This window comes from Anser brachyrhynchus (genome assembly GCF_964034855.1).
Source record: "Anser brachyrhynchus genome assembly, chromosome: 7".
Classification (NCBI taxonomy): domain Eukaryota; kingdom Metazoa; phylum Chordata; class Aves; order Anseriformes; family Anatidae; genus Anser; species Anser brachyrhynchus.
In genome coordinates, this window is record NC_137701.1 from 26,213,497 (window position 1) to 27,366,929 (window position 1,153,433).

General features: G+C 42.6%; 10 protein-coding genes and 4 long non-coding RNA genes across 54 annotated transcripts; 7 read left to right on the top strand and 7 right to left on the bottom strand.

Moving 5' to 3' along the window:
* The first annotated feature begins 12,084 nt into the window (after window positions 1–12,084).
* CCDC14 (coiled-coil domain containing 14) lies at window positions 12,085–22,193 on the top strand. Of its 2 annotated transcripts, none has more exons than XM_080601106.1 (13): window positions 12,085–12,209; window positions 12,379–12,434; window positions 13,133–13,208; window positions 13,868–13,940; window positions 14,044–14,184; window positions 15,272–15,511; window positions 15,602–15,696; window positions 16,713–17,268; window positions 17,729–17,870; window positions 18,480–18,559; window positions 18,989–19,204; window positions 19,280–19,412; window positions 20,759–22,193. In XM_080601106.1, exons 1-13 carry the CDS (start codon window positions 12,177–12,179, stop codon window positions 21,723–21,725), a joined length of 2,808 nt encoding a protein of 935 aa, XP_080457232.1. In that variant the 5' UTR covers window positions 12,085–12,176; the 3' UTR covers window positions 21,726–22,193. The 2 variants fall into 2 exon arrangements, with proteins under 2 accessions (XP_080457232.1, XP_080457231.1); XM_080601105.1 differs by having other exon boundaries at window positions 12,093–12,209; window positions 18,986–19,204.
* Window positions 22,194–22,333: 140 nt separating this feature from the next.
* LOC308198545 lies at window positions 22,334–48,050 on the bottom strand. 6 transcript variants are annotated; one of them, XR_013953997.1, is made up of 7 exons: window positions 47,246–48,050; window positions 39,227–39,331; window positions 38,237–38,344; window positions 36,825–36,959; window positions 36,099–36,217; window positions 32,082–32,252; window positions 22,334–27,232 (listed from the first exon to the last, which is right to left on the bottom strand). It is a non-coding gene; the product is annotated as an uncharacterized lncRNA (long non-coding RNA). The 6 variants fall into 6 exon arrangements; XR_013953996.1 differs by lacking the exon at window positions 32,082–32,252; XR_013954000.1 differs by lacking the exon at window positions 22,334–27,232 and having other exon boundaries at window positions 30,618–32,252.
* A 28-nt stretch (window positions 48,051–48,078) lies between these two features.
* Window positions 48,079–259,936, top strand: MYLK (myosin light chain kinase). 7 transcript variants are annotated; one of them, XM_080601098.1, is made up of 33 exons: window positions 48,221–48,276; window positions 59,497–59,569; window positions 110,647–110,804; window positions 135,686–135,893; window positions 139,439–139,487; window positions 141,727–141,892; window positions 145,517–145,682; window positions 148,088–148,124; window positions 150,028–150,602; window positions 151,561–151,764; window positions 152,926–153,060; window positions 158,634–158,786; window positions 175,021–175,158; window positions 175,834–176,031; window positions 177,182–177,428; window positions 185,446–185,526; window positions 185,887–186,791; window positions 197,166–197,282; window positions 199,154–199,243; window positions 212,117–212,167; window positions 213,850–213,977; window positions 216,960–217,113; window positions 229,246–229,548; window positions 233,164–233,202; window positions 233,301–233,394; window positions 234,211–234,414; window positions 239,471–239,688; window positions 244,707–244,830; window positions 252,269–252,421; window positions 253,486–253,609; window positions 254,831–254,960; window positions 255,882–256,001; window positions 257,839–259,936. In XM_080601098.1, exons 3-33 carry the CDS (start codon window positions 110,655–110,657, stop codon window positions 258,102–258,104), a joined length of 5,727 nt encoding a protein of 1,908 aa, XP_080457224.1. In that variant the 5' UTR covers window positions 48,221–48,276; window positions 59,497–59,569; window positions 110,647–110,654; the 3' UTR covers window positions 258,105–259,936. The 7 variants fall into 7 exon arrangements, with proteins under 7 accessions (XP_080457227.1, XP_080457224.1, XP_080457225.1 ...); XM_080601101.1 differs by lacking the exon at window positions 59,497–59,569 and having other exon boundaries at window positions 48,079–48,276; XM_080601100.1 differs by lacking the exons at window positions 48,221–48,276; window positions 59,497–59,569; window positions 110,647–110,804 and adding an exon at window positions 117,320–117,358.
* Window positions 259,937–262,445: 2,509 nt separating this feature from the next.
* Window positions 262,446–285,863, top strand: HACD2 (3-hydroxyacyl-CoA dehydratase 2). 2 transcript variants are annotated; one of them, XM_080601107.1, is made up of 7 exons: window positions 262,446–262,678; window positions 267,533–267,650; window positions 268,004–268,022; window positions 272,875–272,963; window positions 278,936–279,057; window positions 279,719–279,897; window positions 282,125–285,863. In XM_080601107.1, exons 1-7 carry the CDS (start codon window positions 262,548–262,550, stop codon window positions 282,205–282,207), a joined length of 741 nt encoding a protein of 246 aa, XP_080457233.1. In that variant the 5' UTR covers window positions 262,446–262,547; the 3' UTR covers window positions 282,208–285,863. The 2 variants fall into 2 exon arrangements, with proteins under 2 accessions (XP_080457233.1, XP_080457234.1); XM_080601108.1 differs by lacking the exon at window positions 262,446–262,678 and adding an exon at window positions 264,802–264,825.
* A 6,088-nt stretch (window positions 285,864–291,951) lies between these two features.
* On the top strand, window positions 291,952–513,001 carry ADCY5 (adenylate cyclase 5). Of its 2 annotated transcripts, none has more exons than XM_080601109.1 (21): window positions 291,952–293,901; window positions 417,270–417,419; window positions 422,576–422,697; window positions 446,819–446,930; window positions 447,149–447,276; window positions 451,628–451,786; window positions 452,811–452,952; window positions 463,209–463,349; window positions 476,590–476,612; window positions 481,308–481,452; window positions 483,088–483,185; window positions 485,978–486,065; window positions 492,121–492,237; window positions 493,794–493,958; window positions 495,906–496,081; window positions 499,861–499,887; window positions 500,706–500,838; window positions 502,734–502,997; window positions 503,312–503,516; window positions 504,363–504,487; window positions 506,410–513,001. In XM_080601109.1, the coding sequence occupies exons 1-21, from the start codon at window positions 292,891–292,893 to the stop codon at window positions 506,536–506,538; spliced, it is 3,660 nt and encodes a 1,219-aa protein (XP_080457235.1). In that variant the 5' UTR covers window positions 291,952–292,890; the 3' UTR covers window positions 506,539–513,001. The 2 variants fall into 2 exon arrangements, with proteins under 2 accessions (XP_080457235.1, XP_080457236.1); XM_080601110.1 differs by lacking the exon at window positions 291,952–293,901 and adding an exon at window positions 299,543–306,766.
* On the bottom strand, window positions 512,193–528,934 carry SEC22A (SEC22 homolog A, vesicle trafficking protein). 5 transcript variants are annotated; one of them, XM_080601111.1, is made up of 9 exons: window positions 528,791–528,934; window positions 527,832–527,901; window positions 526,060–526,291; window positions 523,894–524,097; window positions 521,715–521,878; window positions 520,254–520,448; window positions 517,531–517,649; window positions 514,905–514,970; window positions 512,193–513,312 (listed from the first exon to the last, which is right to left on the bottom strand). In XM_080601111.1, exons 4-9 carry the CDS (start codon window positions 524,073–524,075, stop codon window positions 513,112–513,114), a joined length of 927 nt encoding a protein of 308 aa, XP_080457237.1. In that variant the 5' UTR covers window positions 524,076–524,097; window positions 526,060–526,291; window positions 527,832–527,901; window positions 528,791–528,934; the 3' UTR covers window positions 512,193–513,111. The 5 variants fall into 5 exon arrangements, with proteins under 5 accessions (XP_080457237.1, XP_080457238.1, XP_080457240.1 ...); XM_080601112.1 differs by having other exon boundaries at window positions 528,703–528,832; XM_080601114.1 differs by having other exon boundaries at window positions 528,620–528,821.
* A 12,699-nt stretch (window positions 528,935–541,633) lies between these two features.
* On the bottom strand, window positions 541,634–640,818 carry PDIA5 (protein disulfide isomerase family A member 5). The gene is made up of 17 exons (XM_080601352.1): window positions 640,650–640,818; window positions 629,717–629,843; window positions 626,588–626,675; window positions 613,170–613,253; window positions 612,373–612,418; window positions 605,864–605,956; window positions 604,524–604,584; window positions 600,700–600,767; window positions 596,427–596,518; window positions 596,252–596,323; window positions 591,207–591,343; window positions 574,136–574,206; window positions 572,920–573,083; window positions 570,313–570,443; window positions 553,846–553,916; window positions 545,004–545,138; window positions 541,634–542,845 (listed from the first exon to the last, which is right to left on the bottom strand). Exons 1-17 carry the CDS (start codon window positions 640,734–640,736, stop codon window positions 542,765–542,767), a joined length of 1,608 nt encoding a protein of 535 aa, XP_080457478.1. The 5' UTR covers window positions 640,737–640,818; the 3' UTR covers window positions 541,634–542,764.
* A 9,013-nt stretch (window positions 640,819–649,831) lies between these two features.
* On the bottom strand, window positions 649,832–667,076 carry LOC308198609. The gene is made up of 3 exons (XR_013954049.1): window positions 666,548–667,076; window positions 665,461–665,685; window positions 649,832–664,614 (listed from the first exon to the last, which is right to left on the bottom strand). It is a non-coding gene; the product is annotated as an uncharacterized lncRNA (long non-coding RNA).
* Window positions 667,077–667,194: 118 nt separating this feature from the next.
* On the top strand, window positions 667,195–937,985 carry SEMA5B (semaphorin 5B). Of its 8 annotated transcripts, none has more exons than XM_080601339.1 (25): window positions 667,195–667,517; window positions 740,265–740,491; window positions 750,439–750,499; window positions 800,089–800,294; window positions 815,272–815,371; window positions 830,429–830,474; window positions 852,199–852,261; window positions 862,695–862,793; window positions 863,534–863,747; window positions 866,332–866,617; window positions 870,993–871,128; window positions 874,719–874,926; window positions 877,125–877,332; window positions 892,257–892,374; window positions 898,713–898,894; window positions 901,990–902,133; window positions 905,069–905,216; window positions 906,608–906,833; window positions 907,480–907,698; window positions 909,411–909,581; window positions 910,492–910,641; window positions 911,552–911,596; window positions 914,742–914,947; window positions 931,284–931,353; window positions 931,811–937,985. In XM_080601339.1, the coding sequence occupies exons 4-25, from the start codon at window positions 800,141–800,143 to the stop codon at window positions 931,816–931,818; spliced, it is 3,201 nt and encodes a 1,066-aa protein (XP_080457465.1). In that variant the 5' UTR covers window positions 667,195–667,517; window positions 740,265–740,491; window positions 750,439–750,499; window positions 800,089–800,140; the 3' UTR covers window positions 931,819–937,985. The 8 variants fall into 8 exon arrangements, 7 of the variants coding, with proteins under 7 accessions (XP_080457465.1, XP_080457463.1, XP_080457460.1 ...); XM_080601334.1 differs by lacking the exon at window positions 740,265–740,491 and adding an exon at window positions 916,459–916,623 and having other exon boundaries at window positions 667,196–667,517; XR_013954042.1 differs by lacking the exon at window positions 667,195–667,517 and adding an exon at window positions 930,695–930,881 and having other exon boundaries at window positions 740,361–740,491.
* Window positions 937,986–946,907: 8,922 nt separating this feature from the next.
* Window positions 946,908–1,009,460, bottom strand: SLC49A4 (solute carrier family 49 member 4; the record flags this gene model as incomplete). 2 transcript variants are annotated; one of them, XM_080601353.1, is made up of 9 exons in its annotated part: window positions 946,908–948,812; window positions 952,493–952,675; window positions 963,049–963,176; window positions 968,072–968,139; window positions 968,789–968,897; window positions 974,055–974,184; window positions 979,913–980,181; window positions 992,202–992,295; window positions 1,009,073–1,009,460. In XM_080601353.1, the coding sequence occupies 9 exons, from the start codon at window positions 1,009,458–1,009,460 to the stop codon at window positions 948,697–948,699; spliced, it is 1,485 nt and encodes a 494-aa protein (XP_080457479.1). In that variant the 3' UTR covers window positions 946,908–948,696. The 2 variants fall into 2 exon arrangements, with proteins under 2 accessions (XP_080457479.1, XP_080457480.1); XM_080601354.1 differs by lacking the exons at window positions 946,908–948,812; window positions 952,493–952,675 and adding an exon at window positions 952,694–962,551.
* On the bottom strand, window positions 992,309–1,009,066 carry LOC308198608. The gene is made up of 3 exons (XR_013954048.1): window positions 996,433–1,009,066; window positions 995,837–995,904; window positions 992,309–995,513 (listed from the first exon to the last, which is right to left on the bottom strand). It is a non-coding gene; the product is annotated as an uncharacterized lncRNA (long non-coding RNA).
* Window positions 1,009,461–1,009,575: 115 nt separating the features above from the next.
* Window positions 1,009,576–1,045,011, top strand: HSPBAP1 (HSPB1 associated protein 1). Of its 3 annotated transcripts, none has more exons than XM_080601355.1 (8): window positions 1,009,576–1,009,709; window positions 1,020,980–1,021,165; window positions 1,026,732–1,026,916; window positions 1,030,705–1,030,841; window positions 1,033,695–1,033,866; window positions 1,040,842–1,040,925; window positions 1,044,109–1,044,219; window positions 1,044,415–1,045,011. In XM_080601355.1, exons 1-8 carry the CDS (start codon window positions 1,009,673–1,009,675, stop codon window positions 1,044,964–1,044,966), a joined length of 1,464 nt encoding a protein of 487 aa, XP_080457481.1. In that variant the 5' UTR covers window positions 1,009,576–1,009,672; the 3' UTR covers window positions 1,044,967–1,045,011. The 3 variants fall into 3 exon arrangements, with proteins under 3 accessions (XP_080457481.1, XP_080457482.1, XP_080457483.1); XM_080601356.1 differs by lacking the exon at window positions 1,009,576–1,009,709 and adding an exon at window positions 1,009,887–1,010,041; XM_080601357.1 differs by lacking the exon at window positions 1,009,576–1,009,709 and adding an exon at window positions 1,010,238–1,010,430.
* Window positions 1,045,012–1,069,766: 24,755 nt separating this feature from the next.
* On the bottom strand, window positions 1,069,767–1,146,783 carry SLC15A2 (solute carrier family 15 member 2). Of its 12 annotated transcripts, none has more exons than XM_080601348.1 (23): window positions 1,146,705–1,146,783; window positions 1,108,513–1,108,559; window positions 1,105,161–1,105,248; window positions 1,104,406–1,104,547; window positions 1,102,497–1,102,589; window positions 1,101,294–1,101,393; window positions 1,096,083–1,096,173; window positions 1,093,869–1,093,946; window positions 1,091,148–1,091,230; window positions 1,089,776–1,089,862; window positions 1,089,372–1,089,461; window positions 1,089,051–1,089,095; window positions 1,086,797–1,086,829; window positions 1,085,640–1,085,728; window positions 1,083,872–1,083,953; window positions 1,081,828–1,081,953; window positions 1,080,958–1,081,122; window positions 1,078,532–1,078,578; window positions 1,077,196–1,077,306; window positions 1,075,712–1,075,808; window positions 1,073,277–1,073,423; window positions 1,072,129–1,072,233; window positions 1,069,767–1,071,260 (listed from the first exon to the last, which is right to left on the bottom strand). In XM_080601348.1, exons 1-23 carry the CDS (start codon window positions 1,146,772–1,146,774, stop codon window positions 1,071,084–1,071,086), a joined length of 2,193 nt encoding a protein of 730 aa, XP_080457474.1. In that variant the 5' UTR covers window positions 1,146,775–1,146,783; the 3' UTR covers window positions 1,069,767–1,071,083. The 12 variants fall into 12 exon arrangements, with proteins under 12 accessions (XP_080457474.1, XP_080457470.1, XP_080457466.1 ...); XM_080601344.1 differs by lacking the exon at window positions 1,146,705–1,146,783 and adding an exon at window positions 1,140,306–1,141,733; XM_080601340.1 differs by lacking the exon at window positions 1,146,705–1,146,783 and adding an exon at window positions 1,136,198–1,136,369.
* LOC308198607 lies at window positions 1,136,378–1,137,115 on the top strand. Of its 2 annotated transcripts, none has more exons than XR_013954046.1 (2): window positions 1,136,378–1,136,699; window positions 1,136,782–1,137,115. It is a non-coding gene; the product is annotated as an uncharacterized lncRNA (long non-coding RNA). The 2 variants fall into 2 exon arrangements; XR_013954047.1 differs by having other exon boundaries at window positions 1,136,378–1,136,642.
* Window positions 1,146,784–1,153,433: the final 6,650 nt, after the last annotated feature.

Below are 1,153,433 nucleotides of genomic sequence, written 5' to 3' on the forward strand. Positions count from 1 at the left end.
AGTGGGAAAGGTATGGAGAACTGGGATATCTGTGTGGATATTGGTCATGGAATGGGAGTAAATCATCTGCTACGGGACAGTGTCGTCATGAACTGTATAAGAATCCAGGGAGGTATTTCAAGATAAAGACTTGCTAATTTTTGGAAGAGAAGCAGATCTGAACACTGTAAAGGTAGGTCCGTCAAAAAAAAAAAAAAGAATGAAACTTTTGGTGCATGAAAAAGGCAAAGAAACATGAATAAAATATGGGAAATTAAAAAGACTAGAAGACGAAAAGGGAGAAAATACAGCATCTTGACAGAAGCACAAGGGAAAAAAATCCTATTGGTTCTACTCAAAAGCCAAGGATAGTCTCTGTCAGGTCATACATCCTCTGAATGACCAAAATGTCAGGTCACCTTAGCCTAATTCAGCCCTGAGAAGGAGACCCTTGTTCACCTGGCTGCAGGACTCAGAGCTCACAAGACAGCCAACCACGTGATATAAGAAATGCTACAACACGTCTGGGTTTAAAGCCAATATTGGCATCTTCAGTTGTCAGAGCAGGACAGAGGATGTACCAATCACCCCAGAATATTTCTCCTATATAGCTCCTAGACGCCTTTTCATATGGAAAAGTACAAATAAGAGTTTAAGTTTCCCTGGCCTAAGTCAGGTGAGGTCGCCCAGCAGTCATCCAAATGATTCACCTTAGAAAAAGAAAAATCTGTTTTCAAGTCTTTACATTTCCAACCTTCTCTGCTGTGGGAATCATAAATTAGGCTAACAAACTCATTAGAAAACAGTGAGATCATTAAAATCATTTCTCATCAAACAACAAACAGTTCTGAGAAAAGAAAAAAAATTCCAGTCACTTTCAGTACCAGACTGGGCAAATTTAAGGCAGAGATTTGTAGACAATATTTTTCTATATATAAAAGAGATATGACATAGGTCCTGAGAAAGATTTTGTAAGTATTTGCTCAAATGTTTAAGGGAATATGAGGAGGAGTATATAACTGAAGGTCTTGCATGCCTGTTCCAGATGTGGAAGTAAAAATCCTTGCTTGAGAACTTTAGCTGAGAAATACTGAAAATGAAATGGAAGGTCCAAAGTAGACTTTCCAAGTACAGACTGTGTTGGAGCTAGAAGAGGAAACATGAAGTATGGTTCTCCATACTATAAAACCAAGGTCAGGAGAACCCCTTTTCAGAGGGTAAATACTTTTCATAGAATCATTAAAGTTGGAAAAGACCTCCGAGATCATCTGGTCCAACCATCCCCCTACTACCAATGTCACCCACTAAACCATGTCCCTAAGCACCACGTTCAATCTTTCCTGGAACACCCCCAGGAACGGTGACGCCACCACTTCCCTGAGCAACCCGTTCCAATGCCTGACTGCTCTTTCTGAGAAGAAATGTCTCCTCATTTCTAACCTAAACCTCCCCTGGCACAACTTAAGGCCTTTCCCTCTAGTCCTATCACTAGTTACCTGTGAGAAGAGGCTGACCCCCAGCTCCCCACACCTTCCTTTCAGGTAGTTGTAGAGAGCAATGAGATGCCCCCTGAGCCTCCTCTTCTCGGGATTAAACAACCCCACTTCCCTCAGCCTCCCCTCATAAGACTTGTGTTCTAGGCCCCTCACCAGCTTCGTAGCCCTTCTCTGGACATCTTCAGGGCTTTTATGTCCTTCTTGTAGTGAGGGGCCCAAAACTGAACACAGTACTCGAGGTGCGGCCTCACCAGAGCAGAGTACAGGTGGTGATCACCTCCCTGGACCTGCTGGCCACACTATTTCTAATACAAGCCAGGATGATGTTGGCCTTCTTGGCCACCTGGGCACACTGCTGGCTCATGTTCAGGTGAGCACTGATTAGCACCCCCAAATCCTTTTCCTTTGCACAGCTTTCGAGCCACTCTCCCCCAAGCCTGTAGCACCGCATGGGGTTGTTGTGGCCAAAGTGCAGGACCTGGCACTTAGCCATGTTGAACGTCATCCCATTGGCCTCTGCCCATTGACCCATACTGTCCAGGTCCCTCTGCAGGGCCTCCCCAGCCTCCGACAGATCAACACTTCCCCCCAACATGGTGTCATCTGCAAACTTACTGAGGGTGCACTCAATTCCCTCATCCAAGTCATCAATAAAGATATTAAAAAGGAGGGGCCCCAACACTGACCCCTGGGGAACATCACTGGTGACCAGTCGCCAGCTGGATCTCACTCCATTCACCACCACTCTGGGCCCAGCCGACCAGCCAGTTTTTAACCCAGCCAAGAGCGTACCTATCCAAGCCATGGGCTGCCAGTTTCCCCAGGAGAATACTATGGGAGACCGTGTCAAAGGCCTTGCTGAAGTCTATGTAGACTACGTCAACAGCCTTTCCCTCATCCACCAGGTGGGTCACCCAGTCATGGAAGGAGATGAGGTTGGTCAGGCAGGACTTGCCTTTCATGAACCCATGCTGACTGGGCCTGATCCCTCAGTTGTCCTGCACATGCTGTGTGATTGCATTCAAGATGACCTGTTCCATCACCTTTCCTGGCACAGAGGTCAGGCTGACAGGCCTGTAGTTCCCCAGGTCCTCCTTATGACCCTTCTTGTAGATGGGCATCACATTAGCAAGCCTCCAATCCTTTGGGATCTCTCCAGATAACCAGGAACTCTGATAGATGATGGAAAGTGGCCCAGAAATCACATCCACCAACTCCCTCAGCACCCTCAGTCCAGGTGGAGCAGTCATTTTCCATGACTAAGGTCTTCTTTACACCAATAGCTGTTTTTCTTAAATAAGATAATTAACTTCACGGTGACCATATCAATGATTTAATGCTCTCTACTTCTACTGAGTAATTTGAGATGAAGGCCACATTTTACTTTCAGGCTGTTACTGCCATACGTTTTTTGTAGTCATAGACCTAAGATTTATCTGATACTTATTTTCAGTCATTTCCTATATAGTTCCAAGGAACAGATAATGATATATTTTCTGTACTATCACTTGGTAAAACAAGGAGAAGAAAAAGAAGTCTACTAATCAGTAAATAGTAAGTTTCCTAATTATTTCAAATGTTTTAGGTTAAAATCTTAGACCTCTGATAAGATCTGATTCAGAAAGTTCCCAGTAGCTAAACTGGGAATACATCTGCTTCCTAGCTCATGTAAATGAAGTTTTTAATAGCTATATGTTAGACTAAGTTTATATTTTTCCAGAAATATTAGAACATTCAGGAGAACACTATGATGTGCCTCACACATCCTACTTGCCTAATGCAATTGTTGACAAAAATAATCCGCATTAATTAGTTAAAATGACGTAAACATATGCATATAACCAATTAGAAGGTTTGTTATGAACTTGTTTCTCCACCATCCTGCTGTCTGGGAAGCCAATTCTGAAGCCAATCCACTGAAGCCAACATCTGATGCAATATACTTAATTTTTCTTACAAAGTCTTCTGACAAAATTTAGTTATCATAATATGGTGTTAATTTTGACTCAAAATGAAAATCAAAATGTCTGTGTTGTTAATTATTTTGCTGATCCAAAAAAGTAAGGGAAAGTATTTGTCATAAGAATTGGGTAGAGCCAACTACATGAGGACAGATAAAAGGGAGCAAATTCTAATCCGGAAAAAATTCAAGGACCCCAGGGATGAAATTAAGATTAAAAATTCTCTTACCATATTTTAACATATTAGTCTAATCTTGTGGAGAAATGATAGCCATTCAGTCAGGGAATGTGCAAGGTTTTACAGTGAGTCAGGAATCAACAGCAACATATACAATTTAAGGAATAACTGGATAGCTCATAATGTTGCAGAAGTTTTGAGGACTCTTGTGAAATACAAATTCAACATTATTTAACAACACCATGCTGTTGCAAAAGAGAAAAACATCATACTGTGCAGTATAAACATGGAGATCATTTACAGCCAACTGATGTAACCCTTCTGCTATTTTTAGCATTGGTAAGGTCTCAGCTGGAGTGTTTTGTCCAGTTTTGGGCATCGTATTTCAAGAAAGATCAGCTGAAGACTCCGGGCAAGAGTAACTACAGTTTTATGAAACATAACACACAAAGCAGGCCTGAGCACTCTCAGGCTGTTTACAACAGAAAAGAGAAAAACAAAGGTGACGTGGTGATTGTCTGCAAATCTTTCAAACACTACTGCAAAGAAAGGCAGGCGATGCTCATGAAGTTCATGGAGAATAGAAAATAAAACAGTAGGCTAAAATACAGCAAGAAGGACTTAAGGTGGGAACAGGACAGACTTTCTCACTGTGAAGCACTGAGGCAGATTGCTAAGGGGAGCAGTAGCACCAGGGCAGAATGAGGGCCAGCTGCTCCCCTGGTGTGGGAAGCCAGCAGCCAAGTGCCATGCCGCAGCTGGCAGGGCAGGGACTCCCCAGCCAGGGCCTGTCCTGCCACCAACAGCGAGGTAGGGGTGGCTGAGGCCCCAGGGGACAGTGGCCAGGGCCATTCAGGCCACTGATGCCTTCAAGGCCATGGTATGTAGAACTCCATGTGGGAAGGCTGGAGGCCTTCCACAGCAAGTTAGTTAGACCAACTCCTGTCAGGAAGGGCACACCACTGACCCAGCCTTGGGGCAGAAGGAGAGACCAGGTGACTTCTAGGCCTGCCTTCCTTATTTTGACACCTCAAGTTTGATGCCATAAGCCTGCATTATTGAACACCCGCTGTGGCCTGTGGTGATATTCCCTGAGAAAGCCAGGCCTCAGGAAGGCATGCCTTGGTCAGAATGGAAAGATGTCACAGCAGAGCTCTTAAAGGTCCTGCATCAAAGAGCAAGACACATCTTCCCTGCTTCTGGGGCAAATATATTAGAGACTGGTAATTTACATCCGTAGGCTTTCTGTTATATTTATTATTCCATCAGTATTGTTACACTGACTACAGTTTGAATAATCTTCTTTCCCCATGTCCATGAATATTCTACAGAGTTAATAAAAATATAATGGATATGGTGAATACTAATGAATTGTCTGTTTCTATATAGTAGAAAGTAGATTATTTCTTCAGCTGTGCTTCCTTTGGCTCTGAAGACTGATGGTTTTCATACCCAGATCACTTGCTCACCCAAGTCATACCAATGTAGCCAAAGAAAGTCTGAGCATGAATAAATGTCCACGTAAAAAAAATAAAATTACAGTCAGGACACACTTCTGTGAAATTAACTTCCTTCTAGATGTTACAGAAGCAATTATTCGCTGTACTCACACTGTTAATTTTACCTCTATTTTTATAACTTGCAATTATTATGTGCTTCCACTCCCCCACCCCTTCTTTATGGAGCTCTTTTGCTATAATCTTTCCTAACTGTATGCATCAAATGTGTGCTTCAGGCATACAGTTAGTCTCTGATATCACCGATGCTCCCTATATATCTAATCTCTAACCACATCACAGCACACTTCAAAAAAAAAAAAAAAAAAAAGCATTCGGGTCTAATTTTGGATTCCTGGAAATTTAGTCTTCTTCTGAATGGAGGCAAAATAGCGTGCTTTCTTCTGCAGTGAATTTTATTTGTGCTTATTTCCAGTGGGAAGCACTGAATCTCTCAGAAGTCTTACTTGCAAATGTGATGAATATTGGACTTTTTTACTGAAGAAAATGAGTGGCTGCAGTTTTTAGCCCTGGCATGTAATCTGATTGAAATGGTAACCTTATTCACACTTTGTTGTATATTGTGATTTTTGAGTTAATGTCTGTGTTAAAATTGGAGACAGAATAATAATGAATTTTAACAGTCTCACTGACTAACCCAGCCATTGGTTCTTGTCAGTTGGATTTTTTTTTTTTTTCTTAATAAGAAGGGAATTAGTTTAACTATATTCTTTCAGTGATCTATGGAGTCAGAATATGTGTAGTAGACTCCTTTTCAATTTTTACCTTTGTAGACAATTCAAAACAGATTAAACACTGGGGAAGTTAGCTGTAAGCCTCATCAAATGACTTGCTAAAGATGCTTTTGCAGCGCTATGCCTCAGCTGCGAGGGTAAGCCCAGAACAGTCCCTTGCTTCCAGCATTGCTCAGCGAGTCTGACTGATGAGAAATATCCTGGCTCTGTCTTGCTATTCCTTACTCATTCTGATTTTGTGTAGTTAATTTAGATGACTGGAGCAAACTTCTTATGTCAAAGGAAACAGATCAGCGTCTTTTCACCACTAGCTAATATTCAGACAATGTCTGTCAAAGAAAACCAAGAATGTGAGGGAAACTTGGTACCTTAACATGCGTTTTCAATTCATGTTTTCCTGACTAAGAAAACCAGAGGGCACACAGTGGTTTTGGATCTAATAGCAATTGATAGTCCTTTTTGTATGGGAAGCAGATTGCAGCCTTCTCTCACAACCTTGAGGAAAGCTATCAGGCAATGCTGCCAATCCAGCAAATACAGTCACATATTTCCGTATGGGTCACCTAGATATTTCTCACAGCACTAAATGCTTTGTCATAGATAAAGGAAAATGGATCTGCAGATCTCAGAAAGGCCCTCTCTCATCCCAAATACCAGTGCTGAGTAAGCCTTTACATATTGAAGACTGCATTGTTCCGTAATTCACACATGGAGCCAAACTGGTGGATTAGCAGAGTATTGGTTATGGCACCTATATTGGTGCTGTGCGAACAGCCTATGCATTTTCAAAGGTCATGTTGATATCACAGTACGTTTTATATTTAGTAGAGCAGTAAATAAGTAGTGTCATGAAGTTTCAGCAAAAATTACTGTTTTCATACATAACTCTTTCACTAATAAAACATTATTCCTGTAAGTAAAAGTACCTGTGAAGACAATTTTTTAGAATGTATGAAATGTCAGAGGAATTGTCCTAACGTTACTGCAACAAACTTTGGCATTGATTTATCTTAAGGAAATAATGAGTCACTTTGTGCTGCTCATACTATTCTGTTCACATGGCACCACCTTGTGGGATTCAAAAATCATGCAACAGTACTTAGTGGAGCACAATATTCTTGATAATCTGGGTTTTTATTTAAAACATCATCAGCTCAAAAAGGTCAAAACATTTTGAATCTTAGTGATGTTTCCAACAAGTCATAATTCAATAAATTTATGATCTTCTCTGTGTGAGAACTTCTCAAGGTGAAGAGCATTTAATCTGCTTTATATATATTTTTTTTTATTTCAATGTGTGCAGGCAGGCCAAAGCTAAGTTTCTTTTCTTTTCTTTTCTTTTCTTTTCTTTTCTTTTCTTTTCTTTTCTTTTCTTTTCTTTTCTTTTCTTTTCTTTTCTTTTCTTTTCTTTTCTTTTCTTTTCTTTTCTTTTCTTTTCTTTTCTTTTCTTTTCTTTTCTTTTCTTTTCTTTTCTTTTCTTTTCTTTTTTCTTTTCTTTTCTTTTCTTTTCTTTTCTTTTCTTTTCTTTTCTTTTCTTTTCTTTTCTTTTCTTTTCTTTTCTTTTCTTTTCTTTTCTTTTCTTTTCTTTTCTTTTCTTTTCTTTTCTTTTCTTTTCCTTTTCTTTTTTCTTTCCTTTTCTTTCTTTCCTTTTCTTTCCTTTTTCTTTTCCTTTTTTTTTCTCTTCTTTTTATTCCCTTCCCTTCCCTTCCCTTCCCTTCCCTTCCCTTCCCTTCCCTTCCCTTCCCTTCCCTTCCCTTCCCTTCCCTTCCCTTCCCTTCCCTTCCCTTCCCTTCCCTTCCCTTCCCTTCCCTTCCCTTCCCTTCCCTTCCCTTCCCTTCCCTTCCCTTCCCTTCCCTTCCCTTCCCTTCCCTTCCCTTCCCTTCCCTTCCCTTCCCTTCCCTTCCCTTCCCTTTTTTCCTTTCTTTTTCTCTTTTCTCTCTTCTCTCTTCTCTCTTCTCTCTTCTCTCTTCTCTTTTCTCTTTTCTCTTTTCTCTTTTCTCTTTTCTCTTTTCTCTTTTCTCTTTTCTCTTTTCTCTTTTCTCTCTTCTCTTTTCTCTTTTCTTTCTCTTTTCTTTCTCTTTTCTTTTCTCATTGTATTTACTTATTATGAGGGAAGAAATTCTTGGGTAGCATACTCATTCACTCCAAAGACCTCACAAAATCAAAATTTGATGTCAGGCCTTATGAAACACACAGGCCATGGCTCTTTCATATAGCAGCTCCTGCTTCAGCTTTCGATAAGTTTGATTAAACTAAAGCATATCTTTCATTAACACTGATTGAAAATTGACTAGATCATTATGCAGATTACTCTAAAACCTGTTCTGAAATTGGAGACCTACACACCTTCTTCCAAAGGACTAGGTGTATACTCCCCTGAAAAAAGAACCCATGACATACAGCCATTCATCTAGCCCTGCTGACAGTTCTGTGCAGAAAACCTAAACTGGGCTCTCTGTTCCATGAACAGTTGAATGTTCTCATCAGAAACATCCTTTTGGCCAGCTGACAGGGTTTTCTGATAAGGAGGCTTCTGCATGCCCCATTTTGCAGCATCCAATTCTATCCATGTATTGCAGAGGGAATCTGACTGAGGATCCCTCTGAGTGGGAGACTACCCAAAGCCAGGTTTTGCAGTTTTGAATGTGAGGCTACTTTATAGACTCACCTCTAAGTGACTTGCCATAAATGACTTTGGCCCAAGGATCTCAAGTCCTCAGTGCTGCATCCAATAGGCAATGCTTATTTTCCTAAAAAGAGAGAGGTACGATGTAACTTCTCCCTCCCAAAGGCAATTTATTTATACTCTCTTTCTCAGAAAGTATAGGACATTGAAGCTACACAATAAAAAATATTTACAGCTCCCGAATCAATTTTGGAAATACAGATAAATATTGTTTATATTGCATCTTGGGCTGGCATTCTCTGTCAGATATCCTATAAAAAGGAGTCCCCCAGCTGTTTAGGGAAATCAGATATATATATATAATATATATGTATATATATATATATAAGTATACATAAAAGTGTGTATATATGTTTGTTTTCTTTTCAAATCAGTAGAGAATAATCCAGTTCTGTGCACTTTTCTTCTTTGTTGCTTACCCCCAAAACTGCCAAGAAGCTCTGAGAGGAATGGAGGTAATTAATGACGCATAATGCACAGCCTTGGCAAATCTGGGCTGAATCTCTGCTCTGATCCTAAGGTTATAGGTCAGCCCATGTCCTTGATATTAATGCCACTATTAATAAAGACTTCATTATAGCCATGTATCTACTCGTTTGTTTTCTTGTATCTACTCATTTGTCTTCTTGTAAAAAGCAAATTAGAAGAACAAGAGTATATGGAAAAAGTAGCGCTCCATATCTGTACCATAGCCTTTGAGGAAACCTCGGCCATGAGAAAAATAACATGCCAAGAACTCATAGATTGCCACACAGTTTGTATTCCCAAGGGCTGAGTGAATTCAGCCTCAGACACATCCAAAATAGTACCTCTGGAAGTGTTTGGGAATGTCAGTTATCTGGCAAACAGGGAAAAAAAAAAAAAAAAAAAAGAAAAAAAAAAACAATTGGTTTAATGGAATGAAAACGTAACGCAATTTTCTGTCTTAAAGAGAGTTTGATCATAAGCACAAACAGCAATATAATATTATGTATGAATGCGGAACTTGACATTGAAGTATTTCAGTATATAAGATGAAGGATAAAGTATTTTTTATCCTAATTTTACAATAACACTCGGACAGGTCCAGAGATATTAATTGCTTCAGTGAAGGAAGCCAGAAATAGTATCTACCTCTTCTGATACCTAACCCATGCTCGGAAGACATTGCTACCAACTCTCATAGTCTTACCCTGAGCCTCATGTCAGCTTGTCTGTTTTTTTGAAGAATTATCTCCTGGAAGTCTTTGACTTCATGAGAACTTTAACTTTTAATGAAATTTTCTCGTATTTGTGGTTGCATTTTTATTTATAAGGCAATTTTACTATTTCATCCACAATTCTGAAATGGTTCAGTTGACAAGAATGCATCTTGGGATCCTCCTATATTAATTTTCATTTTGATGACAAAAAAATGAGCGTTATTGTATATGTCTTCATATAGTATGTCAAAACAAAGACAATGCAATTGTGGTTTGGAGGATTCCTTTTTTATATATGTTAGCTGTTCCTAAACAATTCAGGATAATTCAGGAATAGTCAGCATGGATTCACCAAGGGGAACTCATGTTTGACCAATCTGCTGTCCTTCTATGATGAGATGACTGGCCGGGTAGATGAGGGGAGAGTGGTGGATGTGGTCTACCTTGGCTTCATCATGGCTTTTGACGCTGTCTCCTATAACATCCTCTTAAACAAGCTCAGGAGTGCGGCCTATATGAGTGGACCGTGAGGTGGATTGGCAATTGGCTTGACAACAGAGCTCAGAGAGTTGTGTTAGGTGGTGCGGAATCTAGTTGGAGGCCTGTAGCTAGCGGTGTCCCCCAGGGGTCAGTACTGAGTCGAGTGTTGTTCAACATTCATCAACGACCAGGACGAAGGAACAGAGTGCACCCTCAGCGAGTTTGCTGACGACGCAAAGCTCGTGAGGCCTGGTGAGGCCGCGCCTGGAGTATTGTGTCCAGTTCTGAGCTCCCCAGTACAAGAGGGACATAGAACTACTTCAGCGAGACCAGAGGAGGGCTACTAAGATGATTATAGGCCTGGAACTTGCCGTACCAGCACAGGCTGAGAGAACTGGGCCTGTTTAGCCTGGAAAAGAGACTGAGGGGAGACCTCATCAATGCGTATAAATATCTGAGGGAGGATGTTGAGAGGATGGAGCTGGTCTCTTTTCAGTTTTGCCCAGCAACAGGATGAGAGGCAATGGGCACAAACTAAAGAACATGAGGTTCCGGCTGAATATGAGGGGGCACTTCTTTACTGTGAGGGTGACACAACACAGGTTTCCCAGAGAGGTTGTGGAGTCTCCTTCTCTGGAGATACTCAAAACCCGCCTGGATGCCGCCATCTTGCGCAACGTACTCTAGGTGATCCTGCTTGGCAGGGGGGTGGACTAGATGATCTTAAAAGGTCCCTTCCAACCTCTGCCATTCTGTGATTCTGTGATTATTTTAATCACCACACTCATATCCATCAGTTCAATGAGGAATCACCCATGAAGTTCCATAAACATCCTGAAGAAAAAAGTATATCAATGTTTCCGGCACTGGTTGGGTAGTTGCCGTACATCTGAGTTCTTTTAATCTTCTATTTTGTTAGTTTATATTCTTTACTTCAGCAAAATTGAAAGAGGACTTCATGTGTTTTCTTCTTATAGTGATCTTCCTGTTTTAACATTTTCAAAGCAAAATAATAATAATAATAATGAAGCTGTCCCAAAATCCTTCCAGGAAACCTTTTTTTTTGACAAGATAACTAAATTCACAACACGGTTTTACTCAGTTCAGCACAGTTTCAGTGCAAATGTAGTAATACCTGATAACAATTTACACATTGGGAGAGCACAGATGTTGAATATGCACCTCTTCTACAGTACTCTTAATAACACAGTACTGTAATTACATTTTCAGCCTGAGTAAGCGTAATTGCTTTCTATGCTGTTTTCAGGTCTGTTTATTCAGTTAACAAAACTGAATATATGTGGAATACTAACGTATTAGCTTGTGCGAAACCTGGCTGAGGCACTGTCTGTCCTTTACAACCTACGTACAGGGTTGTTTTAAGGGAAGATTTGGCACTAGCTGGAGAGCAAAGGCCTGATATATGCCGAACGTCAGCGGTTCCCTTTGAGTTTCCACCACCCCGTTTAACACATTTGTGCTGCTAAGGCCGAGCTGAGGCCGTAAGGCACTTGTATGAGGCACTTTTCCTTCAGGGGGCGCTGCGCACCCCTCAAAGCTCGTTCCTCGGGGTATTTTGTGGGCGCACACAGCCCCCACCCGGCAGGACGTGCTGCCAAAGTAGCCCTAAATGCCCAGCGGGCGCCCCGAGGGGCACCCCCGGCTGCGTGAATCGCCCTGCCGCCCCCAGCCGGCCGCCGACGGTTCTGAGGCGAGCGGCGGGGCGGGGCCGCGAAGTCCTTCAGCAGAGGGCGGGCCCGCGGCGCGGCCACACCCCAACGGCCGCCTCCGCTTCCCCATTGGCTCCTCCGCCGCCCGTCTCCGCCAATCCCCGCGCAGACCCTCCCCGCCCAGACCCTCCCTCCCTCCTTCCCGCGCCCGAGAAGCGGCCGGGCGGGGCGGGGCGGGGCTAACGCTCCTTAGGCCCCGCCCCTCGGCCAACGGCCGGGGCCGGGGCCGGGGCCATGGCGAGGGCGGGAGCCGCGCGGCCCTGCAAGGTGCGGGCGGGAGCCGGGGCCGTCCCGTCCCGGGGCTCGGGACCCTCAGGGAGAGCGGGCGGGCGGGGGTGTCCTGCTGAGGGCCCTGCGGGGAGCGCTGCTTTCGGGCAGCCCTTCCCCGTTGCGGAGGTGTTCCGTGAAAACGAAAGCACGTTTCTGTACTCGGCAGGTGCTGTCCTCTGGGAGGCACGCGGGAGCAGCGAGGGTACCGAGCGGAAGGAAGCGGTAAGGCTCGGGTCAGGGTTGGTGTCTGAGCTTGAGTGCGTGAGCATCTGGGGGCCTTGTACCTGCTGTACCTATCAACCAGCCAGAAATCCTGTGTGTGTATCAGTAAAGGTGCCTGGCTCGAAGGCAGTGCAACCGGGTCCTGAGCAGCCTGTGGGCAGACAGACCCAACCTGAGCAGAAGGCTTGCCTGGGGAAATACAGGCTTAACTCTGTCCATACGTTATATTTATGAAAGACTGAATCCATATAGTTACTAGTCTCATATAAGTGTTAGGACTAAATTCTCCTTGGATGTAAGTTGTTAGTATCTGTTCAGTGCTTCTGCTGCAGCAGTAGAGTTTGCAAAAAGAAAAAGGTATTTGTTTATATATTGGGTATATTGTTTGTATATATATATATGTGTGTATATTATATATATGTACATATCATATTGAATGGCCTGGGTTGGAAGGGAGCTCAAAGACCATCCAGTTCCAACCCCCTGCCATAGGCAGGGCTGCCACCCGCTACATCAGGTTGCTCAGGGCCTCGTCCAACCTGGTCTTGAACACCTCCAGGGATGGGGCATCCACAACCTCTCTGGGCAAAAAGTAATCTGTTGACAAAAGAATTTTTGGTTTGCTGTTATTGAATAAAAGTAACTTTTTACTTTGTATGCTAAGGAGGTAATATGAACAGTGAATTTAACTCTTTCAGGTTTGGATTAAGAAAAGAATGTCATCCTGATGTGGAGGCTGGATACTCTCTCTATTCCACTGATTCTGATGACCAGGTAGTTGAGTGACTTTTTAATACAGTCATCTATGTTATCTAGAGAGAATGGAAGCTGGAATACCTGGAAAAAAAAAACTCAACACATTAATTTAGATACTACTGCATCTCGACTAGAAATAGCTCCTGCAAAGCCAGCAAGAGGGTCTGTACTGCATGTTGCAGATGCATGCAAGTTGGCTTTGTGTGCATTTTGACTATTGACAGAGCTTATTAAGGCACAATGTACATTTTGCAAACGTAATTATGCTGTTTATGCTGCCAGAACTATAGCTATGTTTGTTAGGTTGTGTGCCAGAAAAAATGAGTTGCATGCTGCAACAATATTTTCTGTGCAGTGCTGAATCAATTATATCCGAACTGAAAGTATGCTGTAGATAATAGCTTAACTGCACCTGGAAATAACAATTAAAAAAAAAAATACACACCTGCAATTACTGAAACAAATGGACATGCATGCAACAACACAATATATGTATTTTTTTCAAAAATTGCATGTTTGCTAATTTTCATATAATTGTGAAGTAATACATGGGAAATCAAGCGTTTTTGCTGATGATCAGTTGTTGTTTTTTCAGGTAATAGTGGGGAACAGTCTTCTCTAAAATGGTGTCTTGTTTTACTGATACTCATTTTCTGACCACAGTATTCTTTGTGCAGGTTGATACTATTCATAATGGGCTTGACCGTTGTGCAACTTTACTGAAGAATATTTTACAAAATGAGGCTACAGGTTGTACCTATTTAAAATTTAAGTTACATTTTTAGTTTTTGTAGTAGTTTAGTTTTTGTTTTGGTTTGTTTTGTTGACCAGCTTTTGTTTCAAATAATAATAGGAAGGGAGACTAACCATAAACAATTTGGGAAAACAACTTCTGTTAAATTTACTTCCAAGCCTTCGCTAACTAAAGCGAGTACATCCAATAAGAAGGGGCTGAAAAAGAACATTACTGCTGCACACATCCGAAAAGAAATTGGTAAGCAGATTTTCTGGGGCTTGCTTTTTTCTCAAACAATAATGAGAGACTCCTGAACCTCTTGAGGAGATGTAATAAGGCTTCAGATAATTGTATTTTGTTGTAGGTTGATCCAGGGCTAGATCTGCAAAGGATATAGACATTACTCATTACCTTTGGAAACCTTAAATGCTTTAGCAATTACTGAAACTCTCAGATGTTTGAGCTTCATGTAGAAAAAAGAAAGTTAGGTGGGTTTACAAATACCAGCATCATAAGAGTTTAGCCATTAGGAAATACAAAAAAGGATGATAATATGATAATACCCATGCAGCTTTTGTCTTGGAGAGTGAAGTGTTACTGTGCTTAGTCTTATTTAGGATACAGAGCTATAGATTGTCCAGGAGTTAGTCATCTAGCTATGCTTTTCTTATAGATCAGTTTCTAGAAACAGGAAAGTATTGGAATACATAATAGCAATTCAAATGGTTTAGGGTCCAGAGCACTGGAATGGATAGCAAGTCAAAGTTCTCTAGGCTGAGTCACTGTTACTTGAAATAATTCATGTTTTTGTTAGCATTTCTTCCTCTCTCCATTCCATTTCTTTTGTGTGATTTCTAATCCGTTAGACAGGTGGGACCTGTGAACTTGGTATATAGCAGAATGACTCTTCTGTCAGTTATAGAAGATGGGCACCTAGTTCATGTCTTTCCAGCACTGGAAGAATATGTAATTTCAATTATACCCAACACGAGAAAATTATATTTGGAGAGCGCTTGGTATGGGTTATTTCCAGTAGCCTAAAGGTTTAGGGAACAGCTTAGCAGAGATGTTACGAGTAGCGTTTTAGAACTTTATATAGGATTAAATCTCTTTGCTTCTTTCAAGGACAGCAGTCTATCCAACTGGGTTAGTTTGCTCTATCTAGGGAAATAAAAAAAAAAAAAACTAAGATGAATTAATTTGCTGCTTATTAAATCTGACTAGGATCTTAGGCCATAAGATCTTTTATATGTCAAAGAAACCTACCAGTGTGCCTGATGACACAATGTGTTTGTGTAGGTCAAGATCTTCAACTTCAACTGAGTTTTTTGATCTTTTTCTCTAGTGCAAATATCAAATAAGAAACTTGCCTCATCTACCACACCATCTGCGGAGAAAGAACTTTCCAGTGCACAACAGAATCAGCCGGTTCCACCAAATCATATGCCTTGCAGTCAACAGTCTCCTGTGGTGCATCAGAAACTGTGTGAACGTTTGCAAACTCAGATGTCTCTGGTAACTGGCCAGCCACCGCAAAACAGTAACCAAATTCCTACTGTAACTCCTTTTCCTACCTCGGATCATGGTCAGTAGAACTATTAATGTAGGGCTTGCTATTTTACTCTGAATTCTGTGCAGAATTGCCCTGATCTATGAAACCATTGTTTTCCTTCAGGATATCAAAATGTTACAGCATTTAATTATCGACTACCTACCTCCACAGTAGATCTGTCCCTACAGTGTGCAGCTAATCCCTTATCTACTCAATCAGTAAGTAAAAGTTTGATTTGAACTATTAATAAGCATTTTAAATGAGCAATAACTATTTATTTATACATTTATTTGTTTTTTTTATTGGGTTTATATAATTTGTTTCCTTAAGAAAAAAATGTACATATTTCAACATATACTGATTAACAGAATAAATAATGACAGGAAATACTGCTATTTAAAATGTTTTATACATAGACACTGATGAATGAAGTTGGAGGCGTTACAAATGGCTGATTGTTTCTCTGTGGTGAATTCTGTAATATACAGCAAGCATGAAAAGTGCAGGGAATTATTCGTTACTGTTAATAATTATATTCTCAGTCATGTGCATTAGGGTCACTAAACAATTCCTGATTAAAGAAATCATCTGATATGTACCTTTTCCCCACCAATGATCAACTTGCATATTTCTTCAGATACTGTGTTGTATCTTAGAGCCATATTTTAAACGGCTTGTGTGTTTCAGGGCATAAAATAAAACTAATGGAGAGTACCAACTGCCACCTTGGGAAATTGTATGTGCTTGCACCTTAAGACTGTAAGACTGTAGACTTATCTTCCACCTGCAGGCAGTCCATGTATAGTTAGTGCTAACCCTGACTCTTTAAAAATTCATCAACTTAAAATATTGAAATGTAACAGCATTGTCCTTTTTTTTTTCTTTTTCCCGTTCTGGTTTGCTTTCAAGGAATGTGTACTTACAAAGCAAAAAACAACAGCAACAAAACTGCTGCTGAGGTTTTTTTTTTTAAAAAAAACTGAGAATGACTGTGCTTTATGTTACCTATAATATTTAAGGTAAAGATAATGTAAACCAGATTTACACGTGAATTATTCAAAGTATGCTGGAAAATTTATGCAATTAAGGAGTTTGAGATGTAGTTATTTTTATAAAATGCAAAGAATGATCAAGACTACAGTGAGTGAGACAAGTTTTTTGTTGTTGTTGTGTTTTAAACATTTGAAAAACCTCCATGTTAATTTTCTGTTCAATATGAATCTTCTTCATGCAGGATGTTCCTGTAAATAGTGGCAATGAATACGTGGCACAGACAAGAGGAACTGTGGCTTTCCCTGTAGTTTCTAATTCTACTACTCCACAAACGCAGTCTGCCAGTGCTCTTCCTGGTGTGATGCCCTGTATAGCATCAGGTGCATCACGTAACTCTACGGTGCCTACATTCACCCCATCATCTGTTGGCAGAGAGATGACCCCAAGCCATGAGCAGCAGCGTAAAGAAGCAGACCTGATAAGATGCATACAAGCTCACCTGTCCCTGTTACAATTGCATGAAATGCCAAATGGCAGGACTGATCAGAAGCACTGTCATCATTGTCCAGCAACACAAAATGTCTCAACGAACAGAGAGGAGGACACTTTTGAAGAACTCAGTGAAGAAGACGACTTGAATGTACTTGATGTAGCCCCAGTGAGAGATACAAGTTGCCAGAGAAGTTTTGTAAGGAAAGATCTAAAACAGAGACAGGAAAGCCCAGAAAAAACAGCCCATAAGGTTAAGACAGTGAAATACCTCTTGGGAGAGCTCCGAGCACTGATAACAGATCAAGGTAAGACATTGCAGTAGAGCGATTATGTAAAAATAACAGAAAAACTGCATAAAATGAGCAAGCACTTCATTTTCAGGAAGATGTGTGACATCTCGGGTAGGTTTTCCACAACTTTAAGTCCTTCGTGTTTCACTGTGGAGAAGAATTGTTATTTTTTGGAGTATTTTAACATCATTGTAACAGCTAGGATAAAGATAGCTCTCATTTCATATACAGTGTTTTCCCCTCAGAAAGAGAGCGGTGTAGACAGATTGCAACATCAATCCCACCAGGGTTAGTTAGATAGGATTTATCAAGATCCAGAAGTGTAGTTCTCGTAGTCAAGCTTTAAAGTTTTAAATAAATAAAGATAGGTGGTCAGAATAAATCAGGTTTTCTTTAAATGTAGATTAGATACTATTGCATCAGTTTGACTGTCCCATTACAGGTTTTTCTGTGTCTTTTTCCCTGCCTTCTGCAGATGATTCAGAGATGTTAAGGTTGATGAATGAAATTGAAGACTGCATATCGTTGCTCCCAGCTGTAGTGGGAAGTACAAATGTACAAACCGAAATAGCACTAGCTTTACAGCCTCTCAGAAGTGAAAATGCGCAGCTGCGTAGGTTAGTAACTGTTTGGTGATTCTGTATTTACAGCAAAAACACCTAAAGTATTCTTAATTGGTCTGTTCTAAATCGCACGTTTTAGCATTGTTGTGTTCTAAGTATTGCAGCCCTTTCATCTTTGTCTATATTATATATTACCAAGAGTGTTGGTAAGGCTTTGTTTAATTAATGCGTAGCCACTGAAGCAAGATGTCAGTTAATACTGGTGTTTTATTAGCATCAGTTACGTCACGACTGGGACTTTGTCTAGGTGGGATCAGCATATCATCTTGTCTGAAGACTACAGTATTAACATAATTAGTGTGCTCTTTATTCCTTTTGTAGTGTATTCTTAGATGTAGAAATAACTCTCATTTCAGTGGAGCTTTCAGTTACATAACCGGGTAACACTTCACTTCAGAGCAGAGGGAAATATGTTTACCAGACTTTGCAAAGGGTCTTTTGTGTTGAAGAGAGATTGGAATGCAAGAAAAACACATTAATAAAACTTTCTCATATTTCTAAAATATTGTGACATTTTATTCTTACCAAACTAATTTAAAATGCATTGTTTTGGGACTTATTTTGAACTTTCTGACTATGCACTTTTTCATGATTCACATTTAGGAGACTAAGAATATTAAACCAGCAACTCGGGGAACGAGAGAGAAATGAGAAGACATCTGGACAGAGCTGCAACTATGAATGTAAAGTACTAATAGATAATGATGTTTATTAGGAGCATTTTTGTTAAGGCTTTGTTTAAAGAGATACACATAATAAAGATACAGGTATATAAATAAAAAATAACACTACATACTTTGGCCTTTAATGACAACTGAACTAAGCGTTGAGGATCTAGTCACGCAACTGCATTTGTATGGCTTGTTGTGCCTGCTTAGGTTACAGGGACATGAAGGATTCAGCTCCAGAACAGATTATTTTACCTTATGTCCTCTTACAATGAGAATGACAATTAGCTAAGAAGAAAGCTTGCAGTTTATCTCCCTGCCTCAAAAAAAAAAAAAAAATCAGTAACCAAAATTATGAGCATTTCGTAAAACCAGTTCAGTGTATAAGTCCAAACTGTACCACACAAGACACTTAACTTCATATGTTTTACTTTTTGGTAGTAGTTTCTTTGCAGTCCTTGAACATGATGCTTCAGACTCAATTGAAAGAATCACTGAAAGGCATTGAGTTGCTGCAGGCTAAAAATGAAGAGCTACTTAAAATAATAGAAAATCAGAAGGAAGAAAATAAACATCTTACAAAAGATATTCAAGATAAAGAAAAGGAATTGCTTGAAAACAAACAGCAATATGATATTCATTCTACCAAGCTCAAGATTGGTAAGTGTTTTGAAATTGTTCTTCATTTGGTGTTTTAAAATTTGAAAAATTTTAAAATTCTTCTTGGGATTTTAGAGGTGGAGGAGGCATTAGCAAATGTGAAGAGCCTTCAGTTTAACCTGGAAGCTTCTGAGAAGGAAAATAAGATTTTGGGCATAACATTACGCCAGCGTGATGCAGAAGTTAACAGACTACGTGAGTTAACCAGGTACTGTTGGCTAAGTGTTATTTTGGCCTCTTGACGTCACTTTTTTTTTCCTCCGTACTTTAAGTTATTGTAATCTTTAGTGCTACACTAGTATCTTTGAGGTAGGCTAAAGCCTCTCTTGCTGCACACTGTTTGCTACCATAGTGGTATAACTTTATTAAAACAGAGTTGTCTTGTTCCATGATGTTAGTCTTCTTTAAAGTGCAATGCTACCTGACGTAACTTGTGCAAAGTCTTAACTCTTGTAGCAGGCTGCAAGTAAGGAGCTGGTTGGGTAGCGCATGGACCTGAAAACCTACTGATACTTCCCTTGAAGCCGTAGAATTAGGAAGTTAACTTTTGAACTGAATTAAGGAGGGATTTCTCTTTTCCCCTTAGAAAATCAGAAATCAAACTCTTATGAAAAGAACTGGCAGAAAGATCAGTCTTCAAGTCTCCCACAGCGAGCTCTTCTTGTGGGAATGAGCAGTCCCTCATCTAATTGTACATACGCTTGAATTAGATTATGCTTAAGTTTTAATGAAAGGTGAGGGTAGGAACTCTTAGATCCCCTGAAGGAATGTTGCATTACTCACCAATTTTTTTTAAAAAATGTTACAGTGAATTTATTTCATCATCATGTTCTATGAATCTGGTGACAAGCTAAGAGGCTCACAAATGTTTTTAAACATCCAGAGTGGCATGTGCATAAAATTTGTGTGGACATGATGTGCGGAGGAAGATAAACTGTTATCTGTCTTGTTTTTAGGTGATATTGATTGAAATGGTGGAGTGTTTTTAATCGTTATTTTTATCTTTAGTAGACATTCAGATACATTATGCTTTTCTGTAGCTGTTAAATACTGACCACCAGATGGTAGTATAATGATGTCTTATTATTGCATGTTTATATAAATATGCTGGATAATATATATATTAGGATTAAGTGTTCATTTTTTGATACAGAAAACAGAAAATTAGAAAATTTGATTTTTTTTTTCTTTAGAAGCAATAGAATAATTTGGAAAAACTTTCTCTGATTTTGATAGTTGTTTCTATATGCTTTATAATAGTTTCTTGACATCTATTTATTTTGTAGTACTCAAAGCAGGTAAATCAGGAATAATCTGAATAACTTCAGTGTGTTGTGCTAGGTGCATTTCTCTGAGGCAAAGAATGAAATTGAAGGAACTTGCAATTGGTTCACATCTATATTAGTATTTTATGTATGTAGAAAGAATTATGTATGTAGAAAGAATTGTAACTTTGCTGTCGTCTGATAAATCTGATTTTATTTTATATAAAAGTTTTTGAAAAATAGTTGCCGAAAATATAGTTAACCTGCTGCATTTATCTTATCTTAACAGAACTTTGCAGGGCAGTATGGCCAAACTTCTGTCAGACCTCACAGCAGACAACATTAAACCCAGATCTGAAAAAGGTCTCTCAAAGTCCCTTTTGGAAGACTACGAGAAACAGATGCAGTCTGATCCATTTCCTGGGAGTACTTCAGTAATGACTTACCTTAAAAAATTAGAAATGGATCATATTTTGACAGATACAGAACTTCAATTTTCAAATAAAAACGGAGAATTGCAAATGCTAAATCTAGCCTATGAAAAGTTTGCTGCTGAAGAAAATAATATAAACCATACATTCTCAGAAGAAAGAACATCGGCTTCCAGAATATTGCCAACCTTACTGAAGCAAGATGCAGAAACAGTTAGTGATTCTGGGACTTTAGTAGACGAACAAAGCAAGTTGGATGAGACTGTTTACATTCCATTGACTAGCAGTGCCTCTAAAAAACAGGTCGTCTCTGGAAGAACTGATGGACTACACGATACTAGAGGGGCTTGTAAGATGTTAGACTTCAACTGTGAGCTGTCAAACGCTTTGCAGCAGAATAGATGTGAAATGTCAAAGGATCCGACTATTCTGGATAAATTAAGAGCCGGGTGCAGCATGAAAAAGACTATGGAAAACACACTTGAAGTTACAGGGGATAAGGTGAAGCCAGGAGACAAAGTCCAAGTGAAGCCAAAAGGCGCTCCAAGTGGAGCTGCAAAAGACTGTACAGACAAACCAGGCCAAATTCAGCCACGTGTTCCGATGCCATTTCAGAAAGAGTTTCCTAAGAAACGAGGCAATGAAGTAACTGATACTAGTTTTATTTCATTTGATGATATATCAGGGAAGTCTGAATGGAGTGCATCCTCTTTTTCGACATTTACTTCTCGAGATGAAGAGGACTTTAAGAATGGCTTAGCAGCGTTGGATGCCAACATAGCTAGGTTACAAAGAACTCTCCAAAATACCATTATGAAACAATGACTCTGAGGAAACAAAATAGGATGTGCTTGTTCAGATAATTTAGTGTGTGTTTTTTCTGAGGTGTTTTAATAAGTATGGTACCGATAGTAGTATTTGTATTTTTTGTATGAATTGAGTTCCTAGCTGTTTAAATTATGAATGGAATTTGTTCCTCATTAAATTATGGTGCTGCTTCCCTTGATGTATATAACTTCAAATAACTGGCATAAATTCATTTTTTTAAAATTGATGACTTAGGTTTATACCCTTTAACTGCAAAATCTAATTCTTAGCACAGTCTTTGATAACTCTAATAAATTAATGCACTGTTGGCAGTATTTTTTCCTATTAAATGATGAAAGTACACAATTGATTTCTGTGCTTTCCTTAAGTAGAAGGAACAGCATTAAGAGATGCATTTGAAGTCAACTGCAAATGTGATAAAATTAAGAGAAATTTTGATTTAATAATAATTTGACATGTATAAAATAAGATGCCTAGTTATTTCCCTTGTTTTTGACTTTCCATTTTCAGAAGTTAACTCCTTGTTCTGGTTTAAAATGAAGGAGTGCAAAGTGTTATCATCAAAGAAATGGGTGGGCAGGATTTCTTTTTTCAGCTGCATTGTTTTTGAGCCAAGCTGGGTTTAGACCCATTATAATTCAGTAATAAAGTGGGAATTTAACTGATGAAAGTGGAGCTGCTTTGAACTTAAAAAAAAAAAAAAAAAAAAAAACTGCCTTGACTAGATAATTCTCTTCATGTATTTTTTATTATTATTTTTAAACGTGAATTTAAGGGCAGAAGTCTTAAACTTTCCTTTATTGATTTGTTTTCTTCCCTGAAGATCAGTTGCAAGGTGTCATAAACGGGCAAGAGGTTCCACAGGTAAATGCCAGGGAAGAGCTAACTACAGAGCAGCTTTGCAGCAGCATTGGGGGGTTAAAACTAATGTGTCGGGATAAACAAATAAATGCAGACGACATATGGGATTTGCAGTATATGGTAGATCCTGTAAAACACATGAAGTAGCCCTTTTTCACTCATCATTGGGTAAGACTCAATTTTCACTTTTGAGAATTGTATTTGAAAGAATAAGGGGAGTGTCCAAAACCTTCAGAGTTCTGTTTTGCTTTACACTTCTGTTTAAGGTCATAGTTTTTACAGATGATTGTTTGTTGCTTTTTTTTATCTTGAATATAGTACCAGTGCATAAGCACAAAACACACTGGTGCTAAGAAACAGAAGCAGTAACAGGCTTCAGTTAACATAAAAGAGAAGAATTGGGAATTATTTAGAGCTGGCAAACCAGAACAGTTAGCAAAGCACTAGAATACACAGAATAGTTGTTGAGGTGTCAAATATCTACTGGGCGTAAATAGAGTCTGGGCTGAGTCATGCAATTTGGCTTATACAGGAATAGGAGCAGAGCAGAGAGTCGTTCCAGTCCCTCATTCTCCTTGATAGGTAGTTCCAGATCTCGATGTCAAGAATATGGATCAGGAAAGATTTGAAGTTGAGATACAGAGAGGGTGTGTTACTGCTACTGTTCTGTTCCTCTTGCACACATAACAGCACTGAAATGGTGTTTTTTCACAGCTCATGGTTTATCAGGGAAAACATCTTTGGAAATGGAACAGCACTATAAATACCTGAATTTAAGAACTCTTTTTCTGTAGTGTTTGTGGTTGTGTTGTTTTGTTTTCCCTAGAACCTGGTGCTGGCTTTTTCCTGTATGTTTCTTTGTAGGATACAGGTATCACTTTCTAGCAGTTTGAAGTTTTTCTTTCCATGGTTAGTTACTTGAATGACATGTTTTAAAGTTGGTGTGCTAACCATGCGTAAGTTGTGCTGTGTAGAAGTTCTGAGGTTATTTTAGTTACTGGTAACTGGGCAATGAGAAGGTATGAAGACAATGCATACTAGAAAGAAAAAAAAAAAAAGCCAACTGGCACTGCAACTTCGAAAAAGGAAAGTTAGACTAAATAGTGACTTCAGTGATTTAGAATGCTTTTAAGGCTTGGCCTGAAAATCTTAGTACTCTCTACACTACTTGTGCTCAGATTCAAAATAAGGTTGATGATGTGAAAGCTAACATGTTTTAATATTTACAAGCAGTTTCAGAGAAGAAGTAAAGCAAGATTTAAGCTATAGATTAAAGAGAAGCTACAATAAATTCTAGTCTTTAAAACTCACAAGAAGGCTGACAAAATATTGCAAATTATTCATTACTACACAAATTAAGCCAGTTTTCTTCTTACGGTTACTCCTTTTGAAGGAGGATATTTGTCCTGGCCAAAGATAATCTGCATAAAGCAGCCATGGTGTCAAGATGCCTGAGCATGTTATTCTTACATTTTCATTCACTTTTGTCTCAATGGGGAGGATGTTACACCATCTTATTTGTGTCCTACTCATCCTTACAAAATTAGCTTTATCAAAGCAAGAGCTGACTGCTGCAAAAAGTTTTTAGGGCAATGAGATGCAAGCAGATTTTTAACATCCTCTTAGAGGGGGAGAAGCTAAGAAGAAATAGGAGGAAAGATTTTTCTTTAATAAAATTATTTGATTTTTACTGAGATGTGTTAATCAGAGCTATAAGAATTTAAATGACCTATAAAATTTCCCACATATAGTCATTTATTAATTTGCAGCATTGTGGAAGAAAAAGCTGGCAAGGTCAAATATGCAGGTCCTTAAAAGGTGAGAGTGGTTCAAGAGAAAACAGGTAATGATAGTATTTCTTACGAGCTCTTTATTTAATGAGTGTTGTGTATAATAAAACGCCAAATCAAAAACACTAGAATTTGCATGTCATAGAAGAATTTTGACCACTCAAGTTTCATAGCCTGAGAAGTACGCAGCAAGGAAGAGCCCAAGTAATTGGGTAGAGAGATTTGTCTTTGCTGGGATAGCTTGGAAGAGGTAAAGAATAAAGTAATTAATTGGACTGTAGTGTCAACTACACAGGTCATTTTTGTGTGGCACATGAAATTTTGCTGTTGTTTCTAAGGAAAATAAAAGTATTTAAATTCAGGCAGATTTATTGTCTAGTTTGAAAAGCACAGACCTCCCTCAGAGCTGAAGGATCAGACAAAGGACAACCAGCTGTGATGCTTCAGTTTTTGTAGCCAGAAGACAATGTTTGAATGAGGAAGGTGAAGGGTACCATAAACAGCCCTGAGATAACACAGAGAGCTCAAAAGGAACCAGCACCTCTGTGTCTGAAGGCCTGTCCTTCCACACCTGCTGTTTTACTGCGATCGTGGGAAAGCCAGCTTAAGAGTTTCTTCCATGGTATTGTATATAGTTACAAAATAAGTTATTTTATAATATAATTTAAGAGGTTAAGAAGATTTACAATTGAAATTTATGATGCCAAGTTGAGCAGAGTGCAGCTAGTTGGGCTGATCAGTTACAGTCACAGGTAGCGTGCTGATCATATAGCCAAACAAGCATTCAGCACAACGCTCCAGCTTGGCCAGGATGGCTGGTTTCAGGTTATGTCCACCACTATATCAGCCTCCAAATATAAGGGATATGTGAAATGTGTGTATTCAACATTAAATCATTGTTCTGTTCTACATTCAGGAATAGCTGCTGTGAAACACCTCTCCCCTTCCAAGGATTAGTTTACAAGGAACAGTTCAGCAGCTGCAATTTTAGCCATTGTGTAGCCTCCTCTAGATTTATGTCAGCACAAAGAGACAAGATACAGGGGGTTCATTTTTACGGAGCATATACTGTGAACTTGACATCTGCACTTCCCAGAGACATGGAAAGGAAAGGACCTCTTGAAATATGCTTTGCCAAGCTCTTATCGGTAAATTTCCCCTTATGCACCCTCTTCCATATGGAAAAGTAAATGGATAGGGCAAAACTCCAGTGTCCAGCATACCTGAGTTTAAGCCTTTTGTAATTCCCTGCTCTGATGTCCTGGGTGATGAGCGTCTATAATTCAGTGTCTCATTCAGAGAACCGGGGAATGGTGATAGCTCCCTGCAGACACAGAGGATTGCTGCCTTACCACTGTGTGCAAGCCTCTCCAAGTCTGCATAAGAAACAAAGATGTCTTACTTGCTGAAGTGAAGCCAGTGCTACTTCTGTATGTGTAGATAAACTGCCTGGGACACCAGCCCTGGCTAAGTGGCAACATCATTCAGCTCTGTCCAGAAGGAGAGTTTCACAGCTCATGATACATTTTGTAAAGTAACAGTGGTGGCTACTAGTATCTCAAGCACCTTACTTAAATCATTGGTTTATACAGTCATCCTTAATAATCATGATTTTTTATTTTTTTTTAATTTTTTTTCCCTAAGAAGGTAAAGAAACACATCCCTGGTTAGAATCTGAGGGCTAGAAAAACAAATTCAGGAGGGAAAAATAAAAAAAAAAATTTTAAAAATCTTAAATTTAGTCACTTCAATGATCTCCCCAGACAAGGCAGAGAAATATTCAAGTCTGAATGGGTTTTGATGGTAACGTGCTGCCCTGGTGAGCTCCGTCTTGCTATACGGTGAACAGCCAAAATGCCCATTAAAAACATTTTTGCTCAGCTGCTTTCCATAACTTCTTGGAGCAACTATCTGGAAGTACTGGGTGAATACATCCAAGGACAGTGCTGGACCAGCTGGGACAGTTCTGCACACCCACCACTGTGCCGGAACCAGAATGTCCAAAAACTGAGAACGTTAAGTCAGCTCAAGGGCATTAAAGCCAAACACAGATTGGGCTCTTAACCATCCTGGGCAGATCAGGCTGCGACATTAATGACCTGTTTCCAGTTAAGCTCAGGCAGGCCATCTCAAGTTGTTCTTGATCAAGACAGTCAAATTGTGCTAGAGATTAGTGTCTGCCTTCCCCAAAGTTCAGTAAATTCCTTCAGTAATTTCATTGCACAACCAAGTCCTTGAGTCAGTTTTTCTTCAGCCAGATTCAGGGATATTCAGTAGTCTTTGGTTACACAAGTGAGTCAGGGATTTTGCCTGCAGAGCCTCAGGTGCAGGGGACTCAAACGGTAGACGTCGTCTCACTGCTGAGCTTACCCCGGGCTGTCAGCTTTAAGGAGGGATTGAGGGTGACAGTAACCAGCCAGGAGCCTGAACAGAACATAGCCTTTCTCCCAGCCTCCAATCAGTATTACATTTGAACAGATCTTTCTTCAGAATAAAGAATAGTTTATGCTTTTTTTTTAATAACTTAAAAGAAAAACGATGGTTGTACCAATGTATACACATATGGTATACAGACACACATTGTCCATAAGCTGTGAAATCTTTTTGGTAGAGAAGAAATCAGATTTCCCAGTTTTTGGTCTTTGGATTTCTTTTAAATGGTGAAAATGGACCCTATTTCTACAGTCTGTAACGTTTTTCAGAAGTGCAGTCACTGTCGATCTTTTCATCTGTTACTGCAGTGTAGGCAAGGGAGAGATACCTCTGTAAGTAGTCCACACCTTCAGTTATTGGCAATTCTCCATGATTCTTGCCAGAAGGCCTCAAAGGTCTTCCTGGTATATTATAGTGCAGCTGTGAGGAGAGCAATATTCACTAGATTATCTTTGTGCAGATGTGAGTTAGTCAATCCACATAGTCATGTACTGATTTCCCTTCAGAAATTTAACAGAAGTGCCACACTTACCTGGTGATCTTTTTTTCGGTAATGGAATCGTATGTAAACAGGATGGTGTCAAATGTGAATTGTAAATCTACACAGCTGCTGCATTCATACTTAAACGCATCTTCAGTGAAAGCTTGCACATGATGTTTGAAGAACAAACACCAAGGTGAAAACCAAATCCTCTGCTTATCAGGACACAAAGTGGAGAGTATTATCCCATGGGTTCTCTGGTCCTACCCTCAAATGTTGGTCCTGGCCACACACAACACTTCACTCCTCATGCGCAGCCCTGCTGCAATGCCTGGTCTTGAGGTACACCATCAGGATTACAAGTTCACCAGCACTGAGACATGCTGATAATCTCCTTTTTGCACCCTTGAGAACATCCTTTACTGGTGTTCTCTACACTATACTCCAAAGACAGTGTAAAAACTGGTACTTCACTCACCAGAAAAAGAGCAGCCTAAGCTGTAGCTAGAGCGTAGCAGCCATCTGCACTGAAGCTCACATTATGTGGTTTATAGGCCCTTAAAGTATTTGCATGTCTAAAGACTACTTAGAAGTAGTATTTCTTTTAAGACTCCTGGTTTTGTTCAAGCCTGTGATGAATTCTGGCTACCTCCATGCTGCAATAATACAGCCAAAACATATATTTTCTTACTGCCTCCTCCCAGATTCTGTTCTCTATTTAGAAGCTAGCAGTGATGGTTTTGGACTCTCAATTATGGTATTAAGCTAAGTGTAAAATATTTTTCTTGGCATAAGGTAGAATATAAATAGCTTTAATATCAGTTTCAGGTTCTCTTTATTCCTTAGGGAATGCCAGTTCTCTCTCAGACCGAATCCCAGAACTAAGATCATCCCAACATCACCCTTACCCCAGCACCCTCTTTCCAAAAAACACAAACGGAGCAGGGCCAAGAGCTCTGCTCTGTCCCCCAGGACTTCAGACAGACAACACAGTAGTATTGCTCTGCGAAGATCTTCACCCTTCATCCCCCTTCCCTCCCAACATGCAGAGATGCAGCAGTTCACCATGATATTGGGCTCTATCCAGCACTAGTGTTGTCTCCAGCCTAAGTTGATGTTTCTGTTCAAGGAATTTTTCACCATGGCATTTTTATATCTTCCACTGGCCCCTGCAACTGAGTTTGAAATTAAAGGGCTAGTGATAATCATTTTCATTTTCTGTAGCACAAGCACATGGGAATGTTGCCACCAATTCCAGGTTTAAAACCAGGAATGTCTGTGCGACAACTGGAGCTTCCCTAAGTCATGAAGCTGGAATTTCAGTGATTACAGCAGCCATTGACTAAGGACTTATATAGTCAGATCAGATTTTGAACTGAGTTCTTTCAAGAGTACTTGCTATTTTTCCTTTGAAAAGATATCATCACTCAATCCCATCTGCTTGGTGTACCATATCCTGAGCAAACACTGGCATTTGCCTGTTTGAGCTTCCTAGTTGAGTTCTTCCCAGGAACATTCATTCCTGAAGAAGGTCCTGCAGCCACAACTATGTTGTTAAGAAGTCTTTAAAAGCCCCACCTGAAGGTGTTGCCAACAGCTACCTTCCTGCTGTAAGAGCAGGCAGCAATGCCAACCGCGATTTCACGGTTGCATATGGACCAGAGTCACAGCCCCATCACGCTAATGCAATGTTTTCACCAAATCCACACCTCAGGGTTAAACACTCCCTGACATGCCATCACCATCTTTATTTCACTTTAGTCTCTGCCATCCAATAGCCCAGCTCCAATCCTCACACGAGTGTTAAGATCATCCCTGTTAAAGCACCGCTTGGAGAGCCAGGCTCAGGGCACATTGAGGACAGCAGAGCCTCTCTCCTAGCAGCTGGCTGGGGCATGGAGAGGAGGAAACACCACCACGAACCAGCTGAGGAGCCTCAGACACCCTTCTTGCAGACCATCTTGAGCCATGTGTGGAAGAACTGCTATTGTTAGTGCCACTCAGGAAATATTCTAGGGAGTGTGTAATTGTTTACACACAGATTCTTTTATCGAGACTTAATTAACTGCAGTCACAACACATGTTCACTATTAATATTTTAAATTACTGAGACGGTTTTAAAATCTATTCTGTCGGCTTTCTTAGAAACTTCCAGCAAATGTTCCAAAAGTGGTGGGACAGTCCTCTGCTTGCAGTGCTAGCCCCTTCTTGCACTAAGGTCTGCAAGTATGATCTTGCATGGCTTCTACATTTCATGCTTATGACAGAACAAAAGGGACCATTTCTAAACGTTATCTGATGGTGATCTAATTTTCTTCGTTTGTAAATAGCTCTGGGCATTTCTAAAAAAAAATAAAATAAAATGTTTTTTACCCAGCTACAACAAAAGTTGTTGTCATTCACCCTAACTGCAGAAAGTGGTTACTTTGGATTTGGCCGCATCTTTCAAATACAGTTTCAACAGTCATTTTATCCAACAGAAGAAGCCACAATGAGAAACATTTTGCTTCTAAAGTCCAGAGACCATTTATAAAAGTCTAGACATTTATCCTAGTCAGCTTCTTCAGCCGGATCCCCTTTACTGAAGTAACAGAGCAGCAGCTTCTTCACCTTTTAAATAGAAATCTACTTAGTCCAATTCAAATGTACTAGGATTCCTTATACAAAGGCCTGGGAGGACTGCAAATGAAAGTAATTTTGCACTGTTTTTGGGGTTTGTTGAAAAATCAGTCAGTGCTCCAAAAACTATCAGAAAAAAAATTATCCTTTTGAAGATTACATTACAGGCATGCAAGAAGATTCATTACTTGGGTCACAAGGCTTGAAGCTGATCGTTCTCAGCCTATGCTCTAGACAGTCTGGCTGTGCAGTACGCCTAGTCATTAAAGATTTCATGTTTGTGGTTTTGCAGAATTTTAGTTTCTAAAGAAGTTATTCTGACATTTTAAGGAGACATTGACTAGCCTGATTGTTCCCATCCACCTCTTGCAAATATTGGCATTTAAATCAAGATTATAATTCATGCATTCTTTCTGTGCATTGTTACACTTATGGTTGATCAAATCTGGTAACATCATTCCATTAACATTGAGAACACTTTTGTAGGTTTCTTCATCTAATCTGTGTGGCTTTACACTTATATATTAAAGCCTCTCCTTTTCCTTCCTGCCATAATTCTCTCCTTGCATATATCGTATCAGGCATGGTTCTGCTCCCATATTCCTTCCAATGCAACCTTTATTGGAATAAGAGTCTACCTTGGTTACCCACTGGAGGAAATAAATTCTTACCATAATGGCATCTGAATGTCTGTGGGTAGTTTATTATAAATCGTGGCTCTAACTTCCGGGGACGCTGCATTTCCAAGCCAAGTTCTCCAAAGAATGCTTATAAAAGTGAGTGCTCTTGAGATCAGCTTAAGTATCTGGGCTCCAAGCCTGTGGAGGCACTCCTTGTCTGTTTTAGAATCAGGACCTATATTCCTCAGATTATGCAGTTCTTGCACTACGTAATAGAGAAACTAATAGCTGAAGGGGTGCTTTATCTAAGCTTGCACTTGTTCTTCCCACTCCATCCATAATCAATAAAAAATTACAACATTCTCATGCTTCAGTCCCAGTGTATTTACCTAAGGCTACCACTGATATAGGGAATATTAGGACTACTGCTAGAGGGGTATCCAGATTTGAATGAAAAGCATTTATTTCCATATTTTCTTAAAAATCAATCAAGCAAACAAATGACGACAACAACAAAAAAGCATTACCCTTTTCAGGTATGCACTAGCTATAACCTACATCTAGTAATAGAAGACCAGTTTTGAGGAAATACTGTAAAAATCACACATGCAGTGTGGCATCACTATTACAAGCCAGAGGGCTTCATTTTTATTTTTTATGAAGGTGAAATCTTTGCTTTTATCACCACTTATTCTATTGGTGTATAAAGACAAACATAAATTGTTAACCTAACTCTGATGGCAGGGATATGATCTGTGCAAAGCTACATACATTTTAACAGTGAGAGTAAAATGAGCAGTTGCCTCGTGTTTCAAGACTAAGCTGCATTATCATACTTCTAAAGAGGCTTTGTATGTAACATAAAATAAAACTTTTCACTAGAGTATATTTTTTCCAATGTAGCAAAGGCTTTAGAGATTAAGCAAAGATCTAAGTAATACAGAACAAGTAATTGAATAAATGTTAAAATTCTTATCTGTGAAACAAGCCAAGTAAACATAAGAAAGCTTTAACTACAGCACGTAATTTCTAGACCCTACACCTTCACTTTTCTGCTTACCATTTGACTATCCCTACTAAATAAGACCTAGAGTACTGAACTTGGGTTTATTTGTTGAGATAAAACACAAAACACTTCAACTTTACCACATTCACCACCGAACACATTGTTTTGACTGGCGAATCCCAATGTAGCTGAATGGTCCCAGTAGTTAGCACTTAGGAACAGCTCCTGACAACTTTATATTACTTGCATGTTCCTACTTGAATGTTCCCACTATTTCTAATTAGTCTGGACAAGGAGTTATTAAACTTCTTGCTAAGCTCCTGTTTTCATCTGGATTTTTCATAGTACTTTTTTTCCTTAAGCAATTGCATGTTTTGTTTGACAGTGGGACTCTGCCAGCTATTTTTGACCTGAGCTTTGGACAAATCTGCAGGAAATCATACTTTTCTACTTCTAGTACTAGCAGAGATACTTGAATTTTGCTTATTTATTTTCTTTTCAACATAGTTATATGTTTTGGGGAAAGAGAAGCTTAAAATATACCCTATATCACTGGAGAAGGTGTGAGTTGGCAGAAGATGGTCCTGGCATCCAAGCAGACGTTCCCCTGTGGAGCTGGAGCTGCCCTGGGAATAGTCCTTCTCTTGTACTTCTCCTGCTGAGCAATAATGCTGGACCTGCTGCCTGCACCATTAGATTTCATATGAAATTTTCCTGAAGAGGTCAAAGGGCAGACTGTAAGTTTTATAAAATATACATGCACTTAATAATTCTTATGGTATATGACTTTTGAAGCTTTGTAGCTGTCCTGGTATCGTTCTGATCATCCGAAATGCTAATTAAGCATGAATGCATGTTCTAAAGGTTGTAAGGTAAGATAATAATTACTATCTCATTAGATACACCTGTCTAGGAATACAATCTCTTCCCTCATTGCTCAAGGAAAGGGCATGGGCCCGGCTTATTACAAGTACAGTGAATGGCAGTGAAAGTTAGGCTGGGACTAAAAAGATTTGAGTGAAAAGAGAGAAAGAGAGAAAAAAATCAGATGAGAGAGGGAGAACATTTCTATCTTAGTTTCTGTGCAATCAACAGGAACAGACATCTAGCTGGTTAGATAATATCCCTCCATTTCCAGGATGGTTGAGTCATTGAAACGTCTAAGGGAGCACTTCGCAGCTAAGTATCACCAGAATTTATATTCTATTACTTTTAGGCTTCTCCTAAAATTTTAAAAATTTATTTTGAGTCATTGCTAGAATGCTTTTGTTTTCTTTTTAAGCATGTCTGGTCCTATGAAGGATTGCAGTTAGCTCTAGCAGGCATGAGGTATGCTGTTTCTGTGGAAACATCAAATCTAATTAAAATGGTAGTGAAGATATAATGCCCTTGGGTGCCTGCAACCCAAGGCATATCTGGGATGCTGGGAGATGGGATAATTTCCCGTCAATCTGTAAAGGTCTTTTGGACGACTAGTGGCATCATCTTCCAAGACACAGAGAAGCCAGATGTTAATAATGCCCTCTAGCAAGGCCCAGAAAGCAGAGAGAGAGCCAGTGACACCAGGAAGCACTAGATCACCATCTGTGGCGTAATGACCACAAGGACACCAGGGTTCTTTTAGGATCAGTAACTGCTACTACTTTATTGATGACATAACTTCAACTCTCTCTTATTGAGGGCATAACTTCAATCTCCCTTATTGAGGACAGGCGCCCTTCTCATACTATTCGCCCCACGGCAGTACTTTTCCACTAACTATTCATCAGTCAACAACTTTGCCTGGCAACGCAAACACCCAGCTAAACTCTTTACATTCTTGATGGCCTCATCGTTAAGAGTCCGATGTTATCACCAACCATGGGGCTTGTCGACCCCACGGCCACACTCCCACAACCATCATCTAACACCATTTAAATATTAACTGTTAAAGACTGTTCCTCTGCTCTATTAGGCCAGATTTACCCAAATTGCTGAACAAATGAATCCCTTTCCTCATCAGTCAGGTTCCAGTCCCTACCCAACTTCACCATAGGAGCGAATGAAGTGCCCAGAGCTGAACGCAGTATAGCTCTAGAGGGATACAGCCATCCCAGCAGCATAGAGCCAACCAGCTCTATCTTTGCAGCCACATCCCACCTGCCTGGCAGGTACTTCTCCCTGCTACTCCTTTTGTGCTGCATCTTTCTTGTTGTTGTCATGCCACATTGCAAACTACTGTTCTTTACATTGTTCCTCAAAACAGCGGGGCTTTCCAGGCTCCTTCCTACCTCTTAATAAGACATTTTTTTGTTCTCTTAGGTCTATTGATTTAGATTTTCCAAAACTAAGTTTTCCTTCTTTTATTGCTTTTTAGATCTATTTCTAATCACTTGGCATTATTTTTACTCCACTTGGCAAAAATTCCCAATGTACTGTAAATTAATGTATTGTAAATTTAAGATTTAATTATTTTTCTGTTTTCTCTCCTTCCAAATATATATTTTTTTAATGTTGGTTTTGGCCTCAGCATCAAAGCTTCTATATTTACTGCCAAACTTTCAGATTAACTGTATTGTCCCTACACAACTTATGGTATATCCTGAACTGTAAGTTTGAATTTTGTATGCACTAACACAATGTATAACAAAACTAGAGAAGTTCTTAACACTCACACAGGGAGCTAATTGGGTCTGGAATTCTTTTAACCTTTTGGCCTCAATGCTATCAGGCATTTGTGCCTTGAAAGCTGTTTATATTCTGGGATAATAAGCACTATTTCATTCTGTTGTAAATACGTTGCCCTGAAGTTTCAGTTGCTATTCCATAGTCTCATAATGGCAGACACAATAACAGGACAGCCTGATAGGCTTTCTTTAGTACCATACATCATTTTACAATCCTAGTGTCCCTTCTTATTTACTTTTTCTCTAAACTGCACACATGCATAGCCACATTAAAAGCAGACAATGTTACCTGCATAAAAATAATAAAAATTTTCATTCGGCTTTATTGAAGCCAAATGAGTTCTGGACAAAGCTTATGACTCAGATAAAGATTCCGTGTTAAGAGGAAATGGGCTTTCCAAGAGCAGCTATAGAGTCTAAAGCCTCAGGTAAATTTAGGTTAATAACAGTCAATCTGTTAATACTTCACCAGTTCTCAGTATAGAATGAAAGCAGATTTCTTTTTGTGGTTTTAGCATGTTATATTTGGTCAATTGTTGTTTTCAACCTTTCATTAAATTTGCCTTAATGAGATTAACTTACTACAAACCATAGTTCCATGAATTGATTAATTAATTCACATGTTCTGTTCTTTAGACATTTAACTAATTATTTTGAAATCTCTCAGGAAAAAAAAATAATCTATTGCATTGGAAAAAATGTTAAAGCTTTTATTGTGAGACTTGTTGCAAATCATTTAGCACTTGAATGCCTCTACTGATGAATAGGAATCTGATCTGAGTTGGAGTCTCCAGCTTACTCTGTTAATTAATTAAGGCCATTTTTCTGTGAAGTCAACATGATTAATCATATTGGTATGAGACGAAAAGACTGCAAACTAAACTCTGTTTTAGAAGATGGGGAATACATATAGAGGAAAAGACTGTCAGTCTTGTAGTCCTGAAAGTCTAGAAAAATTGCCAAGGAATAGCGTAACCAGTTATTATTAGAACTTCCATTTAGAAGCAGGGAAATTGAGACATAGAGAGATGTTCAAATCAAATTATATTGTAAATCCATAATAAAGAAATTAAAATTTCTCTTGAGCTGTGTAGATGTGGTGAAAACATTTCACTTTGATGTGACTGAGTTACTCCAACTTCCAATTTTCAGCTAACCTGAGAGACATATTTTTGCTACCAATGAACACATGCTCCAGGATAAAAGCAAGATATACAACATATAAAGATGTCAAACAGCTCCAGTTCAAAATAAAATTCTGACAACAAAATTAATTGGGCGAGGGATTTTTTCTGCAGTTTATTTTGCAGGTAGATTTTGTAGTCCTTTTTGGTTGTTTTTAACCCCAGTGTTGTGGATGATTTAGGGTGAAATGACTGCACTGTTTGAGCTGAAGTAGGAATGATTTCCAACTTAGATGTATTTACAGAAATATGGCTGGTAGTAAACCTCCCTCTTTTTCATTAAAGGATAAAAATGTAACTGTATTTTGTAACACCTACAAAAGCTATGGGAATTGACAAGTCTGGAGACATTCTATTTAAGTCTGGAAATGTCCATTCCTCTTCCATTTCTCACGCCTTCTAGAATTTGCAGGTGGACAGTAAAGTTGTTCTTTCAGTCTGAGAAGGTGGGCCCTAAGGGTGCTAAATCAGTACTACTAGTGAGTTAAGCAGCCTGAGCAATAATCTGATTTAAGAATAATTAAGATGCATCAGAAATGCATTTAAATTTAAAAACAAACAACAATAAGAAAAAAAATCTGCATAAAAATCTTCAAGGGACACGGATAAACCTTAGCATGTAAAAATAGATAACTGAGAGTGGGAGAAACACTGAACCTTATTTGTTGTACAAGCATACTGATAAATAGCTGAATATTAACATAATTCACCTGGATTTCACACCTTTAATATTGCCTCATTTGGGGCCTTTTGTTACTTCATTTTTACAGTTGGACATTTTGCAGCACTCCAGTAGAAACATCCATCCTGATGGGATGACATCAGAGGTCTGGGGATGTAAGCAAGCTGTGGTTAGTACATATCTGAAACTGTGGGAAAAGCTTGAAAATAGTGTTCATTGGAAGAAAATGTCTGTTAAGATATTTATGCTTCAATCCTTTATTTCTGCAGTTCGCCAAAACTATGACGCCCTTTGAGCTGTCACAGCTATCAATCTTCAAATACCTCAAGCTCATTCAAAACAATTGTTTTTGAAAATAATAATCAGAGTTGACATCTGCATTGCAATGACATCTTGGTCTGTTTTGAAGGTCAGAGAGGCAAGCTAGCAGCCTTTCTCCAGATTTCTGCTTAATGACTAAATATTGCCTTAGTGCTAAAGACAGTCACACTCATTCACTCAGACACAAATGTATATTTTTATATGTATGCATCAAGGAAAAAAAAAATACAGCCACAACATTATTTGAGAAGACTTGAATATTTGGTTAATCCTTATGGTGGAATAACAGAGCATTAGTCACCATTTTCAGTGTCAAGAACACTTCCAGAAATGAAATCCACAAAGTACACACTTTCACCAGAGTCAAATTCCAGCTTCTCCAGCAGGGGTATATACTGGAAGTCTTAATGAACGCCAGGTACAAAATACCTACCCACAGCTGCCTTCCTTTCCCTGCTAACAGCTTGTGTTGGAGCAGCATCAAAGCTGGCTACAAGCATAGCAAATATATGCACCTGCATAGAGTAATTACTGAAGCTAATGCCAGTATATATTAGCTTCAGTGCCCCTGTGGAAAAAAAAAAAAAATGTATGGATTAACTCATGGCATTCAGCTTACTATAACTGTCTCACTGCACGTCCAGTTGTTATGAGCACTAATAAAGCAATATCCATCTTTGTTCCTTTTTTTATGTCTGATGATGGAGTCCTTCAGCCATGACATTGGAGTATGCTTCAAAGCTACCCCTTTGATTTTCTCCTGCTTTTTTTTTTTTCATTGCAAGCTCAGCATTAGTTTGCAGATTACTGCCTATTCCCTGCCAGCACACATACCTCTGTTGATCGATGTGCACCTCTGATATAATATTTATTTTTAAATATCTGATTATGTGTTTCTTCCTCATCATCCTGGTTAACCCTCAAAAGACAATTTAGATATCTCTTCTAAAAATCAAAATAAATTTCAAAATCAGTGCTGTGTGCACTGGATATCAATCTAATGGGAATTAAATTTAGGCACTCCTAATTTTGGCGAATATTGTCCTACGCTGGAATAAATCTGGAAACATAGAAATGGAAAAACTGCTACTTCTGTAACCATTCTCTTGAGCTGCCCCCAAAACCACTTAAAATTATTTTTATTGTGAAACTGTTTTTTTTTTTTCTGCGAAAATGAAGTAAAGATAAAAATAAATTTGAGCTCTCATACGTTGCCTGCTCTGCATGTGCCTGTTTAGTCTAGACTGTGAGCAATGAGAACCAGACACCATCTGAAATGTTAATTTAGTTTATTAAGGAAACAAGGCTTATATGATCCCAGTATCTGTGTCCCCTTAATGACTTTTGAACTCTGTCTGATTCAAGCTAATGTGAGAAGTGGGGGAACAACAAGCTAATTAAGCTGTTACAAGTTTCATGCAAGTTAGAAGCTGGATAGAAGAGAGCGAGCTATAAATGCTCCAAAAGTCTGTTGCAGGCATGAACGTATACTCTGAGATCAAAAGAATCCGTACAGGCAAGATGTCTGATAAATCTCTGCACGAAAAAAAAAAAAAAATAGAACCTGAAATTACAATTGCTCAAGAGCTCAAGATACTCAAGAGAGACAAGCAGCAAGCCATGCTTTGTTCACCTGGTGCCCCGTGAATCGGGCTGTTAATCTGCTGAACAACGGCAATGCATCCTGCGATGCTGCTGCCTGACAGAGATCAGGTTGTCCTGGTGCTGGGCTGAGGATCAGCTGCTGGGGCTGGGGTTGGGGCTGGCAGAGCTGGCACAGCTCGGTACAGCTGCCAAGCTGCATAAACGTTGTCTGAAAGCAGTGTTTACTGTATGTGTACTCACTTGCATTTGGCTTCCAAAAGTGGAGGAACTACAGGGACATAAAGTAGCTCTGACAAAAGTAGCTCTTTCAGTCAGAAGTGAGCTGAATATCCAATGTGTCACCTAGGGCTGCAGGGAAAAGAGATGCTAACTTTGGTGTCTGCAGATTCTCTGCTGCAAGGTAGACAGTAAATTTATCTTCAACAACCTCTATTTTAGCATGGGTGAAAGGAAAGAGCAGAAATGGTACTGGGAGACTGCCCCTGGCACCACAACTCATAGTGATGCTGGACCAGAAGAGCAGTGGTGGGAGAGGGTGCACACAGGTGTGGTATATTCTGCACAGAGCACGTGGGGTGGGGCCAGGAGGGCCAGCAGAGAGATCTGAGAAGAAACGAGCGCAATTCTCTCCTGGCACTATGTGCTCCTCTGGGCTGTTACTCATTTCTTGCTGAGTCTGCCCCATTTCAGCTCAAAAGTTCAGGGACACTCTGAAGGCTTTCTGCACTTAGCTCGAGGGTGAACACGTGGCGAAGTCAGCTGCTTTCTGTCCACTGCCCTCCTCGGGGAGCCCTGCCCTGGTTGCAGCAGAGTTGCTCTGCAACTGCTAACGGCTTAGTGATAGCGCTCGTGCAGCAAGCTCCGATCATCGTTATTTTCTGGTAGATGGAGCTCGCTGCTTCCTTCTGCCAGCCACTTGCTGGTTTGGAAGTTGTCTAGATGGGGAATTATTGTATTCAGGATAGAGTTAATTCGTTCTATATTCTCAATGAAAACTAAGCTCAGCTGCAGGCTGCCCTGCCGGGCTCCGAAGCTCCCAGCTGCTGCGGCAGCGGGCAGCAGAGGGCGGGCGGCTCCGGCTCTCTGGCTCCGGGTGCTCCGGGTGCTCCAGCTCTCTGGCTCCCCAGATCCCAGGGCTCCGGTTCTCCCCTTCGCTAGTGGCTCCTGCACAGTGGTGGCCTGGTTGGAGGGGAATTTTCTGAAAGAGGCTGCCCTCAGCGTAACTCTCACCGGTTATACTTCCGATCCGTCTCCTCTGGTGAGTGGGAGATGCTGACAGCGGAAGGATGTATTAACTGGGTGGTTGGTGATACGGAGTGCGGCTGTTGTAATTACCTATTGCAGGGGCAAAGAAGGAATAAGAACTTGCCCTGAGCAGTGCTCAGTCCTGCACCCTGGCTCCAGGAGTCCCTTAACCCTCCCTGGGGAGGGAAGGGATAGGGTGGCTTTTGTAAGGAACAAAATTTAAGCCAGCACAAATTACTCTTCTGTTTCCATTTCTAAGTTTTATCAGATGGGCAGTGGCCAACATTTGTTTAAGAAAAAATCCCAGCACAAGGCTGGATTATAGACGTGACTGCCATGGAACACATTGGGATCAGAACTAGTGTGAGAAAGTCCCTGGACGCCAACAGCACTCAGTCTTCAAGCTGAGCTGGCTGCCTTTCTTTGTAAGCACACCCCATATCCTATAGCATTCCTGTACAAATGCTTGTACCTGGAGCATCACCCCAGAGGCTGTGAGGGTAACAGATCCTAATTTAGCACCCCTAGGTTTCAAAGGAATCGCAGACTTGTTTCCCAACGGGGAAAATTTCCCCTGTGCTGACTGAACTTCTTGTGGTGCAAAGTAAATTCAAGCAAGTTCTAGATTTTGAGTGAAGAGAAGCAGGCACCAAAATGTTCTCTATTGCCTTTTCTTATTATTACTATTCCTCATTTCCAGCAACTGAAACGCTGTTTATATCCCTGCCTGTGTGCCAACATTTTTAAACAGTTTCTTGGTTTTCCTGTGAGCAAGTGGAGGCCCTCGTGTTTGGTCTCAAAGTGCTTTGTGTTTGGTCTCAAAGTGCTTTCTCCTTCAATCCCAGTGGATTATAATGTGTATGAATAAAATACACAAATGTATAACATAAAGATGCTTCTGAGAAGGTTGTGTTTAGTAAAGCAGAAGGTCTGATTTTGGGCGATTGGTTCTTTGGATTGCAGGAGACCTGGAAATCCTGCTGGGTGAAGTGTTTTCACAGATCTTTATCAGAAAAGCCCTCACCACAGGAGGAGCAGAGGAGCCCGCAGTGTTCCTTCTTGTACTGCAGCCTAGAAGCAGAACCTGCCTGTGAATGGCCTCATGAACGTGGGCCACTGAGCTAGGAGAAGCGGCCAGGCTGTAACTGCCTTTGTTCTCCCAAAACTTTCTTGTAGCTTAATTTCCCCCAGAGAATATCTTGACACTTATGAATAGGACTGATTAATTCTTGACTTCTGCTGGTTGATGGTAGACCTGGTAATGGCATGTGTTGTCTTTAGGGGTGTTATGATTGTCTGATTCGCTCTGTGAATGATACTGGTGGCTGTGTTTGGACAGTGGAGTGCCACTCACTGCACGAGGAAAGGCACCATAAGAATACAGTGAAAAGGCAGACCTTGGCTTAAAATAAATGAGACTTCCTCTTCCTACAGGAAGAAAAGCAGAAAATGTTTTTAAAGATCTTTTAAAGAAAAACTTGATCCTGCAAAAGGAAGTAGGGGGTCCAAAATATGAAGTCAGTGAGAATTTTGCAAGGGGAGGAGTCTCCAGGTGGATCATAATCTTCTGACCTGCTCTTTGGGTTTAGGACCTCATTGCGTCTATGTAAGTGTTTGCTCACCGGCTACATGCTTTTAAATGCTGTGGTAGGAAGAGAAGTTGGTTTGAAGCAAACATATAAAATGTTCATGGTCTTGTGTAATTCTTGGTATGTTGATAGAGCAGCAATGAAAGGCTGTTTCAGCTGACCAGTTGGAATATAAATGGAGAATGTGCATGTGGTAAGGAGATCTGCATTCAATTACTATCTTACCACAGACTGGCTGCAGACAAGACAATTCTTCTGTGCCTCAGTTCCCTAATTCTGAAACAATGATGTTCCTTTGTCTGGCTTGTCTGCTTAGATGAGATGCTCCTTAAGGCAGTGATTGTCTCTTAAAATGTTTTTTTGTTTTACCAGCTAATTCAAAGCAGCTCCGATTATCTGAGTGCTACTGGAATTCTATTGCTCCTAATCGGATGAAGTGGTTAATTAGTCATTTGTTATCTCTGGATTTCATTTCTGTTTTCTTTATTTAATCTTGGCAAAAAAAAATGCTTTATTCTTAGATAATAACATCGTATGGTATTTTTGGCAAACCATTCTATGTGATGTCTTTGTTTCTCTTTAAACTCATTGCATCAAAATTCATGAATATCGGCAATGGTAGTACAAATTCCCGTACCAGACCATGCAGACTGTTGTGTGCTTTTTTTTTGTTGTTGTTGTTGATTTTCTCCCAAACTAAGACATTTTGCTATAACCAAACACCTGTGATTACCTCCACAGTGCTGTTTCATTGCCAGTTAGCATCTGGTGCATGAAGATAGGCTGACGTTGCCAGATTAAACTTGAGATGCCAAAATGTCACTAGCCTAGGTAAATTTTATTGCAGTCTCTTCACATGTGTGTTATTCGCATTAAAACTATCGCTTTGGCGCAGAAGCCACTTGACCTAACTTAAAAATATTTGACCAGATAACAAGGAGACGTAACAGTCACTGGAAGCACTTCCAACTTGGGATATTTAATTAGACCTTATGACTGAAAATTCTTGTGATCATCAGAAGATCAACATTCCAACATATTCCTGGTTGTGTTTATTAAATATTCCCTTTTTTGGTCCTGAGTGTGAATGTTTGGAAAAATGTTAAGTTAATACAACCCACTTGACTTCACTGGCACATTTCACAAAAGAAGGAGGAAAAAAATGTGGAAGCCACTGAAAACTAAAGGGTTCTTGCTTTGGAGAAAAACAAAGTTTAAGCCAATGCAACAGACAGGCTGGAACTCCTCCACAGCTTTAAAAGGAAAAGGCTATTGAAGACTCTTCACAAAGCTCCTTTGCTTCCTTTGAATAAAAGAGGAACCAGAACACTTAACACTGTGTAAAACACATTTCTTTCAGAGAAGCCAGCTTTATCTTAAAGCCCTAGCTAGATAATCTATACAAATTCATTTTTTAGCTTGAAGTCTCAGAAATTTGACACACCACAGGGACTTCAAATTCATAGTCTGGATGGAATTTGCTGACAATACTCTCAGCTAGGGCTCTGATATAACGGGATTAGTTTCTCTCATTATGTTTGGTAAAAATAACTGTTTTCTCTCTTGGGAAAAAAGATGAAAGGGGGACAAGTAAAGAAAACATTTGCTTTCTTTCGCCCTAGATCTCCGCGTGGTATCTTGAGACATATGTTCCACATAAGAATGATGTGCAGACACAGTCATTTTTACAGTGGCTGGGAAATCATCTGTGAAGCCACAAGCCCACAAGATGCATATTTACACCTGCTCAACAAGGGAGGTCTAGCTATAAATCCAGAAACCTAGGTACAGTTACAGTGGAATGGGGGTTGGCTTCCAAAATGTAGGTGGTCAGTTTTTTCCGTGGAACTTCTGCTGTGGGTGGCTGGAAATCGCAAATGTGGCCATGGTCAGGTATGCGTTGCATTTCCAGACAACTCTAACATCCTCTTGCATTTCCTCTGTTTGGGTATTGGTTGATAATTACAATAGAATTTCCTGGCAAAAACTTTTGCTTTACGAATGCTGTGTTACTCTCCTGTAAGTGTTGAAGTTGCTTACTACGAGCTTTGTCAAACAACAATCTGATTGCCATGAATTAGGCAACCTTCAAATATACTACCTGAATATATTACTTTTAATTCTTCAGTGTAACGGATTTGTGTTATAGAAGACTTAGGAGCAGTTGTTTCTTTCTTGCCCAAGGGTAAGACTGATTATGTCCATGTTGCTCTTAAACTTTATATTTAAAAAAAAAAAAAGGCAAGAATATTGTACATCTCTGTAATCATGCTGTAGCCATGTAGCCATTACCACTGCTTCTTTCTTTAGGCTAGAAACTGAGATTAGAGACTGAAGGTTGTAATAACAGTAAATTATACTCTGTAGCTAGCTTGGCTGTTCTCTGTATGGAATGGGCACTAACTCAACTCTGTGTAATGGATGCTTTCTAGTTCTGGACCATTACTTGTGCAGAACATAAGTATGCTCTGGTAGAAATTGTTAATAAGCATACTTGCTGATTTTCCTCCAGCCGCCAATTCATCTCAGAACCTCCCCATCAATTCGAACTCACTTTGGCTGAAGTGAGAGCTTCAGGGGTAAAAAAAGGGAGGAAAAAAAAAAAAAGCTGTAGTCTTCCACATAAGCACAGTTACTGGCCGTTTCCATTCTGTGAAGAAAAGGGTAAAGTTAACTGCATGATGTAGAGTGGTTGTGTTGCCTTCCTATTGCCTTTATATTGATCCGTGCATTCGTAGGGTCAATCTAGACACAGTCAGCACCTGTTTCTGAATAAGTTTTTGTGTAACACACAGTAACCGCTCCCTTTATCCATCACCTGGCTTGCATGAATACCAGTAGCACTCCGTTAATGGCTTTAATTCAACAAGGGCCAGTAGTAGTTAATGTTTTTAATGCTTTTAGTGTATGAAAGTGGAACTAATCTGCTACCACCAGTGGCTTTATAAGAATGATGGTGAAGAATTCTTGCAGTCTGACAAGATATTTGGCCTGCTAGTTTGAACAGAAATGTCAGGTTTTAACACAAGTTTTACATTTTAGTTTCTACTAAAATTAGTGAAATTACCAGCTTTTCCTTGTTTGTGCCTTTTGCTTATACATTATTCCAACCTCTAAGTACAAGGGACTAAAACGTCTGATGAGTTTCCAAACCTGTAATTTCCCCCAACAGCCAAATGCTTACAGCCCTGTTAACTTTTTCCAGCAAACCTAAATTTATAAAGACTCAAATACCTGTATATTTCACCAGATGGGCACACACTTCTTTTGTGGTGTTTTGCTGACAGATCTAATTCATTTTTTTTCCTGCTTTTGAGCTGAGTGAACTGATGCTGGTCTAAACATTATATGTCAGTGTTAGCGCTGCATTGTGCTTGACCTAGTGGGCCTGACCTCTTGGCTTCCTGCCTCCTTAGCTGCTCAATCTCTGCAGCACGAAACACAAAGGTTCTCAATGCCTTCGACATACGCAGTCAGCAAAGACACGAGCAGGATGGGGGATAATAATTTAGTCTGCCTGCAGATTTGGGAAGATATTATAGTAACTTTTAAAAGATTACCTTCTAGTCTCAAGAGGCTAGAAGCTGCATTGCTTTTTAAAATGAGTGCTTACACCCTGCAAAAATAGGCCCCTGCATTCCAGGAAGAGAAAAGAAAGTTCTGGAAAATGGATGAATGTGTTCCTTCCCAACAAAGTTATTTCCTTAGCGTCTTCAATTCTACCAGTTTCTCTTGTTAATAAGGGTTGTATCAAGAACTAGCACTATACTTAATTTCTGAAGTAGAAGTTTGAGTGAGAAAGAAACACATAAAATTGCAGTTGTGGTTAGGCACCTTATGAACTTCTTGCTGAAAGGAGCCTAAAAGACTTTACTGTATGACTTCAAGTGAGAGAATGAATCTGGAAGAAAGCACAAGGCAAAGGAGAGAGAGGTTATCTTTGCTCCCTTTACACAGCTCTGCTCTTTGAGCTCCTAATTATCTGATAATCATCTGAACCTGTAGTTCAGCCTCAGTAACTCACTTTTCCAAACACTTCAGCTGGGTAACTTCATCCTTCATTTGTTTCCTGTGCCTTGCCCTACAGAAGCTATATAAGCTCTCTGAGGGTTTCACTGGTTACAGCCCTGGCTTGTAAGCTACGGAAATCTAAATGTAGGTCAAGATGAGTTGAAATCTTTTAAATACAGTCAGCCACTGCTTCCTAAACATATCCCTGGAGCAGCTGCATGAAGAATGTTTACAATTAAAAACAAACAAACAAACCAAAACCTCAAGTAGCCAGTTGAGAATGCACTCCTGTTCTAGCCAGCAATATTCATTAAATATGATATGTGAATAATATATTATTTTGAGCTTGACTTGACTTAGGATCAGTACCTACAGAAGTGGCTCTATTGACTTGCTGCTCCTGTACCTCCTGGAGGACCCTCAGAATGAAGGCCCAGCCTGAAGTTAAATGGCCCTAGCAAGGATGCTGGGGAGATACTATGACAGGATGTGAAGTGTTACCTCATCCTGGTTTCTAGTAGGATGGGACATCCCCCAATTTTTTTTTATTTTTATTTTTTTTTACTTCTTGATTTGACTCGTGCAAACAAAATAACAGGAGGGGAAAAAAGAGTGAGAGAGAGAGAAATATGTGAGTGAGTTCTGCTGAGCATGAGTCAATCCCTTGAAACCCAGCAGGGGCACCGTCTGCTCTCCTTATGGAGCTCAGTGGCTTTCATCCCGATTCAAGTGTCTCCTACTCCTCCCTCCCAGCTGAAGGCAGATGTGGGTTCACTGGCAACAGTGGGCCTTGTTCTTTGTGAGTGTTTAAGGCCTGAGCAATCATTTTAAATTGAAAGCAGAGACAGTGATGCTATTACAAGATTGTCTAGAGCAGCGATTCTCAACTGGTAAGACATGCATACATTTACAGGAAAGGAGTTTCATGAAGCCTAGACTAGAAATCTGCAGAGAAAAGCATGAGTATGATGCAGAGCAGCATCTTCTCAGAGCTCATGCTTAAAAATATTGAGAAGAAAACTTTATCAAAATATGTTGCCAGCACAGACTTTGGTCAGCTATGACATGGAAAAGGTCAAAGCGAGCTCATGGGAGGCTCTACAAGGGTTTATTAGGGGTTTGTGTTCTTTCCTAATTTTAATGGCAAATAGTCATTTATCTGCAGAAAGAAAACAATTGCATAAGATGTACCTCTTTATAAAACAGCTGACGTGCCCATGACATGCATGTGTATTGCCATGTGCAACAGGGGAGGAGGATCAACTATAGACAGTCACACACTTCAGCAGGGATCAGGGATTTATGTGCATTTGCTTCCTTTGCTCTAAAGGGAAACATATCTGTACAGTCTGAGATATGTCACCACTGTGCACTAAGGAGGAAAAAAAAGCCTAGATGTAAAAGCCTGGCTTTACAGATATTCTTAAAATTTCCTTGAAACCTCTTTGTGATTTTACCAAGGTATAAATCTGATGAGGGAGGTTCAACAGAGACAGTGAGAACTGAGGTATTCGGAAACTCTGGAAATAAAGACACTTCTCTTTAGAACTCTTCTCAGTCATTCAAGTTTGAAAAAGAGAAAAAAAAAAAAAAAAGTCCCAGGAACCTTTAAAACAGTGAAAGCCTATTGTCTTCTCAGCAGATAGTCAATTTAAGGGAATAAAGGGTAAGAAAAGCATCATTGCCAGCACACAATTTCCTCCTAGCAATTCCTCCTCATTCGCTCAGTTTCTACTCCACTTGGAAGAAACTAAAGAGATGGCTACAACTCTTCATAGGCTCATACTGGTAGATGTTTTCACCCTTGGCAGAGGTTGTGCTCAGTAACACAGATGATGTACCAGGAAAAAGCAGCATCTTGTCTTGTCTCCTACTCAGGTTGCAGGACATGTACATCCTCTATCGGTGGCTGAAAAAAAATCACCTCAGGATCAAAATGAAAAACATTGAGGTCTCTGTCAATTTAAAGCTCCTATCACTAATGCAGCAAATTGCAGCTTTGCTGTGACTTTCTTATCTGGTCCCCGTTTTTCTGAGTTGTCCGCTGTTTAGCAGAAAAAGAGATGGGGTGGGGGAAAGAATTAGAGCCTGTGGTTTGCTCCATGGCCCCTAGAGGCGTTTCAGAGCCCAGTCCTCTGCAGCTTGCGCCTTCCCTTTTCCGTAGCAGCTAGGAACCACTTTTGGGATACCTAGCAGCGTTTTGATGGCAGCACAGAAGAATGCAAGGTGACGGAAAGGTGAGGCTTTATCCCTAGAACCTGGGCTTTCGGTGCATCTATCCCCACGTGTTTGTATTATCTCATTATGAATTCATTTCAGGTGAAAAGTCAGGTGTTTTTTAAAATGAGTAAGTAAAAGCCTTTAAAAGTACTGGAATATGAAGTGGTTTAAGTTTGCCACTTACCTGGCTTTCCTTGTCCCTCCTCTTCAGGGTTTCTTGTTCCACCTTAGGGAGCAGCAGTAAGGTCTTGGTGTGGAGGAGGTTTCATTTTGTCCCCATCTCTCATCTGTTCTTCTTTGGCACTACTTAACACCTGATACAGTTAACAGTGAAGTGGTTTTCAAACCAACCCCCCCACCCTAGGTCTGGACACCCCAAGCTGGTGCACCAGCCCCAGCCAGGCCCTGGGGGTGAGGTGGGGAGGCAAAGCCCCCTGCGTGCCAGGGAGGGCACCCCATTGCTGGCACGTGCACACTCCATGCACACCCGCACACCCCTGTAAACCCCTCAGGCATCCTCTCCACGTCCCACACAGCCCTTCCCACGCACCTTCTGTGTGTGCCATTCACCCCCTGGATATGCGTCCTGTACCTGTTCCACGGGCACCCCAAAACTGCTCTGGATGCCCCCCACCCACAAACGCCCTGCCTGCACCCCAGCGCACACCTTGAGCAGCCAAACACATCCCTGAGCCCTCTTCGGCACCGCTCAGCACCCCGCGACACCCCTCAGCACCCCTTCCCTGCCGCTCCCTGCCGCTCCCTGCCTGTCCCCGGCCCCGATGCGGAGCTGCCGGGAGCCTCGCCGACCGCAGCCTCTATCGCCTCCGGGCACCGCTTCCCCCCGGGATGGGGGGAACGCAACGGGGGGGCTGCGGGCGAGCGGGGCGCCGGGGAGGGACCGGGTGGCTGTTCCCGGTGCCGAGCCGCGGAGGGGAAGCCCGGGGGCGGGGGGACGCCGGGCATCGCCGGGTGAAAGCAGCCCGGGGGTGTCGGAGGTAGGCGGGGAGGAGGAGGCAGACCTGCCCCTCCGGGGGGAGCGGGCAGGCAGATGCCGGGCTGGGAGCGGCGGAGCCGCGGGACCCCGGCGGGTGGGGGCTCGGTGCGGCTGCCGCCCACCCCCCCGGCTCTCCCGGGGGGCTGCCGCTGGGAGAAGCGCTCCCCTCGGGCTCCCCTCCCCGGGGCACGCTGAGCAGAGAGCGGGCGAGCCGGGCTGTAAGTACTGGGCATCTTTTGTGCGGGGTTTGGAGCAGTTCCGTCGTTCCCCGGTGGCAGGTAGCGGGGGCTCGGGCAGGAGAAGCGTTTGCAGGCGAGGCTGCGAGGGTCGGTTCTCGGGCTCTGCTTGGGCTGAGGAGCCTTTCAAACGCCAGGGTGCCTGTGTGGAGGCACGCTGAAATGTTCCTGCACCGCGCATCTAGGTCTCTCGTGCTTCAGACAAAACGTGTTGGGCTCTCTTTTTTTTTTTTTCCCCCTTTTCTTTTCTATTTTTTAAAATTTCTGCTCCTCTCACAGTACTCTGTACCTTGTCACACAACTCTCTTACTGTCTCAGGAAAGGATGAATCCCGGTGACAACACTAAAGTGCAATGTGTGAGGATGAGGGAAGGAGATGAAAGCTTGAAATCATTAACTTGGGAGAGGGGAGGAGGTGGAATCACTTCTCTGCATGCTGCCTTCACACTATGGAGCAATGTGCTTTTGGGGACTGCTTTGCCATAAAAATAAAATAAATGCTTTGCCATTTAACACTCTTTCCTGTACGTGCACATCTGGATACCGTCCTGGCACCGCTCCCTGCGTTCAGGCTAGAAGGGGGTGGCATAGCTGGGGCTGGAGATTGGGGACAAAAAGACAGGGAACCTTTCCCTTCCTTTGCAGCTTAAAGATGCTTTTTAGCCCCAGACCAGTTTTCTGCAGAGCAAATCCATAGGGATAATTCTCCCAGATTTGGGAAGCAGAATCCAGTGTTTTGAAGCCCAGATTATGCTCTCCGCAAATGGAATGGCTGAAAGGAGGAATGCAAATACCTGGCTCCACACATCTTACTTCAGATGTTCCCAAGTATTGAGCCCTATGGAGGGTGAGCAAGGAGTTGCATGACATGCAGACGGTGTGTTCCCTACTAAGACATCCCACACACACCCCAGACGATGCCCTCTCTTACTGGAGTGCTGGAAATACCATTTCTGTCAGTGACACTGTTAGGGAAGGAGTTGTCCCTCTCACATTTTAAATCCCAGACGGAGGGACTGTCTCCCTCCCCCTACTTCCTTCACACGTCTTTATTTTTTCCTAATGACTTGCATTATTATTTGCCAAATATGGCATGCATCTTCCTGTGAAGCTTCATATTTGCTGAGATGTTCCTGGAGCTAGGCTTTTACAGTGCACTTTAGGAGTCTTCTGTTTTTAAACCAGAATTGTATATTTACTAATAACTGTCAGATGGCACGAACTGGTAATTTTAATCTATCATATATCCACAGCATTTTCTGGTTCTTCATGATGCAGTTCTTGTGTAGTGACACAGGCTAGCAGCTATCTGAGCTGCAGTTTTGGTATATGGTGCTCATTGTAACGCGTCTCCGTAATACATCTATGCTGCACTCATCCTTAGCACTTTGCATTCCAGCCCGGCAGGACAAGTGTTCTAACGCCAGAAGTCATCGGAGTGACTTTGTTAGTTGTAGGAGGAGTATTTTAACCACCAGAGGAGCAGCCACGTACCGTGCTGACGTGCGGTATGTTAATGGTATTTAACCTCTTTAGGGAGACATGAACAGAAGAACATGCCTAGTTTAACATATATCACAGCTAGGATTTTCTATAAATGTGGGAGGCTCACACTAGTTAATATCACTGACCCAATTTTTATTGGTCTTGTAGGGAAATCTTAAAAGGTCTGCTGCAAAGGAAGTTAGAAATCTGATACTCTGCCGTTGCAAGCATCTCTCCATAACTTCAGTTGCTTTGCTACGTGGTACAAAGGAGGATGAAGGAAATAAATCAGTGAAGTTCTGTTGATTTGCTTGTATAATGTTGAAAGTAAATTTATTAAGTTTGGAATAAGCAGTGATTACGCATTGTCATTTGCTTAAGTTAAATTGTATAGATGCATGATTTTTCACTGGTTTTTGGTCTGTTATTCTATTCTGCCTCCTTCTTCTTTAAGACCATAAGGACTTCCTCTGGGCGATGATCCTGTTTTTACAGTCAATCAAAATCCATTCCGATATCCTTATGCAGGCCAAAAACACTGTATTAGACTACAAACCAACAGTTACAAATTACTTTCAGAGCCCTCCTAAAACAAAATGCAGATGTAAATACAGTTCAGAGCTGCTTCATGTGCTACGCCTTAAAGTTGTGGATGTCTAAATCTGGAAAGTGTGCTCAGAAGCTCTCTTTGTGACAAGCATGCAGGCAGATGGATGAAGATTCTGGTAGGACCTCTGGAGAACAGGGAGCCACAGTCTGTGATGTCTGGACTCTCCTGTGTGCTTTGGGTTCAGAGCTGAGCATAGGCTGGAACCGACCCTGAACCATTTAATTCTGATTTTGCAGAAAGACTCATCTCCTTTTTAAGAATTTGTCAAATTCGTACTAAAACATGCTGGAGTTATTTGCTTTTGCCCTGTTCAGAGCTGTACTCCATAGTTTTCCCAAACTGTATTCCACAGATATGAGTTAGGAGGTTTGTAACAAAGATAATGGTGGTGTTCATTATTTATTTATTTATTTATTTTCCATGGCTGCTTAATATCCTCTTCTGTCTTTGTTGCTAAATTATTCATTTCTAACCTCCCTGTGGAAAATAGGATGTCCTTTCTCTGATTGTTCTTGCAAGGTGTAGCTACACCTGTTGCAGTAGATATTGATTATTTATTTATTTATTTACCTACAATATTTTTCTGAGCCCAAATGACCACAGTAGCATCCAGAGTCCCAGACAGGATCTTAGCAAGCCTTGCACAGCTGCCTTAATCCACTTCACTGGTGGATATCAGTCCATGATGTACATTAGGATTACATGTGCTATTTGGACTTTAGCATTGCATGACAGAGAAGAGAGATGATTATAGTGCTTTGTGGTGATGAACAGGAATTATTAGTGAAACCAGATGGATCCAGGTAGGACAGACTCTGGACTTTTTTTTTATAAGCCAGCCCTCTGCCAAATTTAATGTTATCTAAATTGTCTGTGATTACAGTATATGTTTTGCTAAAATCTGTATCTTTTCTGAGCAATTGTAAGGGGTCTGTTGAAAGTGCTACAGCAAGGTCTGTCTCTAATAATGTCTTCATTAAGCTTCTCTATAAACAGAAGACTGTACTAATTGCCAGGCTAACATGCTATTTGGCTCTGTGAACAAGCTACTGAACACTAACTTATGAATGGAAACTTGAAAGGATCATTTGCAACCTGCTACATGAAAGAAATACCAAAATGAAATGAAAATGTGCTTGTATCTCTGTTGCTGATGCTGCTGCTATTAAAGAACTGGAAACAGAAAACTGATTAGAGTGCCACTTTAATTTTCCAGGGAGACCTGACTGATTTCATAAATGTTTTTTGCCTCCTGAGTTGCAGCAGCTGCTCCCTATATAAAAGCTAGAAATAACTGGTTCTTCTTTAGTAAGAATGAAAGGAGAATTGAGCTCTATACAAATGAGGAGATTAAGAGCTCCATGAGGCATACACCCATTTAATGCTGCTGGAGACTAAACACACTAGAATAATCTTAACTCTCGCTTCTGGTGAGCAGAAATTCTAAGAAAAAAAATTTCCTTTAGTGACTTATTAACAAAGGCTTTTCAGGTTTACTGGGATTTATCATGTGAGCCTAATCTACCTTTTGTTCATCCTGTTGGCAGGCTTTAAAATTTAAAAGGGTCTGCAGAAACTCCTCCCCCAAAACTCCTTATTTAATTAAAGAGGCTTGGTGCATTATTTACCTTTGAGTCTTCCATCTATGTGGGAACAATGAGTTGGCATTAACATATTGTAAAATATTTGTGAATGCTGCATTATAAGCAGAGGCAGGGAAAAGAAACAGAAACTTTGACTATAACTTCAAGTTTGCAACCACCTAAATAGGCTCATTCAGAATGCCTGGAAACGAGGCCACTCCTACATAAGTACTAAATATAAATACAGGTGTGTAACTCCACAGCAGATTTCTCTTCTTCTGTAGGTGATTTAAGAGCCTGGATGCAAGTCACTCTGTTTCTAAGGGAGCTCTCCAGATTGATTGGATGTGTAGATCGGGTCTTGCACACAATGGTATTTTATATGTTTTTGCTTTGGTAGCTTAGCAAGGACTCATTGCTATAGTTCTCTCACTGTTTCCCCAGTTTCTCCTCCTCCCCCACTCCATTCACTGCTGTAGCTGTGAGCATCAAGTTGCAGATAAAACGACTTCTGAGAGAGCAACGGGATGCAGCTCTTGCCAAAGGCAATTAAGTGCTTAGGATTACAGTGTGCTTTACAAAGTGTGTTCTTGCTGAATCCCTTTCCTCTTCTGCTTGCTGGCACAAAGCACTTTCTTGGCACTTATCTTTGTTATAACGGGTCCGAGCATCGCTGAACTTCACTACAGTGTGTCAGCTCTCTCAATCAGTCCAGCAAGCTGCAGTGTCTTGTGTTTTGAGGACAGTCTTGCTGGTGATTCTTCACTAAGAGTCAGCTTGACCTCGTCACCTCTGCTGTAATTGGATTAAATTTACTCACTTGCCAAAAGCACGTCCAGTTTATGGCACATTTATTCTTTAGGCTGAAGTGCTGTTTGTATGCACAGCATTCTTAGCACCAAAGGCATTTCTAGGGCCTGTGTGATGCAGCTGATGTGCTGCATCAGAATTCAGAGTCAGAATCCTGAAGGACGTTTTCAGTAATTTGCTTCTTCCAGAAAGGATTAAAACAGATCATATATTCTGTTTGAACGTCAAAGATATAATCTATGGGAGAAAGAAGAGATGCTGTAGTTGCCAGTGATGTGCATCTTTTATCTTCTTTTCTCGTAAAATGTCACAAGTTATTGAGAGCCCACAGGTGGTCTGAAGCTGCGGCCTTCAGGCTGAGGGAAGCGTGTGATGGTAAGTGCTGTTTTTGCACACCCAGTGCAACGTACTTTTAATTGCTGCACAACAGGTTAAGATCATCACTCTGGATTATCCTTTTACTGCTTTTTCTGGTATTCTACAGCTCTCTTGTGTTTTGGGGCATTTGCAGAGCAGAAGGATGATATCTGAACAGACAGAAAGGTGTGTCCAAAATAATACAGGGACTGTGTAGTTGAGGACAATCTGACCACCAGACCTGTAGTTTCATCCCAAGAAGCTTTATGTACTCTCTAGAACAGTGCAATCCAGCTTCTGGTAGGAAAGACAGCCAAGTAACAAAAATTACTATCCTGATTGTTAACCTCAGCAAAATAATAAGGGACAAGTCAGTGACAGGGAGACCAAGGACCAAGTGAGTTGCCAATGCTCTCACAAAGAGGGTCAGGATTTGAGTGGCTAGAGAGAGGCACAGGTTAGTACTTGGTCTGGCCTAGGCACTTTCTGAAATGTCCCAAATAACAAAAGGATCCCCATTTGGAGAATTAGCTGTTCTTATCTGCCTGGTAGTATTGCGAGTTTTCTGTCCGCTTCTAAGGCTTAGCAGAGTTATATTTTGAAGACAGCTTTGGTCACGAGAGCTGCATCTACCAGCTCTCTAGCTCTGATCAGGACATTGTTGTATTTTATTTCAAGGTGATGCTTTTCTCTGAAGTGCTATGAACTGATGAATACTCATGGTGCAAAGCATTAACTGATAAACAAACTGGGACATGGACATGAGGCTTTCGCTGTCTACTAAGCGACAATCAAAATATCATTTACTGAGTAAATGTGCAGTACAAATAACAGGATGCTGAATTCAATATCCCACTCTAAAAGGTCTGTAGTTGTTCAGTCATGTTTTCTGCACCGTTAACTCTTAGGAAGTTGATCAACTCTTAATGAAATAAGTTTATAATTCCATAAATTCCTTATAATGATGTAAGCAGTTTGTTAAATACTGAAGTAAAAGTATTGGGTTTTCTTTTATGTCATGTATTTGGAAATCAATGTAATATTTAAAAAATAAAATAAAAAATCACTGACCATGTCGCCTGAACAAGGATTAACAGCCTGACTCTGAAAGAAGTTGGACTCAGTGGTCTTTGTGGGTCCCTTCCAACTCAGGAGATTCTGTGATTCTGAGAACAAATGTGAGGGCATGTTCAGTAAGAAACACTTATAAAGTCCAAGTCAGGGAACTACTGTCAATATGGTCTTATACTCACTTGTGTCAAAAGGAGAGTTACAGAACACAAGCAATCAGCAGACTGTGTTTAAAATATACATGAAAGAAAAATTTGGAAATATTAATAAATATATAAAGCCTTCTTCACTCAGGTTATTTACTCTCAATCTTTTTTATGGCCATAAGTTTCCATTTCCTTTGGTGGAAGAAGAGAAATATATTATGTAAATGCTTCCTGTCTGAACATGTTGCTAGGCCTCCACATCACTGGTTCAAGTCCAGCCCAGCTCTGGAGGTGAGAAACCCTTTATTTCTATTTTATGCAGTGTAAGTTTGGCCTTTGTTGTGGGTTAGATCAGTGGGATCCGTTCGTGTACACGCAGCCCTCCTTTAAACACCCCCATTCTGGCTGTGGTGGCCTCAGGGGATGTATCTCCTGCAGAGCCTGTGAGACCATCGCACAGGGAGCCCTGGCTTTGAAATGTAACAGCTGGTTTATGGGCATCTCACCCCCAGCTTCAGAGCAGTGCCATTCCTCTGACCTCAACGGAGCTGCAGCATTCATGGTTTTCAGTAACATGGGGGTTAAACTGGGCCTATATTCTTTTAACTGGTCTATTTAGCAGCTCCTTTCCGTACGCAGTCTCCATGCCAGTGACAGGAGCTTCCTGGAACTGACAGGAGACACAAAAGGCTCTCTTCTCTAAATCACTGGACCTTAAGGATATTGAAAGGATGTTACAACAAGCCTCATAATACACCATTGTCAGGCTCTCTCTGAAGATGCCTGCGGTGGTATCGCACCTCTAAGCTTTCCAGAGGGGGTGTGATGACCCCAAATGGCAGAAAATAGAAGAGTAATGGTTTGGGTGGCTGTAAGGAATTTTATGGCACTGCTTCCCTGGGCTGTAACTTGAAACCAGCTGGAGGCAGTTGCTGCTGACTGAACTCATCAGTAAGAGGCAAGCAAATATATGAGCATGCATCAAGCAGTTTTTTTAGGAAGAGATCCTGGCTTATGTGTCTGTGCATGCCTGGCTGCATCTTTCTCACAGACAAGGGAGTGGTGAAAGATGCTTTGTTTCTTCTTCATTTCCCTTTCTTCTTCCTACTCTTTTCCCTGTTCCTCCTCAGTACAGAATTTTTTCATGTTGCTGTGAAAATGTCCATGCTCATGAACACATTTGAATGGAAGATGGCTGCTGGTTTTTGAAGTCCAAAAGTCAGCATTCCTGGGGGGCCACAGGGTGTGCGCTGTGCCGTTCCCTGGTCAGGGATGTGCCCAAACAGCATGTTGTACTCTTGCTGGAGAGTTTGTGGCAAGACAACACTGTGTTGCTGGCAAAAAAGGCTCGAGTCAGGGAATTTTGAATTTTATTTATTACTTTTTGCCAATCAATACAGTGTTGAACATCTCCAAAGCTGGAGACTGCACATCCTCTCTGGATGACTGCTACTAGACCACCCTCATGCTGACGGACATTTTGGCTCCATGGTTGGGCTCTGGTGTTTTTTCCCCACTGGGCCGCCCCAGTGCCAGAGCCCACCAGAACCAGCTGGAAACGGTTTGGAGCAGCTCACAGCCTCCACCCTGGCACACAAACCTGCCCCGTACAGTGTTGTGTGTGAGAGAGGCGAATAAAGAGGGAACTGAGGGGTGGCAGTGAGTATCCAGTGAGGGAATCACCTCAGGCTGAGGGTCATGTGAGGTGGCAGGGACTTGTCTTGCCCTGAAGACATGGCTGGCCTGAGCACGTGCCTGGGCAGGCTCAGAAGCAGTCACTCCATTTTGCCTCAGCCCCGATTTGTTGGATCAAAATTTTATTTCAACTGGTGGGGAGTTTTGCTCAAGATATGAGTTCAAGTCCACCTGAACATGGCATTTGTACTGGGCTGCTCACTGATAAATGCTTCAGAAGCTTCAAATGCTTCTAAATTTAGTCAGCTGAGGTATTGCTCCTTCGTTTTACCTCAGCTTGTGCCAATATCTAGTTCATCTCAGATGACTCGTAAACCATTTAGGTCTCATTCAATCTATTTAGTTCTTATCTGCTACGAAACTCAGAAGTTATACTACTTCTCCAAGGCATTTCCAAGCTATAGCTGGGGACTTTGAAGGATGGAGACCAAATCAGCTGTCCTGGTTAGCCTGAACAGAAGTGGAGGCTCAGCTCCTGACTGGACCACACAGACATCCAGAAAGTGAGTTTGTACAGATTAATGACTTGCATGGCATCTTGACAGCCAGGACAGAAAGCCAGGGATGTTCGAATAGTTTTCCAGGTAAAATAATTTGGATCTTTCTCCACATGTGGTCTTGACCTTAGATTTAATGTAATATTCTTTAACTGCAATCTCTTTACCACTTTATCCCTTTTGTTTTGTCTGAGGTGGCAAAAAGTAAACATGAATGTGTAAGTACATTTAGTACTTGGCATTACAGCGTACCCTTTAGGGACACTGTTTTGTTGTTTCTCAAAATAACATCTCTTGGATTTGTTTTTCTCTAACTCTGTAGTTTGCTTGACAGCTAGGGTAACCTGCTTTGAGGTTGGTGTGGTCGTTCATCAGCATGTGGGCACTGTGAAGGATCCTGAATGTATGGGATGTACCGTATATTACATTAGAGATGCATGGTTATTGATATCGGTGTAAGAAACTGTAGTAACATAGCTTACTTCTCACAAAATTAAAAAGGATCTAAATGCCACTGGTGTTTCTTGTCTCTTCATGCCCATTATCTGTCTTGTGATGAATGGAATTCTCTATAAAACTTTCCAGTGCTCATTCCTTTTTGGCTGGTTTTATTACAACCACAAAATTTTGAGATAGATTAAGTCAAGACCAGGCACAAGAGAGATCTTTGTCTAATATTTGATCTGTGTAGCATACAGATATTTTTTTCCAAAGAATCAAAATTATTTTCTTTTAAAACTGTAGGAGTTAAAAATAATGAGGAAATAAATTGAACCTCAAAACAAAAGCTCTATTGTCCTGAAGACAAACTCACTATAATAGCACTTCTTGTGAGGTATTTTTTCTGTCTGTCCTTATATTTCACTTACAAGACAGGAAATACAGCTTTGCTGATTAAATGTCTTTATAAGATAAAAATAACTTACCATCTTCAAAGATGGTATTCTTAAACATCTACTTAAAGAGGTACAGTATTCTTAGATTCTTGAACAGCTACTGTTTGAGATCACTTCTCTCCCTGCCTTTCCACTTCTCACAGTTCTTGTGTTAACAATGTTAGGGTATATACCCATTTAGTCCTGTAACTGTATACTTATGGACCTGTTGTCCAGGAGTTTGTTTAATCCCTTTTTGAACCTATGGACACCCTTTGCCTTTACTGCCTCCCATGAAAGTAAGTTCCAGAAGTTTGTAACCTGCTGTGTTAGCAAATATTCTCTATTTAGATGGGTATACTGTAGTATTAAGTAAGTACAGCCTCATTCCAGCATTGTGGGATTTGGAAAATAACTGTTCTGCATTCGGTCATTTTTTTTTTGTGTGTGTGTGTGTGTTACCTAGCAGGTAGCCTTTATAGCTTTCTCTGGTTTGGGTTGTTCCATATACCTAGAAGTGTCTTTTGCACTGGATATGGATCTAAAATGATGATCAGTAGTGTGGAAACAATCTATTAAAATTGAGAGGCACAAAATTATTTGGGGAACTAATGGAACTACATGTATTCCATTTTGCATACACATGGTATATGCAGTGATGTACAAATCTTTGTATTTGTACACATTCTAGCCCAGGGTTTCATAAAATTTAACTCCCCTGTTCTTAAGACATCTAGAAAGAGCCTTGCTCTTTCAATTTTTCAGACATAGAAAAAACCTGAAGGAGGATGCTGTGAGGCTATTTGAGAGGTCTCAGTAGGCACGTTTATAAGAGCTGAAGTGTGTTTATATTCATTTCTGTGCAGTTACCAGAAGATTGTCCTTCTTCCATAAAGCATGTACAAGCATTTGAAGAAGTCATGTAGAAAGAGTTTGTATATTCTCTACAGATGCACTCTGAAGAGCTGCTCTTCTTACAGGCACATTTCAGCATTGATAGGAGATATTTGATATATAAGAGATATAAAAAAATTATTGAGATATAAACAAATTATTGTTAATTAATATTACTTAGCTAGTCAAAGATAATAATAACTAATAACACCTACATAGATGGATAGTCTAGTGTTGTGTTCTCTGCGCTGTATACATTTTTCTGGACCATGTCCTGTCCCCTGCTTTTGCAATCACCTTACATTCTATAAATAGTCTCAACTAAATTTGCAGAGCTTGTCTTTTTGAGTCTTTACTTAACCTGTGAGTACTGGACCATTCTTTCTTCAGATCCAGCTATATGTTTGTGCTTTCCTGTTGAAGGCCTTGGATTCAAGCCTACTACATGTCTGTCTGGAGCAGAGAGCTGTTGGAAATGTACATGCTGTCTCTGTGTGAGCCTGGGGCAGTGATGTGTATAGATGACTTTGTTGATGAGTTGCAGGAGTTCCCCATCACACCAGCAACTAAAAAATGAAGAAGGTTGTATACTTTAAAAGTTACTGAAAAAAAAAAAAAAGGGAAACCAAAAAAAGTGAAATTGTCCAGAGCAATTTCTTCATCAAAGCTGACTGGAATAACATCTGTGGTGAAAACCTGTGTCTCATCATTTCATTGTAATATGTGCAAGGGAAATGATGTTAAGCGAAACAGTTGCCTGTCATAAAGAGGAACTGGACTTCATGATGCAGAGTACTTGCAGTTGTGTCTGATGAATCCGTTCTCATGAACGATTTCTCATCAAATGAAATTTCAGTGGCTGTCAGGAACTTTTGTGATCATTGGCCTCTGTGGACCTATTAGGCTATGGATTTATTCTCAGTACTAGGCTTCAGAAGGATTTTCCTTGTTATCTAGATATCATTTTTTATTTTACAGTCAGACTTGTGTGTTTATGTGGCTAACCTAGCCACACTTCACTAGTCTGATATTTAGGTATTGATAATTTTGATAGCATAATCATTATGTTTTTCTAACTGTAAAATACTTTCTTTAATGTGAGTTATTTGTAGGATTTCTACTAGAATGTTTTTCAAATGCTATGGTCAAATACATAGTTCTTATTGCCTTCATCACTAGATTTCAAAACACTTTACAGAGAAGGATCAGAAGGGAAGGAGCTTGAAAGGACTTCTCTAAGGCCTGAAAAAAGGTAAGCAATGTGATTCTTCTGGGCCCATATCTGAATGCAAAATTGTTTTACTCTAGCTAAAATTGATTCAGTAGTTCAGTGAATAAAATGTGTGAGTGGTACGCTTGCATTACCTATAATAGGCTTAGTCTAGGTTTACCTCAATGTACTGAGGGTGTGGGATGAGCAGAGGCATCACTTTTAAATGCAAGTGTACACGCTTGAATGTTCGACTTTCATCAAATTTTTAGGTTCTTACCTTTAAAATATATGCTTCGTATGCAAATTTTTTGTGACTCATTGGAGAATTATTGTTGTAGTGTGGAACATATTTTTGGGTCAATTTTTGTTCCTAGTTCTCTGTGAGTCTCTAAGATTTTGCCCTGGTCTTGAGATATTATTAACTCTGTTGGCTCAGCTGGATTAATTAGCTCAAAAATATGTACTTAATAAAAAATAATAATTTCATCCACATTAAGAGATTTGATGTAAAAATAGTTTTCAGAGGTAAACTCTGATTTCTAATTATCCGTAGCTATTCCACCCCCATTTGCAGACCAAGAAGATTTCAGATGCTTACAAACCAAGCATGAAACTATTACTAGCTACCATTCCCAGTTTATACCTTGAAAAATAAATAAGATTTTTAAATCACCCTTTAAAATTATTACGTTTATTCCCTGTTTCTTGCCCCTTCCATATGACAAAGTTATTCATTCTTCTCCATCCTCAAATGAGAGAACTTGAATGTGCTTTATTGAAAAACTGCTCTGCAAAGTTTCCAGGTTTATAGGAGGCAGAACGACTTCTGGAAACTAAAAAATGAGCTTGTGAGAAAAATAAAAAGCTTTGGTAAACTGTTTGACAAATATTGAAACTCAGCTTGTGAAAACAAAACCAGAATTTAGGTTCACTGTCAGGACATGATGCAGTTATTTTGAACAGTTCTGGTTAACTTCATTTCAGAACAAGGGCTGACTGCTCCCTTTTGCATTATGCAGTTACGTAGTACAACGATTAACTTTGAGTTGTGTTATGCCGGCTGTTGTGCAAACACTGAGGAAGACCTTGCCACTGCCCTCAAAGAGCTTTGTGCAAGATAATGAATAGCTTGCTTCCAGTGAGGTGATTTTTATTTTTATTGTAAATTGGAGAACTCCACTGAACTGATAAAAATTGCATCTTTTTGATTTCTGTATTTCTTTAACCTAGATGGATTTGCTGTCTTTCTGCTCTTACTCCTTGCTTTTCAGAAGCCAGTGTCTTTTCATTAGTCTTGTAACATGCTCTTTAACTTCTGTTGTTTAAACATATCATCCACAAAAACACCTTTTTGTTTTTATTATTCAAAAGAAAATGAAAGGGGACCAACATCATAGGCAATCACATGCAACATTTTTTTTTTCCTCTCTGATTTGTAACCTTTCGTCATGCTTTAGAAGAAATTCACTCTGAAATTTAGATTTCTGCAGCTTCGGTTTCCAGCCCCTGGATTTTGATATGACTTTCTCCAAGATAACTTTTAAACCTGAGACGACTAGTCTTTTCCCTTGGAAAGTACTTCTGCCTTCTGTGGTAAAAAACCTTGTAAGCATTTTTAAATGAACTTTGTTCTTTTTTGTTGTTGTTTTTGCTGTTTATAGTAAACATTTATATAAGTATATATTTTTTCTACTCTCCAGATTGTTGTCATAGCCCATTTAATTCTCTCCAGACTGTTTCGATGGCCTTTTGAGGGATTATCTGGGTAACTCCACTGTTAAAGCAGAAGTCTGTGCCTTTTTCTGGCTTATGTGTGAGAGGGCTTTTTTTCTTCAGCAAGGCAGTAGATGTTTTCCATTACATGTATGTGCGTCAAATAAACTGGGAGGCCTTGCTTGCACTTCGAAGTTGTCTGAATTGGTGAATTTTAACCCAAACACTAGAAGAAAAATACTAATGCTGGATGTTTTCTAAAGGAAAAATAGGAAGAAAACAAAGGAGGGGAAGAACAACTAACTACACCCTGGGGATTGATCTTGACTGTGCCTTATTACCACAGCTTTATCCTTTCCAGTTCTTCAAGATGCTGGCAGTTATTGAACTCTGACCTGATTAATGCATTGGATTGATGCCTATAGATTGTGGTAGTGATATTGCTTCCAGCTGGTTTCCTGGCAGGCAGATTGGCAACAAGTTGTCATCTTTGTGGTCATGAAGGGGAATAGTATAGATTTTTTTCTTTTTTTATGGAGCTTGTCTCAGCAAATAAATACCAGTCATTGGGTCCATTTCTCTGAAAAACAGTAGCCTTGTGGTAAACAGAATTCTGTAGATTTATTGAAGTCTATAGAGTAATACAGTAAAAGGATGTGATATCTATATTGCTACCAGAGACTTAAAACCCCGTAATACCTGCTCCTCCTTCAGTCAGCAGGGAGCTGGCTTTTGAAGCTACGTGTATCTTGTGCACGTGGAATGTATGGGATAATCCTAGACACGTTTCTTGGGCAAATACTGGATTTTGTAGGACTTAATTCAGAGACTTGAGTTCAGTCAATGCAGCAGGCCACAGCTGTTAGAAATTGTTTGGGCACCGTTGTTCAGGAATTATCTTTCTATATTTTGTGTTTCATGCAGGTAGAAAATATCAGTTTCAGTATAGATAGTATAGATGTGAGAGGGTTAAATTGAGTTGCCTACAGTATCCAGTGGGTCAAAATAAATGACTGAACTGTATCTTCTGGCCTTGCACCCTAAAACTTTTTGACACCACTTCAGTGTCCTAACCACTTTTTTGTGCTGCCAAGAAATTGCTTCTTTTTAGTGACGACATTGTTTTGTTTGCATGATGGCTGCGTGTACAGCTGGTTCCATTTAACCCACAAGGCTGAAATGGTTTGTGAAGCAGCTTCTTATTTTTATTGTTAAAGCAAAGATTAGCCTCTAATCTCCTTTTCCTTACAAGGGGATTTATTCAATTTATCAATATATAAAGTGAAGACTCATTGAGCAGAAGAATCAGATGGAAGACTGAGAATGTCACAACTCAGTTACTCCTTCAGGTCTGAGTTCTTTTAATCCTAGAAAAATGCTACCCTTCTGTGAAGGGAGAGGAGCAGGACTCAGTGGGAAGTCTCTATTTGTAGGCTATGTTGTTTCACCATCACTAACTCATCTTAAAACTAGTGCAAGCATATCTGCATGAGTTGTATGCTGTGCAAACAGTAGTGCACATATGTTTAATGCATCATAACTCGTATGGAATAAGATGGAAAATTCCTTAGATTTTTTTTCCTTCCACCTTCATTGTATTAATGTTCCACACCACAAACACATAAATATATGTTTCTACCTGTGATCATGTTTGGGCACAATATTTTTCTTCCTTTCTCATCTGTTGATCTCTTTTGATGAGAGAAGAGATGAAGATGGAATGAGATGATATATTTTGCTGACCTCAGGACCCAGTGCACTCCCTGCAACTTGCACAGAAAGTGGGTTTCTTGGAAGGTGGATTCTGTAGTTCTGAAATGTTATTGCATGTATTTTAACATATAACCTAGAGAGACCATTGCACTGTTGCTCTTTTACCACTGGAAGAGAGGGAGATGATAAACTGTTACAGGACAAAAAGCTTTGGCTAGAGTTTCAAACTTTAATAACAGTTTTTGTTGCAAGGAAGCTCTGAAATTGCAGTGGTTCTGAGCCAGACCATGCTATAAATCCATGAAGTTAGAGACAACTTGCTAGTAATGTTCTCTGAGGCCGAGATTTCTGACAGAAAATGTGGTTCTTATTGCAATGTGCCTCCTCATTCCAAGACAACTGGCAGCTGGTTCTAGTACTACTTGTGCCAACAAGGCTTTAACTCCATTTTTCTCTTAATCACCATATTAATTTTCTTCTAGCCCATGAAGCAGAGACTACCACTTATGCACAAGTTTAATGGTGGGTTTAAACTTGCTGTGGCCTCTAGGTTGGTAGTATGCAATGTTGCAGGGAGAGGCTGATGGTTTTGGAAATGCTCCAGTTACCTATTTCACTTAAATTTGGTTTGTGTCTTCATTAGCTTCACTACTGAGTCCTACCTGCTTCCATCTGCAACCAGGCCAGTAAAAATGCCATAGGAATTTGAAATAATGCATAACAGACACAACAGGAGAAAGCCAACTCATTCTGCCATGGTTCTAAACCAACTAAATCCCTAATACGTGATTTGTGTCTTGGGTGCATCTGGCCAAATGCTCCCATGCAGTAATTAATGGCAACTGTCTGGTGAGCAATCTCTAGTGGAAGAATCACTAAAGCTTTCTGTGAGAAAGCTCTTGAGGAAAATCAGTCTTCCAAGTTCATTTCACCACTTCAGTTGTTTTCTGGGGACCCACAGCAGCCTGAAGAGTACAGAAGCAACCAACGTCTTTCTCTCCATATTAATTCCATTCAGTAATCCAAACTAGAGCAAATACATATCAATGTCATTGTCTAGTGCCTTCCATAGCAGGAAAAACTACTCCAAAAAGGATTCATTGCTATAGACGTTTAGGGAGGGGAGGGGAGCACCTTGGCTTAGTCTGCCTAAACCAAGGAAATCTGAAATAGATACTTATGTTCCTAGCTTAATTGTTAAAGTTGTGGGCAGGGAGGAAGGAAGGGAAGTGTATTCAGTGGTATGAGGCTAGAGGCAAATTGCCCAGATCTGCCCTCAGATATGTAAGCACAACTTTCAGTAATTTCAGAGGGAAGAGCACGACATAATGAAAGGATAACGAGGTACACAGAAGTATCCAACTCTGGTACTATCCTCACAGGGAATGAGACCCAGTGGTCCAGGAGGGCCTGTCCTACCTTTTTTTCTAAATAGCTGTGTCATACAACCTCTTTCACACTCTGATCTTTAAGTGCAATTAAGTTTCTTTCTTTAGCTGGAAGTTGCTTCTTTACCATACTTGTGAGCATTCGTCTGATTTTTAAACTAAATAAGTTCCCTGTTTATTTTTTACCTATGATTTTTCTGTCTTTGGCTATCTCAGAGACATCTCTGGTAATCTCTTGTTGCTCAGAGTTGTGGTTTTTTTTTTTTTTCATTGTTGTTTTGTTTTGTTTTGGTCTGGTAGCTATTAAAAGTATGCTATGTAAGAAAAAAGTGGGGCTAAAACCCAACTGTGTAGGAAACTAATATGAGTGAGACACAGAATGAACCAGTAGGCTACTTATACATGGAAGGCAACCTGGTTAGATTGCAAGACTGACACCTTTGGGTGTAGGACTGTTCCTCTCCAAAGGCACAGCTGAACTCTTGCTGTGGTCCTTTGCCATCTGAGGAAGAGGAGGTTGAAGGCACTAATGGCCTTATGCGTAGGGTTCCTGGAAGTGCTTTGGGGGCAAGAAAATAAATTAGCATGCTACAGATTAATTTTATATCCCAGGTCCCTTGAAATCAGCATTGTGTTTAGTCTTTACAAGGGCAAGATACGATGATGTGGAGTAGTAGCTGCCAGAGAAGATGTATGAGGAATGATTAATTTGAGAATGTGAGGGGTGGGGTGGGAGAGAAAACAAAACATTTCACTTTGTGCCAGATCTGGTAGTTCCTAAAAATAAATAATAAGAAGAGCCATCAGTGCACTTGAGATGAAGCTTAAATATATGTATATTGTCTGGCCTCTACCTTTCTTTCTTTGTGTAGCAGCACTTTTCAGAACTACCTATGTTCTCTTGAACATCAGTGGAATTTATCATACTCAGTATCTGAGGAGCTCTCAAAAAAATGTGTTCTCTATGAACCATGCTGCTTTTGTAATGACTCTGCAGGGATTAATGCTTTATTTGGGATCAAGGAGCTTACCTGCTCTGCCATGGTTCTCCTGGATATGGGCTGAAATAGAACTGCAAATTTCTGATGAGTGTGGAAATGGGAAAGGAAGCTGCTGTCCCATGGTTAAATGCATGGAAAATGATGTGAATTTGATTTCTTTTTTGGATTGAAGAACTTGAAGCACAGCTAAAGTTTGCTTAGGTGTGCAGGTCCTCTTCTTGGTCATACCTCAAACTTGTTCCTCAGCAAGCTAAAATAAACTATGTAAGGATCAGGAAGAATATACTTCAGAATTTATCATCACTGTCTGTCATGTTTTACACCTCACAGAAGTTACTACGTGCTATATTATGATAAGAGTAAAGGAAATTTCCATTTGCAGTAGTCACAGTGTGACAGAAATGAAATGGCTTGCTGTGAGATTCCAAAGAGCCCTTCTGATTTCTCTGTGAAACAGTAACTGAAACCTGGTGAATATTGCTTGTGAATTGTGCCGCTCCTGCCTCCATCAGCTCGCCTAATAAAGGTCCAGAAATAATGGAGTTAAAAGAAAAAGAGAGGAAATATTTGAATTTTATGCTTTCTTTCCAATTTACCTTTTCTTAAAGCATCAATATATTTCAAGTTGCTTTGTCTCAGTGGAAGTCATATAGAGGTTTTGATTAGTTCATTGTGAAGCTTGTTTGGATAGTTGATCACAATTGCCTTGGTATTTATACCAGCTCTTCTTGGGATCTCTGATAGCCACAGCATGGCTTGGGCCGCTGTGTTACCCTCTCTTCAGCCAACTCAGGAGATCAAAAGTAGTAAGCTAATAAAATACAATTCTTTTATGACTCCTATTTTTCTCTTCCCAAAACTCTCATGCAAGCTGGTAAGATTCCTCCTCCTTCCCCCACACTGGGAAGTACCAGGAACTTCACATAAGTAGGATGCCTCTTCTAGTCTTGCTTTAAATTGCAGTCATGAGCAGCATTACAAAAACTCTAAGGCTAAATAATGCTTGGCTCATATCTGCTTAGGTGGAGGATTATAGCATATGCTTCACTTACTACTGCAGAGGGTACAGCAGTTGCTTAGTTTGCAAAACCACTACTATGCCTCTTGCCTATGCACTAGATCTGGGTGCAGTGAGGGTAAACCCAGATTTGCCCTTTTTCACTTACATAAAGTGGTCCTGAAGCTTCACAGCTCCCCTTCTGTTCCCTGTTCCCCAAAAGTATTCTAATATTTGGAATTTGTAAACACGGGATTTGGGATTCCATGTGCATCTGGAAATGATAAACCGTTGGTATTACAGAGATGTAACCCTTTATACCTCTAACCTAAGAATTCTCCAGAGAGAACTTTCAGGCACATCTGATGTAGATACAGGCAGATTCCTAGCAGCTAAAAGCAAAATGAAAAAGTTGCTGTTGAATGAGTGGAATTTTCATTGAAAACAATGTCATTGGGAGGGGTTGGGGGGTAAAAATTATGGAGTCTGGCAATAAATACAGCCATAATAATTTGAGCTAGGAACTGAAGAGACGAAACAAACAAAACTTGTCAGGCAGCATTAGTGGAGGAGAGAACCTTTTGCAAGCGATGGGGTAGTGGAAAACAAAAACCAAACCGAACCAAACCACAAAACCCAAGACCCCTAACAGAATCTTGGATTAGTTGAGGTTCAGTGAATGGCTTTGTTAAAAACTCAAGAAAAGAATTTAAATAGAGAAGTCCTGATAAAGGTGCAGGGCATCACAGCCCTGTTTCCATAGTGACATTGTTCAAACAGAGGCTTAAAGGAACATGAATACCGTTGCAGCTGAGCTCTATAGAAGATACCAGCCTTCCAGTGGGGATTCTGGCCATAGTTTGTTTAATGTTTTTTCCCCTCTAGATGGATATGGAAAAAAAAAAAAAGTGTTGGGAAAAAAACAAGAGTTTAGACAAATAAATGTCTTGACAGACTACTGCTTCCTTCTGGCTCCAGCTTTCTACATTTTACATACCCTCTCCACTCATTTTTACTTTGACTGTTGGAGGTATTAAAAATTGCATTTGACTGTTGTTTAAAAGAAAAAAAAAAAAGAGACACCTCCCCCACACACACTTGCCTATACTGAAGCAAACAAGACTTTACACCAAGTGAGATTAAAATATGCATGTTCCTTCATGTCTGTATTTACTCTCCTTTGACAAGAAGATGGAGTCAAATCATTTACTCAAAAGTGGTCTTGGTGTGAGTGTAGCATAGTAGATTTACTCTTTCATGTTTCCCACTTTTCTAATCATTCTATATCCTTTCAGAAATTCACCAAGAATCACCTTTTTCATAATTGTTGCTTTTCTCTTTGAAAAGCAGGTTCAAGCCCTGGGTAGAAAAAAAGATGTTTCCTATTAAAAATATTTTGGTGTTGGAGTTCTTCCTTCCCCTCTTCTTCTCCAAATTGCCATTTTGTAGATTTTTCTTAGCTAAGTGTACTCTGAAAATAAGTACAAAGCCTTAACTTCTAGCTGTATTTTGCATATTTTGAGGTTGAAAGCAAACCAGTCATGTCTCTGTCTAAATTATGATACACTTTCTTAAAAACATTCTTTATTTGAATAAAACTTGAGCAGTTCTTGGACTTGCTTTAGCTTTTTAGTATAGGCTGAATAATGCAACCAATTAGGAAGAGAAATTGATGAATAAAGGTTGGGTGGAAAAACTTTATCTGCTTCTTTAGAAGCTTGACTTCAGTGCATAGGAAACTGGGGCAGTATGAAAATGCTGATTTTTATGAGAATGGCCAGGTTTAGACAACTCTCACTTAGATCTGAGCAGCTTCTTATTTTGCATGGATCAGCTGGTGCTCATCATTACTGTGACTATTCTTACCAGTGTTTGAAACCATATGAAGTCATTGGAGTTGCACCAATCTGGATTTGATCACTAGCCTGTTTTCATCTAAAACACAAGTAGTTTGAAGTGGAAACACTATTTACTCATTGAATCCATTGACCTTTAGTGTTAGGGAGTATTACCTAGGGAAGGATTTCAGCTTCAGTGAGGTGGATGGATATTTTTTTTCCCCAAATTGACCAGTTGGCTCAAAACTTCACCTTTAAACTGATTTGAATGCATATTGCAATATATTAATTTTCTGTATATTGATTCAATAGCTGTTTTATACAAACATATCCCAAAGGTGCTCAGAAGCAGAGAGAAGAAAAATAATTGTGAAAATGCAGTGTCTTGGCATGAATATGCTAAGTTTAAACATACTATTCTAGTTAGACTTTGTGTTTGTTATTGTTAAGGAAACAGGCTAGTACAAATGTCCTGTAAAAGCATAAATATGGTTATCTAAAAAACTGCTATGATGACAATGAACTTGGGAGAGAGTTCATTTTAAAATAGGTGTTTCTGCAGAATATTCTGTTTATACTTTGTAATGAGAGCTGCTTTTACATATTTCTTGCTTTATTTTTCTCTCAGTCATAACCCTTCTGGCCAGCCAAAGAACAGAGAATATGCATTAAATACTTCCTCTTTTCCACCTCCCACCCCTACCTTAGGAGAAAAAAAACGTACATCAAAATTTCTGATTTCAACAGTGGACTGGAAATTACAGGCACCAGAGCAAAAGTTATTCCTCTTCTAAAAGCATGGAAGCAAAATGTCACACTTCTAACTAAATTCATCATTTAATGGGAAGTGGTGTTTTATACCATACTATCTTATACCATCCTATTTTATTTAATATAAATTTAAATGTAAAATGAATGGGAAACTGAACATTTACTCCTCAGTCTCTCTTCCCTTTCAAAGAGATTTCACTGTGAAGTGTCTCCTATGAGGTGGGAGATTTTCAAATATTTAATATGTAGTATAGCTACGGAGCTGTCTTACCTCTGTACAGCACAGAATTGCCTTGCTTAGAAAAAAATTATCAATACATGTTATATGTCTTTTCAGTCTGAAGGGTGGTTATAGAATCAGAAATGGAAGCTGTGGGAAATACTGTTCCCAACATTGTTCAGCATTGTTATCCGCAGAGCAGATGTTGTGACAAAATAAGCCTCTAAACTGGAAGACAGTACGTATTGACACGCTGTGATGGAGTTTCGTTCTACAAGGTCCTTGAGAAACTTGATGGTTGAGCCAAAATAAATCATGTGGTGTTTGACAAAGAGTGCAAAGTTCCTGAACAGAGTTGTTTGCTCCCCTCAGCTTGGCTTGGGGGTGAGTGCCCTGGAATGTCACATCCAGCTTTTGGGCCCCATCTCAGCAAGCTGTCAAGAAAGTGGAGATGGTCGAGGGGAAGGTGGTTAAAGGCCTGGCGTGCACAGAATCTCAGAATGGTTTGGGTTGGAAGAGACTTCAAAGACCACCCAGTTCCAACCTCCTGCCATGGGCAGTGACACCTCCCCTAAGACCAGAATGACCAAAGCCCCATCCAGCCTGCCCTTGGATACTTCCAGGGATGGGACATCCACAACTGCATGCTTATAAGGAGAGAATGGAGAAGCTGGACTTCTTTAATCTGATGAAGAAGAGGCTCAGGGGCAGTCAGATAGCAGCTTACCTCTACTTGAAGGGGAGTTACAAATAAACAGCCAAGCTTTTCTCAGTGGTAGCAGGTGGAAAAACAAAGGGCAGTGACCACACGTTGAAGCTTGGGTGTTTAACACTGAGTCCGAGGAAAACCTTCCTCACTAGGAGAGTAGTGCAGGACTATAATCAGTGACCCAGAAATTTTTCTGGCATCTCTGTTTGTGGAGGTAGTCAAGGCTTGACTAGAAAAAGCTGTAGCTGATCTGGTCTGGTGGTGGTTGTGGTTCAACTTCAACTGGGATTTTGGATTAGGGTTGTCTAGAGATCCCTTCCACCCAACATTTCTGGAACTCTGTTGTTATGTTATCAGTTTATTAGCTTTCCTTCTTTCATCCATTTGTACAGCATCCATGGGTAAAATAAAGACCTCTTATATCATCTCCCAAAATAGATGAAATCTTCATCTGTCTGGAGTCCTGGTTCATAGTTTAAAATTTTGGACAGCTCATTCCGCTTAAAGCGTATGAAGCTGTCTCTGTCAGCCTTGTTCTGAACTTTCTTGGATCTCAGCAAACAATGGCAAGTTTTGGTTATATTTTAATTTCCTTATTTTTATTTATTTATTTATTAGTTTTCCTGATCTAAAAAGCCATCTCTATCTATCCATCTTCCATGGAAATGATAATGTCCTATATCTCTTAATCTACTGCTATATATTGTGAGCCTAAGGATGCATGTTCTTAAAACTCCACACGGTAGCTGTAAAATATCTGCCTAGAATATAAAAGTCCAATACTTTTGAATTTAAATATCATGAAAGCACATGCATTTTGAAAAGCAGTAAACTCATTTAATGTTGTGTTCCTCACTGCAGCACATCTTTTTCTTGGAAGTCCTCTTTTAGAGGGAATATGGTTGCATTTGAACTTTCTGTCTGCCTTATAGAACTGCCGCAGCAATTTACTTCTCTAATAACTGAGTAATTTCTGTTTGAACGTGAAACAAACATTATGTTTTAGACCGGCATTAAAAGAAATAGAACTCGGGTTATCTCTCTCTGGAGCTTATATCAGTGCCTTGTTACTGTCAGCTTGGATCTGTGAAGGCAAACGTTTGTGAAGAAAATGCGTGTTGAATCTTATAATTACACCTGTAATGTGTTGTGAAAGTCTGTTACTAAGTGAGTTATGCCTGAAATATCCTAAATGGTGCTTTAGGTTAGCTTTCTGTACAGCTAGAATCACAGAATTCCTAGTCTGTCTGAACAGACTTATTGTCACAAGCACTGCAGCTGGGCTTTGACTACGCCTTCTGTTGCTCTCCAAGCCAGGAAGGCTTCCTGACACAATTCTTGTTTTGATAGATTACTTATGCGTGTATGGACAGCTCCACTGGCAGTGAAATTCATCCAGGGTGCCTTCTGTACCTTTTGGATTTTGGAGACACGTACTGGAAAGCTGAGCATGATGAGCACATTGCAGTGTGCTCATTTTAAGGCCAGTCACTCCTATGACAAAAACAGTATGCCTTTTACTTTGAAGTAGCTCTTAGTGCATTGAAGGAAGCTACACTGAATACTTTACTTTTTTAAATTCCAAGTAGGTAGTATTGAAAGAAAGATTTCTTTATAAAGACACGAGTGACAATGCAAAGAAAAATCATACTTATCTGTCAAAACAAATCAAAAATGCTTCTCTAGCTAACTAGCAATGAGTGTTACACTATGATTCTGAAAATACAGTTCTCTGTGCAGGAGGAACTGGTTTTGATGGAGCTTGTCAGTTTTAGCTCTGTCGTGTCTGGGTTTTATTTGAGCTTGTCAGGTCATCTGATTATCTAATGGGAGCTAATTTTGCCTCTCTTTCCATGGTACTTAGATGGCTTTTGCCTCTCTTTATATACTGTTGTCACTTTTTGGTGCAATCATCTGCATTTTACTATCCTATTATCAAATTATTAGCTTACTGAGCAGTAGGATTTTCTATCCTATCTATCCTGAATATTGCAGAAAATGTATTTTATATGAGCACATCAACTGACTTCTGAAACACAAAAAGGTAGGTTTGGATTGTTTACTGAAGCATCCTAGTGGATGCTTGAGATGAGTTTACTTGAGATGATAAATTATGAGTTTGGAATGACAGAACTACAGCCACTCTGTTTTGTTCTTAACAAAGAATTCAAGGAATATTGTGACATTCGTCTAAAATGTATTTCTAAGACAGCATGTAGACAGGGACTTTTGAAAAGTCATGTCTTAGATTTGAGAGAGATCTTCAAGGAAATCTAAATTCCTGTCCTTTTGAAGGTAATGTGACTTTATTTTATTTTCAGTCCTAATCCATCTCTCCCTGTGCTTGGGTGAATGCTAGAGTTAGAAAAAAAAAGGAAAAAGTATATGAGAACAGGTGAATGAGCAGGAGAATGTTGTCATTGGTAGCAGCTGACACTTAAGGAGTGGATCCAAGATCCCTCAAGACTAAAGATTAAAAACTTGATCACATTGCTGTACAAATATTAACAGATGCAGCTCCTGGCCTGAGGAGTTTCCACCTAGAAACACTGAGTTGCAATCCTTTTACGAGCAAAGAGATGAAGAACTCAATTCTGGAAAGATGAGGTACCTTGCCAAAGGTCACTGTAGTCAGCCCTTCTCATGCACACTGACAGTGGCCCAACTCATGTCTTCAGAGTCCAGGGCATTCCTGCCAAACCACGCTTAGCTTTCTCTAATGTTTTCTAACAGTCTAGTCAACAAAGTAGAAAGTTAATTACCACAGAGCTGGTAGAGACCTTCCCTGTGTTACAGAGGGTGCATGTGAACATATCCTATTCCTAGAATAAAACTACAGTTCTATCTTCCAACAGCCTTTGGAAATAATTTTCTCTCACATGGTCCTCGGGCAAGTAGTATTCAGCCAGTGGATTTCAGCCAGTAACTTAGGAGCACCATAAGCCATTTATTGTTTCTGAACCTAGCGCTGCATGTACAGAACCTGGAAGCTCTCTCAGTGGGTGAGCAAAAAGCAAGCCTTCCCAAGTACCTTTTGAAGTACATATGGAACTTTTTTTTTTTTGAGTGCATTGATATTGGTCAATCTTTGTCAGAATTAACAGTGAAGAAATTAGGATCTTTCTTATGCTTCCAAAGGAGGCTACATTAATTTTATCTGCTCTGGTTGCTTAAAATGAGAAAATAAATAAAGCCGTGGAGGGAAAACTATTAAATACAATGAATAACTTTGCAAAGGAAGTATCATACTGTGAGATCTGACACTAGAGTTTTTTTCTTTTGTTTGGGGGGTATATTTATGTTCTCCCCTCCCATTCTTAGTCACCCTTCTACTTCTAAGTGATATGGAAAATGTTGGTGCCAAAAAATAACTAGATGAAATATTGATAAATGTGAGAATCACTTACTTAGAACAGAGGCAAATTAGAAGGCAGCTGGTTTTCATCTCTTCTGTTAACTTGGGAGCAGGGGGGAGATTGAAGAATTGAGGCTATTGATTTATATCCCCATATCATGCCCTTGAAGAAGGGAAAAACGAGTGCTGAGAGTGAGAATCAAGTACACAGCATTTCTTCAGGCTTCTCTTTATTATGGATTGGCTTTTAACAAATGGAGGGAATGTTCTTTGCAGCTCTTTGTCCCTGCTGTATGTCAAATGTCATAAGTGCTAGGGATGATATGAGACAAATGCATGGTATGAATTTCTCATATGAATATTTTTGGTATTCCCAAAGCAACTTTCTACTTAAAAACCTTTATTAAAAGTGGACCGAGTATTCTCCAGTGTTCACAGTAGTGGAGAGAAGCTGTGGTGCTGAACACAATGTCTGTGTTTATTCTAGATTGGCTGTCATAGGGGTGTCGTGGTAATTAGTACAATTGAGGATTCAAGGATCCACAGGCAATAATTTAATGGAGAATGGAATTAGAATTCTTATGTATAACAAGGAATGTAATTAGAATTTTTATGTATAACAAGTGATCTTGGCATTGTAATAGATGGTTCTTTCAAATATCCACTCAGGGGTGACCAAAAGAGGAAGTCAGGAATTATAATACAGAATAAAACAGAAATAATTTTTCTATCATTATAGAAATTTATATCTGTGGCTCTGACTGTAACTCAGAAAGGCATGATAGAACTGAGTAGGATTCCAAGATGAGCAGAAAAATCGGAGGTATGGAATGACATGCATAGGACCAGAGAGTAAAACTAGGGTTCTTTAGCTTGGAAAAATGTTGGTTGGAGGCTGAAGATGTCATAAATCCAGAAATGGCGTGGAGAAGGTAAACAAGGAATAATAACGCATAGCCTCACTTGAATAAAGAAGACACAAATCAGTAAAACTCAGGCAATAAGCTTGAAAGAAAAGTCTTGTTTAATTAATTAATTAATTTTAATACAAGGCGTGTGCAATTGCTTGTGGAACTCACCACAGTAAAATGTCATGAAGGCCAAAGTGGGTTCAGGAAAAGGTTAAATTCATAGAGGTTAATCTCAGGGACTATGTAACATGATGGTCTGGCTTCTTAAGTCCATAAACTACTGATTGCCAGAAGCCAGTAGGGTGTATTTGGGAAAGAATTGCTGTAGGATTACTCTGGCTTTGTGTTCTTTCCCAAGGCATGCGTTACTGATGGTCACTGGAGATAGGATATGCATAAGAATGAGACATTGAGGCATTTTCATGGCTTTCTTTCCAGTATCTCTAGCTGACTGACTCCATTTGTAGACAAGATACTTTGGTAACATTCCACCTAATGATCAAACTGCATCCTTATATTTATTCTGTACACCTCTGTTCATATACCGAGGCATACAGTAGCCCTATCATCCATGGCATCATCCAGGAACTTCTAAGTCATTTATTCAGTGTGACTCCATGTATTTCATCAGAGCAACTGCCTGTGAGGTGCTGATCCCAGTTCAGTTTTGTCATTTGTGTAGCGTCTAGATGCTCATTTCCACTTCAATTGCTACTACTTTAATTGTCTTGGAAGCCTTTTCCATTATATCCACTTCTCTTTATTGAAGTTATTCACAGTTGTTATCTAGTTAATTTAGCTGTTGCTTTCCTAGTTGGAACCCACACTTCTTTCCAGCCCCTGTCTGTCCACTTTTGCTTTTCAGTATTTTTTTCTTTGAAATAATGGGTGGGGGGTATTTCCTACTTTTGTCATGGAAAGGATGGAAGTGGGGCACTCGGGTTCATGTTTGTTGTGAGTGTCTGAGGGAAGCGACACTGTAAACTGTTTGCTCTGTAAATCTCCTTTCACAAGTGACCGACAATTGTTTTTCACATGGGCAAAATGCACATGGGATTTTGTTTTTCAGGACTTTGCTTGTTTAATCCTGTAACTGCCGTGAGTGAAGTTCAGGTCAATGCCAGTGTCACATCAGTGGTGTGTGAGCCAGCACAGTGAAGCTGCGGGGGCCCACTGGTTTGTTAACCTCTGTAGTAGTGTGCTTAGAAAGTGTGTATATTTTTGCTGCTGTCCCAGAGACTGGGAGTGGGAACTTGGAATTTTCCCACTACAATCAATAGGAAACAAGCAAGTACTGAGGAATGAGAATTGCTTTCCTTTCTGGTACCTGGCTCGTTGCCTATTTTTGTGATTTATGCAGTATTCCAGCTTTCACACTCCTCCGGGGGTGCAGAGGTGACTGCTTTCTTCCCTGGCAATGCATATTAAAATACAGTTTGCATGCAGTGTGAACGTATGCAGCCCTGGGTGTGCCATCTTCAGGGAGCTGAGGAGGTTTTTATGCCTTTCTGAGAAGGACGTCTTGTTGACAAAACTGTCCTGAGGGAAAGCAAAGAGCTGTGTCTCAAACACAAGATTTACATAAATGAAGCATGCTTCTTTAAAGAGAACTAGCTAAAGGTTGAAGGTTAGACAAATATAACAGTCATACCCTACTTCCTCTGACCAGAAGATTTCAAACTAACTTTCAGGCTCTTGTAGTTGTGAAGAAACCTTTTGAAGTGTGACCAACACGTAACTGCTGCAGCCATAGCCACCTGAGTTGGCAGGCAGCCTGAAACAATAAGCCTTGAGGTGTGAATTCCTCTCATTCATTCAATGGGTTGCTAATTCAAGTGGCATCAATACGACTTTAAAGGTGAACCTTAACCGTTCCATTGTGAATCAGAGCAGCTAGAAAAATGGAAGGGGTGTGTGATGAAGGTGAGTGGCATTGTGTTGGGCAGTCTTTTAACAAACACTTGGCTTCTGAGTATCTGTGCAGCACAGGTCTGCTCAATTGAAGATACATTAGTTATAGATGAGTGGAGATAAACACTGGAAAGCATGAAGTAAATAAAGAGAAAGGGAAAAATAGACTTTTGTCATAAAATTTCAACTGGAGTTAGTCATGCATTTGCATGCTGGCAGTCTCATGCTCACTGAAATATGCTGCACCCTTACAATGCAGAAATGTTTGTGTGCTTGCTGGATTTGGGGTTGGTACCTATCTAATCAGAGGGGGAAGAGATTGAGTGTGCTTCCTACCTGATGTGAGTAGATTTTTTAGATAGGGATGTGCGTGTTATATTTTGTTGCTGGCAGAAGTAAATAGTACATTTATATTTTTCATTTAGTGCAAAAAGATTGGTTTGAGGGGGAGAGTGCTGTAGGTATGTAGTCTAGCTCAGGAAGAATTGACACATTCTTTTAAAAATGGTTTTGTGATCATCTGTGTTAGAGAACACAGAAGAAATTTACTGTATGAGCTTTTACTTCAAAGCAGCTCCAGCTGCTAAATAACAGTCTTGAGAGGCTGAGATGCAGCTAAAAATCTCCTTTTTATTTCTCTATATCAAACATGTCTTAATTGCTCTGATTAGATTATTAATATTTTCAAATTGCTCTATAGTTAAAGCACTTCGGTGCCATAGTTTGGGAAAAAGACTGCTAGCCTCAAAGTGCTGTAGTCTGGAATTAAGTCAAATGTTACGAAAGTAGAAAAGTAAAGCAATAAAGCCTTCTGAGACATGTTGTGGACAGGAATAACTCTCAGATTAGCATGGAAGTCAGTTCTATAGAAGCCAGGAGCAGGTAGACCTCGGAAACCGTTAGTGATAAGGAAATACTAATTTGAATATTTATAGTTAGTTATAGCAAAGTCCTTCTCAGGCTGTGTCCTCCCCTTACAGGAGCTTCTTGACAGCAGATTCTCTTTGTCCATTTGGACATTTAATGGTAAAATAGATTTTTGCCTGGAAGATCAAACAGCAGAGCTAGTCCAGAAACATTTTGCTGAACAAAATAATCTTGATTCACTTCACTGGGCCTCGTATGGGCCTGTAGTTGCCTCAGAAAGCTTGAACCATTTGGGGGTTTGAATTGCTCTGGATGCCCATTACTCTAAGCATTGACTTTTAAAAATCATGCTGCAGGCTTTTCCATCCTGGCTTAATGGGTTTGTTAACACGTGTCCTACCTTTTGTTTAGAAACTCTTAAACACTGTGAAAGAAGCACTGCAGTTTTCATCTGTTGGTAGAGTTATGTCAGAGCCACCTTAAGTCTGCCTGGTTTCACACTCTGCCTTGAGTCATTACTTTCCCTGGTGTATCACATGTACTTTCCAAAGTAAGCGGCCAGATGCTGTGGAACTTATTGGAAAGGTTTAAAATCTTTGACCTGTACTACGTTCCACTTGTTCCTGTTTTTCTTAGACTCTCTACAATTGGTAATTCCATTCGGTCCTTCCCATATCCTTCTAATCGAATCCCTCCTAGATCTTTTTCCATTCTGCTGCTCTTGGAGACTTCTGGACTTGTTGCGACAAAGTCCTAAACTGGTTTGTTTTCATGCCTTGTAAGTGTTATAAAATTTTTCGGTATCCAATAGCTGTCCAGGCCTTTAAACTGGTGCTGTATCTACTACTGCCCTAATTGATGCTGCTCACCCTGTACTGTTAAAGCTGCATCCCACTTCAATGATGGCCACACTCCAAGGCTGGGTGTAACAAATCACATAAAAAAGCTGCAATACCTGGAAAGCAGCTTGGGACAAATGGACACATGAGTGTGTCCGATACTGATGCCAGTGTTCCTGGAGGCCTTACTGTCTCCCCAGTAAAACAGGTCCAGAGGCTGGCTTTGTTTCCCTATGGCTGAATTCAGCCAAGATCATTCCTATCCAGCTTCTTAAGTGACTTGAAAACACTGAAATGAATTGCTTTAAACTCTAATATGTAATTTCTATTACTGAGAAGGATGCATTCACTGCCAGCATGGTACTGGTGCTGAAAGTGGATTACATTAGCCTTTTGTTTGAAATCAATTGAGTTTACAACTCCACTTCAAAGTCTTTACAGCTTTAAAATAGAGCCAGCAGAAACTGTTTAACAAGTCAATGCTGCCCTGGGATTTGCATTGTTCTATCTTTAGTTGTGAGAAGGAAAGACTTAATTTTCCTGTACTTTCACTTCACCCAGGGAGAGTGTTGCAGAACAATAAGCAGCCTATTCAGTTTTGCCTTACCACTGGTTTGCTAGGATTTGCCTAGGCGCAGATGTCTCTTTATGCAATGAATTGTAACTCCTCCAGTGTTTCCGAGTGCTCTCACTTGAAAGCCTGATTTATTGTTAGATCATGCTGTCCTTTTGGATTATTTCACTTTTGAAAACTTTAGATATGATGAAGAATACCTTAAAAAGTTGTTTATGGAACAGTGGAGCCTTTTAGACTTCGCACATTAACTTCTTGCTCCAATTACACAAAGAGCAGCACGTTTTTTCAGTGACCAAGGGAAAACAAAAGCAACAGTTTAAATTGTGAATGCTACCCTGCCATTTCAAATTCATAAATTTCTCAATCACTGTATGTGTTCTAATGAAACCAACAAACCAGGAAGCCTTAGCTTAAACATGAATTACATCTTTTGAGGTAGGGGACCTTTTTTCATAAAGTAAGGGTTTCTTTTTAACCTCTGCACAATGAAAAGACTTTTGTTAATGTAAGCAGGCAGAAGAAGCAGCAGAAAGTGAGTGGGTGAGTCCCATTGTTTCACTAAATGTTTGTCTTTGCTCTCTCATTTGTGGATCAAGCACTGAGGAAGCTGAAGGAAGCAACAAGGTGCCCCTTACCTTAGTAAAATGCTCCATCAATCTTGGTCTGCTTTTCAACCCTTCCTTGGTCTGTGTTGTTCCAAATCAGGTGTAAAAACTTCCTTCTTTTTCAAGGGCCACTCACCTAGAAGAAGATGAAATGAAATGTCAGCTCTGTGGAAATTAAGATAATAGCTGTTTCATTTTTAGGACTAAGGTAGTTTAATTTCTGGTTTGAGGAGGAAGTGTAGGCACTGGGGTAGTTCTAGAGTCTGTCAAAAACGCAGTAGATAACAAAGAGCAATATGCATTCAAATAACGTTTTGTGTGCTGAGCATGCAGATTTTTCTGTGTCTCTGCCACAGAAGGATCCCCAGATAGTTCTGGACTCCCCTTGCCTCTTTCCTCTCAAGGGCAGGAAAATGGGGAGACATATGCATATGTTCATTCCATGAAAAAAAAACTTTCAAATGCACAGTTCTAAATAAGTGGAACTCCAAGGTTCATAGCTGGTGTGAGCATCAGGCAGAGCCTGAAGCAGCATCTCCCACAGTCTCTGAATGCCTGTGAATACCTGGATTCTGACTCGTTTGGGGTAAGTCAAGGCTGGTTTTGTACCTTCTACCTTTGACTGGAAATGACTTGCTTCAGACTGACCTGCATTTTCCCATGAAATGCTTTAGCTGTGACAAAGGAACTGTTTTCTTGAATTACTTTGCCAGAAAAATCCTCATTCGCTCCTGTTCCATTAACATCTCTTTTTCTAGAGGAACACAAAGAGACCTTGGCTGTCCAGTTCTTACATGTGGTATCTCTGACACCTAACATAAGGCTCTGTCTCGCCATACAAATTGAAACAAAGTTTGAGTAGCCTGGTAGCATGAAGTGCTAAAACTTTGGACAGCCCCTGGCATTTGCTGCTCAGAGCTTCCTTGTTCATATAGCAAACACACAAAGCACAAGTGATGGGACTGAACAGATCTTGGTGTGTGTGTGTGTGGAAGTGATAGATAACGGGTAAGGCAGTGTGCCTCCCTCTCTGGCTGTTGTTTCTACAAAGCATCCACAGGAATTTGTTTCATCACTTGTTTTGCAGTACTGCCAAAGGCAAAGAAGCAACTAAATATCAAGTGAGCAAAGCCTGAATTAGATTTTGTACTCTGATTCTTTATCTAATGATTTTAATGTCTCTGCATTCTAGGACAGATAAGATTGATGCTAAGACTGGAGGTTGTGACTAATACTTATTTTTGCATTCCCTGAAGATTTGTGGAAAGGAAAGAGGAAAGGAAGGGAGAAGAAAAAAGTAATAAACCCAGGCCTTGTGCTTAAATCTTTGAAGAACATGTTATCACAAAATGGCTTTGAATGAATAATAACTGGTATTTACAAATAGTTTCTTCTGTTGGAGGGCAATTTGCATCCTAACGCAAGCTCTTCATTATAAATCCTGGTTTCCCAGTGCTGGTACAGCAGACACATCACTGCCTCACGCTGCCAAGCACTGTGGTTTTTCAGAAGGAAGAAAAGAGCTTAATGCTATTTGTTCAACCCAGCCAGAGATCTACTGTTTATAATCTGAAATATCATAAAATGTGTTTTCAATTACCTTGTGCATATTTTTAAAGAATTAAATTTCCATCAAAGGATTTTGTGAGCTGTTTGATCTCACTGTGTCTAAAGAGCCCAATCTGACTGGAGATAATTTTGTCTGAACGCATATGGCCCAATTGTAACAAATGTGTCTTTTCAGTGTCTATGACTTTAAGAGAAATCAGACAATTTATTAGTGAGAGATGAGGGTGGTGGGGGGCTAATTTCCAGTGTTAGCTGTGAAATGAGGAGCTAAGGACTGGAGGTGTAAAGGGACTGTGGTTCTTTGTGCTCTATGGCTGACTTAAGCTTTTGTTTTCCCACTGTGTTAATCTGGATATAGTATTCCGTTTTCCAGACATCTCTAAGTGTGAGACAGAGCCCTACCCTACTGTGAGAACGTAGAAACAAAAGAGGTGGCATTTTTTTGTTGCACAGCTTCTTTGTAATGAATTTCGATACACAAAGCAAAGATAAAAGAAAGAGAAAGAAAAATGAAATGGTTTTATCCAGAAATAGTGTCAGATGTTTGAATTCCTGCTACCTGATTGTTCTGCCTGCTAGGTCATGTTGTCTTTCCAGTGTCAGGCTTGAAAGAGTGTAATGATGGAATTCAGATTTTTGTTGCCCCTAGATGGGAACTGCAATATTTAAACTAGAAAAGAAAGGAAAAATGTGGAAAGACCACACCTTTTCTTGTTGTACTAGTGCCTCTTACACCAAGAAACACCTGGAAAAATTAGCTTAAGTCTCAAGAGTGATAATTAGTCCAGCGTATTAGCATGGTCATGTTGCTATTTTAGCTTTGAAGTGGCCTGGATATGTCTATAGGATATTGTACTGCCCTGATTAGGCTTATGCTAAATGTAAGAACACCTTTCCCATTCTATTAACGGAGCTGTTATACCTACTTAAACAACATACCTATTTGGAAACAACTCTCCTACTGAAGTCCAGCATGTATTTTTGCTTTTGATCTCTGTTCCTGTCATGCTTTGTTCTTAGGGAATCCTGATATGAAAGCAGAGTTTTTCTTGCACATTTTGCTTCTTCCCAGCACTTACTGCCCACCTGAAATCCAGGTTTTGTTTCAGTTCAACTGAAGATTGGGTAGCTGTTGCTATTTCTACCTACTAATTCACAGTCCTTTCAGAAAGATAAATTTATCTGCATTTAACTAATTAATGAAAACACATGCTATGCCAAATTAAATTGAAATTTAATTGGGAACATTTGAGTACTTGTGTTTGTGTGGTGGCCTTTGATCAGTCTTCTGCTGACATTGTAATTATTATTTAGGAAATGCCTGTGATTTCACAAATAGATGTCACATGGAAAATAAGCAGCAGAAGGTGAAGCCTTAAAAAGAGCCTTTCTATGCAGATGTCATCCAAACTACGGAGAGGGAAAGAGAAAGACAGACGCTCTGTACAGCAACACCAGTTGTATCTAAACAGAAAGGGGCCTATTTTTCCTAAGTTTCCAGCTAGTGATAGTACAGGCAGTAACGAGATACAGAACTGCTTTCCATCTTACCCTGCCAATTTAGCTCCAACAAAGGTGCCAAATAAGTTTCCATTTTGAGTTTTTCAGTAGAAAACATCTTTAGCAAAATCCCTGCTCTTTTTTCTGTTGAAACTTTCTTTCCCAGTTTGTGATATTTGCTACCTGTCTGAGTGTCATTAGGATGAAGCAATGGAAGATTTGTACGAACAATATGTATGGAAAATCCCTAAATCGTTCACTGTCTGTTTCTTAGTATTGCTGGAAGAGAAAATAGTGATATCTCTAGGGATGGTTTTTCTATCAGCTGGACCTTTGCTAAAGTGATTAACAGGCTAAATGCTCAAAATAAATCCATCGCTGGCATCAGTTATATTAGAGGTGAATTTTATTCGCTTGTGAATACATCACTAAAAAAACAATGTTAGTTTCTGAGAGCCAGTGAAAGAATGGATCAAATTCATTATTTATTTTTATCCATACGGAGTTTCAGATTAGTATTCTTATATGATAAGTATGAAAATGTTACTCCATCGTGACCTTCCCTTTGACTGAAATTGTATGGGAAATTTCCTCATGTCAGAAGCACCTTGACTGCAGTATACCACGTTCTGATTCTGGGTGAGTGGTTAATTGTAAGGACTCATTGACGCCATGCAAGACTCAGTGGGGCAGAGTTTGTGGTTAGTTTTGGTTTTGCTTCATTTGCCTTATTGTTTTTGTTTTGTTTCATTTCTGTTTTCATTCTTTCTTTCTTTTTTTTTTTTTTAAGTCAATAATATAAGGAGAGTAGGCTTATTATATGTGCTAATCTGAATTTTATTGCAAGGCAGAATCTTGTTAACCGTCACTTGTTAAATCAAAAATATGGGAGCAGAGCGTGGGTCAGAAGATGGGCTGTTACATCTGACAAAGCCTAGCTTTGGAAAGGTTTGGGGGCTAGTACTGGATAAACAAAGAAATAAGGACTCATTGTGATGCTGTGGACAAGAAGTTTGATTAAACGCTTACTGAGATGTAGAGGAGTTAAAAAAACATCAAGGAGAAGAAGAGGTGAGGTGTTACTTTTCAGAGATGGTTATACATTTACTATCCAATACTAGTAGCCACACTTCACGAAAGAGGCTGAAATTGGAAAGGGTTCAGGAAATAGATAAAAGAATGAGTCATTTTCTGGAAAAATGCCTTGAAACCAGAGACTAAAGAAGCTCAGTCCATGTAGCTTTTCCAAAGGATAAAATGTGACTCTTATTGGTTCTAATTGTACCTACCTGGATAGGAGGTTACTTGTGGTGGAATGAGAATCAGAGGCTGGAAGCTGAAGGAGAGCATAATTCCCTTAGAAGTGAGATGCCAAAATGCTGAACCACCTTTAAAGTAAATAAACAATAATAATAATCTGGATTTAGAGACATCTTAGGGTGACTGGATGTCTTCTACAGAGTATCTTAAATAAGAGGAGGAATTCTTGCATGATTTCTTTGGTCTGTGTCCCACTAAGCTCAGACAATATGATTGGAATAATCTCCTTTGACTTTGAACTCAGTAAAACTTCTCAGTTGCCAGTTTGAATTCAGTTCAAACTTCCAGTTTGTGGTCCTGTTTATAGTCTATCTGAAGACCTATTTAGAAGATAATTAGTGTTGTCTTATTTTTGGAGGACAGATAACTGTTAAAAAGCATCTTTATAGCTGGTGCCAAGGGAAAGCCTCATTAGAGCCTGTGTGACTTTGGTAGTTCTCTATTGTTACCATATTGCTTTAACTCTGGAGTTGCAGCTGGCTGTCTTCCCATAAACCATTTTGAAGACTCGTACTCAAATGAAGGCTGGAATCTCTGTTCATTTGTACCGTAAAGCTAACACAGGTAAACTAGGGAAAAAAACGGAGTATACAGCCAACCTTAGAGCACACAAACAGGACAAACTTTTGTGCTCTAATCCCACTTCTGTGGTTTTTGAGAATTCACTTGGCCCAAAAATGTTACGAATGAGTGAGCACAAGTGTGTGTGTCTGCCCGGAGCACGCTCAAGTGTGAGACTTGTGTCAGTAGAAGCAAGTGAAGGTTGTGTGCATTTGTGTGAAACTGAGACGTAGGGAGAGCTTGAGCTTTAACAAAGGCGATTTGGGTTATTTTGTCCACTGTATCTGTGACTTCAAAAAACATAAAAAATAGTAATTTGACTAAAGAGAGCCACAATGAGCAGCTGGATTGTATTACTGTTAGGTGTGTCAGCCACAGGAAGGCCTGCTGTCTCCTTCTGTCAGGGCTATGGGAAAACTGGCAGTCTCTGAAAATGCCTCACTTCTCAGCTCATACGCAAATTGAAACCCAAAAGAAGAATAAGCTTGCTTTATCCTCAGTCTGTCTGAGCAGCCAGCTACTGATAATGAAAACATGTATGGTATTGCACAAGGACAATGACTTCTCTTAAGAGTTGTTTGAAATCTCTTAAGGAGAGTTGCCACCATTACAGGTGAGCCCATACAGTACCTAATTAGAATGTATTGATGCAAGTTTGAGAGAAAAAGCTGAAAAGCAATCATGGTTTATTAAGCAAAATTTTCAAGAGTACCAGCACAGTATTTCCACCATGGAGTGAAAAATTGGCGTGTGCGAGTGTTTTTTGTGTAAACACATTCTTTTTTCAAGTAACCTTATTTCATGAGTTTGTTTATTCCAAAATACGCAAATCATCCTGGGTGAAAGCTATAAACTTTATCTTATTCGTTTTGTTTGGAAATGGCATTGGCCTCTCTCAGACTGATAGAAAATGAATAGCTCTAGTGACTGGCACAGTAGAGAGGAATTTAGGTTTAGGTTATAGACTGCAGTTACCAAAATACATGGGAGTGTATTTTCCTGGGCTTTCCATGGAACAAATCATCGTCATAAAGGTAGCAGATGCTCTTCTGTGTATGCTGTAAGTCTCTACGACTCCCTCTTCTTGCAGATTTTTTTTTTTTGTCTTGAAAATACCCAGAGAGAAGGAGTCATATGTCATGAAATATGTCTACAATTCTATGAATAGGTTTCATAATTTTATTGATTAATTGAATGATTTCCACCAAGAAGTAAGGGGGAACTCCTCTTGCCTGAGCCAGCTTGCAGGACTGGAAAACCCCAACTCAGTTCTTACCTGGAAAAGATAAGAGAATTTCTGCTGTATTCCATATGTTCTTGAGACAGTTGTACTAACAGTTTGAAGACTGATCAGCAAAGACTAGGCTAATTATTGCAACTTTCTGTAGACAGTCTTTTGTTTCTAATAAATGGCAATACCTTCAAAAAGTCTCCTGTATATCAGTCAGTAACACACTCTCTTGCTGCCTCTCTAAACAATTGTGGTTTCAGTCATATACCTGTTGTCTAAATCTCTTACCTTCAGTATTTGCAGTAATGTGTAGAGGATAGTCTGTTTCTGGCCAAGGTGCTTACTTTTTTACCATACAGGTTATCTGTATTGTATTTGTGCTGTCTTGCCTGTTTTCTCTGTAAAGTTCCAGGTGTAGCAGCCATAGCTACATCTAACCTGAGCCCAGCCATTACCAAGGAAAAGAGGAAGCTGTTAGCTCTGAATGGGGTATGATACTGTACTAGACTAACTGAGATTCAACTTATTAACAAGGCACAAAACCAGTCTAGGTTTGAGCTAGGGGCAAAGAGAATGGCTGAAGCACTGGGATACAACTGTAGCGCATTATCTGTGGGTATGGCAATACACTGTTTTGGATATTTTGGAATTTAGAGACATTGGAGGAGGAAGAATTTCTTGCTTGGTCAGATTTACTGTTAAAAATGGAAAATGCGTTTCACTGCACAGATCATCTTCAGTGAAGAAATTAAATATTTCTTTGGGGAAGTGAGTGTAGAAGGAAGTAATTTTTGACTTACTAAAATTTTATAGGGACCAGGAGTGGATCAGGGTTGTTTCTTTATGGGAATGGCGTTTATTTTTGCTTTTCATGGCTCAGCTCTGATTAATTTTAATACTGCTTAAAGGAAAGTTCAATATATTTTATGTGATTAGACTTGCCTTACCCTCCTCTTGCCCCCTAAAAATCTCATCAGTACAACATAAAGCTACTGGCTCCCCTTAAGAGGCTATGTTCAAGGAACTATACTTCTGCAAACAGCTGATGCAAGTTACTGTAATACTTCCATTCCACTCTTGTGAATGACTGCTTCTCAAGTGGATTCAAAAATCCTGAAAGAATTTTAGATAAACATGACTATATTGTGAAGTCTATAAAAGAAGAAGCAATTAACCATTTATGAGAATTAAATACACAAATTCTAGACAATTTCTTTTTTTGCAAATTGTGTAGTCTTATCAGCTTTCAAGCTACTGAAGGATTTGAGGTTCTTTTTCTTCCTCTTATGACTAAAAGTTACAGCCTTCTTCTAGTTAAAGGGATGTCAATGACTGCATTTTCAATTACTGTGTTTTCCAGAATTCATGTGTCTGGACCTCTAAATAACATATGTATAAAACTCCTGAAGGCAGTAGCCCTGTTCCCATAAATGCATTAATTCAGTACAGTTTGGATCTTCAGTCCTTTAAAGGGTGGTGAATTAAGCTTGCAATGAATTTCCATTTTTCCTATTATTGGGTGATGTCATTGCAGGCATAAAGAAAGAAAATGAATACAGCTGGAGCAGCCAAAATTCACAAGAGCAGAAGATGTTAATTTTTTTGGTTTTGATTAAAAGTTCATTACAGAGAAGTATATTTTTTCCAATACTTAGCTAGTGAGAAGTTGGGAGCTGAAAAGACCTGGTCATAAGCGGGTATTGCTTAATCTATTTTCCCTGCTTGTTGATGCTGCAGTACTTCCACTACAGAGCCAATCTTTTGAGGACCCCCCACAGAATCAAAAGCAGAGATTTAGATCCTCCATGAGCTGGAAAATCTTGATTTCTTTGTCGTTTAATAAAGCCAGTTTGTGTTACAGTGAAAAATCTGCTTTTTCAGCATGAAACAATATAGCAGTTATAGTGAGTGAGCGTAAGTGAAGATGGCTCCTGTTAGTATTTGGAAGAAATTCCATAAATCAGTGTTACATATCTCCTTTTCTGTCTCTACAGATTAGAAATGTATAATGTACCAAGAACTGTTCTTTAGCTTAGTCAATATTTTCTAATGCCATTAAGGCAGGAGATGTATTGGTGCAGAGCTGTCAATGGTAGCTTATTTTATTTTATTTTATTCTTGTGATGTGGGGATGGGTATCTAGTGGAATTGATCACACTAGACAACTAGGGTGTCTAGTGGAATCTATCCAGTACAGAATGTTGGGTTGAAAATGACAGTTAAACCACTTATTAGGATGGTAAATTAGTACCCTAAAGCTGATCTTGTTTGTTCTTCTTTGTAAGACAGACATTCATAGGTGCTGCTTTTCCTTACTGGTTTGTGTTAGTGACCCCTGTAAAATAAACTACAACAATTAAATTTAAATCTGGCTTTTAAGACACAAAAGGTGAATGCACTGCAAAAGTTCTTGTCCCAGCTTGGCTGACAGGTGAAGACTGTTTACTGCATGTATTACTTGTTGCTATTGCACTTGGCTCAACTCAAGAGAAGCTGCTATACTGTGGCTATTTTGCTTCTCAATGTGATCAGAAAGAAAAGTCAAACCACAGAAAGCAGATAATTGTACGAGATGCATTAACAGGAAAATTGGCTGTCCTGGGAATAATTTATAGCTGCAAATCTATCTCACGTCTTGAATTTCTTACTCAGATTCACTTAAGGAAGGGTTTATCCTTTCAAGCACATTGATTTTGAGTACTACATATGTAGCTGTAGTTGTATGTCTTCTTCATCAATGAGTAAGTTTGCCTCTGAAGTATTTTTAAAACACTAGAATCTTTATCTTGTTAAATAGTTTTTAGTTGTTGAGCTTCTGATGTAATAGTAAACATACAGCCAAATTATAATGTCCTCTGTGGCTGGGAAAAATATTTCCTTGTAAACCATAACTAAAAAAGTGACCTGTGTAAGCAAAAAAAGAAATAGGAAGGAGACAGAGAAAAGATAGACCCAGGTAATATGCAAGCACAGGTTTCCTTACACTCTTTGGGCTTGGGAATTCAGGTTGGCACATGTCTTTTGACCAGTGGCATTCTAAAGATTTCTTTTTAGTGCTTCAACTAGACTGAAAATTTGCCTGATAATTTGTTTTATTGTTTGTAAACAGTGCAAAACCCATTTCACCCCGTGCATGAACTGAGTAGCTTAGAGCAGATGTCTTGCTCAGTCATACTCATGTGTTGAGATTTTATCAGATGACTATTCCTGAGCCTTAGGTCTATTAGCAGTGCCCCCAGTCTGTTTTAGTGGTTCTCTTCATGCCCTGTAAGTTCAGAATCAATTAGCATTGCTGTTTAAGCTTTGGCTTTCCCCACTGTTTAACTCAATAACAAAACTATTGCAAAGGATTCAGCTCTGTCAGATGCCAATAATTGTCTGCATCTTAGGACTTCATAGGGCTATGCCTGTTCCAATCAAAAATTGTAACAAGATATTGTTTCCTTTTTCTGTTGTTGTTGCTGTTTGATTTTTATTTTATTTTTCTTTTCATTTTCTTTATGTGTGTGCATACTTATTTATCTAAACAGATTGACCAAGTTCATAGAGACCTTTCCATATGTGCAAGCAATGATGTTTACAACAAAGTCCTTAAGGAAAAGAACAGGCATTAATTTGAATTAACATTCAGGTTTATGGTAGTTTCTTTTACACAACAGCAATCTTCACCTTGTCAGAACACTAAAAACGTCTAACAGTTATTTTACTGTCTTGTAAGTTTTTGTCTCTAACAGATCTTTTGGGCTCAGATGATTTCAGTCTTCCATGCAGCAGATATAACAGCCCTGTATGAGAGGGGTTAAAACATGGCCAGCACTTGAATCTAAAGAAAGTAGCAGTTAAAATACACGTAGCATGGGGCAGTCTGGCAAAAAGAAAGCCCACAAAAATCCTGTTTTTTCTCCCTAGAAGATTTATAAGGTCCCACAGAACCTTCCCAAAGAGAATTTAAAATATTTTTTTAATGCAGCAAGACATCAGAAAAGTTATCAGTAGCTGTTTTTTAAAATCTATGTCAGAAAGGCAAAGAGAACTTGAACAATAAAAACAAAACCAAAATCCTCTAGTCTTCCAAAACAATTGCTACTCTTAGGGGAAAAACAGCAACAACAACAACAATCAAAACAAAACCAACAAAATTTGAGATGTATGCAATTGTTTCATCAAATACTCTTCCAACAATCTCTAGTTACCACGGGAATTGAAGTTTCTCAAAAGGCATGATCAAAAGTCTGTTAAATCAGGGAACCCATTTAGTTCAACAGAGACTAGATATGAGGGATTAAACCAGTTTTAAGTCAAAGATTAAAGACTAAAGTTAAGTAAGAAGTAAGTCATTAGACATCCAGTTTTGACTGCTTGTTTTAAACTTGCAGTCCTTGATGATGTGAAGGGCTGTTTTTCTTGACAAAATTCATGCTTGGGGTGTAATTAAAAAGAAAAATAAAATAGCCCTCAGCTTATCTGCATTTCTGAAAAAAAAAAAAGAGAACAAGTCAGGCCCTAATACTGCAAACACTAATTTTCATGATTCATTTGGTACAGAAGTGAAATCATATTGAACTTGGTTAAAACTTTCTGTGCAAGCTTCAGTGTTGTTTACTGTTACAAAAGCTTCCCAGAGAAGCTCTGAGGAACCTTAGCAAGCCAAGGCAGTGATGGTCAGGACTGCTAGACAAGTAGCCTGTAGATGGGCACTTGACTTTTGATTCCTTCTGACTACTGAGATATCCATTTCCTCCTCAAACATAAGAATATTTGTTTGCCATTTGACCTTTAGGAAGTTGGCATTATCTAGCCCTGGTCTGTCAGAAAGCTAGGCAGCCTTTTAGAGGAGGTGGTTAGTGATCTAGAGTCTTGATTTAAGCTGTGTTAACCTATTTGTTACCTACTGCCTGGCTTGTAGTACTACAGTGTATGTGGGCACAAAGCCATCAGTCCTTAGGTTACTGCAGGAAGTGGAAAACACTGAAGCGTGTGTCCTGCAAGACAGGCTACTATGAAAAAATCATACTTATATATAACTATATAGAAAAACTGTCCGCTCTAACATTCTTCCTGAGCAGCAAACATCACTGAGATCTTGTAATTACAGCAGTGGCAAAACAAAGAATAAAACCTACGAGTCCTGATCTAACTGATGGATGGTCCTCAGTCATTCAGCAGCATGTCATTTCAAGACTAGCAGTCACAACTGCCACTTCGTATAAATGTAAAGTGAGTAATTATGGGTGCCCTAAATCCCCTTAGCCTTCCAACTGGATAGTATTTAACTTTGTCATAATAATTTAATACTGTAGATAGCAGCTGCTTTATGTAGATAGCTGCTGTATCATATTCATGTGATTCTGGAATAATACAAAACACAGGTGTCCTCCATCTTCTCTATCCCTATTCTAGTTTGGAAAAGCATCATTTGAAATATCTTCAGGGCAGTGAATTTCTGTTTGTTCATTTTCTTCTCCACTGTATAGAAAGGATAACCTTCCCTGAGACAGAAAGCTAACTACTAGCGTAACACTTAATGACCAATACCTAAAAATTTCTCTCGTGGTAGCTGAGGGACCTTCTAGCCAAAACTTGCTCTGAATCTTGATATAATTTTTTTTTCTTCAAAAATCAGCTATTTCAGTTTTTCTAGTTTAGTTCATTATCCTTTCTGGATAATGCAAAATATATATACTGGACCTGGGGAAGTTTTTATTTAACAGCTAAACCACAAAATTTCCTCTGCTATAGCAAGTGCTCTTGGCATATAAGCACCTGCTTATTCAACAGGTCTGCCTCTGGCCTCTTCAAAGTCTTATCTGCTAATTTTCACCCACTAGAAAAATATTTTGGTGCTCTTCTCTCATCTCTTCAAGATCATCCTAAGAGGAAATCTGTCAGCCATCACTAGTGGTGCTTTATATAAAAAGTTTTTAAGCTTAAAAAAGAGACAGGTAGGAGAAGCACAATTGGCCCTTTTTCATAATAGGCCCTTGAAGATTTGAGGTTGGTGCCTGGAAATCCAATGTGACTGTAGTTCCTGTCTCTGTTCGATGTACGAAGAGATAGCCCTGCTGCTCCCTGACATCTGTTACTTTCCTGGGCTGCCCTGAGGCAGTGGGGTATTGCTGAGTGTTGATATTTCCATTATTCCCTTCTTGCTTCTAAATCCCTTTGATCATTGGATCCACATGGCTGAATGCAAGTGGAATTAATATCACTTTAAGCCTCCAGGCTCGTTCAATTTAGCATGTCTCTTCCTTCATATGCATTCAATATAAGAGCCTCCTGTTGAACTGAAAACAAATACAGTGCATTTGTCTGCTTAATTCATTTTACAAGCTTCGAAGACTCTGTGCTGCTGTTCCCCAGCTAACATATGTTTAAAAAAATAATAATAATAACAGAAGGTTAGATTCATTCTTCTGTGGCTTTGTGTGGCACAGGAGCAAAGCAGTGACTTGCTGAATTGGACCAGTAGATTTTCAGCTGAAAAACAATTGTTGTGACTACAGCAGCAAGAATCTCCGCAGCTTCATGCATACAGGCTCAGCATGGATCTGTTTTATCCTGTTTCTGCTTGATGTGGGTTTGCAGTAAGCTTGGGTTTCAAATGCAGACAAAAGCCAATACTGTGGAAAGAAAAACTTGCTGTGATTAGGGATGGCAATGATAACTGAAATGTTTGCCAACCTCAGGAAATTGGAATAAGTTTTAGACTTACAAGAAACCCTTTCAAGTTGGGTAATTTTCTTTAGTTCAAGTTTTGTTGTAAGGATGTCTAATTGAGATATCAGAAACCCATAGAAATTGTTTTCCTAAAGGTTTTCTCCCAGATCTCTTTTCATGCATAGCACCAATAAACCCAGAACAGTGTCTGTTTTTCCAGCACAGGAGCAGCCACCTCTTTGTAGAAAGCAGTTAATAATTGTTTCAGATATCTCATGGGCTTAGATAATAGTGCTGGGAAAAGCTGCTCTTGACTGTTTTGCTAACAAATCAATTCTTACTTGGAGTTCTGCTGTTATTTGGAGCCTGCTGTTATTTGTTCTTGCTGTAATTTCATATCCAAAACTTTAAAATAGAAAATTGGGCAGTTCTGAGTCTTTTTAATATGTCTTGACTCTTTTTTTTTTTTTTCTCCCCTCATTCCTCAAGAAGGGAATTAGTTTCGGCTTTGTGTCCATGACTCTGTGCATTAGAAATACCAATGCTCTGTTGAACATGCAGTGCAATATCATCTTCTAGGATCCTAGAAAAGCTTATTTCATTGTCATGTATTGGGCGAATCATTCTGATGTATCCTGTAGAACCAACCAAATAAAATTGCTGGCTCTGATCACTTGGGTTGCAACATCCTCTAAACAAAACTGCATCTGGCACTTTAAAGCATCAGACTTGTTTGTGTTCTTCGCTTTAACAACAAAGCATAAAGCTGCAGCAGGTACCTCATAACAACTTGTGTAATTTCTATAATCTCTTTTATAGCCATCCTACATTTCTGAATGTCTATAAAGCTGCTTGCTGAGAGTTTCTTAAGTATAAATTCTTTGGCTCCTATTCCTAGTCATACAAAGTTGGCATGAATGGCACTTACAGTGCAAATAATAAAGATGATTAGAACGTGAAGACTCAGGCTCTACTGTTTTCTTGCAGCAGGGTTTTGATATCAAGTTGTCAAATGTACTTCAAAAAAAAAAACAACTCTCGTAGCCATCTCGAAGATGAATAGCATTCTTTCACTAACCGGGAGGTGCATTAAGAGAATGGAGACAGGAAAAGATCACAAACTGAGAGAGAATCAAGATCAGAAGCAGAATTTGGAAACTTGGACTCCCTGTCCACTATTCAGATTACTAGATCTTCTGTGGAATTTGCCTAGATTACTCTATTTAGGGGTTATCTATTAAAGCAATGAAAAGGATGCTTTGAAATGTCTCTACCATGTGAAAACAGGACTGTGCTATTTAATCTAAAGAAGAAAAATCTTGTTAGCTACTCTATCTCTGGTTTCAGATAACTTAGTCATTCTGAATATGAGGCTGTTGCCTCAGAGGCAGAAATCATCCTTTGTCCTGTACCTCACCAGGCAGATTCCTAGAGGCTGTTTTTTCCTGCCAGATAAGAAATAGAATAAATAATGCCAGGTCATTGTGATTGCAGATCTCACAGAACTGTAGTACTGTAGTTCATGATTAATGGGTTTACATTGAGCTGCCAAAACTTTTACAGAAGATGTGCTACCAGATCCCCAGCCAGTGTACACTGGTTCACTTTTGTGACCCTATGAAAATATACTGATTTGTACCAGCTGCAAACTTAGCTTCTTACCCTAAGAGATTCCCGTCCCTTATGAAAACATGACAATACCAATCCAAAAAAAAAAAAAAAAAAAAAGCTTTATTTACCTGTGCTTGTCTGGCTTCTGTGCTTTACCTTTAATTTTAAATAGTCTAGTGCACTGTAAGGTATTTATTGTTTCAGTAATAAGTAGTAGTGTCTGTAAAATATGCATCCAGCAGTGATGTCACTGGAACATTGTATCTCTGCCGCGGAAAGATGGAAAAGACAGGAAGAGTCAGTAGAAGATCTCACAGTGATGCAAGGAATCAAGAAGGTATTAAGGAAAATAACCGTTAAGTTGAATCGTGCACACCCTGGAGGGGAAAAAAAATAATCCTTCAGAAAGCAGGAGATGAGCTTTTCAACAGAGTTCAACAGACTGAGTACTGCTGTGAGGAAGTGCAGGGAAAGAAGCAGATGATAAACATGGGAAAGGCACAACTTCCTAGATCAGTTCTTGTTCAGCTGTTTAAGAACTGAAGAAAACACTATTTCACAGAGCCCACGGCCAGCAATAGAACTGGGTCCTGCTTCTTCTATGGACTTTCTCTGCATCTTCACTAAAGTCATTGAGAGTTCAGATATGCAGCTAAAAGATGCATCGGAGAGATGTAGCTGATGAGGCAGGGGGACACCTATAAACCTAATATAGCCGTGGCTTCATTGGAGTAGCCAGAGGTAAGATACTGTGAAAAATTGCCTAAGCAGAAGCACAGGTGAATAGATCATTTAATAATTAACTGAATATTTTGCAACACTGGAGAGGAAGGTGTAGATATATTGACAGGGAAGAGGTCCTTGGCCGCTGGGAACAGTAGCAAAGGATTGGATTTGTGGGAAAAGTACTTGAGGCATCAGAGAACTTTTCCTGTGCTGTAGCATGTAACGTTCTCCTGAGCACTGGCTGTTGGGCAATACAAGCTCTGATACTGTGGCAAGCCAGGAACTCCACTGCCAGCCTAGGATGTGCTGAGCGAAAAGGTCTTTGTGCCTTCGCTACCATCTTAGCTTCCTATTTTGTGGACCCCAGAGACAGTCGGTGAGAGATTTATATATGATGATACTTGTCAGAATATTGTCATATTGATTTGGAGTTGTGGTACACACATCTAGTCTGTATACTCATATGGTCTTATTTTTCTTAATTAACTTATCTTTTTCTCTCCTTCACAACTAGATTTCCCAGAACCTATACTTGATGTTTAAATAATAATAATAAAATTCTCATTCTGACTCCCTTAGGTACAACTCAGTTTCTTCCCTTTTTTTTTTCCCTAAGAAAAAAGTGCATATTTAAGTGCTTGATTTCTCTTCATAAGTGTTTGTTCTCACAAAATTCTTTCAGCAATCAATTATTTTGCATGTGATTTTTGAGGACATCTTTTAAAACTCAAGCCCAAGCATTCCAAGATCAGCAGACTTGGATATGTATCACATGAGGTGCAAATATTCCAGGAATTTCCTCAGCAAGACCAGTGAACTTTGTTTGTGTACCTTTGCAGTTTTCAGTGCTATGATTTCTGCTGCCTGTTTACTGGTTCTTGATATGGATTATCCTTTTAACTGTCTTTTATTGGAAATGACTGTCTCTCTTTTAAAAACGTACACAAGAAAAGAAGTTGTCTTGCACTACTGATCAAACCACCCTTTCCTAGAATTGTGTCTATGTTGCATCTGGAGGTCCACTGGGAAAGGCAATTTTCTGTCCTTCTCCCTTACCCTCATAGTGTTGGTTTCTAGACTAGGGGATTTTTATCTGAAAGGGGATTTTTGTGGTTTGCAGAACTCTGATTCCAGTTTGATGCTGTGTGTGATAGTTTCTTAGGGTGACTTTCTGGGTTTTCCTGACACAGGAGAACAGACTCTGCATATGGGGAAAAATGGTGTGGATTTTATTGATGTTTTCTCAAACCTTCTCCACAAGCTTTACAAAATTCCTTGAACTTTTATAATCCCATTACTACTAAACAAAGTTCAGGTTTCCCATTTCTTTTGTTATTTCCAGGTTAATTAAGAACCTTTCACAGACACCTAGAACTGAGGCTTACTGTTACTTTTAATGTGTTCTTATTTTGTAAACTTAGACAATTTTTTGACTAATAAATGGTCCTCCAAGGCACATCTGGTTTAGAGCTTCTGTGCAGAGTTTAGAAGTGTGCCCAGTTCTAAACTGGCCTTCAGAGACTGCAGAGCTCTGTAATGAGCACAACAAGTCTCCTGGCCGGTGCTTGTAAATGAAGAGCTTGCCTTGGGCCTCCTTCCCTCTTCAGGTGCCACTAAAGGAACTGGCAGTCTTTCTACTGCCTCTGGTGAAACTGAAGTGAGTCAATGTTATTTTGTCTAGTGTTTACCTCAGATACATTACTTCTAAAATAAAATATGTGCTCAGGAAGACAAAAAAAAAAAAAAAAGAGAGAGAGAAATAAACAAACTGGTTGGGTTTTACTTTCTGTCCTCCTTGGCAGAAATAGATTGTGAGAATAAATTTGATGGAGAGAGATTAAATTTTCATCTTGGTTAGGGATTCAATATGTTAGTCTGCTAAGCCTAAGTATCTCAATGCGGTGGTGGGGAGGGGTAATTTAAGGAGAAGAGAGGGATGCTTCTCTTAATCTATCATTAAAGAAGAAATCCCTGAAAGAAAAAGGAAATGGAGAGAATAGAGAAAACATGAACAATTTTTATATATAGAAGAGAGATACAAAAAAGGTAATGTGATGTGAAGTGCCAGTTGCTTTTGAAGAACAAGCTTTTTTTTTCCTTATTGAAAAATATCCTTAAATGTTGTATCTTAGAAAAGTGAATAATACATTTCTCTGTTTCTAATATCAATGTTTCACATTTTTATTCACATCTGTATAAACACTCAGATAACTGGTGTCTGTCTGACCTGCTCATTTTCAGTATTGGCATTCAGAGCAGTTTGGTGGATGTTATATAAAGGAGACTTGCCCTAAACTGGCAACTAGACAAATTAAGTGAGTAACTGTATCCTGAAATTAGTTCAATTAAAGACAAGATTCAGCAGTGGAGCCATTGTGACTCTCAGCCACACTGCCAGTTCAGCTGAAAATTAGTTGGCCTTTGAAAGTCTTCATCCCATGTTCTTTTTTTTCTCTCCCTGTGACCAACCTCTTCTCCCCACCTCAGTGATTTTCTGCATCCTCAGAATTGTCTTTAATTTAATCTCCTGTCAATTTCCTTCTTATTCCTGATTTTTTTTTTTTTCGTAATCTCAGTCCTTCCTTTTCTTCTCTGTTCTCTCCTTGCCACACATCCCTTCTGCCTGGAAGTGGCATGAAGAGGTATCTACCTCCTATCTTTTGCTGCCAGTGAGGAGAGCTTATGCCTGTTACTCTCAATGTGATAGATAAGTTGAGGTAACAAACAGGATCAAGCATCTGCTGAACATCTTCATCAGGACATTGCAGTGATAAACCTTGCTCCACCCGGGCCTTTTAAAGGGGAGTGGGAAAGTTTGTGCTTTGTGATCATGATGGAAGGATTTTGATTTTATTATTTATACCACTTTTTTCCCTCCTTAAAGAGTAAAGGTTGGTATGTTCATTGAGCATTGATACAATGTAAAGAGGGGTTAAGTTCTGGATGGGGCCCAGATCTTCTGACAAGACCATCCTAATGAAATTCCATTGCAGAAGAAGGAAAATGGGCCCTTCTTGGGCTTGTCTTCCAGCAGGAAGCAGAGCAGTCAGGACAGACTTGGATCTCAGACTGAATCCAACCAGTCTTCTGCTCATACCAGCCCCACTGAAATGTGAAGGGGCTCCAAACCACTGTTTCACATATGAATCTTCTTTTACGTACGCTTTTAAGATGATAGCTTCAAGACCATGCAATGTGTGCTTTTGTGGAACACAGCTGAATAAATCTGTTGTAATCTGTATAATTTACTGCATCTATCTGATTTGCAAGCCCAGTAAGCATGTAAAAGAGTTTTTTCTATACAGTAAGGTGTTTGAATATACCAGGGCAGCTTCTTTATGTTGGAAATGGGAAATGTCTTTAAAGGCACTAATTTCTTTGCCTTCATGTCTACATGTCTCAAATGAAAATTGTATTTGCTTATTATCAGAAATGGACATTTGGCTGAGATTTGCAAACTGGCGCTTAAGTAAGATTAATCCAAATTCCTTCTGTCTCCCTCCTTCTTGTAAGCCCTTCGACGTTAATGATTTATATATTGATATTGCTGTGGTTTTCATAGGCTGATTTTTTTCACCTTATAACAGTCATTTCTTTTCAGTTTTATAGTGTTCTCTACAGAGTAATAGTTGTCTTGCTGGCCCATATCCAGCATGTGAAAGTCCTATATTATATTCCAAATTTAACATCAGTTGTCAGCTGACCCATAGAGTCATGGGATTGGAAGGGACTTCAGAAGGCCATTCAGTCTTTCCCATGTCCAAGGCTAAATCAATTGTACATGTCATTCCTGACAGACATTTGTATGGCTTCCAGCACTGAAAACTCCACAGACTCCTTAAGCAATCTCTTCCAGGTCTGCTTCAATTCTTAAACATTTTCCTTACTGTCTAAATTGATTCATCCCTGGTACAATTAAAAGCTTATGACTTCTGGTCTTATTTCCCATTGAGAATTAATTTTTCTTCATTTTCTTTGCAGCAAGCTGTTAAGTGTTTCAATATAATTACCAGCTTAACTTCTGCACTTAGTGGGGCCCAATTGGGGAATTTCTCCACACAAGAATTTATAAAAACCTATGACAACTTTTATTTGCTAGTTTTAAAACTCTCTAGCTGGTTCAAGCTTTGAGTGCAGCATGCAGTGTTGGATATGGAACCTAACCAGCTCCAAGAAGAGCAGGTGGGTGGCTTCAGTGTTAGAAGCTGCTCTTGTTTGGTTACATCATTGCTAAAACCTGTACAGTAGAGGTAAACTAGAAAAGAAGTCTCCAGCTCAAATGATGCATATAGGGGCTCACATTTCATCGTATAAGGACTGCTTTAATTTTTTCATAGTCTCTGGTATAGATCTCTTTGAGATGGCACTCTTGAAGCTTTTACTTCTTTTCTTTCTATGAAAAGAGACAAGAAAAAGGCCATAGGAAGCTGTCCTGTGCCTGATAAGTAATGTGGGTGAAAGAACATTGTGGACCAACAAGGAGTTTGTTCTCTCCAGTACATATTGCTTTATCCTGAAGTTGTGAGGGCTGTCATCCCTGTAGAAAGATTTCTTCTGCAATCTAACAGAGATGTTCTTGTCAAGCCTGCAATTGGCTGGCTTTCTGGAGCATCTTGCAGCAGTAAGTTCTGCATGTAATTTAGGTGCTTTTATGAAATAAAACCAACTGCCTCTTTGGTAACTAAAATTAAAAAAAATAAAAAATTGTCATTGTATAGCCCATCTCACATCTAGGCTATAACTTTTTCACTAAGGTAGTGTTTTTATTTGCTTTACGGTGCCAAATACGTCATGAAAGATCGACGTGTAACAGATGATTGTTGGAGGATTCTGGCTTGCATACATGAACAAAACTGCAGTTTCCAGAAAAAATAAACTTGTGGGAGAGCTTATGGGCCAGGTTTTGTGCTGACAGTTAATGGGACTTCATAGAATGGAAGGCAGCACAGAATCTGGCCTTGAACAAAGTATCTCAGCATGAAGAACCAGTGGCTCTTTCAAACGAAGAACCTAATTCCTTTAGTATTAAGTATTTGCAGCATAATTTGAAACTTAGTGGTGTTTATTCATGGCCCAGTCTACGTCTGGCTGAAGTGAACAGATTTCTTTCCAATGCTACCCCGGGGTTCACACACCTCAGCCAGTACAGTGCATGTGTTCATTTTCCCAAATGGCATAGAACTTGGCAGACTTGGGTCTCTTTTTCGTTTTTGAGTTCTGGCTGTATTTGAAACTAAATCACAAAGCAAAATGTGGAGGCTAAATATTCTGTGCTTTATGAACCACAAATCTTCCATGACTCACCTTTCATGCAACTTTATGGCCCTACTGGCTTGGAAATGGGCAACAGCAATTGGCCACCTGCAGTATCACCATCAAGGAAAGTTAATCTTGTGGTTACTCTTTGAAAAGTGGAACCTGAAAGAAAAATAATTTAAAAAAAAAAAAAAGAGAGAAGACAACTTTGCTGTAAACTACTGGTTTAGCATAATGTTCTACCACCACTAAGACGTTGCAAAAACATGACTTTTACTATGAATCTTCTTTTATTTAAATCAAATGGTAAATCAAGAATAATCAGGAGAAAATAATCTTAGCTTCTTTTAGGTTGCCTGTCTTGACATGTTTCATGAAGTATCTCAAACAAAATGTTCACTTCCCAAGTTCTGTCCCTTGTTGCTGTATAGTACTAGGCAAGTCAATAAGCTCTTGCTTTTGTCTTTTTTTTTTTCCAAGCTAGCTTATTATTTAAAACTTACAAAACTTGTCCCATGCTAGCTTCATCTAAAATTAAACTTTTTAGTTTTGCTAAGAGCCTTTCTGAACCATGCACTCAGAAAATGGGAACTACAAAATAAATAGATTTTATCTTTCATATTAAAAGATTTATTTTTGTATTCAGTCCTTGGAGTTTTGACATCTTGATTTTATTTTTTTTAATTTGTTTGTAGGTACCTTTACAAACCTAAGAAGTTGTGCTTTTAACTTGGAAAATGGTTGGTTTAGTCTTGCGGTGGAGAGAGGTTTTGCTCTAATTTGGGATAGAGAAGATTTTTTGAAACATACAGCTGGCTCTCAAAACAGCTGCTTAAAACTGTCTCCAGAAAACTTCAGTCTTTGCTGTGGTTCCCCTTCCAACCCAGGAGTTTTAGTGCCAGTGCTTGTCCTGGTGTGTTTCTCTTTTGGTTTGGACCCATGAGTCTGTGGCTTCGCTGCCTGCTCCCCATTCAAACCAGATTGCTTTTCATTTGCCAGTGTATCCCATCAGGTCCGTCTTTGTGGGTAGATGGACAAGAAGGAGTTACCTCTCCATGTGGCACGCTGGCTTTTGTCCCAACTCCAGAACAGCTACAGTTGTTTTGAATTTTTAGAAAGTGATGGCATTTTGCAGGTGTGTATCATGACCACGGGAATGAATTAACTTTCTTCCCCACAAGCACTCCTCATGGATTTGGCCAGTGACTGTGGAGTGGGAGTTAGATATCTGAAGTACAGCCCGAAGACTGAAGGCAATGTGTTCCTAAACAGACTGGGAGTTTAAATACTGCTCTCCTTAAAGGTGTCACAAGCTCTGTACTGTTTGAATAGTGAAAGGAGATTTTCCTTAGATACTAGGTAGGGTTCTATGTTCCCCTGAGATAATGAGTCCAGTTTTGCCCTTACCACTTTCCTTCTTCCAAAAAACAGGGTAGTAGTCCAATGTCCTGCTGTTCAGTGATCAAGGTCATTTCCGCACCCAGAAATATCCCTGAATTTTGGAAGATCTTTGACTTATCTCATGCATGTTTCTATCATCAACACCAACTTCTACCAGTTCTTTTCTGTACTTGTGAAACAAATTATGTAAGGTGAAAATTAAATGTAAAGATTCATTGGCAAGAAGATGACTGGCAAAATCTTTTTCTTCAGAAATTGTACCAAGTGCTTGCTCAGCAAATCCTGAAAATTCTTTCTTAAGGACCACAAAAGATATCTTTAGAAATTTGTTCTTTTATGACATCGGTTATCGATGATGAAATTCAGATTTAGGCTTTCAGTCCAAACCTTTCCAAGTCTAATGTGTTACATTTTGGTATATACTGAGTACTAAAAATGATCCTTATAGAATAAATAGTAGAACTTTATTGACAGTGATCTGCTGCTTAGTACATTGAAAACCTTTCTGTAGGTCTTACCTTTTTTTTTTTCTTTTTACGTTGCTTGTAAACTAGAACTGTAGCAGGTTTTGAAGTCATATTGAATTACCCTCCACAGTGTTCTTCTATAGGAAGCCACTTTGGAATCAGCAAGAACAAGCCCAGCTTGCATCCCGTTTGCCATCTGTGTTTCCCTCTGGCTTCAATTTGCTGCTATAAAATAATTCATAGGTATGGGTGCTTTACTGAACCTGCCCAATACATGTCATATTTAGTTGCTCATATTTCTTCTAAGATAACAGCTGCAAAGAAGTTGTATTTCTTATGGTCTGTCTTGATTTACAGCTCCTTAATCTGATGTTTCAAATTAAACATTTTTGAGTCTTAAAATGCCATTGCATTCTTTTAAGTTGCATGTCCAGCTGCTTGTAATGTGTATCTTTTTTTTTCTTTTCTTAAATTTTAACGTTCAGTGGTTATGGAATAACTGGATTATGTAGCCTGTCTGTTTATAATCAAGATAAATATATGTTATCAAAGGCACACATCCCTTTCTCTCTTCATATGGTTTTCTGTATCGTTCCTTATACCTGAAATACCCTCTGCAGCTACTTTAATATAGCAATAAACCATTAAGGTGTGATTATACAAAAGTAGGTATCACGGCTCTTGTTAGATGTGGTTTGTTTCAGCAACATGACTACTGACAGTAGGTGAAGTTAGATGTCTGTACAAGTCAGGTAACCACAGCTTAGTGGGCCTGGGATGGTCAAGTACCCTAAATAGAACTGTTAAATTGACGAAAATTAGAGCATGGTTACAACTGGCAGTATCTGCAAGAAACACGCATCCTTGCTAGTGATTTTCTGGCTCAGCAGCACAAACTGATGGATAAGGAGGTTGTGGTTTTCTTTTTGTTTGGAAAAAAGTGGGTGGTTTTTTTTTTTTATGGTTTATATAAGTAATTAAGGATGTTTGACTACCAGCCTTCTAGTGCTCTAATAAAATTACATATAAGTAAATGTCAATTAGCATCATCTTGAATTATTCTCTTTCACAAGATCAGGATGAAATTCCTCACACAGATGTGTGATTGTATCATGGAAACAATTGCAGGATAAAGCCCATGCTGCAACAGATACGCAAATCTAAAAGAAGGACCAAATTTCTTGATTAGATAGACAGATTCTCTTAACCCTTATCTGGTAAAAGTGGTTCAGTTCTCTGTGTCATGCAAACCATATGACAGTATCTTTTTGTCTCTTTTATGGACATTCCAACAAAGAGGGCTGCTTTTAGGTTAAATATTAAATAATAAGTCACATGGGGTTAGCCACTTTTACTTATGGACACTTCTCAGTAGTTGTGATTCACATATTCCATAAAAGCTGATGAACTAAGCCTTGAAGCAGCCCTGAAAAAATAGGTAGGAATTGTCATTGTTCTTACAGGGATGCCCAAGACACAGTAAAATAAAGGAAATCTTCCACAAAACACCACCGTTGTTTTTGTTTGCTTTTGTTTCATCTTCGTCATGAAAGCAAGTAGGTAAAGAGAAGATCTGGGAGAAGGAAGAAAGAAAATGACCTAGCTTCATTTCAGAAAGTTCCTACTGTACTTAATAGTTCAAGCTCTCCACCACAGTCTCACATACATACATCTTCTTTAGAGCTGACAATATTTCAGTCTTTAAAGCAGCCTGGAGAACATTATTGTGTCTGAAATACCATACATGGGCTGCAATAGTATTTTGTTAAAATGAGCACCTGGAAGAGTTTGAACCTGTTCTGTCTTTTTTCTGATGTACCACCAAGATTCTTGCTGATGCAAAGCCTCACAGCTGACTTGCTGAGTGTGAAATACAAGGCACTGAAATAATCGGATTTGAAGACTTTGCTTACTTCTGGGAAAGTCTTTGACATAATGGTCCCAAATGAAATTGTAACTTGGATTTTTTTAGGCTCAATGAAGTGACAGCAAAGCTTTTGCACAAATCACAAATTGGCCTGTAATTCCCATTTGTGTAGGACACTTACACAAACGCACTTTGTGGGAACATACTCAGGGATTTTACACGCATGGCGTTGCCAAAACTTAAGCTTGCAAAATTTTTGGAACATGGAGTTGTGTGTGAAGGTTTGGCGTCTAATCCTGTTCCTACTGGCATGGCTAATAGTTGCTATTGAATTTTACTAGGAAAATGATTGAACATTCTGGGGTCTGGGTTGAAAACACCCTGAATAACTTTATGATGAAAAGGCTTTTCTAGAGGTTGGGTAGGCAGGGAACCAGTGAGAATAAGATGGTCATTTATTTATGAGGCAATGGAAGAAGAAACTCCAGTCAAGTTGAGACAGGGCTGATACAAGGAGAGGCTGCCTAGAGCATGGCTGTGATTGGTGGGGTTACGAATTCCTTGCTTTCTGTTCCAATTCTGCCTCTTCTTGCCTGCTAAATCCACACGTGACTTTATCACCTGAATTGCTTTGCTGGTCCTCTGTGGTTTATCATTCTCCCTGCATGCCGTTTCTTGGGTACCATTGGCTGAGAGGAGACAGGATACTGCCTTATGTGGTCTTGTAAGGTAAGACTGAAAAGATAGACGCAAGTCACATGGCTGCAAAAATTCATTTCTGTAGTTCTGGGGAGAGTGTGTTCAGATTTGTATAGGTGTATGGTAACCACATGTTAGTCCTTGTGCCAAAGAAAGAAACCGTAAGAGAGGAAATAAGGTGTGTGAACAGAGGAAGCTGTCAAGCAGGTTCTGAAATACCGAAGGTTTTAAAGCATAAGGGATGATATTTAGTCCCTAGCAAAACTGTTGAATTCAGTGATCTGTGTAAGGGAGTAAATTTTACCTAGTGTTTTAAAATGCATGCTTTTTGAAAACATCACCCCATTGGTTAATTACAAAAAAAAAAAATCTATAATGAGATCCAGCTTCCTGTAAGTTATGGTAATTTTGTCCCCCCCCCCCCCCCCCCCCCCCTTTTTTTCTGGCTATGCTATTTATATAGTTCTGTTACTGTAGCCTGACTCCCACCCTCTAATATAGTTATCCTCATAGCACTTCTTTGCGGTAAGGAAGTAAATAATCCCCACTTCACAAATGGGGAGCCATGGCAAAAGAGAGGCTTAGTGACTCGCCTGAGGTCATGCAGGCAGTCCCATTACAGAGCATGGAATTCAACCAGGGCTCCCAAAGAGCAGACAAATGCTCCAACCCCTGGGCTGGCCTTTTGCTCCTATTTTTAAAGAGCTCAAAAGATAGTGTCCAGATTTCAGAGATGGTTCAGAGGTTATTGAGGGCAGTCTGGCTAAAATAACAGAAAAGCTGGAGCAAGAAAAAATGTGCTGCTTACGTTGCACTAAGCAGAGTTGCAATATCAGTAAGTCCAATAAAGGCTTTTCAACTGGCAGCTCTGGTTTCCTCTCATTTGCACACACTCGCTCTCTTATACGCACACACGTCCTCTCTGCAACTCATTTTTCTTCTGCCTTGGAGGAAGGACTTGGTAAAAGGAAATTAGTATAATTAAATGGTTATGTAGGGAGCTGATGGTAAGTATTTACATATATAAACTAAGTGGATGAGAAAAACTATGAGATGGATTTCTCAGTGTTTGCTTTTTTGGGTTTATTTTTGTGAGCAGAGTATTGAGTGACAGAGATTTGTTCCCAGAAGAAAATGCTTGAAACACATTAGTCTGCTTTGGTATTAGAAAGATTAGAGGGCACACTGTGAGAATTTGTAAGGATTTATGTGCTTTTTAGAAAGGATTAAGAATAAAAAAAATCCAGATTAGAAATGCTGTCTAACCACATCACTAGCCTGCAAGCCAACATTTGCATGTTGGTTTTCTCTTATGTTTAATACCACAATGTTTGTATTGCAACTTCAGTTACAGTTGGTTTTGTTTAAAGACCATAGTTTAGGTGTGCACAGTATTTGAAATGAAATGTTAGGAGTTCATGCAGCATCTTTGAAATCTTATTCAGCAGCAAGCTTGCTAAGAAAAAGATCTTAGGGAGAGGCTCATTCTAGAAAGTTCCTTACATAAAAGACGACCAGTTAGATGTGTTCCATAGTTTTTAAGTGCCTGCATTTTTTTCCTGCCTATCAAATTTTAAGCTTGAATAAGATTTGTTTTTTGGAACACTATTTCCTTGAAATATTTGGACATAGTGGTTCCATATTAACACCAGACCGCACAACATGGATTTATTTATTTGTTTGGGAACATAATTGTTAAACATCCTCTAAGCTGAAAAAATACTTCCTAATTATTTGCTAGAAACATCTTCAGCATACACAGCTAATTAAAGTCAGACTGCTAAATGTGGATGATTAGAGGCTTATGTTGCTAGAAAACTGCTTGTGCTGACTTGAGATAATATTCATTGGTAAATTCAGTCCTTTTTAGACATTTTATTTATAAAAACATAAATCCACACAAGATGTCCTTATGCAGAAGACTAGCTATTACTTTATTTTACACATTACAGTCTCACTATAATGTTAGGCATCAATTTGTTGACGATTTCTGGCATGTTACCAACATGCAAAAGAAATGTAACCTGACCAGTACGAATGCCTGTATTAGTTGCCCAACTCTGATTCTTTTTTCTTCCCTTTCCCTTTCCTTTTATCTTTCCCCTTCCCCACCCCCCCTTTTTTTTTTCAAATCCACATAGTGTAGAGCTTAATTGAAAAACCAGACAAATCAGTGGAAAAATGTTGTTGGAGTTTAGTTCAGTCTTTTCTTCAGATGATCTCTCCAGCCAGAGGACTTCTTGTCCAATGCAGTCCATACATATTTGAGCATGTTGGTGCTTGAAGGATGAGCGTATGTTGGATGAAGCTTGTTTTCCAGGCATGTGCTGGTGGCTTTCCTTCATATAGTTGTTGAATCTTGTCTCACAGCATAACCCCATGGGGAGGTTTCTGTGTGTGAGCAGGGGTCCTGCCTAACAAGGTTCCTTAAAGTTGTCCTGCATAAGCAGTGCATTGTACATAGGGGCAGACACTTCTTGAACATTTTGGACCCTAGAGAATTGTCCTGTGAACATCTGCAGTGCATGTGGTCTTCTCTCTCAGTTGTTTTGGCCATTTTAATGGCATTTGCCAAAATGGAGTTCCATTTACATAGGTGAATAACAAGCTTGAATTGGATTCTAGGTGATTTAGTTTTTTCAACTGCTGTTGCAGTTTTAATTTTTTAACAAGGTTTAGGGAGTACATGCTTTTTTGCTGTTTTGTTTTGTGTTGCTTGTTGGTGGTTTTGTTTCTTTGTTTGTTTTTCAAATTCTCTGCGAAGTTGATACAGATATGTGTAGAACGATAAGTTTTATTACTGGTTTGTTATGGAATCAAACGTATTAACGTCTTCAGATTCGAGAAGATTTTCATCATACCTGCATTATACCTGGCACATCGTTACTATTGCAAGTGGTCAGAAAATTTTAATTGTAGGTTTGTGTTGGCAGACTGATTTGCTGGTTAAGAGCTAGAGAGACATCACTGATTTCACAGCTAGAGGGACATTGCAGATTTTGGCATTGATAGGATAAGGAAATGGGTAGCTTAGCAGAGGAGAACATTTGGGAAGAAAATCTGAAGACTGAGTAGTAAGTTGAGCATGTTGAACAGTCAAGATCGTTTGTGAAAAGAGAAATTAAAGAAAGCACGTTTTGAAGGAGAACAGAAGAAAAGAGAATGAGAAATACAATTTAGGATGAAAGCCAACTCAAAAAATGTAGGCAGATACAAAATTATCAGTGTCAAATACCAAAAGTGATAAAAGATCAGTTGATATTTATAGTAATTAGTGATTTGAAAAATGTGTGTTCTTTATCTGCAAAGAAAAATCAATCTAAAAAAAAAATTGCTGACAGATACTAGGTTGGTAGGAATCAGTTTACAGCTGTGAAATTGATGGAAAGTCTGCTGGGATAAATTATAGTTTTATCTGAGAACTGAGTTTGGAGCATTGTCCTTAATGAAAGAACAGTTAATTGAATGAATACTTCTCTCAAGCTTTTGGTTGTTCATTGGAGTAACTACAGCTGGGAGATACAGTCACTCTCTGTCTCTTAGGGTGCTATATCAACTTGTTAGAAAAGAAAGAAGTCTATGATTTCATCTCTGTTGCCTGCGGAATACAAGCGGTTTTTTCCCAATTAAAGTTATGTTATGATTTCATATGGTTTCTGTGATAAATCAGGATAAAATTATTTCTTCCTTTTCTTCCTTTTCTTCCTTTTCTTCCTTTTCTTCCTTTTCTTCCTTTTCTTCCTTTTCTTCCTTTTCTTCCTTTTCTTCCTTTTCTTCCTTTTCTTCCTTTTCTTCCTTTTCTTCCTTTTCTTCCTTTTCTTCCTTTTCTTCCTTTTCTTCCTTTTCTTCCTTTTCTTCCTTTTCTTCCTTTTCTTCCTTTTCTTCCTTTTCTTCCTTTTCTTCCTTTTCTTCCTTTTCTTCCTTTTCTTCCTTTTCTTCCTTTTCTTCCTTTTCTTCCTTTTCTTCCTTTTCTTCCTTTTCTTCCTTTTCTTCCTTTTCTTCCTTTTCTTCCTTTTCTTCCTTTTCTTCCTTTTCTTCCTTTTCTTCCTTTTCTTCCTTTTCTTCCTTTTCTTCCTTTTCTTCCTTTTCTTCCTTTTCTTCCTTTTCTTCCTTTTCTTCCTTTTCTTCCTTTTCTTCCTTTTCTTCCTTTTCTTCCTTTTCTTCCTTTTCTTCCTTTTCTTCCTTTTCTTCCTTTTCTTCCTTTTCTTCCTTTTCTTCCTTTTCTTCCTTTTCTTCCTTTTCTTCCTTTTCTTCCTTTTCTTCCTTTTCTTCCTTTTCTTCCTTTTCTTCCTTTTCTTCCTTTTCTTCCTTTTCTTCCTTTTCTTCCTTTTCTTCCTTTTCTTCCTTTTCTTCCTTTTCTTCCTTTTCTTCCTTTTCTTCCTTTTCTTCCTTTTCTTCCTTTTCTTCCTTTTCTTCCTTTTCTTCCTTTTCTTCCTTTTCTTCCTTTTCTTCCTTTTCTTCCTTTTCTTCCTTTTCTTCCTTTTCTTCCTTTTCTTCCTTTTCTTCCTTTTCTTCCTTTTCTTCCTTTTCTTCCTTTTCTTCCTTTTCTTCCTTTTCTTCCTTTTCTTCCTTTTCTTCCTTTTCTTCCTTTTCTTCCTTTTCTTCCTTTTCTTCCTTTTCTTCCTTTTCTTCCTTTTCTTCCTTTTCTTCCTTTTCTTCCTTTTCTTCCTTTTCTTCCTTTTCTTCCTTTTCTTCCTTTTCTTCCTTTTCTTCCTTTTCTTCCTTTTCTTCCTTTTCTTCCTTTTCTTCCTTTTCTTCCTTTTCTTCCTTTTCTTCCTTTTCTTCCTTTTCTTCCTTTTCTTCCTTTTCTTCCTTTTCTTCCTTTTCCTCCTTTTCCTCCTTTTCCTCCTTTTCCTCCTTTTCCTCCTTTTCCTCCTTTTCCTCCTTTTCCTCCTTTTCCTCCTTTTCCTCCTTTTCCTCCTTTTCCTCCTTTTCCTCCTTTTCCTCCTTTTCTTCCTTTCATTTTGAAAAGTTATTTACACTAGAAAGGGAGACTTAAGTTGAGTTCTCAAGTGACTGGCTGCCAGTACATAGATTCTCTGCAAGACTAGCTCTTGTGTAATTTCTTACAGGTTAAAACTTTGCATCATGGTTAGAGAGTCATCTTTATTCCATTTACATGTTGGTCTAAGCATTTCGATCATTAAAAATGCTAGAGGGCTTTCTTGTTTCTTTTGCATGCTGGTATACAGAAAAGTTACCTTAACACCATTCCAGAAGAAATCCAAAGCCCATGTCACCTAGATTCTTAGAAAGACTGAGGAAGGAATTTTAAAGTACTTTTAGAAAATCTGTGTACATACATAATTTAACTGATATCTTGGAAATATTTGCCTTCTAAACCATGGTTTCTAAGAGGTGCACACTGTTAACAAGAAAGCTCTGTGGTTCCTTCATCTTAGAACAAAACAACCTTTGTTTGTGCCTCTTTCTCTCTGTTGACTGTGAAGGAGTCAAAACTAGTAGCTTAGATTAGCCATCTGACTTCCAGCCTAGTAACTTCCAAGAGAGGAGCTCCCCTCTTAAACAGTTTTTTAACAATGAAGAGGTGTTTCTTGAGATTGTCACACTGTATGTTTATTGAACATGTCAGGTGTGCTGGATGGAAGTATTACGTTCTCAGACTGGCTTTCCGAAGCACACATGACAGCAGAGTATACGTCGTAATAGAAATGAATGAGGTTTGTGTTCCTAAATTGTCTAGCCAGTTTTGAAAAATGCTCTTCTCAGCCTCTGTACTCAGAGAAAAGCTGGAGGTTTTCAGAAAGAGTTGCAAGGGAAAACTCATGGAATAGGTTCTATTGTTGGTTGCAGAAGCTGCAAATATGCAGTGGTCTTGAGATCGAAAAGACTGTTTCAAGGCCAGTGTTCTTTATAGGTTCAACATGATCTATTGGTTAGTCAAGCCATTTCTCAGTTTTATTCTTTGTTAAACTTGTCTATTAAATAGACATTTTACAGAGGGGCATCTAATTTATGCAGACAATTCAAGAAATTAGCAGGAGGGTGAGAGTTTACTTTTTTTTTTCTGGAAAACCTGAGCTTTTACTTTTTAACAAACATAATAGTGCTTTTTCCTTTTTTTCCTTTTTTTTTTTTTTTTGCTTTCTTTAGGGAAGTATGAGGTGTGTAGCAGAAGAATCATCTCTGAAGCAGATATCTATAAAGAGATTTCTTAAGTGCCAGTTTTGTAGCAAGAAATTTGGTGCTATTTTACTAGTCTATGTGCTGTGGAAGGATTTGCAGTAAAGCAGAGACTTGGAATTTCAGCAAAAGTATCTGTTATGTACTAGCAGTACTTTGGAGGGAGATATCCAGTTATTTCTTAAGATCTTGAAAGCACGATATGAAAAATCAGATTTTCCACATTCCCACTCACAAGTTAACTCCAGTGCAAACAGAGGTCTCTTGGTCTCTTTATTTCATAAGACTTATTTAACACTGGCTCTGCTTTTGAGACTTATTGATTTTGGTGTATTCCAGGCCAGGAAAATCAAAGTCATATTGCAAAAATATCCTCCTGAAGTAAGTTATTACAATTTAATGTAGTTGTAAAGGATGACTCCTTGGTTAAGGAGCTGGCCTGGGACTGGAGAGTTCAAAGTGAGTTCAGTTCAAGGCTGTGACCCTGTAACAACTGTAGGCACACCAGGAAATCTTCTTGGGTCTCAGCTCCCCACCCAAAAAATAGCACTTGTTTCTTCAGGCTGAAGACTCTATGTATATGCATATAGCATACATACAGAACAATCTGCTTCTGATCTGGTTCTTAGCTGCAACTGTAAGTAATTAATGGTCGTAAATTCTACACTACCCTTTGTGTTTCTCTTTTACAGTCCACATCATGGGGGATGTGAAACTGGTGACAACTACTCGAGTATCCAAAACCTCCCTGACACTCAGCCCTTCAGTTCCTGCTGAGGCACCAGCATTTACTCTTCCTCCTCGGAATATCCGGGTGCAGCTGGGAGCCACCGCAAGATTTGAGGGAAAGGTAAGAAATGGAGATGATGGAGGGCTTCTTTGTTTGGTTGCGCCTTTTCCTGAGGCTACCTCATAGTCTGCAAAGCTAGTGAAATTGCCTCTTCAATATGGGACCTCTACTTAAGAAGAATACACCAGTGTTTCCATTCCTGAGAGGGCAGGAGTGTGGCAGGTCTGTTTCTGAGTAGAGGAGAGCGTTGCAAAACCTGACAGTGTGCTGAGTTAACCTAGATGAGCATGCTAGGCACTGAGCTAAGTATCAGTGGAAAACTGCCTCAGGAGCTGTCTCTAATCAGAGAGCATATTTTCTCCTACTGCATATCGATCTCGATGCCTCCCAAAGTTGCCTGCTTCTGAAGCTTTACGTGTAGAACAAAGCTAACTGTGTTACATGTGCTTCTTGGTAGTTAAGCTACTAATCTGTAAAAGCGAGTTGTGACTTTTTTGTATCTGCACCACCTGCAATACGTGTAGCTAATCTGAAAGGAGAAAGCATTTTCAGAGGACAGACTGGCAGAGCGTGGGCATATGTGGATCCCATGTTCTCCCCTTTGCCTCACAACTGAGGCACTGAATTGTCCTTACCAGCATCCATATTCTTTTCATGCTTCAACCCTGGTATGGTCTCGTACTTGTTCTGTTTATCTTCCTTTCTTCTCCCTTGATCCAAATCTTTCTCCTGGGGCTGTCAGTTTTCCCTCTTAACCCTTTCAGCTTCCTCCTGTCCATGTCATGCTCTGATTGAGTGCTGACAGCTATATCATCAAACTGAATGCAGTTCTAATCTTTGAAGTAGTGGGATTTCCCTGATAGAGGCAGGAAACTGCAACTTTACAATAACAAAAGAAAAAGCTAAAAGGAATTTGGGAAATTTATAACTTCTGAAACTAACTTAAACAGAGGGCCAGTAGAGGGCATCTGATATATATCTTATTTATTTATGCAAAAGCAGGCTAGGATTTAATTATTTATTTACTTCCACCAGGAACAGACCACAAAATTCCTGGAGTATGTCAAATTTTAAGTGCAAAACTAAAACTCAGTAGTAGTTCTTGGAATTGACTTTTTGAAGAAAAGTCATCATTTTTCATTTAAAAATTAAAAATAAAAAAAAAATGATGGAAGCGTTTGAGCCAGAAAGCAGATTTTTTTTTTTTAATCAAACATTTAGATATTTATTTTATTTGATTTTAGTTTCAAAAATAGCCTACTTCTTCTTGGAATGTTGGAATACCAACCAGAGTACCTCTCTGTGTGTGCAATGTTGGCTGGTCCCAATGAACATCCTCTTTCTTACTGTTTTTTTTTTTCTCATTATTTCACCTTGATTGGTTGCAAACAGTGAAAAGATGGCATGTTGCTACTTTATTTATGTGATACCTGTGTACAATACTATTCTAACCACAACTGGTTCTTCCAGACAGCACTGCAACTAGCAATAACAGTACAGTGAAATGAAAGTTGAATTGTGTGATGTTGCTAAGTTTTAGTTTTACATTTCTTATGTTTCCTAATTAAAGACTCAAGTAGGGTATTTCCAATTTTTCGTTCACTCTGCAGACTTTTTATTATTTCAAAAGAAAGCAGTGGTAAAATTGACTGTCTTACAAGTTAGAGTGCCATCACTGTTTTGAATATTTTTTTCAGAGCTAGCTTTAAAATATTAATTCTTCGAGGATATCCATCCCCTTTTTAGAGTTGCTTTGAACATGGGAAGGGTAAACTATGCAGGGTTTTTAGTAGCTTGGGTAAAATACACAAAGTCAATACTAATTAAACTTAACAACTTAAGATCCTTGAAGGAATGATGGTTTGATGGAAGTTCTGGATTGAACCTCTTGATGAAAATCTAAATTCCATTTCTACCTTTTTGCTATATGAAAATGGCTGAATCTTTTAATTTTCTGTGTTTAAAATGCAGATGATAATATACTGGCTGAATGCATGTCAAATAGATGAAGTAAACCTGTATTGCTTAAAGTGCTTTATTAAGTGCTGAGCATTGAGACTACAGCTTTGTTGAAATACATATGAGATCTGCAATTACTTTGTGGCAGATAGACTGCCTTATGTTGTATTCCATGGCTCGGCAAGCCAAGATAGGTAATTACAGCCACTGTCTTTGGCACTTCAGCCTCTTGCTGTGCACTGAGTATTGTCTGGTATTTGCGTAGTGCAGCTTTGTTTTGCTTCTCTCAGCTAATGCAGCTGAGAAGCATACAACACAGCTGTAGACATAAAACAGCCAATCTTTATCATTGTGCATTAGTTCCAAATTCCCTGGAATCAACTCTAGTTGGAGGCTGAGATACAAGCTTGCAAATCTGGGGGAGGGAGAAAAACCTACATTATAATAATTGGAAATACAGAGTAATACAAGCACAGCATGTTCTCCTTACTATCTTGTGCAAGAAAAACAAGTTTTATAATGATTATACTGCCTATAAAAGTTGAGTTTGTGCGATCTGTTGTTTATAATGTAAAGTGCTTGGGGAGCTTGTGTTTGGTTCTGTTGTTTATAACTGCTGGGTCCAAATGAATGTCTTACTGTGTTCCTGGTCTAGTAACATGGATAGGGGGAGGGGGGACACAATGCCACAGTTTGGAAGGACACCGTCATTTAATAGCTGCAGTCCTTCTAGATTGCAGCCTCAGAGCTCATATCATCTGGGACCATCTTTAGCTACTTTGTAGAATGTAGTTTCTTCCATTACTTCAATGTTCCAGAGGTTCAGAAGGACAGAAATTAATATGATTTAGTAATAGAGGTAGCTACTGAACATACTTAGTTTTTTCTATCCTGGAAAATAAGCTACAGATGTTATGAGGGTCTGTTGCTGGTACTCTGCTTCATCACATAGTATAAATATTAAACTAGACTTAGGCTAAAGAAAAATAAAAAGTTTTAAAAATGGCTAGACAGGAGATTTTCTTCAAAGAGTTCCTCCACAGTGGAATCTGTCTTATCAGAAAGAACAAACATTTTGAGAATCCAAGACAGGATATAAATCTGTTATTGTGGTGATCCTGTACTTTCACTAAGTGAACAAGAAAGAGGGAGCACTGGAGTCAAACTTTTTGCTTTTCTTTCCAACAGCATGTAAGACAAATTGTGTGAAATGGCAATTGAAGATCAAGGAGAGAGTAGAAATTGAGAAATAGCCCATAAATGTAGGAAATGGGAAGTGGAAAGGAATTGGAATTGCCATTAACATTAATATATTTTTTTCTGTTCCTCCCACTACCGCCCTGCTTTTCTTGCTAAAATCTCAGCAAGTTTATCTATGTCTGACTGCAAATCTCAGTTTCCTAATGTGATCTCGGGGTAAAATGTTAGCTTATCAACTTGCAAGTACATGAACATGATGTTGGCCTGGAAATCTGACTGAGGAGTGGAACCACTTAGGCTAAAACAAGGTTACCTTCCCCAGGCACTCCGCTAACCTCTGCTGCATGGACAGCTAAGTTGTTCATCAGTCAGTTGCTGAGGTGCTTGGTGGGGAAATCTTCCCAGATTATTCTGAAATTGTGTTGTAGGTTCGCAATTGATTGACAGGCAGATCTCCATTGCATGTCTTATGTGAGATGAACAGCTCAGGGAAGTAACCCCTGCCATGTGCTAAGGCATTCTACCTTGTCTGTCAGTACTTTTTAAGATACTTTTGGAACAGGAGAGCATGCCAAAATGTTACCAGGCTCTGTTTTAAGCTGTTTGCTTCTCTGATGGAGAAACTGGAATCACTAGAATATTTATCAGTGCTTTGCAATATTGAATAATTTTTGTGTATCTTTCTAATGCAGCTGTACATCACTGGATGAACTGTAGAACTTAGCAGTTATTTGAATGTTGCCCTGAGTCTACACCTGCTTATGGTGTAGGTGGAAGCAGAGTAACTATGTGACTAGCTGCCCATACATAATTTTGCTGAACTTAAACAGCAACGGACTGAGCACATCAAAATTATAGCATGAACACTTCTTGTTCTTTACTCTAACGTCACTGAGTGTCAAGCAGTAAAAACTGACAAGTCAGTTTCCAACAAACCTTTCCCTGTCCAGAGTGATATTAACCTCTGCATTTGCTTGCTGCTAGCAGTTAATTCAACCTGCTTTGGCTGCATGTATGTATAATTTTTGAGGGTAGTATTGATGGTCATTAATTTTACGAGCCTAAAGAATACTTGTGCTACAGCTCTGCCTGAGAGGAACAGCCAAGTGTCATGCTACGGACCACAGACTGATTGCCTAGGGGTCAGGAAAGAATTTTTCTCCTTGGATAAAGCATTGCACAATTGGCAACAGTGCAGTGTGGGTTGTTTTTCTGCTTCATGTGAACCATCATATATGGTCCATTGCCAGAACCAAGTTGTCAACGTACTAAATCTAGTCTGGTATTCTAATCTGGGGGAGCTAGAAGTCATGTATTGACAGATGTAGTTCAGAGTTTGTGCAGATGTTGGGGTATGTAGTTCAGAGCTTGATGCCCACCGAGTAGTTATTGTCCTGCTGTTCCCATTCGATCCTCCCTCAAATAAGGGAGCTGAATGGTAAATATTAAGACTAGCCAGGTTAATGTCAAATCCTGCCCGTGGTTAACATTCTTTCTTGTTTTCCTTCTGTCATTCTTCTTCTGCAACACCCAACCTGTGTCTGTTTGTTTGAATCATAGTTAAGGCCAATGATATGTGTGAACTTGCCAATGTCTGAGCTGCTTTTGCTGCTGCTGGCTGCACAGGTACTCTTTGAAATATGTTGCCTGAGGAAATTGTCTGAGATCAGACAGGGAGAAACAAGAGACAATGGAGAAAATGACTACCTTCTAAGGGAAAAACTGAGATCTAACCAACCTGTTACGTTCTGGCTGCTGTACCAGCTTTTCATGGCAAAACCTTTGTCATTTGCCCTTTGCTTTGGACTTAAGCTGCAAACGCGTGCTCCATTTTCAAGTTTCAGTCAGCAGACACTCCAGAAGTATGCCTTAATTACATTGTATGTCTGGATTTGAGATGGCAGAATCTGAAATGAGAGAAGCCCACATGATGACAGAAGATGATGACACGGCATAAAATCCTTTGCTGTTGGCATGAGATGTTTTCTGTTACAAAACATACCAGGCAGCTAATTGCATGAAGCTGCCAGTGGTTTTGGATCTGTACTTCCTGGAGGGGTGACTGTTCTAAGCTGTATGAGGAAGAAACTCAGGAAAGATCCATGCTTTTATGGGAGACTGCTGCCCTGCTGGGAAGTGGTTAAAGTGGGATTCAGTCACAATTGTTTTCCCATATGGCGTTATCTGCATACAGAATTATTTGAAGACACTTCATCAAATGATACAAGCACCCGTGTGTGGGACACCTATTTTTGTTCCCTTGCTTATTTTTCCTTCAGGAAAACCTGCAGAGGTAGGAGTTACTGCTCAAGAAATTTCTTGATTTTGGACAGTTGTGGTGCTGTTAGCTCCAATTCTGTCTTTCAATCTCTTCAGCTCAGAAATTCACTCCTTACCTGTCTGCCTGTCCACGGCCATCATGTTTATATTCAGGAATTTCCAGATATTGGTATATAAGGATTGTCTGTTTAGTATGTGTGCAGTGTGTCCAATGATTCCCAAAGTACTGGACGTAGTCCACTGTCCCTTGCAATTGGTCTGTGCACGTGCTGAAGCAACAGCCAAGACTTCTGGATATTTGGCAGCTCAGTTTGGTCAGACCTTTTGCAGAGTTGTTCCAAGCTGCCAGACATTCAGAAATCCTAGACAACGTTAAATATTCTGAAATTCCACCCAGACAAAATTTCTAAGCAGGAAAGAGGCCATGATGGGGGAAGACTGGATATACAGTATCCCTACCCTCAATTGCCGTTTTTCAGCACAATGTTGATTTTGTGTGTGTGTAATTGAGACTGCTTTCAGTAACCCACCCACCCCCAAATTATGGAAAAAATGTGCTATTTGCCACTATCATATATATTATTCTGTTTGCTTTTTATCTCCTTGCCCATCTTAATTGTTTATCTAGAATAATTTGTGAACAGGAGCTACTCTGTGCAATGGCAGGAAGACTGGCTCCCGTTCTTGGTTGACTTGTTGGCAATTGCTGTAATTAAAGGAACATAAAAATCAGGGTTTTTGTTTGTTTGTTTGTTTTTGGTTTTGATAATAATAATGAATCTAGTAAGGATGATTTTAGAGCCCTTCAACTAATTTACATATGAGCTAGAGAGAATCTCTGACTTTGTGTTGTACCTACACAAACAAGCATTGTTTTAACTGAAGCCAGAACATGCATTTGTGCTGCTCTTGGCCAGTAACTTTTCTTTCTGTCTTTACTTTAACATGCTTCCAATTGTTTTGGATTTTTAGATGGATGCAATGAAAATCCCATGAGGAACAAGACAATAAAAATCATGTGATTTAATTGAATCTACCTGCTCCCAGTTTGAGATGAGGGGAAGGGAGAACAACAAACTTTTGATTCTGGAAATTTTATTGTAGACATCTGTTTTGGGATCACCCACTACTGTTATGTGTTATCGGAATGCATGGCTTTGGATCAGCTAAGAAAGGCAAGTGTGGTTATTTAAGGATTTACCCATAAGAATATGTTTAGAGTTGATCTTGAAGACAATAGAGTTCTTCGGTAGGGACTTCTGAGCTTGTTATTTTTCTGTAGTCCTTAAACAAAAATCAAAAAAAGCAGTCAGTATAATTCTTCTTATTTCTCTTGTCCCATGACGGTTAATTGTGAATCTCTCAAATTTCAGTTAAGTCTAATTAGATTTTTCAATTCTGCTTTTAATTTGAAAAATAACATCATCTTTTCCAGGCTAGACTCCTTCCCTCTTCTGAACTAGTGCATGTCTTTGTTGTGGTCAACTCCATTGGCAATAACACTCATCATGTAGCATTGTGCTTCCTTATTTAAATAAATGTTTCAGTCTCACTGCTGGAGAAAGCTGCTTGGTGTGACAAGCAGGCTCAAAGAGCACAAGTTGGGGCAGGTAGGAGAAAACCTTTAAGGTGAACTGGTATGACCTATAGTATGAAGGAACCAGGTAAATTATATCAATAAAAAAGGATAATCTACTGTAAAGCAGCCTGTAGACTTACTATGTCCTTCTTTTTCTGAGACTTCAGTCTCAGTAAAATGCTCAGAATTCTTCCTCAGAGAGTATTTCTTGTGAAAATGATATCCTAGATGGATAACATGGAACCATTGAACAGCAGTGACTCTGCTGATGCTGCTGCCAACAGGTATGAAAATGTACTAACCATGGCACTTGGACTTCAGAGCAAATTTACTGCTATGGATTTTATCTGAGTTTAAATATCTTTAATTCCTGAGTGCTCAGTGCTCTTTCATCCTTCAAGGTAGGGAAATAGCTATACTGATTACACAGAATAGAGACCAGATCTGTAAGCAGGCTTGAAAAAAATTTTGATGTACACTAGGTAGTAATTTCAAGAAAAATGTTTTCACTATCCTGTAAGCTCTTTGTGTCTATAAACTTCTTTTTCTACTAAAAATAAATAAATAAATAAAAAAATAAATAAATTCTGTAGTTAATTAAGGTTTTACTTCCATAGGTGTTCAGTTTAGTTTTCAATGTTCAGTCTGTAGGACGTTATCAATACATTGTTGGAGGTTACTGAATCTCTAGTGTGTGCCTGAAATAGCACATATTTCTGTGCCATAGCTGCCAGAGCTCACTGCATAGTGTCTGGGGACAAACCTGCCTTCATCATGGTTTTTAAGCCAAAAGAAATCTCAGTTCATAGTTCAGTATCACACGTGAATATACTGTATTCTGTATGTACTTCTCTCATGTGGAGGAAATAACCTCTGGAAAAGGAGAGATGTTGACATGTTGGGGCAGTGCTTGATGAGGAGATGCTGTCACTGTTATTGCTGTCAGAGGTTGTGTGTGAAAGCTCTCTGCACTAGTAGGAGCTGGAAAATCGAGGTATTCCACTGACTTGTAATCCCTGAGATGACCAGTCCAGTATAAGGGTCTTGAATTGTTGAATAAAGGCCCAAATATATTGAATATATACTAGGAAACCTGACAGACAATTTATTGTCTGTCACTAACTGCCTTTTTTTTTTCTTTTTTTTTTTTTTGGTTATGTTGGATGGAACTTTCTCTAATTCTTTATGATACAGGATGGAATAGATGGAATATGACCAGCTTCTTCAGTGACCAATTTCCCAAGGACCTCATTTCCAAGTTTCTGCATTTAGTTACTGAATATGGAATTAGAGATGTTCCTGGAATCAAATTCCTTCAAATTCCTGTGAATTTAACTCCCAGTGACTTTTCCAAGGCTTGCTACAAATCAGGGGAAGAGCAGGGAATTAAATCATTCTTCTTGACTCACAAGTTATCAATCTGACATCTGGGCTACCCTTCCCACATTAAGGATGTGTTACACTGAGATTCTAGAGATGATCTAGGCTCTTTCACCTTTCTTCTTCAAAGGGCTTGTAGGACTATGCATGATTATGCATGAGAGTGAACACCCAGAACTGTTACATTAAAAAAAAAAAAAATCTTTTTCTAGACTTTCTGGTGATGAAGATAGTCTTATTCTCTGTAAATCAATGCATTGCTATAAACCTGTAGCCAGACAGAACAAAGCAATCCTTGTCTTCAAAAAAGCTTTGCTTAAAGCTGGTGCAAATTCCAAGTCAGCTTTGCATGTCGTTGATGCTTTATAGAGATTTTTGTAATTCATGTGTGGAATGAGGTGAAATGAGGAAATATTTTTTTTATCAGTATTTCTGTATTTCCCTTGCTTTTCTGCACCTTTTCACAGTACTTCAGTGAATGTTACTCTATGGAATATATTGCTCATTACAAGTGTAACAGTTGAGCTTAGTGAAATACTATGCTAATATGTAGCATATACAAGAAATTTTCAGTTAAAGATGACAACAATCCGCACATGTGGTCCTAAGAAAATGGGGACTCAAAGAATAACAAATTAAATAATTCTGCTTATGGTCACTTGGCTGTTGGTGACAGAATAATTGAGCTTATTTCACCCATTTCTGTGCTTTCCTGACTCATGTTGAATCAATTAGAATGGTAATTTTCTTGTAGCTGTACAGTAGAGTCTCAAATTGTAACTGCGGGGCCTGAGAGGCTGCTGTTCTTTCTAAGTGCCCCATAATATACAAGCAGGCCTATAGTTATGCTGCATGTACTATTTGTATTGGTTTTGCAAAACTTTAGAATATTAGTGTGATGCATACTAAAAGTTTATAACTTTTAGTAGTATCTGGCATCTTGTATCATTTATATCACATTCCCACACTCATCAGACAAACAATGAATTAAGAATTTTTTGTTCTGGGAGCACCCTGGAACAAGAGTTAAATATACTTAAGCTTGATTCTGCAGCTTATGTAAGTTCTGGTGTTGCTTTATAAAAGAATAACTCAGAAGTTTGTCTCTGCAGGAAGGCAGATATAAATATTTCATAACAAAGTGATGATAAAAGCCAGGGCACTGGAAGAAAAAATATGATAAAATCTTGGAAATACAAATTAAAGAACTATGGTAAATGATATTGATTTTTGCTTATTTCATGGTACCACTGAAACAGCATAAATGAATGGGAATCTTACTCTATGTTTGCAGATAACATTTAACATGTACATAGGCCAGTCTAGAGTTGGACTTTTCTCTGATGACCTTTCTAGCTAAAACAACAGAGAAAATAGTTGTTGTTATCCTCTGTGACATTTGTTTAGAGTACTGAAGCATGGTGAGATCTACTGGTTTGTACAAGATCATACAGAAATACATGCCTGGATTCAGCATTGAACTGTGCATTCCAGAAGTTCGGTTCCCATCCACTACCTTAGATGTGATCCTATCCTTCTTGGAGATAAGTATCTTCTGATTTTTGAAGAGAAAGTTAAGATTTCCGATAAATAAGAATGTTACCAATATCTAGGTGACTGCTGTTGATCTAGAGCATCACTCGATGAAAACAGAATAGCAGAAGTAGGTCCTCAGTGCCTTGACACAAAAACTAGTCTGTATTCATGTTGGGATATGCTAATGGACAGAATTGTAGACAAAGATTTGTCTGCTCAGGAGACTATTACCCACAGGTTTAATGGAAACCATTATGTCGGATTTGTTCAAATCTCAACAGGAATGCCAGCAACTGCAGTTAAGTGGAGCTCGATTGAAAGCATATGCAGAGTAAGCACTTTTTTCACAACCTAAACAAATATAGCTGTTTTTTGAGTGCACGTGTGTGTTGTTCTTACCAAGATCACAGCACTTTTAGTTTTGAGAGAAAGCATTAAAAAGAAGAGGCAAGCCCACAAAATTTCTCTTGAACTCAGCAGGTCTATCAATATTTATTCTGAACTGTTGAGCTAGAAATTCATAGACACATCAATTTATTTAGTATTTCAGGTAGTACTTCGAGGGTTTTCTCTCTTAAACAGTTGCTGCTCAGCCCTTGATTTTTTATTTTAAACACAGCAGTTTATATGCTAATACAGTTTAAACTCATACAGTTTGTACTTTATAAGTTATCTCTGCTAAGCTGTTATTAAAAAGTACATATGTTAAGCTTGGGAAGCTTATTTTTTGCAGACGGTTATAGGATAAAAACATCACCGAAAGTTGTTGAGGAGCAGTTTGTAATGGGTTTCTGTATGGATGTCTTAATTATTTAATGCCTAGCAGTAAGTTGCACATTACAGAATAAACAGTGCAAGAAGAAATTCTAGATGTTTAGGCTGTCCAACGTATTCATATCTTAACAATCCTACATTGCATTTTATTACCAATTTGTCATCTCATCAGTCCTACTTTTTAATGAAATTTAAAACAAATGACATTTCATGCTCATTGTGGTTGCCAGCTCTGCAAAGCAGCATTAACAAAGAAGCAGTACATACAAGTGAGGAGAATTTTTATAACCTCTCCAGACTATTGCCTTTGCCAGCAGCATTTGTCACTATCAGCAGACAGACTGTACATGAACATACAACTGTGCAGTTAGTTCAGCAACAAAACCCAGTTTTAGCATTTTCTGTGGCCACTGACAGAGTGCTAAATTGCAGGAAAATAATATTTGTGTGGCTGGAAATTGATAAAGCAGGGGCACATTCATTCAAAGCAAAGACATTTTGCTACCACCTCAGACTAAAAATGAGGATTGCTTCCCTTAGTTACAAACTTCAGAGCTCCAAGAATATTGCTGTGTGTTTTGAGTACAGTGAGCACTTATTTTTCTATTAATTTTCAACAGTAGGTCATTCACACTGTTTATATAGATTCATTACCTACAGATAGCATGTATTGGTGTTGCACGTTGGGGAATAGTGTCTCCTAGTCAGGAATATATGAACATACAAGCAAGCTGTCTTGGTCAGTGGCTTAGCTCCTGTGAGAGGGTTGGGCCACCTGTATTTGGTGACATGTAAAACCAATTCACATCATACTAAGATAGAAACTTCACATTGGTAAGAAAAAATAATTATCTTTCAGTCTTCCAGAAAGGATATGCAATGGAAAAATAGGTTTTTTGTGTGTTGTTGCAGTGAATGATGATGATTGCCTTGAGAAAGGCAAGAAGCAGAGTACATTGTTGTCTTTAAAAAGTGACTGCCAATTCAAAAGCCAAACATCATTGTTATGAAGGGATCATTGCTCTCTGTAGATTATTGATGCAGTTTAGTTTTTTGGTTTGGTTTGTGGTTTTTTGTTTGTTTGTTTTTATTTTTTGTTTGTTTTTGGTATCAGCAGAGTTTTTTGACCTGCTGATGTTGCAGACAAGCTGTGGCTCAGAGTATTTGGATTCTGTAATCAATTCTGTCAGATAAAAGAGCTAAATATTTATAGTTTTCCTCCAAAGTGGGGACATAAACATTTTGCTTACAGCAGAGTGAAATTTCACCCTGTACATGTCAGGGGGTTTCCTCATCTATGCACTTGGTCTAAGCAATCTTTTCCACCTTTCTGAGTGGTGACTGCATGGGGGATTCACAACCGAAAGTAAAGATATTTCTCAGGCATTAAAAGCTGACGGTTTTTTGATGTGAAGAGAGGAGACAGTTTCCCAACATTTTGTTTTTCTTGTGTTAAACTACATTGTTTCAGTCTTTCTTCTAGTGCTGCCAAATGAAATTTATGGAAAAAAGTAGCAGCAAACACAGTAAATCAGGCTGTCCTGTTGAAGTGGAAATGAATGAACTGCTCCTGTTCTGACAGCTCTCACATCACAACAAAACTTGGGACCGTTTTTTTAAAACCTTGTTTCCTGTAGCAGACATTGCTGCTGCTCTGAAATGAACACTGGTCCTGTCAGGACTCCTGGCATGCTTCTACACCCATTCACAGACTTAAAGCAGCTGCTTCATTTAGCAATACCTGATAGATATCTTGATTCAGAATCACCAAAAATGGAGAGGAAGAGAAGGATAGGGAATGAGGGCACATTTTAGGAGCTTATTGGGGTATGTGGAGCAATTAGCACAAGCTATTTCCATTCAGCAGCCATGGTTGTTTCTCTTTGAACTCATTTACGTTCTTACTGCATAATCCTAAATGACCCATAACCACGCACACAGATCCGATATTTCTTTGCATTTGGGGAATTTTAAATTATTCAAACTATTCAGCACCTCATAACATTTAACACATATTAAAAGGCCTTGACACCAGTTGGTCCATGGGAAGAAAGCTTCCTCTTTGCAGTTATTTTTTTTCTTCTAAGGAGAGACTCAGAAGCAGAGAAAATTCTCGTTAAAATTGATTAGAGTTTCACCCAAAGAAGGCTGCAAAGTTCATCTTCCTTGTTTTGCCTAGAGCTCTTGTGCTTTGAGGGTTTTTTTGGCCCATTCTGCAGACTATTCTATTTTGCAGAGCTGTATGGCAGTGTTGGAGTTACAGAGAGCTGACCAGGTCCTATCTTACTATGTTGCTCATATTCTCCTGTGGTGGTGAGTTAATTTTCTGTCATTTGTAACACTACTTTACATGTTCCTCATTTTGCTGCAAAGACTGTACCTGTTCTGTCTGGACCATCTTTACTCAATACTGTGCACTTCGATACCTTTATACAACCACATTAACGTGAGGTTGATGGGTTTCACTCATCATCAGAAGAGCAGCTGTTCTCCTGTGCTACAACTTCAGTTTAGTCCTTCTATTGATCTCTGCAATAACAACCTTGTTGGCAAGGAGAAAATATGGTCAGATGATTTGATCTAATGTTACTAAATGTACAAAGCTAATTCCTTTATAATGTGAATTTGGCAAAGTCTCTGAGTGTCTCTGTGTCTCAGATGCTCAGCTATGAAGTTAGAGTGACACTTTCCCACACAACAGCTGTGTATTTTGGAACTGAGATTGTCTTCAGTTTGTACATAACTCAGTATCCTGCGTACTCTTCAATCTCCTTGTGATGAAGTAACAGAATTTCACCACTTCGTAGAGACCTTCTCATCTGTATAAAAATGTGCAACTGTAGAAAAGTAGGAGGGAGCCAGGACAGCATATGGGTGGTGATGGGGAAATAGCCTAAACTTTCTCCTAGCCTTTATCAAAGGTTTGTGACATCTGACTGCATTTTAATTGTCAAACTGATGTTGTTTTCTTTTTAAGGGGAAACTTTGGAGACTAAAGATAGATCTAAAAAATACAGAGATCCAGTCTGCTTGTAATCCCATTTTAAATTCAGAAAACTTGTACTTAGAGACAAAAAGTTCCAGGTGAGCTATATGGGTGGTTTGTATAAAGCTCTCCTCATGTTCTAAATAGCTACAGGTCATCTGGCTACAATGTGGGGGAAGTAGAAAGACATATGTTGCTTATGGTAGAATGATTTATTAAAGCTTCATCAGAAAAGCATCGCCACTCTGGGATTGCAACACCTGTGTGAAAATGCCTCCGTTAGTGTAATAGAGGTTTACAGCCTCAGTTCCACTGACTGACGTTACAGATATATAGAAACTTTATCTTCTGTATAGAGTGTCTGCTTATTGGAAAGGGCAGAGGCCAACTTCATAGCGTTCCCTATTTCATCTGAATGATGTTTCAGGTTATTTGGGAACTGCCAAAAGCATCCAATAACGCTATTATTTTAAACGCATTAAGATTAAATTAATTATTTAAATGAAATAAAACTTAATTTAGGAAAAGCATCTAAGCATATGATTAACACCACAAGATTTGAGTAGGACTTAAGCCTATTCTTAAGAACTGCATTAGTTCGGTCTGAACTTAGGAATTAAATAAACTGAAAGCAGCTTGAACACCCAATACAGCTCAGAAATTCTACTTGAGTCCTTCAGAAATAATTGAGGACAGATGGACTCATAGATGTTATGGTACCTGGGAAAGCATTGCCTCATTCAAATAGCTATATATGGTGACTGAGCACAAAGCCAATACTCCATGCATCTTTGGGAACCCTCCATGATGAATTTCACAAAAATAGTAATAATAAAGAATAAATAAATGTAGAAGACAGAAGAAGAAATTATCTGCAGCTGCTGTCTGCTTTTCAATTAGCAGACCATGTCTTCTATGGATAAGTCATAAATTCTTCCCTGCTTGGAGAGCCACAAATGCTGATTCTCCCGAGGAACTGTGCTGGTGTGTGTAGTGTTCAGCTCCTTTGTAATCTGTAAAACGGAGTTGAATAGCAAGATGACAAAACTTGTAGATAATGCAGAACTGCTAAAGAGAGTCAAAGGGAAAACTGGTGGGGAACCATCTGCAAAAGGATTTCATTCTGTTTAGTGCATGGACTATAAAACAGCAAATGCCACTTGGCGTTGATGAGTACAAAGCAGAAAAAATAATATATACTTAGTTCAATTTTTATTAGCTATTACCCCTGAAAAAAGAGTTCTCGCCCTGAACAACTCTCTGATTAATCAGCTCAAGGTGGTAAAAATAACAAATAGAATGTTTAAAAAAAAAAAAAAAACCCTACTATGTCAATCTAGAAATCTGTGGGTTTTCACTTTTTGAATGCTACGTGTAGTTCTGATCTTTCCCTGTCTCAGTCTAGAAAAGAGAAAATTTGACAAAGGTTATCAGAAGTATTTCACGGTGTCAGGGATGGAATAAGCGCAGAAGCATGTCAGAAAGTTATTCTTCCATGTGATCAAATCATTCCATGCTTTCTAGGATAGAGGGACTTTTTGCCAAGGTGCTGCACAAACCCTTGCAGTTTGCCAGACAGCCAAATGAAACTCTAAGGAAGGATCTCTCACATGAAAATTTAAACTCCTTTAATTTTTACTTTCCCCTATCCTCTGTCTTACCTGAATTCTGTAATTGCATTCTATGATCTAGAGATTAGACCCAGGGCCCACAATCTGAACTCTCTACATATAGGTTTACGATATTATAATGTTTTTAGTGGATTTATAAAATAGTTGGCACAGCAGCCAAAACAAGCCAGAAGTGTTTAGCATTCGCTATAGTGTCTCAAGTCAATGAAAACTACACTTTACTCAGCATCTGATGAAATTGGGCCATAGGTTTTTTGATGGGATTTGGAAGAGGTAAAGATCATACGGTACACTAACAAGTGCATTGAAACGATTTTAAAGGAAAAGCTTTTAATAAATAGGAAGAGAGTGCTAAGTTTCTTTTTACCTTCTGGGTCTCCTTTGAATATTATGAATTGCATCTTCAGGTAATTCCTCCTCATCTCTCATCAGGGCAAAGGGTACAATGACAAAGCTTGAAGACTCTTTCATGTTTTTGCAGTATCACATTAAATTTCTGCTTGAGACTAAAAGACTATGAGTTTTCCTCCACTCCCAATGTTAACATTAGCAATATCAAGGAGTCCAACTAGGCAAAATGTCTTTTCATTGCCCTAAATGGGAATCAAGTAAAATATGTATGGTTTGAAACTTCTAAAGGTGAAATCTTGAGAAGGAATTTAATATAGTTTTATTCTTTCTACTTTTGATTCTTTAGTAGTAGTAGTAGTATTGGTTTTGCAGCTTTTTTTCCTCCTCTCTCTCTCTTCAAGACAGTAGTCTGAATTTTTATGTTGTCATGATTCTCTCCCTTCTCCATCCCATTTGGGAGAATAACCAGAAAACTGCACACACCAGTCATGAAGACTGATGTCTTCAGACTAGCATTCCAGTAAAGGTTATGGCCAAAGAACTAATTTATGAAGGCTGTATGCATATAGAACAAGAAAACTAAACACCAGATGTAATGTAAGTGTTCAGCTCTTTAAAAAAAAAATAAAAAAAAATACCCAAACTTTACAGAAAGACCATTATTGTTTCTTGTAGGTACTACAGATAATGCTTTGAAGTGAGCTATGTTCAGTCCTAGTAACATATTCCGGTTTTGTTTTAAATGAGGCAATTTTAATTCTAGACTGCTCATTTGAAGAAGTAAGAGACGCAAAGTTATTTGCTTTGTTTGCAAGGTCGTAGCTAAGTCCCCAGATATTTAACATTTTCATGTTTAACTTTGCCAGGCAGGTTCTCTGTTCTAGAAGTAAGTTTTTAAAATGGATAAACTATTCTCGATATGTGGTTTGTGTGTATTTAAACTCTCAGAAGGAGCTTAACAATGTATCATGTCCACTCTCCTTTATCAAGAACATATGCTGTTCATTTGTTATGGCAAACTGCAGTCAGAACCTGACAGAAACACTGTTACAAGTCTTGCAAAAAAACTGCACTGGCCAGAACCATATTTCCCATCTGCACTAACCCCAAAAAATTACATAAAAATATATCACCTCTTAGATGAGGTCATATTCATGGTGTTCACATTGCAATCTCCACAGGTTTGTACTATTTTTCTCTGAAGATTGACGTTAAGAGTTCACATGAGTATAAACTAATAAAACAAGAAGTAGCTTTTTTTTTTTTCTTGTTACAGAACAAGCTGGACAGAGCACATACTGTGGTGTGTCCCATTCTTAGCATCCTCTGCTAAGTCTGCTCTCAAGTACTTGATTCCCTTCATAAGTCTTTAGGTCAAGACCCAAACCCAGAAAATCTTGGCTCTTGATTGAAGGCAGACAGAGTACACTGGCTAGAGTCTAATGACTATGGGAAACATTTTTTTGTAAGCCTTAGGGATGAGCCTTTTGTGGGATGAGCCACATCCACAGAACAGCTATTACTGTCTAGATTGAATCTCTTGGGGCTGCAGGAGGGCCCTGTATTGCCTTTAGCTGTATGAATTTCAGATGAGCGTATCTAATACATAACTTGCAATAAAGTGAATAATTGTCAATTCTGGTGATACCTAAATGCTGGAAGAAGAGGTATGCTATACTTTCTCTGACATATTTCAAGTGTCAGTGTTATACACTGTTTATTCCTTTATCTACACTTTTTTGAATAGAATTACAATTACAGAATTTGTCATGCTACCCAATCACATTCCTTCTGACGCTTTCTTGGTACAATCTGATGGATTTAAGTTTTGCAAAAGGGACAGTTTATGTCCCGCTAGTAATGACTGTTTGCTAAGCCAAGTCCTTTCTTTTCTGTGTTAGAATTTTGTTTGCAGGCTGCAGAATAAAGATCAAAGTTTGTCAGATACTCTGAATAGTTTTCCACACCTCCCTTGAGTCTCCTCCTGATGTGATGTCTAATGATCTGTCCAAAGCATACTTTTTGGAAAAGCTCAGTGGTAACAGCAGGTACATATAGGTGAAGCTATCTTGTTTCTAACCCTTTATAACTTCCGATCTCTACAGGCCTTTTCTTGAGTTGTAGTTCCCAGAAATGGCCAATTTCTGGTTGAAGGCAGGCATGGGACAGAGGACAGACTGCAAACCCTTCTCAAAAAGTTACTCATTCTGTGGCATTCTTTAATGTTAAGGTAGGAAACCAGCCAAATAAGCAAGAAAAATACTGTTTTTCTAAAGGAGTTAATTGCTGTCAGACATCATCTACCAACCCACTGGCCAGTTTCTCTTATAGCATTCTCTGAGCAGTTTTGTTTGTCTAAGTCCCCTTTTTCCTACAGAAGGAATGACTAGATCACTAGAAATACCAAAAAAAAAAAAAAAAAGGAAAAAAAAAAAGGATAAAATGAGTTAACACATGGTAAATATGAATGATATGACTGTTCAAAGTGATACTAATGTCACACATGGCAAGAAGAAAACCAGTCAATGATTACAGTGATTACAAACCAACGATTACACTTCAACTATTTGTAGTGGTTTTTTGTAATTTCATGTACATGATCTTATAGTCATGGTCTCTTCCAGCCCTGTTTCCCATTATTCTTCAATTAATTCATTTTTTCTCAAGGCAGAGTCAACTTCATAGTCTCATTCCTGATAGGTGTTTGTTAAACTGTCCTTACAGGCCCACAATGATGGCAACCTTCAAGTGATAAAAGTCTATTGCTTGCCCTCTCCACCGTATATGCGAAAACAGTTTATTGTCATCTGCTTTGCAGGTACCTTTATGCATTAGGAAACGTTTCTCATTACTGTCCTTCTTGTTATACTAGTTACCCTAGTTACCCGGTTCAGTGCAAACTGTGTTTTCATGTCGTTTTGATGCTCCAAACATTTTTGTCTAACTATAAATACATTTGCTGCCCTACTAACCATCAGTGTTTTTAACAAATTCTTTCTCTGTGTAGCAATGAATGAAGTGTAGGATCTGTGCATCAGTTTTAATAGCCTCAAGGACTGCATATTCCTAGAAGTTTCAAGGCATGTGGAAAAGTCCATTTTTGCATAGCTCTTTATCATTGAACATTTTAATTTAAACAACAACAACAAAAAAAATATCTTTTCTCTTAGAAGTATATTTTATATTTTTCTCTCTGAATTATAAATGGGCAGTTACGGTAAAGAGTTCTTCTCAATAAGAACGAGGTGTTAAAAGCAGTGTCAGTTAGGTGCAGAAGCAGCAAATCTGCAGACTGTAAGTTGTTAAATACCACCTACCATACACTGTTATTCTTTAACAGCCTACAGAGGGGACATACCTCAAAAAGCAGGTAGGCATGCATATTGGGTAGAAAGCTACATTTTAAATAGCATGCAAAGTATGAAAAATTGAATAGAAAATATTTGTCTTTCAAAGATAAATTCAAAATTAATTGTTCTTCAGATGGATTGAACTATCTTAATAAAACCAATTCTTTTATTCAATGATTGAATTGTTTACCTACAATGGTCTTAACTCTAGATTTTGTGGAAATGAAGGCAAAAGCAGTCTACAGAGGTAGTGGCAGAAGTGAACACTGTGCTGACAGAATGTCTGGTGTAATACATATGATGTATTTTGGGGGGATTTTGCCATCCAAGACAGTCTATTGGTAGATGTTTTCTTCTTGGTCTCACTGCCTGTGTTTTGCTGTAACCTTGAGCAGCAAAAAGTGACATTTATCTAGACCTTAACATCAAGAACTGAACATCTCAGCCAGTATAATGAATGTAACACTTGAATACGTCAGGCGGTATTCACAAGCCTTTCCAACAGCCTTACGGTGCTATAGTCACAATGAGTAACTCAGCAATAACACACACCCCATCAAGGTTTCACAGTTGCTTACACTTCAGGTTTTTGCTATTTCTGGCTGACTCTTTTCGAGTGCTCTGCATTTGCGTTCATTGTTCACCTTGCTGGAGGCAGTGACAGCTATTACAAAGTAGGATCTGACTTGGAAGTTAAAAGCATGAGCCAAAAGAGTGCATCAGATTACCCGAATCTGCTACTGCAACTGTGACACATTTAAGCAGGCAAATTTATGGGTTTTTGGAATTGATATATAAGCAGCTGTTTTATGGAGCATAGATACAGGCCAAGTTTTAGAAAAACTTTCCTGCACCTTAGAACAGTCAGGGAAAAGGGTTACTGAATATATTTGGCCTTGGCTGTCACTGAATGCCTTTAGGTTTGCGACAATGGAGCCTAGTTTGTAGCAGATCATTTTTTTAATAATACTGTTTTTAGTGGATAGCTTCAATGGATTTGTTGTATTTTTTCTTCTCATTTTTTCTCTTTGGGAACCTGGTGCCATCCCTTTTCAATGACATTCCCCCAGACCTGGATGCAGACTGAATCTTAACTCTGGAAGTTTCACAAGGCAACAGGTTCTCTCTCAGGTTTTTCCACTTGCTGTGTTGATGCATGAAGCAGGAGACCTGTTTTACCTTAGCGGACTTTTCCAATCATCTTTTACAAGACTCTAAGTAGTTGATGGGTCCAGACAAAAACTCAAAGCTCACAGCAGATATTTGCTGCTCACCGTCAATTTTCCACTTGTTAGTGTTCCGCAGGTAAAGAAAAACTGTAGCCTCACTGGGACTGGCAATGCTCACACAGACCAAGCTGTAAATAAAGGTTATAGCCTTCTGCTGCTGGGCATTAAATAAGCAGATAAATTTCTCTTTGCTGTGGATTTATTCAAGGCAGATGTTTTTAGTGAGCTCTGGAAAGGTTGGGAAGGAATATAAAACCTGCTGCAGTTCTGGAATTGATCCATTAGGATCAAAACCTAGTAACGAGTGATACATTTAAGGGTCCCTGACACTTTTATGGCAAGACTATGTATTTCAGAGCGGGCTGGCTCAGTTTGAAAGACATTCCAAACCCAAACCTGAAATAAATTCTTGCAACAGAGCAATTCAGTAAACTTCTGTTTTCCCCTTATTTCATTTTTGACAAAATATGAAAGAAAAATAAAATCAGATTTTGGGAATAGAATGATTCAACCTTTTGAAAAGAAATGGCATGCTGATCATCTGGGTTTGTAATTTTCTGGGTGGCATTTCCTCAGTGTAGAGGTGTGGATAAACAACATAGTACAGACTTAACAAGAATGAAATAAACACACACAGAAGAAATGGAAAAATACTTCACGTAGGCTTCGATATTTGGAAGGGCATGTATAATTGTCTACCTGAATTTGAAGAGTTAGGTAAAAATGGCCTTGTGTGGTCCAAGAAGGACTTAAGAATATGATAAAACAATAAGGAAAATGGAAGTAAGATGCTTCCCATTGTTTCAACCCCAATAGTTCCCTGGCATAAGGGGTGGAAGGTTTGTGCTTAGGTCCTTTGAAGTTCGATGGAACAGTACATCATAAAAAACACCAGAAGGAATGATTGCAAACTCAAAAAAGTAGTAAATGGATGAAGTAATGTGCAATTAATGACTTGTATTCACAGGGCAGAATCTCAGCAGCTGTAACCAGTGGTTAGACTACCATTAGTTAAGCTGATGTGACGTAATGCACTGAAAAGGTGGTTCTCTCTTCACACCAATACATGTGCTACTCTTACTTGACTGTATTCTTAAAATAGGAATTTCAAAGAAATTTTGCCTCAAATATTTCAAATTCAAGGGAAGCTTAACTTAATATAAAATAAAACAGAAATGAGAGGTAGAAACTCAATTCTAATCTATTTTCTGGCTTTGGGTAGCTCAATCTAAAATTAGAAGATAGGCAAGAGGGCATCGACAAGGTAATGGTTAGAAACAGTTTTCTGGTACAAGTCACATTCTGTACCAATGAACACATTATCAACTCACAAGAGCTATCCTACTGCAACAAAAAAAAAATCATATTGATGTTTCACAAACTTCTTTTGGTGAAAATTAGATGTGCTGAGAAAGATACCCTTCCTGGGAGCTTGGTCTCTGATTAAGCAGTAAAACAATGTTACAGTATCACAGATTTCTAGGTTGGAAGAGACCTCAAGATCATCGAGTCCAACCTCCGACCTAACACTAAGTACTCCACTAAACCATATCGCTAAGCTCTACATCTAAACGTCTTTTAAAGACCTCCAGGGATGGTGACTCCACCACCTCCCTGGGCAGCCCGTTCCAATGCTTAATAACCCTTTCGGTAAAGAAGTACTTCCTAACATCCAACCTAAAACTCCCCTGTCGCAACTTTCGCCCATTCCCCCTCGTCCTGTCACCAGGCACGTAGGAGAACAGACCAACCCCCACCTCTTTACAGCCTCCTTTAAGGTAACTGTAGAGAGCGATGAGGTCGCCCCTGAGCCTCCTCTTCTCCAGGCTGAACAAGCCCAGCTCCCTCAGCCGCTCCTCGTAAGACTTGTTCTCCAGACCCCTCACCAGCTTGGTCGCCCTTCTCTGGACTCGCTCGAGCACATCCATGTCCTTCTTGTAGCGAGGGGCCCAAAACTGAACACAGTACTCGAGGTGCGGCCTCACCAGAGCCGAGTACAGGGGCACAATCACTTCCCTAGACCTGCTGGCCACACTGCTTCTTATGCAGGCCAGGATGCTGTTGGCCTTCTTGGCCACCTGGGCACACTGCTGGCTCATATTCAGCCGACTATCAACCAATACTCCCAGGTCCCTCTCGGCCAGGCAGCTTTCCAACCACTCATCTCCCAGCCTGTAGCTCTGCTTGGGGTTGTTGCGCCCCAGGTGCAGGACCCGGCACTTGGCCTTGTTGAACTTCATACAGTTGACCTCAGCCCATCGCTCCAGCCTATCCAGATCCTCCTGCAGAGCCTTCCTGCCCTCGAGCAGATCGACACACGCACTTAGCTTGGTGTCATCTGCAAACTTACTGAGGGTGCACTGGACGCCCTCATCCAGATCATCGATAAAGATATTAAAGAGGACCGGCCCCAGTACCGAGCCCTGGGGGACACCACTAGTGACCAGTCTCCAACTGGATTTGGCTCCATTCACCACAACTCTCTGGGCCCGGCCATCCAGCCAGTTTCTAACCCAGCGAAGCGTACGCCAGTCCAAGCCCCGAGCAGCCAGTTTCTTGAGGAGAATGTTGTGGGGAACTGTGTCAAAAGCCTTACTGAGGTCAAGGTAAACCACATCCACAGCCTTTCCCTCATCCACCAAGCGCGTCACTTGGTCATAGAAGGAGATCAGGTTCGTCAAGCAGGACCTGCCTTTCATAAACCCATGCTGACTGGGCCTGATCGCCTGCTTGCCCTGCAAGTGCCGCGTGATGACCCTCAAGATAATCTGCTCCATGAGCTTTCCTGGCACTGAGGTCAAACTGACAGGCCTATAGTTCTACAGTAATGTTAGAGGGCAAGATCATATGGGAGCTGATGTTTTTCAGAAAGCACAGGAAAGAAAAGACATGGCCACAAAATGCTTTAAAAATGTTGTGGTAGTTTTAAACAGTAAATGACCCCCCATTGTGCAGGGATCCACAATGCGTTCATCCTAGAACATGACTCTTGCTGAGGTAAAGATAGAAAGAACCTGAGAAGTTTGTACTAGAAGTGGAAAGTTTATTCAGCTTACTCAGCATATTCATGCTCTTGGCAAGCATTACTGTCCTCTCTATATACATATTAAGTAATGCCAGGAAGAAGGAGTAGCCACATCACTGGCAAAATTAATTTTTCTGAACTGACACCAAAGGAATTAAAGGAAAGAGAAAAATTTCTGACAGCTGTAGCTTAAGCTCAGACAGATGAGAAGCCCAGCTGGAGTGAGGTGGGGCTGGATTAAAAATGAAAGGTTTTGAAAGAAGAGAACATAAGAGTGGGTAAGGCTGGTTGGCTAAGGACTGTAATTTGGAAAGTAAATGCTGCGCAGATAGAAGAAAGCAGAGCTGAAAGGCTGATTTGAAGCTGAGAGGAGACTGCTGGGAGGAATTTGGACTAGCCACAACCCAGCCTTCTTCAAATCAAGACGGGTCATCAATATTTTGCCCACCTGGAGGTTGAAGGGACTTCCTGTTCAGTTGCCAAGATTTGATAATGTAGTTCAATATGCAGCATTGCTACTTTCCCAGTGAGCAAACACAGCCGCAACAATTACTCATCCCAGTTCATCTTGATCCACTCAGTTGCTTCATGACATTTAGGCAAAGGATCAAAGAGTTGGACGATGGAGAGCTAACATATCAGAGTGGGGGGAATAGGAAAAAAAGGGGGGAAAACGTAATCAGAGGTTGCTATGACAACAGGGGAAGTGTGCTAACAGTTAACACATACTAAACCAACCTTCAAAGTGGATGGCATCTCTCGTAAAGCAGAGGAAGAACCTTTGCCTGAGGAGTTAATTCGTTAGTGGAAAAGTATATGTCTGTTTTTTCCATCTTTTTATGAAAGGAAGGCATGGATCCTCAGCAGGTTTCAACAGCTTAATTGAAATCAGTAACTGTTCTCGGTTATGCCAACTGAGAATCTCTCTGCAAATCTGAGGGTATCATTAATGTTGTAGCAGGCAAGGATATAGTAACATGGTTGCTGTTTAATGAGCATAGGATTGCTTTATTTTGTTGAATTCCCCTCTTTGGGTGACTAAGAGACCACAAAGCTCCTTAAATGTAGCAGTGTGTTTGTGTATAACTACGTCTTTATTGTCCACATGTCACCATAACATGAGAACGACCCCTAATGACACTTTCTTAAATGCTTTATCTCCTGCTTTTAAGGATCAAGACAAAAGGTGGCACGTGCCTACCTGTATATAGGCTGGAGTCACTACATCTCAGCACATACAGGTTTACAAAACAAGCCTAATCCTTGGCAACCATATCAGAAATGTTTGGTCTAGATACCTTGCAGTCTTGCATACTTAGAGATGTAACAGCATTTCTGCCCTTGAGTCTCTGAGCAATGAGAACCCAGGTGTGAGGATTCTTCGTTAGTACCCCACCATGCTTCTGGAGGCAAACCATTCTAGTGGGAAACTTTTGCATAAGTATCTATCTGCCTCGCTAGTCTTATGATTTTAACAGTCTGACTTATGCAAGAGTTTCTTCATTTCATTATGTTCTGCCATTTGGCTTGCAAAGAGTATGTGTTTAACAGCTCATGTGTCAAGAACTTTCCACTGCATTGCTAAATGTCCAACATTTCTTCCTAATACCATCATCTGTTATGTTTGCCTTCTTTCTCTGATCTCTCTCACATCTTTCCAGGTCAGAGGCTACCCTGAACCTCACATCACATGGTACAGAAATGGGCATCCTGTCCCAGAAGGAGACCATTATGTTGTGGACCACAGCATTCGGGGGATATTCAGCTTGGTAATCAAAGGTGTGCAAGAAAGCGATGGTGGTAAATACACCTGTGAGGCTGCAAATGATGGTGGGGTTCGTCAAGTGACTGTGGAACTGACAGTGGAAGGTAAGAGGATACTTATACTGCTATTTCAGTGACTATAGAGTTTAATTAAGTGAACAAGGTGTGTGAAACTGCCTGTCTGGTAAAGATCACAACAATACATACATGCTTTCTCATTGGTGCAAGAGTAATATTCATTAATTGTATTGCTGTTGTCACTGGAAGAGTAATGTGACACGTCTGGAAGACAGAAATCCCTTTTTCATAGCCACAGCTCTAACATGGGTGTAGGTCCTAGTCCAAGTGCTGTGGTGGTATCAACAGCCTTCCCATTTCCACATATAAACTACTTATTTTCTTAACTTTTTGGTACTGTTCCCTTCCCGGCTTTATTTATGGACAGTTCTTCTTGGGGCTTTAAGAGGAACTAATATTGTTTTAGAACCCTTTTGAAGGTTGCCCATGCTGTTAGCTGAATGCTCATGTTAGCATGAGGGGTCATCTTTGCTGCTTTTTTTCTGGTCTGCTCTATGGCTACACATTTTCATTTACCAGCATATCCAGTCTAAGGCTCAGTGGGCTAATAAAATTTTGTTTTATCACTAAATAAATATCTTCAAAACAGGAGCCATCCATATTAAGATCAAGCTTCAGTTTTGCAATGGATAGAAGAATGTGTGACTCCCAGCTGAAACTAATGAAGTTGTTTCTGCTGAAGCCACTTATGACTGCTAAATTTCAGCTTGTAAAACAGTTGGTTAGCTTTAGTTAGACTCGCTCTTTCAGAGGTATTCATTGTGTTACTAGAGCTGTTTCTGACCTCCCTTTGTGTTAAGCTCTACAACAGGACCTGCACCACCAGTACTGCACTGTCATGTTCCTTAGGGACCACGTAGTATAAGCAAGAAGGGGGATGAGGGAGCAAGCACAGAGGGCTGATGTGCCCTTTTCCAATAGATAGAACCCCAGCAGGGACATAAAGGCATAAAGGGTGGAGCTTAGAGCAAATAAAACCAGGTAGAGCTGGCATTTGTTTGTACCTGTTAGCTTAGACCACATACAACCACGTCTCATCAGACCGTTATGTATTGTTGCCCTGCCTTTCCCAGATAAATCTCACTGTTTAAGATGTTTTGCAGGGAAATACATGACTATAGCTACATAAAGTAGGTGTACACCTTCAGATCTGTATGGCATCGGTAACAAAAGACCACATCTTAAAGACATTGCTATAAGCTTTGCAATTTTGATGGAAGCCTTCACTTAGAACAAAATAAAAGCCTGGAAAGTTAAGATTTTCTCTCAGACAGTAAAAATTATGGCAAGCTTGGATGTTTCACAATGTATCAGGCAGGCACACTGGGGCAATAGGTGTCTGGGAGTTCTGCCTGTACGCTTCCATTTGCTAAGTTGCACACCTGGTTGTAATTGCATGTTTATTGTCGCATGGAAACGGCTAAGATCAAACCCAGGAATTTTTAAGAGAAAACATGCATATTAGATTGTTGCAGATTCCAAATTTTAAATGTAAAGAGTGACACAGAACCAGTGAATTATGGAAATCAAATGTATTTTTTCTCTCTTGGCTATTTGGTTATGTCGGAGATCTGCTGAATATCAGAGTGTTTCAGGTCACAACTTTGCATTGAATTCCTGAAGCACAGCAAAAAATTGACAGCAGGCCTGAAGCAATCAGCATTTGGATATATTCTGAGTAAAAATCTCTTACACACATCCTCAGAGTACATACTGAAATATGCATGTGTCTGGAAGGATAGTTACTGCCTTCTGTTTTAAAAATTATGCAAAATATTTTTTTTCCCTAGTTTAAAAACTGTCTGAGAAACAACTTGTATGGAGGTGGAGTTTTTAAAAGTGTTTTTATATCAGTTATTCTGACCTAGGCTTTGCTACAGTTTAAAAAACAATGCCATGGTATTTCCTAATGACTGAATTTCCCAGAGTTTAATTACAGTGGTCTTTATTCTAATAAATATGCATCAAGACAGCAAAGCACAGGTATTTTGTTTTTCAGCAAAGACCTATACAGGGCTGACTGCTACCTGAAAAAAATGATGGACTGAAACACAGTCTAGTCTTTCTATCTTGTGTGACTGTCCTATCTGAGAGTTAATGTAAATTCTTATGAAGTGCTAGAACAATGTGTTTTTTCACAGCCATCAGAGTAGTTTGTTTTGTGCTGCTACTCTGAATCTATCCCAGGCCACTAGCCATTTTTTTTCTGAGCCGAAGCTAACAGGAATGCTGTATGCAGTAGATGGCGCTGAGCTTACACGACTTCGTACACATCTGTCTATTGCTCACAACACCAGTAAGCAAGAGGAACTTTAGAGCTTAAAAGAGAATGATTTTTTTTAAGAAAAGGTATTCCTGGGCTAGTACAGGAATAATATTGGAAGGAAGGAAGAAGGAAGGAAGGGGAAGGAAGGAAGGAAGGAAGGAAGGAAGGAAGGAAGGAAGGAAGGAAGGAAGGAAGGAAGGAAGGAAGGAAGGAAGGAAGGAAGGAAGGAAGGAAGGAAGGAAGGAAGGAAGGAAGGAAGGAAGGAAGGAAGGAAGGAAGGAAGGAAAGGAAGGAAGGAAGGAAGGAAGGAAGGAAGGAAGGAAGGAAGGAAGGAAGGAAGGAAGGAAGGAAGGAAGGAAGGAAGGAAGGAAGGAAGGAAGGAAGGAAGGAAGGAAGGAAAGGAAGGAAGGAAGGGGAAGGAAGGGAAGGAAGGAAGGAAGGAAGGGAAGGAAGGAAGGAAGGAAGGAAGAGGAAGGAAGGAAGGAAGGAAGGAAGGAAGGAAGGAAGGAGGAAGGAAGGAAGGAAGGAAGGAAGGGAAGGAAGGAAGGAAGGAAGGAAGGAAGGAAGGAAGAAGGAAGGAAGGAAGGAAGAAGGAAGGAAGGAAGGAAGGAAGGAAGGAAGGAAGGAAGGAAGGAAGGAAGGAAGGAAGGAAGGAAGGAAGGAAGGAAGGAAGAAGGAAGGAAGGAAGAAGGAAGGAAGGAAGGAAGGAGAAGGAAGGAAGGAAGGAAGGAGGAAGGAAGGAAGGAAGGAAGGAAGGAAGGAGGAAGGAAGGAAGGAAGGAAGGAAGGAGGAAGGAAGGAAGGAAGGAAGGAAGGAAGGAAGGAAGGAAGGAAGGTAGGAAGGAAGGAAGGAAGGAAGGAAGGAAGGAAGGAAGGAAGGAAGAAGGAAGGAAGGAAGGAAGGAAGGAAGGAAGGAAGGAAGGAAGGAAGGAAGGAAGGAAGGAAAAAACCAATACCTCTTTCAGAGTCCAAATAGTTTTTATGCTATCTAATTTGAGTTAGTGCTGCACTGTAGAAATTAGGCACTGTCATACATTTTTTTAAAACATTTTTTTTCATGAACAGTCTGCAGTGTTGTTACTACTGAGGCCAAGGGCTAGATGCTTAACTCTTCTGAAACCTGTTTTTGAAATTGGAGAGCCTAAATTTGGACTATGGGTGACATAACCTTATGTTGCAAGTGTTGCATTCCTCCTTTACTTTTGAAACCTGAAGAAATGCATGTTTTACATAGCCTTTAGTATCTGTAATTCCCAATGTTATTGACAACAATTCTTACTTCCTATTTTTCTGTCTTGTTCTCACAGGAAACTCCTTGAAGAAATACAGCCTGCCATCCAGTGCTAAAACCCCTGGGTAAGAAGTCCAGTGGCTTTGATATTGTTTAACAGACACAAATACGTTTTGGTGGGGAACAAGTAAAATGACTGTTTCTAAAGAATATGCACTTCTCTTTTCATCTGCCTTTTGCATCTTTTCTTTAGTTTCTGATTCACTCTGAGGGCCAGATAAAAATGTGTTGAATTCTTGTCCAGTTCTCAGTAATTCCTCCACTGGAAATGTGTCCCCCAAAGGTCCTTGCCTGTGCAAGAATGAGGGAAATGGAGGGAAAGAAAAGTCTGGTAGCTAATGACTCAGTTCTGCACAAAATGACATTGGAATAGAATAACTGGTTGGCATGATTGCTCACACTTGTGAAATGGGAATAGCAAGGATGCCTGGGCTCACAGAGGGCAGGGCAAGCCTAACTTCATCGATTTAAAGCCCTTAGCTCCTGTAGAGCTGAGTGCCAGCTACAGCAACATCTGAAAACAAACAAACAAACATTTGTGAAGTCAAGTGTGTTAAGTCCAAATCTCCATTTTTCCCAAGTGGAATAGATACCATGAGAATTGCTCTGTCAGGAAAATGTTCGAGGCTGTCAGGAAGGCATAAGTGGTTTGATACAGCTACTGCTCCTTCATAACAGGAATTCAGATGGCTGAAAAGAGAACTTTCTCTTTGTATCTGTGCTGCAGTTTTGCACCCTTCTGTCTCTGTTCTCTGAAATTCAGAAATCCTTCCCTGTATCTTCCATGACCTGTCAGGGCATCTTTTAAAGCTAGAACAAGTGCTACTTTTAGAATGTTTAGTAACAAATAAAATCAACTGAAATCATAATTCACATATAATTTAAATATTTCCAAGTAACACAGTACGCATACTGTAGGCTGGAGGAAAGACTTGTTCTGTTTTGGTGTAACTGTTATGAAGAACTGGTTGATTGGATGATCTACTCTGACCTGACCTGGCACAAAGAGCCTTCTTCCTGTTCTTTACACGTAGCATGAGGAAGACAGTATTAAAAGCTATCAGTTATTTAATTCTACAATGAAGTGTTTTCCATTTTAGCTTATTACAGTCGCTCTTCTCTCTCAAGCATTTTTACTGATTCTCTTCTCTGTGTAAATTCTTTCATCACAGTCTCATCTCTTTCATAGAAAGCTCAGGTTATATGGCAGCCGTCATGTCTTGGCAGCACCTTGGATTAAGGCAATATGATATCTGTTAGTATCTGACACCTGGTAGAGATGGTGAGGTACTGACACATCTCTCTTGCATGGGGTAAATAGCCATCTGGAAAAGGACTTGAAAGTGATTGAGTTTGCTTGAAATTAGAGCGTTTTTTGTTGTTGTTGTTTGTTTGTTTGTTTAAAAAAAAAAAAGTGGAAGGAAGAAGAAATTACCATTTGCCACCTCCTAATGTGTGTCTTTGTTGTACCAGGGCCTTAGAGCAAAGAATGCAAGTGTTACCTTTCATATTAACATTCCTGAAGTTGCACTTTTTTTTTCTTGCTGTAATACCGTTTGATGTTTTATGCTTTATGGCTGTCTAACTGAGGTTTTTGGATTGCAGTCACTGTTGTCACTTTAGTTTCATTCCAGCTGTGCCATCCATGTAAGAAGAACTGGTCCCTTGCACTTAAGAGACATTCACTGCTGTTTGGATGGGTGTACTTTGTTTTTGTGCCCTTTCCACGTTTGCTTTGGAAACATTGTAGTGAATGAGATTCCAAACAGAAGCCTTCCCTTAACCAAAAATCTTTACCAGGACTTGTCAGAAATGTTGCAAAAACAAATTGATGATTCATAAACAGAAACTACTGTGTCATTGCACTGAACGTTAAACAAAGTACATGATAAAGAACAGTGAACAAGTATGTACAACTAATTAGGAGACAATAAGAAACAGAAAAGGGTGAAAACTATATGTATGCAGTGTTTCCTGTCATTTAGTTTGTCCAGCTCTGCTTATAGGCAACTCACGTGGAGATCCCTGTATACTGGATGAGGGTACATAGCATTATACTCTGCTAATGCTGTCCTCATTCACTGCATGAGAAGTCAAGAGCAGCCATCACAAGCATTTGCATTTCTTCAGTTGGCCAAAAAAAAAAGTGTATCGCTGAAAATCTGGTAACTACAATGTTGATTACTGTTTATTATATATCCTTGTTGGCAGACCACCGGTTTAAAATGCTTCATGAATTGTGCTTTAACCGTGACGACTTCTAGTAGTTCTTCTGTAACACCAGGATTTTGATTCCCTTTTTAGAGGAAGACTTACTGTTCCTCCTGTGGAGCATAGGCCAAGCATCTGGGGAGAGAGTCCACCCAAGTTTGCTACAAAACCTAATAGAGTTGTTGTGCGTGAAGGCCAAACAGGCAAATTTTCATGTAAAATAACAGGACGACCTCAGCCTCAAGTAACTTGGTATAAGGTATGAATTCCCAATAAATTAATTTTTTCTTTCTGTTCTGATTTTTTTTTTTACTTGAAAGAATGATATGCATTTGATACTGCATATGGCAAATGATCATGGCAAGAATTTATGTACAAGGAGGGCCATATTCTTCCTCATTTTCATGTGGAATAAATCCACAAAAGATGTTAGTGTTTCTTCTGAGTATAAAGTTCCATCATAAAAATAGCAAGTATGAGATATACTTGCCCCAAAACCTTGCACACTAGATAAGAGAAATAGAGAAGGGATGGGAAATATGATTATCACAATCTCTGTTTTATAGAGAAGGTCTGCAGGGATTTAATGCTTTGGCTGAGGTTAGAGAGGAGTCTCTTACAGCTTTGAAAATTACAACTCTATTTCCCAAGTTCTATGTCAGTGCCTCAATCATAAACAGCCCTTTCTGTTTCACTTACACTAGGTTTCACCTGTACATTAGAATTAAGAAGATGTCTGCAAAGAAATGAAATTGAATTGGAAAGAAAACTAACAGCTTAGGAACTATCAGACATGATTATTTTTTTGGCATGCACAATTGTTTTTTGCAAATTAAAAAAAAAAAAGTGTAAGTCAGATAAACAACTGTTCAACTGATTCAGTATGATCTCTGCTGAAACACTGATAGCTGAAAAGAGTCTGACATAGAATATAAAGGAGACCTGAGCTGTCAACTTCAGATCTTCATTAAAATGGGGAATTGTGAGCATATATAAAATACAAAAACACACATATTTATATAAAAATAAGCAACACTTAATATTCATTAGACTATTAAAAAAACACTGAAGACTTAAGTCCTACTGCCCCTTTGGGCATATGCAAGATCTCCAGACACTTTCTTGGTAGTTAGGAGAGAGTGTTCAGATGATAATTAAATATTTCACTGATTAGGCCTTTTATTTTCTGGAACTATTATTATTTTAGAGAATTGCTATTACTTTCTTTAATTTGGAAGAACAAATATTGTGATTGCTCTGTTGGCTTCCAGCTCCCCTTCAACCTTCATGAACCAGTTGCCTTATGCATTGGTGTCAAGAGAAGTGGAAATGTGGCAGCTTTTCCCAGAGCTTTTAATTTTTTCTAATGTCTGCAGGTTTTCTGGGAAAAAAAAAAAAAAAAGGCAGAAAACTGCTTGTTGGGCAGGGACATGCTTCCTACTCATTGTTCTCTGTTATACAAGAATGCTGTTACATCTCAGAAAACAAGCAACCTTGCTCTGTGGAAGCACTTACTAGGAACATCTCCTTCAGTTGGCAGCTCTGCCTAGAATCTGCTTCCCCCTCTGGCTGCCATCAGTTGTCTTGCGCCCTCTGGCTCTTGAGGCAGTCTGCAGTGCAGCTGCTCCACAGCTGCAACAGTCTGCTTTCAGTCCCACCAGACTCACTCACGCTTTCCAGCCATGCAGCTCAGTGCAAAACAAGATACGTCATTCAGTTCTCTTTGTTCAGGGCTAGGTGGTAAACAGCAGCTTGGATAAACACTTTGGTACTTCATACACTGTTTTGCAGTTTGGTAGAGGTTACCTTACGTATTTTGCCATTCACTGTTAGCTTCTTTACCCTATGATTCCATAATCTGACATTCCTCCTCTAATCAAATGAACCAAGTATGTGACATTTTTGTTACTAGCAGCTCATAAGTCCTGTTCATGTTTCTCTCCTTAAAAAACATATTTTGACTCTCACAGGTCTGCATATATTATTCAGTAAAATACCATAGCTGTGTTGTTCAAAGGTTCACTAGTCACACCGTTGCTGGCCTGCAGAAACCCTGTCACTCTTGAACTTTTCCTCAGTTCATTGCTACAATGTTTTGGTTGAGATGGGTTTCTTTAGGCTTTCATAATATTAATCTAGCACCTATTTTGAGCACTGTAAAGCTTTCTTTCAATAATTCATGTGCTCTGTAAAGTAAAAATGTGTTGTTGCTCTGCATCAGAGTTTTATTGGCAAGTTGTTGTGAAGCATATTTTTATACCTTTATTCATAAGACATGACTCAAAAGGTAATCATGTGTGTGCTTTGACTAGCTGAAAACAAGCTCAAGCCCACAATACTTCAGGTCACATCAGGATGGCACTGCAGAGTCCTGCTGAGTGGCAGGTGTATCAGCCCTGCCTCAGCACCATGGAAATGAGCTTATGTGACAACTGGACCACATCTGGCTGACGCAGAGCCAACACATGGACAAATTAAAACTGCACATTTCAGAACTAATGAAAAAGTTCTTGTGTAAATCTCTTACTCTGCTTATTTTTTTTATTTCGGCCTTTTCTTACTTAAGTTGCAAAGAACAGAAGCTTATACAATATCATTACCAAACCCCTGCTGTGAATCAGCTTTTTGGATTTACAGGATTTACAGCACCCAGAGAGCAGCAAGTTCATAGAGACTTCAGGAACTACAGTGTCTGAAAACACTGTAGAGTTCCCAGAACTTTTACTGACCAGTACCTTACAAATCCTGGAGGAAGCACATCTTTCCCTTCCTAAACTTGGGATAGGAAAAGTTGTGGTGCCTGATAGCAAGGAACTCCTCTTTAATGGCTGATGTTGAAGCAGAGGCAAATTTGCTCACAAATTGAGGCGTTGGTCAATTTAAAATAGAAGGGAATTTAAAAGCAAATAAATAGTTGTTCTGATTGTCTGATCTATGTAAAAGCACAGAACTAAATACATTTTCCTTCCTTAAAGTCATATGTTTTGATTCACCTCCAGTGTAGCCCTTTGAAAGAAACTCCACTTTATCTTAAATTTTGGAGGTGTAGGAGAATGCATCAAATTTGCAAGTAAATTGTATTAGTCTTCTACACTTCTCACTATTCCTGGCTTCAGACTTTTTAATTATTGGATTGCATAATATCCTGATGTGGTAGACTAAGGAGCACTCTAATATTAAACATATTTTTTAGATAAGTTTAAACCTTCATGAAGTTTAGTTCTTTTGTGATAGAAGTAATAACGTCCAAGTTGGCTTTCTCCCATCTATATATTCTTTTCTAATGGCTTGTTTTGGTCATGAGGGCTCTGTTAGAGAATGCTTAAATCCAGACTCACCTTCTGCTGGTCTCCACAAAGGATCTGTGTTGCAGCAGTGCCTCCTTAAGGCACAGTTAATGCCTTCTGCTACCTTCACCTGGCCATTGATGAGGTCTTCTCATGCAGAATTTTTTCCAGTTCCTGAAGAGATACAGCATAAAGGAGCTATTGAATAATGGAGAAATACTCCTCAGGCTGGAAGTCGCTACTTAATGTGATGTTTGATTTCCCTGGAATGAATATGAACGGAAAAGTGGTTTGAGCCAACATACAACAAAAGAAAATGTTTGTAAGGATGTGGATATGGTAAATAATGAAAAAGCAAAACCAAACTGAAATGTGTGGATGGCAAAATGCAAAGAGAAACAGCCTCTTGCAGTTATGAATTAAAGAACTTTTGGGCACTTTTTTTTATATCATCCAGGTATTTTTCACTGAAGGTATTGGGCTGAAAGATAGGAGAAAGACATTTTTACCTGATGTTTTACCAAAAAAAATAAAATGTTTTCTCCCCTTTTCCTACCAACAGCTCTCTGTCTCATGGTGTCTTGTAATATTTGCAGGGTGATATTCAGTTGCAGCAAAACGAGCGTTTCAACATGTTTGAGAAAACAGGCATCCAGTTCTTGGAAATCCAAAATGCTCGGCTTGCTGATGCAGGAATTTACACATGCACAGTGGTGAACAGTGCTGGGAAGGCATCTGTGTCTGCAGAGCTCACCGTCCAAGGTACAGTAAAGACAAATACACAGGAGAACACAAAAGAACCACTGTCACTGCTTTGAAAAATCTTTGGTTGTGTTTTCAATATAAGCATTTACTTTTTTTCATTTTACTCTCTCTTGATTAGATGGTACTGTGATAGCTTGGAGCATGCTACAGCTGAAAACATTGTGTTGGTTTAATGGCAATCAACAGTCTAATTGCTTCTTTGTAATAACTTTCTATAAAATCAGCTTTCCATTTTTACTGTGGTTTTGATCTTCATATATTTTGAAAATAGAATTTAACTTCGGCTAGGAACTTTGCAGTTGTAATTCTAAACAGTAATTAATTTTGTATTTGTTGAATAACACCACTGGATGCATGTTTATACCAACTATCTTTTGGGAAACAAAATTGTATCTGTATTTCTAGAACTAGGAAAGTAAAGTACAGGAGCATAACTTTAAACTATAAGAGATAAAAAGAAGTTTAATGAGATTAAAATGCAGGCTTCTCAACTCCAAAGTCCACTCCATCTCCGTCCCTACTGTTAAAGAAAATAATGTATTTGTATAAATACTTCAGGATGTTCTATTCCATATATGCTTTACCATATAACGGTTCAATTTGCAGTTTGATGATTCTTACGGTACCCTTTACATTAGCCTCAAAATCATAAAGCCTTCAGCAACCACACTAAAGAGGAATTTCATCGGTCAGTGGGTAAACAGCTGGCTTAACAGTTGCTGAACCCAATGAAATAATTAAATCAACAGCTGCTGTCTTTACCTGCAGTCACAAGATCAATAAGGTTACACATGCCCCCAGCAGTGAAATTTTTGGTGAGTGCTGTCATTCTGTAAGATAACAAGAACATAAATAACACAGGGATTTGCGTTTGGGATCCTCAGAACCATAACTAGCCTTTACCACTAAAAGCTGTGGTTTTGTTTTTTTTTTTATCTGTATGTTCCAGTCTGATGAGGCCATTATAGAAAGTTTCTATGGGTTACCTGTTCAACTAATGTTTCATAGAAAAGGCCATAAAGTTCACTAAGCACTTTTTTTTTAACATGAAACTTGATAGTTACTCGCTCTCCCTGAACTTGTGAGCTTTCTGTTATGTAATGGGTACATCTGCCCTGAGAGATGATGCAGAACTGGGGTCACAAAGTCAGTTGTGGTATATGTTTGCTTCAGATGCTGACCACATCTCTGAATAATGCATGCATTCTTTCTTGGATTAGTACAGGTCAGTAAAAAGGGCACTGTCTTACAATGTACTTGACTAACTGGATGATTCCACTTACCTAACCACAATAATGTAATATCTTTCATTATCAATTAAATTAGGTAGTAGGAATTGCTGCAAAATGCTAGCAGAAAATCAAGTGGTTCAGAATTACTGATTTTTTTTTTATAGCCATGCAGTCTCTTATCTCTACAATCTTGCTCCAAGAGCTTCATTTTTTTTCCCCAGCTTTCCAAAGTGGTAAGAGGAAAGGGAAGGGAAAAATGTTCTTTTAATTAGCAATGTTGCATGGCTTTGTTTATTCTGCAACTGGTAGTTATTCAGCTTTCTCTTCAACATTTATTCAGTCTCTTTTTAGCTTTAATTTTTATATGAAGAATTTCAGTTACAGTTTAATGACAGGTTTATGGGTTATACTGAAGATATTACAGGTCAACTGTCAACTTTAATCTGACCAAGAGAAAACAAACTGCATACTGCATTTTTAACTATGGAAAAAATAGAGAAATGTGGTTGGTACTTGATCTGGAGTAGTATTTCTGTCATTCTCCTGCTGCCCCCAAGGGAATCAAATACTGTCAAGGACTGGGAGAATGCACAGAGGCTTAAATACATATGACCTAAGAGACTGACTATGGGCAAATATGTGCTTACTTATATCAATAATGAGGTAACTTGGCAAACCAGTGTAGCTTAGCCCAGATTTCCTGGTGATGTTTCAAAGTGAAGAAACACTGTTTTAAACAGGGGACCACTGCAGTTTCATTGTAGGCATGCTCAGTGGTATTACTGGTGGTTTGTCTTTCTCCCACTTCTGCATTCTCTTTGGAGTTCCCATAGGACTTGATGAGCTGCTTCTCAGGTGGAACCTCTTCTTTACTTCTGTTCTCCAACACAGAGTCTTTGAGATTCACAGTTCTCAAAGGACTTGAGAACTTAATTGACCTAGAAATGTCTCAAAATGGACAAAGACCTCTGTGTTTCAGCTGAGCCATTTGGTGTATTCTATATAAATTCTAGACATGGTGGTAGTCAATCTTGACTTCAAAGGACTGAAAATGTGTAGAGTGAAATTTCTGAAGTATGTTCTTCACTTAAAATCTTTGAAATTTATGGGAGTGTGCGTGGTATTGTACATATAAGGTACCTGTTCTTTTCTTTTTCTTTTTTATTTCAGGTCCAGACAAGACTGACACATATACTCAGCCACTATGGTATGTTTTTACTAGACTTCTTTCTCAGTATATACCAAGGTTCCTTCTCAGCGCTAATTTTGACATTTACTGCATGAGCCTGCCTCACAAAGTGATCAATCTTTTTGGGTCAGCCTGTATTTGGAAGTCAGACGATGTGTACTTGGAATGAGATAGTGCCAATATCAGGTCTCCTGGTAGTATGAAATAGTTGGTAGAACTGCTGTCAAAACTCAGAATGCTGGTCTGGTTCAGGAAAGCAAAATTTAGATGACTTTATGCTCACAGTTTCCATGTAGCCAACAAGTTGTATAATCTGAACAAAAGCTATGTGAGGACACTCACATATACTCTGTACCAATTGGTCAATTTTTTCTTTTTTTTTCTCTTCTTTTTTTTTTTTCATCAAAACCCTAAGTATCAAGTAAGTACTGGGCAGGTTGTTCTTTGCTGTCAAAAGTAAAATACACTATGGCCATAGTCTTTGATATTGTTTGAAAATAGACTACAAAAGTAAGAGTGAAGTAATAAGTAATAAAAAAATATATTTATTTTAGGACATTATCAAGATAATTAAAATTAAATGACTATGAATTTTAAGAAATCATTTTGTAAAATGACTTTAATTTAGGGACAGAAAATGCTGGAATGAAATGCTCTATGCTGCCTGTGTAAGACACTTTAGTGAAGGCCATTTGCTTTACAGTCTTCAGGACGTTAAATCCGTCCTCACGTGCCATGGATGGCATTTCAAAAGTACATGTTTACATTGTCCTGACTCTATGTCAGTTGCAAAGTGGATCTGAAAATGCTGTGCTACCTTGTTTAAGGTTTGTGTGATTTTTAGGAACATAGTTTAAAATAAGTTTAGTGTGATTCTCTACAGCTGGAATTCCCAATGTACTGGGTTCTTCACAGTATTTTTGCCTCCTCCATTGTTTACTCACAAATGAAGGATATTTCATAAAATGTAAAAATCTTACAGTTGTAACTGTAAATCTTGTGTGCATTATTTCTATATTGCCTTTAACTCTGGCTGAAGAATGTACCACCATAAATATCCTGAATCTCCCTGGGAGAATAAGTCAATGACACAAAACACAGCAAAGCAGAGCTGGGTTAGAAATGACTTTTAGAATTTCATGTGTTCCATTTCTGCCTTGGAAAAATAATTATGCTTTTGGAGGTGTGAGACAGACACAGTGCTCTACACGTAGCAGCTTAGGGGTCAGGGCAGTCAACTTCAATGTAGGAAACTTAAATTCAGGTCCCTCAAGTTCTGACCAGCAGATCCATCACAGTTCTGAGAAACTCTTCATAATAAAATCATAGATGATATTTTTACATCCATTCAATTGATTATTTTTTTTTTTACTACACCCCTTTTCCCTCCTCTAGTATTCTGCCAAATTTACTGATGAGTTCCCTTTTGAAATCACCTAAGTTATAAGACACCATAATTAGAAATAGTAAATTCACTGCATAATTTACATTTTAATTTCACCTTAAGGAGCTATTTTACGTGGCATTTTGAGCTAAAATTACACGTAGCCTCAATTTATTAAAGTATGTCATAGTGTTACACTATGGATATTCCAGGAACTCATGTAATTACTCTCTAGCAGCATATTCAAAGCTAGTGTCTGACTCACAAAACATGTGTTACAACCTGAGCAGAGGATTTGTACCCAGAAACTCCTCAGTTGAGACAGTGTTTGAGCACTGATCACATTTAATGAGTAATTTCACTTTACCTCTTTCATCCCTGTTTTTAATCAGTCTGAGGGAAAGAGCAGTGCTTGTCACTCACATAACTAAAGGCAAATTGATCTTCCTCCTAAGGGCTTGGACATTTATATCATTGCTGATAATAATAATTAGTCTTTATACAGAGTCATATATCTGTAAACTTGTCTTCCTTCAGCATGCCGTCAAAACCAACAACATTTGCTACTAAAGCTGCTGAAAACTCAGATTTCAAACAGGCAGCTAGCAATGGGATTGCCAAAGAGCTCAAATCTAGCAGCACTGAACTCATGATTGAAACCAATGACAGGGTGTCAGCAAAGAAAGAGGCCTTTTACATCTCCAGAGAAGCCAAAGAGAGTAAGCAAGTACAGAACCAAGAAGTCAATGCAGTATCTCTTCAAGAACCTAAAGGAGGAACAAAGGGATCTCAGGTCTTGCAGAAAACTTCAAGCACCATCACACTACAGCCCGTCAAAGTGCAACCAGAACCAAAGGCAGAACCCCAGACCGCTTTCATCAGGCAGGGTGAAGACAGGAAAAGGACTGTGCAGCCCCTGATGACAACTCAGCAAACCCCATCTCTGACAGGACAAGTAGGTCCAAGGAGTAGAGAAGCAGAAAATAGAGCTGGAGCCCGGAAGGCTGTAATGGAGGAGAAGAGGGACCCTTTGGGAATTCCTCCTCAGTTTGAGAGCCGCCCAGAGAGCCTGGAAGCATCAGAAGGACAGGAGATTAAATTCAAGAGCAAAGGTAAAGGGATGAAAGGTATCAGAGCCCTGGGGTTAGTCAGGTTACCCTTCTGTGTGCAGAAGTAGGGAAGCTCTTCCTCCTTCACTGCAAGTTGCCCTGCTCATAAAGCATTTCAGAAATAGATGGTGAATTTCATGTTGTTTCCACAGTAATCTGCTGTGGAAAAGATCAGGTAAGAAACTGCAATCAGTCTCTATATTTCCATTTGGGAATCTACTATTGCCCCTCATATTTGGTTGGCCCAGTGATGATCTGAGTGTTTCCTAACAGCTGAAATGAAAAGGTCAAAATTAAAATGGTGTTTAAGAGTTTTCTTCACAGTTTGGCCAGGTTTCAACCTCTTGAAAGAGTAATGAAGGCTGTACCTTGCTGAATCCAAGAAGTATGTTTAGAACACTTTTTTTTTTTTTCTTTTAATTACAATTTTAGTAGAAGATTATTTGTAAACTTTTTTTTTTTCAAGTTTGCACTCTAAAATGCTCCTAAAAGTGAGAGAGAAATTGTTTTTTATGTCTCTAGCTTTCTCTTCTCTAGGTTGTGCAGTCCAGTCCCAGAATGAACAACCACAGTAATTGTTTCAGTGGTAGGAACCGTGGATTGTGAAGTACTGATAAGTACTTAGAGAAACCAACTGAGCAGGATAGCAAGGAATGGCAGAAATATCTTTTTCTTTTCTAATATCACATCCATTTTTTTTGTGTGACTTGTTAGAGGAACAATTTTCAGATAGAAGTGCTGTGGTTTTTCAGGTTACCAAGCATTTTTTAATTTAAAGGTGGACAGGCTGAAAGGTTTTGGAACATCAGAAATATCAAACTGTCTTTTGAAGCTAGTGTATTACTGACTCATTAAGGTTTATATAATCATGTATGTGTAAATTATACCTAATTTATACTAGAGCAAATAATGGAATTACACTAATACCTGTTTATAAAAATTCAAAGACCTGATGGTTTAGTTTCAGGGAAACCAAAACCAAATGTGGAGTGGTTCAAAGAGGGTGCACCTATTAAAGCTGGAGAAAGTATCCAAATATATGAAGAAGACGGAATTCATTGCCTGTGGTTAAAGAAAACCTGCTTGGGGGACAGTGGATCTTACAGCTGTGCAGCTTTCAACCCCAAAGGCCAGACTTCCACCAGCTGGTTGTTAACTGTCAAAAGTAAGTAAGCTAGTGTGAGCCCATCTGCACTTTGAAAACTGTGGCTGGTTTTTACTGTGTTGCCAAAGGGTGGTGACTGAAAAATTCCTGTTAGAATTTCTCAGTAAAGTTTAATTCTGATTCCTAGTTTTGTCACTGATGTGGTGTGGGATAGCTGACAAGCCACTTTCTGCATCAGTTTCCACTCTGACCTTTTGTTTTTGTTGTTTGTATAACTAAAACCCTCTCATCACATGCTTTGCACCCAGGGAGGTCTGTTCCCCATTGGAGTTTTCTATTAATGTTTGTATTTGATACAGTTTGCCAAAGATTTTGTTGTTGTTCTGCATGTAGTTCTCTTGGAGTTGCTTAGCATTTCTGCAGGACACTGCATATCTGAAATGTTTTGCAAGCACAAACTGATCCTGTGCAGTAGAGCAAGTAAGAAGAAAAGTGAAGGAATGAGGATTGCATGCTGCCAAATTCAAGTATAGTTCCCAGTAAAAAATTATTTTGAGCTTGAAGGCACTGTCTTACTGGTCTTATTGAAAGATATTTATTTTTTTTTTGCCTTTTAGTAAATCCTGTCCTCATTTCTAAGTGTTTCACCTGGTTTTAGGTTTTCTCCTGGAGCTATGATCATGTTTATGCAAATTTCTCTATTTGCTGTGCCTGAGGTTAAAGAAGGATACCCGAGATACTCTCACTTTCCATCTTATTAGACACCTGTAAACTGCATCCTTAATTCACCCTGTTTCACTGCCAACCAGGGGAAACTGGGGAGAGGAACTGGGAGAATACAGACAAGCAGAGAGAAGAATTTTCCTTCTTATTCTTTGCACTGAGCTCTCTGGCAATATGTTGCATACCCTTCTAGTAATTGGCCGCAACTGGTGAAATCTGGAGCAGAAAACCACCACCTAAGAAAGAGCTTGAAGGCTGGCAATGCTTGCTTTGTAGATTATGAAAGAACCCCTTATTTCACACCAGTTCACACTCAAAATGATTTATGTTTCCCAATAAAACATTTCACTGTGGTTTTGATTTATTTTTTTTCTGGTTGGCACAGGATGAATCTGTTAGCCCAGCCATGCCACCTAACCATACCTAGAAAAGTCACTAAGTGGTAAAGGTCATTTTGTCAATTTGGGTTAAAGGAACTGTTTTCATTTTGGTTTTAAGGGCCTAAAGTTGAAGAGGTTGCTCCATGCTTTTCCAGTGTCTTGAAAGGATGCACTGTGAGTGAAGGGCAAGACTTTGTGCTGCAGTGCTGTGTAGGAGGCATACCTGTGCCTCAGATCACATGGCTTCTCAATGGTAAGGAACCCCCTGGTCTGCAATACGTGCATGCACCCACTTACATTCACAGTCTCAAATGCCACTCTGATTAGTATATAGCATGGCTGTGAATACTGCACTCTAACTCACCATAATATAATACACTAGAACCTTTGAAGAAAATCACTTTATATTCAGATAGTAAACAAGAAGGATAGTGGGTTTTTTGTTGTTTTTTTTTTTTTTTTCTGTCTTACTGCAGTTTTCCAGTATGTCCAGGAGGGGACTCTAGTGACAACATTCTATGCAGATGGTTTTCCTGGGTTTCGTTAAATGAAGTTTTCACCATGCTGCAACAAAATCTGTTTTGCTACTGTATGCTGAATCCTGTGCTACCTCCACTCCTTTGGTATGAGCCTCTGCTTGGAGAGTAGCAGGTTGGCACCATGATCCCACAGGAGAAATAAGTCCTAAGCAAAATATGTACCTTATCACCTTCTAGGGTTGGAAGGAAATCTATGCCAGATTCCATTCATCATTCAGCTGGGCAGGTCATAACTGTTTTTAGCATCCATATGCCTAAGATAACAAAATCACAGCTTTTCTCATTGATTGTCTACTAGGAAGATGTTCCTTGAGATCCCAGGTCTGCACAGGAATGCCTATAAAAAGTTGATTTAAAAAAAGGATGCATAATTTTTTATTTTATCAGGCTCTATAAACTCCTCCCATGTTCTAATTAAACAACTGAACATGGAAGCTTCCTTAACAGTCCCCTCTTGATATCAGAGTTGGACCCAAACTTCAGTATTTTGCTTAGATTTCAAATGATTTCAGAGATCCAAGGCCTACATACTTTGACTAAGGTCTCTTTCAGTTTAGAGTCATGTCTATTAAACACCAGACAGATTTATTCAGCTTAACCCTCAAGCACCTCTGTTATTCGTGAAGTGCAATTGATTTTTTGCAGACTCCCCCAGACTATCTATCTTTGTGTGTGTGTGATTTAAAGACAAAGAGTAGCATGCTTTGCCATAAAACTGTTTCCTCTAGGATTGTTTTAAAATGAGTTATTTGTACACGATCTCTGCTTTTCTTAAGTTGTTCAGAGTAAGTGGGATAACTCAAAAAGGTGGCAGGGCAAATGAACCATGACCTTGAGATCGGTATGTTCCCACAGCCTGGCGTGTTCTCCTTCCCAATAGCTCCATGTCTAGAATAGAAAGGCCACCGCTTTATTTACAGCATGAAACATGTGAATGAAAGCTCAGACATACTCCCATTGGAAAGCATTTGTTTCTCTGAAGACTACTTTGCAGTTCCTGCTTTGCAGACTGGGGTAGAATCACTGTTGCAACTAAATAATTGTGTCTTGAAGCACAGAGGGGACAACTCCTACGCATTGGGTCAACCTTTTCAGCTTCATGTTCCAAGGGTATCCCATGTCCTATGCAGTTCCCTTAGTCATTGAATGATGTAGTTATACCTAGCTGTCATCCATATCACACAGAGCATATTCCTGTCTCAAATGACTTCAAATTCTGTGTTACACTTTATCAGGAACAGAGATAATGTCTCCATTGATGTAACCATGCTACCCAGAAAGACATTGTCTCCTGAAAAAATGAAGCCTAGAGGTCAATAAACCACAGGTTTCTGTAGGCTTCCAGTATGCACTGAGCTCGCCTGCCATTTTTCAATATGTTTGTTCTGCTTTGACCTTCCTCTTTTGAACTCAGCTGAGTCTGCCCCTGTTCAGGTATAACAACGTTTTTATTGCATCAAAGCTTCTACCTGCAATTGTATCAGTATCACAAGGAGGCATAAGCATGGTGTGTTTTTTTTTCAGGTAGCTGGAATTTAAACCATTTACGATTCTGTAGGTGAAAGCTAGCTCTGCTCTTAAATAAAAAGGCAGTGATGATTCTGAGTAACAGTAGCACAACAAACTATTACAATAATAAAAATTAGGGACATCATTATTTTAAAGATATAAGTACACTTCTTTTATTAAAGACTCCTATAATATACCATTATATTTTAATGTTTTCCTGTCTTGCATCTGATTGTGATGCATAACAGTTTGTATACCATTTTGATACAAACTCGAATGGATTATAAACAGTAGTTTAATGCTGCTAATTCCATATACACTCCTACGGTTGTTATTCTACCTGACGATCAAATTGGATATAGCGATCTTTGTTTGAAAGCAAACTTTTCTTTCCTGTCTACAAGCTAGCTAGATACTACAAACCACTCGTCTTTATATCCATAACCAAATAAAGGAGAAAAGTGTGTTTTCAAAAAAAAAAAAAAGTGTTAGAATCTGCTGTCCATGCTCGGAATATAAAGCCTCTTCAATTCGTAAGTGGTAGACTGCTGCAGAGAAAAATGTAGTCTGCCCAGAGCAATTGCACAACTGTTTGAAATATAGCACTTTTTATATGGGACAGGTTGTCAGAATTCACAAGAAAATATCAAATGCAAATTGTCTTCCAAGTGTGACAACAATAATGGATTATTTTTTTTGAAAGGACTAGTGGGAGAAATATGTACATCTAGACGAAATAATGTGTGCAAAGCCCAAGTTTAGCAAATCATAAGAGAACAGGGAAAAAAAAAAAAAAAAAAGAAGAGTCTAGGCAGGCCAGCCCTTGATACCAAGCACCATGTATGCTGCCCAGTTTGCCTCCGAGAAACCAACAATACCTGAGAACGAAAAGATTTACAACAGCTCGTTACATGCAAGTACTACTTTTATATACTGACTATTTTTACCAGTTGTGACTGCATGCAAATTTAAAATATTTTCCAAGCCATACATAGATTGACCTCTCTTTTTAGGGCAACCAAGCCAAAACGATAGATGATGTAAGTGGCGCATTGTCAATAATTAATTCTTAGAACCTGTAAGGGCAAGGAGTTACTTCTACATTTATCCAAGTTACACAAATAAGAGCCACTTGACTGGACTGTGGACTATTTTCTAGCTCCTACTCTTCTCTGCACCTTTACCATCCTCAATTTCTTCTTTATACTTTTTCCAGGCCTATTATAATGATTTAAATATTTTTTTCCAACTTTTTAAAGACAGTTCTTTTGTCTTTTGCTCTAATTCTGCATATTAAATTAAATTTCCCCCTGAATCTTCACCAGTTTACTTCACCATTTTTTTTTAAATTCTCTGAAAATAAACTTTTTTTGGTTTAGTTCTGGCCTCACCAAAATTTCAATTTCAATTTATTTTAGCTTCTTTAAATGCTTTATTGGTAACTTCTTTTTAATTTGTAAGGATAAGGCCTGTTTCACTTTATTTCAAATATATCCTTTTTCTTATTTTTTTTTCCGAAGTTAAATTGAACATCTTTTTTATTTAAAAACAATAATAATAAACATATTAATTTAAAAACAATATGATCACAACTTTAAGCAGAACAATTCTCTGAATAGTGTTTTGTTTTAGGATAGCTTTATGATCTGTCCAGAAAGCTTTTAATAAATGGGCCAGGGGAAAATTTCCTTTCTTCTGGCATAACATGCCAGCAGTAAGGTATTTTTTGTTATTGTTTCTACTGCCAAGCTGTCATGGAGATTTGACTGTTCTGCCTCTAGAGAAGGCAACATTTCACTGCTGGGAGAGTTGTTTTTATTAGATCAAAATATAAGAACAATGGATATAACTTAGAATCTTGCTGTAGGTTATTCCTCAGAGCAGAAATATTTTCATTTGTTTGCTGGGGTCTAATGAAAAGACAGAATGGTGAATAGTGCTAAAAAAAAAATAATGGTTTCATTGAGTTGGAGTGAGAAATGGGATGCCCTGACAAATTTCAGTTTGAGGACATGGTAAAGGAGGCCCCATTTTCTTTTTCCACACAGAACATTTATCGTATTCATTTGTTTATTTATGACCAAAAATAAAAAAATAAAAAAAAATAAGGCCAGTTTTAACAATGTAGCTTTTGTTCTGAATGTATTTCTGTCCTGGTTATCATCATAGCATCATTAGGCACCATTTATAGTTTCAGGGTCAGAATCCCAGGCAGGATCCCTGTCAGGTTTGACACCCTACAGTCAGACCAGGAAGGCAGTCCAACACCCCATGCCCTCTTACAGAAAGCTTTCTTTGCTTGAGCTTCAGTTCTATGTATACGTATTTGAATGTAATGGTATTCCTGTATGCAAAAATATGGGATTGGAATTAATAGTTACAACAGCCTGTGTAACTGAGTGAAAGGGATCTCAAAGGAACTAGCAATAAGAATATGCGATCTGTCATCTGAGAAGAACGTGAGGTGAGTTTATTCTAAAATCGGAGTCTTCTGGGCAGTTGATTAAATGTTTGCCCCAGTTTTTCATGCTGTGGAAAATCTGCTAATTTAACAAAGAGATAACTTTAAAGAGAAAAAAGGGAATGAGATCATCTACCTAGGCATTATATAGTATTTTTTAAATATTGGATCATGATGATTTGGGTGCATCTATGCATTTCCAAATTAAACTTCATATGCGGATAAATAATGCATAGATAATAACTGTCTTCTGCTAATGTTGGAAATCAGAGATGAGAGAAAAATCTGTATCATCATTTAATTTATCCTGCTGATAGTGCGGAGATGGTTTTTAGAATCCCCAGAGGTTTTTTTTCCCAAATGTTTTTAAATGACTTTGGCAATTAAATCAATTTTGATCTTTCCTTTTGACCATTATCTCCCAAGTGACAGATGTCTTTGATACAGTCCTGCACAATTTCTCTGCAGTTTCACCGTCCTCTCAGATGACCTTAGTTTCTCTTCCAGCATGGTGTTTATGCAGATATCAGGCCCTCTTAAGCATTGCATACACTGGGAAAACAACCAATGATGAGTCAGTACTGGAAAATATTTAATATGGGGAAAACAGATTGCAGAAGCATTTCAGAAAGTAAGGCTGAGATTGATGATAGTTCCCGAAACAATAGCAAGGCGACTTAAACCAGTCTACACTAACATTTAAGCATGTTCCATACCAATTCAAGGAACCAGTTTCTTAAAATGAACTTCTTTAACAGTCGTGTCACTGTAGACCAGACTGTACATGTCTGCTACCAGACTATAGATACTGTAGTGTAGATTGAATGCCTGGTAGATCAGCCTCTTGGCTCCATCCTAGACTTTGCTGCCTCTCTTGGAATGTCTTCCACTGCAAAGTACTTAATTTAAGGGGCTTCAAGTGCTTCATCATGCCCTTTTGTACATCTGGACAGTAATACCAGTATCTTTTTTTCAGGCAAATTTCTATTAGATGGAGGCAATGTCTAAGTAAACACACAAGACGTTTGTTCTCTTATCTGCCTGAGAGAGAATCTCTTCAAAGCACAAAGATCAACCTTCTTCCTCTTATTGCTACCAAAGGTGGCACCCAATAAACCTAATGAATGGTGAGATTTGTCTGAAGACCATATTCTGCTTTGTGCTTGGGATGCTTCTGTTTGTAGTCACTAGAGAGCAGTGGCTGTGCATTCTAATATACTGCCCACTGTTAGGCATCCAGATTTCACTGAAAGCAAGAAGTGTTTTTGAAACATATGGCTGATGTATTAAGATAATTGTCTCCCTTTCTGTCTGCAGAACAGCCAATTCAGTATGCCCATTCCACTTTTGAAGATGGAGTTGCAAAACTGACTGTCCAAGATGCCTTACCAGAAGATGATGGCATTTATACCTGTCTGGCTGAAAACAACACAGGACGGGCATCATGCAGTGCTCAGGTCACTGTCAAAGGTGAATACTCAGCTTCATGTAATTACAGCAGTGGTATCTGCCATAATCATTAAAAAACAAACAAAGAACATTAGATCTTTAAGAAGGTGCTTGTAAATGTATTCCGTGTTTTTCTTAGCTCTTCTCTGCAGGCTTGGTTTTCTCCTCTTTGGAGGTGTGTGAAACTTAGATGTTTAGGGACTGTGAAAAGTAAAGTGATATGTATGTTGCTTAAAAGGGTATTAATGTTCTGATATTACCAAGAGTGGCTTAATGTGGTAGAGAGCAGTGAAGCTAAGGTTTGGAAGAATTGTATCAGTGTAGGAAAGGACTGTCTCTGCTGAAAGAAAAGAGTGCCATATCACCAGTGTCACCCATCAGGAAGAAAGTGCTGTGATGAGAAGGCAGCTGCCACCCCTTTTGCTTGAACAGAGTTCTCTCAGAGAACAGGGCCAGGGACTGCAATTATGATAGCAAATGTCACTGTTCAGATACCAGGAGTTATGAGAGGGAAAAATAACTCTGAGGAGGTATGTGTTAGCTAATGGGAGGAACTATATCTCCAAATGAGCAGAATTTTGGTAGTGTAAGTACCAGAAGAAGGACGTAGTGAGCAATTGAGATGATCTGTCATCTCTGAAATCTAGGAGCATCTTCTTTGCAAATATCAATATTCTGATACCCTCAGTGATGACTCGACATATTTCATTTGTCCATGAATGACGTAATTCTGCACTATGATCTGAACAAACCCAATCTAAAACAACAGAGATCTCATCTTGTCAGAATCCCATGGATAAATTGAACAGTGAGAGGTAGTATCAATCAGAATTATTTTTGTTATTCTTATAATCTCATGTGGTATCAGGTTATACAGTTGTTTTGTTTTATGGCTGCAGATGATCAGATTCCACCTCCCTCTGCACTCAAGACTGTATTTAGTATTTATCATCTGCAAATTATTTTCTTCCCAAAGTTATAAAAGTTTGCCGCTGCCTGTCCAACAGATGGATGAGTGACAGCTGCCAAGGGAAGTATTCCATTTGTCTAGGACCAAGTAATGCCTGCAGCAAATTAGTGCATATATCTTAGTGGGAAATGTATCCTGATTCCTGGGATCCTCGGATTTGTCTTAGTTTGCCAATGTTCTGTGGTGTTTGTCTTCAACACTTCAGTGATAGGTCTGCACCTATTCAGTCTGAGTGAATCCACTTAAAAATCTAGGCAAGCTGAAAAATGAAAACAGAGTAATTGTGGTAAATCTACGAGTTAATTTCTTGATTACAGAATTGGAAATGCGGTACCTACCCTACCCCCTCAAAAAAGGCATGAAGTAAGAAAATATTGACTTCAAATAATCCTGAAACTAATATGTTTTCTAATATGTTCTCAAAGCTGTCATTTATAATTTCTCTGAAGCATTTCATCTGCATTAGCTAAGGGGCAATTGAGAGAACTGCACCTCAAGGGAGCAGTCTTTGACATGGGACCTGCTGATTCTTCACTGGGACACAGAATCAAAAAAGACAGCCCCTTTCTCACTAATAATTTCTGAGTTATTTTAGGGTTGACATATGATGCTAATGCACTTAGTGACCTAGCCTTTCCCTAGGTTTCTGGGAGCACTTAGTGACCTAGCCTTTCCCTAGGTTTCTGTACTTTTCTGAGCTATTTCAGGCTACTTAGGCACCGTTGCACTGATTTGGATTCCTCTTATACTTTGGCTAGTCTGGGGCTCAAAAACTCCAATGCTACAGCTACTCTACTATGGGGAGTTAGTTCCTCTGTTCTGCATCCCGTTCTGTTTTCTGAGAGTCATGGAGTGTGGAGGGACAAAGATGAGCAGAATTAACAACATGCGTGACAGGCATGTGTTTAAAGTTTTTACAGCCTTAGCTCTCCTCTCCACTTCCTGCCTAAAAGTCATTATGTCCTTATTGCTGTGAGGATTAGAATAACTTTCCCCAACACTCAGATCGATGCGGATTTGCCTGACAGAAATAGTACCAAATTTAAAATTGTGATTTCCAAATCTCTTATCTTTTCATATATTTCCATCAGATCCTCTAGCAAGCATTTACTGGCTCTAGGCTTCTTTGAGACCCTGAATGCTGCAGCTAAGGCTTCTCAAAAATGCTTGGCTTTTGCAGGCAGATTACAGCAGGAAATCCATGTACATGCAGGAAGAGAGAAAACTTCATAAATCCTCTCCTGACCAGACACAGATTAGTGGGAAAAAGTCTGTATAAGCTGTTTCTGAATTGTAACTCATCCCTTCCTTTTTGTCTCCCAGATGATTTAAGGTTTTCAGGTTTTATGGAGCATTCAGTTTGTTCATTCATTGCTAGAGCAATATTTTCTTTTTGTACCTGAAATGTAATTTGTATTTAATCTAAGACAGAATTAACCTTCTTGACATATTATCAGTATCAGACCAGTGTCAGAAATCATCTTCCTTCCAAATCATCGCTCTTGGCTTTATAGTTATTTATAATTGTCTTTTTCTTCCTTATTACTGAGCAGGATAAATTCTGCCTTGTGGCCAGCAACCTCAGTCCTTCCTTGGATTTATAAGAAAAAAGCTGAAGGCATTTAGCCATTTGTAGGAGGCTTTTGGCATCTTGTTGCAAAAGTCCCACACTTCTTATAGATAGTGTATTAAGTATTAAGTGTCTTAAAAATTAAACAAATTCAAACTAATCATTCTTGTGAAGATCACTTAAAGGCAGGCTGACTAAAGGGACACTAGGTAGTCTCTGAAGAAAGTAAGTTAATCAAGGTGAAGCTAATTCTGGTCTTGTGAAAGACTAAGTAGACTAAATTGAATCCTGACAGTTGTCTTCTCTGTGATGGTGGTTTCTTAAAGCTGTAATGTAGGTTAGAGATGAGCTCCAGAGAATGAGTGGCACTTTTTTGAAAAACCAGCCTAGAAAATATCTTCACCATCAGAATGTTTTCTAACTGAATTCTCCAGTGAGCGGGGTGCACTGGATGAAATGCTAGATTAATTAGTCTAATGCAAGAAAACCTAAGAGGTAAGAAACAGTCCAGATTACTCAAACATTGTGACAGACCTCCCTTTTCCCGCAACAGTACCATTTGTCACTCTGAAAATGTTAGATTTTTTTCTTCACTCAGACTTATACATCATTTTCCATACACAGCAAAATCAAAGTTTGAGAAGCTTTGGGGCTGACGTGCAAGTTTTTCTGTAAGTTTTTAACTGCTGTATAAATGACTGAGTTCTTGCTGTTATTGTAAATTAGTCAACATTTAATACTACAATTTTCCAGATGTTTTGTGATATGAAAATAAGTATCCAAGCCATTTTCTAAATATACCATGCATCTCATTAAAAATAAAAAAAATAAAAAAATAAAAAATCCCAGCTTCTTAACAGCCAGATGTAGGGTACATTCAGGTCACCTGAAATGTATTTTCAGTGATTATATACTGAAGGTGATAGTAGACACTGAGGTTGAATATTAATATTACTCAGTTTTTTGCCAAGGTCTTTGACCTTTTAAACTAGTTTTTTATGATTAGAAAAATGTGCCGAGGAGAGGTTAATTGACTTGGCTGTACATATAATGAGTCAGTTATAGTGCTATGCTGTAGCTGTGACAGTTGAAGTATATGGACAAGATGACAAGTGGTAATAACTGGTATAGTCGGAATTAAGGCCAACTCCGAGGCACAGCAGCTGTTCTTCAGGTCTGCCTCATACCTCAGATAAGCCTTCTGATATGTAATTGTCTCTGTCAGTTAACTATTCACTGACAAGGAACCATAAGTGAGACCTACCTGTAGCAAAGATGTGTCAAAGGGATATTTAACCACCTGACATTCACACCAATTCCTGGGTGTGCTACACAAGATACAAGGGTGAGGGAGAGCAGGAGGAGGGATGGGACAAATGATGGGATCAATCTATTATTGTTCTGTACCAAACTAATACTGTGTGTAGAAAGCTTTTTTTCTTTTGCAAACAGGGTGTGCATGTAAGAGAGGCAGTTATTTCCTTTTTCCAGTGTATCAAGCTGGAGTGCTTGTTACACGAGGGCCAGGAGAATATATTATATATTATATATTATATATTATATATTATATATTATATATTATATATTATATATTATATATTATATATTATATATTATATATTATATATTATATATTATATATTATATATTATATAATATATAATATATAATATATTATATATATTATACCAGGAGAATGTCCTTCTGTCTTACAGTTCTGCCCAGCTGTAGATGACAAACAAAACATCTGACCTACTGCAGCTCTTCTTTCACCATGTGGACTTCCTGTGCCTCCTCATGCCAGGCAGAAGTAGCATTGATTTTAAGAGGGAGTGCACAAAGCCTGGCTGGCGATAGCAGTAGCACATGCTTGGAGCTAGGATGGTCCGGTGGGCTCTGGTGCTCTACAGCCACCCAGAACTGTTTTGCTGATGCTGGTCTTCTGTACATTGCTTTCTTGAACAGAGGCCTAATGCTGCCTCCCTCAGTGAGCAAACACTATTCAGCAAATGCTGCTGCTTCTGTTTATTGGCTCTTGACCTCATTTCTTCCTCCCTGCCAGCACTGCACTTTCCTGATTTCACACCTGTTCCTCTTTCTCCCCAGCCACTTTCAGTTCACAGGGTTGTGTTTTGGTTTTTTTTTTTGTTATTTTTTTTTTTAGTGCAGCCTCCCCAGCATAAATATCTATGTAGGGAACTAGTAGCCCTTGTAATCCAATCACTGTAGTCGTTCATTGATCATTGGACAAGCAGATTAGAGTCACCTGAAAGCCTGTCAGAGTCCCTGCTCTAGTAACCAGTTTATCTGAGCAGTGAAGGGAGATGTTATGTGGAAAACCAGTTTCTTTTGTTCCTGTCACTTTTCTGTCTGGTGTGAGCGGGACTGTAAAATATAAGCAGGTTGAAGAAAGGCTTTCAGGTAGGAGTCTTTTCTTCCACTCATTAGAGACACTGTCTTTAGGTCATGGGTTATTTTCCTTTCAATCTCAGAATGACCTCTCACAGATAGTCATCTTCTAAAGAAGGTAATCACTGCGATAAGCAACCTCTCTTTGAATCCTTAATTGAGAGGCTACAGCTTTGTTTCTCAAATATTTCTGCCTAAGGTAAGTGAAGTGTGATGTCTTACTTGTCAAGAGTGATGAAATAGTTGTGACAGTTTTTCAAAGCCAATATTTATTTGAAAATAATTTGCTGTATTTGAAGCATAACATAAATATAAAGGACTATAGAAGACTTTCCAAAATGCATGAGTCTAGTCTTGTTAAATGTCCAGAAGGCATTCCAGACCAGTAGCCTGGTGGAACTGCTTGGCTATGTAAGAACTGGTTCAGAGCACTAAATGAAAGCAAGGTTTTTTTGTTTCTACATTGAAAGGTCAGAGGTAAGCTGTTGTAAGCAGAGCTAATATTAGCTATCAAAGAAACTCTGTTCCAGTGCTTTCAAGAGTGTCCTAAAGTTCTTGGTCCAGCACTATGCGTGGGTCAGTAACAGCTGTAATCCTTGTAAGACTGAGCTGCATTTTTTTAATAAATTGCCTTCTTTCAGAACCTCAAGACCAAACATGAAGAACAATGCCAGCTAGAGACCAAAAATGAGGGACAAAAGCTAAACATGTGTGGAAGCTTTTAATGACATAGGATTTGTGCCATCAATACAAACAAAGTTCTCTAAAGACAGCTTCTTGATATAAGCCATTTCCAGAAAAAGGGAAACCAAATTTGGATACAAATGAGGGATGAGTGATTGCAGAATGAGCAAAAGTTAAATGGCAAGAATTGTATTAATTTTTTTATAAATGAAAAACAAAGCTGACAGAAAAAAAATATATTTAATTTCAAAAGAAAAACAACAACAAGAAAACCCCCTACATCTGATGGTGTTCTCAACTGTTAACTTTTAACTATTGTATACCAGAATGACAGAAAACAGATGGTTTTGTTAACAGTCTTAGGAATGATTCTATGTTGGTCCAGGGGTAAACTCCCCATTTGGATTGCCAAATTCTATGATGTTCTAGTTTTAACTGAAAAGTGGAAGTTGTCAAAAAACATATAAAGCCCGTTAACTGAATATACACCTGAGTAATTTTGAAAGCATGGATATGTCATTACCCCAAAGAATGTTTCCAAAAGCAGCTGATATGGATTAGTTAGTGCAAATTCAGTCAGGCATCAAATTATCTTATTGAATTAGGTTGACTGTAAAACCTTACAGAAATCATTGTTGTGCAGTAGATTTGAGGTAGGCAAGCTGCGGGAAGGGAAGAAGCCCTAATCAAAACTAATGGCTGACAGTTAATACAGTTAAGAGTGGGTGGTTTGTTGTTTGTTTTTGTTGGTTTGGAGGAAAATGGACTTGTTTTTTAACAGTAAGCATCATTTCTATCTGCATTCATTTTCTGGACTTTCTCCTAATTTTTCATGCGGTTAGGAATTTACCCAGTTTATTTTACTTCTATGAATCCTATTCCAACCTAGCTTCACTGAACTTCCTTACCATGCATATAAGAGTAACCTGAATTTATCAAAGCAGAGTCCTTTTTTGCATACATTGCTAAACAAATGAAAAAGAGCAAACATATTTTAGTCACTTTTGTACCATCAGTCATGACTACGTCATATAGAGTACTCGCCAATGAAAAACTTAGTCTGCAGACTGATTATGTACCAGTTAAAATTACTATATACCCAAGAACATCACAGGTAAAATGGCCAAGTGCTAGAAGCAACCTGTTATAACAGGTAAGCTTTTCACATCTAGTGCCTCATACTTAGGCAGAGAGAGAGATACAGATGGAAGTGCACCTGTAAGTTTAATGTTTACCTTTAAACTACAAATCAAAAAGTGGAATACATCTTTAACCAAGCAGTTTCCCAAATTGTGAATTAAAATCTTAGGGGCATTAAGACAGCCTCTAAGGATATATCTGTGCCTTCTCTTCTCACTGTTTAAGGCAATTTGCACTTCTGTTAATGTGAAGTTTTGTCCCTTTCTATTTATGTCTCTTGGATTTGGTAACAGAACTGTTGGCCGTATTTTAGAAGCCTCTTGATTACCTTGCATCACCCACTGATGTAAAACATATATACAAATAAGCATATATATGCTCCAGTGCAAAAATCTCATAGAAGTTTTACTTACAGAAGGAAAATTCTTGCATAAGCAGAAGAGTATAGCCAACGGTTAGGGAAAAGCAGAGGGCGTCAGTGTCCAGTAAGATTTTTGTCACATATCCAAGAAAATAATCATTAAAAAATGTCTCTCAATCAAAGGATTCAGTGGACAAAAGAGATTGGTTTGAGAGTAGGGTGATGTGCATGTCTGAGTATAAATGAGAAAACTTTTGTGAATAGTATTATCAATAGTCTAGGGAAATGGGACAACCACGAAAAAGATTTATGATTGTGTAAGAAAGGGATATTCAGCATGTGCAGAGAGAGAAGAACTATAAAGGGGAAAAATGAAGAATTACTTTATGAACAGCACTATGCAGGGGGAAAAGTAGGGTTATAGGGAGAGGAAGGCCAAAGTAAGATGAAAAGGGGAGATGAGTTTACCTCAGGGGAACATTTGTGTTTGATTTAGGTGACTACAGATAAATCTGGAAATTTTAAGTACATAAGCTGGAGTGTATAAGGCCAAGTAAGGATGGTGAACTCTTGAAGGTATGTTTCTTCAGTTTAGTCTTAAAAATTTATCAATGTGTTCTTTAAGCGTCTTACTGGGTTACAGTATAGATTCTAGTATTAGCATTCTAGGTTATTATGGACACCCAAATTGAAAACAAAGCTCCTCTGAGTAAACTGACCAAACAAGTCAGACTCTCAGGAATTCCATTTTCATTCTCATTTCTTTCATAGTGCTACTAATTTTCTGAAGGAAAACTAAACAGAACAGCAACAACAACAAAAAATAATATTTTTTGTCCTTAGCCTTTTCTCCCAAATGAAAACATGAAGAGGGTAAGGTTTCTTTTCTATGTGCCAAGTCCAACCTAGCTGTTGGCAGGGCATTTCCACTAGGCATAAATGCTCGTATGCTGCTTAGGCCCATCTTGCTTTCTGCCCTGTCACAGTCAAAGGCAAGTACTGACCTTGGAGAGCAGATGTCATGAAACTCGACTGTTGTGGACAGATAGTAGTGAGAAGTATCCCATCCTTGTCCTACTACAAAAATGTCATTTCTTACCGAGTCAAGAAGAATTAGCAACAAACCTCTCCCTACAAACACAGGGCCCCATGCTGAATATTAGCAGGTCCTGCCTTGTCCTCAATAATTTTGCAAGTCTATACAGTTCTCTTGCCTTTAAAGGCAGAATTGACCACATAACAGAAGCAGCATAACAGGATTTGTAGTATGAACATCTGGGTTGCAAAATGTACCTATCTAGGCATATACACCGCTCTAACACCTGTTTTCACTCTTCTTTGTAAAATGTAATTTTGTCAAACAATGATACTTTTAGAGGTATAAGGTTTTGATTTTAGAAATTGGAAAAATGTGTGATACAGAAAAGTTTAAGCACTTTAACACAGGTTACTGTGTAAGTCCTAATGAGCAAGTAATTTCTTTGAAGTAGAGGAAAGGAACAGAGGGCAGGAACTTCATGTAGCTGTATATGATTGGAGGTTTCCATATGGCTTCATTTTAGTCAGACCTTGCCTTGACTACAGTCCCACGGACACACTATGCCTTTTTTTCAGGATAATATCTTCGTTTTCTGTTTTGTTTTGTTTTCCAATATGAGTTCATCAAGAAGAGACAACTGAGCACAAACAAAGCCATACTACAACTTTGTTGCTGGTGTGGATTTATCTGGGGAGGGAAGGGCTAATGAGGTTTTAACTCTTTGTTAATGCCATCCTCGGGGACACTTGCACTTTATGTGACTGTTGTTCCTGTTGTGCTTCCATTCCATTTCTGCTCATACAGAGCCCATGCTTTTTCTAATGATCAAAGTGGTATCTCAGTACTTCAATATGCGTTGCAGTTAAGTTAAATTCTACCTGTGTGGCCAAAGAGAAATTGACACTGGACATGCAAAGGTGAAATTCTGCCTCAGCTGGATGCACATTTTTCGCTACAGAGCTAACCTGGATTGATCACACATATACGAATCACCTTTTCTGCAGTTCTCCATGTCAGACTGGTATAATTGTGTTTGCAACAATGCTATATTAGTGCAGATATCGGAGTGAATTTCTAGTGGACTAGCTAATGTTGGGGAATTTATTAGCAGAGGGCCAGCTGAGCTGCTGTATAAATGCATTTGGTAGATGCACACACTCTCCGGCCTTCCATGGAGTTGCTGTCTGTGGCAGTGACAAAAGAGCAGCAATCACTTGACGTAAATAGTTCACGAACAGGGTTAGTCATTAATAAGGCAGATGGTTCTGAAGGCAAAAGCAAACAGCTCTTTGACTGCAAAACTTCCAGTGAGACTGTCACTGCGGATTTGGTCTACTGACTGTGAAGTGCTCTGCATTGAAACCAGCTGGCTACTTTGTAGTCCTCTGCAGAATAAATGGAGATTTTTGACCACTTTTCTCACAAATAATGGGTCTTACTGGTATTATCAGCCTTTTGATAGTAGGATTTCTGGAGTGACATCTCTTTCAAATGCTGTGGGCTGCAGAAGAAACTGAATAGACAAAGCAGAGGTTAAAATGCTGAAGACCTGGTGACATCCCATACAGAGGGAAAGACTCAAAGAAGAAAGAATGTACACAGAGCTGCAGGAGAGGCTGGATGACTATCCTGCAGTACTGCAGTAAAATAAATAGATTGCCAAGCTGGATAAAGTGGAACTCAGCTTCCTTTGTATATCCCTAACCACCCTGGCTAATATAGGCTTAGGGCATTGTTAGTCTGGGGTTAATATTTCTGTGTAATGCATGCAGGGCATAGCATCCAGTCTGTAACTACAAAGCATCTCCCAAGGATATTTAAGCCTTGCCTTCCATGTACAAAACCCGATTACAACTGCAGAACTAGATGATGGGAGTTAGATATGTGAAAAACACTGCTAGGTCGTTAAATGTCTAGTTCTCATGACCAAAGTTTGCAAAATGGCATACCAACCTGAGATCTTTAATAAAGGAGAAATGTCCCTGCATGTCTCAAGTGTATAGAGGTCTCATTTTTTTTTATGCCAGTATAAACCAAGTTTGCGATTCTTGGAAAAGTTGCAGAGCATATTTTTACTCTCTCACTTCAAGTCTGAGACAGATGAGATGAGTGTCCTAATATCAATTTTCTGCCTTGTAAAAATAATAATAATAATAATAATAATAACAGTAACAACATCATTTTTTTGAGATGATAACATTGTTAACGTGAGATCCAGTAACAGCTGGATTTATTTACACTGGAAATATTTGGAGAGGTGAAACTCCTTTCAAAATGTCTGGTTCATCTGGCCAGGCTACTTTACAGCTTTGGCTGTATGTATATGTGTGAATCTGAGGTTTTCTTTGAAAGATTTTAGTGAAATCTGCTGCTTCTCTCTCTGAGCTCGCTCACATGGAGAGCGCTTTGAGTTAAGCATTCCCCTCAGCTCAGTTGACATATTAGCCTCTGAGCCAAAATGATATTTAAACACCATAAATGGTAAATGTTGCTGAGGCAGTCCTTTCGCACGGCTCACGCTAGGCATTATTTGGCAGTTAACCATGTGATTCTGGCAAACAGATTCCTTGAGTATAATTAAATCTCTCATAAGACTAAACAGCGTGTTTGCAGTGTTCTGAACATAACGCAGCAAACTTTCTATTCTTTGCGTGTCCCTGACCTCTAACCAGTTGTAACCCTGATCCTCTGCAGCTGAGTTATTGCATTGATGGTGTATATGTTCAGGGCTGTAGCTGACCCTGCTCGAGCAGGGGGTTGGGCTAGACAGTCTCCAGAGATCCCTTCTGACCTCTACTTTTCTGTTATTCTGTGCAGTGTGAAGCGTGCTGAAGTCCTGATATTTCAACAGGAGATGTCAGCATTCTGCAGCTCATATTAATAAGTCTTCAGTACCTCTGGGCAGGCAAACAAGCAAGAAAATTTCTTAGAAAAGACAATGTCCATAAAATGTTAACTGTTTTATCTAGAGGCCAGGTAGAACCCAAATTCAGTCTTTGGAAATCTTAAAGTTTGTGTCCTTATCTGGACTTTCTGCTTCACTCTAGCTTCAATAGCAAATCTAGGAATTAAAGTGCCGTAGTGAGGCTATTGACTCATTTTTTCCTTCTGTGTGCATAAATTTATCTTTTACCTTAATAAGTAAGTACTTGCAGGTATATGTGTATGGTACAACTGATTTGTAGTGGGCTAACTTCAGAGCAGCATGAATATTCTACTGACTTTTTCTTTTATGTATACACCTTCAACACAATAACCCACCTCTGCTTATCATTCTACGGTATAAATGTTTCAAGTTCTCTTCTCTGATTCACTAGGTCTAGGTTTTTAAAAATTCAAGTGTATTTTGGCTCGGGCCCACAGCTAACATTAATATTAGTCTTGCAATAATTTCCTGTCTGCAGATATGCGGAGGTTAAATTGATGCAAAGTATTTTTGAAGTTGTGGCTTAAAAGACAAAGAATAGAAAAGCATTTTTTCACCTTAAATTTCTATTAATAGAGGTTAATAAATAGATGTCTGATATTGTAGCTGAAGAGGGATTAATTTACTATTGATTGCACAAACACAGGAGAGCAGTGTAAGAGATGAATGGAAAGTTTTGTATCTGAAGCAATGTATCTCTTTACCATTGCCTTCCAAATATGCTGAGAATCCATCTTTATGTTTAAAAAATAATAATAATAACTGGAAGCATTTGAATTCTCCTTAATCTGTGTGGATTTAATGCACTAAATGTGTTTTTTTTTTCTTTAAACACAGATTCGAATGCTTATTAGAGTGTCTTTCTAATAAAAAATGAACCCTCGGGGGTAAGGCGATACTGTGGGAAAAGCCTTTATTACACTTGCTTTGTAGAAAAACATATGTGGGTATATAAGGTAATCTTTAAATGCCTTGTTTACTATTTCTGGTCTTCCAGGCTAAGCACCAACCTCTTTTGAGTGGCAGATGTGGAGTATCTTGTTTGTTTCCCACTGAGCTGTGCATCTTATTACTTGACATTTTCCAACATTCATGCATATTAAAACCTGAGGAAAGGCAAAAAACATAGGAAACATATAAGTGGGATCATTGTGGTGGGCTTTTAAATCTGTCATCTTGTGTAATGCCTTATCAAAAGCTTGTTGAAATGACAAGACACTGCAGCTCTTCAGAGACTGCCCCAGATGGGCTTATGCATTATGCCAGACCACAGCTCTGTGCAAAGAGCTGTTAGACTTCTTGAGCCCATAATTTTAGTGGAACCTTTGAGAATTCAGCGCTCTATAATCAGGCTTTGAGAAAATCACAGTATTTTTTGTATTATCTTGCCTGATTTGACCTGCATGAAACCAATAGTTGTGCTTAAAAATTGAGACTTTTTATAAGCTACTGCAAACTAAACTAGTCGCGGTCTGAAAACAAGTTATTGAAATGTACCTGTGTTTTATCAAGCCCACACTATCTAGTGCTTTCCGATGTTTCTCACAAATGCTTTGGCATGATCCGCATAGGGTGAACTCCCTGCAGCAGCAAAAGCTGACTGGGGAAAGGAAGAGGAGGGAGACAATTAGCTACTCAGGGTAGAAATTCTTGTGGTCACTATGACAGTATTGTTATGTGTTAACTCTAATATTCCTTCTTTTCGTTCTTAAAGGTAAACCTACTCCTAATTGGAAGCAATAAGAAGTAAGAGTGGTGGGGGAGATGTTAAATGGCTGTAGGTGATTAGAGCGCATTAACATAATAGGAAGAGATCAGATCTCCTCTATTTCACATCCAGTTGATTAAGCTTGAGGGTGGGTAGGCATATAGCAAAGTCATGCCCTCAATGCCAATGTCAGACAATTTTCTTTAGGTTCTGGATTTTCTTTCTGGTGCCATGTGTGATATATTTTTATTGTTTGCAGTTTTGGCTGCAAAAATACCCCCACAGTACTGTAAAAGAGGATGTGCTCTTTTTGGTTTTGTGTTGTTTTGTTGTTGTTGTTTTGTTTTTTCCGTCAGAAACATAGTGGCTAGCAGTACCTGAGCTTGGAGTAGTACTGATGCTTTCTTCTTTCTCTTCCTCTTGCTCTGGGCTCTGCAGCCAGGTGAATGTTGTCTGCAGCTCAGTGAATGAGTAGTGTCTCTCTTTTCCCAAGTACCCTCCAAAATCAAGTTGATTTCTCTTTTTCCAAATGATCTGTAAAATTTAAGAAAAGCTTAGGTACATTAATATAAGCTGTGAAAATGTAAACTACTGCTACCTCATGGTAAAACTGTGAAACGTTAAAGCCTTTGTCAGAGGAGCACTGAGTCACTGCATGCTGCTATGTAATAAATTAACAGCTAAAAGCATTTACAAGCCTCAGAATTTGAAAATAGTTAAGATTCAGACCTTGTAACTTGCCCTTTACGTGATTACATCTGTCCCTTCTGAGAAAATGCAGTGATTTTAGACTAAGACTAAACAAAACTAACTTATCTAAAACTAACTCTGGTGTTTTGCATAAAACATTTGCTAAAAACTAAAGTTGTCAGTAAATCAATTGGTTTGTATTGTTTGTTTGGTTTGTTGTTGTTGTTTTTTTTTTTTTCCTAAATCTAGAAGTCTACAATATCAGATCTTAAGGAAGAATTGTTACATGAAATGAGCCCCTATGCTTTCTTAATGAACAAATAGTGTTTAGGGACTAGAATTTAAATATTTTTATTTGTTGCTACCAGGTGAAAAAATTGTAGACAATTTTGGTGATATTCTGCTTAAATGATTTGGTAGGATAAACATAGGCTACTGACCACTATTGAACAGCAGTAGCATAAAATCAGATATCCTATTTAAAAAATATATATATAAAAAAATAAGAGGTAAAAGTAGAATGTTTTTGAAGAACGCCTGTTCAAGTTGCTATGGAGTCAGTCTTTTTAGTCATATATTTATTCTGTCCTGGATGCCAAACATTTGAAAACGAATACAGGTAGTCTTAGCCATGACCAAGCCTCTAATTTCCGATGTGATGCTGACTTGGGTGTAATTTATAACTGCTTAGACATTTTTGAGTTTTTATATGCAGAAGATTACATATCTGTTGCTGAAGAAATGTCTTCACTGTTCCAATGCTCCAAAGAACATCAGCAATAGAAAGGGAACCATTTTTATTCCCGCTCTGTAACAGGTATCAAGAAATTATGCAGTGCTTAAAGGACTGGACTAAATCAAACAGTGTTCAAAGGTAGGAATGTCTTCAGAAAGGGTATGATACACAAAGTTGCCTTTGTTTCTGTCCCTGAGGTGATCCCCAGGTTTTCAATATCTCAGACTTAATAATCGATCTTAATGTTCCTCTGTGTAATTATATCCAGTTTCCTCTGAAACTTAAAATGAAATAAGACTTCCATCTCTTTTTCACCTTATATGGATTTCTGCTTCCCCTGACAGGTCTGTTTCTGTTTAAGGTACAAAGGGATTTTCTGCAGTGCACTGGAGTAGTGAAGGAATATGTGCTAATATTGCTTAGTCTGGTAGTTGTAAGTAGCAGTTTCCCTGAGTAAACAGTACAAAACCTAGGAATATGGTGAACCACAATGGTTTATTAGTGTAGATGGGTTTGACCCAACTTCACATGCATTTTCTGTACAGTATCAGTACCCACAAGCAGGTACTATAGGACGCACTAAGACTGGTGAACATGGTTTAAAATCAAGCTTTTCAGACTACAAAGTCCATAACACTAAGCTCTGAGTGAGTCTCAGTCAGGTCCCATATTTCCATTCTCACATGCATCAACGTCTTGCTGCTCAGTGCCAGGAAAAGATCAACGTAAGCCAGCAGGACAAGACTTTGGCTAGAAAAACCTTTGCTAGAGAAGAGGAAAAACTTCCTCTTCAGGCAGCTTCCAAATTTACATAGAGCTCAAATAGCCCTGGGAGAAGCTTAACTGTTGGCCTCCAGGAAATTCAGTGGACTTGCTTAGTTAGGTGCTTTCAGCTTATTCTTATTGTAGAAATATCTGTTTTTTTCCAGTCTGGCACTTTGTGTTACTGTAATACTGTTTTGGATGATCTTGATATACCTTTGAAAATGTTGAGGGTAGAAATAAGCAAAATGAAGTTATTTTCATGTATGGACAGAAACTAGGGTTGGCATTTTAGAGGTAAGACGTAAGAAGTCTGAACTCAAGCTAAACAAAACAAAAAGTGTATCCAAGTGACCGATAAATATTTATGACTTCCTACCTTTGGTCATGATCACTACTTCGTCTCCAAAAGTGTCTTAGCTATGGTTTTTAGAGCAGAAGAATCTTTCCTGGTCTAGTGTGCCGTATAGGACACAGTTAAATGACCTTGCATCATTGTCTCTTAATACAAGGTGGAGAAAAACACTGCAGGTACTGGAAATGTATCACAGCTAGATTTATTTTTAAGAGTCACTAAGTTAACTCCAGCACTAGTCACTTGATTATATAGCCTCAAGAGAAAAGAAAAAAGCCCCAATCCAACAATTTGTTTCATGCTGTGTGTTGATAACTTCAGGTTTCAGACTTTCCCATCATCAATCAGTTGGCTAAGTGTAACATACAAGAGGAGTATGGTAAACTTTTAGCTGTTCTCAAATCCATTTGACATTGACCATCTAACTGACTAACTGGTTTCTAGTTTCATACAGTGGCAAATCCTCTATTCATGTGAGTTTAAATTTTTAACTACTCGATGAGAGTAGAAGCTTGTAACTTATTTTAAGATTTTTATGTGAATTTTGCACTGGTTAAAGGTATTGATTTGTTGTTTACAAGTTATTGTTCTTTGTTATTTTTTCTTTTTGTACCTGAGAATATGTACTTGGGGGAAATGACTGCAAACTTCTTTGTGATATTCAATCATATGTGTTAATAATGACTTAGGAAGGTCTCTGCAGGAAAGACAATTCAATTCTGATTTCCTGTCTTCCTGCTTGGAGTACTGGCAGAAAAAACAGCTGTATTGGAGTGGCTTCAGTGATGTGTCCTTGTGAGAACTGAAACGAGACCACTCGCTTCAAATCAGTTTGAACCTAACATCAAAGCTTGTAATGAAAATTGCAGTAAGAGATCACTTTTTTTCCCTTCTTGACTTCACAGAAAAGAAGAGCAGCAAGAAGGCAGAAAGTGCACAGGCTGTCAAGTTAAACAAGACTTTTGCACCCATCTTCCTTAAAGGCCTGACTGACCTCAAGGTAATGGATGGAAGTCAAGTGATAATGACAGTGGAGGTATCAGGTATGTAGACATAGAACAGTATCATTTAAACATTTTCAGTCCTGCTGCACTTTTTGCCATTCTCCTCTTCTTCTAGCAGGTGTCTTTGTATTTGAAAATAATATTTCAAGGAACTAGTTTTTAAAAACTGAAAACTAGGATAGTCTAGTCTGTTCTTCAGGGTGCATGAACATTGTTCGGACCTGTACAAGTGTTTCTTTACTGGAATAATTGTCAGGTCATTATCAAGTCCTGATGAACTAAAACTAAATCTCAGAGGACTTGTAAAAGCCTTTGTTTTGAACAGGGCAAGACTGAATTCCTGTCAGCTGGGGTAGGATTAACACCGCAGAAGAGAGCAGTCCTGGTATGAACTTTGGTAATAGAAACCCTTGCAGGTACCTTAGTGGTAACTAGAAATCATTTCCCCTCCCTATTGTATACATGCTTATTCATTTGCATTTTAACTCTAGTAAGACAGACTTAGAACTGTTCTACATTGCACAGCATCAGCAGAGTTAGTGAAATTCCTGAAAGTTTTGCAGATGCCACTGCAGACAGGTGGCAGAAAACAGCCAAACTCTGTCATTTTCTTAATTAGAATTTGGTGGGGTTTTTTTTGTTTGTTTGGTTGGTTGGTTGGTTTTTGTTTTTTTTTGTGTATGTCTCTAATTTTTGTTCTTTGCTGTTTTTCAGCTAACCCACCTCCTGAAATTATCTGGCTGCACAATGGGAAAGAAATCCAGGAGACAGAGGATTTCCATTTTGAGAAGAAAGGCAATGAGTACAGTCTGTACATCCAGGAAGTATTTCCTGAAGACACAGGCAAATATACCTGTGAAGCCTGGAATGAATTAGGAGAAACTCAAACGCAGGCTACATTGACGGTACAAGGTATAAACATTGTTCTCCACCTTAGGAAATGCAAAAAGGAAATAATTCTAATGTGCTGGAGTGCTGTCTATTTAAAGTAGATGAGTGTTTATAAGGTCTGTTGTGAAGGATACTAGGAGTTTTCAGTCTCTGCATCTGAATTAAAAAGGATATTGAGCAGAAGCAACTTTAAAAAAATGATTTCACTCTGGAACATTATGTTACTATTTCAAAAATGCATTCCTGAGTCCTATTCCTAGGGACAGTGCAAAACTTCTGCTAAATGCAGCTTCAGATTATAATTACGAGGCTTACTTAGCTATGGACTTAATGTAAACCATTTAATGATGTTTTTCTTTCTAATTAAAGCACTGACTATTTGGAAAAGCTGTCTAGGAGCCAGGTATTTTAGCATTAGCGGGTGAGGAACACATGATTTCTGCAATTTGAGAACCGCATGCAGAAAATTTGGCTTTGAATCTCCACGTATGATGTAAATCCCACAGTAAACACTGAAGTACCTCCAAACTTACCATGATTTGGGTATTCACTACCTTCATGACACTAGACTTTATCTAATCTTGCTGTAAGCCAACTATTTTCCCATAGTCATTACTTCAAATAATTGGAGATTGACAGGAAGCTTTCATTATTTTTAGTATAAAGGATCTTAACTCCAGGATTTCAGCGAGCTGTGCCTTAAGGGGTGGGTCTGTAGTCAGTTGTCATTGTCTGCTCTGAATTCAGACCTTCCCTGAGGTCTAGCATCAGAGTCAGCATTATATCTTAAATGCAATTTTATGCAATTCCTAATGATTTAATTCATGATCTCTGATCTAAACAGCAGTCAGAGTAATGTTAGTTGCCCTTAAAGCTATTCCTATCCGTATTCTCTACAGACAAATGTTCAAGATTCCTTTTAGGGCAACTTTAAAGTCCCTTTGTTTTGCCCTTAATACAAGTTTGGATTGAGCCAGTAAAGTGCCAAGTAAATGATTAATTTTAGTACTAACACAAGTGACTTCCAAAATTAAAGCCTGGTTTATTTTCAGATTAAAAACTTACACCCTGTATGTTCAAAACAACTTTGTTTTTCTTTTTTTGCTACACCTGAAATTAATTTCAACCTTGGCATTTTCTCCTGATTGTAAATTCTGTTTGTAAACTACAGAACCTCAGGATGGTATTCAGCCCTGGTTCATTAGCAAACCAAGATCAGTGACGGCAGCTCCTGGGCAAAATGTCCTTATATCCTGTGCCATTGCTGGAGATCCTTTCCCCACCGTTCACTGGTTTAAAGATGGGCAAGAAATATTGCCAGGAAAAGGGTGTGAAATCCTGCAAAATGAAGATATCTTCACACTGATTTTGAGGAATGTGCAGTCTCGACATGCAGGGCAATATGAAATTCAGCTCAGGTATGTTTGCTCTGAAGTTTATTCCATTGGACCAATTACTTATATTTACCCTCAAGCTGAAATTCCCACCTGAACAAGAGTATTCCCTTCTATCTGCACAAAACAGTAGAGTACTAGAGGAACTAAATATTTTGGAGGGATGAAGAGATCTAATCAAACTACAAGAGGAAACACAAGAGAGAAGGACAACACTGTATACAGTTTCTTTGGGGATCTTGAAAAACAAAACTTTGTAGCACCAGTATGGGAAGTGACTTGGGTTTCTAGCAAGGGAAAACAAAAACAGCATCTTGATTTTGGAGTTTTTGTTTATCATTTTTAGCATTTCTCTGGATATTTGTAAGGATGTCTGCTTTCCATGAAACAGCCTGAGCAGGAAGGGCCATTCCACAAGATTATATGGTTCATACATTTAAGAGGAGAAAGTGCTCCCCTGCCATTTTGGAAATGTTTGAAATTTATACAGATACTGGAGTCTCCTTTTTTTGTCATATCTTTGAAACGAGGCACCTTAATGCTTTGAGCATCTCGCCAGTCCTACAAAATTTGGAAGAGTTGTTTTTAAATTTATTTTATTTATTTTCTGGTAAAATAGCTGTTCTTTAAATCAAACATCAGATTTGCTACTGCTTTCTTTCTAGAAGGTGCTGTAATGTTTTTCCACTTCTAATGGTGAGGGTTGGACTTAATAACGTATTTCCTGTGAGGTTTTAGAAAACCAAATGTACAACTTTAAACTGATATTATCATTCTCTGCTATTTATTGTGCATAGTTATATCGCCTTACTTGACTAATATTAGTGACCTTTTATATTAAAATTTTTCTGACCATCATGGACAATTGAATCTATTACCCTGGAAGAAAATCTGCTCTGCTCTGCATGCTACTTTTTTAGGCCTGGCTGGCTTGTCCAGTAGACAGTTTAGCCAGATACTGCCCAATATCACAAAACATTACCATTACAGTTCCTCATCACTTACACTTGCCTGCTTTATTCTGTTTTTTCTTTTTTCTTTTTTTTTTTAAGCTATAAAAAAGTTACCTTTGCTTCATATCCTTCAGACTAGTATGAAATTCGAAAGCTGAGTTGTGTTTTATTTTCTTGTAAATAAATTACTCTTGTCTTCCTAACCTATGGGAGGGGTAATATATTTAACCCATTTAGCCCCTAAACAAAGAATTTAATTTCGTATAATTACTGTTTATTTTCCAACCCGTGTCAGAAATGGAATAAAGTTATTGTCACAATGATGGACATGTTATTGTATACATATCTAGTCCTAAGGTATGTTTCCATGGGCTACTACAGACAGCCACAAACTAGCCTCTGTATATTTTGGTATTGTTAGTCGGACAAGGTAATCACTTTTCACCAGAACAGGGAGCTTTAGAAAAGTGTAGCTGTTTTAATTTCAAGTCTTATTACTAACACTTATGTAGGTAGAACCATATGCAACATGAACTTTTTGCAAATAAGCTCTTCAGTAGATTTAGACCCTTTCTACTATTTGCAATAATTTGTGAACTGACTCGCTACAGAAGAATTGGCTTGTTCACAATAAGCTAAGGTGGTCAAGGGCATGCATAATACTGATTTGTGAAGGTTATGTCTACATACATCCTTGCATCTAAGAAAAGTCTCTTTGGAGATCAGTAGTGTTTCTAATACTCAATATGGGATTAACACTGGTGGGACTAGAAACAGTTCAATTGCATTAAGGTTGCTAACCTTGCTAACAGGATAGAGCAAATCAAACTGTGAGCGTTGCTACCTTCTACTTGTATGTGTGTTGGTGGTTTCACTTGAACTAAAAGAGGATGAGATATTTCAGCAAAACTTCATGCATGGAAGGAGGAAAAAGAAAGAGATGAACAAAGGAGTGCCAAGAAGACTTTGTGTAGGACTTCGATGTGGCTGTCTTGAACAATGCTGACAACGATTCAGCGTAGCTGATGATCACCCTAGCCAAATTCATCAATGAAGACACTTGTCAAAGTGGAGAGAATGTTATGACTGTACAATAGAACAGGCAGTATGCTTAGATAAGAAGTTATTTCATAAAATTATTGGAGGAGAATTTTTTGGGGGGTGGGAAGAAGTAAAGCAGTAGCTAGAAGAAAACACAGCTGATTACATACTAGTTTCAGTTATTCCCTAATCCCTTTATGAGACAAATAGCAGGGGATCCCACAAAGATCGGTGCATTCATGTTGTCTTTTTCTAATCCATAAGGACTAAAGCTGTGTTGGAATTAGAGCCAGGGGAATGCTGATACCTCTTTTCACCCTGCTCTCATTTGTAAAAATTCTGCTACTGTTCAGGGAACAGAAAGCCATATGCTTTTAGGCAATTGCTTATTGCTTATGAATAACAGAGAAGTAACTGCCTCAGGAATATTCCAGGAGCCAAATGTCAGCTGTATAACTTCATTTTGCAGCAGAGCTAAAATAATTTTCAACAGCAAATAATCTTGTCTAAATAGCTGTAGAACTGCTTGCATTTGTCTTGAAGACTTGACTGAGAATTGTTTATATATTCAGGAGCAGTCTTAACAGTACCTGAGAGTAGAAGAGCTGCATTTAGTGTCTTTCTCTCAAAAACTCCTACAAAGTCCATTAAAAATGTGGAATAACCAAGAAACCACAAGTCAATTCAGAGAAGAATTTACACAGAAATTAACAATACACAGTGGGCTATTTTTAAACATAATCGTTTTCTCTTCAAATGAAATGTGCAGCTCCTTTTCATGTATTAGTTTTAGAAATATGTTGCATAGCTGCTTTCAGAGAGTCATTCCTTCTCCAACTCCTTTACTGAGTCTGGGCATAGTTTCATACCAGTGTTAATTGTTTTCCAGTTTGTTTTCTCCATTATTCTTAAGCCCTAAATGCTGTCCTAGTATCTCCACATCTTTTGTGTTGGCTTCTCACAAACTAAATCTCTGGTTTCTAAAAGTTGTGTGTAATATAGGATTTTCCTAGTTCATTCTTTTTTCATCAGAGTGAACTGACAAGGGTGTGTGGCCCAGCATTATCCCAATGTGATCCATCAATGACTACTGGTTGGCTTTCTCTCTTTCCCTCCCTCAGCATCATTCAGGATATGTTCTTGCTTTGTCTTTTTCTGTATAGCGAACTACTAAGTCTGACTTCCAAGAGGGTTGTCATTTTAGCTGCTCCTGGTCCTTGTTTTAAACCTACACAGACCTCTTATTCCTATACACTTCCATTTTTCATTTTAACTGTCTTAATAATGTTCCATTGAGCCTGTTATTGCTCAGGCCTCCAGAAATGGTGTTGCATTAAAAAAAAAATAAAAAAAATTCATGCACAGCTTTGTTTTATCTATTGAAATTTGAACATGTCAGCCTACCAAATGCCTGCCATACAGTTGAAGGACAAGAAATTGGTCAGAGTCTCCATGACACCATCACAATTGAAATGGGAAATAGCAATCCATTTTTATGCAGAAAACCACAGAAATCTTTTTCTCCTCCTGTCCACTGCATCCTTCTAATGATGCTAGCATGTGTACCCTTTTGTCACAGTGTGTTTTTCCCATGTTCTTTCAGTCAGTGTATACATTGTAAGTACAAAGATAAGCAAAGAAAATGGGAGTACTGGACTGAGACTGAGGTTGTTGAACAAAACCATTGTCTTCATAACTGCACAGGCAACACTAGAGATTTCAGAAATCCTCCTGCAGTTCCTTAAACAAATCATCTGCCTTGTTAACCTTTGTCTTCTCAGAAGCTTAGTATTGCTCTTCTCCCCATCTATCACCTTCCATAAAAGCTTGGTTAATGTTGAATAACCTTATTTAGAGATTTTGATAATGTAAATAAAATCAGAGGTAAACATTCGTCTTATAAATCACTGGTACCTCAAATACTCTGCATTTCAGGTTATATAAAATAGTTGTCAGATTACATTCCATTACACCACAGTAAATATGGCTCTGTCTTTGTGTAAAATACTGTTTACAAACCTTGCTATCAACACATTGTCTATTTTTAGAAAAAGAAACCATGACCTATTCCCATTCCATTCTCCTTCTCAATACCCTAAAATGCAAATAAAATGAGTAGTCTTTCATATGTTAAAAAAAAAAAAAAAAAAGTCATTTTTACCAAGACCTAAAGTGAGGCAAGTCAGCGGATTCTCTTTGAAGTCAGTAGATCTGGTCTGTGTTATGTCAGCTAAATCGGTGACCCAGTAGATTAGTTGTGTTCTTTGGGGTGAAAGCTTCATGGAGCTTTTTTGTTTGTTTGTTTCTTTTTGGGCTTTCTACCTCTTTAACTAACTCACAAAAGTATTGCAAAACCTCATTCTGAGGCTTTACAGTTACCTGAAAACACCAGCTATAGCTAGGGATCAACTAATTTACTATTCTCTGTTCATTCTCAAACAATGTAATTTACTTTGCAATACTTGTTTCACACTTCATAGGTCAGTGAGAATTTTCAGTGTGTCCTCATGTTGTAATTAACAGTGCATACCTTTTTTTTCCTCTTCCTCCGGAGAGTGACTCCTAAGGACACAGAGACAATAAGTCCCATCTAAGATTCAGTGGAAATATTTGAGTAGATTCTGCCAAGAAACTAGTATTTCAAGATACTTTGAACATAAAAGCCGTTCCAGGGAAAACTGATCCCACAATAGGAGAGGGAACTATTTTTAAGATTGCTTCAGGCCTTGCAGCTGAGGCTTTATTTTTTTGTTTTGTTATGTTTTGTTTTTTGTTTGTTTGTTTGTTTTATTCCTTGACATTTTAAAGTTAAATCCTGTGCATGGGCATTATACAGAACAATCCTGCAAAATTCAAACTTTCAGACAAATCTTCATAACTACTAAGCATAACTTTTATTTATGTCTTACATTTTATTCCACATTAACAGAGCCACTGAGATTTGTCTTTGGCCAGGGTTTTGTTGATAAAATCCTAACACAGAGAACCTCATGATGCAGAATATTGTTATTGCCAAGACTCAAAACAGCAGAGACCTGAAAGACTTGCAGTAGTGCATGTATACCACAAAGCTCTATTTTTTTTCTAACTGCCCCTATGTATCTTGCCTTGCCTAGATTCTGAAATTGCATAAATATTTACAAAGTTTCCAGAATTATTCTTGATTGAATTTAGCATCTAAATCATCCAATCCCTCTTAATTTTTCTTGGCTTGGTTCACTTTTTCCATCTTGTGGTCTTGAAGGTGGGTCAATGTTAGTTACTTCACTTTTTTAGACTCTGCAACTGAATTCAGAAGACAAAATTATGTTGTCCCTTCTCCTAATACCAGTAACTAAACTCCCTCTGATTTCACTGGAAAGCAGGATTTGACCTGAGAAAGTTATGCTTTTGAACAGGGACATGATGAATAAGAGTCAGACTCAAGGTTTTTATCCAGTGGTCTAGTTTTCAGCCATTCACTTGAATCAGAAACAGTAACTAAGATCAAAAAACTACCTTGTGAATCATTTGTCCATCTAGGTACTTCTACTGTTGCTGTAATTTGTATGTGTTTCCCAAGGTTTTAAAAATAGAGAGAACAAAATGCTCTCCTGCTTTCTTGCTCCCTCCTTTATTTTCCAAACCCTGTGAAAAAATAGCTTAGTCTAGAAAGGTCTACTTTGCCTTCCTTATTTGCTTCTTTGCACGTGCGAAGACTTGGCAGAGGGAAAGGTGCCCTGCAGAAGTGCGTCCTGAAGAAATGCCATTATTCTTCACAGTGGCCAGGGTCACTTCAGTACCCCTAGATTCCTCTCTTGGGAGAGTGCTGTGTCTGTTACTTTAACCTCTCCCACTGGTGACATAATTCTTGTGGGCAAATATTTTTGCCATACAGTCATGACAGAAGCTGAGCAGTGATGCCTCCCTATTTGATGAATGCTATGAAATGTCTGTACTTCAGCTTGCATGATCTCTTCTCCTTTGTCAGCTTTGGATTGCTCTTAAGTACTTAAGAGAGAGTAGTTGGGCTCTAGGAGACTTATGGGAGGTATCAGGATAAATGAGTATCCTGTTAACAGCCCAGCATTACTTAAGCAGTTTCAGAGTGCTTCCGCTCATCTTAAAAGCTTTTGAGAATAAGGGAAAAGAAAAGAAAAAATCATGAGTTTTCAATATCTGCAAAAGGCAGCATTTTGCAATGAATTTGGGCATTGTTTGAAGACAACATCGGTATCTTCCCATCATTCAGTGCCAATCAGTATGTTGGGAGGAAGTGACACATGCACTTCTTTCTATTTATCTTGCCTCCAAATGGAGGTCAAATATAAGAGGAAGTAAGAATGGCAGATCTCCAGCATAGAACTGACTTAAATGCTCCCTGCACTGACTTGGCTCCTGTCTTGCCATTTGGACAGTTTCTGTTTGGTACTTGGATGTTCTCTAGCCTTTTGTATTGAAGGAAATTAGGGTTATGGCTTTGAGGGCTGTTCAAATGGATTGCCATCGCTAACAATTTCTAGTGTACATAGTCGGCATTTTTGGGGGTAAGAAATGTTGAAAGTATTTCTGTGACTTCTTGTTGTTAAGGTCTTAAGGTCAAATAAGGTGTATTCCTACCAGCAAGTCCTTAGCTTTGCAGTCCAGTAACTTTGGTCAACCTCCGCAGTTTCTTCTTGGTTTTAAAGGCTTGATTTTCACACTCTGCTGATCCATTGTTTGATTATCTAAAGCAACAGAAAGCAAGGGAAATCTGTCTGAAAAGGTGATGGCACTAACTGCTATTATAAAAGTATACCTTTTTGCTGCAATTGTGTTAATACACTTGCATACTGTGTGACTCCATTGAAAGTTGCAAATGGGTCAAATTGTAGCTTAGTCACCCAAACAGAACAATACCTAGGAATGCATTTCTCTGGGCTATTTAAAAACAAGCCAATCAATATGTTTATGGTAAATTAACAGAAAGGCACTCCCAAGTCCATGTTTTAAACCTCAGGGCAAAATGGGCTTAAAGGTGCTCTTATCTAGCAAGAGTCTTTTGAAAGGTGATCAGAGTTGGGAAAAACTGCCTCTCTTTCCTTCCTCTCCCCCAGTTCACATGTCTTTTTCTATGTACAAGAAATGTTTTCAATAACAAAAAATATTTTTGTTTAAAAAGAAAAATCATCTAGGAGTTTGCAGTCCTAGCTTATGTTTGTTCGCTTATATTGGGAAGAACAAAAGTGTTCTCATTATTGAAAAATATCTCGAGTCCTTAATCACTTTAAAGTAGTAAGTCTGTGTGTTTTTAATAGTATTTCAGGGAAGTAGTGGCAACAATTACAGAGCTGCTGTCTTGGGGAGTTAAATTTTGCTTTTGGCATCTTCTGTGTTAAGTGGAGAAGAGCTGTTTGGGGCTAGAAGAATGATATATATCTGTGGGAGGGAGTGTGCGGTGGGGGTGGGGGGAGTGCTTTGATGAATTCTTTAATGGGAGCCCTTTTCAGAAGGCATCCATGGTATTCCTCTGCAAAAGGAAGAATAAGTACTCAGCACCATATATGGTGACACTTTTATGTTTTTTAATATAAACATGCACAGACTGGAGCAATCCATGTAGATGGGATTTGCTGATTGGTTGGGCTGTGGGGGAGGGAAGGAAATGAGACCCTGCTTTTAATATCTTAACGTTAGGAAACTTAAGAGCTTGGGCTTGAATAAATAAACAGTAGGCAGAGTTGGGAAGTTTTTCAACTTTGCAAAATAGCCCCTTTCTCTGCCTCGATTTTCCAGCTTTTGTATTTGTTTTCCTTTAGCTTGTTTGTTTGCAGCTGTTTCATTCTGTAAATTGCTTTGATTTTTGTTCGTGGAGTATGTTGTTCCCAGTGTAGACAGTCACAAAACAGGAAAAGCTATTTGAGATAGCTTGGCTCCAAGTATAAGGGGAACAGCTCCACTCAGTCAACCACCACAATGCCGCCCTGTTTTTGAGCTGTTTTAGTGCAATACCCAATCACTTAGCTCAGGTAAGTTACAGTCTTGGAGGGAGAAACCTCTTCTTTTCTGATTTCACTTAAACATTTCAGGAACCAAGTTGGAGAATGCAGCTGCCAGGTGTCTCTGATGCTGCGAGAGAGTTCAGCTTCCAGAGCAGAAATGCTCAGAGAGTGAGTATTTTTCCCAGGGACTTGCATGGGTGGGTTCTATTTTTTGCTCCGTTAATTCCCTGCCCTTACGGACCCAGGCTGGCTGCTGTTCAATCTAATCCCCAAATGTGACCCAACAAATTGTTTTCATCATACAGGCTAAGCACATTGTACCAAGCCAGAGTAGAGAAGATCTTTTTTTGTTTGTGCCCTTATATGGACCCTGAAGTCATCATTGATGCAATAAACTAATGGAGTGTGCTCCTCTAATCAACCTCCCCTTCTATAAACACATTTTGTTCCTGCTCTGAGATTGTTCCCTGACATTTTTAAACCAGCCCCTTTCCTGGCTGTCTCTTTCTTTTCTTTTTCGGATCATAGTGGGAGGGAATCAGCCAGCTCTGGAGAGCGAAGAGATGGTGGAGATCATGGTACACTAACATTTGGTAGAACAAGTGGCTTCAGAAAGAGCAGCGGTGAAACCAGAGCAGCTGAGGAAGAGCAGGAAGACGTCCGGGGTGTGCTGAAGAGGCGAGTGGAAACTCGGGAACACACAGAGGAGAGCCTGAGGCAGCAGGAAGCTGAGCAGCTTGATTTCCGTGACATTTTAGGCAAGAAAGTCAGCACCAAAAGTTTTTCTGAGGAGGAACTGAAAGAAATCCCAGCCGAGCAAATGGACTTCCGAGCAAACCTGCAGCGGCAGGTCAAGCCCAAGACCTTGTCAGAAGAGGAAAGGAAAGTTCATGCTCCTCAACAGGTGGACTTCCGCTCTGTGCTGGCCAAGAAGGGCACCCCAAAAACCCCATTGCCAGAGAAGGTGCCACCTCCTAAACCAGCTGTCACAGATTTCAGGTCTGTGCTGGGCGCAAAGAAAAAGCCACCTGCAGAGAATGGCAATGCTGGCACCCCAGCACCAAATGCCCGCACCAATTCTGAAGCCCAGAATGCCACCCCCAATTCTGAAGCCCCTGTTGCCAAACCAGCAGTGAAAAAAGAAGAAAAGAATGACAGGAACTGTGAACATGGGTGCGCCGTGGTGGATGGCGGAATAATTGGGAAAAAAGCTGAAAACAAACCAGCAGCAAGCAAACCACCACCAAGCAAGCCAACACCAAGCAAAGGAACAGCACCTTCTTTTACTGAGAAGCTTCAGGATGCTAAAATAGTGGATGGTGAAAAATTGGTCTTAAAATGTCGGATTTCCTCGGATCCTCCTGCAGCTGTCACCTGGACTCTGGACAGCAAAACCATCAAATCATCAAAGTCCATTGTCATCTCCCAAGAAGGTAAATCAATTGAATTACAAGCCAGCTGTGTGACACACTGTTATATCTGACTCTTGATTAATAATATTAAGTTTGTTAAAGGTAATGCAATACTTTATTTAAGTCCTGTGCCAGTAACTGATTCCAGATGCAACTTTCTTGTTATTTCAGTGGAGTACACAAGGAACAGTATGTTTGACATTTCTTGCAGATTCTCCTTTAACAGCCTGCAGATGTAATTTTTATAAAGTTGAACTTCTTGTGTTTTTAAATGCTGTTTACATTGCTGATGCTGTTTAAGGAGCTGGTACATGACGTTTATTTAAGCTGAACTTTAAGGATTTAGAAGATGGAAAACAGAATAATATTATTGCTGGTTTACAAATTCTGATTTATTTCTTTTGTATGTTTAATATTTCAGGTTTTTTATTGCATTAAGAAACACAGAAGCAAAGAGGGGTAGTGTTATAGAAGGAAATTACTACAAGTTTAAATTGCATGTTTAAGATCAGAGTTCAGAATTGATTTCTAGTGTATTTAGTGTCCCCCCACAGATGTTTTTGTTGTCCTTACAGACACTGAAGTACTTGTCCACCAATAGCATGATGACTTTTAACTAATTTCAAAACAGGATAGAGTTTGGTAAAAGTCCTCAGAGAGAACATTTACTGTTGTCAAATTGAGTGTTTATTCTTTATATTCCATATTCTGAGTAATCAAAATCCACTATATTGGTTTTGTATGAAATAATATTGCATTTAGATAAAATATATTTGCCTTGTGCAAAAAAATAGGTAGGGTAACTGATAATACAGATAGTCTTCCATACTTCATATTCATTTCATAAAACACTGAAGGAGTTATAGGGAGAATGACATTGTCTTACACATTGTCAAGCTATGATTCTTACTATGCATGTGAACTCTTTTTTTTTTTTTTTTTTAATATACAGGGGTCCACATTCTTAATTGTGAATCATGCTTCATTTAATCCAGAGCATTTAGAGTGTTATTACATGAAAATCAAATGAACACACATGAGGGTTCGCCACAACCAGTGAATTCTTAAACAGTGATCCAAGCACTGAAACATGAGGATTCTTTAAAGTAGATGCAGTCAGAATCATTGTTTTCTTCACAAAGGAAAAGAAAATTACCTGAGTACTGTATTAAGGGGATAACAATGTAAGCAGATGGGGAGTGGGAAATGATAGCAGGTGCACTGTGTCTGGATAACTGTCACGTATATGAGAAAAAGTTGACTGGAGGAAATGCCATCCTTGTGAAAAGGGCTGATGGGATCAGAAGGTAGGAAACTGCAGCTTAATAAACATTACAGTGGAAGAAGCCCATATAGCAAGGTTTCATGAGTTTTCTTGGAGTTGCACAGAGTGAAAAGAAATTATGCACCTCAAAGTTTCACATGTCCTCTCAAAGTATGCTAGATAGAAAGCATCTCTATTAGACAGAAATAATCCAATTCTGAGCTGTGGGGGAGCCTCCTAGAGTGCCAAAGCTTCAGTGATGTGGTGCTGCAGAAAGCTCTTTTCTGGACTAAAAGAAGCTGAGTAATTGACTGTTAACAATCCCTGAACTCATATTTGCTTTATAAAATGATACTTTGACTGCCCAAAGAGGTTGTAGTGTTTCCCTCCTTGGAGGTATTCAAAAGCTGTCTGGATGTGGTGCTGAGCAACCTGTTCTAGGTTGCTCTGCTTGAGCAGGAGGTTGGACCAGAAGACATCCAGAGGTCCCTCCCAACCTCTACCTTTCTGTGAAAGTCCAGTAGAGTTGGATTCATTGCACCGGAGTATAGTGAAGTGATACTGACGTACATACATGCTCTGCCACCTGCCTGAGCAGGGTTACATGACATGTCCCACCCAGTTTGCCTGGACTGGGTGGCGCTCCTGGATCATGGCACAGAGCTGGCATTTTGTCAGGATGTCCCACTGTAGCAGTGCTTTCCATTGAGCTAAAGAATGAAGGTCACCACTGGATGAGGAATCCATTGTTTCAGGATGTTGTTGTTTTTTCACGAAGTAACTATCCTTATGTTTGAGTTTTACCTGCATTATTGCACTATTATCTTGCTTAGGTAATCAGTATTGCCTGTGCTTAGAAGTTATGCTGTCATTTGCACATATTTGCAGAGGCTCTTAGAAAGAAATACTACACAGGGAAGTAAATGCTGTGGTTTTCTCCTTTAATGGAAAGAAACAGAAAGAAGGTTACAGGTATTTTTATTAACCTTATTGCATACCTTCTGGTACACTGAAGGGATGCATTGCACGATGGTCAGTTTTGTTTTTTTTCAGCCAGTACCTGCCAACTTTGACACCTGGAGAAGGACACGTTGCTGCTCTTCTGCTGTGAAATGCTTTAATGACAGCTGTTAAGAAGTTAACTACATATGCATGATTCTTAAAGTAATTTCCAGTTTTCTCAGAAGTTGATTTTCTGTTTTCCCCTAATTAGGAGCATGTAAATAGTTGAAGTAACCAAGAGAGAAGAAGGAATAATTAGAGCTACAGACTAGAACTGAGAAATAACAAGTTCACGATGAGTATCAAGAAATATTTCTTGATAGAGAAACTCTTCATATGGGTTAGTCTAACAGAAAGTGTTTGGAGCAGCTTTAAACATAGAGAGCAACAATAAAACTGGATGCAGTGCTCAGCAGACCAGTGCAAAAATCCCACATTCTGTGTTTTGCCCAGAACACTGCAAAGGCAGCTTGGTCAGGCCCACAGGCATCATATCCTTCAGCAAAAGTGCCTTTGGCCAACCTTGGAGCAGCATGTAATGGGCTCTGCAGATAATCCCCTACAGTCATCTCAGCTGAAAGAAGGCTGAGTCTGGGGGAAGGAGAGAAGTTCAGAGCAAATGGACCTAGCTCACATTAATGGGCTTAGATCGTGCAGTCATTTTTTATTTATTCAGTATGATCTTACTCCTCTTGAGTTCAACGCCAAAATCCACAATGAAAATGGGACTGTGTATGTTCCTAGCTATTTCTCCTGGTTCTGTGCTGCCATGAAGTTTCATGGTGACTACTGGCTCATATATTGAAAATGCTGTATGTACATTTTCCAGAGTTATCTCACAAAGAATGGCTTACTTATGCTTAGTCAACTGGATACCGGAAAATCTTCTATCTAGAGCAAGAGATCTCTATTTCCTTATTATAGTACAAGTCCATCTTAGTTGTGGGCCAGTGGCCCACGAACTGTTCAATATAAGTAACACATGAACCTTGGCAGAATGCCATGTATTTGTCCTTTGGAAATGAAATTAACCCTCTCTGTCATTGCCAGAAAGCCAAAAGTAGTGGTTTAGTGATCTGTTGGTGTCAAATATATTGTGTATACAAATGCATGAGATCTTGTTTCAGAAACACACCCACCTGATAAAACAAGTAGCATACTTGTCCAAGGACAGACTTCAAAATATACTTGTGCGTAACAAGTTCACTGGATAGGAGAGGTAACTTCTCCTTTTACGTACTAACCCACAGAAAGCGACTTTCCCTGGCATATTTTTCCTAACTGATCCTAAGGCCCTTTACCTGTTAAAAACAACTTCTATTCATGTCTCCTCTGTGTTTGAAAAGGCTGACACTGCATTGACTGTCCAAAGCAGGTTATCCATTATAGGACAAGAGAAAGGGGGATGTTAGCCCCAAATCTTTGCCATCAGAAGCACAAATTAAAACACCAGTTGGAATAGTCATTGACTTTTAAGGTCTTCAGGGAATGAAAAAATACATCCTGCTCCAAAAACGACTTTCATATTCAGGCACGCAATGTGGTATTTATGTAGTACTTAATCTAGGGTTTGCAATGTACTCAATATTCTTGGATAAAATTTAAATTAGCAATTAGAAGTCAGAATATAGGCAGCATTATACTGAAAGTTACATTCACAACATGTCTAAGAACAATCTCATTTCTTACATTTTCCATTTCAATTATTAATACTGATTTATTTCCCTTCCAAATCATGAACATTGGTACTTGTTTCCCCATTTCTTTTAATAATTCCCCACATCGTATTCTGTAGGTTGATTGGCATGAGTGATTTGTTGCTTAGAGTATCATTTTTATGACAAAGTGAGCTCTTACACCATTTTTCTTTTACAACTGGTAGGATTTTAGTAAGGGTTTGATTTTATTTTTCTTCTTTTAAACACTTGTCAGAGTTGTTTATCCTGTTTGTGGGGGAAGGCACTAATGTGTTTTGTTTGTTTGTTTGTTTGTTTTTTGTGGTTTTTTTTTTGCCTGTGAAATCTCAAAATAAATTGTGAAACAAACACAAAGGAGCATACTCAATTAAAGCTTCATGCGTATATATGGGCAGGTTAGATGGCGTGTGGTTAAGAGGCAATTGTTTTCAATATGAGAGAATGCTCTTTTGTTTGAAGTTATGGGGGGCTTTTTTTTGAAAAGAAAAAGGTTTTAAGAAGGCTGTAGCAGACATTACAGTGGAGTTAGACATATAAGGACTGAGTAGAACAAACTTCCTCACACGGTGAACTCTGTGGAGCAGGAACCATTTTGTTTTAGATTTGTATAGTACTTGGCAGAGTACTGGCCTGTGCTAGTGTCCTAATGTAACTCACTCTTGGATAGAAAAAAACAGATAGAAAATTTTTGCATGGTTACAAAAACTATTCTAGAAGACACCAGTGAAAGGTATTTGGAAGCTGGCATTCTTGCTAGACTGGAGAACTGAGAGGAACGATGAATATAAGTACAAATTGGCAAATTTGCCATTTTGTTAAACCACCTTGTTATGCTTTTTTGGGCTAGATTTAGTACCGTGTGACTCTATAGATTGAGGAGGAACTACTTAATACAGCCTTGAATGGCAGCAACAATATAGGTTAGAAAATGCCCAGTTTGTATTGCTTTGTGTAAGACACAAATATTTTTTTTCTGTGTCTTGGCAGCCTGAAGAGTTGGTAATCCTGTTAGCAGTAATGCCTTAACAACTTTCTTGTGACTTAATATTACTCCTGTCTTCCCTTCCTGTCAATTATTCATGTTTATGTCATTCTAACTAGGATCTGCCATGTCTTTTTTGATTTATTTTTTTAATTAACTTTTAGCAAGAGTTTGGTGTGTTATTAACACAATTCTGTGTACTGCTGAAAGTAGCTGGAACCTGCAGCTTTAAAAGTTTCTTCATAAAGCTTAAGTCTAGGGCAACCGTCTGAGCATCAGTTCTGACACAACTCCATGTTTGTCAAATGCCACAAAATTTCCCTGTGTACTGTCATTTTTGTCTGAAGTTTCCAGTAGTCTAAGTATGTAGTGTATATTTAAATACAGTGAAAGAGATGAATTTGCTATCATCTCTGTTAATTTATTGCAATGGCTAATTATTCATATTAGTACTTTGCTTTTAAATCAAGAAACAAGGAAATATCTTATTTCTTACTTGACTGGATCTGGTTTCTGCTTCCATATATTAGTTTCCTTCCTTCGCTAAGCTAAAGAGCCTGTTTGTACTTGATATAATGGCTTTCATTCTGTAATCAAGACAGCTCTCCTAATTCTCTTATTTTTAAGACTTGACAAGTCAAGCTCTTATAGTTTTCTCTCTATAATGCACTTTATCTAGGCCTTAGAGGTTTGGGTTTTGTTTTTTTTTGTTTGTTTGTTTTTGTTTTGGGGTGGGTTTTTCTTTGTCTTTTTAATACTCCTCTTCAGTTGCTGCTTGTTGGTTTGTTATCTGGTTTAGAAAACAGCCAGCAGCACTGTATCTCAGCATCAGTATCAGTGAGATGGAGATCCTACTGCTGTGCTTGCTGGAGATCATTGGTTCTCTTTCTACCTCATAACAGTGGAGCTCATGTTTATTACTTCCGTGTTAAACCTTTAAATCTAATGGCAGTAGAGCATCCCTTCCCATCCATGGCTATGTTATTTGTCATTCCAATAAGCCCCATTTTCTTTTAGTGAATAGGACTCGGATAAAAAAGTAAATGAGACTGTTTACGTGAACTGCCTTGTTTTCTATATCTTTCTCCTCTTTTCCCTTTCCAATAGTTTTTTGATCATCTGTAAGCTTATCAACATTTAATTTGTGAATACTTCTATATCACAGATTAAGATATTGAATAGCTGTGGTCCTTGTCTGATCACAAAGGAAGTCCACCAGAAACATACCAAGTGACGACTTCCTATTGTCAGCTGTTTCCTGAGATCCTTATTTTGGCAGCTCTAACTCTGCCTACTGTGAACGTCATTAATATATTAATACGGCGTTCACTACAAGCAGAAATGTGAGATAAAATTATTTCAGCAGAGACAAATTACCTATGTACAGGTACATTTCACAGTTAAATGTGTAATCTCATAAAGGATGAAAATAGGTTTCTCATGTTGCTTTCCTTACAACTCTATCAATTAACAATAATTAAATTTGACTCTTTTTCTTCTCTGAAACTCCTGTGAGTTTTTCACTGCTTTGGCTGTTGTCATCCTAATGGTAATCAGTAGTTTCCAGGTCAAGCCACTTGCCATTTTAAAACATGACTGGGACATTAGCACATATTTGCACTTTCCTGCACAATTTGAGATTCATTAGAAAATTAACACCAGTGGGCCAAAGAGTTCTTCAACAAATTTATTATGACTCCTAGGCACAACTTCTCATGACCTAGTATTTGTTAATACTGCTAAATACTCCGTATTACCTCTTTGTCCGATGGGATATAAACGAGAAAGACATAGTAACTTCACTTTGCATCACAGACAGGAGTCAGGAGTTAATCCAGCTAGATGCCAGAGCAGGGAATAAGATGCAGGAGCTGTTTTTTGTTGGTTTGTGTATTTGTTTTATATCTGAAGTTCACTTTCTGCAGAGTATCATGGAAAGAATGCAGAAGCCTAGAGATATTTTAAACTGGTTTGTACTATTTCTGAGTAAGTCAGAAAATCCTTTAATAGCTCAAAATGCAAGGGAAAGGCTTTATGTCTCTAAACCAGAGCCCCCAGTAAACTGTCAGCTTCTGTGGCTGCTAAGGTCTTTTCTAGAGCTGCACCATTCTGCTAACTGGAAGATCCAACTATTAATGTTTACTCTAACCCTGCACTTCATGGCAGTGTTTTAAAGATTGACAGTGGATTGGTTCCTAAAAGAAAAAGAGGAGAAAAGGAGGAAATTAATTGCAAATTCTTTCAGTTGATTGGGATTTGCAAAGTGCCATGATTCAGATTTCCAACTGGAGTAATCAGTCTGGGTTTTCTTACATTTATGAGAAAAATAAGCTCATTTCAGGTCACAAAGCGTTTTTGCAGAGGAAATGCCAAATACTTCATTGAAAGACATTTGGCCCTCCAGCCCCAGGAATCAGCTGGAGCTCTAGCTCACAGAACATAGACATTCTGGGGACTTTCCTGTCCTTATTAAATCTTGTCGAGTTTTGCCTGGTTTTTGGTTTTGTGCTTTTTGTTATTTTTGTTTGTTTGTTTGTTTTCTTGTTGCTGTCTTTTTATCCTGGTTTTGCAAGAAAAGAGGTTTCTACAACCATGCTGTCAGTGTCCCCTTGTCCCCCTGACCCAGCCCGGCAAATGCTTTTGTGAACCATGGGTCAATTTCACACTAAGTTCTAGTAGTCCACGGTTTCATAAATAGTAGTGGCTAAATAAAGGAGAATGACTCAAATTATCTCATTTCCCCTTCACTCCTCCACTGAGGGCAGAATACTACCATCACATCTGGTGGTAGCCACAAGCCCAGCAAACCCTATGTCCTTTGTACGTGCTGTGCTGGTGTAGCTGCTGGGGATTATGAAGGAGTGAAGGGAAATAGGATACAGATTATTGCTGCAGGGTTCTTGAAGTCAGGAGATAAAGGTTAAACCTTGAAAAATCATGTTTCCTTCGTTCTCCACTCATGAGGATTCTGTTTCCGGTGGAATAAGCCAAACGCAGCTTCAATCAGACCCTGCCACATGGCTTGGCCAATGCTGGATTATAAAATCACAGCTAACAGACCATTGAACTCACGTGGCAAGTAGAAGACCATCATGAGATTTGCTAGGATTAGTTTCTAGATTTTAGTCTAACTTTGGGGAAGGTCTTCTTGTTAAGGTGGGATGTTTCTGTTTGTGTTTGCTGCATAAGGAAGTGTGTCTCATAAGGCATTAATTTATGCTGCTGCAGGATGCTGTATGGTCAGCAATGCAACAGCATGAATGGTGAGGCATGGTCCTATGTCACACGAGTCTTCAGTGAGCTCATTAACGTACAGGCAAGGAAGGGCTTTTGAGCAGGTAGAAACCTCCAGCAGAAACTAAAGTATATGCTGCTTTGTTCTAGTCCCTTAAAGATTCAGTTATGCTTACAAGCCAGGCTCCTTCCCTGAAGTAAGATGGCCAGAAATCTTCCTCTTAGTTATGTGTCGTTGTTCCATAGTCTATGTTCTTTGGCAGCGGCATTTTTAGGTTCTAAGGTGTGATCTTTTCTAAGCACATTGTATAGATTTACACAAATTCTTACACCGTAAGTTATCTTTTGTTTACCCTCCAATTTTCTCTAAACAGCAGAGACACCTGAATTTATATTTGCTGGATGCCTGCAAGAATACTTTGCTAATGTCCCTCCTCCATTTGGAACAGGGCTGCAGCTCGTGACATTTTTGGCTCAGCCTGACTCATGAAGATGAGTTGACTCAGGGAAGGCACATGGCTTTTCTCTTCACCCTGTGGGTGACTGAGCACAGCCCATCTGAGTGAGGGGTCAGTGCTCCTCTTCTGAGAGAGTTTTTATGTCATTTCTCAGGGGAAAATTAGCACTATTTAGAGCTTCTTGATTTTGTGGAGAATGAGGACAACAGAAACATTCAATTCTTTCTAACCCATGTGTGTCTGACAAAGGAAATTTGTTGAGAACTGTCTGAGTGTGGTTTTTTTAAAGATTTGCCTTGAACTATAACAACCGGTTTTGCAATGAGAGAAAATCTGAATGCCAAAAGTATAGTTACCCTATCAGAACTGAGATCTGGTCTCCAAGAGGAGCCATTAAACTCCCAAAGTTCTTCTGACAGCACAGTGAATCAGCTCCTTTACAAGGATTAGTGTCAGTGTGACCATGCCATCTCCCACATCACAAGTGATATATTTGATGGTGAGCCTGGGATCAGGCACTCTGGAATGTAGAAAGCAGCTCCCAGGTAACATAGAAAAAAAGATGGAAAATGGCAAGAGAATTTCTTTGTGTCTCAAGACACAGGGAAAAGATTTAAGAAAGATCATCTGTCTGCTCTTGCCGTTAATTAGGAGAGATTGAGAAAGGTAAATGGAGGAAGAAGGGAAGGGAAGATATTCCTGTGGCGGAAATAACTGGAGGGTCGAGGCATTCTGGGCAAGATAACAACAATGGCTCAGGTTGTGTTTAGAGTACAGACCAGGCTTTCCAGTGAGGAAGGAAGAAAGCAAGACCACGCTTTACCCTCTCTTAATGAGGGATATTTGGAAGGGAAAGTCTGGAGTGCTTTAAGTGGGGTTTTCCCTGAGAAGCAAAGTGCTTTGTTCCAAGCAATGCAAGTGAATGTAAGGAATTAGGTGAACCACAGTTCTTCCTTGTCCCCCAACCAGTGGGAACAACTTCTGTTTTGGTTCACAGAGTTTTATTTTTTAAGAGGAAATGTATTTCCCTTGGGTCATACCAAGCTTCCCTTGGTAACTACAGAACTTATGTCGCATCCTGTTTCTGCAAACCCATTAAAGTCAGATTTGTTTTTTTTGTTTGAAATGGAATGGGGAATTTGTTGCAGTGACAAATTTGATTGCCAATTAGAAGTTGGACTTCTTAACATTATAATATTAGTCACTCATTCTTTGAGAAATTCAAGCAGAAAGAAAATGGCTCTCAGTGCCATTTTTAAACTTGGGCAGTAAGCTGGAGTTTTACTTTCATAGATGCCCATGGGAGAGCTAGAGATAAGGCTGAATCAAATCTTATAGATGGTCAGTTTATAGAAGTTCTCTTATTTATAGTCCTGCATTACTAGTGCTTTTGAGAAAAAAACATCGAAGTGAGGACTTCTTTTCCCTGCTACAAGACAAAGAACAGTAGCAGAGATTCTGCTTTTCATTTTCTCTGCCCCTATCCATTAACCACTTGAGCACTGCAGGGACAGCTTTGAGAATCATGGGGAACAGTGATATGATTCAACATATCTATCCTCCATTTGTTTTTATTTCAGCATTAATAAGGTTCCAATTCCACTGCTGAATTTTTAAGGTCAAAACATCCGTTTTTTTCTGACAGTGAAGATCAACTGTAGTAAAGGATTGGATTATTTCATGCATTCTGTTTCTTAGCAGCACTGAGCTTTTAGTGAACTGCAACATGATGTTCATTTGGTCTCTCCTTTGCATTAGGGACACTGTGTTCACTTACCATTGAGAAGGTCATGCCTGAAGATGGAGGCGAATACAAATGCATAGCAGAGAATGCAGCAGGAAAAGCTGAATGTGCTTGCAAAGTGATGGTGGAAGGTAAGTACTTTACTGCATACAGGAAAATCATCCTTAGAACTTCCTCCTTCCCTCCCTTTCTCTCCCAAGCCAGCCTTTATGAACCACTTACACAAAAAGTAACTCTGCCCACTTCCCTCCTGCGCTTTTTGGTCCGTACAATAATTCAGTGTGTACCATAAAGGAGCATGAGCAGAGAGACAGTACAGAGCCAAGGACTCTCACTGCTTTGTAGAATAATCTACATGCTCCTGCTGCCTACTACTTTTCTAAAGGATTTTAGAGCAGTAAATTGAATCCATGAGGATTTGCTTCTGAGCTATATACATTCTTTAAAAGTGTGTAAGAATTCCGTGTGGGAGGCTGGCTACCAGTCTGTCTCAGGTCTGCTATGTATGGCATGTTTCTCTGTCTAGAACTTCTCAATTCTTTGTATTCAGTGACATCCGGTCCTTTGTTTTTCCTAGTGAAAGGGAGGTGATACAAACAAATTAGTAGCTCAACTGCCCTTGTATGCCATAGTCTTAGAAAATGGATAATTTGCTAGCTGAGGGATGCCATTGTATATCCCATATCCATGACTGGCAGAGGGGATAGCTGATATTTTTAAATCTGAATTGTGATCTAAAACAACTCAAATTGTTTTCCTATCGTTCAATCTGCTGTCAGCATCCCAGATGATGATTTTTAGACTCAAGAAGTAATCTTAAATTTAATTATATTCCTTTTGTCCCTATGGACTCTAACTACCTGCGATAAATATTTGACTTCAGTTGTCAAAGTAGATCAGGGACAAATATATAGAATCTTAAGTGTCTGAGCTCAGACCTAACACAGAGTTCTGCCCTTAATTGTTTGCTAGGCGGTTCTGTCTTCCACCAATAAATTTTAGAGTAACCAAGTTTCATGCTCTGGTACCTGGAGACAGGTGACTGAAATGGGTGGTTCCATAATGTTTATTCTATCTTTTTTCCAGTAACTAATTTTTTAAACAGTTATCTCTTGCATAAAATAATCTGAAAGCTGAATAGTAGAAAGACATAAATTGATACAGGTAGTGCTGTGACCATAACCCAGAACTGGAATCTCTTTTTCCAAAGAGAAATACTGGAATCAAGCAGGCTAAAAGATAACACTAATTAGAATTTGTGTTAAATGAAATGCTCTACCTGAGATAACCTTGCTGAAAAAAAAAAAAAAAGATAGCATCTCCTAGTTATTTGTCTATATCCTATGGGATACACATTGAAGAGAGCATGTATTGACTCTCAGATGCTGGTGGAGTCCACAGTGCTGAGTTGTTGCTGGATTTGGGCTGTGCAATCATGAGAATAATACAATATTTATATCAAACTTTAGTCCTATGGTGTCTCTTCTACCATCCTTTTTAGGAAATGAACTAATGTGTAGTATTTTCTTGGAAAGACTTAAACATACAGAAGAAATGCTACTTTTCAACATGTCTTCATCTCTGTGTATGTCACATAGACAAAAGAATAGAAGAAACACATGAAAGATACTATTTTGGATGAAATGATGCTTCAAAGATGCCTTTACTTCACTCTCCCTGCCATGTCAAAAGCAGCTTTATGCAAATTGCACTTTATTTAATCAAAGTAAGCCCATCAGCTTTGATGGCACGTCTTTCCTAGTTGCTTTCTCAGTTTCTCAGTGCAGTTGCTTCCACTGAGGGATTCTTCTTCTCTGCTCGCTCTTCCTTTTGGAATACAACACTCTCCAGCAAGTCTGTGCAGAAAATGTTGCTTAAAAAACTAAAAGTCAGCAATTTCCTCTAACCTTGCAGAAAGATACAAAGCAAAGCAATGTTAACAGACAGCTCTTTTGTTATTGTTTTTTAAATAGAATTTATATTTTGTTTGTTTTGATTGCAGATAGTTCAGCCACAAAGACCCCAAAGCCTACTGAGAAGAAGACCAAGAAGCCTAAGACCACACTTCCCCCTGTGCTGTCAACAGAGAGTAGTAAGTGACAGTGATTTTAATTACTTCCTTTTCACTGGAAACAAAAGACAACTTTGGGTTCTGTGGTTATTCCCTTCTGTTTGCAGGCGTAGTCTCAGAAACTTGTGCTGCTTCTTTAACCCTTGAACATAAGGCATGTGAAATGCATTTTTGCCTTGTAGGGATTAGAAGTAAGATCTGAAACTGTGAGTTCAGACCTAGCCCACTCAGTTTTCTGTAATGATGCCATAAACACATATTTATTTCTCACTGCCTCCCAAATATGGCATAAATTCTCAAGTAGTGTTGTGTCCTGTGTAAACAATATACTGTCTTACCATTGATAGGTAAGGTATCTTTACTAAAACATCTCTTTAAGTGATTTTTTTTCCATGAGTGTGAGGACTGGTTTGTTGAATTTTACATTCTTTTTTTCAAGCTCAAATGCTTTACTTGTTTTTAATATGTCTTGAAATAACAAATCAGCCAGAAATTCCCATGTTTGCTACTCTGCATACATGCGTTTGATTAAGAGGAAACTTTAAATGGTAAAGAAAGCATGATAATGTCACTGTTTAGAAATTCCTAATACCACTACTATTTTTGAAATGAAGTGTTCATAGTATACAAATGTCTACTTAAATCAGAAACTGGACTTTGAAAGTTCTGTATCTTAGATGTCCACCATATGAGTTCCTAAAAAAGATGTAAAGACAGAGTTTTAATGGAAATTTGAAATATTTAATCCAGCTGTCTGGAAAAAAAAAACATATATATAACCTGATGTTCTAGCATGGAACATTTTCAGCTGCTTCCAACAGGACTCAGTGTGATTCTGTACTGATTGATGATCACAGGTTATAACTGTTCTTCTGGAATTGATGTCTTATGTAGACCTGTGCCCTGGGCTACAGCTGTTTCTATTTCTTAATTTCTGGCTGAGCATTACTTTTCCCTTCCAGCAGTCATTTAGGAGTGTGGGAAGGGTCACACCAACATACTCCACTTCTGTACCTCATCTTGAAACACTGTAAATTGCAGAAATTAAGAAAAAACTTTTTTTTTTTTATTTTTCTTGGATATGAAAGAAAGTTTAAAGCCATCTAAAGTTCCACAAGATAATGTTTTGAATATCATTTTCTGTGCACACAAACTCAATGCATTTCACAGAATCACAGAATGGTTGAGGTTAGAAGGGACCTCCAGAGGTTACCTGGTCCAAGCCCCCTGCTCAGGCAAGGACAACTAGAGCAGGTTGCCCAGGACCATGTGTCAGCAGCTTTTGATGATCTCCAAAGAGATCTCCACAATCTCTCTGGGCAACCTGTCCCAGCACTCAGTCACCCACATAGTAAAGGAGTGTGTCCTGTTGTTCAGAGGGAACCTGCTGGTTTTTGGTTTGTGCTCATTGCCTCTTTTTCTGTCCTTGGGCACCACTGAAAAGAGCCTGGCTGCATGTTCTTTGCATCTTCCCTTCAGGCTGAATGAAGGTTATACACATTGATAAGATCCCACCTGAGCCTCCTCTTCTCCAGGCTGGACAGTCCCAACTCCCTCAGCCTCTCCTCATAGGAGAGGTGCTCCAGTCCCTTAATTATTTTGGTGGCCCTGCATTGGACTCTCTCCAGTATGTCCATGTCTCTCTTGTACTGGGGGGCCAGAACTGGACACAGTACTCCGCAACACCAGGTATAGCAGAAGGATCACCTGCTTTGATCTGCTGATGATACTTTACCTATTGCAGCCAAGAATACCATTAGTCTTCTTAGCAGCAAGGGCACTTTGCTGACTCATATTCAACTTGGTGTCCACCAGGACTCCTAGGTCCTTTTCTGCAAAGCTGCTTTCCAGCAGGCTGGCCCCCACCATGAATTGGTTGGTGCCTGGGGGTAGTTCCTCTCCAAGTGTAGGACTTTGCACTTCTCCTTGTTTGAACTTTATTAGATTCTTGTCAGCCCACCTCTCCAGCCCATCCAGCTCCCTCTGGATGGCAGCATGGCACTCTGGTGAATCAGGCGCTCTCCCCAGTTTCCTCTCATCTTCTTAGCAGTGTTATCAATTGCAGCTTCCCCAGGAGAAAGTGAGAGTGGGAATTAAATCTAAATACATGTATGTATGTATGACCTGATCCACATCCTGCTGGAATCATTGCTTGTCTTGCTGTTTATTTTAGTGGAAATTAGACATAGGAAGTAAAATGGAAGCTCATAATTCTGTACTCCGTAATAACTGGGAAACAAACGTTGAAATAATGGTGATTTGTTTTCTTAAGAATGCTCTGTGGCATGTTATATCAGTGTTCAAAGTTCTTGAACTTCTGATAAACTTTTTATTCAAAATGTCTTTAATACATGTTTTACGTTGTACTGAAAGCATCAAGATAACCAGACAGAATGTTGGGCTTCAGAAGAGCTTTTGGAAAACTTTGGAAAAATGCATATTTAATATTAAAAGGATTTGGCTGCAGAGATTCCACAGGTGTCTTTTAGCATCTCGGTCTCAGACTCTGGAGGGCTGTGGGTATTTATCTGTCTGAAATGAGCATTACATTTGTCAGTGGCAAAATATACAAAACTGATCCAGTAGACTTCATATTTTCAATATAAACTGAAATCCCTTCCAGAAGTAGAGAATTTAAAGTTCCTTACCTGAAAGAGAATGCACTTAACAAGTCAGGTATTTTTGCATCCTTATGGTACCGTTTCTCTAAAAAAGAAGGTTACTAAATAGTGACTGTGAAAAAAGATGTCCCAATCTAAGAAGGAGATAATTTTTTTTTTTTACTATGTCCTCTTATAGACTTTGTTGCCACATCAACTCACCAGCAGTCCTACTGACAAGTACAGCGTAAGGAAAGACATGGAAGTAGAGAACAAAAATTCCTGATAATGCTACTGAATAAATTCTGTATTTTGAATAGATAATTCAGTTCCAACTCTCCCACCCCATCTTCTCTGAATGGATGTTGGAGAACTAAAGAAATTACACAGCAGAGATTAACTAGACTGGGAGTATTTAGTGCAAAAAGGTGGCAGTGAAAAGGGGTATGATAAAATGATGAGCAACACTGATGTTTAGTTCTGAGCCTAACTGAGCATGGAAATCAGCAAGAAATGCCATTTCTTATTGAATTCAGAAGTGATATATCTTTAAATTCAGGGTACATTTTTTCCATCACAAAGTGTAAATGGTTTGTTTTAATTACCCTTCCTGGATTGATAGGACTCAATTCTATTAAGTCACAACAGTATATACTGTGCGAGGTATAAAAACTATATAATCTCTGTCATCTTAAGAAATACTTCTCAGGAAAAATATTCCATATTCTTCATTTTCTGTAAGAAAGTACAAGTCAATTTGTGGTGAGCAGCTATGTCAACCTTTTCACCCTTCAGATAAATTATAAGTGATCCCAAGATTTTTGCCCTAGTAGGAACCTTCAGGGAATCTTACAGAAAGTAATTCATTTTTGTTCCTGAAAGCAAAGATCAGTACATTTCTTTTTCTGAAGGTGAATGAATGCTTCTAGCATCTGTAGATGCAGATCTGTAGGTTTAATCTGTAGCTGTAGATTCTAATCTGTAGAAATTTTCTCACTGTGAGAATAGCTGCTGTCCCATTGACTCCTTCTGACAATGTTATTTTATTATTGGAATTTTGGGTTTTCTAAGCTACAGAAATCCAATAGTAAATCTAATTTGGGGTATTAACTCTTTTGAAATGCTATACATACTAGACTGTCATTTAGAATAAGCAGTTACTCTCAGAAAAGCATCTATGAAGACAGCTTTGTAACGTTCAATATTTTTAAAGATCTCTGAATGGATCCTTGCAGTGTTTACATGCAGAAAGATTGTTCTTATGTTAGCAAATTAGCAAAATTTGAATGCATTTTTTTGTTAAAAATTCATATTCTATCACCAGAATTTAGTAATGATTATGAGTCTGTTGCATTTAGCAACTCTGAAATGCTAAATAGAATAAATAATAATGTTTTTGAGAAAAACAAACAGATTCAGGTTTGAATCTGAATGAAATCAATATCAATCCTGAGAAAGAATGGAGGAAGGATGTCTTTTTTTTCTTGTGTCAGAACCAGTTCATTCTATGCTGACTTTGCTGACTTACGCTTTGTCACTTGTATGAATGTGAAATGCTGCTGACAAATGTGCTGAAAAAGCTGATGTGAGATGCTAGGTGAATGTGAAATGCTACTGAGAATAATAAATGTCGTGCTTCCTCTACACGGATACAAAAGACTAGAAGAGACAGTGGAAAATTGGAAGCTTTCATTATTTATCATACTTCATACTCCATGCTACACCAATACAATAAGTGGATAGTGTAAGAGTTTTCTAGCTTGATATAACCCTGCAGCAGAAGTGTTAAGCTAAAATCCTCACCACTTGAATATTTCTCTAGGGAGCTCCAAAATCATCTGATGTAAAGGGATTTGGGAACCCATTTCCCATTGAAATTAGAAGTTACTTCAAAGGAGACTTAAAGGAAGTTACTTATTTAAATTACCAAGACCACTTTGCAAAATTTTCAGTGGTCATTAAATAAATGTTTTTCGCCCAACAGACTGGAAAAATAGAAGTGCTGCTTGAGGTTTTTAAGAGTAAATAATGATTTGATGGTTTATAAATAAATAATTATCTTTTATTTAAAAAAAAAAAGAAAATAAAATAAACTTTTACTACTCTATACCTCCTAAAATTTTGTGCTATTTTATGTTCTTAAACTGAAGAACTGAAACAGCAGCAAAACACAGCTTGAGCAATTAGCCCAAGAGCAGGAACATTCACTTGCAGGTCTGGAACTCAGCTGTCTTGGTGCTTGGTCTTGTGATTACTTTGCACACCATACACAGAATGTTTTTTTTTTTTTTTTTTAAACAACATCCCAAAAATTTACATAAATCATGATTTTTTTAAAAGCTAGATTTTTTCCAAAGTGTGTGTTTCTTTGGTGGTTGGGGTTTTTTGGTTGGTTGGTTTTTGTTTTGGTTTGGTTTTAGGATTCGCTTTGTGAAAAGGCATATTACGACAGTTAGAGGCTATTTCTTAAACTTCACCAGGGCTTAACAGTGCAACATAACTTTACTATAGTAGGAAGAAACTGTATCCCAGTCATTGCTACTGAGAAAAGAATTGGCTTTCATGCTTTAGAAAATAACACTCCTAAATCTAAGCATCAGATAAAAGTGCCTACTGTTTTTTGAGAGCTAATTCATAGCACTACTTCCAGTAAATATTAAGAGGTGACAGCTATCACCTGTCAAAATCACTGGTATGAAAATCTAACAGGATACCCTGGATTCCCTCATTTGAGTAATACAGTTGTTTAACCCACTGTTCTCAACACCCAAACCACATACATTAGAGGAATGCTCCAGCACATGCTTTGATGGCACAAGCATAAGTTCTTCTGCTTTTCTGTGAATAAAGTTACATCAAAGGAAGGAACTTCTTCCACACACCTCCAAGTAAAGGGGCCCAAGATACATTATTTAATAATATTTGGCATCTTGCTGATATAAATCTTTTATATCAGCTACTGTATAAATCTTTTTGATTTCATGTCAAATACGTTTTGGTTAAGTAATGACGCATTCTTTTGCTGACAGTTGTTAATAAAATGTCTCCACTGACACTTTCCAGATTTAATCCTCTGGAAGGCTGCATTGTTATCTTACCAAGTCTGATTTCTCAACAGTATTGGTACTTGAATTCAGGCTGAACAGTGGCATCCCTGGAACAGGGTTACAAATATAAATACGTCAAAGAGGACTTCTTAGCATATTACATATTCATTGCCATCGTGTCTGTGTGCTTGGGGGTGGAGGGGGGATTTTAAGAGTTTTAATTACCATGAAGAAATTATGAGTCAGTGGCCAAGTGATTAGCTCGCAGTCCTGTTATCCGCTCTTCAGTAAACAATCTTGTCAGAGAAATCCAAATCTGCAAGCACCATTTTAAGAAAACGTTACATTTAAAATTTAAGTTTGATGAGGTTTTGGTTGATTTCCATTCCATCAATATAACATGGAACATGACATGGATGAACATAAAATGTTTCTAAATTTTACTGTCATGTCAGGTTGTTTTCTCCTCAGTATAAAACTTGCCTCTTTCTAGGGGAAGAACTGAGTTGCTAAGGAAGTAACTAATCAGGTCAGAGTTGTTCTCTTAATTGTACAAATAAGACAGTACTGTGTAGCAACTGTGGTCTGGCAACTGTGCTGTTGCTGCTGTATTCTTTGGTCCCTAGCATAGTCTGAGATGCTTTTTAGGGCTCAATGAGGCTCTTTAAACCAGTTCTCTCAGTCCCATTCATTTCCTAGAAGGTTCATGCTGCTCAAGTTCTGACTGTTGCAAGAAGAACCAAGATGTTTTCTGCCCAGTGCATGTGAAGTACCAAGATCTCTACTCAGTGTGCTGGAACAATATGAGTTTCAGTGCTTGAGAAGTCTCTTACCAAAATTTTTCAAGGAAAAAAATCAATATGTCAATAAGTATATGTAAATAAAATTGCCGTGAACTGTTATTAAGATGTAGATTTTTTTTTTCAAATTCTAAACAATGAGAGGTGCTGAATGCATTCTTCAGAATTATGGTCCAAGGCTGAATAACTGTGGCACAAGTCCTTCCAACCAAACTGGCTGAAATAACAAGACAATGTTAAGAATTAACTTGGGTTACTATGATGGCTGGTTGCTTCCCTTGATGAAAAGAAAATTCAGTTACAGTACCTGTAGAGGAGCAATGGAGAAATACTAATGTATTGTGTAAGTCACTTTTCCATGATGCCCAGTTCAGCACTGTTAGATAATGTCAGGTATGCATTTTGAATCTCTTCCAGGTTACTTTACAGCTCACACCGTGCTGACATTTTCTGAGTTAAATATTGGCATGGGACAATATTTTCCATGTGTTTTTCATACAGTCCACCCTACATAGCTGTATGTTGACAGAAGAAGACAGAAATGTTTATTGACTGTCTCATGCAGAGAAAAATGAGTGTAGCTTTTGCACCATGGCCTTGAACTGAAGAGATGCCATGCACCGTTACTTCCCAGTTAAGTCATTGACTAGAAATTGCAGATCTTTGGCAGGTAATAGAAACATTGACCAGAGTTTCTTTTCTCCAAAAGGGACCTAAATCCATTGGATTAATAAATGTGCAAAAGCACAGAACACTTAGTTTTTCTCACTGAAATCATTTGGAGCTCCTGAATATCTAAATGGCCTGACAGTCTTTTTCCTTCCTAACAGACTGGGTAGCAGGCTGTTCATACACAATTGAGCACAGCATTTTAGCAGTTAATTCTAGATGTTCTTGCAGGACATGAGAAATGCAAAAATGTAACCTATATTTAAGAAACTAATGTAGTTGTCTTGCTCCCATCAAAACTTTTAGTGGAATTCACAAGACTTGATTGTTTGTAAGCTCTGTTTGATACTAGATCTCTTCTGTGTTACTCAGATTTGTTTTAACTGCAGAAATTGCTCAAGGAGAGTGCTGACAAACAGCTAAAGAATTGTTTTTTCCTCCAGCTGAGCTGTTTTAATATACTAAATTACTTTCAGTGTACTATTCTGCATCGCAGAAGCTCTGAGTGTGCTAGTATATGCTAGCTCTTTCTTGACTGGAATGCAGTAGTGAATATTTCCTGGAACTTTTTTCCCCTAATGGAGGAGGAGGCTGGATTTTTTTCAATTAGAGGACAATCTCTGCATGATTTAGAAGCTAAATATGGGATGTTGCAACAAAATGTCAGTTTTTTTTAATGAGAAAAATAAAAGCCACTAAAACTGAACTGAAACACGCAAACTGAAATGACAGTCTTGTACGGCATTTAGTTTTCTAATTTCCTCATGTCATCAAATTTAATCAGAGTTGTTCTCTATTTTATTGTATTTAGATAATAAATAGTTATTTGGAAACAGAATGAGGAATTTACATCTTGAGAAGCAATTGAGTGGAACTGTTTAACTTTCAAACCTAGACAAAGTGTTCAGGTTACTGGTTGTGGTACATTGTTACTGTTGGTTTCCTCTGTAGGAATTAGCATAGGTTCATTAGAGTATGAATAAGTTGGTAAGTAATGATGCATTGTCTTTTAGTACAATTTTAGTCATCATCTTCCTCTTATCTCAGCTTGTCTGTGTTAAGTAATACTTGTAACAAGTTTTTGTACAGCAAGGAAGCCTGTGATAGAAGCAAGGTTAGAACTGAGTAAGTCATTGCCTTAACTGTGAGGCCAAGCTTTTTACTCTTCCGTACTTTTAGGTCTCAGTCATACTATGCTTTCTAGCATCAGAAGTGGTAGTGAAGATACAGAAAACTGTCACCTTTGCTATCAGACCCTGATGTCTGTCCCTAGGGTCAGAATGAAATTACACCATGATTCATTTACATGTGGGAGACAGAGACCTCTTAAAGTCACATCCCACATACATTGATGTGAGATGGAGAAGACAGAGCAGAGACTTGAATCTGTGTTTTCTGTCTCCTTTATATATGTTCTCGTTTCTGTGATATCTAACACATTATAGACATAACTTCTTTTTTCAGTGTCTCTTTAAGGAAACTCTCAAAAAAAATAATTTGGCTCCTCTCAGAAGGCAAAATCTTGAAAAGTTTTGCATGATTGGAAAACGGTTTCCTATGTGACTATAGTATTAGAGTATGACATTGGCCCTTCTCCTACCTTGAACTAAAATGAGACTATTACACAAGAAGGCAGAAGCAGAGAAATGTCTTGCTCCTTATGTTTAACAGTTAGATATATATTGTGCTTGTTTCGCAGCTGCTGAAATCCATCCCTATACAAGATATGCATATAACATTAGACATGTCCCTAAAGAAAGTAGGAATTATGAACTGGTTAGAAATGCTGTCTTCAGAACTAATGTTTTTTTTCAGACTGTTACAGACTTTTACTTCATGCTTTATGAAAGCAAGTTGTGCAGAGAGCCATTTCAGGGGAGGGCTATGACTATTTTTAGTAAAATTCCAAAAAAGGGAAACAAAAAAGAAAGACAGAGGCTTCTGAATATATCTGTTCTCATGAATTCAACATCAGGGTAAAGAACTTCACAACCAAATGTCCCACAGCTATCAGCCTGTATGGAATCTTTCCCTTTTTTAGTGTATGTCCCCCCAGACACAAGCTGTCTAAGAGGCAAACCTGCCTATAAAGTTATGTAAATACCAGCCTTGTGATGTTTACATTAAATCATTTCTAGAAGGCAGATTCATTTAAGGAGGCAATATTATGTCCTTTTTCTTCCAGACTGGTTTTCAGCTTCAGCCTATTTTAATGTAAATATCAAAAGAGAGACAAACTCTCTTTTTTAAAAAAAGCAGCAGAAGCAGACTTGCACTAACATTTCCAAGAGGCTTAAATATTTTAATGAAAACAATCATTTGACCTTGTCAACTTTGATTAATCTTATTAGATTCTTTCAATGTCTCCAGCAGCTTTTGAAATAAAAGCTGCTTTTCAAAAGATGCATGAGGTGAGCTGGGATTCTTAAGGAACATCTAAGAACAGTAGAGTGTACACAAGCAGCCAAAAAAGTCAGCTTCAGGGAAGTAGCGATGTCATTCCCTTCCATACTGCCCCTGCCTTTCATTTCTGTTCAGGGCTATTTGTGTCTGCAAAACAGGATATTCAGCCAGACCTTCCAGCAACCCTTTGCAGTCTCCATGGTTTGATGAAGTCCAGTGACAGTCTGCATATCCTCAGTTAAGTTAATGTAATGTCCTGATGGGTAAAAATGAAAGATTAAACAAAAATGTTTTATTTACATATAAAAAGTATTGTCCTAGCTAAATAAGGTGATGGGGTTGTGTTATTTGCTTTGTTGCTACAGAAATCTTCATTGAGGTGAGAGCCTTTTAAACCATCTTAAACATAGCCTTTATTTTTTCCAGGACTAAGAGGGACACCATGCATTTATTCCATTTATAGGATAAAGTAATACCCAGTGGTTCACTGTACGTCCTTGCCTATAAAGAAGCATTGTTCTTTAAAAGCGATAAATCAAATGTTACTGATTGTAGTTGTGAATGAACAAATTATGTTATTGAGGTCCCTTCTGTGATGAACTGGATAGTTGATAGTAAGCAGGGAAAAGTGAGAGTGGTATCTGAGTATATAGACATCTGTTCTGTGTATGTGTTGTGCAAAGGCAGAGAGTGACATTGTCAGCCAGGTGGAAGAAAAATCTTGAGATATTAATTGTCAGAGTGAAATATGAACATTCATAGAATAAGATGACTCCACCAGAACCTTGCCTGTTAACTAAGATACTGCACCAAATATGCTGCAAAGACCAAGAGGTAAAAGCTGAGTGAAAATCCTGTGGGATTAAGGAATTTGGTTTTCCTCTTATTTGTCTCCAGTGATATTTCTGAAAAATAAAAATAGTGTCTGCAACCCAAGATGTCATTTGACAAATGGCACTTTTTACTCATCACTGATGTGTTTTGTTCATATCAAGCTTAATGGAATATGAAAATAGCTGAATTCATGACGTTGCTTTAACTAGTATTAAAAGCCATTATAATTCTAAGGATATACCAAGCAACTATTCCATCCTCTGTTTAGAGAAGAGAATCTGAAGTCAGCAGCACATGAAAAAATATTTGCATGTTATTAAATCACATAACTGAGTTTCCATGGATTATGCATATAATGCATAATTAATGGATTACTTGCATTAATGGGGATGTTTAACAGTTGATGATGGGCTAGATTCTCCAGCCCTTCCAAGTGGCACCTGATATATAAGTAGTTTCAACCACGTAACTGTAACTACAGCCTGAAATAAATGAGCTTGAAGTGTGACCATGCAATGTTAAAAAGGAGAACTGCTTTGAAAATACCACTTGTCACTTTTGCTCGTACAGCTTGGGCAGGAAAGAGGAGCTGGAAATATATATGCTGTCATTTACTATAGCAGCCAGGGGACTTGTCAGCCACTTAATGGACCAAAAAGTAATGGGTCCCTTCAATGAGCAATAGTGCTCTTCGAAGGCCTCTATTTAAAAAGAGTTAAATCCACAAGGAAGATATGGTCCAGTTATACTGGGATAAAATCCCCAGAAGTACTAATCTAAACTTTTAACTGTTATGTTGAGCTGACAGTCACTGAAGAACGGCATCCCTGGGAGATAGCCAAGTCTTCTTTTTTGACTCAGCCATAAGTACTGTAAGAATATCCTACCTCTCCATTTTAGCATTTCTGGTTCCAACAAAATCAATAAAGACAGAGCATATGAAAGCTAAGCATACCTTGAAAGAAAATCACTATGAAATGGAATATTTTATAAGAAGGTGACAACAACTTCTATATTCAAAGCATAGTGAAATATTCCCCAGAATGTACTGGGTAGACACTAGTGTTGACAGCTAAACCACTACTTATTAAAGCATTTGGTTTTTTAACAACCTATAGCACATCAGTTGTTATTTCTAGCAACTCTAAAACTAAAATCCAAGTCTTCACAACTGTCTGTGACACTAGAGCCCCATGATGGGTTCATTTCTTATGGCTCCACAGGGCATCAGATGATATGTTACCTGAGTATCATGCACAACTTGTAGTTTGCAAGTAGCAACGGAAGTTAAAATAAAATTCACTCTTTATTGCTTTGGTGGGGGTTTTGGTATCCCTGTTTTGGTTTGGTTTTAGTTCCTCATTGTCTTCTGACTTTGAAGTATTTTAAACAATGATCCAAATAATTCAAACCTTTTGACACTGTTATGGCTACCGCTAGGCACCTATGTAGATGCTGCCAAATATTCAAAATCACTTAGCAGATATTACCTCCATTGCAGGCATCAATATCTCAATAGCCAGGCTACTCAATCATGCTGCCTAGTTGAGCACAAGAAAATAAGAAATGTCCTTTAGAGCAGAGGCCATCCTCTGACAAGGATGCTTAGGATAGCAGATAAAAAGAGAGTGCTTTAAAAGGAATTATTTCTTCCACTTCTGGAATTCAGTGGTTTAAAAGCATCCAGACTGTTACATTTAATGGCCACCACTAGACATAACTCCTATGAATCTGTCCTTTTGAACCTTTCTATGTTTCTGACCTGCAAAACATTGTCTGTGAACCTAACTTACGCATGTTACATTTAAAAACACTTCTTTTGTTTCTTTCAGAACTGTTCCCTGGTACTTTAATTGGATAGCCCCTAGGTCTTTTTTCCAAGAAATAGTGAATGGTCATTTTCTACATACCTGTCTTCTCAACCATTTTGTACTTACCATTCACAATTTTGTAGAACATTGTCTTCCTGATATATAGGTGCCCAGATGTCAAATACTGGGCCATACTTTTGGATGCCATGACCCTTTCTTTTGCGAATACTTGAAAAAGTTGTCCCTGCCTAGGGAAGAAGATGTGGCAGAGGAGTGATACGAGTATTTACTGCCTGTATATGTCTGTTTCTTTACTAGCTCACAAATGGCATGATTAGTATGTGGTGTTCCCTGTTTTAGTTTTAAATGAGCTCATTCAGCATTGATTATGCTTGAAGTTTGAGCAGATATTCAATATGAGTTTGATCTTGGCCTTGTGTTTTTATCTTGTGAAACTGCTATGAGGAATGGAGTATGACAGACTATGGGATATGGGCAGCAGATTTGTTTGACTCTTTTAAAAGTTACCATTTCAACAGTGAAAATTCTGAGGATCATTCAACATATCAGAAGTGTTTTTTGAAAGTGTTTTTAATTCTTGAGTTTTTTATGCTGCAAGAACATCATAGATTTCCAAGTGCCAACAAAGAATCACTATGAATGTAAGCAGTTTATATGCTACCTTCCAAAACTCACCTTTGACTTAACTTGATTTTTATTTTTTTATTAGGTGAAGCAACAGTGAAGAAGAAACCAGCTCCAAAGACTCCTCCAAAAGCAGGTAATCATTTTCATGTATCACTTACTTGGAATAAATAATAAACCAATACTGTTTTATACAACAGGCAATGCATTTCTAAGTACAGCCGTTTACCTACTGAATTTATCATGCATGTGTTATTAAATGGCAAGTATGAGGTTCTGTGAGGACAAAAATGGAAAGCTGAGTCCAGTTTTCAAACTTGTTCATAAGGTTACACGTGGCTAAAACTTCAATTATGAGCATGCAAAAAAGTAATTATCAAATAAATTATAGCAAGATCCTATAGCATGTCAGTATTGTAACTCTTGCCCATTTTTGTATCCACAACACAGTTTAGCCTTCAGTGAGAAGGGTTTTAATATGTATCACAGAATGCCACATCTGCATGAGCAGGTACCACAAAGAAGTTGATAAGCCATACGTTTCCTCTTAACTGGCATTATGGTGACTTGTTTGTGTGTTTGCATTCTCCTAGGAAAAGCTATATTTAAAGCTATCCAGAATGTTCCTTTGTAAGAAACTGCTTTCAGTGTCCTAAAACTTTGACAGGCTTTTTGACTATTCAAGCTGTTTTCTCTGGCAGATGTGTGCCTCAGCCTAATTTCTTTCAGATACTTTCAAAACAAAACAAAGCAACAACAACAACAAAAAAGCTTTTCTAAGGAAAACAAACCACTTTGTTTTACTGACATTGAAAAGAAAATAAAAGCACTGTTTTCATGCCCAGTAGCTCTGTGCTTTGGACGGGAATGTTACATTTGGCAACGAAGTCATTCTAGTGTTAGGGACTCCCTTTTAATACTTCTGTCAAAATATCTTCATATCTGCCGTCCCTCACCCAAAAATATTTTTTTACCGTGCTGCTCCTGTAAAGCAACTGAAAAGGTTTAACCCTGGAGTTGTCAAGAATGTGATATTTCTGGCATCTGTCCCTAGCAGTTGCCAGGGGTCTGTCACACTCAGCATCACAATTGAGAGGCAGGAAATGGCACTAATTGAAAAAGAGAGGTTCTGCCATCTAACCATACCCAGATGATGAGAAGGAAGAGGAGGAGAAATACCTGTTTCCAACATGGAGGAATAAGAATGGGACTGCAAGACTGAAAAGACTGCAATACACAAACAGAAGGATGTGACATTGCTCATAGGAGAATTGAATATGATGAAGAAAAAGTTGATTTCCTTCCTTACCTCTATAATAGATGTCCCACATGATGCTCACCTGGGCACTCTAGAAAGAATATTCAAAGGCAGCTGTTGAATTTTAGATTTTATGAATGCTATTGATGACATTAGGGAGCAGGTTTGCAGACCCTTTCATCATGTGCAAATTGAGATGAAGTTAGCTGGGGCCCTTCAAAAATACAAAGTGAAGAAGAATCCTACAGCAAAACATTTTGTAAACTGTTTGGAATTGATGGTAGGTTTTGACAGTTTCCACCTTCAGATTTCTGTACCTTGGTCTTGTATGAGCAGCTTCTGATATGTAGATTGTTACTGCTACACTACAGTGGAATTAAAAATGTCCACAGTGTTGTTTCATTGCAAGCAACAGATAAGTGCCAGTCTGTATTTCAAATGGTGCTCTGAAACTGTTGAACCGAAACAAGTATGTGTTTTGAATTTTAAGAAAAATAGAAAGTCTAGTTACATAAAGGGATTTTATTTTTTTTTAATTATTTTTTTTTAATTTTGGTCAGCTACTCCTCCTCAGATTACTCAGTTCCCAGAAGACAGAAAAGTCCGTGCTGGTGAATCAGTGGAATTGTTTGCCAAGGTGGTAGGAACAGCACCCATAACTTGCACCTGGATGAAGTTCCGTAAGCAGGTAAATTCTTTTCTGTTCTGTTTTAACAATCATAAAAAATATAGCTGGACAAGAACTCCAACAACCCATCTTGTCAATCTCCTTTCTCCAGGGACTGGCAGTATCTATGTCATTCCTGTCATATGTTTTCTTCACCTCTGCTGAAAACATTACAGTGATGGAGATTTCACAGCCTCCATTGACAACCTATTGCAGCGCATAAATATCCATAACGTTAGAAATTCTTTTCCTAATGCCAAACCTAAATCTTTCTTGCTACAGTTTAAACCCATTGCTGTGTGTTCTCTCCCCTAAAAGTAATGACTGTTCCTTTGAGAAAAGCCTTAGACCATGTAATTAAATATAGTTGATGCAAAGGATGTAGTATCTGAAAGATATTTTTCACAGGAAATGTTTCTGTCCTTTAGAAACAATCTCTTCTTCATTGATGCTAGTTCTAAAGCTATGTCAGAGGGGCAAAATGCCATGTAGAAAACTTGAATGAAATATCTTAAAACACAAAGGTCACACTGCAAGGCATATCAGCAACCATGCTGCCCTTATTCCCTGGATTTAAAGTTCTTTCTACTTGAATTACTTTCCTTGTATTGTATTGCATATGTCCATAAAGGCAGCTTATAAAAAGAGTTTCTTTAATGAGTAATTAAAACACTTTAAACCAAACAATCCAATATGCAAGTACAAGTTGGAAGATGAAGTGCCGTGTTAAGACAGAGCAAATGTAAATATGTACTGTAGCTGCTATTGTGTTTATTTCATTCTGAATTTGTTATGCACTCTATAGAACATAAATAAAAACAACTCCTTCTACAAGGAAGTTTATATTCTAAATCCAGATGGGTCAGCATTTAATTGAAAAAGTTCTAAACAGTTTGCCAGTCCAAAGGGTATTCCAGCTTCCTTCTTTGCTAAGCCTAAATAACCTATTTTAGGGGAAAGAGTGTTTTTGTTTTCATTTCCCTGAACTCTCAAATTTCCGTAAAATTCTTTAATTTAGAGACTGGAATTAAAAAGCAGTCTACTCATTTCCACAAATATAGGCCTCAGAAGTGACACTGAGTTCCCCATTTGGCTGAGATCTGTCTTGGCGCATGGATAAAATGTACCCTTCAAAAGTGAGTTGCTGGTATGTGCAGGTTTCTGAGTTCATCAATGAATACAACAATCCTATTTGTGTAAATTTCAAGATTTTTACATACAAAATGAAAGTGCAAACTGAGACCAGCACCTAATACTACCCCTATCAGATCTCTGGTTCAACAGTTTTTTTCATTCGTAAAAGGATGGTAAAAGTAACCATCTTTATTATTTCTTTTTTAATTATTTACTGTGAGACAATCTAAAGGCTTGCAAAATTGTAAAATCAGATGGAGGATAATTTTTTTAGATGGGTCAGGATGGCAGGTGAATGGTAGATGATGGAAGAAAAGATGAAGCCTCAGGAAGGTTAATAAACACTGAAGCAGGATAAGTGAGGGTAGCAGTCTTTCACTCATTGAATTAAATGGGAAAACAATTACTATGTGCTGCATTATAATAGACAATAGTAATAGCCAATTACTATTACTGTGCTGCACAATTATTTTGCTTTCTTTTTCACTTATACTTCATCCCACCTTGTTTTTACCCTGAATTTCTTCCTCCTCTATACATGTGGTTGATTTCAACTCTGTTCCATTCCCAGTCCTAACAGTGAAAAGTACCCAAGTATTCTTATAACTTTCCTGTGGACTATTTGTTGTAATTACCTGAGCAAAGCCAGTGAGCGTTGAATTCCAATTTCAGCCCTTCCACTGTACACAGCAGTGAGCAGGAGGGATTCATCCTCTATATGTCCTTCCTCACATTTCCTCAGGTACAAGAGAGCAACTGTAGCCTCCATCAGGTATATTCTGGACAACTATCTTTTGCTGGAAGAAAGGGAATGTCACCAAGTTATGAGCCATACAGTTGTACATGATTGCAATCTAGTGATTGAATAGAATCTAGATTCCCTGATCTTAGCCTTGTAATTTCTTATTCTCTGAATATATGTGACAAGATAAGCCAAACTAAATAGCCTTCATTTTTAATGAAATTCTGAGAATGAGTTGGAAGAGTCTCATATCTAAAAAGGAAGTGGTGGGAGGAACGAGGGCATTGACATTGTTGTCTGTTTCATAAGAACACAGAGTACAACTTCTATAATTGCGATGTAGCATTATGAGGTTTTAAAATAATCTTTCATGTCTCAAGTTAATACCGATTAAAATCTAAGTCTCCTTGGCCATTTATGCTATGACAGCTTAGTTTCAATTAAAAACTAGTTCATAATATGCCTATGGTGTTCAGCTGCGATTTTAAGTTTGGGCTCTCCAGAAAATAAAAATGCCTTAAGAACGCTAAATCTGCTGTTTGTACTTCTCTCTGCACAGCTGTACCATTACATCTCCATTTCAGGCAACAACAACTTCAATTGCTCAAAACAATGAAACTGTTACCCTGATTTATATGGAAGTACAGAATAAGGCTGGTTGAGACAAGAGGGTAAAAGTCATAGCTATGGATGACTTGCACATTCAGTTTCTGAAAGGAATGGCAAATGAATTAGGGTATTTAGAGCTAAACCCTTGTGACACTGTGGTCACTGTGAGTTAGTTATGTGAGACCAAATTTTGTTCTTTTGCCAACTAGACAGTGTACACTTTAAGCTTGTCAAAGGGGTCATAGAAAGTGGAGATCCTGTTCCTTAGTGGAGTCCCACCAGAAACAAGGACCCTCGTTTCTCTTGCAGGACTGGAGCAATTGTAATGTTCCACTGCATTTCTAGATGTCTCATGTTGATTACACTCTTTATCAGCTGCACATAACTCACTGTTGTGATAGAGTTATCTGCAGATGACTATCATTATGCTAACCTTGTGTTGTAATTTAAGTGCTTTCATGTATAGAGGTACAGAAATTTCTCCCATAAGATCTTTTTTTTCCTTTTCATCTTGACAGATTCAAGAAAATGAATATATCAAAATTGAGAATGCCGAAAACAGCAGCAAGCTAACAATATCATCAACGAAGCAGGAACACTGTGGATGTTACACACTAGTTGTAGAGAACAAACTTGGCAGCAGACAAGCGCAAGTCAACCTTACAGTTGTTGGTGAGTCCATAATAATAATTTAGATATATACTTATGCTAGACAACAATCTACATTCACTTTATAATATATATGATGATATGCAAAATTAAATGAAATTATCAGATAAGTTAAGAAGACTGAAAAAAACAACTCTAAAATTATCTGGACTGTATAGCGGCATTGTAATAACCACTGTAAGCAACTTCAGTAGGGTTATAATGTGTTTTATTTTCCAAAATTACTAGCTATAGATGGAGGTGTAAAATAGCCCAGACTTTATAAAAACACAAGAAGAAAAAAAAGCTCATGTGTCCAATTTTGGTTAGATACCACTATAGTCCATCTCTTCACATTTAACGTTTGTAGCATCAAGATATTTGCTAGACTGCAAATTTTAAAACTGCTATTTCAAGAAGGCCTGAGATGACTCCTCTTAGACTGTAAATTTGAAAACATCCTGTTGCCTGGAGGAGGGAGGTTTTATCCTTCTAACTGAAATTCCTACCATTGTCTACTTGTTTTATAGTGACAGAAAGCATTGGATAGAGGCAGTCTGTTATGAATATGGAGCCCTTTACATTTGGAACATTAGACACATGTATTTTTAAATACACATCTAAACTACGGAAGAATCACTTAAAGCATAATAAAGTTTCAAACAGCCTTGTCAGATGACAACTTCAGAGCACCAGGTTTGTTGCAGCAGGCTGTGGATATCTACAGATAATTTTAGACTGGTAGACAGTTTCAGTATATATGCATATATAACTGCTTGAGTATTAGGGAAAACCTAGAGCTGTGACAGCTAGCTTTGAAAAGGCCAACAAACCCACCTTGGCATGGATGCACTGCAAATGGTTTCCAGGGAAATCTAAGAAATGTCTATAGGGAAAAAGGGTGATCTCTTCAAAATATTAGTCTGCATCCTTCTGTTCCTAGGCTCTGGTCTCTATGGCCTGTGGAGGGGTCTTGACATGAAGACCCCCTCTACTGCGGGAGTGAAGAGCATGCCCAGGCATTTGGACAAATTCTAGTTCAAAAAGCAAAGCTTCATCCTAGTGATGCAGTCGTAACTGCATTGGCTCTGCTGCCCTTACAGATATGTGGGCGAGTGAGTAAAGCAAGCGTGTATAATGCCAAAGGCAAAAATCGGACATCGATGAAATCCATGGCAAAACACCAGTAACACAAGTTGGACTGGAAATCCACTTCAGTGATCCAATAAATAACATGCAAAGTTGAATGAGTAGAATCACACTTCCAAGTACAATGGCCACTACAAAAGAGTGAATATCGTTGGTTGCGTACTGTTGTGCGTATCGACAGTACAAGTCTCCTGATTATTTAAATTATTTTTTTTTGTCTAATCTGTGGCACTGGTTGCAGTTAAAAGATAACAGTGAATGCGTATAAATATCCAGCAGATGCCAACAATATGCCATAGAATGCAAGAATAGATCATAGATAAATCATATTATTCCTTCCAACGGTAGGTTGTACAAATCAGAAGTGTAGCTAGGTTAAAAATGAAACCCTTGAAAAATTGATCCTCAAATAACTATTCTATATATTGTTCTAACTACTGCTTTTGTGTCCAAAGTCCCAACACAGCTGTCTAGCAGCTAGAGGTAAGGCAGGAGACAATCTGCTCTTTACATGTCCCCTTTTATCACTCCTTCCTAGGCAACTGCTGCAGTCTGTTAACTGTAACAGGTTATTCGGCAAGATGGATTTTTTCTAGCTGAACCAGGCCAACAGTTCCTATGATCTTGTCATTATGTGATCCTTGCCTCATTATTATATGTCACTGTTTCATGTCTATTGGAATTAATTGGCTTGAAAGTCTTTGAATTCTATAACCTTATAAAGCTACATCTCAGCCTCCTGCTTTGCTTTTTCATAAGTGAGAAATGTGCCAGAGAACAGTGGGATTCCCAGAGATGCTTTCGGGAGAGTTGGGTGAAGAATCCTTACAATGTGCTGGAGTTTGCCATGCATTTTGGCTGATGACAAGCTATCTGTTTCCAACTGAAAAGAATAAATTCCCTCTTGTAAAATTGCCAAGCTCTTCAGTGAGACATCTCGCTGATGTCAGCACTGCCAAAGGCATTACAAAGCCTCAAGATTTGTAGTTTGCTCCATATGCTTTTTAACGATAGATTCTTCTATGTGGGTCCTCAAAAATGTGGGAAAAGGGGGCAAAAAAATGTCTTCCTTCTAGGGAGTAGGTTTGAATCTCACTACTGAGATAAAATCCCTCACCCCATTTGCGCCTTAAAAGGTTGGAAGATGTTGTCTTTTCTCCAAAGCCTGCTCTAGTCAGGATAGAGAAGATGTACTTCTCTAAATATGCAAAACATGAGAACTCAGTCTACCAAAGCTCATCCTTAGTCCTAAATTCTCACCTGTCCATTCTCTCTGCTCTGTCCAAAGTACTGGGAAGAAACTTGCTCTCCCTGCCCTGATCCCCCATTCATAACAAGGGTTTGTGGAGAAAGCCCTGGTGCTAGAACTGAGTCAGCTATTTATAAAAAGAACTATAACTCTGTGAGAGCTGCCTCCCTGTCAGTTCACCAATGAAAGGCCCATCTGTGTGTATGCTCTGTGTGCAAAACATTGCTGACTGACCACAGTCCACAGTTAGTCTTGAATGTATTGAGGAAAACTCAGATACAGATTCAACAACAGATACAGAACATCTGCTCTCTGGAGGAGTGTGTCTGAGCTGACCTAGAGCTATGTCTCAAAGTAATGGGTTTTTCTATTCTGAGTTTCAGCAAATCAAATGCACTTGTTAAAAAAAAAAATTAAATAAATAGGAAAATAAAGAAGTATTTATTTTATTATTACTTTTACAACCATGTGACTTGCAAAATCTTCGTGGTGATGGGCAAGTTTTCCACGTGAAAGACTCCAATACATGTTTCCCAAATTAAATTTGGACTGTAACACATGACAGGGAGCAGGTTGCCCAGAAAAGTTGTGCAGTCTCCATCCTTAGAGGCATTCAAGTTCAGACTGGATAAACATCTGAACAACCTGGTCTGGCCTTGTAACTGACACTGCTTTGAGCAGAACCTTCCTGAGGATATTTAAGACTGTCCTGGATCTTCCTTTTTCAGTTAGGAAAGTAAAAGTGGGAAAAGAAGCACTTGAAAGAATTCCAACTGTATTCTAGGGATTTTTTCCTTTACAATTTTAATGAATATCTATGAGCAAAATGTCCATTAAACTCAGCCTCCAGTGTAATCTGTTTGCAGTCCACACACCAGATGCAGAGATATCTAGTCAAGTTAGCGAAGACCCTTGTTAATTGTTTGACAGGATGGTGTGATGATGAGTACACAGGACTGAGCCACCAGGATGGAGTCTTGAGTTTAACATTGCTTTACTGTGTACCTTTGTGCCTGTATAAGCACTAATGATGCTGGGAGACCTGCAGTAGAAGGAGATGACATCCAAGTTAAGCAATCTCTTCTCTTAAAGGATAGACGGTTTCCAAAATGTCCATGTTGAGTTCTGTGTTGTTAAGATTGGCTCTCTCAAATAAGCAATTTCATTAGCTGAATGATCTCTCTAGGGAGATTTTTTGCAACATGTTTCTTCTGTTCCAAATCCAAATCAGCCTGATGTGGGACTGAGCTAATGATTTACGGCAGATGCTGTGTCAGATTAAAGTGGACTTTTGTTGCCAAAGCTATATTAAATGAACCAGTGGTGAGCTGAGTCTCAAATAGGACTGATTTAGGAAAGGTAGAGCCCTCACTCTACAGTGATGGCATGGAATATTCATTCCTTCTATGCCATTTATTGGCTGTATATGTGTAAATATATCAAATTGCTGTTTCTGAACATTTTAGGTCTGTGACAGGAATACCCTATTCTGCAGCCACTTTTGAAAAGGAACTTGGTCTTCATACTGGCTATTGCTGGGTACTATGACAAAGAGTCAAAAGAATAACAGAGTATTCAACAAGGAGAATGTGGCACTAAAGAAGTGGTCTATTCTGCAGCTGTGTTGCAAGCCTCTTTCATGATTTTGGGCAAACTGCTCAATGTTTCTATGCCTATAATACAGGGGTATTCTGATGTTCACCAGGGTTTGATGAGTACTTTTTGATATCAGCAACTTTTTTTTGTTTTTAATACAGAATTAAAAGCACATGTACTGCCTACCTGTGGCAGTTTGATCAACTTTATAAATCCTTTAAATCTGTGTTGTTTCTGGTGTAGTTGCAGTATTGCATTAAAAAAAAACAACACAGGATGATGATCAGTGAGCTGTAAGATAGATACATACGCAGAAGAATAGGAGCAATATTATTATACCCTGAAAAGCTCAAATATTATTATTGTATATTTATTATGCTAAGCAGTTGTGCACATAACGTGTACTTTGTGTCCTTGTGCACTGTTGAACAGTGATAAACCAAATACTTAACTATACTTATATTTAAGCACGTTGCATGCAGGCACGTAGTATAACATGAATTCATTAAGTAATACCCTCTCCTCTGCACGACATTATAATTCTGTACTTGGTTTGTGATGGAGAGGTTGCATTCTGGGACAAAACTGTTATTTCCATGCCCTTAGCAGAACCTGTATGAGCAGAGTCTTTCCAAGCAAAAATGAGAAAATTGAGAATTAGCTGGAGAATAAGATCAACACTAACTCCAGCAGTCATTGAATATAATGGTAGGATTGCTGATTCTTTATATAAAGGACTTGGTCCTGGTTCAGCAAGTGACATAGATGCATGCTACATTAGCATTACTTCTTTGCCCTTATTTTGTATTACAAGGAAATGTAATAGCGTAATCAACAGTTAACAGTGGCACTATCAGCATTTTTGTGAGTGCCTGAGAGGTCTGGCTCGGTGCTAGCTGCTCAGACTGAGTGGATCCAGCGGTGATTAGAAACTGTGTTATCCATCTGGAAAAGAAGAGAACACTTCTGCAGACAACACTGCAGCTCAGAAGTGCTAACACGACTGCTTCTGAAACTTATTTCATCTTCTTTTGAGGAGCACCAGATTATATCTTGCAATAGCCATGTGATTCCCTGTTTACATCTAGGATCTGAGAATGCAGTGAATTTCCTAAGAATATGTGGGTGGACTTGGCCTCTAACCTTTAGCCTTTTAAATTCCTTTGGATTGCTGAAGGATTTTTGTTACCAGTTTTCTGGTTAAAGGGCAACTAGACTGACAGTTAAGGAAGAGATGTCTTCTCTTACTGTTTTTGTTTCTGTTGTTGTAGTTCAAGAGTGCTGTGACCCCCACTGTCAGTCTCCCCTCTAATGTTTGGTGGCCAAACTCTGCTGCCACATCAAAACTAACTTATCACAGCAAGATAACAATGTATAGAGGAAAAACAGCTTACATTGCCTTATCCATCGGTGCCGACACACTGATGCAGCTTTATTCCTTGAAGGGCCATCTAGTTTCAATGTCATTTCTGTTAAGAGAAATTATAGTAGAACTCTCTGCCTAGTTATTTTTCCTCATAGTTGCCTTCAGCTTTCTTCTGGTGAAGAAAAGGAAATATTACAGCACTATTTCTCACAACAAACTTCCTGTATTTTACCTGCTGTTAAATGCCAGGAATGTCTTACTTCCTAAGGAATAATTCATCATGACTCCAGTTCTGCACATGAACACGGTGTTCCTAGGACCTGAACTCACACCATCAGGGACTTGAAATCAGCTTACAGTCTCACCAGGACAAGTCCTAAAACTTAACTCTGCCTTTCAGGAGACAGGTATCAGAGGCCTAATTCAACCTGTTATCAAACCAGTTGCCTAACATGTAGCACATGAGTAATCTGAATAGCTTGTTGATTCAGGCACAGGAACAGATGGTTTAGGAAAAGGGCTCCTGAGAATGCATTATATATTTGTTTGTTCCATTAGGCCTGTGGCAGAAGGAGATGTTCTTGTGCTGAGGGCATATGCGTAGGAGTGGTGAGATCTGGTTTCATTCCCAGTTCCATTCTCCTGTGTGTCCTTGGGCAAGGTCATTTTACTCTTTTATGCCTCGGTTACCCCACTGGCAAAGGGGGAAAAACAGCACAAAGTGGTGCTGTGCGCCTTCAATGTTCACGAGCTATTTTACCTGCAGGTCTCAAAAATGCAGATTTTAAACAACAGTTTTATGTCAGCGTTGTGGGGAGGGATCATACTTTGAGGAGGCTAGCACGAGTCTGCTGTGTGTATTAAAAGGGACGGGTGGATTTCAAACTCTACCAGAGCTGCAGGTGTGGAAGTCCCCTGAGCTAACTAACCTTGGCCATATAGTCCTTGGCTCCTGCTGGGGAGGCTGCTTCATTAGCAGAAAAATTCTGTTCATTTCATCTTCACTTGTGTTATTTTGAGGGAGAGTGCACACATTCTTTTCTACTTTACTTTTATGCTAAACCTACGGTGCAATAACACCCAGAAGGGCATTAGCGGGTGTAAAGGGGTGCAAAGGGGTAATAATCTCTCTACTTACAGCACTCCTGTCCCTTGGAAAAAAAAAAAAAAAAAAAAAAAGCTGCAGGGCATAGTTTTCCGAGCACAGCAGAGAGGTCTGCCATGACCCTAAGCCCTGTCAGCAATAATGCAGGGTTCAGTTATGGCCTTTTATGGTTTCGCTTCTCTCCTGCTGATGAATTTCAAATGAAGGCTTTGCCAGTGCTGTCGGCATGGACAGTGTTCAACTGGCTTTTGCAGCATATTAAATACCTTCTCTGGCTAAACAGCCCGTGGGATGGAATTAAATTGTTTCTTTCTGTCTGTTCTTTATCTGGCAGACAAATATCACAATAGCTAATAATAGTGTTATACAGTAATATGATAACTGGATTTAGAAAGAAACCAAACCAATTTTGAGAACACATAAAGACAACTACTTCAGAGACATTGCTTCAGTGCTGTCTCTGTTGCTAAAATAACTTTTTTTTTCAGGGCCAATGGTTATATAGTTCTGTTTTCAGAGGCTTTCTACTGCAACAGCTTTGCTGCTTAAAGCACTGCCGAAGCCATGCAAGCTCTGAATGTGCAGCAAAGCCTTGGAGCTTTACTTTGGCTCAGGCTGACCGTCCCATCAAGTAGCAGAACGATTGCTGTTTCCCTGCGCTCTGAGTTAGATAAGGAGAATGCTGCCTTTTTTGGTCTCCTGGAATGGTGCTTGTGTTCTGCAGACTGTAAACTTAGCAGCGCTAAGAGGCCAATGAGGTCTGCATAGCACGGTTTCAGATTTTGTGGGAGTCCTGTATGAGCTGGGGTTTGCTACCTATACAGAAGGAGAGAAAGTCTCTTATCAGGAGGAATTTGGGATTACAGACCACTGAAAAAGGCAAGGACCTCAAGACAAATCTGTTTCATAAATAACAGTGATTTAAATATTGTGCATGCTTATGCTTTATGCTTCTCAGAGTGTACAAATAAAAATTAATTAAAGGTTACTCCAGGGTGTATATCAAAACCTGTTTACCAAAATATCTCTGAGAATTTGTCTGAGGAGGGAGTGCAGCTGAATTCAATTTGAGTAAACAAGAAGTGCATGTTTCAATCCCGGTATGGCCTTAAATGTGGCTTATACATTTCATGCGAGTCCAGCTCATGACTTTACCGTCTGCCCTAATGAAAGTATGTCACAAAGAATAAACTGGAACCTGACCTCCTTGGTCTGGGGTAGCAGTAATTTATGTCTCCGTTTGTTGGGAAGTACCTTCTTTCCTAATCTGTGCCAAGTTTGCTGGAGCACAAAGGGAGAAAAGCAGTCGAGTCCCCTTTCACATCACCTCCACTATCCTCTTACTCCCCTGTGCTTGGTGAATAGTAGTACATGGAGCAGCTGCTGCTCCTTCCCCTGTGCCATTAGTGTCAGTGGCTTTACGCAGTCTCTATGCTGCTGTGCAGAATAGTCCCTAGGGCAGGCTGGAGGCCAAGTTAGCTGATTGCCCGTCTCCTTTGCCTGCAGCTGGGCTTTGTGAGGCACCTCAGGGCAACCCTACTCTTATTCCTAAAGAGATTACCTATGGAGCTTTGTGCTCGAGTCCCCCTTAGCATTTAGCTATCCAACCTGCAACTACTTTGTTAGCCTTTGCTAACTATTAGGCAAAGAAGGTGATCATGCATCCTAGTAAAAGAGGTATAAGTACTGCCAGCTACAAAGGGGGTGGAGCTTGTAGGAATCTGGGCAAATTCAGTAGGACTATGTGGACACAGCCAATTTGACCAGGACAATCTAGAGTATCATAAAGCATATCATAAAGCATAGCTATATCTTTATTTTGGTGTTATAGTCATTCTGTAAATTAGTCAAGACTGAAATACCCCTGGTTTTCTATACATAAGACATCTTAGGATAGAGAACATACATGTTTTCTTTTGCTGCATCCAGTAGTGAAGTTGAAGTTAGAGACTGACATTTAAAATGAATTGTTCCCCCTACCATTAGAGTCCTATGGAAGTGTTCACATGGAGCAGTGTTATCTTGGAATGCACTCACTTCCTTGTAGATCATATTTTGGCTTGTGGTTATGGTTTGGTATGGGACAGCAAGAACAAAATTGTGGTCCAGTGAAGCTATGTAAAATCCTTGCAATATATGCCTAAGTGTGAAGCACGTGTTTGTAAAAGACTGCACATGATATACAAATGAAACATTGAAGATGGGCAGCTCAAGGATGTAAATGATATGCTAAACACTAAAACAGAAGGACAAAATAGAGAACTGTGCTGGAACTTCTGCAGCCCTCCTCAACCCACTGGATATTTTTATTGGAAGCAGTTAATTGTGCTGATAGAGATTTCATATTCCAGAAGGGAATGTAGTTTGGCAAAATGTCCTAGCTTTCAATACAGACAGATGAATAAAGGGTAACCTTTAAAATCCCCATGGAATAAACTATTGAGAAACAAAACAGACACATGGAGAGACAATCTGTAAATTCTCTGAATGTGCAGAGCTGTAAAATACCATCCAGTCTGATATCAAATAATTTCTAAGCGTGGTAAAATGGTATATACACATCTGTCATATTAAGAAAGAGCAAAGATTAAGCTTTCTTTCTTGTTTATGATCTTCCATAGCAGCTACTACCCCAGTATTTATACATTGAGCAGATCTTCAAGCAGCAGCACTTGGTAGGCTTCAAACAAAAATGTGCATCTTTCTGGCTTGAGCAAGTCCAGCCGGGGTTACAGGTTCACTTATTTTCTTACTGGGAAAAAAAATATATATATTAGAAATGTAGAAATATTCCCAAGACTGGCAGATATTAGACTAAAGTAATGTAGCATTTTCTTGACAGCTAATGTACCGTTGGCTGTGAATGTTTTCTCTCTAGTGATCACACACCTTAAAAGCCTTGCTTTATGTAAGCTATGCTGGTCTAAAGGGTTGCCATTATCCAGGTGAGTCACGGAAAGTTTAGGCAACTGTTAAAGCATGCCCAGAGTTTCATTTGGAAACAGCAGAGTGTTAAAAGTCAGCAAAGAAGTCACTGTGTTCTCATGTCCTGCTGTGCTCTGCAAAGACTGAAGCACATGAGTTCTTTTCTCCTTCACTTTAAAATTCAGTGTATAGCTCTAACCAGAAGCTGTCAGATGTATGGATCTCTATAACCTCGTCTTCTCTCTGAAATGAGGGTTTTAGTATTAGAGCAAGCTACTTTTTCTTTTTTTAAAAATAAATCCATAGTGCCCACGTTTAGCTGTGTGCATGGCAGATGTCAGAGAATCTGCACTAGTTTGACAAATCTGAACAGATGCCTCTGGAGTGTGATAGACTACTGGCTCTTCAAAGTATTTTCCCCTTGCTATCAGCAACTGCTCTTTTCTGTTTGGATTTAGGATAAGTCAGCTGTTACTTACCCAAGTGCTTATATGTGCATCCTGAGATGGTGCAATGATGATTATATAGGAGGAAAGTATGACACACAGCCAAATGTTCTTCTGAACAGATTTTGAAGAGGACAGAGGCAGTATCATTCCCCATGAGGTCTCAATGCGTAATAATTTGTAGTGAAAAGTAGTTGGCTGTCATTGCTACTTGACTGCAAACATATAACGCATGTGTGCCATGTAAACGGTTCTCTGGAGCCTGGTGCAGTATTGCAAAAGGGTGGTGAAATTGTGAGTGATGTGAGCACTGACCTCTCACTTCTTGCCACCCCAAGGAGTCTGGGGCACGACTACTGCTCTTCAGGCACCAGGAGCCTGAGATTCTGTTCTTATCTTTGCTACAATCTTTCTTTCTAATCTTGGACCTCTTTCTAATCATTTAACGTCTCTGTTATTCAGACCATGATACCTTAAACTACAAATTTATGCTTGTTAGTAGTCCCTTTTATTTTGCCAGAGAATGAGACCAGTAAAAAGTGACAACTAAGCATGGCAGTAAGCCATTCCAGAGGTTAAGGACACCTATTTTGTTTAACAAAAGATGTACAGTATAATGATGACTCCTAGTGGAATGGTGTTTTAAGTGTTGCCAAATTGAATGCAGATAAACCCACGCTCTGGCAGCCTATCTCTCTTCTGCCTGGGCATTCTCACATTGAAGGCAGCAACAAACCCTTGGTGCTCATCTCTCTTCCTCTCTCCCAATCTTTTCCCTCATACTTAAAAGTTCTATTCATACAACTCCTAACATGTTTAAGTTGGGGCGGAGGTGGATATTCAGTGATAACTGCAAATGAGTTTTCTCAGAGAAATAAATCATTGGTCAGTGGAACTCTGTAGAAAGAGATGGCCCTGTTCCAGGTGGTGAGCTGTCTTGATCCTACCCCATTTTCCCCCTCTATGAGTAAAACCACGGCAGTCAGAAGGAGAGGTCTTTCTCTCCAAGAACTAAAGTTGGGCTTCTGGCAAACTGTGGCCATTTCTGTCTGCTAAGTGAATTTCCTAGGGATGATAATTTCAGTCTGGAGAGGCAACTGATATAGTCTACCACAGTAAGGCTTTGATCAAAGTCCATAGCAGTTTTCACCAACTTTTGGATGATTTTATTGCTCAGAAAGTTGCCAGACCAGCCAAAAATACAGCCACTCTGCCTTTCTTAATGAAAAAGTGATAATGTCCTTTATCAGTTTTAACCAGCAAAAGGGGACAGGATTTTATCAGTCAGTATCTAATGCAACCGCTGTAGCATCTCACACTTGCTATCCTTTAATTTTCATCTTCTCTCATTTTATTCCATCCTGTGCTTTCTCATTCAGCCTTTAGCCACCAGTTCACCCAGATCAACATCATCATTATTTTGTAGTTTTTTCTAGATTAATTCTGAGAGGATTATTCCCAGGGAAGACATCTAGTTCCCTTTAAAGTCTTTAAAAGTGCTTAACTTCATAATTCTTATTTTTAATCAGTTATTTTTTTTAGAAGCCAGCATTCTTCTGTCTTAGGAGAACATTCATTTCAGTGACTAGTCAATGATTAAACTTCATTTTGAAAAAGTCATATGACTTCAAGGTTTCTGTATTTTGCCAGACATTTTTATAGTTGGTTGCTCATCTACACACCAGGTTCTGATGATATTGGCTTTTTTTTTTTTTAACCAAAAAATGCACCAGACTTCCAAAGTCTGCTCACATAAAACTCAAGATCTGTGTTTCTATGTCAACACACTGGTTTGGGTATCTCTGATACCCAGGTATAGTTGGATAAGCGGTGCATAGAGGCTATGAAATGTTAGCAGGGGCCTTGAATTATGGAAGCAGAAGAAGAGAGCTTGGGGAATAGCGTCACAGCTATGGTGACTGTTAGAGGGTAACCCTCTAAGGAAGTTCATCGAGGAGAGGTTTGCACTACTGTGGGAGATTTGATTTCAGTACTTGCCAGCATAGTTGTGACTGGTTTTAGTCTCAATGGTTTCTGTAACGACAGCTGTGAAGGGCATTAGGCTTCAGAACAGCTTAGCAGGATGCCCAAGGACTGAACAGCCCATGCTGAGGCCCATGTGGGATTGGCATCTGTGTTTGCTAATTCAGGTATGTCTGCCTGTGCTACAGCTGTATTCTTACTCTAGTACAAACCTCTGAAGCAGAGCAATAGCGTGGAAGGAAAATGGTTGTTAGCTAGGGCAAGTAATACCTTAACAGAAGTCCTACCTCTTACCCTTCCAATTTCATCTAGTGTGCTTTGCATCTGTTTTTTGCAGATAAACCAGACCCACCTGCTGGAACACCTTGTGCATCAGACATACGGAGTTCCTCCCTCACTCTTTCATGGTATGGCTCCTCTTACGATGGTGGAAGTGCAGTGCAGTCTTACACCGTGGAGATCTGGAACTCAGTGGACAACAAATGGACAGACCTCACTACCTGCCGCAGCACGTCTTTCAATGTGCAGGACCTGCAGGCTGACCGGGAGTACAAATTCCGCGTGCGAGCTGCTAACGTGTATGGCATCAGCGAGCCCAGTCAAGAATCTGAGCTGGTCAAAGTTGGAGAGAAACAAGAAGGTTAGTTTTTAAAAGAAAAGTCTAAGTTTAATTAAATCATAACAGTTCCCCAGTAGGGTCAGGCAGCTTTGCCACACTCCTTCGCACGTGCTTCTGTGCAATGAATGCTTAAGCTGGCTGTAAGCATGCTGAAGTCCCTTTGTAGCTTCATGTGGGTGTCTGTGCTTATGTTTTCTGTGCATCAATTGTGGAAACTTGGCTTCAGAAATCCCTAAAACCTGCCTTGTGAAAGCAACCAATAACTTGACTTCTGGCTTGCTCCGTGCATGCTGGCTGACAGACTTCTGTCGTTCAGCACACAGGTAAAGGGAGATAAAATATTTCACACGTTACCCATTCAGACCTTGCCCAACTGGGAAATTATGTTTGGTGGCTTACCTGAAACATACTGGGGGATTCATTTCACTTTATAGTGGACATACCATAGAAAACCAAACCAAAAACACTATCCCAAATTTGCTTTTGGAAAAAGCAAATGAGCTTGCTGCCAGGCAAGCACTGAATACACAGCAGAAATTGAATTAGCCTCTCATACTAGACATGATTTCTGTGCTTCAGATCCCAGCATGGTAAAGCACCTCAGTCCCGTTGCCCCTAATATACCTGATCTTGTGAAATTGTGACTTGTATCCTGCTTAGCATATTGGGTTTGCAGCATTGTATGGGTGATAAAAATATTTTTTAGAGTTTTTGATTCCAGGTGCAATGCATGTAAAATATTTTTCAGTATGCTTTTCCTCTTGTCTGCTTAACATCTTCTCAATTAGGCTAATGGGAAGAGTTGGAGTATTTTAGAAATTATTGTAAATTGTTACAAATGTTTTAAACACACACAAAGAAATCAACATTATTTTTTTAAAAACAGATTTTGAGTACAGATTTCTGGGCACACCCACATCTACCTACTGTGCAAGGATCACTTTGATATTCCTACCACACTGAAAATCCCAGAACCAAATTTTCAGCACCAAAATTATGTATTTTGCCATGTTTCCTGTCTTTGGAGAGTGGACTGTGTGTTGTATCTCTCCCTCCTTATCTTTATATGCAGAGCTTTAGAGTTTTAAATGTCTCACATAGTCCTTGTGATGTTATCTTTCATTGCCACAGCAAGACAAAATGATAGCAAAATGGTGCAGCATCACAAAGCTGTGTAAGCTTCTCAACAGTCATTTCCAAGCAAAAGGGAATCATACTCCAAGTGTTTTAAAGATTTAGAAACTGATGTAAATCAAAATGCAACTTCTCTTCAAAGGGAGAAAAAATAATGTTAAGAGTAGCAATAAAATTGAAAGAAAGCTAGGCGGTATTGGCTTTTCATAATAGAATTCCCTGTGTTTGAATGCCCTCTTTCTTTAGTTGCAGGACGAACACCTTCTAGAGCTGGGGACCTGACCTGTTCCTAGATTTGCTTTTCCTAGAGCAAGCGCTACTTGTACTGGACCAAAGCAAACAAGCTATTTTTATTTTTAAGTCTGACAGTTTTCTTGCATAGATTTAACACAAAGAGTCTATAGAGCAAATGAATCATTGTGATACAAATTTTTAACAGTCAAAAAGTTTCTTTGGGTGAAAAGAAAATGCATTTTGTTTGCAGGAGGGTGGGTTGTCTTTGTGCTCTCAGTTCCAGGGCTTCTGGCTTTCTGTTCTTGATACTGCAGCTAGCGTGAAGAAAGGGCAAGTTATATAAAGCGTGATTTTTCAAGTGCGTGAGTGTAGCTGGTGCCTTAACTGAAGGCAGTGGAAAATGCACATGTTCAGCACTTCTGAAAGTCAGGACATTAAACTGTCATCTATGTAAACACTTAGCTGAGTAACAGGGGATTTTCCATTACTGCCAGGAAGAGTGATTACTGATTTTCATACTGAGGTGGCCGTTACATATCAGCAATCTCAATCTCAATAAAATTCTAGCAAAGAAAGGCATGGGTAACTTTTCAATGTGAATTTCAAGAAAACAGCTACTAAAATAAGGTAGTAAGTCACAAGAGATTAAAGAAGACATTGCCATGTTTGAGGAAATCTTTTTACCGTTAACACACTTCTGAGAAAGGTTTTAGCACAGCTATGCAGAGCTTACAAAGCTCAGATATATTCTATTTAATTAATTTAGGCTTGCAGTTGTGAACCAAAATGTTTCAAGTTCATGTCTTCAGTATAGTGTCGCTGCAGAACAGGGAACTGACTTCTTTGTCTAATCACCGTTTGGCAGACCTTAACTACGGGCAGTGTGGCTGGGATCAGCTCCCTTAGGCAGCCCTTAAAAGGGGAGGAAAATGTGATGTGCTTTCTGCAAGTGTGGTTTCTAGCTGAGGAAGATCTGAGGACAGCTACGCCTGCATGGGGAGGGCTCGCTTCCCTCCCTGCTCTTCTGGTAAATGACTGCAAACCAGCGAGTCTGTTTTGGGACATACAAGGGTTGCAAATCCTGCAGGAAGAGAGGAGGACTTTAGTAACAGATTATATTTACTTGATTGGCTTTTCTACCGGAATACATATGCAGGGTTATGTCTTGAATATGAAAAGGTGATGCCTGCATCAGATCAGTTACCTGCGCTCCCTTCATCTTTCTTTCTATTTTCTTGTCCACTACTGCACTTAACTCTAAGGCAAATAAAGGTGTCCGGAGTAATGTGTTAATGTTTCATAACATGAATTGGTTGACACAGTAGGGATAAATCATTCGATTAGGCTTGCACTCTATGATGACAAAGTGCAGCTTTGGCAGCTACAGGGAAAGTCGTACAGGTCCCCATGAAACTGCCTTTGCAGCTGCTCAAATTACTGGTCATAGCCAGAGGTCTTAGGAGCAAGTCCAAGCAGTGTAAGTAATGTATAGCAACATTCCAGCTACCACCCCTTTGCCTCATACCTGCAGGCAACATAGGGAACAACACACAAACTGGTGCTACTGACAGTTCATTCACATGAGAATAAAAAATTATAATCAGAACACTCAGGCCAGCTTCCAATCTGCCTTGTGTCATGGGGCTTGCTTACACCTCTGCATGCCTTTGAATATTCCTGCAGAACTGAGTCTCCATTTGGACATCTTTGCTTTCAAAGTTCCATGCTCAGGAAGGTGTACACTCTCCAAATTTTCTAGTCATCTTGAGTCTGAAAAATGCGCCTCCATGCTTTGTGGGAAATCTTTTCATCTATGAGCATGCTTTAATTTTAGGTTTACAATTGCAAAAATGCATCAAAAAGCCAGAAAAGGATTTGTCATTGAACCAGAAGTGTAGCTATTGATTTTAATATTTTTAATTTATTTTCTATTCCATTAAGGCTTTCCTAAAGCAATTTATTAGATGATTTTGAATTGATTCAGTATGCTTATGTTTCTACTAGGGCGGTAAAGTAGCCAAGCACTGTAAAACACAAGAACTAGATTTATCAAGAGATGGTGACTGAAGTTTGACTATGTAGTTATTAGAAATGAAAAAGTGGTGAAGAGATTTTAATTATGGAGTTAATACACAAAATCCCTGACTGGTTTTGCTGCTTAGCCATAAGGGTCTGCCAGTTACCCATGTTACTGTGAATAATTTGACTGCTTTATGTGAGCACAATATCCTATTTAATGCATTATTCACGTCTTGATTTTCTTTACAGAAGAACTTAAAGAAGAGGAAGCGGAGCTATCTGATGATGGTAAGAATTTCATATTTTAATCAGGAAAAAATAAAAGCTATGTTTTTATTTCATATTCTATGGAGGTTTTAATCACGGTCCTCACTCCTTATTTGTAGAAGGGAAAGAAACAGAGATTGAATATCGGACAGTTACTATCAACACTGAACAAAAAGTTTCAGATGTCTATAATATTGAAGAAAGACTGGGATCGTAAGTACTATACTGTGCTTTTAAAGACACATTGCTTTCCAGGCTACTAAGAAATTACAAGGCTAGCAAAAAAAAAATAAAAATAAAGAGGAACACACTGTGCACTTGCATTTCCATTATATCCATCAGTGGTTACAAGATTATCCTGCCCACAGGCTAAAATCTCTGTTGACAGTGGTTATAATCCCAAGAGCATTAATAGTATTGCTCAGAGAAGGTCAGCGATTAGCCTGGCTGTTTCTCACTGCTCAAACTCATGGTTATGTGAATTGCATGCCATGATAATCTTTGAGCAATTTGTGCTGCTGGTGGTGCTGAAGGGCAGAGGATCATGTACGGTTCTCTTAACAGAGCTGGCATTTATCCTTCTGCTGGCTAAGTGTGTCATAGAGGTGCAATTGTACATATACAGTGAAGTGAATTGAAAGTAGACTCTATCATTCAGGTTCTGATTTCATCTACATCCTGACATTTCACTTCAAACCTGAGATGTTTCCTACCTTCTGCTTCTACATAGGTATATGGCCTATGGAGGAAAACTTGAGTCACATGAACTAAAGAATGCTAGGTGTCCCTTTTTTGAACCCTCTTGTATAAAAAATGTTAATTGTAAAATTGGGGTCTCTCTAAATATGGTAGTCATCAAAATTTCTTGCAGATTACTCTTCACAAAATCAGTACAGAACAGTACTCGATATGATAATTTTTTTTAATTTCAGATAGTGTGGTTGCACTGGCTTATTTAGTAAAATTTTGCTAGTCTTTGTGGACCATGCATTGTAAAAACATTTTATGGAAATAGATGTATGTTTTCAGGGGCAAATTTGGACAAGTCTTTAGGCTTGTTGAAAAGAAGACTGGAAAAGTGTGGGCAGGAAAATTTTTCAAAGCATATTCAGCTAAGGATAAAGAAAACATAAGGGATGAAATCAGCATCATGAACTGTCTACATCATCCAAAACTCGTCCAATGTGTAGATGCCTTTGAAGAAAAAGCCAACATCGTTATGGTCTTGGAAATGTAAGTATAAAACGGATCATGCTAACAAAGCTAATAAAGTTGGAAATAATTGTGCATAGAAAAGTAGCAACTTACCTAGATATGGGTGACTGACAGAAGCTTCAGAGTCTGCAAGGTTTCACACCTTGTAAGTTTTTCCAGTCATTCATCCAAGCTGTTTAAACCGTGTAAGTAAATCTGTGATGTCTTTCTTTAAAATCAGTGACGATGTGTTGCAGACTTCATTATCTATTTCATTTGGTTTTTAATCTAGTACGTGTAGTGCTTTTCTGCAGCTCACTCTTCTATTGCCAACTTGGGAGGGGAGAGAAAAAAAGTTAGTTGCAATTTGGCTTGTTTTTAGAACCAAAAATGTGCTTGAGGAGGAGAAAAAACATTTTTCTTTAGGAAGTTCTAAGCAGATGTTGAATAAGCTTGTGTCAAATTTCACCTACACACTGACCAGTTATCTCTTGCAACGAACTGTATGTGGATGAAGAACAGGCTGTAGAGGAGAGAGATATACTTGCAAATGCAAACCTTAAAGCTAAATTACAACAAAACAGTTGAATTTCCATGAAAAAATCACCCAGGGAAATTTATAGTATCCAAGAGGTATTGAGAACACTTTGTTCACATCAAGGGCAATATCCAGTTTTTATATTTTTAAGAGACCTTAAAAAGGGATTAGTCTGATGAGTTTTTCTTGCAACAACATAAACACTCTGATTGTAAAACACTTATTTTTAGTAATGGAGATCCGTCTAAGAAATATTCACCGGTCAGCACAGTGAATGCTCCAAATCTAGACCAGTAGATGCAGAAAGATGGTTTACACTGTAACCCATTTGTATTTTTGTTTCCAAATTTGTATTCCAAAATTGTAAATTTTGTTTCCATATTCGTATTTTTTGTTTCAAAAAATAAAATAAAATAAAATCTAGTTAAACATGACTTGATCTGCCCTTAATATCAAGACAGATTCTGTGTCAAGATCCAGGTGTCGCAGTTATAGAAGGGGATTTCTTATCTCCCTGAAAGTCATTACACTCTTTATCACAAGATTTACAATTGAGTAAAGCTGGATTTGAAGACAGCCTAGGTTGCTTTCATGTACTTGCTGAGTAAGATAGCAATAGCTATCTTCACCTCACAAAAACTGCTTTGGGCTACTAACTCTACACCACCGTGGGAAGGAGAAGAAAAGCGCCTTAAGCAGTGCTATAAAGCATCTCACAGGGCTGGAACTTAGGCATTGAAGATAGATTTCTTTTTTCTTCGTGAAAAGAGAAAGTTGAGAACATGTTCATACACTAAAATTCATTATGAGAAAAGTATCTGCACACTGAGGAGTGGAAAGTAGTGGTCAGACATCAGAAACACTGAGAATGAGCATGCATGACCAACGTGATGTTTGCATCATGCGTAATGCACCTGCTTAGTGTGAATCCCATACTTGTGGCAGTAGCAGCTGGAAAGAAAAGGAAATCCTGATCTGTGCTGATGTGTTTTCCCAAAAAGTTACATCAGCCACTGTGCTGCTGCCACATCTAGACAGCTGCACTTTAATGGGCTGTCTGCTGCAAGGAGAAGCTGTTTTTTTGCTGGCTGGAACTGCTGAACAAGAAATAGGTTGTTAGGAGCAAAAGAGACGTTATCTATTATCTTGCTTTCTTGGCATTTGCCTAGATTATGTGAAAGCTGCTATTGCACTGGCATATTTCAGAGACTGAAATGCCGTTATACAACCTTGGTACTTATGTGCAAGACGGTGCTTTTATTTTTAGATTCAGAAGTTGAACAAGCTGATGATGGTAAGGGAAGGGAGCCCTACTTAGCTTGGAATTGGAAGCTGGCAGACTTAATGGAAAACAAGGAAATGTATAAAGAGGTTTGAATATCATAGGGCTTTACACTCCATTAGTTCCCCGCTGCAAAGAAAGGGTGTTTATTAAAAAATATATATACAAAAATACAAACAAACTTAAAGTAGTTTTGCTAACCAGTCTAATTAGGATGTGATTTTGGTGGCTACACAGGGTTTTGAAACCCCATGTGGAAATTTCCATAGCGTTAAGAGCCATAGGAGGAGGAGATCTTAAAGGAGCATGCAGGCAGGCGATAGCCATCAGTCCCTGCTCTGGAGCAGGTCTGGGCAGTGAGATGCTTCTGTGACACCTTTGTGTCAGATGGTTTAGTGGCCTCTGCACTGTCACTGTCCCCAGGTGACACAGTTACAGCATGGCAACTGCACCACTATTGTTTAGAAAGGCACCAATGGATCGTTTCTGTTTTATCTATTAAGCTAATATTTCTTTGCATGTCAGGGAAATTGTGGCAAGTACTTTCAAAAATTCTTCGTATCCAAGCTATTCTTTTTATTCCTACCAGAGTCTAAATAAGTGGATTTTAAATAAATCAAGCTCATCTGCCATTAGTCCTCTGCTAAACCAGATGTTAGCAGTGACTGGAATTTAGCAGCTCCCCCTTGCACTCAGAGTGGACCTTTTGACGAGGAGCATCTTTGGATTTTTCTTCCTGATATTAATCCTGAATTTTTCATTTTAATTTTATTCCTACATCTTTCTTACAAGCTTTTAAACTTTGCCCAGCAATTCTTCTCTCATTTTGCAATTTGTCATACCACTATTTTGCATTGTTTGATTTTATATGTATAATAAATTTAGGGTTTTTTCTGGTCATTCATTTTAAATTAAATGCTATAGTGATTCAATCATTTGATGTGCTCTTCCCTGAAAACCTTCTTATCTACTACCATTTGTTAGAAGTCGGGGCAAATCTCAGGCATTTCCTTTGCAGATATAATACAGGATCTGTTCCAAAATAAGTATCCCAGTGGAAAAGGAGCTTAAAAAACAGTAGCATGTTGTGAACAGTATTCAGCATTGGGAGCTAAGTGCCTTAAAGTACATTTTTACATACTTCAGATAGTCAGTTTATTTTGACATAGATAAGAAAATTATTGTGTTGAAAATTAAGATTATTAAAGCAAAATTGCAGCAGTCAACTCTGCATGTCTCCATTTATTTGGTATGATTTAAGTTGACACAAGTCTCTAAGGTTTTGTCTTTGTTTCAAAGGAAGATTTATCAAAATGCAGGGAGTATTTGCTTGGGCAGCTCCATGGTAGAGTTTTCTCACTGTTCTTCCATGACCAAAATATTAAAATCAAATATTTTAAGTGTGTATTCTCTGACTCTGTAGAGAAGAGTATTTCCCTCACATTGACCTGATTAGATGTTTAATTCTGAGACAGCTGTGACTGTGTGAAGAAAGCCTGCAGAAGCAGGTCCTGTTGTGTGTATGCAGGACCAAATCTGCATTGGTTCGGTTCAGCTTCCTAACCTGTGAAAAATTAACCTGCATTTCACTCAGGATATAAATGGAAAAATTTGCGTTCTATAAATGCAATTGCAGTTTAATGGTGCTTCCAGAGTGTCTGGTGGTCCTAAGGTAAAAACAGCATGCAGATGCATTAAGAGTAATTCATTTCAAAATTGTATGCTAAAAAGTGGTGCTTGAGGCAATGGTACAATTTCTGGGAAACTTTCTCTTTAAGGATCTAAAAAATATGTCAGTTTTCTGTTAAAAATACATCCATGTTAACAGTCAAAAAGGAATCCATACTTTTTAGTATCAGGATGATAATTATTTGGAACTGCAGAGTGCTCCAGTTATAAATATTTTGCATATAGATGTTTTCATAAACACATCCATACAAGTTAATGTCTTACTGCAGTAACAAAATACTTGATCCCAGGCACATCAGAGCTGTTTTTTCAATAGCTATCACCATATTATTGGCTTTATGTTACAAATGTGCTCTAATCCAATTCAACCTCTGAATGTGTCAAGTGTGTGCTGTTCTTTCTATTTCCATGTTAACAGGAAACTGCAGTAGCATCTATGATTATATATTTTCTGAAATCTTGTGGCCAAAGCAACAGATGTGTCCAGAACTCCAGATGTTTCAATTTCAGTATAGGATATGAGGGGTGTAATCCAATATCTGACAACTTGCAAACATTGCAAGGCCATTTTTCACTTGCGTGTTTTCTTTCTGTAACTGAAATTACATTTGGCAATAAGCATGAATGCTGCAAAATCTTAAGCCATATAAAGACCATGAAACATTTCAATTAGAGCAGATTTCTAATAGCAAATTTGCTCTAAACACCCCTTGCTCCCTTCTGTATCAGTCATTCATCTGCTACATCCAAAAACATAGTTCCCATCTTTGGACACGAACAGATGAAACAGTTGGTGATTACTCAGAATTAAAAAAAAAAAATGCATTTTGTTTTATTAAATCTATGTGAACTGTCCCACTTTAGTTCCACAAAGAGTCCAAACCAGGAGATTCTGCCCTGGAAAGACTACTTATTTCACATCTTAAATGAGCATAAAAATGGAATTGACCTACAAGGAGTGTGATGATGGTTCAGCTAAAAATACCAGCACTGAAAAAGTTGTGGATTATATTGCCCTGCCATAGCTAAGGGGGAAATTCCCACTGAGCTCACTTGGGTCAGAAATTTACCCTTTGAGCTTTGCATTCCAATTAAACATATCATTTGAATTCTTCCTTCTGCAGACATTCTTTGTCACCCTCAGCCTCCCTTCTTCTCAAATGCCTTTTTGCTAATCTACTAAAAGTTTTGTCCTTTTCTATGACCCATCCCATACTTTGGGATCATACTCTTGATCCACACTTTTTTCCCCTCCTATCCTGTATTGTAGTTTTCTTGATTTCTAAATTATGTTATCTGCACTTGTGTAGTAATGGAGCATAGAAAGGAAGGAAGCAGTGAGAAATGTCAGTTTGGAGTCTGGAGTGGTGGCAAGGACACATCAGAGGTGTGACAACCACATTGCACGCAATTGACAGCCAGGTGCAGGTGGCTGAACGATAAAGGATAATGACATCAAAAAATGTAGATTGTATCCTGGAGTGACTACTGCAAGCTTGAAATACTTGGATTTGTGTAAAGGAAATAGTTTGATTGCTCTCAAAATGAAAATGGTACAGAAGCCCTCTTTTTTCTGTCTTTCCTAGGGTTTCAGGAGGAGAACTCTTTGAACGAATTATTGATGAAGACTTTGAACTGACAGAGAGAGAATGCATTAAATATATGAGACAGATTTCAGAAGGAGTTCAGTACATCCATAAGCAGGGTATTGTGCACTTGGATTTGAAGCCAGAAAATATTATGTGTGTCAACAAGACTGGTACAAGTATCAAACTCATTGACTTTGGACTTGCAAGAAGATTAGGTAATGATTTTTCTATTTCAGTATGATATGGGGAAAGGGACAGGACAAGCATTAAATCATACTTACCATTATATTCTTCCATATAAAAGAGTAAACAGAAATGTTTTATACAAAGAAGTATGAAACTAGGAAAAAATAGAAAAGGGGAAAATAAGACATTCCAGAGAGAGAGAAGGGCACCTCATCTTTGAAAGTTTGCAGAAAGTAGCTATTTTTTTTCCGTGGCCATAGTATACCTGTAGATTGCAAGGTAAAATATACAAAAGTACGAATATTAACAAATATTACTTTTACTATGAGAAACTGTAAAACACTAACTTTCTAACTCTAAGAAATGGAACAAAACCTCAATCTGCATGAGTAGTATTACAAATATTTGAAACTTTTTTAACAGCAGAATTTAAGGTGAAGTTCTTGAAGACTTCCAAGTATGGATAGTTACACTGAATTTACACCTACCTATTAGTGTTCTCGTTTCCCATCCTAACTAGCAACATATTGTTGTATATGTAAATTATAGGAGGAATTCTATAAAAAGGTGTGTTTTGGTCATGCTCAAAATGACTAATAAAACAATACTACTTAAAATAATACAATGGAAAAAAAAAAGTTCCATTTGACAAGCTCCTCCTCTTCCTAAGGTGTTTTTAGTTGTTTCTTTTCATTCATTCTGGACTAAGTTTTCCAGCGTGATCTGCAATCTGAAAGCCAAAGACCATGGAGGGTTCTTCTTTTCATATTACTCGCTGTCAACTCAGCTTTAGAAGGCAGCCCTCCAGTTGTGTTTGTTCAGTGTTAAACAATGCCAAATCACACACTGATCTTTTTTTAATCCTGCACTTTCACAAGAGAGAAAATAATAATTCCAAAAATTAAAAGGAGCTAAAACACTTTATGAAGATGTTACACTGGCTGAGCTGAGATTTGTCACTCTTGCCATTAAATTGATTAGAACAACTCTGCATAAAGTTGCCTACAGCTATATTCTTAGTTATAATCTTTCCCCTTCACTCTTTAAACAAAATTATAATTCTTATTAAAAAATAGAACATTTTCATGAGTAAATTTTGAAATTGAAACCTGTTCTTTATTACCTGCTATATGCTGCTCATCCTACTTCTTTTGATACTTAAGTAACAGACTACAACATACTCAAGAATATAATTTTACTAAAACAAACCAAAAAATGGTATGTTGAACAAGTAGGGAAAAACAAATCTGCTTTTCAGATTTCAGATATTCAACTTGAATGAATTTTGCATGAATCTCATTCACAACATTACATGAGTCTTGGAACTGAGAGACATAAGCGTTTATTTCATTCATTAAAAAAAAAGAGTGGCACCATTTATGTTCCTTTGCCAGTGGTGAGATTTTTGTTACCAGCTGTGTGAAAGACTTCATCCCAGGATGTTCCAGCTGTGAACCTGGAAAACTATACTTTTACTGCTGAAGCGAGTGGATTTCAACAGCAACAGACAGGCATGTAACAACAAAACACCTTTTTATAGAAATTTCTTCAGCTACCTTCATAACTTGACATCCCGGTTAAACCCACATTCAGCAAAAGGAAGATCCTGTTTTCAGGGGCTCGTTCATACCCATTAGGTTTTCCATTTTTCTGTTAATGTAGAGGCACGGCTGATACCAGTTTGTGAGCTGCTACCGTCAAATCGTATGTGGCAAATCTCTAACCTGTATATAACTTTTTTTTTTTTTTTTTAATGTAGAAAGTTGAGAGCTATGGGCACTGAACCTGATTTTGGTTTTACAATGCTGTATATTCATTTGGCTAATTACTAATTCTTTCAAAGTTACACTGTAGGTAATTGCTGTTTCTTTCACCAGCCTGCTGTTCTGGACAACTCAGGGTGTGTGGCATTTCCATAGCAAGAGAATGTGCCCTCCCGTTCCATGCCCCTAATGTTCCACTTGCTAAAACAATTTTTACTACGTGACCTCTTTTTGCTAATTGTCTTACATGGAGAACTGACAGCACATTCCTCCATTTGTATTCCTTCAAGCCTTGTGATTTTGAAATTGACTGTCAAATTCACTTTGATGGAATAGATGTGGGATTAGGAGCCCTCGTACTGTGTCTGTGTCCCTGATGCAGCAGATACCTCTCAAGCAAGGGAGTGCCAAAGGGAGCAGTGACTGATTTTGCATTTCAGCTTCTGAGATTCATTTGTAATTCTTTTTTTGTAACTAACGCAAACTGATGGTTCTAAATATTCATTGTTTCAATCGGTTTTAGAGAAAATAGAATCAGCTCCTTCTGCCGTCATTTGCAGCAGCTAATTAGTTTTCTTATACTGTCAGGAAATACCAAAGCCGCAGTGGGATATTTTCCTGACCTTTTTTGGTGTGCTGAGGAACACATGTAGAAAATTGTTTAAGATAAACTTCTCGAGGAGAAGAGAACGGGTTTTGAGTACTGTAAAGATATTTTTTTATTAATCAGTTGATTATACACAGTGCCGGCTACAGTTTCCAGCTAGCCTGTCAGCTTTCTGTCTGAACTAAGTGATATCCAAACACAGATCCTACTGTGTACCAAGCTTGTAAACATCTGGGTAAAGAGTTGACATATTACTGCATAGAAAAGGTCTTATTCTTTTCTTTTTTTCTTTTATACACAGAAAATGCTGTATCAGTTCTTTCACTTTGTATGCTTGCACTCAAATGCCGTGTTTTCAAAAAACATTTCTCTGACCTATGGGCAGCACATTTCATACACCAGCCTTTTGCATACACAGTGGCTCATGGTAGTTTACACAGTGCACAGAAAAGCTTCCAAACTTGGATGTGAAAATCCGAGCCTGAGATTTGGACGATCATGATGAAGCTTTTAGAAAATAGGCTCTTTGTGACAAATTTTGGTAATTTTTCATAAGGACAGGTGGAAAAAAAAATGTGGGTGCTGACCTTAGAAAAAAGGCAACAGGGAAAATGGTATCTTAGGCTTCCTAGTTGTTTTTGGAAAGGAAGGGGGATCTCTCATTGCCACTATGGAAAAGACATCGTCTTCATTCTAGCTAAATCAGTTTAGGTTGGATCTTTTTGTTGTAGGAAGGCTCTGGTTTCATGAGTATAGGGATGCTGTGGAATATCTTTTGCATGTGATTTTTAAAGGCTAATCAGATGTCTGGCAGGAAGGATCTTGTTGTTGGCGGACTTGCATGGGGAGAACAAAGTGAATGCCTGGGACTGCTCCCAGGCTTTCTTCTTTTTCTAACCCTAGAAAAGGTTCTCTCTGCATAGCAGAGAGTCTCTGAAAGCAGGGATTACATGTGAAAATGAGGTTTCCACAATTAATTTATTATCATCACATCTGAGCAGTGCAAAAAGTGTTTCACAACATTTAAAATGAGAAACTGGCACAATTGTGAATGAATTCACTATGGTAGTGCCTAAATTTCTTGCAAGCATACTGTGAAATCCTGAGGGAAGTTCTTAACCCCATATATCCTTCAATTTTCATGTTGTAAGCTGGGGGTTTACATAAATCAAAAGAGTACTAGCATAGATGCATGATTACATTTTATGAAATAACTAAACAGTTTTCAGTGGAGGTAACTGTAAATGCATCATCAGAGTTTGGATCAGCATTTATGTTGCAGAATAAAGTAATGGAAGTTCGAGTCAATAAAAATGCTCTGTACTGATTCAGTGTTGTGGACAAACAGCTTTTATTGTAGTCTTCTCCAAACTTTGACCCGCTGTTTTGTTGTTTTTTTCAAGCTTTTCTCCTGATAACAGAGCTGGAAATCTGTGCATGTGGTTACCTTAGCAGAAGCAGGATTGGAATCTGTTACATCTGTTTTTCTTCCCATTCATATCTGCTTTGTTTAGATGGTAATCTCTTTGGGAGAGGGATGGTTCCTCTATCATTGTACTGTGCCTAATCTGGATGCTACTCTTGCACAAAAGATAAGCACAGTGCAATGTGTCTCACTTAAGAAAAATACTGATTGTTCAGGTACATGTGCAGACTGGACACGAGTATCTCAACCTAAATCCAAGCCTGTTTGAAGTCAGAAACCATTTATCTCCTGACATAAATTAGACATATCACTCCTAGTTGCATACTGGTAGCATAAACTGGTAATGTTAGATTCTGTACAGGTTCTTATTCTACCTTCATCACTGCATTTTCCAGTAGAGTAGTACCGGTGGGTCAGCACAAGAAAGATAAAGTTCCCATGTCCTATGACCTGATTCTTTTAGTTCATATTGCTAGCAGTAGCTTGGTTGTGGATCATTTCAGAAGCATCCACAAGCAGAGCCAAATGTAAGATATCTCCCCTTTTTTCACCATTTTGGGGCTCCAGAGGTATGCTTGTAGTCAAGTCTGGTTTTCAGAGCAGGCTCAAACCCACTTTTATTGATAAGGTAGTGATCCATTAGGTGCGTCATCTTCTTGTTTTGTTGTTTCACCTCCTACCTGTGACACTTCAATTAAGAGACAATGTGACCCAGTATTGATTCTCTTTCCTGTTTAACCTATAAAAATGTGTTGGATTGAAATAGATATTTCTTATTATTATAACTTTATCATTACCGTATCTCTACCATAATAAACAGATCCCTGAGCTTTAATAAATCTTGGATAACTTGTGAAAACTCCTTTCTAACCCTGGAATCCTGAAATGCTCTTGTGAAGCTGCTTATAGCGATGAAGGCTCAAACACTCGTGTACTTCAGAACATCCAAACCTAATTAAACAGTAAAAGTTGTCTTCTTTCTTAGTCCTGGTGTTGTGCAAACTCCTTGCAATAGCAACCTTCTTAGCATGTGCCTTGTACTGTGTGGTAAAGGATGCTTAACATGTCATTCTTTTTTACTATTCACGTGTCAGCTGAGAAAATAGCAGTTCAGGCATGATTTATTTTTTTCAGGTAAGAATCTTAACAAAACCACAAATATGAGAGCAAAAGTGGTTTTTCTGTTGTTGGAGAATAACTTTTTAAATCCTGCATGCAGCAGTTAACAGTTTTCTCTTTCATTCTTCACAGAAAGTGCAGGTTCTCTGAAAGTTCTCTTTGGGACACCTGAGTTTGTGGCTCCAGAAGTTATAAACTATGAACCTATTGGATACGAAACAGATATGTGGAGTATAGGAGTTATCTGCTACATCTTGTGAGTACCTTTACTATTTGTGACCCAAATCCCGACAGTTTATGAACACGTGAAATTTCCATCAACTCGTGTTCTCCAATTTTCTTTTTTCTCTCTCTTTCTTTTTTTTTTTTATTTTGTAATCTATTACAACCTCCATGATGATTAATAAAAATTCTCTGTTCTCTAAAGGGTGTAACTGTTGAACTGCAGAATTAGCAGTTCTGGAAATTTAGCCATTTAGTGATACACATCCTACATCATAAACCAGCAACACTTTATCTCATTTAAAGGACAATGTGACAGTATTTTATTATCAACTTCAAACTATTATTCCTCCAAGCTGTTTAAGAAAAATCTTTGGCCGTGTGCTAAATATCTTCCCATTCTTTTATTCTCAAGAGAAACAATCTTCGTGAAATTTGGGGGTCTTCTTATTCAGGGTACATCCCCAGCAGGACAGACTAAAATACTCCAGCATTACTGTATCTGTTCATGGTGCATTTTCATTTATTATTAAATGCAAACTACTAGATAAGTACATTTTATAAGTAGCATGGATCAACCTCATGGAAATACTTTACAGGAAGGTTGGTGTGTATTTGGTGTGATCTTTATATGTGATTTGATAACATGTGATTATGAACTTCAGTGGGCTTAGAGAAATGTATATGGAAATAGCATCTCCCAGGTCTCATGCCTACTACGTCAGTTGATCTTCCTCCACCTGTGACTTAAAAAACATCATGCCATATAAACAAATGAAATGGGAAACTCAATTTGGAGCATGGTTCTTTTTCTCTCACTGCAGTTTCAATATTCAGTAAACAGGAGATCTACTTTTCAATTGTTCTTTTAAAAGGCTTCTGTTGATGTTTTACTTTGTTCTGTAAAAGAACCCCCCCCTCCCTGGCCAGCCTTGTCCCTGGCAGCTGGCAATGCGGAGGTGTCTGCCTCGCCTTTACTCAGTGTGTCTGCGATTCTGCTTGCCTTGTCAGCCTATTTTTGTTCTCATATCCTTCTCATCTCCAAACTAAGCAAAATCATTTTCTCTCTAATCCTGTGCAAAAGCTACTGCATCAACTTTCTTACTCCCAGCAAAGACTCTGAATGTTTCTGTTATTTAATTCGTATGGGAAGCGTGCTACACTTTTCAAGGTCACTTTGCTCTGCCAGTTTATTTACAGGGCCTTTATTTTCCATTCACTTCCAGCATTTTTTTTTCTGGATCTTGAAAGCTAGTTTGGATCATTCTGTAGTTCAAATAATTTAGACCACACAAGCTGTACTCAGAAGACGAATCCATTTCTTTCTCTAGTTTCTGAGGCCTCCTGAGTTACAGAGCACTGGAAAAGTGGTGCAGAGATCCCAGACTCCCTGCATGGCTATGGAAAAATCACCAGTGAAATCAATGCTGCATTGCCCTCTAGAGGCCTTTTACCCGTTAAGGAACAAAACATTCACAGGAGACACGCACATTTGAGGGTTTAACATCTTTTGCTGCCATCTCTTACCAAAGTATATGATGAGGTTTTGTGTACTTGCAGTATAAGAAAGTAATCTCTTGTGTGAAATGCCAGACAAGCGCAGCAGAAGTCACTGGCAGCAGCTGCGTGTCTTCCTAAGTCGTGCAGCCAGGGCTGCTGCTCCCGTATGCTACCGGTGGGTCACACCACACCGTCATCGTCGAAGTAGGCAAGGCAAAGGGAGCAGGTGAAACAGAGAGAGAAAAGGTGAAATGTCTTGCCGAAGGTCCGTCTGCTGGCAGTGGCAGAACTGCAGCTTCCCGGTTCTTCTGTGCCACCAGAAGCAAGGTATTTGGATGCCGTAATGTTCAGCTGATGGGACCGGGGTGGTTACACCTGATCCGATGTGCCTTGTGAAATACATTGTGAAATAACTTGTTTGCTAACGTGTTTAAGCTTGTTTAAATCCTAATGAGGGTAAACTAACATCATCCAAATGCAATGAAAATCATCTCATTTTCGATGCATAACTATTGCCACAATAACGATCAGCAGTAGTAATCAGCATTTGTTTCTTGCCATCAGAATAAAGTAACAGAAGTCAGGGGAGATCTGTGAGTCATCACTTGGACTTTCCCTCCCCACCCCAGAGTGACAGGCTCCAAATCTGTTTTCACTTCCTTAAAGTCCAGCTATTTTTGCAGACTTATAACTGTGAGCTACGATCCAAAAGGGACCATCACATCACCATTACAGAATGCAAATAAAAGTCACGGAGATTTGGATCTCTCATTAGTTGTAACTCTGCTTTCCTGTTTTGATTGTAAGCTCAGAATTGCCAAATCTCATTCACGAAGTGTGAGACTCACTCTCTTGGTGTCTGCCTCACATACCATCGCTGGGCTTGTAACTTAGCATTTACATCCTCCCTCTCCCTGATGTGGTGAGTGGGGTCATGAAGGAAGAGGTGACCACTGCTGCGGCACTGGACCTAAGGACGGGTCTACTACAGGTAGCTAACAGCCCAAAGCTGCTGCTGTGTCCATCATATGCCTTAAGTGAAGCTGCAGGAGGCATTGCATGACTTGACAACACCTCTTTCCTGTAGGATTCAAGAGAGCTGAGAGATCTGTAAGCAGCCTAGAGAGAAATGTGTTCCTGGTATGTCCTGCACAGCAAGAAATACAACCCAGGCTCCACAGAGAGCTACCGAAGAGATCTCTGGGGGTGAAGGGTCTTCCCTACAGAAGAACTAATGGGTGGGATGTATCCTCAAGTAAGAAAAAGAGTGAAATCACTCCTTCAAGACCCTTCAGGAAAACCTCTCTCCTTCTGCCATGCAGGCATAAATACAGATATTGCACTCTGCTGGGTTGCTGCATGTCTTCCTTACAGCATGATTCACTTAATCCTACAACTAATGGTACCCTTTCCACATTTCTAAGCTATGCATTAAATCCTCTTAATCTTTCTGGATAGCTCATTTAGTTCTCTCTCTTCATCACTCTCTGTTCTTCCTTAAATTTCCCTATTTGTATTCTCCACCTCATGCTTTTTATCTTCCACTTTTATCTTGCTGTCTGTCCTGTTCTGCATCACCGTACTGTCCCACATATTTAAGTTGATATACTGCCTTTGAAGTAACAGGCCACAAATATTATAGCTTGTGTATATCATCTCCGTTTATGTCTATTTCAGCGTTTCTTTTTGCGTTTGCAATAACCTTTATCTAGTGGAGGTTAAAACCTCCTGAATTCTTTCCAGCTCTTTCTGTCCAATTTATTTTGCTAATTTTTTTTTTTGTTGTGTGGTGTTTGGTTTTTTTTTTCTATTTCTAGTTCTTTTCCAGTGATACATTTGGATAGCCAGTAGTTCCAATACTTAGTAATCTGAAGCAACTTCTAAATTCTATTTTATTTCGGGACTTTGATAAGGCACGGCACTCTCTGCTGACTTGCATTCAGCTCTGTCATATTAAAATTTTAAGCCTTGTTAATATAAAGATGAGAGAGCATCCCTTGTTCTTTCAATAAAGCAAGTTAAGAGGCCTTTGATGTCACAATTCTACTGCTCAAAAGGAAATTAATACTTTGGTCAGTGGCACTAGCAAGGTGTGATTGCGCATTAATCCACTGGGCACGTAAACGAAGGATGAGAGCAGAGTACTCACCCGGCTTCAGCAATGAGCTGTATTCGTTTACGTGGGGCTCAGTGGTCCATTTCTTCCCTGGGATGACTGGTGCAGGCATGAGTCAGCCCTCAGATAAGGAAAAAATTGTTTTGTATGGTGGATGCATGTCTCCAACAAAGTAGAGTGAGTCTATTTATTTGTTTTATTTCACTTGTAAAAGAATTAAATTACTATGTGCTCTCCAGGGTGAAGTTATTATCATCTCTGCCTAAATGGGCTTATGTAGCATGACCTGCACAGTTTTATCAGAACGAGATAGAAGTTCTCTTCGTACTGAAATTTGTTACTTTTTTCATTAATGCAATGCAAAAACAGTAAGGAGGAGCTCAGTGTCAGCAGCTGCTGCTGCTGCAGACACTGCTTGCAGAGGAACGCTCAGAGTCTGACTTTTTGGGACATGCAGCAAGCTCATCTTTCCTGGATTAGTGACAGTCTTAATGCACAGATTTCCAAGTGAAATGCTGTGGTGTTCGTTACACGGGCAGTAAGACTGGTGACTACATTGGCCCCTTTTGTTCTTAACATTTCTAAACCTGCCCTGAGAGCTTCATTAGAACAGACCAATAAATGTTAAGGATCATCTAGAGGATAAAATATCTTTCTTCTTTATTTAGAAGTGGAAACCGTGAAAGACTTTTTAAACAAATGGTTCTTACCACGCCAGGAAGATGCCTGGTTAAGTAGCTGGAAAAATGTTTTTAGTAAACAACTTGCTTCTTGTCTAATAGTAACTTCACAGTGTAAGCTCAGTATTAATTTTCTGGAGAGGTAGCTCATCTTTATCACTTAGCTGCAGCATTCCAAAAAGAAATTGTTTCCATAATCTGTCAAAAGAGTTGCTGGGCTATTATTACTTTAAATGGCCATTAAGAAACGAACAACCAAGACTTAGGTCAGTGAGATCTGTGATAAAGATAAGAATTTCTGGGTATAACCTACATCAGTTGCTTTGGTTTTTTTGTGGTTTTGTTTTGTTTTTTACTTTCTGTACACAGGGACCTAGTTCTCCTTACAAGTTTTTTCATGACAAAGAAACTGATTCACAGTGTAAAACTGTGGTAGAGAGAGATTATTTTCACCTTATAAATTTGGCACAGCACATACAGAAATACAAAAATACGTTCATTGAAAGCTTGGAATGGGTACTGTTACACTGGTGTTTGGAATGGCAAAGCGAGTGGCAGCTTAATGGGAACCAACCTGGCAATTTACAAAATGCATGGAATGGGTCAATCCTACAAAAGCAATTAAGATTTTAGCAGATAATCCTGTCATGCAATACTTTAAAAAAAAAAAAAAAAAGCCAAACAAAACAACTCAAGTTTCTTTTTAACCTCTTTAATCTTCTGTTTATCCTCATCCCTCAAAAGATGTGTGACACGCATTCCCTTTGCCCTGAAAGCTAGATGTCTCTATAAACCCTGCATCTGCAATATCAGCGTGGAGCAATGGGCAATATCTGCAGCAGTCTCTTTAGCATGAAAGTGATCTCTCAATACAGCAGCTTTAATCTCTGGAAATAGGCCAAACTATTATTGTAGCACAAGAGCTGCATAATACTATTTGTGGTAATACTATGCAAAGGTCACATTTGCCATCCTTCGACAAAGTGTTGAAGGGAAACGGGATTGTTCTTGCTCTGCCTACCCAAGTGTTTCCTCTGGAAGTTGAACAGCATGAAAATAGAAGACGTGCATCCCCTAAATTGATAATGAATTAAAGAAATACCTCACAAACCTGTCATTGTATAAATTGTGAGCTCTTTTGTAAGCCACTGAATTGCTTGAAAGATTGTTGTGCTTATTGCATAGTCAAAAAAGAGACAACTTAGAAATCAATATCTGGAAGCCAAAATCTAGACTTCCGATATGGATGAGATCTTTTCACCTCCTAAAACATTATGGAGAATGACGTTCTACTACTACAAACAGGAAAATGCTTAAATGTTTGAGTGGGGAGAGATTTGAGGCTTTGCAGGAGTGCTTTGCAGATTCCAGGACAGAGCTTTTGCATCAGCACCTGACCTTGCCGGGACTGCTGATGTGCATGAGGGCAAAACAGAGTCCTTCTCATTCTGCAGTGGCTATACCAGCCAGTGCTGTCAGGCATAAAACTTCTCCTGGCAAACTGTAAGTGTCAAAGACAGAGAACAGTTACAGGAAAGTAGGCTGGTTTTGTGAGCATTTTTTTGTGTGTGCTAATCTTTCAGCTTTCTGCAATTTATACCTACGATATGTTCATAAATGGGTTATGCCACCTTCTACATTTATTAAGGCAGGCTTCACTGTTGTGTTTGAATGCACCCCATATAATGGAAAACAAGACAGCAAGATTCCTTCTATTTTGATTTACCTTCTTCTGCCGGAGAAAAAAAAAACAACCTTTTATCTTCATCTCATGTATTATTACTAGCAAATTTCTGAAGTATACGTGTACGACTCTGCACTCCACAGTACTGCACACAGCTTCCAGAAATGGTAAAAGATTTTGTATCTGCTTTGCCTGAGACTTCAAAGAGTGTCTTCCTGCTTTGCCTATAGAAGTATAATCCGTAAGAACAAATTCTGAATGAGATTTTGAATGTAATTAGTAACAAAATAGTAGCAAAATAACTTCACTGGAGATTATACTAATCTTATTAATCTAATAGCTCACTTTATTTGATCCCATTCTCTTTTTTTACCAATCTGTTCCTTGATATTCAGTGGCTTCACAATATTTTTCCATATAATATTTTCGGAACACTAATAAGTTCCATTTATTTTTCCAAGGGAAAAAACAAAACAAAACAAAACAAATACTGTTGAAATGTAACTGGTTGTTTAAGAGAGTGGTTTACATGATTGTACAGAGAAAGGAAATAAAGTCTGTAAAATTTCGTGAAGAATAGGTTATTATGTAAATTGCATGCCAGGGAGAAGACCTGGAAAACTGTATAGCTTGCAGTTCCAAGACATAAAGCAAACTTTCGCCTGAAATTTTTTACTGAAAGGGTGATATGTACAGATATCAGAAGTATCTGAATGCACAAAGGTACAGTATAATAAACAACAATGCTAAACGAGGGATACTCCGCAAAAATGACACCACGATGTTCTGTAATTGCCTTTCACTTGCAATTTATCAGTTACATTGAGTTAAAAGCCTTGGAAGCTCAACTTACATTATAAAAGAATATCATTTCCATTTCATGCATCATCATGACTGACTGAGAACATAAAGACCAAAATACTTCTGGGTGCATCTGCATAAATCTAGCGCCTGCAGTGATGTAGGACTCTTTTATCTAGCAATATAATTTGCGGGCGGGAGAGGGCTGTGTGTGGTTTTGTTTACAAAATAGCCCCTTGAACGTCCTGATTTCATGCAGCATCTTTCTTCCTGGGTTCTCTCTGCAGAAATAAATGAAATAAAATGCACAGAAACCTGGATTTGATGGTAAGGGTAGGAAGGTCACTCTGAAAACACACACACACACACACACACACACGATATTCAACTGAATTTGGTGTGAAATTTGCAGTATTATTTATGCAGAACTACACAAGTCACTTAAAAAGCTGGTATGCTCCACTTTCACCTAGTTCTAGTTCATGCCTCAAAAATCTTGGGAAGAGAGAAGCAGAAACGTTTTCCTTTCAGCTTTGCAGTCAAAATTTTTATTAAAAAGAAAGGCGCGGCGAAGGGAGCTTTTACTGACAGAGCTCTGCAGGACATCGGAGCTGTCATGCATGATTTTAATTTCCTCCATTTGCAAAATGTCACTGTTTGTTTTGTGCCTGTCTGTCTGTTCTGCCCCCAGGGTCAGTGGACTTTCTCCTTTCATGGGAGACAACGACAACGAAACCCTGGCCAACGTAACCTCAGCAACGTGGGACTTCGATGATGAGGCTTTTGATGAAATCTCTGATGATGCCAAGGACTTTATCAGCAATCTACTGAAGAAAGATATGAAGTAAAGCCGTTGGACTTGATACACTCTCTCTGTTTGCATTTAGCTGAACTTGCCATTCTTGTTTCCCCCGCTGTGAATCTCCACATCGCCGCAGGCACCTCTGGCAATACTTTATAAGGAGCTCCGCGTGCCCGCCTGTCTGTGTGTGCAGCTCCCGTTTAGTTTACAGCACAGGGGCTCAATGGAGGGCTTACTTTAAATCATCTGCACGTTCTGCTTTTGCTTTCCCTCAGGCAAGACGCAGCCTGAGGCTTTGTGTGCCTCCTCGTCCCTTTACTGTAGCGTGACCACTCTGTAAGAACTGCAGATTCTGCATGAAATGCTCTCTCTTGATCTGAATGGGCTGCAGTTTCGCTAGGTTTAGCTCGTGTGTTGCTTTTTGAATGCGGTGCCTCTGAGTACCACAGCTTTCCTACAAATCTAGGAATTGGGCAAGAAAGAAAAAAAACATCAGAGTTGGAAACCCTGTGTACGGCAGACAAACAAAGGAACAAACCAAGGAGAGGAAACATTCTTCCAATGAGTTTGCAATCGGATAGATAGAGAACAGAGGGTTACTTGTGTGTGTATCACAAAATGGAGAATGGGTGTGGCTTGGTCAGAGAATTGGATGTTTCTTTTTTTATTTTTTATTTTATGTTTAGTGCTGCAGGGAAGGAGGGTATTAAGTGGTGGGAAAGGGGAAGTTTCCGTAAGCGAAGGAAAGGAGATCTGGGAGAGGGCAGGCATGAGGTAGCTGGATCATTGCCATCGAGGCTCTGTTGTATATGTTCCATGCCTAAAACATATGGCTTGTCATGCTTTGTTTTACAATGTTTTATTCACAGACAAAAATGTACAGCTTTCTCTCTCTCTCTCTCAAAAAAAAAAAAAAAGGAAAGAAAATTACAGAAATTGAGAAAGTGAGTTTGGGAAGAGAGCATGGCTGGGAAAGTAGTGCCATGTGATCTACATTGCTAAATTTAGGAAACAGAAAAATCAGCTCTGAGAAAAAAGAGAGAGAAATAATGTTAAAGCAGCTACCGTTAATGGCAACACTGACTAGTCTTTTTATGTAAAAACAGGAGTCGCTTAAATTGTACTCAATGTCTTCAGCATCCATGGCTGCAAAAAGACACCAAAAACATGGAAGCCAAAAAACTTTCCAAAGATAGGATGAAGAAATATATGGCCAGAAGAAAATGGCAGGTAATGAAGAGGATATACAAGTGGGCTTGTTATCCTAATAAGTCTCTGTATTTCTAATGTTTGTGATTCCAAGAAACACGTCGTGCCAGGCGGTTTCTGCTGCAAGGGGAAACTCCAATGTGGGCAGTGTGTGAATGCAGTGAGCAGGTTTGGTGCCTGTGGGCGAGCAGGAGGAGGGTGCATGGCTGCACACATGTAAAACGTGAAACCATGTCAGGCTACTGGAAGGCACAGGAGTCACAAGCCCAGGAGTAGATCTGCCTGTGCTTCTGGGGGTCCGACTGCCTTTCCTCCCTGCCTGCTCTGTGCTGCTGAGGGCCAGGAGTTTATGTTACCCTTAAGAAATCTGAACACTGTGGTAAAAGCTTATCCACCTGGCCTGTCTAAAGATACCTTCATTTTGAGATAGCTTCATTCTCCTAAACCAGTAGCTCCTGTCCTGTTGAGGCACCAAGCTCAGGATTCAGTCAGACTGGTTAAACAAATTTATTTGACCTATCTGGTGTCCATGTCTTCTTTTTTCTTAATGCTGGAACTGTTGTAGCAGGTCCATCTGTGCCATTCTGATAGCTGGAGTAGCTGATACATAAAATGCTGGATCCAGCTTTTTGATTACCCTACAAAATACTAATTTATGTAAATGTACCTTATATTTCCTCTTACATTATATTTTACGTGTTTCTTAGGAGCTCATGCAAGCTGTACAAAAATACACATGTCCATACTGGAGGCAATGTAGTTTGCGTGTATTTTAGTATCCCGGTGGTTGATTCTCGAGCCTGTCAGAGGTCTGCTTCCATCATGCAGATGGTACTTTCTCATCCGTTTCATATTAGCTGCTTGTTCATTCTTGATGAAACTCAGTCCAGCCCATAAGGCTATCGAGAAACCCGTCCTCCTCCAGAACTAAGTTCCAGTTAAACAGTACATAGCTTTTTTGCTGGCTGTCCTCTTGCACAGTGCTTCTTATCCTCAGCTAACAGAGACATTCATTTAGGTATGAGTTCATCAGGGGAAGTTTATATCTGCAACTAAATTTGGTAATTCAGACCAGCCTGCTCTGTCTCTCCTAAAACATCAGAGCTATATATAAGCAGTTTGTCCAACAATTCCAGTGCGGTTTGCAGAGATCCCAGCTAATTTGTCCGAAGCACCATTGTTACAGAAAATCACATGCTTTTTGGATTGGATTGATCAGAAGCCTTTTGTGTTATGTCTTAGAAAACAGGCCATGCTGTCCGAGCAATAGGAAGACTGTCATCCATGGCAATGATTTCTGGTATGAGTGGGAGGAAGGCCTCTGGGAGCTCGCCTACCAGCCCGATAAATGCAGACAAACTAGAGAACGAAGGTAAGAACCTTGCTGCACCACCTTTTTACCTCTCCATGAATCGTACTAAAACTTTCAGCAAAATGCTAGAGACCAATCATCGAGTAGGTTATTTCTGCTCTCTTTCTTTCTGTTGTTACCTTTTTCTTTTTTTTTTTAAATATATATATCTATCAAAAAGTCATTGTTCTTGTATTCTGCTACTCAAAATGCCCCAGTGTAAGTACTGGCAGTAAATTGTTCTCTTTTTAAAGGCAAGGAATTAAGGCAGATTTGTCAGCTGCACTTTGTATCAGTTTGGGAATGTGTGTTTATATAAAGATTGCAGTGATGTATTAGCTTCTCATGCAAGCGAGCAAGCAGTAAAGTATTAACACTTGCTGTAACGAAGAGCTGTACTGGGGCTTAACCATGCCTCTCAGACAGGAGAATTTCAAAAAATAAAAATAAATAAATAAATAAACAAGTAAAAATACAAATAACGTGCCTACATTATTCCCCTAAATCCCCACTTGAAATGTGGATTTGTGGTGTATATCGATCAGAGGTGCAGATGCTTGACACTTCTGGAAATCAAGCCAGTCATCCTGCCATACTCGCACAGATTGCGGGGGGGCTGATCCAAGTTGAAGTACTTTACCCCTCTGATGAGCAGAAGTCTGGATTTGCATACAAGCAAATTCAAGGAAAAAAAAAAAACACACACACATTATTCATAGCATGGTGGCCTGCATGTTGATTTCATTCTATTTATGGTCTGAATAGTTGTTCAGTTGTGAAAGACTGGCACAGAACTAAGCAATTAATGTCCTGACTGTCCCATCAGCCTTGAAGAATTAAGTGAAATGAAATAAAAGATGCTTTCATTACCATAAAAAATGCAATGCATCTTTTGAGAACATCCCCTGTAAAATAACTAACTACCTTTTCACTCTCCTCCAGATGCTTTCCTTGAAGAAGTGGCTGAGGAAAAGCCCCATGTAAAGCCATATTTTACTAAAACAATCCTCGACATAGAGGTTGTGGAAGGAAGTGCTGCTAGATTTGACTGCAAAATTGAAGGTACATTCAATTAGCATATTTATTTCTTTCTTTCTTTCTTTCTTTCTTTTTCCCTGCCAGCTTTCTGCATTGTGCTGTAGTTTAGCTCTTTTTTCCCTGTGTTATTGTTGTGTTGGTGTCATTTTGGTTTACCAATATCTGCGTGTCACAGCATGGATGTGTTGTAGTAACAGAACTTACAGGGAGCAGCATGGGCTTGTTCTGTGCTTGCCATAGAGCAGAAGCCTCCAAGAGTCTACATGTGAGTCACTAATTTACAATACCAAGTTGGAGCAGTAGGATGATTTTTGAGGGTGAAAACAATTAAAAAAAAATTTAAGAAAAAGATGCAATGTAGTGCCGTAAGTTGCAAGAGTTACTCTTAGAGACTGATAACCAGAAACTAAGAAAAAGTAGGGAGTCATTGTCTGAAATGAAAGACAAGTTTCAGGTGACATTAAGATGACTTTAAGCTATGCATGCATTGTGTTAAAGGCAACGAAGTCCCTAAATGTATTTGCAGAAGAAGTAATAATATAATTGTGCTCGTTACCAAAGTCACAGCTAGAAAACAGCATGTGTTTGTTGTTGTTGTTGTTGTTTTAACTTGCAAGTTCAAGAAAGAAAATTCAGACTGGAATATGCAGATAGAACAAGTTTATGAGAAGACTCCTAAGGAGCTTTGCTTGGTCAGCCTAATAGCCTGAAGGCTGACTGCTAGCATTTCTATTGCAATGAGATTGAAGTTTCTATGTTACAGCTCTTGACAAAAACTGGAGATTAGGAAGAGAAGTGCTGTTAAAACAAAATGGATAGGGGTGGTACCATACTGCATGCGTTAAAGATTAGATAATTTCTAATTTTAAAATTAGTTTCAGAACCTGCTTCACTGACCTTCTGCTTGTTTCTGTGCTCCTAATCTCTTTCACTGCCTGTGTTTCCTACCTCACAGCGGAGATGTGAGGATGGATTATTGGTGCTGATGGATGCTCAGCGTGAGGGGTATGTGCCTACGTACTGCATGGAATAAAATGGGTGGATGTTTGGAACTGCTGATGTTCTAGACTTTCCAGTGCATCTCTGTAACGGTCGTTGTGCATTAGGGATTCCTGCACTTTATTTCTGTTCAGCGGGAAGTCACCCTCTCGTCACAGTCCAGGACTTGGCTGAGACAAGCCTTCGCTTTGCTACACCAGCCAAGAGTACTGTATAAGGGATTGTTCTTCAGCATGTACTGTACAGCCCTGCTCCGGGTGCTTCGAGTACAGCAGAGCCATTTGCTTCACACAAGGCTCGGAAACTCCCTCCGAGCTGCATAATTAAAATGCTTTTCTTAGACTCCCTTGTTTATCCTAACAAAGACAAATGAGAAACGCGAGTTCCATGGTCACCTCACAGGACAGGCTGGTTTGTAAGGAACACATTAGGAGGAGGAAAATTCAGAACAGCTGCAACAAAGCAACCTGAGAAGTATTCTGAATTGTAGTTGTAGCCCAAAACACCATCCTCTTTACACTCTAAATCTCAGTGTTGGGAACTGCAGGTCCCACAAAAGCTACACCATAAGGTAAGCCTCACACACGCTATTAAGAGTCCCTTTCTATGTACAAACAGCTGCCTGCGGACATTGAAAAAGTGATGGAAAGTGGTATCTAAATAGTACCTCAGAGCTAACTTTCAAAAAAATAAAAAAAAAAGCCTCAGATCATTTGCATTTATTTTACACTGAATTCAGTGAAGTATCTGTGTATCAGCATATTGGCATATCCACACACAGATGTGAAATTGGAGCCTCAAGTAATTACAGATGAGTTAATACTTGTTTATTGCAATCGCTGGTCTCTCTCCACTATTGCAGGCTATCCTGACCCTGAGGTAATGTGGTTCAAAGACGATCAGCCTGTCAAGGAGTCCCGTCACTTTCAGATAGATTATGATGAGGATGGGAACTGTTCTTTGACTATTTCTGAAGTATGTGGGGACGATGATGCCAAATACACCTGCAAAGCTGTTAACAGCCTTGGGGAAGCAACATGCACCGCAGAACTCCTTGTGGAAACAATGGGAAAAGAAGGGGAAGGAGAAGGAGAAGGAGAAGAAGATGAAGAGGAGGAGGAAGAATGAAACAAGGCTCAAAGAAAAAAAAATTGATAAAAATATATTTAAAGACTCTCCTTATAAGGCTCAGAAAACCAAGTTATCAAAAGCACCTTGTGTGATACATAGGTCTTTGGGGGGTTGTTTTTTCAGCATGATCAGTTGATACCTGTTTGCTTTATGTATGGGCATTAATTGAAATCAGCAGGCAATCTAAGTTGCTAGCATGATTGGATTTACTTTAAGCAAGTCATCAAGTAAGTTGCCCAGTCTATTTTAAAATTAGAACGTATGGAAAACAAGTTACAATTATATTCTGAGCTTCTTAAAGAAAAGAATATGGTAACTGAGCTCATTGCTCTATAACATCACTTTCCTCAGCCAAAACTGCAGCTAAGTTGGCTCCCTAAGGTTTACTTTACAAGGAATCATTTGCCAGACATGCAGTGAATCTCTCCAGTCCAAAGAAACACGCTGCTCCCAGAGCAGTAGCTTCTATAAGGGAAGGTCTGATATAGCCAGCATTGCAATTTCTATGCTGGTATGATTCATTCTGCATTTGTTTTAAATGTAATTTCATTGTCCTAACTTCAGACACATATACTGCCCTTTGTCGGTGTGCTGTTGGTGCAGTTCTAATCTTATCAACTTTCCCTTATAGAACCTGTCACCTCAGCGCAGTTACGGCTGCCGATTTAAGAAACAGACTGAAAGACTGCAAAGAGAGAATATTTTCTGTTGTTCTGCTCAGTTTAATATTGATTTTATGATTCATATATATGCTGCTGTGAGACGTATGTTATTGCACAATCAGTGGCTTCGATGTGCATACGAGTGAATGGAAGCACAGGTTAGTTAAAAATTCACTTGCATTTGTTTGGCAATTGCAAAACAGATCTCAACTGATGGTAAGCTGGAAACTCCCATAGATTTTTGGAGTAGCCAAAAGAAGACAGTAGTCTGGATTAAAAACTCCTTTATACTTAGCAGTTTCCAAAGAATCTTAACCTATATAGAACCTTATTTGTACCTTATGAGCTTGACTGTCTTGTTTTCGTCTTGAACCTGCACCAGTAAGGCTGTTGCCTTTTTTTAAAATGCAGAAAAAAATGAAACAAAAAAATCCCAAACCCTGCGTTTTTTTTTTTTTTCTCAGAAATTGTTAATGCACTCAAGACTTAATAACTTTGCTTTCCTTTCACAGTATTGGCACTTTTTAATTTTTTTTTTGTTGCTGTTGCTCAGAGGTAATATCAGCGGCTGAAAGGTGATATGCATAATCCAGAAAGTGTCTTATATCTATGTATCATTCCAAAAGTGAATCTTTTTCTTTTCCACTTTGTGTGTAAAGTGCAACCATTTGCATTTCAAAGGTTACCTCTTTAAAAAAAAATACCTTAAATCCTCACAATTAAGTAGTCAGTGTACTTTATTACAGATGTGTACAATATCAACCTTAGGTTGTTTGATATTACCTAGTTGTGTATGTTTCATATGATTTGCTCTTCTACATTCAAAGCTCAACTAATGTGGATGACACAATGGTTTTTAACTGCTTTACTCTTTGTTGCTAAGTTCAGATTGCCAGCATGTCTTTTCCTTTTCAATTGATAAAGAACTCTTGTTATACTAAACACAGTATTGCCACAATTCCTTATACAGAAAGGTTTTAATCTGATTTAGAGCATACAGAGCTTTTCTCACGTTTTTAAATGTTTTAGGCAACAATGGGGTGTATTTTGTACCTTAATAAAAATATGCTAATGTTTTCCCTGTTTGTTAAACCATCAGAATTGCAAAGATGAGAACCCTACGGCTGTAGTTACTCACAGTTCCTAAATAAATAATACCACAAAGCATGCTACTTGTATACTCTATTGCAGGCGTCACTGCGGTCACATTGGCTAAGCAAACCAACAGCAGCGGTCTTTTCCTATTCTGTCTTGAGACCTGCCTGGCACAAAAACTGATGAGGTGGCAACAGTGAAACTTGCTTGGTCTTTGCGGTGCTGCTGCGCTTCTCCTTCCCCTCAGCACAGGCGAGCGCTGCAGGGAGGCTGCTCCGTCCCAGTGCCATCAGGTGCAGCATGGAGCTGGCACGACTTACAGCTGCGTGCTCTGCCATGCATCTCCAGCCTCATAGCGTGGTCACAAGTGTAAACGTGGATGGGACACCACGGCAGCTCCACTTTTCTCTTACAGTTGAGAATTCCTGATGATGGGGAAATGTACAGTTCAGAAAGACTGCAAGAGCAAGAGGGGAAAAAAAAAAAGCATTAGGAAAGGATAAACAGGTGCATATTTATACCAGTGTTCCTAGGAACTATAAAGATGAAGGTATTTAACACCTTTGCTTACGCTGCCTTTATGCAGACCTTTCAACACACAGTCCAAGGCAGCATGGGCCATGCAGGACAACGCACAAATTCCCTAAAGCAAAGGTTGTGAAACATCTGCTTGTAGCAACACGTTTCTTGAGCAAACCTTCAGCCCTTGAAACAGTCATCTTTGCAAGATGGACTCTACCATCTTGTGAATGTACTTGAATGTACTTAACTTTATTCACTGGCTGCTGGTTTCCATTCAGATAGTCACATTTATAAAGCAGTAAAAGACACGGGTTTGATAGCCTGAGACCTGGGCATGGCAAGGTCTGTAGGATCATGTACTGGGTATCAACACCCACAAACAATATTGGTGATACTGCACAGATTTTTCCCTTTGCTCTCCTCGTTTAATAGTCCTTCAGCAGCCTACAGGCTATAAACTGCCTCTTTTTCCCCAAGGACATAGTGCGCTTGCCATCCTTCTGTTGCTGCCTGTTAACATCCCTTCTAGTCTGCAGGAAAAAATGAACTGCAAAAATGGTGTGATACATATCTAATTCAACTTTGAGCAATTGATTCCAACTTGTATTTAACCTTGATTTTCATTTTCTGTTTGAAGAATAGGAGAAAGACTATTCTATTTTAACTGAAGAAGGACATTTTATGTACTTGAAACCGTGTCTAATTTTGCCAGCCATCCTAATTGGTCTAATAAAGGGTATTACCTCTTCCTCCAAACCTCGTCTTGTTTGTATAATGTTCACAGAGAGCCGCACTTGGGGTGTGGTAGGGTTGAAACAATCCCGAACAGGAGAGGTTAGGTGAGACACTGCACAAGTTAGACCGCTTAATTCTTTTTGTATTTCTTTTGTTTAAAATTCAGTCTTCTTAAGAGGCATTGAAAATTTGGGACTGGCCATCACTAGTTGGGTTTCTGGATTTACAGAAACCTAATTGACTCAATTACAGGCCTGTCCAACCATCTAAGCATCCAGAGCATATTTCTGGTCAATAAAGAGACATTTATAAATTGTATGCAAGGTATGCAAAGATTTCCATGTTGCTTTCTCTTTGCTCACAAGGAAGGCAGAACAGGACTACACAGCTCTCTCGTCTGAAGTGATTATCAGGCTTTGAAAACATAGATTTATTTTTTTTTAGTTGCATATATGAATAATGAATGACTCGCTTCTCTTAAAATTTCTTGGAATGTTTATTGGGAAGGTTCAGAGTACTGCACTAAAAAATTACTGTCTGAAAATGAAATTCTCATGAATCATCTTTGAATTATTAAGCCACACTGACTGCAAGGGATGTGCACATAACAACACAGATTTATTATAAGAAGTACTTATGTGAAAACAGAATTTTCTAGGAGAGGGAGGGATGCTTATGTTGTTATTTTGAACTGGACTTAAAGGAACTGCACCGTGACCAAAAGGAAAAATAAACTGAGAATTGTTCCTGGAAGTTGAGAGAGAACTCCACAAAATATTTACACTTTCTGTAGAAAAGAAAAAAAAATATTTCTTTTCATCTTTTTGTTTTAACTCTATGGAAAAAATAGTTCTAGTTACAGCTGCCCTAAAAACGATGCCTGAATTTGTGCTTCTATCAAAGCAACGTTATCTGGGTTTCTGCTATTGCACGAACTTCCATCAGAATGAGCTAAAGCCTTGGCTGCACTCTGCTTCGGCAGTTTGCTGACCTATAAAAATGCTGAAAACCCACAAAACACCCCAAAGACAACCTCAATTTGAGAACTATTAATTTCTCTGAGGAAATTACAGACCTATTTCGTCCTGCTGGAGTGACAGCACATTTTTAACCTTCGAAGATGCGACTGAAAGGGGAAGGGGGCGGGGGCTGTGGGGACACCTCAGTGCCCGCAGGGCGAAGAGGGGCTGTGGGGACACCTCGTTCCCCTTAGGGGGACTTGGAAATACCCCGCGGGGCGCCAAGGGGAAGCTCCTCCCCCCTCAGGGCGGCTGCGGGCCGGGCCGGGCCGGGCCGGGCCGGGCCGGGGGCGGTGTCGGGGCGGCCCTGCCCTCCCTGCCCTCCTCTAAGATGGCGGCGGCGGCGCCGGGGAGGCTCCTCCTCGCCGTACGCTGAGAGCGGGCGGAGGCCGCGGGAGCGCCGCAACATGGCGGCGGCTGGCGGCGCCGGCAGCCGGGCGGATAACGGCTACGGGAGCCAGCAGCCGCGGCGGAGGAAGGGCCCGGGCGCGCTGGCCACGGCCTACCTCGTTATTTACAACGTGGTGATGACGGCGGGGTAAGAGCCGGGCGGGGAGCGGGGGCTCGCCGGGGCCGGGGCAGCAGCGCCCGCTTGCTGCCGGGCTCCCCTCGGCGCCCGCCCGCAGCCCCGGCGAAACTTACCCGGGGCCGGCCGCGGCTCGGGGTCCCCCGGCGCCTGGATCCCCCCCCCCCCCGACATTCGGGGGCTGGAACGGGGCCGGCGGGGGAGCCCTGGCGGGGCGAGGCGGGCGTCCCCGGTCCCCCGGCTCCCCCTCCGTCTCGGTCGCCCCTCGCCCCCCACGAGGCGCCGGCCCTGCCGGGCTCCGTGTGTGTAGCGGGGGGACACGGGCAGCGGTGGGTGCGCCCCTGGGCACGGCGACAGAAGCTGCAGCGTGCTCACGTTGGGCTGAAGGAGATTTTCGTTATTATTATTATGTATGTTTTTTAAGAGGCTGTAGAGTGTTACTGGGACCTGGATGAAAGTAGTTCTTTTGGGAGGTTGAGGATATTTGGGTGGTAGGAGGAGGAAGGAGCCTTAGAGGGGATCCTGGATGAGCCAGTTCCCCGCTGGGTAAGGCCGGGTGGGTGAGGCGTCAGGCAGGAGGACTGGTCTTGCACCTGTGGGGCAAGGCTGGTGCAGAATTAGTGCAGGTAAGGCTGGCGGTTGGACTCGCGATACTTATCTTAGCTGCTGACGGTTGGTGCTATTTCAGCTTATAAAGTGCTTGTGAGGAACAAAGGTAACCCGCGGGGGAGATCACAGTTCTTGCAAGGTGCTCGTTACACATCGCCCAGTAGGTGCCTTGCTGCGAAATGGAGCTGCTGGGAAGACCCGTGGCCCCATACGGTATTTGCAGGGTGTTTTGCTTAGAGGGGGAATGGTAATTACCCACCAGTTTGATATTATTTAATCATCTTTCTTTTTTTTTTCTTTCAAGCAGAAATATGTAATTACCTGAACAGTGAAACACAATACTGGCAGTCAGGAGCTCTCTTCTTTTCGGTTTTTGTGATAACCCTGCACAGTGTTAACAAGTTAACTTCTCTGAGTTCTTAGAAATAAAAGCACCTGCTCGTTGGTATACTGATACTTAATTCACTTATCTTTATAAACGATCTCAAAAACCTGAGACAGAAATTGTAGTAGAAATAGAAAGGTTTTCTTAAACATCGTGAACTTTTTATCATGGCATGCAAGCTCCTGGTTGTATGAAACTTCTGCAAAAGAAAAAATAAAATCCAGGTGTTGGAAACTAGAATCAAATAACATAAATCTGTACTTCAGTTCCGGATGCCACATAAATCTTGGTCGTGATGTTACTTGTTTTCCTGATTTATACCAAACTATCTAGAAAAGTCCAGTCTGGTGAGATGTGATACTTCAGCGTGAGCTGCTGCTTCTGGAAATATGTATGGTTAGATGATATCTGCAATTTGGGGAGCTACCAGACAATTCCTGTAACGAGTGTTCACATCTCTGCACTGTCACTCACTGCTGTTCTTTTGGGGCAGGTCACTAAGGGCTCTGACTGATAACTTGGTTTCAAATAAGCAAGGATTTTTGTGCTTCCCTGGCTGCTACTGTTGAAATTTGGCAACATACAACATCGACCACAGAAAAAAAATAAGTATTTTCTTCTAAAGGCTTCATAATAAGGTAGTTTTTCAGGAGTTGTTTGACAGAAGCTCAGTTCTTCATATAAGATTGACACACAGGTGATGGCAGTAATGAGTTACTGTCCCTATGTCAATCAGAGTGCTCAGGCTCAGTTCCCCAGACAGCACTGCCTTGGAAAGACAACAGTGAAATGAAAGCACAAAAAATTCTGAGGTGCCCAGATGATAAAAGTGATGCTGCAAAAGAACGCAGCAGCTTTGTCATGCAGTGGTATGCAATAAAGCATATGTTCTAAAATCTTAGTTGTTGGCTTTATTTTAAATGGATGAAGTGACAATCGAAAATCTCCGTGCAATTATATTTACTTTGCCTTTATCTTGACTTAGCTGAAGTGAATGTATTGACTCTAAAACTAATTGACCTTATTTCTGATTTTATCCTGTAGAGCACGTAGTATATGGATTCTTGGTAATACGACGGCTTTTGCAAGAGCAAAACAGTACAGAAAGTATATATACCTGTGGATCTCCAAATGAAGCTGCACACGCTTACTTTTTAGTTCACGTGTGGGTGGGTGTTTTCTTTCAGAAAATGGACCCTGGTGTCTTACAGCAGGAAATAACCAGTGCTGCAGTGGTTCTCAGCTGTACTTGGTGGGTTTGCTGACCATGGTTCAGTACATTGAGCTGAAGAAAGGGCAGTGTCTTTCTTCTCTTACATTTAGTCAGTTTGTTATTTGCCTGTCACAGCATGGCAGTGCAGTTATGCTTGACCTGGCAGAGGCAGTTCTTTCTGGAGACATAGGTGGAGAATAGAAATTATTTCTTAAAAAGTGTGGTTGGCTGAAATCACTGGATGATAGGGATGGGGGCTCGCTGTTAGTTAGTGTGTAAATGTTTGGTAAGCTGCTTCAACATGTGATCGTGTCTCTTATTTTCAGCCAAGTGCGATAGCTGACTAGGACTTCTAGGTAGAAGTAGCTGATGGTGGTATATACAATGAATTTTGAATGGATTTCACTCAGCAAGATAGTTCTTAACATAATAACTTTTGAATTTACAAGAGTCTGTGTTACTGTGCTGAGCAAAGAGTGCTCTGAGTTACAGGTTTCGTTGTCCACGTCTTCAGTGAGTGGTTGCTGAGAGTCAAAGTGCACTTCTTCCCTTTTCAGGTTCATTTTCTCTGTAGCTTTGCCATATTCTCTCTTTGCATAAACAAAGCAGAACTTCAGTGAACTTTGCACATTTTTTAATTAAACTAAGGCATTAAACTAGTGTCCTGAGCATGAAGTTTGCTTATCAAGTCTGAGCAGCTGAAAGTATTAAAAAAAAAAAGTGTGTATTCCATATTCATTTTCCATAACTGGGATTAATCAAAGAGTATAAAAGTCTAGCTTGAAGTCTATATCCATGGCAGTTTTTATTTAGTGATACACCAACTACAGTTGGTCTATCAGGTAGAATTTAGTGTGTAGGTCACAGAAAGCTGCAAGAATTAACTTCTCGCTTAGCCTGCACGTGACAGTGGTGCCTTTTCCTGACCTTTTAAACTGCTCACCAGGTTTCTTTTTTATTTGATCTTACTGCACTCGCCTACTTCTATTTCATTTTCCATAGTCGTAGAGGGAGGAGAACTGTCTAAGAAATGCAGAAGCAGGACAGAGGCACTGAAAGCTTTGACACCAAGTAGGCACATCCTTTAACTTTGTGCAGATTCATGATTTGATGTGTATTAAATGCTCTTTGAAGGACAGTAATTTACTGTGGAGGGTGGAGAAGATGAGCAAGGGGCCGGAGCCCTTGCCTGAGAACAGTTGGCTGCAGGCGCCAACAAGCACTGCTATCTTGTGCAACCTGAGAAGTTACTCAATTCCCCGAAGTTTCTCAACAAACAGGGAAGATTAGGAAAAACAGAGAAACTGACAGATACGAACAGGACAATGAACATACTGTGAGTTCTTACTCCAAAAGAGGAACATTCAGTGGGAAGGGACAGGGTCCATTGCAAGGGACAGTGGTTGATCCTGCGGTGCTTCCTGCTTTATGCTGCACTGGGGTCCAAATAAGAAATTCATCTGATCCTTTATAAACAGGAGTTACTTGGCAAGTGTCTGTCTTCTGGTTTCACAAAACAGCTTTAACAGAAACAGCTTTATACTACCGACAAAAGGGGAGCTTGTTCCTTGCTCCCCATCTCTCTTTCCACTCCTGTTGCTTGTCTTTCATGCGCGTCTTCTGAGAAGTCCAGGCAGAAATGAAATAGCTTTTTTGCAGTCCTATTAAAAGCATTGTTATAAGCACAAACTGGGATGCCAGAGTTGCTTGTTATTGAAAGATCTGCACTTCACAGTATATTTCAAACAACAAAGTATTACATTTGGGACAATATTTGTAAACACATCATAATACTTAATTACCAGGGACTGTGAAGAAATTCTTTTGGAAAACCACAGCTGCAGATTTTTTCAAGGGTAAAAAGGTGTTGTGTACTTAGGAGACTCTCTGTATGCCTGCAGACACTTCCAGTGAGGTGCACGGCTGTTAGCAGAGGCACTTGGTGACTGCTAGCACAAGCTTTGTGCCAGCGCTTCTGGGTTTGGCAGGAGGTGGAGGTGGGGTAGGGCGGCATTAGGAATAGGTGAGGTCAGCGCGGGAACAGCAGAGTCTGTGAGAAGTTGGGGAGCTGCCGGCAGGGATTTCCCTTCATCAAGCTCTTCTGCCCGTGTTTGCCACAAGCAATTGGAAACTGAAGTTAACTGGAGATGCTAATTTCAGGTGGAAGGGTATTTGAGCAGAGCGTAGCCACCTTAGTTCTGTGGCTTGTCCGGGACTTAAAACGGTTGCTTTCTGAGTCTTGTTTGCTTTTATGTCACAGTTCTTTAAGTTACGGAGTGGCAGGAGATCCTAGCAGTAAATGGTTTTGTGTTTTGAATAAACAACGTCTGATGCCAATCTTATTTAAAATGTCGTGAGTACCCTTCATAACTTAACTAAATACAGCTTACTGAAAAATAAATCCAGGTAATAAAGATATTGGTATCATGCTGGTGCTGTACAATGTTTAAAAATGCATAATATTTAACTTTGGTAAATTTGCAGAGAATCCAAATATTGAATGTTTTTGGTGTTGCAGAGAGTAGGCAAAAAGTTCCTATCTTTCAAAGCAGTTATATATCTGTTGCCTTCCCACATATTGAAAGAGACGTTATGGGTTTCTTTGTGTTTATGCTCTACTTAATGTCTCCTTATCTCAGACTTTTTTCCTCTCTTTCAGATGGCTTGTTATTGCAGTTGGTCTAGTTCGAGCATACCTGGCTAAAGGTAGCTACCATAGCCTTTACTACTCAATAGAAAAGCCCCTGAAATTCTTCCAAACTGGAGCTTTGCTTGAGGTAGGTGTAGTTGTCTTCCCCAGAGGTACTTATATTTTTGTGTTTTGTTTAGTAGAAAAAAGGCAGCCTTTGAACGCTACTTTCTAGGTACCATGTTCTTCATTAGCATTTGTAGGGTAATTGAAGGTAAATATAACTCAAGAAATAAGTTCAGCACTTGTGTGACATATTTCCTTCTACCAAGCAGTGAAGGAGCCTACTGTCTGCTATTTAGCTTGGGCAGCAGAGCTAAATAGTAAGCTTAATATCTGAGGTATAAATATTGAATCGTAAGCTCTTGCGATAGAACTAAATGTATTTATAAATTGCTTCATTTGAAATGTTAGTAATTTGATTTTTTCTTTTTGTTCTAGATTCTGCACTGTGCATTTGGTAAGCCTGCAAACTTTTTCAGTTTTATTCATAGAAAACTGTACTTTTAGTGGTATATCAGCACTAAAAGATGTTATGGTCTGTGAATTTTCAGGTTTAATTCTTGCATAACCCCCTAATTTTTGCTTGAAGCACATTGCACTTTTTTACTAAATAATTTGACAAGTCAGAAAAAGGATAATACAACAGCTTTTAATCACTTGACGTTCTATTTTTTTATCTAGATCCTTCCAACATTACAAATTACAGCGGTTTATAAATGTTTTATAGTAGATCATGACTCTCCATTCTCTGCATGCTATAATCTTCTGTACCAAGCTCTCTTTCCTCAGATCCTACTTCTAGCTGCAAGTAATTTAAATTCTAATGAAAATGACAGCTCAAGCACATAAACTTTGCCCATGTCCATAGCGCATAAGCATGTGCTATGAAATTGGGAAGGGGGAAGCCACTCTTTATCCCAGATTTCACTGTGCTTTAGTGGAACTGTTTGTGAGAACTAGAGTCACTTAAGACTTGAGTTGACAATTCTCGTTAGCCTACTACTGCAAGGCCTGGTAGGTTGGTGGTAGGCACTTAGCTGTGTGTCGGTAGCAGTGTCATGAATCAGTTAACCTGAAGAGTCTCATGTTTGAGGGACAGAGTTGCATTTTGTCTGGTTTGTTAGTCCTTACAAGTAGTGAATATTTTGGCCTTAGCATCTGGATTGTTTGTTTGCAGAACGGGTGATGTAGAAATATCTGCAAGATCAAAGCCACCGTGCTTTAATAGGGAGCGGTGCCTGTCTGCGCCTTGGCTTTAGCTCTGAATTTTTCTGAACCCAGCCTTCATGAAGAGACAGTTTTATGTTCTGGTGGTTAGTCTTGTGGTTTTACATATAAGTGTCTGAGCTCCTATCTAGATGTTTACTAGCTGCTATTTGAAGAATAAGATAGCATTAAGGTTCCTAAAGCCACAGCAACAAACCTGTCATTTTTCACGTATAATGCAATCCATCTAAATACTAGATGTATTTAGGTGTATCACTAGGTGTAACCGGTAAGCTCATACTGATTTTCTGTTTCAAAGATTTTACTGAATAATTATATGCAGTAGTTGGGAAACTTTAAAACATTTTCATACATTTGTCAGCAGAGGGCAGTGTAATTCTGTATTTGATACAGTAGTTCTTGCCTTCCTCCATAATTAGGTTACTCTGAAAATGTTACCTTACAAAAGGCAGTTTGAAGACTATGCCCAGGTCATACCAAGAAATGAGGGATCAGATGCTCTTCAAATTAATGTAAAGCCTGCTTAGTATAAACCTGTTGGTGTACAGAGATACCTACAGTTTAGGTGAAGGAAAAGCACGTGCTACTACTGACTTTCAAGCAACTTGAGTTTTCTGAACATTCTTGAAAATAAAATATTTGTCTGCCCAGTAAATGTTTGATCCTCTCCAGAGCTTCACTTCATCTCTTCTATCTTGGAAGTGATGTTTCCACTATAAATAAATTATTTTCAAATGTCATCTACTCAGTTTGTTTGAATTAATTGTAATTAGTATACAAGATTTTGTGAGCACTCCTGTTAGTTTAACTAAGCAGAAAATAGCTGTGTGCATTGGTCTTTGGTGGATGTTCTAACACAGAACTTGACATTAAGCATCTAAATATACAGCCATTGCAATCACTTCAGAAAAGCAGAGGCATTAGCTATTAAAACAAATACAACTGTCATGAATAGGAATTTATCATATAGTTGCCTGTGTTGCCAAGGTGGTCCTTTTGATCCCATTTCATTTTACTAAATCTCAGTTATTGTTTTTTTTACCTGAATTAGTCCATACTTAGTTTAAAAAAAAACAAAAACACCTTTTTGACAGATTTTGAAGTCCTATTTAACAACTGTCAAGAAGTTGTTAAATTTCAGGCTCCTGGGCCAGAAAAAAAGCTAATAAAATGTTCTTTTACCATGCTAAAGCTAATGCAGAAGCACAAGAGCTCCCATGTCTTGCTGTTTTCTTAAGGTAAACTTGTGCGCAGATGTTAACTCTAAGAAGTAGAGTCTAAGAATTCTTTTGGATTATCTTTTCCGTACTCTCTAGAATATATGTCCATGCAGTTGAATAGTAGAAGTAGTTCTGTGTTGCTGCCTTCCAGGCTGCTGCAGAGCAGGGAACAAGCTGACTGTACCAGCTTGATTGTGTGCAATGTTAATAATCCTGGCTGAGTTGAAATGAGGTGTGGATCCATTTAGCCCATGTTATCCTCAGTCACACAAGTTAATGTTAGTGATGAGCGCTATTAGCGGAATGTTGCAACATCTTATGCCATTATAACTCTATCCTTTTTCTTTCCCTAATGTTTTTTTTTTTTTACAAAAAATGCTACTTATAACTGCCCATGGAGGTTTTTTTTCTGTCAGTGGAAGTATTTGTCAGCTAAATGAAATGAGGTTCTCTTACACAGCCAGATACACTGCTGCTTGTCTGCTGTGATGCTGTTTCTGGGTACTACGATGACTGGTTCCAGACTTTGGAGGAATGTTCTAGGTATTATGGAGGGGAGGAAAAGAGTCTTCCTGACTCTGTTAAAAGTTTCTATGTAGGGAGAAGCAGGAAACTTGCAGATTGCTTTGCCCCCTGGAGCTGTTGTTCTCTTTCGACAGAAAAACTGGGCAATGACAGATGGTTGTGCATACCAGCATAACTTTTCTCTCTACGTCTTTTCAGTAGAATCTGAAACATTAGCATCTGTGAGATACATTCTTCAAAACATGAAGATTGATAGAGGAATGTTTCTAACAAGCATGGTTGAGAACGTAACTTTGGCATGTGGAGAAGGAGAGCTTTACACGGAGAGAGGATGTATTGTGTAGTACAGACACCAAGTGGAGAGATGGAAGGTCAAGTAAATGGAAAGGGAACATTCAGTTCCTTGACTTGTGTAGCAGACAACCCAAGCGCATGAATAGCACTGATAGCACGGGAGAGCTTCTGTCTGGAGGAACTTGGTAAGGAAAGAGGTGATAGGAGTCCCCAAAATGAAGAAGCTGCAGTGGGAGGGGTCGTGAAGGGAATGGAGAAAAGCAAGAAAGCTGTGGTAAGTACAAGCCCAACCTACAGGATCGCTACAGTACCAGCCCTCATACCACAGTGGTGCTTACTGGTAGCCCTTTGGTAAGCTGGTGTTGATGCTGATCGACTTTGAATTATCCTGTCTAGTTAGGAAGGATAGAAGAGCTCCACCTTTAAGCTATGCATACCACCTGGTCTCAGCTGGGATCCTCCTGGGAGACAACTTGTTGGACTTAAAGGATTTTCTGCTGGAGGTGGGAGGCTTAGTCCAGGACCTGGGAGAGGTGTGGGCAAAGCTTGCTTGGTGCTTGCTTCGGGACCAGAGAGCCCTCTGTCTGCCAAGACCTGCTCCAGCATGTGCAGTGTTAAGTAACTGGTGACGTGCTTTTAAAGATGCTGAATTTAAAACCGTCTGTCAGATGCCTTTTTAATGCAATTAGTAAATAATTAGAGGCGAGTAGAGGTTACATAAATCACAGCTAGCGAATTCGCGAATCACTGAATTCGATCTCATGTTTTTGGCTTAGGCTGGCATTGTCTTGGCCATAACAAAAAATCTTCTCTTACTGTGTGGTAATCTCGGATGGTTCCTACAGAGTCTTTTTGGCTTGTTTAGAGATTCATTTTCAAGAGCATCAGGTTATTTTGTTTAGGAAGGGATGATACAAACCATATAAAAGAAAAGGTATTGTAGGTGTGAGCCTCTAATGAGCTCAGATTGTGGGATTTTATGGCACCCCCTTTTGTGTTGTCTCAGTAACACAAATTCTGCCTTGATGTTTTATAATCAGAAACCAGGTTATGAACAATGCATTATAAAATCAAAGAAAACTATACAGTTTTTTCTATTTTCTCTGAAAAAATGATTAAACATAGTGACTGAAATTAATTCTAATGAAACTTGCTTTTAGCTTTTCTTATTCTTCATCTTTCTCCCACTTTCTAACTTTTTCTTGTTTCTGAGCCTGTTGTGCTGCTTGCTGTGGTTTGCATTTGTTTTAGAACACACTTGTTACAGTATTTTAGCAGTTACAACTGCTCTTGCATTTGTCTTCATCATGCTGCTGGAAGAAAACAAAACTTTGCTGTAGAGTTTAGATATTTTGTCATCTTGCAATCTAAAACTACTGCTCTGTCTCATACCTGGTTGTGTAAGACCCTTTAAAAGTCAGTTTAATTGGCACCTCCGAACTTGCCCAGAAGAGCCAGTTAAATCTGCTTCTTTGAGAAAAATATTTAAATTGTTTCTGTACCTATCAGTGCATGAACTATTCCTTGTTTTTGTTTTATTTTTAAAAGTTTTATTCCCAGGAAGGAATTATAACTGTATCTAGCAGAATATGGGGTAGGACTTTGTTTCTTCAAAGCAGTTGTATTTTTTTGTTTGCTGTTTTGGGGGATACACGGTGCAAAACATCTCGATTGTTTTACCTTTTAAATCATGATAATTAAGAGAATCTTGAATATTTTAATTAAACAGGTTTTATTTGAGAGATGGAGTTAGCTTCAATCAAATAGCTTCTGGGATACATTCGGTTGTTTTATGTATTCGTGATGTGATTTCAACAAGGCCAATTACTTTTATTTGCATTTTGATATACAAAGTCCCAGTCAGGGGATTGCATTGTCTTATGCTTTGTAAACACACCATGGGACGGACTTCATACACTCAAATTAAAAAACTTCTTTCCTTCCAGAAAGTTCAAATAACTGGACCTTGGCTTAGCTGTACTTTATTTCACCACCCCCATCCCAATGGTCGGGGATCTTTACTAATTCCAAAATATCTTCCAGGCATTGTTCCCTCTTCTGTTGTTCTGACTGCTTTCCAAGTGATGTCAAGGGTTTTCCTGACCTGGGCAGTAACACATAGTGTAAAAGAGGTAAGTTAAGCTACAAAATAGATTGCAAAAAATAATTATCCATGCTGAAAAGCAATTGATGATTGCTTTTTCATTTTCCTCAAAATGTCTTGTGTTGTATCGCAACATGTGAAATGTTGTGAGTCTGTGTGGATCAAAGGAAATAAAAATAAATCTGACATCATCTCTTCTTGATAATCAAATAGATTGAGTTATGAGTTTCTTGCTGCAACACAACTAGCTCCTGAATAGCCTTTGTAGTCTGTACTGAAAGCCGAGCAGGAGGTTTCCAGTATGTAATCTGGACCCCAGAATTTGGGACAGAATTCTTGTGTTGATCTCGCTAGTGCCATATTCAATAGCAAAATGTCCTCACCGTCCCTGTCTGTACTATATGATTTGCTGTCTGTGCCACAGTATGTGGAAGCTCCCCCTTAAATGATTGTCCAGCAATCCCCATGTTTTCCCTCATCACTTTTCCAGGATAATCTTCCCTCTGTCCTTCATTAATCTTTCTTGCATTCAAGCGTAAGTGGGTTTGGGGTTCTTGGTTATTGTATGCCATAACAAATATTGCTGTACTTTACCAAATGTCTGCAGAATCTTCTGGAAGCAATCTTATTTGAAAATTATTCCCAACTGACAGCTATTTTAATATCTGAACATGCCTTAATTGAAATAGATAATGCTGACTGACTTCATATTATCTGAATACCTTGCAGTAGCTCACATATGCTGCATCTTTGCTGTTACTTTAGCCGGTTGATCTTTGTCTCATTAAAGAAAGAAATTACTCTTGATGTCAGTGTGGCTGACCAACTAAGTGATATTCTTCTAGTGATAGTCTTCTACATATAAAAGGTATTTTGTGACTTGACATGGAGAGTGTCTTAAAGAGCTTGTGTCGTTGCCAAGTCTTCAAGGAAGCTGCTGTGTCTTCATTACTCCAACACCTGTTACCAGAATGTCCACCCATAGGTAGAGTAATACAAGTCACTGTAGTTCCTAATAATTAACTGCCCTTTCTAATATTATAATGCCTGTTCATGTGGAGCCATAGTTTTGTGCTATTCCTCAAGTATGAATGTTATTTTTCTCAGGAAACTTAAAATCTTGTAAATATTTATCTTCTGACAGATTTTACTTTTTGTGCAAATAAAAGAACTCTAGTCCCTGTCAGTTCAGTGGGGATAAATGCTAGGTTCTGAACAAAAAGGGTATAATTCCAAGACACTGTATATTAAATACAAATGTAAAGTATTTTAAAGAAATATGTCTGTAATTTTGCTTGTTGCCTGTATATTGTTGGAGTACCTGGTGCTTCAAAACTAGCAATAATCTGTTTTTATGAATTGTCTCCTGGCTTGAAGTAATCCAAAATGTTAAAGACTGAATGACCTAGGTTAAAACAATTCCATGTGTTATCTGCAAGACATCAAAGGGAAGTCTGTAAAATGATTGTGGGTTAGATTTTTTAAACTTGTGCCCACATTCTCACCAGAAAAAGAACAGCAAAATGGGAGAATAAACAAGAAAGTTTAGCCTAACTAATTCAGTTTTTAATAAGGATTATTCCAACATTATTGCATGTTTTTTTTTCCTCTCACACTTATGTGGTCTTTTTGTTAAATTCTTAAGAAGAGACTGTCCTATGTGTTAAACTTTTTTAATGTCTCAAAGTGGGCATAAGAATGATGAGGAATCCTGTGATGAGTTTTTCACCTCTGACTTAGTGGTAATAAATCTCACCCCACCTTCACCCCAAGCAGAGAGCATGCAGTCTCACCTGAGGAGATGTATTTAAAGTGTCACAAGTGTTCTACTTTTTCTAAAGGGCTGTCTGCACAAGTGAGCTCCATGCTGAAGTCCAGGATAAAATTCTCACACAGCTTTATGGAACTTGTAAGCTATGCAGTTGCATGATGAGGTTCTTGTAAAATAAAACTCAATTTTCCTCTTTAACTTTTTGAGTGACAGTTGTTCAATATATTGCTTTTCCAGACTGCTTTCATATATAACGTGGTTAAAAGAAGAAAAATCTGTATTGCATCCCTCCTTTCTGTCAGAATACACTTCTAGATACGTGATGTGATTTGAAGCATGCTTCTTGCCACTAACATGTTTGTGCTTTTTGTTTACTTTAGTGATGATGTGTTGTTAAATTCAACATGAAAGTATCTATTATAAATGTTAAAGCATGGCAAATGTTAAAGCACTGCACAATTCTCGGAGTTGCAATGAGATTTTCTCTTGCCTCCACAATATAAGTAGCTGTTGGCTTACTGGAGAAGGGTCTGGCATGTAATACGGTACTCGTAGTCCAGAAAATACTGTTTTGTCATTATATTGGAAAGCAATTGGCTTGGTGAATTTTGCTACTTCTCCTACAAAGGAGGGAAAGGAATGAGGAGCGAAGGGCTAGGAGAAAGTAGGCATAGGAGAACGGAAGGTGCCCTTCAGATCGAAATTCTCTTTGAATTTATGTGAACAGTGAGATCGTGTGGTGACATCGTAGCAGGCCTTTGTGGAGTTCAGTGTGACACCCAGTTCTGGTAGATAATTAAAAGAAGTACTAGCAGTGGTTTAAAGTTTATCAAATTGGGTGCAGGTACGATGATAAGTAGCGTAAGTATTTAGAGGAACCTTTATAGAACACAGTCGAAAGGCATGGTGTAACGACGTACAGCTTACTGAGCAGATCATTAAGACTCCAGCATCTGCTGCAGTGAACTTGACAATCGTAAACATACTTAAATTAAAAATATAAGAGAACAGTAATTTTTATCATTTAAGATTGAGTTGTAGTAAAAGAAGTCCCCAATGGAAGGTTCAGAACTCTGAATGGGTTAGTTGACAGGCCTAAATCATCACTGCTTTACATCTGTGCAAAATTTGAGTAATTCTGTACAACGCAAATGTCTTTCAGGAGCCTTTATACCTACTGTGAAGCTTTCTTTTTTTTTTAAATCGATGTGCACACAGAACCCAAGCTTTGGAGGGAGATGTGCTGTTTTATCATTATTGTTGCATACCGATGCTGTTTGTACTCATCTGCACTGGATTGCTTCATGATGTGTTTAGCAGAAATTCTCTGTAATCTCTTGCTGTTACTCTTAATATGGAGAAATCTATAGAATTTCTGTGTTCATGGTATTTTAAATGTTTCAAACCTTGCTCAACTTTAAGATAACTTTTCATGCATCAGGAGAACAGTAAAAGCCTCTCAGGCTTTATTTTGACGGTTCCCAACTCTGAATCTCATCTTTGTATCTTAAAAGGCTATTAATCCCTTATATTTTAACACAGATTATCTTGTATTCATAGTCATGAGACAAAATAAAATATATTCAAGACCCCTCCTTGATACATTGGTTTGAAACATCTACTAAAAAAATTATACCCTCGCTATGACTCACCCTAATTAAGGCAGTTGGACAGTAAGTTGTATATGGAGTGTAAAATGTGCTTTGACTTTGTCTATCACCACTTTCAAAGACTGGGATGAAAAGGTGCAGGAAGAGTTCTGAGGCATTACTGGGATTTGTGGTTTGAGAAGTCTGCGGCTTGTTGGCTGTACTGTGCAATGATGTTACAAATGCAGCATTAGCAGGGCCTAAATGAGTAAGGCTCTTGAGAGAGTGCTTTGTAAATCAGTTCCCGAGGGCTTGATAACGTGCATCTCAGACATCTTTATTTGAAGTATTGAGAAATTCAGTCCTCAAAGAGAAGCTCTAATGGTGACAGTCTTCTGACAGATCTGCTAATATGTAAGGAACATGCTCTTTAATGACGAACTTTGGAATGTAGATAAAATATGATGATAAAGTCTATAGCAGTCTTCTGTTCCTCGCTGCACAGGTTTGGAGTGTTTGAAAAATGTATAGGTCGCTCTTATACTGGGAACCGGTGTTTGTTTTTGTAATTTTTTCATTAAGCAGGGACACAAGCAGTAATGTCACAGTCTGTGATTCCTAGTCAAGTGACCTTAACAGGGGGTAGTTCTGTTTATTTTTTTTAAATGTTGTGAACTATTTTAGTAGTTTTCAAATACAGTTCTAGTATTTACATAGATGGGAAAGACTAGACTTGAGAAAGCAATGTTACAAGTTCTGTGGTAGAACTGGATTGTAACTGCCAGGGTTGTTTCTTCTATGTGCATCATTCACTGTTAGCATCCCATTTTTTTTGTCCTTGGTCATGTCCTTGGGTGCTACCTCAAGCTACACATTTTTGTTTGTTGGTTCTACTGACTTCCATAGTTAGGGAAAGAAGTGGGGTGGGTTTCAACATACGGATCAAAGTCTGTGATGCATAAGCTTAGATGAACTCAGAAGCTGCTACTCCTGATTTGACCAGAAGATGCAGCTCTGGAGTGCTTGTGAAGCATGTTGCTCCTTGGGAACAGCGGCATCTGTGTGAAGTGATGCTACCAGGCTGAGAAGTAGGTCTTGTTTGTAAAGCAGGGTCAGGATCCTTTTCTAGATACTGTAGCAGTGTAAAAATAGATTTGGTCTCTTCTCGGGAAATCTTCAAATAAATCTTGGATGTTGTTCTTTTATGGTGATTTAAGGGAGATTAATATATATGGAAATTATATAGTTTCACAGAGTTTCAAGTGAAAAAGAACAAGGCATGTTTGCCGCAAAAGAGATGAAAGTGACTTGAATTGCTATACACAGCAGAAAATGGCATAACAGTAACTCTACATTACAGGATTCCCAAGAGTTTTGTACAATTCTTTCTGGGTTTAGTAGTCGGTAACAAAGTTTTTTTTTTATGGGTAATCATTATGAGCTTTTTTACACACAAATGTATGGCCAGTCCCCTCCTCTGAAAAGGTTTCTGCTTGCCCCTATAATTTCTTGTTCCTTTGTACATGTACTTTGCCCAAGATGAATAGGGTGTACCACCCACACCTACTGACTTCCTTTTCCCTTTTTTCAAGAGTTGGAGGCAAAAAAGAAAATGCAGCCCCTTGTGGTTGAGCTCTTTTTGTTCCCACGGTCCACTAAATTTGGGCTCAAGGTACTCACACAGCTGAGAATTCACAACATGCTTCTGTTGGGTGGCGGGGGGGCTGCATAAAAAATCGTGTGTTCACTCTCAAGAGTTTGTCATGCAGGTATGTGACCCCATATGCTTCTTCATAACTGCTGTTCTATCTGAAACTTAAACCTCGTAATTATGCTCCCAAATTGTAATAATTCATTTTTAAATTCATGCTTTTGAAGGTTCATCTTCAAAATGCAAAGGAAGTAAAAGCTGTTTTAGTAATGTGCTTCTGGAATACAAGCCCTAAGAGGTGTAAAGCAGTGAACCAAAACGATGCCTTGAATATAACCAACATCAGAAAAACAATGCTGCGTGCAGTAAGCAGAAAGAGGAGCAGGGAACAGCGAAGCAGGTAGTTAGTTGTAAAGCTTGCCTGAGGTGACACAACCTGAGCTTCTGGTTCTTCTCTCCTCCAAGCCTGCATCCTGCTGTTAGCTGTCTTGCTGCTGCTCAGAACTAAGACCCAGTTTCTCAAGTGAGAGAGGGAAGCAGTTCTCCTCGTACTCAGAAATAACACTGACTAGGAGCAGAGTGTAAAGTCTAAACCAGATCTCGAGTGTTAGCATCCTCTCTGCTTCCTGCACCAGAAAACAATCACAGGACTGAAGCAGAACCTGGTACTGTATAGGAGTAGGAAGTGTTATGGGTTGTTCTTGGTATTTCAGGGGTTTCTTGCACTAATTTGCGTTGCACAGAATGAGAGATCTTGAGTTTTCTGATCATCAGAACTATTCTTAAGCCAACTAGAAAAATACAGAGCGTGATGAGAAGGGTTTTTTGCCGTTGTTACTAATGTTGCTTTTACGCTTTTTCTTGGAGTCTGTTATCTAAAATGATGCAGTAAAGCAGCCCCTGGGAATTAATTTCTTTGGGGTGTTTAGATCTGGTGAGTAACTAGTAACACTTGCGTTCATATTGAACCTTTTGTTTCTCTCTTGCAGGTACAAACAGAAGATAGTGTCCTGTTGTTTGTAGTGGCCTGGACAATCACTGAGATAATCCGTTACTCTTTTTATACCTTTAGCTTGTTAAACCATCTCCCTTATCTCATAAAATGGGCCAGGTAGGTGGCACAATAGAAATCATAGCCTTTAAAGCACTGTTTTAACAGGGATATTTACCTTTTAAAATAGTTTCGGTACAAAAAGTTAAATTCTGTCCTGGGGTAATTGCCCCATTTATAAATGTGACGTCCTATCTTCTTTCCATCAGATTTGTGTTACAAATACATTAAATGTAAGCTGAGAGTACTTTGCTAAATGGTGCTGAGTTCTGGCAAAGTGATTGTGTTTGTCGGACACTAACACTTAACAGTAAGGGATGGCAGTAAATAAACTGATACTTAACAGTAACCCTTCAATGTTAAGGGTTGTACCTTAGATTGGTGAAAAGCTGGTGAACGCATTGATTAATACTGTGTTTGGCCCTATTTTGATAATATGACCTCTGCCAAAGAGTTCAGAAGCCAAAGTAACAAGCATGGGGGAGAGGAGAGGGAGGAAACAGTTGTAAAAATAGCTTTCAGATTCTCAAAGATAATCTTTAAATAATTCAAACTGGTTGCTGACTTCAATATTCTTGTCTTGCAGTAATGTTCACACCTAATGTTCATATGCTCTAATCAAATAAAAGCTAAGAATTTAAGATTTGAATATCTATAACTTAACAAATACTTTGTCAGTTTGTCAGAGCTTTTAATCCTTTCCTTAAATGTTTTGTTCTAGGTACACGTTGTTTATAGTATTGTATCCAATGGGAGTCTCTGGTGAATTGCTCACAATATATGCTGCATTACCCTTTGTCAGGCAGTCTGGCTTGTATTCCATTAGTTTACCTAACAAGTACAATTTTTCTTTTGACTACTATACATTCCTGATCCTGGTTATGATCTCGTACATTCCAAGTAAGTACAAGTTTGATTTTTTTAAACATTAAAAACAGTATCAGGAAAAGCTAACCATTGGGGGATTTGCATATATACAACTAATGTTGCAAAATTAATTTTGAAAACTATTTAGAGAAGTCAAAACTGCAGGAGTTGCTTTCTACAAACACTTGTAATATAGTAATATTTTTCCCCTCTTATACTTGAAATATAAAAATAAATGTAGTATTTGGCAAATGTTGACTTTTCCTCAATTATGGACTTTCATGAGAACAGGGTTAAAACAGCTTCTTAAAATTTGGTTCATTATCAGGCATAAGAACATTGCTTTTGCAGTAACAGCTAGCAAGGCATTTCTGTTGAATTATCTTGAATCAATGTTATCTTTGGTTGGTATTTCTTTACATGCTATGAAGATTTGGCTTTGCTGCTTAGAAACAGGGATTAGGAACGCATAGGCCCTCAAACAATTTAGATGTGCAAATAGACGTCTAACATGCAGAATGATGTAGTGATGATGTTGCTGCCAGTAGCTGTCTCTGTAGCTGTCTTTATATGAACCTTGTTTGTATAGAATGAAAAAATCATATTCTAAGATTTAAATTTCAGCAGTGTGGCTGTCTGTAATAAGCGCTTACTCTTTCAGTGAACCATCTTGTAATGCTGACATCAAGATTCATAAGTTTTTCCAGCTGTTACAAATGTATGAAAAGGGTTTTTAATATCTGCTCGTCTCCTTCTTCCAAAAACATTGATATTCTGGCTCCTTGGAGTTAGTAATAATATCTTTTGTTCCAGTGAAAATAAACACGCATATTAATTACCTCTTGTGGGGTGGCTAGATCACAGCTGACAGGCCACACAGAAGAGAAGCAGATAAAACCTAGATAATTTTAGCCCTGTTTCTCCTTTAAAATTGCAGTCTCTCAGTTGAAATGTTTTGTGATTCATTATCATTTGTGGGATGTGTAACTTCGATGCAGTCTTTTTTTTATTTTTGAAATCATTTTTGTGAATTGGTATCTTAACTCCATGTACCAACTGTTTGGACTCAATTGGTCTTAGGTACCTTTTCACATGAAGGTATTATGTGTTGTTCCACAGGTACAAGAAAAGCAATGATCATTACATTCATTGATTATACCATAGGTCAGTTATTCATTCATAAAAGCTACCTATTCAGGGGGGTTGTCTTCTTAACCCACAGAAGATCTTGCAAATTTTGGGAAAGTTAGCATCACAAAGAAAGCAAGATTTAAAAACTGTTGCTAAAACTTGAGATTAACATTCTTGATAGCTGCATTTTACCATTTATCTGACTTTAAATATTTAATTTAGTACCTATCTGTCAAAATTGACATCTTGCCAGAAAGGATGTCATTCAGTTTTTTGCATATAGATTTCAACTACTTAGACTTCTAACAGGAATCTTGCGGCTCTGTATTCTGTTATGGTCCTGGACAACTATATTAACTACCTAACACTGGTGGAGTGAAATCAAATGAAATGCAGGCTTGGGGGAAACAATCAGGAGATGAAATACTGGGTAAAGAAAGCCAAAAGAGAAAACAGTAACCTAAAATTTAATTAAATAGTTTTTGGTTGCCCTACATATACTACAAACACTACTGTAACTGATGTCATGTAGGCTGATGCTTGTTTAATTTTCAGAGGGTTCACAAAGATGGAAGTTTAGTCTCTCATGGGAAATTTAGCTTTTGTTGTTTGTTTTCCATTCCCTCCTTTATTCTTCTGCAAACATACTGTGTAATGTAGTCTTAGAAGGAAGAAAGCTTTACATGGAGGATAGAGAGAGATGAAAGAGGCACCAGTTTGCATAAAGTTTGTTAGATTCTGCGAAAGGGACGCTAGAATTATAAGTGAAATCTGGAAGAGTCGTTCTTCTGGAAGGACTTTCATTCCTCATGGTGCTCTTTTTCCTCCCTGCAACATTTTTTTTTATTCTGTGTGTACTGTTCAGGAAACTTTGTCATCCCACTTACACCTGCAGAAGTATAAGAGGGCTTTTCGCCGCCGTTGCCTGAAAATGTCATTGCTCTTGCAAAAATTAAATAGTACCTGAAGTCTAAGGGCAATATTGCTTCTTCTTAAGACAGAAGATGATTAGAGCAGAAAGCGAATAGGCACATTTCCTTTTAACAGAACTGGTGACCTTGAGCGTGACTGTGTGTATTACACTGACACAGAAGCCTGACTTAATACTTCACTTGTGTTTTCTCTTCAGTCTTTCCCCAGCTCTATTTTCATATGCTACATCAGAGGCGAAAGGTGCTTTCCCACACTGAAGAACACAAGAAGTCGGAGTAATTCCAGCTCTTTCAGAACTTTTCAAAGATCAAAATGCTGCAGATTTTCAATACCAAGCGTATTTATAACGAATATACCAAGATAAACTAAGTCAGAGGTAAAAGACCAATAATTTAGCAAGAATAACCAATAAATCTGATTTCACTGAAATTCTACGATGTAAAACATGCAAATAATTTTCAGCTTGCAGTGCTTCAGAAAACTTCTAAACTTTATATGGCTTGGCAGGTAGCCTTTTACTTTTCCTTAAGTGATGTGCTAAAATGGTTTTAATTTACAACTAAATGCCTGAAGGTTACAGTATGAGTGATGAAATTGTACCCACTAAATGCTTGAATTGGGATTATATCACTGATACCTCCTCTTTTTTTGAAGTTTTTGACTGCATGCCAGAAACTGTATGTATTGCTGTGGAAGCAAACAATATGCTCTGGAATGCTTTAGGATTTTGTCAGAGACTCCAGTGGAGAATGTAATCCGGGCAGTGTTTGAATTTAGAAAGGTAGGTTATGTATTTAAAAGGTGATGAGAACAAGAACAGGAAAGCAATTACGGGAAATGAGGGGAATGTGGTTTGTTAGGAATTTAAACAGCAGGGTGTCTGACCAGAGTGTGTTCTTTGAAGATCTTGTTTAAGCTGATTACTCAAATGCTTGTTAATTCAGAGGCTATAATGCTTATCTGAAACATTAAAACTCTAAATACTGCAGCCCTGGATACTTTATTGAATACTAAAAACATAAAAAATACTAACTGTAATATTTCTAGTGATATCAGTAATTAAACAATATAAGGAGGCAGGTCACCCAGAAAGAGGTGCAGTTCTCCCTTTTTGACTTTAAATTATCATCTCTAATCATTGTCCACTATTTCAGTGGTACTCATCTTTCAGTGCTAAGAACTATTTGGTCTACTGTGGAATCATTTGAGGGCTTTTTTCCTCAACATGACTTTTCTTAAGTGACTAATGTGTATTGCTTTGGCACATCCAAACAGGTGCTTCCAGGCACTCAGCTTCTGAAATGTTGCAAAAAACCCTAAATCATAAGTTCGTTTAGTTCTTTTTTTTTAAGCATATTATTTCATATGTTACATTCTGCTTTTGCAGATTGGACAAGCTTTTCCTCATCTGCTCTTCTGAAAGAGCAGAAGAGCTTAGAAAGGTAGATTTTCCAAGGTCTTTGCTTTGGGTTCTCAGGCTAAACCTTGGGAAGGTAAAGCAGAAAATGAAAGGAGTGAGAAAGCCATGTGGTGAAGCAGAATCCACTAATGCTGTGTGAACAGTGGCCCAATTTATGAACAGACTGTACTGGGAGGGGGTGAGAAATGGAAGGGACAAAGGGACTAGGGAGATGAATGGACATCCAAGCAAAGGCAAAAGGAAATGTAGCTAATGGTCTTTGCTCTGTCATGTATTGAAACCTAAACAGTACTGACCTTACCCCAATAGAGCCACTAGACAGCTAAACAAGGGCTTCTCTGACTTCCCTCTTGTAACATCGTGATTTAGTGCATAAATCAGGTGTGATCAGGATACCTGCGATACTAGTCTTGTGTTCTGCCTGCCAGCACCTACCTCCCCCTGGACACGATCCATATCTGTGTCCCAATTATTTGTGCTCCCAGTTCTCCATAAACATAGGGCAGTAAGTACTCAGTGCACTGCCTCTCTGTTCTAGTACTGGGGGAGAGCTGCATTTACAATACTCTTCTTTTTATATTTGTCAGAGCTATATTTGAAAAAAAACTGTATTTTTCACTAACTTCTTTTGGCTCCATCAGAAAGTCTGACTGAATATCCCTAGCACTCAGTAATGTGTAACACCTTGCGTGTTCAACACAAATGGGTCTGGTGTAGGTAGGGAGAGGGTAAGAGACAGTAACAATCGTAGCTTCTATGTTAAACTTTTTGCAGACAGTTGTTGACAGTAATCAAAAATACTGTAGCAACATGCAACCTCGGAGTGCTTTTTGCCTTCAAAGACACAACAATTCAAATTCATTTCTGTTGGGCTATGTATTTCTTTGTTCTGGTTATCTGTGAGAAATGTTGCATTATACATAACTCATTGCTCAAAAGTGTAAACTTCCACCTCTGAACAAAATATATTTTGCTTGTACACGCTCTAAAAGAGGTTAGTGGCAGCATTTCTGAAGAATGTCATCTAAAAGATCTGATTTCATGATGTACTCAGGTTACTGGATGTTGTGGATGCTTAGCTCCTGAAGTTTGTTTTTGTTTGATTCTGTGCCTGCGTACAAGATTTGGATTCAAGTTTGTAGTTCCACTTTGCAGAAGAAATGTGTAATAATGCTGTATGAAACAAACTATTGATGGAATGGTGTACAGATCTGTAGTAGGTAGCACGGGCACTACAGAGAAGCAGGGAGAGCTGCCAATAGGGAGAAGGTTTGTACCACCAGCCTCTTTACTGAGTAAGCTTTGTTATGAAATAGTTAATTGAAAATATTAATTGGCTGTTAGCTTTTTAAAGAAAAAGGAGTTCCTTTTCCTTCTAAAAGAAAAATTAAAGGAAGTTACTTTGATAGTTGGAAATCTTGTCCAAAAAGTAATTAAAGAAACCCTATCTTCTGAAGTACGAAACATTTAGTATATACAAGAGTTCTAGCACTTCAGCTTACAGTGCTTTTTCAAGTTTCCATGGAAATCACTGGAAGGTGATCCTGAGTAAGAACTGTAGTGCAATTCCCTAATATTGCTGGGGTTTTTCCTAATGCTGACTTTGATCAAATGTGTTTTTTTTCTTCTCATAAAATATGAACAAATTTCCCCTTTTCTGTCACTGAAATTGTAATGTGGTATGTGAACTTTATAATAAAAGCGTTGATTAGTACTCTCTTTCACAAATCTAGAAGTTTTTTTTCCCACAAACTATTTACTTGGCTTGCATGTTTTCTGTGAGCATAACCAAACTGCTGCAGCAGACATGTTTTCTGCCTTGGTAGTCTTTGGGTTGCGTGCACTATTGCAGTTGACAATACTTTGTTCTGCCATGCCAGCTTTGACCATGTCAGTCATTACCTTCTAAAAGACCAAGGTTCTTACCAGTGTCTAGTTTACAACTGGAATTGTAGAAATGTTCATATTGTAAATTACAGTAAGATGCAAATTACGATAAATTGTAATTTTTCACAATGTGATGTTTCTATCCAAGTTTTTTTATTTATCACTAGAAAGGTTGGCATTTGTGTGGACCAATCTGCAGTGTCATTTTAAAACCTATTTTTCATCTTAAAATTTTCATGAGTATACATCAAATCGTGTGCTTTGATGTATATTTGTTGGTGAAATTTGGGTGAAAACTATATACAGTCATTTTTGTATTTTTTTCTATGTTGTGAAGAATAAAATTGTAATTTTATAAGTCTGATTCACTAAGATTATTATAAGTTAAATGTATTTTTTGTATATTTAGGAATCTGGTATTACCTGGAGCTCTGAAAGGTTAAGCGAAGACTTTTTATGCATGTTTGAAAGATATTTCTACTTGACAATGCGGTGAAATGGTTTGTATGCGAAAATACTAGTCTGTGTTGTTGCCTTGTGAAATTGATTCTGTGTTCTCTGCCTGGATTTGGTCTACTGACCAGTGATACTAATTGCTATAATCCAAATAAAATAATTCCAAACAAAATATGCTGTACTGTCACTGTTTAGGGAACAAAAGTAGATGCTTGGCAAATGTGGATTAGGGCTGTATTTTTAGTTGTCTGATATAAGCTGTACTTTGCAATTTCAGTGTTTTAGGGGCATACATAACTTTTCAAGCACAAGACACGTTCTAAAATTAATACTGTTACAAGTGCTCTGCTTTTCACTTTTGAAAGATCATAACATGTTAACTGACTCTGTTAACGTTCAAATTTACAACTTCCTGAAGGATCCTCAATAGAATGCCAGCTCTTTGTTCTGCTGTTATCTGTACTCTAGATGGTGATGGTTTTCTACAGAAACAAAATCTTTGGAGTATTCTAAATATAATGGAATGCTTAACTAACGCGACAGAATATTTCAGAGTTGATTTACTAAATATAGTATGTCTGCTACCACAGCAACGTTCTTAGCATTTTTAACGCTTCCTGAGAGAGATTTACATACTGTGTCTAGATTCCATTAATGCTCATAAATAACAAGTTATAATCCTCTAACAGGAACTGAGTAGCAGTTGCAGAGTGCATGCTATTATTCTAGGTGTATGCTTGTCATAAGATTACACAACTACAATGATTTTTTTGTTTTACTGCAGAAGGGATGAAATAATGTTGTCATAACCAGCATCAGCACATTTTACACATGATAGCTGTGACTTGGCGCTACTGTGTAATTAAACATTTCTTTGGAATGTAATGCTGTGAAAAGTGGTGCTGAGCTCCATTTGTGTCTTCGAATAACTATTACTAGTTATGTTTCCTCTTTGCATTTTGAAAACAGTACATGAGGAAACAATTTTTGTTGCCAAGGGCAGCATTAAAAAGTCTGAAAAAGGAAAAGAACTCTGTGTTCCTAAGTAAATTAACTTTACAATAGCTTTTAAGGCTCATCTTAAAGCACTGGCAGTTCCAAACATAAGACGTGAGGGATGATCTCTGCTGGTGTGTTCGGTGTAAAATACAGAGGTGTGAATTTGTGTGATTCCGTTTTATTTGGAATGGACTGAACATATCTAGAGAGTTGGGAGTGATTGATAGATTCAAGCCACCTGACTGCCTGGGCATTCAATATCCAGTGGCTTTTAAATTCTGCTTCCTGTCTGCTAAACTAATACTCTTCCTCACTTGTCAGAATTGTCAGAATTCTGGTATTGTGGTATAAGATAAAGGGTTAAAAGTTTGTGGTGGTTTTTGAAGGCTATCCTTGAAGCAGTTGTGAAATTATAAATTCAGATAGAAAATTTAAAATGCTTCTAATCTTGGTCACTGATTTCTAAAATAATACTTTCCTTTACAGATTAAAATAAAAAATAAAGCCCTTTTTATGTTTTCACAAATTAACTTGGGATTAGTATTTTCAGAGGTTTGTTTTTCTTTGATGTGCGGGCGTTACCGATCTTAACAAAAGATGTTACTGTCAACATATTTAATTTTTCTAGTCTAAAGTAGGTGCATGTTATTTCAATCCTGCCCCATAAAAGCAAAATTCACAATGCTTAAATACTTGCATGTCTATTTATACTTGCCAAAGCACAAACCCTAAGGTCTCATGACAAACTCCTGCTCTTTAGATGAAATTAATTCAGCCTAGTTTGTACAAAGAAATTTGATGTCATACCCAATATGACTTAGAGATGTTTGTACTAGGAAATTCATTATTGGAAGTCTGCAGAGGCTTATTTTGCTGAAATGTGAACACTGAGTTGCATTTTCTCCTGTTTTTTGACTCACTGCTTCAGACAGTCTGCACAGACTTTGCAAACCATCTGTAGCTGTTATTTAGGCACTGTTAAAATATATAAATATCACTTACAGCAAGCCTATGGTAAAAACACACTTTGCAAGTTCAGGTGCTCCAACTAGAGAATCATAGCTGCTGTGTAATCCCAAATGTATGCCTAACCAAAAAAAAAAAAAAGCCATTGGGGGATGATGCAGAAAGTGGAGGGCGTTCCAGTCAGCTGAATACAAGGTTGCTTTAAGATATCAGTTTGCTTTCGAGTTAAAGGTCTCTTGAGGTAAAATACAACAGCCTCTCTCGCTGGATAAAAACAAAAAATACTGAGTGCTGGGCTTCTCTGCTAGATGGCATTCTTGATACAAGTACAAGATGGAAGAAGAGGAGAGGTACTGGATACAGAGCTACTACTGAATTTCCAAAAAACATTGCTGGGAAAATTTCAAGCTTGTCCTCCTTTTTTTCCTTTGGTGTCCAGTAGATTTTTATTATTTTTTAAAATAAAATAATAAACGGGGGGGGGGGGGTGGGAAATAGCATTAAATGGAAGTGCTGGTGGTGTGCTGATGACATGGAGTCCCTTTCATTCTACAATAAGCATCTATTGCATGTTTGTGATCGTGGGGAATAGTGTGCATGGCTTAGGTGCTGTTTTAGTCCTCTGTTCCTGTGTATAAAGTACTTTCAGGAAAACTACTGTACTGACTATTAAATGTTTCCTTATTCAGCTTTTCTGTGCAATTTAAACTGTTCTAGAAATGTTTTTCCTCTGTTTAGAATACTGCCTTTCTACAGCAACAGAGCTGAATTGGAGAAATGCTTGTATTTAGCTGAATAAAAGTAGTTGGAACTAATATTTACAGATGCATTTGTAAACACTATTTACTTATTGTTCATAGCATGGGAAAGTGTTGTTTCAGTAGAACAAAGACTGCAGAATACAGTATACAGGACAGAATACTGTCAATATAGCAAGGATCAAGTTCACTTGAGAAGGTAATGTTCTTAAATCCTCATGCTGACATAATGATGTTAGTTACAGCGTGCCGCTATTTTACTATATGTGCTTACTGGGGTTGCCTTGCCAGACAGCAAGAGTAGTTGCTTCAACTGTTCTGAAGTTAGAAAGCTAAACCAGCAGAAAAGGCCTTTCTTGCATCTGCAAGAAAATGGCTGTTGAAAGTAAGGCATCATGGGTTAGTTTACTTAGCAAGGATTAGAAATTAACAATACTGTCAAAGCCCTACCACAAGTAAATTATGCACTCTGAAGATAACTGCTTTGTTTTTTCAAAAGCACTATCATATCAAAGGATATATGGAAATCCGCTCTAGGAATATAGATGTACACGAATGTGGGGCAGACATAAACATTCAAGAGTCAGTGTGATCCAGTTTCCTGGTGACATATGACTGCAGATCAGGCCATAGCTTGCCAGATTTTGAAGAAATAAATCGCTGATAGAAAGATGTAAATACATATATATTGATGTTAAAAATCATATGATTTAGTTTTTCTTGGTTCTAAGTTTAAAACTGATACTTGTTTGCATATTGAACTGTCACTGGAATCCTATTACATGAATTCTTAAGAATAAAAGTACTGTACAATATACTGACACCTGCCCATTGCAGTTGTATAATTTGGAAAAAATTCTGAACAGAATAGTGTCTGTATATGGTTGTTCAAACCTGTGCTTCATGATGAAAACAGGCTAGGTAAACATTCTTTTTTCCAGCCCATTTACCTATTCTTGACATAAAGTAGAGTCAATGAACAGTATTGGCCACATTAGAAAGAAGGGTAGAGGTCTCAGAGAAATTCCTACAGCTTGAGTCTGTGCTTATCTTCAGACCACCCACAATATGCTCTAATCTCATGCCCAAATAAATGAGGAGGGGAGCATACACAGTTAAGATGAAAACATTTGAAACTAACTTTCATTAGTCATCTTGTACAGAGAACACTGCTTTTCCATCCATGGTCTTTTTTTCCACCCTTTTATATATAAATGACAGCTTGTTCCATTTCAGTATTTCATGTCTCTGTATTGGATTCTCTTATTAGCTCTGGGTTTCAGAGGACTATTTTGGACTATGCCGAGATAGTCAGTGGAAGGACCAAGACCATGTTTTATAATGGCTTCACTAATTTAGGGAGCATAGATAATTCAGAGTTCTGGATTTAACACTTGCATGAATCACGAAGACTTCAGAAAGTGAAATGTGCACTGTGTGGTCTGAGGCCAGTACCTAGGTGTTATTCCCCATTCTAAGTAAATAATGCAAAGAAAGAATGCTAATGTTTGTCTACTGCACCTGTTGTAATAATAACAAAGTAAAATATGTTTGTATACTGATTTATGAGGCTACATTTAAAATCAGAATGTATGTGAACTCTGTGTGTGTTGAAGAGCTTTAGATCTGTGCTTCATTTATATGACTGTACTTGGTTCTCTCACACCTTCCCTGGAGAGTCTTGTGGAGTTGATATTCTAGTAATTTTGTGGTAGTATTCTCGCAATCTACCATATGCCTGCTGTCATTTAGGTGTAGAGAAACAACGGCTGAAGGAGGGAGAAACCCAAACAGGTAGGGTTCTATTTTGATCCAGAATTTGATTAAATTGTGACTGAGGGAACTTAATGGAATTTCGCTCCCCATCCTCACCCTACCTCATCCCCCCCACCTCCCAAAAAAAAACAAACAAAAACCAGCTTTTATGATTGGCTGAATAGATTTTGGGAAGGCTGCAAGAATTTGGGAAGGATGCAAGGTGAAACATTAGCTTTTCTAGATAAGAAGTTTCTCTGCTTCAACATTACACAGTTGTGATATTTGTGCTTGTTAATCTCTTTAAACAGGGTGAAAAGCTATAGGTGAGCTCTCTTATAATTTGTACCTTAATATTACGATATTGTACTAGTTAGCTTTCTTATACTGCATTTCCAAGATAAGAGATACTAAAAATCTTAAATGCCTACTTTTAGGCGTTCATGTTAATGTATGTGTGGTATCTTGCGTCTTTTGTGTCACAGCACTGTGTCCTCATTAGTGCCCGATTAACTGGCTCTTCTCTTTGCTTCTAATGCAGAATCCTTATTGTTTTCTCAAGTCTACAGGTTCCTTGAAAACTTTCCTCCAAGTGTTCCTTTACCTTTCTTTTAACTCACCATCTCATATCTACCTACCTGTTTTTAAAGTTACAAACTTTAGGCTGAAGACTTTTCTCCCCTCTGGCAAGGATGAAGGTTGAAAGCTAAAGAATTTTTTTAAAAATACAACTTTGACGTATTCAGCTTTAACATCGATTATTGTAATATAAATAAGCAGAACGATCACTAGGTCAAATAAAATGACATAGTATAGAAACACGAATGATGCGTTAGAATTGAAATGCCCAGTTTCTCTTACCTGTGGAAGTAAACTTTCTGGAGAAGGGGCTGTAGCTTAGTGTGCAGTGAAATCCTCACAGGGACTGAGGCTTCTAGAGGCTGTTGTGTAAAAACTAAATAGGACCTGATTTAGTCCCAGTGGTGAAACATGGGAACCTCAAAACTATTTGTCCCATTACCTGAGCAATGCTCTGTTGATACCCAGAACTGGAGGTTGTCAGATGTAGGCGGATCAGGTAGGGGCCTGCTTCTGACACCTACCTCCTCAGTCATTTTCTGTCACGCAGAATTACTTTTAAACTTGTTGAGAGCCGTCTTTCTCCTTCCACTCTGTTTTACAGTTGCAATTTTTTTTTTTGAAAGAGTTTTTTTTCCTAGTGGTTTGGAAAGACCTCCAAAAGGTGGCTTTGTGCACAGAGCAGGACCCATCCCACCTCACAGCGTCCTGGAGCATCCTTTCTCTGTCCATCCACAGCCCAGTGGCCGACCAGAGCGTTCCTGAGCCCTGTGCCCCTCCAGCAGTGGCGGTGCTGTGGGACAGCCCCAAAATGGCGCACTGCTCCCCAAGGAAGGGGTTATTTAGAAAAAACAGCTCCTGTCAGGGAGGGAATCGTGAGGGCAACCTGTAGCCCAGCACCTGACAGGCCCACGCCACGTCGGTGAACTACGTGCGCCTACTTTTTTTGGTGAAAACCCTTTATGCGTGTGTTTAGGACAAGGGAAGAGGCCGTGAGGCAGCGCCTCGTCAGGGTGTGGGGGGGGAGCGGCTGAGGCAGCGCCTCGCCCTCCCGCGGCACCGAAAGGGTTAAACCTCCTCCCTCCTCCCGCGTTCATTGGCGGGCCGGCCGGCGGCGGCGCCCAATGGAGGCGTGCGGCGGCGGGGGGCGCGCCAATGGGGGCCGGCGGGGGGCGGGGCGGGGGCCGGCGCGGCCGGCGCCCGGTTGAATGGGGAGTACAAAGGGGCGCGGGGCGGGCGGGCCGGGCTGTGCCGCGCCGCGCCGGGCCGTGCCCGTCCCTACCCCGCTCCCCGTCCTGGTCCCGGTCCCCATCGCGGTCCCGGCCGTGCCGCTGCGGGCGGGCGCGCCGAGCCCTCCCCTCCCTGCTTTTTTTTTTTTTTTTTCCCCTTTTTCTCCTTTTTTTTTTTTCTTTTTTTTTTTTTTTTCCCCAGCTTTGCCTGCTGTATGTGCATGAGCATTGCGGCTGCCGCCCGCCCTGCCGTGCCGCCGGGGCTGCTCCGGCCTCGCCTCGCCTCCCAGCGGCGGAGCAGCGCCGCCGCCAGCGCCAGCAGCAGCAGCAGCAGCAGCACCACCCGCCGCGGGCAGGCTCCCCCCGGGCAGGGGATGCTCCCGCCGCCCGCCGCGGCCCCGGGAGCCCGAGCCTGAGCCTGAGCCTCGCCGCCTTCCCCGCGGGGCGGCCGCTGCCGCCGCCCGCCCGCCTGCCCCGTGCCCGGCCCCCAGCGGCGGGTGCCCGGGGCCGGCGCGGCGCGGCGAGCTGCCATGCGGCTCCCCCGCCGAGCACCGAGCCCCCTGCGGCCGCCCCGCAGCGGCTGAGGGCGCCCTGCCCTGAGGAGGGGCCCCCCGGGTCCCCTCCGTCGCCCCCCGGCCCCCCTCCGCCGCCCCCCGGGTGTGGAAGCAGCGGGGCCGCCGATGGAGCCGGCGCTGCCCTGACGTCCCCCCTCGGGATGCCCCGGCTCTAGGGGACGCTGCGGAGACTTTGGGGTTTTTGTTGTTTTCTTTTTTTTTTTTTTTTTTTTTCCCCTCTTTCCACGTCGACTTCCCCATCTTTTTCTTTCCTTTGTTGTGTTCTGGGGTTTTGTCCCCCTCTGGTCATCCCTTTTGGTGTGGGGGAGCCCCCTGCCCGCTGCCCCTTCCCACAGGGCATGTCCCGGTCCAACAGCGTCAGCCCCCCGGGCTTCGGTGGCCCCGCGCCCTGGGCGGGCACTGAGCAGCACCGCTCGGCCTGGGGCGAAGCGGAGGCCAGGGCCAATGGCTACTCCTACCCGCCGCCTCCGAACCGGTCCTCGGGCAAGAAGGCCTCCCGCATGGCGAGCAGGTGGCGGAGCGAGGAAGACTACGAGCCTCAGGCGAGCCGGAGCCGCGGGGAGAGTGGCTGCAGGATGATGAGCTTTAGGTCCAAATCCGCCTGGCAGGAACACGGTGACGAAAGCCGACGTCACCGGTCCCGCCACCCGCCCGGCGGTGATTCCCCCGCTGCCCCCAATAATGCCAGCCCCCGGCAGCTGGGGGAGCAGGGGGAGGTACGGCCCCGGTCCGTGGAGCTGGGGCTGGAGGAGAGACGCATCAAGGCCAAGATCGAGGAGCTGGAGGAGGAGGACGGGGACGAGGGGGGCTCCGAGGCGGCCTTCTCCATGGGCAGCTGTTGCAGCAGCCTGCTGCAGATCTTCAGGTCCAAGAAGTTCCAGTCGGAGAAACTGGAGCGCCTCTATCAGCGCTACTTCTTCCGACTCAACCAGAGCAGCCTCACCATGCTCATGGCCGTGCTGGTGCTGGTCTGCGTGGTCATGCTGATCTTCCATGCTGTGCACGGCCGCTATGAGGTATCCTACGTCGTGGTGCTCTCTCTGGCCATCCTGCTGATGGTGGTGCTGTGCATGGTGTGCAACCGCAACGACTTCCACCAGGACCACATGTGGTTGGCATGCTACTCCGTCATCCTGGTCATCCTGGCTGTGCAAGTGGTAGGGGTTCTGCTGGTGTGGCCCAGGAGCGCCTCGGAGGGCATCTGGTGGACCGTCTTCTTCATCTACAGCATCTACACGCTACTGCCAGTGCGGATGAGGGCCGCGGTCATCAGCGGGGTGGTGCTCTCCGCTATCCACCTGGCCGTCTCCCTCAAGATCAACGCAGAGGATAAGTTCCTCCTAAAGCAGGTAGGCAAGCCCTCAGCCTGTTCATTCGTGCGCGCTTGGCAGCCCCGAACTGCCCTGGAAGAGCGAGGACAGTGGGTTTGGCTCTGTCCCCAGCCCCGAGTGACCTGCTGGGATGTTGTGCTGTCTGGTGGTACCCTCTGCCCTTTTTTTTAATAGCTGTGTGTTTCCTTGGTGCTGGTGTCACTAAGGCTCTGAACATTTAGGAAACCTGTCCGAGGGTTTTCCAATGCCCGCTGTTGCGGCGCACGGCCGGCCAGCCCCTGGTGCCCTTCAGCTGTGTTTAGTGTCAACAGCTCTGTGCCACATGCACCTGTGGCACGGTGTCCCGCGGGCTGCCGGGTCACCAGGAAACAAACATGTGGAAAGTCTCGTGATTTCTGTCGGGTAGAGGCTATCCTCGTGTGTAACTCCAGGGGCTAAATGCACGTCAGCGCAGGGCTTGCTGAGGCGTCGGGGAGCGTGCTCCAAGGAAACGTTGAATAAGCTTTTGGTTTACCAGGAAGGTGTTTGCTCTGAGATGTGCTGGAAATGTCGACGGTGAGGAAGCCCAGAGTTCACGTGCAGCTAGCAAAAAGTAAAGATGTACAAAAGCAGATGATTATTTAGCTGTGATATCGTATTTAACTGGAGCAGCTCAGTTCACAGGGACAATAAGACTACTGCTGAATGCATTACGGTGCAATTTTTAATTACTGTATCTGTATAAACAACAGCAATACAAGGTGCCACTCTTCTTTACAAAGCAAAGCAAGTGGCTGTGGGGGTCATACGCTACCAGCTCCGCAGGCACCGTGGGTGATCCCAGAACCAGCAACTGAAAACGTAGCACTGTGATAATCACCAGCCCTCTAAGGAGCAGGGGTCTGAGCAAGCAGGAACCTGTCGCAGCCAGCCTGGATGCTCGTGTATTTGTTAACACCAGGAGTTCGGTAGCCTACTGACCTGTCGCATCACACAAAATTCAGCCTCGTGCTTGCAGCGCCTGCCTCTAGCCTGACCGTGAAGTTGCTTTGAGTTCCACCGACTGCAGTATCAGGAAAAGTTCTAGGGCTTATTTCCCCCCTATCAATAAAACTCCAGTATGCTCAGGCTGTCACTACTTCGCTGTACAAAATATCCCTTGAAATTATTACTGCATTCCCCCCCGCTTGCTCCCAATTCTCTTCTCCCCCCGTCCCTGCCCAGTTAAGCCTGCTCGGACAGTTTCTGGCTTTGTTCTTAGCTTGTTACAGATATTTTTATAAACTGCACATGGCATATTTTTCTTATGCTTGATATAAATGGCTTTTTGTGCATTTCCAGCAGAGCATACGCTGTAAACGGGACTGTTACTGTTTTTCTGCTTGACTTGGAAAAGTTTGCTAATGCCAGAAATTGCTCACCATCACTCTGGTCCCACAAAGCCTTGTGCATGCTCTTCCCTGCATACACTGAGACTTGTCCTCTTGAATTCAGTATATTCAGAGACCGTGTTCTTACATAGGAAGGCAAAATCATGATGAAGACCAAAAGACTTAATCTGTTACAAGTTGATTTTTGAGGGCAGTGATGAGCACATAACGTATTTTCACTGTGGAAAGTATTGGTAACTGTATCTTAATGGGAAGCAGCCTCGTTTGATCGATTCCCTCAGTGGAGAATTTGGGATGTTTACAGCTCAGGATCGCTAGACTAGCTCCCTCCTCCCAGCACAGCAGGTTTATTTGTAAGAGGCGGAGCACGTGAATAAATGTGAACTTGCTGAAGGTAAAAGCACGGGCAGGAGGGGATGGTGCAATGTTCACAAATCTGCGTGCCACAGTTGTGTTCCCTTTTGTGCCAGAACTGGGCTTTACTGCAGCTTCAGAAAAGTGTTTAGTTGATGAGGAATATCTTAGGAGTCCTCTTACTTTGTTTTCAAAGACAACATCTCTCTCCATGTTGCACTTCTTTCTACTTACCCCAAGTGCCGGTCTCTATCTTACTGTGGTCTCCACTGGCACAGCTCTGCTGAATCCAGCGGGGCTGCACAAGGCCAAGAATCAAGATTCCTTGCACATTTGCGTATGAACGTGAGCTGCTATCTCTGGCTGATAGAAAAATCTGTTCCTACAGAGCACATTGCCTCACAGCTATGAGCAGGCCTTTCTCACTGGGGCTGCGTTTGTTGCCATGGAAATGTGGCGCGTTCAGCTCTGCCCCACTGAAGCACATAAGCCCTATTTTTCCCTTCAGACTCAGTGAAGGTGAAGGTGGATGAAAGCCGGATAAAATCGAGAGGAGAGGGTTAAGTTGTCTTCGGTGGCTGCACTCCGACTGTCACATCAGCCCGGGTTTTGTGGAGCAGAAGTGGATACGAATGCATCTGTGACTGCGTGACCAGATGGTTCTTTATCCATAGCATTCGCAGGAGAAAGGCTGTTTGGGATGTGCGTCCCCCAACCTCTTCTTGTCATGGCATTTTTAACCATAGTACTTCAGCAAGTTATTCTTTGTGAGGGCTTGTTTTCCTTTAATCTTCTCCCAGGTGCTTCCAAGCAAGGAAAAATCAGACACACTATAATTCAAATCTCAAGCAGGGTGACTCTTGCATAGACTTCTGCACGCTTTTATGAGGCTCAGGGACCCTGTTAAAAGCCTTGCTGCTTCTCTTGAGAAAGAGGGTGAAATTCTCGGTTGTCGGTCCCTTTTGGGAGAAGGGCAACTTGCTGGATTCCCTCTCTGAGGATGCACGATTTTATTTGACTGAATGGCCTTGCTCCTAGCACTCCTGGACTTCTCTGTCACCAGGTGTTGTGGTCTGCGGTGGTGCTAGTCAGGCTGGTGTCTTTAAAGGCAGAGCCCTCCTCATCCGTTGCTTCAGGAAAGGATTAAGGCACACCGCTGTTTCTGAATTGGTAAAGTGGCAGGAATAAAGGTAGCTGTGATTGTTCCCTCTCAGCTGAGCTGCTTTTTAACAATTCTGGGGTCAACAGACTTAGAAAGGCAGCTCTGGCTTCTGCCTGTTGACTGGAGGAGTCTGGGGCCTGCCTTTCAAATGAGCAGCCTGAGTACCCCTGGCAAAAGCAGCGGGTGTATGTGGTCCCTCCATGAGTCTGATCGGGTACAGGCGATGATCCTGACTTCATGAACTAATGTTGGACTGGAACAAAACACAACGATTAGTGTGAATTATTGCATTAGTTTCAAAAGTTATCCCCTGCTGAGTGAGGGGATAAGAAGAAATTGTTTGAGAACTTACCTCCAAAGACCGCTGCCGGAAGCAGAGCATACTGAATGTCTGACACTCCTCCAACTACAAATCTTGATCACTTACAGGTTTTTGTGTACCTGGGATCAATTAATTCCAGAAGGACTGGGTTTGGATTCACTGGGGAGGGGATGACTGCATTTGTCTTCAGGTTTGTGTCCTTGTGTTATTTTGGGAAAGATGGGGGTTACAAATGTGTTTCAGTGCACACTGGTCTGTCTTCCCCTCTCCATATTTATGCTGTATCTTTTTAGACTTTTCCATGTGGTGGTTGTGATACGTTTCTGGGCTCTGAAAGTAGTCAACTCCAAGATTCATGTGAGAAGTAAATGCCAATAAAACTGTCAAATACTTACCTGAGAAGGAAACACACTATTTATCAATAAATTGTCTTGTATTCACAACAAAGTTGATAATGAGGTTTGTTCCGTGTTCCAGAAGAAACAGACCACCTAACTAACAGACAAACTCTGCACGGACACACGGGGGGAACTTGCAGCGTATGGGTTGCAGATGCTTCACTGCGGTCATGTGAGTGGACCAGTTGCCCTCAGCGCAGCAGGTCTTGAGTAAGCCCTGGCATTTCTGTCAGGCTAGGGGCTAAGGGACAGGGAGTTTCACAACGGAGTTTGTTGGGCTCTGAATCAGAGTTGAAAAGGGATGGGGATGGTGTGTGGGAGGGATGGGGGACCAGGAGTAAAGGATAAGAATGTAATATACAAACATCAAACAAACCTGTGGACTGAGGTTAGATTTATTCCCGTTTTCCCATCCAAACCTGTTCTATTGTAACTTTTTGAGGTTCCTTGTTCAAGGATACAGTTAAGGCTTTGTAGTTTATTAACTCAGTGTGAGTGGGTGACTGTTAAGGTACCACAAAAACAGAAGACTGGGAAAGATGTATACAAGTTTTTTTGGGTGTGTGTTTTTTGGGTGGTTTTTTTTTTTGGTCTTGTGTCTGTAACCTCCCTGAAAGAGAAACTGAAAACCTCAGATCTCTTTCCTCCCCAAATACTACTGCAAACCTTCTGCAAAGGCTTTCTAATAGCACAGTTGGCTGCAGCTGCCCCAGCACAGGGCTCTTGTTTTTGGCACTCCAATTCAAGGCTCCTGATGTTGAGCTTCTTGTTGCTCGGCCCCTTTCCATATGCCTCCATAATAACAACATCACATGAGTACTCCTCATCCTTCACTTCTGAGAACTGTGTATGTGTTGGCCTTTCTCCATGTCAGTCCATGTTAATGATACACGATTGATCCACAGCTGCACAGTGGCTCTCGAAACTGTGGTGTTTCAGTTTAACCATTTCTAGGAAGATGTTGGTATGAAAATGTGTCTTTTTCCTTTCCCTAGATAAACTGTCACTTCAGCAGAGCTAAAAACATCTTACTGTAATAGGGTATTGACTTGTGGATATCTTCTAGCATCTCGTAAAGATGCTTTTCAGATGCAATTCAAATGGCATTCGATGAGAAGCTAGTCACATAGCAGAAGTAGTACTGCATGTTCCAACTGAGCTGCAGCATGCGTAAGATATGTAGATAATGACTGATTTTGAGACTAACAGATTCTCAAGAAGCGTTACCAAGTCACTGTATTGCATTTTCATTGTCTTCTAGTGGCATTTATTCACAAAGGAGGAGAAATGTGCTACCTGAAATGCAGGTAGATCTGTTTGTCACTTTTTTATTTTTTTTAACAGTTGCATGCTGCCTCGTTCACTTTTGTTTGCCTGGAAAATAAATTTGAGTAATGCTTATTTAGGATGTGATCTTACTGTGTGCCTTGCAGCACTTAATGTCCTGTTCTGCATAAACACAGTAGAGCTGCTCGTGCAGGGAGGTGTGCTCCGGCAGCACTAACAACTGAAGGCTGACTGAGCCGTGCTTGGACTGAACTTGGTAAAAATTGACCATTTGAGACCAGGAAAAAAATGGCAACCTGAAACATTCAGTAGCTGTTGCATTGATAATTGCCTTCCCTAGTGTAATTCGCTAACAGAGGTAATTAATTTAATCCCTGAGGTATTGTATATCAATTAGTCTTTATTAGGAATATTGTCGGTATCTCTTGGGAATGACTGTGTTGCTTGAGGTTTATACAGGCATGTCTGCTTCTCCTATCTTCTAAATTACCCTGTGGTCCTGCCACCTCCTAATCTTCCTCCCATGTTTCACTTCCCTCCTTCCCACCACCCTGAATTTTTTTTTTTCATTTCACTGTAGCATTCCCCGACACCCATAACTGCTCACGTAACAGTGTTTACTGAGGGCTGTGCGCCTAATTTCTCTGCGTTCCTGGTAGGTTCGTTGTCTCAGTAAACTGACCCATTCAACTCGTTTCTCTTGGCCCTGTGGTAGCAGTCGCAGTCCCACGGCTGGCCTGGAACTTGTGAGTTGAATACGAAACTCGGTGGGGGTGATTTGGGTGCCTTGCTGTGCCAGGTGTGCTAATGCTGGCAAAAGGCTTGTCCTGCTGAGCGTCTGATGGGCTGGAAAAATCAGGGTGTGCTAGTTTTGTTTCCTTCTGGGGAGGCAAAGATGTTTCAGCAAAACGTCAGCAGATTTCATCGAGGTGCAGGAGGCAGAAGGACAGCTTTGGGTGCTGTAACCCCACAGCGTGGCTGTTGACTTGACCTCATGCGTCCTGGGCTGGGGGCTTTGGTTTGAGCCACACATGACCCTGTCCGAGTCAGGACCTCTTATTGATGTGGTCTTTTGTTACTAACTGCATTCAGGTGATTTATAAACCTGACCTGCAGTGGAAACAAAATGCTGATTATCCCCATCCTAAAGACTCACCGAGGCTGGTTGTGCCCTCTCAGAGCCGGCGGCAGCACTTCCCAAACATCCTTACGGTGCTGCTGAGCTCCGGGGTGGAAGAGGACTGGGACTCTGCCCAGCTGCAATGTGAACTTTGGGCACCAGACAGCTCTCCAAATATGCTTTCTCTCTCAATTTGGGTTTGATTAGCTAATCTTTCAGTCATGCACCACAGCTCCCTTGGAATCTTTTATAAAAATTGAAACAATTGCTAACTTTTTTGGCCGTTTCAGTAGTGGGAACAGTTACGGTCTTTTGGGAATAGCTGGGTTTGTTTTTACATTTTGGTAGTGGGTATTACTCTCATCCTCTCATCAAACCAAAAGACCTTTCCTTCTGTCCTGGCACAAGATACAATGAAAAAAATCTTCAGCAGCAGCTGAAACATCGAGAGGTGAAAATCAAAATTATTTTGACAGTAGCTTCCATGTGTGTGGTAAAGTGGTCTACCCTATAGAAGTTGGTTGCTTCTGAGTGAGAACCTGTGCTTTGAAAAGTTCCTGTCCTCCTCTTTTTTTTTGATTTTTTTTTTTTTCCCTGTGCAGGTGGGTGCGGTTCAGAGAAAATACCCGCTTTTGTTTGGGGAGGTGGAAGACAGGGCTCCAAGTTTTGCTACCCTTGGGCAAGGTTTATCTTACTGTCTGCTTTATACTGTAGGATTTACATGGCACCTTGCATGGGTAATATGTACCCAGAAAATGCAATGCAGACGGAGCTAGAGCGCAGCAGTCTCCCCCCAGCCTTATAGCTGCTCCGAGATTTCATGATGTTCTATATGGCTTTTTTTCATGGCCTGCAGTGGTAGGATAGTGACAACGTGTGTGTTTGTGAGGAATGCAAAAATTCACAGCTTCTGGGAAGTGGGTGGGGTTCCTGTATAGCTGCTGAGTGACTTTTTTTCATCTCCTGTGAGTCCTGGGTTTTGATGTGGGATGCACTCAGCGTTAGCTCCTTTACTCCTTCTGAAGTCTGGCCTAGCGATCCTAGCTTGTGATAGCTTGCATCCAGGGGATGCTCTTTCTTCTTTTTGTTTTTAAATTGATTATACTTTAAGAAAAACCTTTTTTGTCTTTACCCGAGATGTATCCTCCTCTTGCCAGGAGTTTAAATTGATTCATTATTATGGAGTCCTTAGGCTAGGTAAAAACCCAAGGGGAAATCTCATGTGAATGAAAAAACACAACCCCAAAGATATTAAAAAGAATAATCTACTTATGAGGGGGTGTGAGAAAGAGACAAGAATTTTAATATTTGTCTCCTGAACTCCAAGATGTTCTCACCTTATCGTAGAAAAGCTTGAGGTTTCAAGTACTTAATGAGATCACACACAAAATGGCTGTCAGGCCAAGACAAGAGGCAAAATGCTTTTTAGCACCTGCGACTGGACCACTCCCAAGAAAATCTGTACTTGATGTTTTATGATGTTGATGAGCTGCCAGCCTTGCTGCTGGCAGGTAGAGGAATGGCATTGCTGGTCAAATCTGCAGCAGAACCTAGCATGGGTTGGTCTTGCTCTGATACTCGGAGCAGTGGACTGAGCACAATTTAAAGCTCTGCCTTTAGCTTCTGGTTTCAAGCTTGCGTTTGATGATGTGGGAAGCCCTTCTTTCTTCAAAAGCCTGGTGGTTAGACAAGTTTGAGAACTGTTTCTGCCAGACACATTCAGTTTTGCACTGCAAAGGTGATGCATTTACAAGTGAATTTAGAAGAATTCATGGGCAGCTTTGGCATCACTAACAGTATCACTCCTAGTGCCAGGCTTGGCTTGCTGGTGAAGAGTAGGATTTTCCTTTCAATGTTAGCTGTAGAATGCTTCATTGTATCATCATGCTTTGTTCTGCAAATAAAATGTTTTTGTGCTTCTCTTTATATCCATCATAAGTGATTAATGCAATTGCGATGCATCTTTTGCTCTCTTCCCTAGACATCAAGAACACAAATCACGTTTGTGTGTTTAAGATGTTATCTGGACTGTCTGTAGTAAATAGCATCAGGCAAATCCAGTGTGCACTGTATGGTCAAAGTTTTATGGCTTCTCCTGCTGCATAGCAGCAGAGATGACAGAAGAGAAGTGTGTTTCAAAGCATCCTCTGTCCTGCCCTGGTTTTCCCTCCGTCGCCTCTAGCCAGACTGATTCTTCTGCAGTTTGATGGCTTTTCAGGTGAAATGCTGAACTTTTGCATCTCTTCATGAAAAGTTTTACGCATCCATGGAACGCCCATAAAAGTTTTTACTGTGAATTGGGCGTTTATGGCACTGCAGTGCTTAGCTGCCATGCTCCCTCCTCCTGGGAAACTTTACTTCTGGGGAGCTGAGTTGAGTTGAGGATTAAAGCTGCACTACTGATTTAACATACACATTCCACTAGTATCAGAGTGCATCTTTGTAGACAGTAAACAAAGGACTGTGCTGATGCAACAGAGGAGGAATATAAATGCAGAAAGTTGCTCTTCCCCCCCTCCCAGACATTAGAAATTAATCTCTTAAAGCAGCAAATTACGCAAACTGTTTATTCCTTAAACGTGTTTGCAGCTTGTATAAGACATTCTGTCTCACTTCATAGTCGAAAGAAAAGGCTATGACATTGCTTGCAAGAATCTGTCATAAAACGTTTCTAATACAGACAGTTCCCTGGCTGTGTTCTCCCCTTCAGAAAAAGCCGTGGCTCCTTCCCTTTATTCCCTTCTCTAGACTAAATGTTACAAGCACTGATTTCTGTGTACCTCAGAAGCTGGAAACTGAATTCTTAGAGCTAGCACTGTGGTAAGGGACTACTCAAATCAGTATTTCTAAAAACAGTAGTTTGCCAGTCAGCCCACAGATGACAGAGCTGCTCAGACATGCTTGCTGAGTGATGAATTCTTTCCATTTGCTGGGAGGTACCCGACAGCAGCTTTGTCTGTGTTCTTGCTTAATGTATGGGGATTTATGCACAGAATTACAGCACAAATGGGTGGACCAAGGAATACATTATTAATGAAGATGTTTCCAACTGAATGGGATTTCTTTTTTTTCAGGCAGGTGGTTACTAGTAAGCTCACAGAGGAAAGGAAGCGATGCTGTGTGGTGCCTGCAAAGGAAGATGCTATGCATTGCCGTGGGAGACTGTGTAATTAAAATGTCATTCTAGCTCTTTAAAAGCTAACTGCAGTCTTTAAAACCGTTAAGCAGGAGGGAGGTTACTAGTGTGGGAACGGCTGTTCTGCAGTGAGCTCGCTGATGGCGAGGCCGGGAAGGACTGCCGACGTTGCTTAGCGCAGCTCGGTGACTGATTCTTCTCTTACGCTTACTGACTTCTGTTCAGATGGCATGGAAAATCATTTTAATGCAGAACGCACAGTATTTGCCAGCTGAAAAAGGAATCAGCAACAGTCTCTGAACTGAAGGTGAACCGAACCTCTGCTTCCCCCACCTTAGTAAGACAGGTTTATAACGCCCTGTGGTGGAACATATTGGGGGTATTTTCCTACTTCGGGTGGCATCGTCTGCCTGAAACATAACACAGATGGTCGTGTTAGTTTGTGAAGGGGCTCTGACATCATGCCCAGATTTCATACTGGGTAATTACGTTCTTGCCTTTGTAACTGTTGTTGAATATGGCATTTTTCTTTGCTCCATTTCTGTTCTCGACTCTTTAACAGTACATGAAAGCACCGTCATGTAGCTACTGCTCATATGTGGGGTTTACTACCGTATCTGAGAAATTTGCAAGGTTGTTGAAAAGCCAGAATAAAATGAGGGACTAGAGCTCAGGCTTGTGTCTTCTTAGTCACGTTAGTGTGCTGGAGCAAGTGCCATCCCACTGCTATGACAGATGCACTGACAGTTTTTGAAAGCTGCAGAACTGGAGATGATATGGTTGAAGGATGCCTCTGGAGGTCAGCTACACCATCCCAATCCACCAAGACAAGACTAAGTCAGCCTAAACTGTTTGTGGCAGGTACTAATCACATATTCATCCAAAAAACAACCGTCCTTTGTATCCGTGCTTTTTGGAGTCATGAAGATGCCGATATGCTTTTTTGGTTTTGTGCTTGTTTTAAGCAAACGAGCAAGCACAGCCCTGCATAGGATTTGATGAGCAGGTAGGAGAGATGCCCATGATCGTAGCTCTGTGGCTGCTTGTAGCTGAAACTGGCTCTTAGCTTCCTCGTTTCGCTTTCTTTAGTTCCCACCCCACCCCAAGCCTGCCGCTCTCTCTCTGTCACAAATAGTACATTTATATGACATCTGGCACATAAATGAGGTGGTCCTGAAAGTGCTGCAGTACCAGCAAAAAGCTTGATGCTCAGCTCCTCTCACAGGTGACTTCTCTTTCATCCTGTAGTCCTCCTCAGCTGGTGGAACAGGCATCCTTAGTTAACTACGTTCCTGACCTGTTAGCACTTCAGGGCTGCTGCAGGGGCTCTTAGGAGTGTGTGCTTTTTGCAGCCACAGTTGAAATGGCTGTGAACAAATACTTGAGGAAGTATTTCCTGAAAATGTTTTCATCTCTCATTGGATAAAGTTTGGAGACTGCAATTTTCCCTTCTAAACTAATGTGGATAATGATTATCTGGCTGTAGTCGTGACACTGAAGGTTTGTCCAAGTAGTGGTGCCCCGGAAAAGTAGCCATAGGTGGATTAGTTAAGCCACAAAAAAATACCACATAGAAACTGTTGTCCACTGCTGAAATCACCTTATTCAACTATTGTAGATGCAAATGGACCCAGTTAATTTAATTCACTTCCAGAGGGAATGCAAACTAAATAAAGTCACGCTCATTAAGAGGAGCGTTCACACAGGTTTAAATAATCTTCTTCAATTTATTTTGATGAACTTTTCTGAGCAGACAAATCTTTACCATAATTTCTCCAGGGTAAGACTGGAGCTTGTGTAAGACAGGAGTACTTAATAATATTGGCTTAGAAAATGGCATATATGAGCAAGGCACAGTTAGAAGAGTGTCTCCCTCTGTGCTTGCCCCTTGGTGTGGGATCCCAGGTTGACAAACTGTGAAGTGGCAGCCAGTGATGCTGTTCTGGGTCTCACTTTGGAGAAGCTCCCCTGGTTTCCATGAGCTCTTCCTCTGCTTAAGCCACTTACAGCCCTGCACGCACTGTTCACCCAGTGCCTTGCTGTAACGTGAGTGTATCTGCTGCATGTAAAACCTTAGGGGCTGACAGCCCCCCCGCCAAACCTCCTGCTGGGGATGGGTGGAGAAGTGTCGTGCTCCATTCAGGTGGGTGGCATGACAACTTTGGCTTGGTGGCCAGTGGGTTAGGATGGAGTGGGAGAAAGTGACAATGTCCTTTCAGTAGAGAGAAAAATGCCTGAAAGGTGCCTTCTGCACGAGCAGGGGTCTTAAGTAGAGCTGCAGTTTCCTGGGCTGTGTTAAAGAGCTTTTGAATCTTAATGACCAGGCTACCTACTCCTCCCTCTGTTATTGCCTGTCCCTGCCAGATCTAATAGGCATCTCACCCCTGTTCTAACCATACCCTAAATCCTTATTGCCTTGTCTAGTTTGTATTTAGCACCAGAAGAAATGAATGGGAATCTAAATGTGTTCTGCCAGTCACCAAAAATACCTTTTTCCCTCTGGCTGCTTGGGAATTGCCTTAAACTCCCCTCAGGGCTTTTCTGTATGAAGGGACAGCTAGCGTAGAACAATAGTGACTGATTTACACTGATCAGTCTTCACCTTTCTGAAAGGCATCTGTCTTACACCAGCCACCCTGCAGTGCACACCTTTCAGAGGGGTGCTGGTGGGAGATGTCTGCAGTGTCTCTAGTCTCTCCCCAGCCTGACTCCTCTGTAGGTTCTGGGGAAAAACAATAATAAAATAAATAAATAAGAAAGAAGAAATACTGTAAAAACTTAGTGGCGAGAGGTGCATTTTCCTCTTCTTCACCCATATGGCAAAGGATTACTGAGATTTGGGTCTTGCAGGGTTTTGGTTGCATGTCCTGTAGCAGCAGTGCTTGCCAAAGAGACTATCAACCTCAGTAACTGAAACATTTTTGCCCCCATCCTAGTTTCAGCCCAACTCAGCTGAAATTACTTTAGTCCATTTATTTGGACTAAAATAGTCTGGGAGGTGCACATATGCACCTGAGCTTGCAGAAAGGCAGCTGGGCATCATGTAGTGAGAAAGTGATGTCAAGGAGCCAGGAGCAGACACAGATGCAGCTGAAGGAAGCTGAGAACAACTGGTTGAAAGCTTCCTCTCCAGTCTCTAATAAATTTCAATGGATAATTTTATGGAGGAAAAAAAAAAAAGACACTGCCCCAATTCCCTCCATTTTGCTTTGGTAGGAATCGAGTGTGTGGTTGAGAGCATGACCCAACAAGCACTGTTTTGGAAGCCTCACCTACTGCATGGGATTAGAGTAGTGCCTGCTCCCTTGCATTTCATGTGAGGGCAATTAGTGCACGTGCATGGCAATTAGTGCTGCAAATGAAGTCGACACTGCTGTATTCTGCCTCTTTAATGGCTTGCTTTCCTCCTCTGCCAAAAGAGCAACCAGGCAGTCTCAAAGGAACCTGCTGCCTTCTGATATTTAATTTGCTTCAGGCTTACCTTGGCATCTGCCTCTTTCTTCTGCTGCCCAGCCTGGCCCACCTGCCTGTTCCTGCTACCAGCACTGGAGAGAAGCACTACACGTTTCTGGAAAATCAGGCTGTGACTTGCACACCATGCTGCAGTCCTCCAGCCCTGTCTCTCCCCGGCGTGTTTTGTCATTCTCCATTTCTGGCCTGTTCTCAGCACAACGCTGGGGTGGTTTCTGATGAGCTGCACTGGAAGTGGTGTCACTGAGCAGGCAGACATGCAGGTGGGAAGTTGCAGAACAATTTGCCTCTTTTTCATGTAGGTATTGTGGTGATGAGGACCTTAAATTACATGTGGCATGCAGCATTCATTTGTGACATGTTACTATCTGAAGCGTACGTATCCTGCAGTATAGTTGGATCGTGTATAAACTCTATCTGTATGTCCATCCGTGTCTTAACCAGAACATTAAGTGCTCCAAAAGATTTTTAAAACAAGAGACTGGATGGGAAAAGGTCTGGCAAATAAACATGTGGATGAGTACCCACCAACTATAGGAAAAGCTGGGTGTTAAAATGCTAGAAGAGACCTCTCAAGCTGCTGACAGTGGGAGGAGGGCATGGGAGCACAGGTGGAGCACGTTAATTTGATCAGGATGTTTTGGTGTAGGCCTCCTTGTATGGCTTTCCTTATTGCAGCAGAGCACCTTGCAACATGGACCACCCATCTAGGTTTGTTTTCTGAATGCCTTACAAGCGATATCTGCACGGTAATTCCTAACATGTCTCTTAATAGGAAGCTGGTAGTTTATGAAACATTTTTTAGGTGGAAGTAGGTTTTTTTCACAGGGCAGGATTGCTCTTGGGCAGGAGTATGGAGTGATCAGCTTTGCTTTTGAGTGGATGCTGTAGGCAAGAAGAAAAAGGTTGGTGTTAGTCCCTCCAAAAGAAAAATTACCTCAGAGGACCCCTCCACTGAGGATGGCACACTGGACTAATGGTGCTTCCTTGGGAGCCTTTCTCTTCTGCTCCCCTGATGGTGGAGACAGCTCAAGTGTGGGCCAGTGTTTCTTTCTAAGTAGAACTTGCCTTCACAGGACAACAAGCAAGCTGGTGCTTTCTAGATAACGTGGGTCAAGTGCTGCTTTGCTGAGGAAATGGGGAGGATTTTACTTAGCTAGTAGCAATACACAAGTTATTTTCTAACCCTTTTGTGCTGAGAACTTACACTGTTTTTCTGCTATTTCTTTAGCATAAGTGAGAATCAAGCCACGATTTTATGTCCTCAGGACCGGTGGCTCAGGTGATTAAAAGTGAGGAGCTCACAAGGGTGTGCAGGCCCCATCACTGTGGCTGCCATCAAGGCCAGCTCTAAAACTCCTGAAAAGCAGCTGCCAGAGGCACCCGGTGACTTTTAGGAGCAATGGGGACAGGCAGACAGAAACTGTATATAGACAGGACTGTATATCCCTGCTCTATGAAGTCGTGAACATATGGAGCAGACAGTTGTTTGGGAGGTCTTGGTGGGTGGAATATTAACCGCGGTGAAAACAATACCGGAGGAGCATGCATCCACCCTGGCACTTTGCATGCATGTCGTCATGGAATTTCCAAAGAGGGCCCTAAACAAAACTGCATTATAGGGGAACAATAACGCATTGTCAGCAGTGGCCGAGGATGCTGGCCTGGCACCTCTTTCCATAACTGTGCCCTAAACTGGTTCTTGTTCACAGTGTTTCTGGGGCTGTTGCATGCGCAGCTGTATGTTAGCTTCTGCCTTAAATGGTTTTATGAAACTGTGCTATAGAAAACAGTGTCTGGGCTTTGTTGGGCTATGCTGGCTTGGGGTCAGTGTCTGCATTTGGGATTGTTTAAAAATAGTTACTTTTCCTAAAACCATATTTTTTTTCAGATCACAATAACTTGTCCCAAAAGGAAAAGCATATGGATGCAAGAGATTCTGTTTGAACACCCGTGTTCATTAGTGTTTCCTTGCTTCGAGCTTGAGAGACTGTATTTTAGCTACCTTTCATGACTGTGTGCCTGATCCAAGGTTTGTGTTCTGGTTTGATCGAGGTTTGACCAGCCCCTTGAGCAGGCAGAACCCCCTCAAAGCTGGGGCGCTGAAGGAGCATGGTGAGAACGGTGATCTGGTCCTCCTGGATGGGCATCTATCTTGATCATAGTGGGGACATTGTACCACGTGAGAGTGGGTTTTGGTACATGTCGAGTGTCTGATACTTGTCATGATGAACCCACGGGATAGGTGGTTTGAACCAGATACTTTTACAGCGCAAGGGAAATGCTTATGGTTTCCTGGGGTCCTTTCCAGACCCAGTATCTGGGGAGGAGGATACAGTCTGAAGAACTGATCATCTTGAATTGGTTAACCTGTCAGTGTCCCCAGCTGCTCTTTCATATAGTGCCTAGGCACTCTACACGGGGTGCCTCAGGCATCTGGAAGCTGAGTTAGCTATAGGCTCCCAAGTGGGTCTTCTGTAATTAGGCCTCTGAAATCACCCTAAACCACATTTTTCATTGACCAAGTGGTGCGAGTCAAGTTGTGCCTCACGTCACTTCTACAGAATAAATAACAGTCTTGTGGATTTCTGTATTTATTACTGTTTGGTCAAACTTTCAGAGGTAGCTGCTCTTGAATAGGCATAAGCTGCCTGACCAATCTCATGTACCCCAGCAGGCCAATTACTTATGTGATCGGCAGTGCAAATAGGTGTGGTAAAGCAGAAAGGATCCTCACAGAGCCTTTGGCTAGGCTCTGAACAGCACACTTGTGCTAGAAAGGAAAGATAGAGTATACTCAGAGGCTAGGTGTCTGTCAGGTTTTGTTAAAACACATAAATATTCCAAATGGGAGTACAGCTTTGAATTTGAATGCTTAGAGAGCAAAAGTGAACAAGCTCCTTGTAAAAATGCTTTGTGTGTTGGCCTGAAGAGGAAGGGCATGGTCTGTGTTGTGCAGATGAAAGGCAAGCACCGAGGGATGCTAACGGTTGGGTTCCAGCTTCTTTTTTGAATGGGTTACAGCTTCTTTGTTGAATTCTGTGCTCGCAGCCCTGCCTGTTTTCTTCACTTCTCTGCATGCCTTTTGCGCTATCCACGGCAAGAGAATGGTGTTGGCAGCGTGATGTTGAGAGAAGGTGGATCTGGGGAGTTAGTCTGCAGGACCTTGGGGAGGGTCGGACTGAAATGGACTGCGAAGGAGAGCCTGTGTGTGAGGAGAAAGCAGACAAGGTGACAGAGGTGTCTTGTGGGCCTCTAGGGAGGTGGTGGGGACAGAGGGCTGGAAATAAAACCAGGAAAATCAGTGGGATGGGGCCTGGAGATGAGGAGAGGCAGCTGTGAGACATCACTTGAGGTTGTTATTTTTTGGTGTAAATTTGTTGTTATTTTGAAAGCAAGGATTGCTTTAGATCTGTACCAGTATTGTTACATAGGCCAGACCAACCACTTCTTAAATTTTCTCCTCTCTCTTGAACAAAGAAAACATTACAAAGAACTTGCAATTAAAATGAATTGTGAAGTGTTATTTGGTGCCTGCTGAGCAAAATATCATGAGCTAGCTGAATTAGCAGTCTGGGAGTGTGCTGTGTAGGATGCAGTGAAGCACAGAGCCTCGGCTGTAGCAAAGAAATGGGGCACCAAAATGCTCCAAGTACGCCCAGGCTCTGCTGCCGCCTTGGCAGTGGATATATGGCAACAGGCCGGCAGGTAAGGGTTGCTTAAAATTGGCTGAAGGGGGCTGCAAAGAAGAGGGGGAGGAGAGAGCAAGGGGCTAGAAGAAGCAAAGACAGACTCTGAAGGTGAGACCCAGAACGTCTTGCCATGCGTCTTACATAGGGGATAATGCTTTACTGAAGTTTTCTGGTATTTCTGGTCCCCTGTTTCATGTGCAACTTGTCCATAACAAACAGCTCTCAGCTGGAACTGACAATAGAAAAATTGTAGGAAACTTTCACCAAACAACTCACTGGTAGGTCTGCCTCCTGTTTTGTTCCTGAGCTTTTCTGTTTTAAAAGAACCAGCTGCTGTGTAGCTGTAAACATAGCAGACTTTGCTAGCAAGTTTTATCCTTGGAGGGTCAGCATCCATCCAATGCAAACTGCTGTCGGGCTCGTTTGTCCTGCCTCCACATTGCCACCAGCACCACTCCTTCCAGGCTCAACTAAGTCTGCAGGTCAGAGCTTCCCACCGCGTGGTGATGGTGTGATGCCCACGCAGAATGGCTGGAAGCAGACAGAGCCGTGGATGGAGGAAGCTGGTGTCACACCATCCCGCGGGATGTTAGTGCGGCTCTGACGTTGAAGCAGGCTCAGCAGCTGAGTGGGTGCATTTCAGTTTCTCTTTGCAGGATACTTTACAGGGTCTACTCATCAGGAGATCTTATCTTCACCAGGCAAAGCAGAGCACTGTGCACAATCCTGCTTGTCTCTGTGCCTTGTCCAGTGGCACAGGTCATCAGTTAAGTGAAGAAGTGGTTTTCCTAGGGGATGGGGTCTTACATTATAAGCATATTCTAATTTTGGACATCTTTTGATGTTGCATATGTTAGGCTTAATATGACTTTTTTCTTATGCTTTTATTGAAGGCATGTTTTACCTTTCAGAGCTTCTTCCACAAGGGAAACGTGTAGGCTGACAGGGCTGGGTGGAGAGAAAGAGAGATGCTGAGGACTGAAGGAGTAAAAACTTTGTTCACTACTGCAGGGAACGCTGAAGGGGGGTTGCTGGAGGAAGTGCTGATAGTAGGCATGCTGTACCAGGTGCAATTTCTCCTTAGCAGAAGAGAAATCTTCTGGCTTGGTTTAATGCACGGTATGATCCTGTATAGCCTGGCACAGCTACCAAAAGAAGCATTTGTTGTGGTAACACAGTTATTTTTGTGGCACGTGGATGCCCAAAGCTGGGAACTGACAGGATTTGAAATTACCTGGGGAAGGGGAAGGAAAGGAGGACACTTGTAAGTGGTGCAGGGGAAGGCAGGACACATAGCAAGCTGAATAGTGCTTGTGGGGGTGAAATTGTGTGTGAGTTCAGTGTGGTGAAACAGGCCAGAGCACAGCTCTTGAAGGGCTTATTTCTGGTTTAATGCATCCAACAAATGTGCCCTGAGCTGGACCTCATTGGAGTAAAAGAGGAGAAAGCAGTCGGCACATCTGGACAGTCGGTTAACAGCAGATCACAGGGCTGACAGCCTGCAGGGCCCAAGTCATGCCTGAGAGATGTTTTGAATCTCTCATCTCTAGCAACTCAATGTATCAATATCATCTTTGTTAAACTGATGAGGAAATTAATGCATGTTTGTAGAGACCATACCACAAGCGATATGAGGAGCAACTAGTTAATGTTTAGCGAAGTTCTTATGAAGATGAGGAGTGGTATACAAGCCCCGTTCTGACTGTCTCAAGGTTACTCTTGAAAGAAAAATGCTATTTTAGAGGAAGCTGTTGTCACTGTGATTGCAGTAAGCCTAAAATACAGCTGTACATTCATCCATTGCCCGGCTGACTATATATAGCATTACAAGAGCATGTCGGGTAGAGATGTATATCCCTATAAACTGGAGAGATGTAAGTCAGGTGAATGAAGCCAGGAGAAAAGCCTACCTAAAAAGCATGCTGAGCTAAGTGACTCAGATGGCAGCATGCCCCAAAGGAAACTTTCAGTGAGGGTGATTCATTAGCAGTCAAACACTCCTTTTTGTTTTCCTGCCCTGCTATGTTTACATTTTGAAATGTGTGCACATCTCACTGAAATGGCCTTGCTAGCTAAAGTGTTCTTCTAAATGGGAGAAAGGAAGATTTTGTGTTTAATGTTTGATCGGCTCTGAGGCTTGGACTACAAACAAAAGCTGTATTTAACAGGATTCATGTATATAGTCTGTTAGGTACTGCTAACATCTTATGCTGATAGCATCATGGTGTTTTGGGCTGTGATTTAGCCCTGCCTAAGGAGACCCTGAAGTTCCAGGCCTAGATAGCTGTCTTATGTGTGCAAAAGGGGGAGACCTCGAATTTGTCAGATTCTACACGCATCCCAACTTGTTTAGAGTGTGTTAAGACATCATAATACCTGTGAGCCCTCCAGCATCCAGAAATCCCATTGAAACCGAGGGAAACATCCCACCAAGGGGGAATCTCACTGAAACCAAGGGGGTGTGCTGGTCGTGTGAGCTACATGGCTGCTGTGACCCACGCTGTGTCCTGGGGGAGAGCTGCTGTCCCCTGCAGCAGCAGTGAAGCTCTGCTTTCTGCGTGGCACTGCTGGCTGTATGCTGTGTCATGCTTGCAAGGCTCCTGCTGGTACTGTGCAAATAGGATGAGGTTTCCTGCATCAGTGTTGTGCTGGCAACAGCCACCAGCTCCTGATTCAGTTAAATCCAGGCATGATGCGGGCAGATTGGTAGTTGTGATTTACAGGGCTCTGCTGGAATAGAAAGCCTGTTGTCTATCAACACATTGTCCAGACAGCACAATAGGGCAAGGTAAGCACTAGAAAAGCAAGGTCAAAGAGCTGACAATACCATATTGTATTGCCTGACCCTGGACAAATGGTTTACATGCCTTGCTTCTGCTATTCTGTGTGAAACCAGAGTAGTGCTCGCTTTTATAAAGAAAAAAAAAAAAAAAAACACTTTATGGTCTGTGGGTGGAAAGCATTCGTTTGAGTGTGAAGTATTTCTGTTGTAGAAAGAATTAGTCTCATTTGCCTTAGTTTCCTGTTCCCAGGCCTGGTATTCAGGGAGATCACAAATTCCTTTTGAAGATGGAAATCTCTTTGTAGGTGTTCTGAGTTTCATTCATCACGATCCATCTGGAAATGCATTTTGGAACAATCCGTTTTGTTTGTGGCTTTGGCTGGCTTTGCATTCTCCGAATAGCAGAGTGTGGTTTGGGCTTTATAATGGGATATATGGTCTCTCTGGCTTGGTTCCAGCTCAGGCTGGGAAGGACTGAAAGGAATTACCCTTGGGTCTGTAAGGCGGACCTCTAAGGCAGTAGCACAACACCAGGTATCTAGCAGCAAAAGCCAGAAAAGCAGCCTGTGTGGGACGGTTTGGTGGTCGCAGGCAGCGAAAGACGCTGCAGAGTGCCTTTCTTGGGGAGGGTCCCAGCAGGCAGATATGGTCGGCAGTGGAGAACCAGTTACTGCTTCAAGTCACTCTTCACAAGTAGCCTCCTGCTCCGTATTGCTGCGGTGGGTTGTCAGCTTCTGTGGCATCGTTTTCTTGCTCCTGCTAGTCTGTGACCTTTCTCTGAATTCACAAGCTGTTGCCCAGTCTGCCAGACTACATGGGAATGGCACGTGTACCTGCCAGGTGAGCCAGCACCTTTTCTTTCTAGGCAATGTGGTGCCTAAAAGAATTGCAAGAATTTAAGCCTGTTAAGCCACAAACTCTCTTAGAAGTTTTTTTTTTTTTTTTTGCTCCTCAGTGGGACAGGACCAGATATTATAATTAACCTCCCCCCTACCTCCCAGCTAGCTTTCCGTTGAGCGTCTGCATTTTTAGATTCCGCCTGTCTGCGGTCCAGCCCCAAGATAGTTAAATGTAATAAATAAATAATGATAAAAATAGTCTCTGAGGACTCGGCAGGCAGCAGGCCAAGGAATCTGGGCAGGCTGCCAGCAGCTCTTCCACTGGAAATCTAAAGTTAACTCAGACTACGGGCTTGCATCGCTCTGCTCAAATGATTTTTTGGGGAAAAGTCCCTCTCCCTTCCTCACCTCAAACAGTACCCAGCAGCATGGGCTTCAGGGTTTCGATACAAACATGAACACGGGGCAAAGGCTGTGGTGTCCGTGCTGCCCTGGTGAGGGCTGGAGCAGCAGCAACAGGGGCAAGGCCTTCAGGCCTCGGCCTGGGGGAGCGGGTCGGCTGCCAGACACCAGCATAGAGGGGCCTGCCATTCACGGGGCTGACCCTAAAGCCTGCTCGGGTTATGTCCCACCCCATTACATCTTAGGGTAGGAGCTGTCACACCGCATGCGTTCGTACTCCCGTTTCCTATCATGCTGTATATCCGCGGAGTATAGCTCCGGGATCTGAGAGAGATCTACCTGCATCCCAGGCAGGCAGTTACCACTATCAGGAATATCTGGGAAATTATGTATCCTAGGAAATGCGTGCCCTGTGGTGAGGAGCAGCCTGCCAGCAGGTGGGAAGGTTTAGAGTAAAAGAGCTGGGATTCCCCTTTAAGGAGAGGCGAGGGGCCCGGAAGAGCGAAGCTTTCCAAACTTATCTGCACGCGGCAATCGGCACAGCTCCTGCAATCGCGCCCAGCACAGAGAAGTCGAAAGTACAACCCTAGACCTGTGCCTCCTCACCCTGCACTGCCGGGAACACTCCCCGCACCAGCCCTGCTTCACTCGAGCCGCTTGATAAATGTTTTAAACTGTCCAGAAGGTTCAGGCTTGCTTTTCTGTAGGCATGGCGCTAACAGAGCGATTACAGGAGGAACTGGTAGCAGCCGGGTTCAACGCTGGCTCCCACATGCTTTAAAACCCCTAAGTGTGGGATAATCAAACATCCCCAGATTGCCACACACCTGCAGCGTGGAAATTCCAGCAAAGGCTGGTTTGGGGTATAGTGCCTTTGTTTTGCAGGCAAGGTTGGGCACGGTGTCAATTTTGTTCCTAGCTTTATCATCTGTATTAATAAAGTGTGACCTCGAGAACTGGCAAGGTAGCGAAGATAAATGCGCTTTTCAGATTTGGTACTGTGCAAGCCAGTCCCTGTGGATGTGCCTGTTGGTGGTCTCACCTGGAGCTGGGAGCATAAAATAGCTGTTCACAGCGGGGGGGAGAGGGCAGCAGGTGATGGAGAGGGGATACCTGAAACACCTCTGGCCCCGACCCCAGGGACAGTCTCCGGTGGCACAGGATAAATAGTGAGAGGAAATCCCCTTGAAAATCTGAGACATCTGCTCCATTTCGGGCTCTCTGAACTGGGAAGCTATCATACACCAATCCTCCTGTCCAGGGCTTTGGAGTGCCGGATTCGGGCTTTCGCTGCTATCGTGTGCTGAAGAACCTCTAGAGGGGCACCGCCAAGGAAGATCTGTGATTCTGTACAGGCTAGAATTATGGTTCTCTTTTATTTGCAGTTATTTTTCCCCTAATTCTGCACTTTTCCCTAATTCTACACTGTGCCTGCTTTTATTGATCTGCCCACTTTTTTTTATAGAAGCCTGCCGGTCCATGGCAGAGGTTAAAGCGGGCTCTGAGTAAGACTTCACTGCTTGGTCTTTCTGAGGCAAATGAGTCAAACTAGAGCAGACCTAAAGAGTCAGCAACCCAAGATGTGTAGGGAGAGGCCAGTAAGTAAAGGGCCTCTGGGATGCTTATGCTGTCAGCTACCAAATTTAGAGAGGGAATTTCCTAGCAGTTGCAGCAAACCAGCACCACTCATGCAAAATGCAGATGCAGAAAGAAAATCAATGGCTTTAGATACATCCCTGGAGCTTCAGTACATTTGAACTCCATATCCCGTTGCAGGGTGACAAAAAGCAAGTGTTAATTTTGAGCTCTTTGTATATGCTTTTCTAAAGGCAGAACCCTTCGTTTTTGTTCTAAAGCTCGAATGTCTGCACTTTTTTTTTTCTTTCCCTGGCACCAATTGCACCTACTACATAAGTGCAAAAGTGAGCCCTCCTTTGGGACAGTGCAGTGTTGATAGGGCTGCTTTCTAGCTGGAGCAAGTCCATGCAGCTGAGAGCTCCAAGTGTGTCTCATCTCAGGGAGACTTTGTCCACAGTAGAAATCCCTTCTTGCCCTGTAGCATTATTGGACTGATTTGTCATGGAAGTATATGAAGTTCTATAACTCTGGTCTTGACCCATGACCCCAGACAATGCAGAGGGTGATGGATTTCCTTTGGTTCAGGAGCTGTCCTAGAGGAAATATTTAAATACGAATTCTCAACTGACTAAATTACTTTTTCTGGCTGGCTCTGACTGTATGTGTTGCAGCAGCTCATTCTGGTATTAATCTGGGCATAGAGCAACCCTGCATTCAGGCACTTGGTTCATTTCAGGTAGTTAATAGGTAAGTACTTAGGTCCTGTAGCAGTGACTGCTTCACTTAATAGCTCACTGACTTCAGAGGGTTTTGGATAACACTCACAGTATACACTTACAGTCTCTATTCCCCACATAATTGGACTGAAATCCTTTGTTTAGGTGTGGGAGGAAGGGCTATATGGATTTTTATACCCAGATATAAATTAGTTATAGAAGTAGGAAATCACACGAGTAGTTTTGCTGATTCAGTGAAGCCTACCTAGTCTATAAGAGCCTTGAATAAAAATACCCACATATACCTACATGCCAGGAAGGTCTGGTTCCTGCCAGGTCAGCACGCAGGGCGGTAACGGGGAGATCAGCAGTCTGTCAAGCACAAGACAAAGCAGGCAAACTAATTACAACTTGGCAAAAAAAGTGTAATTAGGAAAGAAAGGCCATTGCTTAGGTGGCTGAGAGCCTGTGCCCCTGCCGTGTATCACAGCCCTCTTGGGTGGTGCTCCCTGGAGATTCCCGCTGTGGTTGGGGTCTAAGCACGGGGCCATCACAGCAGCCCTCGCGTGAGTTCTCTCTTTGGCAGGAGACACTTGGAAGTGGGCTAAAGGAAACAGCTTGTTCCGACTTCAGCTCCCTGTGCCTGGTGAAGGTGCAGCTCTCAGAGGTGACGAAGGGCCGGCTAATCCCTGGGATAACCCCAGCAAAACCTGGGCCACTCTGGGTGTCTTGCTCTTTACAGAACTGTGGTGATCGGCTGCTTGAGCTGCCTCCTTCACTGGGCCAGGTCACCGCTGCTGTGAAGCAAGCTTCACAGACTGGCAAACACTTTTCAGCTGCAACCGATGACCACTGCCTGTATTTCCAGTGACAGATCCCATGTTGTTTTCTTGACGGAGTTGCCACCGCTTGCGCTGTTGATTCAGTTAACTTTTTGCCTTATTTCTGTGCTGTTTTTACCATCCCTCCCTCCAAGAGCATGGTCGGTTCTTCCAGCTTGTCTCTTTGCCAAGGTATTGCTGCATACATGGAGAAGGGAGTGCCTTTGCTGTGGCCCATCGCTATTTTTTTTGTTGTTGCTTCCTGTAGCTCTGACTCCTTCCCTGTAACCAGATATTTTTGGTTGAGACATCCCCTTATCTACTGGCAGTGACAATTTTCTCTGGTTGTCCTTCTCGTCCCAGTGTGTCTTCCTGATACCTCCAGCCACCACAATTTTGCATTGTTGGATTTGTTTCTCTTGATGGCGGGTAGAGTCCATTGGAACAGGGATGGCACCAGAGGTTTTATTCAAATACTTGTGGTTTAATGCCTGGAAAGAGGAACTGTGGCTTACAGTGGATGGGGACATGGGAGACACTGGTTCTCTTGCTGTCTGTCTTACATTCAGTGCAACATTCCTCAGGCATCCCTATCTGCAAGACGAGGGAAATTGTAAAACTTTTTTTCTACTAGTGAAAATATCGAGTTAGGCTGTGCTTAGGAAAAGAGTCCATTTTATCTTATGATGCGTTGGCAGTGTTGGGAGCGGTCCTTTTTAGCTTAGAAAAGTATGGATTTTAAAGGATCTAAAACGTTGGCAGCTTGCAAAAGGCAGTTAGAATGCTGCAGCATCAAACACCTATTTTTCAGTCAGCTACGTCGTACTAATGAAATAATATCAGAGGTTCAATGAGAGCCTCTGAACATGTGCTTGAAAGCTGCAAGTAAAACTGTTTACCTTTCATTAACTTGTTTAGCTTTTACAAATCACGTGAAACATGAAAGCGTGTCTAAAGAGCAATCCTTTTAGATATGAAATAATGTTTGAGTGTTTAAAAAATAAAGTAGCTTTTAAAAATATTTATGTCAAGGTAAACAAAAAATATTCTTGTAATCTCTTGCTTCTTTCTCTGTGTGTCAAGTTTGCTTTTGTTTTGCATTTGACTTGGCTGTTTCTACTCCAGATTTTTTTGTGTTTTGGCTCTGTTAAATACTTCCTTCTTCAATTAATCTTCACATTGTGAAAGAAGTTGCAAAGCCTACACTCATTCTGAGCATGCTGCGCAATGCTTCCGTCTCATATCAGTTCTCTTCATTTAATACTTGAGGTAGTGTTAACTTTCTTCCAGAGAAACTAAATGAAGTTTGGTAACCCCACTTTTGCTGTCTGGAAGTTCCTAGAAGATGTTTTGATAAACGTCGTCAGTGTTTCATGAAGTCCATGTACCTTCCTCTCATTAGATTTGCTTTGCAGAGAACAAGGAGGGAACTTGTGAGAGGCGCTTCTGGCTGTGGCCATGACACTGACCGAGTTCCTTGTCCTCATTTCACTTTATTTTCCATGTTTGCATTTTGTTTTCCAAATTTATTTTCCATGTTTGTTATCCGGGAGCACTATGGACTGGTAAGAAGTGAGGTGGCAGGTTTCTCTAGAATTTCTGAACATCCTTTGAATTTATTTTCTTTGTTGCTGGCGACTTGGACCCCTTTGCCAATCCACCCTCAGGTATTTGTGTATCGCCACTACCACACCGCTGCCTCTCAGTCAGAAGGCAACAGTATTGCAAAGGTAAAATCAAGAGCCAAATTTCACCTGGCAGCACCTCACTGCTGGCTGTGGAGGGATAGGGAAGTGTCTGTAATTCCCCCAGGTTTGTAGGATGGCTTGTCCACTATTGGCCTTGTGGGAGAAGTTGATAACAAGCTAATTAGTAGAAACTGCATTATTAAGAGCCTGTTTATTTTTTTTCTTCCTATCTCCTGCGTCAAAAATGAAATTCTGAATGATACTTATCAACGTTGTATATCTTAGTGACCTTTGTTAGAGTGAAAGAAAGATACATGAGGAAATAAATAATTAGAGACTAAGTTAGATCGGTCTTAAAACTGGCAGAAGTCTGTGGTATCAGTAGTTTCTGGTATATTGATCAAAAGGTTCAGACACCAGATTTTCTGTGTGTGTAGAGTCTGGTCTGAATGTTTTTGTATAGGATACAGGCAGATGTTAGAGTACTTATTGCAGATGCTGTGCAATAGATTTCCCTCTCAAGCCAGTATGTGTCTTGCATGGGCTTAAGTAGTAAACAGCAGAGGAGTTATTTCAGATTTACACTGATGCTTTATGCAAATGTGATCTAGTCCTTCCTGAAGTCATTAGGAATCTTTCCATTGCCTTTGTTGGAAATTGGGCTACCCCACAGAGCAGAATATTTCCTGTTGAAATTTCCCACCCTTTACTATTTCTGTGGTTCATTAGTTTTCCCGAAGGAGTGATACGCTGCAATGGAGATGGAAATTTGGAACTCTGCTGAATGCCGTAGGTGCCATTTCCCAATTTAGAGCTCCTGTTTTTGGCTCTGTCTGTTAATGGTTGCACATGGATGTAAGTATACCTTAATTGTCCTTTCTATAATAATCTGTGCCAAAGTAGGCTGACCTGTGGGACCTTCACCTAAAACTACCTACTTAATAAGGCCTTTTTCAGATGGATGGAGCAATTTCAATCAGAAGCAAAGTACTGTCTACACAACAAAACTTACAGGCTTTGGATGGTATCTAGTTCATTTTGTTGACTTTCTGATGCAACTGGCAAATGTATTTGTTGTGGATTGTGGTATTTTAATTACTAAGATTCTTAGGACAATGGATAGGAATATTTTAACCCCCAAATATGTAAAATAAGTAAGGAAATATTGGAATAACAGAGCTATTCTTAATGGAAATCTCTCTATTAAATATCTGAATCTGTCCTGTAATGAAGATTTCTAGTGCAGTTGCATTTTTAGGCACCAAATACTGGTGGAAAAAAGAATGATGGAAAGGTCCTTATGTCTCAAGATGAATCTGATGAACAGCTTAGGTACCTAAGTATTTGTTTGCTCCCCAGAGTGGAATAAGAAGCCCAGATTTAGGCATCTTGGGCTCCTTGTACAAAGAAAGCTGCAGGTTGATGCGGACAAGTAATTGCACGCTGTGAAGACACTTACAGAGCTTTCTGTATTTAAATACCTAATGAAGAGGTACATTCAGGCACTCGCACCAGAGCACAGCATCCATTCTGAACCAGGCACCAATATGTACTCTTAAAAACACAGTCAGGGAGAAGGCAATAACAGCCCAGTGGAGTGGCTGGGGGCAGTGGCCTCCCATCTTTTTTTCAGCCTGTGAACTTGAGAAAATCCCTTGCTTCCACGGGAACTGTGGAAGGAGTTTAAACCTGCTGACTGCAGGCTTATGCTTTCTCTATGTCTTTCCATAGCTCATCAAGGCAAGGGTGCCTAAGAGCCAGAGCAACATCAGTTTTCGTAAAATTCCTAAATCTCCTCTTCAATCACTTTTTACAAGTCTTTCAAAACAGCTTCTTGTTTGTGCAAATACCTCGCACCAGGCACTTTTTCTCATGCACAGGTTGTTTTTTAGGTATCTCTGGTTTCCAGGGAAACTAGCTAGGTTGCTGCCAGCCCAAGTTGTTAGAGGTGAACCCAGAATAACTCTTCAAAAAACAGATCTGTATTTGCATCTTTTCCTAATTCTACTACTTAGGGCAAACTCTAGAATGGATGCGCTGAACTTCATGAACTTTTTGAGATAAATATTTTTAAACTTCCTCTGCTGGAGGAGGAGCAGCTCCTAAATATCACAGTTGGCAAATCGCTGTCCTTGTGAAAGCGGGATTTAGTGTGAATTTTCTGCACATACCTCCTTGCAATCAGTTTGAGAAATTTTATTTTGTTCTTTTAAATATTTGACATTAGTCACAGTGCATAAATATCCATTTTAAATGGAAGTATTAAGAAAATCGTGGGAGTCTCTGCTCACGGTAAAAAGGAAAAGCATTCCACCTAAATAAATAATTTAAATGTGTTTGGCTTTGAGACTTGTTAGGCTTGGCTTTTACCTGGAATTCCTAGCAGTTAAATATTTATTTTGAAGTATGATGATGGTTTGTATCAACATGGCTCTTAGCTTGTGCTCGCTTGTGTGACAGCATGCAGTGCCTTTTACAGAGAGGTTTGTGTCTTCTGCACAGAAATAAAATATTTTAAATGTACTCATAGTAATGTAGTTTCATCCATGCTAGGGAATTTGCACTGCTTTTCATGAGAGTGGTAGAGCTAGGTACACACCTTTGGGATGTTAACAAAGCTTTTATTCCAAGCTATTGACTTTTGAGTTGTTTTTGTTTCAGGAGCAACTGCGTGACCCTGTATTACATTCAAACCTTTGGTGACCCTCTCATGTGATGAGAGAAGAGATCAATGAAACTGCCAGAAAACTATTTGTCATGTCCTCGGGTTGAGAATCAGTGCAGCAAGCACTGCACATCTCAGTGTTGGTAGGGGCCATTTTCTTAGAAGACCCATTTGCTATGAGGAGAAGGCTGCTAGGATGCTTGGAGTGCTAGCTGAAACCCCCTCCTAACTGTGCTGGTTCTGTTTGTGAGGTCACTGAGGTACTAGAAGAATGGGAAGTATCAGAACTAATGCTGTCTTTCCAAAATAATAAAAATAAAGAATAAAAAAGGGGGTGTGTGTTGGCTGGAGGCAGGGAGAAGTGTGGGGGAATTGTAGATCCATCAAGCTTCACCTCGCTTCCTGGAAAAATCTGCTAGAATTAATAGCACAGTGTGCAAGCAGCTGGGACATAACGGGGATATGAACAACAGCCAGAGTGGCTTTGCAGAGAACAAATGGCATCCAACCAGTCACACTTCCCTTCTGCTACAGCAGTAAGAGAAATGATAATAACAGCGATAATAATAATAACTGCCTGCATCTTGTAGTTTGGCTTTTGACACTGTCTCATATGACAATCTCAGAAGCAAACTGCATTGAGACTGTGTTTCCCTAATATGAGGTCAAGCACAAGAGAGAAAAGTGACTGTATATCCTCGTGCAGCTATAAAGGATTTGCTGTCAAATGAAAAGATGCGTTGTGTGAGGGTTTGTAGGTGTGTTTTTTCCTGGGTCTGCTTCTACTCAATGTCTTGCAGAGGAGATATGCCTATTAAATATGTAGACAACAAAATCCTGGGAAAAACTGGAAGTGTATCTGTACTGGTGGTGATACAGCAGGCCTCTCCTCGAACCTGAGCTGTCCCAGGAACGAGTATTTCCTCTGGCTTTTATCTGTAGGGCTAGGCTGCAGTCACTGCAACCGGTTGCAGTCACTGACAAATCTCTGTTGATTTTGTCCCAGGAAAGAAGTAGAGATTTGGAGCAGAGGTTAGGCAGGCCTGCTTTCTATCAGGAAGCGAGAGGTGACCTGGAGGTTCCTGAGCTCCTCATTCACCCTGCTTCTTCCACCCTTCACCTCTCCAGAGCAGCGTGTGGCTGCTCCGTCCAACTTCCCATCTCGTGAGAGAGGGCACATCAAACAGGCTATCCCTACAGGCACAGAAATACAATTGCAATGAACACTTCACACATCTGGTTCTTAACTTTTAATTTTTTTTGAAGTTCCAAATTGTTTGGTTTTATTAAACAGTTGGAGTTTTTTTTTTTTTTTTTTAATCTACAGCTGGTCTGGGCAATATGCCTTAATGAAACCGATCTAAGCATCATGGCATGGGCTGCCTGAAACAATTATCATTTCTGGTCACTGACAGTCACCCTTTCTGACAGTTTGATCCTTAAAGCCATAACTTCAACGGGTACAGAAGAAACCAGTCAAATGCCATATATTTCTTCACACCTTTTATGACAAGCTAGAAATAGCTCTTTCACATGCTGACTTAATATTTGTCAATTTTCTTCAGCATTTGGGGGAAGCACGAACAACAAATACAGATGGGTAAATTAATTTTGCTCTAATTGCCTCCATTCTAATTAGCATATACAAAACAAGATATTGAAAGCAATGCAACACAACAGATTTCTAGGGCATTCTTAAGGGATGGTCTTGGGATTCACAGGCCCAGCTTACAGAGCTGGAGGTAATCTAAAGTATATAATGTTAATATGAATAATCTTGTGCTATTTTTGGCCTAGCTTGTAATGGAAATGAGGCTTAAACAGTCTTTCTCTCTTCCCTCCTTCCTTGCTATAATTTTCAAAACCTGCCAGTCAGTTTCATCCAAACATGACAGAGATGCAGCAGCAGCTTCAGATGAAGTTTCATGAACTTAAGCAGGTGGGGGACAGGACGTGCCAGGTATTAGTGCCCATTCAGATAGATGACAACACTGCGAGATTGACCTCTGTCATTTCTGGAGAACCCTTGGAGAAGAGGATATATCCTAACTGCAGAAAAACCTTGAATCGCCAACCTCATTAAACTGCAGAGAACCAAACCGTAAATCTATAGGAAGCCGTCTTTATTTCCCCAGTTTATGGAATTGCTGGTTAATGTCTACAGACAGCTGGCTGTACTGCAGAGTCCTCTTTCCATGTTTGCAGAGCTTGGCTTCCTTTGAAATCCAGAAATTATTTGTAGGCTGATTTCTTTGTGTCTCGTACAGTGACTCCATGAACTGTGATGGGGCTCCCAGTTGTGCTGTTAGCTCAGAGTGGTGTCCCTAGAGACACTGCTGTTAATGTCTCTGTTTTAGTGATCAAATAACTTCTGAAGAAGCTGCTGTGAAGATATCAGAGGGATTTCTGTGTGGATCACTTGTTCCCTCAGTGCTTATATCTGTTTATTTTTTGTCCGGTCTATAAGAACTTGGGGAGAATGTACTGTAGGTGATGTAGAGGTATTTCTCTGAACCCTTAACGTGTAATGCCACGCTATTGTGTTAAAATTTTTCCCATTTTTTTCCTTGGGGAAAAGTTGAAAGTGGTACTCCTTTTGTCTTATAGCTCTTTGTGTACCTCAGGAATGAGGTATATTGGAAACATCTGTAATAAAAATTGACATATTTAATAAGTACTGAGTGTAAACTGTTTCATCTTAACAGAGAAGCCTACAGGTGGTGGCAGTTACACCTGAAATAATGTATGTACCTTGGCTGCTTCTGTTAGGCTCAGAGGCAATCGTCACTGAGGTTAACGTGGTGCCCTGTCCAGCCAAGGGACATCCAGCAGTCACCAACCAAGCTGAGAACGCCGGGCTGATGGACAAGGCCTCCGCGTTCACCCAGCTCAGACTCTGGCACATCTCGGAGCACCAGTCTGCTAGGTTTGCCATCCTGAGGGCCTCTGTCCCCAGACCTGTGAAGCTGTCCCGCTTGAGCCAAAATATTTGGTTTGATGGGTTTTACTTCTGGAGCAGGCACCACTAGATGGGGGCAGAAGGCCACGGTGGGTATGTGATTTCCCCTTCTCTTCCCCCTTGGCCAACCCAAGGAACTCTTACCATTTACTCTGCTTGTGCACCGTAATCATAACATGCCTTCCTTTCTCCCAGAGAAAGGGTGGAGGGAACTACTCAAAGGAGAGAAGGAAACAGCATTAGGATGCCTTGCCTTTCTTTACTGTACGCAATTTTGCGTGGTTGAATGTGATGCAATTACCTAGAGAGCAATAAGCTTTCAACTTTGCCACCTGTAGTTGTTCAGCCTAGATTAGTTGCTGCTGAAAGTTTCTTTTCTCCTCTGATGGCTGCTTGTGGGTATAGGCTACATTTTAGCAGATAACAATTCATACAAGACTGATGGCAATAATGAAAGTAAATTGTTCATACTGAGGTCCTAAAAGCTTGGCCCCTGACTTTACTGATAGAGGGAGAAAGCAGAACATTCATGAAGCGTGGGTAAGAACCTAATAGACTGGTGACTGAACCAGAGATGAGTTTAAAGGAAACCTATATTTATGTATGAAGAAGATGATGACTGAGTGTGATAGAGGAGAAGAAAAAGGTTGTCCCCATTTCCCAAAATTTGACCATGTTGCTCCCCTAGCTATTTAAATTAGGCATTTGGAGTATCTTTCACTACAACAAAACCAGATATTTTTTAAGCTTGGAATATGTCTTTTTCTTTTAAGCCTGGGTGGGGCATATTTATGTACTTACTGGTTAATATGTAAACTGAGAGGGTGCATGTTGCAAAATGTAACCTCTGTTTACAAAGTAAGGAAAAACAGATGCCACTTTTGGGGGACAAGCAGGAAGACAAGCTAGCATTGTCCCTGTTAATCTACGTGGAAATGTATTAAAGCAGCAAAACTGGGTAGCTCATAGCGATGCTGTCTTAATGATGCTGCATTGGCACTTGGACTTTTTCATGCTTCCAGTCAGTGGTGGATCTGGAAAGAGAGTGGTCTGGCTTCAGTTATCTCTGGCTTCAGTTGTGTGTTGCAGCTATTAGTGGCTGGTAGCTCCCCTTATTTGTGTTACTGGTGAGAACAACTAGTAAACAGCACCTTGCTAAATATTACCAATTCTGAATAAATCTTACCCACGGCGTTTTGACTTGCAAAACAGAGGCTGTTGAAGAATGCGTGAGTCAGGCAAGCTGGAAGAAAAAAAAAAAAAGCCTTCACTTTTGAAATAGATCTGATCATACGATCTAATTAGGGCAGGTCATTCCTTTGGCTTTCTTAATTTCAATGTATGACTGGCTTTTATTTCCTAATAATCTGTCATTTTGTAAGGGTGAGGAATGTGGTAAATGGGACCTCTGAGCTGCCAGCATGGAAAACATGCAGTAGTGCAGTGAGGTGGCTCTTACATATAAGGGTACTTACACTTTCCTTTGAAATCCAGAAAAAGCACCAGCTCTAGTCCTTGCTGCAAGGTCAATGAAAGCCTAACTGACGAATGTTGTTATCCTTAAGTGTTCCCAGCACTTCCATTTGTTTTTGACTTTGATGGTAGCTTCAGCAAACTGCCTATATAACGATTCTTTGCAGTAAAAGCAGATGAAGGGCATGTCTGTCACTCACACGAAGAATTGGTGACAGTCCTAAAGTTATAAACCACGCAGCTATTTATAGGTTTTGTTGCTTTGTTTGGTTGCAGATCAAAGTCAATGCATTTTGCATTTGCTTTGTTTAGAACTGTAGAATTATTTCGTAATGCAAGACTTCAACTAAAGACCCTTCTTCACTCTTTTCTGGGTGCTCAGCTGTTATGCTGTTTTTAAGTAATTCCTCGCTGTATACTCCAGCTGAGGACAGGACAGTCTCCACTAGCCAGCCAAGCAATGCTCTTTTTCCAAGGTCCTTACTAATATCTTCCTGATAACAGCACTTTCTCTCTCTTTGTGAGGAAAAGGTCACAATGGTGGAAATGGTGTGTGTTTGTTCTCTTGTTCCTAAGCTGTGCTCTTCTGTCGTTGTTGTTGTTGCCTCCGACAAGATGGTTGCCAAGCCACTTTGTCATCACCTCTGCATCTTGACAGAACCCAGGAGCTGTCCCAGATAACAGGAATATGTCCTTCCAGCTAAACCTGAGTGACTTGATCCAATCCCGGATTTAAGCAGGCCTGACATCTTCTGACCATGTTTATAAGCAGGGTACTTCAACAGGACTCTGCTACAGGAATAGCTACACTTCTCTTGCTAGAAAAAAAATGTTTTATTTTGGTGAAACCAGAGCTTGATGCTGATGGCATAATCAGTGATGAATCTTTGTAATGAGCTCATGCTGTTTATCTGTCTTAAGCTTCTGATATTGCATTGTGCTGCATGTTGAAAGACAACATACTGAACAGAAACTGTCTGCTGAGGCTAGTAGACTAAATTCAGTCAATATAGTTTTGCATTGCATTATGTGTATAGTCACTCTAATTGCAGGAGGAGAAGGAAGAACAATGAGTGAATATAACAAACTACTGCCATCATTATCTTCTGTTCACATCCCTGTGCTACAGCCAATTACTTTAATGCTAATGGTAAGAGCCTCTTTTGATGCTCTTATCACTCTGCATGCAGTTCCTATGCCCTGATGACTCCCAGCAGTCCGTCGAAATGCACGCTGCGTGTGCAGCTTATCGTTTGCTGAAGTCATATCCTTTCCAGTTTTCCTCCTCCTTGCACATACAGTAATAAAACATATCCATTTTACTTGCATATGGATTCTTGGATTTGTCTGTTTGGCTATTGGTAACTTAAAGCTCTGTAAAAATGGTATTTCAGAAGCTTCCTTGTGTATCTCAGTCAGGACAACACAGGGAGATGCTGCTTCCATCCAACTCAGCCACACAGCTCTACTGGTGCACTACCAGATGCTCTAGGTGATTTTATGCTCTTGTGGTTGCTCAGCCATGCTGCCTCCTTACATACAGTTGCTAACCTCAGAGCTATGAGCTGCTTTTAATGACACACTTGTTCTTAGAGATTGATTTTGCTTGGCAGCTGTGTCAAGATGTGGTGCAAATTTTCAGTGCTTACACCAAGCCCTATTTGTCTCTTTGCTTCTGCTGCTACTAACAAGGGAGAAACCGTCTCTGAGATAGGACAGACACACTAAAAAGTCTAAAGAAAATCTAGGTTGTTTTTTACAGACCAATTCTTTTCAAAATCAGTGTATTTGAGACAACCATTTTGGATCCCTTGTTAAGCTTAAATCTTTCTCTCAAAAGCTTGTCAAAATTCAACATCCAGTTGAGTCAGGCTTCTAAAATTGTTTCAGAAGGTTTTAAAGAGATGATCAAATAAGACGATTTGTACTGGCAAAATGATGAGACAAATATAAATTGAAGCAGGGCAGAGAAGAGAAAATAGTATTCAGTAATGCTTTTCAGTGTTTTTATCTTGGCATCTCATTAAGTAATGTAAATATCCATAGCAATACAGAAGAATGGAGAGAGAGCTGCCTTTAAAAAATGAAGACGACTCATCACATGCTAGTTTATTACCATCATTCACCAGAACTGCGTGCTTCGGTCCTGATTTTTCAATAGTCTGTGCTATTGCAATAACCACATCCCTAGAGAGGAGAGCTGGGTGAGCCTAGACTGAGCTCCAGACTATTCAGATGTTTTGTTCTTAGGAATGAGACCTTGCATCTAGATATCCCACTTCCAGGACAGTGTCTTAACCACGGGACTCTGGTGTCATATTCTGCTTTTTTTCTCCCGTGCTGTTGGACTGCACTTAGGGAGTGGCAGACTCTGTGCAGACCAGCCTGACAGTGCAGTGTACTAGCCTGGGAGGTGGGTATGGCAAACTTCAGTGTTCTTTAACTGAGTAGGACATATATTTTCCTGGCTGAATACTCTAAATTGTTAATTAAAGGTGGTCAGGGACAGCATTTTTGTATACCAAACGTCTCCTATTAGTGGGATGTAGGTGAATCCCTGTTATGGCATGAGAGCCCAGGGTGCCATCTTTCTGAGATACCCAGTTCCCGTCAGTGACTGTGCCAGGAGCCTGAACATCTGATCCTGCTCTCTGAATTGCCTGAGCCGAGGCTAAGTGCTTATCAAACGCTCTGGTCTCTCTTAATGACAAAGAGGACAGAGGAAGTCCCAGCTGGTGATTACTTACTTGACTTCACTGCCTCATGATGTCACAGACCTGAGGGAATGAGAAGTGCTCTGAAATAATCTCATGTTTAACATCAGGTGGGGAAGATCAGGAATGGCAGATGTGATGTTGCAGTTTGGGCTTTAGGTATGAGTTTGCACACGGGTGAGAGCAGGTGGGCTCTGGGCACTCCAAAGAGGACGGGAAGCACCTGGTCTGAATGGAGGTTTTGTTGGTCCTCTCCCACTGAATGCCTTAGCACCTTGGTTTGTTTCATCTGTGCTTGGGGGAAAACCTGCTTCGTCGGTGGCGTGGGCAGCGTGAGCTGGCGAGTAAGAGTTGCCATAGGAAGACACCTTCCTGGGGGATGACATGGAAACTCAGGCTTTGAGTTTCAGAACAGGCTCTGGCTAGGGACCTGTCACTTGTCTCAAAACCACCTTGGGGAAAAAGAGATTGTTTTTGTTACGATAAATGCACTTAAGAAGCAGCACTTGCTTTTCTCCTACACCTGGATGTTTTAAGTGGACAACAGTCATACTCCTCTCCCAGACTGTCCATCCATACTCTGAGTTATCAGTTCTCAGTGGCTGCAATGGAAAGATTGTCCTTGGCTTACGGATGACTTCTCTGTTACCAGATGAGTTGGTGGACTGTTCTTAAAACCTGTCTTTTGCTGGGTGAAGAAATGAGGTTTGTGCAGATCCTTGTTTTGTATGAGTACGTGAAAACTTGAACTGTTAAAGCTGCACAGTCCTTTGGTAAAATTAAGGAATAAATTAGGAATAGCCAAAGTCTGTGTCTTTTGACAATGTGGTTGGCTGAGGAAAAGTTTAATCTTCAGGAACAGTTGGGTGCATATGTGAATTACTATTTCTATTCAAAAATAAAATCGTGCGTAATCAATGGGCAGCATTTGTGTGTCAGAATGGTGTCCAACTTCCCTAGGAAATGTCATCAAATCGGGTATTCAGACAATAACTCGGATAACTCCTGCTTGTTAGATAGGTGGAATTCAACTCTTTCTGGAGTATAGCATAACCTCTAATAAGAAGGAATCTGGAGTTACAAAAAGAAACAAGAAAGCTGTGTTGTTTTGACCAACAAGTGGAGGATTGTTCCTCTCCTGCCTATGGGAGTCTTTAATAAAGAAGTAGGAGTATTTGTGATGGCAGGCTGACTGTAGTGAAGCATCACAACATTTTACAGTGGAAAATGTTACTCTTGCAACTCAGTGGTGTTTGGTGAAGCTTGGAAAATAGGATGATGTGGCATTGCCTAGTCACAAGCAAAATGGAAGTCATGATTGCCCTGCTAAGTTTACCGAAGAGCAGCCTTTCTTTTGGTTTGTTGGAAACTGTTCAGGGCCATATCTTCTTTCAGAGGATTCTGCAACCCAGGCAGAGCACTGAAGGGCTGCTGTTCTTGGACAAGCTTTCCCCTGTAGCAAAGCAATTCCATGCTGAAGGTATTCCTGTCTGTCTAGTGGCAGATCCAGAGTCTGTTCTCTGGCAGTGTAAAGAAGCCCCAAGCAAAGCTGCCTTGTGTTGGTCCCCGAGGCAATAGGCTGTAGATAGTGGTCTCTGTTCCGAGCATTAGACCCAGGATCTTTTAATACTTTATATTCTGCCATTGGTTTCACCTAACAGACTTTTCTTTTAGCTCACGTAAAAGATGCTTGAGACTTTGGTGTTTACCAGGCAGATAACGAAGCTAAAGTTATTATCTTACTGCATGTTGGTAATTTAGATGGCTTGTTGTGGTTGCTGAAGAACATAAATTATTCTGCAAAGCTGCCTCCATAAAAGTAAGTTACATGTGTTGGATGATTCAGAGCTTTACATGATACTAAGAGCAAGTGACATAGGAGGGGCTTGGGAAGTAATTCCTTTCTTCTGGGTTAGAATGTGTCTGGTTGACTTTAAATGATGCTGGTTCATCTTGACATCAAAGGAGGAGTCACTCTGCAGAGGAGAGAGTGGATGCTTGGCAATGCAAAGACATTTTGATCTTTTCCTGTTTCTTCCTAGCTCCAAGAACTGTATGTGCAGGCAAACGACAACACTTGGCAAGCTTGGCTATACATATCTCCGTATATTTTATTTTTACCCTCTTCTTTTGTGTTCTGTGGATTGTTCATATATGGCAACCAGATCAGTGAGGAGCACGCTGTGTGACTTGTTTACAGGAAAGATATTAAAAAAAAAATATCTTAGACCATCCAGTTAGATCAGTCCAATACAAGTCATTAATTTGTCTGGCTCTTTAGCAGCATTTCAGTGTTGGGGCTATCTCTGTGCTAACAGTGTGCTCAAAATCCAGTGACATCTCTCTTCTTTCTTTCCTCCCTGTTGTGCTGCCATAATACAATACAACATGAAAAAGGGATGTGTGCAATTATTAGAGACTTCTGCTTGAGACAGTGAAGGACAAATACTTTCTGCTGCTTGAGTTTCTCTGTTATCTTATGCTCTGAAACAGAACCTTGAATGGGTTTTCTTCTATGCTGGCACTAAACTGAATGTTCATTTTGTAATGTGTTGGGTTTTAGCCTTGTTTCCATAGGAAACAAGCATATATGATGAAGCTGTTTCTTCATGTTTTTTTTTTCCTTCCCTCTTCTTTTCTCCTCTCTTTTTTAACCTGTTGTCCAGTAGCAGCCAAACTTTACAGACTGGTAGAGGTCTTGAGAATAACTGCATTACTGCAGATGAGCTTTTTCGTCTAGACACCAGAGAGTCTACCCAAGGCAGACCCCTGAGACATGGTTCCAGCTGTGGGAAATATCTCTTACGCTATGAGTCATTACAGAGCCCAAGATGCAGATTTGCAGAAAACTAGACTTCCTTAATTCCAGGGAATGACACATTTTGTATCCACAGGCAGCACATCGCTGGTCGTAGCCAAGCCTTACGTTGGGGTGGCATTTCTGTGCAGCACTCCGTGGGGTGAGCATCTCCTGCCAGAGACTAGACTGAAAGCCCCTGTTGCCTCCGAGGCTGGGGTCTCAGGATGGCCTCACGCATCTGTTTGTGCTGTCTCGGTCTTGTTCAAACAAATAAATAAATCTTCCTTTAGCTGTTCTTGCTGTTGACAATCTCTAATTCTTGTTATGACATTTTTATCCTCTGGAAACAAGAAATACAGCCGAACAGTTTTTCAAAGCACAAGCAATCCTAGTTAGACTCCTGGGCTTTACAGCCTCATTTCCATGATGCATAGCCTCCAAGTGATGTCTTTTGGTCTGTTTTTCTGCCACCCCTCCTTTGATATTTTGAATAATTCCTGTGATAGTGAAGTTTTCACCGAGCCACAGTGCCTTCAAGTGTGAGGTATTTCACTGAAAAAGCAAATCTTGCAGTTAAAGTAGAAAAAAGCTGTGGGATATTTTCCCCAGCTTTTTCCTCTAAATAGTCTGTATCTACTGAATTATAAGTAGTTGGAGAGATGTTTTCATTGTACTGTGCTTCAGGCCTAAAATGCTGTGTAAACGTAAGACTTCATGAGCAAAAAAGCTGATGTTGGTGGCATGGTCTAGTGGGGTTCCTATTCGATCAGCATTGCTAGCTCACCGGGGTGCTGGCATGATAGCAGGTCTGTAAGCCAGTGATTAGTGTCTACCAAATACAGTGTAGCTGGGACTTTAGCTCATGGTGCTGTTCAAACTTAGTATGATACAACTTAATTTCTTTAGACCTCCCTCCTTGCGTTTCCCACTTCTCCTCTTTGCTTAATTTTGATCTCTGCCTACAGTTGCTTCATCCTCACATCCATTCCACGTTGATCAATCCATTTTCAGCTGTTTCTCCATCCTGGCCACAGTTTCCTTACATGCTAGCTATGTGAGCTGCACAGCTGCCTCAGGATGTTCTGGCCGTAATGGGATTAAACAGCCTCTGTAGGAGCATAAGCCTCGGTGACATAGGAACATGAATGACATAGGAACATGAAAGAGAAGACTAGAATGTCAAAAATGTCTTAAATGTGAGGCTAGCAAAGTCTGGGACAAATTGGAGTTGCGCAGTGGGGAGGTTCCTTGTAGCCTGTTGCACTGTTTCCAAAACACAGACTTAGTTTTATTCCTTTCTCAGTGAGGCAAGGAAGGTGAAGGAAAGCACATAGAAGCACTTTGTTTCAGGTGATCTTTCTTCTCTGGTTGGTAACCGTATCAAAGACATCCAAACTTTCTCAATCCTATGATACTTTAATCGTGGCATCATTCTGTTACAGAGCTCCTAATAAGAGTGGATATTTAAGAAGTCAGTCCCCCCCCTCAAGGTGAACCGAGTGGGGGAGCAGATTCTGCCTTCCAGCTTCGGTCTGCCCGGACAACGCTGACCACAGCTAAGTCAATCGCATCCCTTTTTTTGTAGGATCGTGCCAATCTCTGCTGATAGAGCTTTAGGATGAGTCATGGGGTGATGCTCTGCTCTTAGTCTTAAGAGTAGGACAGATGGATTTTTCCCTTCTGCCCTCCTGGTGAGGTCCCTAGCAAAGCTCGGCCTCACTTTCTTGCTGCCCCCTGGTTAAAATCTCCTGCGTGTTTCACCGTGCCTCAGCAGAGATGTCCTGAAACGAGAGTGAAAGAATTCGTGCTACTGCACCGCGTGTATGTGCTTGCACGTGCTCAGCGGGGTAAGCTGGTCATCCTTGCATCACTGGTACAAACAGGTGGTGTTTCTATTTCTGTCCTACCAAAGAAAAAAAAAACATTCTTGAGAAGCTTTTCCTTACCTTCTAGTGGGGAATTTGGGGCTCAGAGAGGTCTTGCGACTTCAGTGCTGGTTTTGTGACACAACAGCAGCAGGAGAAAGAAAGGCCAAGTGTCTTAACTCGTAGTTTCTCTCCACTTGTTTGTTTAGCGGTGAGCTCTGCTGCTCGTTGTCAGGTTGCATGCCCTCACGTGAAATTTCATCTTGCTAATGCCTGGCGAACAGCCTTACATTGGGACCTCTGTGCGATTGCAGCCTTCGTGACACCCTTCGTGACACCTTGCCAACTGCCTACCCACTTCTTCATAACTACTGTCCTCTCCTGGTGCACTTGCAGGTGTTTATTTTCTCTGTGGCTCTGCATCATTATTCAGCTGCTGCAAGCACAGCCTCAGAAAACAGTGCGCAGTCTGGTGTAGTGGGAGGACCCACCAAATTATGTTATTTAAGCATGAAAAGTTTTTAAATGCAATATTCTTATGCTGGATGAGCTGGGTATTTTTCTCTAGAGTTTTTAATGACTGTATCTTTTGAAGTTTTAATGGGGAACCTGTTCTATATAACAATTAGATTGAAGTTTTCAGAGGGAGAAGGTCATGGTTTACTTAAAATGTCAACATCTAAAACACACTGACATTTTGCTTTAGTTTTTGATGAGTATCGCTTTGTGTTTCAGCTTTCGGGGATCTTTTCTTTTAATTTCAGTGTCACTGTGGCTGGCTCTCAGCCAGCTTTGGCAATTTCAAAGGAGTCATTAAGATGAGTATCCTAAAGATAATAAAATTTGAGATAAATTAATAACAACGTGGTAAAAAATCTTTATTGCATAAGGTCTTAGAGTAGCGTATTATTCGCCAGCAGCAAAGTCAGTGCATTGTAGCTTATTCCGAATGATCTCTAATAAAAGGAATGTGAACCCCACAACTGCGTGTGTAGCTTATAGGATGGATGTGTGTGGTTTATCCAGTACTTAGAAAGGAGCACCTTTAAGTAACGCTACATTTTTGTCATCACTTCTTGAGCAAGCTAGTTTGTCCTAGTTCTGTTATATCCTGCTACCATAAGAAAAGAGCAAAAATACAATGTTTTTCTAGAGCCTGAAGACTTCAAAAATGTTCACATAAAACTGATTTGTATTGATATAAAACTCGCGTGTGCTGTTTTGTGTCCCGGTGTAAATTTTAGACATTGTTCTGACCACAGAAAGTTGGTAGTACAGAAGCCACAGTCTTCACCTGCGAAAATGTGAGGCTTGTCCATCTCAGCTTCTACAAGGTGCCACAGGCCATGCTTAGCGAGTAATTGTGGAAAAGAAAATGAGAAATGTCTAGGAGCCCACATCACTTTTTGGGGATAAATCAAGCATTTATCAGTACCGCTGCTGGGAAAGAGCACTATGCTTTGCCCTGGGGATGGCGGCGGAGGAGCAGGAGCACTCTGTGCAAGGGGAGCCCTGCATTCAGCTCCAGCACCTCACTTCATCTCGAGGCAGTGTGGGCAGGTTTCCCTGCTTGTGCCAGCATCCAGCCTTGTTCAGCAGCAGCTATCTCTGCACGGTGAAGGGAATGTGCCTGAGGATGATAACAGCTTGTTTGCATATCCAGGGAAAGCTGCACGTATTGATTGGGACCAGGTGGGAAAGCCCTGCAAAGATTAAGTCACAGTTTGTCATGGCTATCTTCAGGCTTAGAGTTTTACCTCGTATGTGGCGTGTTGTGTGGCTCCAGCGATTCTTGCATAAACTGGGACGTGTACTGATGAATTACAGGATACTCGTGAAAAATATTCAGTCTTAATTAAAGTGGGCCCTAGGTGATAGCTAATTATTGTTGTACTCAGTAAACCATTACAATAAGGAATTACCTTTATGATAAAAGGTGCCTTTTGCTTCCAGCTTGAATATCATGTTCCTCAAATTCTGATCACTGGAGCTTGTTTTGCCTTTATCTGCATGACTAAGAGTGTTGTGGCATCAGCTCTCTTTTTTGTGCATGAACAATTGCCTCCCCATCTTGCTTTTGTTAAGCTGCATAAATGAGCTCCTTATGATCTGTTCTCAAGACCAGATCATTCTAATAATTTATTCTTGAAGCCATTCCAGTCTTTTTTCACCACATTGTAGCACACAAGACACTCGTCAGGGCTGAGAACCTCATAGCAGAGTTGGGAATACTACATTTCCAGGAAAGTCCATATGATTTTTTATTAGTAGTATTATTTTAATAAATTTCATTCTATCTTCACCCCACTTGGGGAAGATGTCACCTGCATTATCAATTCAGCATACAAATGGGTGTAATGTTGTTGTTTCAGCTGACTGCAGGTTTCTAGGCAGTATTTCTTTCTCATCATGGTAAGTTGCTGTTCAATGGGAGCTCTTACAACTTGGAGAAGATACTGGATTTGCTAAACAGCATTATCTGCAGGTCCTTTTCATGCAAGGTTTTGATTCACAGGTGGTTGGGACAGCCCTTACGAGGCACAATATTGATCTTGGTGAATTTGTGGAACTGTTTTAATAGTAAGTCTGTGTGGAGTTATGAGTCCTATTGGAGAGATGGAAAAAAATCCTTACAAAAATCTTACCTGTGCATACCCCGGCCTTAGAGTACTGAGCAATAAAAAGCAGTTTAATTTAGGTTTCTAACATAATGTTACAATTGTACTGCTTGGAAAATCTGTGTTAGATTTTTTTTCTGTTCTATTTCTCCCCTTTCCTCTGTTGGCTGGCTGCTGGCAGGTGGTCATTTGAGCCGTGATCTTTATCAAACATGGAAATGTGTGGGTGATTTCCTTTCCAAATGGATTCAGAAGAGAGCTTCCACCTACTCAGAAGTGACAGTCAAATACTTTTATTGGCCTTTGAGTTGCCTGAACTTGCAGCACCTAGTGGTTTCCCGAATTGCTCTTTAAAACAAAAAGAAAGGCATTAGGATGTTTGCCTAACTAAGTGATTTGAGCAATTGAAGGTGTTTTTGTGCTTCTCCTCCCTCTCTCTGTCCTCTCCCTAAATAAAGGAGCTACTTATCCCACAAGTATATTCCAGGCTTTTAAAGATCTCTGTGGGGTAATAAGAGCCAGCGCTGCCTTTTATGTGTGAAAATAACACAGCAAACAATTGATTCTAAATTAAAGTTTGGAAGAATGAGTCAAATCCCTGTAGAAAAATAACATGTGGCTGAAAATGCTTCTTTTGTAACAAGGTGATGTCAGAATTCAGAGTTCTGAGTCAACGAAATTGTCACCGAGTCAACAAAAGGTGCCAGACAAATGTATTGCCTTACCGCTTGGTTGCCCTGCTTCCACTGGAGATGCATTTTTAAAAGCAAAGTACCACCTCCCTCCCCAATGCCAATATTTCTCTTAAAAGAAATTTGTATTTCATTCCAAGCGAGCTTCCAGGCCAGCTAATTGGAATTAATTTCCTAAAGCGCGAATATAAGTTTTAAAGATGGTGTTGTTCAGGGGAGGCAGGATCCTGCAGGTCTGCTGCTTATTCTGAGAACTGGGAGAAAGGTGTTTCATGTAAAGACAGGGAAAGGAGGATGTTGAGCAGATGGTAAGTGGCAATGCCTTTTTAACAGTTCTGCAAAGGAAGATTAAATCCTGGTTTTATGGGTGAGGGGGGACACAGGCATGGACAATTGAAGCCCTGCAGCAAATGAAGCTTACGTTTGAGATGCCAGATCTGTCTGGTGCTGTTAAAAATGTGTGGCTTCCACTGTTTCAACACTTGGTTTTCCCAGGTTTTATTTGCCTAAAAAACTTCACAGATTTTTGACAGTTTTGTTTGTTCAGAAATCATGGTTTTCTATGAATAGGTTAATCTTTCTCCCTTACGTCCATAGTGGTTTTACTTGCTCTCCAGTCAAAATAGTTGCTTTGAAATGCCTTCATTGCAGTACTTCTTGTTTTTCTGTTGTGTCAAAATACTAGGGAAAGCTCCTGGGCAGTTGCAGAAATAGCTTCATCACACCTAGAGCTGCACAGCAGGCAGAGGATGTGGCTTTTTCAGTCTTATGGAGTTTTGCTACATCTCCAGGATCTCTCTATTGCACATTTCTGTATGGAGAAGACGTCAGGATGAAAAATATGTTCCTCTGGGAGGAAGAAAAATGAAATTTCTGGCACTGAAATAGCATGCCTTTTGCTGCAAAATCTCTCCGCTCTGGATTTAGAGACTGAAATTAATGTCTTCATAATTGGCAAATAAAAATATGAACTCCTTCTTGCAACATTTTTAGATGTAAAAATACTCCTTGTATGGTCGTGCTTGTATTCATCTTCTAAGGAAACATGGAAACCTTCTCAGTGGTGAACTTGCAGCCCTCTCAGCTCTGACCGGAGGGCTGGTCAGTTCTAACCATCAAGTTCCCAGCTCGACATTGCTCTTGTAGCCACTGTTGACACATGGGTACGTGAGGAGGGCAGGCAGCACCTGCCGTCAGCTGGTAGGATGGAGAATTCAACTAAAATGCCTCCTGGGGCAGAGCCGATGGCCCTCGCTGGCAGGTGGCTGCGCTGTCCCTGAACTCCATCGCGCATCTGCTCCCAGTGCAATGCGTGAGGTGAGTCTTTTGGCCAGCAGAAGTCACAAAGCAGCCAGTCAGGCTTGTGAGGCGTTGAAAACAAGTCATACATTTCCTTTTGCAAAGCTTTTTTAAAGCACTTCCTTCCAGGTTGGTGTTGGCTGGGCTCGCCTCAGGACAGGGTGAAGGACATGCATGCTCTACATTGTTTCATGCCTTGATATTTTATGATACAGCACAAATCACGCTCAGTCCCTGCATCCTGACTGCACCCAAAATATATCAGTCGTGGCACTGTATAGATATACACAGGTGTATTTCTCCCCATGAAGTGACTTCAAGTACCTACAGCAGCATGTTGAGATGTTTCCCTTGCTCAAATTGCATGTTGGAGAGAACATCTGCAGGACTGGACCTTGGCATCAGTCCTATGGAGACGTCAAGGACACTACAACACCCCACTGTCAATTTATTAAAGTATTTGCTTTTCCAAAGTTCAGGCAGCTGAAACAAAAACAAATTGTAGGAAAGGAGTAGGCTGTGTCCGGGTGAATAATGAAAATGTTCTACTTCATTTTTCTTTGAGTGAAGTATACCATTGCTTGCAGTTGCTAGCCAGCAAAGTTCTTCCAGATCACATTGGGAAGGACGATGCTAAAATTATTAGCAGTGTTTGTGCAACATGTCACTGCTGCTTTGTGATTATATTTTTGTGTGCGTTTCTTTCAGGTGACAGTAGGACTTGAATTATACAAATAAGTAGTATCCTTAAGCTATAAAGCATGTGTTGTTGGTAATTTTGCTTATCAGTAGAGGACAGTTATGACTTGATTTATTACTTTAACTCAAGTTGTTTGGCAGCAATGTTGAAAGGTACTGTACACACTTGCCAAGCTCCCCGAAATTATGAGTGTTGTAAAACAAATCTCTTCGGTTGCTGAGAGAAATAATTGGAAAATGAAAAGGTCAAAATTACAGTATGAAAAGCTATGAACATATTTTAGTAGGTTTCATGTGCTCTGGTGAACATGTCATTGTGGTATTTGCTTATAAGCCATAAAACAGAACTGGTTCTGGTTGGGAATAATTCACTGTAGTCATTTTGAGAGTAGCTGGTGTATCTCTGAATTTTTATACAGTAAAGCTTTAAACATATCCAGCGGTGGTTATGGCACTGGGAACGTATGCTTCACTTCAATTCTGAATATAGAAATGGGAGAGGATGGGTAGGAAGAAAAGCACCCTCTGTTATCAATGAATGTGGAATTACATGTTGGCTTCTATATGTGCTACCACAACATGTGTATCTTGGTTAAGATCTTCTGTGTTGTCCTTTCATGTGCTGCTCTGTTCTGAATTTTCGGCAGTGTGCTCCTAAGTGGAGTAGCTCTTAAAGAATTAATTTGTTAACATGCAGTTAGCTCCTGTTGTTTCTCCTCCAAAGCTTACAAAACTGTTTTCTCAAGAAAGTCTAGACTTGAAATTGAAGGCTGTGAAATGTGATTTCTGGCTTATGTAGAGGAGTTATTTCCACAGGACGAGTCTCAGTTGAGTGGAGGAGCACTGCGGGCTTCCCTGTGCTGATCAGTAGCATATTCTGCTGGAGGTTGTACTTCTGACAAAAGAGGTTTTACAAGAACAAACCTTTCACTACTGTGCCAAAGTGGATGTCCAAGTGCTCCTCTTGCCAGTGATACTGAAGTCATGAAGTCTAGGGGATTTACTTGGAAGTGACTTAAGATTCAGTCACTATCAAACCGACCATCAACACCCTCCAAATGCCAACAATTCTGGTCTCTGAGCCAATGCTGTAGATGTGTGCATGCAGTACTGCAGTGATACAGCTGAAATAGGTGACGCAGAAAACGGTCAAATAGATCTGCAGAGATTTTCGTTTCATTCTGCTGCATGGTTTATGGGCTTTTGCTCCTTTCATTTCCCTGTCTCCAACAGGTTTGGTTGTTGAAGGCTGTTTCTAGAGGAATAAGGCAAAATTCACATTCTTTGTCATCTTTGTTTCAGCAAATACACCGTCTTTCATGCAGGGTCAGTCTTAACTGATAACTTCTTGTAGGCACAAAACCATCTGGTAGCAGTGAAACGGACTGAAGTGATGAAGGATAGAGGGGAGTCGTTTTGACTGAAGCTGCTGGAGGGTGGCTCTTTACCTGGAAAAGCAGATAACTGACTCCTGTGACTGTCCTTCAAATGAAGCTTGAGGTTTCCTACTACTATCTCATATGTACAGCTGTAAACGGAGCATGTGTCCCCCAAGTGCTGATGGGGAGCCTAAAAGGACTGAGCAGCTCCTGGGAGCCTCCTTAGTGTGGGTAAGCACATGCCAGCATGTGGAGTTGTATTGGGCTATTTTTATCAAAATGATACAGGGAGGTAACAGCGGTTATCAGAGAGATCAGAACATGCAGCGATTAAGCTTTGGTAGGGAAAAATGCAAAGGAATACCCTATTCTACAAGACAAATTGTTTGCACTTAATGGCCTCTGTGTTGCCACGATAGAGATTACAAGGAATAGATGCACATGCCTTTTTCCATTTAAATGCATAAGATGTAAGATTCAGAGGATCAAGACGAATTATTCAGCTCTTTCTACTGGTGTTTCTTTCATTGTAAAATTCACCCAATCTGGAGAAATTTCTGAATAATGTACTGATACAGAGAAAATCTTATAACGGACTCCTCTGTCTTGCTTGACAATTTAATCAGTGCAGCAAGGATTTTTTAGCCCCTGTTTTTTTTTTTCCTTTTTTTTTTCTGCTGGTGTCTCACTAGGTTTATATCTGCCACTTTTTACCTGGGGAAACTGTCTCAAAAGCCATTTCTAACATCATGTTTACAAAGGCTCCCTTGGAGACACGGGGATGTTGGCAGCAGGAAAACAAGCCCGAAACATGGCTGTATCTAGAAACACACCAAACCTGAGATCCTGCCAGCGCACAAACCCGCTGGATTTATTGCTTAAGAAAGGAGAATCCTGAATAGGAACAGGAACAAGCATCCGAGGAATGGACTGGCACGTTACTGCCAGGGAATGTGCAAAGTCTTGTGGTATAAATTCAGTAGATTTATTTTCTCAACTGCAGTACTGGACTTGATGATTAAACTCTGTCCTCTTTTGAAATGCTATTGTTTGAAACTCTGGATGAAAAAAAAAAAAACACCTCTGTCCCTACAAGCTTCCTTTCTTGCTTCCATTTTTTCATTGGGAATCTCCCTTGTTTTTACTACCAAAGAAGCAAAGTGGATTTTTTCTTGTTTACTTCCTTGTGTGGTGTTATCTCTGCCTGTAGTTTTGGGAGTGTAGCTGAGCTAACTGAGTCTGCGTGGGTGAGACAGAGCATCGAAGAATCCGATACAGAGCTGTCATTTGTTTAAATAGTCCTGACTGTGCCGCAGCTTGAAGTCTTTACAGCTGAAGGGGTGTGTCTGTGGAGAGGAGAGCGTGTTCCCCGAGCTTTTATAAAATCATTTTTCTGCCTCGGTGCCAAAATTCCTTTCTGAAAGGAGCTTTCCTGGTTTTCACCAGAAGAAAGTGTGAAGTTGTTGTTAATATTTTTATCAATGAAAAGAGCATGAAGATGCTGATGGAGGTGGAGCAGACAAGGACTGAGCGTGGCTCTCCAGGACTGGAGGGATCTCTGGTGGCAGATCTGCCACTGACCCCCTCTGTCATTTTGGACAAGTTACTTGAAAATCTTTACCTTTTTTGATTTTACCTGTTTAGATAGTGAGTTCCTCAGGCCTTGAATGATGTCAATATGATGCTGTATTAGCTAGGAAAAATTCCTAATGTTGGTTCCGTCTCTTCATTTGAACATAGTACTGATAACTAGTTAGGATCCACAGATTACTGCAAGAAAGCAACATCACGGAGGCAGCATTTGTGTTTTTGGAAGTGTTTTTCAGAAACACTCATTTTTGACCCTGCTCTGCTCCCACTTGAAGGCAATGGGAGATTTGCCTTTGACCTAAATAGGAGAAGAATTAGGCCATTGGGGAGTGAATTTTAAAATGTTGCTTTTTTGCAAGGCAGAAGGAGTCCTGGTGTGCCTAGAAGACAGCTCTGTGGTGATCTATTGATGTGATGGCATCCTTTTTTTCCTCCCTTAATTTATCTCTTTCTCTTCCCCACCTCTCTAACTAGAATTCAGGGAAATATTCACTAGATAGCTAAAACCATGGCTTTAAAGAAGCAAGCAAGAAGTACTTGGCAATGCTAATTCCACCCCTCCCCGAGCAGTAGTTGCTTTAAGAGTGCAACTTCAGTAAAAGCCATCTCTCCTGTCAGTGTTCTTCTCCTGGTGGCAAAAAATAGACTACTTAAATTTATTCAGTTGGTTGAAATATCTAGTTATAACCTTTTATTGATCTTTTATGTTGCAAACTCATTATCTTGTTTACAATAGATGAAAGTACAAGCGCATTATGTTGCAGCATGCATCGTGTCTGGTGGGTGTGACACAAGAGCCAACAGATAATCCTTGGGATTCCTAAATGTGTGTGTTTAACATAGCAGAGATGATCAGGAAGAAGCACCTGTTTCTTCACAAACTGCAATTTCTTCACACTGTTTGAAACAAAAATGAGGTGGAACAGGATCCTTTTTGGGGGCGTGTGTGATAATCTATTTTGTGATAGAGTTTTACAGCATTGCGCAATGCTGTTACAGCTACACAAAGCTTCTTCCAGGATTTGGCAGCTGGGGCTGGAATTTATTGTAATTAATGACTTTTTCTTAATGCCTGTGACATGTATTGGACTGTCCCCTCGGGCAGCCGGAGTTAACTCCGGCGACACAGCAAGGCTGGCACACAGAGGGGCAAGGGGACCGTCTCCAGGTGTCTGTGACGCAGCGTGTGCTAACACTGACCTGCAGCCACGAGCCCTGAAGCTTCAATTTCCAGACCCCCTCAGTCCTCAGCCAGCATTGCTAACCAGAATGCCAGACTTTTGGGGGGACAGACAGGCCACCAGGGCGATGCTGGGGATCAGCTGTCTGAGTTATCCTGCAGCTCTTCTGCACAGGGCGCTTGTGATGCCTAATCCGGCCCTAATTCACTTGCTGGGATTTGATATCCTTTTTCCATGTTGTGGAGTCATTTTCTTTCAGAGGAACACGTAAGATAAACACACTTGAAGGAAAGTGCAAGACATTGTTTGTGTTAGGGGTGTTGCCAGCAGTAATACGAGCATATCCATTTCTCTTGACAAAGTGCAGTCTCTCATGGATTTAGCCCGTTTAAAGAACATATTGTGCTGCACAAGCCATTAAAGGTGGAAATCTCGTAATGCAAATGACACATGCTACTTTTTAAAGGTTTTTAAAGTTTTCTTGATAATCTCTACCTCTGAAATTTCAAGACTGGAAAGACGGGGGGGAAAAAGTTAAAATCTGGGATTATTGGAGTTTCTGTAGCTCTCTGGATTGTTAATTTGCAACAGTGTGTGCTGTGAATAACTGTCCGCTATATTCAACCAGAGCCTCATTTAATAGAGCCCTGCTCATGTCAGGGGAGTTCAGCCAAACTCATCCTTTGTGTGTTTTTAGTTAATCTGCACTAAAAGCATCCTTTTCTGTGGCGTACAGTGGGGCTGTTAGCCAGTGTCCTGCTGTGCTATTTCATCCTCCACTTGAATGAGTTATTGATCCACAGGCTGGCGTGACGTGATGTAATTGTCCTCAGCTCCTCCGCTCGGCCCTTACAATAGGGACCGGTCACCCTGTGCTAGGAACATGGGAAGTCCCAGGGCGGGCTCGGAAATGCTGATTCAAACCTCGCTGTGCCACCAAACATATCCAGCTAGTTAGGTAGCTGTGGCTTCCAGTAAATTTAGTCTATTGAAAACTCTTGAAGGAGAATAAATTGTGAATATTAAAAAACACAGTTTTGTAAAAAAAAAAAAAAAAAAATCCATATTAAGGATTCGCCTTCTGTAGCATCTTTTAAAAAGTTTTGGTAGTCTTCTATCTGCATAGCATGCATTAAGCTGGCAACCTTTTTTTGGGGGGGTGTGGGGGGGGTTGGTTTGGTTTGGTTTTGAATGGACCATTTCCTGTAGAGTTAGTTCCAAATTTGCGATCAGTTTTAATTAAATGTTTCAGGACCTTATTTGTAGAATGGGGATGATACTTTCTTCAATGAGTATGTTAACAAAGTGTTTTGAAACAGAAACTTTCACAGAATGTAGTCATTGGAAATTAAATTCAGTTTAGTGAGCTTCAATTCTAGCAAGTTCTGAAGGGTCCTGTTGTTACTTTGATCCCTGTTGCTCACTTTCCTCTCCTCTGTTGGTCATATATCCATATATATTAAGCTCTAACTTACTGCAGAAGACACTGATGTTATTTTATAATCCTGCAGCGTAATGTAAGATCCTGGCCTGGCTAATGGCTTCTCTGCAAAACACTGATTTGTATTTTACTTGCGGATAGTATTAAGGATCTCTGAAAATTAGGCTGTAAAACATCTGGCTAAATGAATTATTCAGATATGGTCTAACATATCATAAGACATGTCTCTCACTCTCTTAGTCTATCTTCTGACATAATGCTTTTCCATCTGATTTGTGCAGAAGTGTTTCTGATGGGAAGTTTGTGTGGGCTGTGTGATGGGTAGATCTCTGCTGACGGCAGGGGAGAAGGCAATCAAATGCATTACGCATCGCGCAGTAACAGCCGATGATAATACGCCCATCGTAAAAACTGACCAGCTGTTTGCATCAGCGGTGGCATAACAACACCTCGTGATGATAAAGTGTGGGAACACGCAGTCCGCTGCCATGGAAAGTGCTGGAGGGATGGGTAGTAATGATTGCTGGGTTTAATCTGTGGGGCAGTTGGGATGGATATGGGGACAAAGCAGTTAACTTTGCTTGGAAAGCTATCAAAATAATGAACCCAGCAGGAGCGGTTTGGCCTTGCTGTGCAGATGTTTCATTTGCCATGTGATAAAGAAACTGCCTGCCTGTTCAAAGCAGGGATGATGCTTTGTCAAAAGAAATGAATACCAGGTCTGCTTTGAACTGATGAGCTATTGGAAGCTTCTTCAGCAGAGACTCCTTTCTGGGCGCATGGTTAACTTCACAAGACAGAGCTATAAGGAAATACATTAGCGTGCAGGAAAAAATGCTCCTCGGAGTAACGCTTTACTATTTTTACCCTATGAAGATTTCCAGAAAATGCTTAGGAAAAATGAACTTTGTCAAACTTAAGGAGTCCAGAGTAGAGTGGTTAGCTTCAAAGAATATTAGCTTAAAACAGTCCTGTTCCCTGGGACATGAAAGAGATGCTCAATGGTAACTGTGACTATTGCCTTTTTAAAGAGGGTTGAAAGTGGAGGGCAAAGGCTAGTGATGGGTTTGAGTTCCCACAAATGAAAGACTGGATTAGAATCTACCCCAAGCATTTTGTATAGCTCACTGTCCAAAACATCGTCGGGAAGGAAATGTATTGATAGGAGTGGTTTTCAGCTCCTGTGAGGTTCTTGGTTTTGAGCAGCTTGTTAGTCAGCTGGGCTTCAAAAGCCAAGGAAGGGTCTTGTATAGGAAGCTGGCACAGGAGGGTGAAGAAGGAAGAAAATAAGATTGTGGGAGAAAGGGAGGTCGCTTAAAAAGGACATTTTGAAGACGGAGGAAGCAGAAGCTAAGCTTAGTGCAGAGAAATGGGGAAACCAGGAATATGATGAGGAGGGGAGAGTAACCTGATAAAGAGTAGGATCTTACTACTGGTTTTAACTAGCATAAATCTTGTAGTGTGCTGTCCTTTATTCGAGTTCATAAAATGGAGAAGTAGTACCTTTTCGGCTTCTTTTTGTGTATAATCAGGGAGATATTTCCTAAATAAATAAAAGAATAATTGATGTCTCCTTTAAAGCCTCAAACCAGCAAGCAGGAATTTAACACTGATGTTCCCTTTTTACTGAAAGATTTGTCCTACATGAAAATAAACAGACCGGTCCAGATTTCACAGGTATTACAAGCCTACCACTTATTTCAGCACAGATTAATCTTTTTAGATCTCTAGTACCTTGAAGGAATTTTTTCACCTCTACAAAGACAATGCCAATCCTATTTTGGTGGCCTATATATTTGGCTGGAACTTAAACTGCATGAATGAGGCCTCTAGAGGAATGAATATATTTTAGGTATCCATTGCTTGTTGTACTGAGTTGCATCATTTATGCAGAGAGAAATACTTACAGTTGTTTTGGAGGAATACAATTTTTAGATACCAAAACAACCTAGAAGTCACAAGACCTAAAAACCTTGAAGTTTTCTAAAATAAATGGTGTTCAGAAATAATTTATTAGTTCCTCACTCCTTTTGCACCTTGGCCAGTTTTATATCTTGAATTGAGTTGACTTCATATATTCATGTATTAGAAGTATTGTGCTGCTTGACAGTTTGAATGAGGATGCAAGCTTACCACCTTCTGGAGGTCAAATAGAAGGCCCACAGCTGAAATCTCTTACAGTTTCTTGTGGGTCTGTGGTTTTAAAGGGATTCTTCAAAGTGCTTTCATTTTTTATTTTTTTGATTGATCCACACTGCTAAGGTCAAATATCATCAATCAGTTTTGATATCAAAAGAACTTTTGAACATGAACCAAGCCCCTTCATCTTTCTCATCATAAGTGCCCATTTCTCTCTCTTGTGAAGTTCGTGACTTTTAAAGATGAAAGTTTTTGTCTTTTTATTGTTTAGAAAATGATGTTTGATATATTTGAGAAATCAGTTTAACTTTCATTGAGTTGCTGCTCTACTAATCTGGTTAACCATATTTACGTGGGCAAACAACTGTAGTTATATGTTGCATGTAAATGAATTAATATTCAGTTTGGTAGTCAGGGAAAAGTTTTATTTTAAGCTTTGCTACAGAATTTTCTGTTTGTCTGGATGACCTCTGGACAAGAAAAATGTTAATGTTAAAAAAAATCCTTTGCTTCATTTAAGAAATATATTTGGAGTAGACTCATTGAGATCAATTTCTAATCCAAATTAAATCCTTAGTACAAATGTACAAATCTCTCTTTCAAGCCTTTCAGCTGGTTGAGATAGCAAAGGTTCATAGGTGACAGCCTGGGAATCTCAAATTTTTCAGGGATGGTAACAATTTTGGACAGGTAAACTTCTTGAGCATATGGAAAGAAGCCTTGTTAAAGGCTCACTGGGGGTGAAACTGTCACTGTTCTGCTTAATGGGGGATTTCTAAGCACCATATTGTGTCACTTGAGTGCCTCAGGACGCATACTGCAATCTGGGCTTTATATCTTCACTGTCAGCAATATCACAGAGAAAAGCTGTATATGTTTTGGCATATTTACACTTAAAATAAATGAGAGAGGGTATGATAGGCAAAGAGTGAAGTGATTTTCCTGGAGGAGCAAGCAGAGCTAACATTCAGTACTATGTGTTCAGTGCCCAGTCCAGTGCCTTATTGTGGCAGGATTTTTTAATCCAGTGGCGCTTGTGAGGTTCAGAGCCTCCTCAGTTTTGGGAGACCTCTGAAGGCTGTACTTACAGTCTGCTCCTTGTTCCTCAGAACACCTTCTCACGGCCATGGGAGAGCAGGGCTGCTGTTTGAGGGGTTTGCTTGTACTTCTTTCCAAAGGACGGATGGCAGCCAGGCTTATCACAAAAAAAAAAAAAGACTCAGTGACAGCAAAATACATCCAAGTGTGGCTTCCAGGTTCTGGTAACAACTAGTTTTGGCTCAGTGGACTTGGAAACCTGATTTCGAGGTGTCCAAATTCTGTATTGAATTAGAATGAGAATTGAACGTTTCCCTGCCTCAGGACACACAAGGTTTTCTGGGACTGTTCTTACTGTTCCTACTTTTACCCCTGTTAACAATGAATTTTGTTAAGAATATAGCCCAGAAAGGCTATGCTTGAGTAGATTAAGCTTGCATGTATTTTGTCAGATTTGCATAGACAGGTGTGACTAGATTCCCTGATGCACATGAATTATAATCGTTTTTAATTGTAGCTTCATGTTGTACTTTGAGTAGTGAACTGAATGAGTCTGTGCATTCAGCAATGTGTTTGTAAATGCCATTTTGTTGGCTCTTTTGGATTAAATCCTTGCCCTTTGACACTACTCTTAATCTCAAAGCGCTACAAAGAGCCGTAAATGCCCTAATTCCTTTTGTGGCTGCAGCAGGATCTCTCCAGCTTAAAAACTTCAGAGGGCAGCGATTTTGTAGGACATCTATAATCCATAATGCAATATGTGGTCTGAACTTTGGTGTAGCCCGTGGGACATCCTTGCAAGATTACCATAATTTGGAAAGGCTCAAAGGTCTAGGCAGCTAAAGGAGAGGGTGAGCAAGAGTGTCAACAGGTGACGCACAGTCTCTTCAGTTTGCCCTGTCCTTACACTCTGATTTCTGAGCTGCTCCTTTTTATGGGTGTGGAATGAAATCCTGCCCTTATTTCATTCCCAGAATTAAGTATAATGCTGCAAAATGCCATCAATTTCTGTCTAAAACGGTTGCGAAAGCCTTATCTGTGATAGCAGATAGAGTGCATCACTTAAAAAATTCATCCTGTGCACAAAAAAGGTAGGAGTTCATCTTGTGCTAGCAGATTTAAAATGGCTTGTATGACTTCTTACTATTTAATTAACTTGGTGTTTAAGTGCATATGAGAAATCAAAGTGTTTTTTCTCTGACACAGGCCTTTTTTCTTTTAAGAGCTGGAATATTATTCATGTGATAAGCTGTAACAAATCTGTAATGAGAGAGATGAATATAGAACAGTTCATTACTTTCCTTTAAGAGCACCGATACTGTAGATATTTGTTAATTTAGGCTGAAAAATTATTTTTGAGCTGTGTGCAGAGAAGAGCAATGCAATCAATCTTGTGCCTTTGTGCAGGGCATTCCTTTCAAAGTCAGCAGAGCGCACAGAATACAGTTGGTGCTGGAAAGAAAGCAGGATCCAGCTATTGTGTGTCCATATCTGTATTTTTCCTTCTTCACAGGTAGCAGTTGCAGTCCCTGGAAAAGCCGCTGTATTCATCACACATGTTGAATGTGCAGCTTGTTGCTTCTCGAAAAGACCATTTCAGTTTTTTTAATTAAAACAGGTTTTTCATGTGCAGCCAGTGATCACATCGGGTATTGGGGACAGATTCAAAGCCTGCACTCTGTGAAACCTGTAATCTAAACAGTGGCTTGGGAATTTTAGAGGGCTCAGAAGGGCTTTCCCCAGTGAGAGTCTGTGACAAAGCTTTTCAATAATAATTAAGGGATGATGTTAGAGACCCACAGCTAATCTTGACAAGATGGTATTTTTTCCTTCATGCTCTGTGAGCAATTTGAATGCAATTCCTTTTTCCCTTTCAAAAATTATTTTTATTAGCATTTCCAAAATATACTATACGGGAGGCTGTGAACATTACAGGATACCAATCTAGCTGTGGTTTGATACAAACTAAAATTACCATCATCAGCAATCAGCAGGGAGACCATAAAAGGGAAGCAGAGCAAGGTCGAACGTGAGAGAAGCTCCAGCCTCTGCTGAGGAGGGAGGTTGTGATGGAAGGGATGAGGCACTGGGATTTCATAAGGCTCCAGTGAATGTTTGGAGGGAAGCCAGAAAGACAAAATACTAGCCCTGCTTTAAGGGGAGAATAATTCAGGTGGGATAAGCAGGCAGCGTGTTATGTCAGGGGAGTTAAATCCTTCCATTTTTGAAGTGGACAGAATGATTTAACCTACCAGGACGGGCCTGTGGGAAGGAGTAGTTTGTTGTGAGTCATCTTTGCTTTTCCATTGACCGACCTGATCTCCTGGGCAGGCCTTCTGAGGCTGCTCCGAAGGGCAAGATGTGTGCAGGCGCCCTGTGGACGCCCAGCACCTTGGTACCCATGGTGCTGCAGCAGGTGGGAGGCTCTGGGGGTCAGGGCTGGCTCCGTGCTGCCCATGGGCCTGATCCTGCCTCCTCAGCAAAGGCAGAGCTGCAAGCCCGAGGCTCTCTAAATCTACAAGTTCAGGAGCATCCGTGCGGGCTCCACCTGCCTCTGCGAGGGGAGATGTTCACTCTCGCAGGCATTTCTCCTGGGGTACCCAGGGACAAGGTACGACTGGTGACAAGTGGCGGTGGAAGGTGGCACTTCTCATTGCAACAGCAGGCTCTAAGAGGTGACATCTCTCCGTAGCCAAAGTTTGAGACACTCGGATCTGAATGAGGATTTAAAGACCTCTCTTCTGGCATGGGGAGTGGGAGATTCTGTCGTCTTCTTCTTTCCTGTAAAACCAGAGCAAGTTTTTCTGCAAGGGGAAGCTGACCCAAGTAGCTGTTGCCAAAAAAAGACCGCTTTGCCAAAGTAATTCTCTCAGTTCATATTCTGAAATGGGTTTTACACTGTAAGACTCTGCCTCACTCCAGAAGAAAGGCTTTGCATAGATAAACCTTCTGAGGGAGAATAACCCTGGAGATACTGAAACTGGAATAACCAAAAAGGTCACAGGAAAGCTAGAAAAGCAAAGGGAACAGCCTGAGACAGCAGTCACTAGCATGAGACACCCAGTGCTCGGTGGAACATATATTGTACCGCTGATGCTCAGACTAGTTTGTACAGTGTCTCTCAAGCATCCTGTAATACGATGATGAGAAAAAAACATAACAATCGATAACACAATTATGTCTCAGCCTGCCATAGGTAACTCATCTTTAACTGCAATTTCATCTCCATGTGCAGGTGTGCTCACATCCCGCTAGCTGGAGGCTCTGTCCTGGGTGCGTGATGAGCGCTCTCTCTTGACTTTGCACTGTTTGCTCACTGGATAGCTCAATGTTCTCAGAGTAGTGGATTTAAGCTCTTTTTTTTTTTCTTTTTTCTGTATATGGGGTAAGAGAAGTACTGGGAGAAGTGTATATAAAATGGGACTTGAGGGATGTTTTCAGGTCATCTGTTTGCTGCTGAATGCTTACTGCTGCTCTTCCAGCCTCCTGAGAAATACGGCTACCCGAAGACCTTTTTCACTGCTGGGCTGCCTCATCACTGCTTAGTTTGTGGCTTTATTTTACTGCACCTGTCAGCCGTGCGCCCACCCCTACTCCTACACACAATCACAGATACAAAACGGTTCTGCTAAACAGACCCAGATTGCATTGCAAACAGACACACTAAAATTACAGTTCAGCACGGCGCAGATGATTTGCAGTTACGGTGCAGTGGTCTGTGATTTAGAGTTACTGTACGTGTGTGTTCCTGGAGGGATCTGAGCTGGGGAGCAGTTAGCACACACGTGCTGTCACAGGGAGCTGCGTGCATGCTAAGCTCCTGCTTAAGCCAGCTGCCTGGTCCGAGGGCCTTCTAGTGTTGTGCCCAGCGTGTGAGGGCAGAATGGTATACAAGCAGCTGGATCCACATCGGTTTAACTTGCCATTTACAGCCAGAAACCCATTGCCAGGCTCTGCCAACATCCCTCCTGGTCCCCAGGGAAGAGCCAAGGATTCGAAGAAATAACTTTGTTTTCTGGGTGGTGCGCTCAGGTGGTTGCAGGTAGTAGGATCAAACCCAAAGACACATTACAGAGAGGTTAAAGACCGCAACGTTACGGAGACAGGGCTAACAACTCACATTTACTGATGCTCCGTGGTTCCTGACAGGTTTCCAAGGTCAATAGATTAACTTCACACATTTTCTCAAGACCTAGAAGGAATTGCATCTTTGAATTGCATGTGATCACTGTCAGTTGCAAGGTCGAGCTAGCCTAGAGGAGACTTTAAAACTGCCACTGCCTGTGGATAAGGGTAGCTTATTTTTTAGAGTTGTGAGTATCTTATTTGTTCTTGTTTTCATTTCTTTTTAATTATTATAAAATTTTGTTTATTTTATTGTAAGAAAAAATATTCTTGTTATTTGTTGTATCAAACACTGATGCCAACAAAAGATACAACATTTTTGTTAAATATACTCATATTCAGGTGTCCAGAGAAGACCGTCACTGATTCAATATGTTACTTTCAGTCATTAGCCAGAGCTTAAGGAAAAACATAGTTTTCCTTGGTTATATCTGGTTCTTCTGTGCTTGCGTACTGTGCTGTAGTAATAACATACTAGCTACGCTGACAAGGCAAGTGATTGACGCTGACAACTTCTGTAGGATGGCTTATAGCAATCTGCACAAGATGTGTTGATGGTTTACTAATGTGAATAGATTTTCTTTAAACACTATAAAACCTTCTAATTAGCTTGTAAATAGAGCACTGCATTTTGAATAAGGGAAACGTTAAATAAAACATAATATTTAAACCAGATTTTATTTCTGGCAATTACCCAGGCTCCAAATATAAATTCTCTTTTTATTAAATTACATTGAGGGCCTATTATTGCTAGCCTTTGTATAGACATGTACTAAGCTATAGCCAGAGAATGACAGGCTGGAGAGAACAAGAACAATGTGTCGAAGGAGGCAGCACTGATAGGGGATTGTTGTGAAATAGAGAAGTTACATTAGTATAAAGTAGTCCTCGAAGGTTATTGGCATTGCTGCTTGCATTGTGTTTACCTCTCATTATCAGTGAAATTCTGATAGAATTAATTCCCCTCCTTCCCAAATGAAGGTGGCTATCAAAACAGAATAGCTCAGATAATGCTAATTCTTATGGACCATGCCTGGCAGCTGCAGTGTGTTGGCAGCAGGGTTGCATTTGCTTTTCTGCCTCTGAGGGAGCTTGTAAACAAACAATCCTTCTAGCAGAGAGCTGGCAATACCTGTGCCCCCGAGAATTCACAGGGGAAATACTTGATAGCTAAATGGGGAAGATGGAAGTAAACTGAAGAAGTCAGGTGGCTCCATCTCATGTTGGGAACGCCCCTATTGTCTTCTCTTGAGGATGATTCGTCCTCTTTTGGAAGTAGTTGAGTCGGGAAAGGTCTAAGTGCATGCTTTGGAGAAGATTTTCATTTCCTCCCTGCTCTGTAGGTAGGATGAAAGGTATGAATTTGTGAGATGTAGGGTCTTTTAAAATCATAGCACATGCAAAGTATCAGGTGGGATTAAGAAGGGAAAGCCTTTGTGCTCTGGTGCAATTTCCCATCCCCGACTCAGAACAATTTCTGAGAAGCAGACGTACCTGACCTGCCTCTCCATGCTTGTACGGACCTCTGTGGGTGCACAAGTACGTGTGCAAGTCTGGAAATGTAAATGTGGAGGAGGGGACCTGACACTGCTCAGGCTCATTAGATGCTAAAAAATGCTTTCAGAACAACGTGTAGTTTCATCAGAGGTTTTCAAGAGGAAAAGTCTTAAGAGTAACTTCCAAAAATGTTTCTAACATCGTGTATAAGTAGGATCAATCCCTGTTTCGTGTAAAGCTAAGTGATCTCAGGTCATCACACAGCAATGGTAGTCCAGCCCTCAAATATAAATGTACTTTAAAAAAGCAAGGAAAACAAAGGGCTGGGAGAACCAATTAGGGCAACTGCAAGAAAAACATGAAGAAAATCTTTCCCTGTTAGAAAATTGTGTTTCAGGATCTGGGTTGCCACAAGAGAACACAGAGATTGGAAACTGCTTCTGGGATTTTTTGTACCATGGAACTTTCACTGAAAGCAATAAAAGTTTGTTTTGAAGTTCTCATGTCAGAAACGCAGCCTAGTTGGCTTTGCCAATGTGTGCCACGTGTTTCTGCAGCTAGCACACAGACACTTTCCTCCCTCATCTCTCCCACGAAGAAATGTAAAATTGGGAGAGTATGGTTTTTTGCCTGTGGTCAGTCTGGTGATTGTTCGGTGTCCAGCAGCATGGATATGGTGAGTGGAATTTGTAGATGCGAAAGACCTTTTTTCCTGTGATTGTACTTAGGCAGGTGCAGCCGTTATCCCAGTGAATGATACGGGCTGGAGTCTCTCCACACTCACCATCATTTTCTGGCGTGTCTGTGGCAGTACCTGCCAACTGCTCCACCACTAGGTCTGCAGTGCTGTTAAATAAACACTCCTGTGCTGTATCCTGTGTGGGCTGAGCCGGAGCATTTTTAGCTGAGCAGTCCCTTTGCAAAATTGTACGCATTCACAGCTCAGCACTTCTCACTCGTGGAGGTAACACCTGTCACTGAATTGTACGTCTAAACAGATGCTTAATTTTTCATTGGAGTAAATACTAACTTAATCCCTGTTTCAGACAGCTCCTACTTACTCTAATGCAGAATAATTTAGGGTTAATGTTACTTGCTTGATTTGAGAATGAAGCGGTTGTTCAAGTTAGGGTGAATAATTCATTTTTTGGAGTTCTTCTAAAGGGTAGATGTTAATATTGTGAAGCTGCAGCTGACGTTACAAAAGCCATTCACGTTATGAGAACAAATTGCCACTTGGCATGCTGAAAAATTAACCCAATTTACAGCATGGGTGAAGATGAACTCTCTGGCTAAAGCTATATTTAAATCACCAATGAGATAATTGTATCTTGGCCTCCCAACACATCCCAACACATGTGGCACAGATGTGACTGCTTTTCCCTCATAAATGAATTCAGCTCTATCAACTTCTGAACAATTGTTTGTGCTCATTTTTCTAGATATCACTTTTATCTGGAAATATAACAAAAATAAATAAATAATGTGAGACATGAATACATAACGTGCCACCTAAGGATTAAGCCACAAGATAGGCAAAGTAGAACCAATGTAGACTGTTTATTCATGAAAAAAAACTTTGGGAGAACTGGTTCAAGTCCTATTTCCAAGCAGGATGAGTATCAGCTGTGGGTGCAACTGCTTCTGAACGTAGGAATCTAAGTGGAAACCCCATCTTTTGCTTTAAATTACCTTGCATGAAAAAGTGAGGTAGTTGCGTGGATAAATTAGGGTCACTTCAGTATGATTGTAAATACAAGGCCTATAAGCTCCGTGTCTTTGTCACCGTACTTTTGAGCGTGGGGCTTTTATTTTATCCATTTAAATTACTTGCAGGACCACACAGTGCTGTTCCTGAAATTGAGCTGAGCTTTCCTGAGCAAACAAATTATCCACCAAAACAATGTCTTTGTGTTTCTAATGGAGCTGGAGCAAACACATCTCTTTTGTTCCCTTGTTTGTGCATGATCTGTGTAGAAGATGACATCGCAGAGCCGGGCATGCCTTTCGTTTGTTAAAATCCAGCCACAAACCAGGCTGCAGAAAGATCCTGGAAGTGCCCACCACCCTGTACATCCTTTTGCCTCCCATCTCCATTCTAGGGGAAAAGGCAGTGCAAGTTTGGTATTGCATGCCAGGTGAGAGCCGAGGGGAGGCACCGGCACCCCGTGGCATGGTGTCACCAGGTCCTGCCCAGGAGAGCTGAGCTGTCACTGGTGGTCACAGGGCGGAAAGAGAACAAGGAGGGGCAGGGGCATCCCCAGGGAATTGTGTACTGTCCTGGATTTTCCTCTCATCTTTCTTCCCTCAACTCTTTGGTCTCACAGCTGCCCTTCCACAGGTGTCGGTAAGCTTGATGGCCTCTAGGAGCTCCTCAGCACTCAAGTCTTGCCCCTTTCTGAAACTTTCCTCTCTGGCACAAACTGGTTCATATTGAGACCACAGATTTGTCCATTTGCTGAGAAGATAAGAAATTATACTTCCCTGCAGAATGCAATAAGGTTAGATAAACAGATCATCTTTCTGTATGAAAATCAGCCCCGTTGGTTTAAGCAAGCTGGGATGCAATTGCAGGGGGAAAAAAAGCTGCTCTGTATTCATAACAGAGTCCAGTCCTCCAACTTGTCAATTAAAGAGCACTTTCTATACTCTGCATACCTTCAAACGTGCCTAAGATCCTATTGTTTAGTTGGTGCTTCCAGGCTGTGTTTGGGGAACGAGTTTTGTGGCACATCATGTATTTGCATCTATAAAAGGTAACTAATCTAAGGTTTTCTGAGAAAGCTTTGGGAAGCTGTGATGCATTAAGGTACTCTTGATCTCCACATGGTGCAACTACATAGTAGCTCTTAGTCACATGCACCTAATTAAATGCTGATTTGTTTTCTGTGTAAGTAGGAAGGTAAAATTGAGCAGAAACTGTTAGTGAACATCTTAAGCTCAAAAGGATGATGAAAACGCAGCTTGTGAGGTGGAGCTGTTGGACTGGTCCACAAATTTATTCAGTTTTATCTAAGAAGAAAAACAGCATGAGAGATCTCGGTAAATTGCATTTTCTGTTTTGTTTTGAAGTGGTGTCTTTACCTCTAAATTGACCTGAGTCTTAAAAAACGATCTGGATATCTGAAGCTAACAATAACAAAGCAATCACTTTGTCAACCTCAACAAAAGGAAAAAAAAATAAAATCCTACTTTTGGGTAGGATTCTCATTCTTGACTTGATTATTTGGTTACAGGTCTTTCAAAAAAGAGAAGACTTATTTCATACAGGTCCATAGCTAATTGAGTGACTGAGTGGTCAGGAAACTTACCTCCCAAACTGAAAAGCAGAGGAGGATGGACTCGGAAAAGAGTTGCTCCCTTCAGTTTTATTAATGGAGGAACAAACACAAGGGCAAAGCGGTGTATGTAAGGTCACACCACAAGTCGGTGACAGAACTGAAAATGTCACGCATTTGAGTGTCTTGGTCGCTGCTCCCTCTTGCCTTTGTGGTATAAGGAAACACCTGCCTGTGGCTGGTACATGGAACAGAACTTGCCTTAATGCCTATGCCAGACCGTATTAGAAAGATCATATTAAGGTTTCTTTCTCCTTCATTCGATGCTATGGTAACTCTACTACCTCCTCTCAGCCATAGAGCCAATCATTCGTACAAAACTGAGTTTCGTAGTGGTGTTGACTGGTTTTAGTCTCTTAGTGCTACTTAGTGACTGCAGGTTAGGAAAAGAATGAATACTCTGTGGTTACCTGTATCGCATTAGGTGTTCTCCATTAAATGCAGATACCTATTGACTGCAATTGTGGGAAAATCAGATTTCTAAGGTTTCAAGTGCTAGTTCTGAGACCTGCTATTCAGTTGGATATTGGTATAGATCAACACTAAAGGGAATGTTTTGCAGTTCCTAGGTGCCTACCTGTGGGAAATACTGGATCCCAATTTCAGTCATGTGGCCCACTCAAACATGGGAACTTATCTAATAAATAAGGATTAAAAGCATTACTAATGGAGTGAGGTACTGGACAGATTTGGTGGCTGGGTGCCGGAAGTATTCTTTGACCTTGTGAGTGCCCTTTAACTGCTGTGCGCCCATAAAGTAGGCATAATTGCTCTATGCCCATAAAATGGGTATCGGAGCTATCTCACAAGGCTAATTAATGTTGGTAAAGTGCTCTGAGGCCGAGAGATAAAAGGGGTCATAGACTGGTGGTGCTGAATACTGACATCTGTTTATTGATAAAGTAATCTCCCTCAGTTATTGCACTCCTGTCCTATTGTCTAGGATCAGACTGTTTTTTGCTTAGTTATTTGCACGTATGCAGGTCTGGAGACAGATAGTTTGTCTGCTATAAATCACTACAATTAGTGATACTGAATAATCATTGTTTATAAGGATTCCCTGAAACTGCTTCTTTTTAGGTTTGAATTGTCCATGCGCTTAATTGCAGGCTGGCACGATGAAAAGCTTTCATTGTGATGAGCAACTGGAAGGACAAGCCATTTCTTCTTCCCTCACCAAATGGCTTAGTCAAATGTGTGACATACAGTTCTAAATACACAGGACCCCTTGTGCCATAGATAACCTCTTCCCCTCCCCAAGCACACATTTCCAAGCTTCCAGGTGAACCTTACCTGTTTCCAAATACGACTTGATGCATGTTTAAAGCAGAAGGTTGTGTGGATTTAAATACTTTGTTGATTCTTGCTCCAAGACTTGATGGCCAGAGGAGACTTGCTACTCCCCAATGCAAAGAATTTGCCCTAGTTGTCTAGGGATTCAGAAATGATTTATTTCTTACAATGACGGTCAGATGGGAAGGTTGCAGGCTCCTTCACAGGAACAAGGTGGGAATGTACAAAAAGGCCTATCAAGCTGCATTTCCTTAGCTAGCATCTTAACCCCTTTGATTTCCTCTGGAGGAGCTGTGGTTGGTGTTTAAGCTGAAATTAGATGGTTAAAATAATAACGGTTTTCCCTGTGCTTTTTCCTCACTTCTTGCATAGCTCTTGCTCTATTATATTTCTGCACCTCCAGCCAGCACCAGCCAGGATCCAGTAGTTCAAAGTGCTGCCTGTTTTCCACAGCTCCCTTCGGTGGCCCCGTCAGGTCTCTACTTGCATCGCTTCCAGCTCTGTGGCCATCCTGCTTCAGGGGGATGGCCAGGGGCTCGGAATCTGAAGGCAGATGTATGTCGGTGGTGCCAAAACAAGCAAACAAACAACCCCCCCCAAACCCACAAACCCCAAGTGCTGCAGTCATTCATGTAACAGGATGAAGGGCTCTGGCAGCTCCCATCTGTGGCCAGGAGATTGAAAGGGATCTGCAGACAACCTTTAACTCTGGACAAGCAAATTCTGCTGACGAGTGGTAAAGAAGCTACAGTTAAATGCACAGCAGAACCCAGCAGGCAATGGAAAAAGGCAACAGAAGGAAGAAACTGAGAGAGGCTGAGGCAAGGCGAGAGGAGGAGTAAGGGTGAGCTGGTGTCTGTCTGTTAGCAGGCAGAACTGGCAGCACTGTAGCATTTAGAACAGTAAAACTTTCTGATACCCTCAAGGGATCTGAACTAATTCTCCTAGTCCCTGATATGAACTACCAGAGGAAAAGAACCCCGCTGTACAAATAGGAAAAAATTAGTCCCAGCAGTGCCAAGCATCTAAAATTTAACCCAGCATTAATGGGAGCTGCCGGTGCTCAGCACCTCTGCAAGACAAAACTGCATAGAGCTTCTCCAGCTCACAAAGGGCTTTGGTGGTCATGCTTGCAATAGCCGAAATCATTCTTGCTCCAGTCCATAATAGCTGTCTTCCCTTGGAGTTTCACAGAGGAATCTAATACTCCCATAAACCAATTTTTCCATTTAAACTATAGCTGTGGTAGCTGCACATTCCCATCACTGTAATACCTGAATCACAACCTTCAGCTCGCTTCCCTCCATCTCCTTCAGAAAGGAAAAGCCTTGGGTTTGTGTTTGGCACAGCTGAGGCACAGAGAAGCTGAAATGACTCACCTGGAGGCAAAGCCCAGAGTCATCCCCAGCTACTCCAGTGACTGGATTGGAATCAAACTACTAAAATATCCCATTTGCTTAATCTATCTTCATCTGTTGTAAGACCTAAAGGCCTGAGAAAGCTGAAGTAAAAGAAGGCAGCCTGTCTTGCACACACCTGGCCTGCTGGCAAAGCAGAGGAGTCAGGCTGTTGGTCTGTGTGCGTGTGTGCGTGCACGCTTGTGTGTGCACTTGCAAAAGGAGAGGGTGAAGTGATCAAAGCAGGAATTGTTTTAGGATCTTACTGATCACGGTGGATGGGAGATTACAGAACTGCAGGAAGATGTGTTCCCATGGCAACTGAAAGCTGTTTTACCCAGAGGATGCTGTGCCTTTCCTATGGGCCCTTACTACAACTTCTGTGCCCAACATTAAGGGCTCATTAAATCTGAATTGTATTGATCTGGGTGTAGGGATTTTTCAACAAGAGGAGGAAGGGTAACCTGGTCTCTGCTGGCTGTGACAATGCTTGCTGCTGGAAACCACATGATTCTCTGCGGGCACTGGGGTTTTTAGCAATAGAAACGTATTTACAGTACTGTTGTGGGCTGTGCAGCTTATGCATTTCTTTTTGTTTGCTTAGAATATGAAGCAACAACTCAATCGGGGTCTTGTTTGAGCTTGGGAACTTTGCACCATCACTTTTATCTGCTTTGGCATTATGCTTTCAAAACTTCCATAAGTAAAGTAATATTTTGCTGTATATGCACCTAATATTTCAGGCTTTCAGCCACAGGGGAATAAAGACTTAGCTATTAGCTCTGAGAATGAGCTCTATATCACTGTCATGCTGCGTGTCAGATAGCTACCTCCTACCTGAAAAACTCTAGGTAGTGTCGTGTCTCAGTAGCATCCTTATTCTGGGGGCTAGGAACTGGCTGCCCACCTGCTTCCCTTTGCAGCCAAGGCCTTCAGCTTTAAACTCTCTCTTGAAGGAGGACAACCATCCCTTCCCAGACCTTAAGCTCCAGGTGGAAGAGCCAGAGAAAGTGGAGCTGCCACTTTTACATGAAGAGTCTACTGTTAGTAGATTCTTCATGTAAAAGTGCACTTGTGTATGAAGTGACCTCAGCTACAGTGGAGTTAAACTTGTCTCTAAGCAAGAAACAAGGTGGTAGGAAATATTTCCTCATTTCTGCTAGAGTGTGTCCCTTCACAGAAAAGGGAATTACTCTGTTGCACAGTGTTTGAGGGGACTCACCTGGCCCAGGGAAACACAGGGTTCTCATCCCTTTTGTCAGAACTACCCATTTTCAGTTAAAATTGTTGTTCATTTCTACTGTTTGTTTGTCATTGCCTCTCACTGGGAGACAACATGCTGATTACACACCCCAAAATCATTCCTTTCCCACCGCCGAAGCACTATGCTGTGCACGGTGGGATCTGATAGTCATTTAGGAGTGCTGAGCTGCAGGTTGCTCTGAAGCAATTCAGAATGCACAGTCAAGATGAATGCCCTCCCCTGCTAAAGCTGGGGGGGGATTTACATTAATCAGAATTAAATACTTGGAATGCAACCTCGGTCAGGAATGAATTCTGTACAAGGATTTCTCTGGCATCTTTGGCAATGAAGTTTTTACCTTCTGAATACATTCATTCTAGCATCTGTTTTCCTTCTACCTTCATTTCTCTCCATCACTGCTGAGACCACATTTATAATGCGACAACTTCCAGTGTTACATTGGTCAAGATCAGTTTTAAGTTAATCTCTCAGGCATTACATCTTATTTTAGAGACTTGTGTTAGAAATCAACCATGTTAGTTCTTTTGAATTTGAATCTTCCGAATACAAGAGCTATGCTTTCACGGTGGTGATACATTTTGCTTTATTTTGTATATACTTTTCCTGCCTGAACATTTTGTGGAGCCTACACAAAACTAGCCTGTTTGTCTCTCTAGCCTGTCTTGGAAACGGTGACTGGGAGAAGTGGAGCGGACACTTTTGAAAAACTGAAAACTCTTATAAAAGTTGTAAAAGGTTTAGTGCAAAACGCTCTCATTTCAAATCTGTCCACCTACCTGAATCTTATCTTTCCAGTTTTTTTGAAAATGCAGAGGAGGAACAAATCTCACTTTGATGAAATTGCTTCATCTTATTCCTTAACCAGCTGAGTAACTCCGTATGCTAAAACTATGCTAGGGAAATATTAAAGCAGAAACAGAAAAAGAACTCAAAAAGTTGACAGTGATTTGTGCAGCCTGGTGCACACGCATTTCTGTATAGCCTTGAATTATTGATTAGATATTATTTCAGTAATTGATTTTTCTGCTTTACACTGCCCTTAGAGAAACCTGCAAGAACTAAAACATTAATTTGTATCCTCGAAAGAACCCAGTATGTCTTTACTGGCTTTTATGAGGTGATTCAGCCCTTCTACAGCACTGCAGATCTATAGAGATTCAGTGCAGTTGATTTAGTTTATACTGATATTTATGAAAGAAGTTGGGGTCTTTCATTGTTTTTATACATTTATTTCCCCCCTCAAGCAATAGCTCTTGTGCATTTAACCAGATGTTTTTCTTGTACATTTAAACTTAGAAGCATTACTATAGTGTCTTGCAAAGCTTTTGTCATGGACTCAAACTTTCAAGCAGCAATAAATTTACCCAAGTGGCTTTTGAATCGTATAGAAATTCTCAGATTAAAGACAATCCAAAAGTATAGCTAGTTACTTTAAATAATCGCTGTTTGTACTACTTCTGGTAATTTCTGGTCACTCTGTCTCACTGTAAGGAAGGAATTAAATTTGGGTTTTAATAAGCATCAGATTCTCAAAGACAAATTAGTTCATTTTAGAAGAGCATCAGAACAGCTATACTGAATCAGGGCAAAGATCTGTCTAATCCAGTATTCTGACTCTGACCATAGCTCGGTTCTTCACTCTCTTTTCCCAAAGCATCTGCTCTTGGTCAGTGCAGAGCAGCATCCCTTCCCGGCTTCTGGCAGTCGGCTCTTTGGGTACTTCTTGAGCCAGAGGTTGTATCTGTGTCTTAATAGCCCTTGATGGATCTTTCTTCCATGAATTTTTCTAATAGCTTTTCTTATAATCCATTTATGCTTTTGGCTTTCAAAACATCCTGTGGCAATGAGTTCCACAACTTAATTACGTAGTGTATAATAAAAAAAATAAAAAATAAAATTGGCCCCTCTTGTTTTAAACTATGTTTGATCATTTCATTTTGTGCCCCCTATTTCTTACATCATGCGAACAGTTGTTCCTGTTCACTCTCTCTATGCTGTTCATGATTTTTGACCATAATCCTATTCTTCTCCACAGTCATCTCTCTTGCAGGCTGAAAAGTCATCCTTTGGATAATCTCTTCTTGTAAAGAAGCTGTTTTGTACCTCTGTTATTTATATCTTCCTTTTCATGTCTTTTCCTAATTCTTCCAAATCTGTTTTAGAACTGTGCGTAGAACTGAAGATGTGGGCAAAACTTCAGTTTATAAGGAGAGAGACGGTATTCGCTGTTCTTTTTGTAATCATCCTTGACATTGTTTTTCCCTTTTACCATCCCTGAGCATTCAGCCTGATGCTTTCAGAGAACTGTGTTATGATTCCAGGATCTCTTTCCTGAGTAATAGCGGGTAACTCTGCATTCACAAACTCAATGGGTTTTATCCACGTACAGCACGTTGCATTTACTGACACTGTATTTCCTAGCATCCCGAAGCAACTTTCTTCCTTTATGCTGTTTATAGCATTTATGCTTTCATAACGAGCAGAACTGAGCAAATCATCTGTCTGAAGGATTTTTGCCTTGGTTGTTGCCTGTTTCAAGTAAATTGCAATTGCTTCAAATTCAGATTGTGCCAGGGCTGTACAAAGCAAAGTTGAGAGATAAGGGAGAAAGGAGACAGTAGCTTGAGCAAAGAACCACACTGATCTGCTTAAATTTTCCAGGTGCCCGAGCTATGTTGGGACTTCTTAAGCAGCCCTGCACTGTGCAAATGTGTCTGTGCCCATATAGCAACTGGCCAGAGAGAAAAGCACTGCTCCAAAGCCAGTTTTCCTATCTCAGTTGTAAAGATCACAATTAACAATAGGTAACATTTTTTAAAGATTGTGGCATATATGGGGCCATGGTACAGCCATATACTTTCCTTCAATAAAAAGATTAAAAGTGAATGGAGGACTCTTCATGCCATCCTTCACAAAGCTGAGGCAGGAGATGCCAAAGGGGCAGGAAAAGTGATCTGTAAGCAGGACAAAAGGTGCAGAGAGGGACCCTTCTTTCCCCGAGTGCCTGTGTTGCATCCCAGTGCTCTGGCAGGACAGGGATCAAGGTCTTCATTGTTCTTTAGTCATTTTCTCTTTCCAGTTTCTTTTAAAACAAACCAACCAAAACTAAATACAAAGGTGAAAATCCATTTTACTGGCATATGAAATGCTGAAATTGCAGTATTCCTGAAAATGGAAAGCTTGTGTGCCGTGACTATTTGATGGAAAATATAAAGGCTGAATAGCTTTGGTGAAAATAATAATAATAATAATAAATACATTAAAAGAAAATCCAAATAATCTATTTTCTCTGAAGCACTGGCTTTCCTAGTAGTAAAGCAATAACCAGACTTGGTTCCTTAGAGGCTTGCATGACCATTAGGTATTTAGTATTGAGTAAATATTAGCTTTCATGGTCTGGTGGATTTGTGTCACTGTGTGTGATTATCATTTTTTATTAAGAGTTATCTTTAAACATCTGCGTGATAAATAACTGCAGTGTTATGTCAACTTGTATCTGTCATGTGAGCTCACACACAACCAGAAATGCAGTCTTTCTTCCATGGCGAATGCACATGTTTTTGATGTTATTTCTTCCCCAGAGAAACAAGCAGACTCTTGTGCTCGGCAGCTCTGTGTTTATTGTCCTGTTTCTGTATACCAGAGCCTGAAGTGAAGGGAGTGTTTAAAATTATTATTGCTATCTATTAATTTGTTTTTTTCACCCATCCTCATTGTTATCCAGAAATAAAAATTAAGACTTCTTGGGTAGGAGCAGAAGGTATAAGAGGGCGATAGTGACTGTAGATGGGCTTGCTTGGAGACCAAAAGTAAAACTGATGAATGCATAGCTAAACCTGAAACACCCACAAAAGAGATCAGGGAAAAATGTCAGTTAAATACTGACCTGAGGAAATATCTGGCAGAGCCTTCCCTTTTACCTACCTCTCGTCATTTTCAGAGCATCCACTGAAGATAAATTTAGAATCTCTAATTCTGTTTATTGTATGATTTTGTGTGTGTGTGTGTGTGAAAGTTGGTGTTGGAGAAAATGGGAATGCTTTCATTTCCACTTTTTGGATGGAGAAAGGAGGAAAAGAAGAGCACATTTAGGCCTGACTGCATATGAGAACAAAAACAGTTTGCTGTATCCAAGAGTCTTTTGGTAGCATATTAGCCAGCTAATCCCTTGTGGATATAACTTGTATTGATCTCATTAATGGACCTCTAACAATGAAACTTCCCAGCTGCAGATGGCTTACATACAAGTGGAAAATATTCAAAAGAGATCTACCTTGTTGACTATATTCCATTATATTTTAATGTATTATTATATACAAACATAGATGGATATTTTTGAATCCTGTAACCCTTGAATAACTATGATAAACTGGTAGAGGAAATTATTTGTCAAGGAATGCTTTTAGATTATTTCTGAATCACTAAAATTTTAAAATTAAGAAACTTTTAAGTTTACATCTATGAGGGATGGCAAAAATTAGTTTGTATTTTAGTCTAGTAAGTATTCAACATACTCTTTGAGTATCATCATAATGTGAAATGGAAAAGCATATGTTGAGAACAATTGAAAGAAAAAAATCAGCATCATTTTGTACTTGAACAGGTCTATATATAGACAATGAATCATTTCACCCACCTCTGCAAAGGAATGTGGCCACTTGCTAGCAATCTGTTGCACCACTGCAGCAGCTCAGGGCAAGGAGCGAGGGGCTTCACGGACAGCTGAAATGGGGCTGCATTGCAGGTAGGGTGCAGCTGGACATTTGGCTGACACCTCTCCTTCCTGGTGAGCTCTGCTCTGCCATCGGCAGCACCTGCAGATTTCCAGGGCTGGAAGATGGGTCTTTTCCAGTACCCTGAGCCTCCTGTCCTGTGCCTGCTCTGCTGCGAGTGCACAGGGAAAGCTTGCCACCTGCTAGCAGAACACTAGCTGCAAACTTCAAGCAGAGGTTTCCCTTCCTTTGCACTGCAAGATCAAAAGCTTCCCAGTCTGAAACTCAGAGTAGATATGTATTTCTTAAAACAAAAACTAAAAGATGAAAGAAATTCTTCATCTTTTGTTGACTGCTTTGTCTGTGATTGCTAGGCCAAGACTTAGTTTTGCATGTCGTGCTGACCATCATGTATTTCCTCTGAGTCAAAGTAAATTAGAAAGTTTAGAAAAACACTACTGTTGCAAAAAATAAGATTGTATGCTCCTGGTCATGCTGATGGAAATACTGAACATGCTTTAATAGCTGATCTAGATTAGATTCGCAGCTCTTCATCATTTTCCACATATTAGGAAGAAGAAAGACTGATAACATCAGAGTTAATAAGTGGATATGAACACAGTATAGGAGAGAAAGGAAAAAGAGTCCTTAAGAGAGGCTTCAGAAAATATTCAGTTATGGAGGAAGTTTCTTTGGATCCAAGGATGATTAGCTGCTGCTCCTGATCCACATATTGCAAACATTCCTGTGAATTATTGTAATTCAATGCAGAGGAAAGTGTCACCGGGGCAGTACTGTTGGGCACTGAAGGTTAAAGTTAACGAGATGAGCTGTGACTACATTACGGTCTGAAAGTGAATGATGGTTGGTTATTTCAGTTCAAACCACAGACTTGTAGGGAATATTTCTGCCCAACTGAATTATGTGAAATTATTCACAAGGTTGAGAATTATTAGTTGCAGACCTAATTGGAACATCATGGGAGGAATGGAAATTTTTGCAAAAGAGGCTGAGCAGTTTTGTCATTTGTATGCCAGTAAAATGCTTGCACTTTGGGGATCCAAGACTGCATATGTTTAAACGTAAATGAAGCTCTGGTAGCATTGCTGTATTTCCGTAAATAGTTTGTGAATCCCCAGAGCTTCACACTGTATTACTTTTGAATTTTTCCAGTACGTTTATGTATTACTAGAAACAGATCAGTGCTGTGTTTTGTTCGTAGCCACGTCTGCAGCGTGTGTGCAGCAGGACTAGTAGCTGGGACTCAACTAGGCCCCGGGGTTTCTTTATGTTTTTTTTTTTTTCCTGAGGAGAGCAGACGCACAAGGAGAATGTGACCCCCTCTGGGAGTGGAGCAGAACAGAGGAAACTGGAGACCTGGCAAAAGCAAAACTTGAAAGTCCCCCTGCACCTGCTGGATCTTGAGATACTGCTGGGTTGTGGTTTGAATTTCATCTTTAAAAGAGGGAGAGGATGGAAGCGAGGGGAAACCTGTTTGTAGAAAATATTTTTGGGGTTGTCTTTTGGTCTGAAGTTGTGTGGTTTTTATACCTCAGGAGAGGACTGGTCAACTCCCTCCTTGTGCCTGCTTGTTTTCTCTGTAATACCCAGACGCTCCTCAGGGACATGGATCCATCTATTTTGGGATAGGATGAGGGGGACACAAGCTCTGTATTTCTGAGAGGTGGGAGATGCATTTACCTTCAGCATAGCAGTGCACGTGGGATGGGGAGTAACCAGGCCAACTCCTGGTGCTCCTCCTCCTGCCTGGCACTCTTTCTCTTAAGCAGATCTTAGAAACTAGGAAATGCTTTGACAAGCTTTCTGTTTATATTTGGCTTTTTCAGCCTGGTTTTCTGAGGAAACAAGGCTGTGTGATCACACTGTCTGTGAATTTGCCTTACTCCCTTACCAGGACAGATTTAAACTGGCTTACTGGTTTCCACCAAATTTGACAGGGCAGAAGAGGTCTCAAAGGTTACAGAGTTCCCAGAAGTTGCATAAAGGAGCATCTGGTCAGAGGAAGGAAACCCAAATTCATGCCCTACTGAGGGGAAGGTAGATGAAAATGAGGGCCAGAAGCAGCAGCTGCTGCCCAGCCTGAACGTGGTGGTGGTGGCGGCCTGGCAGCCATCACTGGGAGCCAGCCCTGGCAGGTCTCTCCTTGCCAGGATATATGGGAAGGGAAGGAAGTTTGGGAGTACCACAGTAAGAGAAGGAAAGAGAGAGGTACATGTCGGTGCATAAATCCCTCCTTGCATGGCAAAGATGTTTCAGTTCACTCTTCAGCCAGAGACTGTGAGGCCAAGAGCTGGCTGTTTCACTTGGGACAGGAGCCAGGCTGAGACCTACATGGAGTATGTCCCAGTTGCATTTGCAGCCTTCCTCATCAGCATTTCCCATGCCTGTGGTGTCGGGCTGATCCATGACCTGTCAGTGCTAGTGGGAACGGGGCTTTTGTGACACACCGTGCTCCAGAGGACAGCCCTGGAAACCTAGCCTAGCGTCCTGCCTCACAAACGTGGGTAAGTGCCTGTGCTCACACATACTTTGCTTTATACAGAGCTTTTAAGAAGCTGAGTTTACTGAAAGTCAGGCTTTGGTGCTTAATTCACATGAGGTGTGGCCTTGGGACATGAAGGAGATGGAGGAGAAGTGAGGTTTGGGGTCCTGCTCAGCCACCCCAGCTCCTCGCCTCCTGTCACAATTTAAATCACCAAAACCGAGCCTTCAAAGCAGGAAATGTGTTAGAGTGGTGGAAAGTGCCCAAATCCAGCCAAGCTCTAATCATTCCCCTGTGTTCACAAGATAAAAATCCTAGCTCATGCAGTGAGGTACCTGTGTCACCTAGCTACCAGTGACATAGGGTAAGTGTATGACAATAGCCCAGGTACACAAGACTTCTTCACTTCTGACTTCTGCTGAGCATTGGTGGAATGCAGTTGTATCTTTGCTGTTAATCTGTTCCCATAACATCTGCTAGAAGATAAAATGTTATTCCCTAGGACACGAGACAGTCGCGTGAAAGCCCTGTTTGCATCACAGCTTCCAGCAGAGCGCACGTAAATCTCCATCATGCGTTCCTGAAAAGCTGAACGTGACATTGGCGTTTGTTGCCTGTGGCTCCCCTGGTGCTGTGAAGTTTGTTCTTGGCAGGCTACGTGCAGATGCATCCTCTTGGGGAAGGCAGATGTGTCCCAAAAAGGCTGTGGTGGTGCAGAAGCAGGACAAGGCTGTGAGATGGGACCACGGTTTTGTCCCAGGGCTCTCAGCCGTTTGCTCTGAACTTAGCAAAGCAACTTCACTGTGTCTTGTTCTCTAGAAGCGACGCTCCCTTGATCTGTGTGGGGGACATGGGACCTGGAGCCAAGCACCGCCACAGGGAAGTGCCTGAGCATGAGTGGCAAGGTTTCCAGGAGAGGGTGCAGTAGGAGGAAGGCGAGTTTGTAGGAAGTGTTTGTTTGTTTGTTTGTTTTTAACAGCTGTGACTTTTAGCAGCTGCTTTCCACCAAATTCTCTCCAAATTGCAAAGACCTGGCACTTGTTTGTGACCAAAGTGATGGAGGGCATCTGTGGCCAGTGCTGCTGGTGGAATCAACATTTTCAAACTTCAGGGAAGAGAATATTTTGCTAATGTGTTGCTATATACTGTTAGCCAGAGAGGAATGTCTGTTCTTCAGTTTAAGTGCTTTTCTGCAAAAATAAGCAATATGTCTTGTAAGTGAAGTGAGTAACTGAAAGTATCTTCATCTATGATGAAGCATGGGGTGTAGCATCACTGCAAATTTTTTCCCTGATCTTGGTGAATGCACAGAAAGCTTCCAGAAACAATCATTTATTTTGAAAGTACAAAGTAAAACAACTCTTACTGCTGAATCTTTACAGCTAGTGAGCATCTTCATCTCCCAGTGGCGTAACCTGAAGGTTAAGTTATGGCACTCAAAGCTGACAGATATGGGGAAACAATGACGAATTCTTCTCTGGGGCATGCTTTTTTATATTCAGCTGTAAAATAGGAATTATATTTACCTAAGTGTTTTAGGACTTTTCTGAGATTAGACATGGGGAAAGCATTTGGAAATCATTTAATGATAGAAAGCATTGATAAAAGTTTTGTAATAAATTCATTTTTTTTCAGAGATTGTGGTTGATAGTAGAGTAAATCTGGCTATAAATCATCTAATACTTTAATACTCTAGTATCAAAACCCCCATGGCAATGTTGATATGGTAGCTCTACTGTATGTTGCCTGTCCAATGAGAGGTGATGTAGACTCACTTTGTACTGGCAAACTTTCTAGATTGTGCTGTGTCCATCCTTCAGCAGTCACGATGGATTCCATTGTGGAATGGATTCCACAACATGTGTGAGGTCACAGGTTAAGGTGTACGAAAGCATTTCTAAACTCCTCTGAAGAGATTTTTGATGCAAATTTTAGAATATGAAACATCCTGTAGGTGCTACATGTATGGCATCTTCCCTCAGTGAATTGAACTGCAGTTCATGAGCAGGACTTCTTTCCTTAATGCCTAAGATCCCAACAATATAACTGCAGTTGGTTTTGGTACGTTGTGTGCGAATTGTGAAAATTTGCTAGTTCAAGAAACTATAGTGTGAACTCAGCTCTTGAGAGGCACTTCTTCAAAATAATAAAATAGCACAGATAAAATGACAGTACAGGTAGGTAGGAGCCACTGTAAGTGGCTATTGCAGGAACTGGGCACCTTGCTGGGTTTTGGTCCTGTTCTTTGACAGGCATATTCAGTTTGCATTTAGTTTGTATTAACTTAAGGTTTCTGTTACACTGTTCTGTAAGGTATATACTTATAATTCCCTTTGTTCCCTTTAGCCAAACCATGTACTGGAGAGCTTCCTCAGGAAGCTTTTCTAAGCATTTGTGTTTCAGGACAACTATAGGAATACACAGAGCTGCTGATGGCAATGGGAGTACACTGAGCGTCTGTTGTATTTGGAATAACTGTAGAGTAGCATAGTAAAAAAACAGGGACACAGTTTGAGTGATCCAAAATGAGATACAGATCTCAAGTCAGCCTATAATTCAATTTTTGTCAGTTCATTGTATTTCACAGTAAGAATAGACAGAAGAGAGGGAACACAAAACAGATTTACTTGTAGCTTGACGTTCTATCTGCATACAAACTAAACATGTTAAACTTGGCACACAGTGTGGATTCACTATGTTGTAGCTGCATGGCTTCATAAAAGAGTATTTACAATACATGGTTAGCATTAAATTTACCAAAGCCTCAGTCATCTGGAATATGTTCTTCTTTCCACATTAGCAATCCTGAAGTTAAATTTCCCATAAGATTTTTGTTTCTATGCCCTATTAGTTTTATGAGCAGCAAACCAGCTATTGGAGGACTGGTTCCAATTGCTCACTCAAAAATACCTTTGCGTCAGCCTTGCAATCTTGCAGCAGTTCTTGCTGAGCTAGTTTCACCATATCACTAGATCATGTTACTCCAACTTCTTATGATATATATATATGTGTGTGTAACTAGTATAAACCTTGTAGTAGTCAAGGAATTTTTCCCCTCCACCGTAGGGCTTTTTTTTTTTAGCTATTATTAGAAATATTTAATAGCTCTGGGCAGAGCAAAGATGATCCCTGACTCCTGCAAGTAGTCCAGGCAGGAGCTGGTAGTACAAGTAGCATTCATCTTTACTCAGGTACAATCGGCCTTCCTTGTTACAGGTAATTTTACCATGATAGCATATTATTATCATTATTATCATCATCATTATTATTATTATTTATTTCACACAAGGAGAAATTTATCTTTACTGTGATGATATTCTTCCTTCGCCAAGAAAGGAAAAGGTTCACTTTAGAGCCCATCCACCAAAGACTATATCAATAAATTTTGTTGTCCAGCTGATAATAATAACCAGCACATCTCTGTCCAGATAGCCTTTCCTGTTTCATTGCATCATCTGCCTCCTCTGGGAATGTCATGCTGTTAGATGCTAAAAGGACATTAGCTTCTCAACAACATGCCTACTAAATTTTAAGAGCTGAATTTAAGTATAGACTTTCCTGACTTCCTAGCTGTATTTCTGTAGGCGGATGCAAGTTTACCTCAGGGCAAGGACATACAGAGAGGCCTGTAGAAACTCCAACTAATGTGACAGGCAAGCTCTGGGTTATCTGGTGTACAGTACTTTATTCCTGCAGGTTAAGTTGCTGCATTTAGCTCTGGTAGCCATTTGCCTTGTTTTCTATCCTATTTGTCCTTAGTTGTATCCAAACAAAACATTCCTGCTCCTCTCCCCTCCTTCTTAAAATTTCTACCAATTTATTTTGTGGTAAATCTCCATGTTTTAGCACTGCTCCTTACAAGCTGCATGGTTAATTTTGCATGTTTTTGCCCTTAGTGTCAGAGTATTACAAGTCAGTCCTTGCTTCTGTGGCTGCCAGCTACAAGGGCTGCTCTGCACTGGAGGATGGACTGTCGTCATCCTTTATAGACAAGGCACGCAGCGAATGAACAAAGCTTTTTTGGAGCATGTTTTGCAAGTCATTTCTCTCAATGGCAAAGTGAGTTTCTGTTCAGTTGCGCTAAAGGCCACCCCCGTTATGGCACAGAAATTGCTGGTGGCAATTGCAGATGCCAGCTATCATTGTACGTCTTCTCCACATCGGTGCGTGTTACCTCAGTGATGCCCAGGCAAATGAAACCTTTCCCCAGCTGCGGAAGATGGTTAAATGCAAGGTTGTATAAAGTGCTGTCTGGAAGTGCTCTCCCTAGAAAGAGAACATGGGGTTCATGTAGGCAATCCATGGCTAATATGGGTCATGCTTGCTGGCTGCAGCGTGGGCAGAGTTTTATTTTTCAAGTGAAATAGTACCATTCTGAGCTGTGCCATTTCAAGAGCTGAGAGTAGTATTCAGGAAGGTTGGTGTAGCTCTGAAGGCTGTTTTCTCAGCCTAATGAGCCAAGAGGGAAGGAGAGAAGTAGGTTTTTCTGGGGAAATTCAGAGCACCTACAACAAAGCTTCAAGTTTGAATCGCTGTCCAAAACCACATATTCTTCCAAATACATTTGCAATGTTATTTTAGCTTTTCCGAAAGAACCAGACATTGAGAGACTTAACAGCAACCTGGATGTGGGCTTTGCTTTTTGCTTCTTTGTTCTTTTTTTTTCCTTTCCAACATCATCTCAGTTTTGTTCTTGAGGCCCTATGGAATCACAAATGTAATGTAGCCCTGAGAGGGACTTCAGGAAACTATCTAGCTTCATTTTTCATGTCTGCTTCCCCTTTTCTCTGGCAGAACTAAATATCCTGAGGCCAATCCTGATAGCTGTTTTCCTGTTCCTGAGCATCTTTAGTGGGAATGGTTCCACAAGTATCCCTGGCACATGTTCCCGTTCTGAAGTATTCTTACTTTGGGAAAAAATCCCTAGCGTCTGACCTAAGGAAACCTCCTTTTCTGCAAGTGGAGCCAACTGCTTGTCTTCTGCTCTCTAAATGTGGAGAACAACTAATTGTTGTCTTTAAATATTGCTATCATTTATGATAAGCCATTGCACCTCAGTCACTTTCCTTTTTTCCTAAACTAATGCAGATCTTTCACCCTCTCCTTTCAGTAGTTATTCTGCGTCTTTGTTTTCTAGAGAGGATTACAGCACTTTACCTTCCCACTTAGCTGGGTCTTTAATGTTCACTGTAGATTCTGAAAGACATTTGGCAGTGGTTCAAAGATTTGGGATTTGGGGTTGAATTCACTATTGAATTTTATTAGAAATGCCAGCTTGACTACATTTAACCTGCCTTATATTTTTCAGCTGCTTCTTTCCTTATTCTAGTCATTCTTAGAATGGTGTGAAGCTTCTGGTCGCAACTAACCCCCCCCTTTTTTTTTTTTTTGTGAAGACCTGGAGCCATGAAAGCATAGATTACTTCAGCCTCTCTCTGTCATGAATTATTTTCTCTTCTTTCTTATTAAGCAGCAGAGCTGTACCGTCCTTCTGATATATTAAAAGAATATTTTCTTTTCATCTTTCATGTCCCCTGGTACTTGTAATGCTCTTTTTGATATGTAGGTTCCAATTTTGTCACAGCTCTGCTGTTATTTTATATTTATTCTTAGCCATAAGAAGTTGTTTCCATGTCAGACTTTAACTAATTTTTAAACTGCTAATACAACAGCCGTATTCTCTACTGCCCCGTTGCCAGCCTCTTGCAAGTTTTCAGTGTGATTCCACTGAAGTTTCTGTTGTAGGAGTCCAACCTACTGGTTCCTGAGTTTACTAAACCCTCTTTAAGTCCATCATTCTCATTCTGTTGCTTTTACTGTTCTCCCCACACATTCTCAGAGTGTTTTCTGATAACATTAATGTCAGTCATCTTCCCTTTCTGAATTCTTGGAGGGTTTTTCCCTGTAAATCAGATTTTTTTATCTAAAATAATCTCCATTGTAATTTTCTCCAGTTTTGAAACCAAAGTAAGTCCCACCGTAAGCAATTCTCCTTTGAATAAATGGTCAAGAGGCTAACATTTGTTTTATCTAAATATAGATATTGACAATGGTGGATACCCAGTTTTGACCAGTGCTTCAAGCGGTAAGAGACAGGCACCAGCAGAGCAATGCATCTCCTCTTCGGAGGAAGAAATTCTGCTGGAGGTTTGCAGGTCTGAGGGCAGAGACAGAAGAACGGTTCACGTGGCTGAAAGCCTCTTATTCTCCTGTGTCAGTCAGTCTAATTAGACATGTTCCCTCAGCTGGCCAACCTTGCCTTGCCTTGGAGGAAGGGCTTCCTTCAGCCCACCTCCAGCAGCCTCAGCCTCTGCCCTTGCCTCCGGGAGGCTGTTGGCTGGACACCCCTGCGAGAAATTCCCCGTGCACGTGGTAGCCCGGTCCAGCAGAGGAACTGCTGGAAGCGAAGGAGCTGCTGCTGTAAACTGCGGGACTGAAAACCTGGGCAAAACCTTCTGCCGTTGTCCAGGCGAGGAGAGCGGCCAGTGTTTACCAACTGCTCTAGCTGTCCCTTTACCTAAAGTAGGAGCTAAGTGGTGTTTAAAATGTTAGCTAATTCCTTTCCTAAGCACGCCTGGTCTGGTTTGTTTAGACAAGACTGGCCAATGTCTCCCTTCATTGGAAATGATTAGTCACAACCCAAAAAAACTCATAAACTCAGTTTCTCATAAACTCCTCTTGGTCCCAGAGTGGATCCTCAAACCTTGGTCCAGAACAGGTGGATGGTGCTTACAGTTACCCTTTTAATCTTTTCATGTCAGTTTTGTGGGTTTGGCTTCAGTAGGAATTGTGCTTTTTCACTGCACCTCGATGTTATTTCAGGGTCCTTCACTGCGTAGCTGATGTATGAGAGAACTTCTGAGGGAACTGAAATGTTCAGACATTTCAGCTTTGGAAGATTTTCAGGCAGCTGGCTTCTTCAGCACCTTCCAAATAACTTACACAGAGAGATTGCTGTTTCCTGGAAGGCTGGTGATTGTTTTGCTTGAGTTTATATTACTGCATGGGCTGGAGCACATGAAAAATGGAATTTGGGGCCCTAAACCAATGTGGGACCATGGCAGAACATATATGATTGCAGGGAGGGACCTGTCCAAGAACTTCACATTTAAACACTCACCTAAAAGTTTGGAGTTTTTCAGATTTGCACAAGGATTTGGTTTATTCTACACCTGGTTTGCCATCAGCCTAAATCTCTAGTTTCCTGCTTTTCCACAGCTTCACACAAAAGTAAACACATTATTTTTAGACCAACGATAATTTCCTTATTTTCCTTTACCTTTGAAAAATAGGTAGCGCAGCCTTGACTTGAAACTTTCATCCTCAAAGTATATATCCCCTCTATGTCATGTCTTTCGTTAAGCTAACTTTCTTCCTTTCCCTTTCTCTTTTTCTTTTGCTTTTTTCACCTTTGACTGAACATTTATCAAGTGGAGTTGTATGTCACCAGCTAGACTGAGCTGGGTCAATAGGGAATGCCTACCTGCAGCATTCTTAATTTTAAGTAAAACTGAAATCCAAAAATGAAATTCTGTTGAAACTGTGAAGTCTTGCTTATGTTGTGTCCTGTGAGCAGAGAACCAGCCTGGGATGCCAGCTAGGTGGGTTTTGTTTCAGTGGTTGCTATTGGCCTGTTGCACCACTACAGGCAACTTTCTTCCCAAACTTTCTTCTTTCATTCCAAAAATGGGGCAAGAGGGGAAACTGTGAAAAGAGCGAAGCGCTCAGAAGCCTTTCTTTGGAAAAGCACTATGTGCAAAACTGGTTATTTACAGTGATATGTCTTTCAATGCCAAAATCAAGAGTTGACTGCAATTTTCCTAAGTCAAAGTCTGCATGTAGTTAAGAGCTCACCACCTTATAGTGAACTCTCGCAGGACTTAAACTTTTTTCTTGACAACAACAGAAACATGAATCTTGGGAGGAGCGGGGGAAATGTTTCCCTGACCCCTACCTTCCTAGCTTACTTGGAAGTGTTTGTGAGATGCTGATGAGAATGTTTCAATAATTTTCTGAACATCCCAAGTCATGCCAAATCTGAATGCCTGTCTCTAATTTTTCCCTGCAGCTGCCTCAGCAGGATTTTTGCCTTCTTTTCATCCATCTTTCAGCAAGTGTATTGTGCAAGAGTATGTAAATATCTTTACAGAGAGGGTAGCACAAACTGCACACATGGTACTGTTTAGGCAACTGAAACAGATGGTGCGAGTGTAGTTACAACGAAAACAATTCCTTAAACATGGGTGGGGGAACATTTCACGTCTCTTTGCTTATGTGGAAGCTCTAGCAAGACCTGAGCCTGGGATCGCAGTAATCCCTCAGCTCGGGGCATTACTGGCAGAAAATTGCGTTATGCAGTTCCAGGTAGCTCAAGTCCCGTACTGTTTCCCACCTCGGCAAGGATGCAAGATGAAGAGGCAGTGCTGTCTTGGCTGCTTTTCATTCACATCCCTTCCTATTGTTGGGCTGGCAAGAGGCATTTTTATTTACCCTTTCCCAAATGAAAACATGAAACAATGGTGGGATTTGTTTCTCAGGCCTCAGATCCTCTGTTAGTTGACTGCAGTGCTACAAAACACTTTCTGCACTGCAGACGCATGCTGCTTTATGCCCTCTACATGCCTGCGCGAACACCAAGAACCCCTTTTGGAAACAGGAACTGACACCAAAGCTTGCCAAGTCAGACTCCCCCGTAGCACGAGATGGGTTGTGTCCTCCCCATCACTGCCTGCCTCATCCCCTCGCACTATTTTCCTACCTTTCTGTAGCAATGCATTTAATCTGGGGGCTTGGCAACGGGGAAACAGCTGGGGCAAGAGGAAAAGCAGAGAGGGCGCACACCTAGTGGTGATTGTGGTAAATCTGCGCCCAGGCTTTTGTTCGATAGCTCTCCAAGCTGCTCGTCTATCCCTGGCAGGGTTCCTTGGCTGCCAGGTTTTGGGATGCAGAGGCTCCTCACAGCACCGCTTCGGCTTGCAGCTTCCCCACTCGCTGTCCTGCCCCGGCCACACAAGAGCACCGCGGCCCCGGCTTCCCAGCTGCTTCCTTGCGGAGCCCCCAGATGACTGCTATGCAGAAATATGCACGACAGACAAGACCTTGCTCAGTCTAGCAGCTGTTGCTAGGGAAGGATGTGACATTTAGTGCTAGTACAGAGGGTCAATTAGATAAGAGCCCTAAGGATAATTTCTGTAATAAGGGGGTTTGGTGGTTTGGAGTCGGGGAGAGAGCTGTAGGAATTATGCAGCTACAACTAATCTGGTTGGGGTGGGATTTTTTGTTGTTTTTCTTTTTTAAACCTTGCCTCAGAGAGCTCACAGTTTCACCAAGACAGATGTTACCACCTTCAGATATTAAAGACATGCTTAATCTCTATGGAGACATTTGCTTCACCTAATGAAATGAGCTGCAGCAATCAATTTCATTCTGCGCCTATTGATCATGTCTGTTTTAGGGAGACAAATACAAGACAACCTTAATTAAGAGGATCTATCTCTTGCTTTAGCAGTGCTTTCCAGCAGGAAGCTTTCACATCTCATATTGTATTTTTTGATAGAAAATCTCCTTCTATTTGAACCAGGATTAAATTGAAATCAGAAGCTCGTATTTCTATCCCCTGTACAGATTTTAAAGGAACAAAATGGTCTGTATTTTTTAAGTACTTAATTCAATTTACTTAGATTTATTATCCCTCAGGAATTGGAAAATCAATAACTTCAGCTGCCAGGTGCACTGTTTATTTATATATATTAAGGCTGCAAATGTGGGTGACATCTATCTGTTCTGAATTGAGTGGCTTTCTTTTAAATAAATAAAAAAACAAAGGATTATTTTTTCTTTGGCTTTGGCTTGAGGGTAATCTCCCTTGGTCTCTTTCCTTCTTTTCCTGGCCATATTCCAAGTGCTGGTTTCAAACTAGTCTGCCTTTAGCATAGTCATCAAGGAGAGGAGCTGCAGGAAGTCAAAGGGTTGTCATCAGTGCTGTTGAGGGAGGTCTAACCCAACAGCGGTCCAATTTGTTAGGTGAGATGTTGGTGCCACTGGTGTAGAACATGCTGCTTTTGCACCTGAGCTCTAAACAGAAGTTAAAACTCTGTTGTGCAGAACGATAAACCTGGGCGCAGGGAAGAGACCTCTCCAACCTCAGCATATAGCAAAACTGAGAAGAATGCGAAACCTTGTCCTCAGTCCCCTGCACCTCCAAATATAAAAAAAAAAAATCTTTTTTACCTTTTTTTTTTTTGCCTTTATGTGTGAGCTGGTAGCTCAGCATTTATAGGGCTTTCTCCTTGCTTTGTTCCAAGCTGGTTAAGCTGGGCACAGCGCAGAAACCTGGAGCACCTCTGGCCCACAGGTACAGCGTTTCAGCAGGGTTAATCGCCCCTGACTTCACTAGGGCGCTGAACTGCAGCGAATTCCATCGCGGTGTGCGTTGGAGTCGCTTGGATGCGATGAGGCTGCGTGTGGGCGGCCTTAATCCCAGAGCAGTTCTGTAGGAGCAGTGCTTTACCCAAGTGCTCTGGGTTGAAAACTCCTCTTCTCTGCAGCACCGCCTGCCCTGCTGACTTCCCGGCACCTGCATAATGTTAAGGCTCATCCAGAACAGCATCTTCCACTCTTTCAGAGTTTTGCTCCAGGTGCTACTCAGGTCAGGGTCAAAAAGATTTTTTTATTTTTTATTTTTAATTCTGGGCTAAAGTTAGCCAAAGTAGTTTCCTTTTATGGGAAAGCTATGTATGGCAGCTGGGGAAAATGGGTCTTTAACACTTTGCTATAAACAAAGGGAATAATTTGAATCTTCAGTCTTTGAATCCCCACTTTCTGTAATGCTCATACCTCTGTTTTTGGAGAGCAGTGGTTGAAATAAGTATATGTAGAAATCATCTACTCAAAGCAACAACGCAAGTGCTTTTACTGAACTAACACTGAGAACTTTTTTATGAACAAAGATGCGTTTACGTAAGCTTATCTTTATTTACACGAAGTTCAATAAAATAAGCAATTTCAATCTATTGATATTTTCCTCCTCCTCCATTCTAGAACATAAACTTGATGTTGTTTGACTTTCTTAGACATTTTTTGCCCCTATAAGGAAGTTCAGCATCTCAAAGCAGTATGCTTTGCTTTGTTTTAGTTCTCTGCTGGATCTCTGGGTGAAGTTTGGTGTCCTTTAGATAGTGCTCAAGATTCAACACACCAGTTTATTTATTTGTAGGAAAATGGTTGTTGCTGGACATCTGCTGCTTGTGGTTCATACTGGAGTTAATACTGTTCCACTGCTTTGCCTGATTTAGTAATAAATACAGTTTGACCTACATGACTTTGAGAAATGGGACCTATCCAGGACCTTACTGAGAGTGGTATGAAATATTATATGGAGATCTGCACTGGATTTCTAAGTCTTGTGATGATGGATATTGTGAAGCCAGCAAGAGACTGCTGTAATTCAGTGTTCTTACTTCTTTTACTGCTATTTTTCTATGCAGACATTTGGTTGTCACAAAAAAAACAAACTTTAATGATTCATTAGTTTCGTGATTCAGCCAGTCCCTGTTGGTTCAGTTTAGACTGTACAGATTAAAGGGTCTCAAAGTAAGACCCATTCAGTTGGTCTCAGACAGCTGGGCTGCACAGGAAAGTGTTCTCCAGAATGCTTAGTTTGAGGGAGGGGAACTCTCTGGGGCTTTTCTAATAAACTGAGAGATCTTCTAAGGGCCTGCTGGTGAGACAGGAGCCCATTGTTCTTCCCCATCCCCTCCCTCTGTCTTTGAGTTCATAATTACGAGTAAAGCAAACAAAAAAACCATGATTCATACACGAAGGCTTTGGAGAGATGTGTCTGATATCCTCTGAGATATTGATGCTTATGTTGTCTTATACATAACAGATTGGAAAATGGTAGTTCTGGCACGTGTCGAAAAGGCAAGGTAGATTTATTCATAGAATTGTATAATGGGCAATGTTAGACTTGGTTAAGTACCGACTTAGATTATTGCTTTCAACCTACTTGAATTTCTACTGGAATTTTGCTTGGAGATCACGCTCTTCACTTCTTCCTCTCTGTTCTCCGTGTAGTTGAGCTGTCTTAGCCTTTTCTAGTGTGTTTGTCTAATGGCATCAGGTTGAGTGTATGTGTACTTCATTTCTGTACTGAGAGCAGCAGTTCCTGTACTGATATCTCTGCAAAGCCTTTGGGATAATGGCATTCTGCTGTTGTGAAATGTTTTCTTGTTTTATTACTGCAGTGATAACATCCTGCATTGCTTTTCCAGTAGCAGTATTGCACCCAAGAGGCAAAGGGTTCATGCTTTAGGAGCACTACTAATTAACATCGGTCTTCTCTTCCTCTTTAAAGTAAGGAAGTAGCATCACTGTTTGATAAACATGAATTTGTGGACGAGTTAAAATTTCCTTTGCAGAATCATCAGAAAAGCTATAGCAGTAAGGGATTCAACCCAGAAGGCAGTCTGTCATTGTATCTATTCATTCCAAAGAACAGAAAACCTCTTCTTAAATTAATGAATTAGTTACAATAATGTTCACCCATAAACAGCCTTAAGTGTCAAGGGTTTGCTGGTAATACCAGTGAGCTTGTTACATGGAGGCAGCAAACTTACCTTTCCATCCTGAGGTGTAGGAATCTGATAGATGGCAGCAGGGAAAGGGAAGACTTTTGTCCTTCTTAGTAGAAAGCATCAAATCTTTCTGTAGTTCGCTTTCATTGCACAGAACAAGATAACTAAATTCATGGAAAGAGTTTGTTTTGAATGTGGCTAAGTATCCCGTACTGAAATAAGTGGTGAGCATTTAATAATTTTGAGGTTGGTGGCCAAACATGTTACATTACCCCTTAGTATGCAGTCACAAAGTAGAGTGTGCAAAGGCATTTGACTTGTGAACTCTGCTTACAATCGAGATGTTATTGCAATTTCAGCTTCCTAACTTGCTGTTTAATGGTTAAATAATGAGAGTGGCGTTTGGTTATTGCAATACTGCATTGATTCTTAACCACAGGTTTACTTAAATGGTAATGATTCAGCTTTCCTTTTGAGGAGACTTAGCAGAAAGACCTTGTTCTTTGAGGAAAAATGCAAGTAAGTGGGCATTTTCAGGGCATCTCCATAGCACTGTTTCTGGAAACAAAGCAAAGGAAGCAGCATATGGTATTAAATCTGCAGACTGTTTGACAGTAACCAGTCCCAGGTACTTCAGAGGTCAATTTACAGAACCCAGAAGAAAGCAGTTAATCTGCCCAAGGAAGTTGCTCCTCTTAAAGCCAATAGCTTGGAGGTCAACATAAACTCCGAAGTGTTAGACACGTAACGCCTCCACTGCTCGCCCTTGCTGTCCTTACAGAACAGTGTTTCTGGACAATCTGACTGTTCTGAGCTTGGTCCAGTTTTCCCTTGAACCCTGATCAGACTTCGGCTTCAATAGTGTCATTAATACTTTGCAATTTTGCAAGCCTTACAGAGGATCTGGTAAACTTTTGAATAACCCATTTCACCTGAATTATGAGATGGAATAGAGGATTCTTATATATGTTCTGCTGATTATTTGCAATTGTACATACTTCTGTCAATCACCTCTTTATTTAAGTTAAGCAGGTCCAGTCTTTCAACATAATTTTGTGAGAAACCTTCTGCCCTCATGCTTTTTGTCACTGTCATCTGTTTCTGAGTTATTTTCAGTTCCTCAGGGTCTTATAATGGAGGGAAAACTTTGGGATGCAGTCTTCTAGACGAAGGGGAGACACTGACTTGTGGAAGCTTTTGCTACAACTGTATGGAGAGGGAAAGGAAGCACTTATCAATCAGAAGGCATTTGGGTTTCCTTATCCATAGTCCTGTCCTTAAACCCTCGCTATAAAATTCCCATTTCGGATGCTCTGTGATTAAATACAAAGATCCCAGTGAAGCAGAGTCCTGTCAGAATGCAAATTGCAGGACGAAGATTGCTTTAAGTAGATAAATGACTTCTGGCCTATGAAGGCTTAGGTGTCTGAAGAGATTGCATTTTAGCACTGAACAAAACCAGTGTTATAAATGATGTGGTTAGGAAGATGAGTGTGTTTTTCACTGTAACATGAAACTGGCACATGAAAAACAGCCTGAACGTTTAAACTAATAGAGTCATTCTTATTTTCCATGTGTGTCTTATTGTTTCACATCTGTTATGTTTGTGTAATTGACTTTTGTAGTAACTCCATAATACAAGTAAATTGTCACCAACAAAGCAGATGGGATGAAATTCCTTTTGAATAATGTAATTAAAAAAATGAGTACAACGTAGGAAGGAGCTAGTACGTTGCTCTCTCTCATAGAGCAGGAACTCATCATCCATGCCAGCCTCTGTTGGCAAAGCACGTGGGTGCTTTTTCTCTTCTTAAGCATTTGATTGTTCTGCTTGGTTTTTCTTTTGATTTTGTTTTAAAAAGCTTCATATGGATGATGATGTTTGAAATTACAGCTATCTCACTGAAATTGGTGGGAGTTTTGGCCTCTTTGAGAACACTGCTGAATTCCATAGTTATACAAGCAAGTGTGCATTTTTCTCTTAATTAGGAAATAAGTGTTTCTAATAAATAAAATAATTTGAGAATTTACTCAGTCTGTTTCATTCTTCTAGCACGAGCCAACTGAAATGTATAATCCTCGGACGTGCTAATTGATGCACCACGTTTATAAGAAACTGTGCCATTTAAAAAGTCGTGCTTATAAGATAATAATTAAAACAGCACGTTGGAGGGATTAAGTATTTGCTCGTGTCATTTTTGACCTGTCTAAATTATTATGTAACATCTCTGGAGTTTGAGATTTCCCAGTTTCCCTAGGCAATCTATTTCAGTACTTAATTATTTTCACTTTTAAAAAGTTGTGTTCGGTACTTGGGAAAAAAAAAAAAAGAAAACAACAAAAAAAAACCTAATGATGATAATTTCCTTTTTATTGTTTGCAATTAACTTTTTGTCTTGGCTAACACAGATATGAAGAACAGATGATTTTCCTTATGATTTTGCAGTAAGCCTTCATGTCCCTCTTGCTTCCCTTCTCTTAATCAAGCACCCATAATACGTACCTACTTACCTGTAGTCATCCTTGTTGTTCCCCTCTTGGAGCAGTGGATGGCAAGTGCTGGGTAGAGTAACAGCATTGCTCCGTGTGGTATGCAGATCGTATTCCTGCTTGAATACCTGTCGCAGAATTCCTGTTGTTTTCTTAATACTTGAACTTCATCTCATCTCAACTTCATCTCCACACACTTTATCTCAACACTTACATGTGATGAAAGTGTTAAATAGGAGTCAACTGTGTCACGTTGTTATGCTTAAAAGGGGGAAAGATATTGAGCTTGGGTGTGTAAACAAGGAATAAATATTTTCCTAATTTAAATGCTATTTCTAACATTACAATTTTGCTGTGGTTCATATGGGGATCACTAGTAATTACTGACCTCCTATTTAAGTGATAGTTGCCTGTGGCCACTGAGATAAATCAAAGAAACTGCTCATAGTTTTGCAAGTGGTTGATTTATCTTGTTGCCTTCTGGAAAAAGCTGAATACTAGGCTTAGCCAGTCTCTTTCAAAGGAAAATCAAATGAGGTTGCAAGTAGAGTGGGAACAATGAAGGAATAAAGAGCTGCTAGGGAAGAAACCTAGTAAAAATTGTAGCAACTATGTTGTTTACAATGTTTTACGCAAACTATGTTTGCATGGTGTTTTATTAGTTCTGAATTGATTAATAATAATTATAAATAACTGTCTCACAGGGTCTTGTAGTAATGTGGTTTTGTTTACTCTTAATGGGGTGGAGTTCAGCGATGCTTTCAGCAGTGATCTGTGAGTTGTTTTCAGCACATTTTAATTCTTGGCCTAAAAATCTGGATCTTGATTTTGTTGAGCATCAGAAGATTTTTGTGATGTCATTTGTGGTATCTCAGTATTTATGATGTTTTTGAGATATATTAAACAGGAGTTTACAGACCCAGAAGGTACCTAGGCCCTAGTTGATTGACTTCGCTGAATCGGAGAGAATGATAGAAACTTAAGATAAAGGCTTTTTAATCCAAAGAGAGATCAACTATAAAACTGCCTATAAGTGCAGCTATTGAAGAGATGAGGAAAAGCCATTTCCATCCTTCTGGTCAATTGGATCTTTCCATTTGTGGCCATCTGCTGACATCTAGCATATTCCAATCCACAGCTTAATTTAAGCAATCATTGTCATCTTACACAAACCTGCAAATCGTTGGATGCTCTGTCATATGACACTGTCCAAGCAGGAGATGGGATTGTTGCAGAAGACCTTACAGTTTGCTTCTGTTGAACAGCAGGACAATGCTGGCTGGTGGAATTATCCTGTAGGCAAATGCGTTATTCCTTTAACTACTCTTGGGAGTTAACGTAATTGAGTTCAGCTAATGTTCGTAGGATCCAAATGTCAAAAAGGAATAGATAATAGTTAATAGTCATGTGTTCAGAGTAACTGAAATGTCTTAGGTAAGTTATTTTTATAACATGCCTAAGAAATACAAATGTCAGGTACAGTCCTAATCTTTTTATTGTTTATAACTCAAGATGCTGAAGATAACTCTTGAGTGTCACCATTCTGTCATAAGATTAGTTAATTCTAGGTGATGCAGAAGAAAATGGGACTGTTTGTATAGAAAACACAATGAGAACTGGTCTTTTCTTGTGTGTAATGCCAACAAAGGGAAGCATTCTGTGCTATGGCCGTAAGGATCTGAAAAATATAAAAAAATCATGAATAGCTGTTGAACATTTTCCTGGTAAAATGTGTGTGCGCCTTCACATTTTCAGCGAGGATAGCTGTCAGGGAGTCAGTAAAGACTGGAATTCGAGCAAAACAATAGTTTTCTTCTTTCTTGGGTCCTTGGCTGTGGAAAGTGAAGGGACAGTCCCTGATAGCTTCATTTCCTCATTCCACAAGGCATTATGGTTCCCAGGAAGAAGTGCATAGAGGATAGCATACACAGCATCCACAAACACTTTCTAGCTGAAACCCAAGGCACAGAGGCATCAGCTGTGGGATGTGACGTAACTTTGTAGTCCATTCCGGGAAGCATCTGCCCAAGTGTGGGAGGCAGCAAGGAGCAGAACAAGGGGAAGCACAAAAACTTTGGCTTGAAAAGTATAACAGATAATGAGGTGGGGGAGTGGATAGGCTGAGGGTGAATAAGACAGGACTGAGCAGATAGGACAGGAAAGGTCAGCCACGAAAGAGAAGCTGAGTTTTTTTTGTGTGCAGTGTGGTGAGTGTAAGCATTTTGCTCCATTCCTAGTAAGGGCTGTCAGGCAATCTGCAGTAGTGCTTTGGCCATAAAAGAGGCAGAATTATAATTGTTAAGCCTGAGATGGAGAAGAAGCTGAGGATCCCAGCAGGAAGCCTAGATACATAGGTGGATCTCTTAACAGCAGTGTTTGCAAACACGTCCTAGCATACACTGTCTCGACCTTACAACCTTAAGCGTTTTAACAAATTCAGTACAAAGACACTTGAGCTAAATGGATGCAGTCGGGTTGAATGTCATTGACTCAGAATTAGCATGAGTTCAAGCTAATAAACTCAGTGCATCTTAAACTAGACTTACTATGGTGGCTTTGAACTATGCAGTGCAGGCATATTGTCTTGTGCCAGCAATAGTTCTGGATTGTTGTGTTATTTATATGGACTTGTCCACCGCCTCACAGGTGTCTTAAAAGAAGAATCAACAACTTAGGGTTTCTATGCACTGCCATTACTAGAGTAAAACTAAAAATGTTGATTTTTGTGGCAGATGTAAAGGAGATAAACGACTACCTGATACCTGTGGAAAAAAAAAATCTTTCATAGTGGCTTATAACTCAACTAATCATTTTCTTTTGCAACTTCCTAAGCATATTCACTCTAAAACATGTCACACCCACACTACAGTTTCAGGTAGAAAATTGCATAGAAAAATAGATTAACAATAAAACAGAAAGAAATGAAGATGTTCAGACCAATAAAGTTCTTGCTTATAACCTTAATAATATTTGCAAATAGCACTTCTGTATTAGATCTTGTAGAAAATTTACTGTAATGCAAATGTCCTCATTAAGTCTGAAAGATTCAAGAGAAAGAAAACAAAGCTATAAATGGATAATTTTAAAAAATAAGGCAGACTTCAAACTTCCCATTAAGGTATTTCTTTAGAATTTCATTAATTCATTTTTCTGTAAAAAAATCCCGGTGTAAAACTATTTTGGCATATCTAATATAATATTATTTTCCTAATGAACAGCTCTTCAAATTGAAGTTCAGATTGATAAGCATGTTATCTCTCATATTCTAAGCCAAAAGCCACCAAAAAAGGCTTTCTCCCTTCTTGCCTTCAGGGTGCATCTTGGAATAGAGACCGTGTGGAAGTATTGAAATAGGACATGTTATATTGTAGATTAAGAGCAGAATTTGAAGCTGAGTTGGGCACGTGTTCAAGCTTCGTAGCACTGCTTGGTTTCAGAGTTATGTACAAATTAGAATCTATACTGCGTACTGGTAAAGCAGCGCAAGAAAAAGGAGTTCAGATCATCTTTCACCTGAGACCAAAACACTTACCAAGATCTCAGCTTCCCAATGAACAGCTGCAGGACTGAAGGCTTTCATGGTTTCTTAGGAGCTGTACAGCCCTGGGATGTGTGCAGAACACACTGTGGTTACAAACCGGGCTCAGAAGCCGAAGTAGTGTGTCGTACTGTCATTGTGTAAGGAAAAGGCTTTTAGAACCAGGCAATCCAGTGTAATTTGAAATATGTTACCACTTAAGCAGCAAAGCAAAAGCAGACAGGCACTCGCAGTCCTTATTGCTGAACCCGTCTCTGAAATGAAAAGCTTCAGAATACAAAGGGAGATTTACTGAGGAAAAAATCAACTGATGTATGAATTTGAAAGAGATGAGAGAAATAACATGGCCAAAAAAAAATGTCTTGCCCAAAGGAGGAGTAGCAGATGTCACTTGTATTGTGGTGAAAATTTTAAGAATATGTTAACTTTTGTCCCTGCTGCCATTCAATGAAGTTGTACATGCTGATGGACTGACCGGGAGGTGGCTGGGCGCACGTGGTGCTGGCACACCCAAAGACAACACTTGGGCATGAAGAGGATAAAGGAGTGATCCAAGCTTCTCCTCTTGTCATGAAATAGCATCTCAGAGAATATGGGTGGGAACCCTAACTGAAGGATTACTTTAACCATAAGGCCAAGAAACAGGAAACCTTTAGGAATACTTAATTTACTAAATGAATGATTGGCACTTCAGTGGTGGGAAAAAGAATGGGAGGACTGACTGCTCTTTATCCTGTCCTAGTTTTTTGTCCCCAGGTCAGCTTAACACCTGAGGTCAGCATCTGAATGAATTGTGTTAGTAAGTTCAGCAGAATTTATTGTTCAATGAAGAAAACGTTGTGTATTTTAGCCACTCACATATAGTCTAACCAAGGTTAGCTCCTCACCAAATATGCGTCCATCCTAGGACCCCACTCATCACCAGCTTCCAGAAGATAAGCTTGTTGGGGAAAATAGGTGGTTGAACACCTAGGCTACCTTTATGCCTTTGGTCTGTCCAACTACTGGGAGGTTTAGTGAAGTTTTCAGCACCCAAAGGGTCCTGATAGCAGAGGGCACAGGGGTGACTTAAATATTGGATTGTAAGCATCATTGTTCTCTATTTCTCTGAAGATGTTTGTAAAATTACTCACTGTCATTATTAGTCCTCTTCTCTCTCCAAATTGCTGCTGTTCCTAACTGTAAGATTACTTTGACAATAATACCAAGAAACAGGAAATAAAGATTTAGGAATATTTACTTATTTTGCAAAGTAAGTGAATGATCAGGACTTCAATATTTCATATTATGAGCCACGGACGATATGCATATAATTGGGATAATGGGGTGAAGGAGACAGAGCAGAAGTTGAAGATTATAGGGAATTATAGAGGTTAATGAAGATTAAGGAAGGCTAGGGCAAAATGAGGTGAATGGATGTGGTGGCACATGAAATGAATTTTGTCACAAGCTAGGCACAGAACAAAGAGTAACAAGATTGATTTGTGTGTGTTACAGGATTTTAAATTAAGAACCATCATTTGTGGGTGGAAAAAATATTGTGGGGAATAAAAATATTTATTCCCACAGCTTCCACTGTGGGAAGCTGAATGAACATGCCTGCTCAGTGTGTAGTGGTGATCTAATAGAACATATGCCAGGACTGCAAGGAAGAGTATAGCAAACACTTCCCATTGTTGTTAGCAGGCATTTTCTGTCACTGATCCCTCCTATTTCTGCTGCATCACTATGTAGATAAGTGAAGAAAGTGAACAAAATAATGTTGATCCAAGGTTTGGAATATGTTTGCTGGTAGGCTGTCCCTTTTTTCTTTATATATATAGAAAAAAAAATGCATCAGGCCATAAATTATGGTGAGTGGTGGAGCTTAGGAGAAAGCCTTTTTCTGTATGCAGTTTATCTCCTAATTTATGTTCTGAAGAGTTTCTTGCAGCTTCTGATGTATCTGTTACCATTCGTTATCAATTACAGGATACTGATTGCAGTAATGGTTGGTCAGATTTGCATTGATTTTTGTATTGATTATCTAGTAACACAGCTTTATGATGCTGCTATTACAAGTATTTTCATATCTGATACAACACAAAATCAATCTGCCTTTCGTTGGTGTTCAGCTGCATCAGCATCGTCTCCCAGTATGAGAAGAAAGAGCAAAGATCTGGGCACTTTGTGCAACACCTGATATTGCAGGACAGAGTTAGTGACCCCTGGGACCTCAAGCTCAGCTTTGATAAAGCTCTGTTGACAAAGGAGAGGAGCTGACCAAGCAAGTGTTATGGGCTGATTTCTGCATTGCACTACGAGAGCTGTGACTTCTATGAATACATCTCTAACTTAATTCTGACCCTGTTGACACGACAGGCAAATTCCCACCAGCTTCAACAGATGAATGTTAAGTCTTGCATCTACGGCTAATCAGAGCTGAGGGAGACACCTGCTTGATGAATATATTGACGGAGGGTGGAGAAAATTCCATCCAGCTTTCCTCAGCTAATAATAAAGTGACGTTGGAGAGAGACAGCTGGTAAGGCAGAGGTCTGTGTGATATAGAATAGTTAAGTAACAATCACAGATCCTAGAAAAACTTGAAATCTAAGGAACAAACTAAATGAGGAAAATCAAAACTGGACCCTATCTGCATGTATTCTTTAGTCAAGAGTAAAAAACAAACAAACAAACAAACAAAAAACACATGTGGTTTGCATTCAATGTTCTGCAAACTGTGACAAATGCTTTTGGCCTGTCTACATTGGTGCAAATACTGAAGACCCTAACAATTCTAGGGAGAGAAACTGGCAACAAGACCAGAAGCCAATTAAGATAGCTTAGCAATGGCAAGACAATGGTTTTCAGAGGATTTTTGTAGGCAAGTTGAAAAGATAACAGCAGACAATGGGCATAAGAATAACTGATGTGAAACAATCTTATCCCCACAAACTCTGTGTTTGTGTTGGGTGGGGGCTGAGATAATTCCTGACTAGTTCCAAGCAGACCTTATTTTTCTATTAGACTGTAAGTGTGCAGTAACAGGGACCAGGACCTTAATGTAGTGAGGACTGTGCAAACTCATAACAAAAGATCTTATCTACCCCGTCAGAAGGTAAGAGATGAGTACAAAGTAGTGTTAATGCTGCATTTGTTCTTATGTTCTGAACATGCCTATGAGAGCCACTGAATTAATGTGTCAGATTTTTCTGATTTAAGGGTTTCAGTGGGAACTCACAGAACTGAGAGAAACTGTGCTTCAAAACTCCGAATACAGATGATTTCCTTAAAAGGTTAGCTATAGAAATAGGGCCTGGCTCATGAATCCTTCAGGCTCTTTTTGTATCATCCCACATTATACGGATAGAAACTTGGGCAGAGAGAAAAGAACTTTAATTCTCAAATATGTTAGTCCATTATTTGTGCAGTGCTTAATCTGAGATACAGATTACCTGAAACTCCCATGGACTGTGGGGTTCCAGCAGGAACAAAACTGACCCAGATGACTTAACGTGGAAAAATAAGATTAGGTAAAAATAACATGAAGTTCCTTCCTGAGATTTGTTTGCAAGCTTTGCTTACTAACTGTTCATGCAAATTCCCACTGAAATCCATCCAAGCTTGCATTGCATGAGGCAGAGCAGAATTGCTCAGAAAAGGTAGTAAGTGATGTGAAAATCTAAGCTATATTAGAAAAAATTGTTCCTCGAGGAGAGATGAAATGTGGTGTAGCTTAATGACACTGCTTGTTTGTAAAGATTGCTTCCTGCCCTTTGGCATAAAGTAACCCCTTTGCACGTGCATTTTTCCTTGAGGAGTGGTACTTAAAAAGGCATGTCCAGTTTCCACTTCTGTAGAAATGTAGTTCTTGCCGTGATTCATGACCACCTGGTTTTAATTTTTTATCCTTAGAAAGCAAGGCACGTTACTAGCTCGCTGTTACAGCTGCTTTTCTACGTAGGTAGCCTTTTTCCTCTCCTGCTACACAATGTGAGGGTAGTTTGGGCTGCAGTTCTCTCTCCTGACTCCAAGGGCTGTCTGCCATCCTTTCTTTTTGGTCTTGATGTCTTCCATAACCCACATGCCTTACTGCTCGTTGTGAAGCTGCCTAACTGATTTGAGACAACTCTCTCTCTTTGATACTCAGCTTTTTTCGTCCATTTCTGTCCATGGATTTTTTTGTGTTTGATTCAAATATTTGCCTCTGCCCTTTTCCCAGCCTGCCTCGGTTTTGACGTTTCATCAAGTTTTCACGTCTGTTTTTGGGGATGGATTTATGTGGACTAAATGTTGACAAGATTTTGACAGGTTGGCATATTATGTTCCTTGTGTAAACATGACTGTAATGATCTCTGGCCTGTTTTAAACCAGTGTTCAGAGCTCAAGGGCTGTAAATGAAAGTGAGTCATGGTGGTCTATTGTATGTAAACAGAACAGGAGCTTGATTGATTTCCAAGATCAGTTAACGCGACTTGATTGGGAAGGGTTGCCATGGGAGAAGGAAGGTGATAACAAAAGTAAGCAGCTTGTGTCAAAGCACGATGGCAATCGTAAGCTCTCATCACATGTAGAGTAAAATCTTTAGTAGGGTATTTTTAAGCTTTACCTTAATCGTGCAATAATGTAAACATTTGCTGGAGTTCTGCCTTGGCTGTGCGAGAAGCAATATTTGCTAGAGAAAAGGGAATAAGGGGCAGGGTCAAATCAGCTATTCCTTGGCACACCACAGCCGAGATGGTGTCTGATGTGCCTGCGAGCCTACCAGTCCACTCTTGTTTTTCCTTTCAGATGAATGATCTCTGAGGCAGCCAGGTTTCTGTGATCTCTCAGCAGGGGATGCGTGGCTTTATGTGTGTGAGGTTTTATGCTTGCTTTGGAAAAGGTTGGCTTTGCATGCCTTCTCTCCCATTCTGGCTAAGTCCCTAGAATAGAAATGTGTCCAGTAAATATTTAATTCCAGGGATGCTGCCAAAAGATTCCATGCTCTGTGATTGCTTCGAGGTTCGTTAGCGTGAATCAATTTTTACTGTTTCTTAGAACTAAATTTACAGAGGAAAAAAAAAATATATGGATCTGAGCCGTAATCAAGAACACAAGGAGAGCTGCTGGCCAAGGATTTCTACGGGCACGCAGTTGGTACCCTGCTACATCCCAGGAAGGGCACCAGGCTTGCGAGAGCTGAGCGCGACAGCTCACCTGCCTCTGGAGCAGTGGTTCTGCTTCCCTGCTCTGTTCTGTGCTGGGTTGCAGCAGGTATGGCTTTAAAGTGTTACAGACTCCGACTTTCTCCATTGCACTGTGTCATTTGACTACCCACCTAACTGCAGCACGTCTTATTTTGCCTGTCTGAGCATATTTACATAGATAAAAATGGAGCAAGGGAAGAACAGCAGCTGCCAAGGCCTGGTTTAAGTTTAAGACCACCTAGGAACGGATTAAAGGTGAATAACTGTTTTGCCTCGGGACAATACTTGAGCAGCAGGGGAGAGAGAGAAGGGGAGAAAAGGTGAAAGGAGATATGGAGATGTGGTGGTGCAATTGCCACATCTAAATGTAAGCAACGCTGCAAGTTTTTAGCATGCTCAAATGGAGGGAGGGCTGGAAATGAGAGAAGAAACCATAAAATAGGCAAACAGTTTTACGTTACATTGCAAGGAGTTTTAATGGATGCATCACATTGACAGGATGCCATAGGTCTGAAGAACAGCGAATGCAGATGGATATCTGAGAAAGCAAATTCATCTCAGTGAACTGTCAGGGTGCTCTCAACTGATCTCAGTTGTGATTTCAGTTGACGAATAGAAACCTTGGGCTTAAATCTTGTTTTGCAGTTGTGCACTCTTTCTTCTTAGAGGTAGGGTCTTACCAGTTTGACAGCTCTTAAGTCATGCTAGATTTAATTTCAGCTCTGCACTCAGCCTTCATCAGTTGGAAAAGACAGAGAAGGAGAACGATGGCGGTGCATGAGTCAGTCCAACAGTGACTAAGCTGCTGAAGCGATGTAGCTGTGAAAGACGAGCACAACCCTGGGCTGCATTCAGTGAAGTGCTCCCAGGAGGAGAGGAATTAGTAGCTCTGCCATGCAATGAGTGAGTGAGACCTTGCAGTGCTGGAAGTACTGCACGCAGTTCTGCTTAGCCAGGTTTGGGAGTTAATTACTTGACGTTGAACATGTAAAAAGAAGGACTTTCCTCTTAGCAAATGAATGGAGGGTCTATCTTACATAGGGAAAGAAGGTTCTTACTTACAAAAAAACCTAACACTAAATATTTTAAAATATAGTAATTACCCTGTTTCATATTTGTAGACAAACTGAGAAAGGGAGAAGACTGAGTTAAATAGGAGGACAGCATTCAAACCCCAGATCCCTGTCTGTGCGTAAAACACAAGGTGAAGATTAGAGTAATGTTCCTCCTTCTTCAAACAGCATTATTTTAGGATACCTTGGGCTGGCCCTTTCTCAAATATGTGCCCTTAAGCTGAAGTTCCTTGGTCCTTTAGTTACAAACAGAAATGTATACCTGAGTCGTCACTCCGCGGCACCCGGCTGGCCAGCAGCTAGAAGCAGAGGAATAGCAGCCGAGATCGCTGCTGTGCAGAGCACGCACTCGGGTATGTTTCAAGCTGCTTCACTCGTGCGCAGTCGCTACACAAACAAATTCATCATCTGTCAGCATCATGACAGCATGCTTGCTTGCATACTTACTCAGATTTAGGACTTCTCTAGCTTTGGAACAAGCTTTTCAATTAGTGTACACAACTAAATCCAAGTCCAACGTGGATTATTTAAATACAGGGCTTTTGCTTCCATTTGCCTGTCAATACAAGCGTTAACCCAGCTAGCACAGGCACCCAACTGGAGCCACTTCTGTGCTAGTTTGATGGATAGTATTTATGATCAGTAAGAGATCTGCGTAGTAGAGATGAAAAAAAGATAATTAGATTCAAGAGTCGCCTACATAAATCTGTGAAAGATTGCCTGCGACACCGTGGTCCTAGTTTCTATTTCATATTCTCTCTGGGCGTGAGTGGCAGGATGGCTGTGGCACCAGCTTATCGGACCATTTTTAAGGGGACCACATGCTCCATGAAAACAGCAATATTGCATGTGCTGTTGGCAGCAGATCTCTTTCCTCCTACCCCTTCCGCTATCATCCCTCTGATTTGCTATGTTGATGTTCTTTAAAAAAAGAAAAAACGCAAAAACTGAAGTCTTAGTCAACTGAAGTCTAATAATATGTACTGTCAGAGCAGCAGCTTTTTTTTCTCAAGATTTGTCTTTTTAGTACTGTTTTAGGTCACGTTGTGTCATTTTACACCTGTCCAACCTTGTGTAAGGCTTCATTGGGGTTGTACAAGGACAGGCGTGGGTGGAACTCAGTGTTTAAAACCTTGTATGGCTGTTGACAATGTGTGAGAAGGGAAGAGCCCTCTGCTTCCCAGACCCCAAATTAAGCCTGCAGGGCTGACAGCAAAGCAATTCTTGTAATGGTACATGGAGCTAATTTGTTATGAAATCAGAGAAGCAATAAATTTGGAAAAAAAAAAAAAGAAACATTCCAAGTTTAGAGTAGTCTGGAGGGAAATTACACTGTGAGCTCTGCACTCTGCTGCTGCTAGCTTGGCATCTGGTAGACCTGGGTAGCAATAGGGTATGGTGGGTTCATCCCCTCACGTTTTCCCTTCCGTGATATGGGGGGCATGCAGATTTCTCCACTGCAACTTAAAATCAAGTGAATTCTTGTGTGTTTGTTTGTTTGTTTGTTTGTTTTCCCACCCAGGGTTCTCAGGTGTGCCGCTCATTCACAGCCCGGAGCTGCTAGTTAGCGTGGAGTTGCTGTGATCTTTAAAGAAGGGCAGGCTCAGCTGTTCAGGCCCTGACATTTCTTGTCCCTGCAACTCAGGGTGACCTGCTCTGGGCCAGCTGCTTACCGGCAGCAGAGGAAGAGCTCCCTGGCCTCGGCCAGAGCGAACTGAGCTACATCTGCGAGATGTTTTACAGGCAGATGTGAGCCCCTCCGAGCCAGTGAGCAGCCACGTGGCTGCATCACCCAAGCCCGGAGCTCTGTGTAGGAGGGCTCACAACTATCTCTGGGGCACCCACGTGTCGTCCTGATGGTCTGCATCATCCACAGCACTCGCTTGCTCGTTATGCCTGCGAATAGCCTGCAGATGTGCTCGGCACAGGGAGCATGTGCTTTGTGGCAGCACAGCCCTGAGCAAAGTCGGCTGCTCACTTTGCAGCCGAAGTGCAGTGAGGAGGGCTTCAGGCTGCTGAGAGGGGTTGGGCACAGGGCAGCACAGGTTTCCTGTGACCTCTGAACAGTAAGCAACTTGTCTGCAAAATCTAGGCTTCATCAGTGCTTGAGTTTTTAAGGCATTGCCCATGCCAAGCTTTTTCTGTACAGGCAGCAGCTGGGAAGTGCTAGTCAAATACAGGGTTTCTGTGCTCCTCTATTCATTGCAGGGCACTATTTTATTCAGCTCTATCGCTGTTTCTGAATTAATGACCAGAAAGAAACAGAGGTCCTGCAGATAGTGTAGGCTATGGGAAATTGCAGCAGTGCTGAGATAACATAGTTGGTACCAGTACGTCCTGCTCTCATGCTTTCCGAATTACTTCTGTTAAAATAAACAAATAAAACAAGAAAACTCTGCTGGCCGGGAAACCCTTAGGCACACTTAACTATTTTGTGTTGAAAAATGTAAAGAAAAATTCATCGTCTGCTTGTTATTTTTGCTGTTTCTTTTTAGAAATTCCTTTATAAAAACAACAAAACAGTTTTATTCATTGTCATAAGCAAATGTGTCTCTGGGGAAGACAAGGCTTGCATGGGAGGAGGAAAGAGTGCTTCACGTTGCCATTGGAAGTTGGCCTTCACGGCCAGACTGGGACTCAGCGAGCTGGTTGGGGCTTGGTGGGATAGAGGGGATTCAACACCTTCTCAGTCTTAGAGACGGGTGATGAGAAATAACAGTTCTTTATGCTGCCGTAAGTGCATTGATTTCACTTCTTAGAAATTAAGGGTTTAATCTGACTAAACTCCAACTGAAGGAACTAAGATGGCGTTTGCCCAAGGGACAGGACTGCAGGGTTAAATCACGAAGGGCAGTTGCACCGTGCATGCTGCGCCTTCCACCAGCCTTTCCAACCTGCCACGGGTGTGCCATGTAATAAATCGGTATTAAGCTGTTCTCTCTAGGACCAGGACTGGAGCCACATTGTGCTAGATGCTGGGAAGCTGCATGGTAAGAAACTGTGACCTGTTCTGTGAGCATCCCGATGACATGAGAAAGGATATGAAACAAAAGCAATCTACAGCCAAGCTCTGGCACGTGGTGATATGAAGTGAGTAGCTGTAGGTTGTGTGGTAGGTCTGCTGCACAGGTGGAAACTGAGCTGAAGTCTCCTGAGCTGTCATTATGTGCTTCAAAAAATTATCTTTCCTTTATTGTTTTTGTTCTTCTCACTTGACTGCTCCAATTTATCCCATCAGCTCTTGTGCAGAGAACGGTATAGATGAACCGGCAAGTGTGACTGGGCTGTCCCCTTGTCCCTCAAGACTGCTTGTTCTCAATCCTCTGCTATCCTCAGTAACATAACTAAAGGACTGCAGGTGGCTGGATATTACACTGGCAGGAATGGCAAGCATCCTTGAGTCTGTTTCTTTTGAAGTTAAGCTTTTGTGGATAGCATCTGCATTTATGCAAGATACTTTCATATCCAGGGTTGCATTCATTCCAGTTTAACCTAAAGAAGAGATAGGTGCTGCTTTGAAGGCATGGGTCTGCTCACCCAGTTTTTTCCTTAGCTTCTTTCCTCTCCCTGTGTTCCCGTCTTTTTGACAGAGAATTGGGAAGGACGGTGGGCTCTTGCCTGTATTGTACCATCTCTCCAGAGAAGCAGCAGTGGCCAAGGAGGTTCAGCATGGCTGCATTGTTCTTAAGTATGCAGGAACAAGAAATCCCCAAAAGTAACTTTTATGTTTGTGCTTGCTGGGAACACCGTAATAAATTAAAAGTTCAGGAATGCCTTGTTCGTGTGCAGCCTGTACCACAACATCATCAGCAAAAGCAAGGAATCAATCTTTCATCCAAGTACACGGTAGCCATGGGGCTCAATCTCTTTTCTGGTGATGTTTTATCCTTCCTTCTCTGTTCCCTCTAACCCTTTGTTTGCTGTATTTGAGGGGCAGCCTGCACCTTGGTCTATGGTTTTGGGTCTTGAAAGGGTTTCGTGAGGCTACATTAGGGATTAGGGGAAAGCCAGCAGGTGTCTGCAGTTGAATTCAGGGAGAAGGCATAGCCTGTGCCTTGGAGCCCCTGAGCCTGTGTGTGTGATGCAGAAGCTTGGTGTCTCTTGAAGTCAGTGTGCCAGGCCATGGATTAAAGCTCTGCGGACTTAGTGGGTTGTGACAATTGCACATTGGTGAAGGCACTTTGAAAGGGCTTTCAGACATGTTTTCTGCAAGTGCTGAACTTGATCAAGAGCTGAGACTGGTAGCATGAACCGTGAAGAAAGAGGGGAGAGGGATGTAAGAAATCATCCTTTGTGGCTGGCCATGCATTGGTGGGATGAGATGGTTCAAACTGGGGTATACTGGTAGTACCTGTAAGACCATGTCTTGCAATCATGGGCTCTGCACACTCATTTACTCAGGCCACAGCTCTTGTCATACATGTGGGCATTCAAACAGCCATGTTGGAAACTGCATCCCATCTTATTATTATTCTTTCTTTTAAATGTTGTAATTCATCTGAGGGTAAAGAATCACAACAGAATTTGGGACCTCAAAATCTCTGGGACTGCAGGAGTCAGCACTTAAAGGCAGCTTTGCCTCTGGTCGTGGCATCAAGTTCCTTTTGAAGCCTTTGAAGTCATCAGGGCTGGAGGGAGAAAGTGTTGTGTTGTTTCTTTAAAAAGAAACATGCTTCAGTTATATTTGCAGCTGAGTTTTTAATGGCTGAGAATTAAAGCATGTTTTATTTGGCCTTTGATTTTAGTGCATTTTTCTCCCCTTAGGGGGACTCTAAACCAAGGCGCAGCTTGAAACACGGCAGACTGCAGTGCACCGACTTAGCCGTCGCCAGCATGGTCTTTGGATGCTCTGCGGAGCTCAGTGCTCACGATTTGTGCTCCTGCTCTCCCTGGTTTACTTGCCTGGCACCTCTTTGCATGTGCCGTGCCTCGGCTCACGCAGCAACAAGTAGCCTGTGGCTGACGTTGTGGCTTGGAGTGAACTGGAGTAAACTTTGTGCATTGGCCCTGGAGACCTTCATTTCTAATCAGCTCCTATTAAATTACTATGAATCTGATAAAGGGAAAGAAGCTCAGTTTAAAAAGGCGCGGATAGACACTTAATGTGATTTAATGTATGTCTAAATAGTTTAGCTGCTTATCTGCACATCTGGCCTAAATACTTGTGCAAATCTGACCTGTACTGTATTTTAACCATATTGGCACTGGAAGGAGAGAAGGTAGATGATGCAGTTAATAGGTTACAGCTTGATCCCCAGTTGTTCCTGGGATCATCAGGCTTCTTGCTGACTGTGCTGAGTACAAAGAAAAGTACTGGGACAGCGATGGCAGTGGCTAAGCAAAGTGCTCTACACTGCAGGTTTTTCCAGCAGGATTTAGTTCCCTGCCCTGCTGTTTCCACAGAAACCACTGCAGACACAGGTATTAGTCTCCTGAGTAAATGTTTTGAATCCACCTTTAGGCTCGTCCTAATTGTTGTGCAAAACTTGTGCTGCACGTATGCCACATGAGGAGGGGTGTGAGAGCCCTCTGACCAGAGAAAATGGAGCGATCTTCTCAGCCCTACATTCGGTGCACCTTACTTGGTGGAACCTTTAGCACATCACATCAGATGTGTGGCGTGGGCAAAAAGAAAGTCTGAGCAGCACCTTATTTTGTCCTTGTTTCATACTCCCTGCCTGACCACCAGTGTTACTACCTTTGTGTGATCAGCAGGACAACTTGGCTGACTCAGCTCACTCCAGCAAGCAAGAAGACAGGGTAAATTTAATTTATTTGTTTATGTGAATTGAAAGCAGTTTTGTAAGTATCTACAATGAAAACTTTTTAAAGTAGGGGAAGGGGGCATGTAATTTTATTATCAAAATTGATCTTCAGAGGCTTGTGCTCATGTGGCAGATAAGCTTACAAACATCCTAGCTCCAACTTTCTGTATGATGTTTTCAGTGTCCCTGGAAAAATTCACAGAATTGTACTATTACCTGGTTCATTGAATTTATGTGAATATAGTAGCAATCATTCTGATCCATAATCCTTTGGATACTGAGTACAAACTGCTTCATAGTTTCATTGAGATCATAAAAAATGGCCAGTGAGGTTCCTACAAGTCCTCCTCACACTTGCAGGTGGAAAGTTGTTTCATGCAGAATAGAGATAATTCTCTGATTCTTTTTATGAAGATGCCATTCTTTGGATCACAATGGGTTTATTTCTTATTATTTGAGATTTTTACAGCTGTCAAATGTTTCCAGCCCTTCATGTGTTTTGGACCTGGAATCACTTTCTCCTCTCAGAGTTCATAAAGGGAAGAGTGTATGGTTAAGGCAAATTCTTTGTCTTTCAGCATTTCTGACTCCAAGTGACTTAGCAAGAATATTTTGCTTGTTTTTTCCTGCATGGCTGTTCTCACGGAGGCTGAGACAGAGAAGGAACTAGTGAATGCTTTCGTTAAAGTATTGGGCAATTTGGCTCTTGAGAAATCTGTATGCAAATCCTGGCTTTGCCTTTGGTTTCTTCTGTGACCTTGGACAAATTCTTTGCTCTCTCTGTATATATGAAACATGAGGGTAATATCTCTCTCATTTGCAAGGGCGTTATAACAATAGATCTGTAAGTACATGAGGGGGCGTGGAGGCAGTAAATGTCGTCAAACCAAACTTCTGCCATTTTATCACCACCCTTCTATACTGCCGTAAAGAAGGAAGCTGAAAAACAAATGTTTTTTTTTTACATCTCCTAAAATTCTGACAGTCCATATCTCCCATCTACCTGGTGTACTCAGGGCAGTTGGTTTTGGTTTTGCTGGTTTTTTTAATTATCAGGGCACAGGTGACAAAGCTTGCAACATTCATTTTGCCTGAGCGTTGCCATGCTTTCTGCATGTGTTTTAACTCTTTAACCTTCTCCCCTATCTGTCAATTCCACCCCCCCACCCCACCCCCAAATAAGAGCAGTGGAAAACAGTGGAACATTTCTGCTCTGTAAGGTACTTCCCCTCCCTCCCCTTGCTTTCTGTGCCTGGGAAGATAGTGGCCTGCAGTGGATTCCCTGCAGCATCTGCGTTATTGCATACACATGCTTGTGACACTTTAATAGTAGCTGTCAGATAACATTAACGTATTGCTGCTACAAATAAATCAAGCAGGGCTACAAGTGAAGAAGTGAGCAAATGAGAAAGGACAGTCTCGTCCACTGCTATCAGACAAGGCCACCAGGAGTATTGTCTGCTCACTTCACCAGAGAAATTGTTGGCTATATAAAGATAAGCTCAGCAGGGACAGCCAGTCCCCAGCCAGAAGCCCTCCTTCCTGTGACTACCCAAAGAGCTCCATCTACCAATTATTCAGAAAGTGGGGAAGAAGCCTGCTGGGATACCCTTGAAGACCCTCTCTTTTAAGTCCTGAGGACTGATCTCTTTTTGTGAGGAATGATCTCCTGAGGAAGATATGCAGTGTTTAACTGAAAATATTGTTGCTGCAGCAGGGTCCCAAATCTCAGGGTTTCTATCAGGTTGTTTAGCATGGTTGGTGTGCTAAATCCTGTGGCAGCAGGGGACACTGGTTAAAGACTAAGCAGAATACGTTGAACAGGAAGGGAACAGGCTTCAACCTGCAGCCTGAAACCCCTGTCCAGCCTCCAGACCCTCTTTCTAGGAAAGATGTAGCTAGTGGAGCTAGCTAGCAGAAATCACTGAGAGGGGATAAAAACAGGCTGAATTTACTCCCACAGAATTATAGCCCTCACTTTTTCAGTGTCCTACCACTTAAGGATATCCGTTTTATGGCTCTCTTTACACTTTGGAGAAGTTCGTTAACTTGATACTGCTTATAGAAGGCTTTTTTATCCACTAGTGCAGATGTTTCCAAACTCAGGAGTGCAAGTTGCACCTGGAATATTGTCCTCATACTGCTTGTAGAGATTATGGAAGTATTTCTTGCATTTGAACACTGTATTAGAAAATCAGCCAGTGTTAACTTGCTTCCAGCTTAGATTGCTGTACACTTAATGCACTGACTTGTCAGGCTCTGCAGCTACACTGGCAGTGAAAGTTTGACTTTTGAGAGCTGGCATAACGTGGCTGGAAAATTACTGTGTTGGTTCTCCCTCTTTAACTCTTGTTGACATAGTTTGATTACGTTGTGATAGACTACAAGGAAATATAGATTGTAAACTTAATGTATACCAGACCATTGCCTGGTTCCTGAAAAGCATTCAAGTGTCACTTTGAGTGACTCTGTGATTCAGACAAGTCCTTTGCACAGAAAGCTTAGAAAGTTTCAATAAATTTAAAAAAAGCACAAACTTCTTTCAGAAACAGTGGCTTTTACTGTGTGAAGGTGGAAAGTTATTTCTTGCAGATCCAGCTGTGCAAAGTAGCATCAGTACTTTTGTTTAATTTATACATGATTGTCGTGTTCTTAAAATTCTCACTGTGACAAGTCTTTTGTATTTCCTTAAACTGGTGAAGGGTTTATTATGCTGAATTTGACAGGTTAATGATCAAGTAGGAAATCACATAACACTTGTTAGAGCAGTTTCTGATGATACAAAATTAACTCTATCCTTTCTACAGGTAAAATCAGAAATTAAATCTAGAGTTTGCAGGTAGGGGAGAGATTGTAGCAGACAAGTACCAAGAAGACTGCATAAGATAATACTCACACATTCCCTACTTAAGTGTTGTATTTAGTGTAGAGAAAGAGATGTAAACCCTCATACAGAAGATTGTAAGTCAATACCTAACTAGTGGGATTTGAGGGGGTGTTGTGTGGGGATAGGTTGTTCTAGTGATAGATTGGCCTAATGCAGGATTTCTTGAAGCATCTTTCTCTGAAGTATCAGGGTTGGAGTTTGCTCGTTTATCAGATGGAGGGATAAGTGGTGGTTTGCGTGCTAGTTTGAAAGACTGAGTCTGTTAGAAGTGGACTGCCACCCTGTATTTATTCAGTCATTAGCTTCCTTGCTGGAACCACTGTGAAGTGTTGGTTTGAAAGGAAACATTTGTGATTTGGGCATTCCCTGATAGTATGATGAGGGAAGCGATATTGACAGCAATACTGACATGCCATTGCTAATAATAAGGATAATACTAAAAAGCAGTAAAGCAGTGATCAAAATAAAGGCAGTTGCTTTGGCCAGCATTGTTCTAGATTTGTGCTTGTCATTTTGACAGCAAAAGACCTCACAGCCTGTTTTCAGTCCTCGTATGGGTATGTATTTTAATAACATTTTTTTCCTGCTCAAGCAGAGCAAAGCCAGAACAAGCTGTTCTTCTGGATTCCTGTAGTTCATTTATTCCCAGTGGATTCCAGTGGGAAATAAAATCAACAGCCTCTCCACTTTTGAACAGTGACCCTCACTGCATTTGCTAATACCACTCAGTGTTTGTCTCCATCAGAACTCAGGATATAATTGCTAGACCAGAACATGCAGGAGAACAAGAACTGAGATTTATGAGATTCAAAAAAGTACATGACTACATTTAATTTTGGGTGCCCAAAGACTGCACCTTACTTCAGGAGCAGCTCATTTGTTTAAACAGCTTTTAAGTATCAAACTTTTTATACAGATAGTTTCAGCTCCTAAAACCACATCATCAAAGCATCTTAATGAGCTGGTACAAGTTATACACCTGAAAATCTTTGAGTGTGTGGGCTTAGATGCCAAAAATTGATTTCCCTCTGGGGCCAGGAGAAAAAAGATTTTTTTTTCATCTCCTAGTTAAATTTGCATTTGACTTACCTATCACTTTGTGCTGCTTAAATGGATTAGTGACTGAGTCTTGCAGCACAGGAGCTGGAGAGTATTTCCAATAAGTGTACTTTGAAAATGCACAAAATGATTTTAATTCACCTGTTGCAGAGCAATTAAAAGTGGGTTCTGTAACACACGTAGCAAGAAATAGAGGTAATAGCCAGATGACAGAAGGGAAAGGTCAATTTACCAAAATAAAAATGGATAGGAACCCCGTCTAATATCTACTTGAATAGAGGGTCTCCTAGAGGTGCTAAAATTGTGGCTGAATCTTAACCCTCAAGGTCTGGACTGGAACTCCACTTTCTGTACGCCTTGACAAGTCAAGAAGGACTCGAATGCCCAGGCAGGTGGCGGGCCGGCAGTGGGCAGCAGCCACCATTTTGTCTCCTCCCGTTGCAGTGAGAAAGAGGCGAGGGGGAGCAGCGTGTTGCTGGTGCGCTGCGGTTCCTTGAATTCTGATTTTTGTGTGGTCCTCTATGGAGCTAGGAGTTGGACTTGATGATCCTTGTGGGTCCCATCCAGCTCGGGGTATTCTGTGATTCTGTGAATTATACTCAGGTATGCAGACAACAATGTAGTTGGGGGCCTACAGATCAGAGCAAACTGTGGTGGAAGGGGAAGTATATGAAAAAAGGTATTTTCAGAAACATGATAGTTTCTTTAAAAGATAAAATAAAACCTGTATATGGAATTGTCACAACTGCTTTTCCCTTATTATTAGATCCTTCCAAATAGAAAGAAGATCGTAGGACCTTTGATTCCAACAAATAGCTAGACTGAATTTCTGTAAAGCATTCCAAGGTTTGGAAATGTGTAATATCCATTCAATTCACTGGCTATTAATACAAACAAACAAACAAAAACAACAAAAAACAACCACCCTCCAATTCAGTCATCTTTACTATACAGACAGAGGTAAATGATCACTTAAAGAAAAAAAAAAAAATTGATAGTTATAAAAATTAGCAAAGATAGTTTCAGTGATTAAATAAATTCTGTTGTGTGAATAAAATACCCGTGATGGTGCCAATATTTTATGAGTCTTACCACAAAGTGCTTGACTACTTGAGGTGAAAGGTGGAGAGAGGATTAATTAAATGTTTGTTGGTTCTCTGAAGATTCATGTAGCAATCATACTGTGGGGATGAATTATAGCACATACAGGTAACAACACATCTGTTCATTATAAGCTATTCAATGGTAGAGCTTCTCTTGCTCTGTTTTGAGAAGATCTGACATAGTAGAAATTGTAATGGAGAAACTCTGGTTGTGTCTTGTATCCTTGGGATCCCCCCAGCCCGGCCTGGCTTCAGGCCACAGCACAGTGTGGAAGCAGTATGAGTTCCTTGATCAGTGGCGATTACCACCCATTGAGCAAGTGTCAAGTGTGGGTGTTGAAAAATATTGTGGACATGCCCTTGGTACATATTGAGAACAGAGGTAAAGGTAATAAATAGTCTGTCACTGTTGTCCATTTGCCTAAAACCTTTCTCATGAAAGGACAAATTCCTGTGTTGTGCATTGCCTTGTTGTGCCTTCATGTGTTGCATTCTCTATTGAATATTCAGAAGTTTGGCATGGTGAAACAAAATAGTTTAGAGGGACCAAAGGTATTTAATTGCTTAGTGCTTACTGCTGATGAATTATTGTATGAGCTATGTCAAGGAACACTAGAGTACTCAAACAGGCACCTAACATATCTAAGATCAGGAAAGGTGTAGGCTACGTGCCTTTTTAGTCATGAGATAGCATGAAGAAATGTGTGCTGTCTGTTTGATACAACTGTTACAGATGGCGTAGTTAAAAGGCGGCTTGATTGAACATGTTCTGGGTGAAATTTAACTGTAGTTAGAATGAAGCAATTCTGCAGAGCTGGGGAAAAAAATTAGATGCCATGGCATAGGATTGTTCACCTCCCCTGAGGGAACTGCACCTGCTGTTATTAAGATGATTTTCTATGTAGGGGATCTTTGACTGCTTCCAGACACTTTACAAATAGGTATACTTGAGCACATTTTCCATCCGCTTTCAGTCCGAGGACCAACCTTTTTCTCCTTAAAGTGGAAGCTGTTACTGCCAGGTGCATCTTTTGTTCCTTTGATACTGGAGCTGATATTACACACTCAAACTGAGAAGCAGAAGCAGAGCTGAGAAGGCATGCTTGCAAAAGGCACTTCATGGGCAACCAAGTTTCTTCACTATTCAGTGTCAGGTACATTAACTTCTGCTTCTAATGATTTTGTTAAGATATTACATTCAATGGTGGACTTAGGACAATGCACTTTTTAAGTCTTTCTTTCTCTACCCTTCCCCTCTCCGAAGAAATCACCCTTCTTACAATAGTTGGGTTAAAGAAAGGAATGGGAAGTCACCCAACATTATATTCCTGTTTCTGCTGTTTTAAATCTCAAATTCCCTTCCTGAATTCCTTTGGATAGATAACTTCTGGCACTCTATTTCCTGTTGTTTAGACCTGATGTATGCATAATTGGATCAAATCATGATTAGATGCTAACATCTGACCCATATGCAGTGGTAGAAAACAGTGGGGAAGGTAAATACCCTCCTTGGCGTCCAAGTTCAGGTTATTTGCTTGTATCAAATAGGTATTGACAGTCAGATAAAACTCAGTGCTGATTTTCCAACTAGTTTCTGTTTGAAAGCAGCACAGCTTGTTCTGAACTAATTAAACAGTCATTCATAGCAGAGATCTGCTGGGTGCCGATAATCAGATATACCGATATTACACTGTAAAAATGGTATTTTAAGGGCAAATTGAAGCTGTGAAGTTGGGCATTCATGCTAGGAAATATGACATATTGCCTACTGAGCCTTGATTGAAGCTGATAAAAATTTGATTGTGAGCTGATGAATGTTATTCAGTATTTAGGTGGCCTCTGTAACCTTAGTTCTGTTCCCTCATTAAGGCAGTCCCAGGACAAAAATAGTGTTTAATATCTGTGTGCTCTGCCAGCTAGGTGTTGCAACAGAGGACCATTTGGTTCTCTGCAGACCTACCATTTGAAGGGGCTGTAAACCTAGTTTGTTATTGAGCAGAAGTTATTTTACAGGTGGAAAAAGCAATGGAAAAAATAGTTTTGAATTCAAGTTGTAAAAGAAAAATGTGTAATCATCAGAGAAAAAGTATAAATGTTTGTGCTTCTCTTTTTTTAGTCATAAGCAAAAAAGATACATCTGAGATGGTGTATTTTGTTGCTTGTTTTTTAAGAGTTATATGATACTACTTTCTGTAACTTCTGATGAAAACATTTTGAGAAGCTTTTCTACTATTTAGGAAAGATATTTGACATTATAGTTCCCAAAAGAATAGTTGGTTTATTTTAAAGACTGTCTTGGAGACTGCAGTGGATGATAGAAGTCAATGGTAGAGAAGACCCAGTTAAATCTCTTATACATGTCTCTTCTGTTTCTGTTTTCTCCTTGGTTTGCACTGCCTATCTGGAGTTATGACTTTCTTCTTCTGTTTACTGTTATTTTACAAGCGCTGCAGCAGTATGCGTGTTAGAGCATTTGGGCCTTCTGTATACCAGCTGATGTATTCGTTATCATTGCGATCTGTCAAGGACCACCTGCTTTGCCTTTGAAGGGGTATCTCATGTTTGCTTATTATTGATCATCATAAAGCACTAAGAAGTGTTTGATGAGCTAAGATTGTGGAGATTAATTCAGCATTTTCTCTAGCTCTATCTGTCTTAAGTTGATAGAGTTAAACTGATAAGAATAGAGAACTGGATCCAATCAAAAGCTTTTCTATCAAAAGCTACTTGGTAGCTCCCTATTGTATTTAGACCAACAAATGGTATCAGATTACAGTAGTATGCCAAAGAACCAGTTTATGATTTCAGACTGCGGGCAGGGAACTGATTACATGCTAGGGCACGGAACTGATCACATGCTAAAATATTTTTCTCCATTTTATGCCATTTTTAAAATTATCGTTATCTCTTGATAATTTCTTTTTTGTTTGTTTGTTTTCACATGGCTCTCATTTCTCAGACATAAAGGCCATAACTGCACCTCATTTTCAGCAGACAGCAAAACCTCTCTCAGCTATATTTTCCTCTTAAAGCAATTGCTTGTCCAGTTACCTTCCATGTTTGAAGTATTTTTCATAAACTCATTTTGTTTTCAAGTGTACTAATAAATCTCAAAATAATACAAAATGACGAGTTGTGAAAGGCTTACTAGGCACAGGTACTGTATTCTTGGAAATGAAAAATCTGTTGCAACACCATGACTAAATGTTTAAGCAGTGGAGCAACAGATGATGTTCACTGAGAAAGTAGACTGCAAACTGATTTATTTATGATCAATATTACCCACTCCAGGGAAAGTATCTCTTTGGGATGTATAAAGACAAGTACTGTATATAATATAAAGGAAACAAGTAAGGCTATCCAATGCCATTTAAACTTCAACAGGATGGTTGTATCAGTTTTTGGATACCATACTTTTTAAGAGGCAAGTAGAGAACTATATAGTCCATAGGGTTTCTTAAGTTCCTTACTGTCCTGTTGTTACGTTATAAAAAATTCTGAAATTAAAAGAAAAAAGTCTTCCTTTTTTTTTCTCTATTTCTTCTTCAGATTAGGTTACTTTAAATATTTGTAATTCACTTTTTTTTCAAAGTCCCCTTCTATGATGTACACTATCCTCTTGGGGAGGTCAGTATGACATTAGGTCTATTTTAAGTTCACCTCAGAATACCTATTCAGCTGCATAATCTCTGGTAATGATCTTTGGGAGAGTAAAAGTACATGCTCAATTACAGACTCAAAATTTTCCACTAGCTAAAGAAATTTGGATTTCTTTTCTTCATATCCTGCCCAATTCTCAGCAGACCCAGCTTATTTCATATGTCAGAATTCAAAGACTCTTCCAAATTGTGCATCTTGAGCAAAATTATCTTGATTTGTTTGTTTCTGTTAGGCATTTGAATTTTTACAGTGTTATAATACCAATATTTCCAGGATATTCGTCTTATACATTTGCTAGCGAGAGCAGAAGGTCCTAGCAAAAATAACCATCAATTGTAGCATATCTCAGTTCAAGAAGCCAGCTTCTTGCCATTTCATAATGTTTAAAGAAATTAACGATGCAGTCTCGTGGTATGGGACTTGGAGAATGTTTTCAATACTTATGCCTTGAAAGTATAACTTGAATTTTTTTCCTTCAGATATTGCAAAGCAATTGAAAATGTGCCCTGCACTGCGAAAAGCACATCTAGTAGCAGAGTAACCAAGTTGTTGGAACTAGCAGAAAAGAACAAGGTTCATCTTGGCTTATTTAAAAATACTAGTTTGGTTTGATCCTGGAATTGTGAGGCTGTGTGTTTGTGTGTATGTTTGGAGGAAAGACAGGACGGGGGACCTGAGAAGAGAATCCAAGGTGGACAGCAATGAGAGTTACAGTACAAGTGAAGAATTGCAGGTCTAAAAACAGAGGAAAGAGGGGCTCAATATAGTGAAATAAAGGCAGGCTAAATTATGTTGTGTAATTTGTATTACACAGAGCTGGTTGTAAACACTGCTGTTAGGTTGTCTTACTCTTGTCTGTATAAAAAATTCTGAAGAGTCTGTTGGAGCTTCTCTCTAAAATCACTATTGTTTTTCTGAATTTTCGAAATTCAGTATGACAAAGCTGAAGGCCAAGGAATGTGCCTTCAAGCTGTCCATTGTGCTCAATTAAAATTTGGTGAGAATTTGCCTACTTACCTTTTTTTTTTTTTTTCCATTGCTGAAACTCAATCTGTATGCTCAACTGCTTATGAAGCCTGGCTGTAAGACACAACAATGAACCTCAGCTTGTATGCGTCCCCCCTGATGCAGACACAAGCTTAGCTTAGTGTAACAGCTAGCAAAACAGCACGTTGGCTTTTAAAGAAGGGTGTTCAGTTGGGATCCTCTTAGATCCCTCCTAGGTAGGCTTGTACGTTAGCAGGGGCTGTGCACGCTCTGTGCTATCTGTTAGGAGTGCTGCTCCTTTGCCGCGTGTGGTAAAAGTCACTGCTTCAGTTCAAGAGCAAAGACTTAGTGGTTCTTGGTGAGTTTTGTATGTTAAAAATGTGTGTTGGGATATGGGTTTGTGAGGAAGGAGCCTAGCTGGTGGGAACCTGAAGCAACAGAAGAAGGAAGGGGGTTGTCCTTAAAATGAAAACAACAGAAAATAATCCATCTGTATTCCACTCTTTCTCTCATCTTCTATTTCTTCCCACACAAACAAGCAAAACCAACCTAACTCACCACCACCCAAAAAACACACACTCAACTGCCTGGGAAATAATGATTTTTATATTTTACAGACTGTATTTAGGGCACTCATTTCTGCCTGCTGAGCAATTGGCAAATGCTCTTTTTTCCCAGATAAATAAGACTTTCATGTAACTAGATAAATATTTTTGTTTTCCGAGTGACCTGGAGGTGACGCCTGTGCTTAAATGACTGTGGAAGATTAGGGGTGATGCACTGCCTGTGTCTGAGCACAGGGCTCCCAGAGATATTCCCAAAAACACTAAGGACTGGGGTGCGCTGTGGTGGGGAGGCAGAGGGATGTTGATGTTGAGGGATGTAATTTTGCTTATTTAGTGTGGGCATTTTTTCTCATAGGCACTGGAAGCAGCACAGGTCTTGGGAAACATGCTTCTCTGTGAAGCGTGTTTGCTGGCAGCAGGCTGATTGCAAGGCAGAGCACCCCATGCCAGGAGGATGGAGAGGGCAGGTGGTGGCAGCTGTGGAGGTGACCGTGAAGAACTGGGATGGGCTGTGGAGGTCGCCTCGGCTGAGATGTTGTAGGAAAATACTGGCTGCCATGTACAACCTGATCCCAACCAAAAAAAATGCAGAAAAGCAAAGCAGGCAAAGGCCTGCTCCCATCATGGGTCAAATCAAAATACACATTTGCTTGCTGAGTTAGTGTATATTAAATGGAGTTTCATGCATTTGTCACTATAGTGAACTAATTTTAACAGGACCTGATAGAAAACCTAAGCATTTGGCTTTCTTCATATCCCCTCCAATAGACAGGAAGGAAATATGATATAGGAGATAAATCAAGCACCTTTCTGGACCTTTCTCACTGATTACAGCTTTCTCTAGCTGCAGAGGGCAACAAGCAGAACCTTGAGAGTATAACCAGACTTCTTAATCCAACTTCTGTGCAATTCCAATTTTTTCTATTACACCCCGTGTCTTCTTTTCTCAACAGCTCTCCTGCCTTGGGAGTGGTAGGATTGGCAGGAAGTGTACCCAAAGCCAAACATGCTTAGAATCATTTGCAGGTTTTGCTGGGATGTCAGGGTTTTGCTTAATTTTCTAAAGCTATAGTTATTGCCTAAATTGCCTAAGCAATCATGCATCTGGGCAAATCTTGTAGAGTTGTCAAAATTATCATGACTTACCTCACGTGTGAAAATGTCCACCCAATGACTGGTAAGAGTCGTGCACAGAAAGACTAGGAGCTTTCATCCACTTCTGGCACCTCAAGGAGATGTACCTCATGTCTGAAGTCCTCTTTGAAGAGCTCCTATTTCAGTGGGGCTGTATTTGGTTGCTCAAGCCTTTGACGTGAGATACCTCTGTTGATTGGAAAACAACGCACGTCCAACACAGTGAATTCATGCACAGCACAGATGTGTTTTCACTAGGCTCAAGTCAGGTGGGCTGGCACGTTAAACCTGCCCAGAGCTGCAGGAGTCCCCCCCTTCATTTCTAGCACATTTTGCCTCGTGGAGGCTGTCACAGCGCCTGGCGAGAGGTCGGCTTTGAAGGTGGCCAAGTGCACAGCTTGTGCTCAGCTCTCCTGCCAGTGGGTACGTGGTGAGGAGAGGCGTCTGGCTGGCGAGATGCTCAGATAAGGAGCCGGAGGAGACAGCCTGGGTGCAAAGACTTAGCAGAAGTGGCAATTTAAATGATAAGGTAAGGGTTGAATTGTTAATGGGGCAAGGGAAGGGAGAAACGTCCCTGTTCCCTGTCCGTCACGCTTGGCTTGGGGCTGCCACCTTGCTTCATCCATCCTCCATCAATGTTCCTCACATGACAACTGGCCCTTATTCGTAGCTCACTGAGTTTGTTAAGAGTAAAGATGCATGGAAACTTGGTTGCTGTGGAGATTCAGTGAGGATGGACGATAGGACCTGGGGATCTCCTTCCCTGCTATTTTGTTTCTAGCGGAGAGCAACGCTATCTCCCTACCAGGTAGTGCCACCACGCAGAGGATGCTTTGCTGGGATCATGATAGAGTTCCAGGAAAATTTAGACACGGAAATACTTCTTTTAGTTGGTGTTATGCCAAGATTTGGTCAGGACAGTGTATTCTCCTCCTCTGCACCTTATCACTCAGTAACTCAAGAAAATAGGATCTTGCTGAAACCCCAGTGGAAAAATTAATTCAAAAAAAAAAAAAATGCTGATGAGGAAGTAGAATTTATCAGTTTGATGTAGGAATGTTTCCTGTTGAGCTGCTTGCTAAAAATACATTTGTTTGTAATATTTTTGTTCTTTAATAAAATTGTGATTAAAAGTTTTAGTTATAAACACAAATCATAAATACTGTCCTTTATGGTTCTGTGTTCCATATGGCAGTGAGGATATCAGCAGGAAGGAGCACATGGAAGGTTTGCAATGACAGCAATCAGTAAATGAATGAAAATCTTGTAGAACAGGGTGTGAGGTTAAAATTAAGAAAGCAGCAGCAAACATTTGGCTGTCATCTGAAACAACTGGAAGAACTGAAAAATATCAAAATGTTAATTTTTTCCTCTGGATGAGGTATGCAATATATTATGTCTTTACCTGCAGGTATGTATTTTAAAGCTGATTTAGATATTAATTTTTTATTCTGAAGACCGAACTTATGCGGGGCAAAATAATTGTTTGCCTTTCCCCTGGGAGAAGAAGAGCATCACATATTGGGGTGGAAAGGTGAGGTGGTCACTGAAATATACAGAATGGATAGCTCCAGTGTAGTACTTCTATTGACTGGAATTCTTCAGCAAAGATATTCACAAGCGGCATGAGGGTTATTTCAGTGTTTTCAGCCCTGGTACCACTGCTTCACTGTCAAGAAGTAACTTTATGCTGAATGTAGAATCTAGCTGAAAGGTTGAAGTAGACACCTTGTGCTCCTTGTAGGCTTCCTAAATGGAAGGAATATGCAAAAAAAGTGTCAAAAGAATTTCTACAAAGAATTTTTTTGTTCTCAACATTAACTGAGTGGATACTCTGCCTATCTAGAGCATCACTCTTTAATAAATTCTGCAGATTTGGGATTGCTAAATTACACCATGACATAGGGAAGCATTTAAATTTTCAGAGCTGGCTTCAGTAGCACTACTCATACATAAAGTGCACTTAGAGAAGTCTTTGGAAGATAGTGGCTATAATCAGTATTCTGTTCTGCTCGAGATCCAGATAAGTGGTTGCTGCACAGAAGTAGCAGAACAGAGAGGGAAGGCACCATTTAGCAACTTCAGAAAATGTGTTCTGAGACTGGTGTATTGATTTAATCTTTTGTTGTTGCTGTTATTTCAAGAACTCAGTAAAAGTACGTGTCACATTTAAAATAGTAATAATAAAAAAAACTCTTCCTAATTTCTTCACTAGTACTTTTCTTGTTCTTTACTGGCCAAGAATGAGGAGAGGACCACGTGACTCTATTTAATTATCTTTTTAGCATAATCTACAAGTTTTCACTTTCTTAGTATTCTTAGTTGTAGCTTTGGGAAATGGAAGATGTTGTTGTGTATACAGCACAAATACATGAGTAATTAGATCTTGGAGCCAGCTGATGTTGTCTTTCTTTTTAATTTTCATTATGCCTTTGGCTCTGTAGCTGCTTCAGTTTTCTTGTCGTTGTTTGGTTTTAGTTTAGTTTTGCTTTATTATCTTACTAGATAGTTGTATATAAAAAGGCAATACAGGGTTAATTGCTGTTCAGGGAAAGTGTTTAAAAAACAATATCAGCTATACCTCATAACAATATTTTTTTCATGTTTGCACTTCTTATTTTTGAAGCTTTAAGATGTATCCATATGTCTGATTCTGAATCACACACATAGGTGCTACAGAAATACAATTAGAGCTTTTGTACACCATCATATTTTTGTTCTTATATTCTGTTTCAGATACGTATTAAAATTTTATAACAATTTTTCATTGTTAAAAAAAGGAACTCTCAAAAGTAAATCTAATTTCAGTGTTTGCCCCTGTAATTAATAGTTGGTCCCCTTGGTCAATTCACTATACAACTACTATAAAAAGTAGTCTAGAAACTCAGTTGTTATCTGCTGTTAACCTAGCTGCTGCACCAATAATTGATTTAACAAAAGATTTCCTACTGGATAACTGTTAAGAAAACTGAAAAGCAGAGGCAGAGCAGTGAAAAACTCCAGAAAGATGGGATACGTCATTTGTTTCCTCTAGGTAGTTTTCTGTGACTTTTTGGTCTCTGTGTGTCATTGAATCATAGAGTGGTTTGGGTTGGAAGGGACCATAAAGATGATCTAGTCCCAATTCCCCTGCTATGGGCAGGGATGCTACCCACTAGAGCAGGTTGCTCAAAGCCCCATCTAACCTGGCCTTAAACACTAGGCGCTTTTCTTCTCCTTGTGGCAGTTTTACTGTCCCACAGTAAAAGCTTGAAAAGAGGGTGTCTGCGAAATGGGACGTCGTGAAATATCAAAATATTCTGATTTAAATGAAAAATAAATAGAAAAAAATATTGCTGTGGGGTGTTAGAAACTAGTAGAGAATGGCTCGATGCTGTGATCTCAGAACAGAAATAACCCTGAGCCTCTGAAAGAGAAGTTGACCAAAGGAGGGTAACTTGGGAAAAAAAAAAAAAAAAGTAAAAAGCTGTGATTATTATAATGAGCTGTGATATTCAGAGGAATATGGCCCATATTCTCATGGTAGTAACCAGCTTTGTTTTCTCTGGCGGAGGTAAGGAACTAACAAAATTTATCTTGGTGCTATCCCTCTTAAGCATGTTGTTTACTCTTAATTACATATTGAATAGCAGCTGGTGTTTGAAGAATAATCAAATAGAAAGTTAGTAAGGAGAAGCAGGGCGATAATGATTCAAGCTGATATTTCTTTCTGCTTGTGATGGTCTGGAGGACTCTTGGTGATCACTGAACCATCAGGGTTCCTCCTCAGTCTTGCCTGAAATGCCCAAAACATCAATTTTGTAACAATAGAGGCAGACCAGATTTAGCTCTCAATTTTGATTTTGTAATACCAGGTTTTCATAACTCCTAGAACACGTGGAACTAAACTGTTTCCATCTCTCTCTCTCTATTTTTTTCTTCCTTCCATTACCAAGGAAAAAAATATTGAAAACCGTTTCCTGCAAGAGATTCAACAAAAGCCTTACACTGCTCTGGTTGTGAGCTAAAACCAAAGTGACTGTCCACTCTGCTCTGTTGTTTGAGACTGAGAGATCTATTATTTCAGGGGAATGAAGAAGTCGCGCTAATTTTTTGAGAAACCCTCCAAGTACTTTTTGTTAGATACTGAATTGCCTGTAAAGAGCTCTGCCTCAGTAACATCAGGATAATAGCATTTCACTGCCACACACAGATGCTCTAAGAGTAAACATATTAGTTTATGAAACACTCAAATATGGCAATAGTGTAGGCCAGTTTAATAGCTTATCTAGGATTTATAGGTAAGTGAAGTGGTCTTTTATAAACTATTATTTTCTAAAATCAGAAGGGCAGGAAGCTTCCTAGTTTAAATCTCTGGCTAGGCAGGGGAAGGAAATCAGCTCCAAAATAGCCAACTGTATTTTCCCATTGCCTTGAACAGCTCTTCAAGCACAGATTGTCTGAAATAGTTGCCATGATATGTTTTTACTTTTCAGGCCATGGAGCTTAGGGAATCAGTTTTTTAATATCTACATCATTTCTTTCCTCCTGGGACTGAAGCTGGTTACCATAGCAAAATGGCAAGGAAGCTGATAAGCTTGTAGTACCATTTGGCAAACAGGGTACAAATTTATTTTATTAAGACAGCGGACTGTGAAAAAATTGAGATTAGATATTCTTTTTTTTCTTCCGCTTTAGTATAGTTTAAAATACTCATGAAGAAAATTATTGAGAATACATATTGAACAAATGCTCTTGGCTACATAACAAGTGTTGCTGCAAATAGTAGGAGCTGCAGTTTTAAATCTCTGCAAATTTTTGATACTCTCAACATTGCACTCTGATTTCTCTCTTTTCCTCCCTATGGCATCCCTCAAAGATGCCATACTGTGAATGAAATGAGCTTCTGTTTAACAGAATAGTTACAGGTGTCTGTCTCTTTCTACTTAAAAATTACGTTGTCATATAGTTTTTATTCCCCCTAGACAAAGCGTGGTCATCTGTGCCTGTCTTATAAATCAGTCTGCGAAGTCCCTTGGATACACCCACGAAGGATATACCCACAAAGAGCTTGTCTTCAGCACTGAGCTATTCCTTTTTTTCTGCTCAGTTAACTCCTGAGACATTGCTTGGCATCTAAACCACCCGTTGTCTGCTGTTCTGGGTGCAAGAGTTGAGTCACTATTTTGGGGAGTTTGCTTTGGTTTTGCACTACTAACTCTAAGTGAAACGAAGTCTCGGTTTCTTGGGGTTAAAAAAGAAAACAGAATATTTCCTGAAAGTCATTTGTGCTCTCATCTTTTTCCATTTTGAATATGCGATGCGTGCTGTTTTATGTGCACTGACAGATTTTCCATTTACTGTAAAATTAAATAGTTCCAATAGAGAGGATTTGGGAGTCTTGCTGTAATCCAGCCGTGCAAAACATGCTACTTAGTGTTAACCCATTCGATCTCGTACTAACCATCTTGAACTTGGAGAAGTGCTGTTCCCAAGCTGCCAGTAATGCAGCTGTGAAGGAGGAATCAGAGTAACTCCCAGGAAAGCCTACTTCTTCTCCTTTTTTAAGATGTTTCTTCAAGATAATGAGCACTAGTGTTTTTTTATACTTTGGGGGGATTTTTCATCCTTAAAACCCCACATTTTTGCTCATTATAAGCAAAACAATGTGATGTAGCAGTGGGTTAGGGTGCCTGGGCAAGATCTAGGTGGCAGCTGGCCGGTGTCTGATCAGTTTGGGGAAGAGATGTGGGACCTCAGACCTGGGAAGATTCAGACAGCCATAGAAAGAGCTGAGTAAGAGGATAATTGTAAGGGGGATATGTGAGTTTCGGGTCGGGGCTTATTGCATGTGTGTGTGTATGACCTGTGCCTTAGCCCTTTCTCTGTCCCTTGTGTGGACTCTTTGGATGGAGGGAGCAATCTGCAAGGGATGAGAAGTAGTTTCCTCCTTGGAAACCAGTTACCTGCAGATACGTGTAAGTGATACTGATGATAACCACCCATGGGTATATGTATATATGTATATATAACCTGTGGTCACTGTGTTTTACTGGAATACCTAAGTGTGGGAACTCGGTGCAGGGATGTAGCCCAGAACGCAGCACTTTGATGCGGGAGCTTCGGGTGTTGCCATCTACTGGCAGCCATCCAGCGAGAGGAGAAGTCCCTCCGCAGTAGTTTAACGTACTGCTTCTTTTGAACTGAAAGATGGGATTTTTCTGTGTAAATCCTCTTTCAGGTCAGAGTTGTTAATAAAACAATTTCTGCTGTCCTCTGCGTATGGATGTAGTCAGTCCCAGCGGGCTTTCTCTGAGACACCGTTGCTCTTCGGGATGTTAGTGTGTGACACGGGGACAGCTCCTCTCTCCTGCACAAAACGTGGTCTGGGGAGTCCTGAGCACCCACTGTGAGCTTGGGGCTTGACAGGCACCCACATGGGTGCTGATTTTCAGAGCCTGGCCCTGTATTTTCAGGGAAGGGGTTGGTCTGGAAATTACTAGTAACAAAGGCAATGGGTATGTTTGAACTCATTGGAGAACAGGTCAAAGATTCCTATTTTTAAGAATATTGCAATTCTGACAGTCTTTTTTTTTCCCCTAGAAGAGATGAGAGGTGTTCCAAATAAGTCTGTCCTCAAAGGGAGAGACAGTACAGCTTGTGCAGCTCTCCAGAAATTGTATTTTGACCTCTGTCAAGGGAAATGTTTATATGATACTGTCAAAAGCTGTTTGAACATTATACATGAACCAAATGCTAGCAATGGGCATGTTTCTTTCCTTTTTATTAAAAAATGGTTAGGAAATAAAAGAGTTGCAACACTAGTTTTCAGCAGAAGTTATGTGATTGCTTTGTTACAAAACATACTCCATGTGGAAGCAGAAGAGTGGCATAGCTTTTCTCTTGTACTTGTCCAATCCAAATACACACCAGACTTAATAACTCTCTCTGTAGTCATGTTCATAAAAATGTTAAAAATGTACTTTTAACATAAAATTTTATAACATAATTTATTTAGAAGAACTGGATATTCCAATTGCTCTTAAACCCTGTGAAAAAAAAAACAGCATTTTCTCTTCGTTATTTTAAGCACTATTTCAAAATAGTGGTTTAATGTATCTTTGGTATGTTTTCAGGCCAGATATGTAGGTACATGAGCACAGAAATATTTGTGTTCCTCTGTCAGGTCTGTCTTCATGAGTCCTAGCTGCGTCTTAGCTGACACAGTGGTAGCATTTTTAGATGGATTTTTGTCATAGTAGTTGCAAGGTACTGGATTACCAAAACCAAGATTACAGTATTGCTAGTAAAGTTGTATTTTTACAGTGAAGCAATACACAGTGTTAAGAACATATATTTAAGGCCATATATGGAAGTTTTGTATTTAAAAACTAGAGAAGTGAAATACACTGGAATTAAGAGCTTAAGGTTTAACCATGGCTTGGATCAGGGAGTCATGGAATGGGCTGAGTTCTAGAGTTCTAGCTGTGCTTTGTTACTGATGGCAGTTTTCCAAAATGTAATCAAGTATTTCTTTTTTTCTTTCTTTTCTCCTTTTTTTTTTTTCCCTTTTATTGCAGCTGGTCTCCAATGTTCTCATCTTCTCCTGTACAAACATTGTAGGCGTCTGTACCCACTACCCAGCAGAGGTGTCCCAAAGACAGGCTTTCCAGGAGACGAGGGAATGCATACAAGCCAGGCTGCATTCTCAAAGGGAAAACCAGCAGCAGGTAAGACCAACAGTGGGAAATAAAAAATGAAATTGCTGAAATGGAATTAGCATGCAAATTGTTCCTGTAGGATTGGATTTGCAGGCCTCTTGCTTGATGACTGATGCAAGCAAGAATAGGCCAATAGGAGACGGCAGGCTTTTTAAAGGCTTGAAAGAGAACTCAGGGAGTATTTCTTCCCCAGTACACTGATGGATTTGTCCACAGACATCAACAAATTCTGTGGACTCTGCTCTGCAGATGAAAGTTACATAGTACACAGAGCGTGCACTGGTTTTTTGCACACATTGGAGCTGTGTGTTGAACACGGATGCAGCACACAGGCTTCAGGTGGACCCTCTTTGTGAGGATACAGTGTGGTGTGTTTATCAGCAAAGCCACTACCAACAGGTAAGGCAGGTTTCTGAAGTGAAAGAGGTATAAATTTGGCCACAGAATATACCGTCCCTTGATGCTTCCAGAGAGTCCTCTTCCTGCCTCGTCCAAGGTTTCCTGCCTGCTTACACACCTCTGTGCACCATATAGGCCTGAAGTCAATTCTATTTTATAATAGGATAGAAGTAATAGAATAGAAGTAAGTTTCATCAACATGTCCAATGTTTGTGTGCTGCCAGTAAACAGCTTAGTTTTCAAGGGGACCGACCATATTGGCTTCCCATTTCAGTTGTGGGTTCTGTGGCAATGAACCTCTCGTCTCCTCAGGATTAGATATGAAAGACCTTTTGGACCAGTGTGACTATTCCTTTGCTAATACACATCTCTAACCCGCAGGATGTCTTGCAGTGGTCTGTCCCGTCCAATTTGAAGGGAATCATGAAATGGGGCTTCCAGTCTTCCCTTGGGAAGTATCCTGGAGCTTGGTTGTGGTTGTGAACTTGGGGAAGAGGTCAGGGGAATGAATCGAGTGGAGCATCTTTGTATCTCTGTGGCAACACAGCTTATTTTTCCCTCATGTCCCAGCCCATCTGCATCTATGGATCAGTCTTTTGGCAGCGTTTATGAGGTTCTTCTGGCTGACATACTTGCTGCTTAACCCTTACGGTTATTTTGACAATATATATATGAAAACCAAATTCACAATCACAGCTCTTTTTTCCTTTGTAACAAATGTAGTTTCAGAAAGATGAAACAAGTGGCCAATCCTCCTTTGGCACCTTGAAATGAAGGAAAGAACTGAGCCAAGAGAATACCCTATTTTATTTATTGATTACAGCTCTGTCCTCCCTGCTGAGAGGGAGGCTGCCTTTGCATGTCTCAAATGCATGTGCCGTTCTGGATTTAGGAGCTTCTGTGCCAGAAGTACCACATGAAAAATGTCCTTACAAGTGCCATAGTCTTTGGCCTTTTTATCTCTCCCTCTTCCCCTCCCCAAAGGTACCATACCATACAGGAGGAAGCTAGGACATCAGTAAAACACAGGTCAAAGCCAGTCACTAAGTTGTGCCCTCCAGTACATCCAGCAGGAACCGTGGATCCTGGCAGCTGGGGACTCCTAATAAGATTATTTGCTGCTACAGCCTCCACTGACATTGATTTCCAGGTTCAGTTCAGATGCATCCCTATGCATAATGCATCGAGATAATCTTGAGGTGACAGCAGATGCAAATACCGGCAGCTCAGCCCGCCTCTGTGAGAGCAGGTCTCCAAATAGGCGTGGAGGGAAAGAGCCCAGCACTCTTATCATCGTTTGCCTGTTTCTGGAGACCTGACGATGCTCTTGTGTGCTGTTCTCTATTAAAGGCAGGCAGATTATCTCCAGCAAAGGAGTGTATATTTTCCCTTATTAAGCTTCTACTGGCATCCAAAATTAGAAAGAAAGTAAACAGAAATCCAAAGTGTCCAATCCAGAATAGACAATCCTCAATGATTTTATTACTTGAGATAACTTAGGGCAGAATCATAACAGGAATTACTGTACCTTACACAGAATAAAATAGTAGTGGATGAAAAAATATATATATTCTCAATAATCTGCAAATACTTAAGATTTGAGTAAAAGAGTGGTTGTCAAGACTGCAGTTTTCCTTCTAGCATTGCTTGTCTTCTGTCTGTGAAGTCATCTTCTTCTTTACATCTCTACATCACTTAACTTGTGATGAATAGTGTTATTGAACCTGAGGACAAGTAGACAGATGTAGCACACTGAATATTTGTTAATGCTTTGGGGTCATCTTGGGAGAGTACGACATAAACAGTTAAAATTCCTGTGTAGTATAGAGTCATTGTACGGATGTGTGTGTTTTATATATCCACCCACGTATACATATATCCATGTGGATGTATGTAAATAGAGTAGATCTGTATTTTACTCCTTAATCTGTGCCTATTCTAGTGAGTGGTGCTTCTTGGTATGCATTTGTTTAATGTATAATTCAGTGGAACTATACTCGCATCGTATTTTGAAGTGAGAATTATATACGAATTTGCTTTTGCTTTTTTTTATCAGGTCAGACTGCTGCCTTGTTAGACTTGTAAAACAGCAGTCCCAGCCACCTCACTTGTACGTAAGTGATTTTACAGTGAGGGCTGCAGTACGTTCTAGTCATTACACCAAAATGAAAATTGTACTCTGGTGGAGACTTTAATTTCTGTGCTCCATTTGAAATAAAACAAAGGGAATTTTTTGTTGTTTTGAAGGTCTTTTAGCGTGGCTTGTGCCTTACTGAAGCACTTGTTACAGCCTCCTCCTGGTAGTTTCAGAGGTTATTTTCAGTGATCGTGATGCTCCCAGAAAACAGGATGAAAATAATGTCCAACTCAGTAACACAGCTCAACCTCCTAATTAGTTGTTACACGAAGGATTGTTCCTGTTGCATGCATTCGTTTCACTTGTTAAGTCTTATTCCCAGTCGGTGATAGTTCAGAGTGGTGTTAGTCTCATGGAGACCTCAACTGTCTTGAAAATATTGGTGGTTTAATCTGGCAAATGCCTGTGGCGTCAGGAAGAGCAGGGGTGAGGGTTCTCAAGCACAAGTTATCCAGAAATCTACGTGAAAATCCCTCGGAGTACTAGTAGAAGAAGCTTACTCCCCCAAACATGTCCCTGCTTTTCAAGCAAGTAAAAAAAAATCATCCTTCACTCTGGTGCACCCACAGGGAATGTTCCAAACCTGCGGGTGCCCTGAGCTCCCCGTTGAGCTCTGAGTTATTTAAAGGATGTGTAAAATCACACGTAGAGTAGCAGCTTTCACACATTTGAGGATGCCTATTATAATATGCAAATGACAGCAGTGTATACACCAGTTACCCTGGTAAACATACAAAATGTGTTGCGCTTTTACGCTCAAGGAGTACACTAATAGCTGACAGAAGCCTGAGGACATGTGCATGATTCATAATCTTTATATATATATATGTGTGTGTGTATATATATATATATATAAAATTTGGCATTGTGAATGCTAGCACATGCAGTATGCCAGTGAAGGTGAGAGCGCTTTAAAACACAAGTATCTTGTCAGGACTGCTGCAGTTTGGAGCTGGGGAGATAGACATCCCTCCAACACATCTTTTCCTGTGTTATTACTACCTCCTCAGGGACCGGAGGCAAGAATCAATCTCTTTAAGGTACACGTTGAGGGGGAAAAAAGTAAATACTGGGCAATGCTGCAGCCTATAAAATGTCTCAGTGCATGCTGAGTACGTATCCAGTGAATCCATCTTCATCTGGTTTTCCCAACGTTTCTCTCCCTCCTTAGAGGAAGAAATAAGTGGGGAACTTTCAGATAAAGCCAGAAATTAGAATCCAGGAATGTGTTTATAACTGAAGTGTGGGCAAGAGGTTTGGTGACGTGAGTAATTAATACAGGAATGCTGACCCCTCTGAGTCAGGGCTGCAGCTTGAGCCCAGCTGCTCCCTGTGTTGTTGAGAATTAATGAGCTGTTAGATAAGGTTAGGCACCTTCGTTTATTCTACATTGTGTCTGTGTCGTCAGGAAGGAAGGCCCTTTTCTTCTGCTCACTGCAGGGAAAGAAAAATAATAAAAACAAGAGCGGCGCAAGCTTTTGGGATTCTTCAGCTATTCCAGAGCACTGCTTGCAGGTTGAGCTGGAGCTGAGCCCTGAGGAGATGCTCCCCACCTTCTCCAGCCAGAGCAAAAACTTCCCCTGAACTGCAAAGGGTGTGAGTGGGAATAAAATTAAGGGATTGAACGGTCTGGGCAGAATTGATCAGGTGAGATTCCTGAAATACACAAATGTGTCCCTGGGGTGCATGTTACCTGCAGGCTTAAATTCTATAGCTTTTGCATAAAATTGCCACCAAATTTAGAATAATAGCAAGCGCGGGCTTTTGTGTGAGTTTTTAGGAAAATTACCAGAAAGTCATCATTTTGTCATGTAACTAATTTTTGCCTAGCATACAAAACTATATATGGAACGGCTTACAAAATGGTGTTATGAAAGTCACACTGAAGCTATTATCAGTAAATAAAAGTGCAATTTAGTTGTTTCAAGGGAGGGTGAAGAGCAGTGAAATGCTGATGACAGAAGGTGGTTATTGGAAATACTTTTGTAGGTGAGTGGGCGGGTGTACAGGTCTTAAATCAGTTGGGCCCTAAGTGTGGTTTTAGGTGTAGAAGTATAACACCGCATTGCATAGTTGGGCTAACTTCTCGTGCTAGTTTTATTGGGGCATTCCTACTGACTTGTTATCTGCCAAGAACAGGTTTGTGCCTGTTGGGGGAATGTGCCTAGATGATTAGATGGGAAAGGAAGGAGTTGTAGAAGGTGCCCAAGGGTTTTGGGGTGTCAGTCCTGTAGGGCTGTGTGAAAGAGGACTTCGTGGTGGTGTGGAGAGGCTGTGGGGAAGGTCAGATGGTATCATTTAGCAGAATCATTCCAGGAATGTGTATGTGCAATTTCTGAGTTGCATGGATCCTTCATTTGCAAGAACTGGCATTAATCACAGGCCCAGTGCAGCTGGGATGAAAAATAATATTTTCCCCTCTAAAATCATTGAATTATTGTTTCAGGCTCAGGACAGAATCGCAGATGCCTTGACAGAGGGTCAACTGCTGGGTTTGTGGATGTGGTTTCACTTGGTCACACTCTTCGCTCCCCAAACTGATGACTTCATTTCTCCCCAGCGCGGAGCAAAGTGTGTTTGTTAACTGGGCAGCAGGTGTTTTAATTGCTTCATCTGTCTGACTCCACAGGAGCGGCTCCTGCTCTCTGTACTTCCTCGACATGTTGCCATGGAGATGAAAGCTGACATTAATGCCAAACAGGAAGATATGATGTTTCATAAAATCTACATCCAGAAGCATGACAATGTCAGGTAAGAAGAGCAGCCTATCTCCCAGCTGCCAGGGGAGGAGGGACCATCCCAGTATTTAGCACTTAAGTCCTGGGAACGAAGATGACAGCAGCACTTAATTCAAAATAAGTGTAAAAGCTCTAAAGTGCCACCAGTTGACTTTTGTAAGTTTGTCTATAGGATGGGAGGAGGACTGCCACGTGTCTGCAACATCTTCGTCTGATAAGCAGCTTTAACTGATCTCTTTCCTTAGCTTCTTTATTTTTTCTCTTTTTCCTCGATTGCATCTCGGTGGCTTTGAAAAGGTGGAATGTTTGAGTTTGGATATTTTTTTTGACAGTAACAAGCACCCTTCTGATAAGCATTGAAGGGATGCAAGTCAAAGATTGACAGCACTTTCCAGGGGGTGAGTTGCAGAGACCAGCTGAGGTTAAAATCACTTGGAGTAGTCCCTGCCAGTCTGTAATTACAAGCAAGGGGTCCATTAGTGGCAGCCCTTGGCACCTGCTCAGTCACCGGTCAGCCACCCAAGGCCGTGTCGCTCCTTGGTCTGCCTGGATGAGCGGATGAAATGGATGTCTGGTGTCTGGGAAGTGGTGCAGAATCACAGCCAGTCCGTGTTGCTGGGGCAGTCTGTCCCCATGAGCTTCGGCACATCACCAGGTTCCCTGTGTCCACTTCCCAGGGAAGAGGGAATGAACTCATACTTGGTATTGCTGTTGATGTTGCTTGATATCTTCATGGGCTGCAATGAAAAGTAGTTTAACTTAATCTTGACACATTTTAATTCTGCTGTTGTACCTGGCCTCTTTGGGAATGACTTATGTCTCTGCCAAGCCAGGTCCTGATGCTGTGTAACAGCTCTTTAAGTCTGTAAATACTTCTACTGAGACACGGGGATGGGGTTGGAGAATCTCTCTCATTCCTCCTTCCCTCTTCCCTTCAAATAAGAGGTTTTCTTATAAACTGCTTGTGTAGCCTTCTCTCTTATGTAGCTTTAAGTATGTTGGTGAATTATATTTTCTGATACTTAGTGCTCAACAAGTAAAAGTGGATGTATTGCATCTCCAACATACTGCACCTGCGTAATCTCCAGTAGACGATGCAGTAAAATTCACTTAAAATTCTGAAGCATTTGAAGACTGCAGCAAATTGACATTTCCTTAGTGTTAGCAGTGGAGTAGAGCGGTAATGTACAAGCAGAAAATTGGGAAGAGGGACCTATAGGTTAGGTTTTGATTGTGACTGGGCAAAGTGATAAAGATCCCCTAGCAATACTGAAGACAAAAATGTTATCACCTGTAAAATGCTTTAATGGTTCTGTAATGAAAAATAAAGAATATACGTACAGTGATGAAGGTGAGCGGAAGAGGCCTCCCAGAGTGCCCACAGCAGAATAAGTGTTACAGTAGATGTTTTTTGTCTTTGCATCCAATTTTTCCTTAATAGCACTTAGCTTGTTCAAGTAGGTTTGTAAATTTCTCATGATAGATGGCATTTGTGTATTTTCCTAATAGAGGAATTACTTTTTTTCCAGTACTTAAAGGTCAGCTTGACATTCAAATTGAATGCAAGTTGTTGGATATGACATGAGATTAATCAGTATGATATTATATTCTTCCACTTTAGTTTCCATATATCATTATTTGCAGGTCTAAAAGTCATTCGGTACAGTCAAATCTTAGCAAAAGTGATTATTTCTTTTGGATGATACTTCTCTGAAATTTTGTTTTAACTATATCACCAAATAAATAAAAACTAATTAAAAATAATATACTAAATTAACAAATGCACAACAAGCATGGTATTCAATATATGCATTTTTTTTTTCTTCTTTAGTTCCTTCACTCTGCCAGACAATGGCTTCTTGTAGCCTTTACCCATATGTGCTGAAAGCAAAGAGAAGGTAACATAGGAACATCTCATCTTCATATACTTTAGGGAAATGAATAACTAAGTATGAATATTGAAAGAGGAAACATGATTTGGAACAAATGACTCATTTCACACTAGGAGTTCAGCATGGAGCCTTTGCTCTTGCCTGGGTGCTCTGAAACCACCTCTGGTGGGAATTTTACTGTGGATGGTTTTGAAGCATTCACATGCACCCGGAAACGCGCTGGTGGCAGGGGGTAGTGCCTCCATGATGGGGATTAATGAATTGGCTGAAGAAAAGCAAGTGCACACATTACTTTTCATGGGGAAATGCTCAAGGGGAGGTTTTTGAGATTAGAACACTCCAAGCAATTTTGTTTTGTTTTTGTCAGTATTCAAAAATGTCATAAGATCTGAGTTTTTATGAGCTAAAGGTTATTGTGTTAAGGCAATTGAGAAGCATATGAAGTCGACGCAAGGGTGCTGTGCCCAGCCATTGAATCTGGTTTCCTGCTAATGATTTATGAGCAGAAGCATTTCCTTTCAGTTCTCAGAGGTGGGAAAGGTCCGTGTGTGTGTGCAGAGGTGTGCGTCTCCCTCCACCAGCGGCCGTATGCAACGGTTCTCTTTTCCCACTCTCCCAGGTTAGTTAAAAAGGCAGATTGTAAATGAAAGTATGACAGATGGGAAATTTTGTTCGCTGCTGATTTAAACCTTTAAGTTTTCTTTCATAGCGCCTTGAGTTCAAGAGCTTCCATTTTTCTGGATGTTCAGGGTGCTCACTGATTTCCCAGTCTGCATGGAGCCCCTGAGCCTGCCTGGCACTGGTGGTTTCCATCCAGCCGAATTTTGTTCTGTCCCTGTGAGCTCAGGAGGCTCAGGAGCAGAGCCATGCTCTGTTAGCCTGCCTTGACATGCTGTGTGGGAGAAGAAGTTTGCAAAGTCCTGTGCCAGACGAGATTAAATATTTTAATTTTCAGGGATGATTGGGCCCGGGCTTTTGGGACTACCTCTAATTGAAATTAAAACACAAACTCAAACCACTCTACCAGCAGAAAATGTTATGCTAAAACTATGTCAAGTTGCTGTGTGGTTTTTCTTTCTATTTTGAAATGACCATTTATTCTGTGATATGCTTGGTTTCAGATATTATATTACACACTTTTTTTCCTTAAAAAACAAAACTAAACTAAACTAACTAACATACAAACTATGTAGAAAGATCTTTCCCAGCTGCCAAGAGTAGGCCTGTAAAACACAGCCATGATCCTTTCATAAGGGCAGGTCTGCCATGATATTGCTTACTATGTTACATTTATCTTAGGGGTTAGGTTATCTCTGTGGAGGAAAGGTGATGTTTTTATGCAGAAGTAAAGTGGCCTGTCTGACCTGAATGGATAAAAGCAAATCTTTTTAGAACCTTATCAGGGCTTCCTGTGAATGAGTTCATAATCTCCTGCTTATTGTTATGGAAAGTAAAGTTCAGAGACTAATTTATCCACAATGAAAATATAATTTCCTGTCATTTTTGGCAGCAAAATTTGCTTCAAGACTACATTCTGAAGAATTTAGGGTGATGAAGAAACTAAGATGAAGAGGTTTGGGGTTAATATTCTCTTTTGAGATGCAAATGAACAGAACCTTTGAATGGGGAACGAAACCATTTTCCATCCTGATTTATTGAATGAGAATTAACTTTGACAAATGGAGAACCATAGAGCGTGACATGACCTTTCCCACGTATGTGTGTTAAATATAAAGTCTATTGTCAAATGCAATCAGGAAAGGAGTTCCCAAGACCATATGAGTAATTTTGGGTAAACAACAAGGTAAGTTATATAAGTAAAGCTGTTCACTTTATCATGAATGAGATTATGTCTGATAGAGAAACCTTAAAATACGCATAGATAATACTGTTTATCTGAAATGCTTCCTAGGCGGAATTTTAGATGTTTTACATTACTGTAGCTATTTATAGTGTCTTGCTGCAGTGATAGTGGCTTTAATGTTATCTAGGTTTGGCCAAATATAGTAATCTCTGTGCTATAAAAGAAGGTTTGAAGTCCTCTGTGAAGGGATCAAGCTTGGCTTTGTCATTGAAATTCCTTTGATGAACTGTTTCAAGCTTATTTTAGGGCTGGCGTCCAAGCATGGTGAAAGTGACAGTTTCCTCTTTTCTACCCTTCACGTAATTCTTATGAATCATGTACTCAACAACATTAACCTGATCTCACGGTTTTCTAAACATCTTGACAACTCAAACCAAACTCCTTGCAGAAATAAAACAGTCCATTTCCTTTCAGCTTTGTAAATGAAACTCATTTTTAATTAGTCTTCTGATCAACTTACATTCTAACACCAAAAATTCTCCCCTTAAAAATGACCAAACAGTCGCACTTTGGCTGAGTGTCAGGGTATTCAGTCGGCCATGTCAGCTAAACCTCTTCATCTTATAGGTGATTTGATGCTTTATTAGTTGATTATGAAGGGCATTAAATTCTTAGATTGCAAGATGCTATGTAATTGTATGTTATGGTTTGCAATAATTTCAACTAAACAAACAACCTTCTCCTTCTTCCTGCCACTGTCCTTGCACACAGGACATCCAGTATGAATGTTTCTTGGGGTTAAAGGAGTTTTCAATATAAATAGCAGTATAAGGCTGGGCTCTGATTGCAGCTAGTAGGAGTGCTCCCAGAATAGAGCTGTAACGGGACATACCAGTGCCAAAGCAGTGTGCTGCTTAATGGTGTATTCTGGTTGGTGAGTACAGGCATGAGGACACTTTTTCCAACTTGCTAAAAGAAACATGCCTTTTGAAATGCTAAATGGGTTTACAATGAGGCATATTCTCTCAAATCCAGGTCAGACATCAGATTGTCTTTGGGGACAGTTGTGCCAATTGGTTTTGTTCAGGAGCTCATCTGGATTCTGTTTTCATACTTTTTTTTTTTCATGAGATGTTATTGAAGCTAAGCAAAAAGCAGTTTCATTTTACCATCTGTAAAAAATAAAACTACATTATGGAGTGTATAAATTTGTCACAGTTCTTCTCTGGATATTTTCAAAAATTCCCCAAATAACCTTGTTTCAGCCAAAGATTTAATTTCTAGGCAAAGCCTTGTTGCCAGGGAAGGGCAGCACCAATAATTCTTATATATTTGCTATATAATTAATTTCCTTCCTCATCTTCTCCTCCCTTTTGGGAGAATGAAATATATGGTTTATGTATGGAGTTGAGGAGATCAGCATTAAGTGGGAAGAAGCCTAAAATCAGGTTTCGTCCATGCTCTCCCTGCCAGTCACTGAGCTTCCATTTCCTTATGAAATGCTTTCGCGGGTTGCTTGCTTGGTTGGTTCCCAGCATCAAGTCCTAGCAAGAACTTCTGCTGTTTTTCTTCATATGAGGCCTATGCCCACATGTAGCAGCAAGTTATTTTTGGAGGTAGGTGGGGGGAAACTGTGTGGGTTTCGTGTGGGTTCAGGTGTCCTCCTCATTTAATTGCCATTAGTTCTGGTTCAGGCTGTAGGCTGAGAAAAGTGAGTAGGAGGGAAGTGATCAGCCTTCCCACGCCTTTCCCCAGGTGACAGCAGTGAGTTTTACTTTTTCAGGAACTCTTCTGTTTCTCTGTCAAGAGCCAGCTCTTGGGTACTTCACCTGTGTCTGCCTGGTGTGAATCTTAGCTTTTTAATTTTCCAGAAAATTTAATGATTTTTTTTATAAGATAGCAGTAGTTTTAGGGAATGTCAAAGTCCCTTTCACCCATGGGTGGTGGTGAATTACTTTGCACTTACCACTAAATGCTTGAGTCTTCCTAGACAATTTGTTGTGTTTGAGAGGGAAATCAGTGTCTTCTGGAGAAAGGCATTCAAGCTAAAACATGTAAAGAAAGGATTTTTTTTTATTTTACAGCCATTATTACATCTGAACTTGACATCAGAGCTATGCAATAAGCTTGGACATTAATATTCAGGGAGGCATTTCATCCAAATATCACTCCCCCTTTTCAATATGTGTGTTGATGGTTCAGTCCTGAAAACTTTCAAGCTATAGAATAGCGCATGTTTATATATTTTATTGAATCTGCCTCTTTGCGTATGTGCACAGCAGCCTTTAAGAAGAACAAATACATGCTAACTTGCTTAAGCATTCATCTGGCTGTCTGCAGATCTGTCTTTCTGAACTGGGAATACACTGTGATCTTGGTCCCTGCTGGGAACCCCTGGGCGTGAGAGTCTTGTACCCTCCGAAGAACAAAACAGATAAATAACTGGTTGCAGGGCACCCCGCTGGATGCATTACTTAAACACATGTGTTGTAATAAAGACAACATCCCAAAAGTGCAGCGTGCCAGGTGACTGCAGATCTGCAGCCACCAGCAAGCCAGCAGCAATTAGGAAGAGCCTGTGATGTATAATTCACACCCTGCTATTCTGAGTGTACACAAGGGTCTGTGAAGTTCACAGGGTGATGGATTGAAGAGTGTTAGATGTTTTAATGATGAAATACTGTGAATAGTAATTTGGAGAGAATAACGAATGTGCCTGCAGAAGTTTACAGAGCAATATTTTAGCTCATCAAGGTTATTTGAATTCTCTTTTTTCTTCTGTAGTACTAGAAACAAATTACATTTTTTTAAAATGCAAGTTTCACTGCTGATTACCCTGATAGTAAAAACAAATGCATTGAATGTATAGTAAACATACATATATATACATATGTTTATTAAGCAAATCCACCTCCAGTCTTCTCTGTTCTGAAGTAACCTTGAGGGGAAAAAAAATAAAAATCGTAAGAGTCATCTCTGACCAAAACTTTACTTTTATAGAGGCTTGGTTATAAAAACTTTGTTAACTTTTACTTAATCACCTACTGCGTCATGTAGTTAACATGCAAAGTGGTTTTAAGAACATTGAGTTTATATAACATTTGAAGAGGTTCTTGTAAAAATCATCCTACCTTTTTGCTTCCTCCTTAAACTATAATGATTGAAAAGCAAAAATCAGTTAAACTTCTTTGTTCTGTAATGCACTGAACTTTGCAAAACTATTTAAAGCACTCCTTTTACAGAAGCTGAAAAAGAGAAGCACAGTGTTCAATGGGGATGGGTTAACTTCTCTTGTCTGCTACTATGTTTACACCCCTCAACAATTGTTGCTAATGCATGCATCTGTTTTCACTGGTGTATATATCATTTTTACACCGGATAAATAATGAAGAGCCAAAAGCTGAAACCAATTAGTGGTGAAGAGCTCTTGAGAGGTCTGGTATCCTGTGATTCAAGTTAGTGCATTGCTAACTTGAGTCTGTCCTCCACTCTCTGAAAATAAGAGTGTATTCTTTAAAATTTCAAGTTTTTATTATTTTTGCTTGAAACTTAGAGGTTAAAATGTTAAGAACAGGCTGGTACTGACTGTGTAAAGTGCATGATTCCTTAATGGTGTTTCTATAAGAGGCCAGGCTAAGAACAGGTCGCTTCAGATAGACAGCTAAACAGAAATAAGAAGCAGCCCGAGGACTGCACAGAACAGCAAAGGAGGAAAAAGACCGAAGAGTCTTTTTTGAATTTCACAGGGCATTGGCTTTGTGGAATGATGGAGGTGATTTTTTAGAAATCGGAGATTTTTCTGTGTCCATTTGTGTTTCTGTTACAAAGACTTCGAAAGATGCACCAAGTTTTAAATGGTGCGATTGTGAAGGATTTGCAAGAGCAAATATGTTGTGAGGAATTGGAAGTTTGCAAATAATTTTCGTAAACCACAAAGAAGTGCCTGCATTAGCTCTGCTTGATCAATGATCTTTTTTTAAAAGTCTGCAAAATACAGGAATATGTGTGTTTTCTTCCCCGATCCTTAGCCAGCAGGAATATTTGTCTGCTGTTGCTGTACACGTTTAGCAAGTACCTGAGGCCCTCAAAGGCACTGAAAAATTCTAAGGATGTTGCCATTCCTAGATGAATCCATTAAATATATAGGAGGATACTCAGGGTTTGAAATTAGCTCCCTCAACTCCAGGTCTACAGAGCTGGCCCCCGTGACATGGTGCAACGACTCCTTGTGTTGGGTGCTCCACCACGTTCAGCTTCAATCTGTGTGACTATCAGCAAAATATTCTCTCCCAGCCTCCTCTGGCAGAAACCACCCCAGTAAATGGCTGGTGACGCAGAAGGCTGGATGACCACAGCATTGTTCGGCTGTAAGTTCATCCATAAATCCCTGTTTGTCCCCTTCGGCTGCTGGAAGCACAACTTGCCCTCCCAAATGAAGAGGAAGACTGAATGTGTGAGGCAGCTGGGATTTTTTGTTAAAAATGAGATACAATAGAGAGAGTTTGTTGATCCACCAACGAAGACAGCTCACTTGTTTATTTGTTGTTGGTTTTTTTCTTTTTTGGTTGTTGTTTTGGGTGCTTTTTTTAGCTTTAACAAGAATTCTTTGCAGAGTCTGATAAATACATCGGCACTATTTCACACTCATTGTGGGGAATGCGTTGCTAATAGGACGTTACTAGGACAACCCTCGTTCTTCTGACAAGCACTTAATTTCAGCTATCTCCGAGGCCTGGCAGCCCCATACATCAGTGCCGAATGCAGTAGCAAGTTGGAGAGAGGCATTGTGACATCCTGGGATGTGAAGGAGATGAGAGACATATGTCACGGAGCTTGTGGGATGTTTGTGTAGCAGGCAAAAATGACAGGAAAGACCAAAAAGCCTTGGAAAGCAAGGAGCAAATTTAGCAATTGTTAGCAATGGCTGGAGAAAAGGCAATGAGAAAATGGAAAAAAGCCACGTACTATTTTAGATAGTGGGCGGTTATGTGCCATAGTGGTGCTGGTGGAGAGCCTCCGACCCTGCAACCATGCACACCAATGTGCTGCTGCTTTCTGCAGGGGTTGTTTGCAAAGAATGAGCTAATAAGAATCAACTTGTAGAACAAAGCAAACAAAATTTTGGCTTCTGCTCAGGGGAACTGGAGCAATTCAAGTTACAGATCAGGCCACAACAGGAGCCAAATGGTGATCCATAAAAGTATAATTATTCTGTTTCATTTGGAGCCTTTTGTTCTGGATTATATTCAAAACTACTGTAAGCTCCTTTGTAAGATTTGTTTTCTTTCCAGGAAAGAGAAAAAGAGGCCTTTTGAGTTAATAGTTCTACTTTGTTTTAATTAAAAAGGAGGAAGAAACCACGTTTTCTGTGCCTTTCTTCCTTTAGAGTCTTGCCTTTTGCAGAGCAGCAGCCTGCAGGTCGCAGTTTAGGATGACAGGTCCGATGTAGGACGAAGTTGTGTCATAAAACGTAAATGGTAAGTGAAAATCTGTTTTGAAGATCCAGTGCTCTTTGTCATTTACAGCTGCAAACTGAGTAAAATTTTGTTACGGAAATCAGAAGCGATTACAAATCTCTTGCAAAGCCCACAAAGCCTGAAATTGCAGCTGTGACTTTCCTGCTGAGCTCCTTTTCCCTGGAAGTGCGTAATGATGGAAGGAATAAACTGAAAATGGTGTACTCTCCCAAAGCTTAAAAACAACTGGAAAAAAAAAAAGGAGGAAAAATAGTGTTGGCGATCAACTGTACAAAACTAAAGTTGTGTTTAAGTATGAAATGAGGAATTCTGGGGGGACCTGGGATTCTGAGAACAGCACAGGAGGGTGACAGCGTTTGCTCACCCATTGTGAAATGTCATCTCTGCTGAGAATCACGCAGGGCTGCACTTCTGTAATACAGAGTAACACCAAGTAACACCAACTTCATTAGCATTTAGTAGATCACTGTACTTCACTTACACCTATCCATTCCCTGGTTTATTTAAATGATTTTTTATGCATTCTTTCATGTCTTCTTAGGTTATTTTATCTGCAGATTTAAGGATCATTTCTAGTGGAAGATCATAAAAGCTGTATTCTGTCAGTCTGTCATGTCCCGCAGCTTTTTATTTTTCTGTTATAAATATGAGACCCAGAATTTCTTGGACTACTAATAACTGGACAAATTGTAAGCCATCTCACTGGATAACGCGCACTGCTGGGAAGCACCTCCTTGCATTTTTTTAGGGCCTTCCACTCACAAACCCTTGTGTGAGTGTCCACGGCTACCGCTCAGCCCCATGGGGCAGGCTGCGGGTGGCTGCTTCATTTAATTTGACTAGGTAGAGAGGCTGATGAGAGCTCAGACGTTCCTGGCTCCTGTTACAGAAGCATCCTAATGAGCAGCCCACGAGGGCTCTGCTCTGGCCAGGCTGCAGAGGGGCAGTGCAGAGGCTGCAAGCGGGGAGCGTGCGCAAACACTCGCGCTTTGTGCTGGGAGCCACTCACGATGCTGTGGCTGCAAAGGGACTCAGCGCTAAATTACAGGGTGGAGACCCAGAGAAATTAATGAATTCAGTTGATATTCGGGGTGACAGAAAGTAAAACGCCAAAGTAGTGAGGGCCCGACGAGACACAAGGGATGAGGCATCCCCTCCTCATCTGGGAGCGCTGAGGCTCGACCCACATGCCTGTGTTGGGTATCCAGGCTCAGTGTCCCCACGTGCAAGAGGGCATCTGAGGCCACATCATCTAGGAGAAGTGCTAACCAAACAGGGAGTCCTCATTTTCTTTTGTGAACTCTCCTTTTTTAATACAAAAGAATGAAACCCTGCAGCAGCGTCTTGAATCCCACTGTCCCATGTCACGGGGAGCACCGTAATCAGCAGGGCAGAGCGTGGTGCTGCCTGCCTCTGCCTCTAATTATTCCAAGTATTTTATACATAATGAGCAGCTGCAGCACGAGGTCCTGAGGGCAACCTTGTTTCTTATCCAATATAGCCCGTTGTCCAGTTCAGGCTAGATTCAGGCAGAGAGAAAATCAGACCTGTATTTGCTCCCTTCTGTCATGCAGGGGGGTCTTAACAGACAGGTTCCTCGCTTGCCTTCTCTCTCCATTTATTTATATATAGCAGGCTTTTGCAGAATATCAAAGAATACAGGCTGCAAGTCACTGTGTGTGCTCCTGTTCCTTAAAGATGTGCTGGTGTGCTGGGGAGTTTTAGCTGGCTGCAATATGGGTTCCCAGCAAAGATTTGGCAAGAGTCATCCAGCAGGCAGCGCGGATGTGGTAGGGATGTTCCTAAATGCGGGACACATCCTTTTCTGCTGTAGCTGCTGACTTAGCCTGAGCCCTGTCTGTATTTCTCAGTCAAAAAAAAAAAAAAAAAGTCAACTATGCCTGTAAAATGCTAATATGAGGCTCAGACTGAAGTGAAAATTCATCCGCTGGGGTTTTGCAGCCTCCCTAGTCCTTGATTAACCACAGAGTGTGCAAAGCAAGCAGGAGGGGCAGAGGCCAGTGTGATCCTGGGGATGATTTGCTTTTGCGTTTGACCACTGTTAACTTTTGTCCGGTCTGTTTGTAAGGACTCTGCTGACCGGCTGTTGTCAGCAGGATTTTTTTTTTCAGTTGCATAAGGACTGGGAAAACAGTGTCTGTCTGACTCTGCCACAGTGAATGGCTTTCAAGTTAAGCCGTGGCTGCAGTTATTGTGCTCTAGCCGTGACACTATAAATAAAGTTATTAACAGCAATATGTAAATGGGTTTCTATTTTTGTCCTCTGTATTGTTTGCAAAATCTAGGGCAGTTATTCAGTAAGAATCATCTGCTGTTTAGCACTGAGCCTACCAGCATTTGATGCTGTGTGGGCTGTTGCTTTTTTTTTTTTTTTTCCTTTGCCTTTCTTTCTTTCTTTGCACTGGCTTTTAGAATCCAGCTCCTTTGCAAGTTTGTTTATTGTGGTATATAAGAAATAGAGGAGCTGTGCTAAGCATTTTCAGGCTTCCGGAGAGTGGCTTGGTACTTAAGAATAGAGAATCATCTCTTGATATCTGAACTATAGGAGCATTAAAAACAGCTACACAAACATCAAATACCACAGCTGCTATTTGCCTTAGTGTGCATCTTGCAAATTCCAGTTTGTTCAGACATCTTCAGTTTGTGTTTCCTTCCGCTCCCCTCCCGTGGCTCCGGCTCAGGCTGGAGACGCGTGCCCCCCTCGCTGGCGCAGACCCCGCGGGAGGGCACAGTCGCGTTGTTTTAGAAACACTTCCCTACTGTCATGGCTACTCCTAACTGGAAGGGCAAATTATGCTAATCCGAGGCATCTGTTTAGGAACCTGAATGCATCTGTGCTGGGGACAGCGGCAGTATTGCCTTGCTGACTAGCGGATACACTGCACGGCACATCGCAAGCGTGGCTAAGGCACGCCGGCTGAAGACCTGCACACACCCTTCAGTGCACCACACAAGGCAGCTTGTTCAAACTTCTTCCTGCTCTGCACATCTATCTAGCTCTGGCTTCCCCGAATCCCCTGCAGAGGAAGCCCCAACCTGCTTGTCCTGCACCTCATTAGCCACAATTTCGGTGCCAGCTGTGCTGGCTTGCAGACAGGCATGTGTCCTCCGAACGCCGTTCGATGCAGCGCTGAGAACAGCCATCCTAGAGCTGAGCCACCAGCAGGCTGTGTCTCCTGTTTCACTCCTAACATGCAGTGGTGGTTAGTTTTATGGTATATATATCAGATGAACGTATAGCAGCAGTTTGAGGTTGTGACAGCTGCTATTGTACACTGGACGGATCCTTTCAAACGCCTGGCACTTTATTTCATTTTTTGTTCTTTAATCTTCCAGCCGAAATTTTTGCTACTCTAAAGGCTTAGAAAGTAAGCAGAAGTAAGCTAAACTGGTTTAACATAGATGTGGAAAGAACCAGACCAGTAACTTTCCTCCTATTTTTACACTTTGATGTACATTACCATAAATATTTAATAAGTGGTCCCCAGGGTGACTTCCTATGCTATAGAAAAGATCTGGTCAGACTCTATTGATTTTATTGGTATTAGTTCAGTGGTAAACTAATAACTGTTTACAGGAACTTCATTTGGAGATGATATTTTGTGAATATTGAGAGTAGGAAGCAAATGGCTTAGTGAAATATCTTAATGCATTAACACAGAAATGAAATTTTCCAATGGAAAATGCAAGAGAAAAGCCATTTCTTTATATGCAGATCTATTATTCCAGTGATGGCAATTACAGTAATTCTCTGAAATCAAGTTAAAATTACATGCCTGCTTCATTATGAGAAGAAACCACTGATTGCAAAAATCAAGGGAGATTCGGCTGAAAGTTAAAAAGACATCCACAAGCAGTGGGCAGCCCTGCCTCACCCTGCTGCCTGCTGCAGCATCTCAGGGGGAAGGCTTTGTGCGGGTGTTCTTGGGATTCACGAGGTCAGGATTCACATTCCTGCTTTGCCACAGTGTTCCCATGTGACTGACCCCTGTTATCTATCTTCTTTATATACCGTGCTGCTGTCTGGGTGAAATTGTGTGGCGTTGCTTTCGTAGTGCTGGTGAGAGAGTGGAAAGATTTGTGGGGTGCTTGCACGCTGTGCTCATGGACCCACATTTGTTTTCTCTGTCTGCACACCCTTCCTCCTAAGTGCCTTTGAGGCTTGATACGCACATACGCGTTTAGTGCCAACATTGCTGCAGGCTGTAATATGTCACATCTTGTGAGCCATGGTCTGTTTGTTTGGGTTTTACACTAACTGGAGTGGGAGTCAATCTCTTTAGTCTGTTTTCTCATTTATATTTGTAAAAAACAAATTTTTTTTTCCATTATTTCCTCTTATTAGCCATTACCTAATGCTGGTTTGTTTGAAGACTTCATGCACTTATGAAGCCCAAGATACAGTGGTCCATTTTATTTTATGGAGAAAGAAATTGGCAGAGGCAGATAAGTGGCCACAAAGTCAAATGACAGGCAGTCAACGATGAGACTCAAGGTGTCTTGATAGCTTGTATCTTGACCAGCATAATGAAACAAAATTGCTGTAAATGGTGTTTTTTGTTTTTTTTTTATTTGCATAGGTAATCTAAAGGCCATAATGTAGATTTAAGACCAATTAGCAGGTACAAAATGACATCTATATGCAAAGTATTTGGAATATGAGGTCAGTTAGGGAATGAAGAGGTGCATGAAATTTAATGTTCCATGTTCAGAGATGATCTTTGCATAGAAATATGCAACTTAGTGAGCTCACCTATACTGATTGCCTCAGAAGGGGAAGTTTTTTTACTGCTGATATTGATTGCACAGTATTTCATTATATTTACATTGCTTCTCCACGGCAGCTGGAGTCTTCTGTGTCACCAGAAGGAAACGCAGCTATATGTCTGCTCAAGTGTCATTGATCTGTTGCGATGTGATAGTAGACTAATATCACACTATTAAAAAGAGAAGAAAAAAAAGGAAAAAAAAACTTAAATTTAGATTGTAGTCCCCATAAAGTTGGGAGAAATTTACTCATGACTTGAGCATATCTATTCATTACTGGTTCTTATCAGATAAGAAATATTAATATAGTGCACAATAACCAGATAACAGGTTCAATTTCCTGCAGGGTTTTTTCCTTTTCATTTAATTCTGAAATTACAGCCAATCCCCCTTCTCACTGAACGTATCATGTGTTTTATTATTAAATTTATTATCAGGTTTGTTTATTAATTAAGAACAAGATGATCTCTCAATTAATGAGCCGAGCCATTTTCTTTGGTCAGCCATTTTACCTTTCAGAACCCCTAACAAAGAATTATGTCTTAATTTAAAAGTTCTTCTCCTTTGATGTTGCATTGTTGTTTCTCAGAAAAGTGGCCATTAGGAAGCATTCATGGTTAAGTTTCTCTGTATAACTTGGGTTTCTGTTTACAGTCTCACTGATGTCATTTAAAAAACGCAAACACTCGATTACATTTAAAAATATAAAAATGAGGAGGCAGCAAGTCAGCTCATGTTGGCTGTTCCAGAAAGGGTGGTAAGATTCATGTGCCTTTTCTCCAGCAATCAGTTCTCCCAACAAATGGCCACTTCAGTGTTATCAACCTGGTAAGCTCCCAAACACGAATGGTAATTGCCTGTACAGAAAATTGCATCGCTTGTCTGTTTTCTGCTTATCTGTGAAACATTCTGGGTATTTTTGTACCTAGTCTGTGTCCTTGGAAAAAAAGCAGATTACTATAGCAAAGGCATAGTTGCTCCTTACTGATGTAAGTTATGACATTTATATTTCAGTGCAGTGTTTTCATTATGTCATCACTTTTCAGAGGAAAAAGTAGAAGACACCCCAACTTACAGACCTGGCAGAATAAATAAATCACCAAAGGACAGGATGCTGGGGAAGTTAGTGGAGGCAGTGAAGAAGTGAGGATATGTTCAAGTGATCACTGCATGCAGAATTCCTGCAGCTTTTTGGGTAGGGAGTGCAGAAGTATCATTATTTTGGTATCCATGATACCAGGGAAAAACAGAATGCGATCTGACCAGGTATGAAGAGCTCATTCTTTCAAAAACAAAGACAAAGAACCAAGTAATATATAACAGAAAACACTCCATACTTGATTCAATACAATTTACTCCATCTCTACCCCTTATGCCTAACCCAGTATTTCAAGATACACATGTGAAACTGTTAACTGTCCATGCCAGAACTTAATACTCTCTTGCCTTCTCTGACAAGTGACTCACTGATTGCTGGCACTCAGCCTCTATGCAATAGAGCATGCTTTATTTAATATTTAAGTTCTGAGTTTTTTCTTTTTCCCGTTGCACTGCTTCTACAGCATTGGTCACTCTTGCAAGCAGTCCTCTCGAAGGAGGGCAGGCAGGAACAGCGCCAGACTCCTACAGCTGTGGTGGTAATGGATAGTCCCTTCTTGCAGAACGCTCCTAGCTCTGACTTCCTTCTTGTTGGTTTTTGGCAGGATTTTGACATCAAAAATTGCTCTAAGGCCAGAAAAGAGATTCCGAAAATGCTCACAGCAAAAAGCATGCCTCAAGTTTGAAAACCAGAAAATAGCATGACTTCTCCTTTTTGTTTTATATACAGTTGTGAACTTCAGGCTGTCTTGAGAGACAAATGAATCTGAGATTTATTTTGGTGAGGGTTGGATCCAGCTTCAGTTTGGACAGACCTGCCAGCTGGTTTGCACTGGTCAGGAAGGCCTGGGTGAGTCTGGGCTTGCTCTAAATGGTTATTTATTCAGCTATACAGTAGATAAGACTCCTTTGCACCAAGTGTGTCCTTAGACTTTTCCTTCCTAAGCTTCCTCAGAGACGGAACGGATTTGGCATCCTTCTCACTTTCGTGTTTTTCCCCTGACCTCAGTGATTGGACATACATTTCTCATTTCCATCAGTTCCTTCTCAGACACTTGAAAAAGTCCCTCCTTAACAACCCCAAATCTCATTTAGGCTGCTTGGATTTTCTTTTCGCTGTTCAGCAGACAGCAGCATGTAATTTGGCTTGTGATGATGGAGTAATAAGATTCCTTCCACTCATCTGAAAGACATCTATAATGTGCTCCACCTATAGTTTGGCAGATAGCCACTGCATATCTTTATTTGTTTTGCCTTTCCCAAATAGTTTTTCTTCCCAACAGGCTATTTATTGCTCCTGTTCCCAGTGAAGAATCAATCTGGTTAAATATAGCCTGCTGAAATAGGAAAATCTTTTAACTCGAGATGTTTAGAGGGAGAGGATGGCAAGTTTTTCATGTTTAAAATTAAAAATGAGTACTGAAGCTGCTTAGCTATAAGTAATTTCTGATAACTGGGGTTGCTACTCATGCTTGTAAACTGCAAACCTATGAAGGTCATGGAAAAACTTTTCCCTGTGTGACTGGTGCAGTCTTCCCCTTCTGCTTGGTGATCTCAGAATCTTATTTCCTGCACTGGCAGTGAAGGGCAGACCACAGGTGTCGAGCTGAGGAGCACTGACCATGGTGGAAAATGCCGTGCCGTTTTTCTCAGCAGCTCTTGGGAGCATGAGGAGGGCTGGACGCTCTCAGCCCGACGTTCCCAGGAGCACACTGCTAAAGCAGACAGCACAAAAACCACAAATGCTGGGAGTTTGTGCTGGTTGTATCCATCTCCCATCTGTGTCCCCCAGGCAGCTCTAACCTCCACTCAGTAATGCTCATCTGAGAGCAAACATTGGAAAATCAAGTAAATGGAGGGTTCTGCAGTTGGTATCTTTGCAAATGAGCCTTGGTCATCCGCAGGGGCTCTGCGGATGGCAGTCCGCACATTACCGCTGATGTCTCCAGAGCCATCTGGTCTCCTGCTTTTATGTCGGTTCTTTCTCTGTCACCAGCTTCAGTCGGTATGGCCTTGCAGAGTGAACTTCTGGAGTATGGAATGTGGTTTTGGTTTACATTTGCGGCTACTTTGGAAGAGCGACAGGGGCTTTCTGCCTTAACTCTTAAGAAAACGGTAAAAAGGCCCACAGTTTTCTGGGCTTTTGTTTTGGTAGGGTTTTTGTGTACATTTCTTCCCGGTTACTGTATTCTCTCTTTCTCTCAAGCATTGCTTTGCTTATCACAGCATTTGTGTATGTACGTGCCTTCTCACCCTCTTGAGCAAGTGGGAGCCAGCATGGCTGGTCCCAAAACAGAGCACTGTCGTGGTGCGTGGCCGAGTCCTGCTTCCCACGGGGGAGCCGTGCCAGCCGATGTGTCACTGAAGTGCTACGGCTCAGTTACCAGAGGTGATTCCCAACAGTAAACGGATCTTCTACAAAATGACCATAGAAGTTTAGGAAAGAGAGAGTTTATCTTTTTACTGTTGTTGTGTTGGTTCTTTGTTGTTGTTTTTTCCATGACTGTAAGAAAGGGAAATATTTTAACTTCTGTTCTGTCTGATGTCCTGCTGTTCTGGAGAATGTTTTTGGTATTACTGAGGCTAAGACCTTACCCTGTCGCGTAGACATCCCTAGAGAGCAAGGCTGACGTGCTGTTGAGACATGAGTAAATCTGGAGGTAGCAAGCAGCCTTTGCTGGACCAGTCACTGGGCTGTTCGTCATCGCAGTGATCTGTGTGGGCCACTTCGCCCTCCTTACGTGGGCTGTGCTGCCCTTAATGAGGCTTGTGTTGCTTTACCTAGACATGCTGCCCGCCTGTGGTCCATTTGTACTGAGTCCTGCATCTGCTGCTGCAGACTTGTCCTCGGTTTGGTTTGGTTTGGTTTGTCCTTTTGTTGTTGCTGCTGTTAGATTCTTGAGGGAAAGAGTGTGATGAGATTTTCTCACTTTCCAGAAGGTGAAATCCTTTGCGTGCATAAGATATGTGCATAGAAAAGAGCACACAAAGCATCTCCATGCCATCCCATCCCCATGGGGCTATAGCAAGGAAAGAGAAGACTGGGTGCATCTTAATACCAGATCTATTCTGAGAACTTCTAGAACTTATCACTATGCAGAACAGCTTTTGGGCTTCCACTGCTGGCAAAGAACTTGCGCAAATGAATGTCCAAGTGCAAAAATTGACTCATTTAGCAAACTGCTCAAGAGATACTCAAAAGCTGTCTACATATGGTTCTGGGCAACTGGCTGTAGATGGCCTTGCTTGAGCAGGGGATTGGACCAAATGATCCCCAGAGGTCCCTTCCCACCTTGGCCATTCTGTGAATCTATGCAAACTTTGGTGTTAGGAGCCTTCTGCTGAGAGTTTTGTCATCTTTACCTCGTTTTCCTTCCTTGTTTGTAGTATCACTTAATAACATGCAACACCAATAGCAGTGGGTGGTGGTGCAGAATAACAGCAGCATTTTTGAGACACCATCCTCACCAATTAGCCTGGTGAATTCACGGACATGGACATGCTGGGTGTATAGCAAATGACTTTCTCTTGTTACACCTTTGCTCATGAATGCAAATTAGCGAGCTTCTACTTAGTGAGTGATGGTTATTTTGTTATGGTACATTAACTCTTCCTTTTCTTTTTAGGTACCATTCATTGCAGTAAAATACCATGGCTTCTATTCACATGCAGTTGGATGCACTTAGCTGTTTTTATGTCATTAAAGCTCACCGAGTCTGGGGTTTTGTTGTTTCCCATGCAGTGCCTGTGGTGTTCAGTTTCCAGTAACACATGGTGTTTATATTCATGACTGGTATTACCGTTGTGATGGTGATAGGGTTTGTGTTTCTTGCCTTGCTTGATTTATGTTGTGGCTGGCGTGCATGGCACGCACATGTCTTGAAATAGAACACGACTGTTTTTTGTGTTTTTGCATTAAAAGCACTGATGATTTAATTTAGCATTTTGAACAATCCTGCTTTTGCAGGGGAACCTGGCTGTGTTGTGTCCCTCCTTCAATAACTCTACTAGCCTCAGATATCTAAGGCTGCACTTCAAAATCACTCTCTGTAGGTGTTTGTGATTTTTAAAAAATTCATGCGAGTTTCCTGCTTCCCACTTTTTGCTTAGCTCTTCCTAATCCTTACATTCTTGGCTTTCTGGCAAGATCTGTCCCCTTGCCGTGCTCTTGCTAAGAACCTCCTTTGCCATCCGTAAGATGCTGCAGTGCTTCTGCCTCGGGGTCTGTTAGCAATGCAGTCACAGCAAGGATTACCTGAGTTACAGGAACCAGTTTTAAATGATCTGCAGTGGTGGAAGGGGCAGGGGGACGGACCTGGCACAGACATCAAGGGCAGGCAGGCAGCAGGCTGGCCTCTGTGCAGAGGGGAGGACGGCAGGATCTGGAAGCTGCTTGAGCTCCTTTTCATCTTTCCTCTCCAGCAGCCGTGAGCCATATAGGGCAACAGGCACAGAACTCAGCTTGTCTTGTACAGCTATCAAGTCTTGAGCCAGTCCTTGATGGAAATAGGAGCTGAAATAGGAGCTTAGGAAAGTATTCACCTCTACCCTATAACACAATTTGTGGTACTTTTCGACCTAAATTAAATAAAAATAATTTTTGAGAAACCTTGTAAACTGAATGTTAACTCCCCATTTCTTGTCCTGCCTTCCCAGAACTAAGTCATTTTTTGGTCTTTTTTGAGGTCATACCCTGGTTGCTGCTGGACAAAACCCAAATCAGATGGTAACTCTGAAGTCAGCGATGAAGTGGAAAATATATCAAGAGCTCTGAAGCCATTACAACATTTTAATTACTTGCGAAATGGGTTTTTCCACACAGCAATAGCCTTCAAGATGAAGGGACCGGGACTCTTTGCTGATAATAGTGGCTGAAGCCCAAACTGCAGATTGTGTGGTCAGTCCCTTCCAGTCAGCTTCATTTAATAGTCCTTCTAAACCACTCATTTATCTCATGATATTTTATAGCTGTAAGAATCATTTCATTTGACCTTTTGTTGACCACTGTCATTCACCCCAAATTTTGGCACAGGGAAGGCCGATTACTGGCATTATGCTCCCACCAGCAAGGAAATGCCTTGCCCTCTGAAGACTGACAAATAGTTGGCTTGAGTTGTGCCCTTCGGCACAATCATCCATCACCAGTGTCCTTTAATAAAATCACCTCATTACTAAGGGGAGCTTGAATTGAAAGGCTGAAGTGAACTGGGGGCAAGGACCTAAGGGTGGGGGGAAGCTGTGTGGGGAAGGCTTCTAGGCAAACTGGCCAGACTGGGAGATGTTCCTGCAACCTCACTGTGAATTGAGGGTGTAAGGAAAACGAGTAGACTGCTTTTTAAAGAAAAGCTCTTGCTAAACACAAGATGAAGTTCATGTGCTGTTCTCTGGCAGCTGTTTTAAGAGAAATATTTTGTTTCTAGTTTTTGCTCGGCTGTTGGGTATTTTGCAAGGAGGAGGGTGAATTCCAGGGTCACTGGGGTTAATAACAAAAGGAACAGAAGTGGCACAGCATGGCACCTTTGATCCCCATTCCTCCCTTGTGGGCTGTTAGCAGTGTTGGGAGCGAGAAACCCAGTTGTTGTCTCTGCTGCTGGAGCTGCTGGAGCAGTGCTAGCAGGAGGGTGCTCAAGGAACACATGAGGCAGGAGGAGGAAAACGTGATTTGGTGGCTTTCAGAGCTCTTTGTTGGCAGCAGAGGACAGAGAGGCTTCAGGCTGGGTTCCTGTCTGAAAAGGCTGTTTTCTCTGACGGTTTTTTGCTGCTCCTTCTCCAGTCTGCTGCCACAAATGTGTCTCTTCCCTCCCTGTCTTCCATTCCCAGTTCACTGCTCTGTCCTCTGCCATCTTCCACATGGTCCTTTCGGTCCCTTGATGAGATTCTCTGTCCCCTGCAACCTGTGTGCCAGAAGAGGGACAGTGAGAGCCCAGGCAGCATCTTCTGCTGGCTCAGTGGCTTAGGTATGTGCTTGCAGGGCAGATCTTACATCTGTCTCAAACCTGTAAAGGAACAGGCTCAGGTGCTGCGAGAGGTACATATGCCAGCTGTCATGGAAGAGGGGAAGGGGATGGACTGTGCTCAGTGCAGGTAGATGCTTCTTGTTAACCACAGAGCACAAAAACTGAGTCATATGAAGGGCTTACTTAACATGCAACCAGTTCTGAGCAGGTTTCCATACAAACAGCAAAAGGCACATGCCAGATGAAGCTCTTCCCCTTACTGCCAAGCATCATGTCCATGTTCAAGACTGTGAAGAGACTGGAAGCATCTAAACAAGTACTTCCAATTCATTCCTTTACTTTAGATAAGCCGAACTTTTTTCTTGACTTCCCTCTCCAAAATGATAAAACTAGCTTTGTTGAAATTATTTCACACGCCTCTCTTTCCTCAAACAAAACACACATCCAGAGAAGCATCTCGTGCAGTACATATTGGCTTTCTAACAGAGACATCAGAAAATGTTGACTTCCAGATATTGCTACCAGCTCGTGTGCAAAATGCCTTTCTGCGTCCCATCACGCAACCTTTCCAGGTTTTATTCTCATAATAAACCCTTCTGTAGTTGCTTATAATTCTAGTTTTCCAAAACTTGTCCAGAGCACTGCATGTGGAGCTGCAACCGTGCTGTCCTTGGAAGAGCAAGCTGAGGATCAAGCTGACAAGATAGCTGCTGAATTTGAACAAAGAGCAATTTGCTGGTCACCTGCAGAAGGTTGCAAGTCTGAGAAAATGTTGTAATCAAGTAGTTTTAATTTGAAAAGGCATAAATCTGTGGGTAGGTTTGCTCCATAGGTCTCTGCTGATTACTCCATTTGCCTAGGTGAAAATATTGCCGCAATTTAACTTCTAGGAATATCTGATCCATTTATCTGGCGTAATAGTAACAGTGAAAGGAGGGCAACCTTCGGTCATTTATCCGTGTTTATTAGGACACTCTGCTGGCACTAATTTTCTGATTCAGGCATGAGGAGGCAGCTCGGTGCCTCCACAAGTGAGGAATTTGCAATTTGTCCCATGCTGGAACAGGAACGAATTCTCATCCCTCTGAATGAATGAGTTTGCACTGGTTTTGTGCATTTTTTATGTTGTGTCTTTTGTGCTGGACACATAGTCCTCTCTTAAAAAGTTAGCAGTCGTGTTAAAGAAGTATTATTTAGAGTTTCAACAAGATACATTTTGTTACTGCCACAAGAGCTGGAGAATTTTCCTCTTTCTATGTTTCATATGAAAACATACTTAAGTTGCTTAGTGAGCAATACAGACATCTCTAAGATTTCAGTAGGTTTCAAGTGTATTTCTTTAGGAGGTTTACTTCTGTTTGTAAATATGTGAGATGGTGATTTATTTTGTGTGTATTTTGTCAAGTGTTTTTAAAAATGGCAAAGTATATTTTGATTCAGACATCCTTGCATTCCTCTTTTGTGTTTTTCTTGTACATTTTCTCTCCAGTCAGGCTAGCAAAGAAATATTTAATGCAATATGTTTGGCTGATGATTTATTGGAGTTGAAATGTAGAAAAATATGAAAAGCATGCCAGAATTGAAAAGTGTTTCAGCATTTTTGCAAAAAAATGCTTGTGAAAATATTTTTGTTGTCTTTCCTTCTTGTCTGAAGATGTTGCAGGGAATTATCACCGAAAACATAGCCTCTGCAATTGCCTAAAACATGTTAAGAGTTCTATTTTACAAAGAGGCAATTTTAAAGTGCTTGTTATTTACACTTTTATTTCTTTTTCTATTCAAGTACAGCTTGATGCAACTTCAGAGAAGATATTTGCTAGTTGAAAAATGTTCTAATAGAAAAAGATATACAAGTATAGCTTATGAATTTTATATTTATTTCAACGCATGTGCATATATACATTTTATCTTAGATCTGCATAGACATAATCTGGTGCTTATTTTACTGAACAGCTTCAAATGTATCATAATAACTATGTTTGATTACAAATCAGTGTTTCCAGTGTTGTAATTGTCCCTCACACAGAATTGTTTTCCAGTTAAAAAATGATTAATCGAAATCAAAGAATCATTACTAGTACAAATAATTTTTCAAATCATTCCATGCTGCTTTCAGAGGGCTTTCCTGGCCATTCCTCAGCTGATGCTAGCGATTCAGTGTCCCTGCTGCAATAGCAGAGGTTTCCTCAGTTGGCTGCAGAAAGCCGGGCGATGCCTGGCTGCAGCTGTCCGAGAGGAGCTCCTGAGCCTGTAGGGGTATGTTTGTGTAAAGCACCTCAAGGGCTAAAATTAGAGCGGAGTAAATCAGCAGAGATTTCCTTCTCCAGTAAGTGAAGAGCATTAAAAGCTCACTGGCAGGTCCTCACCTATGTACGGTGGTGAATCGTGGCAGGACACGGCAGCCAGCCCTGCTGTGCCCAAGCCTTCGCCCCGACAGCACGTGGTGCTGTTGTGCCTGGCTTTGCTCACCGAGAGCTTTGTAGGAGTGTGTGTCCACACATGGTATGGGCAGGGTGCTGCCAGCCCCGGGGCTCAGGTGTGAGCGTGAAAGCCCACCACAGAAGCAGGAGTGAAAGCTGTGGGAAGCAGGCTAAGTGTATTCACTAGAGAGGGAATTTATCAGTTGGCTGCGCTTTGGCAGAGGAGGAAGCAGGCAGAGGGATTTTCATGCAGCAGAGTAGAGAAAAGAGCAATGCTATCGAGCTGAGAGATTGAGGAATGTGAAGAAAATGGTAAGTGTTGGCTTTCTGGCTGGGCTAACCTGGTCGTTGTGTAGGAGAGCCTGGTTCTTAATAATGGTCAGTAGTATTATCACACCACCACCAGCTCCCAACGTACTATACAGTTTCTGGGCACAGGGTTGGGGGGAAGAGAGGATTGTAGGGTTTTCTGGCCCTTTCTAAACTCTGTAGGGGAAGAGGTCATGTCCCTCAGGGCTTTATGTGCAATAGAGACTGTAACATAGATGGTATTGGGGGTGCTCATCTCCTTGCTCCTGTAGGACTGGGACACCCCTATTTCACACGTCTCCCCATCCCTGGACTTCTACCCCAGATCTTACACAAATATCAGCAACAAATTTTATGACACTTTCATTTTTTTTCTCTTTTTTCCCAAGCATCCTCTTTGCAGACATAGAGGGTTTCACAAGTCTGGCCTCCCAGTGCACTGCTCAGGAGCTGGTCATGACGCTGAACGAGCTCTTTGCCAGATTTGATAAGCTAGCAGCTGTAAGTTTTCTTTTATAATTCTGATATATTTTTTTTCCTGTTGCAAGAATGACATACTGTGCTGGTTCACTGGATTTCTGTAAATATTCACTGCCCTAAAAGGCAAGCTATTACAAGCATGAATATAAGCTGAATATTTCTCTCTCCTTTATTATTTCTTTTTCTTTTTCTTTCTTTCTTTCCTTTTTTTTTTTTTTTTTTTTTTTTTTTTTTTTAAGGAGAACCACTGTTTACGTATCAAGATCCTGGGTGATTGCTATTACTGTGTGTCCGGGTTGCCAGAAGCAAGAGCTGACCATGCACACTGCTGTGTTGAAATGGGAATGGATATGATAGAGGCCATCTCGTAAGTACCATATTCCCCATGGAGAATTTCAGAACGAATAGCAAGTTAGATCTTCTGTACTTCAGTAGCAAGGTAGCCAAGCCAGGGGACTGATGCCAGCAGAGAGAGAGAACAGCTGGAATGAGAAAACAGAATGCAATAAAGATTTCACAGTAGAAAGACAGACATTTAAGTCCATTACAGCCACGTGGAGATCAGAGCTCAATCTCCTGATGAGAAAGGCAAAGGTTACTGTAGTTAGTAGGAGTCTCATTCCCAAAGGAGGATTCCAGTGAATTACAGAAATATGAAATCAGAGGATTAATAATAACTTCATTAAATTTCAATCACTCTGCACTTATCTGTCTTTAAACCAGCTTTTTACTCACCTGACAATTCCCCTGCTGAGGTCTGTCTTCTCTAGTTTAACTAATCCTTAGCCAAGTGTTCTGACACCAAATGGGTTAGATCCAATGCTTTCTGAATTTAGACAAATTAATTATTGAGGAAAACCACAAGCTTGGTCTGGCACAAACTGAGACAAATCCATAGTGCTTTTTACTTTATTTCTCTTTCCTTACTCATCTTTGGATTTTTCTTTTAAAATCCATTATGAAGATTTGCCTGTTTCTAAGGTCAAACTAACAGTTCTGTATTTGTCCAGACAATCTCTTTATTCGGAGAGTGACAAGCATGAGACCCATATCTAATAATATTACTTGGAGGACTGCACACAATATTGAATATTCTTTGCGTCGGATGTAAGCTTTCACATTCCAGTTCTTTAGGAATGCAGGGAAGGGATATTTATTTCGTCATCATGAATGAATGTGAGTTTAGGCACAAAGTTGAGTGAGCTTTGTATGGTAACTGAGCTGACCTTAGTATCTACACCATCCTTAGTGTGCAGAGACTCTGCTTTTTCTTCCCTTCTATTTTTTTTTTCTTTGTGAAAACAGCTTCTAAAGTACCCATGGTACTAACATGAGAGATCTTTATGCAGTTCTCCTCTCATTCTGTTCGGTAAATTGATCAAGATTTCACTTCATCTTGATAATAACTAGAGGTACCTATTTGATGAGCTTGATACAGAACCTCCTTATAATTTGGATTTCTGCAAGGACACAAATAGTCACCCACTTTTCAGCCTCATTTTCTCCACACAAATACGTAGTTTGAAGAGCAGCGTTTTCTACTAGGAGACCTCATTCAAAAAGCAGTGTGCAGCAGCATTCCCTTGCTTTGTATACAATGTATGCTGTCAGTACTTACTACCTCTTCTTTCCTGGTCTAAACTGTTGTTTTGCATTAGTCCCCTTTTGGGCTTTGAATGTAAAATGCAAAATAAAAACAGTTGCAAGTAGCCCTTGAAAGTACGCTGTTTCTTCAATGTGAAGTACACTTAAGTGGCAGGTGACAAAGTATCTTGTTGAACACAAGAAGCAGTGATTCTTATCAAACCAGCCCTATAAAGAAAATACTACGTACATTAACCAGAAGCGTCTCACTTTCTGCAGTAGTTGGCTTGATGAAATCCATGGACCTTGACATGTTGCTCTGTAACCCCCACAAGGCTGGGTAACACCTCAGATGTGTAGGCTTCATTGATTAACTGCAACCCACCTCACCTTGAAATAAACTGAGCTGAAGTGCACTCAGCGTTTGTTTACAAATAGCTCTTCAGCAGCCTTTAAAACCGGTTTCCCACTTGATGTGCAATTAATGCGTTTAACAATCTTATATCTTATTAAGTCTGGAAGGTGACACTGTTCTGCTTGTCTCTCCATCCCCCTCTTCCTCCGACCTTAAGGATCAGGACAAGAGGTTTTACAGTTAAGGTAACAAATATCTACTGAACATTCACCTGCAGGCTTTGCCAACATTGGGTCCTGCTTGTCTCATTTCATCTGTACTCAACTGCAGGGCATGTTATCCCAGATCAGAAAGAGAATCATAGAATCATAGAAGTGCTCGGGTTGGAAAGCACCTTAAAGATCGTCTAGCTCCAACGTCTCTGCCATGGGAAGGGACACCACCCACCAGACCAGCTTACCCAGGGCCTCCTCCAACCTGGCCTTGGACAGCTCCAGGAAGGGGCATCCACAATCTCTCTGGGCAAGCTGTTCCAGTGCCTCACCACCCTCAGAGTGAAGAAATTCCTCCCAACATCTGATCTAAATCTCCCCTCTTTTAGTTTAAAACCATTCCTCCTTGTGCTGTCATTATCTGATTGAGCAAAGAGTCACTCATCTATTTTATAAGTCCCCTTTTAAGCACTGAAAAGCCACAGTGAGCTCCGCCGGGAGCCTTCTCTTCTCCAGGCTGAACATCCCCAGCTCTCTCAGCTTTTCTTCATAGGAGAGGTGCTTCAGCCCCTTGATCATCTTCGTGTCCTTCCTCTGGACCTGTTCTAACAGCCCCACATCCTTCTTGTGCTGGGGGCCCCAGACCTGGATGCAGCACTCCAGGTGGGGCCTCACAAGAGCAGAGCAGAGGGGGACAATCCCCTCCCTCCACCTGCTGGCCATCCCTCTGTTGATGCAGCCCGGGATGCAGTTGGCCTTCTGGGCTGCAAGTGCACACTGCTGGCTCGTGTCGAGCCTTTCGTCCACCAGAACCCCCAAGTCCTTCTCTGCAGGGCTGCTCTCAATGAGTTCTTCTCCCAGTCTGTGCTCATCTCTGGGATTGCCCCGACCCAGGTGCAGCACCTAGATAGAATTATATTCATTTTACTGCCAGTATAAATCAACTTAAAAAACAAACAAAAAAAAAAAAATAAGGCTATTCCTTTTGTCTATAAGGGGTGACCAAGCTTGTTTATTTGCTGCCAAGTCTGACAAAAGTCACCTTCTCATCCACGACCATACTGGGAGAAGTACCCTTGTCTTGTGGCATGGCAGAGGGTGCAGCGGGGTTTGTAGCACTCATGCAGGGTGTTCCTCCTCCCTCCCCAGTGCTGCATGCACGCTTCAGCTGCTGTTGTCCTTGCAAAGCTAATGGCTGCAGCTGCATTTTCATTACTCCAGTTCCTGTTGCTTTCCAAAGTGATGTGGTCAGAGCTCTTTCAGTTCAGAAGCCTGTGGTGCCTTACCCATATGGAGCTTCCCTTCTCTCTGCCAGAGAAGCTTTGCAGCTTGTTAATAAAAATAATGGATGTCACTTCAGCTGGCAGATAATGAACCATAAAAAGATAGGGATTGTAAGGACAAAGGAATTCAAAGCATAGCTCCTAGCTGTTTCAAAGAGAAGTGGTCTTGAACAACTCTAAGGGGCATATTATACTGCAAGGAGTGATCTAGAATCCAAAATTGGTCTATCTTTAATCATTCATTTTCATCAATAGCTAAAGCATAAATTTTAGATCTGTGTTGATGTTAGGAAGTTAACAGGACTTATGTGTCCAGAGGATGTAATTTAGAAAGGACTAGATGAACCTGAAGACCAAAAAGATTGAAATCTTGTAGATACAATGTATGACTTCATGCTTCGAAGTACTAACAACACAAAGGAAAGGACTGTCCTATGTAATAATGTGGGTGAATTTCCGCATGGAACATGGCCATTCTGGAAATTATGTGACCAGCAATAATGAGAAGCAGAGTTGTTCTGATGTCTTCATCAAGACTTTCCCCTACCCACATTCCTGAATGTATTTTCCATGTGAACAACTCTTGAAGTTAACTTTTGCCCTAAAAGGGCAAAACCCACAAAGTATTCCAGCAGTCATTTTGGGAGTAAACAGGGCATCCAAGACCTCATTAAAATCAGAGTTTGAGTATTTGTAGCTGCCTGTTTGGAGTGACTGCAATAGATGTGGTTCTCTGGTTTTGCTGCTCTGACTGCAGCTATAAACCCCGTTCAAGCTTTCCAACGGCAGTGGGGTATTTCACACAAATATCATATTTCATCTGTGGAACAGTTGATGCATGGTGCCATACAGACAAATTAAGATCTCTGAAATCATTTCCTTTTTCTTTTTGAAACATGCTATTACTCTTAATGATGCTGAGTGCAGGCAGGTTATGTCCAGCTTTGGTATGGAAATCAAAGACCAATGCTTTACTCTTTTCACTGTCCCCAAAGAAAATTTTTTTTATGAATTTTCAGCTTGGCCATGAGTTCAGAGGACATGCGTTTACTCCAAGGGGTCCCCTAATCTAATTACTACTCTGCTTGCTCAGCCAGGCCATCCAAGTACAGTGCAGCCTGTCTGGTTTTGTTTTGTTGTCCTGTTATGGTGGATGAGAAACACTGTGTGTATACATGAATAATTTATAGGTCGTTATGGATTTCTGTATTCTGGGCGCAAGTTTGTGTCACCAACTACAAGTGTGCAGTTCTTAGTGTTATCCTTTTCCCATATCTCTTTCAGATTAGTCCGGGAGGTGACAGGAGTAAACGTCAACATGAGGGTTGGAATCCACAGCGGGAGAGTTCACTGTGGGGTCTTGGGCCTTAGGAAATGGCAGTTCGATGTGTGGTCAAATGATGTTACGTTAGCCAACCACATGGAAGCAGGGGGCAAGGCTGGGTAAGTTGCTTCTTCAAAGCTGTTACGTTAATCCGTGCGTCGTTTTGTGTCTGACACTTCACAGTGAGGTGTGGAAATGGGAGACAGAGGTTCAGGCAGACTGTGTGCCTGCTGCAAAATGAGCTGTGGATATAGCATTTTAAACATATACAGATGTTAGCGAGGTTATTCAGTTCCATGTCTACATGTCTTTGGTTACAGAAAGACTACAAAATCCCAAGATGGGCATATTCTTCTGTGGTAAGAAATGAATTCCTTCTCTGTGAAACAAAGCTGATAGCTGCAGCAGAAAGGAACAGGTGTGTGTGAACACAAGCAGAGCTGGTCATGGTTACAAAGAGATGTGACTGTATGTTAACAGTGCTTGCTGGAGAGCATCCCAGCTATTGCTGGATAATGTGAGAAGTGTTGTTTCAGACCAGCCTTTTGTTTTGAAAGATTCCTTTCAGAAAGCAGAATCAGTTCTTGTTTCACCACTGCATGGACCAGCTGAAGTCTGACTTGCTGCCAAGCTGTCCCGGGGAGATAATTGCTCTACACAACTTTTCGTGTCTTCTCTGTTCTGGAAGAAAGTGCAAGACTATGGTACTTGGCAGGATACTTCTACAAGACACTCTTGTACCACAGTGATTAATGCGATGCAATAAAAACATACATGCTCCGGTATATATTACATGTGTCTGCTGAATAGACATATTCTTGTGAAGGGCCTGTGTTTGCCAAAAATACATATATACACATCTGCTGTGTGATAGGGTGAAGTGAATAGAAGAATGAGTGCTTTTTCTAAGGAGGTGCTTATAAATAGATGTGTAACATGCTTCTCTCTTTAAGAAGATGTCCTGCTTCCTCTAAAATAGATGAAACTCCTGTGCCACATCTGTAAGAGTCATAGCATGGCTAAACAACTTGTTTTTTGTTGCCCGTTTGTTCCAGGACGTGGAACCTGTCACTGACAAGAACTGATCTTATATGATAGCTTTTCAGAGGCTACAAAACTGCCTTGTCTTTTGTCTCCTTTAAGGCGCATCCACATAACAAAAGCAACCCTGAACTATCTCAATGGAGACTATGAGGTGGAGCTGGGCTTTGGAGGGGAACGCAATGCTTATCTGAAAGAGCACAGTATCGAGACCTTCTTGATTGTACGGTGCAGCCAGAAACGGGTAAGGTCAAACAAACTAATGCAGGTTTTAGATACTTTTAATAACAAGATGATCTCCAACACATCAAAGTAGAGTGAACACCAGCTTTTTTAGATGAATGAGGACTCTGTGTGTGCAAAGCAATTGAATGTCTGACCTTCAGTGGCAAAAACTCCAATTTCACTCTCCTCTTCCTGAGCTTTTGCATATGTAGAATGGAGTGTAGCCACCTTCTGCATAAAGTTTCTGCACCAAGTACTTTCTAGTTCTATCAAAAAATCTGTCCTGAGTTATTTTCAAAATCATTTTTAACAATGTTTTTAATGTAGATTTGTGTGGTGTTTTTTTTTTCTATTAATTTTGATACTTGTGCAAGTTCTTTAAGCAACAGATTAAAAACACAGAGATGTTTTCTCCATCAGATTACAAACAGAGTTGGTTTTGTCCATTGGCTCACCATATTGCTATGAACATAAAATTTAGAGCAGTTCTTATCATTAATTTTCAGCCTTTGCTTCTGAAGATGGGAAAATCTGGCCCACTGTAATGATGGATGACCACTGTGACAATGGGATGAGATCATACCCATTGCTATGACACAGGTCAGCCTGCACATAATAAGGCTATAAGGGCACTACTGACTTGAACTTGCATCAAGTCAAACTCAAGCAGACTTCAGCCAATATATCTTTTTTTTATGATGCTGCCAATAACAGAAAATAGGTTGATGTTATTACTAGTTTGTATTCTTTTAAATAATGGTAGACTTTAATATTAGAAAAGAGCCTTTTTGGTCATCTAATTGAGCCTTCCCAGTAATATTTCTCTAAGCAATTTCTGCACTATAGACAGTGCTTTGCTATTCATATTACAGACAAACATATAAAGGTTGCTCCAAACTGAAAATCATTTAAAATGTTTCTGCATCTAAGACCAATTAAAGCTTCCCACAGCCATAAATATGGCCACCATGAGATTAAATGAGTAAGTATTTGTGACATGTTCCAATAGCATGGTTGCTATGAATAACTGTAACACCTATACAGAACTACTTTGCTACCATTGCCTCATTTCCTAAGAGAATAGAAGCCTCAAATCTCTTTAATGGATATTGAGTAAAAAATCTCCAAGAAAAACCCTTATCATCTGCTAAAGAGAGAAGCTGATGTTTTGGTTTCTATCTGCGCATAAAATAAATCTCATTAACAATTGTCAATCTTCAAAAGAGGATTAGAGCTTGCAGTGCAAGTTTATTGTTTTCTGAGCATCACTGCCTATCAGTGGACCAGCTGATGTTTATACCTAAACCACTTCCTCATTGCTGCGTACAGTTAAGAACATAAACCAAAATACCCTTATGGTCAGACTCTTATCTCCAGAGGTGGAGAAGCTATATTGACTTGTTAAATCATGCAGTCACTGACTTGTCTGCATGTTCTTGTGGAGAACTTAAGGTTTCTCTGGAGAGAAGAGGAAGACTTAAGGAAACATCAGGATTCTGTTCCTTGCTATTGTAGACAAAACACTCAACAGAGAACCAAACCACTTGGGTTTTGACATAGTTCTTGAACACAGGGCTGTCTTGTGACTGGGAAACTGGACAGAGACTCAAGAGATATGCGGATTCCATTCCAGAATTAGATTTTGGGGAAGTCGCATCTTTGTGCCTTGATTTTTCATGTGTAAAATAAAATGTTCCCTCCCCTTACCCCCCCTCTTCATTCCTGCATTCCTTCACTACTTTATCTGTATTTATTACAGCTCTGTTACGCAGTGTAGCCCTTAGCTGAAGCCTCCAGGCACTACTATAATGCTGCCGTAACATGCTGCATCCCAGAGTAGTTAAGAACTGGGACATGCGCATGGCCTACGTAATTATTGTACTAAATTGAAACGTAAAGAAATTGCTACCCAAGGTCATAGATCTTCATGTTTAGAGTTTGAGGGGCTCCTGGTTTGCCCATACTGCTGCAACTTTCTTGCTCCCATAGCCATTTTCTATCCCTTTGTGAGTAGTTTAAAGTTCACTCCCTCTATGAAAACTCATTTCACCTAATAGGAAAATCAGAAGCAAAAAAAGCTTTCTCCCATAGCCAGCTCAGTCTGCCTTGAATATTTTGCTAGATGCCAGGCAAAGTTCTAGCACTTCACTTTTTCCTTCCATTTCTGTTTCATTTTAATGACTTCCTGTAATGTATTTAGCCAGGTTTTCATTTGAGCCTGTTGCAGTAATGACCACAGAGTGTTCACCTAACTTAGTCGTGGGTTCCTGTGAGTCGTGTCTGGGTTCCTGCCACCCTCAAACATAAGCCACAGGATTTTCTCACTGTGCATGCCATTGTGATCCCAGCTAGCAGCATCTCTTCTTCTGGAGAAAATATAAATCATGTCTGTATTTATTTTCTCCCTCTTGGGCCCAGGCAAGGGCAAGGGAAAAATTTCCCATACTCTATGCTTGTTCTGTTCACATGGCTTTCATCTATCCTGCCCCTTATACCACTGGATGATGAAGGATATTTGTTTAAAATCTTGGCCCTTCCAGGTAGTAGCTTATATCAGGTTCTACTAAGAATGGTTTTTGATGGATGCTTTGGTAGAAGATTGTCCCTTGGATCCTGATTTCTGCAAGGTGATTAAGATATTTTAACATTTGCTTTGATCAGGCTGCCAGTTGCCTTCGTTTCACAACTGCACTAACTGTATACTTCTTGCAGAGAGTGAAAGGGGTTGTCCATGTGTAGTAGACCAGTAAATGAGTCTGCTCCCAGCTTCAAAACAACATTATTCGTTCTTCAGTTCAAGTAGTACAAACTCATGCCTGAGGGCCTTAGACGAAAACCCTGCTGTTAGTCCCGGTGTGATCAGGTACATCTGCATCATGCTTTGCAATTCTGATGCCTTTTCAGAAGCACAAACTGCTTAGTTGCAATTGGCATTGAGATAGTTCTTTCATCTTAAATGATGTTACTTTCTGAAACACCGACCTTTTGAAGCTGATATTTCTCATGCTTGGTCTCTGGATTTAGTAGAGCATGAATTTTAAACAGCTGTCCCATCTGCACGTTCTAATAAGATTGGTCAGTAGGGAAGTACTGTTATTGACTTTGGATAGATATTAATACCTTAAGGTAGCAGTGAATAGAGAAGTGTTTTTTTTATATACATATGGGCCATCAGATCTTTTTTCCTAATTCTTTCTCTTATATGTACTGAGAAAATTACGTTGAAATGCTGAATGAATGAACACAATTATTAATATATATGTAAAGAAAGGAATTAAAGAATACAAAAAAAAATGGGAGCAGAAATGCAGTTTAATTAAAGGTATATGCTAGAGGATCTAACTCGTGGTGAGGATGATTTATATTATCCCAAGAGCAAATGCACAGGTGACCCGATTTACTGCCTGAGCTATTTCCCAGTTCACACAGGCAGTTTTAAATTACCCGAATACCTGGTCCATCAGTCCCAAATGTTGTCCAAACCCAACAATCTCGGGAGTTCCAGTGAATGCATAAAATGTAACAGCATTTATTGTCATACCCTTTCTGATTATTGTTGCCAAGGGGAGTCATAACTTTGAATTTCCTGTATTTTTTTGTTTGTTTTACTGTTTCAGCCATGAAATGAATTCATCATGTTAATGCCATTTCCTTGGCACAGAGTAAATGGGAGGAACATTTATCCAGTATTTTGGTTCCATGAACTCAGACTAACTCCTTCTTTGAAAATAGCTTTTTTCCTTCTTAAGGATGCTGTTAACTAGAATATATTTATTTGAGATTTAGGAAAAAAAATGCCTACATTTTGATCACTTAGGCTTTAAATAGCATCCCTAGAGATGGAAGTGTAGTCCTTGATTTCCTTCTGATACACAGAAGGGTTGCTTTCTATTGAAAGAGAATAAACTGCAAAATTTTGAAATCCAGTCGTTTAGGTTTCCCTTTCCTCATCTCTATTTGCAGATGTTTTCACCTTTCTGTTTGCACTCTCTTCTGATGCTCATTCTCTTGTGGGTAAGCACTTCCCCTGTAAAAAGGGCAGTGACAGAACTGCTGCTCAGATAGCCCAGAGCAGGAGTGACTTATTTCATTATTTTCAGTTTCTTAAACTAGCGTTTTGAAGCCAAATCCAACCTGGCCTTGAGCACTTCCAGGGATGGGGCATCCACAGCTTCCCTGGGAAACCTGTTCCAGTGCCTCACCACCCTCATAATAAAGAATTTCTTCCTTATATCTAATTTAAATCTAATTTTCTTCAATTTAAAGCCATTATGCTGCATCCTATCACTACACCCCCTGACAAAGAGTCCCTCTCCAGCTTTTCTGTGGTACCTTTAGGTACTGGAAGGCTGCTGTAAGGTCTCCCTGGAGCCTTCTCTTCTCTGGACTGAAAAATCCCAACTCCATCAGCCTGTCTTTGCAGGAGATGTGCTCCAGCCCTCAAGGCTGTCCATGTCCCTCTGGATGGCATCCCTTCCCTCCAGCATGTCGACTGCACCACTCAGCTTGGTGTCATCGGCAAACTTGCTGAGGGTACACTCGATCCCACTGCCCATGTTACCAACAAAGACATTCCATAGTGCCAGTCCCAGTAGTGACCCCTGAGGAGCACTGCTTGTCACTGGTCTCCACCTGGAGACCAATTTCTTAAAACATTAAGAAAAGCAAAGTTTCTTAAAGCATGTAAGAAATGCATAAACTACAATGTAGACAGGAACATGTAACTGGAAAAAATCTCTTTGGCCATCAAATCTACTTCAGTGCTATTTGAGGTAGTGCTGTCTAATGTTTCTTTTTTGTTATCTGTCACATACTGCCAGTGCTTCTCTCATTAGCAAAGTCCATCATTGCTGCACTGGTGCCAGATGTGATAAAGAAAAAATTAATAACAAAATCTGCCCTAAGACTAATCACTGAGCAACTCTACCAGTAACTTTCCTCCAGCCTAATACATCTTCACTCAAAGCCATCTGTTACCCTTTTACTGTAAACCAGCTCTTCACCCAGCTTCTAGTTCCCCAGCTATCTTAGCCCCAGTCCCCAGCACAACACTCTCACAAATATTGTATGGAAAAAACGAGGCCAGTGAGAGCTACTGTACTTTTCCTGTTTAGGAAAGCTTGGATGCTCTCAGGGCTGTTAATTCAAGCCCAGCATTTGCTCCTCTACAGTTCAGTGTCATGATCCCTGACTAAGTAGTTATTAAAAGTATCTGTAATCGGAACTGAATCGCAGTTGGCAGTTTTGCAGAAATCTGGGATGGAGGTTGTCCTTCTGCCTTCAGTACATTACATTTAAGTTTTGCTTCCAATTTATGTCATGTTTTCTGTTTATAACTTTATTTTTATGATCCCTGCTCTCTTTTGCCTCGACTGGGGCAGTAGTGACTATCTGAAAAGAGAAACAATTTGTTCCTTCAGTTCTGCAGGAATGTAGATTTTTGAACCTCTGTTACCCTTGGGTGATATAGGGTGATTTATATAGGGTGACTTCTGCCCTTATTCACTATTTTTTTCTCATTTGTTTGTCTATATATTTCTATTGAGCTTAGCACCTTAGCATGAAATAAATACGGGAATTCTCCAAGGAGATCTTTGCCATTCCTCTATTACTGGCTTTGCATCCTCATTCTTTATCTGGAAAGCCAGTGTTTCCAGATAAACAGAGACTTACCAGCTTGAATTACTGCCTATTACCCAGTTTGTCACTGGTTTCTAAACTTAGCCCCAAGGCATTGTAGCAAACTACCTAGCATTACCCAGTGCAACTTCATTCTTCTACAAAGTGGTTTGGTTTTATTTGTGTTATACTTTTAAGTTTACCTTGCAGACCGTAGCATTCCTAATGCACAGCTCTGTACCCCACCTCTCCACTTTTTTATATCTGTCCTTCTGCAGTAATGCATTTTATTCAAAACCTTTGTCCTGGTCATTACAGCTGTTCTGTCACATCCCTGCTATTCTTACATTATTCAGTTTAATTATTATTGTGATAAGTGCAAGTTCTTCTTTTGCCTGAGTTTCTGGAGTTTGTATAGGAGCATGTCATTTGGTGGCTATGGACAACTTTCTGTTCTTCTCCGCGATCGGGTGCTGCACTAGTTGATTTGCAGAACCAGCACAACATCAGTTCTAATCACTGATAGAAGCTTTGCTCTCTGAAGGGTGCAGAAGTCTGTGTTTGGTGGAGTGGGAAAGTGGTCTTCATTTAAGGTGAATAGGATTTTAACAACATGCTAGGTTTTATAGTCCACAAAATTGTTAGAAGGCTGGAGAAACGCTTTGCTTTGAACACAAGTGGAAACAAAACATGACTGTCAACTGATGAGCAATACTGCTGACAAAACACTGCACTGGGTGCACACAGTCAGCAAACTGAAAAAATGTTTATTTTTTTTCTAATGCCTTTCAGTTGCAGTAAATATGGGTGTTTCTTTAAACAATAGCAGGTACACAACAGTTTCAGAAAGAATTGTTGATGGTGGCCTTGAAACAGCTCAACAAAACTTTGGCTGTAACTCCTAGAAAAACAATTCTCATTCTTTTCTAAATAGCGTCCTGGAACTCCATCCAGCTGAAGAAACAAAATGGTCATTTAAATGTTGTGCATGTGACTGTACTAAAACATCATCCGTCTAACGTGATGATTCCTCATTTGAACAAATTTAATCGCAACTCAGCGGGGTTCCACTCATGTAGATTTATGAAGGCAATGATTGGACCGTGTATTACTGCAAGAAATACCATTCACATGTCAGTACAACTTCAAGACAACTGAAGAAACAATATGTATCTGAATGAGAAATGTCTGATCCATGCTCAGGCTTCACCGCTTTGTTGTGCTGATAGTGATTGCATATGCTGGAAAATCCAATCATACACTAAAGAAGTAACAGGCATGCTTTATGCAACTGATAATTTTACGAAAATCCCAGCTATTTCTGCACTTCTGCTACAGTATTACTGTAGCTCGGGGTGTGGGAACTGGTGGTGGGAACACAATAAAACCTCTGGGAATAAGATTTACAGGCTCTTTGCGAGTCCAGATTTGAAAAGTTCCCACAACATCTTCTGGAGCGTAGCCACTCTGAATCTGAAAAACAGGCTGCTGTCAGAAACTTTTGCACCTGCTCCTGTTGTTGGTAGTACCTGTAATGAGAAGAACTGAAAGGCATTGTCCGTTCCTTTTCTTTATTCTTCTTTCCTGTTTTATTATGCTTTAGGTAGCAGTGTGTGCAAGTTGTCCTCATGCTAGGGAGGACAGTTAACCAGGAAGAAACAGAGTAGGGATCCCCTTAAATTTCCGTACAGGAGCTGTGATCCTTCTCATTCTTCATTTTGAGAGTTTGTTACTATCATCACCCATTGAACAAGTGATTTTCCAGAAAATAAATTAGCTCAACTTTTAAAAATATCAGGTTTAAAAAAATGTTTTTGAATAAGTGTTGATGTTAACAACAAAGTCCTACCATTCAAGATAATAAAGTAGCATACCATATAATGTTAGAAAGCAAAAAATCCACTATTTCTATATACATGTGTGTTTTAATCTGATTGGAAATATTGCTGGTATCCAGTTCACAATCTTTTAGGTAAAGAATTAAACTTTCTTAAGGGGGTGGGGGAAATACTGCCAGACTGCACGTAGCCATGGATAAGTTATGGTACCTGACCTCAAGATTAGAAACAATCTCAGAAGTATGTATTTACCTATTTGTTCCAACCTTCCCTCAACCCAGATGTGCCAATATACATGTATGAGGTCTTTTATTCCCTTCAGATTAATTAAGTGATTGGCATGAAGTAAAAGTAATGTTTCAGAGTCAACCCACACTAGAAGCAGGTAGTAGGGTCACTCACTGGTCAAGAAGGTTTAGTACATCTGCTTGAATTTTTGGCTTTAAGGCTTTGCCCAAATTCTAAGCAAATTTTCTAGGCCATGGGCAAAAATCTACTGAATGTACCTTTTATCATCTTCTGATGTAAAGGTATGTGTAACATAACTAAATGGCTTTGCTTTTATAGGTCCCCAGACTAGTTTTAGCGTCTGCACTTCTTGATTGCTTCTGGTTGAAAACCCTTCACCAATTTGTAACAGAATGGATTGGCAGTGTCACGTCTATTGGTGAAAACAATGTATATTTGCATATAGAAAATGAAACTATTTTCTACCAGTTTTCTGGCATCATATCATATAAAAAGGAATTATAACTATGAAAAAAAAATCTGTAACTGAAAAAAACACAGAAAGTGCTGCAAATGATTGCAGACAGTATTAAGTGTAATGACTTTTAAAAAACAAAACCTCAAACCAAATCAAGTCAAATCCGGACATCAGTGTTGCATCATACATGTGTATTTTTAGAAACATTTATAGCGCTGCTCTCCTGGAGGTCATCCAGCGGCGCTGTCATGATTGCTCATGTGCAGTTCGGCTGGTGCCAAGCAATGGAGCTTTCAGCACTCTCAGACGAGGCAGTGGTGGGTTTGATGTGGGGAGGAAGCAGTGTGGGAGGCACTTGTAGCCCTGGGGACAGGCGGTGTGGGATCACGTCGGGCTGTCCCCAGCAAACATCCCACCAGCAGAGCTCGCATCGCCTTTGGGTTTGCTCCCACGGTGCCACAGCGACTCCTTGGTGCTTTTTTAGTGACTCAGGTGGCTGCTAGCAGGGCACTGAGTTTCCATGAGATGCTACGTCAGTCATTCTGCCTGGGTGGGAAGAGATCTTCTCTGGCAGCCCAGGGCTGCAGTGACCACTGCTTGTCACCATCACGGGTGTCCCGCACAGGGCTCCTGTCACGAGTGTCCCCAGCTGGTGGCCACGAAGCCTGCAGGACTACCTGCCCAGGAATATTTGGTGCCTGCCGGGTGAGCTTGCAGTCTCCTGGGGAATGTTGTCATCAGAGTTGTCTCTTCTTTGCAAGAAAGAGATGATGAGTTCCCATGCTTGTCAGTCAGGCAGCTTTCCCCAGCACTGACTTCAAACAGGTTTTTTTTCCTTTCTTTAAAAAAATAAATAAATTTAAGGCAGCATAACACTTGACATTTAACTCTCTGGTTTCCATGGAAATAACACCAGGTATTTTGCAAACTCCTGACAGGTACAAGTTACAGTGAATAGCAAGGTATCAAAATAAATAGATAGGGAAAGCAGATTCCAGGCAAAAACAGCTGCAGACCAACCTGTATTGTCATGCAAGACTTAAGTGAAAATTCTAAGTTTAAAACAACTGATTCTTTCTTGTTAAATTATCCAGTTGTCTGAACACTTTCTGAAACCCCAAATTAACTATTTCATGTAAATTTTTTGGCAATCACATGGAAGCAGTAATTCTCTTGAAATAGGCTCACTCTCTCAAGTAATAAGCAGACAGGTTTTAGCCATTTATGCTATCCAAATTGTCAAACTCTACAGAATTTATCTCTGTTTAAGTAAGGACATGACAATTGCTGCACTTCTGTGCTCTTTCAGTTGTTATTGAACTTGAATGAAACCTTTCAGGCAGGTAGTCTACAAGCTTTGCAGTAAGATCCAGATACAACCAAGATTCAAAACCATCTCCAATAATATACCCAAAGACCTTGTCCAAACTTTAGGAAAGTTGTGCCAATGACAAAATTTGCAGCTATCGTCAGGGCAGAGGAGACCATTTTGTTACACTGTGCAATAGTATTGCCCATAGCAGTTACACAGTTAAGTTGTTTACAAGACTTACATGCTCTCCTTGGCATTTCTGGGACGATGCTCTCTTCCTGCAAGTATGGAAAGTGCCTTGCTTGCACCTATTGAGATGGGTGTTCGTTATTCCCAGAGCTTCAAGGTTCCTGTTCTTTAACCAGATCATTCTGCATGTTGTTTCTCTTGCAGACACAAAAATCTTTTTTTTTTTTTGAGGACACTTTTTGTAGCTTGAAAGTACAATTTCATATCTGAAATTATTTGGTTTATTAAAAAGAAAATAGATACCTCTGTTTTGGAATGCCCCCTCTGTCTGCACAGGTTCTGGTGGCTATTCGAAACAAGAAAAGGAGTAATTAAGTAAAATAATGGGCTCCATTTAAGGTAAGTATTCTAAAAATTTTCGCCACATAGCTGTACATGGGGAAAAAGAAATATTGAGCTGGGCCTGCTCACGATCAGCAGCCATTTCACAGAGTTCAAGGTGCAAAACCAACAGCTGGCATGAGAGGTCAGAAGGGAGAGGTACTTGGAGGATGAATGCCTTGTACACGTTTCAAAATTTCGTCTGCATTTCTCTCTCGTTTGTATTTCAGAAAGATGAGAAAGCCACAATAGCCAAGATGAACCGCCAGCGCACTAACTCCATCAGCCATAACCCGCCACACTGGGGTGTCGACAGGCCCTTTTATAACCACCTCGGAGCTCACCAGGTCTCCAAGGAGATGAAGAGAATGGTAATGCCTTGCTTTATGGACATTAATGTCTTTTCTTCTCGATACAGCATTATATAACCCTCCCTGCTTTGTCTGAAGGTTTTTGCAGCCCTCGGGGCATTTTCCAAATGGGGGAAGTAAATTCTTTTTTGACTACAGAAGTAATAATAATTGGTACATCCGGAGGTGAGTGATTGTGAGATGAGGTGCAGGGTTGTTTGGAAGGAGAAGGGAGGCTGAATGGCACAAAGAAGGCTCTTTTGTCTGACTTGTCCCCCGTTCTCAAAACTCATCCAGGCTGTTTGAGAAGATGTGATTAGCTACAAAAATTGCTCAGTAACCCAAGTATTCAAACGGCAGATGACATACATTTCTATTAGTTCATAACAGACTTCATCACCTGCAAAGGTTCCTTATTTTGATTATAAGAGGCAGATGCTGTTCACCTTCTCTAAGCTATGTGCCAGCATATGCTCGTGAGTCTCCAGGAATCATGCCACTGCATTTAGCTCTCGAGAATATGTTATAATGTACATGGATTAATTGGCCTAAGGTATCAGGAATCTTCATTTCATAATTATACCCTTAATTCCTTCTAAATTAAAATGAACGATAGCCAGTTACCAACACAATTGGGCTGAGAGCACTTTTGTGGCTTATTTTACACAAAGTTAGAGATGATATCTTTGTTGTCTGCAATAAAGACGAATAAAAGAGAGTTTCTATTATAAAGAAGGCTATTAATAATAATAAAAGTATTTAGCACCTATGTAATAGTTTACATGGGTATGCAGATTGTTCTATGAGCTTACTAATCTTTAGATGAAGTCTTAAACAAATGAATTCCTTTTAACATTCTATGTCAGGGTAATTTAGGACAAAATTAAAATATATTTACCTTGGTTACACGTGGATATGTCTGTCAGATTGGTAATGTCAAAGCTGTTTGAGGACTGCAAACCACATTCTGTTAGTCATTCTGTATACACGATATACAGCTGCATATCCAGCTCTTGGAATAGTTTGGGGATTTTTTTGTGTTCCCTCTGTGGTTCATATGGGCATGACTAAAAGTCCTTCTGCAAAGAGTTCATCCTGCTGTTTTGGCCCTTCGTACACAGTCAGAAGTGTATATTTGTTGCCCAAAGTCAAAGTTTTGCTACAGGTCACCAAAGGCTTACAGAACTTTTTAACATGATGCTCACAAACACAGCTTAAAATTTTTGGCATAGCTAAAGGCAACTGCATATGGTGTCTTATAATGGGAAATGCTGGCAGATTTATTAATAGTTGGTGCTAATATTATTCAATCATAATATTATTTTACAGTGCTAAACTAAATTTCTTAATCTCCATAGTAATATTTCTTTCATTTTTCAGATCTTCAAATTAGGGTTTCTGACATAAGCGTACAGATCTGTGGAACTGTGCATTTTTTATGTGGGCTTTTCAATAGGTTGTGCTCAATAGGCATCACATTAATAGAAGAGCCTAATCACCCTAGCACATAATTATAAGTTTCTTTGAATAGCTTTTAAGGAGTTCTTGCATCCTCCTGTTCAGAAACAAGGTGTAAGCATGCCAAATGGTATTATGCTTCTTGGTGTTAATTACAGTTTGCCGTGTCTAGCTGGTTGTTCCGTTGGAAAAACATAATTATTTATTGAAATACCAAGCCGAGTCCTAAAAACTTCACTGCCCTTCACTTTTAAGAGGAAAGGATTCACTTTTTTTTTTTCGTCTTCTTCTTATTTTGAACCTTTCTTGTAACGGTATTTACCTTTTTATAAATTCAGCAGCTCAGAAAGTCTTTTCCACTCAATCTGCTTCTGTACTGCCTCTTGTAGCAAGCTCTCTTTTGAGAGGCTGATTTTGTCTGTGTTGTTTGTGTCATGCTATTTTCTGAAAACCAATTTAAACCTGTTTCAGATTAATTATTACTTATTTTCAGCTAAACTTTCTGTTGTTCTTGCGGAACGTTTTTTAAAATCTATTATTTACAGTATTTCCCACTGCTGTATCTCTGAGCTGCTTTAGTCAAAACAAAAACATGCTGCTCTCTGTGGACTAGAGACCATTTTAATATCTGCTAGATGGACATCTTATTGATTATATCAGAGGAGCAATTTCTTCTTCTCCTCTCTCAACTCTTTCTCTCTCTCTCTGTTAACTTTTGATATAAATAAGCATTTCCTTGCACCACACAGCTTTGCACAGTGCTTTATTTGTATGCCATCTCTAACATTGTCTTATGTGGATGCTGCGTGTGCTTAAATGCATGCACAGTGCACACTGTCTCCATGCACATGCACACTGCAAGCTGCCTGCTTAGAAGTACAGAATACAGACAGACAGAAGGGGAGCAGAACTACAAAGGCTTTTTTCAGCCCTCCTCTGGGATGACATGTCATTGATCTCAGAAAGCCGCACCAGCTTTCAAAGCTCCTGAAAATGTTCTCGTTGTTCCGCTTCACCCACCTACCCCCCAGCCCTCTTGTATGTCATTATACGTAGCCTTGTCTCTCGAAAACCATGGGCATGCAAGGTTGAGTTAGTCAAAGCAGTAAGCCAAAGGCAAGCAGTGCAGCATTGCCTTCCACTTTAAAACCTGGAGCTCCTTAGCCCTGTAATATCAAAACAAGTGTTTGTAAGTGTGGCCGTGAGCTAGTACTCCGTCAGGTGCAGGGTGATGTTGCTGTGATGTGCAGTTACGTTATATTGATACGTCAATATACATACATTTGTGTATAGGGAATAAAATGGATGGTTACAAAGGACGTAATTGTTTGCCACAAGACTTAGAACGTTGCATTATGAAGGCAACCATATTTCCAGGAAAAAAAAAAAAGAGAGTCAGTTTTCTGTGGTACTACTTAGAATTCCCCAAAAGAGAATATTAAAGTTCCCTGAATAGCATTTTGGGGAGGGATCTGTTTTATTTAAAAGAAAACAGAGTTATTTTGTCTTTCTTTCTTTCCTTTGAACACTGGCTCTGCTAGTTCTCGGTACTCTGAGGATTTATTACTAGTTTGGGAGGAGACAGATTCACATCAAAGGTAGCTGCCTGCTCCTTTTTTTCCCCCTCTTTTGTCATGGCATTTTGACATGCTGCCGAGAGTGGGCATGGGCACGGCATCACACCGAGGTGGGGTCTGGCAGGGTTCAGGGGTGGGCACGCCGCCATCGGCCCCTGCTTCTCTCTGTGTTATGGCTTGGAGCTTAACCTCTGCTGGGTCCAGCTGACTTCAGTTGTTCCCCTGGGCACACAGGACTTTATCCAGGCACTCGCACACACATATAAATAGCAGAAAATATCAAACACATGTCCGCGCAGCAATAATCTAAACCATTCTGGAAAACTGGACTTATTTCCCTAGTCCTACCCTAGGTAGCTGGTGCCCAAGTCAGCTGAGGTTGCAGCAGTGCGAGCTCATCCTCTCCTTGCCAGCAGCCTCTCCATCTCCCGATGCCCTGGTTTGCTCCCAGATCTCTCTTTCCCCTTCCATCACTGGGCGGTGGCTCTCTTGCCCCGCCGAGCCTCCAGGGAGGCAGCACGCAGGAGGCACCAGGGTTGCCCCTTCTGCGCTGTTCATGTTGTACGCAGGGGAACAGAGCTCCCACAAATCTCCCTACACCAGCCTCGTGTTCCCCACTGTTTCTCTGGCCCAGTTTGTAATTGCAAAATGTTGAGAAATAAGCTGACTTCAAAGCATTTGAGTGCACAGGTATATTTATAGCTATAACAATATTTATATGTTACTAAGAAATACTTTGCTTTTCCCAGTATAGACCTCAGAATGCTTTTATAAATATTGATGAATTTTAAATTTTAGACTTCTGGAAATAATGCTTGTGCTCAGTTTTCATCAGCAATACAAAACTATGTAAAAAAAGAAAACAATGGGGATTGTAGTAGACTGTAAATTGAAAGAGGTTTGTTGTAAACAATGATCAAAAGGCAAATATCAATACCTTCCAAAATGACAGGGCTGTTCTAGATGACAAATGATTCTCCTCAGTGTTAGTAAGGCCATAGCTGGAAACCCACGTGCAGTTTGGGATTACAATCCTGTAGGAGAATGTGGATGAACTGGAGATAGTCCAGTGGAGAGAATTACAAATGAGGAGAGTTTCAGCAGTATGACCTGTGCGGAAGGGCTGAAGTCTGAAGCGTTAGGTTTGTTTAGTCTAGAAAGGAGAACACTGAGGAGGAACAAAAGTCTTCAGATACATGAAGGCTTGCTTGTAGGGACAGGATATATTCTCCATGTCTGCAAAGTACAGGATGAAAAATAGTCATCTTAATTGGTTGCAAGGAAGATCTAAGTTAAGAAAAAACGTAGATACAAAGAATAGACTGTATAAGGAGCTTGTGAAACTCCTGGTTTTGCTGAAAACATTTTATTTCCTTCAAGGCTTTTCAGTCTGGAGGGTCATAAAGCATTTTACAAATACAAAAACAACAAGAAAAATCAATATTGATATATGAAATAAGAATGAGACTTCATAGGGCATAAAGAATAGAAGATACATTTAAATATTTTATGAAGTTTCCGGTCTAGGCTGCACCAACCTTTGAGGCATCTATCTCCATCTTTGGACAGGAGCCAGCTATACCCACATTTCTGACAAATATTTCCACAGCCCTTGTTTAAAAACCTGAAAGAATGGAAATCCCACAGTTGTGCTGAGCATCCTTGTCAATGGTTTGATTATTTTTCTTGATCTTTCACTTCAGATTCCCTCACTTTAGTTTTAAAACATGGTGCTGTATAGGCTATTCATGGTAGATAGAGACTAGTTTAATTTTCTCCTCTTTGTAGTTACTTTTTCTGTATTCTTGTTCCCCTCTGAGCACTCGCCATTTCATGGATAGCAGGCAGTGCCTGCACTGAGCCCCATACTCCTGCTGAGGTTTTACTCATGCTGCCCGGAAGACATGGGTCATTTTAGAGGCCTTACAGCCAGAGCTGCTCTCCTTGTGTCCTGGCAGGAGTTTTGCCTCCTCTGCAACAGCACAGGAGGGTCCAGTAGAAACCCTGGCAAACTGAGTGCATCATCTTGTTAGGGTTACCCAGGGCTGTAAGATTTGCCCAGGTACTTCAGCCATATGATTCTTACCTCAGAATTGGTCTCATCTTTTATCAAGCATCCATTTCGGTACGGATCATCTGTCCCAGTCGGCAGAGATCAGCACTTCAGCCTCCCAGTTGGGGGAGCGCCCCCAACACAGGTGGCAAGTCGGCCAGCTAAGACTGCCACAGCCAAACACTGTCTGGCTTCCCAAAACCAGAAGCATTAGTTGTGCCTCGAGGTCTGGTCAGCCATGCAAAGCCCTGATGTTGGTTCTGTCATACAGCTGTTGTATTTATTTTACGCTGGCTGGCATGGCCAAGCAGCTTAGCTTGTTCCACTGATACATGCCAGTGGGAAGGTTTGCTTCAGAAACAGGTACCTCTGAGTCCTTGTAATCCAACAAGAGCAGAGTGCTAATGGGATTCCTGAGCCTGGCTGTAGGTGCCTGGCAGATTTCCTTTTATTTTTTCAGCTGGTGGAAAGGTCTAACATCAGGAAGTTTAGGAACAGAAAGAGGAAACCCTGAAGATCAGCGATGCTGATTTCAGTCTGAGCATGTTTCTGTCATGAGCCTGCGTAAGACTTATGAAGCATTTAATTTGCAATGAAATCGTGTATGAGCTCAGCGCTAGTTACAAAGTAAAACAGAAGTGAAATTGAATAGAGTTTATGCAATGTGTGGGAAACATGACTGCATGCAGATGTTAAAAATGTGAGGCGAGGTTAAAAAGTGCATCCTGGGAATGGCTGGAGCAGTAAAGAACAAGCTCTGCTTTGAGGTGGGCACGGCCTGATGCCTCGTGGCACCATCCAGAGCTCTGTGCAGTCTCCTGCACGATACTTGACTGCTTGTGTGGCGTTTACTTTCTAATGAAGCATCACTTGTCTACAAGCCTGGTCACTCAAGCATAAAATATATTTTTTTTGTACTATTCACCCTGTCTTAAGCCAAGCAGCTCTCTGCATGTTGAATCACAAATACAGCTCACTTCCACCCTTTGTTGTCCCCAGGTTGCCCTTACAATAGGTTTTCTTGTTACTTGGAAATGAAAATTGGGAAACAGGTGCATCAGAGGAAAAAACACTATACCTGGTTTTGTGCCAAGTATATTGATTAAACATCAGAAACGATCAAAAATGTAAAACAAAAGTCAGTGGGGCAAGTTTTCCTCGGTCAGTAGTGCAGCCCCATCAAAGAGAAGTGGATTTGACTCCATGAATGAGGCACACAGGGCTCGCCCTCCTTCTAAAGGTTTTCATTTAGCTCGGGGTCACTATTATCCTCTTTTCCAGCAATCATCTGCTAAATCTGGTAACAGCAACATTGACGTCAGCAGAGTTGGACGAGGGCACCCAATGGAGAATTTGACCCACTATTTTTTTGCTGCTATTGTAATATTCAGAACCCCGCAAACTCCTGTAATCAAGTAGGGAGAAACTCTCATGCAATCCACTGTGCTGTAATCCCCATCCACTGCTACAGACCTGGAGGAAATTGTTAATCTAGTCTGGGTTTTCTATAGCCAATATGTTTAGATAGCTGACAAACAGCAAGGGGAGGAATCCTATCCCACAGTTATGCTGTATAATTGCTTTGGCACTTCTGAAAAGAGGATTTGTCTGCTTCAAATGTTCCGTGTGATCTCACATAAATGAGTGGGAGCCATATAAAGCATTGTACATTGCTCAAGTTGTCGGAGGCTTTGTACAGTTTTGTGTCCTCGTCTGCAAACTTAAATTTTATTCCAGTTGATCAGGGCTTGCAATCGTCCCCGATTAATTTTTTTTAAAGAGGGGTAAGAGTCAGCAATCTGCAACAGCTGATCTGCAGCTGCATTTGTAAAATTTAGGTAGAGTTTAATATTTGCGTGGAAGTCTTGCACTGATTATTTTCCCACCATCATGTACCCTGTTCTAGAGTAAACTGTAATCATACAGGAAAAGGCAGCTTGGGTCAAGACACTACTGAAAAGAGTCATTCAGTCTTTCAGTCCTGCTAAATTAAGCCTGCAGAAAGAAAGATACTCATTTCTATTTATGCAAGGAACACTTCCTCTGAAGTTAGTGGCAGCTCAGCACAGGTGGACATTGGAGATGAAGTTGTGGCAGGTCAGCAGCTTTGGGTCTGATGTTCAGAGGTGGTGAGCAGATATGGTTGGCACCGGTGGGTGACTTTGGTTAAGGCTGGTTATGTTTGGATACGGTTTGTCTATGTCTGTGCATCTGATTAGAAGGCTATTCAACAGTAATTTCTGTAGGTTTTTGTTGTTTGTCATCATTTGGAGTGTAGAGATGAAAGGACAGAGGTTAAGGAGCCAGGAACTAAGTCAGAGCATTTCTACGACTACCTATTTTTATGTCTTTTCTGTCTTGCAAGGCATGGTAACTGCTCACAAGTGAGGCACAGAACCATGTACCATTTCACTTGAAAATGTATCCTTGACCTGTAGAAATTTGGATTCAGACACAAAACTGGAAAGTGTGAGCAACCTGCACTTCTCCAAGGTGTGAGTTCAGAGCCAGAAGTTGATTAAAGTTAAGGTGGGAAAACCTATTTCAAAGCTACAATTTATGTTCTAGAGAGTTTAAATCTGATGGGACAAATAAATCCATGCAGTTGGTCAGGTCCAGTCCGACTGCCATGGGCTGTGTACCAAATCATCTTCAGCAGAACAAAGTGAAGTGTTTCACCATCTGTGAGCAGTGCAGAGGAATGAAAGTCTATTTATCAAGTGGGGTGGGATGCAGAAAGGGAGCACTTCAGCTTTCCTTTTCAGTACTCATTAGTCTATGTTCCAGTTATAGCAGACACACTCATCATATCTGTTTCATAAACTGGTTTTGTGCCAGTTTGTTGTTCTGCACTTAGACGCTTGTTAAATACCCTTCCCATCAGACTGTGTATTTTATGTGCCAGTTCTTTCTGGACTCAGGTATAGAAATTGCATTATTTCTGGCTTGAGTGCTTTAAAGTCCTTCAGTTTTGTTTCTGCACTTACACCTAACAGCATCTGTCTTCCTAGCCTTGCCTTGTTGACCACAGGGACAAAGGCAGAATGTAAAACAGTACTGAAAACAGAGGTGAATAATTAGTTTTGCAGCAGAGCCATACCAGGTTTGTTTTTAACTACATCCACTCCGTGCCTGTCTGTCTCCTTTTGTGTTTTCTATGGTCACTGTCACTGTGAAGCACCTGTGATTTGTAATTTGGCCTGACCTCTTACAAACCTCAATTTGTCCCTAATCTTCTTGACCATAAGTCTAAAGTTCTTTTGATTTCTGCTTTAAAATCATGTAAGTCCCATTTATTTGGGTCTTTGTGCTAGAGATGAGCAAAGGGCAAGCAAAATTAGTTTCTCTGACATTTTTGCCCTTACGATCTTTGCTGGAGTTGCCAACAAAGCTTTTAAGGTGGAATCCATGCAATCCAACTACGTTGCCATTAAGAAGGTCATAGAGCTCATCAGCCCCTCTACTATCTTATTTTTGGAGCTAAATGAAAAGTTAAAAGGATGTAAAGTCTATTCCACTTCTCTTTGCATATTTACAATATGTTAATAATTACAGCTAATGTTCTCAAAGTTAGAATTATTATTTCTAATGGTTCTTGATTCGAAGCATTATGGTATAGCAGTCAGCTTGTCATGGCTTTGACAAACACTTTATCATCCTATTTAAGGAATCTGTATTAATCTTCAAAGAAAAGGGCTTAGTTAATTTAGAAGTCAAGCAGAGAGATAGAAGTCACATGAGCTTTTAGTGCAATAGATATTCATAAAATGTCCCTCATAAAATTGTAGACCTTTGGGACAGATGCAGTAATATAACATTCCCTCTTTTTTTCCTTCTGCACGTCTACTCCCACTGAGGATGGTCATTAAAAGCAAGTGCTTGTAAATTCAGAGCCACCTGACCTGCCATAAAATGTTTGTTTTTTAAGAATCCCATGTAGAAGAGAAGAAAGAGCAGGGCTGTTCATTGGTAGGTACTATTGCCTGTGAGGGAGCTGATTCAGCTAAGATTGGGTTAATATTCCTGAATTCAGAAAGACAACTGTCATAGTCTCAGAGCACTTATTAAATGCTTTTACCTTTACATTTGCAATCTAATGGCAGAATAATGCAGCCTCCTGGGGGAAGGGGAAAAATTCCAGTATCAGGGACATTTAAAATGTCATTGAATAAAAATTGCATGAGATCCTATATACAGAAGTCCATTAGCATGGCACTGTGATAAGACCCATCTCATGCCTTAGGTTTCCTTCTAGAGAAAAGGAATTCTGGCCTTAACAAGGGCTACTCCATCACCATGGTTGTGGAGCTATTCCTGAACTCCTGTGAACTCACATCTGTCTGATTCTTGAAGCCATCACCACTATTGCCATTTTCATTCCTGCTGACAGTTCCCAGCCTTTTCTTCATAGCACCCTGGAAAGCCATCGGCACTGCTTCAGCTTGCTGGGCACAGGTCCATGAGCAATCAAGGGGAGATTTACATACTTTACTCCAGGAATTGGCTTCTTCTCTTCCTACCCTCTTACTCCCTCTCTCCTAAATGGTAGGCACCTGATATTTATTGTCTATTTTTCCTGGGCATTCAGGTTTCCCTGTATGTGTGTGCAGAAATGCCAATCTTGGCATACCCTTGGTGAGCTCAAAGCCTGCTCCATACCCGCACAGGCTGGGCACAGCACTGCCCAGCACAGCTGCCCAGCCTCCAGCAGCAGCACAGACAGAAGAGGTCAGGGCTGCTTGCAGCAGCGACCCCCATTATTTTACTTCCCTGCTTGAGCTCCTTCACATGGAGATGTTTCTGCACATGTGATGGAGCTCCATGCAGAGATACCTGAGCAAGGTCGGGGGAAGTATTCCAGCAGTGGAGGCAAACCAATGGTATGAGCATGGCCGGCCGTGCAGGATGGGAAGGGGAGGAAAGCTGTACCTAGTGTCTGTGCTGTTTTGCCTGTCTTGAGGAACTTGTGATTTGTGGTCATTTTTCTACTACACCATGAGTGTGTTAATTCTTAGGAACAAAGACAAATCCATGTAGCCCATATTTCAAGATTGCAAGATTTCAATTGCAAGATTGACTATGCTTAGTGCAAATCCTGTGTATAACAGACCATTCCAATTCATGCAAGCAGCCCTATGCTAAACTAAAGGACTTTAATTGGAGCAAAGCATCCAAGACATCAAGAAATAAAACTGTTTGTTAGCTGTGGAAAAGAGAAAAGACCAGTGTGCCATTAGTGCCCAAGCCTCTTGCAAGGGGAAGGAAATAATTTAAGTGACTATTTTCAAATGATTCTTATGGACCAAGCATGCCCACAAAGCAGGAGGAGGTACAAACACATTAAGCAGAGCCCAGGGGGAAATTTCCTTCCCAACTCGAAACACACGAGCAGCATGATGCTGTGTGCGCGATATCTCCTCCGCTTAAAAGGATTCTTAGTGTGCAGATTCTTAGTGAGAGACTGATGCTTCAGTGGACAGGGAAAAAATTCCTTGGTCAAAACCAGATGCTTGAGACATTTTTTTGCTGTATCCTAGCAAAGTGTTTCAATGCAAATAAAAAAGATCTCCCGTAATAAAATATCAGTTTTTAAGAAGCTGTGGGTTTTTTTTTGGTTTTTATGTTTTTTAGTTTTTGCTTTTTGTTGTTTTTTTTTTTTCTTCCTAAAATAATCTTGCAGACCTTTCTGCATAGCAATTCCATTTTTGGAAATTCTGCTCAAAGAGACTTTCTCATGAAATGGGAACATTTGAAGTGAATCATTTAATTTGCTTAACTTAAAGAGGTTCCTATTACATTTAATTTTAAGCTGATTCTCTCTAATTAAAGTTCAAGTCACTCTTAAATATTTAGCCTTGTTAGATGAAGATCCAGGAAAGAAAATATAATAATCTTTTCCTTTTTCTCTTTTGCTTTACCTGAAATATGCTTATTGTGAGTTTTTAGTTTTGAAATACCAATTTTGTTTGAGCTGCCAGCTTGAGTAACTTACAAGCTTCCAACTTTCAAGCATAATTTAGTATTTTAAATTGAAGAACTAGATCAATTATTTGTGTTATTTTAGAAACTTTCCTTACAACAGTTTTGCTGGCAGAAAGAAGCATGGGAGAATTAAATTAATGTTGATTAAGTGATCACTCATATAAATAACCAGCTAAACATACAGCCTACATGTATTTTCATACTTGAGATATTGTGAAATATTGGCATTTTTTGAGAATAAGTTTGCTGAGGTTTCTTTGTAAATTGACCCATTGGCCTGTATCCTCAAACGTATGCACCTAGAAGGCAGGAGTTTGAGATCTGTATCTAGTTTCAGGGCTCCAGTAGGATGAACAGTTTCTTAGCTGTCCATGAAAATCAGACCATTTTAGGGGACGCTCCGACTGCAGTCAGTCATCCAGTTCCCATGTGGATAAGCTAGAAAATGTGAACTTGATGGCTATCTAATAAGCAAGTACTGTCTGTTTCCACATCAGTTCTCTCCCCCTCGTTTGTTGGCTGGTAGCTATCCATCATCTGATGATTTTCTTATTTTTTTCAGCCTAACTGGCTATGACACCGGACAAATTACTGAGCATTTCGTCTCCATGATTAATCAGTGAGCTTTTGTTTTTGGCACCGTGTTACAGCATCGCTTAGAGGATAAATAAATAAATAAATCAGATATTCAGACAACAGTAAAACGATTAAGAAAAAAAAAAGACACAACAAAAAGTTGAATGATCCCTTCATCACTGTTTAATGTGAAATCAAAAGTACATGTTTTGTTTGGCTTGGATAAGTGCACATGCTAACGTTGAATCAACATTACTGTTTCCTTCTTCCCACTGCACTTTAATCCACTGGTGGTTAGTATGCGGGACTGAGAGACTTCCTTCAGCTGAATTTCAGAAGGGTTAAGTTGGAGTTGCAGTTTCTATTTCGAAATGTGGTTTTCATTTGAAACTGAGGATGTAAAAATGGGCATTGGTCTCAGTGAATCGCAGTCCTGCTTGTTGACCTTAGGGACCAGAGCCATTTTTTACCCCTTGCCAAGCTGATGTCATTCAGGGACATTGTTGGATTTATTTCTGCCCGTCGCCATAATGCCACAGCACTAACTCGTTGCAAGGGCAAAATCTGTTCTCCTTTATGGAGAGGTTGATGTTCTCGTTTCTGATGGTGTCAGAGAAGGCAGCTGCACAAAACCGTCTGCCCAAATGGTTTTACTTGTAGTTATGCACCGTCAGGACAAACCTCAGTTTGCTCCCCCCAGCGTGGGAGAGGTGCAGGTCCAGCAGCTGGAACATCTTCACATGCTCTGAGCGGTTCGGGCCTGAGGTCTCAGGGAGGAAAACAAAAGGAATGTTACATATCTCCCAGCTACATTTGTTTTATGTTTTGGAACACAAGGTACAAATCCCATGCCTGTGTATTTGACCCTGCATGTTAAATATACAACTTTTCTTAAATTCACTTAAATTTAAGGCAAGATATCAAAGGGCAGATTTTGTCTCAGCCCATGCAAAATATCCATTTTCATGGCTTGGGTCTATTAGGTATGATAATGCTAAACATGTAAAAGTGAGCCTCCATAGGTATTTTTCTCTGAGGCCTTCCAGCCACTTAAACTATGAGTGACCTTTAAATACACACACTTGCTCAGTTCAGGTGGCCCTGAAGGAATTATGAACATTTGGGCTATTGCAAAAATTATAAATAATTCCTGCAGTCTTATTCAGGAAAACACATTTTGTGTGTACATGCAGTGAGGGGAGATGGAAGGAGACCCCTTAAGGTTCCTACTGAAGAAATGAAAAGCAAAATGCATCCAGCTCCCTTAGCCGAGTCCCGACACAAAAAGGTGCAATTCTGTTGAATGAAATAGTTGTCCCATGTTATCAAGCCTGAGTTTTGTCTCTCAAATAATGTGTGCCAGCAGTCAGATGAAGCATTCCCCTCATCTTCACTTCCATTAATTTATATCTGAGGCCATGCATTTTGTCTAAAACTGTTCTGTCTGCCTGACGACATGGCAGCACAAAACATTGCCATGGGTTGGTAAGGCTCTCCATCCATGGCTAACAAGTGAACACTAAAAACTCCTCTCCAAAATGCCGTTCTCAGGCATACTTTGTGTTCTTAAGGTCAGTCTGTTTCCTAACCATTGTATCCTTTTCCTTTCTTTCAGGGTTTTGAGGACCCCAAGGACAAGTAAGCAAATTTACTTCTGTCATATTCTGTTAATGTTTGCAGATTGTGTGTTTTTTTTTCCTCATTTTAAAAAGGACAAAAATTAATGCCCAGCAGCCAAGAATAATGCCTGGACTCCCCAGTGGCTTCTCCTGGAGGGACAGCCAGTCTGAGGACATGGGTTTGACTGTGGATTCAGAGCTGCCACTGCCTCATAACATTTATTCATTTGTGTGGTTCTAACTGGCATTTGTGATCGAAACACTTTTGCTGCTCTTGCCCTGCCACCACCCACCATCCTTTAGTATTTGCTGTTTTGACAATATCCCAAGAACAAAGTCTTCATGTACAGGATGTCTAAAAATACTGAATGTCTCCAGTAAAAACAAATTATTTATCTATTAAATGGCATATATAGTTCCTGTTTCATATATATATATATATGTCTAATTATTACATATTACTTATTTCTACATATAAAAATAAACTCAGAAATGACAGCTTATTTTAAAGGGCAAATTCATACTTTCATGCTCTAAAATGCAAACATATAAAAGCAGCATTTTCATTTTTTTGTACAGAACTTTAAAAAATGGCAAAGATAATTTAACAGGAGTGGTGTTTTGTTGTAAAAAAATACTTTTGGAGAAAAAAAAGAAGGTCACTTTCTAACTTCCGTAGTTGAAAGTAACAAAAAGATTGCTTGTAGTGAAGGTATCTGTAATGATTTCACATTCATTTCTACTGAATGGCATTAATGTAAGCTTGCTCAGGGTGAGACAGGTGACAGTAAAGGAGACTGATGGCTGAAAGATGTTGCTCTTGCTCCTTATCGTGTTTCTCAGGCTGCCAGTCAGGACTCAGCAGCTCTCTGTCCACTGGGTCAGCTGAATGCTTCTGTGGGTCCTAATTCATCTACCTTTGGGAAAATTCAGATTATGATGGCAGAGCACTGATAGCAACTCCATAAAAGGAAAGGGATGTGATAAGATTGAACATGGCAATACTAGGGTAGCTTAATAACCCCGAAAGGGTTATTAAGCATTGGAATGGGCTGCCCAGGGAGGTGGTGGAGTCACCATCCCTGGAGGTCTTTAAAAGACGTTTAGATGTAGAGCTTAGCGATATGGTTTAGTGGAGTACTTAGTGTTAGGTCGGAGGTTGGACTCGATGATCTTGAGGTCTCTTCCAACCTAGAAATCTGTGATACTGTGTGTGATAGGAATCATTCTCTCCTTCCCTTGCCCTTCACTGCAAACTCAATTTAGTAACATTTAGCTCTGTGCGCCCTGGGATGTTTTGCCGGTGGTACAAGGTGCCTAGGGAGAGTCTTACATCCATATCTGCTGTGAACTCAGTTGGTATTAGGTATACCTTGGAGAGAAAAGATCTAACAGATTACAAAAAAATAATCCTTAGGAATACAGAAATTTTAAGTATTCCTCATGAAATAGGATCTATCCTTATAGTTTGTGCAAGAGATCATAAATTCCCCTGCCTCAGTGTTGGCCCACAGATGAGTCACTCAGCAAGAGAGGAACGACACCTCCACAGGTGCTCCAAGGACTGTCATGTCTCTCCTCCATCCTGCAGTTTGCAAAGGTTACTTGAGCTGTTATGGCCAATAGTTAAGCGCTGGAAAGGATTACTCTGTATTTACCAGTGCTGATTCAGTGTGACCCCATTTTGTGGTACAGATTGCAGGCTTTTTGCCATTCTGCTCAGCACCAAAAGAAGCTCCTAATTGCCTCAGATTCTCTTGATCCAGCAGTCTGTTTAATTTAGGGACAAAGTTTTGGAGGAAAAAAAAAACAAAACACCACCAACAAAAACTCTAGAAGGAAATGTTGGAAATGTTCATGGTGACATTGTCTAAAATCAGATGGCTAAACCATGTCAAGCATTCAGTCCAGTGCCTTCACATGCAGAAACACAGCTCTTCTCTGACAGCAAAGATGAGGCACCACACATCTCTGAAAACAGGTCCTGACAGTTACATGCCTAAATGCAGATTTAGTTATTGAATCTAGGCATGAAGCGTTTAAAATTATGGCATACATGTAGTTTTGGCACTGGTCGCACTCTTCATTTGCAGAAAGTAACCGAATCAGCAGAATGTTTTTGGATTACTCCGAAGCCAGCATCTCTGGGTTAATTGCTGGCTTTCACATGTGCAAGCAGAGTGCAAGAGCTGCTCCGAGCTCTGTTCGTGCTGTTCCTGTCCCATGCAACCATTTTCTGTTGGCTGCGTTTAGAGAGATCTCAGCATTGTTTTTAAGAGGTGTTTCTGAAAGTTCCACAGGGGCCTGAAATCCGTGCTTTTCCCCCAGACACTATCAATATATCAATAAGCATCTCAACATACGAATCTCATTTGTCTATGGCAGTACCTCAGCTCTGACTTACAGGCACTGCCTCCAGGGCTCTCCTTAGCATGGGAAAAAAATTGTCTTTTGATTTAAAACGTGCAATTATGAAGATGTACCCAAACTTTCTGTACAGTAATTAGTTGGGGTACAACAGGCAGAGTGCTTGGCTGCAGAGCCATCCCAGAAGCTAGGTATATGTAGGTGATCAGGCTTTCCTGCAGTTTGTGCGAGTGTGACTGCCTCATGATGAGTGTCCCAGCAAGGTCACTTAAAACCTGCAGGCATGCTTCTATATAAGCTGCAACCACAGATGTCATTTTAGTATGAGAAATACCCTCTGCAGCATAAGAACCTATTACAGAACTGGAGACGGCCAAAGCCAAAACCCCAGCAGACAATCTTTTCTCCTCTTCATGTCTTCCTGAGTGATGCTGTTGAACTGGAGCTCGAAATGTGACTGAGGTTCACCAAGATGCTGAGCTGACTCTTTTGTTCCACTTCTGGGGGAAAATGTATTGCCTCTCTCACATGTGGTATGAAAAGACTAAATGTGAATGGCCCACATGTGTAAATAACTCGCAGGATCTTGGAAGACATTCTGTAAATACAAAGCCTAATAATTTCCTTGCTCATTTTTATTAGTCCAGAAGACAGACTTGTGAGGACTGAATGAAAATAAGCAGCCTCTTCTTGAGTGCTTAAGCAGATGTGCTTCCTCTGAGGAAGCATCTAGAAGTAAATTGAATTTCCTGTCCTTCTAGGGACAAAACTACGTTTTAATTTCAAAGCAGAATATATGACCTTCAAGGAATTAAATAACTCTAGAGTCCAGAAATAAAAACAACTCTGGATGAGGTGCTGTTGTGTGGCCACTGATGGGACGCCAATGCGGCCTAGCTGTGGTGCCAGCACTTCAGCTCGCAGGCTGGGCAGGGGCAGGAGAGCAACAGGCCCATGGGCCTGGTCTGCCTTTCTCTTGGTGAGAAGTATGCGGCAGAGCAGGAGCACAGAGTGACACTACAAGTCTGGCTCCATTCTGTAAAAAGCCTTTGGAGAGCCTTTCCTCTGAAAAGGGACCTTTAACCGCGAGCACAAAGTCACGTCCTGGTTTGCAAGCCACTGCAGCACAGCCTTGGGCATTGCGCCCTGTCCTGCAGCGCGAACAAACCCCCAGAAAACAAAGCAGTGCAGCTTCCCATCTTGCTTGTCAGACCCCGGGACTTTTCTCCAGAGTGCCGAAGGTGAAGGTCACACAACACGAGCTGGGAACTTCATTCCCATTGTGGGATTTGCACACAGAAATAGTTATCCATTGGAATATGCCCCCGCGCAACTTCTGTGTCCTTGGCAATCCTGTAAGCAGAGCAGAAAAACAGCACTTCAGGATCAGCTTTTAATTTCTGCCTGTGGCTAGTTTTAAGGCAGGCCATTAAAGTGACAGCATCAAGTCATTAAAATCCTGTTAGATTTAAGAACTAGAGATTTTTGGGAAGTGCTTCAGGTTTCATGATACTCAGTGTGGAATGCCTCAGGGCAATTAAGTTTTCGGTGTTATTTTTTTTCAACAGTTTTTGAAAATCAGCCTAATTTTTCTGAAGCTGTAGCTGAGTATCAAAAATAAACTGGTGCTAAAAATTATAAGCAATTTAAAAATCTCTTCCACATATTTGGAAAGCAGAATCTAATTTATGTTGTATTTTCTTTTGCTACCTTTTTCCTATCTCAAGTGAATTAAGTAAATATCTTATAAACAGGAAATTTCATCTGGTTTATGTTTCTCTTACTCATATATAACTGCATAAAAGGGAGGCAGTGAGTAGTCAGGCCACATTTTTTCCTACGTTTGTTCTGTGAACAACTTTTTTCTCAAAGTGGACAATTGTTCAAGTTCAGAAATATTCACAGACATATTTATAGAAATTATTATTGAGAAGCAGTGAATGTGACTGGTTACATAGATTATTTTGCCAGTTCAGGCAATAACAGATAGGACAGCAGGGAAATGCAGGGAAGAATAAGTCCAAGGACTAGCGGAGGGAAACTACTGCCTGATTTTGAGAAGGAAGGACAGTAAAGAGACTCCAAAGCAAGAAAACAGCTCCCTGATGGATGTAGTACAGAAAATAAAAAAAAAAAAAAAGCCAAATAAATCCTTTCACTGGTGGACTGGCAATGAGCTCCACAGCTGGTATAATTTTCCTCTCAGCTCATAATCCATTTTCCAGCTCAAAGTTGTCATAAGCAAAATGCCATTAACCTACAGTTTGTTATACAGTGAGATGATAACATGTGGTGAAGAGGGGGCAATTATCTTGTCCTCTTATGTTCTTTTTTTTCACATCCTCAGGAATACACAGGAAAGTATGAACCCAGAAGATGAAGTGGATGAGTTTCTGGGCCGGGCCATTGATGCCAGAAGTATTGATCGGTTACGCTCTGAGCACGTGCGCAAGTTTCTCTTAACATTCAGGGAGCCTGACCTGGAGAAAAAGGTAATGCTGGCTAATATTGCAACTTGTCAGTCAGGCTTGCCGTGAGTTTTAATTTTCCTGCATAAGGTCAAGCTTTCATATCTATAGATTAAGTAAGGTTTTAGATGTTGGACATGGGGCTGTGGTCTTAAAAATTCTGTGCTTCATCATGGAAGCCATAATATATGCATCCCTAGAAAGCCACAGTCATCTGCAGTGAGCACTGGGCAGGAAAACACATGACTATGCAGTGATGAGCTGTAAAGGGAATACAGAATAAACCAGATTTGTTCCTCTGTTCTTTAGGCATCCAAACAGAGCTTGCAGTCACCCCTTATCTCCTTCAAGTCACTGGAGGAACCTGCTTCAGCCTGCCTGAGATCTGACTCACCTCTGGAGGGTCTTTTCCCTGCCACCCAGGGAGCCCCAGCTGCTACTGAGGTTCACTGGGATGCAATCCATACTCTCTTTCTCTTTGGGAACCAATTTTAAGCAACAATTAGAGTTCTCTTTCTCATACAGATTTGGAAGAGCAGAGTAGCAGACCTGGGGCTCCTGTATAGCTCATTGCTTCCTGATTTTATTTCAGATATCTTTGTGTTGTAAGGCAAAGATCTTTTCACTTTCTGCATCTATCTAATAGAGACAACATCAGCTGTGGTAGGCAGTGAAGTTAAATTCAGTTAATTCCAGGGGCACCTGGCTGCTACTATTAAGGCTACCATATGAACTGTTGTTTTTAATTGCCCAAAGAAAGCTAAAGTTTACATTTTTATTTTTCCTTTTTTTTTTTTTAATCCAAATCCTTGGGATACTTGAGCAGTATTCAGGTTAAACTCACCATTTTATGGATAAATCTTCAGTAATTAAGTTTGCACTAATCATTTCATTATTTTATTTATAAATACTCTTTCAATGACAAGAATTGCAACCTACTGCAAAAGCAGACTTTTTCAGGATTTATAGCTGTTCAATGAATCTGCGTGGGATTGAATACAAGCACAAGCATGTAATTTACCCCCACTCCTCCCCTTCAATTTTATAGCTGAAAACTGCTAGGGAAATTAGTGGTTCACCTGTTCTGAGCACCTTTTATTTCTTGGTTCAAACATTGAGACCGTCTGTACTGAGAACCATGCTTCAAGCTAAATAAAGCATCTTTGGGAATCGGATGCAGCTCCCATGTGACTGATATGTTGGCAAGTAGTTGGAGTGAGTGACTGTGTGAATACTGCAGCATCCTTGCACTATCCTTAGGATGAGCCAAGCTGTCTGCACAAAAAAAAAAAAAGAGGTTTTCTCATTAGCAACATTCATCCCTGTTGGTAGAAACTTCCCATGAAAGAAGTTTATGTCTGATGATGGTCACCTGGTATCCTGGTCCCACTTAATCTGTTTCTGTTCCTCATGTCCAAGGATCAAGTTGTGAATCCTGTCTTCATCCAGCTGTGTGGGTTTGTTCCCTGGCTTTTGGAGCCCTGTAAGGGTTCAAGCCCTTACAGCTTGTGCAGGGAGAAAGGGAGTTTGTAATGTTGGTCTTTTCCTACCAACAGTGCTTTCCAAGGACCTAAATGGAAGCCAAGAATGAAGTTTTTGTTGGGAAAAGGCAGTCAGCCAAATTTCTCACTAACATAACGTTGCTTGCTTTTTTTGCAGTACTCCAAGCAGGTGGATGACAGGTTTGGAGCCTACGTGGCTTGTGCCTCCCTAGTCTTCCTCTTCATCTGCTTTGTTCAAATCATAATCGTGCCACAGTGAGTATCTTTTCATCCCTTTGCTCCCATCTGCTCCCCTCCTGTATTCTGGCCTACTTTTCTTTGTTTTTTTTCTTGAGAGCTCGGAGCACCAAGGAGAAAGGAAAATGCTTAAATAATTCATGTTCAAGTGATGCGTGGTGCTTATTGTTTTCACTCATTTCTAGTGCATATTAAACTTCCTCACTAGCACGTGAAGATTTCTGTTTTGCTAATGTGATTCCTCTTACCATTTACCTCCATCTTAGGAAATTCATTTCAGCACGTTTATAAGTTTGTGGAACACAAATATCTCTAAGCTGGAAGGATTGCCTACTAAGGCTTAGTATGCATTCAAAACATGAAGCTAGTCTGTCCTCTTATCTAAATGCAGTAGGACAGAGAGGTGAAAAGGCCATCACAGCCTCCTTGCTCAGAGTGCTGAGGTCTCAGGGTCTACTTCAAAGGTGATATATAACCTGCTGTGCATTTATTCTTCTGGACTCAGACTAGCAATGCAAGAAGAAAGGTACAGAAGGCTACATGTGCCTAAGCTTTGGGTAGTTCATCCAGGGTTTAAGGGATGCAGTCATTTCTTTGCCCAAGCAAGAGAGGGACTGGAGTGGAATAAGCTCCTCGGGGCTGTGGGGCACAGTGCTGTTGGACCACTGCAGTGTATTCCTGCGTCTGAAAGGCACAGTGTAACCCACTGGATCTCTTCCAGAAGTGAGCTCTGCAGCCATGGTATTTCTTCTCAAAGAGCTCATAAAAAATGTCTTGAAATTAAAGCATGTTGGTATTTCCTGTGCTCTCATCTAGTAGCAATAATATATCATTCACTGCTGTGTTGGAAATAAATTCAGAGTTAGTCATTTTTAATCTGAAGGACAATATCTCAGAAGCTCTAACAGTGCTCCAAATTCATCCTCATTACAAGACAAAAATTGTTTAAAGAGAGTTCCAATACTATTGTCTGTCATTACAACTGCTCTCTACTTCTGTTCACACTGCAGTTCTTTTCAGAGTAGAGATTGGTTAGTGCCATTCAGATGAGCTATTCAGAAGGTCATAGAAATAACGTGTGGTCTGATGTTTGAGGTCATTCACTCTCCCAGGCAAGAGGACATTCACTTCTGCTCAAAGAAGTATTGGATCAGCAATAACATCAGTACAAATGCACTGTGTAAACAGACAGCTCCACTTTGGGAATCTAGAGGTTCAAAACTGAAACCAGATAAATTCCAGCAATTAATGCTAATGGCCAAAAATATTCTTTGAGAGTTTGGCCTCTTTAGTAATGAGGCTTGCACTTTGGATCTGGTGACTGGATATTACTGCCTGGAGCTCGCACATGCAGAGGCCCTCTACCAGCCTTTGTTGTACTCATCAAACTCCCTAAGCAGCCACCAAACTGTCTCCATAAAACCCAGTTTAACATTTAAATGACAACTTGACAGTTTCTGATCTGCAGCAACCATATGGCTGACTCTTTTGTATTATGCAGGAGCCAATCCCTCATGGCAGTGTGGTGTAAATGTCACACTGCTCCATCTCCTTCCTCATGGCCCGTAAGGGGGTGGTTATTTATTTGTTTAATTATTTTGGTAAGTTTGTTAGCGTTGTAAGGTAGCTTGGCCAAAGATAATTGGGTTAGAGAGTAAATAAAATTTCGTGTTTTAACTGCAGGGCAGATACACTTTTCCTCAACTTTTGGTTTGTTTTTCTCGATATTTCAGTTGCATAGTTTTGGTCTTCCATTGAAGGTAACAGATAAGCAGCAACAGAAGCCACAGGAGTGTATGTGTCACCATCAGGGCTTCATCAAAGACACAATGTGGAATTCGAATCTGACACTAGAGACAAAATGGCAGTGGTAATTTATGATGATAAAGAGGAATAGCTTTAATGAATTTCACAAAGGCTCAAACAGTGAATTAGCAAGTACAATTATCTTAGTAGTCATGAGAGAACACAGAGACCAGCTGGCTTTGGTGTGGTTAGCCTTAATGTCACGTTGCAAGAACACTTCCTTTAAATTATGAACAAGGCAAACTCCTGGGAGGGGGCCTGTCCTTTCATACTGAGACCAATCACTGTGAAATTGTTGTTGAATATCTTCATGATCAAAACACATCAAAATGCATAGTACAAAGTTGGCCCTGGGGTCCTGTTTGTACTTCAAAGTTGAGAGGAACAGAGAAAACAGAAGAACGTCTCAAGCTGACCAGGCTAAAGCTGTTTTCCCTGTCTGTCCTCATGCCATGGTTGCTTCCATCCCATACACAGGACAGAGCGCAGTCATGGCAAGAATGGTTAGCTATCCCCAGCAAGCTTTTCCTTTGTGTGTTCCCTCATAAAGAGCACCAGGTATCCCAGCAGTTCCTGAGGTACAAATAAAGGGCACAAATAAGCGGGTTTCATCAGCTTGACATGAAACGTGCCTCCCCTGCAGATTTCACGTGCACTCGGCCTCACTGCAGTGTGCAGCAGTGCATGTGTGTAGCACTGCACCACAACAGATTGTTCCATCAACTCCTCAGGCATGGGAGATATTTCTCAATCCCTCTGCTGTCACCCTGGCAGGAAGGTGATTGCTGTAAAAGATACAGCATTCTCTGCTCTGCAGCCCGTGTGAGTAATTCAAATAGGGCAGAGTATCTGTTGGTATTCAAGGCACCTCATATCTCCTACTGCTATCCTAATTGGAAAGCCTGTGCAGTGTGTCATAGCTTGTACAAATGTCATAGTCTTGAGAGCAGAGCTGTAACTTTTCTATATGATGTGCATTAAAAAAGAAACCTCCTTGCTTTCAGCTCTACATTTATGCTGGGTTTTTACCTGACCTGTTTCCTGATCCTGACCACAGTGGTGTTTGTTTCGGTCATTTACTCCTGTGTAAAGGTGAGTAACGTGGTTTCTTTGTAAAGTCCTTTGCCAAATCTAAGTGGTTCAGTAATCTGTTTCTTCAGCTAACGTAGCATGTTTTGTTAGCCATCCTATCCACACTATGTGACAAGGGTTACAGAAAAAGCCTTTGATAAGACAGAACGAACTGCAAACAGATGTTAGGGTTGGCATCTCTTTAGCTCAGCAAGCAGTAATCACTCTGTGGATCTGCATGTCTATTAAGTCCCCTGCAGGCACTCTCATATTGATATAAGAAGAACACATTTCCCAATGTGGAACAAAACACTGACCATTCGTTTCCTCCCTGTAAACTTCCTGCGGCGTAGCCTGTGTACTGTCCCCTGCTGCATATGCATGTTTGGATAGGCAGATTATCAGAAGCAGAATATCATCACGGAAAAATGTCCTGAGGGGAAGTAAAAGCCATAAACATATATAACTTTATCAGCCATTCTCAGATGACTATACAGAGCTTCCAGCATTTAGTGAGCTCTTTCTTGTAGCTGGTTTTGATAAGCAGAGAAATACGTTGTGTGAAATCTGAAATTATACTAATTATTCTTGGCATTCTGTGGCAAAATGGCCATCAGTGCTTTGGAAGGGGTGATGTGCTCATCTTTTTCACACAAAGGTATTTGTATTAAAATGCTCGTGCTAGTTGATTGTATCTGCTGTTTTGGGGTTACTTCCATTCCACACATGGAGATTCCATACATTCCAGTGTCTGAACCTGGAAAACATACAGATTCAGGCACCTCAGCACAAGCTCACCTTTGTTACTCAGAGCTTGGAATAAAATAACTCAGAAGCATTAATTTTTCTGCAGAAGAAACAGGTAACGGATTATGTCAGACAGATGATTTGCCTCGTTTTAGTTATCTTCTCTGTGCCATTTTTAATAGTTGAAGGTGGGTGCTTTTGACAGCCTTACACCTTTCACATCTTTATGACTTTTGAAATTTAGATTTAAAGAATTAAGCTTTGCCCTCTCATTTAGTAAGAGCTGTGAAAGAAGCTTTAGGTTATATTTGCACTTAAGAGCTCATGGGGCTTCCCTTGGGCTCACGACAATTTTAAAGGGAGCCAAGTACAGCATCTCATGAGTCCTGCTTGTTTACCATCAATGAGACTTACAAGTCAGAGATAACAGTGCTAATAGGAAGGCTTGGGTCCCTTGAGCTGAGAAATGGTATCCACTGATGTCTGGTTATATTTGGTGTGTCCATTACGTGTGAAGGTGCTATTGAGCGTCATTACATTATAAACTGTGCAGAGCTGTGCTGGAGCCTATTTACACTGCAGTGTCACAGGCACCAACATCCCAACACACTGCCAGCCACGCAGAGCCAGACCAGCACACCAGCTCACCTGTGGCGCTGTGCAATTACTGGGGCAAGAGCTGTAGCAGACCCAGACCTCTGAAGGATTCGAGGTGGCGGACTTGCCACCAGGCAGATTTCAAAGCGCACGGTTGTTTGTCGCACACTGGCTTTTACAAGCTTAGACTGCTTCCATGATACTGACGAATTTAAAAGGCACATAGCATTCTTCAGTCCCCGTGACCGTGAGGGATGTTCAGTCTTGCTTTCTTTGCCTTGACCTTCCAAATTCCTGTAGAAGTCTGTTCACTGGTGCCTGCAACCAGTTTTAGTCTGCCTTTGCTTCAGTGGACAGGCTTTGGAAACACAAGACATCCAAATGAATTCAGACTAATATCAGAATTTAACAGGATTTTATGAAGTGTTCTGAAAAGTGAGTCTTCAGCATTCTGTCCTGGGCTCACAAGGTGCTTTTGTATAACAGTGAGATCAGTGCCTTATATGCACAAATTGCAAATGTTGAAAACAGAGAGCCTTCTAGCTCCAGTACCTTTTTGATTACCTCATTTTAGCGCTCCAAATTAGCCTTGGCTGACAACATCTGATTATGAGATGGCATTTTTAGGGGACAGGTACTTCTGCTGTATGGTTGCGTTGTCAGCTACCTGTATGTTGGCAGCAGTTCCCAGCAGCTGCAGCCTACTTCTGTCATTGAAGATTTTGGTGTTTCATTTCAGAGTTTTTTAATCAGCGTGTTTATCCAGCCCTTGGTTAAGGGGCATTACTTTATTCCTGTACTCCACATTGTTTCAGGAAGCCTTTTTACAAATACACACAAGGAAGGAAGGTGCTTTTACAGAACCTTTAGATAAAATTTTAAGACACGGAGATGTCAGCATTATTTGTTTTGTTTCACACTCGGATGTGGGATAGGAAAGCATGTATTTTACATACCAGTGGTTTCTTCCATACAAAGTTGGAAAGCAGGTGTCCTCCTCAGGATAACAGCACAAGCATAACTTTTGCCTGTTTGCTGTGCTGTTACATGATAAGTGACTCTTTTTCCTTCCTTCCTTGTTTTGGCCTCTCCAACTTGGGCTTTGACAGTGGCCAGCAGGCTCTTTCAGGACAGCTTGATCATGTTTTATTTTCTTTTGCTGTCATTATTATCTTCTACTATAAAATTCTCCACGGACTAGAAGTTGATCCTGGACCTGCCAATGCAGCCAGCTTGGCTTTCCAAGTTTCTTCAGCTGTAATAAACAAGAGAGTTCCAGTTCTTCACTTTGATACTCCATGAAGACTTGGCCACCGTGAGATGGTGTTCCTTCCCAACAGAGTCTAAGGTCATGGGAACCAGGGTCCCTTTGCAAATACTCCACTGTCAGACATCTGTTTTGCTGCTAACTTATCAAGTTTGTGTTTCTTCTTAAAATCCTGAACTCCTGGTATATAAACTGCTGTGTGGAATTTAACTTCTTGCATGTTCCTGGGAGCACGTATGAGAGAAATTTCAAGTTATCCCTTAGTCTCTTTCAGAGAGTAGGATAGGATTTTGCGACTGTGGTTTTGCATAGGTACTGTTTGCCTACTTGTTTCTCTGTCTCTGAAGGCTGCACTAGAAGCTCCTTGTTATTTTTTTTTCTTCTAAGGCAAGGGAAAAATACTTCTGAAAACTGTACTTTTTTATAGACTAATAAATCTCTGTGAAATAAGTTACATAAATGGACTTGCAACATCAAGTTGCCTGGAGATATTGTCTTTTACTCCAGAAGCATCTTAATGTACTTCAAAATGACTCAAAGGCTTTTATTACAAATTGAAAAATCAGAACTTAAAGACCTCCAATTTTTTTTCGTCTCACAGACAACAGCAATTATCTAAGCAGTTTTCCATGTCCACAATATATCTTAAGAAGATAAAAAGGACAAATATTACTATTCTGTCTGTGATCAGCTGTTACTGCAAAGTACAGTTTTTATTTAATGTATTTTTGTCGTGCGAATGAATGGATGATGTGGATCATTTTCAATGTAGCACTAGTACTTGTTGCTTTTTAAATTTGGATTTTCACCTGTACAACAGTGCCTGATTTCCCCTTCTGTATTCACTGTGTACTTTGATGCTCTCTCTTGTGGGAACCTAGGTCTTCCTGCAGCATTTATGCATTTCAGTGTACAATGAACTGGAATTGACTAGAGAGCCCAGTTTCCTTTTTCCCACTGTGGTTATTTTTCCTGACATGGGGATTTTAAGAGGGCTAACAAGTGGTCTCAAGTTTCTGTGGCAACCCAAATGTGAATCTTGGATAGCCAAATGACAGAGTCCACAACGTCACACTTCCCTTCCATGACATTTCCCAGGAGATGCATGTGCATGCTCAGAGGTGCCATTTCATCAGACCCTCCTCCCTTGTATCATTCTTCACTCAGGCAAGATTTGAGCTGTATTAACAGGAGTAAATGATGCTGGGCAGTACAAAACCAGAGGGCTGACCAGCAACAGGGAACAGATTTTCAGTGTGCTATAACATCCTGATTGTTCTACTTCTTTTACTAGGACAGCAGGATTCTTTTTTTTCACTGGAGAATGGGAGGAAAAGCCATCTACTTTTCTTTTCTTTTTTGTTTTTCTCTTTTTGTCTTTTCTGGGACTGTTATACCCCTGACTTGTGGATGCTTTTATGGAAGGAGTGTTGCTAGAGCAGAGCTGACCTGTCAGAGCTGAGACAGGTTCCCCGTTTCTACCACAGAAGTCCTTCAGACTGCAAGTGCCCTGGTTGCTGGATCTGCCTCTGTAAAATGGGGAGAGGTTACAGAGTTACAGAGCCTTCATGAAGGCTGTTCCTAAGGCAGAGACTGCTCAGATGGGCGGCACAGCTGTGCTGCTGTGCTCTCCATTGCAATCCTAACCTCCTATGGTTTCTGGCATTCGTTACCTCCTCAGGACTTTTTCCATCTGCACTTGTTTACTGACCTACGATTTTCCCTATTTTGCCTAATCTTGGTAATGAGAACCAAGATTAATACAAAGAAAACATGCTTTCATTAGACTTTAAGTGTCTTCCACTGATAGCTTTGCTTGATATCTCAGGCTTGGTTCAAAGTCAGGCTTTTTTTGGGATCATTGGCAGCAGGGGCTTGAGCCAAGATCCACAGCAAAGTGCTCCTGAGTTTTATTTAGGTGCCTGATTTCCCAGAGATCACAGAAGGAGGCTGCCTGAGCCTGAAGGATTGTATAAGTTTTCAGTGAATTTCAATCAATTTTCAACCAGTGCAAATAAGTTAGGACCCCAATTTCCCCTTTCCACTCTGCTATCCCAAACAGAGACTTGTCCTGTCCTCCCTCCTGAAGTTCACTGGGTTTTTATACACGCACTGGTGAAATTGGCTCCTTAAACTCTCGCCATGTCGGCCTCTCTTTCCCTCTGTAAAAGTCACCAGCTAATCAGTGCTTCAGTCACTCTAACGCTTCGTAATTGCGTTGTAGGGTCGCTGTGTGGGAAGCTATGCATTGACAAAATGTTGCATCTCTGAAGATGTAAGAGTGAAGGATAAAAGGGAAAAGCAAGACTTTTAATAGAAACGTTAGTCATAGTTAAATTGCAGTGCCGTGTCGCTGTGCTGCTAGCTTCTTTGTGTCTCTAAAAATACCCTCTAGTGGCTAGGTTATTCATGCGGTGTGCGGGTACGGAAAGGAGAGTTGGATTCTGGAAAACTTTGGCAGTCCTCAGCAGAGCCCCTGTCCCCGGCGCTGTGGCAGAGAGGGGAAGGGCTCTGCGGGGCTGATGCTCTCTTGTCAAAGGGTGGCTGTGCTCAAGGCTGTTCTGCGTCCACCTCTCACTGCTCCAGCCCTCAGTTGTGTGTCGGATTGCTGGTACCGAATAACGAGCAGTTTGTTTCAGTGTCTTCTGGACTGCTCTGGAAACTGATGCAGAGCAAGGAGGCCTCGTCGATGCTGAGGTGTGACCCTTGCTGCAAAGCACTCCTGGTTAGTCTAGCTTTAATGCAGAGCCTGTTTCTACCTAGGGTACAGTGCAGCACTTGAAAGTAAAGAGTGCTGCAGGAGTACGGTTAGAAGGCAATTAGAAGAAATCTAACTTTGATAATAGCTAACCTCTGGTACAGACTATTTAGGGAAGCTGTGTGATTGCCCTTACCAGAGGTTATTTTTAGCCCTCTGTGTCTGTGGTGCCGAGTGTTGCAGATGAGACGAGGCCAGCTGGTTTCTCCAGTGAGGGTGTAACACAGCACGAAGCTGGCCAAGACTTTTTAAATGTGTTTCTGAAATGGCACCGGAAAGTGCTGTGATATTGCTTCTTCATCAAAGGGATATAACACATTTTTTTTTCATTTCTGCTTTTAAAAAAATTTAATTCAGTAATTTACAAGCTCCAGCTCCTTGTTACTTCAGTTACAGGTGGTTGTGGTTTGCTTCTCACAGCAGGATGAGTGCAGTCTTGTGAACAGTGCTATCTCAGCTCACAAACTGAGATCAGGCAGAAGCCTTTCCACTAGGAAGGAATAAATAGATTTGGCCAGAAAGCTGTCACGTTCCTGCTTGCCTTTGTCCCAAAGCTGCCATCCTTACAGCCATTCTCTGACCCCTGTGCAGCATCCACTCAGACATTGCACTGGAGGATGTGGGCAGTTTAAATGCAAGTTGTAATCTGTAAAATAAGCAATGATTTTACATGTTTAGATAATCTTTTTTTTTTCTTCCACACCCAGCTTTTCCCAGCTCCACTCCAGACTCTTTCTAGGAAGATTGTACAGTCCAGGACCAATAGTACCTTAGTTGGAGTCTTTGCCATTATCCTGGTTTTTCTATCTGCCTTTGTCAACATGGTACGTGCATTATTTCCCTTGACCCACTCAGTTCTTTACAGTTTTCTTATTAGTGCTCTGCTGCATTATAACCCTTACAACCACTGGGTTTAACGTAATCCTGCCTAATGCTTACAGCATCTGAGGTCAGTCCCCTTTTGCTTTTTGGGCACAGAAAGGAAATGGGAGCCAGGCAGCTGCATACCTATAGCCCATTATATGCCTGGTACTCATTTGTGCCCGTGTTCTTTTCTGATCCTTTAAATGCTCCTTCTACAAGTACATAAACCATGCCTGAAACGCACCCCAGCATGCAGGGCCAGCACGAGGCCTATGCGTCATTTAACTCCCACAGTACTGAGTGGGACTTAAGTGTTGCGTGGGCTTTGCGCTGGCCGTCTGCACAGTACTGAATCTTGCTCCGAGTGTAGTAATCGCTTAACAGGGACTGTAAAGACTTTGCTTTAAGTTGCACTTTTGGGACTGGGGTGGTTTTGCTTCACATTCAAACACCACTGCTGATTTCAGACTCAGAGGGAGACTGGCTGTTTTCTAGGTCCCCGTGGCTGCTGGTTTCTCACTTGCACAAATAGCTTCAAGGCTGAATGCATTTTAAAGAAACCACTTTAACATTCTATAGCCTGCATACATCTAATTCAATTTTTAAGAGAGGGAGAAAAAAGAGAAAGAGAGAGAGAGAGATGGTCCCGGGACTTGGGGGTAGCTACAGAGATTTCTCATGACTCTGCTTTCAGTTACAGCCTCAGCTGAGGCAATACTGACTTGCACTGGGATGGAAAGGTTTAACACCTGAAATCAGATCACTATGTTCTCTTGCCTAAGCTTCCCTATTTGCATTGTGGAGATTTAGGAACAGTTTTGTGCTCTGGTGAGGTACTTGTATAGGAGGTGCCAGCTCAGTGGCGTTGGCACCCCACTGCCTTCACCCACAGCACACCTGCAAAGAGCTGGTGTGGGTTGCTGAGCACCACACAGAAGAAACTTATTTTTCTGTATAATGTTTGATTCTCTGCAATTGTGAATTGCTTTGTGTAAAAATTTGCAAAATGGACAAATGGAACAATAACACATAGAGATCAGAATGGGGCTCTACTGCTTCCTCAATATAACATAAAACCTTGAGTGAGCCTTGCCAGTAAAGTGTTTCCTGTACAAGGATCCACTGCAGAAGTGTTAGGGACTTCGAGACGGCAGATGAAAGTTACCAGTTCAGAAATTCCTATCAGTAGAAATACACCAGGACCTTATCACAGAAAATTGAATGTGTTTGTACATATCTACAATCCCTCTGCCTGTAAGCTTTTAGGCATAAAGTTGTTCACAAAAGTTGAACACCAAACTAGCTTTCTAGTGTGCACAACCTGGCTTTTATTAATTATTATTTTGGGAGAGAAAAGCACAGCCATTGCTCATCCAATAAAACATGGGTTGGCAATTTCATTTTGCACGTTGATTAATTCCCCTGCTACAGCCATTTTCAAGAGGCTTTTTAATTGTTAGAAACTATTTGATTTTATTCTCCTTGTCTGTGCCTTTAATACCATCTTTTTCTTCAGTTCATGTGCAGCACTGTGGATCTTGCCAGCTGCATGGCTGCAGAATACAACATCACGCCTGACCGGGTGGACATATGCCTTATCAGCAATCTGACTTCCAACTACAGCCTGGGCACGTTGCAGGGGTTCTGTGACAGTCCTTTGCCTAACTGCAACTTTCCAGAGGTATTGCTTGAAAAAAATGGGCTTCAGAGCTTCATCTGAGAAGGGGCTATAAAACTGTGTGATAAATCTTGGTTGTTCAGAGGAAAGGAGGTTGCTCCTGACTGATGTTATAAGGCTGAGACAGGCCACTATTCACAAACTTAGGTGGCTGAAGTTGTTATCAGGAGTCCACAGCCACATTTAAGTTCCTTCAGGGTTGAATAATCGGTAGGCTTTTATGATTGTTTTTAATGGCAAAAAGCAAATACATTTTATACAGTGGTAGAATACGTTGCCAAAAAAATCATCCTTTTGCATAGCTATTCAAGACCTTTCTGTGACTTTATACGTCACAACCACTCTGTGTGTTGTCTGCTGCAAATGGAAAAGTGAGGGGAAAAATCTCGCTAGCATGCAGGCAGAATTTATGGCAAAACCATCTGGATTTATGGTATTTTTTTTCAGATTTATGGCTGATCTGTAGCCATGCGGGTGTCCAAGGTGCTACTGAAAGCCCTGGTATCCCACTGAATTAGTTTCAGTTTTATCTGATGGGAATATTTCCACAGTCTGATTCAGTGAGGTTTTCGAGACCACCATTACCGTGACTTTCAACCCCGCACAAGCTTCTGGTGTGTCCGCAGAAAGACCCAGGAGCAAAATCTGGCACAGTAGAAAACTGGAAATAGCCTGCACTCATCAGAATGTGGTGACGAGTGCTAGTTCAGAACAAGAGGGACTATAATCAATGGGGAGCAGCCATTTCGCATGCAGAGAATGCTATCACAGCATCGAGCCAGCTCCTGCTGTTCAATGGGCGAAGGAGGAGGAGCCCCTCCCCGTTGCTCTGCAGGGCAGATGTTGGAGCTGGTACAGGAGGTGCCTGCTGCTCCCAGTGTGCTTTCAGAGGTGGGGGGATCCTACCTCTCTGCCACAAGGAACACCCACGCATTTTCTAGACACTGAAGAGTCAAATAACAAGCTGTACAAGTGATTTTCTCAAATTGAATTTATCAGCAATTAACTATTAATAAATGAGCTCAGAACATGAGCATATTTATTCTTCAACCAGGATTTGCTTTTAACTGAAAAGATGGATACAGTTGTTAGGCCAGAAATAGGCCTGTCTGGACAGAGTGGAAACTTAAAGCTTCATGGATTTGATAGCTGGAAGGCGATGAGCTGGATAACATACCTCCTTGGTTTTACATCTATAGCAGCTTTCCCAGGAGCAATACACAGCACTCGCAACCTGCAATCACATTGGAAAGCACTGGCATGGTAAACATTCAGCTATCAGATTGGCAGAAGTTCGTACCCTGGTGACTGCTAAAGCAAGGTGTGGCAGCAGGCTGAGCTACCACACATACACACGCTGGTTCTGCAGCTGCTGGCAGAAAAAAAATGATCACGGTGTTGGGCATTGGTAGAAGCACGTCCAGCCCCTATTTTGCCAATGGGTTCAGTGTGTTTCATCAGCAGGGGCAATACTTTCCATTTGGCCTCAAGTGGATGTCTGTAAGTCCTGACAGGGTGAATTCTTAATACCCCTGGTCCTGTGTAATGTGTAGTACACAGATTCGGGACCAGAATTTGACTTCAATACATGGAGTATTCCAAAATAACTGGATGGGCCTTTCTGCTAATTTAACAGCCACGTCCAGGGTGAGCCTACACCACAACCTTATGTCTATAGTTGTGAGCCCTACACCTCTTGAGTATAAAGAAAACAATGCCTGATAAGAATGCTAGATTTGATCTCTCCTTCAGTTCAGATTTAACACTTAAATCTCCTGCAGTGTTGGAGGATCCCACAAGCAGAACTAAGTCTACGTGTTCATTCAGCCCAACCACATGACTCCCAATCCCTTTCTATCCCTCTGTTTAGTTTCCTTTGTTTTCAGTTTTGATTTATCCAGCTGACATTCATCTCTCTTCTGTTTTTTCCCCCTTTTTGTCTTTATACAGTACTTTACCTACAGTGTCTTATTGAGTCTCCTGGCCTGCTCTGTGTTCCTTCAGATCAGCTGTATTGGAAAACTGATCCTTATGTTATTCATTGAATTTATATATGTTCTCATTGTGGAAGTGCCAGGGGTGAACCTTTTTGACAATGCAGATCTCCTGGTTACAGCTAACACCTAGTAAGTGCCTTTCACTTCTGAAATCTTCACCTAATTTCTTTCACCCAGTGATTTCAGTGTGACATTAGGTGGATGAGCGTGCCAAGGCCATGGTGCAACCAAGGGAAGTGCATGGTACCAGGGCAGGCAGGCTGTAAATTAAAGTCTGTCTATGCTGCTCTCCACCTCTGAAGATTAGGAGATCACAGGTCTCTTTAAGAACTTTTTATTCTGGAACTTGACTAATGAACCTTCTATTAATAACAAAATATAACTGCAATCAGAGTGGATCTGTGGTTTTATTTTCTTCCAGAAATGGGGAGCTGCAGTTAGTCATTCTCACTTCTTCTGGTAATACACTCTCAATATAGAAATGTTTTTTTCTCAAAAAAAGAAAATTCCCCTACAAATTTGAGGTGGCTCAGGGATGTAGTAATGAACCACTGAGATATGTGGACCTCTGTTGTAGTGCACCTAAAAAATGTATTTGACATTTGGCTAGTGATCTCCTTACTGCTGTTGGACATGTGTCTACATTTGAAAAGCTGGCATCACAGCACAATTCCCCACTGAGGGACCTGGGCTAAGAGGGAGTATCCAGTTACCTTTTCACTTACAAAAGGTAGTTTGTCTTCACCAGGTCACATATTAATTATGATTGCAACATCCATCCACTGACATGGATACACCTCTCCTGGAACTCATGTTGGGGAGGTAAATTAGGCACATTCATAAACACTCCCTCCTCCACTAGTTTCATTTCTCACTGGGAGTTTGCATTGGTGTGTTAACTACTTTTTTCTGATGATTTCCCCTCTTGGGCAACAATTGTGCTCAAGTGTGGGTAGAACATGAATTTAAATCACACCAAAGTATTTTCACAGACACTGAGAAACTCTTTAATGGTAAAGATTTGGTAAGCAACGGGATAACCCAGTAGGGCAATTGTAACATCTCCAATCTTGATAGTTTAAAGGCCAATTTAGGTGAAACATCTGTAAGGATTGTACCTATGGTTGCTCCTGTCTTGAGACAGGAGCGTGGTTGAGGATATGCCCCTGGCCCTGTGCTGTTTTGTATGTTATGAAGTAGCTGATGCAATTGCTCAAATTTCTTGATGTTCATTAAATCCTACTGGCTGGATGCACCTGGTTACTTCTGTCCTTCGCATAAATATTCCATGATTTTAAACATTCCTATGTAGCCATTAATAATTAATGAATGTATGGCTTTTATATCCATTGGCAGTAATCACTTAAATTATTTTGTTAACTCACGCAAGTGAAATTGTGTAGGAAACCCATTGGAGCTTTCTGTAGGGGCATGGGGAGAATGAGGTTTCCCTTCCTTTTTTGCAGATGGTGTGTATTCCAACAGTGGAAGCTATTTATCATTTTCTAACACAATTAGAAAAAAAGCATTTTATATCCCAAATATCATTTCATTCTTGTAAGTCAAGCACTAAGTGAAATTACAGCACTTAGTAGTATAATTTACGTCACTCCACAATCAAAATGTCAGTAATAAAGTGGAGAAGGTTAGCAGGTTTTCCCAGAAATAACTTTCTGTGGTGCTGTATTCTCTCTCGTTAAATGGTATTTGTTTTGTCCTGAGAGCTCCACGGACCGCTTTTTAATGCCTCAAAGCCTGGCAGTCCATTTGTGCGTTGTGCAGGATGGGAGCTCAGCATGTAACACGGAGTTCAGAGATGTACCTTATTGTCCGGCTGATATTAAAAAAAAAAAACATGACCTCATACTACTTTAATTGGGTGCCCGTTGTAGCGACATAATTACTGTCTGCTCTGCAGTCATTATGGTGCTCTGACTAATTAGAAGTGATGCAGATGTCGCTTCACACTTCTGTGTACAAACCAATGCAGCATGCAAGCAACTGAAAGGCCGATTGTAACACGTTGGGATTGGGTAGCCTTGGCTGTAGTGACACACCAGCACGGTGACACATGAAGTGTAACTGGATGCCCAGAGCTTCTACTGTCTTACCTTTTCCCCACGCAGGAGATAAATGCATTGGTTTTAAAGATGTGATGGACCCATGTGGTCTTCTCAGTTGGGTTTCTGCATAGCGGAGCCTAAAAAGCTTTGCCCAGCAATTTGTTCATCAAGCCCGGAGATGCTGTTGTCCTATAGGAGCTGTTCCCAAAGTCAGCCACCCTTCCTGCTAAAAAAGTGCATTTAATGTTGAACAGGAATGTATTTAGCAAGTTTTTTGCTGTTTTATCTTCCAGTAATTAAAGAGCTATCTGCTACTGGAAACGTCTGTCCCACGGGGAGCAGTGCAACTCCCATTATTGCTTGCATTGGGCATTTTCAGTTATCCAAAGCTTTTGTATAAATGCTGGGTTTGCTGCATTTTACAGTCTGTGTTACTGCTGAGGATTTTAGAGCAAGCATAGCACCCACAGTGAGCAGCAGGCCCAGCAAAAAAGGTCAGATCTGCCCCATCTTGTCATAGACTGATAATGAGGCAGTCAGTCATCCTTGGCCAGGCAGCGATTTAGGAGAGCAGGGGACTCATGCTGCATGCAGTAAGTGTCTCCAGCTCCGACTAGCTCCATCCTTTAGCGTGGGAGTTGCTGGCCCCAGGGCTCCCAGCCTGGGTCCAGAGCCAGACACAACCTGGGCTTTGCTACGTGGTCAGTGCTGGAGCTGGCCAGGAGGCCTCGCAATAGATCATGTGCAAGACAACACGGGTTGCAAAATCTGTGTCAGAAGAAATTCCATGCTCAGAGATGAAAAAAATGTCTTGGAGCAAACAAGGTTAGAGAGCAACTATGGTTTTATTTTTTAATTTTATGCTCAGTTAGGCTCCCTTGGCTATTTCAGTTTTGATCATTTCTAGTTCTGACGCTGTAGTGAGAGAAAACTCTGGTCTGATGCTCTTCGGACAAACATGAGTTTCCCAAGGTAAAGATGTATCCCATTAGTAGCCTGCAAAGCCACAAGTCAATGACAATATGGTAATTTTACCACTGATTTCTTTCTTTCCATTTAAACAGTATTTTAAAAGATACATATACGAGGTTCTCAGTCACCTAATACTCCGCCCACACTTGAGAAGAAACCAGCAGCATTAAGCAATCAATCAGTCGGGAGCTCAACCAACTACTACCTACCAGAAAGCTCTTTTCCATCCTTTCACTGTAAGAAAAGCACACCCTCCATCTTCAGCAGCTCTGCTTCATAGGAGCCCTTTGCAGTGTGGTGAATAGTACCAGCAGTCTGCCTAAGGGTTTTCTTCAGTGTGCTTGTGTGCAGTACCCATAGCTAGGTGCAGCACTGGAGATGAGCAACTTGCAGAAGAAGGGGATAGTGCCAGAGGTAAAGGAGCTAGGCATGCCTCCGGCTTACAATGAATGGGGAAGAAGGCAGCTAACCCTCACGAGATGTTAACCAAAAGCTTCCTTCTTTAGATCAATTATTTTCTGCCTGACGTAATGAAGTAGTGACAGATGCACAAACATTTGCTAAATATCCCACACTGACATTCAAATCCCAAGTGATTCTCTGACTCTCATTGCTCCTTAGATGTTTTAACTAAATTAGCCATGTTGCACCATCACTCTGGATCTTCGAGCATAGCTCAGACGACCTTTTTTCTCCCCCAGTCCTTTTGCTCTTTTCCATTTTAAAAGGGCTATAGCCCCGCACAGCGTTAAAGGTGCCACATTGCAGAGGTACTCTTGCATTAGGTACAGAAGGACGAGTGCTCGAGGAAGCACACCGCTCTACTAACCTTGTCTGTGTTTTTTTGTTTCCTTTTCCTTTATTTTTTTGCAGCGTGTCAGAAAATGCAACGTTACCATGGTGAGTCACTTTGGCATGACATATTTTTATGGGTCTTTGTCAGAAGGGATTTTCTGTTCACAAGGTGCAGTATCAGCATGTTGATTCACCGGTGGTGCCTGGTACTTGTGTATGCACTGCTGTGATCCGGTGCAATACAGCACACATACCCGAAGTGGATTGGGTATTGCCCTTTTGGCTAAATAGCTCCTCTCAGAGCATCCTTTCCTGTGGGAACTTGCTTTGCAGAGCGTCTCATAGATCTTGTAGTTACAAATTAAAGGTTTTATCACAATGATATTTTCATGCTGTAAAACTGTAATTCAGACAATTTTTATTTACTTGCTTGTCACAAGGGTTGGGAATGTATCTTAATGTTCTTTTCAGCTTTTAGATTTTTTTATAAGACAAAAGTCATTAAAAAGTGTCTAATTAGCGAAGTAGGAAGTGTAGAACAGTTCCAGACTTTGGAGGCTGGGGAAGGCAAGGCAAGAGACACAGTAAATACAATCTAAAGAACTGTTAGCATTTCAGTTTTGCCAAGCATAACACATATGGCTATTCTCTTGAAAGTGGCTTTTACATTGATGTTAACCCACTTTAAGAAGTTGGATTAAATTTCTGATTTTGAAGTCCTGCTTCAGAAACCAGCACCTGTAAGTCAAAGTCCTAAGCTTATTTCAGGTATTGTTTTCCCTTTACCAACATGGTCTACAGAGGGAAGGAAAAAAAAGCCTTTTCTTCAGTGGTTAGTTAGCCTTAAAGTGAGGACGGGGGAGTGTGCTGTGTCCCTCCACGCTAAGAATAACTGGGAAATTCTGCTCTTTTGTTGGCTGCAGCTCTCCAGTGATGACACGAGTTGCGCTGAAGATTGTCACCCCTGTCATCATTACAGTCTTTGTCCTGGCACTGTACTTGCATGCCCAGCAAGTGGAATCCACTGCAAGGCTTGATTTCCTCTGGAAACTCCAGGTGAGTGGGTGTTTGCTGTGTTGGAGGAATACACAGTCTTTGGTGTTAGCCTAAAACTATTGCGTTATTCACTGTCAAGTTTCAGTGTTATAAAATGCCTTTGAATTTAATCTGAACTTGGCACATAACTGGGCGTACCAGTAACGTTCCTTTCTCCTTTTGTACTTCTCATTCTGAGTGCCTCTCATCCTGGTTATTTAATTTAACCCTGTGTTTCCTTGTAAGTGCACTTAGGATGGTCCCTGCAATAAAAGATCATAGATCTGAAGATCTTGGTTAACAAACTCAGGCACCTGAGCCTGTCACTGTTGCAGGAACCTGTAATATAACACAATCTGTAAATGTAAGAAGCTCATATTTGCGTCTGATTTGCTTCCCAGAGTTCAGTCAACTTTAGTTTGCTGTGTTTAGAGGTATGAAAGATTCACAGATGCAGTTTCATTCACTATCTTGTTAAGCAGTGAGAACTGGCTTCATGTCCAATCTTCATTAAGCCCCTAGGCAGCGGCACTGGGTAACCAACATGGTACAGACGATGCCTCTCTTTGCTTCCATTGCCGGGTTCAGTGTTAATATTTTTACTACATGTGCCCATGAATGATGTCAGGGTGTCCTATGTGATTCTCAAGTAAGCAGGACAGGTCTCAGCTCTGCCCATGACTCATAGCTGGGAAACCACAGGACTGCAGGTTTTCTATAGATTTTTTACCTTCTGGACAGTAGGACATCTTTCTAATAATAGGTCTCAGTGGTTTGAGTAAGAGGCACTGAGGAAGAACCAATTAATTAAAGCTCCTTGGGAAGCAGATAAACATTGTTATCCTCATTTATAAATGGTAAAGCAACGGCGGAGATGAGCTCACTTGCCTGTTCCAGGTTTGTGCTCAGCTGGCCGAAGCATATTGTTTCCCCAGGCAGAGCCAGGTGTTTTCATTGTTCTGGCTGGACATACCTTCTGAAAGGTCCTTCTTCACTTAACCTCCAGTTTCAAATGTCCCGTTTTAGAAGCCAGCAAAGTCATAAAATGCTTTGCAACTATTGCTTGGCTCTTTGCCACCATGTGGGTAAGGGATGTTGGGGAGGTAATCCCTTCTGTGATGGCTGCTGCGGATGGCTAAGCTGTGTTTGTCCATGCCAGTGTCCCAAAGAGCCAGGACATTCTGCCCTTTTTTTAACTCCAGCTCTCCAGGAATAACAAGAGGCACTGGAAAAATAATAATAATAATAATTGAAGAAAATCCATTTCAAAATGCTGTACGTTGTTAGGGGAATTTTGACTGCTGCCTCTGCTGAAGCTGATCATGCTGTACACAGGGTGCTCTCCAGGGCTCCCATAAGCCAAATCACTCTACGTGTCCTCTGTACCAGTTGTGCAGTCTCCAGCTGTTGCCTGACCCGTGTTTGTCCTTTGCTCAGAAATATTCAAAATGGCAAAAAGTAAAACAAGGAGAAAAATACTGCAACCATCAGGTAACTGGGGAGAGAAAAGTTATCAATACCCGCACCTCTATGCTCCTCCTGAAGCCTTACGTGCTTGTCTAGGAAAGCCAGCTATGTCTGTTCATGGGTGCTAGGATTGTAGTGGAATTCCCCAGAAGGAACAGACCTTGTGGAGATTACCTGATTCAGTGCCTAGAAATGTAGCAAAAATGGATTTTGGTGTTATTCTCTCTGCCTGTAGGGAGCCCCTTTGGCTTTTATGTATACGTGCGCACAAAGAAACATCTTCCACTGCAAAACACGTTCCTGCATCTCTCTGCCTCTGCCCTTGTTTGCTGTTCCCCCACTTTCCTCTATTTCTGTCCTCCCTGCAAGTTCACATTCAGCTTTTTTTCTTTCCTCTAGAGCAGTTACATGCAGAATAAGCATGTCACTCTTTCTCCCTCCTAAACCAGGCCACTGAAGAGAAAGAAGAAATGGAGGAACTGCAGGCCTATAACAGACGCCTCCTCCACAACATTTTGCCGAAGGACGTGGCAGCCCATTTCCTAGCTCAGGAGCGGCGAAATGATGAACTGTACTACCAGTCCTGCGAGTGTGTGGCTGTCATGTTCGCCTCCATAAGCAACTTTTCAGAGTTTTATGTGGAACTGGAGGCCAACAATGAGGGGGTGGAGTGTCTGAGACTGCTCAACGAGATCATTGCCGATTTTGATGAAGTAAGTCACTGAAAATCCGTGTGGCTAGAGCAAATGGATTCAATGAGTTTATTTGGGCTTTGCTGAACTTATGAAGGAAGGTGGCTTATTGAATCCTTGCGCCATGTTTCATTTCTCCCCATTCTAGAAGTCTTAATTCTTTTTTTCATTTCACTGCCTTTTCCCTCTTCTGTCCCCTTTCCTTCTGTACTTTGAATAATGCAGACTGTCTAGAGTTTTGTAGTGCTCGTACCAAGAGAGGACACTTGGCAAGGACATTAACAGCATGCATGTGTCTGACTATTCAGTTTCTTTGCACTTCTCATGTGTAACAGATAATAAGTGAAGACCAATTTCGGCAGCTGGAGAAGATCAAAACCATTGGCAGTACATACATGGCTGCATCAGGCCTCAATGACTCCACTTACGACAAGGAAGGGAAGACACATATCAAAGCTCTGGCTGATTTTGCCATGAGGTTAATGGACCAAATGAAATACATTAATGAACATTCATTCAACAACTTCCAGATGAAGATAGGTAATGTCACTGCGTTTATGGGATTGAGTATCAGTAGCGGTCATTCTGAGCTGGGGATCTCACAGAGAGAGAAAAACGTAGAGGTTACCTTAGGTGTGTAATTATGTTAATTGTTATGTACCCAGTGACAGAAAAATAACAGTCTGCCTGCTCGGGCCGCTGTGAAATGTGAGAGCAGTGCTGTTAAGGCAGCAGGGTTATTAGCAAAGCTCCCTGGAGAACCAGGAGCAGTTGGGCAACTGACTTTGGTGCAGAGAAGCTCTTATCATGGCATGGTCACACACAGTGGTTCTGCCTGGGCCCATTTCACCTGTGATGTGCTCCACTGCCCACATCCCCAGTGGTCCCAGGCTCTGCTGTTCAACAGCTGGTGTTGGGCATTAGGCTGTCATTCAACTCAGGGAATAAAAAGAGACGGGAAAGTAGAAGGAGATGAAAAGGTGAGGATGTCGAGTGTGGGGTTCGCACTTGAAGGCTGTCGGGATGCTGCAGTGCCCATCTCACACCCACCTGGCAGCAGAGTGTGCTCACGGCCAAGTGAGCAGTTAGCTTGGCAACAGGGTGGCAAATAACACTTACCCTGCTGTCTGGTACTGGAAAATAGCTGTGGATTGAGCAGCTGCAGCAAGTGCTGCCAGTCAGACAGTCATAACTGATCAAAGAAGCCAACTATTCTTTAAAGTTTCTTTCCCCGCAGTTGGCAACAACTTTATGTGTCAGGGTAAAGCACAGCTAGAACTGATGAACCTCAGGACTGTTTGTTGTCTGAAAAATAACTTGCCTCAAGCTTCATGTGGTTCGTGTGTGATGGATCTGAGCATTGTGGGATTTCTTCCCTACTTCTAGGCCTCAATATTGGTCCTGTGGTAGCTGGGGTGATAGGAGCACGTAAGCCCCAGTACGACATATGGGGAAACACGGTGAATGTAGCCAGCCGAATGGACAGTACAGGGGTGCCTGACAGGATTCAGGTAAGGAAATCACTGGAAAACAAACTTACACTGCCTGTATCACTTACGGCTTCTGGAATGTATTTAGAACTGGAATTTTAGTTTCATTTTATTCCTTTAGGTCATATATTTATTTACACAGCACTGAAAGAAAAGGAAACTGGGGAATGCTAGTAGTAGCATCAAGTTGTGCCTTTTAATTTTGCCCATCATAGCAACCTTGGGTCAAAAACTTGCTGTTTAGTTCTGTAAGTGTTGAGCTGAGCTTCCTTCCCTGAGCACAATGGCGTTGGGCACACCGTCCTGCTGGGATGCTTACCCACTCACGCTGGTGGCTTTGCTGTGAGGCTACACGCAAGGTGTGGGTTGTTTTCTTTTCCAAGGACTCGTGTCAATGTATTTCTGTATGTCACTTCTCTGTTCACGGTGCCATCTGTGTTGTGAGGCTAGCAAGGAGCTAGACATCAGTGGAATGAGAATATAACACTGAAGAGTGAGAACAGTTAAATAGGTTAATGGAACCTGTCTTGTAACCATACATCTCCTTGGCGTTCAGGCAGTCACCTTTCCATTGATTCAGTTTCGCTGTCCTGCTTTTGCTGAGCCAAGGCCCAGACTTACAGATTGTCATTCCCCAGGAAAATACTGAAGGGATGTAAAAATAATGAGTAACTGAGGTAAAATCCAAGAGGGGAAGCCATGCCATTTCTATCCAAGTAAGCTGTCGGTTAACTGGATCGATATTTATCCAACACCCTTTAAACTTTCCCACAAGACAGTCCCCGAACAACTCTCATTTGAGTTAAGCAAATCAGTACAACAACACGACAGCAGCAGGAAGCCAGAACTGGAAATATTTAAAACCACCTGAAAAAGGATGAGAAATTACAAAGTCAGAAAGGCTTCACCATATAAGAGAGAGGATTTAGCAAAAATTTGCTGCTGTTTTTATGTTGCCCATTTGCTAGTGAAGTACTTAGAGTTTGTGTTTATGAGTGACTCAGACAAGACAGAACTGGACTTTCCCAAGATTTTTCTTCAGTTATTTTTTTGGTTGTTTTTGTTTGTTTGTTGTTGTTGTTTGTTTTGTTTTTTGCTTTTGAATAGCATCTGCTGTAACAGCCAGATACTGAGAAACCGAGAGAAGAGTAAGCGTCTATGACGGACCTGTCAGTGGGTCTAATAACTTCAAGCACTTTGAGTGCTGTATTTCAAAAGCTTGGGGTGAGGTTAGTTAAGCTGCTTGATAGGATTTTGCAAATTAGGTAGCTGGGAGGAATGATTTACCCAAAAGTTTGGTTTTGTTTTCTTAGGCTCCAGAAAATACTGTGCTACACCTAGCTGCCTCATTAGGCCCTGAACAGCTCACGAAATCCGGCCTTTAACACTCTGTTATTCTGCAGCGTAATTATTTTTTGAATGGCATCTGCCCAGAGGATCTGGATGCTGGCTAGTGTTCCGTTCTTTGGCTCTTTCTCATTGCCCACTACCTTCTCCTCCATAAAACAGCCCCTGAATGACTCCTGAATTATACATCCACTATGTAAATTTTTAAAGCCATTTTTGAGGACTTTTAAAATATTTTAACCCATTTGCCTACTACCTCTCCAGTGACATAATGAGTGCATCTGAGTATCCTGAACTACCGGGTACGTTTTTTTAAATGTGACTCATCTCTTTCTTTTTATACTGTGACCTCCTTGAAAAATATGGTTCTCTTTAAATACCGTACCCTGTGTGGCTTCTGTAGTTTCTCAACTTCAAAAGTCTGTTTGTTTTGTAACTTGTGCCAATTCTTTAGTTAGTGATTGATATGAAAAAGTCAACTCAGAAACAAAACAATTGATCCTACTTTAATTTTACCTGTGGACTACTCCAGAAGCAAATGAAAAGCCCGCGTGGAAAGCATGACAAGCGTATGCTTATTCTTGTTTATTTTGCAGGTAACCACAGACATGTACCAGGTTTTAGCAGCCAACAACTACCAGCTGGAATATCGAGGGGTCATTAAGGTCAAAGGCAAAGGAGAAATGACCACCTACTTTCTAAATGAAGGGCCTCCGGTCAGTTAGCACCAATTGCAGCATCGCTCAGAGATGGAATTTGCATTACAGATCGTAAACCGGAGAAGAATCACTTTTCGGCAGTGAATCTTACAGATGCAACGCAGTTGAAATTTCACACAGTGACTCTAGAGCTGGTGTCAGCAAACTCTTTGGCCACCTATCATGAAATGCAATCAAAAGAAACCATCTTCAATTTGTTCCTGGCTGAGTGCTAAATCAACCAAAGATGCGTACTACGGCGTTCACAGATAAGACAAGAATTTGGAAATTTTAAAAAAGGCTGCTACCACAGGATGATACAAGAAGCTATTTAAGTATTTATTGATGCAACACAACATTTACTTGGTTGAAGGAATGTATGATTCACTACAAAGCATTATTTTGGAATGGATTTGCACTGCCATAATGTTTCCATCCCATACTGCCAGCTATTTGAAGTGTACCACTGTGCTTTTATTAGCTGTTTTGAATGGGCTTTCAAAATTGATACCCACCATTGCAACACACAAAAAGGCCTTTTAGAATGGCATCATTAATGTTTTAGTGTGAAAAGACGTTATAGCTCTGGCCTTCTCTTTCCCCTTCTTTTACATGGCTAAATGACTGCTCTTTTGAGTGGAGCTGGCACATCTTGCGAAGGGGAAGATCAAGATAAAGAAAGATGGATCTACAAACATATTTATTAAAAAGTCTTCTGTGCTCTTCTTTGGTATATATCAGTTTACATGGGAAAGACTAGATGTAAACAAGAGACGTTGGGGGGGGAAGGGAACTCCCCTGAAATTTGTTGTGTTTTTTTTTTGTATTTTTTATTTTGTAATATTGAAAACATGGAGATCTAACAGAAATACCAAATTCTATATTTTGTAAATTATATATAAATTAGAAGGCAGGCTGTCCACACCAAGGTGTGTTGGGAGGTGTATATAACCTGTTAGACTTTTGTGTAGTTTTTTGTGCATAATACTCTGAACACAGACTTGGCAGTTTTCAGATTATCACTATACAATCAAACAACAACAGGTGAGTTTCCAGGCTGGATCAGATGCATTTTAAAAAGAAAATCCAGAAAAATCTACAACCCCAAAGAGGGAGAAAAAAAAAGATAATCACACAGTTGTTCAATGCAGCATTCATATAGAGGGTGGCATCTTAACAAATGGAAACAGGACCTACTAATTTTAGCTAATGAGATGGTATCTGTCAAGCAAGTTAAAAAGCTCTAAGCAAATCTTCTAATTAACTGTAACAGGAACTCTTATAAGAAAAAAAAGAAAAAAGATTATTTGAACTTTTCTTTAAAAAAAAAAAAGCATTTTTCAGAGCTGGATTAATAGAATCCTGACGATATGAGAGTTGTCTGATATTGTAACTGCCATTTGACATTACAAAAAACTATGTACTGCAGCATCAAGTTGACTTTCCTGTAGTGAGCACTTACTTAAACTGAGTCACATATTTTCAGTTTTGAGGAGTTAGGCGATCTCCAAAAAGAGGTTTTGATGGCAAATGTGTGTATGAGGTGACCGACCTTAAAATACAGTGCCATTGATATCGTGTTGGACATCTTTATCACTAGCGGGGGTTTATGAATAGTTCACTGTTACCATTTATGTACCTTTTTTAGCTATTAAAGAAGAATCCCTTGATATTTTATTAAAAAAGAAAAGAATTTAAAAACTATATTTTTTATATTCTATGAGGGGAGAGTTTTGATATTGAATTTGGCTAGCACTAAAAGTGACTCCAATCTTTTGACGTTTAATAAAGTTCTTTTCCACTCTTCTCAGGGCAGAATTATTGTAGTACTAACAGCTTAATGATTGCACTGTGGTGGTAATTTATTTTTTTCCTACTTGACAACAAGAACAAGTGAAAATCCATGGGCCTGTCTTAATTAATTTGCCATATTGCTAAGCATAACCCTAGCATTGAGCCATTTAAGCACGAGCTTAAATGGCATCGCCCCTTGCCTTCCCCCCTCCACTAGGAAACATCTCTGAAAAGTATAGTATATTGACTTCTGTAAAACTGCCAAGTCTGCCCTTGTACTATACTTTTGCTCCTTTACATCCCTCCTGGTTTGCAAAATACTTAAGTTGCAGCACGCCATTTCGCATTTCTTCCCCATTCCACCCCTTTTATTCCCTCACTGAGTTCCATTACCTCCCTGCCACAAATTCATTTTTAGGTTTGCTTTCTGCTTTATGAAAGTCTGCAGTCTTCTTAACTTTTGATTCATCTTATGAAGTTGTGTTGTCAATGAAATTTCAAGTCCCCAGTATCTCTAGCTGTGATTGTTGACAGTGTGTCATGATCATTTCAAGGGGTATTCACACACTCTTTACTCTGGATCTTGCAAAAATGGATACAGTTATGATTTCCCATGGAAATTGAAATCTATTTAAGTAATTTAACTATATTAAACACTGTTTCACTGGTAAAGTGTCTCTGTTTTATTTTAGATGCAGCTGGCTAGTGAGGAGAGCAGGTGGAAGTTGTGTAGATACACCCAGTTTGCACACAGAAAGTCAGCTCTTGGCTAGCACTGGATGCCCACTAGGACCACAGCGGTACTACGCAGAACCCAGTTACAGCTCCTCAAGCTCTCACCTGCATAGTGAACACCCCCAGCTTCCATCTCATGAATGTCTGCTGTGTACCTGCTTATTTTGAAACATCAGCCTCAGGACACCTGACAAATCCACACTGTAGCACCAGGGATAGCTGAGGGGAAAAAAAAAAAAAACAAAACAGCAATTTTGTGTGCTCCTGAGGATAGTAGCACTTCTGGTTTGAGCATACGTGGAGGGGGCTAAAAAGAGCATTCAAAATTGGCTTAGGACAAAAATCCCCAAGTCTGCCAGCTAAACCTAAAAGCACTGCTTGGACTGGGGAGGGGGACATACCAGAGAGCTAGCTTAGGATGCAGGCTGGAAAGGGCCAATTTTGCAGATACTTGCTAAAAACAAACCGAAACAAACAAATTTCCATTCTCTTGACCCTTTCTGTTACGAGTTTTTCAACTGACGGAGACACAGCACCTTACTCAGGGGAGGCAGAGCAGCTTTTTCTGCCACCTGGCAGCCAGCGGGCAGGTGGCTTCCTGCAGAGAGAGTTATGGTTTCCTTTTTGTCCCTGAGCACCTCACCATCCCCTTTCGTCCCGCTTTCCCCCGGAGCTCTGCTTTCAGTGCGGTGGGCAGGCCCTGCTGGACCTGCTGGGTCCAGCCGAGAGCTGACAGCAGAGCAGAGAGCAAGGCGGCCTTGAGGCCCGGCAGCAGCTGGCCCCAGACCGTGCTGTAAACGCATTTCCAGACACAAACACCTACTGCCACCTATTGGTAACAAACCCGTGCAGCCTCAGCCAGGTGGCAGCTTACAGATAAGCTGCATTTTTGCCTATAGATGAGCAAAATTAATCGCTGGTTTGGCCAGGTGGCGTGTTGCCATCCAACCCACACGCCCACAGCAGAGCGGACAGCAGGCAGCAGTCAGGCCCCTGCCAGGTGCTCTGATGCTGCTCCTCATCATGAGGGCGCCACTGAAAGGCCCACGTGAGGCCTCCCAGCCGAACCTCAAACTCCTTTCACCCTGCAGCACAGCCCCAGAGCCCAAGTTCCCACAGAAACCACTGCTCACACACACTTGGTGCTCTCCTGCCCTTGGAGGGACCACTGCCATTGGATTGGAAATGAAATAGGGGCTGAGGGACACCCCGCCTCTCCGGCCCTGCTCAGGCAGGGGCCTTGCGCCTGAGGGACAGGAGAGGACAACAGGAACCGGGCATCCAGTGGCACGCAGGGGGCTCTGCTTCCACTAAATTCCACAGAAAAGTCAACCACCAGCAGCCTTGTGCGATTCAAACTAAAATCACGTTGCTCAAGACAGCATTCACTGCCCATAAATTCATCTCTACAAGTCTAACTCTCGCATCTGGTCATACCAGCAGGGAAGCGCTGAACTAGACGGTTCTCCGAATGCTGGATTTTTACAAGCAAACAGGAAACCCTGGGAATTTTCACAGTTTCACCTCTAACCTGGTCTGGCACATCTTGTTTCTCATCCTATGCAAAATTTCAGCAAGTCCTGATATTACCGTCACGCTAAAGCCCTGTTTTTAGCACATAGTAATATCAAGTGATGAAGAACAGCCGTCTTTACCAAACACACACTAACCTGTCATTGTGAGGAGGGATTTTTATCAGTGCCGTAAAAACAAGCACAGAAACAAAGACACAACTGTCCTCTGCTGCACCAACAGCTGCATTTGTTCATTTTACCTGCTAGTCAGCGGTTAGCTTAATGCCAGCGTACCCAGAATGGAAGCGTGCCTCCACACGTTGCGGAAAGCCTTCAGTCCTCAAAAAGGCATCTTCAGAAACAGGAGGAAGAGAAGGAGTCTCAGAATACAAACAAGATTACCTGCTGACATATAAACCAAAAGTGATACAACGGAAAAGCCTTCGTCTGCACAACAGCAGGAGTTGAAAGCGAAGCAGTACTTCAGGGGTTCAAAAAAATAGCTCCCCTGCCTATTGAGCAGGGCAAAGTGAAAGGACAGTCAGGACTCTTCTAGACTTTGTGAGCAAGATAAAGTCTGTTTTTATACCTAAAAGTAAATATTCATAATTTTCATTGACTTAAAATGGTGAAGGACTGCTTTTCACCTTTTCTGGTGACCAGCATTCATGAAGGTGCATTAAAAGGGAAGGCAAGCAAACCTCCCTGTGCTAAGCAAAGGCTGATTTCTGTTCTTTTGGATCTTTAAGGTATTTGTGGTTTAAACATCCCTAAGACTTGTATGCTTGCATCCATACCTCCTCTTTGTCTCTTCCCCACTTTCCTGGTTCCCAAAACAGTATCAGGCCACGTTCACAAATGCGTTTTTTTCCACTAGCTCAAAGTGGGAGGAAAGAGGCTTAGCTGCAAAGCACATTTTCTGCAACACCAATTCTGGAGGCAGCACACCCGGGTATCTTCATGGTCTTGCTCTCAAACACCAGTCTCAGAAACAAGACATTATGAAGAACATAATACAACTTCTCCCGTTCACTTTGGATTACAATTTCATTCTCTATTTCTTCTTAGTTTTACCTTATTTTCTTGACTAAAACTACCTCTTGAAGAACTCTAGCTTCTTTCTTCTTGGTCACAATCTGACGAAATAGCTTACTGAAGCACACACCACATTTTGATACAAAGTACCCCAGGAAACTTGTCTGGAGCAACACTTCGGGGCACAGCAAAACTCCGCCAGTCCCCAAATCTGACACACAAGCAGCATGACAACCTCCTAAAGCCTTTTTTTTTTTTTCCTTCTTCTTTTTCTCAAGATTTGAGAGAATCCTCACATTACTCCAGGTCACACAGAAACCCACCTATAACCATCTATTTGTGTATTATAGGGCATCACAAATAACCATCATCTAACTGCCACAAATAAGGCCAACGTAACCGATGCCGGTAGTATACTGCTGCTGTTCTGTGTTGTAAATGTTAGGTGTTTGCTGTTTGTTCACAAACTTCAGGAGTGTATGATGGTTCTTTTGAACACACGTCTCTCTCAAAGAGGTTCTATCCCAGCACAAAACAGCCTAAAGCCAGAAAATAATAAACAATATTCCCGTTAGTTTTTTTAATTTAAACTAATCAGACTGATTTATTATTTTCCTGTCAGCACTTGTTTATTTGAGGTTTCAGCTAATCATTCACCCATTTCTAAAAGTATATAAAAAGAACAACAGTCCAACAAGTACAAGTTGCTCCAATTTACTCACCAGTCCATTTCCTTTCAACCTTTCCGCAGTTCAAACAGAGGAAGTGTGCGAAAGTCCTGGGTTAAGTGGCAGAACTTTCTGGACAATTACTAAAAAGAAACGCTGCCCACACAGATCACTTTCAAACGATAATTAATAGAAAATCATGGTGAAAAAATGTGCAAGTATTTATGCCACTAGATGGAGGGCCACAGGTGCCAAAAAGCTGATCCCCAGAAACAAGGAGTTTCAGGTTATGTCTTAATTAAGAAAACATTCATGCATATGTCAATGTGAAACAAAACATTCCCAAATGTAGTAGCTTACATATTCCAAATCTCGTTTGTTAATATGCAATAGCTTTTTTTTTTTAATTAATTTACCCTATCCTCTACTGCCTCACAAAGGCAAAACTGATTTTGGAACTGAAGAGCTTACATGATATGCAGGACACATACTCTATACATTCCTTCCATTGACATACTTCTGAGTGAAGCGTTTTCATGCCACCAGTGAAATTCACCGATCTCAGTCTCTCTGCAACATATATTTCACTGCATGATATGACCCTCTTTATCCTCCAGTTCTGTATTCTTTTGTGTCCTTGGTTGTTCTTTAAAAAAAAAAAAAAAAAGTTTAACCACCAAGTGAAAAATGTCCACAGGCATCTTACATTGCTTTATTAAAAAAAAAAAAAGAAAAAAAGAAAAAGGAACAAAACCAAAAAGCGCCATCCAGACAGCTTCTTCTTTTGGAGAACAGCTTTACATTCCTGAGAGTATCTGTTGGAACAAGACTGCCTCTAAGTGTTCCAGGACTTGTCAGACATTGTAATCAGGGGACTTTCCCTGTGGTTGTCGCAGTCGAATTTGTAACGTAGAAAATGCTCCCACAGTCACATGAAAGAAGAGCTGCCACAGGTTGCGCAGTTCATACAGGTACATGTTACACAGGCAAATTAGCCCAAAAGTCAGGAAAGATTTGGCATTCCTCCAGCCCGTGTAATACACAAACAGGTAACACTGTCAGGAGGAAAGAAGAAACCATATTACTGCATGGAAAACAACTTCTACCACCAAAATGTCTCTGGTCATTAAGAAATGAAAAACAAAGTAAAACCCTAAATTAAACATGTAAGAACAGCGTCAATTTGGAAGGGTGAAAGTACCTGACATCAACAACGATTCTCTCATAATAATTGATTAAAAGCTGCAATAACGAGTGGCCCACAATAAAGGGAAGTGGATGTTCCTGGCAAACGCTGGTCAAAAATACACTCTTTGATCCACCTGAGCAACAGAGAAGCAGCAAGAGCCAGTGTTAAATCCTCTTCAGATGAAGGAGCGGGGAGAACAGGGAAAACACCAGGGCCCTGCAACGGGGAATACTCAGCACAAGGCAATCCCCCAGCTGCAAACCCAGCATCCTGCCAGAGTTAATCAGAGGGATTAACTGGTGGATGCAGACAAGTCCACACACATCCACTGCCCTTCCTCGGGTGGTACAAAACCGATCACGTTTTGAGAGAAATGCGTAACAACTCTACTTAACTCTACTGTGTTTAAAGTGTCCGTTTCTGCACACTGTGGTGTAATACGGAACATCTGGACTGCCCCCGGTTTCCTACCCTTTACCTTCTTACTACTGCAAGAGGAGATCTGCTCAAGTCTCTTGCCTCAGTTTTCTTTTCATCTCTAAAAGGACAGAGCTGTCCTGTACTTTCTTGTGGATATTACTTTTACTTCTCCTATTATTCAAACGACTTCCTTTTGACCTCCACTAAAAAAAAAAAGTTTGCCCCCTCTGGATTCTAGCAATTTCCATCTGCCAAAGAAAGCTTTTACTGTGCTTCCAGGTAGATAACATCACTTGGGCTTACTTTGTAATCCAAATCTGCTCCCAGAGAGTATATAACTATTCTCACACAAATTTTTAACAGCATTCATCATCAGACTATGTAAGTGTTCTTCTTAAGCATTTGCTATCTTTTATTAGTGTTGGAGAAATTCTACTTAACTTATTTTAATATTTTATGTTCCTCAGAAAATGTCAAGGCATTGAACACTTTCAGCCAAACGATACAATTTACTGGGGTTACTTTATGGAAAACCTGCAGACGTGAAATGTAAGCACAAAATACAAGATAGGAGAACGAGATAGTGGGAAGTGGCTGAAAGATTTGAAAATAAAGAGATGCACGATAATGTATGAAGTAGAGGAAAATTACTGCTTGTAGTGACTAGGTATTACTGTATTTACTTCAAACCCTTCCAAATAAAAGGAGCAGTAAAGCATTTGGTCAGATGGTTAGATCCACTTAAACTAGGAAAATATTGCTTTAAGGAAACAATATAATCTCCATTGCTTGAAAGTTCTGCAGACAAACTACACTGTATCACTCAATCAACTAACTGAAAAGAAATGTCAGCAACAGAAAGTGTATTGTATGAGTCTACAGTATGATATTTTATGATTGATGCATTAAAATAGAGCAGAAATTATTTTGATAACCACTCTATTCAAGTATCCGTGACATTTAGGAAAACACCATGACATTTATGCATGACTGAGCGATGTTTCTAAACGAGTGAATTATGCAAGCACAAGAACGCACCTGGTACAAACAAGCCGCTGTTCCAAGAAAAAATGCAATAACATAGCTGAAATCTTCACCTTCGTTCTGTGAAAGTGAAACAAAAAGCAATCACAGCTGTTTTCCAATGTTTCATTGAACATATACCAAACACATACAGCATGAAAGTTATTCATTATTACATGCTAAAATAGTCTTACAGAGAGGTTTACAAGAATCCCTATAATAGGCTAATCCAAAGAAATTAGCACTCATCATTGCTTATTTATCTCTAATAAACCACTGCGATCTGGAACCTGATTTGAAATCATGAAAATGTTTATTCACAGCAGATAACTAACACTGAGATTTTCAGAAGCCTTAGAAGAATCCTAGCTCTAACACTGGAGACTTACCTTCTGCAGATGACTCTGAAAATTAACTGCCTTTAATATCAACTTTGTAGAACTGTGCCTTCCTGCAGCTTCACAAAATGGAAACAAAGCAAAAGGGAAACAAACTGGCCACTAGGGTGTGGTAAAATTCTACACAGAAAATAATGCAGGCACCTTTGCCTCAGTGGAAATGAGAGAAAACAAAACATAAATTTATCAGATTATTAGAAAATTCAGTTTTCTTGAAGGAAATTATGGAAAAAGTTATTTGAAGTGATAGAACCTTCCATTGTGTGTTTAAAAAAAAATCGACAACATTATTTCCAACTTACTCAAACAGGTTGCTTTTCAGTTCCTTTATAGCTAAGCAGAATAAACCTACACACTCTGTGATATTCTAACTGCATTTCAAACAAATACATGCAACAGTCAAAAACTTTCCCAGGCCAACAATGGGTACTCATGCCAAAGTCCCCCCTTGCCAGCAGATTTCACTTTGGGAAGAAGGCAATCCATTTCGGAGCTACAACTTGTTACTGCTCGGCGTGTTCAGTGTGAAGCATTTCTGTTTACAATGCTGACTAGAGAAAAGTGGGTATGTCTGCACCTCAAACTTACCGGCACAACGCAGTACATTCCTAAGCCACACACACGTGCAATGGCAGTGAGGCAGAGATACTTGCTGCAGTATAGCTACACATCATCACAGAGTTTTTCTAACACCTAAGTAAAATACTGATTATAAAGGGAACAGTAATTCAGGAGAGAAGTTTTTGAATGACTTTTCAGAAGAAGTTTAATTAATCATATTTTGGATTATTTCTATTTTAGAAAAACCCATAAGATATAAAGTAAGCTTTATGGATTTTTGGTGTGCATCATTTGTCAGAAAGAAGGAAAAAAACTCTTCCATCTGTACTGCCATCTATTACCTCCAGATGCAACAGCATACAGCATAAAATGAATTGACTGCCCTATCATCAGTCAAACGCATTAATCTAACATCTGCATACCCTTCTGCAGCTGATTTTTTTTTTTTTTTAAGAACAAAAACCAAGTTATAGAACCATGAAAGAAAATCGCAGAATTCTGTTCAGTATTATTCTTACAAGAGGGTACTTTAAATTCTATCCCATTTATAAACTGAGAAAAACGTGCTAACAGAAAATCATAACTAGGAATAATGTAAAGATATGTTCACTATTTCTTTCTTTTTTTTTTTTTTTTGAAAAAATAGAAGCCTTCACATGGAATGCTTTCATTAACCTTGCTCTACTATTCATTAGTCTTCAGGAGATGCTGAGACATCAAAGAATAATTTTTATTAAATCTTTACACATTTTAATAACTATGTAAACTACTGGAATAAAGGTCATCTTCTTTACCCTTCTTCCATACAAATTCCATTAGCTAGCAAACCCACTGCAGTCCTCGTGTTTTATACAAAAACACTATCTGTTGGCCAAGGAGGAAGATTTCCCTTCTCTTTCTGAAAACCTTCATGGAATTTTTAGTTTCTACAGCCATCAGCACAACAGCATAAACCTGTTTAATGTTAAGTAAATCTTTTTCATAGTAACATACACAAGCATTCTGTGCATAGAAAGAAACTGAAGGTCTATAGGGAGGGTAAGAGCAGAGTTCAGGTAAGTAAATAAATGTTTGAAGGTTAGGGGTGGTACTTTTGTGGGTTTTTTTTATTTTGTGTTGTTTGGAAACAAGAAATCACCCAACAGTTTCTCTCACGCTGATCCTTTCAGAACAGAGTGAAATAAGCACTCTGTCTAAGAAGGTTTATTAAGAACAAATAAGCAGAAAGAAAAGTATTTCTAAAAAAGGATTTTCCTAAATCTCTTTAAAGATCCCTTCTCCACAGACCTTTCCAAACATGTGGCCAGATTTTCAACAGTTCCCATCATTTTTCAGAACTGTTTTTAAATAATATCTATTAAGATTGTTTCATATCCTGGCATAACTTTAGAGAAAACAGCAAGATGTTCACATAATCACTGCTGCCAAGGTACCTAGGGAGGCAGTTGGACACCCACCTTCCACTGCTTTTGCAACTCGCAGCCTTAACGAATGATGCATCAGTCTCAAGAAGGATACCTAGATTATACGCAGGAAGAGTTTCACTAATAAAGGTCTGACCTCACAGACAGTATTTGTGAAAATAAAACCGGCAAGACTCAGCTCATATAGCAAGCACTTCTAAGATAATAGTATAACTATGATGATGCAGAACTCCTGAATTCATAAACATGATACAATACCTGCAGGAGACTTTCTATGGCATGAAAGCCACGAATTAAGTTCAAAGCCCCACATAACAGACTAAGTACAAATGAGACGATCCCTGGCAGAGTGACAGGTTCCAGACGCTGATGAGGAGCTGCAAATCGAAAGATCAAAAAAAGATATCAGAAGTCAAAGCAATATCTGAAGAAATACAGAAAGATATCAAATCTCATTTTTTCCAGTGTCTTCTATTTCAAGAGGTAACTGAAGCAAACCCCAAAACAAAATTTTGTTTCTTAAAGAAGAAACATTTTAAATATATCAACACCAAGTTTGGAAAGGAATTAAAGCATGTTTTTCATCAATGCATAACTGTCTTATTACATTTAATCTAACTCAATACATCCAATTTATTCAGTAGGGTCCTGAAAGCTGCTTAAACACACCAGAAAATCAATGGCAAATGATGCACTTGCTGGTGAAATTTGTCCACAATTAGTAGCCAGGTAATAAGTCACATACTTAAGAGCTCCTCTCACAACCTCCATTTTTCTTAACACTAATGCATTAGAAGAATTATCAAGACTTATTTAGATTGCTCACTGAATGGAACACTATGAGGTAAAGCCTATTACATTCCCCTAACTTAAAAAAAAAAAAAAATACAGCCAATGAGTACTACCAAAGAAGACTGCTCTGAAACTACAGCTAATACCAATCTCACATCCTTGTACAGACCTTCCAGATACTGCTTAGAAGTCTCTCACACAATATGTTAAAATTAAAAACATACTTTCTTTGCACAGCAACTCCTTCAGGCTTATCTCGGGTCACAGGAACATAACAGTTGCTTATGTTGCTCATTACTGTCCCTTTCCATAATTAATAACGGAGCGAAAATATGAAAAAACAATGCAAAACTCTAAACAGTCCAAGCAACAATGGGAAAACAACAGGACTACTGAACCATACTTAAATTGCTCTGTTCAAATCAACGAAGTGTAAAGATGTGAACAATGTCGTTAATGAACCGTAACATTAATAGAGAGGGAGGTGTCAATCCTGGCTGTATGCACTGAACAGATCCAGGAAAAAGGCTTTCCAGTTTATGAAGTTACAGAAACTAAACAAACAAAAAAAAAATGACAAAAGCTATTTCACACTGATAAGTAGGCGGGGCTGTCCGATTACCAGTGTGCAGTAACTTAAAAATAAAACAAAATGAGTTCAGTTAGCTCATTTGTGCTGTATTTAATAATGAACTTAGGGGAATACTACTAGGAACAATCACTCCGTTACAGTTATCTATGGTATGTGCATACCATTCAGCAAAGGAGAAACTTTCAAGTCTAGCCAGCAGAGTGGGTAGTAAATATCCAGAGAGAGTTCTTTTCAAGGATGGAAAGAAGCAATGACAGTGAAGAATTACACAAGTATTAGCAGACTTGCTAAAAAGACAGTCACATTCAAGACACTGTTATTCAATAGCATCTAAAATTTGAAGATCTGAAGGAGGAGGAAAGTGCAAACCTCTCATAATGCACAGCCCATGGATGGTGAGTTTCTACAGTAATTCAAGGAAGGGAGTGGATAACTGAACAGAGAGATGCATGGCAAGGAACAAACCTTTCAAAACAGCACGCAATAGATGATTAAAGGTACGTACGGTACTGCTTAAAAGATTCTACTCCTGTAAACAATTTAAATATCTTCACACTTTTCTTTTCCTAATTTTCCAGAATCTCTAGTACTCTTAAATAGTAAATATTGAAATTTAAGTTATTTCTACACTGTTTAATAGCACCTAGAATTCTCAGGATCAAGGCCCTGGCAGTACAGATAGGGCACCCTAGCAATTCTGTTTCTCATTTTTAGTAGAAAGTAGTTTTCAGTCTTCTGAAGGAATCCTTAGGAATAAGCAATGTAATTAGGCTGATACCGCAGTAAAGAGATCCTATTAAAAATATATACCTGCACAAAATTAAGCTGATTTCTTATATGAAAGACTTTAGCAAATGTTTAGCTTTATAATTGCAATTTCCACCCTGACACTGTAAAGTGAGTGGCATTGGTATGTGCCTGCGCAGGGTAAGCAAGGATTTGGGAAGTTTCAAGTTTTCTGGCATGCTGGGAAACATCTAAATGTGGGCCTCAAACTGATTCAGAGCATTCACTTAATACTACAAACCTTAAACCCTGCTAAAGTTTTACCCCAGTTAAAAACCACACAATGCCACATGCACCTCCGACATGTGGTAAATTAAAGTTTAAAAAAAAAATTCAAGACCACTGAAATGAATGCGAAAAGTTTACATGAAATTGCTATCACTGACCTCATACACACAGCACTTATTTTAGAGGATAGTTCTTTTAGACACCACAGCTCTTTGGAACTTCACCTTCACAGATGCTTCCTAAAGCAATGCCCCTCTCTCCAGCTGCTCTCTAACTCATAGCACTACGCTCTTTGTCACTGGATCTCACTGGGCAGAAACAATCAAAATTTTGATAAATATTAAGAGGTCAAAAAAAAAAAAAAGAAGAGGATTATGTTAAGTGCTCATCTTGTTTTGCCTATTTTCATGTGGTTATTTTTCCCTTCAATAACCTGTCCATTGAATAGGCCCTTTTTATGCTTTAAGAACACCACACAATGAAAAACTTTTTTTTTTAAAGAAATAATGTCAAAAGAAAGATTAATTCTAGCACTCTGCATCTGTGACATTTAAGGATACAAATATGAAAGTCTGAAACTTACCTGCAGATATTTTACCAGTCCCCTTATACTCTGCGGCAGATAGATGTGCAAACCCATTAGCTGAGCCAAGTTCTGACAGGGAAATTTGATAAGGTGGCCTCAGTTTGATTTCTGTCTGCATGTCAGCAAGATTCATCTTTGTTGACAAAGAACGTGTGTTGTTGTATCTCTGTTTGGTCCTCTGAATGAAATTATCTGTGTAAAATTTAAAATAAAAGTTATAACCCTATGGACCTTGGTTAATTAAGTAATCTTAAACCATGCAGCTTTATGTACTACATACTTCACAAATTTAAATACACTGTTTGAAATGATTACATTTAGCTTGGAACGTTCTAATACCATTTCTGTTTTGTGACTAATATATCATGTGCTACTTTATTCTGCAGTCAAAAAATCAAGCTGTAGAAATCTAATTACTTAATAACTGTGAATAAACTAATGACTTTTCACTGCATAAGACTGAATGAACTGCTAATACGATGGATTTACTGCACTTATTCTGGCTTTTCTGATAGGTTAGTAAATATCCTTATGAAAAAAAATCAACTGCATTAAAGTATAAACTTACTTTGGCATGAAATGTGACTGCAAAATATTCAGGCTGAGAAAATATATCATCATACTATACAAATATAAAGATTGCAGTAGACCTATGTTCTATATTAACAGCTAGTAAAACAAAGGCATACAAAAAGGATTGAAAGAAATATTTATAAGGAAGACAATGTCATACAAAAATTGTTAACAATGGACTGACTGAATTACAGGAACTAACTAAACTGAGTCATTTCCTTTATATTAGTTTTATATATATTATAATTTCCTCTACAACTGCAGTTTGTTTTAGTCTAACGCATTTTATAAGAATACTTAAAATAACTGTGTAGTATTAAAGCAACAGATATTAATAGAATCCATAACAGCTGTTATCTGGTATACACGAGATTAGCTGTATTTGGAGCTTGCGTAACAGAGGACTAAATGCCTCAGTATATCCTAAGACAAATAAAAATCTCTCCCTTTCATGTACTGAACAAAAACTACAGCACACCTAAGAGCCAACATGAAATTGCAGTATTTTACTTGAGAAACTAATGGAGCTCAATGTCTTCACAGGTTACGTATTTCAACAGGTATGAAGTCAAACTGCTCCATGTATTATTAACTAGGTGAAGCCAAACTCCAGATTTGGTCACACAAGGCTTAAACAAAAACCTACCTGAATAAACAGAAAGACTATAAACAAGTTCGGATAAAACTCTAGTAGCCTAATTCAATGCCCAAAGAAGTATATTTTTATTGACCCTAATGGGAGTTAATTAAGATTCTAAATCCACCTGAAGTACAGCTGTAAACTGCCTCGCATAGTTTTGTTTTGTGTACATTAAGTTGCACATCTATTTAAATATTCATTTATCTTAGTATGAGAACAGACATGAAAGGAAATCAGATCTTTACCAAACTCTATAAAACAGTATGGTCTGACAGCAGTATTTGTCTTCATCATGTTGTAGGTAGTGATGAACTCTTTCTGAAGCTCATCCAGGAAGCAGAAAGCCAGGACACTGGGATAATTTTCAGTGCACAACATCATGTAACTTACTCCCAGAGAACTGATAAAACTGTAATTGAGAAAAAAAAAATAATCAAAATTTCAAATTTAAATCTGGGTAACACAGCTTCACTAGTCTGATCTTGTATTCTGTAATCAGAAAAGCAAAAAACTGTTGTGGGGTAGCAAAGAATTAATGCTTACTGAAAAGTCAAATGGTATTCTAGTAGAAAATTAATTTAGTTTTAGTCAAAAAGCAAAAGCTTATCTTCAGAGAGCAGGGAGGGGCAGGTGGTTCTTGTTAAAATACGTTAGGACGACACAAAACTGATCCAAAAAGTAACAAACACCTCATTCTCCAGAGAGAGCAAGGATGACCAGAGATGGCAAATACAAATTCAGAATTTAATACACATAAGCCTATTGCATTTAGGCAATTCATTAGACTTCACTTTTTCATGACACATATTCAAATTTCTTCAAGATCTTGACATATAAGACTTACACTATTAAAAATACACAAAGGTAAGTCATAAAAACCTCTTGATTAAGCCTTATGTCTCATTCTCCAAAGTTTTTTTTAATCTAGTCAGTTTACAAGCCAGCTACAGGTGAGGCTTAAAAAGATTAACTATTGACTTTCTTCAATAGCAGTTCCACATTTTACAGGTAATTAAAGGAATGATGCAACACATTAATGTATTACAAGACATATTTACTTTTTGTTCCTTACTTATACAAAGAGAACCTACATTTGCCCTGTGTTTGTACGTGCAATGTGGAAGTATAACAGAAATTCAGAGCAGTACTGATACTACGTACACATTTTGTAATGTCTTTACTCGTGTTTACAGAATGATCGTTTGACATGATGTTTAAACAAGAAAACGCAGATGATAGTTGGGAACTTATTTTTAAAATAAATCAAGTGTTCAGCCTTAGAAACCTCAACTCATCTTAAAACATCAAAACAACAAATGGAAATAACTAGAAGTTACCATTCAACAGCCAGGTAAAACACACGGCTATTGACCATGTTTTCTTGTAATAAGCACTGAAAGACTAGCTGACAAGAATACAGAAAACATTAATTTCAAGCATGAAAATCAAATTTAAAAGTCTACTAAAACAAAAGGATGCACAATTTCTTGCAAGTGATCCGTCAGCAAACTTTGAAACTGCTTTTCCAAGAATGCTCTTGCACTGACACAAGGAATCAAAGAAACATTGACTGGCAAGGTTTAGTCTGTGCTGGCCCTGATCCTGAGCAACGCAGGACACTCACACATACATATGGGATACGACAGACACTTGCATCTCACATGGGAGATGAAGAAGGCTGAGGAGAAAACCTTCTAGGACCACGGAAAGGTGGGAGAACAAGATGAATAGTTTGTCTGAGAATAGAAAATCACGGCATGTTTTTAACCAAACTCACATCAACGTATTTATTTAGATTCAGACTCCACATGCTGCCAGTCGGGATAAAAAACTGTTGACACAACCAAGGCGTGAAAAGATAGGAAGACACAAAAAGTAAGACGCACAACTCGTTGCCTCTACTGAGAGCACAGTATGAAATAATTATCATGTTACGCTTCTTTTTTAGGTTATGTTTTCTCCGAAATCAACAGAAATTCTGAAGTTACAACAGAAGCGCCGTAGGGCCTAATTCCATAACAACATACACGAGGTTTCAAAAATACTGGGTTATAAATGTATTTGGGTAATTTTTAAATTTGTGTAGACTAAAAAGAGAAAACAAATACTAGTTGAACTAGCATGAAGAAGAGCAAGTCTGACGATTTGCATGTGAAAAACAATTTTGAAATTAATAAAAATGCTTCTAGTAGGTCAACAACTTCAGTATTTATAAAAATGTTGTCTATTTCAAACTAGAATTTTCACTGAAGTATGGCTAGGCTTCAATCTCTCTACAAATTCTCAATTTTTAACTTCTGATACACAACTACTGCCAAGAATTACTCTTACTTTGATTAATCATTTCTATCGTACAACTGTTAACTTTAAACTACAGACAGATATAAACACAGATATTACAAATACATAAAAGAGAAGTCTTACTTTATATTATAGTGCCCAGTTTTCAAAGTACATCTATCAGGAAGCTGAGAAAGTTTCTTTGAGAGCATTTTAAAATACTTTCTACATTCTTGCACTCCTGTGCTTTGATCATAATCAGTAGATGCAGACAGTGGGAGTCCATCCCTCACACGGACCACAGAGGCAGATAAAATCATAGACATTGCCAACAGAGTTAATGACAACCTAAACAAAATAAATAAAATAAACTTAGAAATACAGTTGAATCAGAATTGAAGTAAAACTAAAAGCAAAGGAGTTAACTGTGATTAACCAACCTGTGCCAACTGTATACTGGCTGAAGCCTAAAATGGGACACATGGATAATTTTCAAACTTAACTCAGATTGAAGCCCTAACAAAATAGGATCCATTAGTCTATGTGAAACACAAAGTAGCAGCAAATTTAGTGTCACATTTTCAAATATGTATTTTTTAATCTGAATTACCATAAATCCTGGGTGATACACTATTATTTAGCCTTAGCACTACTGTACTTACATTCTTCATGATGTCTTTTTTTTAATTATTTTTTTTTGTTTTTAAACGAGACAGCAATTACATGCAAACAAACAAGAACAATAACTGGAGAGGAAAAACATTTACTACAAAGAAATGCCAAATGGAAAATTTATCCAGCTCCTGATCAAGTAACAGTGTTGACGTTCTTTCAGTGAAACTGTATTACTGCTTAAGTATTTTGACAAACACAGACTTCGGCAACTTTTATACTATCAAATAAGAAATCAAGGAATCCAGACAGCATGAAACGTAATCCAGCTCTCCTAAATTACAACAGAATTTCTTAAACATGAGATGTTTCATTTTTATCTGGTTCTCTCTCTTTAAATCTGCAAAATGTGTCTATCAGTATTACACAAATACTGGGCAGGTTGAAACGGCACTTGCAAAGCCTATGTGCTTTTCCAGTATTTATCATTCTCAAAGCATAACAAATAAAGCTTTGTGAAACCTAGCCTCCTAAAGAAAAAAAAAGTGTATTTAAACATTTCCCACACAAAAGGCGAAAAATTCTAGCAAGCATTTAACAGCATAAACACCTAGCCTGTAGACAGTCTTTCAAGACAGAAGACACATTTAAAACTTTCAAGTTCTTCAAATCTTATGTTAAAACAAAACACCCAAAAATTTAGCAAGACAAGCTCTATGCAGATTATTTTAAGAGGCTGATTACTCTGACAAGTGGGCGAACTGCTAGAATCTATATGAAGCCAACTGCAAACACTTCCTTACACAACTTCTAACACTGCTCTACTGACTCCTACCACTTACTACACCTATCATTTCAGAAATTATGAAAAAAATAGTTTTTGCCTCCCTCAGATGATGCTCCTGAAGTTTCATATAGTCATAAAATGAAACGGAAAACAGATTTATGAATACAGCTGAAATATGCTTTAGCGCACAATATTGACATGTTTATAGCACCTTTCAAACCATGACATTAACGGCGCTTTACAAGCCCCAGCAACTCAAGGACTGTATTCTGAAACTTAGGAATCCAACTTTTCCCCAAATAGCACTGCCTCTTCGTAAAAGAAAGGAAATAGCTGTTTTTCCCCTGAACTCTCCCCTCTCCAATTTCCCACCCCCCAAAGGTTATACATAGGGATACTTACTAAATAATAATTGATAGTCCGTTTTTTCAAGTACATTTACAGCTCAGAAAGACACACGTACTAATTCCATGTTGTAATTTCTGATTTAAGAAACTCAGCTTAATCAGCAAACTTCAACCTGCTCTGAGATGCAACAAGTCTGCTGAGTAAGTTCGAAACGAACACCCTTCTGGTTCTACTTCCACAGCATATCAGCCTCCCACCAAATTCGTAACAGCGGCACAAGTCACCATTGCCTGTAGTCTTCTGAGTGCCTTTGGGCTTTTATAAGGTATGCTTGTCTTTCCCCATATCCCTAGAGAACTCCCTGTTGTACATAACGCTTTGATCAGCAGGATAACCAACAAAAAGCAGCCAACCAGAAGACACAACACCTTCAGGACTTCCTAGAGGTAAGCATTCTGGAAATTTGGGGCCCAGTTCTGGGAGGGACTTCTGGGAGCTACATCAATATAAACATAAGAACAGTAACGTGAGAGCAAAGTTTAGAATTCCCCTCCTTAACTTACTTGCACAAAATGGAATTTCATGAATCTGCATTTCCTCTGATGAAGCAAGTAACTTCATTAGCACCTAACATGAAGAAAGGAACATAACTCCATGTCCTATTTCAGGAACAGGTAGCGAGTATGACAGCACTGCAGAAGAATCTCGGAATCCTGTTGCCTGCTCTCAGAAGGAAAAATATTGTTCTGGTCACTTCTTAAATGATCTCGATCATTATAGTTCATGTTGAGCTATCTGATGAGATAAGAACAAACAGAAAAAAAAATAATGAATATATTTACTGCCTAACAACATTTTTAAGCTCTTTTTGTGAGGTCATACTTACAGGAAAGGCCTGAACACACCCCGAGGAGATTATTCGGATGTACTCAAGCGACAAAAAAAAATTAAACAGAATAACAGAAATATTTAAGTGTTTCTACATTCCTTAAGAGAAGCTAGGGAATCTCCATTACTTTAGCCATTTACAATGGGAACAAACATGTATCCATTTGCAGAGTATGCTACTAACTTAAATAATGTAGCCTTTTAACTCTGAAGCCTACGATTCACCTCATACACTAAGTTTAATAAATTTATAATCCACCTCAGTTAGAAACCCAAACACTTTAGGAAGGTAACACCACACAGCCATACCTATATTTCCACAGCATTCGGATTCTCAGTGCTCAGTCTAACATGAGTTGTTTCACAGTTAGGGACAAGGCAAGTGTCACTATCAACCGGATATACACATGGGCAACAATGCGAATGATAAAGACCACTTCAGACCCTTTTCCCATAAATATTTGCATAAATCTAGAATAAAAATAGTTACTTTCTTCAGAACTCACATTTAGAGAAATTACTCTTTTAGAGAAGACAGGCCACCATTAAAACCTGCCAGATCTCTTCATGTACTATGAAATCACACAAGGGAAAAATGGTGTCTAACACCAACAGATAACCTGCTTCTGTTACTGTCATTTAAAAAAAACATGCAGTGAAAAGATATACTTCTTTCTCAGCCTCCTTAAAGCAGAATCAGAAAGGTACCCAAGAAATGAAGTTACTAGAAGTATTATTTTGGTTTCAAGATCACATGTATGTACAGAGGTATGTAGTACATACACTGTAACACAACATTCAGCCTCACTTGAAAATGCATTCACATAGAAGAAAAGCTTACCAAATCTTCAAAAAGAAAAAATTACTCATTTCTCAAAACAACAGCACTTCAAACAAGGCAGCAAGAGATAAACTGACACGGAGTTTGAAGAAAGAGTTTTAAAGATATGGGATTGGTTTTAGAACTAAATTTAAATGGGTTTTTAGTCATCTATTCAAAACTGCAGGTATGAACTCACCCTAACATTACAAATTCCATAGTTTTTCCTCAAAAAAAAAAAAGCCTATACCCTTTGAACACTTGAATATTACACTTCCACCACCACAAACGGCCTATAAATCCGTCACAGGTACGGAGAAATGAAGAGGGACTGGGTTTGCTACCATGTTCTGTGCAAGAACTGAGCGAACGAGCAGTGCTGGGCTCACAGGTAACCTACACGGTTCTCCACAAAACATGCAGTTAGCCAGAGGAACTGCTCGCCGCAGAACACTGCTGATGCCAAAATGCTATGCAAATTCAAGAGGCAACTGGAAAAGTTCACAACTACACAGGTTATTGAAACTAAGTCACTTCCCCTTGGATGGGGAGATTTTGAGACCCAGACAATGAATGATAGGGAGAGTTTGGTACAGAAGCATCCCTCTGTGCTTGTCCTGTTCTTACCTTTCCCTGTGTGCATCTGCTTCTGGCCAGTCTACTGATTTGCCCTCACACCAACACTCAACGGCCCTTCCTGCAAATGGAAATTGGCAGAACTCAGGAAAAAGAAAAACATGGAGAAACCTAGCCCCACGCAGAAAGGAGAGAAGCCGACTGGCCTGCCTGGTGCTGTTCCACCCTCTCCAGAACAGTCCAATATAACACACGTCAGCCTCCACTGCTCTCACAAACAGGAGCTGCCACGTGTGGCTGCAGCTTCATTTCTTCCCATGAGACGGATGATGGAAAACAGAGCCTGTCTTACCATGACTTTTTTTAAAGAGAGATGCAATTATTATCTAATTTATTTGTGTGTCATGGTGGCACTTGGTCCCGAGGCAGCATCTGTAAAAGCCTTAGGAAGAGTATATATAGCAGTACTGCTAATAAATTGAGCTTCCAATTAATGATCTGATAATAATTGCCTTACACTTATCCGAGGTCTCCTTGTAACTTCTTAGGAGAAGGCGGTCACCTCCATTTGATCTAAAAATCAGCCCAGATCCACAGATACCCCACAGACACTGCAGGCAGCCCTCGAGCCACAGCAAGCCCCTCCTGCCCTGACAGCCCCCAGCACCCCCACAACCGAGGCGCTTCTTGCCAGCACGCCGCCTCCCGCGACACCTACCCCCGCACCACACAACCGGGCACGGTCCCCGCGTTTCCTCCAGGCCCTCAGGGCAGCCCCGGGCACCTCACGGGCGGCAGCCTTCACCCCCCCAGCACCCAGCCCGCCTAACGACACCCACCGCGACCGGCCCCCGCCACCTCAACCCAGCCTGGCCGGGCAGCGGAGGGCCGCGGGGTCCAGGGAAGCCGGGCCGGGCCTTACCGGGCCGGGCCGGGCCGCACCAGGCCCCGCAGGCCCCGAGCAGGCCCCGTTGCCTAGCAACAGCGGCAGGCCCCGCGGGCAGCCTCACCGGAGCGCCGTGGCGGCGGCCGCTGCCGCGCTGCACGCCGGGTACCGGCCACGTCCGCCGGCGGCCGGAGCGCCGCTCACGTGACGCCCGCGCGGCCCCGCCATTGCTCCGCGGCCGCGGCTCCCCGGGGCGGGGCTGGGGGCGTTGCCACGGCGACGCGCCGGGGCCGGGCCCGGGCCTGCGCGGGGTGGATGGGGCCTGGGGCGGCCCCGCCTGGCGGGGGCTGGCCCTGCACGGGGCGGGCGTGGGGTCTGCGAGATGGCGAGAAGCCCGAACCGTTCTGGGGCTGCGTTGTGCTGTTCGCGTGTCGCCGTGCAATAAAGCCTTGGTTTCCACTCAGTTTCATAAAGGCTTGTGGGACGTGGCACTGCTTGGCACTGTGTGGTTCGTGGGGTGCGCCCTCCCAGCGGAGTGGCTGACGTGCCTGCGGGGCAGGGAGAAGCGACACAGGTGTCACCAGCTCTCCTTTTGCGCATTCCCAGTCAAATAACAGTCAAATGACTCTGAATGACGATACGAAAATGGAAAATCCCACTGCCAATCCTAAAGTGAGACTCCTATTTTAAAGCTTTCCTCACCAACACAAGAACATTTTTCTCCATTACTCGTTATCGTTACTGTTTCCCTGCCGTACCATGCAGTTTTAGTCTGCCAACTCAGATCTCCAGGGAAAGCAGCCTGTTTCTTTGCTAACACCCTTTAATTTCCCCATCCGCTGCTGGCTGAGCTGTACAAGTGGCTGCAGCACTGCATAGTGCCAGGTATAGGCACCGTGCCTCACGCTCTGGGCTTTCTGGTTCTGCTCAGCCTCACTCCGGAGCAAGGTGGCCAGCAGGGCAGCACCAAAACACACAAACGCTCTCCAAATTCAAGTCTGCCTTCTCTAGGCAGCGTCACTTGTAAGTGGACACCCACAGCAACCCCAGGTGCCAGTGCTGTGGTAAAACCATCTCTCGCCCCGGCCTTGAGGCAGGAGGTGTGAGCCCGGTGCCCAGTGCGGTGGTAAAATGGCTCCGTGAGCAGCCTGCCATACACTGCTTGTGCTGCAACTTATTTGAAGTTAGTATCTTGGCCTGCCAGGAAGAAACTGTGTCCCTGCTGGGCTTCTGTAGAGCTGAGCACAGGAACATCTCAATCCTGACTGAGGAGGCGCAACTGAAGTGTATGTTAGGAAGATAATACACTAATCTAAATAATTTCTAGAGTCCTTATCCTGTACAAACAGAGTGCAGAGCATTACAAGCTGCTACACAATTCAACAGGGTATGATAGCATCTACCAAATGCTGAGAAGTAGTGATTGCTTAATTAGAGGCAGCCTAAAGGTCTGTGATAAGTGCATACGTGTGTCATTTTAGTATTTCTAGTTCTTGTGAACGGTTTATCTTTCAACCCTAAAATTCTCCTGACCATTTGTAAATGCTTTGAAGGCAAAATGACAAGCATTTTACATTTATACAAAAAGAACTTGAAAAATTATATACACATCTATTAGTTAATACTTACACATTCCTAGGGGAAAAAAAAAAAAAAGGTAATGTTCTTTATTTTCAGGTGAACCTGGCCCCAGGAGGTTCAACAAATTTCACAAGGTCACTGAGGGAGGCAGTGGCAGTCAGAAGTGAAGTTACAGCTCGAGTGCTTCCAGCTCTCACAGTGAACTTAAATCATACCTGTTATTTAAGAATTTGCATGGCTAACAAGCCAGATACATTTTAAATATCTTTTTTTTCTTGTCCCACTGGCTCCCCTAAGACAATGAAGCAGTAAAACATTGTTAGAGGGTACCACACAGGGAATAAATTAGGGAAAGCTGAAGCAAGAGATAAAAGTAAGATTTGTAAGAAGTAAATCCAGTCAGTACAAAGGCAAGTCAAGTGAAGGAATGTAGGTGTTCGGAAAGGAGGAAAGAGAAAGAGATTAAGAGGAGTACAAAAGTGGGTATGGACAGCACCAGAGGTTGAAGAGTAGTGGTGCCAGGTCCCTGTGGTGTCAAAATCCTCAGAGATGGCAGTGAGGAGCCTTTTCATGGGTGCAGCAAAATAACAAAGCCTGTGATTGCTTAATGTGCCATCAGCCCACTGGAGATAAAACAACAGCCGAGACAAGTTAGGATGGGATTTTTCTCATCGAAATTGCCCGTTGTGAAGCTGTTTGTTGCTTTTGCCCCTCAGTCACCACAGGGGGAGCCAAGAGGAGCAGCCTCATTTATCCACTGGGGTTTTGGATGACTAGAGGTAGGGAGGATAAACTCGTGGACTCTCTATACAGTGTTTAAGCACGGTTTCTAAGTAAGGTTTCCCAGAGGGAAAATACCCAACCTGAGGAGATGGCAATGGTTGTGCTCCAGTGATGGAGTCACAGGAGAGGCACACAGGCCAAAGGACCCTTAAAGGTCACTCAGAAAATTCTACCTCAGCTTTCTTTGTAGCAAATTAAACTATTAAAAACCCAGTGGGTGTGGAATATACCAGATCTCTGATCCACTTTGTAACCCATTTTTATGGGGAAAAGTTCTACCATATTCCTTAGCCTTCTCTGATTTAGACTAATCAAATCCAAAGCCTTTCATCTTTTCCCACAACTTATGTTTACCAAACATCCTTATAATTCTGTTGCTCCTTTCTCTGGACCTTGCCAACTTTTTCTATATCTTTCTTAAAGTTTGGTGCTTGAAGCTGGGGATTTAGCTGGAAACCAGACTAATAATGCAATAGTGTGCTTCCCATTTCTTCTACAGAAATGCCAATTCTCATGAAAACACAGATATATCAAATCAGTGTCTGTTAGTTTATGTTCAGTGCTGCCCAACTTCATCACGAGTGCTTAAAACTCTGAATCAGGCTCCTGACATCATGACATGGACTAAGAACGCATGATATTCTAACAGCTTTGCACTTTAAAAAAACTACATCTGATTTGAAAGGTTTTAGACAAGTTAATCACATGAGCTAAGATTATATTAGTTCAAATGGCTAATAAGAAATTAGAAAAATTAATACCAAAGCCATTGCTTTCCAGGCTTATGAACTGCTCTTGCTAACAGAAGTACGAGCAAGGTCATGAAAACTATCAGCAGAATATCCTGTTTCCTTGCTTCTGTTTTAAATGCTTCTCCACTGATTCAGACTTAAGGGCCTGTGCTGGGCACAAGAGTTTCTTTCACGTAACAATAGTGTTTAATTCTCAAGGGCTTTACAGGTCTGAGGCCACCTCGTAACGTCACATAAAGTATCTCAAAGGTAATAAATGCAGATGATAGAACAAAATAGTGTTATCCCAATGGCCCTTGTTGCAGTAGGCCCCAGCATGATCTCCTGCATAAAGAACATCATATTTCTGAAAAGTAATCTTCATGCTGCATCTCAATTAGTTTGAAAAGCAGCATGTTGTTAATGCATTTTTATTTACAAGGCCATCAACACTTTGGGCTTAAGAAATAACATGAGTGAGCTTTTCTGATGATCACGTCCCAAGCCATTCCTACAGTAATGATCTCTCTTTGGGGCTTTTCTACTTTATTCCCTGTCTGGTAGAAGAAGCTGATCTGGAAAGCCACATGAATATACTCCTAGTAACACATAATCCCTTTAGTTCCCTACATGACTGTAACCGAACACATTGCAGACTTTGTTTGTATTTAAATATTTTCACATGACGGAAAGTCCTTCCAAGCTGATCACTTAATGAGGCCAAATATTTCGTTAGGCGCCATTTAAACAATTATAATAAATAAGAATATTATTATTTGCTAGTAAAATTGTGCCATAAACACTCTTGTTTATATTCAAGGAACTCTTAGTCCCTAAAGAAATTTGTCTTTATGATAGTAGCTACAACAAACTTACTCGAGTAGGAAATAAACACATATGGCTTTGTAATCCACAGTTAGGATGTTCTATTTGAAATTTAATTCAGAAGGATATAAAGGTTTCTTAGGACTGAAAGGATTATTAGGGACTGTAATATCTAATGCGATTATAAGACAGAGCTGGTAGCTCACTGTAACAGAAACTCGGTAAGACACAGGAATATACTAAGGCATAGGCCCACAAGGACCTTCTGGGTTATCGAATCCAGTCCCCGGTTACTACAGGCAACTGGATCAAATAATCTATTTAATACATTTTGTGAGCTTCATGCTAAAACTAGGTATGTTTTTGTGCCATAATTTGATACTGGGCTGACTTGGCAAGGGTTTGGTAGCGGGGGGCTGCAGGGGTGGCCTGTGTGAGCAGAGCCCAGCAGCTGCCCCATGTTAGATAAGGGCCGCTCCAGCTGCTCCAAAGGGACACGCTGCTGGCCAGAGCCGAGCTATGAGTGACACTGGTTGGGCCTCTGGGAGAGCAGTTAAGAAAGGGGGGGGAAAAAAAATGCCGTGCAAGAGCAGCTGGGAGAGAGAGGAGTGAGAAATGTGAGAGAAGCAGCCCTGCGGGCCCCAGGGTCAGTGCGGCAGGAGGGCAGGAGGTGCTGCAGGCACCCGAGCAGTTCCCCTGCGGCCTGTGGAGAGGCCCCCGGTGGGCAGGTGGATGTGGCCTGAAAGAGGTCTGCAGCCCACAGAGAGGAGCCTGCGCCGCTCGAGGGGAGGAGGTAGAAGAGGGTGGATGGGGGGAAGGTGTTTGTAGTTTTCTTTTAGTTTCTCGCTGCTCTCGTTTGTTAGAAATAGGCAATAAATTATAAACTCCCGATGCTGAGTCTGTTTTGCCCACGATGGTAATTTGTGAATGATCTCCCTGTCCTTATCTCAACCCTTGAGCCCTTTCCATTGTATTTTCTGCCCCTCTTCCTTTGAGATGTGGGAGTGAGAGAGTGGTTGTGGTGGAGTTCAGCTGTCCAGCTGGGTGAAACCACCACAAATTTTTACATGCTCAGGTGAATAAACAACACAGAATTCACAGCACGAGTTATTTGTGGTAATTTATATCCACTTGTTCTTACACCAAGGTTGCCCCCTAGTTTTAGTATTTCTCTTACCAGAAGTATTTAAGAGAGATCAAACCTCATACCAACCATCAGCTGCCAGGCTAAACGAGCACAGTACACACACTTCCATTTCGTAAGAGGTTCTCCAGTTCCCTGTCATCTCAGCAGCTCTTTTTCTGTACCAGCTTCAGTAAGAATCCAACTTTCTTTAATATGGGTGATCATGGTCACGTATTATCCCAAAGTCTTTCTGTGGTCCTATACAAGGGCATTCATACTTCCCTCTCTCTGCTGGAGATGTCTCTCCTACCGCGTTTTAGGGTTTCAGTTGCCTTTTCCATCCCCACACCACACTGGGGCAAAGAGAAATCTTTCTGCGTTGTTGCTGGTTTCCTGCAGGAGTTTTTCTGCTGTCAGCTCTCTGACCTCTCGTGTCACCTCACTCACGGGGACATTTGGTTCTTGCTGTATGGAGTTGTGGACCTTCCCTGCACTGATGAAACCTCCTAACTCGTGACTTCAATAAATTTTAATTATCAGACACCTCTGTTTTCCACATTGCTACTAGGGAAATATTAAATAATTATGAGTCCTAGGAACTCCAGACAACTCCCTTTCAACACAGCTCAGCTTCTCTTCATCTAGCACCCTGCATGCCTTGCAGGTGCTCTAAAAATCTCAGACTTTTCCAGGTAGGGAATGTAATTTTACACACAGCTCCTAATCAGTTACTGTACTGAAGTCTGGACACCCGGATTTTCCTTCTTTGTCTAGCTAATTAGTTACTATATCAAAGACAGTTATTGAGCTAGTTTGGTATTATCTAGCCTTAGTAAATGCCAATTCCATTTTATTCAGTTTTCCATTAACTGCCGTGACTTCTACATTTCTCTCCTACCAGTCTTTCCTAAAGCCAGGCATAAAACATTGATGTACACAAAACAAAATGCATTGTGCTTTTTGAATGAAATTCATGTTTTATTTGTCTTCAGAATAGATTATTTATTTACATCAATATGTATTTTTGACTAGCAGGTACACTTGAGCAGTGATTGTAAACATACTGGATGCCTTGCTGTATTCACTGGCAGAAATGCATACGCATCCTTTTCACTTTATTCTTAATATTGCTAGTAACAATTTTTAAAAGGATCAGAATACAAATTCAGCAGGCTGCTCCAATGGGACTAGGCCTCATAAAATAGAGCCTTTTCCCTAGCAGGTTGGTAGTCCAACTCAAAAATGATGCATGTTGCAGAAAATCAGAGAACAAAGCGTGCAGTAACGTGACTTGTAAGGTGATGACAGGTATAAGGCATGAAAGAAATACAAGTTTTGGAGAAACAGAGAAAAGCGAAGGAGGATTTGGCCCAGAGGTACCGACTGATTGTTCCAGATAGAGATAAATTACACATGGTATTGTTGTCTTTGTGCTTCATTTTTATTTTTAATTATGTTGTGTGCAGTACACAGATTGAAAGAACTGGTAAGAAACTAAATCGAGACTTGAATTTCAAGTCCAGCACTGACCCACAGACTCTGCGTGTCCTTGGGCAAAATGCTTTTTTTTTTCCCCTCTCTCACTGCCTCATCTGTAAAACAGAGATAACACCACTTCTTTTTTCCCAACCTGACTATTTACATAATAAAAGCCTTTCCATGCATGACAGTCTCTTATATATTTGTACAGCATCTAGCATAATGAGGACCTAGATCTTGGGACTACAATACAAGCAATACACAACAATTAAGATTACACATCTATCCAAAATAAACCTAATGCACTTAATACTATGGTACCTCACTGGAGAGACACGACTATTACACAGTGAACTCTACTTCTGCAGTCCCTCTTTTTGTTCTGCTCTCTCACCTAAAGAAGGCTTTGGCAGAGAAGCAGATTTTATGAACAGGAGGAGTTATCCTGTTACTATCTCCTGCAGAGGTGATGGACCCATAAGTCCTAAGGGACCTCTGCCGGGAGCTCGGCAGCATTGTGCAGAGGCTCTGTATTTCTGCAGCAGCTCTCCCATGGCCGCCTGCATCAGGGAAGATCTACCTCAAAGGCAACTTGTTGCACTCTGGAAAGGGAAAAAAGTCCTCAACCCTAATTGTCTTCTCCACATTGTCACCGGGGAAGACCACATCACCTCTGCAGGCCAGCCCAAGCACAGTTGCCCTTGCTCTCACTCTTGTAAGCAACCCCTAGTCTGTTAGAGAGGTCTTGGCAAATTCTGGGGATGCAATAGGAAACGTTGGACCTGATTGTCCTGTTCTATGCTCAGAGAGTGGGGTACATGAGTAAAGCGTCCCTCACCAGCAACATGGATGCTGTAGGAGGGTATCGTTTATTATGATGATGCACGTTTTCCTAGGAAGTCTTATCCTCTACACAGCAGTTTATGCTCAGCTTGGAGAAAGTTGGCTTCCCACAGCAGAGTTGTTGGAAAGAGACAAGAGGAAAACACTGCAACTGTGATTCCTGACACGACAGAAATGTGACATGAGGAGAAAAAGCACCCGACCTCACACAGCTGTGAGGGAGGGCTATTGCTAGCCAGTCACTGGATATTTTACCCAGCAAAAGTTCTGAGATTTTGCCTCATTTCACCTCAGCCCCTACTTGTTCAGCAGACCTGTCCATCCCTGTGGGTCCCCTTGCCCTCTCAGCTGTCAAGAGACCTGCACCAGGCTAACAGAGACCCCCCAAGAGCCCCAGACCACCCCACTGCTCTCAGCACCACCACCTACACCGCCTGCAGAACCCCTGCCTACGGGACAGGGGAAGCTCTTTCCCCATCGCCTGCATGGCCAGAAGATAATGCCAAAACCTTGCTCTCGGCAGAGATCCAGCTGGGCCTGTGCTGGGATTCCCCTGCACGCCGAGAGGAACGCGAGGCGAGGGCGCCTTGCTGCCCTGCGCTGGCAGGCCCAGGCCTACAAGCCTGGCTGGCTCTGCAGCTACTTGGCACCACAAGAAGTAAAAACACGCGTAAATTAGAAGCTCTTCAGGCCAATTTTCTTGTTTTGTCCCAGCGTAACTGACTGAGGGCACTTAATGTCTGCAGCAGTAATCCAGCCTCCCCCTGTGCAGGTGACAATTTTTTAGTGCCGCCCGTGTGTGGGCAGATACACGGCTGCATTCATTTAATTGGGTAATGCCGCTCTGGCTGAAAATACATTTAAAAAAAAAAAAGTCATTTCAGTTTTTTCTCTTCTTTCTCTTCCCAGGTTTGTCACAAAAAAAAAAAAAAAGACAAGAAAAGTGATGGCAACTGGGTTATTAATAATACATAGTTAGCAACTGATTAATTTGGTTTCGTGTGCTGTGCAAGGAAGACTGCACTGTTAGGGCTATTGTTTTATGGGAACCGAGACCAGATATCATATGTCTGTTACAAATGTTAGGCACAAAATTAAACACCCACACATACTAAAGGACCATCAACACGGTGGGAAGAATTATTAATTTTGCAAGCAGAAAGATGACAAAGCAGAGGAGTGATAAATGCTCCAGATAGATCCAGAGCTCCAATTTAATGCACACGATAAGGTCCTCTTTTCACAAGTAAAGTCTCCAACTCCCGCCGTGTTTTATACTTCTCCATCATTTAGCCGTGCACATATTTGGCATTTAGAGTGTGACGGATTTACACATTTGCTACCAAATGAGCTGCAAGAGCTAATCAGCTCACGCAGAATTGCACATATTAATGAAGAAGGCTCTTCTGCATGCCTGCGATGTAGACACCCACTTAACTGGGGCACCAGAGACTAATTTGAAAAGATTTTGTTCACGTAGAAGCCTTTTTCTTATGATGAATGCTTGAAGGGAATTGTGTTGTAGACTGGGAGGGAGCAGTATCTGCAACATCTGACTAACTGGTACTCATTACTGAGTGATTCAAGAGCAGTAGGAAGGATAAATTATTAGTGGCCAAAATCTAATGAGAATAATTAGCACTGTGATGCTTTCCAAGCAGGCACGCACAAACTGTTCCTTAAGGAGCATCATCCCCTGCAAGAGAGGCAAGTACTCTGGGCAGAAGGACAGAGGAGTTCCAGGGCAGGAATCTCACAAACCAAGGACCAATTCATGCAGCCGAGTGGTAACACCTGAACATCCTCCTACCTTTAATTACGAGCTGGCACTGGAGCAATGATTGCCTAAATCTGGGACTGATACCTTTTTTTTTCCCCCCAATGACCTCAAAAACAGCTACAGTAGGCTGATGACTGTACAGAATTTACAGTTCAGCTTTACTCCTCAGAAACTACAGCCTGGAAATCGCTGCTTTAGATACTGCCTTGTTTTTTGCAACATTGCATCGTATCCACATGCAGTGCCTGCCAGAGCCTTGGCAAGAGCGGGGGCAGTCAGGGCTGCTTCGCAGGGAGTATTCCAGCAGCACTGGGGCAGGCGTTCCAGGAGTCGTGCTTGCCAGCAGATAAAATGGTACTTGGAGTCATTTCCTTTGTAGAAACACCCAGGTACCCTCCTTTCTCAATCAGTAAATAAAAGCAGGAGGCACAGAGAAAGCAGAGCATCTTCTCATGACAAGCCAAAGAAAATAACAGGAGGCGTTCGGGTTTCCAATCAGTTATGTACACAACTGGATTAGCCAAAGGGCCGTGCACCCGAGGCTCAGCGCTGCTTCTGCCCGCTTCCAGCGGAGCCGTGAAGCACTCACTGATGCTGGGCTGCCAAAGGCAAAGGAAATGCCAGCATTTGGCCCCAGTGCTCAGCACCTGCTGATAAAAGCTAATTTTTTCCCTCTCTCAGTTTCCAGAATTTACTCCTGCAAATCCCAGTGTAACATTACAGACCCAATCACACTGAAGTAAGCCTATTAAATTAAAATGAGGTGCACGTGGACAACAGTCCCTGCTCCACTGAGCATCGTTCTGACTGAATGGCTTGTTTCATAGTTTGTAAAACGCAGTTGGCAGGGGTTTAGTATTATTCTAGGAAATCTATAAATGCAACATTTTTTTTTCTCTTAACATAACACTATCAAGAATATGGAGAGCAATTTTGCTTTTTATTTTTTAAAGTAGACTGTGAAAACACCTGTAGACTGAGTCACCACGTCTTGAATTTTCTTTTGAAAAGCTGTAAATCTTCAAAAGTAGAACCAACCATGAAGCAATTCCATCTGAAAGGAGACTCTGTCTGAAGCATTCTCTTAAAGCTTACTCATAATAGGAGTTGCATCTCCCTTATTACTCCCAAATTAAATGCTGTAAGAACATAAACCTTGCCCTTGTAATCTTTGACCATTAATATGAATCCAGCTTAGTGGATGGCTATTGAGAGGAATTTAAGTCAGCAAAATTTCAGGGGCTAATTTGGGCTGAGTGGGAGTAGAGAAATTCCCAAGGCTGTTTTATGCAACTGCAATTAGTTAGGAGGGTTTGGGGTGGGGGGTAGGGTGGTGTCAATGGGGATATCAGATTCAGAATGCAATTTTACAGGAGGAAGAAAAAGGAAATAGAGATTTGCTAGATTGCTTTTTCTTGATTCAGATTAGAAAGCAAGTCTCTTCTAGTCTCTCCTGTAGGAGTTGCTCTAGTTTCAGCAAATGACGTGCTTATTGGGTCAGGGTTAGATGGATAACCCTGTAAAACAGCAGAGACCAAAGCATCTGCTTGGGTTGGAGTGGGCTAGGATACGACCCTGTGCTCAGACTTAGGACTCCAACCCGGGTCTCACATACCCCAGTGTATTCACACTCCGGGGGGATGTTGTCCGGGCTCCCTTTCCCCTCCTGTATTGGATGAGACAAATCCAACATCTCAGGCACTTTCATTAGATAGAAGAACCACCTCCTTATGCAGCTCCTACTAGCCTGCACAAAAATTTGGTCCTGCTACCCTTGGTATCTTGGTCTGACTACAAAACAGGTCAAGCACAAACCAGTGGGGTATTTACATCTCGCTTAAACCTCTGAGGAACAAAACAACATACAATGCTTGCTCAACCTCTCTGCTGGTGTACATGTACCCTTCCCCAACAAGATTTTATCTGTTAGGGTTAACTGTGTAGCAGATATCAAACACCCCTTAAAAGGATGAAAGGCCAAACCCATAACTGCAAGAGCAGAACCTCTGATTCACTGCAACCCATTTGTTATCAGCAATTAAATTTCTTGCTGATAAATGATTCATGATTTGAAAGATCAGATTACTCATTTTTAACCACAGCAGAAATTCCCATGTGCTTATGAATGGCTAAGCTATGCATCCACCACGACTGCCTGGAAAGTCTGAATGTCTGTTTGAACAGTTGGCCGTTTTACCCAGAATAAGAGCTCTTATATGCAAGATACTTCTTATTCACAGTTCATAGAAAAAAAAATCAATTTCATCATAATTTGACCAAAACAAATATAAACAAGCTGACTTCACTACTAAATACAAGCACTGAACATTTTCTTTACTGGAGGCAACAGAATTACAACAGAGTAACTGAGATTCAAACCTGGCCTGCTAATTAAACAGCCTTGGAAGTAAAGCTCCTAGATCATAGCATAATCTAGTTCACATTAACTAAGACTCCTGTCAGCCATTTGATGTAATTGTTTATGGTATTCAGAACTGGATTTAAAAAAAAAAAATCAGACTATAAACCAGATGAGTTGTGACCCTGTAACAGAAGTTAATGTATTCTCAAATACTTTATATCTGTGAATTAACACATGATTAGCCAAGGAAAAAAAAAAAAAAGAAAAGCTTGAGTCCAAGAAGTAACTGACAAAAGACTGAAGGGAAAAACAAAAATCCTTATTTTTAATTTTGTTATGTTATAACCAGCTGTAAGGAATTACTGCTCTGAAGCACAGCGTGCAATTGTCCTATCCTAAACGTTTACGAAAGCCTGTAATTCAGAATGATCCTGAAAAGTGATATCACTATTGGCAAGCTATGATTTCATTGATTTATTTTTTGTCTTTAAAAGAAGTCCGCATTTCTCGGCAATTAGCACAAACATAGCAACAGCCTACTGCTCAAGCATTTCTGGAGGCTATTTGCCTTCCTTAGTGCCAGCTGCTTTGACTCAGATCAAAAAAAACTGCAGTAAGTTCTGAACTATCATACTTGATAGACTACTAGTAAGCAAAGGAATTAAAGGAATTCCTGTTTCGAATCAAATGGCATCAATATACATTACTTCTTAAATGGAGGGCAAAACACACGCTACCAAACATGAGGATAGCTCGAAAGAGAGAACTATCATGACCTTCTCCAAAAGCACTGAACACAACCTGAAGCAACTATGCTAACACAAAAGAAAAAAAAGTCAGAGACTTAATAAATTAAGCTACTTTCACACTAGGATATTATGTACTACCAGGCAGCTGATTTTTTTTTTTTTTTTGAGTGCAGAGACTCATCAGGTGCCTAATAAGAGAACATACTTGGCACAGCTCCATCAGTGTTTAAATTTATATCATGGTTAACAAGCTGGCAACCATACGAGGCCAATCAGGCTGCTGGTATTCCAGATTACTCACTAATGTCTTCAGCAGCTTAACAAACACCAACCATACAATGCCATTAACTGGGCAAGAGAGGACAAAACTGCATGGGGAATGGAGGTGAGATGCCATCCACCCCCTAAGCAGCACCGCGCTGAGCTGTCCATTAACACGGCTTTCACCAAGCCTCCAAACTAGCAAAAGACAATGAGACAGGCAGCTTGAGGAGCAAAAGGGAGATGTCAGAGCCAAGGCATGGTACCTCACTGTAAAAAGCTCTTCTGTCCACCTGCTGAGTGCCCAGGTGGACAGACGCCGATCCCCGCAGAGCTGGGCACCCCGCAGTGCCACCCAGCACAGCCGGGCACCGGGCTGCCCGCAGCAAGATGAGGTGGTGAGGTGGGCAATCCAAGTTGAACAAGGCTGATTAACAATAAGAGTAATTATCTTTTTTAAATTTATTTTTCATTCAAAGTGAATCACAACTTCCTGCCCTTTCTTCTTCCCTCCTGTGAAGACATAAGTACCTCCAGATCAATGTCTTTTTTTTTAAAGCATCAAGTGTAACACATCAACTGCTGCTGCTAATACAGTTTTTACAGTGATGATTTTGGCTAAGAGATTGTTTATGCAACTCCTTAACAAACAAAAAAGGAAATCTCCAACATACAAAAGCAGATAAACTTTTGGAGTGTAAACATTAATATACATAATTACTGCATTATCAGAAGTACTATGCATTTATCAAAGCTGTTCAACATAACACTTTCCAACAAATATTTCATACGGCCCAATCATAATTTTTAAGGGAGGCTGTATACCCTACAAGGGTAACTGTCTACCCCTAGAAGGTAATCACTCCTACCTTACAGAGGCATTTGGCAGTACTGATGCCAGAAAAAGAAGGCTTAGTTTAATTTTACCCATGCTGTGTAGATTTTTGATACTTGGCTTAATTAACTCAGTACATTCTACAAAGGTATGTAAACAGTCCTGATAGCGAGATTTAAATGAAATCAACAGATCTGGACTGGTCAATGTCAATGTCTTCATTAATTCAAATACCTTATTTATCCCTGAGCACCTTAATATTGTTTCCCCAAATCTCACTGAAGAACATGTAACTATTTCACAAGAATGTAAAACTGCATTTGGATAATCTGTGTCTTACAAGTCCCACTATCCTTTGCTGGTTTAAAAAAAAAAAGTGTTCTCCCCTACCTCCCCTCCCCTTTTTTTTAACATGTACTGCAATACCTTTAAAAAAAATCACCCTATCAAACAACACCTACAGACACACTACAGACTACAAAAATATTGCATAGGAGTGTCAGTGGGCATAGTCTCACAACATGAGAGAAAATGCTAAGTTTTCTTTAAAACATTACGGCAACGTTCTAGTTTTTTTTCCTTTTAAAAATCTTGTAGTTTCACTTTATTTCAAAATTGTACAAAATGGCCATGGCTGTTTATAAAAAAAGTCTCTGTCTTGAGAATATGTGAAGTCTCAGGTGCATTAACAAAAGACCTGAAACGATTCACAGTGCAGCGGAAAGCTTCTTCTGAGGCAGACGTTACAACTCATCCTTCTTCTTTCCTACTCTCTCGTGGTCTCTTTCTCTAAGGGTTCGCATGAAAGTGGTGAATCCAGACTCCTGTTTTTGAAAAAAAAAAAAAAAAAAACAAAAAAAAACAGAAAAACATGGGTCTTTTAAAAAAAATCCACAATCAAAACTATGCATCAAGACCACTTTTAGCTTATGCATGGAAATTGGCAGAAAATGAACTATGGACCAGTTATTGCTTCTGCACTGCCTCCTCAGGCAGTACTCTGGGTCCAGTGCTGCTCTGCTGAAATGCGAGGGGAAAAATAACCAACACAGATTCCACATTCCACCATTTTTCATGAGAAACTGTGAAAAGATGGGGCCACAAGAAGAAAGGCCCTAAAACTCAGATGACGAGGTAAAATCTGTCCCCAGAAATGCCACCTATGCCTTTTTGTTGAAAACGCTCAGACACGCTTTATTTGTATGCACATGTATTTGTGGCATTTGGAAAGCTGTTATTGGATCATTTGTTGGCTGTATACACATTTGCCGCTGTTCCTCATCGCATAATAGTTTTGCTAATGATTCACACATCCAGATGAGGGGAATTACATTTTTTCAAGTTACTATCAAAATTATGGTCAAACATTGAAATCTGGATGCCTAGACCTTTGTATTTTAACAACTTAAAACTTCTGATTTTCTGAAGCTGTTGAATGCCTTCTTTTGCAAGGCAAAAGGTGGTTCAAAAGGTGTTGTAACTGAAACAGATGTGTGAACAGACCTGGAAACTCCACGGAAAGCACTGTGCAAAGCACTGCCTCCAATGTTACCACCATAGTAGATAACTAAACCTAACTGGATCCTGCAGAAGACCATGGGACTGAGGAGAGGTGGAAAGGGAACACAGCTGTCAGCACCAGAGAGATTGCAATGTTCTTGTTGGGTAATTTAATTTTACCCAATAAAGGGTTGGCTGCACGCAAAAGATTAGTCAGTCCACTTTCCAGCACGGGCATAATCATCTCCCAACTGTTGTGGCCTCAGACCACTCCTGTCTTGCTAAATTCTTTTTTATCAGCCACCACAGATCCCACCTTTCATATATCATTTCCATACACATGGGTAAGAAATATGAGGAAGATTATGGCTGAAATTTTACTTAATTGTTGGCTACTGCACCCATCTTTACTTTTAAGAAAAGATCCACAATCTGAACTAAAGGCAGTATCCATAACAACGCCTGGATCAGCTCCATAAAATGGTCATTACTGTGGTCCTAATGCTGGAAAAAACAAGGAGGTGAAGCTCCATGAAGAATTCTCTAAGATCCTGACTGACAAACAACCTCAGAATTTGGCTTTTTTTTTTTCCTTCATGCTTCTCTATAATTTGGTGAGCTGTAACAGCAGCAATGACTTTCATGCAGGCTCTTGTAGCAAAACCACTGGATAGCTTGAAGTCCCCAAGTTTTTTTTTTCTTGTAGACCCTAGCTTCTCTCAGCAATCAATCACTGCTGAGCAATAACCTCCCTCCAGAAGCTCATGACAAAGACGACATGCAAATAATTAGATGGCTCCCTTATTTTGAGGCATTTTACAACCACAGAAGGCATTATGCCATTTCTGCCCATTGCACTCATAGCATATAATTAGCTGGCCACAGCAGGACAAAAGAATGAAACTTCAGTCCATGGGCTAGATGGCACAATTGGTCTTTCCATCCTGAGTTCCAGGAGTGAATCTGATTCAGTGAGAATGAGACATTTAGCTTCCCTTGGTCTCCAAAGGACAGTTTTGTCCCTGCTATAAAAATGAATGGTCTGTCACCGTTTGGCAGCCTAGTGGAACTGAAGTATGTTTCGAGTGTATGCATGATCCAGATCCAGAACTGACAGGAGCAAGATCTGTATTTTCTGGCATTTCTGCACCTAGCTGCAGCCCATGTAATAAATCCCTTGCTTTCACTCAGTCCAAATTCACTTGCAGACTTCAGCTTAAAGAATAAAATATGTAACAAAGCATTACCAAATCTACTCCTTTTTCCTCTTCTCACATTCCTAAAATAGACCAAGTACATTCGTAATACAGAGATGTACAGGGGCGTGGTACGCAATGATTCATCCATGTAAGTTAGTAACAGAAGCAGTTAAATATCCTTTCAGTAAGATAAAAATTTGCCCTGCAGTATTCATTTGCGAGGCAGTACTGGCAGAGGAGACCTTCCTCCCTTTATCAGGTGATGACTCCTGCTTTTACTCACCCCTCTTTCTCCCGTATATTTTTCCACAAATTTCCCGTAGTTGTAATAGTTGAAGGTGGGGTAGCCATCAACTCCCTCCTGCTTGCACAGGTCATGATTCTGTTCTTTGGCACAGTCCACTGCAGCGTAGGCGATCTGAAATGCAAGAGATCAGCGTGAGGCAGCAGAAGACAAAGGAAGGCTCCACAGTCACGGTGCTGCTGCAGCTTAGACCTAACGCTGGGAGAGACCTACGTCTTCTGCCAAAAATGCAACTGCTGTTGTGGTGGCTCAGCTGTGCAGGAAGATCAGAGGGTCATCACTGGGTCACACCACACAAAGAGGAAAGCAGAAGTTGCTTCCTCCCGGCACAACACTGCAGTGCCTGCGCAGCATCTGGCCCACACAGCTGCGAGGTGGGTTCAGCTCCCAGCACACAGCATCACCTTCCTGGCCTCCTCGCGAAGCTCTGCGCTAGACTCCAAGCAGGAAATCCAGAGGGTGCATTAGTTAAACCAAAATGAAGTCCAAGCATGGCAGTCACAGTGCTGTCACACTGCAGGACTTTAAGTGTTAAGTGATGAACATGACAGGGTGACACCGATAACCATAAGAACCCACCTAACCCAACCTCCTTTCTGTGACACGACCATCGCCTGGAAACATTACCTCTGCTGGTCATGGACAAACATGGAAGCTCACTCTCACAAGCTATTAAGATTCGTGATTTTTATCCCAAATAGCTTTCATGAACCCTGTTCAGTTCTTCCAAGGACAATGGGGATAGGGGAGAGGCCAAAGGGTTGTCTACTGAGCAGTGCCTGTAGAGAAGTAGGTGCTTACTGTTGCAATCCCTGCCTGGCTTCATCTGTTCTCTTTCCTGCCTTTTTTTTGCCCCTCTTTTGACGTAGGGGCACGGTATGCTCTGCACAGCCATTAGCAAAGTGGGCTTTAATTCCTTTTGAAACCTCTAGATGCTACTGTCACACAAACCAACCGTCGGGAGGAAGCAGCCTGCTCGCAGCAACCCTCCTCCCCTGCCTGCCTCAGGAGGGCGCAGGGAAGTGCAGCCCCGCAGCCCCAGAGCGTCAGCTCCAGCTAACCCTAGTTTAGAGCATTTGACATTTGGAACCTGAACCTGTGAAGTACTGAGAATGGGCTGTACTTAACATTCTTGATGTTAAAACAAAATGCAATTCACAGGCTTTTATTTCAAGCAGCAGAGCCCTCTGCTGTGATTTCACACTGGCTGCTCGGTGAGTGGCAGTTCTGGCTCCGAACGCACGCTGCTGCTATGCAGGCTTGCCTTCACAGCCCCGTTACAGGCTTTGCTGAAGAGCAAGCAGTTTTAAGTATAAGCTATGGAAACAAAAAAACAACACAACAAATTAGAAGAAGAATTTTTGCAACTGTGGGTTACAATGTATCAAGTACTAATTTCATAGCAGCCACATCTCATCTTCAAATTTTCATTACACGTGCCATTTTCAAACATCTGATCAAAATACCTTTTGCTTGCATGACTCTAGGGATGCAGTAAAACTGTTCTTCCATAATTAAAAGATCACTTAATGCCCTCCAGTTTCATGGTGACACTGTCAAAACGAGAAGACCCGATCTCATTAACCTAGCAGCAATTGAAGAGATTGGCAAAGCCAGCTTCAGGTAATTTGCTTTGTCTTTGAAAGCCTGATAAGACAATGTTCAGTAGGATCTCACTTGGGTCTATCTTCAGATGGGAGGCACTACATAAACTGTGCAATATTCCTAAATAATTTGTTTTTCTTTTTTAAAGAATAAAACTATTAACAGAAGCAGGACTCTTGAGAGTTTCTATGAACACACTTTTTTTTTTTCCTTGTAAACAGAAAGACTCCTACTCATTCAGGGCCAGTTAAAACAAACAGTTAGGAATAACACACTGCAAAAGGGTTTCATCTAAGTATTTATGTCTTCCTGACCTCAGCAGTCAGCCAAAATTTAGAGCTCTGTTCGCTACTTCTGTGTAAAGGAAAACTCACAATGGAGACAAACATTTATTTGATGTCACAGTATTAATTTACAAAAAATACTAGAAGTCTTAATTCACTGAAAGCAGGAAGAATAACTATTTTTTTTTTCCAACTGCTCTAAATATCACACAGGGAGAGACAAGAGCCAGAAAAAGTGGCAGGTATATGTGCACTCATCCAGATCTTCATAGTCAGTCTGAGACATGGAACTGTCAACGACTGATGATGCATCTGTTCTTAGTTAAAACCTTGGAGATTAGGAAAACTAGGTTTTAGTAGACTGGAAGTTATACTGTACCTCCCTGGAATCATCTAGACCAGCTTTGGTTGGAGGAAAGAGCCCTACTTCCTTTATAAAAGGCTTTTGGTGAGAATAACCCGCAGAGAGGAGACAGCACAGTGGAGGAATACAGCCCTATAAACCACTTTTAACCTTGTTCACCACACATTTATTTACTGCCTCAAACCAGATGACTGATGGGCTACGAGGAGGTGGCCTCTGAAAGAAATGCTTAGCGGTCTGATTGAGATACAGCTCTCCTCTACAGCACGTGGAATCTCAGCTGCTCCATCTGCGTGCATTTGTCATACACTGAAGTAAGGCACAAAGGTCCCAGTCTAAGTCTGGCTGCAACAGTCACGTTACCCTAATGCTATGCCTTAACTCCACAGACCCAACAGCAAGGAACGTGTACACCTAGAGTAGCATTTGGAAAATACGTCCATGGTCTGTCATTCTCTGGAACACTCCTGATGCAAGCTCCCACAAAACCCCATGGACTTGCTGCTGCTCCTACAAACGTCATTTTGAGCCCAGCTCTTCAGATCATGCATTCCCGTTCAGTTATTTTTACAGCCAGTGAGAGAAGAGAAATGGAAATTTTCAGGAGACTTGTAACTCATACAGACCCGCACAAAATTTCATAGAGACGCATCTAATTCCCAAGACTGCATCCTGGGGCTGGATTTCAAATGCCTGCTGCCAACAGAAGCTGAGTAAGAGTACTTAGGAAAGCTTGAGTGATTACTTTAGAGTGGCAATGTTAAGACAGCCTAAATATAGAGGTTGCTACCATCTCTATGCACTCATTACCATAGCATCGCACTCCTAATTGTCTTGCCTGTCTCGCAGAGGAAGATCAAATATAGTGCACTGCAAAAAGAGAAAAGTAATGCTGGAAACCACTTGTAGCAAACCGCACTTCTGGACTGAGGACCAACTCCATTCTATCAATTTCAGACAAGTGAACTCCACAACATACCAGAACATCAGCAGACAGAACTGATGCCCCTTGCTTCATCCTGGTTGTGTTTTCATGGGCTGTGGATATTAAACTCCATTTCTGACAGAGTAGTCTACTACAGCAGTTCTCAGTTAGGGTGAATCACTGCTACACTGAAGTACTGCACATAGAAAGCAGCAGCCCACAAAAAGGAAGTCTTTGCTTGAGTTCTGGGCTAAGCGAGCAGTCATACATTGCGGGGACGTTTTCCTCTCCTCAATCTTACAGACAATGAGTTTTTCTATATCATTAAAGAAAGAAACTGAGTCAGGAAAAACAAACCACCCTAAAAACTTCTACCAAAAACTGTTTCAAGACTTCAACACCATTCTCAGAAATGATGTTCAAACAACTACCAGCAGCCTTCTTGCATTACAGTTCACTGGAAAACACGGGGTAGAAAACCCAATATGCTTTGCCTTGTAAAAACAACTGTATTTAACCAGAAATTTCAGACAGATTAAACATAATACATCCCTGATACATATCCAGGAACCAAGACACTTGGCATCATCTCTCATGAATTACGAGGGGAAAAAAAAATGTAAAAATCTGTGAGCAAGAAACTCACCAGCAAGAGCCGGTGTAAGACTTAGGTGTATATATGTTCATCATGGAAGAAAAAAATCCAACATAACAGCTTTCAGAAGACAGGATTGATTTTATGGAGGTTTGATTGTTAGGGCTAAAATTTAATTTCTTGAGCTTTCCTAACTTTCCTACAGCCAGAGGGAGAAATTCACTAAAAACCATTTTGAAATATAGAAGAAAAGCCCACTGCTCTATCTACAACATGCACAAAACTCCACGGGGTTATGGATTCTCCATAACCCAAAGCTGCACTGCCTTAAATATCGGCAACACATCATTATACAGAAGTTCTCTCTCCAGAGGCAATGCTGTTCAGGTTTACCACCATCCTGTTCAGTAACTGTAGCAGGAACAAAACAGTTACTGAATGAAAAGGAAGTCAATCAGAGGACTGTGGACCTCAGAGGAAATTCCCTGGAATACATCTAGTTTTCTTGATGTTGTTGGTAGTTCCTCACAACTAGCATGTAGCTTATAATAATTAATACCCCCAGGTTAGTGTGCATAACAGTAACAACATCGGGTTAGTATGCATTTGTCCTTTATTCCAGAGTCAGTATAGTTTAGCACTGTAGCAACATCTGGGACTGGAAAATACCTTTATCTTAACAGAAAAGAGAAGTGGAAGCTTAATTGTAAAGTTGCAAACTGAACTCTGCACTGAATTGAATGTGAGTAATGTACAACTAGCTCTAAAGAGCTCTTAAAAAAGGAAGTGAGCATGGCATACTATTCAGATGAAGTGGTCTGATCAGGAATGCTGACCTGTTGCAAAAATCAGAACTTTCATTTAGGTGCTTAAGTAGAAGAGGAGTTGTGCTGAAAATGTGACCACTGATCTCTTCATGCTTCAATTCTAACAGAAGGATGATGCCTTTTTTTTCCCCCCTCCATGCAAGTATCAGAAGAGAAAGAAGGATTTGCAGCACCATCTAATCAGGCAACAGCCAGCAGAGTTGCCTTCCAACAGAATTATGAAAGCAACTTTTTGTTCTAGAGGGATCTTGCAGCTAAGAAACAAGATTACATCTAGTGGTTCAAAGAGATTTGTAGAAAATTGAAAGTGGGATCCCTTGACCTCCCAGGTAACTCCTCCTTTCTATTCTTAAACCCCTTTCATTTTAACAGTTTGTCTCCCAGCCATCACACAATGGTATAGTAAAAATATCTTCTGCAATCCCAGTCTCTCTCCTGCTAAAATATGTACTGCCATACACTGCTTTATTGATTCAATGAAATAAATCTCTGCTGGAGCTAATATTGACTTTTGTTATGAAAATGGAAGCGAATAACTAACTGAATATTGATTCAGTTAGTTATATTGAAAGGAATGATATATGATAAGCTTAAAAAAATTAAAATAAATGTAAGATTGCAGTATGGAAAAGAATGCTACTAAGCAATGGCTTTAAAGTATAGTCAATTCCAGATGACACTTACCTGATTATGAAAAAAAGTCTGTTGTTGCCAAATGTCTTAAAAGCACCTGTGAGTAAGACAGATGCACATTCTTCTCTACGATTACTCCATGGGTTTCTATTTATATTACCTGTTCTGGATCCTAACAGCAGTTATGAACTAGCCTGCTAAAGCTTGTTGAGATTCAGCTGCTGTTTTCAATGCAAATGGCCTTGCAAATGGATGATTCATTATTAGAGGTCCTGATGTACCATAGCAGCATTACCATGGCTGCAATTCATCAGCTATTCTCAAAGCAGGCCTATTTGCAAAGGGAAGATCCATTAGTAGTCACCAAGATGTACAACGCTAACATTGCCATATTTAATGAGCCTAATTAAAAAGAAATTCAACACATCCTTTTTAAGTAAAGAGAGATCAAATTCTTGGCTAAACTCAAATATTAACTCATTTGGATAACTCTATACACTGATTTAGTAGGTATCATGATGCTGAACCATGGTTCAAACCTAAAAACATGGCAACGAAGCCCATGCATGATACATACTGGGGACTTAGCAGTTTCCCTGTAACTTGCAGCTCCCTGCTAGCACACCAACTCAGGAGCTGCAGTCTTTCCATCAATCTCTGCTACTGCTGTTTCTGTACAAACTCACTAGATTCCAGCTGCAGTGCTCTGATCTAGGTCAATGCATTTGTACATGAACTGCCTTCTGTGAAACTGGAGAAGATTGGTCAAACACCAGCCCCTCTGGGGGAGTTCCAGAGATTTGTTACTGAGAGAGTTTCAGGAGTCAATAGCTTTCCTTCAGCTAATCCAAGCTGGAGCATCACAAATCAATTCCTTCAAGCTGAACTTTAGGATCAGCCAAAAGGCAGAATGCAGATTTTTCGAAGATTTAGCTGGTGCCCTTTCAAGAGTCTCCGGAGAAGTTAGTGCACGTGCCTTCCTGCTCTTCGGTCTGTTCAGCAAAGTGACAATACTCACATTTGCATCTTCTGATGTACACAGTCATTGCCAAAACTCTGACTGCATAACACAGGCCAAAGGCTTTCCCCTAGCAGCTGTATGCAAAGGCCACAGCTCCCCAAGGCAAGAATGTTCCAGATGGATGGTGTTTTGTTCTTTTTTTTTTCTTCCTTTCTTTTTAAATAGCTGAAAGCAATATGCTAACTGCTTCACTGGACGAGCCTCTCCACTCATCTGGTCTCATGGCGCTGAATGCCCCCGGATACACAAAGCCACGCAGACACGCTGAGTTATGCCAGAGCCCTCCTTGGTTACACCCAGAACCGTTCTGCCACAACAGCTGCCCCAGGCCAGCACACAGGCTCCATGTTTCTGCTGAAACCACCAGCAGCGATGTGGCCAACAAGAATTGACATTTGGGGCCAATGTTCTGAGCACTGCGTTTTTAAACTCTGACTCCAGCAGCGCAGATGATGAAAAAAGTACAGAGCATTGCACGCATCCCTGCGGGGGGGCTCCTGCGCCAAAACTGCCCTGTTCCTGTGAATATGGAGAGCCAGAGACACGTTTTAAACAGCTTCAAGTTTTGCTTGTCTTCAAAATTCCCATGTAAAGACTCAAAGTTTCCCAAAGGACACCTGTTAAGATACCATTTATAACCATTCACAGCTGGAGTGATTTTGATTTTTCTTTGGCTTCTGCAAAATTGAATGTTTAATTAAAGGACCACCCCTACTGACAAGAAGATAGGGTTTAAACGCTACCATCCTTAGCTAAAGTTGAAAAAAAAAATCTTTCTCCAGGGGAAGGAAAAAAAAGCTACTATTACAGACTGAAAATGAAATTTAGTAATCTTTCCATGAAAGAAAAAACTTCTTCCCTCCTCCTTAAGCATTTATTTCTGAGAAATTTCAAGCCCTACGGAACTAGAAATTAAAGAAATTTTAAAGCTCAGGTGGTTTGAAATATGGGAATATGCCTAGTGCTGCTTATGGGAAGAGGCATGTGCCCTTCTGAAGTTTTAAACAGGTTTATTTTCTTTTCCGCAAGGGCAAAAACTGGCAGCAAGAAACACCTTGACAGGTTATGGCTATATGCAATTAAATAGTGTTCCCTAGATAATCAATCCCTGGCACTTTCATAAGTCACTAGGGTGGAATAACATCGTTTTCCCTAACTGCACACACCTCTTCGAAACTGTACCAGCCTTAATATTCCCTGCTGGCTCTCCTGTTCCAACTCATTACATTTTATACTTCCCCACTTCAGCCTTAAACTGAAATCAAGAACTGCAACCGTCAATCACTGCTCTGCTCCGAGTCCTTTCTTAACCTGCGGTCTGAACTGAAAGTTTCACAAGCCTGCATTTACCACCATCGTGATGTCCAATAAACTGCACGATGGTTCAGATCGGCTGCCAATGCATCCTTCAGCTCTAAGAAGCAACTTCCACATTGTTTGGTACATCTGCTTCATATCCTCTAAGTGAAATTGTAATGAACGTAGGAAAGAGCAGTTTTATTTAGAACTGCCAAGAAAGCAGAAAAACAAGGTTACATTCTTAGAGATTTCAGGAACAACCAGGTAACCAAAAGGCATCTGAATACACAGATTTACAGCAGTAAGAGAACTGAAAGCTGAACAACTTTTAAACCTTCCATGTACAACCCGTGCCTGAGGGTGTGGAGGACTTCTCATGGGATGCATTCAGTGATACAAGAATGATTTGTTTCTTGACAATCTGATGCCCCTTGTGCGAGTTATAGAAAAGACAAGAGAAAAAAAAACACCATAGAAATTCTTTCCTTATGGTAGCAGGCAGGTTAATAGGGGTATAACTTTCAGAATTACCTCTTCATTTCCCTATTAAATTGAAATCTTTTCCATGCCGCAGTGAAACACAAAGCAATCATGGTGTTAGAACAAATACTGAGATCAGAATGAAACACAGTTTAGTCAAAGATAATAAGTGTTTAAGCAGGTTTTTAAGTAGTTAGCTGGTTAAGTCCAGTGGCTTTTTTTTTTTTTTTATATCAGACATGTATACAGTCAGTTAAAATGGCTCAGCTGATTCACATAAATTTACTGGTGTGCTTCAACCATCAGATGAACTTTCAAGGCAGAAGCATGAGGGTCCTAGAAGGGCACAATATCCTGGACTCAAGCCAGCCAACCAACAGAAATATATTACTAATCTTTGCTTGCATAAGTATGATTGAGGTTCTCAGGGCTGTCACAATACTTATGGTTTCTCTGCATGCACCCTGTTTATGCCTGACAAAAGTTGAAGGGGAATGGAGAAGTCATAAGTTATCTGTTATTAATCTTCCACTAAGAAATAATATGCTTTGCTTCACAGAAAAGAATTCTTGCACAAAGAATTAATCAGAAAAGACAACAAAAACGCAGAGAACAAATGTAACTCAGTTTGACCAGAAAGATGTAACCCATAAGATGCAGAGACATTTCTATTAGCTTAACATCAATTTTATCTGCAAGCCTATCACCTGATCAATAAGCAAAGCCTGCAAAGCACAAACAGTGGGAAAAGTTCTTAAATATCTCAGAAATGATTAACAGCAAGTTACCTTTCGATCTTCTTTAAAGACTTCAGCGGCAGTTGTAAAATGTGGAATGGCATTTTTACAGTGTGGGCACCCTGTTTGACACACGAAGAAAAAGCATAAATGTTAGTTGTAAATAAGGTACTGTGACAAACTCAAGACACAGAGGTGAACTAGGGGAAAGTTTGTGTTAAAAACAATTCTAGACTAGAGTTCTCCAGTTGTGGGATGAGCAGAGCAGGACTAGGCATCTGTAGACCATGTGCCTCAGCTACACAGACTCAAGCACGCATTTAAAATTCTTCCAACTGCAAGCAACACAAGCAGATATTTACGTTTAAGTGACATCCCATATAGGGATCAGGGGCTGGTTCCTACAACCAGTCACTTAAGTGCATTGAAAGATCACTAACCACAAACAGACAAACCATTTCCACTCTGTTGTACTTCCTCATGGGTATTACCACACTGGCTGTTACTGCTGTTGCCACAGATGCAGCTACATTTGGAGATGGGAATAAAGACAATGCAGTGGTGAACGGGAGGAGGCTGGAGTTCGGAAAGGAAGTTGCTGGAATAAAAATTCTATATTAAAAAAACAGGAGGAGCATTTAGACATGTTTGGGAATTGCCTTTGTTAGAGCCAAGGCATTGGGATCACAAGGGAGGGGAAGAAGAGCAAGTCCAGCAGGCAACACGTCTTCACATATGGAGAACAGAGTCCTGGCTTAGGATGACTACTGCTGGCCATCCTCAACTCTCCTTCCACCCTACCACAAAACGGACAACCCCAGAAGACTTTTAGACAGTGTGGAAGAACCCCAATGTGTTGTGTGGGAGCCTGGCTGACACTTGGTGGTACCACAGCCATGTTGAACAAAGGGCCAGTTCATCCCCTGGTTAAACGTACACTAAATATACTCAAACATTTCAAAAGAACACGTACCAAGAGGAACAGGAACTGCCTTCCTGATTCAAGATTCAGATTGGAGTGCTCTTAATTCAGAAGCAATGTTTATTGTCTGATTAATCTAAGCTACTCACAAAATATCAATACTAAGGCTTTGAAAAAAGTACCCGCATCTATGACTATTTTTTTCAAGTGTAGCATAAAGAAGTTGTTCCCAAGCAAACACTCAGGTCACTTTTTCTGCTCAGATGCAGGAAAAAAAGGAATGGATGCACTTCTCTCAAGCCCATGTAACTAAAAAAGCACAAGAGTTCATCGTGGTATTATTTCTGGATAAGAGCAGAACAAAACAGATGAATTGCTCACAAGCTTCAATTATAGCTTATGGTGCTGTTGTTTGTCACTGTAAAACACTGGTAAATAAGTGGCTGCGTTGCTTTTTAGTCAGTGCTGAACAAATACCCTCTGAGGCTCAAAGCCACTGTCTCAAACTGCACTCGCTCTTTTGGGTGACAAGAAAAACAGCATCTGTGCACAAACTCTGCGCATCCCTTCTCACAAAGGAAAAACTGCATGCTCCTTTCATCTTGACCAAAAGGCGATTTCATTCCTTAGATGCACTGCTTTTAATTTTTCTTCTTCTTCAGAATGGGATGTGTGTAAATGCCACCAAGAGTTTATGCAGTAACTAACAGCGCCAAAAAGTCAAAGGAAAATTTCCTGGGAAACTGAGGCATTTCTTCAAATCCACCTCACTGGCCTCAAACTCTTTATGCAACATGATGGCAGTCTGTCTGAAGGCAGCTGTGTTTCCATGGGAGACAGTGCACATCCTCCACAGCTTGCAAACTATTAACTTTCTTGAGCAGTTTGACATTAGTCAGGGAGAAAACAGTCAAGAAAGAAAAGGAAGAGGAGGATATCAGTGCCCCAGGCTGCCAGGCACTGCTCCCGTGTCCATAAGCCCATGTCAGTGACCCATTTTCTCTCCCACCATTTGCCTGTCCTGTCTGCCTGAGACTGACAAGCCTTCAGGTCAAGCCTGTCTCTTGACACATCTTGGCTAATGTCCTGTACTGTGGGGTGAAAGCCTTGGTTGGCCCGTTAACATTGCTGTACAGAAATAAATCAGAACTGGTGCCACTATCTAAAAATAATTTCAGAGTCAAAAAATATGAAAATCAGACTGCCCTAGAACAGGAGCACTCGCTGCAATCTACATGTTCACATGCTGTAGTTTACTGGAAAGCAAGGTACCCAGCTGTTGCACTATAACATAGACTCTGAAGAACTTGAATCTTTTCAGGTCCCCCTTTCTGCTCACCATCTTGAGCTTGGAATTTAAATTTCACCAAACAGCAACTTTCAAACTCTTAGTAAAAGATATTTCTTTTATTGTGATACATCAGTAGATGTTGTTCCCACCTCGTGGGTGCTGGACATTTTGAGGATGGGGCTTTTGATAAGGACTCACTCTAAGCTCCCTCTAAGGTTGCAGCAGTAAGAGCTCTCCATGAGCCACGCTCTTCTATAAGACTGGAACATGAAATGACAAATAAGCATAGTCTTTCAGACACAGAAATCGGCTGTTAAAATGCAAGCTGCCCTTTTACAGGGGCCAACATACAGTTGGTAAGAAAGCCCGTGTGGGAGTTTAGCTGGTGACTGCCCAGAGAAGTGTCAGACGTTCAATGTCCCTTCTGCCCTGGTGAGTGCTGCTTCATGGAGTTCAATAGCTGGCATCAAGAAGGGCCATGAGCATGGTTCTCTGCAAAGATGCACACTTAAGTGGCCAAAAAGGAGCATCCAATTATCCAGACTGTTACTTTTTTTGAAAAAGGTAGGCAAAACAAAACATGCCTTGAGGCTACAGTCAACAGCACCATACAGAGGAGACGAGTGCCATGTAATTCAAAAAAAAAAATCTATGCTTACAGTTTTCATTTCCTCTTTTTGTAATCATCTCATCTTCCCACTCTAATACCAAAGGAAAAAAAAAAAAGATTTACCTTCATTTACTGATCTGAAGCTCCATCCCTCTTCTCCACTCCCTTCTCTTCTCTCTTGGCCCAACCTGCTTTCTTTACTGCACAGTGCTTGCAAAACGAAAACACAACCATATGGCTTTTGGCGGAGCTAACTCCAAGTCCAGTAGGCATTTTGTTAGCCTTGGACATCCATCCACGGAACAGATGTGAATATTGTGTTGAATTCCCAAGGAGCTTCAAGGAGTCACCAAAAAAAGGGGGAAGGAGCATATCATATGGAATAGCAGAACTTCATCTGTTACAACTTAGAAGGATTGCCAAATGTAGCAAACACTTGGAAGCCACCCAACCCAGTCATTCTATTTAAAGCACACATGCCAAAAAAAATAAAAGCAGAGGTTGATGTCTTCATTTTGACAGACGGAAAACTTGTTCTCCCCATTCCATTTTCACACCCACTATCACACATTTATTTTAAGTGTTAACACTATCTTCCAGATTTGAAAGTGAAAAGAAAGGAAATGTACTGAGCGCTGTACACGAGGATAGGAAAGCGTGTGGACTCCTTAGAAAGGATTTTCCAGATGGGCTGTAGCGGAAAGAGATTAAACTGGTGGCATCTGAAGGTGTGGGTAAGGTGTCAAGAATCAAAAGGTCCTACCCACCTCTCAGTAGTATTTATAGGACAGTAAGGCACTACAGACTATAAAAATAGGAAGATTTATTACATTTTACTTAATTAATTTGGGTGCTACAGTAGAAGCACAGGCTTCCTACAAGGCCAAGAGGTGGATTTTCAATTGATCAGCATTGGAAATGGCACATCTGGCAGCAGAGACCTCTAACATTGGTGCAGGGCTTTGCTTTACCCATTTCTGTATTCGTTTCTACATCATTATCAAATCTGATCTCAACGGGGTTAACAGCAGACAAGAACTGAGCAGTAATTTCCTGTGCGACTTGAGAAATCTGTAAGAAATCTGCTCCTGGAACATCCACCCCTTTGATGGGATCCCAGCATTGGTGCTTAAAACTTCTAACCGTTTCTGAAAACCTTGAGCTAACGTCATTTCCTACTGCAGGAACACACTTGCATCACCTGGCGGGCAAGCAAGAAAGCTCCAAGTCTAACGCACATGCAGTAGCATGTGTTAGGGCTGTTCTCTGTTCCTGATCGGCAAATGACACAACGTTATTACAACTCTGTCCAGCTGTTCTCACCTTTCTGTGCTCAAAATCTTGCACTCTAGAGGCCCTTCCACACAGCCACGGCGCTATCTGCTCTGCCTGACCACTGGAGCCTGCCAGGAGATGAGACTGCCTGTTAAACCACACATCCATGGATCCACGCGAGAACAACTGCAACAGAGGGACTCCTCTGTTCTCTTTGCCTTTGTACTACCAAGCTAAAATCTTACGTGAACCCAGTATTTTCTACAGTTTATTTTTTCTTCAGTATTCATGCTGTCAAGTTGGTCTGGGAAGACACTGCAGTACAGTCACATGGGCACCGTCACATCGCTGACCTTAAAAACCAAGTAGTTCTCGATAGATCTGGTACATGAAAAATACAGCTTCTGTAGGTAAAAATTCAAGAGGAATGGCTGATGAGTGGCAAACGAGGGAAATCAAGCAGGCAAGCAGCTTTTATGCAGACCCATGGTCACTGAGGGGCTGGCACAGGAGCCAGATTAAATCTCTAATTAGAGAGACATTTAAAAGAAAGCTAGTGCTTTCCTGGGGAGATGAAGGGGGAAACATACAACCCAGCTTATTTTGTGCTGGCTGAATTTGCTGATAGCAGGAACATGGTACAGTGTAGTTTGTGTGTATTTGAGGAAAGAACGAGCGAGCTGGATGTGGTTTGTGGACACAGAGGTGCTGGAGAAACCAGCACAAACAGGATTAATCCTCGTGGAAACACAGGCTAGAGGACTCTGAAGAAATGAATGACCACAGGGTTGAGCTGGATGCTGTTTCCAACACGATATCACAAGAAGTTGGCAACCATGCAAAACCAAGACATTGCATAGAAAACAGAAAAATGTACCAAGTGCTCATGTCACCTTGCAAACTTTTTTTTCTTAAACAAAAAGCAGACCGAGGAAAAACAATATAAAATCATTTGTCAGCCAAGGTAAGAAACACACGAAACTGATATTAAAAAACAGTGCACACTACCCCAGATATAAGAGTAATCAGGCATATGTTGTAGTAATTCAGTAAAACCCCAGAAATAATATCCTGTATGCACAACTGTAAACATTTCCCATAATTGCAGGGTCCCATGGGATGCAGGTGGAAGGCAAAAGAGACTTTCAAAGCAATCAAACAATCAAGTGAATAACCTACATATCGTTATTAGATTCAAATGGAGAATTTTTCATTGGCAGGGTTTCTCTTTTTAACCAAGTGAATTGTTTAGAGATGACAAGGTAAAAAAAAAATAGAGATTCTTAAAGCTCCGATGTATTAAAGTATTAGGACCAGATAACAATCATAAAGATGTCTCCTGACTAGTGCGTGAAGCAGATGCACCCTGTTGGACAACAGTCACCTTATTAAATTTAAAATAAAACTATATGAAATTCTCAGAATTGCCTAAAGGAAGCAAGTTCTGCTTCCATAAGATGCAGGTTTCCACTTGCTTAAATATGAAAAAGGTCCTTGAAGTTACTTCATGCTTTTTTAAATTTGAAACTACAAAGGGCGGTAATACAATATAACCTCTCTACAGCTGAGCAGTACAAGGTTAATTCAGTTTCCTTAGAAGAGTGGAAGCCGTATTAGCATAGCACACAGAAGAAAGGTGAAGCTGTTTTTAATGAATATAAATCAAAAGCTAACAATTTGTACAAAACAGATAAAGGAAGCAAATGGACATCAAAGCAGTATCTACAGTCAGCAGAGGTAATAATGATGTTTTAAATATATAAGGGGCTTTAAACGCATTAGAAGCAAAAGAATCCAAAACAATACTAGCAATAGCTTTGAAAGAAAATGGAGTTGTCAGAAGAAACTTTACTGAATGTGTAAATGAAAATATTAAGTAGGTGTGGAGAGGGAGAGGGCCTCTGTGCCTAGCACCTCCTAACTGCTGCCTGCAGTTCTCAGTCCACAAATCAAGAACTGAGTTCAATGGCACATTTCATGGGAAAGGGAGTCAAGAAACTCAAGTAAGTCAATAGCTGAAATCCAAAGATTAAGAAGTGACAGAAATCTAGATGAATCAGCCCAGTTTTCACTCTAAAAAGCTACTCAAAAGCTGGTTGCCATAGGCTAAGTAACTTCCAGAGCTGGCTGGGAGCAGAAGCTGGTCAAATTCAGACAAGAAACATTTCCCATCATCAGTGATTTTTCATTTGAAAGGGAATTTTCTATGAGTTGTTTTCGCGTGGTGGTTCTCTACCTTAGCAGACCACAGCCTGTCCTTGACTCGCACTGCTGAGCTGAAGCCGCTACAAAGGCAGGATGGTTTTGCTGTCCTGGTACGAGTCTCCTGCATGGCCGGGAGCTGCAGTGCCACACAGGGCAGGTGAGGATGTTGGTCCCTGCTGACCCTGACCAGAGCACCCCAACCAAGGTGGCTCTACCAGCACAGATCGGGTGCTTTGCCTTCAGACAGGACTATACTGTACTTTTTGCCCACCATTAATACGTAACAATGTATAATCCTGCCAACGTTGTCTGTGCACGTGCTTTTAGCATCTTGTACGTAATAAAACCTGACAAGTACAGTCACAAGCCAGGCGCATATATTTTACGTGAGATTTTTCAAAAAAGAGTTTAAACATGCCTACATTTTGATGTTGCAGACTTTCCTTATCAAATATGGCAACTTCAACTGTCAGTATTTTCAGAGCAAAGTCCTGACCGACTCCTTAGAGGAGATCTGAAAGCCCAGTGACATGTGAGAGACCGTGGCATTTGTGCTGTCTGTGCTCTGTCCTCAGCAAGAGGAAGGGCTCCTCTCCCCCTTCAGCATCTCTCAATGGATGATCTCAAACGCATCAATTAATTACGCTTCAAATTGCCCCTAGGAGAAAAAGACATGATTATCCCCCTCCTTCATTACACCCAAGGTTAAACGGAGTCAGGAAGAGGTTAAGTGACTCGGGGTCCGCAATCCTGCCTGCCAGGAGCACGGCTGCGAGGGGCTGACTCCATTCATGCCCCTGCAAAAGCATCGGGGCCTCGGCGGGCTCAGCATGCGGCAGGATGGCACCCTCAGCGTGCGAGGTGCAGAGCGTGGAATGACTTTCTGACTCCCTGTCTCTGTTCGAAATTATCGCCGGCTAAAATAACAGGGGGAGATAGTGCCCTCCGTTATTGGTTTTCAAATGACTGCTATTCTAAGCAAGAGAAAGCAGCACATTGTGCAGCTATCAAAGGAAACCCAGGAGCTTGTAGATTGCACAGCAAAGCAAAGCCTGTTTCCACTTCAAGAGTTCCGAGTGATTAGCCAGAATTAAAACAAGAATATTACTTGGTCAATCAAGGGAAGGCAGGCCATGGGCAGTAATTGCACAGATAAGAGCTGAAAATGGATATACTGCTTAAACTAACACAGTTTGTGTAGCTACACAAGTTATTGAAATCACAGGCAGATTTGAGAAAGGCATTTGGAGATGTTACTGAAAGGTTAATTTGCTTTTGTTCCTCCAGTAGAAAAGTGGAGGGCCTTCTAATTGAATATCTGGAACCAAAGCTCATTTTACAACATGACCTGACACATAGCATAATCATATTTCCAAGACAGAAGGTATTAATAATTGAGAGGGATTTGTCCTTTGATATGAAAAAGGTCATGAGGTTTTCATTTAAGCATCAGGTCGACCAGGGCTCGCCTCGCTACTCCTAACCATGACAGGCAGCCTACTACTGATTTCACAACATGTGGTGGGGTTTTTGTTTGTTTGCCTGTTTGTTTTCCTAACTGATCTGAACAATTACTTTGTCAACTTTAAAGGGACTTTCTGTTCTGCTCTGGGCTTTGAAGGAAGCTTCTAGAGGATTTAAGTATAGTTGACTCTCCTTTAGGGTACTGTTTTTATAAGATCTCTTAAAACATTTTTTTCAAACCAATTTCCTATGATTTTCTGAGAGAAAGAGGGCATTTACAAGAAAGGGAAAATGCGCACAGAGGTGAGAGTTGAGAACTCCCGAGTAGCATCCCTGGCTCTGCTGTCACCACAACGCTCTCAGACAAGTTTCAGTTTCTGTATCTTCATTTTTGGAAATGTGTATCTGGCACAATTATACCTACCTCCCATGGCTGCTGCAGGGATACATTAGTTGCTAGCACAGCCCCATGAAGTCAAGAAGCACTGTGCTAACACCAAACAGAGATCGTTTTATCTACTCCTGGTGCAAAAGATGCAGTTCCCTCCTGCAGACGACAACAGGCACCCAGCTTATTACTGAAAGCTTGCAGGAGCTGGAGGGCCAATTTACTTCAGTGCCTTTGAGCGTCTTGGACAAAAACACCACTTCTCCATAGCAGCACTGCACTTGTCTGCCTCTCAGCCATTTGGCATAGGAATGATACACCCTTAAGTGCTGTGCAACTGCACGCTTACAGCAGAAACTCCTCCTGCTGGTTTCCAAAATCCTGTGTGGTTAAACTTCTACCTGGCGTGAAAGCGGCTGAGAAATCACCTACTGCTTGCTGAACTGCATTAACCCTTGAAGGATATTTGGTCAGTTTGTATATGGCGTGCACTGAATTAGCGCCCAGCTTTACCTACGTGTTTGCTCTGCAGCACTTTGAGGTATACAGAGGAGAACAGGAACACATAAAACCAAACCTTTGGAAACCACAGCCTTAGAAATGAGCAACTGCAGTGGCAGCAAAGTCATCAGAACAGGCAAGCTGCAAAGGTAAGAACTGGGGAGAGGTTCAGTGCAAAACCCTTGGACTGTTTTACCCACTGCAGAAGACAAGGACACGACTGGCTGCGGTGAATCACTAATGATGACAGCAATTAGCATACAGCACCAAGCAATCCCTTAAGAGGGAAAGCTGCACAGTGAGCCAGAAAAGGCTGAAGATCAGTAGCTACATCCAGAACACAACTACTGTGTCAGTTCCAGGAGACCTGGATTTCTAGATAAGGTCCATCACCGCCCCACGTGGCACCAAAGCAGACAACAGCAGGGGTACGGCTGTGGTTTCAGAACCAAACATCAGCCTCGGTTAATTACAAACACAGCTAAAGTATAAAAGCATATGAAATAATTCTGCCATCTAACACGCCAGTGAACGCACTTGGTACTCCGAAAGCAGACTGCTCTGAGCTGGCAGCGGTCTGGCAGAGCAGCAGGGGAGGCCCAGCTTCACACCACGCCATCACGCATGCACCGAGCGAGGCTCGAAACCAGCCCCCCTTGCGACCACGTTGCATCACCAGCAAAAGCGTCTGTCTTACTGGAAGCGCGTTTGGCAACAGCGCACCAGGGTGGGTGGCACAGCTGGAGGTGAATGTCTCCTGGTGCACCCCGGGCAGGCTGTACGTGGCCTCGCACCACTACGGCTGTGCCGCCTGCGGGAGAGCTTCACAGGGCAAGGGGATGCGCTCCAAATCCTCCTCCCTTTCTCACCAGCCTGAACCATTCAGATATCAGTAATATTCTTCGCGCCAATTCAAGCAGCTGTAGCATTGTAGGATCGCTACAGATTTAAAACACGAATCCTGTTTTACAAAACAAGGGGAACTGGATCACCCAGATAAATTAAGGATTAATGCCCCAGCTCCACGACAGCCTGCTCCAAACACTAGCCACAGCTACGTGCGGCCCAGTGAAGTGCCCCAACTCGCGTTTTAAGAGCAGTTACAAAAGTGTTCTCTCTGCACTAATTAAGAGCCTTGACACGAACACTGGGGCTAAGAGCAGTTCTGACAGCCTGATTGCAGAGACCACTCTATAAATTCACCCTTTATCAAAACCAGCCTGCTGATGGGCCCTGTTGCATCAGCACTATTTGCACCGCCAGGAATGCACCTCGCTAACGTGAGTCTGTAGCAGGAGCACCACTACTGCAGGAGGAAATTGTTCCTGGCAGAGCTGACATATCGAAATTCTGCAATGCCAGCCCACGCAGGATTTGAAGCCTCATTATCAGAGGGCCCAGACCTCGCTCCTGCCTCAGTCAACAACCAGAAAATCCTTCCTGCAAGGGTTTTTGCCTTGAAACGGATTCTTTCTGTTCAGCATGTTTTTAATATTTTTGATAGCTTAAGCTTCATTTACAAACATGCACATTTTGTTCAGACTCTGGTACGACCTCCTAATGAAAACTTAACAAGACGTGCTCGCAAACGATGGGAAAGCCACCTGGTGAGAGCCACGCAGAGGCTATCACAGGGCACTGGACACATCTGTGCTGCCCTGCTCAGTGCATTTGGACCTTGCTAACCCAAGGCATTGGCTGAGTATTTCAGCCACTGTGCGTCCTTCACACAGACCCAAGCCACCCGGCTCTGCCCGGTGCCGAGACCCAAACCTTCCTGTGCAAGGGCAGAGACAAGGAGCAGCCAGCTTTGTCCCAGCTTACTTCAAAAAAGGGTAGAGAGGAAAAGGAACCATTACTGCTTTCTTAAGAACAGCTTTTTGAAAGCAGCTCAAGCCACAGGAGCAAGGAGGGAGGAGTGGGCTGTTAGCATTAATAGCCAAAACCCGCTCTGTGCGACCCAGTCTGGCAAGGAGTCTCAGCTAAGGGCTTTTCTGCCATGCACGTTCCTCAGCACAAACCTTGGGCAGAAGAAACTGGGAAGTTTATTTGTGAAGAGACAGAGGAGCATACCAGGATACAGAAACAGAGCAGCAGGATTATCAGTATTTCGAACAAAGCCTGCGGGTAAAATTAATGCAAGTTTGCTGTAGCCTTCAGCTTTCTATGCACTGCTGATGAGATGCACAGGGACAGGCAGGACTGATTTACAGTCAGAACCAAAAACCTTGCTCCCTATCCAATTTCCTGCTGCTAGGTGGCCAGGGGACAACCCATCAGACAGCGATGATGCCTCACGGTCAGATTCCTGCTTCAACTGGAAGCCAAAAGGACGTTTCTGTTGCACACCAGAACAATACCCCGGTGCCATCTCCCAGGAGCAACTTAGAACAATGCCCACCTTTTAGCAAAAACAACAACAACAAAACCTTATAAACGTCACAGACTCTTCTGTGATTTCATCAAGTGCAAAACAGAGTAAGCACCCTCGTTCGTTTCTTCCAGTCCTAAAAGAAAAAGCTTTTTTAAAAAAGTGAAGAGCCAGGGAGGCTGCTGATGTGTTTTAATTGCATCTCCATTTGTCACTGCACAGCCGCTAACTCAATACAATACAAAAATACCTCATTAAAATCATCCTCGGTACCGTTTATTTGGAGGTGTTCTTTGCGTAACCCCTGTGGGTCAGGCTTCACCAGAGAATAACCTTTTCCAGCTGACAAAAGTAATTTGCAGTGAAGGAAAAGTTTCACCACTGAACAAAGAAGCAAAACCGGAAATCAGCTCCCAGCAAAGTATTTATTAAAAATATTCATTCTGTGAACCCTGTTGAGTCCCACAAATTGAGGCCATTTGGCAAGTTAATAACATTGGCAACTGCTGCCCTTACAAGCCATTAAAAGGGAGCGTTTTTCCCCTATTATTTCTCATTGCTGCCAGAAGTCTTCTTTGTTTTGTTTAAGAACACTTACCTTTTGTTTTTTAAAAAATTAGGAATGGAATGAATTTGCTCAGCACCAAGCCCTTCCCCTTAGAAAGGGATGATCTTAAAAAAAATAAAATAAAAATAAATAAAAGCAACCTCCCCCTCTCGCTCTGTCTTCCCCATCGTTTGGATGTTATTGATGCTTTATTACAGACACCTCCTGCTTCTGACAGAGTTGATTCATTTTTGTAGTCTATTTGGAAGCAACTATCTCGACCACTGAACAACAGGAGCATGTTTGCACGTGTTGGCCCCTAATTCTTAAAAGCCACCACTGGACAGCTACTGCTTTGTACCAGAATTGGGGTGGGAGGTGTGTGTAATAAGCCTTGCCTGTTTAGAGAGAATCAGAAGTACATGGGAAGACAAAACCAGAAAAAAAAAAACAACAAGAAAACAACGAAAAAATGCCATCTTTACACTTCAATCTCCAGTGTTACTGTCCCTGGAAATACGGCACTGCCAAGTTCCAAAGGCACTTCTGGAGATCACCTAGTTCAAGCCCCCTGCTCAAAACACAGGGTCAACTAGATCAGGTTGCCCATCTACGGAGTCTGCATCCCTGGCTCTGAATTGTTGCTAAAAGAGCAGTAAAGACCTAACCTAAGTTTGAAGGAACATCATCCAAGAAAAGCTAAAAGCTTGATGGTCACGTCTCTAAATTATGGCAGCAGAGAGGCACATTAAATCCCTGGGATGAGCAAAGAGCAAGAGAGAACCATGCAAGGTTTGCTTGGAGAATGTGATGGTCAATAATTTGGTATGGGCCTGCTTGGCAAGAAATTTCACGTAGGACTGCAAAGGCTTTTCCAGACAAAAGTCTGGGTTAAATCCACAGTGCCTTCCTGAGGAACAATCTGTGTGTTCCTGTTTCACTGCAATATGCTCACCTAGCTTCACTCAGTCTTGAAGATTCAATCACTTTTTTTTGCTAATTCAGTTTGAGTCATGCAGCAAAAACATCTCCAACTGAGAAGACACTTTATTTACTGGAACTTCATTGCCCTTTGTGACTCTGACAACTAATCAACAACCAACTGCTTCTATTTTGCACCGTTTTCAGTGCTATAGTAGGAGGAGGTTAAAATTTAATGCATTGGCAAAGTCAAATCTCAATTATCCAGGGTAACGGAGTAGGGAGAGCTCACGTAAAAGTAAAAAACGCAGATAAAATACATTCAGATAAGCTATACGAACGAAAAATGAGGACGTATGAAGAACTGTCCCAGACAAAAAGCAATCCCAGAAGCAGCACTGATCCAAACTGGTCAGTCTAAAACGCTAGGCAATTACTGGTGCAACTCTTGAAACCAGCTCTGGGCATAGAGCACAGACACGCAGCTAGTGTCCTTCTGGGTGTCTGCTGAGCTAGGCTGGATCTCTTCTTGTTAGTTTGGCTCAGATCCTGATTTGGTCCACATCCCCCAAATCCTGATCACCCACATACTGCGTGCACACCAAACAACACTCAGACTAGCTGTCTCCTCTCCCCATTTCTGAACCCAGCTAACCAGTTACAAAAGGAAACCTGGAATAGCCAGTGGTACCCAGTACTCCGAGGGCTGGTCTATAGAGACAAAATAGACACAGATCCCATAAGGCCTCCCTGAACACCCCTTCAGTGCTCATGCAACAACCCTACTGCTTTTAAATTCTCAAACCCTTCATGCCAGCCTCCTGGACATGACATACATCTGTTGTATCACGCTTCACTTCAGCAGGCTATATCATTCCCTTCCTCTTATTTCAGAGGTTTTGAACTTGATAAGGGGAGATGTAATGCCAATTAAATCTTAGGTCCACAAGGACCCCCAAAGAGTCCAGAGAAGAGCTGGGCCAGGTGCCATGCAGCACAGATGCCAGCAGCCCCCTCCAAGTGCCAGCCCTCAAGGCTGCGTGGTGTGGTGGCCACAGAGGGTACAGACCTACCCAGTGGACAGCAGGATGAAGATCAGGTCCAAGACAGTTACAAGCAGCATTAGCTTTTCTCCAGCTGGCACTTCTGTCCCCAGTTAGTAATGAAGACCTGCCCTTACAGCTGCCTCCCGCCCCTAATGAGTCGCTGCAGCGCGCAGGAATGCCACTGGGGAGGAATAGGAGTGTGAAATCATGGGCATCATTCTTTGCAAGTGTCAGGTTCACAGAAGTAGATTTTTTTCCCCAGTACTTTCAAGAGTTTTGATTCACATTCTTAGTCCTTAAAATATTCCACAGGCACCAGGAATAACCTTTATGCTTTACTCCATCACCCTGAAAATGGGTGATGAGTTCCCCATCTTTTCCATGTGGATGTAACAGTCATCTTTTCCAGAGCTAAATCACTGTGAAGCACTGTTCAGTACCATTAAAGCACCGTTCAGCTCAGTCCAGAGTTATCTATAGAGCAGCAGATTGATGGCTCTCCTATACATATTAACTAATTTGCACGAGAAGTTGCCACAGAAAAGCCAGATCTCATTTTAATTTGCATGTAAGATATATATCTGTGGCCTTTGCCTAAAGGTTTGTCACTCCAGCTGAAAGCTTTACAAAAGGTTAGAATATTCAACTTTCTGCTTTAAATTCTAATGACAGATGAGAGATACATTTCTTAGCATAAATATTTATATATAAACATACTGTATATATGCATGTATACACACACCCCCAGCCTTAAAATATCCCAGCATATGTGTAAGTGTAACAAATACTGCCACGGAGTCACAAGTGAATGGAGTAACATACTGTGAGCCGGCACTGACCCGAGATGTGGATCTGAATAGAAACAGAAAATTATTTGATTTAATGTGGCCTGGCAATTTTAGCAGGGCTCCTTCTGCACTAAAATAAGCAAGTTAAGACTAATTGGCAATGTAAGCTCCAAGAGGTCTCAAGATTGAGAAAACGGTAAACAAAACCTAATCTATCAAATTTAGCACATTATCACTGTAGAAAATCAGAAAAATAGAATGATTTGTACTGTTCTGTTGCATTAATAATTATTTCACAGAAAACGGATTTAAAATACTCATCTGTTACTTCCCCCCGCACCCACCAAAGGGCAGGCTTGCTGCACTCCATTTGTGTGGGCGCTTTGTATTTTGCACGCGGGCGCTTCCACGTTTACTGAGAACACGTCCACCAAATCAGAAGCTACGCGTGACCCACATACCGACAATGCAACAGCAACGCTGGCTTAAGAGTTGTGCTAAGTCTAGAAGTGGTTTCAGTTAACACTGCTCCATCTTGTATACAGGTAGTCTCACGCAGCACCGTGTCCAAAACAGTGCAAGAAGAATATGTATGAAGGCAGCCTCAAAGGACCAGCCTTGCATCATGCAGACCTTGCTTTTACAGCCCATTCCTACAGGCACGGACAGGCTGACCTTTGCTCACCACAGCCTGCAAACAGCAGTGTCATAATTTGCCCATCGGGCGAGTTGTCTTGTCCTTTCAACTCTGAGAGCTATGTACTCTTTGCACGTACTGTCTTTGGTTTAAACATGTACTTAAAAAAAAGACTAAGAACTTAAGTGCCATAAAGAAAAGCAACTTACAAACAAAAGAGAAGAGCTCTCTCTTTCACAGAAAGCCAAGATGGCAAACTCCTAAATCTCACCATTTCACATGCAATCATTTGATTTTAAAGTTACAATTTACTCTTAACCAGTTGAGATCCATGAATCACAAATTCCTGGCACATGGGCAATTTTTAGTCAATAGCTGGTAGGAACTGGAGTTCAGAAAGGATTAAGTCCCTTTTCATTTCCTTCTACCATCTTCCAGAAATCTCCCTTCTGAATTCTACCCCTCCCTTCTCTCCACACTCACATCCAGCAGGAGCCCCAAAGCATTCATGTCTAATTTTCTAACAGAAAAGCAAAATAAAGGGCTGCCTCACTAAGCATTAAGGACCTGAGCTTTTTCTCCCTTTCTGGAAAATACCTTCGGTTCTGTGGGAACAAGTTGGTAAATGCTTATCTGAAGGTTATATGTGAATTGCAGGGCTGGCCATCTGATGGGGAAGAATTTTTCTTGCGTACTGCAGAGCTGAGTCACTGTGCTATAAAAGCAAATTAATACTACCTGATACTGAGTGCCAGGACTATCTTCTCCCTTTGGCAAACCCTTAAAAGTTCAGCACCTGTACCGACTCTGCCTGCCTCTGGGACAATAGAGGAAGCTGGAAGAGGTGAGCCTGCTAGCTGCAGCAATACCACGAGAATCACAGGCATATCTAAAGACAAATGGTACCTAGAAATGGCATGTGCCTACAGAAGCCATCTAATATGAAGGGGGAGGAGTATATGTGTAGCATTTCTCTTTCATTCACCTAACTTACAAAGGGCCTGATTCAAAACTTTTCTAGAAATATTGTTAGGAGCTTCAAAAAGAAAGCATGCGTGTGATTCATGCAAAATAATCTGAAAGGATGAATGTCCATATTCTAAGTAGCGATTTAAACGTAGACATATTATGGACAAAATTTATTCCATCAAAATTTGTTCTCTTCCTCTGGGGGGTGATTCCTCCTACACCACTATATCAATTTCACTACTGAAGTGCTGCACTAATGGGCCAGGCTCTCTGTGCCCATTGTCCTGCTATAACGGATCACATTTTGTTATGCGGACCATAAAATACAGCAGAGGAAAACAAATCCATTTCCTTTTTGTTCCCCTGCCTGCTTTGTCTGCATTACCACAAGAACTCTTTAAATAAACCCTGCATAATGTTTTGTTTCCAGTTTATAGAGATACATACAATAGTGCCCCATACAGTTATATTTGGAATCAGTTCTTTACCCTCACAAAACCTGAGGACAGTGAGGGAATTAATTTAGGAGTTCATAAACTGTAGGGTTTATAAAACTCAACCACATGGAGCGGTGTTTACTCACATGGCGCGTAGAACATGACGAGGGTGTGCTTCTTCTTCTTCAAGGACTCCCTGAAGTCTTCTCCAGCAAGATGGATAACACTAGTCTGTTTTTCTTCCCATGCAGGCTCAGGTGGAGGTGGTGCTTCAGGACTAGAAAAGGAATTGAATGAGATTAGTCTGAGAATGTTTCTGGAAGCATGCAAAAGGCCATCACATCCTGTTTAGTACTCTGAGGGAACCAAGGTGGAGCAATCCATCAGGGTGCCTGGGCAGTAGGAAAACACGCTCAGTATTTCCAGTACCAGGTAATAACAAAAATGTGCGTTAATTTCTAAAACTCAGTAAAAATATAATTTAAACAATGTCACTGAAGCATATGAATAGGAATGCAGAACAAAGATCTCCTACATTACATCCAACATCTGGCTAAAAAGAACATTGCTTCTAATATCACTGTGTCATCCGTAGGCATGAATTGAGAACAGCAAGCAGGTGGAATCAAAAGGCAACCAATATAGGACAGCGTCTTCCATTCAAACATCCTTTTTGTACTCTTTATTGCCATCACACAAACCTCTATATAGAATTTCATGACCTTCTCTTGAATTCAGATATTAAAGCCAGGATGCAATAATCAGCATCATTCCACTTGGAAGACTGGGGGTGACTGAACTGGAATATTTTACCTTGATAAAGCGAATGTCAGGTTTCAATTATGACTGCACATACTGACTAGATCAGAGCAATCCAGCACATCCAGAGCACCTCTAACAAAACTTCTGCTATTCACCAGCTCACAGACTTCTCTCAGACTCATTAAATTCATTCCTGCTGTATCTTAAATAGTGATTACTTATATAAAATCATCAGAATGGAGCCATGATATAAAGACCTTCATATGTCGCCTTGGTAATAAATTAGCTTTTCAGACTTTCCTGTCACTTTGAATGACACATTTTAAGTTGTATCAGGTACATAAAAACTAAGTGAAGAAAATCTAAATTTTTAAAGTTCTTCTCAAGGTCAGTTGGTGGATATCCATCATATTTCCATCAATATCGATTTGCCAGTTGTTAACGATAGAATTAGGGCAGCTGATCTGAATTTTCACATGCACACAGTCAGTGTAAGCTATCATCGATTACAGTTACAGCCAGAGGTGTGAGTTCATCTCACACAGACCTCCTCATGCTGACCTGGAATAAGCTACCCAGATACTGGTAACAATATCGTGTGGCAGCACAGACTACAGACAGCACAAACAAACCAGGCAGCAGAGCTGAAACTCGTGCTGCTGCGACTAGACCACTCACTGGGATAGGTTTTCACAAGATGAAATTTTCTCTCCAGCCTGCACCCCACATACATCCCTATTTCCATCAGCTTCAGTGGAGCTGTCGCAATTTTATCTCAAGTCAGCAAACAAGCATCTTACACCATTGCACTTCAAGCTGGGAGAGCATCTAGCAGTTAGGCTAGGGGACAAGAAGTCTGTATTGTCCCTGTGTTACTGGCTACCGAAGGCGGTAGGCAGAAATCTTCCAGAGGCACAGGCGGATCTGGAAAGGATGAACAACCTCTTCCTCCCTGCTTATTCCACTGCCAATAAGAATAGGTGGTGTCAACCTGAGTGTTTAACCCAATAAAAATTACACACTTTTCAAAATACCCCAGCAAACTGGTGGAACTAGGACAGTGATTTAACATCCACTACTGACACAGCAACTTGAAGCTGAGTAAGCAAGGAGGCCAAGGGGGTACTGTGTGTAAATGTAGGATACAGATAAAACTTCCCAACATGTGACAAAGATGCTGCCAGGCCAAACTTATTACTTGATTTGAAGCACTCAGATACAATCCCCTTTCCCCCCACCAAATAGGAGTTGGAAAAATTAAGCTTGCATTCCTCATGCCATCTGCACTTAATGATTAAATGACTTCACAAAGGACAGACACTGCTTTTTTCAGTGAATAGTGCAGAAAATATATTTGGCTTACACTACTTAAAAGAAATACATATTTTACTCCAAAATATTTAGAGAGAATTGTACCAGCAATTTTCTTCTTTGAAATGAAATTATTTTCATCATACGTCAAGTTCTGCATATTTTAGCGCACCACCCAAGGAAAGCAGGGAAGTGCAGACAAAGGTGCTGTTTCAGTTGGTCTGGGTGCCTTTCTTTCAGCCCCATGTAGCAGGCAGTCTAGGCATTGGCTCTGAAATGCTGGAAGGAGAAAAGTACAACTACAGAAATTCAGTTACTTACAGTGAAATCTGCTGCTTAGTATGAAGAGGGAACAACAAATGTTCTGTTTATTTTTCAGAGCCATTGCTATTCCTTCTCCGGAGAGAGGCTTAGCATGCATTTGAAAAATATTTATTTTGGGAAAGAATTACCAGGACAACTATGAAAAACCCCACAGCAAATAAAGGATTTGGTGTATTAGAGACCATAATTAACATACACGTTTGTAGGGCTTTGAATACTGGAATTCAATTTGTTTTTGTTAGCAAGGGATTTAGGCAGCCGATAAAGCTAGGTTTTAGGATTTACTTCCTCACAAAGCAGTCTTCAGGAGGCAGTAGCCAGGAACGTGAATACTATCTCAGACCCTCAAAACTTACTTTTGCAGCCAATCGATGATCTTCTTTTTCGTTCTGAGGTGTGGCAGGGTGTATTTCTCCTCTCCATCCTTAAAATACTTCAAAGTAGGAAAGCCTGAGATGTGGTATCTTTCTGCCAGTGCCTTGTTGACGGTAGCATCTACTGCTGCAAGGACACCTGGACTCTAAAACAGAGAACATAAAACAGAGAACACTGACTGTAAATCACGGGAACATGTACACACACCTTTGGCAAGAAGCACTGGACTTTGGGGAAATTAATTACTCGTGACCTAGGTGCCTTCGCTTTCTCAGGTTCTCAGTATAGATACACAAAAAGACACACAGGCCCGATGCAAAAACAGGAAGGGACATCTTAAGGACTATATGTAACCAGTGTATTACCCATTCTCCTCTCCTTTCTGAGGAAGATTCCCTGTAGACAATTCTTTGTAATGCTTAAGAGCTGCTCCCAGGAACGGCATCTCCTCCCACAAGTCCATTTCTCCCGAGACACATAGGCATTGTTAATGACAAATTTAAGGCAAATTCATCTTTCCCTACCTCACGGGCATCTACACATGGACCACTTTTACAATCACTTGTAGGATGTGATTCACCTGTTTTGCACATCCCCCTCTCCTTCTCCTTTATGGTTATAAAGGGACTCGATGTCTCCACTGAAGATGTCTAGAGTTTGGGGAGATTAATCCTGCTTCTATTCTTGCATGGCGTACAGAGAGCAAGACTGAATCAATAACACTAATACTAATACTTATATGATCAGGTCTCTCCTCTCCAGCTCCATGTTGATGGAGCACTTAAGATGACGCTAATGGAATGATGCAACCATAAAAGCAAGATGCTTGAAAGAGGGATCAACCCCCCTTTTTTTTTTTCCAAATCTAATTCATAAATAAAAGTCCGTGTTTCTTCATATTCAGTGCCTTTAAATAAGGCAAAAAAATCCATTTTGGATTTGATCATATTACGTATAAGGCCTGCAGCAGAATACATAAACATTTTTCGATTTTGTTTTCGTTCAAGACAGAATGTTCTTTCTAAGACTTTGGCAGGGCTCATGCATTAGCGATGAGACTGTACTTTGGAAGCACATTTTGAAGGGTCCTGTGGGAGGATGAGAACAGCTGAATTTGTTGTAGGGATAAAAGTCACTTACTACTCCAGTTATTTATTACTGATTATTAGAAGGATATAATAAAGGAAATTAACTTACATCACTGGCTGCGTGGAGAAACTCTGCAGCCTTCTCATATTCTGGCTTCATTTTCTTACAGTGCCCACACCCTGCCAAAAAAAAATCCAGTTATTTGTACACTCCATGGTTATTCATTGACCCATCCAGCCTTACCAAAATCCAAAACCATGTGGTAGAGATTTACTAGAATCTAGTATGCATTTGACTTACTTTATTTGCAAAGGCTTACAATGATTTAGGACATTCTCCAAAGTGGTCACTACACTTTGAAGAAAGAAATCTTCACCCAGATCACCTCCCTCCCAGAAAGCACTATGGGCAGTACTTGTCAAGCCCAGCAATTCTAGCATGCTCTTGGATGAGGCGCAACCTCACCCATTTCAGTTTCCAAATCTTTATCTGCAATAAAAATCCGACACAGACCCTCACGTGACTTCCTGACTTTAAGCCGAGGTTTCTACGAGCACAGCTTAATTGAGTTGTGTAATTTGAACTAAACTGCGCTGATAATAAGCCCCGCTTTACAGCAGTGCGGAGTGTCCCTCCAGCAAGGATTTGCACTGATTTAATCACATCAGCATAATTACACCACCACATATGTTCTCGACATAAGCAGGGCCTGTAAAACCAAGATAATGGTGCTTTCTCGCTCGTGCAAGTTCTCCTGAGAGATCTGCCATTACTTCACTGCCGAGTGCTGACATTACAATAAAGTAAAATAAATGAGTGCACAAGAAAAACAGATTTAAAATAAATTATTTGGGTGCAAATTAAAACGCTTTCACCATTTGCTTTCAGGCAAGCTGAGCTTTTGGGACCAGGTGAGGGTCCTGCTGTGATGCAGGGGGATGCTGTGCCTCGGGGACAGCCCTCTCCTTGCCCCGCAGTCCTGGCCCAAGGGATGGAGCAGCCAGGATCAACACCCAGCCTTCGTGTGCCGATTGCAAACATGCAGAGCTGGAACCAGGCACACTGCGTGGCCCAACAGGCGCTCTGAGTTTTCTGGCCCCAACGCAATACAACCACTCTGCAAGCCCTCGCCGTGCTTTTTCCTCCTGGTTGCAGCAGCAGCCCGTTTTTCTTTCTTCAGCTGTTATTGCTGGAATGGGCACTTGAAAGCCCAGACTTTGCTGAGCTTTTGAAAGTTGTAACAGAAGATACAGCTAGCAATCTGTTTCAATACAGCTTCGGCAGCAGCAGTTCCTGAGGCATACGGACAAAGGGGCTGGGACTATTTTTACATCATTGTCTAAAAGAAAAATCAAGCAAGGATGGAATTTGGAACCACTTTGATCCCCACTAACGGGCTGACTGAAAAAGCCAGCCAGGCACAATCCTAAGCCTGAACTCAACCAGCCAAAGACTGCTCACAGCCAAGAAGTGACAGGGCAGCAGGGTGCGACTTCTCCGAGCAAGCGGGGGCCTCCGCAGAGCTCCAAGCACTGCAGCACACCAGGAAACGCTTGCAAGGCATGCTTATAGCAGGGCCGTGGTTGTGACTGCAGCGCAGGGCAGACAGATTTGAAGAGTGTCCAAATCCCACCTGAGAATTACGCAAATACCCAAACTGGTGATCCCACACCGAACTCCAGCTCAAACACCAGCTCCAGTCCCCGCTGCCTAGCTGTTTGCACAGTGATCGCTGCGTTAGAAGCCTCACATAGTTCTTTTGAGCAAAGCCAATGTTTTATTGCGGTAGGAGCAGCCAAAAAAGGGTCTCAGCTGCAGGATGAAGTTTTGCTTTGGTTTTACACGGCAGTGAGAGCATGTGTGACCAAGCCGGGAACCTGATACAAGAGCTTCAGAGGTGAATTCAGGAAGGAGCTGAAAAAGGCTGAGGAAGAGTCACTGTCTCAGCACTGCTCGTCTTGGTTAGAGGCACAAAAGAGGCTGGCAAAATGATTTATTTGCCACCCACAGAAAACTTGCAGGCATATGGCTTTCTGGAATGGGCTGACAGTTCCCTTTGACACCTGCCTGAATTGATTTATTTCTCCTTTTCGGAGCAGGAACTTTATTCATTTTGTGCTCTTCTTCACTTCTAAGTAAAGGGCATCTCGAATCACAGCTCAGATACCTGGGAGCTTCACTGAATTAGCTAGCTCAAATTTGTTTGAAAAAAAGACTTTTCTGCAGAGGTAAGTTCACCTTGGCAGGCTTTACACTGCGTGTCCTCCAGCCTGAGCAAACTTCATACTGTGCGCTAGATACTGTATCCACACACGATCTACACTATATTCCCCAGTTATTAATATTAGATCTGATCAACCAAAAGCATCAAACAACCTGAGTTTCCACATACCTATGCAGAGAAAAGAAGAAATGAGCTAGGCATACTTTGCTGAGGAAATAAAAAAAATAAATAAATCCAAAGCATCTGAAATTCATGGAAGTATAATTTGGGGGAAAGATATTCAGACTATGAAATGTCAGCGTTCTGGGTTCTTTCACAAACATCACACAGATACAGCACTACAGACTTCCATAAAGCTTGCTAACTCATGCTTAAAATAAAGGGAAGGCAGGATCAGGTCTTTAAAGGCACTTAAATGCAAAGTGAAGTCCTCAAATCTTTATCATGCAATGCTTGTTCTATCCCTGGCAGAGGACAGCATGATATGTCAGCCTGGAAAAAAAGCCAGCACGTTAAACTGAATCTGAAACAGGGACAACAAATCTCAAGAGCTTCTCCCACGATAAATGACGTTTATCTGGCCATCTTTATGAGAATTTTGGTATTGCGTGCTACAGCCTGCTTCTGCCTACCATGGCAGGGAGGGGGAGAGGCGAGTCAGAAGTCAGATCTACACACTGCAAATCAATTCATCTCTCCTATGATTATTTATCCTACCTTTCAATAATCCTGTGAGGATTGCCATTAAATTCTCAAGGCCAATGAAAAAGTCATTTAAATGAATACCAAGGTCACTGCCTCTCTTTTGATTGCCACATTATGTTGTTCAGCAGCAGCTGTATCCCTCTGCGCTAAACTTCTCTAGTTTTAGAGATTCTCTGTTCATAAAACAAATGAGAAAATAACAACCCTACAGGCCCTTAGCCCAGATGCTCCAAAGTGCTGCATAAGGTCAGCTGGGATTGCGGAAGGAAACCCCAGCTTTGTAGCGGGCACCTTTGACAGATGTGCTCTTAAAAGATGCACTGTTGTGTCAAGTGTATACTGACATTAAACCTGAAAGACGAAGCAAGGGAAGCAACTCATTCAGTTCCAGGTGAGACGGGGAAAGTCACAGCCAACACAAGGATGCCCTGCAGCCTATTTTGAACCTCTGTGGGTCAGGGCTGGTGGGAACACCAAAGGGACAGCAGGGACTTGGAGGCACAGGAGGACCCCCACAGCCTCCTCCTGCTCTCTCAGAGGACAGGGAATTACAAGTCAGTTACCCTCCGTCCTGCAGCAGACACCGCCCCTGGGGGCCTGTAGGTCCTGGACACCTCACCTGTCCTCTCGATACCTCATCTGGCTCCACCTGCACAACAGGAGACCCAGGCTGCGGGGTCCAAGTTGCTTAAAAAGGAAAGACCACACAGACCAAGACTAAAGGAGGAGTGATACAAGAGAGGACGAACAAGTCAAAGCCTACAAATTGGCTCTAGGACTTGTGGTACGAGCCAGGCTCTTGCTAACTGGTTCAAAGAGCTGCCTAAATGAAGCAAGAATTCTGTTTTCCCGGTTTATTTATAATCAATCTTCTCATTTGCACTGCACAGTCAGGCAGATAAATAGCTCCTTCCCTCAGTGCAGTTGCCATCCCACAGCTCAGCTGCACCCAGGAGGATGGGGGCTGGGGTCTCCGCACACACCTCCCTCCAGGAAGCCACCACAGGGCAGAGGACAGCACTCACCAGCGCTTTGCCCATTGCAGATCACGACCATGCTCCAGCGCAGATGGAAAGGCCAAGCGTGGACAGAGCGAGGCTAATGTGCAGGGGCGAGCAGCACACCGACAAAGGGATGGCCACCGACTGCACTGAGCAACCCTTTTTCCCCCTCAGATACATGTGTTTGTTTATAGCAGCCTGTTTGGCATCGCAGCAGAGACTCACGACTGAGCGCAGCTGCTCCAAACATTTTCAGAAGGGAATCAACTCAAACACTTCCGTTGCTAAAACCAAGTTTTGCCTGCAGAGGAGAGGCAGAGAAGCAGCCAAGCACCCCCAGCTAAGCTCCTGCAAATGCCATCTTAGTGCTGTCCTCAGAACGTAAAACTCTGCCTCTGTCATTTATTGCTTGCTTCTTTCGGGTTATTATAGCTATACAAATAAACTCTGTGCTTTTGGTCATGTCCTCTCATTTTAACACAACATGGTCTGACGATCTGAAATGTACGTGACAGGCAAGAGATAAATGCCAACATCCCGGCGACTGTGGATAAGGAATTTCTGACGTGAAGAACCCTAGAGACAAATTAAATTGCAAATAAAGATTTCAAAGAATCATTAAATGTCTGCTATCGACAGACTGCTTGGGTACTGTTATCGTGTACCAGATATTTATTGTATCATGCCATCTCCACGCACATTTATACCTACATACCAAAAGTGTTTCCATTGGCCAGACGAGAAACCAAATTTGAAGCAGAATGCATGTCCTGCTCTCAGCAAGTGGGTCACCGGCAGTTCAGGCTACACTCAGAGAGGACTTACTGACACCTCCGAGCAAAAATAATTCTCTCAAAAAAATTCAGATGCACCTTCACTCTCTAAGTAAATAACTCCAGAGGAAATCCTTTTGATTTCTCCACTCTTAGTCCCAGAGGAGCAGTGACCTCTCAACACAGCAGAGCAGCCAGACCTTACACGCACCCTGTTTTTAACTCTGAACCCAAACACCTGTACATATAAAAGCAGGAACATGGTGGGGAGATGCTAATCCTTGAAGCCAGAGCAAGGACACACAGCCCCAGCCCTCTCATCACCTACGTGAGAACACCAGTCTATTCTCTACTGCCTTAAGCTTTTACTACGTAAAGATTTCTTATACAGTATATAAGAGTAACTCCACAGCCTGACACGAGGCAGCTTACAGCTCTTTTACCACTGTACGAGGGCATAAACCACAACAGCTGCAGATTCCCTTGCATAATTTAGCCGTCTGCATTGCAGACATGTGATGGGAAATCATCCACAAATCCATCAGGGAGGGAGGGTGCAAACCAAGATGAAAGCAGCTTTTTCTCCCCACAATCACAGGTATGCATTTCAAGCCGCGCTGGTTCCATGTTCACTTAGTGGTCCTAACAGTCCACAAAACCTCACCGCCTCGGACCCGGGCCATAAGCAGAGCTCCAGGTTTCTGCTTATTACAACAAATTCACCTTAGGAAAGACCCGGGGCTCAAGAAATTTTATGTATTCTGTTTTCTCTACAGTACTTGCTCTGAGATTTTTTTCACACCTCCAAACCATCCATCTCCTCCTGAACAGCAGCGCTGCCCTCCCAGGTAAGAGTCCTGATGCTTTGAGACAACAGATTCGATACCTGATGCTTTCTTAACAGAGCAGCAGGAGCAGCTTCAACATCTTTAACGTTACATTGAGTTCTAATTTTCACCAGCTGGCTGTGTATGCACGCATACACAAATTCAGACTGCCCCTACCCTGTTACCGTACTCGTAAAGGTAGATTCGATTTGACCAAGCATTATTTTTCTTAGGGATCAATAACAAGCAAACAGCTTCGTGGCTTTACAGGGCTGTAAAAGGTCAGCCTGGAAAAAATTCTAAGGAACTAGAAATATGGAATTAGAAGAAAACACTTCATTGGTTTAGGTTAGTGCAGTCGTGCCGCATTTATGCGGCTGCAGCCCAACGCCCCGGCTGCGTGGGCTGCGCAGCTCATCCCGGTGACAGGGGAGCAGCACATCCCCACCACTGCCACCACCACAAACCTGATCCTGCTATGCACAAGCAGAAGAAAGTCCTGGCCTAGAAGCAGCTCTTCGGCCCCGGCCATTCATGTGGATACCAGCGAACTGCTGATCAGCCACGTGAGCCACCTGACGCCTGCCTGGTACACGGGGATGCACGCGGAGCGAGCCGAGCCTCGGCTCTGTATTTGACTGCCTTGGTTGCAGAGGTAAAAGCATTTGAAATTCAATTCTTGATCATCTTTTTTTCCATGCTGACATAATTATTTCCCTCAGCATCACTGAAACTGCTCAGCAGAAGATTCGTAATGGCATTTTTTTTAGACAGTTAAAGTACAAGTTGGTGTGTTCTTTCTTCCTCCAAAAAGACAATCAGACCACTGCATTACGTTAAGATAAATCAGACCAAACTGGTAAGAGTTTAACCAAGCTCCAGGAACCCCCTTCTGCATTGGTGCCATTCTCCCAGCTCCAGCAGAAGGGCTGCCTCCAGCCAGCAACAGGCCTCAGCGGAGGGAACTCAGAGCAGAGGAGGCTGAAACACCGCCCGGTCCCGCAGGCTGCCTCCACGGGGCTTTGAGGAAGACAACTCTTGAGACCTCCTGCATAAAACATGCTTCTACCCTCATTTCTGATCACACCGGAGCACATCTTTTGACAATAAAGGCTCTGGGGAATGGGCAGATGTTCTCTAAAGCTAACTCCAGCCACAAGCTGCTACCTCCCAGGGGCACCTAAGAGTGAAGCAGGAGAGGAGATTTCTGCTCCATCTGGCTCCCAGAGTCATCTCTCAGGGCTACAGGGAGCCCTGGCTGAGCTGGGCTCCTGAAGTTAACCTTTGACAAATATACCCCCATCTTCCACAGCACAGACTCCAGCACGTGCTCGGGAAAGCTCTTTAAGCTAATCGCTGTCTTTATTTAACATAAAAAGCCCAACAACAAAAATTGCACGGTTCCTCATTTCCATCCCAAATCTGGCTTCAGCTTTCAGCTATTGGAGATTATGCTGCTAGCATAGAGCTTCTTCCTCAAAACCGTGGTGCACCCGGTAAAAATAAAAAACAGTGTCGGGAGACAGTGGTGCCTCCTACCACCCCTCTTAGGTGGGAAAAGAAGTGAAGGAAGGTGGATCAGCTGGCACTGGGAGATATGAATTACACTTCCTACACCAGCTTGGAGGAACATTGCCCTGAGTAGGTGTTGAAAATTAATCTTCCCCTATTGCAATATGAAAGAGGGAGACAACAGCATGGCTGCCTCAAGGTGAAACTGTTGAGAGTTTATGAAAATACCACCAGAAGGATTCCTTCTCGATTAGACCGTAATTATTCCACTTCCAAGAAAAAATCCCCCCTCTCCATTACCAGATGATCAACAAAATTTTGCCTTGGGAAGGCAGGAGAAGTTGTACTGCTTTCTCTCACACTCTTACCCCACCAGGAAAGGTTTTATACTTTCAATTTAGCAATAAAAATGCCAGAGAACAGAGGTTAGACTGTCCAGCACAGGAAAATAGCATAGCAAGCAGATGACTGCCTAGGACGCAATTAGTATTTAAAAAAAACAGCAAAATGGATGCAAAATTGAGATTTCCCTAGGAAAGGTAATTATATTCCAGAGCACTGAAGATCGAGGGGTTGTGGGTTAAAAAACATGGTCACATTGGCTATTACTGAAGTCACCTACAGAAGGCAAGCATCAGGAAGGGATATTATGGACACTTTCTGGCCAAGATCAGAGCAAAAGTAGTTACCAGCTGAGATGCAGTCACCTACTTAGCAGAAGCGTGCTAGGATGCTTGCTAACCACAAGCAGGCAGGACCCCAGGAGACACCTCCACCACCAGCACAACACCTCAACAGCAAAGCACCGGATTCATTTATTAATAACTTAAAGGCGGCACCACTTCCCAAACTCACCCTCTGAAAGGGCACAAGGAGCAGACAGACAGACAAGCAACCTTCCCCTGTAGGTTTCTCTGTTCATTATTTGCCATTTAAAGTAAGTTCCCTACCCTGCCTTTCACAGGATAATAAAAATTGAAGCCATAAATTATTTAGAAAGATAAACTTGATAATGAAAACTCTGCTGGTAACGATTCAAGCAGCAGAGATATTGTAAGGCCCTTTCCAAATGAGAACCCTGCACCATATATTAAGCTCATCCAGGCAAGGAAATTAATTTATTTCAGAAGAAATAAACCTGACTGCTTAATTCTTAAAACTAATTCCTGCTGTTAACTGGTCATTACAGGCGAGCAAAATAAACCTATAAAAATAAATTACGCTTCGCTCCTATCTGAACTCACCACAAAAACATCAACAGCTTATGAGTACACTGGGGTTAAGTCTGCAGGACAGTCTCATCCCAGCCACACACACAAATGCGGACTTGTCACTGGACTAAAAGGCCAGCTAAAACTACCCAAGTCTTTTAAGAGACCGCTGTGATGAATAACGAAGCCTACCAAGGCCCGCAGAGCTGGGGAGAGCAGGGTGAGCGTCCTTTGGGCTGCCCCTCGGCTCTCCAGCAGCCGTAGCTACTCCCTTGCAGTTGCCTCGGTAGGACTGTAAGGACTTTTTAGGAGAGAGGGAAGGCAGCAGTAATGGGAGAAATGAGGCAGCAAATCCCCAAAGAAACTAATGTTCCCTTCACACCACCTGCCACACATTTACAGGAAGATTTTTTTTCTGATTGGAATAGCCTTCGTAAATGCCTTCCTTAATAGAGAGCCTAATTGCTCCATATTAGAGGCTAGCATACAGTGAGGCATTTTGAACAAATCTCACAAAGTTCACAAAAACCATGTGTCTACAGTTCAGCTCCCTTCTTTTCACCTCTACTACCCTCCTGCATAGCACTCTCAAAATACCCAGAGCTGCTAGGAAATAAGTTCCTCGAGCTACACACCCTGTCCTCTCCTTCTGTCCCCAGCACCGTGGCACAGAGCAGGTCAAGATCCAGCCCAAAGGCACAGTAGTCACAAACACCCAAAAAGTCTGGTTTCACTACTCTTTCTATTCTGAAAATTTCGATTATTCCCTTCAAGCCCAGGAGCTAATCAGGCTGCATGTGATCATCTTGGCCCAGCACTGTGTTCTCCCAGTCACAGCCAAGGTTTCCTAAACTTGGGGACCAAAAGCCTGTTTGTGCTTCTGGTGTGGCATTGTGGAAGACAATCTTACCTCCTCCCTGCTTACCAAGCCTTCGCAACGCTCAGTTACAACGTGCCTTCCCTTCCCCGGCTGCTGCAGCACTGGAGCATCTCGCAGTCTGTATGTGGCTGGCTACATAAACTCCCCTGCCAGGTGAAATATCATCCCCACTTCACAGATTGGAAACAGAGACCAATATTTAGCAACATGCGTCAGAATTGTACAAATCAAAGCACGTCAAGGAACTAAACTTTTACATCTCCAGGCCAAGGCTATCATTTTTATCACTGGATCATCCTTTTTTATGACTTTACCCTGCTCAAAGAGCACAAACTGCTTCAAAAAGGATTTTCTTATATGAACTGCACGCCACATTATCAAAAGTCTGACACCAAAGAGACAAAGGAGTCTCTCATTACTGTCCTCACCCTTTTCATTAAGTATCCTATCAAGTTTTACTGCACAACCTAGTTATTAGGATTTTTATACTTTCCATATTCCTATTTATATTAAGTACCACTAAAAACCCATATTGATTTTTATCTTTAATCCCTCAAGAAACGTAGGTGGGATGGTCATTAAAAAATTCATGTCGGGTTCTTCATTTTCTTGATTTGCTGCATTTTCAAGAACTCATGTTTTAATGTGTGCCTAAAATCTTCATTGAAAATCACTGCTGTAATTACTTTAACGAGGCAGGTCGTGGCACTGGGAGGCCGCTGGACTGAACTATTTACACATCCCAAGGTTTCTTTTGGTGATACCCGAATATATGCAATATCAAGCTCCATCTTGTTGTAGACTTGCACGCTTTTAAGTATTGATGACTCTGGTCTGAATGTCAGTCCCTAATGCTCCGAAATCAACACTCAAAACTTTCTTGCCTCACTGGAAGCAGATTCTGGAGCCAAGAATTTTCCTGTTTTATACAAAGAATTTATCTGTTCCAGGAGCCTTCCAGCAAGGCACACAGCTAAGAAGTGCATACATTCAGCGAACAGAAAGTTGGCACAATTTACGCTTGTCCAGGGAAACAGTTTATTATACATGCCATTAAAAATGCATTAAGGCAACATCAAAGTTAGGCACCTAAGGGATGGGAAGAGTCAGGAAATGCTCCGCTGAAACTTAAGCACCTCTCTTTTCTTCAGCTAGGTATCCAGGCTCTTAAAACTGCAACATTCATCACCCACGTGCCCTCGCACAACAATTCAACCTTTCGGTGATTAGGGCACTGCAACTTCTTCCCGTCCTGACACCTGCACTGCTTCACCAAGAAGCCAAACACAGCTGGGCTCTGCCTATGAGCTGACAGTTCAGAAAGTGTCCTGTTCAAAGCTTTTTTTAATTGCTCTAAAACCGAGGAGAGTATTTTGCACTGGCTCTAGCAGGAGCAGGACCAAGCCCACAGCACACACCTTGACACGTGTCTTGTGCATCATCCCATGGATGAGTAAATACAGCCGTATCAGCTGGATACGGCATCTGTTGCAGTTACAAACACACGGCTTACCTTACACACTATGGGGTTCCAGCAATCATTTCAGCCTGCAGCTAACACAGCACCGAACTGCCTGCCTTCGTTTTATTCCGTAATGCTGTAATCAGAAGAACTGGCACTATTACTTTTAAAGCCCTGCCCATGCAGAAAGGACAATTTAAAAAGCAGAGTTCATACACGAGGCTGGGCTGTCAAAGCTTACAGAGACCTTTCAGAGACTAAAGGAGACTCCTGACTGAAGCCTACATCCTGGCAAGCTCCTGGCTTCCAGCCCCCTGCCATTTCATAAGGCTACACCGCGTTTGGCAAAGCCTGCTCTTCGTTTAACTTTCGCCGAGTAATAAGCCCTGCTCACACAAAGTTATCTTTGACCAAGGATTGATCAAAATTATGCACCTGGGCCCTATTATTGCTGCTCCTGGGAAACCACCTGAGACCCCTCCCTGAGGACACCAGCCAGACTTTTTTTTTTTTTTTATGAAACACCCAATTTGGCTGGTGCCAAGGCTGCGGTCAGAAGGCAAACCTTCAGTGGTGAACAAGTATTTTCCACCTGAACTAGACCGATTACCATCAACAGAGACGGGTTGAAACTTCTTATGGAAAGATACCACTAGAATATTTCCAGTGTTTACCTACTGCTTTGCTTCATCCTAGAGGCTGTATGCCTGGAAGCAGATGCCAAAAGCTATGTATGTAGCCAATGAAAACTGCCAGCATTTTATTTTAAAATTCACTAATACGTCAGATATGACAGGGTCAAACAAAAATTAAAGCATATTTCTATCCATTCCACATTCAGAGTTGTTGTTATTTGGATAACCCACATGCCTTTGAATCATGAATTAGCATGGAAAAACTCGAGAAGATTGTATTTACTTATTTTTTATTACATGCAGCACATCCTGTGCTGGAAAGGCTTTTTTTTTTTTTTTTTTTTTTTTTAAGGCTACACAGTAAATTAATTCCTCAGCCTTTTCAACCCGTGGCCTTTCTGTTGAGGCTGCCAGGAGAAGTCCCAATTAGCGCTAGCTGCAATGGTGGCTGGCTTCCATGAAGAACTTTCATAAGGCACCAGTGGGGGGCTGAAAAGAAGACTTATTTATTTATAGTTGTAAAACCCAGCTTTAAAAAAAAAAAAAGATTTGATTTTCTGTACACTTTCTGGTTTTGCTTTAAATATAAAGTGAGCAATAGATTCCCATGTCCTAATCTCACCACGTGCAGCAGGAAGAAACAAAACCAAACTCACTGAAACCAAGGGCGGTGTGCTGTTGGGGAGACTCTGCTCTTTGGTTGGGAGCTGGAGGCCTTCATCTTGTATTGGGCTAATTGGTTGGCATTCTTATTAATGAGTCCACAAAGTGGCTTAAAACCTTGTTTTTTAATGCACAGGGAAGGAGGAGGAAAGCGGAGAAGTTGTTTTTCCAAAGCTAAATTGATAAAACAGCTCCCAGTGCAATTAAAAACCTGCACAGATGAATAGTCGGCTTTGGAAAGCACCAACTGTGTAATTTATCAGGCTAGTTTACAAAGGGAGAGAAAATATCCGAGGACAGGAAAGGAATTTCATGGACATTTCAACAACACATCAAAACTGTATTGAATTTTATCATCTCAAGATTTATTTTTCCCTCCCTTCTATTAAGAGGGAGCAAGAAGAGATAATGTCATAGCTGCATTACCAAAGCACTTTCCATGAGCAAATTAAAGGCGCAGGGGAAAAAAAGCTGCACGTTCCTTGCCTGCCTTTCTTATCAAGGAAAAAAACCAGAGATGGCTCCAACATCCCACTAAGAATATTGACGTTTTCCCTAACCTTACGCACCACAGCTACAGCTTATCTAATGTCTATGAAGAAGTCCTGTGAAGAGGGCTGGGTAGAAGACAGTTTCAACATGAACTTAAGCTCATATACAAGGAAGAAATGGTGCAAAAAAAATATATTAATTGTTTAAAATGCTAATGCATATTCACAGTAATAGTAGGGCCAAACAACCTTATTTTCTTCCTTTGCCTGTGGCATCAGTACCACACCACAGACTTTGTTATGGCTGATGGGGTTTGAGAGAGAGGGGAATAAAAAAAAAAGCAGCCATGGGAGTCTACCAACCATCACTCACGAGCAACAGCAACTGCCTACTTAGATCTGCACTTGCTGAACGTACCCAGGGAAGCTACAGCTTGCGGTGGCGCCAGGACTTTATTGTACACGAGGCTTCCTGAGCAGGTACGCCTTAAAGTGTTAGCAGTGTCATTTGTGTTAACAAAACATAATGAAAAGTAGCTCTTGTGCATGAAAAGCAGACATTTTTTAGAACCCACTGCTGAATTTGCTTTAATTTCAATACAAGACTTTAAACTCTCTTCAGTAGCATTTGAATTGACTTATCCGTGACTTGGTTAGGGTTATTTTGTGCAAGACTCTGAGATCGTGCTTTGGAGCAAAATGATGGGAAAAACGTAGAATGGGAAATTAACGGCTTTTTATTCTTTTGACAAAACCCAGTCTGAAAGACTGCAAACTGCACTAACTTGGCAAATATTTTGGACAGCATTATTCTAAAAATAGCATTTGACTCAGCAGTTTGACGGGGACAAATGAAAACACAAACAAAGTGCAAAACAGGGCTCTTTTGCACTCAAGTGGTTCAGGAACATTTTAAGTCCCAGTGAGCCACTATGTCACTAAAGCATTTAGCAACATTTGACTGGCAGTAGAGCTTAAATTTAGAGACACTCAGAACCCAGCTGTCATCTTGGGCAGCTAAATAAATTGATCAGCACGGATAGCAAGAGGCACAAACAGACACGCAGTCCTTATTTTCACTGCTAACAGAACATTATGATAAGCTACGTAGATGCCTTTATTTATGCCATGATACAGCTTTGTTTGGTCTAGTGATGGCATACATAGCTATACCTTTGCTTCGTGTGATGCATCTGTTAGAGACTCGTGCTATTGAACATGGCCAACCCACGCAACAACTCCAAAACCTTCAGGGGAAAAGGCCATTTGTTTGCTCTCCTTTTCTACAGTGCTGTGTCAGAGATCCCAGTTCATAGCCCAGGTTTCTTCTGTGTAAAACAGCAACACAGAAAAATCACTTCAAGACTAGTCACCTTCACCACATAACATGTGACACGAACAGCAATGCTGAGTATAGTCAGGATGGCTGGATGTATCCAGGCTAACAATATGCTTACCACCAGCATTTACAGAACATCAGCAAAATGTCTGGGTAAGAAGGAACACAATGCTTGCTGTGCGTCCTTCTGCACTGGCTGAGGAGGAAGAGTGCCCTCAGACTCTCAGCTGGCTGGGTCGCTGTTTACCTATGCTAACATTCAGATTTGCTGAACATCCTCTTAAGGGCTTTACAAAGAAGTTTCAGAAGGTTAAAAACCCTACTTTGTGTCCCTAGTGACCTGCAAAACGAGAGCAAGATGAACTCATTCCACCTACACTCACCCATGTGTTTCAGGGCCAGCAGTAGCGATTCAAAGCAGCACATCCTCTATTTAGTGGCTGTACTAAATTATTGTAGAAAAGGTGTAAGGTCTCCGATAGCAAGAGGTGCAAGTTACATGCTACAGAAGCCCCTGATATGTTTAAATCACCTGTAGCTGCTCTAGTTGAACCTAGTTACATACTAGGCTGCACTTAACACAAAATGCTGCAACACTTCTAATTGGGCTACTGAGAGCAACTGATTGTAAATAATTACAGAGTGGTCCTCACGGGTGATCATTAGTAGCCACAGGCATGGAGATCCAACTGGCCACATTCATCACAGTGCCTAATTTTGCAGTTCACAGGTATTTACCATGAGCGCGTTTGGTTCAACTGCATCTTCAGCACTTGCGGGGGAGGAATAAAAAGCTTCCGTCTTCCCACACATCTTTTAATACTACAGTGTATTAATACATCGGCCATCTGACTATGGAATTGTAATTAAAGCATCACTGAAATAATTCTGTCTCTAGTAAAAGATCTTCGCATGAACATGAGATTTATAACCTGTTATAAAAACTCCAAGTCACGTGTACACTGCATAGGGACATAGCTTTATAAGTCCTTGCTAATTCCAGGCCGATGTTGAAATCCTCTTGCTTATTCTTAGTTACAGAGAAGTATATCCTGAGTTCTGGGCCTATTTTGTACATGTTTCAAAGAACAAAATAACTAATTTTTAGAAGAAACTCTCACATCCTAAGCCACAAAGGGATGATTTTTTATTTTTATTTTTTTTTAAAATGATGTCCTCCATTTTTACTGTTTCTTTTACTGCAGTAATTTATCTCTTTACATTCATAAGGTGACTCCATTAATAAATTTAAGAAGTGCTTAGAGAAGATCTTTTAATCATGGAGAAAACTGTTTATGATAGCTGCCTGTCATTAATTGGTTTGCAAGCCTTGCACTCTCTGCTGAGGTTGACATAGAGGATTCTTACAGCCACAAAGATCTTTAACACATTTACAAGCTGGATTCTGCAGGTAGGCAGACCACTACCACTTGAATGTAAATAAAATATGTTACACATTATCTATGCCCTAAATATTCACTTTACATTTAAAATTAAGTTTCTTGGTAAGGAACATTCTTTGTTTCAATCCCGAGCAGCTGGAACATGTTATCAGGAGAATGCAACAGCCCAGTTCAGTTACTGATTTACTTTTAAAACAGCATTTGCCAAAGTACTGCTGTACCTTAGCACAGAATGCCCCTCCGTACAAAACACACTCAGCTGCAAGGGCTCCTCCTCTCCAAATGGGTCATGTCATGCCTACAATTATATTATCTGTGTTTTCTGAGGATATTAGAAAACAAAAATTAAACAGAGCCCTGTTCAGATTTAAAACTAACTTGAATTTCCTACAAAATCTGAATGTAGCTGCATGTATTTATCTATTTTTAACCTGACTTCCTACAGGAATGTGGTCTACAGAACCAACTTTCAATTCTTCCCTCTCTGCCTCCTTCCAAACAGATTATCAAATTCCTTTGCCCATTTGCAAATTCAAAAAACAACCGAGCTTTCAAATGCTAATAAATCTTTGTAGGTTTAAAGAAATCTGGGGCTATATGTGGAGAATGCTTATCCCAAGCCCTTGCACACAGAGAGGTGAAGAAGGGAAATTCAGCAGTTACCTTCCTGACTGGCAGCTGTTGTTCTGCTAAGCCAGAAAGTGTGCAGCTCCAGATGAGCAGCCGCCTGTGCTGTCTCTTGCACAGTGGGGGTGCACGGAAAGCTGGGGGAAGGAAGGATTTGGGTAACGAAGGGTAACTCCTTAGCAAACCAGGTTTCATCAGTTCTGCTACTTGTGTTTTAGTTCTCACACCAGGCGTCCATCTCCGGCCCCACTTTCATTACTACAAATAATCCAGTGAACACAACGACAAAACAGCAGTCACCTGCTTCCGTGGATCAAATCGCTAGACGTTTCATCAGGCAAAGGAAATTCATTACGGTGTTTTCCAAGTGAGTCTTATGAGCAGATCTTAAAATAAAGCATTTAGGTGCTAACTCCTGCTGGTTTAAAGGGAAGCAGGATTTTAGCCTGTGCCAAGACCTTCAGTTTTTCTGCTGTGAGCACGTACCCTCCTGCCTCCAGAGCCCTAACCTTCAAATCTATGCCCATGAAAACAAACATCTCATCCAAGTGCAACTGGCAACACAGCAGCAAGAGAAGACAAGCTGTGTATCATCCAGCACAGCAGATCTGAGCCTGAACCTCCAACTGAAGATAAAAAGAATTGGTAGAACCTGTTACGTAGCTGTAACATGTTGCATCATTAGCAAACAAACTAGTTAACGCAGGTATTAATTTGGAGGGTACAAGATACAGGAGGACAATGTGGCTGGAAGAGCTTTCCGAGGGAAATACCTTAGGGCAACCCACTGCATTTTATTGCTCCAGCTGAAGTCTCAAGTCATCAAAAAAAATCAGCCCAATTCATTCTCAGCCAAACTGTAAGTGGTATCACTACCAGCTCTGTATCAGTTTTCAAAGGCCCTGAGGACTTTCTGAATTTAAATAATGTTTTGGCATACTTCAGCGCAATGTTGAATGACCATCACCCCTTAGACTGCCAGAGAACTGTGGCAGAGGAGTGAAAGTGAGTCACCCCCATGATTAAGAGCAGTGCATTTGCAGCTGTGAACAAGGACTTGTGACCTCACAGATCTCAAATGGAGTTGCTGAAACAACCAGAGCTCTGGCTTGAAAGCAAATAACACAGAAGACTAACCAAACATTGCCGGTAATCTTGTAAAATGACGACTCCTCTGACTATGTAAGCATTATTATGCTCTTTAGTTATGCTTTGACTCAGCCTACAAAGTACCTCTTCCAGCAGCATAATTATCCTAAACCATCAACTTCACAAACATTTCATGCCTTGTGTGTTTAAGATTCACAGCAAACAAGAGAAGGCTGGACTTTGATTTTATGGTTCTGTGAAAACTACGCAGCAAATTATCATTGGTTTTGTTTGCAAGCATTTGGATCAGGGTACAGAATAGAAAAAGCAAACTCACATGGTGCATGGAACATCACTAGCACAGATGAATGATCTTTTATAAACTTGTCGAAGTCTTCATCAGTCAGGTGATAAACTACATTTTCCTCATCTGCCCAGGGAGTCTCCGGAGCCTGTGGCTGAGGTGCCTGTGGGCTACAAGACAAACAGACATAGCTGAAAAGCAGCTCGTAGGTACTAAGTAGTAATTTTAGCAAGTTGGATTGCAAGGAACCACTTTCGTGCAAACGTCCACATAGGTCTGACACACTAACCCTACTGAACAGCTTCAGTAATTCTTCCACTCAGAACTGATAAATGCCAGAAGTCAGACAGAACTGGAAGAGAAAGGAAAAAATTCACAAGGAGCTCACAAGGACAGATCAGAAATGGAAGAAGACAGAATGAAGAGATAACCAGGCCGCTTAGTTATTACATTATAAAAATCTGATGTATTTTTCTATTACTCTTTTAGCCTCCTCAGCAGGTTGCTTCCTTTCTTACAGCGCTCACACTTAGTAGTTCACAGGAGTCATTGCAAATGAAAGAAAAAAGCAGTGAGTAGAAACAGCCAATCTAACCGGTCACCTTGAATACCAACAGAACATTGATTATAGGGCTGACAGGAAGGAGGAGTGGCAATGTTGGGACCATGAGTGAGCTGTGTGCAGTGTACACCACAGCACTTAACCGGGAATGCATGGTTTTACCCTGAACAACCCTGTGACCGGGGGGAAGCATCGTTGTGTCCTCCCGCGACAGTGGGCTCACAGGCCTAATTCAGCAAAGCTACTCAAACTGCATGCTTAATCTAAAAGATAAGTGACGTGCTCCACCGACTTCCCTGTGATTGCACATGAGCTTAACCATCTTTGATGGCTCAGAGCCAGAGAGACTGCTCAAAGACACGCTGGAAAATCTGGAAATTGAACCTCAGTTGCTCTGGACCAGTTCAATTGCTCATCATTCCACTACACAAGTGCTCCTTCCTTTTATCAATGTACATTTATAAGAGATTTTGGCAGATGTGAACTAAACTATGCTAACTGACATTTTATTTATTAAAGCACTGTTCACATAAAGTACACCCAAACACAGGAACATTTGGAGCCAGACTTTGAAGCTACTTTATCCTTGCCAGGTGTAGTAATGAGTTCCAAATATCCCCCCAAATTCCCCAAATTCTTTGGCAAAGCACAAATCTGGATGCGGCCCCATCCCTGGTGAAAGCAGATTTACTATTTTTGATTAAAATGTATTATTGTGTTAGCTGCCTGGAACAAGGAATGGCAAACGGATGATAATTCATTTATTCTGCTTTGCTCATTGCTAGGCTGAAAGCCTAGTTTGATAAAAAGAAATCTGTAGAGAGATACAGATTCAGATAGCAAGTTCTGTTGATGTAAGCAATGGGTCCAATCCAAGAATATTAAGCAATGTATGCAAAGCTGTGATGCACACCTCTGATGCTGCTCATAGGATAAACAAACCAAAAACCAAACAAAGGTGGGAGCTGCATGAAGCCAAGCAGCCTAAAGAGAAAAAGAGGTAGGTCCCCACCCATGAAAGTTTACCACCTAAATGGCCCAAGAGACCCACAGTACAGGCGGAGCTGTGACAATTCAGGGGCTGTGTCACAAAGCTACCCAGAGAATCACTGTGCTTGCTGCCAAGCCTGTAAGAAACAGCAATAATCCACAGGTATGCTGGCAGAAAGAAGGCTTTCCAGAAAATACCATGACACAATCAATTTGGTAGGGGAGTTGGTTCGAGTAGTTTGAGCATGATGAACATGGACACGCTGGCCACAGAGCACCAGAAGAAAGCTGTGTTCAGCAGAGCCTGGCATGACCTATTTCAGCAAGGAATTAGTAAAGCAGGGCACGGGATGTTTATTCAAATGGCCCACTTTAAAATGCTGTGCATGCTAATTAGCCTACACAGGAGTTGGTAAGAAGTACCTCAAAGCCTGGAGGAGACAACAAGCAAAATCTAAAATGTCATTTAAAACTGAGAGAAGGCACATCCAACGCCTGAAGACCAAAAATAGGATGACAGAAGTCTTGAAGAGATATCAAGAGCTAATTGAATTAAGAACAGAGAGCAAGTTCTTGATTTAATTGAGTAGCTAGTTGGTGCTAAGGAAAGGCCCAAGAGAAGTCCACAAAAACTGCGAGACAAACTAAGCAGCTACTGGAGGCAGCAAGAAACTGTCTGGCTTGCCTACCATCCAGATCGATGCAGCTGTGTAAGAAGATGGATTAAAAAAAGAATTGTATGTACAAGATAGCATCTCCTTTGTTAATAATGCTGTGTGTTGGAGTAAGACTGTGATGGTTTCTCTCTATCACCCCATAAAAACATCTGAAACTCCACAAGATAGTAGCCAGTGCCTATTAGGAAGATAAGAGGGGTTAAGTACCTGTAGGCTGATGCATTAGGACACTTCAACATAAGAAAGAAGTGCCTTCACCAACTAACAAATGAAAAGGTGTTGGAACCCTCCAAACTAGTAGCTCTTGCTCTGAGGGAAAAGAATATGAAAAACATCCTTTTCACAGCTTAAGTAATTCTAACCTTTGTTGTTATACCCCGCAGCCCCCTGCCCTAAATCAACACAGATAAACCACTTTCAGCACTTAGCCATGAACATTTAGAGGTCAAAACAACAAGAGGGAGCTAAGAGAAAACAGCTGCCCTTTTGCGGTGTCTAACTTGTGTCCACAAAAAACAGGTCATTTCATGTGGCACAGCGTCTCCTGGATTCTCTTTCAGTAACATATGGACAAGAGCACGTGCATGCACAGTATAAACACACGTTGGTTCTCCTTGGCACAGACACTCTGGCAGTGCCATGCCCCTGCTGCTCAGCACACCTGCTCGGCTGATTGGCATCTCCTATCCGAGCAGCTCCCCGCCTGACTTGTGCAGCTTTGTCTTGGCAGCAGCCTCCACCCTCTCCAACATCACTTCAGAATCACCTCTCATTAAAAGCAACACAGCCTGGGAAACCCGGAACTACACCTGACACTCAGGGAGGGCAGAGACTGAGTATTAAATTTAGGATTTGGTCTTGGTGCCTAGCTAATTCATAGCCTATGCCTGTTTTGTTGTATTTGTGTTTTCAGAAAAGGGAGCCAGCATTCCTCGTCAGAAATGAGAGGGCACTGCTCAAGACACCAGTATCACAGGAAATCACAACAGTGATATTAAATTCTAGCTTGAGTTATCTGGTGAGAGTTTTAATATTATGCTATTTTGAAATATAGAGTATACACCCTGCAGCTATCTAATTACCATCTTTGGCTTTCCTAAAGCCCCCCCATACCATTTGACTACTTATACTCCTCAGAGTAATGCAATATTATGCACGTAGCAGATTTACCCTCTATATACAGTATTCCGTTTTAATTACAACATCAATTACTGGCAAAATTTAAGTATGCATAATTTCTCAGACATTGCCTTCCTTAAAAGTTGCATTTATTATACAAAACAGGAGTAAGAAGGCTACTACTCAGATCATCTTTTGGGAAACTAATAAACACGCACTGAGCACTAAGTGAGGACAAACAGCTGTCTTTAGCTCTGGACTGCTGGATTATCAGCCAAAGCCCACTGTGGCTTGTTAGCAGAGATTATCATTGGAAAGAGCTTGCAGCTGTTCTGCTTTGCTTCCAGTAGCTGTGTTCACTTGCTGTCACAGCACTGATAGAACGGCACTGCATATTACAGGGATTATCTGGATATTATGTGGGCAGACAGGGAAAAAACTCACCCCAAACATCTAATGTTTCACACATGGTAGCCAAGAGATAACGACATCCTTGCAGAACTGAAAAGCATAATACGGTACAGGTGATGAAGTCAGAGCCTTGCTCTGTGGGCTGATCATCTCCTCAACATTGCTGGAGTTGCCATCTTGATCATTAATTTCTGCAAGGCTGAATGGACTAAATGAAGCTTAAAGACTATACCTAGATCTCTTCTCTTTGATCCACAGGGCAGTGCTTGCTTTCAGCGTTTGTACCTCCTGATGCCAACAGGAACACCGCAGTCACTACATTTGTGGGTCCCTGTCTTGAACCACCTAGCCTACTACTGCTGAAGCCCCTGGGCTACCTGCAGCCCTTCCCATGTCCCCAGCATAGCCCCACTGGTGCAGTAAAAAATTTATTTTAATCCAATTTTGCTAAGCCATATTATCACAGTGGTTTGCAACTTACATTGACTTCATTTAAATATTACTTCCTCGGCTGCAACAAAACAAGGGAGGGTTACAAAGGTTCTTCAAAACCCAAGAGCCAAGGGCTGGGCCTTACTGCTAAAGGCAGCAGTCTGGTAATGGACAATCACAGCTCTCTCCAGCAGCTCCACCAGCTTTGACGATGTGCTGATTTGCACCAGCTGAACATCAACTATTTAGAAAAAGGTGTACACAAACACACTTTCTCCTGTCCTCCTTCTCTCAACTGCTGGTCCCACAGGCTCATTCAGCCCCCAAAATATTTACAACTGCAAACAGATGTCTTTAGGCAGAACAAGACACTTTCAACACCACTTCAAGTCATAACAGGAAACAAACTTTGTAAAAATGACTAGCAATCCAAGGTGCTTGTTTCTGTTGCTTGTCATTGGAAAACACTCTAAATACTCCATCTGAGGGCTAAAGAACTAATGAGAACTGCGTATTTGGCACATACATTTTAAATAGAACAACCGAAGTCATACCTTTTGTGAGGTATTAAATTTAGGCACCTAAGATCATTGGAAATTTAAGCTGGCATTTTTAACAAAGCCAAGATCTGTGCATCTGCATTAATTTTGGTCCATAGTCAGTACCTTATTACATATGAAATGCAATTGTAAAACGCAAGGCATGCCTAACGTTTGTTTTTTTAGCATGCAATCTCTCTGTGCTAGTTTAGCCTGTCTCAGAGGGGTAGTTTTGTTTGCTCTTTTGAGCAGAGGGAATGAGGGAGAGATGGCTGATCCTAAACCATTACATTCTGTAAATAATGAAAGGTACATAAAAGGTGGAGTGTATGAAGTTCAGTGCCTTACTTTTTCAGCCACTCTGCTATATCTGCTGCGGTAGCACCATAGTTCTCAAAGTGGAACAGGAACTTTCCTTTCCTGTTAAAGCAACAAAACAAGGTTTAGTGCTTGCCCTGAAGATAAGAACATGCAATTATAGTTGAGTGTATGATTTCTTAAATAGTAGCAAAACATAACTGACTCAAAGTAGCAGATTGTAGGATATCCACGGACATTGTATTCTTCCTTTATCCTTTCAAATTCAGCAGAGTAAACATTCATCCCCGCAAGAACCTGAAAAAAAGAGCATAATTATATTGATTCTTACAATACAGTAGCAACATCATGACTTTTAAAGAGCAGTAAAGACAGCTAAACTCTGTGCAGATTCTGATTTCACTCATACTGCTGTAAAGCAAGGGTGACTTCATAAAAGGCAATGAAGCGTTTCTGATTTTGACCAAGGAAAAACAGAGCAATATTTGAGCCTAGCCCACAGAAAGCACACACCATTCACCCTGTCATGTACTCCTTGCTCTCGCAGCATCTCCGTTTCCTTTTATTCGCCCCCTAACAGAAATACCAAAAGGGAATTCTCCGAATCTCGCTAGTAGTTTAAAATACAAATCTGCAAAGAGAGCACAAGTCCAACTAGAATTCTTTCTTCTTATGCAAGTATACGCCTTAGTTCACATGCGAACATTAACAAGGACACAAAGAGTTCTATCCACATTTTTTGGTTTACAGTCTCAGCTGATGTCCAGAAAGTCCACCTGACCAAGCACTGACTATCCCAGTTCAAAAGCGTGCTTACTGAATGGCAAGGGGGAAAAATTCAGCATTACTTCGATGTAAAACATGCTCCATGAGCCCAGGAAATGCCATGTGGCATTCATATACTTTTAATACGTTAACTTACCTGATTGGTATGGTGTAATGACAGTTGAAACAGCCTGTTCTTACAGATATTGAAAGACAGGCATGGGAGCACAGCAACTTTTCAGGCTGGTAAGTGAAACAGAAACCTTCCCTTCCCTTTCTTTACCTCTGTCCCAACCCACCCTCCACACCAGCAATCCACCCCAAGCTTCAAGCTCAGGGCTCCTGTGCCCACTCCAACTGTCTTTCAAAGATTTTTTTCAAAGACTTTTGACCTGAAATTTTGAAGATAGGACTAACTCTGAGTTTCTGTGGGTTTGAGATTCACACTGAGGTTGTTCTGCAGTCAAACCTTCAGCCAGCCAGTTGCTGAGATACAACTTCAAGATTAACTTAGTTTTAATGGCATTGACAGCTTAAATCATTTTAGCAGCAGGGTTTTAATCCTAACACCTCCTCCTTCCCCCTCCAAAAACAGGATTTTCTCCTTCCAGCTGAAATATCATATCAGAATTTAATACCAGGTTCCTGACTGCAGCAAACTGCATAGACCAACCAAATGTGCTCGGAGCCAGCACGAAATAAATCTTAAAGTACAAAATCCATGTTTGAAGGTCAACCATTTCTAATAGTGTGCTGGAAAGTCACAAGAAGATGCTTTGTTTTCTCTCACCTATCCTGAGAAAGGATAAAGGAAAGCTACCTCAGAGAGAGGAGTACAGAAATAAGATTTATACTGGCTGGTCACATCTCTTACTTTGAATTTTCCTTGTAATTCTATCAACCAGATTGACTTCATTCATATGAGATACTAAGGCCCAATTCTCCCCTTCCCTTATCCTTTATGTCACCTCTTGAGGATAGGTAAATTCAATAGGATCAAGATGCAGCAGTCGCTTTATACAGTGAGAACTGGCTTCATTAATTCCCCCCTTTACACCAGCCTACCAGATTTAATATTTGCCAAGAACTTTCAAAAGATTTCCTAGGTTCTACATGAGCATTTCCAGCCATTTCAGAAACCCTGCTACATCTTCAGCCAGATTGCAGTATTGATCTGAGTCAAGAACGTGAATTCATTCTGGTGTTCATACACTGTATGACGCATGAATGACCAAAAGTCTATTACAATAGGTTTCATTTTTAAAAACAGAAGTTACTGCTTTAGCTGGCCTACAGTCACACAATCAGGTACCATCAAGGCTAACAGGGACCACCAAAATATACCTTCTACCCAAAGTCAGGATCCTCCCTCTATACCTAAGCTTCTTCTGCCAGATGTTTAGCTAATTGTCTTTTAGCAAATGACTGAATGACCCTGACTTCAATTGAGGTCCATTACCTCTTGCAATATCCACAGTAAACGCGAAGCTCAGTTAGTTTCTTTCACCTCTGCAGTGACATTTGACATATTTCAACACTTTACCCGCTCCCCACCAAGCTACCTGTATCTAAAGCAACTTTGAACCTTTGCTAGCTGGTCATATCTTCTAGGCTTCTGACTTCCATTCTCCTGTGACCCTCACATCTTGCTCCTTGATGGAGCAGAACTAGGGGAATCTCTTGTGCCAAGGATAAAATAAACCATTCTCTTCTGATTTGGAGCCACTCTTTTTCTTTTGTGCTAGGGTTAGTGGAATAGAAAACCCTAAACTTAACATAATACTGAACCATACAGTCTTCCTCTCAGCAACTACAGCAAGATGGGACCAGTTCCAAAAGATTGTAGCAACCAACGACAGATACAGTTCACCTTTTCATTTTTATGACCTACTAAATAGGCAATGCTGTATTTCATTTTCCTGCTATATAATAGCCGTAATCACTTTTAACCCTGGCACATCCTGACAGCTAACAACAGGTCTGATTAAAATGCCAAACCTTCAGCTCATCTAAAACAATCAAACTTTCCAGCAATGCCTGATCTGGAGGTCAACATTGCTCTCAGGCACCCCATGGACAATTTACGATGGGTACAGCAGAGTTAATTTTAGAAATGGCAAACCGTGTACACGTCCCACTCAGGAAGCTAACTAGGTCAGATTTAGATGAACAGATAGATATTTGTGAAAGACACTGGTGACAGTGGCATAACTGGACTTTCCTCTGAAATAAACCTGCACTAAAAACACTATAAGTGCAAAAAAGCACCTCTGACCGGTGTCAGACCCCTGAGTTGCGCAGGATTAGCCTTAGTCTACCTAAACTCTTTCCTTTCTTTCTTGGAAATTATCAAACTAGAACAGATCTGGAGTTTAAATTCTCTGGTTTGAATTTAATAAAAAGAGAACTACATGTGGACAAGGGATAATTGCAGGAAAATAGTGTTTTGCAGCATGCCCTCTCTCTGGCAGTATGTGTGTAGGTGTTTCTTTATGCTTCAAATTCCTGTCCACCCCACGCCTTGTGATGGACCTGCTGTGCAGGACAGGAGTGCAGTCCCCCAGAAAACAGCACACCCTCCACAGAAGGGAGAGGAATTTGAATGCTGCCTGGCTGTATGGAAGCACTCTTGAAAATACCTTATTTAGGACATTGTAAACCCTTGAAATCTGAACAACTCCCACTGCTTTCAGCCCTAAGCAAACAAGGAATTAGAGAAAAATTTAGAGGAAACACCTTGAAAAACAACTAGCTGGGAAAACATGGGGGCGTCCAAGTGCTATCAGTGCTCATGAGATGCACTGACCAGAGCCACCCCAGCGATGTACTACAGTACTTCATCTTTTCCTCATCACATGCTGCCTCTCCTGAGGAAACTAACTTATAACCCAAGTGATTCAACAGGTAAAATCAGATCAAATCCAGTCAGAGCCACGGAACAACAATCCCATTTCTGTGTCACTCAAGTATTATTGGTATTATATAAATTATACATAGTGTATTACAAAAACATGACTTGAAAAACATCTTCATCTTGCTTAGAGAGATCAATATGCCCTATTAGTACAAACAGGGAACCAAGTTATTGCAGCTGCTGCAAATTGATTTTATTAGGATCAAAACTTGCTTTCATTTTAGCCTGGTATAAATGCTAACTTTGTTGACAAAGCTATAGCAATGCCTACACATGTAACGCTTATGCTTACTTGTTAGGAGGATGATCAAGGCAACGTACAGTAATCCCCCTCCCATGACACTGTGATTCTCCACTGAGCAAGTGGATTAATTATTACTCAGACGGGCATCCATACTTGTCTATGAAACATCAAGCCAAAAGGTGATCAAACCCACAATGGCAAATATTTCTTTATCTTTACAAAAACGAGCTTAAGAAGACTATAAACTCACCAAATAGAAGCTAGACAAAGCAGTGTCAGAGCCCACTTTTCCCTGACAAAAACCACATACTAGATATAAAGGGCAAGTGAGTAAATGCCTCATTATGCTAAGTTTTAGTAATAGCAAAAAAAGGAGATAATCCTGAACGAATGTGGAACAGCATCATTCATTTTTGGCTTTGTTTCAGCTTGCTTAAAAATTACCCACTTCAATAAATATTTGTGTTTTTAAATATTCAAAAAATAAATTGTTAAAAGGATTTTCTTAAAAAAAGATTCGGTTTTTTTTTATATAAATCTTATCTTCTCACTTACATATTTACCCTTCAGTTCTGTGGCTGCCTGCTGATAAGACGGCATCATTCTCTTACAAACACCACACCCTGATAAAAAAGAAATTGTGTCAGTAACATGCCAACAACTCCATTCAGACTCTTCTACAGGACCTATGTTCCAAAGCATATCACAATACATGTTTTTATATACAATATTTTTTTGAATGAAATTCCTTATTTATTCTACTAAGTAATTATTATATTATTATTTTCTAAGGCTGCTACATCTTGTTATATGCAGCTATTTTTGCTATTTTTTCATGCTGCTCAGCTTCATATTCATTTCTTTTCCTAGTTTTGGAAAGAGCAACACCATTTTACGTTCCTAAGGCTCTGGGCTGAGCTCACAGTGGAATGCAAGATGAAAGATGTTATGCTCATCAAGCCAAACCAAAAAGCTTTGTGCATTTTGAACGGGCACTCTAGTGACTAAGAAAGTCAGAATATGGTCTTTAATCAGGGGGGAGATGGGGGGTGCACTTCAGATTCATCTCAGTTTAACAGGTCTTTGAAACTCATTCGAGACATCTCCTAAACACGTTAAGCAGACATCAAAAGTTAAGCCATCCTCTGTTAATAGAGAAGGCGATAACTCAGGAGAACCAACAGCCCCTGTAATATACAAGAACTTTAGATGCTGAGGAAAAGACAAATAGTGAGCGAGGAAGACTACATGCATAGCTGGAGCACACTAAGAGCTGTCTGATGATGCTCGAGTGCTAAGCAGATTAGCAATAAATCACCTTGTAAGCAGCAGGTTTCACCCTTGCCAAGTAAAATATGTGCACGCACACTGGGAAGGGAGGGACTGCAGGCAGCATGAAAGAAAGGAGGCTGCAGCCATGCACTTCAGACACTTAGTACAGAGACTCACGGTCCACCATGGGACAGCAGTCAATACTTTTCTTCTGGTAAAGAGAGAAGGGTTTTGAAAGCATCTTCCATAAAGGAGGAACATATTTTGCAACCACTGGTTTAGGACCACATCAGCGTGCCTGAGAGGCACATTCTTTAATCAGAGGAAAGAGAGCTCGTTTCTGTGGTCTTTCCACCTTTGATCTCTCCACTCAAATTGTCAGTGAGGCTGTTAAATTAGTGCTGTGTCAGATGATGATTTCTTGGTGGGCACAGACCACTCATTTGAGGCCCACTGAACTCTCAACTTCATCCAAACCACTGGAACGGCATCAAAAGATACAAGCTGTTAACACCATCTTCTGGATCCTCTACTTTAGTTGTCTTTAACAGGCCCCAAACTAGTGATCTCCCTCACTTCTCCTCCTGAACCTCTAACCACTCCCTGGACTCTCCCCCGGACTACAGAGGCATACCAGCCTCGTCCCACAGCCACCAACCACCCCACCATCCTTCCACTCCCATCCCAGCCCTGCCGCTGCCTTGAACTCCTTGCTCCCAAACCCACTGCAGTGGGACCTCTCCTACCCATTAACTTCTGCACTACACTGTTCAGGACTGTCAAGCCATATACGTTCCCATGCAGGCATACAAAAGTAACTCAACTCCTTTTTCTTCCATTCTTTTTTCTTGTATTCTGACTCAAAAGTGAGATTTTTAATTAAACACGTACTAATTTTTCCACTAGGTAACACTTCAATTTTTAAACCCCTGTTTTCAATGACATTTTAAACAGCTCCTTTTTGTTGCCAAATGCGGACCATCTTCTGCAGGAGCCTTCTTTGGCAGAGTTAACTATAAGTAAATCTGAATGCCTGTAAGTATACCTAATTTTTCATATTTAGTGCTGTCTGACTTATAATATAAAGTCCAAAAGTACAGTGAATGGTCTCCAAATGGCAGGTAATATCTTCTAAGGAAAAGGCATGCTTTTACTCTGAGTCGTTTCACCCAGACCAGGCATTCCTGAAATATTAAAGGAACTACATTTAAGTTTGCCGTCGCTTTCATCTCCCTCTGCAATAGTACGTAATGAAAGAGCCCATTTCCTATGAATCTGCCACAATGAATCTAAACCCTCTGCTTCCAGCCAAGCTGAGAAAGAATGCAGCCGTCTTCCCCATGCTTTCCTAGACAAAGGCTCCAACATCCTCTCCTGCCAAAGACCCTCCACCTCACCCCTCACGAGCAAGGAAATGAAGAACTCCCTTTAGTAACCGGCCTGGATTTGCTGCTCCCAGGTATGAACATTAACGCCCATGTCAGAAGACAGCAACCTGCAACTCCAGCTTCCCAAAGTCTGTATTTTAATACAACTGCTGGACGTATTCTGTCTCAAGTAAGTGGAGCAGGAGTAAGAAAAGAAAAATTGGATAAGAACCAAATCAGAAGGTCTCATGTGTTAAATAAAAGATGAGGGAGTTAAGAATCGTGAAGTCAGAGGGGGGAAAAAAACCTTACAAGTAGGCTTCCTTCACAGCAGTTTAGAAATCAGCAAAAAGTATTACAGCACTGAAGACTAGCAGGTGTTTTGCCACTTCAAAAGAAGAGAAACTGGAAGGAGGAGGGCTTCTGGGGGAACAGTTCAAAGAAAAAGAAGGGCTAGATAAGGCACATTTCAGGAAGAGACTCAGTTGCGAAAAAACAATTATTCATGATACAGGTAAACCGCGACAGCTCTCCGCAGCAGGACGCTCCCCGAGGGGGCGATTTGCAGGCGGAGCGGGCGTATCGCCCCCCGCCGACACCGCGGCGGCCGCAGCCGCTGGCACTCACCACACGCCAGGCCAGGCCGCGCAGGCCCGGCCTGCTGCGGAGCGTGAAGGCACCGCGCTGCTGCTAATTTAATTAAGGAAAAAACATCCTCTGAGTGATGCATCAAGCTAAGTCTTGGGCAATTCTGGCCGTCTTGGTTCTACACAGATGAGACTAAAAAAGGTAGAATGGTGTTTCAGGCAATAATTACCAGAGAAAATACACTCAAACAGCAGATAATCCTGCCACGGGATGCTCATTTTAAAAGAGAAACAAACAGCAAATTGGTAGCAATGCCTCGCATCAATTTCACAACCAGGACAGCGCCGGGAGGCTTTTCCAGCTTAGGTCACACATTCATTCCTTTCTCATGGCTGCCCTGCTTTCCAGCTGAGCAACAACTCCAGCACAACAATATTTTGTTTTCAAGAACTGGAAAGCCTCTCATATGCCTGTCACCACAAAATGCGAAGAAGCAGTTGTAAATTTGTAAAATTAAGGAAGAAGCAGTCAATACAATGACAAGATCAGAGCAATGCAGTGTCAAGGTCACAAAAGAAATGCAGCGACTCCAATGTGTTCTACTCTTTCCTTCCTGCCACCCCACCAATTAAACTCCATTTGTATTCAGGATACTCCTACCAGTGACAACAGAAACACCCAGGGTGCCTCCTGGATGGAGCAGGAAAAGTATTCCTGCTCTTGACCACTGCACTGTAGTTCCCTCTGCATCCAGTTACTGAGGACAAATAGAGCTTCTTTCAACTCCATGGCCTCCTCTAGAGATCTCCTGTTTGTGTGTAACCACTTGTCTTACGCCATGGCCCAAAGCGCAAAAGAAAAAAGCACGTACAATGCTCATTTGCACTTCCAGCTAGAAGCACTGAGGGACTACACCCCCTCAGAAAGCTGCATTAACACTAACGTGCTCAGCGTATCATGCTTCTACCACAATGCAAATCTAGAAAGGACAACAGGTAAAGAAATTACATAAGCTAACCCACCACATGGATTTCAATGATAAAGATGGGACAAGATGGCATTAGTAAAGCACAGGTGAGGCTTCCACTCAGCCTTGGACATCTCTCAGTGAAGAAGGGAACAAGAAGCGAAAGGACATGCTGGATTACTTACACGGGGCATAGAACATCATTAGAACGGGTTTGTCTTCCTTCTTCAGAAGCCTTCGCAATTCCTAGCGAACGAACCAAATAAAGTAAAAACAAACTTATACAAAATGGCATCTCTTACTATGACTAGTGTTAAACCTTTTAAGTCAGTATACATATTAATAGAACATGGGGTCATTTATCTGAGGGAAAAGAAGGGTCATACTTCCTAACGGACAACACCACAGTTTCTTCTGCTTGCTCAACTGTAACTTGAAAGGAGCTGGCAAAACTTCTCATAGACACAAATATCCGCTAAATATTGAAGACTAGTATCTTTGGTGTTAAGATGTGGAAATTGTACTGCTTGATCAATTTTCAGTTCAGAACCTGTGACTGGAAACGTTTTCTTCCTTGATCCATCCAAAAAATGTATTCTAACTCAAGAAGTCAGACTCAATAATAAACTAAAGTTCAGTTTCCACACTATGAAACCTGGTCAGGGCTACGAGAGGCCATGAGAATAGATTTTTCAGTACCAGCATGGTGGAGAAATGAGATGAAGTTTTCAAATTGAACACAACCCTTGGAAGACTTATAATAGAGTACAGAAGGTGAACATTAAAAATTAATCTCCCTACAAAAACCTAATGTCAAAATAACTGTTTCTAATATTAAAAATGAAAGCTAGAAAATTGAAAAGGCCCTTTACGAAATACCAGTGAGGGTCCAATCAATTAAAGTTTTAAAAATCAATAGGCTAGAAAACTAATATAAAAGACCAAGCTGATCATATTAGAGAGAAAATCATGGGGAGCTCTGTGGTGGCACTGGCTTTTTAAGGTAGTTTTATCTTATTTGCTGCTTTCCCACTTGCCATGGTGGATGATTACTGTACAAGGTTAAATCACTCCAGATCTGGAGCCTGTTCCTACCTGCTGCAAAGACTTCCTGAGATGACCTCAGGCACATGAGAGAATCTAAGCTTTAACTTTGACAACCTGCAGTTGTAAGAATAGCATTTTACCTCCTACTTGCCTCCTGCAGCAACTGCATCTTGGAAGCTGCTACGCTTCCTGAGACAAACAGGTCTCTTCCACCCCAACATCCACAATGCTTTAATGCTTGCTGTTTAGCTGACAGACTAATATTATGACCACACACAGGGCAGAGGAAGGAGGGAAGCAGGAGACCTTGCTCTGTGGTTATTACAAAACACAGACTTTGTCACGTCACAGTTTGGGTGCTTTAATCTTCCCTTCCAAAAGATATAATGGTGCTTCACTAAGAGTTTAAACAACCACGCACACTCCTCACGTTCCATATATTTATAAAACATACAGAACATTTCTCCAGCTGACGTACCTTTTCACTGTCGATGTGCACAATATCTTTGGCTTCGGGATCCTCCTCCCACAGTGGCGCACCTTCTGGATCCTTGAGAAAGGCCACCATGGACTGTAATAAAAAGAAAAAAAAGCTTTTAAAGCAAAATGAATGAGAACCATCAGACTCCAATCTCAAATCCATGCTGTCATGTGAACCCTATCCAATTAGGGCTTTTGTTTTTCCATTTTTACACTCATCTGCTATAGTGGAGATGAAAACAAATCTCCTATTGCAGAACCAAGTGATGTACTGTTGTGTACCTTCCTCAGAACTAATATGCCAGCTTACCAGTGCCTGCTTCCACTGAAAAACTGGGGAAAACACGTGGAGGTGGACCAACATACAGACAGAAGCTTCAAGGATCCTTCAGAGAACTCTTTCAATGGTACTAGATCTGTAATACTTCCACAGCTACACCATGGCTGAGTATAAGAGATTTCTCTTTATGTAGAGGTCAGGTTTCCATGCCCTTCACTGCATCTGAGCAACTTTTGCATCCAATAGGACCAGCTGGAGGGCACACTGTGAACAAAAGCAATGAACTCCAAACTTATAGATCAAATCGCTCATTTGGTCAGAGGAAAAATAATCCACCAGTAGTTTCCCCTATGACCTGTTTACCTAGAAACCGCAGTCAGTGGATTTTTAAGTAGGAGTGTTACAAGCAAACATGACAAGAGAAGCAGGAAATATGAGACCCTATGGTTCTGCAGCTCCTTTATTTGACAAGCAGAATACTTGTGCAAGCTTACTTTATAACTGCTCTACCTGACAGATGTACAACCAACAATTCCTGTGCTGGCAGATCACAGATATTCTCTTTATCACAAAGAAATAGTTCCTACTGATTCTGATTTCAGACTGAGCCTGAGGGAAACTCCAGCCCTCTGAAGTCAGAGACATTCTCCATGGAATTCAGCAGAGTAGCATTGCCCCCCATTTCCAGCCGTACGTAGGGATGTCAGCTGGATCACTTATCCTCAGATGTCTGTGCTCTAGGAAATGCAATCCTTGTGTTCCAAGCTCATTCACAATTCAGATTGACTGCTTTTTCTTTCTCTGTGGCACTGCATGTGGGTACGCATCCAGTCCCTGACAGGAACTCTGCCACACCAGTCACACAGCGAGGTCTGAGCAGAAGGCGCTGATCTCTTCTGTCTGGTGACCAAGCAATAGGAGTCGAGGGAGTGGCATGGAGCTGCACCAGGGGAGGTTCAGGCTGCACTTCAGAAAGAGGTTCTTCACCAAGAGGGAGGTCAGGCTCCTCAGGGAAGTGGTCAAGCACCAAGCCTGCTGGAGTCAAGAAGTATTTGGACAATGCTCTTACACGTGGTTTGATTCTGGGGTGGTACTGCAGGGAGCCAGGGACTAGACTCGATGGTCCTTGTGGGTCCCTTCCAACTCACAATATTCTGTGATTTTATGATTCCGTTCATTGTAAGAGGGAAGTGGATGATGCCACAACAGCAGTAAGCAAACTCTACTTGCCGTCCAAGCAAAGAAAGTCATGTGAGAGCATTCATTAAAGCCTTTATCAGCCACGGGATATTCTGCCAAACCAGTTCCTGACTGAAGATCAGAGCTGAGTATGTGTTAACACACACCAAGAGCAACCATCTTAAAGCCCACCTTTGTAAGCCATCTTCTCAAGAGCAGGTTAGCAGCACACCTGGTGACACTTGTCACTGAAACAGTCCCAAGAAACATTTTTGCCACCTCTCTGCCTTGGGTAGGGCTGCCCTGGTACAATACCCAAACAGCTTATCAACAGATAGCGCAGCTCAGCTCATTTTCCTGCATCTCAACTGGTACTACAAAGCTTGGGAGGACTCAGAGCTCACAGCAGGATGCATTTATGGCATTAATGTTTCTGTCTACTTGCTTAGCTAATATTGAAGAGATTGGTCTGATCACAAGAGGCAGCCTGTATTAGTCACTAGACAGCAAGCAAAGCACTTAATGTGCCCAGTGAGAAGACCTAAGGAGTTAGGTAGTAGTGTTGGGACCACAAACACTTTGAGTAGAAGAAATTTGTTTTCATATGGCATTAGCAGAGAAAGAAGCCAGCTAGAAGAAATTCAAGTAATTTATAATGCAGTTATAGTTGTAAAAAAAAAAAATCCCAAACTAAAGGTATTAGCATCCCAAATGATGCTGTAAGAAGACAGTAACATATGGGTAAAGGACAGAAGGACAAAGCCAGGGAGATATTCCACATTTCCGAACACCTCATCAAGTTCTGCTTGCTCTCAGTCTGCACAGACGTCAAATATATACTGGCTGAGAGGAGAGAGGGGTCAACATTTTAAAAAGCTAATGAGTCCGATTGACTCCGTTAGTTTCAAGAATTCCTACGTGCCAAGTTCAGTGATGTAGAAACAGATGTGGTTAGAGGATGGGGGATTAAAGAGATTTAATTCTTGCAGCCTCTCCCTCTCAGCCAAGAAAGAAAAAAATTAGATGCGTAATGTCTTCTGGCAGGAGCAGGCAGTACGGTGCCTTGCACTCATTACTCCACTCTGTGAAGAGCACTTCCTGCACGCTTTTAAATGGGAAAGAAAAATCCCAACAAACAAACCATGGTGCTGTCTAATCACAGAAGAGCAGTGGTCCCCAGGCTGCTGGGTTAGAGACCTGAGCAAAGTCCAGGCCACGGCACAGCAGCCCCCATGCTGAAGAACCAGCTACGCTCCTGCCCTGCCGTGATGGGGTCAGGACCTGCTTTGACACTGCGGCCCCGACAGACCCATGCTGGGCTGTAACCTGCTGCCTGAACCCCTGCAACAGCTTTGAACCTCAAACACCAATTCAGCAGAACACAGGATGTGCCTTTGTCCAGCATACACTGCAAGTTTTAATAGCACAATAGCTGGCTATCATTTACGGACTCGTGTGTTAACCTGAAAAAAATAAATATGGAAACATCCTTGCACATTTCCCTCCTTTTCAGTAATGCAGTAGAGATGCTTATAAAGAAGCTTCCCATGATTTCATACACACACACCCTCCTACAAGAGGGAACTTGAAAAGGATACAGAGTTTAGAGCAGGTCTAATTTATTGGGTTAGCCTATTCCCTTTGCTAGTACTGAACAGATTTATACTTTAAAGAGTTTTTTCAACTTTAGAAAAAAAGATTAAAACTCCCCTGTACTTTACCCTCCAGAAAAGGCTTCAAAAAACAAACAGCCTGGATACTGGTCTTACAGCTACAGTGGATTAGGACACGGAGTGGCTAAAGCAAACAGTTAAGATCAAAAAGTGATCTAAACTCAGGTCTCCAACAGCAGCTCACTGCAGATAATTGGGGGAAAACTACACTAGTACCATTCTTACATAGCATGCATAGTATGGGCTCTCAATTTCTGGCAAAAAGTAATTAAGTTTATGGACTCTGCACCAGCTGTTGTATTCGCACCTCTGTTTGCTACCAATGGATCTATACTTTACGACTATCTAATACTGCTTCTAAGACTTAAATTCTTAGCTTTCAGAACATATGGCTACAAGTTCCACAACTACTTTTTTTTTTAAACACAGCAGACTTGTTTCAAATCAGCTGCCTCAAAATGCCACTGCTTGCACTGAAGTTTTGAGATAAAGCAGGTAATCATTCCATTCTTCAAGCTACTCACAGTTATATAAATACCCGTCATAATCCCCCTCCATTGTCCTTTTTCCAAGCCCAAGAACCCTCAATGTAAATACTCAAGCCACTGATAGTTCTGATCATCCTTACTGCCCTTCTGCGGTACTTCCATGTCTTTCACTCAGTGGGGCAACCAGAAACACGTACTAGATGCAAGATAAAAGAACCCAGCGGATTCAGATGGTGGAATGACATTTCATCTTCCACCCTCTGCTCCTTCACTAATCATTTGACTTTTTAAACTACTGTTAAGCACTGCGGCAATGTTTTCAGGCCATTTTTTGTCCTGGCTGATAATTCAAAACCTAGCCCGCGATTACTCCAGCATATCTGGAGCTGTGTCCCTTCCTTCCCTCTCATGTTCATTACCCAACAAGTTCTAGCTTTCATATTGACAAGCCACTTGGTATCGTGAGAGCCTTCCCAACCCTTCTAAGTTTGGGTTTGTTTTGTTGTTGTTGTTTTTGTTTTTTATATCTATTCCTAAAAAATTTACATCACCAAACTTTGCTACCTTGCTACCCACCCCCGCGACAATATACACAAACAGCTCCGATCCTAACAAAGGTCTCGGCAGCAGGAGGTTCTGAGCACTAATGTCCCTCCACTGTGAACACTGAACTACCCTTCATTCCTCATTTTTCTAGGAGTTAACCCACAAGGACATCTCTGATAATTACATAAGGGTTTAGTTACTTCAAGAAATGAAGAGATTTTCTTAAGATTCTGAGTACACTATCAGCTGGATCAGCCATATCTATGAAATTGCCGATTATTTCAGAAGAATCCTTTTACAGCGATAAAGCATTTCCTCTTCAGAGCTCTGTCCATTATTCTCCAAAACATCATATTAATATTTGTATGTCTGCTGGATGCCTGGGAAGGAGATCCGAGTTTTATTGCCACAAGCCTGCTGAATGATGTGAAACAAATCCTTTAATCTCCCTGTTCTTTAGTCTGTCCATTTGTCCATAAAATGGGTATGATACCTGATGTAACTGTATCACTCTACTGCTTGCTGTTTGTAATGTGCTGGAAAGCTTGTCACAAACCCAGCTGAAGGTGAGAAAGAAGTGTCACTGCCTCAACACAAGAAAACAAGGAGAAGTGGTATGGAGGGAGAAATACAGACACCATTAATCATTCTGCTGCTGGCAGCTGTATGAAACAATCACCTGAGTTTTGACCACTGCCCAGCTCTGATGCTCTGCCCAACCCATAAATCACCAGCAGCTGGTTTCACAGGGGCAGTTAAATTAAGAAAGAATAGAGCTCCTGGAGGAAGGGAGCTTCAAAACCCCACTTCTGTCCACATTGGATTCACACTTCCCTGTACACAGGGTCACCCCAGACCTGCTTCCTCCTCACCAGCTAGAGGAAAATACACCAGTGGGCAAGAGGGAAGGGGAAAACACACCACAAAATCATAACTAAAAGAATAATTCATATAGTTCCTGTTCTGCTATGATTGCGTCTCAGCTGAAACCCTCCTTGGGGCTCTGCAGGTGCCTTCCAGATGATCCTATCTGTAAGGAATTGAGTCACGGCACTAACTCCCAGCTGCAGTATTTTATGGAGAGCAGGAATGATATCTCAACCACTGTTCGAACCACCCACATTGAGGCACCTAACAAGTCTCCATCACCCCACCCACTAAGAGGGGAAAAAAAATCATGGGCATTTCCTCAGTAAGCACAGAAGGAGCCTCAGCCATTTGCTGACTAGGCTAGGTGTCTAACATTGCCCTTCTTAGTGCCAGGCAGCATTTCTACTGCAGGAGACGGGAAGGTGCACAGTCCTACTCTCCCCACTTTGTGTGAATCCAGCACGTCAACCTCAAGTGCAGGCTAAACAGATGATTCAAGCCATACAGCATTTCCAAGACAGACCCCTCCATCACCTACCCCACAGCAACTCTGCTGTGGACGGAAGGTAACAGAGCAGGCATGCTTAGGAGTAGCCGCTCTGACAGAACTGGGCTCAAAGAGCACCTCACACTAGCTTTCTTCCATCCCAGCCCAGACCCTTGAAGGAAGAAGAAAAGGGAAGTGAGCGTAACCCTGACAGCCTGAATTGACTTCATCAAGCCTCCAACACGACCAATGACTGTGCAGAGTCCAGATTTGCTGGAGAAAGAGGAGGAAGTGAAACTCAAACTGGCATCAGAACTAGACAGAAGATGTTTCTGGAATCCAAATCATCACAGAGCACTCCCAGCATTTCACCAGGGCTTTGCAAAGGAAGGTTGCTCACTTTCAGCATGTTTACAGTACATTTCCCCTGTCACAGAGATCTACGTATTCTTTTCAAATTTCATGTCTTTTTCCTTCCATTGTGCTCACAGAACATTGCTTCCTGTTGTTTTGTGTCAAGATTTGCAGGAAAACAAAGGTCATTTCATCCTTGCTGCACTGTGGGCACATCTATAGGGATTGCAGTTCCACGATCAAATCAAGATAAGGCCACTCAATTGTTTATAAACACAAGACCTAAAATCCTCAGGGAACTCCCTATCAAAAAGCAGTATCAACTAATACTTTTAGTTATACTGCCATCAATAGCATCTGGTAATCAAAACCAGAAGATCACTATTTGTTATCAGCTTGAACATTAACTCACATGACAGTTTAACATGGGTTCAGTCTTGTTAATAATACACAGCTTTTCTGGATCTGTGCTTGGCAGATGCATGCACACAAAAACCCTTAGGTCATTCTGACAGCTGTTTATGAAGATTAACCCCATCCCTTTCATGCCTTTAGCATGGAGTACCACCAACACCTGTTTTTAATCCATGTCTCCCCCGTACCTAACAAAAGAATAATAATCAAGTTTACCTTCAATGTGACAGCTCTGTTATATTCAGTATGAAATGCACCGTCCCTGTTGAACAAGGAGTGGGGAATAGTGTTAACTTACAGTAGCGTTGCTGGAAATCATACAGCTGTTCTCCCTCACTTCTCACTAACTAGAATAACATTATCCTGCCAAAGCCACAGAACTAAGCAGAATTGACACCACAGCAATTTAATGAGGGAGGGGTAGGGAAGAGCGAGGATGCAAAAACAATGTCATGCAAACAGGTCTCTAGTAAATAATTCCTCTCTGATGCTTTAACAAGAAAATTTACTAATCTTTGGAGATGCAGCTGCTTGGTGTCTCTTACATTTACAATACTCCCACTCCCATTATTTTCTGAAAAAAAATAATCTTACACTCTCACTACACTTGCCTTTCCCCAAGTATATTACAAAGTACTGCCCCAAGTCAGAAAGGAAAGCACAGAGGTAAAGCCACTTCCCAAGGCACATGCCAGTAGGCAAGTGACAGAGAAAGCAAGAGATCCAAATCTCAGCCATCAGCGCTGTGCGTTGGGTAGTTTTAGTTCACTGGACATCTCTCCCACAAGTCCGGCTCATGTTTTTAATGTATGCTATTCAACAGCAGAGTAAACTTAACTTCTGCTACAACGCATGCTTCCAAACTGAAGAAACCATGAGCAATTTCACATATCAGAGGGCACAGGAGAAACAAGAAGTCCTCATGCGGCAGCAGAACAGAGCTGCAAGGAGAAAGAATAGTCCTAACAGGGGCATCAACAATTAGGAACTACAAATCCCAGCCCAGCACTCACTTATAATGAAGCAATTCCACTCCTTCCTCCTTTGAATTAGGATCTACTTTCATCTTCTTGCATAATTTTCGGCTTTCAGTGTCACTGCAAAAAACACATATTGGAAGAAAAATGGTTACAAGAAAAAGAAATCAAATGCATTCAGTTCTGAAAACTCATTGCACTGCTTCCTCTTCAGTAATTAGTTGCACCTAATGGTTAATTTAGAAGCTGCTCAGCTAAGTTTGTGTGACAAGCATTGCGGAAATCTGCATTAGCCAATTTAATTCTTTGGTTTGCCTGGTCAGGACACAAAGGACTATGTTAAAACCACAATGTCAGGCTCTGACCGTCAGAAAAGGAGTCCATTCTAGCATGTCCAAGTACCTCTGAGCTGACCTTCTGTCCACAGGATTAATATAAAATTCAGGAAATCAACTTTCAAGACTGTTACTGTGAGGGTGGTAGCCAAAGAGCACTGTTTGTGAAAAGATTCAAAGAGAAAAAGCAGGTCAGCTTTTGTGTCTTGCAGAAGATAACTCAAAAAGAAGAAACATCTCCATGGCATCTCCAAAATCAGATTGGAAGTGGCCAGCCTTAAAAAGGTCTCACAGAAAATAAAAATCAATCCATATTTTGGAGCCCCAAGCCCAGCAACCCCATCCACAATACGTCTGAGGGATGTGGCCTGGGCCCTTACCAGGGAAGCAGGTGGTTTTCAAACCGGAAAAGAGTGAAGTGCTTTCAGCTCACGCCACATTAGGCTGAGTTAAGGAAAAGGGCCACGGGAGAAAACTGCACTGTTGGTTAGGTGGGAGGTAAAGGGTCTTTGTGGAATACGCTGTCCTAAATGACACAAATGCAGATGTAAGTCTGCTTCAAGCTGAAGTGAATGTGAAGCGACCTGGGGAGATGAGTGAAGCAGTGGGACTACAAAGAGAAGAGGATGATTCACGCCGATGAAGCTAGTCTTTGCATTGACAAACAGCAAGATTAAAAAGCTTGAAAACTTGTTCCCAGCAGAGGACAACTCGTACTTTTTGCACAGATAAATCAATTTCGAAAATGAAAACACTGAAAACCCATCAAGTTTAAACCAATTAGAGATACATTAGAGGCATTGAGATGCAAGGGTCCCACCAAATGAAGTGCTGCTGCCAGCACTGGTGCTAATTCTACCAATGTTCTCCAGCTGCCTTTCTGCAAACGGGAGGAACAACAAACAGTAAGTTTGCAGTGTGCTGAAGATTACAGCACACCTTTGTGGAAACTTCCCAAACGGTTATTTTTAGATGGAAATAAGGAAGGGGATACTATAGAGACGTGCATGGGAATCAGAACGTTAGGCTGAAACTGAAAGGAATAATTTAAGGAACCAGCAAAGCACATAACCACCTCACCAGTACGGAGCACTTGCAACCCCCAATTCTAGAGAAGCATGTTTCTCCTAAGAGTGTTACTGATTCATGTCTATCCTACGTTTTCAGATCATAGCCAAAGCCAGTCACTGCAGCCCCTAAACACTTTCTTGGCTTCTCCAGGAGGTTGGAGATCCAAGCCTGAGAAGACAATGATCTTCCTATGGTTTGCTGCTGCTTTTTTTTCCCCCCAGACTCCAGTGGAAGACAGAGCTAAAACATGTCATCTGTCCACTGAATAACATGAACATCCCTCCTTGCAACCAAACCAGGTTGCAAAACAAGTAACCTGGATTTGGAGTTCGGCCGAGAAAGCCAGCCACACCACCAAACCTGGGCCCAGAAATATCCTGTCTTCACTTACCTGCGGTCCTCCAACAGTCTTGTGGGCTAAACCTAGAGGACTCACAGGTCAACAAATCTCAGGAGGAGACACCAGTTTCAGACCCCCGCCCCTCATCTTGCCCCAGACACAGATCTAGGGACACAGACCTATGGCACTGCTGGAGTTAAATGTTTGGCAGTCAGCTTAGGTCAGCCCACGTTAAGGTCAGTTAACACTTGCAAATATCCTTCTAGACACTCCCAAAAGCTTCCAGGATATACAGATATTTGTGGCCACCTCAGCCTTGTCAAGACAAAGGTTAGGTGGTGGTGGAGGTAAACGACTGTAATGCTGAAAACCTGCCTCTGGCAACAGGGTCTGTGACGCCCCAGATGTGGTGACAATTGTTCTGGCATGGGCAGAGGAGCAAAATGGGTGTCGAGACAATTCTGTTGCCAGTTCTGCCATCAATACAGTGCAACTTCAAAGAACGCAGAGAAAAACAGGGAATTTTTCCTTGCTTATCAGTTGAGTAAGCCTTTGGATCTCTAGAAAATTTCTGCAATGTTTATAGTTGGAAAGGCTGCAAAATATGACCCCTGCGACGTACCTGTAAGCGAGGCACTAGCAACTCCTACCACTCCAATGCCTACCAACTCCTTTCCCGTTTGCATGAGCTTCTATTAAAAAAGGAAAGATAAGAACAGCTGTTTCACTAGAAGGAACAGACTAAGCCAGCCCTGCTTTCAGGATTGCTCCATTTTTAGAGATCCCTGTAGCTGCTTGAGTGCACAGCCATTATCGCAGGAAAGCAAGCAGCAGTTTGCGCCAGTATGTCTCTTGCTATTTACCGGGCTGATTCTCTGCACCAGTGCATTGGGAGTTTGCTCTCTTTATGCAATCTATCCGCACTGATGCGAGGGATGGAAGAGAAGCAAATTCCCCGAATAGGAAATGTCCAAATATGTATCGGTAATTTTTTTTCATGCATCAGTGCAGATTTTTGCACATGCCAGACCCACCGATTCAGATGCTATGCTGAAGTTGCTCTGGAAAAGGCAGAAAACGAGACGTGCAGAAACAGCAGAGATGGACCCATTCTACTTTTCCTTCTTCTTTCATTTACAGCCAGACAAAAATAACCTGCAAAGAGCAGCCCTGCTCTGATATCACTTGGTAATGACCATTATCCTTAATACGAGTAAATATCAACACAGATGCAGCCTGCTCTGAGATTCGCCTCCTTTGGATCGCAGCCAACAGCCTCTCTCTGAAGACGAGCTTCTCAGCTCCCACATGGGAGAGGGTAATTAGGACTCCGGTTCTTACAATTTAATTATGCCACTTGAAGAGGCAATGTAAGAGTTTGTTATAACAACTGAAGCCGGGGGACGGGACGCTGATGGACAACAAACAAAATGCCCCCAAAATCAGCCCTCTGCCACCCAGGCCAAGACACTCCAGGTGTTGGCTTGAGGGTGGCTCAGTGACATGTCCCCAGCAGCTGTCCTTGGCTGCCTCGTGGCATTTCTGTGCAGAGCAATTCAAACTTAGCAGATCCCTGCCATGCTACTGCTGAAAGGGGCCCCGCTTTGCCTGCGGGCACTCCTAAAGCTTTCTCTCCCTGGAAAACCATCCAAAGCATCACCTTATCTGCAGTATCGCCCGAGGACCCAACCAGCAGCCACATGGTAATAAGGTCAAACTTTAAGTGGGGCATCAGCATGGCTTCCCTCCCCTCCCACAGGCGCATTCCCCACACTCCCCGCTCCTGAGAAACCAAACTGGAGCTTCAAAACACTCCTGGAGAAGCAAAGACAAACAGCAGCTTGTATAAAAGGTCTGAGTTGGCCTAAGCAAGGAGTCTAAACAACAAGGACAGCACGCATCGTAGGAACACCTCACCCTCTCCAGGCACATCCCGGTCTCCTCTACTGGTCGGCTGTTCTGTCACTGGGGGTTACGGCGGAGCTGGCAGGAAGCCCCAACAGCAGCACTCCCTGCAAACCTCTGAAGTCCCTTGTCAGTGCTAGCTGGCATGAATAACTGCTTTGCAGGGGCAGCCATCTGCTACCAGGACGGGAGGAGGGTGAGGGGCTTGCTAAGGAGATCTGACCTCCTTCGGATCACAACCAGCGAAGCCAACATCCAAAAGGGACTCGTTCCCACAGGCACTCATCAAGAGCAGTGCAGGATGCTCTGCTGCAGGCTGGGGAGCTGCTGGCTCGTGGCCAGAAGGGTGCAGAAGTGGGGAGAAAACCTGGTGGCAGTCCCTGGTGGCAGGAGTTACCCACAGAGAGGCTTTAGCACCAGCCTGGTAAGGTAATTCAGAGAGGGAAAGAACAGAGCAGCTAACAAAGCTAGGCAGGAGGAATACAAAAATTAGTTTGGCTGCACCAGGTCCACACAGATTTCTAAAAACAAAACAAGTCCAATCTGGATAGATCCTGACTAAGAGACAGTGCCTGGAGGTAGCAGCACAAGACACCAACCTTGGGGCAAATTCAGATATTGTCCTGGCAGGTCATGAAGGCAGCAGGGTAAGATCAAACACCTGCAGCACCAGCCTTTCTCACAAGCACAAACAAGACCTTCTCCAGCTCCCTAAATACTGCCTTTATCATGTCCTGCTGGCCTCCGGCTCCTCAGCAAGATGGGAAAACAACCCCACAACCACTGCATCCTCTGGGGAGGAAGGGTCTGGAATGACTGTCAGATGCTCACTCAGCAATTGACAAAAATGCCATCAGGAAGTTGCCATCTCCAGTTGCCGACGTAGCAGCACCGTCTGCGTGTGCTGTGCAGCCACGTCACTCAGATGGTGCTGGCGTCTGCAACGCTTCGTGACGCAGACGGGACCAAATCTTCCTTCTCGCCTGTACCCACGGCATTCCCAGGCACCAGAGAAGTGATTAACAAAAACACTGCGGCAGCACCGATTTAAGTAGCAAGGTCAGTTTCTGTGCGTGCACCCACACTATCTTGCTCTCCCATCAGCATATTACATAACCGCAGGAACCACAGCTCTCATGGTCTGTGGAGCAGATAAAATCTGTTTATCTGTACGTCTCTGAACCAGGGCTCCACAACACTCCTAAGTGATGCTTCAGCAGTCCCTTGCATCAGTTGCACCTGTAGACCCCATCAGGATGGAGGCTCTGCTGTACAGAAACACTGCCACTGTCCCAGCAGCTGGAAGAGATGAGACTGAACAGGTCGGGAGGAGGAGCAGGCAGGTATGTAGCGGGGCTGCCCATAAAACAAGCCTTCCAACACTGGAAAAAGCTTTGGAAGGCACCAGTCAAGGCTGTCACCAGGTTATCAGTGCGCTCTCTCGCTACTGCCTCTGCTGTTTAATTGCCTTCATTCCCTTACACTGTGGTGAAAAGCAGCATACAGAGAACAATTCCAGTTATAATTTCAGGGCAGTGCGGTTTCAGACTACCCCTCAGAATTGAATTATCAAACAGGGCTTCCCGGCCCAATGCACAGCCTTTGCAGTGCCCTCTGGCTATCTTCCAGAGAGTACCCTCTCCAGACAACAGGCTGATGAACATCCTGAGAAAGCAGGGAGTTGAGATCCTGCCAAACAACTAATTGAGCTTCTGACCCAAAACAAAAAAAAAAAAAAGGCAGCAAAAGGGGTGTCAACGCCAGAAATTTCGACAAGCCGCATAAAAATAAAAACCGCGTTTGTACTTGCAAGCCTAATCTGAAAGAGGAAGTCATTAGCAGTCAGTTGTAGTTGGATTTGCTCCTACAGGGTTCAGAAATCAAAAAACACAATTCATTAGCCATTGTGCGTTGGCCAATATGGCATTTTGACTATGCTCCTTCCAATCATCAACCCTAGGCTCCAACAAGGCCATTCACATCACAGCAGCTTGCATACTCTGCTGACCAAATGAAAACAGACTGACGTGCCCAAACCCACTCCTCTCAGGCTGGGGGCATCGCCTCCGTGTCATCCTCCCTCCTAGTCTGGGGTGGCAGCTGCCACAACCTCTGCTTATTGCATCCCCCGTTTGTAAGGCTCCTCATATTCTCTAACAATCCCAGACCCTTCTGTATCACTCTTGAGACAGACCTGAAATAAAAAAAAAATAAGAAAAATCACTTCTCAGACCATCAGCCTGGCTTGCAAGAGCACTTCTCCAAAGAGCTGTGCTGAGCAGCCAGTGGCCGGTAACAGCTTACATCTACTCGAGCAGAAAACACACACACAGCTCTTGGTGCAGCCAGGCACTTAGATACCATGCTCAGCAGTAGGGTTTAGGAACCTGCAGACAAACAAAATAGGAACAGGACCCAAGAGAGATGGACACAGAAGAAATAAAAACAGGAAGCTTAAAACGTTGGATTTGTCTTTGAAGAGGAAGCAACGCTTTGTCACCGTTCTAGATTCCTTATGGAAATGAACTTACAAAACAAGTAACAAGAGCAGCAGGTTTCCATGGCACAGAACAAATGAGCAGCTCAAACAAGGCGGTAGACAAAAAGCTTGAATCTTTTAAGGGATGGAGAATGCGAAGACCAGAAAGGGAAAACACGCTGCTGGAAAGAATTAAAGATTCAGATTAGCAGACTGACAGGGCAGTCTCTCTTCTGAATTTAAGGTTTGATTTTCCCCTCCAGAGCACAGCAGAAAGCCCCTTTGTGACCCACAGGGCAATCTTTGGAGCCTTCTGCTCCAAACGCTCCCCCTGAAACGTGCCAGGAATGCAAACAGAAAAATCCCTGTGCTGTGGAGACCCAGCACCAGCAGGCATCCAATAAAAATGACTATGCCCATTAGTCAATTAGAGAGACCAAGAATCTATAGAAATGAGATCGAAAAGAAGTCTTTTCCCAAAATTAAAACCCATGAGATTAATTCTCACTAAAAGCAAGAGTGAGCTAAAGAACAGAAAGAACCCCAAGACAAAAAGGTGACAGGTATCATCAAACAAAACCAATTAAGGAAAAAAATTATACAGCGTAAGCTCCAGCCCTGTAGAAAGTCAGTAATAATGAATGTTACTTTCCATGGAAATATAAATTAGTAAGAGGCACTCAGCACCACACGTACCTGCACAGAAATAAGGAGCACACCTGGCAAAGGAGCTACCAAAGGAACTTCTAGAAATGCAAAACACTTGAACTCTCTTTATAAAGATGACGCCTTCCTCTTCAGACACGTCCCAGCCATCTCTAACCCTCCTCATCTAGGTGCAGAGGGACACTCTCCTAACCTGGGCACAAGAGCACCAACAGTGTACCTTTGAATTCATCCTAAATAAAACCACATGAAGGCAGGTTCTGGATGTCCCACCTCCAGGCTCGAGGAAGCTGCAGCGTATCGTACTGTTCCTCTGCCACCTCTCTTATGACTTCTTGCTGCATGATGAGCCTGGAGAGCACGTAGAGGATTTTTGAAATGAAGTAGTAACTGCAGGAAAACCGAGGTAACTTCCTGTCAACTCTTAGCTCATTCACTCCTCATTAAAGACTGAAAAATTACAACATTGAAGATTCACAGTTAATCACTGCCTCGAGGCAAAACACGAATCGTGGCACACACACGGGTAGGCTGACACCGCGATAGGAACCCAGACTTGTATGTCCAGGCACCAGAGTGGATTTCAGCTAAATGCTCTGTATTTCTGAGTTAGTGCAATACCCCACACTGAACAGGTTTATTATGTTAGGAACCAAGAGCTTACCTACGGGAAGGTTTTTGAGGATGGAGCAGCTCTTCCTGCACGGTCACTCTGACTGTGAAGTAAAATTGCTTTAAGGTGATTCGGTATCAACTGCACAGCGGTTACAAAAGAGATGGGAGGAGGAAGGCATTGGAAATCCGTGCTGCAAATGCACAGTTTGTCCGTATAAATCCCACCCACACAAGGATCACATTGTCAGTACAACTATGCTTGCAAACCATTCCTTATGGATACCTGGCCTACTCTCCCCGGCCTGGCTGCGAACGGACTCCTCCTTGCTGGCACGAAGCACCCCTTGCCATCCACCTTGCCATCCACCACTGCCCTTCACCTTCAGGGCAGCTGAAGTAAAAGGCAGAAATCCAAACACTGCAGACATACTCGGATGGAAGGGGCTACCTCAGTGCAAGCATGCTCCTTTCTTCTTTATTTTTCTCTCCCCATTAGATCTGGTCAATTTTATTTGCAATTTCAAAGCTTTTCATCAGTTTTAAAATTCAACTACGAGAAGGAAGATGAGTAGACTTACTCCCAAATAACTCCTATTTCTGATCAGCTTTATGGGAGCGAAGGTAGAAACTAAAGAGCAAAAAGACACTTAATGCCATCTGTACCAGCAGCCTTGTTTCTGAAATTTCTCTCTCCTGTTCCAAGGCATTAAATAAATTAATTTATGATTGTGTATGGATAAAGCCTTACTGTATCAAAGCATTAGGAAGTGAAAAATTTGGGAAGAAAGATTTTATCTAAAAGGCATACAAACACAGAAACTGGGGGCACCCCAGAAGAGATGACTACTTACTAGGTTTAGCTCTCTTCTGAGCCAGCAGATGTTTAGATACTTAGCCTCAAAGGGGCCGCTTTACCAGCCAGATTTGGGTGGGATGCTGAGGGAAACAGCTCACCCCTATGCTAAGTGTCACAGCATTGCAACACTTAAAAATAGCTTTTGGGGAAAGGGACTACGGGAATGACACACAGGACACCAAAACAGGAAAAGTGGGATTAAAACCAACCAAAAATTAGCCAGACATTTTAGCCATATGGCTCTTCCTCTTCCTAGCAGTCTGATGTGCTAAAGCCAAGCACATGCGCTATGACAGCAGATGGGAATCACACAGCTTTGTTTATGTTTGGGACCTACAGCAAAGGGAACCATGCAAGCTTGAGCAGGGAATATTTACCCAGAGCCAAAGAAACGGGTGCTTTTTTTGAAAATACCAGTCTACGCAACTGGGTAGGAATTATGCTAAAAATCAAACACGCTCACAAGGAGCGCCACCCACATGCACTGCGTGCCTGGTCTGCAATTCCACAGGGCAGCAAGCAGACACTTTACTCAGGTATTTGATTTCTGGTAAGCAACCATGCTAGAAGAACCAGGAGTCCCAGACATGGCTCTCCTCTCTTTGAGAAAACGCCAGCGTCCCTCTGGTTCAGGGCTGCCCCATCAATAGTCTCACACATTCCCCGCTTCTGCCTAACACAGGATTTTACAGTAAGAGCAATTATGCTCTGGACAGAAAGAGCTAATTTCAACCTCTTCTGCTACCTCCCCAAAGCTGCACCTGACCATAACGCATCTTATAACCCTGCCAAACACTTTCCTCTCTTCAACACAGCCATTTTACTTTCCTTCCTCTTCCACACGCTATTTACACTCTTTCATATAACTTTAGTCCTTGGCCACCCCGTGGCCCCTATTGCAAAACCTTCTGAAGAAGAGCAGAGGATAACTTTATACGGATTGCTCTTCAAAACCAGATCTCAGAGAATCACAAGACAGGACTGGGTCTTTGTCTGCTTTAGAGAAGAGCAACAAAAACTGCCTTTCATTCAAGCATTAAGCTCATCTCATTCTGCTCCCACACACATCACTTTGTGCCTTTTACTCACCACCATAAGGATTTGCCAGCAAGAGTTTCTGTTTTTACATAAAACTTTTACCTGAGTACATCTGCGCTCAACCCCACTTCTCATATGGCTCAGAAGACGGGAGTTCAGCGAGAGGAGGGACTCTGCAGGATGCAGAGGCTCCGGACCACATGTACGGGATCAGCCTGCCCACGCAGCACACACCAGGTCCATCGCACCCCAACTCACATTGCATTGCAGCTGGATGTGGAGATCACACAGCAGGACAGCACACCTTCTCTTTGCAGGCATCTTAAGCTTTCGGCTCCCTTATGAATCCCTTCAATTTTCAGAACTTCTATCAGCCTGCTACTAAACAGAATTCAATAAATAATCCTGTCCCCATCTTGCTTACACGCCTACCCAACAGCATCTGAACGTGCTAAATGAGCAGTGCCCATTTGTGCTGCTGTAGCATTTTTCCTTTCAAAGTTTTCCAAACTCTTTATAAACATTGACTAATGAATCAGGCAATATTTATCCAACTGCTTGGAAAACAGATACACCTTTTTCTGTTTTAAATGGCACGAATTAATAGCAAGGACTCAATGGCAGAGCCAGGAACAGAAGCTGGGACAGCCAGCTCTTGTAAGAGGGTGTCTCCCTGAGCACGAGTCCCAAAGCACTTGCTCACAAGACCGATCCATCTCCCTGGGACAGTCTGAATCAGATTTATCAATGCGCACTACTGCTCTAGCCATGCTACCAGCCAGCCCAAACTCAGCTAGGGAGTAAGCACCAGGTATTACAGGGAAAAAAATAAATAAATGCAAGGTAGCAGAAAGCTCTGTTTAAACCCACAGCCACAAAAAGCAGCTACCAGGCAGGAGACTGTATCTTACCAGACATTAACAACTCAATATTCTGTCATCTCACACCTCCCTTCATTCAACATCAAACATCTCAGCAAGGAATTTCTAATTAAAACATGGAAAGGCGAGAATAAAACACATTTTTGTCACATCGTTTGTAGGTCTTTTATTCATAATTGAAATAACTTCATGTTTAATTACGTACAGAGCCACATAGGCTATCTCTGCACACAGGAGCAAAAAGTGACCGCTCCAATGCTGCGAGCAGCCCCCACCTGCCTGTGTGAACCGATTCAAAGTGCCTATGCACGAGGCCCTTAGCTGCAAAATCACACACACAGGCATCCCCATGTGCACTGTGCTCCCCACAGCCCAGCTCCTGCAAGGCACTTCACTGAGGTAAGCCTCCCTGTGCTGGAAGAGAGGTACCCGGCACCTCCTGGTCCTCTGTCACATAAGCCCCGGTGCTCCAGGGACCTCCGTGATCCTGCTGCAGAGCCACAAAGCGAGTGGCAGCCTCCTGAGACCACCCAACCTGGAACTGAAAGCTCGAGCCTAACCTCTGTCTCAGGCCACAGACCCAACCAAAGCTGAGGACGGGGAGCGTGGCTCCCACCCGAGCAGCAGCTCAGGCAGGCAGCCGCAGACCTGCCCGCCCCGCTCTGCTGCACGCGGTGCACAACGCACTGCTGGGACGTGGCAATTAATAACCATTTCCATCAGCGGAGCAACGTGTTCTCTTTCTCCTGAATACGAAGGGAGGAAGGGGAATTATAAGAAATAGAACAAAAAACACCAAACCCACAGCCAATAAAGAGAAGAAAAAGACTGCTGTCACCGCCACAGGGAAGCGGAGACACAAACCACAACTCTGCGTGGATGCCAACCTCGTCAGTGCTTAGATCTGAAGGCAAAGAAGTGCGCTACAGCGGGGTGTGAAGCGCAAAGCCAAAATTCCCTGCTAAATATCGCTGCCAAACAAGCCATTCCTTGTCAATATTTGTAAAACAAATTGAGCCTGGGCTGTAAATATCCCGGCATCTGCGTGCAGTTTGCTTCTGCACGAAGACTTGCAGATAAGCCTCGCAGCACGCTTGTGCTGGGCAAACGGCTTGGGCAGCTCTGGCAGGACTCAGCTGCTCCGGGTCCCTCCAACCAGCCCTTCGTGACGAGTGGCAGACAGCGCTCCTGCATCCTCTCTCGTTATTGTTGGGGTGATGCAGGCAGCGGTTTGCAGCCACCTGTATTAAAAGAAGCCGTAATCAAAGGAAAATAAGGAAAAAAAAGTTTAAAAGTCACTAAAAAGCTAAGAGACTGATTTCAGAATGCTCTAGAGGTCTAACAAGCAAATCAACCAAAAAACTTGGTTCAGGCTCAAGACATTTGTTTTTTTTGTGTGTGTGTGTGTGTATATCAAGACCTCCTCTGCTACCTGCCAGTCTTCCAGCTCCCCTCGTCCACGGGACGAGCTCAAGGACTGTCAGGACAACTCTCTGCTGGCAGCAGAGATAGAAGAAAAATCTCGAGTTTTATTTTAAAAATTTTCATTTTTAAAAAACTCAAGTTTTATTTTACAGCAAAAACACCGCACTTCCCTCCCCATCAAAACCATTTACAAGTTCAGGAGTAGAGACTGAACCATTGAATTAAGTGCCAATACCTGCATGGATTTCAAATGCAAATCCTAAATGCTGAATCCTTCCTTTCCCGTCCCAGAACTAAAATAAATCCTGGAGATTTATTGCAAGATATTTGGCTATTGCTGAGTTGCATTACAGCAGCATCTTGAAGAGCCAAACGGCCTCCTCGTTCCAGGAGCTGCACACACACACCGCTTGCACGCACACACACAGAGCAAGCAGCGAGTCCCACAACACAGAGGCAGCCTAAAACAAAGGGGAAATAAGGGACACAAAGGTAAGGTGACCACTCTGCCGTCACAAACAGAGTTGATTAGAGACTAAGGCCAAGAATCCGGCCCACTACTCTATTCACTAGCCTTCATTACTAGCAACCAAAAGCTGCTCATCAGTGCTTTCATTAAAAAAGGAGACCGGCTATCAGAGATGCACCACATCCCCCCGCAACTTTCCCCTCTTCGGGGTCAACACAATTTATTTGCTGGCTCTTCAGCAGGTGGGAACTGGGACAGGCTTCACCGACCTCCGAGGGGCAGCCCTGCTTCCTGCCAGCTGATGACTCGGAGCGCTCCCCGCCACTTGGGCAGAGCTGCAAACGTCTGTGCACCTGGACCAGCCCGGCAGGACGCACACAGACGGCAGGAGCGCAGGAGCCCGCGGCAGGGAGAGCGGAGCCGTGGCAGGGGGGACCATGAAAGGTTAACCGCCGACAAAAGCGCACTCACTCTGAGTTACCAATGATTTATTCTGGGTCACTGCTGGATGGACAGAGATTGGTTTCTAGAACACAATTTTCAGAGATGACAGATCTGTGCACAGCGCGCAATTTGTTCGCACCGCGGAGACCCACCCAAACGCACAGGTAGCCAGCAACCTGCTCCTCTGCAGAGCACGAAAGAGAATTTGCCACCTGCAGGCAAAGCCCTCAAGCTGCAGAGGCAGAGAGGCACTGAGATACACAAACTAAAACCACAGGCAACGTGTTATGGGGCAGAACCACGTGGAAGGCTTTCAGACCTGCGCCCCAGAAAGCGCACACCTATTCATTTCATTCCACCCCACACAGGCAACCACTTACAAAAACAAGTTTCCCCGCCTTCACGTTAAACGTTGTCATGGCCCTACAAGCACAGAGGAAGTTCTTTAAGAGAAAACACATTTTAGTGAGAAACAGAAATGGGTGGACACTTCAAAAACCAAGCAGCCCTACAGCACACGCAACGTTTGCCGTCAGAACAGAACTGCACTGCCCTCCAGCTGAGGCGTAACGTGGGATTATTCCTCGCCCTGCCTGTGGGAAAGCTGGAGCAGTCAGAGTTTCCACGCTACGTGCCCCCCATTGAAAGGCGATGCTGCAGAAGGGGTCCCCAGCCTCAGGCTGAAAGCACGCTGTCACAGAAGAAGTGACAACAGCCATAGGGGAAAACCGATCCCCCGCCAGCGGCCCGAAGGAAGGCAGAGGACGGTAAGATGTGGGCTCCCTGCGGTTGTGAACAAACTGCACAGAGCGATGTGGGTTCGGTTACAGGCAAAAAGCTTCAGAGCTAGCGAAAACGCTAAGTCAGCAACAAAAGCCAGAAGGGGAGGGCAGGGGGAAAAAAAAAAAAGAAAAACAGCGTGTCACATACCCACAGTCTATCCAGCTTATAGTACCTCGTCCTTTCACCTCCTGGGCCACGCTGGACAGTAACCTGAGCGAGCTTTCCGCAGCAGCAGCTGGAGGAAAAAAAAAATAAATCACCAACAGCATTGTTACTGCACATAGAAAACCACAGCGGTGCATTCCTTTGTTCTGAAGCACTGCAATAACATCATCCCTAATTTGAAGAAACCAGTAAGAAGGGGATCAGTAAAATCTTCTGTAAACTAGAAGGAATGCTGGCTACAGCTGAACTCGGGTGGCTCCTTTCCTCCAAACCCCCCCCTCAAAGAGCTCACTGGAGCTCAGACCTCCATGCGCTCCCTGACCTACATTTGTGGAGCTGTGTCCTCTCCCGCAAACCAGCTTCCATCCCCACACTGTCTTTTTCCTGTGGCTGGGCATTAACTGGTTTCTACCACTAATTAGAGCACCTCATTAAGGACCTTCATCAGCTGTAAGGGCAAGTCGTTCAGTGTGCCTGCCTGCCTCAATTCCGTCCCTGAAATACACATCTAACAACATGCTGCTGTTCTCACAATAACCCTTGGAGAACTCGAACCAACAGTCGTGAGGAGCTCAAAACTATGAGCAGAAAGCACCCAGAGAAGACCCTTCCAAAAAAATGGCTGCATAATAAACAGTCAACTGAGATTTTTATAGTGTCCTGACATGTGATGATTTTGCAAACCATTTCCATTCCAAAACACTCCCATAAATGGTATTAAAAATAAACAGAGAGGAAAAATGGGACAAGAGCTCAGGAAAGAAAGATACAGATTCAAACAAGCATCAGTTCCCCCAAAAGTCTAATAAGAGACTGTTTCCTGCCTCAATAAAACAGAAAAAAAATCCTGGAACTACTTTACCTGCTGCTGCTCCACAACCAGTTCACCTAATTGAATTTAGGAACGGCTATATTGGGGCAGATCAAATGTCTGCGTAGACCAATAACACGTCGCCAACAGTGGAGAAAATGAAGACCCATGGTTTGAGCAGATGAGGAGAGCCAGCAAGCAGTAATAGTTCCCCTCAAATAATTTCTAAGCCTCCACAATTTTTATCTCAACAATCTCCTGAGCCAGAAAGGGCTTTTTTGTATTCAACAGCCTTTGCTTGGGCCCGATGCCATCAGAGCCTTCAGCCCACTCACGTTAGCTCTCAGGAAACTCTCCTACCCCCAGTGCTGGTAACACTCAGCCGCCACCTCTCTCCAGCACAGGGATGTAGACAGGCGTGGCAATGCTTCCTGGGTACTTACAGCAGAACAGATTGAAGAACTCCATTAAAGAAAGAATGCAAATTAAACAGACCCGTCCCACAAGACTCACTAGCTGTGCAGCCCTGGCAGGACATCCAGCTGGCAGGAATAACTAAACGCCCCCTGTACACGAGGACATCTCCTGAAACCACTGAATTTTCTGCATGGGATAGGGATACTCATCGAGGTATACTCAGCTGAGAAGCAAAGCCTTTGTTTCAGCAATATAATCGGTTGTTGGCCAATTTCTCATCACAGCTAGGGGATGTATACCTGGGACTAGAATTGCACCTCTATTCTCATCTTTTTTTTCTTCCCTTGCCTTTTTTCTTTACTGGGTGACAGTTACGCAAGAACTTTCTAATTGTGCAAGGATCGCTGTGTGAGGAAGAAACATTAATGCCACAGCCAGCTCTGCAGGCAGTGCTTTAGATTGCTAAAACCAACCAATTAAATAATAAAAACAGAAAAAAAAATCTCTACAACATACTTTTAGAACAATGCCCAAAGGACAACATTTATATGATGAGTATCAGAGCCAAAGTGTTCTGGTTGGGCTACTAAAAATGAAAGCAACCACTACTTAAAATATTAAGCATAAAAAGAAAAGTTTCCCTTTAAAAAGCTGAGTAATACAGATGTCTTTTTTTTTTTTAATCTAAAGTGTTCCATTCAAAATCAAAAAGCACTAGAAACTCTTTTCTGATTCACTTTAAACCTGTTACTGCAAAACCATTTGCTCGTTCAAGCACTCAAAGTTTCCCATTATAACAAAGTGCAAATATTTTTGTAACATAAATTTTCATATATGTCATTTTAACTATCTTAGAATAAGCCTATCTTTACAAAATAAAGTTAATTCTGCGCATTTTTGTCTGCGAAGTTCTCTGATATTGGGGGGTAGGCTTGGGTCACCCCATACTGCTCTGATTTGATAAATTCAGAGCAATTCTACCAATGTCATTGCCTCTGAGATAAAACCTCTGCAACAGGTAAGGAAGAGAGTACCCAACCCACCAGAGTACCCAACCCACCAAGCAAAACGTTATCTTGCACCACTTGTCCTGCAGGAAAGTAAAGGAAGCAACACCACCAAAATAACAATGCATCTGAACAGTACTAAAGAAAATGAATTTAGTAATGCCTTTTTTTTTTTCCCTGCCAGCCAATGATTTCCATGGCCACAACAGCATTCTGCAGTTGCATACGGAGCTTAAGGTTGCTTCTCCATTTTACGTGGTGCCACAAAAAAAGAAAGCACCAAAACAAACAAGGTGACAAATGAGAAAAGGTACAGAAGGAGCAGATCACAGCAAAAGGAAGAGCAAACAGACACATACAAGCAAGAGTGAACAACTATGAGAGCCTGAGTGAGAGCGAAGACAGCAAAGAAATTTAAGGGGACAGGTGGCATGACGTTAAAATGAGCCATTTTTCTCCCTCTTACACAAGCAGCTCATTTTTTATTTTTATATTTTGTTCATTAGAGTTGAAAGACAACTGTGGGACATCCAAAGCTGTCAAAAGCAAGGACGGATTGATTTCAGTACTGTAACTATCATTAAGCCTTTCAGTGTCACGAGGAAATCAAAGCTTGCAAACTGCTGCGATAAACACACCAGAAAGCTCTGACTGATGGCTTTTACAAGCAGCCATTTTGGAGACAAAACCAGAAGGTACATTTTTGCCAATGTGACAGGGCAATTAGGAGACCAAATTAAGAAGCCTCTTCTATCTTGAAACATCAGGAGTCTCTGCACTAGAGCAAAGGACACAGGTCCTCATGTGCACACAGATGGTTGCAAACACTTGGTGGGCTGAAAGAGCTGTGGCGTTCAGAAGAACGAGAGAACTTACCAGATTTGGAATACAGAGCTAGTACGTTATTTCGTGTCCTGAGAAGCTTCTTAAAATCCTTGTGGTCACTTATTTTTTCGATGAGTGGAGACACCTTCAATGAATACCCAAATGGCGGCAGGAATGCCTACAGAAAAACAACACGAGGAACATTAGTAACAGCTTCCACACTGAGAAACAAAGCACAAACTGCTTTTGAAATTGCCTTGACCTGTATCACAATCTTGAGATGTGCTGCCTTAAATAAACTGCTATATTGATTTGATCAGCAAAACAAACAAACAAAAAAAAGCCATACACGTGATTTACTGAAACTGGACCAACACCACCCCTGGCAAGCATTCTGATGTGGAAAGATGAGGTAAACACAACGTCAATAAATGTGTTTTCGGTTAAGAAGTCATCCCCTTTACAAGTTTGTTCCTTAGTCAGATAATCAAACGAAAATTCCTATGTAAATTTAATATACTGTAACAAGAGAAGCAGCAAAATACCACTTCGAAAGCCCTCTTGTTCCTAGATCTCCGAATACTTTGAAAACCCAGCCAAGTACTTTCATACTCCGCAGAAGGCAGAGAGAGCCACGAAGACAAATAACGAATCTAGGCTGACACAGATCAGACAAATTCTGTTTTTGTTTCCTTTGTCAGTAACTGTGTCCGCATACAGCGCTAACAGCCACCACTAAAAACCCTCTCTCGTCTCAGTTCTGCATCTATGCAAAGAAATCATTTCTTTTGTTGCATCCTTTGGTCTATTTAAATCGCGACTGCTCCAGAGCAGAATTTGTCTTTTAGCCTGCCATAAAGTAAAACTAGCAAAATACGACCGTAACCTCGGCTGGGGCCTCCGTTGCTCATTTCTACTGCAATAATCTTCAATAATAATAATAATCTTATCCATCAGGCTACGCTGCCTCCCTTCTGCACAGTAATGAATTCATACTAATGGAATGATTATGGGAAGCTTAGCTGGAGAAATTATCTAGTTTACATTCACCTTACAGTAAAACCTTAACACTTAATTGCTTGGCTAAAAGCTTTAGTTCATTTGCCTAACACACACAAGAGGTTCAACGTTTCCTTAATTACGGGACTAATTCTGATCATGTCTCATTCCAACCGGGCTGTAAAATTTGCGTCCAGGGTAGATGGGGAGAAGAGCGAGCCCGTTCCCCTTGCATCCCGTGCACTACAGACGGCCGCATGCAAAAACAAGGCACTAAGCCAACCCAAGCCAGAGGACGCAGCCCCAGGCTTTACATTTCATTACAAATTCAGTTATTTGCAAACACCACGTCACTGAGGCACAGAAACAAAATCTGCACCTACGAGCCACGTTTTGCCAGCACCAGAAGTTTTTTTCACATGCGGAAAGGGTGAGGAGGCGCAAGGGACCAGCGAGCTAGAAGGGCTGTCACCCTCGGGGCGGGCTTGGGAATTGGAAGTCACCAGAAGATGAACCTACAATGTAAAATACAAAAGCGCGAGAGGCGGAAGAGGCTTAGGGTGAACAAGTCGCCCCACTGCACAGGCGAGAGTCCCACAGATCCGACGGGCTCCCTGCGAGAAGGGAAAAAGCCAGCACGCCGCTACCTTCAGCGCAAACGTCCTCAATGCTTTATTTCAACTGACAGATGCTCATTCTTCTAAATCCAGATGTCCAGAGCTCAACCTTCCTACTTCAGGCTGATGAATGTGAATCATTTGTGTATTTTGTGAGATAAATGCATGGTGCTGTCAATCAGAGCAGACAAATATAGTTGTGCTAAGCGAGGTGAGGCAGCCGTTCACACTCACACTTCAAAATGATCGTAGTCAGGGGCTTTGCAGGAGGGATTAATCTAACGTGGACTTATGAGCAGATCTCTTTAATCCTAAATATTTTTAAACGCTTTCTCTTCACCCCAACTTTTTGCAGTTATCCAAGTATCCTAAAGTTTTATTTCTATCTTGAGTTACAGAAGGCTAAGCCTAACCTTCACCGAAACCAAGGTTGAACACAGATGGAAAAAGTGAAACCGCAGGCTGTTCCCTCGGTTTAGCAAATCACAGTTAAATAAGGATAAGTAGTTATGAGCTCACTGCTGAGAAGAAAGAATTGGAGTACAAAAAAGCTACAAAGGCCACTTTCAACCTGACACCAAATGGTATTATGAACTTTGTGTAAAGCATCCGTACAGCTTTACCGATAGCTTCGAAGCACACGTATTTCATGTCTTTTCCAGATGGAAATGCTGTTTAGCCAATTTCAGAGATTTTTTTTTCTTATAATGGCAGAGCTATAAACCTTTTGAAAAATTGGATTCTGGAAACGGTGACAGCTTTAAGTACTGCTTTGTCTGCGTTGCCACTAACAGAGAACTCGCTGCGCTGGTGGAACTGCGGGCACTTTGAGGGAGAAGCACATTGCATTGCAAATAGCCTCCGTTACTTTGCCCAATCTCTCCCTAGGTATCAATGCACGTTATTCATTTTGCTGCAGTTTAACTACAGCACCCTTCTCTGATGCTCTAGTTTAGAGCAAAACCCACTGTGCATCAGCCCTGCAGAATAAACCATTATCTGCCTTTTAATTAAGATTAATGTTGCAGCCTTTCCTGGGTATTAAAACCAGAGCTGAAGGCATCCAGTTGGGCAGAAATGCCCTGACTGCACATCTAAGGCAGCGGCAGCAATATGGGAGGTTATCAGCTGTGCTGAAAAGTTCACCGCCTTCCGACAAGCATTTGCATCGCGCGGTGTTTGCAAACTGATAAGAATTAAGTAGTTCTATGCTCTCCGGCTTTCTCCTGCTGAAATTAAGAAAAGCCCTCTCCAGGAATAAATAAGAGGCCGGTTTCCCATCAAACCTCCCAAAGAACCTGTGCTGGCAGCTCACAGAGACAAGCAGATATTTTCAGCGGGTGCCAGTCCCGGCCACGGGGCTGATGTGCCCTGCCACGAAGCCGAGGCTGCGACGCTCGTCTCAGCAGCTACACCCTCAGCTGGGCTGCAGCAGCCCAAAATGATGAGGGTGGGGAAACCACCTCATGGAAGCAGCTCTGCACTCCTCGCCAAAAGTCAGCATCACACTTGTGCACAGCCCACAGGCAAAGCGGCAGCGAAGACGAGGCTGATTTGCATGTTCTGCGCCGTACGACTGTAATTGTCAGACATGACTCAGGTAGATTTACTCCAGACGTTCTGCCAGAGTCTGCAGGAGAGCTCATCAGCCAGCCGGAGCGACCACGCTGCTTTTAGTTTCGATCCAGGGCACAAAAGGAGAATAAGCTCCTATTAAAGAAAGAAGAGGTCAAGAAAGGTGACGGTCCCTCCTGGGCAGGAAGGCTCCTCTTGCATGCAGCAGGAACTGCTACACTCACACATATGGAACTCTATAAATAAGAAGCCAGCGAAACTCTCTTGTCACTTGAGCATCCTAAAAATTTAAAATCTAGTCACAACCACCACTGAGAAGCTAAGGAAGACTCTAAATGCTTCAACTAAGAGCCTCCTCAAGCAGCTGCCTATCCCGGTCCCCGTTAAAGCCGAAGACATATTAGGACCAACACATGCAGCATCTGCACCATCCCTCCCCAGGGAGGGTTACGTTGAGAAGAAATTGAGGTAAATACAGAGGAAGGTTTGTTTTATTTCACATTGTGTTCACACAGTGCCTAGCAGAACGGGTCCTCATCCACGGCTGGCTCTGAGCGCCGTCCCCAGTGCAACAGTCACCCGATATCCTTGGATGCAGGAAATTTATTTAAGGCTTTCAGAGAAAGGCATACAGGAGGCAGGCTGCAAAATCCAGATCTGGTACCACTTCTTGTCTGCGTATTTTCCCCAGCCCAAGATCTGAATCAGAATACATTTTCACAGTATTTTGTACTGCGTAGGTCACGCAGCACGCACGTGGTCGCGGTGCCTGATCCAAGCTGCATCACGGATGCTCAGTAAGACGAAGGCGAACCAAACCCCTCGAGACAGCCAGTTCGAAACCGCTGAGATACCGCTATTTGAAAACAAGGCACAAAGCCACACGTGCTCTAGCTCCGCCTCTGCTCTTCAAATCAAAGCCTGTATTTAAATATTGAATCTTACCAGCTAGGTGGAAGCAGCCTGAGCAGTCAAAGAGGTGTGATTTCCCTTCTCTTCGCCCACTCTCCAGCAGCTCCTTGCAGAGCTGCTGAGCATCCACATGCGTTGAAGAGCAGCGCCGCGCTCCACAGCCCCGCTCCGAGCTGCTACCCGAGACCCATCTGAGCCTTCAGAAACCCAGAGGCAAAGAGAGTTTCAAGCAAATAACTATTTGCTAATTATACTTCCAGGACTGACGCTATGGGAGAATGTGCTCATCCCTCAGGCCATGTTTTCTCAAAATCACCAAGGATCTGAGAAAGTCGGGTTTATTTCTCAAGTTCTTAATCTTCGCCGAGTCTTATTTGAGAATGAAAAATGGGAATATCTTTTAAGCAGCCATAAGAACATATTTTCATATTTTACATTTATTATTCAAATTAAATTGGATAAATGCTTAACTGCTGTTCCCACAGAACCAAGTTCGATTTATGCCTTGCTCCCCACAAAAGCTTCACAATGGCATGGTCTCTTGCTAAGGACAAGCAGCATGCCTGGAGGAGAAGTTTTTATCAACAGCAATGAAAACAGTTTTAAAAACAAGAAAATACAAATCATAGTTAAGTACGAAGTAACTATCAGAGGAGTAGCACTGTATACTGGACAGAAAAACTATTTCCTATTCTCTTATTTCCAGCTCAAATGCATGAAATATATATTTCCCTGGACACAAATTATGCATAAAAATTACAAATAGATACGTGGCTGAAACAGTGCTTCAGTGCCTGAATCCATATGTCAACATTCAACTACACTAACACTTGCATGTATAATTAGGTAGACAATTTGCAGACTGCTTATCAAGAAGAGCTAGGACTGATGTGAACACCGATTCCTGCGCAACTGCTGCTTGGCAGGAGCAGAGTCTTACACTCAAGCACAATTTCAAAAGCCCATTTTCCAGCAACATATTGACTTTGATTTCTGCCTTAGCTTAGTCGCCCACTGATGTCATTCTCATTTTGGGACAACAGCATTCAACCCACCATAAATATGGTCAATGAGTGACCCTGTGCATATGAAACAGATTGTGTCTGACAAGGCAGTTTAGGGGAATTTAGCTGAAGACCAGACCTGCCGCAGAATCCCAAGCAGTAACGGAGATCACAAAATTTAATTTCATAGTTCATTTCTCTGGAGGGGGAAGGAACGTTTCACACTCGAAAAAGATGTCTTGCCTGCTACATTAAAACGTGGTGGGGGAAAAAAAAGATAAGAAACCCCAAGAACAAGACCAGACCTCACCTGTCCTTCCCATCTCAGTTCCCAGAACAAAGCCTGTAGCAGGACAGGCACTTCACCTGAGGGTGGGTTCGGAGGCACATCCATGTCCTGCAGTGGTGCCGCTCTGTAAACCCGCAGACAAGGCAGCGACACAGCAGGTCCTAGGGTGCAGGTAGAGGGCTCGTACTGAACATAACAGCTCCAAGTTATCTCCAGGTGAGAGCAATAGAAGAACAGATGTGTTGCTCCCTTCCCCCCAGTTTGTTCTAGCTTAAAATACACGATGTTCAAATCCAAAGCTCTCATGTTTACAAGAATCACCGTTTGACTGCAGATGTTTTATCTTCCTTTTTCATCATACAAACCGCTCTTGACCTTGTGCAATAATTGCTTGCTTTTCACTCAAGCCCTCCCTCCTCCGCTATTTACATTCAGGGCTGTGCTGCTGTGATCACTGAGCCATTTGTAACAAATGTCTTCCAGGATGGATAGTGATAAGCAGGACAGTCCCCTGATTTCATTCATGATTAATATCTAAAATAGCTGTAAAAACATTTTAATCAAACCAGATGAGGGGAGACGGGGTTCTCTCTTTTACCCAAAGGTACCTCGAGGAAGCCTGCTAAGAATTGATCATTTGAAGCAAGGGCAAGAGATAGGGACACACTTTGCCCTCCGATTTCAGCGGTCACACCTGACGCCCCTACCATCCCACTGGGACCACACCACAATCTTTTCCTAAGGACAACCACCAGGGTTCCCATACCGCGGCGTGCTGATGGCCACCGGCACAGAGGCCACCGGACATCACCTGCGATGGGTCCGAAAAGCCGCTCAGAGGAACGCTCCAGCCAACACACACTGCCAGAAGACCGAGAACCTCTGCATGAGGTGACTGACAGCGCTCAGGAACCACGTTCTTGCCTGACGGATTCACTTCTGCAGACAGTCCCACTGGACACTTCTGTTCCTTTTCTGTTCATTTCCCCTCGAACTCCATGGAAGAACATATTCTTATTCTGTATGTAATCCAGATCAATTAATTCTCACCTCAAGCCATACAAGGAATAAAAAAAAAAAAAAACAAGAGCTGCTGACATTTTACTGTGGTGGGTCATGTCTGAAAGAGACTTCTGCTCACGAAGGAAGGCAAATTAAAATCCTGACACAGTGTCCTCATATTCTTTAAACTTAGACTGAAGAACGCAACAAATAAGGCATTCAACTTAACGTGGTACTTGCTATGTTCACTTTCCAAATATAGAAGATAGCAAAAATACCATGGCGACGTCAAGATTTGACTAGTCTCTACTGTTCATATTGTTCTTAAACACTGGGTTTTAAGGAACATAAGCTACAGGCATAATAGTCTGTATTAAATGTTGTTGCAAAGCTCCACGTAGCCAATTAATTGTATGGTTTATCTCTGGTTTTCAAATGCTTAGTGAAGGAAAAACCGTGCAACTATTTGCTAATTAACAACTGACTGTAATAGGGTCAATTACTAATGCTGACAAAGAACTTTCTCCTTATTATGAACACGAAGCTCACTTTCTCCCTTCCAGCCAGGCAATGCTGCAATATATATTAAACAAGCTGTTGATAAAAAAGTATTTCAGGTGTCACTTCTGAACAAGCACATTTGGATAACTTCAGGAACTAAGGGCACAAGGAAAGCATATGCTATAATCCCCCACTAAAAACTGGATTTTGAAGAAGTTTAAAGAACTATCGCCTAACACAAGAAGCAGGTAGAAGATGCTATAAAAGGAAGACAAAGCCACTATTTATGGGACTTAACGAAGAGAGGGCAAAAAACGGCACCTGAAAATCCTTAGCACTTCATAAGGCATTCATTATCTTCAAAGCATTGCACAAATATTAACTAATTAATCCTCACATTTTTCTGCCAGGTGAGAGGCGAATAAGCTTAATTTAAACAGCTGGAGCAAAAGAAGAGATCTGCAAGAGACAAAACAAAGGCAGAGCCTGAGCAAGCCGACAATCCTAGAGCTGTGCACAACCACACGCACATGGTGTCCCATCTCCCAAAAAACGAAGAGGTGGAGAGAAGGAGGCTATCTGCAACCACTCAGCAAATATGCTACAGGACTATGGACCCAAGCAGGCAGGACCCATGGCAGACCCAAAGAAAGATTACCTCTTATTTTCGTTCTGCAAGCACACAAGGCTCAGCGCTCTCCATGAATGCTACCTGCTGCTCCCAGCTAGCAAAGAACCAAAATTTAAGACCTGCTTTGCTATCACCATCTCCTGTGATTCACAAGCTCAAAATGGTGGCAGGATCAAAGTAAACCATACCTTACTTCCAGAGCAACCCCATCTCCATCAAGGAATTTAAGGCAACGTTAGGTTCTCATTGTGGTTCCAACCTGCATTGAGTTTTTCCATTCACAGACCTCCAAAAGCAGCTTTGAAGAAAGGTTAGTCTCAGTACCCCCATTTTACTGAAACGGGGGAACTCAAGGAACCACGTCGCTGAAAAGCAAAAGAAACGGTCAACAACAGAACAAACACAGCGTTCGTGGCCGAGTGCCAACAGCTCTCAGCAGAAACATCACTGCTGGTGTCCACGCCGTGCCTGCAGCAATGTCCCAGTCCTTCTAAAGGGAATGGGAGTTTCGGCACCGATGCCCACGGATTCAAAATGCCAATCCAAAAGGTACGGAGCTGTGTAACAAAACCAGCCCTGAAAGCCAAGGTTTGCTTTGGGTAGGGCATCTGAGGAGATGGAGCACAGCCCATGCCACAAGTTTTATAAAATCTATATTTAAGGAAGAAGCAGACAAAGCAGGAATAGAGGACAGTAAGTAAGGGATTTACTCTCCACAATGCCATTGCTCCAAGTGCAGCAAGGCACTTCCCAAAGCAGCACCTGCAGTACAAACAGTAACAGCGAACGAAGAGGCACTCCTCAATTCAAGCCCAAGGGCCACAACATCAAAAAGAGAAGCAGAGCAGCACCCTGCAGCCTGCCTGCAAACCCACCTGAAGCAAAGCCACCACTGAGGCCACCGCAGCCACAGCAGGGCTACCTGCAACACAGAGTGAGCCATGTCCGACTCCTCCACCTGCCTGGATGCACAAGTCCATGCCCCTGCTCACCAGGGCACAGCAGCGACGTTACCTGGGACCTGTTCAGATTTCAGGCTCAGGAAGCCTGGCACGTTGCCTTAAAAGCTTTCTTTGAAGGCACCGCGCTTGAATGGCACCAGGGCGAGCAGCCTCGTGCTTCCTGAAGGCTGTAACTTGGCCACGTTCTCTTGACTCAGTTTCTCTGCTCTCACACCACCACGCAGAGCACTAACTGATCTTTGCCACGTCGGCCTGAGATAACATTCAGGCGGTGCTTACACAGCAAACGTATCCCAGATGTGCAATCCTGCTGGAAGCAGCGGCTGCCCTCTGGCAGGGAGAAGACACAGCACCTGACGCTTGGGAGGAATACAAATCCCCCTCGTTGAAGCAAACTCCTTCCCAGCGCCTCCAACAGCATGTTCAGCCCTTCAAGCACGGGATTTAGTCAACCACTCGACATACCGAAATAGGGAAGTATCTCTGAAGTGAGACCACAATTTCCCTATGACTCCCCAAGTCATTTAAGAAAAAAAACCTTCACGGCAGGCGGAGGTGGCCACAAGTCCTTCCTCACGCGCCACAGATTTGCAGCGATGCAGAAGATAACTGAGCATCTTCCCTTGGAAAACCTTGCAGCATTTTGTTCATCCAGCTTTGCAGCTTTACTTCGACAAACGCAGGAAGTCTTGCAGAGATAAGGACTTCAATTCTCGGAAGCTGCCTCAAATTTTGGGTCCTGTTTTAAAAATGACCCCTGTATTTTAGGAGCACCAAGCATGCAGAGCTCTAGCCGCTATCCCAGGTGCACTGCTGGCACTCAACACTTCCAGAAAAAAAAAAAAGAAATAAATCATATTTGGGTACATAAAGAACTAGCTGTGTCAACCTAAACTGTAAACATCAAGAAGGGCAGGGCTACAAAGAAAGACAATGTTCTCGTTAACCTCTGTCCCACCAAGCAGCCAGCATTACCTGCACTTTAACTTTGCACACCGAGAACATCCTGATTTAAGCAGCCTCACTGCCTTTGCAAACATTGACTCAAGAAAAAATTAAAAGCAGGTTTTGCAATGTCACAGCTGTAGGCTAGTTTTTTTTTAATCCTGGCGTAGAGCGAGTTACATATTTCAAGATGAAAAATCACACCTTCAAGTGCAAGATAATGCAAATTGGAAGAAATAATTTAAACTACTTGTACACAGCAAAGGGGAAAGAATTAGCTGAATCAACAGCTCAATGAAGACATCTGCTCAGCATGCAGCATCACAGAGCAAATAAAATGCTCGGGCAAGTTAAGAAGGGGAAGAGAGAATAATGTAGATAAATTATAATGGCATCATACAATTTCACTGACAATGGCAAGCCTACTCTGCTCGTCTCAAAGGCAACAGGTCCGCAATACAAAAGGTCCAAAGAAGGGTAACTAGAATAGCTAGAAGCAACATATTCACAGGAGGGAAGCCTTATTTTACCTGGAAGAAAAAGATCTCTTCACCTACAAGGAGAACTCACAGCAAAACACTTGCATTAACATAAAATGAATATTACAGTAAATGAAAGTCCTACGGTCTCCGCGGACGCGGAAGGAAACGTTACACATAACTCCCCACGTTTATGTCTCTAAAAGGAGGGAAATTCAGTCCACTTGGTGCACAGCACATGCCCAGCGCAGGCAGCACGCTGCCACAAGGACCGCTGAGCCGAGTACCGGGCGCATCGGGGAGGAGGCACAGGCAGGTGGGGTGGGAAAAGGCACTCCAAGACCTCTCCAGCATTTCAGGAAGAGTTCGCCCTGCCCTCAGTTTCACTTTAACTCAATAAATAAATTAGCGAGGGCTCCGTCCGTGCTGCCAGAGTGGGCTCAGAAGGAGGCAGACGCCGTGCAGCACGCACAGCATTTCTCCAGCCTCCTGCCGAGCCCCAGAGGAAGGGTACCGGGGGCTGCCCGTCCCGCAGCAAGCAGGGGACGATCACCGATGCCGCGCTGGGGTCGTGCCGGCGAGGTGAGCGCTCCCAGGTCGCGCATTTCAGATCTGGCGTGCTAAGAGAATTCCGGTAATTACGCATTAATTATTAACTCTATTTGCCCAGGCAGAAGGACGAGGTGGAGCTCACGCCCCGCAGCCAGCGAGGCAGCACCGCTCGGGCTAAGGGGGGCGACCAGAGGGCGAGCAGGAGGCGAGCAGGACAAGTTCAGCGCGGCCGGCAGCCCCCGCGGCCCCGCACCCGGAGCCCCCCTCGCAGCAGCCGGGCTGCGGGAGCCGCACGCTGGGCGGCTGCTGCCCTCGGGCTGCGGGGAGAGGAGGGAAGCGGGGAGAAGGGGAGGGAAGGAGGGCGAGGAGGGGAAGGGGAGGAGGCGAGGCGCAGCAGGGCGATGCACCCCGGCGGCCCCGTCCCGCTCCCAACTTCGCCCAACTCCTCCCGCCGCGGGGCACGGGGACACCCCCGCGTCCGAGCCCCGCGCCGCCCCGTCCCGTTCCGTCACTCACCGCCATGCCCAGCAGCAGCAGCCCCAGCCCCAGCAGCGGGAGCCGCCCGCGGCGCGCAGCCCCCGCGCCCAGCCCCGCCGCAGCCATCGCCGAGCCCCCGCCGCTGCGGGATGCGGCTGCTGCCACGTCTGGCCGCGCGCGCGCGCGCTCCTGCCGCCCCGCCCCGCCGCCCCCGGGGCATGCTGGGGGTTGTAGGCGCGGCGCCCCGGCGCTGCCGCCTCGGCGCTGAGGGGCTTCTGGAGCTCCTGCGGGGGGGGCGGGTTGTGAGGAGAGGGGGACGAGGGCACAGAAAATAAAGAGAGGGGGGCAAGAGTTAAGTGGAAGAGAGGCGAAGGAATGAGGACCTGGTTTCCTCCTCCTCAGTTGTGCCCGCTTGCGAGTGTTAAATCCTGAAGGAGAGTCCTGCGGTCCTCACGTGTCTTAAATCCTACGGGAGAACCCTGCGGTCCTCTCACACCTTAAATCCTACAGGAGAGCCCTCCTGTCCTCACATATCTTAAATCCTAAAGGAGGGCCCTGTGGTCCTCTTGCACCTTAAATCCTAAAGGAGAGCCCTGCAGTCCTCACATGTCTTAAATCCTAAAGGAGAGCCCTGCAGTCCTCTCACGCCTTAAATCCTAAGGGAGAGTCCTGCCTTCCTCTCACACCTTAAATCCTAAGGGAGAGTCCTGCTTTCCTCTCACACCTTAAATCCTAAAGGAGAGTCCTGTGGTCCTCTCACCCTTTAAAACCTAAAGGAGAGTCCTCCGGTCCTCATGTCTTAAATCCTAGAGGAGAGCCCTCCAGTCTTCACGTGTCTTAAATCCTAAAGGAGAGTCCTGCCTTCCTCTCACACCTTAAATCCTGAAGGAGAGTCCTGTGGTCCTCTCACCCCTTTAAACCTAAAGGAAAGCCGTGCGGTCCAACAGTGCCAAACTGCAGGGGAATAAATGCAGGGAGCCTGACCCAGATCGGTAATAAACGCAGCGACTCTGACCTGGATCGGTCTGTGTGACCTCCGTTATAACGGCACTGTCTGGCTGCACCCAGGCCAACAACTCAGCCCATGCCCTCGGTTCGCCACACGCAGCGTCCCCCCTCTGCCTCGCCACGATATCCCGGCTGTCCTCTGGTAATCTGAGCACCAAAGCGGGTCAGAGGTGTTACAACTGGCTTCCCACAACCAGGCGGGATCCTCACCTACAGCCCAGTGGCCGCGTGAAATTCTTCCTTGGCTCAGAAACATCAAAGGGAAATCAAAGGCGTCTTTTTGAGTCTGATCCTTGCGGCTGGCTGTCGCCTGGGCATTACACCAAGAGGCTGGCTTCAAGGGAGCAATTTGTAGATCCATACAGCTGACTGATCACTTCAAGCGGTGATCATGAAAACTGAACACCGTTGACATTAACAAGTCCCCTGGTGGAGATGTAATTTTGCAAAGCAGAAATACACATCGAGAAAGTTATTACTATGAGCGTTTACACTTTTGTGGCATCTTTTGCGGCGGAAACAGTGCGTGCTTTCCTCAGTCACAGCTGGCTAACCTTTAGCAAACCATTTCACAGTGCTACACCTCGCTTCCCGTTTGCGGGAGGCCTCGGTTAGCCTGCCTCCAAATGGGGCTGGCAATCCTTAGCTTCACCTAAAAATGCTGGTGAATGTCCGAGCAGGGCAGCGCAGGAACCGTCAGGAGATTGGGATGAGGAAGGATGCACAGCCAGAGAAAGACTTAGGAGAGGAAAGGAAAGGCAGGAATCTCTTCATCTACAGTGGAAGGACCCAAAACAATAAAATAATCAGCCTACCAGCAAAAGGCTTTGGATTCCCAGTTGAAGCCCATTTCAAACAAGCGATCAAACCTTCCAGGAACAGGCCACCTCTTCCAGACGCTGCTCACCTCCAGATCACTAGCCCCGAGCTGAAAGGCTTCTGCACACAACTACCCTGACTCATCCGGACCTCTAATCTCAGTTGGATATCCAGGTCCTCAAAGACTGTTTGAATCCTCCTGTGACTCCTTTGTGTAGGAAACTGTTATATCTTCTGACGCTTCGCATCACAGTTACCAGTACCAGGCAATGCAAAAGTAACCTCAGTGTGGTGGATTTTCTGAAAGATTATACAAAAAAAAAAAAAAAAAAAGTCCAGTTTGGAAAGCCACAATTCTTATATAGAGAAGAAAATAAAGAGGGTATCCTTGTGACAACTACAGCTTCTTTCTTTCATTTCAGCTCGATATTTTGTATTGACATGACAGGCATTGCCTGAACTTAAAAGACAAAATCATTGAGCATTTGTCTCAGGTCAAAATAATATATCAAGTACCAGGTCTGGACTGGGCTTGCCAGTGCCAACTACTTAATCAATCTGGTTGTGCATTACTAATGAACTCGTTACAGTGGTATCCGAGTGGGCCACTATCCAGCACGCCAAGTTTTACCCTGTATCTATTTGGCATTAATATCATATTCCACTTGCTTCTTCATGATTGTAGTATTTGTATAGGGCACCTCAAATAAATGGATGTCAGAGCACCCATTTATTCACCACTGAGAGGCAAGAAAGAATTACTGCCCTTGGATTATAGATCAGAAAACAGTAGCAGAGAGATTATGTGATTTGCCCAGGGCTATAAAACCAGACAGTTTCAGATGAGGTTCGTTTCCAAAGTCTGCGTTGGGACTGCTAATCCCTACTTGTCTGTCTATATTCAAATGCCTATTTTACGAAGGATAAAATACAAAACTGGACTGACAGTATGTATGTCTGTAAGGAATTACACCTTCTGTATTTCCTATATGTTGCTCCTTTATTTGACAAGCTTTATTCTTTGTTCTCGTTTTAACCTGAGCAAGTCTCTGGCAGTTTCTCACAAAAGGTAAAATGAGTCACCTTTACCACACAAAAAAATGACAGTAGAGCAGACAGAAAAAGACACAAGCACTTTGCAAGCCAAACTGAATCCAGGGGCAAACCAGTATTCTACACTGGGACCCCAAACCACACAGCACCCAAAATGAAAGGACAATTCCCTCCCTGCCTTAACTGCATCAAGGTCTCCTCCTTCCTTCCAGCACCATCTCTTCCTTTAGTTCAGCGTCAGCCAACTGTTTTTAATCTATGGTCTTATCTCCTATAATTTTTGTGACATCTGTGTCATGGCACTGATTGCATCAGCTGAAAAGAGACATACGAGCTGGTTGCCATCAACAGATTGATGGTATTGAAGCCCTGGGCTCATCATGACCTTTCCTACAGCTCTTCTGCACATGATGAAAAGGAAAAGAGACAGAACTAGCCCTTGTAGGACTTTGCATGGGAGTGGTCTCAGAGAAGAGGCACAGCTGCACAGCGCTTTCCTCTAGCTGATGGCTGTCAGAGGGGAGAGCCTGAAGGCAGCTTTCCACTCCTGCCTCCTCAGCACCTGGAGCGGGGCTGCAGATGCAGTGTATCCATCACATCAGCTAACAAGTTACACAAAAGATCATTAGCACGCCAAAATGAGGGACACAAAGGTGCAGCTGTAATGTAGAGGATTGTTTCTTAGGCTGAACATTCCAGTTTCATACTTTTACATAAACTCTTTTTAACACTGTTTTGTTAATGGTGGAAATACATCATGAGTCTCCAGAGACTGCTGTCTGTTACTCTGCTGTAACACATCTGTGATTTTCACCTGATTCACTCTCTGCAGTGAATGGGGATGGCATGAAGGCAAATCAGGATGGAGTTTAGTTTGAAGGCTCTTAGCCTTAATGCTCTGCAAGGATGCCCTATGCAACCATATCACTTAGTGTTTCCATTTTCTGCATCACACCCCTTTACATTTCTGAGGTCCTGAAGGACTGTGCACTTTTTGTACAGACCATGCACAGCACAAAGGAGAAATACACATGCTGTGAGCTTTCATGGGAATTTTACTTTTGTACTTTATTGTTGTTGTTTCCTTCGGTCTAGAATCAAAGTACTTTTGGACCACAGGTAGACAGATGCTCTTTATATAGGAGAGGAAAAAAAGCAGTAGGTACTGCAGGAGTCAGTTAAAAGTTGTGTACAGATGTTTTCCAAACTTTTCTTCCTAGAATTTTTCCATTACAGATTTTATTGCTTTCTTTAACTCTGAGGTCTGCATGCCCCTTTAGGTTTAAGTGGACCTACTGTTAAGAACACTGTCATTTCTTTCACTGAATTTCCAAAACTGGATATAATGTGTTCCTGAGTAACACAAAAACCTTTACAGTATGGGCACCTTGCTGGCAGGTAGTAGATAATTTATGTCTCTCAGTTACCTGCTGAGAGAATAGTTTAAACAACATTAAAACAACCATTGGAGTCTAGCTGTTGTGCAGTAACTACAGCAATACTGAGTGTTTCCAAAGTATTGCGGTTGAGACGGTTTTCTAGTGATTTGCAGAATCTTTATAAAACATTTGCAGGCTGTTTTACCTTGAATGCGTCATCAGGAAAGGGTCGAACAATGAACTTGTGAAGAGAGCTGAGATCTGAATCTGAATTCAGTCCGTAGCACAACCACAGGTTTCCTGCATGAGGATTTACATCTCATATGATCTAGCGGGGGCTGACGTCTCCACCTGTAAAACAGAAATAGGTGCATTAGTGGAGCTTAGCTAACATCCCTTGGATTGTGATGGCACCTACATACCCCAGTAACAGGGACCCAGCTGGTTATTTTTGAAAAATATAGGTCTTTAACCTGATGGCAAAATGTTTGTCTTCACTCTGTAAGTTCACATACCGAGACTGATTCTGCCATGCTGCTCAGGGGTAGCCTCACACCAAGGGGTGGCAGTGGGGAAGTCGATGGGGCTTCTTGTGTGAGTGGAGTTATAACGCCTCTGGTCTGAGTACACGAAATATTCATGCATACAAAGGACTAAATATAAAGGTAAAATTGTAAATATATCACCAAAATATTGTTTGGTTGACCAAAATAGTGTTTGCACTACTTGCCTCAGTCTTCAATGGAGCTGCATCCTTCCACAGTAGCTGAGCATCTGTCTCTATATTGTACACAAAAAATGTATTAGCATTCAACCATCATATATTGTATATTTGCTGCAAACAATGTTCCACTAAAATATTTTTCATACATCTGTCCTATGAGAATATAGCCAATATATGCAATACACACATATTCAGTACTTTTTCCTCTCTGTATGTAGGTAGATAATTTTATAGCTACTTTTTCTATACGTATATATACACATATGCACACGTATACGTGGCATATATTAAATTAAACAGATGTTTTGTGGCAATTTATATCATTACATATAATCATAGTCATTATCCAGTCGATATGTGCTTTTTTTTCTCCATTTTTCAGCTTTCCTGGTATTAGTTTGTGTGATTAAAGTACTGCCTGTGTAAGCTCAAGATCAGCAGATGCAATTAAATGCACGACCGTGCAGTCACTAGTTACTATGTGCAGTAATGCAGACTTTAATGGGAAGGATTTCCTTCCTGACAGACCTCGTCTTTGCAAGGACCACCACTCACAGTCATATGAAAAGAGCTGCGTTGTGATGAAGCTAACATTAAAGAACAACTTTCTGTCAAATCCTTTGCCTTTTTGAAGTTGTGCAGCCAGGGTAGCAATTTAGCAACTCAGTAAGGAATTTACTAGGTCCTTAGGATTTTCTGTCTCTAAACCTCTTTCCTTCCTGCGTACTGCGGTAACCCATCTTTTAGTAGGGAAACGCCACTGAGAATGCCGCATGTGAAAAGAGATTGTAGAAGAAGCAGGGAAGCAAGTGGGAATAAAGCCTTGATCCTAAACTCTTTGAAGGTAATGGATTGACTTCAGCAGGCTTTGGCTCAAGCCCCAGCTGTCAGAGAGAAAAGTCAGTAAGGGAGGGAGGAAAACAGTTGAGAAACAAGGAAACAAAGGAGGCAGAGATAAAAAATGCTGAACAAAAAAGGAAGGAAACAGAAAAAGTAAAAGGTAGAGTGCTAAGGAAAGTGAGGCAGAGGAGAGCAGTAGTGGACATCACTGAAATGTCAATAGAAAAGAGTGAGAAAAAAACAACAGCAAACAGGTTGTTCAGGAAGCAGATTTGCTCCTGCTTTTTCAGCTGGTTGTCCACGTAGCACTTCAGCATTGCCAGGGAATCAGTTTCAGTCATTTCTATACAGTCTTGTCTCTTGCCTCCACTGTAGCAATGAAAAGATTGTCTAAGGTGGGTCTCATAGGACAAGATTGTCTTGCAGGCTAAGAACAGGAGTTAGAAGACCTAAATTCTGTTTCAGAGCTCTGTCCCAGGGCCCTGGCAACCATTAATAAGTCTATAAAGTATTATTTTTCTCATTTTCTCCTCTTGAAATATTCATAAGCCTGGTGACAGGAGGTTACTTGGCTGCTGTTTGTGAAACAGGGAGATTTACAGACAGTTTCCACTGTGAAACCCTCTGGTAGGGTCTGTGTTGAAAACGGATGTTCCTACTGCAAAGGATCATAGTAAGGTTCAGTTGTTTTTCCAGATCTTCCGTTAAGGATATATTTATTTCACTAAGATAATTAGCAACACCTCTGTGTGGCTCTTGGTACTGTAATACAATGGTGAAATCCTTGCAGCTTTATAACACCGAGCAGGAACTCTGCCAGCCAGGTAAATTCCTTCCTACACCTTTATTATCGAGGGTATCCACATGCCTACCCTCTCAGAAAGCCTTATCACACGGCTGTTTGCTGAAGCTGAAAAACGATTTTCTCCTCCTGGGGTTCAGCGGGAGACTCTGGAATTGCGGTATGGCCCCAGGACAGGCAGACAGCACTGTTCGCTGGGGCCCGGGAGAGGGAGGGGGATCTCCAGGTGACTTCTCCTCCCCTCGCTTCCCTGTGCCCCCAGGAAAAAGCCGAGCAGGAGGGCCAGCCAAAGTCTCCAGCCGGACGCCGCCAAAGCCAGGATCTCTGCACACGCAGGTGACGGTCTGGATTTTGCACTATAGCGTCTTGGCTCTGTCTTCATTTGCGGCTTTCTCGAACTCTCTTGCTCCTACACAATTTTTTCCGCTCCTGCCTCGCAGATATCCTCTTATTCTCTTCTCTCCTGTGCCGTCTTTCCCTGTAATATCCATTTCCCAATTACATTTCTTTCCGCTTAGCTGACCTCTACATAAGATATTTGCCTCTTCCCTCCAAAGAAAGATGTAGATAAAAAAGTTCCTCTGCTGCCGTCTCCTTGTTCACTATCCTTATGCATTATATCCACTGCTCCATCTCGTGTCTTTTGTGCTGCTCAGACCATAAAGTCTTTGAGCCAAAGACTGTCTCTTGCTCTCTTTCTCAAGGGCCTACTTAGTAGGTCAGTCGTTAGGCACATACAGTAAACATCATAAATAATAACGATTCTCAGTTCCTTCTGCAATGATTTTCTCATTGGTCGCGTTTTTGGTTCCTGTATATTCTGGCTTCATCGGCTACACACACATAAAAATAGACAAAAGTGGCTTTAGAAGCCGGGAGCTTTCTAGCAGCTGGCAGGGTTATCTTGTGGTGAGTGGACCCAGAAACCACACCAGGTACGGAAAGGTTTCTGATACAACCTAATTATTTCAGGTATGATTCTCTTCATTAAATTCAACTGTTTGAGCAGAAATTTTCTATTCTGGGCATCTGCTCCAAGTTTAATTATTTTGGGAAACTTCTGCCAGAATTATTCAGCCATCTCTAAGCATTAGGCTTAGCGGATGAGGTGCCTTAAAAACTCCTGACCACCTTTACTTAGTCTGAAAGCCTCTAATTCCCTCCTCCCTTGGAGCAGGCATCTGGCCTTCATGGCGGAGTCATGCCCTTTGCAGTCTCTGTGAAGAACTGCCCAATTTTCCCAAATTAAGTTCAGATTAAAAAAGCAAACCAAAGCTGTCGTTTGCACACGTGTAACAGCAAGCGCCTGCGTCCTCAGGGCCCCCATCTCCCACAGCTCCAGCAGGCCAGCCTGCAGCTGCACAGATCGGCTGGGCTGCTTCCCCACCCCATGCCAGAAACATCAGCCTCTTGCACGGGGGAAACTGGGTGCCTCTAGGCTGAGAAATACCCCCCAGGATCAGGAGAGAACTGGCACACGTCTGTGGGAGGCCAAGGCGGAGCAAGAAATTGCAACTTCAGATCCCCTCCTCCCCCAGATTCTAAGTGCAGAAGGAACAAAGTAGCTCACTCAAAAGTTGGGAAATGATAGATTAAGGATGTTTGAAAAACTGTATTGGCTTTCCTGAGCATGGTTTGTGAGGTGGAGTTTTTAATTACACAATTACGCTTTTTTATTTCCACAGACTCCCTAACCTGTTTGTTGCAATTGTTGGGAGACTTGTAATTAAAGGCTGGAGATAACTGGAAGGGAAAAGGCAGACCTATCGTTAATAAAACATGATCTCTATAACATTGGGCAAACCGCTTAAATGATTTTTTTCCACATCACCCCTAAATGTTGATATCTCTGTTTCTTGGCATCCAGCTTGGTATCTGATCAGATTTGCAGAAATGCTGAGCGCTCCTAAGAGAAACTGAGTTCCATCAGGGCAGTGCAGTGAGTACTTACACTGTACAGCTGACTGTTCTGAAATAAAAGGTCTTAGTTAGTTAAAAAGTATGCTCAAATATAGGGAACTCAGCCTTATATTGCCTTGTTTCAGTTCCCCCTTTATCAAGCGAAAGGGCATCCTCTTTTAAGCTACTATAATTGGGAAAACAAACTGCATGAATCACCCCATCTCTTTTGTGAAACATGCATCTGTGAATGTGAAACCCCATCTCTCTTTGTGAAACACTCTTTTGGGACATGCAAAAGACCCTGTGATGAATGTAACTCCCATCAAGGCAAAGTGTGAGTAGCATACCGTAAGGAGGCAAGCATATGTGCAAGACGGAGGATAGATTAAAATATGAAGAGCTACACATGGACTGAGCATCATCTATCCTGTGCACTGAAAGAGGAAGGGGATTGTAGAAAAAAAACGCTCAAATAGTAATGGATACCTGTTTTTCTAAGAAAACAATCTTGGAAGAAATGAACAGTGACAAGACAAGAAGGTGTTCAAAAACATTGTGTAAAAATGTGTTAAGGACCTATAAAATGGAGATAATGATACTTTTCCTTGCTAGTGAAGTGTTTTGAGAACTGCTGGTGAAATCTGCTACAAGGCTTAATGAATTATTCTTTTCACAGGAGCTATAAGACCTCGTAGAGTGACTCCAGGATAGCTCAAAGGATACTTCTGAAGGAAACTGCAGTCTAGTTAGTTAATTTCAGGGGTTTTGGAGCAAAATCCACGAGCCATCAAATCCAGTTTCATTTTATGAAGTAACTTGGTGTCATGAGCTGTAGACCCTAGAGACAAGACTACGGATTTGAGGTTATTAGGGTGACATAAGCCAGGATCTGGATTTGGTTTATTTTTTAAACAAGTTGCTTCTTGGCAGCAGCCCAGAAAAAAGCAATATATATATATAAATAAGAGGAAGGATAGCATGGTAATAAAACAGCAACCAAAACTAGTTCTGTGCAGACTGGAGTCTGTGAAATATAAGACGAGGACAGCACTGAGACACTAATAAGGCATTGTCCAGCTGAACTAGTAAAAAGCAATACAATGAGGTTTAGTGGAGGCTGACAGGGTCACCTCAAGCTCATTTCCCCGCGTGCGCCGCAGAAGGAACATCGCCGGAACGACCACTTTTTTTTCCCCTTCTGTCAGTTATACAGCAGAAAAACTGAGCACCTGCTGAAGGCGCTTGTCAATGACAGGCAGCAAATGGTAGCAGTAAAAGTGCAAGCCGATGCAGCGAATGTGACCCAAGAAATACAGGCTGACAGTGAAAAATGCTGCAGATTTGAAGTGTGCCATAGCTCTCTGAGTTTATGAAAGCAGTAGATCTGGGCAGCTAGCATGGGAAACAATGACAGGGCACGTGTCTGAGACGTCGCTATGGACAGGCAAAAAATGCAAGGTCCTAAGCATCTCTTAGAAATGGAGTCTTACCACTGCAGTGACAAAAAGTAACCATATTCCCCATTTTTAACCTCCTGTTGCCAAATTCCCAGACCCCGCTCTATGTCATCAGCCAGACACATGGATCCCAGGACCGTCAATATAACCCATACCAGGCCAAGGAGCCACAAGCCTCTGCCTCCCACAGGCACGAGATCTCCCACGTGTGAGCTTTTATCTCGCTTTGCACACAGTTCATGTGAGCTACTTGCCACTCGGAGGAAGAAGGCTACATACCTAGTACGTGCCATAAGTACCAGGGCACGGCTGGGTTGTAGCTACTCTGTGTAGGTGAGGATTTGATAGACTAGGTGTTCAGGACCCCCAGAAGTCAGGGGAGCCCAGATATTTATTTGAATTGCTTACACTTAGAGCCTCCTCTGGGGGAAACGTGAGCAATGCTGAATTCAGTTAATTTGTCTAAATGAAAAACTACTAAATAACTCCTAGAAAATTTCCCAAGATGAGAGCTATAAGCTATAAGGTCTTGTATTCTGTTGCACTCTCTTTGGGAGAGGAATCCTCTTCATTACAGAGGCTTTCTGATCCGATTTATTGCTAGTGTAATGCAGCTTCATGACAGTAATATGTACTTTCCATTCCCTCTTGATTCAGTCTTGAGATGGTCAAAAAAGACAGAAGCAGGGATGTTCAACTGTGTGTGCCCTAGGTATTCTTCCTTACCACAGTCTCTTGGGTTTGTGCTTTTACCTGTGACATTAATATCTGTTTGGTTGTGTACTCATAAATGCCAAACTTTTAAGTGGGAAAGGATTTATTTTAATATCTTCTGTTTAAAGTAAGAATTTTAGGGTGAGGATTTTATCCTTATTGATATATAAACATAATTTCTTCATGAGGAACATGGATATATTCAGGTTACATAAATCAAAATACTCAGCCATCTGTACCACAATAGGGATGGTATGACTTATGTAAAGGAAAACTATGACTCTCAAATCTGCTGGAATCAAAAAAAAAAAAAAAAACAACAATTTAATTCAAAATATTTTGGTTATATTTTTTTTAATACTTAAATACTGCAATACATGTTTAAGTGCAAGCAAGATTGCATAATGAGACAGCAAAATAAGTCAATTTCTCTGTAATGTTGACAAATGTTCTTGGTCAAAGCATGTTGTGTAACTTCTGATATGGTTTTGCTGTTGTAGTTGTGTTTATATACTGTAATAAAATGTCCTTTAAAATTTTCCTATTTTAAAATCTATTTATTGTTTTTCTCTTCTCAAAATAATAACACATGGATTTACTGGACAATATTACTACACTGTCTATTTGGTTTACAACGGCATTTTGACAGATGAATTTGTTAACATAAATATCAGATTTCTTCACCCTTATTACTAATAACACAATGCGTTCAAATTGAGATAATTTGAAAATCCATTTGACCTTTCACTTTTGATGGGTTGCTGAGTTCCTGTGCCTTTCCAAGTGCGTGAGGAAAACAGCTTCCTCCCTTGGGAGTCATTTTATGTTTTGTGTAGTAAGCAATGCAGAGGAAATAAAAGTTCTTTGTTTACAAACAACAGAGTCCCATTCAAGTGTTAAACAACTGTTATTATTAATTATTTACATTGTGATAGCTCTGCAGAGACATCATCATGGAGCATAGCTCTATTATGGTAGCTGCTATAGAAACACAGATGAAAAAGATTATTATTGCTATTCCTTATGGCATATACACTAAATTGCCCAAGGTAACAATGATTTGTTTATAAAAGGCAGCAAAAGGGCCTGGATTAATCCAAACAAAAAAGCCTAATTGTACTACTAAAACCATTTGTGATATGAAAGAAGGAAACAAAACTAGAAAAGAATGTGCTAGATTAACCTCACATCTGTTTATTGTTAAAACAATAGAGGGATCCGCTATTCGACACTTCTGAAGAGCCATTAAATAAAAAGGCTGGCGAGGAAGACCTAGCTGACTCATTACTTTTGCCAGCTTTGGCTGAAAACTGAACAAGCACTTGTGGCTCTTCCTTCTGAATTTTTTTTCTTTCCCATCTATTTCTATTCTATCTTCCCTTTTTTAGCTTTTCTTTAGCGAGGGTTTTTCTGAGTTGGTCAAGATCACAGACCTTGTTGCTATGATGTTAGATAGATTGAAATCCCAGCATTCAAAATCCTGAACCCTATTTAGCCTTTCAGTACTGGTCATGAACACACTTTTGATTCATCTATCCCATCAAATTTAATACAACACCAATGCAGGGAGCTTACAATCTAGAAGCATTATATTCATCTAAAATTATAAAAAGATGCATTCTAATTTTGGACCCAGAGATATTTGAAAGTATTTCTGGTATTATTAAAATCAGCATCAATAAGGATTAGATTCCTCTGAGGATCTAGGTTTAAGAGACTGATGAAGGAAGGCTGCAATATATTAGGATACTGAAGTCTGTAATACCGGCTAGCATACTAATTACTGGATTACTTTTCTTTCTTCTATTGTATTGCTGTTTCCAGAAAATTTGATTCATCATCGTTGCTTCATTTTCAGTAATATACCAGTTTCATGGGACGCCAACACAATATACTGAGTTCCTCTGAATTCTCCAGAAGCAACAGCCTCCCACAAAAGCCCACTCCCTTCACAGTGCCCATTTAAGCATGGATTTGTATGTCAGGAGAGCAGTCAGGCATGGCTTTTTCTCTGTGCTTGCTAAATGATACTTAACCTACTGTTCCAGAATCTAGAGAAGATTGTTTTCTCCTCTGGACTTTTTCTGAGAAAAATTGTTTCCTTTCTCTCTAAGAGGGTCTTTTCCATTAAGCTTTTGGGGAAGCAATCTCTGCTAGAATGCATGGTCATGATCATAAATGCATCTCAGCACTGCAGTTCATGTATGAGAATTAGAGGGAACAACCCCTGTCATTTAATCTGATCCACAGGGGGCTGAGAAAGAAGCAGGCAGAAGCAGTGCCTGCTCCATTTATCAGCAGCAAATCTGATGAAAAAGTACAGTTCTAGCCTGTTTTTGGTGGAGAACGGAGCTTTTAACAGAATTAGTTTAATTAGAAATGTTTCTGGTTGGTGGTACTTGTTCTCTGCAGAAAACTGCAGCTGAAACTAATCATAACACTAGCTATTACAATTTTGTAACATTACTAAAGTCTTTCATACACATCCTATGATTGTCTTACACTCTTCTAATCGCCCTGGGTGCATTGTGGCCATGTCACTGCCGTGACGCACCAATTCCCTTTACAAATAAAATGAAAGAGAAGGGCATGTTGATCTACTTATTCATGACAAGGAACCCAACCTTCCATGCAGAATACTGTTTTGCAACACCTGCACTACAGTTCCCAGGAGGCAACGCAGATATGTTTAGGAATCAAAATATTTTTCTTTTTCACTGCCACTTCAGAATATTCTATCTAAGAAACTCTTCTTAACTGCCAATTTTCCAGGCAGCTCTAACCAAGAATCCTCAATGAGACAACAGAGGAAATAACAGAAGGACCTAGCTAAAAATGAAAAAGAAACCTAGGCTTCCAGTTTTCATGTCATCGTCTTCTAATGAGTTTATTTTCTATTATGTGAGGTACTTAGGCTGATTCTTCCAAAAAATGGATGTTAATAATGATCAATCTACATTTACTCTGCACATAACCAGAGAGGTTATGATGCATGGCATAATTGCAGTGTACTGAATGTTTCCTTTTTACGACTGGCTGCAGAGACTGTAATAGCCTGTTACTCATTTCTAGGTAACGGAGTTCCTCCTTCAGTTTAGGTGGCAGGAACTTTGTGCTTCTGCTGATGAGATTTTCAGGCTTGATTCTGACTGGCAGCTGTAGACAGCTACATTTAATTATCAGACAATCAACATTGTTTTGTCACATTCTCCTTTCAAAATGACCCCAATGTACCTGACAACAATACCATATCAAACAAACCAAAGACGCTCTTGGAAAGGAAGGAGTTTTCCTGAACGCTCTTCACTCTGAGGAAGAATTTATTACATGCTTTATGTGTTCGTACTTCTTTGTTTCATTTTTCTTTCCCCAATACGTTACAAAGAAATAGAGAAGACTCAAGTTTAGATCTGGCATAATTCCAACAGCAGTCTTGCTGTTATTCACCGATTAATTATTTATCTGTTATCCTAACAAAGAAAATCAACAGGCAAACAAAACCAGGACGTATTATGTGTATTTACAAGCTAGGGAAACACAGCAAAGATAAAGGAAAGAAGTGTAAATTTAAAATATTCTTGAAGATAAGACACCAAGGATAAAGCGAAATTTCATTAATGTATTCAAGTACATTGGCCCAAAACCATGCTGGGTATTAATCCAGAGCTCACAAACGATTTTTTTTCACTGTTATTTAAAAACAGAACAAAACCCAGCTCCGGAGCAGTTACAGCGAGCTGACAACCTCCACACAGAGCACAATGTACTGGATTAGACTGAAGAAAACCCATTTAGTTAGATAGCTGCCACCAAAGAAAAAGGATGAGCTCGTAGCTACGGTTTTAGTGCACAACTGAGGAGAGACTGACTGTGAAAATCATCTCATCTCTCTGAGTCTGTTCCATGAGTAAAATAAATCTATTTTTAACGTTTTGCACTGTGATAACCTTCAGGGAAGACACGTTGTGCCATCATTCGAGACCAAAACAAGGCCTTGGAGAGAAAAAGATGCACCTTTTCTGCCTGAATGACGACCTATGGGGAGCCTAGTCCCACTCACCTTTACCTGGGTGATGGTTCTGACCATTTTAGCCAAAACATGGCTAAATTTTGAAGGGAAGAATGTAGTGATGCAGTTATCTGTGCCAACTGACAAGGGGATGAGCAACATTCACCACAGATGCCCACAGGAGGTGGTGTTGGCAGGGCTGCCCGGCCTCCCTGAGGCAGTGTGGTTGTCTGCCCCAGGCCGGATGCAGCCTGCTGGGCTGTTGGGTGTTAATGTCTTTTCCACCAAAAACTGTGACCTGGATGATCTTCCCCGAGCCTACCTGGCCTGCCCTTTCCCTCAGGACTTGGCGTGGCACCTTGACAGCGCTGGGTGGTGGAGAAGGGAGAGCGACCATCAGTGAGGCTGGCAGAGCTGTGTCCTGCTGCCACGTCAGGAGCTCTTCAGGGGCTGTCACCCAGGAGGAGGTAAGGCCTGGAGCCACCAGCTTCAGTCATGTTTGGGACAACAGCGAGATTGTGGTGTTCGGAGCTCCAGATCTAAATGTATAATTGATTTTGTGCACCCATGAAAGGGTTTCCAGGGTTTGGGGGAAAAAGCTTGAGACCGTCCCCTCTGAGGGTGATAGGTCTTCAGCACCCCTCACCAGACACAGAAGTGGTTTCATCAGTCATGAAGGGACAGAAAGATGTTGGGGTGCTGCTGGGTGGGGGACAGTGCTGAACACAGCCCCTGAGGTCTGGGGTCCTGAGGGGATCGTCCCTGCTCGGCAGAGCAGCCACTAGAAACCTCAAGTTGAGGGCCGCAGTCAGCACTGAGTGGGCTCCCAGCTGGCCGGGGGAAGGGAGGGAAGATTATTTGCAGGAGGTTTCTGTGTCAATTTCAGAAAAAGATTTGGGGAAGAAAAAGCCAACTGTGTGGTGTTGTTTCACAAGGAACGCGTGCCAGGGAGCCATAAGAGCTGGTGGCTCTCTGGGGACCAGGGTCTGCCTCAGGCAGCAGAACGTGGCCTCGCCATGGGGAAAACCCCAGCCCTGGGCACCGGGTGGCACCCTGGGGACAGGGACACAGCTTGGTGGGACCCATGGGTGAGGCTGTGGGCAGCTGGAGACCAGTACTGCTGCAGCAAGGACTGAGGGCCCCGGGGTCCTGGAGTGGGGTCCCGGGCTGTGGCCCCAAGGGCTGGTCAGAGCCATTCAGACTTACAAGCGCACTCAGAGCCCTGGCAGTGGGCTCTGTGCTACTGCAGTAACTGGAAAAGAGAGGAAATGAAATATCAAGACATTCCAAAAGAGACAGTGTCTGATAAAAATAAGCATTTTTTACTGAGTGTGTGCTTCAGCTGTGTAACATATTGTCACAGGAAGCCACTGAGGCCAAGAACTTAAAGAGATTCCAGAAGGTTTGGTCAGTTATGCTATAGCAAGGCTGTCCACAATTGGCACAATGTACAACAGATTTCAAAGATACTCTAAAGTGTATGCTCCAGGGAAGAATTGAGTATTTCAAGAGAATAATTTGAGATTTAAAGTAGATTAAAAAAGTATACCTATCAGATTATTGCACTGCTCTCCTAAGGTACCGTTAGAGAGGATACTGATCTGAATAGATTGCCAGTTTTACAACATATGACAATTCCTATACTGTACGCTGAGTGAGAGTAGCCTTGAAAAACAACAGTGCGTGAAGCTCACAAGATTTTAGCTTTTACAAGAGCTGCAGCAACTTAGCTGCTGACAAGTGAGAGCATATCTGACCTGAGCATCTTTCAATCAGTGAGGTTCTATCCTTCAGAAAATGGGAGTAACTGAGGAAAATGTTATTACTTCCACAAATTAATTAAGGTTTCATGCTCTTTTGCCTGTGCATGGCCTTTTGTTCTCTCTCTCCCCTGCCTTCCCTTTTTAATCTTGCATACATAGAAGACAGGAATCCTTCATCGTTTAGGTAGTCGCTTGTACCTATGAACCCAGTCCACTGTTAGGACCTTTCTGATGATGTGAAAAATTGCCTCTGGAAGTGTCAGTATATCAGCACAGCAAACAACAGGCAGGGAGTGGAATCCCATGACAACTCACATAAGAGTTTAGACAAAATCCATGCAAGTGTTACAGCATGTGAACGTGGAAAGAGAGCTGCCTTTTGTACCAGCTGGCCTGAGGCCATTCACAGTTTAAACAGTAGAATGTGGGTCCCCAAAGTACACAGACTACAACTTGTGACCTTAAGGAATTCCTGTGTGAGCCTTAAAGAGAAGGTTGAATTTGTTGTGTCATGCTTTTTCCCATAAAGCACACATCTGTGTAAAAGATAGTAAGTTATAAACGTGTTTCTTTATAAACTTGTAACTCTTTTCCACCCAGCAAACTGCCCAAACACTTAGGAACTATTGGCATCCCTCTGCCTACCACTGAAATGCAGCCATTTCTGGGCTGCAAAATAGCAGCTGCTGCAAGATCCACTATTGAACGGATTGGACATTGCTTGTGAATAATACTATCTCCGGCTGAAAATACATGGCAAGTGTAACCAGTGATGTGTGGACTCAGTGATTCTCAAACATTGCCCTGACACAGTTGGTGCCTCTTATCTCTCCTATATTCTGTTTTTCCTTGCAGTGTCCCAATCCTTTTCTCACTATTTTTCCAACATACGTTGCAGCTTCCAGAAAAATAGTTGAGCAAAATTGGACTGACTCTAGGAAGCAAATGGGAAACCAAGCTTCCTTCGTCTGCTTTGAGGCAGCCCATCACTCAGCATTCTCTAACTAGAATGTTGCGACTTTAGACTTGTTACTACACTCACTTTTTCTCTTGCACACAGACACGTAATTTTCTCTCCAGGTCACTCTGCATGTTGGTTCTCTCCTCCCATTTTTTTGTTGCCTTTTTGTTTTGATCATTGGCTGAAAATTTGCTTCCAGCTGGATTTACAGCAGACACAGAAAGACATCAATGAAGTATGCTTTTATTGCAGGGTCTAGCTGGTTAAGGAAAAAAAAAAAAAGCATTTGGGAATCTTCAATGAATCTTGACCTGAGCTCCAAACCGCAGCAAGACATCACATCTCTGAGACTGACAGACACTTTACCACCGTGACAGCAGCGGTTTGGTAGATTATAGTTTAAAAACTGCTGCGTTCTCAGAGTCAGCAAAATTGGCAGCCTGGGAACTGAACTGCTAATTGCCTGAAAGCCTATGCAAAGTCTTGCCTGGTTATTGCTAATCAGAGGAAGAATTAGGGCCAGATTATGCGTGAAAATCTGGATTAAAGTGAACCCAAATTTTTGTAAAATGATGACCTTCTGCTGTACTTCACAGCTGGCTCTGACAAAGGATGTGATTATTCTGACCTAGCTTTCAAGCTCTCCCCCAATATTGAGACCTGAATCCAAATCTAACATCATTATCCAGGCTCATCAGCTGAACACCTCTGAGTAACTCTAAGTGGGGATAACGCAAGACATACAGAGGATGTGTGCTTCAGTGCTGATCACTGTAACTTCACGAGCTCTCAGTGTCATCATTTGTAGCAATGTGGCACCAATCTCCAAAGCTTGTTTTGAATCATGCAGTGAAAAATTATTGGTACTTAGGTTGCACAATTTTTTCCCTTGTTATGTCAGGAGCAAATGACAGTTTGAAGTGAGTACCGCTGCTTCAGCTCAGCAGCTGATATGTTTGCTTACCTGATGCAGTGTTTTTTGGCAGTGATTAATGAGAGCTCTCGAGTCAGAGCTTATAACCATGATGAGCATTAACAGGTAAACCCACAAACAGTAAAGGATAAAGCTCCTGAGGGAGGGAAAGGCACTTGCATCTTAGTCTGGCTGCTTATATATCGGTCTCAATCAGATTGTTCAGGGGTTGTTACACTTCAGGCCAAGCCTTTTAAAGGCCTAAATACATTTTTCATGAGAATAAATGTTTATAGCCCAAACTGACCCTAGAGAAACTGATGTCTAACTTCTCTATTGAATCAGGCCCAGGCAGATGATTCATACTGGAATGCTCTTTTTTTTTTTTTTTTTTTCCTGTGGCAAAATCAAACCTGTCTGCAGTATGCTTCTATACAGAAACAAGGAGATGCAGCAATGCCTGCAATATTAACAAATCTGGTGGGTATAATGTCATAACATATAATGCTATCTGTTATATAGGGATATTCATGTAAAAATGCCCCTGGTCATTAGTGCATTTAAGCATACATCTAACTTTAAGCAAGTGCTTGAAAACCACTGCTGTTCCTTGAACTTTAATGGGTCCACTGTTCAATTTGATATTTATGTTCCTTGAACACAGGAGGTGGGCTTGCTTGTGACTTTTTTGCTTTGCTGGATCAGGGTTTATAAACTTACAAGTTGATTTCTATCCTAGTCTGTCTAAATATTTCAAGCACATATACAAAAATAAACCTAATCTTCTGCCAATATTCCACCTCTCTGGTCTCATGACAGCCAGGACACAAACCACTGATCTTTCCAATGATCTGGCTTACAAATCTCATTTTAGAAGGTACCGGCAGCTAATCACTCCTTCAGCTGGAATACCTACATTACTGCATCCCTGTTGCGTGAGACTAGCTTGGAAAATGAAGTTAAACTTGTACAATAGAAGTAATTTAATACATGATTTAGAACTTTAACCACCTTACTACAAACTAATTTGCATGCCTGCAAACCTTTACTTGTATGAGTAACCCGACGTGTTTTGACGAGGAAGGAATTACTGGTGAGATCTGGCCTGCTGACTGTAGAAATGATAGTATCGTAGATCAGTGATACTATTTACATGAAACGTGGCAGTTCCATTTATTGTTCCCGGAAAATCACGTTTTCTGCCCTTTTTTTCCTTTCTCTACCACTGTTGGATCTTGCATTTTTGAGGAAAGGGAGAGGAGAATCAAACCTCATATGCCAGTCTGTTATTGCAATCTGAGTGTAACATATAGGCAATCAAATAATTGATCACACTTAACCTGGTTACCTACCAACTGAAAGCACAGCTGAGATTTAGGTAGGTCAGTGTTCTAATAAGTGAATTCTTTTGGCCCCTTGACAGAGCTTTAAGCAACTGTATGACTGTCAGATGGGTTGCAATGCTTAGTATTTTACAGAACTGGATCTTACGTTGTAGGCTCACAGAAGAAAATGGGTTGGAAGGAACATCTAGCGGTCTGTAGTCCAAACTCCTGCTCAGAGCAGGGCAAGCTTCAAAATCAGATCAGGCTGCTCAGGGTCTTGTCGAGCTTTCAAAACCATCAGGGTTGGAGACTGAACAGCCCCTTTAAGCCCCTGCCTCAGCGATGCGCCCGTCCCACTACGAAGATTTTTTTTCCATGTTTCTGAACAGCATTTCCCTCGTTGCAGCTTGTGGCTGTTGCCTCTTGTCCTTTTGCTGTGCGTCTCTGAGAAAAGTCCGGCTCTGTCTTCTCCATAGGATCATGGTAGTGGAAGACTAATTACGTACCCTGATGGCCTTCTCTTCTCCAGGCTAACCAGACCCAGTGGCCCCAGCCTCTCTGTGTACATCAGGCGCTCCAGTCCCGTAACTCCCTTCTCTGGGGTCTTTCCAGCCGGTCAGTAGCTCTGTTTCTGCAGGCCCTGAGCTCCAGCTGGGGTCGCTCGCAGCCTGGCGTGCTTCAGACTTGGTATGTGCCGTTGTTGAACTTCACATGGTTCTGGCTAGCCGATTCCTCCAGTTGGCTGAGGTCCTTCTGAATGCAAACCCTGCCCTCGAGTGTGGCAGCCACTCCTCCGGCGTAGGTGTCACTGGAGGGCGCGTTGTGTCTCAGCACCCCGGGCCATATGGCACAGCGGTAGGATAACATATTGCCTTAGTCAGCAAGAGAGATTGTTCGGCTTATCTGGCAGGAGTCGGATTCTTAATAACTGTTGACAAGAATTCATGGAATACTTCTGGCCACCAGACTAGGCTGAATATACAGTGTACTTTGCAGTACATGTTCTGTTAATTGGAAAAACATGTAGTCATTGTATTTTGATTATACGTAAGTTTTTATCTAGTGAAGCCATTTCTAATGGATAACCTCTCACGGAAAAGAAACATAAAATGGATAATGACTAATACGTAATTAGCTATATAGAAAAAGTGGTTGGAATTATCTGAGAAGAAGGATTACAACAGCACACTGCTAAAGCTCAATACCTGACCCTGCCCGCTCCAACCACGCTGGTCTGCGCTGCTGCAGCTGCGTGCCTGCAGAACCCACCGTGCAGCCTTGTTTGCTTTGCTCTTGTGCCTTACGTTCAAGATGCCACTGCTACACGTTGCGATGGCCAAGCTGGAGGAAGAACATGATGTTGTGCAGAAGGTGTAGGGGTTTTAACTGCTGAAAACACAAAGCAGAAAGCCTCTCTCTCTGCGCACTAGCCCACTCTGCTGCAATCATTTTTCTTTATTGACATCCCTGGCTGTGCCTGTGAGGGGAAGCAGACACTCCCAGCTAGGAAGCAGTGCGGTGCATAGTCTAATGCGACGGCGTTCCTGGCTTTCTGGTAATGTAACGCTTGTGGTATCCTGCGATCTCTTTGCTGAGGTACTGTGAGCAAAAAGGTGGCTGTCTCTTCCAACTTGTCAAACCTGAAAGAAGCTGCACGCAGTAGTAACACCCAAACCAACCTCTTCCTGATGTTTACGTTTACCAGTGACAAGCTAACAGGGAAAATTCATGTGCCACATATTCCTAGCTCCTCTTAGGACAGCTTAGCGCAGGGCCAAGATTCCCATTCAGCACAGGACTGCTTCCACCACCCTGCTCCTCACGTGGGAGAGAAGAGGCCACCGTGCCTTAATGAAGTGGGCAGCGAAGAGGGCAGAGAGGGCTTTCTGAGGGAGACCTCCGTCCCTTCGTACTTCACAAGGACGTCTCCCTAGTGTTGGGCCTTCTGTTGCATTGCCAGGCCAGAAAGGGGTGACAAGTCAGAAAGGGCCTTTCACTTCAGGAGGGACCAGGGCTACAACATGTAGATACGAACTGTTCTCCTAGGGCAGGAGGCAGAGCTGTTGGGTTTAGGGTTACATTTCAGGTTTCTTGTTGAGAAATGTCTGAACCTGTGAAGTTGGACCTACCTGCCTGAGAATTTGAAACCATGCTCTCCCAAAGCCTACGGAATTGTCTGCGTCAGTCCCAACGGGCCCATTTCTTAAGAGAGGAAAGGCTTTGTCACAACCATTATAGGTGAAGATAGAATACAGTTTCTATTCTAAGTCCTTATTTTAAATATCTGTCTGAAAATCTACAAAACAGAGGCTTGAACTTTAAACTAATTGGCCTCCGCCTAGAGATAAAATTACACTTCTAAAAACAGTTCATATGTTGAATAAGAAGGCTAGAAAAATGTTTCATATTTTTTAAAAAATACGATTTTTTGCTCCTGACCTTTCGGTTTAAACAGCCCTGCAGCCAAAGTGGGTGAGATTTGAAAGTCAATTGGTTTTGATTACAAGCAACTGAATATCACACACGGAGTACGTACAGTATGGATTTTAGTTAAGTTCATTAAAGCATGCAGGTATGGAAGGACACTGTATTAACTGAGTGCTCTGAACTTCGTAAGTCTTTGGAGTGGCTTTCTAGGTCAGGAGTTCAGAATACTGTGGGGGAATTAAAATCTGCTGAATGCATACGCAGTTTCTCCACTACGTTCACATTGCCAGCACACCGAGAACTGCATTTTCCAAACTCGACACCGAGAGTTTCATTATCAAGACATTGCTCATAACATAAACAGGTGGAGGAAGGAAAGCTAATACCTTCAAAACCTGCTCATATTTAGATCCAGATTTCTCAATAGAGCACATCACATGTTGGATACAGCAGTTTGTTGTATAAGCAGGCCCCTGTAAACCTTTAAAACAGAATAGGGCAAGATACTGCAAAGGCTGTAAAGGGAAATTGCAAGTGTTGAGCTCCTGTTTAAGCTGAATTACCTGATGTTGGGTATGAAGGCAGTGGATAAGCTGGAAACAGCCCTGAATTCACTTTCTATTCAAATCCAGACCTTGTACAGAGTGTTCAGTGGGATGTCTTATGTGCCAGACAACATCTCTTTAAATTAAAGTTTAAGTCTAATTGTAAAGGTCCCGATGTCCCCCAAGAAAAAATAATCCCGCATGTATTTACCAAGGAAGTTTTCAGTCCTTCGGGTAATATCTATCTTAGAACACAATAAGGTCTTCAGTGGTAGGTTTTCCACTTCCAGTCTCAAGGCAGAAGTAATTTCTAATAAACACAGCCTGTGGCCCCAGAGCTTGAGTTAGAAGAGGAGAAAAAGCAGTTTCTGATGTGGTATCAGACCTCTTAATGGTGTTGTTCAAGACTAATTTTTCACCGTTCCTTTTATTTGCCAAAAATAGGTGACTGCTAGGTGCCGTACACAATGTGGATGCTCAGCGGGCAGTGACAAGTGTCTTGGGTTAACGTTCCCTCCTTCTGCTGTACCATGTAGTTAACTCAACCTGGATGTTTGATGAGTCTTTTTCTGCAAACAAGGACCTTCCCCCCCCTTGTGAGCCTCGGTGGGAATACTCAGGCCTGCCTCTGTTAACTGTGAGGACATTTGCTGACTTCGCCGTGTCAGGCGACATATGAAAATTGGCAATTAACAGTACCTGTCTTCAGGGTGGAAAACAATTGTATATCACTTATTTGTAGGCAGCAGAGGCTTCAGATAGAGTTCTCTGAAAATGAAGCAGTTGTCCCAATTTAAGCTCATTTCATTTCTTCCCAAAGAAGTGAAATATAGTCGCTGCGGTGATAGTGTCAAGTCATCCCTCTGTATTATTCTATTTGTTCCATCACAGCCTTTTCTCTCCAGGGAGCTCATTTGTATTCTCCTGCTTTCAGGTCATCTGACTCTCACTTTGTGTCATGGATTTAACTTTGCCTTCTCTTTAGTATAAATTAAAATGTTACTGTCGCCACCAGCCTGAGCATGGAAACCACAACTGTGACTATTTAGCAACCTATTTTAGATTCAAGAAAAAAAAAAAAAGCCCTGTACCTAAATATTTAATGGCTAATGGCCACTTGGCTTCAGATCTAGATCTAAATATTCAGGATAATGCTTACTATCACTAGTGCTGCATGCCATTTCGTTTGAGTATTTGCTGATATTGTACTTAGAAAGGCATTTTTTCCCTTTTGAGAACACACCGCGCCGTCTAGAAGCTCTGACCAGCCGCCTGCATCAGCACAAAGTTGCAAAGAACATTTCGCTGCGTCTGGTGTGAGTGTTTTCTTCGCGGCAGCCCTTCTTCTCCCCTTGCAGTGCTCCTGGGAGGTAAAAACCCGTAGGCAGCTACCGAAGTGACCACCTGAACGCGTGTGCTCTAAATTTAAGCATCGTTTTAAAGTCTTGTCACTGACGTGCGCCCCTTCCCTCACTCCGTGTGAAATGCTCTGGCCACCTACAGCAAAATTGCTTTTCTAAGGCCACGGCTGCCGCTGCGGAGTCGCGGTCTAGGGATCAAGCAGGGGCGAGCGCTGTCGCCCAGTCTCCGGACGATGAGGCCAGAGTCGAGATTTTCCTCCCCGTCTCCCCCAAACCCCGTGAGGATTTTCTGAATGCCCACGGCAGCAGAGCTCAGCAGCCCCGTGCAGCCCGCCCAGCCACAACGGATTGATTTCATGCAGAACAACGCAGCCTGCCCTGCTTCGGCAGGCAAATGCAACACCGGCTGCAGTTCGGGGGGCTGTCTTTGGGTGACCTGACCCACCGTAAGCCCAGCTCCGGTGGCCTCAGCCCCCCCGGACCCCAGCTTTACGCCCGGGCTCAGCAGCGAGCTTCTGCTGCCCACCCCGCAGCCCCATACCCTCGCCCCGCTTCGTCCCCCCGGCTGTGCCTGGGGTCTCTGCCCCATCTCACCCAGCCCTCCCGGCACCCTGCAGCCAGCGGGGTGCCCCCCACTACGCCGGGACCCCCCTTTTTTTGCCCCCCCCGCCCCAGGCAGGGCAGGAGGCTCCGGGCCGGCCGCCAGCCGCGGCTGCAGCCGCATCGGGAGGCACCAGCAGCACCTAGCGGTGAGAGCCGGCCCGGCCCGGCCCGCCGAGCTTTAGGATTTGGAGGTGGGAAAAGTTGGTGGGTACAGCCCGCTGGGCGTGCAGCGCCCCGATTTTAACTTGGCACTTCTTTTCTGAAGAAGCGGGACGGTAGTGCTTTGCATCAGGTGTCTGCTGCTGAAAGGAGTCGGTAGTTTCCCTGTCGGGGCAGAGGTTGGGAGAGGTCCTGCCGTGTGTCCCAGTTGCAGTATCCAGACCGAGAGGCCAAGAAACAGCCCAGGACTTCACTGACACCTTCACTCGGGGGTCTCTGGGCAGTGCACATGGCCAGCAGGGCTGCCAGCTCTGCAGGGCAAAACAGCAAAACAGGAGAAGGAAAATGCTGGGAGATTTTCGGGCAAACAATCTTTAATAGAAAAGCGCTATCCAGAGATCTTTAAATGTTGACAGAGGGTGGACCCCCCCCTTAGTTTACCTCGTTTCATGCTACTCACTGCTCATTGCTCAGTGCCTACTTTGCAGGTCTCAGAAGGAAGAAAGGCAGAGCTTTGGGGGGGACTTTTTGGGGTCCTGCTCCTGAGGCCTGGGTGAGCAAAGCACCCGCTCTGCAGCAGGACTGGAGAGGACAAAAAGGAAATAGGAAAATCCAGCACGGCCCCGCCACAGCGGTACCGACCTGCGCTGTGTCCTGCTCCGAACGCCCGGCCCACCGTATGTCATTATTTAAAATTTAATTTACTAAATTGAACAGTATCATCGTGCGTATTAGGGAAACGGATGAGCTCAACAGTTATTTACTATTCACATCGAAATTAATACAAACATCCCAAGAAGACGCTGTACCAACAAATCGGTGCGGGTTTTTCTGTAGGTCTTCAGAAGAGATGGGGGTGAAAACAGAGGGCAGAGGAGATGCTGTCGCACCCGGGGCAGCTTGCTCAGCGCCTTTCAGGCTATGCCCGAGTCGAGGCACATCCTTGTACCCGAGTTCTGAGCAGGACACAGAGCCACGCTGCGTTTAGTCTGCACCCGCTCCCTGCCCTCAACTTCCCGGTGCGTCTTTTAACACGGAAATCGGGTTGAAACCGTAAATTATGTATCGACCATTTCAGGCAAACTGTATCCAAAAACGCGTTCCAGCCTGAGGGGATGTAGTGATAGTTACTCGATTACAGAACTGAGGAATTAAGACCGGGCAAATAATTACCTCCTGTGTAACGAGTGCCTCCGTGCCGGGGCTTTGCCCTGGGGGAGTCCCCTGCCACCCCAGCCGGTGGCCGCGGCGCTGAGCACCCCCGGCAGGGTTCCGCTGGTTTTACAGAGCACCGGTGGCCGGATCCGCGTGGGGAAGAAAAAAAAATGAAATAAAATAGTGACCCCCGGCTCGTTATGCACGCACCCCCACGCAGCGCCATCACGCAGGCCGCCCTGTCGGAGGATCCGGCAGCGAAATGAAGATCCGAGGCAATTTTATTGCCTCAGCCGGCGATTTTCCCCTGCCACCAGCGCACGGGGGCCCGGTGCCCAAACTTTGACCCACCCCCCCCCCCCGAAAAAATTTGGGGCCCCCCTCCCACCGTCCCCGCCTTCTCCCGCTGCAGCACCCCGCCCCTCCCCGCGCCTGCCCTGCCCTCGCCCCCTGTCCCCTCTCCTTCCCCCCTCGCTCCGCGCCCCCCGCGCTGCCCCGCGCCGCCGGGAGCCCCTCGGCTGCCACCGGGGAGAGCCGGGGCCGCCAGCCCCTAGCTCCCTCCTCCTCCCCTACCTCCTCCTCCTCCTCCTCCGCCTCCTCCTCCTCCCCTACCTCCTCCTCCTCCTCCTCCTCCTCCTCCTCCTCCTCCTCCTCCTCCTCCCCCCGCTCTCCGATGGCAAGAGTTGGAGCCGCGCTGCTCGCAGCCGCCGGGAAGAGCCGGCGGAGCGCGGGGCAGGACCCGGGGCCCGACTTCGCGGCTCCCCGCTTCGCTGCCGCCGCCTCGCCTCGCATGGCCCGGGCCGGCGCTCCCTGAGCCCGGGGCCGTGGGGCGAGCCGTGGGGCGAGCCGTGGGGCGAGCCGTGGGGCCAGCCGTGGGGCCAGCCGTGGGGCCAGCCGTGGGGCCGGCCGCCGCTCCCCGCCGGCCTCCAGCGGCAGCCGGAGCGCGATGTGCCGCTGAGCCCCGCACCCGGAGCCCGGCCGACAGCCCGTAAGCGCCGCGCCGGGGCCGGGGGAGGGAGGTGGGAGAGCAAACTTCGTGCTGCGCAGGGGGGAGCGGGGCCGGGGGACACCCCGCGGGCTGTGGGGGCACCTTGCGGGCACCTTACGGAGCTTGGGGGCACCTTACGGGGCGCAGGGACACCCTACGAGGTGTGGGGACACCTTACGGGGCTTGGGGATGCTCTGTGGGGTGTAGGGACACCCTACGGAGCATGGGGACACTCTGCGGAGCGTGGGGACACCCAATGGGGTGTAGGGACACTCTGCGGGACATGGGGACACTCTGCAGGGCGTCGGGACACCCTGTGGGGACACCCTGTGGGGCACGGGGACACCCTACAGGGTGTGGGGACACCGCAGAGCATGGGGACACCCTACGGGGTTTAGGGACGCTCTGCAGGGCGTGGGGACACCCCACGGGTGTATGTACACCCTGCAGGGCATTGAGAAACCCTACGGGGCCCAGGGAGTCCCTGCGGGGTGTAAGGGTGCGCTCGTGGCCCCACGCTGGGCTGGTCTCGCAGTCCCGGAGCTAGGAGGTGGCCCCGGAGGTGGCTTCGTTCCTCTTTCTGTCCTCTTCTCCAGCACCTTCCCGGCTCTCCCGAAACCCGCTGAGCGGGGCTGTGAGGGAAGGAAGGGGTGCGGTGGTGGGAAGCCGGATGGCTTGGATGGAGAGATATTAAATTATTATTATTTTTTTTTCAGATGGTAATTTGTCTTTGTGGTAGGGGTGGCCCATTAAATTTCAGCTCACGTCCTGATGGAGATCAAAAGCGAAGGGGAGAGGGAGAGGGAAGCAGAGAGCCTTGTGCAGCTCCTTCGCTCCGCGTATTGTTAGAAACTTGTGGGGCAGGGGGGGATAAGGGGGATTCCCAGGAACAACCCTAGCGGATCCAGCTCCGACACCCACACCAAAAGTTGGAGATGTGTATTTTCCAACACTGCCATCTGCTCTGCGGTGCTGCCCAGGAGCGTGCTTGCTGTTACGCCTCGGAGGAAACAAACAAAAGGTTTGCTTGCCAAGTCGGTGCTGAACCTGGCTGTTCACGGGCGTTAGGTGGAGTGCAGGGGAGTATCTGTGTCCTGAAGGCTCGCTGTCCTCAGCTGGCTCAGGTTAGACTCTTTTAGACAATTTCCTGTCCTAAAAAAAGGTCTCCAAACATGGTAGATGCCAGGTCCTGTTTTTTTTTCTTCCTTTTTTTCCTTCTTCTTGAACTATTTATGTCTGGGTATATCGGTTTGGGATCATAGTAAAGTTTCATTTTTTTGTTGTGCAAATGTTCCCTCTCATTACAGAAAATACTTCTCCTAAATTATAGTCTGAGCGGCAAGAGGTTAGCTCTCTTTGCCTCCGGATGGGTTCAGTGGTAGGCTGAGACCCCAAGCTGCCGGCACTGCGAATAAAATAGAACCCAACTAGGCTAAAAGTTATAATGGGCTTTGATTCTCACTGCTGCTTGAGATCAGTGGAGGTCCGGGGTGAGCGAAGGCAAGGAGGAGGAGTGCGAGTAACTGGAACAAGCTACTCACGCAGAAAAGTGCTCTCGATTATGTGTGTGAGTTGTAAGCACCCAAGGGAGAAAACTGGTCATAAACTGCAGGGAAGAAGGCAATGGGAAAAAGAAAAAACCTGCTGGTGTTTAACCAGATAACTCGGGATTTTTTAACAGAGGTTTTCTTTTTAAACAGCTACTTGAACCATCCGTATCTTTTTCCTTCGTTTTTCTCTCCCTTTTGGGCTCAAACTTTTTCTGTTCAGCTTGGGCTGAGCGCTAAGTTGGCTGTGCACGAGGCAGGCTGCACTAGGGGATCTTTGCATTTTCAATGCCGTGGAGGCAATTTCTCTTTTTTTTTTCTCCCCTCTCCCTGTATCTTGCCTTCTTTCCTCAAAGAGATTAAGTTTTTGTCCACCCCGCCAGCGACATGTTAATCCTGGAGTCAGGGGGGCGCGAGATCCCGCCGCCCAGCACATAGATATTGGCTTTGTTCGGCCCCCAGCCCGTGGGACCGCTGGAGTTGGCAGTGGCTGCCCTCCCTGACCTCCCGCCCTCCCCGCACCGAGCTGGGGCAGCCGGCGAGGAGAAAAGGAGCAAACTCCAGCCGGTGAAAAAGAACAGCCCCGGGAGACAAAGGGCTTCGGCAGGGAGACGTGGGGGGTGAGGGGCTGTGTGGGGAAGGACTCGTAAGGAGGTGGCCCCGTCGGATCCCACAGGCTGGAGGAGGTGGCGTGGGGACGGGTCCGCGAGGAGCCCGCACAGCCCGAGGGGGACCCCATACAGGTGGTGCCATGGGGCTCTGGTTGTTTGCAGGAAGACGAAGCAAGTGCCCAAGCAAAATGGCTTTGGTAGTCTGGTACGATTGCTGTTTATTCTCCAAACAGAAAGCTGGCTTAGGGGAACGTGCACCTGGGCTTCACGGTCTGTGCTTCTCTGTAACTTACCCTGGAGTCAGTCGGAAAAGTCTGCTGGACTTAGGCTGGGACACGCTCAGCCCTTAGTGGGGAACGCGTCCTTGGAGAGCAGTGGCTGTGTGATGCTCAATGTGGCTCGAGCAACACGTTTCTACTCCAGCCAGGCTTAGTAATCGCGTGAGCAGTCACGCTAGGGTTAAATAGGACCATCTGCAGGAGTATGTTTTGCTGGAAACAACCACACTGCGAGAAAAGTTTGTGTGTGAAGCCTAGGCTGTTGCCTTGCTGTTTGGCAAAAGGGGGCAGTATCAAACAATACCACAAAGAAATCCACTGTGCATCTGCCTCCCTGCCTCGAGGACTGATGCGTGCTGTTTCTGCTGGGACCCGGGAGCTCGGGCTGTTATCCGGAAGCCCTTACTCAGGTGGTTCCTTACACAGACATCAGCGAAGTTAATTGAGTGCGTAAACGAGGCAGGATCAAAGCTGGCGCTCTTTTACTTCAGGGCTGCATCGCTTCCATGTGCTGGCCTGGCCAGGGAAGGCTCGGCAACGTAGGATAACATCGCATGATTTCAGAGCCACTTGGGTTCGCGTTCAGGAGGCTGGCAGCAGTAACCCTAACCTGCCCTTACACCGCTGATTTTAGGGATGGCGTGGTGAGGCCCTAGGCTTGGAGTGCCGGCCCTATAAATGCCCTTCGAGGAATTGTCATCGCTGCTTTCCTTAGTAAGAAAAGTGAACGTTTTCTCTTCTAAATTTAACTTTGTTTGAGAACTCATTTGCTTCCAGCCGAGAGAAATATATCGATCCAGCATACAAAATACTGCTCTTAGAATGCGTTCAAAAGCCTTTTCACCTTTTATTTATCTGCACGCCTGGAACCATTGGATCACCACCCACTAGTTAATTTTTTACTGAGCCGTGTTACAGAGGGTCTCTCGTGGGGAAGCTGTGCAGGGCTCCAGCCATGCTGGGTCTCAAGAGCAGCTCGGCCCTGGGAGGGGAGTAGTAAGGGATGGGGGGCGGTAAGGGATGGGGGGCGGTAAGGGATGGGGGGCGGTAAGGGATGGGGGGCGGTAAGGGATGGGGGGCGGTAAGGGATGGGGGGCGGTAAGGGATGGGGAGCCGGCCGGCACCACAGCCACATCCCGCTGTCGGAGCAGCGCCCAGCCCCACGGTGCAGGTGCTGCCCGGTGTGAAGGCGGCAGCTGGGTTTGCCTCGGCTCAGAGCATCCCTGACTCCTGGTGTAGGACCGAGGAAGGGCAAGGGAATCGAATGCAGGTAGTGGTGGAGGCGATTTGGGGCCGTTCTCCAGGGATGGAGTTGGTATCACGGCCTGCTGAGATTGCAAAGTAAGGCCTGGGTGATGGACTTACCTCTTATAGACTGAATGCCGCGAGGGTGAACTGCCGCTCCTGTAGGTTGCATCCCGGTTATTTAGTGCCCTTTTAGGTTGCATCCTTGTTCTTTGTGTTGGTGTTGAACTCCATGGACACAAGCCGTGGGGTACGAGGGTGCTGTCCCTGCTGTGCCTTGAAGGGGGCTGTGTTCGAATAGGAGTGCTGTTGACTTTGAGAATCAAATAACAGTTCTTTGTTACTGCTCAGTTGCTTTTTTTTTTTCTTTTTAAGGAGGAAAATCTCACTGAAGAGCATGTGTCTCCTAGTCTTACTGTAGGTCATTGTTCCTCTTCCTTTTACGCTGTGGGCTGCTGACTTCCAGCACTCCCAGAACCAGAACTCATCCCATTTCTGCCCACGGTTGCAATTTTCGTTAGTTTCTGTGGTAGCTGTCTGCATACGAGATACGAGGCTTTGACAGGTATTTGAGCCTGCAGCTTCTGTGGACAGTGCCTTGCTTGCTGGAGGTTATTCTGCAAGCACGGTTAGCCTCGGTATTTATTTCACCTCTGTTCTCATCGGTGTCCAAAAAACACTGCCTGACAGCCGTTGTTCCTTAGCCCGGGCTCAAAGCGTGCGAGCAGCAGAGCTGGGAAGGCACGAGGGTGGCTCTCAGTATGCAAGGTCTCCTTGACTACAGCACTACGACTCCCAGAGTTACCTCTGCTGCAGCACCCGCACAAAGCTCTCGCTTTTAAGGCCCGTGCAAAAGAGCTCAAAGTGATTTTCTGACGATGAGCGGCGGTACTTCGGGTACTGCTGTTACCTAATGTGGATCTACAAAGCGAACGGTTCTGTTTTGTGCCAGGCTGCAGTAAGTCTGGCAGGTGATTTGCATGTGAAGGATGTTACCAAGTTACAGCGTATGACTCCAAATTGGTGACGGGGCTATTCATGTGCTTATAATTAGGCATACCCCAAAGCACTGTGTTGGTTAAGGACCGGTATGTCTTTATTTACTTTTTAGTAAGCTTTAAATGAGATCGTAAGTAAACATGCTGATTGCTAGTCTTAATCCTCAAATCAGTTGTGAACACATCGGGAGTTTCTAAGTCATCTGTGTAATTTCGTTGCTTTTCAGTAAAGGGGTCATTTGTGGAGAGAGCAGGGGATATTTTCTTCCCATATGCCTGGTCTTGCAAGGTGCTGCATGTTCTTGGTTCTCATTAACGTTTCTCTGGGAAACAGCATCCTGCACCCCCAGACCCCGATAAACACAGGGCCCTGTGGGTCTCCTGCTTTGTGCAGCAGGCAAAATGCTTTGGGGCTTGGTAGTCCCCATATGTAGCGTGCTCTCCATTAGGCTGTTGCTAAAAGCCATATAAATTGCACCGCGCCGGTTTCAAAGGTTTGACTTTATCCATTGTGCAGCACCGTGTGACCATCTGGGACACAGCAACCTGCGGAGAAGAAGCGCAGTGAGCGGTTTGATCTCGGCCGAGTGCTGCGCTGAACTCAAAGGCTCAATCACGGCTTCGTATCCGCGAGGCAGCCTCAGCAATTGGGAGCAGCGTGTGGGGACCTGGTGCTGCAAAATGGGTCCCCCGGCAGCCTCGAGCCCTCTGTGCTACGGAGGAGAGGATCAGATGGCGAGCTGAGATGCTGTCCGCGCCCCTGCGCAACAGCCAGCCTGAGTCCTGCTTAGGCAGTCTGCGAGCCATTTGCAGTTTAAGGGTTTGTGGCTTCTGAAGTTTGTGTATTTTGCAGATTGCTCGTGCCATAGTCTTCAAAAACTGTTAGCTTTTCAGGCAAGCAGATGGCTTTAGCAAAATAAATTTGCTGGCACCTGGAACAGGTGGATCTGGAATCAATTTATGCGGTGTAATTTTTTCCACACCCCTTTTGGAATAATTTTATACCCTGGAGCCACCTAAGATGCTTATTATGTAGCCAATAGGGAGCTGCTTCTGTCTGACTACATAAGATTTTACACATCTTTTATAGCTAATGCCGAGATTGAAATGCAAAATTTAGTGCTGGGAGTGCATGCGAATTTGTGAAACTCCCGGGAGAGAATGTGGGTGCATGTATCAGTGAATGAATTATGCTCCTCCATAGACAGAGAGGGCTTTTTTTAGTGGTAACAAATGTCCTGTGTTCAGTGTTTGTCATTTTAAAAGTAGTATTTTTCATTTCAAGTGCGAGCCCCGTACAGGTTACTGATGTAGAGTAAAAATGAAAAAAATACCTTTAACTGCAGCTGAAAGGATGACAATCAAAGTTTCGGATGTGGTGCAAAAGTAGGGATGGAGCTGGCGTTTCCAGTACGGCTGTGACAGGTACGAGTGGTTACCTGAGAAGGGAAGGATGCTCTGTGAGAAGGGGAGGATGCTCTCGAGGGGCAGGGAGCAGACCCCGGACGAGGCCTTGGCCACATCCTCGTTCTTGCAACAGAAGCGGGGCCAAGCAGCTCACCTGGCTGGGGAGGTTCCTGGTGACTCCAAAAGGGCTTTGAGCGGGCTCTGGGACCGTCTGCACAACTCAGGTGTTGGGTTAGGGACCAAATGTGGGAAGGGTCTGGGGCCAGCCCTCGGAGGGAGGAGGATGCTGCCTGCGGCCGGCCTGCTGTACAGGTTGAATCTCTCTGCTGTGTTTCCTGGCCACGTGGAAGTTGTTTAGCCTGCAGTTTCAGCTAAAGGTTGCTTATTTATCTCCTACAATGCTGATTTACAATAGATCAAAGATTAGCGGGAAAAAAGAAGACGAGAAAGGAAAGGGTAGGAAGTTCACTCTGGATAATTCAGTTTGACAGGCTAATATAGTAAATTCAAGAACGCCGAGCGAGAGGCGCATTTTGGAGCCTGTCTGTGTAATGCAGGGAAGGAAAACTTGGCAAGGTCTCAAAAGTTTGTTAGAGTGATTACAGATCCCCCCGCTCTGCCTCACGTTCCTTTCTCTGCTCTCTCTTCCTGATTGAAGGCGACTGTCTGCCAGAAGGAGATTTTCAAACACATGATTTGGACGGGGCAATCAGTCTGCATTTATAAATCACTTAATATTTCACTCTCCGACCTTTTTGGGGTCCGCTCCACATCTGAAGGGCATTTTCATTAAAAATACAAAGCTGAGGCTCAATTCCTGCCTGCGTCCAAGGTGCTCCTCCAGTCTAAGAGAGCTCAGCTTTTGTTGGTAAGTGCAGCCAGAAACCACCTATTTAAAATAAAAGACCATTAGTGGCTTGTGGTAGGATGAAACAGCTGAGAGATACATGCTTTATTCAACATGAGCAACTTAGGACCATGCACTGTGACTTCGGCTCTGAGCTGCTGTTCGTTACTGATGGAAGGTGCTGTCAAGTAGCATATAATGCAAGTGATGAGGAATTGCACAGTTCCTGATTTGTGACGATAATTAAGTGATACGAGAGTACAGCTCCCCCTTAGTTCTGTTTTGACGACAGTGCTAGGCAGTCAGAAGTAAAAATCATCGGGGAGAGAAACTGAGGCACGGAAGGACTGTGGCCTGGAGCATTTTGTGCTCGGCTGTTAAAGGTATCACGAAGCGTAAGGAGGCAGATGGGCGCCAGGTAGGAGGGATTGCCAGGGACCGAAATCAGTAGGAATTAGACTTTGACATCTGTGGAGAGTCAGGTGTTACATGACTTGCTCGAGGTCACACAGTGAGTTAGTGGCAGAGGTAAGGTTACAACCCCTGGAAACGCTTACTCACATCCTTAACTCCAAATATGTGGTTACATCCCGTGAATTAAATGCTTCGTCTCGCTGCTTTCCTGGACCAGAGCTCTAGACTTGTGCCTTCCAAGACTATGCACTTGCTAAACATTGCCAGGAGGTTACCTGGTCCTGCGAATGCTTTACTCACCCGAGAAGTTCAGTTCGTTGGGGTGACTGCAATTGGAGAAAATGATTGCAGGTGCACAACTGGCCCCAACGTTTTGCAGATGAAACAGGGATCATTCCTGCATTATGTACTTTCATATATGCACGTGCACACGCATCTATATGGATTGAATTAAAACAAAAGCAAGTGATTAACGTCTTTAAAATTTAACATTTTTCCCCCTTAACCAACAGAAGTTGTTCCCAAGAGAGTAATTTACTACATATCTTCGGTATTTGTACAGGGCTGTACATCAGGAATACAAAACATGATGTTGCTAATGCTGTGTGTTCCCTCTAATGGGTCTTTGAAATATTAAACCAACTTATATTTGGAATGAGCTTTGCACACCTTCCTGTCTGTGGTTGCTTTGCAAATCCAGGCTTCACTGCTTCGCTTCAGAAAATTATGAGTTTATTATACTCCTGGAATGCTAATAGCACTTCATTTTTTCCCCAAAATTTCTTCTTCCTATTTATTTATTGATTCTTCATTTGAGCACAGTTTCACAGATAATGATGATGCTACTGAGAATAACTGGTATGAGTTAATTTTGAGGAGGCTGAAGTTACTGTGCCATCCTTCTTTGCCAGGAACCTCTCTGTAATATTCATAAGCTGAGGCATCCAGGATGCTGAATTAGTTAAGAAGACGACTGCATAAGATTACTCCCAATGTTATATTTCATTCTTAGATTCATAAAGACAAAGCGTGTCGAGGCTGACAAATCTAAATTTAATTTTTCATTGAAAACCCATTGGCAGATTTGCAGATGGCAGGATTTAGGCAAGCAGTCTCTGATGGTCACTTAGTCTTTACTCGGATGAATCACTTACTGACTTGTGAGTGAACACGTGTGAACCAGAGATTTTAGCATTTCACCCTTTAGTTTACATTTTACTTTTGTTTCCAGGGATTCCTCCCCATCCGAATCCCTCCTCCCACAGTGATGGATGAGGACTCCAGAAAGTGCTTTCAGTCATTTTCTCTGTCTTCCCTGAGGCCACAGGACTTCCCTGAGCTGATTCACGTTCAAGCTGGTCATTTGTTCTAAACAAGCACCCAATTTTGATTTAAATATTTCTGAAGGAAGAGAACATCCTGCAATTCTTGGTTAAATGTTAAAAATTCAGCAGCCCTCATGGTTATATTGCCTCTTACTTTCTCAGTTGCTAGCTTCTTGGACTTGTTATGCTCTCATCTGGAGAGCAGAGCATCCCATTTGCTTGCGGTGGAAGTACTTGTGAACTGCAATCAAGTCAGCTCTTAATTTCTCTGTGATACTGCAGTATTACACTGGATTCTTCTGTGGTTTTTCAGTCCTTATGTCAGCCTGATGGCTCTTCTCTGAACACTTCCTGAGGATGTTAGTGGCCAAAGAAGACAGAGTGATGATGCTGACAGCTGCAGAGACTGGGGAGAACTGGAACAGCACAGATTACAGAGCAGGACTGAGCAGATAGTAGGAAGTAAGGACTATATGGCAGATAAAGTTGGAAGGCAAAAAAAGAAGCATAGTGGCATACGAAGCTCCTGGCATGAGCAGCCTGGTTTAATTTATGCCTGGAGAAGAGCTGGAGTAGCTGTAGTGTTGAAAGACAACAGCATGTTTTTGCTGGCAGAGGAGGATGGCTGGGAGGTGGGCAAGGACTGCAGCAGCAGTAGTGCTTGTAAATCAGAGCAGCGTTGTATCAGAGGAGCTCTCTGTGGGAAAATTTCAAAACATCTGTCTGCACTTTGCTTGGGCACAACCAAACTCTTTCTTTCAGTTCAGTCTGAATTTCTGGCGAGGCAGCCGTTCTGTTCTTGCAAGTGTAAGGTCTGATCCTGCAGAACCAAACCTACTTTTGCAATTTGTGCAAATGCACAAAGTGTGCACAAAGGAGTGCACAAATGAGTAACATCTGAAGTGTTACTCATTTCAGTGAACTGACCTGTGATGAGAATTTACTGGCCTGGGTTCTTGATTGCTAACACAAGGCAAGCACCATTAACTATCCCAAAAGTTATACCAGTGTACGGCTGGGCTGTACTAACCCTAATTGAGATACTTGTGATCTGAGAGGGCGAGAACCTTCCCGTAAGTAACCCGATTTCTGTTTTTAGTTTGGAAAGATGTTATCATTTAATGAAAACTCTTTGTTTTCTGGCAGCGTACTAGGCTATCCATTTGCAAAGCTCTCAAAGGACTTGGACATCTGTGAAAAGTGCAAGAGTTTAATTCTGCCCACAGCTACGCTAGTGCAACCTCAGTGAGGAGCTGCAGTTGTGCTTGACTGATGACTAATAAATAGTGTGAGTCCAGGTACTCGGGGACAAATTTGTACCTCTTTGTCCTTGTTGCACAGGGATGGTGTTGGACCAGAGGCACATTCCGAAATAAGGTGTGCAAGATTATGCTATTGCAAAACCCAGTGCCAAGAAAAGCATTTCCAGTTTTAATTAAAACAAAACCCCAAACAACAAGATCTCTATTTCTGTTGAATTGTAACCTTCCCAGACGTTTGGGCATGAGATGCAGAAGTAATCGATTAGAAACACAAGTAAAATAATAAGACTTTTTTTTTTTTCCAAGCTGATTCAACTGAAAAAGGGGAAAAAAAAACCCTGAAGATTTTCCCTGGGTCGAGTAAGACTTCTCTCCACATATAGACCAAATGAACTGCTGAAGTGCTTCAGTGAAGTTAGCACAAGGCCCTGAGCCAGTGGGATTATTTACATGGCAGACTGCTACCTGGTCAAATCCGGGGTTTAAGTACATAGCCTGAAGAACTGGGAATAATCTGATGTCTGCAGTTCGAATGGCCTGAGGTATTTGCAGAAGAGATAATGGCCTGATCCTGCACCAAGAGATATCAGTAGCAAAAATTCCATGTATGTAAGTTAACACTGGATTTCTCTCTTAAGAAAAAAATCAGTACGCACCTTGTAGTTCTTATCGAAGGACTGTTTGGTTTTGAGATTGGCATACTGCCGAAGTCAGGACTGCATGAGTTGGCCCCAGGTTTTCAACCTGACAGTACCTCTTTAAAATGCAGCAGTATAATTTCAACATCTCTTATTTGTTTTGAATAGCAGAGCTAACATGTCTGTCAGTCACAATGGTTTGATAGACGTGATTAAAAGGCAGGGGATCAGGAAAAATGTGTGCTTATCACAGCCAACCCTCCCCAGTGAAAAAGTAAGTGGCTCAGTGGCATATTTGCAATTGAGGTGTAACTGAAAGCATTTTTGGAAATGTACTTTGTAGACTGCTTTGAAATGGTGTTTTCTATTATGACCAGTTTCTGGAACAGATTATCATGATTGTAAGAAGCACTTCAAAGCAGATTGATGTAGGAAGATCTTTCCCTGAAAACTTTGGCTTCTATGTAAGACAGAAAGCTACAAATGTGTCTGCAATCTGTGTTGTTTCAGCTACAACAGCATTTATTTGATAAAAGTGGGCTGCTATTAATTTCCAAAATACTTTGTATTTTGCTGGTCCCTCTGTTTCACAGAGGGTTTCAAAGGCTGTGTTTCCTTTCTCCCATACCCTCCAAATTTCTGTTTTGTATTTTCTAAGGGCTGAGACTTAAACATTGTAATAAAATACTGAATTGCATCCGATAAACAGTCAGACGCTAGTTTAAAGTATCAATGGCCAGACTTCCATAAACAGATCTTGACGCATCATCTGCGCCATTCCCTGACCTTACACAGGATCAGCTCCACCTCCACCATTCAGCTGCCATCAGCGGTAGCTAAATCTTGGGAGGAATTGGAGAATGCTAGCAGATACACTTCAAATATATCAATCTCTGAACTTCCACCTACAAGGCAAGCTACATGGCATTTCAGCAAGACTCCCAGAAAACTTTACTTGTAGGCTAAGGTCTATACCTGGGATAACTGAAGTCTTCTACATACGTGCAAACACAGGAGCAATCTGTGCCACAAAAGGCCACTTTCTGGTTGGTATGAAACCAGGTGGTAATAATACATTGGAGTGTGGCGACACGCCAGTAAATAATTCTTGGTTTTCAAGGGTATTGAAAAGGGAGGAAGCTCGTGCAGAAAATGAAAGGCAACAGGAAGAAGAAAGATAAGAAGCAACTAGAACTGTTTTACTCCACTATGTTTGGTAGCACATGTAGAGGACAGGAAGAAGAAATTAAAAAAAGTTGTCATGTTACTTTGTATCTCCTCCAGCTGGAATATACCAAGCCCATTGCATCGCCCTTTATGTGATTCCTAAACAGACAAGTTTCCTTTTTACCAGGGAAGAAGCTGAGGGAAAGAGAAGTTGAGTCACTTGTCTTAGCTCATCGAGGGAGGCAGTGTATGCGAGTCCTGCAGTTACAGTCACTTTTTCGTGCTTGACAGCAGAAGTATGATGAATTATTTGCGTTAAAGCAGAAGAGCCTTGAAGTAGGTCCTCCCCTTTTTGGGAAATTATTCTTTCCTATAAAGCAAGGCCAAATGCTGTGTTGATGGATCTTTTATGAATACTTATGGTAAAGGTTAAAAAACGTGTGTTTTTTTTTTAATCTACAATGTCATCGAATGACCATTTCTGACACGTAAGTTTGAAATCAAAATATTATGTTGCTTTTCTGTTTCAGTTCTTCCAATAACTAGAGCAATACTCTTTGTATGCTGTAATCCATGGAAATACTCGCCGTATGCTATAATCTATGGATTCAGTTCAAAGTTGCCGTTTTGGCGTCAGAAACCCCACCAAGAACTTGCCTTTACTCTTTCGCTCATGCGGTGCTTGTCACCTTCCAGAGGCTGGGAGTCCGTCTGGTTTCGTAAGGAAAACTGCTGTTGGCAGTGAGACTCCTCCACCCAGCTCATGCTGGAGGTTGTGTCTTTGCCTTCCCGTAGCCACACCGTGCCCGGCGGTCCCCGCGTAACGCAGGGATGGAGGGATCTGCCTGGGAGATGTGGTAGATAAATGAAGCGACCTTGTTTTTCTCTCTAAAGAAATGCAGATCACTTTTAAACAAGCTTCTAAAGCAGATAACTCTCTGAGCCTTTTCTTACCCTTTCTTTTCTCCAACATAGAAAATTATTAGCCAAGCACCGCTTTTGTCTGTATTTTTAGTGGGCATAAATTTATCTACTTAATACGTAGTATGCTTCTTGCATCTACACATAATTAAATCATATTTGTTCTTAGAAACTATTCATCTAGTGTAAACCTGCTTCCTGAGTAAATATTCCTTTAATTAGTAGAACAAATAGATTGCGGGATTTGGAGTTGATTATCACAGCATTCCTTTCCCTGATGTCTGCTTCAGATCTGCACAATGGAGAGGTGTGCTAAATACAGCCGGGGAACACAGCAGCAAGCTTTTTTGCAGTTTGAAAATAAATACACCTTCTGAATACTTCACACCTACGGAACCCTTCATTTGGGGATTACAAAGTGCTTCACCATGCTGTGTGGGTATTATTCGTTTCCCTTTTAGAGGAGGATAAACTGAAACGGAGAAATTAAGGCCAAAATGCTACATCCCCGCGTTGTGTTAATAGGGGAAGCTGTACCAAGATGTGTATGGTCTCCAGCCAGGCTCAGTGGCTTGGGACGGGGGTGTGCAGGCAGTAGCAGAGCTGAGAGGGGAGTGCAGCCTTCCTGGATATTTTATGTTGGGACCGTATGGGGGCAACTCCCGAGAATTTAGGGGAGAAATCTGTTTCCTGAGCGAGGAGTGTTTAGGAGTTATCAGCGGCTTCATGTTTCCTAACTGCAGGGTAAGGAGTTCCTACTAGGGGAGGGCAGATTTTGAGCTCAGACTTGCTCCTGCTGAGTTAATTAACTTGACTTTAAATCAGTTCCTCTCCTGAGCTGGAGTTGCTTATGTGGGAAAGAGAGGGAAGAGGCCCCGGCCAAATGAGAGCCCCCGGTAAGGACGCAGGTGAACAAGGCTTGTAAATGACAGCCCTGAGACTGAGCAGAAGAGTGTGTCTGCCAGTGAAATGCCACTGTTTGGATGTATCCTTAATAAAAGGAAAGGTTTTACTCTGCGGTCAGCAGCTGAACATCCCTTCTGCTCTTTGAGCACGGCATGGCTTTGCTTCAGGGGTGCAGTGAACAGAGGTGGCATTTGGGGGAGACTCGGCAGTGTCAGAGCTGATGGATGGATGCCGTGAGATCCCGCGTGTGTGGGGACAGCTTTTTGTGTCTGCTTGGCTTTGGATGGGGGTAAATTTGTAAAACCATCCCGCCTCACGCACATACTGACTTCCAAAAATGCTTTCCTCTTACTGTTCCTGGAGCTATTAGATGTAGCTGAACCTGCTCAGATAATGGACTGTGAAGGAGGGAATATGTTGCTTAAACAAAAACATCTTTAGCAGCTAACAGTGTTAGTTGTTTTTATTTCTCTCGACATATTTACTCTAGCTCTGATAGCTCAAGGGCTCTCCTTCGTGGCTCCGAAGGCTTTATTTTAGCAGGACAAGCATCAGCCGACCCGGTAAGCACCTCCTTGTTGGATGTTGGTGGTGCTAATGCAGCCCGTGCCTCGTCTCCTAGCTCAGGTGTGCCTACCTGCGTGGTTCTGCAGTGATAACCAGAGGGTGCCTTCCTGTGGTTTGGTGTAATCCTCTTAACCGCAAGAAGATGTTCTCATTGTGTAATACACTGTCCACTTGGGAGTTAGCAGGAAATACCTATTGCAATTCAGATTTACATCCTGGATTATTGGGCAATAATTCCCTCGTTGCAGGCAGGTTCTGCCTCCCTCAGAGGTCAGATGGCGCGGGGACGGGAAGTTTAAGCCAGCTCCAAGAGGATGTCTGACGAGAGCTCTTTGCCTCGACTTTCCACCGTGGAAGGGTGTGAGAGAGTACATGGGATCTGTTTTGTTCATTGAGATCAGAAATCCTTCTGGGATGAGAAGTTGCCCCACAAACATCAACGGCACCTTGTGCCGCGCTGCTGCGCTTCGTGTGGAACCACTACCTGCCTGTGGGACACGAACAGCAGCGGCAATCCGTCTGAAATGCAATGCCCTGTGCTTTAAATGCTTTCGCTTTGTTTTCAGATAACAATCTCTTAGCTCTTTGAGGCATTTAGCGAAAATTGTTTTAGCATGACTGCAGCATCTCAGAGAGCGTTGTGTGTGTTTTCGTGTGGGTAGGAGCCGAAACCACGCGGTGCTGCCGCAGCCGTAGCGCTTTGCTGTGCTGTGGCAGGTAGGATCGATTTTACAGTTAGGTGAGACTGATTTCAAATGTTCCTTTATTGAGTTTATTGGCACCTACAACTAACAGTGTTAAAAGGTTAACTGGTATGCACGTTAAGCTGCACACAGCCCAAAAAATTTGTGTGGAGAATCAAAACAGTAGTCTCCTGTGAATGGTCCCTTCACCCGTCAAAATGTCTGTGTGCGGATGTTGAGGCTTGATGAGGTTGTTTAAGATCACTGGATACTGTAATCTTACAGCTTTGCTGTGCCTCTTGTGGATAATATTCCTGGCTGAACGCTGAACTGAAGGAAGGGCAGAGCGGGCTCTTGAGCAGAAAATAGATGGAAGACTTGGAGCATTCCCGAGACGTCTGGGATCCGTGGCTGGCATCGAGTTGTGCTGCAGGCCTACTGCGTGAACACGAGCATGTCCCACACACGCTTCGTGCTTCCTTACTCAGCCCCTTAGAAAGCAGACGGTACTTCAGAGGTGATATGAGGTTTCTCTGGGATTTGTAAAGCTCTGGGAACACCTCGTCTGGGCCTGCTACAGAACTGCAAGTACTGCTATTGCTTGGAGTCAGGTAGTCCTGTGAAAATGTCACCTCCTTTGGTCCACATTAACAGTTAGAAAGGGACAAGAACTGAGCGAGAAAGAGAGATGTGTGCTCTGATTGCTTAAATATCAGTGTGGGAATCGGTAAGTTTTAACTTCTAAACTCATCCCTGCCAGCAGCTCACTCTTTGCCTTGGGCAAACGATGGGAATCAGCAACAGGCTCCTCAGTTGAAGTAATAATACATAAGAAAAAGAAGAGAAAAAAAAGACATCATTTTCTAGAGTTGTTGTGGGAATTAATCAGAGATTATTTTAAAGTATTGCCTGAAAAGTGCTACATATTTCAAATGTTTTCCTCTCTCTGCATATTAGTTGTATGCATAGGAGAAAATCAGTCTGAAGCACAGCTCTTGTTTGGTGATTTCGATTTGAAATGACCCTTTCTTTCATCAAAACAACAGAAAGGACAGATGTGTGTTATTAAAAAACAAGATGTTCTTGTTAAAACTGGCAGCATTATCTCTGAAACCCACCCTGCAGGAGCAGTGCTTGCAGAAAAACTGGATTCCCACCAGTTAGCTGCTGCTAACTCTTTCACTTCATGCTCTAAATTGCTTGCAGAGCAGCTGGCATTAGCCACCCTTATTTCCTTTGATGCAAGAAGTGTGCTTTTCCCGTTCTCAGATTCCTCCACACCTGTGCTCCCAGTAACAGGCGGTGATCGGCGGTGAGTCACTTGACACGCTCTGTGCCTAGAGTTGGCTTTGCTCCTAGTGACGTGTGCCAGCCCAGGCGGAAAACATAGAAAGAAAAAAAACATAGACCCTAAAGGCATGATAAGTTGAATTATTTCCCCTCAGCCCTTCCTTTCCCTTCCCGGACTGGAAATCCAGTTTGCATATGAAGTTCATGAACTGGAAACAAGCTGCTGACTCTGGCTGCTGTTGGCTATGATCCTCCAAACCTCAGCATTCAGACTGAAAGCCAGACCTCTCCGGTACATTAAGGCTCACACACTAGCGTTAATTGTTGAGCTTCCTTTCAGGACTAAGAGATTACAAAAGAGTTGCCAAGGCTCTCTTGTCAGTGGTCCATGTTCCTGTGATACCCTAGCTAACTTGACTTTGAAGTGGGCTGCAAATGAGGATGTTCTCCTTTCTCTCCTCTACAAGTGCACGTTGCAAGGGTCTAACTGCCGCTGAAGTTCCCATCAACTTGATTAGTTGGCACCAGCTTCAATGTGGACTGAAACACCGAGAGCAAACCGTGTCTTTAGAACTAGCCCTCTAAAAGTTACCTGAGAAGTGACTGTGTTTGTTCCTCCTGAATTTAAAGCCTGTGGATTGGCTACGAGCCTCCTGCTATGGACCTGATCCAAAGATCACTGAAATGAAAGAGAGGGAGGGTGTCTTAAAATTCCTTCCCTCGGTTTTGGATCAGGATGTCTTTTAAAGATACTTGTCCTCTCTTCTAATCTGAACTGAGTATTCTTGAAAGCCATGCATATCTTTTCTATTTCACAAGTTTGCGTATTTCACTCCCACTGGCATGCCCGGCTCACGGTTCCTCTCATTTCGTATGGCTTGTGGTCTGTACAAGCAGGTTGGTTTTCATTACTGCATCAGACATGGATAGCTACCAAGACTGCATTTTAACAGAAGGTGGAATATATCAGTGTTGTACAACTGAAGCCAGAGCCAACAGCATATTTTACCTTTAAGCTAGCGAGTCTACCAAAGCCAGTATTTTTTTAAGCTGGATGGGGACCGTACATCTGCTGCGGTGCAGCTGGAATACCCGCCGGTAAGGGCAGGGTGCCCTCTCCAGGGGCTGGGTGTATTGCTTACGGGCTGTCCACCTGCACCGGATGCCTTTCACTTGGCTGCACTGCACCGTGGTCACGGTTGAAAATAAGCAGATTTGTTGTTTAATACCTTTGGCAGTCTTAAAGGAGATGGAGTGAAAAATTGAGAGCGCACTTGGTTGGCATCCCATTCCCATCAGGAAGGGCTCGCGTAACAACAGGTCCAGAGCTCGGCCTCTCCTGCGGGGGCGTTGTACCTGCTGGGGGGAGGGGGACCCCTCGGACGCTGCTGTTTCTGGACAGCATCCTGCAGAGGCTAATCGTAGTGCCACCACATCTCAGAAAAAGCCTTTCGGCCTTGGCCGCTCTCTTTGGCGAGGCGGACGAGGCAGCGTTTTGCAGCCCGCAGTTATGTGTTCCCGAGGCAGGGAAGTGCTGCCGCGTTGGGTTGGCCTTAAAGGTCATGGTTCTGCTCCGTGCGTGCAGGAGGGAAGGTCTCTTCGGTTTCTCTGTGAGAAACCCCCCAAAGGCAAGAGCAAACTTCAGCTGAATTGTTTCTCTTTTTGGCTCTTTCGGCTGGAAGTGGGCTGAGCTCCAACTCCTCTCATGCTGTTTGCCCTGTAACCTCCGTTCCTTCCCGAGTCCCATCCGCACCGTCAGAAACGGGGCAGGTCCCTTCCTCTGCCCCGGCCCGGGGCTGTAGCGCTTGGACGCGGTCCCCTCAGCTTTCACCCGCAGAGCCGTGCCCAGGCAGCGAGCACGGCCGCTCGCCATTACGCGGCACGCCGCGCCTCCGCCCGGCACGCTGCTCGGGGCGGCGAGGGAGCGAGGAGCTTTCAGCCCTGCCAACCTTGGGCTGAAGTACACAGGCCTCTACTGACATTTTCGGCTGAATGCTAACGGTAGCCGCCGATGAAGCCAAGAATGTGTCTCTTCATGCCACTCGAACGCTGTACCGAGGGCGAGGGCACGATTAGTCATTCAGCAGGCAAACATCTGGTGTTCCGCGTGCCCTGCAGCTCTTCCTACTTAGCAGGCCTCACAGAGGCCCGCCAGAGCTGGGAATGTGTTAATGCAGGCATTTCAGTTTTGTATTTTTAACCACCACCATCAACTTCTGGACTGGCTACAGTTAGCCGGTGCGTTTTAAAAGAAGTAAAAACGTGCTTACTTGTCTGCTTTTTATTTTTAATTCTGTTGTTACAGCAGGGGACAGGTCCCTCACCGGACACGTACCAGCACGGTGCCACTGACTTCCACTCGTCGTGTCCATGCACTCTTCAGTCTTCCCAAGTGAGCAGAGCCCGGGCTCTAAATCTGGCCTGGTAGTTTAGGCACAGTTCTGAGCTGTCTGTTTTCTTTTTGGAATATATGCCTGGGTCTGGAGATGAGTGTCGAGGTATTATGTACAAGACTTTGCAGCTGCTTAAACCCATACAAGCTTCCTGCAGTTGCCTGAGGCAAAACTGGTTTGCTCATGTGGTCTTTTCCAGTTCTGTATTGCTGTGTTTCTAGATCCCGGCTCACTCCGGACAGCCAGAACCACTTATCTCTTTAGTAATGTGTGATAGATGAAAAAAAAAGAAACAGGATTTTCAGAGGGTTTCTAACCACTTAACACTGTCTTTAAGGCTGAATAGGTGTCAGAAAACCAGTGAAAATAAAATATGTCTTTATGCAAATCTCTGTCCCTTTCCTCCCCATGTTTTGTCTTCTATTCTGAATCCCAGAGTCGCTCTCTGACCACGGGCAGTTCATGGCTGATTCTTTAATCCTTGAAAAACTTCTTCCTTTTGTTCCTTTTTCCTACCCTTGTTTCCTTCATCTTGGGCAATCCATCTGGGCTTTTAAGTGACATCAGATTTCTTTGTTTTCCACACTTGGTGAAATGCCCTTTTCCAAATGCTTTTCTGTGCAGTACACCTGTAATAGCTGGCTTCTTCCAACTCAGGCACTTCCCTTAGCATATCTGATGTCCCACTGGAAGATAAAACTGCTCACAGTGCCTTTTGTTTGTCTCATGTCTTCTTCCAGAGGCAGCAAAAGACGTGCAATGGGTTTCTAGTCCACTGAGTCTGTAGCTGGTGCAGTGTGTCTTGAAGCTGGAGCCTGAGCTGGAGGTGTGTTACAGCTGCTAGGAATGCAAACAGTGTATGTAGACAGAGCCTGAATTGCCCCAGGTATCTCAGTAGATCTTAATCACAGCCTGTTTTCTTCATCTAGGCATAGCTTTCAAGCAAACCGAGTCTCAGAGAAACATGACAAAACTGCTCCGCTGTTTTGCAAAGTGCAAGCAGAAGTTGTAGTTAGTGACCCTCACCATCAGTTGGAAAGTACAACCTCAGGCAAAAAGACTTCGCTGCATGCGACTTCAGTAATGGCAAGGTGACAGATACGCATGGAGCACAGGGAGAACTTGCTCTCTGTCTGTTGTGTAACGTGTTTTTATGCAGACTAGTAAGCAGAATCGTGGGGGGTCCATTGGCCTTTTGACCAAAGAAGAATCATTAGTAAATCGTAAGCCAATTAGGATTGGAAAAAAGCTGACAGCCTCTCCAGTTCGTCCCTTGCTAATGTGGGACTGTTCCCTACAGAGCATTTTCTCTAGTTGGCATTAAATGATGGAGCATCTATTGCTTCCCTTGGGAAAGTACACATTCACCATCAGTGAACTCTGTTTAACAGATAGCCTAAACCTTCCTTAGTTTCCTTCCCGTTTCCTGACTAACTCTTCTGAGATTTTTGCACCTTTTGAATAATTGTGGATAGTGCTGTTTTTACCGTATGTCATATCGGTGATCAGTGTATCCTTATCCTTAAGATACACTCATCTACCACCAAATCCTAGAGGAGCCCTTCCTTTTGGTTGCATCAGATCTGAATTTGGACATAGAGCCAAATGGTTTCAGAGGAAAACCCTCCTTTTTAGACTATCCTTGCCGGTTTGATGATTAGACTACCATTTTCTTTTATTTCAGCTCAGTGACCAAGCAGCAATCTGGAATTATACATCATCCTGTTTCATATACTTTATGACTTGGTGTAAATTAAAAATAATCCTTTTTGGAAGGCTGAAATTTTACCAGTGGCCAAAGTTCCAGAGAATCCATTTAGAGGAAAAATACCAGTAAAAGTAAGAGAGGATAAAAAGCATCACTGGCTGTGTCTTTTGGTGTAAATCACATTCATTTCATAAAAGTCTTGAACACATCCCTTAAACTTTAATACCTGAATTTCAAGCCCAGCAGTCAGTGGAGTTTTTAGCACCAGCCAGAGAGCATTCATAGTTGGCAGGCAGATGGTCCTTTCCCCTCTTTTACATTCTTTTAACGCACTAACACTGCCAGTTGGGCATTTGAAAGCCTCATTAATTTTCCTCACTGTTTGGCAATAAGACCTTGCTTGTTCCTTGCTGTCTTCCATTACTGAAACCTGTGCAGTTTTCAGATTGCTCCTACTTGTTGCTTTGATGTGGGGCTGGGTTATTTGCCTTGCTGTGGAACCAAATGGCGGAGATGCTGAGTGATGCAGAAACACGCTGGGATGTGATGTCAAAAACGCAAGTGGTTAGAGTGCAGGGAGGAGAAATTTGGTGCGTGGGTACATCGGGTACAAGGAAGGAATTAGAAATGAGCAAGAAAGGATCATGTCAAGACAATATTGATGTTAGATCCAGCAAGCTCAGAGGAGACTGTAGCTTTCTCTGGTTACAGTTTCTGTGTTTTGATGTTATTAGAGGAACCAATGATGCTTCTTTATACTTTCCTGGAGAAGTCTCAGGTTTCTCTGGAGCTCTGGCAATACGTGATGTGTCTGAAAATACTACTTTTACATAACTGCTTATTTTTCTTTTTTTTTTTCCCCTTTATTTTCCCACAAGACAAATGCTTTACAGTGTAGCTCTCCTTTATACAGCGAATGTGCAGAAATGGCAGCACTGAGCTGCATGTTGAGTGGTTTCGACTGGCTCCGTATCTCATTATCCAAGTTACAGGATGGATTTTTTGACTGCCTGCCCTGCAAACTCATTCTGAGACAGGTGTGTTAAAAATGCATGTGTCCTTGGTTACCTGGAGAGAGCAGAGGTGCTTTGTAGCTCTGAGTTAAGTTAAATGAATAGAGCCTGTATTATTCATCAAGACAAAATCATTTTCTGAAACTGAAAAAAAAGAAACTGTCTTGTCTGAAAATCATTTATCTGGCCTTGATTTTCCTGAGGGCAGTGAGCAGAAGTCAAGTTTAAAACAGAATAAAACTCTTTTTCTGTGGGATCAACAAAAGTAAATTGCCAGCAGAACCACTTTTGATCAAATAAGTGTCTACTGCAGGAATTGACTGTGCTGCCTGCACAGCACAAAGTTACAGCGTGCCTCTGCTCTCCGGTCAGTTAGCACCGCTTCCCTCTTCCTCTTGGCGTGCTTGGTAAATTGAGAAAGATGGATGGGTAAAAGGTTTTGTCTTTCTCATGTGGACTTCTCCAAGGTGAAGAGCTCGCTGCTAGATCAGCAGTATACATCTGACAGCGTGTGTGCAGAGAAACCAGCAGCACCAGGAATTCGTGGTAGCAGCACCTCTGCTGATGGCACAGAGAAGTATTGCCCTTATGTCATGGCTTCAGGAGGAGTGATAATACTCTGCAGGTCTTGGCCTGGGGCATGATTGTCTGGGTTCTCCGAAGTGGAGAAGAGTCTGATAGAACCAGAACTGCAGGACAGAATTGAGGGCGTTAAATATGATGCATGTGCCGAGCTCCTCTTCCAACGAGGTAGGATGTCACAGGAGTCATTATCTTTAAGGTGAGATGTAATTCTGATATCCGAGCTGTCTTGTCATGGTCAGTATCCATGTCATACCTCAGGTCTCTTTGCTTTTCAGCCCCTAAGTCTTGGACAGATTGCAAATTGGAGCAATTTATATTCTTGCTGCCATGGTGAATTACATAGGAGAATAAATCTCCAGAGAAAAATGTGTTGGGCTTTTGTGTGAGTAGGCACTAAGCAACGTCACCACGGGGACCCGAGGAGCCACGGCTGGGGTAGGATGGAAACTAACAAAAGGAATATATTGATTGATTCCTCTGAGCTTTTACATCTGCGAGAGAGGGTCTGTGGAGAAATTTCTTCATAGAAAGAGTTAGGATTGATGAGTTTGGAGAATCTGGATCCATATTCACTTTTGGCCTATCGACCACCATTGCCCTCCAAAATTACCCTCCTCAGTCTTCTAACAAATAAGCTCACCAACCCGCTGCTGAGACATGGAACGAAATATTTTTGCCCTAAAAGTTCAGTTGATTCCTTTTAATCCTTGATGCCAATGCTACTGTTACCGTTCTTTCACTGATTCTCTCTACTGTAGCGGTAGGCAGTAAGGTAAACCCAAACCAGATCCAGTGATTAGCTTCCTCCTCAGGAGGAAGAGTTCTCGTTGTTCCCCGTACTCTTCCAGATACCCTATATTTGTGTCTGCACGCAATCCTCTCTAGCATTGCAATTAGTTATGGTATTCCTTATCTTCTCTCCCCAAATATTTGTGCATCTGCATGGTATGTTGTTCGACAGGTGCTGTTTTCCACTCCAGACATGACTTTATTCCTCCGCAGGGAGGAATGGCTCCTGAGGACAGCCCTCAAATACTTCTCTGCTCTGAGTGCAAGGCAGTTCCACCAGCAGTAGTACAAATCTTGCCTCCTTAATAAATCTCAGGCTTATTTTCTTTATTTCTTTCCTGCCAGTCTTCTTCCTCTTTTGTGAACTGTATTACTTGTCACCCGGATTCTTGCAATAGCATTTTGTCTGGCTATTTTCTCCCCTTCGTTGTACGGCAGAATTTAATTGAACTGGATGAAATATACATGAACATGAAGCGGTGATTACTCAGCCCTGCTCCTGTTAATTCACAAATGTAATTTAACAATTTAAAACAAATCTTAACTTCACTCGGTAGTTTTAGCGCATCGATCACTAAATTAATTAGGGCTTTCTAAGTACGTCATGCAAGTTGTGCGTCCCATCCCAAATACATATTCCGTGTGGAATTTATAGGGGTCGGGAAAGGCTCCCTGCGGCAGCTGCCTGCAGCCTGCTGGTGTGACTGCTTATGTTGTGGGACCACAGCCTCAGGAGTTACTCCTTGGTGCCTGGTTCATTGTGCAGTGGAGGCTGCACTCCGATGCGTTGTCCTGGCTGGAGACGAGCTGGAATAAGACGTTCCTGCTCCAGCTGTTCCTCTCCAGCATCTCGCTGGGCGTTGTGTCGCTGCCTCGCTTCTCATTTGCAGTGGGCGAGGAGCACTCAAGAGTCAGCTGGCGAGTGGTAACGTGCCACCACAAGGTCTGCTGGTGGTTTTTCATTCTCTAGGCTATTTGCTTAGGTTGTAGGGTTTTTTTTGTACCATGTTAAGACTCCTGTTTTTGAAGTCTTTTGTTTTCCTCTGCTCCCTTCCAAACCCTCTGTCCTCTAATATTGCAGTTTTGATTTAATCTTTTGCCAAGTTGTTTTATTAATTTTTAGATAAATGCCCTTTGGCTCTATCAGGTAAGACAAGACATAGAAAAACTGTGATATAGCAACAGTTCATCATTTTGCCCCTGTGTAGTGCCAAGCCCAGTGGCACTGGTTCCCCACAAGGCTGTGGAGTCCCAGGGGCCCCCCAGAGATCACGGAATCACAGCATGGTTTGGGTTGGCAGGGGCCTTACAGCCCACCCGGTTCCACCCCCTGCCATGGGCAGGGACACCTCCCACCAGCCCAGGCTGCCCAAAGCCCCATCCAGCCTGGCCTTGGGCACCGCCAGTGATGGGGCATCCACAGCTCCTCTGGATAGCCTGTGCCAGGGCCTCACCACCCTCCTAGTAAAGAGTTTTTTCCCTGTATCTAATCCAAACCTTCCCTCTTTCAGTTTAAAGCCATTCCGATGTCCTGTCACTACATGCCCTGACAGAGTCCCTCTCCTGCCTTCCTGTAGGCCCCTTTAGGTACCAGCAGGCAGTGCCTCAAGGGCAACAGAGGCGATGCAGGACTGGGATGAAATCTCTGGACTACTGACTCTGCTCCCCGCTCCTGAAAGTAACTGTGTTGTGCAGTCCTTAACGTGCCTGGAAAGCCCCACCTTTAGAGCAGCTACGTGTCCTATCCCTCTGTTCTCACTGGAAAAACATTAAATAAACTCAGCCTTCTGACGGTCAAGAATATTTTCTGAGGCGTATTGTAATTCTATTCAGAGATAGCTTATATCACCTTTTTCCTTTATGAACACTTTCTTCTAACCTAAATAGCTCTTTATGCCTGATATATTTATAGTCAGTAATCATCTCCCCTCTCGCCTTTTGTTTTACTAAGCTAAACAATCCAAGCTCATGAGATTCATAAAATGCTTGATAGCATGAGTAACTTTTCTCTGAATATACTCAAGACTGAATTTCTCTTTGGGCCCAGGTAGAACTGAACTGCACAGCACCACTCTTCCTTTCCTACCTCTGCTGGAAGAATGTGTTTTCATACACGCTGTGGTTTCATTTTTCTTCTTAGAAACTATGCCCTGTTAATGGCTCAGGTGGTTGTGAATCCAATTAGAAACCCCAGTCTTTATCTTCGTCTTGCTAACCAGTGATATCCACAATATTCCTGCTGGCTTTTAAATCCTGTTCTTGCCCTTTGCATTACTGAACCTCGTCCTGCTCCACACCTCTTAGGTCGCATATGATTCCCTCCTGCATCACCAGCATTTCTGAGCCGTGAGTCAGCAGCACCTTCCATTACAGCAGGTCTATGGACTTAAAGCGTGGGGAACTTTGAACTCAGGCTGCCAAGCTGCATGTGTAGCTCCTGCTGAGCATGCGCCTCATCTGCAGGGAACCCGGGCTGTAATGAAGCCATGGAAGCTGCAGGTGGAAAGTTTTCATCTTTTGCTCTTGGTAGCACAACATACATTTAATTTTGAATGTCTTTAGTTTAATCCCTACCATACACGTCATGTTGGTTTCCACAGTATTGCAAGATCCTGCGCTGTGCTCAACTATTTCAGTGTGTGCACACTCAAGGTACTCACCATCTGTTGAGATAAACCTGCTTTGCTCAGGACATTATCTCAACAAATGTTTCAAAAGATGCCTTTCTAGATGTGCTGGTGCAGGACTGTAGCCTAAATCGCTCCTGATTTGACTGTGCTACAGATGCAGTCTGCGTGGGACTGTTTACATGTCCCCGTGTGTGTCGGGTTCGGAGGGCAGCTGCTGCCACTCACTGCCAGTCCATTAAGGAGATGGGGCAGGTCTGATTGACTTCAAAGCAGTGGGACTCCATATGGGTAAAATTCATGCCTGTGGAACTCCTTACAGGAGCATGATTTCATGCAATATTACTGAATCTACTCATGTAGACATAGGTTGGAAATTCCTTTTATTGGCAAAAGCCGAAGTTGGTCAAATATTGCACTTGTCCAGTCTGCAGCCGGATCCCACTGACCTGGGGGTTACACCAGGGGATCGGGCCGGCCCAGTTAATTTAGCCTTGATGACAGCCGTTGTGCCGCTGATCTGTACGATCGGATCGTGTTCGGGCGTTGGAGGGCCTCTGGGGAATCCCACGTGATCCGCTCTGTGAAATTAATTTGATAATGCTCCGCATTGTTTTCCCTCAGCCCGATCGTTCATTCCCTGCTGAAGCTGAGGCACTCAGGGCTGGGTTCATCGTGTTTAGAAACCAGCTACAGTTTTCCATTTACAGGATGTCAGAATCCCTGTGTGGTCTCCCTCTTACAAAAACACAAAGCTCAGAGCCGTGTGCTGAAGGAGGCCTGCCTGAGGTTTCTGCCAGCGAGGAGCACGTTGTCATCCCTCCGGCTTGGAGCAGTGCAGCCCGTAATCGCTGCCCTGTGAAACACGGGCATCCAGCTTCCTCGGAGCTGGCCATGGGCGGACCTACAGGTGCTCCTTCACGAGGTAACTGATGCGATCCATGCTGGTGAAACGCAGTCCTGGCAGATTCAGGGGTGAGAGTCCAGTCCCTCCGGCCTGCAGCCTTCCAGCACCATGTCTGCTTGTTCCAGCTCTGCCAGCTGCAGGCACTGGGCCAGCGCGAGCCCCGGTGCAAGTCCATTAGCATCGGCTCAGTTGCCTGCACCTACCCAAGGCTAACCTCGGCCCACTGTGGTTAAACTTCTCGCAGTATTTCTGCTAAGCCCTTTTCTTTATTCACGGGTTTAGAAGCTGGCTGTAAAAGTGTGCTCCATGCTGACATTTGGCATACAGCATGTCCTCATCCTGGGAGCAAGGATTTTCTTCCTCTGTAAAACAAAACAAAACAAATAGAAAACTCAAAGCCCTCCGAGGAATTCTAGTCTGATTTCCTGAAATAGGAAGGTGTTTGTTTCAGATTCTTTCTTATTCAGCTGTGTCTCTGGGGTAGATTTGTGTTAAAGATTATCAAATGCATCCATATGCAGATACAGAGAATCTGTTCTCATGTGCAACGTCAGCTCATATCGCTTGCTTTGGTAGTTGGGGGGAGATAATCCTTCCAGGAAACGTAAGTACTGCTTAGGGGCAGTGTGCCCATAAATCAGTCTTCTGCTGACCAGGTAGCTTCTTTGTGCTTCTGTATCCCTCACCTAAGTCAAAGCCACTGCTTCGAGCAAACGTTGCTCTGGTTTTGTCTTCACACAAGGGTTTGAGCCTTGATAAATTTGTTACTCAAACTGAACACACAGGCTTTTATGCGGACAAATTTCAGTTCTAGTGTTTCTTGAGAGTATTTCATTGCAGCTTTGTGTGGCCATCGCCTGTTGGTGACAATCGTGTGGTATGGATATGTCACATGAGAGAGAGTGTCGACTGAGTGAGTGGCAGGAGTACTCAGTAAACAGGAGGGGGCTTGGATGAGTCACTTGTGCAGGCACTCATGCCAAAGCACATTTACATGAGCATTCATGAAACTGCTAGGACTTCCTCTGTGATATGTCTTTGCAGAAGTTTTTGGTTGTTTTGGTTTTTTTTTTTGCAAATGCCGTCGCTTTCTGGACAACAATAAAATCAGCCTCACAGCTGGTTGTAGAAAAAAAAGCACCTGCAGTGTTTGTCGAGAGGATCTTGGTGGAAGGAGTTCAAGTGGAAAGTGAACCTGCCTGGTGCTGCTGCCAGCACCACTACTGGGCGAGATGAGCTGCAAAGTGGATGCGGTAAGGGCAGACCCTGCTCTCTGCCCTCACGTCTGCCCTGGGATCCGTATGGCTGCAGCAGACCGCACACGGGTGGTTGGGAAACCGAGGTGTGGGAGGGGTGTATTATTAGCATATTTATCTATTTCACAAGGATATGGCAAATTTTGAAAGATAGTCATGCTCATGCCTTTTAAACAGCTGTACAGATTTAGGTTGGTACTGTCTCTCAGCTGTTCATTATCTGCTGCTCAGCTGACTGATCATGTAAGTATTCATAATTTGTTTCAATACAGAACGAAACAGTTCATTTAATGAAGCTTTTAATTAAGCTGATAGCAAGAAGGGATGGTCAGGTCTTAAAGCACCATTGTTTTCAGAAATATGCAGGACAATGGCAATGATATTTGCAAAAGCCTACGGAGGAGCAGAGGTAGAAATGATACTTCAGTTCTTATCTTTAAGCTATGTCTTACTTATGTCCTTCGGCTATATTGGTTCTGAAACACGTTATGGACTGCTTTCTCCCTTCTGTCAAAATACAAAGGTCTGGAAAATGGAATCAAATAAAACTGGAAAAAATGTTCTTTTAAAGTGCAGTCTTACTGAAAATTAAACCCAGACATTGCAGGAAGGCTTTCGATTCTGACTTAACAATGCTCGTGTTCCTTATTGCAGCACTGTTTACATGGCTGATGAAGGAGAAATCCCAATATGCACAGATCCTCTTTTGCAGACTAGAGCACCTTCACAGGTTTATCCAGTGCTTTGCCTTTTTTAGCTCCTAACGCATCAGTCCTGGGGAAGCGTATGTTCATGGGCCTGTTAGCAATAAGGCCTTGTCTGTTTTTTTGTAATGAAAATATCACAGCCCATCTGCTTTTCCAATTGTAGAGCTGTCCTGGTTGGTATCTCACTGGCAGACTGGCTGCAGGGAGCACTACGTACACGTTTAGTATTAATTTCATGTATGCTATACAATATAGCACATTTTCACACACTCCTTTGATGACCCTTATGCTTTAGTTTTCAGTACGTCTGGGGTTGGGGAAAAATCAGGCCCTAAGGGCATGCTGACTCTGCTTTTGAAGACTCCGAGCTTTCAGAGGAAGCTAATAGAAGCCATGGGTGCTCAGGACCCCTTAAAGCTAAGCCACAGATTGTGCTGCACTCGCTCGTACCAAATTAATACCTCACTGCAAATAGTTTGCCTTCCTTCAAAGCCGTCACGCATCGAGCACAACGCTTGGCAGTATGATCAAGCCTTACGGCCAGGTGTAGAGGGAGTGGGAGTAAAGGACCGGGAGCCCCCCGGATGCCCCAGCTCTCCCAGTAAGGGTCTGACCTGTGCCAGCTGCAGGTCTGGTGGCCAGCCTCCTGAGCATACTCTACTATGTGAAAACCTCTTGGCGCCATGTTAATGCATATGAAATAATATGTAAACCCTGGCGTTGCCACTGTGATTAGCATTTATCTCATTTTGGATGAGAAACTCAAAGAAGTTAGCTTTGCTTTTATCTTTAATCAATTTCCCTTTCCAGCTTTGGGTTTCCTTCCTTTTTTGTCTTCCCTCTGCACTCCTGGAATGATTTTTAAATATTTGCACAGAAACAAAAACAAGGTGGAATTGTTTGTAGATGTCATCCTTGTAAAGAAAAGCTTGATATTATTATAAATGTTGGACGAATAACAAGTCTATACTTTAACTTTGAAAGCACTTTGTGATGCTCACTGTGTCATAGAACTGTATTTGTTAAAACAATGCAGCATTTTTCATGGTCTCTGGTTTTTAGTGCTCTACCCTCTATACGTCCTTTACTAAGTCCCGATCATTTTGGTACCTGAGCACAACTGGGGCTTGATGCATTAGATTATTATGGATTTGTATTTCTGCTTCCTATTAAATATGCACCCTAGTTCAACCTGAAATTACGGCCAAAATGCAGGAATTACAGGTGGTGTTCTGTACCTAGAGTAATTCAGGAGGTCATAATGGCCCAATCTGGCTGTAAAATATAATAATCTGTCTAAACCTTTGCAAGTACCCTAAAGTACTGCAAAGTGCAAAATATTATAAACAGAGTGAAGAGCCATCATTAGAGAGGAAATGAAAATAGCCTGGCTTGCCTAGCCTAGCAAAACTGAGGTGGAAAGGGGATATGAGTGTCCATAAATATATCAGGGGGGTTAATAAGAGGGAAGGAAAAGGACTTTTTAAGCTAAAGGACTAGGGTTGCACAGAAGTAGCTCGTATACATCGGTTGTGAATAAATCCAGGCTGGAAACTCAGGTTCCTGCCCGTTAGAGAAGTGAGGGGCAGGCTTCTGTAACAGCTTTTGAAAGGGGAATACGTTCAATGTGGATCATGGTTGTTTATGAAAGGGATCAGTGATGTGGTTGTGTGTGAGAGCAAGAGACTGGATGACCTGGCAGAGTTTAGTAAAAGAGCACAAACAGCCCGACTTTTGTTGTATGCATTTAAGGGCCCAGTTCAAACCAATATCAGCAAACCCCAGCAGCGGCACCATTCAGATCGTCCTTAGTTTACCCCATTGCACAGATTTCCGTGACTCTGTGGGGGGTGAGATGTTATATGTGAGGTCTTACCTTGCATAAAGTACAACTTGACATTCCCATGATGGCCAGCAGACGCACAGTTGGAAAAGAAGTATGTTCGCCTGCTTGTCACTGCTCAATTTAGACATGACTGGGTATAATAAATCTCTCGAGTTATCTTCCATATGCAGTATTCTGTATCTTATGAATCCCTTGAGTGAAGTTTAATGAGAAAGCAAGGTCACAGAACAATAAGAGAAAATTGCCGCGTTCCAGCTATGAAGACAAAAAGATTGATCCAGTCAGTAGCCATTCAAGTCAGGGGAAACCTTTACATTGATTTCAGTGGAAACTGGATCAGAGCCTTAGTGAGTAAATTACTGTCTGGTCTCCATACCGTGAGCATCCGGTGTCGTGATATAACACAATTATATCAGGGAAGACATTTTTCTCTTAAATTGCGTTATAAGGCGTAAGAAATAAAAGAAAAAACGATCCCAGTTGGAGCGTTCTCCACAATACGAAGGTCATTAATTTTTATCTTCAGCTGTGAAATATAATTCAGAATCCCATAGAAAATGCACATTGGCATTTCTGATCTCTTCTTTAGGAACAGTCACTTTCCTCCTGAAGAAAGAGCAGCTAATCACTTTTCTTCGACCAGAAAGGAGAGCTCTGTACATCAGTGCATTCAATCAAATGCTGAATTTTCTTCCTTGGTGCTTTAAACTAAAGGTGGGTCCAAGCTGAAATGTTGGATCCTAAACCTAAGACTCTGGGCAAGTTTCTAGTTTTACAGCTCCTATACCAGGTAATGGCTATCTCAGCTGCCATGTTATTCTCGTTATTCTAGCAAAAAAAACCCTAAGACTGGAGCAAAATCCAAAGAGCGGTATTGCTATAGTTGCCCTAAATTATCAGTACGCTTTTGAACTAGCTGTGACACATGCACAAACCATGTTCCTGAAGGCCTGCTGTGAGCTCCCTTTTCACGATGATGACCTGGGGCTCAGAGCAGGTATCAGAGGCAGAGCCAGAACTGAACCTGGATTGTCTCAGTTGCAATATGGAATTGTAAAACCACATGGCAAGTGAAACCATATTGCAATTCTGGACATTTTAGGGATGCTGATTTATTTTCCGTTTGGGCAGATTCAACTGTCTCTGCTTCTTCTGCTATTTAAATCAAACCACCACGTCTTCGGGGATGGGACCCTCTCATTAAAACCCAGTTTGGTGCGTTAGCGTTTTGTTCCAGGGCCATCCGCAAGGAATAATTGAATCTGACTGTTGTGTTTGTCTGTGCAAACAGACCCCTCGCGCTGCAAAGCCTCCACTTAGTATGCGCACACAGCATCGATAGCTTAGCCTGCCCTCCCTGGCATGGCGTATATATGTATCCTGCATGCACTTGCACGCACCTACCTCCAGCTGTGCCGGCAGGTTCATTTTGCACCATTGCTGGGGGCTTGTCAGGGCACAGAGAGACAGCACCACAGAGGAGGGAAAGCCGATACTCTTTCTGCTTCATAGCAGGTGCTTGTTAAGTGCTTCACCATTGCTAACTTGCAGATGTAAAAATTTTTGGTGGCTGTGTAAGAAAATACTTGCACCAGTAAGCAGCGTGGGCTGTGCTGGCGGTGCCTCTACTGGCTGGGCACCTGCACAGAGCTCCCTTAATCCCGAGAGCCATCCAACATCCACCCGCTGTGCCGCGCTGAGCCCCGTGCAGTTCGGGGAGCCCGTGTCTTGGGTGCAGTGGGACCTGCAGCTTCCCCAGGCTCCAGCCAGGAGCCTCCAGGCTCCTTCTCGCTCTGCACCCCGATGTGGATGTGTGCATGCCAGAGGGCTTCGGAGCTTTTCCTGTCGCCTGAGCCGAAGTGTCAGGAGGATTCCCTGTGCTGACCGCAGGAGCAGAGGAAACAAGAAGTCCGCGAGTGCCAAAGTTAGGCACACGTTTTCTAACTCTTCACAAAGCTGGACGACGTTCCCACGGTGCTGCTGCTTTCCATCTTCCACCCTCCTGAGACAGTTCAGAAAATACAAAGCAATCTTCACCCTTTTCACGGCATTCTCTCCAGCTTGAAAGTGTCAGAGCTGTGTTCCCATGTTCTCTTTGGGCTCTCGCTGTGCTGGGGTTACTGCCCTCTTAGGTCTGCTGCTCGTTTGGCGATGGGAATGCTCCCTGCTGTTGAGTGCAGACGAACTGCGTTAGGATATGCACTGTTTCAACTCAAGTTAAGTGCCCTTCCTGCTTCAGCTCTCCATTTATTGTTGACGTACGGCTTTGCTGGCCCCGTTGCACTGAGAGCTCATGTTAAGTTGCTTGTCCGCTCTGATCCGCTAATTCTTCTCCTGGAAAGCAGTGACTCTGCAAACAGTGCCTTTCCTTTCAGGGATGCCCTACGTTCTTCCCTCTAGATCAGTGATCCCCGCATTTGACTAAACTGCATTTATTTATTTTTTGAGTGGAACCAGCTTATAAAGAAGTCTGGAGCTCACTGTACAATTGCCTATACTGTAGGGACCAACTGAATGCATCTGAAGGCAGTTCCTACTTTCTTGGTATTCCTTCACAAGTTTCAGTTTTTTGGCTGTGGTCCCAGTCTGTTCCTCAAAACCTGAACTCATGCAGTCAATATCCATGAACCGAAGTGTTATTATTCCAGGTAAGGGCCTGGCCCCGTGTTTTAGGGCCCTGTTTGGTGTGCCTTAGCTCTGCAGATGTCCTCTCTTGTCACTCTTTGTCAAATGTCACTTGTCAGCCAGATCAGCTCCGGGCTACTGGGGTCAGACAGCTCGCGCTGTGAGGAGAGCAGAGCAGAAACACTGCCACGGTCAGAGGTGCACCTTCGAGATGGGCTGAGCCGAAATGCCAGGCAAGAAGAGACTCGATGAGTATGAGATTTCAGAGGTGGCTGCTGCTTGCTGTCCCCATATTGGTGAATTTAGCCCTAAACTCTGTAGCTCAGACACGTCTCAGGCAGTTTCAGCAGTGTTGGTAAGGTAGGAGTTTCTTTAGGAGTCAGAGATGAAGTTTTTCTTTCCCTAAACTGGTGCAGGGCACACCTGGCAGAGATAACTCACAGGAGCCTCGCTGTTAATACGACCAGAACTGGAACAGATAGGACACATTTGCGAATCAATTCCCGACTTCCCCATGCATGTCTGTCTCCTCTGCCGTTTCAGCAGTGTGGTGGAAGCAGATAGTATCCTGAAGCTTTTCTTCATCTCCTCTCACATAAAACATGCAGCATATTATAGATGTCAGATCAGAAGTGCATGCTAGCATATTTTACACGCAAGCTAGCTTGCTCCTCAGGTAGGAGATGTTGAAAATAAACCCAGCACATTCAGAAACATCCCTGCAGCAGTTAAAGGGAGTTGACCACAGCAGCTTCCTGAAAGAAAAGCATAGCCGGGGATATCTGGGACTGGCCTGGGACTCAGGAGCTGGGCCACTATTTCTGGCTCTGCTATCAGTTCTTCCTGTGCACAGTTCCCCTCTTTGTAAATGCAGACACTTATCTCCTTCAGGAGAGCTTTGCAATCCGTTGAAGAAAGTTGTGGGAGAGCTGCAGAAATGAAGATCCCGCTGGTGGCCGGAAGAATCTGTAATTTTAGACTTTTGTATTAATATCTAAGCAGGCTTCTGTGCTGGCCCTTCAGTAACACTGCGTTGGGAGTGGGACTTGAGGATACGGACGCTGCACGATGTACACGAGACCCAGCCCTGAGCAGAGGGCAGAGCGCTCCGCGCAGATCAGCTCCTGCCCTCTTGCACTGATTGGGATGCTGCTGCTACAAACTGCTGGTGGGATGGGTACCTCATTAAAGAGAAGAGGCAACAAGTGAGCATCACAGTAATGGGGAAATGGGGAGGTAATTGTAGGAAGGGGGAGTGGGCGAGCAGCCTACATGGTACACGACTGGGTTTCAGCTTCTGGTTTCACTTAGAAAAATCCAGCTCTCTGTGCCTGCGCTTCTGCTTCCATTTAAAATTGAAACTCTTTTTTAAACCTCTGTTTATCTTCAGAAACCTATTTCTGCCTGTTTTCATTTAGTTTTTTAAAATTGCTAGTTTAGCCCAGTAAGACTTACCATGGATTTTCTTAAGGGGAAGAAATGGATTCTGCAATTTCAAGCCAATAATGATCTGTTCGTGTACAACATGAAAGAAAGAAATCGAAGGAGTTTTTTGACAAGGAACAGACGTCTCTGTAAAGTAATCTTTTCTAAGCCAACTGTGGAGAGATTTAGCTTTCTGGTGTTTCCCATGAAAACATGCATAACTCATTGCTGTTCAGCAATTTCAGGTCACTTGACTGGACGTAATTAGCATTCTGTAATGAGCTGGCGAGCCCGCTGATAGTCCTGCCAGGGAAATGTTTAGGAGCCTGCAGAATGTACTTGGTACATCACACGCAATCGTTTGATCCAGGAAGACATTTCTCCTCACCTCACAAGGTTCATTTGACGTATATATGTGGATGTGGAGTGTATATGAGGCGTGGTGCCTTGGAGGAATGTTGCAATATCAAAATTGGTGGTTCACTAATGACCTGCTTCAGGTGAGCTTGAAATACTCTTCTCGGTGATGGCCTAGAAAAGAGAAGCTGAGGGTGTAGGATGGGGAGGAGAGAAGCTGGAGCACAGAATACCTGCGTGTGCCTGTGGGGAGGGTATAAAGCCCTAAATAAGCAAAATAAAAAACGTAGTCGGTGCACTGGGAACGATGCACATTGTTAGAGCGAGCCGCTCCTTGGGAGAGCAGATGTCTTCTTCAGTTCTCATCACTGGAGTTTGGAAAGGATTTCAGGGAAATCCACTTTAGACTCAGAGAGCAGCATTGCACGTGTTCTCTGAAATACTTTCTGACTGTGCGTGTTCAGTACTAGCAATAATTTAGGCCCCAATCCAATACCCACAGAAGCTAATGGGTGTCTTTCCGTTAACTTCTTTTTAATAGAGCAGGCCCATAAAGAGAAGACAAGCGTATTTTTAAGAGCCTGCTAATCTGTGGAGCATGTGTTGCTTTGAATGAAATCCCTTAGCGCACTGTGAATGGAAGATTTCCAAAAAAAAAAAAAAAGTAAATATCCATTTGTAGAAGCTAAGAAACTGTAAAGTCTGAGGAAGGAAAGGTCAGCTGCATTCCAGGCTAAAGACTGAAGATCTTTGTGGGTTTTAATGTGTTTTTTTCATGTGTGGGAGTATTGAAGATGCCTCGATATTAATTATATAGGATATAAATTAATATTAAGAAGAAATCCACCCAAACAAACCCCAAACCTCCTCGCTGTGCCTGAAAATAAATTGCATGAGTGCAAGGAGGGAAGGAGCCAACTTCCTCCGTCCTCATACAGACATGAGGAAACGAAAGTCTTACCTGCTGTTTCATAATCAACACAATTTTTGTCTCAAATATGTATTCTAAAGGTTTTTATTCCAGAAAATGTTTGTTTTGTGGAATTACTGCGCTGCATGTTTGCATAACTCTCTTTCATATTTATTTTTATTTTTAAAGCCATAATGGCCTATAAGCATCTAGTCTGATAATGCGTTAAAGTACAGAACGTAGAATTTCCTGGGCTAATTCCAACTTTAAATCTAATAACATGTGAGAGTGTAGTGGAACATACTAATAAGAAGAAGTTCAAACTTAAGAGTGTGCAAGAAATGGACAACCTATGACGACATGCCAGGTTGAAGTCCTAGGCAAAGAGTAAAAGGTAAAAGGTCTGCTGCTTTCCAGTTTGTTTGTCTAATTTCACCTTCCAGTGCTTTGATCTTGTTATACCTTTGTCTGCCGGATTAAAGAACTGCCTGGGATCAGATACCAGATATTGTGTAGGTACTTAGAGACTGATCAAATCTCCTCTTAACCTGCTCTTTGATAAGCTAACAAGATTGAATTCTCTAAATCTCCCGCAGAAAAGCGTGTTTTCTAGACCATGAATCATTCTCGGGCATTTGTTTGATACTATTGCACCAGTGTGAAATTGGAGGTGTCCAGTGGTGAGTCGAGCTCTGTTGATTTATTTACTTTGTAGAGGCTCTTGTTCTTTGAAAAATCCTAGGCTCCAAGTACGTTCCAAAATGTGACCAGCTCTGCATTTCTGCCAAAGATAAACAGACAGAAGTCGAGAAGCATCTCCCCCTCTTGTGTAAGCCCACATCTGTAATTGTTTGCACACTTTTAAATGTTTCTTTAGCACTTCAGAGAGGCGGCGATGGTGAAGTAATGTGCACTGATCCCCAAGCTGTGCTTGGGAAACTTCTAAAAGAACCAGAAAATGTTGTGCTTGGCACCAATGTGATATCAATGCCCATGTCATGTTTTTGTCAGATAGGTAGCTGAATCACCTGTCTTCATGATCCTGTTGCTACAGAAATGAGTAGGACGTCCTCCACGCTCCACTGGTGGCAGGAGAGCACCTGAACAGAAGTCATGACTTCCAGCTTCCAACCCCAGATTTCCTAGCTAATGCCAGTTTTAGATCTAGGAATGCAGGTCTGTCCAACCCACGTGTTGAGATGTAGATTAACATTTTAGCTCAGTGCCATTCAGTGTGGGGTTTGGAAGCTTAAGCATTCTGAGTGGGGAGAGGGATTAATGGCTTACGGTTTAGCCAGAGAAACATAATACTTGTGCTCCCGAGTATGTTAGGTGGAAAGTAGCTCCTGAAAGGTAGCTCCGCTCCCTTATCTGCCCCAAAGAAAGCCAAAGTACAGCGTACACGGTTGTGCTGGTGATTTCCTGGTTGTAAAAAGGAATAAATTAACCCATGTCAGAGAAGTTATACCAGATTGATAACCAAGTAAATGACAGCAAGTGCTAGCAGAGAGCCTCCCTTTCCTACAGAGCCGGTCCCCAGAGGCTGTTCTTGAAGAGCTCCCTGGGACTCCAAAAGTCAGTAAGCGCTGAAGGCACTCGGGTGTTGGAATTTATGTTACTGAGCATGAGGAGTTCGGTCAAGTGCTTAAAATGCGGTGCAATTGTCTGTGCTACAAGAAGTTTCAGTTCTCTCCCTGTAGGCAGGAACCTGTGTTTTACTACACATGCATGAACGTTGTCAAAATGCAGCTATTGCCATTGCTAAAACCGTGGTGGAAGGTGTATCGATCCTGCATGAAGAACAGTTGTTTACGGCTGGCAGAAGCGGCTGCATGCAGAATTCACCGGGGCTGGCACATTAAGCACTGCTCAGCCTGAACGCATGAACTTCAGCCTCCTGCGCTCCGCTTGGGTCTGCTTATATTTCAGATAAGCCACCGGCAGGTTGATGGTTTTAGTGGAATGCAATCTGAAAATCAATGTCCCCGTGTCTGCTTTCACCATTGTGCTCCATTGCTCTTTGTGGTCTTACGTTATTAAAATTACATCAGGTGTGTAGCTGTATTGTATGACTCGGTAGTTGGGACGCAGATAACACTGGGATTATTGGGTCAGACGTATTTATTATCCATTCAGAGAGAGCGGATATCTGATGTGAATTTCTGGAAGTGTCTGAGTTGATTCTGTAAGCTGAGAGCAGCTTCCCCATCATCGGCGGCTGTGTGCAGCCAGTCCTCTGGCTGCCGCTTACCTTCCCTTTATCCCGTGCTCCACTGGAGCGGAAGGAGCACGTAGATTGGAAATGGCTCGTGGTAAGTGTGGGGAGAGGCAAAAACCTGTGGACAGAATCCCGCAGCCACTGACTCCCTGGCAGAGGAAGAGGGGATTGGGTGTTTCTCCATCCTTTGTGCGTGCTGAGTGGGGCCAGCTCTCGGCTTTGGGGTCAGATGTTTTTTTATTGCTGGCACTGATTGAGAGCCTGGGGAGAGGAACACGCGGCCAAAGGAGAAAGCTCCAGATAGTCACGGGCATTGAGCAATTGGGTGTGTTGTCATGACCCCTGCTACACCTAACTGTCTTACTGCCTTTTTGCCTTCTCCCAGCCATACTGTCTCTGGATGCTGCCTGTCTTCCTGTGTGCCCTGTGACGGGTGGGACAGCACGTACAGCTCTGCTGGAGCTTGGGAACGGGGTTTGCAGTCACAGATGGCCACAGGCACAGTGCAGGGGCACCATGGGCTCCGAGGTGCCCAGGTGAGTCCCAGAGGTGCTTGTTTAGCACCAGAGCCAGGTGATGACACTGTTGCGATGCCTTTTTGGGTTAACTAGGCTTCCTGGGAAGCAGATTGCATTAGCTTGGCAGGGCGGTACGTCGCTCCCAGGTGCCAAACAGCGGTGGTTATGTTGCTCACAAGGCTCGGCCTAGCTGCTGGAGAGCTGCCCTGGGTGTCTGCCTGGCAGTGCGCTGCAGACACCTACCCCTGCGGACGGGGCAGGTTGCAACAGCCTTGTCCTTGTGTGGTGAAGAGAGGGAATCATCCAGGCCAGCTCCACGTGGCTGGACTTGCGCAGACAAGTCAAAGCCAGGACGAGCAATCTGGCCTCACTTGGAAGCTGAGTGTTGGAGAGGTACATCTGCGTGTGGTGGCCCACAGCCTGGGGCCAGCATATAAAAATCCCCAGCCCCTGTGGTCCTCAGTTCACAGGTGGAACCCTGCAGGTTTGATTCAGAGAGACTGCAAGGGGTGAATTGCATTGAATTAACTTCCCCTCCCCAAAAGCCAGCCTCTTCTTGCAGAAAGATGTGGGGTTGTCCTGCACCTCTGCTTCTCCACCCAGGTGCCTGCAAGGTTCGGTGCCTTCCAAGTGAGGAGATGTGCTCAGCCAGTGGTTGCTGAAAATCCCTATTGGGATCTGGAACTCGTAGGCATGAAATGTTGAACCCAGGTTCATCTCAAGTCTTGAGAATGTTTTACAAAGCCATATGCACATTACTCAATAAAACAGATTGCACCTGGGCAGCCCTTGCAGCTGTACATCAAAGGGATGCACACACGGCCGAGGGGCGGGGGAGCTGGGAGACATTTCTCTTTAGATTGTTATCTAGGAGATGCTGTTCGCCTCGGCAAGCCTGTGGCTTCCAAGGTTATGGACGGGAGTTTATTTTTTTGCTGCGATCGTAAATAGCTTCTGGCTCCTTGGTCTGACTTGTCAGTTCTTCTCCTTGGGGTCAGGTTTGGTCTTTGTCATATGCTTATCTGATTCTTCTCTGGCAAGGTCCAGTTTGCAGCAGCAGCTCTTTTCATCCCCCGTCAGTCCCTCAGGAGGACCCTAGCTTCCCAAGGATCCTCTGAGAACCCAGCTGAAGAGAGCTGTTCGATTCCTCAGTGAATTCCAATATCCAGTCTGCTGACTTGTGCTCCTTCCCATGCTTCCTTCAAGATTTTGCTCCTTTCTACTCAGTCCCACCCTTGGGCTGTGTACAAATTGTTACTGACTCTTTCCTTCTCTAGTAGTTTAGCTGAGTTCTCAAAAAAAACTCCTTGGTGGTGGTGCCCTGTGGCGTTAGCACTCGTCCAGCACAGCTGCCTGTGCTCCTGCACCGGGAATGTTGCCTGTCTGGGGGAGCCCCCAGCGTGGGGAGGCTCCGGGCACCCATGGTACTGAAAAAAAGGAGGCTCACATGTGCCTGGGGAGAGCCTGGAAGTTTCAGGCAGAGTGAGGAAGCTGACAGTAACAGCCCAAGGTTTATTAGTGTGCCACACACCTGAATGGACATCTCTGTACGCAGCAGTGCCTAAATTCGTTTTGCAAGCGGTAGCATCTAACTTCATTTCGAGGTACCTTGGTTCTGGATTAAGCTTTTGCAGAGTCTCAATTTTCTTCTTTCCCTGACTTGAAATTCCCAAAGCAAAGGGAGCACCTGGAGTGGATGATACTGCAGATGTTAGAGGCCATAAAAGCGTAGGATATCTGTTTTTTCCCTGCATGGGGTTCGTCAGCAGCTACACATCCAGATATTTCATTTTAAAGTATTAACACATTACATGGATTTGCAGCTTGATTTTCAGTGCAAATATTTTATAAAATATTGAAATTTAACACAGCTCTATATTCTCTGTTATAGGTTGGTTAAACCTCTAAGAGTAGTTTCTTTCTTTATCAAATCCTGCAGAATCCTAATAGTTGCTGAGCTTTAAGATCCAGTAGGACTTTTCCCCATAAGATCAGCTGAGAAGATACAACATAAATTCAAAATATTAGCACAGACTTTAGCCTAGGGCTGACACCGTTCCCTGCAAGGATATAGGGCCTTCACTGTACTTACACTAATATTTGTGACATACCCTTTACCCTTGGCTTGAGACTTTGCTTTCCCAATCAACAAACCTGTCTGCTTGAGGCTTATTTGATGAGGCAGTAGATGCATCCTGCTGTGAAAGTAAGCACAGCATTCAAGGGTCATTTGAAGTCCAGCATGCCCAACTCCTTGCTTTAAGACCACTTGAGGAGGGGAGAAAAATTGGAAGAAAACTCTCCGAAGAGGAACTTTGCACCGAATAAGCAATTTGGATGAGATTGTTATGCAGCCGCATGAAGCCGTGGGAAGAGATGACCACACGAGGTTAATTGCATCTCCCGAGCGTTTCCAGATTTGAAGAAAGAAGGAAAATGTTAAACCCTGCACATTTTCTTTCTCTTGTCTGCCAAGCCCATTAAGAAGCGTTTTAAAGGAATCTGCAGCTCGGTGGGTTCTTGCAGGCCGTCAGCACGTGTCGGGGGTGAGCAGCAGGGTCCGTGGGACACTCGGGTGCCCGTGGGAGAAGGCAGGAGCAGGACGGCGAGCACCACGATGCTGATGGAGCCACGGGTGGCTCTGGCACGGCAGCAGCCCATACGCGTGGCTGGGTGAGGGTGGGAAGCAGCAGGGCACTGGGAGAGCGCCGCAGCTGCAGCCCCGTGCCCCAGGGGATTTGCTGACATGCGCTGGGTGCACAGGTCCAGCTGGGGGCTGAGCGCTGAGTCCCAGCCCTGTGAAACTCTGGGGGCTGGCTGAGGCCAGGAGAAGCTTTCTGCTTTGTCTCAGAGCTGGCCGTGCTGGCCCACAGCAGTGAGGTGTCTCTTTTCTACCTTGATTACCTTTTTTTTTGTTTTCTCTTGCCAGGGATATTCCATCTTCTCGTTACTTTGGATAGCAGAGCAGGGATGTTAGACATGGTCTCTTTTATCCACTTAGGTAGAAGATAGGAGATTAACGCACCCCTTATAATTGGCGTCCATTATATCAATAAAAAGAGCAATTAACCTGTTACCCTTGTCTGAAGTTGACAAACCAAGGAAGAAAGTTGCATACAAATTAAACTTGTTGCCCGGCTAAATGGGATCTATTTCTCAGAAATGGGGAAGTTTCAAAGGCAGTTCGCCGAGATCAAAAGAGAAACTAACCATACAGGGGGCTTGCGCCAGGCAGTTTGAAAACCCACCTTCATTGCCCCACCTATTACTTCATTGCTTGAAGTCTTCTTTCATAACGTGATGTAGACTAAATGTCTTGCTCCTTGAGTTCAACAGCACGGATGAGCTTCACTCCGTAGCACTTCACACCGTGGGTGAGGTTTGGGAGTCCTGTGGTGGTACACTCCTGTAGGAATCAATGTGAGGGAATCAGAGCGGGTTCTTGGAGGGGATTGTTGCTTCTTTGGCAGAATGTGAATCAGCAACAGGTAAAGTCTACAAAAACATGGCTAGGAGGGTGAGCTGGGCCATTTGGGGTTGCCAGTAGGACAGAAAGCCTCACCTATCAGCAGTATGCAGCCGCAGCCTCAGGCACGTTGTGATCTTGCCAGATCTTGCATAGGAAGCGATGTCTGAGCAGCCCCAGTCCTAAAGAAAGGCTCTTGGGGTTGGCAGACGATGAATCAGATGAGTTGTTCCCGCTGAGTCGGTCAGGGACAGTGTCACTAGTCCTCCAGAAAAGATACTAAATGAAGTTTCTGACATTTGAAATCATTAATTATCGCTTGGCACTTTTCAGAAGTGAAGGTGTGCCAGTTCCATTTTGCATGGTTATTTCTTGGCAGATTTAATTGAATAAGAAGTCATGTAGGATTGTCTTCTCCGTACCATTAAACAGCAACTGTGTGCATTAAGCAGTGGCCACAGTGACCCGTAGTCCCAATCCTCCTAAAATTCATCCCCTTTTTCATACATGAACCCTTAATAAATTCAGCTTAGCATTGTGGCCATTGTGCGTAAGGCACCATTATATCCCCTCAGGAAGAAAAGCACTGTAGAAATTCAAGATCTGTATTTTAAAACACCCTCTAGGTCTGGATTCTTGCCTTAAACTCTATCTGAAAATAAGCAGAAGTGCCAGACACTGTCTCTTTTGCCCTGCCGCTGGCCCCCTTTCCTTCAGAGCAGATTAGGAACAAATGTGGAACTCACCAGCTCGCTTAAGCACTCCCATGAATTTAAAAGCAAACACAATGATAAAAAATCCGCAGGCTTTTTATGCAGTTTTAACTTTCTCCAACTTGTTAGCAACAATGAAGACGTATTGCATGAAATGGAAATGTAATATAGATTTCTTTCTTCATCCTGCTATTAAGATTCTTTGTGATGTCTCTATAGTTAGTGAAAATCAGAGTAATGGGGTAATAGAGGGGAACTATTTACGTATTGTTGGAGGAGATTGACAAACTTTTTTTATCCTCACTGCTATTTCCTCCTGTTTGAGCAAACACATTGCCTTTTTGATGATGTTGTGACTTTTGTCACGCTCTGCGTCTGAGCGTGTTTGTTAATTGGCACCTCTTGGATGAGTCTGTCTGTCAAAATCACACGTGGCACCTGGCTGCGTAATGTAACAAAACACTCGCAATATTTGAAAGAAATGCAGGTTTTAATATCAGTTTCTATAAATAAAGTCTCGTTGTTGACGCGAGATTGATGTGATATGCCTTTAATTAGAAAAATGAAAAGTCTTCTGTGCATTTGCTGCCTGATATTTAAGCTTCAGATATTTAAGCTTCCCAAACCAAGACGTAACTTAGTCCCATGAATAACTTCCATTGAAGTTATGGGCCATTATTACCTAGACAGATGCTTAATTTTAAGCATGTGCTTCTTAAATGCTGCAGAAGGTCAGGCCCCACTTTTCTGAGAATTCATCAGACTCTGCCTTCAGACTTTATTGGTGCTCTTGTTCCTGTGGACTCGGGAATGTCACTAAGACTGGGGTGGACTATTCGGTTTCCATAACATTGCTTTGGCCACAGTCCCGCAGCCCAATCCAGGAGAGTACAAAGTATTATCACAGGAACAGAGGTTTCCTGTATGCTGTGCAAATCTGTAATCCCCTTCCTTCCCTTGTAGAAAGCTAAACTTACATCCAAGAACAAATGAGCATGCAACCGAGTTCATGGAAGAGATCATTCACATCGAAGGAAGGGATCTCTATCAGCATTTGAAGTTTCCCAAATGAATTATGTTGTCTCTTCTAATATGCTGTGCTCCACATTAGTGGCTTTGTGGGTTGCAAGGTATGCCCAGACCTCTTCTTTAACAGCAACGACTGTAAGTAATCCAACACAGAGCCTCAGCAAAAGCCCACGGGGGTCAGTGAAAAGGTCCTTACTGACTGTGGTTTTGATCAGGCCCTTGCTTTCTGCTCAAACCAATGCCTCCTGATGTAGGAGCTGGGGTTGGGAGGAAATAACCGTCCCTTCATGCTGGACGTAGAGGTGGGTTTGGAGCCGTTTTCCTGGGAGGTGCAGATGTGTGCATTTCGGAGGGGGACGTATGCCACATTCTTACAGGCGCATACACAATGTGGGAAGGCTGAAGAAGCATGTGGCTGAGCATAGAAATGAAGGATAAAGTGCTTTCCTTGCCCTGGCGAGACTGTGCACACAGACAGAGAAGTGCACACAGACAGAATGAGCCCTTTCATGCGGGGCGTCATGATTTACCGATGCGCCGCCTGCATACCAAGTGCAGCGGCGGCAGGAGCAGGGCGCCGGCCCCCTGGGAGCCCGGGGCGGCCAAAACCCCAACACCTTGCATCCCGTGTTCCTTACACCCACGTCGTTCCAGTGACTGCATGAATTTACAGCCGGCCTATACCAGCCTGTAGGTGAAGATTTAAGCCCCTTGTCCTTTCCCTCTATTTGCAGACTGGTACACAACTGGCAGTGAAGCGATATCAGCAGTTCGCATAGAGAGCGCCGGGCTGTCAGCGTGATGTGCTTTGCTCAGGTGTAAATGGCTTCGGTGGCCGAGATGCGGCCCCATTCCCTTTAGCATGATGATCACTTCTGTTGCTGTAGCCCCCGCTGGGTCCCATTCTGCTGGTTATTGCGGCGGTACCGAGGAAGGAGCAATCCCTTCGCCGCATCCAGGGCCTGACTCCGATTTCGTGTCCTCCGTGACAGGGTAAACGAGCTGAAGTCAGTGGAGCTGTGCCAGGTGAGGGAGAAGCGAGCAGGGAGCGTGATGGATCTGCCTGCCGAAGGTGCTTTTATGGCTCCCAGGGCTGCGATGTTTGAACGCCTCGCAAACTTTAAGACCACTCCAGTGAGAGAGGGAAGCGGCGCCGTCCCTGCCTAACAGCTGGGGAGCTGAGATACAGTAAGATAAAGTACCTTGGCCAAGGTCGCTCTGGAAGTCTGTCGCAGAGCAGGGGCTGCCAAACAAAACCTTGCCAGCTCTCAAGCTGCTGAGAGGGTGGCTGGGCCAGCTTTCCTCCTAGCATGGGGCAAATGGGCTGTCCCGGCCTCTGTCCCACCCCGCCTCGTCTCCCTCCCCTCCTTGGGCCACGTTGGCGTGAGCTGCTCCCCAGCAAAAAGGCAAAACCCAGCTTTGGGGATGCTCTCTGGGGTGCAGGCCAGGCTTTAGGGTCCTGGGGCGATGGGTGCCCGGTTCCCAGGCACGTGGTGATCCCAGGTCAGCACACCGCGGGGCTGCTCTTCACCAGGGTCTGCACCTTCCCCTCACACTGGTATTATTTAGGGTGACTAATCATAATAACAAATTGATTAAGGTTAACTGGATAAAGTCATCTAAGTCATATTTACTGCTAAACTAACTGCCCAGGGAGGTGAATTAATGATCTTTACAGAAACCTTTTATGGTTATTTGGCCACAAGGTGCGATCTGGTTTGATCTTTTATGCAACATAAATCAGTTTAATGGTTAAATCTGTGCAGCTAGCTGTTGAATTTAAATGAGGGCTTTTTAAATGAAGTATGATGCTTTTCCACACACAGAGGGACATTGAGCAGGTGTATATTGCAATTAAATGGGAAAACTTACAATTAGATAATGTTAAGTTTGTGACACTGGCTGACAGAAGCCTGGAGATTCATGGTGAAGGTCCATGATCAATCATTAATTCCTGCCACTGTGGAAGGAGTAAAAATGCAAATGGTCTCGGCTGAGGTCAAAGCAGTGTGGGAGAGCGATGCAGGTCATGCAGCGGATGGCTGCTACCAGCCACTCATTTCGGTAGCCGTGGGTTCAGATGCTCCGTTGCGTCACAGATGGAAATGTGGTGGGCTTAGCAGGCAGCTCTCAGCCTTCCTAGCATTTGCATTTCTTTTGGCAACACCAGGGGAGGTCTGGCCGAGATCAGGGACCTGTTGTAATAGGCAGGCTACAAACACATCCTGGAGATGGCTGAAACATTTGCAGATATTCTAGGAGGGGAGAAAGCTGAAGAGGTATCAGCAGCTCTCCTGGCACTTTGGCACCGTGCTCCTACTTTGCCTGACGTGGTCACAGCTTCTCCTGCCCCATTCAGGCAGCACTGCTATCTGTCCCAAAAGCTCACTGTTGAAATCTGGGGAGATGAAGGCTGACAGACCTGTGCTAATGGATCCAAGGTCAGCAGACCAGATCTGGAAATGAAACCAGCGCTTCTGATCCACGGCCTTTTGTCCTAGCCACAGGACCACGCTGACGCTGGATCTCCCAGGAATCCTGCTGTTGCCCGAGGATGGAGAAAGGGAGCAGCAGCCAGGACAGCTTAGCCATGAACTGCTTCTCAGCGGATTTGCTGAACTTGAGCACAGTCTGTTAGACACACCTGTTTACTCAGGTGTTTCCTGAAGAGAGGGAGAAGTGATTGGGATGTTGATTGAGCACTGGGGAAACCTTGTTTGTAGTTGGGAAGACATGGAGAGGAGTGAATGGCTCCTGTTTGATTGAATTCTTTTCCGAGTGCTCCTGCGTTAATGTTTTACTGATAAAATTTCGGAACGGGCAAAGAGCTGGAGACAGGCAGTGAGCGGGGGCAGGTGGCAGGATTCATGGGCACTCCAGGAGGGATTGGTTCAGGGAGCCTGCGACACTTTTCCCCAGTCAAGTCGAAGCTGCTGATGGGACACGGTCCTCCTGGTCTTGTCTTGTTGTGGAGCAGGAAATAGCTGGCTGTTTTTCTCTGTAGGGCTTGGTCCCGTTGAGTGATGGAGCTCAAATGCTTGGTGATTCTGCCAACCCCCCTGCTTGTTTGAACTCCCTGGAGTACCCCAGGGGAGCGGCACAGAGACATGCTTACGGCTGTGAGCTGGGACTTGGGGCACGTGGCTTTTCCAGTAAGAGCCTTGGCTCTTTTGCCTGGATGACTGTGAGCTTTCTGCGTGTTTCCTGGCCATCTCCCATCATGGAAACCAGAGTCAGTAGCGCAGAGCCCTGGGTAAGTACTGCTTGCAAGCACGAGGATGAAAATGGCTGTGTGAGCGTTATCCTTGCTTGCCATGGGTGTGCATTAAGGCTCCTGCTAGACGTTGGACAGTCTCCATAGAAGATCCACCGGTGTGCAGGATCAGAGCATCTGAGGGCTCTTCTTGGGTTAGGGCTTCTCAACCCTGCCAGCTGGTTGGGTTTGTTCCTCTCCTGTAATCCACCTGTGATGAAGTTCTGTCCCAGCAACATCAGTAACAGATGTTTTTAACATTTATAATAAGAATCATTTACATCTTCAAAGCTCTCTGCAAACATAAGCTAATGGAAGAATCATCGTTAACCAAGAAAGGATGGCTTTGTCTTTTTGATTTTCGACTTCTTACAAAAAACACCTGAAATTTGTAAGAAATACAGCTCATATAGCAGTTAAAGGAAAAATCTGTGGATTTCTTTCTTCTTTTCTGGCCAAAACTGTGATTGATGAAGTTTTAATTCCTTTTTTCTTTTTAACTGGCTCAAATCACAAAAGAACAAGAAAAAGAAATTAGCTACCTTCCTCCCAGCCTGCTTCTGGAGTGAATTTGCAGTATTGGAAATTGGATCTGTTTGGATTCTAATGCTTTTACCTTTTCTTTATTACCTTTTTGTACAGAAGAAAATAGAGAACATCAAAAAAAAATTTTTAGAGCCATAAAAACTGAACAGGGGGGTTTCAAGATAGTGCCTGAAACTACTTCAGACAACATCTTTTTGTACCACATTAAAATGCAAGTCGGTGTTGTTGCATTAAGTCTCCCACCACTTCGGTGAGGTAAGTAAATATTATGATCCTATTTAACATATGCCTCAAGCCACATAAAAAGCCAAACTGAGACTTGGCATACTTGGATGTAAATCATTAAAATTGCATCTCCTTAAATGAAGGCTGAATTCAGTCCAAAGAGGGAATGTTAGAGCTGGAATTAGACTCGGTCCTCAGCCCGCCTCCTGTACACCGAATTGTGGTTTAACAGCATAGCGGCGTTTAGAAAACCAGACCGATGACTGTGACGGCATTTTGGATTTTCACTGCCACGATCATTTCCCTGTTTTTATATCAAAGCTCTTTGGTTTTCTAGGTCGGGCTCATATAAAGCCCAGTCCTAGGTCTGGCTGCCTTACACCTGGAGCGGGCATTGCCTGGAGCCCTGGTGCTGTATGAAGCTGCTAGCTCAAAACAAAGTTTGAAAACTTGCTTGGATTCAAGTTCAGTCGGTATGATGAGCGGTATAGGATTTCCACAAACGTGCATGGGGGGGCTTGGACTTGTGCAGAAATTGGCAGTAAAGTTTTTAAAGCATGAAGCAGGGCTGTTGCGGTGAGCTCAGAAAGTGGTTTTGTTTGGAAATAGTCTGTTTTCTGTATAGAGACAGTCTGAGATGGGTGGAGAATACAAAGTGCCAGTTTCTTCCTTTGTTTTCGTAGTCAGGTATTCTATACCATTGCACTGAGAAATTGGCTGGTTTATTTTTACTATTGGGACTTTCAGGATTTTGAAACTGGACATTATGCTCACCCTGTGCTGAGCCTGCACTGGTCTTTCAGTAAAATGTATCTATGTTTCAGGCTTGTAATAAAAGCAGAAACCAGAGAAGCTTTGCTTTATTTCCAGATTACTACAGTAGGCTTGTTGATGTGTTTCTAATCTGGGGTTTGCGTGTGAGAAACGTCTCAATGTGGCAGCCTAATTCCGTCAGCAGAGAGAGTGACCCTCATCTGAAATATCTGGGCCTGACAAAAGTCACTCAAGGATGTTTTTTCCAGTCTCTGCTCTGATTTTATGACTTGATTTTATTGATTTGATATTTCAAGTCTGATTTTAAGAATAAGGCTGGTCCATTCTGCTGGAGGAGAGATGTAGTCACAACTTGCCATAGCCTCCCAGTTTAGGAAGGTCCAAAGCATCTTCTCCTTTTTGTCCCAGTGGTTACGGAGGAAACCAAGAGGTAAGGATTGCCTGGGGACTCTTTCAAAACACACGCAGAGTCTCAGCAGTTGCTTGCTTTGGTCGTGCTTTTGGATTTGCCCTGGCAGAGCTGTCCAATTAGGAATAAAAAATAGCGTCGGAGCCCAACTGTGGTACCCAAAGAAAGAGACGGATACTGAGCATTCAGCATTGCTCCCAATTAGAGCTGCTATAAAACACGAAGCAGATGCTCTGTGGCGAGGCAGGCACTGGTGAGAAGCAAAGCGAGCAGAGGTAAAGGCGCCCTGCCAGGCCCCGTGCCCACCTCTCCGGCTCCCTGCCAGCCACACCACGGGGAGGGTGCGGGGAAGCGGCCCAAGCAGCTCAGGAGGTGGAAGCAGCTCACAGCTGGGAGAAGGGAGGTCTCTGGCTGTAGCACATCATTAATTGCCAAAGAAGATTACCCACTTGACACTGCTGCTCCACATGCTCGGTCTTCAGCCCTACCTGGCTACATGGTACCGCTCATTTTCTGCTTGTGCTGCAGGAAAGAAATAAACCAGCACTGCCGTTTTCCCTTCTGTGCCCTTGAAAGGGGAAGGAGCTCCTTCCGAGGCAGAAAGGGCAGGCCTGGAGAAAAGGGACTAGCGTGGGACTTAGAGGGTTTGGGTTAATTCTTGCCACTGCCACCGATGGCTCGTGTAACCCCAAGCACGTCAGTTAATTTCCATGTCCTTTCATTGCTGCAGTTTTTACTACTCCTGGCTTTTTCCTTTCTTGTCTACTGTATGTGCTGCTCAGGCCACTTGCGGTCTCCTTTTCTTTTGTGCAATACAGCAGCTGAGGCGGTGCGAGGCCACGGGCTGCCAGAAGAATAAAACAAGAACCCAGGCAACCCCGAGCTGGTTCGGGCTGGGGGCAAATGAAATCTTGTGGTCTCGGTGGCTCCTGCTCTGCTCCCTTTGGGTGCTGGAGTTGGACTTGCGGTCATGCCCAACATTTCCACGTTGATGAGCTGGATGGGGACTCTGTCAGTGCCACATCATACACATGGCATCGTGAGTGGCTCCGCTGACAGGAGAAGTGTGTGCGTGCTGTGTAAGCTCCTACAGGCCTAGATACCGGAATGAGAAAGGAAATTCCTTTCTCTGAGGCTCCCAGCACCTGTGGTACGATTCAGATGAGCCTAGAGGCTAAGACGGGACGTATAACTCTGTATCACATTTATATCTAAATCTATAGTCACTGTTTGAGTTCAGCCTCATGCTGAACAGCACAGCAAGAGGCTGGGGGCTCGTAGGGCAGAATTCCTGGGGCGACAAGCCACCCCTGGGCTGGCACCTGAACAAGTATGTCAACAAATCCCCATGTCCTGCTGTGACTGTGTTTTAAACGGTCTGGTGATGCTAGGTCACCCTTACATGCTGTCGTACCTGTTGAGACATCGTGGGGCTGTTAGCAATTTGTTGCTGAACACTCGAAACAGAAGAAAGCTCTGCGGGGTGGCATGCTCCCCGGCAAGATGAAGCAGAGCACAGAGGCTCGGAGGAAACAAACAACAACATGAAGAGATGGCCACCGGCCAGGTTTGATGATACAGTTTTTAGGAAATTGCGAGCGTGCACAGACGATTTCTGTTTTCCCTGACACCCTCATGATTATTGTGTCTGCGAGGCATTTGAGCAGAGAGGCGCGATGAGAACTGGTATTCAGTCTGCGGGAACAAACGGGAACCTTGTCCTGCTGGGTGACAGCCGCTGTCCTTTTCTGCGGGGGCATGAGGAGCAAACCGCAAGCGGCCCGAGCAAGTGCTGCGGGCGGCTGAAACCGGCCCTGTTGGAAAGCCACCGAGAGCTTCTGAGGGGACATCGGAAGGGTTCGTGTGTTTGGTTGAAGTTGGCATTACTTCTGTCCCAGCGCAGATTGGCGATGTCCCCGCAGCGCCCGGGGCCCCGAGCGGTGTGATTAACAAGGGAAGTGACTACGTTAACCAGAAGTTACATAAGGAATAATTTACCCCCAGCTGCGCACAATGACACTGCTGTAATGCCATCACGGCGCTCCGCTGCCGTCAGAAACCGCCCGCCTGAAGTTGTGGCGTCTCGTTAATCCCTGGGGACTCGCAGCCACAGCCCTGAGGCCCTGGGCACGAGTCCTCCCCGTGGGGCTAGCTGGAGGAGCTCTGCAGAAGCATCTCGGTGGGTCCCGGTTTGCAGCCAGCCAGCCGAGGGCAGGGGCAGGTGGGGTGGGAGCATGGGGAGCGGGGAGGGAAGGGCCTCGATCCCTTGCTCGGGCCCCTTGGAGCGGTTGCGGCCCCGGGCCTGCTGTGGTGGGACCCGCGCTGACACCGCACGTGAGAGAGAGGTGGGACGAGGAGGAGCGAGGGAAAGGCCCCTGAGGCGATTTCAGCGAGCCCTCTGGCAGTGTGGCCGTGGGAGGCTGCCATGTATAATAAGGAAGCGATTTGTCTGGGAGTAGTGATTCAGCACGTAAAACTCTCCCTGGCTGACCTCTTCCCCGAGTCCCCAGCTCGGGGTTTTGCCGGCGGTTCCTGGCGGAGGAAGGCCGACCAGGCTCGGCGCTGTGCTGGGAGGAGAGGTCGGGGTGCTGATGCTGAGGCAGCGCTCTCCTGGCGGTGCAGGGGCCGCCTTTCGGCCCGGCCCTGTAGAAGAAGGTGGATTTTGCCCTGCTTGGAGACACATTAACCACGGGAACTTTCCTTTCTCCCCAGCCGGCCCGCGGGCTGGCTCTGCGTGTGGCCTCTCCCTGCCACCCCTCCGCCCGGGGGCTGCGTGCCCACAGAGCTGTCGGCCCCGTCCCCTCCGACTTGCGCCAGGCCGCCGCCAGGCCCTGAGTGCGTCTGCTGGTATGTCCCCGAGCGGGTCCCCTCTGGTGGGTGGCCCTGGGAGGGCTGGAGGCTGTGGTGGGAGCTGCCCTGCAGGCCCCTGGTGCTGGAGGGTTCAGAGGGGAAATTGGCGTGAGCTTTCTCGAGCCTGCTCCGGACACGAGGGTTGAATCGGTTTTGCTTCCTGGGTGCTCTGGGAGTTCCTCCTGTCCAGAGCTGTGAGTCTCTACCTGACTTGCACAAACGATTACAAACCTGCTGCTTCTGGGGAATTGAGCTGGTTTTATAGGTTGCCAAGCTCTCCCAGCAAGCGCTGTGCGTGTTTCCCATTCGGCACTCGCTGCCTTCAGCACAGAGAGGCAGCGCCTCTGAAGCTGCAAATGCCGGCTTTTAAAATAGCAGCCACCCATGTGTTCTTCTTCCCTGGCTCCTAATATGCACCCCGACATTTTTGCTGCTTATTCCATCGAAAAGCTTTATAATCTCTTGGGGATGATGTTCTCTTGCTGCTTGCTTTCTGCGGTTATACCAGTGCAAACTGGACGTGAGATGTGAGCGGATCAAGATGGGCAGGGGTCTCTGGGCAGCTCGAAGGGGCTGCAGGTCCCTGCCTGCTGCTGCCGTCACGTGCAGAAGGAGCAGCTGTGCTTCTGTGCAGTTCCCTTCCACGGCAGTGCAGCTGTCTCCACATCCAGCCTCGCTCCTTTCCTTTTCATTAGCTGAACGTTGACATGGCCAAGATTCCTGACCCTACAAGTTCTGGGCAGCCTTAACTCTCCGTGTGGCTGAAGGCCATCAAATACATACCGCATCTCTTGGGGAGCTGGAAGAGGAACCAAGAGTAATTCGTAGATGGGAGAAGAGACAAGCTCTGCAAAGGAGCGACCGTTCTGCTGCCAGATGGGGCTGGACTGGGCATGCAGGAGGGTTTCAGGGTAAGAAGTTAATGACAGCCTCATCAGACCTTTTCATCTCACGTCCCCTACAGCAGTGGCTTGTGATTATACCTGCTGCTTTGCTGGCAACGTAACCAGCTCAGCATGGGGGCTGCATGCGAACAACTAATGAGCACGCAGCTAAAAACCCGCCGGTGGGCACCGCGGGCTTAATGACTTCACAGGGTGCAAGGCCAAGGTGCACGGGGCGCCCAGCACTAACCCTCGGCGAGGCTGACGCTCAGCAGTGAAGGAGATGTCAGAAGTTCAAGGCAGTACTCTGCGTTTGTGAATTCACCTTCTCAATGTGGTGCTTTCCAGCTCCTCCAGTGATATCAGCACAAACTATAAGCAAAATAACTCCTTTCCCCGTTATTAGGTGATATCTATTAGCAGACAGCTCATTTTCTGTTCTCTTCCTGGCGGGGACATTTTGGCCATGAGCAGTTTCCAATCTGGCAAGCACGACAAAAGTATTACAGGAAGGGAGAGAAGTCAAGATCCATGGAGGAAATGTTTTTATTCTCCTTTTCTTGCTGCTTTGAGAATAGCCCCCAAGCAGGATATCTCAGCCAGGAACCGAGCTGTCTCAAGTTGCCTGTTCGTATGTATCAGCCAGTAACAAGCCCACTCCGGAGTTCTGCCTCTTCTCTGGTTTTGGTGGGAATTTGGGGAGGAGCAGGCAGGACTGGGATTCCTGCCTGGGTATCTGCCGGGTCTGACACTGGCCAAGGCCTTGTGCTCTGTGGGGTGCGTGCGTGCATTAGGCTGTCCTTTGGGGACGTCTCACCCCAACTCCTCATATCCAGAGATGGGCTCTGACATATTTTTGTCACGAGCTTTTGCCTCTCGGCAGCTGCAGTTTGCTGTCCCAGTGCTGGATGTTCTCGTTACCAATGTGATTGCCCAACTTGTGCGTCGTTCATCCTGTGGCTGCTGACACGGATGCGTCGCAGCCTGGTGAAACCAACACAGGAGGTAAAACAGGGACTGTAGAGAAAATCAGCAGCTAGCTCAGTCATCATCTTCCTCGCACTGCAGCTTATGCTGCGTAGAACAAATCCCGTAACCTTTCTGTGTCTCGGTTCCTTTCTGTCTAATAAGGACAAATATTAATGGCTCCTGGTGACAGAGGGAGGCTGCTTTCATACTGACAAAGTGCTTTGGTAATCGCAGGTGTTCTGTCAGTGCCACATAATGTTATCCCGCCGTCTGGATGATCAGTGTTTCCTGACGTCTGGCTGCTGGGAGCTCGGTCTGTGGGCACGGCAAGGCCTGCTGCCTGCTCTGCCCACGTGCTGAACAGGGGACAGCTGAGAAACTGGGGGGTTGTGTCACTGCTGCTGGATGTGACACCTGGGGCTGCACCGTTACTTTTCAGCCTGGTGCACTTGTGGCACGTGGAGCCGTCGTGGCAAGGACAACAAATAGCTCCACGGGGAGGAGAGGCTCACCTTGCTCGTCCCTCTTCCTCTTCCCATCACCCAGCCCAGGGTCTTTTATGCCACCTGCCCTGTGAGCCCCTGAATCTTCTGCTCTCTGTCCACGGCTTGGAGTGGGTGAGTCAAGAAGCCCATCTGCTCAGGCTCTGTGATACTGCTCGTAGCCCCTGGCGTGGTGGGGGGCTTCCTCAGCAGTGTTTAACAGTGTGTGGTTCATTAGCACTTATGCCATGCCTTTTCCGAGCAGTCTGTAAAGGCCACACCGGCCCTTTCTTCATAACGTTCTCCCCATTTCACTGTTGACTTAATTCTTTCAGACCTCATCCCAGAGGAGCTACTGCTCACTCACTGATGTATAAGGATTTCTTATCCCCTGGCTTTCTCTGGTTTTCATAGCTGGAATATTATTTCCCGTCTTGCCCTGTCCTCCCTAGACACTTAACACCTGATGTTTCATTTATAGTCCCTGTCTGATATTTTCTTTCAGCATTTTGTCTTTCCAGTCTTGTTTTTCTTTCCCAATCTCACTCTTCTATGCGGGAAAATGGAGTTTGGAGTCTTCCTAAATCATCCTGTAAAACGGGGCAGAGCCCAAGCTCCCTACAATGCAGCAGCATTCTAGGTGCTGCCTCAGAAATATTCCCACAAGCCTTTCATTCCTCTTTTTCTTCTTAAATATATATTTTAGGGTCACTTGTGGAGGACATGTTTGCAGCGCTGCAGAAGCCTGTTGGTCGCATTTCTGTTGAAAAGCCCAAGACGTGGCCACAAAGCAAGATGTGCAACCACAAAGGAAATGCTTCATTTTCCTCCTCCTAAGAGCCTTACAGAAGGTGGTCTTCACAGCAGCCCCTGCAATTGGGGTCTTGTGCAGATAGGAAAGCTGGCGACAGTCACTTGACCAAGGTCACTGGAGGAAATCAAAAGCAGAAGCGGGACAGGGATTGTTGTGGTGGTGCCTCCAGGCAAGTTCTTGGAAGGCCTTCAGCAGGGTGGTGCTGCCACCCCGCTGTGTGCGCACCACGCACCCTTTGCTGCATCCCGTGGAAGTTGCCAGCGGGCACGGACAGCTAACACATTTCAGGCAGGAAGAGCGGGAGGACTGAGGCATGCCTCTGAGAGAAGCGTGTATTTATTGTGATGCGTGGTGTGTGTTACCATACATGACACACAGGGGCATTTCGTGACATGTTCCTTTACGTTGAGTGAAAGATAGTTACTTTTATTCAAGATTCCTGCTGGAAAAGCTTTCTGTGTGCTAGCAGCCGAAGCATGCAAGTAAATTGCCCTAATGTAGTCAGCAAACCATTCCCCCCCACACCCCAATATTGTTATGAGGCACGGCGGCTTTGCACAGGATGGGAAATCCGCGCGGATTGTTTTTAGAACTGATTTGTCACGGTGTGTACAAAACCATCCTGCTGCCCCTGACCAGCCAGGTGACGAGGAAGGGCCGTGCTTTGCCAGGCTTTGCCTCTCTGGAAGCACAGTTGCAGTGCAGCAGCACCAGCACTGGCTCTGCCCTTGGCTAGTGGCCACCCCTGCGCCGCTTGCCGCTCTGCTGCGCTGCGTGGGGGATGCAGGGGGTGTTTGGAGCACCGCAGTGCTGTGGGTGAACCTCCGTCCGTGTGCAAGGAGAGACCTGGGACCTGGGCTGGTGCCTTTGAGGTCACCTTGGCTATTTCTGCTTGTTGCTGCAGCGTCTGTGCAGCCCAGGCTGCTGGTTTGGAGGTGGGAAGCGGGGATGCTGCCGCCTGCTGCCTTTTGTCTTTGGAATTGTGTTACCGAGGGGTGTGTGGACCCTGGGGGGACGCTGCTTTGGTTTGGAAGCCATCTAGAGCATAGGTGCTCTGAACATATGGCACGTGGATTGTTCCTTTCTAAGCATAAATGAAACAAAGCACCACCACGAAGGTGTGAGGTAGAACAGGAGCGCCCGGCAAGTTCGGGTGCTCAGTTTTCACAGCTCAAGCCAGCATCTGCAGAACATAAAGGGTTAGCTGTTCCAGCAGTAGCATGATTAGGTGCTATGAGCACTAATGATCCAAAAAGCTCAGTTTTAGCTTACGTGAGAATTGTATCCAATGTTTTCATGCCTGTTAACTTTGCAGACAGCAGGTTTCCTACAGGAGCCGAGATCCAGGCAACTACATGAAAAGTTACTGAAAATGCACGTAGCGTCTGCCTAGAGCTGTGGTCTGCAGCGGGAAGTTAGACAAGGTGAGGCTGTAAAAGGCCGGTAATTGTACACAGGAGATGGTTGTGATTGCTTTTGAATGTGGAGCCATTGTCAGGAACACAGAGGAAAAAGCACAGCCTATTTGAGCGCTCTCATCTCAAACTTGTGGCTAAGTGAAGACAGGGAGCGATTTGGGAGTGCTGTGGTCCGTGCATTTTCACCTCTGGGATCTGCAGAAACTTGGGGTTCCGTGCAGCCTTTGGCATGGCTTTGCTCCCCTCTGCCAGATTCCATTAACCCCCAGCCAGCGGTTACGTGTTGGGGATGGCGTCTACCAGATGCGAATTCGAGGACCAAAAGGAGAGGTTTCAGTAATGTTTGTTTCAAGGCGCTTGAAGATTTTAATTTTGGCTCCCGAAACATAGCTGCCACCCTTTAGCTATTATCAATGGCATTAGAGCTTCACGTAGTAACAGCATCCTGGGATCCATGCGAGAGTGTCAGACTGGCTTGCTGCTACATGAAAAATGTCAAATCTTGCAGCAGCTCAGCTCTTCATTTTTGTCTGGTGTTTAGCACTTTGGAATTTGATGCCATCATCTTATCAGAGGGAAAACGTCTCAAATTAGAACTTGCTTTAAACAGATGCTTTGCAGACTCGAGTAAGTACAATTTGTAGGCAAAGCTCAGGGAGAAATTTAGTTGGTGAAGGCATCTAGGTTTATTTACCACATTTCTGGGACCCTGCTAGCTTTGTACTCCTGCTTCCCATCACTCCTTGAGCTGAACTTTCCCTGCCGGGGGATTCCTCTGGGTTTGCTCTTATCCCCGAGGCTCTGCCCAGCACAGAAGAGCACCGCTGTCACCCTGCCTCTGGGTCGCTCAGGCATTGCCCGTCCCTTGTGCAGCGGTACGAGCACTTCATTCGCTGCTGCGTGTGTGCAAAGAGCTGTAATTACGGCACGTTAAACGAAACAGTATGTAGAGTGTGGGCTAAGCTCTGGGATATTTTTAGTCTTTGTTGGCCTTGTCGTGGCCCTCGCTATATTTCTCTGGGAAACAGTTGCTGAGTAGCATCATTTAGCTTGTCCCACATAACTCCAGGCTCTTGGAAAGCTGGAGTTTCCTGCCAGGCTTGAGAGCTCTGGGACTGCTGCTTTCCCATTGGGAATGTGCCCATTTTAGCATATAAGACCTCATGCCTTATTAATTCTGATGAGTGTTTGGGGTGGAAAGGACCAGACGTTAAGTGTTGTATGGGGGGGTGGGATAAAAACCAAAGTTCATGAGTTTAAGTGAACGCCAGGTTATAGGTGACAAAAATCCCCATCACCTTGCTCCTTTTTGCGCTCACTGCTGCCTCAGCTTCCTGGCAAGCAGCTTTGGCCACGACTTGTTTGAAATGCTGGGGTCCGAAATGAGGGCTGATGAACCTGGGGCCTGAGACATCGCTGTCGGGGGCCCTGGAGGATCAGCAGAGGGGAAGATAAGCCCATGCTGCCTCCAGATGCTGTGCAAAGCTCATCTTTTAGCTCAAACCGGAGAGGATGAAGGTGTGAACTGAGCTCTCTGGCTGAGGCTGTCGTGTTAAGTGCAGCCCCGTGTTCTGCTCTGCCCATTGCTCCGAGCGGTGCTAACCTCTGGCACTCGGTTGAGGCAGACATCTGGGGATGGCGATGCCTTACGCTGCTGTAACACAAATAGCTGGGGCTCATCTGGTTTCTAACCCTTAGTATTCACCTTTTTCCTATCCTGAGAACCAAAAGTTTTTTTTTTGTTGTTGTTGTTGTAACGGGAATTTCATGTAACAACATGGCTCTAGGAGCTGCAGCTTTTAAGATGAGAAGGTCAGGAGAGACTGTATAAAACCACCATGCTCTTTTACGTTACATAAAAATTAAATAATACCATACTTCAGAGACAGGGAGAAGCACTTTTATGGGCTGAGAAAACACACATGAAGTGTAAGCTTTCCATGCAACATCACGAAAGGTGGGAGCAGGGCTGGGAGCAGAACAGACTTCTTCCGTCTCTGTGCACGGAGAAGGAAAGAAGAGAGCAGCCAACGATCCTGGACGTTGAATTCTTCCTCTGCTGGGCAAAATGTTGCATTAGGGAGAGTTACCTGAGTCATTTGTTTTCTACAGGCATTGCACTCGCTTAGAAAAAGGAGACCTTTATGTATTGTGATTTAATTGATCACTTTTAAAACTGCTAAGACTGAGGAGTGAATTTAAGAACGAGTTTTTCGAAGAAAAGCTGCTGGTCCCAAACTTAAGCAAGACTTAGATTAATCGCAGTCTTGTGTGCAAGAGAAGCCATTTGAGAATCCATCAAGTTCATGGGAAAGTGATCTTGGAAGAGCAACAAATAAACGCTGTGACCTTTTGACTCTGCGAGCCCTGGAGCTGTGGTGAGTTTGCAGTCAGGCACTTGGTTCCAGACAGGAATTTTCATTGCTGCAGCGAAGTAAATCACCGTGAGGAGGAGGCCTCGCCGGCCCTGTCTGCGTGGAGATATTTTCAGAGCTCTGATTCCCTGCGGGTGCCCCCTCCCTAAGTGACAGCGTAAATGGGAGCCAAATGATAGATCTGCTCTGGAAGCTTGAAATACCAGCATTTTAAACCAGACAATTAATATAGTCCCAGAAACCAGCCTTATCACCGTTGTGGTCTCCAGTGGTGGCTGTGGCCGAATCCCGACACTATGGGATGGATTTGTCCCCAGGGCAGATGCGGTGGCAGGGCAGAGGGTGCTGCAGCGCCCTGTAACAGCACCGTCGTGGTGTGGCACAGGTAGGCACCAGAGGGACTCCGTTCCTATCCACGTCTCCTCAGCGCTTTAAAGAAACTAAATTAATGAGGGGAAGTAAAACAGCTTTTAGAAAAATCACTGTTTTTCACGAGTATTAATTTAATGATGCTTAGAAGCAAATGCTTTTTAAACCGTATGGTAGGGGAGGGGAGTTTCTCTGCAGTTAAATTGGCTGGTTTGGCTTTTTTGGCTTGGATTTTTGTAGGCTAGCCAGAGCCGTGTCTACCCTGGTTCGGACTCTCATGTCTCGTGTTTTATTTACAGTTAAGCTGCAGTCATCAAACCAAGTGTCATATTGCCAGAGTGGTTCTCAGACCTTGTGAGATCAGGCCTGGAAGGGTTTGAATTGTCTTACAGAGCTTAAAAACTGGGGAAGTGGCTAAAGGTTCATTCTGGTTTGACTTAGGTATTTTGCAGGGACAGAGGCAAATTTGTTACGGTTCAAATTTTCAGTTTTCTCTCCATCTGTGGTTCCAAATGAACACTGGAAGGAGTTAAGCCTGGTTAAGCCAAGGCAGATTTGTGTCGTGAGGTTGGTTGTGAACCCTGATGGATGCAGTTGGGTGTCAGATACAAGGCTGTTGCTTACGTGGTTTAGTTTAATAAAGCATGAGTTGACATTTCAGCCTTTCCAGGAGCTGCTTGATCTCTCTCCTTTCCTGTTTCTGTGTTGGATTCAAGCTGTTTGAGAGAACTTGCTTATCCCAGAAACTGCCGCCTTTCCCTGGTCTGGGTTAAAATTAGCTGAGAAGCTCCCAGATTAGGAGGAGGAAGAGGCAGACAGACTGCGTTGTGTCTCATTTCCTTAGGAACAGGGAAGAGCAGCGGTGTTTGTGTAACTATAGGAACTACGCTTTGGAGAAATGACCAGACAGTGCAAGGCTCGGGATAAAATCAAGAGTTAAAAATGATGGTTTCTCCTGATCAGCCATCATGTACAAGGAAATAAAAGGGCTGAATACCTCTGAGGCTGCTCAGGGAGACAATATGACCAAGCTGGATGTTTTTTATTCTGCTTGATTGCCTTCCTCACCATTTGAGCTCAGTGTGGCGTGTCGGGAGTATCACGTGAGGAAAGTAAGAGGAGTTTGTGCTCCATGCAGTCATTACAGGTTGTCCATGGAGAATACAGCTAGTACAGCTGTTCTCAGCGTTGCAGCTCCTGTGGGGGGGATCTTCTGCACCAGCAGGCTCCTCTCAGTCGCTCACCGATGCAGCTGTACGAGCAGAAGTCTATAGGGGATGCCCTGCCTTTGTCTTTGCAGTCTGGGTGGGCTCTGCCCTCGTCTTCAGAAAGAGACCACGCACATTAAGCATGCTGAGATCCATTAAAATGAGACCTTTTCCTCTAATGCCGGCAAAATCAGTACTGCTAAAAGGAGAGTCTTGCCCTCATCGTGCCTAAAAGGCTGTTATGGAGCAGCGCGCAGGGCTCGGCTGTGAGTGTTAGAAACCTCTGGAAGAAAATTGCTGCTGCTGCTCTTCCCCTTGGCAGAAGCAGAGCTGTAGGTGTGAGAAAGGCTCTGCCGGGTCGGCTGTAGAAGCATCCTCTCCTTCCTCAGCTCACGCATGCTCGATTCGAACCCGTGAAATGCCCGAGAAACAACAGCTGTAAACTCACTTCTCCAAAATACTTTGTTTCCCTCTTTTCATCCTTCTCCCATCTGCTCTTTTCTTGTGTTTCTGTTCCTTTGGTGCTGATAAAGACCCCTCATATTCATCCTGTGGATTCTCCTCCCTCTCAGGGATCCGATGAAAAACACAACTGGCATTTGATGTAAATCAGAGTAAGATTCTGCTGGTTTTCCCCCTACTTATCACGCTCCAGGCATTAGTATAATAAAGGAGAAGGCGGTGACTCTTCAATTTACATTCCTCAGGGCAGATGCCTTCAGCACGTGTGAAACGGGAGAGGAATGGTCAGCGTGGAGAGGCGTGAATGACGAAGCCAGGGCTGAGGGCTGGTCCTTCACCCACCTAGGTGAAGGCAGGGACGTGCCTCACTCCCTTTCCCCCGCACTGATTCACCCTGAGCGCAGCAGCTGGGGAGCAGTCCTGTTCCAGAGCAGGAGACCACAGCTGTGATGCTGGTCTACCACCAGCAACAGAGCGAGAGCTGTGCCAGGGACTTTCTTGCACGCAGCAAAGCCAAACAGGAAGAGCTGGGCTGGCGTGGCTGGCACACAGGGGTGCAGAGGGGCAGAGAAGGGGGATCCTGCCCTCCACTCCACCCTACGCAATATTTCCTCCCGCTCAGACCCTGCAGGGTGGCCACATGCAGCCTGGTGCTCGCTGTTTCTTGCAGCTTTTCTCAGGCAGAGCTGAAGGGGCTGGAGCTGCTGAGCCACACGTTGCTCTCTGGGTCCTGCCGACTGGGAGGGCTGGTGCCAGCCTTTGCTCAGAGCAGATAATGGCTTCCAAAACAGATGTGATTGCACTATTACGATTTTTTTCCTAGTCAAAAATGGCTCTCCGATGATGTAAAATTTTTCATTCTGATTGTGCTGCGATGCGTATGTGTGCCCATCACACTCCTCTGCTCCCCCAGCTAACCATCCTTTCTGGCGGACAAAGGTTCCTTCATTCATGTATTTGCCATTTTTTGTCTCTTCTAAAAACTCCTTAAATTTCAGTCACTGGGAAAACATTTAACTGCCTTAACATTGCATCATGGGGCTGAGCCTGATTTGTTGGGGCTTTGAGGCCAGACGGCTTTATTAATGACAATGGGTTCCTTTTCAGATAAATTCTCCTTTTCAGAGAACATCTTTCCTAAAGAGTTTCACAGCCGATTATGGACACAAATAACTCATCAGAAAAAGTTAGTGATACTCAGTGCTTGGCAAGCCCTGAATTATTATCCAGTTAATGCCGCGGCACTGTGCACTTCCAGCTGTGTTGCAGTGGCACGCAGACCCCAGCAGCTGGTGCAGAGCTCATCAAATAGCTGTTGAGCATCATCCCTGATTTGTCATAAACCTAAAGGTTCCTCTGGGGAGAGAATGTTATCGCCTGCCACAGCCCGGCTGCACGACAGCGATGCTCCGGCTCTGTCGTTATCACGGGGGTGATGGTTGTTTGGATTCCTCCCCTTTCTCCTTTTTCCTTTTATTATTTTTCCCTTTTTCGGGAGAATTGCGCTCACATTATTCATAGCCTTATGCTTCTAAGTGGTTGGTCTGGAAATGCAGTTTGGTGTATGCTTTAGGGCTACCTACTTCCATTTCTTAATAAGAAGCTGAGTATATATTTTAAAAAATATATATTTAAATGCCTAACATTACCAAGAGGCACAGAATGGAGTTTTTTTGAAGGGCTCGGGTACCTTATCCCTACGGACAGGAATGGAGTTGGAGGTGCAGGTTGTGGGCTGGACAAAAGCCATGCTTTGTGTAGGATTTCAATATTTGCTCTTATTATGATTAGGGACAAAACTATAAAATTTCAAAGCTGGAAAGGAAATTCTGGGGGAGAGAAAAGCATTAGCTGGGACTCACAGAAATACTTTGTTTTAAGAAATGTTTATTTTCGGATGCATGATACAGAAAATGCTGAAGCAAAACCTTATTTCAGGATATTTTATATTTCTCAAAGTTTTCCATGACTGGTTTTGCCATTGGCAGAACTTTTCCAGTTTCCTTCCTTTTTGCCCTTTCAGACACAGCTTCAGCAGAGCCGATAGGATTTCCCAAACTGATCAGGGCAAAAAGCTTCCAAAGCTTTTCTGACCACCTCACTCTCGGCACTGCTGAAAGCCCTGTGCAGGGATTCACGTGCTCCCTTAGCATCCCAAGGACTTGGAAAACCCAGCCTGGGGTCTGGTGCAGGAGGTGTTCTGCAGATGCAGGAGGTCACAGGGCGGCTGCTGACCCTGGTGGCCCCATCGCTTAAACCCTTGGTGCTTCACGTGGTCCTTGGTGTCATGCAGGTGACAGTAAGGCTGCTTTTCCTCTTGGATCCTGTGTTCATCTCAGCAGGGTCCAAGCCATCGCAGCCCCTAATTTCAGAGTCCAACTCCTCAGCTCTGCCAAAACCCCTTCAGGCTTTTAGTTTGGGCACCCCTTGTTAAGTCACCGGTAAGTGGCCCTTGTGCTTGTATAGAAACATTATCAAAGGAGACTTGGAAGTCACTCCTGGCCAAGTCCCAGCTGGCTGTCTCTGAGCGACACCTTGTTGTTTCTCCTTCCCTAAGCCGCACCATAACCCGAAAAGATTTGCCATGATCTGCAACGGGCTGCTCCAGGGGTACCTGGGCACTAGTGACAGGCAAAAGTATTTGTGTGTTTTCCGAGAGAATCGCTCCTTTCGTGACCGTGTTCCTTGTGAAACGTGCCGAGTCAACACGACTGGGCTGCGAACGCCCCAGTGTCTGTGCTCTATAAATATCCTGGGCAGATAGGGAGTGCAGAAAGCAAACAGAACACTTACGTGGTAAGGACTTTGCTGTCGGACCTGCCAGCTTTGTGCGAGTTGTCGTTGTGACCGTCTGTCACAAACAGGCTGCAAAAAATACTTTCAGCTGCTTGCGATGGAACGGGCAGAGGTGGAGGCTTTGTGTTGGCTCGAAACAGTGAGATGCTTTCGGGCCAGAAATGTTCCTTCTGCTGCCAGCCCCCAGGAGACTTCTTTGGCCTGAAGGCTCGCGTGTAACAGCTTATGTATTAGCCCAATAAAAGATGATCTACCTTGTCTCTCTATCGGTCCATCATCTAAAATGTTGCTGCGGCTAATGGTGGCTCATGCTTGATTTGTACCCAGTGTATTTTAAGGCTGCAAAGCTATCTAGCCAGGATAGATGTCTGTCTCAGTGCTGTCCTCTGCCTGTTATTATATATGTTTGTATTAGTGGTGAGCTATCCTGTAGTGTTAGTCAATTTAAATATTGAAAACAAATGTTCTATTTCTCTGCCTTGGGGCTAGGAGTGATTATTTCAGCCTCTTCAGTGTACATGGATCTGCATCTGTTAGAGGTCTCTATTCTATAATGAGCTCAACATATGAACTCAGTTTGCAAATTCATCTGAGAAACGCTAAAATTGGCACCTAGTTCTGGAAGTACCTATGGTGGCAATGCATCCAGTGGTATAAATACCACATTGCTGCGGAATCGCAGTTCTTTAAACTCAGCCACTTGGGTCAACGTCCTTCTGTCTCCTTATTGTTTACAGCCCGATGTTTCGGTGTCACCAGGATACATTATTATGACCCTGGGATGCAAACAGCCCATCGCTGAGGGCTTTTTTTTTAGTAACTTGGCAACGTTATCTAAAGCAAAGCAGACTCTTGAAAATTGGGACATGCTGCAGTACAGAGGGACAATGAAAAGTATTTGTGGCACAGAATATTTCTCAGACGTTTGAAATCTCTGTTATGTCAGTCTTAATCAGAAGAGGAGCGGCTGAAGCAAAAAAATATTTTTTTTTTGCTGTTTAATGTTTCTGATAAAAAGGGTATTTGAAGAAACACCCTTGAAAACGGTATGAATTCGACCAAATAACCTTAACGAGGTTTATAGTGCTGTTTGTAAGTAGGTGTTTAGGGAGATGTAAAATTGTAGATGGTTGACCTGATAAACCACAGTATCATTTTCCGAGCTGGTTAGGTGGGTCGACTGGCCGAATGTTTAGAATCAGTACAGCACATGTAGTACAGATTTGCATGAGAACCGTATCGATTTGAGGTGCACGGGAAGCATTTCCATGCAGAACAGATGAGCTGCTGGATTTATTTGTATTCCGAGCTGGGAGCAGGCGGAATTTGCCCAAGAGACCCCTTAGGGTCCTAATGTGAGACGGAGCGAGGCTGTGGGAGGCACTGCCTGTGGGATGCAGCGAACGGGAGCTGCAGCTCTTGGGTTCAGCTCCGGGCTCAACCTGTGTACCCACAGGGGCCACCTGGGATGGGCTCCGTCAAATGCCCTCCTTTCTAGCCCTTGGCTCCAGGGAGAGCCGCTCCTGGACTGTTGGTGTGGAGGCAGAAGTAGATGCTGCTCTTCGTGGTGCTCTTGACATGCGTCAAGGGGTGAGTCCCCAGCACCGTTTGGGGGCTGCGTGCTGGGTTCGGTGTTTGGGGGCTGCACAGATCGGGTACCATCAGCAGCAGAAGGTTCAGCCCCTCCAGAGCATGGCTTAAATGGGAAACTACATCTCTGGTAAGTGGAGAAGGCAGGCGGAGCCCAGGAAAGCTTGGGACACATTGCTGTGAGTTGCAGAAAAAGAACAGGAATTTCACAAAACTGATAGGCAATATGGTGATGAGCCATTTATGATGAAGTGCCTCAACGTATCCAGATCATTTTGAACATTTTGTTTCTTCAAGCCAATGTCAAGATCTTTCTGTATCCTGCAATCTGGAGCTCATTAAGTGCATGACGCATGGAAAACTGTGTTTGCCTCTTAATACTGTAATACTGGGGAAAACAAGTTCTTAACCCCATTTCGTGTCGGACACCTTCTGCATTCCAAATTCAATCCGTCTCATACACGTGTGCTCGCTGTGTCTAGGTGTGAATAAGAAAGTCAGGCTCTGTGCAAAAACCTCCCCTCATCAACACTTGCTTGAAGGTAAAAGAACAAAATACAGAAGCCGCAGTGCTCCATCCACCTGTCACGGCCTGAGAGATGGAAATGCCCCCGTGCTGCCAGTGTTACAAACGGGTATTGCTCCGGAGGGAGATATTGAAGGATGCAGTGCATTTCGGAGTTTGTTGTTGTCTGCTTCAAAGTGAGGAGAGAATCAATAATTTGTTAGCCTGTTAGCTGATGGCTTGTCCGTGTGCCAGCTCCAGTGCCCTCCAGGAGAAGCTGCCAAAGTGACCGAGGGAGGAAAGCGGGATGTGAATGCCACAAGTCATTTTCCTGAGACTCTTACGTGGGAAACCTTTAGAGCCTCTCGGTAAGGACAGAGACCTTTGCAGGCTCAGTTGCTCTTTGAGCAAAATTCCTTTTGAGGTCAGTACACCCAGTGCTGGAGTCTTTTACCTCGATGGGATTTGAGTGTGTGGGTAAAAGGTATAGGGAGGGCATCAGGACAGAGTACACTGGAAATGTTTTCCTGGGAGGCTGGAAGGAGCCCACCAGGCGTAGGCTCTCCTGGAGTGGGCATACACATGGAGAGAAGGCTCACTTTGTGAAAAACAAACCTTCCTTCTGGCTTCCTCTGTGGTCATGTAAGCAACAGGTGAGGTTTCTCTTTTCCATACCCATGGGGGGCCCAGTCCTGTCTCCCTGGGGCGCTGCAGCTCACACTCCCACGTACAGGCACCAGAGGGGTTTTACAGCTGAGACTTTTCCTTCTTTCACATCCTGGAGGGGAAAGAGCCCCCAGGCTGGCACCAACACCCCCGCCTTGTATTTTTAATTACAACACAGTCCCTTGAAGCCATAAGTTGTGTCACACGTAGGAGCAGGTCAGAGCTGGGGTGCTGGTTTCTGCTATCCTCCAGCTACCTGCCTGCTCCATATGCTGTTGTAGCAAAACCCCATAAGAGGCCCTTGTCCCTGCTTTGCAAATTATGGGATGCCAGCAATGTCCTCAACAGAGATTTCCCCTGCCTGTCATTTTTTTCCCCTCTTCCTCTCTGCAAGTTCAAATGTGTCTCCTTTGTAATGGACTCAGCGGAAAGATTGTGCCTCTTTATTAACCTTCAAATAAGGGTCCGCCAGCTGAGGGAAACACAGTTCTGCAGGGCTGGTGGTGTAAAAGTCACTGCTGGTGTCATGCAGCTGTTTAAAATCCTGGAAATGGGGCTGCTGCTTTTTGCTTTTCGTTTGGTTTGAGGCTTTTTTCTTTGTGGTAAAGAGATGTAAGTCGTTCCTTTTCTGCCTTCTGCTGAGTGACTTATAAATGGCCTGTGCAAAGTTGGCTCTAGAAATTACAGTCAGAAAAATATATAGACTGTTGCAATGTTTTTATGGATCCCAGTTCATGATATGGGGGAGATTCCATTATAAACTTTCATTCAAAATAAAGGAGGAACACTAAAAATTCTGCTGCTGATCCAGGGAAAGTAAAACTTCGTCAAGGCAACTAACACTGAGCCATCTTATACTTTATTCCCTGCTGTTTATCTAAAGCACATTTCTTACATTCAATAGATTTGTACCTCTGGCAGCTTATATCTCCACGAGTTTAAGAGCCTTTGACTAATGAAGACCAGAGAGATTTCTGCCACGCTGCCACAGCCCCACTGAAGGAATCATTTCCAAGCGGTTTGCTCTCCGAGGGGCACATAAGGCCAAAATTAAAAATAACTAGCTAAATAAATAAGCGCCTGTGTACATATACATACATATATTTAGATGTTCAGATTATATTTATATACATATGTATAAGTTTGTTTAGAAAAAGCCTTAGCTCCGAGCAGCTTCAGGGGGCAGAGCGTGCGTACAGCAACACGGTCTGCTAGGTGGGTCTCGGCTGTGTTACAAGCTATTTGCAAATTAATCGTGGAAGAAATCTAAGCTGTCTGATCCTACGGGTGAATAAACGTGTGTGTTTGTGTGAGCGCATGTGCACGCATGCAGAAAGGGGCTGCGAGGGAGGCCTGCGCTTAAACTGCTCAGACGAGTTTTATTGCTTCGGCCCACTGGTGCTGGTTTGAAATAGGGGAGCTGATCCGATTAAGGTGGCTCAGAAATGTCTCTCAAAAATGGCTTGTAGGCCCCGGTTCCCACACTCATTTCTTTCCTTGATTCACTTCAAAATCTGCTCCCCTTGGCGTTTACACAGAGGCACTGAAGAATGCATTGTTACCCCGTGGTTTTCTGTGACAAAAGGTGGTTTGGGGTCTGGATCAGAGATGGACGTACAGGGAAAGCACACAAGCCAGAAAGTGGCTGTGTCAACATTACATGTGGAAAGTGAGAAGGTATATGGATGTGAAAGAATACATCCGAATTAAACAAATATCCACATGAAGGGAGAGGTAGTTCGACTGAAACAGCTGCACTGCCCATGCTGGTGTTGGCCAGGGCCTGACTCCACAACAAGTGGGAGCGCAAACATCCACACCAAATCCTGCGTGCTGGAGCTCAAGGTTCACATTCAGGAGAGCATACACGTTCTTCATCCTGGTTTGGCAGCATGGTCCAGAGCCCATTGTTTCCCTGCAAACCTGGTTGACAGCCCTTAGGAGACTTGGGGCTGTACCAGGGCCCCGTGGGTTTCAGCGGGGCCTAAGTCGCGTAGGGGCGTTCGTGGTGCCACAGGGGCAGAGCCTCTTCTGAGGCCCTCAGTGAGTGTACCCCACATGTGAGAGATGCAGGGCAAAAGCAGCCAGGCTTGTTCATGGACGTTAACAAAGCATCTCCTGTTTTAGCGTGATGTGTCTGGGAAGAGCACAGCAGGGCCTGAGGTTTGAAGCTGGGCTTTGTCAGGACAAGAAATCCATTACTGTGCTGTCGGTGAGACCCTGCCTGTGGCGTCGTGCACCAAGATGGTGCTGTCAAATTCGGAAAGTAATCACCAGGGTAGATGACAACATTAAAAGAGAGATGCGAGTGGGAATGAATTTAGCCAACTTCATCTAAAGAAGTGTTTAATGGCAGGATGATCATCATAAAGGCCATTTAGTACCAGGAAGAGGAGAAGACACGTAATACATGTAGTAAGTAGCACAGAGAACAATGAATGCAATTTAATAAAGGGCAAATTCAAACTGGAAATGAGGCTAAACTTTTGGATGGTTCAGGGCAGGCAGAAAGGGAAATCATTTGCTTAATGAGGTAGTTATGACAAACTAGGTAGAAATATTCTGGTTTCCGAATTCAGCAAGCATGGAATTGAATCTTTCCTGCGTGACACAGTGGGTTCGGCCAGGAAGGCCAGCGGTGCTCTGTCAGCCTTGGCCGTCGTGACCATTAGTCGCATTAATAATCCATGTTGGAATAAAGACACTACAGCAGCATCATTACATGTGGAGGATCCTTCCTTCATCTCTAGCAGTGAAGAAAGAAATCAGTTTTTTTTTTTTTTTTTTTGTGGCTTCACAATAAGAAACAAAAAGTTAAGTGTGCTGCGCTTGTACTAGCAGAGATCTGAGGACGGCAGGGAGATTTCCAGCCCCACAGCATTTGTGCCTGGTCACAGCCGTGTTGTGGCGTGGCTGCTGGGGATGTTTCCTAGGGCTGCACGGAACTCGGGTACCTGGCTGCCCCCTGCATTGCAGGGCCAGCTGGATGCCCCCGAGGAATCTCTTCGAAGTATTGCACTCCGGCTGCTGCCTTGAAGCAGAGCTGACCTGATGGCCGGTAGCAATGCAGCGGTTCGTCTTAATTAACCACCTACAGGTCTCCCTGCTCCGAATGTGCTCGTGCCCTCCTGCCTGCTATGGCTCTTTATTAGGAGCATGTCTGAAAACAGCCTTGTGTCTGCGTTGCTGCGAATGCTTTAGGAAAAAAAAGACCATAAATGCATGCTGCTAGAGCCTCACAGCTGAGTAAAAGTGGACCAAATGTATTGCTGGTGTGAACGTAGTGGGATGAGTGAACAGTGCAGGAACCGATACTGGTGTTTGAAGCAGTGAGCCTAGGATGATGGATAAAAGTGGTGAACAAAAATGTTAATCTCTTCGTGGCGCAAATATACAGTTGATGTTCCTGGCCATATTTTAAATACATTGAAAGGCATGAAGTACCTAATTAATGAGGTTTCATAGGGATCCCAATTAACCACTAATGGTCACCAACTGCAGTGTCTGAAAATTAAGTGAAATGAGGGGACTCCGTGCGTGGAAGCGGCTTGTATTGTCCAACGCAGCTGATGATCGCTGTGCTTAAGTAACTGAATTCTCATAAGGATTTGAGCTGCTTGAAAATAAATGCAATTTCTCCAGGACCTTGATAGTGATCAGGAAGTGAATGTAAAACTGTGATCTCATGTAATTTGGAAAGTTAATATAATAATCTGATTGGCAGAGCTTGCTAGGCATCTAACTGTATACTGAAAAGGAAAAAAAAATAGTAAGGTATGGATCTGTGCCAACAGCAATGGAAGTGGAGAAGGCAGTAGATTTTATGTCATAAATCATCTGAGATGAAAATGGGTGGTGTCCCAAAGAGAAATAAAACAGTGTGCTATTTGCGAAGAAAATAGGTCAGTCTAAATAAAAGTGTTGGTTGTTACATGCTACAGTAGATACATGTTGGAGAGCTGGTTGGAAAATTAATTTATTCCTGTAAAAACATAGCTCTTATAGAAGTCTTTCTTTAAGCTTTGAGGTTTTCTTTGGAAGAAAAATATGTATTTTATACACACATATATATATATATATATCAGTGTCCATCTACCAGGAAGTTTCAGATGGAAGCCTGGTTTCTGGTCAGCTTTTTTCTCCCCCGTGTAAACACATGCTTGCAGGAATATGTCTGTACTGGTGTGGACATTGTTCGCTCTATAGCAGAAATGAATCCCTTTTTACAACCCATCATGTTTTGTCTCTTGGTTCTGCTTTGTCCTGGGCTAGACGTATGGGCTTTCCTACCTGTTAGCTCCGTGTCCCCATCATGAGTTTCCAAGCTTTGGTTTCCAAGTTTCTGTTCCAGTTGCAGGTTTGTAAGGTGCTCTAATGGCTTATCATTCCGGATCTTCTCTACTCTTTGCAGACAAGCTGAAAATTAGCAATAAAGTGTTTGATGATGTTCAGTGAAAGCCATGACAGAAGTTGTGCAAGCAGTAAGTGTCAAGGAAAGAAGCCGTAAAGGCTGAGGAAAGGAGATGCAAATTGTCAAGAGCGAGTGCAAGGCGCATTTTTCTGAAATAGCTCATCTTTTTGGCTGGGATCAGAGAACAACAATCTCAGATTTAATCCGTCCCTCGTATGAATCGCTGAAGTTGTTGAATAATAACCCATAAAATGTATATTAGCAGAGTTGTGCCAGGACCCTAGGAAAGGTAATGCTCCCTAGGTGTTTTGTGGGAATGTTTTGGACCTATACAGCACATTACCAGCATTCATCAAGTAATATACAGCACTCTTTGACTAACTGGGGAAGTTGAGTTGTCAGCAGGAGGTTAGAGAAGATGATCTGTTGGTTCCTTCTTGCCCTAACGTCTCCGAATAACGGCAGTAGATGCCCCTAGCGATGCTCACAGCGCGTGTTTGCACTGAGTTGCAGAAGGCTGTGTGATCAGCATGCTGACAGTCGTCTGCGCTGCTACAAGGCGGAAGCGTGGCTGTTTCAGAATCTGTTGGGATATTTTATGTTGCTTAGGCTGGTGGGTGTCATGTGGCACTAGAAAGCAGAAAGTTGGCTGGCAATGTGCTGCTGGTTGCAGGTCGTTATTTGAGGTATGGATATGTGCATCTCTCTGAATAGCCGGTGCCTTTGTGGCTTAGACTTTTGGCTGAGATGTGGAAGACAAATATTGGAGGCTGCAGTTAAATTAGGCAGCGTGGAGAGTTATACTTCAAGCTTTTAGGCTGGGACGTCGGGTTGCTGCTTGGGGTTCAGATGTCAGGTTTGTCTTTCCCTAGAGGGTCTCATTTTTATTCCCATGTGGAATGGGAGAAGCTCTGTGGAATGAGAAAAGTTGTCTGTGTTGCTGAACTATGAGCTTGTTTCCTGTATCTTCACTCCTTTAACTGGGTGTCAGTCGCCTTTTTTTTGGTTAGATACCATAGACTAATTCCCGTCTCTGTTCTGGGTCTGTAGTTGAGCAGAGCAGTTCATCACCAAGGGAAAATAAGTCTTTCTTTATAACTGCTTCTCTTCATTTTATCTCAGCTTGTCAGTGTCTGGCAGATTCTCCATCCTTTACGCCATTCCTCTGCAGCTCACTTCACAGAGCAGTCATTAGCTCTGCATATAGGGGCAGGCTGGGGGAATTTGTTGCTTCCCTGAAGTTTCATTCACTCTTTCTTGGTTTTCTTTGGACTTTATATTCTTTGTAGGCTGAAAAGGGCTGGGGTACTGCTCTGAATCTGGTCTTCACTTTGTATATTTCTTAACACTTACAATTACTACTAGACTGGACTGACCTCAAGTGGTATTGTAACTGTGCCTGATGTTTCTGTTCAGAAAACATTTATAATGCTGGCATTTGAATCTCATTTGTTAAGTTTACTTGTACTGTTTAGAACAATTTGAGGAGATTTACAATTGCTTGTTTTTGTAATACAGCCACGAAGAATTAAGGGAAGGCTTTAAAAGTACTCTCTCGTTTTCCTCCAGCCAAAGAAACACAGTTTTCATCTATCATCTTATTTAGGGTCAAAGTTTGGCTTCTCTCTTGGTGCACTTGATGGGCATATATAAGTGCTGCATCTGAGTAGTTCGCAGAGGAATTTGGCACTCTGATTTTTAAATGCAGTGCCAAACGTGCAGAGAGAGAATAGCGTAGCTTGGTTACAGTGGAGTCTATGCAAATACGGGAATTACATTTTCAGGGAAAAATGACTATGAGAAGAGAAGACTTAGAAATCAATTGCAATTAAAATTGTAACTGGCTTGGTACTGGGGATGGATAGCTGCTAGCTTTAGATATTTGCTAGCTAGGCAGAAACTCAGAAAATTGTGTTTTCCGAGAGCAGAGATATAGAGGAAAGATGGCTTTATGTTTAAGGCTCTACACTGGGGACTCAGCAAATTGACTTCCCTTCCTTTCCTGGCTGCCTCGCAGGACGCCTCTGTAGTCCTGGGGATGATTACAAACTTTTTACCATATGTTTATGCTGCGTCTAAGTGATCTGGAGCCTCGTTTTAGTTGGGGTTCATGAAATTCTAGCCTACCAAATAATATTTACTTATTAGTCTCTACCAGAAAGTAAACATTCTTTGGAAAAACTAAACTGAGTCACGTTTATACTGAACAGGGATTCTGTGCTCTAGGCAGTGATTGATGAAAAATAAGGCCTTCGGAGATGATGACTATATCAGACTGGATGCTCAGACCAGGCATGGGATCATTAAAGTTGTTTCAAAAAATGTTGGGGGGAGGAAGAAGGGGAACGGGAGGAGATGCTGACCCATGAGGGGCCCACGGGCTATTTTCCCAAGGTCCCATAACTCAGGAGAGAGGAAGGGCCTGACAGAAGCAGAGAGAGCCTTCCTCAAAGGGGACTTTATAACATCATTAGTGTGTTGGCCAAATTCAGGCACACTTCAATATTAATGAAGGATTTTTTATTTTTATTTTTATTTTTTAGATAAAATCATCCACGAACGAGTTTATGAGGAAAAGTAGAAGGAAGAAGGCCAAAGAGGCATGCCAGAGAAGGAAGCTTGCAGAGTCCAAGGGGTTCAGAGAAGACTGCAGTGGGACTGCCTCTGAGAGGGAGCGTTTACATCGCTAATTCTTGAAGGGCTTACCTTCTGGGACTCTGAGCTTGGATTGCTGCCGGAACATTTGTCTGGGACTTGGGCCTCTGGGCTGGTGAGTTAGTGATGGAATGATACATGTCTCGTGTGCTGAAACATGATGTTTTCAGGTTGCTCACTGTGAGGAGTTTTGGGGCTCTGATCATTCTGTTTCTCCTGCTCCAGTGAGGACAGGATGTGTCATACAGCAAAGAAGGTAAAGAATCACAAATGTTAGATATTGGGTTTTCCAAATGGCTCAGGGCTCTCTTAACACTGTCATCGTTGGACTCAATGGGACTTTCTCCCCTGACTGTTGGGAGCAGGGATCTTGTATTCCAGCCTGTAAAGTAGATAGATTTCTGCAATCATTTGGATACAAAACATGTATATATGTCTGCTGCAGTGCAGGGAGATGATGCAGCTGTTGCAGATGCTGTTTAGCGGTAGGAAAGGCAGTACATTAGCAAGGTAGGTCAAATTCAGCCCCTAGTTATACCAGTTCAAATGCAGAATAATGCTGTTGGTGTGTTTAGCCAGAATTTGTTGTTAAACAGATACCTTCATTTTGCAGGTCACTCGGTACAGGTACACGTGATTGCACTATGGGCAGGGAAGCGATGAATGGAACCTGATTAGTTTGCTCCTAGAGTGTATCCCAGAGAAAGTAAATAGCATTGCAAAGGGTTAGCTTTGCAATATTGCTTTTCCACTGTAGCATTACAAGAATGTACTATTTACCATTTGTGCCCAGTTTGTGCTGTCTGAAACTAGGAAAAGTGTCCACTTTGGAAAAGTTGGAGCTTCTGTCTGGAACACAACAAAACAAAAATTTTAAATTTCCTTACGGAAAATGGATTTTTGATTTTAACAGAAGAATAAAATGGTTCTCTCTGTTTTTGTAGAATGATGGATCCAACAAGGAATTTGCCAGGATAACCAATTTGGTCCCATCTTGGTGATTCACTTCCCTTTGGACTGTCTGGCAAAGGCATATAAGTCCACATAAAGTTGTTTCAGGGGAAACAGCAGCCTGGGAGTCCTCCGAAAAAGAGGAGGCATGAAGGAGCGACAGGAGTTGATCTGATGGTTCCATTTGCAGAGAACTGTCTATGGAAGTGTGTTCAGCAATCCCCAGAAATCCCAGATATACGGTTGATATGCTAAGTGTAGGTTTAGCCGTCTGACAAGGGAAGTCAGGACCATGGGGCCCATTCCTGCTGCTGCAAGAAGATACGCGGTGAGAGGGGCTAAGTTACACTGTCCCTAGAGAAAAAGGAACAGTTGTGTGCTCTGTGTGCTCAGGGCTTGCTCCTCCTGTACCATGAGCAATCCAGAGGCAGAAAAATGTTGTCTTAATTTAGAGCTGCTTGATTGCATATCGGGGATACTAGAAGCCCTGTGAATTTGATCTTAAAATCTGCTTGGGCTTCCAGCGCTTTGCTTTGTGGTATGGCTGCTGCAAGCCTGGGGTTGTTGGCCTGGAGCTGCTGGTCCTGGGACAGCGCAAGCCCCATTACCTGTCTCCCTGGCACGCTGCAGTGCGAGCTGCATGGGTTGCTCAGAGACAAACGGGACAAGCTCGGTTACCTCACACCTCTTTTTAAAAAGACCTGGTAAAACCAAAAGAGTAGACGTGCCAATGGTGACACACCAACTTCTACTGACAGAAGAGAGTCATGTCAGAAGTGCTCTGGGCAGATCTACATACAGCATCCAGGGGCTGGTTTAGAAACAGCTCAATGAGCGAACCTTTGCTCAGCGGGTTTCGCTTCTCTGGTCCTCATTGTTCTGAATGGCGCTCAGCAGCTGTACTCTTTGGAGAAGCAATAGGCATTTTCTTTGACCAGAGATGTTTGCAGCTGTCTCCTGTCTCCCCTTGAACTCTTTTCATATTCATATTTTCATCGCTAATGAGAGTCTTGACTATATGCTAAAAAGATCCTCCATCCCTTCAAATTTCTCTTGGAATAGCTAAAGACAAAAGAAGTAATGAACTAAAGCTCCCTCTGAGTCTTTGACTCATCCAATCACCCAAATTAATCAGTGTTAAAGAGAAGTGTGCTGCTTGGTGTGACCACCCAGGGCGCTCTGTCTGGCTCCACGACTTCGGTTGCTTTGTCTCAGTATCACAGCACGCATATGGTGTGAGATTATGCTCTGTCCTCAGGTGCCCGCCACGCTTACCCGAGGTAATCAAACCAAATGCAGGCGAGTGGCAGCTACAACAGAAAGTAACTTCCAGGCAGCTGTAGGATTAGTGTAGGCCTTTACGATCAAATTTTCACCTCCAGTGTAAATCCAGCAAAGGAAAGAGTGTATGTAGATGCACACCTGTTGAAAGCAGAATGTTGACCTAAATGTTGTCTTTAGCCCATATCCCCAGCCTGCCTCCGTGACCTCCTATGTACACATGCACGCTCTTGGTGACAGCCTTAAATAAATACTGCTGGCTGCATGTGCAATAGGCAGGAGTGAGAAGCTCCTGGCTCCAGGATGTCCTCAGTAGAAAAATGGCAAGCAATGGCAGTTAGCATCTGGGGGCGAGACTGGCCCATAAGTCGGGGTTCCTCTCTTCCCCCCAGCTGTGCCACTGACTTGCTGTAAAACCTTCCCAATCACTCAGGTGATTGAACCTCTGGAGGTTCAGTTCTGCTTTGGAAAAGCAGGAACAACGATTCCTTTGAGCTGTGCCTCCGTAGCAGTGATTGAGCTGGGCTGACAGGCACCAATGCAGTCTTCAGGGAGTGGCAGCGCTGAGGTTGCTCTAGTGAGCATTTTGTACTAGGGGAAGAATGGATCCTTAACATATTTAATTGATAATCTCTGGGTATGTACACCCCCGCTTCTACGTTAAATACTCTTAGTCATTTACTGTGTCTTTCCCTCTTTTGTTTATCTCACATTCTCATCAACAGGAGCTTAATTTTAGACCATGATAAAACTTTTTAAGCATACTTTTACTGGATAAAGTCATTAAGAAATCTGCACACTTTTTTTTTTTTTTAAATAGTGACCCCATTCTTGCTTTCTGAACTATCCTGACTTTTTTTAAAAGGGAAGCAATAATGAATTTCCATATGGGCTATACCCTGTAAAAAGATTATCTTCATTTATTCTTTTTATAAAGTTTTCAGAAGGGAAGGCACTGTCCCAATGCACAGAAGCAATTTTTCTTTTCAATGGATCCTGTGACTCAAATCTAAACCTCTACTCTCAAAGGAACACTTTTCAAATGTTTACTTACTGCTTGATTCCTGATAGGCAGTCTGGAAAAAAATCAGATGAGGTGTTGCTCCTGAAAGTTATACTGCTTTATATTGTTTGAAAGGCAGAGATTGAGCTGATTTGTCTAGCAGCTTGCCTTTTCTCAGCTGGGGGAAAGAGTTCCTTTGTAGCTCAGGCTATTATCAACAGTCCAGTAAAAGTGTTTTATATATATACATAAAAAACATACAACATTTATATAAAGCCTTTCATCTTGATGGTTCCAAAGTAGTTGAAAATTTGTCAAATTTGTCAACTACTTTCCTCAAAAGTTATCTCTAACTTCAGCACAAAAACAGAGGTATTTCTGTGCTGGCTGAAACTATTTTTGCTACTAATAGCTTATTAAAGTAACCATCAGAGTTGTAACACACAGATTACAAAATTTTAAACTAAGAATTTTAGAAACTTTTTCCTAATCATGTAAGAGGATTTAATCAAACATGAAGCTGCTTTCTTGTTACAGTGAGTCTGGGGGTAGCTGGGGCACGAGTTGTGCTGAGCAGGAGAGGATCTGCACTGCGTGTTTGTGGTGGGTAACTGGGGAAAAAAAAGATAGATAATACAGTGCTGAAGACAAAACCAGGGTCATGGGAAGATCCTCTTTTGACAGATGCTTGGTGACAAATTCCTCTTCTGCAGCACAGCTGGAACAGATTGTTGTGTATGGGTGAAAACTGCGTGAACAAACAGGGATGCCTGTCCCACTGTGCTACCCCTTCACCCATCACGAGCTTGCCAGCAGGGTGCCAAGAAGGGATTTCTGCCTGGGGCTGGTGGTGCTCCTCACAGCCGTTTGCCCTTTACCTCACTGGTGACACCGTGACCTTCCTTGGCCGGTGCTTCCATATGAGACTTAAAACTGAGCAGCATTTGCCTCTCCTGGAAGGGCTCTGTCTTCACACGTCCCCCGTGCTCGCTCTGCCTCCATAAGGCTTTGTCACAGGATCCTCTTGGCTGCTGAACCTTTTCCTTGTGCAAGTCGTTGGCTACCTCACGAGCAAACGTTGCAAGGTGACTAAGGGTTTCGTGATGGGATCCACGGCATAAGCGTGTTAATGGAGTCAAGTGCTATTTATTGGCTCCAGTGTATTTCACTGCGCCCTTGGCGCAGTCGTGCTTCCTGTATGAAACTTGGCTGGAGGAGTCAGAACTGCAAGACATCATCCCAAATTCCAGCTGGGATGTGTAACTTGGCTACATGACACTCTCCCCTCTTTGCCCCCCTTAGCCACTTCCCATGTTAAATAGTTTCTCAGGACTCCAAGGGGAAGGGGGAGATAATCTCCAGGCAAATGATTCTGATAAGTAGGAAAAATGTGTAAATAAAATAGCCATGATTAATAGTAAGAAATTGTCACTTGTCTCACTTGCCTGGAAGTTGTGGCTTGCTGAAATGACAGCCCTTGTCTTGCTGTTGCCGGGGTTGGGATGCAGAGAGTGAATGCTGGGGGTGGGATTTGTTTGACACATATTTTCAAACTGGAAAAAAAAAAAAAGTGTGATTTATTTTCTTTTGCTGCAGCCTGCTCCCAATTTTGAGTTTACATTAATAGCTATGGGAACAGCAGTTCTTACTGCCATATACTTTAGCTATTAACACTGTGTCTGGTTTGACAGTGCATCTCTCTTAAATTTTTTTTATTCCCTTGTGATCATAAAATATGTATCAGCCTTCCTTTTTAATCTCCTTTGGCATGTCCAGCTAGTTAATGTGCATCTTTCCTCCTTTAGAATTTGATTCTTCTAGCGTCATATACTTAACTAGAAGAAACAAACTCTCCGCTAAAACTTCCTCTTGTTTGTTTGTTTCTTTTTATTTATTTATTTTTAATTGGGAACTTGTTTGAATTCATATTTAATGGAATTATTTCTCCAGGAGCCCCTAACAGCCTTCTCCCCGAACGTTTGTTTCATTGATATTTTAATTGCAGTAATAATCAGCATTCAGAATAAGAGGTCTTTCCCCTAGCTCAGTAAATCCATACTGGCTGAGTAAAGCATGTCTGTGATTTATGTGCAGATAAACAGCTTTGGATCCTGTCCAATCACTTCATCAGTTTTAATTCGGCTGCCTAATCAGTAGCAAACAGGAGGGTTGGTTTTTTTTTTTTGCTTTGTTTTGTTTTTTTAGCAAGGTGGGGGTGCTAATAGAGGGTTTGGCATAGTCCCCAGAATGGCACAGATACTCCCCATTTCTCATCATGTTAGTGTCAAAGTCAGCTCTAACTTTCTGAAAGAGCTTATAAGAAGGGATGGGATGCCAAGGCCTGCCTTTAGGCTTTTGGTGGTATCTAAGAAACCATGCAGATATGCAGTCTGAAAAACAAGTCTGCTCTTATCTCATGATTTATAAAGGACATCCTTTGGATGCCTGAGAAACGTGGAAAGGCTCATATGGAAGCAGATTTTATTTCCTGTGTGTGTTTAGGAGTTGATGCCTTCAAGATTAGTTTCACAGCAATCAGGTTACTGCTGTTACCGTTTCCTAAAAGGCATGGTGACTTCAGTGCGGTCCGGGAGGTGGAGGTGCCTGCGGGGAGGCAGGGCAGCACCAGAGGGAGGAGGATCATCCTCCCTGCCCTTCCCGGTTACATTGGGTAGGACAGCCAGTCCCTGGCATCCCACTGGAATGAGCACCATCCTCTCTCCTCCTGTGTGCTGCTGGCCACAGCGTGGCAGGGTGGGGACAAGGCAGGGTGCTGCTCGCTGATGCCGTTTTCTTCTCCATTCCCGCCCTGCTGTGCCGCAGGGTGGATGCTTAATGCTTGGTGGCGAACCACTGGGGTTTTGGGGACAAAAGCTGCACGTGCAGCTCTACAAGAGAACAGCTCCTCCTGCAGCTCTGCAGCTGAATAAGGGCAGGGATGGTATGGCCCACTGCCACCTCTGCAACTCCATCCTATGGGGTGCTGTTATATGTGGACTGTGCGCACTGTGCTGTAAAGGCCAGGGTGATCCAGATACATCCAGACTGAGGCTCTTCTAACTTAGGGCTCAGGACCAGAGTCCTGACCTAATTTTTATCTACCATAAGCTAAGCAACTGCCTATTAACGTTAAAACATTGGAGCATTTACATTATTAGTTGTTGGTGCCATGTGTCCAGAGGTGAAGTGTTCCCTGATTTATAAGCAGCCTCTGAAGGATTACAGAGAACAACCCCATTTTGCTCACCAGATCTAGGGCAAGCAATATCACCCACAATAATAAAGCTCACCTAAAAAGCTTAGCAAGGCTTGAATAGCACACCGAGGCTGTGTGTCTCTGAGCCTTGTCGGTTATCCAGGCTGCCCTCCATTTCCATGGGTAGCTGTGCCTGGCCAATTCCCTTACGCTGGGAGACTGCAGGAGATGTTAGATCGCTGTTCTTCTGGATGATTTCTTCCTCCTTCATAGTAGCCCTTGCTGGTAAGCCAGCGGCAAGCTGGGGAAGCAGTGCTAGGCTGGGTGGCCACCACTGGGCCATTAGGAGGCAGGTTCACTGGGAAGGAGAAGACATCAGTGTTGCTGCTGTATCTTGTTGGTGGTTTACATCATTGCCCAAATGAGACCCAACAGCTTTTTTTTCCATTTCAGGTTAAACCCCCACAGCTCCATGTTTCGTCATTACCAAGACTGTAAGGAAAATCCCAACCAGAGCTGTTAAATTCAAAATTTTTTTTTTGGCTCAGCCTTAATTTCCTGCACACACCCATAGCTGCAGGGGCTTTAAATAGAGCTTTGAATCATGAAATTCGGAGAATTAGGCTGGGCTGGAGGGAAGGGCAGTAGTCTGGGTTAGAGGCAGTTTGGGATCGGTTCGCAGTGCAGATGTGCGTGTCCCGAGGGACCTTGGGCGAGGTGTTTAATCCATCTGCCGTGCTGGGTTTTGTCGGTCTGCAAAAGGGCAACAACACCTCCCCGCCTTAAACTGGAGCGCGGATAAAACACGTTACGAGAGGGAAGAGATTCAGCTCCTGTGGTGGCTCTGGCACAGCTCCACCTCCACTGCCGCAGCGCGTGAAGGTTTTTGGGGATGGCTGTGAGCAGTGTTGGACCCATCTCCTGCAGGGCCAGGGGAAGGCAGCGTGCGGGTATGGCCTGGGGACAAAATGGCGGTCGCGGCCCTGAGGTGAGGCTGAGGCCCGGCTCGGATGGGGCTTTTTCAGTCTGGATACAGCAACCCAGGCTCCTCAACTGGGCAGTTTGCTTCTTCAAGGTGGGGATGCCCTGCTTTTGGCTGAGACAGAGTGGGTTCAGAGAGGGAAGTTTGGTCTTGTCTCCTGCTATTTATCTTATCCTACTTCTCAGTTGATGACAGCACTATGGAGGGGCTTCCAGGCTTGGCTGAACACAGTCGACAGGTCTGGTTCTTTCAACCCGAGCAGGAGCTGTGAGCACCCTGTTCCTGTTAAAATTAATGTGAAATGAAATTCCAGAGTCCCGAAAGATTAATACAATCCTGTCTATCGACTGCTTTAATGGAGAGATAGGAATGGCTTCATGCTGTAACCTGAGAGGGAATTCAAACATCCGACAAGTAATTTCAGGAGAATGCTCAGTTTCTTGCAGATCAAAGGTGAGTTTAGGGAATCCTCTATTCTCTGGCCAGAAGGGAGCTGTTATGTTTAGAATTTGGCAGTTTGCAGCCCAAAAATGCTGCTGGTGATCAAACCCAAGAGTTTCTGCTGTCCAGTGGCTTACGTTTTAGAAGAGACTGCCAATCCTGGGGGTCTGAGTTCACAGATGCATCTTATTTTCTTACAGCCTGGTATTTTGGGCTCTGATCTGCCACCTGGGGTATCACTAAAAAAAGCATCTCCACTGTTGTCATTTTAGAGTAAGAGAAAACTGGTAGTGAGGGCCGAGTCCTTTCATGAGGTGATCTGTCATCCCTGGCGTTCCCGTGGGTTTCCCACCTTCAGGATTCAGCCCTGGCAGAAGCTGTGGAAACTTTCCCATCTTCAGCCCTCTCCTGTGATTGCTTCCACAGGGAAAGACCAACAGGAGAGGGAAGGAAATAGAGAAGGGTGCATATATGTGTCACAGTCTTAAAACATTTCAAGAAGGGACTGTGGGAGCATTTTCTGGATTAGAAAAATGTGATGAATGAGACTTCTTGTAGAAAACAATTGCTGCAGTCCTCTTGGTGAACTGGGTGACTGGTTCCTCTGTTACTGCACTTTTCAGATGTTGCTACAATTATGATTTTTCCTTTTCTTTTTCTTCCTTTTTGCAAGAGTCACACTACGTAGAAACCATTGTTCAAGTGCGATTTACCAGGGTGGTGACAGGTCTGCCTATGGCCTGTCCCTGAGCGTGACACCTTAGCCCCAGGAGTCCTCTGGTATGATACAAGGTTTTGGCACTCAGATTTTAGTTTCCCTGGAAAAACCATTTTGTCTTTTTAGAGCCTCCGCTCCTTGTCTGTGATGTAGAACTAATAGCATGTGCTCCTTCTCAGGAGCACGGTGAGGATAAACCCATCTGGTTTGTGAATGCTCAGACGTTGCTGTGATGGAAGCCATGTAAATAACTAGATAAATGATTTCAGTGAGATCGGCTGTCGAGCATAATAGGTAGCAGGGTCAGAGTCTATTCACAGTGAATCATTTCTTACTGGCTGAGTGGGATCTGTGCTCACAAGCCATTGTGCAGAAACGTCCTCTGATTTTTGCTGTCTCTGTCTTTTCCCTGCCTACATGTTCAGCTCCTTGATCTCTTGCCTGGAAGTTCCAGGGAGCAGGGACAGCTGCGTCCAAGGGCTGCACAGAGCTTAGCACCAAGAGTTCAGGCACAGGGTAAGCTTTGGGGCGCTGCCATAATGCTGAGCTAAAAGACCTCTTATTAGAGAACAATCTAGAATTTAGCATACTTTGATATAATTTTTGCCTCTTTACTTTCATTGGGTTAAGATGGAATTGAGGGTTTTGGACCAGACAGATGGGTGGAAATAATGAAGATAACCTCTGAGATGTGAGTTTCTTGAGCAGATTTGTTCATTTTGTGCTTTGCTGTGGGATCAGCACCCTCAGTGTTTCAAAGAGCAGGGATCTTGCTCACAGCTAGCATGCTCGCTGTCTGCCCTGCCAGGCTTACTGTGAGACCTGGGGCAAAACGTGTAGGCAGCATTCACACCTCTTCATCTGGCTGCAGCTCATGGATTGACTTGAATGGTTTAAATAGGTCTTTACTAATCTGGATCTCTGACTACATTGGTGAGTAGTTCTGCTGACAGAACGAAGCGTGCAATAAGCTCAGGCAGGGGTGAGTGATAAGGCAAGGAGATGAGTGGTGGAGACAGTAATCTCCCCACGCAGAACACTGCATTGGGGAAGAAGGTGTGTGCTCACAGCCTGCATTTCTCACTGGTGCATTTTCCCCTTGGAAACTGGGACAAGAGGATTCCTTGGCTCTCCTGGGAGGATGAAGTGGTCAGTAGTGTGCAGGCAGGGCTGCACAGTTTGTAAGTTAGATTGAGTGTATTGAAATATTTATTGTTTTTACAAACATTTGCTGCTAGCAAATCTGTAGGTTCAGATTTTTGCAGAAAGCAAACATGAAGAAAGAGGATTGCAGCTGAAGCAAGTTTTGAAACAAACTTCAGATGAGCATTAAGGAAAATTTTTACGTTGCTCTGTGGTTAAATTTAAATAATATGTTTGTTACATTTTGTTTCTAGAATAATGTCAAAATTTGAAATTAAATTCTCTTCCCCATCAGAAGACATAATTAGAAATATCCATTGAAGACTCGTTTTCTGATGTTTCCACAGGTTACTAAGGATTTTCCCTGGTGCGTGACTTCGAATATGATACTTCAGTAATGCAGAGGCTGTAAGTATATAATATGATGTTTGCAACCCTTCTTTAACAGCTGTGTTTACACTGTATCTAGATCTTGATAAACTTTGCTAGACTCTACCTTGCAATGAGCTTGCAAGGAAGTGGCTGGAAGAGGACATGGTTCTAAAATGGACAGTGCCATTTTAGACACTTTGCTTTATGAGCTTAATGTTGTCTTGTTTAAGAATTCCTATAACGGTTTTTTAATCTGCAGGAAGAAAGCCCAAGACATCTGTCTGTATTGCTGGAAATGCCACAAGTAGACAAAAATAAAAATACCTCATTAGAGTAGATGAGCAGTGAATAAAATGCAATGATACGTTACCAAAAGCTGGCATGGAGTTGGTTCCCAGGCACAGAACAAAGGCCAAGAACCTTATTTTGCTTGTGATAGCACTAATTAAAAAGGCCTATTAGAAGCTGAATGAATGAAATGGAGGCTGCTGCCCTGATCATGTATTTGTTGGCCATCAGTCACCTGGTGTCGGAGTTGGGTGTCTGAGGAGTCTTATCACAGGGAGAAGCTTTTGTGCAATTCCTGGATTGAATTCCTGGATGTGTGAAAAAGATGCAATTTCTGTCTCTTCCTTAACTGTTCCCATATTTTCCTTGGGTGAATTAGTGAGCTGTGAATTTTGGTAGCGCTTTCCTGAATCCTGCATTGTTTTTCCTAATCAGTTCTCTCAGATCTGCTCAATCTTCATTTAATTCAGTCAGCTACTCAACATCCAAACCATTTGTAATAAAGAGAGTGCTAATTTTTCCTTTTATTTCAATTGTAGTTGATGGCTTTCGGCAGGTGTTATCATATAACTCAATCACCAGCCACTGGAATTTGTAATTTAATCAATAAAGGAGGCCGTTTTTCTCAAGTAGATCAAAAGAGAAAGAGCTCAAGGAAAACGCGCAGTAAAAGGAGAGTGAAGAACAAAACAAAGTGATAGGAACTGTGGTTTGCACTTAATAGCTTCACACCCTGGTGGCTATATCTGCCTGGCAAGCAGCAAGCAAAACAAATACCACTATTTTAGAATTAATGAGTGCAATGATTGTACCTATGCACTCATCTTGCAAAACCTAGAGGGAAAATCGTAGATGTAACTTACAGTGCTAAAGCAAGTACCTTGAACCAACTCCACCGGGCTGAATGGTGTTAGCAGCTCTCTGCATGAGCATTAGTGTTTGCACGAGGAGCTTGATATCAAGGGATACACCAGAAAATGAAACTCTGTGCTGTGCCAGATTCTCCAGCCTTTCTCTTCACACCCCTTTGTGTCATTGTGGTTGCTTGGGCAGAGGAGGGCATAGCTGTGGCAACAAGCCACTCTTGATGTACTCACTGAATGGCGCAGAGCTTTGAAGCACGGGGATCTACCTGGCCACGATAAAGGGTGGCTGTGGCTCTGTGTACCTGCTCTGTCTCCTCCCTCTGTCTTTGCTTCCACTGCTTCTGCTACCCCAAAGGAGCGGGTGGTACTGTCAGGATGAGGGGATGGATGTTCATTACCAGCAACGAGAGCTCTCTTGGTTTCACGACGAGGCCCATTTAAGAAGTGCAGTGTCCAGAAGAGTGTCTCTGCCAGTTCCGCTGCAGACCTGAATTTTCTCCCAAACAGGAAGGTTTATTTTGCTCTCAGCCTCTGGAATGCAACGTGCCCTTTTCACACTGTCAAGAAGCTTTGCATGAGGCCTGGGAAAGCACCTGTGCTGGGTCACAGCCGGGAACCTGTCCTTGGCTCCTTGAGGAGCCAAGTTTCAGAGGGAGGTTGCCTGGACAGGTCTCTAATATCAGGCCTCTGAAAAGTCGCCCATGGTTTTGCTGATAAATAGCTGCTAAGTATTATGGTCTCTGCTTGGCAAGGTCCGCAGAGTTGAAGATGAAACGTATCAAAATTATTCATCCGGAACATGTTAAGGTTTAAAATTACACTAAATCATTTGGTCCTTAAGGGACGTAAAAATGCTGATTTGTTTATGTCCCTCCCAAAGTTTCATTGCCAGCACTGTAGCCATGTTTACTGCAAGGGAAATGTTGAGTCAGCCATTCAAACATGCATCTTGGGGGATTTTAGAACATTTTTTAATTGAAGCAGACACATGAGTAAAGAAAGGCTTAAGAATACAACATTTGGGGGAATTTTTAACGTGGTGTGTGGCATTTCTCTCAAAGATTTTAGTACTTCCCTCGAGTGCTACTCTAGATTGAATAAACAGGTATTTAGAGAGTCTTTGGGTGCTTATTTTCAACACGGGTTGCCAAACTTTTCCTGTGGTAGGCACTTAATTTCATAAGACAATAAGGCAATCAACTGATGAACTCTACAGTGAGTAATCTTTAAAAAGACCACCAGACGCTCTAAAGCAGAAGCTATTGCTTAATTGCAGTAAGAGATTTGTCTCAGGTTTTGTTAAGAGTTGAACATCATGAATTGAAGAATTCCTGGGCAAGTGTGGCAATGAAAGGGCTTGGTTCTCATTTCTCAGCGACTCAGCCTTGTTGCAGCCTGCTGAATTCAAGTCCTGCTCCTGTTCTCTGCAGCTGTAGCAGAAGGAAAAGTTTTGGACAAGAAGAGAGTGAAGTGTGCCAATCAGGCAGCTACAAAATTTACAAAACTGCAACTGGCCAACTTCTGACAAATTACACTCTCTGCCCTTGGAAACTATCAAAGAAACCTGATGTTGACTAATACGAGCAATATTGTAAATTATATTGGTCTATCCTTTTTCATAAGCCTATGTTTAAGTCTATTCCCCAACCTTTCAGCAGTGCCAAAAGATTACCAAACATGCACCATATGATTGCTTATGATTCCTCCTTCCTTCTGGTGCCCACCAAATAATGTCATCAAAGTCAGTGCAGCTCTGCCTGCTGTGTTTGGCCAAATATGAGAGCAGAAGTTCTCCCACTGAGTGGCTTAATGTGCTGTATTTGAAGATTGACTTTTTGGAGCAACCAGACTTTGGCTGGCCAAAGCAATCAGTGTTTTGCCGACCCAGGCAGCCTAGGGAACCCAACTGTAAGAAGCGAAAAGCTTCTGATGAGGACTGAGGATGAAAGCTTTTCTCAGGATTGATTTGGCACTCAAGAGCTCAGTGCTTTGCTGAACTGGATCATCCTCAGAAATAAGCCATGGCGCATGCAGACTGCCCCTCTGTCCTTGCCACAACACGGACTTCCTTTTCACCCGAAAAAAAAAAAAAAAAAGAGAAAATAAGTAATACAACTTTCAGTGGTATTTTGCACAAATCTTTTCTGCAGAGCAGAATATTTGAGGGGTGGGAATCATGCATGTGCATAGTATATTCAAAATTGTTTACATATATAGTCTTTAATATTTTTCCCCAAATATCCCTTGCTTTTAAAGTGCTAAAACATTTTGAAATCCTTGGCTTGTTTTATTTCTGTCTTGTTCCCAGCACCAAACCACCCATTGCAGTGATTCCACACAGATGAGGCATTTGGAAAAAAAAAGGATGATGTAGGCACTTTTAGCTCATCTCTTAAAGGACATTGAGTTTTGCTTCCCCTGTTTTTTGAATTCAACAGGGTGCGGAAGGATGGGGTGTCATTTAGCCATTAAAGATTTTTGTTTTCCCGATCATTGTGAAGTAGCATCATTACCACAGGCAAATTACCATGCTTCACTGTGCTGTGTCCATGGCACATTAGAGGCCCTTTCCCGTTGGTAAAGCTGGGTCTATTCTTCTGTAAAACGAGGGGCCCATTGGCAGTTCTTTGGCAAGTTAGACAGAGGGACTATTTAAAGAGAAGGAGAGTGGTCTAATAAGGGGGAAGAAATTGAACGTGACAAGTGCAGGGAGAGATAGCAGGATGCTGATTTATAAATCACTGCGTAATTGGGCCAAAACAGTTACCGGTTTTCACAGGGGTGGGGAAAAAGGAGGCTGCAGTTTTGGGGTAAATGAGCAACGTGATTTTTCCAAAGTGCATTTCAGAAAAGTCAAGCGCTCCGTTCCATTTCTCTTCTGCGCAGTAAGTGCTGTGCTTTCAAACTAATGGAAACTGGTTTGCATTGCTTAATTTTCTTCTTCGAAATGCTGTATTGGTTTTTGGTGCAGGAATTGGACTTCTGCTTGAATATGTCCGGATTTTACAAATAGGTTTTAGTTTAATAAGATGAAACCAATTAACCAGAAAAGTCATTGCCCGTGGATTTTACAAGTGCATAAAAATATATTGCTTTTTCTTGAAACATTTCATCACCCTTTTAAATGTTCCCCTTTCTTCCCTTTGCCACTGGTGGCAAAGCACTGGGCTGAATTTATCCCCTTGTGCCTTTTCCTGAAGACGTCGGTCTCTGGCCCCAGCCTTGCCTGTGTGGTGAGGGGGGCTGTGTGTGTGCACATGCATCTGTTTATTTCTGACTCACTTTGCCCCCGCTGCCGTTCGGTGCAGTTCACTTGTGGCCTGAGGAAAAACAGAGCACGCAACCTATAAAAAGGTGTTCTTAAAAGGTTGCTTAAAGTGGCACAGGACCCAAGGGCTAATGAGCAATCTCTCAAAACCAGGTGTTAATGCAACCGCTGAAGCTTGTGGAGCAGCAGAGGTGCTGAGGAAGGCGGTAGCACCTGGGTGTTATCCCACTGTATCCCTGGGAGAGGAAACATCTCCTGAAACCCCCCTGTGGCCCCTCATCGTGCTGGCTTTGCCTTGTGAGTGAGGGTGGGGACAGGGGCACGCCGTCCCGTGACGGCGCGGAGGTCTGTGGAAATGAGGTCTGGTCTCTGCCTGCCTTTGTCTGAGCGGTATTGCTCGTTTAATTACCTCTCAGGATATTTTACCTCCGTCCTAAGTAATTAAATTGGAGGAAATTTGGCATGAGGCCCCTCCAGCCTCCTGTACCCCTCCATTTGCATCAGCTCTGCCTTGGGAGCGCTGGGTGACCACAGGACACGGGCGCACACGGAGGAGTTACAGGATTTCTCTTTCCATTACCTCACCCTCCCCGTTGCCTCCCAGCCTTGCCTTCTGCTGAAATTGCAAAGGATATTAACTTCTGTGAGCTCGCGGGGTGTAACCAGGCCAGCAGCGCCTGGGGATGACATGGTTCCCTGCTCCCGCTGGCACTGTGTAAGTGGAGGCACGAAGGGTCTGCTTTAGCCCCTCATAACTTTGCTAGTTTGCTTTAGTTACCAGAGCATACAGTGACTAAACCGTGGCACTTTGGGGTAAAAACGGGTGTCTGTCCATGTGGCGTATGACACATACAGTTAGCTCTTGCGAACAGGCATCTCCGCTCACACAAGCTTTGCCCAATCCTTCAAGAAAACATCTGTATCATCTGGAAGAACAACAAACACTCATTTTCGGTAATGTGAGCGGCTTTAATTCTCGTCTTCCGCAAGCAGTGGGAGCAGCCTTCAGGGCAGTGCCCTTTTTGCATCCCCGCTTGCATTTAGCAGTGGTTCTCACATTTTAAAAATAAGCGTGGGCACTTTACCAGCAGCCTGACATCGTTATTAATGCTGTGTGTATTTACCGTATAACTGACGGTCGAGCTGAAGGAAATGATTAAGTGGACGATTTTAAAGGAGATACCCCTTCCAGTGGAGTGTGAACTCGCACACAGACCAAACAGTTGCTTCAAGCCCCTCTGGATTTGTGAGAATCCCTTGATCAGCCACACCGAGCTGGGAGTGATGCTCCCCTTTCCAAAAACCCAGACAGCCCAGCACCTCCTTCCAGGAGCTGCTGTGGGAGCAGCATCTGCTGGGCTGCGTCCAAGCTCTTCCACCCTGATTTCATTCTCACTTTTTTGGCCTTTGTTGAATCCCTAGGCCGTCCCTCGTATTAAAATGACCTTATTCTTTCATTTAAACCTCCTCCCGTCCAAACAAGTGGTACCGACACCAAATAACTGCTTCGTGGTATCCAGTTTTGTCCTGCATTTGTTTTAAAGCTTCCCAGGAACCCTTGGCTACTTCGCGCAAACTGTTAACTTGAGGGCAATAATTTTGTCTGGGTTTTGTCACAGAAATTCAATTAAGGAGGATTATGAACACAGTTGTAGGCCTGTTTCATTTACAGTTGCAAATGAAACCCAGGCCACACACTGATCGTTTATATAGGAACGGAGATGCTGTGTAGCTTGGAGTGGCTGGAGTCAGAGTTACCTGCACGTTCCTTTGTGCGGCTTCACTTACTGCAGAGCGGAGGGGAGGGAGGCTTGCAAAATGAATAAAGAAGTGACAGAAAGGCGGGGGAGAAATCACCAAGGGGAAGGCTGCCCCCGCTGCGTTTCCCTAGGAGGCATGCTTCCCATCTACACATAATAAACTCCATGGGGAATTTTTCCCTCCTTAGAAATCATATCCCGAAGGGTAAGAGGGGGTAGTCCTTTATTTATTTATTTATGGCTAACAAAGAGCAATATTCCGTTCTCCTGGCCTTGGTTTGGCTCCAAGTCCCAGAGCCACTGGGGGCAAGGCATACGGTTTCACTTTTTTCAGTTATTTCTGGGTCATGCGAGCCAAGATTTTTATACTTTTTTTTTAGCTTTTTGAGTTTTTCTGCAAGCAGCTGAATTCCCCAGGTGGGAAAAGGGAGAGGAGCTGGGAGGGAGGAGAGGACATTTACTAGATTGGAGCCTGGCTGCTGGTGGAAGCGTTATGTTTGTGGGTAATGAAAAAGAAGGGATTTTGTTTATTTTGTGGGATGCCTTTTTTAGTTATGAAGGGCAAAACAAAGGCACAACATCTTTTGATGTCCTCTGATGAAATGTCGGTATTTGTAAAGGAGCAATATATCTGAGCTTTGCCTTGTAACAAGAAACTTGGGAATTGCTTTGCACCGCTCAGGAGATGGGTGAAGGGCACGGCACGTGGTCATCTCCTCCTTACACGGGCTTCATCCCACAGCTTTGGGTTCCATCCTCTAACCCTCCGGCAGGACCCCCCCGATTTCCCTGGGGTGCTATGCCTGAAGACGCTGCGGATGTCGCCTCCTGTACAAACAGGGCTCAGCTCTCACCTGCTACGTTTTAGTCGTAAGGAGTTATCACCGCTTCGCAGGTGGGGAAAAGAAGTGCCCGAGGGTGGAAACGCAGCCCCAGCTGAGTCAAGAACAGGAGCAGCCAAGTTGCGGTTCCCCACCCTGACTACCCGAGCTCCCGTTATCCCCTGCTAGTGAGCACCCGAGTGCCTGCCAAGCAGCCGTGCATCGCGCCTTTGATTAAAGCTCTCCTCAAGTACACTCTATTTAACAACTCCTTTTCCTCTCGTTTCTTGCTTTCTTCCTGATCCTGCAATTCCAGGAAGGGTTTTACTGTCCTTACTGTGGTTTCAACTATGTGCCCAAGAGGCTTACTGGATTCTTCCCCAGATCAGGGGAAATAAGCTCTTTTGTTTCTAGCTTTAGATCAGATACTGTTTCCATCCGCACACCTCTCTCTATACAGCCTTGACACTGTTGAAGTCTGAAAGAGAAGCAGGCAGCTTATTAACTCTCAAAATCTTCAGCAAAATTCACTGGAAGTGGTGCAGTGAAGTGTGAATAACATCTACCTTTGCTCCAAAGCCAGGGCAGTTCATCCCAAGGCGAGGGGCTGGTAGAGCTCGTTGTATTTCTCAGCTGTTTGCTGTCGGACCAAACTGGTGCGAGCTGGTGCCGAGAGAACCGGCTTCATCAGCACCGCATTCGTCCTGGCAACACCTGGATGAAAAAAAGGAGAGGCCTCGTATAAAGGGTGATCTGCAAGTCTCTTACCTGTGTGGGAACCTCTGCTGAGGGAGTTAGGATGATTTAATTCGGTGCCTGCAGCAGCTCTCAGTCCAGTTGGACGTGACTTTGGAGCAGGCATCACAACCAGACGGATTTGAAGTTCAATAGCTTTACAAAAGTCAGTCCGTTCGCACTGCCACACAGACGCTAGGGAAGAAAAAGGACAAGGATCAGAATTTTGCATAACTATAAGATTATTTTTTTACTGCTGAGCTGGACGATCTATCGTAACGCAGTTTTATTGTGTAGCCAGTGAGGGGCCTTATCTGAAGGGCGTTCACACAGGCGACAGGAGCCGACCTTTGGCAGTGCTGCTCTCAGCCCGCTGACGTACCAAGTGCCTCGCTGCCTAGCCTAGCCCAGCTTGCAGGTGAATAAAGTAGGGTGAGATGAATCTCAGCCTACGTGTCAATCACATGTTTTATATTTGGTAAAGCATATAAAAATAGTCCTTCCTTAGCATCTTTCAATCTGTAGGTAGTAGAGCTAGATCCTTAGCCAGCATAAATGAGCTGAACTCGAGTGCTGAAGAACCGATTTAGATGGAATAACTTCTGCTTTGCTCCAGTTCAAGGGGAACCAAATCTCCCTGGAGTTCTTGGGGGGTTGTTCCAATAGTACCCCTAAACCTCGTACCAAAACCTCAGCCAAGGGACAGAAAGAGGGGCTGTGTCAGGTAGGTATGATGTGATATGATTCCTCCTGCTTTGCATAAATTGATTTAGATTCATGACGTGTGGCAGCATTGCCCTCTCAAAGTGTAGTGGAGAAATAATCCATTCAAATCTGCTCTGATGGAGAGTGAAATGTTGTTCACAAGCCCAGTTTAAAAATCGTATCTGAGGCTTTCCCTCCCGTGGCTGCTGACTGCTTTAGCACAAACAATGCACACACGCAGTAGCCATTTCGGCAGTTTCCCTGGAACTTGCTGTATATTTTTAATTATTTCTTTTTTTTTAATTGTAACAAGCTTTGTTTTGTTTACACAGAAGAAAAAATGTGTAGCTGAATCATAAAGCCAGATAAAGTACAGTAAGCATGTGTTGGACTGAGGTCCTTTTCAGACAAATAATGACTTTATCTGCTTATAATGGAAGAATTGAAAGAGATGTGGGAAAGAAAGACTGAAACACACTCGGGAGCTTGTATTTCAGTAATGACGAGGAGGCTGACCGTTAATATGGGAATTAATAACCCTCCAAAGCCACCTCATTTGAGCAGCTGCTGTAGGAACTGGCAGTGCAGAATGCACACACTAATTCTCTTTCAGATCAGCTAAAATTAAATGTTTGTTACAGCTTTATGTACGTTCGCTCTCAGCAGGAGCCGTTTTCCTTCCCTTCAGGCAAGCTCAGAAGAGGAAGAACATTTAACAGCCTCGAACCACCCAGTCTGCGTGCCATATGTATGTGCCGCTGAGCCACACCGGGCTTGTCAGTGCTGACTGTCCCTGAAAGGTGGAATCGGGGTGGTTGCTAGCAGTTGGTGTCATTACAGGCGCTGGAGCAAATATGCTAATGTTGATCAGAAGGGGAAGGTTGGAAATTGTGAGTAAACAGGGAAGATCCATCATGCATTTTCACAGATGATAAAAGGCTGACGGTGGCAGTCTGCTTATCAAATAACTAGACTTACTGAAATAGTCTGTCTTCTCATTAAATTGTTTGCTTTTTATGTTTTCATTTTATTTCATCTGAAGTTGTCTGTTGTGGTTTTTTTTTGTTTGTTTTTTTTTTTCTTCCCAAACCTGCTGTTACTGCCATGGCAAACTGGCTGATTTAGATCATTTCTTCTGTTAACGCTTAAAAGCTGCGCGGAGTGCGGTGTTCTGCTGGCTGATGGAGGGGGACCTCAGCACAAAGCCAATCCCTGTCGTGAAATCTGAGCTTCCTGGAAAATAAATTATAAAATCAATGTAATAATTATAAGTTTGTTCCTTGCAAGATGATACTGCTCGTGGAAGTGTGACTACACATTTCCTTTAGCATAAGCCTGGTGCCGTCAGCTATGCGCAGAGAACGGGGTAGGGTCGATCATTTCTAATCACCAGAGAGAAATAAAATGCAGAAACAAAAATGTTGCTAGCATGATATGACATCCCTGTGCTGAAGGGACCATTCCTTTCATGGCTCAGCGAGGCACCGTGTTCTGTGTTTTTGTTCCCAGGGGAACAAGCTGCTGCTTTCCTCCTCTTCTGAAAAAGTTGGGAAGACAAGAAGCGAAATATTAATAATTGAAAATGCAAGTTGCAGTAATGCCATTTGCATAAGGAATTTGTCTTGACCCATGGAGAATATCCACTGCTAGCTGGAGAACAGATCACCAGAGAACTGTGGGAGCCTGATGGATCCAGAAGGCTACCTGGCATTAAGCATATTTCTTAAATGAATCTTAACGTGGCTCCCTGGGCTGGTGTTCTCTGTTTGTAGCCTGCCCTTTTTCCTGATGGGCCTGAGATGCTCTCGAGAGGCTTGGTTCCTCCAGCAGTAACTAGACATTAGCATGGAGGGAGAGCTTTTTATCACAGGACGCAGGGACAAATCCTTCCTCCTGCAGCATTTGCTTTCAGGTTTAGCAGTCCCAGTGACCTTCACTGAGAAAGTCCTTCCCCAAATGCAGTTTAAAAGTGAGCTGCACAGAGTTCACCCATCTGCTGCAGCAGGGGTCCAGTTGGCTCTACTGAGATTTTAGCTTACAGTTTCAGAAATTATGGTGGTTTTTTGTTTGTTTTTTTGGGGGGGGGTTGTTTGTTAAGCCAGATGCTTATGCTGCAGAACCATACTTCCTTGCTGTTTTGAATGCTGGTGGTACTGAAATATTACTCATAAAGTGCACACACTGTTACGATTCCTGACTTTAACTCTTAGCATATTTATAGGCCTCATTTCCATTTTTTGTGGTCTCATTAACAGAACAGCAATAATAAATTGAAATGTTAATGGGGGATCATTTCACCAACAGCAGAAGGTATTAACGAACTTGGTAAGATATTTGAAAGGAAAATAACTTTTTAGTAGTGTAATTTTTTTAGCCATAGCCCCTGATTGTCTCCTTCCAAACATGTGTAATTGTGGCAGTTTTGACATTATTAAAGTCATTTCATGTGGGCTTTTTAAAGATCAGCTTCCTGAATGTCTTGCACAGTAGATGGACCGTCGGCAGGAAATCCAGTAGGGGCAGCCGTTCTCAAAGTAGAACCGTGAGCAGACTTAGCTGCAGTCACAAAGGTAGCGATAGAAACCCAGCAAGCACCTTACGTCCATGTGAGTTAATAACCTTCATTAACACAGCGCGAAAGAGTGGTCCTCCTTGTAGGAAGTGGGTCACTCACATCCTGTTACGAAGTGCTCGGAGACAATGTTCAGGTGTGATCTCGTGTAGGAGTTAAATTCCACAACAGACAAGGAATTGTACCTTGCAGGCACAGATTTGTGGAGGGACCCTGAGAAGTCTCTTAACTGCCCTGTATCTCACTTTTCCCACTGGTAAATTGGAGGGCTTTTATTTAATGTAGTGTAGGAGGGTTTTCAGGCTTGCTCAGGTAACAGCCATGAAGAGTTTTTATCTTCTGAGGGGGAAATGTGCCACTGTCCATGGCCTTTCCTAGTGCTATGCCTTGTTGTAGACCTGTGTTGGAGTTATTTACAGCTATAAGGACATTGCTATGTACATGTTTAAAAGCTGAAAGCTAAAATTTGTAACAACAACAACAAAAATTGCTGAAAATTTGCATTCTGTCCCCTTGTTCAAGTCTTTTGCTGCTTAAATCTAGAGGGTTTGTTACCAATGGGTTTTCATCTCTCTGAGAACATCCACGAAGGCTTTATAGATTTTGCTTACCTAGAAAGACAGTAGAAGCTTAGAAGTGGGTTGGCAACTTTTTGCCCACCCCCCTCTCTCTGTTTGTTAAACAAAGGTTTAAAGGTACTAGAGTGGGTTAAGAATTATGTTTGAACTGGTTGTTTCCCATGAGAGAAGAGAGACTGGCATTTAAACGTGTCATTCAAGCTAATCATAATCAGGAGCCTACTGACCTAGAAACTTCATGTAGTCTTGTGAGTACAAGTATGTGCAGTTCTTTGAGAAAATGGAAAAACTGTAATTTTCAGAGGAGAGGCAGGATTGGTCTACTTCTCTCTTCCTTTGTAGATGTCATTCATTAGAAAATGACTTCTGTGCAGTCATTGTCTTGCTTCCATGCAGGGAAACTGCACAAGCGTGAGCCCACTGAGCAAAGCACAGGATAAGCAAGTACATATGGAAGTAAGAAGAAAAATGTCAATGCAGGGACACTTGAAGCAGTCAAAAAAATAGGAAAAAAAGAGAATATCTAATCTTATTAGTAAATACTCAGAAAACTAACTTTCTAGTATTTTTAATATATATATATAATTTTTTTTTCTTGAATAGGGCTTGATCCAAAACTTAACAAAACGAGTGGGAGACTTTCCACTGACGAGCCTGAGTTTCGGGCAGGGACACCTGGTCTCTGTCTCACTGCAACACACTGCTAAGTGCCTTGGGCAGATAAAGATATTTTCAACAGCCAAGGCACTGGCAAAGCAAATTTAATCTGCTCTGGCAGTAATGACTCTTCCACAGGAAGAGGGGTAAACAGTTGCTTTGAGCAATATGACATGGACATGGATGTGGGTATCACACAAGCACGTGGCAAGGGGTTATGTGTAGAGTAAGGTGACATTTTTATACAGACAAGTGGTTTATATGCTTATTCCAATTTGCTGTGTCGTCTTTTAACAGTCTCGCTCTTCAGCTTAAGTTCTATTAGATTTAATTTCCCCTGTTTTTATGTCATTTAAAGCTCTGTGCGTGCCGATTCGGTTCAGGGATGGAGGTGGAGCACAGCTGGTGGAGTGGGGGAGCAGGGAGGGAGCAGATCTTTCTAAAGCAGCTAAACTTGAAGCCAAAAAAGATACTGCATTTATAATGTTCCCATTCTTCTCAATACTTAACAAGAAAAATGATTGTGTGTGTGTGACGTGAATATTCAGCACAGAGCTTTGGTAGCTGACCGCTCTCTTTTCACAGCCATCCAACCGCACACACATTCCTGGGGGATTACCTCACTGCCAGGCTCCTCAAAGTGTGGGATACGCCGAAGCCGACCAACTGCTAAGCTCCCTTCTGCTTGCTGTGGTGCTGATTTTAGGCAATGACCTTTTAAAGCACAAATCTAAGCCTTCATCTACCCCCAAAATGATTTTTATTTCATCCGCTAGCTAAATGGAGGAGATGCTGGGAGTGGAAGGAGGGTAGAGTCAGTAGGTTACGTGTAGAAATTCCTCTCCACGCTTTCCACTCTTTGGCTCTAAACACTCAACAACTTTCCAGCCAGGGAATGTTTGTCCCTTCCTTCTCTCTCTTTCTCTCTCTTTTTTTTTGTGTCCTTCCCTTGTTTTGCATATTCTGACACACTGTTTACTTCAGTCTGCGGCTCCCACTGCTTTGTCTGCTCTCTCTCCATCTCACAATTACACAAATAAATCACTGAGGAAAATTTGCATTTGATGGGAATTTTTAGGTGATATTAAGTTTTATGGGCAGATTATAGCATATGGAAGTTGGCTTAATTAAAATGAATTTTCATTTGTGACACAGAAGTCTTATTCAGTGCAAGGCTATTCTTTTCTTTCATCTTTTTTGCTATGAAACATGCCAGTGGATTTGAAAACGAGAAGGTGACGGGTCTCAGAAAGCATCATCTCCCTTGTATCAAAATACTTGCTTATGCCAAGCAGAGCAGATCAGCATCGTCACAACCCGAACGGTTAATTTATTCCAGGAATTTTTGAAGAGTGGGACCGAATGCCAGGCGGCCAGAGCCCAAGGCCCACGTGTGTTGCAGCTCCATCTAGTTCGCTCTGTCGGTAACTTGTCTCCCTCTGGATGAGAGATGAAGTTTGGCAAAAGAATTTGGATCAGGTGAAAGTTGATGAAAAGCTTGTCCAGTGTTTCCATGCCCTGAAATGCTATAGCAATTGTAAGTGGCTTCCTTCCCCTTCCAGCCTTGCTGGATTTGCCTTTGGTGAGTGCAGGGTTTCTCTTGCTACTTGCTGCCCATCCTGGGAGGGGCAGACCCACAGCACTGATGCGTGGGGGGCTCGGTAGGAGTTCTGCCTTCCTGGCTATTGCTCTGAAGCAAGAATGGCAAATTACAGTTTGAGATTGCCACACTGATAAATACAAAATAATGATAATAAAGCTGGTGCCGCTCCCCAACGTGCATGAGGCACCGATGAAAGTGCTAGTTTCAATTTATTTATTTTCAGGCTAAAGATTTCCACACTTGCACAGCTCCCTTCGCTGCCGTTCTCCATGCAAAGGGCCTGCGTGCCCCTGAGACTGATACCGCATCTGCTCCTCTGCAAAGACAAAGATAAACTGGTTCATGGTGCGTTGTTATTTCGCTTGCTCTTCAGCATCAGAACAAGCAATAAGAATGCATTTAAGATGTTAATGAAATTAATGAAAGCCAGATCTCGAAAACAGCTGAGATTGTTGACTGTCTCAGGCAGATTTGTACTTCATTTTAATTACAGATGAGCCAGTACCAAAACCCTGATTAGAATTGCTCCATATTTTGGATCCACATCTCTCAGCTTTGCAGTTTGGACCAGTTTCCAGTGTTTAATTTTCCTCCTGTTTTATTTTTCCTTCTGGTTTTACTCCAGGTGTTTTCATGTTTTCATTTTGTCTCAGAGAAAGACTGGCCTCAGAGAAGGACAGGCGACCTGCTGCCTCAAGTCCCGCTGGGACTTCAGAGGCATAGTTTGGTAGCAGGATGTGCTGATACATGCTGGGGGGATGAGGACTAGATTTGGCTTTGATAAACATTTCGGTGACGTATGTGCAAGCGGGTTGCTGCGCCTACTGGTGTTCTGACAGCTGAGTAAAATAATATGAAAGTCCCCCAGAGGTTAAATGGCAAACATCTTTCTCTCTGGCCTGAAATGGCCGGGGTTCTTGACCAGTCCCCCAGCTGCAAATCTAATTTATGGTTTGTTACCATACCTTCGCCTGTAACGCCAGAAGATCCCACCGGCGGTGCCGTGTTCTCGGCTTGCACCTGTATCAATTCCATCTCAAAATTTATACTTTGATTAAAAAGGAAAGCCTCTTGGAGACAGTGTATTAATAACGAACAAATTCCTTTTTATATCTCCTGGATGTACAGGAACCCCGAGCCTCTCCCTGGGGAGACGATGATCTGAACAGCCCAGTTAGAAACCTCAGAGGCAGGCAGCACCCGGGAAAGGCTGGCTTATAGTCTGTGTTCTTTCATTGCTGTACTCGAGTCCCAGGAACAGCATTACTTTGGGCCACAGATATCATGCTCCGCAATTTTAGGGCATGTTGAGAAAAGCACCTGATCACAATGGCTTTAAAAACAGTGATAAAAGAGGGAGAGGAAAAAAATAATTTACATTAAATGCTACAGTGCTTCATTTACACAATATAATAAAAAGCAAATTTTGTGATTCAAGTAATGATTGCAGGTTATTAAACTAAGCCTTAAAGACTTCATAAATGAAAGGCTTTTAATAAGTGATGAACATGGGTGATGATGTGCTCGAAAATAGAGAGAATCTTTATTAGTTTGACACATTTGTTCTCTACCCACCCACTTCCCTGCTACTTTACTTGGTCCCTGGATCGCTCTCACAAAAAACGTGAGACAAAGCTTTAGCTGGGAAACTACACGGGAAAGCATCGCCTTCGGTTACTGCCAGGGCCTTGAGAATACGGCATTTTGGGGAGGTTCCCGCTGGTCAGAGCAGGGGTTGCGGGGCGGCTAACGCAGGTGGGACTCAGCTCCTGGAGCCAAATCCCGTCACCAGATGGTTCCCGTTTCCGTGTGCGAGAGGTCTCCTGCAAGAAGGAGCAGAGGGCTCACCGAGACGTGGCGTTGCTCTCCCCGGACAGCCGTTCGGTTAGAAAATGGGCGTCGGGGCTGCTGGGCAGAGCCGAGCTCTGCTTCCTGAGGGCCTGGCTGAGAGCACGTCGCCATCGGCGGCTGCCTCCTCCCTGCCTTGGAGGATCTGGCCTGGGCGGTGCAGGAGCAAACACCTCTGATGGTCATTTCACCGCTTGTGCATCCTGCCAGGGGTTGCTTCTGGCTGTCCTCGGGCTGTGACGCCGAGCAGGGGCTTGTGATCCGGCGGGGAGGTGGCAGAGCAGGGGCTGCTGTGCCGCTAGGCCCGAGCGGGCACCCAGCCCTCACCCCTCGGCCCGTAAGGGTGGCTGAGCTCTACCTCTTCAACTTGCCGCTTCCTTTCGGCTCTGCTCTATTTTTGCCTAAATTATTAAAGACTGATGAGGTTTCCAGCCTAGAGGTGGCTGCGTTTCAGTGATGGATGAGTTGATTCTTGTACAGATATAGTAATCAAGGCACTTTTAAACATCTTCATCGTGAAAGGCACAATATAAATGTGAAATATTATTTTGTGCCATGCAGCTGCTCAAATCTGAAATACACATTATGTCTCGGTAATATAGACAGTACTTAAGACTGTTAAATTAAACTATTAAAGCCTATAGAAAAAACAGAGATGACAGAGTGCAAATTAAATCTGAATTATCGTTAACTTGCTGTGCCAGTAGTTTTCAAACACATTCATACTGACCTGGAAGAGAGCAGGGGGAGTGGAACGACGTTCCCACCTCCTAATTGGAGTCATTATCTGGGCTTGCTTACCACGCTGCCCACAACAAGGGCACTGCAGGGACAGCAGTGGCACAGGTCGGGCAGAAGGGTGCCCGTGGACCACAAGGGATGCGTAGGGGTGTCGTCAGTGTCCTGCCACCTTTCTGATTCAGAGCCAGGACGTGGCCAGGCAGTCACTTTGCCAGATAGATAGTTTTTAAAGGCGATAAATGACTGCAGGCTCTTTCCTGTGCAGCTGTGCTTGTGAGAAATGCTGGCGTCCCAGGAACGTGCTGCTGCTACCTGCCCTCATCTCTCCACGCTGGCATCCTGGCTTCTTTGGGGGGCCTCGTGGCGACATGACGGTATGTTCTCAGACGCTTTGTCTGGTTCATTTATATCGAGTTGCAAGTGATGAAATTCTCACAGCTTCCTCTGGAAGTTTATCCCTGCCCCAGTCTCTAATAAACACTGCACGCTGCATTTTTAAATTAAGAGTTTGCCTTTGTTTTCCTCGTTTCATTTCTCACGATGGTATCTCCGTGTACCTCTAAAAAATCCCTTTCCATCCTTAATCTTTACAAGCGCTTGCAGGCATGTGGGTATCTGTTTGTTGTGAGTCGGGCTCATGCCAATCCATCAGTTTGCATTTTAGAACATTTTTTGACAGCAGAAAGTGATTAATTTTCAAAGCAGACACAACCTTTAATCTGCAGAAAAGGAAACAAACTTTCCCCCTCTCCTTCGCTGATTGAATCTGGAAATGAATGAATGATACCCGACTCAAATGTGTTTCTAAAATAGATTTCATTAAATATAATCGGTCACTGCTGATCATCAAAAGTGTCTTGAAGATTGGCCTATATACGTGTGCGGTACTAAAGTCAGAATGAGCTCAGTGATCGATATTCATCCAACATCTTAATCTGCTCAACAGTATTAAATGGATTTTCCTAACGTCCCCGCAAAGCAGGGAAATAATGTAACTCTTGAGTAGAAATATTAAAGCCAGAGGATAAATGCGATGTCCAAAGCAATGCCAAGCAGCTCCTGACTTGTATCTCTGTACCTGTTGTCCTGCTGTTTGTCATCATCAACCGATGCAGTTACAGCTGGGGAAAGCTCCCAAGTACGGGCGAGAAAACTGTGCTGTGGAAAAATTGGAGGAAACATCTCAGTCTGCCTTCCCCTCCGTGTGCTTAGGTAGTCCCAGACCTGCCAGCTGCTGGTCACCAGTGCCCGCACCAGGACTAAACCTGAGTGTATGAGCAGATCTAGTTCTGACGATAGCTTGTGGGTTTCGTGTCGGTTTTGTATTTGCTTTGTTAGCTGTTTGGGCTCCTCTACAGAGGACAGGAACAGATCTCTCTGTCCTTAAGTCCATCCCTTGCTATACTTCTAAGATATATTTCCTGCTTTGGTGAGGGGCTAATACTTGGTCCATGAGAAACTAAACTCAGACCTGCAAGTCACTTTACATACTGCTGCACTATAAAAGTCACGCTAGCTCCATATACCTATGCAGTTAGCTCACTAATGGCTACAGGTCCCTGTTCCTCCCCAGACTTGCCGTAGAACATCTTTTGGATTTCCCTGCTGTAAAACTGGAGGGTAACTACCGGTGGTAGTTAGTTAGTTAGTTAATTGGGTTATTTAAGGCAAGGCCTGCTGCTCACCATTTGTCTGCGGCTGGGACTTCTGGAGAGATTTGAATGAATGACCGAGAAAAATCTGAATCATCCAGTCATGCAAATTAAACTATTTCGGTAGTATGAGGGCTACTTTTCCTGATCCATAGTAATTGATGAGGCTCATTATATGTTAATATCACTTCTTTTTTTTTTAATCTTACATGTAATTTGCTATAGTGTTGCGGTGTGAAGGTATAATTAAGATTCAGATGGCAATTTCATTCTAGACTGCTCTCTACCGTTGCTTAAATAAAAATTAGCACTTAGGATGATATTTTCTCTGAAGGCAGAAAAAATATTCTTTCTGATACTTCAGATATAAATCCATTCACCCGTAACCAAATTTTCTAATTGTGAAAAATCACAAAACACTACCTCTTACCATCAAGCACTGCCCTGTGCCCCTTCTGAAGGTGCAGCATCCAGGGTTCAGTTCCCAGATGCACGAAACCCGAGACTCTCGTGGTTGCAGCTGTGACCAGCAATCATTTCTTCCACCCCTACGTTAAGGTTTGTTATCAGTGTGCGTGGTGCTGATGCCTACAGGAGCCAGCCACTCCAGGGTCTGCACGACCGAGCTGCTGGTGCTCACTGCCTCGCGTGAACCCACAGGAAATTTCGCTGCAATTTTGCCAGGCTTATTATACACGCACAGGGTTCATCTGAGGCTCACGGTGGGCAAAAAAGACAGGCAGTGAGGGCAGGGAAGGCACGTGTGGGTCTGTCTGGGTGCTCGTGTGATCGCTTTGTGCTTGTGCTCCCTTTCTGACCGCTCTGCAGGCTCTGGTGCTACGTGGGACGTGACGACTGCCTCCCAGCTGACTACACACATTAGCGTACGGCAGGGATGTAGCTCGCTGTTGACAGGAAAGCTTTGGAACATCATAGCATATGAAAAGAGCAAAATGAAATGTTTCTGTAATATAATGCGAGGACAGACAAATGTGGGTGTACATGAAAACATTCAGGCGAGTCTGCTGACATGGGCGGGAGGAGGGGAAGAAGGGAGTTGCTGTGTTTTTGTAAAGCAAATAAAAGAGTCACCGCTCAGGTAGTAGCAATTTCTGAAGCGGAAGGCAAAATCTCATCTTTTTTTTTTTTTTTTTTGTAGCAATCTTTTTGAAGCAATCGTTTTGTCGCTGTTTCATTTAGGCTGACATCAGGTGCTTTATGAGCTGCATTTCAAAGGTTTGCTTTTCTGCCGGCTGCTTGAAGAGAGCCAGGACCGGCGCGTGGAGCACCGTGCCCTGTACGGTTTGAGCTGCAGGGGCCTGGCAGCAGCGTTGCTCCCTGCGAGGCCCTGTTGCCCCAGGACCCACGCCACCAGGAGCAGAGGGAGAGGTAGAATTGGGCCCTTTCTTCCCTTGCACAAGGACCAAGAGCAGTGGTGGGGCTCAGCCTGAGCTGCGCCCAGCTTCTGGCCAAGCCGTGGCAAGGTGATGGAGCAGGGACACACGAGAGGAAGGAAGAGGTGGGAGTTTGAGTACTTGTGTAGGAGACAAGAGCTTCTTCATCATCCTGCTCTGCAGTGGGGAGCTCTGCGTAAAATCACTGAGCATCTGTGTGGCTCAGTTTCCCCTCCTGTAATTTGGAGGAGATCTTTCCCAAAGCCACTGTGAAAATGATTACATTGCAGCGATGCTGTGCTGAGGGACCATAGGAGTGCCTCAGAGAGACAGCCTTCTGTCTGGCAGATGCTTTAAAGACGGAAAAAGAAATGCAAAGATTTGGCTTCGCTTCGCACCATGTGGAAACGCAGGATGTGTCTTTCAGAAAGGAATTTATCGCCGCGTTGTAGTTTTGAAGGACTGCAAGTGGTGTGGCTCAGACTCTCCCCCGGCGTAACTGCATCTCGTGTGCCGTACGTGATAGCGGGAGGTTTGTGTCGCCTGTCCACGTAGGTAGCGGAGGTGGGAGCGTGCTGTCTCTGCGCCATGTGCTGCACTGTAATGCACGTTTTGGAACCGGGCCTGTTTTTAATGTATTGTACCTTCTCCTCAGCGGCTTCCTGTCTAATTCTGTGTGCTAACCCCGAAATGAGCAACCCTCACAGCAGCTGTGAGGGAATTTTTGTATGTTCTCGACAAAGACCCTCCGAGGAATTTCCTTATTAACCAGCCGAGCTATCAAAAGCGCCTTTTCCTGCCCAAAAGGGCAAAAAGCGCAGAGATACGAATACATGTTTGGTGAAATCCCGTTGTACTGTAACAAGACCAGGCCCTGGTAGGAAACCTCGTGCTGGTGCCTGCAGCAACAAGAGTCAAAATAATACTCAGCAGCCTGGAGCATGAAACCTTTCTCATCTTCGCTTTGTCCCTTTCCAGGCACGCCGGTACCTGGGACGTTGCTGGTGGGTACTGCTGCCCCTAGAGCTGAGCTGGGCTGGGGGTGTTTGTAGGGCATCTTGGCAGCCCTTCTTGGACAAACGCTAATTTGGGAGGTTGGGGAGTGTTGTTTCGGCCTTCGGTGCATTTCAGTCTTGGTCTTGGGGAGAGAAAATACCAAACTCCCTTGTAGGATAACAGGTAAGGCTTACCACAAGGTGCGTCTCTGACTTTTGGTCACTGAGTAGACCAGAGCAGGACTTTTTGGCCTGGAAAAGAGATGGACTAAGTGGGCACGTGGTGGAGGTTCAGCAGGCGGGATGCAGGCGAGGACGGAGGAAAGAAGAGGAAGGATTTGGCTCCAGTGAACACATCAAGTCAGTGTTTTGCTTGCTGTGTTGTGTTACAGCTAATCTAAAGGAGCGTTGCTTAGATGATTGCTGTTGGAGGGAAAACGTGTGAGAAGACTGGAGCCGGGGGGGATGGTGGAAGAATTGGCCTAGAAAAGTTCTGGGACAAGGCATGAGAGAAGCAGAAAGAGGCAGAACTCGCCTTCTCGAGAAGAAGGGAGCAAAATGATCTGATTTGGGTCAGAGGATGGCATTAAGGAGAAATACTGTGTCTGAGTGGCAGATGAACTGATCACATGAATTAAGACTATTCATTTCAGTGGTAGCATGAAAATGTGCTATCTGCTTTTATTCCATCTCAGCCTGATTTTGGCCATTTTTATTCCGAGTCAGTGCCGGAGGGTGTCCTTTAATGCGGCCCTCTTGTACAGAATTCAGGAGCAGGGCTCTTTTCTGGATCTGAGTCTTTCCATTATGTTATTTCTCTCCTAAGGGAGCGAAATTGATTCCCAATAAGGCAGCTGGTTGATTTTTCAGATTCTAGCACTTGCCTATTTGTTTGGCCTTCTGGTTTTCCATTTAACAGGTTGCTCTCCCTGGCCCGCCTGTAAATGACTTCCACCCGGTCTGCAGGGACGGACGGCAGCTCCCCGGCCGGGCTGTTGCCCACTGCACCCCTTCTCCAAGGCTTCCCACCTTGTGGTTGGATATGAAAGCTAATGAAAAGCATCGTGTCTCCCTTCCCTTCTGCAGATTTGATTTTTATTCACTTTGTCCCTGTCTGTCGGGACTGGATGAGTGGAAAAGGAAGGGGAGTCGCTGGAACTCTGACCCGAGTCCACTCTGCTTCACTCTCCCTTATCCCCCTGAGTAAATCGAGTGCTTTTTTCATACCCCTGCATTTTCCTTATGCATTTTTTTTTCCACCCATTGTAGGCTTTTGTTCTTCTTGCCTCGACTTCTTTTGGCGCTGGGAGATCTACAGCCTTGAGGCATTTCCTATTTTAGTGAGGATGTTTGGCAGTTTTAAACATCAAAGCACAATCTAGGCCGACAGCGCAACGCGTACCTTGATATTTCTTGTTTATTCCTGATTAATGTTCACACACTCGAGCCAGCCCATTCCAAGCTAGAACATTTTTTTCTCTGTCTCTGACCATTGCAAACTCTTCCTTTTATGTAGAGGGGAAAATGTGTTTTCCTCCTGCTTTTTCGAGGCACTCGGTAGCAATCCAGAGGCTGGGCTTGGAAGCCGGCTGATAACTTTGCTCGTAACACACAGGGCTGAGCAAGACAAAGTCTATTCCCCAGAGCTGCTTTGGTTGTGCAGCACTAGGCATTTGTTTGTGAATGATGCAAATTCTGCGCAGATGAAAAAGTGAGCGTGGCTGCATCTGGTATCCATTGCGATTCTTAAATACTTTTCTGAAGATAACTTTTGTTCAGCAGGAAGCCAGTTATTTGGCACACCGTGTCCTTCTTGTGGGTAGTACGTCCCTACAGGACTCCAGGAGGCTACTGGCAAAACAATTAAGGGTGCATATTTTAAGCAGTGTTTTCGGGAGAGAGTTGCAACTCTCCGTACGTGTTAGGAGAATAGGAGCTGCCGTGCCAGGTGAGACTGGCAATCCTTCCTCTCCGATGTGCTGCCAGTGATGGTATTCGATGCTGGATGCTTTAGGGAAGAGGCAAGAAACCATGGTGTGGCATAAGGGAGCTTCTTCTTACACCCGTCAGAGCAGGCTGCTGCCCTGAAGCGTGACGAGGTAGCTGAGACAGTGACACGTCGCTCGTGGCTGACGTCTGAAGTGAGCTGTCAGTGCTGCAGAACAGGGCAGAGCTGGAAGCAAAGGCAGCTGGCGTGGTGTGGTGTGCCTTGGCCAAGTGTGGTGCCAGGGAAGGTCGGGGTGAGTTGAAGTGGGACAGTGGAAAGTCTCAATTTTCGTTACGTTTAGCACATACAAGCCATACAGCCTAGTCCTTGCCTTTAATTGCATAAATTAAATAAATGATTTGTGCAAGCCCATAGGCAGATATTACAATAATGCGTGTCGTAATTTGCTTGGCATAAAATAACACTTTGCTCTTGAGTTCTTATGGTCTATCATGAAGCAGCACAGACTTGTGAGCCTCTGAGCTACCATAGAACCTGAATGAAAAATAGGTGCAGTTTTTCCTCATTACTTAACTAACCTGATTCTGCTTTCAGCTTTGCTGTTTTCCTCTATGAGAGTGGCTGGGATTCTGCTCTTTTTCCCCATATACTTGAGCCAGCAGAGCGATCGCTCAGTTTGATCTCCTAACAATGTGGGAGACTGGGGCCGCTCGACTTCCTGTAATTTCATGACCCACCACCTACCGAACGGAGAAGTAACACCGAAATGCTGCAGGCTTCAATATGTAGGATGTCAGCATCAGTCTGGAATATCCTGCCTGGAGAGCGTCAGGCGCGAGCACTGCCAACCCTGACATCACCCACCCAGGGAGGCTGCGCCGTGTCAGTTGTTCTGGCAGGTGGTTCCTGGAGAACAAAGAGAGATTAAATATCCCCAAGAATTTTATTCTGCTGCAGAAAACATTAGTAAAAAGAACTTTTGTAGAGGGTTGGTGCGTTACTTGCTGGCTGGCTGGGTAATGACGGGGCGCCGGGTTCCTGGCCGGGTTCGTCAGGGCGGGAGGCAGAGACGTGGCACAGTGGGGAGGGGGGAGGCTCTCGTGCTGAGATGAGGGCTCTTGCTGGAGAAAGGCCTGTGCGTGATGCAGGGGCACGGCAGCTTTAGCCGTGGTTCCATGGACACATCCATTTTCCTCCAGCGCTGTGGTGTGGCAGCCAATTTCACACCGCTGCCGCAGGCACAAGGAGGACGTCGCTGCCCAGGCAGGTTCATGGGCGCTGCGATTCCACCTCTTGCTCTCTGCAGAAAGTAATCAGCTTGACTTGGGGGTTGCTTTTCTTCTGTTGCGCTTCAAAGCTTCAGCACAACTCCTATGTGCGGATATGAAACACTCCCCTGTAGTAAACTGTTAATGCTTGTTGCCCTCTACATTGGACTCTGTGTTCTGGTTTTCCAGGAACTTTGCTGTTTGGGGGATCTGTGTTAGTAAAGCTGCAGCAATGCAGACGACAACTTGTGCTGAATTGCCAGAGACTGAGTAGTAAATCTGGTGACTAAGCTGTACTGATGTCTGTGCTGTCCCAGCTCGGCTGCTTTCCTTTCTGGATGTTGCTGGATGCTTTTGTCTAAACTGTGCTGCAAACACTCATAGCTGGATTAGAGTCTGTGGTGGTGGTAGCACCCATCCTTTGCAACCTGTTTTGGATGCAAAATGATTCTTGAAAATATAAAAAAAGCAGCTTTCAAAATGGAAGGAAAAAGAATAGAACAGAGAAAGAAGAAAAGGAAATGAAAAGAATGTACCCAGATAGCTGCATGCACAGTTTTTCACCTCTCTCAGAAGAGAATGGTAAATCTTCCTTCCTCTGCAATTCCAAGCTGATGACTTGCTCTGGGATCTCTGATTTACCTGAATATCCTCTCTTATGCTGAAATCAGTCTTTAAATGCTGCTTATGCACTCTACTTGCAGTTGAAAATCCGATGCCATTTTAACATTTCATCTACTGTCTTTAGTCCATTGAACAGAAATAATGGGAAGAAGATAGAGTGATAAAGAAAAACACCAATGGGAAGTAGAATGAAAACTGATTGATGAGACATAATAGAGTTAAGCAACAGATGTTGAGCACCACTAACTGACTGTCTTATTATATTCTTCCAAAGGCTCATCTCCCCCGACCCTCACAGGCCGAGTGCTCCGGGTGTGTGTACTGCAAGTCAATGCAAATCGGAGGCAAAACATTTGCCCATAGATTTACAAGGAGCTTTGCAGTCTGACAGTGGTGGCATGAATGCCAGCCTGATCTGATCTATTAGTGCGGTTGTGTCTAACCTCCCTAGCCTTTTAAACAGGGAAAAACAGCAGCTCTAAGTGGCTGCGAGGTTTCAATTACATTTACGCCCTAGAGGGACACAGCGGTGACCTGGTGCTGATGGATTTATGAGTATGTTATCTGACAGGAAGGCGGGCTTAAAAACAATTGGTGCAACACATGCTTAGTTATTACATTAAACTACTTCCCTTGGCTTGGACGTCTCTATTTTTCTCCCCTACGCGGGCTCAGGTAGTCCAGGGGATTCCTACCATTGATATGAAGATTATTTTCTCATAGTTGTTGCAGAAATCTAAATCACAACTAAAGTAATTTGAGACGTTAAAAAAACCAACACACCAACATTTGAATCATCAGCGTGTTGAGAAGCCTTTTACTTCAGATGCTTTCTTAAAAGCTGAGAGGATTATTTTCTCCGACTAGTCTGTGCAGGAGGATTTCAAAAAGGAAGAGTTAGGTTTTTATGAACACTCTTACATTTAAATCCTTAGAATAGACATGTTTCATTGATATATCGTCTTGTCTGTATTATATCTACAAGAGCTTGGTTTATTTATTTGGAAGCCATAGAAGATTATTCTTGAAAGTTAAGAATTGCTTTCCTTATTGCTCTGGAGCTTTTTATTCTCTTTCGGGACCAATCACTATCAGACAAAGAATTAAATATTGATGGGAAATAATTAAAACAGTTTAAATGGGCTGAAAAATACACAATTGTCATGAGTATGAAAGTGTTCAAATTAAATAATAATATTTCAGCATTCTCTAGTATGTCACAAGCCTACATGTGTACTTTTCAGCGCAAAACAACTGCCATGTGTAATGGCCTCAGTTTTACTGATGTATTCACCGTTAATCTATGTGTGAAGACTACTAAGCATTTTTTAATTAACTTATGTCAAACGTCGCATAGCAGTACATCAACGAGAACTTACAAGAAGAACAAATCTCCATTCAGCTCAGATCAATACATGCACATAATTCATTACACCTGTACCGAAATATCCTACCAAGACACCTTAACTCTGACCCATGAGGCTCTGCAGACAGCAGATGTCTATTTTAATAATTATTGCCGTAACGGGGATGAGTAGGAATATTCCCTCGGCTGCTCGTGCGCACTCTATTGCTTAATGGCACCTACCTGTACCGCTCTGCTTGCATTGAACTGGGTAAGTTACCTCTTGCAGAGTTGAGAGCTGAGCCAGGTGTTCCAGCTGTACCAGCCCCACTTAACATCCTCTCTGGTGTCGTAACAGCGTGGTGGAAGTGAATGGCATGGACCTGGGCTTTGGATTCATCTGAAGGTGTCTTTTTTCTTCAGCAGACCCTGTTTTTGCCTTTTCAGCTCCTCAGAGCCTACCACAGAGTCTACCACGCAGTGCCAGTGCACAGCTATATGCAAGTTTATGAATTTGGATCCTTTCAGCAGCATTAAGGCCCAAATATTCTAAGGCACGTTCTGTAGCCGTGCTCCATTCTGCAGGTGGTGTAAGGATATCTGCAGCCGGAGTAGGGATTCCAGGGCAGATCAGCCCTAAGCTGGGAGGAGCTCCTCACTTGAGTTGGTCAGACTGAAAAACATGATTGGGCTACCCAAGAGAAGGTGGCATTGCAAGATTTTATCTTTGTATTCCATTAAAAACTGCATGTTGGGGAAGAAAAGAGCCCCAGTACTGCCTAACACATTTGACACCACTGTATCTGTCTTGCTACCAGTTTATCATGGCCATTCGCTTTCTCCTCTAGTGGAGGATGAAGTGGTCAAGTCCGTGACAGTCTCAGCTGGTTCAGCCATTCCTGAGTGCCAACACCGCAGTTCTTGCAGCAGCCTGGGTGCCAACACTGCCAATACTTAGCAAGTGAAGGGCTTTCTGCTTGTGAGTTAGCAGTCTGCTGCCTGGAGCAAGTGACTGAAGAGGTCCGGGCATGGATATTTTGTGATGAGAGCTCACCAGCAGTGCTGCAGCAAGAGGAGGGGAGATGTGAAGAAATCAGACAATTATGTGGGCTTTATCTCCTAGTTGCACAGAAAGTAGTTTGACGTAGCCAACTACTTTGCTGCATAGCAAAATTTTCCTCTTAGCAGTCTGTGCATGGATCAGTCAGGGACATAATGTCTGCTTTCATATTTTTTCCTTATTCCCATTGCCTATCAGGTGGTCACTGAGGTACAAGGACAAGGAAGCTTAAATGTGCAAACAGCCAATAGCGAGCGGCTCTTTCAAAACTCACCGCCTTGGTAGAGCTATGCCGTAGCAGCATTTCCAGTCCATTTTCTGTAGCTGACCCCGCTGCCAACCCTACTGAAGGAAACAAACCAGCTTGGGACACACAGGAGCATGTACCTTACTCATCCCTACAGCTCTTAGCAGTAGCCTCGTGGTGCATAAACCGATGGACTGTCTACGTGGTGATGAGGAAGATACGAAGCCTGGGATTTTCACTTTGCTGTTTGGTTCCCATTAGAAACTCGTGTGACCTCCCTGGGGCTGCCAGGTTAGTGGCAATAGCGCATTTTACTGAGCATGTTTGGCAAGGAGAGCTTTTATTTTGTACTTTCCTGTCTGACAGATGGTTTTTGGTTGAAGCAGGGGTGGAAATTCCCCACAGTAGTTACAGGGAGACTTGGCCACATCCACTGGCATTAATTATAATAATTGTCCTTCGTAATTAGCCGCGTGCCAGAGCTGGAGGCACAACATCACGTCTCTGCTGACTCCGTCTGATTTCGGGTCCTTTTGCGGCTTGCTCTCCCACAACTGGGAAGCAGGTTGTTTGGGCTACAATTAGAGTCGTAGGTAGGCAGCATCTGCTCTTGAGCTTTTTTATATGCTAGTTGGATGTGTGAGATCAAATTGTTTTTGTTCATTTAGCAGCCTGTTCAATGGAGGGGGAAGAACAACGCGAGCCTCAGTAACTGCTAGTATCCTGTTCTGACAGTGGCTCTGCCTGCGGATGACACTGAAGGTTATTGATGGCTCTAAATGATCCGTTCCTGTTCCACTGCAGAAGTAGGAATCAGCCCTACATGTACCTACTTCTACAGGGAAACCTTTACTCGTTGCGTGTTGTACCAGCCTGTGCAGGTGGCCTTTGCTTTGCCCTGAACTTGGTGTAAGCATTTACTCAGCAAACACAATATTACTGAAATTATGCAGGAATTTTCTGCCTTGTAATTTAAACCTGGAGCTGGCCACACTGCCAAGACTCTTGTATTTAACCTATAAGCCTGTGTACAAAAAGGAGGGCTTTTGTCTGAGCCCCGAACCCTGGTGATGGTGGAGTACACAGGCATCCCTGCTTCTTTAGTGGGGTCCCACACTATCTGGGTTGGCACGGAGGTAGTCTGAAGCCTAGCAACGTCTCCTAAAAGGATTTCACATCAGTGGGAACAAGGGATTTACGGGGTACCTATTATGCAGAAGTGACAATCTCCACTAGCAAGCGTGAATACTACAGGTGGGTTACTGCGGCTGGGCTAATACCAGTTGTGTGGAGAGCAAACTTGGGAAGATAGGGCTTACACTGCTTCATTTTCCTCTTAAACTTAATCTTTCACACCACACACAGTCATAACAGGCTACGAAGGGCAGAACCGCGCTGCAGTTCCTACGGCAGCAGGCCTGTAATGTCCTCCATGTGTGTACTGCACTCGGTCGTGTCTGCAGTGCTCCAAATCTTCAGTGTACTTCACCCTGAGATCTCAAAGCATTTCACTAACCCAAGTGACTGAGGTCTTTCGATATGGTGGATAGGCAATGTGAGCACCATGTTATCAAAAAGAGAGTTAGTCTTTAGAGAGCTTACAAGAATTTCCCAGGCTGTGCTAAGATTGAAATCCCGAATTGTTGCCTGCCAGTCCTGCCCCTTGCCATCGGATCCACACCAGGGAGCCAGCTGGGAGAAAGGATGTGCTCCTGCTCCTGTCGATGGCCTCGGACGGAGTTACAAGGGTGCGGGTCTGGCTCCAACAACACTGTGCACAAAGTGGTGTTTCCCGTTCAGGATGCGGCACCAACGCAGTATTGAAGTGAAATCCAATTTGTGTCAAGCAGCCTTGACAATGTAGGTACAGCACCGACGCTGTAGTGAGTGAACAGGTAACCAACCGTGCTGAGCTTCGAGACGGAGGCTTTCCAGAGACACTCCTATGCAGTATGTTAGGAGCCCTGGATGACAACACGATTAACTTCTCATTGGCAAACAAAGTTATTCCACTTTGTCTGGAGAGGAAACACGAGGTGGCTGCCCAGTCGGAGTTGCGAAAAGAAATCCATGCTCATTGTGCTCAGCTAGGTCTTTTAGGAATAACAACAAAATCAGTTTCTTTTTCTTTCTGGCTTCACGTCAAGTCAAGGCTGACACCAGGGATGGATCTGACTCGTTGCTCAGCTCAGCCTGGGGACGTGGGAGCAGAACTTGCAGCTTACTCTGGCGCCTAAACCCAAACTTCCCGAGAAAGCGAGAAAATCTGCATTTCCCTCCTGCATCGCGTGCATCAAATCACTTCAGCTTATGATATTGTATTACATTATTAAAGCTAAACTCCAAGGGAGCAGGTGGCCCTGTGATGTTATTTCACCTCTCAAGTCTGTTGGCAAATCTGTCATCTTCACGTCAAGTGAGAATGAATTTTGGTGGCTGCAGTCTGGGGGATTTTCAAAAGCAGGGAGTTAGTAGTGGTAATGGCTATTAACGTTAAATGTTTGCTTTGTGTTCAAAGGAGTTGGCTGTGATGTGTAGTCACACTACAGTGTGGCTGTGGTCACTGTAAAGAGAGGAAAAGACGCAGCATTTTCTCTGAAGACCTACAATTCCCAAACCATTTTGAAAGTTTGGGAGAGCTGGGATTATCACGCCTTTAAACTGCAGGGGATTTGTCTATGTCCTAGCATGGAGGGCTATTCTGCGGGCTCAACCCAAGGAGAAGTCATGGACAGGAGCAGGAAATCCTTACTTGGTGCCTGTCTGCACTGTGCGTAGGTTAAACCCACTCCAAATTGAAAAGAAAAATTTGAATAGAAAGAAACCCCATATCCAGTGTTCTCAGTATTCAAGGAAAAAAAGAAAAAAAAAAAACACGGGAAAGAATCTGCATCTCAATCTCATCGTTGTGTTAAAGGAGATGTACTGAATTTGCAGAATGGCTGCAGCAAGTTGTGAATAATGTATGAAAGGGAAAAATTGCTTCCCTGTGCACAGAGAGAATGCAAACAGCTGTGCTGCTTGCTGCGTGCTGGTTGCAGACACCGGCATCGCTGGGGACCCACAGAGAGTGTAGCAAATCCCGAGTTCCCAAGTTGAGTTTCCCCTCCTGCTCTGGCACCAGGCCTTAAAAAAGAGTTTAAAATGACTTTTATTGCTTATAATTAATTTTTGTTCCTTTTCTCTTTTTTTTTCCCTCTTCTATTGGGCAACTGGCCAGATGGAGGGAGGGAGAGGGGGATGAGAAACATACACAAAGAGGCCAAATAAGGGAACGTGAGTCTAAATACATTATAGCTAATGTGGTTTTTTTTTCTTTTTAGAGCTCAACCTTCTCTTTTTTGATGTTGTTCTGTGTTTACTGTTAATGAGAGATAAGGATTAATAAGCCTGGCAAAAGCCAGTGTCTTCTGGTGCTACAAACCAAACCTTGATTTCTCTCGCCTCTACCCACCGCTCAGGTATTTGCTGTAACCTACTCTGGTAGGCCAAGTCAGAATCTGGTCAAACACCACATTTGTGCTTCAGTGCATCCAGGTCAGACTTGCAGAAGGTTTTTTTTTTTTCTGTCTTGATTGCAGCGGGCCAGAAAATGAGACTAGTGCCAAGTTATGTGGCAGCTTTATGGTGGTGGTTAAGGTTTAAGGCCAGCAGGACATTGCACTTTAAAAGGGTCACCAGTCTTTTTCAGAAGGTTATCTGAACTCTCGTCTTTGGAAAAAAAAAAATGGGGGGGGGGGGAATGAAGACAAGCTCATTATTTACATAGCTTTCATTTAAATTCAGCTTTGAATCCTACAGTCTGAATTTAAACAGATGAGCGAATAGCAAAACACAACTCGAAGAGCTGTCCCTCATTGCCAGGGGAACCTTTTGTCTGGTGTGGAGAAGAAAACACAGACAATTAGTCATTTTTATGCTTTCAAAGCATTGGTTTGATGGTGCCAAACTTTTTCCTTTTTGAGAGCGAGATCTCGTCTACTTCAGCTATCTGCCACTCTGCTTTATGATGTTTCTAGGGCAACTGGCATCTTCGTGGAGAGCCACCAGCCGGCGTTCCCTGCGCTCAGACGGCTGCTCCTGGTGGCTCCTTTCCCTTCAGCACTCGCAGATAGCTCACAGCTCAACGGCCACAGCTCCATTTCTAAAGTCACAGCAGCAAAGTTATGGTTATGATTACTTATGAGCACAGGTGAATGATTTCTCGTGTTGGATTTTTGCAAGGCTGATGGTTGGGAAGGCTTCAGCTTTCTCCTCTGTCAGGTTGCTTCATAGGCAAGGGACCTTGACCAAGAATATTCCTTGTAACTCTCTTGAACTTTGCTGGGAGTAGCATTAGCTTCACTGCTCTGGAAAAATGGATCTGTCTTGGCCTGGGCTTCTCGTCTGCAGAACAGGAGAGGTGAAAGGGAAAGTCAGTGGGAGGAAAGAGCTCTGGGATGGGGCTGCAGAGCGGGCGACCTTCTGCAGATTGCCTGTGGAATTGCTTCTGTCAAAGACTGTGGATCTCAGTAACCTGGTACAGGGTGATTGGTATTGTAGGACCTGGTCCTGAAAGGAGGGGAGCCGTTTCCTGGCTAAAGCAGACGCGAACCTTTGCTCTCCAAGCCCACAGCCTGGGGGAAGTTCAGGGGGATGCTGTGACTGCGTCACTGTTTTAAAACATTTTCTTGTGAAATCTGATCATTTTATCATTCCGTGTAAGCCGTGTGGATAGTGGTAGAGAGATGCCGAGGAAGCTGCACCGCAGCTGAGCGCAGTCAAAACAAGAGGCAGGGAGTTGCGCTGATGTATTCACAGAGACGTTCCCCTGTGCATCAATTTTGTGTTCCAGTGGTGGCTGAAAGCTCTTTGACAGCACTTTTAGTCTGGGGCTTGTGTGTTTGAAAAGCATCTAGCATGTTGGTGGCAGCTATTTAGGAAGCAGCATCCTTCATTGCCCATTGTTATCCTTCTCCCTGCACTGTTGGCTGTGCCGAGGCCGAACAGCGTTGCTCATTCAGATCACCTCCCGGTTTTCAGGCCAGAATGCCCCAAAGAGGTTTGCTGGCTCAGTGGCTAGCCAAGGGTAAATGGGCACCGTGCTTTCCACCAGACCTCTCTGAGGTGGTAAAGGGGCAAGGAAGTGCAGAGTTTGCTGTTGAAAATAACTGAGGAAGTTACTTTTAATGCTTGCGCTTACAGCTGGAGCCTGTTTGCTAACACCATCCACCCAGCCACTAATGCTTCCCCTTCCCTGATGAGTGTCCATTTTCAGCTGCTGGCTTGGTGCAAGAATATCATGAATAGGATTTTTTATTTATTAGCTGCGGTAATGTGGCACATAGGAGTTGCGTTACGCTGGGCACAGTACAAACACATTTATTTAGACTGGTGTGAAAATTACTAATGAGAAAAGATGGCTGGCCAAAGCTCTAGGCGTCCTGACACCTCGGAATAAAACAATGACATCCCAACTGTGTTTAAAGTGATGATTCCAGCAGAAACTCAGCCAGCTGCTTCCAGAAACTCCTACAGCATACCATTAGCCTTCTCTAAATAGTCTATAAAACAGAAGACTTGACAAATGTTAGGAGATGGTCTTTACCCTGAAGTGTTTACAGTCCAAAGCCTCCATCCTTCAGATAAGTGTCTGCTTATGTGATGATGTCCAGTGAGAAGACGTTGTTACTTGTCTTCTTTAAAATTATGCGTGTCTCTGGATGGCAAGAGCAGAAATCAAAGGGGGACGAAAGGAAAACTCTTATTTACTTGAAAAGAAAGAAAAGTTGAAGACTTAAGCTGAAAGGACTTGCCTGAGGCCCTACAGAAAGTCAGTGGCAGAGCCCAGAATAGAAGCCAGATGTTCCAAGTCTGTGACAATCTGCTTTAACAAGAATCTAACAGCGAGATGTTTTCCTTCAAAGTCTGTTTTCACCTCCCTTTTGAATTATCTTTTGGTCCTCTTTTTATTTTTATTTTTTAAAGGATATCTAAAGAATGCCATGGGAGTTTCAAACACAGATAATGCTTTGAGGAAGCCAAGCTTTGGGGTATTTGCTTGTGTTCTGATTTACTCTGAGCAAGGGGAGCTGCTCTGATTCTAATTCTTAGGCAGGAGCCTCAAAGATTGCGAGAGTCTATAAATATTTGCTTTATTTGCAGTGAAGAGTACAGGAAGTTCTGCGTTAGCCTAATTTAGGCTTCAATATAGGCTATTTATGTACTACCTCCTGGGACCACCTCTGATTACTGAAAGAGTGACCTTATTGGAAACCAACAAGTAGGTCTGCACTTAATTATGAAGGACTCAGAGCTCGCTGCGGAGCCCTAACAAAGGTATTTTTGTAGATGATGTTACGTGTTTTTATTTAACAGCTCAAATTAAGAGAGCTAAAACAGATGGCATACTTGTTACTGCTCTCTGAGAACACCTACAGAAGGACACCGAGATTAATGGAGAGAGGCCAAGACTAATAGGTCAGGAGTGACGGCAAGGATCGGGCTGTCTGGGCTCCCTAATTAACATCTGAAAGCAATAATGAACTGGTCAGCGGGGTCAGGGACAGGTGATGCTGTGCGGAGGGGGAGAAAGAGGGTTTTGTTTGTGCTCTGCGTTTGGAAGAAGTGGTTTAAACGGTTTTGCCTCTTTTTTAACTTTCTGATAATAGCGGTGACTTAATCTAATCTAAATGTGGTCTTTGGAGAAAATCTGCTCTAGGACTTTTCCAAAATAATTTCCTGGAGGAAAGAAGAATCTCTCTGAGTGAAGTTCAGAGCGGTGTCTGAGGAGAGAAATGTAAAAAGCTGACTTATGGGGCAGCAAGTTTATACACGGGAAGATGCTCCTCTGGGGCATTATAGAAAATGATTATAGCAGATTTTGTTCATCAAGGCAAAGTAAGCTAAATCAGATACAAGGCGAAGCCCTTAGGAGGGGGAGGAACGTATTCAATTTAGTGAGGCAACTGTGATAGTAATTAAAGCCCAGATGGAAACCTTTGAATGTGTCTGGCGTCTGTGTATCCGCTGCGTTTTTTCTGTTAACTTGACATTATAAAAGGAGCACCCAAAGAATAAAGAGATGGTGTTTGAAATTTCATCAGTCAAGCACTGTCCCAAATTTGATTTATTGTAAACAATCTTCAAAAATGGGTTTGGGTGTATATGATACAGGCAAGGAGTTTTCTCAAGTGGTAATTCACAAAGAGAGAAATTGTACATTATTTGTAGATTTGTCTTTGCTGAAATGCAGTCAGGATTAATCACACCATCCGCCAGCTCTGACTGTGAACCTCTTGTACTTCGGACATATGGATAGAATTTTGCTCTGCTGTTATAAACTCTGAAGCAGAGTGCTGCGCTGTTTACTTTACGAGAAGATATACTGCAAGATTTCAGTTCAAAAAAAACCATACATTAAAATAATTAATATAAAAATCAAGGATTAAAAAGGGAAACGTCGTCCTACTTCTTTTCCTCTAATACACAAGCCAAGAATAAATGATGATATTGTATGGAAACAGTGTTAAAGGGTTAGAAAAATGTAAAGAGTTATTTTTCTATTACTGCTGAATGAAGAGGGGTTGGCTCTAACCCTGCTGCACTGTCGTACTCACAGGGAGCCTCGAGCGTGCCCTGCCTCGTGTTGGAGCCATTGCGTGCATCTGCCTGGAGCAGACAGGCTGCTTCCAGCCCCGGCTCCTCCGCCACATGCACGGCTTGCGCTCTCCTACGGGTGGGCTACGGTTTAGCGCTACTGCTCGAGCAGCTGCAGCACCGGAGCTCGTGTGAGCACCCTCCTGGCGTTGCAGCGAGGCTCGGCATGCCCGTGTCGCCCTGCCGCTCGGTGGTGGTGGAGCACCGGGCACAGTTTGCAGCTCGGAGCAAAGCCAAAGCACGGAGGGGAAGGGGAGATGCTCCTCTTCAGGGGTGCTACGTCGCCATTTGCCACGGCATCTCCAAACACATACCTAGGGGCTTTTGGGAAAGTCTGAAGCTCCCCAGGCGGGCCTGTTTACGGGCAATTTTGTGATATTAGAGTTGCAGGCAAAACTCTAGTTAAGCATGTGTAATTAGTGGCAATATTAATGGTCTTTAAAGATACTAACTCCAGGCACTGGTGTTTTCCCTGAGTTTTCCTTACCTCTGTGCTGATAATGGCTTACGTCCTTGTACTAAATCCATGCTGCCAAAATCCTTATGGTGCTTTCCACTTTAAAAAGTATCTCCATGTGAGCCTATCTCCCCCACGTATGCTGTCAGTCTTCATTATAAGACTTTTTTTTTGCACTGAAGTACATCTTTTGCAGCCTGTATTCTGAAATAACAATAAAAAGCCACTTCTTTAACATACAGAGCTTTCTTTTAATGGAGATTTTTTGAAGAGCTCTGCTTTTACTCCACCAATCCGCATCTAGCTGCAAGGGGCTCACTGTGCATTGACGGGAACCCAAAATCCTGCATCCCATAACTCGTCGGTTTGAGATGGATTAAATTAAGCTTCAGATTTATTTTTTTAATCTTAATTCTACCTCCACCTTTAATGTCTGAGGGCACAACAAGCATCCGTGTCTCTGGAAGGCTTTTTTTACATGGGCCAGGTTGCCACCTGCAGCCTTGGATCCGGAGTCGTGGTGGAGTTGCGCACCTGATGGCTTTCCCATCCACTTCTCGCTTGTCAGCCTGTAACTTTACTTAAAGACAAACGAATTGTAATTAAAACAATCCTTTTTTATTCCCTAAAACCAACATCCTGTAAAGTTTATAAGACCACTGGCTATATTTATGGCCCCTACACCCCCAAAGGGGGGCCGTGCTGCTTTTGTCTGGGGCTTCATCGCCGCCACGGGAGCAAGGTCTGAACCGTGCATCAATGTTCGTCGGAGGAGACCTGAGAGATTTATGATGGGAAAACGCTGACAGTTTGGTAATTTATTGCCACACTAATGGGCAGCACTGTAGTTCCTGACAGCTCCAAGCCTTTGTTCTCCGGGATAGCTGATTTCTAATCCACTTGCTTTCCTGGATTCTCCCCCCGCTCTCTGATGAATGGGTTGAGGATGGTGAATTTCTGTATTGCTGCATTTTCCCGAGCTGATTTTACAGCCTTCCACTTGTAGGACTTCTGGTGTTGAAATTTGTAAGGGGTTGCAGGAACTTCACAGCCGAAAGGCCTTTTCACCTAAGTTGCTTTTGTCCTCGATGCTCTTGTGGCCGCGGCCCCAGTGGCGCACGTCGCTGCGTCCAGAAGAGCGCGCAGCCACCGAGCAGCTCCTACTTCTTCCAACTTGTTTGAGGAGAAGGCTGTGAATCTGCATAATGGCCTCAGACAGAAAGTGCTTTATCTTGGCGAGTTAGTGAGTCAGTTTAGGGGTATTCTATTGGCAAACGCTTTCAGAGAAATTATGCATGGTAAATTAATGAAGGCCGGCAGAGGTATTATGGTGGGTGAATGCACATGCCATTAGAGTCAATGGCTGGCTGAAAAAGTTAACGGTCATTAAGTGACTGTTAAAAAGGCCAGTGGACACAGATTTACTCCCTTGCAGGGCTCGGGCTGGGTTAGGGGAAGACAGAGCTCGCGTTGGCCGCCGGGCCACCGGACAGCCCGGCCTTTGTGCTTCCATCCCCGCCTCCGTTGGCTCCTGCCTCTGGCAGATGTACCAGAGCCTGCGAGAGCCCGCCGTATGAGCAGGTAAAGCCCCCACGTCCCTTCTTCTTTCTGGGCACTGCTCGGGGACAGAGCCGAGGCGGGTGGCCCAGGCTAATATTTGAAGACAGCTTCAGGCTCTGCGTGTCTCCAAGGGGGCCTGAAAGGGAGCCCGGCAGCGGGGATGTGGCAGGACAGGGGGTGCTGGTGCCATCCCCTCCGAGGGGGGGGGCTCTAAAATAAGTCTCCTGTGAGTAGTGGGGTGTTACCTCCCCTTCGCGTTCAGATAGCGAGGACATTAGATGGGCGTTGGGACAGACCTGACCGTGAGCCGGCGGTACGGGAAACGGAGCTCTGAGCTCCGGCTGAAAGTTAGGCAGCCTTCTACCATCGCTGGCAATTCAGCTGTGAATTTGCCATATACAAAATATAGGAGACGTGGGCTATTTCCTGGGCACCTGTATTCCCCCCGGGGCCTGTGTCCTTCCCCTTGAGCACTGTTTTTTTTTTTTTTTTTTTCCACATTGTATTTTGAATGTGTTGATTCTGACTGAAATAAACTGCATGGAGAAAATTAATGATTTGATATCTTCTCGCTGCTGCCAAAAGAAATATAAAAGCGTCTTTGATCTGGGGGCTTTAAAAAAGTGAGCCGGACCAGTTACTGATACTTACTTACTGACCTAAGTAAGTGATAAAGCGACTGTGTCGAAGTTTAATTAGTCTTGATCAAGATAGGTTTTTAAGATTTAGAACTGGTGGCCTTTTGAAGAAGAAAGGCTTCGAGTTGTCATTTATGCCACAACATGTCCTTTTATCACACTTTGTATTTCTCCAGCAAGAACGGTTTTTATTTTAGAGAAAAAGAGAAATGGCTCATTTGATGGAGATTAGCACGGACAAGCTTACTAATATCTGAAGACTATTTCTCTGTCTTACCTTTTTCTGTATTTCATATCCCACAGAGATTACCTCAGACTGCTGTTGTTAGTCACTGTTATTTATATAAAGATATGTAATGCGTTTGTGCTGGAGGGGTCGTCTGTAACGGGGTATGCAATTTCAGAGTGTAGGGACTGGCAGGAATTACGGTGAAGAATTGCTTCCCAGTGACAGCTTTATCCTGTCTGTAATATGTCATTGCGTGTGACTTTCAATTAATCACGCAATAACAAAACATTGAGTCTGGCGACAGTGGTGCGGCCATTAATATCGAGAAGCAAGTCTCGGCTTTATGAACACAAATGCTGTCGCGGTCCCCTGCCCACTCGTGCACTTTAATCACTTAGTCTCAACGTGGAAGGACCATTTCTCTCTTCCCCTCTCCCCCATCAGCCTCCATTGTGATCTATTAAACTGCAATCCATAACGTCTCGCGTCGCCGTAATGCTCTGATGGTGTGCCGTTTTAAATGATTGCAGGAATTTGACTTTGTCTCACTCTGCCTTGACCTTGGTGTCTTCGGTGCCTTCCCCTCCCTCTGTTTTCAAAGAGGGAGTGAGGAGTTGGGAGAGAAAATAGAAGAGTGACAGAGTGGACTTTGGAGATATTTCATGGGAGGTTTAATGTTGCTCTTTGAGGAAATGGGGGAGATAAAAGGTAAGAGAGAGGCTGTTACCGGAAGACAAAAAGTAAAGATTTGCAAGTTTTCAGGAGAAAAGGCATCATGCTGTCGAGCATAACTGTCTCCATAGACTGAAGGCTGCCGTGTGCTGGATCTCATTGGTAAGCACAGTGGAAACCTTGCAGTAATTCTTCCTCTTGCTCAGTCTCCCATTTATAATAAGATTGCTCGGTAATGTATCAATTTAAGTAAAATCCCCAAATCTCATTGTGTTTTACAGCTATATCTATATCCTGAACGGAAACATAAAGAGCCACTTGGGTGCTTTGTGCTTGGGCCACAAAGAAAGAAGGACGCCCTGGTCCCAGCCACCCAGCTGAGTCCATGGTATTATACCCGACCAAATCTGGGGGTAGAGTCTCACTCCATGGAAATCTGTGGTCTTTTTCAGTTGTTTCTTTTGGGTTAGTACTCAGGTTTTACACCTTACAAGACAAATGAGAAGGCTGGCAGTAATTAGTGTCAATGCTTTTCTTTTTCCCCCAAGAAGGAGATGAATTTAATTTAAAAAAAAAATGCTTGGCTGGACAGTGTTGGAAGAATCTCCTGAGCAGTCTGAAAGCTGGTGTACAGCAGAGCGCATTATATGAAACAGATGAAATGCATTTTTGTATCTTTTCCCATGTATTAACACTGTTTGCGAATTTGTGGCACGTTTGACCACTTGCCTTGAAAAGCACGCGCTGAACAAGGCGTTTGTGTTAGTCGTGGATTGTGACAATGGTGTGTTGGGTGCATGGAGCACTTTCACTTTGCCCAAATATGAAGCAAAAATCTTTGGAATTGTGAGCAGTAACAGCAAGGTTAGGAGCTCCCCGGGGAGATCTTCCTTCTCTGGCTTGCTGAATCTCCCCATTGTCCCTGAATTATCAGCCAGACAACAAAACTATAGGTAAAGGAGGGTTTATCTCAGACGTGGTTGTTCTGGGGTAAGTGGTGTATTACACCACATCATACAAGGTCCTTATTCCCTCTGGGCATTGCGACTTCTGCCAGTTGGCAAGGGTATTGGGTTTGGCCTTTAATTAACGCTTCCCCATCTATCCTGCTGCATTAGCAGTGCATCTGACAAGATGCTGAACTTGCAAAACTATAAGAAATAAAAGCAATTCCCCTCAAGTAGACTTGAGGGCATTTGGTATCACAAAAGGTGACCTCTTTGGTCATTAGATCGGGCCTGATTCCTGGCAGATGCAAACCAGCACAGCTTCATAAAGCCATTTAATGCCAGGTGTATTAGGATCCTATTGCATGCAGGAGAGGCTCCAAGAAGGAGGGTGTGTAATCAATTTCTCCTTCCCAAATTATTTTTCCAGAATCCCCACAGTATGGTGTTTGAGTAATAGAATAATTTCCTAGCTATTAAGAGCCTGAAAATCAGCAGTAATTAACTTAGTGCAAATTCTTCTCTTCCTCTCCCTCCTCTTCGCTCAAAAAAAAAACAAACAAACCCCCTTTCTCAGTAGAGGAAATGCAGATGGAAGCGATGTCTTCCGCCTTAGTGAAGTCGTGTACAGACTACATTGGCCCCCCCACTTCGGTTCTGTGAATAACATAATTGCTTTGTTATCCCTCAGGGGATTTGTAATATTAACATTGGTTAATGACATTAATTCAAGTTTTTACCATTAATAAAATGGCATTGCTTAAAATTAAGCATTACGTTTCAATTAGTAGTCCATCGAAGACTTTAATAGTCTGGAGCATTAAAGTGATTTTTTTTTAATTTCTTATTAATTTTTTATTGTATCATGCTAATTTCCAAAGAGTGATTGAAAGCCCAGCTGATCCAACCACCGACCCTATCTGCCATGTTTCTTGAGGGAACTTCTTTCTTTTATGACATTATGCAAAAAGGTCACATTTCCACAAAGCAGGAATCTGTTTCCGTCACCTCCTGAATTCATTATCATCCTTTTTACTTTTTAACATGAGGCACATGATATACAGGCACCCCAGGTGGACATGTTTAAATTAATCTAGTAATAATTGATTCAGAAGAGATTTGGAGGACAGAATTTGCATAAAAGCCATAATGAGAGCAAATCCTCCAAGGCCAGACTGAACAGCTAAGTCCCTGAATAACTTACATCTTCTAAACTAATTTGGTTATATATGCAGTACGAAGGTGTGGGGGCTGGAGCGCCGTGTGATTGGAATTCATTACAAATAATTCATCTGCTCCGGAAAGCCTGGCCTTGCAGTGTATAAAAACCGTATCAGCCCCCAAAACGCGTGCTCAGGCCCTGCCTCCTGGACGCTGACAGTGAGGTTTCTGTCTGAGGGCTTGCTTGGCTTTTCCAAAGCATTTCTGAGGAGCAATGCTGGCACCCCAGGGCTGGGGCACACCGTTGGCCCACTGCTTCTCCTGCCCAAGGATGCCTCACAGAGCGTCCTCCAAGCTGAGGTTTTGGCTGGACATTGGAAATGGCCAAAGAGCTGGGTGTGGGGAATGGTCTCGGCTGTTAGTCTCAGGTATTCATCCCTTCCTTTCCGGCACGGAGATGTTTAGCTAGGTCACAGGGTTTGTATTAAATTCTGCATCACCTTGGTTTCTGGGAATTTAGGGAAAGGGACATCTTACATGGTTGGGACCATGCATACTATAGGCTGTTCACGTAAAGTAAATCTGTGGGCAGTGAAAATTATGACTCCAGTTCGTTAAAAGAATGCAGCCAGGGGCTTTTTGAGGGGTCGCTGCCCTGCTTCACGTTCTCTTTGCCTAAATATGTTTGAGAAAAGTGCTAAAAGGGTCTTGCTGTGACCCCGTACAGTAATTCCTGTGTTGGGGAGCTCGGATTAGCAGGGAGCACAGAGCCACGCTCCTAGTATCGGATAGGTTGCACAGGGTTTTCGGAGAAAGAGGAAAATTCAGCTCAGCCTTTTCAGAAATTGCTGAACACTGAATATTTTCCGGGGGAAAATTGATGTCGCTGTTGTTTTCAGCAGATGAGGAATCGGTCCCGTTTCGTTTACCCACAGCAGTCAGTAATAACCTGTCTCTTGTGAGCTGCCCGTTCCCGCATCGCTGCCCTCCGGTGCCGCCCGGCAGCCAGGTAGGTCTGGCAGGAGCCCCGCTCCCCTGCAGCACCCCGGGGGAAACGCCAGAGTCGGGGCAGCCCAAGGCAGGGGGAAGAGTTATCAGAGCCAACAGGTAGCTGCTGCTGCGAGAAACAAGAGGAGAGCTGGGCATGGCAGGAGAAAAAAGAGCCTGGCTGACAATTATTATTTTGTCTGTTCGGATTTGGGGCATATATTGGCCGCTTGAATGCCTTCTGGCCAAGGGTTTCCATATGATAAATGATGCTGCACAGTGCCAGGAAGAAGCTGCAGCAAAACATATTCTTGTCTCCAAGCAGGCTGAAACTCGGGAGCAGCGCTCCAGCAAGGCTTTATTCTCCTGGAGTTACAATGAAGCCGTGCGTCTGTGTTATGTGGCAACTGGTAATCACAAGTCTTTGACAAAAACAAGCTGTGGTTTCTCTCTTGCACCGGCAAGCATTAAAAGAGAAAGCTACTCTCACCAGCACGGGAAGGAGCTGCGGGGAGCGCAGAGGTGGCTTGTGGCATCACATCGTCTGCCTCTGACCCCCGTGCGGGGAGGATCTGGGGCATGGAGCACAAGGGGCGGGCGGCAGCAGCGGTGCCAGTGCTGGAGTCTTTAAACTGGGAAAACAAGGCTCGAGGGAAAATGATGCCTGTATGTTATGGCTGATTCTCAGCTGGGAGGTTGATTGGTGGGATGATTTCATGGCTTGATTTTCCTCTGCTGGAGAGTCAAATTCTAAGATTGCTCCAGCTCAAAGGATAAATAAGGTTTCTTTTCTAATTTCATCTTAGTGTTTTCCTAGCTGTGCAGCCACAGGGTCACCACAGTGGGCACTACGCAGCTTATGGGGGCTGCCTATCTGCTCAGTGCAGTCTGTGCACTGCCGTGGTCCCTGGCTTGTCCTCACAGCGTGAAGAGAGAAATCGTGCCAGTTTCCAACCTGCATTAGGTCTGGTACAATTTGGAACCACTGTCACTAACTTCCATACTAAAATCCCATCAGATGACTCCAATGGACCCTGTAATTAGAGTTGAATAAAAAACTAGTGTCAATAAAACAAAGACTAGTACTCTAGTAGCTCAAAATATAAGGGCACTTACAGTTTTCCTAATAAACTGTGAGAAAAAAAAAAAGGAAAAAAAAAAGCCCTATATCAGGAACATTTAGAAGAATAGGGAAGAGTTTACTTCTTTTCCTGACTACCAGAAACTGGTTGTCATTACTGGTGACTAGTGACCAAAACCAGAGTTTGTCGTGCCTTGGTTTCGCCAGCTGTAATGCCACAGCTGCAGGTTGGAGGTGCAGGTGGAGCACCCCACGTCTGGGATTCACTGCAGGTATATCAGCCCCTCCAGGCTGGTGGTAGGGCCTGTGGCTCTGCTAATTTGCAAAGGTACAAGCCAGTCCCACACTGTGCAGGGGGCAACTGGAAGAGAAGCTGCTGCAGTAGTGTTTCTACATATCTAGTGTTGTAGTGTTTCTACAAGATATAGGTTTGAGGCGTGGGTATGTGGGCTTGGGTACTAAATCTCAGGCCAAAAAGAGCCTGTTGGCAGTGAGGGCTGGTTGCAGTAACTCTGATGCTGAACCGACAGTACCTGCATTACGTAGCTGATCTGCACGTAAACAGCACAGCTGGTCCTTTACATCTGGATTTACAGCAGCCGTGCAGAGGACTCTACATCATGTGTACAGCAAGAAGAGAGACTGCAGAGCACTGGGCGCGCTCCTCTGCTGCAGGCAGGGCTCTGAAATCGATAACCTGCTGTTGCTGTCCCGGGTGCCCAGGGGATGCCTCACCGCTTGGGCTGCACGTTGCACTCATTCATCCTGCCCTGTCAATGGAGCATCCAGAGGCCTTGACTGGGAGCCAGGAGCTCCCGAGTCCTAATCCAGGCTGCAGCAAACTTGGGGCTGAATTGCAGTCGGGCTAAGTACCACAGCATCCCTTGCATTCTGCTGTTGTGTAGCTGGCTGTTGCAAATCGGAGCCTTAGCCTTTGTCTCCGTGTTTCACAGATGGAGCGCATGAAAAATAACTCCACAGTCGGTCCAGGTCCCAAAAATACCTCTGCTTTGACAGTCTCACAGAGAGGTGAGTCTGTGAGCAACAAACGGAAGGTCTTTCCATCCCTGGTGTAGAGGCAGTCTTCTGGAGAGCGGCAGAAGCCTAACACCAGGGAAATAAATGTGTGTAAGCTTTCGTTGCCAAATCCAATCTTTGGATAAACAGAAGACTTCAGACTCCAAGGCACCTTTTCACAAGTGCTAAATTCATACCCCAAACAAACCCTCCCCAAACCTCTCATGTCTTGATATTATGTGTAGCCTGTAAAAAAGAGATCTAGAGCCCTTTGGGGAGAGCCTCTCGAGGCAGTTGGGGACAAACTCGATGTGTGGTCAGGTTAGCGCTATTCAAAGGCAGGGCTGAGTGTCAGCAGAGCAGGTATTTATTTATGCCCACTGGCCTTGGCAGGAACCCAGCAGCACAGCGTATTTTGCTCTGTTACACAGGCTTTTATTGTTGAATCAGCCTTATTTAATGGCAGCTTTTTATAGTAGGTTCCTGTTCTGGAGGGCCTCCTCCGAAGGTGAGGAAAGTGCTCAGTTTGCAGGACGGTGCTGCCACAACCTGGTGCTGAGGCCAAGCCACCAGGTGGGAGCTGGATGGGGCTCACGGAGTGCACACACCCAGCCACGGGAAGGGCCCTGACACCGACCGACTCTTTTTGGGCTGAGCCCTCATTAAAAGAGCTTTGCCTCCGTTACCTGAGCTGAATGAGAACTTCCCGCTGCGTTCTGTGGTTTGGGACCTTGACCAGTCGTAGGTGGGTTTGAACAGCAATTGAAAAACACTCTAGAAATAAAATACCCCAAATTATGCTGTCAATCTTTTGTGGGATGTAGTCTGAAGAAGATCAAGCTGTAGACTATTACTATTCAGCTCCACTACAGGCTTCATGGGCCCTGAACCAAGCAGCATATTAGGTTAAACTGATTTCTCCTCTGCTGAGTTACCTGAATTATTTATATAGATCTAGATAACAGAAAGGTTGCAACGAAGTGACCTGTATTGTGAGATCTTGATTGTTTTGTTCCTGATATAAAACCTACCGCGATGCTGCGGCGGGTACCGTGCTGGCCGAGAGGCAGGAGCTGGGAGGGTGCCCGGCGGTGAGTGTGGAGCTCCAGTTTCCACCCCGCTGTTGAACTGTAGGGTTTCTTTAAAACATAACCCTCGGATTAGATGCACGAAGATGTGGTTCTCTCTTCCTGGGGCGTTGTGAGAGCAGGTTCAGTGTGAGGCTCTTGGATGCTGTTGTGGGAATCCCTGAGCACGGGGCACAGGACAGCATGACAGAACCCAGCTCCCGTGTGTTTGCCTCAAAAATAAACGAACGGGCAAAGCTCAGTATGCAGGAGCCCAGGCTGGGGGGCACACGAGAGCTGGCAGGCAGACACGCAGGTGCAGCGAGACGTTTTTCGACTGCGAGGCAGCTCCATGTCCCCAGCACAGGCACTAGGGGCTGAGCCCAGTGACATGGCCAGGGCCAGAGGAAAGGCCGTGCCTTTTCTTCGACAGCGTGCCCAGCCCTTGAGCCAGCCCAAGGAAGGAATTCCTGCTGGAGGGGAGGGCGCGGAGCGGCGCAGGGACAAGGGCCGAGGTTTTGTTGGCCTCGCAGTTCTCTTTTCTAGGGCAGAGCTGCCTGTGCCAGCCTGTCGTAGCCGCATTGCTGAGCTGCCATGCTTTAAAATGTTTGTATTTATTTCCTTAATTCTGCCAGTGCTTTTTTGAATACTTCAGTGTTCAACCCTTGCCTCTGCTCTTCTTCTCTCTGGTATCCCATTCTAATAAAATCATAACTGTGCCAATGACAAAAGATCCCGAACGGGAGAATTAATGCTTTTTCAGGAGGTTCCTTTTTTAGCCTTTTTTAAAGGCATCTCTTTTCTTTAAAATGAAAGATGAAGCATTTTCTTTTATCCTTAAACTTTACTGTCACGTTTTATTAAGTCAAAATGATAGTTACAGTCAGAGGAAAGCAGGATATGGATTCCTGGTACAGCCATTTTTAAAGTGCGCTTTGTTTTAAAGCCCTGAAGATTGATTGAAGGTATTTTTCTTTTAGACACGGAGCTTTAGTCAAAGGGGGCCTGATCTGAGTTACCCTCTGTAAATCAGGATTAGTTCCTGCGAAATCGATGGAGTTGCAATGCTACAATACCGGGGGAGCTGGAGAAGCCTCTCGCCCCGAGAGCGAACACAGGGGGGACCGCGGGCACCGCGCTTGGGCGGGGGGCGAAGCCACGAGGCCTGGCAGGGTGCAGGCCGATCCTGTCAGGCTGCTGGGAGAAGGAGGCATGTGCCAGTGGGTCTGTGCTCGCAGGGCCGCCGGGGCTGCGCATCTCCCCTCGGGTGACACATTGGGCCTGCAGACCTCCCCCAGGAGGAGCAGCCCTCGGCCCGTCCTGTGCCGCCACAGCGGAGGGAGCCGGGAGCTGAGGGAGCCTGATTTAGGAGACAAGAGGATGGTGGCAGAAGCGGTGCTCTACAAAATGCCTCTCTCTGGAGCGTATTTCACTGGATCCAGCAGAGCCTGAATTTGTTGACTTTTCTGGCGGAGGGCCAGAGGGCTTCAGTGCGCATGGCAGGAGAGGGGGGAGAGAGGCCCCAGCCACCCCAGGGCCTTGGGGCCTCCGCCACGGGCTTTCAGGAGGGAGAGGACAGAAAGACTTGGACAGACAATCTTGTTGGACATTTTCATCCCTTTTTTTTTAATGTGTCTGCATTTTGGAGGGGGGAAATAGCCAAGGTGGTAAAGATACATCAAAATGAGCGAATACAGAATGGAAACGATATGTCCTGCCTGGGATTTGAGTTTAACCAGGGATTTCAGCTCTTGTCTCTCATCTGTACTGAAACCTTGACAGCTGATTTCTTGAGCCCTAAGCCATTTTGAGCAGAGAGACTTTAATAAGAACAGCTCTTTTTATAGCATTTAAACTGTGTCTAAACGGCTTAGCACTAGGACAAGTTCCAGCAGCGCAAGCCACAGCGAGCCTGGGCTGCGCTTAGGACGTGCGGTGCTTCGGCAGTCCGGCTGCGGAGGGCTGCTCCTCGCACCCCGCGGGCTCCAGCCCTCGCAGTGAAAATCTGCAGCTGGGGCAAAATGGGAGGCTTGAGTCTGGCCATCTCCAGCAGAATTAAAACATTTACACTTCATAACTAGCTGCCAGACTCTCCCAGACAGCCACTAGTTTGCTCTTGGCCTACAGTTGATCTCCTCCAGCACACAGCACTTTTTCATATGGTGAGTATGGGTTTTTTGGAAATAAAGTTGCAGCAGCTGGGAATAGCAGTTACTTAGTTAGGGCCTCTCTTAAAATATTCAGAAGAAAATGACCAAAGCAGCCTGAGAAGGGGCAGATTGTAGGAGTAACCGTTTGCAATACTATCTGCTGTCTGAATTTTGTCCAGCCGATGCTCTAGGGCTATGATTTCTTTTGCCCTTGATCAAGCTGGTATTTACCTGCTGACTCACTGACTCCAGTTCAGGGCTGCACATGGCACAGATTTTGTTTAGTAGATCTGATGGATGTAATTGGATGAAAGAGGTAGCCAAGGAAGGGAGGGATACAAGCTTTTTATATTGTTTATTTTTCATCTTTCTTTGATCATGTATTTCCACTCCACATCAAGTTCAAAACCATGATTTTCATGCACACTTTGGATTTCCCTATGACAATGAGGAAAAAGAAGATGGAGCTTTACCCCAAATACTGGTTACAGCTTTCTAAGGAATGCTGAAGTCCCTTGGACTGTGGTAAAATCTCCCAGGGAAAGTGGCAGAAATCCAGCTACTTGGCACATTCTACAACTAGTCCAGACAAAACACTAGTAAATGTACTCTGCTTTGGCGCAGAATAGGCAGTGGGACATTATGAAGCTTTCTTGTATGCAACTTTCTCTCATTTCATGGCCCTGTTGAGTGCGAGGCTTGAATTTACTCATCTGCTGATTCTAGACCACACAAGGCCCTAGAGGAGCATTGGAGGACTGCGGGGAAGCTCTGCTCTGTGTCCTTGAGCACTGTTATCTAATTTAAAAGTTTCATTCACCTGACTTGAGATCATTTTTTGGATGCTTCGTACATGAAAACAGCCGTATTGGCTCAGATCAAAAGTCTGTCTAGCTTAGTACCTTATTTCTAGGATTAGCTAATAACAGCTGCACTGGGAGGAGTACGGCACGTGTAAAGTCAGATTTCTGTGCCTGTCTCTTCCAGTTTCCAGCAAGGATATCTGACAGTGAAGAAGTCCTCTTGCAATATGCATTTCCCACAACAACCACCTCCTATCTAGGGAAGGTTTGGCTTCGTCTCTTCTGAAACTTTTAGTGGAGCTACAGAAATGCATCTCCCTGGGGTTCACATCTGTGTGCTGTATTTAACTTCTGGATCTATACTGAAAAAATTGTCATTTAAACCAATGGCTGAAAAAATAATTCCAGTGCTTCATCATCAATAACTTCCATTACAGCGTGACTTGCACAACATCTCCATCATCTGAGATGCCACAGTACCCATTTGTGTATGCCCTGCAGTATGCTTGTGCTTAATGACTAAACGCTGTGCTGGCTTTAGCTTTGAACGATTTCACATCTATAACTTCTGCCAGTCCCATTTTTTAATTTAACATTATATTTGCTGTGTTAAAAACAACAACAACAACAACAAAAAAAAACCAAAGCACAGCTCCGTAGTGAAGTGCTGTAGAAATTCCTTTGGAGAAATGGAAGGGGATTTCATACAGTTCTGCATAAAATCTGTATGTATATGGGTCTGGAAAAATTGTGAAATGCTGTAATCTCTCACTCACACTACTTAGGAAACCAAGTCCCAAGAACTACCCCAAATTCTGAATGCCAATGTTATTTTCAGTCAGTGGTACGCAGCTACTGCAGGGGATATGCATAATGGATGCACTAGCAACTCATCTTTATGCCAGTGTTTAAAATCACAGAGAAATACAGATAAGAATAAAACATAGGCTCCATCTTTCAAACCTGCTGTCTCCCATTGCTGCCGTAAGCACTCGATTATTGGTCCTGTGGTGCCCAAGGACCTTTACAAACTTCTTCCAGCTCCTCGATGTCACAGCATTGTCCCCTGTGTTGGAGTTCGCTCCACGCCACGAGCCTGCCATTGCTTATCAGTGCCTCACGTTACTAGCTCCCAGTCTGCCACTTCAGCTCACTGAAGGTGATTTGGAGTCTCCAAACAAAAATATAGAGGTATTGGGCACTGCAGGAGTTGACTGTTATGCTCCCTTCATGAATCACTACACCCACGGGAATTGAAAATCTCATTATGTGCGAATTTAATCTGAATCAGCTTTATCACTAGGTAAGATTCAAGGATAGAAGACTCCATTTGTTTGAAAACACGTGTTTGCAATAATTGAACAAAGTTACGTAGGAAAATACAATGTGCACATCAGTAAGATTAAATTTGGCAATGCAGATTTTCCTAAGCTGCCGCAGCATCTTGGGGAGCTTGTGGCATGGGCTAATTAATCCTCCATCCCCTGCCTCAGGCCCGGTAGGCCCTGGGGAGCTTTTAGAGCTATATCTCTTCTGCTTCTATTGTTGAAAACCGCTCACGTAGAAAAGGCATGATTTGCCCCTCTCCTAGCTGGAGAGAAGAGCTCCTCCTCTTTAGCTGTGGCTCAGCTCTTGTGTCTGGGAGCTCTAGCATCCCACGATAATGCAGGCAATTGACTCGCTTCTCACCATTCTCCCTATTAAGCTCTTAATTTTTATGTTACACCTTAATTAGCACTTTCCTGGCAACACCTTTAAATTGGCTTTTCTTGTTTCAAGACATTTAAAACAGCAGTGGTAAAATGTATAAATCTCCTATTAGAACAGCATTACTTGCACGTGTTCTGACGTGCTCTTAGCAATAACACAACATTTAAACATGGACGTGTCATACAGCTGGGGAGTGAGGTGTCCACTGGAGGACACGTTTACACCTGGAGAATTTGTGATTCCATATTGTCACCACTAACCATTGCACACTGGGTACTGTGTGAGGGCGTATACCCCACAGCTACACAGGGATATTTACAAAGCTGTGCACTTCACCTCTCTTTGAAGTTAAAAGCGAAAATACAGTCTTAAATTGGGTCATTTGTTTTTTAGTTGCTGTTTTGTGGGATATTTTCATGTGTACTTACCACAAGTGGGGTTGGGATGAAAGGGGAACTCCACCCTTCTCTACCCACGTTACACACTTTGGATAAGCATTCATCTTTCTGAAAGTGGAATTATTTGTGTTTCAGGTACCCTCCCTGGGCCTACCTTGGAAGCTAGATCTGCAACCGCCCTTCAGTCATGGTTGTTTCAAGATTAAAGGCCATTTCCCTGTCATTGCCAAGCCTTTTTCTTCTTGCTTTTCATCTCTCAGCATCACAGAATGTACCTGAATACTCTGAAGCTGAACATCAGCAGTGTGTCAGGAAAGAACACCCCACAATTGCTTTTGAAGGTAAGAGCTTCTATTCCTGTTTCAAGTTCCAGTAGGATGATCCATTTTGAAGTCCTTCCTGGTGTTGTTATGGATGATGGTTTAGTTGGTGCTTTTCCATACACCTGCTATCCACAGGCCAGTGCAAGTGGGCTGGTGAATCACATTCGCTTTGATGCTTTGCAGGGTTTTCACTCTGAGGTTTCATAGCAGTCACATAATTCAGGCAGCTTAGGGACTACTCGTCTAAGAACCTCCACTTCCAATTCTGCTACAGCCTCCCAGTAACCTTGTGCTGTGTTGAAACTGTGTCTCAGTTTCCTTTCTTCTAAATGGATTCAGTAGTGTTTTATATACCTCTCATGGCTGGCTGGATCCAGTTGCATAAAAAGTGAAAAGTGAGAGAGAATTTGGACTTCTCTGAATGCAGGAGAAGTAAATTGATTTAAAATTGCAGCAAGTGACTGACATTTTTTGTTGCCTTTTTTTTTGTGTGTGTGTGTGTGTTATTTATCACCTCTGCCAGTAGTTTTTCTGTCTTTCACCTGGACACTCGACAAGGTCTTAAGAATGTAAGAGGGAGCCTTTGTACCGCAGTGTCCTGCTGCACCACACAAAAATGTGGGCAATCCTTTTACTGTTCCTTTGTGACTTGGAATTACCCTTGTTCTTATCCCAGTTGGATTTTCCATGAACGTCTGTGTACCCCTAAGTTGCTGTCTGTCCAACCCGTCCATGCACCCACATGGCACTTAGCTCATGATGCTGGTATTAATATTTATTATTTCTGCATTCACCCCAGCCTTGTGCATTAAGCTCCGTATGCCAGCATCATCAGCTGCTGAATCTCCTTGCTAAAAGTGGTTTCTTCCTAAATGTTGAAATATTGATTTTGGTTCCCACTTAAGGCCTTGCAATGCGTCTCTTGTTACATTCTTTGCTAAAGGCAATTAAGTACCTTGCAGTGTGTCTCTAGTTAGTTTCTTTACTAAAGGCAATTTAGCAGTGGTTTTGTGACCTTTGAGATAGGGTTTCCAGGAAGAAAGCAGTCAAAGGCTTCCTTCCTGACCTTTCAGGGTTCTTCTGGAGAGCTTTACTCTTCTTTGGAGAGGAAGAAACTGTTCTCTCTTCATTTGGAAAGTGTAAGAGGTTTCTTGTCTGTTTTCCATTACCTGTGCTTTAAAGATTTAAATGGATTAAAGTAAATTAACAAAATCTTTAAGCCTACATGATATGGCACTGGCTCTAACCTTGCTCTGGTGGGTAAATAAACCTTGATTTTAATTGCTAAATAAGTCTGGCCGTCTGTTAAACCAGGGAGGGTGAAAGGAGAAACCCTTGTGGTTAAAAACGTGTTGGAACTCAGTTGGATATTTAAACAGATCATACAATGATGAGGATGTTATTGATAAAAAAAATGAGAAAAAGTGCATACTCTTCCTATTAGCCAGGAGCACCAAACTTTTTTGAGTTTACAGAATACATGTTTGTGGGATCCAGCACTCAGATAAATCATTCTACAGGGAATATTAGCGTCCTGATTCCTGATTTTGAGGAATAGGTGGGCATTTTTGGCATTCAGTATGTGTACTTCTCTGCAGAAGTGATGGCTAAGTAAATACACTCATGATCTGCCAATTTGCTTTGTTTAAATCAGGCAAGATTTTTTCACTCCTCCCCTTTTACTGTTCTCATTCCCTTCCTGCCTTTAATGATAGAAGGCAAAGCCAGTTATGAGTTAATTAGAACTTCCCAATTATAGAAAAGAAAAAGGGATTGGAATTTCATACACATCAAGAAAATGCCCCAGATTATCATAAACCCAAATGATAAGCTCTTAACCCAAGTTAGAGGCATGGTTATTGGTTATCCTCAACACCTGTTTCCTCAGGACTGTTCGTGATACAGCCTAATCCTGTATTCTCTGCTGATGGAAAATACATAGAAATAAAGTTAAAGGCACCTTGTTTCCACTGCACGTGGTATTTATGTTCTGTGGAAGAGGGCTCACACCTCCAGACACATCTCAGTTTGTAACATAATTTCCCTTAAAACTGTACCCCGTTCTGACACCAGCACAAGCAGGTTTAGGCTGCAAGGGGGGGACCAGCAGGGAAATTTACTTCTAACATGCTGTTGTGGATTGCTCTGAGGATGTCTCTCCGCTTAATTGTGTGCCTTGTGGGCTTCCTGTGGGTCGCCAAATACATCGTCCCATGGATCACAACCTGCCGTACAATGGGAGCGTTGAGCCAACAACTGCAAGAGTGACCCCAGCAGCTGCTCTGCTGCTGCTCCTGCTGCCAGGGGAGAGCATTACTTGGCACCAGCAATCTTCAGTGGATGGGTGGCAATAATAAATAAGGCCCCAGACCATTCAGTCATATGGGATGCATTAATTTACTGTCGGAATGAACAGACTAACAAAACAATTTATGTCACAAAAGAGTCGAAGAGCTTCTTTTTCACAACACTGCTGTCCAGGCTTCCTACCGCAAGACAAAAGGGTTGCTGGAACATGTTTTGAGTTCTCCAGCCTTTAGTTCCCACCTTGCTTATGCTCAGCCTCTCTTTTTATTGTACTTTTCCTCCAGACTCTGATATTCTTAACATCCACTCCTGGTGGAGGTCTGCTAGATAATATCCTCATCATGGAAGAATCCAAGTAAAACTCCTTTCTGTCCTCTTTTCTGAGAATTCTCGATTTTCTGTGTGTCATCTCTTGTTTACTGTAGCTCACCTGCATGAATCAATGTTCTGTTTGAGCACACATCTCTTTGTATTGCTATGGGAGGGGTAAGAAAGAGAGAATACAGCACATGACCTACCCATTTAAGCAGATAGGAGTCTACATACGCAGAAAGTTTTTATTTTAGCTGTGTTTGGACCTGAAGACACATCTGTTGCCTTACAGAGGCCATTCCCCAAACCACCTGCCATTACTTGTGACTTTGAGAAAATGGTCTAGACAAGCCAGGGACCTAAATTCTGGTCCTAAATGTCCTTATTTTGCATGCTCAAGGTCAAAGTTTGCACTGCCAGGTGAGACGGGGGCTGGGAATGGGCTGTGGGCTGAACGGTTTGTCCTAGCAGACCACATACTGACTGAGGGGGCCAGGTTAATAATTTGTGCTGTGTGCTCTGTCCTGTGTGTCCGTATGGCACCGAGCTAACACAGGGGTGCCCCAGTTTCTCTGGGGCTTATAAATGATGCTCACTGTACAGCTCACCAACAATAATAACATAACCGGTATGGGCTTTTCATAATTAGATTGTTCTACTCTGTGCTTATAGGAAATCTGGTTAAAGTTTGATTTCCCTTGTTAGATCAATACGAAAATGATCTTTTACTTCCCAGGAGCCTGTTTCTGGGGTCTTATTACCCGTTTGGCTGTTAGTGGGTAGCTACATTAAGGATCTTGCATGCTTGTTTATTTTTCAGTGGGTTGAGAAATTAGTGAAACAAGTCATAAATATTCTTAGTGCATCCTTCTATATTTATGCATGCATGCACACATGCGTACACGTCCCATTTAAACAAACATTACATCATCCCAGCACAGCTCCAGTGTAGACCGCGCTGGTAAGCCTAAAACCAGAGAAAATGTTTCAGGTTCCTTCCAGTTATGAGCATCTTTCTAGTCTTCTCCATGTGTATCTTATAATCAAGAGATCGGTCCCTGCATTGGCAACTGGGCTAAGCCCATGCCATGCAGATGTGTTTCTTAACACGATCGTTATTATACAGCTGCTTCTTAGACACAGAGCTGTGTTAGTCATTAAATTGTTATTCATTAAAGACTTTTGGAGCTCCCTTTGTAACATGCCCCTTGGGAAAGCCAAAAACATCTTCTGCCATGGCAATACTGTATAAGATCTGTTGTTTCAGGAGCCAGAGCCATGACTGACATGTGCATATAAGTTTGTAATGGGTGGAGAGTTCGGTTTCAGCTTGTTTACCAGGGAAGTGCTTAAAAGTTTGCAAACTCATCTGTGTTATATGAATCACTTGGATGTTCACAGCTCAACTGGAAATGAGTTGTAGACAGGTTTTCACTTGCAGTTCGTACCATTATTTATTTCTCTTTAGTTTTATCCATTAAATCACTGTGCTCAGGAAAAAAAAAAAAAAAAGGAAAAAAAAAAAATTATGACAGACTCCCAGGTCCTTCTCTGTTCTGTCTGCCAGTGCTTTCTCCCCTGGGTCATGGCAGTTTGTGTAAGCCGAAAGAATATCATTTGTGCTCCCCTGCTTTAGTAATTGCAGCCTTTCTTTGTCCCCAGAAACACCTCAGGTAATCCCATGCTGAAGCATAGGAGAGAGGTGCACTTGGTTAAGTAGCTTATATCCCAGATCTTCTCAGGACTGCAAATCTCAGCTTGGCAGCCTGTATCATCACTGCTGGTGTGAGTTCTGGGCATGCAGCATTTGGCCATTGTCTGCTTCTCAATCTCTGCTAAATGCAGGCAAATTGTTCTGTCTGTTGCCTCAGGTTTTTAAAATGTATTAGTTTGAGAGTGCTTAAATCTGGGATTTCAGTTCAGACCAACTGTAATTATTGCCTCTTACCAGATGAATGTGATTCAGGTTGCTTGAATGTTGCTTGCTATATATTTTCTCAATATTTTCGTTCTTTAAACAACATTTTATTGAAATGTGGCCAGCTTCAAACTCTGAGATCTGCGGGGAGCAGTTAAGTGTTTGCTTGTTGTATTGAAAGCAAAAGCTGTTTTAACTTTGTGGGCTGAAGGATAATAGGGTATGATTTATTCCTTTTGAAGGTTCCTGATGTTTTACCAAACACCCCCACTATTTTTGATTTGGTCACTAATACGTTATTCCCTTTACTGTACATTGATGGAAAGAAAAAAAAAAATCACCACCACAAAACACTTTAGCATCTACCCGCTCCAAAAGTCAGCTAAGAAAGCCCCTTAGGAAATTCTGATAAAGATTTAAACTTTTATTGAGCAAGTGTGATTTTGAGAATCCAAACCAAAACTTTAGGTAACAGTGGATGAAGGTTGTGGGGTGAAGTCTGAGAAGTGTATCTGGCTAAACGCTAAAGGGAAGGCAAATGCATTATGGCTCTTCTAGCTCATAGCCTTGCTGCCCTTGAGTCTCCACACGAGGAGCCCAAACGTAACAAATGATGGAGTGCTGACCGGTAACTGGTGGTATCCTATGCATAAGATTGGGATGCTATAGGAAACTTGACCTTCAGTGCATTTCAGTTTAGATTTTGTTTCCATTAAGCAAGCCTAGTGGCAATTTTCTTTTTAATCTTGAAAAATGGAACTGTGGCAAATGAAGCTGATATTTTCTTCTTTAGGGTTGATTTAGAATTTGTTTAAAAATTATGACTAATAAAGCCATAAATATACAGTGGTTAGGGAAGTAATTTGCTCTCAGGCAAAACTTCTGAAAATTACACCCAACAGCTCTCAATATATTTTTCATTCCGTAATGATAATTATAACAATAATGATGCTAGTTCTTTGCCACTTCCCCATTAACGATGTCCAAGGCACTTCACAAATGAGTGCAATGAAATTTGATTGAAGAAATGATTCAGTGTGCTGCTGTTCCTTCAGGCCTCAAGGAGAAAGGGGGTCTTGGAAGAGTGCCCTTCATTCACAAAAGGCTTTAGACAGAGCGAATCACTGGCAAGCAGGAGAGAAAAGGAAGACTATGGTGGAGCTTCAGGAGGCAAAGTTTTTGGGTAACTCAAATAGAGGAGCAGGGGGAGATGAAGCATTCATGAGGTATGATAGCTCGGGTGAAGCATTCTCAGTAGCAGGACTGAGTGAGGTGGGCTCACAGTGTGGATGAACAGAAGGTCACCAAGGTAGGAGGCATGGACCAAGGGCATGAAAACCTCTGAGCAGCAGCAGAGGAGCTTATTTATATTTTCCATTGTAAGTGAGACAAGGGGCTCCATGTGCTTGGTCCTTCCTCTGGTACAGTGGTTGAGTGCAGGCCATAGAAGCGGACTGCCTCTCTTCAGATCCCAGGCAGCACCGCTTTGGAGAAAGGAAACATTGTGGGAAGCAAAGCAAAGTGCTTATCTTCTTCTGTGTTTCAGTGCAAACAAAAACATGCCTTACAGAGACCTCATTTGCAGTTTTAGAGTTCACTTTGTCTAGTTCCCTAACTGAATAAGCTGTGAGTCAGTGCTATGGCAGACCTTGTTTATTGAGCACGTAAGCTTCTGATGAGTATTAAAATATCCTGTTCTCTTAAAACCTTCCATGCACCTTGAAGTCAATGGGATTGTGGACTTGGAACCAAGTGTGTGCTTATGTGCTGAACAAGGCCACAGCCAAAGTGCACAGAACCGAAATATCAAGTCTATGTAATGCTGTTCCTAGGGAGTTCCCTTGGTAGCAACCTTTGGTCCAGCTGGTCAACCTGTTCGTCTAGCATGGCTGAATCAAGTGGATAAGAAATCTACTGTGTTACTGGGCTTGATATAGAATTATCTGCATGAGAATCTGTAATCTGTAATGGACAGTGGACTTGGTTACAGATTTTTGTGATCATTTCTAGCTTTGGGAGGTGCAGATAAAATCCTGAAGAAACCTTTGTGCTTTGGCCTAAAAACCCTCAGATTTTACATATCACCCCTCCTTTCCTTTTTGCTAGCACTGGGCAATCCTTAGAATGTTTTTAATGAGAGTGCTTGAGTTGCAAAATTCCGATTTGTGTTTTATACACGGGGATTGCTCTGTTTCACAGCACATTAATGAAGAGGTGCAGGTCATCAGTGAAATGTGGTCTTTGATAATCCCATACTATTATCAGACAGCTTCCAATTTAAAAACACTGATCCTTATGAGAACAGGTTCATTTCAAAACTCTTTAAGGATTTTACGGCCCCTGTTCTGATTCATTGTTGTAACTGACTCACGATGGGACCTTTGTCCACAGAAAACAGGAGCCCTCAGAGGTCCAGCTAGCTAAAATGTACAGATTATACATTTGACTTGTTATATCCAGTTCAGTCTCTGGTGAGCTGGCAAAGAGGGTCAACTTCTGTTCATCAGAATCAGACACATCTGCTTCTGTGGCAGATCTGCGTACCTGCATGTGAAACTCAAGGAGACTTCAGCCATCATTTCTCTGCCCTCTCTCAATATCCTGCCGTGAAATATTCTCAATATTCTCGCCGTGAAAACAGTTGGCTTGAATCTTGCACCATCTCTGTTGGCACAAGTGTCTGATGTAGACATACAAACGTAAGGACAGTGAAAAAAAAAATCTGCCTCCAGATGTGGAGGAGGTGGTTTGAACGATGACTGAACGATGACAAAGGAGTGTTTTTTTCCATCAGACCGTAACGGCTGCAGGAGCCAAGATGCAGCTTGCTTTCCTGTCTGAAAAGAGGGATTATACCGATCAGAATGCCACAGGAAGCTGCAAGTGATGCATGAGCACTCACCTTATCGTTCTCAGCGAGGGAGATTGCGTGGCAGCTGCAGGGCTCGTCTCGGTAAACAATGGATCACGATACTTAAACACTGCACCATTCGTAAGAAAACAAGAAAGCTCAGGGGGAGCTAACAGCGGGGCTGTGTGTGGCACTGGTCAGTGTGGTTTCACAAGGTTGTGGTGGGGCACACTCCTGCTGTCTGGCTATCCTGGGAGTACGGCTCGATTGGACTTCTGCCTGCCCTTCACCATGTGCAGATAGGTGAGAAGAACCCAAGTGAGAGAGAGAGAATGGGCCAGGAGTAGCCTCTCTGGTGGAGCAGAAGTACGGAAGAACTGCAGAAATGTGAAGAAACAGGAATGTGACTCACAGTCCTTTGATCTCCTTCCTTGAGGGACCCCCAGGACAGCATAACAGCGAAATGTCCCCTACTGGGAGCGAGCACCAGTTCGTGCTTGTTATCTGGTGTTTTCTTTATCTGGGATTGAATCCCTGGGTTCTTCCTGACAGACGAGTGTGTTTTTCCAGCTGCTCCATATTAATAATAAAAAAGTAAATAAACAAGCAGTCATAATTGTACTTTTGCAAAAATTAGGTTTGGACTATGTTCTTCTTTCTCCATATTGAAACAATTTAGCAGCACTTGTTTTGAAGAAATGATTGAAATTTAGAAAACAAGGAGTAAATATGCTCAGTATGCGCTAGCAGCAGTTAGTGCCTCCTGCACATTGCGTGCTTTACAGATAACGAGGCGTGGATGGCCTAGCCAGTATCACCAAACCTATTTAACAATTTAAAGCCATGAGACACTAAACGGTTTCATGATTTCCCCAAGACAGAGAGGACTCCAGCGTTAGCGGTGTCGGGTACTTGGAACCATGCCTACATCTCCAGGTGTCGTTTCTCTCTTGGGCGAAAGACACTCGACAGTTCAAGGTCAGTTCAAGGAGGAAGTGTAGGCAGTGAAGAGACAGCATAAAATCATCTAGATATGACGCAATTTTAAATGATATCATGACTTGGTTAATATGATCACTGTGCTTACCTGGGTCTTCGGTTCATTTCTTCCCTTCAGGGTGGTAAGAAGCAAAGCCTCCTTCCTTTACTTGATAGTTGAGAGATGGGACTGTTCTCTCGTTCATGATACCAAGAGAGAAAGTCTTACTCTTTTTTCTTCCAGTCATTTCCTATCCATGTGCTCTTGGACAGGTTGGAGAGGGCAACACTTGAGCTTCTTGGATCTCCTCGAAAGGGAATGGTTCTCTTCACTCAGCAGTCGTGGTGGCACTTACACCACTGGTGGGTTAGCTCATTGTTTCTCTCATCCTGGGAGTCCTGTAGTTGGTTGAGACAGAAAGAATTGAATGAGTGGACAGGAAATGAGGTAGAAACACAGCTGGAAGATAAAGACTGCTAGAGAAGAAAGCAGGGGTCAGAGGAGTGGTGAATGCATAGTAAGATGGGTAAACTGGGTGAAACCATGAAAATGAGACAGCTGGAAGGATATCTAAATTGGATTTGGATATTGAGGGCAGAGATAAGGAAACAGCTGGCTGTGGCATGGTGTGGGGTTGTCCCATTTTATAGAAGGGAGCATACTCTGCCAGCAGCCTTTGGAGTCCTCATATATATGAGCGGAGATCAGAGATTTAGGAAGGCAATGAAGCTGGGTATTGCAGCAGTTGGGATTAGGACGTATTTAATGTACAATTAAAGATTTCAACAGCTCAGGTTAAAGAACGAGAGAATACCAGTAATGAGGTGGAGGTGGTGATGGGAAGACAAGACAGCAGGGTGATATGCATGTGTAGGAGGATTTTTGGGGTAAAGCCAGTTGGAGTTTTCTGGCCTCCTGAGTAAAGTTGAGCTCTGAGTGCTGACACATTTGTTTGCTCAGCTCTGCCCGCGCATCAAAAGATTTCTCCTTCCCCAGACAATTTTGCTGAATTGTGGGGTGTTTTTCTGTTGTGGAGCCTTTTTTTCTACATCTCAGCATGGGGTAGGAGTGAAACATTTTCAAAGACTATTGCACTAACCTGTGGTGTGACCTACAACAGAGAGCTAAAATTTAAAATGAGGCTGATATTAAAATATGATTCATTGCCAGTCTAATAAAGATAATGCTGTAAGTTGTCACTAACTTTTATGCATCATTGGAGGTGTCCACTCTTGCTGTGTTTGAGAAGACAGGTGGTAGCATGGGTAGTCATTAGCCTTCTGATCTTTGGTTGCAACCTTGCTTGCTTTGTCACCTATGGGTTCTGGTCGGTGACCCGTACAGAATGGAAACTGCGACCTCACTCGTAGCAGGCTACAGTCTGCTTTGTGGAAAGTGCTCTGAATATTATCTGAGGATAATTGATGCAGAGGATGATCTGACTTTGCAGGCCTTGACAAGCGAATAGATTTAAGATAGTAGGTCTAATTCTGAAAAGGGATCATTTAATCAGTGTATACCAAGAAGACAGCCTGAAACTTTCCCTTCCATTACAAAGTGATTTACATCTATGTGTTGGTCATTTGTTGGGATCCAACACTGAGAGTCCTCCAGGCTAGAGGGTAGTCTGGAAAAGATCTAAGTGGTTGTGTACTTGCAAACTGTAGTATCTACCAGTTGCTGAACATGGTTTGTCCTGTGCCAGGGCTGAAATAAATCAAAAGAAGAGAAGATTGTACAGTTACAGAAGTCATGACTGTCATCTGGCCTCCCCATGAATGCTGAAATGCTCAAGTACAGAAATTAAATATGCCATAAAGTAGTGAGCTGAGTTAAGAGAACTTTTAAGAGACCATCTTGAGTCAGTAAAGGAAGCATTCATGTGTGGTCAAGTTAACACTGCACAAAAATAGGTTTGAATGCTGCAGAACAGGTAATTTACTTATGCCCATTGAGTCTGGCAGGACCTCAATTCTGTACGTATGCTCTACCTCATTACACAAATCTTTACTGTTGAATCAGCTTATTTTTCAGGGGCTTTACATAATTCATCTGGTTCAGGTTGTATTTTCTGGAATGCAGCGCCTGGAGCTTCCTTCATGTTTAACTTCTCTGTCTTCCTCCCTTAAGGTCTTTTTATGATCTTTGAAGCTTTTCTCCCAATCCTCCCATTTTTAGCAGGAGACTCGTGTTTCTACATGATGGCACAACTAGTGGCTATACCTGGCACTAGTCATGAGGAGCTATTCCAAAAAAACTCCATGTGTGGACACCCTTAATGTGTGACTACACTGCTACACAAAAGAATGAAAAGGACTCATGTGGATGTCCCTGAATTAGCTTTCATCGAGCTAGCTCCCATGAAGATAATGACTTCGCAGCTGGCACTGAGGTATTTGTGTTGAGCTGCAAGCTCTGCCCAAAACACAGGAGAAAGACTTGGATGAGCAATTCAAGCTGAGGTTTTTGCTCATGCAGCTTCACTGGTATTCAAAGCTAGCTCAGATAGGAACACGGGTGGTTTTTATATGTGGATATATCCTTACATTGCACAAAGACTGCTTGGTCCTGTTTTGTTTAGCTTCTTTTGCTCCAGGCTAGGCAGCCCATGCTGAGAATTACTCCAGAAGAGATGCTCTTGAAAAACACTGTGGTTAGCCAGGCTCCATCCACCTCGCAATGACTTTACAATTTCAAGGCACAGGTATTTAACCTCTCTGCTCTTGCGAGGTGTGTGCTGGCTGCACGGAGCTGTTGCAGCCTGCTGGAGAAGGGAGCTACAAGTGGCCTCAAGTGAGATGAAGCAGTACGTGCTGTCCTTCAGGCAGGGAAGTCTCAGCGCAGTGTTTACACACTTCTTCCCTCCAAAACACACAGCGTAAGGGTGAGGTGGGGAGCAGCTGGTTTTGAGGAGATGAAGGCTCAAGTATTACCAGGTTTACCACGTCTTTAGAAGCTGATCCAAAACCCATCAAGCTCGGTGGAAAACTGCCAATGATTTGAAGAGCCCCTGGATCAGGCCCTTAAACCCAGCTCCTACAACTCAGCACGCCAGCATATGTGCAACTGATCCTTGTCCCGCTCCTGGGCTCTCGGGGACCTGGTGCGGAGCAGTGTGCTAGCAGGCTGCAGAGACCACCCGCCGAAATGGCAGAGGGCCTCTTTTCACCTTGTCTTCTGCACGCACGAACGCCCGAGCACAGCTGTGCCTGCAGACGCGCGTTTCCTGCGGAGCCCTGTGCTCTTGCAGCTGGACACCTGAACCACCTTGAGCTGCACTCGGGGAGCTTCAGAGGCACCGAATCAGAGGGCTGGCGCTGGGCGGTGTTGGAAGCTATTAAACTGTTGTTTGTCGGTCCTAATGTGGAGGAAGTGAGAGCAGGGATCTTTAACCCCCTGGAAATGATTAGAGATGAGGAGCACAAAGGAGGCCTTGATGAGCATTTCGCCCGTAAGCTATGTGGTTCCTAGCTTTCCGGCTCCTGCTGCCGACATGCAAAGCCAGGGCCTTGGGTTTTAATTTTTCATACTGTTTTTAAACAGATACTTTTGCAAATGTAAACATGCCCCAGCACTGAAGGTTTCCAGCCAAATTAAAGAGTCAGCACTGGAAAAATCAGCCTTCTGAGAAAGGTCAAATACAAGTAAACTCTGGAGTTCATTGGGTCCATATGTGTAAACTTCAGCTAATATGGGATAGGCCCAGGGCAGCACTTACCTTGCACAACTGAGCTTGTTTCAAAATGAAAGGCAAGAACTGTCCTTAGGGATGCCTGTGCTCTGAGCAATAGATTTGAATGTATCGAATGAAAAAAGACCCATGTCCTGGCTATGTTTCCATTCCACTTTATCCCTTCCCTCTAACAGGAAGAAAGAAGGTTTGGAAGGAGAATGTGCCATTTGGCATTAATTCTGACAACTCACATTTAGACATTGTTAGCTGAGACCATGCTGGGTTTAATAATCTCCAACTACATGCCTATAAAAGCTTAATTTTGCTATGAGGATGCATGCCTTGAAGCCTTTAATTTAATAACTGGGAAGGGTTTCTTTATAAGTTGTACCACCTGCAGTAGTAATAGAAATCAAGACACTGCCTGTTATTTCTTGGCTTGATTGACATTTCAGCCAACGTGGAAGGATTCAAGCTACCTACTGCCTTTAATTTTTTTTTTAATTACTTTTACCTGTGATTTGTCAGCGCTTGCCATTAGAAGGATGGACTGATGAGTGTACCTCTCTGAAGTGAGGAGCTTTTGCTTAGAGCAGCAGATGAAGAAATTTTCTTCCTGCCACCGCACTGTAATAGTGGGTTAGTTAGTAGGAAAAAGTTGGTACGAGAGAAAGCAAAATGACAAGAGAAATTGTGGCCTAAAAGTAGGATCCTTAAAAGGTATCATCATTATATAGCAATCCCCTAATCCCACCCCCGTCAGCCAACAGAAATGCCAGGAGATCTGCAGCACATGTCAGCCAGCTAACCCACCTGAAAGGTGTTATTGTTGCCGGTTCTGCTGCTTGCCTCAGAAATGTCTCCGCACCTAAAGAGCTACGGGAAAAGAAGACAGAGCCCCATTAGTTAGGAGAATGCCAGAGGTGAAACTGCGGTGCCTCCCGGGTGCTAGTACATCATTAAGGGTCCCAGAGGAGTGTAGGAGGTGGAGATGCTTGAAGGTTAGACGGGCTGAGTTATTCCTTAACTCATGCCTTTTCGTTGAAGAGCAGAGGAGGTACACGTGTTGTGTGTGGCTACGTAGCGTGACAGGAATGTTGAGAAGAGCTGGAAGCTTCCAGCTCCAGGTGACAGGGTTTTTATCTGGTGCAGATGGAGGTCTTGTGGTCAGAGAGGCCCTGACAGTGTCAAGTCAGGTGGGACATGGGATCAGGCCCGATGGTCAGCCCAGTGCTATGGGGGCTCAGGAGGTGTATTGAAATGTGGTGGTGTCCAGGGCAAAGCCAGAAGCTACACAGCAAGGTTCTGCCTTGGGAAGCAGTGTAGGACAAGTGGTGTGAAGAGTAGGGGCTTTTATTATATGTGACTTTTTAAGGTTTTGATAATCAAAGGGCCTGATTAGCTGTCATCCATCCCTGAAAGGAGAAGGGACTTAAGACAAATATCCCTATGTCAAAGGTTTTATACCGTTTGACATCTGTAATGCTACAGAGCTTGCCAGGACACCAAAGGCCTTACAAACAATGAGATCCCTCATCAGCATTGTCCTCCTGTGGAAAAGAGAAGTTCTGTGGAAAAGAGAACTAATGCCGATACCAAGATGTTCAAACCTGCCTGCCTTCGGTGCAACTTCTCATCATGGGGGATATAAAATGACAACGGAGCATGTTTTTCCAGAGCTCTTTTGAACGAGTCTGAACTTGGCTGCGTCATTGTTATTACGAATCGCTGGGTCACGGCCTGCCTACTGATGTCCCGTTGGCATGAGGCCAGAAGATATTACCTTTCAGGTTCAAGGTTTTGAGCCTTGTGGGTCTTCTGCATCCAGACCTTGACCGATTTGGTCTCATTTGTGCCTTGCTCCCTCAAATATTTGGTATCCTCCATGTATTTGACAGACAGAATAGTTAACAGATGGAACAAGTTTCCAAGAGACGTCCTCACAGTAAAGCTGGATGGCTTTTGGAAGATACACGTTAGTCTATCCCCAGTTATTCCATGCAGCACAGGTGTAAGGTGGGAGGCTGAAATTCTGTGATCTGTGATACACACAAAGTAAAAGTTGGTAACTGTATTGAAATACTGAATTCTGTGAATGCCCTAACATCACATCTGAGAGTACCCTAAAAAACAGCGATTTAATTTTTTCTTTAAGCAGGTATATTTTTTATTAAATCAGGATTATCTGCCCTACATCTCTCAACTGATATTGTCTTAATAGATACGGCTTCTGTAAGAGTTTTGTCTCCATGAGAATAGTCAAATCTATCGCTTTGCGTTTAACCTGCCATGTTGTTAAATCCAAGCTGGTTAACAGAGCCAGCTTCAAGCTCGTTCAGTTCTCAGCTACCAAGATGCTGTGATGATCCCACCTCCCCATCTTAGTTAAGGAAGGATTTGATTGACAGGGATCCCTGTCAGATGTTAGGTAAAGTGAAACCTGGCACAGAACCTAAAACCTGGAAGAGAAGGTAAAGCCTGTCCTTTGAGCAGCCAGGTCTTGAGTGTAGATCATTTCTACTCTAACCTGGTGTTCAGTCAGTTGACCCCACCTTCTCTTCATGGAGGAGGACAGCAGCTTCCCTTTGCTTAGCAGGGAAGGCCAGGCTACGGAGGTGTTAGGGCAGCCAACCTAGTCCCTTTACACCATTTAACCCTGGCACTGGAAGCGGCTCCCCAGTTTTAACTGAAGTGAAACCAAGCTGCCATTGTCTCTGAAGCCAATGCTGACACTCCATTTTGGATGTGAAAATAACTGCTGAGACAGCCCTGCATTTATGTACGGTTTTTGCACATTCTGTGGAGAATCAGAATAAATAGAAACCCTTTAAATAGATTATTAATTAACCTTCCCCTGACAGATAACTCGGTAGGAAATCCATTAGTAGATGTCTGGGTGAACTCACTGCTTCTGGAGCAGCTTTATTGTGTTGTGCTTTCTCCTTCTTGTTGCAGATCTGAAGCCCTGGGTTTCGAATTTCACCTATCCAGGTGTGCATGACTTTTCTCAGCTCGCACTGGATGCCAACAGGAACCAGCTCATTGTGGGAGCAAGGTAAAGATAATCTTTTAATTAGCTTTTTAAACTTTTTAAACCAGGGCTGCTGCTCAAGCTCTTTCCCTTCAGGTTCTGGCTTCAGAGGAGAGTGTGTTTCCAGCTTATGTGGCCAGTCTCCCCCTCAAAGAGAAAGCTATAATTTGTGTGGAGGGATTTAGACTCCTAGTATAATTGCAAAGAAGAGAAAATTACTAGAATTAAAAAAAAAAAAGAAAAGATGCAATCAAAATGACTGGTTAATGAAGCAGAGTGCTGGCATCTCCCTCAGTATCATGAATGTTAGAAGAGTTCTAGTAAATTATTCTGCACCATCACTCTGCCAGAACAGAATCTGGCTTTTTGGTGTATTTGCCACGGGCACGCTTTCTGTCTATATTAAGTTCATCTACATGCCTTTGTATAAGCTGCAGTGAGACTTTGGCAGCAAGAGCGATAGCTTTCTTCTCTCTTCTTTTAGAATTCGCTTCGTAGCCTGTTCACTTCATCTCGCTGACATAGTCAAATCCCCACCTAATGCATTTTGGTGCAACTCTGTTGTTCCAACACATCGTATATAATTAGCATATATTTTCCTTTATTTTTAAACATTACTTTTATTTAGGATGCCGTAGGAGAAGGGTAAAAACACAAACACAATATAAGCATAGGCAAGCTCTAACAAATTTAGAGCTGCATTTGTAACCAGGAAAAAGAACTATGGTTCAGTGAAATAATATGTGTCAGGAGTGGTTGAATCATGAGCCCCCACAGCAACTATTTTTTATTGCATAATAAACAGATAAGACAACCCAAAAAGAAAGAGCTAAGCATGGTCTAACAAATCAGCCAGCAGCAGCAGTTTAAATATAGTATTTAGAAGCAGGTAACATTGTGGAAGCAGCCTGTGCTGTAGGTGAAAACAGGAAGAGACTGCTTTCTTCCCACCAGTGGACAGGGAGGTGAGGAGCAGGACTGGAAGAAGTCATGGTGTGAACAAGACAAAGCAAGACGTGTTAGTGGAAGGAGAGTCTTTCTGCTCCAAAGAGACAACTGAAGTATTTAACATGCATTTTCTGTGTTTGTGCACTAAATACTAAAACTTCACTGTCTCACAGAGTTTAAATTGCCAGAGGCCCTCCTGCTTTTCATACAGAAACATTTTGCTCTTCAAGCTGCAGCTTTACCTGCGCTGGAATTTTTAACCAGCCATTATTAATATTTATTACTTCAGAACGGCGTTGCTTTGGGGACAGCCGTGAACGGTGCCTTCTGCCAGGCGTTGTACAAACACAGGCCCGTCGCCCTGAGGAATTCACGGTTTACATAATTCAGCTGCACAGCAGGTTTCCTCCTTGCTGTGGGTGACACGCTTCACCCCTGCTCGAACGCTCGCGACACATCCTGGAGGGAAGCTCTGTCTCCACAAGAGTTTGTACAAGTGCGGTTAGACACGAGGCTACAGTATCATTACAAACAGCAGAATGACAGCAAATTTGGCTTCCTGCTGGAAGCACAATATAGTGCGGCGGGTTACTCCAGGCGGAACCAGTGACAAGTATTTATAGAATTTGCTTGGAGAAGTCAGTTTTCATGAGGTACGACCAGCCTGACTGGGAGACTCTCCAAGTTTGATGGTGCCACACGGCTCTGCCAAGCAAGTCTTGATAGAGTTAACGGAGGTGCAGTTTCCCAGGGTGCTTTTTTTTTTTCCTGAGTGTGGGGTAGGTGGGGAGTATGGATCCCTTTCCCTCCTCACCATCTCATTACGTGACATGAGGTGCACGAACATGGGGTGCAGGCAGGGTCCTTGTTCTGCACAGTACCGCAGGTCCTTGGGTGAGCTGGGCTCCTGGAGCTGTGCCAGAGAAATGGGAATGGGAAGTAAAGGCTTTTCTGTTCCCTCCCTCCCTGATAAATCCCCACCTTGTTCTGGACTATTTTTAGGGGTGATTTTTTGAGTCATTAGTTGCTCGTGCACCATCTGCCTGAATTTGCAAATGAAACAATACCTCAAAGAGATAGGAGCTGTCTCTATCCATCTCAACAGGGTGTAATTTATGAAACCTAAATTTAAATGTTAACCATGTTTAAATGTGCTACTGTAGATCATATTAGTAGTAACACCAGCTATTCTGGGGTTGTGGAAAGGAGTTTGGGATCAGGGTGGAGTTTATAAGTACTCCCACTTCTCAATTTCCTGGTTAACATCATTCTCTTAGATGATAGCGTTATAAATTATTTCAGACTAGCTCTTTCTGTCTCTATTTAAAAGCCGTATGACCTCACCACAGCAACTCTTAGCTTAGTTCATCCTGCATTTCCAAGCTTCACAGAAAATGCTTCCTGGAAGAAAAGAAGATCCTGGGGCTCACAAAGGTTTTTGGTTTGGGGAATTGGACACAGCGTGACTGAAACTGTAAGGGGTATTGAGGGCACACTGTGCAGGCAGGGAGCTGGAATAACATGAGCCTCAGATTTTTAAGCTTTATCGCTACCTGAGAGCCCTCCCCGAATGACTGGTGCTGTCTGAGTGCTAACCAGAGGAGTTTGATAACTCCACTGCACCAAACACCTGCCAAGTCAAAATCCCAGAAACAAAAGAATTAGTTTCAAAAGCCCACCATGGTTTCTAAGCAACGTATTTACTTGTCACATCATTTGTAAAATCCAAACACTTGCAAGTAAGGATATGAATAGTTTAGAACATTGTAAATCTCACACTGCCCATATTATGAGCCACATTTCATTAAGTATAAAAACACACATTTCAAAAATTCATAACCTTCATTTTGACTCATAGCTTGCATGTTTTGTTTTTGTTTAAAATGTAGTGTTAGTATTTTAATGTACTGTTTTTCTTCTCTGAATGAGTGATTGTTTTGAAATATTTGCTGCTTTTTTCAGCTCTTGAGCTTATGTGATTACTATTTGAGCTTATTTTAATGGGAAGAAAAACAATTTTCTAGACCTCATTATTACTGAGAAAAAAATTGAAAATATGATCTGAACAGCTCAAAAAACAAGACATATAAATCCCCTGTACATTAAAAAAATGATCATTTGGGGAACTCGAATCCTGCTTTTTCTGTGCTAGCTATCTGCAATGCCACTTTGTCCAATTGTCCTGCTTTTTTTGCAAAACACTTTCTTCTTTTCATCAAGAATAAGCCTTGAATTTTTCAGACCTGAGAAACCTTCCAAGGCAAAGCCAATAAAGGAGCTGAAATGGAAACTGATTGCAGCCTTGACTATGTAGAAACTTCCATCCCTCTCTAATGGCACGATCAGGAATGCTTATTGTCTTTACTTTCAATCTTTTTCCCATTATTAGATTTCAAATTTAACTCTGTTATACTGCATTCCCAGTGAGCAATTTGCTTTTATTAACTGAGGGTCTATTCGCTCTACCTAAACATCTGAAATCAAAGATTAATGGTGAGGAAATGGGTGGCAGTTTCTCGCAGATTAGTGTCACATAATGAGCTATAGTTTTGAATTATAGACACGAGTTGTATATATGCTGCCACAGCAGAAGAGCCACAGAAGAGATAATTCTGGTACCAGAACAAAGGCTGGGAGACTGGGACACTGCTCTTTTGTCAGCAGTACAGCTGCTGAATGGACTGGGAAGAACGGCTTGAATGAGCTGCTCTGCAATAAATGGTTTAACAAAGGAGATCGGCTGAATTTCCTAACTCGATGGGCAAGCAAAAGAGACCCGTGTTAAAAAGCGGTGACTTAAGAGATGCAACTGTTTGAACTGAGGGTGTCTGCTTGCTGTAGCTCACGGTCAGACCTCGATGCTGTCAGCAGCAGCCAGGTTGTGGCCCCTTTGCCTGCACCGATGTACCTGTGCTATGGTAGGGATGCCGGAGGTGGTGTGGTGGGGCAGGAGGAAGCCTCCATCCCCACTCCTGCAGGATGCCCTGGCTCAACTCTGACATTCTTCCTTTGCCCTTTCCCCCGTCCTTCTTCCCTGCCTTGTCTGTAGCAGAGGCAGGCTGGCTTTCTCTGCTCCCCATGGCAGCGATTTCACCTGCGTGCTGGAGAAGCGGTGCTGTGCTCTCTCACCTTTGCTATAGGCAGGGTGCCCTAACCCAGGGGAGGATGGGTTTCGTGTAGCAGTGACATCCCACCACTCCACCTGCGACCCCTAAGTGGCTGGGCAGAGGTGGGAGCCAATAAAGAAATGTTGATATGGAAGACCCTGCTTGGAGTCCAGCCGAAAAGCGTGCTTCACCAGAGCTCCCTGGCCAGGAGAACATAAAAGATTCAAAGGAACGTGGTCGAGACACCATGTGACAATCTGGCACGCCAGCAAGCTGAAAGGAAACAGCTTGGACAACAGGAGGACGGTACCCAAACAAATGGCAGCACAGGGAGTGGCTGGGAAACCCTGGGGGAAACATTTGACTTCTCCCAGAAGGAAGCCACGGGGGTGTCAGCTCGGGGCAGCAGCCTGCTGGGGCTGCGGATGTGAGAGGCATGGCTATGAGGGCTGGCCGCTCGCAGAGAGTGGAGGTGTTGCCGTAGAAAAGCAGCCGGAGAGCGTCACGACCAGAAGTCCTCGTAGTTGTGCCTGCCAAGAGGGCTGTCAGCTCCATCAGGCGACGGGAAAGGATTATCTCTCGGGGTTGTTGCATGGGGAGCTGAAGCTCAGGAGCCCTTGTCACAAATGGCCATGACCAAGAATGTCCTGGAGGCAGAGGGCAGCGAGCAAATGCCACATCAAGGGACTCAGAGCTGGCAGGTGAAGTGCACGTCGTTGTGGGCTGCTGGACTTTTCTGCATCAAAGCTACCAAGCTGCTAGGGATGCAAGTCTGGATGCTTTAGCAGGGGGCGATTTTCATACTTGTTTTAGACCTGAGCTGAATGTGCCTGTTAATGTCAAGTAGGTAGGCGTGAGAAAGGAGGTAGGGTTAGTCTGGGGAGCAGAGAAGGCGCTATAGCACTTACAAAGGTGGTTACAGATCAGGTCAAAAGTTCTGCCTCTAACTGTGGCTGTGAAACACAGTGTTGGAAGGATCGCTTTTGGCTTTGAACAGGAGGCCTTAGGGGGAGCACAGCAGCCTGGGAGCACCCCTTCCTGGCTGGTCTTGTTCCTGACTGCATGAACACAAAACACCTCTGGATCACACCGGCTCAGGAGCTGAAGGCTGAACGGAGGGACTGATATCCCAAAAGAGTTGCTTCAAGTTGCAGCTTGCAGAAATATGGCAAATTGTAAATATAGTCTAAGATCCTCGACCAGCAGGATTGGCATCCTGAGTTTATTGAAACTCTCCGGTGTATGATAGATTAGTCTGTCAGACACCAGCTTTCATGCAGATTTCTGGCTGAACACAGGCTCTTTCCTGCCTGCTTGGCAGAAAGCTCTAGAGCGCTGCAGTAAAACTCTCAAAACCTGCGTCGCTTGGAAAATATCGCTCTTACCCTTGGGCACCTTCAATCCTACCCAGATCTGGACTGCCACTGAAGCCTGAAGAGAGCAAATCTCAGCAGACTGTGCTGCCTGGGCAAAAGGCAGCGTGCACACCAGGAGGCTGAGCGGCAGAAGGCAGGGCAGAGTGGGTCTGCAGTTCTGGAGCGTCAGCGTTGGGCTAAACTTTATCAACAACACTTCCTACTGCCAAACAATCAGGGCTTCTGTGAGGTGGAAAAGCACTAATAATTTCACACCGTAGGTGGGAATCCAAGGCCCAGAGGGATTAAGAGCAAGCCTGCCCTGTGAAAAACACTGTGATATTGAGACACGTGAGTTTATAGTAGATCTGAGAGGGAGTGCAGGCTGCTCTTCGACCGAAGTCTGCACAACCGCAGAGGTCTCTGCGCTGTTCTGCTTAGCTAGTGTGGACGTAGCCAAAGTTTTCTGATGGATTTACAGAAAATTTGTGCCAGAGTTTGGATTTGGACCATTTACTGTTGTGTTTCTACCTGGCAGTAGCAAGTACCTGGCACTTGCCCTCAGCCTTGCATCTCCGAAGAAGACGTAAGTCTTACAAAAATGCTCCAGGAGATCTTCAGCACAGCTGGAGAAGTCCAGTCTCATATAGCGTGGAGAGAATATCATGCAAACAAGTTAACATTGGGCACAATCACATAGGCATGGCCAAAGGTTCAACAGACCACAGGTGTGTCCTGTTACATCCAGGAATGAAGTGCCATTCTCCACTGACTGCAGAATTTGACTCAATAGCTTTTCTGAGACAATATGACGGAGATGAGCTCCTGCCATGTTCTGATGGCTCCCATTAGTATCACGCTGTCTTACGTCAGCTTTACCCCCCAACAAGTCACGTTTGGCTGAGAAATTACCTTGCCAGTTGAGGTATTAATGAGGACGTGAGCAAGCAAAGAGCATGATAATGTTTTTGATTATATCCAGATTGTAGGAGGGTAGCTGAGAGGGCTGCTATGAAGAAACCAAAAAAAACCAAATGCCATCCTTTCTCACTCTGATTCTTCCTATCAGACAAAGTTAAAGTTGCATCCTTGTATCAGGGGGTGAAGGGAGGCAGGTAACATGGTGGTGTGAGAAAAAAAAAGGGGAAATCAGTCTGTGAAATTAACAGATACTTTCAAAGGACCATTGATGTCTTTTGAAGAAATTGCCTGACCTGCATGAGAAAGAATACAGCGAAGGTGAGAAACCTGTGATTAGACATTACAGCTAGTTAAATCCATAATTGGGGGTGCACAGTGTCTTTGTGCAGAGAATAAAAATGTGATTTAAAGTGCGGGTTTTAACCTCTCTGGTTGAGCCTGGGATAGTTCAGAGGGAGATTTTCCTCTCTGATATCGTGCCAGAGGAGGTCAGTTCAGCTCTTGTGTAAGTGTGGAGGGGTGAAGCCCCACTGGGGTGTGTGGCTCTTTCTTACCTATGGAATTTGCTTTCCTCTGCTGGTCTGCAGGCTGTCTGAATTTGCCATACCCCAAATCTGTGCTGTCCCTGGCTTACCCCTTGGGAAGGAGGGAAAAGGTGTGGACAGGCAAGAATGAAAGGATAATTTTCATAGCTTATGGGATTCTGGGAACTTTGGAGCCTAGTTCAAATTTTGTTCAAAGTGTAAGTTTTTTTCTTAGTTAAAACTTGTACATTTGCTTGAGAACACAACATGAACTTTAATTTACTCAAAATAAATCCATCAGATAAAATGCCACACTGCAGCGCTGCCAGGTTGCTGGGCCTGGCCAATGCACAGGAGAAGTTGCAGCTGCAAGAGAACAAGGAGACGGCTTTGTTCCTGGCGTCGTACCTGGAGGAGAGGTGACAGCAGCCTCTTGGGTCTGTCGTCTTTGTCAGCAGAGCAAACAATTGGTCCTGCGAATAACCTGGTTCCACACAGCCACAGCCACGAAAGGCAATCCTGGTGCAGTGCAGGCTGGCGGGAAGCATCCCGTCGCAGGCCTGACACACAAAGTATCTCATATTGCAGATAAAATGAGAATTGGTGGTACCCTATCACAAAAGCAGCCACCCACAAGAGACTCTCTTGCTTTAGTAATACGCTGAAAATAATTCAGTTTAAAGATTGCATTTGAGAGCGCGGGGTGCGAGCAAACACAAGGTCAGGATATTTTGGCAAAAGCCTCAGAGGTTTGGACCTAATGTGTTTTACAGCATCAGAGGATGGGGCTGCAGAGCCTTTTCCTTAGGCAGTACTGAAAATACTGACTTTTGCTCCGGTTAAGTTGGTGACACGTCAGTTTTGTATGGCAGGGCTTACCACAGCGACTTGCATATCGCTTTATGTCCAGATGTTTAGGTGCTAAAGCCCGCTGCTCTGTGCCACTGCAAAGGTATGAAAAACACAGCGAGAAGAAGGGATTGGTTGGCAGTAACTTCATCTCACCAGCCAACTCGATCGGTATTGCCATTTAAGTTGTGTTGAACTCATCCTGAGTTTGAGGAGAGCGTGACAGAGCTGAGCACGCTTGTCAGCCCGAGCAGGCAGGTGGGGGGCCGCCAGGGAGCATCTGAACCATGTTCAGTGCCTCAGAAGAGGAATTTCACAGTTTGGCTTAGGAAAACACACTGAAGTGATGGGCAAACAGGAGATGAAAGGTCCCCATGCAGCTCGGGGCCACCGTGAGGTGCTGTAAGTGATCTGGGACTCTGCCAGCTGGATGAGAGAGGGACAGAAGAGCTGTCAGGCGCATGTCAGGAGAGAGCTGAGGTGGCGTGTGGGATAATACGTGATGGTCTGAGAGATGGACTCACGCTTCCAGGAAAACAGGAACAAACCCACACACCAGTTTTGTAAATTTGGCTCGGGTTCCATCTCGAGGGTTTTGAAGACACTCATTTATTGAAACAGAGAGAAAAGTAACAAAAACATTTATGGAAATCAGCCTGCCTTTTACAAAATATGTTCAAACAATATTCAATAAAATCCCCTTCCCAGTTCTCCAAAGCATGCGAACGCTGCTCCCCTCCAGACCAGAGCTGGTTCAAGGTGCCTGGGAGCACACGACAACGTGCTGCCCCACGGAGCGGGACCCCACGGGGCAAGGCTGTGCCTCTCCCTCTCCCACCACGGGGCAGAGGAGGGCCAGGGACAGCCGAGCCCGGCTTGCTGCCCCCGCGAGCCGTGTGAGGGGGGACACGGCTGCAGCTCAAGGGCTGAACCCTTCCTGCGATCCCCCCAGCAGCAGCAACAGCCCAGATTTCTGAGGATCGGTGTTGGTCAAGTGTGCCACGGCCATCCTGTTGTCCTGCATGGTCTGCGGCCGCACGCATCTGCCTCTTCTGGCTCCTCCAAGAGCTGGCACAGCATTGAGACTGCACACGTCTGCGTCATGCACCCGGTGCTGCTACAGCTGGTGGTAGCTCTCCTCCACCGACTGGAATTTGGGGGATTTGATTTTCATCCTTGTTTCTACTGAGAAGTACGAAATGGGCCTCGTGTGCAAACACAGTGGCAACGCAGACACGGTAGCTGTGACCCTAGCTTAATTTGGAAGCTGCTTAATCAGAATGATATGCTGCTTGCATAAGGAGCCTCTTGTAAGAGGATGCTCCTCTAGCTCCGGCTAGATTTATCACGGAGAAATGTTGCTTTGGGGAAAGCAATTGCTCATACAGCAACTGCATCATATTATCGCGTGCCATTTAGTATGGTTCTCTGTTGAACATCTATTGATTTTTAAGAAAGAATGATAGACCGGACAAGTTTTTCTTCAATAGAAACAAAATTACTGGTGAATAGGGATCCAGCCTGCGAGAGATGCTGGCTCACCACCTTTTCCCCAGCAGGTGTATGCAAGGTCCCTCAAATGAATCCCTCAAGCAGCATTTGCAAAGGGATCGTCAGGTCACACTGGGGCAGGCACTTAATTAACTCCTTCTGAGAGCAAAGGCCAGATCCTCCTGCAGGGGCAGGGTTTCTTGGGATGGCTGGCTGTTTCAGAGGTGTGGATAACCATCTGAAAAGTTCAGCCACAGCTGGACCTGCGTAGAGGCACTGGGCGGTAATCTAGCGTGAGATTTGGTAGCCAAGAGCCCTGGGCTCTGCTCTCGATTCTATCGCTGCCTTGCTGTGTTCTTTGGAGAAGGTCACTTAACCTTTCTCTGGCTCATTTTCTCCATTAGTATAAGGGGGGGATGATACTAACCAGCTCGCAGGGAGTCCTGAAGCATGACTAAGCTGTGTTTGTCGTGCACTGTGCAAGCGCAAAGTACGTCTGAGGCCTCCAGGAGCAAAGATGGGAAGAGCTGACAGGAGCTGCTGGCTCCCTGCCCGAGGTTCAGCCCCAGAACTCGGCTCCCAGGGGTACCGGGAGGGAGCACGAGGTTTGTCACATGCATAATTCTGGGTCTTGTTTTGCATTGCCCAAAGGACCCTGCTCTGTTAATTATTTTTCTTATTATCTACGCTGCGACAGTTGAATCCCTCCTGCAGACCTGGCACCTGGTTGCAGCCCAATCATGGGGAATCCCTTCCCGGAGCACCAGAGCACACCTGAAATCTCCAGTAGCTCACCTGGGCTGTGCTGGGTGCCTTTCAGTGCAGTAATAGCCCCAAAGGAGGAGAGTGACTCTTCACTCAGTCCCCTTTAGCTTTGTCTAAAAGCATTTTTTTAGCATGATCGAACATTGTCAGCTTCTGTGGGCTTTGTTTCCACTTGCAGGACAACTGTGTGCGTGCAAAGAGAGGGGGGCTTGAGACAGCCTGGGCTGTAAGGAGGGAGGGGCAAGCTTCTCACATCTGCTTTAAGTGCTGGAAAGCAGCAACGTGCAAGTGGGTGGGCATAAATTTAGGTGATGCAGACCAGCTGAGATAAGGTAACGTACTGTTGGGCTCTTGTGCTCATGTCAGGGTCCTGAGAGGTGCAGGTGGTGGCCAGTATTAGGGAGCTCGTGGCTCCAGAGTTGCTGGCAGGGGTTGTTCTGAAGCACAGGGAGTTATCTCACCTGCTTGGTGAACGTGGAGGGGGGCAGCGGTGGGAAACGTGAACAAACCTTGCTGATTTTAATACAAATAATAATCTGAAGCTAGAGTAACCTTTCATTTACACCTGTTCATTAGCTGCGGGGAAGGCCCTCCTGATCTACCACAGCTGAACTGAAAAGCATGCTCTTTTTTAATTAGAAGGAAGCATCTTTTTGTCATCAGACAGAAGCAGTGCCTGAAAAGAGGGCTCTGCTCAGCACTGCAAACAAGTCCATCTGTAGCTTGCATCTGAAGCATGTTGCAGCCCTCATCATTTCAGAACTCCTTAAAGGAAGGGTTTCAGCTTTTCCTCAAGCACTCTTGTTGTGCAGCATCCCACTGGAAAAGCCTAGTTTGTCTCGGAGCTCTGTTGCTTGCTGGTGTTGTAGACGAAGTACTTTGCCTTCACTGCAAATTGTTTCAAGGCCACGCGACATGTGAACGAGTGCATGGGCATCGCGTTGCAAAGTTCACCCAAGGTGCGCTTGGCTGTAAGAAATAAACACTGACTAAGCAGCTTTGACTTGGGAATGTCGTGGCAAGTGGATTTAAGTGGATGTATTCTTCCAGCCTTTAAAATACATCTCAGCTGCTCTCCTGCTGTTCTGGTACGTATGCTTTGTGGTACCAGGCACAGTGAGCGCTTAATCATTTTATAAGGCAGCCAAATACAAATTACAAAGCCAATTAACAAATACTTTCCTCTACAGGATTTATACTGCAGCTTGGCTCTGTCCATAGGCAGACTAGCGTAGAGGGCACTGTTTGAGAAATAAAGTACTTCAGTTTATAGCCAATTTCCAAGAGTTTAAATGGCACTTCAGCACAGGCTTAAATGCTGTGCCCCACTTTTGGGGGTAAGTTATTCTCTCAAGCAGGGCACAGAGTATGGGACCAGGAGATGAGCTCCTGTTTGAGCTGCAGATATGCTCTGTGATGTTGGCTGGGTTGCTTACTCTGTGCTTTAAATTTAAATGAGAATTATGTCTCTTTTTCACTCTTCTGCATGTGTTCAGATGGCAAATTTTTCAAGTTTAGGTTGGATAGATTAGGAGGGTCTTTACACCAGCTAACATCATATACCTGAGCTGGGGGCTAACACACTCCCCTGCAGTCAGAGGGGCCAGTGAGAGGAGCCACTCTCCGCTTGGTGCTGTAGGCTTCTGCTGGGAATCAGCCTCCAGAGGAGCCACCACCATCCCACTCTGTGTCTAAGGCAGCAACACCATGGTCTTGGCTGAGACTTCAGGCTATCACTGATTAACATGGACATCTTCAGAAGTGCACAGATGTTATGAGTAATAAGGTTAGTAGTTGTGAGCAACAAAGTTAGTAGCAATAACAATTAGCAATGTGAGGCACCTTACAATGTATATAATAGCGTTTATCCCAGAATACTTAGAAGAGTTTAGCCTTTTGTTCTGGAGATGGCTGAAATGCAGCTGACTCTGGGATGAAAGAGAGCTTTCGTTGTAAAACTGTGGAGTGAAGGTGCGTGACCTTTCAGAACAGAGAGTAAGAGGGTTGTCCTATCCCTCCAGGTTTGCGCACCAGCTTCCTGTATGGGCGAAGGAGGTTATTAGAATAGCTGGTTGCACCAAGCAATTGCTCTTCTGGTGTAGTCCAGAGGGGCTTAATTTAAGAGAGAAAGGAATTAGCCAACATTTACAAGATAAAGTGGGGGAAAAAAAAGACCAAGAGAGCACCTCATCTATTCATGCAGAGATCTCGGTGTTCTCATATATTTCTTAATCCTGCTCTTCCAGCTGCTTTAAATTATAGTTCAGCAAGGTATTAAACAGACATAACTTCAAATACGAACAGAAAAAAGACACAAATGGGGCAATTCTAGGTACAATAAACCATGCCTGTCATTCAGAGACCTTGTTCATTCTTGGCCCGAAATTGCATTTAGAATGCAATTCATAACAATGGCACTGTCTTATTCAGCAGATCTTTCCCCTCGGCTTTTCTCTCCTCGTATAGTTGTACAGAACAAGTATGGTTAGAAGAAGGTGTTATTAATTACGGATTAGCCGGTTCTAGCCGGGCAGGTCGGCTGGTGTCTCTGGTAGCCTAGTCTGCCTAAGGGCGTTCATATTGCTGCTGATGAGACGTGAGAAGGATCAAACAAACAAAAAGAAACTGCCAGTGGCTGTGCAGCCACCAGGTAAAACAAGCTGATGAAAAATGAAGGGAAACCCTCCTTGCTGTAAGAAAGCTACAAGGTCAGGTTTAGAGAGGTGAGGTTAGTGGGAAGCTTTTCAAGATCGTCGTGCTTCTCACATTAATACTGTGTTTCTGCCTGCTTTAGGTGTCAGCCACCCGAGTGATCTCACCACTAATGCTTTGCTCAGGTGCTGCGCAGCAGTCACCGAGAGGACAGAAACTGGCTTTATTTAAATGGACACTAATTCCTGTCTGCATCTGTTTTGGCTGGGTGCAAGGAAAACCGTGTCCTTTAGCTACATCTTTTCCATTAAATATATTTTGGTTGAATTTGCTGTGCAGTACTACTGGGGAAAAAAACTAATATTAAAATTTATTACTCAGTCAAACTGTCCAGCTTTTTACAAGACTGAAACAAGGAGCTGGAATCTGCTGTATGACTTCCAAAATCAATGCATTTAAATAGCATGCTTAACAACAGGATAGCAACTTCAAATCCCTGGTTATGAGAACTTTCTCCTTAGGGTGTTGTAACACTGGAGGCCAGTGACATGCTTAATTTCTGCAGGAGAAGGCTTATTCCATGATATCTCATGTCCTGGAATTGCATTAGTATTTTGGTGAGAGCAGCATGTGCTTCTAGGCAGATCAGTCACTGGAGGAGAATTTTCCTCCATTTTGAGATTTTAGCTGTATGTAGGCTTAGTGCCTCTGGTCAGCTGCATGCATCTGCAGGGCATAATATTTAAGTCTGTAGCTGATGCCAGAGAGTTAATAACAAATTACCTGGGAAAGTGTGCAGTCCTTAGAGACAGAGTAAGGTTTCAGAATATGTAAGAGCTGCTGGATCTCAGGTGATAGGACTAGGACAGAAGATGGAGGTTTTGTGTATTTCTCTGCATACTTACAGGAGGTATAATAATTACTGATACATTTTGTTCAGATATTGCTAATGGGACTCATTCTTCCCTGGGTAAGCAGTCCCAGTATAGAATAGGACAGAGGTGGTGCAAATCAGAGCTACATTGGCTGAAGATCTGGTACCAAGAGTTTGATTTTCAAGGTCCCTCATCATCCTTGTCCCCACCCATCTTTATTGACAGTCTGCAGTGGTTGAGATCCTTTGATTTATTTATAGAACTGGGGCAAAATATACAGACAACTCTATGATTATGACTTCCATGATATTCAAGTGGGAGATAACAGAAAAAGGAAAAATTGCTCAAGCCTCTTAGTGGTCATTGTGACCCCATATGAATTTCTCATGTGTGGAAGTTTGAGTAACTTTCTTTGCTTGGGCAGAGTGAGCTGCTGCTGACTACAGACTCAAATCAACGCTCTTCAAAAGAGTCCTTAGGACCTTTTCATCACTATAAGAGCTTTCCATTGACTTCTTGACCTCACTGACGTAGGACTTGCACTTGCGTTTTTGGTAGGTAGGGGAATGTCTGTAGACTAGCACTTATAGGGTGGGTGAAGCTCTACCACCAAAGCTGCACTTTCTGCTGCTTAAACAGAGCCACCACAAAAACATTGTTCACCTGGTATAATATAAATATGTCTTCTCTGGGAGGTTGTGGTGACAGGGATGTTGGAAAAGGATCACAGCTCTTCACACCGATGAAGATGACAGATGGGATGCAAAAATATGAAGCTAGGTATGGCCAAAAGCCTCAAGCACACAATCAAGTCCATATGGCTTAATACATGTCAGCTGATTGCTGGTAACTGCATTGTCTTAGCAAGCAAAAATGTGAGATAAAACCTGTTAACTAAGACTCTTCCATAGATGCTTATGCAAATATGTCTTCCTCCCTATTTGTGTTGGGATATGAACATGCGGAGGGAGGGCTGCAGGAGCTCAGCTGATGTGTTGTATCTCATGCTGCAGTGACTTCTGTCAGGAATTCCCTTGCTTTGCCTTTGGAGATGTGATGACAGGAGGACTGGGAGTATCTGCAGTCACTGCCTTGATTTCCCTGCTGGTTTTCTGTGCAGAGAGATTCTGCTGAGAAGTATCTGTCCTCTCCTCCTCCTTTTCCACAAAGTCCATCTGCAAGGATAGGCCTGGGGGGGCATACTGCAGGAGGCAGCTTTGCTCCAGCTGACTTCTATCCAACCCCAGTTTTCTCAGTATGCAGTAAAAAACATGAACACAGCCCTTACAGGGCTTCGACCAAAGCCCTTTGAGGGTCTTGAAACAGACTCCGTTTTGTTGGGATTTCAATGTGGGCCTCCATTACGAGGTTTGGAGTATTTTACTCCAGACCTGCTCAGAGCTTTGCTAAAAGGCTTACTAAGACAAATGAACAAGGGACATATTACTATTTTTACATTCTTCGGAGAGAAATTCTAACAGGCCCTTGTTGTCCATAGAAATGGATAACCAAAAACTATTACTTGTGTTTATAACTTCTCCCTCCCTTCTTTTGATAGCCTAACAATTTGTATTTCTTCTGCTTGCTCATGCAGGAACTACCTCTTCAGACTTAGTCTACACAACGTTTCTCTCATTCAGGTATGTTCACTTTTTACTCTCTTGTTTTATTTGACTTGCTAACAATGTTCTGTAGTATTTGACGTATGTTTTCAGAAGCCTGTAGAGAGTAAATTTACAGAGTGGTGGAGCAGGGAGAGGACAAAATCAGAACCTAGTGCTTATTTCCACTCCTGTGATAATGCTGGGGGAAGGCTCTTGTACACTTGCCCATTTGGACAGCGCTCTCCGTTCTTGATTCTTGAGTGTTTGGGTGGTAACAGGATGTGCCAAAAATATGGCACCTTAAAGGAACAAAGCATGTAGTGTAACTGATACAGGCTTAAACAAAACAATTGATAACAATCCTCCTTCATTAGAGGAGATGTTGACAACACGTAGGAAAAGCTTTTACTGTTCTTGTCCATCCCCATTTTGAGTCTATGTTGGCCCCCATGACCATGGACTGCTGAGAAACTGTTCTGCTGAATGCATTGCTAAAACCAGGGTTGGACTTGCAAGCATTCAACAGGCGAAATGGGTAGCAAAATATATATTAACCATGGCAGAGTGGAGGTAAAGCAGCTGAAGTCTGAAGGGGTTTGCAAATGTCTAGCAGTATTAGGACTTTCCTCCCACTGCACTGAAACTGGAATTGAAAGATGCAGCAAATATGGTTGATGGAAACTCCAATCTTTAAATTAATAAATACCTACGTTCTGGGAAATTTCCTATGTTCTACAGTTGCTAGAGCACCAAGGATGTATTCAGCATTTTTCAGACGGAAGGAAGGGTCTTCTTGCTCTGCCTGGCTATGTAAAGAAGCCATGAGGCTAGTATTGCCAGCTATTCCCATGTGCACAAGCCTTGTGCTGTTCGTAGGGGGTACAAGTATAGATGGAGAGAAGAAAAGATGTTTAATGGTTGTAAAATGCATTGAATCTTCCTTTAAAAGGAAAACAAAGTCCGGAGTTACCAATGACAACAATAAAGAGTTAGAGAAGCTGATACTCCCATTTGGCAGGAGTTTTCCTTTGCAGAGCTGTATTAGCATGACTGGAAGGATTCCAGCGAGCACACAGGAGAGGGAAGTCTCTGTAGTTATGCAAGATGCCATACCTTCTGCAGTGCCTGTGATCACACTGCCTGACACAGCCTCTTTTGCTCATCAGATGAGGGGTCCCCTTTCCACGAAACCCAGTCGTGAATTTCCTTACACGCTTCTGAAGTCAGGCTTGGCTCGGGCCCTTTTCAGTGCAGCAAATTTCCTTTCCTACATGGCAAAAAAATGGGAAGTCTCCTTCTATGGCACTGGAGGATGCTGTGGGATCTCCGGGTTAACATAATGAGCTTAGTTTGCTCCTGCTTTCTGGGTGTATCCGGTCACTTTGCCAAGACTTTTTGCATGACAAAGAGAGCATGGAATTATGTTGACACACGTGTTGGGAATGATGGAAGCGATTGTTTCCCGACCTAATGGTTGCCTAAGTAGCTGCTTGGCTTGTCTCCATAAAGCACATGATGCAGCTTAGAGGCACCCCCTCCCACCTTCCCCTCGCCGTGCATCATTTTAAAGATCAGATCAGAAAAGGAGACAAGAAATGCAGGGAATTTGCAGTTAGACCTATGGAGAGAGAGAACGCAGTTTAAGAAGTAATCGCAGTGCTAATTTGGGTTGTTCTGTATCTCCTCTTTGTAGCTAAAATACGGTGTGGATCTCGTCAGACCTGATCTGGGGGTAGTTTTTCTCCTTGAAACCGTGGTCTGATTTATTTCTGCTCATGGGACTTACTCTTCAGGTTGCCAGTGGTGCTGAATCTACCTCAAGGTGCAGGATTGTGTTGGCAGATATCTGCTCCCTGTTTGTACTACCGTGAGGTGAAGGCAGAAGCATGAGGAGAACAGTTTTTGGAGGCAGCAGGGTGTGCTGGCTGTGGGCAGAGCCTGGAAGCAGGAGGAATACACCTCTCTACAGCAGCGCTGGGCGAAGTTTAAAGCTGGTTTTCACTGAGAGCTCTCGTGCAATCTGCTGTATCCCTTGGCTGTACCGTCCCTGGGGAAAAGCCAAGGGCACATTTCAGCCCCACAGCAGTCATGGAAAGGAGAGGAGGCCAGGGGGCTCCTGTGAAGGAGAAGATGCCTAATCAGCTTTTCAGCAAGGGTGGCAACCGCCCCTCGCTGAAGCAATGCCCTGGTGCCACCACTTGCTTGCACAGCACATTCAGTACTTCGGGCTCTCGTTCTGTAATGGGGAGATTTACTAGCCTGCTCTGCCTAATGCATGTTTTCCGTGACGGTTATCTTTTCTTTAACAAGAAAATGAGTATTTCCTGCCATTGAGCAGGTCATAAAGTTTTTCATCATAACATTACTTTATTCAATGCTTTTCAATGGGTATAAATTCTCCTTTTTCGGGATTATAATCCCCTTTATGTCTATTGCATATCACAAGAGCAGTGTTAACTATGTCGTTACTCACTGATTTTAGAGAGCTCTCAGACTTTCAAAGGCTGCTTTTTCCTTCTACCTGTTGAATGACTGTGGGTGGCTTTCATTTAAGCCCAGTGCTATTAAAAAGAGCAAGAGTTCTCCATCGACTTCAAGGATCTTTTTGTGAAACCATCACTCCTGAAAATATGTTTCAGGAGTCTTTAGTTCCAGAAGCTAAAGTTCTGGTATTACTTCTGAATCCGAGCTGGACTGCCATGAGTATAAATTTGGTTTTGTGATCTCCCCAGAAGAGAACCTTGTGGAGCGCCATGCAGCCATTCCACAGGGCTGGGGTAGGAAGTTACTGTCTTTGAACTGCGGCAGACTAAAAGGCAATATTTAGCATTATGCGGGCAAGGTACTGCATAAGACCCATGTAAAAAGATAGCATTACCCAGTAGAGCAGTTGTGATTTCAGGGGAGGAGAGGAAGATTTTAGAATGTGTCAGCTTCTGGACTACGTTATACTTTCATAACGGGGTAGCTTCCTTATCTTTCTTAGCTCCCAACTCTTTGTTTTGGGTTTCTTCTCCTGAACTAGATGCTTTTATCCCTGCTTTTCTGCTGTGTTCCAAAGCTTGCTCTTGACTTGGATTTTTTCTGTTGGTTCTTCTGAGGTTGTTACTCCAAGAACTGTGGCACCGAGCTTTTACGTGAGAACTGGCGAGCAGAACAAGCTCGTTTCCTGGTAGAACAGTTCTCTGGGCTTTTTTTCCCTCTCTTTGTTTCTGAAATGTGTTTCAGCAGTTCCATTTGGGACCTGAGAAAAACCTTTCACCACTTGAGTGTTATTTGCAAGAAAAACTTTGGTGGTGGTGATTTTTTCTTGTGAGAAAAAAAGTTTGGCTGAATGTCAACATCCAGAAGGAAATTGGGGCCAAGGTATTTTGGGGATCGCTTGTGATTTTGTTTGCCTTGGCCTTTCTTGCCAAAATTGAGGCACATTGTTAGTGAATTTCTGAAAATCAGCATCTTGACATGCCCCAGGTGGGGTATCCAAAAGCACCTGTTAATTTTGGAAACTTTGGCATATAGCATTGAAATTCTTGCAGCGGTAAAAGTAACATAGTTTTAAAATGGATACTGCTGTTAATCTTTTAGCATCTCTTTTATACAAAATCCATGTAACGTTTCATCTCCATCTTTAAACTCCCCTTTTGTATGCATTATAAGCTCTAAATACTAGACATTTCATAGAACACGTTTTTAAAATGATGTGCGCTTGGAGCACATGCTGTTTAATTTATGCATGGGCCTGAAACAAGGTTAGCTCCTAATCTGCAGCTTTCACAGTGAGGCCATAGAAAAGTCTGTTTTATACTGGAGTTTGTAATTAATGGAGTAGGTGGAAGGGTCATTTTAAAAACATAAGCCTTTGAGCAAATTTTAAAAAATGCACGGTGCTGATTAGGTCTTCTTAGCAAGGAATGCTACTCTCTGGTGTGCATTAAAAGCAGGCTACTTGGCAGGCATTTCATAAGTCCCAGTACGGTGCCTACCCCCTGTTCACCCTGATTTTACCTGGAATTTAAATTTCTCAATAGAAATGAGTGGGAAATGATTTTTCCATCTCCAAAACCTTTTCGAGATGCCAAGATATTTTGCACTGTGATGAAAATAAGACTTTTTGACATCTTTGTAAAATCTAAAAGAAAAGGAGGTAGACACGTGGTTGCTTGGGATGAAAATATTCTGGGTCAGGTTTTTTTCTGAAGTGACTAGAGAGAGGATTTAAATGTGCGTTTTTCTCATCTCAAGTGATTAACTTGGTTTGTTTGGGGCATCTTCCCTTTCCCGTTCCCTTTCCCATTCCCTTTCCCTGTGACCAAAATTTGCCCTCTGGACCCAAGAGGCCCTTCCAGACTTTCTTCTAATAAGTTTAATAGAAGCTGTTAGGATTTCATAAAATGTTTTGATTCCAATTATTTCTTTTAATGGAAGATGTTTTGTGAAACAGTTTCTAACCAGCTCTTTGTTGTTTGTTTACTCACCAGTTATATCAGCTTAATAGCATTTAAAATACTTTAGGAGTATTCAGTCCCTTTCTTAAAAATAAACCATATTTTAACAGAATATGGAAGAATAAAAAAGAGTGTACCTGTTGGAAAACTATTTGGAAGACATGCTATTGCACTTTTTAATTCACGCTGAAATTTTGAGATTAAAACATGTTTTAATAAGCAATATCATTTTTTGTCCTCTTGAGTGAGAACTAAGTTCAGAAGACAGCATTGTACTTCTCGGATAGTCGGAATTTGGGATGCTTGCCTGTGGGGTTACGCAGTGCCCAGTACCAGCAGAGCTGTCAGCAGCTAGATCTCCAGTTTCCTAACTACAAAACACCGGGATGCTAAAAAACACATCAACTCCAAATTGATAAACTGGCAGCACGTACATCCCTGTGAGCTCTTCTGAGCATGTTATGCAGTCACCGGGGCTAAACTTTATGAATTTTCAGGACTGCTGAAAGTATAAGGCTTAAACCCGAGCTGGAAGTTAGCAATGTGTCTGAGCAGCAGTAGCTCTGAAAGCTTGATGTGAAGCTTGCTGAAATCAATTTCTTTCTGTTGATATCATGGGGTTTTGCAATGGGTGTTTTTCTTCAAACCTAAAATAGGAACGAAGTGTTTCCATATGGCCCTGTAGCAGATGAACTGCAGCTCTGTATCCAGTGCATTTCCGGTAGAGACTGTTTTACTCCGGTTTTTCTGCCCTTGCTCTAAGAAGCAGAAACATCTCTGCTACGGAGGGGAGGCTCCCAAAACCGAGCAGCTGCTCCTCGAGTTACACTTCCCTCCCTGCCAGTCCCTGGAGGGCTCTCTGTCTCCGTGGCACAGTCACTGGTAAGCCGACAGTGCCTGTCAACAACGTGTAGTTAATAATAATAAAACTTGCCCCTCGGTCCTAAATATGCCACGTAGCAGCAAATAGAACAGCTTTTGTGTTTTACACTTTGAATCCAACAAACCAAGCATTAACTTGTCAGAGAACTGTGGAATGGCTCGGGTTGGAAGGGACCTCAAGGATCGTCTGGTTCCCCCGCCCCTGCTCTGGGCAGGGCTGCCACCTACCACTTCGGGTTGCCCAAGGCCCCGTCCAACCTCACCTCCACAGACGGGATCCACAGCTCCTCCGGGCAACCTGTTCCAGTGCCTCACATCCCCAGATGACGTGGGGCTTGCAGGCTCGGCCCGCTGGTGGTGAGGGAAACTTCACGTGCCCAGCGCATCTGTGTGCTGTTTGCTCCCTTGTGAGACGGGGATGTAGCACTTCTTCATAGAGCGGTGCGAGTTTTGTCAGTAAAAACAGGTGAACGTGTGGTATTTCACATTTACTTGCAAGCACATCCTTGGGTCAGAGCCATTCATTTTTTTCAAAATATCCTTTTAAAAATCTAGAGGAAACCATGTATCGACATGACAGCACGAACCTACACATGCTCAATAGCAGGCCCAAGTTTGCTGAAGGTATTTATCTGTTCAATCTAGTTGTAGTGTCAAGATTATCGTCCAATTTAAAATCCAGTTTGGGAAGTCATTTTGGGAAAGAGTGAGAACACTTTGCCTAGCTTTGTGTAACACGAAGCCACCTGACAGGAGCTCCATTTTGAGATGTTTTGAAATAAGCTGCATTTCCCAGAAGTCATTTTCTTAAAAGCAGTTTATTATTTGTTTCTTGCAGATTCCCAGATACTTCTTTGAATTATGTGGTGCATATTCCTAGATAAAACATTTCTTTCTTTATTTTTAGGCCAGTGCAGTTCCCTCATTTAAAAACATAATCAAAACCTCTACAAGAGCAGATGCAGTCTTTAATATGTGGCTCATAGCTGAGTTATGATTGTCACATATTTTATCAGTATGCTACATTTTTTATTAACAGATTAACATATAAATCTATTCATAAATCACCTTCCGAAGCTGCACCTCAAACCTCTCACTCTCAGCCTAGAGGTTTAAAGCTATTCCATAATAAAGCTTATATTGGCTGAACAAACTTTCTGGCAAATTCAGCTTTTTATTCTGATGGTTTCAGGTTCCCAAATCAAATCTATTCCCTGAATACACCCCTCCTTAAAATGACAGATCAAGAGCTAGACTGTAGCTTTCAGGTACAGTTTTCCCTTCGCAGGATTTATTTAAGAGAGAATTTCTACCCAGAGTGGGAGATGGCAGAAGAAAACCAGGCATGTCAAACAGGGGGTGGCCACGTCTGGAGGCCACACTTCATTCTCCAAGGATGCACTTCTCCAACTGAGTGAGGACTGCAGGGAACTGTGGTCTTTAAAAGGCTCTGGCATGAGCCACTGGGAACCAGTTTTGTCCTGATGTTACTCATCAGCTGAAATGCAGAGAGCAGGGGAAGCAAATCTCTTGTCACACTACATGGTGGTGAGTGATTTCTGAACACAACATCCTCTCTGTCTGAAAGAACCCAACTCAGGAGTCCATTTATATCTAGCAAAGCTTTTAAGCCCATGTTTAGCTTTAAATAAATGCCTATTTTCTTTTGAGAACTGTCAAAGTTAAGAACACGCTGCATGCTCCACTGAGTGAGAATAATTTCAATATGTGCATTAATAGATTTGCTAAACTGTCTCAGAGTGCACTGCTTAGTTGTAATCAATACAATTGCCCTTTAAAACAAGTATTTAGGCATTGGGAAGTTCTCATATATATGTTTACATATATATTTACACATACATGTATGTATGTACACATACACATGAGGATCATACATACATATATAGGGTTGCATAGCATGTATAAAAGGTTCAGGAGCCATAGTTGTTTGCATTCATGCTTGGCACTGAGCAGGGCAGCTTGCTCGGAGTCAGTGAAGGTGAGGGAGACGATTTACGTCCAGAGGGGAACGAGCCTGTTAGGCTCACAGGGGCAGGTGAGGCGTGCAGGAGGACTGTCAGCTGTGGATTGTCAGCCTGCTTTCCCGGAGAATTTGTCAGTTGTCATTACCTCCTTCCCTGCCTCACCTCACTTAAATGCCAAAATTACTACAGGGGTATTGGTCTTTGTCAGCAAATATTATGAGCAGGATTCAGAAACTGAGAATTTAATTAGCTGCTGAAGTCACTTACTGATAACAGTGGCATATTGGGCTCTTTATTTGATAAAACCTTGTCAGGCATTTTATGTATAAGAAATGAAGACTAATGTTCTTATTCCTTGCAACTTACAGTCAGGACCATTAAACATCCTTATACAGAGAAGAAAAAAAAAAGGAAAATGAGAAAAAGAAATCTCATGGACTTCTCCTTTCTTGACACCAGTGTTGCTTCTGTATCTTTGCCAAATATATTTCTGCTCTTCCATTTGCTCTTGTTTTCTCTGTGGGCAGCTTCTCACTTCAATGCCCCAGGAGGCTCTCGGAGACCTGCGTGTGCTGGTGCCCCGTCCCCTGCCCTGCCCACGCCTCCATCCGCTGCTGCTGCCAACAAGCCAGCTCTGCGGGACCTCCTGGCAGCCAAAGCAGCCTCTTGTTAGAGGCTGCACCTTAACTAAATCATCATTTATATAAACTGAGTTTAATACGAAAATATTAACGTATAAATAATATAAATATTATTTATATTATTATCTATTATTATTTACTACTTTATTATTTTAGGGATGTGGGGTGTTCTTAGATATGGAAGAGTTTTATTCTCTAGCTGGGAATCCTGGCTTGCCACAAGGCAGAGAAAGCAACTCTACTGCCCCAATTAGGATGGGCTTGTTAATTTAAGCTGTAAGAGAGGACAGGTTGAATGCAGCACCTCCGCCTAGGAGCAGTGGATGTGGCAGCAGTGACGTGCTGAGCTTCACATGCCAACCCAGGGCTCGCCCAGCCAGCTCCCACTTGTGCCCTCGGGAGGGGAGGCGATGCCTCCCGCGGCCTCTCCCCAGTTCAGCGAGCTGAGCTCTGCGGAGGTGCTGAGCAGACGATGGCTGGAGCCCAGCGGAGGAGCTCGGCGAGCTGGGGAGAGGTCCTGGCACCCCATTGCATCTGCTGCAAAGTCAGAAGGGAGAGAAGTTGTTGGTAATACAAGGCACTGCATCTTATAACGCCAACAATGGAGTATCTGGGCCAATTACTGCAAAAAAGCATCTTTTTTTAAAGACTGAGATACAGGGAAATATCTACATTTTATACTCAAAGCAGAGCTTAAGAGAGATTTAAATGATTCATGTCCCTTGCGCTGGCTCTCTGCACAGGATTAAGTTTGACCCTGATAGCATCCAGTCATTTATAATGAGAGCATTAAAAAATCACCATTTATTGATTTGCACCTCTCTAAAAGGACCCATGGATGACCTCATATGTTTCCCTTAAAACCAGCCGTTGAGCTCTTAGAAAAAAAGAAATGAATTATTTTGTAGTAAATACATTTCATGTCAGTGCATGCATTTTTCCCCTGGATAAATAATCCTAGTTTCTCTGTTAGTAACAGTTTAGCCAATGTGTGTTTTACAGCTTCTTTTAAACGTAATGGTTCTGAATGACTAATAGGAAGGGGATTATTGGAGCCGGGAGCTATTCAGCAGTCACTAACATGGCCTGCACAGCTGTTACCATCAACCCAGAGCTGAGACGGGAACAGTTCGCTCATCAGTCCCTCAGGACATCGATCCTGTCCCAGCATGGCAGGCACAGCTTCCCTCCATCCTTTGAAAGCCTCGGAGAGCTTTGGCCTCGAAGGTTTTACCTGCCTTCCCCAGGCTGTACCTGTGAAGGAGGGCAAGGAAATCTGGCTGTGGGGTTGTAAACGGGTTGCTGGGTGCCACCACAGCTTCAACGGTCTAGAGGAACAGTACCTTACAGATATTCTACTGTCACTAAAACACTTCTTTCATCTAAAAGTTACCACACCGTGGTTATATCCGTCTGATATGCTTTTATTGGTAACAGGACCAAGTTATGCTCTTCTGAGACTGGGGAGACCAAGCACGGGGAGTCAGTGGAAAGAGATGTGTAGAAATATTTTGTATTTCTGTCCATTCTCTACAAGGAGAGCCTAGGTAGCATGGACTATTTCAGACAGGAGGCAAAGCATGGCTTGAGTTTTTGAGAGTGTTTTATTTCCTTGGAAGTAAAATAAAAAGGAATAACAGGGCTGCAGCCGTTTGGATAGGCTGCAAGGGTGCCCAAAGAGAAGTGATTTAAGCTTTATTAGGCATGACAAAAAAGTTCTGAAGTTAGCCTGGGAGTGTTAAGAGACAAACTGCAGTTGCCTAAGGGGAGAGGATTTTGATGCATGGGACAGAAAGGAATGATCAATGGTTCATAAATATACTAGTGGTAAACACAGTGACAGGAGAAAAAATGTATGTGGCTAATATAATTGTTACAAATTTAGCAGCTTTTGCTATGAAATCAGTTACCGAGGATTTAAGAACAAGGCTTTTTTTTTTCCTTTCTTTTTTTCTTTTCTTTAAAGACAAGATAAATGTAAAAGCATTGAAAACCACCAAAAAGGAGTCTGACAGAACAAGCACAAAGAAGTACACTGCGTTAAGCCTGTTGGAGAATCATTTTGTATTCCCCTATCTTAATTATAAGCCGTATTCTCAAAACTCATTTGTAGAAAGCTTGACCTTGGTGGAGGTCAGACACAAACGTGGTGGAAGGGAGGTAAGGGAAGAGACAGGTGGCGGAGGGAATGCAAGGGCAGGACTCGAAGTGAAGAAAATTGGAAAATAAATCCCGTGTTGGCAGGAGCGTGCAAACTGGAGAGCAGAACAGAGGAGCTGGGAGGAAGGAATAAAAGACACTGCATCAGAGTCTCCTTTGCAGGAGAAGGAGCAAATAAATTCCTGGTTGAGCTGAAGCTTGGCAGAGCTCACTACGGCATCAGGTGCTGACGTCTGGTGTTGGAGAAGAGGAGGCAAAAGCAAGGCAAACTGTGACAGACCAAGCAGGGAGTCTGAAGGCATCTGTTCCCCAGCCTTAGGAGGAAGCTAGGTGGATTGATGCTACGCGCAGCAGTGGGGCTCTGGCCACTTAGAGCAGCAGCAGGCGGGAAGCGCTTCCAGCCGGGCCTGGAAGGCGTTAGGTACACCCGAATTTTTGCTGGTGGGAAAGGAGAGGGGCAGACAGCCATCTTCCCTAACCCGGCAGTCCAGTTTCCATTTCGACTGTGGAGCATTTCCATTCTGCAGCGATAAAAGAGAGGCTTGAGCACTGATTCTTGATAAATCAACCGCATTACTTTTATCCAGACTGGCTGCTAGTGCTTCTCCGAGAGAAGCGTTCGATTTTGTATTGATCAGGTGCTGAACACAACCACTGCATGTGCTGCTGGTGATGTGATGGCATTTGGAACGTAAAGCCTTTGATCTAGATGTAAAGAAAAGTGGAGATTTGGGTCCTGTCGGCCTTGTCATTTCCCCCCTGACCACTGGAAGTGTTGCTGCATCTCACAGAGGTAAGGCCGTAGATAACTGTAGCCTGCTCAGAGCCTTCCAGTGTATTTAGGACTGGATGGATGTTGGCTTCACACCTAATTGGAATTGCTGGGAAGAGGAGTTGGGGGAAGTGTACAGGGAATTCAGCACTGTTGGTTCTTCACTTTCTCAGTATTTAAGTGTTCCTTGCTGATGGAGCACAGATGGTCTTAGATTAAGGAAAAAACATGCCAGAACTGCAGGCTAGGTTCAGACTGGGGAGTTAAGCTTGACATGAAATAAGCAGAAGGCTGTAATTAGCTTATCAAGAGCATTAGGCACCTGGCGGAGGAAAGCAGGTATGAAATGCACAATGTAGCTATGGAACAATTAAAAAAGATACTGAAATCTGTTTTACGAAGCATGGGGGTGCTTTTCATTGCTGACTTCCTCTTCCAGCCCAGCCTGGTAGCATCTGAAAAGTTCTACTGATTCTTGGTTATCAATGGTTTATCAGAAGTAACATTTTCTGACAGCTCGTGATTGTGAGCACCAAACCTCATAGAAGCCAGAGAGGCTAAAGGTCAAAATCTAGGTGCATTGCCAAAAACTTTCCTGGAAAGGTTGCACCACACTTGCTTGTGCACCATGTGCGCTCCCTGACTGCAAGTATCAGTCATCTCACCGATCCCTTCTGTTCTTTCTGCCTGTTTTTTTGCAGCCACCTGTCGTCTTTCACCCTAACCCTGGGGTTCAGGCTCAATGGGGAGAGGATTGCCATTTAATTGTAAGCAGAAATGCCCATCGGAGTGCAGCTCAGTGTTCAGTGTGCTACCACAGTATGCGTCCAAACCCTGCTGTCTAGGAACAGGATTCTGGATTCTTTCTCTAGATCTGGGAAACAAACAGAAATTCAGATATGTATGCTGAATTGAATAGAGAAAGTGCAAAGACTCCTTTTTTCTTAAGCTGAGGACTTAGAATTTGTTTTGCCCATATTCTTGAAGCTGAAAAGCTGTTCTTTAAAATGGGGAAGAGCAGAAGGGAAAGTCTGGTTTCATTTTCGGTCCCCATGCAGCTTAGGCTCAGGCAGCATCTCTGTTCTTACGCTGCCTTGCGAAACTTTCCCAGTCTCTCTGGCTTGCTCAAAACTGGCCCTGGCTAATTAAAGTAATCTCAAAGCTTTCCTTTGGTCTCAATAGTGCATCTTTCACTTAATTAAAGATTTCCAGTGCCTTTTTTCCCTTTTGGTTGCACTACAGCAAGCTTAAGTGCACAACCAGAAAAGAATGTTGATAGGGTAAGTTGAATCACATCCACCTTTTATTTGTTTAATTGCACACTGCCCCCTTTTTTCAAGCCAAGACAGGATTCAACCCATGCTCAACCTCTTATACGATTTTAATGAGAATATATTGCAGTGTTTGTCATCTGAAAGAGTATTAGGCCCCCACTAATGCAATAGATGTGATTTCCCTAAAGAAAAACAGGAGGCACAGAACAGTGAAAATGTCATCCTGAGTTCTTCATTAGTCTCTTTAATATTGCAAGATATGCTGATTTTGATTCCTGAATCTCAGCCTAATTGTTGGGAGAATCAGATCCAAATTGGGCATTTCCTCAAACTTATTTTAGCTCCTTCTCAAAGCAAACAAGTAAATGCTGAACAAGTATTTTCAGTGATGTAACCTGGAGAGGAATAAAGAATGCAAGACTTCCCCACTTTAGAAAGCTGATAATACACAGAGGTTTCACATGTGATTCGGTGATTACATTTTTGATTTGAAGCATATATAGGGAGCTTGCTTTTCATAGATGAACTCTTAATGTGGGTATACAAAAATGCACTCAGTTGACTGTGCAGGATTTGTCCAGTCTGTCTCAGAAGTGGAAAAAAGCAAAGCGTGTATAGTGGAGAACCCTTAACATCTCTACATAGCAGTGAGCTTCAAAGAGACACAATGGCAAAGAAACCCAGAGCAGAAAAATGAAGGAGAATAAAATAGCCTTGCTTGATGCAGAAGTACAAAGGAGACTATAGCCATGGTAAATTGATTTTGTACTGAATATGGGCTGGTCCATTGGGAGGGTTTTTGAACCTCCTATTCCAGAAATCATTGTGCAAAACAGTGAGAGGAGGCTGCTTAGAAGTCTTGTCACATCCATCAGTGGAGCACACAAAGAGGAAGGAGGGATTTAGCTGTGAATGGCGACTCTGCCAGAGAACATAAAGGGGTGGAGATGGACATCTTTTGGCGGTAGAGGGGCCTCGAAGGAGGAATTGTCCCCACTTTACCAAAGGCGACCATTGCTGTGACTCCATTCTTAGTGGCTTCTTAGAAATAGCTTGTTGTACTTTGTAGCTACTGAAGAAAAAAAAATACAAAACCTGTTCTTTACAGAACAATCGGTGCTGGAGGTGTGAGAAAGCGCTGGGTGGTGCCCACCTGGCCAGTGCCAACCACACCTTCACACGGATCAGCTGTACGTGGATTCCTGACCCGTTCTTGACTGCAGTGAATTTTTCTTTAATCATTTCTGACTGAGTATATTTTAACTTCTTTATTTATTTTATTGATTTACCATATAATCTTACATCTTTGTAATCTCCAGTATATTTAGTAAATGTTTGTTGTCATAAGCTATAAAGTGAATGTGAGATGGCAAGAAACCAAATTCCACTGTGGATGTTAATTACCCAATATGCTAAAAGTCTCCTCTCAGTTTCTGTATGCTTTTGATCTTCAGTAATAGGAAACACTGTAAGTCATCCTTCACTAACATCTTCTGTGCTGTTTTCCAGTTCTGGGTGTTGTCATTCATTCTCAACTGGCTACAGGCGAGAGCTTTAAGGTCTTTTTTCACTTTGCATGCCAAATGTCCCCGTTAACTAAGGCTGTCAATTTGCATTTGGCCCTATCCGTGCTTTTGCACACTTAAAAGCAATAGAAATATCCAGTGGATTAAGTTTTCAAAGAGAAGGTGAGTATTCCCATATAGCACTTGCAACTAAATCATTGCCGTGTTAAGCTTTCAAGCTACATGAAGTACATCATCAGCAAAATGAAATCATTGCCTGAGCCTGGCATTTTTCTTTACATAGAACGATAAAAATACAAATAGTAGATAGTGGAAACAGAAATCCAGTGCCATCTTTATCTCTGTTCTCCAGAGCTGTATCTTTCTTCCAAAGTAACATCTGGGCATGTTCATCTAGCATTGCTGCATAAATATGTTGCTGTTGGTGTACGCTCAGCATATAGCCACAGCACAGTGTGTATTCCTGTTTCGTTTACCCTTATAGGCAGCGCTGCAATCCGATCTGTTGCTAAAACCTGTAATTTGGGCATCATCCCTGGCTGCCACGAGCCCTTCAGTCCAGGTATAGCATCTCTTAAGGCACACCCTTCGCTCCCTGTGTGACGAGGTCACCAGTGTCTTTGCACCCTTCCACCCATTTCCCTTTCTCTGGGGCAGGAGCTCGCTGCTTGCTCGCCAGGAGCCCTGTGTCGCCGGGATGTGCTCCCAGCGCAGGAGGGAGGCTGTGAGAGATTTAAAGCATTTTACTTTGCACTTGAGACAGGACAGAAGTGTGAGCAGAGAGAGTTGCCACGACTGAGGTGATGTGCAGTGGCTCATCAGGCTGGGATAACTGGATCAAAGGCAGAAGAGCTTGCCTGCGAGGAGGCTGAGCCCCAGTTCTGGCAGGGGCCAGTCCAGACGTGCGCACAGTTAGAGAACATAAGGTGGGAGGACAGGCTCGTCTCTAAACCGGTGAGGCTTAGGAGTGAAAACAGTCAGTCCTGGAAGCTCCCCTCCCCATCCGAGGGGTGCAGATGTACACCATTTTTGTCATCCTTGTGCAGCTGGGGATCCGGGGCTGAGGAACTGGAGCCTGTTGATACTGCATTTCTCATGGCTCAGGATGTGGTAAGAGTCCGTGAGATACAGGGGAACGTGAATACCAAAAAATGGTGTCCTTTGGAACTGAGCTAAGATCTGTTGTTAAAAGGAGAAAGCCCTTCTTTCTGATGAATTTTGCCTTCCTTACTGTGCCAGAGCGTGGCATCCCCATCTGGTCTGGTGTAGGTTCAGCAATCTATGAACGCCAGGCCAAAATCCATCACAGGACAGCAAGAGCCTGATGTTTGTTCACAGAGAAAAGATCTGATCCTGAGATTAAGGTTATGGGAACTGGGACCCGCTGATTTTTTTGCCTGTTTGCCAGCCTTTGTCCTCTGAGCGTTACATTTTGAGGCCTTCCCAGATGGTCGTGGCCCAGCCACTCCAGCAGAGTCATGCAGCTGGGCCCGGCTGTTGATGTGCATGTTGGGTACTTCGTTTAAACTGAACTTAGAGCTTGAGTTTTACTGCAGCCTGAAGGCTCTCAGATCACTTAAGGGAAATCAATTAATTTGATGAAACACCGAGCAATTCCCTTCATCCAAGTCCCCCCCATTCAAATTGACCAAATCCTTCGGCCATCCCTCATACCTGTCACTGCACGCAGTGGTGACCTGCAACGTGCGTAGTGCACGATGAAGCAGAACTATTTATTGAAGCTTCCCATTATGTCATTTTGGTATTAGTTATCTGTTTATCAGGCATGTTTATCACAGTTTTAATAAATTACCTGCGTTGGAGCTTCAGAAATGGCCTCTAGGGAATTAAGCTCCTGCGCTCTATTATTAAGAAGTTGGATTTCAATAAGTTATTATTTATGGAGCGCTATAAATGTGCCTCGTCCTTGAGAAACAAAAGCCAATGCTTCAAAAAGGAATTTCACTTTCCACTTTTAGACTGAGGCAACAGGTCTTTATGGAGAAGTCCTGGAGGATTTAATAGGGAAGAAGTAACTAAAGTGATGTAGAAATGTTTTTTACAGTATGCTTAATAGAAACCTAAGTTAAACAAGAACTTTTTCATGAATTTTCTGGACCCAGCCTATAGAAATGACTTTCAGAAAGCTTTTTATTTCTTAGTGCTGTAAGAATCAGTGCTTACCAATTTCTTCGAAATGCTGTAGAATTTGCCTGGGGGAGGGTAGATTAACACTGGTGCTGTCTTCTGTGGAGACTGCAAGGTATATAGAAACAGAGAAATAAACTTAAATATGGATTTGTCATTATCAGCAAGAATTCTATGGGTTGCATTTTAGAGGTACAATACATGTTTATCAGTATGGATGAGAAGGCTAAGGCTGACATCATGTAGGGAAATAAAGTGGCCTCTGAATTGTCATTGCCTAAAGGACTTGTCCTGCACCCTAATTTAGCAAAGTCCTTAAGTATGTGATTAAGCTAAACTGGCCTAGTAGGGCATGTAAATATGTCCATTGAAGTTGGCAGGTATTAAAATACAGTGTAGAAGCATGGTCCCTTCATAATCCCCTCTCCCCAGACTTGGAGAAGAGTTTCCATACCTTGCTGTGAGATGAGCTGATCACAGAGCAATTTCTAAATGTATATAAGAAATACAGATTTAGGGCTGGTGTAAGGAACGCAGGAAGCCACCTTTGGAGCAAGTCTTTCTTTCCAGAGGTACGTTTCTCTCAACATAGTAGTGCCTTGTGCAGTTATTGGGAAGGAAGACATAAAGAAATACACAGCGAAAGAAACGATTCTGCCAGCTCAGGTCTCCAGTGCACAACGGCTGCCATCCCACAGCACCTCCTGCCCTCCTTCCTCACGGATAACTCAGCAAAGGGTGATGTGACCAGCAGACCGGCCAGGGTGCCCTGCACGGCACAAGCGGAGAACCAAAATCACCTCTTACTCCTCGGGCAGATCGAGAAGCCTCCTGCGTGCTCTGCAGAGGGGTGATGGAAGTGGAGGCTCCTGCTGCAAGCAGTCCTGCAGGCCTGAGGCTGGCGGACACGGCGCTGCTGCTGCTGCCACCGTCAGCAGGAACCTGAGGAGCTCAGTACCTGGGAGAAAATGCTGGGCTTCTCACAGAATCAGTTCCTGGTTTTCTGCCGTAAGCCTGTACTTGTTTGTTCATCTCCTTCCAAACATACACCGTGTACATTTTTGCGTTACACTTTTTCCCCATAACAGGAGAGAACAGCATGATTCCTGGCCTGTCTACAGGCATGCGAGGCTGCCGGTAGCTTGTACAGAGCACTTATTTAATGGGAGTGAGGTTGGTAACAGATGGATAGGTTTATATTAAGAGAGTTTAGAAACTAAGAATGGGTTTAATTTGCCAAATAAATATGCGTGTAACCTATTCTATTCCAATCTTCACTTTCTAGTTTTAAAGCAGTGTTCAGGTTTTGTGCAAAAACCTCCAGCAACCTCTGTTGTTTAGGTACAGTGCAGGGATTAGTGTATGCTTAATCTATTAAACTCACATGTGGTGGTTGAAGTAATTATAAATTGCTGGCCTGAATGTAAAAGCTGGTCCATAGAAGTTGAGAAGATTTTCACATCAGCATGTGAGGATGCACATACCTATTGATAACAGGACTTGCTAGTGACAGGCAGGTACTTTGGATGCCAACACTGGGATGTGCAGGTAATTAAATAAATGTATCTAGAAAGTTTCTCTCAGCAGTGTGTACTGAATAACTGATTTGATGGCTTATGATGAGCTAGAATTTCTAGATCAGTGTTGATCTGCAGTCTGAACTGGGAGCAAACCGTGATGCTCATAACTTAGTAGGAGAGACGTTCTCTTTCTTTTTGTGACGGGGTGTAGCATCTGAATGCTCAGATATGCACTGAGCGTAGCCACTGTGGTGCATTTCTGTCAATTTTCTTGTTGGCCAGTGCTGCACCATGTGCATACACATAGTTGTGTGACTATAATTGTTCTCCTTCATGTGATTTCCTAAAAATGCTTAAATAACACATGCCTCCTCCCCCTTTTTCTTCTTTTTTTTCCTTTCCTTTTTTTTTAATAAAAAAAAAAAAAAAGAGCCTGTACAGAGCTCAAGAACAGACATAGGGATGGATGTGAAGAAGCAGCTGTCCATGCAAATGTGCTGAATGGAAGGCACATTAATTGCGTTTTCAGTTCAGAGACTAAGTTGGTAGCACTCTCGTGCCTATCTGCGCAGATGGCTGGGCAGTCCTGCTCATGGTTTGCGTGGCTCTTCTCTTACACAGCAGCTGCAGCCCTGTGCTGCTTGTTTCATTCATACAGCATCTGAGTCCAGTGTTCCCCCATTCTGCACATGGACCTTGTGGTTGTAGAGGAGGCGCTCAAAGTGGCTGGGAACACTGTTACAAGCTGCATTTCTATGGGAGATGCAGAAGGGAAGGGATGCTCTAGAGCTTGTAAGGAGGTTGGCTGAGGAACTGGAGTGCTGTTGGTAAGGATGTAAGAGGAGGAACTGCTGATGTCCTGCCACCCTGTCAACCTAAAAATGTGTTTGCTTGGTTGCTTAAGCATGTAGCAGGTAGAGAATGAGCTAGGAGAAAGAACATACTGTCCTGTATTTGTCTGTAGTCTTGCTGCCAGCTTTGTAATATCTTCATCCAGGCTGTTTTCCATGGCCCATGCCATCAAAAGTTGTTTTTTCACTGCATGGGTCCAGAGGTGTCCACTCTGCTGCTTTTGATGGGCAGATGTAGCAGGAGATACAAAAATAATCCCAGATATGTTTTCTGGAGCTAGGAAACTTAAATGGCTCAGACAACTGAGAAAACAAATTATAAATTCAGGATGATGACCCAACTGTGTGACCAAAAACGTCTGGTGGATACATTTTGTACCGCAGCCAAGAGTGCAGAGGCAGCTTTCAGCAGTAAAAAGAAATAGTTTTCACTTGGTTTGTTGAGGAAGATGAGGAAAGGAGAGGGAGGCAGCTAAGTCAGCATGCAAGAGCTGGGTATTGAGAAGCATTAAGATGAGGTAAGGAGGCACAGGCAAAAGCATCCCTTAGAGTGCTGTAGGGTTTTGCAAGTGTAAGCAGGTGGCTGCAACACCGAGAAACACATGGGTGCACACAGATGTACTCCATAAGAGAGAGATTTCCGAAGGTCTCTCTGCTGAATGACCAGGATATAGTTTGAGTTAGGGGCAAAAAGAATCTAAGGGAGAGGACGATAATTTAATTTGGGGAGGAAAGGCTTGGGCTGAGCATGCCAGTGAGATGCAGGAAGCAGAGCTCCAGCATTACATAGGAGTTTGCACAGAAAGCCCAGGACAACAGAGATGACTGGAGTAGGATCTGAAAAGACAGCCGATCAGTCAAGTAAAGAAACCAGACAAAGCTGGGAAGCTTATGCAAAGGCGCCAAGCTCAGAGATCTGAGGCTGCCCAGGACTTCTCGCCAGGTCCAACCCAAAGGCTATGACCACAGATGTATGAGGGCTCCTGAGAGCCTGGCAGAAGGACTTGTCTAGGCTTTGGGTCAGCTGGCTGGTACATGTTCATACCCTGAAGTACAATATTTAAACACACATTTGCTGCTTGGCCCTGCAATTATATTTTTATTATCGACGTGATGTTCTTTGCAGGGTCATGAATATTTTCTTTGAGTCACTAGAGGTCATTGGAGTTACTCAGCCCTCAGACTAGTTTCTCCCTGTCCCACCAAAGATTTGTGAGACTTGTAAAATATGCTCCGGATTGCCATATAGCTTAATTAGCCTCTGAGCTCTAATGAAGTACACCCTGACTAATGGTGCAGTCACAAACAACATGTTCCTGTAATTTGGGCCATCACCAAGAACTTCTGTTATCACTAGACTCATCAAGGTGGTGCTTCAGAAAGCTGAAGGGCACTGTTGCCTAATGAAACGCAGAGTTTCGCACCAAGAACATAGCTGGAGGGGATCGGTGCTCTGACACGAGCTGTGTTTACGACGTGCCGCAGAGCCGTGCGGTGCAGGTGTCTGGCAGGAAGAGCGAGGTGTCCCCGAGGAGCCCAGATTCTTCTGCTGCTCTGCTACAGTCCCACAGGAGCCGGAGTGTTTGCAGAGAAGCAGCACTGATCGCTGTAGTAACCTACGACTTTTGTTCTCATTTTGGCCTGTCAAGCACTGTTAAGTTAAACCGGGCGGTATAATGGCGAGCGCTCTGTCCCCGTTCCTGAAATGGAACAAAGAGTCACCTCATAAGCGATCTCTTTTCTGGAGTTGTTTTATATTAAGCTTCTCAAAAATTGATCCACGGTCCGAAACCGCTGTGGACAGATGAACGAGGGCCAGAGCTGGGACTGGAGATCAAAACGCCGCCGTGTAGTTGTTTTGCAGATGTCAAGGCTTCCTGGGAGTTGCCAGTCAAAATTTCTTGCTGTTCTGTAACAGCTTATCGCAGCGAGCTTTCTCATCTGATGACATATCCCCTCTCGGGATATGGCTAAATGATCCTTTCCAGCAAGGACTTATCCCAGCTCTCACACAAACACTTCTGAGGCACGAGCTTTTGGCCTTCAGCCTGGGTTGGACTGCAGCGCATGGGAGGTATTTCCCAAGCGACTCCCGGGGAAAGATCTCTGCTCTTCCCTTCTCCCACCAAACCTTTGCATGTGCTCATAAAGCTTTACTTAAGCCAAACTGAACTGGATTTTCAGCAGACGGACAAGATAGCATTTTTTGGAGTGAGGAAGAAATACGCCTTCTCCAAAAGTTAGATATATAAATGCATTTCCTGGGTGGTGGCAGTATTTCTTGTGGTTATGAGCAAGTATCTTCATGGAACCAAGGTGGGGTTTTTTGTTTGTTTGTTTGTTTGTTTTGGGGAGGAATTCAGCCCCTTTCCTTGGTAGTCTCCTGTCTTTCTCCTGCAAAAAGCAGGATTTATCCTGTCAAGTGTCAAGGGGACAATTTCGATGGAAGCCTTAGTGTTTTAAAAAAAATAAAATTGGCTGCACTGAAGAAGTTCAAGAAGAGTTCAGATCCGGGCCAAACTTTGAAGCCATTTCCTGTGTGGGTAATGGACTGGGAAAAAAAAGAAATCCTGGCTCTTTTAGGGGAGCTTTGGATCTGTATCTGAACTTTGCAAGCATGGCCTTTCCCTGTGAAACAAAGCTATTTTTCTTGTTCACAGAATGATGTATTATGTATAGTATGGATGTTTATATGTATTTTCACCTCCAGCTAACAATACCTGCTTTAATTTGTTAGAACTATTTTTAAAAAGTACTGAAGGGAGGAAAAATGCAGAGGGCACAGAACGGTTGGGTATGTTTCTGATTTTTTCTTAAATCTAGAAGTTATAACACAGCTTTGCTGGTCTTGACTTTCCTTGTGAAGGAAGGGGCCGCTTTGCTCTGAAGGAGTTATGCAAGGCTGACTGGGGGGGGTCCCATGAGCTCTTGGTCCAGATCTTGCAGTCCTCAGTCAATTTGGGCCCCCAGCATTTTACTCCACCTCAGGATCTGGCCCCACTTCTCTGGCATCACCGGTCACCATCCAGCCTTTCTCCACACTTCTCGTCTGTCTGGGTTTTGCCTGTCTGCACACAGTTCTTGTTTTATCCGGCTCACGTCACTGCAGGATTATTTAGAAGGTGATAATCTTGAGGGTAAATTTGAGAGGACCACCACATCTGTATGCAACTACTGGGTTTGCCGTTGGGAAGGTTTTGATTTTGGTGATGAAGGCCGGTGGTTTTATACAGCACTGTCCTCCTTGAAAATGGGTGAGGACTCAGCATATGGGACTTGTGTCTTGGACCTTCCAGTTGAATGATGATCAGAAGTTGTATTTACATGTAAATTAAAGCCTTACCTCTGTTAACATTCCAGTTGCTTCTGCCTCTGGACATTTCATCTATTTATCATTTGTGTGCACTGTGAGCACAGTGGGAGCGAGATACATGTTTACTATCACAACACCTTGTAAATTGGGCTGTATAAATTTCTGGAGATGCTTGTTTTGGGGAGTCTCCAGACATGGTGGTTTGTGGCATTGTCGTGTGACTTGTGCGTTTTGGTTTCTCAGGCAACAGCATGGGGTTCAGATGAAGACACCAGGAGGTCCTGTCAAAGTAAAGGGAAAACAGAGGTAAGTTTTCCTTTGCTACAGACATGCTATAGGTGAATTTATTTACATCATTCCATTAGAAATCCCCACAGGGAGCATCTGACACCAGCTTGAGCCCATAAATCTGCAGCTGTTCGGAGCTAATACCACAAGTACCTGGGCACCACAGAGCAACCATTTCAAAGGCTACCTGTCCAAGTTATTAGACTTGCACTACATGAAATTTAAAGGTAATTTCACTTCTGGAGAGGACGCAATTTGTGACATATCAAGGATCAGTATGGTGGCAAATCCAGGGAAACATCCTGTAGTGGGTCTGAGGCTGGTCAGGTTGGCTTAGTCTTAGTACTCAGCAGCGAGCCGTTGGCGTTCGGCCACGTGGGCCTGTGTCTGATACTTGTTTGCAGTTAGAGCTGATTTTTGTATAATTCTCTTGAACATGAGAATTGAATCTGCTAGGACACTGCAGTTCTTTTCAGGTGGAATGTCACAGAGCCCCTTAGGAGGCCGGCGCAGTCTGCTAAGCTGCAGTTCAAAACCAGAACTGTTTGAACTAAGGCATGCTATCTCAGACATCTGAAGTTTGCAGGCATTTCTGACTGAAGCACAGGTCCTCTTCTGCCCCACTTCTGAGAAACTGAAAGAAAACCGTGTACTGAAAACAAGTATTTTGATTTTTCAAATGTGGTGTTGGTACTGTTCAAACATGTTGAGGCCTCAACTGAGAGGGTGTCCTGTTGTCCTAAATATTATACCACAAAGAGTTTTCAGTCTAAACCAAAGGAGTTGGAAGATAATCATGATCTTTGCTGTAGACTTGGACAGTCAAGCAGAGAGTGCTTGTGTGGCTTGCCCAAAATCTGGAGTTCTGCCAAGTTCCAGCTCAGTGCTTCAAACACGGGATTATATGATTTTCCATTGACCACATTCATTTCATATAATAAACTGTACGTGATTATTGTGTTAACTTGCATATACACAAAAATGCTAGCTTGAATTTTGTAGGATGAGCAACAGAGAGCTTCATGTAGTTTTGTAGAACAGGAATATCAGTATCCTAGAACGTGTTTTAGAGTTTGTGTAGGGACTGCTTCACGTAGAAGAATACCATGGAGTCAAAATAGGTTACGTTATGTAAACACCAAATTTTGCCAGCCACTAGAAGAAGAACCCAAAAGAAGATGAACAACATTAAAAAACTCTAAAACCCAAGACGCGAAGAATTTTTGAATTTGTGGTCTTTGTACTTTAAAATGTGTACTCTAAAGAAAAGATTTTACTCTGTACTCCCATTGTAAAAATTTGTGAACCTTAGTCCATTGTTCATGAAGAATTTGAATTTATAACCCAGAATTATTTTGTCAGCCCCCAGATAAAACCCTATGAGATTCCATGCACTCCACTGAACAAATTCTAGGATAATTTCAATTTATTATTTTTACTGTCATGCCAAAAGAAAGCAATGGTCTGAGCATTTTTGCTGCTGCTGCTGCCTCCACACACTGCAAAGAGTCTGCCAAACATTTCATGATGATGATGCTCCAAACAGCTGAGTTTATGCTGTTTGTTGTCCAGAGCTTAATATTGTTTGGAGGGTGCAGGAGCCTTGGGTGTGCAGTTTTGAGGAACAATAATTAATCAGATTGTTAGACACTTCTTGACATACAATTAATGGCAAACAGAGATGTTGACTAAGAGTCTGACAAGAAGACATGAATCTATGAAGAAAGGCAGAAGGATTCTGCCATAGATAAGTAAACTCAGATCTCCCAAGTCTGTATCTAGTTTTGCCTGTATGTCCATGGATGAATCCCTCCTGGGAGTCTACACATTCACTGCTCATTACACTGTAGAGAAATGACTTAGTGCTAGCTCCAAATATATAGAGCTCAGCAAGCTGATGAACAGCTCTACTCCAGCTGAGAAGTCCAGCTCTGACCTAGAATCTTTGCCTTTGGCTGGGTAAATGCATCAGGCAAGGGCAACACAATGTGAATATTTCTATTTATGCTGTGTGATAGTGGTACAAGAACCAGAGCTCTGTCTGCCTCAGCTCTGCTTTGTCAAAACTTGACTAATGGCAGTTTTCTACATAGCACAGATGATGTGATGATAAATATGCTCAGAATTGTCAGGCACTTAGATATGTGGTGATAAAGGCTAGAAATAAGGAGGACCTTTGGCTCTTATATTAATTCACAGTGTAGTTTGGGTAAGTTATATGACTGGTTCATTTTCCTTGCCCATTTAATAATGTCTTTATTTTAAGATGAAGTTTTCAAAGCTACCTAGTGTATGAAAATGCCTTTTTCTTATGCCCGTTGAGTATCTAAATTGGATTCTCCCTGCTGCTTAGAAAATCTCCTCCTAAAATGCCTAGAGTTTTACCGTAAGGAAAATAAGAAGTGCAAGAGTAAAAGCTACCAAATGCATATCACGGAAATATAATTACCATGGCATGATGATCACTCCATATTTGAGTACCAACTGGACAGAGAAAAGGGAGATGAGAAATCTGTTTCCCAGGTTTAAGGCTACTAGGTCTTTTCCTCTGACACCTTGTGTAGTTCTGGCCAGAAGTTTCACCTGCCTGTTCCAAAACTGCGCTCAGTAACTTGTCTTTGGCTGCTGCACCTTCCTGAGGAAGGCAGAAGGTTTTGAATCAAACAGGCTGACTGCATGCTTTGCTGGCTTGATCAAATGGCTGATCACCTTCACTGTTAACAGCATGTACTTTATTTCCTCTTTGAATCTGGCTTCAGTTTTGAGTGTCTGTGTCTCTTTTTGCCCTTCTCTTCTAGATTAAGGAGCTCTTTAGTTACCAATATTCATTTTGTTTTGCAAAACCATTTATATGCTCTTGTCAAGTCAGTACTTAGACTTTTTGGTAATGTAAAAAGCTGAGCTCTCCAAGCCTTTCTCTAACTCATTCTTCCACTGCTATTGAATATTTTTGTGTCTGTTTTCTGCACACTCTAATTTTTCACCTGTATTCCCATGTCAATCTCTAATGCCTGAGTGTGATTAAAATAGTATTCCACCTCTTATTCGCCCTCTGTTCATATACTCAGCAGTTTCATAAGCTCTTCTGGCATAGGAGATCCTGCAGAATTGCCTAGTTACTGTGACCACTAAATCCTTTTCACAGTTGCTAGTTTCGGGGTGTAATCTCCCAGTCTGTACATAAAGTCCTTTTGTTCCTTGCTCTTTAGTGTGTAATATCTTTAAAAAAATGTATTTTGTTTGTTGGGTATAGCTTACCAACCAGCCTAACATATATGTCTGCTTTGGCCTCATTGGTAATTGCTATTTTTCTGATCGTTGGGTTATCCACAAACGCTGGTTAAGAAAAATGTTGTTACTGGACTAGTACCTTGCCATCTGGGTCCCTGCTAGAATAGCAACTCTGTGAATGATTTTTCTCAGAGGACTTTTTTTCAGTCCATGCATTTATCAGATTTTAATCCTTTAAAGTATATGTACTTGAACTTGATTTTAAAACTAACTCTCTACTATATGTCATGTGGTATTAAAATATACACTTCAGAAAAGTCTCTTTCATTTATATTGCTATTTTTGTCAACCAAAGCTTGTGGTTTCCTCAAAGAATTGTATATGCTTTATTTGCCATGTTGCTGGAGATCCATGCTGGCTTCCGCTAGTAATTATTCCTATTTTTGCAGCATTTATAAAATGCATCCTGATCAGCACCTTAACATTCTCCCCTGGAAACCATCCACCATACTGAGAGATACTGCAGAGAACAAAATCGGTGTTATGCTGCCTTTCTTTCTGTCTTCCAAGTGATATCACCCAGAGGTTGTAGTTAAAATGAGCGATGGATAGAGTGCAAGGGGAAGAGGTGCCACTAGATCAAAATGTATTTAATTTCATTAGGAGCTGCTCAGCTTCTAGTCTGTAATTGGTTTGTCTCTGCATAACAGCCCATCCACCACATCTAAGGAATTCTGCCTGACATAGAAAACTGTGGCTTTCTAAACAAGCGCCCTTTGGTCTTTGTCTTGTCTAAGCATAAAATTATTTGTTAACTTTCCAAAAGCAGCACACCGCCATTTCAAAGAGAGAAGGGAACTGTTTGTGAAAACGGCAGCGCTCCAGCACTTACATGCTGTCCTAAGGACTTTGGGTAGCAAGGGGAAAGATGATGCACTGATAACACTTCTGGAGTAAGAAAGAACCGAGGGAAGCATCGGATAGGCATCCAGCTACTGTTTGTCCCGGACTGGTTGTCTCCCTTTTCTTGTATGATGTCCTGATACAGGGGGTTCTTGGATTCATGCAAGGTTGCAGGGAAATCCTGGCCCAAGGTTTCAGGCCAGTTAAATGGGTTTGGTGCAGAAGTTGCTAGGCTAATGGAGGAATCTGCTATTTTAGGCCTCCAAGTGGCTGTCATACAGAGGATGTGTCCCTCTGGTCATCTAATGTGGCTGGGAATCACCATACCACTTACAAATAACAGGCATCCAGATACAACAGGCGCTATATCAATCCACAGGTAACTGCGAGGCAGTCAGATGGTTTTTTCCTCCCCTTTCTAACTGTTTCTAGAAATCTAAAACTACATTCCTACTACTTCTGCTAAACTATCAGCCACCTAATTTGATTTGAAGTCCGTCAAAGAAAACTTGGCTGGAAAAATCATTAGTGATTCTCTTTGGTATTTATGGCACTCAGAGGAGGAAGACAGCTTGGTCAGGGTGTTGGCTTAGGCTGATTAGTAAATTGTTTGTCCAAAGAAATAACATAAACATCTAGAAGCATGTTAATAACAGTGCTCAAAAACATGTTAGATCATGTTTTTTTTTTTAACAAATTGGGATGAACTGCAACAAATAAATATTTTCTGTACTCTAAAATGTCATTGAAGGCTGAACATGGAGTTCTGCTGGCCAGTTCTCTGAACTGCAGGCTGTACTTCAGAGCCAGTGTATCTACTTTTGTAGTAATGAAAGGCTTTGGGGATGGCTGGTGTAGCTAGGAAGCATAGCTAAACAGACCAGAGCATCCAGTGGTTGAGGAGCAGGGAGTGTGGTGGGACCTGCCAGATCAGCGGAGGGACAGAAGTCCTCTCTTCCCACCACATGTGCAGACAGCAGGAATAATCTGGCCGGCCAGCAGTGCAGGAGCCTTCTCTGGGTACAGCTGCCAGCACACTGAGGCGTGAGTGTTGCTGTTTGATCTACCCCCAGATGACTCCCGATGTGGCTCCTGCTTTCTCTTCTGGCAGCCTAGAGTAGTACTGCCGACTGCACTGACACAGGGCATCGCGTTGTCCTGCCGCATCGGGGTGGCCAAACCTGGCTACTCAGGAGTAGTGTGCAGGATGACTTGCATCAGTAGGGAAACAACCTCCCATCACGGTAACATCTCCTGAAACCAGAATTCCTTTCTTTTTGCAGCTTCTAGATTTTGTTAGAGTCTTGTAGACATAGCCAGGAGGAGCTGAATGGAAAAGAGGAGCCAGGTTTCAAAGAAGTAACCCCCCCCACCCCTGCTGACCTAGCTAGGGAGAACAGGCAGGCTTTGGGTCACCGTGGACCAGTCTTTATGAGTATTTGGTAAAACTTGCTGTTTCTACTCGAGATGTCCTCATTCTCCACATACACCCCCCTCTACCTGTTTTATCTCGCTCTGCTCTGGCCTCAGTGAACTGGCAGCAAGCTCTGCAGATTAATTGCACGTTGTGTGAAACTATTTTCATTATTTTGTAGCTCTGTTAGAAGGTCATAACTGCGTCTGTGCCAAGTTTCATCCCATTTCTCCTCTTAGCCACCCTGGCCTAACCCCAAAATAAATTTCCATATTCTGAAGAGTTTGTATTTCTTACTGAGGACAACGGACAATCTGAAACAGCTATTTTCCTGTTAGAGCATGTAACTGTGATTTTAGTCTATGATCAAAATGTATTGGTACGTGATGAAATACTGTTAGGTTAAAAAAAAATCAAAAAGCAAAAAGCAGATCTCAGAAAACAGCTTGAGTGGTTTATTCAAAGTACAGGCCAATTAAAGCAGTGCCTATATACGGTTAGGCTTTCAAAGGAAAAATACCTCTGTACAATGAGATTAAGGGCTTATAACATTTCAGAACTCCAGTGTTCAGAGATGACAGATGAAACGACTCAAGAAGCACCTACAGCTGGCTTATTCTTTGCATCCTGAAAATGTCTTCTTGAATTTTACCTCAAACTGAAGCCAGCAGGAGTTCAGCCCCTCCATTTGCTGGTCTGTCCACACGAATGAATGGAGTAACACTTTGGGTTCTTGGGTTTGAAATGTGCTTTCAAAGCAGCCCGACATCTGTATTGCTAGAAAGAGCCCTGCTCCTGCCCACAGTAGTGGACATTACGCCATTCACAGACACAGTGAAATCTAAATGTTGCAAACCTGAAATAAATGAGAATGGGCTTAAAGTGAGGAGGGGCATGAAGGGATTCAATAAAGATTAAGCTTTACCAGTGATGTACTCTTCCTAGGAAAACAAGGGTCATTAGACTAGGGGAAAGTGATTTCTGCTCAGTCTAAGGCCTTATCTCCAAAAAGGGACCAGTATCAGGTAATTTGGAGGAAGGAGTCAGAACCCCAAAGTCAATAACATGTATTTCAGAGAAAAATCAGAGATATGCTTAATGCTCCGGCAGTGAGCCACAGGTTTTTATCAGCTCTGCCATATATTTAATGATAATCCCAACTAATATAACTGGGTTATTCTCATTAACCATATAAATATTGAGTCTTCTCCCTTTATTTAAATCCTTAATCTCATGATCCCAATAATATCTTCTGGTGATGAGATTGGCAGTCTGATCACACACAGATTGAACTGTCTGCTCCATGATGTGGGAGCAGGATCCAAATATTGTCTTGTCTGGACAGAGCTGGGGTTCAAGCTTGCCAGATTTTCCAGCCATGTTAAATAAAGCCCATCTGAATTTTGCCTCCTGTACGACTGAGTTTTCCAGGCCCATGGAAGAAACTGCACTAAATAGCTCCCATTTTCTGTAAGTGCTTGTGAAATCATTTTACTAACCAGCTGCCTCAGCTAGGAATTGTTGTAGAGGGGAGCATGGTGAATAACTTTTCAGAGCAGATCCCGGCTGGCTTAAAGAACACAGAGAGGAGCCTGTTCCTTTCTAGTTATTTTGAGAACAGGGCAGAAAGGGGACCTAATGTAGATGTCACCAACAGTGTCTTGAGAAAAATCCCACAAGCTGGAACATTTTAGTGGTTCAGCTTCTTCCTTGCTTTTGTTGGAGGTTGTCATAGGCTGGCAGTGGGTACAGCAATAAGAAATACCAGATGAGCACAGGATTCCTCTTGGAGCCAGGCAGGTTAGCGAGGTGGGGTCTGGTAGTTAAATCTTTGTCCCCATCTTGCAGGATCTCCTCTCATTCAGTGTGTCACCATGGCAAACCTTCTAGCACCTGTGTGTTTCGATTCATCCAGCCCAGAGGACAGGAAGATAATGCGTGTCCATTTTAGAACATTACTTAATGCTCTACAAATTGCTTTGAGACCGGTGGATGAAAAGTACATGTGATCGTTGTTCTTGCCCCAGGAGTGTGGAGCCCTTTTACCATCATTAGTAAGGCAAGTCCAGGGAAAAAGCCTACTCAGAGCGTAGGCAGTTAATTCATAGGGATATAACTATGGTTGGATCTGGCCCACACCTGGTAGCAATGTTATCTAAGCACAGGAGAAGAAAACATCCACCAGGCACCCCAGTTTCTGCCTTTTACAGCCAGTGAAATAATTATTGGGCTTGGTACATCCAGTTCCCTGAAAAGTATCAGCTGTCAAATGTTTCCAATCTAACACCTCATCTGCACTGCCTGTGCTCTTTTGCTCTTTGCTAGCACAGTTGGGAATGGGCTGGAAGTCACAGATGAAATATTTTGGTGCGGTTTCAGACAGCAGCAGATATATTTGCTCAGTATGGTTTTTCTTCTCTTTCAATAAATAACCTCTGCTTTTGACTGAATGGGTACAAAGAAAGCCATGCTTAATTAGGCTAAAATAAGACAATATTTTACTAGCTTCCAGCATCCTTATCAACCTGGGCTACTGCGCCTAGGAGTAAAGTGTGCAACAGATGCATCCAGCATGATCTCACAGAGAAATTCTTTTTTGTGTTCCGTCTTCTCAGCTGGGAGGATTTTTAGAGAAATGAAAGCTTGTTCATGTGTAATACAGGTCTGCGCAAGGAAGAGAATTCTGCAAGTTAGGATTTGAGATTTCTGCAGGACGGAGTTTTATTTAGGAGCATATTTAAGTACCCATGCAGGAAAGAGTGCGGCAACATTAGTGGTGTTAGCTGGTTTAGGGCAGATGCTGTGTTCAGACTGCACAGAGCAGAGGGAGGTGGAAGCAGAGGGGAGCAGGTGGATGCTCTCTTGTTATGTGAAATTCGGGTACAGAGCTGCTTTCTGGGTTAGATCCCAAATCAATCATATTCTGAAAACAAAACTCAATGGGAGAGGAGCCCATACTTTTTAAATCGCATTTCCTCAAGAATTTCTGGTCTTTCACAGTTAAATATACAATGGTCCTAATATTAGGTGGGATTGGGTAACTGTGCTGTACAGAAACAGGAATTACTTAAACCCGCTAGGGCAGGGAATAACCAGCAGGGCTCACAGCACCGCGTAAGGACAGGAGGGGGCAGAGAGGCTGGCAAGCCTTCCTCTGATCAAAGGAAGCCATGAGACCTCTGTTCTCAAGGTGGGACAGTGTTTCTGGTGCACGGTCACCAGGACTGATCTGCTTCTGAGATACGAAGGGCTGAATCGACCCCGCTACGAATTTAAGCTCCGGTTCCTCTGTGCTAGGGGCTGCGAGTCGGATCCCCAAATCCCTGCCGAGGTCAGCCTGGCAGCACCCACTCCACCTCCGTGGCCTCTGCCTGGGCCGGGTCAGTGCTCCCGGGCTGGCTCAGTCCCTGCACACCTCTCCATTCAGGAGCAAGCCCCAGACGCTGTGCCCATGCAGTCGCTTGTCTGCAGCCAGTGCCGGGGGGGTTTTGCTAAATGCCATTCTTCAGCAAGTTGATTTCCATACAGCGAATGAAAGGAGATGGTAGTACTTAATCCAGCTAAGCAAGCCTCTCCCTTTCCAGCTGATACGGAGTGTTTTTACACTGCTGGATCTTGCAAATGAAGTCTTCAGGGAACTGATCAGCAGCGTGGAGCGCTGTGAGACGGGGAAGCTCGCGGAGTGATTGCTGCTTACAGGAGAAGCGGTGTCTGCAGCTGGAGGCTCAGCTTAGCAGCAAATTATGATCTATTGGAGGGAGGAAAGCAAAGCAGCCGGGATAACCCAGCCGAGGTTGTTATTTTTTAACAAGTTCCCTTCTCTGTTTACAGTAGAAAATAACTGCCTTTCCTCCCTTGGAGCCCGTGGGTGCCACTCACAATCCATCCATCGCTCACATCCTCCTCTCTGCGCTGCTCCCAGAGCCCAGGGCAGGCAGCCCGGTGCCGGGCTCACCAGGCATCCCTCACCGGGGCTGTGGGGATAGATCTCAGGGCAAGGGGCTGCCACAGGCTGTGCTGGCACCTCCACTCCCTGCAGGTTGCCTTGGAAAGCTCTGGCCTCTCCCTCTGTCACTTAGCATCCCGGACTCGCTCAGCTGGCCTGACCTGCAGTCCACCGGTGTCGGGAAGGAGAGGCTGTGGCTCTCTCCAGCAGCTCAAAGGAGATTTTCTGAACAAAGCCAACGCAGCCCTGTGCTGTCACCACTACCCCAGCACAGGATGACTGGAGTCCCATGGTTCTGGGGATTGGCATGTGAAGAGAGTTTACTGTTTGTAGCAGCAAGTGGTCATGCAGCTGAGAAGAGGGTTTTTGCTATTTCTCGCTGTCCTGGCCTGAAAGAGAAACTCCTTCCACTATGGAAAATCCTGAGCATGGAACCTCATGGTGGAAGGAAGCAACAGTCTGTCCAAGCACAAGATTCTCCTGTTGCAGAGAAGTTCCTGCTGTTTTCCTGCTACACCGGTTTGACTTTTAGTGCAGGGAGACCCTCCGCCCTTCACCAGAGCTGTGTCTGGGTAATGTTGTCAAAGCTGCAGCACTGATGGGAAAAGCAGGTCAGAAATATCATGAAAAGAGGGAGGATTCCTCCTCCAATTTAAGCAGAAAGAAAGAGCCAGTTGTGTAGCTAACACGGAGTCAGCCTGATGGATAGCATCCTACCAGAGACTATTTGTGCAGGACTGTGGTTAGAGAAGTAAGCAGCAAATTGGCCTTGCTCATGGAGACTGCTGGCTCCCTACAGCTGTGCACTGCTGCAGCGCTTGATGCAACAAATCTTGGTCCAAGTTAGAGCTAAAGAAGGTGCATTCCAGCTGCCACACAGGTACTTTTTTAATGTAATAAATAACTCCACAGTCTTCTTTTTCAAAGTTCCTTTGTCTCTGTCTTGTGTCCCTACAGGAAGAGTGTCAGAACTATGTCCGAGTGCTGATTGTTTATGGCAAGAAGGTTTTTACCTGTGGTACCAATGCCTTTTCGCCAGTGTGTTCCAGTCGGCAGGTCTGTTTCACCTCTTTTGCAGTGATGGAGGGGCTGGATATGTGCTCTGGGGAAGGCCAGTCATTGACAGGGCTTCATGGGTGAAGAGAACATGTTCCAAATGCAGTTGATCTGAAATTGTTTTGGGTTTTTGGCCCCGTTGGGGCAGGGGGTGGTGTGTCTGCAGGTGGGGAGCAAAAAACCCATGGTATGTTTGAGCCAGATTTGGACAAAGTGCTGCTCATGTAATCCTTGGGTATGCTGTTGAAAATGGGCAATACAGACAGGCTTAGCCGTGAGCACCTCCTGAGCTGAATACTTAAATGTTTTCTTCAAAATAAATGGCAAAACCCCCGTTGGCTTCAAGGGAGGCAGGAGCAGGTTCGGAGCCATGTTTATTTTTATATTTTTTAATGCCATACACATTCAGAAGGTGCCTATGTAAGATTAGAAACCTGTGCTAGCAAGAGGAGCACCTGATTACTGTGAGTGGGTTGGGCTCTGCAGGCTTTATTGGCAGGGGAATTACCCTTCTTACAAAGTAGTAGGATCAGTGAGGCTCAGACACAACTTCTTACATTGGCAAGTGATGTATGTAAAGATCAATTTACAGTCATCGCTGGCATTATTGTCTTATAGCTGCCTGGTTTTTTTTACCATCAGGGCTTTGCTCGGAGGTACTCATGGGCAAACTGAATTCTCTGTGCCAGTACGAAAGCCAGCTGCTCTTTAAATTCTCTCCTCTCTCCTTTTAAATACAGGTAGGAAATCTTAGCAAAATCATTGACAGAATTAATGGAGTGGCTCGGTGCCCGTATGACCCCCGGCATAACTCGACAGCTGTGATTACATCACGAGGAGAACTCTATGCTGCAACTGTAATTGATTTCTCTGGACGGGATCCTGCTATTTACCGCAGCCTTGGAAATGTTCCCCCACTTAGGACAGCACAATACAACTCCAAATGGCTCAATGGTAAAGTCATGTGGGTCGTATCTGAGCAAGAGGTGTATTAAAATCAACTTGGCAGGCTTGTAAATCCTTCCCTCTGTTTTCTTATTGGAATCCAGAGTTATGATGGGGATGGGCTTCCGGTGCAATGATCAGTGCAGCTTAGAAGACATTTAAAAATAGCCTGGAAGGATGTCAGAGGAGTTGATTTAGAATATGCAAAGTGGGTCTTACAGGCTACTTTATATACGGGTCTCTGTCTTCTGAGATGACCAAGTACATCCTTCTAATTAGAAAATCCCTCAACGATTTGAAGATCCAAGTTAAATAGAGCCTTATGTTGTTGACCCAGTTCTGCAATGTGTTGAGCACACTCTACTTCCACTGACTCAGCTGAAAATGGTTCGTTTCAGTACAAGATCACTCTGAAAATGAGAAATTTCACAGCAAGTTATGTTACATGTAAACCCATGCTGTTGTGGATTTATAGTTATTAAAAGCAGCTGTTACCCCAGTGTGATAATACCCTGCATCAAGCAAGTTGTAGAATTTCAACCAGTAGTTCCTTCAGTAAGTCCATATCCTCTGGCTGGGACAAAGCACATCTTGACTGAGCAGACTATAATGATGGAGACCCCAATATTTCCCCTCTCTCCTTTGGCCCAGGTAAGTTGACCAAATATTCAGAATATTTCTGTTGGATTTCAGAACCTTTCAATCAAGGATGTGAACAGTGGGACTGTGCACTCTCTGGAAGTTAATGAGAATGAACTTAGCTTCTGCAGACACTCATATAATGTTATATGGAGAGCAGGAGTTGTGGAAGAATGTCATCAGGCAAGACTATGAATTAGGACAATTAGTAGCATAGCTCATATACACTCATTAGAAATATGTGCCTCTTGTCTGCACATGAGTTAAGAATTCAGAAGGAAGTCACACGGGGGAACCTTGGAACAGAGAAGTTTAAAGAAGGACAAACAGAAACTGAGTTTCTAGTCTGTGGTTGGAAAAGCTAACGTGACTCTTGGATTTACAACTTTGTGCAGTCTTGGCGACTTTGGAGTAAATTCATCCCATTCTGGCCACTTCTCAACAAGAAACAGAAAACTTGAAGATGATTCAGAGAAGAGCCATGGAGTGATTTGAAGCTTGGGAAGTCTGCCTCACAGTGAGAGACTTAAGGAGCTCAATTTATTTATCTTTCTGAAAAGGAGATAAAAGGTGTTTTGCACATGATATGGAAGTACTTACACCGGGAGAAGATCTCTGGCAGGATAAAGTTCTTTAATCTAACAGACAAGTCATGACAAGAGCCTATGATTGGAAGCTAAAACCAGATAATGTCAAATGGAAGAAGAAGTGCAGGTTGCAGCTGGGGCAGTCGTTAGTCATTTGAACAAGTCACTGAGGAAAGTGATGAATGTAAAGCCGTGTGACGTTGTCCTGTAAGATCAGATCTCCTTCAAAAAATGCGGTCTAATTCACCTGTTAGTTGTAGGATCTGATGGTAGAATTACAGGGTGAAATCCTCTGGTTCGTATTAGATGGAAGGAAGGTCAGGTTGGTGATCACAGCGATCCCTTTAAAGTTCACAGTTTGTCTGAAAGAGAAAGTTTGATCAGAGATGCTCTGCAGTGCCCATCCCTCTGAACCATATTCTACTTCCCAAACCTTCCTTGCAGCACCATGAGTTTGCTTTCCCCTCTCTGCCAGACTCTGTTCTCCTTTTACTCCTGGGCTGCAGCATTAAAGAAATTGTGTACTTCTCTTTTTTCTTTTTCCTTTGAGCATTACTCAAAAATGAACATCGTAAAAGCACCTGTAAAACCAACAGGGTTTTTGTTGTTGTTGTTGTTGTTTAGTCATATATTATTAATTGGCCAATCTTTTCTCTTTGCCAGAGAAACTGTTGGGATGAAAGACTGTACACTTTAAAGCTTTGTTAAATAGCCAATTAAAATATTCATTACAAACCAACACCAGGTTCTTTTCCATCCTTGTGAAAATAATAACAATGATTCCAGGAGAAAAAGAATTAAGGAGAGCTTGCTTTGATATTGTTTGTGGTGTGGTTTTGTTTTATGGACATAAGATAATCTTTTGTGCCTAGAAACTGGAAAGGCTTTGTGACAAAAGCCAGATGTGATTGCGCTGGGAAAATAGGTTGAATGTTTCAGTGCAGCAGTCTGGGGAATCGGGCGGATGCAAGCAGCGTATTTAACACACCATAAGGTGCACTTCAGAAGAGAATAGGTAAAAGAACCCAATGGGAAGGCTTTATGTTGTAAAATAACTGTAGGTACAGAGAGTAGTTGTGCATATGCAAAGCGTTAAACTCTGCTTTCACTGCAGTCAGTAGCAGCATATCCAGTAAAGTGGGGAAATGAAGGGATCCTTCCATGATCTGAAAAATGGAGCTAGAGCTGTACCCCCATATATCATTATTCTCATCTACTGTTTTTATGTCTGCTGCTGACTCCAAACTCCCTGTGGTCGCAGCTTTGACAGCCTATGTAAAAGGAGCTGGCAGTACAATGCATTGGGCAAGTCACTGAGCACGGATTGATTTCTGACCTGTATAAATCTCTTCACGTTTGTTTTTCAGAGCCTAACTTTATTGCTGCCTACGACATCGGTTTGTTCACCTACTTCTTTTTCCGAGAGAATGCAGTAGAACACGACTGTGGGAAAACAGTGTATTCTCGTGTGGCCAGGGTCTGCAAAAATGACATTGGGGGGAGATTTTTATTGGAGGACACATGGACAACTTTCATGAAGGCCAGGCTGAACTGTTCCCGTGCTGGAGAAATCCCTTTCTATTATAATGAATTGCAAAGCACCTTCTACCTTCCTGAGCAAGACCTGATCTATGGTGTCTTCACCACTAATGTGTAAGTTGCACTGGTTTTACTGCCCTTCTTCTATCCCCAGCAGTCTGAAACCGGCAATATCCTGATTTCTTAGACAGTCCGAGCAATAATTTTTGAAAGATCCTTTGGTTTAACGCAAAGGAATAGATAGGTCTGTATTATCCATCAAGGCAACATTGCCTTTAGGACAATGTTTTTAGTCCATTGTTCATGGATGCTTGGAGTCCCTTACGGGTGACAGTACATTTCTAGGGTAACTTAATTTGATTTAAAACTGAGCTGTGACAGACTTCTGACTTTTTGTAGTGCCAATGCTACTTGTGTTGTTCACAGAGCTGTTATGAAAATGACCCAGTAGAAAAATAGATTTTCAGCCAGGTTTACTGCCTGAATGATCTGACGCTATTGTGTGAACATCGGGATTGGCCCTAGAAATGGACAGATACATATGCTTGGGAGAGAAGTATTGGAAGGAGGAAAATGAGGCAAATGGGATGACAACAGCAGGGACTGAAATCAACATAAACTCCTGAACAACATATTATAGAAGCAAGGTCATGGAGGCTACACAGCATTTAACATTTTCAAGTGGGTCTGTACCTCTGCTACAAACAGTTTGGGGCCCATAAATCAAAAGCAGTGTTGGAAATCCGAGGGGAAGGAATGATTTCTGAAACTTCATAATCACCTTTTCTTGGCTTGATATTGAAAAAACTTGTAATTGGAATGATTTAGTGTAGCTGTGAAAGCAGAAAAGAGAAGAGGAGTTAATTAAAAAATATATTAAAAAACTCATAATGTATTTTTTTAAGTCAGAAAAACTCAAATAACTTTTTCTCTGAAGCCCAAGGCTAGGATGATAAGTTTCAAGCTATAACCAGTCTGTGCGGTATTGAGTTTCAATAATGCATGCTCTCCAGGGGGATGTTATCCTGATGTGTAAACTAGAGGATGAATATCTGAGTTAGTTACTCCACATGACAACCACTCAAAATATCTTTCTCATGCTGGTTAGCCATCTTCTTTGGGGCTTTTTCTGCAATAGAGAGTACTGTTCAATATGAATAATTGTCTGGTCCCAAGAAGCCACACAGCAAACCAAAGAAGTGCAGCCTCTCTGAAGTACAGACCTTGGGTCTGTTCTCTCTGGCGTGGCAGGGCTTGAACTTCAGCCCTTGAAGCCACAAAGCATCAGACCCAACTTTTTGAGCTAGAGCACTGTTGGGAGTTTCACTGTAAAAGTCAACAGATCCAAAATGATATTTCCAGCCTGTAAATGCCAAGAAGTAGGTAAGTGTTTGGCCACCCTCGTTCATCTTCCACGTTTTGTTTCTGCCCTACTGTTGCCAACATCAGCCAAAAGTGAGCCATTGGAGAAGTGACGGGAAAAAGGTCTCTTTGGTTGGACATCTTCAAAAGCCACCTGGAGGTGGTTCTGGGCAACCTGCTCTGAGTGGCCCTGCTTGAGCAGGGATTTGGACCAGAAGACATCCAGAGGTCCCTCCCAGCCTCAACCATTTTTTGATTTTGTGAAAAAATAATCGTGAGCAAACACTGGACCTTGACTGGGGACTTCAGGGAAGTCTATCCTGGAGTCAAAAGGAGCATGAGTTGTTCCCCCAGAAAACATTTAAAGGCTGTTAGCCAAACTTCCTGAATGTGAAAAGGAAACCTGGCTACAGCTATGGGCAATTGAGATGAAACAACTTTTTTTTTTTTTTATATCAGAGACACTTTTATGCCCGTAGTGATAATGTTTTATCTATCCATTTGTCCGTTCATCCAGCCAAGAACGGAAATTGGAAATGAGAATAAAATTATTAATAAATGTACTACATTAATCAAATTTATATGGATTTTGTGTAAAACAGAGGAGACAAACCAGCTCTGGTTGGAACAGTTCTTTTGCGCTGTGTCTGTCTCCCAGGTTTGCTAAAGCATGAGACATGGTAAGTGTTACCCCTCTCTCCTTTGGACTGCACTTAAGTCACTCTTCTTACATTACTGGTGTATGTTCCCTCTGGTATCTTCTGAGGACAATATAATATGTAACATTTGTGTAATTGAAGAGATGAGTTATTGATAATAGCTGAAGCTAGATCAAGTAGCGTTTTGGGTCTACAACATGATGTTCTTTTGAGAGTTCAAAGAGAAAATGTTCCAATTTGTCATCCGACTAGAGAAATAATGGTAATTATTCTTTTAACTTCCACTGGGACTTATATCATGCTGCATGAGCGCTGCATACAAAGAGGGCTGATGTGCGCTCTACTCTGAGTACCTTTATAATGGAATACTGATGCACTACAAAACTATTATTTTTTGTTTAAAGGTATTTTTATTTTGGCAGGTTCACCTTTAATGCAGTTATGGTCATCTTATAGCAAAGGGCTTTTAGTCTGTATCATACTTATTGGTGGTAACACCCATATAAAGATTTATTGCTTCATTTTAAGTTATATCCTGCTAAATCAGTGGAAAAGAGAGCTTTTGGGGGAAGCTGTTGATGAAATATTTAAGAAGCTTTTATTAAAGTTTTTGAAGACTATGTTAAAGCCTCCTTGAACTTAACTCACCTAGTTAGTCACAGGGAGCAGAAGTGGAATAAAGGAGCTTGCACTTCCCACCAGGGCAGCACAAGAGCCAGCTGGCCAAATCGATGCCACTGGTTTGAGACTGGGATCTAGGTTTTTGTAGGGAGGGATGGGAAATATGCCAGGCCACAGATAGCATTATTTCATCAAAAGCCTCATTCCTCTATCAAAAGGAAAGGGCAATACTGTGGAGTCTTTAGCAGGGACCTAAAAAAATCCCCCTTTTTTTTTTTTAAGTGTTTTTGTTAGACTATCAGGGTTTTATTCTTTCTTTTCCTTTTTCATTTTCCTTCTCATTCTCTTTTTTTTCCCATGTGTGCCTCAAGGCATTTACTTGTCATCCATCATTAGCTTTGTCTTAAGAGCTGCCGTCTGTGAGCATGCACTGCGTCAGTGGTGTTCAGACAAAAGTGGAGAAAGGTTCGCCTGGCGCTGCTTTGACATGTTCAAAGGGAGCTACTCCATCACTCGGGGGGTGGAAGGGCAGGGGCAGGAGTGGAGAGTGGGAAGGCAAAGCAAGAAGTTCCTCCTGACGTTGTACTGCTCTGAAGAAATATGCTGTGAAAGGATCTGGCCTTCTACTTTCCTGCCTGGGACTGTGGAGCAAGGCTTTTTTTAATTTATTTTTTTTGTGGTAGAAATTGTAATTATTGGTTTAGTAAAAAAAATTGTTCTTCTCAGAGAATTCAAACTGCTTTAATTAGCAGCAAGATACATACAGCAGGGCTTGGGTTATTTAAAAGGCACTGTGACGAGTCGGTTTCCTGTGCTAGCCCTATTTTTAGTTTTATTTGGATATCTTTCTCTCTAAACGTTGTTCTTTTCCTTTAAAAGATGGGAGAGCTGGGAGCAGGTTTTGAATTTCAGGTAACCATTTAGCAACTGGCCCTCTCTGGACCTGCTTCGTGGAGATGCCAGCTCGTCAGGGAGGTGCACTTGAACCCTGGGGAAGCAAAAAGCGCTGAGCCTGCTCAGGACCCTGCAGAAATGGGCCCTCCATGGCTGAAATGGGCCAGCAAAGGCCAGCGGATCTGGGTGCAAGTCTGCCCAGGCAGCATCACCTCCCTGTGACAAATTCCCTGCCAAAGAGTCCTTCCTGCGGTGGCATTTCTCTCGCCATGCCTGCTCTGGCTGGTGCATGCGTGCGTGGGGAGCAGCCTGCCCCAGACAGATGCTGCTCCCGGCTGGGAGCACGAAGGAGTAATCACTGAAAACAGAGGCTTGCACGTATTAGCAAGACATTTTTGCCTGCTGAGCTGCCGTAACAACCAGCTTGGTGTGCACTGTCATTCTGTCCCTCCCCCTGCCTGTGTGCATGCTTGTGTATACTTACAAATAATATATATATATATATATATATAAACATTAGGGCATATATTTTATAGCTGAAGATTTCAGGAGGCTGTAGAAACAGGCTTTCACCTTGAGAAACACCAGGAGATTAAAAATTATGTTGTTTGTAATCAATCAAGATAGATGGGGTAGTAAAAAAATAAAAATAAAACCAGACGCAAATAATCCATGCAAATTAAACTGTGTTCACCTTTCATGTCAGAACTACTTCCGTGGCCCTTAAATCACAGGCATTTTAAAACCAAGCTTAAAATTCATTCTCAAAAATTGTCATGCAATTCATTTGCATTTTACAATTTATTTATTTATTTTTACTCCCTGTGAGATTGGTATCACTGTACGTCTACCTAGCAATTTACATGTATTTTATCTGAGTGAAGCTTGATGTCTGTTATGATGAAAATGTCAGTGTTCTAATGATTAAATTGATTTTTTCTCCCCTTTTCCAGAAACAGCATAGCTGCCTCAGCAGTGTGTGCCTTCAATCTGAGTGCCATTACTCAGGCATTTAACGGCCCTTTCCGTTACCAAGAGAACCCTAGATCAGCCTGGCTGCCGACGTTAAACCCCATCCCAAATTTCCAGGTACTGCTTCTGCCCTTCAGTGTGCTCCAGTCCTTTTAATGTTCTATCACTCCACTGGGTTGATTCTTAGGGGGGCTTATTTTTCCAGGAAGACCCACAGTGCAGATAAACAATATTTTTCTACCTTCATGAGTATCTTGGTCCGTGGAACTCCTTGCCACATGTTATTGAAACCATGGGATTTATGGGAAAATTTAAGTGTTTTTACACATAAGGATGTTCAGAGCTTTTATAAGAATGAAGAGTTCAAAATACCTGTGGGCTATAGGTGGTCTTCTAGGTAAAAATTTTGGAGGAAAGCTTTTCTGCAGGATATATCACTGGAATGTCCCCACTGAGAAAAGCCTTGCAAACCACTTTCTGAAACAAGCAATACTGGCCTGTGGTGCGAGCTGCATCAGGTTAGATGGAGCCAAACTCTGACACAACAGGGAAAATCCACTCTTCCTACCCTCTTACTTCTGTTACACTCATCACCGATATGTGAACTCTGAGCATATGGTCCTCACAGGGGACATATCCCTACCAAAGCTTGCGGATTCAATGACTGTAAGCTGAAGCTGACAAAGTCAAACTAGAATGGAGACATTTTAAACAAGACATTTTAAAACAAGAAAGGTAATTAACTACTGTGACTGCGTAAGGATGTGATGAATTTTCCATCACTTAATGGGGCCCTGAAGGCAGCCAGTGTTTCTGTGTGAGATGGATGTCTTTCCAAGACACGATAGCTCAGCCAGAAGTTATTGACATGTTGCAGAAGTAAGTAGTGGAAGAGGCCAGATGGTCCTTCTAGCCTTAAAAATCTTTGGTTTTATGAATGCGTAGTTTTCCAGGGTTATGGGTTAACGCCAATTTGATATTTATAGAACATGATAGTTGCTTTATGCCCAAATTCAGTCACTGCAGCACGAAGTATGAATTTGTGAGCCCCAGACAACCTGAGTCCTCTGAAGTGTGAGCCCCTTTTACAGCTCAGCCCCTTCCCACCTGGGGAATCCTAGGGAAGACAAACTCATCTTTCTGTCCTTGCTCCTGCACAGTGAATCCTTTCAGCCTGATTGTGTGAATCTGGTTCTGCTTTATAATGGCAAAGGTGCTGAGGCTGCCTGCAAATGCCATCTGCCTTCAAAGTGGTGATGTCAGAGACCTTCCAAAAAGGACTCTGCAGTCGGCTGAGATCACTGCAGGAGCAGATGGGAGGCAGGTCCATGCTGCAGGCAGGGACACGCTTGTGTTCCTGCTGAGGAACCTGACTTTCTCCCCCTGAATTCCCTCACAGCACCTGAGTGAGGGCTTCTGCCTCTACAACGTGGGACAAGTTCAGGCTCTTGATCACCCCCTCAGCTTGATGCACTCAAAACCAAGAAACAAAGCTTTGCTGAAGGCCCAACCGTGTTAAACATGACCAGGGCTTTTTTTTGGTTTTCCTTCATTTTGTTTTTTTTTAATTTAAAGGGAATATTAAGGTTAACTAAGAATCAAAGACTTTCTGTCTCTTGCTGGACTAACCCAGGAGGAATAGAAAAGGACTTTGGAAAGCATTTCCATGTAGTGAAAAGTATCAGATAAAATGTGGAGTGCAAAGATTGCAGCAGCAAGATGAAAAAAAAGGGCCAGGGAAAAATAAGGAAAGGAAAAGCAGGTATGTGGCAGACAAAAGGAAGATTGCAAAAAGAGATTAAGATGTTTTTCAAGTACAGGAGGAACAGGAGGTCAGTGAAGGGCCTTTAGGAGATGACAAGGGTAATTTAGTGACAGAAAGAGGCAGATATTGCAAAAAAATTAAATTAATTTTTTTGCCTCAGTGTTCACAAAGGAGGATGAGGGAAGGATGCCAGATTTTTTTTTTTTTCTTGCGGAGAGGAAGGAGAAATACTGAAGGATATAGAGGATCAGGGCAGTGCAGATAATCAGGAAATTAGAACAAAACAAAATAAAACCAAACCAGAGGGATGCTGTGTCAGCACACAGGCTGCCAATAGCCCAAAAGGATTATCAGTGACTTGATGAGAATAGAAAACAAAACCAACAATGACATTCCTGCCACTGGGATTCCTCCTTCAGTGATGCTCTAGAAAGAAATGAGAGTGGAGAGAAAAGCATCCAAAGCAAGGCAGGAGTGTAAACCAGAAGGAGTACGGGAGACAGGAGAAGAGATGCAACTAAAAACCCTTTAAAACTTGGGATGAGACACTAATGAAAGAAAATGACCTTTGCAATAAAAGTATTAAAACTCATCTGAAGACATATCAAAAAAAAAAAACAACCCACACTGATACTTATCACACACTGATACTGATCCTTAGTCTGGGTACTTGGTCCAAAATGCTAAAGCTAATAAACAAATGGCCATATTTGTAGATGATGTGAACTAGCATCACCCTGTTCACTTAATTCACACAAGCTCCAAGATATTGGTGGTGGATTTTTGGACAAACCAAGTTGTGCACAACTGTGACAAACGTGTTTGTTGCTGAAATGAGTTCTTAAAGGTTTGACAATTGTAGGACTTAGTACACCAGCTGTTAGGATTCATATCGACCGTGTAAATGTGAGCTAAATTCCTGTGAGCTCATTTTAGCACATCGTAAGAGAAGCTCCACATGGTGCACCTCTGAAAGGCAGCCACACTGCAGAGTTGCTTTGATGCATATTGAGAGCATGCACATGGGAAATTTGTACACTGCAGCTGGGATGCTGTAGATCAACATCCTAATTTGCAGTATACCAACTTCCCTTCCAAGGAAAGACCAAACACCTGGACCCAAAAAGAAAAAGAAATTTGTGTGTGTGTTGTTTTTCTATCTTCCTACTGAAACTGTGAGGATCAGTTAACGAGAGGTAGGCCTTGAGCTGGTGTTTAAAAGACAGAAGATAAACTCCCTTCTTCCCCCCTGTTCTGTATGGACAGGGCGTTGAGTCCTATTCCCATGCACCCATTGATGCTGGAGGGTGGATTCACAGAGGTCAATCTGCCATGGCCTGTGAAGACAGAAGAGCTGTGTGTGGGGAGGGGGTGGTTAGTGGCCGACCTGCCTGGGTTAAAATGAAGCTGGAGGGGTCTGTTCAGAAGAAGGAACGTAAGAGAAAAACAGTTTGGTGAGACGGGTTCTTTGATGAAAAACCAACCAGTTTTTCGATTTTTTAACCTCCATTTTTTTGCACATTATACAGACTGAGACGCCAGGTACAGTCTGAAGATTATTTGAAGTGCTCCAAGGATTTATTACCACAAAAACTTCCTTTCCATTGCTAGCTTTAAATCTCTCTTTAATTCTTTTTTTTCCCTCCTTAGTTTGTTAATGCCTTTTGCCCTTTGGTGTGCTGGCTCCAGGGCATCACAAGGGAATGAAACACCACAGTGATGGTCAGTGAACCGGTTGGGAGAAGCATTTTTAGTGGACTACAGGCCAAAGCTAGCCATTACCCAGGCTAAGGGCCTGGTCCTGGGCCCCTTCACACAGACCTGCCTCCTCAAAAAATCACCAGGGCATGACTGGTTGAAATCGAAGCATTTCAGGGTTTGGTCTTGGGCTACTGGCGTGGGGAGAAAACGCAGGTGATGAAGTTCAATCTTCCATGTTTAGTGTGGGACGCTGAGTGATGACAGCCCTAACAAGAACCTGACGGAGAGAGTCCTGCAGGACGCGCAGCGCCTCTTCCTGATGAACGACGTGGTGCAGCCAGTCACCGTAGATCCGTATGTGACTCAGGACAGCATTCGATTTTCCAAACTGGTGGTTGATATTGTTCAGGGGAAGGATACTCTCTACCATGTGATGTATATCGGGACAGGTAAGAGCACCAGGGCTTAAGAAAGTTGCCTCCATTTGCTCGTAGACTTAGCAGCCCTGGGAGCCCGGTCGTGGCACCATTACACAGTAGTTATTCAATATCATTTTGGCACAAAACTTCATGAAAGTTAGCTTGCCTGACTAAATCAGAAGCAGGATGGAGGACTTGAAGCAGAGTCCCAAGTGAATGGGCCATAAATCTACAGCGTGTTTGAAAACAACAATAACATTTTTCTTCCTTTTATAAAAACATGTTTCAACTGATCAGCCTAATACATAACAGTGGGAAAGAGCAAAGGTTGCTAAAATGTTCTGTGGTTTTATGCACATAAGTTGCCTCTCTGCGCTATGATATACTCATCTCTAAATAATACTTAACTTCTAGGCTTGCCTGAGGTTTTAATTGTTTGTGTTTGCATTTCCATGTGCCTACTGGGGTACAAGTCCCTGTGCTTTCAGGATTGAGCATGTGCTCAAATGTGATGCAGATGGGGAAGCTGAGGCATGTGTGCTTTTGTGCACAGCGAGGCACTGGTAGTATTAAGTGGGTGATTTGGGTTTCTTAATTTCTACTGCCATCCTCTAATGAGGAGGACACACTGCCTCTTCTGAAAGGCAGAGATCTCTTGGATAAATGAAAGATGCTAAAGAAGGACAAAGTGTTACAAATGGTTGTTTTAGCCCATATCCATTCTAATCATAAAGGTTAAATTAAATAGTTAGATTAATCAGAACATATGGCCAGCCTCATGGGTATAATGTTGTTATCCTCTATGGCAGAAGCTTTGACTTTAGAATAAGATGGATTGTCTCCATAAGTGTTAGTTTAATCTCAGATCTGAATGCAGAGTCATTGCTTCATTCTCATGTTACCGTCTTCCCAGACTGTGTCATAATTTATCTAACTTTTACCTCCACTTACTTCAAAAGTGATCATCTTTGATGTCTTTTAGTAATGTTCCCACTGTGGGAGCCTCACTGGACATTGATTATAACGAGAAGATTGTACTAACATGGAAATATGACATGGTTCTGTTATTTTGATATCTTGATATTTTAAGTGAGGAGTCTCAGTTTCAGAGCCGGAGAGCTGGGATCATTTCTGCCTCACATCACTTGTGTGGAAAGGTCTTCTGCCATTAGATCAGATTCTTATTCACTGCATTCTGGCCCTGGTTAGTGGTGACCAAAGATGAAGCTCTGCTGGACCTGAAATGTTTAACCCATTCAAATGCTTAAGCAGAGACAGCCCTGCTCAGAGGCAGCCCTGAACACAAAACCCAATCCTCAGAAAAAAAAAAAACAAAGTTGTTCTCAGACTTGGCCTCAGTCTTGTTCCACCCTTAAGGTTCTGCTAAGTGAAAAAAAAAAAAATCTTTGCATGGCAGCCAACTCCAGTGCTGTAAATTGCTGAGCTTTGGCACCAATACAGAAGTTATCTGGATAGAAAGATTGAAGTTCAAGAACAGTCGGGACTGACAGATGTCTTCTGGGGTTTTAATGAAAAACAGTGTGGTTACCCCCTTTTCCCCAGCATAGATCTCCCACACTTTATCGGATCTTTAAATTGTTTGGTTAAGAGCACTGTGAACACAAATGTATATGTTTCTGCATATGCACTGCTGATGCCATAACATCCCCTCATCGAGCTGGCAGGTTGGCTTCTTCCAGGAAGAGGATCAATTAGACCCGTGACCCATGGAGTCATTACAGAGGCCTCTGAGATTTCCAGCAGGGCCTCTGCATCTGTTGTCATTTGTCATGGCATCACATCATACTGATCTGCTCCATAAACCAAAAGAAATATAGACTTTGAGGCACCAGAAATGATCCCTGCTATCTCAGGTCACCTTGTTGTACAGCTCACTGGTAACAGGACCAGACTGATTTTGGCCTCAGTGCTCCAACTGGGAAATATTTCCAGGTACTCACTCTTCAGATGGTTCATATCTTTCTGGTTTGCCATTAAAATGCATTCCCAGATGGTTTCTCTAATATCTGAGAACTGCTGAGGAATGTAACCATGTAGTTGGGGCACTCTGTACCACGGGCAGCAGGTGTGTTAATATTTGTAAGTGACACAGAACCAGGTTTAAAGCAGTTGTATAAAGATGACATTAATATTTCAGTCTTTAGGTAGGTGTGACGTGAAGTCAATGTCTCCAAAATTTACTTGTGCCTTGTTTCTTGTTCCAATAGAGTATGGCACCATCTTGAAGGCCCTTTCTACCACTAACAGGAGCCTGAGGAGTTGTTATTTAGAGGAAATGCAGATCCTTCCTGACGGACAACGGGAAGCAATCAAGAGTCTCCAAATCCTGCACAGCGACAGGTCGCTCTTCGTGGGCTTAAATAATGGAGTGCTAAAAATTCCTCTGGAGAGATGCTCCATGTACAGAACAGAAGGGTAAGCAAATTTACAGCTCTGATATATTCTACTTCAACTTAAATGAAAAGCACCAGGGAAACGTATTCCAGTCTGATTTGGTGTAGAATGCCTTTTTTCATCACTGCAAGACAAAAGACACCGTTGAAAGTGCATCTCCTGATAGATACATTCATGACAGGCACAGTGAGAATACGCGATTTTTATTTTTTTTAGGTAAATATTAATTAATCTTCATCAGAAATTAATTGTATTTTTACCAAGGAAGGACTGGCAATATTTACTTTTTTTTATTATTTTTTTATCTTGACATTTCACTGTTGATTTGTTGATTTTATTAGCTCCATGTGTTTTGCTGGCTGTAGGGCTGCAGGTTTCTGAATTTGGGTTGCAGCCAGCCTATTCTTGCTTATCTGAGTGATCACCTCTCAAACATCTGATGAGGCAGGGCTGGGCTGCATGGCCACTTCTCATTGCTTTTGGAACCCAATAGCTCATTTCAAGTGTGACACCTCCTACACCTGGATAGATTCTGTGTCTTGATTGCACCTTTTAAAAGGAGTAGGAAAAAAATTTTTAATTGTCAGCCCTGGCTCCAGAGCAGTTCTCCACCCAGAAATGAGTGCAGAAGGCTTTTGGATCTGAACAATATCCCCCTTTTTAGCAGGTGAACCAGTGTGATACCAACTGATTGAGACATATGCTCCCTGAGAGTGTAGTGGGGTCTGCTGTGGGTAATTGCATGTCTACATCTCTAAAAACACTCTTCCCTCTCCTCTCATGCCTTTGCCCTGCTCTTCTTGATGAGAGTTTTGTCTGAAACTGATGTCCTCTGTGCTAGACAAGAGGAAGGAATTTGCTAGCACTGTCTAAATGGACTCCCTCTTTCATGGCCTAGTGCAAGACGTCCCTGTTCTCTGGCCAAAAAAATGATACAGAAAATGTCACCATCATTTTATTTTCAAAAAGTAGAGTTTATCTATCAGCTTGTACCAAATTCATGTCTGTCTAAATATAAAAGTGCTAGCTCTTTCTGTTTTTGCTGAACCTCTTAATTACCCTTTTGGAAAATGCAACTTGGTCATTACTGCAAGTTAGACTCAGAAGTGTTTAATGTGTAAAGGTTTAGCGGCTTATACAGAGAGGCTGACACCGAAGTGTTTAGTAAGAGAATCACAGCTGGAAAACGCCATCCCATCCTTAGCCCTTAAAAGCAGAGATTTGAAAAGGTAGAACATAACAGCTGTCCTCTTCAGGCTGTCCTGGAGAGTTTCAGTTTCAGAATATTTATGTGTGTATACATATATATGATCCAGTTTCAAGAGAAATGAGTTCTTCCTTTTCTTTCTTTTCCTAATCTTGAGTTCAACTTTCCGGTAATTTATAGATCGTGTCCCAGTTTCAGCTTGTGTAAGTACTCTGTGTGACAGTTCCATTAAAGCTCAAATGGGTGGAGGTTTGCTCAACTGCCTAAAAAAGGAACAAGCAGGAAAAAAAAACAAGAGTGGTTGGAGGGTGCCTCACAGGAGCACCATCTACTTAGGACTTAAGGGCCAGGGCATCATCGCCTGGTGGTAAAACTTTATTCCAGCATGACTAGTTTCATACTTCTAAGCAATGTAAGCCAATCACTGGTCTGTACCACATGAGGTGTGGTCTTCAGACAGCATGGTGGGTTGCATACACTTGGCCATGTGGGAGGTCAGAATTTGCTGAATTCCAGTGCTGGCAAGTTGGTGTGCGTGTGGAGATTGTGATGGGCTCTTTGCTCCATGGCTGAGTCTTGTGGAGGGGCTGTGCATTTGAAAGAAGGAGGAAAAAAAAAAAGAAGGAAGCTTAGGAAAGCCAAGGAAAGCTGGTATTTATTTATTTGTTTGAAAGGATGTTTGTGATATCATTATTAATTTTTAAGCTCAGCTTTTTCTGTAGGAAATTATTCAACTGATTTTTTTCAGCTGCAAATATTGGAAACCTTTTTCCCCTTAGCATCCTGGCTACACAGGTGATAAGTCAACTTGCCCTCCTTTGTATTTCTTTCCATGTTGAACTATATCGAGAGGGATGTTTTAATTTCCTCCAGTGCATTCCACCTGGCACTTCTCCTGGGCTGTGATTTATTGCTTATTGTTGTGTCTATGCTTAATACATGCCAATATACAGCTACCACGGAAGAAAGGGTTCCCACCCCTGCAACACCCCCCGCTTACTTTTTTGTCATGCTGTGACTTCTGGACTGTCCTCCCTGAAAAGCTCTGGTTTCAGCAGTTTTTATAATCTAATTGTTTTGATGGGGGCTCAGGAAGCTTTGAGCTGAGGGAGAATTTGTGCCTCCCAGGCAGGAATACCACAACACTGTTTATTTTCTTTGGCTCTGCCTCACGTTATCAGGAAACTTTTCAGCCTTTTACATCCCGGGGGTTGATGTGGGTTCCCGATTGCTGACTTAGAGCTCTTGCCTTCATCCTGCCTTCTCCCTGCAACAGGCAATCATGTATCGAGGGGAAATTGATCCCAGAATCAATCCTGTCCAGCAATCGTTGCTGTTGTGTTGCTTTAAACCTTGGGGCTTGTTACCAAGGCTCAGGGAAGGGGCAGAGGAAAAAGCAGCAGTGAAGGAAAGAGATGGAAAAAGGATTTCTGCCATCTCCTTTACTATTTCTTTATTGACACAGCACCAATTTAATCTCTTAAACGGTGACCAGTAGCTCAGCCCCATGTCTTGATGTAGTTCATTGACCCAATATATTTCTGGGTGTCTGAGCAGTGCTTTGTGTTTGCCTACTGACCTGTCTCAATCTGTCTTTTCAGGACAGCCAGTCTTAGCAGCAGGGCAACAGGAAGACATCTGTAATGTCAGCTGCCCAAATTTACAGGCTGGACTTGGCTGCAGGGACCTTGCTTGTGTGTGTGTTTTCCTCTTGTGCTTCAGTATGCCGTTCCCCACTCTCGCTGGAGAGTATTAGGAAGATGTCCAAAGCGAGCAAAACCTGCAAGCCCTTTGAACGTGCAGTGTGTTTTGAAGGCTGCTTTGCTGGGTGGTAGCTTGGCTGTGCTTGCTGCTGGATTTTGCATGGCTTTGAAATCTTTTTAACCTACCTGCAATTTTCAAATGAGCTTGGATTTTTACCTCAAGTTGCCCTCAAGCTTTGGGGAGCGATATTTGGAGAGCCAGCATTGCAGCTTTGTCACTGACACCACCGTATCTCTAGAATGTATCTGAACAAAATCCTGGATCTGAATTGTAGAGGGGTGAGGACTAAAGATCTGGAACATTATTTTCAGGTGGGGCCTATCTACAGGAATTGTTTAGTAATATTTTCAAAGGGTAGGATGAGATTATTAATTTTAGGAATTGCAGTCAGACAGGTAGTAAAATGAAGCTGGCTGTTTAGGGAATATTTTGTGATCTGTTTGTACTGCCCCTTTGAAGCATCAGGGCCACATGCCTCTTTGCACCCTGAGGCTGGCCTCAGAGTGATATTGTAGCTGTTTCTTTATTACATATTCAAATGAGCAGAAGAAAGTGTGTTTGGGGCTGAGACCAGAGGGTCTCTTAAATATTCTGCTCTCTCAGTCCTGAACGGTTTGTCTTAATGCACTTGATGATGATATTCATTCTTTCCTCTTCCTTCTTCCAGTTTGCATAAAACCTACAGTTCGCAGGTTTGGGATGCAGTTTGGTTGCACAATGAGGTTTTGAGAATAGTTTGGATGGTCTGTCCCCTCCCCCTTGTGCAGTGCTCATGTGTGGGCATCCCATCAGGCTGAGTGAGTATTACCTTAGGTCAACCTCGTGGCAGCGGAGATGCTCCTGCTTCTGAGGCCATGTGGAGCTCCAGATCCTCTTGCGTGCAACTGTGACAGTCTGTCATTTGAACTCTGCCTGCTTTTTGACCCTGTTCCAGGGAGTTTGCTGTTGAGTTATGCTGAGCTTTTGCCCTCCTACTTGGCCTAAATTCTGTTGTGCATCCCCTCTGGCCATGGTGCTTAATGCAAAGCTAGCAGAAATGACTCAGCTGACAAGTACTCTTATTTGCTGACTTGAGATCTGTGTGAGAAACAGAACTCACCTCTAAATAGCTCTGGAACCATGATCAGACAACTAAGTACGTGTAGGTGAGTAACTCTTGAAATGGCTTCAGGGACTTTTTGGAAGAAAAGGGTCAGCAGCCTCAGTAATGAGGCAGAGTTTTTTGCCCTCCTTCTCCCTTTTGTACTACCTGCCTTCCAAAGTGCAGAACTGCAATTCCAAACAAGGTCCTTGTACCACGTCCATACCACCCTTTAAGGGATCTGAGATATCACCTGGGGCATTGCTTTGGTGTTTACTGTTGTTGCTATTTTCTTCTTTTTTTTTACTCCTTCCATGGTACAAAATCCTCTGTAACAAAAGAATGAAGCATTTGAGTTTAAGACTGCAAAAACAGACTTACAAAAGTACCAGATTTCAGGACTGAAAATGTTGGGGAACTTAATTGCATGAATAATACAGTCTGAGAAGAGACCTCAATATTTCCATCTTTCAGGGAAAGAGTCAATTGAATATGGGCTGGAAATCCTGACCTCTTCATCAGAGTGATGATAGTTCCTCCAAGGACAAACAAGTAACGATCACTGGGTAAAAAGAGTGGGAGAGAAAATGGTAAAAGGGGTAGGGGAGGAAATGAAGACTGTTGTTCAGTGCAGCCCAGCAACCAGCAGATCGCTGAGGTGACATTGATGCTTTATTATTAATCAAAGATCTTGAACATCCATCCTCTTCTTCTGAGCTGAGGCTGGCCCAGATTTTGTTTTGAAAATATCTCCTGGAAAGTTTTGAAAAATATCTAGCACATTGAACATCCTTTTAAAAATAGAGGCAGAAGGAAAGGTAAGATCCTATGAAAATGTTATTATAAAGCTTAATCACTGATTTCCATCTGCTTTGGCTGATTTGGCCTCTCCAAGGTTAAGGAAATTAGCTAATTATTGTGCCACCAATAATTCTGCAAGGCTTTGGGAGACTTCATAGGCAGACAGGAGAGTATTCACCCCAATCCTTTGTTATCTCCAGTATCCAATAATACATCAGAATAAATCACTAAACATCTGGTTTGGCATTCTGGTTGCATTTAAGTAAATAGCAAGACTCCCACTGACAGAGAATGAAGACATCATACAGAACCATGATCACTAAAGCTCTTGGAAAGAATAAAGTTTGGTAGATGAAATGGATTTGTGTTCTTTAAATAGAAGTGCAAAATTATACCATTTTCTCTATCCTGAAAACACATTTGCATCTGCTGTAGCAGGCAATTACTCCCATTTTCTTTAATGTAGCTACTTATATATGTAAAGCTAAGCACATCCATACTATTTGCAGGATATGGACCTCTAGGATTGGAGGGGATGGTACAGGTCTAAGGAGAGTGATTGAAGAGCTTCATTTGAACAGTCTCGGAAAGGGACGTGGCCATGTGTGTCTGAAACTGGGAAAAAAGGTGGCAAGGGTAAGCAGTAAGGCAGTGAGCAGGGACATGTTTCCAGTATGATGCCAGAGAGATTGGTTTTCAGTTTCATCTTGTTTGACATTATCTTTAATGGCATGGAAGAAGAAAATAGCATACTTTGTAGATGGCATTTGAGTACAAGGGAATCTCAAACAGCAGTGAGGAGAGACATGCAGTGTGGTACCGGGAGGGAAACCAGCACGAGGCTGTTTGAGGAATAAGCCTGTGCTGAGATTGCTGGTGCTTGCATTACTGAAAAGGATAGGGCACAGGATGAAGGAGTGAAAGGGCCCTGCTCAGAACCAAATGAATTATTACAGTTTTTAGCATTCGTATTAAATACACAAACCAACAGTAAGCTTTACATTCATTTTAAGCTGTCTGCCTACTTTCTGGGCGCTCACTTTTAGCTCTGAACAATGCAAATGACCCTGAATGAATGGTGCTGTGGTAGAAAGAAAACCAAGCAGTAGCAGGAGTCTGGGGCTGTTCAACTGCTGAAACAGATGAAGGTCACTTCAGAAATTGCCAGGTAAAGTCAGATAATTTCAGGGCTTCTGCCTCCTTACTGTCATGACTAGGTTGCAGATTTGTTTGGGGGGGAGAGCTTTGGAGTTGCTGGGAGGGAGGAAAAAGCAGGGAGGTTGAATGTGCTGAGGTCTTTTGTTTGCTCCTTATTTTTAAAGCATACTGCCCAGGTGATTTGCTCGCAAGATCAAGAGTGGTTTAGAATATGGATCCTTCGCAAGACCTCTAGCAGACTGGCTTTAGGCCAACTCAGATCAATGATGTCTAAAAGTCGTTACCATCTGATACCTGCTAGGTGGGCTGTGTGAAATTAGTTTCAACACAGCGGCGACTGACAGGAAAACAGGTAGTTTTCTTGGAATACATAATGTTAAGATGACATTGATGCTACTGTTATACAAACAAGATTAATAACTGAAGCTTCCAGCAAGCCCCAGGGCAGATATCCATTGCTTCTGTCAATTCTTGCAATTTGCTACTATTAGGTCATGAGATTTGTATTCTAGGCAGTGGTCGTATTCAGCAACGTGGCTCCAGATGTCTACTGCCTTACTGCTGCCATGGCTGCTTTGCTTCGTGTCTCAAGCTTCCAGCCTGCATTTTCAGTGTAAAACACAGAGGTGTTACAGAAGTCCGGCGTTACTACCAGTTGACTGTATTGCTACAGAGGCATCATCAACTTTTTATTAGGAGATGTGCTGTTTTGCCTCTTTGGGGAGGAAAATCTGGACTTAGAGCAAATTTGTTGTTGCTGCTGTTTTAAGTATAAAATATAAATACCTGTAAGTGCATAAAATATGTATGGGTGGTAGAAAAACATGTTGTTGTACTTCTGCCTGGTGTCTTTTACATGTCAGAACACCAAAATACTGTACATCTATGAGAACACTCCAGTCTGCACATGGGTAGGGCTGGATTTCAAGAATATCCATTTATTTAAGCGATGCTGTCTCTTGCTAAAAAGTGGAGTTGATGTTGTTTGGTGGTGTTTTTGTAGCTACATGGGAAAAAACAATGTAGACTACATTGGCAGGGCCATTTTGCCCCTTACACGGTGTCGAAATAGCCCTGCATTAGTGAAGGGATGTTAGATCCTTAGAGTTGCAGTAGGTAGTCTAATATTTATTTGCCTTTTCTAACATACATTAACATACAAAGGGTCTGTCGAATCTGTATCTTGTTGAGCAGAAAATAATTACCCAGAGCTTAACAAAATCCAACTTTCACAAAATCCAACTTTCACAAAGGAGCTGCTTGAATATGGATTATTTTTCGCAGCCTGGGTGATAACTGTAGACTTTTATTATCACTTAAATTTCTTTCTAAGTTTTCTGCCTTTGTAATTTTCTCTCCCTTCCTAAGTTGCCGTTTTAGCATTATTTTTGTCCTTAAATCATCAGCATCTTCTAGAAGCTACGTAAAGCACCTGTCTGTCCCCCTAGCAGTAGATTTGCTCATCTAAAGCACCCTTTTTCCCGGATCCACCTACAGCGCCAGACTAGAGGAATTTGCCATGTTCACACAGAAGTCTCAGATCTGCAACCACAAAGCAGAAACGCAGGAGCAGAGCACATCTTAATATGACAGCTGCCTTCAGACACTGACTGACACAGGGCAGAGAGAGGGAATAACACTTGAGTGCACTGATTTGCCCAAGCTGCCTTTCCAAAGGATGTCTGCTCCACTCTGCTTTTTGCCATATGGCAGCCCTGAGGGGCATGTTTTCTTAAGGCTCAAAAGTCTGCTGAGGCTAGGAAATGGCTGTGCTTCACAGTCCAGACAAACATGCCCCGCATTCAGGAATTCCTTCCGGCTATTCCTTTCATTAGGACTTTAATAGTAGCCGAGTCTTCTCGTGGATGACTGATCCCATCGCTGGTAGTCAGTGGCCCCCTGTACTTCTGTTTTTGTTGGAGGTCAGTTTTGTTTGGCACAGTGACAAGAGTGTCTTTCAGATAGTGTTTATGGAGCAACGCTTACTCATTTTTTTTAATAACCTGTTTTACTGATGTAAACATAAATCCAGATTTAATCAGAATTTTTCTTGTGATGGCATTAATCTTCATATTTGAATAAATGCAATGTTGTTTTATTTCACAGCTTTAAAAATAAAAATAAACACCTATCCAATAAAGAAGTCACTGTTGCTAAAAGATGATGGAATGGGATGTCAGAAAGTAAGAAATTGAATAGTTGTATAAACTGTACGAGGCCATAATCTATAAGCTGCAATCGATTAAAGAGATATTGAAAACAGTAAGGCAGGAGGTGGAAACTAGCAAGTCAAGGTCCCTGACATGGAAAGGAAAATGAAATGAAACTGCCTATGAAAAGCCTGTGTCTGTGCATTGTTCCTTTCAAATAAGCCACGTGTGTTCAGCTCACAAATGGACCTCAGTTCTAGAGGTTGTTTTACACCATGGCTTTAATCTGTGTGTTCAAATAAATCGTGTGCAGAGCACCAGGCACTGATGCTAAGCATGTGTGGGTGATAAATTGCATACACACACAGCACACGAATGCTCCAGATTCTCTGTGTCCAGTATCAAATGCCGAAGTGTCCGGTATCAAATGGCAAAATACCGAACCTTCGCTCTTTAGATGAACATCAGCCGAAGCCCTCGCGGTGGCGGTACCTATGAGCAGCACTATGTTCTTCCTGAGCAGCGCCCCATTCTGCAAATAATGGCTTATGAAGTCTGTGGCTAGAAGTCTTGAGCAAAGAGCAGTAGCAGCTGGCACAGAATATGTTGCGTTCACCAGCTGAGAAATGAAGCTGCTGCTTGACCAGCGCCTGACTAAAGCAGCTCAGTTCCACTTGGCTTCTCTTCTCAGTGGGGAAAGATAATGGATTTGCACAGATCACTAACTCATCTCTGCAGTTTGAATTTTTAAAGGTGTCAAAATTAGGGGGATTGTTTGAAGGTCTGGTGCTTTTTTCCCTTTCTAATCTTATTTTCTTAAGCCACGAACATCCTTTTGATTCTTATTCCTCTCTTTTCATGCCATCTGGCTTTAGGGAAGACAGAAGTCCACTCTCCCTTGCATGGGCTATTGAGGTTGTCAGTAATTATGATTTGGTTGGCTGGAAGCTAATATGATTATTTCCATAGTTCAGCCCCTCCGCAGGTTGATAGCAATGGGACAGTAAGCTAACCTTGTCAGGAAATGCCTGTCTGCCAAACAGCCTCATGCTCGCAACTAAGTGACAGAGCTAAAACCCCCGTGTTGCTTACAGAGTGCTCTTCTCTCAGTTACCTGCTCGAAGAGTGGAGAAAACCAATGTGAAATTGTGGGATCTTACTCCCCCAAAAGAGCAAGGTGAACACATGCTGACCGTGCTCTTGAGGTGCTGAGCACGGATGAGCATAGGTTGCTCACTGCCTTGCAGGATCAGGCCTATAAATGTTTGCACTGCGTTATTCGGTTTATGGCACCACTATCTCTGTGCCTCTAATGAACTAATTGGTGATGCCTGTGGGATTTCAAAGGACTAGGTGCAAAATGACAGCTATTGTATCACCCTGACAACTATGATGTTCACCACTGGTTCCAAAAATCATCAGCAAAGATGCAGAACCCTCTCTTGGCATGACGGTGGGGTTTTGTTAGAAAACATGGTCTGGGAAAGGAGCTTCTCAGTCTCTGGGTCTACAGCCCTGCCTCTGCAGCTTGTGATGTCCTGTCATTTCATTCCTGTTTGCTCTTAGTCACCAAAAAGTAGTGAGAAAGAAGTAAATACAGAGAGAGGGAACAAAAGTGGGAGGGCATGCGCGTCCTGGCAGAGGAGAAAAGCCAAGTCCTGTAGTGTGAGTGCTCCAGGTGACAACTCCTTGGCTGTTGGTACAAAATGGCATGTTTGTGTGTACGAGTGGGAAGAAGCTTTAGTAATTCTTTCCTTCCTTTGGTCTGCTGAAGACTAATCTCTTGGGTCTGGTTCTATTGATTTGATGATCCATTTATTACACAGTCTAAAGCTTTTTAGCTCTCAGGGTAAAACAAGCAAAAGAGGAAGTTATCTAGACCCAGAACAAATTGAAGAGGGAATCAGAAAGTTTTGAACTACAGACATTTAAGTTTTAATGAAGATTTTGAAAGAAGATGTCTTTCAGGCTATTACAAAAAAGTTTCCAAATCCCTGTGTTATTTAGCTTATCAGAAGGCTGCTGTTGCTTTGCAATGCATTTTGGAACAGGCATTCTCTTTAGGAAGCATTGTGCTCAATGATCCGTCATTATTGTTTCTTTGGACAAATCTAGCCCACTTTAAAAGAAAGAAGGGAAAAAAAAAAAAAGATGAAGTCTGATGATGCCTGGTTTTCAGCGTGTAGGTGAGCAGCTCCCACACTGAGCTGAGCAGAGACCTCCTTGTCTGGCAATGCACCTCATTGCATGGTGCTGAGCAGCACTTCCCGAAGAAGCTGAAGCTGTAGCTGCTGCAGCAATGTCACATGCCTGGAGTGGGGAGCAGAGGTGGGATTAGGACCCAAGACAGGGTCTCAGCGGGGATGTGTGAGAGGAAGGAACCTTCAGAGACCCCCCCCGGGATGGCGCTAGGAGGACCTCTGTTTTATCCATGACCCATTTATATTTTAGGAGGATGAGGTATGCCCACAGGGACCAAGGTACTGGGCCCACCCCTCAGCCACACACGAAGGGCCCATGCCTCTCAGGTGCCTCCCAGTTTCCTACCTCTGCCTTTGGGTTCCCTTCATCTTCTCCTCCCTGATCCTTTTCCCCGTTCCTCTAAGGAATGGGAATACTGATGGAGATATTTACATGGCCTCATGCCTTACATGTCTCCAAGTAGCCCCTTGGGGCACAGGGAGCAAAAAAGTGCTTCTCCCTTCCTTCATGAAGCTGTGACTCTTCTTGAGGAGATGTTGGGCAGGATCAGAGTCTCAGTAGCAGAAGCCTTTTTACAGCAAATGCTATTAGTGAAGGCTCAGCACAGCCAGGCTTGAGAGGCCCTGTAAAAATTCTTTTGAGTCATAGCTAAGAGTTTCCATTGACTTCAGAGCACTGTGCTTTCTGCCCCACTTGCACAGTGATAATCCTTTGTGTTATCCCCGGTGACTGCGGTAAAAATGATTGCAATAGCCAACAACAGGGAGGCTTACAGCTCCCAGACAGCAGGCAGCAGGTGAGCTCTTATGAGTAAGATCTTATTTTCATGCAAATATCCTTAGTAAGTGAGAATAAGGAACCGGAGAAAAAAATAGCTTGAATAGGAGATACAAATGGAATTGTTTTTCAATTGAGTGTTTTCAGTGTATGCCATTATGCCTCAGATGAGACATTTATTGCAAGGCAATGAATTAAAGTGAATCGCTATTGATAGTAATGCCCTGTCATAATAAATCCAACCTCTTAGATATCCGTCAAGAGGTATTCTCCTGGGTCCTCACTGAATGCACTACAGTTACTAGATGGCCAGAGGGGAACTGGGGGCATGGACCGTGTGGTATCATCACCATCTCACTTCCACAAACATCCTACTTTGTGGGATTTCATTAACTAAGTCATTAGCATTAATACAGCCAGTGTTAACCTGCCACGCTCGGGTAGTCTTTTGGGATAATGGGTTCCCTCTACCTGTGTGAATTATGAAGGGAAATGATACTGTGTCATTAGTTCCCAGGGGCATTCCTAGCCTGCCACTGAGATAACCTTGCTGTTGTTTTCACTGCTGAAGACTCTATGTATGGTATGAAATTTTGGCCCCTCCGAGCCAATGGCTCAAGTCCCATGGACTTTGAAACATCAGAATTTCATTATAGCATGGTAACTCCTTTGTATCTTATTTCACAGTATTTACATAGTGCCCTGCGTGACTTTGGGACCGCAGGCCTGTGTGAGACCTTTTGGCAGTATCATAATGTGAAATGGTATTTACACATAAACGTTTCAATTTATTTTGTGTTCTACACATAGGGAAATACCTTGATATCTTTCCATTTTCCAGACCACAGTGCCTGATTTACTAAGAATGACAACGCATTTGTGAAGCATTTTGATCTGTGTGCATGCATACATATGTATGTCTTTTGGTGTGTGCTTGCTGGTGTGGTTTTATCACTTAATGACATAAATAGGGACATATATTCTAAAGATATTGTAAAGATATAAATTAGGGTGGGTTTTGAAGTGTTCGCTTAAAGTACTTGCCAGAAATGTTCTCTTGCAGTAATGCACATTGTAATGCTTTTCCTGCTTACAAAAGGAAAAAAATGGAGCAAATTGTGTGTAAGTAAATAACATTCCTCCTCACCCCTAAGTGTACTGCTGTCAGTTGATATAATAGGTTTCTTACCAGAGTTGAGGCAGATGAGTGGGCTCTGAATCCTGAAGGGAGGCAGACAGCATAGCTATTTTGTTTTTAGATTTCAAATGGTTTTGAGGGTCTGCCGTCAGATAGAGAGAAGTCCCGGTCTTTGATGGTTGTTAAATTACACAGTGCACGTTTTGACAACTCAGCAGAGCCCAGGCTCTGCCTGGATGGCAGCAGCAGCTGGGTGAGGATCCATTACGCCCAGCATCCAGAGAGCGGAGACGGCTGGAGCTCCCTGCTCCCAGGGCCAGGCTTTGGCCAGGGCCGGGCATCGCGGCCCTCCCACAGCTCTGCAGCTCCCTCGCCTGTGCCCATCAGCTGGAGACTGGTGGCCGGGGAAGGCGGGCTGAGCCACCCCAGTGCTCCATCAGGGACATGCAGCCCGCTGCTCTCAGCCGGGAGCAGCACATTAGCTACATGACATACATTACGAGTAGTGCCAGCAAAGTGGTCAGTGCCTAACCGGGATATATTGCAGCCTGCAGAGCGGCTGAGGGCTGCAGCACAGAACATATGGAGATTATTTCCTGAATTTATGCAGCACATGTTTTCCTATAAATTAAATTCAGAGAAAATGTGTATCATAATAGGGTGATGCTCACAACAGCCTTCCCTGTTATGAATTACAATGACCTCTCTCTGCTTGCTGGGCGCCCAGCAAAATGGCCTCATGCAGTTGGAAACAATAGCATGTACTCGGTGTCAGGGTCTGAAAGCGTGACCAAAAGCCTCTGTAACTAAAAGCCCAGGCTTTCTTCTTTCCTCATTTTTTCCCCATTGCTTTTCTCATTGTTATTCTTCTCTCCAGAAGCCGCACAGCTCCCTCCTGAAGTGCTGTTACCTAGAGGGTGGGCAGATGCCCCTGTGGCTGCTCAGTCACTGACTCGATGCTGACCTTGCCGAGGGGCTGCTGCATGGCAGGGGCAGCTCTGTACGTGGGGCAGCCCCATGGCGTGGACGGGGGCAGTGGGATGCCAGTAGGACCGGGGTGCCTAGCCAGGGTAATGAGCAAAACAGCACATGTCCCTTCTGCATCCTTGGACTGGGGATACAGAGTCTTTTCTAAGCAAATATTTGATGTTCTGTTGCCTGGGGCTGAGACAAAATCATCTTTGCCTTTTCCTTGGGTGTTTTTAAGCAGTTGAAGGAAAAATGTAGTAGACAGTCCTTGTAACTACCTTCCTAAAGCATGAAAGATAAAGTTATGCTCCTTACAGCTCACTATGTGAAATCTTTAGTAGAGGAAATGTCTTTCTGCAATGTAGGAGCAAACTGAAAACTTGTAATTAAAATATAAATATATACACATGTATATATACATGTGCCTATACATATATATATATATAAAGCAATGGGTACCAGACAACAAAACAATCAAGGGTTTGCTTTGGGGCAAATGGCTGTGGAGTCAGTACAGGCTGATAGAGCATTTTCAGCTGTGCTTAAGGGACATGCTTTTTCATTTGTGGCTGATTACAGGCTAATAGGATTTCAAAGATTTCTGGGAGGGAGCCGTTCACATCTCATTGCATTTGATTCCTTTTTTTTTTTTTTTTGATGTTTCATTTATCATACTGATACCAACCCTTAGAATAAATTTTATTACTCTCCCGTTTAGCTTCTTGAACTGAATTCTTCCCCTTCGTCCCTTGCTGCTGCCTAATTGGCAGTTTTCAAATCATTTGGGACTTTTGGAAAGATCCTGATGGCCCTTTTGTGTGATAGAAGAGAATGGATTATTGGAATAAAAAATAGTGTTGCAAATCTTTTTGGGTTTAGTCCTCTCTTCTTTGTCTTTCACTAACACATGCATGGTGTGGCTGGTACTGTTCTTTTTTCTTAAGGAAAATTAACGATTTGAAAGCGACTCATGGGAACAACCAATATAGCTGAATTTTATTGGTACAGACTAATTCAGTGACTGACCTTCTCTGTTCGGTGGCAGTAGGAACCCTAGTTATTTTTCTTTAGCGGCTCACATGTTGGGAACACACACTTAGCCTGTAAATATGGATTCAGGAGGAAAATGAATACAGCAGTGTTCAAAGCAGCCAAAAGCTTAGAAATAATGTTCTGCTGTGACTTTTCCAAACTGACATCTTGATGTTGGGATTATAAATGAAGCCATTGTTCCAGGAAAGGCCAGGACTAATAGAAAGCCTTTATTACTGGTCCATTGGCTAATTCTGCTTGTCTAACCCTTTTGGATGGACATAGTGTCAGAAAACATACTCACAGAGGTTGCTTTGTGTGAGATTTGGCCTGCTGAGTGATTACATGGGGGCACAAAGATATCTCAATGACAAGTGTTCTTTGACTAAAATTTGTAAAGTCATTTTCTTTCCCTAGGCCTTGGAAAGAAGTGAACTGATTTTTAATCTACAGTTTCTATGAGTGATATTTGCTTTGTGTCCTGTCACCCTTCTATTCAGACGTTCTCTCCTTCCAAGCAGGTAAACCTCTGCTTAGAAGAAATTGTTTCTTCTGCTGAGCCTTGGTACAGTTGACAGCTGTCATATACAAGCGCTATGCTTGAATATGTGTCTTTAGAGCTAGACAGTCTCAAAGAGCTTTAATCTTTTCTCTTTGCGCATGCAGGGAATGCCTAGGAGCCAGAGACCCCTACTGCGGCTGGGATAACAAGCAGAAGCGATGCACCACCATTGAGGACAGCTCCAACATGAGCCTGTGGACTCAAAATATTACTGAGTGCCCAGTAAGTGGAAATATTTTATATATGTACCGACATGTGAGTGTGTGTGTATGTGTAAAAGGAATATTGCAAGTGAGCATGTGTCAGCCTGATGAGGACTGGCTGGTAAAAAAGCGTTCAGAGCCTAGTGGCACATACTTCCTCTAATATCTGCGCACAGTCACTTGCTGAGAGCACAAGGACCCCCAATGTATTTATCTGCCCAAAAAGGGGGATCCCAAAGCAAGCTTTCAGTCCCCTTCATGCCCACCCTTGCTAGGTGGAGAAGGGTGGATCATGTTGTTGGGTTCCTGCTGAGAACCATGTAAACCCCAGATGAAACTTGAGGTGTTTCAGGGCTGCCCCACTGTCTGCACCACCTTACAGGCTTCCTTGCAGGATAGGGAGATGAGAGTCAGTGATGTACAGTGTCCTCAAGCAGCATTCAGTTCATTTTCCTCTTGGATCCCTGAGCACAGCCCATGGGATGACTCTGGTGGAGAAATGTTGCACTGGCAGGAAGAGGCACCTAGGGAGCAGCAGAGAAACATGGCATGTGTGGGTGGTTTGCAGGGGAACAAAAAGATGCATACCTATTAGAGAACATGGGGGAAGGGGGGAGTCTGTATGAGAGACAATATGAGAGAGTTCAGCTCTAACCTCAATTCAACAGGCCAAAGACCAAACCTCTGCGATATTCATGGTCTCCATGAGAGGCAGCAGTTAAGAGAAAGTGTCTGCTTGAATTAGTTTGAGTTGGCTCACCAGCTCCCTTCCCATCCGCCCACCCCCTTTTCTCCGACTTCAACATCCAGTTCCTGGCTGTGATCCCCAGAAACCACCTGGCCAAATTTAATTCCTGCTGCTTGAACCATACCTGGGAGGTGGTTGGGAAGGAAAACCAGTCTTATTAAATAAGTTGTAGGGATGGAGGGGAGGAGAAATTCTCATTAATGTCTATCTGCTTTATCTAACGACAATTAGCATGTTAATACTGATAAGTCCGGTAGACAGAAAGAGGGGGCTGGATGGGTTATATCTTCAGTATGCTATTTATATCTGGAGGTACTGTGATGTTTATTCCCCTTATCTTCCTTACTTCTCATATTTTCCCAGGAAATATTAGTCATTACTTCAACCCATCCTCAGCTTGGCAGGCTTAAGTTTTTCACTGCTGGATTCAGATGCTTGTGTGTTTATAACCCTCCTGTGTTGAACTGGGATGCAGCGCTTCTTGATTGCCCATGCTGTTATCTCGTCCTGCTTAATGCCTGTGTCTGTTGATAGGTGTGTGAGGTGTTAATCCTCTAGTTTGAACATGTCTGCTGTGGTGCACACTAGGGAACAGGCTACTCCAGATCATTGTTTCAAGGTCATAAAAATCCAGCACAGAATATACAGCAATGGCTGTTCTTGGGGTGCTAGTTTTACATTATTTTAACATTTTCCTTGTAGATTATTTTCCATTTAGGTGCTGTCATTCTGCTGCATACATCAGCTCTGTGCTCTTCAACTGATGAGCCGCCAAGCCCATTAGAAGCCACATGCAAGTGCTTCCTTTTTCTTTCTCCTCTGCCCCTTGCTGGAATGAATTCACCTCTGGCATGGGATGGGATGGCTCATTTAAGCACCTCCATCAGCAATGTACAAGTATGTTCTTTGTGTTCAGTGCAGGATAAAGATCGTGGTCAGCAGAGGCAAGTCTAGGGCAGCATGTTCCACCACTGGAAAGGCAGAGGAATGCAGTGACCCAATGCCAGTTGTCACTGGTGAAAAAGGCCCGTGCTGGGACTTCAGTTTGATGAGTTACCATCTTAAGAAGTCCTGGCTTTTCTCACCCCACTTTTCTGGGCCAGGCACCAGGCACTCAGCTGTGCTGGTACAGCTGTATGTGAGATCACACTCCAGTGTGACATGGTATAGATTAAAAGCACTCCTCCCAAATAAACTTTTCCTAACTCGCATAATTTCAGGAGTTCTTCTGTAGCCTAGCCCACAAACAGATGTCTTGGCACAGCTAAGAGAGTGGCACACACGAACTTTTAAAGCCAGAACTGGCATATTATTGAATTATATCCTACAAGGGCCAGGCATTTGTGAGTCAACCACAACACTAACACAACTTGACTGCTGATCTTATGCAAACATGCTTGTTCAGAGCTGCTCTGCACATCTTTGTACAGCACCACATTGCACCACAGATTCCCGCTATCTAGATCTAATATTAAGGGACCTTAGATACAGAGTTAATCATACGGTGTTTTAACATATTGTGCACAGGTTAATCAACCATTGTGCAATGGTTAATATATATAATTAGCAGAAGAAAAAAAAACAACACTGTATCCTACTTTATATCTTACTGATGCCAACATGAACCACCAGCAGGAAAGGAAGTTTAGAATTGGCTCACACACTCTAGTTACTGAGTTCATGGTGTCACTGATGATGGTGGTCTGCAACTCAGGAACTGAGTAATGCCGATTAAGTGTCCAGTCCTCCTTATGCTGATCCAAATGATGCTCTAACTCATGGGTTTTTCATCGTAGTCCCAACTTTGTGTATCCAGCAAACCCCTATCTCAGTCCTCTGGCATCTGCTCTATGTTACCCTAATTTCTTGCTCGTTAGATCCCCCAATTCTTTTTTGGGGTGACTAACAGACTTGTGTAGTCAGCCCCTCTCAATTCGTGTGTGGCTGCCACTCAGCTGTACTGCCCAGGATAACCCTACTCTGGCCCACACTGGAGCCTGCCCAGTGCACAGAGGGGACTGCACGTGCCAAAATCAAACCCATGAGTCTCTGAAAACTGACAGTTTTCCTCCCCACCTCCCAGGAACTTTATACCCTAGACGGATTTGAGTGGCTTTTCATGGAAATTGCAAAAAGGTGTTCCAATGACATAAAGTTCAGTTCCTTGCTCTGATCACTAGCTTGTTTCCAAGAAAATGTTGCTACTTATGGACAAACACTCTTTCCTCCTAGATTTGGTTTTAGAAATTATTTAAATATTTTGACTGAAACTTTGAAAGAACTTTCAGCTTCTATCAAACAGCCAAGGTGGAAACTTCCAGCTGAAATAATCAAAGCTTGATAAAGTTATAAGCAGTTGACATGTGAAGCCTAAGAGGAGGTACAGATATAATAAAAGGACAAGGAATGCTTCTAGCCTTATCAGTAATATCAGAATGAATATTGAAAATATCCTGGCAGCAGGAGGTAGGAGCGGTCAGTCTGAATTTTTAGATCGTGCAATTGAGCCTGTAGGTGGTACAGGGAAGAAACAAAATGGTGACACCTTTGGTAGGAGTATATCAGTTTACTAAGTACAGGAACTCTGGAATTAGTAGTAATGTCAGATTACAGACGGGCATTTGATCATGGATGTTTTTAAAGATGTCCTCTCTGTCTGATGGACACTGTGTTGGCTACAAAGGATTTACCTTGTAAAGATATTCCTGAAAAAGATCAATGCAGATGAGTTTTTATCCCACTTCCTAAGTTTGCTCTTTTGAAGATATTATTATGAATTTAAAGATGGAATAATGATCCATATGTAATTTCATAAGTAAAAAAAAAACTTCCCACACTCTCAACGTGACATGTTTATAAATCTCAACATTTCAGCTATGGCTGCTTATTTGTTTAATTTTTGGGTTGCTTCCCAGTATCACTTATGAGCCAATAATTATTTGTCAGCTTTTTTTTTTTTTTTTAATTGAAGCCACGGGCCATATCATACCATTGATTTCTGAACAGAACTCCCTGCTGGAATCAGCAAGGCTTTCTGGCTCAAAAATGAACAGAAATGATCCAATATTTGGATTATGACTTTTGTACGGCAGGAGAAAAGAGGAGATAAAAATCTAGCGTTAAATATCTTCAAGTAGTTCTTTTGATTTTTTTTTTCTCCCTGACTTTCAGCAACCGAACAGTATTGATTTTTGACTGCATGCATGTTTAAAACAACAAATTCAAAAAACAACAACAAAACCCAATGTTCTTTTCTCTGGGCATTTTGCTTTGTAACCTGCAGCCCAGAGCAAATTTTTATGACGACATGATAATCTACTGCAAACAAAGGTTTGCAACAGATGCTCAAAACCCCCCAACTGCTGCCTGACAAGCACAGTAACAGATCTAAATTACTTCTAGGTCACTGCTGTGTATTTTTTATGTTGCTGTAGATGGGTGAGAGGGGAAAATGACGGCCCACCAGAGGTTCATCATGAGTGTTTAATGTAGTGCCAGACTCAGAGAAGCCCAGAGCAAAGTGTTTAAGACAATGAGTATTTGAAAGCACTGCTCCCTTGCCCACAGTTGGCTCACTTGTGGACCCTGAGCAGGCACACAGCCTCTCTGTGCCTTGGTTTCCTTGTCTGGAAAGCAGGAGAAATGAATCCCCCCCCTGCCCGGGGCAGCCCAGGGGATTGATCCTGCTGGCTGCAGAGCTCCGCCAAGCATGGCACAGTGGGACTTTTCAGCGGTAGCTGGCTCAGATTTGGGGTCAGGGCTGTTCGCCAGGGCCCCAGCCTCTTTGCTTTGCTTTTCATTGCATGCAACATTAAGGCCAAGCCCAGCATTGCCTTTGCCAACGGGTTTACCAAAGCTGTTGAGCATCCCACCACCCCAGGAGTGACCCCATGGGGATGAGCCACGCGCAGGCAGCTGCCTTCGGTGCTGTCCCACCTGTGGGGCTCTGCGCTTTGGGACGTGGGTTGGGGAGGATGGAGGGAGCTGCTGGGGAAGGGTGCATCATGATGCTGCACTGTAGCAAGGAGAAAGCCAATCACGAAGCAGAAGGAGATGAAGGAGAGGTAAGTGGCATGGGAGGGAAACCAAGGTAACCCTCAGCTCCTCAAGGAGTAGCGCATCAGGGTCACTCTCGAGCTGCAGACCTTGGATCTGGCACAGCACTTTGAACCTTCCTACTGCTGGCTGCATACCACGATACTATGGACTCCCTGTAGCCATAGGGTATCATGGCTGTAAGACCTTCAGCATTGTGTTAACTGCTTGTTGTGTCCAAATTTCTTGTGCTGCCTGGCGTGTGTTGGGGCTTCAGAGAAACCAGGGGAGAGTTCTCTGCTCTACGGGGACCGTTACTCTGCTTTGCCCAAGTGGTCTATGATGTTATATCTCTACACATTATCTGGGTGCAGCACCTCCGTGACAGGGAGAGGGGGGCTGTGTAGCCCTGGGGTTGTTACCACGGTGTGGAAATGTATCGTCTGATGTGGGAGCTAAATGCAGCAGTTCCCAGATGGTAGGGGACTGAGCTGCGCTGGGCTGCACCTGTACCTGGGCAGGAACAGGGGGGAGCCCAGGGCAGAGGTGTCAGAGCAGGCTCCCAGGCATGGTCCTGGAGTTGCTGAATTTTGCTGTCAGAGCTGGTTCCAGCAGCAGCAGTGGGCACAAGAAGGTGGCGGTGGCCTGGGAGCGATCCAGAGAGCAGCAGGCAGCACTGCTTTTCTCAAGTCAGCTTTGGCTGCCAGCAGCAATCCCTCAGCCCACATCTTTGGGCTCACCTAGCAGCAATGGTTAAAACAAGACATGGGAGCAGGCTCTGATGCCCTGTCTCTTGGAAGGTCATCCTGGGCTGGAACAGTTGTTTTTCTCACAGGACTACTGCATTTTCACTTCAATGTAGTACAGAGGGAGCTCAAGCTTCAGGTTCCTGGGCGCTGAGCAGGCAATGAAGCAAGGGGCAGAGGAAACAAACATCGGTGTGGTCTGGCCTGTAGATTGCCTTGAGGTGAATTCTTGCTCTTCAGCCCAGTGCATGATCCTAAGCATTGATTCTAGCCACCACCATCTCCTCCACCTTCTGTCCTTCACCCAGCTTAGCCACGTAGGCTACAGCACTGTTGAGAAACGGAGGCAGTTCTTATGGCGCGTTTGGACAGGGCCAAACTCAGCCTGAGCCGGTCGCTGTGGTTATACAACCGCTGCCTCAGGAAATACTCGGCAGGAACAGGCCCAAACACCCCAGAGGCAGAAGCGTAGCAGAGGGGACAGCCATGGCTGGCCGTCACCTTGCTGGGAAGGCTGCAGCTGCGCCGTGTGGGGCGTGCGAGTGCGGTGGCCTCGCGGCCTGCAGACGGGCGCTGCGCTGGCGGGGCAGGCTCGGGTGCCTGCGCGCACACGTTAGGTATGTGGGGTGGAATTTGGAGGTAAACACCGACGCGGCACAGCCTGAAAACAACCCTCTGTTTTGAATCCTGCTCACAAGCACAGACAGCTCCCATCTAAGCTGCATCTTAATCCCCCTGGCAGCTTTGTTTGGCATTTCTATTGTGGGGCTGTCTCCAGAAATGTAAACTTGCTATTAATGACCTTTTTTTTTTTTTTTTTTAAACTAGGTGAAAAACCTGACAACAAATGGAAGATTGGGGCCTTGGTCCCCATGGCAACTGTGTGAGCATTCGGATGGGGACAGCTCGGGCTCCTGTATGTGTAGGTCACGTTCATGTGACAGCCCTCGTCCTCGCTGTGGAGGTCGTGGCTGTGAAGGGGCCAGGATTGAGGTCGCCAATTGTTCAAGGTATCTCGGCATCTCTGTGCTTTTTGGGAAGGGAACAAGAATTGTGTCTGTCCACAGCTTATCTCTTTCCTTGTGTTTCTGTGACCATGTTGTATCCCAGCCAAATTGAGGTATGTGAGCTCCAGCTTGAGGTCAGTGAAAAATGAAGGAGCCTGGGGCCTTCAGGTGTCTCGGCCAGGGCCCTTGGAAGTTGGGCACCCCAAATTAATGTTAAGGTTAACCTTGCATACACTGTGCCACAGTTTCCCTGAAGGGTACAGTGAGTAGTGACCCATCCATCAGGAGGAGGTGAGTAAGGCAGAGGTAGTTGTTAGCCAACTGAACAACAGTAAGGTAAAAAACATCAGTAAGCTCTCGATCGTTATTTGCGGAGACTGAATTCTGAGCTTGTGTTGCCAAAAGCAGAGCTCCTTCAGAACGGTGCTTGTAGAGACAGGACCTCGTGTGGCTGCGAGCAAGGTTTGTTTGCACTGCTCTGCGGTCCTGTGCGCTGCCTGCAGCACGCTGGCCTGGCAGCCAGAGGCATCTAGGAGGCACGTCTGCTGAGCACAGCAGGTAAACAACACATGCAGCTTGGCTTGTGTCAAAGTGCCACGTTCCCAGTGAAGCCTGGAGCTCATGCTTTAGCAGTATGGAAGCTAAATGTCCTCTGGTGGGGTGCCTTATACATAGCCATGGTGTTTATACCCATGCTACCCCATCACCCTCAGACTACATCATGTCATGACTCAAGGAAAGACGAGGCAATAGGGTAAGCACTACTTAACCAGGGTGGGGCCAGCCAGTATTTTGGTAAATACTGGGTCAATTCGGTTTTTATCTACTTTATCTTCCTTACAGATGTTCATTCCATTAAGGACAGCTGTCTCTTGACTCCTCCCTAGAAATCAGTGCTGGTCTTGGCACCAAATATTCAGCAGTACTCATGTTTGAATTGGCATCTCTCCTTCCAGTTGTGGGCTGTGCTACCTAAAAGATGTGTAGTCATTCCTACCCCTGTGCTGCCACCGTGGGCTGAGCAGAGCCTTCCCAAGGCTGTCTGTTCATGTCACTGGTAAAGGCAAATTACGCCAGAGGGATGGGTTTCTCAGCACTACTCTGATGGCAAAAGAGGCAAGAACAGTTTCTGAGCACGGGATGAAAAATAGATTATTCAATCTTAAGACACAGGAAAACAGCATGGTTTGAAAAATAGGGACATCTGGTCATCCTACATCCACCTCAGCCCTCAAATTTCCTTTAATTGACTTCATATGGCATTAAGTTTTCTTCTTGAAAGAGAAATCAGGATGACTAAAGATGAGTTCTATTAGAAAGCTGGAAATCTGAACATGGAAAGTGTCCTTATTTCTGTTAAAAAAATGTTGAACACACAAATAGATGCTGAGAATTGTTTTTGTGATGAATTTCTAGATGAGATTACTTACCCTATTTTGCCATAATAGCAGCAAATAGCAAATTCCATTTGATTTCTTCCTTTCACAATTTAACATATAATCTTTGCTTTGGGTTAAGGCCTGGGGATATAGTAGGTGGGTTAAAACATGGAAGAGTAACTTAGAAGAGTAACATTTTCATGTAAGTGAATTTCTTGTTCTATGACCTTGTTTGGGGTAGGAGAGGGGAAGGGAAGGAGGGATGAGAGAGCAAGAGGAGGAGGGGAGGAATAGCTAGCAAGATTCTGAAATAAAGCTGCCAAGAACAGGCAAGAGTTGATAACAAATAGAAAAAGTGTGAAGGGCAATGTGGGTTTTAACTTTCATCCTCTGCCCTCATTGGTGCTACGCCAGAAAATATTTCTTGCCAGCAGTTTTATTAGTTCAGTAAATGCTTTGAAAATTAACATCTGTTTTCAAGCTTAGCTTTCAAGAACCAGAGAGCACCTGAGTTGTTTTTTTGACTAGACTTTTTAGAAAGATTTTTCTTTAGAAAAATAACAACAACAACAAAAAAGAGATTTTTTTTGGCTTTAGGCAGCAAAGTGTCAAGATGAGGCAGTTCTGTAGGACAGAGCCTTGCCACTGGCTTCAAATGAAATGAAACCTGCAGTACAGAAGAGATGAGATACAGTTCCTCCCAGCCTGCCTTAGTGAGGCTCCGAGGTTTAGTAGTGCAGCTAAATCAGAGCAAGGTGAGCTTTAATAATCAGGAGATTTTAAAGATGATAATGTAATGTCAGCTTCTGTGTGAGCACATGGTGGAGTTACTGCATGGCAGCATCCTCACAGAAGCCAGCCACATGCATGTGTCCCAACATCTCCATTGTGAGATGCGAACTCAGGGTTTTTACATCACATTTGCTTCAGGCTCGGTTTCCACTTCTCATCCGAGATGCGATCACTCATTAAACCCTGAAATTCTATCCTACCTCTGAGCTCTTAATTGCCTTCTGGTTTCTACAGATTTAAGGTCACACTACAATGATGCTTGCAGGCTGCCATGAAAGCTAGAAGCAATTACTGTTATTTTTTATGAAACTTGAGATTTCCACCTAATAGGACTCAATGCCGAAGGGTTTAGGAAAACACCAAATATTATGAGGTTTGTGAGAGAATGATTGGAGCTGGCAACAGTTTTGCTGTAAGAGATTTAAAGCATCAGTACCTACTGAATTAGAGGGAAGTTTTTAATATCCTTTGGCACAATTGGCATTGATGAGCCTCAAAACCTGCACTCTTTGCAGAGGAGTCCAGGAGATAGAACTTTGGGGCCAGCTGTTGGCTCAGAAAAGGGGGGTTTGGAGACATGGGGGAGATGATGGGGGAATAGTCAGTGAGAGTTGTAGCAACCACACTGTTGCCCAGCAAAGCCTGGCAGGCATTTTCTAAATCATTCAGTGTTGGCTTCATTCTCTTCCTATCCATTTCTTAGATAATTCAATGACGAGGAAGTAAGGCCATTGCTAAGCACTTTTGGAAATCCCTTTGCTAAATATTAGCCGGTGTGAAGTCTGGTTGAAATGAATGTCTCTCTTCTCCAACTGGTTCAAGCATTCTGCTATCAGAGACATATCTGTTTGACTGTAAAGCATGGCATGACATAGGCAGACTGTTAGGTAACCCCCATACTCTGTTCTCTCTCAAACTCTTTGTTAGAAATGGCGCTTGGACACCCTGGTCTTCCTGGGCCCCGTGTAGCACCTCCTGTGGGATAGGCTTCCAGGTCCGCCAGCGATCCTGCAGCAACCCTGCTCCACGGTATGGAGGCAGGGTCTGTGTTGGACAGAGCAGAGAAGAGAGGTAAGATACCTTAACAACATCTTGTGATCACTTCTGTTGTTATGTTGGCAGCTGGAAGTGGTGGATCTTCTATGAATGCAGAGGAAGACTGTTTGGCTGAATATGCACAGCAGAAGGAATTTCAGAGCCTAGGAGGGATGAGGTTGCTCACATGAATGGCCACTCTCTTACAATGAGCCTGTGACCATCCCAGACTGCAGAGCTGCCTCTTCTCTCAGGCATGACCATTGAGACCCTCACAAGTATTCTCATCCCCAAAACAGAGGGTTGACCACCTCAGTGAAAGGAGAAGCTGTGTCTGCTGTTAGCAGTGCAGAATCTACAGATAGTTACACTGTTCTGATCTGTCCCTTAGGAGGCAGTTCAACGTGTGCAGCTTTCATTTCTAATTACACCATTGCCAAGTCTATGTGCTGATGCACCAAAACAAGTTCAAGACAGACTACTGCTTAACTCACAGATTCAAAGTTGAGTTTTTGCAGGGCATGGCATCAGAAAAACATCTTTCTTCCCCTCTAAGCAAATTTTGTGCAAAATCACTAAAAGACAATGCTTTTTTTTAACATTCAGAGCTATCTGCACTATTTCACAGAATCACAGAATCGTCTAGGTTGGAAGAGACCTTCAAGATCACCAAGTCCAACCTCTGACCTAACACTAACAAGTCCTTCACTAAACCATATCACTAAGTTCAACATCTAAACGTCTTTTAAAGACCTCCAGGGATGGTGACTCAACCACTTCCCTGGGCAGCCCATTCCAATGCCTAACAACCCTTTCAGTAAAGAAGTTCTTCTTAATATCCAACCTAAACCTCCCCTGGCACAACTTTAGCCCATTCCCCCTCGTCCTGTCACCAGGCACGTGGGAGAATAGACAAATCCCTACCTCGCTACAGCCTCCTTTAATGTACCTATAGAGAGCGATAAGGTCTCCCCTGAGCCTCCTCTTCTCCAGGCTGAACGACCTCAGCTCCCTCAGCCGCTCCTCGTAAGACTTGTTCTCCAGACCCCTCACCAGCTTTGTTGCCCTTCTCTGGACTCTCTTGAGCACCTCCATGTCCTTCTTGTAGCGAGGGGCCCAAAACTGAACACAGTACTCGAGGTGCGGCCTCACCAGAGCCGAGTACAGGGGCACAATCACTTCCCTAGACCTGCTGGTCACACTGCTTCTTATACAGGCCAGGATGCTGTTGGCCTTCTTGGCCACCTGAGCACACTGCTGGCTCATATTCAGCTGCCTATCAACCAGTACTCCCAGGTCCTTCTCTGCCAGGCAGCTTTCCAACCACTCATCTCCCAGCCTGTAGCGCTGCTTGGGGTTGTTACGCCCCAGGTGCAGGACCCGGCACTTGGCCTTGTTGAACTTCATACAGTTGACCTCAGCCCATCGGTCCAGCCTATCCAGATCCTCCTGCAGAGCCTTCCTACCCTCAAGCAGATTGACACACGCACCTAACTTGGTGTCATCTGCAAACTTACTGAGGGTGCACTCGATCCCCTCATCCAGATCATCGATAAAGATATTAAAGAGGACTGGCCCCAGTACTGAGCCCTGGGGGATGCCACTGGTGACCGGCCTCCAACTGGATTTGGCTCCATTCACCACAACTCTTTGGGCACGGCCATCCAGCCAGTTTTTAACCCAACGAAGCGTACGCCAGTCCAAGCCCCGAGCAGCCAGTTTCTTGAGGAGAATGCTGTGGGAAACGGTGTCAAAAGCCTTACTGAAATCAAGGTAGACCACATCCACAGCCTTTCCCTCATCCACTAAGCGTGTCACTTTGTCATAGAAGGAGATCAGGTTCATCAAGCAGGACCTGCCTTTCATAAACCCATGCTGACTGGGCCTGATCGCCTGGTTGCCCTGCAAGTGCCGCGTGATGACACTCAAGATAATCTGCTCCATGAGCTTCCCTGGCACTGAGGTCAAACTAACAGGCCTATAGTTCCCCGGGTCTACCCTCCGGCCCTTCTTGTAGATGGGCATCACGTTTGCTAGCCACCAGTCGACTGGGCTTCTTCAAACCCAACCCCTCAATAAACACATGCTTCAAGGCATCCTGATTTGGTTTCCAGCTTTGACATTTTCATTAAAGGCCACCTCTGCTTGGCAGTAGGCTGTTGCTTGTCCCTTGAGTGGTCAGTTAAGATAGATCTTTCTGCATTTCTCAGAATACAAAGGGCAATTCATTTAACTTCCTTTATTCAGGACAGTTTAATGTTTGGTGTGATTTGTGGCCATTCAGAATGGTCCTTTTTGGGTTTTAAAGACTACATCTGAGTCAATTACAATCCTGTGTGATTCAATTTGAGAACAATATTGATTAAAAAGCTGAACAAAATTGAAGTTACCTTTTCTAAAGGGAACATGAAATAACATTAATTTAGGGCCTGCCTTTAGATACATATAGCATCTAGTTCAGCTCCAGTTGCAAACACTAGTTTCTTAGGAACCAAGGAACAGTAAGGGCCAGATCATGGGACAGGAAGATTGTCAAGTGTTTAGCACCTGCCGTTAGTGACAGATCAATGTGGAGCTGACCTCATATTAGTTTCCTAAATAAAAGCCAGATTTTTAAATTATTTACCATCCACTATCTCTCTTTCTGGCACGTGGGCTTCAGCTTCTGACTTCTTGTGTAAATTCAGTGCATAAAAGTTTGGATTAGAGCACTTTCAAAAACCCAGTCTTCACCATTTGCTCCAACTATGTCCTCTCAGCCTGGTTAACCACTCTTCTTTATAAAGAGCACAGTTCTCTGCTGTGAGCACTAATACTGCTAATCTGACTGTTGTGTCAACCTGCTGGCTTTCTGTGCATGCAATAAGTGCACCCAAATGCAGTGTGCAGTGTAGCTTTGCATCCGACATCATTTTGCCCCTGGGTTGTACTGACATAGACATTATTTGAGAAATATGCTTTCTTCTTTCAGATTCTGTAATGAGAACAGTCCTTGTCCATTACCAATTTTTTGGTCTTCGTGGGGTCCTTGGAATAAATGTAGTGTGAATTGTGGTGGAGGAATTCATTCAAGGCAGAGGTCCTGTGAAAATGGAAATACATGTCCAGGCTGTGCTGTGGTACGTACTGTTTATTGTCATTGCATGTGGGACACCTATTAACATCTAGCTTCTAGGGACTTGTTATTTAACTCCTCTCTCCATCTTGGTTTTATTTCTCAAGCTAGAAGAAATTGCTATCCTCAGCTCTTGCTGGAGAGGATGCTGAAATGAACTGGGAAGCAGAGAGGTGGCAGATTCCAGAAGTCAGTGAAGTTGGTTTGAGTGTGTGTGTGTGTCTGTGTGTGTGTCTGTGTGTGTGTACGGGTTAGAACAGACTGGCACACAGAGAACTTCGTAGACCTCTCTAGGCTTGATATCAAGTCCTTTAACTGGCAGCACTCTACATTTCTTTTATTCTATCCCACTCCCAAGGATGACCCTGTTGAGTCAAGGAGGCCCTGCACACATCAGAAATGAGTCTCGTCATACTTGAGTAAACAATAGGTCAAATACCCAGTTAACCCATCAATGAGGCAACGACTACCAATTTTCTCTCTTTATTTTCCCTTTCCTATTCTGGCAGCTGTTTTGTGCAGATGTTTTAATTAGTTTTATGGAGAGCTTTCTTTCAGTGTAAGCAGATTTGATCTGGAACCTCCCATCTGTTCACAAGCTGTTTGGCATTTACTCTAGAATCATAAAGTCCTAAAGCATTACATTGCTCTCCCTCTGCCAGAAAATATGGGTTTATTTATTTATTTTTAGACAAGAACTCAATGCTTTACACTGGAATCCTCCTGCTGGTGGTGAGAATTGTAAGGACCCTGAAACACCACATCCCCATCCACCCGGATATTGGCTCTACTCTGTGGATGCTCAACTCTACACTAAAGATGGCAAATGTTTCGTAGTCCTCACTAGAGGATTCAAAAAGCCAACCAAACAAAAATAATAAAAAAAAAAAAGCTGTAAAAACGGATTATCTAAAACCATCTTAAAACAGTAAACTTTTCAAGGAATAAACCTTACTGACATTTTGTCCTCATGGGGCTCCTCTAGGCCGACCTGAGAGCAGCATATCAGGGTCACAGCAGAAAACTAGTTTGCTGTTATTATTATGCACTGCCTGAATTATTCTCCTGCCCATGATGCACCATGCTTTCTAAGCCCCACAGGACTCAGATGGGCAAGAACACCTGAGTCAGCAGAGAAACACAAACCTGAGGGAGACATTAAAATAGTAAGCATAGTCCACCCTCAAGGTCCACCTGAGGCACCTCTGCCTCCGTAGTCCCCATGTTTTGTGCTGTGCCCAGCACCGTGTTGTACCTGTGAGGTCAGAGAAGGTGAATGGAGGTTGTTTTAGATCCAGAGCATACCCCCTTGTTTTCTAGGGTATAAATACATCTCTGTCAGTTAGTCTGCTGCTGTTTGGTAAGTAAGGTCAAAGTAGTTTTCCTTCTTGGCAGGAATATAAGACCTGCAACCCAGAGAGCTGCCCAGAGGTGCGTAGGAACACACCCTGGACTCCTTGGATGCCTGTCAACATCACCCAGAACGGTGCCCGCCAGGAGCAGCGCTTCCGCTACACGTGTCGTGCCCAGCTCTCTGATCCCCACGAGCTGCAGTTTGGGAGGAAGAAGACTGAGAGTCGATTCTGTCCCAACGATGGCTCGGCAGTGTGCGATACTGACTGTATGTATTGCCAGCTCCAGGGGACTACAGGGAAAGCCTAGATTTGGTGTTGGAAGGGGGATCCTCTCAGAACAGCCAGAAACTGGTTGTGTCTGCATAAATCTTGGCATGCACAACTAGTGTCACAGCAGAATGATGGGGATGGAGAGAGCCCTGTGACTTAGCTGTCAACACCGTTATGATCCCTGTGCTTGTGGTAGGGTATATATAGATCTATTCCTGGTACTGCCAAGCTGCCCCAAAGAGAACAGGCAAGTGATCAGGGTGTAGAGAGAGAAAAAAAAGCTATTCTACAGGATAGCGTGTCTTTACTTTTCTTTCTCTCTGGAGGTCCCCTTGTGCACTGCCTCTGGGGTTATTCCCTTCACTACTGCTGTGATCCAAGGCAGCGTCCTGAGGGCAGAGCCTGAACTACCACAGTTTGCTACCCAGAAGGGTCATTTATCAAGGTTATCGCTAGGCTCAGTTTCTATGTGCACAGATTTTGTTTCCCTTCTAGCTATGCTGTAACCCTGTAACACTTGCTAAGAACAGAAACTCATCCCCAGGGCACATAAATCCTGATTGTATTCATGAGATGAAGTCCTTTTTAAAAGCTCAGCAACTGATTTGTGATCATGTGGTGTCTTGTTTGTTTTCCTTGAAGCTCTTGTTGATGACCTCCTCAAGACTGGTAAGACCTCTGCACGGATTATCAATGGGGGCTGGTCCTTTTGGGGGGCCTGGTCTTCCTGTTCCAGGGACTGTGAGTTGGGCTTTAGGATCAGGAAGAGAACATGCACAAACCCTGAACCTAAAAATGGTGGATTGCCCTGCGTGGGGTCAGCGATGGAGTACCAAGACTGCAACCCACATCCCTGCCCAGGTAACCATGATTATATTCCTGCATGAAATTCAGAGCTGTTCTTTCCCATCTTAATGGCAGAGCCACCAAAAATCAGTATTTCCAATCTGCCTTTTTTTTTTTTTTTTTTAGTTTGGGGGATTCACCCTTAATTTATTTGAAAACTATTGTAATGATCCATGTATGTAAACCACACACACTTTGGTGCTGTGACTAATGTTTCACCTAGGCTCAGAGGGTAAAACAGCCACGTCCTCTAAAGGAAGTAGTATGGTGGCTTGTGTAGCAGTGTTTTGCTTCAAGCAGGTTTGCTGCTCCATCCAGTGGAGGGCATGATGGTGCACCTGCACCTTTGTGAGGAGACGGGCTTAATGAATGTGACTTAATGCTGTGTAGAGAGATGCTTGATGTGGCAGTTCTTCTTGTGAACACTTGTTTCTTCCCCTTCTCCTGCTTACGTATTGTTCTTGCGATGGGCATCTACTCTTGACATCAGTTACCATTTCCTGCACAGCCAGCAGGGAGTATTCTTGCCTGGTTTCCTGGTTTTCGAGTTTGTCCTCATGTTTATGTTGCACTCCTGGTCCAGAATAGTAATAATAGACTATTGACTAATGTATTCTCACTCTCTTATCATTCTCCTTGCTCTGTAATAGCTATCTAAGCTAAATTTAAGTGATCTTACACAAATTACTTTGCCTCTTTGCAGTTCTTGCAATTATCTAACTCTGGCAATATAGTTTGTGGCCTACACTTGAAAATGCTGTATTATTATAGTATTATTATGATATTAAAATTCAATGCAAAGATAAAGTGCCAATGCAGGTAGGAAAACATGATCAGAATGTGTAGCAAGAGCATAGCAAGAGTGTCAAATATTGCACTCTGTGGCCTATAAAAAGAAAATAACTCCAGCACTATAAAGGCAGCTATTAGTACTATTTTGGAAACTCTTCAGTGGCTTTTCACTAATGTCTGTGCCCTTCTTCTGTGCTGTTTTCTCTCCCTGGACACTATGATGTTTTACAATCTATTGTAAGTGCATGACTGCTCTTTCTCTGTGTCTCCCTTCTTCCCTGCCTCACTCAATATGTATACACAAATCCTGGGTTCATCTTGCACTAAGTCATGAGGTTGCTGTCTCCTGAAGTAGTGGCATGTGGACCTGAAAATCAGGTAGTCTAGTAACCTGACAAGAGGGGTTGGGAACGAGGGTTCTTAATTCCCTCTCTGGATTTATTATTAAAGTGTTATGGGACTGTGCTCATACAAAGCCTCTGAACTTCTCTTTTCTGAAGGCTGGGACTAAAAGACTTAGGGTCCCCTGCAGAAAGGTGCCATATAAACTCCACTTAGGTTGTACAACACTGTTTTTCCAAGTAAATATGTTGTTGCTGTAGGTAAAGTGTCAGAAGACAATAAAGCTGTTTTATAAAAAGGTGTGTAACAACAAAGTGACTACCCTAAGGAATAGTTTCTATTATGGTGCTTTATGATGCAGAGTCCTTTTGTGCATAGACTTCATTTGGCATCCACAGAGTGCAGCACCTTCAAACCCTCTCTTGATACAAAGCTCTTGTCAGGACCAAATGTCCTGGGGTGCAACAAAGTGCTAGCTAGTCTGGGCAGGGTAGACCTGGAAGGTGAGATACTGGGACTCTCCAGCTTTGTCACGCTGAGGGGCGTAACCAACTGCATGCACCTCTCTCTCCTTGCTTTTCCATACTCTTCAGTGAAAGGCTCCTGGTCTTGCTGGACTCCTTGGTCTCAGTGCTCAGCAACCTGCGGAGGAGGACACTACCAGCGCACACGGACTTGCACCAATCCAGCTCCATCTAGCGGAGAGGATATCTGCATTGGGCTGCACACTGAGGAGGCCCTCTGCAACACGCACCCGTGTGAAGGTAGCCAGTTCTCACCCCTGCTCCAGCTGGCTTGGGTGGTGGTGGGAGCAAGGCACATCTACAAAATGTTTAAAAAATAAATCAGGAACACCACCAGTTAGTAGCTGTTCTGATCATTCAGTAAACGTATACTGAACCAGGGAAAAAGCAGACATCCTAGCATTCAAATCAAACACATCACCTTTCTTTTTGTACTTGTTCACTAGACCGTGCTTTGGCATTCTAGTGCTGGCCAGGCAAAATCTTGTTAATGGACAAACCATTTAAAGTAAATGAAAAAGCAGGACTTTGGTTCTTGAATGTGGAAGCTACAAGACAAGAACGAGGAGTCATGAAGCATCAATCTGTGCAGTTGCTGAAGGGGTGATCCTTCCTTTTTCTGTCTTACAGACTGGCAGATGAATGTGTGCTACAACTCAGCGTTTAGGGTTCGGATCTGTGCTGGTTTTGATTCACCATTGTGTATTTCTGATCCAGCACAGGCTGACTCCTGCCCTTAGGGACATTAGCAAAAGCTTTTTAACTGCTATAATTTGTGCTGGCTGCTTGGGGTATGCCTGGGAGACAACCTGAAATTTGGAGGTCCTGGTGCAAGATTGTGCCGTCCAACTCCTTGTACATCTTTAACCACAGAGTTGATATAGGAGCTATTGAAACAACACTGCACAGTGCAGTACTCCACCAAGGGCCAGTTCAGTCTGGGTTAAGAAAACTTCAATCTGGCAAGTAGGGTGTGATGCCTGCACTGGTATTTGTATTGACATAGTTAAATCCACTGAAGACCACTGGATTACATGTGTGAGAGGCCCAGGTGAAGATCTAGACACCTTCCAGCATGGGAGAAGTTTGTTTTCCACAAGGGATCCTCTTGGTGAAGTTGTCCATGTGTTTTCCTGATCTTGGATTTAAGGTGGCTGGTCAGAGTGGTCGGAGTGGAGCCTGTGTAATGAGGAGGGTATCCAGTACCGCAGCCGTTACTGCGAGGTGCACAGTCCAGACTCTTCTCAGTGCGTTGGAAACAGCACACAGTACCAGGATTGCCTGTATAATGAAATTCCAGGTATGTACAATGTTGTTGGAGAAGGAGAGGGTGGGCCAATTCAGAAGAGCAGCTCGTCCCCAGAGTGTAAAGCTAGGGTGAGGTATTTTCTACTATAAAAGGGGTTTGTATGCTCCTAGAAAAACAAGCAGACTGATGCATATGTTATCAACTCCCTTGTTGCAGGCACAGGGTAGCTGGTGTTCCTTTGGGGTAACTCAGCTCTCTTATAAAACAGAATTACCTAGTTCTGTAATAAATAACTAGTATTGCTTCACCTGAACTGAAACTTTTAACTTTGCACAGTTCATCTTAGGCTGGGTTATGAAAATGAGCTCTGTTCTCAGCATGGATGCAGGCAACAGAAGGTCCTTGAGTTCAGGTATCAAAGGAAGCATCCTAAAAGACTGAAGAAACAAGGTGGGGCAGGTGAAGATAACTGGCGTGTGAAGTGGGGAGAATAATCAAGTGTCTAACAGAGCAGCATGGTTGATGGATAGACAGTCATTAACATTTTCCACTCTATGTTTTGTGGAAAATGAGGCTCTCAGGAAAATATGTGATATCTGTCTAGGCTGAATAACACCTTCCAAATGTTCTTTTCTGGACTATAATGACCTGGCTTAAAAATCTGAGATATCTAGACAGTGGTAGTCTCTTTCCCATGGTTCTCTCAGCTACCTTTTTTCCCCTAAATTGAAGAATCTAAACAGTGTTCAGGTAACAGTACTGTAATTGTCAGGTCTTTGGAGAGGTTTTGTTGCATGTAGTTTACACTCTGAGCTTTCCATTCAATTTAGAGAGACTCTCAGCTTGCTGCAGAACACAGGAGCAGCTTTTCATGTCTGGAGCTTGGGGGGTGGTTAATTATTTAAAGGAGTAAAGTGGTGGCAAAATGACAACTTTCTCCAATATTCTTCTCTTTGTTTAGTGATCCTACCAGCCTCCAGCATTGATGAGAGCACAAACTGTGGAGGTAGGATACCACTAACTATATATCTTGTTTTTGTCTTAACCTGGCTTCTTTTCTCCCTGTGCAGTATCAACCGAACCATTAATCTATACAGTTCACATCCCAGTGATAGCCTTAATTCCACTGGAGTCTTGCTGTCTGAGTCAGACTGGAGGAATGTATCACACTGGCCACTTGTCAATTCCAAGATTTTTATTTATTTGGGGGTTTGGGTTGGCCACCAAGGGTCATTAGTTACCAGGGAGCAAATTGCTTGTCTATCTCTACCCACGGGATAAATGGTTCAGGAGAACGAAGGGATAGTCCTCATTTTACCACTGTAAGCCTCCAGCTGTTTGAAGGCAGGAGTTTTTAAGTAACCTATAAAGATTTCACTGAATGGGGTCTCTTAGACAGTTCCTTTGCTGATATAGGACTAGATTAGAGTTTATAGTTGTCCTCCAAGCACTTTCTTTCACTGAAGTCCTCACCTCTCAAAGAAGTTGTCTCCTTTCCGCATGTAAATTGGAAAGATCCAGTCATTAGTGTCACTTCTCGACTGCCCTAGGAGCCCCTGTGATAAAAATCCAGACTGAAGAAAATGGCAAGTTCCTTCGACATTTTAAAATGCTAGTTTCACACTAATGACTATGTCAATTCCCACTAGCATCACACCCCTGCTTTCTTGAAATCTAGATGATCTGCAGGCTGCCAAAATCTCTTCTCTCCGTGCAGATCATGGCAAAAAAAAAGCACGCCACGTGTGGAATGGAAATGTGGCCTCTTGGTTTGTGACTGTGGGGCAATCAATGGAATTAAGATTTCGGCACCTACCACATAACAGTCGGCTTTCTGCATCACTCCTCCCCCCTCAGAGAGTGCAATATATCTATTTCAGTTCCAGGATTCCTTCCTATGGGTGGCCTTCTTCTGTTATGCTCTGTATTCTCATTTCCTTCTTTTTCCACCCTTATATTTGCTGCTGTAATCTGCATTTTACCTTAGCTAATTTTAATAATTACTTAGCGTTCTACAATATTTGGCAAGGAAGCCAATCAACAGAAATTCAGCTGATGCATCTCAAAAAATCTGTATTTTCCAAGTGAAGAATCAAAAAGTTTCCCCTCTGGGGCTCAAGTACTGCAGACAAAATTACTCATTTTATCCCTCAGATACTGCTGAAACTCACCTGAAAAATCAGGTGGGTCTTCGAGAGGTGAGAGTGAAATGTGAGAGAGCTTTATGTTTTAGAAAGGATTTCCTGCTGTAGTGAATTGGCAAATGTAACAGTGAAATGAAACGTTCACTACAATATAAGCAAAGCTGGACAGGAGGAGAATGAGACAGTGTTATGTGGCTTCACTGAGCACAGTTGCATATTCTGTGTTTTAGCTCTCATGAGTGAGGCAGAGCTCTTTTAGAAAGGAAATGTCTTTTGGGGAGTCTTACAACATTTAGTAGGAAATTACCATCTTTCTGCTGGTTTTTGGACCATCATCCAAAACACAATAGAAAGTGGTAATCTTGCAATAGAATTCTATAGTGTGGTTTAAAAAATAAATGTACCTTGTCAGTCTAATAAATCCTGTATATTCCTTACTGTAATTATGATTGAAGTGCATTACTTTGCTGTAGGACTCTATTGGTTTGGTTCCTTTTAAACTCAGGAGGATATTTTTTAACTAAAGATTAGAGGAGAGCAGCAGACTAATGGGCAGAATTCATCTGAAAAGCATATCAGTTAAAATGTAAGATGGCACCAAAAAAATGAACGCCGTGATCAGACTAAGAATGAACCTCATTTAAAGCCACTCTCTGAGTAGTCCCTTCCATTTCTCTGCACACAGTTAAGTCAACACAGCACTCTGTCCAAACGAATTGGCTTTTTAACTATTACGGGAATTTTACTGCTGCAGACCCCACCAAGCCAATACGGCCATTCCCCAGGACGGCTGCCCTGGAGGAGCAGCAGTGGAGAATCCCTCCCAGGCACTAGGCCCCTGTCATTCCTGTTTGAAAGATTACAGAGCAAAGGCAGTAACATTTGGGGTCACCTTGCTGATTCTTTTTCTGTAGATTCCCCCCTGCACACAGCAAAAGGCAACAGGGTTGTAAAGTTTTGCCACCCAAGGGTGCCTCTCGTTGCTTCGTTAACTTGGTGGCTGTAAGGGTCACTAATGTTTATTCTGTTCTTGGTGGAGATCTGTTGGTGATTCATTTTGCCGTGGGGTTTGAGACTCTGAAGGGAGTGAGGAACGAGGAGTGCTATTTGACTTTCTTCCTCCACCAGCCGCAGTGGGGAGGCAGGCACTCCCAGCGCTGCAGCTCCTTCCTGGGGTCAGCGCTGTGCTTGGAGGGTGCCGCTGAAAGCCCATGTGGAGAGATCTCTGTGGGAGGCTTTTATAGTCCAGGAGCTTCTCTTTTCGAAATAATCGCACTGTAGCTACCCCACTGGCACCTGCCTGCAACTGCCTTCCTATCATTGTGGAGAAAGCCAACCAAAGCAGTTTTTTCAAGCGGTTACCCCCCTTTCCTTTCTTCTCCCTGTCATTCCCATTCTCTTGAGGACTCCTGTTTCACTGTTAGCCGTACAAATACACCTCTGAAGTAGTGCAGAGGTGGCCAGGGCAGTACCCCTCTGTGAATAAGTAAGAATGCTGAGCGCACTTGGATTACATGGGGGAGGAATGTGTCTCTCCCCCACCCGACACACAGTCCCATAGGCATTTTGGGCAGCTGACAAAAAGGGCTTTCCCCTCCTTTCCTTCCCCTTCAGAGAAACACTGAGCATTTTTATCCCCTTATTTCCATGACACGCACATGCTTTGGAATCCATTAATGTGCATTGTTTGTATGGCTCATTTCTTTAGCTGTCAGCTTAACATAATGTTTAGTTTCAATATCAATAGAGGGGAGAGAGGAGAGACAGGGAGGGAGCTTTGAGAAAACAATGCATGAACCTGTTAAACTGCACAAGGCAGAGCTGCAGTGGGGGAGACCGATTTGCTGGGAGATTATGTCAGTTTATGTTGGAACATAAGACTCGGGCTTCAACAGCTTATTAATGTTGATCCCGAGATGTCATAGCTCTGATTTGCACCTGTGGTCTTGTCGGGAGAGGGAAAAAGGCTGTTCTTTAAAAATAGCATCTCTTGTCATTCCCTTGCAGGTTTTAGTCTCATCCATCTGATTGCCACTGGGGTCTCCTGTTTCTTTGGCTCTAGCCTCTTAACGTTTGTGATTTATGTGTACTGCCAGCGCTGTCAGAGGCAGTCCCAGGAGTCGACTGTTATCCACCCAACCACTCCCAACCATCTCCATTACAAGGGCAACACAACCCCCAAGAATGAGAAGTACACCCCCATGGAGTTCAAGGTAGGGTACTTGGTGAGAAATACCACAAACAGCTTGATACTACCTGAACAATTCTGTATTTATGCCGTGGTTTGAATTGGGTGGGTTTGTGTTTCTGTGCCCAGCTGTTGGCATTACATGTGGGGCTGAAGGGGCATTTAGCTGTGCTATCACAAAGGGGTTAAAAAGTCCCATTATTGCAATGGGATTTTGTTCTGTTTCACACTACTGATGAATGCCAGTCTGGCAAGTACATACCAACATACTCCAGGCCATTCTGACTATTGTATGTATACAAATTGTCCTCTAAGAAATCAGTAAGAGCTCAGTTCAGTGCTTTGTTAGTGCATGGTAAGAGGAAACGGAGGGGAGGAAGAATAAAAACGGAAACTTCATTGGACAAATAGCTGGGAAAATGCTTATTGGTAGGATGAGATTCTGGAAATGCTTTAGGAACTGCCAAATTGGAGAGAATGAGAAAGTAAAGAGGGTTCTGCACCCTCTGTCAGTACTGGACAGGATTTATCCCCAGACAAGCATGCAGAAATTCAATAATAGCAGCAGACCTGGGAGCTGAGGCCTTAGGAGAAGGTTGAAGGGACACAGTCTGTTGGCATGTCTGCTTGCTAAAGAGAACATCATTCATTAGCTGAGAAGACAGGACTAAGGGTGCAAGAGACAACGTGCCGAAACAGTAGCACACCACTGTACCTGAGTATCCAGGTGAAGTGAGGGATCAGAGAACTGAGCAGCGGGATGAGTGCAAGCGCTTTGTGTCACCGTGGGAGGAACAGCCTGCCTAAGGTCACTTGAACAGCATGGAACATTGTTTGGGATGTGACACAAAACAGAAAGAAACCCTGCAGCTGCTTATTCCTTTGTATAGCTCTGTGCTGTTGACATTATTATTGTCTGTTTCTGCTGATGTGGCCTGGCTTCTGACTCAGGCCCAACAATAAGATCAGCTGTGGGACCATTGCCATAGACTAAACTCCCTGGGCGTTGGGAACTGTTTCTACATAGGGACTTTATAATGCAGGGCACAGAACAACTCCTGATAAATGGCCATGACTTGCAATGTAAATACGCATCAAAAGTAAGAGCTTGCATCAAGTCATTTGAAGAGTCGATGTTGTTTTGGCGTTTTAAAGGAAAACAGTTTGAGGTGGAAAATAACAGACCAGTTGGGCAATAAAGATCTGTTCAACTCCTTGTGCTGGGCATTGCAGCCCCTCAGAGGATTCCGCTGTTTATAAATGCAGTCTCGAAAATACATTTCCTAGCAGCGTAAGGCTACAGTTGCATATAGTTTAATAAGAATGTGGCATCATAATGCGAGTCAGCATGGATTTGTGGAAAGTAAATCATGTCAGGCAAATTGGATTCCTTTTTTAAATTAAATAAATATTGATCTAGATGGGAGGGAAGCGGCAGACATATTGGGATTTTCAGAGGCTTTTAACAAAATTTCACAGGATGTATTATTCTGTACACTCTGCATATACGGGCTAGGTAATAAATTATTAACACAGGTAAAGAACTGGGACCTGATCCTGGAAGCTTCAAACTATGACAGTAATCCTTTCAGTTGTGTGAGGAGTTGTGGCAAAGTCAATAGGAAGACACAAATGAGAAAGGCTTGCAAGAATGAAAGTGAGCAAGAGTATCCCCTTATTTCTTACATAGCAACAAAGAAGGTAAGAGGTAAATTTTTTTGGGGGGGCAAAAGCAGATAGTTGCAGGGTTGGCTTTGTATTAACATTTTCTTCTTAATTTATACTGTGCTATCTTATCAGATTATGCTAAAATAGGAAGAATAGTTATAATTTAGAAGAATTAAGTTGTTCCCAGAATGATCTTGATTGACTGGGTAAATGGATTCTGAAATGCAATATGTCTATGCAAAGCGGTGCAGTGGAGTAGAAGTAATAACAAGGCCAAGCAAAGTTTAAAATAGCAGCAGATTAGTTAATGCAGTATCAGGAGGGAGTTGACCTCTTTGATAGATCCCTCTCTGAATACTTGATCTAGTGTGTAGCAACAGTGAGCAGCTGTTAGAGACTTCTTTCATGGGACATAAAGAGCCCAGGCACTACATCAAGTTTTGAAAAGTCGAGTTTACGTGAAGGAAAGCATCAGCTAACTGGGACTGTATGAGTTAGGCACAGTGAGAAGGGACTTGGACATAGTGAGAAATAGACCAGATGAGGCTTATTTATAGAACGTTAGGAAGTGAAACAGTTCAAGTGCATAAATCTGCAGTCATTTTACAGACAAAAAATGTTTAGGAGCAAGGGGCTACTTGCTAAGAAAACCTCAGTCGTATTCATTGTGAATGAGGCCAATAGATTTACAGAAAGTTCATCAAGTGAAGCCCCTTTCCTCTATTCCTGTGGAATATTTCCGTATGTTCGTCTTCTCCATTGGCCTGCCTTTCTTAACCTTTTGCCTGAAATCTTCTCGTTTAATATTATAAATCTGCCACTCTTCAGTGTTGCCTTGAAGAACATAGCATTAGTGCAGTAAAAGGAAGGCTCTGTGTACTCTGTGCTGTGTAATTACAAAACTTGTTATTAGCCAGCGTTATATTTAGGAATAACTGGCAGATTTTTCTAAGGGTCAGGAGGGAATTTTTCATGCCTTCAGGAAGCATTTGTGGTTTTATTGTGATGCTACACAATTAACATTCAAGTGAAGGTGGAGCTAAAATTCACCTTCTGGAAAAAAAGAGTTGGACTGTGCTTGTGTATGCGCCCATTTGAATTTCAAACGTGTGCACGTGAAAGAAAGCGAAAACACCTGAAATTCCAGATTTGAAGCCCAAGTAAGTTTCTACACAGCAGATGCCAAAAAACCTCCCCCAAACATTTTTTAGTTGATGAAAGCAAAAGAATTGTTACAGGTTTGTGTGTGTGTGTGTCAAGGAGTTAATCAACCCATGATTAAGGAAGTACATGGTGTGTAGACTATTTTTCAGTAGCAGAAAATGATAATACACCGTGACATAATGGCAGCAGAAGGCTGAGCATATGCAAAAATCTATTATTTCTATTCTTTGATAATACTAAGCCTTCTGCAACCATCTTTAGTGTGTTTTCATCTTGAAATCTCTCTGCTCTCTAACCAGCAGGTGAACACAGTAGAAAGTTTGGCAATGTTACATTCAAATGTATAGCGCTGAATGCAAACGCATAAATCAAGGTGAATTTTATATGAAGGCAGATTTTAATGAAGGAAGTGCTAGCTGATACGAGCCTTGTTGGACATTTCAGCCCAGCAATGCAGTAATGCAGATCAGATGTAAATATCATACATAGTGGTGACCTATTGATCATTTAGCTGATGCTAACTTGTCTAGGCAGTGTTTTGCAGAAGAATGTTTTATTTTTGCTGGCTGATTTTCCCTTCCTGTTTTGATTTCTCAGGAATGCTGTGAGGTTTATTATTAGCTATTTTAGCCATGATGTCTTAACAGATTTCATGCACACGCATTTACCAGCAGCACATTGATTTTCATTTGTTATTCACAGATCGGAGGGGAGAGACCTTTTGGGTCACCTAATAAGCAGTTCATGTTTCATTAATTGGTTAAAGTTCATACAGCACTCTGACAATATTGAAGTCCATGCAGAACAAGAGCATAATGAAATAAAAATTATCCGCTCTTCACATTTTGGCATGATGAGTTAAAGAACCATCTACAATCTTTCCAGTACTGCCACACCGATTAGTTAATATCTGGCTATCAAAGTAGAGAGAAGATCCTCTTTTGTAACATCTTGCTTCAGCTAGTCAGTGTCTTACTCATGTCAGTTGCTTGTTAGCATCATGCTGATGGAAATCCAAATGATCCTGCAGTAGAAGCAGGAGGATGTAGGGTCACAGTTGAGCCCTTGTGAATTAGGAGCTCTAGGAACAGCCACACATGAAGAAAAGGTTTGGACTGAACTTCTTCCTCTTGCTATATCCTCTGCCAATAAAGAGAGCCAACTTTTTACTCTACACGGGATGTGGACAGGCAAAGGCATCTGCACATTGGTCCAAATCCAAAATGCAATGGCCTTTGTATCAAGCCAGATGTGATTACTGGGAAATGTAAGTTTGCAGGATGGTTATGATGATGATTCTGCAGATTTTCTTCTCGATTGTGCTGGACAGACCTCCCTTTATCCTTCCTTCCTTAAACATAGCTTTAGCCGTGAGTCATGCAGTCAAACTCGTTCTGTACTGACGCCTCCAATAAGATAGGGAAGCACTTAAAAGCATTGCATCTGTTCTAGGCATCACTGCTGCTCTCGTAGAAGTGAAGGGCCAAACATGTAAGTTGTGCTCAAGCAAAATAGTAATTTATGTCAATGAGCAAATGTATGTGGGGGAAGGCGAAGTGAAAACTGAGTGAGATAGCAGGATATGACAATGAAAAATGGAAACTAAATATTTGATTTTTCATCGAGTACCTCAGGTTTCTAGGAGGACACCAGAACAATGCACATTAAATTGAATAGGACTATGAGTCCTGTAGTTGCCCCAAATTATACAGCAAATATAAAGCCAGCTACCAGAAAATGGGGAAATATTCACTAGGTCACCCAGGACTTGATATAAACTAGAAGATAGAATGAATATTTTTAAATGAAGTGAGAACAATGCTGTTGAGAATCAAATGAGAGTGCAGAGCAGACACCCCCTGTGGAGGGCTCCAGACACTGTGATCCACACTTTACTGATCCCAAATAATTCATGACAATAAAATATCAATGTGGAAGGTTATGAAACAGAAACCAATTCTGTCTTTGGAAGAAGAAGCCTTCTGAATAAAACAACAGGACAAGTGTTTGGCATGGCTTCCATCACTGCAATATGAAATAAAGCTCAGGGCATAGGAAAGTGGATTCCTCTTTGGATTTTAAATGTCTGTTTCTTGGAGATGGTCATTTTCACTGCCACTGAAAATCACACCTCTTTCATAGCAGGGAGACAGCAAGTGGTTCACGTTAAAATGAGCTTTAGCTGTCGTCAAGTGCCACGGAGGAACGTTTGTCTAAGTCAACCTTTGTCTTTGAGGATGTTTGTTTCTCTCTGCCATGGAAAGACGTGAGGCTTCAGTGTCCTGTTGTTTAATTTGATATGTTACTACTTCAGCTAAAATTGGCTAACCCATTTATTTGTAGTGATCGCAGCACATACACTAATAGCACTGTAATATAAGATTTTTCTTTTCCCAGTGACCCTGTGTATCACTGTATATCATTCAAGCCCTGGGAAGTGACTGTAAAGTTCAGACATAAGCCAACAGCTGATGATACCCAACATAGTCAATAAGTTATCAACTGCCTCCCTGAAGTACTTGCTTTAGCTGGATGGCATTTGAGAGAGAGATTTAACTGATGTAATCAGCTGGAAAAAAATAAATACAGATATGTATATAAATAGAGTAAATCAGATTGAAACATAAATTTTGTTCCCAGTGAATTTCATGTTTTACAAAGACTATTTCCCCAGAACAAAGTGGCATTTAAGAACATTAAGTGCTTGAATGGTAGAGTACATATTTTCAGTACTTACCATGAGTATAGTATTATTTGAAAAAGAATAGTAGGGGCAGGGGGTTGTATTGGCAAAGGAGCATTCTGCCCTTTCTTGTATGATCCTACAGTTGCAAATATCACTTCAGGGGACTCTCAATTTGCATAATGCCTGCTAGGAAGGGAAAGCAAGAGAGCTTACTGATGGGGAAAAAAGGATTAAGTGGTGCATCTCAGTCAAAATCTATTTTATCTATCTGTCTTTTCTCCTCTTTATGTCATTGGGTTGTGTGAAATTGAGCAGTCAAGCATGCCTGGAGGTGTGGCTGTCCTGAGATGATTGTGCCTGTGCAGTGATGAGCATCTCTTGGAGGTGTCCTCACGCCATGGCAGCAGTGGCTCAGCAGGCTGCTGTGTGCATGTCACAGCTCTCACCCTCGTATGTATGCATTATTTAGGAACAGAGGAAACTGCCAGTTCAAGTCTGAATGTTTCCTTGCTCTTGCACTCTTTGAGATGCTAAGCAGCTGCTGACAATGATCCCCCAAAGGAAATTGTTTGCCCCTCCATCCACTCTTCATGCAACCCCTTTATTACTCTGCAGGGCTGCTGTTACTGATCTGGAGTTGGGAATCCACATCGTGGATGGATCTACAGTATAGGCTAGTCAACACAGATGCTAGTACTGCCTTTCTTTGGGGTTGTGTTACTGCAGCTGTGATGGTCTGTGGACACAAACAAGACAGGTTTTTAGGTAGACAAGTTTTATTTAATTATTTATTTATTAGATCAAGGAGTAGCTGGAAAAAGCTGGCAGCTTTTTGAGCATATGAGCTACTATTTCAGACCTGGACAGGTGTGTTCAAAAGTTCATCAATTTTTCCAGCCAAATTAATTGACCTAATAATCGATAACTACTTTTTTTTTCTTGCAATTCTTACCTTTCCTGATTTCTCAGGGGTTGATTTGTATTTCCCCCACCCACCCACCTGTGCTGGAAGGAGAATTAAATGAAGTGCAGGAATGGGAATAGCAAAACCACACTGCAGTGATGGCTGTGTACTTACATGACTTCCCTCTACTGGCCAGAATAGGAATATTTCAAATATACCCTAGTCCCATTTGCTAAAAATTAATGGTTCTCCCTTGTTCCAGGTGCTTAAAGTGGTTCTTCTCTCCTTGTCTCCACAAAGCTCTGTCTGGCACCGGTATGCACAACAGTCAAACTGGGAAATCCTCAGTGCTTCCAAGATATGCAGGAAGAATTAATTACGTGTTTGCAGAAGAGTTTAAAGGGAGCCATGAAGGCAGTGAGCTAAAGTAAAGGCAGAGGATAAAATTGGACAAACAGTAAATAAAAGAAAATATAAACTTAGTGGTACACTTGGAGGAGAGCTGCCTCACTATTCATCTGGAATAGTTCCACTAGCAAATAATGGATTTTTAAATAGAATTGTAAAGAAATGGAGCTGTGTACATACAAAATAGCTGTGTCGGTTTTCAGAACCAGAGCTCAATGTCCAGATCTTGTTTGGCAGCTCTGAGGGAGTACTGCGGAAATACCCGAGCCTTTTTTTTCCTGAACCATGACAGCACTGTCCTAAAGAGCAACTGAGAGCATCGTCAGGGCTGCTCAAGATGTCTGGTTGCTGCCACAGCACAGGCTGCAGAGGCTACAGCAACAGTACAGCCATTGCCACCTTCCCCCAGAGCATCATTTATATATGCACAACAGGTTTGGCATAGGGTGAGTAGGCGCAGCTCTGCCTGCGTTCCCCTGTAGTCAGGAGGAATCCTCATTAAGTCAGCTCTAATGTTGTCCTGAGATTTGGCACAAAGCATGTGAATAAAGGAAAGAACTGAAAATCTACGGATGAAGGAATCTAGATGGACCGTATCCCAGAGTCTGTGAGAACCAGCTAATGAACAACTCCAATTACCTTTATAAATATCTTGGATATTGGATCTCGGGCAAACCCTCATTGCCATGAAATGCAAAGGTAACACAAAAGCGTTCATAAGAAAGCGGGCCAATTTCCTCCCAGCTAATTGAGTCACTGTTAAGCTACCCAAGTCCAATGCACTAAAGTCACACAAGTAGCTCCAGTAACTCTGTGTGGGAAACACCAGTTGGATTTGGGGTTAAGAGAAAATATCTGTAAGCATACATGCACAATCAATAAAGTATGCCTTGACATTCCCTATTCAACAAAGCGTATCAATGAAGTGTTAAACCCTGGATGGTCTTTACAATTTGGCAGAGTCGGGACCATACCAGAGAGTGAAACCAGGAAAAACAAATGGGATTGACTCGACTGTGCTTTCAGTTACAGCGATGGGAACTCATTGAAACAAATCTGTGTCATTGTTAATATCTGAAACCTGAATTAATGTTGGAGAGGCAACATCTTACATACTGTGACAAAATGAAAGGTGCTTGGGTGGAACTGACAGCCGAGTCTGGACCGTAATGCTGAGAAGGAAGAAATCAAACATGATCACTTTTAGCACTGAGTTTCAGCCTTAGTGGGTAAAAGGAAAGCACTAGACTGAGCTGCATGAGGGCAGATTCTCAGTTGGTTAAAAATGTAGCTTCACTGGTCCATACACTTAAAGAAAAGAGTGTGGTGTTGGTGTCTGAAATAATCTTGTGACATGTAAGTACAAATTGGCTTGGACAGGAAGGCTGCTGCAGAGATTGAAACCTGGCTAATGGACTGTAAACATCGGGCAACCGTTAATGGGAACATATGGGGCTATGGGGAGGAGTTGTGCAGGGCACTGCAAGCAGAAATGCAAGGTTTGGCTTTATTTAATATCTTCATTAGCGAGCTTGGAGAGGGTACAATCAGTGTGTTAATTAAACTAGCAGAAGATATTAAACTGAGAGGTGTGTCAAAAAAACAGCCATTGGTATAGAAATAATGGAAAATGACCTGGAGAGGTTGTAAGTGTAGAGAGGAAATAACAAGGTAAGCTGCTGCATGGGGAGAAAACAAAGCAATCGTGAGGAAAATAATCAAAAAGCAGCTATTTAGAGGGTGGGAGATACTTGGAAAGCAGTAAGACTATAAGGGACGGAACAGAGTTAGCAGATGGCAAATTAGGCCCAGTTTTTACTTTTATTTCTATTTTTACTACGTCTTTTTTTTTTTTTCCTTTTCTTTTCACCACTGCAGTTACACCTTTGCAATTCTCAGCCTAAATGTAGCCCTGTGGGCTGGCACAGCTCTGCATGAGTTATGTTTGTAATGTACCACCAGAAGTGGCTCGGAGGCCATCTGAAAGCTCAGGGCTACTTGCTCCACCGTGACTGCCGTGATGCAGTGCCAGCTGCCTGCCCCGGACAGACCTGCAGCTGGCCACCACCGCCTTGCTAGTTACCATCAGCTGAAGCCCAGTTGCCGTAGGTGTGAACAATTTAGCGTAGTTTCAGAAGGCTTTGATCATACCTCTGGTGAGTTAGTTTGAGTCCGATAGCATGCCCAAGGGCAGGTGCTGTAGCTCAAGTGATGAGCCTCTGTAGTGATGCTGTTGTGTGTCAGGGACCCAGGAAGGGGGAGGAACAGTCACCGAGGCATAGCAGGACAGCGAGGAGACAGATTGCACCGTCCCACACAGCTGAGATCATGTCTGCTATACCCTGTGCACCAGCTATATTGGGAAGCAGCACAGGGCAGCCCTGAATTCCTCTTTTGTGTCTGGGTGCCACGTCATGGGTGTTGCCACCACCAAATTACTGGCAAGCCAGGGATAAATAACACGCTTTACACCAGACACCTGCACTTGCCAGTGGGAAGACTTCCATCGACTCTTTGGACTTCAGTTCCCCGTTCAGAAAAAAAAAATGTGGATCTAGCTCCAAGCAGGGATGCACTTCAGTTTGCCTTATTATTACATGCAGTTTGTTTTGTCATCTTACTCGTGTGCTTAAAGCCAGAGATGTGCCAAAGCATCTTTCTGACAATGGTCCTTTATGTTGCCAACTCTGAAGGTTTTAAAAAGTTTAAAACGGCAGTAATATAACCACACTCCCTCCCAAGAATGAGGATAAAATAGCTATTTTCAAACAGCTATAGAAAACTGTAGCTATTCATTTTCTTATAATTGAATGTTAGTTCCATTGTCAACCTGAGCACATCCACAGATGCTGCCGTCATTTGGGGGCTGTTTAATTTATTTACCAATAACAGTGAACAAAGAATTTCCAGTCTAAAAATATGGTAAGCTTCCATCCCAAAGAACATACAATCATAAGTTTAGTGTCTCAGTGGGATTTTTTTATATCTCTTTTCAAGAGAAAATACCTTCTTTTACAGAAAATAGGTTCCTCATCTGTACATCTACACTGTACAGATTTACTACTGTAAATCCTGCAAATAGCCTTATTGAATTCATTGGAAAAACTCAATGAATAAACCTTGGCCAATGCTACCTTTGACTTCAGCTTAGGCAGAGCTCAAGAGATTTTCTAAAAGCATCAGGTAAGATAGTTAGTTTAGCGTAAGGCACTAAGTAAATTTTTAAGGAAGATCAGAAGGAAGAATTACTAAAGACTTATAAGGCACTTGTAGCTTGCAGCAAATACATGGGTCTCATAAGGTCTTTCTGGCAGCTTTGTCTTTCCAGCGCTGTTTGTAATGCATAGCTTGAGAGGCACAGCAGTGTTGTGGCATCCGGTTGATCAGAAGAAAGGGAGCATGTGGGTGGGCCAGATGTCATTTATTTTCCTGGTGTTAAATTTTGCCAAAACAGACTCTTTTAGTTATATGGTTTATTTTGTTGAAATGTAATTATAATGCTAATTATTTCCAAATTTACTGGTTAATTATAATTCTGAGATCTCTGCCTCGGTGCTTCCAGAGATGTACAAGCTGTGGAAAATGTTTCTTAATATTAATATATTTCTGCAACTCTAATTCGTTTGGCTAATGTTCCTAGAACACAAAAAGTAACATCCTTTAACAAGAAGGCATGGCTAGCTCCATAAAACAGCTGATCTGTATCGAAAAGGCATTTTGCTCAATCTGATTTCACTGCAAGAAACAAATGACTTTAAAAGAAGCACAAAAGAAACCGAATGTTGGATCTTGGATGCATTACATCATTGCACAATTCCCTTAAGCGTCCGTTTTCCGGGGGGATGGGGGAGAGTGTTGGCCATCCGACTGTTGCTACAGGATGTATGCTGCATGCTGTTCCAAGGAAAATTGGAAACGCTACTTCACTTCTAATTGTGCAAATGAGTTCGGTGGGAATTCTGTCCCTGATTTCTGCAGATGCATAATGCAGGATGCACATGGGCTCGGATTGTGTATTGCCAAGAAGAATGGCCTGACTACAAAGTTGCTGTTTGGTACCCAGACCTTTATCTCAGACCTTTGTCTCTGTCCACTGTGGATGACCAGGGTTAGCAGTGATGGGAGTTATGACCCTTTCTTCCTCAGTTCCTGTGCTCACTCAGTGAGGAAGGAAGAGGGGAGGTTTTTTTCTCTGTAGTACACTGGGGTGTTCAACATTACAAACACACTTGCCAGATGGAAACTTCCAACTAAAAGCTAGACAGGGTGGTTTGAAGCTGACCAGGAAGGTGAATAAACTTTTTCTTTCTTTCTTTTTTACCTTTTCAAAGAGGAAAGTGTCATGGGTGGGAAGGGGAAGAACTGAAATAACACTTGGTGAAAGACAGCTGGGGAACTGTTGAGCTGGAGGAAATTGTTGCTCCACAGACTTTGTGGGGACAGGCAGGCTGTGTAGTTGGTGAAGATTAACCTACAAAAATCTCGGGAAACTCACTGACGTTTCCCTCACGCCACCCCAAAATAGAAAGCAAGATCTGGAGCTCCATGAGAATACTGAGGTCTGCTGGATAGGATTAAGGAGACCGTGTCATTGCCTGTCACCCCGTGGGAGCTGTATTTACTTTGTGGCCCTTATTTTGATATCAGTGGTATGTGTATCATAGGCTTTTTGAAGCATCCTTTTCGCTTTAGCTTGTTGGAAATGACAGGGGATTCCTTTTAATTGGGGATGGAGAGATCTTCATCCCTTTTCTAAGTCAAGTTTTGAAATTTTCATGATGGTTTATTGAAAATTGAAACATTTGATCTGTTTATGCGTGCAAGAAATGTTTATATAGCTTGTATATGCAGCTGTAGGATGGGAGTAGCACTGGAAGTCCCATACTGTTCCACATGAAGATGTTTTGATACATCTGGGAGAATGTAAGCAAGTAGGTCAGTGGAGTATGACTTAATGATTTGGAGCAGAGGCAGAATTTGGGGGAGTAGTGGCAAAGGCTTCGCTGGAGGAAAAGCAACAAATGGAAAATCTGAATGATGAGTTAGGCTAAAAATATCAATGGTAAAAGCTGAGCTAAATTAAATGTATGCATATGACCCAATGCAGTCAAGTTTAACACATCTGATGCTTGTCTTTACCTTGGGAGAAACAGCCTGTGCGTGTATGTCGGTATTTTGCCCTCCTGTATGAGTTCCAAGGAAGGAATAACATGGAAGGGGATATCAGTAAACTTTCCCCTCGGATTGTTTCAGTTCTAATTGCTAATATAATAGCAAGAGCGATAACTAATTGTTTATGTATTTCTGTAAATACTCAGTATTCTGTTGTGCTTGGCATAAGCATGTAATTTACTGGCAATAAGATCAGACCTTTTGATTAGTTGACAGATCACACGTAATGTAGAAAGCTGCTGCTGTTTTGCATTCTCTTTAACCATACCCATCTTAGTTCATCTGAAAACATCCCCGTTTGACAAAGCAGAGTTCCCAGGTCAGAGAAATTTTTATTCTCTGTTACTCATATGCCAACGCAACATAATAAAGTGTCTTTTAAAGAGAGAAGTTGAAGTTGTGCCTGCTTCTGAGTGATCCACATGGAGCTGTTAGTACATGCTGGTGGCGTACCTTCTGCTTAAAGATCTTGAATTGAGGTTAGCAGTGAATAGACCAGAAGAATATGAATGATATCAAATATGCTAGGATGGCATGGCTCATACAGAAGGGAAGAAAGCAAGTAAAAATATGTGATTGATGCATGTTGAGTTTCCAGTTATTCTTTGAATGGAGCACTTTTTTCTAACCACATCACACGAGTTTTGACAGTAGCTCGGGTTATGGTCTCAATTTTGCATGGGGAATATTTTGTTTGCACAACTACCAGAAGCTTCTTTCTTCTCAAGGGAGGATGGAACTCAAAAGAGAGCCTGAACTCCATTTCCATCAGTGTTTAAAATACAGCTATGCATGGCACAGAGATTCTGCACCAAGTGGTGTTTCAGCAGTAGAAGTCAACCAGGCTTTTTGTCTTTTTTGATCCTGCGTGCTCAGCAGCTAGTACCAAGAGGCTGTAACTGCTGGCAAGGGGAGGCATTCGTGTTCATTATGGTGGGGGGGAGAGCGGACAGCAAGAAGTGGAAAATACAAGTTGAGCATCAGGAAAAATGCCATCAGTAAGGTCTGCTGGGTGCTCAGACTGAAACATCTCCCTGGAGGGTGCAGGATGGTGTGGCAGAAGGGCCCAGGCAGCAAAGGCAAGTCTCTCTTCCTTCTCTGAAACCTCTGCTGAGGACAGCTGAGCTCCAGTGCTTGCTGTGGTGCTTTAGTCATCTTAGTTAGAGCATCCATAGATAAAGCCCTACAAAAGCAACACAGTATTGTCCCTTCTAAGAGGATTTACTGGGCACTGCCTTCAGGAGCCACTTCTTGGTCACTGTGATACCGGGGACTTGGCTCAAAAGTGACTGAGGAGAAGAACACCTCATAGGAGTTGGGTTGCGAGCAAAGGTCCGTTCTGGGTTCATTTTTCAGGTTGACTAGTGGGGGGTGGTGATGGCTCCTGGGCTTTCCCATCAGGACTGACAAATATTGGTGGGGACACCTGTGGGTGCTGCAGGCTGTTCTCATCCCCACAATAACTCAGGTTGCCGGGGGGCTCTGACCTTGATGGTGTAACCCATATAGTTTTGGGGGAATATCATCCAAAGGGAAAGTCGGTGACCATCTCTGCGCTGTCACAGTGAAGAGGAGCCAGACAAGAGCAAGCGTTAAAGCTCTCAGTGAGATGGCACAGGAGCTCACCCAGGGAGATTTAACTGCACTTCTCTTCTCACACAGAGCGTGCCTCGGTGTGTGTGTGTACATCTCTAAAATTCACTGCTGCCCAATATCCCGTCTTCAAAATATCAAGCAATTTCTAGTGCCAAGGAACCTAATCACCTATTTATTAAAAAGAGACAGACAATAAGTTTGTGTGGGGAAACGTGAAGGCAGTCCGCATTGATCATGCTGATTTAGGACTGTACTGCCTTCGCAGTTTTTCCAGAGATAAATTCCTTGCAGCTAATTGCATTATAAATTCCGTTAAACCATTTTCATAAGGTATTTCCCTAAGATGTAAGCCCTCCATCAAAAAAAAAAAAAAAAAGGAAAAGAAAAGAGCAAAGGAACAGTTGTTGGTTTTTTTCCTAATTAAATGTTATATGAAAGTAAGATGAGAAAAAAAAATATGTGGTTTGTGTTAATTAAATGCTAAGTCTTCTGTTAGGGGCTGGTTTTAAACACTGTGGGGACTTGTTGAAACTCATACAGATATTTCCAATTGAAAAACGTAGAGTCCTGAGGTTTTTGCCCTCAGATCAAGATGGTCCTGAGCCAATGCAGGTCAGGATTTCAATGCCACCAAATTTCAGAGGTTGTAATCCTGGCGTGCCTTGAATCTGAACTGTACCAAAAGGTGACACAGACAAGTTCAGGATGCTGGGCTGCCTTCAGGAGCACCTGGGGAGCGCGGCAGTGGGGACAGTGGGGATCAGCCTATTCCTCCTGCTGGAGCAGTCCACAGCCATGGGGTTATGCTGCCTGTAGCAGGCATCGTGAGCTAGAGATGCTGGTAGGAAATTGCATTTACTGCATACAGCAGGGATGAACACCTGTATTTGTTTGCCAGAGAGCAGTTCCCCAAATACTCAGTGACAGTACTTAGCAAAGTGTGTTTTTACCGGCGATCTCAATCATTTTTATCAAGCTGGGTCAGGAGACACTGAAGCACAGAGAAGTTAATTGAATTTCCCAAGGAAGCATAGAAAGCAGCGGAGAACTGAACCTGACTTCCTTGTTTGCCAGCCTCCAGCACAAAGCAGCAGACTGTTGCCTGCACTATTTTAATATTTCTTTGGGTGACTGCGAGCAAAGTATGACATTTCTCTTCTTCCTTTCTTATTGAAGGGCACAAATTCTCGTTCCTTGGAATTATTTGTCATTTTGAGCATGCCTGTACAAATTCTCTCTTCAGCTCCTACAAGCGATGTGCTGTGAACTCATTTTAGAGAGTCCAGGCAGGGAAAGATCTAAGTCAGACCAGGAGGAGGCTGGGTCTCCTCCTGTTTTCGTGTACAAAGTGTTTCACATAATGCACAGTTCTAAAAAATTTTTTTCAGTAATTCAGCAATTGGGAGATTTCTTTGCCAGGGTATTTTGCCACAGGAAAGCCTTTCCTCCTAACATCTTTATGAAACTGGGAGGCACAGCTCCCAGAGTAGCCGTAGCCATGAGTCTGCTTTTGGACTAGAAGAAAGTACCTTCTTTTCTTCCTCCTCCTCTCCCGCTCCCCATGCAGTAAAATTATTCAATTACATAGAAATTGGGGACATAAATGTATTGCCTGTGGCCTTATCTCAGAGCCTCGAGGTAGCTCTGGTCATTGAAGTGGTCGCGGTGGGCACGTGGCTGTGCCCCAGCTGTGCCGCGGGCACTGCCCCGGGCTCACCTAACCGCAGTCCTCTGACAGCCGGGCACCTGCTGAGGGCTGGTCACCCCCTGCCGCCGGGGCACGGGGACGGGGGCTCCCCAAAAAGGCAATTTCTTCTACAAGCACCCTCCTGCAGGAGGGAGGCCTCTCCCCCTCTTGCTGACGGAGCCCTGAGGCCTGGAGTTTAGGTGCCTGGAGTTAGATGGGTTGACCCTTGCCCGCTGTGATTTGCTTGAGGATGTGGGAAGCCATTCTGTGAGCTACCGGTCCAAAAGGAGTAAAGCGCATGGGGCTGGGTGTTTCTTGGGTTTGAGCATTAGCTGATTAATTCTCATCTTGCCCTGAGCTGGGTTGGGTGTGAGACGTTTGTCTCAATGGGGAGCTGAGGTGAAGTGGTTTCTGCAGAAGCACCAGGAGGTAGCAGAACAACCAGTAGGTCCAGGCCTCATTAGACCTCTCCATTTCTCTGCTCCAGACAGGGGAGACGCTCATACCCTCCTTAAATGTGCTGTGCCCTGATCACGAGGATGCTGTAGCAAACAAACCTTGTGTTGACCCTCAGATCAAAGGAGTGAGTTCCCTACCATACAGCATGACAAACGTTAAAGGTGCACGGAGGAGCACTGTAGGCCGGAGATGCGTATAAGAAATTGAAGCCAGCGGTTAGTTGAAAAAAACTATTAGAAATGTTCCTCACCCAAATTCGTAGAAACCAGATGACTATAAAGATGAAGGAGAAAACTTTGTAAAATTATTGCATCTTCCAAAACATAATTTTATCCTTGTGCGTAGGTAACAGCTGGCATAGGAATGGTTTTTAATCTGGGGGAGGGGGACCTGTGGTTGCTGGTGGGAAAAGTAATAGTAATTCTTGCAAAAAAAATGAAGAAGGGGGGAAGAGGGGAGGGAGAAAAACCCCATTTCTAAATTTTTAATGGTAAAAGGGGCATTTGTGGTTCTCATTTTTATGTTGCTGTTGACAACAATTGTTACATGGTTGTTAAATTTTTTTAAGTCATTTTAGTTTTTCCAAAAGTGACCATGATTTGTTACTTATACTGTAGCTTACAGAAGTGACACACTTAATATCGGGGGGTCCAAACCTGGATATCTACCAATGGAGATGGAGATCAGGTAAATGCACACCTGCTCTTCCAAAGAGAAAAAGCTGCCTTTTGGCAACTGCTTTGCGAGGGAGCTGCAGGCTGTACCACGAGTGTTTTGGAAGGGATTAGATCGAGCGCTACCATTAACCACCGAGCTCCGTGTAGGCCCAGCATGGTTTTGTGTGACATTGACGTTCAGACACGCCATCTGCCAGGAGACTCCGGGTCTCTGGAGAAGGCTCTGGGTTCTGGCCCTAGCAGTAGCTGAGCACAGGTCCCCTGAGGAGACCTGGCAGGAGCTGTGGTCCCCGCAGACTGGCCCCTGAGCGAGCACCATGTACCGGCTCACTCTCCCAGCCCGAGGGAAGGCGGTGGTGGCTACAGCAGGGACCGTGCTGGAGAAGGCAGGTGTCTGCAGGTAGAAAAGAGTAATGATGTCGTGTGTGACCACTGCCATGCCTGTCATTGCCTCTTCTCTTTTACAGACACTTAACAAGAACAATCTGATACCAGATGACAGGACCAACTTCTACCCGTTGCAGCAAACCAACGTGTACACGACGACCTACTATCCCAGTACACTGAATAAATATGACTACAGGCCTGAGGCCTCCCCTGGAAGGACCTTTACCAACAGCTGATGATGGACAGATCCTACAGGACAGGATCACTTCCTATATGAATTTTTTTTTTTAATTGATTTTGTGGACCAAATACTGGCCCAGCCTCTAGATGTAAATATTGTACAGTAGGGTCTTTTTTTTTTTTTTTTCCTTTGGTTAATTGTATTTCTTGTAAACAGCACATCTCCCTACAAGGACAGAAATGCATATGGACCTTTACACGGAGCTTTTGCGGCTATTTGGTTGGAGATGGCTCTTACTACTGCAACTGTTCATGGCTGGAAGATCAGCGTTGCTGTCCAAGGCCGACGATGTCAAGGAGCTGGCTGTGTGCCGTGCTCAGCGGCCGCCCTGCGGCGGCGCAAGAGGTGGTGGCCTCCTGGGGCAGGGGTGTCTGTCCGGTGAGGAGCATCCTTCCTGAGACAGGGTAGCAATGGTGCACTGGAAGACACACGGCTCATGGAACAGGCCGAGCGGGACTCCATCGTGCCAACAACTTGAAGAACGTTTTCTTTTCCTTTTCCTTTTTTATTTTTGATTTTTTTATGATTATGAAAAAAAAAAAAGAGAAAAAAAAAAGTAACTTCCTAGGGCATTGTTCCCTGTATGTTCAACAGAGTCTTTTCATACTACAGGAAATAATCTCTGCAGCCTTCTTTGGTAATATGCAATTCAGCTGATGAGAAACAACACACAAACAACGTGCATTACCCAAAGAAGCTTTCCAGAATGTTTCCAGTCTTAATTAAAAGGAAATTATACAGGCAGTGAGACACTGAGAAAAGTAAATGTTGGAATAACATCGGAGACATGAACTTAGAGTGCCTAACAAACAAAGATGTTTATATCACTGGAAAAAAAATATGTGATGATTGCCGCACAAGAGCCATGGGCTTTTTTTCTTTCTTTCTTTTATTTTGTTTCTGAGACAGTGTTAACTCTTTTTGTTCTAGCTTTGATCCTGATTGTGTCTGCCAGGGAAGACAACTTTAGAGGCCACACTCTTCTTGTGGGAAATCACCATGCTTTGGGCTAATTTTTACTCTTGTTTTGTTGTTGGTTTTTAGTTCATTTACTTTCAAAGAGTGAATAATTCTGACTTTGCAGGAGGAGGGTATTTTTGTAAGGAATGTTTCCATAGTCTGATGTGACCCAGAAAGTCTGCTACACATTCTTATAGCGTCTTCCAGTCAGTACTCTATGAAATAGTAACACAGCTGAGTAATGTGCATTGTTTGCCAATATTTCCTTAATTTTTCTGAACAAAACCAACCCAACAAGTAAATGCTGCTGCAGCTATTGAAGTAAATTGGGGCGGTAGCATTATTAAACAGTATATCCAGCCTTGAAATGTAATTTTGTGTATGTGTGTGACTGTGTCTATAAGAACTGTATTAGTTTGATGCAGAAGCCGTGTTGTCTGCAGCCAGATGTTTGTCTGACATAATTGTTTGGCAAAAAGGAAACTTATTGCTGGTGCTTAGTGTACAATTACATCAAATGTGTTAGCAACGTGAACAAGTCCACCACTGTTATCATTCAGTGTTTCTAAATATTTATAATGAACTCCCGATGCTAAGGATTTTAGAATGTCGCAATACTGAGCATGAGATAAAAGTACGCCCTGAAACACGCATGAGCTCCACGTGGTCCCGAGCTTGGATTTGTTGTCTGCATCTTACCCGACCGATCGCCATGCCCACGCCTGGCCATCGGCTCGGCCGTGCTCCCAGCCGTTCTCTGTCTTTGCTTTATTTCAGGTTTTGCCATAAGCCGGCACTGAGGTAGTTTCTCAGTGCTGTTCCTTTGCAGTTGCTTGTTTGGAGGGCCAGCCTGGGCTGCGTGCCCTCTTTCACGTAGGTAGCCGGTAGGGAATGAGGAAAGGCTGTGTTGCTCGTGACAACTATATTGCTTTTCCTGCGAGGAAAAGCCAACATGGCTTTGTAAGCCTTTGTTATGGTTGCGTGACCAGAAGGCAAAAATAAAGTAGCCTTCCACTTTTAAATTACTTTCTTCGACTTCAGTTTGCAGTGATTGAAGGCTGTAGGGATATTGGTAATAAAGTGGGGTCATTAGTACTGCCACAAGGATGCCTTAGGCTCAGTGGTGCCCGTCATTTCCAGCAGCTGTTCTTCTAGTTTAGCAGCTCATCCTGCTTCTGCTCCGGTTTCACCAGGTGAAAGAGAGGGAACAAAGAAAGAAAGAGGTGCCCTTAAATAAGCACAGTCAGATTTGAAGCTGATGCAGCCTTGAAGCTTCATCTTCAGCGGCTAGGCAAGAGCGTTGGGGCAAGAGTGGCAGCAGGGAAGCAGACTGGCCAGCACAGCACCCCAGCACCAAACGCAGCCTCCAGCGCCTGCAGGTGGGCTCTGGGAAAACTCCTTTTGAGGAGCGATGCCTTTGTTCCATGAAGAATTCGTCCCCGTCTTGCTGAATTGCCTGATGCCCCCGAAACTCTGGAAATCCTGTCTTGAAGCCATCCTAACAAGCATGTAACCGAGGGGTTGAACATGATTACGTAGACCAGCTGGCTGGGATTTCCCAGGTTTAATTTAGGCGAGTCAGAAGAAAGCATGGGCTCCAGAGGTCATGTTAGTTGTACTATGGTAAAGCTGAGGCCACCTCCAAGCTGCCCTCTCAGACTGTGCCCTGCACCAACACATTCTGCAGTTACCACGCACATGGCAGGATTGCAGCTGGAGTTTGGGGGATGTGAGCAAGTCAAATCTTGCAATTATTTTTTTTTCATTTTCTAATTTCCCCCGCTTTTTTTCTTTGTTCCTTAAACATTTTTCCATTCTCAGCCTCACAGAATAATGCGATTTAAACTGATTTTTTTTTTTTCCCAAAGAAAGTACAATGTAGCAGTTGAATTTATTTAAATGCTCAGCTCACCAAGACGGGTCATTACTGCCATTGTGCTCGGAAGGTGGATGTTCTGTAGGCTATTGGAGGGCAGATGCTTTGAGAGTGGTGCATGTGGTTATAGTTTCATCAAGACATTCCTTCTTACCAGCCATCCAAACGGATGCAGCCCTTCTCATGTAATTGGCAATCACAGTGAGGGTCTGTCGACTCCATTCAAGCAGAAAGTAGAATTCAGGAGAGAGTGAGAAAGAGAGAAATCAGAGCTCTTATTACTCAATTAATGTTTGTGTGAGAGTGCAGTTCCTTAAGGACAATGTTAATGTGATATGAGGGCTGCATTTTTATGAGCCCTCTAATGCATGGCAGGTTAACGGCACCATGTGCAGTGATATTCCTGCAGTCCAGGTAATGCAGCAGTCTGATCATCATGTCTGTAATATCTGTAGCAGATTGAATTGCTCCTGGATGCCGAACTTGCTTAGATTTCCTATTCCTAAGTCCACCTGAAGTACACTGGAAATGCATTTAGATCAGGAGCATTGCTTCCCAGAGGACTCAGCTTGCTATAAATGTACATTTTTCTTCCACTTCTAAGAAAGAGAAGGGGGACCCTGGGCAGTCACAGTGTTGGTCTGGAGACACTGGATCTGTAAAAACCATTGGGTTAGGAGTTAGGAATACAGCGAGCAAAACACGATGGAAATCTTCTAGCCAAACATTTCGCTGAAACATTTTTCACGGGGCCGTTCCTTCTCCCTCCTCCATGCAAGTGGCCGCATTCCTCCCTGCAGAAGGGGTTTGCATCCCGGCGTTATCCAGGCCATATCGTGTGTGCTCACGACCAGGCTTCACCAGCCCAGACAGACAGCTTCCACCCACCAGAAGTAACTCGTGCAGCTCGCTCAGAGACAAACCAGCACAGGAGCTGCTGCTGCCCTAGAGCTGCGCTTGAATGTTGAGCATATGAGCCCTGGCTGCTCTTAAATACGCGAGCTGTGCAGATACCATAGGAGAAGAATGTGTAGTGTGTTACACCACTGTTCCTAATGCCTTACTTTCAGAAAAGAGAGAGCTTTCTCTGAAATCAGCAGAGAGTAGGAGTGGAGTCCACGTCCGATGCAGACAATTTGACGCCTCCAGTGTTAATCTGATGTTGAGCCCACCTGGAGAGGAAATTGCTGTCCGCTGAGATTGATTTATTCTTTGTACCAAATGTAGTGTGGGGAGAGTTTTATATATATATATATATAAAATATAAATGTAAAGTTTGTGTAACAACTTGCTCTTTTTTTGTAATAGTGTATACATCTATCGGTGGATAGATACAGTATATATTTATAATATATACACACTATATATATATATAGTATATATATATATATAGCAAAACGCCTGCAGAGGAAACTTAGAATAAGAAAGGCAGTGCCGGTATTCCAATTCCACAGGGACAAAGTGAAGGAAAAAATATATATACAAATCTACTGTCCTTTCCATTAGGTTTAACAAAATACGCTTTTGAGGTAAATGAGATATAATTTTTTAATTGAAAAGAAAATTGATTTTTCTAGTTAGAAGTGCTGACTCTCCCCTAAATCATTCTGGTTCAGAATGCCTAAGCAAAAGATTCTTGCTACTGCTTATATTTTCTGAATAAGCCTCCTGGATCTCTCATGTGTATCACTCTGTTGTTTTTGTAATTATAAGTAGGGAGTAATTGTGCAAAGAAAATTAAAATAGCAAGTAGGAGTAACAAATATTGTACCATTAGAGTAAAACACATAACCTACTAGAACTGGAAAAAATGTCATCTTCCACATTAAAGAAGTTAGCAATTACTTTCTGAGTTATTGATCGGCATTACGAGACTTGCCTTATAGTGACACAAGGAGGTTTTAGTGCAGAGTTTAGGGCTGAGAAACCCTGAAAACCAATGGCTTTGGGTTTTCTGAGGGGTCCAAAAAAGACACGGCGTGCGGAGGCAGGCACACAGTGCTTCCAGCGCTGGTGGCCACGGCTCCACAGCCGTTCCTCGCCCCGTTACTCCTGCGAGCTGGCCCGTGCGCACGGCATGGCACGGCACGGCGCCCCTTGGAGCCGTCTGGCACGGCAGAGAAACACCAGGAAGCTGGGTTTGATGTTTTTTTTCTCAACAGGTCTTTTTAATGCCATTCAGAGCAAGGACCAGACTCGTACACGGGACTCTTCCCTTTTAGCCTGTTAGGAGAAAACTTGAGAAGGCTTCAAGAGCAGGTTTGGGGTGGGTGAGCAAACCCACGGGTTTTGGTGCTGACTGATTGCCAGAGCCTTCAAAATGGACAAAAAAAAAATAAAAATCAAAAAACAAAAGACAACAAACCCAAAACACAAAAAGACCCTCTGAGCATGGGGGTCCTTGAGGGGGGTTATTCAGCCTCAGCCATTCTCCCCTGAAATTCATTCTTTGGGCCATTATTATTTTTTTCTTCCGCCTCCAGCCTCAGCTGCAAATTCACCCCTGCTGTTGGAGATCGGTCCGTGATATGAGAGTGGTGTTTGGCTTTCTGGAATTCCCATCCGTGAGTCGTTTTTAAACAAACCTGACGGTGCAAAGCATGAACACCGCTGAGGCCCCGGTGAGCGGGTGCCGCTCGTCCGCGTGCCGCGGAGTCAGGCAGAGGTCAGCGTGGCCAGGCCATTAGGAACTGCAGCGAAACGTTTTCAGTACCCAAACGCCAAACGGCGAAAGCCAGCCAGCTGCGCGATAGCGTGGTTTACATCCGCACACAGCCCCTCAGATAACATCCGAGCGTGCCGGGCCCTTAAGGCGCCGCGGTGAATGGGGAGCGTTCCCACCGAGGAGGCTTTAGGGAGGACGCGGCGTGGGTGGCACCGACAGGGCTGAGCCCGTGGTCGGGGCAGGAGCGTGACGATGCGGTGCTGGGCCTCGGGGGCAGGGGAAACTGTTGTGGGAAGGCTTGCCCCAAAACAGCAAAACCTGGAGCGTGTCGCTGGACTCTGTTGTGAAGGCACATCACCCTTCCTATGCAATTGAACTCGATGGTACTTTAGTATAAAGGTGACCTAGACTGTAATCACTGCCTTTAGACACTGTGAATTTTTTTTGGGTACTCTGTATTTTTATATATTGTACAATGTAAAGAATAATTCAGAAATAAAACAGAACAACCTGCAGGCTTGTGAGTTATTTCCCCTCTGTCCCTGCGGGGCATTGGCAGCACAAGTTTGGGTTGCGTTTGTCATGACTGAAGACCAAGCAGTCACCAAATGTTATTGGTGATGCTAAATTCTGTTACCCAAGCCGGCTCCCCTCCAACACAAGCCTTAACAAGGCTTACCGCAGCCCCACAACAAGCTTTTGGTGCATCTCAAAGATCCCATTGCTGCAGAAGGTGCCTAGCGAGGTGAGCCCAAATCTGTCTGCAGCGCCGGGTGCCGAATCCCAGCGCGGTGCCGCAGGACGAGGCGCTGCCCTGCCCCGGGATCGGGGGCAGGTGGGCTGCGGGGACACTGCGGCAGGCGAGGGGCCGTGGGTGGGCTGGGTACGGGCTGGTGCCACGGGACCGCGGCCTCTCCTCAGCCTCACATCGCGCTGTGAAAAGCTGTAAAAGTCGGAGGGGCGCGTTTTGACTGAAGGATGATGGCTGCCTCTCGCCGAGGAGCGTTATGGCTCTTGTTGCGCTTATTAATCAAAGTAAAGACCATGAAAAGTGACAGAGTCAGGAACATTTTAGTTTATGTTCCGATACAGCTCAAGACTTATACTGAAGTTTTGTACAGAAAATTACACCATAATGTCATAAAAAATAGATTGGATTACTAATAACCTGAAACGTGCTACACCTGCATACATAATACTTTAATCCTACTAAATCATAAGCTATCATTTGGGTGTTTTCATGATCTCAAGTGTGCACACAGGAATTTCTTTTCAATGCAGGCCATTAAAAAGTAATTGAGAGGCGCAGGATCAGTAAAAACAAACTTGCTGTGAATAAGATTGATTTTTTTCAGTTAGTTTGCAGAATAACATGGAGAGACCACTTTGGAACGGGTTTGTTTTGCATCAAGACACCTCTGCGCACAATTAGAGCAAAGCGTCACGTCGGAGCCTATTTCCAATTTCCTTAAAATCTGCCTACCACAACATTTTTTTCCTAGGTGCTAATTTGATTCATTAACGTAACAGCCTCGCTCGCAGCCCCCGTGCATTTTGTTCTCTCACCTTCACCGCACACCCCAGCGCTTTTCTCGCTTTGTAATTCCTGGCTGTGTGTAGGGACCGGGGGGCACTGGGTTATCCCACAGGTCCCCCACTGCCCCTTTGCCGAGCCCTGCAGCTGGGCTGCTCCTGGCCACACCAGGGTTCAGCTCACAGCAACCCCTTCTGCTGTTTTGGCCATCCTCATCTTCTGCCCACAGGGCCTCAGCCCACTGCCGGGCTTCACGCCTGGCTTTGCTGGTCTCCAGACTCCCTCCGCAAAAGCGTCGGCTCCCAGGGCGTCTCGTGGTTGGTTTTTCCTCCTCTCCAGTATACAACTGAGAGACCGCGCGCTCTCAGACATGCAGCTCAATTACTAAAAGCTTTGGCGAGCCATTAAAAATGCTGTTCTGCTAACAGCTGAAATGCGTTTCAACGTGTTTTGGTTGGTTCATTCGTAAAGCTGCACGTGTGTGGATTTGTCACTGCGCTTTCTGTTCAGCAAGCTGAGTTGCAGATTAGTCAAGAGCGAGGCAGCTTTCAGCACGGCCCAGATCTGCTCCCGAAAGCAAAAAAAAAACAATGCCACCAGTGCCACCCCCACCTTGCTCCCAGCATCTGTGGTGAGGACAGACAATAAATTCCTTAAATTGTTGAAAATGGGGAGAACCAGGTTTTGAAGGCCACGGCCATCCGCCACTGCCATACTTCGGGCCTCTATAAACCACCAAGGCTGCAGCTCGCTGGGTCCCTGAGGCGACAGCAGCGGTTGTGGTGTCCCCTGCACACCTGGAGACTCCTCCGGCTGCAGCAGCATCTCCTGGCTGGGGAGCTGTGCCCTGCCGCTGTCGTGCTTCAGAGTAAGTTTTCTACAGACAGAAGGATTTTTCAAGGTCAAACTCCACAGCTTCTCAACCAGCAATTAGCTGGAAGCAAGACGTGCTCCTGGCTTTCCATCCCTCGGGGACAGCGTCTCCCGCACCCGGGGCTGGCATCAGCGGGGCTGGCGCCATGCGGGCACGGATCGAAGCGTCCGACCTGGGCACCTCTGTCATCCCTGCACCTCCTTGCTGCCATGGTCGTAACGGAGCCAGCAAGGGACTGCTCCGCTTCCCAGCGCAGGGCAATGACCAGCCACCAGAAACATTTGATATTTCCATGATGTGAAGCATCAGTGGCCGCAGAGAGAACTATCCCCATTTCTGCAGCACTTAATTTAATGTCATAAGCGAGCGATCTGTACGAGAGACCAGGCACAACGCCGGTGCACTTTTATTGCTCTGGCAGCAGCCGCATTACTGCTTGCTGTTTTCGCATGTCTTAGTAACAAGAGTTTTTGCTCATAGGTTTCTTCACGGGAGCTCTGCTGAAATTGTGTTTCTGTTGTGCCCATTTGCACGCCGACTCACAGCCGCTCTGCAGGTGAGCGCCTCGCTCTCTGCCCGTCACCGCCGGCTGCTGGGGTGAGACCCCCTCCCCGTCTGGAGGCTGCACCGGGGAGCAGCGGGTTGAGCGGGTGAGCGGGTTCAGCCTCGTGCCCCAAGCCATGAAAATCAGCCTTTGGTACCACAGAAGTGCATGGTAAGAGGAGCTGCAAAGCCTTAGCATAGCCCCATCCTGAAAACCCCTCTCCGAAAGGTTTCCTTCATACTCCAGGGGCAATGAAGACATTTATTTCTGTATAAGGCTGCGCTGGTTTAACACAGGCTTTTGTTGCACTCACTTCCAAAGATGCCATTTCCTTCACGCGCCAGCTCCTTCACCCCACCGAGATGCTCTTTTGGCACCAAAACTCAACCACAAAGCTACCTCCATAATCCCAAACCTCAGCTCTGCAATCAAAGGCCAGTTGGGGAGCACCTGCGGGACAGCCTGAGTTTTGGGGCGCTCTGCCTACAGTTTGTTGAGGGGTCTCCTGTGGCTGCACCAGTGCCTGACCAGACGGTGTTTCCCCGAGAGGGGTTTGAATCCCCTCCTGCTGCTCATTGCCACTGCAGGTCTGCAGCGAGGCGAATGGAGGGAGGGAAGGAGGGACAGACACAGCTCTGGTACATGCCTCACGGCTCTCAGGCCGCACTCCCATGCTCGTTTGGCTCCTGGCAGTGAAGGTGGTTCTCGCAGCCCTTTCCCAAGGCTGACCTCCACAGGAGGCAGCAGCCGCAGCCCAGCCTGCGCGGTTGGGCCAGCACAAAGGCAGCAAGCAGACAGTCAGAGGAGCCTAAACATCCTTTACACACCAGGGAGGCAGATTTCAACAACAAAGCTAAAATAGAAACTGGGCAAAAAAAAATCTCTTTGAGCAAGGCTGAGCATAGAGGGCTTGGCAATACACAAAGCCAGGGCGTGGATCTGAGCTGGACCCCTGGCCCTGCTCTCCCCCAGCACAGAGGTTCCTGCAGCTTCTGCAGCACCGCAAAGATAAATACGACCAGGAGCTGTATGGTGAGAGAGCCTCAAGCTCCCATATATAGCCTGGAAAGAGGCTGTTGCTAAGAATAGTGGGGCCCAGATATTCCACGATACCAGAGCTGACAGATTTCTTCCCGGCACTAATAGGATGTGAGGCTATTTTAAACTTGCCGTGGTAAGTGGTCAGGACGTTATTGAAGAGCCGGTCCTAGAAAATAAACATGGATCAAGAGATCCCAGGTTGGGCCTGTTTCAATTAAATAAAGAATAAACACAAGTAAGGGGATTATGAAGGGCATCCTTTCCAAAAGCTCAAACTGAAAGAGTAGCAATTACAAAAACCAGCCAGCTTGCACCATCCTGAGACTGGAGCACGGATGCACTGGGGTGGGAGGAAGCAGAGGCTGCACAAAAGGGCTGTGGGGATGGAGCTGGGATCAAGAAATACCCTTTCCTCTTTGAACCCCATCTGCCCCCATCCCCTTGGTCTCCTCCACCTCCCTTTGTTGATCTCTGCTCTCCCAGGGGTCGGGCTCAGTCCTTTAGACAGGACTCTCCAGTGTACAGCAATATCTTCAGTGTTTTTCAGCAATATTACAGCAGAAATAAATGATTCCCTTGTTGTGTGTTTGTTTTTTAATTAATGAACACTAGTAGCAGCACAGCTGAGTAACCTCTTTAATGTGCAACAAGCATTACGAGAAGGAACACACAAGTCATGGTGAGATTCCAGTTTTAAAAAGAGATGACACAGAGGGTGTGTTACAGTGACAGGTATATAGTGGTTTAAACATCATTTTCTTAAAAATAAAAATACATCACCTCAGAATATTGCATACAAAAAGTAGACTTTACCTCAAAATAAAACTCTATCAAATCATTTAAAAAGTTACAAAAGTGGGACGCGTACAAACGGGGGTAAAATGGAAGGGCCTGGCTGTGAGAGAGCTGCCTGTGGTGCTCCCCAGGCCTGGGCTGTGGGACAGTGCCCAAGGCCTCCGAGGGCTCACTGTGACCCAGCTGTTAGGCTGGGCAAGGCAAACGAGACCTTAATTAAACAAATGTCACAGACAGAGGCAGCCTGCCTGACACCTCTGAGGGAAAGCATGGGGCTTGGGCCTTGTCAGTGAGGGCAGATTAAGGGTGGAGAAAGGGCCTGAGCCTAAAGGGAAAAGCTCTCCCGAAGAAGAGAGGATTGCCCCTGGTATTTTCTTCCTGTAGCAATACAGAGCAAGCATAAGAAGCCTGTCCAGCTACAAGTAGTGAAGAAATCCTAGGGGAAGGCGGTGGTGTGAGACAGGAAAAGCTCTCGTAGCAGAGCGCAGGCCCCCTCCCTGCCCGCTGCACCTCAGGAGCCAGCAACTGCAAGCCGTGCGCCAAGCCAGTACCTGCTCCAGCACAAACGGTGCTGCAGATGAAACACCTCGTCCTTGAGGGAGTCCGTGAAGTCCAGGAGCGAACCATGATCATGAGGAAGGCTTTGAAGCCGCCTAGGAGAGCCCGGATGTCTCCCCCTTCACCTTCTGTTAGTGCCCAGAGGCAAACCCCAGAAGCCTCACACAGAGGCAGTTTGGGAGAAGGCGGGGGGGCCCCAGGCACCCCAACGCTTCCTGCCCACTCTGCTCAGTGCCGGTCAGGCAGTGCCAAGGGAACAAACGCCTCGTGGACGGAGGCCCAGCGGCAGGACTGGCCATGAACGTGCAGGCCAAGCCCTCGCCATTCCAGAAGCACCACAAGGGCAGATCACCCACAGGAGGGGAGAATGAGAGGCCCACCCCAACCTCCGAGCCAGAAAGCAGCTGAAAAGCAAGAACTAAAGTTTTCAAAAGGGATTTAGCTCTACGAGCCTGGAGTTGGAGTAACTGAATTAGAAATGTTTTGCAGAGGGAGGAGGCAGCCCCTGGAAAAGTGATCCTACTACAACAGCTCTGAGGGGGCTGTAGGATAATCCCTCATGCACTGACCCAGGGCCACAGCACCTCTGCAGCCCCTGGCTGCAGCGAATCCCCACTGATCTTCCCTCCCCTCAGCCCAGGCCCAGCAGCTTCCACAGCACGGCTGCAGGACACCCAACCACAGGGAGCATGGTGCCTAAGGCTTCTGGGGCGGGTATGGTTTGCTCTAAACACGTTGTGATCCCAAACAAAAGGCAGGAGCCAGCACATCTGTGCAAATGTTTGCTTTTGCTTGTCAAAACTTTGGATAGAACTCCATTTCCTCCTCTATTTATTGGTTTCATCTGCCTCGAAACACAAACTGTAAGAATTATAAGCAGATCGACATCATCTGAGTTTTACTGCGCCTGCTGCCTTCTCTACTGAAACTCCACGCTCCGAAGTGACTCCTTGGTGCAGAGAAGCAGATTCTCCAGTGCCACCTACAAACAACAGGGCAGTGGTAGCAGTTGCAGGGAAACGCACGAAGCTTGTGTCTGTACCAAAGCGCCCCCGCACAAACACGGCAGGAGGTGTCTGTGTGCCTCTCAGAGGTGTGCTCCCCTTCTGTGAGCCCAAGGAAGATGGTGGAAGAGGAACGTGTTCATTTTTGCAGGGCGCCTTCTCTCACACCCTCACCTATAGCGCGTCCCCGGCTCCCACAGCCTGGTGCTTCGGCAGTGCTAGGAGCAGTGACACCAGACATGAAATCAATACCAAACACAACGTACACGTGTAGCAGTTGCCTTGCCAAATTATTACCATAATCCATAATTGTAATCTTGGGAAACAAAATAAATCTAATGGAACTAAAAAGTCCCACCTGGAATGTCTTTGTCACAGATGCTAATTAACATTTGAAAGTGACCTAACATAAAAAAATGAGGATTAACGATTAAAAATCTGCTGTCAGAGCATTACGGGACAGCTACGTTCTCTGTGCAAACTGTATAATCCCCATTCATATTTCCATGAGTCCCCACATTTAACAGCACTTCCCTTTCTACTAACAGACAATATACAAATATCAATCAAGTCAGTTTAATTATATTAGTGCAAGGCTATGCATTCACTTGCTAAGTTTACTGTAGAATAGGCCATAAATTAACATCTCCATCACCACGAAACTTCCAGTTCTCTACGCATTTGATAACTCACCCCAGCATTTCAGTGTGGAAATGCCCTCCAGAAACCCCTCCCTCCCTTATTTAGTCCATCAGCCTGTCCCCCCAGAGCTACGGCTGCAAACACAGATGCTGCCCAGGATTTTCTAACCCACTTGAAGATGAAAGACATCTTGTTCCTACGCATTTCTGAGCTGTCAGATGGTTTGAACACAATGCTGCAAACCTGAAGCCATAGCAAGCACGGTCCGTATCAGTTGGGCCTGTCTAGGTGTAGGAGCCAAGTCTGTGAGTTTCAGGCATGTTAGCGCCTGCTTTGCAGCAGACTGCTCATACACATGTAAAATCTTTTGGGTCTGCACCTTCCTCCAGCTTGCATGATTTTCTAAAAATCACTATTTTTATACATATTAAATAGATGGGACCCGTCCCTCTAAAATTGATTTGGGAACCTGGAAGCTTTTTGCCACAGTACTTGCACTGCCACCAACACGGGGGAGCAGGCCACTTGGCAAAGCAAAGAAAAAGGAAATTAAGGGGTAAAAACAGGGAAGAGAGACAGTAAACAGTGCCCTAAGCAGAGCCAACTTTTTCTAAACCTGAGCTTCCTCATTAGCAGCATGAAGGCTAGCGCAGCTCCAGAGCTAGCAAGAAGAAAAGCCAGCAGAACTGGAAGATGAAATTGGAGTTATTAGTGAGCCAAGCAGATTTAGAGTTATTAGCAAGCCAACCAGAAATCCAAGAGGCAGCCCAGAGTGTAACTACTTGAAATGAAGGTCTATTAAAGAGAGGGGAGCAACTACAGTGCATCCTCCCTAGCATTTTCAGTATAAAATATAGCACAACTATTTGTAGTTCAAGGGGTTCTGCACTGCAGGGAAAGATTGCTCTCCTGGGCCATGAACTTAAGTGCCGTGAAGAGAAATAAATATTATAACTTCTCAGAGCACCTTCCTCTGTTTGCAAGTCAGAGGTGAAGCAGCAGCCAATTCCAGCTACTCTGTGACAGTGCTAGACAATGTCTCATTTAGAGAAAAACCCAAACAAATCCTGCTGTTACTCATTCACAAGTTCTAGAGAGAACTATCAGTAATAGATACCATTTACCCATGGCAGATCCCAACAAGGATGTACCTATCTGATAACCCTTATCCAAGAAATATTCCCAAAGCTTCATTTGGGTTACTAACATGAAATGTACTGCTCCTCCAGAGGAGGAAGATGCTGATGATCACAAATGAGGATAAGTTATGAGAGATCTCAGCAAGTACATTTGCAATCCCTACCTCCTGTCCCAAGCCAGACTTGCTAATCTAATAAAGACCTAAAGATTGTGTGCCCGGAACGCAGCAGTGTCCTCAGCAACTTCAAGTAATTTGGGAGCAATCCTTCGGTTTTCACTCAGGAAGGATTCCATCAGATTTGCTGGGAATTCTGGTTGAGGCCGGATTGCAGACTGGTGCCTGCAGTCATGGCACAGGTCCCCCTCCAGAAGTGTCCTGTTGTACTGCTCGGCTCTGGATAACATTTCTGTTTCGATGCAGAGGTGCTGAGGGCTGTAATTAAGACCACATATTACAGTGCCCAAGACAGACACAGAAACTTCTATCAAAAGCATCTAAGGTTCAGGAGAGCAGCGAGCAATTCACAGCAAATCAGGAAAACACTCAACAAGGCTTAAAACAAGATGTTCAGTCTTCTCCCCTGACAGTACAGAGAGTCTAGATTTGGCAGCACTGACAAATATTTTGAATTGTTCACGGCTTTCTGAAACAGGAAGAATAGGTTATCGTCTGAACGCTGCCTCAGGTGCTCCTCCACCTTAAAATAGTCTGGACAGTGAAAGGATTAGAAATCTCTGTCACTCGGGACAGTGCCTGAACTGTGCAATTTTAATCCTAATATAGCTACAGTAAATTGCAGAAGTAGAGCTCTGAAGAGCCATCCGAGCTTGCAATTCTGCCATGACAATGCAAGTACAATCAAATTCTTGGCAAGCAATCCTAGTTTTTCAGAAAACAATAGGTAGCAACAGCTACTGGATACTGAAACTATTCCAGGCACTAAAACATAGTAAAAAGGAGTTGGACAGTTAATTCCATCCATCTGAAAAACGATGAAAGGATGATGCCAGTGGTTCTGAACGTGATAGTTAGATCGATTAAGTTATCTCTATGTAGGTTAGCTCCATTGTCTACAAAGAACCTGTTCTGAGGGGGAAAAAAGATCATTTAGTCACTGATACAGGCAATGAGCTAAGTCAATCTTCTGCTACTTACTACAGTAAATACACCTGAAAACATAAAAGCAAGCTGTTTCATGGCATCTGCTTTATTTTGCTGCACAAATACACTCCTGAGCTGAAGGTATTAGTGGCATGTTCTCTCTGAAAAACGAGAAGACACTGAATGGATACATGTCAGAAAGGTAGCGCTCAGATCAGGTTTTATTTGAGTGAGTTTACAGTGTCTGTATCACTCAAGAGTGGCAGAGGAGAGCCCCACGTAGGAGCAAAGGGCGTTTGATTCAAACTTCTATCGACGAAGAACTCTGCACACCAACCTCCTCTAACATGTGCACGCACTCCATATTATAAAATAGCTACAGTAGGAAATCATTCACCCCCTGAAAAAAATAAACCATGTCACAGACAGCCTCTGTATGCATTTTTGTTCACGGCAGTGACTGGTTTAGTTACAAACAGTGGCATACCACCACCATCCAGAGACATACTTATTTAACATAAACCTATGTAAACACATACCCTTATATAACTTATATATATTATTTTATATATATATAAGCTTTATTTGTGTATACATAGATATAAATATGCACGCACACACACACACACACACCTAGCACAAAGCATAGAACACACACGGGGAATACTGTAAATAATGCTGAACTGAAATCTAAGCAGATAATTAAGAAATTATTAGCAGGTTTAAAATTGAGTTAAAAAACTATTCAAAGTGTCTTCAATATTTATGTTCAAGTAAGGGCCAGAACGACCACAAATCACTGCTGATAAAAAGAGCTGGCATTATATTTCCCATATTATGCCAAAACCCATGAGTTATTTTTCATTGTCAAACTCATTGTCATTTCGCCATCAGGGCACCTCAACAAACTATAAACATTTTTTTAGGAAACCGTGATTTTTAAAGACTTGGGTTAACAAAGAGTATTGCTTAGGCACCCTCAATTATAAACTAATCCTAAAAACCATGCACACCTTAGGGTATCAGAAGAGAACAACCAGGACTTGAACATCCACACCAACAGTATTTAGCGGCATGAACAGGTTTTCACAGTAAATAGAAAACAAAAGGCAGTATTGGAGACGGGGGATGGAAAGGTGAGACAGCGGTGGCCTTTAGAACAGCAACACTTACCAAGAGTGACTCTACAGTAAACTTCTGAGATACCACAGATGCTATGCATTGAGGACATACAGAGCTGTGGCAGTAGTTCAGAGGCAACTGCTGGTTGCAGTTGCAGCTACGTTTCAGTGGCAGCTACGGCTATCGTTCAGCATACATGTGCTCCAGGGTGACAAACAAACACCTCTAACAACATCGCAAGGATTGACTGGGATTTTAGTATGGCTAAAAACCCTGGTACCAGTGTCTTATATCAGAAATCACTTTATTAGAATGTAAATGTAGTGTACAGCACCAAATTATTTTAGCTTAACTGTTTAATGGACATTTGTTATAGAAGTGACTAGCAATTTAAAAGAGATTTATAAAAAAAGATTTTTCCTTTTTTTTTTTCTTTCCTTTTGTTGAGATTATTCACTATACTTATTCTGATAGAAGACTTGAAGGTGACTGGTACCCCAGTGTGTACAACCTTGAGTTGGCACACACACGCACACACACAGACTCACACATCTCACTGCTACATGAACAGCCTTTTAAATAGAGAACTCCAGTTCTGACACTGGTACCTGTACATCAGATATATTCTCTTTGTGCATTTCAGGCATCTTTATCACCACTCAAGTTCCATGTTTATCTGCCCGCAATTAATGCAAATCAAGGGGGTCTTGAACATAAGAAACAACCTGTCCCTCACCCTCTAATAAAGCCATAATTAAGTCTTGTAATTTCTTTGTTTTTCCTCTGGTCAGCTGTGCAAATCCAGGAAGATGTGCAGACTGCAAAATCAACTTTCAGTCTCTTCCAACCAGTCAGCAGTCCTGCGTTATCAGACAGAGACAACAACGTCGAGGTAGAGTCTGTCGTAGGATTCTCGGAAGCACAGGATGAGGAGCAGGCTGAGCAGACACGATCCCGGCAGGCACCAGTTGAACCAGGAAAACTCTGTAAAGCAGAAGACAGACTCGATCTCAGAGTTTCCAACATGCCCCGTGTTTAAAGCTACCTAAACCTGTAATACTCCAAGTTAGAAACATGGCTGGTGGGTTTGAATGAAGTTGCTGTGTTCTTAACAAAAACTCGCCAGCTCTGCAATCAATAGATTGTTAACATGGTCTATGAGACTCCTCCACGAATGACTTCTATATATATATAAAACCAATGCCTCCAGCTAATGTTAATGCTTCTTATTCGACCTGTCAATGGAGAATGGGGGGTGAAAAAATCTATCCTTGCTAATGGAGAATAAACCACTTCTGAACACTCTACTCATTAGTTCTTTGATTTCTATGGATTGAAAACTAAAACAAATTAAAAGCATAAGAAGCAGCAGGGTTTGATTTTGAATCAAACCTGCTACATAGTCTGAAGAGGGAAATCTAATTCCTCTGACGAACCTTGTGAGAAGTGCAATCAATGCAATTTAAAACCAGTTGCATGAACAGTTCCTCAGAAGACTCTTCAGCTGATAGACAAAACATACTGTTTTTAAAAGCATATGTTCCACGTTCAAGAAATCCTATTTTCTGATATTTGACTACAATGAAGTAGTTTTATTCAAAAACAAGTGCACCACAACCCCTTTTTTCCTTTTAATTCTGTTAATTTAATGAAGCATTACTTTTACTGGAAACTATTTTGTTTCATTTAAAAATATATATTCTTATTGTTCTTTTATTATTATTGTTTTATTTATTTTACAGAAACTAAATTCTCCCTCAAGGTCTGAATAAAACATAATTAAAACCTCAGCACCATTACTTTCAGAAATCTAAAATTTATATTGCTAATAGAGAACGCACAATTTACACTACACAATGCAACGGGTAAGAGTCAGAAAACCTGAGAAACCAACCCCCCAAAACCAGCAGTCTTCAGCAACACCCTCTCCCCAAAAGCTTACAGATTTGGTTAGGCAGTAATCTGGTTAATAAAATGTTAATAATTTTTTCCTAGGCTTGCAGAAGACTACATTGTTCATGGGCAAATGCTTTGCTATTTTCTATATGAAGCGATACCCTTGCTTAATTGGACTAAACATATTTTAACCCATATATCCGAAAAGATTACATTTTCCTTTTGAACCCTTCACGTGTTTTGTGGCCCAGAATTTGGAGATTCATGCTAACATATTGATCACACAAAGCTAAAGGGTGATTTGGTTTTGTTTTGTATTTGGAACTCCCTGTAGGAAACCACATCCAGAGATTGAGGCTTTTTGTCTCAAAACACAGCAATAGAAAATATGCTGAGGTTTCTGAAAGGTTTTCATTTCCCCTTCTTAACTGAGTCAGCTGGACCAAAACCTTCACCGCACTCTGAAGTTTCAAGGGCTTGGTTCTTTTGCAGCCTTTGCAATGTCAAAGTATGAGAAGAAAAAGAAGTAGAATTAAAACTACTGAAAGATTATTTGGCTTAAAAAGCAAGACTGAGGGAACAAGATAAACTTGACTGAGTTCTGATTTACTCAAACTTCTTAGATGCCATTAGAAGATGTATTTTAATCAAAGGGAAAAAAAGTATTTAAGATCGTTATCTAAATTCTAAAGGATTTTTCTTTTATCAAAGGAGCAATAGCATCCACTGGCATTGATCGCCTCTAGCAACCACATAACATTTGTAGTTTTGATCACTTCTGTTACTGCATCACTGCGAATGGATCATCCTGAGCACAAACAGATGTTCCTCCTCCTCTGCAGAAACAGGGAAAAGATTCCAAGCTTATGGGTATACTAATTTCAAGTTTACCCTTACCTGTATTTACTGATACATGCTGGGGAAAGATTTACTAGAGGAAAAAAATGGCCTCAAATACCCTATCTATTAGGGAATAAATTCACTTTACCATAATTGTTTAGTCAGAGGGAAGTTAAGACAATGAAAACAGTAAGATGCATTGTATCCCAATCCTCAATTATTAAGCAGTTCAGAACACTGGACTGAAAAATGATGAAAATATCCTCAGAGTATTCTGTATAATCTTTTCGGCTCAGGCAGAAATGTTGGAAATAACAGTATATGTGAAAGGAGTTCACACCAACTAATATTAAGCATAGAAACATTTTTTTAAAAAGTCGAGACTAAACATCAAACCACCAGAGGCTGGTGTGGATAAATGGATAAATTCTTTTTTTTTTTTTTTTTAAACAATGCATTTTGATGGAACCTTGAAAAAAAAGAAAAACAAGCAAACAAAAAAAATTCTCTCTTTTGTGTTCACAGAACATAACTAACAATGTCATCGTTAACCTGCTTATAGTTCCTTGTCAGAAAGATGCACAAACCAATTTGAAAAGTTGCCCCACACTGTGACCTTCATAATTTCAAGCACAATTCATGCTGAAATTTGTCAGTGTCCTCTAGGTTAAGTAAATGCTTAAGTAAGTAAATGCTTTGATACAGAAGTTCTCAATTTTTAATCCTTCCACAGCAAAAGTAAAACACTGTTTTGCAAATCTTGTGCCACGAAACAAACATTTATCGTGACAACAAAATATAAACCCAATATCTACATCTTCAAAAACCGCTAATAAGGACCACTTCCACTTTAAAGAAAGACTGGTTCTTGTTTTGCAGCTTGGAATCACAGAACCATGCACAGAATCATGTAGGATGGAAAAGACCTATAAGGTCATGAAGTCCAACCACGCACCTAGCACTACGAGTCCACTGCTATCCCACGTCCCTAAGCACCATATCCACGCATCTCAAACACCTCCACAAATAGCGACTCCACCACCTCCCTCAGCAGCCTGTCCCAACACCTAACCACCCTCTGAGAAGAAATTCTTCCTGACACCCAACCTAAACCTCCCCTGGTGCAACCTGAGGCCTATCACTTGTCACTTGGGAAGAGACCAACAGCCTTCTCTCTGCAACCTCCTGTGAGGTAGTTATAGACAGCGATGAGGTCTCTCCTCGGCCTCCTCTTAAATAGCAAGTTTCAAGTATGAGTTCTGAGGAAGCTAATAATGCTCTAGAGATGAGACAGTCTGAAGAAGCTGATGCAAATATCAAACAATACACTGTTCTGACTCACTGGGCCACTGGATTACCTAAAGGAGTATTTTGTCTTTGAGCAGTGGTCAAAAGAGAGGCTCTCTCTTGTCCCTAATGACATGCCCGACTCACTGAACAGAGCTGACCACAAACGGGGCATTTCTTCTCTGACCCTCCTGGGCCCCACATTTATACCCTGAAGCATGAGATTGGATTAGCTATGTTTTGGTTTTGAACGTGCATAGATAAAAACAATACTAATGGCCATATTCTCCATTAATAATAAGCTTTTATAAAGTTTTAAAGTAAATATTTATCTATAAAATTTATAAAATTCTAAATAGTTATAAAAATATGATGATTGTGTATCTTGATGGTTTCTGGCTACAATAAATTCTAAGCGGTACATGACTACATATATCTTGCACAAAAGCATCTTGGTTTTTTTATTAGCAAGCATGTAGAAAAGAACAAAGTTACTCCTTACTACTACAAAGGGGATTAGTGCGTTTGGTTATTAACAGAAATCGTATGTGCAAATCCTCCCCTTATTGACAAGGCTACATGTTCATGGAGAATTATATTTTCAAAGTAGCTTGTATTTCTTACCTGTCTGTATTTCTTACCTGTATGGTAAAATGTGAGGAAAAACAAGAGCACTCCCATAAACACATTACTCAAAAAGGTGACAACTCCACAGGTAATTCCTTCTGGAACGGGGTAGACCGTTTCCACAAAGAGCTCAAAGAATATTGGTACGCTGCTGTTGAGAAATATACCCAACAAAATGCAGGATGTGTACAGTGTAGCTGCAAGAGAAACAAAAACAGCTGTTAATTTCACACTGGCATTATTTGTCCATATTTGGAGCTCCCAAGAACACTAATATTTGAGCAACTGAAAAATGCATAAACTTATTTTTAACCTGTTTATCATAAAGTATATAACATACCACTAGTTTCAGGCAGAAAGGAAGCACTGATTTAAAATAAATAAATACATCAGAATAACAGATTTTATTATTTTTTTTAATTTATTTTTTAAACTGAACCTGCAAAGACAAATTCTGTGATGTGGAATTCAATTGTAGAAGCAAACAGAACAGTATTATGAATGCAAACCTTCAGCTACAGTTTGATTTCTCTCTGAAATGAACAGTAACTGTTGTCCTATACACAATTAGAAAGGGGAGCAATTAATGCTTTGAATTGGAAATGGACATGGATTAACCTTTTGGCTTAGTTCTAAAGGTCAGAACTAATTTTGCTTCCATTTTACAAATAAATACTAATGATCTACCAGATATCAAGACATTAGTATTCATCGTGGCCTGAGAGGCAACATGTTGAATCTCTTTTGGCTTCAATAGGAAATGAAGGGCACCCAGTGCCTGGAAGGAATGGGACATATTTGATAATGCAAATTTTTCCACCAGTGTGTAACATTTTTCTTGAACGAATAATAGAAGAATACAAATGTTTCTTCAGTGCCCTTAGATATGTTGCTCTATGATTTCTGACAATGCCAAATACTTCAAAGTGCCTAATATCTTAACATAGAGTCTTAATATGCCTATATTATCTACTATTAGATCTATTTCTGGAAAAGAAAGAAAACCTCAAAAGAATTTAGTACTATTTAGCACAGACTTATTTACATTTCTAAATGCTGTCTTGGGAAGAAGACGACTTCCTGACCTGCAGCCTCTATAATCTGAGGTTACCAGTCAAGAAAACAAAGCATAAAGAAGCAATTTGGAAGGCTTGGAGTGCGGACAAGTCTGGAAGAATTTCTGAAGTTTCCATCAAAATGGCAAGAAAGTGAAGAGAATTTTTTTTTCAGAAGCAAAAGCGTTAAGTCACAGGAAAACTATTTATAACATCTCACTGCATCATAGTGCAAAATCCTTAGACAATTTTTGTCGTATGGATATATATGTTTATATAAATAGAAAATCTTTTCTCAGTTTTATTTACTTTCTTTTGTCTTATAAAGGGGAAAACTGAAAAAGTTCTGCTTCATCTTCTGTTAAGCACTGCTAAGCCTTTTAACTAAGAAACTGTTAGGAAGCAGGAAACTTGAAAGAAACTTAAAATTAAAAATAAAAATAATCATTTGTTAAAACATGAATTATGGGAAAGAGAAAAAAGCATTAAAAGATACAGCAGAAAGGGCTATCTATCAGATCCGTCATCTGATGTGGTTTGCTTCCAAGGCACAGAGACATATTTCTTTCTCTACAGAGGATTTGACTGGACAAGAAAACGAGGACAGAAGACTCAGACAGAAAGCTGATATAGATGGCATAATTTCAGGAGGGTCAACTGGCCCCCCTTCCTCCACTCCCTTCCCCTCCCCAAAACATACCAGAATGCTTTGAGTTGTTTAAAATAAAAAAGATCCAAGGTAACTTTTTACTTTTCAAATTCCTTTCTTATAAACTGCAGAGTGAAAGTCAAAGAAACTGATGCAAGGTATGTTCCTACAGTTTGCAGAGAGCAAGGAAAAAAAAACTGCTAAAGAAAAAAAAACAACCACCACCCTTATTAGGAAGTTCTTCCTAATGGGTTTTTCTAGGTTAAACTGAATAACTGATTTTCTATCTCCAAGTTCCTTCGATTTTTGCTGGAAGTCCTCAGTATTTAAAATTTCATAAACTTCTCTTTGAACCCCTGCTTACCTCAAACACAGCACATTGCTCTAACTCTCTGTAACTGCTTTCAGATGTACCCAGCAAATGTGAACATTGCATTCGGCTATGTGAAACCTGTGTCGGCTTGAGAAACCAACACATAAACGAAATGCAAGAACCTCTGAAGGCAAGCAAACATCTGCCTCTCGTTACCCTCAATTAAAGACAGCCATAGGTAAATACGGAATTCTGTATTAGAAGCCTCAAACAGTGGAAAACGGTGGAAATAGTCATGAAGCTGCTCACAGAGAACGAGCACCAGCAAAAGTGGAGGTGCTTACACACTGCAGTGGAGGCAAAACCCCTACAGCACGACTGAAACCTCCATAAACTGCAACAGCCGGGACAGGGGGACTGTGTGCCTCTGAACAGAAAGGATCTCTAGACATACCGTTTTCAGAAACTCAGATCTGCTCAAGCTGAAGACAGCAATATGCATCGAAGATTAACAGCAAATTATCAAGACCTCCTATTTTATCCAGTGCAGTAGGTACAGAAGTTTCCATAAAACAAATAGCACCCTCCCAAACCAATCTGATAGTCTAAAAATATGCTAGCCCTATTACATTATTGCTCATCGCTTACTAAAGCATGTTAAGATGATTAAGATGACTAGTCTGTAAGCAAACAAACAATAACCGTACTTTAGGAACTGCATCCTTATGTTTCCTTGTCACTTCAGCCAGCTTTAGCCATGCAAGGACACCCACCAGCACACAACATGCGCTTCCACGCTCCCAGGACCAATGCAGCTTTAGCATTACCTTCTATTTTCCCCCAAAGTTTACCTGCCTCACATGCACATTGAAAATGCCAGCTGAGTACCAATTTAAAAGCCCCTACTGAGATCACAGATAATACATAAAGAACAAGCTGCGTGTCTACACGCACACACATTTGGAAACCAGTAAGAGGAAATGTCAGTGCAAAATTATAGGTAGAATATAGTGTCCAGTAGCTGCCAAGTTTTAAGACCTAAAGGAAATGGCATCTTTTAACTGGTAAACCACAAAAAGCAGCTCTAAAAGTGAAAGATGACAGCCTAAGGGGTTCTCACTTAATGGGTACGTATTGTAGTGATGGGAAAGTGTTTTTATTCTGCGTTTCTGTAAATCATTCAGGGTCCTTCTGAGTGCTATACAAATAAGCTTATTCCATTAACGTGGTGATTAAGTCACAAATCCAATTGGTCAACTAGACAGAAAGTCAAAGATAAGATATTCAGTTTCAGAAAAATAAGTTATAGGAAGAAGTCAAATAAGAATTCAAAAGTAATTTGGCTATTTATTTCATACACTAAGTAGCGCACCTTATTTCCACTTCAAGGGCACCAAGACACCATCGCAGGGAGAATGCCACCTATTAATGGAGACCATTTCCTTTCTACTACAGTGACCTTGCACTGAACGAACACGAACAATTACCATGATTTTATACTGTAGAAGAACAGCTGCTAAAGTTACAGTAAATGTTTTTTCAATTAAGACAATCTTGACAACAGTCATTGGAAATGAATATAAAAATTTGAAAGTGCTGACAAGAACAACCAGAAAAAAAAGATGATTTATCAAGAAGCTAATATTATGTCCTAAAGCCTATCAAGGACAACAAGCTTGCACGTGTTTGGGTAGAAGCATGTGCTGGGGAAGTATGTCATGCTGCTAATATGAAAAAGATTGTTTTTTTCTTAGGAAAAGGAATTAACTGTCTGTGAAGCTCTGTGCAAAGGTGTACACCAGAGAGAGTGGCAGGTGTGGGCACCCATGAGTAAGGGAACTGGGCTGGGTTTCTTTAAACTACGTTGACTAATGTCACATCTTAAAGATCTGTATGTGAATTAAGCGGCTATTTCACCAAATGGCCAGCGCAAAAGGAGCAGGAAATGCAAAACACCCATCCAAAGCACAGCTGCTTTAGAGAATTGGCCTGGAGCTGCCCTGGCAGGAGGCTCAAACTCCTTTTAGCCACGTAATATTCCCGCTTGGGGTGTGACGCAGCTCATGCTATTTCCCCAGTGCCTATTTTCCTTCTCTTTGCCAGGAAGAAAGCAAGGAACCAAATGCACCTTGATAACATCACTGTGGATGTTACCATTAGAAGAAGCAAGGTGCTGATTTGGGACTGATGTAGCCAGAGCGGCTTAGCACTAAAAGGAGAAAAAAATTAGGCTCCATCCTGGCTTCCTACCTGCTGCAGGTCTTTAGCTCCAGGAGGGCAAATAGATGCCTGTATCCCAAAACAGACTCTTTTCTTCATGCTACCTGCTGTGACAAGAGCTTTGTACCAAAACCAAACAAAAAAATTAGGAGTTAGAACAGGGAAGAAATTTAAATGGCAGGGTACGCTTGTTTGTTCTCAGATGAGCTTCCAACACAGCAGACGGGGTCTCAAGACTCTCTCAGACATTCAAACCAGCTCCCAGAGTTTCCCAGAACGTCCTGCAACATGTTGACAAATTTCCTTTTAAATTACACCATCACTAATCTATAACTTCAAAGACAAATCCGAAACTAAATGAAATTAGTGGAAGGACTTCCACTAATCTAAATGTTTCTTATCAGCCCATTGGCACATGCATCTTGGCTGATTTCTAATCAGACATTATGAAATATCACTATTTCATTACAGAAGTATTTTGCAGATAAATTTCCTAGAGAAATGCAGATACTCCAGAGCAGTATCAAGTGCAAGGAAGCGGTACAGCATCTGCTTCCAAGGTCCTTTGCTAGAAACAATTGAATACTGTACATTTCTTAATAGTTCTCAGACAAACTGAGACAGGACTCGTACAAATTCCATATAAATAAACAGGGAAGTAAATACCACTGAGTATGTTCTCATGGGCACAGCATATAATTTAAACTGAAGCCTACAGAGATCTGGGGCATTTTATTATTGTTGATTATAATAGCATCCCAAATGCCACAATGAAAGGATAACGCCTTCTGCGGATGAATGCTTTGTGGACAGTATCTCCACGACTCGGCTAAACAATTCAAAATTAGTTCCTATCAAATTCCCTAAAGTCTGCTAAAGTGGAAACAAACTTCCCTATTACTTAATTCTTGCTACTGGCCAAGGTAAGAACAGTCATTGAAGAAGTCCCCCTCAATTTTTTCATGAGAAATGTGACTGCCTCAAGGTAAGACAGCAATTTTTACTATAATTCACTTATAGGAGCAAAAAAACAGTAGAAGAAAGATGTCCCTGTACTGTGTGTTTATAACATCAATATGTTTCATTGCATAAATTTCCATCCCAGCATGTGCTGATCAAATTCTTATCTCATGAGATAGTTACAAAAGTAACCAAAAATCTGATCAAATTGGATTTGTTCTATATACTTCTCAAGGGAAAAACAAGTGGAACTTGCTTTGAAAGCAGAGTATTAACTTTAGAGAACTAAAAAAAAAAAAAAAAAAAATCACAGAAAGTGATCCTCCAAGAAAAGAGGGGAGAAGAATACAACTAGAAATAATATTTGATGCTTCCTCTTGATGGGTATTTACAGTGGCCATATTTACAGATATTCATCCCTGAAATACTCTTCCCAAATTTGTACACTACCTCTAACGGTGTTTTTTTTTTTTTTAATTGCTTTCAATTAAAACCCTTAGAAGAGTGCTCAAAGAAGAACAAAATTAATTGTGGATTTACAGGAACAGAAGCCATTAGGAAGACAAAGATCATTATTCCAGTCTTATGAGTTGGAGCACAACAGGAGGGGGGTAATACAATTTGTCCACAGCTATAAACAGGTTAACGCTGAAGCTAGGAGGAAAAAAAAAAAGTCTCCACGCTTTCATGCCACCTTTTTTATCCTCTGAGGCAGCATGCTTTATACTTATTAAGCACATCTTGTTTATAGTACAGAAATTAAACTCAAAGAATAAAACAATCAGTATTAAATAATTAACATCTCTCTTTTTCAACACTGCGCTTTGTAGATGAGGGCGGGGAGACAGATGTGTTTATAATGTTCAGTCTGGTGAACCTGAAAATAAAGTTTAGACTGCTTAACCTAAATATAGTCATCAACTCGTGGAGTTGCCACAGTATTCTCAGTATCTGCCATGCAGCACTACTAAAGATTTTGTAAAGCAAAATTCTGCTGAATGTGCTCACATAAATATTAACTCATAAATATTCTTGATATGCTATGCTGAAAACATTCAATCTGAGCTGCAAGCAACTAGTGCTGCATATCAATTTTTGGAAAATGCTAGCATTTGTATCCAGAGATCCTACCAGCTATACAAAGTGGCAAGATACCGAAACTGGCGTTACAATGCGTTACACAATTATTTTGGGTCAAAGCATCCCATTGTACATAAATTCACATAATGAAGTTCAGTACAAAGCAAACTAACAATGGACTTGGCACAGAGAAACAGATCAGCAGCTGCATTGGGAATTCAATGGAGAAAACTATTTTAATGCTCAATGTCTATATAAAATTATCTCTGAAACTTGCTGGAAAATGCAAATAATATACATTAAAATTAAAATTTCTTAAAAGAAAATTCAAGCTTGCTTAAAATGTAAACTGATTTCAGAACCCAGGGTTTTTAAGAGCTGTGATTAGCTGATGAGAGGTGTTTGAGACAGATGATATAGTAGCTATGATAGCACTATATCATTACTGCCTTGCTTTTTTTTTTCTCCACACTGGCAGTTATGGTTCATACATATGACTCCAAATACACTTTCGTAAAATCTTTTAGAGATATATTAAGAAGTCAGCAAGTGAGAGAAAACTTGTCTCACTGTGGCAGGAGGAAAACTCGAGCATATTATGGTAGTGCAGAGCAATGCATGCATGACACAATACAAACAATGCTAAACAGTATCATTTAAAGAAAACGCAATGCAGTCATTGATTTTTAATATCTGCATTAAAGGTCTCCATTCTAAGTAATTACGTTTTGTAGGAAATATCTTTAGATGATGTTGTGCCTATTTACAAGGAATTAGGAGAGTATTATACAATGTAAGTGCAGAAAAAAAACGTTTTGCTGTGACCATTTTCTCCAATACAATTCTTCCCCCACTATTTAAACGAGACACTACTACAACTGCTACAAAGTACACTGATTAAAAGAGGTTTTATTTGTTTGTTTAAAAAAAGGTCTTCAGAGATTTTCTTCTTCTTCCTTTATGATGAATAATTGCCCAAACTCTCTTATCATCTTAGCATTTCAAAAGCATGCCTGCATGCAAACGTACCCATGCAAGTGCTTAGTCTGGTGACCAGATGAGACGGGCAGAGGGTTTTCAGAAGAGGGGAACAAGCAAGTATGCCACAAAATATCCATATACCAAAGGAAAAGGCTATTTTTGGACCTAGGGAAACCACTGGCAAGGTCTACCTACGGATGCAAACGTTATTTGTGGATCAATCAGGTATCGGCTGAGATGAAGGGGATGATGATGTTCTCTAACCTGCCTTCATCTGTAGGGTAAAGCTTTCCTTAACGCCTGGACCAGTACAACAACCTGCACGAGATGTCTTGCTTCCTCATCAAAATCACTGTCCTGTTGCGTGGAAGAATGGAAGAGCTCCCTTATAAATGTACCAGCAGCCCACCAGGTCATGGGGTTACTTTAGGAGTTTCTAGACACTGCTGAATGTGTCAGTGCTTGTGGTTTTGTGGGGCAAAAGCTGACGTTCAAGAGTACAACACTGGAGGCAGAACAAGAGAGGAGGGGGAAACCAGCCCCTCAGGGAACGGGAGCTAGTGTGGTTGGAAGGGAAAACATCCTTACAAGATCAAAGGTATACCCACACAAGTTTCCGCAAGGGTCAGTTTTGAACCTTGTTTGCTCTGTCTCAGTATTTGAATGTGTGGATCAAAATCCATCCCTTGCTGAGCAGCACTGCCAGGCCTAACACTTGTGCTCAACCTTTTGGTTGCATCAAATCCTGTCGTCTTCAGTAACATAACAATCCCTGCTTCGCAGCAGGTGTTCACTAATGCCTGCAAAGTAGCTCTAGGATACAAAGCATTATATAGACCTTTACTACTAATGCTACAAAGCAAACAAACAAAAAAAAGCAAATAACACACGCACAAAAAACCAACAAACAAGAATGCACCACGATGACGGCTGCTTTAGCTCTGCCCATCTTCTAACCATACAAAAACACTCAGAGGACAACTACCTAGAGGTCCACTGTCAACCCTGGTCTGCTGAGTACGAAGAGCAACTTCTAACTGAACCAGCTGTGTCAAACCACTTCACAAAGCCACTAACCAACGGCCTTCATTTGACCTCCCATATTTTGGCTGATATACTCTACATCCCAAACTTTTAATTAAAAGAAGAAAAAAAAGAAAGAAGCTCATCAAAATCAATTCAAACGTACCATTTCTCCCAATTACTGTGGAACGCACGGGTCATCATCATATTGCATCATTATGTTGAGGAATAATCTAGCATGAAGTCCCATAAATTAGCTTAAATAGCTTGTGTGTTTTCATCCATAACAGCGTATTTCATAGAGATATACCACTGCTTTTCTGTGTACAAGGATCTAAATTAAACAGGCGCATTACATCTATTTTATATGAACTTTAATGAGAAAAGGCTGATATGGAACCTCCCCAACCTACCTATGAAGTTTAAATATTATGACACAGGAGAAAAAGGAAATATTATTTGGTAGCTATACATCAGGCCTTGAGGCCCAGTGCCTGACACCTTGATTGACTCTCCCCCTCCCTTGCCCCAAGAGGAATGCACCATATTGATGGCATTTCTATTCAAAACAACCTTGTGTTTTATAGGAAAGCTTTCAACATTTACAGTTACATATAGAACACAGACAGAAAACTCTAAAAGATAATTTACAACTCAATTTAAGGAACCATCCATTTTAGAACAAACAATAAATGCATGAACAGAACAATCCAATCCCTATATTTTTTATCAGAGGATGTTAGTTCAGGATACCTCCTATCAAACGCTAAATACCTTAGGTATTTTTACGCCTTGATAGTGGCAGATCTTTCAAAAAAACACAGAAATACCTAAAAACAAATATGAATTCTTATGGAACCTATATTGCATGCTGAGTACTTTAACAGAGTAAAAATCAGTTCCACCGGTTTTGTTTTGGATCATTGGTGAGTACATACATAATGACTTCCACCTCTTGAAACCTCTTTGCTTCATTCTTATGCATAGACTTGAAGGGGTATTTATGTGTTTGGCTTGTTGCATCAATTCAGAGGATGGAGTCACTGTAAAAATTCACGTTACTGCAGGCTTGTAGTGATGAAGCAGACAAGCACAAAAAAATAAGAGCTTTTATTGCATTTGTTTTATCTTTGATGGAGAAGTGTAGTCATTTATTATGACAATAGCCACCGTGAAGTCTGATTTATCTATTAAGTTAGGTTTTATTTGAGTGGAAGTATTTTTGAAAAAAGTTGAAATTTTAAGATAAATCACGAATTTGACCAACCACCATCCAGATGGTGTTTCTCCTGAATTGATCATATATTTCAATTTGCTGTATCCATTTCTAGTTTATAGTTGTGACACATGCAATGCACCAAGGACATTTACTGAAACTCAAAGTTAATTTGAATAAAACAGCATTTTATAGACTACTTTCCACAACAACTTCTTTCTTAGAAATAGGGTAAAAATATTTCTCCTATAACACGTATACTTGCATATCACAAAAATGGCACTATATTTAAAATACAATTATAATCCTTTATTAAATTATTAAATATATATTTTAAATCTTGATGGTTTAGTTTAGTAACTCAATACTCTGCTGAGTGAAAGTCTTGAGACCACAGGTGCAAAGAGGAAGGTGAACAACAGATTTAAAAAATTAAGCAGTGCTTGTTTTCAAATAAGGGCACAGCCCATTGGAAGCTTCAGCTCTGATCTTTTCCTCCACTTCTGCCAACAGCTTTTTCCCCATCCTTTTGAGGTGCAGGATGAGTTAATTTTGGGCTGGAGTAGTTCCCTGAACCTGCATGCGGGGGGGGGAAGTCAGCACGGTGTGGAGACAGATAAATGAAAATACCACGACTCACTTTGGTTTAAACTGCAACACGCTTCCAATAATTAATGCAAATTTCAAAACCCTAAATTTCCAGACATGTCACTGTTTTTTCTTATATGCAACACTACTCCCATTCTTAGGATTTTTCTTGTTTTATTTCTCACCATTGTTACTCCAAAACATTCAAAACAGAAAAGCACTCAGTCCCAGAATAAATCTTAAATGTGTACTCTGTGTTGTCATAACTACTGTGGGCTTTTTTGTTTTTAATCTTTTTATGAAGTTACTAAAAAGATGCTACAGAGATTTCAGATAGGTTTTCTAAACCCTTTGTTTGCTCTTGGTAAAATTACTATATTACTAAAGATACTAAACCAGGTTATATATATATATATATAGTTGATTTAAGATTGTAAATATTTATTTGTACTACCAATTATAAATAATAAAATAATTGTCAATACCTGTGGTTAAAGGCAGATGGGTGACACTAGTTAGACAGGTGAGAGTGAACCAGGTTGATGCTAACGTTGCTCCAGATAAAAGCAGCAACAGTATAAATTTCAGCATGCCCCTGATAAAATCTGCAAATCTAAAATAAAAGCACAGATGAGAGCAGTAAAAATGTTATTGTTCATATTATTTAAAATGTAACGCTTCACAATTCATTCATTAAATTCTCATTAAACATTTTGGAAACTGTAAACACGATTTAAAAAATCGTTTCTCATTTTCAGAAATAGGAAAAAACTTTTTATAGAACAGTGGTATTTCTAGATGTCAAGAGCCACGGATTTGAAATAACCATGAAATAGTAGTCATGAAATAACCAAAACAGAAAAATTCTCAAGGCATCAATTGAAAGCACTTGGTATACAAGAAGGGTTTTTTCCCCCCCGCATTTGTTGGGCGCATCGCACCACTACTTACACCGCTGTTTTGTCTCCCTTGGCAGACTCACTGCACAATTAGCATATGAGGAGGCTGATTTATTTCATTCAAGACATAGTTAAATTCAATGATTCATTCCTATGGGAAATGACAGAACTCCCAATACCAGAGTCCCTAGATGGATGATAACAAGGAACATCTTTTGAACCCTAAAATACATCGGTGATGAAGCTCTCAATGGCTTAGGCAAAGCAGGAACTCTTTACACATACGGTCACTCTGCCAGTGGCTGTTTTGGGTTGAAATGTTCCAGAAACCACACATCTGCATGCCACGCCTCTCCTACACACATGCCTCAGTGATAATCTGGGTGAGGATATCTCCACAAGTCCGTGGGCAGTCTGTTACACATAGGTAAACGTGATCTTTACACCACCTGATGGTACAATCGCTTTTTTTTCCATTTTTTTTTCCATTTTTCTTTCAAGAAGACATATTGCATTTGAACTACACTCACATGGCATAATTATCAGTGCAACTGCTCTTTTCAAAAGGGATTTCAACCTGGACACTAAAACAGGTACACTATAAAAGGCTACGTCATTTATCCACTAGTAATTTTCTACAGGTTAAGAGACATGACTTCGGGCTGGATGTATGTTTAAAGAATGTCTTATAGTCCCTCTTAGAGTTCCCCTACTTCTTTCAGGCTAATGGCAGCACAATCCAGTTACATTGGTTCATGACGAAATCCATCCAGTCTGTCAGCTAATTGCCTTTTCTTCCTTGACAATGATCACCTCACAGGCAGATACCACAGCCTACTTGATAAAACAGACAACGCTACCAACATTTTGAGAACTAGGAATCCTAGCTCCACATACACTGTAAGAGATGTATGAGTAATGAGATCCTAAAAAAAAAAATTATCAATTTTTCCTCTTATTTTGATTTTACCCGAGCTTTAATTCCACATTGAATTTAGCAGCAAGTAATTCAATAAGCAGTAGAGGGAGATCAATGCTGTATATAATCTTAAAAGTTTATGACTGCAGTGTTCAAGTGGCTTTTGCGTTAATCCCCAATAGTCAGAGGTTAGCTGCTACTGTTGTTTTTTTCTGACAATTCAAATTCAGCAATCAGGATTACTTCTTCTCAGTAGTTTGTCAGTTTCTTTAATTATTCTTCAGGATCATTGGGGTCAAAATCAGCAATTTTAAAAGCTTCTCAATGTGCAAGCTTTAGACATCTTCCACAGAGACTCCCTACGTTGGCTGCTGGCAGGCAACATCACTATTCCCTCTTTTTAAAGGCAAGAACAGTTATGCACATCCCATCTAATGATGGTAATGATGGAGAGTGAGAAATAACAGCGTCCAGGGAGGGACATTCAGAGACAATAGGTCTGGATCCTCTATTTCTACCCTACTACCAGGGATATGTGGGAATGGGAGGATGACACCCACCTAAACCATTCAAGATGATTCAGTGGAGCAAATATCTATCTTTACTGAGCTGCTGCAACTCTCTTTGACACAAATAACCTGGTTTGGATATCACTGGTAGTAATGTGCTCCAAGGAGCTCTCAGCTATCACAGGAATCCAGAAGGGTCAAATATAAACTGAAAGGTTTATCAGCTATTGAATTTAGCCAGCAACAGAAATAATGGAAAAAATAACTTAGCAAGCTAGCCTGAAATTGGTAATTGAGCGCTTTCTGCTTCTTGTCTGGTTACAGAATAATAAAGAAGACTGTAAAGCAAATCAACTTTTCAAATGCTGGTTTCAATCCAATAATAATATATATTTTTATATATATATATATATATTTAATGCTTTAATCCCAGCATTCACTTCCAAAATTCTCTTTCTGTTTAAATCTTTTTCACAATCTAGCACGTAAGTGGATGTCTGCATCTGCTAAAGTAGGCGTACCATGAAAGAAGGTGTATACTCACCCTTACCACCCCCAGGACACAGATCTCTCAGCCTACTGTTGGTAGCTGGTTCCTGTAACCCTGTAAATCAGCCCTAGGCTGGATCCTACATTTAAAATCACAACCCCATGTTGCTGACAACACTGTCTGTTGCTAAGGAAATTATCACCATGTCATGAAGTTTCAGCATTTTGACTAACACTGCAGGTTAAAAGCAGAGAGATTGAACTGTGAAGGACAAAAACTCAGAAATATCTGTGGTCATTAGTAAATGTGACCAAAAAAAAAAAACTAAGGAAAGAGAATAGATTTATGTTTCCATGCAATAATATCAATGTCGCTCTTTGACATTGCTTTTCTTCAAGCCAGTATCATCTGAAAGCTGCAAGCAAAGGGCAAAACACCTGCCAGCTGCCCAAAATAGTCCAAGCTTTTCAATTAGAAAATGCATCACACAAATTAGCTAAACATATCGAAGTTCACAGCTATTGGGAAAGTAGTAGGTGTAGAGCAGGAGGATTTATATATTGTGCTCAGGAAAACTGGCACCATTTGGAAAATGAGATAGATAAATGAATTTCCAAACTGGGCATTACTTTAAATATAGATGATTTAACATCTCCTGTGACGTGCGGGAACAAATGCTCCAGCGCAAGCCCCAGGTTGTTACTGTTCTAAATGGTAGAATTTGCATTGCCAAAAATGGAAAGAGCAAACTCCTAAGCTGTACCAATTTTGTTTTGATAAACTAGTAGAAAAAATATTAGAAGAAAATCCAGCTTCTTAAAAAGTGGTTAAGGGAGAGAGCTGCTTGCTTGGCAAATCACATTTCTGACGCTGAAATACATCAGCCTGTCACCCTTGACAAGAATCATTACTTAATTTTCCTAATTACAACTTTCAGCAGATTACAGTCAGACTCGTCATTGATTCTGCCCTACACAGATAAATGCTGAATAGACCTAAGAGGGAGAGTCATCCATCAGGAGTGACAAATCACCATCTCCCTCACTTTCTGTGTGTAAACCTTTTCATTTGAACTGTATACTGCCCAAGTTGGAAAGACATATTCGGAGACAGACTGTTAGTATTTATTTATTTTTTAATTTACTCAAAAGCAAAGCTCTAGATGCTACAAAGTACTAGTATTCAACAAATTCAACAAGGTTTGAAATTAATTTTGAAGAAGTTAGAGACTCAGCATTTCCTGAATCTTATCCCAGGCAACATATTAAATAAATTCATCTACCATAAAGATTCAGATTTGCACGTTGGCATTGAGAGAGCAGGTTCTCTCCTAACAAAGGTAAGCGAGCTGCTAAGGGTGCCCCTCTACTATTGAAACATCACAAATAAATGAGATTAACCTATGACGGAAAGGATTAAGTCGGCATGCCACCTGTTACATTGTGCGATCTATCTAGGTCACCTCCAGCAGTGGTTTTAAGCATCTGCTTCTTTTAGGATAAAAAACTCATATCTGAACTTGGCCAATCAAAAATACATTTTTTTTTTTAAATTTATTTTTTAGGAGAAAGCAGGGCGCAAACTTTGTTTGGATACACTGAGCCCTTCGGCCTGCACAGAGCGGACAGGAGGCAAATGCCTGTTCCCTCTCCCTCGGTCAGGGGATTTCTCCTCTTCCTCTGCCATGGCTGCTAAGCAGCACGTCAAGTGTCAGGATGAGGAACCTCACGTGTTTTTTCTGCATTGTGTGCTCTGAGGGTGCAGAGGAAGTGAAAAGAGCTTTGATTTCTGACCTACAAAGATGTCTCTTGGGGTCCACAAACCCACAGTGCCGGCAGTGACGACAGACCCCCTGCACTTGGGCCAAACTCACTGCAGAACTAAATAAAGAGCAGGCATTAAGAAGCCTTGGAAGCACTCAGAAATCCAGATGCAAGGGAAACACAGTCAGTTTTAGTCAGTTTAGTCAGTTTTTTAGTCAGTAAACTCACTAAAGTTCCTCCAGAAAAATTTCCTCCACGTTTTTTTTTTTTAAAAGAGAACCTCGGTGAAGAAAAATCAGCAGCCTATTGGAAGGGCAACCCATTCCTTGTTTTCCTGCTTCCCATATCATTCAGCATTTACAATGGCTGTGTCTAGATATATGAAAAGTGTAAGTACACCTATACCACAACCCACAGCAGTATAACAAAAAATAGGCCATACAGAAATCCAGCAACCTGTCAAAACAGATGCAGACTAATCTCTCTGCGGTGGAACATACCATTACTGTGTCTAGGCTGCCTTTGCTACATTCTCAATATCCCTTCAGGAATCAATACACCCAAAAGTGTTGATGGAAGGAGACAGACACTATTTCTTCGATGTTTTCCAAATGCGGTATAATGGGTTCTCCTTAATTCCAGGCAGCTGAATTCACAATAACCATTTGAAAAGAACGGATGGGAAGCACTTGTCAGGAATAACGATATGACTTGTTGAATTGAGGCACAAGTGTGTGGAGTTCTCAACCCCCAGAGAGCAGTAACACAGAATATACAAATCCAACGCTTTACAAGAAACACATCATAACCCCAGAACTATGCATTTTCCATTTCAAGTATCTAAAAGATGAGAGAAAAAAAGTTACATTATTAAGAGTATAAGCTAAATGACAATCACAGTTGAAGAAATGGATGCAATTATTCCTACCTTGCCATTGCTATGCCAACAACACAACCTCCAACGATAGACCAAAATCCAATCCAGCCTGCATCTACCTGACAGGAAAAAAAAAAAAAACACAATAAGAAATGTGTTAAAGCTAAAAAAAAGTCAGAAGTTAAGATGTTACTTTCAAAACAAAGGGTGCACAGGAGCTGCAAACTGCTAGCAACCCCACCTGGCACCTCCCCCAAAAACAACCTGAGGTGCTAGATCATTTTTCTAGGATATTTAAGAGGAAATAAATTCACTAGGAGGAAAGTATGACCAAGTAGCCTATGCCCTAAATATGACCTCTATTTATACAATCATATGAGTAATGTCCTCTGGATTTTTATAGCACTCTATTAAAAGCTTAGAAATCCTCTTTTTTCCCCCCACTTCATCCCTTTCACCTGGTAAACATTATTCTCTATTACTAAAGGTGCAGCAGCCAACAACACTCCCATTTGTTTATCTGCCTCTTTGTTCTTGTCAAAAGGTATACATAGCTCTGAAACTACTAAACACTAGTGGAGAGTCAGCAGGAAGAATCATGACAGCTTGAAAGCTATAGATTATTTTGTTTAAAATTTCAGGAGAAAAGTGGTCCATATGTATTAACAGCAGCTTAAGCATAAAAACTTGATAAAATTGTATGTTAGTGCAGAGTAAAAACACGCCACTTACAAAATAGCTGCTGATTATCAGTCAGGAGATACTTACTTGGCTTACATGAACTGGCGTTAATATCAAATCCAGAACACCAGACCAGCCAGAGAAAACACCCAGTGGTATAGCATAGGCTAAAGCAATCATCAAGAATCGGAAATTGCTGTGAAGGCAAAACATATACAATTAGCTGCAGCTTATATTAGAAATTGTGCACCACGATTAGCTGCTAGAGTAAATTGCACCCTAGAATCTATATTCTGCCCGTCAAGAAAAATAGCAGAGTTCTGAAGGATGAGCGAGCCAGGAAAAACAATGAAGTTATCCGGACATGTAACTAAAATACCAGTGGCTGAGATGTTACTGCCTTAGCACTGTGGTATTTAAAAAAGCCAGTCTCTACATTCAAAGACTTTGTAACATGCTGGGCTCATATGTTTCTCATTTCCACAAGCAATTCTGTATTTGCATGGGCAACCCATTTAACCTAAGTGCATGTTAGAAACAATAAGCACTAATTCAATTTACAAACAGCGTATTTCAAGTATAAAATCAGAGATTCATACTTTTAAAATTGTTTTTACTTTTATTTTGTGAGAGGGAAGGTTTGGGAAATAAGGCGTGCACAATTGCAAGAGTGGGAAATTTTGACAGTTTGAGCTATCAAAACACAGAGACAAGTATAATAGTCTGCTCTAAATACTCAACATGTTTACTTTTTCCCCAATTAAATTATCCAACTCTTAGTATTCAGTGAAGATAAAGCATCAAAGCTGTGTCATTATCATCACTGTACACAGCTAAACAAGATTTGGCAGACAAACACCACCAATCCCCCCCTGCCTGCAGCCATCACCGCAACCAAAATTAAATGCGACACCTTTGCTAAGGGGATCCAACTTTTCCTATAAAATGTTTCCATTTGGGAACAGAAAATATGCTTTGGACCCTGTAACACTGCCATTTTTAAGTGAAAAGATGTTATGGCAATTCCAAGGTTATCCCAAGAGATATCTGTGTAACCACAGAACGCACCCCCTCACACGCCTTCCCAAACAATTTATATAAACTTGATATTGATCAGCAGTACCAGTTCCTTGGTATGCAGCAGCAATTTAACAGCACCTAGTTATGAAAGCCAAGAGGGAAGCTAAGAGTTTCAAAAAAAAATCTCCAAAACATTTAGAGGTTTGCAGCTTACGCTGTTTTACTCCCCTCGAAGATTCAAAGCACCCCTGCCAGCACTCTTTTGCACACTGTTCTTCTCACACATCCACATCTTGAATAACAGATTTATATCACATGAACATATCCTCCTCTTTCAGTATCATTCATGTCAGATTTATTTTATTTTTTTTAATGCAAAGAAAAACAACTCCCAAACTTCCAGCTCTTCCACACATGGCTTATATTTCTCTGAATGCTAATGCATTTGCTGTCTTCCTGACAACTTTTTCTCTTTTAAGAATGCCGTACTCTTATGCTAGTGTATCCTGTGTCATCCTAACATCTCTCTTAAGGCAGGTTTTCTGATGTTACTTAATACTACCCATGTAAGAGCTATTCCAGTACCTGTAAGAAGAAAATAAAAGGGAACATATTCATTTTGCACGGACATTATATAGCCACATTACAGACTGCAAAGAAGGAACAAGTCTGAAAGCACTGCTCCAAAATAACACTCGCTCATTATTCAGAATCTTTGGGTATCTGTCTGAACCTCACCTTCATTAAAGAGCTACTTCTGCAGGGTAAGTACTTTGTAACTTACTTGACCCAGATCTCCTGTGGTGTGTTTATTTTCTGTAACTCCAGCAACGAGACAGACGGGCATGTGGGGTAGCTGCTCCACCACGTGCAGCTCCTGGCCCCAGTACCAGACCCAGCTCTGCATCTCGACATCCTCCAGTGACGGAGGCTCCCATGCTGCCATCCTGCCTAGTCTTCACATTAAAGCAGCCAACCTGGACTAAGAGTGCATGCAGTGGCAAAGCGGCACCAATCAGCAGATGTCACTTTGTCCCCTTGTCCAGCAAGAGCTAGCACTGGCTGCATTAAGTGTTAAAGCCATTTGAAACATCTCAAGCATCAGCTCCACTTTTCACGGCTTCAGCAACTTATATTTGTTTTTGCAATTTTGCAACTGCTCCACTGAAAATAGAGAAATGAGCTGTCTGTCACACCATCAACTGGTGAACCCACACTGTTTTCCATCATATCAGCCTTTATGACAGGATATCAGCATCAGGCTCCATTCTCCTGGAATACAAATTGGCTTTTTCTTCTGCCTTTTTTTTTTTCTTCCCTTTTTCTTTCTTATTTTTTTTCCGTCCCCAGAATCCTGCTTAATGTACCAGAATTCATCAGACAGGCTGGTTCGGAGGGGAGCCCTGTCAAAGTCAGTCAACATTTTCAGAATAACTTTGACAGTGCCTATTAATACCAGGCACACTCCGAGCTGCTCTCAGCCCGGATGGTGATGTCATGTGAAAGTTTCATGAAAGTAGTAACGATATACAAAAACCTTACTACCAAATTTGAAAAACGGCTTACACAGCCCCTTGAAGATATAAAAGGCATGTAACTGGCTACTAGCATCTAAATTACTTAAAAGCTAAAATCACTGTATGTTCTCTTAACACAAACGTTAAGACAAACCGTTTACTTGTATTAGAATTTTTACCAGGGAAATTTTTGGCATATTTTGAAATATGAAGAAAAAAAAATCACATTCACTTCACCAAAGAAACTGAGAAAGGGCATAGCACTTTTTTTTTTTTAATGGAAATTCAAAGTACACTCGTCACACTGTGTAATAGACTGTTAAAAGAATTGGGCTTAGCTCTCAAGCCATGACTAATCTGTCAACTCCCACTGCAGGCTGAGAGAGTTGGTATTGGGAGATAACCAGAGATCAGCTAATTGTTATAATCTGTCAGAAGCAGGAAACCTCCCAGTCTGGAGAAGGAACCATGCTCCTAAGCAACTCCCCCAAAAATGGCCTTACAGAGGGTGCTTGACCCTAAGACCACCTATAAAATACAACTCTGCAAGGAGCAGCTCATGAAGGCAACTGCTCAACAACCTGAAGGCACAAAGGAGTGTGGGAGTTGCAAGGATGTGACAGACCCCTTTGGCACCCAAGGAAAAAGTCCGTGACTTCAATGGTAGAGTTATGCTGCACAGCTTTAGTTTGAAGTAAAAAAAAAAAACAAACACCTGAAGCCTAGAGCAGAGAAGAGGGAAGTGATGAAAGCCTCAGTTCTCAAGAATGTTTTTTGGGGCATGGTTGGATGAAGTCAGCTGACCAGCTCACACACATCCTAAATTTCTTACACGCACAGTTCTCACACCAGAGGGCAAGTATGCAATAAAGGAGGAATTCTGATTTCCTGGTAGTCATCAGCTGATTACCTTTAAGCCTACATGACTAAGTCAAAAGAAAGACCTTCTTTGCCAAGAATTATGAAGTCTAGATTAGGCAGGGAACAGAGCTCAGAAGCCTAATGAACCAGCTGATGGATTTCTCTTGAAGCACAGCAGATACCATTTTCTTTTATAAAAAAAACCCTTGCCTGATGGATTGTTGCTGAAAGGTTCCCCAAGATAAGTGGTTTTAATGATGAACTGTTGATTGCTTCATGTACAGAGGAATGAAGAAGTGCCTTTGATAAGGGGTAGCATGGAAGAATGCATAAGGACCGGAGGGGAGGGAAGGATCTACCTGACAGCAATTAAGAAAAAACCCTCTTGGTTCTTGGAAACGCTGTAAACTATACTCATTATTTAAGTGTCCAGGTTGTTTTCCTAAGTTTTGTTGATTGTGAATGGTAAGCCAGTTTTGCTGTTTATCTCCTGACTGTACCAGTATCACAGGCCCAGTATTTATAATATGTTGAACAAGCAATATAATAGTTATAAAGCTCCCAAATGGAGCACTGTCAACTGAAATTTTACACTTCACCTGCGGAGTCAGTTGCTGTTTGGATTTCTGTTTGACAGCAACATTTTTACAACACAGCCCTCAGGCAGGGTCTCAGCACATACCAGCTTGGGTGTTTAACAACATCATTGTGTGTGCTAAGTGTCCTTCTGGGAATTGCTATTTTTTAATATCCTGAGTAGGTCACTTTGCAGACTAACCAGCCAACTGTATTCACACCTTCTCCCAGCTGCCAGCCTACTCCAGGATGAACACACAGAAGTGAGCGTTTTGTCAATTTACTCCCCCAAACTGAAACAAAACTCTCCAAAACCACCAGGGAACAAAAATGGGGGATGAGTTGTTTTTGCTGGCCCTAAACATACTTTTAGGAAGTACAGAACACAATAGATCTGTAGCAACTAAATGCCTGAAGATCTAAAATTACCAAGTTTTAAGCAGACTATTTTGAACAGATTCACCTCCTATAACTATATTACTACAAGAAACAATTGCAGTAAGAGTTTGAAGCTCCCTAGTGAAATCAACCATACTCTGCACCACGGTTCTCTTCTGCCCCAGGAAGCTCTTCTATGCATTATCAAGTACCAGGCACAGGCCTTCACAATTACTCAGCATTATTATTACAGTTGCTCTGATACCAGATTCCCATTACACAAGACATTCTGCAAACACTAAGGGAGGGACTGGGTCTCACCAAAAGAGCTAACAACCTAAGCAGACAACAAAGGAGAAGCTGTAAAGCTGAAGATGCTGCTTTCTTTATAACCTTTTTTCTTTTAAAATAAATATAAAGGAAACTAACACATCTTTGAACCTGTCTAGAAGCATCTGGAGACTTTTCCTATCCCCACTTTATATTTTAACATATGATTAATGAGATTTAATAGATCATACAATGGTTTCAGATACTTCATTCATTGCTCCCGTGGCTGAATGAAAGCAGCTGTATGCTCCTTCGAATGGTAAGCAACCCCTAAATTCCTTCCAGTGTAAGCAGCACGGAAGAAAGCAGCTTTATAGTTAGTTATGCCCAGTGTTGTTAACTTATCTCACACCCAGCAGAATGCACTGTTAACAATTTTGTATAGTCTGATGTAACAGAAGTGTAGCATAAGAAAAGCTGTGCTAAAAGGACGACTACAGCAGCGTTGGTGCAGAATGATTCTGGCAAGAATGCTTGACATATTCCCATTTAAAATTTAATGTTGGCTTTTTAGCAGTTAGCATCCTTTTATGTCTCAGCATTAATATTTAATTTGATTTTGTTTAAAAGCACTACGAACTAACTTGTTTGTTCAATGAGAAGATTAAAGCACACTTGTGTTTATTTATTCAGGTGCTGATATTTTAAGTGGAAACCAAATGAGGACCTACCTTAAAAGTCTGCAAAAGCTTCTCCTGTAGCTAAGCCGTTGACTAGCTGCAGCCACGCTGGGAGGGAATGGAGGGCGTGAGGGGAAGTAGGCCAATGCTGCGGAAAATATCAAGGAAACCATTCCAAATTCTAAACAAGAGGGCAAAGAAAAACAAATCAGAGAACAGATGTTAGCACTGAAAGACTTATTTCAGCACAGCATTGTTATCAGCCAGCCTCTGATACATAAATCCTACCACAAATGCTTTACTGCTCCTGACAGCAGACCTGCATAACTTGAAGGAGGACTTTTTTTTCCCCCCTCCCCAAGCAAGATTTCAAATTGAGATGGAGAATCAATGAGACAGAGAAATACTGGCAGTCAATTCCAATGAAAAGAGCTGCAGAGCAACAGGCTCACACATGGGGAACTAAGTGAAGCAAAAGGCAAGCTTTTGTTTTTTTCTCTTTAAAGAGAACTGTGAAGATCTGGTCAAATTTCTTTGCAATGGAAGTAATACAAGGCAGGTAACAGCATGCTAGAGACTTTAAACAGATGGGACTGGGGAAGCCCCAGGGCATGGTACGACAATTACTTGGTATACAGGATGATGAAGGCAAACGAAAGGTCAACCAAAGCAGCATCTTGGACACAAACAGTACTACATGGCAATGGAATATAAAAGGAAAAGCATAGGAGCAGCCATTGCTTAGGAATAGAGAGAACGGAGGTAATATGGGGAAAAAATGAAAGAATACAGCTGTTTGTAGATGCTCCTCTTGTTTAGCAGCAGGTGTTCCAGATCTTCAAAACATTTAATAGAAGTTTGGACATGATCCTGCAAAGGGATGAGCACTTCACAGAAAGTTGTCAGCAAGCCCCATGATCACACATTCTGAGGAAAAACAACTCTATCCACATTCAGTCTAATTAATTTGTTTTACAGGCCTTTTACAACATATATCGTATTATCCACAGACCTCAATCCAAAATATTGCTGCTGTCCCCTTTGAAAACAAGATTCTTTGCTGCCGGAGAGAAAAACGTATAGCTGAAGTGTGTTATCTTAAAAGAACCTGTGATCATATTACAAAGAAATGTTCACCAACACCACAAATAAATTCCAACAAAGCTGGATACTCAGTTGCATTCATTTTCTTCTTTCTTTTTTAATAAATCAGTATGAACATGGCACTTTGTCAGCTCTTCTGCTAAACTTAAAGAAGTTCAGGAAACTGAAAAGTAAATAATACTCAAGAGCATTAATGGATCAGCTGTAGATTGGGATGGGAAATGAACATTTACGGAAAAAAAAAAAATCTACCCTAAATTTATTTTGAAAGCATACCAGGAATGTGACAATGCCAGTCTCCATGATCAAATTAATAAGGATTCTTTTTGAACTGTGTGGTGTCTCTTTTCTCCTACTGTGGTCTAATTACACGTTTTGTGTGTTGAGATCCTTGTAGTCCCTCTACAACTCCTCTAGTTTCCAGAAGATAGATGAATTTCTATCTTCCTGTACATTGTTTTTGAGAACATAAGCAATGAATAAAGAACTGGCCACAACTGGTTATCTCAGATCTAAGAAAAGGATGAGAGGCTCTGTCATTATAGGATGATACTGGACAAGGAATCGAGGCTTGCCAAAGACTCTTTATCCCCTTGTCCTGCATCTACATACAGATTTATAGGTACATGCATATGTACATGCACATCCACACTTGATAACATATTGAAAGGAAGATTTCAGATTGTGAATGGGTAGAGCCAATAAGAATGTGATCACATAAAAACAGAGGTTTTCTAAGGTGCTTATTATTTATTATACTGCAATGGCATAAGGTGAAAGGCTACATCTTCCTACAAAGAATATAAACCAGGTTGATAATTTTTTTCTAAGTCATGGTAATATTTTACAACAGGTGCTCATCTGGGGCCTCTTCTAAGGGTTACCACCTCAAGATTCCTGCCAGTCAAATTACTGCAGTAGGAGCGGTATAGTAACACTTTTTTTTTTTTTAATTATTAAAATCAGCATGCAGTCCTTGTAGTACCATCTTGCATCTCTTTAATGTTTCCCAGCGTTATACTTCCTAGGCTAATGAATTTTCCTTGCAAGCACTGCCCTCATGCACTAAAGAAAAGAGCAGAATTCACTTTGGAGCCTATCCAAAGCCAAAGCAGCTCCCTCTACTTAAAAATAGAAGTTTTTATTGCCATCTTAGCTTTGTGTATCACACTTGCATCTCTACTAAAATTCCAGGTACTGCCAAATGCATTTGATTCCTTACATCTTGAACTGCTTCTTCATTAGGAAGCCTACCATCAACACAATCATTGTTTATTGTACCAGACTAGGTAAAGAAAAATACATTTCCAGGACTAATTTTAGATTGCAAGCAGGGAGTAAAAATGCAAAAGATAATATTGACCTATATCTTACGTTTTGAGACCAAGGGAGCTGCTGCCATGGAAGAGGAGCTCTTCCACAGAAAGCTATTAGATTCTTGACAGTGCAAAAGATGAAGCAAAGCACTTGGAACTGGGCAAGTCAGCATAAATTAGTGTGCAGAAATAGAGCGCTGTATATGTTTTGATGAGGAATGAATCTGAAATGTCTCACAAAAGCAATGAGGATATCATGCCACAGTGACCTGTGAATGTCGATGTGGAGAGATGCCTGCGCCATAGCCCTGGAAGCAGGCACTCCTGCTGGCTGTGTAAGCCCTAAACAGAAAAAGAGAGGTTTACCGAGATACAAGTCTCCTTGATACAAGTCTTTTTCCTTCTGAACGACAGACTACTTATAGAACAAAATCCTACCCAAAACCAAAGAAACCCTCACCTTCTCCTGAAAGGTAAAGGGGAAAGGAAGGCACTTTACATATATGTGCACATACATATATACACACACATGTGAAGTGCCCTCCTTACCCCTTTATTTTCATATGTTTATATACACACGTATATATACTTTACACACAGCTATATATGCGTAAATGCAAAATTTTGTAAGAAATGGTGATTTTTCATTGATATTTAGGAAAGCACATAGCTAAAAGCTCTGGCTGAAGTCCAGAGTGATTCGAGCTTCCTTACGCAATACAGGTAATACAACTCAAACCTGATTTGCTACATCCGTACTGTTTCAGCTGTGAACCGGAATGTGTAGAGACACAGATGACATGGAAAGAAGTTGTGATATTTTAGCTGAGCTCTTAGTCCACGTTTGAGATACAGGAACAGCAATTTAATGAAACATAAGAAACTGGAGTTAACAGAGCAATTTCAGAATGGGTTTATAAGCAATTGCTTCGTAATCGTGTTTGAGGTTAAGTCCTTGGAAAATTAGCACACTCTTGTCACGCTACTGATCCCAAGTTAACAATTCACATTATTAGGGTTTTAAAAATCAACTAACTTCTGGATGCTGCTTATCTAATAGTACCTCATGCAACAACAACAAGCTCCATCACAAACAAAACACTCAAGAATGCAGAGTGCCTATCCTATGAAACTGGCTTTCCTATAGCACCTTAGATGAGAAGTCATACCAAGCTCTGCTGTACTTCCTAAAGAGGTAGGACACTTGAGTCCAGCTCCTTGTTCTGTCCCATTCTCTAACACTTTTACTATCTTTGAAGACTGTTTGACTTTCATTTTCTGCCTAGCTGATTTTAAGGGGACAAATAGTACCCTACCACACCTATGAGGTATTTTGTGGTCCACGGGTGAGCAGAGCTGTACAACTACCATGAGGTACCCATCACAAGTTGTTACCCACCACAGGACAGACTTTCCTCTGCCTCTGGAGCCTACCTGGCACAGCAGAGCACAGAAGAGGCAGACAGCAGGGTCAGCTGCCTCTTGAGCTCCTGGGAAAAAGAGGGCTGAGGTGTGATGGGACAAATCCCATAAGGGATGTGAAGCAACCTCCTCTTGGGACAGCTCCTGCCAATTTCAAACCAGTTGAATGTTTTGCCACTGTCACAGTGATTCTCCACAAGCCACTGAAATTCAGGAACCATCTCTTTTTCAGTGACTGAACAGCAAAAGGATCCCTTTTTAAACAGCGAAAGACCCCTTGAGACACATAGCTAACACTGCAAGTGCAGCTGCACAATGAACCCCAGCTATGTATTTAAAAGTACTTTGAACAAAGAACTATAGCTGCCCCACAAAACACACATCCTAAGAAACTGAAGAGCTGCTGTAGGATGATCTTATGCTGGGACCAACAATCCCAAGCAGGTTTACAGGATGGGCTGTTTCTAAGTCCTTGCTGACTCAGAAAGGCAGAAAGAGCTGCGCTGAAACACTGTGCAGCAAGACAGATCTCTGAACCTTGCTGGCAAGTGAGATCTATTCCCAGCTTCTCAAGAAAATACTCAGGAAAGCTTCCTGGAACAGAAGAGAAAATGAATCTAATGGGCTGCTGAAAGCAACATTTCTAGTGCTAACAGACTCAAAGAAGTGGTTTTAGGCACAAAACTGTATTTCCTTAAGGCAAACGAATTCTGCTTGCTCCACGGAAAATCCATAAAGAGTGGGCTAAAGCACTTTTCTAATCATTGGATTTTTGTTCCTCTTTTATCCACTGCTCCGCAGGACACAAACTCACTCGCCTTCATTTTTCCTTCCTTCCTTCCCACTGGTCACTTTATCTTCCATGAAATTTCTCAACTCTAACATCAGATTTATCTCTGATAAAAGCCTAACCAAACCCAGATTTCTTTGTTTCAATAAATTTGAGTCCAGCAAAAAGTATTTGAAAGGCAAGAGTCAACTACCTGCTGAAATGGGATCCTAACTCTACTATGCTTTCTTTGAAATTTATGGTAGATTGGACCTCACCCAATACAAGTATTAATTTCACAAAGTTTCCGTAAGAATAGCAGCCAGAAATAAATGATCACAAACAGTTAACTCAATCCCACAAACTTGACTATGAACTACACTATATATCTACTTTAAGACTTATGGAATGCATAGGGCTAAGCCTTAGCTGCATTTCAGAGGCTGGAATTATAAGGAAAAGAATGCCGTAACATGGTAAAGTTTAGGTTCTCTCAATGCTATACCAATCTATATCAACTAAAAATCAGATCACAGACCCTTAAAGCACTTGGGGAACTCTTTTCCTTAAAGCTTGCTGCTGAGTGTTGCTAATTTTTGTAAGTGACACAAAGAGCTGTGAAGCCACCGCATGAAAAAGAGAAAGGAAAGGAAATCTATGTTGTATCGGGTGAATTTTATATCAGTGTTTTTTGCACCAAAACTGTTGTCACTTCATTGAAATTCCTCACCACATAAGAACTAGAGGGTTTCAGTTAAAGCCAAAATTTTAGTTAAGAAACAGATTGAGTTTTAATTCCAGTATTAGATTCTGAGATATTAATAATCTAATCACATTTGAAAGGCACACGCAAGTCATAAATTACAGTTGAATTAATGCAGAAAATTATTTTATGCTGGAGTATATGATTTCCATCCTATCAGAAACAGAAGAAAAAAACAACCTGTCATGGAGACTTCTCTTTTTAATGAAAATTCAAGAAGTGATCAACAGTTTGGAAGCTCTGGGCAAGCATAAGCTCTCCTAGAAAACATTATTCCTAAGGTCAGCTGATACAAACAACTGAACTACTTCACTTGGAATCAATCTGTACAAAAGATTATTTTATAATTTTTGCTACACAAAAGGGAAAAAAATGAACCCTTCTGATTGTAGAACATTTTACCACTTCATTATTTACCACCAATATAGTTACCATTTCCTTTGCAGACCAGCCACTAGAGGGTAGTGCTTCACAAGTACCAGGCATATGAAAGTATGTAAATGTTTTATAATTAACCTTTTTTTTTTAAACACACCTGCATACAATACAGCCTCAATGCGGTCCTTGATGTGCTCAGTGTTGCTTTGTGATGCCAACAGTAGGTGAGATGTTCCATTAGGAGATGGCACTACAAGAGGTCCCACTAAAAACGCACCAGCAGCACCCAGGTAACTGAGCAGAGATGCAATAGCTGTTGCTGTGGCACGTTCATCCGGAGAAAACCATGTCGTGGAAAGAAATGGTGCTGCGTTCATCACAGTTGGCCCCGCCAAGCCATTTAACAGCTGCCCTCCATGAATCAGCCTGGAACAGAGAATAGAGATGACAGCCATTTGGATGATAATCGCCTGTTTAAAAAAATAAAAAAAATTGCACATAAGATACTGAGTGCCTGAAATGGAGTGACTGCACAAAGAAATGAAAGTCCTGTGCAAAAAAAAGGAATATTCAATACACTAAAAGAAGCCCAATTAGACTGATTTAAAGAATCCAGGTCTACTCTGTTCTCATTACCTCAGATAAATGGAGAAGCAAATGTTCTCTTCAAAGCAGGAAAGGAAGAGGGAATAAAAGGGACTTTCTTTGCAGAAAAAAAAGGTATCATGATAGGATCTAAAAGTATAAAAGGAATAGTAGCAGAAAAGCTTTAAACTACAAGCATCTTAAACCTGACCCCTTGCCTTCATAAATCCCACAGAAGATTTAAATTAGTTACGTCAGATCCCAAGCTGAAACACTTCAGCAAAAATACTCTGCATATTTTTTCACTGCATTATTTATTTTTATTTACACACTCAGAGGAGCTCTATGTGCCTACAGATGAGGAGGCTGGGCTGTTGAGGTTTCCAAGAGAATCATCTTCTGCAGCAATCTGGCCATTCTCAACATACTGTTGAAACAGCCAAGGAAACCCAGATTTTTCTTGTTTTTCACACTCATTGGATTTAACAGATAAGACTGGTGACACAACAGAGATACTACTTCCAAGCACTGAAGTCTCTACAACTTTTGGCTTCATATTAGTACAATAAGCACATACAGAAAGGACTCTTTGAAGGTTCTCCTAAATGTGTAATTCAGCCAGAAACCTTCCACTTTGACTTTTCCAGAAGTGATCAGCCATGAAAGGCAAAATCATTTGGGAATTTATATAAAAACAGCTAGCAAGTCAAACAAAACACTGCAACCCTACAAAGTAGATCTATCCATTGTGCAATAAAATGGTGGCAGATGATATTTCTAAATGGGTGATATTTTCTAAGCATAGCAGGAACTCAGTGTTATTGCTCAAGACTTGAGTTGTCAGACATAAAAAGCTATGGCCTGAAAATGGGGAAACACAAGTTAGCAATGTTTAGGCAATGTTTCAAGCCACAAATGACTAAATAATATATAGCATGGCAAGAGTTTTTTTTAAGCACACCATGGAACAAAATACACAAAAGAAATGCTGACAGACTCTTTATCAAATTAACAAGCTAGCTTGTAATAAAAATTGATAAATGTTACTGATTCTCTGTTGATTAGAAATTAAGTCTCTAAGAAAAAATTATGAAAAATATACAGCAAAGAAAAAAATGCTATCACGTACCATTTGAAGGAAATGCTTTCCCAGCTAGGACAAAAGCAATATCCAGTCTTGTAAGCAATTACGTAAGCAACTATAATTTTTTATAAAGTTCACCTAGCAAGAATACATTTCATTACGATTTGTTCATGACGTGCTTCAGCTAGACATCACCAAGACATGGCCAGGTCTTTTTACTGCTTTTTAAACTGTGGCCCCCAGTATAATCAAATGAAACAGTTTAAAATTAATAAAAAACACTATCTAAACAATACTCTGGTATAGTTTTCTGGAGGACACATTACACGAATGTGGTTACTCTCCAAACCAGCGTACTTCGGACAGACCAAGTAGTACCTTGTGTACTTTGGTATATTCATTCTACTTTCCCCATTGTGATAAATTATTCCCATACTTACAAGGGAAAACCCTGTTCCAGGGTATTTGCAGTTATTCTGCATCCTTAGAAACAGCTGCATTTCAGTAGCAAGTGAGATAACTACCACAATTTTACTTGAGCATTTTGTCTTGCTTCAAAGGGAGTTTAATACTTAAATTATGGTTTTGTTATGGTATGCTAGGAAAAATGTGTTAATCCAAAATAACCTCTGTAGCTATAGGTGCTATCCTAACACCTCTGTTCACTCTGTTAATACCATTTTAATTCAGATATGCCCACTTCACTGAAATCTAAGGGCAAATAAAACTCGCTAAAAAAAATAAATACAAATGAAACTCACAGCAATAAATAAAATAAATACAAATAAAAAATAAATACAAATAAAACTCACAGAAAAAAATTACAATGGTTCTGTATCTGTATCTTCTGGTAGAAAAATAAAAGTTTTGTTAAAAAGTCATACATTAAAAATATATATCACGTATTTAAAAAAGTATAAAAAGCCATATATTGTGAGAATTATAAATACTCCTTAAATGTACTTACACTTCAGATTATTTATATCCAACTCCATAACCTGAATAAAACTCTGTAACATAAAGGCCCTTATACTAGAGGGAAACATCTGTTAGTTTTACTCTGCAGATCCAGAAGGAGAAAGTAGTATTGTAGTTCAGAACTTGAACTGTACATTATTTTTCTGCCTTTGCTTAGTGTTTTCATGTAAAGAGTTTATTCTTGCCTCTCTGTAGGCCTCTTCTGTTGATGTTCTCATCTGCTCTCCCCTACCCTAGCCTGTGTGGTATGCTGCCTGCTCTGATTTGCCTTTCCATCTGCATTTCTGGCATTTACCAAGCTTGACATTATCACGCAGGGCAGAGCATCTCTTATCTTCATATTGCCTAATTTTTCAAATCTAACATGTTGGGTCTGATAAAAACTATTTTCAGACTGAACCGCCACTGGTGTACGGGCTGCTTCAAACACCTCTACATGTAACAGTCTAAAGCTTATTTTATCTCTTTTTCAATACTGGCTTAAATTAAGCTTTATTTTTTTCCTCAGGAAAAAAATTATTTGTATTGTTCCTCTACATATCCTTAACTCATTTCCCTAGAGAGACAGGGAAAAGATTCAAAATGTGGTTTGGTGCTTTTACTAGTCTGCTACTCTAGTAGACGTATGTAGCAGCCGCTACAGCTGCCAGAGAGAAATATGAACGCAACAGCACTGGTGGCTTTTTGCTGTTTGTTACAACGTCTTATTAACACTGCACTAGATTTCAGCCTAACAGCCCACAGGAGTCTGCTCTTGTACACCATCAGCACTAAAAATTACTGCAACATCAAGAGACATTTGTTTCTGTTACTCTCCAGTTTTCTTCTTGTTTCTGCTATCGAAAATGTGCAAAGAGCAACTGGATTTTTCCTTGCCACTATTTCAGTTTGAGTCTGTACAACGTGATTTCTGTCCTCTGAGAAAAGGGCTAACAGGGTAACTTTAGTTCGGGACCCTACCTAGCTGGAAAAGTATCTATTCACATTTCTTCCTGAACTGGCCTCTGAATTGCAAAAAGATAGAGCAAGGAGTAGTTCAAATACAACAACAGAAATTAGAGAAGAAAAAGTCTTACCATAATGTATTTTACCTCTTTTCCAATTTCTGTCAAGTTTTAAATAACTTATGTGCTTTTCATCACATCCTCAAGAGAACGTTTTCTATAAGCTTGAAGTAGTAGCCTGGTTATACCTGCTTTATCCACTCTCTGCTGTCACAGTTGCAGTATCATACCAGGCAACAACAACAACAAAAGCGTGTGAGGCTATAAATGCTGAAATTACAGCATCACTGAATGAACTGGGTATGGAAAAGTGAGATTATACAGGAAAAAGGTTTTAGTGATTGATGATAATAACATACAGTTTAGATTGGTAAGAGCTTCCATTTACAGGCTGCTTTACTTATCTTTTTCTCCCTGTACGGTCTGAAACTTTTCATGCATGGTCAGAGTCCCACAAGGTATTGGATTTGTTAAGCTATTTAAAAGCTGTGTTACATAAACACTTTTTACATGTAAAAATAACAGACATTTAATGTTTCTACCACAGTATGTCTCACGCCTAGACTTAGGAGCATTTTAAATGAAAAAAATTCATTAGCTTCCTTTCTCAGATAGGGAAACAGAGGCAACAGCAGAGGGAAAAATGAGCCACCCAAGAAATGTCTCATAACACAATGGATTTAAAGCACAGTGCTGAAATAGTTCTCCAAAGCTCATCTAACATCTTTTAATTGACCTTGTTTTTGGAAGGCTAGGAATGGAGAAGTCATACCAGAGCTTTAACACTAACAAACAGAATGGAAAGTGTTTTCACTTTCCTTTGGCAGGAAATACATTGGAAAAACAAGGCAGCCAGCCCCAATGCATCACTTTGACACTCTTATCACAGATCTTCTCTGTCAGCCTCCGATAGCCTCCAGTTGACTGGGAAATGAAGTTCCTCTGGGTCCTAGGCAGGAAAGGAGCCCATCTCGAGAGCCTTGTGAAGATGGGATTTCTGGTTGATTTTTTTTTTCCTGAAACTTGTATTATGCTTTTCCTGCTAGCTGCTACGTCAGACTGCTTAGTCGTTACTCTGACTTCTATACAGATGCAATGAAAAAATTGATAACTCAGTCTTGTGGCTGTTCGGCTATGCGTGCAAAGCAAGGAAGCCACCAAGAGCTGCTCCAGGGAAACAGCACTGTGTGCGCCTCTTATTTTGGAAAGAAAATAGTAGATTAATTGCTGATCCTAACAATTAACAAAAAGGGATTCTCGATAAAGAAGTTAATATTTTACAGAAATGGATGGATGATTTACCTTTCATGCGCCTGACATTTTCACTCACTGAAAGAAGTGGATTGTTCATCTCCTGCTAATTTGGAAGACAAATAAGTTTATATAGTGATTAGCTCATTGTGGTAGCTCCTGGAAGCAAATGAAAGAGACCCTTCCACTGGAGGACTTCAGAGCACTTTCAAGTGCTATTGAATTTAGCCTTACTACACAGCAACAAAGCCAGAGAATACCTCCTATTCAAGTGTCTACATTGATGCATGACGCAAGTTGCTTGCCCAAGCAAAAGAATAAGAAAACACATGGACTTATCTACATTATACATTAGAAGATTTATTGTACTTCAGAGGGCACTGATACCACTTTTGTAAATGAAAAGTCTTTGATTTTTCACAATCAAGTTACTAGAAATGGATAGAGCTTTTCCTTTAGGTTCCCAAAACTAAATACAACAAAAGACACCTCTATTAAGTGGTACCTTCTAAGGTACAGATGGAATTTGGAAGGTCAAATTCATGCTTTGTAGCAGTTCACTGCCATGGAGTATGGGGAGAGCCTGGTGCAAACGCTGTCCTGTTCATAACCAAAAGAGAGTGCAATAAGGCTGTGTGTCTGGAAAAGGACTGAGAAGAAAAAATACCGCTGGGTAAAGCAACGAATTCATCTATTAAAAATAACATTCTGAAAGATGAATTTCGTGGGAATGCACTTCTTTTCAATATTTTCATTAAATGATATATTTATACTACAAAAGCTTTATGCCTTCTGGATATTCATGGATTGAGGCCATTAGCATTTTTAGCTTGTTTTTGATGCATACGACCATTGATATGTGGAATAATTTAAAGTTGTTTTTCCCCATCAATAAGAAAAATTATTATGAGCAGAAAGCCTGAGTCACTGTGTGGTACATTATCTCCAGCAATAAAAGTAAAAAAGAAAAGAGAAAACTTTTATAAATGCACTGTCGACTATTTCCGTCAGGAACTCGGCTCACGTCTCACCCACGGCACGCACCGTGGCCTCCTCACAACCTGTCACAGCGCTACAGGAGCGGACTTGGGAAGAGCTGGCCTCAGACCACCGCATCTCCCAGGCTTCGCAGCCTCACGTCTCTTCTCTCAGTCAAAGAAACCAGCAAACAGATTTGCAGCGGTCTGAGGAACAGCAAGGTTGGGCTTTAAATCCGAAAGAATCGAATAGTGGAGTTACTTTGAAACTATTATTACTGAGAGCCTGCCAAGAAACAGACAAGGATTCGCAAGGAGAAGCAGCGGCAATCTCAGGCCAAGACCCTGACGTCTCTGTCAGACATCCTGACAGAGAGAAGGGGACGGCGCAGGAGCACGGCGAGACCCCTGACAGCGCGGTGACAAATTCGCTCACATCCCCGCGCCGTCGCGCCAAGCGATTGTACGGTCATCACAGCTGTCACGCGGCAGAAAAGAGTGGTTTTTCACTGAAAGCATTACCCGGGTTTGAAGGATGAGGGTATATGAAATCAAAACTTCTTTTCGGCATTTTGATTTTTATTAAAATGGGCTTTTTTTCTTCCCCCTTTTAAAGCCATTCCACAAACCCCTCATTAAAAGGGGTTATCTTTAAAACAACGTTAACAGAGGATGCATTCATCAAATTCAAACAGATCCAAAACAAACAGCATTGCTGTAAACTAAAAGTAGGCCATTACATTAGGGGCTAATGAGGCAAAACATCCTGAAACAAGTTATCGGGGAAAGGCACCAGGAACGGCTGCTACCGGGTCTGCTGTGTGAGATATCTGAGGAAAATTTAGTGCTAGAGGCAAAAACTAACTACGATTTTTTAAGTGAAAGAGTAGGAGAGCACAGGAGAGGCAGTAAACTAAAGACTTGGATAAACAAGACCCTTTTAAATATTCCCACACAACTTTTTTCAGGCCAGTGAAAGAGCAAGAGGACACTTTGATCATAATGCAGCAACTTGGATGTGAACTCAACTAATATGAATTCCTCTTTTAAGGGCAGAAATTACCCAACAGAATAAAAGTCACAAGACACTACTGAAGTCAAAGATCTCAAAACGACAAAAAAAATAATTAAAGGATCTCTACAGCTGAGAATAAGAATTTCTGTTATATGAGATGGAGCTGAAAATCCCACAAATATATTCTCTTGCCTTCCAGCATAAACTTAGGCTAGTTGAGGCCTTGCAGAAATACTGTCCATTAAATATTACTGCAATACCAAGCCCTTGCTGAGAATTCAGAGTTTCCTTTAAGACATCATCTGCAGGATTTACCACTCCAAGAATTTAAACAGACTGGGAGTCTGTAAACAGCTAATTCAGGAGTTTACTACCATCACTATCACATACCGCCCATCAAACAATGAGATGATCCCATGTCATTCTTTATACTTTCAGGGATGAAAAAGGGAAAGTGTGGAATTACCAAAGAATATGTATGACAAGAACAAAATATTTAATACAAACTAGGTGGCAACTAGCTAACAGAAACAAAATGTACAGAGTAAGAGTAGTACATGTACACAGTATTAAGAGAGCATCTATTAATAGAGTTAAAGTTAATATATTTAAGAGTAGGCAAAAAAAATCAAAATTCTAAGAAGTGGTAAATAAGTCTCTTTACAGGAACTACCAATTATCAATATCCTCCCTGTAACACTTCGTAAATACCAAGAGTGTCAGTTCATACTGCTCCTGTTCCCACTGTCATTCTCTGTCATTGCTTTGCTGGCTTTGCAACAAATGTTTTAATGAGACTTATTACCAAACAGCACCCTCTCACTGCCATGACTCAAGGTCCTCAGTAACTACTTCTGTATTGTGAAATCTAATGTGAAGGTCAAACCCTACCAACCCACAGAATACTAAGTTCTAATAAATTTCCTAATTAATGTATTCAATACAAACAACAAATTATGTTACATCCTTTACATCCATCTCTTTTATTATCCCATCTTTCACATTTTAAGAAGGCTTACATGGTCAGTCTTAAAAGCCACAGATTGACGGCTATGGGCTGATTTCATCATTTATTTCCCTCTTTCTTATGTGTTTCAGCTCATAGGTAGATATAATATAGCCTTTTAACTAGATTTACTGTTTTACAACCATATATGCTGTCTTGTAAACCTATTCCAAAACACAGAATGTAAATGTGTCGTGTTACATGGGGAGGGGAGAAAAATCCTGATTTTTTTTCTATTATAAGATGGCCTCCTAGTAACTATTGATACTCAGGTTAATTATAAGAGTCCAATTAAAATACTCATTCAGTGCCAAGCAGCATTCAAAAAGGAAAGGAATGGACCTACAGATACAGGCAAAGCATATCAGAGATGCTCTTGTAACCTTCAGGGAAGGGAAAAAGGTGCAAGTCCAGAAATAGTACAATTTGATAGCATCCCTTTTCTTTAAGTTCTACATATTTTACACAAACTATGAACTGAAAAACTAGGTGTGGCAAATGTGTCTTTTATAGTACTGAGAACGGAGTCTTATTTTATTTTTAAAAGTCAAATTTACTGTCACATGTATGGTACTAACTTGACAAGCTCAGATGTACAGGGTAGGTTAGAAATTTTATTTTGTAGCTTCCTTGTCCGGATGTTACAGATATTAACCTTGCAGGTTAATATAGGTTGTGGAGGAAAACAAGTGAACAGGAGTGTGTGTGTATATATAATAATATATTTATAATACATATTATAAATACTGGGGGGGAGGACAGGACTTCGCTAGTTCAAGTACTGGTTGGTTCCTCAATCTCACACACAAGTCCACACTTTCACATTTAGCCATGTACTCCCTCCTCAGCCTTGCCTGCATTTATGAAGTTCTGGGATGGATTCCCAGTACAGTTTTAGGTCCCACTGGCAGAGAACGAAAATTCACCATAAGGAACTGCAGCCTCAAGAGACACTCTCAATGTTCAACCTAAATTCTCCCGTATGCAAGTCAAATGCATATATACGAATGTCAAATGAACTGAAAACAGAGGTTAGGGTTTGCATTTAAAATGTGACTCTGATTGCTGGAGATAGTCGTAGTTCTTACACGTCAGAGCCAAAAGAATAATTACAGACTAGAAAGGAGCCTAAGAATGCATTTGTATATTACAGGTCCGTATGAGATAAGGAGCACAAAGCGGTGAGGATTAAATGTCAGTCTTAACAGTGATTTCCTCACTTCTGTGATTGCTCTGATAAGTGATGGGCTTTAGTAGCTCTCCTTAATACTAAATTACAAGAACATAGTGAGTACACAGTAGAAAAAAATAAAATAAAACTGACAAATCTCATGAACATTCTTGTAATTTTACATATCTTAGCTCTGACATAATTGTCCCAGAGAAATCCTTCAGTATGTTACTGCAGATTACCCAGGGAATGAAGAAACATTACAAAACATGCCAAAACATTTAAAGGAATTCCAGTTGTGCCAGCTTTTGAGACGCTTGAATATTAGCTTTTGTGTGATCCTGTCCATCTGACTGGTTGATTGATGCTCAGATGATCACATTAATACATTCAGAATATACACATTCAGAATAAATGCATAGCTTAGTGCTCAGCCAACTGTTGCTAACCCATAAAGCAGTAATGATATTCTCCAAAGTACCATTTCGTTTGGTACCACACTTCAAGTAATTGATGAAAATTGGCCAGTCTTAGCCCTCAAAACAAATGCAGGTTACCTGTTATAACATCACACCGTGTGCACAACTATTTACAATGTCTTGAGACATTTTCAGTGAAAACCATAATTTTGTTTCACACGGTTAGCAATAATTAATTCTCTGTAGATTTTTATCAAACTGTGTAAAAGATCAAACTATTTCCTCAGGTAGAAATGTAATTCTTGCAAATCCCTCCCTTTTTTAAGAGTAGGCTAAGTTAACAATTTTATCAACTTCGGCTTGAAATTGTGCTTATTTTCACAGCATGGATAAATGAAATAAGTAACCTTTTCATCAGGATTCTGCCTTTTTTTTTTTTAATATGATTCTCAATAAAATGCATCAGATTTTATACACCTTGCCAGACACTGGAAATGCCCAGGCTTTCTTTCCCCAATTAAAGAAGCTGTTATTTGAGTGTTTCTCCTTAAGTATTTCTTTTACTAGGTCTTCTCACTGCTATTATACTAGAAAACTTGGTTAAAAGGTTTCTTGGTTAAAAGGTTTAAAGGAATGCAGAAATCCCCCTTTCCACCCCCAAAACCATGTCTCGCATCTAAACATTGTTTGGGAATTTATTTTCCAGTTCTTAGTTTTTATCTTTGCTTTGCTAAAGCAAAGCAGCTTTAGCAGCTATGGCACCTTTTGCCTGGGGCAATCTTTTGGCATAACTGATAAATGAAAAGCTACATAAGACACCACATTTCACTGCATTTAAGTTATCTGACCCATTTGAACTATACATATAAAACTGTAACCATATACCTATATAGTTACATATAACTAAGTTACAAGATATAACTATATCTATAACTTAGTTATAACTATACATATAAAAACCAAGATTGGTCTGAACTGATGAACTGGATGTTCAGCATCCCTTTGGGCCTTGAGGACAGGTGAAATAGGGGCCCAGTTGGGATTCCTATTCCTGACCACCGTAACAGTATGTTTCCACCTCAAATTGAAAGGGCCATTTTAAGTAGTAGCATAATATGATTAATTCAGCCTCCTCTGCCTGCTAAGTCATTGAACAGCACCTTGAAATAGGCAACAGTGTTGGCAACAACCATCTGGAGCACCCTGGGTTTTGTTATACACTCACCAAGCACCTAAGAACTGAAATTACATCCCCCACTACCCACAGTTTACTAAACCAGTCATTATGTACTAACTGCTTATTACTGATCAGAGCTAGTTTTAAAATCAATGCTGGTATCATATTCTCAGTCCTCTGAACCTCTTCCTTAGTTTTACCCACGGTATCTAGATACCTGCCTTCTACTTTCTCACCCTAGTGGTTTCTGAGCTGACTTTCAGTGTAAGCAATACTAAGAAAAAAAAATGTGAGCCTAATGAGGTTCAAAAAGTCCAAGTGCAAGGTGCTGCACCTGGTTGAGGGAAATCCCAGACATGAGCACAGACTGGGAGAAGAACTCATTGAGAGCAGCCCTGCAAAGGATTGCTTGGGGTTCTGGTGGATTAAAATCTTAGTGTGAGCCAGCAGTGTGTGCTTGCAGCCCAGAAGGCCAACTGCATCAACAGAGGGGTGGCCAGCAGGTGGAGGGAGGGGATTGTCCCCACCTGGAGTGCTGCATCCAGGTCTGGAGCCTCCAGCACAAGAAGGATGTGGCGCTGTTAGAGCAGGTCCAGAGGAGGGCCACGAAGACAATCAGAGAGCTGGAGCACCCCTCCTATAAAGAAAGGCTGAAAGAAATGGGGGTGTTCAGCCTGGAGTACAGAAGGCTCCAGGGAGACCTCACTGCAGCTTGTCAATACTTACAGAGGGCTTTTAAAAACATGGAGAGCAACTTTTTGATCAGGCAGACAATGAAGGGATAAGGGGGAATGGTTTTAAACTAAAAGAGGAGAGATTTAAATTGGAGGTTATGAGGAAATTCTTCACTCAAAGGGTGGTGAGGCACTGGAACAGGTTGCTCAGAGAAGCTGTAGATGCCCCATCCCTGGAGATGTTTAAAGCCAAGTTGCATGAGGCCCTGGGCAACCTGATCTAGTGGATGGCATCCCTACCCATGGCAGGGGGGTTGGAACTAGATGATCTTTAAGGTCCCTTCCAAACCAAGCCAGTCTACAATTCTGTGATTCTATTCCTTCCTCCTCTTAGCTTTGCTTCTACATGAAGAAGCAATCCACACATTCCACAGCTGTATGGAAAGGATGCATCTCCTATACCTACTGTAGATTCCCACATTCAGGATATGCTGACAGGACAACTGACTCATTTGGATTGTCTGATTTTTAGGAAGGAAACTGTCTCTATCAGAAACTCTTAAAATTGCATGTGTACAAACGGCATTTGTTCCAATCTCACAGTATAAAGTTACTTTGGAATGCAGACTGGAAAAGACTATATGAAAAGGCCATTTTGCATGAATTCAGCCATATCACCACTGTACAATCTCATACATCCAATATGAGAAACATGAACTAATTATTTAACATTTGCATATAAATTACATATTTTGGGGGTTTTGTGGCTTGGTTCCCTGTGTGATCTTGGGCCAGCTTCTGAACCTCTCTAAACCTCTGCTTCCTTGTTTGCAAAACAGATTAATATTATTTATGCAGGATGGGGTGAGGCTTAATTAACTCAGGTTTGTAGAGACCTTTCTGATCTTCAGATACTATGCAGAACAAGGACTAGAAAAATCAATTTAAGAAGCCAAGGAACGTGTAAGCCCAGATCCATGCAACATGCATTTAGAGTATCAATTTTATACAGAAAATTTGTACTAACATTTCTTTGCAGCAGCAGCAAAAAATACATTCAAAGCAAGTATAAAATATGTATATTAAAAATAACTAATTCACTTACTTCTTCCTTATTTCTAGGTCTGAAACTGGAACACATCTCAGGCCAGCTCCCAATACCATGAGTGATGATGTTAGTAATACAGTTACCCTCAGACCTGAAACGAGAAAACAACAATATTTCACAGGTTAAGTCAGCAATGCTGAAGTAAAAAAAAGTCGCCCAGGTATATACATTTGTGCTCAGTCTCACTGAAGTTATGCATGTTCTTTCAAATCATAAACATTGGTGATGATAAGAATTACAGATACAAAGTGAAATCTTATGTTATTTTCTATATTGATACTCCAGAATTAAAGGCTTACTCTTGGCATAATACCAAACAGGATCATACCTAAAATCTTACAGATGTTCTTGGAAGTGAAAAGTGGTAATAAAAGCATCATCTAATTCTAAAGGAAATACTGTACTTTTTGAAGCATCAGGGAAGATGCTCCAAGGTATGATCTGAAATCCAGGCAAATCCGAAGAAAAATCTGTATTTGTACATTCTTTTCCAGCCACTTATTTGCTTTCATAATGCAGTTACTCCTTTCATCCTGAAGAAATAACTATTTATTCAGCAGGAAAAAAAAAAAGTGTAGTGTATTTCTTGCAGGCCTTGCAATTAGGCCAGGTTTTTGCTGCACTCAGCTCAAATTGATGGAGGTTGTAAATACAGTACGTTAGAAAAAAGCTACAATCGACCTATTCCTTGAATATGTCTTTTTCCCCATACTGTGATTCTCAACCGAGAAGCGCTTAAATTAGAAACAACTTTATCTCAGAGCTGCAATTCCATTTGCTAGCAGTTTATTTGCTGCTGCTAAGGTGTTTCCATCATCAGTAAGCAGCACAAAAACAGTGACAACTGACGGGCTCGACCTCCAGAATACTGTAAAACACCGAAATCATAAATATGTACAATTAAAAATGTTGATACGGCTTGTAACTCTGAAGTCATAAAACTTGAGACAAACTTGGAGCAACAAACAGGAAATACAGGGCTTTGATATTCTTAGCAGAGCAACTGAACAACGACGAGTACACAGCATCCCTAACATTCAGGCAAGACTAGTAACTACCCAAAACAGAGACAGAAGAAGAACAACTTGCTACGATAACCCACATAACAAACAGACATCAGATTTTGATTCTAGACTGCCAGTTTTCAAATAAATGCTTCCAGTATGTCAATGACTCCTGTAACCCATACAGTTCAACCAATAGTCACGTTAAACATTCTGTTTCCCTGGGAATTTTACAGGGGGTTCAGAGCACATGTTTTACCACAGTGTAATAGCGCTGTTATTGCAACAGCTCTTAGCAAGCCTCTCTCATGAATATGCAACTCCTTGTGCCGGACATTGCACAAACCAAAGACGGCTCCTCTCTCAAACAACCTAAGCCAAGACAACCAAACCAAAACAAAGTTAACGCTACAGGTTTTCTGAAATGGAAGCATGACTTCCTCGGTACAGCTGAGTCATTAACAAAAGGAATGTGACCCAGGTTCCTGCAGCTCCCAAGGACAGCTCATGCCCCTAATGCCGCGGAGAAGCATCACCAGCTGAGAACATTTGTTTCCTTGAAGGACTCCCAGTGCCTGCCCAGACTTACCTGGCTCTGCATTTAACCAGCACATGTAGCTGTTGAACTGGATTTTCAAGCACACACATTCAGAGAGCCCAAACTAACGTCCTGATAAGGCTGTTCAAAACCCTGCTGTTCATGTTTTCTGTGCCACTCCGTGAGCCTTCATGGCGTGCTGAAACCTGTACTGCCATGCTGGATTAGCCGTGGGGGTAATTATTTGTGTTGGGAGGGACTACGTGTGATGTTCTTGCCTTTTTCCTTTAAAAAAATTGTTAGCATTGCTTTCGTACATAATGAGAACCTGTACACGATCCAAATTAGAGTTTTATTCACTGAAAGTCAAAACATAAGTCTTTTAAACTGAGAAATCTGTAGTCTTCCATTGGAAACACTGCTGCAAATGTTTCAAGACAGAAAATGACACATGCATTATTGGAGTTACGTAAACCAGGATTTTTTGGAATGACATTTCACAAAGCATGCCACTTTGTCTTTTAGGAGGTACAAGGACAGACAGCCGGGAAGGTCTCAGTCAAGTGGCACAGCAGGTGACACAGTCCAGATACATCCCAGGGCACAGCAGAAAATGAGTATTATATAGAAATTTAGGTTTATATCACCACAGGATGAGCTTTCCTAGATAAAAAAATACCTATTTTATTTTTTCATTAAAAAAGTTTTGTTTTAAATCTGTAGAAAAGTTTCATTAAAAAAAAAAACCACAGCATCACATAATTCAGTGAAAAATAAATTGGATGTCAAAATTTCCCACCAGCTTCTATTCTAGGCTTTATTTTTACCATCAACTGTACGTGTCATGTAATTTAAAAATAAAATTACCAGTTAAAGCCTCACAATCAAGATACGTTTGATCTCTCCGAATGTTCTTTGAAGTCCTCATCTTGAATACTATACACTGCAATGTGCCACTTCTAAGTGTTTTGATTGCACAGACTGTTCTTTGGCCTTTTGTTTCACCTTAACGTGCAAACACACCTACAAATTCTTTTGGTTAAAGCAGCATGTTGAAAATGATGACACCGAAGTGAACAAGTAAAAAAGACTGTCAGACAAGCAGCATATTAGAGATTTTATTTGCTAATTACACGATGTGCTTCTACCCTCTGAGCACCTTCCCCTTTTGCTTTGCTTTACATTTTAACTCTCTGAATTCATTCTCCCTTTCATCTTAGAAATCAGTCTTTAATAGTATTTTTAGAACTATATAAGTGTTTTTGCTTTGAACATTGCAGTGTCCCTTAATCTGAACTGGAAATCTTGTACTACTCCAAAGGGTAACCTCAGAGTGTTTCAGGATATCACTATGCACCATGGTGACAATAAACCAAAGTTACCAACCGAGCCTGGAAAGAAAGCCTGTGAACCCTGCAAGAAATTATTTCTCTAATTAAAAAAAAAAAAAAAATCTAAGCAACACACACAATCAAGATTTTGAGTAAACCTAATTAATTTTATTGGTTTTACCCTGTATGCAACTGGTAATGGATGGTGGTGGGGCTACAGCTTCTTAAAAACCATCATCCAGTTCCCAATACCCTTCTTTCAGAGGTTTCTGACATGCAGCTAGAAAGGGAAGAAACATCTCAAAGTGGATGTTGTACAGGTGGAGGTTGGTTTTCCATTCTTTGGAGCTGTTCCTGCTGGCTGCTCCTGCAGGCTGCTGGGCTCCACAGGTCGCCCTGGCTGCTGGGCCCTCTGCGGCCACCTTCTGAGTGGTCACTGGTGGTAATACAAAACTTCATCAGAAGCATCAGAAATTCAGTCAGTAATAAAAATATATTTCACTCAAATAATGACTAATATAACCAATACTGTTCAACTGTTTAACCCTCCTGTAGCTAATAACACCGTCTGCTTTGCGAACTCAGCAGCCCACGCTGCATTTGCTGGCTTTGATTTCTCTTTAAAACGAGTACCCCCAAACTCCTGCCACTACTAGAGATTTAATGGAAACTCTCGACCCACAATCCTCTTCACTCTTCTGCAAAACACAGACTTTTAATCCAGACAAGATGATGTGGTACTAGCAAACCTTGACGTACCTGTGCCACCAGGATGTGCAGCAGGATGTGGCCTGCACGCAGCAGCACAGCCTGCAACCAAGCGGCCACTACAGAGCCAGAGAGAACAAAACACTTATTTCAGAGCAGCACACAAATGGCAGCTAATGTTTGTTTGTTTCCCCCCCTTCTAACGAAGTGCCCATTTGGGGGGAAATTCCAGTTAGATGTGCAGAACAAGCAGATTTCACCTTTTTGCTAAGCCTAATGGAAGTCTTGCCAGAGGAACAGCTGCAGAATTGAGCCCTCCACCCAGCATGGCCAAAGTGGATTTCTCTTACACCCACATCTCTCTCAACGCATTAATATTTAAACGTTTTCCTTCCTTCAGCTGCAGATACTAAAATCAGTCCTCACAAACACAGAATACAACAATGCTCTAATTACAGATGAGTGACATCGGCCCACTGCACATTTTCACAGCTTTTAAAGATCAGGCTGGAAGCAAGAACGATCCTTTCTGACACAACTCGGAGCATTTTAATTCACTCAACTACTCTATTATTATTTTGACTAAAGCATATCTGTCTAAAAAGATAATCCTGTCTGATGCACACACGAGGAAATGAAAAACTCACCGATTTCAACAGCCGTTCCAACAATCACGGTTAAATTGTGTTTTCCTTCCTATTTAAAGCAAAATCAGTTGTCAAACAAATTCTTGCTTTGCTTTTCAGGATGGAAGAAGCACTGGACCTTGTATTTTTCCTTCTATGAAGTTAATACACGATAAAATAACCTTTACCTTTGGTTTCAGTAAACAGAAGCACTGAGCTCCGAGTTTTTCACAATTTTTCCTTCAGTCCTGGAATTGTTTTTGCATGCCTTGTCCAAATACCCTCCTTGTTGTTCAAGCATCCTTTTTTAAATAGGAGGATTTTTTTCTTGGATACCTGTTTTCCATTCCATACGAAGGATCTGTTTCTCTTCCTCCTTTATGTGTGGCTTTACATTTAGCCATATTAAAACAAAAGTTTGATTAAACAGCATACTTTATCAGGCAATCCTCAAAGCCCTGCAGAGAAGTCCCTGCTTCATCATTATCTACTGCTTCAGAAATCTTTGTATTTTAAATTTCATACTAGCAAAATTACACTAATAGTTGTACCATTTTCTCTCACAAGGTTATCTGTCATAGTTAAAATAATAATAATAATAAAAGCTACCTTGCTGCTAAATAGAGCGAACAAAACTTTTGTTGTGCTTGCATTTCACCAAACTGACTAATGTTGCTAAGAATATAAGCAGCAATCCTCTTTCAGATAAAGCATCCTTACAACAAGCAATACAACTCGGAAAAGAAAAGAACCTTTTCAGTGACATGAAAAGACTTCCTAGTTGAGCTGTGGTCCCAGTCTTTCTTCTAGCACATGGAACAAACTTGAAAAATCAGTATTTCAGACCCAACGTAGATTCCACAAAAGCACTTGATTGCAGAGGAGCATAAATTGTGTTTGGAAACTCAGTGGAAAATAAGTATGCTCTAAAGAATATCATCAACTACACTCAGAAGCATTAAAAACTGAAAACCAAATACACAGACTGCATGCAGAAGAGAACAACTGCCAGGTCATATGCAGCTAATCAAAAACTGCTCCTAGCTGATGGCCAGGAAGTCACCAGGTGCTGTTACATACACACTACATCTCCCTTCTCTGGGTCCATGGTGCTGATCTCCCGTCTTTTATAAGCTGTGATTTTAAAGCTAAACCAAAGCTAATTGTTTCCATCCCTTTTCCTGGCTCTATGTGGCACTACCCAAATAGCATCCACATTTCACCTAAAAAGGTTTAGACTTGAATATTTGTTTTGGATTGAAAATACAGCAAATTATGGACATTCATTCAAGCATCCTGCTTGACAGCACCTTTCTGGTACCAAGCAGTAAGAACTAAACATATAGGACCCATTTGAAACAAATTGCATTCAAATATACATTTGTCCCCTGCGGCCTTATCTAGGACACAAAAAGTAGACCTTTTCCGGATGGAGCCCACAACACAGCCCAGTTCCACTTCCCTGGGGAGGATTGCATGGCAAAGTCAGATTCCAGCAGACATTGTGCTCCAATTTGTCTGACATTAGTAGACAGAATTGGATCCCCAGACAAAATGTGTACTAGGAGTCTCTTGAAATATAGATGTAGGAGATAATGATCTTCAGAGAGGCAATTTCTCTTTATAATTTCTTATGTGTTGTAACAGAATCTGTCAGCAATAGCTGACATCCAGGCTATCAGGAAGAGTTTGAAATTTCTTACAACCGTATGTTGCATCATATACAAGTTTTCCAAATAAACTCTGTATGTATGAATACAGCAACTTCAAATAAAATAGTTCCTGGGGTTCGATACAGGCCTCCTACTCAGGGTCAGAAAGACAGACAAGCCCATATTGCAGAAGTGAAATCACCAGCGATACGGGGGAACCCACAGGGAAGTCCCTGCCAGCCAGGAACAAAGGCTGGTGCCAGGGACAAGATGAGACCTAAAGATAAAGCTATTTCTCCTACCAGCACTTACTGGACAGACACAAGACTGCACGCAAAACTGAAATTATGGGGCCCAACATTCATCCCCTCCAGTTCTGTTTTCAGTATCTCTTGCAGAAGATGGAAAATAGGCAATATCTGCATAAAAGTTATCAAGCACCGGCTTATAAGAACATCATCACTCCCAAATTACGAGGTTAGGTAAGAATCTTGTAAAATAAAATTAAGAGACTCAAAGCACAAAATTTGGCCAGCCGAGTGTTTCAGAGAAAAGATGGCTCTATTTGAGGGAAGTGACTGAACGTGTAAGAACTAAAATAAAACCAGAAGGACAGAACTGTGAGAAGCAAGGCTCAGCATCACGTAATTGCAAATTATTATGACAATCACACAACCACCTCCCCAGTTGTTGAGCTGCTCCACCTTTCTCTACATGCATCCTGACTGTTAGGTAACTAAGATACTTGCATATTTACATTCTAACCGCACAGCTCACTTTTGATTCGCATTGTAAAAAAAATAACTTCTTGTTTTATGGTATTTTTCTTTTTGTTTTCCTTTTCCTTCATTAAAGCACATTAAAATTATTGTTTATCTTACTCTAGATACAAGAATTTCACCGCACCTGCTAGAAGGAAGAACGAGCTATCACAACCATGTCAGGAGGATACAGGATGCTTTTGTCTCATTTGCATCAACACGGTCAAGCTATGTCGTCATGGGATCCGCGGAACCATAATGTTTTAGCTTTGTTCCAGTACCTCTCTCTTATTTTTGATACTGCTTCTTTGCTTCATTTTTAACACTGCTTCTTGGCTTATTTTAGCTGCTCACCGATGTACATTTTACCCACAACTAATCCAAGCGCACAGCACCTCAAAGAAGAGAGCACTGGCCTGGGGCAGTGGGACCTGCCTCTCTTGACGTGCCTTAGGAAATTGGGCAGGCCACTTCTGCTCCACTTCTCCCCCTCCTGCCTTATTTGTTCAGACTAAACACATAGAAACAGGAGCTGGTCTCACCACCAATACTATACTGGCTGGTAAACCAAGTCTTCTCCCTGCCTGGAGTCAGTGCAGTGCCAGGATACACTAGAAAAGGTGTAGAAAAGGACTTGGAGTGCTTACTGAATCTGTAAAACTAACACAAACACCGGAGAAGTACTCTTCCTTCACCTCAGCTACCTGCTTTCTACTCTCAAGCCCGATGAAACTCGAAGACTTGGGTGAATCATTTAATTGATCTTTTCCATTTGATTAACTAAAAACTACATCAAGGGGCGTGCATGTGCGTACGTCAGAGAGACACCGAGCAACTGACAAAAACACCTAGTTATGCTGGCAGAGGACTAACCCTCGTCATTAATTTTGAAGCTAAATCATGGATGCTCATTAACAAGTCAAGAGAAAGTACGAGATAACAAGCCTTCACTGTAGCAATCACTGTTGTCTTCCTGGACAAATTCTGACAATCCAAGCCCTTTCAGCACTGAACAAGGGGGAGGAAAGCTTTTCTTTTCTTTTCTCTTCCCACTCATTTCGAGCATTCCCGATTGCACAGCAGGCTTAATTACCGTACAGCTAACCACAGATCCCTACCTGCGGTGACAGAGGAAAAACAGTCTCTCTGGTACACATCTATCAGGAAGATGTTCTGTCATTATCTTAGTGTTACTTGCCCACACCACCCAATGGTGCATGAAATTCTTCATTTGAAGAGACACAGAGGCATTTTGCTTTGCCACAACAGAGTATCACGAAGCACCCATGCAGCAAGGATTGGCAGCTACGCTAAATACCACCTAGTGGATTCACTAAGCGGGACGCTAAGTGCAAAGTTTCTACTTTTTCCTGTCCCTGCTGCGAGGCAGGGAAAAGAGATGTAAGTCCTGTCGATGTGACATCCACATGGGTCTTGAGACTGTTCAGTTGCTGGAGTCAGCGTTCAGCTTCCCCGCGTGCGAAGTTTCAACATTACTTTAACATTACAAGGACCACAAACTATTTAGGGTACACAGTTCAACTGAGATTATCCTAAGGACACACTCTGGGGCACTGTAACGGGTCCTAAACCCATTACGGTTTTAAAGGCTCCTGATCAATTCTTTAGGTTCATGTGATTAATCAATTACAGCTTAACTCCACCTTTCCCAAATATTCCGAAGGGATGTCACTTATCAAAAAAAGCCAAATAAAACAAGTAAGAAGTTCCTAAATGCAGTTGAATTTGACATCTGGTATTCCAGAAAAACATCAGCAGACTTTGTGAAAAGCAGAAGACCTCTCACTTTCAGAACACATCACTCCCTTGAGCTGAGTCATACGGATCTCCAGCTTTAGAAAGAGGAAAAAACTAAAAATCCTCTCTACAACAAATTTGCATGAGAAAGCTTCATTTGTAGCTTTTGAGGAAATTGGAGCATTGATCACAAGCTTCTGCAAAATAAAGTTACAGCATGGCTACGGCACTACAATAAGTACAGGCATGTGAGAAGCATTAAAAAAACGCACCAAAAATATGGCAGGAAATGATAGAACGGCACTGAATGTCACCAGTTAGAGAAAGGCAAAGCAAGCCACAACTTCCCTTGCCATAGGATTATAATTAAGAGTGACAACGGACAACGTAATGGTATTTTAATGTTTTCTGTTCCAGTTACAGAAAGCTTTCCAGAAGCAGAGCACCACGAGACAGAGGGGCCGCGTGCACTCGGGCAGCTCACGCCCCCATCACGTGGCCAGGCGTCTGTCACCACCAAAACCACACCAAAAGGACCGGCTGCATTTTGGCTGTGCTGCCGGCACATACACACACGCAACGTCCGGGGAGCCCCATGGGGGCAGGCAGGGAGCGGGTTAGCTGTGCCCGCATCCGAGGCACCTCGAGGACTGGGAATGCAAAGGAAGAGCTGAACAAACCCTTCTGGTGTGCAAAGGCACTGGCAGCCTGAGTCCAGAGCTTGGATTTTGCAAACGCGGAAGACTGGGACCTTGTAAAAGATAAGGCAAAAAGGGCAATTAGGCTTAAACAGAATTCCCAACCACTCAATTTAAGAGCACTTCCCAAGCTAGTTCAACCACGGGGTGGGAAACAGCTTTTGTGAGGGGCTGTGCAGGCATCTCAGGACACACACAGGCAGCCCCTTCACCTCCCTTCGCTTGTCACTGGCGTCCCATCACACCTACTACTGCCCCTCACTCCTTGGGAAGCCACTCAGTGTGCCTTTCTTTCCCTCCAACCCGTCTTGGTCCTTCCCATCCCCACCACTCCCATCCCTCTGGCTCTAGGTCTTCTTTCTCCATACGAGCCTCACGCTTTCACCCACTACTTCATCCCACACTGTCCCCCTCTCTCTACCTCTTCCTGCCTATCCAAGGGCTTTTTGGACACGGGGTCTCACACCTTTGTCCCCTGAGCTTCTCACATCCAACCCCTCTTACTCCTCAAAGCGTGCAGAGCAGGCGACAGAGGGAAGCTGGAGCACAAGGCTGGCAAGCCACAGCAGGAGGGAGACACGCAGCTAGTTACACAGCCCACGGTCAGTGTGACTGCACGTACACAGCCCCAAAGCCTCTGACCCTCAGTAAGACGGCCAGTACTATTCTCGTAAGCTACATAACTATGTTAGGAATATATTTTTTATCAAGACAAAGTTATTTTAAACCCCGAGTGCAGCTCCCTGATATTCTTCACTGTGCGACATTTCAAACACCTAGCACCACTGCAACAGCTGCAAAGCATGCAAATAGCATGTTGGTTGCTTAAAGGGTAGCGGGATGAAGAGAAACCTCTGCGGAAACATGGCACAAAGCAGAGGCTGGGGCTGCCACCACCTAAAAGAACTACCTCCAGAAGAGGACATCTGTCTACAGCCCTGATTTCTACTCAGCCTGGCCCATCAGGAGGTATGGGAAGTGCTGCTACCAATCACGCTGGTATTGCCGTGATGAATCATAGTGGCATCAAGTTAATACAACTCATCAGATCCTAATTAAACCACTCTATGTTGCTAATCACTCCGTGTATCTCAAGTGATCTTTTGGAGCACGTCTGACTCCAGTGAGGGTGGGCCAATCAATTCTCTAATGAGCCCTCACTTCTGCAAACACTCGCACAAATGCTCTGCGGACTTTCACTGCAACCACAGCATATAAAATTCAGCAACAGAAGCTAAGTTTGGTTAGGTCTCCCTTTTCACCTGATGGTGTAGTGGCAAAACATGTCTATATAGACACACACACACACACACAGAGCAACTCATCAAAATAAATTTTGCAAAATCAAGCTATTCAAATATTTACTCTAGTGGGATTTACCTATACACAGCTCTTTAATTGTTTATTTCATCTTTCCACACAATAAAAACAGCACTTCATCTCACTCCTTCCGAGATTTGTTAGTTTAGGAAAATTAATCCCTTTCACAGAATTGGATAGGCTTGGATCAGTATCACTTACCAGACAATGAAATACACATTGCTTGTAGCACGCAGTAGGACAGCACTCCACAGGATCCGAGGGAACAGACGGGGGTAAAACAGATATTTTCCTTCAAACTTCTGTGCATTTCACTCAAGTGTATAAATCGCTTGTCTTTTCACTAAATACATATAGCTTTCACTTCAAATGAATCCAGGCATCTTCTCCCCTCTTTTTTTTTTTTTCAACTAAAGCACGAAGTTCACATTTAGCTTTCATTAAATCCAAAAGAGCCTTCTGCTGCTCTTGTTGGCCTTAACAAGACCTCTGCCATTAATCTGAATGCTACAGAGTAGAATCAGTTCCTTATGATAAGCACACTCTTCATGACCTGAGCACACCTCAGCTGAGTGCCAGAAACATCGCCTTTTCCTTTCTTCTTGGCTCCTTGCCATTCTACCCACATTTTCATACCTGTAAGCTTTCCCATGGGTATTTATTTCCTGTAGGCTGTGCTAACCTAGCAAAACCCTGTCTGTATAAACCACTTTTATTCTCAAGGTGTGTAAATCCTTTTAGCTTGATCTCACCAAATTACATAAAAGTCTTACTGCCTTACACTGAGTCTTATCCTGGGAATCTTTAGCTGAGGCTCACACCTGAGGTTGACCTCTGAGTTATCAAATTGATCATTTTGAAACACTGGCTCTAAATCTTGCAGTCACACACCCAAGATAAGAAAAGTCTATTTCTGAGATCATGACAAAAGGTTGCTGAAAATGTGTTTCTTTGCCACAAGACGAAAACTTTCAGATTTTAAAGCCATGAACCTTTAAAGGTTTGTGATTCACCTACTGCTGACCTGCTGGTAACCAAAACTCCATATGCTTAGGATCGCTTGGGACACTACAGAACTACAAGTACTTCCAAGAAAACCTCAGCATGTTGTTGTGAGTGTCACCATGGAAGTATTTCACGTAAATGTCACGATGGAAGTATTCCATCTATGCCAACAGTGATACTTATCAGCAACTAGACCTGCTACAACTTTTTGAAAATTATTAGTAACATGCTCCAATCTGTACTTGCTGCCACACGGTCTGAGAGCCTGAATGACAGATCAGGACCCCGAGACACCAAGCACAACAGAAACACCGAACAGAAAGAAAATCTTCCCCATCTCTGGGCTTCACTTAGCCATTCACGAATGCACCGAGTTCTAGAACAACATCTTGCTTCCTCTTTGCTCACTGAACTCAACCTCACAACCCTCAAAAACCAAAGGCATCTCACAAACACTTCCTAGATGACATTCTACCACGGGGGAGAGGGTGCTCATCTGAAGTCTTCTCCTGCTGTCCCCGTGACCCTGGATGTGAATTAGAGCAGTCCAAAACCCCAAAAGCAAGATCAGCTCTTCCATGCATACAGTACGAGGTGACAATCTGGGACCTTCAAGTATGCAGGCTATTTTACAGAATTCTCCTTATCTATCACGTGTAGTTTATTTTCTACAGAGAACAGTCATTAGGGTATTTTTATATTAGTAAGGTCTGATTTACTGCTCATGTTCAATATCCATTACTATTTTGTCAGACTGTATTGAACGATTTAACCTCAAAATTCCCTGGTGAAAGAGGTAAAAACTACATCAAACATTTCGAGGGAACAAAAACAAGAAGCTAGGAGACAGCAATGAAATTAGGAGCTTGATTTTCAGAAAAAAAAAGAATAACTATTTAAGCAAGAAAAACACTCATGGTTTCAATATACAAGCCAATCTCCACTAAAACAAAAAAAAAATAGATTATTGAAAATTTCTCCCTATTTTGTAATTTAATCACTAGGATAACAATACTATGTAAATTCAATTTTAGCAAAAAAAAGTGACTAAGAATATCTATACAAGCCATGTAAGCATATACCGTTTTACAAAAAAGGACCAAGAAATAGATTACATTTCACTTTTACCAGTAATAAGTGACATTCCTTCAAACTCGATACAAGATAAAACTGTATTGCAAAAGTTAATGAAAAATATCACTATGCTATTAAATTAGTTTAATGTGAATTATAAAGTATTTCCTTCTTCATTGCCTTTCCTTGCTTACATGGGAACATAATGAAGAAGAAATATACAATACCAGTCTGTGTCTCATGTTGTAACTATGAACTTAACTTATAAAAAGATCAGAGGACCAGACCCATAATTCAAATATTTAAGCTTCAGACTTCAGGAGGAGTTAAGATACATAAACACCCTAACAGACCTGTACACATGTCTACAGTTCCCATGACATGAAACACTCGAGGCACAAAACATCCATCAACACTCGGGCATCATGTGACAAATCATAGCTAATTTTAATCCTGTAAACACCAAGGGTCCATCCAATGGCACACTGAGATCAATTCCCATTTTATTTCAGTCTTACCAAATCTCTAAAGATAATTACAATTAAAAAATGACTCCTGCATCCTATTGCTAAAGAAAATGCATCTGGTGAGACACATTTAACTCCTGTGCACACTCCAGCTCTTCACCTTTCCTCACCAAGATACAAGCTGGCAAGAACAACAAAAACCCCTATAATTCCACCTACAGAAATGGCTTTTTGAGCCTACTTCATAATGGCACGTACTCAAAAGTGACATTCACAAACATAATCCCTCAGTTTCAGCATACGTCCAGCCCAGGACGAGGAAACATTATGGATATCACCACTGCCCCTCTGACAGGGCCCTAGGAAGCAGAGTTTGGAAAGCTGCTCCAGCCTGCCGAGTCCAAAACCACGCTAGTACAAGCACACGGTCAGCCAGAGGAAGCAGGAGGCAGGAACAGGGCCAAAGAAGAATTTCCTGCTGCGACACGTGAGCCTTGCTAAGTGTCTGAAAACTAACGTATTTTTAAGACCAACACGAGCTCGGCAAAATTAAAAGTGATCTTTCAATTTACATACCCTAGTGAAATACCATGCTCGCTCCAAGGCATCGAAGACCCTTTAAACTACCGCATTAACACCCTTCAAAAAAATCACCTCTTCCCACTGAATGTGTTCAGACCTTAAAGGAGGACCTTTTGCAAATACAGTCTTGTGAAGGCCATCACCGTTCTCTTGATGAAAATTCACTTAATTTCATTAAAAAAAAAAAAAAGGAAATCACTACAGATCTATAGGAACCCAGGCTTAGCTGACCAAGACTGTCACACCACTCACCACTCCTGACATCCACAGCTGCTCTGGGTCACATAAGTCCACAGGGGACATGTGAAGTCACCCGTAGTGTCTTCTGCAGAAACTCCCCAAGGTGCCAGAAGTGACAACATCCCTGCCTTTCCCAGCCTACGTGTTCCTCCCAGGCTCCAACCACGTTACCCGTGTCAACAGCAAACAGGCCTCTGCAAAAAAAATCCAGGAAACACATTTGGGAGGCCAGGAAGGAAAAGGTCACAGAGACAAAGAAACCCTTCTAGGTTAAAACACAAACAAATGTAATCTGAGCATCACAGATCCCTTGCACATAAAATGGAAGAGCAGCTAACTATTGCTTTTTTAGCATGTTTTACTAAAAATAAACACTGCCACCCTCTCTTCTTGGGGGACCCCACGCTTCTCTGAGAAGTTGTGGTGCAACTGAAACACGCAGTCTAAGAAATGCTTCTACACGTAGGATTATTAACATGCCCATTGCTGAATATTCAACCTTTCAACTTGAATTGAATTAAAGGGGGGGGGGGGGGGGGGGGGGGGAAGTGACCAAACCCTTACAAGCAGCACTGAAATAAGAAACAGACACACACATGGTACAACAGAAGTTTGGTATGGGAACCGATTTCGATTTCAAACTACATGCTACACTGAACAACTGAAAAACAAAAAGACAAATACTTTTGGACTTAATCTGAAGCATCATAACACAAAATCAGACTTAACTGACAGCAGACAGCTATGTATTGATACCAGTTAGATACACCTCTGACTGTGAAGTATAGGACTATCTAAAAGCAGAATCTCCTCTCGCAAATCCTGACACTCATCATCTACAGTGTCATACTTCTGATACATGCCAGGTTTTAAATGTTGACACTTCACAAACAGTTTCTTTTCCTGACAGTTTCTTTACCAGCCAACTCCAGTGACAGATGATTGAAGCCAGAAGAGTAACTGGTGTTGTTTCTCTAGATGTTTGGTACAGAGTAAATTCAATCTAACGACAAGCATGTATACTCCTAAGCAAGCGGAATACTGCTCTTGCAAGGTCACACCCAACCAACTTTAGAGCTTCAAAGAAGTCTTGCTCCTCCTCCAGAGAGCAGATACAACCCCATGAGGTGCCTCTGGTGGGACGTGCTCCATGGGAGAGCTGGGCCGTGCTGGCACTCCTTGCTCCGCTGGAAGCAAAGTGTCAGGGCTCCGCCGTTACTCACTTCCCAACATGAGCGGCACCACGTTCTCCATGGAAACCACCCAAGAACAGCATGAAACACAACAGGGCCCCCACAAAATCCACTGTTGTGCAAAGAACGTGCTCCAGGGCCGTTATATATTCTTCATGCATGAAACCAATGAGTAAAGATTCTCGGTTAAGGCTATAAACTGAAACTGTCTCAACAAGGACAGAAACACAGCAAGATCAAAGAGGTAGTTCATATCAGTACCTCCATTCATTGCGGAATTAAAAAAAATAAATCACAAGCATTATTTAACATACTCCAGTATTTTTTAAAACCCTCAAAACCAACTGCATAGAAGAGAAAAACGTACATTCAGTTCTACCAGCACAGGTTCAAGTTTAGTTTTATTTCCTTGATAACATGAGCAGAGTTGTCATCTTCACTGTAGAAAACAAAGTAACTCACTTTAATTTCAAGATAATTAACAATACTATTATACGACAGTCTAGACAGACATTGTTGACTCAAGTTTGAATTGCTTGAGAGAAGGCTGGCTGTAGAGCCACCACGGACTCATTTGGAGAATGTATTTTCAGCCCAATAGGTTTTATTCCCCCAAAGTCTCTTCAGCTTTAGGAAAAGCAATTCCAATTTCAAAGCACAAACCTTCTCAGCTACAACTTTTCTCCCCGTCTTCCTTCACTTTCTCCCCTTTGCTCCGCACAAATGAGCTATTAATTCCTAAATAAATGGAATGAGCAGCACTTAACATCAGGATCCACAAGGGTATTTAGGCTCCTATCTCCTGTTTAGAGGCCTGTTTAAACAGGAATTAAAAGACTAAACGCTTCTGTGGATTTAGGCCCAGAAGCTCAAATCGGCAAACACGTGCACTTTAGCGGTCCCCAGGGTGACCACACAAACTTCACAGGCCTTGAAGAAGTTCTCCAAAGACAAATGCTGGTTTTGGAAGTAAGCTATTGAAATGCAAAGGCCCGAATGTGAATTAGGAAACTCTCCCTCGTGCTTGTCTTCCAAAACCACAGCGCCTAACTTCTGGGTTTCTGTTTGTTGCCTTTGCACCTCCCTGGTGCACCAGAGGCAAGCCGTTGGCTTGGCGTGATCCATTTTCAGAGATGAAGCATTTCACCACCATGCAGTAGCCGCTCTGAGCGCCAACATCCCTTGATCGAGACATCCCCGCTGGTGCTCAGCTGATTACCAGAAAACAATGTTGCTGATACAACCATCTCCACGGCCAACACCTGCGTGGCAATGCCAGAGCGGAGTGGCTCTCCTCCAGACCCACGCGGAGCTAAAATGCTACAACCGCTCTTAGCTTTAGGATCACTGAACCACAGAATCATTAAGGTTGGAAAAGACCTCCAATATCATCTGATCCAGCCATCCTCCTACCGCCAATGTCACCCACTAAACCATGTCCTTAAGCACCATGTCCAGCCTTTCCTTGAACACCCCCAGGGATGGTGATGCCACCACTTCCCAGGGCAACCCGTCCCAACGCCTGACTGCTCTTTCTGAAAAGAAACGTCTCCTCGTTTCCAGCGTAAACCTCCCCTGGCACAACTTGAGGCCATCCCTATGACTAGTTACCTGCGAGAAGAGGCCAACCCCCAGCTCCCCACAACTTCCTTCCAGGTAGCTGTAGAGAGCAATAAGGTCTATAGAATCATAAGGGTTGGAAAAGCCCTAAACTTTAGCAACGCCTCTCAGCGCCTTCCTCACGAGTGGCCTTTGATGCACCTTTATTTGAGATAAGAGCTGCGCTGGTGGTGCCGTAGGGCATCCGTCACCCGATGGCGACCCCACGGAGGTCCCGTCCCGTCCCATCCCGGGGGGCTGCAGCGGGCTGCCCGACCCGGCCGTGCCCCACCACCCCCAGCCCGCTCTCACCCTTCTTGTCCATCAGCCACATGAAGAAGAAGCAGGGCGCGAAGCCGATGGGCCCCCAGAAGACGAGCAGGGCGATGTCCCAGCCGCTGAAGCCGAAGGCCAGGCGGGCCGAGTTCTGGATGGGGCCCCAGGTGTTCCACAGCAGGCCCTGCGCGAAGCCCAGCAGCGAGAAGAGCAGCAGCACCAGCCACCGCCGCCCGTAGACGCGACCGGCCGCCGGGGCCAGCAGCCGGACCGGCACCGCCACCGGCCCCGCCGGGCCCCCCGCAGCCCCCCGCGGCTGCTGCAGCTGCTGGGGCCGCCGCCGCTGCTGCTGCTGCTGCTGCTGGGGCGGCGGCGGGGGCAGCAGGGGCTGCCGCTCCTCCGCGCTGCTCCAGCCTAAGCCCATCTGCCGGGGCGCTGGCGGCGGCCCGCCGGGGAGGAGGGCGCGGGGCCGGGGGCAGGGACGAGCCGTACTCGGAGCCCCGAGCGCGGCGGCGCTGCCCCGGCCCGGCACAGCCGCATGCGCGGTCGGGGAAGGGCCGGCGGCCGCCTCCTTCCTCCGCCGCCGAGGGGAGGAGGGAAGCGGAGCCGGGGAGGCACGGCCGGGCCCGGAACAAAATGGCCGGGGCGGAGAGCGGCGGTCCCGCCGCGCCGGGTAGGTGCCCGCCGGCCCCGGGCGTGCTGCCCGCCGGCGGTCCCGGGGCGGGCGGGAGGTCGTGTCGCCGTCACCGCTTGCGCCTCCCCGACGGCGCCTTACCGGGAGGAAAACACCGGGTTTAGTGAATTTCCCCGGCGGGGAGGTGCGGTGCTGCGCGGCTGCTCTGCCTCGGTTCCGGGCGTGCTGCGGGGCCCCGGGGCGCCGCGTGCCCCCCGGCCACGAAACGCGGCGGTGTGGCTGGAGGGCGAGCCCTCAGCTCGCCTCTCGGTGTCTTCAGCTCACCTCGGTGGGGTTTGTATGAAGCACCCCAGTTCCTCAGCCTGTTTACGGTAGGAGTTCCAGGGAGATAAACTGAGCCTTAATTTCTGAGGGGGTTGACTATTTCGGAGTGTGTTAGCAGGAAGCTAGGCCTCCTACCCTGAACCATCCTTTCCAATCTTAACAGCATCTTCAGCATCCCCTCTGCAACGTCCCACCTCGGGTGTGATCCCGTTACCTGGTCACCTGCAGTTACAGAGGACAGGGCTGGACTGGCCCCTTAGTGCTAGAAGTGCCTTTACTCAGTGAGATGCTACAGCAGAGCTTGTCCATGTTATGTCAGGTTCGAAGAGGGCTCTCTTCCAGAAGTGTCCCTTAAAGTCTAAAAATGGTTGGGATGGATGCAGCGCACCTAAATGTGGTGTCTACCTAACAGGTGTCAGAATGGCTTTGTAATGAGGTGGGTAAAAATCAGCTGTGGTCTGAATTGGAGGGGAAAAAAAAAACAGGATTCAATTACAGCCTGCACGTAAATCCATTTTAAAAGAATTCAGATGAATTCTGAATCATGTGGGCTACACTAGGCTCATTAGAAACTATTATCATTTAAATAGATTGAAGTATATATTCATTTCATTAGCTTGTATGAGTATTTATCTGTATATCTACCATCTGCACTTGTCATAAAATTAATGGCTCATATGCTGCACAATGCTTCATCTTCCTTGAAAAAATACGTATTTCAGTTTGGCTCGCTTAGGAATTCTGTCACAAAGATTGGAAGCTGGTCTGATAAATGCCTGTGTGCTTAATTGGGAAGAGCTAAATAGCGGGATCCACAAGGGCTGGTTTTAGATGCAGTGTTAATGTAATTCTGTTGATACATTGGGCAGCGCATGACTGAAATTCAAACACGATGCCCAATCCACAGTTTTGCAGCCAAAACTACACACTCCCCTGAAATTTCCCCCCCAAAACATACGGACATCGCATATTGTTTAGCCCACACAGCTCTGTTTGCTAGACAGAGGCTCAGATTAGGAGTTGCAAGCACTCAGGGTGGAAAAAGGAAGTTTATACCAACGGAAATAATCAGAAATATGATCAAGAAGAAAATGAGGTTTTGTCTAGAAAATTTCAATATCTTCTTCAGGAAAAATAAAATTCATGCACAAATAAATATCAGAGGGATGTACAGATAGTAAAGTAAAACTTCAGCTTGCCATGTAGAACTGTGGTGAAAAAAATAGAGTAAAAATATTGGACAAGATTCAGACTTGATCATGACCGATGTGTATTCTGTTAATGCTTTTTTTTTTTCCAAGTAAGATTAATTCCCTGTTTTGCTTGGTCTTCTTTATACATTACCACCTCCGTATGGCTTAGTCCGTGCCAAAATGTTCTTTCAATTTGAAACGGCTATGTTACTTCTATAATTTTAATTGATTTGGTGGCATTGTGCCAAAGACAAAGTGCTGTCATTTGAAAAAGTAAACAAAGTGAAAAAATGTTTCTCTCTTTGAACATTTTTCAGTTAACTGTAGTAATTGCAGGGCTTTCTTGGTTATTCTAGTAGCAAGAAACTAATCCAATAATAAGGCAGGTGGTGCTTTGCAGTGTCCTTTAACTGCAAAACTTGCCTCTTGATACGTGCATGGTAAAATGGAAACTTCAGTAAAATTCTTCAATATGCAGGTCACTTCATCATGTGAGAGTTTTAAAGATATTTTGGCACATGCAAGGGCCAGCAGGAGAGAGAATTTTCTGAGAAACAGTGACAAAAAAAGATTAAAATAGACTTGGAAAATCTAGGTTTATTTACTATTGACTTAATTATGATTTGAATAATTTATTTTAACTGCTTGTTTCTAAATCACTCCATCTTCTTCATAGCTTCCCAACCCATATGCAGATCTTTCAGTCACGGCCTGACCTTTTCTATTCCGGCTATTTAATTAACACAATGTAATATTCTGTGTGAATTATTCTTGTTTGCAGGATATGGTACCATTTAAATTTGTTAATGTAAAGGAGCAGTACATTGTTGATAAACTGTTGGAAACCAAATTAGCTTTATCTTGCAGCTAGCTGATTGCATTATTTCACTCATGGGTATAATACTTCTCTAAATATGCTAATTTCACTCTTTTCTCCGTGTGGTGACATTTTTACTGTTCTCATTACTGACATTTGTAATATGTGGGGTGGGGAAATCTTTTCTTGCTTTAACCTCATTATAATGTAGCTAAAGAGATTTGAATATTATCAGATGAAGCGCACATACATTCTGGCAAGTGGAAAGGTTATTTTGTCTCCTGGCCCAGAACCTTAATGCCTATAACTGGACTTGCACAGACTATGGTGCCTAGATCCAAAACAGTGATATAGAAGCCCTTCCAGTTATCAATCACACAGCCACGAGAGCATATCTGTTGGTTAGGTGCCTCCATTTCAAACCTGAAAGCTTTCAAGTTGGTTGCATCTCCGTATGCATGCCTGCCTGCCTATATCCCTGCTAAAACCCTCTGGAATTCCTCCTAGGAGTTGGTGGCCTCGCGCTTTGATAGACTAGTAGTGACGGATAAAAATTGTTTGGCTGAAACTGTTAGTGCTGCCAACTGCTCATCCCATCCCTGAGACAGCCCGGGCTGATCCATTATTGAGTTGGCACCTAGACTGCGCTGTTTTAAGCTTGGCTTATGAAGATAAACTGAAGGCTTTGACGGGTTTGTTGTAACCCTGGGGCATCTGGAGAGCCTGATTCAGCTTAAACGCACCTATGGTGAAACGGCTGAGTTGAGCAGTTAGAGGATTATCCCCCCGTGATGGAACCTCCAACTCCTAGGGCGTTAGCAAGTGCCATTTGCTCTCTCCGGTCATCGGGTTTTTGACAGATCAGCTCCCCATGTGACTTTTTTTCAGAGCGATTAGGAGAATTTCAGCATCCCCTTGTTTCTGATGCCTGTCTCCCAAAACAACGCCTAGCATTATGTGTGCAGTCTGGTTCTTTCTTGTTTCAGCTCATATCTTCCAGCCTGACAAGTGGCAGTTGATTGCAAAGGCTAGAAGCATTTTGGCACAAAACGGGCAGGATCCTACATTCGTTTAAAGATTCAAAAGTGATGTTTAGACTGTTTTGAATATTCCCTCCAGCATCCAATAAAAGGCATGTTTCCCAAAGGTTTCCCTCAACTGCTAGACTTCAGTCGGAGTTGTGACAGTATAGTTTCAGAGTTCTCATACACAGCACCAGTGTAGCAGAGAGATGTAATGGTTTTCCTTACACCCTCTGTCCTTGCACAACACCTAGGAAGAGGTGTGAGCAAATCCTGTCCTTCCCTTATCTAGTTTTGACATTCCCTTCTTTCTAGTTACGCAGGAACACGTTCAGGATCTCCTCTGTTTTCAGCCTGTTTTGGGCATTTTCCAGTCTGCATTCTGTACCTTTCAGCTTCTTTCTCACCTTTCTCTTTAACTGAGAGGAAGATAGACTTCTAGTTCTACAGTCATACAATGGTTCCCTTGTACTTTGGGCTGAAAAAGGCTTTACAGTACTTCCTCATGTTTTTTTTGTTGTTGTTGTTGTTTTTTTTCCTACTATCAAAAAGAAAGGAAAATATGGAGACTTTCAACTTATGAAAGCTGAACAGTTTTATTTTTAAAATCAAATATCAATAGTGTCCAGCAGACAGTCATTTATACCTTTTGATCACAGGCTGTGTATGCCCACGTTGCATGGTGACCATTGTACAGGAGATGATTTTGTGGTTTGTGGTTAGCCAGAGCCCACGGCAGGGTCCCTGAGGGAGATGCTGGGCAGCTCTGTTTTTTCGTGTGGATTCTTCCTCTGTGGTTGGTTAATGAAAGATGTAGGGAATACAGGTTGAAAATCTGTGTCAGTCTCCTTGGGTCTTGATCTGCCTCAGTCTTGATCTCATTGTCTGATGCCAGCAAGAAAAGCTAGTCATTTGCTCTGGTACTGGTCTGTGCATTGTGTCTCTGGTGAATGATCAGACTTTGTCATTGTTCTCCTATTGTCTTACATTGGAGCAGCAAGGAATAACGTAATCATTGCCCAGATGTAATGATCTGAGCGTTAGGGCACTTCTGTATACAAAATGCTGTGTGTCTGGCTGGTCACACACGGCTATCATACAATAGGTGTGCTGTGATACCCCTAACAGCAGCTTGTTGTGGTAGTTGTGAAAAATCACAGCCTCCTTGCATAGAAACTGTACAAACTGTTTCTTTTATGTTGAATATTTATATTAAGAATCAAAACTAATGTTATTGCAATGTTAAGATTGAACATTACATTACAAGAGCTTGGTGATTCAGATTTTTGTGAACTGTATTAGGTCAAATTATCCTTAGCCCTACATTGCATTAAAGCAGGATTTTATTTCCCTTATGTGAACCCCAAGATTGAAAACAAAACAAAGCACTGAAAATAGTTTTTCACAGACCAATTTCCCCTTCATTTCTGGCAACAAGTACATTGTCAGTGTGTTGCTGCATGAGGATATTCGTGAAGGTAAATAGCAACTTAAAAGTTAAGCTGACTTCTGCTTGCTGAAAGAAATAATGTAAACAGATGTAAGAACAGACATGGTTTTTGCTTAGTCTTACTATAATAATGGCAATCCCAGAATCTAATACTCTGATTGTGCACATCAGTAATTGTGCACTTGAGAAACTTTTCTGGAGGTTCACATGGTGAGTCTTTGCAGTTTCTTTTAATTTTAGTTTTTAATTTGCAGTTTCTTTTAATTTAAATTTAATAATTTATGCGATTCAAAAATGTTACTTTTATTCTTTTAAAGTATAATTTCACTTTGACAATTATAACTCTAAAAAACTCAATTTGGGCATTAATCAAAATATGTATCCAGTGTATTATAATAATGAACAAAGCCATGTATAACTCCATCATCACCCCTTTGTAGGTCAAATTCAAAAGGCTCATTTGTGTTATTGACTATTTACTACAGTAGCTTATGGGAAAAACATATTTTTAGAATACTATTGACTATTACTATTTACTACAATAGCTTATGGAAAAATGGTGTATTTTAGATTTAGAGTCTTCTGTTGCTGTCGCTTTGAAGTTCACGTCAATCGAGTTGGCAGCATAGGACAACAATAAAGTCCTAGATGGTTACAGTTTGTGACTGAATTTTGTGCAGGGCGTTCATCAATTACATAGTCATGCATATATATTTACTACTAACAAAGAACAGGAAAAGAAATAGAAATACAGTTTATTTACAACATGAACAAATTAGGTTTTTTCTTAGAAATATAGATGCTAGTTCTCTGATGTGCCAATTCCTTTACTTTCAATGAAAACATTATATTCAGTTTTGTATTAAATTTCCCATGTATTAGGAAGGTTGTGAAAAATGTATATGAGTGCTGGTGAGGTAGTGGGAAGGATTGGGTTTGCTAGTACATTTCCCCAGCAGCAGGTGAGCGTAATTTACATGCCAAACAGACAGAAGGGTGGAATTGTAGCAGCCTAGCTTAAGAAAGAAGGCTTCCCTGTTGGATAAACTCTTTTATATCCTGATGGAAGGCTTTGTTCAAAGACCATAGTCTTTTCCTTCAAAAGAAAATGAAATTCAATTTATCTGACAAGTGCTGCAGTCTCATGTTTCACTGTGCTTTCAGCAATTCTGCCAACAGGGCATATACAAAGTTCATTGGAAATACATTTAATATCATTTGTCTCAATTGTACATATCCCAGTTTTCCTGGTTTTGGAGATAGGAAGGAGAAGGGAAAATTTGAAATGCCAAGAGATGCAGGCAGGATTTACAAGGTCAATTTGGGAAAGGAAGGCATTTTTTCTACTAGAAGAGACCAGAAGTGCTAATAGCTCGACGTTCATTTTTTTAGCTGAAGACAGATACAGCTGCTTTCTGGAAGTGCAGTACAGGATGGCAGCAGGACAAGCAAAGGGCAGAAGCTGGCGAGGAGTTCTGGACTAGCTTTCTAAGAAGAGCCCTAGGGGATTTTGGAAGGAGTTCCATAAATTTATGCATGATCTTGGGGTGCGAGGTCCCTCCCAGTGTTATATTCAGTGTTCTGCCTCTTACTCCACCCCCTAAGAAGTCTGATAGCTATTTCCTTATTTTTTTATTTTAAGGACAGTTTGAGGTTTGAAGGCATAGCCCATGCTCTTATCTTTGTGTCTTGGGTCACTCAGGCTTACTCTTAACTGTGAGATGCTGCGGCAGGACTGCTAAGTGTGTGCACACACCACTTGCCTTTTGGTCCCAAAATTCTCCTGGGAAGGACAGCCTGATTCTTTTATTTTTTCCTCCTCCGTCAACAGTAGCAGACACTGAGGGCAAGGAAGGGCGTGCTTACTATTTCAGGCTGCTGGAAGAAGCTTTAGGTGCCAGTTTTACCAGTGTAGAAGCACGTTTAACAGGTCTGTCCTGAGAGGCTCCATGTAACAGCTAACTATCCTCCAGTAGCCAAAATATCTATGCAAATCTAGTTTAGATGCCTGTAGGCTATGCTGTATCTGCAGTGGTGTCATACCCAGAGTCAAAAATAATAGTAACAGCAATAAGTGGTCAGGCGGACATACCTAGATGTTCATACAGTGTGTCCTGAAAACTACCTGGATATAAATAGATGCATTCTGTTTGCCCAGAGTAGGCTGATTATAGTGCGTAACCTTGTAATCACATGCAGATTATTTAATTATTATTTTTTTAATTTACAGAGTTAATGTACCGAGAAATCATTAAGTCTGACCTCCAAACCAAGTCGCTTCTTTTTGGTTTGGGGAGTTTCACCATCCCTTGTTCCTTCTTCCCCACTCCTGGCTGTGGATATTTAAGATTATGGAGGTTAGCTGATTTTTTGAGTGGCTTGACTGCTCTGTATTAGCCTATTCGATGCCATTGTTTCTTTTAACTTCTTATACATTATACTCCTTTTAAAAAAAGAAATAAGGATGAGAAAGCATTACAGATTTACAAGAAAAACAAATTGACAATGCTTCTTCCAAATATGTTATTGGGATTTCCTTGTACTCCCTCTTTTAGAAAATAATTTTAATACCACTCAATTAAACCTCATATTTAAGCAGCAGGGTGTTTTGGCAGAAGCCAACTACCACTCACTAATGAACTCCTGTAATTTGCTAAATTATTTTAAATGAATGAGAGTACATTTAGCTTTTTAATGACAGTACATTTAACTTCTGAACAACTTTGATCAAGTCACTTTTCTTCAGACTGCCTGCTGAGCTAAACTCTTTATTCCCAAACCCCATTCAGTTACTCTGAAAAATTGTTAATTGGAAACAAAAAAATTATTTTTTTCTTTTAGAAGCACAAGGTCTACTGGAGACTACTTAGCAAATTCATCCCTATTCTTTTACCTGCCCTCAGTGCTGAAGTCTGGCCGAGTCTTCGTTTTTGGCAACACTTCATGTAAAGATGACTGGAGAGCTTAGTTTTTTTAATTGGAAGATCTCTATTTCACACTGTTGCCTTTCTAAAGAACACCTAGGTTTTTCACCAATTATTTAGGTTGTCACAGTTACAAAATTTGAATTAAAACTTGGTCAGTTTTTCAGTTCCTGGTTGGATTCTATACATGCCTTGTATGAAGTCAAAACATGAGACAAATTATTCCTGTTTCCTTTTGTACTGTGAAGCCACATCATTTGTTGAGCCTGATGGAAAGAACTAATTTAATAGTATTAATTTTCTCTCTTGGATCAAGTACAAGTGAGAAAATGAAGACTCCAACAGAGTTTTTTTCTTTTCAAAAGGAATATGCATTTCTGTCCTCTCCTGCTACCTGATTTCCCTCAGGAGTTTGATCTCTAACGCCCTGGATATGCCAAGGACTTTTTGTTTCTTTGCTACACCTTTTATTTATACACATTTTACTTATACACACCAGTGTCCAAACTCTGTGCCCTAGTAAATGCTATAAAATCTCAGGTTTTGCCTAGGAGCAATTACCATCAATTTCAGATGAGGAAATACTGAGAAGGAAGAGTCCAGCTTGTGAGGTCTTCACGAAGCTGTGATAACAATAACTAAGGAAAACATTATTTTAGGTTGCCTTTTTTTTCTGCTAATATCTCTTCCAAGAGATATCTGTCTTCAGATATTTCCCTTATCTTTTATCACTCATATAGTATATAGTTCTTTCAGAAATCTGTGTGAATCATCAGCGGAGATCTCCAAATTACCAAAATATCTATTTGATGCAGTACATGATAGTTACCTTTCATTGTGTGCCTTTTCAGTCACTGCCATTTAGATATGCATGACAAATATTATGGGGAATGAATTATGTTTAACTGGCTGTAGTTCTCACCAAGGAATACATAAAACTGAATCAAGACGCTTAAAGATTCTTTTCACAAAATTGGCAAGAATTCCCATTTGTCTTTTCCAAAAAAGTAGTGTTCATTTATCTAATGCTTTAAATTGTCTAAAATGTCTCAAACTCCACTGCTGATTATATCAGCAGTGTATGTGTTGTATGCAATTATTTTATCTATATCAGGAAAAGATAAACACTCATTTAACAATGATTTTAATACCATTTGAGGATAGGAATGATTAACATCAGTCTGAGAAACAGACTGTCCTCTTTCATTGTTTCTAAATTTTATAGGGAAATAGGTTCAGAACTGAATCGAGTGTGGAGACATGACAAAAACCTCCGGCTAATGTTCAGTAGTGTAGAGGCTATTTAGTTAAATTGTGTTGTGTTTTTTTATTTGGCACTTATGCAAACTCTCCCAATAGCTTGAGCTGTGAGCTCCCCACTGAATATTCACTGTGGTTAAAACCACACCTTTCAAAAGCACAATATGCATGTGGAAATCACATCAGTAAGCCACACAGAATCAACAGTTGAGTTGGCTTTAGTGAGCCTTCCTGTCTCTCCCAGTAAAATTTCTGCTTTTATAGAGAACATCCCAACTACTGACTGAAGTTACAGGATGAATCCAAGGTTTTGCAGTAAAACTTAGCTTTAGAAAATCCTCCAAAAAATATTTCTGTGGATTTAGGTCCTTTAAAATAATTAAATGTACTGCCTTTAAAACAAAAGCAATTGAGCAGTGGAAAGGACAGCCACGTGGTGATAAACTTAGCCTAAACGGGAATAATTTCATTTTAACAAGCTAAAAGATATGCAAGGCCAGCCAGTTCCTGTACCGTGAACGCCGGCTGTGTGCAATATTACAATTGCACCGGTTGAAGATCGAAGTCATATAAATCCCTCTGGGAGTGCTCAGGTCTGGACTGAGCCTCACGTTCAGTCTTTGAGCAATATCACTGTGAAGAAAAACACACTGAGCTTTGTCCTCCTGCCCTGCCTGGCACCAGCTCCCTGTGGCCTCAGTGGCACGTGCAGTTGTGCCTGCTCGTGGTGGCTCTGCCGTCGCTGGACGAGCTGCCTCCAGGTGTGCTCACCTATCACTGCAAAACCCCCAGAGGCTCTTTCTGTGGGTGCTGAGGGCCATATGGTATGGCATACGGTCCCTGTGCGGCCTCCTTATGTCCTGGCTGCGTGAGTTGCTGGAGTGCGAGACTGAAGGCCGAGTGTTGTAGACGGCTCTGTCGCAGCAACACCATCCTGTCAAGCGCTGCTCCGCGGCTGAGAGGGAATGTGGAAAACAACCCAAACCCCAAACTCCCTCCTCTCATCTGCCCGGAGAATTGGAAGCTGTTTTTTAAATTTTATGTTCTGTGGAGATAAAATATCAGAGGTCTTTGGTTTTAAAGCTTTAAGCTGGAGTTGCCTGTCACCAGGCGTGAAAGGCATGTGCGGGATCCTGTTGGTCCTGCCATTCACACCTCAGCATTCCTACATTTAGTTCTGTTACAAACAATCCCAAGGAACCTTCCTCAGCAACTCTTGCTCCCGGTGCTTCTTCCCCTGTTGGAGAAGCCCTCTGGGCTGCTGGCTGTGGGGCTTGCTGGCTCTCCACACCCGTCCTCCCACCTGCACACACTGAGGGGAGCAGGGGCACCGGGTGTTAAGGGGACTTTTCTTGTCCTGTATTTGTTTAACCCGTTGTGCACGCTAGACCATATTTTGACCCCTAAATAGTGTGAGTGAATAGGTTTGTTTGTTCTAAACAAGTCATGGGGAACCTGGCATATTTAATCAGTATGTTAAATGTTAGACATAATATGGATACAGATTCCGCAGGAGTTAACTTCAGTAGAGGTTACAATAACGAATGGAATTTTTTATGATCCACATTTGTAGTCCACTGCTTCAGCTCTATGGAACTGTTTTTTTTTAAACAGGTTTTCTTTCTCAATATGTCCCTAAAGAAAAGTTGTTCTAAAAGTGCTGAGTTTATTCAAGTTGCCTGCACATCAGCCTGACAGTTTCAGTGGGCCATATAACTCTCTGAGCAGCAAAGGACTAAATTGAAATCTTGAATTAGCATAGTTCTTGGATTGACACAATTTTCTAAAATTCTGTAGATGAAATATTAAAACTTTAAAAATACCTGCTGCTTTTGGTTGCGCTGCAATTTCTTGGTTTAAATTAAATGCATAGGAACCTGGTTTGCCATCTCTGACAACACTCTATTTGCGGAAAGAATTCTCTACAGAAAGACTGTTACTAGAAAAATGTATGTTCTCTAAACTCTGGACATTATTTATAATTTTTTTTATTGATAGCCTAATTCTAAAGCATTTGGCTACAGTGCTTTACTGCCAATTACAAGTTAAAATTCTAAGTGTATGCCTATTTATTTATTTATTTATTTTACATTTTACGTGCTAATCACTGTTTTAAACTGTAATTTAGTGTAGGAATGTTCTTCCAGTATTTGTACTAGAAGTGTTACATAAAATTTTTTACAAGTGTGATACATGAAAAAATCAACTATAAACAGATGAAGTATTAGTTCTTAATATTTCCCCTGCTGTGGGAGATTATAGATAGCACTTCATGTATCATAACTCATTTCTTCACTGCTCTTTTTTTTCTTTACACAGGTGAAGATGTCAAACCATTTACTCCTGAGACAGCCAAGGAAATTGTGATGTCTCTACAGCAACCTGCAGTCTTCTGTAATATGGTTGGCAACTGGCCAGCCCTGCACTGGAATGTGAAATACCTTTCTGCAGTGTTGGATGGAAAGACAATAGAGTTTAGAATAGGATCGAAGACAATGGATTTAGGTGAGACTGAGATGGACTGGTGATATACTTCACAACTCTTTTTTTTTAGGTTGCACAGTTCTCTGTCTCTCTGTTATCATTGTTCAGTCTCTAATGTCTTACTTTCATCATAGTCTTTGTTTTTAGGACAGTAGATTTGGCCAACGGTGGAACTCAAGTGCTTATTTGTAGTAGTAGGTCTGGTAGGTAAAACTAACATAAGAATCAAGAGTCTCAGTTTCCTTTCCTTGCTTTGTAGGGTATGTGGTTGGTCCTTGTCTTTTACATGATTCAAATGTTCAGACAGACTCAGCTTCTACATCCACAAACCTTAGTGTGTTAAAAAATTAGCTGATTAACCAGTCTATCCTCTTTTTTCACCTGTAGAATTGAGATAATTCTCCTTCCTCCCAGAGGCTTTATAAGACTCTGGTAGGGTTTTTCTTTTTTTAAAAAACCTTTAAGAACCTGTGATGTAAGACGCTGTAAAGTATAAACCATTATTAAAATCACCTGATGGCCAGTAGAATAATTTCACCTCTAACCTTCCAGATTGACTCAGAGATCTAGGAACACATGATGGAAAAAAGGCAAGCCATCTGTAGCTACACAATGCTAGCCAAGATGTATCTATGGACAGAGTTTCAGACCAGAGTGGGAAGATACAAGACCTGCGTGCATCAAAATGGCAATCTACTAGTGACTTTAGAGGTTATTCATTGGTTTATTCATATGTATGAATATCTTCTGAATATGTTCTGCATATCCTCTGCCCTCCCAACTACATACCAAAATACAGTTTGCCATGTGCTTCTCCCTTTTGCCTAAAATATCTTCTCTCCTTTCAATCTCTTCTTTTTCTCTAGACCAGTCAACTACAGCTTTAAAAAAAAATGCTTAGTGTAAGTCAGGTTGTTCTAGACCCCTTCTGGCTGTTATTTGTGTACTCTTCTAAGCTTCAGCAGTTGGACCACCTCTTTCTTGGAGTGTAGGGTCTGCACAGAGACTCAGAAGAGGCTCTGACAGTTCCTATAAAAGTGGTAGGATTACATCATGTTATATCACTTACAACATTGTGTGAAATTTGCTTTCTTCACAGCATCATGACAATATTATTTCATGTTCAATTTGTTGCAAGAGAGGTGATGAAACGGAAGTGTTAGAGGGGGAATGCTTGGCATTTTAGGATTTCAAAGCATATTACCAGCTTGGATTAATGATCTTTTTGTCATCCCTGGTAAAGCAGGTGTTGTATGTCTGCTTCCTACAGATGTGATAACTGTCTTGTAGAATTAATATGTTGGTACAAGTTTCCACAGCAGTGTCACTATACTACAGTGCAGCATCAGCCAGTTCTTGCACAACACATGAAGGGCACTCTCTTGCCCACAGGGAAGAAGGTAGAGGTTGTGTATATATGACATTTTCCTTGACACCTTGATAATGTACCTCAGTTCTAATATGCAGGGCTTGCCAGCACAGGTAAAAGGATAGTTTGGGTCCTAGCCTCCATTAAATTAGTAGGCATTTTTGAGAGCCAAATGGGTATTCCAACTGGGAAACTTCAGATGGGACTCATGGAGTGTTATGTGGATAAGTGGTGGATTGATGCTGCCAGTTAAGTAGATAAGACTTACCTCTTAACAATAACTTGTAGTCACTAGGGATATGGAGTGGGCTTAAACTGGAATTTGCATCTTGAAGTTGCATCTATCTGTATTTTACTTTTTCCTAAAGACATCAATCTCCAGGCAGCAATCAGTTTGTCTCCAGGAACTTCCATTGTATGCTAATGTGAGCTAGAAGTGTCTTCAGGAAGATGGTTAGAGCTGTCAGGGGTTATATTATAACTGAATGAGACTTGTGTTGCTATAAAAGATTTGCATTGTTAAGGATATATTAGTGAAGCCATTAGCCAAGCTATCCCAGAGTCTGAAATAATGTAATACATTTCATGTGCCACTGTCATTTGGAAAATGGTTGATCTCACTCTTGCGTGCTTCACGGTTTTTCAACGAGGGCCTCTCTTTCTTATCATTGCTTATGCTAACTTTCCCTGATGAAATGGAAGCAGCAGTGTGGTTAGAGAAAGCAACAGGAGAATACAACTAAAATACTATTGGCCTCTATGAATACTCATCCAATGTTAACATTAGATTGCCTGAAGACTAGACTAGTCTGGCACTGAGTTGGGGATGTGCAGGAAGGAAACTCCTCTTGTCAGTGTATTTTCATGTCACTCCGAAATGACTGCTTCAGAGCTTCTGAGATTATTTAAGCTACTGGGTTCAACTGGAAAATCCTAAACCATTTGAAACCTCTTGCTATGACAACTTGCCATCTTTCTTTGGTACCACATCTGCAGCTTGTGGGGAGATTCCCAAACTAAAGATTCCTTAATATAAAAAAGTGAGAACTGCTGATGGGACAACTCAGTGGGAGTTTCTTGGATTTTGTATTTGCTTTTCTTGCTAGTTTGGAACTTCCTGAGGCATTCAGATCTGGAAAGTATATTTGGCAGATGAAACATGGGAGCTAGCAGTATTGTTTGTGTGAATTATTTGTACATGCCTAAGTGTATGTGTTTGGTAGTATTTTGTCTTATTACACAAGTTAAACAGAATGTGTCTGTTAAAGGAAAAAATGCAATCAGAGGATTAAAAATTGACAGAGATAAGATACCTCTAGAGAGTACCAACATTCATTACAAGAGCAATGAAGGTGCAATTAATCAGGAAATCTGTACCTATCTACTTCCAGCCACGCTAGAAGATTTATTTTTCTGAGGTGGGTTAAAGGGTGGGCAGCAGCTACTGAAGTTGAGTTTCTGGCAGAGAAAATGCAGCAGTATAACCTATCTATCTGATGGCCACCTGGAGCATACCAGCATGTACAAAGGAAGAAGAAAGCTGACTCAAAAAAGACTTTTTTATACAGACTTCTCCTTTTGATCATTTATCTGGTTGTGTATTAAAATGAATAAACAAAGAGTTTACTGTGAAGAATCTGGAGAGTGCAAGAGGTTGTCATGCTGATCAGCTGTGTGTCATGAGATCTTGGGAGGAATTTGTTCTCAGAGATGCTGTAGTGGAGCTGATCCTGTCAGATACACTAGAAAAGGGCTGCAACTTGGACATCTGCCCAAGAGGTTTTACCAGTAAAGACAGTGGAAGAATTCAAGCCTCTGAGATTTAATATAGAGGGGACTGCGAGGGTGGTTATAGACCCCACTGCTGAATAGAAAGCTGAGAGTATGGTACAAACACCGTAGGCTGAATAAATGTCACACAAAGCTGAGAGTTGGATTAGTACTGGAGTTGGATGTGGGAGGTCAATTTTTTGGTTTATGAGTGTACCTGTGCTTTGTTATAATGTTAAATTGTTACTCCTTGCTTGGATTATATAAATAATTTTAATTCCCCAGCAGTTCTGAATGGATATTTGGTTTTCTTTTACATTTAAAGAAGTGGAGGAGACATTTCACTTCCATTTGTACTTGCATTTTAGGATATCTTCTAAGGCTATTATCCCTTTTTATTTTCCTTAGTATACATTGCAGATACTCCCCGAGTAGAAAAGAACTTGACATCTGACAGGACTAGACCTTAACTAAGGAGGAGCTGCTGTTGTGCAAAAAGCACTCCATCGCTCCTTCCATTTTCAATCTGTGGCATTAGGTGGGTGAGAAGACTGTCATGCCTCCAGATGTCATGTCATCAGACAGCATTGGTAACTTGTTTTAGACTTCTGTGGCTTTAACTACAATTTATTAATTACAAAACATCTTCAGTTTTTAGTCATTAAGTATTAGAAAACTGGTTAATAATGTTTTTGCATTCAGCTGCCCTTTGCTACCGTTTTCACCTGAGTTGCAGTCTACAAATCCATATAAACAATCTGTCTAGATTGCCCAAATACTGTTTTTTTTTTTATTGCTATTTATTTTTCCCTAAGCACACACATTTTGGCACTGAACTAGCTATAAATTAAACCAAGAACATTGCCCTGAAGAGACTGTATCCTTGAAGATAGTATTGCCATTCATAGCTGGATTTTTTGAAATAAAGCTCAGTGTAATACTTTGTGAGCTAGAAAGAGCATATTTCTTGCCTTTAAAATACTTGCCTCCTGAGTTATCTACAAAAATAGTCAGTGTCTCGAGCACTCTTTTTTTCTCATCAAAATAATGTAGATATTGAGCCAACTTCAATAGTGCTTGTATCTTTTATCTAATTTTTCCATCAGACCATCTTTTAGTAAAATGATATGCATTGCATTAATGACGGGAGAGAGCATTGAACTGCAACACGGAGAGGGAATCGGATATAGGGTTTTTTTGGTTATTGCAGGTGATTTATATGTCTTGCATGCAGTTCTTAGGTTAGGGAGCCCTTACAGTGCAGAGACCCAGGTTACATATTGCTGAATATTGGGGCTTATCTGGCATTTTTTAGTTAATGTATTTGATAGTGAGGGGAAGGAAAACTGCTACCTAGGATGCTACAACGTAGAATGACAAAATGATGGTTATAAAGGTTTACAAAAGCGGTTTTTCCACCCAAGGGGAATAAGAACAAATGTATGAGACTGTATGGGAATGGCTGTGATAAGAAAATGAGAGCAGTAAAGAACGAAGAGCTGCTGCTGCTGCGCAACAGTGAAAGGATCCCCTTTTTGAACAGCTCTGTGCAAGTTACACAAGGTTAAATTGCAGCTCCATCATTGTCATTCATGCAGGCTGCAGTAATTTTTTCCTCAGTAGTGACTACAGTACAGTAATTTTATTATTTATTTAAAAGTTGGATAAGTCTCTTTGAAGCTGACGCAATTAGCAGCTGTGCGAAATGAAGATCTCTGATAACCAGAAGGAAAGCCTACTGTGGTGTGGGCTATCTTGTAGGCCTGCCAAGTGACCTGACCTTGAGCTGAAAGGTTTTATCAGTCAGCATGACCAAAGCACAATGGAAGCAAAATACTGCTGGTAAACTTTTTTTTTTTTTTTGGTCTGGCAAGAAGCACCTCAATATGCTTTTTTCAGTCCCATATGAAAAATAGGGACATATGTATTTTAAATGGATCATTGATGTGTGTGGCTCCATACTTTGCTTCCTATGCATTACTGCTCTGATTTAGTCACGCTTTAAGTGGGAAAGGGAAAGATGAACATGTCCATCTACAGAAATCCATGGAGACAAAATAAAGGGTACACAAATACTCGTGTGTACATTTGCAGCTCGCTTTTAAGAAGAGAGACCGTGCAAAAGAGTCTTAAGTTGCTTAGGGAACTTGAGTGTATTAGTGAGTTACCATGTTTAACGGTGCCTTGCACGTGAGCAGCAGTAACTGTTGGTGTGCTTTTACCTCACAGCAAGTTCATGGTAACAGCCTTTCACTTAAACCTTAATGAAAAAGCAATAATCTCAGACACTAATCATGAGTTAGTGATGAGAAGCATTTCACTGACCGGAGTCAGTCCACCTAGTCCCACTTTGTATTTCATGTTGCATTTACACAGGGAGGATTACTGTTTTTACTGGTTATGTACTCATTGCTCACGTAGTACTTGGCTTTTCTTTTGTTGCTCTAGTTCCCCAGTTTGAAACCAGGTGTAGCTATGTGAAAGCTACACTTGAAGAGTTTTTGGCTTGGAGCAGCGGACAACCTTCTTGTCTCTCTGGACCATTCAGTTGTTTCGAGTACTCCAAATATTGGGCTTATGCTGACTACAAGTACATTGCCAGGGTATTCGAAGACAAGGCGGAAATTTTCCAGGTAAAGCATTCATATTATCTCTTACTAGCTTAATCATTGCAAATTACCTAGTGTAGCTTCTGCGATCCCCTTTGCCCATTTTAAAAAAAAAAAATTGAAATGAAAGCTGTTGGTTCTCAGGCTAGTGCCATATGGCAGCCGGCCAAATTTCTGGGTCTCCTTATATGCCTAAAAACAACGCTGTATGTAACAAAAACAACTGCCAGCTTGGCAGCACTCCCCATTTAGCCGTGCATCATTCTGTGACTGGAGGGAGGACTTTGAGAGCAGGCTCGGGGAGCCATAATCAAACGTGCGACCGCTGCTGCCGAACATCTTCCCTGCACCTCTGCTGAATGCATGGAAGCGAGGAAGGAAAAGGGTGATGAGATGACAGGCGGGCCTGGCATGTTGTGAATTCTGAGTCTGCAGGATTACTATACCTTGATTGTCCATAGAGGCAGTAAAAAGAAATGAAGTAACCTGTCCATGGAAGTACATAATCTGGGGTAGTTTCCTTAGGACACCTAACTGGAATATTTTCTTTCACTTTTCCTGTGGGTAGATTGGTTCATCTACATTCCAGCTACTAATCCTTGCAAATTGTAAGAGGGCAAAATTAAGGATAGCTATACAAAGTTGTATTTTATCAAAAGAGATGAAGAAAGGATAGTAAATGAAGCCTTATTCATTTCTATGCTTTCAAATGTGAAGATGGAATCATAATTCTCTGCAAACACTGTATCATTGGGATGACAAGGAGCCCAAACTGATAAGCCCCTTCAAATTAATTATTTTCTCAGAAAGTGTTTCCCATGCTCCTTATATATTTTTTATTCTTTTATACCAGCAAAATCAGTATTTTTCAGTACTGTCTTTTTTCAGACTGTCTCATTTTCCTTTGTTCTGTGGTTGGGCAGCAAGGTTTGGGCATGGGGACCACTTTGCCTTTCCTTTTCCCCTCCCTCCTGGAGCACACTGAACACACTGGGTATTGTTCTTCAAACTCATTTTGGAGCTCCAGGCATGTTTCAGGGTCCCCCAGATTTGAGTGACTTCATCTGTCTGTGGTCCTTCCTTGGCCTTCTCTTTCTGCCTCAACAGACAGCATTTTCCTCTGTTTTGTGGCACAAGACCACGAGGATAATAGCAGCTCAGAAGACCTGAATAGCCTGCTGCTTCGTTCGGTCAATAAAAGCACAGTCAAAGGAAAAAAACATTTTCCTACCTCCTTCTTCCCCTTGCCCCCATTCAAGTACAAAATTGAGGCTCCAGGAATTGCATATCTGTGCAGGTATCACGCCACAACCTCATCACCTGACCTGTAACAAGCAACAGATTGTACTGTAATTTTAGAATAGACACACGTAATGGTTATGCCACGGATTTTTTTTAAGCAGAATCTGGGAAGGAAAAAATCGATGGTGTTATGCAAGCAAATATGGTATATGTCATCTGCTGATTTTACAGGCATGGGAGTGAAATACATCAGTCAGTTCCAGACTCATGGATTTTGAAACACTGCTACACAATTTATACAAGCCAAAAGAATTCTTTGTAGAAATTCTCTTCCACTCTTGTGTGAATTTGATGATAACCCCTTTTTTCATTTTAGATTTTATTTAGATTTACGTAAGGTGACTTGAAGGGGAAAAGAAGGCCAACTGCACTGTTATTTATAGTGATTAATAGGGCCATTTAGAAGTTGTTTGAAATTTAGATTGCACTGTTTATCATTTACAGTTGTGTGGGCTAAGGTAATGATTCCATTATTCTAATCTATGAGCAGTATCTAGCATCTTACATTTTTTGTTCAGTTGATATTTCATTACAGAATTTGAGATATAAATCAGAAGGAAGATATATGCGTGAAGTTTAAATAGAAATGAGACCTTTTAAAGTGACATACGGGTACAAATTAACTTCATTATAAGCAGCAAATGAAATAAATATAATTCACAAGTAATGTGCCATCTGTTATGGTTGGAACACCTTTTAGAGCGTTTCTTCTTGCTGTGGCTTTTTATTGTAGGAAAGGAGCCCACTGTGACAAGATTTCAGAAATCCTACCAGTTCCTTTTCAGTTCATTGGTTAAAAACTATCTTACCCATAATCATTTCAACTATTTACTACAGTTGAAGCATTTTCAAAAAGTTCTTTTAAATCTAATATTGATTATGTGTGCTTTCTTTCCACTTAAATTGTAACAAAATACAAAAACTATTTAGGTGTGAGATTAAAGTGTAGAGATGGTATTACGCTTAACTTTATCACTGAAATGGTTGTATTGGATTTTAAATTTTATGGCTGCTGAAATCTATAGGAGCAACTCTTTCTTTTTGATTTTTTGCTGCTTTTGACAAATGTTTATATTAGACATGCATTTTTTTTTCAAATGATATCTTTAAAATCAATACCTCTGAAATTTAAAATCTTTAGCAACACCTAATTTTTGGGAATGCTGAGAATCATTTTGAGTCGTAAAATGAGACTCTAATACAGAGTCATGGTGAAGTTACCCTTATAATAATATCTAGCTGTAGTTTTCCTCATTCATAGACCTTAAAAAGTGCTGGTCATCCACCTATCTGCAAGCAGCTAGCTTACATACTTAAATTAGGAGGCTAGACTCCTATCTTCTGTTTATAGATGGTGGAAAAAGAGAGACTTCTCCAAGGGGAAGCTGAGAGTGCTATGACAAGAGCAGGAACCAAACTTAGATTAGATTCCTAAAGGTAGGTGAGGTGAATGAACCTTAAAGTGCTTTACTAAACAGAACAAATATCATTCATAACCTTCCTTTTCAAGATGGAAAAAATAAAGCTCAGAGATGAAGTGATTTACTTGAGACCATCAGGAAGCCAGGAACTGAATCTCTGTTTCCTAAAGCTCAGCCTGGGGCTCCAGCCAAAAGGCACCGGTGTCTCTGGCTGGCATACCTCAAATGTTTTCCAGTGATCAGGCCCTGCAGGTTGCAGGGTGAGAGAAAGAAGGCAAAGCTTTATCCAAGCCATACAGTCACCCTGCAAAACCTGGTCAGGGAATCAATGTACTAGGAAGCTCTGGAATCATATTCACAATAGACACGTGCCTGTTCTGCCTTTTCTCCCCATGTAATTGAATTGTTTTACATTCACTGCCTCCACAGTTACAAAGGCAGGAGAAGAATGTGTCTTCTAAAATGATAACTTAAAAAAAACAACGTACCACTGGGTCAGAGATGAGGTAAAGTCTGTGTTTCCAGAATACATGAAGAAAGTTGAGACAGGAGCAGAGAGACAGGCAGCAAGTGTGCCATGTGGATTATCAAATTGGATTTAAAAAGGAATGGGAATTTTTTCTTCCTTTCTTCCTTTATTTTTTTTAAGTGCCACATATCAGAATTTTTCAAACATAAATTCTGAGTTTGGCTGGATGGTTAAGAGTAGAGAATGGCAAAAAAAAAAAAAAAAAAGGTTTGAAAAGCAGGAAAAGAAGCCATGTGTGGCCACGAAGTAGTTGGGCAGTCCTACAGAACAAACAGGTACCTTGCAATACGGAAGGCTGGGATGAGAAATGGAGACAGATCTGGGAGGCTGTGTAGTGAGAAAAAGAAGAAAGTCAGCAGAAGAAGTGCTCCTAGAGAGGAGAATTTTGGAGGAAGGTGCAAAGGTTGTGCATGCAGGAACCCCTACCGAGGAGCAGCAACTGAAGTAGGCAGAGGAACTGGGGGGTGGAGGCAGAACACAGGAGACTCAGAACTGAACATTGGATTTGAAGATTTGAATCAGTGTAACAGCTTACATAAATAACATTTTTATTGCTGTAGGATATAAGGTGGTCTGACTTTGGTTTTCCTGGAAGAAGTGGAAAAGAGAGCACACTGTGGATTGGTTCTGAAGGAGCAAACACTCCCTGCCATTTGGACTCCTATGGCTGCAATTTAGTGTTGCAAGTACAAGGAAGGTAACAAATACTTACACATACAGCAAATATGGAGGGAAGTTACATTGTGCTATAAAGTTAGTTTTGTACTCTTGAATATTAATTATAGATCCTGAAAATTTTAATTTTTTGAGCTCTGAGTGATTGAAGAGCATCAGAACTGTTTTATAGGCAGAATTTAGGGGGTTGGAGTTTGACTGGAACGTGAAGGTAAGATGTAATTTTATTTTCTTCAGTTAGATGGAGATCATTCCTGGTCTGTGTGGTCCAATATTAAACATTTTAATCTTCCTAGTAGTTATGAATTCAGGAAGTTGGAATTAGGAGATAAAGAGTTAAAAATAAAAAGCCTGGAAACAAAATGGAAGTAAGCTACTTTAGCCTTTATGCCATTCTCTGTGCAAGAGCTTCTAATAGCCTGCTACAATTAATTTAAAGGGGGACTATCAAGATGGGAGCAGCCAGCTGTGAGCAAAGTTAAAAGGAACATTTAAGGCTCCAAACTCATTTGGGGGACGTGTGGCTTTGTTGCTCTTTCTTTTCCTGCTTACCACTGTCTTTTTTATTCCATTTTTTTTTCCTGCTTTCCTTGCACATTGTCCTCATTTTTTTTTTCAATCTATGATTACTAGAGTAACGCTAGAGTAACAAAACAGGCTGCATGCATTTTTTAGGTTTGATAGTACATGGTGGAAGGAGTAACTTGCCAGTAGAATTTTAATGTGATTAATTACTCTGACACATTTTATAAAACAGTTAAATCATGATCATCTTGCGATTAATTTGCAGGATGGGGAGGCAGGCAGGCAGGCTTCTTTTCTGGGCGTTGGCACAGGTTGACCGGCTTTAAGGCCCGAGGCAAGTTAATGTGTCATCATCTTATCTATAAGAAGGGTAATTCTGTTTTGCTCTCAGGCTGGTTTTCATTCAACCTTTGTAAACAGCCTTCACATCCTTGGATGAATGTGCAGCAGACGCCCTGAAAGCCCCCCTCAGAACTGCACTTCTTGCTGCAACCAGTCCCATAGACTGTACCTCATCAGTAAGCATGAGGCATTGAAGTCCAGGGTCTTAAATGTATTTATGAGATTTCTACTCAATGAAAACCATGAGATTTTCATGCTTAAATATCTTCTAAGGATCCACCTAAATACTGGGTGTGCTAATTAAGTATAGTAATCTAGGCCCGGTACCTGCCATTCCTTTTTGATCCCTACCTTTAGGTGTCGAACTCCAGCCGGAGTTCCAGCATTACGTTGCAATTTTGCCTGCCTTCCCAAGACACTCCCTCCTGCTCTGGTAGAACAAAATCTTTGTTCCTCTCGGGGAAAGAAGAATCCTAAAGCCTTTGCATGGCCTGAAAAGACAAAGTTGTTTTCCTCTTCAGAGCAAAGCCTATAAATAGACCACAAACCTATACAAGCTTGTGCGTCCTGTGCTTCTTCAGAGCAGAAAGATTCCCTTTTGAGACTCACAAACAAGACAGGCTTTGTAACAGAAAATAAGCTTATGCTGAACTTAAATAGATTTGCCTTTGCAGGAAAGCCAGGGACCACTCCTTAGCCCTTTGTTGCTATCTTGAATTTCCTCCTTGCATCCCTTGGGCTTCCTAATTTGTTGCTTCATGATACTGCTTTGTCATGAGCCTGCAGGATTAACCCATGAGCCTCCCAACCTAGTTATTTGATGCCTCTTTGGAGGTCTAGCTTGGAGGGCAAAGTCAAATTCCAGTAGGGCTCAGGTTCCAGGTGAACTGGTTTTTTGTGTTTGCACCCAGCAGTAGCTTTGGTAATTACCAAGAAACGTCAGCGACCTATGGCACTTCCATCTGTGCCTATCTCTGCAGTTCTGGCTACCCTGCCATTCCTGTCTCTTCTGTTCCTGTGCCATTTGGCTGCCTTTCTCCCATTTTCAGATCGGTGACTTAGAACTGACAACCAAGTGCACTATGCAAAAAGCAAGTACCACGAAAAGGGACAAAAAGGAAAGATCTAGCAAGAGTCAGAAATAGAGCTGCACAAATTGTCCAAATGTGCTGCAAAGTTACTGCCTTTACTTTTCATGTGCTTAGTGCAGGGGTTACTGTTGTACTGATTGTCTGGCACTTCTTAAATGTAACAAATTTTCCCTTTGTATATTCCTTTCTGGTTATTTCCATTACCTGAAGTACTGCCCTATAAATTTTCAATTTCTAAATAACATATGTACCTGCTAAGACATTTAATTTATAGTACCCATAAAACTGGCACCACCACTTCTGGCCTGTCCTTTTTTCTGTCTGTGATCTGGTCTATGTAAGTGAAATAGAGACACTAGCTGAGTTTTACTAAGAATGAGGGGTTTGGAGCCAACGTAAGTACCAAACATGGTGATAGGAAACTGAAGAACACATCCATACGCCTCTACTGTTGCCGTTGTAAACAAAAACACTCTCCTTTTAAAACAAACGTGGGTACAGCAGCTATTCATTCAGTGAATGAACGTATGCTGTCTCTAATGAAATTATTTTCCCTGGTTTGTAGAACAAATTCTAATGCTCTCTGAGCATCTGTAAATGCCACACGTTGCTTTGTAGAAAGGAGGAAGGAGGAACCAGATGGGAGAGCTTTTTTTTAAAAAAAATCATTTTATCTGCCTTTCAAAAATAATCGGTGAGAAACTGTAAATCTTCTCAGTTGAAAAATTAAAAAGTGGAATATTTTAAAAACACTTTTAGTAGACAGCCTCTAAGCAAGCACTGCCTATGTTCTCACTGCGTAGGAGATTCACACAGCGAGGCAGATCTATGTTTTATTGAAAACCTTGCTACTGCCTTTAGTTCTTTGCTGTAACTGACATGCACTGAATACATTTTTATCTTCTTTCTATTTTCAGGAAGAGATGGCACCTCTTCCCACCTGGTGACACCAGTTTCCTTTATCCCACCAGGATTCCTTATGAGGAATCCAGTGTATTCAGCAAAGTCAACATTGCCAAGCCTGATCTGAAACGCTTTCCTGAGTTTAGGAACACAACAGCCCACGTGGTTACACTCAGTCCAGGCCAGGTACCATTCCTATATGAGCTTTATGTTACTTGAAAGATGCTAGTAATTTATTTAACTGGCTAACTAAAGGCTAGGAAGTTTTAATAAATTGACTGTGGTATTTTCCTTCCCCAACGTTCTGCACTCAGGTTTAATAAGGTAGATCTCTCAGCATGAAAAGTTTCTTCACTTCCAGCTATTTTACTAGATTTTTTGTGCAAAACACACAAACATTTGGAGAGTTAGTTCGATAGTTCTATCAAATATATAACAGTTCTTGCAATCACCTCCAAGTTGTTTTTAAACTTTCTTCAACAGTACTCTAACCTGTCTACTCTGAAAACAGTATGTTGGATAAAAGTGTATTTGATTAATGAGGATGTAGAGCCAGCAAAGGAACTCAGATGTTGATAGTGAAGAGTAACTTTCACCAGGGAGCACTGGCCTAACTTGTTGCTTTAGTAGCAGAGCATTATAATGATGATACTTGCCTTTAAAGCACATACCACCCAGAGGTTTCATGGTGCTTTACAAGGATGTGAGGATATTACTAACCCCATTTTAATGAGAAAATTCAGTTACATGTGCCTGGCTTATAGTCACAGTAGTACAGCAGTATGAGAATAGGACTCAGGACTCTTAATTCCTAGTCTCTTGTTGTAGATAGCGTCCTCTTTTATTCAATCAACATGGACTGTATTTAGAGTGAATTACCCTTTTTCATTTGTTTAGCAGTACATGTCCTTGTAAAGCACTCCTCTGCATCTCAAAGTGTCAGGCTATTCCAAAGGAGTTTTGCAGTGTGCATTGCTCTGGCTGTGTAAGGTGGCAGAGTTGCTGCTTTTAGCATCTTTTCACCATCCTCCTGCCAGATGTTGTCACCTCTTCTGATCCACCAGCCCAGCGACTTTGTGTTCCCTCACCCATAGCTGGCAAACCCAGCTGTCTTCAACTGTTTAAAGAACAGATTTTTGTTAATCCAGCTAATTTTGGTGATGCAGAGTGAGGAACGCTCCTGTGAGCTGGGGAGGTGTCAGACTGGAGCAGGATAGTAGTTTCCAGCAAGAGGATCCTGTCTGTCAACTGGGATCAGTGTGTTCTTCTGCTGGTACAGTTGCAAATGGAGGGGAGTCTGTGATCAAGTTGCATTGAATGCACTATGTTTTACTCCTAGTCATGCTCCTGAAGCAAAATGCTTAGTTTTGCCACCTGCACTTTGTAAGGTAACAGTGTTCAATAATATAAAGCACCAAGAACACATTTTTACTATTGGTAAAAATGCCACGTCCATTCAGCATTGCATTATCCATGATCCCCAATGCTATTTCAATTTATAATCTCCTTTGGAATGATCAAGTGTGGTAGTGAACCTTTAATATGATCTTAATTTTAATTAGGCTTAAAGCAATTACAAATTAATCTTGCTAGGAATAAAGATCTTGAGCCAGCTCAGTAATACACATCCCCTGCATTTCCATGAAGGAGATGCTGTTTGGATTTGGGGGGAGAAAGTAACGTAGGTAGCGATGGAACAGCGTGGTATTGCCTTCACCCATTTTATCAGTGCCTTTTGGGTGATACTGTGATCTCACGCAGAAGCTGATGGGGCATCTGGCTGGGGACTGCTGCTGTTTGACGGAGAGGAAGGAATGACCTAGAACTCCTTTGTTAAGGAGCAAGAGGATCCCTAAATAATAACAATCTTGATACAAGCTCAGCAGTTGCTTTCACACAGAACACATACAATTGCTTCAGAATTTGCAGCCAGCTTTATTTTGTGGTAGTTTGTAGCATCTCCTTCCCAGAGGGTATGCAGAACATTTTGGATTAGATATTGTAACAATGAAGGGATGAAAAATAAAGACAAAGGTGTTCTTAGGTATTCAGGAGAGCAACTGCATGTAAGGTGATTGCAGCTTTGAATATCAAAAACTTAGTGTGTCTAATGCCACCTTCTGGTCATTTTTTGCTACAAGCCGTTTTTCTACACCCCTTTAAGGCTTTAAAGCAGTATTCCTTCGCATAACATTGTACCAGTGTATAACGTGCACTTCATTTGCGTCCTTCTTGCCTTTTCACTACTTTCACTGTGTACCTCAGAGGTGAATCTCTTGTGAATTTAAGTAATCAGCTGTTACTTCAGGTTTTATAAGGGTATGTTCTCTACTTGACCATTGGCTGTGGGATGAATTTCCACAGGGGTTTTAATGCAACTTCTGGTTACACATTAATGTCCTCAATACAAATTATAATATTAGGTAACTAAATTTTTGAGAATTTACAAGCTCAAGTTGTGTCACACAAATGCAGAGGCTCCTTGTAAACATATGGACCTGGTCCCCTATGTAATTGTGACAAGGCTGAATGGGAAGCATGGAGCAGGAGGTTAACTGCTGGTGGATTTGTACTCACTGAACTAGCAAGTTTTCACCCAAAGCATTTGTCTTCTATTTTATTTGCTCATAAATTCTACAATATTTTTAGTAATACCTTAATTGTTGTCACAACTATGCAGATACTAATTAAAAGACTGCAAATGGAGCAAAACACATCTGTTCTATTATCCTCCACCCTTTACTTTTCCTCAGCCCTCTGGGAAAAGTCCTAAGAGAATTAGGGGAAGAGCCAGTACCCTCAGCTTAAACCCTGTCCTGGACAGATGTCCTGTCTGTCATTGGTGAGAAGAGCCTGGCACCTCCACAAGGTGATTCATCCTCCCTGTCGTATACAGTTAGGGTCCTGCCAGAGCATTCATCCCATCTTGTACTTCTGCACAGGCTATAAAAGCAGCCTATGCACATAGAGGCTTAACTTTTTGATAATTAAAAAACAGAGATGAATCCTACCTGAAAACACTGTGTGTTTGTAAGGCATCTCAGTTTTTCAAAGTCAGTGGTCATTCTCTCCTTTGCCCCCCGTCTCAGCAACTTCTTGCTTCCTTTCTGCTCGCTAACCTAATTGTTCTTAATCCATATAACTAGAAAACAGTAAAAAGACTAGCTGCCATCAGCTCTAGACACCGAAGGTGTGAGGGAAAGGCCTAGCTGAGCTAGTCTGAGAGGCACTTTGAGGTTGAGAAGGGCACATTTGTCCACGCTTAAAAACATCAGAAAAAAATATATTGTTTTGCTATTACCTGTCACTGTGAACTTCTGCTCAGAACCTTGCTGCCCCTGCATTTCCTTGCCTGCCTTCTGAAAGGCTACAGAAACGTCTCAGTCCCAGTCAGTATCCACAGCTACAGTTACCACAGCTGCCAGTTCCAGGCTCTGCTCTCCCACTGGTTCCCTAAGCGTCTCCCAGTCCCTCACCCAGCTCCTTACGGACACAGTGTGGGGACAGCCCCATTCCCTGTCTGCACACCGTGCTTCTCCCCAGGGCAGAACCTGCATTTCTGCCACCAGCAGCCCTGGACTCTATGTTTCAGCAGGTGGAAAGCAGGTGGAAAGACACCAGCAGGGAAGGAGGAGGCAGGGTAAGGACATCCCTCCCAGCACAGGCTGGGACGGGGCACAGGGTGGCAGCACTTCTGAGGAGTCATCCTCACTGCTGCTGCTGCCAAACCTCAGCGTGGGGTTTGCAGAGAGAGGAGAGCAGGGCTGGTTATGCGTTTTGTGGTGTTTATGTTCCACTGACGGGTTTGCAAGTGGCTCTGGAGTTTGTTTCGTTTCTCTCCTTTTCCTCCCATCACACATGCATCCTTTGGTGCTCCTTTTTCTTGGGCATTTACGCAAATATCTTTTTTAATGAGCAGGAATTTCTAGGTATAATATTTCACTTCAGGGTACGCTCTTTTTTGAAGCAATTCCACCTTTGCCCTACCTTTGCACTGTATCAAGTTAATCACGTCCATTGAGAATTTAAACCTGTTCTGTTCTCTGTGCTGTACAAGTCTTCAGCATTGCTCCACTTACTCTCCCAACAGTTCTCTTGATTTTTTCCCCCGTCCTCTTAGAGTCTAGAATTTCATTTTTATCTTTTGAGATTTCTGTCCTACTTTGACTTCATCTGCTATATTTGTCTATCACTAGGCTAAATATTAGCATTACCTGATTGGTTGCTGTTTAGATTGGTATCTTCCCAACCCACGAAGCTAGATACACTCTGTAGAAAACAGGCTAACACCAAATTATTTCATAGCTTGGAACAATTCTGACCTGCTTTTGCACCTTGCATTTTCCCCTGTGAAATGTTTGCTGCATTTTTTCCCCCCCACTGTGTTTTATTTTCACATTTCCTATCTGAGTGTAGTTTCAAATGTAGTTAAATTGTGCCCTATATTCATAAATAGAAAAGTCTGCTTGGTTTTGTTGTGGAATGGATAGTTGTTTTTTCCGCCTAGCTTTGCAAAGCTAGAAGAATGCCACTCTACTTCTCTCTGCTGGCGTATTGTTTTGTCTTTGCTAGTTCAGCTGCTCCCTTGCCAGCTTGGGTTTTTTGGTTTTAATTCCTTTTTTCTGTTTCTCCATCTTGCTTCAAATTTTAGCCCTTTTGCATTTTGATAATTTCAGTTTTCTTGCTGCCATAAATCCTTATCTTAACAAGCATAAGCTTACTAAAAAAATAAAAGACGGAGAGCAAGTAGCTTTATGGTATCTGTTTTGCCTCTTACAGTCACAGCTCTGTAGTTCCTCTATAAAATCACATCAGCAAATAGTGCCAGCTGCAGAAATGCACAACTTCAGTTACCCTTACCTTGCTGGCAAGTGAAGTCTGATTAATTTCGCAGAGCTACTTCCTCCTCTTTGGTTTGAAAAGACTGGACTAGCTGGGGGGCTTGTATTTTCCTCCTAGCCATACCTGATCTTTCCAAAGCAACTGTCTCCACATTGCACGTAAGTCATGGTAAGCTAGCAGTTTCCACTCCTGATTTCCATCTTGGTTTTTCCAGGTAGGCCCTCTTACTGAAAGACTTATACACTTGCCTTATTTCATCTCCTGCTTTTATTCCCTTGCTGCATAGTCTCTGCACCATACCCCATTCTATCAGGTTTTCTTCCACTTCTCCAGCATTTTACAAACGCTCTTCCCAGGAGAGTCTTTCAGTAAGGACCCAGTTGTGGGAAACAGGTACTTACTCTAGACGCTATGCCACCTTCTAACATATAACAATATTTTCCAGGCTTCAGCGTTATACCTTGTCATTTGGATGGCACTGAGATTCTTAAACAATGGGTGTAGTGCAAGATCCCCTATTAAGAAGGGTCTTTGTTTTTTATATGATTCTGTTGACAGAACGTGAGCAAACACTTGCTAACACAGTCCCATTGCAGCTAATGCAGCTATGCTCTTGATTGAAAGTGTATGTTTGCATGATGAAAGCACTACTCTGAAACTTGCTCTGAATAGAACTATGCTTTTGCTTCAGTCTGTGTAGGGTTTAATACACTTCTAGATGTAAGAACTGATCAGTGATATTTGTTAAATACCATCCCCCCCACAATCTTATCTGCAACACGCTGACCTTTGTGAATCCTGAGCTCCATACCAATGGATGTGCAGTGTTTGTTTTTGCATCTGCCTATGTGCACACCCACACCTGCAAAACTGTGTATTTTCTACTATTCTCCCTTTCAGTTCTGACTTTTTAGTGTCTTGTTTGGTAGCGTGACTGCTTGATGTTCAACTCTATAGCTAAATCCTGCCTTGGTAGAGGGGACATCTCAAAGCTGAGAAAGCGTTCCAGGTAACTAGATATCACACTAAGCAGTGTGAGCCATTGGTAGTAGATTCAGACATAGCTAATTGCTTTTGATGTTTGCAACCACATGTCTAATTAAGCAATGCATTTCATTTGTTCAACAGGAGGCTTGGACTGTGCCATCAGTGGCACAGTTTGTCCCCTTTCTCTCAGTTCCTTCTTTCTGTTTTCTACGCTGTACTGGATTAAAATACAATTTCCAAATGCTTTTGACCTTTACATAGACTGTACTTTTTCCCTCCCTTAAATTGAAAACCTGTGGAGAGCATTTCTGCCTGTAGCCCAAAACTGGGCTATAAGCATTTGCAGGACTAGTGCTACAGTCACTGTTTCCTTCACAGACATTTTCTCATTAGCGATGTTTTGATATAATGAATCACAAGGCTACCTAGCTAGCAGGACATTCTTTTCAGTAATTTGCGTGCAACAAGAAAAAAAATTGGCTGTGGTTCAGATACAGATCATTGCTTCACTTTCCCCATTCTGAAGTGTGTATTTTTATCCATCTCCGACCATTTTCATTCCCTGTCAAAAACCGTCTTTTATGCTTTTCTTGATAGCTCTATGTTAATCTAATGTTCAGTAATCTGAAAAGCTTGTACTATATCATCAAAACAACATTAATGTCTTTGTACCGTAAAAGCCATGGGTTAGAATCAATTTTATGTCACAGCTATCATCCTGATATAGTTGTAAAGCTCTGATCTGAACTAGATTGTCATGATTTCTGGGACATCTTCTTTTAAAAGCCTATCTACTAAAAGCGACAAGTTTAATACAGGTAATTATTTACCAGAATTGAAGCTACGTGTTCTTAATCACCTAAATTAGTATTAGGATACCTACTTCTGGGGGAAGCCAGCTGGCAGTCCTTCTAAAGGAACTGGGAAGCCTGTTCAATTGCAGTGTCCACAAAAGACTGCTTGCTTGGCTGAGACTTTCCCTCAAGCCCTGCTCTACATCAACACCAGCTCCAGTCCCTTTGTACAGCTGGACCTTGCTTGTCTGGAGCAGTTAAAAGGTTACTGTCCTGCTTTATATGAGAAGATTTTGGATGAGAGGTAGTTCTGGATCATGTCCACTTCTTACATAATAGTATTTGATACAAGGGGAGTAGCAAAGGGACATCTAAGTCTTGAGGAAAGGCTGTTTAGAAGAAACAAAGATCATGTCCCACCTCCTACTTCTATTCTTTGCCTCATTCTGCCTCTGCATCCCACACTAATTTGGATAAATCAGCTGAGCTTTCCTCTCAGCCTTCTGCTAGCATCCTAACGCAATGTCTCTGATTCCAGGTCCTGCTTGTTCCAAGGCACTGGTGGCACTACGTGGAATCCGTCGACCCCATCACTGTCAGCATAAACTCATGGATTGAACTGGTATTTTCCTTTTTATATGATGGTGCTGTAGCATTTCCATGTATGCATGCATTATAAAAAGTAGGAAAGCTGATATAATCCTGTCCCAGATCTGATGACCCCATGAGCCAATTTGAGTGGTTTCAGTGTGCTCTTACATTTACATAGCTTCTTTTATCCTCAGGTATAGCAGATAACTTCGCAGACTTGCACATCCTACTAGCATCATTTGTCAGCCACCACTAAAATGCAGCTATGCTTTGCCACTGGCACGTTTGATTAAAGTTTTTATTTTCTAGAGAAAGCAGAAGGGAGAAAAGAAAAGCATCTCTAACAAAAACCGTGACAAGGACATGACCTAGACAGAGGAGTGATTCCGCTCAGAACTCAAGCTGTATTTCCTACTCAGCTGTATGGAGTAGGATCTTTTGCAAGGATTAAGGTTGAAGCATTTTGTCCCTTGCCTATCTGGTTCAGCCCTATCAGGTTTGCTGTATTCAGCAGCTGGTGAGGGAAGAGCCCTTGTGGTTACAGTTTTCCTGAAGAACCAAGGCTCCAGATCTAAAGCACCAGTTCAGTCATATGCAAGTTTACCTCAATCAGGCAAACAAATGCAAGCTAAACTTCTCATGTCTGATTTCTCAGGGACTAACCAACATTGTGCTGAATAGGGAATGACAAACAGCAGCTTCATCTCAAACACATGCTTACATGCAAAGCCAAATTAGAATTTAAATCAGATTAATGTGATAGAAAGGGGGTGGCAGAGGATGTTTGAATTTTCATTTCTCTGTGATAGTTTTGATTTGCCTGGAGTTGGATTTTTCTCATGTATTTAATTAATTTTCTTTCCCCCGGGCTCTGATTTTTCTTGCTCTCCCAGTATATATGGGATGGTTCCAGGGATATCATCTCAATGCTACAGAAGGTTTTCTAATTCAAATTACTTCTTCATTAATCCTAGCTTAATATTAAAAAGGCCCTTTGAATTGGCATTTGAAAGCTGCCTCACTAAAATGAGTATTGCATTTTTTTGCACCTTTATTAGACTGGAAATCTGCAGGGGGATGAACACATGCGTTCAGCTGCCGTTCAAACTACACAATACATTTCTCATACCGACATCAAACCAAGCCTTTGCAGAGCAGAGGCAAACTTGGGTATTTTCCTCATGGAGAAGTTTTGCAGATGAGACTGCATATGTAGAAAGGACAGCAGGCCCATAGTCTGTACTGACCTCGTACACAGTCCTGAGTCTAGTGCCAGAGAAAGCACCAGCAATATAACAGAGCAACCATTTAAGCCTGCCTTAAATTTGAGCAGCCTTTGAAGTAACTTCACCCCATGTTCCTGAAGACCCCCACACTTGCACCCTAAGTTGTACCTCACAAATTTCCCCCCCACTGGAGGAGCAGGTCAGAACTGGATCAGTTGTGCTGGGCAAATAGCTCCCACGTGGCTGGGTTGTATATAACCTGTTTGGGTTTTTCGTAGCTTGGAAAAAAAAAAGTGGAGCTAAGCTCCATGGCCTTTCTGGTCATAAAAGTCTTGGTGAAGTGACAGATCTTGTTGGTGACAGCAAGTGCAGACAGTTGCGTATAGATGGCACGATCTGCAGAGAAGTGTTTGCTGGATTTTGTTAATGAATGACCCCTACCCCACCCCCCCAAAAAAGAGATATGAAAAGCAACCATTAACAAATACAACCATTGCAACTCAGGTGAAAGTTCCTTACAGATGATGGTGGCAGCACTTTGGTGTTGGGCAGCACATCTATGAAAATTCTGACACAGATGCTGAGAAACAATATTGAGACTATTTCCATTACCAAATCAAGCAGTTCTTGCTTGCAGCTGTTACCAGCTGCTTTCATATTGACAGATGTGAATCATGCCAACATTTATAGTCCTAGGGAAACCATTAATTATATTGGCAAGCCTTTAGAGTAGAAGTTTAATTTGTTTTCAGCTGGATGTGAGCTGCTCAAAGCACTCCATGCTTCTTAACATTCTCATGCAATCAGTACAACCCTGTTATCCATCAGACCAGGATGAATCCCAGGAGTGCAACACCCTAAATAATAATTTCCACACTTAAATAAACTGAGTGTTTTGGGGACTTTTTATATAAGGCCATTAGTAAGCAAAGCATCCACAGCTACGCTTTCCCTTGCTTCTATCCCAAATTCTGCTTGGGGATCCAGATGAATTACTGCCTTCAACACTCTACTACCAAGATGCATGGCTTGCTTGACATGTTCCCTGAAGCCACAATTAGGCAATGCACTGTTGTGTGTTGACTAGGTTACATCTTTCTTCCAAAACCTGTGTGTCTAAGTATCTCAGCGAAACCAAATTTATGTATCCACTCCTAGGCATCTGTCATTGAAATAACTAAACTACCCATCTTGTTCAGAGAGTCTTATTTTCTCCTTTCACGTACAAGAAATCCAGTTAGGTGGGAAAGCAAACTAAAATAGGTCCTATAAAGTTTATTTCTGCCATTCCAGACTAACTGGTACCCAGTTACCCAAGGGGATGATGGAGGAAGTGAGGGCCTAAAACCAAGAGCTAGTTACTAATTTAGTTGTTAGTTTGGCAGGAGAGCTTTCATAGCAAATGCATTTTTCCTTTCTGCTTACATTTAAAACTGCAGTAGTATGTTAACTTCTGTTACTATCACATGATAAAATGTTTCCTGAATTTTAAGCCTCACTTTTGCTTATCTCCAGACCTCACGTAGTTGCTGCTTTGCTGTAACATCCTCAGTTTAAATACTTAAATAGACATAATATGTAGATCTATAAAATTTTCTGTGTACTTTCATGGTCCTTCTAGTCCTAAGGAGTCTTATAAATACATATATTAATTAAATACTAACATTGCTTTGTAATTTCAAGCACTAGATTCAATTAAAAGAACACTAATAAGGAAAAAGATTATATACACACTAGAATCTATTCTTTTTTTTTTTTTTGCAAATCCTTATCTGCATGAGTAGTCACATCAAAGCCTGGGCTGTTACTCATGTAAGCTCTGTATGCATGAGTAGGAGCTTCAGAAGTCCAAAACCTTCTGCCCACTTTACATACGTGAGTATGGCTTTCCAGCTAAGGCATCTGTTTAGTTCTTGCCAAGATCTTCCAACTTCCTATAGCAATTTAAGTGCTAACCTGTCTCCAAACACTTCGTTCCCTTGAGGCAGGATGCAGATCATGAAGCCCGTGTAGAAGAAGCAATAACTCGAACGCTGGTATGTGCCATAAAATCAGCAGAAAACCCCAGTGATGAAGATATCTGGCTAAATCCCACAGAGGTAAGCACTCTTGCTCCATTATAGCAGTGATAGTATAGAATTACCGACATTTTGCTTAATTCTTTCTGCTACCTGAAAGAAAATTTTTAAATTCCTTCCCCTTAAGTAGGAAAAATAATCCATGGAAGATAATCATGCAACACTGAACTGAAACATTCCTCCTTTTAACTGAGTACATTTTGGGTGTTTTCTTAGGTTGAGGCAACATCCCATGAAATCAATCTCCAGTACCTGAATAAAGCAGTGTCTGCATATTTCAAGTGTCAAAAGACAAGCGTATCAGAGCAGACACGTCCCAGTAGCACTGAAACAGAGCGAGTGACGAGCGCCTCACAAAAAAGGAGGAAAAAGCAAGTTGGCTGGGAACCAGAGGGCTGCAAATTACTAACCCATGAATTTGGCTTTTCAACATTTAAAGCAGAAAAGTTCCAGAAAATACCTTTTGGGCCTCACCTCATTCAAGTTCTACCGCAGTCTCAAGAAACAAGCTCAACGGGTGCAGTTGAAAGTGACTATAGAGATCTTCCCCATGAAAATGAAGGAGGACATTTTGGAAAATTACACTGCACCAGGAAGCAATTGGCAATGAGTAATGACTGCGAAACGCCTGCAAATCAAATGGATTCAGACGGCAGTCCAAATGCCTCCCAAACAGCCCTTTCTACCAATGATTTGCTAGACTGTTTGGTTAATCCACATGTCATCAGCTTAGTGGCTCAGCTGCTGCTGGAGAGAGCAGGAGTTTAATGCTCAAGTGCTTTATCATATTTGAAATAAAGAAGTCAAATAACAGCCTTGTTCTGGCTGTTTAAGGTTGGTAATAATTGAATGTTTTACTTTTGTTTCAAATACTTTTTAAAATGTAGACAAACACAGCTAATGGTTAAGTGGCAAAATGAAGTAGAGCTAATATTATAATTGAATAATGGGGAGCAGGAAGAGAAAGGTGTGTCAGAGTTCCTCAATGTTACAAACAATGTACAGTTATAATTCCACCTTGTTGTGTGAATGGGTGGTTTAACACATTGTACAGCTCTGAGCATCAGTGAATCATCTGTTGCTCTGTGCAAGCCCATACATCAGTGGCTCAAACTGGAAGCCAGAGAGCAGCCCCAGGTCCCGAGGGGGACAAACAGAGGGGTGAAGTGGAGGGAGGCAGTTTAATTGCTCTGGGGCAGCCATGCAGAAACAAGCAGGCTGCACATTTCAGGAGGTAGCAACATGGGCTTTGAAAAGTGACTGAGTTAGTAGTAGGAAGCCATATCAAGCTCTGTCTTTGACCCAGATATGCACAGTTTCAGACTGTTCGTCCCTGTCCCCTTGACTGGGCTCAGACCCCAATGACAGCTGTGTATCATCAGCAGTAACAAAGAGCCTGCTGGCAAGATGCAGTTCTTAGCTCCATCTTAAAAAAAAATCCATGCTCTGACACAAACAGGAAAATGTGAAGACAGTTTCAATGGGATTGCACCACCACAATACTACCAGAATTTAAGGAACAGTCCTGTTCATATAGTTCATGTTTTTGTGTTGGCACCACTGTGCCAAAAAGGATTAAAAATGAGTTAGGAAACGTCTTAGTCACATCTGCTGCCTTAGTGATTCACCAGGCTCCTAGGGAGCAGATCTGTAGAATAAGGCAGCACCATTTAGATACATTGGCATATCTCAAAAGAGCTGTGCTTTAATGACAGCCCACTTTCATCCTATTGTTACACTTGTCTTTTTTCTCAGGCTGACCACAGGGGCAGGGCCCAGCCAGAGATCACTGCTGCTGGGATCATTTGCACCGGGGCAAGGGGGCTGCAAATGGTTCATTTTAATTCACTGAACAAAAATAGTCTTGCAGTAAAGAAAGCTTTTATGTCTGGAATGGATATAGGTGAGGGAGAAAGAGCAGTAAAGTTCGAAGAGGAGGAGGACAGCAGCACCACCTTCCAATCCCCAAATGTACACCTCCTTAGCTTTCCTCTTCCCCCTACAGAGGAGGTCATGGTAACATCACCCTCCACAATAGCTACACCAAACATTTTCTCCCTCTGCATTCGGAATGACTGCCCTTGTAACAGCTGAATGTTTTAAGGTCTTTGCAGGACTTGCCCCTGTAGGCAGAGGCTCCATTACCTACTTTGGAGGATCTGTCTCAGAGACATTGTTACCACAAGGCTGAATTGCATGTGTTCAGAGGCACATCACTCAGCGCTCTAAACAGATACCCTGCGTGTCTGGGGAGAGTTGCATTTTATGCCTGTCCAGGTGCAGCCTGTGATTTAAGGGCCAGGCTGTGGCCAGAAACCATTAGCAAAGGGGACAAGGAGGAGAGAGCGAGGCTGTTTATGATGCTAGGTGAAAGCACCAGAAGGACTTTATGTCTCAGAGGCATAATATAAAATCACAGTCATACACTCAGCACACGGGGGTAGAGAGAGAAATGACCACAAATTTAGAAAGTCACGTATGGCAAACGGCCCACAGACCAATAAGAGAAATTTATAGCTCTGACCTGATTTGCAGGATACCGAATGCCATGATTTCTGACTCTGTTTCTAAATTCATGGCCACTCTGTGGAGAAGCTTGGACAAGTTTCTACATATTCATGGCGTTAAAAATAAATGATTTCTGACCTCTTCAGTGACAGCCTGGCTCAACAAAGAGCAGGAAACTCAGCCATCAAGCCCTCCAGTCAAGACAGCTGCAAGCAAACTGCTGTTCTCTGCAATCACTAAGGAAACTTTCTTCCCCCCACAGAAGGTATTCCCTGCTCGCTCTCAGCAATGGGCATGGCAGCAGTTGAGCAAATGGTGACCTACAGGCAGCACCAGGATGGTTCCAGTAGTGACATGCTCTTCATCCCTGCCACAGCTGGGTGACGGTAAGAGATTGTCACCGTGTGGCCGAATGTGGAACTTAAAGCCTTGGGGCCACTCCAAGCATCATGCTGATCTCCACACACACCCAGTCTGTCCCACTTGCCTAGCAGAAACCCTGGTCTTCCCTGCCCCAAAAGCAGCTACAGAGGGGTTCACAGGCAGGCCCCATTCATCTCTCTGGGGCTGCTGGACATCACTATTCACTGTCCCTGTGCACAGCACTCACCTAGGGATTTGCCCATTGCTTGTCTGCAAAGAAAAAAATACATTTCCAAATCAAAAGGTCCTACCTCTTAAGACAACAGGATGGGGGAAAACCCTAAACAGCCTCCTCGGTTTCAGTATTTCACATAAAATCTCTCTTTTACGTTTCAGTGGGCAGCATGCTGTATTCCACTGCACTGTTTCCCCCCACATTTGCATCTCTCAGGATTCTGCTCCAGCACCATCTCGTGATACCACAGAACAACGCAACTGCAAAGTAGTGTCATATGATACAGCATGAGCCATAAATCGAAGTTTTAACTAAGAATAAGTTTGGCACATCGAGGAGGCAGAGTCAATCTGCAGTACTAACTGCCTTTTAAAAATAAAAGCAGTGCTACTAATCAGTGTGTTCACCCACTAGGAAGGTCCTTGCTATATTTCTTAGCTGCAAGCATGAATGTTCAGGTGTGTGGTGTGGGCAACCTTCCTTGGGTGGAGTTTCCTAACATTTCTGGTGTTAATAAGCTGTGGCTGATGCAGAATAACCGTTGCAAAAGGGTTTTACCACCAGATTACGTTCAATGGGGGAGGAAAAGTTACTTAGTGTTACTGACTGCACTACACTTCTCTGTTCTCTGGACAAAGAGGTCTGACGCCACAGCAAGGCCTGAAAAGCCACCGCACAGCTTTGTTGGGAGGCCTCAGGGTGCAGGAGGAAATTGTTGCATGGCTTGGTGCTTTGGAGACAGATTTTGCCATGTCTGTACTGCAAGAAGAGCCACGCATCTTGGAGGTGTCCTAAGCAGATGCTCCACGAGGAACTGGAGCAGAAACCCAGGGTCTCTGACTTCCCCAGGATCCCTGCTGAGGGACTGGGCAAGCCTTGCAGCTGGCAGAAGTGCACCCGGTAAGCCAGAAACATTACTTTGCAGCAGCCAAATCTCCCATGCATTACAGCTGTCCTGGTCCTTGCAGCATTGCTTACCTATTTGCAGAGGCAGTGTGGTGGAGAATGCATTGCTAGCCCCCAGTTCAGTGTGCATATTATAGTTTCCCAGTGAAACTTAGTGATATGTTTGGAGGGCATAAACTTTGCCCCTTCCAAAGCTCTGGTAAGATTGTCCTAGCAGTGAGCTCCAATTCCCTGCGATGACCCATGAAAACCACTTCACGAAGGTCTGAAGCTGACGCTGCAAGCTGCAAGAACTTTTAAACCCAATTTCCCAGCAAAGGAGGTAAGCCTGCACCTTTGATGAAGGTCAGAAAGGTGGCTTGCAAAAAGGCTTTTCTCCTCCCTGTTGTGGTTCAACACACAGAGCCATCCCTACCCCACCACCCCCGTGGGGGCTCTTCTGAATTTGTGGCAGCCAGAGGGTTAAATTCATTCCTAAATTCCTCCCTCAACACTGCCATGCCCCCTCCTCCTGGACCATGCCTATTCAAAACACCTGGCCTCAAAATTCACCCTTCCCATTAAACCAATGCTGGCCTTGTTCTGTGCCCTGGCACAGCACATGAATCCACTCCAATTAGCAGCAGCCCTAACAAAGCAGACTGAAAAACCACCATTAAAATGAAAAATGATGTTGTGTAAATAGAAGGCAGAACAAGCGGGGCCATAATACAACTCATTGCCATCCCCAGACAAACAGCCTCATAACTTACAAGGAGCTCGATGCCTCGAGTGAGTTTTAGACTGTTTTCCCTGGGGAGGTAATGCATTGCCTCTGCCCCACTCTGCATTTGCTCAAAGCTTTAGATTTTTTATCCAAAGAGATTAGGATCATTGCCACTGTTAAAAATGGGGCTTTCTGTTGTGTAACAATCGTTCATCGAAATGTGGCTTAATTTCTTGTTTGCTGCTACACATTGACTGAAAGCTAAAGAACCGCAAGGATCCACGCTACGTGCTGCGCATAGATCATCCCCAGTTTAGCCACAACTGTCTTCTGCTGGCACCACCACAGCCCCATCGCCCACCCAGCCCTGCTCTGGGGACCACCCAGCCCAGGCCAGCCTCCTCCCCAGCCACAGACAGGGTGGGACCAAAGGCCTCCGAAAAGCCAACATACTGAACTCTAAGCACATGAAGAAACTTGATTGCCACCAAATTGCACCCATAAGGAGGAGCCTCAGGGGCAAATCAGAGCCAGAGAGCAACAAGGCCGACTCTAGGATACAACACATGACATGCCAGCAGAAGCCTTCCCAGCCCTGTAGCTACTTTTCTGTGCCTGCCAGCTATGTTGTCATTTTTAACTTCAAAATCACGTTTAAAACTCTAATAGAAGAATCACCAGAGCACGGTATGACAGAAAACAGACCTGCCCTGGCTAGGGCAGGAGAGAAAGGAAGAGATGACCAAGCAGGTCTTTCATATCTTTGCCTCTTTGGAGAGTTAATTAGCAGGGCACAGTAATGGCATTTGTGCATTTAGTGCATGCGCCGATTACAATAAATTCTGTCCTGCATAGTAAAGTCAGAAGCATCTCACATCCGCCAAAAAGCAATCAGGACCAATTAATGAAGATGTAATTTCCCCAGATGCTGCTATTAACATAATTCATAGTGTTCCTAGCAACGTGAATATAATTAACCCAGTTAGCCACAGCTCTCGCACCACCACACCGAGCTGCCTGGGCCCGTGGGGACGGAGCTGGTCCTCATCCCACCTCTGCAAGGAGGGGATGGGGACTCACTGACATGGCCCATGGCTGTTCTTACAGTAAGAGTGATGCTACAGCTCTTATCCTGCAGTTTGGGGGATTCAAATGCACCTCTCCAATGGGATGCACAACCCCACAGCAGGCCCAACCCAGGAAAAAGCACACACTAGTCAAGGGCACGGCAAAAGTTAAGACAATCCCTTAATCCTAGGTGCCTGTTGGCTTCTTTATTGCCCTTTTTCCTGGTTGATGCCCCATGTAACGACACGGTAAGTGCACTGCTCTGCCTTCACAGCCATCCGAAGCGCAACAACTTACTGTTGGGGAGCAGCAGGACAGGCTGGGGGCTGACAGTGTCCAATCCCACCATGGCAGCTGACAGGGTCCATTAACAGTCCCAGACACAAAAAGCCACGAAACACATCCCATGTCCCACCAGGGAGATGAGCTGGGAGTAAAAGGAGATAGGACTGAAAACCCGTTACCCCAAAGCCCACCCCAGAAGGCCCAGAGGGGAGCCTCAAGGCCTCCAGCACAGCCCAACCAGAACTGCTGGCCCAGGGCTGCGCTTAAATGGTGTCCAGGGCCCATGTGGGGGTGTGGGTCCCAGGTGAGGCCAGGCAAGACCATTAGGGCCTTTGTGAGCTCATCGTGCAGTCATAACAGCACCGTGACAGCCATTGAGGCATTGTGAGGTGCAGCTGGTGCTTGCTGCAGGCTGGGAGCCATGGCAGAGGCCAAGCCTCCAGCACTGGTGGGACAGGCAGCACAGGTGGATTTCCTCCCTCTCCTGGACCCAGTTCGGCCCCACAGCTGCTCCTGGGGCAGCAAGCCGGGGTGGGGCGGAGAAGACCAAGGATTAGGTGTGTGTGCTGAGGCTCAGGCCTTCTCCTGTCCCTTACACAGGGGAGGTGATGCTGGGCCTCCTGCAGACCCCTGGCTGTTACTGTAGTGGTGAAGCGAGATCACTGCTCGCTTGCAGGGACAAAGGGTGTCCTGAGAAGACTTCTGGGTTGTGCGTCTGGGCTCTTTTTTTCCCCACCCTGCTCCATTTTTGATGAAATTTCACAACAACAAAAAACCTGGGTAGTGTTTCTTAGCAGCTCAAAAGAGTTGGAAGGGCTTTTCTGTCCTGAGGGAAGAGCCCCTCATTTCTCTCCCTGCCTTTTTTCTAGCAAGAGACGAAACAAGAAAGGGGACATTAAAAATTAATGAATGCTTTTTTCCACAAGTGTGGAAAGTTTTCAAATGAAATTTGATCAGTTCTTTTGATAGCTGTGGTCAGTGGGGAGCTGATTTCCCTGGGAGCACCTTAATGCTCCTAGGATGTGGGGGGAACTTTGACCAAACCATGTTTCATAGCTGGAGACCACCAGCACTTTAAATAATTCATCGATTTTTTGCAATTGATTTAACTCAAATCACCTGAAAATATTAGGCTCAAAAACGTGGATAAGTTGCTGGGTCAGAAAAGCAGGACATTTTGATGAAAGTACAGACCTCTCGGAGCCAGTCAGTAGTTTAACAATTACACAATGTAATAGCATGGAAAAAGATGCTGTGGACAAAGGTGAGATCACTCATGTTAATTAAAGGATCCAAGCCACAACGCTCCTGCCTTAATAGTGGATTTAAGCTGCGGCATTGCAAAGCAATGGTAGAATGGACACTGCTTTAATGCAATTAAGGAAGAAGCAGGGAATTAATGTTTCCAGGCAGGGGCTGGGGGAGCTCTGCCAGCTCCCTACTGGCACCTGGGCTTGGGGCTTTGGTGGCCATGAGGGAAAGTGGGTGCCAGGGTGAGATGCTGCTGATGGGCCGCCATGCTTCTGTATATCTTCTAACACATCTCTTGTGAAAAATTAACACAGCTTCCCCATCCTTCCCCCACGGTGTTTACGCCTCCATCCATCACAGGTTTTGCTCAAGGGGTGTGCTTTGGTGCCCAAGCCCAAAGATGGGGTCACAGGTCTGCACCCCTGAAAGGGGAGACCCCGAGAGGGGACCCAGGTGCTGGTCCCCTCCATGCCTGCTCTGCACAGTGCAGGTAATAACATGCACAGCACACGCCAAGGTGGCTTCTTGAACAGCTTTTTTTTTTTTTTTTTTTTCTTTCACCAGAGCAAGCCTTTTATTCTCCCAGCTACAGAAAATCGATGCCTCTTTTCAGTTAAAAGTCCTGGCTTGAAACTTTGGGTGCCTTAAATCATCTTCGTGTGACTGGAAGGAAGGCAAAGTCCTTCTCTGCTGCCAGCAGCCCTGGCACAGGAAGGCGGCTGCAGGCAGGGCAAGCGGCGGGGACTCAATGCCCAGTGCTGACCCCACTGGGAGTCGTTCAAGCCTCAACCAAATTCAACGCGGAGAGATTTAAGTCTTCCCTTGGGATTTCTCTGGAATATATTCTTCTGGGAGAAGAACTGACCACTTGCTTTTAACATTTTTTGGCAAGGCTTTACCTGCCTGAAACATGGGAAGCATGGTCAGGGCCCCAGGAATAATTTTTAACAATCCTCTACCCCAGACTTTTCCCTCCCTCCCACTTTATTTAATTTCCCCCCCTTGAAATCAAGAGGGGTGTTGCTGAGCCTGAAGGCATGGCTCTTTCGTCTCGGCTCACAAGGAAGGAAAATAGCCTTGTTCCTATTTTCATGCTAATGCATGAAAAATCTTCCAGCCAAATCCCCGTTTATCACGGCAGATTGAAGGGCACACAATGGAGGGGTTCATTGCACTCCTGCATTTTACCTTGTACCTTTGTTTGTGTTATAAAGTGGTGTGAGCAAGAAGATTGCTTTTTCTTTTAGGTGCTACAGGACAGAATATTCACATCAAAGGGAAGCAAGGACTGACACGGTTGCACCTTTAGCTTGAAAATGGGCATATTTCCCAACAATTGGGAGAGAAACGTGAGGTTTGAGGCATGAGCTGACCTTCAGACCTCATTTTTTCTTCAGGAGGGAAAAGCAAAGCCACCCTGAGCCACATGGGGGTCCAGGGCTCTGCAGTTCCCCCAGCTTCCAACAAGTGAGGTAGCAATGCTGATGATTTTCACTAACCCAAATGCTGTCTTTTAAACGGTTATTCACACAATTAATAGAGAAGTCAAATAACCCAAATGAACGATAACATTTTAAAGTAATTATTTGCTGCAAATGAACACAAATGATTTCAATATATAATGCATTAACTCCAGCAGCTGGGAGATTCATCACGATTCGAGGTGTGCTCAGAGCTGGGGCCCTGCCTGAAGTCTCTGCAGCTGTAAATCCTCATTTTCTTTCCTCCAGTATAAACTTTGCATAGATTTCCCTTCCAAGTGCGCAATGAGCTTTTCCTTTTCATCCCTCATTGGCTCCACTTCGTGATCCCGCTGGAGGAACCTCAGCACAGGACACAGCCTAGCCTGAGGCTCATTTGCTCCAAAGCCCTTTTTTTTTTATTCTTTGCTTGAAAGGCATGTTGTGTACAAGAAGAGCTGTTTGACCCTCCCAGCAAAGTGCCCATCAGAGGGTGCAGCAGGGCTGATGCTCACCAGCCCCATTTCTCCCAAACCTTGCCGTGGTCTCCCAGCCTCTCCCACGTCACCAGCTGGCAGCGACATCCGAGCACGTCGCCAAACAGCGACTGCCTCAAACTGATTATCAGGATGAGTATTTTGTGTGCGTGACGCAGCTTCTTCCGCTGAATTCGATCACAGCATGATTAGATTACATTCCCTGACACCTGTTTATTTGGGCCAAAGGAGCACGCTTCCCAGCTTTTAGTTTCATGCTTCCAGGCACCTGATACTGGGTACCACAATCAGTGGTGACAGAAAGTTTCTGTTTCGATTAATGAGCGAGCAAAGGAAAGGAAGGGAGAGGAGCAGGGACGGAGGAGGGCTGGTGATTACCCAGGAGGATTAGGGCTAATTGCCCTGGTTCACTGTCACTAGCAATTTCCCAGGCAAACCTGGAGGGCTGGAGACGCCTCAGGTGCTCACAGTGTGCTTTTGCCACCTCCACCACTGCTCTGGCCAGCCTGGTTTAATGTCCCACGTCTGGGGGACATTGCAGGTGGCAGTGCGATGATGGGGATAGGACTGGCAGCGTGGCAAAAAGCAGCATCCCCACACAGACGCGCTCCAAAAACACCCTGCCAAACTGCATGGGGACAACAAGGCCTGAAACACCAGGCATGGAGGAGAAGTACTTTTCCTCTTCTTTTCCTTATTTATTCCTTAAAGCTAAATTTTTAGCCTTAAGTGCCCCACGCCAGTCTAGGAGCAGACCCCATGAAGCCTTCTGTGTGGAGAACAGAAGTTTGGAAATAACGTGAAGCTTTTATCCACCGCAAAACCTTTGCCATAAAACTTCATAAAGTGAATTTTTCCTTCAATGGGTCCCCTGGGACCTAAAAAATAAATATCTGAGGATTCATGTAGTAGTAAAAGTCGATAAAAGTCTTTGAAGCAAATAGGCTATTGAGGAATTACGCGTGGAAGTGAATGGATGGATTCCTCCACAAATCTCTTCACGGAGGTGCGCTGACATAATGAAGACACAGTAGGTGCATTAGGAAAAATCCCCTTTTTAATAACGGCTATACCGTGCGGTATTCCTAAAGCGATGGCTTGCCGGGTGGGAAATCCACTTAGCAGCTTTTAACTGGAGGGGAGGTGGAAGGAGGCGGCCTGGGCCGGGACCACGCGTGGCAGTGCCTGGGGGACGGCAGCGGCTGTGGCTGGACCCAGGGCCAGGCCGCGGCCTGTGTCCCCCCATCCCAGTGCCCGCACACCGGTGTCACCAGCAGCTCCCCTGGCCCCGCTGCCCACCCCAGTGCAGCCAGCCCCACGGATAAGCATTGCTCTCTGCTTTCCTTAGGATCCATTTCAGTTTTTCTGTGGAAATGTCAGGCCTCCATAAACCCCCTGCTGCTGACAGCAGAGGTCTCGGAGGGGTTTTGGCTGAGCAAGCATTTTCTCTTGTAAACCTAAATATTTGTACTACAGCTGTGTAAACAGTCAAAACTCGAAGGGTTTTTATTTTTAACCTCCCTGATTTCCAGCAAGGGATTAGGATGGATGTATTGTGTGGTCTGACGTCGCCTTGTGCCATTTATTGCACATTGACAGGCTCAGTCTCCTTTCTGAAGGTGTTTCACTTGTATGGCAAATCCAGATGGATGGGAATTAGATGCTTGTTACTTTATATTGCACTGTCTACCCAGACACCAAATGTTCATCTGCGTGAATGCAGCGGCCCAAAATTTCGTCTGGCTTTCTCTGGGCAGGATTGCAAGGTGCTGCCGGGGAAGGAGAGCTGAAACCAGCTCCCATGTGCTGTGCCACTTAGTTCTTTTCAAGTGCTTTACAGCAAAACATAGCTTGGCCAACATGTACAAATGCAAAGAAAGCACAGCCAAAATGCCGTGCCGAGGCAGCTGTGCTGTACAGACGTGCTGCAGACAGATGTGGCAGCTTTTCACCTGAATATTAAACAACGAGTAGAAGGCAGCCCAAGCCTCTGAAAATTAAAGGTCTAAATCCATTTACATTTACAAACTCTGTAAATAAATAATAAACCAGAACACTGCAGCTCCTGCTCTAAATGCATTCTGCATTGCTGTGATGTTGAAGCACTCCTGTATTTCTCTGCGTGTCCCAGGTGCTCTGGTTTACAGAGCCAAGCTCCTCCAAACGCACCCATCTCTTGTCACTGCAGGGCCCGCACGAGTACAATATTCAGTGTGAACAGCACACAGCGTTTGATGTTTGGTGATCCCGTACTGGCCCTGGAAGATGTGCTCCTGAGCACGAGCTGCTCTCCGAGGCTCGTGCAAGCAGCAGGACCCCTGTCTGTCGTGACTAATTGAGCTGATGGTTTTCCTTTATCGTCTGAAATGAACACAAAGGACCTAAGGAGTGTTTCGCTGAGTGGCTGGAGATCCTTCTGTTCATTTGTTATTTCCCATTTTCAAAGTCACTCTTTGACTTTGCCCTCTGAACCCATTTCTCTCTGGTGTTGCAGCTGCTTTTGTCCTTCTGTCCTATTGTCACTGCTGGGCCAAGAACAATTCCTGAGGCTACACAACCCTGCAAGGAGCAGAGACACAGGAATGTTAGCCATGCAGCCGCCCAAAAACCTGCGGATTTGGGCATTTTGGGTTGAGTGCGACTTCCCAGGGCCATAGGGTGCATGGCTGGGAGAATGGCAGCACCAAGCAACGATGCGGCTGCAGGTCGTGTTACTTTTTTCGTGTCATTTCAATTAACGGTCCCAACGTGCTGAACAGACCCGTCTGGTGTTAATCTGTGGTTAATTGGGTCAGGCTGGAATGCAGCAGCAGTGAGCACCAGGCAGCTCTTGAGTGCTGGCTCTCTACCTTGACCTCTCTGCCCCCGTGCCATGGGGACCCCTGCACCTCTCCCCTCTCCACCACCCTCTGAGAAACCTGCGAAATTTGCTGCATTGTCTGGGACCCACTCCGCGCTGGAGAGACTTGTATCTCATTTACAGCACTCCACTTTCCCAAGAAAAATCAATGCTTGTTTACATTACTACCCTACAACCCCTATTTTAAAGTAATTCATGGCTAGGCCAACACTATTAATTTTATTAAGCCATTATTAGTGGGCAGATATTATTCCGCTCCATTGATCCTAAGTTGATGCAATTACCACTCGCGAGCCGAGCACCATATGTCTGGAAATTTCAATTCTGTTTGCAACCTGAACGGTAAAACCACACCGCGCCAGATGCTGGTGGTGGGAATCGGGGAGCCTGCTGATTTCCAGGCGGATTCAAAACAAGCAAGGAACTGCCCAAATTTTATAACTTAAATCCTTTTAAAGCAGAGGCAGTGATATCAGCCTGGATCTGAGCTATCTGTGAATGCACCGTGCCAAAGGCAGAAATGTGCTCAGATATTCTCCCTGAGCCTCCCAGGTCTTATAGTCCATAGAAATCTCATCAGTGTGGATTACCAGTTAACTGAAACATCCTCTGATGGGAACAGGACATTTTACACATGAAGCCAGCTAAGGTTAGCTCTATCTACACAGAAAATGTGCCAGCCATCAGGAAGGGCCACGTCCAGCTGAGGGTGCATGGCACTCTGCTTGCAGGGGATGGATTTCACCCAGAGGCCTCAGAGTGCATTTTCCTCTTTTCTGTGTTAATAAAATAAAATAAAATAAAATAAAATAAAATAAAATAAAATAAAATAAAATAAAATAAAATAAAATAAAATAAAATAAAATAAAATAAAATAAAATAAAATAAAATAAAATAAAGGAGCAGAGCAGTGTGGGAACATGAGACAAAACGGTGCAAATCCCACAGTCTCAAACATCCCCTGGAAAATCCAACCACCAGAGCAACCATCTGATCACGAGAGGTCCCCAGGAGCAGAAGGGTACAGAAACCCCATCGGTGATGTCCGTCCCACTGAGTGGCCATATGGACATCCAGTGTGGGTCACAAGGGAAAAAAACTCTTTGTAGCCAGCAGGAATTCAAGACTGCAGTTAAAAATAAAAATAAGGACTCACACAGCTTGGAAAAACGTTAGCTCAGCCACATCCTTGTGGTCATGGACAGAAATAGGGTTTGTGTGTATTTGCAGGTCAGAAAGAACCTGCCACTCAGGGAATGGGAGGGAAAAGAGAGAGTTCCTGTGCCAGGAGCTTGCAGTGTAAATAAAAGGTGGTGGGTGGGAGGATGAGTGGATGGATGGATGGATGGATGGATGGATGGATGGATGGATGGATGGATGGGTGGGTGGATGGATGGGGAGTGCACCTCTGCTGCGGCTGCCTCTGTCTGTGAGGCCAGGTGTCCCCCGCTGAGACTCGGGCCAGGGTCCCTGCAGGACAAGACAGAAAGTACCACGCAGCTGCTGGCTCCTGCTGACGGCTACTGCTCGCGAGGGAGCAACTGATTTATGGGGCCCACTGCACTCAGCTAAAACACTTGTTCAACATCATAAACCAACAGCCTCATCTCCCACGCAAAGCAAAGAAAGGGAGAAACAAAATGAATGCTTTTCTCCACAATTGAGATGTTTCCTGGCAGCCATGGAGCTCTGCAGGGCATTTGCACTGGGCAGTGGGGCAGAGACCGGCATCCCCACTTCAGCTGCCAGCAGACTCGGCCACTGAGGTTCTCCATGTAGGGACAACGGGGAGGGTCCCCACTATCACCTGGTGCCCAGGACAGGTCACAGCAGGGCACAAGCATCCTCCCTGAGGCGCTGGGGGATGGAGGAGTGGGCACAGGGGCTCCCCAAATCCAGCATTTCATTAATGAAGTTGTTTGCAAGGTGGTGCCGAAATGAAAAGCATGTCCGAGTGGTTTACTTAACCCTTTTGGAGGGTTGGAGACCAGGGTTGAAGCTGCCCAGCTGCAGGTGCCAGCAGCGATGTGTTTGCTGCAGAGGTTTGGGGAGCCTGGAGCATGGACCGAACCCATCCCTGGTGCTCAGCACCCTTCTCTGGGGGACAAGGCACACGAGAGCCCTCCCTGCCTCTCCCACAGCTCAGAGACCCTGCTGGAAATGGCGGCAGGGTTTGGCTGATCAGCATGTGGGGATCTGCTTTATTTTAGCTGCCCCCAAAAGGACCACATGCAGGGACAGATCAGATTAACAGGGCTGATGGAAAACATCCTCCTCTTTATCCCCCCTGACAGCTGCAGCCCTTTATCATGTCTGAAGACAAAGTTTTTCAGCCATCAGTTTTCTGCCTCGGGGCTTTGTTTCTCTCCAATACAAGTTTTCTATTTCTTCTCTGAGAAAAAATGAAACATTTTGCTGGCAGGTTTTCCAGCCACCCTTGCACATTAGGTGTGGCGGCAGCCAGGGCTGGCACATCTGCACCCACTGCCCCATACAATGGGGCTCTGGTGAGGACAGGGGGGCAGATGGCAGCTTGCTGGCCATGGCGGGGGGAGGAGAAGAGAGAAGTGATTCCTTGCTGCTCAGCCTGGCACCATGTCCCTTCACCAGACCCCTCACGTCCTTCTCAGCCACATTAGTGACTCGCCACGCTCCGTGTGCCAGGACCGGATTCAGCCATGGTGGCATAACCAAGGTGTGGAAGGGGCTGGGACACGTGTGAATGAAGACAAATATTCTGACCAGCCCCTGATGGGCCATTTTGCTGGCTTTCTTCACATCCTGCAAGGTCGAAGATAAGACCACCAGCAAGGGCCATGTCCCTCCAGGGAGGTGGAGGGACACCGGCAATGCGGGGACGGGGTCCCACTTACCGGCATGGCATGGCCAGCACCGGGGTGTCCTGCTCTGAAGCTGATGCGCCGTGTGATGGATTTGATGCACTTCACACTGAACTTGATGCATGGCTTTGGAACCAAATCCATCACCTCTTCTGTCACACTCCATATACCGAATCAGAGTCACCACCTACTGAATTAAAAACTTCACATGCAGTTCACATCACGCCATAAATCAGGCCGAAATGGAATTAAATGCATTGTATGCTAAGAACTCATTAATCAGCCCATAAATTAAACATGGGACAAGCCTCTTGGAGTAGATGTACCCAGATCTAGTCCCCAGAGCACACCATGCGGCCGAAGACACTGAGCTTCTCCACCCGTCTTGGAGCACGTTTCTGTGCTGGGACCTGCTGGGTACCAGGGAAACCTGGGCACCCCGCAAATCCTGCCGGTGGGCTCTTGAACCATCCAGGCCCCACCTGGGGGAGTGCAGGCCGGAGCCTGGAGGACAGAAGCAAGTCAGAGCCAGGCCCTGCTCCTCCTCGGGGGAGCGGCAGTAGGAGGCCGCGAGGGCTTTGTGCCCCTTGCTGGCAGCTGGCTCGCACCGTCAGGCACAGCCAGCACCTCTCCTCTGTGTAGGGATGGGCTCAAAACCCCAACAGCCTTGCTGCTGAGCACCTTTCTCCTAAGCCCTCGGCAGGGCTGGAGGGCTCCTGGTTCCCTGACACTCCTCTGGCTGTGTTTGGGCACCTGCAACTCAACTTGAAGGCAACAGGAGTTTAAAAACTCTCTGACAGGCCTGCGGCCTGTGGCATGGCTAGTCCTGCGTGAGATGGGCAAGAGAATCACAGAGCAAGGGGCGCCGGCTGCTCCAGGCCAAAGTTAGAGACTGGGCCAAAGACAAGGCTTCCGAAATTCTTAGCTAAAACCAGGCTTCTGATTTCCCCTTCTTGTTACCTGCATTAAATGTGGCTTTTTGTCACAGTTCAGGAGGCCCCAGGGAAAGGTGGGACAAACTCCCAGCCCGTCAGAAACAGATACCTCCTTGGATCCGATCCACGCCGTTTCCGTTTATTTTCCTATTCATCTGGTCCTCTCAAAATCTGCTCAGAAGCAATTAGAGCCTGTCAGCTAGAAGCTGATGCAACTTTTATTTAATTAGCCCAGCAGCCAATAAAGATCCCATTCATCAATATCTCATGGAAGGTATGGCTGGCAGCGGGGGGGGGGGAAGGATTTGTCATTTCTCCCCTACATCCAGATGGCTGCGAAGCATCTATCAGTGATCTGATCACACGCATGGACACGTGCACATCTGAGGAGACCGACCAGCTGGGAGGCATCTGTCCAGAAAGCAGTTATGGGAGAAAATAGTGCAAGACCGTCCCAGATGCTCCGTTAGCAAGTCCTGTCGGTAATTCAGGCTCCAGACCAGGTTGGGCAGCAGGTGACCCTGGTGGGAAGAGCAACTTTGGAGGGCTTTTCCTTTCCTGTCCCATTTTGCTGCCCTTTCCAGCAACAGGAAAAGGTGGAGATGTGTAAGGAGGGCCCAGTGCCAGCAGGATGAACCAGGGCAGGCCAGGAGAAGTATGGACGGGGATTTCCCCGTTCCTGCTGCTGTTGCTCTGGGAAGGGGGATAACAGCCCCCCTCGCTGCCCATAAACATGTTGGAGGTGGGGAAGGGGGACAGGGGAAATTAGTACCCAGAACTGATGGATCCCAGCAAAATTTTGGGGCATTCAAGATGCCAGAGGTAGCTTTTGGAGTGACACCTTCCTCATGTGAAAGCTTTTCCCTAAGCTGACTGTCAGAGCATCAAATACTTGCCTGACCTTCTGCATGTTTGGCTTTTGGGCTTTTCCCAGAGAGCGGGCAGGGTGGCCAAGAGGATGGGGGGATGTAGACCTGGGCCTGGCGCTGGTCTCATGGGACAAAAGGGAGATTTCACCCTCTCAGGCCCGCAGGATTGGGCCCCTGCCAGCATCTCTTGCCAGCACTGTTTGCAGCTTCAGCATTACAACTCCCTGAACTGAAAGAAAATAAATCAATTATCAAAGGATGGTTCATAGTTGACAAACATGAGTGATGGTATCTTTGTAATTAATGATTATGAGAAAGCAGCTGAATAGTTTGGTTCCTTGTGGCTGGCTTGACATGTGATACACAGCAGTCGGTGCAAGCAAAGCAGGTAATTGGAGCTGGTTCATCCTCGGTGTGTCCAGCTGGAAGCTGCACCTCCCAGACCTGCACACCAGGCTGTTTTCTCTCAAAGCCTTAACCCCCCGCAGCAGAAGAGGGGGGTTAAGAGATACACCACATCCACAGCTGTATTCCCAAGCCAGAAGAAGCTTGGGAATACCAACTCAAAAAGTGTTAAGCAAGCCTTAAAAAGAAGCGGGAGGAAGGCTTAAACACCAGGCTGAACTACCCATGCAGTGGGGCTTGTTCCAGGACTGAGAACACGTGTGGAGACACGCTGAAGCACGCCGCTGTGTCCAGAGGAAGCGAGCGATGCGATTCACCCTGCACAGGGGGACGGGCACTTAGCAGGGGGCTCTCAGGGGCTGTGCTCAACGTGAGCCTGTGGTTTAACTGCTTATCAGATAAAAAGTAATGAAGAAATACTCTCTATTAATGTATTATTTCGAGCCAAGCTGTGGTGCTTGCCTGTTTTTATTCCGTCCCATCAAGTCTTGTTTGATTTGGCTTTTTTATTTTATTTTTTTCACTTAAGACCAATGTGATGTGCTACGCTTGGAGTTGCCAACTTCAGACATTTTTGCTGGCATGACGTTTGGCATTTCACAACTCCTGGGGGCTCCTCTTTTAAGGGGACTCTTGGCTTTTGCTGCATTAAAACAAATATATTCTTTCCAGGTCGGGTGTGGAGAAACCTGTGTGTGGCATCCAGCTTCCAAACTCAAAAGGGAAATTAAAAAAAAAAAAAAAAAAAGAAAAGAAAAAGAAAAACACACCCCCACACACAAAAATGAAAAACCCTCAAAAGTGTTATCTTTTAATCATCTGTGCTTTTCAAACACTATTCCCTTGGGGAACCCAATTCACAGATTTTCTGCTAACAAAAGGTGATTCTTCTGGAGAACAAGCTCACTCCTCATCCCCAGCGCCTGGCTCGCACCCCAGTGAATTCCTGCATTGTGCACGCGAAGCCCACGGTCAGGAGCCGCAGGGCAGAAATGGCACGGCGCCCAGCGCCTGGCCCAGCACCCAGCACGTGCCCCGAAGGGGCTGTTTCCTGCTTTCTCTGAGCCTCTATTCTGCTGCTCCCTTCCCCGGGAAGATGCCCCTGTCTCCGTGACAGCTTCCCCGCTGGTTGAACAAACCCAGGGGGAAGCACGGGGCTTTCCCACGCGGTGCAGCACCCTCCTTGCATCCCCTGCAGCCACCTGCTGCAGAGCAGCCTTCCCCGGGCAGATGTGAGGACCCGCAGTGAGGACCAGGCCCAAGCACCTCCTTCTGGATCTCTCCTTTCTACAGAGGCTCAGGGTGGTCTCCTCGCTCCCATGCTCGTGCTCAGACAGGACCAGCCTCGTAAAGCACTCACAGGCTGAGCAGGCCCAGCAAGCCCAGGATTGGGAGAGAAAAAGAGCTCCTTTTGCCAGCACTTCATGTTAAGCTTCTATATTTAAAATGACTACGTAAATGAATAAATGAATAACAGGTCTAAGCACTTTACCAAGCAAATCCGATTTCTGCTTAGGAGAATTGGATAGAATAAAGCTAAAAAATTTGCTTCGAGAATGGGATTTAATTGAAAGTGCCAGCGCAAGTTCCCTTACTGCACTTGTAGGTTCAGAGAAGAAACCTGCTAGCGAACAACTGTTTTAAACAAGGTCATCATTAATACCGACTTCAGCTGTCAAAAAGACTGAGATTGCAAACTAAGACGGGCACAAGGAAAACCTCTTAATTTGTTTGTAAACTATTTGCAAAGAGTCATATCAATAATGGATAATAAGAAAATGTTGGCCCTCCAGAGCTGGTGTGCACTGCAAAGCTTTGCTGAATTGCACCTAAACTGTTATCAATACCACATTTATTATTATAATAGATGAAAAACAAGCTTTCTGGCTGAAAAACAAGATCAATTTGAGCTCAAGCTATTTGGATGTATTCTAAATTCTAATTTGGATGTATTCTAAATTAAAATGCAGCATGAATGCTCCTTTAAAAGGAAATTAAAAAAAAAAAAAAAAAGGAAAGAAAAGAGAAATAGGAAAAAGAAAAGAGAAAAGGGAAAAGAGGCAAATGAAAAGGAAAAAATAACAGGAATAAGAAGACAAAAGAATAGCCCTACTGCAATTGCACATGCCATCCAGCTCTGACTCAGTAACCTGAAAGGAAAAAAAAAAAAAAGGAAATTGTATTTGTGTCCAGCCAGACATTTCTCATGTTCAGGGCTTGATTCAGAGCCTAAGCTAACAGAGCTTTTCCTAGTGGGTCAGGATCCAGCCCCAGGCTTGAGGATTTGATGCAGGAAGTCAGCCAGATTGCGCTGAGCTCCCGGTGCAGCTCAGGATTTGATTAGAGTCCGGCAAAGAAACCCAGACAAAATCTATCTTGCTGCAATCAAAGACAACCACAGTTTAGATGGAGAAAAAAAAAGAAGAGAGAGAGAGAGAGAGAGAGAGAGACTGTAGAAAGAGAAAAAGCAGCCACCTATGTGAAAGGGGACAAGGTTTCATTCCTGGAGCAAGTACCTTGGGGACCGAAATGGTCGGAGCGGCATCCCGCCCGCAGCGTCACCACATGCATCAAAACCTGCAGGAGACCAACGTGCCCTCGCCTCCCCCCGCAATTAGAGGCTCTCCGACACCTCCTGGGGCTGCCTGCCACCCTGCAGAACTAGGCTCCTCTTTTGTTCTGACAAAGAAGAGACCAGTGAGTTGCAGACTTCTCCCCGTAGCTCTCTAAATAATTGCATTCTCTTATGTCTTTTAATCACAAGCCCCATGAGGCCCGTAGTACCACGTGCGCAAGCCAAATTGGCCTATCAGCTCAGTTTATCAAAGGGGCCTCATTTAATCTCAGTCTTTGATGAAGATAGCAGCCGTCAAAGCCTGCCCTAATGATTTGCTGAGTTTACTTTGCCTGCAGATCTGCGGCATGAAGGGCACTTGGCCTCCAAGCACGGCACTGCTAATGGGAAGCCACGACGAGGGAAACAAAATTGGCAAGAGAGAAAGGAAGAGAAATCACAGCAGAAACCTGGAACAGCTCTGGAGACTGAAGAGGCAAGATAAACCCCGTGGTGGGTGTCACCATGAATAATATCACGAGACTGGTCAAAAAAATTTTGGAGGCAGAAGCTCCCGTGGAGTGAGTTATTGCTACTGTGAGACTCAGCAAGGAGGGGCCAGAGAGGTTGAGTCCAAGGAAAGTAAGGAAACGCAGAGCCAGGGGAAGGAAGGAGCTCTGGGGAGAGCAGCCTGACATCAGAGCCTTTGCTGCACAAAACCAGCTGGTTGTGAGGCACTCGGTGGCGTTTAATAGTTTTCAGCTCCAACAGAAGAGGGAACTCGGAGCCTGCATTACAGCAGCTCGAGGAGCGCTGCAGGCTGAGAGAAACCAGGCACAACCCCGGGGCTTCAACCAGCACGTACAGACGGGTGGTGCAAAGAAGGGCCAAGGAAGTCCCCCGGTGGGGATGCGAAGGACTCTACTGGCACCGTTAGCTCGGGGGGATTCTTCACAGCTCCACCAAAGATGGATGGACCATCTGAGAGCAAACAGGCAGGGCCATTTATTTATTTCACGCAGAGAGTGCAGGTGCTCAGAACAACCTTTGGGGGGAAAACAGAAGAAAAACAGAGACGTGAGCTCCAAAAGAAAAGCTACAGCCAGCAGCCAGCAAAGGGTGAAATGCAAACATTACTCCGGCTGCCTGGTGCCCGCAAAGGGACTGCTGAAACCACCTGCAAGCCAGGCAGGCAGGAAAAAGTGCCCCTCACTGTACATATAGTACATGCGTGCTTTTAGCATTGCACACGACGTGGCAAGGTCTGGGAGACACCAGTCACCCGTGAGCTGGAAGAAGAAGGAGCAGAAAGTGCCCAGCACGGGTGGGCAGAGCTGGCCCAGGTCCCCGTGCCAGGAGGATCAGCTCTGCTCTGCAGCTCCAGAGCCTCCAGCAACTGTGGGAGGCTGGAAAGAGCAGCCTGACCATAAATAATGTATGCTTCTGAATTACCTGCCTCCACATGATGTGTAGGGCCACATGAGGTTCTCACAAGAGGCCAGAGCCAAAGCAACCAAGGGCAAATGCCCTGTTAGCACCCAGATAATTGGCTCTGTGTGGTTCCTGCCCAGACACGGTGGTGCCGTGGGTGAGAAGCTTTTCTGGCCTCAGCCACGTGGGCAGCATGACACAGGACAACCCTCTTCTGCAGGTCACTTTGGCTCCTTTTCCTTACACACACGGGTACGTCGAACTGGACAGGCCAAACAGACTGAGCCGCATATGCCACGAGAAAAAAAATATGTATCTAAAAAGTAATGTTTGCTCGATTTTTGTGCCTTCAGCTGGGCTGCCAGTTGCCACGCTGCTGGATTCCAGCTGCAGCTCCTCATTGCTCAGACTGAATTGCTACATTCTCGTTTGGGTTTTGACTTTCTGCAAGCATATTACAATTTTAATTAAACCGGTGTTTCTGAGAGTTTTGCTGTTTACCTTGTTGACTAAGAGTCTCTCAGGTCCTAAGTTTTACCCTAAATTTAGGTCAGTTCTGGCTGAGCCCTGCAGGACAGCTGCTAAAACTACTCATTAAAAAACGAGAGATCAGAGTTGATCAACTGGCAGTGGGAACCTGTGGTGTGGCTGCTCCGTGTCCTGGCAATCTTCTGGTCTACAGATACCTGAGGCAGGCTAATGTTGATCTTCTGGTGAAACACAGCATGGAAAGAGCTTCAGGAGATGCAGCAGCTGCTTGATCCAAAGCTCACTAAGAGACAGCCTGTTTGCTTCCTTATTGACCACCTGAGATGGCAAGGAAGGAGAAGCTTTAAGCAAAACAATTCTTTTCCTTCATGCAATTCCTGTAACATGGAATGAGCCCTCCTCAAGGCAAAAATTTAAGGATCCCCCATTTTTGTCTTTCTGGGAAGCACTTTGCAAGAGATGGAAAAGCCTTACAAAGCCCATGGGCAGCATGCCTTACAAAGCCCCAGGGAAGCAATGCCACAGCTCGGACTTCGGCAGCCTCACTGATTTTGCTTTTTTTTTTTTCTAAATTGCTGAGGAAACCCAAGGGCCTCACAAGATCTCCTCATACGTGACAGGTTTATCACACGTGTTGACATGAAGGACTAGAGTAAAACCAGCTGGAGCCAGAAACATTTTTTTAAATGCTGTTGTTTAAATCGTATCACAATTACACGTGCTAACAAAGTGCAGAGCCTGGTACCATCCAAAAGCCAGCAGCTGTGGTATTTGCCATGAAGCTGAACTCCCAGGTTTAAGCTGCTGTTGCTAGAAAAGGTTTCTTGTGGCTAGGAAAAGAAATTCAACACAGAGAGGAGAGGAGATTATTCCTCTGCGTGTGGCCCTAACTAAACCTGCTGGTTACCATCCCCGTCTAGCTCTCCGTCCTGTGCTACCCCTGTCCTTAATTCACCTTCGTCTGGCTTTTCTGTCCCAAGGGGAAGCCAAGGTGGTGGCTACCATGGATGGCGGGCACGGCACCAGGAACACAGCCTCCTCTTCCTCCTCCTGCCACTGCACTCTTCTTTTCCCTCGCTCACGTTTCACTTTCACGATAAAGCTGACACCTGGGTCACTGCTGAGGGAACCCACGTCTTCCCCCAAGGCGAGCCCTGCCCCGAGCTACCTTGGCCCAGCTCCACTTAAGGCTCCTGAGGGGACAGCGACAGCCAAGAGGACGGGGCTACCCCTCTTCTACAGAGGAGTTAGTGTGAGGCACCCAGGTGCCTCTGGGTGCTGGCAGCCACCTCGTGAGGTGCTCAGAGGGCTTGGGTGCTGACACCAGCTCCGGTTAGGGCAGACCAGGCAGAAATGAACCAGTATGTGTGTCACCCTGGTAAGAGAGCCAGAGCCAGATCCTGAAAATGTGAGTGGACTCAGCCTAATGAAAGAACAGCCTCTCCTTGGTGTTAGTGATGCTTCTTTTTCCCTTAAAAAAAAAAAAAAGAAAAGAAAAAAACTTCTGGAATAATGGGACTGTGGGGAAAGGGAGAGGGAAGAAGAGAGATGCAAACCCCTCGAGCTGCACAGAGCAGCTTGCTACCTAACGATGCCCTGGCGCCTCAGAAAGAAGAGGTAAATTTAAGGAGCTCATAGCCAAGAAGTTGTTTTGCTGAGTTTGAAATCTCATTTTTATGCTTATCTCATGCAAAACTGGAAGGAAGTAACACAGGCCACACTTAAAACCTGCTAAGGGGAAAAACATGTTGGACAACAGCCAGTGCAATTGAAGGGAAGTTTGCTGCACTAGAAGAAAACTTGAGCAGAACGTGTCCTTCAAAAAAACAAATACACACACCTCCACAGCGGAGCAAACCCCTGCAATCTCCACGCAGGCTTGTGCAGCACTGTGCCTGGAGGTCCTCATCAGCTCATTACCGTCCCTTAGCCGGAGATGATCATTTCTGCAGGTCAGCCTCCGAAACAGCCTGTGTGAGCTTCCCCTAATCTGCTGCAGGGCAAACTCCCCCATCAGGTGGGAGTCCCCTCTGTGACAGCCAGAGCCGGCCAGGCAGCAGGCTGCTGCTTCCCTTCAGGGGTTCACACAGTTTTACACGTACAAGCACAGTTTGGGCTTCCCCCTCTGATCCAAAGTCAGTAGGAGTAAGCAGTATTTTTCTAAAACTGGGTGTTAAAAGCCGAGTGTGGCCCTGTGTCTGGGCTGTCAGTGTATAAGAAGAACCCGGAGACCTCAATACCCCACAGAATCAGGTCTGAAATCTTCAGTACTGCCCTGAGTCCATTTGAAGGTGATGAAAGGGCTCCAAGGACAGAGTTGTGAATATCAAATAGAAGTGCTATGCTGAATGTGCCATTTTGCAACCTTCCGCAGCTACAGCAGGGGCAGCTCTTCCTTACAGCCCCCAGCCTGGTCCTCGCTGTCTGTCAGCATGCCCAGGGAAAACCCCTCCAAACTGCTGGCGCATTTCAGATAAACAGGCCCAGCTAGCAAAGCTCTACAGCTGCAGCAGAGGCAGTGAGGAACGGCCCTGCCAGCAACCGAGCAGCTGGATCGGAGGGGGAACTGACCTCCCACAGGTGACGATGGGCAGGTGGGGAAGGGGTAACTGCATCAGCTGGAAGAGAAACGTGAGCAGAGCCTTCCACTCCCTCGGGCAAAAGATTCCCCAGAGGGGCTGCAGCAGCAGCCCCCACCCTCATGTTAGCACTTTATTTACGCCGTTGCCTTCCTGTTCGTAACCTTCCCAACTGTGAACTGCAATTTTTCTCCCCCCCCAGCATTATGGTGATGGTTTGGAGCACAGAGATGTTTGGAAAGGGACAATTTGGCATCAGGAGCCTAAAAAGCAGATACAGATGACATCCTAAATGTATCTTTTACGAGTTTGGAATGATTCCTTTAAATTAAGCTCAGAGTGTGTGACAGCTTCTGGTAATGTCGCCAGTAAGGAAATAAAACATAAAAATCAAGAGGTTTTTGAGCCCATGCAGTCTTAAAGATCACATCCTTTGAGCACCTCGCTTTCCCTCATGCCACTCTGAGCTGTGATGAACCAAGTGCTTCCCAAGGAAAGTGCTCCAATAATTTTCAGTTGTCTTTTCACCACATATGCCCTCGAACCCAAGCACACTTCCAAATTCAAGGATTATAAAAAATTAAATGCTCCAATAATTCTAAATCGTGTCTGTTCAGTGCTACTGGAGCCTGTCCATTCCTTCAGTTTGGGGTTTTCTGTTTTGCTTGCAGGGGGAAGTGGGGGGGAAGAAATGCTTTCTATTAGCGCTTCAAATTGGAAGCCGGTCAAACAGCATCATAGCAGAGTGATTCAGCAGCCTCTGAGCTGATTCTCAGTGTATCATAAAACAGGATTTGGAAAACAACAATGCCTGGAGGAGAAAGAACATACACAAAGATTCATGGCTAGAGAACAATATCAGAAAGGAGCAGAGGGAATAACCCTCGCTTGGCTTCTGAGGAGCAGGTCAGATGGCCTAATAGATGGCTTTCAGTGCCCTTCATTCCCCACTGAGTCGCAGGGTTCAGCTGCCCGGTTGCAGCTACCACAGCTTAATAAATGGCTCTGCATCGACTGAACCACATTAAGCGTTTCTGTGCGCACACCCGCAGCCTGTTGTCATTTATCTGAGACAACGGACCCCCTCTGGCGCAAGACCCAGATGTTATTTCACAGCAGGCAGGAGCTGATGCAGAACTCGTAGTGCAAGCTCACGACCATTTAGGACGGTAAGCAAAGGAAGCAATCTGAGACTGTGAGTCTTCCAGGTGCAAACCAAAACGTGGGGTTTTCTCAGTCTTATTCAAGAACACACACACACAGGAGCACATTAAAGTACCAGAGATGTCAAGGTAAGCATATTCCCTAGCACCACCCTGAACAGGAATGAAATTAAACGTGTATTTCATGATATAACCAATGCCAAGTTGGAAGAGGAAAGTATCATCAAAAATGTATTCTCTGTGAACCTGAAAATCCTATTGACAGCCCTTTTGTAAAGTAAGCCATACCTGGCCCAACTGCAGCCTTGGAGTGGCAGAGGAAGGCAGGGGCTGGCTTGGGAGTTTTACTACATCAGCAATGGTTGAAATAATTCTAATGCAGAACAACAACAACCACCACGGCTTCATGTAAGGAAGGAAAATCAGACAGTTATATCACAATTCTGCTAAAATACCTATATCCAAAGTTTGGTAGAGAGACAGAAAATCAGGTAGGAAAATCTCATATGCCATGGTCTCATTTTGTAGACTGAAAAAAAAACATGATAAAGCGCATCCTTGTTTAAGTCACTGCGGGATACCTGGAATTTTATAGAAACTGCTGCAGTGTGTCTCCCAGTGGGGAATAACTGAAGCATGAGATGAGAAAACAGCCATACCCTAACTTGCAGTGGCAGGTACTGTCAAAGGAAATGTCCAATATAAGCTTAAGATGGCAAATAACTGCCTGGATTCCTGAAGTAAAAAAGTATAAACCAATTCTCTAATCATGTCTAATCAAAGAATACTATCAGTCGCTGCAAACTTCTAAGAAAAAAAAACGTGTATTAGCGAGATGGTAGCATGCATATCTTGTTCAGTAGTGTTTGGGGAATATTTGAGCCTGCAGCATTTAATTCCCTGTTATTACTTCTGGGCCTGGAGCTGAAAGTCATAAATCAGGGCCATTCATAATTTGCAATAATGGGGTGAAATACTCATAAGGAGAGTTACATGATGAAACCTTTTGGGATTGTAACTCTTCCAGTCCGTGATGATTGCATTAAAAAAATCTTCCATCATCTCTGTTATTTCCTGATTCCTATACTGGGTTTTCATCCTTTTCCCCCAACATCTCCAGCTTTTGCTGGCATCTGGCATGCCCTCCACCCTTCCTCCCTGCTGCCCTAAATATATGTTTAAAACAAAATCATAGGAAAGTATCCCTTGCTTAGGAAGATAGGCAGGTTCTAAATTACACTGTATTTACTTATAAGCACATTTAATACCAGACGAGCTTTCCCAGGGAATTTTGCTCTGATTTCAGGACCCCTACTGTTTATATAGAGGGCTATTTTGTCCCATTTAGATGGTGGCTACATTTTGAGTAATAAAGACTACAGTGCTTAAAATAAAATAACATTGTCCCCATCTTTCTTTCACCCTACCATCTACCGAGTTAAAAAAAAAAAAAAAAAAAAGAGATCCCAACCCATGATGTGTTAGAGCTTTGTTTTCTGAGTAACGAGACTAATCATGTTTCCTCTGCTTGGGGTCTCTGTCTTCTCTTCCTTTTCTTGTAGGTCCTCTGGATCCACACTGACATAGAAATATCCCATGATGGAGAAAATAATGCACACAGCAAAGAGTAGAACAGTGAACAAGACAAATTCAGCCCACTAGGATAGAAAAAGAAAAAAAAACACATCAGGTCAGGAGATCCCAGACTCCCAGTCCAGAGGGTTTCTTTGCACTTCCAAGTGCTTCTCAAAGCACTAGGTTAAAGTTACTTCCCAGCATCCAAGACTGCTCACAAGGTAGAAACTTTCTCATCCTGTTTTCTGGTAAGCCATGTGCACATAGTGTAATGATGAATATATGCACTATACCTTGAAACAGACTGGTTACATTGGGCTAGTGTCATTAAGCCTTTTCTTACAAACCTGCCCTGACTGGAGTACACCCACCTGGGCTTTTTGCCCACAACATGCCTTTGGGAGAGGCAATGTCCCGTCAGCCAAACCCAAGTCCCACTTCATACCTTCATGCCATCACCCCAGCAGTCTGACAGCCAAGGGAAGCAACCTACACAAAACAACCTCCCAGTGCAGAGCCCAGGGTCTCGGGGTGCCACAGGCAGCTGGCCCCAAGGATTCCCCAGCGGGACACCTGAGGAGGCTGACTGCCCACCGGGCCAGCTGGGTGAAGGCAAGCTGCCTTTGGTAAGCAACAGCAACACACGGCTGGCATCACCTCCAGGCTCCGGGCCCAAAAACAGCCTGCTTGCCTAGAGCTGAGCTCCAGCACTACTATCACAGTCTGTCTCACTGCCACTGGGAGGCCTGGGGAGGCCCACTGCTCCAGAGGGCAACGTTGCTAGGGGCTAAGCAGAGCCCTGGCTGGAAGGAAGCTGGGGCAGACTGCCAGCACCCTGTGCAGGAGCCTGGGGCTGGGCAGAAAAGCTGTGCCTCCAGAGCACAGGCCTCCAGAAGCACCACCCAGGACCGGTTTTAAAGCATTAGCTCTGTTGAAAGCGCCAAACCATACCTGTGCCATTGGTGCAGCCTGGGCAACGACGAGCACAAGGGTATTCCCAACGGCCACCGTGAGCAGCCAACCTGCCTGCAGCACCGACTTCATGCTGGCTGGAGACTGAAAAGAGAAGAAGGGCCTGGTCAGTGCCTGCAGTGCTCTGCCCGTATGCCCAGCTCACCCACCACCCCTCCCTGTGACGTCCTGCCAGGTACAAGCATCCCTGGACCCAGCCTAGGAGGAGATGGTGGAATTTCCTCTGCACAGGGCTTCCTCCATTATTAAGTCCTACAGCTGCATATAAGGAGGTTTCAAAACATGTCATCCGTAACATGAAGAAGGAAAAGTCACTGCTGTTGCAGAGCTGGATCCTGATCACCCCCGACCTTCATTAGCTGAAATAGTAAAATTGGGAAGCCCAGGGGCTCGCACGACGACTTCTGAAGCTTGGAGCCTGGTGCCCTGTGGCTGCACATCTTTGGAAAAGAGGCTGGATCCTGATGTTAAGCTTCCTGACGATGTAAGGTTTTCTATATTTCACAACAGATTGTCCCACTAGATTAATCACCCTCATTAATAAACATCTGCAGTGTACTCCCCAAGGACAAATGTGAGTAGCTTCCGCTTTTTGATCTTGCAATATCTCGGTCCTCTCTGCTCATAAACCTTCTCCCCAGACAACCTAGTACACCACAATCAAATTATCCACTGCATTCTCATTACCCCTTCAATCTCTCACCTTAAAGCAGGTTCCAAGCCCCCAAGCCACTCTGTAGTCCTTGAGATACTTTTGAATTTTTTCACTGAAAAATACATACCCAAAATATTTGGGAGAAAAACTTTCTTGCTGGGAGGAAAACCTGACATTACAGCATTCAGAGCTTTCCCATTAAAATTAACTTCTATCCATTTCTGTTCTGTTTTCTCAGCTTTACCAGAAAAGGGGTTTCCTGAGTATAATTGAGAAAAGCTATCTTCAGAGTATGAATGAATTTAGCTTGAAGGCACCCAGCAAGCTGCTTTATAATCCTACTTTTAACTGAAGAACAGATAACATTGTTAGAAAGCCAAAGTCATGCCAAAGGACGTGTTGCAAGTCAATGGCAGATGCAGGAATAAATCCCAAAGTCTAATTGTAAGCCTCTTATCTTTAAGTGGAGTACCTGGGAATAGGAGAAGGCCAGACCCGTAATGGAGAACATCACTTCTCCAGCAGATATTAGTAAGTATTGTGGTAACTGCCAAGCCATATGGACACTATTGGCTTTGATGTCTTCCGACTTCCATGTCTTAACAGCATCTCCAGAAACCTAGCAGGAAAACAAAGGCACATTGATTAGCTGCTGAAAGATCAGATCCTTCCTAGCTTGGACTGCAACAGAGAATTTATTAAAATGAAGCTTAAAGCAAAGACAGAAGCAAAGCTCTGACCTGGAAGCAAACTATGGGTCTGATCCCTGCCATGTCCAAGCCTGCTGGGAGTGGGCTGACTCCTACTGCACAGGGCACAGCTGGCAGCATGCAAATGTCCCAGCTAGCTCACAGGCTGGGAGAGCTGCATGAGTTACTGCAGACTGGCAAGGGCTCGTTCCACCTACGCGGCCACTGTTTCCATTTCCTCAGCGCTGTACAACTCCCCTAGTATAATGGTGACACACAAACAAATCCATTTCAGGAATTCAAAGAGTAGCATAGGCTGTCCCATATCAGGTGTATTCAGATAGTCAACGTAGCTGTATTCCTAATTCCTTTTGTTTGCTTTCCTAGGTGTAATTTGCACTGCCTCTGATGCACAGGGAGTCAGAGAGAGATTTGACAAGCAGTGAGGAAAACACTAGGTCAAAATGACTTCAGGCAGAAAACCTCATGTTTAAGGAGTATTATGGGAAAACACAAGGGATGTTTACGAAATGTACTTGATCACCATGCACGGAGGCAAATCAAGGGAGTGTATTTCAGAAGGCTAAAAGAGGAGAGCTGTGCATTGCTCTTTAGCCCATAAACAAATGTCACAAGCACCATACTATAACCACACACTGAGGAAGGTTGGGTAGAAGGCAGCATCCCCATGATTTAAGTATTACAGTTCAGCCACATTAGCAGACTAATGTATTGGATTCTTGATATTGGATGTAGCACTCCCCGCAGAGGAGCAGGGCACAGTACAAATCACTGCAACAATTAAAAATTATCTTGGCCTGGAGCAAACTAACTCTCTACAGAAGAATGAAACTACAGGACAAGAGATGGAAAAACAGAGACCCAGAGGGGCTGAGGCACAGAGCCACCCCTGAGCAGCCACGGCTACGAAAAGGATTTTTGTAGATAGGACCACAAAGTGGGATCCTTACCCACAGCAATGTGCGATGCACCTACCTCATCTGGCCCTGACTCAGTTGTGTTACCGGAGGCTCTGGGGCAATATTCTTAGTCTAATATTCTTCATGAAACTAAACTCAGCTTCTCATCTGGGGAAAGAGGCTTGCTGCCACAGAGGTAGGGTCTGGCCCATATCACTTCAAGTGTGTGTGTGTTTTATGTACATAAATCTCTGCACTCGCAGATGGCAGCATCTGCCTGTTCCCTCCAGGACTATGCATCCCATTCCAGCTACTGGAGTTAAAAAAAAAAAAAAAAAAAAAAAGCCAGGTGTTTTGCAGCTATGTTTTTCCCCCTACATATTTGGACTCTGCAGACATGAACAGATTCCATTAATTGCCCAACAGGGAGATGTTATTGCCAGGGAGTAGCTGACAGCACTTTGCTCTGCTCATCGCAACACAGCAGTCAAAGCCCCAGAGGGCAGCTTAGCAGTGTGCCCTGTCAGACCTGGTTTGTCTGTGAGCCCGTGCAGTGGAAAGGTTAAAGTGGGTACTAAGCTGATCACGTTCATCTCCGTGGCTCCTGCCAGCTGGACCAGAGCTGGAGCAGCGCGCCTAAGAAGCTGGCAGGCAGGCAAAGGATTCCACCCTCTCTGCGATGTTCACACCCCTGGGTTGTTCAGAAAGCCATGCCTTGACTTTACACTGAGCTCCAAATGAGCTGTACAGGGCAAGAGAAGGAAAAACAGATGAACAATCTCACCAACCTCCATCAGCACGTTGCCTTTTTCTTCTTCCCATGCATGCCTGCAGGCCTTGGAAGATCAGCCTTCAGGTCAGTAAGTGAAATGTGAGGATAAAGCAAACTGTTTCTGCAGAGTTCCTCAGGTGTGAGGTATTACCAGGTACAGTATTTTAGAGACCACAAGCAGCATTAGCTCTTGGCAGTGTCTGCAGTAGCTCTTTGGAATGTGCTGGCACAAACTGCAGGCCACATGATTTTATATCGAGGATTTCCATCAAGGAAAATACCTTACTTCTTGTGTAGCTTGCAAGATCTGGCAAGATCACAGCATAAGGTGGACTAAGTACCCGTTCTTTTTGCTTGTATAAGTGCCAAAACCTTCTACTAGCCCTTGAGTAACGGACTGCCTTCAAATGGCTACTGCCCAGTTCTTGCTGAGCGGAGAAAGCAAGTGAAAGTCACCGGCATAAGAACAAAAGCACTGCCAGAGACCAGAGAAGAATGCACTTGTTACCATCACAAGGTCACCTACATTAGTTACCACAACAGTGTACGATGCGCCAAAGTCAAGCAGCCCAAGGTCCAGGGTGAATTCCCCCATTTCAGTTATGCATTTTCCATTGTTGTATCTAGATACAAGAATGAAGCACAGGATTTTCTGGTTATTCTCACGAAGAGCACAAAGCACAGCTAACAAAAATGACCCTACAATGGACTAGGGAGGATGAAGGATGTAAAGCTGCAGTCATGTTAATGTCAGAGGATCTCTAGAGTTCTTGCCATATTTTCCTTTCAGAAACACTTAGACCCTGACTAGAGTTCACCTAATGACCCAGGCTTTTACTAGCATTTTTTAATGCTGCTTCTTCCTGGCATGGATTTCTCTTTTCCCCTAGATTTATTTTACTTTCAAAGTTTTCTTCACTCCTTTAGGAACGAGTCACTTATCTAGGGCCAGACAAGTTAGCCAGGCTCAGGCAGCCTTCAGAAAATCAGAGCTACACACCCACAAGCCATGTCGCTTCCTTTCAATAGGACAAGTTAGCCATCGTACTTGTTCTTCTGATTTTGAATGTGTAAAATGGCACAGATGCTCAACAGCACTGCCACAGTGGTTGCTACATCCTTCTAAATTGCAGCAATAAGTATCTTGGATGGAGCCGATGCAGAGAAAAGCCATGAGGCTTTTGAAACACTGCAAAGGCCAGAAATACCCTCCAGGAGCCAACTCCAGTGCTGCCAAACCAAGGCCATATGGAGCTCCTGTCTAACAAGCCCGGTCTGCAAAGCCATGTGATGTTACTCGATGTTACCAGCCCACATACCAACACCTCGTGGCCTGGAATATGAATTGGTCTTTCTCTGAGGGCATCCTAACACGAAGAGCTCAGGCCTGAGAGAATATCAAAATAGAGCAGGTGCCACATGGCAGAGGGGACTTTTCCATCTCCCACCTTACTTTGCACAGGAATGGACATTCTCTTCCCTCCAACCCCACGCGCAGTGTGAATAATAGGTCAGGGAAAGCTAAGCCCTGTATTTGGACTTCTTCTAAAAGCTTTTTGGGTTCCCAAGATTCCTTTGACCTGACTCTAGGAAAATCATTGCCTAAATTAGGATGGCATTATACTCATGTCATAGCAGAAATGTTTTCAAGCTCTGTTCCCGATGATTTTATCTTAACAGAGCAATAACAGCCATGGGAAGGGAACTATCCCAGGCACCGTTTGGAACTTGAATCTATTCAACTAGATATTATGCACAGAGATACTGATCTGCTATCCTTTGACTTGGACACTTTGCAGGCAAAATGCATAGTGCTTCTGTACACACACAAGTGGTCCAGGGCACCTGCTCTGCACAGAGACGATAATTCTGCTTTTTTACAAACATCTGCCCACACAACCAAATGCCAAGACAACAGTAATGAAATTTTTGCTGTTTGCCTGAGAAAAGCCCCATGGTATCCAAGGAAAGGCTTCACCAAGAACCTTCAGCACAACAAGGGAAACTTACTTGTCCCTCTCTAGCAGCAAATACTCAGAAACACCGTAGTTTTTCTGAACAGCAACAAACTGTTTGCTGTCAATGGTGAGGTTGACATCTTGGCTCAAACCATTAATGAATCTGCAATGAAAGCATATTAGGTTGTCACACAGGGCAGGAGAAGCACAGCATGAGACACTTCAGAAGTGCGCTCTCTATCCCAAAGCATTCTGTAAGTCCATAGGCTTATACTAGTTTGTCCTGCAAGCTACCAAAATACTAGCTTGATTCATTGCCCAGTTTTTCAATAAAAAATTAGCTTCCCTATTGCTGTGTAATTTTACCCTCTTATTTTCTCCCCTGTCAAAGTGACCCCCGCTTCTTGTGAGGTAGAACTTACCAGCAATCTCTTCTGACACCTTCAGAGATTCCCCCCCATACGATCAAGAGGACAGAGCCCCAGTGCCCCCCAGGAAACTATAAAGGTGGGAGTCCTGATGGGAGTGTGCACCATGCTGGAATACTTTCCAAGGAGTTTCTACTAGTGGGAATGAGTTTTCTAGCAAAATAATGTGTTTTCATCAAAACAGTCTTCCATGGGAAAGCACGGGGCTTTCAGCTTGGGGCTGTTAGTGAAACCAAACACTTTTAATTTGATCTGACTATGTTTTAAAATATTTTATTTTTCAGTTGTTAAAATGGAGGGGAAATCCCTGAAGATAGGCAAGTGCTTTACAAAAGTAACTTTAGAGGGAAAAAAAGGATGTCTTCCTAGTTAAACCTCCTCACATTTTTGAACAGAAAGGTCTGGGATTCTGTCAAAAATGCTCACAGAAAAATAAAAAAAGTTCCTGCCTGCGGGTATTGATCAATTCCCCAAGGTGCTATTTAATCAGTAGAAGCCTTCACAAACACAGGGCTATGAACATACTGTTCTCGTTGTATCCGCTTCAGTACAAATTTGTACGTGAGGTCAGATGAGATAAGTGAATGTCATGGGCTGGGCCAGTTTGCAGAGGACAAACGGCAGCAGCTCCTTTCTAGATTACTTCTTCCCTTTCTTTCCCAAAGAGATGGGACACAGGGAGATGAATTTATAGCCCTCCCAAGGGAGGGGATCTTTTACGTTGCCATCTCAGCCCAGCCTCTCCTAGGCAGTAAATGGCAATAATGTTCAGCTCTGTGTGGTGAGTGTGGGAGGTGGCACACTCTGAGCACTCTGACACCTGAACCTTTTCTTGCAGGAGAAGCATGGACTACATTCTAACCCAAGAACACCTAGACTATGGTGCATACAGTTTGTATTAGACAAAAGCAGTTTCCCTCACCCCACCTCCCTTGAATCCTCAAAAAGAGCCATTCATACCTAACAGCTGCCAAACCATTTTCTGGCTTTGCTTTCAAGTCTGTAATCTAAAGAGGGGAAGAAAAAAGAAAAAAAAAAATCAAATATCTGCATTAATACTGCCTGATAAACAACGTGTAAGAGAAAATATCTGTGCCTGTGGAATTACACGTGTTACAAAGCCTGTGGAAATTGGCTGAACTCTCACATAAGCTTTATATCAGGCCACAGAAGTGAAGCCTTGGTACAATGAAACCAATGGCAAAATTTCAGCTCCACCTAGGGCTTAAGATGAGATCGTATGTTCCTTCTCACCTCCTGTATAACACAAGCTACAGAGTTTCAGCCAGTTATCCTTCTACTGAGGCATGTAACACCCTCTAACATAAGTATTTGTCTCAATCTGAAGATAGCAACAGAGCATTATCCACGTTAACTTTTCAGTGATTAATTGAAACCAAACACAGGTGCCATATTCCTACAAAAACAGCAAATTGCCTAACTTCCAGAGCTTGATTCTTGGCTTGCTCATTGGCTTCACAGAGCCTAAAGCCAACAGGGAACATTAGGTTACTATTCTGATCATCATGCATCACTCACATTTTCCCTGACCTTCAGTATTCAAGAGAGAAAAATGTCTCATGGTTCAGGCAGAGAGCAGGAGACACCACGATGCACTGATCTATTTCGTGGTCGCAGTCTCTGCAGGCACATCCTTGGATTGGCAGCCTGGTTGCCAAATTTTCTAGCCCTTTCTTCACGCTTTCTTCCTGGTGTTAAACCGTGAGCTTCTAAGCAAGGATCCAAAATTTCAGTATCCCTATAAAATGCCTATTCTACTCCAGTGTGATATGCTAATACAGAAATAATATATGCCCTAAATAATGAACAGCCATAGTGAATAATAAATGTGGGAGCAATAAATAATAAACAACAACATCATTTCTTTCAGTGGGAGGCGCATGGGGATTAACACTCTAGTTCATTGCAGGCGCGCTAGACAAATTATTACTCACTTTCATCAATGATCCCCAGAGCTCTCAAATTCATTTGCTGCCCACTCAACCACCCACAAAGGAGAAGAAACCAGTTTCAGATTGGATCCTTCCAAGAAAGCATCCTCACCTGAGCAGGGGGATCCAAACCTAGCATGGGTTTGGGGGAAACTGGCGTGGTCCGTGGCCACTCCAGGACAGGCCCCACAATACAGCAGTGATGCTGCCATTGCCTGCCTTGTGTTGCAATGTTGGACAGTATAATTTACTACACTGTCTTCCACACCTCCCTTATCTCATGCTGAGAATGACAAGTCAATAGCATCACCCAACAGCGCTGCATGGAAGCCTGCCCATGCCAGAGGTAGGCATTAATTCAAGCACAGGCTAGATAGCTGGGGCAGCACAGAGATGTACTGAGGTTCAGAGGTTGCTTTGCTTCAGCCTGTCTCAGGCTTTCTTTTTCATGGAGACTGTATGAAGATCAGTGTATGAGTATCAATTTCTAAAGGAAAAAGCACACAATCATCAGGGTCTCAGGGAAACTTAACAGCACTGTGTGAAAATGAGCCCCAGGTTCCAAACCATAAAAAAGAAGGGGGAAAAAAAAAGGAAAAAAAAATAAATTCTTGAAACTCTGCATTTTTAAAACCAATTACACGATTCCTACTACACAGTATTGAAAGCCTTTGCAGTGGCAACTCTGCAAGGCAGGAGGCTGAGGAATTGCTAAGAGAGTAAGAGAACTGGTGTTTCAGCACGAGGACAGATTCTGATGGCATTTACACATACATACACACCTACCACAATGTGAAATGACACCGTTCATTTTAAGAGAGCTTCTTGGCATACAGCTGCATTCAGAAGATATCAGAATCTGGCCCTACATATCCCATATACGTCTCTACAGTTATTGCAGCAATACACAGAAGTCCAAACAAAGGCGGCTCTGCAGCAGAGCCGGAAATGAGCTTAATCATTTATTCTGTTCAACAAAACAAATGGGCCTTCTGTGCTTTTTCACTAAACACTTGTAATAACTAAGCCCAGAGTCATTCCTCTGATGCTTTTATTCCGTGCCCAGCCCTAGAGCCTCTTTAACATCTTTGCTTTATAGAACCATCTTTTGGGGAAAATCTCTGGTTCTCTGCTTCCTCAGCTTTCACAAGCTCTGCTGCCCAGCAGGCATGACTCTGCTCTCCCACTGCAGCGTTCACTGGATTAAAGTGTTCCTAGCAACTCTCAGATGCCATAACGCCTCTATTAATCAACCAGCAGAAATGTGTACAGATCCAGTGCCGCTAGCTAAGAAGTCAGGTTTAGAGCATCTGAGAGCAATCAGACAGACACTGCAACCGAGCAAATGAATTAATGAGCCTATTACCCCATTACCCATTGTATCATCACAGCCATTGAATTAATATTGTATTTACACTTCACTCCCACACTCACTAGGCGACTTGATAGGCTTCCTTCTGCCTCAAAAACAATTAAGCTGTATACTGATTTTTCCTTCACGGTGTAGTTAAAAGTGAGAGACGATCCTTGATGTTGCAGGATGAAGTGAAGGTTCTGTTGCTCGCCATTCAATATCAAATTTGAGTACTCAGCTGGGTTCTGTGGGGAAAGAAAAAAAAAAAGAGAGAAAAAAAAAACAAAACTTGGCTCCACACTTTCTTCACATGAGAAAGGCTTCAGGATGCTCAGCTCAGAGCCTGGAGTAGCTTCCCTTGCCAGGTGTAACCCAAAGGCCAGGAAACCTTCTACATACACAGCTACCCTCTCCCTGGCCCTGCTCTGCCCCAGTGAAACCATATCTAAAATGTGGCAGGCAGCTGGTAGCCAACGGCCTGCTGTTCTGAGACCCAGAGTAGGCTGACCTGGAAGTAACCTGGAAGCTGAAATAGGAAACAAGTTGCAGTGCCCATACCCGGTTAACTACCTTCCCGTTTCTTTCCTCCTCTGCAGGTAAATACTTTTCAGATGCCATCCAGATCCCAACAGCAATGTCTGGATCGTGTCTGATCACTGAGAGATGTGATCTGAATGCCTCGTACTGGGACATTCCTCCTTTATTCCTAATTCTAGGTGAATGTGTTTAGCCATTTCATCCTTTGTCAAGAAAATATTTCTCCGAACTCTTCCCTTTCTGTCTGGTCAGAGATAGTGTGCTCCTTCTCCAAAGCCATTCCCATGCACTTCTAAGGTGGCAGAGAGCAAGCTCTAGCATTTGGGGGGTTTATTGGCAAGTGTCTGAAAAAAAGCCCACCCTTTTTTCAATGGGATGCAGATCAGGTGTGCCATCCCCACACACACACTTACCTGAAAAGCCTCCACAGGCTGCTGAAATAGGTCCTGGTCTTGGATTGTCACTTGAACAGGGTTCTTTGCCAAATTCAGGACCTGAATTAAACTTTCTTTTGGGACAAGTTGAGGCATATCGGTTTCCTAATTAAAATAAAAGGCTTTAAGTGCCATCTGTATGCTTTATTAACGTTTTAATAACTCTTCCTTTTTAGTCATAATAGTCTTCCTCTCTGTAATGACACTTATCCATCCCTTCCTCATCAGAAGTTGCACTGAGAGAAAACCGAGCATAAATCTTATTTAGGGAGGCTTCCTCGGAGTAGCTCATTAGCCAACCTACCCTTCTTCACAAAGGCTGTTCTTCACACCACTAAATGCAGAGGCTACACAACTGCTGGGCAGGTAGAACAGTGTCACTCTCTCATTATACAGTTCCCATGTGCCTGGATTTAACCAACTGCCATGTCAGAAAGGAAGAATTGTGATAGATTTCAAAAGCAGGGACCAGAATAATTGTTTTCCCACTGCAGTCGGTGACTGGGAAAAGAATTAGGCCAGAAGCTAAGCAGTTTTGGAAATCCCAGTCCAGCTCCATGTCTGTAGTTGGTGCTTTTGCATCACTCGACACCATGTTACCTCAGCACAGACCTTGCTCGCTGTGTTCTAGGAAAGGGAAGATAACGCCTGCAGTACGCAGGTATCTCTTTCTGCCAGGAGTCATTTTTCCTAGAAAGAGTACTTCAGTCAATGTCAGCCTTGTACTGCAGATCTAAAACTATTTTTTTTAATTTTGTTGAGGTTTTATGTTTTGTTGTTGTTTGTTTTTATATTTTCTTTACTTTTTTTTTTTTCCCCTCACTTTATTTTCAGGTAGCTGCAAGGAATAAATCAGAGCTATCAATTTTTTTCTGTCTCACCCTGTAATTCAGGTATGGCAGGCAGGGTAATTTGAACCTAGCTTGGAGGGGAGACACTGTCAGAAAAGATAGGGTGACTGTTTTCCATGTATTTCCCAATATTAATATTCAGCAAATCCCACTACCGTGGCTTTTCACTTGCACTATCCACAGCAAGCCAAGGCGGGCCATCATATGTCCCTCTTTGCTGGAGCTTTTAGTGGCCTTCAGGGTAAAATTTCCATGGATAGGCAGGGGGCAACATCTAACTCATCGTGCCTCTGCCTGGATGAGTTGCCCACAGCCAGAGCAGACTTTCAGTGCTCAGAGGGAGCTGTTGTGGCTGGCAATGAGAGCGTTTCATTGCTCAAGAAAAGAGATCAGAAAGGACCTCAGCCCACAGTCTCATTGCAATGGGAGACCTGTCCATGGATTCATCTCATCTGAGGAGCCAGCAAATATTAATCCAGGGCTGTGTGCCAGCCCCTCTGTAACAGAACACTTTAAGTATACATGGAAAGCTTTAAAAATTAATCCTACAGTATCTTTCTTAAGCCAAAGGTCAGCCAAAGTTTGCACAAAGCTGGTCGCGGGCCAGAAACAAATGGCACAAATCTGCAGGGGCTAACATCGAATTTACAAGAGATTTGCTGGCTTTCTGTCTGGGGATGGCCAGCAGCCCCTGGTGTCCAGGACTGCATTCACCTGCATCACTGGAGAATGAATTGGTTGTGTAAAAAACACATCCCCACCCAAAGTAGAAAAGGAATAAAATAAACTGAAACAGTAAAATATAGGCAATCTACAGCAAGAAATAGAAGAGAGAACAGACTACCTTTTGAGAATTAATCTCTAGCATTAACTAGGTGTCTGTCAAGCACTGGTGATGGAATTATAGAATATAGACCAATACAGGTGACTGGCACAGCAAAACTGCAAAGATCAGAAAAAGAGAGAGACAAAGACACAGAAAGACAGACAGACAGACAGACACAGAAAGTAAGAATTTAAATTAGCAATTGGATTAGTATGTTTAGTTGTAAAGAACAAATTGAAGGTGACAATCCAGGATCACAACGGGTAAAAGGATTATCCAACAGGCATCAATAAAACACCCTAGGGAAAGCCAAGTATTTTTGAGAAATCTCTTGTGCTATACATACATTTATTTTGACTTCTACAATAGCTGCAAGTCCAAACGCCATCCCTGCAAGGATCATACCTGTTGCCATTTTCTTAATAGGCCTATGGAGCAAATGAAAGAGGTGCCATTAAGAAAAGAAAGGAATTTAAAATATAAAATATAATTCCTCAGAGCCTAAGATGTGCCAAAACCACATTATAAACTGTCCAACAGGTGGCACTGGGGATGACGTGCTGTTTAAATTGCCAATCATTTAACTTAAAACTATTCTATTTTTCTGTATGAGGCCAGCACTGAGGCCAATTAAAACAGATATGCCATGAAAAAAGCTCTGTGCTTGCAAGTTGCATATAATCTTGTTCTTAGCTCTTCTAGTGGGAGTAGCTCATGGCATTATGTTAACCTGTGATGTTGGAAGGAGCACGAGAAATGACACATCTTCAAGTCTCTTTTGGGAAAGGCAAAAGATAAGTAGCATGCTATTTAGCAGCAGGAATGAAGAGCAGAAAAAATGTATAGTTTTTGTCATCAGCATTTCTGACCATCTGTGTCATCATTCTGGGTTATTTCTCCTGCCAATAGATTCACATTTCTGGAGAATAAGGAGCTTGCTTCTGAAACTGGTGCAGAACTAGTACAACTCTGCCAGAGTTATGTGAGACAATCTGATATAAAAGGGTGTAAAATAGGTCCAGAATGGCAGGTCCACCAAGTTGTTGAGATTTGAAAAAAACGTGGATCTCGATTCTGTGGTTTCTGCTCCTTATAGTGGTCTGGACTCATATTCTAGATTGACATTGATGTGGGATTATGAACCCCAGATTATGAACCCAAATTCTGTCTCTCAGTTACATGCCCTGGGATAAGAACATATTTACTGTTTCTATCTTGTAACAAACAAACTGGTTTTGACCTCAAATTGTGCATTGAGATTGTGAGCACAAACTTTTGCAGCCACATAGATGAAAACCGTGAAGACTACAGTATTTCCACAGCCACATCTATGGCTAAACTGGATAGGAGCCTGTTAGCATCCAGCATCCAGGGGACAGAAAGAGTGTGACATTCAGTCCTGGTCAGTGCATGGGTTTGTGCTGCTGGGTGAGCTACTCTGTGAACTGGTCATCAGACAGGATGTTTTTTTGCCAAGCTGGGGCTTTTGAAGCCAATCTCCCACTTGTTCCCTCTTTTGACACTTTATTTCACATTGAGGAGTGGTGTTGGAGCACACAAACTTGGTTTGTTTCAGCTAGATCTGCACTGGCAGGTGCACATAACTTACTTCCACTGCTAAAGGGCATCAATCCACAGAGGCAGACTAGAGGTACTCAGAAGTAACACACACCCCAAATGCATAAATTGGGTCTCAGAAACAACCATTTTGCTCTAGAGGTTCTCACCGGTTCCTATCCTAGTGTGGAACCTGCCTTCACAAGACCACACACAGCCCACGTGGGACAGTGAGTTTGGCCCCCTGGGAGCTTCAGGAAGGGAATTATTTAACAATGATACAGGAGATAAGGTGAAGGACATGTTGATCAAATTTAAAAGGGACTGTTCATATCAGCTTCAGGGAAAAGCTGTTGATAGAACAGAATCTAACACCACTGAATTTTCCCCTCTGGAATTGCCAGGGCCTACAGAAGATGGTGACGCTGCCAGAGAGGCAGAAGCAAGTAGTGGGAAGGGTGAATAAAAATTTGTGTTTCTTCTTAAAAGCTGTTCTTCTGCACACTTGCTGCAAAAGAGGAAGAACTGAGGTATCCGCATTGTCCCCAAGTACTTACGTGAAATTAAATTTGCACATGCTTATCAGAGGGTAGAGCCCAAGGTCAAAAATTGGGATGAAGACAAGAATAAGAAGTGGATTTAAGAACTGCAATACAAAAGAATGGGAGTTTAGTGACTAGAAAGCAACTTTCAGTAATTAAACTCATAAAGCACTGTCCTCCAGAAATAATTCCATTAAATAAAGGACATGAACAAACACTTTCAAACCTCCTTTAAAAATATAATCATAGTTTGCAGTTTGACGGCTTCTGCAATTTAGGTTTCACAGGCACGAATACATTTTGTTCATATCCTCCTCTCCAAGAGGTAAGCAAGCATCACCAGCCCCATTTCCCTGAAGAGAGAACTGAAGCATTATGTTTTTAGAGAGTACAAAACCCGCTGAAATGGAGGCAGGCAACCTTAGGGGCTGTGGTGGGACCTTACAACAGATCAGCAATAATGGAAACATTCTGGGACCTGAGCAAAATCCCAGAGGAACAGGCACTATTTTGTGAGATTGCCAATTTCTCACACTTGCACACAGCACGGGAGCCCCCCAGGAACTGCATCTCTCCTGGGAGGGCAGAGCTTGTTTGCCAGCCTGCAGTGGCAGAGCAAGAAAACAGAGAGTGACGGGAGAACAAGCAGAGAGAGATGCTCAGTCTCAGCTTTGAAGGAAGATTTTAGGGGAACAGAACAGCCTTGTATTTCTTCAGAGCTGTTCAGTGTAGGAACTGTAATCAACTGTGACAATATGGCACCATGTTAGAGCCTTCACATTTTCCTTTGCCCTGCAGGAAGGGAGGAAGGAAACATATTTCAGGTGTAACGCTGATCCCAGTGCAGAGCCGTGTTAAAAGGATACACAGTTTGTATCCTCCACACGCCTGAACTAGTTCAAGACCTATTATAGTGGCATATCCTCCCACATCTCTGCATTACTCTGCAGGATTCAACCTCTGTGTTAGAACAGCCTTGGGGTCTTCCGAACATCAAGGCAATAAGCTTGCTTGAGAGCTAGTGAGCAGTAAGCAAGAGTCCACAGCGCACTAGTTATCAGGAGCACTTATCTTCAAAAGGACCAGAAATGGGCCACTGGTCCCAGCAGAAAAATAAGAATGAGAGAGAAAAAGAATTTCTAAAAGAATTTCCTACCCTAAAGTATTTTTACCTGCATTTGGTCAGGCTGAAGGACATATATTCCCTGAAACGAAAAGACATTCCAAGTGATTCACAAACACCATGATACGACAGTGTATGTGGTTGATGGCAAATAAGCAACCAGCCCACAGGATAGGCTTTAGCAGCAAAGGTGGTTTCCTCAAATGTTTTTCGTTGACACTTGACACTTGTCATCTAAAGACAAATAGCGTGATAAGAATCATTTTGCAGAAGCAAGCTGCGCTCAGCCCTTGATATATGGCAGCTGGGACACCGCCTGTCACAGGTACTGAAACCCATCTTTCAGACCGGCTGAGCCCTGACCTGGGTGAGTGGTGAGGGACAGGCACGTTAGTGTCCAAGCTGGGACCTGAATCCAGAGCTTCCTCCCCCTGCTTCTCTAATGGAAACGCCCAAATCCTGCAAGTGAATGCCCTCAAGTTTCAAGACCTCTGAGCTCTGTTGGCGTTTGTCCCCAGCACCCCAAAAGGACAACAGAAGAGCACCCCTGAGCCAGTAGGCTGTACAAACACGCATTTCTTCCCTCCATTTGCCAAAGGCACCAAATGGGCTTTGGTCAGCTGTTCAACTGTAACTTCTTAGTTTGAGGAAAGAGTACTTCAGGTTTTACGAGCTGCTTCACCCTTGCTCCACTGTGCTTAGCCCCTGCAATTGGGTGAGGCCAGCAGGGATGGATGGGGGGACCCCAGTCCCCAAAATAGGCAGATGAGCTGTCTCCAGGCAGGGGCTGGCATTTGTCCGAACTCCACACTATGCTTTTCATTTGAAATTAAGATGAAAAGAAAAGAGAAAAACATTAGGTAGGAAATGGTACCTTTCTGAGAAAGCACTGTGGGGATTTGTCTCCTGTCTGCCAGGCTTGCCCTGAGCTGAATGTGGAATGACTACCTGTCTCTGCTGGCAGCTGCCTCCTGGGAGAGTAAAAAGCACTGGGCACAGCAAAGAAGCCTTGCAATTAAAAGTATCAGGCAAATACCTTCTCCCCCTGCTACTTTGTGTACACTATACAAATGTGCCATTAGGAAACAAGCCTAAAACATTTCATCTCACACTAAATCACTCCCTGTTAACTCCAGCCTTCCTAGCTGAGCACTTTGGCTGGAGAGGGCAAAAACATGGAATTTTGCAAACACAAACTCCAACAAGCCTAACAATGAAATTGCCCAAATGTTGCAGTTAATTTTCACCTTCATGGGTTGGGGCAGCTCACCATGGATGTTGAGAGGGAATGAGACTGAAATAAGCCAAAAATCCATCCAAGCTGGTGCAACAAAAACAACCCAAACAGTTTTCTTCTCCACCAGGGAGAGTTTAATAAGTGACTCCTGGCGATTTTTAGATGTTCTGCTACAGATCACTAAGTGCATGCAAGCACAACAGCAGAAAACAAAGTTTCCAGATACACATCACAAAGACTTCAGGAACTTGCATTATTCTGCCTTTCTTGAGTAGGTAAAATATTACCCACTGTGTAGTCTTTTTCATGCCTCATTTGAATTAATTAAGCCTAATGAGTATCACATGCTGAGAGCCAAATTTTTAATGGGAGAGACATAGAAGGGCTCAAATTTGGGACCTTATGTCAATACTGAACTGTAAAATGGGTATTTATGATCTTAAATTCCGATGTGAACATCCACAGGTAAGATCTAGATGACTTATTAAAATATACATGTCTGGAAACTGGCCCTGGGTGGTGACATCTTGAGCCATACAGCTGATCCACATTTATCTGCCACTACACCCTGCCACTGACATCTTTGAAGTGCTTTATGGCTACTAATTAATCCTCACCACATCTCTACCCTATGCAGAGGATTCCTGCTGATCCTTAGAGGCTTCATTAATGTATCACCAAGTCAGCCAGAGCAGAGGCACACAACTATAACAGCTCTCGTTATACCTTGCAAGGGCTGTGTGAACTTTCCCTGACTTCCCCCTTGCCTGGGGGGAGCAGGCTGGAAACCCTACCTGCTCAAGGTCACGGAGCAGCCAGTTGCCAGCACGTCAGCACTCCTGACTTCGCAAGCTGCCGGTGGCTTCCCAGCCCTCGCTCCTTGCCGTGCCAAGATGTGCCGTGATGAATTGCACATGGCCACACAGAGCCCCTTACTTCTGATCATAGGAAGTGCAACTCATCCAGACTCGTTAAGCAGAAGATCTTAGTACTGTAAGACTCCAATTAAAAAGCAAGAGCAGTGATATTACTACTAGTCTTGTCCCTGGTGACAGTAAGTACTTACAAAATCAGCATTCATCTTTGTGGCTTGCAAAGTCCACCTGGATCCCTAAGAAGAAAACAGACAGCTGTGAAGCCTTTAAGACTTTAAGACATCCTACAGAAGAGAAAACATGGAGATAGAGAAGACAACAGGGCTGGAGGTCTTATTTCCCCTGTCTATTCCTTCCCTTCCCTATATTGCCTGTCAGTAGGCATGGCACACTTCCTTCTCACCATTCTGTGCAGACTGCAAAGGCAGAACCAGCACTGACAATGGGTCAAGCCCCTAGACACCTAGGAGGGGTGTAGTGCTCCGTGTCCTCAGGGTGCTTTGGTACCGTACCTGCTGATCAAACAGGGCCCAGAACATCGGCAGTGGTATGAAGAGGAAGAGAACGCGTGTCACCATTTTAACCTCCCCAATCAGCTGTTTCTATAAAGGGAAGAGGCAGAAAGATAAGATGACAGGACAACACGAGCTTCCAGCCACAAAGCAAGAGAGCTCCAACGTCTCTCTACATGGCAGTTATTCATCGCATTTACTCATGGGCATTTTTGCACTTCTGCATTTCAGTGCAGCACCTAAACTGTCCATTAAGGGTCAGGAGAGTACAGACATGGGAAGGGACAGGACGAGTGAAAGACTGGCATACATGAGGAGTGGTGTGGCCAGGCCAGTCTTAAGTCTGTCTGCCTCCCTGCCTTCCCCTTTCCACCTCCAAACCTGCCAGGTGAAGCATCACTTACCGAGTACTTTTCTGATGCCCAGTCGAGCCAGTGATCTCTCTTTGGAATATGATGGGAGCGGTTTTTCAGCCTGTTTTTAATAGCAAACTAGGGGAAAAAAATAGGTGAATAGCTCCCGTGTGCCTGCCACCTTGTTTAAACTATTTCCTTTCCCTTTCAGAAGCTTTACATATCAGCCCTTGCCACATTCCCAGCTCAGGGCTGCCCTCCCCATCCCCAAAGGTACATGGTACCAGATAATTCTGCTGGACACATCCAAAATCTGCATGTGCAGGACTGGACACTTTATGACCAATTCTCTGCAGGAAAGGTTCTGTGGCATTGGTTAATTAAAGGCATGACGTGGGAATGAACAACTTCCTCAGCCTTTCAGAGACAAATCTGGCATTAGCCCCCCATAGACTTTCTTGCTTCATTTAAAACCTGATAGGTTACAAAGCTTTGAACATAATTTCTTCTTCCTTCTTTTCTGAAAGGCACCTGTTGGTTTGACCACTGTGCTGGGAAGGGAACACCTCATTATCCACAGCAATGTCAAAACCAGAACTCTCCCTCCTTTCTTGCTCTGTAGGCCTGTCTTTGCATATTCCTGGTGCAGCCCATGTCTCATTCAGTCCTAGAGAAGCTTTCAAGTTCATTTCTCACTGAAGGAGAAATCAGTGACACCAAATTTTTAACTTGTTTGTTTATAATGCATGCTCCAGCCGCTGAACAGACTCTGGCAAGAAGAGTGGCAGCCTCACTTAGACACCCTATCCTTAAGATCTGGCTGCTTCCTCGAGGTAAATCTGTCACTAGCATTAACCTAGGCAAAAAGAAAACATTTGCTGAATGTTTTCAGCTTCCTGAAAAAGAAACATCAATCTCCACCCAAAACCAAGAAAGTATTTTTGCACATACTATATTCAGCTTACACACTATGAAAAATAATTGATAAGGCTATACTGCAACTTCAGCAAGCATCTCTTGCATTTACAAGAGCATGCTCAACGTGCATAATATGAACACGTACTCTTACTGCCTGCTGAACTGAAAAACTTCGGTAAAATTGTTCAGCTGAAAAAAAAAGTCACATTTCTGATACTTAGTGAGTTTCTGAATTTTCCTTCTGGTTTCCTGCCTGTCTTTCAGCATCCCCCCCAGTGGTTCTACTTGGCATCAGTTAAACAGTTCATAGAACTATGGAAAAACAATTGAAATGCTGAAAGAATGAACTGGGACCTAAATGTGTTCCTTATTCCTTCTAGCTCATCAGCAATATATCCAGGAGCAGCATACAGAACTCCAAATGCCCCCTCCCCATTCCCTTTGTACTTTTCTGATCTGCAGCCCCAGAGTCGTGCATGAAAGAGAAGGAATGGCACATACTTACTCCAATGCATTTGCACACTTCAAGTAAGACATTCCCTTGTGGGGGCATTTTTCTGTACAGCCCACTTCCAGCAATGAACACAACTGAAAAATATTATAATCCAGAGGGGAATTCACATGGCTAAAGCTCAGCCCCAAACCCCATATTCAACAGAAATCCTCTCCCTTTAGGGCTTACAGGATTGCAATTTTATCAAACAAAACAAACATACAGGACACTATTCATGCCTTCAGATGGAAGAAAATGCAAGTTCCTACAAGAGGCAGTGTGAGTCCTACAAAGTGACTGCCATCTTCTCATAATCTGCTGTGGTACAACATGCACCTCCACATCCGATTCATGCAGGAAACCAGTGCTTTGAAAATTCCCCCATCTATGCTTTTTGTGGGCTAAACTTAAAATACAATCCACATTTAATTCCTGCATCTGATGTTGATGATACCTGTGCTGGAAACCATCCCCGAGTCATTGCAACCATGTGAGGATGAGTGCAGATCCAACACGGGCTCTGTGTATTGCATCTCACACACATTTCAATGGCAACTGCCAGCCCAACTCGCTAAGGCCACTGCCTCACACACTGGTGCTAAGGGAAATTACCTCCACTCATGGTTTCCATGGAAGGATGTGCAATTTAAGATATTGTTTTGCCTTGTTTTTCTCCCTCGAAGCACAAAAACATATGAAGCAAGGCTTCAAAATGTTGTCAGAGATGGAGCTATCCAATTACAGATCATTTGTCCTGCTCTTTGAGAGCCTTTGACTGCACTGCAATTCCAAAGATGTTAGCAGGGAGAAGCACAATAAAAGCTGAGCACGAAATCCATATAACAAAGCATTTTAAGCTAACCCAGTCACCGAGGTTGGTCCACAGCCAGTGGAGAAAAGTAGGCATTTTTATCCTAACATAGGAACGCTGCAGGAGATTCACCATTTCTCTTTTCTCACTACGAAGACCCTTTATGTCCTGTTTTGACTTGCAGAACTGTCAGAGAGGCATCTGAAGTCAGTTTAGGTGAATCTCAATCAAAGTCACTTGTCCAAAGTCACAGAGTGGGCAACTGCACTACCTCATTTTTAACATCTCTCCGTGGAGTCGTTGGTACCTCCTAAGGGAGATTGATTAGGTTTGCTGAAATACCTCCTGGGGATGCCACTGACTCCATTGGGAACTGAGGTTCCTGCATTAAGTTTAGCATTTGAAATTAAATAATACCAGTCCTCTCTTATCTTTCAGAAACTGAAGCAGCTCAGACAATCTCGCTGCATAAGATTTCCATTCTGCCTCTAAACCCGTCCTCGTTTTCCAGCATCACAGGGAGGGGGCCAGTCTGGACTGGAAGGGTATTTTCTCCAGTCCTGCACACTGCTCACATAGTCAAATATATCACATCCAAGAGCATTTTAGCATGTTACAAAAGAACAGAGCTGCTTTTCCAGGGCGGGCTGTGGAATCTGGCAGCAGGACACTAGCTAAAAACACATTTCGACCGATGGCCTCACTGAAACTGCAGTATTTACATGTCCATTTTCCCCTGGGCAGCTACTACTATCCTGCTGGAAACTTTCAGCACAGAGAAGCCTGTGCTGCCTTAAACTGATAAGAGTATGCCATGTGGGAAAAGAGAAGCTGCTCAGGCCCATGACCACGCACTTTTAGAAAATAATTGCTGTAACACTGGCTGTGGCCTGATGACATTTCTTCAGTGTGCTGATCCTTCTGCCGGATGGAAGTTCGAGGGGGAAAAGCAGCACTCACATTCTCTGGGGGATGAACTTTTCAAATCACAGATGCTATGGTGAAATCAAACAATTGCTTGGTCTCTCAATTAAGCTAACAAGCTGAATGAGAAGTCACCCCATGCTGTGTCTAAACCTCTCAAATGGAGCATAATAAGGGGACTGCTCCCCTCAGTCGCTTGCAACTGTGAAACTAAAGCTAATGGGGTGTCCTCTATATTGGTTACTGAGGAGTAACTGTAGAAATGTAGAAATTGCTAGGTATTTGACAGGGGTTGAAGAAGAAGTCTTGACAGTACATTAATGGGGGCTAAGATGCAAGCTTTAGGGAGTAGGATGATTGCGGCTGCCTCCGGACTCTTGGGCAATGAGGGCTTATTATTGCAACATAATAATAGGCTGTCACTATAATTGTGGGAATTACTTCAGCCAAGCAAACTGAGACAGCTCAGAATAAAGTAGCATCTCATTCAGCTTCTTCTGGGATTTCTGGGTGGCAAACAGATTCTGAGGCAAAAGTCTGATCCATTAAAGATGTTCCCGAGCTACAAAAAGCCTGTGCAAAGGTTAGAAATGTCATACTAAGCTTCTCTTCTGTGAGTTGGGGAACTTTGAGGACTGCTCAGATGGCAGCTCAAAGACCTAACTTACTGACAAGCAAAGCTATAGTCCGTCAGGAGAATGATTTTGGTGCCTCCCTTTGTTATATTGAACAAGGTAACTGTACTGTGATACACCCACTAGACCACTCGCTCACCAGCGTCACGCTATAGGATCGCAGGATGACCACTGTCTGCCCACCACTGAGTGAACCATGTGTTTTTTGTTGCTGTTCTGAACTGTGAAATTGTTGGACGACCTTGTACCCTTGAGCTTCCCATCACAGTATCCATCCAGAGCTGGTAAACTTGTGCATTTTCTCATCTATAAGTGGACTCACAAATGGTAACTACTACTAGAAGCATTATAGTTTTCACTCACCAAGTGCCAACACCATCAGTGCTGCTGGGACACCAAAAGCCAGTGCATAACAATCCTCTCCAAAACATTTCACATCCCCTAAAAAGGAAGTCAGAAATAAAAGCATCTCATTACAGTCAGACTTATGTTACCTGGGTCTTTGATTTGCTTCCCTTAAATCAGTCACTTCTCTTAGCTTTAAATCGTCTTTGCTGGTGCTTGACACTGTGAATTGAATCTCCTTGAAACAGTTGTCCTCCCCTGACGAGGACAATTTGGAAGCAGGGTTAGTGTCTGCCAGCAGCAGCAGCTGATAATGGGATATTGATCAGAAGAGCAGAAGGGAAAGGGCAGACAAATAGGTAGAAAGAAGTGGTAGGAACCGTAATTTGGAAAAAACAAAACAAAACAAAACAAAATAACCTCAAATCGTTATGTATTTGCATAGATCTAAGCAATCAGTACCATGTTTCCACATTATTTGTGCCAGCTTCATGAATTTTTGAGCTAGAAACCCAAATCTGATTTCCTAGTAACCTACAGTGGACAAGGCAGAAGGAAAATCCCCTACTCCTAAACAAGTGGGAGCCATTAGACCTAATGCTCTGGTTGCATCTCCAGTTCCCTTGCTCTCCTCCTTCCCAGTCTCACGAGAGGCTGCCTGCTCCAGGTGTCAGGTCCTGCCCACCAGGAAGCCAGGTTTGTCAGAGCACGGCTTCGACTGATCTGAGGTATGGTTCACTGAAACCCTGGGCCTCTTGGCCTAGCTCAGTTCTCGCCCCGCACGAGTTTAGCAGGCCGGCTGCAAACAGCAGACCAGCAGTGTGGTCTAGGTCTGTGTGCCAGTGGCTACAAATCACTGCAATCTTACGTGGAGCAAAACCAAATAAATATGACTAAAATAAACCAACGCAGTTAACAGGAAAACAACCCATGAAGCTTTCAGTTGTTCCTGTTTGCTGTCCCTGGGCAGTCATGGTCAGCTGCATAGCTGTGTGCAGTGCCTAACACTTATTTGCTTATTTTCAGTAAATTAGGTGAGTTCCAACTGGCAGCAAGACCTTATGGACACACTGAACTTTTGACATGCAAAATGAGTTGGACTTCTCCACCTAAAAATATCCTGCACTTCTGCCAAATGTCTAAGAGCAACATTTCTTGCTTTTCCAGGAAAAGCTTTCACACTTAGCAGAAATTGTACTCTTTCCCCATCCTCTCCACCTTATTTCCACGTTGCAACTAGTTTATTGGTACTCTGCGTTGGCACGAGTTTGGATGTTCCAAAGGGACCAGATTTTCATCAGCCCCCTGACTACACCAAGCGAGAGTCCCTCCCCAGGGTAACGCTGGCTGTGGAGAGGGAACATTTGCCTTGGCCTGAACATGGGGCTGTAAATGTGAGACAAAGCACAACTGCCCACAGCCTTGTGAAACGAACGGCCTGTTGAAATAGCCGCTCCAAACAAAGAAAGCTTCCTGGAGGCTACAGGGTGGAAGGGAAAAAATTGCTAGTGAGTGTGAAGGCTACTTTGTCCCTGTCCCCATCCCCTTCACCTATGGCCTGCTACCCTCCTGCCCTCCCTCTGCCTCTGTGTCTGTATTTACAGCACGCCAATCCCTTGGTTTCTGGGCACTACAATACAATGAAGGAAACAGCAGCAAGGCTAGAATGTAAAGTAGGTCTTAAGTGGGGCAGAGGCCTGTGCTTTGTCCTCAAGGCTAATTGCTCAGGGCTGCAATCTTGCAAGCAGACCCCAGCAGACATGCCTGGGTGCCAGGACAGAGTCCTCCAGCAGTCAGCAGTGCCCTGTGGGAGGGTGAAGGTGGGGCTCCACAACCAGCCCTGATAATTCGTTCGGTCCTGATGCCTGCCCACGATGCCAAAGATCAATTCCCACCCACAGGTTACCTACGGGCAAGACAGAGAACAATCCCTCACTGGCCAGGAGGAAGTTTAGCTGACCATTTAGTTCTTTCCACCTCCCATATTTTAATTCGACAGTTCAGGCTGGCTTTGAAATACAGCTGGGAATGTGTTTTTTGCGACTTGTCTGCTGCTAGTACCATAAATCTGTTACGCTGCTACGGCAGGATTAACAAGGCGTAAATGCAATACAGTGGCCAATCCAGAGATAATGTAATTTCTGCCATTCAGTTGTCATAAGAGCCCAACAATGCACAGCAGAGTAGTCAGAGGGCAGCTAATTTATTGTCTTATTCTAAATCAACACTGACCTCTTAATACAGGAGTTACAAACGTGGAGATCAAACTTCCAGCATTAATGGATAAATAGAAGACGGAAAAAAACTTGCTTCTCTCCGAGGTCTAAAACAAGAGAAGACAATATCAATGTCACGGCTAATGCACAGCATCGGGCTTGCAAATTGAACGCTATCAATTCTCTTGTTAGGAAGGCTGGGTAAATATTGACACGCAGTGCATAAAATGTTAAGCAAACAAGCTTGCCTTCAGGTGATGGTAAAAGCTCACACAAATCAGCTCACGTTACTTAAGAAGCGCTTTGGGGCTTTTTGGCATTTCGGAAGAAAAGCCACTGCTTGGAGAGTGCTGTGGGATTGGAAGGGGAGAGCATTTACTTATTCAGAACAAGTAGCATGATTCAGATCCTCTGGCACCTAATTCAATCCAATTTGGCGTGGCTTGGCAAGCTCATCATTTGTTCCCATGTCTGAGCTCTTTTTTTCCCCTCCTCTCTTACTATGTAAAAACAGAAAAAGAAACCTGCATAGATTGAGGGGTTGTTAAAGACAGCATAGATGAGAGTGGCAGCAAATGAGAGGGATCCAACAGGCAGGAGATTACCAAGCTGAGGCCAGTCAACCTCAAACTAATAGGGTAAATTAAATCTACAGGAGCAAATTCAAGAGCCTGACTGAGGGTTGAACTCCAAGAGAAGAGTTCAAAATTCAACTGATGTTGTAACATGCTACAGTCCATACAGCCAAAGGACTCCTGTTGATCTTCTTGCCTCCCACATAATTCCCAATTTGGAGGCAATCAAGAACTTGATACAGAGTTTGGTGCTTCCCACAGAAGTAATGTATGAAGGGATTCACTCCAAAGCAGTCTTTCCTTGTTTGCAGGGGAGACACACCTGCACAGATACATGCACACACAGCGCTAAACCTCCTCCCCGTGCCTGGGTGGGCCAGTAGAGTGGAGAAAGAAGAGAAAGCAACCTGGCCTACACCACACTCGTCTGTATCACCAGCTACTGGACATCTGAGCTGGGGAAACCAGCATCTAAGGACAGCCCAAGCCCGGGTAGATGATATGTTTTATATGTATTTAGGCTTCACTCCAAGCTGTCACCAGGTCCTGCGATGGTAGTGGGCAAATTGCCTGGGACATGGCTTGGGTAGAGCACCTTAGGGCACCTGGAGCTTTGGTAGAGCTCCTTAGGGCACCTGGAGCCTCATCTCTCTGACCTGAGCACGTTTTTGACTGGGAAACTTTAATTCATCTCAACGTGAGGAAGATCCCCAGAGGTCTGGTTTTGCCTCCTCTCCTTCAAACACATCTTGCTCCCTTAGACAACAATAGTCACAAGGCTGGAAAACAGAAGAAAATGTGAAGAATTGCAGACGTGTAAAGAGGACATCTCATAAGGAATGAAGCCTGGGATCCCAAAATGACCATGGTGCAGCCAACAGGTACTTTGTATGGCAAGAAGCTTCTTACCGCAGCAGATCATTGCGGGGAGGATGGGCAGGCAGGAGAGCACAGGAGGACTTTCTTTATGTCACCTTGTGAAGTAGGTACTGGGAAGGTGAGGCTGAGTCCCATCACCTCCCACCAGCACCCATCAGGGGTGCTGGGTGTCCCCTGGCTTGGGTGAAGGGCTTTTTGGCTTGCCCCAGCACAGTTATGAAGGTATCCCATCAGCTTGAGTTTTTGGCTCTTGCAGGATTTTATTTCCTAGCACATCTCAGAATCTAATCCATACGTCACTCATAAGTGATTTATCCTGGATTAAAGAACTGGTAGGCCTTACAATCATTATCTCTTGTTCCTATGGTGAACAGCAAACAGCAATGAATCTTACTGCCTCCTAAATTCCATTTCTCTCCTCGCCAAAATTTTTGGATACCTGCTATTTTCTAGTGCTAAGCTAATAAAAGTAAATTTTCTTCTTCATTCTACCTCTGTGACTAGTTATTTGTCACCATAAAGAAATCCAGAAAAATCAGTAGCCTCAGCAAACTCTCCCGATCACAGAATAGCCCTGCCATGGCTTGATATGGTACTGCAGAAGAGTCCTCAGTCCTGACCTCTTCTATTCAAATTCTTATGATATATCTATAACCTCTCATATCTGAACAACTCAGAATTTCTGAGAGTTGAGCAAGACTCAAGCACACAGCTCTCGACGTGATAAAGTCTAGAGCAACAATTACCAAAACCAGTGTGCTGATAAGAGGCCAGTGATTTGGGGCGTCTCATTTCACACATTTACAAATTTCAGAGATGGAAAAAATGGTCAGAGAAGCAGAAGCGAGTACAAAACTAATGACCTAGCAGCTTGTAAATTACACCCAAATTCCTTCTTTACTTTCTTAATCTTTGGAGCAGACATACATTAGTAACATGACTTGGATTAGCTAATTTGAGGAAAAGGTACTGTATGTTATAATCCTGATCTCCTTGGCAACAGGGGAAAAAAAAAATACAGAAACAAAGAGAAAGCTATTTAGTACCTTAAAAACCATACCACACTGTTTGAAAGCAGCTTTGGTCTTTAATTAATAAACACAGCAGCCTGTGCATTTATATATCATATCATAAATACAATTTTGTTCAAGCATTCTTAGCCTGGACTGCTAATCCTATAGACGAGGATGCTTGGAAATCTCCTGCAGATAAATCTGCTTTCCCTATCTGATCTCCTGCTGTATCGGTCTCCATCGCTGCTTGTAGTAGTACAGTTCTCAAACTGGCAGATCCAAGAATTTACAAAGCACTCTAAAGAAAACCAGACTAACGGTGTGCATTTGCCTCAAAACCTAAATTTGTCTTTATGTGGGAACCGCAGGGGCAATTTATTTATTAATTTTACACGCAGAACTACCACATCCCTAGTTTCCAGATTGAGCAACTAAGCCTGTGCACTTAAGGGTTCAGCCGAAGTTTGTTGGTGTCCTGAAAACTGATGTCCTGAAAATTGAGGGGGAATCAAACTCTTCATTTTGTTGGGAATTTTCAAAACTTATTTCACCCTACCTTGGGCAGAAGATGAAAGACATAGGAAGTGTTCCCAAACAACACTCTGGAGGGGAGAAAAGTATTCTGGTTGGCCCCAAACCTTCCATCCCTTACAAAATCAAAACTTCTCATTCCTATTTTAAAGACTTAAATTTCCTACTGCACAGCATAAAACCTTTTTTTCTTCTGAAAGACAAAGTAATTTCAAAATGGTAAAATACAAACTTTCTATTCTGAAAAGAATGAATAGAGCAGAACATACTGTCCTTATCAGAAGGCTTTTTACAGTTTTCTTTTTCTAAATTAGTTTCCCTTGAAGGCAACACACAGAGGAATGTCTGAGCCTTAGCGTTTGATAAATTTGTTGGAGAGGTGTAGTCTGACTGCTGGAGAATGGGCACAGTCCCACACAACCACAGGCAATTCAGGTTTTTCTCTGTAACTCAGTTGTGACTGTAAGTTCGGGATAATAATATTATGTGCCTGACTGGGGTGCTGAGATTCATTAGCTGAAGTCTATAAAACACTCTGAAGATAAGTGGTACATATTATCATACTGTAATTAGGTGGTAATTGAAAGATGCTGGATAAACATTATTAATCATTAATATTCATAGAAGTAGCACTTCTGAAGATGCTGCTGTAACACCTGTTACAATCCTTTTGGGACAGCTATTAGCGCTGCGAGCTGGGATGCCCACATGCTGGTATGCGCGCAGCATATTCCCAGAGCACATGTGCTGTACTGCCAGCCTGCTTCTGGAGACTGAGGAGGCTGGTGACCACCAGCTGATTGCTGCTCCCTCTTCCAAAGCATCCTCTAAAGCACCAGGGCTGACGGACAGCACAGGATGGGCCCTCCTGCAGAAGGATCTGCTTTGAAAAAGTGACCATGAAACATGTTGGGTTTTGTTACCCCTTATTATTCAACCGTAAGCTTCATCACTTTAGTATGACAGAGTTCATGTGTAGAAAGAACAAGGCTTCTCCACATTTTGAAACTGTCATTCTAGTCTGTTTTATTTATTCGTTAAATGCTGACTACATGCTGGGACATTGCAATAGACAAACAACAAACTGCCCTACAGGGCTCCCATCCCTTGTCCAAGGCCAAGGGGCCATCGCTTATCCAACTCCACTAGTGCCTTTCCTGACAGACCATTATTCTAGTGTCCTTATTCAATACCTCTGCTGACAGAGATTTCCATCTTCCAAAAGTCCCAGTCTTTCTCAGTACTTTTCTTGACCTATTTCTGGAATTCTTTTCCTGCTGTCAATCCTAAATAATCCTTATTGATTTTAAAAGCCTTCTCATCACAGACTCAAACACTTATTTTCTTCCTTGTAGTAGAGACCTTCTGTGACTCATGTCATTCAGAGAAGTTGCTGATTTGAATACTGTCTTTGAGAAAAATGAAATTTTATGTTAGATCAACATAAATCTAAGTGTTTAATTTCAGGTCAATCTGAAAATAATGCTTTTCACCTTGAAGTAGTGCTTTCTGACCTGCTTCACTTCAAGCTCAACCTTATCCCTGGTTGAGCTACTGTGTTGCATAACGGGAGTTTAAGATTGGTGCATTACAGGACATGGGGACCAGGGCTAAACACTTGTGGTGGACAATGAGGATGTGAGGCTACTGGATCGTGATTCACAGGATCCAATACAAGCAGAGCTTCCCAGCTCTTCAGAACTTTCCATTCTGGAATAACTAGAAAACGTTCTGGATACACTTGGTACTAGAACTGTCTTTGAAAGGCTAGAATTTTCTACAGTTCTTTCTGAAAAACATCTAAGACAGACTATGACTGGTGCCTGTTTTGAGGGAAAGTTCCCAGGAAAGCACAGAGCCTGGTGATACAACTTTCTCTTTCATCTGATGTGTTGCACTGCAGTGTGTTATAATCACACCTGTTAAACTGGTTCTGAAATAGCTACCTTTCCACGCTGTGCCATACAGGATCTTCCAAATACTTTGACATCCCATTAACATTTGGATTATTTGATGCAGTTATGACCTATCCTTCCTGATATCAATCCCGTTCCATTAGTGTTTTCCTTTCCTGAAGCATCCCGATTCTTTCAAGTCTCATGCAAACCACCCTACTACATCTTTTCCTAGCAAATGGGACCTTATTCTAGTACAAAAGAATCTGATCACACAAACATCCTCATAAAGTAACCAGACACTGCGGAGTTTAGGAAATAAATGAAATCTTACATGTTCCTCTTCAAACTGGTCCCCACCAAATGCAGAGACACAGGGCTTGATACCTCCCGTTCCAAGGGCGATCAAAAACAGACCAACCATAGACAGGACCCTTCATGCAAGAACAAAAACAACACCATTGCAGAACCTTTCCAGCGCTTAGGAGAGCATGTTAGTGTCACCCAACCACAATTCCTCTGATATCACTGTCTTTTGCACATGGGCAGTGATGATAAGCAAGTTAAGTACCAAAAAAAAAACAAGTTATCCTCATTTCTGTATTCAGTATCAGTCAATTAACCAAAAAGTTTATGTCAGTTTCTTGCTGTTCAAAGGCCCAGTGGACATAGCAGACATTGAAGAATCAAGGGATTATTTTTCACTCATCTGAGAACAAAAGATTACAGAGATCAATTGAGGAAAAGAAAAAAAAAAAAAAAAGGAAAAACAAAGCCTTTGCATATAGGACTTCCAGTTTGAATAACTGAAGCAAAATTATTTGAATTAGACTGTTGGGTGCTTTCCACCTCCCAGTGCTCCTCAAAATCCCATTGTTGGCCTGACAGCAATGTCTGTATGGAACCAAGTGTCAGGTCTGGGACAAAAGAAAAAAGAAAAGCTGCTCTGTAAACCAGAAACTCCTGCTTGCATGCACGTATTTTTAGAGCCCTGAGTACCTAGGCAAAAACAGCCTGGTGGTTTCAGAGACACCAGCTGGAGAACTACTCTGAAATTCCTATCGGTTTGAAATTTAGAGGGTAAGAAGGGCAGTACCCTGGAGGCAACACAGACAATTCAATTCCTCTGCCACACATCAGAAAATGTGTATTTAGGGGTTTGTGTTCCCACGCACACAAGGGGACCTTGCTGAGCTGGGCACCAGTGCTGATGAGAAAATGAGGGAAGAAGGAGGCTGGTGTAGGAAGTTGGATGGAAGAAACAAACTCCAGCGGCATGGTGTAGCAGACAGGCATGGTCAGAAGTCCCTGTGTCACAGGGCTCGGTCTCAGCGGTGTTTTCCAACTCCTCCTGCTGCATTCGCACTCTGAACACCCTCTTCTGCTTAATCACACATCCCAAACCCTTCCCTGGTAAGAGCAACCCATGCACGGTCCCCAGACTGCTGTCCTCATGGAGGTGAAACAAATGGCAGTCCTGGGTCAGCCACCTACCACTGCAACCTCCTACAGCGTTATGGCTTCGACAGCTACTTACACGTGAACCGCCTGGTTGCCCAGGGATGGAATTGCGCCCACTGACTTGATCAGATGGCCGACCACATACACAATGGAGAGGTAGATGATTGTCCTGTGAACAAAGCAAACAGCTGTGACTGAAGGTGCTGGGTGATGTATGATCTGAAAACAGAGTGTGCCTGTGCTTCCTGATACGGAAGGTCTACTTGGCAGATGCACAAGGAACTGCTTTGTCCATATCTCTGGTATCGCAGACACCTATAACTCTTCTGTGTCAGCACTGAACACACTGGAAGAAAGAGATAGTCAAATGGGTTGAGATTAAGGAGGGAGAGACCCTATTTTCTTTGCAGAGGTTGCTGGGCATAATAAACTAAAAACGTTCCAGTCTTACCATGCAAATAGGTATAGGCAAATAGGCAAGCACTGTTCAAGTCCAACTCAGTTTCCAGACTACTACTAACTGGCAGTTTGTAGCATGCACTTAACTGAATCCCTACGCTGGAAGGCATCTGTAGGGTCTGTTGCCCACACTCAACCCACCTGACTGCCACATCCAAACTAGGGGTGTGATTTTCCTGTTACAAGACTGGTTTGGATCTCAAGTACCTCTGAAGGACTGAGCTCATCTATCTGCCCCAGGCTCTTGAGTGCATTACACTCCTTCAACATCTTCAGGATTAACACAGCTATGTATTTATATGCAGACTAAACACACACAGAGGGAATGGAAGGACGTGTTAGGAAAGAGGTGCTAGAAGAAAGCCAATGAGCTATTGGGCACAGATGTGGTCCTCGACATATCCAGACCCTGGCTGCAACAGCTAACTTAGAGCCACAGTAGATCATTCCTAAAAGCCTCTCTAATCTGTTATCCTGTCCTGGGTATTGGCCAGGCCCAGCTACTACAGTAAAAGCCACCACCCATTAAGACATAGGGAAGTCTCTTATCTAATGCACAAAAATGTGCATAATGATTTATCTTCTCACATCATCCTGCTGCAAGATTAATAGCCTCAAAAAGCAACGAACATTGCTAGGTGAAACCTCAAATAATGAAGTTAATAAAATTCCCAATTGTTTTTGTTTGTTTTTTCATTCTAAAGGACAAGAGAATAACTAAAATTGAGCACAAAGGAAAAAGAATATTGATATCCCTTTAAAAGCTCTCTGCTGAAAAGGCAGATTGCAGCTGTTTTTTTCCATGTTGAGGCTCTCCTGCCAGATGCGCTTAGTCCTATAGAGAAAGGTTCAGCTGCACTTCATCACTCTGACAGCAAGACTCCTCAGGCAGTGAACAGACAGTGCCAAGGAAAGAATGTCCTGTATCCAGCTGCTCACCACCACTCTGGGCAGATGATGGCCCCACAACTTATCAGTCTAAGGGAGGACTCCTTAATTTTCTCAGGGAGAGTTTACCTGGTTATGTGCTAAGGGAGATGATTTGAGTGAACCTGGGTTACTCTGGGACAAAAATGTGTGCACTCACACATCCCCTGTGCTGAGAAAGCGTAAGTTAAGTGGGTACAATTAGTGACATTGCATCTGAAACCACTAGATCCAGAAGATGACACTGCTTCCTCACCATCCTTTAGTCTGTCTCAGCAACAGATCTCAGCAAGCTGAGGGTTAACTGCTACACCTTAGATTCCTCGAGGTGCATGCGGAAGGAGGCTGGAGGAACCTGGTGTGATTCAATTTGTTTGAACTTTGTTGCCTATTGGTCCTTGGGAAAAAGAGGAGCACAGAACAGCATGAGCAAACAGCTCGGCTGTTCATCCTTTAACAGAGAGGAGCTGACCTTTGCAAGCACGTCTTTGCCGCACCCTGGGCAAGCTCAAAACCTGGAGCACATGCAGCACTGAACCTCCTGCAGACTGCATGGCATAAATGTATTCTGTATGAATTAGAGAGATGACTTTACTTACTTGTATTTCCCCAGCCACGAGTCTGCCATGATGGCTCCGATGACAGGTGTGAAATAACAGAGAGCGGAAAAGGCATGGTACACGGCAGTGGAGAGATTCTCATCCCAGTGGAAGAAGCTTATGAAATACAGCGTCAGGACAGCTAAAAGGAAGTGAGCAGACCACATCAGATAATTAATGTGCATCTCTGCAGGTTAGCAGGAAACTACATCACAGTGACAAGAAAAACACTGATTTGTGTAGCAGCTATGAGCACTGTTGTGGAAAGATCAGCGCTTTCAGACCTGTTCCTCATAATCCCTGACACAGGAAATGCTCAAATGAGATATGCCAGTACCAGGCTTTCTTTGCTCATAAACATTTTTGTTTAGCTGGAAATTATATTTTCTATCTTATCCTACCCTAACCTGTAGTTCTGTTTATGCATTTTTTCTATTTGCAAATTAGGTGCCTGTATGAGTCAGTCCTCTGACACTCTGATTGCACACAAGTGAAACACATCACACACTGGAAAACCACATTCAAGACAGAGAATCATATAAAAAATTAAACTGGAAGTGACACTGGAGGTCTGTAGTCACTACTTCTGCTCAGAGCAGGTCTAGCTCCCATGTTAGGGCACATTGTTCATGCCAAAATACCAATTTACTTTGAAAGACAACCGTGACCACATACAGCACAACCCCGGAACACCAGGCTGGTGTGTACGGACGCCCAGCGATGGACAAGTCTCTTCCTAGACACGGGCCACATACCTCTCATGCCATAGTAGGAGAAGCGCTCGCAGAACTCGTTCACCACGATGAAGGCAATGCTCAGGGGGTAGTTGGAACCACAGAGTTTCTGCGGGAAACAAAGCAGAAAGCACCAGGTTTGTGGAAGCTTTCACCCGCAGTGCCTGGGCAGCAGAGAGGAGGCCAGTCCCAAACCCAAGTGCTCACTGCGGCCTATATGGCCTGTGGGATGGACCCCCTCAATCTTCACGGGCGTGAGGAGACCCCACAGCTGTCTTGCTTTGGTCAGGGCTCCCCAGTGAATCAGCCTGACTGGTGTTGGCCCGGTAAGGAAGTTCATGGGGACTCACAGACCACCAGCTAGTGCCCACCACGCTTGCAGCTCCAGCAGAAGAGTCCTACCGCCTCTCTGCTACAATATAAAACCCCACGGAGATGCAAAACCGCCTTCAGATGCCTTTTCTTCCTACACTTCACATGTAGCTACCTCCCGCCCCCCAAAAGCTGCCTCTCCTCGCACCAGGCCTTGCCTCAGCAGCTGACAGACCCCAGGGAGCTGCTCCTTCCCCTGCAACCACTGCCCTCAGTGTCTGCACCCCAGTCTCACCGAACTGTGTCACCATGTTTCCTGAGGCAGAGCATCAGCCACAGCCTCTACTGCATATTCTAAGAATGCCATCGTAGTTATGGATAATTCAATTTATTAATCAAAATTTAAACAAAACAGCTACAGGCTTCTCAAACCTGTCTGAGCCTGGCCACTCTTTCATTGAATCCAACTTTTCTCCAGCTAAAATCAGAAGTTTCTGAGCGAAATACATGGCATTTGGACAGCAGAGTCTTAGCACGACCTTGTGCGGGCCCCCAGCCCTCTTGCTGCCCCCCGGCAGTCGCAGCTAAGCAGCTGGGAGCTGCTGGAAGCTGCTTAACTCCACTGCCTCGCAGCGAGGAGAGCAGGTTTTCAGAGCACTGCCCGACCCTGCCAGTTAGTGGGAGAGACGGGCTGGCCCTGCACGGGGTGAGGGATGAGGTGGGTGTGAGATTAACAGCTGCGTTTTTATCCGTGGTTTTAAACAGCCACGGTGTGGGCCTGTGAAGTGAGATGAACCCTTCATATGCATTTCTGTGCCTCGTGTCAGAAATAATGAATTCCTGTGGTACTTCCCAGAGCCCCAAATGCAAATACAGATAAGAAAAGAGATATGTTTATTTAGGTTAATTCCACCACGAGACCTGAGCTTATCTGGATTTCCCAAGCAATGGCATCGAGGTTACAAGACTAGGTAATGATGCGAGACTATAGAAGAGCCACAGAAGAGAAGATGCTGGCAGTCTGCAAAAAAAACAACACCCCTAACAAAAACCCACTTTCCATTATTTAACCCAGCATCTCTAAAGACAAATATTTTTGTCCTTTTCTGAAATACTTTTCTCTCACTATTTGTGGAATGCTTTTTTATTAAGAAATCCTTGGCCTCTTTGCTTTACTTGAATAAATATGTGATTATCCATTTCATTTATTATTTACGCTGAAACCATCGTGCTCAATACATGGCTTGTAAGACAGAGTGGGCTCCCTTGGAAACTGCACTGGGGCCTCCTGCTTTGAGACCAGCCTAAAAACGGTAGCATATATAAGCTGCAAATGCGCAAACACAGAAACAGACACACACACAGTACCCTTCTCCAACAAGCTCTTCATAATACAGAGGAAAAGCTGTAAGAGGCAAATAATGTTTCCTGTGGGTGCTTGGAGGCATTTTTTGAACTTGGAAGTAAAATGATATACTGGGGATATTTTTCTTTCTCTCTTTCACAGCCCTCGCTATCAGCACTCATGAGATTTAATAACGTTTGATGGAGATGCGTGACTCTACAAACCCAAGGCAGCCAGGTGTCGGGGTCACTGCTGCCTGAGCTCACCGCTCCACACCCGATGCACAAGCCCTGCTGGATTCAGCTCCAACAGGAGAAGGTACAACATGCCTCGCTGTGACCTGCAGCGACAGAAACCCTGGCAGCGGCCCACTTCAGCCACTCCTGCTCTGGGAGAGGCACCTCCTAACGATGAATAGGGGCAAGCAGGGAAAGGAGAGCAGGAGGCAGTGACTTCCCAGCCAAACCTGCCCAAGTGCCTGAGCCAGCACCTTGAGTAATTGCTTACAAGCACAGAGCAAGGGACTTACAAGCAGGGGTACTTCCACCTGGCCTGTATGCCATGAGAGAGCATCGGCACAGGCAGAAGCCCTGGGGTATTCACTTTGCTGTATCACTGACCTGCCTATGGCCTGCCTGGACATCCAAAAGTGGGCGGCCTTCATCCATGACGAGAGCTGGATGCAGTGTGCTGGCTTTCGCAGAGAAGGACCTTGCTCAGCAGAAAGCCCCAGCAAAAGCAAAGAGGCTAAGCCCGGATTCAGGAGCACACGGGTACTGTGCTGTGCTTAGCTAACCGCGGTAAGCCTGGGATCTGCGGGATTATGGAGCTCTTAAGGATACTGTGGAAGTTGATAGTCTGTGTCTTCGAGGGGGGGAAAAAAAAAAAAAGGTCATTTAAAGTGCCAGTGGCAGGCGTTTGTTTTCACCCCTCTCTCCTGCTGGCTCGCTGCAAAAGGGAACTAAGGAGCTGTGGACAGCCAATAGTTACTGTCTGCACACTACTTCACGTTGTGAGCTAAAGGTTTGGCTTGCTAATGACATGACTGACTGCAAGAGCAAGTATTACCACATTGTCCTGCAAACCAAAGCAGGTGCAGAACAAGCCCTTTTCTCCCCCAAATCAATGCAGCGTACACTACTTTAAGGCCAAGCACCCAACCAGAATTAGCCTGAGAATCTACACAAATATCAAAGCTGCAAGGTAAGAAAACAAGGAGCTGAATCTGGCTCTAGCTCACAGCCAAAGCTGTAAACCTGAGGCTCTGGCACAGGCATCAGTGGCCTGTCCTCTGTCCCTGTCCTTCCTTCTGCTGGGCAGAAGCTGGGGACCCTTCCCTGGTGTGTCTCATCAAACTGAGCAAACGTACAGCCCAGTTCCCTCCCTCCCACTCACATCATTCCCCTTCACTTCACTGAAGGAAGTCTTTTCCCACAAGGAAAGGAGCATTTAGGAAAAAGGCAGCAGTGAAAACCCTTACCCTTTTTCCCAAAGATGCAGACAGTTCATTTTTTCCCTTTAAGCTGCCCTTTCTTAACTTAATCAGGTTAGTGCAGGGATTTTTGCCTTGAGTTGCTAATGCTTATTTCAACTCTCTGCAAGAAAGGGTGTTTGTCTCTAGCTAGAGCACAAAAGAGGAAAGAACAGAGAGATCTTGCAATGTTTAGAGCAAGCTGAGCAGAAAGCAAAGAAAAGGAGACCAGCTGTAACACTCACCGGGGATTTTTTCTGAACAGGGAAATCTCCTTTGGGGGGATCATCTCCTGCAGAAATAAAAGTGAACAAAGTTTCCTTGGATTCGTTTCTCTGAAAAGCGTTCATCTCCCCTCTCGCCTTGTCTCCCACCATGCTATGTGGCTGTGGTGAGTTGACTGGGAAGATTTCCAACCTCAGGCATGAAGTTTGATTCAGTTTGAGTTAACCCTAATTGAGCACATTTCTGCAGCCAGGGCCGAAAGGGGAGGGAGATGCCGCTAGGAAAGACAACTGCAGAGTTCAGGAAGAGTCAGGGAGTGCAGCCGAAATCGTTCACAGGTTGGGGCTGTCAGCACTTTGTGGCACAGACCTTCTGTTTGCTTGGCATGCCCCCAGCTATCCTACGTGCATCAGCCCAGCACGGCACTGTATGCTGAACAGATGCGAGCTGCATAAAAATCCCGAGTCCCAGCCACCTCTGGAGCCTGCAGCTTGAGGAGCAAGGCGTGCATCTCCCTCCCAGCGTGGTAACGGCAGGTTTATTCTGCGGGGATCTCGCTCCACTGAAAAGCCACACACCCATCCCAAGTCACGGCCACTGAAACGCTCAAACCCTCGGACGCTGGATGTCACGGACGCCTGCACTGCGATAAATCGTTTCTTCGCTGACCCGGGGCACCTTTCCACACCAGCTCCCCGGAATTACCTTGCCTTCCCCTGGGGGCAGTTTAATCTGATGGCACAGCCAGCACCCCGGAGCAGCCCCAAGCCCCATCTCTACTTCCTATACCCAAAAGGCCACCTCCACCTCTGGGCTCCCTACATGACAAACACCTCCTATGCTTCCTACTCCCGTGCAACCTTGCTTTTCATCTGGGTTACTTCTCAGGTGTCACAAACAGCCTCCAGGGAGCTAGGACTCATTAAACCCATGAGAATGACCCAAAAGCATACCCAAAGCTGGGGGCAGTGCAAGGAACAGGCCTTGAGCACTGTGGTCCTGTCTCCTGCCCGCCAGGCCAGCACGTACGAGTCCTTGCAGCCTAACACCGTGTAGAAGGCAGCAGGAATATTTCTGAGCTGGCTGGGGGTATCTCTTAGCCAAAGTATCTCCAGACAATCCCCAGTAGAGGCCTGCTGTATTCTGCCAAGCGCAGGTGAGCAGGGCAAACACAGCCAAGTTATTAAAGGACTACAACAAAAGCAAGACAGAAAAGGTTTCTCATCCCTTCTGCAGGGCTCCCACGCCGATGCAATGCGATGCCTTAATATTTTCAGCATCCTGCAGCTATATTTTCTGCGTGTGTACGCAGCCCTGTGCTTTACATAAGCTAAAAGATTTCTTTTTAATATTAGCATGAAAAAACACATCAGTCGGTGGGATTAACATGCTACTTGTCAAATACACTACAGAGATGTTTAGGCCATTAGCTGCCAGGAGGTTTTCTCAGACAGAAAGGCAGAAAAGGAATTCAAACGTCTGGAAATAAATGGCAACTCATGCCAAACAGTGAGAACAAGTTAGGGAGAATAAATCTGCAAGCAACTCAGATACAAGTGATTTCAGAATAAAACTCGATAGAAGGAGACCCGTGCGGCTGGGATGAAAATCGGGAAGGAATTGTACCACAGATGGAAATAAGGTGGCATTTCTGAAATGAGTATAAACAAACAGATCAAGCATAGAGTGATAGAGGCTGAAAAGCTAAGGCACAAAATGAATTACTGCTAGCGGGGGACACAAAAGGCAATAAGAAAAGGTGTTAGAAATGCTGTCAATATTGGAGAAAGACGAAGGGAAATGAAAGTCTTATTTAAACTAGAAAACGAGCAAACAAAAGCTCATCCAGAGAAGCCAGAAATGTTGTGCTCTTTTTGTCTGTCGTCGCTTAAAAGAAAACGAAAAAAAAAGAACCAAGATACTTAACACCATTAAAACGAACCAGTTAAACGTGGGTGAAATGGGACAAAAACCACTTAAAGAATATTTGGAAATTCAAAATGTGCTCAAATTTTTACAACCTGATGAATTTCTCCTTCAAGTGCTAGATGCAGTTTTTGAGCCACAAGGCAGGAGAAGCTTCACCACTACCTTTAAAAAGGCAGGTTGGGACAGCCCAGGTATGTTCCTCCATAGCTGGGGAGACACCTGATCAGATAATCCCTTCTATAAGCACCAAAAGGAGAGTAAGGATTACAAAACAGCCATTTTGGATCGGCAAAAGTGCTCTCAAATCAGATTGTTTTATTCTTTGGTGACAGGATCAGTGGTGTAACAGCTACAGCAGCTATGGACGTGATGCATCCTGACTCCAGTGTCGCTAATGTCTCCCAAGGAAAATAGGGTTCAGATGAAATACCCGTACAGCGGGCAACTGGAAAATCCCTCACAGGGTAGCTAGCAGTACTTTTTCATCAGATTAGGAAAGCAGGAAACACAGGTCCTCAGCTTCCCCTGAGCAGAGAGAACATTAGCACTGCCAGCGTGCTGCTCATCTTTGTGTCTGGAAGCAGGATGGGGTGAGCCTGGGGGAGAACAGGCAATTAATTCAAAATGGTGTTGCTAAATGGGAGAGACCACCTCGTGGCTTTGGAATAGTTAAGATGAAATTCAGGAAAGAAAACCATCAAATGCTACCCCTACCTGTTGTCAGGAAAAAAAGGCACAGATATCAACTATTCTCCATTTTCATCAATGATGAGATAAGAAGAATAACTGACAGGCAGATGGATGAGGTGCCCTTCTGAAGTTTGTCCCTCCTGAATTTCTGTGAAAATCATGTTCTAAACAACTTCAACTGGTAAACATGAAAGCAAGGACTGCTTTCTGTGAGCTTTCCTCTTTTCTGAGTTGTCCTTCATGCAAGTGGGCAATCTGCATGATGATTCATGCTTAAATATAATATTCAGCTACCAGATGCCTTGAACAGGCAGAAGTTCCCATGAATACATTATTCTACGACTTTCAGTTCATCATTCAAGTTTTTTCAGATCCCCAAATCCACAGGAGGATAATCTGCATTTTCCCTTTGCATTTACAACGCTTAGATTCTCGCTGCTTCCTGCTGCAGTGCTGTACACATTAATCTGTTTATACTCAACTGATCCGTTCATTTATATCTGCATTCATCTTGTGGTACAATTCCTTCCTGATTTCCAGCTCAGCCACTCTGGTCTCTTTCTAATGAGTCTTACTCTGAATTCACATACACTGGTCACACTTTTATAGTACTTTTACCGTATTTTTGTGTTGTTCCAATCAGAGAAACTTCTCACTGCTGGTACCTTTCTGCCTTCAGTTTCTTCTATGATTAGCAAGAAGAAATCTAAAAAAGCTCTCTCACCAGCTTGGGCTTCCTTTGCAGCTTGCAGCACGCCATCCTTCTCTGCCATGCCTGCTGCTCCGGGCACACTGGAGGCCCCCAGCTCTGCTGTGCCTGAAGATGACCCTCGTTGAACCTCTCGGCGCTCTGTCTTCCTGTTAATGTTTCACTTCCAACAGCAGTCCTTTGGTCACCAATAAAATAGTTAAACTTTCATTTATTTTGGATCTTGAAGTCACACTGAAGTCTCTGTTCATCGCCAGAATGTCCCAGGGAATGCACCTTCATGAATACGGCCTCTAACCATGGCACCTCTTGTGGACGTTCAGAGGCAGTCGCTTTGCACTGTAACTACATTATCTTTCAATAAAGTGATGACTACCTGACGAGAACAGGGACTGGACCTGTGACTAGACAGGACCTACAGCTGGCAATAAAACCAGACAGACTTGTGGGGCTGTACACCAGCTACAGAGCTGGCCCTAACTATGCACATCTGTTAGCAGTTAAGACTGTGAGAAGACCCAAGGTTTCATCACCTTTTGACAGACCGGCTTCAGTTTCTGGTTCTTCTCGTGTCACACAGGAACGCAGACATAACATGGACATGCCGTTCTCCCAGCCCCTTTTTCACCATAGAGCCATGAGACACCTGAAGGAGGATCGACATTTTTTCTGGCCTGCTTCTGTTGTTCATTCCTTTCTGCTTCCCCCCCATAACGTCCTCTAAACTGCTGTGACTTCCTTTCAGAAAGGATCTAAGGCATTTGCCTTGCAGGGGAAAGCCCCAGATATATTCTACAGACAAAGAATTTCACTGTGAGCCATTTCTCCGCGTTAAGCAGTAACGTAGAGTCTCCATCACCACACATCATTGCCCCGAAGCCACCCACATCCTTCTTCCCCTCCTCACTGCACTGAAATCCCAGTCCCACCTGCTTCATGGCTCTGTATCTCTCTTCACCTCCTCAAAATACAAAATATAGTCAAGGCTACAAGCATATGGGCAGTTGCTACTGAACTCTAGAAGAAGACTAGAAAGATGCGCTAGGGAAACACAGACAGACATCCGAACCTTACAGTGAAAGGACACATGCAGCAGTAGCTACTTGCACGTGCAACAGCGAGCGGCCCAAGCTATCTGCAGATCAAATTCCAAAATGAAACAAGAAATAAAGTCCTACGGATGACGAGTCATTTGACAGGGCAACAAGGGATGCACAAGTTGAAGTGAAAGGAAGAACAGCGCAGACAACTCATAAAAGGGTGATGGTAAATTGTGAGCGAAAGGAGGACTGAAGCAAAACTTTAATTATGGCTACAAAAGAGCAGACTATTCATACCAGATATATTAAAGATAGATGGTAAGAAGGATTTAAATCCGGAATGTAGGATGTGTGGCCAGGATCCAGGGAGCATTAGTCATACTATGAGTACCATAGATAAGTACAATCTAGAGGATGGCACAGCTAGCAGCATTAGACTCTGGGCAAGCAGTGTGAAAAACAAGCAGAAAAGAAGAATGAGCATGATAGGCCAGACAATGCAATAGAAAAGAAAAGATGGAAAGAGAATAGTTGCTAGGAAGAATAAAAAGCTTTTCTTGGTAATGCTTGTGACTTCTGTTAGAAGATTAGGGGGCGGAAAACACATCTGGAAGCAGCTTTTCTTTCCAAAGGACTTTTTATAAGACTGTTATAGCATGAAAAAAAATAGGATATTTCTCTTTATTTGGAGGGAATGTTCAAGCAAAACACAGAATATAGAGCTGATCAGATGAGGAGAAGAAGAGAAAAAGGAGAAGAGAAGAAGAAAACCCAGCACAAAGTACAACGACAAATGTAAACTACATTCTAGGCTCTTAGGATGGGAGCATCACAAAAATCATCGCAAAAATTAGACTCCAGAATTAAACTTGCAGTCCTTTGGAACAAACCACTGATTAAAAATAAGTAAATACTCTAGTATTTGGTATACAGTAAGTATAAAGCAAGGAAAGCTACATATTGCATAGAAAACCAGGAATAATTTAACTATTCGGGCTGTCAGTAAGGAGAGCTGGGGCTGAGCGACCTCTTGTATTCCTTTCCAACTGCTTCCCCCCAAGGTTCCGAGCTGTACTTGATGCCTTGCGATAAGGTACTGTGTCCTGCCTCAGAGCCGACTGGTAGCACTGGTTTCAGCAGATTCAAGACAAAGAAAAATGGACATCGAGGTGCCCCAGGCAATCTGGACCCAAGGGCACATGTCTGATCCCTGGGATGTTTGTATTTTCTGTCCTTCATGTCCCCTTTAGCGATTTAAAGAATGCAAGTCACTTCTTAGAGACAGCCCCTGATTAAAACACACCCAGTTTTACTGTTCACACAGGTATGTAAAGTCAGCAACAGTGTCCTCTGGGGGAAAAAAAAAAAAAAAGAAAAAGAAAAAAAAAAAAGAAAGTGTAAAAGGCAATGTGAGCTCAGCTTCTAACCCCCTACTCAGTGCTGTTTGACTCCTGAGGGTGTAAGTGCCAAACTCTGAATGTCTTTTTTATGCCCCTAACAAAGAAGGTGGGCTCGTCTCTCACACACCCAACACCACAGCTGCCTGGCTTGGGCATGACTCAGGCTCTTTGTTCAAAACCTCTGAATAACAGAGATAGCCTGGAAAGAGAAAAATCTAAAGGTTTGCCCAGTCCACTTGCCTGGGGCTGGATCGTCCCCTTCACAGAGCAATGAGGTGGGAGGTCCCTGCAGCTGGAAGAAGGATGGCTGTGGTGTGGCAGGACTTCGGAAAGGCACCCGAGGGCTGTTTGGTGAACATTTTCTCTCTGGTGGTGTCATAAGCAGGTTCTTACAGTGTTGTTCAGCAGCAGGTGTCAGGGCATTTCACTGAGCAGGTATCAGTATCTGCACTTCAGAGATGAGCAAAAGAGGGAAAAATTGTCCTGATGAAGGCAGCCTCCACTGAAACCTCGTGCGTGCCAGCTCAGCAGTCTGTCCATCAAGCTGCCCTCCCCACCTTCAGTGTTATCATAGGAAAGAAAAAACAGATGCTGATTTATTCTGCCACAGGCTCAGAGAGGAAAAACAGCTACTGAGGAAGATACTGCAGCCTGCAGCAGCTTCAGGTCTGAAGGAATGCTAAAGGACAGTTGCATCCAGTGTCTCAGTCACCTCTGGGGTGCATTGCCCTCCTCTCTGTGCTCGCTTCCAGCCTCTGGGATGGATACTGCTGTGGGAAGTTCCCGTTTCACACTGACCCCTCAGCTGGCCAGCAGCTCTTTCCTGGTGGCGAGTCCCACACCCGCTCCCATCCAGCTCTGCCGTAGAAAGCTGCTTTTACTCACCGCTAGCCTCTCCTTCAGCCAGGGGCAGCTGGTAGTGAGAAATGCTGGAGTCCTGCAAGCAGTCGGTTCCTCGCAGCCCGCTCGCAGGGACGCCCAGCACCGGGGGTCTGTCGGACAGCGGAGGAGGGTGCACGGCTGCTGGATGGGGCAGCAGGGTTCAGTTCTGACTCTGCTATTCATCAAGCACCATGAGCAAATCTCACAGGTTTCCTAGCCTTAACCCCACTGGACATGAAACAAGAGACGAGCAGAACTAATCTTCCATACATCTGGGGTGAACAGTTTCATTTATTAATCTGGCTACAGAACTGGGAGAATCTCAGGGCAAGCATTAATTGTAGCCTTTTCTTTCTATTTTTTTTTCTCCATGCGTCCACAATAAACAGCCTGATTGTTTTTTCTTTGCAAGCTTCTCTGTGTCAGGAGAGGTAATGCACTGCACAATTTCAAATCTCTGCCATCACGCAGAGGCTATTCTCACCATACCTCGGGACAGCTGATTTTTTTTGACTAAAGCTTAAGTTGGATTGTTGTTGTGTAACCAGTGTTTCATTAGGGCAAGCTGCCAAGGCCAGGGAACATGTAAATCCCTAAAATATCTCTGTCCTAATAAAAAAAAATGCCGATCTAATCCAGAGAGATCTCAGCTCTACAGCAGTGACCCCTCCCAGACGCAAGCACAGATATGATACAGCCCTCTGCGTTCTAGGGACTGGCATTTCTACTGAGATTTTAATCAGATCCTGCTGGACCAGCTCCCTCCGTTGCCACACCAAGGGCCACGCAGGTCAGGGGCTCATCCAAGATTCATTAACTCTGGTTCCCTGCATTTTCCTAATGAGCTGGCAGTGCCATCCATTCTTTTCAGCCTCCCCCCGCAGTGACCACAGGGACCAGTTTGCTCAGATGGGCAGTGTTAGCGGCTCTCAGCAGCTCCACAGGTTTTCCCTCTATCAGGTCCCTGAGGGAGAGGCAAAAAAAATAGACAGAGACCCCTTTAAAATAAAAAGTTGGGTCTCCAACTTTTGGGTCTCCACATATTCTGACAGTTTGTAGCCCAGTTTGTAGCCCCATCTGCATCTGACCAGAGCAAAACCTGCCTGGCAGAGCTTTTACCAGTTCTAACACGTGCTATCTCCTTAAACCTATTTTCCTGGAGAAAGCAGCTGCCTGGCAAACAGGGAGCAAAAGCAAGATGGAAATTGTACACATGGGCTGCAGGCAGCATCAGCATGTGCCAGCTGCAGCTGTTGCCAGATGACGGGAAAGATGTGCCTGTTCGGGTGAGTTAATGCACCCACTGCAGCCTCAGCCCTGGAGCCTGACAAGGGACGGTGGTGTTTCCACCGCAGCAGTGGTGCTGGGGACGTGCTGGTACAGGCTGTCCACCACCCCTTACACCTCCTGTGCCTGTAGCTGATGCCTTTGCTGTTCAGTATTCAGCTTCGGATGTCTCCAAGTGCTTCTGCACAGCCCTTGGTAAACAGAGGAGACCACGCTGGTACTTAGTGACAGAGAAATCCATTAGTACCAACGTTTATTAGCTTTAATAAACCCGTGCTGAAAAAAGCAGTCACCCTTCACGTGACCTTCGGCTATGCCCAGACTACACGATAAGACCTGGCCACGCCGGCCCTACGGCACGCAGAGGGCCACTCACGGGGTATACATTCAATTGACTTCAGAAACCTTTGAGTGCTTGGCAACTTGCAAGAAGTGGTTTGTTTATAGAAATAGTCGCTCTCAGAAGCGAAGTGTACATGGCACTTTTTCCTCGTCTCTCATTCAGTTTTACATCTAACAATCAATCACCAAACAGACTCAACATGGAACGCCTTAGCATTGTATTCAGCTAGAAATATTTCTTTGCTGTATAAGCTCAGATTAATATTCATTCGCTCCGAGATAAAGACGCCTAGAAATAATTTGAGGCAATAGAACCAGTTTTCAGCATTCCTGACGCTTCCCATTGTTAACAAACAGACGATCTAATAACAGTAAAGTCGGAGGAATAATTCCTCTCTTATACCAAATCTGATTGACTAGACATGACAGATGGTGTTTTTATTACTTTCTGTCTTTATGCCATTCCAAAAGAGGTCTCATCTAATGCAGCCCAGGCTGTGTTTTCAGTCTTAACCTCTCAGATAAGCAAACCCTGTTTCATCAGGTTAATGGATCCTTACTTGATTCAGGAAGGCAATTTTCCTTAAAGTTATTCTAATCAAGTGCTCAGAGCCCAAATTGTGCTGGCTGATTGACTGCCAGCAACAGTTAAATCTTTCAACTAAAGACCAGAGTTATTTTCAAAGAGGAAAAACAACTTATTATTATTATTACAGAACCAATGCTATCCTGTATTCAGTGACTTCTCAAACGCCAGCTTCTACTGCAATCACAAAATTAAAGATAAAAGCCAAGTTAATACAGCTCCCCTCTCAGTTGTTTTATTAAATAACAGACGGGAAAGGAAAATTAGAGAGATAAATGGCCTGCTGTCTATTGATACCCCTCAATTAACTGCCCCTGAGGTGATAGCATCTGACCCTAATCAGCACAAAGAGGCTCACTCCAGCCTGTCTTCCTGCATCAGCCCCCAAACTGAGGGCTGCGAGGGCGAGTGACTGACCCAACAGGCTAGGAAGGAATGACGCACGACCATCCACCCTCTCAGAGAAAAGCCCTGAAGGAAAACAAACACCCTGAGGCCCTTCAGGAGTGGACTTCCACCTCCAGAAAATCTGACTCCCGGGAGCTTCGGCCAGCACGGCTGGAGATGGCAGGCCAAGCAGGGAGCTACTTGACACAGGAAATTTTTCTTCACCATTTTCTGAGCAGCTGAGCGTTGTCCTAGCAGCTCTGCTGAAGTTATTGATGCCTCAAATGAAATGATCATTCTCAATGATTTTTATCTACCAGCCACCAGATTTTTAGGGTTTAGTCAAGCAGAGGATTATGTTGTAATTTCAAGGCAGGCATCTTTAAAACGGTGATTATTCTGCAGAAACGATAAAAACGCTGGAGAATACATTAACTCTTTCCTTCCTCAGAAGGGCTTAAAAGGCAAGGAGAGGTTGTAATACAATGGGAAACCTATAGATCTATATTCTCCCCCTTTCTGTTACAAATCAGTCCTCTAAACAGGGGCTGGTTGTGATCGTAAGCATGCACATACACACACCAAAGGAGAAGAAAAAAAAAAAAACAGCAAGGGCGTCAGCATCCCCTGCCTACTGAGAGCTCCCAGGATTTGCAGTCAAGTACAGCAAGCACAACCAGGAGGGCAGCATGGCCATCAGAAGCAGCAAGAGAGCCAGCAGCTCTCCCAGTGTTGGAATCATCGCCCTGCAGGTCTGTGCCTCACACAAACCTGAGACAAAACCGCTGCCCCCTGTGCCAGAGGGCTGGCACCTGAGGAGCATCCACCAAATCCAACCCCCAGCAGCCTCCCACCATCGCCACCCAGCTACAGCTCAGCTGGGTCCAGAGATCATCTCTCTAAATAATTACCCCCCTGCTTGCTGAAGACCCAGACTTCACTAATTCACGCTCCTCCTCATCTCATGCTTGTTTCCATAGCTAGTTCTGTTACTCTGTAGATATTTTACCTTGTGTTTTTAAAATGTCTTTAATATATAAGGGGGTATGAAAGGTTTTATCCATGTCTTGAAGCAGTGGCTGCAACAAACTTTCTGCTTAGCTTAGGCTGGGATTTAGATGCATGGGAGGAAACCAGGCACAAACGGGCATTTCAAAGCCAAGCAGGGGACGGTCTCACAGGACTTCCATCACTGTGATAACAGAAATCAGACCAGTCATTCTACCATACTGGGGAACTCACTTTAAAGCAAAACTTCCTTTTTTTATTTTTATTATTATTTTTTAAGGCTTCTGGCTTCCTCTGGGTTGGAAAGGGAACATGGTCTGCTCTTGGCTTCGATGCCAAAAGAGAAAGGCGTGGTTGAATCAGAGGTCCCCAAATCCCAAACCGAAGTCGGTGAATGGCTGGGCTCAGCCTCAAGGATTAAAAGTTCCCAAGCTTTCTCAGATGATCTTCTTGTGTAGCCCGTCACATGTGAAACACACATCACACGCCAGCAGAGGCAGCCTTTTGAAGCAGCGTTCTCCTCAAATATCACAGAGTTGATTACGGACACCTTTGGGCTCAGAGCAAGCACCACTAGAAATTGTTCCGACAGGGATAAACACAAATGCATAACGTCAAAAACGCTACTGTGTAGACAGCCTCCAGGAACAGCCCTGAAACTGTGCTCCCAGTTAAACAATCCCAAAAGATGGGGATTCCCAGAAGAAGGAAATCCATCCCTGTTAACTGCTGCTGGGAAACAAGGCATCTGAGCTGCAGGAGGAGAAGATGAGCTTGATTTTTACCAAGTCTCATTTACTGCATTTTTTTTTTTAAATGACCAGTGTACAGTGTCCCTGAGCCTGACCCAAAACCCTATAACTTGGGCCTGTGGACATAAGCAAGATTCACCCCAGTCCAGCTGCCAGCACATGGGAAAAGCCAATTCCAGCCGCCTTGGAGAGAACTGCAAAGAGGCTCTGCAGCTCTAGGATAAGCTGCCCCAGGAGGTTTCTCATTGCCTTTATTGAGTGTTGGGTCAGGTCTCACGCACAGAAGTGTCTGTGATCAATGAACCCATGATTCGCTAGTTCTGCCCAAGGGCTTATTCACAGTTAATCCAAACCAACTTGATTCATGAAACTGGCTGGAAATCTCATCAGAACAGGCTTTGCAGAGAGATTTTTGGCACTTTTGCTTCCAGCACTGGCTGAAAATAGAGCAGAAAGAGACTCCAGCCTCCTCTGAGTTATTTTGTCAGATCTGGAGATGAGTGATTAATTTACAATAAATAGTAATAGCTTGTTCATTTTCTGCCTTTTGCTTTTTTTTTTTTTTTACCCTACAAACAGCACATTTTTTTCCCCTTAGGTTTATTTGTTTTTCAAAACTATACATAATGTAATTTCTGCAAACAATTTCAGGTAGTTTGGCAGCATTAGCAATATAAGCAGGCATGACGGGACAGATAGGTTACAACATACACTTCAGAGCCTGTCATCTGGATGAGTATACATCTCAGAAACAGGCTCACAGTGCAGATTGGCACAACTCTTATTCTCAAGCCCTTACACGGGTATTTTGGGCTATTGCCTCCAAGCAGCCCACTCCCACAAATATTCCTCATACGACGTCCATCTGCTGAAGCACTCCTCAGCCAGGGAACGTGGAAAGGACAGAACACAATCAAAGCACGTTACTTACCGAAATATCTGCGGCAAGTCTCAAAGAAACGTGTTGGTGGAGTGTCCCTAGATGGAGGGATTTCCATGATGGGAGTGGTAAAGCAGCCCAAGACAAAAAACTGAGCGCTACAAACTGTTTAAACTTCAGAATGTGTCTGAGGTAAATGCAGGGAACAAATACAAGGTTGTTTCTTCTTGTATCCACAGCAGCACTCATATACCACGCTGACATGCAGAGAACAAATGGCAAAACAGGCTGTTGGCCCCACAGTAACATTGTTCTGTTTGTCGTCCCTGAAGGCTTTCAATTAATCTTCATCTGTGGGTTTGGCCAGAGAAATGTACTGGTGAGTCTCCCCACTCTGATTTCTGTATGCAAACTTAAAGCTTCTTGAGAATTCATTAACTTTTTAATTCTTTCATTTTCTTTGGAGGGGTCTTCTGTATGTGCTGTATGGCTCGCTGCCTTTGTAAGAGTGGAGTTATTGATAGCTTCTCTTTCCCACTTGCATGTGCTCCAGAGCAGGGATCCTGTAGAAATGGGTGGTCCTTCAGCGAGGAAAACAGAATCGCGTTGGAGCTATCCTTGCCAGACCTGGTCTCTCTGAGCGCTAAAGCATCCTCCTTTTTTCACAGTTCCCTGCTGGAGAATCAAAAGCACCAAGAGCTGGCTGCGTCAAGCCAACTTACCAAAGGTGATCAGCGATCAGAATTGGTGCCATATGCTTTCAAGAGTTCAGATTCAGCTTAATTGCTAAAATCAGATTTAGGCTTTGGTGAAAGGCAAGGAGGAGGGAGACTTGCTGTACTGACTACTCAGCCTCTGTGAGAAGCTGGTCCTCCTGTGCGTACCAAACACTTCAGAGGCTGTTAAAACTCCACTTTCCGTGCATACAAGAATCACTTTGCCACTGGAGTGCAGCTTGCATTGCCGTAGGAGCAAGCCAGGCAGGTAGAGATGTATTCCCAAGGCAAAATAACCTGGGGTCTTTAATTACCCAAGTGAGAAAAGAGGATTTCACTTTTTCCAGCCTTGCCTTCATAATCCACTGTAAAACTGAAATTTCCTGCTCTGGAGAGTTGGTACTCTGCAGAAGGACAGAGCCTGACCCAGCTGGCCACCCAGCCAGGCACCCCTCTGCCCCCTTCCCACAGCCCCCGAGCATCCCAAAGGCTCCAGCAGCTCCCTCCCAGTTCAGGCCCAGGGCTCCAGTTCAGGCAGCTATTTCAGCCCTGATGCTCAGGCTGCTAAACCACCTGCGGTGTGTTAGTTACGAAATAAGGCTGATTGACAAACAGTGTACTATCACTTGAGAGGAGATAAACCAGACGTTCAAGCTGCTTGTGGGAGAACAACTCAGAAGATGTGATAAGGTGCCATTGGGTCCCTCGAGATTAAGAGCCCGGCTCTCCTCTCACCTGTTTTGGTGAGAAGCAGAAGGGGCTGCGTTGTCCATGGAGCTGAACCTGCAGTTAAAGGGTTTGACTGGAAGAATCTCCTCCTTGGGTGTTGGCAGGACTACAGCAAAGGGAGGACATCTGGGCCCCCAGACCTTGGGGTCCCCAGGGTGCCCAGGGAGCACCGTCTCGTTTCCACGCTGCTGGAACAGCGTGCTCTGCTCCTGGCAGGGAATCCCAGACTTCTGGGGTTTTCTGCATACCTGCACAGGGCCAAGCTATGTGAGCTGTCCTTCAGAGCCTGTTAGCTAGCAGCAAAGCCACATGCACTGGGGCGTGGGGACAGCAGAGAGAGAAGGTGAGGTACATGAGGGCAGGAATTACGCACTGATGGCTGTAGGGTCACCGAAGAGAGGAAGGAAGGGAAGCGATACGACACGAGGGGTGCTCAATTTGCCATAAAAATGATAGCTAGAAATATAAAAGGCTTTATAAAATATTCATGTGCCTCAGAGTTCATGCAGAGGAAGAAATCTATAAAGGTAAACATGCCCCAAGCAAAGAGCATCCCAGAAATGCTGAGGCAGTTCTTGTGCCCAGTGCCCCCAGCACATTAACACGTCAGAAAGTGAAAACAGGGCCGGACAATACTTCAGTTTATAAAAAGGTCAAGGCTATTTTCAGCCAGCTGCACTTGGCATGCAGAGCATGCTAGCTTATCACCTCTCTTTGCCCCTAACGCTCTATCCCTACGGGATTTTGGAACTGCTGATCTGACCACAGTCAGTAAAAGTAAATATATCTGTATTTTTGGAAAGGGTTCCGTAAGAAACTTGCAGTGTGCACGTCCAGAATAAACAGGAGACAGTAGAAAAGTTGGCTGTAGTGGTTGCCGCACAGAAATAACCCTGGGGGTTAACCCTGGGGAAGAATCACAGAGGGCAACCGAGGAAGGGAAAAATAACCGAGGCTGAAGAGAGGAGACCTGGCTGAGACGCTGCGGTGGAGTGAGGGCAGGACGAGCTGCAAGCTTGTGCGATGAGCGATGCTGAGGACACTGCCTCCTGACTTTGTAGGAGGCAGCACCGCTGCCAGATACTCTCACATTTCTCTCTCGTACTCCAGTGCTGCACACAGCCAGGGAGACGAGCAGGAACCAGCTCATCCAGCCGGTCTCTGTGCCGGTGAAACAACGGGGATTCAGTGGGGAAAGCTGCAGCCCAGGCACACACGCCTTCCCCTAAGACCTCCCTTCGCCGAGGGGAGATGGATTGTTACTTACAAAACCAGAACGTTTCGGCTGCAAAATGAACTCAGGGAGTCAACAGCTGCTGGAGCAAACAGCCTATTTCGTGAGAATTTAGCAGGGGAATAATTTAATGGAGCTCAGATAAAAGGCAGTCACCTGGAACTCAGATTTAGAAGAAATTGCTTTTTTTCTGAATTACTGGTTTGGAGGTTAAATAAGGAATATTCATCTGCACTTTTTTCGCACACTTCCCCTGATCAGTGCACTAATGAACTCCAAACCATCCGGGGAAATGATTTCGGTCCCTCCCCCCACCTCTCAAGGAACAAGTTCTTTATTAAAAACTAATGATTGATTCCCTTTCTCAAGATTAGCAACTGCAAGTTTGGGGGCAAATTCAACCCTGGAACAAACAAGAGCAATTCCCTCTGCGCTGATTAGGAGTTCATCCTTCTCTAAAAAATCCCAAAGGCTTCTTAAATTAACTGTCTTGATTAAAGACGGGTTTAGCTTTAATTGGGTAATTGCTGAGGTCTGTTATCATTGGTTATGGCAGAGATTTCCTCTGCTGTATCTGGGCCAGACAGGGGTGCTTCCTTTGCACCTCGGTTCGACCCTCCTCAGGCTGAGCTGTTCAAAGTTACAGGCATCATATATCATCAAAACACATATTCATATATGTACACATCCTGATATTTTAATATGCCAGCCTCAGAGAAGGCATCGTCCTGCTCACTCGCACTTGTGCTTCAGCACCAGGCTGAAGTCGTGACATGGCATATGGGGCCGCAGAAAGGCAAGAGGAGGCTCCAGGGCATGGATCCACAGATACAGCCGTGAAACTCCCCTGATTTCAGTGAATTACCACCAAAGAGACAGTTCTGCATGCTAGGGACACGGAGCTGGAGTAAAGGCTGGTTAAAAACCAATATGGTCTGCAAGGAATTAATAGATTTTCTCTGGTGCTGAGCCACTGGGTGGCTCATACCCCTTGTGTCTCACATTATTAGTGAAGTAGCTACAAGACCAAGTACGAGGGGAGACTGGGCTGGTGGTAAATCTCAAGAACATACATTTTCTTAAAGGCCTTTATAGGGATTTGGAGCCAATTGCCAGTGAATGAGCAGTTAATGTCTCTGCTTGTAGTCAGGACTGTAAAACATGTGGATGCACATCTCTGTTCATTTGGTGTCTCACTATCAAATAATTTCTAGGTGCTTTATGAGGCTTCTTACTGTGATTACCTGACTCAGTCCAAAGACAGAATTGCCAGTGTTTAAAACTAGAAGCTAGGACAAACTCTTTCTGGGGTTAATTTTATGTCCATTGGTGACCTCTTTGCCTCCTCTTAGCATTCTAGAGATAAACTCCCTGACTTTACAGCTCTGCAAAGGCCCTTTCTAATTGAATCAAGCAGATTTAGATTACATTGACTGATTTTTTAAGCAGGAAGTAGGTATTTGCTTAGACCAGTGAAAACTGTGGGTTTGCAGGGGAAAGGAATTGAGAAGATTGTCGCCAGGTAAGAAAAGAGAGAGATAAAAGTTTCAAAATTATTCAGACATGCCATTTCAGAGCTTTTAGCTGAGTTATAGTTAAAAAAAAAATCTCCAAACCCATACTAAAAGGTCACAGCTGAAATAAAACATCAAAAACATTTTGAGTGACTCAAGACATGTCTTTTAGTATTTCAAAATGCAGACAGTTTGTTCTGCTGCAGGACAGGAAGATTTTCTAAATCTCAGACATTCCGGTGAGGTAGAAATGTGCATCTCTGAGCCTCCAAGACCATTACATTCCCAAGTCTTCTAAAGTCAGAGAGAACTGCAATGTCAATGCTCTTTCTTGCCATGTCTCCACCTCGCTAACGGTGCACTGGCGCGGACAAAGCACGTGCATTGAGGCAGGCTGTTCCCAGTAAGCGACAGTGCAGGTTTGCATGGCCCCAGCTGCCTCTTCAGTAGCCATGGCTCATTTACCAGCCAGAGGCCGAGCTCTGGGGTTGTGTTTGTAGTTAGGGAAGGGCAGAGCAAGAAGGACGGCTGCTTGCACAGGGTAGGGGAGACCTGCTGCCTGCACGAACCAGATCTGCCCCACATATCGACCTCCATCCAGCCCTCCCCTCCTGGGGCAGACACTCAGAGGTAGCTCAGCTGTGTGCAGGCTGCCAGAGAAAACGTCTCCGCCTAGGGAGCAGCCACCACTGAAACTGAAGCTACAAGGAGTCAAAAATTGTCTTATGTGACACCATGACTGTCAGACACTGTGGATCCAGATGCACTGAAATGGTGAATAAGTCTGACTCGGTCTAGCTCAAAAGCAACCGTGTCAGGGCAGAGCCACAGCTTACAGTGACTAAATCCTACTCCATGGTCATGCTGCTGGAGTACTCAGCCCCTCGCTCAGGGTGGAGATGTGCCAGATGCTGGGTCAGCCCCATTCATGCAGAACAGATGATGTTGGCCACGCCAAGGAAAGCTGTGCCTGCTTTGCAAAACTATGAAAGATGCGTTGGGTAGTTGCCTGAGGCAGTTGATATTGATGTGCAAGCCAGAAAAAGGGCAGCAGCTCTGCCCAAATGGCAGGATAGCCAAACACAGCTTAGAGCGCCCAGCGAGCAGTTCCTCTCCTCCAGCAGAGGCTGGACAGATGGCCTGGAGAGCAGAAGGTCTGCATCACTTACTGCGGGACAAGTCACAAAGTGCTTTCTTAGTCAAAAGAGTCATTGAAGGCAAGAGGCTCCCTGCCTGCTTCCAGGCCAAGCAAAGAGCTTTGGGACCACAGGCTTGGACTGTGCAGCTGTATCTGGCCAGTGAAAGCAGGCCACGCACATGGTAGCTCCTGCTCTGCTGTATTTTTGGCCCATGCCCCATCCTGGCAGGCAACCAGGATGAAGGTAATTTGACATGCGATGAACCAAGGCAAGACAGAAACACAAAGCCAAAACCAAGACAAAGGGTCGGCTCACAGAGAGCGCCAGAGCTGACCACGTGCCTCAAAAAAAGGAGAGGATATGAAAGATCACTGCTAGCTCGGGGATTTTCCTGAAATAAATGTTCTTTGGCTTCAGGGCACACAACAGAAGTTCACTTCATTGAAACTTCTGTTTCCAGCGTGCACTTGGAGAGTGCTTGTCCACAAAGGCACTCCAGAACCATTGTGATGGGCCACTGTCAGCTGATTTGGGTGGGTTTGCCTCTGTTCTTCAACGTGTGGAAGGCCACGGATCACAGACCCTCCATCCCTGCTCCTTTCCATCAGCTGAGGAAGTCTCCACACCCGTTCTAGCCTTGACAGAGGTAATCAGCATTGGATTTTCCCCCGGTATCAAAATACAATTGCACTGCCATCCAGCAGCTCTCCGGCAGCCCACCTCAAATGAGCTACTGATTGCACCTGAGTCCCTAAGGAGAACGCAAGCAGGTATCAGAGCCAGCCCCATCCATCAGTATCTGCAGAGAAGAAGACTAGAGAGCCCCTGGAGACACATCTCTCTAGGACAAAGCAAGCCATGCTCCTATACCCATCCTACCATTGCTAAGTGAGCCAAATTGACTAAGCAACTTAGGAAGGTGCAGCCTGCTCCTGTCCATGGCAATGGGTTGTTCTGCAAACTGGAGCAGGCGTGAGGAACCAGGACATGCCTCAGCCCATCCCCACTGGCTGCAGAGGAGGTTCTTCCTGCCTAGGGTCTGAACTTACATTGCTAACAACTGTTAAAGAGGAATCTGCCAGGCTGGCAAACATGCAATACTTGACATACAAATTGTCTGAGACATCGAGATATCATCGCATAGCCATCTCTTGACATACTGGCATAGCCCTTCAGGCCAAGGACCAGTCAACCTCAAATGACTTTTTCTCAAACAGTTACTCATTAAAAAAAAAAAAAAAAAAAAAGAAAGAAAGGGAGAAAGACCAGAGGTGGAAAGGAAGGTGATTTGAAAGATCACAGAAGGGAAAACACAGGACAGTGGTTCCTATTGGAGACAGGTCAGCTCAGGACCGCAGCTCCCAGCATTTCCCACCACCCAGCCAGGCACGCAGAACAGCTGTCCCGTCAGGTGGGAGCAACACACTGCACGTAGCATCCAAACCGATTCACGGGTGGTCTGGTTTTGGAAGGGGACTATTCAGCCATTTGAGGAGCAGAAAGGTTCATTACTATGTCTCTTTAGCTGTTCTGCTAAACGGGTTCTCCTGGGAGCCAACAGGAACTGCACTCCTGACACAAGTAAAGTGGTGGTCCCCAGATCAACCACAAGCACAAAACCAAACTATTGTTTCCAGAAGAGGCACACGGGGCATCCTGTGACTGACCTGGGCTCCTTTGGCCTGACCTAGAAAACAGGAAAACCAAAAGCTCCACCTTTGAAAGCTGTTTAAGTGTGAGCTGCTCCCACGTTGCTCGTCTGAGCCAGTGCAGGTCAGGAACAGAGTCATCTGGAGCAACAAGCTTTTCTGTGCCACCAGCGCTCTTGTAGTTGTACCACAGCAAGATCTTGGTGATTTCTTTCAACTTTTTAAAGCAACACTATGATTTCTGGTACTACTTAACCCAGAGCTTACCAGAGTTGCTCTTCTCTCTGCACAGTATGTTTGTCACTGCATTACAGAAAGGTTACTCCACATACGCAGCCGCAGTGCCTCGCACCACAGAAATTCTTCCCCACCATTCTGTCTCTCCCCTCCCCAAGTCCCCAGCACACATCCATACGGAAAACACCCTGCTACACTTCAAACACCACCCTAGCCAAGCCTTTCTTTTTCAGCTGCCTGACTGCCAGCCCCAGCATAGCAGGGCTGCCCATTTGCAGAACTCAGCACTCCAATCCACTGACCTTTAACACAATGTATGGGATTGACTGTTTCTTAACACCACTGCCTATTTTAAGTAATTTTCTAGAAATTCAGTTCATTCTTCTGCTTGCCTAAGGAGATATAAAAATTTACACCTATTGTAAAAGCATGAATAAAAGCTGATTGCAGAAAGTAAAGACAATAATGTGCTCATAATACTAACTAGCTCACTTGCACTGCCTTTCTGTTTAAAGGAAGATTTGTCTTATCATCAACAGGGTGTTGATTTAGATTGCCGCTAAAATTACCACTGTAAAAGCAGAGCCACTTTTATTGCATTAGTATAGAGAACAGTTATGTACAGTCTTGACTTTTATGCCTGTTGCCAGTGGTGATCAGTCTGTTAATTATTAAGCCAAACAGGTTCTGCAGCGAGAGATGACATATTTAATGCACTTGGGATATTTTTTTTGAAGAGGTTAACATTTACAAAATAAATAAGAAAAAAAATCAACAAAACCTTTTTAAAGTAGAAATGAGCTAAGCTGATAACAGAATCAGGTAGAGAAAGCGAAGTGTTTGAGACAGCAAAGCAAGGAGGGCAATGCTCCAGTACTTAAAAGACTCACATTTAGTTTCCAGCTCCGTACAGACTTTTGGTGTAACTGCAGCTAGTCCTTCAGGCTTGGCAACTGATTTCTGTACTGATATAGTGCAATTTGGCCAAATATAAAAGAGAGAAAGAACTACACTCCCTACTAAAATGCAGTCACCTTCAATGGTAGCCACATCCATTTTGATTTCTCTTTACACAGCTCTCTCATGACCTGATGATACTTGAGCTGCAGGTCAGTTTTCTTCAGTAGCCACGTTGCCCAACCCCTTGCTCACGTATTTCTAATCTCAGTTCTTTAACGGGTAATCACTAACAGCAAAGTAGCAGCTCGTGTGGATGCACAGGAGGAAGAAGTTTCTGTGTATTCTGCACATGGTTTGCTATGTAAACAGTACCAGAAAGGGGGCAGGAAGAAAACATTAGACGTTAATGAGCAAATACCTGCTTGGATTTCCCAGTATCCAGGTGTCATCACTTTTTGATAAGCAGAGAACATTAAGACTGGAAATGTATCTAGAGGCATTCCTCTTCTGGTTTCAGCATGCTCGGTATCGATTCAACTTTTGCTCAGTGCTCAGACTGCTCAGCATGAGAGCAAACCCACACCAGCCATTAGTTTATGCTGTGAGTTTGGGACTGTTAATCTCTGATTCAGCTAAGACAAGAGTGGCTGGGCTACTGTTTTTTCAGCCCCATAAAACTCACAAGCAGCTCAGCTCCAGCTCCCTGCCAGCATTATACCATGTGGTCAGCAAGGGGGGGGTGTGTTGGCAGTGGGACTGCAGGGTAACCTGAGAAATACCAATTGGAATGGCTTTTCCGAATCCTTTACAGAAAGCACTTTTATCTGAAGAGCATTTCATCAGTTAGAAGTGAATGCACTGGTGGGGAGAGCTTTGGAGAACGCTCAGGATCCATTTCTTTTCATTACAGCTTTGTTATGAGATTTGCCTAGACTGCTCTCCAGTTGGGTGATGTACCCATTTAGGAGCATTTGACCGACAGATACTGCTGCTGGTGCAGGCTGGGTGGGAAAGCCACGTGCTTCAAACGGGCATCACAAGCACTGCCCTTCAGACTGCTTTGAAGGACCAACTATGTCTGCTCTGAGAGAAACACACTTACTAGAACATTTAAAAAAAAAAAAAGTCGTGCAGATTTAATGACTGATCATACAGATGTCTAAGACAGCTTCTCCACCAAAGTAACAGAACCACCAAGTGACAGACTATATGAAAGAGAGAAAATCCTGTAATTCAGCCTACTTCAGTGCATGAGAAATAGCATGCAACAGGAAAATTAGGTTAAGTATCAAAGCAGTACCTTGATTTCCATTCTCAGCTGTGTCTCATCATCCTTTCATGATCTTGGGTAAATTACTTGACCTCCCATAGCTTAAGTTTCTCAGCTTTGAAACAAAGAAGATTCTCCTGTCTTGATTACTTGGCTTTTAAACCAACTTCAGTAAGTATGTCTTTGTGGAGGTTTGTACAGCACCTAACATTTTCTCTCTGTGGCTGTTTTGGGGGAAGAAGCCACATCCTTTATTTGCTATTGTAAACACAATTAATAATCACCAGAAATTTTGCACTCCATCTATAGTTCAAGAGGGGTGTTCTCATTCCTCAGCCACAGACAGAAATGATCAGGACAGAATGAATTTCTTAAGCCTTCATCAGGAGGACTTCAGATGGGACATTGGCTGTGTGGGGTTAAAGGTTTTCAGCACTCCTTTGAAGGCACTGGCATTGCCTGTGGAGTCTTCAGTCCAAACAAAAGAGCAAAGACACTCCAGGTCTTTTGGGACCAAAAGCAAAAGAAATCTTCCTTTGAATTGGGAAAATCTTTAGAGAAGGGACTTCAGACCTCCAGTAATAAAGGAAATAAAAAGCATCTGCACTGACAGCTCCAGTTAGGAGTAAAGAAGCACAAAGAGCTTTGAAAAACAACCAGCCTTTCATCTTCAATAGCAAGCTCAACAGCTCTGCACCAGCTGCTCTGTAAACAGCATAGCAAGGGAAAGCAAATCATTGGCACCAAATGCATTAAACATGGCAATGGCTTCAGATGACATATTTTGTAAACTTCCTCCTTACAAGTTATGCTATTTCTTAAATCTAAAGGATTACCTGCTGTATAGCAGTGGAGTCATTCTTCCAAGCACCTGGGCAGGTTCATTACCCATGTTTCTTACTGAGTTCCCCACAGGGCAGGCAGTTTGGTTAAGTGAGGATCAAATGGGTTGCCAGGTGACTTGGGTTCATCCTCTGTCTCTGTTTTACATTTTCTGAGGGCCAGCAAATCACTTTATCTTTGGGCCAAGTTTTCACCTGGAGAAGAACAATCTTTTGCAATTCTTTATCGACTCTATCCATACGAACTTTTCAGGAGACAGACAGACACTGCTTGGCAAACTCAAACCTCCTGACAACAGAGTAACTTTTCTTAGCTCTGGACCACATAGGAATTGACCCGGAGCACCCAAAAATATGTATATCACAGGCTGAATTAGCTCCAAAGTATAAGTCCTAAACAACAACTAGGTGAAACTACACCCTAGATTTGTTGAGGTTTAATTTAGTTGAATCCTCTCATGTGAGCAATGAAACACTACAAACAAGGGTTAAAAGACAGCACTGACAATCCCCCTACAGTATTCTGGGCACTGAAGCAGTTAAACACACTCAGCATCTATGTACATGAGTAGGGAGGGATTACATCCTCTGAGTGGCTTTGCTGTGATCTATTAACACTGAAGTGACATTTTCTTTAATTTCAAACTCTGTTTCCATTATGAAAAGTATGTTAGAAATGAAGGACAAGTGCAGTAATGAACAACTGTCACTTCTTACGCCTCTGGCAAAGCATGACCAAACACCCACCTTTCCATTTTCTCCTCACGTAGAAATCTCTTGGGATTCTTGTCACTTAAACTTCCTAAACTTCATTTCACTAACAGGAGAATAAGAACGCCAGGTATTTCCAGAGTACCCCAACGTTTAACAATATCATGACATACATGCTATGTTTGTACCACTTAAAAAACACTACAGCCTCTTTGAATAGCTGCCTGCCTTCATGAGGAAGCAGTTGAAGAGTATTCCTGCAACCCAGTTCCTTGGGTTCACTCTGCTGAGGGTAACTCAGAGTAAAAACCACTGGTGGAACAGATCCTGCTGGACACTTGACACCCACTGCTGCTAAGCCCTAAAAAGCCCTGTTCCAAAAGTCACAGCCCCTTCTGACCTGGCACATGATAGTGCCATGAAGGCACTACTTAGTGGGGAGGTTTGGAGCTCACATCTGCCTAGTGGTCTCTGCCAAGCTGTCAGCCAAAGACTTCCTTAGCATTAGGCAGCCCATCCATTTCTGGGGTATCAGCTGCTGTTAGCCAGATGCTCTCCCCTCCATCAGGCACGGGTAGGTGACTTCTCAGGAGCTGCCCTGAGAAGACCACAGATGTCTGACAGCACTAAAATAGGCACTTTAATTTGTTCTCCCCACTTTGACCCATGAAATAGCACGCGTGTCCCTGCTCTCCTCTTTCATCCACTGCAAAGCAGCCACAGGGTTTCAGGAGACATTTGGGGACTGCACTTGTAATAACCCTGAACACACATCCAGCTGGTATCTGCACTCACTAACCACTCCAGCATGGAGAACAGCAACACTACATCCCACTTGTCCTCAGGGCTGCAGCTCACGCCTTCAGAGCAGGTAGCACTGGTGGCTCAACCCCTTGTACTGCAGAGGGACTCTGCTCGCAAAGTCCTTCAGCAGCTCAGCTGCTCTTAAATGCCTGCTAGGCAGGAGCAGGCTTTGCTCCCACTCAGTACAGCCTTAAAAATCTTAACTTCTTCCCTCAAAGCTGGTTTGCAAAGCAAGTACAGCCAGTGAAAAGGCTGATGTTTTACATGTCTTGCTGTGGTGGACCCTTATGGCTCGATGAGATTCCTTTAACCAGAGGCATGACACCGTCATATGGGGACCACAGACTGGCTGGTACGAAGCTAAGCTTGTTGCTTCTTGGACCTGGTTGGATCTGCCATTTTGTTTTAAGGAAATGGCACAAAGTGGTGTCATCATGTGGACAAGCAGAGTTTAATGCCAAAGGAATGGATCCTCGTGCGTTAGTCTCCAAACCAACTGCCTTCCACTCTCTGGAAACAGCAGCCTGCCAGGCAGAGACAGACATAATTACAGAGATATCATTCCTCACCTCACTCCTTCCCCTTTGTAGATCAGTGTTACTATAAAAAGGGGAAACTGAGGCACGGAGAAAAGTGGCAACTTGTCCAAGGCTCAGGGCATCACAGGCAGTCAGGAGGCTGCATCAACCGCTGGTCCATGAGCAGCATCTGTTTCCCTACAGCAGCCTCAAAAAGCCAAGCTCTGTGGCTGGGAGGATGCTTCTCTGAACACCCGCATGAGGCCTGAAGAAGACCAGGGTGACCAGACCCTGCTCTGCAGCAAGGTTGCAGCCTCCTGCCAGAGCCCAGTTTTCCAGAGATGACCAGTGGGAGCAGGATGGCCTTGGAGGCCCCTTCCCCCAGCCAGGCAGAGGCGGAGGTCCAGCCCGGCCCACTTCTCTCCATGGCACAACTGACCCCAATTCGAGCTGCCGACACTTTTTTTGCTCAGGGTGTTTCAGAGCTTGGTTCTTTGTGAATGCCTTTTTGTGTCACGCCGCTGGCGCCAGCACGGCCTGTTCCCAGCCTGTTCCAGCAGCTCCCCGACCGCTGAGGTGACCGACGCGGAACAAGGCACAGGCTCCGAGCTGGTCCTCACCGGGGCCTTGGAGAGAAGGGAAGGATCCTGGTGGAGCTTCCTCCCTCTTCTAGGGAAAAAAACGTGCCAGGTGAATGGAGATCCTTTGAAAGAGCAACACTCTGTGCCACAAGCAATGACATCCATTCAGAGGAAAAGAGCTAGGACCCGAGCAACAGGCTGCAGTAGCCATCTCAGTATCTACAACATGACCAATGTAAGACTCTTTTCTTAAAGACATTGCATGTTTGAAGTGTGCTGAATGAAGCTCTTTGGCACGTTGTTCCATAATGCCTTAGGAAGAAGCAGCCTGGAGCCTTTCACTGAAATCCCATATAATCTGGAGAACTTCCCCTCAACAACCAGGGCTGGGAATTATGGTTCACGAGCGTTTTGCACGGTACTGGCTTTCTGCAGGGTCTCATCCAGGGCAGTCGCTCTGGCAAGCACGGCCTGTGTTTTGATGGAGCTCTTGTGCTCCCTCACACCAACACGTACGTAACCCAGCTCTGCCGCGCTTCTGTCACACCCGCGCTATCTCTGCAGCCACGGAACTGCTCCTAGATCTCAATTTACAAATCACACCTTCATCGCTGCCAGAAGGGCAATTACCTTTTTTCCGCAACAACAGTAAGCACGGTTATCAATGCTGGCTAGCCCTGGCTGCTCAGGATCAAAGACAAGGAGCTTTCACACATGCATGCAGGAAATCCAGTCCTGGCTACGCTGTTGTAAGGGGGCAAAGCTCAAAAGCATCCTCAGAAACACCCACAATCAGCTGAGCTTGTTCTTGCTGTCAAAGGCTAAGTTTCCCTATTTATGATGCATAACATGAATGTCTCATTTTTCTGTAGAGTGCAACATTTAAGTTTCTCTCTTGTAATTTTACCAGTAGCCTCCTGTCTCAGTCAACAGAAAAATATTAAAAAACAAGCGCTTCAGAAACAGGCCAAAATAATACAGGCCAAAGCTCAAACAAAACAGCCCATATCATTGCAACAATAAAAATCAGGCTCCCGTTTGCAAAGTACCCCGTGTGGATTTTTCTTTTTCCCTGCCAGCATTGACAAACCCTCGCAGTTGTTCTGCTGGTGGCTATCTAGGAGAAATGTGGCTGAGCAGGCACTCACCCATCCTACTACCACGGGGCGTGGGTGCGGGGCCACACCAGTACCTGAAAGCAGAGTAAATCCAAACGAGAAACTGCTGCCTTCAATATCCTCAAACAATTGAGGGAGAAAACTGTTCAGGCTACTACAGGGGCTGCAAAGTTTAGGCTTGAATATCAGCCACAAAGCCTCCTGATCCCCTCCTGACACAGGCAGCCCCTCCAATGGGCACACATCCACTGCAGGGACAGGCTCCGGAGCGCAGATGAGGTCCAACATAAGCCCAGGGATGACCAGAGTCCTATGGCTGCCCTCCTTTTGCAAAGAAGCCACCAGGACTTGCTGTATAGAGAAACCAGGTCACCATCAGTGATGCGTGGTGAAAAGTAATCTCGTGGGCATCACCTCACACAACGTAGAGGATGCTTTTTCCAGGTCCCAGACAAGCACCAAGGGACATTCAAAATCAAAACAGAGCAGAATAAGTGAATTTAGCCCCTTGACCAGTGCAGGACGGACAGATGGACTCCTGCTGCCTCAGCTGATGCCACTGATTCATGCAGTTCATGCAATGCCCTTTCCACCTCAGACCCCCTGGCTCAGCAGTTTTGTTACAGGCAGGTCACTTCCAACCCCTCTGTTTATTGCCTTCCTCAATTCATGCTACATGGTACTTCTCCATTTCCCCCTCTTTCTCCTCCCCGTGGCTATTACATGAAACCTAACCAATTCCCAGTTTAATTGCTTTCAAGACCTTTCTTTTCCCACTCTAACTCCCCAGCCACACATTCAGGAGTGCAAAAGGGAAAGCCATGAGGGACTGTGTTAGAGTCATGGTGCTATCATTGCTGTGCTGTCACTCTCCATTGGAAGACTTCACACATTAGAGGCATTGCTGAATTATAGCTAGAGTTTTAAGACCAAGGGAGTCCTGCACACTCTTTTTACAGATGGAAAAAAACACGGCCCATAATGATGATGGCAAGAAATCTGTTTTTTTTTGTTGTTGTTGTTGTTGTTTTTTTTTTTTCCCCTCCCCAGGCTGGTATTTCCATGTTACCTCAGTTGCTTCTATTTTTCACTTTTTTTCTACCGCCAAGCTTGTCCACCCTGCACCTGCACTGGACTTGACCAGCCCCATCCCACAGTCCGTCACAGCAAGTCACTCAACCCAAAAGGTAAAGGGCTAAACCCAGATTAGAGGTCAAAGTAAATACTGATCTGAAGGGTTTTGTGTTTGGGAACAGGTAAGTGCTTGTCTTACTGGAAAGCTGGTTTAATTCATTGTTTTCAGCTAAATAAATGCAAGGGCACAAGAAAGCCACTGACACGCTGAAGCACAGGAAATCTCCAGCACATAATAGAGTGGCCAGCACACGAAAGCACAGTAACTCATTCAAGTACTCTGAAATTCTCAGCTGAAAATTACTATGTTGTTACACTTGATTATTTAGAGGCCTTGAGTGCTCTGTCCAAGAAGACAACCCATTTAATCCAGTTACGTCTTATGTGTAAAACTCAATACCCAGGTTCTGGACCAAGAGAGCAGCCATCATGCCAAGGGGACAGAAACCTTTTATACCCTCCTTCACAAAACACTGTGTAGGGCACGGAGACAAACACCTTTCCCCATCATGACTTACAGTCTGCAGTGTTGATCTACTCACGGAACAAGACAAGCAAATCACTCGCAGCCAAATCAGATCTCCTTGATCCAGAGGGCCACTGGCAGAGCCCAATCAAGAAACAACTAAAGACACCGCAAATCACCTTGCATTGGAAGCTCCCTCCCGCCTCTCCCTCTGGGGCTGATCATCTCAGCTTCCTGGTGGAGCTAAGTACCTGGTATGGTATTAGCATCACACACCAGGCACCTCTTCCAAGGATGGGGAGAAATCAGCCATACCACAGGGTGCACAGAGAACAGCAAATACGAGCAGCCCTCCGAGATAGCAGCAGGCATTGTTTCTCATCTCACACCAGAGCACTGACCAGCAAGAAATGCAACAGATTGGTCTTAATTGTAAAATTCTCCAGGCAGGCCAACCAGCAATGCAGTGGTATCAAACAGCTGGTAAGCATTATGGATGATTCCAGCTACTGGGCCCTTAATAGAAGAGGTACCTATAAAGGTTTTGCTCTGGCAATCAAGCCCTTGAGATGCTGATAGCCCTCGCAGGGTTTTTATATAAAACCTCACAGCTTTATAAGCAGGGAACTTGGAGCCTGTTGCAGGAGCAGGCTGAAATATGCAGTGAGATTACAGGTTTCAGCACCTGGAAACCAGGCACGCATCCTGCTTTTAAAGCACTATTAGGAGCAGAGTGGACCGCTATGATTTGAAGTAGGGGTTTATTTAAAAAATTTAGAAGTATTTCTGATGTGTTTTTCCCAGACATAAATAAATTGATGTAATCTCTTTTCAGAAAGTGGAAGGAAATGCTACCTTGTTGGGACTGCAGGAGCGGATTTATCGGCTTTGTCCCTGAAACCGAAGGGCATGTCTGAGATCACCCAGCCTCATCCAGGCATCAGCTGAATGAGTGGCTGCAGTCTCCCACACCACCAGTTCCATCAGGCTCTTGCTGGGTGACAGTTTGGGTTAATTGCAGGGGTCAACAGCTGAGCTCAGGGCAGTAAACACTGCACAGGGCAGCTTTCACTAACACGCTCCTGTGGCAGAGGAAATCTATTTCCTTTACCTGAACAGAGGAGATGGGTAAAATCCCACCGAGGCCAGCAGATTTCATAGTTCTGAATGCATGTGATGGGCTGGACTGAGAAGCGGGGAAGAACCAGCGTGGGCACTTGATTCCTGCGTCTTTTCCTAGCAATGCCAGACACCGGCTGTTACACCTCAGAGCTCTGCCAAAGGTCCTCATCCTTTTCCTGGTGGAGTGATGGGATAGAGTAAGCAGTGAGGTCCAGGTGTTGCAGGACTCTGCTGAGCCTTGGTAGTTTTTTTTCTGCACAGATCCATCACACCCTTCTGCACCCACAATGCCCCTTCTCAGTCTTCCTACCGGTACCGGACTGCTTGGGGATAGGAGCCGTGCACTGATACAGTAGCTAGAAAAATGGAGCTTTGCGCTCTGCTTATGCCTCTGCGCACCATGTGGGAGAAGTGTTCCTCCAGGACCAAGCTGGGTTTGGAAACAGGGAAAAGCCGGTGGCACACAGCAAGGCAGGGGGGAAGCACCCCGGTGCCAAGGTGGAATTGGTGCGGAGCAGATCTGGAGCGATGGCCTGGGACTGCAAAGCTTCAAGGTACGCCTCCTAACCAGCTGGCCAGGCATCGACTGCCTGGACACCCCTGAAAGCCTTGGGCCCCAGGGGGGTGAGGGGACAGGTACTTTGGGGGCAGTTTGCAGGAACAAAATCCTCTCTCGTAGCTGTAGCTCAGGTTGTCCCCGTTCCTCGGGGCCGCCCTTCTGTCCCCAGAGTCAGCCCAGCTCTCGCCTCCTGATGCCTGGAGGACCGGGCAGGGAGCCGAGGCCTCCAGGCCGAGGGTGCCCACAGCCGCGGGGACGGGCAGACTGAACCTCCCCAGGAGGAGGCAGCGGGACTGCGATCTTTCCACTGCGGATGAGTCACTTCCAACCGGGCTATTAAGTTATTACATTGTATTATTATATTAACGTCATTGCCATTTTCAGGAGAAGATAAACCTAATTTTAATCTGCTCTTAATTGAAAGCTTATCAAGAGACTGGCTCCATCCCTACGCAGTGAGAGGGCTTTTTTTTTTTCTCCTCCTTCCCTTCCCCCTCTCCATACGCTGCACTCTTTACGCTGATGAAAAGAAACATCTCTATTCATTAGAGAAAAAGCAGCTCGGAGTCAATCAGGCCTGTTAACCTACAGCCTGGGCTGTTATCGACGATCAGACCTTTCCCAACAACAAAAAACCTGCTGGGGGCTGCGGTTTGGCGGCCTGTTGCAGCAGTTCCCTTAGCTGTTCCTCTTTATGTTGGGGTACTTGACAGTTTCCATTAGGTGAAGTGAGAATATTAAAGATATTTGAGCAGCTCTGGGAGAAAGTTGACTATATAATACAAGGGGACTGTGCAGATTTTAATTACAGATTCTCCCAAAAATCCATAGAAAGTCTGATTAAACTCCTAATTACTTTTAAAGAAGTGAATAAGCAGTCAATAAGATGAACAGCAGTCTCTCTCCTCCTCTCTTTTTCTTCTGAGCAAGTTCCACGCTGATAGCACGCTGCAGATGTATTACCACAGGCAAGTTACCAGGAGACTAAAGGAGAAACATTTCTCTAAAGACTCCTTCGAAGGAACTTTTTGCGACATCCTCAGTACCAAGGCCGGCCCTGAAATCGTTCGGGTCGCGATGATTTGCACCAGCAGAGGAACTGCCCGTTGCCCCAGCAGCGACTTCATTTTGCAGGATTATACATCGGCTTTTCCAGCCGCGCTCAGCCTCCCCACACAAGCAGCGCCGGCCCTCGGGGGGGCTGTGGCGGGGTTTCTTCCCCCTGTCCAGCACGAGGAGGTGACGCTCACACGATGTACGCCTTGTCCCTGGGGGCTGCAGTTGGTTCTCCTGGCTGTGTTTTATTACTGGCAGCCTCCCCAGGCATGCCACATAACCACGCTGAGCAACGTCACTTACCCGGCTCTGTCAGACTGCGGGGCTGGCAGCAATGTCCACCGAGAGCCCTGGCCTGAGGTCACGGCTTGGTGTCTCCACAGCTGAAGACGTGGGCACCTCCGCACTAAGCAGGGCTGAGAGAAATATGCTTATTCCAAGGGAAGCTCTCACTGGATGAGGAGAAACTTCTCGATCCCGGCCCCACGGGCCCCGTTCCAGCCCATTCATAGGTAATTTGTAGGCTGAAGGTGGGACCCATTCTGAGGTGGTGTACAGCGAGACACACAGACCAAGCCAACGCTGTTCCCAGGGCACAGCCATGCTCCTGGCCTGTTTTTCAAGATGTTATTATTTATTTTGCTGTCTCCAATGCCAATATCCTTAACCCTGTAAATACCTTTCATTTTCCCATCTCAGGAAGCGGGAGTGTTTCTAAGGGGTCACCTGTTCCAGGGCTTTCATTCTTCATCTCCAAATATCACCACGCTCCGCCTCTCACCTATTTTTTATATTTTCCTCGCAGAGAAGACGCACAGCTACCCAGAACCTCCTCCTACACCACCGTCAGTGATATTCTAGACAAAGCACAAGACTGGGAAGAAGCCAGCCCAGCTTAGGGGCAGTAACCACCCATCTCCCCCATCCCTATCCATGGTGCCAATGCAGTTTGCACTCTCTGATGTGGCCAGAACCACAGTTTATCCAAAAACCCAAGTCCCATAACTTTCACAAACCTTTCAGGTGAGTCCCCAGTCCTGGAGGGACCTTGATGAGAGCATGCAGGTGACCTCTAGTAAAACTGTTCGTAATTTGAGGCTAAAGCCATCTTGTGCACTGGGTACAGCACCCAACAGAATGAGGCCCGTGCTGGCTGGCAGCTCTCCATGCTTTTGACATAAAAGCAACTTTTGACAGAGAAAACACAGCTGAAGTAGCAAGGCTACTGGGCATGAACATTTGAAGCCTCTTTTTTTCTCTTCTGGGAGAGGGCTGCAAAGTGGGGTCTTAAGGGGGAGAACAAAACTAGGAAGGGAAGGAGAAGATTTTGCTGTGCATTGGAGAGGTAGATTAATTCCTAAGCCTTAAGCCAAAGGGATGGGAGAAGAAAGAAAGGATCTTGGAAAGGGAAGGGGGGAAGGAGTTTGCTCCGCAACCAAGGCTGGGTAATAAGGCATATGTGGCTTCCAGTGACAGTGTGTGAATTTACAGTATAATAAAGATATATACGGCCATTTGGAACAAGCTATTTCTAACATAAAACGACTCTGTATATTGATTGCCCGAGGAATTTGTACAGAACCTTATTTCCAGACATATAACTGAGCATATTATTTACTCACCATAAAAGCTGGATAAATGGCCAGACTCCAGGAGGGTGTGAGGCAATGGTAGTCGTTCATTGACAGGATGAATGGAAGGAGGTTTCAGCATGACAGAGAACGCCAGGATGCTGGGACCTATCCCACCAAGCCAGCAGCTTCAGCGAGTCACTGCAAATGTATAGATCAGGTGTATCTGCTTGGTTTTTTTTGGTGGTGGTGGTGGTGGTGGTTTTGTTTGTTTGTTTGTTTCAAAAGATGAGGCCACTCCAAGACCCTTTTGAGGAGACAGGAGCCCAACACACAGAAAAATCATGATTTCTTCTCTCTTTTCTTCATGATTTCTTCTCTCAAGTAGCACTGAGAAACTGAGAAATGAGGAATCAGAGGCCAGCAAGTCCAGAAAGCAGAAGGGTCTGAAGCAGAGCAGACTCTTATAGGGCAGCATACGAGGCCCCAAACCATGGGAGCCCAGCTAGACCCCACATCAGTCACTTACTTAATGATAAAGGAGAGATGACAGCTGTGGATCGACCCTTGCCTTGCTTCCCATGAGCCCAAGGCCAGCCTGGTCTGAGACAGGTCTCCCTCAGCACTACTGAGAGCTACTGGCTCATTTCCATCTGGATAGAAGTGCCTGAACAGCATGCTGTGAAGCTTGGATGGCAAATGCTTCCAGATCCCCTTTCCCCTTCCCAAGAGACCCTTAGGCATACCAGTTTCCAAAGGGAAAGGGCTTTGTAGGTCTCTTTGTCTTTCGATAAGACCATAAGCTTCAAAGTATTTCCTAGGAAGTGTGATGGACACATCATCTGGGAAATGCAAACAAGACTTGAAGGAAGAAAGAGTCTGAAGATGAGAGAGGAATAGAGAAATACCCTTTGGTTTCACAGAAGATAAGCAAGCAGTAAGACCAGCTCAGAGACAGGGAATTCTGCAAAGTTTAGCAGCTCTACTGCAATTGTATTTAGACTATTAATAGTTTTGCTTTGACTTGTAAAACAGGTGAACAAGCAATGCTGTGATCTTGAGCATTCTCCTCCCCATCTCCTTGCCTTTCACACTCCATCGTAATGTTATGTGTAAGTGATACCAAGTCCAGACTGAGATCCCCTGGGCAGGGACTGCATCATTTCCATATTCCGTTAAGTGTCCAGATAGTCCCCGCATAGCAGTTACGCGTAGAGACCCAAAGGACTGGCCAGGCAGGTGATGGGGTCTTGATTCATGACTTCTGCTCATCAGCAAGGTGCTCTAATAATGAGGATGGAAAAAACAAGGTGTAAGAGGCTGTGAAAGGGTTGTAAAACTGCCTTTATGTTCAGCACACAGCCACTCCACCAGAGCAGCCCAGAGTATCAAAGAAAGAGGTTGAATATTCTTGTACTCCTGCTGCCACCTAAAGGAAATTTCTCAAAAATGTTCTGAAATGTGGAATAACCATATGTATGTTTCCATGCTGGGGCAGGCTTCTAGCTGGAGAAAAAGAAAAAAGAAAAAAAAAAGATCCATTTGGAACACAAAATATTATGTTATGTTATATTTCTATCTTCCAGGAATCTGCTCCAGTGTCCTGGTAGATTTCAGCACGACCATGGTTGCCAAAGGATGGGGCCAGGGGACTTGTGCCAGCACTGCAAGGACTCCAGCACTGACGGTCTTGATGGCCATGGCCTAAGGATACAGATAAGGGAATGTCTGTAGAGAGCCACAATATCTTTTATTACACAAGCTGACATAAATGGTAAACAGCTTAAGGGTCAGAAATATATTTTCTTCATTTGGGGAACATAAGTTCTTGTTAAATGGATCCTTCTGAAATAGTTTTCCTTAAGGCACTCAATTCCTATGTTTGAGTTTTCCTCATTATTCAGGGGAGACATTGGGTCCTTTGCTGCCTTTGAAGAGATGAGAAGGTCAGGCCAGCTTTAGAAACCTGGCACCACGGCCTTTTCCCGATGTCGGCTTCCTTTAATGCAGCTCACTTGGTTGAATCCATTCTTATGGGATTATTTTTTTTTCCAGAATTGGGCATATTCCAATGGTGCTGCTGGTAGCTGGGCAAAGCGAAGATTTCTAAAAGGAAATGTTGTTCCCATACTGTGCATAAAATAGCAATAACTTTGTTTAAGCTTCTATGCTGAATAAATGCCCAACACCAGAAGTTCTGTGCAGTCAGCACTAGTGAGCCCAGGGAAATATTAAATTGCCTCATAAACTGGAAGCCAAATGGAACTATTACTTAAATGCTCAAAAAGTATAATTTGCTGCTGCAGATCAACGAATTGCCTTATTAAATAGAGGGAACATTACTATATGAGTGAAATTGGCTTTACAACTTTAACTGTGGAATTCACATTTTAATACCCTTACGTTTAAGGGGTAACGTAACATAGCCTATTTAGCTTTCCACCACATATGCACATGAGGGCATGCATGGACAAGTGCTCATTTGACATTCAGAGTGGTCAGAAGTACAGAAAGTTCGGAGTGGCCAGAGTACAGAAATCTCACTGAAAAGTATCAGAGAGTAGGAGCGCTTCTCACGAATGGGACCATACCTCCAGTTCAGGACACTCGGGAAACCAGTCCAGGATGAGTAAGTAGATGCTTCCTGATATCCCAGTATGAAATGGCATGTTTGTCAAGAACTGGTAGCTGTGCGTAAGCTTCAGTGCACAGCATGCCTTGATGTATCATTCCATGACGTGAATGTCTACCGAACTTATTACCTTCCTCACATATTTACTTTTCAGGACGACTGAACACCGTGTTGTCCTTATTTCACAGAGAGTTAAGCTGAAATGCATATGCATTAAGCAATTTGCCCCAACGTGTCATATTGCGATGTGTCATTTGATGATAGCTGCTCTACCCTGGTGCTATTCAGGAAGCCATTTGACTCCCAGCCTGTGACTAATGTCTTGCCTGAGCAGTCTTGTCAGGAGATGTGATTTCTACATATGCTTTCCTTCTCCCTGTGTTCCACAGAAACTGCATTTACCCAATTTGGTCTAATACTTTCCCCATTTATCCTCACTAGGGAGTTTTAGCTTGTCTCGATACTGGAAACAGAAGCTATCTAGGTCACCAGCCACAGGTGAATATGACCTTTTAATTAACTGTTCTGAAACTGCTGAGGAATTGGGAATGGAAGACAATAAGGATGATTTTGAAAAAGAGAATGAAATAAAGAAAATAATGCTTCCAAACAGGATTGTCTCCCTGTGATGCCTGTCTTGCTTTCCCTCCCAGAGCACACCACGGGTACAGCCAATATCCCCACGAATCCTCAAAGCAGAGGCTGTACAGGTACGCTGATGTGCTGTGCTCTGCGGCACCGGGCAGCATTAACTCCCCAGCCAGCAGCTCTCGTGACTGACGTCAGAACATATTTCATATCAGAAGACAAAAACCAACAGGGAAATCAGAATGATTGGATTTTATCATACCATTTCATTCTCCAAATGATGGGATTTTATCATACCATTTGATTCTCCAAATGCCCGAATTGGAAAATACTTTTTTCTCCAGTACTAATGAGCATGTATTTTCAGCTCCTTGCTATGGATGGTATTCATACCTATCCCCAGTTGCCCTCAAGGTGTTGTCTACAGAATACAAGAATTCCCAGAGCCCGCAAGTATGGAAGCAAGCAGGTAACTTCCACTAAATATCTGTGCAAGCGTGATCACAGCCGTGCAACACCTCTGACTTCTCAACCATCCAGAAGGTGAAGTTTGCTCAGCATACGTTTAGGTGGCTTGCAGGCAGGGGAGACGACTCCTGCCCCAGCTGAATCAGGAGGCTGTGTGCCAAAGTCCTGCTGAAATACAGGCATGGGGACTACTCAGAACACTCCCCACCTCTGTTTTTGTCTCTTCCAGAAAGGCAAAATAAATAAATAAATACACAGATAAATAATTAAGCAAAGCAAATAACACCACACACACACACACCAAGACAGGAGTATGCATTTCATATTCTAGCAATCCAAAATGTGTCCCTGAGGCCTTGGGTAGCATTTACCTCCCAGCCAACCAAAATTAATTTTCCTTGCTTCTAACATCTCATGAAACAGTGTCTCTAATGCTTTATTCCACCATGTGTTCTTACCTACATCTATTAATTTTTGTAATGGCACCCAGGAAAAAAGCAATCAGGTTTACTTGCCATGCTTTGGTTTTGAAATCAAAAGATCCCAAGGGTTCTCAGTGGGTTCTCCTCTCCAAAGCAAAAGCCCTCGCTCTCTCTTCTGTTATGCCAGAACTGTAACTACTGCAGTAGCACAGCTGTATGTCTTACTTGGTCTGAGTCCCCTCCACTTCAATGCAAGCTTTGGTGCTCCAAAATTCAAGCAACAAATCAGAGCAACACTAGGCAAAAGATGCGCCGCGTACATACCAGCACTTATAGGGCCTGAAAAACACATCTGTAACTTCTGAGCACCAGGAAGATGTAGTCATATTGGCACAGCTTTCTTGGCATTAAAAAAAGAAAAAGAAAAAAAAAAGAGAGAGAGCACCATAATTGTTCCTCAAGATCTTTGCCCTTCTGAATAACCTTACAGTATTTCAGCTATCTGGCCTTTCTCGAGTCCTCAACAGAAAGTTATCCTGCTAGCATCATTATTGCCACAGACAGAAAAGCAAGACAGGAAGTTAAGTGACAGATCAGAGACAAGAAAAGCACTTTATTTTGGCTCAGCAATGTGAAGGAGAAAGGCATTTTATTTTCACTCAGTTAACAAGTTGCTTGTGGAGATGTTCCCTTCCTGTTCACAGTCCTGCGTCTGAAGAATTTCTGCATTGCATGTAGAAATATTTACGTGGAGGTAAGCCAATGTATTGATCAGAGGGCAAGTTCTCTGCCTGGGATTAGAAGAAAATTATCTGTGGTCCTCATTCTCTGTTTAGCACGGCTTGCTGTGAGGTGCCTGCAGACAGCAGCAGGAGTTATGCTGAACTGGATGAGGGTCTTTTTGGCGTCCCCAAGCCACATGGCACGGAGCAGGCCCCCAGGCTGTGGGCCAGCACAGCCGGGCTGTGGTTCATGGGGAGTGACTGCAGCAGATCTGACACAGGCACGGGCTGCAGACTGGGATGTGGGATGAAATCCTACTCCGATTTGTTCCTGGTACTGGAGGAAAATAAATTGTGCGCATACATTATCACACTTCACATGCTTATCCAACCGGGGATTAGTGACAGCTGTCTAACGCCAGCACATATAAGCAGTGACACCAGATACGAAGAGGTCCATGAAGCAGAACAGACCATCACGCGGATTCAGGCTTGCTTTGGAGAGGCTGATCTGCAGAACATCCTAGTATCCTCCGCTATCCACTTCCATCAACAATAAATTTCCTTGCATTCTTCAAGTTGTTAGTGCAATACTGGCATAGCTTCTGTTTTGGTTTGTTTTTTTTTTTTCTAATGCACACATTTAAGGTTGGAAAAGGGATAACATAGAGAGAACTGTGCTAATTTTCACGTGCTTTAGAGACCACAGACAAATCCATCGCTCTGCTTCCACTGAACTGGCATTGGGCCCTCTGAAGTTATAAGCCCACTAACGAGAGAGAACAGCCTTCTGGTACTTCCAGTGAGGCATCTTTCCTGTCTGCAGGTGGGAGACACCCACACGCCCAGCTTCACTATAGTAAATGCCAAACAAGCCTGATAAAAGACAAAGTTAGTGCCTGAAATAACAATAGGCCACAGAAAAGGAAAGCTTGTCTGGCATTGTGTAAGAGGAGCCTTTGGAGCATCAGTGGCAGAGACAGTTTGAGGAGCAGAGAAACCAGGTCTCTGCCCCTGGATGCCCTCTCACATGCACATGTCCATGGGCAACTCTGTAAAATTACTGTTTCACCTGCTGAGAGCTCAGTGTTAATTACAGGAGTCTAGACTGAGAGCAAAACCCAAGGCATTAGAGGCCAATGTGTTTAGGCCAGAAGGTAAAGAGGAGTACAAGCAATAAAAAGAATTGTATTAAAGATATGAACTACCTAGCAAGGGGACTAGAAGACCTATAAAAACAAGGAGAAGTGAGTTAGGAAGATTATTAAGGAACCAGAAAGAGATATTGAGTATCAGACTTACAGAGAGGTTCCCAGAAAGCACAGTGCACTGTGGACAAATCTGCAGCAGACAGAAAGTAAACAAGACAATTACTCCAGTAAAAATCATAGGGGGGAACTGGAGTCAGCAGGTGATGAAATGGGGGAATTTATGAAGCAATTTTTTTCCTCCCGCCTCTTTGCAGGGAAAGGAGAGGCCCAGTGCTGTGACAGGGGCTATATCTCTGGAAGGGAGAGGGCTAGATAATGCACAGACAGTAATAGAAATGGTTTGGGAAAATATAGGGCATTCACCACCTCCAGATACATGAAACACCTGCTTAAAGGAGAAAACATACCTAGCAGCTCCGCGGGAAATGAAGGTAACAGCCGGAGAGCATCAGGTCTGAGGAGGGAATCTGAGAACATCCAGCAGTACTGGCAAAGGAACACAATGGAAGACATATTTTGATTAGAGTTAGAAAACATTCCTACTGTGTTAGCACAGCACTGAGATACCCAAGCTGGATCAGGGAAGCAGCCGGGCAAGCAGGTGCCATGCCAGCTGCAGGGCTGTGAGCCTGGTGCCGTGACCCCACGAAGCCCCATTTCATCGGGCACTTCAGAGCTCCAAGGTATGGCTGATACAAGCACAAACAGGAAGAAAGGCAGATCCAGAGCACGGAGGAACTGGCAATCTGCACGTACCATTACCTCGAGGTAGTCCTGGGCAAACAGGTAAAGTCTTTTCCCCTAATTCATAACGTCCAAGCAGAAAAAAGGATGTGTTTTGGATGTGTGCGGCAGCCTTACGGCAGGAGAGCGAGAAGGTCTGTGCCTTAGCCTCTGGTCATGACTCTGAGGAATCTGCCATTAGCTCTGCCCGTGGGCCACAGCAGACCCTGGGGATTCACCGTGCTTTCTGCTCAGAGCAGGAAACAAGGCTGTAAAGGTGGGAGAGGAGAAACTGAGGCACAAACCTGTTACAGAGGCTTGGCCTCTTCCTTTACACAGGAAGCCCGTGAACAACTGGCAATTCCTTCTTTAGATCCCTAAGAACTCCACTCAAGCCAGAGCAATTACAGGAGTTAAGAAAGAATCCAGTCCATTTGACTAGATCTCCTGGCTTCCACACCAGATCTCAAAAACCCATTTTCCAGTCTGACAGCAGACTTGCAGGGCAGTGAGACACAGTATAGAAAATGGCTGTGATTTCACCTCTTCCTTAAACTCAGCTTTCCGGATTGTATGCGACAGGTGCTGGGGAATGATGATGCTAAAATACCAGACTATTTTCAAAGGAAGAGTCCCTCGCCAGTCTCAGTTCTTACAAACGCATCTGGGTGGGGTGAGCCCTACTGAACAACTCAGCCCTCCTGAAGGTGTCCAGCAAGGAAGAAGTGCAGATATCCTGAGGCCTAGTTTCCCGCTCACTTTGTGCCTTATCTCAGGTAATCTCCCACGTACACACAGGCAAGGCTTTTCCTTAGAAACAAGGCAGGGTTGTTTTCCAGATCAGCTCTAAAACGTCAGCAGTGCTGTGCTTACTAAAAGCTGGGGGGGCACTTTCAGGTCTGTACGACCAGCGAGGCAATGAATGCCCAGTGTCGTCATGCCTATTTGGTAGCTGGTTCATTTTTCCTGACCCACAGTTAGCCTTTAATTAGTACTTAACTAGTCACGAGTGGCAGGGATTAATAGGATGAACTGCCACTCAGGAGATCTAATCTCCTTCCTGCTTCTTCTGCTGCCTCTATATGGACAGTACATTCGTTATAGTACAGACTGCCTAGAGTGTGTCCACCTATTTTCAGTTTTTGTGCCGATTTCCATGGCAATGCTGTTCAGGCTCAATTTTCCAGGACAAATGAATGTTTTAAATTACATTCCCCATAAGCATTAGCTCTGGGGACCGTATGTGGCAAATTTACAACTCTTTCAATTTGTCTACAGGAAGATGAGGAACATGACTGCTTGTAAATAACAGGTTTGAGGATATAAATCATCGCCCTGCTTCCATCCATCTGTCCCACAGACTCTGCAGCTAAAAATGCACAGTTCATTACCACATAGTTGTTAGCCAAGTTTCAAGCAGTGTTAATACGCATCTTCATGCATCGGTGGCAGACGAGGTCGATCAGCTCAGCCCTGCTCCGAGCACAGCAGAAGCGGTAATGCTGCCTGGTGGAGAGGCTTTGCAGGTCCTGCGTGTGCTCAGGACAGCCTCTTTTACCCGTTCCCAAACGTGCTGAGGCTCAGAGCATTGATCTGTGTCGGGACGAGGGCAGAGCAGACGCTGCTCGAAGTGCAGAGCAGTGTCTAGCAGGCGCGGGTAAGCGGCTGAGTGATGGGTGCTAGAGGAAGGCTTGCAAGTAAATAATATATCTGTCTCTGCTCTGATGTATGTTGCAAAGCAACTAATTCCTTCCCCTCTGCATAGCTGCTGCTGAAGTATGGTGGCTGACTACACACTTGGCGATGGCCTGCCCCTGAACATGGGCTAGCAATGCGGAGCCCCGCCACGCTATCTTGACTTTGAAGAATATTACAGTAGCTTTAAAGCTCTCAGACATTAAGAGACCATTACTCACTGTCTCCTCGGAGCTGATGGAGTCCTTGCCCTATGTGTTCTCCATTTAACAAATGTCACCGACTGTTTTACAACACGCTCCGCCGAGGAACAGAGGGATCTTTCAATTCAAACAGAGCTGCGATAGATTTAAGCAGCAAGGAGCGCTTTGCGCTTGCCTGGGGGCAAAGCGGTTCTGCAGGCAAAGGTCAGGGTAAGAGGTCCCAAACGAGACTGTCCTGAACACAGGGGCTTTCTGTGGGCAGACCCCGTCTGTCCCTTGCAGCCAGCTACAGGTGCCTGTACCGCAGGCTCAGCGGCAAGGCTGAGAGACGCACCCAACGTCATGCAGCAAGTCTGTAGCAGAATTCGGGCTCGTGTGCTTCAGCCGTTGCCTAGCGGAGCGGTGCCAGACTTCACGAGTTCTGGATACAGCAGGCAGGCCTCCAAGGTGTCTGAAGCAAGAAGAGAGGACAACACGGAGCTGCCAGGTACTTCCCATGTGGGCAGCACCAGCTCAGCGGCGCTGTTGTTTCAACCTCCATGCAGTGGGAGATTGACACCAAATCTTCATCAACTCAGACAATAATTAACGCTTCCCCGTGTTAACCCAGGAGATAATGTGGAAGTCTATAAACGTAGTCAATGGTAATCATAAACCTACATCCCAGTAATGTTGTGAAGGAGAATTAATAATTGTACTCTTTTTAATACAGAGAAAATGTTATATTATAGCTAAGTTTTTTTTTTTCAAATCTGAACTGGACAAAGATAAAATAGCACAGCCACTCCACACTATCATAACTTCCATTCCCTGGGCATAACGGATTTAATAACATTATCTAGAGATAGTATGTGTTCCCATTCTTCTGAAATCACCTACTCTTTGTCTATGGTTAATTACTTTGTATGAGAGCTGCTTAAAAATTATTTCCCCAAGTGGAAAATTTGGATGAAAATGAGAACATTCTGGTCTGGAATCAAAATTCTCAGCAGAAAACTGATGTGTTTTTTCTTTCTCCCCAACTGCGCAAAGCATTGTATTAAAAGTTTTAAGTTTGGGTTTTCTATTGAAAAGCATCTACTTTCTCCAGTGTTGTTTTTGTTTTTCAAAGAAAGAAGATGCCTTTCATGAGCCGCTTTTTGCTATGACAAAACTAATTATTTTTTTTTTGGCTTTAGATCTAACCATTGCATGGGTCTCACTGCTCCAGCAGCTAACAATTACCCCAAAGGACTCGGTATCTCTGACAGACACTTCTATTTTTTTAACGCTTTCACACCGTGCTTTGCACCAATACCCCGTGTTGTGCTCACTGGAACAAGCTCAGAGCAGGGGAAGTGGATTTCCAGAATCAAACCCAGGGACGGAGGCATGCGATATATTTTAACCTACCTCCTTGTTCCTTCAGGACTGTGCCAGAAGCAGTTTGGCAGTTATCAGCGCTCGCTTCTGGAGGCAGAGCGATTCTCTGCAACCACAGCTGGAACAGACTTTTTCACCTTCTACCCTAGGACCAAACAACCTTCCCCCGGGCCTCATCAGAGCCAGCCATTTGTGAAATGGCTGTGCAAGAGGGGTACGAAAGGCAGGAGGAACTTGGATGCTGTTCCAGCCTTAATGTAATAACAGAGGTGCTGCTGAGGAGTGATGTATTCTGTGTCCCTCAGTCCCTCCAAGATCCCAATTAATACGATTCCATTAACTTCAGAAGGTGTGCTAAGTAGTAATGCTCTGGGCCATTAATTCCAACAACGTCAGCATGCTCTTGCTATGACATTTGCCTTAATTAGTACCATAACCCACTACTTGACTGCAAGCCTTGCAGGTAATAATTCATACGCCAGTCCCCCATAAACAGAACTTTGGGTGCTCTCTGCTAGAAGCTGTAACCAACCTGTCCATGCTAAAAAGAGGCAGGCAGCGGGGCACGGGGTTTACAATGCAGTAAGAGAAAAGAAGGGGGTTGAAAAGGATGCTGCTGAAGTTATTGTAACTCTTTGGGCCTTGGTTCCCCCCTAGGGGTCTGCAAGGCTTCAGAACTGACTGTGACGTTCTTCAGAGATCCACCAAAAAGCAATAGACTAGAGAAAGCATCCTTGGATGGCATTAGTTTGTAGGAAGCTCTAGGCAACTTGTAAAATCTTCAGATGGATTAGATTCAGCTGAGAAGGATTTGGTCCCTTGAAAATGAGAAGCGAGGTCCTTATCCACCCTGCAAATAGTCCCTGAACTAGTCAGACTCTCTGCTGCCAGAGATCAGTATGAGGCATGTTGCTTTGTTTCTCCCTCGGTGATAACAAGGCTGTCCTTGGGGAGAGGTGGGGGGGGGACAGGATTTGTAATTTAGAGTGGGGCAAGAACACTTAGTGGCAGAGAGAAGCATCTCTCAAGGAAACTGAAGTACGTTGTGCCTCTTAGAAGTAATCTCTTTTCAGATGACAACGTATTTCCCAATTCCTAATGAAGCAGGCTGCAAAGCTCCCGTGAGATGTGTTTTTTGAACACATTTTATCTCCAAGGAAAGCCAGATGTGCAGGGAAGGAAAGGAGCTTATCCAGACCACCTATTTTTCAGGGACAGAGCTCAGACTCGTGTTTTAAATAGGGGACAATTACCTGTTCCACATTATCTGTAGCTTTGCAGGTGGAAGGTATGACATACACCTTGGAGAAGAGGAACACACAGGGATCTTCTGTGGTCGCTAGTGCAGGAGCGATAGGCATGAGCCCCCCACCCAAAGGAAACCATCTTGGTCACTCTGCTGCCTGCCACAGCCAGAGGTCTTGGAAGGACAGAAAGCAGAATGCAGAGAGGACCACCAGAATTTTTTGCTTTCCAACACAGCCTCTAAAACTTAAGAAGTAATTAGCACTGACAACAGTCAGCAAAGCAAATGTCATTCTAGGCAGCCTTGTCTGGATGAGCCAACTGCAAGTAGCATGGGAAAGAACTGATGATGCCCCGAAATATCCATGCTCTTGAGGTTGGTACATTTTGGCCAGAAGTCTCCCAAGAACACACAGCCTTGTTACAGGGTCAGCAAGGCACACTGGGAAGGTATCAGCATGGGATGGCAGTGATGCTACTGGGTATGGACCAAACAGTCATGCAGAAAAATGCAGGTTGCTGGAAGGACACTGAATATCGAATAAAGAAAGGAAATGTAACCAAAGATGTCATCTCCTTCAAACCGGTCCTTTTGGGATCAGCCCTAAAAAGCAAGAGATTCTGATGCACAGAGTGTCTTCTAAATGTTATCTCATTCTCCACCTAGGCACGACAAACAGATGTTCCCAGTAACAACACCTCTTGTAGCTAAATGAGATAACACAGTTGGCTGAGAGATGCCAGAAATGTTGTTCCCAGCCCGTTCATTCCTTGTCTTTCCAGCTGAGACTGACAAGAAGAAAGGCGCTGACTGCCAGTTAGAGTTTCTGAAGGCAACGCTACTCCAGAAAGAATTCAGATGAGACGAAACCACTCATTTCCCCCAGGACTTCATTTTCATCAGCAGGGAAGAAAATGTAATACGTCCCTGCAGGCCCTTGACACTGAAGTCTGAGGGCCTCACTCTGATCTCTATTATACTCATGTAAATCAAGGCCCGCTTGTACCACAGAGCCGGTGACATTTCACCACTGCAATATTAACAAGGCCCCAGATACCGCCTTCCCTGTCATGCATTCTGAAAGGAGGCGGAAGATGCCTTGATTGCGATTCACTGCCCTTAACTTACACGTGTGAGCTGGCCAGTTGCTGAAAGAAAGGAGGGAAAGTGGTGAGGCCGAAGGGGAGGTCTGTGCTGGTGCAGCAGCTGGAGCAGGCCTTCTCTGTGCCAGAACAGTGCAGGCTCGCTGGGGGAAGACATTAACCGAGGGGAGGAAGAGCACCAGTCCCTCCCCACCAGGGCAGCATCCACCCCCCAGACTGACATCCCCCCATGCCCACACCTACCCTCTTCCCCCCCTGGACTCTCAGAGTCTCAGTGACCCTGGTCATTCTCCAGCTTCCTGCTAGGGGCAGACTGAGCACAGCCCAGAAGAAAAGTACCTGTTCGAACCAAGCTGTGTTGTGTTCTGATGGAGCACGATGGGTTTTGCTGCCACCAGGAAATCAGTCGTAAATATCCATTCCCACTTATGTAGCCACGAGCAGGGGCTCTCAGTACATATGAAAAGCAATACAAGACAGCAGCCATCAGCAGGTTAAATGAAAAATACGAAAAAGACATGGGCACGATCCAAATTATTGCTCCAGTCCCGGTGCGTTCCGTGCTAGAAATAGCTCTGAGTGAGGTTTAAGCCAGAGGATTTCCAAACAGCTCCCTCACGCTTCAGGAAGGCTGAGACTGGCTTTTGTGGCTTGACTCCTACTGCCAAAGAGTTTTTCCTCAGAGGCTAGTCCAAGTCTGGGGACGGTGCAGCCTGCAGGATCGAAAAGCCCCGACAAACTGCCCCACCTCGCCCTCCAAGTGCAAGGCCCACGTCCTGGCAAGGCAGCTCACTGAGTGCTGCT

What these genes read in the sequence shown, in the direction of transcription:
- CCDC14 (XM_080601105.1), top strand. Translation starts at nt 12,177, where the DNA reads ATGGCGAGGGCGGGAGCCGCGCGGCCCTGCAAG. An exon ending in GTACCGAGCGGAAGGAAGCG is followed by an intron (nt 12,435 to 13,132) that starts GTAAGGCTCGGG and finishes TAACTCTTTCAG; the next exon opens with GTTTGGATTAAGAAAAGAAT. An exon ending in AGCACTGATAACAGATCAAG is followed by an intron (nt 17,269 to 17,728) that starts GTAAGACATTGC and finishes TGCCTTCTGCAG; the next exon opens with ATGATTCAGAGATGTTAAGG.
- MYLK (XM_080601101.1), top strand. Translation starts at nt 110,655, where the DNA reads ATGGGGGATGTGAAACTGGTGACAACTACTCGAGTATCCAAAACCTCC. An exon ending in CATTGTCATCTCCCAAGAAG is followed by an intron (nt 186,792 to 197,165) that starts GTAAATCAATTG and finishes CCTTTGCATTAG; the next exon opens with GGACACTGTGTTCACTTACC. An exon ending in TGTGCTGTCAACAGAGAGTA is followed by an intron (nt 199,244 to 212,116) that starts GTAAGTGACAGT and finishes TTTTTTTATTAG; the next exon opens with GTGAAGCAACAGTGAAGAAG.
- HACD2 (XM_080601107.1), top strand. Translation starts at nt 262,548, where the DNA reads ATGGCGGCGGCTGGCGGCGCCGGCAGCCGGGCGGATAACGGCTACGGG. An exon ending in AACGTGGTGATGACGGCGGG is followed by an intron (nt 262,679 to 267,532) that starts GTAAGAGCCGGG and finishes CCTCTCTTTCAG; the next exon opens with ATGGCTTGTTATTGCAGTTG. An exon ending in TATCTCATAAAATGGGCCAG is followed by an intron (nt 279,058 to 279,718) that starts GTAGGTGGCACA and finishes GTTTTGTTCTAG; the next exon opens with GTACACGTTGTTTATAGTAT.
- ADCY5 (XM_080601109.1), top strand. Translation starts at nt 292,891, where the DNA reads ATGTCCCGGTCCAACAGCGTCAGCCCCCCGGGCTTCGGTGGCCCCGCG. An exon ending in AGCCTGACCTGGAGAAAAAG is followed by an intron (nt 481,453 to 483,087) that starts GTAATGCTGGCT and finishes CTTTTTTTGCAG; the next exon opens with TACTCCAAGCAGGTGGATGA. An exon ending in TATCTGCCTTTGTCAACATG is followed by an intron (nt 492,238 to 493,793) that starts GTACGTGCATTA and finishes CTTTTTCTTCAG; the next exon opens with TTCATGTGCAGCACTGTGGA.
- SEC22A (XM_080601111.1), bottom strand. Translation starts at nt 524,075, where the DNA reads ATGTCTATGATTTTATCTGCCTCTGTGGTCCGTGTGAGGGATGGACTC. An exon ending in ACTGGGCACTATAATATAAA is followed by an intron (nt 521,879 to 523,893) that starts GTAAGACTTCTC and finishes TCTCAATTACAG; the next exon opens with TTTTATCAGTTCTCTGGGAG. An exon ending in ATACTGTTTTATAGAGTTTG is followed by an intron (nt 520,449 to 521,714) that starts GTAAAGATCTGA and finishes AATTTTACACAG; the next exon opens with ATAATTTCATTCAGAGGACC.
- PDIA5 (XM_080601352.1), bottom strand. Translation starts at nt 640,736, where the DNA reads ATGGCTGCGGCGGGGCTGGGCGCGGGGGCTGCGCGCCGCGGGCGGCTC. An exon ending in AGCTCTGTATTCCAAATCTG is followed by an intron (nt 626,676 to 629,716) that starts GTAAGTTCTCTC and finishes TTTTTCCTCCAG; the next exon opens with CTGCTGCTGCGGAAAGCTCG. An exon ending in GTGGAATTGCTTCATTATAA is followed by an intron (nt 612,419 to 613,169) that starts GTGAGTGCTGGG and finishes CTTGTTCAACAG; the next exon opens with GGACGGTGCATTTCATACTG.
- SEMA5B (XM_080601334.1), top strand. Translation starts at nt 800,141, where the DNA reads ATGGTTGTTTCAAGATTAAAGGCCATTTCCCTGTCATTGCCAAGCCTT. An exon ending in CAACCCACATCCCTGCCCAG is followed by an intron (nt 907,699 to 909,410) that starts GTAACCATGATT and finishes CATACTCTTCAG; the next exon opens with TGAAAGGCTCCTGGTCTTGC. An exon ending in CTTACATAGCAACAAAGAAG is followed by an intron (nt 916,624 to 931,283) that starts GTAAGAGGTAAA and finishes CTTATACTGTAG; the next exon opens with CTTACAGAAGTGACACACTT.
- HSPBAP1 (XM_080601355.1), top strand. Translation starts at nt 1,009,673, where the DNA reads ATGGCCGGGGCGGAGAGCGGCGGTCCCGCCGCGCCGG. An exon ending in GTGTTGCAAGTACAAGGAAG is followed by an intron (nt 1,030,842 to 1,033,694) that starts GTAACAAATACT and finishes TTCTATTTTCAG; the next exon opens with GAAGAGATGGCACCTCTTCC. An exon ending in TTACACTCAGTCCAGGCCAG is followed by an intron (nt 1,033,867 to 1,040,841) that starts GTACCATTCCTA and finishes CTCTGATTCCAG; the next exon opens with GTCCTGCTTGTTCCAAGGCA.
- SLC15A2 (XM_080601340.1), bottom strand. Translation starts at nt 1,136,318, where the DNA reads ATGCCTGCTGCTATCTCGGAGGGCTGCTCGTATTTGCTGTTCTCTGTG. An exon ending in GGCAACCAGGCGGTTCACGT is followed by an intron (nt 1,101,394 to 1,102,496) that starts GTAAGTAGCTGT and finishes TCTTGCATGAAG; the next exon opens with GGTCCTGTCTATGGTTGGTC. An exon ending in ACCAGTTTGAAGAGGAACAT is followed by an intron (nt 1,096,174 to 1,101,293) that starts GTAAGATTTCAT and finishes CTCTTGTTTTAG; the next exon opens with ACCTCGGAGAGAAGCAAGTT.